This window comes from Panthera onca, chromosome C1, assembly GCF_046562875.1.
Source record: "Panthera onca isolate mPanOnc1 chromosome C1, mPanOnc1 haplotype 2, whole genome shotgun sequence".
Classification (NCBI taxonomy): Eukaryota; Metazoa; Chordata; class Mammalia; order Carnivora; family Felidae; genus Panthera; species Panthera onca.
The window spans coordinates 195,399,651-196,553,083 of record NC_138346.1 but is presented as its reverse complement, the minus strand read 5'-3'; the positions used below and the strand labels follow the sequence as shown (position 1 = coordinate 196,553,083).

The following is a 1,153,433-nucleotide window of genomic DNA, read 5'->3' as shown; positions in this document are numbered from 1 at the left end:
TCATTCCACAATGATGAGGGACCGTGGTTCCTTCTGGTTTGTTCCTTTGACATCTTCAACATAAGGCTTCCGTCTCGTGGTCCAAGAAGCCAGCTCTGGCTCCTACCCTCACTTCTGCATTTCAGCCAGCAGGGAGAAGTAAAAGGGATGGGGGAATATATACTCCTTCCCTTTACAGGCATAAACCAGAACTTGCACATGTCACTTTCATTTATATTACACCCCCCAGAATCCAGTCGTATGGCCACTGCTGGGAGCCAGGGTGCTGGGAAATGTAGTTTCTCTTCTGGGCAGACACGTGCTTAGCTAAAAGGCGGAAGGAAGCTCTATTATTAACGAAGGATGGAGGCTGGGAAACGACGATCCATCTCCAACAGGGAGTGACAATCCTATTTGCCTTTTGGAAAGATCTCTCTTAGAGTGGGTGGAGGAAGGACTGGATGGTAAGAGATCAGAGACAAGGAAATGATCCAAATGAGGGTTACTGAGGCCTGAACCCAGGCAGAGACATCTGGGGTGGAGGAAGTGGACAGAGGCTTAGAGAGAGTTGGAAGTTGAACAGACCAGGACATGGTGACCAACTGACCAGACTTCTTCTTCTTCTTTTTTTTTTTTTTTTTTTTTTTAATGTTTATTCATTTTTGAAAGACAGAGAGAGAGCACAAGCAGGGGCGGGGCGGAGATAGAGGGGGACACAGAATCTGAAGCAGGCTCCAGGCTCTGCACTCCCAGCACAGAGCCCAATGCAGGGCTTGATCTCATGAACCATGAGATTGTGACCTGAGCCAAAACCAAGAGTCAGACACTTAATCAACTGAGCCACACAGGCGCCCCTGTCTTTCTATTTTTGAATGATAATCTTGTATTGGACTCCAAAGCCCAGCAGGCAGGGCGTGTGGTGGGAAAGGAGGTGGACATGGTCTACCCTCTCCTCCCTGCCCTCTGGAGGGAAGGGACAAAAAGGAAAACAGGACCTGCTTCCTTAGGTGTTCCCTACTGGCCCTTGGCTTGTCTCTTCTTCACTGCTTATAAGGTGGCTGAGTTCCAGTCGTCACAGCTGCTCAGCTCATTGTCTATAGTCCCCTAGCATGGAGCTGGGGGCCGCACAGACCATCCTGTAGAAGGACTCCATGCCAAAGAGCTCTCCTCTGCTGGTGGCCTCAGGCTCACCTCTTTGCCTCCAGCAAGACTGCTGCCCCCATCACATCTAGCTTTTGCAGGCCCAACCCCGGGACCTATGGACATGGGCAGAATCTGTCTTTCTTCTTCTCGCCCACTGGCCACTCAGTCACACCCTTGGCCTTCTCTCTCCAGTGCCCTTTCCCCTATTTCAGTTAGCACCAGAGCAGGTCAGAAGTACCATGGCTTGGCTGACATCCATGGGAATGAGAAGTCAGTCCCTTTGGTGGCACCCCAAACCCAACGAATAATTCTCTTGGCTCTGCTCCAATTATCTAGTGCTGTGTAATAGACCACCCCAAACTTCATGGCATAAACAACCATCATTTTATCATCCTCATGGATTCTGTGGGTCAGGAATTTGACAGGGCACAGGGGGGATGGTTGGACTCCAGTTGTGGTAGGCAGCCTCCAAGATGCTTCCCAATGACCCCTGCCTCCCAGTATTTGTGCCCTTGTGTGTCAGTCTACTCCCACTTTGTATCAAGGTGGGTCTGGGGGGGCCAATAGAATATGGCAGAAGTGATAGTATGTCACTTTTGAGTTTAGGTTATTAAAGATATCGTGGTTTCTGCCTCTCTGTCTTTTGGATCACTCTGGAGGAAGCCAGCGGCCATGTTGTTAGGCACTCATACATGGAGAGGCCCATCTGGAGAGGAACTGAGGCCTCCTGCCAACGGCCACGTGAGTGAGCTTGGAAGTGGATCCTCTGGCCCCAGAGAAAGTCTAAGATGAGTGTAACCCTTGGCCGACAGCTAGACGGTGACTTTGTGAGATACTGAGGCAGAGCCACCCAGATATGCTGCTCTCGGATTCCCAACTGTCAGAAACTGTCAGCTGATACCTGTTTGTTGCTTGAAGCTGGGATGACTTGAAGGCTCTGTTGGCCTTGTCACCTGGAAAGCCTTCATGTGGCGTGTCCACGTGGCTTGGCTTCTCACAGCATAGTAGCTGGGCCCTGAGGAGCATCCGTAGAGTAAGCTTTCCAAGAGAACTTTTGGCCTTGCCTCAGAAGTCAAGCAGGGTAATTTCCACCTCATTCTGTTGTTACAAGTGAGTCACCACAGCTAGTCCAGATTCCAGGGGAAGAGATTTGACTGGTTCTCTTGATGGAGGAATGATAAGGTCACATTGCAGAAGAGCAAGTGGGATGGGAGATGGAGTGGCCATCTTTGCAAAATACAGCTGGAGCCCTGCTTCAGGGGGAGAAACCAATCCATTGGTCTGGCCCTCAAGAAGAAAGGGATACATGGCTTTTTACCAGCAACACACCTCCAGCCCTGGGGTTAGTGTTGATTCTGCTGAAATGGCAATTCCTATCAAACCCTGAGAGGAGCCAGCCATCCTCTGAGCTTGGAAGGTAGAGTACTTCCTGTGTTTTCTTCTCAGCTCTGGATCCTGGTGCTCATTTCTGGATAAACAAAGTAGGTCCCCCCTGGCACCTTGTCCCACAGAGGCCCACTTCCTTTTCCCTCCCAGTCACAGTGCTTACGACTTTACCTCAGTCAATCCTGTGCTCACCAACTAGCTAGGAATTATGACCCCATTTTGCAGAGCAGGAAGTAATCTGACCAAGGTCACATAGGCGGAAGCGGTATGTAGGGACTCAGCAACATGACCTCTAAGTCCATGCTCTAGGGCCCTGGGATTCGAGAAAGCCTACTGGGTGTTGGAGCCTTAGCCCTGGTCTCATCAGGGCCCTGCTGTAAGTGAGGCCAGTGTGAGCAGTGTGGGAAGGAGGGGCTCTCTGCCTGATGGTGGGGGCTAATTGTCAGGCATGCTGTTTGGGTGAAAGGGCAGGAGAAACGAGAAAGGAAGAATCCATTTCAACTTTTCTTTTCAGGCCTCTCCCCGGTCAGTGAGTTTTTCAGTGGCCAAAGGGTGACCTCCAGAATGACAGGCCTGGACTCACTGCCCCTCTTCACTTGTTGGACTGAAACCCCCTCTCTGTCCTGGAACCTCTGGTTGGACAGCCCTCTGAGCTCCTGGGACCTGTGGATGCTGGGTCTTGGGGTGATTTCCTGACCAAGCGAACAGGTCTCTGTCCAGTGTCCATCCTGCCCTGCCCTGCCCCTCCTCTCCCTGCAACCCCTACTTCCCATCATGCCACACCCGTAGATCCCAGGAAGGGACAATTCCTAGCAACTATGGCCTGCCAGGCACAGAGCTCATGTTAGGGACCCAGAAATAAGTGAGACACTGGTCACAATCTAGTGGGAGGAGAAACATGAGGCATTATCTGCCCGATGTCAAGTTAAGGGCATGTTGAATAGGGTAAGAATCACACAAAGGAGAGAGTGGCTAACTCAGCACTAAAAAGGAATGAGCCATTGGAATACACGACAACATGGATGAATCTTAGAATCATCATGCAGAACAAGAGTACAGACTGTATGATTCCATTTTTGTGAAGTTCCAGGCCAGGTGAAACTATGGATGATACACAGATAGAAATAAGATCAATAGCTGCCTGGGATGAGGGGGGTTGGCTGGGAAGAGGCAGGAGGTGATGGATGTTCTGCGGAGTGTGCTGAGGAGGAGGAATATTCTAGGCGGTGAAAATGTTCTAAACCTTGATAGGAGTGTGGGTCACATGGAAATAGTTACTTGTTAAAGCTCATCTGTACACATAAACTCTGTGAATTTCATGTAAATTACACGTGTGATGGGCAGTATTCAAAATAGCCCCTGGTGACCCCTCCCCCCGCCTCCTGGTGTGCACGCCCTTGTGCACACCTTGCCCCCTGACTTGTATCAGGTCGGTCTCTGTGGCCCGTAGAATATGGCAGAAGTGATGGTGAGTCAGTGCTGAGACTCGGTTATAAAAGACGCTGCTGTTCATCTTAGTCCTCCCTCTTTCATGGCTTGTTCTGGAAGAGACCATGTGCCGAGCATCCCCATGGAGAAGTGCCTGTGGCCAGGATCTGAAGCCTCCTGCCAACAGCTGGGTGAGTGAGCTTACAGTAAGTGGATTCTTCAGTCCCCGTTAAAGCTTTCAGGTATCGGCCTCCTTGGCTCACTGCTTGACCACAAACTCACAAGAGGCCCTGAACCAGACCACCCAGCTAAGTTGCCTCCTGATTTTTGACTCTCAGAAGTTGTGTGGGTTAATGAATGTTTATTGCTTTAAGCCATTAAGTTTGGGGAGTCACTATAAATGATGAATACAATATTTCAACAAACCAAACGTGTGGGGGAAAAGAGCTTCTAAGTGCTCTCGGCCCAGCTGGCTTTTCCAGGGACTTTCAAGTGCTTTCTGTGACTCAGACTTCTGGGCTCAGTCTCTGGAACCCAGAGGTGAGGGTCCTGGAGCTCTGTCTAGACATTGGGAACTGGTGTCTCCAACGTGGCCACGGCTGCTACCCACGGCACCAGCCCAGAAACAGCTGCACACAGTGGCCAGCCCACACCTGCTGTGGAGAGAGGACTCTAGAAATGCTCCTCCTTCCTCTCTGCCTCATGCCCATGCGAACCTGCAGGAATCCATGCAGGGCTCCGGAGCTAATAACAGCTACTATTTTTGGAACACTTTCTATGTGTCAGGTGATTTGCAAAGTCTTTTAATTTACTCTTCCCAATACTCCTGGACATTACGAACCCTATTTTACAGTGGAGAAAACAGAGACGGCACATTGAAGCCAACTGCCAGGGTCACAGAGCTATTAGGGTGTGGCAGCTTTATTTATGTATTTATTTTTAATGTTTATTTATTTTTGAGAGCGAGAGAGAGAGAGAGAGTGGGGGAGGGGCAGAGAGAGAGGGAGACACAGAATCTGAAGCAGGCTCCAGGTTCCGCACTGTCAGCACAGAGCCTGACGCAGGGCTCGAACCCACGAACCGTGAGATCACGACCTGAGCCAAAGTCGGATGCTTAACCGACTGAGGCACCCAGGCACCCCTGCTTTAGACTTAAATCCAAATTTGTCTAGTTCCCAAACTGAGAGGCAAGGAAGCAGCAACCCCAGACCTGAAAATACTTTTCTTATCTATTTCCTGTGAGAAAAAAACCCATGCATTCTTCCATCAGAGACAAGGCCACACTCTCAACCCAGATTCCACAGAGCGATGGTATAAAGAGACTGGCCAATGGTACCTCAGCACCAAAAGTCTCAGAGACCATGGGAGTCACAGAGTCACAGAGGCAGGAACTGAGATCAGAGAGGGAAGTGACTTTTCCAAGGACTCCTGCCCAGGGATCTTTGAACCATACTGCCCTGTCTCTGTCACATAAGAGGGGAATGATTGCCATGTGGGAGAAGCATAATAGGGTAAAGGATGGCTTTGGGGTAGGGGAATGAGAGAGAGGGAATTCACAGGTAACAATGGTGAAACTGACAATGGCTAGGGGCTATATAAACCAGCATCACAGATGGTCCCATCAAGAGCCTAGGCAGCCCCAGAGGACATCACAGAACAGCTCCAGAAGGGTGCCTGGCTTGCGGCAGGATCTGCTAACAAGCACTGCGTTACTCATTTGCTGTAACCTTGGGTTGCCCTATTCACTCACTCATTCATTCATTCATTCATTCAATAAGTATTTATTGACCATCTGCTATCTGCTAAGTACTGTTTTAGGAGCATGGGATATTTCAGTGAACACAAAATCCTTGCCCTTACAAAGCTTCAAATACGTAGATGTAATATATAAATTCCAAAGTATCCCAGAAAGTGAAAGGAGTAAAAGAAGAAACAGTAGGGGCACCTGGGTGGCTCAGTTGGTTAAGCGTCTGACTCTTGGTTTCAGCTCAGGTCATGATCTCACAGGTTGGTGAGTTCAAGCCCCACCTCAGGCTTTGAGCTAACAGCGCAGAGCCTGCTTGGGATTCTCTCTCTCTCCCTTTCTCTCTGCCCCTCCCCTGCTCGATCTCTGTCTCTTCCTCAAAGTAAATAAATCAACTTAAAAAAAAGGAGAGAAGAAAAAGTAAAGGTGGGGGGGGGGTAAGACCCAAGAGTGACGACAGTGCATACGGAGGGGGTGGATTGACATCTTTACAAGGGTGACTGGGTCAGCCTCCTTGAGAAGATTTCTTTTGATCAAAGACTTGAAGGAGGTAAATAAAGTATGCCATATCCAAGTGAGCCACGTGGACATCCGGAGGAAATACGTACCTGGCAAAATACACACTGATATATTAAGGGTAAAGGGAAATTATGTCTGCCACTTACTCTCAAACAGTTCAGAAAAAAAATTATATGGGCACAGAGATACACATGGACATACAATATGTATGTGTATACACACGTATATAAACATACACGTACACAGAGAAAAAGAATGATACAAATAGTCTTAAAGTGTTAATATTTGGGGAACTTGGGTGAAGGGTATGTACTATTTTTAGAAATTTTCTGTAGGGACCCCTGGGTGGCTCAGTCTGTTAAGAGTCCGACTCTTGGTTTTGGCTCAGGTCATGATCTCACGGTTTCATGGGTTCAAGCCCCGAGTTGGACTCTGCACCAGCAGCATGAAGCCTGCTTGGGATTCTCTCTCTCCCTCTCTCTGCCCCCTCACGTTCACACTGTCTCTCTCTCTCTCAAAATAAATAAACAATAAAAAATGTTAATTATAGAAATTTTCTGTATGAATTTTCAAAATAAAAATATTTAAAAAAGAATTTATATTATTTAAGTTTCTTTATTTTGAGAGAGAGAGAGAGAGAGGGAGAGAGAATGCCCGTGAGTGGAGGATAGGCAGGGAGAGAGGAAAAGAGAATCCCAGGCAGGCTCCACGCTGTCAGCACAGAGCCCGATACAGGGCTTGAACTCATGAACCGTGAGATCATGACCTGAGCTGAAATCAAGAGTTGGACGCTCAACCAACTGAGCCCCCAGGGTGCCCCAAAAGAATTTATGTTATTAAAAATAGAAGAGGAAAAGCACTGTAGCAGAAGGAGCAGCCTGTGCAAACTGTAATTCAAGAGAGTGCCTGAGGGGCACCTGGCTGGTTCAGTCAGTAGAGCGTGCTCTTGATCTCAGGGTTGTAGGTTCTAGTCTCATGTTGGGTATAGAGATTACTTAAAAATAAAATCTTCAAAATAAAGAGAGAGAGTGAGAGAGAGCCAGAGTGTGCGAAGGGAATACTCGGTTCTAGCAAAGAGAGAAAGGGAATATACTGGTGTTTTAGGAAGCAACAGCCTATTTTTCTTTTGGGGAACCACCCCTTCCCCACTCTCCTTCCATATTGATCCCATCTCTCTTCTGGGGGAGCGGGTAGCTCTTGACCCAGCCTTGGCCAATCAAGATGTGCACCTCAAAGAACAGGGCCAACAGGACAGTCCCGGGGTCCAGAGCTTTAGTGGGGTGAGAGCCTGCCTGAGGAGGAAACCGATCCAGAGGAAGGCAGAGCTCAGACCCGAAGCAAAGTCTGTGTCTGAACTTGAACCCTTCAGTGGCTTCGTTACATGTGGCAAAAATAAATTCTCTTTTTGCTTGAGCCAGTGTGAGTGTTGGGAGTTTCTTACTCACAACAAAAAAAAAATGTGTTGACTGATCCAAAATGTCTGGAACAGCATCTCTGAGGAAAGGATGCTCAAGCAGAGACCTGGAAGATGCCCAGTGGGGCAGGTGAGGAGGTGGGGAAAATGCTGCAGGCAAAGGGCTCCAGGGAAGGAAAGGCCGTGGAGGGTTGGAGGAGCTAGAGGATGGGGGCCTGGTAGTGGAAGGGAGGGTGAGGAGCTGGGCAGAGAGGAGGCCGGAGCTGGGTCCCTGATGGAGGGCCTCACAGGCAGGATCTGGGACATTATCCCAAGAGCAAAGGAAAGTCTTGCAGCCTTTGAAAGAGGGATTGACTTAATTTGCATTTTGACATTATTTGCATTCTAATAACACTCTGGGGGCTGTGTGGGGACTAGATTCACTGGAGGTAAGAGTAATGCAAAGGGATTACTTAGAAAATTATTGCAGACCTCCAGGCTAGAGATGACGAGGACGACTCAGACAGAGTTGGGGCCGTGGGAACTACAGAGACTCGATGGCTTTTGTGGCAGCCAGTCTCCCAAGATGGCCCCCAATGAACCAATTGAATCTGGGACAGCTCCATAACCCACTTTAACCAATGGAATGTAGAGGAAATGACACTGTGCCTTTCAAGGGCAGGAGGTCTGGTGTCCATGTTATTGAGGACTCTGCCATGTGGCCTCTGTGAAGGGGCCTTCCCAAAGGACCCAGACTCTCTCCCTGGACGCTAGGTGTGGCCGGAAGCCTCAAAGAAGAAAGCACTCTTTGGCTCCCTCTGGAGTGGGTTCCACTGACCCTGCCTCTGACCTATCACCTGAGCACAGTCTCTGTGTCTCTGATTTGTGCGTTAACTGGAGGCCTAAGGATTCGGGGCTGTTTAGTCAGCAGTGGGGGAGGGGAGCAGAGAGCCCCCGGGGGTACAGACAGGGCTGCCTGGCTCCGCTCTTCCTGGGGGTGAGTGAGCAGTTTTCCAGACGAGAACACGACTACTACAGTGACTTAGAATTTAAGCTTGGGTGAGGCTTGCATGACTCAGTGCTCAGCACTCGGGCCTCAGTCCCAGTTTCTCTGGGAATGGAGTGGAATGGGACAGAATTCTACCACCCACCCCCTTACTCTGGGCTGACTCTCCCTGAGCCCCTGCCCCCCTGCTGGGTGTTCCTCAGCTCGGGTCCCCAAACAAACCACCCTGGGGGGGTGCTGCTTCTCCCACCCTGCCCCAGCAATATCCTTCGGACACATTTTTGGATTTTCTCCTCTGGTCTTCTGCATCCTTAGCTCAGGGTAATCACACTAATGACTACTACTTAGAATGCATTTGTTAATGTATGTGCCGGGCACTTGGCAAAGCTTATATATACTCGTGAATTCCTGACCCCAATTCTAGGAAGTAGGCATTCTCATGCCCATTTGACAGATGAATACAGCGGGGTTCACACAGGATAAGTAAGTTTGCCGAGGTCACACAGCCAGGAGATGGGCTGAGGCTTACGTACCCCTGAAATGTGTTCTCTTGCTACCTGGAGACAGTACAGCCATTCAGCCCAGGTTGGTTTTTGTCCCATCCTGCCTCTTGGGGACTCTCTCAAGAGTATATAGCTTTGACCTCTTGGCCTGCGGGGTTTCAAGTTCATTTAGGCAAGGGTTCTCAAAGTGTGATTCCTGGGCCAGCAGCCTCAGCATCACCCGGGAACTTGTCAGAAAGGCATATTCTGGAGCCCGCCTCAGACTTACGGAATCCCAACCTCTGGGGTGAGGCCTAGAAGGAAGTCAGTGTTAACAAGGCCTCCAGGTGATTTTAATGCATGCCCGTCTGAGAACCACTGGAGAATTCAGGAGAGACGACAGCCTTTTCTGTTCCGCTGCCTGGGGCTGGCAGCTGGAGAAAGGGAGAATTTTCGGCTGCGTATTTTTTATTTGGTTGCCATTGTTTTCTTGTCACATTTTGTCAGAAACAACTCAGGTCTGGCGCGAGAGAGTGTGTGAATTCCTTAATTGTTGCCACTATTACGATTTTTTTCACATTTGTGTTCAGCCTAGAAGAGAGTGAAAATAAAGAGATCCAAACTGCGAAATTCAGCATCTTAACATCTTTGTCTGTCTAGGGAAGGGGTGTGACTATAATCCCATGTGCAGTCAACGCACTTGAATTTTGCCTCCTCAGTGCCTCATCCTGGACCTCTGTCCTGCCTGCCTCTGTGTCAGGGGACACAGACACCACACTAATACCTAGAATTCCGGGTTCCAGGGTTTGGGTCCACGGTCTGCTCCACCATTTCAAGTTCCTGACCATGTACAGCCTTGAGGGTGAGTCCAGGCTCTGCCATGTGCCAGCTGTGTCCTCTTGGGAAAATCACTTGGCCTCTCTGGGCCTCAGGTTCGTCCATCGTGAAATGAGAGTAATAATTCTCACCTCGCAGGCTTGTTGCGAGGACGGAGGAAATGTAGGTAGCATAGTGGTGCCACACATTTGCCGGGTGACCTTGAGCAGGTTAACCTCTTCTGCTTGTTTTCTCCCCTGTAATCCCCACAGCATATACCTCATAGGCCGTGAGGTTAAAGGTTATATCCGGGGTGCCTGGGTGGCACAGTCGGTTAAGCGTCCGACTTCAGCCAGGTCACGATCTCACAGTCCGTGGGTTCGAGCCCCGCGTCAGGCTCTGGGCTGATGGCTCGGAGCCTGGAGCCTGTTTCCGATTCTGTGTCTCCCTCTCTCTCTGCCCCTCCCCCGTTCATGCTCTGTCTCTCTCTGTCCCAAAAATAAATAAAAAACGTTGAAAAAAAAAAATTAAAGGTTATATCCATCTTACAAGGTCGTGTATTCTGCAATGTTAGCCATTATTATTATTAAAACAATTTTTTGATGTTTATTTATTTTTGAGAGAGAAAGAGAGACACAGAACACAAGCAGGGGAGGGGCAGAGAGAGAGGGAGACACAGAATCCGAAGCAGGCTCCAGGCTCTGACTGTCAGCACAGAGCCTGACATGGAGCTCGAACTCGTGAACCGTGAGATCGTGACCTGAGCTGAAGTGGGACGCTCAACCGACTGAGCCACCCAGGCACCCCAGCTATTATTATTATTAAGCACATAATACAGTAACTAGAATCTAGAAGATGCTCAGTAAATGGTGGCTAGTGTTATTGTTAGTTTCCATTTAAAAAATTTTTTTTTTTTTTGTTTTACATTTATTTATTTTTGAGAGACAGTGAGACAGAGCATGAGTGGAGGAGGGGCAGAGAGAGAGGGAGACACAGAATCCAAAGCAAGCTCCAGGCTTTCAGCTGTCAGCGCAGAGCCAGATATGGGGCTCAAACCCACAAACCATGAGATCGTGACCTGAGCCGAAGTTGGACACTCAACATACTGAGCCACCCAGGCGCCCCTAGTTTCCATCCTTAACCTGCAGACAGCGCTGATCTTACGATGCCTGAGGCTGCTTCCCCTTCTGACTTCTGGTGGCTTCGGGGTCTCCATCTCACTGATGACTTCCTGGAGTTTGCAATTTCTGCCAGTTCATCTTGCGTCTGACTCTGAGTTTCAGCCTCTCTCGGGGTCTCCTGTCATTTGTTCTTGGCCTGGTCTTAGAATTCTTCGTTCTGGCTTCACGCCTCATTCCCAGGACCCCAGTCATAGGCCTAAAATTTGCCAGACCAGAGTTAAGTCCCAGCTCTGTTACTCACTAGCCATGTAGCCTCAGACATATGCTTTAGCCTCAATTTTCTCATCTGTAAAATGGGACTATTAATGTGTATCTTGCAGGGCTGTCCAAGGATTAAATGCAATCATTGTAAATACTCAGCATGGTTGGTGCCTGTCACACAACAGGTGCTCCACAATGTTTATTTACTTCTCTGTCTGCTTCTCCCTGTGGTTCAAATCCCGGAACCGCTCTGAACGGGTATACCGGTCTGTAAAAGGGGGAAGTAATGTTTCCAGCCTCCATGTGATATCTAGTTTTTCTTTCTTCTTTTTTTTAAAAAAAATTTAGGGGTGCCTGGCTGGCTCAGTCGGTGAAGCGTCCGACTCTTGGTTTTGGCTCAGGTCACAATCTCACAGTTCATGAGTTTGAGCCCCACACCGGGCTCTGCACTGACAGCACGACATTCTCTCTCTTCTCCCTCTGCCCCTCCTCTGTTCTCTCTGTCTCTCAAAAATAAATAAACTTTAAAAATATTTTTAAAATTTTTGAAAACATTTTTAATGTTTATTTATTTAAAAAAAAATTTTTTTTTTAACGTTTATTTATTTTTGAGAGAGAGAGACAGAGCATGAACAGGGGAGGGGCAGAGAGAGAGGGAGACACAGAAGCTGAAACAGGCTCCAGGCTCTGAGCGGTCAGCACAGAGCCCGACGCGGGGCTCGAACTCACGGACCGCGAGATCGTGACCTGAGCTGAAGTCGGCCGCTCAACCGACTGAGCCACCCAGGCGCCCCAATGTTTATTTATTTTTGAGAGAGAGAGAGAGAGAGAGAGAGTGAGTGGGGGAGGGCAGACACAGGAGGACAGAGGATCTGAAGTGGGCTTTGCGTTGACAGCAGAGAGCCTGATGCAGGACTTGAACTCATGAACTGTGAGATTGTGACCTGAGCTGAAGTTGACCGCTCAACTGACTGAGCCACCCAGGTGCCCCTTTAGTATTTTTTTTAAGTTTATTTATTTATTTTGAGGGGGAGAGAGAGAGAGAGAGAGAGAGAGAGTGAGAGAGAGCGAGCGAATGGAAGGGGCAGAAAGAGAGGGAGAGAGAATCCCAAGCAGACTCCAGGCTGTCAGTGCAGAGCCCAATCTCATGAACTGTGAGACCATGACCTGAGCCAAACTCAAGAGTCAGATGCTTAACCGACTGAGCCACCCAGGTGCCCTCTTCTTTAGTACAGTAAAACCTTGATTTGAGAGCAACATTCGTTCCAGAAACATGCTTGTAATCCAAAGCACTTGTACCTCAAAGTGAATTTCCCCGTAAGAAATAACGGAAACGCAGACAATTCATTCCACAACCCAAAAATATTCATGCAAAAGTGATTACGATACTGTAATATAAATACAAAATAATAAAGAAAATACAAAATATAAAGAAAACTAAATTCACCTGCACTTACCTCTGAAAACCTTTGTGACTGGGATGAGGGAGAAAAGAGAGAGGAGGGTTATGGTGGAGGACGACTTTCACTATCACTGACGGGAATCGCTGCTATCTGTTGGCTCAATGGAATCTTTTTCTTTTCACGCAATGTTAACAAGGAGCCTATCTAGTGACACTTGCTTTTGCCTCCTTTTGAGGATTTCACAGAAATGTGATGTTGCTTTGTTGTTAAACAGATTCCTCCCTCGCGCTGTGACAGCCTTATTTGGGTGGTGTTTTCTACAAACTTTTGCACAGTTTCCCACGTTTCCCACGTTTCCCACGTCTCCCTAATCTCATTTGAAGTGAGGGATTCCTCCACCTTTCCCCCCTCCTCCTCTGCAGAGGAGATGTCCCCCATAACCTCTTGCTGTTGCCGGCGATGCAGATCCATCAGTTCGTGGGTGCTCGTCTCCTGGCCATGTTCCTCCACCAGCGCTTGAATGTCGTCCTCATTCACCTCCAGTCCCATGGTCCTCCCCAAGGACGCAATGTCATCGACAGCTGGCAGCTCCTGTTCGTGAGCAAGCCCCTCCGAGTCAACGAGGCCACAGTTTCCTCCAAGCAGAATTGAGGGTTCTCTTGCTGGCCCCCTCCCAGGCTTTATCGATGATCTTGAGGCAGTTCACAATGTGGAAATGATTTTTCCAAAACTCTCAGAAGGTAAGTTTTGTTCCTTCGGTCACCTCGAAGCATCGCTGAAATAGTGCTTTGGTGTGAGGCTTTCTAAAGTTCGAAACGACCTGCTGATCCAAGGGCTAGAAGATTGGAGTGGCGTTGGGAAGAAGGAATGTGACCTTAATGAACTCGAATTCCTCCAGTAAGTCGTCCTCAAAGCCTGGAGGATGAGCAGGAGCGTTATCCATAACCAGCAAGGCTTTGAGTGGCAGATTCTTTTAGGAAAAAAAATTTTTTTTACAAAAATAAATTTTATTTATTTTTGAGAGACAGAGAGAGAGAGACAGAGCGCAAGCTGGAGAGGGGCAGAGAGAGAGGGAGACACAGAATCCGAAGCAGGCTCCAGGCTCCGAGCTGTCAGCACAGAGCCTGACGCGGGGCTCGAACTCACAAGCCGTGAGATCATGACCTGAGCTGAAGTTGGACGCTTAACCGACTGAGCCACCCAGGTGCCCCCATGGCAGATTCTTTTAGGACCAAAGACCTCGTTGGTCCTCTCAATGAACAAGATATGAGTGGCCCAAGCCTTGCTGTTGGACCTCTACATAACGTTTAACTGGCCCTTCTGCACCTTGCGTTTCTTGAAGGCTCATGGATTCTCAGGATGATACATGAGCAGGGACTTGACTTTGAAATCCCTGCTTGCATTAGCACAAAACAAGAGGGTGAGATGGTCTTTCATGGGCTTGTGGCCAGGCATTGCATTCTCTTCTTCTGTAATGTAGGTCCTCTCTGGCATCTTTTTCCAAAAAAGTCCCGTCTCATTACAGTTAAAGACTTGCTCTGGCAGGTAACACTTGGAAACCGTGAGCTTCTTGAATTCCGTAGCAAGCACCTCAGCTGCCTCAGCGTCAGAACTCGTAGCCTCTCCCTGCCTCACGACACTGTGGATGCCACTTTTCCTCTTAAAGTTATCAGACCACCCCCTGCTTGCCTTGAAGCCTTCTTCCTTTTCTGTTGACGTACGTGGTGGTTTGCTTACAAAGTCGGTGTACAAGGCTTTTGCCTTCTCGCAGATAAAGTTCTTAGTCACACTATCGCCTGCTACTTGCTCCTTGTGTATTCAAACCAGAACACGTGGTCGTTGCTTTGATATTCTCGTGACTTCTTTTGCTGCGTCCAGCCCCCTCATTTCTTCTTTCTTCTTTAATATTGTGCCGATGGCCAACGTAGCCGTCTTATGAAATCTTGCAATTTCGGCCCCTCGCATACCTCACGCCTACTTCTCGGTGATTTCCCTCTTCACTTCCACCGTAATCATCTTCTTCTCACCGCCTTTCTTTTCATTCTTCTTCTGCATGGGGGCCATTGTATACGCTCACACGGATGCTGACTACAGTACAGTATTAATAAACTCTTGTCATCGACTGTATTTAATGTAACTGACAATAAGGCAGCAGAGGAGAGGGTCTATATCGCCAGGCAGCCTGACCTAGAATGAAGCAGAGCATTCCTAAGCTTACTCTTGTATGGAAAAGCAAAGGACTGTCCATCGGTGCTTTGAAGTGACAAAAAATACATTAGTGCCAGTTGTGGGCACCTTCCAATGTTCTGAAAAGTCACTGATTTCTGCCAAACACCATGGCCTGAGACCGAACATCTGAACACAGGAGACAATAACCCACAACCCCTGAGAGAGACAGAGAGAGAGAGAGAAGAATCGTTGGCTCAGTTGTGATCATGGGACGTTTGGCATCACGTACAACTCATATTGCAAGACATCGCTTGTTTATCAAGTTAAAGTTTATTAGAAATGTTTGCTCGTCTTGAGGAACACTTGTAGAACAACTTACTCGCAATCCAAAGTTTTACTGTATTTTGACTTTATTGGGGTGGGAAGAAGCAACAATGTGTCCCAACTAACGACTACGCCTTCCCCATCCCTTCCTTGCAGCTACGTGGCCCTGAGTATCTATGTTTTAGCCAATGATGTGAAAGGAAGTGTTGGGGTGGTGGGATGGGTCAGATTGTGTCTCCACCCTTCCCCCCCCCCCCCAATTGTGTTAAAGTTCTAAGCCCCAGCACCACAGAATGTGATCTTATTTGAAGATAGAGTCTTTACATAGTTCATCAGGTTAAAAGGTCATTTGGGTGGGCCCAATACGACCGGAGTCCTTACTCAAAGGGGAAGTTTGGACACAGAATCAGACACAGACACAGGGGAGATGCTGTGAAGGCACACAGTGAGAAGACAGCCTTTGTGAGCAGGAGAAGACTCTCCCCTAGAGCCATCAGAGGAGCATGGCACAGCTCACACCCTGATGTGGGGCTCGTTACCTCCAGACCTGTGAGACAATAAATATCTGTTGTTTGAAGCCACCTGGGTTTTGGTACTTTGGTACAGGAGCCCTAGGAAATTAACAAGTGTGCGATTTGGTGACGGCTGCCTGAAGTGAGCCTTCCTGATGCCTACGATATACAGTGCTGGTGTTCAACGTAGTTAACAATCAGTATGGAGATGGGCACTAATCAGAGAGGATACCGGGCATGAACAACTTGTCTGGTCATATTGGTTACATGTTAGTCCTGGGAATGCTCCAGCAGCCATTTTGGGCCATGAGGCTAGAAGCCAGGGAGGAGCTGAGGACGGCAGAGTTGAAAGAGGGGAGGAGCCTTGGTTCCTGATGACTTTGTGGGGATGCCACACCAGACTTGGGCTGCCCACCTCCAGTGTTATATTGTGAACATGGTAGAATAAACCTGTGTTTGTTTATGGCTTTGTGGGTTGTGGCTTTTTATTTTCTTCAGCCAAACCTAAATTTACCTGATGTCCAATCCCACGAAGGATTGGGAAGCCAGAATGAAATGATGAACCAGAAAGTGTTTTGTAAACTCTCCAGTTCTATGCACATGTAAGGCATTTTTATTATGGTGGTGTTTGTGACTAGAATTATGATTGGTTTAGGAAGAATGGATTGAAACAGACTGACATGATCCTGGCCAGAGATCAGAGGCTCTTTGTTCTGCTTCAACAACATGTCTTTGAGGGCTGTGCGCAGATAAGAGTGGTAGGTGAGCCTGGCAGGAGAGGAGCCACCAGCCTTTGGGTTGGATGCCAGCAGGATGACTGGGTGACTTTTGTTGAGCTGGGGCCAAAATCCTCAGGCACTGGTTGGCAGGTAAGCATAAAGGTTGAATCAGGATGGATAGGTTTAATACAGGCTCCACCTTCACTTGCTTTGTAACCCTGGGCAGGTTACCGAATTTCTCTGAGTTTCAGATTCCTCATCTGTAAAATGGGAACAATTATAGCCCCTATGATGTAAGGTTGTCAGGGAGATTCAGTGACATCACATATCCAGTAGGGAAAAAGATAAATCCACAGTGTGTCTGTATCCTGTCCAGGTTATAGATTTTTCTGCTGTGACTACTAACCCTTGACAAATTACAAATGAACAGAGTGGATTCTAGCTTGTTTCTTCTTACCTTTATTGATTCATTCAGCAAGAATATTGAATGTGCCCATTATGTGCTTACTATGTACCAGGTGATGAAAAGAGCTAGTGAGGTGGACTTAGACCATAGTATCCAGGTACAGTCAGCTGTTCTCAAAGAACAACTAAAAAAAAAAAAAAAAAAGTACAGCCAAATTTGTCTGAGTGCCCCTCCTCTTCTCTTACTGTCATCTTTTCTTGAGGTCTCCCTTCGAGGTTTCTGCCATGGCTATGCTGGTCTACCCCCTCCCCATCAGTAGATGTTCAATTCAAAATAGATGCCACTAATTCATACTATGGTGCAAATGACTACAAATCTCTCAAAGCATGGACCTGCAAACGACCCATCCTGTAAAGCTGGCTGCCCCTGAAAGACTGTTCCTATGTATAGAAAGCAAGGAGGTTCCAGGCAGAAGGACCTAGAGAATTCATTCAGTCTGAACCCTCTCAGTTCACAGTGGGGTAATCAAAGCAGGCACAAGTAACTTGGTCTAAGCAGGATGACCCAACCAAGGAGTCATGCAGCCAGGCTGAGCAGGGAGCAGAAAATGGCTTTTCCATACTCCGTGGTGTACACCATATGTGCGCTAAGCACTTTCTGATTAGGTTGTGCAGAATGCCCTAGGGAGATACTGAGGCAGGACAAACACATACATTAGACCAAAAGCCCTTTGGCCGCACTGATTTGAAATGCTGCCCTCATTATGTATCAAATTATCCAATACGCAGAAGACTGTTCTACAGCTGTCTCTTTCTGCAGAGCACCATGATGTTTTAAAGTCCACAGCTTTATAACATATTTTGATACCTGGTAGAGGAAGTCCTCTTTTTTTTTTTTTTCCTCCAAGAATGTCTTGGCTGTTCTTATACAATCACTGCTTCAGATAAACTTTTAACTTCTTCTTCTCCTTTTTTTTTTTTTTTTTTAAGTAGGCTCCATGCCCAACATAAGGCTTGAACTCACGGCCCTGAGATTGAGTCACGTACTCTACCGACTGAGTCAGCCAGGTGCTCCTCATATGAACTTTTGAAATCGCTTTTGAGTAACACTGATACTGAATCTTCTTCAGCACTTTTGTTTATACCAGTCACTGGGCACTCTGAGAAGTCAGGCACTCAATTCCTGCCCTTGGGAGCTCACAAAACAGCTGAGAAGTGTAACCAAACAAGAAGTGTAAAACAACGGGAATATCATGCTCTGGGTAACAAGAGCCAAATGAGTGAGGGGGACACACAGATATAACCTTTGTGAGTTCCATTGTCCCTGCAGGCTAGGAAGGTCATGGGAGGCTCAACAGCGAAGGTGACATTATAGTGAGTGTACTTTGATAGGTGAACAGGAGTTTGTCAGGTATAGAAGAGAAGAAATGTTTTGAGTTGAGGAATTCAGAGAATGCTTCCTGGAGGAGACATTTCATTTGAGAGGTGAGTAGGCATTTGCCCCATTCAGAGGGTGGCATGAAGGAAGGGATTGCCCTGAGCTGGGAAGGTCAAAGGAGGCTCTCTGAAGACATGTTAGCTGGGTTTTGAGTTGGAGGAATCAGAGAAGATGCTGGAAGAGGTTAATTAAATAAAAAGGATTTTATTAGAAAAGGAGATGACAAGGAGATGACATTTGACCTGGGCGTTGAGGGTTGAGTGAGCAGATCACCAGGGGAGAGGAGAGTGGAGGTCGTCACAGAAAAGATTTCCCGGAGCAAATAGGAAACCTCCTGGCTTCCTGCCCCTCGCTAACATCCAAGATCCAGGATCTAAGCGTCCCACCGCGTAGGCGCTGGGGATTCTGAGGCGGCGGCCCTGCAGTTGCCATTTCCCAGTGTGGGGAGCCGCGAAGCCAGCTCCGCTGGGAGGGCTGAAGCTTACACAGGTTTGCGAAACAGGGTGGCAGAGCTCAATGCTTTTTGTCGGAATCGACCAATGGGATGGCGGCACCCGGTTGCCAGGGCTACAGAGGGGGCCGAGAGGGGCGGGGCCTGGGCCCAGGGGCGGGGCCCGGGCGGGGCTTATATAAGCGGACGGCAGGCTGAAGGAGGGGCGTGGGGTCGGTGGCTGCTGGGCGGGCGGGGCGCAGGCCGCGCGGCCCGAGCCGGGGGGGAGAGGGCGAGCGGAGGCGCCGAGGAACCGATTCACTTGCTGGGGAGACCTATGGGCCGAAGCCGTGTAAATGCGTTTTAAGGCGAGTGCGGGGAGTGGCTCGGGGAGCCTCCGGGAGCGGGCGCCCTCGGCTCCAGTGCTGACCTGTCCCCGGCCCCCTTGCCTCCTCTCAGCAGGGGCCTCGGCTCCGCAACTGCCACTCCTCCTCGGGGTGTTGCACAAGTTTCGAGGTCACCGGCGACCCCCCCTAGCAGCGCGCCTGGCTCTGGCCCCCGCGAAGGAGGACCGGGCTTGGTAAGGCGGTGTGGGGGGCGGGTCCTCGGCCCTGCACTCGGGAGGGCTCACCAGGACAGAACCTCAGCCTTCGGCTCCCTCCCGGGAGCCTGCGACCCCCACCCACCATGTGGCCCCATGCACCCTTAGAACCCTAGCACGTCAGGACCAGCCTGGCCCTCCATTTCCAAACGGTGAAACTGAGGCTAGGGAGTACCCAATGTCACGCAGCAGAGGGCAGACTCGAACCTAAGCTCTTGCTCTCGGGCTGAGACTCCTTGGTGGGGCCACTCTCTTAGTTGGGCGTGGTCAAGACTGAGGGTCCCCTGAAAACTTCCCCACTGGAGCTTCTTGGCTTTCCTGTACCCTCTCGTTCTTTCCCTTTTTGCTAAAACCCGAGTTTCATAACTGGAAAGGACCTCCAAAATAATACATTCATTTTACAGATTGGGAAACTGAGCCTCGGAGAGGCAGTGAATGACATCTAGGCATGTAATGCCTTGTCGCAGTACAGGGTTCCTGATCGTCCCCACACTTCCCAGTGAACTCAAGCTCCCCAGGCTTGTGCTGGCGGCGGGTGTGACAGGACTGAGAGCCCTGGCTTGCGGGAGGTCAGAGAGGGCAGCGGAGGGCAACCCCCTCCAGCAGCTCCCTCACTCTACACCTCCCCTCCCTGCAGTGTGTTGCATACTTTCTGAGGCGGCGGGGCTGCGGCTCCATCCAGCCCATCGGCTCCTCCTTCTCGGCATGGCTGGCTACTTGAGCGAAACGGACTTTGTGATGGTGGAGGAGGGCTTCAGCACCCGAGACCTGTTGGAGGAGCTCACTCTGGGGGCCTCACAGGCCACCACGGTGAGCCGCTGGGAGCGGGGGTGGGTCCCCTGTTCCCTGTGCAGGCCCAGCTGCTTTCTCCCAAAGGACTTCTTAGGCCTTCATCTTCCCTCACTTATTTGGTGTTCAGTCCTTGCTGTTGGCCGGAGACGGGCTCATTGTATCCCCATTTCCTTGTCCTCGTCCCCAAACTTTGCCCTTCCTGCCTGCCCTGCCCTGATGAACCACCACCACCACCTACCCAGCCTTCTGGGTCAGAAACCTGGGACTCCTGCTTCCCCCACCCACACCCCTCTCATTGGCGCGTCTCCAAGCTCTGACCACCACCTGTGGTCTTCCGAGGCCCTGGCTTTGTAGATCAGGCCTCATCTCTCTAGAGGCCCTCTAACCTCCTCCCTGCCTCATCCTGCCTGCCTCATCCTGCCTGCTCCCACTTTATCACGGCCACGCTCAAACTCAGAACTGTTTGGTGGTTCCCCGCGACCAGCAGGGCCAAGCCAGAACTCTCTGTCTTCACAGTCCCTCTCCCAGCTTTCCCCACCATCTATCATGCTCCATCAGAGCCCAACCACTGCTGGTATTTTCCCCAGCGATGCCATGTGCTCTGTTGTCACCCCATTTTCCTGGGCTCTTCCCTCTGCCTGGAATGCCCTTCTGCTGGCCTCTCTTGCTGTTTCTGTCCTTCCTCATTACTCATCAGTGTTACTTTTTCCTACTCTCCCAGGCGGATTTTTTATGTCCCTTTCTCCGTGGCTTCCACTGCCTTCTGTAGGAACTCCAGCCGAGTTTATTGAACGGGCTTGTAATTTCTTAAAGGGTTTTTTGTTCTCTTCAAGACCCAAGCCCTGTCTGGTCATCTCTGTCCCTTAGCATAATGTCAGACACCAAATGGGCTTCAGTAAAAAAGTCTCCATAAACAGGAAACTGAGTCCCAATGAGGGTTGAAGTGATGCTGTCTCACCCACAGTCTCATTCATGTTCAGCCCTCAGCAGATCTGCTGCCCAGCTCACAGGCATGGGTTGCAGTGCCGTGGAATTAGCTCAAGGCTTCAGCGACCACCTATATGTGGAAGACAGTGGGCTGCAGGCCATAGCTTTGGCCCACAGGGATTTATCAGATGAATGTGTACACGGTTCCGATACTTTGGAAGCGTGTGCAAAATGCAGTGAGAGCATTAAAGGCAGAATTGCTTTATTGGTTTGGGGGAGGTGGCATTTGAGCTGAAACTTGAAGGTGGATTGCCTTTTCGGAGAAAGGGTCTTCTGCGTGAAGGGCACGGTGGGAACCAGAGCTTGGAGTTGGGAAAACACTCCAGCTTGCAGCTGGAGCTTGAGCTGTAGCGAGGGGAGGGGCTGGAGCCAGATCACAGAACCCCTGAACGCAGGCTGAAGAGTCTGCCTTCTGTGCAGAGACTTTTAGAGCAGTGTGGCTGTGGCGGAGCTGGGCTCAGGCTCAGGACAGGTACCTGGGAGGACCATAGATGGCCCACAGCAGGAGGGGGCTGAGCGGGGCCTCACATTTACCCTTCTCGTGCAGGGTGATGTTGCTGCCTTCTTCGTGGCCGACCTGGGTGCCGTCGTGAGGAGGCACTTCTGCTTTCTGAAGTGCCTGCCGCGGGTCCGGCCCTTTTACACTGTCAAGTGCAACAGCAGCCCAGGTGTGCTGAAGGTCCTGGCCGAGCTGGGGCTGGGCTTCAGCTGTGCCAACAAGGTGAGCCCGTGCCCCCCACTGGCGCACTGCCCCTCGCTGCCTACTCAACACACACATGGCTGGGCTGCTGCGGGTGGCCCCCCCCCCCCCCGCCCCGCCCTGGGGAAGCAGGGGTGGCCTGCAGTTGGCCCCTGCCCTCTGGGAAGGGCCACCCACTCGGGAGGCGGTTAAGGGATGAGGGAGGGCAAAACAGGCATGGAAGTTCTAAACTGGAAACTTGTGTGTCTCTGGGTAGGTGGGTCACCTTTTCAATGGAGATTTTCAAGCTTCTTGGCCTAGAGCTATACATGGTATAAAATGTTCGATTAAAGTGAAACAAAACGAAAACACCTTTTATCATTATTTGTTTGTTTGTTTGTTTTATAGTCTTATTAATGTGTGACAGTACATTTTCTCAACTATTCCTTTGAGAATTCTGTTGTGTTGCCCATTTTGCTGCCCTTCTAATTCGATTAATGCTGTTGTCTTAATCGCCTCTTGCTGTCTCTAGATTTATTTTGCTTATTTACTATCATTCTCTAGTCGTTGAACTACGATGTGCTGGTCAGTGTGTAAGTTGGGATGGCAACACAGTGTTGAGCAAGCCAGGCTCCCTTGTCCCAGAGTTGAGAACGCTTAGCTTATCATTTTCATCCTGTTCTTAGTTGATAAAAGCCTTTAAGCTATAAAATTTTCTTCAGAGCATAGCTATGGATATATTTATTCATTCAGCAAACCTTTTTTGAGCAACTATCATGGGGCCAAGTCCTATTTCAGGTGGGGATTTAGAGAGTGAATGAAACAAACAAAACAAAAAGGCCCCTCTTTCATGGAACTTGCTTTCTAAAAAACAAGTTCAACAATGAAAATCTATATTATTTTATAAGATGGTCGATGCTACGGGGAAAATTGAGGTGGGGAAGGGAAGTAGGAAATGTTGGGAGGGAGGATTATACTTTTATATAGTTTGGTCAGGGAAGGCTTCACTGACATTTGAATACAGACCTGAGGGAAGCAAAGGGTCAAGCCAGGTGGAGAACTGGGGGAAGAACATTCCAGGCAGAGGGGACAGCAAGTGCAAAGGCCCTGAGGTGAGAGCAAACCCAGTGCGTTGTTGCTTTGTGATGTTGTCATTACTGTTATTTAAAAAAATTTTTTTAAATGTTCATTTATTTATTTTGAGGGAGGGGGAGAAGGGCAGAAGGGGGGTGGAGAATCCCAAGCAGGCTCTGCATGGAGCCTGAGGCAGGGCTCGAACTCACGAACTGCAGGATCATGACCTGAGCTGAAATCAAGAGTCAGACGCTTAACCAACTGAGCCACCCAGGTGCCCCATTACTGCTATTTTTTTAATGGTTAGTAATGATTATTTTTAGGGGAACTCCTTTTAAACCCTTGTCAGCAATATGGCTGGGAATTCGTGGATCAGTTCTAGCAGTTTTTTGGTGGAATCTTTTGCGTTTTCCATATAGAGTGTTATGTCATCTGAGAAGAGTGAAAGTTTGACCTCCTCCCGGCCGATTTGGATGCCTTTTATTTCTTTGTGTTGTCTGATTGCTGAGGCTAAGACTTCCAATACTATGCTGAATAACAGTGGCAAGAGTGGACATCCCTGTCTTGTTCCTGACCTTAGGGGGAAAGCTCTCAGTTTTTCCCCAGGGAGGATGATATTAGCGATGGGTCTTTCGTTATACGGCTTTTATGATCTCGAGGTATGATCCTTCTTATCCGTACTTTCTTGAGGGTTTTTTATCAAGAAAGGATGCCTTATTTTGTCAAATGCTTTCTCTGCATCTATTGAGAGGATCATTTGGTTCTTAGCCTTTCTTTTATTGATGTGATGTATCACATTGATTGATTTGTGGATATTGAACCAGCCCTGCATCCCAGGTCCAAATCCCACCTGGTCGTGGTGAATAATTTTTTTAATGTATTGTTAGATCCGGTTGGCTAATGTCTTGTTGAGGATTTCTGCATCCATGTTCATCAGGGAAATTGGTCTGTAGTTCTCCTTTTTAGTGGGGTCTCTGTCTGGTTTTGGAATCAAGGTAATGCTGGCTTCATAGAATGAGTTTAGAAGTTTTCCTTCCATTTCTATGAACAGCTTCAAGAGAATAGGTGCTAATGCTTCTTTAAATGTTTGTTAGAATTCCCCTGGAAAGCCATCCAGCTCTGGACTCTTGTTTCTTGGCAGATTTTTTTTTTAATTTATGAAAAAAAAATTTTTTTAACATCTGTTCATTTTTGAGAGACAGAGTGTGAGTGGGGGAGGGGCAGAGAGAGGGGGAGACACAGAATCCGAAGCAGGCTCCAGGCTCCGAGCTGCCAGCACAGAGCCCAACGCAGGGCTTGAACCCATGAACCACGAGATCATGACCTGAGCCGAAGTCGGGTGCTCAACTGACTGAGCCACCCAGGCGCCCCCTGGGAGATTTTTGGTTACTAATTCTATTTCTTTACTGGTTATTGTCTGTTCAAATTTTCTATTTCTTCCTGTTTCAGTTTGGGTAGTTTATATGTTTCTAGAAATTTGTCCATTTCTTCCAGATTGCCCAATATATTGGCATATAATTGCTCATAATATTCTATTATTGTTTGTTATTTCTGCAGTATTGGTTGTGATCTCTCCTCTTTCATTCTTGATTTTATTTATTTGAGTCCTTTCCTTGTTCATTGTGATCAAACTAGCTAGTGGTTTATCAATTTTGTTAATTCTTTCAAAGAACCAGCTCCTGGTTTCATTGATCTGTTCTACAGATCATCAAATCTGTTTTTGATTTCTATAGCATTGATTTCTGCTCTAATCTTCATTAATTCGTGTCTTCTGGTTTGGGGTTTTATTTGCTGTTCTTTTTTCAGCTGTTTAAGGTGTAAGGTTAGGTTGTGTATCTGAGACCTTTCTTCCTTCTTTAGGAAGGCCTGGATTGCTATATACTTCCCTCTTATGACCGCCTTTGCTGCGTCCCAGAGGTTTTGGGCTGTGTTGTTATCATTTTCATTGGCTTCCATGTGCTTTTCATTTTCCTCTTTAACCTCTTGGTTAGTGAGGAGGATTCTAGAAGGGGGCCCTGGAAAAGAAAGAAGGAGAGCTAGCCTGGGCAGGATGACAGGGGTAGGAAGATTCTGGGTGGGAAAGAGGTGTGCACCATGGTGGAACAGTGAGAATGAGAAGGTTAACCTTTATCAAAGACGAACGTTTATGCTCTTAGTGAGTGAAAGCTGAGTCCACCCCTATTGTCACTGCAAAGCCCCTTTGCGTTAGCACTTGCTTTGCACACCTAGTTTCGTGCGTGTGTCACATGAAGGGAGGTGCATGGGGAGAGAGATAGCCATTTTACAGCTGAGGAAACCATCGGCCAGCCACGCACAGCTTGCCGGTAGCAGGACCAGGACCTCCCCCTGCAGCATGCTGGGGGCTCTGCTCCCAGAGAGGAGGAAGGGGATCCTTTTCCAGCCTTCTCAGTCTAGGGTCAAGGACCTCCTGTGCATCTGGAAACCCAGAGGTGGTACACTGTGCTTGGCCCTCTGGCTCAGGGCCGGTCTCCACAAAGAGCAGAGTTGTGGGGTGTTAGGGCTCAGAAGGATCCTGAAGTCCACAGGGACATTAAAAGCATGTACCGTTGCTGAGTGCTTCTGTCGGGCCAGGCACTTTGCTGAGCGTTTTCTGTAGGTGATCTCATTTTATTATCGCAACAACCTGTGAGGTAATTATTATTACCCTGATTCTGACAACAGCCCTGTGAGGAAGCATTTAACATACGGGAAAGGAGGCACAGAGGGTGAGGGACTCACTGGCAAGTGGCCGCTTGAGTAGGGCCAGTGGCAGGGGGGTGGTCTCCGGCTCTCTCACTGCATCTTTCCATTGTCCTTGGGGAGAGGATGGCAGAGCTGGGCCCCAGCTGGTGACCATTGCTTTAGCTAACGAGTGGGCTGGGAGAGGCCAAGGCCCCTCCCCGCAGGCGGGAAGATCACTAGCCTTTGGGTACATTCACTGAGAGGTGGCTCTGGGATGCACAGCTTTTCTTGAAAGGCCAAGGCTGCCCTCTTCTGGTGGGACATCACTAGTGGCTACGCCTGACAGCTCCACGCCTTGGCCAACGTTGAGGGAGGGTTGACGGAGGGCCGGGTGTGAGCGAGGGCCGGGTGTACAGTTATGCCACAGACAGGTCAAGGGCACAGGCCATGCCTCGCGTGGGGCTACGGTCCACCCACCCACCTTCTCAAGGACCTTCTGTCACTTCCCCTGCCCCCATCCTGCCTTCTCTTGCAGTCTCTATCAGCATCCTCCCATCTTAAAAAGCCTTCCCGGGACTCCATACCACCCCCCTGCCCGGTCCCATGCTCCCACTTGACGGCCAAACAGAGTTGTCTACACTCGCCTGTCTGCGTGCACCTGGCTCTTTGCTTCAGCACCTGCATCTGAGCCACTGCTTCCCCACTGCCACTGTCACTACTCTGAGGAATCTCCTCTTACCAACGTCCCCAGAGATCTCCAGGATCCAGTAAGCACTTTATTTTCAACATTCACTTTGAATTATTCAAATCACCCGTTGATTCACTTACACACACACGTAGGCCATTGGCTTTATGTCTCCAGAGATAATCACCATTATGAGTTTGAGTTTGGTGGGTATGTGGTACTTAAAAAATACTTACAAATATGATACATAGAAAATATACAAAATATAAAAGATATTTATGTGGTGGGTACTGTGTCTCAATAGCTTTAAACTCAGCAGGTGTTGGAAATCTGTCCATGTTGATGCATTTAGACCTTGTCGGGGACACAGGTCCTCTTATTAGCCTGATTCTCAACAGCATTCAGCACAGTGACTGTTTGTTTGTTTTTGTGATAATAACACTTAATGTGAGATCTACCCTCTTAGCCAATCTTCAAGGGTACAATATAGTATTCTTAACTATATAGGCAGAGTTCTACAGATCTCTAGGACTTAATTCATCTTGCAGGACTGGAACTTTATGCCCACTAAATAGCAATTCCTCATTTGTGACATTCTTTTTAAAAAAACTCAACAGTCACCTATGCTCCCAGTTGTAAAGCCTTCAGCAGCAAATCAACTGATGGGGGACACAGCTCCGCACCTGCCCCACCTCGCACGGGGCGCCTCTGACACCCGACACCCTTCTCCTGTACAGACATGAATTGCAAGGCAAGGTTTGCTGTGATGGGAGTGATGTTATAATCTGTGTATCGTTCCCCCTCTTCTGGACGCATTCTTTCTCCTTCCCTCTCCATAGGTCCCAGGTGCTGACTTCCTGCTCTCAAAATGGGAGATTCCTCTGGATTCTGTCTCAGGCTCCCTTTCTCTTGTAAACTCTCCTTCCTCTTATGGAATTTCATCTCCTTCCACGGCCCTAAATACCATCAATGTGCCACCACCTCCCGCATTTTGATCTCCAGCCCAGACCTTCTATCCAGCAGCTGACTTGATACCACAGGGTGCCCGGAACCCGGGTGTTCAAATGCGCTCATGATCTCCCCCTTCGAGAAGGGCCCCTCGGCCTGCAGGGCGTGGAGTCAGACATGCCCACATTGCAATCCACCACCACGCTTGCCAGCCCTGCCTCCAGAGCACAACTCCCCCATCTGTTACCTCACCCAGGGCAATGGTGACCGGTCCCTCCAGAATCCTCTCAGCCCTTCCTGAGCCCTGAGTTCACATGGTAGCCAGAGTGATACGCGTTTAAACCTTGCATTTAAAATGCAAATCTGACCTTGTCGTTTCCCCTCGTGAAACCCTTCAAACGGATTCCCGTGACTCGCAGGGTAAAATATAAATCCACATCAGCCCACCCCCCTGCAGCCTTATCTTCCCCCACTGCGCTCCCCCTGCCCAGGCCCCCCCAGCGCTCTCTCTTCCTTGACTAGGCTGAGCACATTCTGCCTCAGGACATCTGCACGGGCTGTCTCCTCTACCAGAAACATTCTTTCCTTCCTTTTCCCCCTGGATATGACCTCCTGTGGAGCTCAGCTTAATTTTCTGACCCTCAGAAAAGCTGTCCTTCACTCCTCACACCTGGGTCTCACCATCCCACTTTCCCCAACCTGAAAGCTTCACAGGGTCAGAGACTTTATTTTACTCACCACTTGTTTTCTTTAGCACCAGTCATAGAGGCTGGCATGTTAATAGATAGTCAGGAAACACTTGTCAACTCAGTATTGAGGTTGAATTTTCCATTACAGTACTGTGGCCAGGAACTGGTGTAGGCTAAAGTCTGGCAGTCCTGTCAGCTTTGCCACTCGAAAGCTGTGAGACTTTGGACAAGTCACTTAACCTCTCTGAGCCTCTGTCCTCTGTTTCCTGTCTCATAAGATTACTATGAGGATTAAATGAAAATGTATATAAAATATATTTTTTAATGTTTTTATTTATTTTTGAGAGAGAGAGAGAGAGAGAGAGAGAGAGAGAGAGAGAGAGACAGGACATGAGGAGGGGAGGGACAGAGAGAGAGGGAGACAATGAATCTGAAAGCAGCCTCCAGGGTCTGAGCTGTCAGCATAGAGCCCAATGCGGGGCTAGAACTCGTGAACCACAAGATCATGACCTGAGCTGAAGTCAGATGCTCAACCGATTGAGCCACCCAGATGCCCCATGTATATAAAATATTTAATGCAATGACTGGCATATGGTAATCCTTCAATGAGTAACAGTAGTTACTGTTTAAGTATAAGTATGTATATCTAAGTATATACTGTTTCAGTATAATCGAAGCTAAATCCCAAGTCCCAAATTGCTACCATTGCTTCTTCTCTTACCTCATGTGGTGAAGCTGGGAGCAAAAACACGTTTTCATGTCCACTCAGACTCAGGGTCTTTGAAAGCAAGCTGTGACGGCTGCAATGCCAGCCCTGTCCCACTTTGCTCCTTACTACCTGTGTTTCTGCGGGCAGGTGGAGTCCTCTGAACTCGATTTTGTCCTCTGTAAAATGTGGCCAATAAATACTTCATAGGACAGTTACTGGCATCACATGGGATAACTCACAGTAGTACCTCGTGCTGAAAAGTTGCTAAATTTACATTAGAGTCTTATTATAAATTTTTTTTTTTAACTTTTATGTTTGAGGGACAGAGAGAGACAGAGAATGAGCAGGGGAGGGGCAGAGAGAGAGAGGGAGACACAGAATCTGTAGCAGCTCCAGGCTCTGAGCTGCCAGCATGGAGCCCAATGCGGGGCTTGAACCCATGAACTGTGAGATCATGACCTGAGCTGAAGTCAGACGCTTAGCCGACTGAGCCACCCAGGCGCCCTTTGAGTCTTATCAAAAACTCAGAGTGGCTAAAAACGGCCCTGTGCCTGCTATAGCATTTCAGAACTGGCTTCCTCTTGACTTCCTTCCCTTAATCATGGAGAGTCAGACTTGAGTTTGAAAGCTGGCCCTGCCTCCTTGTTGCTGCATAGCCTCTCTGAGTACTAGTTTCTTTCTATATAGAGTGGATCCAGTGCCCCTCTGATGATGGGGTTATTCTAAGGGGTAAATAAGACAGTTAATCCAAAGCAAGGGTTGGCAAACCATGGATGGTTACCACATCCAGGCCACCGCCTGATCTTGTGATGCTTGACAGGGTCACATCCACGCTCGTTCACTTATGCACTCTCTCTGGCGGCTTGAGTAGTTGTCACACAACCTACATGGCCCACGCGGCCTAAACCATTTGCTCACTGGCCCTTTACAGAAAAGGTTTACTAACATCGCATTCGGTGCCTGCTTGTGGTGGGCGCTCAGTGACGATGGCTGCTCTCATCATCATCACTGTCTGTACCATGAATGCAGCAATCTCGTGGAACGGTGTTCCGTAAAGGTGAGGAAGACGAGGCCCCTCGGGGACAGGGGCTTGCCAGGGTCCCCCGGCACAGTGGTACGCGCACAGCAGGACTTTGGATGTGGGATGACTTGGTTCGGTGAACTCTCCACCATATCAAGGGATATTCTTTAAACGTTAAATCTGTCAGGAAAATGTGTCACATGCCTACTGTCAGGGCCGTTATGACTCCATGTCATGTCTTTGTGTGAATTAGGAAATATATCCCTTAAGACAGTTGTTGTGATGAATACACTGATTTTGTCAGGATGAGAGGCTTTACTGCCGGGAAGTTGTAACAAATATATAAATCTACCATATGTATCCTCTGCGGATGGGACGTCCCCCCCCCTCAACTGCACAGTGTGCTACCTGCGTGGCTGGCTGTGGCAGCCTTGCCTGTCCGAGAATGGTGAACCAGCGTGAGTCCCGATTTTCATGTCTCTGTTGTGTGAAAATGAGGCCCCCTTCTTATGGATGTCCCCATGCGTAGCTATGACTTTGCCCCTCATTTGTGCTTCTCGGCTTCTGTGGGCCCGGTGGGCCCTGAGCCTCCTCACCTTCACCTTTGGGACCCCACAGGCAGAGATGGAGTTGGTCCAGCGTATTGGCATCCCCGCCGGTAAGATCATCTACGCCAACCCCTGTAAGCAAATTGCACAGATCAAGTATGCTGCCAAGCATGGGGTCCGGCTGCTGAGCTTTGACAACGAGCTGGAGCTGGCAAAGGTGGTAAAGAGCCACCCCAGTGCCAAGTAAGCCGAGGACCGCTCACGTGGGGGGCTGGGCCGAGTGTGAGGACAGCGGGCATGGGCGGGGTAGTGGTGGAGCAGAGGACCCTGCCCTGGACCCGGCCACACTCACGGGAGGCTGGGGCGGGCACTCCTGGACTGGACCCAGCATGCCAGGGCCTGACGAGGACAAAGGCAAGACTAACCATTACAGCCCGAGCAGAGCAAAGCCCACGGTATTATGGAGGTCAAAGTCGCGGGCCGAGAGCAACAGGGGGTGGTCAGGAAAGCTGTGCCAAGGAGGTGGCATTTGAGGTGCGCCTGAGGGGTGAAAAGAACTAGGAGGGCGCACAGACAGTGCATCAGAGTGAACTGCTGAAGCAAGGAACGCATGGAGGTCGGAAACAGCAGGGGGCGTTTGAGACATGAGCAGGAATTTGGTGTGGCTGGAACATACCATGTGTGCGGGGCGAGGGCAACAGTGAATGTTGGTCAACACGGTCACAGGGCAGGGGCCTGGTGCAAATGGGCTCTGGCAGGGGTCAGGGCTGGACATTCTGCTCGGGCTGTGGCTTGCACGTGGTCACTTGAAACCCTGGGGATTCCAGGGAGGGCCTCCTCGGGATGATGGGGAGGCCAGGTGGCTGGACCACTCTGGTTCACCCAAAGCAGCTTTCATTTTGTCTGTTTTAAATGATATTGGGGTTCTCAGTAAGACTGTGTTTAAAAAGTGGTGCCTCTCATGCAAGAAAAGTTGGAAAAGTCCGGCTGGTGTGGAGGCTGGTTGAAGAGGTGGAGCTTCTGGAGAGGACTGAGGAGGTCGGGACCAGGGCAGGGGCCTAGGGATGGGCCCAGGGACGTTCAGAGAATGGACTTGACAGGCCCTGGAGGCTGACCGGCAGTGCAGGGACATGAAGGGGTCAGGGACCTGCGGGGCGGGCAGCTCTGAGTTTACACTCCTTTTCTCGGAGAGGACGTGGCTGGGGTAGGGGGAGGTGGGGTCCACCCGGCAGAGGTACCTGTCTCCTCAGGATGGTTCTACACATCGCTGCCGAGGACTCCCCGAGCCGCCTGAGCTTCAAGTTTGGGGCGTCGCTGAAATCCTGCAGACACCTGCTTGAAAATGCCAAGAGGAGCCACATGGAGGTGGTGGGTGTGAGGTGAGTACCTGGAGGCCCCACCACCCCTGCCAGGCCTGCTGCCCCTTTCCCAGGAATTAATCAACTCTGTACAAGAGCCCCCTCAGGGCCTCCAAAGGAGGCCATCGAGTCCTGCCGTCAGAGGCACAGAGTCCTCAGGCCACAGGCCTAGAGTCCTGCTATCAGAGACTTTCCTCTCTTTGGAAAGAAGGTTTGGAGTGTCCCGCTGACTCAACCCCATGGTCCCCACAAGGTCTTGTCCTTGGAGGTTCCCGGAGAGACCTGTCTTTGCAGGAGTTAGACCAGCCTGTAGGCCAAAGGTTATGCAGCCACATCTTTGCTCTGCCTCTTTTCTTGCAGGGATATGGAAGAAGTCATAATAAAGGCCTAACAGTATAGTTTTCATTGATCCTGTGCTTAGGATATGCCAGGCACTGTGCTAAATGCTTCAGGTACATTATCCCACAGCCCTGTGGGATCTTATCCCCACTTTATAGATGGGGAAACAAAAGCACAGGCAGGCTACACCGCTGACAGGTACATACAGACCTGGCTGACGGTAGGGCCCTGGTCCTCATCCCAGAAGGCTCAGCCCCAGTGGCAGCACAAAGGGATGGGAGGGACACCAAATACCAGCGGACCTTAGATCTGGTCTCTTGTCCACTCCTTACTTCCACAAGACCCTTGGAAATGCATTTAACCTTTGAGACCCTCAGTCCCTACATCTGTAGAATGGGCACAGTGTCCAATGTGCCTGTCCAAGGTTGCTCCTGGCTGGGGCTGAGCTGGTGGCACCTGGGGCCCTGCACGTAAGCCAAGTCTCTTCCTCCCTCCTCAGTTTTCACGTTGGCACTGGCTGTCCTGACCTTCAGGCCTACACTCAGTCCATCGCAGACGCCCGGCTTGTGTTTGAAATGGGCAGTGAGCTGGGCCACAGGATGCACATCCTGGACCTTGGTGGTGGCTTCCCTGGATTGGAGGGGGCCAAAGTGAGATTCGAAGAGGTAATCCTGGGGTCAGAAGTGTGGTACTGGGCTCTGTGGGGGGTGGGGGGTGTGTACTGGGCACTGTGAGTGGGTCCTATGTGCTGCATACTGTGCTTGGTGCTTTACCTGGATTATCTTTTTTTAAATGTTTAGTTATTGAGAGAGAGAAAGAGAAAGAGCAAGCACGTGAGTGGGGAAGGGTCAGAGAGAGAGAGGGAGACAGAGAATCCTAAGCAGGTTCTTCGCTGTCAATGCAAAGTCTGATGCTTAACCTACTGAGCCACCTAGGAGCCCCTGAACTATCTTATTAGCCCTGTGTTACAGCTGAGCAAACTGAGGTTCTTGGAGGTTATGTCACTTTCTGAGTCCCAGCTCTGCCTGTCTCTAGCCCATGCACAAATTTGAAGCTTAACCAGTGTTATTTTCTAAGTCCTAAAACTCTTTGAGGGCCTGGTACGCTCTGTTCTCCCTTGGGTGAGCTGATGAGAAATGAAAGGGGAGGGCGGGAAAAGGAAAAGCCCACCTTCTGTGTACTCCTCTCAAGATGAAATCAAGAAAAAATGTGTCGCCGCAATCCCCACTCTAACCACTAGGGGTCGTTCTCCTTAGTAAGAGCCTGGTCCTGGAATATCCACATCCAGGGACTGACCCTAAGAAAATAACCCCTGATGGACACAAAGAGCTTCAAAGATGAGCATTGTTGCGGTGTTCATAACAAAAGTCCAGTGGACTTTCCTGGTCCATCTAACACTCGGGAATTGGTTAAATTATGAAACGTTTGTATGACTTACCCACTGAGGTCATTCACAGTATATATATATATATATATTTATTTATTTATATATATTTATATAGCCCTATTATGTTTATAATAAAAATGGCATTTGTATCAAAGAGAAAAAAAAGAAAGGGACTACTCCAAAATGTTAACAATGATTAACAATCTGCATGATAGAATTAAGGGTGGTTTTGATCTTTTTTCTTCTCTTTATTTTCTGTGAAAAAAAAAAACATGTCTTTTAACAGATTGGTCATTTATAAATTTTTTTTTCAACGTTTTTTATTTATTTTTGGGACAGAGAGAGACAGAGCATGAACGGGGGAGGGGCAGAGAGAGAGGGAGACACAGAATCCGAAACAGGCTCCAGGCTCCGAGCCATCAGCCCAGAGCCTGACGCGGGGCTCGAACTCACGGACCGCGAGATCGTGACCTGGCTGAAGTCGGACGCTTAACCGACTGCGCCACCCAGGCGCCCCCAGATTGGTCATTTATAAAAGAAAGTTCCATATCAGGGCTTCTGGAATCTGAGACTACCTCCTCCCATAATGTAGGCGTTGAGGAAGTTGACTTACATGAGTATAAGAGTCTTGACCCAGCTCTCTCTGCCTCCTACCTTCTTGGCCAATTGTCTGTAGTCCCCAGCTGGGAACTTAGCAGCTGCCAAGTCCTTCTTTCTGAAATCAAAGAAGCTTTCAAGAAATAGACTTGGAAGGGTGCCTGGATGGTTCAGTCAGTTAAGTGTCTGACTCTTGATTTTGTCTCAGGTCATGATCTTAGGGTTTGTGGGATTGAGCCCTGTGTTGGTCTCTGCACTGACAGCATGGAGCCTGCTTGGGATTTTCACTCTGTCTCTCTCTGCCCCTCCTCTGCTCGTTCTCTATCTCTCAAAATAAATAAACTTAAAAAAAAGAGAAAAAGTTGTTAAAAAAAAAAAAAAAAGAAATACACTTGGAGCTATAGCAAGTCCTTAGTATGTAAACCCCACATTTCAAATATGTAATTGTCTCCCATCCCCCTACCACCAGATTTGTTCTGTGATCAACTCAGCCTTGGACCTGTACTTCCCAGAGGGATGTGGTGTGGACATCCTTGCGGAGCTGGGGCGCTACTACGTGACTTCGGCCTTCACCTTGGCAGTCAGCATCATCGCCAAGAAGGAGGTTCTTTTGGACCAGCCTGGCAGGGAGGGTAGGTGCCAGGTGGGCAGCACAGCCCCATTTTTTCCTCAAGCTAGGGACAGTAGCTGGCCGAGCAAGGTCTGGTTTTAGGGAATGGGGAATTTGAAGGATGGATCCTTGCTTTAGGGAAACTTACAACCAAGTCCTTTCTTACCTCCAAGATACTTATTATTGTTTCTTCCTATGCATGTTTATATCTTGTGAAGATTGAGATCAAAACAACCTCAGGGAGAATAGATACTTTACTAACCCATTGTACAGATGAGAAAATTGAGAGCCAAAGAGAATACAAGTGAATTGCTTAATAGGAAAAAGTAAAGCCTGCATTCGACCTCATGTCTGTCTCCTCTCCAAAGTACAGACTCTTACTCATCCTACTGATTCTCATAACATAATGAAAATAATTAATAACAACTTATATTTGTCTAAGTCTAGTTATAGATGACAGAACATAGGCATAGAGAGGTCGAGTCACTAGCCCAAAGTCACACAGCTGGTAAGGGGCAGTGCCTGGATTCAAGTGCAGGCTGGACTGACTCATGGTTCTCTACCCACACTGCAACATCAGCACTCATCTTTGCCTTTTCAGATAGATCAATTCTCCCATCAGCCTCTTGAGTGAGTGGGGTCAGGGACTCTGATCTTGGGGTTTTGTCTTCTGCTCTAGGACCCCAGGCAAGAGAGCTGAGGTCTGTGTGTCTTCCCCTGAGAATCCATTTGGCAGGGTGGTGGGCTCCAGGTAGAAGGTTTTCTGTGTGTGCGTGTACCTGTGTGTGTATGTGTGTAGAGACGACATTCTTCTGGCTTCCTTTATAAATCTGGGTGATTGCCGTATCTAATCCAGCCAGGAGACCTGGTTTCTCATTTCAGCTCATGCACTTGCCCCATCGTGTGTGGGGCAAGTGGCTTAACATCTTGGGGTATTGAGTTTGGCTGGGCTGCTCTTTTGCCTTTGCTGGGCATCCAGGGGCTCAGATGCAGGCAGGAAGTAAGTCCTGGGCAGGGTTGCTCAGCTGCAAGCGTGAGTGTGCACAACATGAACCTCATGTCATAGGAGGAGGCAGGACCCACCCCATAGTTGAGGAAGGGGCAACCTTTTTGCTTCAGTTACCTATCATCCTTGCTGAGCCTACCATTGTGCCAGTTCCCCAGCCCCAGCCCCCCTCACACTGCTGCTTGTACTTCCCCTGACCCCTCCCCTCCCCACAGAGGAAAGCGGTTCCACCCCCAAGACCATCGTGTACCACCTCGGTGAGGGCGTGTATGGAATCTTCAACTCAGTCTTGTTTGACAACACCTGCCCTACCCCCATCCTACAGAAGGTGAGCCTACCCCACGTGGGCCTGTTTTCAGTTGTGTGTGTGTGTGTGTGTGTGTTTAAATAACATTTTGGGGGTGTTTTTATTTAATTTTCAAAAAGTGAAACATTCATTATAGAAGACAGTGGGATGAAGGAGATTATCATCCATAATCCTACCACGTAGAGATAGACGTTTTGAACATTAGATTTTTCAGTCTTTAAAAACTGTATTATATTTAAAAAAATAAAGTTGGATTGTATTGTTTTGTAACTGCTTTTTTTCCCACTCAATATGGGGTATAGCTTTTTCCATACCATTAGCTAATCATTGACAACATGCTTTTTGAAGACTACGTATTATTTTAATTCATCTAACCCTAGTGGTTTGGTTTCCTGTTTTTGAGCACCGCAAGTATATCTTGACATCCATCTCTGATCAAGCCCTGGAGTGAATTTCTAGAAGTAAAAAGAAACAGTTCGTCTTTAATGGGTTTTTCTAGGTTAACAAGGGAATAGGAATGGACAAAGAGGGGGAAGACAATCAGGCACACCGTTGTATTTTTGTCTATGTAGCCCCTTTTCTGGAAGGGAACTCAAGTGCCTAACCAGCACCTAGACCATCATGAGTGCTCAGTGTGTTTTTGTTTTGCTCTCTCTTTCCATCCTGTCTAGTTTTTCAAGACCCACTCAGGTGTCAGCTCCTCTTTGTAGCTCTTCCTGCCCCTCGTCTATCACAGGCAGAAGGAGCCCTCCTACCTCCAGGTGCCCAGGCCACAACTTGATTGCATCCTCATTCTGTAGCTGGGTTGTTAAATGTGGTTTCCTCCGGCTAGTCTGAGTAAGCCTCCCTGATGTGCTCAGGAATTCACTTTTCCACTGTGATGCACTAGCCCTGCCTGCATTCTTGTGGTTTCCCACATCCTTCTGCACTGAGAAAGAACCAGGCTGGCCTCGGCCAGCCATGCCCCACGTCATACAGGAGGGTGGCAGCTGCTTCTCAGTTCCTGTCTCCCTTAGACCCCCTCCGCCTTCCAGTGCACCTCTTTCTGGTCCATGCAGTCCCTGATCCACTCCCTGTTCCCTTCAGCTCCTCAGATGAACGAGTGGGCCCAGCCCACTACCACACCCCCCATCCAGAGTCTCTTGTTTTGATTAATCTCCAGTTGGTGTTGCCGTCTCAGGCCCCACGATGTTACTGACCCTCTTTGTGGTCTGTCCTGTTTCTCCTCTGGATGATGTTGAAGTTTCTTCCTTTGGGCTGTCAACCACTTACCAGGTCCAGCCATGTGACCAGATGCGGGGTCGGGCCCCAGTCTGGTGGTGGAGACAGATGACAGCACACATAATAAGTTAGCTACAATTGTGTTGGGAGTGTGTCAGAGGGACCCAGGTTGGCTGGGGTTTCTGTACCTTCTTCCCCAAGGAAGATCCCCTTCACTAGTCAGGATGGCAGCTTTGCATCCCTGCTCTTTGTTCCCCAGGACTTTGTGTTTGGACCTCATGTACAGAAAGTTATATTCAACATAAATCTTGGTTCAAAGTATACTTATCATCATTGGAGCCTACTTGGCCCTTTTTTGTTTGCTTGCTTTCTTTCTTTTTAAAAATTAAATAAGGGGCGCCTGGGTGGCTTAGTCTGTTAAGCATCTTACCCTTGATTTCAGCTCAGGTCATGATCATGGTCATGATCAGCATTAGGTCATGGTTCATAGGTTCGAGCCCCACAACAGGTTCTGTGTTGATGGTGTGGAGCCTGCTTGGGATTCTGTCTCCTCCCCACCCCCTCTGCTCCTCCCCAACTTGAAGGTGCGTGCGCACACACACACGCACACAAACACACTTTCTCTTTCTCTCAAAATAAAAGACATGAAAAAAAATTAAGAATTTAATAAATATTTGAGTACTCTCAGTATGCAAAGCACTATGCTGAGGCCTGCACAGAATAGTAGGTGAGAAAAAAAGGTCTATGCTTTGGAAATACAATTCTGCTGGGTAGGGGTGTGTGTGTGTGATTAGTACCTAGGCCACAACAGTGTCATGAGAAAAGTACAGAAAACTACAGAACAAGTATTATTGGACTTTTTAAAAAAATATTTTAGTATATATCTTTAAAAGGAAAAGACTTTTGGGGCACCCTGGGTGGCTCGTCAGTTAAGTGTCCAACTTCGGCTCAGGTCATTATCTCGCGGTTTGTGGGTTCAAGCCCCGTGTCGGGCTCTGTGCTGGAAGCTGGGAGCCTGGAGCCTGCTGCGGATTCTGTGCCTCCCTCTCTCTCTGCCCCTCTCCTGCTTGCACTCTGTCTCTGTCTCTTCCTTTCAAAAATAAATAAACATTAAATTTTTTTTTTATTTTTAAAGGAAAAGACTTTAGAAAAATCATAATATCATTATCAAATTAGAAATGAACAATTCCATAGTATCCCCTATCATCTTGCCTCATAGATGGGTTTTCTAGTTGATGTGCTGAAATCAGCAGCCAAAAAAGGTTCACATACTATATTTGGTTGAATTGTCTCTCTACTACCCTATTAGTCTCACCAACATCTTTTTTTTAATTCTCTATTTGTTGATGAAACTGACTAAAACTTGTCCTAAAATTTCCTGCATTCTGGATTTTCCTGATTGGTGAATTCTCTGGATCCCTTCACTGCTATTGAATACGTTATACTGTGCCTTTTGTTTCTTTGATACTAGGTCGTTAGATTGAATGGTTTCATTAGATTCCCAATCAGTTTTGGGGTAAAAATGTTTCACGGGAGAACGTGTCTCTGTAGTATAATACAAAGTGTATTACTTTCTTTTTAGTGTAATAAGCATTCTTAACATTTTGCCACCTCATTCCTTTGTCTCTTCTCATGCAAAGTACCCATGTGTTGACTCATGTGTTACCATTTTTTCATATAGGTTTTTCTTTTTTTTAATGTAGTTTTTTTTCTATTGTAGTAAGAACACTTAACATAAACATCTTGTAACAGACGTTTAAGTGTATAATACAGTCCTATTATCTATAGGCACAGCAGGTCTCTAGAATTTGTCCATTTTACAGAGCTGAAATTTTATGTCCATTGATTACCAACTTCCCATTTCCCCTCCCATCACCCCTGGCAACCATGTTTCTATTCTTTGTTTCCATGAGTTTGACTATTAGATACCTCGTATAAATGCAGTCGTGCAGTATCTGTCCTTCTGTGACTATTTCAGTTGACATAACATCCTTAACGTTCATTCACGTTGTTGTATATTGCAGGATTTCCTCCTTTTATGAGGCCGATAATATTCCATTGGATATATGTATATACAGCATTTTTTAATTCATTCGTCTGTCAACGGACATTTAGGTCTTGGCAGTTGTTAATAGTGCTGCAGTAAACATGAGAGGTAATACCTCGTAAAGACCCTGATTTAAATTCTTTTGGATAAATACCCAGAAGTAGGATTGCTGGATCTCACCATAGTTCTATTTTTATTTTTTTTTAAGTTTATTTATTTTGAGAGAGGGAGAGAGAGAGAGAGAGAGAGAGAGAGAGAGAGAGAGAGAGAACGGGGTAGGGGTAGAGAGAGAGGGAGAGAGAGAATCCCAGGCAGGCTCCAGCTGTCAGCACAGAGCCCACAGAGCCCAGTTTGGGGCTTGGTCTCACAAACTGTGCAATCATGACCTGAGCCAAAATCAAGGGTCGGACCTTAAATGACTGAGCCACCCAGGTGCCCCAGGTGGACTTTTAATGTATAAACATTTTAAGCATTCATTGAGTGGTCTAAAATGACATATATTTAGGGTTAAAGATACGACTTAATAAATGTGAATTGGCACTTTATAAATGCAAGCTATAGTTGGGTGTGGAGAGGGGCCCAGATGAGGTAAGTACCACAGAAGTTTTATAAGAATCTTGGGAACCAGAATTCAGGGTACAAGCTTCAGTCACTCCACTCTACCTGAAGACCCTCTCTCTGTTGACAAGATTGGGCTTTCTTACTTGCCATTGTATTTTATTCTAGTGTTTTATGGTTAAAAAAGCAGGACTCTGTCTTGAGTGTATTGCAATAGCATTTGTCAAGTGTGGATCTGGTTAGTTTTTATCTTAAAAATCCTTAAGTAATGATTCCTAATGCTTTTTTAAAATTACTCTTTGCCATACTATACACTAGTTTTATTTATTTTTTCAACTATGTCTTGTCTTTATCCTGACCTTTTGATAATTTTTTTCCTTGTTCAGCCTATTCCGTAGTGTTTTGACAATAGCTTTGTACTGTGTTTAGAAAACCAGTAGGGTGCCTTCTATTTCCAGCAACGTGGTAGTCTAGATACTCTCAACAGCCGCCCCACTGACAACAAAGAAAACGGGATCCTGACTTACAAGAAAGCAGGGGATCCTTCAGAGGTCAAAATTAAATCAAAGCAGGCATCTCCACTTAGAGTGAAAGCCAGTCTAGTCTCCACCCAATAACCAGAGAGATCCTTTAAAAACGTAAGTCAAATCATGTCTGGTTTTATTAAAACTGCCTAAAACCCTACTCTGGTTCCCATGCCACTTCAGATTAAAGCCAAAGTCCTCCAGGGGCTTCTAAGGCCCTCTGTGACCTGCCCTGTCTCTTCTCTGATCCCCTCCCTCACCACTCTCTGGTCTTGCTCATCCCATTGCAGTGACCGCAGCCTCCTTGCAGTTCCTCAAACTCCCCCAGGCACATTCCTGCCTTAGCACCTTTGCACCTGCTCTTCTGCCCGGATCACCTTTCTTCTAAGTACCACATGGGCTCACTCTTTTACCTCCTTTCCATCTTTGACCAAAGGTCATCTTCTCAGTGAGACCTTACGCTTTATATAAAACTGCAACCTGCCCCTCCCCCGCTCTGTTCTTTCTTTTATTTCATATCATTTATTATCTCCCAATATACTATATAATTTACCTCTTTATTTTGTTGTTTGCCTCCCTCCTGCTAGACTGTAAACCCCATAGGACAAGGACTTTGTCTATTTTGTTTGCCATTGTGTCCCAAGCACATAAAATAGTGACTATTCAAATATGAGTCAAATGAGTTAATTAACCTAGAGAGAAAACCTAACTCTGAAACTGGTTTCTCTCTGGGAGTGTATGCTGAATCCTTGTAGCATTGATCTTCAGTTTTGATAGCTGCATGGGTTCCTAGGGACTCAGTCAGGATGGGGAATCTGATAGGATCCCTCACATAAAGCTGTGGACCCCCCAAAAGTACATCATCATCAGTGTAAGGGTAAACCAAAAAACACGTGTCCCACAGAGGAGGCCAGCAAAACAACAACAACAACAACAACAACAACAACAACAACAACAACAAAATATGTCTTTTTGACCTTGGTAGTGGTTGGAAGAGGGCACAAAATTAAGAATTTACAGCCATAAGCCAGCCTTTTCCTGGCTTTGTTGCCCAAATTCATATTGTCTGATGTGTTGTCTGATAAACCTCAAGGCTAGAATTTATTTTATCTTGCAGAAGCAAACACAACTTCTCTCTGCAGTAGAAATATTCAGCCTAGGCTTCTAAGAATTCTCACAAGTGCCAAAGTACATGAGCTCACATTAAAAAATCACAAAACACAAAGAAATAGGTCACCCTGAAGGAAAGCCAGCAGAAGTCACAGACAGCAGAATCAGTCCTGCAATTATTTCATGTATTAGAATTATCATATGTTAAAGATAAAACAAAATATTTACAATGTTTAAAGAAATAAGAAACTGAAAATTACACCAAAGAATAAGCAAATATAAAAATATTATCTAACAGATTTTAAAAGGATTAAATAGAACTTCTAAAAATGAAAAGTATGAAAATTGCAATAGTGCACAGAGTAAGCAAAGCTATTAGAGACAGTTGAAGAGAGGATTAGAGAATGGGAAGACAGAGCTAAAGAAATTATGCCAATGTAGCACAAAGACATGGAGATAGAAAATAAGAAAGGCACAGGAAGTGGCAGATAGAGTGAGAAGGCATAATGTCTGAACTATAATCATAGTTTCAGGAAGAGATTGCATGAGGACACAGAAACCACACCAGTAATTTGAACAGGGAAATTTTAATATAAAGAATTGTCAACATTTATATATGGTTAATTACTAAAAGAGTCAAAAGCAGTTACTACCACTGGTAAGAGAGAGTGAAGAAGGAAGCAACTCAAAGGAGGGCTCCCCCTTCCAAGGCTGAGGTTGAAACCTTTGAAGAAAGGCTGTGACTGTCACAGAGACATGCAGCCTGCCAGTGACAAAGAAACTTGTCAGAGGGTGCCCACAACAACTGACTCATAGGGGCAGCCTGCTGCTGAGTGGAGAGGAAACTTGCTGGAGGGTGTGGGCCAAGGTTGAACTGTGAAGGCCACTGAGGTAAGAACTACCAGACCCTCATATGCTGAGCCATAGGGGGCCACAAAGAAAAACAGCATACTAAAAGAGGAAAAGTCTTTTCTTCCCGATCTTGCCAGCAACCTCTGTTGACAAAGCCTAACTTAGAGCTACCTGGCAAATAAGGAAAGTCTATAGCGTTCAGCTCCAGTACCACAAAGCAAGGCAAAGAAGGGTGGATTGGGGGCTGAGAGATAAAAAGTTAATAACTGGCAGAGAGTCAATAGACTGGGAGAGAGTAAGACCTATCTTCAGATTTAGGAAATCCAAACAAATCCCAAACATTAGTGAAACTGAATACTATGGACAAAGAGAAGATCTTAAAACTAGTGAGAGAATTGAGACAGATAGAAGACTACCTGTAGAATAATGACAGACTTACAGCTTATTTTTCTCCCATAACAATGGAAGGAGGAGATCCTGGAGTAGCAGCCTTAATGTATCAACCTAGAATTTTGTATCCAGCAAAATTGCTTTTCAAGAATGAGTATGGAATGTAGGCATTTTCAGACAAAGCAAATACTGAGAGACATACCTTCACAAACAGAAGTTCTAAAGAATATACTTCAGGCATATGGAAAATGATTCCAGATGGATGGTCTGAGTTGCAAGAAGGAATGGTGACCAAAGATAGCTAAATATTTGGGTATATCCAAAGGATCATTGACTGTCACCACCACCCCAACAATAACAGTTAATTTGTGGGGTTAAAAATAGGTTTCAGGTGTGATTAGGTTCAGCTGTGAGTAGATCCCAACTTACATGACTTGAATGAAATACTGAGGCTTATTTTGCTCATGTAGATGTCTAGACACAGGCAATCCTGAACTGGTATAGTGGTTTTAGAGTCATATGGAACCATATTGCTTCTACTTGTACCTATTTCTAGGTGTTGTCCTCATCTTGGTAGATACAAAATGAAGTGCCAGCCCTTACAGGAAAGAAGAAGAAGTAAAGCCGATGTGCCAGTTGTCTTTTAAGGAAACTTCCTAAAAGTAGCCACATAACACTTGTGTTTTACAAGTACATAGCCATGGGGCTAAGATGTTAGTCCCATGGCCCTAACTACCTGCAAGGAAAGTTAGCAAATATGGTCTTTATTCTAGGTGGTCATGTTCCTAGCAAAAACTGAGGGTTGGAATTGCTGGGGTAGGCAATTAGCAGCCTCTGCCACAAATAAGATCAAATAGAACACTGGACAACATGAGAATGTAAGTAGGGAGGTAAAGTGACCAAGTTGGTGTTCTAGGGTTTTTAACTGAGAGGAAGATATTGATTAATTTTAGACTTTAGACTCTAGAAACTTGATTTTTGATAGGGCTTGCAAAGAAGATCACTGGGGATTGTTTAATATATGATGCTGGGACACCTGATTGTCCACATGCAAAAAATGAAATTGAATCCCTATCTCACAGCACATGTGAATATAAATCCCAGATATCAATATAGGAGAATATCTGTCTGACCTTGAAACGAGGAAGAACAGTGAAAAATCTCTTAAAAACCAAAAAGGAAGAAACTGATGTTTGTCTACACTAAAATGAAGAGCTTCTGTTCATCTGTTAGCAAAAGGAAAGAGGGAATCACACACTGTAAGAAAATATGGAAACACACATATAAACTGATAAGGGATTAGTAGACAGAATATATGGAGGATTCTTATGTAAGAATCTTAAGAAAATAAGAAAAGCAATACAAAATAGAAAGCAACAGAAATAAGGCAAAAAGACTTTAACAGGCATTTCCCAGAAGAGGAAATCCAAATAGAAAATGAAAAAGTGCTCTACCTCCTTGGTAATCAAGGAAATACAAATGAGGAGACACCATTTTCTACTGACTAGATTAGAAAAAAACAAAGCATGACAATATCAAAAGTTGGTGAGGGTATAGAGTAGTTGGATCTCTTAGACACTGACAGGAGTTGGTATTTCTACTTTGGGAAACAAGTTGGCATTACTCAGGTAAAGTTAGACGTGTGTATAACATATCTTCCAGCAAGTTCCCATATGTATTTGGGGAAAAATACAAGAATGTTCACAGGAGCAATTTTTATAATATAAAACATTGGAAACAACATTAATGTTTGTTGGCAGGGTAATAGATAAACAAATTACCGTGTATTCCATATAATGAATTCTATGCAGCATATTGTGAATTATGGCTATATATATATATATATATATATATATATATATATACACACCTGTATATACAGTCCCAAGATTCATCCAACTAATATATATATATATATTAGTTGGATGAATCTTGGGACTGTAAGTTTCAACAACAAAAAAAGCAAGTTGCAGAGATTATATACTCTATAATTTCATTTACATAAATTTCAGAAGTGTACAAAACTAAATACTATGCTTGTGGAAAACAAAGCAAGAGAATCATGAAAACAAAATTCAGGATAATGGTTACTTCTGGAGGGGTTAGGGAAGTGGCATGTCACTGGGTGGGCCACGCGGGAGTTTCAAAGATATTAGAAATTTTATATTTCTTTAGCTGGTGGTGGATACACAGATATTCATTTTATCATTTTTCTTTACATCTTACACATGGTATAAATATTCTTTTGTAGGAATTAAATATTTAACAAAATTGAGTCTATCATTATTGCTTATTAGTATTCTTTGATAGGCTCACATTTATTCTTTTATCATGCCATGTCTAACATTCAGAAAAATATCTTGGGGGTTTTAATTAGTAGTAGTCTACTTAATCTATTAAATTGGGAAGAATTCTCTTTTTTGCTTTACTAAGTTTTTCCAGTTAAGAGAGTGTAGAGCTCTTGTATTTTATTTCTCTCATTAAGGTTTTATTATTTTCTTTGAATAAGTTATTGTGGCCCAAGTACATCCAAGAATTTAATAACGTAATGCTTTCATTACTATTGTGAATGGAAACATTTCCCTGTGTTTTTGAGCTGAGATAATGGCTTGCATGCCGAGACTCCTTCATTTCCTCTAATAAATTACCTCCTTCCCTTTGGATCTTCCAGGTAAGCAAACATGTTATGTGCAATGTGATATTTTATTTTTTTTCATTTTCTATATACTATACCTTTCAAAATGTTTTTTTCCTAATGGCTATTAGATGATATATAAGATAGGAATGGTGACAGAAAGCTTCAGACTTGGAGTCAGAAGACATGGGTCCTGACTTTACCATATACTGGCTAAGTAACTGACCTTAATCTCAGCCTGTTTCTCTGGTTTCTTCGTCTGAAAAATGAAGGGCTGAACTTAATTACTCAGGTTGCTTCTGGTTCTGAAATGAGGCCATTCTAATGTATTTCCATTAAGTTAGAGTTGCCTCTTTATTTTAAATAGTTTCTCTGCATTGTGGGGTTTGATTTTGTTTTGTCTGTAGTTTTAATCAAGAATAGACGGTATAGGCTATTGAATGCCATACTGACATGTACTAGGAAAATTAGATTTCAATTGTAGATCTGTATTTTCCATATTATGATGAAGTCAGTGTTCGCCTTGCTCATATTGTCCCTGCCTTTCATACAGAGGCAAATTGTCTATATTGTTCCATATTGAAGGAAATCACTGAAGGTGATTCTTTGACTAGGAGGGCAGATTTGGTTAGTTACGGTTTCATTTCAGATTTTCCTGTATGTTCATAAGTTAAATTGTGACCATATGTTTTTGTTCTGCTTTTTCGCCTTTTTGTGTGCTGCTCTTGTTCATTCCATTTTTTTCCTTTTAAAATATTTTTGTGTACTTTATGTAGAATAGGGATTATTGATTCATTCTTTAAAAGTTGGGGAATTATGTGAGGACTCTATCAGGGCCACTAAACATTTTAAGTGTTTGATCTTATTTCTTCTGTGGATCCACTTACTTATTGGGCCTCTTTGAGGAAGGCAGCCCATTGGTGCAGCTAGGAGGCCCCTTGTCCAGGACCACTCGGAGTTCTGCTACTAACATCCTCCAGAATCTGCAGCAGGTCACTTCCACTCTCTGACTTTCCTATCCGTAAAATGGGAATTGCAGCTGCCTCTCAGATGAGCTGTGAAGTAGTGGTGGGCATGCTCTGCCCTCTCACAGAGGGGGGCCTCGTAGCATATTGGGCAGCTGATATTTTTACAGGTGCTTGTCCATTTCCACTCAGTTTCCAGACTCATAAAAAGAGCGAGGACTTAACAAGTGTGTTGCCACATGCTTTTGGAATATTTATTTTGCACATTTTTTTGTTTTTGTTTTTTTAATGGCTTAAAATTTTTTTTAAGTTATTTTGAGAGCGAGAGAGAGAGAGAGAGAGAGCGCACAAGTCGGGTGGGGTCAGAGAGGGAGAGAGAATTCCAAACAGGCTCTTGGACTACACTGATAGTGCAGAGCCTGACGTGGAGCTTGAACTCACAAACCATGAGATCATGACCTGGGCTGAAGCCAAGAGTTGGACGCTCACCTGACTGAGCCACCCAGGTGCCCCTAAAAAAATGGCTTTAAATGGCAAAAGGATAGCTTTGCATTATTCCCTGCGAAGTTAATTTTTTTTCCTCACTGATTTTTTATTTATGCCACTAATAAGAAGAGAACTCATTATAATGCAAGTGTGTCTTTTCTTTTTACTTTATTGTGAAAGAACCTTTGGAACCTCTTTTCTCAGGATCCTCATAGATCCATATATAGAATTTCCCCTCAAAAGCTTTAGAAATTAGCTTAATGTTTTTTAAGAAGTGGAGCTAAGGGAAATACTTCAGAGCAATTGAGATCAATTTTACTTATTAACAAAAAGCTCATAAACAAGAACATTAAGTTATATGAACAAGGATGTATTTGTCTCCCTTTTTTAGAATATGAACTTCCCAGCCCCTAGATCAGAGCCTGGCACCTAGTAGGTGCTCAATAAGTATTTGTTGAATGAATCAATTAATGAATATAGGATAGTTTGAATTTCTGACTTTTAATATGTGCATGTTTTTCTTTATTAATGAGACTAATGGCTTACTAACTTCTCATATACATGAATATTTTTTCTGCCTATGGAATCTGTGGCTTTTCTTTCTCAATTTTATGCATTCCTGCTGCTGGCTAAGGAATTGAAGCACCTTTTCTTTTTCCTCATTGGTCTTCTCTACTACCTCCTTCTAGACTCTGGATGGCTTCTATTCCTCTCTCCCTTCCTTTCTTTCTCTCCCTTTCTCTCTCCTTCCTTCCTTCCCTTTCTCACCACTCATATTTGCTATTCATTCATTCATTCATTCATTCATTTTATTTATTTTAATTTTTTTCTTTCTTAATGTTTATTTATTTTTGAGACAGAGAGAGACAGAGCATGAATGGGGAGGGTCAGAGAGAGAGACACACAGAATCCAAAACAGGCACCAGGCTCTGAGCTGTCAGCACAGAGCCCAACACGGGGCTCGAACTCATGGACCGCGAGATCATGACCTGAGCCAAAGTCGGACGCCCAACCGACTGAGCCACCCAGGCACCCCTTCATTCATTCATTTAAAAGATATTATTCATAAAAGCACTTACTATATGCCAGATTGCTAGGCATGGAGGAGACGGTGGGGTGAACAAGGAGGTCATTCATGATCTCTGGGGTCATGGAACTTATAGTCTGACAGGGAAGACAGGCCTGAGCAGATACATTTCACAAATACCTAATTATAAATTTTGACAAAGGCCATGAAGGCAAAGTTTGTGGGTGGAGCATGGAGCTTTAGCAAAGACTTTCACGAAGCCATTGTAGCTGAGATCTGAAGGAAAATTAGGAGTTGGTGGTGTTCCTCAGGGAACATCATGGGGTGTGCTGGGGCTGGGGGAAGGGAAACAGGGTTTCCCTGGGAGCCCAGGGCAACTGGAGTGACTGGAACATGGCACAGCAGGGATGGACAAGGGGACTAAAAGGCAGTCAGGGTTTGCTCACGTCCATCTTTTGGTCATGACTTCTCCTCTAGGACCTGCCTGGCAGGATCCCACACTGTGACAAATTGCACTGGTTGTCAGCAAATGGTCTGTGTTACAGAGTTCTTTCCTGGATTTTTCAGTCATTTAAGAAAATACACTTTATGTAATTGGTGGTTGTGTCTTTGGGCAAGCCACTCAATCTCTCAGAGCCTCAGTTTTCCTGAATGGGAGGAATTTCTGTCTACCCCATGGGGTCCTCTGTGACCTCTGCCAGGCCACCCTGTGATTATCTGTTGGAGGCCCATCTTCCTCCCCTGTCTGAGAGCCCAAGGGAGGGTGGGATCTACTCACCTATGTACTTCTGGCTTCTCCGATGGGGCCTGGCATGGCAATGAGAGCAACTGGGAGGCCTTCATAGAAGAGGGAGCCCCAGGGCTGGGCCCAGAGGTCAAGGTGGATTTGAAGAAGGGGGAAGAGCTACAGAGGTTCGGAAAGCGGCAGATATGCCAGTGAAGACTAAAGCGAGGAGGTGGTAACAATAACAATAATGATAGCGCTACCTTACTGGGCCCTTGTCATATGCCAGATACTGTTATGAATGCTCTACATATGCTCACTTATCCTTTCAGTAACCCTAGGAGATAGGTACTACAATTATTCCCATTTTACAAATGAGCAAACTGAGGCACAGAGGGATTAAGTACCTTGCCCAAGGTCACACAGCTAGTAAGTCTTGGAGGCTGGCTTTAAGACCAGGCATTGTGGCTTCAGAATGTATAAGGCAATGAGCGCAGAGAAGCTGGAGGGCCTTACGTGCCCATCCAGTCTTTATTAAACTGGTTATGGGAGCCATGGAAAGCTTTTGAGGGAGGAATGCTAAGGCTGCGCTCAATGTGACTATCCCTGTCTCCTGCAGAAATCATCCATGGAGCAGCCCCTGTACAGCAGCAGCCTGTGGGGCCCTGTGGTCGATGGCTGTGACTGCATAGCTGAGGGCCTGTGGCTGCCGCAACTACACGTAGGGGACTGGCTGGTCTTTGAGAACATGGGCGCCTACACTGTGGGCATGGGTTCCCTCCTTGAGGGGGCCCAGACATGCCGAGTCACGTATGCCATGTCCCGGGTGGCCTGGTAAGGGGGCCCTGAGAAGGGGGTCGGGGAGGAGAAGGGAACAGGTAGGGAAAGGGGGTAAATCTGAGAATTGAGACTGGCTTGCATGTAATCCAGCTTGACAAGTAGCTCTTGGCTGCTGATTCCAAGTGAGGCCTGCACTTGGCACCTTGCCATGACCATGAATGAGATGGAGCCTCCCCTGAGGAGCTCAGCACCCTGTGAGAGACACAGACAGGTAGACAGGCACTCCTCGTAATACCGGGGGGCAAGGCTGGGCTGTGGAACCTGAGAACCCTCCCTGATGCCCAGACCGACTTCCCCAAAGGAAAGAAGGTGGTAGATGAATGGGAGCTAGCCAGCAGGACGCAGTAGGGGGCTCCAGGCAGAAGGAACAGGGAGTGAGCATGCTGCCTTCAAGAAAATGAGGCTGGCTGTGGCTGGAGAGGGAGCAGGGCTGGATCTGGGAAGGGCCTTGAAAGCCGAGTGAAGGGCTTTGAGCAGTGCAAATCATGGACTGATTTGAAGCAGGGGAGTGACGTGGTCAGGTTTGGATTTTAGAAAGACCACAGTGGCTACTCAGGGGGGAATAAGGGAGGACAAGGGCAGATGTGGACTGAGCAGACCAGTTGGGTGGCTGCTCTGTGGCCCGGGAAAGACTTGCCTGCTGGCCGAGCCTCACAGGAAATGCACACAACACTAGCCCTGCTTGCCTCACTGGGCCAGTGCTGGGATTCAGGGTGGCAAGGGGGGCACAAGGCAGACAGAAGTCACGTTTGTTGAGCCTGTCAGGCCTTAGGTCAGGAATCATATGATTATTTCCTCTCACCTGCACACAACTCTGCGGGATCCGTGCTATCACAGAGAGTTTTGGTCAGTGGTGAAGAGCCCCCTTTCGGGGCTGGGAGATGCCTGGGGAGGCAGGAGCAGTTGGGGGGACTTCCATGTTGGGCCTCAGGAGTGAGTGCTGCCTGTGTCCTGGGGGACACACTAGATGCTTGAGGGACCCCCTCCCCCCAACAATGTAGCAACCCCCGCTTGATGGGGCGCAGCATCAAAGTCACATTTCATTCATCCAGTCAACAGTCCTTGGTTGTACCTCCTCCCCGCAAGGGCACAGGATGGACTGATGCAGCCATTGTGACCTCAGGGATATTGTGACAAGGCCTGAAACAAACTTAAAAAATCTACCACACAGGCCTCCTTATCCCATCCCAGCTCCACCTTAAGCAAACAGAGGAGGTTGTGGGGAGTCAGTTTATTCATTACTAGAAACAAAAAATTTTGATGTATTAAAATGACCATGCCAAAAAATTCCCCATATCAAAGAAGTCCCGGCAAAACATCCTGCTTTCAAGCCTGGCTCTGTGCTGGGCCCTGGGGGGAAAAGAGCACCTTAGACAGCACGGTGACCTGCACACGTGGACACTGGCGCAGAGGGCAGAAAGGTACTGGGGAGTGAGAGACGGCAGACTGGGGAGGGGTGGTCAGGGCTGATGGGTACGGAGGAGGCAGCCAGGCGCAGGAAAGCTGAAAGGGAGCAGTCTGGGCCGAGAGATGCGGGGGGCTTGAGTCCAGTCCATTCACAGAGCTGCAAGTAGTTGTGCCTGACTGGAGTGGCCTGTGCGGAAGACTAGATGGAGGAGGGCCTTGCAGGTCCAGGTTGGACTTGATCTTGAAGGCAGTAGAGAGCCACTGATACTTTTTTTTTTTTTTTTTTTTTTTTTAAATTTTTTTTTTTCAACGTTTTTTTATTTATTTTTGGGACAGAGAGAGACAGAGCACGAACGGGGGAGGGGCAGAGAGAGAGGGAGACACAGAATCGGAAACAGGCTCCAGGCTCCGAGCCATCAGCCCAGAGCCTGACGCGGGGCTCGAACTCACGGACCGCGAGATCGTGACCTGGCTGAAGTCGGACGCTTAACCGACTGCGCCACCCAGGCGCCCCACCACTGATACTTTTTAAGAAACGGGACCAATCCGTTTTGAGCGATGAGGAGACAGACAGAGGGTGCTTGGCCTGGGGAGCCTTCCGCCAGAAGGGAACAGCCTGATCACCAACTGCACACATCAGCAAAGAGGGAGGCCCTCCTGCAGGTGGGAGACTGGGCTGAGCAGCGTCTGAGAGCAAACAGAAGCTGATGATGACTCAAGGACAGGAATTTGCCTCCTGGAAAGACGAACCTGGGCCTGAATCGTGTGGTGGCAGGAGCAGAGCAGGGAGGCCGTGTGGCCCCGGCTAGAGATGGTGGCAGCACTGGGAATGGAGAGAGATGGGTGCCTGTGAGGGAATTCTGGAGCTGGGTTTGGCAGGGATGGACTGGGTGTGAGAACAAGATTCCCAACTTGTGTCTGAGCAGCTGGTCAGATGGTACAGCCATTTATCAACCTGGGTAGGTAGGTTCGTAGGGATTTTGAGAGGGGGCAGGAGATGATTTTATTTTTTAAAGTCCTAAGCCTGGGCTATAAAGATTGTGGGATTTAGATGGAAACAGTTGGATTGAATCCTAGTTTTACCACCTTCTAAGGATGTGACCTTGCGCAGGTCACTTCTCTCTGGGTCTCAACTTCCTTACCGGTAAAATGGGGACAATAATGCTGCGCTTATATGATTCGGGGGAGGATACAATTAGACACTGTAAGTAAAGTGCCTGGCACAACGTCTGGCATATAGTGTGAGTGCTCGATAAATGTGGGTTCCTCTCCCCTTACTGTGGAAGTGGACCATAGGGGAGAATAGAGCGGTGCGGGGAGAGTTCAGCAGACCTGCCCCACTCCTGCCCTAGGCTGGGCTCTGGGGCCCATGTGGGAACCCTATACCGAGGGGGCTGGGTCTTCTGGTGCAGGGGCCTTCAGGAGCCTCTGGCCTGTGGGCCCCATGCTGGCTGCCTCCAGTGCCCCTCTCTTGCCTGCAGGGAAGCCCTTCGAGGGCAGCTGCTGCCTGCAGAACAGGACGAGGACACCGAGGGCATGTGCAAGCCTCTGTCCTGTGGCTGGGAGATCACAGACACCTTGTGCGTGGGCCCTGTCTTCACGCCGGCGAGCATCATGTGAGCGGACCCCGTTCCCCCCCACCCCTGGAGAACTCTAGCGGGGCCGCAGAGATGCCTCTGGGAGACTTGGGGAAGGCAGCAAGCAGGGGCACCCTCTGGCCAGGACTCTAGTGCTCACTCTGCTGCCCCCCATGCCCCACCTGTAGTGTTTCTGCCCTGTAAATAGGACCAGTCTTACACTCACTGTAGTTCAAGTATGCAACATAAATCCTGTCCCTTCCAGCTGTGTCTGCCTCCTCTGCAGCGCAAGGGGCCTGGTCAGCCAGGTGTGGGGGTGTTCTTGGGGGTCTCCCTTGGTCTCCTTCCTACTTTGTAAATATGAAGCAAATAAATATTTAGGTTTTTTTTTTTTTTTTTTTTTTTTTTTTTAATACTTCAGTGGAATCTAGCAGTTCAATTCACAAAGCAGCCTGGGCTAGGCCAGGGCCTAGTCCACCCTACACTGGTGACCCCATGCCCTCTGCTTCAGTCCTGACCTGGCTGCAGTCTCTCCCACTGGCACCCAGCTTCTCTGACTCATCTCCTTCCTCTGCATAGGCCGCGATGCCTGGTGTCATGAGGAAGAGTGAGCTGTTAGGGTTGAGGTAGGGGTCAGAGCTGCCTGCCACCCTTCAGCCCTAGAGCTGCATCTCCTGACTGGTGAGGGGCCTCGGTGTGAACCCAATACCCAGCCTAAGGCCTGGCCCAACACAGGGGCAACTGAATATCTGACACGGCTCTGGAAATACATACCAAAGATAAAGAGCAAAGAGATGGGTGTTTGAGAGGTCTTGAGGAGACCTGCACCCTTACTCTCCTTGCAGGTCTGCAAGGCAGTAGGAGTAATACAAATACATGGAGGTTGGTGTCACTTACTCAGGCAGTAACTGCCATAACAGGGTGGCCCCGGGGCACTGCCACATCCAGTGCCAGGGGCCCTGAGAGTGATGTCTTCTCGACTGGAAGTCTATCATCAGGATAAAGCCTCCTTCACACTGCTAGGGTCCCAGGCTATGCACCTGGGGTACGTGAGTTGCTTAGCAAAGGAGTTCAGATTTAGAGTTCCCCTCGCTGCTACAGGGGATTCAAAAGATTTTTCTTCTGCAATTAAAAACCATTAAAATGTAATTCACGTGCCTTAAAATCCACCCTTTCAAAGCACGGAATTCAGTGGTTTTTAGTATAATTCACGGAGTTTGTACAACCATCACTACTGTCCGATCCCAGAACATGTATGTTACCTCAAAAAGGAACCCTGTGCTCATCAGCATTCACTCCTCTTTTTCCCCCTCCCCAGCCCCTGGCAGTCACTCATCTACTTTCCATCCCCATGGATTTGTCTGTTCCAGACATATTAATAATGTTTTTATACCTTCACTTGAGCTTCTCTCTGGGTAAGCCTGGTATGTGGGTTGTTGTTGTTGTTGTTGTTGTTTTCCTCCCCCACACTGCCAAGCAATTCTCTGACACCAGCTGGGTATCCCACAGTTCAATTCAATTCTGACACTATCTGCTTAGAGATCACTTCAGATCCCATAGGTTGAGGGTTCAGTCCTAGAAGACTTCCTCACTGCCCCCCCCCCCCCCCCCCCCCCCCCGCCTTCAGATACCAATCACCAAGTCCAGGCTGTGCCTTGTGTTTGGACCAACAGGCTGTAGATTGGAGGTCCCAATGACTCTCTTCCTTGGGTTCAATTAATTTTCTAGGATGGGTCACAGAACTCAGGGAAACACTTTACTTCCTATATTCCTGGTTTATTGTGAAAGGATGTAACTCAGGAATGGCCAGAGGAAGAGCTGCACAGGGCAAGGTGTGGAGAAAGCGTGCACCTCCCTCCCAGCACCTCCATGTCGCACCAGCCTGGAGGCTCTCCAAACCCTGTCCTTTGGGTTTTTATGGAGGCTTCATTACCTACACGGGACTGATGAAATCATTGGCCACCGGTGATTGAACTCAATCTCCAGCCTCCTCCCCTCCCCAGAGTTTGAGGGTAGGATATAACAAAAGACACCTTTGTCACTCTCATCACTTAGGAAATTCCAAAGATTTTTAAGATCTCTGTGCCAGGAATGGGGGTGAAAACAAAATATACATTTATTATTGTAAGTCATAATATCATATCTCGTCATCCTGTCTCAGCATCTCAGCCAGTCCTGGGTCCTGCGTGTGGCTCTGAGGTCATCTAATGAGGCAGTGTGTTCTGAGTGAACTGGGTGCTTGTCAAAAGCAGAGATATCTTTTCCAGGCTTGGCCTACTTTTTGATACTTTGACACTAAATAGGCTGACAGGACACCAAGAGATTCAGGGACCAATCAGGAAGGGTCACTCTACTGCCCCTTAGTTATTCACCCACAACCAGGTTTTACATATTACCATGCCGGGCTCAGCCCTCGTCTATGAGGCCATTTCTGAGACTTCTGTTTTGATGCCCAAGCAGACCTGGACCCACTCCTGCTTTTTTGGAGGAAAGGGAAGGAGAGGGCAAACATAGGTTCTTCTGCTGGAAGCGGGTGTCTGCTTCCAAAGGCAGCAGATGCCCTGCTAAGACCGCTGGCTGCAGTGAGATCTAGGCCTAACTCATTACCTTGTCTGAGGCAGGTTCACTGGGGAGATGCGTCTGTGGCTTTTAAAGTGACAGCAGCTGGCAGGGAGTTTGAACAGATTTCTCACTGGAGCCTTTCAAAAGGTTTCATGTTCCATTTGCTGCAAGAAATGTGTGAAACTTACTTTTCTGAGAAAGCTATACAGAGAAGTTGATGTGACTTACTTGGTAATAAACAGTCATTTCTTTTCAGTTGTTTTTGTCATTTCCATCTTTTTTTGTGTGTGGAAAGTATTAAACACGTGGAGAATGTTGAGGGCCTTTCAGGCCTGTACAGGGGAATCTGACCGGGGTCTCCTGGAGCCTGGGCTGCACAGGCATTTGCCTCCTTTGAGTGCCTCCCTAAGCAAGCCACTGGCAGTGAAACTGCGTGCCATGCTGGCTGCCCCAGAGGTCACTTTCCTGGTGGCCTCTCCCAACCCCATCCTGCCCTGGGACCTCACCTAAGGGACACCCTCCTCTCAACACCTCCCCATAATCCATCTGTGCCTCCTCCCATGGGCTTACTAGCTCACTTACTTATTCCGGGAGGTTAATAGACCCGCTACTGCCACTCCTGGAACAAGCTGTCACCTCTCACCCAGGGACTGGCCCCCTCCTTCCCCTCCACTGTCCACTCTACTCAGCACTGGATCCAGTCACCCCTGATTCCCATTTCATCAAGAATAACATTTAAAGTCCTTGTCCAACTTCTTCTCTGGCTCCCTTTCCTCCCTTATTCACTACTCCCCAGACATACTGGCCCCTCTATTCCTCAAACACTCCACGCACGGCACCCATGCTGGGCCTGCATTTACTGCCCCCTCTCTCTGAAATGACCTTTCCGGGTTATCTGTGGGGCTCACTCCATTCAGGTTCTACTCCAATGTTTTCCCCAGGCAAGGGCTTCTCTGATGACTCTTTAGAAAAGGCCCTTTCCAGGCTCTCTCTTCTCCCTTAACTGGTTTTATTCTTCACAGTACCTATCAGCACTCGACACACTCCCTTACATGTTGGTCTGTGCATCATCTGTCAGCTCCTCCAGAATGTGAGCTTGGCAAGAACTTTTATTTTTTTCACTGCTAGGTCTTCATTACTTAGAACAAACTAGGTGCTCAAAAAGTATATGTCAAATGGACAAGTGAATAAACATAGCAACTTGACCTGTCTGAATACGTTTCCTCATTTGTCAAATGCGCCTGCCAAATTGCCCTCAAAGGGTTACTGTGAGGATTAAGTAAGAAAATGGTATAAAGCACCCAGCTCAGGGCCTGGCACATCATTAGGTGCTCAGTAAATGATGTTGAAAGGAAATTCCTTGAGTATTTACCGTGGCCATGCCCTGCAGTAGATGCTGGGGATGCAGAGGAGTCCTCAACGGAACTCACAGGGCAGTGTGGTCATAGAGAAGCCTGAATGAGAGTAAGGAGTCTGATCTTAATTCTGTAGGCCGTAGGGAGCCCCACATGATTCTGGAACAGAAGCATGACAGGACCTCGGAAAAGATAATTGAAAGTATATTCAAAAAGATCAGAGGAAAGAGACCTGGTGGGCTGGTGGTAGCACGCACTTCCTTCCCCCGACAGCCTGGTTAAGGGCCCAGCCAGGGAGCCTTACAGAGGTCCAAGGGACACAGTTGTCACCTCTGTCTACCCTTGTCCTAGAGGGAAACTGTGGCTCTCTGGGTGTCATCCCTCCCCTTGGAAACAGACCTGCCCGGGCCAGCTCATTCCAGCTACAAAGGGACCACAGGGAAGGCAACAGGATGGGAGTTCCCACTCAACACTCTGCTCCATTTTAAATTCCCTTCCTGGCACCTCTGGAACGAACAGCTAAACCTGTATAAATTCAACCAGCAAAATGATTCGATGCAGCTTCCTAGCAGTCAGAGGTATCTTTCTGAAATCTGAATCTGATCTTGTCAGTCCTCTGTTGAAATCCCTCAGTCAATCCCCACTGTGATGCCAATAAAAGCAAAATTGGCTGAGATCTCTGCCTACCTCACCAATCTCATCTGCCACTCTGCTTTCACCATGCTCCGGCCTACTGGCCTCTTTTTAGTTCCTCACAATTACAGGGTTCTTCCCTGCCTCCAGGCCTTTGCCCTTGCTGTTCCTTCTGCTTCTCCTGGGCTGACTCATTCTCATTTTAAAGGGTCACCTTAAATGTCACCACCTTGGAAAGGCCTTTTTGAATACCCTCTACAAAATGGCCCCCTGTCCATGTTAGGTGAGGTCACATTTTATAAGAATTAGATCCTAAAGGCATTATTTTAGGTAAACAAACAAAACCAAAACAAAAAACAAAACACCACCACATCAGGATTGTCCCTGAATATCCTTAGGAAGCTATCCTATTGGAGATAATACACCATTTCCTTTATTTCTGTTCCTCTGACATGCCAGGCACCATTTCTTTACAGCCCCTAAGAGCTCCATGATCTCTTTCTCCCCCTCCTTCAGGTCTTCGCTCAAATGTTACCTTCTCAGTGAAGCCTTGCCCACCACCACTCTTTAAAAACTAACATTCCCACCCCAGCATTTTGTTATCTCTTGGTACCCTTCCCCTTCCCCCACCCCGCCCCATAGCTCACCTTCTGACATACTATACTGTCTATTTGGAATTAAGCTCTTAAAGGCACAGATTTATTTTGTTCACTGCCCTGTCCCCAGTGCCTAGAACTGTGCCCTATACATAGCTGTTCCATAAATAACTGAAAGAAGGAATCTTTCAGATCTCAGCGTAGGCACCTCTCCCTTTTCTCCTCCTCTGTGCCTTGGTTAGGTATTGCTTTGTAAGCATTCATAGTATCCTCTATCTAATCATACTAAAGAGCGGTTGATCACAAGGTAATTTTTGTCTACTTTTTCTTCTTGCCAATCTGTTAACCCCACCAAGATATGGAGTATCTCTTAATTGCCAGCGTCACTTGGAGCCTGGATTTGTGCCTGTAGGCTAAGTGTTTAGTGTCTTTTGAATAAACTAGTCATGGAGGGCGGGGCGGGTGGGCATCTGGCCCCTTCGGCTCAGCTCCAAAGCAGCCAGGACCCTGCGGAGGGAGGGTCCTTAGGAAGGAAGGCACACACGGTGCCACAAGAGCTCTTTCTGCTGCTCCACTTAGCTAGGTGGCCTTGGCCTAGGACTGCCAGATAAATCTGAATTCAGACAAACGACGGACGCTTTTTTAGTAAACGATCATCCCGTGCAGTATTTGGGATACTCTTACAGAAAAACGTCACTTGTTTATCTGAAATTCAGCTCTAACTGGGCGTCTTGCATTGTATTTGCTAAAACTGGTAACCTTACCCTCTCTCTGGGTTTCGTTTTCCCCATCTGTGAAAGGGGGTATTTCTGGGAGACCAGCCTCGGGCGGCCCCCCAGGCGGAGGAATGCTCCCATAGGGGCTGTCCCTCCGCTGAGCCGTGTGGGAGCGCGCTGGTCTCAGGGGAGTTTCTCGCTGAGTGAATACGCGCAAGGCCCTGCCTGCAGGAGCCCGGTTTTCTCACTTAGCACCAGTCGAGGGCGGAAACGATTCCGCCAAGGCTTCAAGGAACACCGAACGCACGGCTTCCAACCGCGGCGTCCGCGGATTTCCGGTGGCGTGATGTCACTTCCGTGCCGGACAGCCTCCTAGGCTTCCAGCCCCGTGCTATCGCGCCCTCTGCCGGCCCGGAGGAGAAGCTGACTTCACCAAAGGGAAGAGAGAGCGGAGTCCATTGGTTGAAAGACGGACGTTGCTACCAGCCTCCACCAATGAAAAACCAAACCTTTGCCGCGGGCGGGGCTCCCACAGGAAAGGGGTCAGGCCGGGACGAAAGCGGCGTGGGAAGGCGGCGACCTGGTCTCGGCCGGGCTAGAAAGGCTCAAAGTAACACCGGAAGTGGGCATGTTACCCACCAGCTACTTCCGCCTCGCTTTACAAAGTGGGAGGGTCCTAGAGTAAAAGGACCCGGGATCTGTAGGGTGCGGGGAGGCTTGTCTTCAAATTTCCTCTATGTCTGTTCGTTTCGTACCCGAGAGGGTCACGTGATGAGTTCACGCAGAAAAACAGGGGCTTTGAACGAAATCTTGAGCCGGAGGCCAAGGTGATTTTACATTTTGAAAGAATAGAGTGCTTACTGTGTGCCATGCCCCGCCCTTGCCTCTCGCTCGCTTTATTTCATTTCATCCGCGCAAGCCTGTGAAGTTACTTTGACAGGTTCCTACCCCTCGCTGCCTGTGTTGTAATCCTGGTTCTGTCTGTTATTGCCTGTTTCCTGGGGCAGGTTCACATTTTGTGCCACAGTTTCTGCGTCTGTGAAATGGCATAATTGTCCTTACCTCATACCGTTGTTCTAAGGATTAAATTAATGAGCATTTAAAGCGCTTAGAACTGCACCTGACTTGCTAACCATAGCAACCATTTAAGTTATTTCCATTTACAAGCTAGGAGACCAAGGCTTAGATAGGAAGTAGCTTGGCTAGCACAGATAGTAACTAGTGAAGTCAGGTTGGGGCCTCAGCAGCAGAGGTTCGCAGACGTTATTGTGACTCAACTCTATCTCTGGGTCTTACATTCCACAGTTCAAATTCCTAGGAAGAGAGAATCTGAATAGATAGTTTAAATCAGGTATGTCTATTCCTGGGTCAATCCATTAAGGACTCTTTGTGAGCTGCTTGCTGTACATTTCCTCCCTCTACCCTCCAGCCTTTATATTCCTAAAGGGAAGTCTGAGTTCTGTAACCTCTAGGAGTCAGCAAACTTTTTCTGTTAAGGGCCAGATAGTAAATATCTTATGCGTTACAAGCCATACTATCTCTGTTACAACTGTTCCACTCTGCTGTGTACAGCAAAAGCAGTCAGAGACAATACATAAGTGAACGGATATATGACTATGTTTCAATAAAACTTTATTTGTAAAACCAGGTAGTGGGTCATATTTTGCCAACTCCTACACTGTACTTTCCGTTTTTGCCTCCTATACTATCCTCTTCCACCTTTCTTCCAGCAAGCTGCTAGTCATTCTTCAGTTCTTGGTTCAGATGCCACTTCTTGGAAATTTCCTTAACTCTCCTTCCCTGTCTGGTTAATGGCCTCTTCTCTATGCTTCCACAAACTCCTGTACCCCATCCAAGCCTTCTCATTGTCATTGTTCTGTTCCAAGCACTAGATTACTAGTCTGGATCTCATTTATCCTTAAGAACCCAGCACCCAGCACACCTGGGTATCATTGGATGGGTGGAAGGAGCCGTGAATCTGTGGCTGGCGGACAGTCAGAGCAAATGTTTGAGACCTTAGGGCAGTGGTGAGAATGCTGGGCTTTTGTATTAGGTGTGTGAGACCCACTCCCTCTTTTTGTTGCTCCTCTGAATCCCAGAGCTCAGGCAGTGGGTAAGATAGAGGAGAGGCTCCAGGTTGGACAGGGGTTCGGGGCCCTGGCAATTTCCATGCCATCCAGGCTTTGCCTGTCAGGGGCTTAGGCCATGTTCCCCAGAAGAACCATGTAATAAGCAGAAACTCCATGACCTCAGGAAAGCAAAGATGATGTGGGTGTTTTAAGATATGACAAGTGGAAAATTCCAAGTACACTAAGCCTTGGATAATCTGATAAGCCAGTGCCCAGTTGGGATGAAATCAGGTATGCTCTCATCCAGTCCCTGGAGAAAGACTTCCTGCCCTTGGTGAGGTTCCCTGTGGAGACCCCACCAGGCCAGGGAAGGGGGGTTCCCAGAGAGATAGTGGGCAGCATGTGGCCAAGGGCAGCCTTGGTCTCATAGTCACCCAGAGCCACAGTTACAGGGGCTGCAGAATGGGCTTCCTGACCTGAGGGTTTGTGAGTAATGTCCAACAGAACCTGGACAAGGGCACAGGAGACTATGAGGCCATACAACATGGTTTCTTCTCATGAGAGGATTTCTTCTCTTGACTTAAGGGTCACATATATCACACCTTTGGGCAATGCAGATTTGATAGGGCTTTTCCCGAGTGTTATGCACAAGGAGACTGAGAATAAAACAGAAATGGAAACTCCTCAGTCTTTTGGCCCTTCAGTGGCTTACCTGCGCCCCTGATGGGGACGGTGGGCTGGGGTGGGCGGCCCAAGACCACTGGGAGCATGTCTTCCATAACATGCAGCTGAAGATCAGCAGACTGGATGAGGAGAACAGGGCTGGGACAATGATCACTGCAGGCTGCAAGCCACCCACGTGTGGCCAAAGGGAATGAGAAGTCAGGGCAGGGGTAGCAGACTGCTCCCAGGGGCAGGCAGTGCCCCTGCCCTCGGTAGCTGTGCCCACAGAATATTGGGGTCCCAGGTCTGGAGGAGGCAAGAACAGACTTGGAGGCAAAGATTGAGTGGCCTTGGGCAAGGAGCCAATAGTTCCTTTCCCCCAGTGGTTTACGCTTAGAAGTGTATGGTACTTGGTACACGGTTGTGGACTATTAGGGGAGAGAAGCGATGTTAATAACACCACGTGCTTTATATGCCTTGTCTTATCCAACCTGACAAGCTGCCCGTGATATTCCCCACCCCCCCTACCAGGTGGAGAAGCTGAGATGCAGAGGTTGGCTTGTCTGAGTTAGTAAGGGGCAGAGGCAGGATTTGAACCCAGGTCTGCATGCTGCCAGGTCTTCATGCTGTTGACGTGTTTCCCAAGAAGAATGGGCCAGCCCAGTAAGACAACACCTGGCGCGCAACAGTCCCTCAACAAATTCTAGCTCTCACTATGTATTAATATTAGATTGACCCATTTGGCCCTCAGAGTAAGGATAGATAGTATCATTCCCATTTCTCAGACAGGAAAACTGAGGCTAGGGAGGTGAAATGTCTTGCCTCAGATCACCCAGCTGGAAAGTGGCAAGGCCAGGATTCAAACCCGGGCTGACTCCTCTTTTCTCGTGTCTGCTAAGGTGCTTAGGCAGCAGAGGAATCCAGTACTACTGCCTTAGTTTATTCAGCTGAAGAATGGGAAGGTGTCCTTGGATCTTTAAAAGGCCATCCTATGAAAAGGAGGCCATTCTTGTCTGGGGGACACAGAAGACGGAGCTAGGAACAGTGGGGACACAAGAGGACCCACATAAGGAAAGTCCTCCTGATTATTATTGTCCAGTAGTGGGATGGGCTGTGGCAGAACTAATGAGCTCCCTGCCAACAAACATACCCAGGGATGCCACGGTTTGCGAGACTGCAAGGATCACACTCTGAGGGTCCTGGCACCGGCAGACCCGGAGGCCAGGGTCTCTGGCCCCAGAGCATGGGGGCTCTGGGTCCTGTTCCGTGGAACTGCCAGCTTGCTGTACCTGTCCTCACTGGGGCTCTTGTAGTAAAGGAGTGGGGCTGAGCAATACAGCTCTGAAACAGCCCCCAGTGCTCCGAGGAGAATTCTCACTCCTGTCTTTCTCTCTATCCTGTGCTTCAGCCTTACCAGCCTTTCAGCCTTCTTTTTGGACTCCCTGCCTCCAGCTTTGCCCTACCACATGCAAATATGACCTCACTTCTCCCCTGCTTCAAACCTTGCTGGGGCTCCTGGGTGGCTCAGTCAGTTAAGCGTGACTTCGGCTCAGGTCATGATCTCACGGTTCATGGGTTCGAACCCCAACAGGATCTGTGCTGACAGCTCGAGAGCCTGGATCCTGCTTTGGATTCTGTGTCTCCCCCTCTCTCTGCTCCTCCCCCACTCATGCTTGCGCGCGCGCTCTCTCTCTCTCTCGCTCGCTCTCTCTCTCTCAAAAATAAATAAACATTAAAAAAATAAAGCAAAACCTTGTCCTGGCTCCACAGTGTCCTCAGATGTCTCACAGAGTGGCATGGCCCAGCCCTGCTTTCCTTTCCAGCGGCATCGCTGGCTACCTTGCACATGCTGTTTCCTCTTCCTGGTACACTTTTCCCATCCTGCAGTTCTTCCTCATCCTGCAGACCTCTGCTTCTCCAGCAGCCTCTTCTCTAGCCTTGCCTCTGCCCATGTGCTGTGACTCTTTGATAGAGACCTGGGATGCACCTGTCATTGCTTATCTCAGTGACAGCACCTAGTAGGCACCCTCTAGAGGTTTATTGGGTGAATGACTGAAAGAGAGAGGGAGAGAGTGGAGAGCACAGTGGGGCTGTTTTGGAGGAAAGTAGAGAAGGAGGGGAATCCTCTGGCCGGACCATCCCCACCCCACACGTAATGCCACCTTTTCTTTCTTCAGAACTTGCCCAAAGCAATACTTCTTTGGACTGAACTCAGGGAGGGTGAACCCAGTGTGGGCTGACCAAATATGACCTTCCTCACCTGGCCACTCCACCCCCATTCAGTTCTGGGTGTCTTGACTCCAGCTCAAGGGCTCTTTCTGATTCATCAACTTCCCTCCTTGGAAATTAGCCAGTGCTGGGCAGTAGGTGGGGGTAAGCTGGACTTACCAAGCTCTGCCATGAACTTGCTGTGTCACCTTGAGGAATTCACCTTCCTTCTCTGACCTCAGTTTCCCCAACTGTAGCAAGGAAACAGATCCCCACACATATCGCAGGATGGTATGGGAATGGGAAGCTGACAAGGAGCATGGGTTTGGGAGTCACCCAGCCCTGGGTTCAAATCTGAACTCTACTGCTTAATTGGAAAATCATCTTAACTCTCTGGACTTAGTGTTCTTATCTGTAAAATGGGGATAAAAGTAGTACCTCCTCTCAGGCTTGTCATAAGGATTAACTGAGATGACAGCTAATAATAATTATTATACTAATAATGCTTCAAACAAGGCTTGGTGCACAATTAGATTCAATAAATCATAAGGTATGCAGGGACTTGGAGAGAAAATAGAGCATTTGGAAACATGGCTTCGAATTGGGTTATAGAATTCCAGAGTTGGGAAAATGCCTTAGGAACCACATGGTATGTTGGTGAGGTCACTGAGATCCACCCCCACCCTCACCACCCTCCCCCCGCCTGGAGCAGAGAAGGGTCTTGCCCAAGATCACGCTCAAGTCCACAGTATTTGGCTGGAAAATTCCTGGGGCAGAGGGTGAGCCTGGGCTGGGAAGCTAGGTATTTGCTTTAGGAACCAGAAAATGTTCAAGTGGCTGAGCTCCCTCCCCACCACCCCTAGCATGGGTTTGACCCTGTTCCTTGCCCTGTCCCTTGAGTATGGGGGAAAGCTGGCTAAAGAGCTGGCTGAAGTACAAGGGTAAGTAATATTTTTCTTGAATCCCACATGCCACCACTTGAGTCTAGAGGCCTTCCTCTGCCTCAAAGTCCACCTGAGCCCTCCCCACCCCATGATGGGAGGAGCCCAATGTTCAAGAAAGTGGTAGAGGAAAGGAGCGGGGTTCTACTTACTGCACAGGAGGGTAATCCGTGGAGCAGTTGCAGGGGGGCTCTGTGCCCATCAGTGGGGTGTTGGGGCCTCAGCTCAGGAGGGGTGGAGGTAGGCAGGGGCTCAGGGCATTCCCCTTTCTAAAAAGGAGGGGAAGACCAAGGTTAGATCCTGGAGCAGCTGTGGCAACAGGCTCCCTACTCAGAAAGGAGGGCAGGAAAAGCAGGTCTCCAGGGGCTCTGAGATCAGACATCCCTCTTGGTGTTAAACTGATGCGTAGAAGACTTTTGACAACCTGGAAAAATGAATACGATCTATTATAAAGTGGGGAAAACAGGCTATGGAGCAATAAGAAAGTGTGTTCTGATTCTTGTATATAAACATACTCACATGGGAAAAAAGACTGCAAATGTTATCACCCAAGCACCATCAGTGGTTATCTCTGAACAGTGGCTGATGGATGATTTTTCCTTTTTTGTGTCTTGACTGTATTTTCTAAATTTTCTATAATGATCACGTAATAAGAAAAAGATTTACTCAGGGTGCCTGGGTGGCTCAGTTGGTTGAGCGTCTGACTTTGGTTCAGATCATGATCTCGTGGTTTGTGGGTTTGAGGCCTGCATTGGGCTCTGTGCTGACAGCCCGGAGCCTGGAGCCTGCTTCGAATTCTCTGTCTCCCTCTCATTCTGCCCCTCCCCCCTCAAAAAATAAATAAACATTAAAAAAATAATAATAAAATAAACAATTTACTCAGGAAAGCGACATACTTTAAATGAGCAAGCCTTTGACCAACAATTCCATTTGTAGGAATTTACTCCACAGAACACACAGAAACATGAAGAATGATCATATTTTCGTAAAAGAAAGCTCTAGTTTTGTTTATGCATAAGCAAAAATGCCTGGAAGGACCTGAATCAAACTGTTAACAGCTGTTGATTTCTGGGAGCCAGATGAGGGAGTTTTCTGCTTTATAGTCTTTCATTTATTTGAATTGTTAAACAATGAGGGTAAGTTATTTTGTAATTTTTTAAAAAGGCAAACAATCAAACAACATTCCTGGTCTTTGCTGGCTCTCTCTGGTTCTCCCAGTGTGGAATCTGGCTGGGATGGGGGGCAGGACAGTGGGCTCACCCTGTGGGCTCAGTTTCCATCCAAGCATCTTTAGGGAGGAGATTTCTCTGGTCTCTAAGATTGCCCCCCAACTTGGAGCTGGGGTGGCTTCAAGATCCAGCTTTGGCACTAGCCAGTTCCAGCCAGCAAGCATTTCTTGAGCCTGTCTCTGCACCCAGTGGGCAGAGCTGGGGTATGTGATCCCTGCCTCAATATGTTCGTGATGGTGGGAGATTGAGTTCTTCTAGGTCTGAAAGCCTGGGATAGCTGCACCTTGGGTGGATGAAGGACGAATACGATTTCCACAGGAGGAAAAAAGGAGGGAGAGGGCATTCCAGGCAGAGGAATGAGTATGACAGAAGCAGAGGTGTTAAGGACCAAAGCATGCTTAACATGCTCCATTTGGGATCCTAATGTTCTGAGTGCTCTCCTTCCACCATTATATGCAGTCTTTCTCTCTTCCACAGGCAGCCCCTGGAAATGGAAAAGCCATGTTATGGCCAGCACCCTGTGTAGGGGTGTTGGGGACAGGGAGTGATGCCTGAAGCCTGGGCCAAAAGCAGCGCTTGCGTTGGCCAGGTACACGGGGGCCACTGCCACTGCTAGCCAGCTCTGTGCCCATCCAGTAACAGCTGCTCTCGTGCTGCCCGAATAGAGTCATTTTCAAAAAGCCCCCTCTTTCTTTCTACCGTCCCTATAAACTTTTGCCTACCTGCTTGGTGTGGTCCCTGAAATCCCACCTCTGGCTACTCTTTCAGGAGTGGCTCTATTATGAATGCACAGAGGATGGGAAGGGGGCAGCATCTCGAACCATAAGCCAGTTATCCTGAGAAGCACAGGAGGGTGTGTTTTGATGGAGGAAGGAGTGTGACAGAGGAAGAGGGAGGGTGAAGGGGTGGGCAATGTGGGGCAATTTCCCCGAGACAGCCTCAAGCTAGAACCTTAGAACTCGAGTTTGCCCCATCACCCAGGGCTACCCATCCCTTTTGTGGAACCAATGAAGAATGAACACTCTTAAGGTGGAGATGAAGGGGACTGTCCAGGGTCACTGGAGAGTCAGGGATGGAGCCAGAGTCCACTCCTGGTTTAGCAAGGCTCTCCCAGGTCTCGACCCTGCATTCCACACCTGTGAGATGCACACATGTCCAGCCAGCTCTGCTTTTTCTGGGACCTCCTGGAGCCCTTATCTGCATCTCCCTTCTCCCAGTGGCAAGAACATTGCTGCTGGGCCCCAGGACCTCATTCCTGGTTTGTAGATCTGGCAGTTTGGTGAGGGAGGGGCTTCTGCCTGGGGTTTGTGGTAAACAGAGGAAGCAGGCCCAGCGGCTCAGCCTACAGGGTGTGAGGGGGCAAAAGCCCCTTCCCTAGGAAAAAAAATTCCAAAACCTTTAAATCACCGAAGTCCCAGGGCTAACTCTCGTGCCATGGAATCAGGGGACCCCCTTGGGCTATCGCCCCTGATGTCCTCACTTACTTGGAACTCCCTGTGGGTCCAGCAGCTGCCCAGGTGACTTTGTTCCTACTGTGGCTGATTCTGGCTCCAGACTGTGTTGCCAGCAAAGGAGGTCCCAGGTGTAGGCAGGCACCAACTGGCTTTGCCCTGGAGAAGAGGATTAGGGTCCAGGCTAACTGTCCCTTGTTCTTGGGGTAAAGGACAGAGAAAGGCACTCCGCTCCTGGTGCCCAGGGCTGTGGGGGCCATGGCCACTCCCTTTTTCCTTCTGCTCAGGCTCCAGGTTCCCCAGGGGTGGGAGGAGGCACCAGAATCCACTGAAGGGAGATTGAAGGTTATGTGGAAAGAGCGCATGGCGGGGAGGCAGGAGGCCTGAGCCAGGCCTGGCTATGGCCCACAGGCTGGTGTCTTCTCATTTGGGTCATAGTTTTCTTCTTTGTAAAGTTGATGTCAGTGGTCTCTCAGCAGCCATCCTGTGATGCTTACTGACATGTTCAGTTGGGTTGTCTCCATCGCAGAGAGGACTTCCCAACCCTGTGACCCCTTTGTGTTCTCCTCCTCTCTGAGGGGTGCAGGTGCTGACTGAGGGTACCCCTCCACCCCTGCTGACCTTAGACATGAGATCCTTCTCTGAGCGCCTCCCTCTTCAGCCCTGCTCCAGCCCCCTTCCAGCTGGTCCTCTGTGCTCCTTTTCCTTGCCTAGGCGGGGGCCTTCTCAGCTGGCTGCTCTTCCTCTCCTGTGTACTGATTGGGAACCAGGACATCAGGTCTTGGCTCTGCCATGTGCTATATGCCTTTGAGCTAGGAATCAACCCTCTCTGGGCCTCAGGATCCCCCAGGCCCCACTGGCATTCAGGCTTGATCACACTCAGGACCACAGTTTTGGGGAACTCAACAGGAATTGGGCTTTGTGCCCCTGGATCCAGCCTCTTGAAAGGTCCCCCTTGTCATGACATCAAAGTAGGAAGCCCCTAGGCCTCTGGTCCAAAGTGGCAGTCCTTTCCATACTTCATCTAATTCCCGGGGTGAGTGGGGGGCATTCTGAAATAGTCAGAAATATAATAGAACTGTCAAATTTGTGAAAGAAGATAAAAGACTTTTATTCTGTACCCAGTGTAAAACAAAAACAAACATACTGTCATTTCATCCAGATAAAAGGAAAAACAAAGGAAAATGAACACATTTCAAAATAAAAGTATCCTTTCCTGCTATTTTTTTTTGGAGGCTATGCTTCCTTACTGCATCTCTCTTTCTTTCTTTCTATATCTGTTTCTACTCTGTTTCCCATCACCCTTTCTTCAAGGGTGGGTCAGGATTCCCAGGGAGACAGAGTAGAATCGTGGGTGTCCCAGAGGAAGGAGAAATAACCACTCCCGGGTGGGCAAAAATGATGATTCAGCACCTTGGCCAGCACCCACTACTCCCTTCCCTCCCACCCCCCAACCAACCCCACTCCTCTCCAAGCCCCCTTCATTTAAGCCTGTGACATGGCCCTTTGCAGCTGACCTCCTGGTGAAGTGTTTGGGGATGGTGAACATCCCCAGGACCCAGGCAGGATGAGAGGAAGCCGGGAATGCTGCCCAGGTGTGAGCTGTCAGCCTCCGGGGACAACCTCTCTGGCTGACTCTGTGCTGCCAAGAGACGTCATCTCTGTTGTTTTCTGTTCCTGCTGGCACCCCAGAGAGAAAGACCCAGAGCGAATGGCCTTGTTAGGTTCTGACTAGGACAAACCCTGCATTAGGCTTACAGAACCCTGGCCAATCAGAGCCAGAACCTTGGCAATCAATTAACTAGATTCCTAGTCCCTCCCCAATAGAGATGGGGAAACTGAGGCCCAAGGAGAGAGAGAAGGACCTGCTTAGGGTCACATAGTGCCTTCTTGAGTCTACCCCTGACCCTGAGAGACACATGAGGCTTGGTTTGAAGTTGAGGCTTGACTCACAATTGCACAAATGCACAATGGAATGGAGCCAGGGTTAAAGTCCCGCTTTGAACCCCAAGGGAGATCACAGTTTTGGTGTCCCCTGCCTGTCACTGAAGTGGTCCTCAAAGTTGAGAAGCATTTCCCAGGAGGTCCAGAGAAGAGTTTGGCTTTAGCTTTGGATGGGCCTGGGTCTGTTTCCAGCTCTGTTGACTACTGGCTGTGGATCCCCTGGGAGGTAATGTTTCTCCACCAAACACTCAGATAATGATACCAACCTCATGGGCTTGTCTTGATATTAGATAAGTACCAGCACTTTGCCTGGGATCCAGATAGGGATACTGTCCTCCTATCAGTTCTCTCCTGCTCTGGGTAAGACCTTTGTTGATCCCTCCTCCCTCCCCAATGCTGAGATGCCTTTGCCTCCCCTCTTTGCTTGCCTGTGTTAAATGGGGGATTCCTGGTATCATTCAGCCTGACAACTCCAGATTCCTTCATTCATGAATTCTTTGGACCCTGAGAGACACATGAGCCTTGTCTTGCAGTTGAGGCTTGACTCACAATTGCACAAATGCACAATGGTATGGAGCCAGGGAGATGCACTGATTTCCCAGAGTCCCAAGTTAGTGTGCAAATTAGCTCCCTACAGTTACTCCCAGACACTAGGAAATGGAGAGTAAATACCGGGAAGTGGCCACCACTTCTTGGACCTTGTGCCAAGGCTGAGTAGGGGAAGGGTAATAAGGACTGTGGAGGGGGTACTGCCTCCCCAGAAGACAGATGCACTGAGCAAAGATGGAGGGACATGGCTTTGGGGCAGCCAGTGGGGCAGGCGGGTTGGGGATACTTTAGTCTCAAAATCATCTCCCCCCAAACTGGGTGCTCTCCATCAGCCGATCAGAGACCTTTCCTTCTGCTCCTGCCAATCCCCCCAATCCTTGTTCATGCCCCTTTTTCTAGAACTCCAAGCAATCCAACAACTGGGGTGGTTCCTTCTCCTCTCTCTCCAGCTCCAGGTATAGGCGAAGATCCATCTGGAGCCTCAGGGAACATCCAGTGTAACCCCCTTCATCTGCAGGGGAGGAGACTGAGGATAGGGCCTTCAGGGTACAAAATGAGTCAGCACAGAACTAAGACTAGGCTCAGGACTCCTGTTTCTCAGCTGTGGGGGGCCCAGGGCTTTGCCACTTAGAGTGTACACAGCTCATCTGTCCATATGCAGGGCCCTGCCTGACTCCTGGTCAGACTCCTTCCCCATGAGTCAGAGGTAGGATGGACCTCCCTGTACACAGCAGACCTGGGGACATTTCTGGCTTAGGTAGTCCCACACTCCACACAAGGCATAAGGAGGAAGACAGACTCCTTAAGGTCAGGTGTCTTAGGACACTGACTCCTGGAGACAGGTAGAGTGGGAGGCAGGACCTCCCTAAGTGCACTGCATTTAGCAGCTTACCAATAAATCATATGAGATGGGTGTTATTACCCTCATTTTCTCTGTGGAAAAACTGAGGCCTAGAGAGGCTAAGCCATTTCTCTAAAGTCACACAGCAATGGAGCTCAGATTCAAGGCCAGGCACTCTTATAGAATTCAAGATACCATGGCACTGTCTCATGAGCTCCCCTCTGCTCTCAAGGCTGCCATGACCCCCTCCTCCAGGCAGACTGCCAGTCTTCCCTGACAAGTAAGTTGTGATGTGAGTGCTGGCTTTAGAACTTCGTTTTTTTTTTTTTTTTTTTTTAATTTTTTTAACGTTTTTATTTATTTTTGAGACACAGAGAGACAGAGCATGAATAGGGGAGGGTCAGAGAGAGAGGGAGACACAGACTGTAAAGCAGGCTCCAGGCTCCGAGCTGTCAGCACAGAGCCCGACGCGGGGCTCGAACTCACGGACAGTGAGATGGTGACCTGAGCCGAAGTTGGATGCTTAACCGACTGAGCCACCCAGGCGCCCCTAGAACTCCGTTCTAATCCAAGTTCCACTGCTTCCCAGCATGGACTTGGGACTGTGGGCAAGTCATGTCTTCTCTCTGAACTTCATTTTCCACCTCTGTAAAGTGGGCATAATATTACATACCCAGTAGGTTTGCTTTGTGGATTAGCCATGTTAATACATGAATACCACCTGGGACAGAAAAGGCAGGCCTTTGTCAAAATGAATAGAACTGACCACTGACATTCTGTAACTTTAATTTAATACAAATTCATAACTCACAAAATGGGAAACATTTAAAATAAAAATACTGCTGGGGGGTGGCCCAGCTTCTGGTAGATGAAGGGGTGAGGTGAGAATGAGGATTCCTCCTGCCCACGGGGGACCCCAATGGGCAGCAGTTGTGAGGTGGGAGCCCCCCAAGTTCAGCTAGTCTGGCTCCTTTGGGATGAGGGTGGTCAGGGACCCCACAAGCTCAGAATCTAGGCTCCAGGACTAGAGAGCGAAGTGAAGGCTTGAGACATTCGGCCAGTGCTGCGGATAGATCCACCTCTTGGGCTCTTGCCCTCGGGCAGGGACAGGGCCACGGAGCAGGACACGTGGAGGCTCTGCTGCTTCAAAGCCAAGGCCTGGAGGTGAACTCCAGTGACAAAAACTGTGGATGGGCTTGTTCAACACCTAAACATCCTTCCGGGCCTTTTTGCATGGCTGCAGTGAGAAGAAAGAAAACTACGTTTCCCAGGCACCCTTGCCGCCAAAGTTCTGGATCTGATTTATGTTTCCCCAACAGTATCCCTCACAGAGATTTGGATTTGAGAACTAAACTGAGTGGGACAGAGGCAAGCCTCAGGACACCAATTTGCCGGCCCGGCCAGCGGTGGAGGGAACACAGTTCTGCGGTCAGCAGCTTCCTGATGCAGTGGCTTCCTGCAGGTGGGAGCCGCAAGTTGTTCCTGGAAATTCAGCAAGGAGTCTGCTCCTCCAGCCCTTCCAATGATTTTGCAAATCAGGGATGTGATAATAAATGCTGTCAAATTAAACTAGCTAAAGCAGCTCTTGTTTTCTGCAACAGGATCCTAACTGAGACAGACGCCAAGCCTGATGGGAAGTCCCAGCCAACAGCCTGTCCCAGTGCTCGCCTGAGACAACTGTTCCCCTCAGCCTCCCCGCACCCTAAGCCTGGTCACAGAGGCCGGTTTGGACCCTTATTTAAGCCTCTGGAGACCTCCATCACCCAGTGATGCGTGTCCTGCAGCTGCTTTTAGGCTACCGGGCTCTGCATCAGCCTTGCGTGCCATCATCCTGATTTTAGACCCGCGGCCTGGAAGTTGGTGGCACAGTGACCGTAACACGTGGGTTCAGTGACCGGGTGCCTCCCACAGGCCACAGCATCATCTCTACCTGCAGGTCAGTGGGAGAAACAGGAACCATAAAGCTCTTGGTCCAGAGGTAGAAGGAGAGGTGGTTCTCGGGAACCCTAGGACCAGCTACAGCCTGTGTCCACTGTGGGCTGGGATCAAGGGTCAAATGGCCCACGGTGGGGTGCCGGGCAAGTCTTAGACCTGGAAGCATAAGTGGGTTTCATGTATCTTTCAGGCTGCCAACTGCTGGCAACACTCTTGACACATCCTGAGGTCAGGGCATGTGGGAAGGAGAGAGACAGGGAGAAGCTCCCCCTCCCCGCCGCCCAGAGGATGGGGATGAGGGCTGGGCAGGGGCCGCCCTGAGGAGAAGCCATGTCACATCCTGGGACCAAAGCTGCCTCCCCATCAAGGTCAGAACTACAGGACACCAATGCTGATGGCATTTAAGAATCATGGAGCATGACCACCAATATAGAAGGGAAATGGAGGCTGAAGGGTAAACACCCAGCCCGAGGCCTCACGGGGTGTGGGGGCTACACTGGACCGGAGTCCTGGGCTCTGTCCCCTGGGCAGAGCTCTTGCTGGTGGCCGTGGCCCAGGTGGCCCCTGTGGGCTCCCTGCGCCGTCCTAGATGCGGACCGTGTTGATCCTCAACGGCTGCACGTTCTTGCCGTTGGCGTGGCTCTGCCCCGGGCTGAAGTAGGAGCAGAGCTTGCCCGGGAACTTCTCGCGGAATGTGTAGAGCCAGGACATGTCGTCGGCGTTGTAGAAGATGAGCAGGCCTTGGTCGTAGTCCAGGAACACGCCCACCTTGTCGAGCTTGTCGCGGACGTTAAGCCGCGTCCAGGGCTCGGTGCAGGCGCTGTACTGGTTGCCATCATGCATGACGATGCAGTAGAAGCCGCGGCTGGGCTGGATCTGGATGCTGCCCTTGCGGCTGGCCGCCTCGTGGGCCAGCCCGATCACCCACTGGGTCTTCTCCGCCACCACCACCTCCCAGTAGTGGACGCCGCTGCTGAAGGCCTCGGAGCCCAGCACCGACACCTCCACGTCGAAGCGCTTTGGCGAGTCCTGCAGCGGCTGTGGGTGCAGGTTGCCATAGGCCACGATGGTGCAGTCGTCGGACAGGATCAGGCGCTGGTGGGCAGTGCCCGGGTCCAGGGTCAGGGCGGCGGGCACTGCAGGGGGCGGAGGAGGGAGGAAAGATAAGTGGAGAGAAGGTTGGGGATCCACTCTGTGGTGTCTCCCCGAGGGCCAGGTTCTGGTTGGTGCCCAGGAGGCTGTGTGATGTGAACACATGTGATGCCTGCCCTCTCTGGTCCTCAGCTTCCTCCTCTGTAAAATGGAAGGGCGATAGCTGAAGTCCTTCCAGATTTAAGCCTGGCTGCAGGGGAGCAGAAGCTGTGGCTGCTTGTTCGTTGCCAATGCCTGGGGCAAGGACATAGTGGGCACCCCACAAAAGTTTGCTGAGTAAACCATAATGAAATCCAGAATTAGGGAACTTCAGAACTGAGAGAGCTTAAAGATTATCCCAGGTGCTGGTAATCACCCTGGGACTGGGGGATAAGGAAATCTGTGGGGTGGGGTGTGGGTTTCCTCAGTAGGTGGGATCCATGCATCTAAATGCCCTGAATGAGGGGCGCCTGGGTGACTCAAGTTGGTTAAGCATCCGACTCTGGCTCAGGTCAGGATCTCACAGCTCGTGAGTTTGAGCCCCGGGTCGGGCTCTGTGCTGACAGCTCAGAGCCTGGAGCCTGCTTTGGATTCTGTCTCCCTCTCTCTCTGCCCCTCCCCAGCTTGCATTCTGTCTCTCTCTCAAAAATAAACATTAAAAAAATTAAAATTAAAAATAAAAAAAAACATTAAAAAAATAAACATTAAAAAAATTAAAAAAAATTTGTAAATGCCCTGAATGAAATGCACAGGGAAGTCCCACGACCCCTTTGCCACCCATAAATTTTCAAATGCTCAAGCAGACAATCATGTGGATGAAAAATCACTTTTATAATGACCTAAAATTACAACTTAACTCCCTTTTATGTATAAACAGGAAATCTTTTTTAAAAGTTTTTATGTTTATTTTTGATAGAGAAAGAGAGAGAAAGAGAGAGAGAGAACGTGAGCAGGGGAGGGGCAGAGAGAGACAGAGACCCAGAATCTGAAGCAGGCTACAGGCTCTGAGCTGTCAGCACAGAGCCTTACCGGGGGACTTGAACCCACAAGCCAGGAGATCATGACCCGAACTGAAGTTGGATGCTTAACCGACTGAGCCACCCGAGTGCCCTGGGAAGGAAATCATTTTGTACAGTTTTAACAGACTGAGTACTACTACCATGTAAACTGAGGGGAGACTGAACTTGGTTTGTTTGGAACTTTGCTGAGAATTGTTCACTTTTTGGGAAAGTATATGTCTGAGAAAAATGCCACTGACTCATATAACCTACCTGTTGTGGACCATATGTGAGGCACAGTTGTGTTTCATCTACGGTGTGAGCACCTGACTGCTTCATTATGTTTTCCACTGTGGCTGTGAGTGAGCATGTACAGATTGGCATACACAATATTTTATTATAAATCATTTCCTTCTATTTTTCCTTTACATTGTCATCAGACTATGTATATACATACCTGTATATATACGTTTCTCAAGTTTATATACATAGTGAAGTTGTGGAAAGGTTATTATTACCTTTGAGACATTGCAAACTATTTGTTATGAAATGTAGGTGACAGGTCTGAAAAAGCGGAAAACCATGGATTCTAGGCCGACTCTTCCACTTGACAGATGGGGAAAATGAGACCCAGGGAGGAGAGGTGACTAATCTCAGGTCACCCAGCACTCAAAGGCAGGGCGAGGACTAAGCAAGGTCATGTGCAATCCAGCCCCAGCTCTACCTGTCACACGTCACTTCCACCACACGCAGCCCCAACACCTTCACCCGGACTGCCCCTCCACTGCCTCCTCCCTGCTTGTTGTAATCACCTCTGCATGAGGCTCAACTCCAGGGCCCATCTTGTGAGAAGCCTTCCTGGTTGCCCACAGGAAGGTGGTTGCTCCCTGGTTGCTCTTTCTTCTGAAATTCCTTAATTTTGTGTTCTGGTTGTATAAGGGGTATTGTCTTCTGTGCCCACATCTTTTTGCACCATTTGCACCAGGAGGGTAAGGGCTGTGTACCATGCAGATAGGCTGTCCCTTGTGCGCCCGGTGCCCAGCACAGAGACAGGCATGGTGAGCGTTTCCAGAAAGGCTCACCAAATTAAACTGGCCCTTGCTTGTGTTCTCGTGGACAGGTGGCACAGGCTGGGTCATCCTGTTCCGGGCTGGCCACACTGGCTTAGCAGGTCTGGCTCTCAGAGTCTCATGCACTCTCATGTCAAGGGTTCTATTTACTCTCTCCTCCGTGACGGAGCTGATGCCCAACCAGAAGATGGAGAACCTGGAAGTGGCCTTCCTGAGCCTGGATGACCATTTCCAGGCCAGAGCAAGACAGAGGCGAGGAAGGGTGAGGAAAAGGAATCCTGCTGCCAGTACCCAGGAGCGAACAATTTCTTCATCCTGCTCTCTGGCGGTTTCGTTATCTGGTGAAGCAGAAACATGACTACACTTGGCTGGAGCCTTACCCCCTCCTTCTATCACCTCTGTTGGCTGCACGCATGCACGGAAATAAAACGCCTCAGTGGTGGCAACTGTCACCAACAGGGAGCAACAGCCAGTTTCTGAACTGGTGCTCCCGTTCACAAGGCCACTAACAAAGCTGACCGCTGACTTACATCGAGCTCTTTCCACGAGCTCTGTTAGGAGTAAATTTAGTTTTGCATTTTACATTCTCCTTTCCTGTTCTTTGAACTCAGAGGGATGCATGGAAACAATTAGCCCTGTGAATAGAGGGGTCAGTCAGTGGAATCACAATTCTCTATCCAGGGACATGGAAGAGGGGGAGTCAGGGGAAGGAAGACACTGGATCAGTGGACATATGTTTTACCCTGTGGTCCGAGCGGTCACAGGGCAGCCTGTCAGAACCAGAGGCTCCTGCCACATGGAATGTAGGAATTCCCACAGTGGGGTCAGGAGGTGAGAGGTGGAGGGAGGTGTAGGAAGTTATGTGTGAAGGGAGGTAAGGGAAAGAAAAATCTAATTAGACACAGATGGGCCACTCCTCCCGGCTGTGGAATGCGGGTCACACTCAGGCGTGTACAGAGGAAGGGTTAGAGCACGCACAAAGCCAAGGTGTGGGCAGCGGCAGTTCTGAGTGCCACGCGGGAGCCTGTGGTGCTCAGGATGATCTAGGAGGTCAGCAACAGGCAGGAACTGCAGCTCCGGGCAGAAGGACCGTGAGACGGGGCGGGGGAGGGGCGGAGACACTAGCACACCAGATGGAGGGCTCAGCCCCAGACTCTCAAGCCTAATGTGGGGCAACGTGGGCTACTTCCAGTGCCACCGATGAGTGGGGAGGGCGCTCCAGGAGGCAGCCAAGTGGGCTCTCAGTGGTTCTGAGATTGGGCCCACAAAGATGAGCCTGCAGTGCAGAGGAAATCCTGACTGCGTAGAGTGCCAGCTCCTTGGGCGTGGAGCCTCAGCTTGGAAGCCCAGGGGACTGGGTGAGGGCAGGGCCCGCCACTCATTGGGTGGGCCTAGGGGCGGGGTCTGCTGTTCATTGGGCAGTGCTGGCAGTAGAGGCGGGACTAGGTGGGGGAGGGGCCTGATAACTGGGTGCTGAGTTCCACATCTCAGGGGCAGGGCTAGGGGCGGGGCCTGGTATTCTTATTGGCATAGGGCGTGGCCTGATTCTCAGAAGCTTTTTACACTCCAAAGGACAGGCTGGGGTCCACCTCCAGGGTCTCCCATCTCCTCATAAACAGAGGTTCTGTCTTCCAGGCCTCCTTCCCACCCTCCCTGAGGCGACGGCTGGCAGGAGTAACAGCCTTCAGACCACAGACAGACCTAGAAGGGGGCCTAGCAACACCTTTTCTCCGCTCTGAGACGTCAGTCCGGGGTGGAGACTGGCAATCCCTCCACCCATCCTTTATCCTTGGGAGAAGTGCCAGACCTCAGCAAAACAAACCAGTCCCCTGGGGTTCACTATAGTACAGATCAGAGCTCTTTTCTAGGTCCTGACACACTGTTTTATAAAAACAAAAAGCAGGTATTGAAGCAGCCCATTTAAGCCTGAGACCTCGAGGTCAAAGGCATTTAGGGCGGGCATGGACTGTGGAGGCCCCAGGAAAATGTGTTCTGGCCATCTTCAACCACACATCACAGGCCCAAGCAGCAGAGAAACCCCCTAGTCAAGTACTATCACTTGGCAGCAGATGGCTGGTTCCTCTTTGTTCTCAAGGACAGTGGCTTGACCCTTCAGAAGCCTGATAGGACAGGAGACGCTGCCAGCTCTTTCCTCTGGCCAGGCCCTTACATAATCTGCTGCCCCAGTTCTCCCACCTCTTCGGCCCCCTCTGCGCCATACTGGCATTTGAGAAACACGTTCACACCCACTGGTTCATGGGAATACCACAGCAGCCCTAGGAGTGCAAGTTACCATCCCATTTTCCAGAAGAGGAAACTGAGGCTCCAAGGAGACTTCTCTGAGTTAAGTGGCCTGCTCAGGTTGCCACTTGGGGTGGAAGTAGAGTTGGAACTTGAGTTAAAGCCTTGTCACACCATGTTCTTTCCTCTGTGTGGCTCCAGAAAGCCTGCTCAGCAAGACTGAGGAACCAACTGATTTGTCATTATAATAATGATAAACAAGTATCAAGTTCTTACTAAGTTCCAGGATTATTATCACAAATAGATAATTTTATTTAATTCTTATCCCTAGGCTGGGAGATAAATCACATCTTCTCCATCCCTGTTTTACAGAGGAGAAAACTGGCCCAGAGAGGGCAGTGATTTGCCCTGGGCTACACAGCTAGGTGGTGAGCACGCTGGAACCCACAAATGACTGGATTCAGGTGAGCAGGGGGAGGGGCGAGCCGCCCAGAAGAGGCAGATGGTAAAAGCAAAGGCAGGCAGTGTCTGGTGTCCTGGGAGCAGAGGCCACCTGGTCTGGCTGGGGAGAAAGTTTGTGCTTGGGGGCAGCAACAATCAGGCCAGGCAGTTGGAGGGTTTCCAATGTCGGCTGAAGGGTGGGGACAGGGGGTGGGTGGTGGGTAGAGAGTGGAGGTTCCAAAGCAAGGGGAGTGACAGGTGCTAAACGGAGTTCTCAGATGACCCAATAGGAAGCCCAAACTGGAAGCAGGGCAGGCAGGAAGCTGCTAGAATCCATGGGCTAGTTCCCTGGGGGCGCCTGCCCCTCCCATCTGGACATAAAGGGCCTTGGTGCTGGCAGAGGAGCCATAGTGACTTCACAGGCCCTACAGACAAAGGAAGGGGCCTGGCTAACCAGGTCACTGGTCTCTGAACTCCCCAGGGACCGCTATCCTTGGCAGGATGTTCAGGGCACAGACTACTGCTCCTTCAGCCCCTCTTCCACGCAGTTTTCTCTGGGTCAGTGGTTCTCAACTGGGGCGATTTGCCTCGCAGGGGCCATTGGACAATGTCTGGAGACATTTTTGGTTGTCAAAACTGGGGAGGGGAGCATCTAGTTGGGTAGATACCAGGAATGCTGCTGAACATCCTATCATGCACAGGACAGCCCCCTAAATAAGGAATTATCCAGCTCCAAATGTCAACAGTGCTGATGTTGAGAAACCCTGCTCTGGGGCAACCAGCAAGTTCCCACATCCATTTACTCACTTGTGAGGGAGTTGGGAAGGGGCTAACATCCCTATTTTACAGAGGAGGAAACTGAGGCTCAGAGGAGAAGTGACTTGTTCAGGATGTGTGGCAAGTTCCATTCAAAAATACTTACTGAGTACCTACTTTATTCTAGTAGCAGAACTGAGACTCGGATTCATTCATTTCTTTATTTACTTTTCCACAAACATTTACCGTGCTGGCTGCTCTAGGGATCTACGGTGATGAATTAGACCCAGGCCTGACCCTGAGCTAAAAGTCTAGCGACACAGACAGCTACACACACATTGACAAAAGAATGAGATCAGAAAAGTGCAGGGCTACCTGAAGAAACCCAGGAAGGCTTCCCAGAGGAGGTGTTTATAAACTAAGACATGAAGGGGAGTAGGAGTTAGTCATCAAAGCCTGAGGTTTGTGTAGAGGGCACAAGGGAGCAGCATGTGTGAAAGTGGAGGAGGGAGAATATGGCTCATTTAAGACCAGAAGATGGTTCGGTGTGGCTGAGTATGATGTGGAAGGGAGAGTGAGAGAATGGCAGGGCGCAGGTCTTATAGGGCCTGGATCTTCAGGCCGAGGTGCCTGGATTGCCTCTCTAAGCTGTCACAAGGACGCAGCGGGTGGTAGCCAAGACAGATAGAGCTCCTGAGACCAGCCGCCCGAGGGGCTGCCCTGGGTCAATGGTGGGGGACGCGCTTCTTGCCTCCTTGAGTTATGCAGTTTCACCCATGTGTGGCCCTCATCCTGCTGGGTCTCAGTGTGGAGGTCCCTCCACGTCTAGGAGCACATAGAGGCCAGAAGGACCCCAAGAGGATAACCCAGAGTCCCCCTAGTCTGCTGGAAAATGCGCCCTTCCCCAGACTAGGCACAGATCCAGATTTAAGAGTACCAGGAATGGGGTGCCTGGGTGGCTCAGTTGGTTAAGTGTCTGACTTTGGCTCAGGTCATGATCTCACAGTTTGTGAGTTTGAGCCCCATGTCGGGCTGTGTGCTGACAGCTTGGGGCCTGGAGCCTGCTTCAGATTCTGTGTCTGTCTCTGTCTCTCTCTCTTTGCACCTCCCCTGCTTGCAGTCTGCCCCTCTCTCTCTCAAAAAACAAATAAACATTAAAAAAATTTTTTAAAAATAAATATTTTTTTTAAAAATTAATAAAAAAAAAAGTACCAGGAGCTGTCCCTTCACTCCTGGGAAATCAGTATTGATACATCAAGTGTGGTCCTCAGCCACCTACAGGGAACCAACCGCCCATCCCTGTCCAGCATTCACACGCTCAGTGGTGCCTTCAGCCTCTCTCCATCCCTATCTGGAAGGCCCGATCATGAGCATCCTGGGTTCATTCATGCTCCTCCCCCACTGCCTTTGCCCATGCAGCTCCCCACACTGGGGACAGTCTGGAGGCACCACCAGGCCCCAGCCTTCCCGGAGTGGCAAAGCCATCAGCCTTCAGCGCCCGGTTCAGACATCTGTTCCTAACAGCTCTGTGCCTGCTTTCTAATCTGAAAAAATGAGGATAATAATAGTGCCGACCTCTGAGGGAGGATTCCCCTTTATATCCTTGTCTTACCTCTAAAGGACGTGGTGCCTTTGTAGGTTGTATGATTTCGGGTCCCAGGGTCTACTCACTCTACTAGAAACCTGTTCAGACCTTCTCTCCCAGCAAACCTCCCATTACCTCCTCTTGCCCATCATCATCTCAGCGCATGACCTTGCTTCCTACCTCGCTAGGAAAGGGGAGGCTATGGGCAGAGAGTTCCCTCAAGCTCCCACCGCTGCCCATTTATTCTCTCTCCTCTGGGCTCCTGAAGATGAGCTGTCAGAAGAGGCAGCAGCAGACCCCACTCCTGGCTGTCCCTGCAGCACCTCTCTCTGCCCTGCATCCTCGGTTTTGCCACTGGGTCTTTCTCATCACCCACAGATAGGCTGTTACTTCTCCCACCTTCAACAGCCTCTGCCGCCTTCTCGCTCCTTCCCTTAAATAAAACTCCTTGAAAGCACTGTCTCCGCTCGCTCCCCTCCCATTCTCTCTTTTTTTAATTTTTAGAGAGGAGTGCGTGTGCAAGCAAGCATGAGTGAAGGCGGGGGGCCGGGGGTGAAGAGAGAGAGAGAGAGAGAGGGAGAATTCCAAGCAGGCTCCATGCTCAGCCTGGAGCCCAATGCAGGGCTCGATCCCACGGCCCTGGGATCATGACCTGAGCTGAAACCAAGTTGGATGCTCAGCCAAATCAAATCAACTGACTGAGCCACCCAGATGCCTCATGTCCCTTTCTCTCGGACAGCTTCCTATCCGGCTTAGGCCCCTGTGGCTCCACCAAAGCTCTTGTCACTGAAGACCTCCATGTTGCCAGAGAACAGTCAGTTCCGGGTTCTCTCACTTGGCTTAGCGGCCTTTGTTGCCATTAGCCACTCTCTACTTGGCTTTCAGGACTCACCCAGGTTCCCCTCCCATTTCTCTGGCTGCTCCTTCCTGGTCCTCTTGGCTGGGTCTCCCTCCTGTCCCTAACCTCTAGGAGTGCCCCAGGGCTCCAAAGTTTAGAGTGACTTCATCTCTCTTCCCTCCACTCTCACTTTCTAGGTGATCTCACCTAGGCTCATCAAATACTGTCCACGCGATGCCGACACTGCCCTGACCCTTGTCCTGTACTGCACGTGTCATCCCAACTGCCTTCTCTACACCTGCACTTGGACATCTCATCGGTACTGCAGACCTCACACGCTTACAGCTCTGTCCTTCCAGGCACCTCAGCCCAAATCGCTGTAGTTTCCTTGTCTTCTTTCTCTCCCACCCCAGTTCTCTCCCATTCGTTAGCAAATCCTGTCGGCTCTCCCTTCAGAATATATCTTAAATCTGATCACTCCTTTCTGCCTCCACTGCCATCACCCTGCTCCAAGCCACCATCACCTCGCCTGCAGTATTGTGGTAGCCTCCACCAGTTTCCCAGCCTCCACCCTCCATCCCCTTCAGTCTGGTCCCAACCCAGCAGCAAGAGGGAGCCGCTAGGAAGTTAAGCTTACGTCACTGCCTGTCCCCAAACCCTCCAATGGCTCCCATCTCACTCAGCGTGAAATCTGAAGTTCTCACGCTGGCCTGTAGGCCCTCACGGGCTGGCCACTGCTGCCTCCCTGACCTCCTCACCTCTACTCTCTTCTACTCTAGCCACATGAGTCTCCTCACTGTTCCTTGTACACGTCAGGCTTGCTCTGCCTCAGGGCCTTTGTACTTGCTATCCCCACCGCCAGGAACACTCTTCCCTCAGAAACCTGCATGGATCACTCTCCTTCTTCCTTCAGGCCTTTACTTCTTCTTCTTTTTTTTTTTTTTCAGTATTTATTTATTTTTGAGAGAAAGTCGGGGAAGTGAGAGAGAGAAAGAATGAGCAGAGAGAGAGAGGGAGAGAGAGAGAATCCCAAGCAGGCTCCGCACTGTCAGTGCAGAGCTCAATGTGGGACTCAGCTCCACAAACTGTGAGATCACGACCTGAGCTGAAATCAAGAGTCAGACGCCCAACTGAGTGAGCCTCCCAGCTGCCCCCAGGCCTTTACTTCTATGCTTCCTTCTCGGTGAGGTCTTCTAACTGGGTCCTCCACCTAAAATCTCTATCCTACCTCAACATCCCCTCGCTCCCTTCCTTATCTTTTATCCTTATCTAATGAACTATGGAATTTACTTATTTACTTTTATTTTCTCTCTCCTTATGATGTAAGATCCACAAAGGCAGGGACCTTTTGCCTGTGTTGCTCACGGCTACATCTCCAACACTTAGACTAGCACGTGGTGTGAAGCAGGGGGTTTGATATGTGCTGAATGTATAGGATGGATGAATGAACTGTCCAACGCCTCAGTCTCTTCATCTGGAGAATGGATACACTAATGGAACCGACCTCATGGTTGTATGAGGACTCACTGAGCTGAGTGATTACGCAGGTGCCCAGCACGAGCCCTGGAACACAGTAGGTGCTCAGCAAGAAACTCTTCTCATCCCTCTGCCCTGCCCCCAGGCAGTGATTAGAGCAGGCAGCTGGGCTGGGATGTACCCCCCCACCCCCCCTTAGCTCCTGCCCAGGATAACCCTTGCCTCTTCGTTGGCCCTGTTGGTAACTGGCAGGAAGGGCCTTACCTGGGTGGATGTCCTGGAACAGGGACTTCCAGATGGTGTACTGCAGGGGGCCTGTGTACTTGGAGGTCGGGAAGTCTTCGTAAGTCAGATTGGTCTCATGGATTTTCCCTTTAAGCCTGGAAGGAAAGCAGGAGAGCAGGCTGCATTGGGGGCCGGATTTCTGTCCCAACACACGGGGGGCCCCACAGCCACCTTCAGGGCAGCTGACAGGGAGCAAGGCCGTGTATTTAAAGTCTGCCAGCCCCAGGTTCAAGTGCCTGCTTGTGCCACTTCCTACCTCTCCTAGCCTCAGTTTCCTTATCTTTAAAATGGGTGCTATGATAGCACCTGCCTCCTAGGCTTGTGGTGAGGATTACATGGCGTCATGTATGTACAATGCTTATCACTGTGCTTGGCTCACGGTCAACACCAAATACGTGATGTTAGTTGTCAGTATTGATCATCAACCGACCGATAATTAAGTGTTATTATTTCTAACGGTGGCGATGGGAGAAGAGAGACCTGGAGTTGAATCCTGGCTCTGTCATATACTAGATGAGGGGCCTCGGCCAATTGACGTAGCTTCTCTGTGCCTGTTTCTACACGTGTGAAATGGAGATGACAGCAAGGGAGCTAATAGGATTATAATAATATAAATATTATTTATTATCAATAATATCAATGTTATTATAAAGACTATAATATGTACTTGTACTATAACATAAATAACATTGTACTGTAAGTAATATTCTATGATTCTACTTATTACATATAGAACGATAGAAACACATAAAGCCTTAGACCAGGCTCTGGCACACAGCCAATGCCCCGTAACTGTCTGATGAAGATGTGAGTGAATGAATTCTCTGCTAACCACCCCATCTGCCTCCAGGGCCATCTCCCCACACAGGCTGGGGACGGGATGCCCGTCTGGGGAAGGCAGCCCGTGGCGGGCACGTACCGCTCGGACAGGGAGGCCACCCCAGCCAGGAAGGTGTGTCGGTCGGTTTCGGCCAGCCGCTCCTGCAGGATCTGGGCCCCCTCCTGCACCTTGCGCAGCTGCTGGCTGTAACGCTGGACTTTCTGCTCAATGTCGGTTAGCGTGCGGGCCGTGTCCGCCTCCAGCTCCTCCAGCATGGCCTTCTGCCGCTCGCGCAGTAGCCGGTGCAGCCGCTCGAAGGCCTCACCGATGGTGGTCCGCAAGCTTTTGGTGGAAGACTGTGGGGACAGTCATCAGGGGTTATGCCAGGGGGAGCAGATGGGGTGACCCCTGGGAGAGAAGAGGAAACCGAGAGCCTTGGCACGGCGAGAGGAAAGGGTGGGGAAGGGCACACTCCGTGGTGGGAACGGCAGCTGTTAAAGTGCAATGGCATGTCAGGCTGGCATGGCCGGGGATGGCACACACTTCCACGTGCCCATCAGGACACTCATGAAGTGCTCTGGGTGAGACACTGAGGCTTGCACTAGAGGGGCTGCGGGCTTGAAAGACATTTGGGGGCAGTCTCTTTAGCCCCGGTGACTGACAGGCTGGCTGTAGGGGTACAGGAAAGAAAGGTGTGAGGATGATGCCCAGATTTCTGGCTTGGGGGTGGGAGGGACAGAGAAGCTGGGGGAGAACAGGGGGGCAGGAAAAGACGCTGAGTTCAGTCCAGGATACAGTGAGGTCTTTCTTTAAAAAAAAAAAAAAAAATCACTCAGGGGTGCCTGGTTGGCTTAGTCAGTACAGCATAAGACTCTTGATCTCAGGGTTGTGAGTTCAAGCCCCATGTTGGGCATGGAGTCTTAAAAACAAACAAACAATAAAATTAAAATTTAAAAAATCACACATGGGGTTCAAGCAAAGATGACAAGGAGATCACAGATGGCAGAGAGCTTTATAAACTGCAATGTGCCGGGCAAACCTTGGCGGTCGCTCATCCTTGAGACCCCCTGGCTGAAAAACAAGAGCTGGAGGCAAAAGCCACGATCACAGGAGGCAAGACTGGACTTGCACATTTCTCTGTTCCCGCGGGCATTGGCAGGCTCAGGAGGGGCCTGAGTGGTGCAGGGCGCAGGCTTTGGTACCCACCAGCCTGGGTGAGAATCCCAGCTCTGGGTCTCTAGCTGTGGAAACCTCGGTTGCCTAATGTCTCTGAGCCTGTTTTCTTCCCTGTGAAAGGGGTAATGCAACCACGTCGCAGGGTTCTGGTGAAGACTAAGCGAGGGCATGTTCACAAAATGCACGCCATTGTCTGAAGTGCAGAAAAAGAGCCTGGTTATTAAAGGGGATCCATTCTAACAGGCACACCCTAAAAGTCTTCACTGAGAGATGGCTTCTGAGCTGGGGCCCGAAGGAGGGGCAGGATGTCAACCGGGGGTGTGGGGAGCAGCCGGAGTCAGGACAACACGGGATACAGAAGTGTGGCCAGGCAGCAGCAGCGTGTGGGACCTGCCTCTGCAATTTTACTTTGTGGGATTCTGGCTGGGAGTTCACAGAGTCAGAGACCCCGCTGTGTTCAGTGCCCAGGGCTCTGTGGGAGGTTCAACAAAGGCTCAATTAGGGCCAGTTCCCTCCTGTCGCGGCAGCAGGAAGAAGTGCTGGCAGTGGGCCAGCCTCCCCGCGCATGCCCACCCAGAGCGCCAGGCAGACAAAGGGGGCGGGGGAGAAGCTGGGGATGAACAGCCAGGCTGCTGTGGCCTCCCGGAGCCCCTTCCTGCACCCTGAGGCTTCTGTGCGGGTCACGGCGGGGGTGACGGGGCCTGCCCTTCCTGCATCATCTCCTGCTGCCCTCCAAGGACCCCCAAATCCCACGGCCACCCCTTCCGGCTCCTTCTCAACCCCTCTATGACAGTGTTTGGTGCACTGGCCACCCTCTACCGGCGGCAGGTTCTGGTTTGCCTCCCACCTCTATGGCTGCTCTCTCTGGGCCAGCTCCTTCCATTCTCACCTACATGGCCTCCTTCCTGTTTGACCCCATGGCTTTGAGGATGGCTCCCGTGTCCTTAGCCATGGTCTTGAGTGTCTCCTGAGCACCACATTCATCCTTCCACCTGCCTCAACTACACATACTCCTGGGATCCCACAGCCCATCCAACTCTCTCGGTCCGCAAGTCAACTCTGGGTCTTTGGCAACAAATTCACTGCCAGAGTGATCCTTCTGATGTGCAAAGTGGGTCAAAGCCAATGTTGTGTTTAGGAACATTTCTTGGCTCCTTGATAACCAGTAAAACACTCGATTCCTTAGCCTGGCATTCAGAGTCCTCAATCTGACCCCAGCTCACCTCTCTAGTGCCACTGCATTGTAATTACACCTGCCTAGAATGGGCCCCACCCCCAACAAACTCTTTATTCAACAGGCAAACTCCTACTCATCCTGCAAGACCCAGCTTGAAAGCTACCTCCTCGGTGACATCCTCCCTAACTTTTTCAGGCAGTTAAATAGTTAAATGTCTCCAGAGCATTTTGTAAATATTCCTAATACACAGTCTCACATTTTATGTGGCTCCAGCTAGTGGATGAACCCCCCGGGGGTAGGAATGACGTCTTTTTCAGCCTTGCGCTTCCTGTGCCCATCCCAGGGCCTGGCACAGGCTGGCAGTCAGAACCTGCTTGAGAGGTGAAGGGGGAAAGAGTCTTGCAAAAAGTTGCTCTGCAGAGGTGAGTGCAGACTCTGTCTTCTTTTTAGGGTACGGGCTAGTGTCTCCAGGACGAAAGAAGATGGGTAGGAAAAGGGAGACAGGCAGGGAGAGGTCAGCTCAAAAGAACAACATCGGAGTGACAGCCAGCCACCACACGTGATTCAAGGCTGTCCCTGAAAGGTCCTCCCCCCTCCCAGCCTACCTGTCCTATTGACCACAAAGCCATAGATCTTGCTGAGGACACCCCAGCACATGCCTGGAATATGCCAGAACTAGGTTCTGACAAAACTGGACAGTAAGCTGCCAACTAGCCACTTACTAGCTGTGATGCCTTAGGCTTGTTCCTCAACCTCTCTGTGCCTCAGTTTCCTTGCCAATAAAATGGAGATAACATTCCTCCATCAAAAGTTGCCTCTCCCCCAACCCCCCGCACACACTCACTTGTTCTACAACTACTGATTGTGTGTGGGAGGCACTGTGCTAGGTTCTGGGGAGTCCCGCTGTCATAGAGATGACATTCCGCGGGGTTCAGTGAAACAATGAATGGGAAACACAATTACCCGCACAGAGAAAGGTTCCACTCAACCGGTGTGCCCCGTTTATTCTAGTTTCTTTCTAGGGCAGAGCCACCCCCACCCCACCCCCAGTCCCTCTGGTGCTGTGGCTGGGAAAGTAGCCCGTACCCCAGCCCACCACATCCCTGGGAATACACTGGGGCTTGGAGGAATTGGGGCTGCTTCAGAAAAATACCCTGCCAAGAATGCGTCACTTGGTCAGGACCGACCAAAGAAAACACTGGGCCTGGGGAGGGAGATCAGACAGGCCCTCAGGCTGGGCCACTGGAGGGGCAAGCTCTGCAGGAAAGCCGAGTCAGGCACCAGGTGAAATATGACCTCCAAAGCATCCATAGGCATTTCTTGTATAAACACCCCAGTCCAGACAGGAAGCAGGGCTGGGGGAACTGGAGGGGGAGCTGGCCCCACAGGACCCCCCAGAGGTAGACAGATGGACAGGAAAGCAGGGGAGGAAAAGGTCAGTGGAGAAAAACAATGGGGAGTGGAGAGAAGAGATTGCTGGGGGGAAAACCAGACCATAATATTCCGTTCTCATTCACACAGAGGCTTCCATTAGCTTCTCTTCACCTGAGAGGTGCTGAACCACCGGACAGATGGGGGAACTGAGGCTGTGGGAGGCAAATAGGCTAGAGTCCTCTAACTGTTCTCATCTGTTGCCTGCTGAGGGTCCTGCCTGCAGGCAGTCCAGAATGTTCTCTGAAGAAATGTTTGTCATGACCTTCCCAAGACCCCACACGAGTTGGTGGCCAAGCCGAGGCACAGATCTGGATCTCCAATGGCCTCTCCAGGCCCCAGGCTGACCCCTCAGAGGCCCAGAAAATTCCTAAGGCTCTGCTCCAGCTGCTGCCGGCAGCTGCACCCCTGCTAGTGAGTGGGGCCAGGCTGAAATCACTGTAGAGGTTAGCAGCTGGGCCTGGCCCCCAGTTTTTGGTCCCAGAAAGGGCAGAAATCAAAGCAAGCCTTGTCCCGTTGGTGAGACATCTGTGGGGGGAACTCAGAGGGAGCCCACGGGATCTAGAACTTCAGGGCTGCAAAGACCTTGGCAGAGTCTCCATTACAGATGGGAAGACTGGGGGCCCAGAAGAGTATGCAGTTTAGCCAAAGTCACACAGTGAGTTAGTGGCTGGATCAGAATCCAGGGCCTCCTTCTCAGGTCAAGAAGAAGCCTTTCTTTTCAAACCACCGCAGCCAGAGACTAGAGGGTTTGGCCCACTGTCCGAGTTTAAGAGGGGGGATGATACAAAGGCTGGGTCACAAATCATCAGGAGGGCTTCGAGGGCACATACTCAGGGTTGGCTCCTCTGGCAATGGGCCAGCATGGTTTTGTTTTTTTAATGTTTATTTATTTACTTGAGAGAGAGAGAGACAGAGACTGATCACAAGCGGGGGAGGGGTAGAGAGAGACGGAGACACAGAATCCGAAGCCCCATTTGGGGCTCAAGCCCACTCACCATGAGATCACGACCTCAACCCAAGTGGGAGGCTTAACCAACTGAGCCACCCAGGTGCCCCTGGGTGGGCGTGTTTAATAAGGCGAGAGGAAAAAGAGACCAGGTACATTCTCCCAGCCCTGCAGGACTGGGAGTTTTCCTGAGGGTCCCTGGTCCCACCTCACCTTCCACCCAGGGCAGGAAGGGAGAAAGAGCCCTACCCTTAAAGCCAGGCACCAGCCCAAATCATTGCCCTCAGTCCTGGGAATGGGTCCTGTCCTGTTTACATTCAGGTGACCCCCAGCCTCCGTTCCACACCCCCACCCCAGCCCCTCTCAGAATACGTTTGGCACCTTTACGCCCCGCCCCCTCTTCCTAGACGGCCCCGCCCCCACGCCCCGCCCACCCCGCAGGACCCGCCCCTGCGCCCAGGCCTGGCTCACCTTGGTTTCTGCCAACTGTCGCTTGAGCAGCTGCAGCGCCTCCGTGTGCTCCCTCTCGCTGTCCTGAAGGGCCTGAAGCTGCTCCTTCAGCTCCCTCTGGAACAACACGAGGCGGGGATGGGTGACCAAGAGCCGGGGCAGACCGCCGTCGCGCTCCCCAGACCTGGCCCAACATCCTCCTCCCCGCACAGCTCAGTAACCCCCAAGTCTCCCAATATCCAGGCTGCTTTCATCTTCCCATCTCTCATCTGGAGTTTTGCAACAGCCGCCTCCCTAGCCATCCTAGGAGCTTGTGGTCTTCCTGTCTCCAACCCGCCTCCACATATATTCTGCCCCAGCCTGATTTGCCGGCAGACACTCCCCGCTTAGAATCCTTCCGTGGGTACCAAGGCTGTACCACTGCCCGCTGTTACGGCTAACGCGTCCAGTGTGGGCTAGGCGCTGTCCTCAGTCCTTTGCTTGCATTGGGTCATTTAATCCTCGGAATGACACAGAGGTAGGCACTATTAGCCCCATTTTTTGACGTTAAAATCGGTACAGAGAGGTCAAGAAACTGGCCTGAAAGCATGCAGCTAAGCAGGTAAGGGTAAAGCCATAATTGGAACTCAAGCAGTCTGGTTCTGGAGACCATCATCTCGAGATGAGGTGACACGTCTTCCATAGTAATGACGCCCGTGACAAACAGCGACAAAAAATCCATAAAACACATCTCGAAACTTCAGATAAGGACAGGATCAGCAGTACTGACTTTTCCTTTGCCTCAGGTTCCAGGATAGCTCAGCACAACACTGCTAGTGATCTGGTTTTTTGTTTAAAATGTTGATATTTTGTTCATCATGGGGATTTTGCTTTCATGTTGATTTTTTAAAAAATTGCATTAAGTCTTCTCCATCTTGATCACTGAGTTTGGGGGTGACTGCTTCAATGTCGCGCCTCACGCTAGTCCCACGGCTGTCTCCACCGCCCTTCTCCCCTCACTCCCATCCGGCCAAAGCGGCCTTCTTCCTGCTGCTCCATCGTAGGCTGGTCTCAGCCTCCTGACTTCACCCTTGCTGCCTCCTCTGGCCAGTGCACTCTACTCAGATTTTCTGGTGCCCGTCCCTTTGTGTCATTAACGTAACAGCTCAGAGGCCGCCTCCTCAGAGAGGTCTTGCCTGGCCACCTCACGTACAGCATCATCCCCTACACCCACATCCTGTTATGTGGTCTTCCTAGCACTTTCTGCTGCCCAAGATGCTTTTGCTCACTTATTCGACAGTGTGTTACTGCTCGTCTCCTCCACAGAATGTGACTGTCATGAGGGCAGGAGTCTTGTCCAGCTTGTTGTATCCCCGGTATTTAGAAGAGTTTTCAGCACACAGTAGGGCCTCAATACATATTTGTCAAATGAATGAATGTGGTTTGAGGTGCGCATCCCCAGTACAGGTCCAGCTGTCTGCATTTATTGGGCATTTAGCCCATTGTATCGTAACTAGTCCTCCTGTCTGTCCCTAGTGCATCCATCCCCATATTAGCCCAAGTCCAACGGGGGGGCCCTTACTATTCCCCGCTCTATTACCCCCTGCGTGCATCAACAGCCCGACACTAAGATGGGGCTCAAGGAAGTTTGCTTTGTGGATGAAAGCCTCTGAGCAGGGCCCAGTTTTCCCAGTCACCTTGCACTGCGAGCGATGCCAGGGAGCTGACTTACCTGTTCACCCTCGCCTCCCTCCCACTCACTCAGCTCATTGCCCTCAGAAAACATCTAGTCCGACTAACTTTACAGACTAGGTAGCAACATGGGAAGATGATCATGATGCCTCCCTAAAGGAAGAATGCAGAAAACAAAATTACCTTTGCTTCCTATCCCTTATTCACGTGACAAATATTTGATCAACTACTATATCCAGGCACTGTTGAGGCACGGGGGATACAGCAGAGAACAAGACAGACAGTCCGTGCCCACAGGGCTCCTCCAGTGTAGTGGGGGAGAGAGATAATTAGTAAGGGAAATAACAAAACCACCAGGTAATTAAGGATTATAGTCTGTGCTCTAGAGAAAATAAAGCAGTGTGGGATGGCGGGGCGGTGGGGGGCAGGGGGGAGTTGGGGTAGGGTGGTCAGGGAAGGCTTTTCTCCTCTGAGCTGCCACCTGAGATGACACACAGCCACAGGGTGAGGAAGAGCCAGCCTTGGAAACAGGAGTTGGACAGGAAGCCAGGAGCGGCCTGGGCTGTGATGGCAGAAAGCTCACACAGAACATAATGGCTGTACTCGGGTAAAGACAGAAGTCGCAAGCTGAAACCAGAGGGGTAGGAGGAGGAAGGAGGCTGGGTCCCTGATGACTGTGGGGTGCACTGCTCAGGGATGAGCTAGGAAGCTGCCCGCCCCCCCCAAAAAAAAGCCCTGATTTACAGTGTTGGCCAATTTCTGTGGTGTAAATACTCCCACCAAAGCCGATTTCAAGGGATCAATGTGAGGTCACCAGGCACAGTCAACTCACAGGCACTAGAGCAAGCTGGCTCCAGCACACCGCTGCCCCGGGGGCCTTTCCTCCAGGCACATTTTATGGGAGAGAGAAGCACAAGAGAGAAGCAGCGTACCATCTAATTGCAGCTGCTTAGTCAGGTGTCTGTTACGAATGGCCAAGAGTCATTCCTAACAGGTCCATGCGCATCTGAGTCATTGGAGCAGACAAATCTCATTCACCTAAGTGCGAAGAATGATCACTCCTTGGGCCCTTCCTGACAGCCCCGGGTCTGGCCGGCTTGGGATGTGGCTAACACGCAGACAATTGGAGGGATGAGCCGGGTATGCCGATCCCCTGCCTTAGTGTCCTCATGGGTTCACTTAAGACTCGGGTCCACATGAGACTCAGCTCCCCAAGCGGCTTCTCAGAGTCTCAGAAAACTGCTCTGGAGGCAGAGTTGCTCACATTGCTGAGGGCACCCCAGGAACTTGGACAAATCACTCCCTGCTTCCAGGGCTGAGGAACAAGGGGAACAGGCCTGCCCCTTCCTCCTGGACCCCAGGACAACGGAACGCTCCTTTGCCCATTCCAAACCCGTGCGGAGGCCTCCTTGGGCCCACACGGTGCTGTGTCAGCAACAGGCAGAGGGATGAGGGACAAGTCCCAACCCATGATGCCTCAGGAGGGTGCACATGAGTTGGGGGAAGACAGAGACACACACGTTACCATGGCAGAGAATGCTGGAATAGACCGAACTTGCTGCTCTTCCCATGGGCCCATCTCAGTGAAGGCCACCCCCACCCCCACTGCCATCCAAGCGAGAAATCAAGGAGTCATCCTTGCCACTGTCCACCAACCGATGCGATCAGTCATCAGGTTTGACTTGCAATCTGTTCTCTCCTCTCTACACCCACTGCGTCTGGTTTGGTTTTCACCCCTGCTTTTCTGGACTGTGACCCTAGGCTCTTCTCCGCCCCTGCATTCTCCAAGTGCCCCTGGAGTGACTGCTATACGGGACAGATCTGTCCATGCTTCTCCCTCCTACCCCACTGCAGGATTTCCATGTTGTCTGGGAAGACGGGCACAAAGCCCGAGCATGGCACTCAAGGCCTTCACCACTGGCTCCAACTTCTTCTCCAGCCTTATCTCTCAGTCTTGTCCTGCACTGTCCAATACAGCAGCCACTTGCCACGTGTAGCTATTAAAATGAAAATGATTTGAAATTACATAAACCTGAAACTCAGTTCCTCAGTTGCACGGAGGTATTGGGTTGCCCATTTTCAAGTGCTCAATAGCCACACGTCACCAGTGGCTACTGTCTCAGCACAGATGCGGAGCACCAGGAACCATCTGGCCAAACCCTCCAGATTTCTTTAACAGGAAACTGAGGTCCGAGGAAAAGGACTGACTGACCCACGGCCACACAGCTTGACAGAGGAGAACCAACCAGAAAACTGACTGCCAGCAGAAGTGAGACAGAAAACAGGAAGCTGTTGATAAACTCTTGAGTGGTAGGACTATAGCTCTGGAGAAGGGCAGAGGCGAGGTTTGGGCTCATGGGGCACAGGTCACCTAATTCTCACAACAAACCTCATGAGGTTCGTGCCTTTATCATCTCTGTCTCACGGAGGGGGAAATAGAGGCTCACAGAGGTCAGACAGCCTGCCTAAGGTCACATGGCCCCATTTCCAAATCTGTAAAGTGCAGCTTAATACCAGTGCCGGCTCCGTGGTCGGGAGGATTAGGTCACTTAATTCATAACCTGACAGGACGCACAGGATGTACTCAGTCACTCTTCATTGTTGTCACCCTCATCATAATCATCCCAATTACATGTGAAATAGGGAGTCAGAACTGGCAGAGCGGCCAGGAGAGGGTTTATTTCTGATGGAAAGCCCAGGGAAGATGGACGGATGGGCAGGGTTCCTTCAGATCTCCTGGGTGGGGCCTGAGCATCCCAGGTGGAGAGACTAGTCGGGTAGGGGCACACCTGGTGGTGTGCAGGAAGTCGGGGGGGGGGGCAGTTGGGGATGATGGGAGCTAGGTATGGACAGGTGGGTGGAGTCACGAGCTGGAAAGGCCAGCGGGGCTCGCTGGGGCCCGAGTAGGAGGTGGAGGAGCCCTTGAAGGTCAGCTTGGCGGAGGTGGACTCTGAAGGCCCCATCAGAGCAGGGGGGAGTCAGGAGGGACAAACGTCAGAGGGCAGAGCCACATCTCTGTACCCCTTCCACTGGACAGGGAGCAGAGTCAGGGCTGGTGGACAATTATGCAAATGTCAGCTGAGAGGCTCTGGGCTCCCATAGGTTTGGAGAGGCCAGGACTGGGGCAGCAACTGTGGGGAGGACAGAGAGCCAGGGCTCATATGCTCCCAAGGCCAGATCTCCCCTCCCGTGGGGTCACCCCAGCCTAGAAAACAAAGCTGCTGCCGGAAGCCATCTCCTGTCGGCTTCAAGGACCTTTCTCACCCCTGTCACCCAGCTGAGCTGCCCAGTGGAGACAGCATGAGCTCTGGCATCAGAAAAACCTGAAGTTTGAATCCCGGCTGTGTGACTTTAGGCAGATCACCTCTTCCGCTCTCGGGGCCCACTTCTCAGAGCCTAATATGTAAAATGGGGATCAGAGCCACTGGGCCAGGGTGGTGTCAGCACAAGCAGGTGCCCAGGCCCCTCCCCTCCTCTGAGCTCCGGTATTGCTGCCTCTCCTGCTGTGACCCAAGGACGCCAGAAATCTTAACATGGCAAACTGAACTTGCCTCTCCTTTTTCCTCTCCCCCATCCCTCCCCTATGCCTAGAACCCCTGATGCTCTTGTTCTCCTGACAGCTCTGAACTCTTGTATGTCCTCTCTCTTTGAGCCCCAGTCCTCCCGGTCCAACCAACCAACCCAACCGACCGCAGTCTCTCTCAAGACCTCCTGGCCTGCTCCTCCTGCCCCCAGGCTCTCCTAGTCCTCCAACTGCACACTGCCCATAATGCAGACCTGACCAGGCCCCAGCGGCCAGCTCAAACCTGTTCCTGGCTCCCTAGCATCTCGAGATGAGAAATCCCTAGCATTTGTTCTCGAGAACAAATCCAAGCTCCTTGGAGTGGGGGATGGTGGCCCGCTCCTTTCTGAGCCAGGCAAACCTCACTTTCCCATTCTGGCCTCGCCCCATACACCCTTCCCTCCAACCACAGCTAACCACCTGCTCGCCTCCGTGCCTGTCCCTGGTCTGAGACCCTGAGTCCGAGTTCCAGTTGTAGCCACACTTATTGGTTATGTGGCAGTAGACCCAGTTTCTGAGCCTTGGTTTCCTCACTTGTTAACAGGGCACTAAGACCCACCTCACAGGGTTGCTCTGATTAAGTGACCGTGCCAGCCAAAGCACTGAACCTGCCCCTGGCACTCTGCACCCAGGCGATGGTGGCCGTGGGTGTGTTTATTCCTTCTGTCTGTAATGTCTTCTCTGATCTCAGGACTCCGCTCAACTGTCAGCTTCACAGAGGCCTGGACAACTCTCCGTGACAGCCAGAGGAGCCTGGGACGTGACCTCGAAGCTTACAGGCCTGTCTCCCAGAACCACAGAGGGGACAGCTCTCTCCTGGGCCCGGCATGGGGCCTGGCCCTCAGTTGCCCCCAGCAGGAGGAATGACGGGAGGAATTATTGAATGAATCCCTGAATTCAAGATGGAACCCCTCTTCAAACCCTCCACACCCATCCCAAGTGTCCAAGTGGAGCTCAAAGTCCAGAGGGTAAATGATGCCATGTAAATACTGGACTGAGTCTGGGGAGCAGTCAGTGTCCCCTTCTGTAAGGCAGGGAGGGGATGGAGCTGGGTGGTTTCTGAGGCCCTTCCCCACTCGGGTGCTCCCTGAGGCAGTTAGGATGTTGGTGAGGAGGGTGAGCTCTGAGCCAGACAGACCGGAGCCTGAGTCCCGGCTCGTGGCTCCCACTTACGTCCGTCTCGCGTCCTCCCACACCCACTCCATCTTGGGCAAGTCACTGCCCCTCTCAGCTTCCATGTCTTCATCTGTGAAACGGTGCTTGGCCCCAGTCCCACACAAGGAGTAGGGAAAGGAAAAAGGATTTGCTGTCCATAATAGCACCTAGCACACAACAAGTGTCTGACGAACTTTGGCTAGTGTTTTTTTAGAGTTGTTCTTATTTCTATTGTTGTCACTCCCTACCAGATCCTTTGCTTTCTGTAAAATAAATGTCCTGCCCTTCCCCCTCCCCCCCCCCCCCCCCCCCGCCAATTCAAGTTTCTACACTGTGGCCTGTGCCTAGCCAAGGTGTCCTGGATGAACACGGCATTCCTGGAGGCCCACAGACACCTGTGAGGAGGGAAGCAGAGATGCCAACAGCAAGCCTTGGGTTTGACTCACTGCCAGCCTCGCCCCCGTGGAGGCTGCTGTCTGTACATAAATCCTGTCCTCTCCTGGGAAAAGTAATGGCAGAGGCTGCTTCCCCAGGACACAAACACCCTGTCCGCGGCACAAAATAAAGTGACTTCGCATCTGTTACCTGCTTGGGTAGACAGCAACTCTCTCTCCCTCTTTGCACGTCAAGTGGACGGTCTGGGTCTTACTCTCCCACATTGGGAAAGGATGAGAGAAGGCAGTACCTTCCGTTCAGCTAGAAGAAGCTGGAGTCAGGATTTGAACCCTGTCCCCTGACCCTGCTCTTTGTCCCCCTGTGGCTGCATCTCTGGGTCACCACGCCCAGCTTATCAGGGCTCCCATCCAAGGCTGATCCAGCACCGTCTCCTTTGGCATGACAGAGGCCTTGGGAAAGGCTCCAGTGGTCACATGAGGCCTGGAGGGGGTGGCTGGGACTGAATGCGATCCCTTCTCTGGAGGCATGGGAGGGAGCTGAGGTCTCAGGCCAGAGAGCCGGATGCACGTCTGACCAAGATGACATCCAGCCACCTGCCCTCGGTGCATCAGCTGGCACAGTGTCCTTAGCTTGACCCTGTGTTGACTACTTGAAATACAAAGACAGGCAGTGTCGGGGAGGGGCGGGGGGGACAACTACCTGGCCCTCAGAGGCAGCTTGGAGGCCATGAGTGGCCCAGTCAGACTGGCTTCTAATCTTGCCTCTGCCATTTCCCAGCTGGGTGACTGAATGAGGCCCTGAATTCCTCTGAACCTGTTTCTTTATCTGTAAAAGCAGCAAATTACAGCACCCACTTGACGGGGTGTTTTGAAGATTAAATGAGGTAATATAACAAAAGCGCTTAGCATAGTCCCAGGCAGTGGGCTAGGGCCCAATGAGTATTGGCTGAGAAGCCCCAAACCCTTCTGAGATGGGGATCCCTCCTTCCCTTTTGCTCTGCGGTCCAGTGCTTAGCAGTGAAAAGAAAAAAAGGGGGGAACGCATGTACACATGTATACACACACTCACATGCTATTCACACAATAAAAATTCTGAAGAATTACAAAGCAAACCTAATCATGCTTTTCCATAGGGTGAGACTATGGGGGGACTTTAACTTTTACATTATATAACTCTCTTTATTGTGTTAATTTTACAATCAGATACAATAAAGATATCTAAAAATGGTTGTGTACTACTCTGTGCCAGGCACAGTATCAGGCACTTTTGATCCCTCACCTTTAGAACACCCTTCCCAGGAAGGCCATATTATCCCCATGTTATAGATGAGCAGGTGGAGGCTTAGAGAAGTGAAGTGACCTGACCAAGGACACATAGCTCATCAATGATGATGCCAGGATCTGACCCCATATTGGAATCAAGTTCAAAGCAATTCTGCTTGGCAGGTCAGGGAAAGCTTCACAGAGGACGTGATCTCTGAGCTGAGCCTCGAAAGCCGATTAGGGCTTCTCTAGGTCAGGGTTCTCAACCAGGGATGATTTTGACCCCAGGGGACATTTGATAAAGTCTGGAGACATTTTTGGTTGTCACAGCATGGTAGGGGGTGGGAGGATGGGGGGGGGGGGAGTGCTACTGGCATCCAGTGGTTTAGAGGCCGGGATACTCCTACACATCCTGCAGTGCACAAGATTGCCTTGCACACAAAGACTTACCTGGCCCCAAATGTCAATAGTGCAGAGTATGACCTAACATGCTAGAGCTGTCATTTATTGAGTGCTTACTATGTGCTGAATGCAGTACTAAGTTCTTACAAATGTCATCTTATTTAATCCATCCCCACTGCTGTCAATGAGGGATGGTAAATAACTTTTCTGAGTTTCCACTGCCAGAAAATGGTGGCACCAGGATTGAAGCTGCCCAAGTACAAAGCCAGAATTCTTAACCTTTCTGCTCTGCTACCTCCAGGATTTATAATAAATGTAAAAGCTCCAGGCCAACCGCTAGGTGGGATGTGAGGAGAGTCCAGCTGAGCCCAGGCACAGCCTCCTCTGGCCTCTGGCCTTGGGCAAAGTCCCCTCCCTCCTCCTCGGCCAGCCGTTTCTCCATCTGTCAAGTGAGGGCTGCACCAAAAGATCTCCAAGGCCCTGGCAGCTCTGAGTCAGTTAGTTTCCAGGAGAGGGGCCCAAGCCCTGGTTCTAGGAACCGTGGGACAGAACCACCAGCAGCTGGGAGAGGAGAGGGTGTGCTGGGTAGGCTCAGCTTCATTCCCAGCGCACAAGTAACTAATGAGCCCCACTTCCCCACAAGGAGAGAGAGGCAGGTGGGGTGGGGAGTGGCCCGAACCTCCCCCAGGAGCTTACCTCTCCAGTGGGCAGGGATGTTTCTCTGCCACCTTCTTGCCAAGCCCAAAGGAGGCACCAAAGCAAGGCCTCCTTCTCTCGCAAGGAAGGCAGGTCTGGACATTTGCCCAGCTGGGTACATGAGTTCTCTCAGGTAGAAGGAGAAGGGATGGGAATGCATGCTGACCCAGCCCCTGCCCTGTGCCAAGCATTGCAAACAGCAGGCCCACCTCAGGTCAGCCTCCTAAAATCCTGGTAGGAAAGAATCACTGTGACCCCATTGTACCGGCCAGAGCATCAAGGCTTACATGAAGGGACTTGTCGAGTCACACACTAGCAGTGCTGAAGGAAGGTTTGGAACCCAAGACTATCTGACCGCAGGACAGTACATACTAGAAGGTAGCTGAGTGGCCCTCCTGTTCTTTTCACTCAGGAGTAAAAGTGCTTCACTAACATTTGGAGAAAAGATATATTTAATTTCTCCTGCATTCCCCAGGACATGGAATGGACTGCAAAAAACCAAAACACAATAGTTCTGACTTCTTGGTTTGCAAACAGAGGAACCCAGGCTCAGAAGGCAGAGGGCTCTCCAGCGAGAAAGTCAGACAGAGAGAGGAGAGGCTGAGTGATGGAGGAGGGATCTGGCCTGGGGCAGGCTGAGCTTTCTAGTCTGGTTCTCATTGTCTGATAGTGTGGCTTTGGGGAAGTTACATTAACCTCTCCGGACCTCAGTCTCCATATCTATTATAAGGATGAGGTTGGACAGATAGTTTCAAACAGACTCCCTTCAAACCCCACAACCTGCACCAAGCTATGTCAAAGGTTCTCTCCTCCATTTATGGGACCTCGCAGATGGAGAGGTGGGGCTACAAGGGCCTGGCACAAAAGACTCTGGAGGTGGAGGGCCCATGCCAGCCTGTGCAAGCTCCCAGAGCCCCCAACTCTTGCTCTCCATCCTCACAGAGCCAGACTGGGAGGGAGTCAGTAATGGTTTGGGGATGAAAGGAACAGGGCGGGGAGGGTGGTAAACATGGGACCATTTCTCCTAGGCCAAGGGTCATCCATGGGTATCTACTAAGTGCAGGTTGACTTACAGAGACTTATGTATAAGCATAAGGGGAGGGGGCTTCCTACAACATAGGGGAAAGTAGTTATTTAATTCCTGCTTAAGCATCTCAAGGGTCAGGGAGCTCAGTCTCCGCCAAGTTAGCCCACTGCATATTCAAAAAATGTTTGAGTGAAAAATCTTCTGCTTCTAAAGGCTCCACAGTATGGGCCAGCTCAGGCCAGAATTAGTCATTTATTATTCAAACTTTACTGATATGTACTGATGTGCCAGGCTTTGGGGCCATAGATATGATGAATAAGAGACTTCCCCTGCTCTTTGGGAACTGTGTGCTAGACTGGTCAAGGCCAAAGAAACGGGACTGCAGGATTGAAACAGTTTAGGTTGAGAAGATTCTAGGCTTCCAGGCTGAAATAAGCTTGGGTGCCATTTTATTAAACACAGTAAAATGGGTATGTTTTCTACAAGATTTCTCCAAAACCTTTAATATGCAAAATGTACATGAAGAATCCTCCAAGGGAGGTAGAGATAATATACTATATTTTCCCAATATACCTGATCTTGGAACACTACTTTTTAAAACATCATACTTATTAACAGAAGATATTTACGGAAATGTGGCTCTAATGCAATTTTTTTTCCCCTCTTTTGGCTGGGGGAGCTTGGGAAGGCTTACACAGAAAGGACATTTGAGCAGGCTTTGAGAGTTGAATAGGAGTTGGTCTGTTTCAATGGGAAGGTTTGAGGGAGATCAGTTATAGTCTTAGGCTGACTGAACTCAGGTTACCCCTGCATATACTGTTTCATTTAGTCTTCAAAGGTCTTGATGAGGCCAAGGAGGTCATCAAAAGCTCTTGGAGACTCCTAGAGGTCCATCCCCCTCCCTTTTCTTGAATCACCTCACCTTAGGGTCTTATTCTCCAAATCTTGAGTCTTAAGTCCTGTTCCCACTGTCAACCTGGCCCCTGGTTTAAACCCAAAATAGTTCTTACAGTATCTGGACTTGATCCCATCTTTAACCCCTCAGACACCTTGGCCTAGCCAAACTCATCCTCTTGGTACCCAAACTCATCCTCTCAGAAGTTTGGGGATGACCATAACTTAGGCTCTCTCTCAGATTTAACTCTGACTTGCCCAGCACAATTTAGTCCTGGTACTGTCCCCTAAGGTCTTGGTGCACACCTGATTGAGTCTTGCCCCATTGTGCCCCAAGTCGATCCCTCAGCTACTCCAAATAGTCCTGACCCATTCCCGGATGCAGTCCCGCCCCCTGTCTAGCCCATTCTCGTCTGTTTGTCCCGAAGCATTCATTTGTGGTCCCTGCTTCCAGGTCCAGGCCGCATGGGCCCTGACAGTGGCCCTGCTCTTGCCCAGCTCTGATCCTTCCCCGTCCCCAACCTTGCCCTGAGCCCGTACCTGGGCCAGCTCTGATCTCATTTGTCCCAGCCGTAACACCCTGTGGGTGACCTCTCCCCAACCACGGACCCACCCCCACTTAGAGTCGGTCTCAGACCCCTCCGGGTGCAGAGGGCCCTAGGCCCCGCCTCCAACAGTCCGCCCTCTCGCCGAGGCCCCGCCCCGTTCCCGTCCCGTCCTAATTCTGATAGGGCCCTGACCCTGCCGGCGGCCCCGCCCCGTGACAATTCTGACTTGGCCCAGCCCGCGGCCCAGCCCTAACCCCGCCCCCGGCCCGGCCCTGGCCCCGCCCCCGCCCCGCCCCCGCCTCCGGCCGGCCGGGCTGCTCACCTGCAACTCCTCGAAGGCATCATCGATGCCGGTGACCTGGTGCTGCTCGTGCAGCGCGGGCTCGTCGCAGAAGAAGCAGAGCAGCGCGCGGTCCGTGAGGCAGAAGAGCTTGACCTTGTCGTGCGCCTGGCAGGGTCGCGCGGCGCGGCGCGCGTTGAGGATGGCGTCCAGCGGGAAGGCGCTGTAGCGCTCCACGATGTTGGCCAGCTTGAGGCTGGGCGCGAGCGCGGGCTCGGCGAACGTGCGCCGGCACTCGGGGCAGTCGCGGGCGCCCTGCGCCTCCTGCCTCACCCAGTGCTCGGTGATGCAGCGGCGGCAGAAGTAGTGCTCGCAGCCCAGGCTCACCGGGTCCTGGTAGATGCTCAGACAGATGGAGCAGAGCAGCTCGTCCTTGAGGCTGCACGCCATGGCGCTGGGGGCGGCGGAGAGGGGCCCTGAGATGCAGGGGGGCTGCTGAGAGAGCGCGGCGCTGTCGGGGGCAGCACCGAGAGATGGGTGCGGGGAGCAGGTGGCGAGAGGCAGGAGTAACAGCCACAAGAGAAGGAAGGGGGCCTGTCCGGGAGGGAGGGGGGCACGCGAAGAAGAGGTGCAGGGTAGACACTAGCCGGCATGCGAGTCCAGAAAGGTGGTCTCGAGGTAGTGGGTGACTCGGAGCGATGGGTGCTGGAGGGTGGGGGTCGTAGGTGTATGAGGGAAGGGGCTCTGGCAAGGAGGTTCTAGAGGAAAGGACAGTCTGAAAGGGTGGGCGCTGGGAGAAGAGGATCCAGGAGGGGGCGGAGGCCTTAGGGGGGCTGAAATCCCGGGATGGGTGCAGTGGGGGGAGGGGGAGAAGCTGGGATGGGGAATTCTGGGGAAGGGGGAAGCCAGCTGCGCCGCGGCTGTGCGTGGCAGAGGAGAGGAGGGGTGCGAGCACGCACAGCTGCCCGATCCCGGCCCCAAGACCCTGCCCGGCGTTGCCCCTTACCCTGCCGGCTCAGCGGCCACTGCTCCGGTCCGAGCGCAGCCTCTCAACCCGGAACCAGCCGTGCGCGAGCTGCCGGCGGCAGTGACTCCCTCCCCGCCCCCGCGGGCCGGGCCCGGGCGACTCCGCCCCTGCGGCGGGCGGGGGAGAGGAGAGGCGGGGCCAGGCCTCCAGCCTGCGGACCCCCTCCCCGCCCCCACTGTTCCCCTACTCCCCCGGGGACCGAAACCCAGCTGTTCCTTCAGGATCCGCTCACGGAACAAGAGGCACGTCTCATTAGGGTCCCCGCGGCGGGTAAGGACAGCTAATTTAAGAGGATAACGAGTAAACAAGGAGCATCTTTCTGGATCATCGACTTGAAGATTTGGGAAAAATAATTACGTTTTATTAAAACAAACAAGGATATGTCGTGTAATCTCTATAGAACACAACTTTTGCATAAAACGTAAAGATACACTCGAGAGAAATGCCCTGCTTGCTTAGAGCAAGTTCAACATTTCCTCTTCACTTTCTTAAGGAGTGCTTGGAGGAGCTGGCTACTGTCTGACCCAATGAGTTGCCTCCATTCAGCAAACATTTCCGGAGTGCTATATTTGTGTGTGTGTGTGTGTGTGTGTGTGTGTGTGTGCGCGCGCGCGCCGCGGGAGGGAGAGAGGGTGGAGCTGGAGAGGAGAGAGTAATAGGAGACCTTATCTTGTATGCCAGATGGAGAGGGGATAAGGGATTTCTAGACAGAGGAGACAGCCTATGCAAAAGCAGAGGCGTGAAAAGAGAGGCACTTTGAGGCAAGTCCAAGTAGTTCTGCAGTGTTGGGGTTGGGGAGGGGAAGGCAACGAGTGGAGGGTGTTGAGGGTCACGGTGAAGGGTTTCCTGAGGGCATTGAGCTTTCAAGTAGGGGCATGACTTGGTCTGATGTAGGTGTCAAGGAGTCAAGGAGATGCCCGCAGCAAGGTGAAGAAGGCAGGGACTCTTTCTGATCTGTCTGCACATGCGCAGTGCTTGGTACACGGTAAAGGTGTGTAGCTGAATGACAGCAGCAAGATTGTCGACTGCAGGAAGAGAGACTGGCCCCAGTTAGGTCACTGTTGTCATAGTGCCTGCAGGAGACCTGAACTGGGGCCATGACATTGGGGAAGGAGAGAAGACTATAGGGTATTGAGAGTATAGACACTATGGAATTTAGTAATGGAGCATGGCTCCCCACTTTCTGCCTTCTCCAGAAAAGTCTTCACTGGAGTTAAACTTCGTTGAGGTACAATTTAAGAAACAGTTTGAATTTACTTCTCTGCTGTTTACATTACGTTCCCTCCCTCACACGACCACCTACCCGGTCCGGTGTCTCCATCATTGCCAGAAGCAAGTTGGTACCTTAATGCGAAGACTTTTTCTTGCAGTCGGAGTCTGATTTTGCTTAGGTGGGTCTCTTCCCCAAGTGACCAAGGGAAGGATGACCCCAGCCCAGTCTGGCAGTTAAGTCCCTTTTGGTCCAACTCCATTGTGGTGGTTGCATTCCTCTTGCCAGTGATACTTTGGGCTCGGACATGTAGATCTGGCCTGAAAAACCAGAGGGCAAGCCTATGGTGGGAAGGTGACTTCTGCTGAGGGTCTCTTCCCTTTCAAAAGCACTCTGCCCCCTTTGCTGATTGTGGATGTGTTTGGTGGTGATGCTCAGAGTTGCCACAGTTTACTTGCTCCCACTCTGAGGATGCAGCCAACGCATGACTGAGGTGGGGGGAGTCCAAGGGAAGAAGGGCTGGTGCTCTGAAGTAGAGCCTAGACCTTTGGATATATGAGGTGGCCCACCTTATTGCTTAAGCAAGTTTAATAATTGTGTGCTGTCACTTGGCAAACAAAAGAATCCCAAATAATATACTGATATGCACCCCCAATATTTTTTTGTAAGGAGGGCGAGGTATAGATTATTGAAGCATTTGAAGCGAAATGAAAAAAAGCCTTGATGACAGGTGGATGGGCTTCAGTTATCCCACATGTAATCTATCCCCTTCTTCTATAGCAATATAGTAGCTGGCCACATAGCTGGTCTGCTGGAGACCGCACTTCCTAGTTGCTATGAGCGTGGCTTTGTGACTAAGTCCTTTCTAATAGAACGTAAATAGAAACAGTGCTTAAGGCACTGGGGCTTTTGCTCTGCCATGCTCCATTTCCTCTTCCCTCGAGGTGGAACACAGATGTGCCAGGGACCCAGCTTCCATAATGCTTCAAAGGGGTTGACAAAGCAAAAATAAGGAAGGAGGCTGGGTTCTGAATGACGACACGGAGTGGAACCACTCACCAACGTGGACTAGAGAAAGACAAATAAACGTCCACTTTGGAGAAGCCATTGTATTTCGGGTCTATTTCTTGCAGCAGCTTGGCCTAGCCCATGCTATCCCGTAGCTGTTTTCAGAAGCTCTGATACTATGTTAGCTACTGCCTGAATCTTTTCAAGTAGCTAAGTTCCTCTTGCTCTGTAGCTGCGACCCCTTCCCAAGTGTGGGGAATATGGTCTTCTCTGGCTATAAGTCAGTTTCTTGGCCTTTCCCAGTGCTTTCCTGCTTCGTCTTTTTACCCTTCCAGTGGTTCTTCTGCTGACCTTACACCATCTCCACTAAGATGCAGAACACCACACTCAGACTGCTGGTTATGGTTAAGTTTGGCAAGCCATTGCTCTTTCTGGACAGTTGTTTCCCCAACTTGATGCGGTCGAGGGGTCTGAACTAAGACTAGGAGGTCCTGACTGCAGGGCATATGCCGACTGTTTCCATCCATACTCTGAAAAATAATTTCAGGAAAAAAAGTTGTTTTGAAAACTATCCAAGAGCTCTTGTTGAGTGGAAAACACACACACACACACACACACACACACACACACACACTCAGACACAGACACACAGTCACATGCATGCACACAGGCATTATCTGCCTGGGAGAAATCTGTAAAACTCTGCAGGAGTTCCAGCGGTGTTTATCTATGGGACAGGATAATGGAGGGGACTTGAACTTTTACATAGTATGCGTAGCTGTATTTACTATTTAATTTTGTAATCAGAAAAAATAAGTACACAGTCAGATGTCAATGTCATTATTCATGATTTCCTTATTTGCAAATGTACCTGCTTGTAAACTTATCCGTAACCCCAAATCAATACTTGAGGAACTTCTGCAGTCATTTAAGGATCTACGCACGCGCAGAGTACTGACCCTTGCGAGTTGTCTGACACTCGTGTTCTCAGCTGAGGTCCAACAAGGTGACCAGGGGATATTCTGCCTTCTTGTTTCAGCCCTCCTACCGTAAACAAGTGTCTTTGTCATGGTGTATTCAGTGCCGTGTTTTCATCATTTTTGTGCGCTTTGTTGGTGATGTTACTGTTTAAACTGGCCCCTGAGGGTCGCACTGAAATGCTGGCCAGTTCCTAAACCCAGGAGGGCCGTGTTGAGCCTTAGGGAGAAAACACGTGCATGTGGTAGATGAGCTTCCTTCTGGCCTCAGTTACGGTGCTGTTGGCCATGAGTTCAATATTAATGAATCAACAGTGCATATTAGATATGGTGTCTTTAAACAGAAACATACATAAAACAAGGTTATGCATTGATTGGCTGATGAAAATGTGGCCGGAGGCTCGCAGGAACCTAACACTGTATTTCCTCAAGGGGCAATGATTCAGTCAGTATTCCCTATTTCAATCTTTATGGCAACTTTAGAGAACCCAGCTACCATGAATAACGAGTGGGCTGTATTTAAAATTGTTGTGTTTAGGGGCGCCTGGGTGGCTCAGTCGGTTAAGCGTCTGACTTCCGCTCAGGTCATGATCTTATGGTTCATGAGTTCGAGCCCTGCGTCGGGCTCGGTGCTGACAGCTCAGAACCTGGAGCCTGCTTCAGATTCTATGTCTCCCTCTCTCTCCCTCTGCCCCTCCTCCGCTTGACTCTGTCTCTCTCAAAAATAAATAAACATTAAAAAAACATTTTTTTAATTGTTGTGTTTAACGGCATCCACCAGGACAAGGACCAACAGCCATGTCCCTTTCCATGCAGATACCTACCTCGGGTTCAGGTTTACTCAGAGCAGGAGGGGCAAGATAATCAGCATTAACTGAGCCTCTCCTGTGTGCCAGGCGCTGTGCCTGGTGTTTCATGGCGTGGTTTCATTTAATCCTCACCACTGCCATCCAGACTGGCTGTTTTTCTCCCCCTTTGCAGATAAGGACACTGTGGCTCAGAGGGGTGAGTTACTCGCTCAGAGCCAGGCCAAGTAGGAGGCACAGGCTTCTCCACCCAGAGCCACTGGAGAAGATTTCATGGTGTGCAGCCTGGAACTGGGCCAGATCTGGGCCCTCAGCTCCATCCAGTGGAGCCCCTCCCCATGCCAAACCCTTGCCTGTCTCCTCAAGCCCTGCAGGTTCGCCCCTGCTCCCTTCTCTGTGGGGGACCTTGCCTTCCACTCCAAGAAGAATAAATAGAGCCCCTCTCTGGGGACTTCTCAACTTCCAGTCTCCTTCAGCCTGTCAACTCAGCTATAGAAATACCTCAAGTCCTCTGTGAAATGAGGCAGAGTGTAATATAAACAAATGGATGAAGTCAATGCATTTATAACTTTATTCGTCCTCACTTCCTTCCCCCTCGCCTGAGGGTGAAGTGTGCCTTCTGTTCAAAATGAATTTCTCCACCTGGGTCCAGGTCCAATCCCCTCAGACCTCCTCTGGGACCCAACTCCTTCAATTATCCCCCTCTCCACTGTCTTTGTGTCTCCGCTGTCAGCATTGGCCTCTTTCCCTCAGCCAGTGAGCACACTCAAGTTACTCTTCAAACAGCACTGTCCACGGTCCCCACACCTATATAGCTCCCACCTCATTTCCCAGCCTTAAAAAAATTTTAAAAACATTTTTTAAATGTTTATTTACTTTTGAGAGAGAGAGAGAGAGAGAGAGAGAGCGCGAGCGCAAGTGGGGGAGGGGCAGAGAGAGAGAAGGAGACACAGAATCCGAAGCAGGCTCCAGGCTCCAAGCTGTCAGCACGGAGCCCAACGCAGGGCTCGGACCCAAGAACCTCAAGATCATGACCTGAGCCCAAGTCCGCTTAACCAACTGAGCCACCCAGGTGCCCATCCCCTGCCCCCCCCCACACCCTCCCCTGCCGTTCATCAGCCATGACAGCTTGGCTCTGCTCCCTGCCACTCACTGAGGTCGGTAATAATCTCCTAATTGCCAATTAAAGAGAGCTGCTAATACACAGTTGCTACTGCAGAAGAACAAAACACAGAGAAAAATTAAAAGGAAAGTTGAAATATTCATGATTACACCACCTAGAAAGAGCTATTATCAATACTTGTTTATATCCTTATAGACCTTTTCACCTGTTTTACGTGTGTGTGCGCGCACACACAAGGGAGGAGGAGTTGGCAGGAGAGAGAGAGAGAGAGAGAGAGGGAAAGGGAGAGAGATTTTTTTAAAAAAATTCAAATGAGTTCACTCTCTAACTCATTGCTTTTCAAAGCCTGGTCCTTGAACCAAATGCATCTTAGCATTGGTTATTCCAAGAGCTGACCTTGAGATAAGGAGTGGAGTGAAAATAGTTTATTTGGGAAGCGTAAGCAACACTGAGAAAGTGATCCAGGGAAGGGGAGGGCGCGCTGTAATGCAGCACTGTTAAGTCAGCTAGCACAGCGGGTAACTGCAGATTTTAGTTTTAGAAAAAACATTATTGTATCCTCTGGTAGAAGCATTCTCCCCCTGCCCTTTGAGAACTAAGATCTCTAGGCTTAAGGGTTTGGGGTGGAAAGCATAAATTTATCAAGCAGGACAGTGAGAACAAAGGTGAAAGAGGCCACTTCCTTTGTTTCCAGACCTGTATATTCTACTGATCAGGGAAATAGCAGATATATAATGGCTATTGGCTCAAAGTATAGAAATATGTCTTCAGGCAACACGTCAACCCTGTCTGTAAGTTGATGCCTTGGTTATACCTTCAAGTGATTATTCCAACATCTTCTTAGTATGGTTGGTTCTGGTTGATATGGTGTATAGCAGGACCAGTGGATAATACGGTCATGTGACCACGTCCTCCATGGTCACGGGCGGCGGTGGGGGGGGGGGCGGGAATGTCGTGATGATAAATTAGATACTCTGGGAGCCTCAGAGAGTAATGCTAGCCAAGACGCTGTGGACTGAGAAGACAAACCTGTACACATCTCATGAAGTCATGGAAGAATCATGGCCCCTCCGTGACGGTTGGGCTCATTGTAATTCACCTGACACCACGTGGCTGGGTGCTCTCCTCAAGGGGTGATAGCATATCAAGAGCATGGCGTCAGTCTTTGCTCTAACAGGCTGGACATTTAGTAGCAGTAACACCTAGATCGCTTTTGGTGAGAGGGAGCCCGTGCCGTTGGGCCACGTATGGCTTCCATCAAGTTGAGACGCTCTTTGAAGTTCTGCCTCCTAGGAGAATGTCCCCTTTCCACTCTCCTGCAGGACACCCCTGAGTGGGGCTGCAGATCAGCAAAAGTTGTGTTTTGTTCTGTGTCTTTTACTAGCCTATGGGGCTAACCTGCCCATAAACCGGGCCCAAGCGTTCTCCTCCTCTGTGGCTGGTCATAAGGAATCCCCCATGAGTTATAGCTGTGAGCTGAGGGAGAGGCTTCAGTGAAAATAGGGTCACCACGTGGGGTCTGGCCTGCTTGTGTAATTCCTCTGTGACCTCTGGGCCTGTCAGGCCTGGTCTTGAATGTCTCATTTCCATCCCACGATGCCTTGCTGTTGCAACTGTCTGACTTTATGACTTGGTGAATCTGACAGTACTTAACTTACCCTGGGAAACTCTGGCCACATGGTCAGTTGGTCTCCCATGGTCAATTGCTCAGTCTCTATCAGAATCTCACAGCACACCAGGAGTTGGTTTTCAAATACTGAATGGTTTCCTGCTCCAGAAAGCATATTCTTGCTTCAGATACCTAGGGGTCTGCACTGAAGCCTCCCACTGGGCTGGTCAAAGGCTCCATATGTGTCTTTACCTACTTCTATCACCATGGCATCTGATAAATGGTTCGGAGTAGTATTCCCACATGAGATATAGGTTGTCTCCAAAATCCAGAGGTCCACTGAGTGCCTCTGTCTTGGTGATAAGAGACACAAAGTACAATTACTTGTCTATTACTTTGAAGGGGATGTCTCTGCATGTCCTAGATCACTGAACCCCTAGAACGTTTACTGTTGTTTCAGATCCCTGAATCTTTTTGTCTCCTACCCACTTGCGCATATGTCTTAGAGGGCATCCAAAGGACTTGCTACTTCCTCTTCCCCAAGTCTGATTCATAAGATCTCATCGACATAGTATTTCTCAGAAGCGGTATGAGGTTCTGAGGAACGGGAGGTACTATACTGTGACAGACTGGGAAAGTTAGCATCGCCCTGAGGCACAAGCATGAATGTATATTGCCGTCATCCCAAGTGAGTGCTAATTATTTCTGATCTTCCTTCCTGAAAATGAGCGGGGGAGGAGGGAGGAAAATGCGTTTGCCAGGACAGTTGCTACAAACCAAGGGCCAGAGGTTATCTTGGTCTGTTTTGCTTAAGACAGCACATCTCGCACAAAAATGGCAATTGAGGCTACTGTTCAGTTAAGTCTCTGCAGTGCACCATCACCCACCATAATCTGTTTGTGTGGTTTTCATTTTTATTTTTGCAGTGGCCCATCTGAATTCAACGGGAATGCCATGGGGACTACTGCTTCTACAGTCTTCAAATCTTTGAGGGAAGCGCTAATCTCTGCCATTCACCACAGAGCGCAGAATTATTTCTCATTAACCACTTTGTCTGGGGGTATGGGTGCAATTTCAGATGCTTCCACTCCACCTTCCTACTATTATGGATCTTTCTGTACAGATCAAGAAACCAATGTGAGGTTTCTTTCAGCTAAGTTTATTCATCCCAGTTTTGGGGGACGGGCAAACGATCACAGGAGAGTCTGCAGACCCAACGACCCACTGTGGGATGGGCTTTGGCCAAGACTCCATTTGTCATCTTGCTTCCAAATGTCCCCATTTTAACAGGACAGCCATGTCCTGGATACCCTGGTATTAGTGTCAGCCCAGATCCTGTATTCAAAAACCATAGGCTCTGGGACGCAGCAAAGGCGGTCATAAGAGGAAAGTATATAGCAATCCAGGCCTTCCTAAGAAGGAAGAAAGGTCACAGATACACAACCTAACCTTACACCTTAAAGATCTGGAAAAAGAACAGCAAATAAAACCCCAAACCAGCAGAAGACAGGAAATAATAAAGATTAGAGCAGAAATTAATGCTACCAAAACCCAAAAAACAGTAGAACAGATGAATGAAACCAGAAGCTGGTTCTTTGAAAGAATTAACAAAATTGATAAACCACTAGCCAGTTGGATCAAAAAGAAAAAGGAAAACACCCAAATAAATAAAATCAAGAATAAAAGAGGAGAGATCACAACCAACAGAGCAGAAATAAAAACAATAATAAGAGAATATTACGAGCAATTATACGCCAATAAAATGGGCACTCTGGAAGAAATGGACAAATTCCTAGAAGCATATATACTACCAAAAACCATAGAAACATCTGGGTATTCTTCACTCTCCAGTGTACAGTTAGTGTGGATAAATGGCCATAGGTCCTTTTGGGGAAAGAGTGGAGAAAGCAGTTCTGCATATACTTACTTGGCATTGCATGGTCCTTTCCCAAAGGAACCCAGTCTTTCCTTCAAACAATAGGCTCTTGGTCTAAGGACTAACTGAAGCATGGAAAATGGGTGAGAGAGAGCAATTTTCCACTACGATGGCTCACATCAGCCTTCAAAGCACATGCTCTTAATAGGTTTTAATTATATGGGTCAATAATACCATTGTTGGTTGCCCATTGATCTCACCCTTTGGAACCCTAGGGTCTATTAGCTATCCCTCAGATCCCTGTGGGTAAGGGCCCCTTGGTAGACTTTCCATCCACCTTGCCTCTGATGGTCGAGTGCTGCCACCTGGCCTCTGCTGTTCTGGAATCCCATTGTCACCATGAACACACACTAAGGAGACCAGTCCCATAGCAGCTTCCCCAACTGTTCACTTAGCTTAGAAAGAACAACCACCACTGAGCTGCTCCATGATGCCAACACCCCCTTCACATCCCAGCTCATTTCTTACCACTCCAGTGAAAGGGGCATACTGGGAACATACTCAGCTGGAGGGTCCTCTGGTTTTCAATAATATGTTTCTTCTAGCGGGCCCCACCTCTTGGAAGCTTTCCAAGTTGTAGCAGTTCATGGATTTCTACATCCTGTGTTGTAGCTGTTCTCTCTGTCACTTGTTAAGCTGTAGCCTCTTAGCACCAAACCCACCCTTGTATGATGTGTTGTGTAGGGTTGGAGCAGGCTCCGAAAATTGAAAATCGCATTCAGCATTCACCCGTTGCTCCCCGCTGTGCCCTGTCCCTAGGAGTGCAAGAGGGAGTTGACCAGGCTGAAGCAGGGAGGAGGGATTTGCTCTTCCTATTGGCTTCCTGTTTCTTTTTTCTTTTTAAAAAATTTTTTTAAATGTTTATTTTTGAGAGACAGAGACAGAGTGTGAGCAGGGGAGGGGCAGAGAGAGAGGGAGACACAGAATCTGAGGTGGTCTCCAGGCTCTGAGCTGTCAGCACAGAGCCCAACATGGGGCTTGAACTCATGAGCTGTGAGATCATGACCTGAGCCGAAGTCGAACACTTAACTGACTGAGCCGCCCAGGGGCCCCTGGCTTCCTGTTTCTGTGAGCGTCCCCCTAGCAAAGGTTCTTGCCCTGTATCAGCAGTCCCTTCCCTGAGCAGCAGCTCAATGCAGCCTGCGGGTTCCCACACTTCAGTGCCCCTCCCCAGAAGCCTGAGTTTCAGTTTCTTGGAATCTCTCCTTGAAACTTTTCAATTTTGGTAACTTCACCCTCTTACCTTATTTCACCAGCCTTGGGCAGGGCATCTTCTGCTGTAATTGGTACTTTTGTGATAACTTAGTTCTTGTTCTCTCTTCTTACCTTTTCACTAACCTAGTTAATAGCATCATACCTACTTAACCATACTATACGTTCAATTCGCTCTGTTTAAATTAGTGCTGTGGTTCTGTCTCCTGATTGGACCCTGGATCCTGTGTTGTTTTTTTTTTATCCCCCCTCAAGTTCCAGGGAGCTGTCCCAGAGCTGTCCCAGCGCCAGGTGCCCCTGCCAGGATGATAGACCCAGAAGTCAGGAGAGTGACTTCATGTTTACAAACTCTTCCCCAATCCAGTCCTCTGTTCCCTTTCCCCTCCCAAATTAATACTGTCAATATCCATTCCCAGGCCTGCTCTCCAGATTTCTCTTGGCACCTGTTAGCCAGATCCTGTGGTTCTTTCTGTAAAAATCCCATTTCTCCGGGAAGAGAGAGTACTTCCTCAGTGGTGCCATGCTGAGACCTGGTCCTGGTATTGATTGGCCTAGAAGTCACAAGAGAACATGGGAGTAGGTCTTGAAAAGGGCAAGTATCCTCTCGCAAGGTGTCTGCCTTAGGCGATGTTCTGTCATAGAGGTTTTCTGGCTTTCATGCCATACCCTAGACTGGTAGCTGGCTAGTTAGAGCTCATCATTTTCTTCTTTCCTCCGGTCAATGGGACTTCTCAACCAACAAACTCCACCAGTTCTTCTAATTCCCATTGCCCCACACCTCTCAAATGCTGCAGAGAATGTATAAACCATTATATCTCCTGACATGTGTAGCCTAGCTCAAGTTTACCACAAGTGAGAGTTCTTATTTTATAAGGTTTTTTTTTATTAAAAAAATTTTTTTAGTGTTTATTTTTGAGAGAGGGAGAGACTCAGAGCATGAGTGGAGGAGGGGCAGAGAGAGAGAGAGACGGAGACACAGAATCTGAAGCAGGCTCCAGGCTCCAAGCTGTCGGTGCATAGCCCGATGCGGGGCCCGAACTCACAGACCACAAGATCATGACCTGAGCTGAGTTGGACACCAACTGACTGAGCCACCTGGGCGCCCCTTAAAGGTTTTTTTTTTTTTTTTTTTAATGTTTATTTATTTATTTATTTATTTATTTATTTATTTTGAGAGAGGGACGAAGAGTGTGAGCAGGGGAGAGGCAGAGGGAGAGGGGGAGAGAGAGAATCCCAAGCAGGTTCCTCTCTGTCAGCATAGAACCCATTGTGGGGCTCAGTCCCACAAACTGAGAGATCATGACCTGAGCTGAAATCAAGAGTCAGACACTCGACTGACTGAGCCACCCAGGCACCTTGAGAGTTCTTATAATGGGGCTTCTCTACATGTCAAGGTCTACCAACAATGGGGTGTTGTTCCCACCGACCGGCCAGTGATCCAGTTTTAGAATCCTGTCCTAAAGACCTGCTTCCGAGCACCATTGCTGGCACAAGCTTTCCTAGCTCAGGAGACCTTGTGACAAGGACTCAAGTTGAATTAGCTTATTTGGGGAAGCATCCATCACCCTGGGAGAGAAGTAGGAAGTGGAGAGAGAAAGGAAAGCATCCAAGAAGAACACGCTATTAAGCCAGCTATCACAGCTGGTTCTCAAAGTTTGCTTATGCCAGCAGGGGAATTCTAGGCAGTGGTACAAAACACGGGCCTCCGAAATCACCCATGTGAGGGGTAGGGAGCTGGGGTGCGAGTCACTGCTTAGGGGCAGATGCCAGCAGTTGGCTGTTGGCAGGAGAGGCGTGGGGATAGGGTGGGGAGCCGACAGCACCTGCAACAGCCTGCATCCACTTCTGACTACTTGCTGAAAACACAGGCTCCTGGTTGGGGGAAAGTGGGAAGGGTACGGGCGGCTTCTCTGCAGCTTCCCAAGGACCTATAATTATTTCAAAATAAAAAGTTTAAAAAATAGATAGGATGGGCGCCTCGGTGGCTCAGCCGGTGAAGCGTCTGACTTCGGCTCAGGTCATGATCTCGCGGTCGGGAGTTCGAGCCCTGCGTTGGGCTCTCTGCTGTCAGCAGAGCCTGGAGCCGGATTCGGATTCTGTGTCTCCCTCTCTCTCTGCCCCTCCCCCTCTCATGCTCTGCCTCTCTGTCTGTCTTGTCTTTTTCAAAAATAAACATTAAAATAAATACGTAAAAAATAGGGTGACCAAGGAAACCAATCATATAGAAACGCAGCTAACAGGATATACGTCCTTAGTGTAGATTCTTGGGCCTCTTTCCGTAAGCACAGCCTACTACAGTGAGGACACAGCCCCTTTCACCTCCTACTCTAAATGGAAATGGTGGATAAACTATAACAAGTATACACTTAAATATCTACCTGTGCGCAAGATCTGTGGGTGGCAAGGATCGAGCGGGGGTACCTGCAATCAGCCCGCCCTAGCGTGGGTGTGAGGACGAAGTTTGCATTAACGATACAGTGGTGGTGGCGGTAGCTGGGGGAAACCTTGCCAAGAAATGGAAATAACATTTGTTGTGGAACTCTTTAAACTAAATGGAGCTTCTTGTGAAGCTACCCATGGCACTTCTCTGCAATCTGGGGCACAGGGGACTTCCATAGAAAACACCTCCCACGAGCAAAACGTTACAAAGTATGAGAGGAGAGAGACTTCCGGGAGACAAAGCCAGCAGATGAAACAACTCGGGTAAATTGCATGTAGTGTTAGCGATCCAGGGATGTCCGAGCGGGGATGGAGCTGGGAGTGTTGAGGGATGATGCCTCCCAAGGACAAAGGGGGTGGGCAGAGAGATCCTCAGCTGAGAGGCAGATCTGGCAAAGTCTTGGCTGACCCGAGGGCCAGTTACAGAGCAAAATGTGCCCCTTAGCGGAGTCCCAGGGTGAGTAAAAATGGCATGACTCTAGCATCCTGTTCATCATCCGTCATTGCTTGGGGACTGCCTAAGGAAGAGCGTGGCCTCAGCTCAAAAGCTGAGGCAGACCCTGGAGGCACAAAGCCGGAGGTTGTCAGCTAACTGCACTCCTGGTCGCTGAGGACAAGTCTGTAGTGAAGGGAGACTTGAGTGGTGCACATGCCAAAAATTCTGGCCATAGAACAATTGGGGAGGATGTTTCAAAAAGATACAACGAAGGCTAGAAGGTATAGGGTAAGAAGAGAGCTTGTGACAAAAGAACCAAACAGAAAAGGGTAGAAATGAACTATCAAAAACCCAACGTATGGGGGCTCCTGGGTCGCTCAGTCGGTTGAGTGTCCAACTTCTGCACAGGTCATGATCTCGGGGTCCATGAGTTTAAGCCCCACATTGGTCTCTGTGCTGACAGCTCAGAGCCTGGAGACTGTTTTGTATTCTGTGTCTCCCTTTCTCTCTGCCCTCCCCTGCTCATTCTCTCTCTCTCTCTTTCAAAAATAAATAAACATTAAAAAAACATTTAAAAATGCAACCTATTTTTTTTTTAATGTTTACTTATTCTTGAGAGAGGGGAATAGAGTGTGAGCGGGGGGAGAGACAGAGAGAGACACAGAATCCGAAGCAGTCTCCAGGCTCTGTCTGAGCTATCAACACAGAGCCGGATGTGGGGCTCGAACCCATGAACTCTGAGACCATGACTCTAGCCGAAGTCAGAAGCTCAACTGACTGAGCCACACAGGTGCCCCTCCCAACCTAAGTTTTGAAAAGCAGACGAGACACAGTCTGGAGAGGGAATCAGGAAACTCAAATTGATCTGAAGGAACGGCCCAGAATGCAGCACGGAAGTGACACAAAAGGATGAAATTAAATGATAGATCATAGAGAACATGCGTGGAGAGCACAGGCTCTGAGGTCACCTGCCTGGGATTAAATTTTAGCTCTGCCACTTACTAGTTGTAAGGTCTCAGTCATGTTTTTAAAGCTCTTTGTGTTTCAGTTTTCCCATCTGTAAAATGGAGGCGTTCTAGTCCCTACCTTATGCTGCTCCTATTAGGATTAAATTAGTACAATTCTTATCAATGAGTTATGGTTTTGTTTCGGTTTTGGTTTTCTGGGTTTTTCTTTGTTTTATTTTATTTTTTTTTAATATTTATTTATTTTTGAGAGACAGAGTGAGACAAAGTGAGAGTGGGGGAGGGGCAGAGAGCGAGGGAGACCCAGGATCGGAAGCAGGCTCCAGGCTCTGAGCTGTCAGCACAGAGCTGAACACGGGGCTCGAACCCACAGACTATGAGATCATGACCTGAGCCAAAGTCGGACGCTCAACCAACTGAGCCTCCCAGGCGCCCCTTTCTGGGTTTTTCTTGAGAGAGGAAGTGTGCACATGTGCGGGGCAAAGGCAGAGGGAGAGGATCTTAAGCAGGCTGCACAAGGCTGCACACTCAGTGCAGAGCCCAGTGCAGGGCTTGATCCCACGATCCTGGGGTCATGACCTGAGCTAAAATCAAGAATCCGATGCTGAACTGACTGAGCCACCCAGGCACTCCTCAATGAGTTACAGTACTTGGAGAGCAAAGTAAGTGCTCAGTAAATATCAGCTAATTTTTAAAAAATGTTTAATGTTTATTTTTGAAAGAGAGAGAGAGACAGAGAGACAGAGAGAGCAAGCAGGGGAGGGGCAGAGAGAGAAGGAGACTCAAAAATCCGAAGCAGGCTCCGGGCTCTGAGCTGTCAGCACAGAGAGCCATGCGGGGCTCCCAACTCACAAGCCGTGAGAGCATGACCTGAGCTGAAGACTGACGCTTAACCGAGTGAGCCACCCAGGTGCCCCCAAATCAGCTAATATTATAGGGGAATGAAAAATAGGAGAGATAAATTTAAAGTCATGGTGGAGAAAATGAGAGGCTCCAACATTTATCCACTAGTGGTTCCAGAAGGAGAAAATAGGAAAGAAGCAAACAGCATTTGAAGAAATAATGGCGAAAAATTTTCTATACATGGAGAAAAATTAGCCCCTAAACCGAAAAAGACTGAATTCTGAATAGGATTTAAAATTTTCATTCCTAGACATGTTGCAGAGAAATTAAAACACAATAAAGAAAAAAATCTGAAAAGCTACCAGAGAGGAAACAGATTATCTGCAAATGAATGACATTCTGCCTGAAGCCAATTTCTCATCAGCAGCAATAGATGCCAGTCGAATAATAGCTCCAGAGTGATCGGAAAAACAATTAGAATCCTACATTAGCTAACCCGCATTGAAGGGTGAATGTGAAATAAAGAAAGTTCTCCATACCCACAGAATGAGAGAAAAGGCAATCTGGTCTCAGACTTTTGTTCAAAGAATTTATAAAGGATGAACTTTAGCAGGAAGAAAATCATACTCTGAAGGAGAAAGACTTCTCTCCCAGCCAAGCTGTAATAACAAGAGCCAGATTTACTCTCCTACCTGGAACAATCCAAATGCGGAACAAAATATTTGAAACAGTGGTTCCCCAGGCATCAGACGGTCAGGGACAAAGGGCAGGGATCTCTCCAGATGGGCAACAAACAAGGGGAGCCCTACGGTTTTCCCAGCTCACCACCTAGACGAAGTTTCCAGGCCACAGTGCAAGGAGGCAGGACTGAGGCACACCCTGGGTCCCTAGATGGAGCTGGGAGCTCAAGCTGGCCAAAGAAGCAGAAGTTTGCAGGACAGAATACCAGAGGAGAGAGCCTCATGGTACTGAATACTGATAAAATCTGCACGTGAGGATATGATCCAGGGCTGGGGAAAGAACCTCCCAGAAGGATTAGAGGGAACTATTCTCAGAGTTTGCACGTAGCCCAGGAATAATGCCATTCCCACCAGCCAGCGTGGAAAATATAATTCTTGGGGCACTGAACAGAATATTTCTATATACTGACAACATCTCAGCAGAAACTAAAAACATCATTGACAATAGCATAAAATATGTGAAATACGTAGTGATAAATCAGATGGAAGATGTGCAAGACCTGTGCCCTGAACACTACAAAGCCTTGCTAAGAGGAGTTAAAGAAGGTATACCAAATAAATGGGCAGATATACCATGTTCTTAGATTAGAGGTTCCATATCGTTACAATGTCAATTCTCCCCAAAATTCATCCATAGACGCAACAGAATCCTGATGAAACCCCCAGCAGGCGTGGGTGTGGACGTGTAGAAGCTGACAAGCTAATTCTAAAATGTATATAAAAATACAGAGGCCCTAAAATGGGAAAAACAGCTTTGAGAAAAGAAAAGGACAAAATTTGAAGGACTTCTCCTACTTGGCTTCAAGACTTACGATAAAAGTCCAGGAAGCAGGACAGTATGGCATTGGTTGCAAGAGAGACCGATCAATGGGACAGAATAGAGATTCCAGAAATAGATCCACACTTAGCTGATTGATTTTTGAAAAGATGTGAAGGCAATTCAGTTGAGAAAGGATGATCTGTTCAAGGGATAATACTGCAGCAATTAGATATCCACAGGCAAAACATAAAACCAAAAACAAGACGTGGAATGGATCATAGACTTCATCGTACTACATAAAACTATAAAACGTTTAGCAGAAGGGCGCCTGGGGGGCTCAGTCAGGTAAGCATCTGACTTTGGCTCAGGTCATGATCTCATGGTTCATGAGTTCGAGCCATGCGCCGGGGCTCTGTGCTGACAGCTCAGAGCCTGGAGCCTGTTTCAGATTCTGTGTCTCCCTCGCTTTCTGCCCATCCCCCGCTCGTGCTCCGTCTCTCAAAAATAAAAACATTAAAAACAAAACGTTTAGCAGAAAACAGAGAAGAAATTCTTTGAGGGCTTTGTGCTAGGCAAAGATTTCTTGGATACCACACAGGAAAAAATAAAAATTGGATACAACACACAAGAGAAAAGGGATAAATTGGATTTCATAAAATTTGAGAAAAACCTATTCTTTGAAAGACACGGTTACAAAAATGGAAAGACAAGCCACAGACCGGGAAAAAATATTTGCAAATCACATATATCCAGAATATGAAGAACTCTGAAAGCTCAGCACTAAGAAAACACAGAGCTCCCCACCAAAATGGGCAAAGGCACTTCACCAAAGAATAGATGTGGCTAGCAAATAAGCATATAAAAAGATGTCCGACTGGGGTGCCTGGATGTCTCAGTCAGTTAAGCGACTGATTAAGACTGACTTTGGCTCAGGTCATGATCTTGTGGTCCGTGAGTTCGAGCCCCCATGGGAGCCTGGGGCCTGCTTCGGATTGTGTCTCCCTCTCTCTCTGCCCGTCTCCTGCTTGCACTTTCTCTCTCACTCACTCACTCACTCAATAAATAAATATATACACATTAAAAAAATAAAAAGATGTTCAACATCATTAGTCCTTATTAAAACACAAAGGAAAACCACGAGAAGATACTACTACGCACGTATGGTTATGGCTAAGATCTTGCCAAGTGTTGGTGAAGAACATGAAGCCACCAAAGACCTTTCTTACGTTGCTGGTGCAAATGTCAAGTGCACAACCATTTTGGAAAAACAGTTTAGCAGTTTCTAATAAAGTTAAACCTAAAGTTAAACCCACTCCTTCCACTCCCAGATGCTTAAGAGAAACGAAAGCATTTGTTGTATACAAATTTGCACACAAATGTTCATTCCTGCTTTATTTATAATCGCCCAAGGTGGACATAACTCAAATGTCCCAAATCGACAGGTAAATGGATAAATAAAATGCCCCAAATCAACAGGTAAATGTATCCCTACAACGAAATGGATATATATCCTCAGCAATAAAACGAATAAACTAGATATGCAACCACATGGTTGAATCTCAAAATAATTATGCTGAGTGAAAGAAGACAGACAAAAAATAGTACATACTGTGTGAGTCTATTCATATAAGACTCTAGAAAATGAAACCAATCTAGAGTGACAGAGAGCAGATCAGAGGTTGCTTCGGCACAGGGTGGGGCAGGGAGCCGAGGGAAGGAGAAATTATGAGTCACCAGGAAACTTTTGAGGGTGATGCTCATTATCTTGATAGTGGTGATGATTTCATGGGTGTGTACATAGGCCAAAACTTATCAAAGCTGCTCACGTTAAATGCATGCAGTTTATTTTCTGCCAATTACACCTCAATAGAGACGTTAGGGAAAAAATCCCAGATGGAAAGTGTGGGAAGGAAGAGGTGATAGTGAACAAAGAAATTGGCAAATGTGTGCGTGAGTCTAAATAAGTAGTGATTACTTAATAAACATTAAAAAAGATAAAAATTATAAGATAGGTTGAAAACGTTGGATTTTGTATTGGTTGGAAGAAAGAAGGTGAGGCATTTTTATTCAACTCTTGATTTTAAGTGTGTGCTGTGCAGTTAACTTCCACACTAGCTGAGGGAACAAAGAAAAGGGATTTAAAAAAAATCAACTCAAAGATGTGAAATAAGAAAAGTGAAGCAAAGGGAAAACGTGTGGTAATGAAAGTGATGGGAAAGCAGGCAAGAGTAGCTTAATGCAGCTTCTTAAAAATGCCTGTGGGGGGTGGGTGTTGGCTCAGTCGGTTAAGTGTCAGGCTCTTGATTTCAGCCCAGGTCATGATCTCACAGTTTCCTGGGTTGGAGCCCTGCATCAGGCTCTGCGCTGACAATGCGGGCCCTGCTTGGGATTCTCTCTCTCTCCCTCTCTCTCTGCCCCTCCCCTGCTCACACCGTCTCTGTCTCTCTCGAAAATAAATAAATAAACTTAAAACAATTAAAAACTAAAAATGTTTATGGGAATCAAAGAAGGCTTCCTGGAGGAGGGGACACTTATTTAAGATGGTTTTAGAGAATGAGCAGAAGGTACCCACCCAGAGAAGGCAGGGATATAATAATAAATACAGGGGGTTGTTGGGGTGCCTGGGTGGCTCAGTCAGTTAAGCTTCCGACTTTGGCTTGGGTCATGATCTTGAGGTCTGTGAGTTCAAGCCCCACGTCGGGCTCTGCGCTGACAGCTTGGAGCCTGGAGCCTGCTTCGGATTCTGGGTCTCCTTCTCTCTCTGACCCTCTCCTGTTCATACTCTGTCTCTCTCTCTCTCTCTCTCAAAAATAAACCTTCAAAAAATTTTTTTTAAATAAAGGGGGTTGCATAAACAAATGTACAGGGAGATAAAAAGACATGTTAAGTCAGCACATGGGATGTGACCCTAGTGGAGGGCCGGAGGGGAGGGATGGGAGGCTGCCGATGGAAGTTGGAACCACATCACTGAGGGCCTTGAATGAGAGCAGTGGAGACCCGCAGAAAGCTTTTCCAAGCAGAGGGACGGGGAGTGGTGTTTTGGAAGCATCCCTTGAGGGCTGTGTAGAGAATGGGTCAGTGAATCACTACGGGAGACAGGGAGACCCGTGGGGAGGGTTGAGGGGAGGCCATGGGGCCCCAGAGAAGAGGCCTCTCCCCATTCCCCTGCAACTCAGCTTCCTGGTCAGCATCGGTGAAGGCCCTGTGACAAAGCTGCGACTTCTTGGCTCAGCGATGAGGAAACTGAGTCAGAGAGAACTGTTGTCACAGCAAATCGGTGGCGGCACCGCATCTGTGGAAACATGCTGTTTAAAAGTGACCTCACTTCTGACCTTCAGATCCACCTGATGAAGCGAAAGCAGCAAGGAACAAGCCCTGGCCTCGGGTCTGAAGGCCTGGGTTCTGGTGCCTTATGCGGCATTGGCTTGCTGTGTAACCTTGGCCAAGTCCCTAGCCCTCTCTGAGCCACCATCTACTACTCCCTACCTCCTGCCACAAAGTGAGGGTGTTAGCCGATCAGGTCCTTCCACCTCTGACGGGCCAGGACTAGGTCCAGACAACTGCACGGTGGGTCAGCAGATCCCGCCAAGCTCTTTGTGTCCCCGTCAATGTCCCAGCCCCCTAGCATGCCCTCCTAGTGGTGTCATCCCTGCCTCCCCAGCACTGGGCTCCACCACCTGGGGAAGCAAGACCCTCTGATTGCTTTCTTCCCTCAAAACGAAAACCGCTTTAGGGGCGCCTGGGTGGCTCAGGTCATGATCTCATGGTTCACGTGTTTGAGCCCCGTGTTGGGTTCTGTGCTGACAGTTCAGAGCCTGGGGCCTGCTTCAGATTCTGTGTCTCCCTCCCTCTGCCCCTCCCCTGCTTGTCTCTCTGTCTCTCTGTCTCTCTCTGTCTCTCAAAAATAAATAAACATTAAAAAAAATAAAAACAGGGGCGCCTGCGTGGCTCAGTCGGTTGGGCGTCCGACTTTGGCCCAGGTCATGATCTCACGGTTCCAGCCCCGCGTCGGACTCTGTGCTGACAGCTGAGAACCTGGAGACTGCTTCAGAGTCTGTGTCTCCCTCTCTCTCTGCCCCTCCCCCACTCGCACTCTGTCTCTTTCTCAAAAATAAATAAACATAAATTAAAAAATTTTTTAAAATAAATAAAAACAGCTTTATTGATCTTGTTATAGAAATAACACGGGCTTATTGTTAACATTTAAACTGTAACAGTAAGTTAGGAGAAAGTAAAATTCCAGTTTAATCCTATCATGCAAAAGTAGCTACCATTAAGATTTTAGCAGTAGTCTTCAAGATAAATCCCTATGTTCTCGAGCACATGCACACACACACACACACACACACACACACACACACTTCAGACACCCTCACACTTGGTGTAGGTGGGATCATAGTATTTTAACTGTGCTGCAATCTGTTTTTCACTCAGTGGTATGCCATGAATATCTATGTAAAAAATATTTACTTTGTTATTTAAAAAATCTTGATTTGGGGAGGCACCTGGGTGGCTCAGTCAGTCAAGTGCCCAACTCTTGATTTTGGTTCAGGTCATGATCTCATGGTTCGTGAGTTCCGTCCCCAAGTTGGGCTCTGGGCTGGTAGCCCAGAGCCCACTTGGCATCCTCTCTCTCTTCCTCTCTCTCCCCCTCTCGTTCTCTCTCAAAATAAATAAATAAATAAACCTTTTAAATAAAATCTTGATATTAATTACATACTCACATGCAAATATACCGTTTACACAAGTGTGCGAATGTGGTCAGTATGCACATGACCAAACCTACCTCTTTATTTTTAGTGGCTTCCTGTTTTCCTCTATAAGAGAATGAACCATAAACACTGCTGAAACGAGCATCTTTAAACCTAGATCCTTTTGCATTTTTAGGATAAATTTCCAGATGTGAAATTGTTGGGTCAAAAATGTGAACATGAAAATGTTTTTTTAAATAATTTTTTTAATGTTTATTTATTTTTCAGAGAGAGAAAGAGCATGAGTGGGGGAGGGGCAGAGAGAGAGGGAGACACAGAATCCTAAGGAGCCGACACGGGGCTGGAACTCACGAACTGTGAGATCATGACCTGAGCTGAAGTCGGACACTTAACCGACTGAGCCACCCAGCCGCCCCAAAAATGTTTTTTATACACAGTCCAACTATCCTCCAAAAAGTTTATACCACTTCTCACTTCTACCAAATATGAGTGCCCATGTCTCCAAACTCTTGCTAACAGAGGTCATTCACAATTTCTAACCTAAAAGAGGGACATGTCACCTCATTCGTTCTCATTTCCATTTCTTTGGTTTTTAATGAGGTTAACCATCTGATTATTGGCTATTTGAATGTTTTCTTTTGTGAAATGGCCTGTTTGCATCCTGTGTCTACTTATCTTTTGGGTACGTTTGTTTCTTACTGCATTTATTTATTTATTTATTTAATTGTATTTTATTTTTGAGAAAGAGACAGAGAGAGCAAGCAGGGGAGGGGCAGAGAGAGAGAGAGAGAGAGAGAGAGAGGGAGAGAGAGAGAATCCCAAGCAGGCTCTGCATTGTCAACACGGATCCCAATGGGGGCCTTGAACTCATGAATTGTGAGATCATGACCTGAGCCAAAACCAAGAATTGGATGCTTAACCGATTGAGCCACCCAGGCGCCCCTTCTTATTGGTTTTTAAGAGCTCTTTGTATATTAGGGATTTAACCTCAGACCACCTGGTTTCTCAGGGTCCGGGGTATTGGGCAACGTAGTACCCTGTGAAATCAGATTCCCAAGAGACTGGAGCAGTTCTGCCTCTGGTCAGTGGAGGGCAGCAGTGGGCAAGATTCACTTTATGGCAGGACACAGTCCTGTCAGGAGCCGGACCAACATTCGCACACATCCTGCAAAGACCCTTCAAGACAGCTTCTCGGGAAACTGGTTCACTGACTCTAAGGGCTCCCCAACACAGAATGATTTCCCCCCTGGTCTCTAGAGACAGTTGAACAGTGAAGAAGTCAGAGTGGAGTTTAATATCCAACTCTGTCACCTCCTGGCTGTAGGTTGGGTTCAGCCCTCCTCAGTTTCCTCAGCTTCCTCATCTGTAAAATGGACCCACCAATACCCACCATCACAAGACATGGTGAAGGAAAAGCGAACAGAAGAATTATGTAGCCTGGTATAGGTAGGTGTCCCTAACTCCTACCTCCATTCGCTCATTGGCTGACCAGAGGGAAGCACTGGCTCCCGTTGTCACTTCAAGTTTGCTCCTTCCCAGGCTTGTCCCCATGCTTGACCCCTTCAGTGTCTAAGGAAGATCCCCTTTGGGCTGGCTATGTCGAGGTAGACTGCAGGAGAGGAGATCCATTTTGGGGAGGTTGCTGATGAGGACACACACCAGGGCGTAAGGAAGGACCTGTATGCAGGGGTGACCAACGAGAAACATTCTGAAAGGGCCAGCACCTGGCGAAGGATGAGAAGCATTGGCTGAGTTTTCTACCTGAGAGACTTCGTGGACGGCCAGGGCAGGGACAGGAGGAAAGTTCTGCTAACACTGGGCTCAGTTTGAGGTGCTAGGGGGACTTCCGGGACCCTCCCAGCAGTGGGAAATCACGGCTGTAGGCTGACCTCTCCCCTCCTCCCTGCCCCCCTCACCCCCACTCAGTACAACCTGGGTCCAGAGCTGCTCTAGACCTAAATCAGGCAAAGAAAGGAGATTGTCTCCTTCCTTGTTTCTTCTCTGATCTCCCCTCTTGCCACTCAGTTCCCCCTAGATTCCGGATCTGGAGAGGGGGAAAGGGGAAGATTGATTTTCCACTCAGGGCTCCTACCCCTCCCTTAAGCTAGGAGCAAGGCACCGCCTAAGAGGCCCCTGGCTCAGGAGGGGAAACCAGAAAAATGGGTTTCTGATGGGCATGACTATGGCCTGGAGGCAGGATGAATCATCCAAGTCAGCAGGCAGACTGGGCATTGAGCAGAAGGTGAGGGCTGGGCCCAGGCCCCCAGGTTGTAAGCTTAGTGGGGAGGTGCGGTGGGCAGGTTAAGAGGGAGTGAGGTCCCAGGTCTCCCCTGGGGGAAGCGAGTCAGGGGGAGGAAGGGTGTCTGAATTTCCTTCCGTAACCAACCTGGCCCCACAGCTAAGGCAGGATTACAGACTTTTATTCCTTTGTCTATTACTGACAATGGCAATAACAGCTCCCTTTATAGACTGCTTACTCTACCACCAGCCTCCCGTTAAACTCTTTACAAGCATTACTCTATTTAATCCTCACTTACCTTATTGTCAATCTCCATTTTACAGATGAGGTCATAGAAGCTCAAAGAAGTTAAACCACTTGCCCCAGGTCACACTGAGGAGTCAGGGAGTCAGGGCAGAGCCCCCAGAGGCGAAGAGCCCCCCGCCCTGTTCTCTCTCACCCCCCAGTCGTGGTTGGACCAGGTCCTGCACCCAGCAAGACCCTTGGTTTCCTTCCTGGCATCCCAGACATACCTAGAATCCTCGGAGCCATAATCAAGGTGAAGATGTCCAGTGGGTGACAGGTACATTCATCCACCGATGGGTCACTATAGGCACAGTCTCCCTAACACCAAAGGATTCTGGGCATGTTGAAAAAAAATTTTTTTAAGTTTATTTATTTATTTGGAAAGAGACAGAGACTGTGTGAGTGGGGGAGGGGCAGAGAGAGAGAGAGGAGAGACAGAATCCCAAGCAGGCCCAGGGCTCCCGGAGCCTCACGTGGGTCTCGAACTCACAAAACCATGAGATCACGACCTGAGCCGAAACCAAGAGTCAGACACTTAACCGACTGAGCCACTCAGGCACCCCTGAGCATGTTTGTAAAATCTGTGAGTTTTGTGGGGAGGAAAGGAATGAAGCTACCTGATGATGTTTGGTGGGGATTGTGGTGGGGGCCCCACCAGATTGGCAGAGCCAAAGTCAGCTGAAGGAGGGTGCTGGGGGCTCTTTGGGGTTCCTTAAAGCTGTGTTGTTAGGTGGTTCTGTGCAAAAGGGACAGAGGCGTGCATATTCGGGGGGGATGGGTCTGCTGGCAGTCAGCCCCTACTGTGTGCAGGGCAGGGGGCCTAGTGCTCCCCTCCTATCCAGCCCGAGGTAGGCAGTGGGTGGTGGGCATGGCTTCCAGAATCTTATCAATCCCTCAGGAATGTGTGTGGCTTTGGTAAACCCCAGCCGCAGGCAGAGGAGTGGGGTACAGGCCAGGGCCCGTCCTTCCTGACTGTGGGTGGGGAACCTGGGGACGGTCCTCTCCAGGCAGGCTTGGGCCGAGGCCAGGTTTGGGGTGGGGCTGGCCGAGGAAACCACGCAAGTGTCAGGCATTCCCGCCCCCTGCCCCATGCTGGCTTCCCCCCTGCTGCCAGGCTGCTCTCCAGCTTCACACCTCCCCACCCGTTTCTTCAAGATCTAACCCAGGAAGGTGCAACAACCTTTGTAATATCCTCATTTATGAACATGCAGAGAATCAGAGCTGTACCAGGCATTTCTCTTCAAGATCCTATTTAATCCCCATACGCTACCCGGTTATACATTTCTAATCACTGGTTTATAGATGAGGAAAAGTTAAGTGATTTGTCCAAGGCCACACAACTACTAAATGTCGGAGCCTGGCAGGATGCAGGTGTCTGACTCCAAAGTCAATTCATTTTTCATTTCACTAAGCTAGGGGTTCGGAGGGAAGAAGGTCTGATCCGACCCGTAAGGGGTGTCCAGGCTGTTCCCAGGGGGATAGAAAGATAGGTAGATAACCTCACACAGCATGAGAGACGAAACAGGAGACAGCGGTGACAGGAGCACTGGCTGTAGGATGGCTGTCTTTTCTCCTGCTGTAGACACTTTCTCTGGTGATGCAATCACACCAGGTCAAATCACCCCAGCAAAGGAGGAGGAGAAGAGGCAGGGGAGGAGGGGGCGAGGGGGAGGCAGAAGAGGAGGGAAAGAGAGATCGAAACATGTGTGTGTGTTTTGATGGCAGAGGACCTGGACCCAGCCGTCCATGAGCCTGTATTTCCCCGAAGAGTCCGCCAACAATCTCCCTTTTTAGCTTGAGCCAGTTAGACACTTGCAACCAAAAGACATCGAGTCAATGCCACTTGCATGGCATGTAAAAGGCTTCAAAATGAACTCAACTTTTATCTCCCAAACTTATGCCTTTCCATACTTCTCCATCTTGCTATATGGCCCCACCATCCACCCAATTGTCCAAGCCCTCCTCACCCCATATCTAACCCAGCAAAAGCCCAATCAATCCTACCTCCCAAATATATCTCAAACTATCGATTTCTCTCCCTTTGCACTGCCACCTTAGTCCAGGCCATCATCACCTCTCACCAGGGTTTCTGCATATAGTCTTATCAATGGTCTCTCTGCTTCAATTCTTGCCCCCCCCCCACCTTAAATATTTCTCCACATAGCAGCCAAATAATCTCTCAAAAATGTGAACCAGATCATGTCACTCTTGCATAAAATTCTTCAATAATGTCCTGCTGCACTTGGAATGAAATTTACACTCTTTGCCAGGGCTTCTAATACCTGACCCTTATCTACCTTGTAATGTCATTCTGTCTTCTCTCCATTCCACAAAGCTGCCAAGCTCACTTCCCCTTTAGGGCACTTGTGTTTGCTGCTTACTCTGTCTGGAAGAATCCATATCTTCTCGTGGCTGTCTGCTTCTCGTCATTCACATCAGGCCTCAAGTGTTATCTCTCACAGAGGTCTTCCTTGAACGCTCTAGGCTAACCGCATCCATCTCTCACTCCTAACCCAAATTACTCTCTGTTCTGTCATTCTAGTTACCTCCTTCACAGCACTTTTCCCAGTTTGTAATTTTGAGCCAATCAGAAATAGACCAGCCATCTTAAATACTGGAAACCAGCTCAGTCTCTGATTGCATTAAAGTGATCTGCCTCTACTCCCCATCAAACTAAATGTATAGGGGCACCTGGGTGGCTTAGTTGGTTGAGGGTCCAGCTTTGGCTCAGGTCATGATCTTGAGGTTCATGAGTTCGAGGCCCACATCAGGCTTGCTGCTGTCAGCGAGGAGACTGCTTTGGATCCTCTGTCCCCCCTGCTCTCTCTCCCCTCCCCTGCTTGCTCTCTCTTACACACACACACACACACACACACACACACACACACACAAAAGTAAAGGTATATCCTTTCTTGAAGAAGGGAACCTGAGCCAGAGCCTCGAATTTTCTCTACATTTCTCATCCACAATGTCAAAATTTAATCAAAAATTACCAAATATTCACGGAGACAAGCATTGACCAAAAAAAAAGTCAAGAGAAAACGTATACAGATATATGACAGAAAGAGTTCCACAGTAGACCCTCCTATTGGCATTAGCAGATTTCTCAATAAGTGATTAATACGATCAATAAATTAAACGAAAAGATGCAGCATTTTGGCAGAGAACTGGAAACTATGAAAATTATTTAAAGGAAACTCTATAACTTAAAAATATGAATATTGAAATTAAGAACCCAATAGATAGGTTTAATAGCAGATTGGATGCAACGCAGGAGACAATTGGTGGGTTGGAAATAATCCAAAAGAAAACCATCCATACCAATGTAAGGAGAGATTAAAGGATGAAAAAAATCAGAAAAGAATACAAGAGACAAATGAAACACAGTGAAGACGTTCAAATAATTTGTAATCGGAATCTCAGAGGGAAAGAAAGAGAAAATAGAGCAGACACAGTATTCAAAGAGATGATATTTGAGAATTTCCCAAAGCAAAGAAAGACATCAAGTCACGGGATGTGTGAAGCGCTATGAGCCCTAGGCAGAATTAATACAAAGAACACCAAATTCAGACACATAATAGCAAAACTTCTGAAAACCAAAGACAAAGAGAAAATTTTAAAAGAAGCCAGAGGGAGAAAAAAAAAGATAAATTATCTTCACAGAATATACAATAAGGCTGAGAGCAACTTCTACACAGAAGCGGTGATAGGAGCACCCAAAGAGCCATAGAAATAATAGAAGCTGGCAGACGATGGAATGAATGATAATCTCAAATCCCAGAATTTTGTATTCATCACTATGTCCTTTACTTCATCTTCTCTCTCTTTCACTTCTTTAGTTCCAGCTGTACTGGCTTCTCTGTCATTCCTTGTACATTCCAGACGTAGGCACACCACTGGCTCTTTGCACTGGCTGTTTCCTCTACTTGATTCATTTTTCTCTTAGATATTCATATAGCTATTTCCTTCATCACTTTCAAGTATCTTCTCAAATGTCACCCTTTCACTGAGGTCCTATTTAAAATTGTATCCACGGGGCGCCTGGGTGGCTTGGTCGGTTAAGCGTCCGACTTCGGCTCAGGTCATGATCTCACGGCCCGTGAGTTCAAGCCCTGCGTTGGGCTCTGTGCTGACCGCTCAGAGCCTGCAGCCTGTTTCGGATTCTGTGTCTCCCTCTGTCTCTGCCCCTCCCCTGTTCATGCTCTGTCTCTCTCTGTCTCAAAAATAAATAAACGTAGAAAAAAAAATTTTAAAAAAATTAAAAAAAAACCCAGACAAACCTTTAAAAAAATAATAAAATAAAAAATAAAATTGTATCCACTTCTGATCTCCCTTCCCTGAGTTCTTTTTCACCAGACGTTACTACCTTCTGACATATCATATGCTTTATTTATTTATGATTGGGCTTTACAAAATTTTTGGTCTTCCTTGACTTCAATGAATTTAAGAGACTGATTCAATTAAAAATACATATTTAAAATAACTCTGGCTGTCTTTATCAGGACAGTTATTAAGGGTATTTAATATGCCATGATGTCAGAGATAGCAGTCCCCCTTCGTTCGTCAATTCCCTTGTTTACCCTTATTTTGATTTTTCCCTCCTTTTATTGTAAAATAAGTCTAATCCTCTCTGAAAGTAGATGGGAGATAGATAGATAGAATCTGATATCTGTTTGAGGATGAATATTTTCAGTTGCAAGTTATAGGAAACCCAACCACGAGTGGCCTGAGGAATATTTATTGTCTCACATAAGAAGTCATCCAGAGGGAGGGCATCTCCAGTGATAGCTCAAAGCTGACATCAATTTGCTTTCAATTTTCACATTTTATCACACTCGCAGGCCGATTGCTGTGTGGTTTCATAAGAAGACATGATGATAATATCTTACTAAAGGTGGATAGTTTCTTTTTTGCACCTCTTGTTTAAGGGCTAAGAAACTCACTTTTTACAGTACTCCAAGTAGACCTCTTCTTGTCTCATTCACCAGGACTGCATCACTGGGCCATTCCAAAACCACTTATAGGAGAGGACAATGGATGATTGTGATTGTCTTAGAGTGATCATAATTTGTCTGTGGCAGTGGAAGGGTCCAGATCTAGGAGGCAGATGGCTTCTTAATGCTTGACCAAAATCAAGGTTCTGTTACTAGGAAAATGAGTGTTGTTGAGTGGGCTCTTTTAGGCTCTTTTACACGGCATCTCTTGGGTTATCATTCTGAAAGTCACTTCACACCCTTGAGCTCACTAATCCTTACCCATCCAGGGGCGTTTTATCATCCTACTTTGCAGATGAAACTCAGTGATGTTGGATAACTTGCTGAAGGTCATAGAGCTAAGACATGTTAGATCCTGTTTGGGACCCACCATCCCCGGATGTCCTGCTTATGGATCCGTGGTGGTTTAAAAAAAAAACAAAAACAAAAAACAAAAAACTGGCTGCCGGGGCACCTGGGTGGCTCAGTCAGTTAAGTGTCTGACTCTTGATTTCAGTTCCAGTCATGATCTTGTGGTTCATGAGTTCAACCCCCACGTCAGGCTCTGCGCTGACAGCGTGGAGCCTGCTTGGGATTCTCTCTCTCCCTCTCTCTCTGTCCCTCCCCCCGCCCTGACACGCATGCACTCTCTCTCTCTCAAAATAAATAAATAAACTTGAAAAAAAAAACCCTGGCTGCAAAACTTGTACCTGAATGTTCATAGTAGCAGTATACAAAGAGTCAAAAGGTAGAAACAACCTAAATGTCCACCAACTGGTGAATGAATAAACAAAATGTGGCACATCCATACAATTAAATAGTATTTGGTCTTTACAAGGAGTGAAGTTCTGATACGTGCTTCAACATGGATGAACCTGAAAAACATTATGCTAAATAAAAGAAACTAGTCACAAAAGACTACATACATGATTGCATTTATATGAAGCATGCAGAAAGAGCAAATCTATGGAGACAGAAAGTAGATTAGAGTTTTTCAGACTGGACAGAGGGCTGGGGACAGTGATCACTAAAGGGTTTCTTTTGGAGACAATGAAAATGTTCTAAAATTGATTACGGTGACAGATTGCACAACTTGGTGAAAATACTAAAAACCATTGAATCATATGCTTAAAATGAGTGTTATCATATGCTACGTAAATTATATCTCCATGAAACTTACCAAAAAAATGGCTGCAAATGGCATAAAAAAGTGCTGCTAATGGAAAGCTGGGTCTATGTCCCCTCCCCTTGAATCTGAATGGGCTTGCGGCTGCTTTGACCAATGGAATGTGATGGAAGTGACAATATGTGACTTCTGAGCCTGGGCTTTTTAGCAGCTTCTGCCTGGCTCTCTCTAGACACTGGTTCTTGGGACCTTCTCGCTCAGAGCTCAATGCTGTTAAGAAGCCCAAGTCACACCGAAAGACCACGTCTAAGCACTCTGGGTGGCATTCCCAGGTAAGCCGAGCCTTCAGCCATTCGAGACCAGGAGCCAGACATGTGAGTGAAGGAGCTTCCAGATGATTCCAGTCTCCAGCCATCATAGTCTCCCCGCTTGAGGCCTCAGACATCATAGAGCAGAAACAAACCATTTCCATTGTGCCCTGTCCGAATTCCTGACCCCCGGAATGCATTTGCATAATAAAAAAATGTTTCATACTACCAGTTTGGAGTGACTTGTTATGCAGCAATAGATGATCAGAGCCACCTTCCTACTCCCAGCTGTACAACCCTTATCTCTGTTCCGTCTGTTCCTCCAGGTCTCGTAGGAGTCCTTTATCCAGGTGCCCTGGAGAGACAGATGGTCCTTAGAACCGAGAAGGGCAGAGTCTTTCTTTTCTCCCCTCACCCTTGAGGGTGTTTCCCTCACATTACACAGGGTTGAAGATTTCACCTGCAGGTTCAAATTCCCGTTTTAATCCGTGGAACACCTGCATTGACACCTGTTTGCCCTGACTCTGGGAATTGGGAGAAGGGCTCAGGTGTGTAGAGATTTGCTTTTCATTTACATAAATTTGCTGGGACCTCAGTTACCTCTGTCTCTCCCTTGCCCGCACCTCTCTCTGGGCTCTCAGTCTCTAGACCCGACTGCCTCCCAAGCCACTCCCCGCCACTCTGCGACATCCAACAGCACCTCAAACTCTTGTGTCCACAAGTGAACCCTTTACCTTCCCTTCCAAACCATGTCACCCTCTGTGATACTCACTCCTGGGCCTTTTCATTCAGTTCTTGGGCTTTAAATACCACCTGTCCACTGATGACTCCCGAAGTTTTGTCTTCAGCCCGGACCTCTTCTCTGAACGTCTTTCTGGCACGCCCACCTGTCTACTTGACATCCACATGGGCATCCGAAAGGTATCTCGAACCTAACACAGCCAGCTTGGACTCCTGGTTGCCTTCCACACGTCTGGCTCTCGGGCGGCCTTCCCCTTCTCAGAAAATGTCAACTCTTTTCTCCTACTGGCACAGGCCACAGATTTTGGACCCACTCGCGACCTCTCTTGCTGTTCCCTTGCTGACGCCTCCCTTCAAAGCACATTCGGAACCCAACACTGAATGTGCTCAGTGTGACCCTGCCTCTCCGAAACCACTGTTATCCATCCCCCGGGTTATTACAAAGGCCTCCCAACCGGTACCCTGCTTTCAACTTTGCCCCTGTCTATTTCCCACACAGCAGCCTCCGTGATCCTTTTAAAATGGATGTCAAGCCGGCCACTTGCTTGAAACCTCCACCGGGTTCCTGTCTCACTCAGAGTAACAACAGTCCAAGTCCTGACAATGGCCGACTTCGTTTGGCCTCCCTGCCTCCCTGCCTCCCTGCCTCCCTGATCCCCTCCACTGCTGTTTCCCTCCCTCCCCCTCTCCAGCCGCCATGACACCGAGATGCTCTTGTCACAAAGCCTTTGGGACGGCTATTCTTTGCGCAAGGAATGGTTTTGCTCAAGATACACACAGGGCTTCTTCTCTCATTTCCTTCCAACTTTGCTCCAATGTTTCCAAAGAAGGGGGAGGCTGTCTGTAGTGCCCTCCACACCACTCTGGCACTCGCTACCCCCTCATCTGGCTTTGCTTTTCTCTAGGACGCTTAACGTCTGACTCCTCATGTGCGAACTTGTTTATTATCTGTCTCTTTCCAGTCGAAAGGAAGCTCTATGAGCTTAGGGATTTACTTGCCCTGTGCTATCCTGGTTCCTAGAACAGCTCCGGGGACCCGTCATCTGTGGAATGAAGGAATGGATCCTGCACACGTGTTCAGTTAGTCACAAAGTCATCGCTCCTTTTTTTTTTTTTAAGTTTATTTATTTACTTAGGGAGAGAGAGAGAAAGAGAGAGAGCTGGTGGGGGGAGGGGCGGATAGAGGGAGAGAGAGAATCCCAAGCAGGCTCCACACTGTCAGCGCAGAGACTGACACGGCGTTCGAATTCACGAACTGTGAGATCGTGACCTGAACTGAAATCAAGAGGAGGATGCTTAACCATCTGAGCCACCCAGGCACCCCTCACAAAGTCATTTCTACGCTTGTCTGTACCTCCTGCCTCCTTCACCAACTGCCCCCCCCCCCCCCCCCCGCCAAGTCGATGCCCTGGTTCACACCTCGCCTTCTCGCCCCCCTCTCATACTCCTACCATTTAGAGACAAACACGATTTACGCTTTGAAGTGTTTTCCTGCTGGCCTTTTCTCCTGTGCACAAGCTATTATGTTTTCTTACGCATACCTGTGCTTCTACTGACTCTCCAGATTAGCGCTCTACTTTGAAAAAATCCTACAAGCATAGCAGCTAATGTGCCAATTTACTGTGTAACATACATCAGGCCATTTAACCTTCCTGTGCCTCAGTTTCCTCACCTGTAAAATGGGAATGATATTAATGCCTACCTGCCTCACTGGTAGGTTGTGAGGATTAAATCTGGGAAGTGAACCTGCTAAGTGCTCAGTAAGTGTTAGCTATTCCTCTATCTGGTGCTGAGTGCTCACGCTGTACCGGGCGCCGTTCCGAAGAAGACAAGACGCATTACAGGCTGCGCTAACTCCTGTAGTCCTCACCGCCTCCCCCTGAGGTAGGTGTGGTTATAGTTTACCACCGTAAGCTACAGAAGCTTCAGTGGTCTTACAAAGGGAAGAGAAAGCAGAGCTGGCGAAGGCTCCTTCCAGCTTACAGGAGTCCAAGGCTCCCACCATCTCGGGGATACGTAATATTAGAAACAATAGCTGGTGTTCCCCAAGCACTCACTGTCCACTGGGCCCGGTGCTAAGTGTTTGCACGCGCAGGCATTTCTCCCACAGCGCCCAGTTTTCATAACCAGAACTGCGCAGAGCTTGATGGATCAATTAGGAAACACAATTTGCATCTGGCAGCTCGCGATTGGTTAGACACAAACTGCAAGCTGGAAGCAGTCTGGAAGCCTGCGGCAGCTGGCTGGCTCTTGCTTTGTTTATCCTAACAATGGTTGCTGCTCAAGGTGTGTAGCTGCTAGAAATGGAACGGCCGGTACTCCGGAGGAAAATCTAGATGTAATCAAGCCCAGGGATGCTTAACATTCGTAGCTGTACGGGTCGCGCCGTTATTTACTATTAAAATATCAGCAAGAAAAATGACTTTGCCGTTGCTAGACTGAAGATCGCTAACCCGACCACGTTTTCACATTTGCTTTCGTGATGAAGTTCAAAACAACAAGACAACAATAATAATAGCCCTCGCTTACATTTCTCGAGCTTACCCTACGTCAGGCCTGGGCTGCGAGCTCTTTATATGTCGTCTGTGTAATCTTTACAACACCTCTGTTTGTTGCTGGCTCCATTTTGCAGATGGGGAAACCAAGACACAAAGAGATGATGCGATTGTTCAAGGTCATGCAGCTAGAAGGGGGAAGAACCGGGCTCCCAACACAGGCACTCTGGCTTGAGCCAGAAATTTCGGCCCCTCCGCTGTACTGGATTGTTGACGGCGTAAGGTTTCTTAGTTACTGTATGATGGGTGGTCCGAGAGGCCACGTTGTTTCATTTAGTTATCCTACCAATCCCCGGGGGTGGTTACCATGATTTTTGCTGTTTCCCAATGAGAGTAAGGCACAGAGATGTCAAGCAAACTGCCTTTGAAGAGTCACACAGCCAGTCAGTGGCCCAGCCTGGGTTCAAAACGACACCTACCAGATCCAAAGTCCTCAACCCACTTTGCCTGGGTCAAGTCTCCCTGCTGTTTCCTCTTACAGCATCAGTGACTGTCAGTCCATGACCGATTCTGGCCATCACTTCACACACACCTGTGTGGTTATTTCATGGTCTCCTCAGCTAGGGGACAAGCTCTGTAAGGGACCGTGCCCTCAAAGAGCTTGCCCTCACAGGGTCCCTCAGTGAGTTTTGCTCATTGTTTGTCCCCATTACAAAACAGGTGCTCAATGAATATTTGTGGATTGTTAAGTGCTTCTGCCAGAGGCACTGAGCTGGACCCAAGAGACACAGGGTACATAGCTCAGTTCCCCCAGCCCTACTGAGGCAGTTTCTAAGGCTCAGGGCGTTGGGCTCGGTCTATCCTGATCTCAGGGGTCATAGATTGATCTTGGCACCTGAATCTAAGCAGGTAGGGAAATGGAGTTAATCTTATCATCCAGAGCTTGGACCCAAATAATGCTAATGGTCTGACCAAATCAAGTCCTCCTTCTTCCTTGCTGGAAAGGCTCGTTTTATTTGGGTCCTGCCGCATTGAGGACAAGCACGCAGGGAACAAGCCCCTTCTCAGCCCTGGCTTAGTTAGGCCAATCATGATGATTACATTCCCTTTGGCAGTATTGGCTTAGTGAAAAGTATGCTATCCAATCCTGGCCAATGGGACCTGAGGGGAAGTCTGATAGGGAAGTTTTCAATAAAAGTTTTCTACCTTTAAAGATGATAGGAAGAAATGCCTTCTTCACTAAACATTGTCATGTCTATGTGTGATGGCAGGCACTGCTGCAGCCATCTTGTGATGATGAGGCAAGACATTGCCAACATGCGAAGGAGGCTGACACCTCTTTGAAGACATCATTGAGTCACTGAATTTCCAAACTCTAGAACTTCTCTCCTTTGTTATGTAAGAAAACGAACTTCTTATGGATTAAATTGTATCTAGTTGGAGTTTCTGTTCCTTGCTGCTCAAAGTTTCCTTATTGGCACACAGGGAGCCCCTGGCTCCTGCGGCATTTTACTTGTTCAGCTGTATCTGCACATTTTGTTTCCTAATTTGTGGGGTGGTGGAGCCTGGAAACTAACTTTTGGGAGTTTCCTACTACAAATGCATTGTCTCATCTCTTCCACTCAATGGGCATATAAAGTACAGTCTTTTTACTCCCAATTTATGGATAAGGAAACGGAAGTGCAGTCAGGTAAAATGGACAGTTGTCCATTTTAAAATGGACAAAATTCAGTTGTCCAGGGCCATACAGTTCAGCTCCCCATTGCTTATTGGATAAACCCAAACTTCTTACTATGGCACTCAGTGCCCTTCAGGATCCTTGGTCCCTCCTACCCTTTTCAGCTTCAAACCTCACCATTCCACATTCCCCTCCAGGCTCCAAGCTCTAGTCAGATTGCCCTTCCTTCAATTTTCATGCTGTGCCCTTCGCCATGTTTCTCCCTCTGCCTGGGACCCATTTCCTTTCGGCCTAACTTTTCACTCTTAAAAAAACAAATTGTTTTAATGTTTATTTATTTATTTTGAGAGGGGGAGAGGGAGAGAGAGAACAAGGGAGGGGCAGAGAGAGAGGGAGACAGAGGATCTGAAGCAGGCTCTGTCCTGACAGCAGAGTCTGAAGCGGGGCTCAAACTCACGAACCATGAGATCATGACCTGAGCCAAAATTCAGTTGGATGCTCAACTGACTGAGCCACTCAGGCACCCCTGACTTAGTCTTTTTTCTTTTTTTTAATGTTTATATAATTTTGAGAGAAAGAGAGAGAGAGAGAGCAGGAGTGTGGGAGGGGCAGAGAGAAAGAGGGAGACAGAATCTGAAGCAGGCTTCAGGCTCTGAGCTGTCAGCACAGAGCCTGATGTGGGGCTCAAACCCACAAACTGTGAGATCATGACCTGAGCTGAAGTCAGAGGCTTAACCGACTGAGCCACCCAGGTGCCCCGCCCCTGAGTTACTCTTTAAGCCTTGGGTTCACTGTCACATTCTCTCAGAAGGCTTTCTTGATCACCGAAGCTGGCTTTGGTGTGTGCCCTTCCTCTGCACGCCCTCAATGCCCCGTACTTCCCTCACCCATCCCGTCTCACACTTTATTATAATTGCCTGGAGTCACGTCTGTCTTCCCAGGGGACTGAGTTTCAGGAGGTGCAACACGGCAGTGTGGTGCAATGGTCGGCAGCATGAACTCCGGGGGCTTGACTGCCAGCTCCATGACTTCCTAGCTGTGGGACCACAGTGCACGGTTTCCGGTCTCTGTGTCTCAATGTGTCTCCCCGTAAGATAGGGATATTCGCTAGGCTCTAGTTCGCATGATTGTTGCGAGGATTCGATGAGATCTTTTGTGTAAAATCCGTAGAACGCTGCCTGGTCCACGGCGAGGGTGAAGAGATCCTGTCTCGTTTCATTATCTCTGTACCCAAAGCACTCAGCGCCTACCAGACAGTTAGCCAGTGGTGGTAGAACAAATGGATGGAGCGGTTGTGGTGGTTAATTTTGCATTAATGTGACTGGGCCCCAGGACGCCCAGATACCTAGTTCGACGTTATTCCTGGGCGTCTGTGAGGGTGTTTCTGGAAGAGATTAGCATGTGAATTGGTAGACTGAGGAAAGCGGCTTGCCCTCCCCAGTGTGGGTGGAATCCGTGGAGGATCTGAATAGAACAAGAAGGTGGAAGAAGGGAAAATTAACCGTCTGCCTGAATGCTTGAACTGGAAATTTGGTCTCATGCACTCAGCCTGGGACTGATACCATCAGTCCTCCTGGATCTTGGGCCTTTGGGCTTAGACTTTAACTACACCGTCAGCTTACATCCAGCTAATCATGGGACTTCTCAGTCTCCATAATTTCATAGTGAGCCAATTCCTTATAATAAATTGCCTACCCATTATCTATCTATCTATCTATCTATCTATCTATTTATCTATCTATCCATCTATCATTGCTTCTGTTCTTCTGGAGAACCCTAGTACAGAGGTGGAACTCAGCTTATCCAGAACGCAACCCCTTGGGCACTGATGTGGCCTGAAGTGAAATGCTGTTGAGGCTCCTGAATCAGAGACACCCGGGTTCAAATGCTAGCTGTGTGACCTTGAGCAAGTTACTTCGCCTCACTGTGCTCCATTTCCTCATCTGTAAAATGAGGAAACCGATCTCTACCACGGAGGCTTGTTATGTCTATGAAAGATTCACCTGGCACAGAGCCCAGCATATAGTAGGGGCTCAAATACCTTCAGTTTCCTTGCCGCCACCCCGTGTGATAATTTTTGCCCGGGGCCACATCAGAAGAAAGGATGTTAGGAAATTGGCATCTGTCCACTTAAAATCTCAAAAGATAAAGTAGTCTTTGTGATTTAAAGACCCATTCCCTGCCCTGTGCTGTCCAGGCCCCTCCCCCACCATTCCAGGGGCCTTTGAACTTACTCAGCTCTGACAGGAAATGGACCCCCCACAGCAGAGGGATCGGAAGGAGCAGACCCTCCCTGCCTGCTTCCCGCAGAGCTGGAGGAAGCTGAAGGAACACTGAGGAGTGGAGGCAGCCCTGGGTGAGCACAGTGGCCCCCCACGCAGGTTCCCCAGTCACCCACTGGCTACCTGTGCAACCTTGGTGGGGGCCTGCTCCCCTCAAGGCTCCGTTGGACCCATCTGTCCAATGAGGTTGGGTTCCATGACCTCTGAGGTCCCTTCTGGACCAGGCATTCTGGGATGCAGGAAGTGGGACCCCTCGGCTGCTAGGGAGATCAAAGGGTGACTTCCCAGAGGAGGCCTCACAGCTGCCTGCCCTCTGGAGCAGCTCCTGGCTTCCTGCTCCGCACGGAGCCTGCCGTGCAACCCTGGGAACTGCGGAGGCCTCAGCCAAGGTCGGACATTGGGTTTCCTCAACCCCCTCATGCTCCCAACCCGTCCTGAGTCATAAGTTTGAGATACTTGACTCCATTTTCCTCTGTTGGCCACCTGGGATGGAGGTACCATGCTGTGTATTCTTCAAGTTTAATTGACCGGAAATGCCTGTCTGTGCCTTAGGACCCTGGGGAACTTCCCTCTTCACCCTTCCGGAACCTCCCAGGACTATGCAGGGTTAGTGGATCCTATTCATGCTCCTCACCTGGCCTTTGACACTCATGATGCTTTGCCTGGCCTCCCATCCTCCAGTTGTGGCTGGTTGATCTCTCCTTACTGTGCTCAATGCCACCCCTACATCTTTATAGGTGCTGTCCCTGCCCTGCACACCCGCTTCCTGCGCCCGTATGCCCAGCCTGACAGAGGACAGGTGCTTTTCTAGGTCATCTCGCTTCTTCCTGGCAAAAGCCTCTGAGGGATATATTGTTGCTGTCTGCATTTCCCAGGAGGGGGAAACAGAGACTGGGAAAGGTGAGGTGCCCTGCTGAAGGTCTCTGGGCTGAGCCCAGTCTAGAAGCCGGCCTCCTCTCTCCACCTCCTGGGCCCGTCCCACACCCTCCCCTCCCAGCTTCCATTGGCTAGGACTCTTGGGTTTGCACAGCACAGAAACCCAACTTGAAGAAGCTTAAGCCAAAAGGAAAGGTACTGATTTCTTAGAAAGATACAGAGTATATTTTAGAGTGGGACTCAGGAGCCAAACTGTGGGCAGCAAACACTGATTATGCTATTTTCTATCATGCAGCCTCCGGCAAGTGAGGGCACCTCTTAGTGCTTCAGTCTTCCCATCTACACGACAGACAGAGTTATAATGACACCTCCTTCCCTGCGTTGCTGGGAAGGGTCAGTGAATTAGGGCTGTGACTGTAACCCACAATCAGAAAGCTCTTTTATTTCAGAACCCGGTACACACATAATATAAAACAGAAGTCATAAAACAATATTTACCCTTACTATGTGTGATGTACTCTGATAATTTCTGTTGTAGTTTAGTCTAATCTATTTTGTTTATTAAAAAATACTGGTACCTGGGCGTCTGGGTGGCTCAGTCGGTTAGAGCGTCCGACTTCGGCTCAGGTCATGATCACACGATTTTTGGTTTCGAGCCCCGCGTCGGGCTCTGCGCTGACAGCTCAGAGCCTGGAGCCTGTTTCGGATTCTGTGTCTCCCTCTCTCTCTGCCCCTCCCCCGCTGCATGCGCGCGCGTGCTCTCTCTCTCTCTCTCAAAAATAAAAAAATGTAAAAAATTTTTTAAAATATTGGTATTAATCCCTTCATGGCCCCTCTCCCTACCATGGGTTGTGGCTGATGTTTGAAAATTGTTGGTGTCTAAGAACTTTTCTGGCATATAACATTTGCTACTCTTTTTTTTTTTTTTTAATGTTTTTATTTTTGAAGGAGAGAGAGAGAGAGACAGAGACAGAGACAGAGCATGAATGGGGAAGGAGCAGGGAGAGAGGGAGACACAGAATCAGAAGCAAGCTCCAAGCTCTGAGATGTTAGTACAGAGCCCGATGCGGGGCTCAAACTCATGAACTGTGAGATCATGACCTGAGCCGAAGTCGGATGCCCAACCGACTGAGCCACACAGGCACCCCCGTTTGCTACTCTTAACGTTTTTTTTAAAGTTTATTTCTTTATTTTGAGAGAGAGCAAGAGAGAGCTCTTGCTGAGAGGCAGAGAGAGAGAGAGAGAAAGAGAGAATCCCAAGCAGTCTCCGTACTCTCAGTGCAGAGTCTGACGCAGGGCTTGAACTCAGGAACCATGAGATCATGACCTGAGCCAAAATCAAGAGTTGGACTCTTAATGCACTGAGCCATCCAGGCTCCCCTTATTGTTGTTATTAATTGCAGACCCACCAAGACTAGAGAAGGACAGGTTTGATTACAGCAGGTGCTTTAGTGCAAACAGGAAGGACTCTCACCTTGGCTTCTCCTTCTGTGTCAGCATCTCTTCCTCGTGCTTGGCCTTCCCCACTCATATGAGCCATAACTGCAGGCGGCTCTCAGATGACATTGATATGGCTCTACTACCAAAAAGGGAAAAAGTGCCTTCCTTTTCCCCCATCTAGCTTCAGTGATAATCAAAACTAACCTTTATTGAGTGCTAATGAGGGCCACTGTTCTCTTTACAGAATTCTCTGACTCAATCCTCATGATAACCTGGAGTCCCTGGCGAGATTGGCTGGATGCTCATCGAATTCATTTCCTCTTCCCGGACCCACAGATGAACTGCATTTCCCAGTCCCCATGCACCTGGCTGGGGCCATTGGACTAACTCTTGCCAATGGAATGAGTAGAAATGATCTCTGGTTCAAGGCAGTACAGCCTTCTTTGTGCTCTCTTTCTTTAACCTGCCAGTGGGCTGGGGACAGGGCAACCTTGAAGCCACGTGTTAAGGATGATGGAACCGCACGAGCGTCGGTCTCGGAATGACCTCACAGAGCAGAACTGATAACGCAGCACTAGCCTCTGACCGTCAGCAGTGGAGTATGACAAACAGAAGAATTTTGTTGTACCAAGTCAGTGAGATATTGGGGCTGTTTATTACAGCAGCTAGCATCACCCGGCCTGATTCATACAAAATACTTATTTGTCCATATTTTATAAATAAGGAAGTTGAGGCATCGAGATGTTAAATAATATACATTTTGTTGCAAAATTAGCAGGTGATGAAGCCAGGATTTGAATAGGAAGCTGCATTATGAACACATATTCATTTTTCTATGCTGTAGATCAAGTTCAGCAAACTTCACCTGCCACAGACCAAATGCTACCAGTGCTGTTCATTTATCATCGTTGGCTGCTTTCACCTGCAGGCGCAGAATTTAGCACAGAATTGATCATTGTGAAAGAGACCATAACCCCCTTGCCCACCAAAGCTGAAAATATTTACTATTTAGCTTTTTATATATAAAAAAAAATCTTGTCAGGGGGCACCTGGGTGGCTCAGTCATTTAAGCCGCTGACTCTTGATTGCAGCTCGGGTCACGATCTCAGGGTTGGTGAGTTGGAGCCCCAAGATGGGCTCTGTGCTGACAGTGCAGAGCCTGCTTGGGATTCTCTCACTCTCTCTCTCTCTCTGCCCCTGCCCTGCTCACATGTGCATGCATTCTCTTTCTCCCTCAAAATAAATAAATAACCTTTTTTAAAAAAAGCTTAGAACCTCTGCTCTAAATTGAAAGATAACTTCTCTTCCAAAGTCAGTCTGAGTCATGTGTTTTGGGTGGACTATTCCACATAGGGGAGGAGAGTGAGGTGCTGTGATTGGTCAAGTTTAGGTCAGGTGCTTGCCCCTCGGACAATCAGTGCAGCCAGGAAGGCAGGGTTGTATAAAAGCATAGAGCCAGAACTAAAGGAAAATGTTAGGGACTGAATTGTGTCCCCCTAAAATTCTCATGTTGAAACTCTAACTCCCAATGATTACACTTGGAAATAGGGCTTCTAAGGAGGTTAAATAAGGTTAAATAAGGTCATAGGTTAAATAAGGTCACTGGTGTCCTTATAAGAAGAAGAAGAGGGGCACCTGGGAGGCTCAGTCCGTTGAGCGTCTGACTTTGGCTCAGGTCATGATCTTTTGGTCAGTGAGTTTGAGCCACGTATCAGGCCTTTCTGTCAGCCAGCTCAGAGCCTGGAGCCTGGAGCCTGCTTTGGATTCTGTGTCTCCTTCTCTCTCTCTGCCCCTCCCACATTCATGCTCTGTCTCTCTCTCTCTCTCTCAAAAATGAATAAACGTTGAAAAAATTAAAAAAAAAAAAAGAGGAAGAGACATCAGAATTTGCTCTCTGTTCATGTGTGCACAGAGAAAAAACCACGTGAGAATGAGGAGAAGGTGGCTCCCTGCAAGCTGAGGAGAAAGTCCTCACCAGGAACCAACGCTTCTTGGCACTTTGATTTTGGATATCTAGCCACCAGAACGTGAGAAAATAAATTTCTGCTGTTTAAGCTACCCAGGTTATGGTATTTTTTTTTTTCAACGTTTTTTTTTTTTTTTTTTTTTTTAAATTTATTTTTGGGACAGAGAGAGACAGAGCATGAACGGGGGAGGGGCAGAGAGAGAGGGAGACACAGAATCGGAAACAGGCTCCAGGCTCCGAGCCATCAGCCCAGAGCCTGACGCGGGGCTCGAACTCACGGACCGCGAGATCGTGACCTGGCTGAAGTCAGACGCTCAACTGACTGCGCCACCCAGGCACCCCCAGGTTATGGTATTTTGTCATGGCAGTCCGAGTAGCTGAGTACAGGAGGAGTGGTTTTCCGAATGGCGTTTGTTGGTTGAGGGCATGGGAAACACAGACATGATGAATTAGTACTGGGAGAATCACTGTGAGCCAGGTAACAAACACCCACATCCCCCAATCCGTCCTGCTGCACCATGATCAAGTACTACTAACATAGTATCTGGTGTTGCAGCCCAAATCCAAAGGAGATCTCAGATTTGCTCTCTCCTGCTCCAATATTCTTTAATGTTTATTTATTTTTGAGAGAGAGAGAGAGAGTAAGCAAGGGAGGGGAAGAGAGAGGGGAGGACAGAGGATCTGAAGTGGCCTCTGCACTGAGAGCAGCGAACAGGCTCTGACAGCAGTGAGCCCGATGCAGGGCTCAAACCCGCAAACTGTGAGGTCATGACCTCATCTTCAGGGAGCTGAAGTCGGATGCCCAACTGACCAAGCCACCCAGGCGCCTCAGCCCTGCACCAGTATTCTTGGCAGGACCCTGCACACTGGGCCCCAATGGGGTCCCCAACATTCCATTTGGGGGACCCTGGGTCATTTTCCTGGTACTGACATACATATTGGCACACAGACACATACTGCTATGCGTTATACATATTGGTACACAGCAGAAGGTAAGGAAGTGCTCAAAAGAACGATGGGACATATCAAGAGGATACAGGAGCTAATTTGAAGAGGCTCCCACTGGCCAAATCAGGGACAATCTGAAAGTCAAAATAATAAATGATAATAATGGATTATAACCTGTTGAATGAAATAATTTATGAGTCCATACAGAAGGAAAGGAAGGAAGGAAGGAAGGAATGAAGGAAGGAAAAGAAGGAAGGAGGGAGGGAGAGAGAGAAAGAAGAAAGAAAGAAAGAAAGAAAGAAAGAAAGAGAGAAAACATGTCATCTACTAAATATAGAAGGAATAAGAATTAGAAAATCACCAAAGAATGGTAGAACTAGTGGGTAAACGCTCACAAGCAAGAGGATATTAATGTGGTCTCAGAGTATCTCTCCCATGCTACTTAAAAAGGGAAACATGGAAACTTTACAAAGGTTTCTACTTTCACCAAGAGATCAAAGCTAACATGGCCAGTATCAGGAAGAGTTGACATGTGTGCTTCCTGATATTATGCCCTGGATCAGTGGCATATCAAGGGTGTGGCTGTGGGGCAGGGACTCACTGCCCTGCATGCAGGCAGTAGGAATAAATTGTGTTCTAAAATTTTAAAATAGTGAAACTGGCTAACATTGATTTCTTTTTTATTATCACCATGTGCTAGCAATTTGGTGATGAAGCAGCCCTGTCTGAAGTCATCTAAGCCACTGCTGCTGTTACTTTGAGTTTTAACTATATATTTAAGTATATATTTGGTATATATTTAATTATGTGTATATGTATACATATATACACAAATACCCGGGTACGTATTTCAAATTAGCACATTTTAATCACTTATGTTCTAATAAACGTTGGGATCGACGTGGAGTTTATTTGGCAAATTCCCAGTTACACAGCTGGCCCCGGTGTATGTGGATTCTGCAGAATGTGTTTCTTTTTTCAGAGTAAGTTAATTTCAGTTCTCATCCATTCAAGCTAACTGGTGCAGTTTTTGCCTCCAACCCCCCCACGCCCCGCCCCCGCGCCCCCAGCAACTGCATATCCCGTGTTCAAATAGTGGACTCAAAATAAGCAATGGGAGCAGAGTGATGGCAAAGAAACTAAGCCCCAGTCAGTTTAATTCTGACATCCTGTGTGACTAGCTGGGGTCTTTTTCCCATGCGTGACATTTTTTGGAACTTTAGAAAAAAATGAAGTCGTTCTTTTCAGCCTCGCTTCATTGATGGGAAATGCTGCAGAATGAGGAACAGTGAAAAGGCTTTCCCAGACAAAATGATTGCTCATACGAAGCTGTGCATGTGCTGGAGACGATGTTTGAAAAGTTAACCTCAGCCTTTGAAGAACCGTGTGATCCAAAGAAGGATCCGTTCCGATTGTGCTCTCTGCCGAACATGACTATTTTCTCCTGAGTTTATCAAGTGTGAAGTTTTAGGTGAGGTCAATCAGACACAAAAATATTTGAATCAGCCAGGATCGACCTTGATCACTGGACGGTATAATATCCAGCTTTAACACTGCTTCTTGAAGGCTGGGCGGACAGAAACTGTGGGGAAGTCCATTAACTATGCAGCAACACATGTAGGCAAGTGGACATTTACAGAGAAAAAAAAAAATAATCAGATTTCCAAGAAGGGAGCGGGGAGGAGCAACAGAAGATGCCGGTCTTACTCTGCCAGGAGAAATAAAAGGGAAATGCTTGGATGCTTGCAACCATTTTCAGCAAGAATTGGATACACTTGAAAGACAATGGATCAAACAATGTTAGTTTTCAGCCATTTTGTCTGTTTTTGCAAAAGAAGAAAAACTTTGGAAGTTGTTGTTGTTGTTGTTGTTTTTAACCAAGTATAATAGAAATATTTGACGAATGAATTTTCTGGTGAATGGGTTTTAGTGGAAAATTTTTTGACAGTAGAGATGTTTGAATCAGTATCAATCCCAAAGAAACAAAGCCAGGAGCTGCACTGCAATTTCTTGGATTTATTGTGAAAAGGATTTTTATGAGTCTCTTCCAAACTTGCCCCTGTGTTGAATACTTTTTCTAACTATCGTATATCTGATGATTCATATGAAAGAAACTTTTCTAAATAGTTAACAGTAATAAAAAGTATTCTTTGATCAGTTGTGAATAGACAGATTTACAAACCTGGCTACATTTTCTGTTGAACATGAACGTATGAATAAGGTGGAATCTGATGAAGTCCTGAGAAATTTACATCAGTTAAGGCACAAAAACAGGAACTGTACGGTTGTTATGTGTTTCTGTGACAGATACGTTTTTCTTCCCTATTCTTATGTAATTAAACACTATTAACGATTGTGTTTTCCTTTTGTGTACTATAATTTTAAAAAATATGTTCTCATATTTTTAGTTTAGTGGTATTTCTGTGTTTCTTTTCTAGGCCATTATTATCACTCATATCATTTCATGATTACTTCTGAAAATGATTGTGTCATATAGAAGAGGGGAGTATAGAGGCACCTGGGTGGCTCAGTCGGTTAAGCGTCTGACTTGGGCTCAGGTCATGATCTCACGGTCCGTGAGTTCGAGCCCCGCATCGGGCTCTGTGCTGACAGCTCAGAGCCTGGAGCCTGTTTCAGATTCTGTGTCTCCCTCTCTCTCTGACCCTTCCCCGTTCATGCTCTGTCTCTCCCTGTCTCAAAAAATAAATAAAACGTTAAAAAAAATTAAAAAAAAAAAAAGAAGAGGGGAGTATTAATTTAAAACAGATTTGTTCTGGGGGGTCAAATGCCCTAGGTCAGACACAGACATTCAATGGTATTCCCACCAAAAATGTATCATCTGATTCTGGTCATGAGGAAACATCAGACAGACCAAACCTGGAAGACATTTTACAAAATAACTTGTCCGTGGAATCTTCAAAAATCTCAAGGTCAAAAAAGACAAAGAAAGTCTCAGGAATTATTTCAGATTAAAGGAGACTAAAAAGATACGACAATTAAAATCATTGCGTTGGGGCGCCTGGGTGGCTCACTTGGTTAAGCGTCCGATTTCAGCTCGGGTCTTGGTCTCACAGCTTGTGAGTACAGCCCCATGTCGGGCTCTGTGCTGACAGCTCAGAGCCTCAAGCCTGCTTCGGATTCTGTGTCTCCCTCTTGCTGCCCCTCCCCTGCTCATGCTCTGTCTCTCTCTGTCTCTCAAGAATAAATAATAAAAAAATAAATAAGTAAAATAAAATCGTTGCATCATCTTGGATTGGATCCTGGACTGGGAAAAAATAATTATAAAGAATATTATTTGAACAATTGACAAAATTTGAACATGGACAGTGGATTAGACAAGAAAATCATATTAATGCTAAATTTCCTGTGCTTGATGATTGTATTATTGTTCTTTATTAAAAAAAAATTTTTTTTAATGTTTATTCATTTCTGAGAGAGAGACAGAGCAGAGACAGAGCATGAGGGGGGGAGGGAAGGGCAGAGAGAGAGGGAGACACAGAATGGGAAGCAGGCTCCAGGCTCTGAGCTGTCAGCACAGAGCCTGACGTGGGGCTAGAACTCATGGACCGTGAGATCATGACCTGAGCCGAAGTCAGATGCTTAACCACTGAGCCACCCAGATGCCCTTACTGTTCTTTAAGACACTACTTTTGTTCTTAGGAAATATACCCTGAAATATTTAGTGGAAAGGGTCAGGATGTCTCCATATGGGTGTGTATTGTGTGTATGTGAAAATACATGTTTAGATAGAGATAAAATAACAGTGAACGAGGCAAAATGTGTACAAATGGTGAAGCTGGGTAAAGGATATCTGGGAGTCTCTTGTGCCATTACTGGAACTTTTCTATAAATTTGAAATTATTTCAAAATGGATGTTTACCAATCGACAAACAGACAGGTGAGGCTGGACCCAGCTGCACCCAGCTGGACCCAGTGGTATATGGGGTAAAGGCAAGAAAAGACCTGAGAAGCATACTTAGCTACTGATTGTGGAAGAAATTACACAGAGAAGAGAGAACCAAGGATGAACCCTAGGGAGACTAAGATTTTTTTTTAAATTTCTTTTTAAATGTTTATTTATTTTTGAGAGAGCACGTGTGCGAGCAGGGGAAGGGCAGAGAAGGAGGGAGACACAGAAACCAAAGCAGGCTCCAGGCTCTGAGCTGTCAGCACAAAACCTGACATGGGGCTTGAACCCACGAACCACGAGATCTTGACCTGAGCCGAAGTCTGGTGTTTAACTGACTGAGCTACCCGGGCACCCTGGGGGACCAAGACTTAAGAGCTAGCTGAGACCAAGATTTAAGAGCTCCACTGGCTGGCTCAGTCAGTGGAGCATGTGACTCTTGATCTTGGCGTTGTGAGTTTGAGCCCCATGTTGACTGTAGAGATGACTTAAAAATAAAATCTTAAAAAAAAAAAAAAAAACCTAGCTGAGGAAGAGAAGTCAGCAAAACAAACGGGAGTAATCAGAGAGGCAGAGGGAATGTTAAGTGACAGTGGTGTCACAGAAGTCCTGGGAGGTAAGAATTTCCCCAGGAGGAAGTGGTCAGTGGCAACATATGCTCTGAAAAGTTAAATAGGATAAGGACAAACTTTTAAAATCGGATCCAGCAAGCAGCTAGAGGCACACCCACGATCGTACCTATGAAGACTCAGAAAAAGACAAAAATTCATTAAGACATTGAAAACCAGGGTTGAAAATCAATCCATGGTCAGAATCAAGGCTTCCCACTGATTAGAAGGTGGTGGGGATGGATTGAGAAGTGGAGCTGGTAAACGATCTGCGGTATCTGATTTGCAAAGTGCTTTTACAAACATTATCTCATTTTGCAGACTTTGCCAGCTGGATGGGACCCCGGGGTCATGAACTCCAGCCGGGGTAGCACATGGGAGACCTCTGTGCTCCTGTAAGCTCCCAGCCTCAGGAAGGCTGGCCTCCCAGCACCCCACCCCGCCCTGCCCCAGGTCCCCCGTCGCCTCAGCCTCTCCCAGCCTGCTCCACTCCCTGCCTGGACAAAGCTGCAGGCATTTCCTCCTCGTCTGTGTGTGCAGAGCACCAGGTATATGGGGTGCCCGTGGGCCTCCGTTTCCAGATCCCAAGACCCATCTGGGGCTCCCTTCTCTGGGGCTCTTGAACATTCTAAGCTTTGTTTCTCCCTCCCCTCTGATTCTCCTTCCGCCTTTCCTATCTCCAGGGTAGGAAAGGGTGGGCGGGAAGGGGTGTCTTTTGCCCTCTCAGGGATTATCAAATGTTCTCTTAAGTCATATGTCTAATGTCAGGGCCTAGGGTTTTGTTACCTGTGTTGTCCTGTTATCCCTTCCCTGAGGCACTAACCGCAGGAATGCCCTCTCTACCCACATTATTTTCTTCAACAAATATTTATGGAGTGCCAGCTCTGTGCCAGGCACTATTGTAGCCACTTAGCGTACAACTGTGAATGAGACAAAGTCTGAAGGAGGAGGGACGTTCAGAAGGTCGTCTCGCTGGGCTTCTAAGGGCCTCGATGTTACTGCTCGTGGGGAGGAGACACTCAGGGGGAGAGCTTTGCTGAGGCAACGTGGTGCACACAGGTGCAGCATGTGGGGTCCCACCGGGCCCCACCGTTCACTTGCTCACCTGGGCCTGCCACATCTCCCTGAGCCTCAGCAACTTGGTTTGTAAAATGGGGATCCCGAGAGCTGCCACATAGGTTGTACTGAGGATTGAAGTGAGGTCAAGGGCAACTGAGTGTGGGACCTGGCACTCAGGGTGGAGGAGGACTGGGTGGGGAGCAGCTACCAATATTGTGTTTTCTTGATCTCTGGGATTTTCCTATGTGACTGCGAACCTCATTTTGTCAGCCTTCGGATTCCTGTCCTTCTCTGGGGCCAACAGACTTGGAAGGAGGCACTAGCCCTCAGCTCTGCAGAAGTTTGCTTTTGTCGGGTCTAGGGAACCTGATGAATGAACGAGGCGTCATGTGGTTACTCCTCTGCAAGGACCTGGGTTCTCTGTCTGCCACCAGGGCTCAGGAGACCAGCTGGATGGAGAGTATAAATGGTGAGACTGGGTCTTCTGTGGGCCATTTCATTTAATCCACTCAATAACTCTGTGGATATATTGTATTAGCCCCATGTTTATAGGTAAGAAACAAACCCTGAGGCTCAGAAAAGGATCACATTCCCCTAAAGGAGGTAGAATTAGTTTTTCAAATGTTCTGAGTCCAGAACCGGAAAAACGGGGTGGGGGGAGGAAGGGGCGGGGTATCAATCCATGCCTAATGCCAAGGCACATATGAGTGAGGGTTCTGTGGGTTACAAGGACACAAGGCAGAGCACGCCATAGAGGGTTAAATGGTAACCCCTGTGTCCTAACCCCCAGAACCTATGAATGTGACCTAATTCGGAAAAAGGATCTTTGCAGGTGTAATCAAGTTAAGGATCTTGAGATGAGATCACTGTGGGGTATGGGGGTTGACTCTAAATCCAATGACAGGTGACCCTATAAGCGACAGATGGAGAAGGCCATGTGGAGACAAAGGCAAAGGGGGAATGGATGCAGCCACAAACCTAGGGATTCCTGGAGCCGCCAGAAGCTGGAAGAGGCAAAGAGGGATTTCTCTGTAGAACCTGAGGAGGCAGTGTGGATCTTGATTTGAGACTTCTGGCCTCCAGACCTGTGAAAGAATAAACTCCTGCTGTTCTAAGTTCTTGTGCTGTGTTACCTTGTTAACAGCAGCCCTAGAAAACCAGCACACCTGCCCAAGGGGAATTCGACTGGCTCATCACAGCCAAGCCAAGGTAGGGGGACTTGGAGTTAGGCTGCACTCTGGGGGGTGGGTGGAGGCATGGGGGGCTGGGTGGAGGCATGGGGATGCTGCCTAGGGCCTTCTTCCCTGGACTCTGCCCCTCTCAGCAGGGGATTTCTATTCTCTTGGACGGTCTCTTCTGAGACCATTGCCTTAGGTGCCCAAGGCGGGAAGAAGAATTCTGATTGGCCTGGCTTGGGTCACGTTGACGTCCAGTCCTCACTGGAACCACCTGGTTAGAATAAGAGTTGCAGCATTCCCCCTACGAAGGACGGAGGCACCGAGTGCCACCGACGGGGGGCACTCATGGAGTATTTCCCCCAGGCCATTGAGAAGCCTGGAGACCGCATCTCCCCTCGTTGCTGAAGCATACAGAATGGTGCCCAAATAGGACTGGGTATACAGATCAGCGAGCTCTTGTCTGAAGCCTCTACAGCTTTCCCCTGCCCCCTCCCAGGCAAGCCTCTCAGTATTTCTGTATTCCTGGTGATTTATACCATTGCTCTGGTTTTGTGACACTTCTCTTTCGCTTTTCTACAGGCCCTGGGCAAGAATTTCGCTTTAGTGAATAATTATTATTTCGCCTGCCCAGTGCCCCCTACCTCTTGTGGGCGCCCTTCTCACTCCATCCCTATCAGTCGCCAGAGGTGTTATAGACGCTGCCCTACTAGCTGCAGCTGATTGGCCCCAGGGTGGTCACCTGACTCAAGCAGGGCCAATGAGAGCAGAGTCCATTAGGCGGCTGAAGCTCTAAACCTCGGGTTAGTATAGCTGTTGGTGCGCTCGGCAGAAAAGTGGAGAAAGAATAAAGTTGGTATATGAGGGAGGCAGAGAGGAGGGAGGCCTGAAGTGTCCTTGACCCTGGTTCACTTGTTCCCAAGACCTCTGCTTCTTGCATGCCAGTAACCTTTTTCTGCTTATGTGCTACCCTGAGATGGATTTCTAGCTCTTGCAACCCAGTGGCAAAAGAATTCCTTAGTATTATACATGAATAGAATAAAGCCTAGAACAACAGACTTATTGGTCAAGTGTTGGTTCCATCTCATTTTACATATGGGAAAAACGAAGCCCAGAGAGGGTAAGTGAACCAGTCACAGCCACACAGCTTGTGAGCATTGGAGCCGGGACCCCAAACACAGGCCCCCAGCTGTCTGCCAGTCTGAGTCACTTCTTTAAAGATCTTTTCATGACTCCGACATCCTGATTGGTGTACGGCATAGGATGATGGCTCGCTTTATTTCTTTCTTTGCCTCAATTTCCCCATCCTGTCCCTGTGGGCACACAATTCCTGGCAGAAGAGAAGAGAACCAGATGTTATCCATGTGGGCTGCTTTGAGTTCTCAGGGCCTACAAAAGGCTATTATTATTTAATTACTGCAAATCGTAATTATAAGGGAAGGTAATTGTCTGCCCTTTCATTATGGCACTTTTGCCCTTTTCTTCTGGCAGCCCTCGGGCCAGTCATAAAAGACAACTGGGTCCAGATCTTCTGTGACAGCCCATCACTGGAGGATTGGAGCAGTTGGGGGGAAGGGCTGTAAATAGTTACTGCCATCACCTTCTGAAGGTGATTTGTGGATAATACAGCCCTTCCATACCCACAAACTCCTTAGATCCTATAGGAAATGGGGAATTAACGCTCCCTGAGAACTGGCCAGGTCCTGGGCACTGTGCCTTCCCCAAGTGAGATCATGCCCATAAAAAGCCCAGCAAGATGCCTCACTTATAATAAATGTTTGGTAAATGGTAATGTATACAATTTCTAAGCCTGACACAGTGTCCTGTGAATTAAGGATTCTTACCCTCCTTTTTATAAATGAGAAGACCGAGATGCCTTTAGGTCCTACAGCTAGTGGGAGTATTTGAACCCCGTGTGCCTGATCTGAAAGCAGTCATGACTTTCACCTACAACTTGCCACAAGTTCCACTGACCTACTTTGCAATGGAAGAAATTGAGGCCCAGCATTGCAAGGTGGCTTGTCCCAGTTCATCGAGGGATTTACCAGAGTCATGACCTGGATCCACATGTCTTGCCCTGCCTGGTTGGGGCTCAGACTTGTTTCTGGCTCTGCTGTACCCCTCTCCTCCCCCATCCTCTCCCCCCATCCTACAAGCCCCATTTCACTACTAATGGTAGAGACACAACAGGTAAGACATAGTCTTGGCGCTCTGGCTGAGCAAACACTAAGCTAAATGGTAGACTTGGGGGCCCCAGCATGAGGCTGGTCTATGTACTTAGCTGTCACTGCTCATGATGGACATTGCTAATCAGTCACAACATTTTCTGTGTTTAAAGCCCAGATTTTGAGTCCTTTGAGATTTAAACAAAAATTTGCTAGAATTTCCTCCCTCACATCGTGTGGAATCCCCAAGATTTCTTCAAGTTCCAGTGACTTATGAAGTCCTGATCACTTACAGCTCCTGCTTTCTACTCCCAGTGCCCTTGTGTTCTCTCCTCTGCTTGTTTTTCCTCTCAGCTCGGGGACAATCTGGGCACCCCAGTGCCAACCAAACATCCAGCATGCGGCTCATTTTCCTGAAGGTTGGAGGAAACCGTGGGGGGGGGGGGCGGTGTCATGGCAACGCAAAGGGCAGAAAACTGAGTAATATTTCTGTTTCGACAAGTTCTGCAGTCGACTATTCACTGGCACCCCTCTCCGCTGGCTCACCCATTTCACCAATCATCCCCACATCTCAGGACAATGCTCACCTATTTCAGCTTGTTCATTTTCAGAGCCTCCTCACCTTCAAAAACTCAACCCCCCTCATTTATTTTTTATTGGATGAATGAATCAACAAATATGTATTGAGTACCCAGTTCATCGTGTGATGTCAAATCATGGGATTAGAAATCTGAATGCAGAATCACAGCTGGGGCAAGTGTACAAAAACCGCTGAGTCCGTGGAGCTATGAGGGCATCCTGAAAATAACGGAAGGCTCCCCTCAGCATGTGGCTATGAGCCATGGTGTGTTAGGTGAGTAGGTGTTCACCAGGTGATTGGGGACATGGTGGGTATGGTCAGGCAGGGAGCACATGCCAAGAGGAGGGTACTGCAAAGGCTGTGTGACAATAGGAATCAGCATGCCTTCCATGAGCCCACAGGAGGCCTGCATGGCTGGAGCACAGTGGCCGAGGGGAAAAGTAGTCCTGGTTAAGGATGGAGGCTTTTTGAGGGGCCAGACCATGTGACATTTGGGGGCCATAATCCCTGTCATTTCATCATGTAGAGCAATTTAGGTCTCCATCTCCTGCTCAGCTCCCAGACAGCCTTGGTGTAGCCTAACCTCCATTAATATCTCTGCTAACAGAGGCCAAATACTCAGAGTCTTTCCAGAGGAAGCAGAAGTTTTTCCTCCCCTTCTCCCCCGCCAAAAAAGCAAAAAAACAAAAAAAACAAAAAAACAAAAAAACCCAAAACCCAAAAAGCAAAACAAACAAACAAGCAGAAAACGGAAAGGAGAGGACAGAGAGATGTGGCTTCACCCCAGTATGAGTTGTGCCACCACTTTAAGAAGGCAGAGTGGCCAGTTTGGGATTTAAATGACCCTTCTCCGGGTTATAACTTGGATGGTACAAACTGAAGGGCTTGAGAAGTTCCTGTTGGGGGTGGGGAAGTGTGGGGGAGCGTGGGCTGGTGTTCTCAGGGAAGATTTTTCCCCGCAGAGGGGTGGAGGGGGGTGGGTCCCTGAAGTTCAGGTAGCTGCATTGCCACGGCCTCACCCATGATCTCATGGGTACTTGCCCTGTGAAGTAGGCGTCAGCACTCTCAGTTTGCACAGGACAACACTGAGGCTCAGAGAGAGGAAGAAATTTGCCTGCAATTAACAGCTGATAAGTGACAAGCCAGGGTTCAACCCAGCTCTTACTGGACTCTTAAACCTAATCTATCATCTTAAACTCCACAGCCCCCTTGAAGGGAGCAAAACGAACAAAGGTGAAGAGGGTGAATGGGCAGAGAGCTCGCATGCCTACTCTCAGTCTCTCAGCTAACACCACGTAGCGCCCACTGTGAACCAGGTGCTCTGGACCGGGGGTTGGAGGGCATCAGCTGCAAGCCTGACCCCGAAACTTAGCCGACCATTTTCCTTCTTTGGGCTTCAGTTTCCCCTCCTGTGAAATGGGAGATAACATCCCTGCCAGCCTCCCTCCCAGGGGCTCCTGTGGCGTCCGATTAGTAAGTGCTTGTGTTGACGCTTGAGATTGGTTTAGTTCTTCTCCTTCTTTTTTAATGTTTATTTATTTTTGAGAGCAAGACAGAATGTGAGTGGGCGAGGGCCAGGGAGAGAGGGAGACACAGAATCTGAAGCTGGCTCTGGGCTGTCAGCACAGAGCCTGACGGGGGGCTCAAACTCACAAACCGGGAGATCATGACCTGAGCCCAAGTCAGGCACTTAATCGACTGAGCTGCCGGGTGCCCCAAGATTGGTTTAGTTCTGATGGGAGGTACAGCCCTTTTGAAGGAGGAGGGGGCTGCTGGCCAGCGTGGAGGGTAAGGACAGGAAGATGGAAATCTCATAGTATTGAGGTCTCACTGTGAGCAAGCTGGGGATGTAATGTTGGGAAGCCAGCCTTGTGCTCAGCATGACAGGAGTCGCAGGGTCTGAGGGTTGCCTGGATACCTGCTGCTTTGCAACTCCCCACATCCGTCACCAAGTCCTTAATACGTCCCACATATTGTCCACTTCTTTCCATCTCTGCTAAAGCCACCACCACTGTTCATCTGGGAGACTCTGAAAGTCTCCCTACTGGCCTCCCTGGTTTTCTGCGTTGCCCATTCCAGTCCATTCTTTCCCCAGCAGGCACATGGACCTTTTAAAACGAAATGCGATCACATCACTTCTCTGCCTAACGCCTGCCTCCTCACGATTTCCTATTGTTCTCAAGCTAAATCCCTGCCAGGGAGCCCCAGGGTCATTTTGCAGTCCCCCTCAGTCACTGCTGCTCCGTTGTCCTTTGTGGCCCTTCAGCAGGGCCAGCTCCTCCGGGCCCCAGAACCTCCACACATAGTTCTTCTCTTCACCAGAAACGCTCTTCTCCCATCTCTTCCCTGGTCTCGACTTAAACGTCCCTTCCTCTGAGAAGCTCTTCCTGATCTCTTATCCACTCCCCAGACACCCCAAATCTCTCTTTTGCAGCTCTTATGAGACAAATAATTATCTGCGTAACTACCTGTTACAATCTGTCTCCCTAAATTAAAGTCCGCTCCTCTTCTCCTTCCAGAGGGACGCACTTCCCAGCCTCCCTTGCACTTGGGCTGGACCACGTGATGAGTCTTGGCCAATGGGGCGTGAGGAGAGGTGGTTGGGGTGTGTGTGTGTGTGTGTGTGTGTGTGTGTGTGTGTGTGTGTGTGTCCCTTCCGGGCTGAAGCGGAGGAATATGGCGCACGATTCCCCAGTCTGTAGTCTCCTGCCATGGTAACTAAATCGGTCGTATGTTTCTTTCCATGGGTGCAGCTTCAAGATGGCGGGGACTCGTCCGCCTAGGTCTCCAAAGCGCTAGAGCAGAGGATCCAGGATAGGCATGTGGCACAAGAGAAAAAGAAACCACTCTTATGTCACTAAGGTTCCAGAGGTCTTTGGCAATGCAGTGTAATCTGGTTTATCTTGGCTAATTAATAATCCTAACTGATGCTCTATCAGAGCCGGGCCTGGACCTTATGCACTGCCTCTCCAGTGCCTGGGACCCTAACTGTGACACAGAAGAGGTGCTTTGTAAATACTTGTTGAATGCGTGAATGAGTGAAAAAACAGAACATGGAAGACATGGTTTCCTCCTCAAAGAATTTATTCTCATGCCAGGGACAGCTACTTATGCGCACAGTAGTTAGAATATAATCAGGGGCTAAACTGTAAAAGTTAAAGAAGAGGGCCACGGTGGAGGGCTTCCTGGAAGAGAATGAGGAGGGCTTGAAGAATTGGAGAGGATGAGAGTGGGCTTGCAGTCCACCCCATCATTTGCCCATCCATTCAGCAAACATTTATTCTAACGCATCATGATAAGTGCTTTGCCAGCAGTGTGGCCAGACGACCATGGTGCTCTTGGGAACCAGTGGAAAGTGCCTCTTTCCATGTGCAGACGATCTAGAACAGCTTCACAGAGGGGCGCCCGGTGGCTCAGTGGGTTGAGTGTCTGACTCTTGATTTGGGCTCAGGTCACGAGCTCACCGGTTCATGGGTTCGAGCCCTGCTCAGTGGCAGAGCCTGCTCGGGATTCTCTCTCTGCCCCACTCTCACTCTTGCCTTCTTTCTCTTTCTCAAAATAAATAGAAAACTTCAGAGAGGAAGTGATGTTTGAGCTGAGCTTTGACAAGTGGGTGTTTGCCAGAGACTGAAGACATGGGGAGAAAAGGACCAAAGGTCCCAGGCAGAGGGAACAGCATGTGCAAAGGCCTCGGAAGGGAGATGACCAGGACCAAGATGGCAGCCCACTTTGGCTGGCTGGAGCATAGCTTTCCAGGTAGTTAGACAGGAGGCTGGTGAGGCAGAGATGGACCAGATTATGGTACCCTCTGGACATAAATCCCTTATAAAGACCACAACTCAGCAATCAAAGCCTTCAGGATTCTGTCCCCCATCTCTCTCTTCACCCTAAACTCCAGTGCCTTTGCACGTGCTATTCCAGGTGCCTAGAATGACAATGATGGTGATAATAGCAACATAATAACATTTGTTGGGCCCTTAGAATGTGTTAGGTGCTTCACCAACCATCATTTCATTGAACAACGGCATCAACAACAATGTGGGTTAGTACACTTTTTTAGGAATTTCTTTTTCTTGTTAGCACTATACTTTATTGGAACAGTTTTAGATTTATAGAAAAATTGAGAAAGTACTATAGAGTTCCCATATATCCCCCACCCAGTTTTCCCTATTTTTAACATCTTATGTTACTGTGTTTATCATATCTTGTTACAAATACTGATGAATGCTTTTACTGATACATTATTATTAACTAAAATCCATAGTTTATTAAGATTTCCTCAGTTTTTACCTAATGTCTTTTTTTCTGTTCCAAGACCACAGGGTATTTAACTGTATGTCTCTAGGTTCCTCTGGGCCTAACAGGTTCTCAGTAACAGGTTCTCAGACTCACTTTGTTTTTGATGACCTTGACAGTTTTGAGGAGTATCAGTTAGGCATTTTTTAATTTTATTTTTTAACATTTTTAATTAATCATTTATTTTTTATTTTTTGAATGTTTATTTATTTTCAGGGAGAGAGAGAGACAGAGTATGAGTGGGGGAGGGGCAGAGAGAGAGGGAAACACAGAATCCGAAGCAGGCTCCAGGCTCTGAGCTGTCAGCGCAGAGCCCCATGTGGGGCTCGAACTCACAAACCATGAGATCATGACCTGAGCCGAGGTGGGACGCTTAACCGACTGAGCCACCCAGGCGCCCCTGTCAGGCATTTTTAAGGACGTTCTACTACTTGAGTTGGTCTCATGTTTTTTGTCATGACAAGACTGGCGTTATATAGGTTATTGGAAGACCATAGACATAAAGTGTCACTTTTATCATGCCATATCAAGTGACTTACTGAAAACATGGTTTGTGGCTGTTGGTGTTGGCCTTGATCACCTGGCTATGGTAGTAGCTGTCAGGTTTCCCCAATGTGAAGTTACTCCTTTCACCTCCCTTTCCATACCGTGCACTTTGGAAGGAAGTCACGATTTGCAGCCTACACCTTAGGAGCCTAGGGTTTGCTCCCCCTCCTTGAATATCTCCATAAACTATTTTGAATTCTTCTGCATGAGAGATCCTTTTCCATTTATTAATTATTATCGCACTGAGCTTCTCAGCAATGAGTTGATACTTTTATCGCCCCCATTTTCCTGGACACTGGAAGGTCCTTCCTTCTTCCCCACCTGGTTCACCCTATATCTAATTTCAGAAGACCTCCCCCTTGCTGAGGAAGAGTGGCCTCCTCTGTGTCATCTCCACTCCTCCCCTCCCTGCCCCCTCCTTGGGCTTTATAATTCCAACTAATTCCTGCCACATTGTTCAGTGCCCTCCTCTGTGCGGCACTGTGCTTGGGGCTTGGGGCTTGGAAACAAATGGCCTACATAGGCCCGGTCCTCTAGTTGCTCACAGCCTTGACACCCTGTACAAGACTGAACTCCCCATGGGGACAGGAACTTTGTCCAACTTGTTCATGGCTGTGTTTCCAGCCAACCAGGAAAGCGTGGAATGGTGGATCCTCAGTCACTATTCACCCAACTGGGAATGCTTCCAGGAGGACCAGCAAACAACTAAACAACTGGCATGTGATTGTGTGTGTGTGTGTGTGTGTGTGTGTGTGTGTGTGTGTGTGTCCTTCCCTGGGGACTGGGAGCTCCCTGAGGACAGGGCCAGCCTTGATTCCTCTTGGCCTAGAGGCTGGGTGGCTTTGAGTGTCACAGAAGTCTGAGTCGGTGAAAGGACCCAGGGACTGGCCGCCTCCTCAGGTAGAAGTGAAGTTTGGAAGCTGACACAGCCCGGGAGGCCGAATCCGAAGGACTTGGTGACTGATTGGCTGGGGAGGGTGAGGCGGGAGGAGGAGTCACACACAGATGGCTCGAAGGTCTGGAGCTGGGGGACAGCCGGTGCCACCTCTGACAGACTTTGCGAGAAGAACCGCTGACAGCCTCAGGCGGCCCCACCCCTTGGGGGCTCGGGCCTAGGGCCAGGGAGGGCCGGAACCTAAAGAAGGAGGGGTGGCCCGGCCAGTACAAACTTCTGCCCCCATCCCCATGTCCGCCTCTTAAAAAAAAAAAAAAATCTTAGCCTGGATTTTGAGCACCGTCGTTGGTTACCAGCCGTGGGGACCCATTCCGGGGGTCCCCTCCGGCCTGCCGTCTGCGCAGGAGACCCCCAGGGGCAGCCTGGCCCCGCCGGGCCCGGGTCCCCAGCCCGCCATCACCCGGGAGGGGGCGGCGAGGCGGCGGCCCGGCCTGGGCGGGACAATGGCCGCGGCCGCCGGGGCCCCGGGAGCCCCCGCGCTGGGGAAGGGGCTGGCCTAGGGCCCGGCGCCGGTGCCCTCCCCGCTCGGCTCTGGCGGGCGGAGGGGGGCGAGGAGTTCCTTTGTGGCTCTGCCTCGGGCGCGGCGCGGGCGGGGGGCGCGGCGCAACTTTGCCAGGCGGCGGCGGCGGCGGCAGCGGCGGCGAGCGCGAGACGAGGCCCCGGGGCCCGAGCGGGGCCCCCAGCGTGCGGCCCGCCCCCGCCCCCCGCCCGGCCCCCTCCCCTCGCGCGCCGTCGCCCGCGCCCGGCGCTGCCCACTCGCGGGAGCCCCCGGGGCCGGACGGGCTGCGCAGCCGGAGAGGCGGGGGCCCGACGCGGCCCCCCCGGAGCCGGGCGCCTGGCGCGGGGGCTCGCCGAGCGCACGGGGGGCCGCGCGGCGCTGCAGACCCAGCCTCCCGCCGCCGCCGCCGCCGCCGCCGCCTCGGCGCTTGCAGAACCCAGAAGTGAACAGCAGGCGACCCGGAAGGTTTGCGCGCGGCTCCGCACCGAGCCGGAGCCCGAGCCGGAGCCCGGAGCCGGAGCCCCAGCCCGGCCCTGCGAGGGCCGCCGGGCGCGGGGCTGCGGCCGCGTCCCGGAGCCGCCGCCAGCACAGCCAGGTCCGTGCGGGCCCGGGGCGCGCGGGGAGCGGGCCCGGCGGCGGCGGGCGCCCGCCCGAGCGCCCGCCCGCGGGAAAGTTGCGCCGAGTTGCGGGCTGGGGCGCGGGCCGGGCGCGGGCGCTGTCAGCGCGGGCCGGGGCGCTCCGAGGGCCCGGGGCCGCCTGCGCCTCGGGCCCGGCCCGGAGCGGCGGCGGCGGCGGCGCGCGGGTAGGAAGTGTCTCCGGCGGCGTGTCTGGGTCTGCTCTCCGAGTGTGTGCGTGTGCGTGTGTGTGTGTGTGTGCGTGTGTGTGTGTGTGTGTGTGTGTGTTTTCTTAAGCCGGGCTATTCAAACCTGCTGCAATTCTCCGGTAAACAATGATTCATGGGGCTTAATGCAAATAAACGGATTGCAAACGGCGCGGTTCGCGCACTTTGCAGCCGGCCCGGTGGAGCGGCCAGTGCCGGATTTCTCCCCTTTTTTGCAGATCTGCAGAATATGGCGTCCCTGTCCTGTTTTAAAAATAAGCCAGGCTGCCATTTTTGTTTTTCTTTTGTCTGAAAATTTTAATAAAACTGTCTGAGAATGTGGGAGAGGCGGCTGGAAGCAGAGGGGGCACCCGAAGGGTTGGCTTTTTTTCCTTTTCTTTGGCGAGAGCCGCGAGCCTTTCGGGGAGGTGAGACACAATGCAATTGCACTTTAAAGGAAAAAAAAAAGGAAGCCGCTGGGCGATTTGGGGGGGAGGGCTGGGAATTTAAAGTTAACTCCGAAAGTTTTCTTCTTTTTTTTTTTTTTAGCTTTTTTTTTTTTTTTTTTTTTTTTTTTTCGGAAGGCGGTGAAATGCCGCGAAAGGATCTCGCGGCCCATTTCTCCCCCCCTCCCCCCCCTCCCAGGCAGCCGCCTTTGCAGGATTTTTGGGAAAAAGTTAACTGCCGGTTTCCTCAGAGCTGCGGGGGGCACGTGGAGGGTTGGTGATGGGGACTTGGGGGGACCAGGAAATGTCTTTTTGGAAGAGGCTCTATAAAAATGGCATTGTAAGGAACTATATCCACAGATTTGGCAAATATGGCAGTAGGGGCTCTGAATGGGCCCACGGTTTCCAACTCAGACCCCTGGCATGAGGAAATAATCCTGCTCTCCCCTGTCTTGACTTGGAGCAGTGTGTGTGGGGATGTGGGGGTGTCTCCTTCATGGGTGGCCAGGGGGCCCCCTTGTAGGCAGGAATCATGCCCCAGGCGCTGGGGTGGCTTCTGGAGCCTCCGGCAGTGTGTTTGGTGTTTGGTGGTTGGCAGTTAGAGAGCCCCTTCTTTGATCTGGTGGGCCTCCTGGCCTCTGGAGGTGGCATCTGGTGACACATACCCCCCGGGGTGGTGGGCTTTTGTCAGGGTTCAGGCTAGGGGGGGCCCCAGTGGGTTTTATCTGAAGGGAGGGGCAGGAGAGGGCTGGTCGGTGTGTGGGGGGCACTGGTTTGCTAGTCTGAGCCTCTCCCTGGTGGTCCTCCTACCCTTTATTGCTACTTCTGTCCACACTCTGAAGGCACCTCTCTGGGAGGTAGTTTGGACTTGGGCAAAGTTATTGAAGTATCTTGCTGGACAGGTCAGAGCCTGCTGGCTTTGAAGGCTACAGGAGGGTCTGAAGGCCAGGCCCAGGCGCTGTCCAAGGCTCCAGGGCAGGTTGGGCCTGGTCTTTCCCTCTTTGGGAAAGTTTGTTCAGGAAGGACCTTGAGCCTTTTTCTAGCCCCTGTCCCAGCATCTCCAGGAGGGGAGACCCCTCTAGTTCTCAACTTCTGGTTTGTATCTTGTCTCCACATGACAATGTGAGCTCCCTGAGGGCAGAGTCAGGGATTGAAGGCGGGGTGGGATGGGGGGTGGTGGTTAGGGGTTCAGGGCTGCAGAACTTGGCATGCCTGGGCCAGAGGGTCCCAAGCTAGGTGTTTTTCAGATGAAGAAACTGAGGTTCAGAGTGGGGCAGTGACTTGCCCAAAGTCACACTGCCAGTTAGGAGAGCTGAGATAGGACCCAGATGTCTAGGCTCCCACTTCTGGGCCCTCTCCACTGTTCTCTGTGGAGGCCCTGACTGCTGGAAGAATCATTTTGGACAGTACTGAACTGGAGTAGGACAGCACGTCACCCTTCACTGCCCGCTAACCGACCATGGTAACCCTGGTTTATGAATGGAACTTTACAGTTTGCATAGTGTGGTACATGGTTGTTACCACATCAGGCTCTCCCCGAAACTCACCTGGGTTGAAATTGTCGAGGTGGGGATATTTAACCCCATTTCAAAATTTAGGAAACTGAGGCTTGGAGATGTTAAGCAGTGGCAGATGAGGGCTTAAACAAGCCTCCAGACTCCTTGTCCAGGCCTCTAGGTGGACTTTGGTGCTTGTAGATAAGACTTTCCCCTACCTTCTAGTGTTTGGTCTCTCAAATTCTTCTGCTGACCCAGCGACTGTGTAAAAATCTGGAGGCCCCAACCCTATAGAATGTCAGAGCTGAAAAGGCCCCGAGAGGTCACCTGGTCTCAGAGAGGGGAAGCCAGTGGCTTGAAGTCACCCAGCAGTTTGGGTCCCAGCTAGGACCAGAACCCTGGTCTCCTGTCTCCCTTCCTCTATGAGACACACAGAGGGAGAGTGAACCACTCTACCCTCTGCTAGGCTCCACTGGGCCCTGGGAAGCAGTGATTGCTGCTGGTGGTGATTGCTGATGGGGTAGTGGGTACTGTAATGGCCAACACCTCACCAGAGACGTGGGTTTGTCCAGGGGCTGAGAAATAGGCTATTTTCAGGCTTGGGGAATGGAGGCAAGATGGCCCCAGATGGAAAGGAAGCTGTGTGTGGGTGAGGTGTGGACTGGGTCTGAAGCTAGCCTGGCCTGCCCTTTCCTGGGCAGATACTTCCTTGCCCTGCCTTTCTGTAAAGCAAAGCCAGCCCTCCCTCCCTCCCTCCCTTCTTTCCTTCCTTCCTTCCTTCCTTCCTTCCACTACTCTCAGTGTTTATTTGTTCATTGGCTTTCTAGATCATCCCTTTATTCTTTTCATTATCCATTTGTGAGTTTAGTGGTTGGCCATTTCGGTAGTCCATCCCTCCATCCTTCCATCCATCCAGTCCCCAGCTTACCCAGCACAGGTTGGATGGCCACGTGAGGTACAAGTACAGTCTTCCCGGGCTCTGAAGCCAATGGGGAAGAGGTATGAGACTTCAGGTACGTGGAACATAGGGCAGTATTCGTGGGTGCCTACATGTGTCACAGGGAAGGTCTTTTGGTGAAGAGGAGCCTTAAAAATATCAATGGTTTTAGTTCCACAGACCATCATGATGGTGGATCCAGGTCCTGGGACCAAGTCCCATTTGTGAATCAGACTTTACAGTTTGCACAGGGTGGTACATGGCTTGTGTCACTTTGGACACACTCTTCCCCTTTTTCAATCTCAGTTTCTTCATCCTTAAAATGAGGTACACTGTGAATCTCTTGTGGGGGAGTGATGACAAGAGTGTCTGGGCTGTCTCCAAGCCCTGGCCAGGCTATGTTGTAGGAACTCAGTGTACGCGACCTGGATGGTAAGGATTGCTGATCACCAACCTAAGCCCGCCTTGATTTTGAAACCCATCATGATGTCGTCAAAATGAGCGAAATGAGATGGGGACCCTGAACACCCTGCCCTGGCTTGTCGTGCCCCTGCTGAAATTCTTCCAGTGTTTCCAGGGCATTTCAAAGAACAAAAATCCGAAGTTCTTTGTGAGCCTACAAGGCCCTTCGTGGTCTGGGCCTGCCTGGAGCCCCTCGGCCCCCCTGCACACCCCCTCCCCAGGCCCACCACCTCCGCCACACCAGCTTCTTTCTGCACCTTGAATTTACAGGTTGTTGGCAGGGCCTTTGCCTATCCTCCACCTAGAACCCTCCCAAATGTTTGCATGGCCAGCACCTTCTTGTCTCACAGGTTTCTGCTCAGATGTCACCTCCTCCGAGGGGCTCCCCTGACCACTTGCTCTGGAATAGCTTCCCACTCTGTCACGTCAGCACCTTTCCACTTTCTCTTGTGGCCCTTATCAGTATCTGAAGCTTTCTCATTTATTCTTCATTTGCACTTCTTGCCTGTCTACACTGCTGAACATGCTTCAGCCCCTCTCAGGCGAGTCGGCAGGTGTTTCCAGCACGGTGTGGCTGGGGCTTTAGTGGAGGTGAAGAAATGCCAGGAGCCCAGGTGTGGCAGTGGCCCTGCGTGTAGAGCAGCGCCTGGGAGATGAAGTGACACTGAGCTCTGTCCTCTTCTCCCCCAGGAGGCTCCCGGCTGTTGTTAGGAAATAACGAGGTGATTAAATCATGGGATCTGAGAATCTCCGTCTCTTCCAATCTCAGAACCTTTGACACTTGGAGTCTTCGTGTGCTCTGATCTGGGATTTAGAATCTTAGAAAAAGGACTTTCTCTGCCTTACTTATTTAACCGTGCAGAGTACTTCCTTTGGATCAGGCCACGTTCCCCGAGAGTTTATAAGTGTTAACGTATTAAATTCTCATTGTCGTCACCCCCATTTTACAGATGAGGAAATCGAGGCACAGAGAGACTAGGTAACTTGCCCGAGTCCACAGACCTTGGTGGGGGCATTTCAGGATTTGAACCCAGTACTCTGGGACTCCTTAGAATCCTACAGCTATTGAAGGGAAGTCCAGCCTCACCCGACACTCCCCGCCCCTGCACAGAGCAATAATCCCCCTCCCACATCCTTGACAAAAGGGCCTCTGATCTCAGCTGGAGTGGTGGGGCGCCCCCAGCCTCTTCTTGTCAGACAAATTGTCCTTGCCAGAAAGATTTTCTCTACAAAGTATAAAGTGCTGCGCTTCCCCTGTGAATAACAACTGGGTGGTGATGTTAGCGTTATGGAGTCCCAGTGCTTTTGACCTTGTGATTTCATGACTTTGGCAGCCTTTTTCTCCCCACTGAGTTGTGAGCTCCTTGAAGGGCAGACAGCTTTGGTGCACGGTGCTGAATGTACGGGCGAGTGAAAGAATGAGTGTGTACAAAGCATGGGTCCCGAGTTCCTCCTGTGCCTGGAGCACTGTGCTAGGCACCTGCCCAGGGTATCGGACAGGCCTGGTGTACTCGGGGAAAGAGGACAGTTCTCTCTCCACGTAGCCCCAAGAAAGTCTCCCTCTGATGATGTTTATGTACCCAATTCCTTGAGAATCATTTGAGATCTAAAGTCATGCACTAACTGGAGAGAGGTAGGCCTCACAGATTACCCAGGCAAACCTCACCCTGTCCACTGGGGGAATAAAGCAGGAAGGGAGAGGAGTAGGTAGGGCTTGTCCAAGGCCACACACACCTTACAATGCTTTGCGTGGCACGCTTTCTGCTCCCCAGGTGCCAACAGGCTGCCACAGTATGTGGCTTGGGGTTTAAGGACAGGAACAGTGCTTGTTGGGGAAGCTGCTCCCTCTTTAGTGCCCGTCTCTTTACATCCATAAAGGGGTCACATTCCTGGATGTACAGGCCCCATAAGGGGCCCAGTGCCTCGCCTGGCACTTGGGTGGGATTGAAGAGGTGGGCATGGCTTCCTGGAACCTGCGGCTGGGGCCGGGCTTTGGAGACTGGGTAGGATTTGGGGAGGGGACCAAGTGGTGTCTTCAGTGGATAAGGTGTGTAGGGAACGCCAAGGGATTTGCTTCTGGGGCCCAAAGTGTCCTGGCTTGTCCCTGCTTCATCCATATAGCTATAGGATACAGCTGGGGGAGATGGGCCCCCACCATCTGGGTCCTTCTCTGAGCTTTGGGCAAAGGTTTCATGCTCCTTGAGGGGACAGACTAGCCATTTCAGGTTCTTTGATGAGGGGGAGGGTACCTGGCTGGGGTGGGCACACCCCCAGATACACTTAAACATGCACATTCATACGTAATCACACCATCAACCATTTCACTACCATCCCTTTTTTTTTCCTTAAGTTTATTTATTTATTTTGAGAGAGGGAGAGGGAGGGGCAGAGAGAGGGGGAGAGAGAGAATCCCAACCCAAGCTGGCCCCATGCTTAGTGTGGAGCCCGATGCGGGGTTCGATCTCCCAACCGTGAGGTCACGACCTGAGCCGAAATCAAGAGTCAGACGCTGAACCGACTGAGCCACCCAGGCGCCCCTCGCTACCGTTTTTGACGTGTTCCGCCTGCCCGGTTTTGCCAACTTGGGCTGCTCCCCTGCTATTTCAGAAACACCACCAGACATACCCCGAACCGGGCCTGCAGGAGCCAGCAGTTCAGGAGGCACGTCTGCTGGAGTGCACATCCACACACACGGTACACACACATCACACACACACATGCACTCCCGCCACTCACAGGGTTACCACCCCCGCCTATACCCTCCCAGGAAACGATGCGTAGCTGCATGCTTGTCCCTCATGTGCGTTCCCACACCAGCTTCATCATCTGCACACGGGCATACTTGGGCACGCGTGTGTCTTACATGTAGGTACATCTTGCAGGCACACACTCGTTTCCACCCACGAAGGCGTAGCCTCACATCCTGGGCCTTGCGCACGAGCCCTCAGGTGTACCCTCGCACTGGCGTGTGGACCCATGCCCTGCCTGGATCGGCTTGGGGCGGTGGAGCCGGCAGCTCAGCTTCTCCCCTTGGTTCAGTGGTATTTCTTGAGCATTTACTATATCCCAGGCCGTGTGCTAGATGCTGGTGCAGGTAGAGGTGAGGAGCGTCGATGTGGTCCCTGCCCTCGCGGGGGAGACCCACATTACACCGAAGAGCACACGGATGGTGATTGATTACAGATTTTGGCAAATGCTAGGAAGGAAATACTTCTCTGGGAAGCTATGCTTCCCTGTAACTTCTTGGTTTTAGGTTTACTGTGGTGTATGCAGGGCAGAGGTGCTTCTGGGAGGGAGTGCTGCAGTGTTCCAGGTAAAGGGCATTCTGGCCAGAGAATGGCCTGGGCAAAGACCATGAAGTGGGAAATCAAGGAACATGGAGAAGGTGATGGCCCCAAGACCATCCCTTGGGGGTGATATAAAGGGAGGGTGTAAAGGGCAAGGGCAAGGTGGGCCTGGTGTGGCAGGGCCTGTAGTAGGTCTTCCCCGGCCTGTTTGCCCCTCTCCAGGTGTCTAGCCTGGGCCCTCCCCACCCTTCTCTGACCAGCCAACCCTCTGCTGACTTGCCCTGCTTAGGGCCACTCTCTTTGCAGGCCTGTGCTTTGTCTGACCTGCCCCACAGGCTGCCTGCACCCCCCCCCCCGCCCCCCCCCCCCCCCCCCCCCCCCCGCCGGGGATCCTGAGGCATAGCATGAGAACAGGCTGTGACCACCTGCCAGGGCTTCCCAGCCTGGGACCTCTAGGACCCGTCTAGAAAGCTCCTGGGGACCAGGCCAGAGCCTGGGGGGTTCAGCATTCGGCTCTCCCCGTTTGGAGTTAATCCCAGACTTGGCTCTCCAGCAGTCGGCGGAGCAGCCCCTGGGGGTCCTAAAAGCCTGCCTGAGCTGCTGTACTCCCCCCACCGCAGCCCAGTTCACCTCCTTGGTTGGTCAGATTTCCATGTGGGTCTTTGGAATGTTGGGAAGGGCTCCCTTACGCCTTAGAGAACCTAACAGAACAACAATAGCTAAGGCTTACAGAGCCCTTACTGCACCAGGCACCATTCTCAAGACTGGGTACCTACGAACTCCAAATGACAGCGACAGCCCTGTGGACATACCATTGTCATCCTCAGTTTGGTAACAATCTCAAGGGCCCGAGCTGGGGTTTTGACCCGGGCTGTTTTGTACAGAAACTGCTTTTAGCCCCTGAGTTGCCATTTGTCCCTCAGAGGATCCAGGAACCCAGACTGTGATTTCGTTGAAACTCTGTTTTGTAAAGGTCACACAGCAAGCTGGCGGCAGTGGGTTCAAGCTCCCTCTGCCCTCATCAGCTGTGTGACTGGGCCGGAGCCCCATTCTTGACTCCAAACAAGGAAGAGATTGGGGTAGAAGCCAGGAGGGCGGGGCCCTCAGGGGATGGGAGAAGGGACATGGGGTCGGGGCCTGTTGGGTGCCCGGGGTGTGTGTTTTCTAAGTAGTCATTTAGTTGTTCGTCTATGTTCTTAGCATCTTTCTGAATGTGTGTCGTGTTTCGAAATGCTCACAGCATCTACTTCACAGGGTCGTTCGGAGCCTGAGAGAAATGCTTGTCAACTGTCTGACAGTGCCTGGCATGGAACACAGGCTCAGTTACTTCTTCTTCTTGTCATTTCACGCCGGCAGAAGGAGTTCCGTGTGGGGATGGGAGCTGGGAGTCCCCAGGGGAGATGGAAGCAGAGAAGGGCATGTATTCTAAGCCAGCAGAAGGGTAACTAACCTCAGGAGCTCACAGCTATGCCAGGGACTGGGTGGACAAGGAACCAGGCAATTCTAGCTTAGTGGGATCAGTGCTGTGGTGGAGGAGGCCCAGGAGGCTGTGGGAGCTCAGGGGAGAGGCTGCAAATACAGCCGGGCGGTGAGCAGGAAGGCTTCCCCAGGGCCATGACACTTGAGCTGACTGGTGGTTGATGGGAACCTGGCAGGGCTCCAGCTGGGTGATGGCCCCAGATGGAAGGACACAGGCTGTGCAAAGGCACAGTGGCATGAAAGAGAACCTCAGGTTCTCTTGCCTGAGAAGGGGAACCTGGCCCGTTCTATAAATGAGGGCACCGAGGCTCCCAGACAGTATAACTGCCCTGGGTATCTTTGGGTGGCTGGTACTGGAGAGCGGGTGGGGCAGGGAGTGGGAGGGACTGCGAGGGGAAGGGCAGCGTCCCAGCTACCACTGACCAGGGCACAGATAGCAGCCTCTCTCTCTGCGGATCCGTCCCTCCCTCAGTGAAAACTGCCCTTCCAGCCCTGCGGGGCTGCGGAAACCCAGCCTAATTGGATCCAGGACCCTCGGGAGCCTCGGTCCCCACAGGAAGTTCCCAGGCACGAGCTCCCTAGGCTGGCCTGGCTCTTGGAGGCAGGGTGGGACCCAGCAGCTGGGGCTCAGCACTCTGGGCTGCATGGAGTGGGGGCACATGGAGGGCAGAGGGGTCGTGAGAGGCCAACTTGGAGCGCATGGGGGTCTCAAGCTGGGAAGATGGCAAACTTCAGCTTCTCTCTCCTAGACCATCTCCTGCCTGTCCCTCCCAGACCATCCTTCTGGCCCCATAATAACCTGTCCACTGAAAACCCTGACCGTGGCCTTCCCCTGCTCAGAGACCTTCCATGGCTCCCCATGGCCTTTTATCCAAGCACTTCAGCCTGGAACTGTGGCCCTTTATGAACAGCCCCAGACACCTTTCCCTTCTTCCTCTGCAAATTCCTGCACCATACCCACGCCAGACCAAACGTGATGCTTTGTGCATTCCTGCCTCTGGGCCTTTGCATGTGTACTTCTTACTCCTTGGCCTGCCCTTCCCTGGCTTCTCTTGACCTCTCTGCTTTCCTCCTTTAGTAAGTCCCGCCTTCATGAGATCTTCGTGCATCCCTCAATGGGATGAACGCATCTTCCCAGGAGTGCCCCCACCCCATAGCTCACCTGAGCCCCAGCATCAGCTTGTTGCCACTCTGGGGCAGGGAGCAGGTTTGAGAACGCTTAGCTACCCTGGGAAGCTAGCCAGTTTTCCATGTCTTTGCGCACACCGCCCCTCTGCTTGGAATCCTCTTCCTCTACCCTCTGGCTCTCTTGGCAAAGCCCTCAGTCTTCAGAGCCCACGTGGACAGACCCCTCCTCTCTCAGGCACAGCCCTTCTCTCTTAGTGCACGTTTATTGAGCACCTAGCATGAACTAGGCACCTGAGCACTTACTGTGTGGCCAGCACTTGGCTCTGGGGCTGCATTGGTGGCCCTGTCCTTTCGAGTCACGACTGGAGGGAGTTTCCAGAGGCTTGATAGAGAGATGGCAGAGAATGCAGGGGGCTGTGGGTATGGATAACAGGGTAATCTACTTTCTGCTAGGGAGAGTTTGAAAGTGACCTTTAGCTGAGACCTGAAAGAAGAGCCAGGTGAGCTGTGGGGCCAAGTTGGGGTGTGGGGTTGTAACTAAGAACCAGACCCAAGCTCTGATCTCAGGGAGTTCACAGCTACGCCGGGGACTGGGTGGACAAGGAACCAGGCAATTCTAGCTTAGTGGGATCAGTGCTGTGGTGGAGGAGGCCCAGGAGGCTGTGAGAGCTCAGGGGAGAGGCTGCAAATACAGCTTGGGGGGGGGGGGGGCTGGTGAGCAGGAAGGCTTCCCTAGGGCTGTGACGCCTGAGCTGACTGGTGGTTGATGGGCACCTGGCACAGCTTTCGCTGGATGATGGAAGGACACAGGCTGTGCAAAGGCACGGTGGCATGAAAGAGCAACTTGTTTTGGGGGAACTGCAGGTGGTGTTGTGGGGCTGGAAGGAGGGAGGCCATGGGGATGTACCTGTTGGGATGCATATGGCCTGCAGAGCCTCACTGGCAAAGGCCTCTGTGCTGGGGATTTTGAACCATACCTCAAAAGTGATGGGAACCCGAGAGAGATTTCAAGCAGGAGTGAGTGACCTGGGCAGGCTTTGGCCTGGGCCTCCCCTCCGAAGCCTCCACCCAGGACGGGGAGCCCCTTCCTGACTCTGTGTCCTGACTGGGGTCTGGGGTGTGGCTGGAGGCTCACTGTGGGACCTTGAGCAAGCCCCTGGCCCTCTCCTAGCCCTTCTCTCCTCCTGGGTAAACCCGCAGGGCCTGAGGCCAGAATCCTAGTGGAGCTGTGGGCAGGGTTTGGGCTGTGTTGCTTAGCCTAAGCTTGCTGAACCTATAGTTTTATTAATATTCCTTTTAAAAAGTCACGTAACTACCCTGCAGAAAAGTCAGAATAGGGAAATGAGGTAAGTCCAAACCTGCCATTTCTGCTCTCACCCCAAGCCGGAAGCACCGTCACTGTTAGCATTCTGGCTTTTCCTTCCCTCCTCTCAGTACCTGGTTTTTATATGGATATCATTGCTCCGTCCGTCCGTACAATTTAGAAAATCTGCTCCCCTAATCTCTCAGTGCCTCAGTTCCTTGTAAGGTTGATATGAGAGTTAAATGAGTCATTACAATGCCGGTAAACACTGGCCGTTATTAATGGTTGTAGACTATGTCACTGTGTAACATGATTTACAGAGCCATCCTCCCATTGTTTAAAATTTTGGCTGTTTTCAGTTTTTCAATATGGTAAAAAAAAAACACAGAAACAAACCACTGAAGCAAACAGCTTTGTACATAAACCTTTGTCTATATTTGGGTTATTTTCTAGGGACAGATGACCAAGAATGGGATCACTAGGCCAGGAAGTCTGAACATTTTTTTGAGCTCTTGTCACGTTATTGCCAGACTGTTTTTAGAAATGTTCCAATTTGCACTCCCACCAATAACGCGTAGAAGTGCCAATTTCATCATACCCTCACCAGCATAGCGTATTATCATTTTCTTATTTCTCTTTGCTATTTTAAGAGGTGAACCTCATTTCATTTTCACTGCCAGGGAAGCAGAACTATTCTTTGTTTATTAGCTGTTCACATCCTTTTTGGTCTGCTAGCCTTTACAGAGCACACATAGCCCCTTCTCAGACCAATTAGGAAGATAGGGCTTAGATATAGGAAACAGGGAACAGAGTTTAGTGCCAGGGGAGGGGAGGGGACTTCCCTCTATCTAGGCCATAACACTCAGTTGCCTCCACATTGAGCATCCATTCATTCATTCATTCATTCATTCATTCAAACACTTATCAGGTACTCTTAGGGCCTAAAAGGTAAGTTACCCAGCCATGATTCTGCCCTGACAGAGAGCATGTCCAACAGCAGAGATGGACAAGAACACAGACAGAAAATACAGGGATGTGTGCTCTGATGATAGATGTGTAGGGCACAAAGGGAACAGAGGAGAGGCTCCCAACACAGCCCAGGAGGTGATAGAGGTAGAGCAGTTTTGGAAGGCTTTCAGGAGGAAGTGGTCCATAAGCTGGAGCTTGAGGATAATCTGCAGTTAGCTAGTGAAGTGGGGAGGTCAGACGGTTCCAGGGAGAGGGGGCAGCCTGACTGATGGTGAGGAAGTAAGAAGGGAAGTGGAGCACTAGGGGATCTCTCTCTGGCTGGGCAGAGTATAAGGTGGCCATTGAGGCCACAGAGTCAGCAGGGACCAGACAAACAAGGCCCCAGGAATCCAGACCTTGTCTGGAGGGAAGTAGGGAGCTATGGAAGGTTCTAAGGAGGTGAATATTGTGATTTGCTTTTGTCTTTTAGAAATCTCACAGCGACTGCAGAAGGAGAGTGGAATGGGGGGTGTGGGTAGAGGTGGGGAAACCAGTGAAGGGACTCTTGCAGTAGCCGAAGAGGGCCTGGCCCCGGGCAGAGAAGGTGCTGGAGACCTTCTTTCCCTACGCTGCAGAATCCTAAAAGCAGCCTCACAGTGCACAGCGAATGTTACCTCTGCTGGGTAGCCCTTGCTGACATCCACCGCTGCCAACCAGGTCATGCCTTCCTGGAGGACGGGGCGGTGCAGGGCCTGGCACGCAGTGGTCAGTTGAGTGCCTACCACCAGCTGACCCTGATCCCACCCCTGCCCCTCCGTGCCTCCAGACCCTCTGTCTCTTCCCCCTCTGCCTTGAGCTGCCAACAGTTTTCTGTCTTTTCTTTGAGAATAAATTTATTGTTTTCATTATAAAAGCAACTGAACGGCATTACGGAGACTCTGGAAATCAGAGAAACAAAGACAAAAACCAGATCAGCTCCAGCCACCTCTCCCAGCCCTCCCTCTGGGTGTGGTTCCCTGCAGCTTGCTTTTTCTGACGCAGGTTTTTATTTTTGCCTCCTTGTAATCATAGTGTCCGGACCGTTTTGGGTCCTGCTCTCTCCCATTTGCTTTGTTGGGAGCTCGTTCCTCTGTGGCCATGGGGTCTGGGCAGATCTCAGTTTTTGATGCCTGTGGGATGGTTTGGGGATGGGGGTGGGACAGGGTTGTTTAACCGCACCCTGCTGTCCTGCAGTGGGCAAGGCTAGTCACATGCCACCCTGGGCTGCCTGTCTGCATTGTGTCTGTTTGTCTGTACCTGGACCACCCCAGCCACCTGGTGTACCCCTTCTTCAGTGCCCCTTTGTGGAGCTTACAAGGCTGGCCTCAGGGGCCACCTTCCTGGGAAACGGTCATGGACAGATCTGGTTTTAAATCTAGACTTGGCTCTGTGACCTCAGGCAAGTTACTTAACCTCTCTGGACTTCAGTTTCCTCATCTGTATCATGGGTCTATTGCCCCAGTAAAATAATGGCTGTAAAAATGCCCTGACACAGTTCCTGGCCCACTGTAAGTGCTCAAGAAAAGGTAGTCAATATTATTGTGTTTTTTCATTCTACAAAGAGTTTCTGAGACCACTCTGGGCTAGGTGCTGGAATGGCAAAGATGAATGAGCACTAGTTATACCTGTGAAGAGCTCGTGGTCTGGCAGGGAAGTCACCCAGGGAAACAGAAAAGCATACCAATCTGCACTGGAGTGCTGGACCAGACCTGGGTGGTGTCCTAACTCCATTACTTGCTAGCTGTGTGACTTTGGGGAGGTTGGTCAACCTCTCTGAGCTGCAGTTTCCTCTTCTGTTAAATGCACATCTCACAGGATCATTGGGAAGATTCAGTGCCATGATGCATATGACACACTCAGCACAGTGCCTGGCACATAGTAGGTGTTGAAATCAATAGTAGCTGCCATTTTATTATTATTGTTATTGTTATTGTTATTCCCATATACAAGGTGCTGTTGGGAACACAGAGGAAGTGACTGACTGGGGGTTCAGGGAAAGCTCCGTAGAAGAGGGAACACTTGAGCTGGGTCTTGAAGGATGAGTAGAAGTTCACCAAGTGGGAAAGGACACTCTAGGTAAGGAACCTGTGACTCCAGGTTGAAATCTGTCAATGAGGGGTTTGTTCTTTGCGGGCGGGGATTAAGGAATTGTGTTCATCCCAACTTCAAGTGCCTTCACTGCCTCCCCCTGGATCTCCCCTGGGGGCCGTGTGCACTCCCCTTCCTGTAACAGCACCCACCTGTCTTGGCAGCTGTGGGTTCCTGCTCTGTGTCCCCATCTGTCCGTGTGTGGGACTACAGGTCTGTGTCTGTCATGTGTGTCCGAGTTTGGTGCTGTCTGCATGTTCCTGTGACCATGTTTGTCTGCGTGGGTGTCCGGAGGGCCTCCTGGGCCACGTGGTGGGGGGCGACCTGCATGCTTCCTTGGCCTCCAGCTCCAACCAAATAGCCAGGCCTCCTCGGTCACTCTCCTCCCTGGCCCAGCTCGGCCCATGCCTCTCACTTCCATTCCATTCTCCAGGGGCCTCCTGACGGGTGTCCTCCTGCTGCCCCTCTCCTGGCCTCTCCAGTCCCTTCCGCACGCAGCGGTCAGAGGGGTCTCTCTAGACCACAGATTCTGCCCCGTCACCCACTGCTCCGAGTCCAGACTCCAGGCCTAGGATTCAGGAATCGACCGTCTAGGTCAGGTCCTGACTGCTGCTCCAGCCTCCTCCCCCCTCTCCCAGTCCTCGCTGGAATGCTCAGCTCTCCTCACACAGCGCTCCTGCTTCTCACCTCTGGGGGTGTGCCCAGGCTGCTGCTTCCGCCGGGAATGCTCCCCACTCCTTTGTTGCCTGGCTAACTCCCACTTACCCTTTAAGACCCAAAGCAGGCATCACCTCCACTGGGAAGTCCTCCCTGATCCTTTTTTCCATCCTGGGTCAGGTCCCTGGCTCTGGGCTGCTCATCCCTCACTTGAGGGGCAGGAGCAAGTGCTTTGCCCAAGATCACACAGCCGGTGAGTTGGAGCCGAGATTTGAATCCAGGTACATTGGGCTCTAAACAAAGCAGGCTGTTCCCTGGTCCAGGTGAGGTGATCGTAGCTAGGACTCGGGGAGAGGAGTGGGTGGATTTGAGGGAGAATTTGGAAATGCAGTCCTGTGGATGCGGCTTGTGGTGGATCTGAGCTGGGAGGGGAGGGCAGGGACGTGTTGGGGACCCGTGTGTGTCTGTGGCAGGAGCATCTGGGTGGTCGGGGATGGCTACGGGGGTACACGTCCTAGGGGAAGACCAAGTCTCTCAGCCCACGAGACAGCAAAAGGGAGGTAGTTGGAAGGTGGGCCCGGAGCTCCAGAGGCAGGCTTGGTCTGGGGGTGCAGACTTGGGGCTTGGCTGGGTTTTCAAATCCTAGAGTGGATGGGCCACCCAGGGACGAGGTGGGCGGGAGAGAAAAGCCTGGCCTGCGGGTGGGAGCTGTGAGAGACGCTGAGATGAGGAGCCCAGGGTCACAGCACACAGAGATTCACAGAGGGCTGAGGCAGCGTGAGGCCATGAAAGGTCAGCCTGGACCACGTGAAGGTCCTCGGTGGCATGTAGCCGGTCTCAGGTGAGAGTTCTCTTTGGTAGACGCTTGAGGGGTCACATGTCTGCTTCCTCCACTTAGCTTGGGGCTCCCGGATGGCAGGACTCTCCCGTTTGCCTCAGGATCCCCAGCGCTGGTCCCGGTGTGGCCCAGAGAACGTATCCAGAACAAATGGATGGACAGATGGATGGATAGATGGGCCGGCTGCCATCAGGATGCTGTTGACAGAAGCAGCTCTAGGTGTTTCATTCATCCACCCATCCAACTTTCTTCACCTTTTAGAGCCAGAAAAACGAAGTGACAGTGTGCTTGGCCCGCTGTAAGGGTCAGGGCTCGGTGTTTCACGGCTCACAGCACAGTCTGGGCTTCTCTCTGGGGCTTGAAGCCTGGTGTGCACGTCCTGTCCGACCACCAGCAGTGTCTCTTCTGCCTGTCCCCACGGGAATGCTCAGCCGCAGCCCACCTGGCTCCTCTGCCCCTGCCCCCATCTCCTCTCCCCTGCCCCGGCCCTCAGGCTGCGCCCTCTGACCTCAGGCCCCTTAGCTCTGTTGCTTCCCCAGCCCAGCACACTCCCTTGATGCCTTCTCCCCGCCAGCATCCCAGCCCAGCCCCTCAGTGGGCACTCCGTACCCCCACTACCTCCCCTCTCCAGCTCTCTTTTTGGTGCCTGAAGGTGGCTGCTCATGGACTCGAACCTGCCTTGACCTTTCAGACCTCCATGCCTCTGCTCAAGCTGTGGCCCCTGCTGGGAAGGCCTTTCTGCTGTCCACCTATTGTAAACACACACCTGACCAGTCTTGCTCCTGCTTAAAACCCCTCCCTTAAGACAAGGTCTGAGCGCCTTAGCCCAGCCCTAGCCACCCTCCCCACTCGCCTCTTGCGACGGCCTGCCATGTCATGTAGGTCCCAGGGTTGCAGAGGTGGATACCCACCTCACAGGCTTTCTGGGAGGCTCACACGAGCTACTCCTGAAGTGCTCCTAGCAGTGTTCCTGACACTCAGTAGGAGCTCAGCAAATGCCCCCCCCCCACCCCTGCCTGCCTTCCCTGCATCTGACACACAGTAGGTATACACCAGGGCAAGGGTCACAGACTGAATCACTAAATTACTTAAGACCAGCCAGAGGAGGATGAGGAGAAATTAGGAAGAGACTGCGGGGATCAGATTAAGTGGCCCAGGTCAGACCCGTCCCTTCTGTGGGCCTGTGCCAAGCCAGGGCGAGGGGCCATCCCTGCCTGGCCAGGAGCCAGACAAGTAGCAGAGAGGTTGCTCTATTCCAGCCATGGGACCCTAGGCCAGCCACCTTCTTCCCCATACCTCCCTAGCCAGGGAGGGGCTTTGGGAAACCTGAACTTGGCATTGAGCTGAAGAGAAGGAGGAAATGTCAAGGAACAGCTGATGCGGTAGGCAGAGCCCTGGGCCGGGGTGGGGCAGGGCAGGAATGAGGCAGAGCAGCCTGCTTCACCCCATTTCACAGATGAGGAGAACTGAGGCTCTGAGAGCCAGTGCCCAACCTGGCGGTGCAGTGCTGCCTCCGTCCTTGTGGCCTGGAGCAAAGTGCTTCCCTCTGTGAAATGGGGATGAGACTATTCCCTGCTTCCTTGGGCTCTGAGGAGAAGGCCTGTGGGTACAGAAGAGCTTTGTCAACCGTCGAACTGTATGTGGCTGTCTTGAGTTCTGATTATTATTCCTTCATGTATTCATTCCGTCATACAACTCCTGTTGTTGGTCACCTCTAGGCCTGGCTGCTGGGGATGCTGAGATGAGTGAGACAGGTGTATCCAGTTCTCGGCTCCCCTTCCCCCGCCCCAGCCTGGAGCCTCCTCTCCCAGGCTCTTTAGCTCAGTTCCCTTCACGTTTTCCCTGGTGGACGACAGCTGGAAGGGACAGCTTCTGGATGTGTGGGTGCCTGCCCCCAAGCTGTGCGCATTGTATCCTAAGACAGGGCATATTCACAAGCCTGCAGTCAGGATGCCTTGTCTTTCCCTTGAACAGCTAAGGGACTAATCAGCTGGACTTTGGAGTCAGGCAGATTAGAGGGGGAATCTCAGCTCTACTTACTTGCTGTGTGACCTTGACTAAGTCACTCCACCTCTCTGAAGTTTGTTTCAGTTGTAAGATGGGGATGATGAGAGTACCTGCCTTTCAGTGTCAGTGGGCCTGGCACAGGGTAGACACTTGGTAAATGGCAGCCTCCTCACTGTTCTTGTGTTGAGGTCTTTCTGAGAAAGGGATCTGGAACAGTCAGGGAGAACTCCAGGCAGGAAGTACGTCTTGTTCTGGGCTGGGAGGGAAGGGGCAGCTTGGTGTCTGCGGATAGAGGGAGCAGGAGGGCCCTTAGAGGGCAGGGGCCGACCCAGCCACCCCAGAGGAGGGTACTATGACCTTCCGCCTGGCCAGGCTCAGACCCTACCCAGCCCCCAGGCTGGGAGTGAAAGGGCAAAGGTTGTTCTGTGTAGGCCACTTGCATATGAGATTTGCTCAACCAAGGACTAGGGGGTTGCAAAGCGAACTCCCCAGAGGAAAGGGCTTGAGCAAATCCACTTTCTAGTTTGACTCTGGTACCCTAGCCTGTGGTCTTGGACAGGTCCCTTCCCCTCTCTCCAAGCCTCAGTTTCTTCACCTATAAAATGGGGTAATAATACCTCCCATGCCTATTTCTCAAGTAAAGATTACAAGGATAATTTATGTAAAAGATCTTTCTTAAAGTGTTGAGATTAGATTGTATTGAGAATTTTCTCCTAAACCCCTCTGCCTGCCATTCTGGTAGGGGCTCCTCAGGCTTCTAAGACCAGGAGATGAGGTGGAAGGCATTTCGTTTTGGCCTTGACGGTCAAACAGTCATTTAAACAGCAATACCAGTAGGTATTTAGTTAGTAATTACTGTAGGAGCAAGATAAATAAGAGAATTTTGATAGGGAGTAAGGCCTAATGGAAAACTCCGTTCAGCACGGTCCCTGTAAGTCACTTCTTGACTTACTCTAGGGTTGCAGGAAGACTTGAACCCTCTGGAAGAGTAAGATAGCTCTGAAGGCCCATCCTTCACACTGCTCTGGGTGAAAGGCCTAATTGCACAGCCTGCCAAGGAAATTGCCAGAAGTGAGGGCCACCAGATAGGCTGTCACATACTTCTACTGAAGAGCCCCCAACTGCCCTAGCTGCCAGCCTCCTCAAGCCCCTCCTTAAGCACAGTGTGCGGACACGTCCTTGTAGGTAAAGTGTTGCACGTGCCCGTGCTTGCTTCTTGAAGATAACTTTCCAGAGGTACAATTTCCTGGGTCAAAGGGCAGTAATCCTGTGGGTCTCTGTAAACCATCTTGCCAAATTGCCCTTCAGAAAGGCTGTATCTGATGACCCAGGATGCCCCCCATGTTCCGATGAGGCTGTCTGCACTCAAAGGGGCAGGGGTCAGAAGGGCAGGGATCAGGGTTGGGTGCTTGCCTCCGTTCTGTGGCCATTTACGAAGTTGCCCCAAGACTCCCCAGTGTGTCTCTGTCGGGTGGGGTGGGAATCAATCCATGGGTTCACGGGGGGCTCTGCAGCTTCAGGCCCTTCTGGGGAATGGGGATCGGTTTGCGGGCATTGGGGTGATGGGGGACCTGGGAGCACAGCTGGCCTGTCTCTGACTTTTGCCCTCTGCGGCCCACGGAGGGAGACACTGAATTCCTGACTTCTCAGCCTGGAGACGTGGTTGCCCGGGCCTGGTAAGGGGCCTGCCCTGCTGCAGGGTGAGGGTCCTGCAGAGGTGGGGGTCCCAGACGTGGGGCCAGACTTGAGTGGGTATAGCTGACGGGAGCTCGCCCCAGGCGGCTGGGGAGGGTCCCTGTGACAGTCGCTCTCTCCCCGCAGGATGGCCGAGCCTCGATTTAACAACCCCTACTTCTGGCCCCCTCCTCCCACCATGCCCAGCCAGGTAAGACTGAGCGAGCGTCGCCCTCCGGCCGCCCTCCCCCTCTTGGAGCTGCTCTGCTTTGCCCCGGGCTTCGGCCCGGCCCACGGGGCTCCGGGCTCAGGGCTCGCGGCTCGCGGGGGACCGGCGGCCCGGGGAAGGGGCCCGGCGCGGCCCAACCCCCTCAGTGCCTCTCCTCTCCCGCCCGCAGCTGGACAACCTGGTCCTGATTAACAAGATCAAGGAGCAGCTGATGGCGGAGAAGATCCGGCCGCCTCACCTGCCGCCCACGTCGGCTTCGTCGCAGCAGCCGCTGCTGGTGCCGCCGGCGCCGGCCGAGAGCAGCCAAGCCGTCATGTCGCTGCCCAAGCTGCAGCAGGTGCCGGGGCTGCACCCGCAGGCCGTGCCGCAGCCCGACGTGGCGCTGCACGCGCGGCCGGCCACCAGCACCGTCACAGGTACGGCGGGCCGGGAGTGGGCGGGGCCGGCGAGGACGGGGCGGGGCTGAGGGAGCCCGCCTTTCCCAGGCCCCGGCCAGCCTGGGAGGACAACCCTCCCCTCCCCGCCCCAGCCTTCCCCCACCCCACCCTACGCGTGACATTGACAGGACGGGGGCGGGTCAGTGCCAGGGAACTTAGGGAATCCGGAGAAGAACCTTGACCAGACCCGCTGTGGGTGAGGGGGAAGGGTTTATGTGCCGGGAAAGGTTGGCTGTTGATGAGGGAAGCGAAGCAGGAAGAGGGAAACCACACGTGCTACGCGGGTGTGTGTGTAGAAAGCAAGCGTAGGATGGGTGGAAGGGCCAGATGCTGATGATACATCACAATGACTACACTCACAATATGGCAGCTGACTCCAGTTGAGCACCTGCGTATAGCCAGCAGTGTGCCTTTATTACTCCCAGCAGTCCTGTGAGGTGGGTAGTGCTAGTATTAGGTTGAACAGTCGACCATTTTTGACTTCTAAGACAGCACTTTCGTGTGCACCCTAACCTCTCCATTTAACGGATGAGGAAAGTGAGCCAGAGTTGCACAGTCGGTAGGAGGCAGACACAGGCGGTATGGGTCCTCAGAGCCCATGTGGGTTCTAGAGTCCATTGGCTCTAGCTGGTCCTGCTGACACTAGAGAGGAAGCCGACCAGATGTGAAGGGCCTTGTGGGCCACCCCTGCAGTTGGGACTTTACCCTCCGTCAGTGGGGAGCCGTGAAAGATTTATAAGTAGGGGAGGGAGATGCTCAGAGTTGGGTTGGAAAGCCGAGTCTGGCTGCGAGGTAGGGACTGGCTTGGTGAGAGGGAAGGAGGCAGGGAGATCTATAGGAGAGGGCGGTGGCCTGGACCAGGCAGTGACAGTGGGGATGGAGAGAAGGGGACAGATCTGAGACACGTTGAGGGAAATGGACAGGACTCGATGCTAGACTGGACATAGGGGTGAGGAGCAGGAAGAAGTGAGGGGGCATCCCAGGCACCGCCAGGGAAGTGGGATCACAGGAGGGGGTGGGGGAAAGAGGTGAGCTCAAGTGTTGAGTGGGTTGGGACTGGGGTGCTGGGGGCATCCTGAGGCATTGTCACGGGGCTGGGTCTGCCTGATGCCTACCTCAGAGCCTGGTGGACAGGCTTTCTCTGGAGGCCACAGCAGCCAGGCCTTTGTTCCTCCCCTGGCTCACCCCTACCAACGGTCGGGTACCTCTCTCCTCATTCCCCCCTCCTCTCAGACGCCCAGGAATTATGGGGCCCAGTGAGCCTCCCTGAGGCCCCAGTGACACTCTGCGCATTCCCCCCTTATTATGACTTTATTAAATTTATTTTTCTCATTATAAAAGTAATATTAAAAAAGTAATATAAGCATATTAAAAGAAATTTGGAAAAAAGAAAAACTAAGGGAAAAAAACCACTCATAATCCCAGCTCCTAACCCAGCCGCTTAGAGAGCCCTTTGGTTCATTTCCTTCCTTTTCCATCTTTTTTGTTTATTTTTTAATATGTGTGCGTATTTTGCTGAGCTTGTAGTAGGGCTGTACCCATGACTTTAACTTGCTGTCATAAGCATTCTATCATAAGCATATTTAATGCTTTTTTTTAATTATAAAGGTAACGCATAGTCCTTGCAGAAAATTGAGAACTTGCAGACAACCTGAAAGGAGAAAAAATTAGCCCTAGTCCTACTACTGTTGGCATTTTCATATGTTTTCTCTATAATTTATTTTGTTTTATCCTTTAATCACAGATGTAAAAAATGGATGAATTCACCAGGTAAAAAAATCAAGTAATATAGAAGCAGCTAGATAAAGTATGGAAATGTCCTTTTGCCAGAAAAGTATTCTTCCTCCCTAGAGTGAGCCATCTTTTATACACAAATTGAGTTGGATGCGTCTTCTCAGATCTCTTCCTGTACATTTACACACACATATGTATTGTCTATTACATACATATGAGGTTTAGGCATGTGTGCCTTTAAACAGATGGGTTCATACTGTCTATGATTTGCTTTTTCACCTGACAACGGCACATTCGGGCTTCTCTCTCCGTCACTGCACAGCGTCTTTCTGGTTTTTGTGGCTGCCCAGTCCTTCACAGTGAGGATGGACCACATCTCTTTACACAGCCCCTGCTGAGGACAAACAGGTTGTGTCCAGTTTTGTCTGAGCAGAATTTTATATGGAAGGTCCCTGTACACAGACATTTGTGCTCATGGGCAAATATTTCCTTGCGGGCAATTTCTAGGAGTTGTGCACATTAGGGGCGCCTTGGTGGCTCAGTCAGTTAAGCGTCCGACTTTGGCTCAGGTCATGATCTCACGGTTTGTGAGTTCAAGCCCCGCGTCGGGCTCTGTGCTGACCGCTCAGAGCCTGGAGCCTGCTTCACATTCTGTGTCTCCCTCTCTCTCTGCCCCTCCCCCATGCAAGCTGTGTCTCTCTCTGTCTCTCAAAAAATGAATAAATGTTAAACTTTTTTTTTAAAAAGTTGGGTACATTGACACATCAATGGCTTGTGCCAAACAGCCCTCCACTGAGGGTGATAGATGTATCCTTCCACTGCCAGTGGGTGACACAAACATGTGTCCATCTCTGGAGCTTACCTTTTTCAATGCGTAGATTTTTGGTTTCTTTTTTATTTCTTAAATTTTTTATTTTTTAGAAGTCTTTATTTTTGAGAGAGAGAAAGAGAGCATGCACACAAGCAGGAGAGGGGCAGAAAGAGAGGGAGAGACAGAATCCGAAGCAGGCTCTAGTCTCTGAGCTATCAGCGCAGAGCCTGACTTAGGGCTTGAACTCACAAACCGTGAGATCATAACCTGAGCCAAAGTCAGACACTTAACTGACTGAGCCACCCAGGTGCTCCTGGTTTCTTTTTAAAAGAAGCAATGTTTTAGTCATGCAATAGATAACATTTTCATCTTTTGTCTGTTTAACCTGGTATTGTAATGTTTCTAGTCCCCCTCCCCCTTTTTTTCAGTGTTTATTTATTTTTGAGAGAGAAAGACAGAGTGACAAAGTGCAAGCGGGAGAGGGGCAGAGAGAGAGGGAGACACAACATCCCAAGCAGGCTCCAGGCTCTGAGCAGCCAGCACAGAGCCCGATGCTGGGGCTCGAACTCACAAACCTTGAGATCATGACCTGAGCTGAAGTCAAATGCTCAACCGACTGAGCCACCCAGGCGCCCCTGTAGTCCCCTCCTTTTTAAAAGAATAACTTTTATTAACAAAAGTTTATTTTATTTTTTTTCCTTTTCCCTTTTTTAAAGGTTTTTTTTTTTTTAAGTAATCTCTACACCCAGTGTGGGGCTCAAACCCACGACCCCAAGATCAAGAGTTGCACACTCCTCCAACTAAGCCAGCCAGGCGCTCCTATATATATATCACAGAAGTTTCTTAAAAAGTTCATTGTCAAAGAATCAAAGTATAGCTAAGTAAAAAAAACAAAATAAAACAAAACAAAACACATTTTTAAAAAAATTACTCCTAATTGCATTATCCACATCACTTTTGGTACATCTTCTCCTACTTACTTTTTCTGTGCATACGTAGGCCATTTTGTTGTTTGTTTTGTGTGTATATTTTGTTTTACAAACATAACCTCTTTTTATTTTTACTTATTTATTTTTAATGTTTATTTATTTTTGACAGAGAGACAGAGCTTGAGCGGGGGAGGGGTAGAGAGAGAGGGAGACACAGAATCCGAAGCAGGCTCCAGGCTCCGAGCTGTCAGCACAGAGCCCGACACAGGGCTTGAACTCATAGACCGCGAGATCATGACCTGAGCCAAAGTCGGACGCTCAACCGACTGAGCCACCCAGGCGCCCCATAATAACCTCCTTTTTAATGGACACTTAATGTTCAGTAGAGAAAACTGATCACAATTTATTGACCCCTTCCCTAATGTTACACATTTCAGTTCCTCTAGCTTTTTGCTATTGCACATAACACAGTAGTGAACATCTGTGTGCTTGTTTTTTTTCTGCAGTTTGAAGTATTTCCAAAGTGCCTGTTACCAACCCAGTTTAGTCCTTAGGTATCTAAGGCATCCTACACACACACAGCCTCTCATTTAGTTCCCCCTGGGGTGATTTACGAAGGGAAGTGGGGGTGCTTAGAAAGGCCTCTGCAGCTGCCCCCACCCCATGTCTTCCACAGGTCTGGGGCTCTCCTCCCGGACCCCGGCTGTGAGCACGTCCGAGTCGAGTGCAGGCACGGGGACCAGCACCCCGTCCACGCCCACCACCACCAGCCAGAGCCGCCTCATCGCCTCGTCCCCCACCCTCATCTCAGGGATCACCAGCCCCCCCCTCCTGGACTCCATCAAGACAATCCAGGGCCACGGCCTGCTTGGCCCCCCCAAGTCCGAGCGTGGCCGCAAAAAGATCAAGGCGGAGAACCCAGGGGGGCCGCCCGTCCTCGTAGTCCCCTACCCCATCCTGGCCTCGGGCGAGACTGCCAAGGAGGGCAAGACATACAGGTGGGGGTCTTGGCGGGAGGGGGTCCACGTGGGCGTGGGGTGGAGGCTCACACCAAGGGCTGCCCTAGGAGCCCGGCAGCTGGGGCTGGAAAGAGGGACTGCAGAGGCTGAGGGTAGGGGCCAGGTCCAGAGGAGCGGGGTCTCCTGGTGAGCCCCACCCACAGCCCATTCACAGGCAGGCTGGGGCTATCCCCCCATGCATATGCAGGGTTGCCAGAGGCCAACCTCACCACAACCTGGTGTCGTGGGAGTCCTGTTCTTCCTCCCTTCAAGCTCTTGACCCTCAAGTTGGAATCATCTGGGGAGCACTCAGAAAATGCCAATCCCAGGGCAGCACCTCCAGAAATTTTGATATAATTGGTTGGAGGGCGGGCATGCAGAGGGCCAGTGAGCCCCTCTTGAAAGCTCCCCAGATAATTCTGATGTGCAGCTGGGAGGACTTCTTACTCCCAAAGTTAGGGCATGTGGCCCCGGGCACACCTTCCCAGGATTGCCAGGCCTGTCTTCCCTGGGAAATGGAAACCGTTTCCCCCACTGCTGGGAATGGGCCCCTGGGGGAAGAGCCTTTGCCTCCAGATTGGAGGGTGTCCAGGCTGGGAGCCTGTACCCCTGGGCTCCTCACAAGGAAGCTCTGTGCCCAGGTGCAAGGTCTGGGTGCTGTGGAAGGTGCCCTGAGCTTACTGGTAGGGGGCAGGGGCGGGGCGGGGGTGGTGGCGGCGGCCGTCTTCCCAGGTGTGAATGTGCCTCTTACCCCACAGGTGTAAGGTGTGCCCGCTGACCTTTTTCACCAAGTCTGAGATGCAAATTCACTCCAAGTCACACACCGAGGCCAAGCCCCACAAGTGCCCGCACTGCTCCAAGTCCTTTGCCAACGCCTCCTACCTGGCCCAGCACCTGCGCATCCACCTGGGCGTCAAGCCCTACCACTGCTCCTACTGTGATAAGTCCTTCCGACAGCTCTCCCACCTCCAGCAGCACACCAGGTGAGTGGCCCGCCTGGTGCTGCACCCCCTGCAGCCGATTTCAGCTCAGCACCTGCGCCGGGTGCATGGACCTGGTGCAGGAGGGGCAAGGACCTTCTCTAGGTGCCCACTGCCCCGAGGGTCAAGACCAAACTCCTTTACTTGGCATTTGAAGCCTTTGGTGATATGACCTCTGTGGACCTCACTGGCTTCTGCTGTCACTACTATGCCACCCTTCCCACCGTGTCTCATCTGCTATGTCCTTTGGCTGAAACACCCTCCCCCATCTTTATCCTTTTTCTCTGGCCTCTCCTAGCCATCTCTCAGTCCAGCCTCCCCACGCCCCGACAGGCCCTACGCATCCCCATCACGGTAGCGATAGGCTGTCTCGTCCTTGCCGGCTTCTTTTCCCAACTTCCAAATACATTGATGGCTCTTGAAGGCAAGGTCTTGGTCCCCTCCATCCCCATATCCCCAGTGTGTGGCACGTAATAAGCATCTGGGCATTTGTTTAATATTTGTGGAATAAATAGAACTGTCTTTTATAGGTCATGTGATTCATCCATTTGACAAGTATTTGCAGAGCCTCTACCATAAGACAGACATGATTCTAGGTTCTGGGAGCGCAGCAATGAACAAAACAGACAAAACTCCCTGTCCTTATAGGCGTACAGTCTAGTCGAGCATGTCAGAGAGAGATTCAGAAATACAAATGCTTTCAGGAAAGACCAGTTTTTGCAGGGGAGTACAGACATCAGAAAGACTGACTATCCACCCGCCAAATAAAAACACCATAGGTGTTTAGAGAAACAAACCAAAGGTTACCAAGATTGCAGTTCATCTCTTCAGAGGGGAAGAAACACAGAGGTTTTCTCTCCCCTAGTGATAGCATCTGTGAGCATTGCTATGGGTTGGCCGCTATCTGCTTTGTAAAAGTCAGGGGTAATGTTTTTGTGTGGAGCTTGTAACTTGCAGGAAGTGCTCAAATGTTCTCTCTTTTGAGGACTGATCTGATGCTAGACAGAGAGACCCTAGTTTTTATTTTTAGGTTCTTAAAAATTGTTGTTCTTTTTATGATTTATTCATACACATCCATTGCCTTTGTGTGCTTTATCGCGGGGCACAGAGTGCTTTGTCTGTTCCTTGGACTCGGAGGCATAATGTGTAGGTTTGATGGTAAGAAACAAATGGCAGAGTGCCAGTAGGACAAAGCATCCATGGTTTCTCCCGGTCCTGAGCCTCCTGAGGCATAAGGATCTGACCACAGAACTTTCTCTCCGCAGGTTTCTGATTTTTTGTCATTACTTTGATTATTTTTTAAAGTTTGGCCAGTTTTCTGGACACAGGCACGAGTAACGAGGTATTGATGAAGAAAGAAAGTCCTGCTGGTTAGAGCATATGATACTAAGGTTTGAGAGCTAACTTCCGTCAGATTTCACAAAACCCCTGGGTACTCCTTTTAATCTGTGTGTGTGAAAAAATTCCTCATGATATTATTTAAGATCAGTAACCTAGAAGGATCCAGTTCACCTGTTGGGTTGTGCCTGTACAGCCTGTGATGGAAAGGGTACCTTGTTTTTGGAGACACCCCCCCCCCCCCCCCGCCCCAACCCAGTGCGTTGGTGTTTCGGGCTGGCAGGAGTAACTTCATGTGTAACCTTGAAGGCTGGGGTTCCATAAGCCAGGGAGCAGATCCCAGGTCCAGTTTCCTGGAGCCTTAGGGAGTCCACATTCCCACGTGTGAAGGACAGTCCTTGTGTTTTACTATCAGGCTTATAGTAATCTAATACTATAATTAAATGAAATTTGTCTTCAAATGTGACATTTCTGGCATGGTGGTGGTTACAAATTTGATTTACCCAATTATATCCTGCTGGGAAGGAGGACAGATTCTTACTGGGCCCTATTTACCAAACTAATGGTCACGAAGAGCAAATGGTCTCAAATTGTTGGCAGTTGGTCGGAGCAGGTTTTTTTTTTTTTTTTGATATTTATTTATTTTTGAGAGAGAGAAGGAAACAGAGTGTGAGTGGGGGAAGGGCAGAGAGAGAGGGAGACACAATCCAAAGCAGGCTCCAGGTTCTGAGCTATCTGCACAGAGCCCGACGTGGGGCTTGAACTCAAAAACCGTGAGATCGTGACCCGAGCTGAAGTCGGTCGTTTAACTGACTGAGCCACCCAGACACCCCGGTCTGAGTATTTTATTCCTTGTTCAAAGATAGCTTAAATTGAGGATTAGAGGTAGATCAGAGAAGAAATGGGTTTTGTCATATGCCCTTTAGGAAATAGAAATTAACCCCAACTAAATCACTTTCATTCCGTCCAAAGTCATAATTCCTGTTCTGCTGATCTCGGGTGGTTAGTCTGCTTTGCCAACTTGCCTGCTTCTGGAGTGAAGACTCTGGGACCCTGGCTTGGCCTCACACAGTGTCTGCTCGAGGTGATGGTGTCCGTTTGGAAGCTGTGCCCTTTCATCTGTTCTCTGGAGCATAAAGAACTAAGTGCGTGTGCTGTAGTCCTCTACTGAGCCCATAATCTCTTGATGTCTTCTTCAGAAGACTCAACTTCAGACCTGAAGCAGAGGTCTTTTGGCAGGTGTGAGGGGGACCTCAGATCTGTTGCTGAGACCAAATGACTCTGGTCCATTTATTGTAACAATCAACAATGTCAGAGTGGAGGAGAGTGTAGTCTTTTATTACGATATATTGCATGATCAATATTTAAGATTAAGAACAGATTTTAGGCAACAAGGGCATTGACCCATCTTCAGACTCTTTTAATTTATCTCATAAGACGTGTTATAACTGTCACTAATTGGTAAGTGTAGTTAGTTAAATGTAGAACAAAACCTTTTTTTTTTTTTTAATTCAAGTTGTTAACATACAGTGGAGTATTGTTTTCAGGATTAGAACCTAGTGATTCGTCACTTACATATAACACCTGGTGCTCATAAGGACATGTCTTTTTGATTTTTATTGTACGTGAAAATAAGTTATTGTTTTTTGGTCTCCATTTTAAAAAGTGCCCAAATGTATATATTTATATTATATAGCATATATAATTCTGTATGATATACTGTATAATCGTATAAGTTACATATTATCATACATATAAAATGAATATAAGTGTATAATACATTTTCTGTATGTATATATGCACATAAAATATGAAATTAATGCAGGGAGATTGGCCATCTCTTCTTTTGATTTGCCAGCTGCCTTACAGTAGTATCTTCATAGGACAGCCCTCGCTCTAGTGTTTGGCTAATTAAAAATACAGAAAATACAAAACGCTCAATCATTTGGAGCATCCCCTCTTTTAGTAGAGCAAAGAAGGAAGGAACTCTTTGGTGTTGCCTGGTGGCCATCTGGAAAGTCCAAGAGTGTTTGGGTGTAAAAGATACTTTGATAACATTATTCTGATTGGGGGCCTGGATTCGAGAAGGCTAGGGCACAAGGTGGGCAGCCTAGGTAAGGTATGAGCATTGGTTTGGTAGTAATGGGGCACCTGGGTGGCTCAATCGGTTGAGTGTCTGACTTCAGCTCAGGTCATGATCTCGCGGTCTGTGAGTTCGAGCCCCGGTTCGGGCTCTGTGCTGATACCTCAGAGCCTGGAGCCTGCTTCGGATTCTGTGTCTCCCTCTCTCTCTGCTCCTCCCCTGCTCATGCTCTGTCTCTCCCTCTCAAAAATAAATAAACATTCAAAAAACAATTTTTTTTAAATGGGGCGCCTAAATGGCTCAGTAGGTTGGGCGTCTGACTTCGGCTCAGGTCATGATCTCACGGTTTGTGAGTTGGAGCCCCGCATCAGGCTCTGTGCTGACAGCTCAGAGCCTGGAGCCTGCTTCACATTCTGTGTCTCCCTCTCTCTGCCCCTCCCCCACTCATGCTTTGTCTCTCTCTCTCTCAAAAATAAACTTAAAAAAAAAAAAGAAACAAGTAATCAGCAAGTAGTGATAATTAGGAGGAATCCTAGTTTTTTCAGAAGTAAACCTTTGTTTTAAAATACTCATCAAGACCGTGACCAAAAAAGCAACAAAAATTTCACAGGCCTTCGAAGGAGGGGATTTTGCTGATGTTCCTTATCCAGGGATTGCTCTCCATTCCCAAGGACACACATTTTTTTTTTTTCCTCGAGTGATTTGAGTGCATAATGGTGGGAAACCAAACAAGCAATAGAAGAGGGTCCTATTAACATTAGAGACAAATTGTTAGTCATTAGACAGTGACACATATAATTAAACCGATGTGTCCTCACCCAGTGACAAAGAGGTGGGTGTCCCGAATACAAGTTCCAGAATCCGTTAGACAAACAAACAAACAAAAAGCTAAACACAAAGAAGCAACCAGATTCCAGGTTCCTTGTTTCCTGCCATTCCACAGAGACTCTTTCCTGCTTTTTGCCCCTCCGTAGAAAACCAGACAGTCAAGGCACATAATCAAATCCATCTTCCAAGGGTGATGCCAGTAATGAGGGGAATAAAAGAAGGTCACGTCCAAGGCTGAACCAGCCCTGGTTACGTAATAGAAATAAAGTTAGAAACAGGTTGAGCAAGATGACTCTGGTTATGGAGAAAGATGTGCCTGGAAGCATTCTGGGGGGCAACGTAGTTTCGATGTGCTGAAGCACTTTGGTGGGGCTCTCTTCCATGAAAGGAAGACAAAACAAGTAAGGAAACACAGGTAGCTGGCAGAGTGTTCCAGAAGTCCAGAGTTCAGGGGTGGCCCCATAAATAATAAAAACCACATGTATTTCAAAAGAAAGTCAGCAGAACTTTGCAGAGAGTCTGGTCAGCGTAGAAAAATGGCATCTGTCACACCTGCGACAGCAGTTAGCACGAGTGCAAGGTCATGTACCTGCAGCCTTACAAGGCAAAAGTCGGGGATCGCACCCATTTTGTGAGTGGGTAGGTGAGGTCTAGGAAGAGGCTCGAGTGACCGGATGTGTTTGTCTATTCAGGCTGCAGACCGGTTTGCATTTGTTTTCTCAGCTATGTGACGTTTGTGTGCGTGTGCCGGGGTAGGCATACTGGTGGCAGGGGTAGGCGTCATTCCGTTTTTCTCGAGTCTGATGATCGTAACGGTAGTCAAATTCTACCCACAACTAGTCTGTGTCCAGGACGCCCGTGTGCCTGGCCCTGAGGCGGGTGTTTCCATACGAAGTCCTCCTGTAGTGTGAAGCTGTGTTTCTAAAGAAGAGGTAGCGAATCTGAAAAGTGGCACAGAGAGTGAGTCATCTCAAGGAAGGTTAACTTGTGCTGACCCTACCGTTGTGTTAGTTCCAAAGCATTCACCCGGCTGAAGTCGTTCAGTGTAATTTATTACCTGGGAAATAAAAGAAAAAATGAGAACTGATGAATTGTCCATAATTTTATTTAAACATTGAATAAATTCTCCTTGTTGGTTTGTATAACTTATCTTAAATAGAAAGTATCTCATGAACACCCTTTGAAGAAGTCACTGAATCCTTACGGTCATTACAATCCATATTATTATCGCCATTTTCGGACTGAGGAAACTGGGTTGAGGGAGGCAAAGTCACTTGCCCAAGGTCACTGTGCTACGAGGAGGCAGAAGTGAGATTTGAACCCAGATCCCCCAGGAGCCCGTGCGTCACAGGGAGGAAGGGGCTGCGGAAGAAGCTCCTATGGGTGGAGGTGCCAGCTACCGCAGGGCGAGTCTTCGGGGCCCCAGGGTGGGGGGCTGCGGCGGTCCAGGGGCACTGATTTCAGCTCGGCCCCCCTGCGCTGCCTGTGGTCCTCACATGTGAGCACATGTGGGGAGCGGGCTGGGTGCTCCCCTACAGAGAAGATGCCCTGCGGAGACAGGAGTCTGATGTTGGAACTGAGCAGGGGTGGAGTCGGGGGAGGTGTTCCCGGCAGGGGCGGCAGCATGAGCACAGGCTCAGACGCTTGCTGGGGGGGGTGGGGGGGGGGCGGTGTCTTCATGTGCGTAGCTCATTGGAAAGTCGGAAAGACTCCCTGCCAGGGAGAGCAGTGGTGGAGGGGAGGCTTTGGAAACCAAGGCCTTGAATCCTGGGTCACAGGGTTTGGACTCTGTCCTGGAAAAGGGGGAGACAGTGGAGGTCGCCAGGCAGGGCCATGATGAGGTCAGATCCCTGCGCTGCTGCTGTGGTGGAGGCCAGGAAGGGAGAGGCTGCTGCTGGGAGTCCAGGGAGGAGGCCAGGCAGCTGTGGTACTGGGACTGGGAGGCCACAGGGGGCTTTCCCACTCCAGAGGGCTTGGCTGGGGCCCTGAGGAAGGACCTTTGGAGGGTGCAGTCAGTCAACAAATACTTGCATCCTATATCTGAGGATGGACGTCACTGGCTATGTTGAGCATTTTACTGTTGCCAGTGACCGACATCAGAGAGAAAACCCTCTTTGATTCAGTCCCTGCCTATGTACAGGGTCCTCTTGGCTGGGCCCTGGGGTGATGCTGGTGAACAAGACCAGGGGAGCCCTTGCCCTCAGGAGGCAGCCCAGGAAACAGTGACTAGGCAGTGACAAAATACACATTGCTTGGGGGTGGGCTGCAGGGCCCAGGCCTGGTGTGGGGGCTCAGGGAAGGCCGCCCAATCGGGGGCTTTTACGCTGAGAACAGGAGTGTGGGTTTTCACCGGGTATTAGCTGGGGAAGAGTGTGCCCGGAAGAGGGGGCAGCCTGGATAAAGGGAGGAGCTTGGAGTCTAGTGGAGTCGGGGAGGCTGGTGGGGCCAGAGGCTGGGGGCGGGGGAGAGGAGCGGTGGGAGGCAAGGACTCTGGGGTGAGCCCTGGAGGGGTTAAGACAAAATCAGCACATGCCCTGGGGTCCCTTAGTCCCCTCTGCCACCTGACCCCAACTGAATGAATTCCCCAGCCCTGGAGGGGGTGAGGGGAGGATGGAACGGAGGGGTTGTGTCAGTCCAGATGGCCCTTAAGGTCCTTCCATTGTAGGGACAGGGTGCCATGGTTGGAATGATGTCTCCAGATACATGACACCCAGAAATGTGCAGGTAGAATGGGGTTCTCAAAATCGGGCCAACCAGCTCCACTTGGCAGGTTTCTGTGCAGCCTGTGAACTGGCTCTGGCCTTGGCATCTGCGCCTGGGCCCTGTGCTTGCCCTCCTCCCTGTTGCGTAGAGGAGATGGTGGGCGGGGAGGGGAGGGGGGGGGGAATGGCCCCTGTACTGAGGATGCATCCGGATCACAGGTTTGGTGGGCAGAATCATTAGTCAGACAAGGTTGCCGGGTGAGAAATGGATCTTGGACCAGGATGTAGGGTGCATAGGAGCAGGGAGGTGAGGCCAGAGGACACGATGAAGGGCCTTGAATGACACACTAAGGAATCTGGACTCTTCCCGTGTTCACGGTAGGCAGCCAATGTCTTCCTGATGGCGGGGAATGTTGTTTATTCAAGCCTATCCAGCATGGGGCCTGCTGGGACAGGGACCTTAGTTTGTTTGATGAGTTGATGGGCAGAGCAAGCCGCCTCGGTGAGGTGGCCTGGGGCATTAGGGACACTGTGTGGCCAGGGCTGGGTTCTCCCTTCCCTTGATGCTTGGTGGCAAATTAGGCAAACAGCGTTCAGGACGGCCAGCATTTCACGGCCCACCTACTTGGCGGAGAGGATTTGCCAGAACAGGTGACTGAAGACAAGCTCAGGCTGATGGCGGAGGGCTTGCACGGAAGATGGGGCTCTGGGGCATCTGCGCACCTGTCCGGGCCCACCTCCGTCCTCACCTGGGCCCCCTGGGCTGTCAGGCAGGCACGAGCAGCACCACTGACCTGAACAGAAAATCCAGCCGTCCACCTTTGAGTCATCACTCTGGAGTCACCTGCTCAGTGAGGCCCACCCTGACCTCATGTTTAAAACTGAATCCGCACCCCCCCAGCATCCGTGCTCCCCCCCACCTTATTCTGTCTTCTCACAGCACTTATTACCTTCTATGTGGGATTTACTTACTTATTTCATGTTTGTTGTTTGTTTCCATGAGGCAGTGGTTTTTTTGTCTGTTTTGTTCATTCTAAGTACCAAGCGTGGTCCCTGGCACAGAGCTACCCAGCGTAATGAATGTTGAGTGAATGAATGAATGAATGAATGAATGATGGTAATACTGGCAAGTGTTGACTGAGTGCGGACTTTGTGCCAACACTTGGCCAAACCCCTTAACACCTATTATCTAACGTAATCTTCACAAAGTGAAGTGAGGCCATATTTTTATGCTCATTTTGCAGATGAGGAAACCGAGGCTCAGTGATTTTTCCCAGGGTCGCCCAGCTAGTAGCTGGTGCAGCCAGGATGAGAACCCAGGAGTGGGAGGGGACAGAGGGTTCACAGGAAGGACAGAGAGGGCTGAACTGCCGGGCCTCCCCGTCCTGCATTCTCTCGGTAGCTGGGGGTGACCAGGTAGCCATCCCAGACATGAATCTGATGTGGGGACAGGGCAGGGGACAGAAGTTGGGGGCCAGTCAGAGACATTTCCTTCTGAAGGCAAGAGACAGAGTGGACAGGCACGTTCCTGGCAAAGCTGTGGATCTGTGTTCTTTCAGTGGTGGTCTGTAGGTGGGTTTTTAAGAAGAGAGGGGCAGAAAGCAGTCAACGTGGGCCCCTGAGGCTGGGGGACTGGGCCGGGTCTCTGAGTGGGCGCTGGCGGTGGGCAGGGTTCAGCAGGGAGCTGTGGGGAGCAGGAGGGCTCTGGTTACAGACCGGCAATGGGAGGCCAGAGGAGGAAGGAGAAGGGGGTACCTGTGAAGTCCCCGGCTCTTGCCTGGGGCTCTCTGGGGAGTGTATGGAATGGAGACAGGGCGGCTTGGGAGTCAGATATATGGTGGAGGCCATCCAAGGGCCTGGGGGGCCGGAGCCGGCCCACGGTATCTGTCAGGGACTCCACCTCACTGCCCATTGCAGAATCCACACAGGCGACAGACCCTACAAGTGCCCACATCCTGGCTGCGAAAAGGCTTTCACTCAGCTCTCCAACCTCCAGGTGAGTGCCCGCCTGCCCCTTGCCTGCCTGGCCCCCTGCAAAGGGAGCCCAAGCCGGGGTGGGGCTGGGGGGAGCCCTGGCTGGCCCCTGACCCCTCTGTGCTCCCCACAGTCTCACCAGCGCCAGCACAACAAGGACAAGCCCTACAAGTGTCCCAACTGCTACCGGGCCTACTCGGACTCCGCGTCCCTGCAGATCCACCTCTCCGCCCACGCCATCAAGCACGCCAAGGCCTACTGCTGCAGCATGTGCGGGCGGGCCTACACCTCGGTGAGTGCCTGGGGTCCTCGGGGGACCTCTTCCTCTCCCGTGGCCTCAGCCATCTTGATTCTCCCCACTTTGCAGACAAGGAAACCGAGGCCCAGAGAGGGGAAGCGACTCCCCGAGATCACGATGAGTGGCAGAGCCAGGGTTTCGGCTCCCCAGTTCTGTTTCTGGCTGCCCTGGGCCGAGCCTCCAGCCTCTTGGCGGCCTGTAGCCGCCTGGTTTCCTCCAGGCCCCGGAACACTGAAGGCAGTGGTGGGGGGCCAGGCACCCTGCTCTCCAGAGCCAGAGCCGGGGAAGGGCCTTCCCCGCTGGGCAAGCTACAACCCCCATCGTGGCCACGAGAGGGCGCAGTGGCTCGGCCCAGAGCTTCATCATTTCAGGAAAGGCCTGAGCAGTACCAGAAAGGTCATCTCATCCAACCCTCTGTCCCTGGGTGGGAATTTCCCTAAGCAAGGGCCTTTCAGCAAGAAGAGGGAGGCTGGGCAAATCACCTGAGTGTGTGTGCGTCTCCAGCTAATCAGATATTCTGGTTAATAGACCCCCATGCAAATCCAGACAGAGATCACTGAGCCTCAATTTCCTCATCTGTAAAATGACGAGGTAACAGTTCTCAACTCACAGGGCTGTTGGCTAGCAGAGCCAGTGCCTAATAAACATCCGCTAATACAATGATTTATTCTCTCAGTGTTTACTGAACACTTGTGCCAGGCTATTGGGAGTCAGGATGAATCAAACAGACATATTCTCTGCCCCCAGGGAGATTGGACTCTACTGCTGGAGACAGATATTAAACAAGTAACCAACAAATAAATATGGAATGACAAATTATGGTAATTGCCGTAAGCAGGGTTTCTCATCCTCGGTGCATGTTAACATTTGGGCAGGGTACCTTTGTGCTCGGGGACTGTTTGGTGCATTGTAGGATGTTAGATACATCCTTGGCCTCTGTGCACTAGCTGTCCCTCCCCAGGCTGTGACAACCCAAAATGCCAGACGTTGCCAAGTGTCCCGGGGCAGGCGGTGAAGTCACCTCCGCCTGAGAACCACTGGTCTGAAGGAAACACAGGTTGATAAAGCAGCAGGGAGGCTAGAACAGAATTGGGAAAGGGACGTAGGTCTGGGTAGGTCAGGGGAGGGGGTAATATTTCAATGAAGCCTTGAAGGATAAGGAGGGTGAGAAACTTCGAAGCAGGAGCACACCCTGAGGTGGAACAAGCGTGGCAGGTTCCAGGAACTGAAAGAGGATTAGGTCACACGGGGCTGTGGGGCCTTGTTAGGGAGTTTGGATATTTGCCAGGTAGAATGGGAAGCCACTGGGGGGAGGGGACTGTCCGGGAGGATATTTTTGAGAGGTCACTGACTGGAGGGGGCACACGTCGGGCGGTGAGGAGTATGGCAGGTGCCAGCCAGGCCTGTGGTTGCTGAGCACTGGGTTCATGACACTGCTCCCTCCCTGGAGTTCAAAGGGCAGAGGAGAGTTGAAAGACAGAGGGCAGAACCTGCAGGGAAAGGGCCCCAAGGGGAGAGGCAGGGCACCCCAGAGACCTAGGAGCCCCACTCAGCCGGCTGACCGTCAGCTGGTGTCGGCCTCAAGTTCTGGACACCCACCTCCTCACATCTGCTCCCAGGGGAGGGACCACAGGCGTCCATGACTGAGATTCTAGATGGAGTCTGTCTGAATTCTGGGGGCAGCGGGGGTGTCCCAGTCCACCTGTCTTGCGGTGACTGGACTCTCTAGAACTGGGCCTGACTGGACTCTCTAGAACAAGAATAATTACCTTTATTTTAAATTTATTTTTAAGTAAAGTATAGTTGGCATGATATTTTTTTAAGTAGGCTCCATGCCCAATGTGGGGCTTGAACTCAGGACCCTGAGATCAAGAGTCACATGCTTTACTGACTGGGCTAGTCAGGTACCCTGACATCTTTTTTTTTTTTTTTTTTAATGTTTATTTTATTTTTTTGAGAGCGAGAGAGAGAGTGCGTGAGAATGCACATGCAAGCGAGCAGGGGAGGGGCAGAGACAGAGAGAGAGAGGGAGAGAGAGAGGGAGAGAGAGAGGGAGAGAGAGAGGGAGAGAGAGAGAGAATCCTTAGCAGGCTCCGTGCTGTCAGCACAGAGCCTGACTCGGGGCTCAAATTCATGAAGCGTGAGATCATGACCTGAGCCGAGATCAAGAGTTGGACGCTTAACCGACTGAGCCACCCAGGCGCCCCAGTGACAAACCTTTAAAGGAAAAAAACCCAAAAAACATTTTAATGGATTGAATTTTAAAGTACTTTAATACATAAAAGAAACATTTTAGAAGAGTGAACCCCCACGTTCCCATTAGCCCCCAGAACCATCAACCAATCTTGGCTCATCCATATCCCTGTTTTCTGTCCCTATAATGTCTCTGTAGACATTATGTTGTTTCATCTGAAAGTTTTCACTCTGTCTCTAAACATCAGGACTCCTCTTTTTTAACATGTTCACGGTATCTTTACAATTCCCTTAAGTCCTTGGTACCATCAGCTACCCGGTCAGCGTTCACATTTTCTGTCTCCTGAATTACGCCAGCATTTTGTTTACTTCCAATTTGATTTTGTAATCAAGATCCAAGGAAGATCCCTACATTGTACCCTGTCAATATATCTTTTAGTCTGTTGATCCCCACCCTGTGCCCCTGCCCCCACCCGGGTCGTTTTTTTCTTTGCAGTGTATTCACTGAAGAGTAGTTTCCTAGTTTGCGTGCTGCTGAGGCTTTCCCTCTGGTGGTGTTTGATAGCCTGTTGCCACCGCATTTGAGGGCTTCCTCTACATGACTGATTCTGAGCAAGGTGATGTTTGAGACCGGGGGACTGTCCTGTGGGGCGAGTGGTGGCTCACCAGGTATTCCCACTTCCTTCCACCTGAGTGTGAGGGCCTCCGGGCCTGCAGGTGAGCCCGTGGGTCCCCTCACGCGCCCAGTTGTGGGTGCCTCAGGTCAGACTCGGCAGAGCCATGGGGACAGTCAGGGGACGAGCCGAGCATGCCCAGTTTGTGCTTCCCCAAGTCACCGGTCCTATCAGGTCCGGCTTCTTCCCAAGGGAGGATTGCGTGGGGGGGTGGGGTTGCAGAGGCCGGGGCTCCCACCACCGCCTGGAATCCAGAGTAGAGACTGGGGGAGGAACAGTCCCCTTGACCCTTACCGCGTGCTGGGAGCTCTATCTGCCATAGCGACCCTTTGAGGTGGTTCCTTCAAGAGGAGGCTTGGACATACGAGATGACGTATCTGAGGTTCTACTGCTACGAGGTGGCAGGACCCAGCTCAGACCAAGGCCTCCTGCTTTTCCCTCCCTGGAGCACCGGCCAGATGGGGGCGGCTGTGCTCCATCCCCCAGGCAGGCTGAGGTGCAGCCAGTTGGCCTGGCCCTCAGGAGGTCCAGGTGGGCACTTCTGAGGGACGAGCCTGGTGCGTGCCAGCTCTCCAGCTGGCATGCTGTGGGCTCACAGTCTGGTAAATGGGCCACCACCCACACGTGGCGGCATTGCAGCATCATCGCTAGAACCGATGCTCACTGCCCACCTGATGGCCTAGAGCCGGGCTGCTCGCCACCAGCTGGCCCACCTACCACGGAGCCCTCCCGTGGCCACTTGTGGGAACTGCAGCCTCCCCTGCGTGTCTTGCCAAGGGTTGCATGTTCTGAATCTCACCCCTGCCCACAGGAGACCTACCTGATGAAGCACATGTCCAAACACACGGTGGTGGAGCACCTGGTGAGCCATCACTCGCCCCAGAGGACGGAGTCCCCCGGCATCCCGGTGCGAATTTCCCTCATCTGAGCCGACCCAAGGCGCCGCCCCACCCTGCCCACTGGCAGACACAGACCCAGGCAGCACCAGGCCCCAGCTTCCTCCAGGGGCCCTCCAGGAACAGCCGAGCTCTCTCATGACCTTCCTGACCTTCCAGAAAGCCTGGGCTGCAGAAGCCCTGCCCGGTCCAGCTCCGGGGGCGGCCAGGCCAACTGCAAGATTCTGGACTGTTTTGGTGGCATCCAAAGACGATCTCAGAGCACTTTGAACCTCTCTGTTGGGTTTCTTTTTGTTCCCCACCCTCCACTTGCTTCACTGTTTTTGTTTTTAAGTTTGTTTTGGAAATAACAAAAAAGATATTTATTGGCCAAGAAGTTGGTGCTGCTAAGACCGAGAAATTAAAAGAATCGGACAGATGGACACAGAGAACCAGAGGGCAGCGTGGGACCTTCTCTTGCCACAGCCTCAGGTCTTGAGGGAAGGCTCAGGCCTGGGTTTCTGGACTGCAAAGGGGACCCCCCCCCCCCAGGTGGGAGGGGACAGGAAGCATCTGGAGTGAGCCACTCACCCCTAGGTGCCCAGCTCCAACCTCTCGGGCTACACCCTGGGCATTACTGAGCAGAGGGATGAGGCAGCTCCTGGGGCTGCCCAGGCTTCAGGAGGCAAAACAGGAGAGGGGCTGGGAGATCCACAGGACCAAAGGGTGCAACGTTGGGCTGGGCTGGGCACAGGCCCAGGGAAATGGGGTGAGGGTGGGCTGGGTAAGACCTGGCCCTCCACTGCCCTGAAGACCACCCCAGTCTACCTCGGTGCTGGCCAGGAAACCTATTGGCTACCTCTCCCACCATCCCAGACTGTGGGCAAGGGGGTGGGGAGGGAGTGGGCCTAGGCTTAGGACCCCCCTCTCCAGAATTTCCTCCAGATGGGGCAGTGCCCAGGGAGGGGTTATGTGTCTTCCCTGTCATGAAGGGGGGAATCCCCAGTCCAGGCCCTAGGCCCCTCGGCAGGGAAGGGATCCTCGGGGAGGAGGGTCCCAGGAGCAGACCCTGCCCTCAGCCCCCACAGACACACCCCGATCTGAAAGCCATGCGTGTCCATGTATATAGGAACTATGTACAGAGCCCGGAGAAGCCCCCCTTCATCCCCCGGGGAAAAAAAAAAAAAAAACTAGACAGAAACTCATCTATATATTCTGTATCTGGAGTTCCGTTTTGAATATTAACTGTGTTATTTTTATACACTTTTTAAGCCTTAACTCGCCATTGATTTACCAGTTTAATGTTTCCTGGGGTTTTTTTTCCCATGGGGTTCTCTGCCCCAGCCCCCACCCCTTTGTTTGACTTGCGTCGTCGGATACTCAGTATTGTAGCTTTTTGTCCGCATGTTACTACCCTGTAAATACGCTGTCATACATACTGTTAACACCCCATTTGCTTTTTTCTATGGGACCTCCAGGCCACCATATTTAGAACTAGTTACCTTATTAAAAAAGAGAAAACAGTCTGTCGGCTTCTCAGTCTGCATCTTGGTGGCAGGGAGGTGAGGGCAGGTGCCCCTCGATGCTTCAGGAAACAGGTTTGCATTCTATTTAAGAGAAGGGGTGGGGAGCAAAATAAAAATCCAGTGTGGGGGAAGACACTACATGGGGCGAGAGACAAAGAATTCCACACCCTCTGCTCTTTGTATTTCTCTGTTGTGAAGAATAAACTGTACCTGCACCTGGGTGGCGGTCGTGTCTAGCGTGCTCCGTGCGAGGGCGGGGCTGGGGGGCACTTTTCCATTGCTCCTCTCCCCTCCCCCGCCCCCCAGGCTTGGGGAAGGAGGGAAATGGCCCCTTCCCGTGGGCTGGCCTCACCCCAGCTGCTGAGCCAAGTGCTCGGTGTCTGGCACCCTGTGGCCCCCTATGAAGGAGGCAGAAAACCAAGAGGGGTTTTTTTTTGTTCCTGTTTCACTGTTGTTGTTTTTGCCGAGGATCATGCTGTAATTAAGTGGCAGGAACACACGTCTCACCCAGGTTTGTCTCATTCTGAATGAAGCCTTTTTGGATGTGTGGGGTCCAGTGGGGTTCCCAGCCCCCGCTCCCAAGTGGGGGGGTGGCCACATCCCAGTACCCTGCCTATCTTCGGGGGTCCACCGCAAGTGCCCTGACTGGGACACGATTCCTGTGATTGAAGGAACCAAGAAGTCCCCTTCAATCCACTTTCCCCACGTGGGTCAATGTTTTGATTGTGGAGGAGGGAAATGCAGGAATTAATGACCCCAGAGTGTATCAAGGCTGGTCCTCTGTGGGGCATTCTGAGTGAGACAGAAGTGACTCTACCAAGAGTCACCATGGAGCTCACCTTCAGGAATTCACTCTGAGCCCTCACAGGCCTTGTGAGTCAAGACGTGGCTGCAAGTGTAGAAAGTCCAACCCAAACAAGGATGTTTTGGCTTTCATAACAGGACAGTGCGGGAGTCAGGCCAGCCTCAGGGCTCACTGTTGTGTCTCCAGCTCTCCACTTTGCTTTGTTCTAAGAGCTGGTTTCACCCTCAGGCTCCAGCCTCACAGGCTCCCCGCCGGGTTTCCTGCAGTCAAGCCTCTCTCTCTTCTAGAAGCCCCAGCAAATATCTGGGTCTTGCTGGTTGGGACTGGGGTAGGTCCCATCCCTGAACCAATCACCGTGACCAGAATGTCTATACTTGATTGGCTTAGACCTACAGCCCATGCTCTAGGCCTGGAGCATCAGGTGAAACCCCAATCTGTAGTACATCTCCCCAAAAGGAAACCAGATGTGTTGACATGAGGAGGGGTAAATGGATATGGAGTAGCCGGGAACCTGTCTTCGGTAACCTCACGGGCCTCAAGGCGTTCTCGGAAATTGACCTCCCTGTGCTAAGGGGTGAGCTCTGGCGGCCATGTTTGCATCACTTGACCCGATCCCAGCCACAACCGAGTGGCCAGCAGCGGACATTTGACTCAGCCGTTGAAGTCTTAGACCGATGGTAGCGATGGTGCCAGCGGGATGCGTTGGCTGTCCTGGTTCATGAGTGGGTTGTGCACACCACACACACGTGGCCGACTCCACATTCGGTGAATGTGGTGGTGTTGAATCGGCCATGGTGGGGTTTCTACAACAGAAACTGGCAAAGGCTACAAATCTGGGCTTTCTTTTTCCTGGAGGAGCCAGTTGCTAAACATTTGCCAGCACACCACCGGCTGACTCTCCAGATTTTCCAGTCCGTGAATTAGGAAGAGGTCCAGTTCAGGAGCCTGGAAGAGCCCGTGGCCCAGGGGTAGGGACGTGTGTTGGGCCACACACAAGCAGGACAGAGGCAGACAGAAGCAGAGGCGGACAGAGAAGACCTAGACAGAGCCTGTGTCAGACTCGGTTCCTGACTTTGGATCTCCATCTTCCGGGCAGGTTTGATTTCCTGCTTGTTCTCACATCAGTGAATTTAAGTTGCTGGTGGCACGACATCGGGCAAGTCACTTAACCTCTCTGTGCCTGATTTTCTCATACGTAAAATGAGGGAAATGACAGCAACCAACATATAGGGTGGATGTGGGGATTAAATGAATCAATATATGTCCAATGCTTCAAACTTTGCCCAGTGCATACTAAGTACCAGTGAGTGTAATTGTTACTGTTATTATTTGACATGGCCCCGGTGTATCTAAATCCCTTATGACCAGTGAGCCCTGGCTAGACAGCTGCTGGTGTTTGGGGATTTCTGGGGATGACATCTGAGCTGGCCTGGCAGGGTGGGGCAGCAGGGGCAGGTGAAGATTTTGCATGTAGAAGTGACACTCCGAGGACTGGGAGGACTGGCAGCTTTTCACCTCCTCACTTGGAAGCTCTCAGGAGCTTCCACTGTCTCTGAGGGCCCCGGCCTGGGTGCTGAGGACAGTGCTGACTGACAGTGACACCGATGGAAGTGGCCGCAGAAGAAGCTTATCCGCCCTTGTTATTCCTGCTTCTGCCCCAAGTCCCTCTAATGTCCCCCCATGGGCCTCTGGGTAAGACAAAGGAGGGAGACACTCCCAAGAGGTTGTCTGTTCCACACTGCATCTTCCTTGACTCTTCCCTGTCCTCCGGAAGGTCTCTACCCACAGTGCGAAGCTGTCCCAGTCCAGCACCTGGAAACCCCTGACCCAGCCATCATTTAAAACAGGAAATGGCTGTTCTTTTGGCAAAGCCTTTGACTCCATGAACTTGGTGGAGAAGGGACAGGCAAGGACGGGGAGAAGGCGAGTCACATTTTCTGCAGCATCACAACAACCTCCGCAAGGAGGGTGATGGGCACCCCCGCTTTACAAATCTGAGGAAACCGAGGCTCAGCAAGGTGAGGAACTTGTCCACAGTCACGCGCAGAGTTAGAAGAGAAGCAGATCTTACTGGCTGGTGCTCAGGCCTCTCATGGCCACGGGGTGTGTGTGAAGGTGGGTGTGGGTGGCCCTCGGGGGATGCTGCAGGGTAAGGGAGAGGAAGGAATGTGCCAGCTCAGAGCCATCAAGCAATAACCTGTTCTAAGGTACAGCTGGCCTGTGCTTATCTAAACCAGAGTCCAAAACGCCTTCCGGGTTTTGCTAATCCAGTTTGGGTGGGAGGCAGTGGGGAGCTTTGAACTGCGTTTGAGAGGGGAGAGATCTCTTATTTCACATCATCAATAAGTGGAACCCGCTTGTAAAAATGATCAGATTGTGAAAACCATCAGGACGGATTTACGCTGGAACTGCTGTCCTTCCTGGGAACAGTGGAGGCTCATAACAATGCAAGGTCTGTGAGAACACTGCATACTGGATTCGGGAGACCTGGAGTGAAATCCCACCCTCCCAGGGCCTCAGTTTCCCCAAGTGTCAGACGACAGCGCAGGGGCTTCCAAGCTGCTACCTTCCCTGTCTCCTTGTCCCCGTAACCACCTTTCCTGCAGGGCCTGATGATTTCATCTGCTGTTCAGAGCCTGTGTTTCCCACTCCCCCCCGCAGCCCCCCACCCGGGGATGAAAAGTCTAGATAGCAGCCACGAGTAAGGAAACTTACCAGGCCCAGACTATGGGCCCCGCATCAAGGAAATGTCCTTTTTGTGGACACTGTCCAGGAGAGAGGGCCATAAGGATACCTTTGAAATAATTTTATTATAATATTACTTAAATACGTACAAAGTTGCTTGAGGGGGGGGGGGGAGCAAAGCCAAGGACTCAGATGTTTCTTTCTGTGACAGCAGCTTTCTCCTGTTCACCCAGAAACTACTCTCTTTGGAGTGAGAGCCAGTCCTGGCTCTCCAGCTGCCGCCCAGACAGACTCACAGCTTCTCTGTGCCTTAGGCACTTACGTTCCCTTTTTGTGCTTCAGTCTCCTTATCAAAAAGGGGGTTGGGGGCTGGCTTTGGGGGGTGGGGCGGGAAGGGCTAAAATAGCTCTGCAGGAGGCATCAGCCGAATCCAGTAAGGTCAGAGGTGAAGGGCAGCTTGGAGGCGCGCTACTGTCGCGGTGCTTCGTCGGTGGCTGTTGAAAGTGGAGGAAAGGGACCTTTCCCTCCTGTAGAACAGCTAGCTCCCCAAAGGCCAGGGCCTCCTCCTCCCACCGCTACGATCCCACGGCCAGGCGGGCAGGGCTGTTTCGATCCAAGCTCTCGCTGCCCTCCAGGGCGCCCCGACGGCTTCAGGGGCCCCCCTTCCCGGGCCGGCGGGGGGTCGGGGACTAGTCGCGCAGCAGGGCGTACTCCTTGGGCGCCCAGAGCAGGCGGGGCCGCCGGATCTCGGCCCTTGAGCCGATGTCGGGGCTCCAGCAGAACTCGGGCGACAGCACCTTGGCGGGCTTGTGCAGCCAGAAGAACTTGTTGAGGTGGCTCTCGTCGTGCCAGCGCGCCTCCAGGCCGAGCTCGCGGTCCCGCCGCTGGCCCTGCGCGCAGTGCGCCGTCAGCCCGCGCAGCGCCGCCACGCTGCCCCCGAACACGGCCGCGTGGTAGTAGAAGTCGCCCTCGCCCGGCGCCAGCGCGGCGGCCGAGCGCGCGTCGCGCTCGTAGGGCAGCAGCCACCGCGGCCAGCGGTAGTGCCAGGAGTGCAGCTGCGCCACCGACTCGGACAGCGCCTCGGGCCCGAAGGCGCCGTGGAAGTACTGGTCCACGTCCATGCAGAACACGAAGCGCGCCTCGCGGCCCAGCCGCCCGCCCAGCGCCTCGTGCAGCGTGTGCATGCGCTGCATGGACACGTCCTGCCAGCGCCGCTCGCGGGCCACGCGCTCCACGCGCAGGAGGCGGCCCGGGGCCAGCGCCACGCGGGGCACGGCGTCCGGGCGCTCGGTGAACACGTAGTACACCACGCGCTGGCCCACCATGAAGTGCTGCTCGGCCGTCTCCAGGAAGCGCGCCAGGTACTTCTCCAGGTACCTGCCGGGCGGGGTGGGGCGGGGCGGGTCAGCCCGAGCGCGGCGCCTTCCTCGGCCCCCGGCCGCGCTCGGGCTCGGGCTCCCGGCTCCCTGCAGCCACGGGCTCCGGAGCTCCGCAACCCTCCAGCCGCAGCAGCTTTCAAGGCGGGCGCAGAGGCTTGCAGATCGCTCGCCTTCGCAGCCCTGGGTTCCCTGCCTTGACCGTGGGCTCCCAGTGCCCGCCTGGATCAACAGGGTCCCGCGGCAGAGGGGCCGTGCTGGCCCTGGGACGGCCGGCAGCGTTAGCCTTTGCCTCGTTAGGGCTCTGAGCCTTCGAAGCTTAAAGCTTACGAAGGCCTGGACCCGTGATGCCGCGGCGACGTGAGGAAGCCCAGACAGCCTCACGGACAGCATCGTGAAGACAGGTGCCGCACCCGTGTTCAGCAGTCGGCCATCCCAGAGGAGGCCCAGACATGGGGGAGCAGCGGGGAGCCCTTCGGGAGTTCCTGCCCACAGAATCTTAAGCTGTAATAACAGCCGTTGTTGTCATCACTGAGGTTGTGACAGTTCCTCACGCAGATGGTCAGGACGGTCCCTGGGTAGGGGCTTGTGCTGGGTGGGCTCCATGGTGCCGGTGTCTAGGGAGGAGGGAAAGGGAAAGGGTGGTCCTGCCTGCTCCCCTGGAGGCTGGGACAAGAGGTGCTGTCTTTGCTTCCCTCTTCGCTTTGGGATCCTGCGGCCGGGGAGAACCCTGTGCCCCATCCTGCGGCCCATGCACACCCCTTCCACTCCCTGCCTGGACAGCACCGCTCCCCTCCCCAGGCCTTACCTGCCTACAGCAAAGACAGTCAGACCAATGGTGAGGTTCTGCTGCAGAGCCTCCCGCTGGGCCACAGCTGGGTCGAAGGTGCCATCCCAAATAATGGGGGCCCCCCAGGAGGTACAGGTCAGGACTTCAGGCCGGGCCCTGGCCGGGACAGGGATGGAGAGATAGGTCCATTCATCCACTGGTCTGGTGCATTGTCACCGCCACCTCCCCAGTGCCGTACCCTAGGGCCCCACAAATGGGTCCCACCCAGCCCCCGCCCCTAGAAGTCCCTAGCCTAGATCCAACACAGAGGATTGGGAGATGTGTGACCTGATGGGGCCCCTGGGAGGCGTACCTGGCCCTGCCAGGGTGAGGGATGTGTGGAGGGCAGGGACACGGAAGGCAGAGCTCTCTAGGGCATGTGGGTGTTAGCTCCTTACCAGGGATGCAAGAGACCCGTGAAGTTGTCTCTCAGCAGGGCCATTCTGGCAGAAGGGCAGACACCCATGGGGATGAGGACTTCCAGATGCCTGCGGGGTGGGGGCAGCAGTGAGGGGCCCTCTCTCTTTGCACTTTACAAGGAGGGGGAGCCCACAAGGACAAGTGTGCAGCCAAGATAGCCATCGCCCACCATCCCTCAAGGAGGCACTTAGAAGAGGCCCCGACCCTGCTGGTTCCCACGTTGAGGGCTGGGGGAAGGGAGTTGTACCTGATTACAGGGAGCCCATACAGGTACAGCCCTAAGAGGCCAAGTGCAAATAGGATCAGCAACCAGAAGAGTCTCTTCCAGGTCCTGGGTGGTGGGGAGGGCATTAGCAACTCATTTATACATACACATACACATGAGAAATTGCTTATGTAATTTTAATGTTGCAGGTTATTTATTTTTGGATACAAATATATTCTTTTCACATGGTACAGGTATTCAGAGGTACAAAAGAGTATATATAGTGCAAAGTCTTTCCTGGTCCCATCCAGCCAGTTGCTCTGCATGGAGGGGAGCCAGCACTACTCTTTTCTTGTGCCTCCTTCCAGAGGTGATCTGTGCGTATACAGGCAAATATAAATATGGTGGCAAATCCTCCCTCCTCCCCTCCCCCGATCGGTGGTAGCACAGTAGATATGCCGCTCTGCATCTTGCATTTTCCACTGCCTCCACTGACCATTATCTTTGCGGTTATCCCCTCTGAATACTTGAAGTGCTTGCCCCCCCTTTTCCCCAGCTGCCCAATATACCATTTATTGGATAAAGCATCATTTACCTGACCAGGCCCCTTTTGATGAATATTTGGATACATAATCTTTTGCTTTTCCCAGCAGTGCAACGGGACATGACCTTGGGTAGGTTTGGAGGACGATAATATTAGAGGTTGGGGTGCTTAGCCTGGGTAGGGGACAGGACTGGCCTTGGACAGGAGAAGAGACTGGGAGGGGATGCAAGGAAGTTTGTGGCTTGGTGACTGGGAGTTGAGAACTGCCTGACACTGATGAGTTGAGGGGCTGCGTGGGGGGTGGGCTGTGGTCAGGGGCCACGTGTCTACAGTGGCTCCAGCCACTGGGCTGGGTACGTCCAGCAGAGCTCAGAAGCCCCATTCCTGCTCGGAGGAGGTCGGCTTTGGCGTGTGGCCACGGTTGGGGGTCATCCAGGAAGGGCCCCCAAAGTCGAGATCCTCTGGGGGATCTCATCCAGTATCCCCCACCCCTCCTGTGTGCCCATGTCTCCCGAAAGGCTGGAACTGCCTGGTGAGGAGCACGGACACTGGGGCCAGACCCCCAGGTTCCAATCCCAGTCCACCATTTGTAAGTTGTCTGGCCTTGGGCAAGGTTCTGGACTTCTGCACTACAGTCTCCTCATCTATAAAATGTGGATGATAAGAATACTTCCCTCGGAGGGCTGAGATGGCTAGTGAGTTGATACACACTAAGCAGTTAGGGCAAGGCCTTGCACACAGTTCTAGCTCAGTTGCAATTGTCATTATTCCTGAACAGACCCTCATGATCCCCGGACAACCTCCCAACTCCACTCTCTGCCCTACAAATCCTTCCAAAGTCTGGCTCCCCTGGTCTCTCTCAAGCCTGCCGGATCAGACGCTCCTGCCTCCCTGCCTTCTCAGCGACCCGACTTGGCTGTTCCTCATCAGACGTAGCTAGTAGATAGGAGAGGGGTCTTGTAGTGGTGTCTGTGTGCCTGTGTCCACCTGTGCACCTTCTCAGCACATGGTACCTCCTTCTGTTCAGTTGGCCAAGCCAGAAACCTGACTGCACCCCAACCCCTTCCTCTGTCTCACCCCCGCCCCCGTCATCTGCTGTCAGTCCCCAGGGTGGGTTGACTTCGCCTCCTGGATGTCCTCCCCCACCCCCCGGGCCCCTGTGGTACTCCTGGACCCACAGTGATCCTGCCTGCACATCCCCCACCAGGACCATTGAAGCATCAACTTCCAGCCCCTTCCTACACAACCCCCAAAGTCATCCTATAAAATGTCCCCCTGCTTTCACAGTGTCCACATCACGTGACCAAACATCCAAGAAGAAATACATTTAGAAGGCAAATCTATGGGGAAATGTTCACCCTCACTAGTAACCAAAGACATACAAATTAGAACAGGGTGACATGTTTTACCTATAAAATGAGCTTTAAAAAAAAACAAACAAAACAACAAAAACTAGCCACGCTTCAAGTATACAGTGAGACAGGCACTCTTACAGTTGCTGGTGGGAGTGAAGATTGCTAGATCTTTTTGGAAAGCTACTTAGCTATGGGGATTGAAGCTTTCACTGTTCCTACCCTTTAATCCAATCACCCCAACTTCTGAGAGTCTGCTCAGAGATCATCTTCAGGATGCAAAAAGTTTATCCATCAAGATGTTCACTAGTTTCTGCTTATGCATGCCTCCACCCTATATTTCTTGGGCACAAGCTCAGAATCATGCACTTGCTAGGTCAAGGATTCAGAGGTGAGCGAGGCACAGACCTTATCTTCAGGGAATGGAATCAGGAAGATGTGGATGGCCAGGAAGAGAGGAAATGGGTCAGATGCAGACCTCAAACAGATGAATGGAACACAGCACAGTAAAGGCTGTCATCAGTAGAAATACAAGATGCTATGAGGGCAAACTGGAGGGTGGCAACTGAACCTTGACAGATGGGGAGGAAGTTGGGGAGGCTTCCTGGAGGAGGTGGCTTCTAATGATTAGAAGTTATCCGGGCAAAGAAGGCAGCAGCGGGGAAGGGAGGTCTATGAGAAAAAAACAACAATGTACAGAAGTGAGAGGGGCGAGAAAATGTGGGGTGCGCATGGCACTACGGGTCACTCTGCAGGGTGGAGTGCAGGTGGGGAGCAGGGACAGGTGAGGCCGAAGGTAAGCCAGGGCCAGATCACCCTGCATTCCAGGCTAAGGGGCTGGGCTTCATCTGGAGGACCATAGGGAGCCCTGAAAGATACTTCCTCCAGGGACCGATGCAGATTTTTATTTGAAAAAAAGTACTGCAGCTAAACAGTTGAGCCTGGACCCTGAGGGGTGAGGGAGCGTGGCTGGAGGCAGGAAGGCAGTTCCGGGCTACTGCTAGCCCTCGTGAACCCGGGCGTTGGTGGTGGGGTGGTGGAGGGCTGTCAAGGGGGCAGGCAGGACTTGGTCAAGGTTAAAGGGACCCGGCCAGGGTTGCTGGGAAAGGAGACAGTGCCTGACTGGTGGGGTGGGTGGAGGAGTAAGTGGAGGTGCAGTGGTGGAGGCAGGGGCGTGGGTTGACTCTCCAGAAGTGTGGCTGAAAGGAAGGAGGAGGATGGGGGCGACCGGATGGGGCTGAGAGGCTGGGATTGGTGGAGGAGTGTGTGTTTCCTTTATATGAGGGGCACTTGGGCTTGGTTGGATCCTGACTGGAAGCACCAGGGAGAAGGCATTCATTCCGTGGGCTGCTGAAAAGGCCCTAACAGCCAGCCCACCGACTAAATAACCTTTTTCTGACGACTCCGTGGTCACGTGGAAAAATGCTTATGCAGAAACCGTAAATGAAAAAAGCAGGTTCTAAAATCAATGGGCAGTATGATTATTGTTACTTATTTATTTTTAAATTTTTAAAAATGTTGATTTTTGAGAAAGAGAGACAGAGTGTGAGCAGGGGAGGGGCAGAGAGAGGGAGACATAAAATCCGAAGCAGGCTCCAGGCTCTGAGCTGTCAGCACAGAAGCCGATGAGGGGTTTGAACTCACGGCCCATGAGATCGTGACCTGAGCCAAATTTGGACGCTTAACCGACTGAGCCACCCAGGTGCCCCTGGGCAGTATGATGATAATTTAGCAGGAATTAAAACGTGCACCAGAAAATAAGACTAAAAAGGAAAACTTCAGTATCTATGCAATAAGTTATAGTAGGGCTTTTTTCTCCCTTTATTTTTTCAAGTTTTTAAAATGTGCTTATATTGGCTTTTTAATGCAGGAAAGATACACAGTTAGCAATTTAGAAAAACAAAATCAAACCAAACAAGTTTTAAGGCTTCCTACTGCCTGCAAGATAAAGTCTAAACCTCGCAGCCCTGTCCAAGAAGCCTTCAGAATCTGACTCCTTGGCGGTCACATTCGAAGTGCTCTTGCCTGACCCGGCTTTCCCGCCTCTAGAAATGGAGACTCACGGTGGGTAGACCAAGGATGGTCTCATAGCTTTGTTTGAAAGAGTGAATGGACGTCTCGGAAACCCCAGTGTTGATCAGTGGCAAATTGGATTCGTGAATTATGCACACCTATACCGTGGAAAGCAACAGGACCCGTGAAAAGGATGAGGTGGATTTCTATGTACATTCTGGAAAAGAGGTCCCGATGTGTTAAGTGGAAAAGGAAATAACAGGACTGTGTATAGAGGCTGATCTCACTTCTATGAGGGGAAAGCCCCCATTTACAGACATGCCTACCCATGGTCTTTCATAAACGTGTCGGGAAAGATCTAGAAAAGCATTATCCAATAGAAGTACAATATGAAGGGTGCCTGGGTTCGACTCTTGATTTCGGCTCAGGTCATGATCTCATGGTTGGTGAGTTTGAGCCCCGCATCCGGCTGTGCTAGCATTCACAGAGCCTGCTTGGGATTCTCTCTCTCTTTCCCTGTCTCCCTGCCCCGCCTTTGCTCATACATGCTCTTTCTCTCTCAAAATAAATATAAACATTTAAAAAAGTAAAAAAAAAAAAAAAAAAAAAGAAACCAAAGAAGTACAACATGAGCCAGATATATAAATTTAAATTTTCTAGTAGCCACATAAAAAACTGTGAAAAGGGCTGAAATTAATTTTAATAACATTTTAATTTAACCCACTGTGTCCAAAATATCCTTTTGACATATAATCAATATGAAAATGGTGGAGATACTTTATATTCTTGTCTCATACTAAGTCTAAGTACTAAATCCAGTATATATTTTAGATTTATAGCACATTTCAATTGGAATGAGCCACATTTCAAGTGCTTGGTAGCTACGTAGGGCTGGTGGCTACTAGACGCACGGATTCTGAAGGAGATGCACCAGTTACTGGGGGGCTGAAATTAGAGGGAAGAGGGGATTTCTGCTGGGTATACTTCTCTCATGTTCCGCTGTACAATGAGCAGGTGTTACTTTTGTCTTTGTTAAAGAAACAATAGGCCCCAAATGGAGTCGCTAAATGCAGTTTCACCTTCTCCCAGAAATGTACCTTTAACCAGTCTGGAATTACCCGGTCAGCACTAGTGAGAATACTTGCCTGATGGACCCCCACTTTCCCCTAAAAGAAAGTGACCTTGCTCGAAGCAGTCCACTCTTTGTTAGAAACTGCCTTTCCTCCCACCTCTTCTGCCTAGAAAAGCATTTCTACAGCCCCCTCAGAGCTCCTTTGTATCTGCCGAGATGAGATGCCGCCCGATTCATGAATTGTTACATAAAGCCGATTAAGACCTTCACATTTACTCCACTGAATTTTGTTTAACAGATTTGCTGGCGGTGACGGGAACAAAGGAGACTTCTGGAGGCTCTGGGGACAACGAGGAACACAGGCGTGGTACCTCGAACCCTTTGTATTCTCTTTCTCGCTGTTTCTGAGGGTTATGGTCCCCTTGGTTCTGAGCTCACATACTTTGCATCAGCCTCCTGATCCAATTGGCTTTCCAGTCTGGGGCTGGTCAGCTTGAGCTAACAGACAGTTCCACCCAGAACCCAAGCCCCTAGTCCTTGGTTTAGTGTGAATTACCCCCATTTTCTTGGAAACCCCAGACCTTTCGTTCTGTCCCCAGATTCCACATTGGGAACTGCCGGTGGCAGCTCCAGTCCCCATCTGTTTGGACTCAGTTCTCCGGGGTCTGTGATTCAGCCCTCCCCCCAGGCCCCACTTCCACACTGGGAGTTGCTGGGGGGAGCACACAGGCCCTTTGTTGGCCAGTCCACAGGTTACTGCTGGTGCCCACAGTCCCATTTCTTTGGTCACTGTTGGTCTCTGTTATGTCCATCAGGTAAAGGCTATTGCTAATGGGAATCTCAAAAGCTGCCCAAATTGGTGGGCGTGGGTCAAACATTTAAAAACTGTTAGAACACTTGCCACTTAACCCAAAATTTCCTGTTAGGTTAGGCGAAGATTCGCAGTAGGTCACCTGCCAACCTCAAGAAAACCTCCAGGCAACGAGGTACACCGTAAAGCATCACACAATTCCCAATCCAGCAGCACATCTCTTTTAAGTATTAGTTTGGTTCTGAGACACCCAAAGGCTTGGCTCAAAAAGAATAACTACTACTACTAATGGGATTCTTAAATTACAAGAGTTGAGGGACGCCTGGGTGGCTCAGTCAGTTAAGCGTCCGACTTCAACTCAGGTCCCGATCTCGCGGTTTGTGAGTTCAAGCCCCTCTGTGCCGACAGCGACAGCTCAGAGCCTGGAGCCTGCTTCGGATTCTGTATCTCCCTCTTTCTCTGCCCCTCCCCCACAACGTTCGTGCTCTCTTGCTCTCTCTCTCAAAAATAAATAAATAAATGTTCACGAAAAAATTTTTTTTTTAAATTACAAGAGTTGAGCACACCATCTTCCAGTCTGTTGACTTATTCTGTGTCTAAGAACTGCAGTGCTGAAAGCTACAGATACCTACAAAATGGCAAAAATCTTACTCAAGCAACCTAGAACTACAACTGCCATTATGGAGAACATTCCACTTATTTATTTGTTTATTTTTAAATTTTTCTTTATTTTTAGAAAGGGCACATGTGAGCAAGGGGGAGAGGGGCAGAGGGAGAGAGAGAACCTCAAGCACAGGGCTTGATCCCACGACCCTGGGATGGATCATGACCTGAGCTAAAATCAAAAGTTGGGACACTCAACCGAGCCACCCAGGTGCCCCAGAGAACATTCCATTTAGAGGAGATCACTTATTTAAGACTTCAGCTCAGGTCCTGATCTCCCAGTCCATGGGTTTGAACCCCATGTCGGGCTCTGTGTTGACAGCTCAGAGGCTGGAGCCTGCTTCAGATTCTGTGTTCCTCTTTCTCTGCCCCTTCCCTACTCATGTTCTCTCCCTCACTTTCTCAAAAGCAAACAAACATGAAAAATATTAAAAAATAAAATTAAAACTAATTTTGGTAGATATTGGTAGATATTTTGGTAGATACTGGAGCTACAATCGCTATCTTTTTAAAGTTTATTTCTTTTGAGAGAGAGAGAGAGAGAGAGAGAGAGAGAGAGAGAGAATCCCAAGGAGGCTCCATACTGTCAGCAAGGAGCCTGATGTGGGGCTTGAACTGGGAGATCACGACCTGAGCCAAAGTTGGATGCTTAACCTACTGAGCCACCCGGGTGCCCCTACAATCTCTACTTTAAACCTCGCTCAGGGCTTGCAAGTGGGATCCTGGGAAAGACTGGAAGAAGCCACCTGAAGCTGAGAATATTCTTACCAGAGTCAGCTCTCCTGGATCTCTTTAGTATTTGGTAGAAAGAAAAAAAAAAGTAAGTTTGCACGTTGTCCCTCCCTTTCCAAATCTAGGCCATTGTTCTTGATCTCTGGGAAGGGCTCTAGATCTTGTGAAGATAATATCTTTTGCACCTTCTTTGAGGGTGCCTCTTGGGTTTGCAGCATCGTTTTCTACTGCCAGAAATATTTACTGTTTGTCCCGACTGAAACCTGACAAGATATTTGAAAGGAGGTAATAACACTCTGGTCATAAACTTGGCCAAACTGGGAGCTGATATTTCGAGCCAGATAGGAATTCTTTTAGACCTTCTCCTTTAAGCTGAATGTACTCAGAGGGAAAGAAAAACGTTCCAACGTAGGTGCATGGGTGTGTCAACCCCTGGAAGTCCTTCAGGATGCAACACAATTCTCAGAGGAGTTAGAGGCAACTGTCCTTATCCCACAAATATTTGCAAGACCAGAAGTGCAGCTCTCGAGACCATTCAAAGTCCACTCATTCTTTGTAACAAATAACCTGACCCTTATTCATTGTAAAAGGCATGTAGGTACTGTAAAAATTCTGACCTTGGGGAATAAGCATCCCTGGAGGGTTTCGCATTCTTTCCCTGTGCCTTCGAGGTGTAAATGTTCTACCTGGTCTTCTCTAGGGACTCTCCTCTTCCAGTGTGGGCTATCTCCTTGAAATGTAAACTCCAGCAAAGTACATACAATGGACTCCCGAACAATGTGGGGATTAGGGGTGCTGACCCTCGCTTGCAGTAAAAATCTGGATATAATTGGGTTGCCTGGGTGGCTCAGTGGGTTAAGCCTCCGACTTCCGCTCAGGTCATGATCTCAGTTTGTGAGTTCAAGCCCCAGGTTGGGCTCTGTGCTGACAGCTCAGAGCCTGGAGCCTGCTTCAGATTCTGTGTCTCCCTCTCTGTCCTTCCCCTGCTCACACTGTCTCTCAAAAAAGGAATAAATGTTAAAAAAAAATCTGCATATAATCTTTGACACCCCCTCAAACTTAACTACTAATAGCCTACTGTTGACAGGAAGCCTTACTGAGGTTAACACATATTTTGTAGGTTATATGTATCATATATTGTGTTCTTAAAGGAAGCTAGAGGAAAAAATTGTTATTTCAAAAATCATAAGGATGAGAAAATATTTACAATACTGTACTGTATTGAGAAAAAATCCATTATAAATGGACCCATGTAGTTCAAAGCCATGTTGTTTGAGGGTCAATTGTAATTTTTTTAATGTTTATTTTTGAGAGAGAGAGAGAGACAGAGAGAGAGAGCAAAAGAGTGAGGGAGGGGCAGTGAGAGAGGGAGAGAGAGAATCCTAAGCAGAGTCCACACTATCAGCACAGAGCCCAACGCAGGGCTCGAACTCAAACTGTGAGATCATGACCTGAGCCGAAATCAAGAATCAGAAATTTGGGACTCCAGGGTGGCTCAGTTGGTTAAGCATCTGACTCTTGATTTCAGCTCAGGTGATGATCTCCTGGTTTGTGAGTTTAAAGCCCTGCATTGGGCTCCGTGTAGACAGCTTGAAGTCTGCTTGGGATTCTCTCTGTCCATCCCCTGCTCTCTCGCTCTCTCTCAAAATAAATAAAAAACTTAAAAAAAAATAAGAGTCGGACACTTAACTGACTAGGCCACCCAGGTACCCGTGGTCAACTCTAACTCTTAACAGAAGGAAAATAAAACTACTAGAAATTAATAAAAAAAGTTCTCTGTATGAAAGGAAAGTAGGATGCACATTTTCGGTAAGAGAAGATATGAGGAATGGAACTGCATTTTTGTTGAGGGAAAAGAAAGTTATTTTGTCCTAAAAGTAAGGCTGGTTATTCAGAATGGGAAAGAGGAAAAACAGGACAAAATCTGGTAAAAAAGAAGGTTGCAGATGGTCTGTTGAGAAGGAATCTTGGGAAAAGGATTTTATGTGTGGTCAAGATGGCTAAGATTGGAGTGGACAGAAGTTTAAAAAATCGGGGGCGCCTGGGTGGCTCAGTCGCTTAAGTGTCTGACTCTTGATTTTGGCTTAGGTCACGATCTCTGGGTTCAAGCCCTGCGTTGGGCTCCGTGCTGTCATCACAGAGCCTGCTTGGGATCCTTTCTCTTAGACTGTTGGTCTAAGAAAGATATTTTAAAAAAAAGAAAGATAAGATATTGCTAAGAGATTGCAGAGCTTTCTCTTTACCTTTAAGTAATCTGCCTAGAGAACAAAGATTTTTGTGGCCTGTCAAAATAATTTCTTGTGTTTCCTATCAGATCTTTGATTGCTTAAGAGAACCAAGCCTTCCCTATTAGAAGGGCAAAGAGCTCTTTTTTGTTTTACAACTTAACTCTCTGTATTTGTTTAGAGTCTCTAATTGTCATGGTTAAATAGATAACCAAGTTAATGCTCCCCAATAACCTGTGATCTTATTTGCTCAAGTATTTTTAAGACCTTTTACCAACTTTTTCCTCCTCCCCCTACAATATAATGCTGAAGGAAGTCTTTTTGACCTGGAAGGAACTTTGAGATTTTCCACAGGATCTGTGGAAAACTATAAAAGAATTGTTCTCTCTCCTTATAAAAAGAGAGAGGCCAAACTGATGTAGCTTATTTGACATGTTAAATTACATGGGGAGCATTGTCAAATAAGTAATATGAAGCCTTCCTTATGTTGTATTTGCGCAGGTATGCAAGTGTTCCAGAAATTATGTGAAACTCCTGGAAATCTGGTATGTCCTGGTGTCATGCTATCAGCCACAATCCTGGCTATTATCTTAAAATGTTGTATGTTACAGAAATAATCAAATTCCCTTCTCAATGCTATTTAGCAATGGCCATTTTTGAGCCTTTTGTCATTCCCAGATTATGTTTCACTCTGATGCTTTTGCAAAAGTGCTTCGGCTTTAAGGAGATTCAGTACAGGTTTCTTATAACTTTAAGATCATAAAACTGAAATGGGTAAAAATCTCCAGAACAAATAGGAAAACTGATTCAAGCAGAACAAGTATTGATTACACGGGACAGAACGAGCAGGAAGGATGCTTGTAACTTATTCTGACTTTTTGTCTGAAGTGTTTCTGGTTCCTTAATGTTTTGTTTTTCTGTATTTAAGGAAACCTTTTATCTGACAAGGCTACATGACTTACAGCAATTCAGTAAAGTGTGTACCTTTGTAAACAAAGATGAAACATTTACTTTTTCTCCGACCTGATCCCTCCAGAATTTAGAAACTATTGTTTTTTTTTTTTTTTTTTTTCATGGCAATATAGCTAGTTATTTGCATACGTTCTCTGTGAATCTGGTTCTCCTTGTAATAAGACACCTTGGGAAGCATTGGTTATATTACCGAGGTTTTGATGGATACGAATTCACCCAAACTGTAGGTATTTTAGGTAAAATCTACTGTGGAGCCCTTGGCTTGGCTCCCTATCTCAAAGACTTAAAAGTTCAGTCTGAAATTCCTTATGAAAAGTTCCAACAAAGCAGTCTTAAGGACTTGTACGGTCAATCAGCCACTGTTCTTAACGCACTTATATAATCAAGCCGGTTTAATGCAAACAAATTAGTTTTACTGTGATTATATTTGGTAAGTGGAGGTAACTGTAGAGAGAAAAATTATGTTTGTCCCTTTGTAGATACTAGATTCTAATCCTGTGTATTGTCTTTGAGGTTTTGTTAAGTGCCTGTAAACTGGACTAGACCTGGAATTCTTCTAGTTTCCTGAAATATCTGGCTCTGACTCTCCAAACAGATGCTTCCAAGTTTCTCCCACCCTTCTGACGGGGAGTCACAAGGACAGAGAATGCCCTGAATCTCCTTGGAAGGGACTATACCAGGTCCACCTTGCTACCCAGATGGCAGCCACCTTTAGGGACTTGAACCTTGGGTACACGTTGCACAGCTAAAGAAGGCTCCACCTGACATCTGGTCCTGTGCAGAGGCTGGAGACTTCCAGATCAAATTGACGAGGAAGAGAAGTAGCTGGCTGACAGCCAGATAGACCGCGTCCACCCAAGGTGCCAGATGGAGACCCCCTACTTTAATGTAAAACCCTTTGTTCTTTTCTTTCCTTTATGCTGGCATTGGCCTGGAAAGAGAGCACCAGCATCTGTATCTCCAGGCCATTGCTAAAGGGAGGTAACCTTTCAGACTGCTAGCTTTCAAAAACTCTGCTCTGTCCATGGTGGTGGACTCCATTCACAGAGCCACCCTAGCGGGAGCAGTACTCCTACAGGGTCTATGTCTGGGGCGGTTTTCATCTTCCTTTGGGCCTATGAATGCCTACATGGTTGGTGCATAACCAGGCGATGACTCTTACCTAACGGGTTAGCTGTGCCCCTAACTGTTCACCAACAAACTAAGGCACCCTGTGGGTCAACTCCCCTAAATTTACACCATCAAGTTAGAAAGGACCTACCAGGAGGCTTTTGTGATTCAGGATTTGGTTCCTTAGGTGTCTACCTCCCTGGTTGGGAGTGAATACAAATGAGGCTGTGATCAGCACACTCTTCTTAACTTTCAAAGTATGGCTTTGTGCTAGAGCAATGGCGGCCCAATGAAAGTCCTTAGACTCTCTGGCCAAGGTGGTTTTTGACAATAGGACAGCCCTTGATTAACTTTGGGCTGAGCAAGGAGGTATCTGTGCTGTGGTCACCACCGCCTCCCGCACCTGGATTAACACTTCTGGGAAGTTGAAACAAGGTTACATAAGATTGCTGAGCAGGCCACTTGGCTTAAAAAGAGGACTCCTTCAATGGGGTCTTTGTTTGACTTATTTGATTTTGATTGATTTGGGTCTTGGGGACCGTGGCTCTTTGGTGCACTCTAGATATGGAGAGGTATCCTGCTTATGATAATCATAGGAGTAACCCTGGGGCACTGTACTCTCTCAAAAACTTTAAATGCACGTTCAAAGCCCCTAACCACCAAGCAAATGATCTCCTGGGACTGGAACATCAAACAGGGGAATGAAGAGAATGATCAACTTCAAATGTAATCCTGAGGTCATGACCTGTGACTATCACACAGGATCAGCGAAAACTGGGAGAACTTGGGAGTGATAGCTGGGAGAGAGGCACTTTTTACACTTTGGACATGTCTCTCAACTCAACTGAGAGTCTGATCAAAAGGGGGTGGAAGTGTTAAAAAAGAAACAACAGGGCCCCAAATGGAGGCACTCACACGAAGCCCCCTGTCAGCAAGCCAAGACTTGGCACCAAAGGGGATTGCAGTCTTCACCTTCTCCCAGGAATGTAACTTTTAACCAGTCAGTCTAGAATTACCTGGTAAGCACTAGTGAGACTATCTGCCTGATAGACCCCCCACATTCCCCCAAAGGAAAGTGACCTTACCTGAAACAGCCCGCTTTTTTAAAAATTTATTTTGAGAGACAGAGAGAGAGAGAGAGAGAGAGAGAGAGAGAATGAGTGTGCACAAGCAAGAGAGGGGCAGAGAGTGAATCCCAAGCAGGCTCCCCGCTGTCAGCACAGAGCCCCACGTGGGGCTCAAATTCACACACCATGAGACCACGACCTGAGCCGAAATCAAGAGTTGGATGTTCAACTGACTGAGCCATCCAGGTACCCTGAAACAGTCCACTTTTAGCTAGAAGCTTCCTTTCCTCCATCCCCTTCTGCGTACAAAAGCTTTCCATTTTGTACGGCCCCTCGGAGCTCCTTTCTATCTGCTGAGATGATGCCTGGTTCATGAATCGGTAAATAAACCCAATTAGGTCTTCAGATTTACTCAGATGAATTTTGTTTTTTAATGTTATCTAAGGGAGGAAAATGTCTTTCTTTATACTCCTCTCTTGTCCAGCTTCCCCTTACGTTCTAGTCACCCTCTGGGGTGTTTTCCAACACCAACAACCAAGTCAGTACTCCAGCCTCAAGTGAGGGTCCAACAATTCGATTCATTTCTATACTATTTACCTGGAGTTAGTGCCAGATCCCACAGGTCAAGGGCGCAGTCCTGTGAGACGGCCCCCTCTTCAGAAGCCAGTTGTAAATCCTGGGCCACCCCTACTTCTGGCTGATTGACCATAACTCAGGGGTTCCCACAAGCCCCTCCTCGTGTTCCATAAGTTGCTCACAGAACCGCTCACATAACTCGGGGAGGCACTTTACTTATCTTTACTGGTTTATTTATAAAGGGTACGCATGAACACCCAGAGGAAGTGCTACATAGAGTGAGGTCAGGAGCTCTGGCCCCGTGGAGTTGGAATGGGCCACCCTCCCAGCATATGAATGCATTCACCAACCCGGAAAGTTTCTAAACGTTACTGTTCAGGAGTTTTTATAGCCAGTCTCCAGCTCTGCCTTCCCTCCCTGGAGGTCGGGGGTGGGGCTGAAAGTTCCAAGTGTGTAGTCAACTTGGCCATTCAGGTGGTTAGTCCCATCCTGAGACAATTGAGGGGCCTACCCTAAGTCACCATGTGACTCATTGTGAATAACAACAGATAGTCCTATCACTCAGGAAATTGCAAGGTTTTTAGGAGTTCTATGCCTGGAGCATAGGAAAAAGACCAAAAGTCTTATAATACTGTGTGGTGTAGTTCATCAAGTTCCATCCTGGAACCGGATTCTCTGGTGGGACTGTTCTGGGCATCATAGGTACAGTGACAGAGGACCCCCGGGGGCACTGGTGCCACCTGGGCTCTCTACTTGGATGTCTCCTAAGTGCCTCAAACTTAAGTCAAAAAGGAACTCTGGATTTTCCTCAGAAACCTGCTCCCCACTCAGGTCTCCTCCATCCTGGTAAATGCAATCGTAATGTCCACGTGTTCCCTCTGACGGGTCCCAAGTTACCCAAGTGGGACCACTTCCTCGCTCCTCGGAGCCCTTCGTCACCAAATTCTCTTGCTTCCACCTCCCCACCAGAGCCCCAGGCTCCTTCTTCCCCACCCCTGCTTCTCATCTGGACTCCTGTAACTGTCTACTAACTTGCCCCATCTCTTTCCGTGAAGTTCCTTAAACTTGCCATGACTTAGTGTCTTCCCCAACTCTGTATCTTTGCCCACATTGCTGTTTTGCTATCAACCATCACCAAGCTCCAGAAAATTCTTCTACACCCAGCCTCCTCCTCGTGATGCCTTCCTCGACCTCCCCTTCCAACACCTGCTGCCATATGCTCCTCCGCACCTGTGCAAACCTCTACTCAAGCACTTGCCAAACTCTACTCTGTACTTCTGCCCCGCCAGGCGGCAGGGCCATTCTATTACCTTTTGTTTTCTTGGGGCCAAACTTGAGAGCCTGCCTCATGGTTGGTGGTATTAATATTTGTTCAGTAAACTAAATGAAGCAATGAATAGGTTCCTTGTCTTCATTCTTTCCCAAACTGTGACTCCTTTCTCAAGACTCTGTTTGCTTCAGCGTTAAGTCTGCACTCTACAAATATCTTCAGACATTTACTGAGGCACTCTGCCTGCCGAGTGTTTTATGTCCGTATCGCATTGAGGTCTGACCACGGTCCCTTGAAGGAGATGCCATAATTATCTCCACCTTATAAATGAAGAAACTGAGGCTCAGAAACATTAAATCACTTGCTCAAGGTCACACGGCTGGTTAAGCGGTGGAGCTGAGTTTGAACTTAGGTCTGATTCCCAAGCCAGAACGTGGCATTTGGGGAACCTTTTGACCTGGCCCCAGCTCAACCTTAACGCTCCTCTCCCAACGGTTTCTGGCTGGGTTAATATTCCCCCAAGGCACCTCACATCCCCCCTGCCTCCCCTCCCCCCGGTCAGTGTCTCTCCTGCAGGAAGCTTTCTCTCCCCTTGCACACACCAGCCCCACCAAGCTCCGGGAGGGCGGGCTGCAGCTGGCTCCCGGAAGCAATGCTACCCCAGAGGTACACTCTGGGAAACACCACCTGTCCGCGCTGCAGGGGCGAGAAAAGGCTAGAATGGACCGCTCTCAGCCTTCACCACCTTGACTCATTTAGCCGGCACCCACCCCAACCCCCAACCTCGGTAGGGCAAGCTGATGCATATCTTGGGCACTGGACCTCAGCCAAGGCAGCCAGGCAGAGCGGGCCCCAAGTGGCCCCGGGTGAGGGCCGGGTGGGCACCTGCCAGCTCCTGCCGCCCCCCCCCCCCCATGCCCCAGCTGGGAACCCTAGTCCACAGGGGCCCCTGCCTGACCCATTCTTCCACATGGCTTGCTCAGATATTTTCAAAGGCACCCCCTCCGCCCCCCCTCCACCTGCAGAAAGTGGTCCCTCAAGCCCACTCCAAGCTCTAACCTCTCCGACCTCCTCGCTTTCAAGAAGGGGTTAAAGAACAAGCATTAGTTCTGAAGTGGGAACAAATTTCAACTCCGGATGGTCAGTCCCAGTGGGACTAGAGAGAGGTCTTGGCTATGGCAGGGGACGCAGAACTAGGCCTTTCTCTCGCTCACCAAGGGGGCTCAGAGTTCAGGGAAGCCAGGGGAGTAACCCCACTCTCCCCCAGGAGCCACAAGGTCTCCCAGGACGCAGTCTGCGCCCCCCCAGCTCTGCCCCATGGACCATCTCTACCCCTTGAGTGATGTCCCCTGTCAGAGTCTCCTTTGCCCAGGATCTCCATGGCTCAGCCTTTGTGCCTCCTCCTTGCCTTGTTCTGGCCACCAGGGTGGATTTCTGCCAGTTCAGCTGTCCTGCCCCATCTTCCCCCACATGCTGGCAGTGTCCCCAACTCACCTGAGTCTCTCCTTGAGAGCCATGTCTAGAAGCTGTGGGGACAGCCTGCCAGGAAGAACCCTCTAGCTTGGAGCCAGGGGAGAAATAACCAGTTCCTGGTGACTGGGACAAAGCAGCTGCAGGCCATCTGTCAGAAACCACACCCACAGAAGCCAGCAGGGACGGACTGCCCTGAGGGGGACTCCCTTGGGGGCGGTGCCTGCTGGAGGAAACTGGCCCCAGGATGGGGTGGGGGCTGGGAACCCCCTTGGGGCCAATCACCTGGGAGAAGGTGAATCTGAGGCACGCCGGCTCTGGTTGGCCAGAGGCTCTGAGCTATTTTGTACTGACTTCTCTTACCTGCCTTGGGGGGTCCCTGCGCCTCTCTTCAGCATCTTGGAGCCCTGGGAGAGGACTATGGTCTGTGAGTCCCGCTAAGGTGTTTGCTGCCCAGGGAAAATCCTGTTCTGCCAGATCTCAAGGGCACTGGTCACCTGGTTGTGACCTTGGACAACTCACAATAAAATGGGGTACATACACCGGTCACCCAGCACAGTGTAAGAGCCACACAAGATAGGGATAGGGAAGGGTTTTGGAAAGTTTACACTGGGCAGGGTTTTCTAAAAGTGCAGTTTGCAAGTTCTCAGAAATCAGTTTTGTGGATCAGGGATCAAGACCAAGATTTAAACGTATGAACAGGAAGAGAATTGAAAAGAAAATATTAGAATGTATTGCACATAAAGGTAGGTATTGTTTTATGAAATTTTTGTTTCAGAGATCTATATTTAGGTATGTATATGAGAACGGGAGACCTTTTTTTTTAAACCGTGGCTCATGATCAAGAAAGTCTTCAAAATTCTGAGTAAAGCGTAAACAGGAACGGATACAGGTTTTCCTCCTATCTGAAAGAAGAGAGTTCTTTATGAAAACTGCCCTCAGTAGAAAAGGCATAAAAGTGAAGTTTTAATTGAATCATTACTTCATATGGAAAGTTTTTTTCAGCATTCCTGGATCCAAAGGGTAACCCATGGTGGGCTTTTCTGCTCCCTTAGGACACTGTCGCCTTGCTAACGGATACACAAAATAAATGGAGACAAAGCACAGGTGCTCCCAGAGCTGTGGGGACGGAGATGCCACACGTCCCAGGTCCCCGGAAGGAGCACGGTCTCCGGAAGGAGCTCGGTCCCCGGGTCCCCGGTCCCCGGAAGGGCCTAGCACTGCATGAGCTTCTATGGCAGCTTGCTGCAAAGCAAAGGCTATTTTCACTTTTTGCCTTTTTTCATAAAACAAAAACCCTCTTGGCATTTGTTTTCCTTAGTGGAAACAGGTACTGCTGTAGGGTTTTGGTAAAAGTGGCCTACCGTGAGCTTTCGCAAGCAGGGGCTCTCCCTATGGATTTAAAGAAGCAAGCTTCGGGTTGCCTGGGTGGCTCGGTTAAGCTTCCTACTTCAGCTCAGGTCAGGTCACACTCGCACTGTTTGTGGGTTCGAGCCCCGCGTCAGGCTCTGTGCTGACATGACATCTCGGAGCCTGGAGCCTGCTTCTGATTCTGTGTCTCCCTCTCTCTCACCCTCCCCGGCTCGGGCTCTGTCTCTCTCTGTCTCCCAAAAATGAATACATGTTTAAAAAAAATTTAAAGAAGCACCCTTCCAACTTACAACAGGTGGGGCCTGTCACCTGAACAAAACCAACAGTATTTGCTTGTGTCAGTGCCCTCGAATTCACCATGGCCCCTTTGAGGAGTTTCAGTGTCTTCCTCCTTCACCACACATGAAGAACAAATTCAGGAGAGGCCTGGTTTTCACTTTCCCCAGAAGGGAAAATGGGGGTCTGGGGTGAAGGGGCTTGTCCGGATCCGCACGGGGCCCCAGTGCACCTGCCCGCTGGGCCTGCATTCCTCCACCGGGTGGCTCCCCGCACCTTCCCGCTTTCCCCTGGGTTCCGCCCCGCCTGGCCCTGGCAGAGCCGCCCCTCCAGTCGGGGCTCCGGCCTCTGGGTAATCAAACTCATAAGTCGGCTTCTCCTTCTCCTCCAGGTAGTAGTTACAATTTAACTGGCTTTCCAAAGAGGTGGTATCAAACTCCTATAAGTTATTATGCCATATCTTCCCAGGCTCCACCCTTGGAGACTGATTCAGTGTGCTGGGGCCCAGGCCTCAAACCCACATTTTAAACAAGCAGAAACACTGCCTTAAGGAAAAACCCAGAGGCTGGAAGGAGCAGGAGGTCAGGCGCAGGAGTTTCATAAGGGAGTTTCAGCTCCATTTGGGCAGGGCAGGGGCTGCTTTGCGCTCCATGAGGCCTGGTTCAGGGAGGCACAGGGCCACACGAGCCGCTGTTGGCCGCACACACCGGGGCCTCTCCGGCCAGCTCAGCTCGAGTCCCACCATCCGCACCCCCCCCCCCCCATGCCTTTGCAGAGCCACCTGCGTCGAGAATGCCCTTTCTTCTTCATTCAAGACTTAGGTGTCACTTGCGCGAGGACAAAGCCTCCAATAATTAGCTGTTCCAACATCCCACAACTGCTCAGAGACTGCCGAGTGAACCAAAGCCATCCCAAGGGCTCTCGGACACGGAGCCACTGCGCAGCAACAACCGAGGGTGTGTGCCTGGGGATGGAAGTCTGGGCTCTGCCCCAGGTGTTCCAGATTATTCCTGGCCCAAGAGCACTGCGTCTCCCCTGCGGGAAGCGGGGAGGGGGACTCAGAGCTGAGGGGCTCTGGACCCTCCCACTCCAAGGGACAAGGGTGAAAGAGAGGCCGTGTCAGCTTCCTCCTGTGAAATGGGACGAAGGGCGCCCTCAGACCACGGACCGGGCCCCAGCAAAGCGCGGAGGGCGTGCTGTCCAGTTAAGGCCGTCCCTCCCCCAACCCAGGAAACCACCCCTCTCCTTGTGGACGAAAAGGAGCCAGTGGAGAAAGGCACAGAAGAAACAGATTTTACAGATTTATTTTTAAAAAATGAAAACAAAAGGTTAAAAAAGTCCTTCATTTCCAACCCTGCCTGGGGGTGTGTGTGGGGAATAGAACAAGCTGAGAAAGGTGCTCACCCTGTTCCCAGGGAGAGCCCCGCTCCTCCCCCAGGAGCCTCCGAGGACAGGGCAAGTCAGAGGCAGGCCCTCGCCCTTCCTGCCCTGCCTCCTCCGCAGGTAGCTCAAATTGCTAGCAAGTTCCAGAGGCAAACAAGTGTGGGAACTGGAGGCCCAAGGCTGCCTTCTTCGCGGCAACGCCACCCTGGCTCTTCTCTGCCCTCAGACGTTCTCTGGGCCCCCACTCAGGGGCTCCTGGGGCAGGCGGGCGGGCAGGCCAGGAGGCCCCGCCCGGCCTACAGCAGCTCCCTTAATGCTGTTCGTGGCACAGCAGGGCAGTCGGGGGGACTTCACAGTGTGGGAAGGGCTTCGGAGACAGCGTGCCCACTCTGGAAAGGAAAACCCTCTGCACAGAGGCTGCCCTCCTTTTCTATTCCCCATCCTGAGGCTGAGTGGAGTCCAGGACAAAGCACTAAGTGGCTGTTTGCTACAGAACACCTGGAGGTGCCAGAGGGTGGCTCTGGGCCCATCTGTCAGTCCAGGCTCCTACACAGTCATCCAGTCACACACACAGCGTTAAGGCGTCTGTGCCAGTGGGCGTGGCCGAACCGGGCCCAGCTTCTCTCGCTCCACCTGCAGAGGGTGAAGGGGGAGAGCCCCTGGCTGCTTCAGAAACGGGCTGAAGGGGGAGAAGCTGGCAACGGAAGAGTTAGCCAGGCCTGGAGAAAGAAGCGGGAGGAAGGCAGGCAAGGGCTCGCGAGGCCTCTATCCAGGCCTGACGGCTGCCCTTGGAAGTAACCCAACTCAGGTTGGGGAGCCCTGACCATATGCCCCCTGGAAAATGGGGGACAGAAAGAGAGGAAGAGAGCGGGGCTAGAGTATTGGGACTTTGGAGGAAGCCAGTGCTATCAATATTTACAAGCATAAAGCCCCATCTTCTGCGCCACCTACCTCTCTGCCCCTCCCACAGAAAGAAAGGCCCCTGAGAGCCATTGAGGGGGTGCCAAGCCCTCCTCACCAGCCACGCCCCACAGGGAGAGCCCTTCCCTCCGACTGGCCCCGTTTCTGGGCCCCTCAGGAACGTCCGCCTGGCTCTGCTCAGTCGGGAGGAGGAGCCCGGGCCAGACCCCTGGCTCTCCGGCCGGCCCTACGAGTCCTTGAGCATGCTGATGCGTGCGTAGATCTTCAGGGCCGGCCCCAGCTTGATGTTCATGGCGCTCATCAGATGGTCCTCCTTGAGCAGCAGCAGGGCTTGCCCGTCGATCTCCTGGGCGCGGAACTCCTCTGCTATCTCCTGGCAGCCTGAGGGGACACCACCAAGGACCGCATCACCCTGAGCTCCCGCGTTCGCGCTTGGCGGTCACTGCGCGGGAGACGTGCGATCTCGTCTAACCCTCCCGGCCGCCCCGCACCTCGAGGAAGGCCATCCTGCCGTCAGAGGCCAAGCGACTCCCCCAGTGGTCCCACCTCCTCATTCACCCGTGTGTCCTCACTGGACCCTCCCCTCAATGGACTGGGCGGACCCAGCAGAGCAACACGGTGCTGCAGGAGTGACCGCGTGTGATTTCCAGGCCTAGGTCACCAAGGGGACAGCAGCTGCCACCTTGCTTTATTTTGGAGGAAGCTGGCGACCGTATCGTGAGGACCCTGGAGCAGCACTCCGAAGAGGCCCAGGTGGACAGGAACTGAGGCCGCCTGAGTGGGGCACCTTGGAACCGGTCCTTCGGCTCCAAGCCAGACAACTGCACTCTGGCTGCCATCCTGATGGAGGCCTCATAAGAGCCCAGGCCAGTGCTGTGCAGCTAAGCCGCATCCCCGACCCACAGAACCCGGGGGAGCAGCCACTACGCTCTGGGGTAACGAATGAAGTTCGGTTCCCGGAAGACGGGTGCTTCCATGGCCAGGAGGCGGCAGCTGGAAGGACCGTGAGGAGTCAGTGAGGCGTCTCAGACACTCAGAGAGGCTCGAGGCTCGGCGGGAGTCTGATGGCCTGTGAGGAAACTGGGTGAGGCTTCGAGGAAAGTGAAGAAACTGTTCCTGGAAATCGGAAAAAACGGAGCAAATGTGGCCGCCCTGCCGCCGGGGGTCACGCGGTGAGTTTAACGTGCCTCACGAACTGAGCAATCTGAGGACGCTTCCAGCAGAATGCCAGAGGCTTCGCCTGGTGTCTGATGCTGTGCACAGGAAACTGAGGAGAGGCGAGGAAAAGGCAGAACTATTCCACATCAAGGAGCTAGGACTGGCTGGTTTGAAAATCGCTAGCCTCTGTGACAGCAAATGAGGCTGAAACTACAAGGTAGTCTCTAGGCAGAGGTCAAAGCCAGGACGTGGGACACGGGCTAGAGACGGAACTGAGGGTGTGATCAATCTTTCGCTAAGACCTTGGAAGCATGAAGGTGCTGCCTCAGAGGGCTCTCTAAGGATGTCATGGGCGTGCCTCATGGATCCTCGCCATTCAACAGCGGAACTTCTGAGAGGTTAGGGGCACTGTCCCCCAGCTTCAGAAGAAGCCGACAGAGAGGAAGGCTTACCTTGGAGCATTTTTGGGTATGGGTTTTGTCTAATGGAGTGAACCCCAACAACTCGCATAGGAAGCCCACAAAGATTTTAAGAGAATCGTACTCGCACAGACACTGCTCTAACCGAAGGGGTCAGAAGTCATAGAAAATGAGGAGCAGTACAAACAGGCTGAGAAAACGCCCCCGCTGAAAGCCCAGGCTGCCTTTCATGGGAAAGAAAGGATGACTCAGAGGGTGGAACCAAGAAAGGGAAAGAAAGTCACCCCTAGGCTCTGAGTCCTAATTCGGGAATGCCAACATGTGTCCGTGCTAGGTTTCGGAACTAGTGCCATGGCTCCTGTAACCCCCGTTTTCCCCTTGTTGAACAAGCATGCCCACTGCGGTGACCCTGTGCCTGTCCCGCCAGATCTGGGGTTTGTGCAAGGAGACGGGTCATGTGTCTCTAGCTCTCGGGTGTTCAGATCGAGAGGAACCGGCCGCAGGAGCTCCTCCACGCCTGGACCTGAGTTCGCTGGTTGAGATCCTGGGCTTCGAGCCCCTGCTGTCATGGAATGAGGCCTATGGGGTCAGGGTGGGGGTGGGGGTGGTCTACTTGAGGGAGGGACATGAATCACTGGGGCCAGTGACTGCGGAACTATGGTAATCGGCCCTCAGACAGCTCCAAATCAACCTGGCTTCCCTTTTATGCCCCCGCAGGCACGACCTGTGTGACAGTGTGAAAGTGACACCACGTGGTTTTACGACCGGTGTGACAGTGTGAAAGTGACACCACATGGTTTCGGAATCTAGATCAAAAGGGGCACCAAGGCTTCCACCTGATGTCCCGGACCACCAGCTGTGGGGCAAGTGCTTGCCACATCCTGGGAACACCCAAGCGTGAGTGGCCCATACTGAGAGGAACTGACACCCACTGTGAGCAGCCATACCCTCCTCGAGAATCAGGGCAGTACGGCACCTCAGAACAGGATTCCGCAGCCCCAGGGAAGCCACATCTTCATCGCAACCTTGTGAGAGGCCCTGGGGCAGAACTGCCCAGCCGAGCCACTCCCAGATTCCTTCCCGACAGTGACCGTGTGGGGATATATTCTGGGGGCGCAGCAACGGATGACTAACACACTGAGCTAAGGGGCAGAGCCGGGATGCGAGCCCAGTCCTGACACACAAGGCTGTGCTCTCAACCGCTATCTCCACTCCAGGCTTGGAGTCCCAGGCCTGTGGCAGCCCCTCTGTACCTGGCGTGGCCAGCGGCTGGGTGAGACTGGGCAGAAACAACAGTAGAGAGGTTGTGTGATCCCACGGAGAGCATCTGCGAATAACGTGAGGTTTGCCTTCCAGGGTTTATTTCTAAACTGTAGCCCTCAAAACCACGTGCACTCCCCGCCAGGGTTGTGTGCAGTCCTGGGTACGCGGCAGACTTGCACATCTGTGCGCCTCTGCTCACACGCCCCCCCTGGTGCCATCTCTCTAGCTGGCCGAGGCCTGCGCACCCGCGGTTTCCAGCTCACACAGTCCTCTGCTGGCTTTCTCCTTGACAGGTTGCCTACATTCCACTTGGCTCCTCTCACACTCTGTCCCAGGAGAGACACGGGGTCAACTCACCGTCCCCTCTGCATTTCACACAGCCGGCTCACCATGGCAGCAAATACACCTCATTACAGGCACAGGATTTAACTTACAGTTGTGTTCTGAACTAGAAAGTACACTCTTCCAGGCGGGAACCTCACTGACTCATCTCTGCACTCCCGTCCGTGAGCCTGAGTCATCAAATGAGTCATTTCCTGGTCGGGGGAGGGGAGGTCTCTCCCTCTCTCCCGGCAATGCTATCCCGGGCAGGTGTGGGACTGTCAGGGGTCTTACCTGGCAGGGAGCGGATGAACTCGTAGACATCTTCTACATTCCATTTGGTGGGCTCGCTTGGTAGGAAGTGGTGCCCCATGCCCACCAGGTCCCGCATGTGCATGTCAGGGAGCTCCAGGTCCCGCTGGCCTTGTCGCCGGCGGGAGGTGGACGAACTAGCTGAGATGGGTGACAGGGGCTCCTCATAGCTTGAGTTATCCGAGCAACGGCTGGAGTCTTCCTGGCTGTGTGTCAGCTGCAACGCGGCCGTGACCGAGAGGGGCACGGTGCCTGTTGGCTGGGGGGCAGGGAGAACGGTTGGCTTCCTGATGGGAGAACCACCCACGTCTAGCAGAGTGACGGGCAAAGCAAGTGGTGTCCTCCTTCTACTTGGTCCACGACTATATACCTTTGAATTCCTAGATCAAAGCATCTTCCGGGCTGTCCCCTCTCTGGTCCTCCCAGTACTGGCACGTGCACCGCACTGCACGGCAATGACCTGACTCTATGTCTGTTGTTTCTTCTAGATGTGGGGTTTTAAACCAGGGCTCTATGGGTTTCAGGTGTGGTCTACGAAACAGCATGGAGAATTTCCTGGGCATATGCATGTTGGATGGCAGCTTTCCTCACAGTCTTAAAGAGGTTTATGACAACAAGCAGCAAAAACACATCAGGTTCTGAAATGTCCCACTAGGCTGTGGGCTCCCGCAGGGTGACTTAGAGCCTTAGTGCCTCACAGCGCTACAGCGCCTCTCAGCATACGGCTGGGGCTACAAAATAGTTAACGAATGAATACCCATGGTCCTGGTAGAGGCTTCAAGAACTCAGTGCTCTGTGTTTGAGGAGGCAATGACGGGCGCCTGGGTGGCTCGGTTGGTTAAACGGCCATCTTCGGCTCAGGTCACGGTCTCACAGTTCGTGAGTTCGAGCCCCGTGTCAGGCTCTGTGCTGACAGCTCAGAGCCTGGAGCCTGCTTCGGATTCTGTGTCTCCCTCTCTCTCTGTCCCTCCCCCGCTCATGCTCTTTCTCTCTTACTCAAAAATAAACATTAAGAAAAAAAACAAAAAGAACCAATGAGATGTGGGGGAAAGGGTATAGGCTGCCTCCCCACCCCGCCCTCCATGCGAGACATGAGATAACCGGGACGGTTTGTCTCTTCACAGGGCCAGGCAGAGGAGACCCCACTTCCATGCTCCCAGAAGGATGGAAGCAAACTGGAAGGGGAGAGGTGAGGAAGGGGCAAGGGAAACCACCCCTAAGCATCCATGGGTCCAAATGCAAGGGCCCCTTAAGGGACCTGAGAAGGTTGTGAGAAATGAGGACATAACAGAGTATACTTAGTCAGCAGGGGGAAAGGCATGCGGGTGTCCCGGGCCTGTTAAGAAGGGAAGTTGGCGGGGACTTGTGTCAAGCCGGCATCTCACCTGCTTCTTGGTATCCTTGGTAAGTGGTGGCAGACTGGCTTTGCTGGCCCGGCGGCGGTTGTGGGTCGTGGCTCCTGCCTTCTGAAGCTTGCTCCGGTCCGAGTGGAAAAGCCCCACTCGTTTGGTACACCCCACGTTGTACCTGCCAGAGTCAGGGAAGGACGGAAGTCAGAGCACAGTCATGGGGAGTACGGGCCTCGGGCAGCATGACAGCAGCCGGGCTCTCCAGCAACATCTGAGTCTGTCTATTTGCGCCGATCCTGGGTCTACCACTGACTGCTAGCTGTGTGACTCTGGGTAAGCCACTGGATCTCTGAGCCTCAGTTTCCTCATCTGGAGCTGGGGATGAGACGGCTCACTTCCTGAACTCGGTCCAACAGTGACATGAGCTAACATGTGGCAAGTGCTCAACATGACAACTCAGGTCATGTGAAGAACTCGTGGCCGACATAGTCTACACTGAACGTCACTGGTGCCAGAAGACAGCTGCCTGCAGTCCTGCTGGGAGGTACAGGCGCACCTCACAGACACTGCGGGGTCGGTTCCAGAGAGGACTCGCAATAAAGAGAGTCAGATGACTTCTGTTTGTTCCCTGATGCATATAAAAGTAAGGTTTACGTTACACTGGAGTTTATTAAGCATGCAATAGCATTATGTCTAAAAAAACCAAAGTACGTGCCTTAATTTAAAAACACCTTATTGCTGGGGCGCCTGGGTGGCTCAGTTGGTTAAGCGTCCGACTTCGGTTCAGGTCATGACCTCACAGTTTGTGAGTTCAAGCCCCGCGTCGGGCTCTGTGCTGACAGCTCAGAGCCCGGAGCCTGCTTTAATTCTGTGTCTCCCTCTCTCTCTGCCCCTTCCCTGCTTGTGCTCTGTCTCTCTCTCTCTCTCTCTCTCTCTCAAAAATAAATGTTAAAAAAATTTTATAAAATAAAAAAATACCTTATTGCTAAAAATTGCTAACCATCATCTGAGCTTTCAGTGAGTCATAAATAACCTTTTTGCTGATGGAGGGTTTCGCCTCGATGCCAACAGCTGCTCGCTGATCAGGGTGGTGGGTGCTGAAGGCTGGGGCAAGTTCCTAAAATAAGACAACGATGAAGTCTGCCATGGTGATGGACTCTCCCTTTCATGGACGATTTGTCACGTGCAATGCTGTTTGATAGCATTTTCCCCACAGAACTGCTTTCAAAATTGGGAATCCTCTCAAACCCTGCCACTAATTTATCAACTCAGTTTATGTAATCCTTTTTTTGTCATTTCAACAATCTTCACAAGCATCTTCACCAGGAGATTCCACCCACCACTTTCTTACTTTCTTTGCTCCTCTGTAAGAAGCCACTCCTCATCCATTCAAGTTGCATCGCGAGATGGTAGCAACCCCGCCCCATCTTCAGGCTCCACTCCTCATTCTGGTTCTCTTGCTATTTCCACCACATCTGCAAGGACTTCCTCCACTGAAGTCTTGAACCCCTCATGGTCATCCATGAGGGTGGGAATCAACTTCTTCCAAACTCCATTAATGTTGCTATTTTGAGCACGTCCCATGCATCCTGAATATTCTTAAAGGCATCTAGAATGACAAATCCTTTCCAGAAAGTTTTTAATGGACTCTTCCAAGATCCACCATCCCGATCTATGGCAGCTAGAGTCTTACAAAATGCACTTTTAAAAAAGACCTGAAAGTCAAAATGACCCCTTGATCCATGGGCTACAGAATGGATGATATATTTGTTAGCAGGCATGGAAACAACATGAAATCTCATTGCCATCTCCATCAGAGCTTGTGGGTGACCAGGTGCACTCTCAGTGAGTGGTGACATTCTGTATTTTTTTTTTTAATGTTTACTTTTGAGGGGGGGGAGGGGCGAGAGAGAGGGAGACACAGAACCCAAAGCAGGCTCCAGGCTCTGAGCTGTTAGCACAGAGCCCGACGTGGGGCTTGAACTCACAGACTATGAGATCATGACTTGAGCTGAAGTCAGACACTTAACTGACTGAGCCACCCAGGCTCCTTGAGCAGTGATATTCTGAAAGAAATCTTTTTTCCTGAGCAGTAAGTCTCAACAGTGGACTTAAAATATTTACTAAACCATGCCATAAACAGATGTGCTGTCATCCAGGCTTTGTTGTTCCACTGACAGAGCACAGGCAGAGTAGATGTAGCATAATTCTTAAGGGATGTTCAGAATGGTCCATGGGCATAGACTTCAACTTCCAACAACTCACCAGCTGCATTAGCCCCTAACACGACAGTCAGCCTGTCCTCTGAAGCTATGATGCCAAGCACAGACTTCTCCCTAGCTACGTAAGTCCTAGACGGTGTCTTCTTCCAATAACAGGCTGTTTTGTCTGCATTGAAAATCTGTTGTTTAGCACGGCCACCTTCCTGAATTACTGTAGCCGGATCTTCTGGGTAACTGGCTGCAGCTTCTACATCAGCACCTGCTGCCTCACTATGCATTTTTATGAAACGAGATGGCTTCTTCCCTTAAATCTCATGAACCAACCTCAGCCAGCTTCAGATTTTTCTTCTGCAGCTTCCTCTCCTCTCTCAGCTTCACAGAATTGAAGAGAGTCAGGGCCTTGGCTCTGGATTAGACTGTGGCTTAAGGGAATGTTGGGGCTGGTTTGATCTTCTATGTAGACCACTCAAAGTTTATCCATATCCGCAATAAGGCTGTTTTGCTTTCTTATCATTTGCATGTTCACTGGAGTAGCACTTTTAATTTCCTTCAAGAACTTTTCCTTTGCATTCACAACTTGGCTAACTGTTTGGAACCAGAGGCCTATCTTCTGGCCATCTTGGCTTTCCACATGCCTTCCTCACTAAGCTTAATCATTTCTAGCTTTTGATTTGAAGTGAGAGACCTGTGCCTCTTCCTTTCACTTGATCACTTAGAGGCCACAGTAGGGTTATTAATGGGCCTAATCTCAACATTGTTGTGTCTCAAGGAATAGGGAGGCCTGAGGAGAGGGAGAGACAGGGGAACGGTCGGTTGGTGGAGCACTCAGAACACACATGACGTTTACTAAGTTCACCATCTTATGTGGCAGTAGTTCACAGAACCCAGAACAATCACAGGAACATCAAAGATCACTAATCGCTGCGATGTGATAATAACGAAAAGGGAAATACTGCAAGAATTACCCAAATGTGACACAGAGACAAGAAGTGAGCGAACGCTGTTGGAAAAACGGTGCCGATGGACTCGCCTGACACAGAGTTGCCGCACACCTTCAATGTGTAAAAAGCGCAGTATCTGGGAAGCATGATAAAATGAGATATGCCTGTAGCTTGGCAGAGCTTCACAGAGGTACCCTGATTACCTCCAGCACAGGGCTGAGGACAGCCTTATTCCAGCCGGCATGCGGAGCCCCTCTCTGCCTAGGGATTGAGAGAGTTCTATTCCTTTGAGGGTCCAGGGCTCTGGGATCGGTGCCTCTTCTGCCGTGGTATGGAGACCACATAGGGCTCTGGAGTCAGATGGGTCTAACTCCCCAACTATGCCGCTCGGCACAACTACTTATCCTCTATGCCTCAGTTTCCTAGCGCGTGTGAAGGGCACAGCAGTTATGCCTGCCTCACAGTTATTTTGAAGACCAGATGACCCAGGGCGTATCAACTGCCTAGAGCAGCGCCTAGCACGTGGCAGGCACGCAGTAAACGATGCTGTGTCTGACTAGGATCATCGGTCTACGCTGGGTGAAGCGCACAAAGAGAACATCTACAATGAGCACAGCAGCTTGGCGCGAAGCCTCTGTTGGAGGGCTTGCCTGATGGGGACAGTAGCTGCCAAGGGCAGGGAAAGAGGACGGGTTCAATGGGGCCCAGGAGGGACAGCCAAGCTGAAGCACTGCCTCCTCTCCTCGGACTTGGGGCTGCTCACTCGAGCTCTGGGTTCCAGGACCTGGCGGATTAGCCACACAGTGCCACTTCCAGGCAGGTGGAGGAAGACGGAATGCAGATAAGCTACACCTAGGGTCTCCCAGGATGGACGATCGATCGCTGAAGGGAGGTAGGACACGACACGAGGTGCGATCCTGAGGAGGCGGAAGGGCTGGCACAGCGACAGGGCTGAGGCCACTCACCTCTTTGCACAGGCCATGGAACAGAAGCGCTTGGAACGCTTGAACTTGTAGGCAAAGTCCACCCGGCCACAGAGTTCACACTTGAGTTTGAGGGGAGTACCCTCCTCTTTGGATTCTGGAAAGTATGGAAACTAAAGTAAGTGTAAAGACGAGCAACCCCCACAGGACCCCACGAGGCCTCCCTTCTCTGCTCTGCCTCCTCCTCATGTCCCCACAGCTGTGGCATGCAGTGGTGGTCTGGCTTGGAAAATGCCCATCTGCTTTCGCCGCTGGTTTGGGAAGAGACGTTTCTTCCACCCTGGCCAGTAGCAGTGGTGTTTGGTGACGGACCCCCGGACACCTAACAGGTTTTCTGTCCGAGTGCTATGAGCCTGAGGCAAACACAGGTGGTGAAGAATCAGCACCCCTCTGGAAGAGAGGAGGCTCGTGGGGAATACTCTGGATGCTGTCACAACTGATCTGGAATTATCCTACCCTACCGTGACCTGTCTGGTCGGCTGTTGCCCTGGATCACAGAACCCAGGAGTTCTGTATCCTACGCAGCCCCCACTCAGTCAGTGGCTCCTGCTGCAAGTGCAGTCGTCGCCTGGCCACTGTGGCGCCCGAGGGCCGGCTCCCGAGGCAGCGAGGGAGGGGCACTCCTGCCTGCCCACTCCCACCTCCTGCCAGCGACTCCCACAGGAAAAGCAACTCTTGGAATCCTGTGCATGGCCAGAGCGGGGCTGGGGGAGAGGCGGGGGACAAACAGTTCCCCGAGGGCAGGGACTTTCCCTCTTTCGTTTTCTAGGGGGCAGGGCCCGGGGGAAATGGTTGGTAGATCGATATGTTAACCCACTCTCTGGCCAGGGTTCCTCCACGGATACGGCTAGAGGAAGTGTGCGAGGCCTGCCTTTGTGGCCCTGTCTACTTCCCGGTCAGCTCAGCCAAATCGGAAGGCATTTGGGGTGTGAGAGGCCTACCTTGCAGATAGGGCTCCTCCATCTCAGAGTCAGTGGTGGTGGTGTGATCCTGCTGTGGAAGTTTCTCAGGCAAGAACCCCTGTGCATACTTCTTCTTGAGATTCCCCACCAGCAGGGACGAGCGTCCCACCTAGAGGACAAGGTGACATGGAGGCCATGAGGGTTAGGTGGGAGACACTGCCTTGTTATCCAGCCTCATCAAAATTACAAATATAAAGCATCTAGGTGCAGATGCCAGCCTCCACATCATCATCCAAGTGTGCCTTGCTCAAGGCCCTATTCTGCTGAGCAGCTCAGGAGGCAAGATGCCAACTGTTCCCCAAGTACAGGGATGGCTTCAATCCAGGACCAAAGGACGGCTTAGGAGGTTAGGAAAATACCTACTCTTCCAAGTGAGTGAGGGGCAGAGATGGAGGCAGAAATCACCACCAGCGAAGCTGCCAGGACCCAGGGTTCACATGTCACCGGGCAGGAATACAGCCGAGGCCGTGTGTGTGAGTATATATATGACACTAGAGGGACTTGGCAACCATTTTTTCATTTCCTACTTTTCCCCACCTTACAGCTGCTCTACCCAAGCCAGAGACACAGGCAGCCATGGAGGAGAGCAGGAGGAAATGGACTCTGGGCCACAGAGCAAATGCCCTGTGTGGCTGCCAGGATCTAGACGGGCTTATTCACTCTTGGTCCTTCCTTCGTTGCCTCTGTGCAGGCAACCTGGTGGCTAGATCTCTGGGGCGATGCCGTGGGGGAGCCATTCAATCTGCATCCGCCCTGTCAGATCGGTTGGTTTCTGGTGTTTCTCTAGGAGACCAAGGCCAAGACCTAGTCTAATGAGGGAGGGGACGTGACAGGGCTGGAGCTACTTATAGCTAAGGTACTCCAGGTAGATTTCTTTGCCACAGGCCTTGAACAACCTTCAGAGGGAAAGAGGACAAGAACCTATTTGTCTTCTGGCATTTTAGAAGGGCAGTTCAGCCAGCTCAGTCAATCAAGCTTAGAGTCTTCTGCTGACTGTTCCAACCACTCAGGGACCCGAAGAATGAGCAGAAGGCAGATGGCATCCCATGAAGATGGTATTCTCTAACAGCCAGATAATCTCATCACAGGAGAGGCCGGTGTGCACCTGGCTCTGGGCTCCTCCCACCTGTATAAGAGCATCACCTGTCTTCACCAATTTCACACCGCACAGAATCAGCTGTGGGTGTTTTGTTCTAACAAGCCATTTTCTTGATTCTTTTATATTTCCCTTTGGTCTTATGCTCTCATCGGAGACATCGGATTGTGGCCTTTCTAAAGTACCCCTCACTCTCATTCATTCTCTTTTCAAGGCTCTGTCACCAGAAAAGAAGCTTCAGGCTACAACCCTGTTCTCTTCTCTTCATCTCAGACACATCCTGAAAATTTTGTTCTACGGTTTCCTTTTGTTCTCTAATTAGCTAAAGTTTTGCCATTCAGAGGTTCTGGCATTCAAAACTGAACGAGGTCTCATTTCCCCAAACCCATCATCTTTCCCCCAACACCCCAATGTGAATTCCCTTCTAACTAAGGGGGTCACACATCACCAGGCAGGAACATGGCTGAGTCTGTGTGTGGATAACTTCTAACCAAGGGACCTTGCCAATTATTCCTAATCACGGATCCCTTCTGGACCTTAGGAAGACACTCAATCCTAGAAAGAAAATGGCTCTGACATTCTTTTGCGGGGGGGAAATTAGCAAGGAAAAAGCAAACTGTTTACATTTTTGGACATTTTACACGGAAATGTAAAAATATTCTAATACACATCCAAAATATACTTCAAAAAAAAAAAAACAAAAAAAAAAAAAAAGAGGGGAAAAGAAGTAGTCCGTACCGGGAAAGGCTCCGCCCCCTCCTGGATCACAAACCCTTCGATAACATGCGTCAGGATTTGGGGTTTCACAATGGCCTGTGGTGGTTTATTCTCACCATTCTGGGGGGCAGTGCCGGTGATGCTGGAGGCAGAATTTCCGTTCCCTGAGGTCATGCCGGGGCTGCTGAGGTCGGTCAGTGCATGAACAATGCCCTGCCCTGTCTCTGTACAAGGGGAGAGTAGGAAAACACAAGCAGGGGAGGTCAGAACTGGGTCCAGACCAGCAGAAGGAAGGGGAGGGACTCAGCATGTGCCTGGCTTTTTCCATGGAGCCAAACGACAATGCAAAGCAAGCAGTCCCCTCTGTCAATGACCCACTTAAAACTGGCAGGTTTGATGGACACACCACCAAGTGGGACTATAATCGGTCCTGCAACCAGGCAGCTAATCAGCTAGCAGTATATTTTAATTTCCCAACTGTGCTAAGAATAGTTAACCAAGTCAAACAGATAATAATTCTCTTTTGGGAGTTAAGACCTCAGTCAATATTGATCTGGACAAACAAGGCAATCTTCAGTTCAAGGGAGAGAATGTATTTAAGGTGATAACTACAACCAGGATGAAAAGCTGCACTAGGTACAGGGCTTGGGGTGTGACGGGGTCTGGGGGAGAGAGGTTAAACCTTCTATAAAGTTTTCCAAGGAAAAGGATTAGATTTTAAGCAGCCTGTGAAAGGTCAAAGTACAAACCCCAGAGATGAACACAAAGGGAACACGAGGGTTGAGCCCCAAGTGAACACGGTGCTATCCATAAGAGGCTGGTTATTGGGGGTCACGCATTAAGACACACCTGCATTCAATTTCTCCCCCCAGGTGGGGGGCTCTATGCTGCTTCTGTTGGCCCTGTGCTCTTGATCAAGCCCCTTTCCCTGTTCTCAGCTCCACATCCAGTCCAGTCCTTAGCCAACCAGAGTCCTCCCCTCCTGAGGTCTCTTCCCCTGCGGGCCTGCTGGCCTTCCTCTGAAGGACCTGACAGCGTGCTGTAAAAAGCGTGTCAAGGTGCCTACACAGAACACACCACAGGGGACCCTCCTCTTCTCCACTTTGTCGGCCCCTCTCCTGAGCTGCTCCATGATTTAGAGGTACAGACCCTCATTACCTCACTTTTGCAGCCCCCTCCCCGCCCCCTTCCCAGGCCCATTCCACACCAACTGTGTGAGCTGAATTTGCCTGTAACCTGGAACTTCCTAAAAAAGAAAAAAAGAGAAAGAAAAAGCCATTTCTTTATTACAACAAGCCTATTGATATTAAGCGTAACCCTGCCTGTGTGTGTTACATTCTTGAAAAACGATTTCAGTACATTAGTTTAGTAATTTTTGCATAAAACTTTGTATGTCGATGCTCTTATTTCATGTTAAACACTGAAAATCTCACCATGGAACAGGAATTCAGAGTCTGATATGTAGCATAAGAAATAAAAATAAACACATTTTAGAAAAGGTTTATAGCTGGTTCATTTTATTATTAGCAGTCCTAATGCTCAATAAACCAGGATAAATCTTTTTTGATAGAAAAGAATCGACTATGACACATGCCTTCACTAATCAGACCTCAGTAATTCAACTATAATAAATTTCAGAGCTGAGCACGAGCCATCCAAGAGATATGAATGATGAGATTTTTTAAAATTAATTTTTGTTTGAGACACATTCACACCAGCAAGTTGGAAAAATTCCTTTAAGTGTTTATAGTCGTTTGAAAAAAAAGTTTTTGACAGCTTTGACTTTACTGTAGAGATGAAAATTTTCCCCTTTGGAATTCGCCTCTCTAAACTATGAAGGTGTTTGGGAACTACATCAAAAAATCTTTTCTTAACCGCCCATGGATAACTAGGAGGACCAGGTCAATCAAATCAAATCAAATCAATCAAATTAAATTTCTCTGCTTTTAAATGTTAAATATTTAAGCCTGCGTTTACAGAACTACATTTTCTCTTTTATTTAATATTTTAAATAGGCAAGAAAACATGTATTTTACTTAAACTGATGAATAAATGCTGTTAAAATATAGAGCTGACTATAGAAGTTAACATTTTATTTTTAGATGGTGGCAATTTACATCTAATTAGAGCCTAGTAAAATATTTCCTGACTTCTTTAATGAACTACAGATTACAGAATCACAAGATTAGAAAGTCTGGTTCATTCCCTTACCAATGCTTGAACCTTCTCTGTAATACTCCCACCACCCAGTGGTTTTGGGGCATCTGTCTGAACAGCTCTGGATGGCAAAGGAACGGACTACCTCTGGAGTGGTTTGTTCCCAGTGCGGGCAGTTCGGTTAAAAAATTCTTCCTTCCTGTGAGCCAAAAATCTATCTCCTGTTAATTTCTGCCCACCTTTCTGCTCCTTAAGACCATACAGAAGAAGGCCAATTGCATTTGTATAATGGGCAAAAACACAGGCTTAGACCTGGCTTAGAGACTGGTCTTTATCACTCAAACGAATTAGGGGCAAGTCGTGGTCTCTCTGAGACTAGCTCTCTCACTAGCTGTAAACTAAGGACAGTAACACCACCTACCCTACAGTGTCAGGTGGCTATGAGGACCGCAGGAGATAATCCCCCGACAGAGCAGCACACTAGAAGTGCTCACGAAATGCTCTTGGTGTCAGAAAGCGTATCACTCACGACCACACTCTATCTTCTCTCCTTCAGGCCAAACGCCCTCTGCTTCTTCTATTCCTTCCACGAAAGGCTGCAAGTTCATCATCATCCTAGGTGTTCTCTGTTTACATCCTTTAAAGTCAGGGACCCAGTCAACACCAACAGAAAACTCAAGCGCACTGATCTAGGAGATGGGGTTGGTTAAGATTTTTGTTTTGTTTCTTTGAAACATGGTCACATTCCTGACTGAGAGCACAGGAGGAGGGAGCCACAGGACTCCCTTGTTTTGGTTTATAATTCCTCTGTGGAAGTACTCCTTTCTCCTTGAATTCTGGGGTCACTCCCACCTCTGGCTCTTTAGATATTCATCACCAAACTGCTTCTGATACCTTGTCTCCTTTTATGGGATCTCTCCATCCTTGCCTGATTCTTCTCCCTCCCCCACCACTACTCCCTCCCCTCTTGTGTCTCGGAGCAGTGTCTATTAATGTGCACTGGAGCACTGCAAGACGGGGCGGTGCAGGCAGAACTCCTGAGGTCAGATTCCTCCCTCACGCCAAATACAGTAGTGAACAGATACATTTCAGTAGCTCCGAGTCTACAGAGCCGATGCTTAACTCTGGGAAGCAAAGGCTTCTTGGAATCTCAGTCTTAAAAGAAGGATCTTATTAAGCAGGAGAATAAACAAATAAACCCTTTCACCCTAACGTTAGAAGCTATCACTGCCCATTATAACGGGCAGGTTGCAGAAGAGACAGAAGCCAAGGGACAGAGGGAGGGCGATTTACGAATATACAAAGGTTTGCGACTATTTGCTTGGCAGTCCTCTTGTGGGCCAAGGCCTCCTCATCTGCTTTAGGAACAAAGGAGTCTGGGCTATTTCTGGAATGACCAAACACAATCTCACCCCCTGCCAAGCTCAGCACTCTGAGATTAATTTAATCTGCTTCCCGCTCTCCCAGACTGCTCTGCAGCCTGCTGGAGGGAAAGCAGCTTAATAGTGAAACTTGCAGAAACCTGTCCTGCCGGCCCTGCGGCCAGATAAAAGATAGAGAGAAAGAAAGACTCTATTTCAGGAATTCTTGCTTTCTCAATTCTCTTGACCAGTCCTGAGGCTGGTGGTGCTGCTGAAGATTTCCACAGGTCTCAAAAGCCATTATACACAACTAGGCACCCAAATCTGAAAGGTGGAGGCCAGGATGCCGTGAGCACGACAGGCTGCGGGTGGTGGGGCTGGGGGTGGGGGGTTGGGGGCGGGAGGCAGGCCAGGGAGGGAGAATCTAGTCTTTTAATGAAGCTGCCCACAAAGGGCCAAGTATGCAGATAGGAATGAACAGCACATATGTTCTGGGGCAGTTGTTAACATTATGTAGGTCTCAACCTCTAGGTTGCCTCTCAATTCTGGTCTCATTCATAGGTTCTGGCAGAAATGTGGACCACCCGGCAGCCTGTTTGTGAGATTATCTGCATTGGGGTTCGTCCTTTGTGCTAGGCAGAGCAAGTTTCTTTAGGCAGGGGCTATGTCTTGTTACCTCTGTATCTTCAGGAACTAACCCATGCCCGCTATAGGACAGCTACTTAATGTCTGTTAAACTGGATCATCTGGAACCCATGGTCTCAGTCTTCGCCAGTCTCCTCAGTCTCAGACAGGGAACTTGACACCATCTGAGATTTGTAAATTACTTTCCGAGCCTATAATGATTTGAGAGTAGCTAGGCCAGTGCCTCCTATAGGAGCGGCATTTCTGGGTACCTGGTCACGAAGAACAAGAGTTATTCCTTAGCCCATTTCATCCCGTTAGGGTGGGGATTTCTTCAGCAAGAAGGGGCATTAAGTTGTCCTGAAGGCTGGAGTGCTGGATTCCTTGGCCCCTTCGAAACATGGGTGTGGGCTCTAGGCATCTGGAAAGCATGATGACCTCTAGAGGCAGAGCCTGGGAGGCTCCTATAAAAATGGCCCCAGCCTCAGGGGCAGTCACTAGGTGTCTAGAGAGGCTGAGCTCTCCTGCCCACTGAAGACAGAGGTCTGGATGGCCACAGCTATGCGAAATCTGGGTCATTTTAGAACTAAGTCTGATGTTCTCCACGTGTGCAGATAAAACAAAAATCAGTTATGCTGGAACATGGCTTAGTACTAACAGTTATTATGGGCATATCAGGTGGTCTGGCTATTCATTCTGTGTGCCCCTAAAGCAAGTCCTTGAAGACCTGCTTCAGAGGACATGGAAGGCAAGCGGAGCGTCTCCTGCCCCCTCAGCGTGGTCCGTGGCTTTCATTTCTATCTTCTCCAGACAGGAGGAGTATTTTAATTTACAAGACTTCTAACTACCCTTGCTTGACTGCAGCAGGAGTAAGACAGAGCTAATGAAGTTAATAAAGAATTTAAGGAAGCAAAGTAGGTGATAACATGGGTCATTTGCCTGCAGCAAATTCTGCTCGACAAATGGCAAAACAAGGTTGCTTATACAACAGAGAGCATTCTCTCCATGCCCCTGGCTCTGAAATCATGCTCACTGTGCCTCAGCTTAGCAGGCCTAATCATGTGGCCAGGATGGGGGACAGCAGGATTCCTGAAGAACCGCTTGCTCTAGAGAGAGCCCGAGTGGAGCGCCTGCGAAGTGAACGCCCAGGGAAACCATATCCAGGAGGCAGAGAGCAGCTGATCTGGTGGGTAGTAACAAAGCACAGTAAGCTGAGGGCAGCGGAAAACCCCACCAGCCACTCTTACAGTCTCTTTAGTTATTCAGAAAGAAAGAAGTAAAGAAATTGGTGCCATTCTGAAAGTGAGGAAGGTCAGATATTTCATAAACACGTTTTTTGGCATCCCCACCACCGCCCCACGGTGGGGGGGGGAGGGGGAGTAGGAAACTGAAGTGGCGGGGAGGGGGGTGGTGACGAGGGAGAAAGGGGTGGGCAGACACAGGTAGATGGGGGGACAAAGGGCAAGGGGGCAAGAGAAGGAGGACGATGGCTCCATCCTGGGACCTCACGAGTCCATCAATTAAAGAGAATCATTTGGTTAACAACCTTTAAAATGTAAATAGACACCTGTGGTCATTCACACCTTGCTGTGAGCCACTCAGATAAGCAGACAGCATTCCTCCCAATTTCGGGACAGCAGGCTTGGTGGGAAGGGTGGGAGTGGACAGTGATCCTTCTGGATCATGGGCACTAGATCACACAGGACTGGAGTCTAGCATCTGAATTTTCCAGAAGGGAAAAAGTGTGCATTTCAGAACCAAGGCAAGGGTGGCTGCCTTGTATGTGGAAGACAGTAGCTTCTAAAACATGCACAAAAGGAGCTCTTAGTCACGGGGAAACCGCAGGCCCCTTCCTACCCCGGGGGTCTTCTGAGTATCACAAGGCAGGAGGCACCAATGCCCAATGTTCGTAACTTTTTCAGGGGAAGAGTCACAGGGGGCTCCTTTCACAGGGGGCTCCGGGGCCCCTGGCCGAGCAGTCGCAGGAGGGCGAGGCTCTGGGTCCACGCCTGGACTCCTGCGGGGAAGCCGGCCGGCAGAACGCAAGGGGAGGCTGAGCCGGGTAGCCCCACACCCGCTCTCAGTGACACGGCCGAACGACCTTGCTGAGTCCGGGTTAAGAGGACCGGAGGGCAGACGTGCTCCTCAGACCTGAAGCATCCGGGCTGAGCGGCTCCGGCCCAGGCATCTGCTAGGGAGGGCTCCTCCTCCTCCTCCTCCTCCTCCCTGGCAGCCATTACCATACAGCTGACTTTCACGCTGTCTCTCAGGACACAGGCCGAGAGAGCGGCCCTTTTGACTCACCCACAATCCCCAGCCACAGTGTACATAAGCTGAATTGTAAACAGCTGAATGTTTTCCAAGCTGCCACCCCCGGCGATGAAGGCAGGAATCAATGGAGCGGACAGCCACCCTCCCCCATACAGGTCAGGACAGCGGGAGCAACGGGGGTTTCCGAACAGCTGCAGGGCCGGCTTCCCGGCCCACGGACCCAGCAGACTCGGCAGCAGCACCTGCAGGGCCAAGGGGTGACTTCCCACAGGACAGGTCGGCGCACCTGGGAATCGCAGCTACCTGTCGCGGGATCCAAGGCGGAGGCCGAGGGCTCCCAGATACTCTCCCATCACGGCTCCCTGGCGGATGCTAGGACTTCAAAAGACCAAATGTCTGGAACCAGTGGGAGAGGCTGTGCACGAGAGACCTCAAGATCACAGGAGGTGGACGTCAGCATGGCAGAGGAAGACTCTGGCTCTGGGTTCATCCTCTGGCTCCACCTTTGACTACCTGTGAGCTGCGAGCACTTGGTACCTGCTCTGAGCCTCAGTCTCTCCGTCTATAAAAAAGAGGATCACACTGCCTATCTTACAAGGTTACAGCGAATAGAATTTTTATATGTAAGATATGTGGCGCTGATCACATTTAGAAGCTGTGCTACAAGGCAGCTAAGTCTTTAGGATCAGAAAGCCCTTAGGCTTAAATCCTAGTTTGTAATCCTGGACAAATTACTCTAGGCCTTAGTTTCCTTATCCGTAAAATGGGTACTTAGACCTGTCTCACATGGCTGCAGTAAAGATTCAATAAGATAATGCAGGGACAACACACGGATCAGGCAGGACTTGGCCACAGGAGGGCTAACACCACTGAAACCTGAGAGATTAGGAAACCCGCCTTAATCTCTTAATCTCGCTCTCATAGAGCCTGGCTTCGTGTAGCCTCGGGGCAGAGTTATTCTCCCACTGGCCCAAACTCAGGTACCTTTCATGTTCCTCAGACACCCTGGGCTACTCAGGGTGTCAAGTCCTTGTCCTTTTGAGGTCAGGCTTCAGGGAAAAAAGTTACTTCCACTTTGACAATGACTACAACATAACAGAAATGCACTTGACTTCGGGGCAAACCAAAGGTCTCAATTCACCTTCAACAGTGATTAATCCAAAGGACGAGACAACCACTATGTTCCCTTTGTACACAGTTCTTTCACTACATTCCCTTTGTACACAGTTCTTTCGTAAGGAGTCCCAGGGTATCACAGAGAAGTGCAGAACCCCAGAAACCAGAAAAGATAACTTTGGAGCAACTAAACTACAAAGGCAGTTTAGCCTGTGGAAAGAAGTTAAAGGCTGAAGGTAAAATTATGGAAGATGGATTTCTTGTTAAATCCAGTTGTTAAAAAAAGACACACAAACGACTAGAGATATTTAGTGAATCCTCTAATAATTTTCAGGTTGATAAAAGTAAAGGCCATTATGTTGCCTGATATGCTTATTTATTCACCAAGTGCAGGAGCACTAATATTCTTAGATAAATGGGAGAGGGAAGAGAGGGAAGAGGAGGAAGAGGAGGAGGAGGAGGAAGAAGAGGAGGAGGAGGAAGAAGAGGAGGAGGAGGAAGAAGAGGAGGAGGAGGAAGAGGAGGAGGAGGAAGAGGAGGAGGAGGGAGACAGAGAGAGGGGGAAAAAGCTAAGCCTCAGCTGTCTTATCTATATAATGGGATGGTGATATTAACTTGCAAACCAATCCTCCCGATCATTTCTGCTCTTGGAAAACATCACTCCATTCCTAAAACCACTGTCCAAGTCTGCAATCACCTTCCTATCCTACCAATCAGCTGACAGAACAGATTAATACTGACCACTGGAGGCCTGAAAATATAGACTTAATCGATTTTTTTAAAAAACAGTATTTGACTGGTATTAACTTTGTTTCCATCTGAAGTGTCATTTGCTTTGACTGTTTTAAACATGGTTTAGTACAGACTGGATTAATATAGATTTGGATTGTATGGATTTAGGTCACATACGGATGGTTTCAAATACGCTCAAGATATCAGTAACTAGGGATAATTATATAGTATTTGAGACATAACAGCCATGCAGCTAGGGCCTTAACAATAACCCCCGGTGGTCATGAGCTCTCATTTTCTTGCCAATAGTCTCGATCTTCAGTGTCGAGCCCGGTCCTTCTAATCTACTGGGGAAGAGCTGGTTAGGACACTTCATCTGACAGTCATCTCTTTTTAAGAGAAGCTATAATAAATTTCTCTGCTGAGAAGAAAATCATCCAGAAAACAGGTATTTGCTTTAAAGGCTGTCCTAATAGTAAATGGCAATACTCTTCAACATCTGAACTTATGTCAGAACTGGCAATCCCTGTTTAATAACAATCCTTTCTCTGGCAATGCAGAAAGAATGTGCTCTTCTTCTAGACTTATCTAAACTAAAAAAAAAAAAAAAATTATCTGGAAATTGAAAGAAAAGCATATCCTTTTTCACAAACTATAAATAATTTGGAAGGGGAAGGAAAAAAAAAAACCTGTTAATTACCATGCTGGCTGAGATGATCTTAGGATGAATCACACAACAATGTATTAAATTATGCGTTATGGTTCTTACTACACCTTCTATCTTCAAAAACTAACATTGGTGGGCGCCTGGGTGGTTCAGTTAAGCACCCGACTTTGGCTCAGGTCATGATCTCACAGTCCGTGAGTTCAAGCCTTGCATCGGGCTCTGTGCTGTCCGCACAGAGTCTGCTTCCACCTCAGATCATCCATCTTCCTCTCACTCTCTCTCTCTGCCCCTCTCCTGCTCGCACTCTCTCTCTCTCAAATATGAATAAACATTAAAAAAATTTTTTAAAAACCCCTAACATTCATAACTGTATAACTCTTGCTTAACTATAAAACAGCCCATTGCTTGGCTGTCTATCATTCTCTACTTTTGTTACTGATGGGACAAAATCCAGAATCTTTAAGGTTTTTGTCTTGGATAAACAAATGGTTGATTAGTTTCCTAACCACTCCTCAAGTGTCATGAAGTTGAATTCAAGGTGGTCTGCCTCTGAGTTTCTCAAATCAGTGGTCTGATGTAGCTAGTAATTCCAAGTGAAATTCTGAAAGAAGTTAGTGCTCAAAATGAAACCTGCATCTATTCGAGAGATGAATCAGTAATCTTAAATAGGCACACTTCTTAGTTTTTTAACATAAAACACAGCAGAATCTTTAAACGGTGACTCACATTATAGTCTGAACCATGCCATAGAAGCTCTTAAAACCTAAAGCTACACACGTTCATACATCCACTTTGAGGGGTAGTCCAGCCATGTTTTCCAACAAACAAGGTGCCAAGTCACTGCAGAGAGAGTCATTTCTGTTACTGGCACAAAGGCCTCAGGAGGGCAGATTGCATAAGGCAGCAGTCCCCAGCCTGCTTTTCCACGGGGGTGGAAAACACAATAGCATCCTCTCTCCAGCCACTTTGGTGACATTCCTCTTGACCACAGAAAGTCATCATCTTCATCTTCCAGTTGCCAAATGGCTCAAAACAAAGGGAATAAAAGAGAAAATATCATTCATGGAGACTCCTTATTTTCATTTCCCGACTCTCCTCTCTAGTAGATGTATCTCTTCAGAAGAGAATCTTTTTGAGGGCGGGACCAAGTCTGTCTGGAGATCAAATGACATTGAATAGCTGGGAGAAACTTTAATATGAACTTGGAATGACTCAAAGAAGAGGGGGGAAATAAAACCCTTGGTAAAAAGCCTACTAGCGTGGGGCAGCACTATCAGAACTCGAACCACCATTGCACTCCCTAGTTTTGTAAATTTAAATTTTATTTTGGCTTACTGATCCAGCAAGGGACTCTGATAGGATGTGGGTGAACTTTATTTGGCAAATGGTTACCAAATGGCTAGCCTGAGGCCCACAGCCCAAAGGAGGGCAGAAACTTAGAGGATGAGTCTGAGGATAAGTTCTTGTCTTTCCACATTCACAACAGTAGAAAAAAAAAAAAAAAAAAAGACAAAAAGACATGAACTCACATGTGGGGGTTTTTAATCCTCAGACAGTCATCATTTCTTTTTTTCTTAAACAAGAAAACCTAGGGAGGGGACAGCCTATGTGAGAGTGTGTAAGACCAGAGAAAGAACAGCTCAAGTTTATAAGACCATCTATCCATGTATTCCTCTTCTCTTAGTTTATTCTCTTTCCCTTGGAAAGATCAGAACTAAAGGATCCCAAGTATCTGAGACAGGAAATGAGTAAGGCAGGAAGAAGGATGTGGTCTGAAAAAGAGTGGATTCTGGGGCTGAGCCAGAGTGAGTAACAGGCACAGGGTCATAGATGGGGGAGGGGGTCTTGGTGGCAGGAACAGAAGTCTCAGGTTCAATCAGCTTAGACTAGAAAGTCAGTGACAGAGGACTTATGTCCAGAGAAACAGAACAACAGCTTCCTAAAAGGTTATCCTCTACTGAAAGGCAGAAAAGCAATAGCTGACGAGGCCTACAGCCAGGAGAATCATTACAGGGACAGGAGGAAGAAGAGCTGGAGTTTCCTCCTTTCTTTGAGGGAAGTGGAAATAATAGACGTTGAGTGTGCTTGACAAAGGTAAATTAGAAATTATGTCACGACCTGGAAGAGAACTGGAAAAAGCTGGGCAGTGAGTACATGATGAAATACCAATGTTCCTGAAGCATCTATGTGCCACATCTCAGTAAAACAACAGCTTTAAAAAAGGAAAGAAAAAAAAAAAAGGAGTGACAACAGGAGAGACGGCTCAAGCAAAACACAGTTGGGTAACTGAGAAACCAACTCAAGAACAACAGAAATACAGACCAAGAAACCACCTACTTTCTCAAGATTAAGGTTGGAGGGGAAAAGGGATCTATCCTTCCCAGTGTGTGTAGACAAGCCTAGAAACAGATCTTGGGTGGGCAGGGCTCCCATGATGCAGAGTGCCTGGAAAGGGCAGGTGCCCAAAGAGCACCATTACCCATCTGCTGGACCCTCTGTGAAACAAGCCAGCCCCTGGGAATGAGCCAAACCAGAAACTTTGGTTCCTGCCTTGCAGGGACTGGAATTTAGGGACAGAAACAGTGAGAAACAGTTTATCAGCTGATTCAAAAAGGGTGGATATTTCCCAATACAGATCCAGATGTTGGGGGCTACGTGGGAAAATCACTTTTATATTCTCCACAGTGCCTAGGGCAAGGCTTTACATGAAGCAGGAGCCTAATAAAAGTGTGTTAATCTGGGTGAAACCAAAACTACTTAGCTGTGCAGGCATCTTAAGATTCCCGACAGAACCTTCTGCCCTATAATCAACACACTTAGTTACTTTCTTCCTATTTTACAGTGGAATGATATGAGACCCTACATCCCTGTGACCTAAACCTAAGCCCTAATCCACAGACACTGCCACAGGTCTGCTGCCCTGTACTGGAATAAAAGATGGGGAGGGCAGGGAGGCAGAAATATAGGTGCAACAAGGAATTTCTTTCCTTCATTAGCCTGTCATTTTCAGACTCACCTAGGAATCCTGGCAGTTCCAACATTTGGGTTGACTCAGGAGGAGAAGAAAAATCCCAGGTGAATGATAATTGGATTACCCAGTTATGCCCCAGAGCCAAATGGCTGGAAAAGGCCAGGACAGCAGGGTCTGATACAGTTAAAGTGACATTATTTTCTAAACCAAAAATCAAGACACTTGGGCTGATAGACAATGGAATGGAAGATTCTAAATTGGGGCTGTCCTAGAAAAATCGGGGACATATGGTGGATTTAGGTCGGTTGCTTATTTCACAACAAGGGATCCTCTGGGCCCAATATGCTAATGGAGGGGATTAGAGCCCTAGGATGGGAGACATCTAAGGGGAAAGCTGTCACTGATTTGTAAAGCAGGAAAAAGAATAAAAGAGTGTGTCTGTAGACCGCACTGGAAGAAGGGGAACATTCTGGCTATGGAGTAGGCAGGAAAGGAAAGTTGATCAGAACTGAAAGTATGTCAGTGAAATCTGTTTAGGTATCGAAGGCAGGAGTGGGGAAGGGACGAAGAGGTAGGATCACTGGCACTGACTGGTGGTATCCAACGATATAGAAGTCAGGGGCCAGGAGTTCAGATGGTAGCTTCATCATTAAACTAATGGCAACCTAGCCTTGGGCAAATTATTCCCCTCTCTGCGGACTTCAATTTAAACAGAATCTCGCAAATCCCGATTTTCATGTAAAGAATCCACAATTCAGTATACCTTCATTTGGCACAGAAAGGGAGAAAACGCTCTTCTAAAAATGGAAGACAGGACAGACACAGAACAGCTTGTCCCTTTCCATCCAATTAAAAACCTCGTGAGACTGAACTAGATTAAAAACAAAACTCTCCAGCGAAGCGGCAGGCCCTCCAAGCGAAGCAGTCCCCTACCAACAGAGCGCGGCGGACGGCAGCAGCCTTGGCCCTAAACGGCCGGTCCATCCCCCGGTGGATGGCCGTCCCCGGAGGACGGGGGTGGGGGTGGGGTGCGCGGGGACCGGGGGCAGGGGCGCGGACACACGGAAGCGTTCGGCACGCCCAGGTTGACACAGCGGCTTCCGGGGGAGTGCGGGGCAGGCAGGGTCCCCGGCGACGGGGGAGGCAAAGGGCACCTCCCAGGCGCCGAGAGGGCGAGAGTCGCGGGCTGGCACGGCCTGGCAGCCGAGCAGGCCCGGGCCGGGAGTGGCACCGGAGGGCGGTGCCCGGCTTCCAGTGCGACGAGCGCGGGCCGCGGGCCCCCTCCTGGCGTGAACCCCTCCCCCGCCACGGACACTGACCTGTCCAGGGCCCGGCTGGGCCTGGCCGGGCGGGGCCTACGCAGCCCCTCGGCCGGGCGCCGCCTCGCACGGGGTCCCGGGCCCGGGCGGGCCGCCTCCTCTCCGCCGGGAGCCTCCGAGCCGGGGCCCGGGGCTGCCGCGGCGCATCCGACCGCACCGGCCCGGCCGGCGTCAACAAAGGGCGGCGGGGGCGCGAGGCCGGGGCGGGGGCGCGGGCGGCGGCCGGATTGCGCGCGCGCGCGGCGGGCGCTCGAGGGCTGCAGCCGCCGCGGAGACAATGCGGCGCGTCCCGGCAGGGCTCCCGCGGCCGCCTCCGCCGGGGGCGGGGCGCGGCGCGGGGCGGGGCCTGGGTCATGCGGGGCGGGGCCTCAGGGAGGCGGGGCGCCGGCGCGGAAGCCGGGCCGCGCGTTTCCTTTGTGCAGCCGCGCCGGCCCCGCCCCGCGCCCTCCGGAAGGCGCCTCGAGCCCGGCGGCGGGTTAGGGACTTGGGCTTTCGATTTAGGGAGGCGAGCGCCGCGCGGCCCGTCGGAAGTCCCCAGAGCGGTGGTGGACTGTGGAGTCCCGCCCCGCCAATTCGGAGCAATAATAATAACGACTAGCAGTAGTGTGTCAAGCCCTACGCGCACGCATTCCCACTTAGGGTTCACAATAACCCTACAAGTAGTCATTATTCTCCCCACTGGGAACTGAGGATCACAGATGTTAAGTAATGACCAAAGTGACCCAGTTACACCTCCATAAACGGGGATAATGCTTACTCTTTAGGCTTACTGTGAAGGTTAAGTGAGGACATTTACACAAATTGCCTGCAGTGCTTGGCACACAGTTGGAGCCCAATAAATGTTTCTTCTCTTCCTAAACCACACTGAGTTAAACTGAATTGTCGTGGCAAGCACATTCTTAGTCAGTAGATAACGCTAGGAGCTGCAGGGGATACCAAAGATGTACAACGGTGACTCAACACTTCCCACCACCCCGCCCCCCAGCTTTATCAGGAATAGATGACACGAACTTCTTTCTCCATGCTTGACTTCTTTCTATTCCCAACATTTTCCCATTTTCTTGCCTTTCTTGGCATTCGTATTCTCCCCTCCCACTGCCTTTTTCCTTCAGGCCTCATCCCTTTCTTTGTTCCTGCGTCTTACATTTATTTTATATGCCCTGTTTACTTCACTCCCTCTTTTCCTTATTCCTTTTTTTTTTCTTCGAATTTTCAAACCTCCTTTCTTACACTTATAAACAAAGGTAACATAGGATAGAATACTCGACTTCTACTTTCCTGCCTCCCTGACTTTACTTGCTCTAGTCCCTCCTAGATTGCCCTTTCCCCACCTCTGCACGTCTAGGTCTCACTTATCCTTCAAACTCTGGGCTCAAGAACAAATGGTCAGCAAACTTTTTCCGTAAGGAACCAGATGGCAAATATTTTAGATTTTGCAGGATATACTTTTTCTGTTGCAACTCTTCAGCTCTGCTGTTGTAGCAGGACATAGCCATAGACACATGACACACATGAATAAGTGTGGCTGTGTTCCAAAAAAACTTTATGGACACTGAAATTTAGATTTCATATAATTTTCACATATCATGAAGTATTCTTTTGATTCTTAAAAAAAACTTTTTAAACGTAAAAACCATTGTTCAATGGTTTACAAAAACTTGTGTTGTGATAGATTTGGCCCTTGGGATGTAGTCTGCCAACCCTTGCTCTAGAACAACGCCACTTCCTCCCAGTGATCTGCCCTGATAATCTCTACGTGGTAGTAACTTTTCCCTCTTAACTTTTAAAGCACTTACACATAATCCTTCTATGGCATTTAGCACATTTTGGTTGTTATTGTATGTTTCCTTCCTGTGCATTTCTCATCTTTCCCAGCAGAACTTAAGCTCTTTGAATGTAGGGTACAGACCTTATTTCTCTATATATTACTTCCCATCCCACAGTGCTTTGCATGGAGCAGGCATGCAAACATATACAGAATTGATAAATATTTAAGACTTGGGTGGTTGACAATAGTTTCCACTGTGCAAAGCTTACTTCTCTCAAGAGACAGTACCTCAGGAACAGGATGCTTGTGATATGTATAGATTTCAGAAAGAGATTTTTGAGAGCTTTATAGAGAAGATAGAGAAAGCTAGGCAAATGTCAGTTCATTTAGGAGTTGTGGGATAAGATGTACTTGAACAAAGAATGTAGGTTATCACCAACCTGCAGACAGAGCATGCGTCCTCAGTCGGGTCTTAGTCAATATTTCTATCAGCAAATTGGTTAAAGACAAAGAGAACATGCTATATAATTTACAGGTGGCAAAGTTAAGCAGAAGAGTTAATATAATGAATAACAAAATTCAGATATAAAACATTCCTGCCCCTTCCCTTATCCTCTCTGTGCCTCTGTTTTCTTATCTTTAAAATGGAGATGATAAAAGTTCCTGTCACAGAGGGTTACTGTCAGGATTAAATGAGGAAATACACAAAAAGTCCGGCAGAGAAGGCTCAGTAAATATTAGCTATTAACTATTACTGTGTTCTGGCTAGGCAGGAACTATGGGCTGAGTTCACAAAATAACATTTAACAGATATAATTAACTATATTTTGGCTCAAAATATAAATTGTACAAGTTTGAGAGTGAGGAGACCTGGAATGATAGCAGCCCATGTAAAAAGAAACCTCAAAAACAAACTGAAAAATAAACCCCAAACCCAACCCTCTGGAATTCAGGTGATTCAGTGCTCGGTGAACCAAGGGGATGTCATTCCCCTGCATCCGAGGAGCTAATGTGGGGCTCTGGGTGTATCATGCTAATGAAGGAAGGTGAGGGAGTTATACTTGGAGCCAGAGTCAGGGCACTGCAGTTTAATAGCAGTGGGACCTTGACCCTCTGCAGGTTTTTACTCCCTCCTCTGAATTATGGGAACAATAATATTGACCTCCCAGGGGTATCATGAGTTGAGTTCAGGAAAATCTTGGAACAGTCCTTGGCACACAATAGGTGTTCAAACAAATGTCAGTTCCCTCCTACCATACCATGCAGATATAGGAAACAGTCCTGCCCCTTGAAAGGCTTATAAAGCTAGGCCCAGGTGCCAACTTATGATGGCTGGTGGCTTTTTATGTTTGGAATTACTGTGCTTAATTTTGGGGCTCACACTTTGGGATAATTAATGAAAAGGTAGAATGTGGCTAAACAAGAATGACCAGATGGTGGGAATGGGAGGTCTTGACACCGGATGGGTAACAAAAAAAAAAAAAAAAAAAAAAAAAAAAGCAAAAGATCTCAGCTATGCAAGCCTGGAGATTTTCCTTTTTTCAATGGGAGGGAGGGGAAAGAGACATGGTAACTGTCTCCAGACACTGCCAGAGATGGACTCTGTTACAATTCACGAGACAGTCACAGCCAGTAGTGGAAGTTCCAGGAGAATTGGTTCGGGCTCAATTTGAAGAGCAACTTTTTGATCATTAGAGCGATTCCACAGTGAAATGGGCTGCTTTTCAAATTGGTGAACCCCTTACTCTTGCAAGTGTGCCAAGAGAACGGATAACCTCCTTCCTGTCTTTTAATTTTCCTGATGTTCTTTCTCCACATTCTTTTCGCTTTTCCTTTCCTTGATCCCATCCTCTATTCCTTCTAGGACATTCATAGCCCTTTCCCCTACTCTGTCCCCAAGTGCTTTTCTTCTCATTTCTCCCTCCTGACTTCCCATGTTCTTTGTCTCTTGGCTCTCCCTACCCCGGCTCCCAGGGCACACCTAGTCTGATGACTGGAACTGCCTCCTTGACTTGCTCAGAATGTCACAGATCCGGGCCAAGACTGCTGTGCACACCAGCAGGGAGGGGAAGGAAGGCAAAGGGACCTCTGTGAAGGCAGAGATCATGTTGTGACTTTCCCATCAGGGTAGAGGGATCCTCTGACCGAAACCCAGTCGTGGAGAAGGGCCACTTATCACTGGGCACTCACAGACTCTTGGGGATCCCAGAGCTGGGCAGTTCTTTCAAAGATGCTTTCCACGAGCTGAACTCATTCTGAATCCCCTTCTAGCTCCCCCTAGGCATTTGTCGTATCTTTGATCTACGGCAGCCATTTGTCATATTTCCAATTTCAAGAACTCCCTCTCCTACCAAATGAAGCAGAGAACTGAGACAACTGGAGACCTGCCTGAACCCTCAGCTTGGCATATGGATATGCAAACATATCTGACAGCAGTGACATGTAGGTCTCAGAGTCTGGGTCTAGAACTTTCAAGTTTCCTTTCTCTATCCTTTTATATCTTCTGTGTCCCCTTTCTTTAGCTTTGGTTCATCTTCCCATTTCCCCCTCTCTGTTTCCACCTACCCAGCTCCCTTGTTGCCTCGTGGGCTTGCAGTGGTTTACCCGCCCATGCCAGACGCCCAACTGAAATGTGCCAAGGAGTGGCAAGGAAAGCCAACTCTCTCCCCTCCCTCGAGGGCCCCGCCCCACTTCATACCGTGAGCTGGGGACTGCTGGACACTAGGGCTCTTGGGGGCAGGCAGGCCTGCAGGCATGGCCGTGATGATTGCCTGGGGATGTGGTGATGGGCCAGCGCGAGTCTCAGGCACACTCTTCTCCCCAGGTACCACCTCCTTCCAGTCATCCATGGTGCACTGCTGGGGCTGTTAAGGGACAAGACAGAGATCATCCCATAAATTGCCTCTACATCGTTGGATACGCCCCGTCTTCTGAGGATTTGGGGTAGCAGGTGAGGACTTTAAGATTCAGCCAGCCCCAAATTAGGGAGGGGCCCCTTTACTTTCTTGGAACACCCAGAGAGGACTTTGACAAAAACACATCCAAAAGGGGGCTGTGGGATTGCCCGAGCTGTCCTCCCCGTTTGTTCCTCGGACCCTGGCGTTGGCTTACTCACCACTGGTGAAGCGGGCTGCAGTTGTAAGATGACAGCCGAAGCATGCTGGAGCCTGCGAGGGGTGTGGGCCAGGCCTTCAGGGTATCCATTGTGAGGCCCAGCTTCTGGCGTGGGAGGGTGACACTGCTGAGCGCTGCCAGGCTTGTGCAGATTGGCCGTGGGGCACTGCAGCGGCAGAGCGGGTGTGATTGGGCCTAGTGGCATGGCATGGGCTTCGGGGCTGGACTGCGGGGCCAGGCTTGGGGGGACCGAGGCGAGCTGGGGCTGGGGCTGGGCTTGGAGCCGTGACTGCTGCTGCTGTGGCGCTGGTTGCTGTGGCTGCTGCTGGAGCACAAACTGGGGCTGCAGGTGCTTGGAGGACGGCTGCGAGAGAAGCTGGTGGGGCTGCAGCTGAGCGTAGGCTGAAGGGGGGAAAGAGCAGGTCAGGGGGCACGGCTTGACCTCATCTTCTGCTGTGTCCCCAACTGTGCCCCTCCCACCTCCATATCACAATGGCTTCCCAAACTCAAGGTCTCCTGCTTTGATCTCTTTCAGCTTTCACCTAGAGCCTTGCCTGGCCACTGGCATGGCGCAGCTGTCTCTGTTTCCTCGCCTTCTTCCTGTGCTGCAACATTGTTCCCTCTGGCTGCCCCTCAAAGCCCAAAGCAAAGCTCACCTCCTCTGTGAAGCCTTCTTGGACCATGCCTGCTGGTCAGAGGAACACTGGATTCTACAGGGTGCCGTGTGGTCTCTCTCCTCTGTGCCCTTGGCTCACTTTCCTCCCAGCCTACGGTCTGTGTGGCCCCCCCCATCGCCCAGCCCAGCTCTGTCTGTTCATTCACACCCTCTGGCTCTGCTCAGGCTGGGCCTCCTCCAGGAAGAACCAATTCACATAGATGGGGGCTGGACTTCTGGTTCCTTCTGTTATATACAGAGGGACCTCGGGCTAGCTGCTTAACCTCTCTAGGCCTCGGCTTCCTTCTCTATAAGTCAGAAATAAAAATAGTTCCTGCCCAGAAAGTTGTGGTAAGGATGAAATGAGAAAAAAACTGTGTGAATATAATGAGAAAAACAAGTGACATACTGTTCATAGCACAGTGCCTGGCATACGGTCGTGCTCAATCATTTCTAGCTATAATTAAAATGATGATTTCAATCTTGGTCTCGGTTCTCAAAGCATCCTGGACTTATACATCTATCATAAGAACGTGTATCACAGTGCATTGTAAGTTCTTCTTAGCTCCCTTCCCTTCGAGATCATGAACTCCTTGTGGTCAGAAACTATTCTGTATCTCTTTAGCCAGAGCCTGGAATAATGCCTGACATCAGATGGGTGCTAAGGAAATAAACTTCTTGTCCTGAACTGGAATTCATTTGTTGTCATGTGCTACTAGCCTTTTCTTCTCCCATTTTAACCAGGCCCTCTCTTGGAGGTGAGGATTCTTATACTTTTTTAGTAATCTGTTCAGCGTCTAGCTCATGCCTTGTATACACTAGGGATTCAGAAATTCAGCTCGGAGATTGATTGTCCTTCCTCCTCACTCTGTCTAGCAGCATCCAGGCGAGCCTAGCATGAGGGCAGCTAGCTCAGCTGAATGTGTCTTGCCTCACGGTGGCCCTCCACAAAGGCTCTGCAGCTGGAGGGGAGCCACCAGAGAGGGGCTGTGTCTTACAAATACACAGGGTCACAGCTGGAAGCTCACAAATGGATTTTTACAACCAAAGGTTCCCATCCAACAAGGATAAAGGCAAATTTGTGATCCTAAGCTAACATTTTAAAAGGATCCTATGATCCTTACAGGTGCAAAGCAAACAGATTTCAGAGCATGTGTGTGTGTGTGTGGGGGGGGGGGGTGCTTCTTTCTTAAAGTTTGTTGATTTACACACACTATCTCATCACAGCCCAACACAGAGTTCCAAGAAGAATGCCATTCAGAATGGAAGGAAATGGAACAGAACGGACGGGGAGGGAAGGGAAGGGAGAGAAAGGAAAAGGAAGGGAAGGGAGGGAAACAAGAGGTGTTAAAGGAAAACAAGGCGGCCCATGGTGGCTGACTGCTGTAGGCCGAGAGAGGTAAAAGGGACAGCCCACAGGCTATGGTCTGGATGACAGTGAATACAGAAGAGGGAAACTTTGGAAGGCAATGTGGCTTTTAGAGAAACTTCCTGGGTTTGGGTGGTGGTGGAACATCCAGATGAAAATTGCCAGTAGGCATTTATTTGGTGATTATAAATTGCCCCTGTCTCCAACTTTAGCCTTGTCTCCCAATTCCACATTGAATGGCACAAAACTTAACAATCAGAATTGTTAATCAGGCAAACTAAACAATCAGGACTTTTTAAGATGATGGTCAACAAGGCACCAGAGAGGTACCAAAGAGGCCACGTGGTGCCCTGTTAGGCTCGAGGGGCCAAAAAGACCTGTAGAAGGATGGGCATTATCACTGAAAAAGCAAGCAAACCTCTCTGTCTCTCAGTACAAAGTCACAAATTCCTGCCCTGGGAACAGCCGCTCCACGGGTTGCCCCTGTGAGGTGAGAGCTGGCGCAGGTGCAGGGCAGGGAGCCGAGCATCAGTAGCGTGTCCCGCTACTCCCTGGCTGTGTGGCCCACGGCGCATCCTGCTCCTTCTCAGGGACTCAGAGTTTTATCTGAAACAGGAGGTTTGGGCAAGGTGAGCGCATGAGTCTCTCCCAGCTCTAATCTGATGAGGGTGGCTCTCGTAGGAAAGTAGTTGAAAATTCGGGATTTATAAGGTGGCGAGAAGATTCGAGAGGAAAAGGGTTCTAGATCTCTAGCGCACAGAGTACAGTTAGGGAAAATACGCGTTTGCTTGACAAGACTGGAAAAGAGACCACCGGCCTGCGGCCCTCTATCCCAGGGCCTCCCCGTCCGGCCCACTCTCTCCCCTCTACGCTGCTCCTGGAAAACTGGATGCATTGTTTTAGAACAGATGATGCTAGCGTATGCTAGGGATGGAAACAAGGCTCATGAAGGCGTAGATAAGTTCACAGATCAAAGACCGGAGGTATTTTGGGGGAGTGTACACCCGTAACCTTTTGAGGTTAATAAAAAGCAAAGACCATGATTTAGCTCTGGCATTATCCTGGGTCAAAAGTCCTTTTATGTAAAGTATTGCAATGACTTCCTAATTGGTCTTTCTGATTCCTGTTTCTTCTCTCTATAATCCATCTTATGGATTGCCAGGTAATCTTTCTTTTACAAGTTAATCTTCCTAGTGCACAGATCTGACCCCCGATTAAAAGCCATCGGGGATCCTCCTTTGTCTGTTGTCTAAAGCCCTTGGCATTCAAGATCTCATTACAACCTTTGAATTTTTATTATTTCTTTCATCAGAGCAATCTACTACTCACTGTCCCCTGTACAGAACTTGTGCTTTGTCTCATCCCGCTTCGAGTGTCACACAAATCAAACCCTCGTCATCCTTTCCCTGCCGTTACAGCCAAGGGACTCTTCCCTTTCTCTGAGCTACACCAAGATCTCTCTGCTTTGCACGGCCCTCAGAGATGCAGCATGTCCAGCGGTCAAGGATAAGCTCTAGAGTCAAAGTGCTCGGATTTGAATCTTAGCTCTGCCACTTACCAGCAGTACACTGCTGGGCAAGTTACTTGACCTCTCTGAACCTCTGTGTCATCATCTTTAAAAGGGATAATGATGATACCTATTTCATAGTTATTTCAGTAAATGACTTATCTCCTTTCAGAGGCAGAATTTATGGGATTCATTTGTTTCATCCAAAGAACCTTGGATTTAGTGGATGCTCAATCAGTACTGGGGAATGAATGAATGAATGAATGAATGAATGACAACATGGTGGGACTCTGTTTGTTCCACAGAACTTTTCCTCTTCAGAACCAGAGCATGGATGAGAGGGATACAAACCCACAGATCATTTTAGTTTAAGCAGCACCCTGGTTTATTGAAGACCCTCTTCCTGTCCAACCCCCGCTCACTACCTACCTGCACTGACTCACAACCCACCCCAACTGCTCTACTCGCTGTCCATAAAACGTCATATCCTAACGTGCCTGCTTGGCTTTGATTTCAGTGCTTCCATTTTCTGGAATGCCCTCCTTCTGCTTCAGTGATCCAAGGCTTAAGCTTCTTTGGCTCAGGCTCAGCTCCTGTTGTCTCCCTCTTTGCCTTAACCCTCAATTATGGGTTTTCCCTCAGAATTCCTGAAAGTTTTTATTGTTTGTTTGGATTCGTTTGTGATTTAACATGTAGTATCTTGTATACATATTTCCTTGGTTCTTAAAAATTGATTCTTTTTTTTTTTTTTTTTAATTTTTGGGACAGAGAGAGACAGAGCATGAACGGGGGAGGGGCAGAGAGAGAGGGAGACACAGAATTGGAAACAGGCTCCAGGCTCCGAGCCATCAGCCCAGAGCCTGACGCGGGGCTCGAACTCACAGACCGCGAGATCGTGACCTGGCTGAAGTCGGACGCTTAACCGACTGCGCCACCCAGGCGCCCCTTAAAAATTGATTCTTATTCCCCTTCTCATTTTAACATAACATCCCTTAAATTGGCATGCGTATCGCGGTTGCTGTTGGTTCAATGGCAGTGTTTTTCCTCCTTAGAGTTTAGTAAAATAATGCCACACCTCACAATCAGTGGTGTCCTAGATTAAATGAAACGGCAATACTTTTACTCTTTTGTGTGTGTACTTCCTATCTATCCAACTATCCTTTTCAGTCAAAGGCATGTTCTCTGTTTCTTTTTCTTTTCTTTTTTTTTTTTAATTTAAGAGATGTGCTTTTGGGGCACCTGGGTGGCTCAGTCGGTTAAGCATCTGACTTCAGCTCAGGCCATGATTGCACGGTCCGAGTGTTTGAGCCCCGCGTCGGGCTCTGTGTTGACAGCTCAGAGCCTGGATCCTGCTTCAGATTCTATGTCTCTCTCTCTCTCTGCCCTTTCCCCACTCATGCTCTGTCTCTCAAAAATAGATAAATGTTTTTTTTTTTTTTTTTTTAAAGATATGTGCTTTAATTTAGCTGGATGATTTTTATGTGTCTTTCACCTTCCACATTGTCTGACATGATACTCCAGATGTTTGGAGATGCTTAGCGAACGTCTGCTGGTGATCACGGTAAGATCAATGAATGCTTCTCCCTCTGCCATGCCCTCCCACTCAGTGTGGGGTGGCGAGGGTAATATCTGATTGCAGCCATGATACTGGAGCAGGCCATGCCCCTCTCCCCTACAGCTAGGATGGGGCATATTAGTTTATGAAATGTTAAGGTACAGAAGTCTCTTTTTTCTTTTCTTAATTTTTCCTAATGCCCAGTAGCTTCATTTCTCCCTTGCACCCATTGTGGCTCCCCTATCCCCTCCTGCTGTGAAGTCCACTGCTCCTAAGGAACAACGGGTTGCTTCCAAGGGACCTCAACCACCACTTTGGAAGGCCCCATCAGTTTGGAAGGCCCCATCAGCCCTTTCTGTTATGGAGCATGGGAGAGGCAGGCCCAGGGCCTCCACAAATTAGAGCCCAGAAAGAGAGAGGACTTACAGCCAGGGGGACTCTTCCCTTTCTCTGAGCTACACCAAGGTCTCTCCGCTTTGCGCTGCCGTGTCCTGCGGTCAAATGTAAGCTAGAAGGAGAGACTCTAGGCCATGCTCATCTTCCCGTCTGGTGCTCTAACCTTGAACACTGCTTAGAATCTCAAGAGGCCAATTCACTGCTCCCAAACCAGTTGGTTGTTAGCAACAAGAGGATTAAGGTCCCCCAGGCAGGAGGGATTACGGGCAGGCCCCCTTCATTGCATCCACTGTCAGAATTCATCAATAATTAATCTCTATTGATCTCAAGGCTTCAAGTATGCAAGAAACAGCTCACTGCCCCAGAAATGCTGAGACTCTTGTCCCAAAATATATGGAAGCTTGTCCCAAAATATATTGAACATCTCCTCATGGGTTGCAGGCTTTCTTGTATACTTATTTTTCTAGGACTCTGCTATAATGGACTAGAGTTACTGGAGTTACCTGGTCTCTGGGTGAGGGAGGGATGCCTGTGAGAGAGGATGACATAATTCTTTGCTGCCCACTACTCTTCACGGTTTAGAAAATGAAGAGATGCTTTTAACCATTCATTGACTCGGCAAACATTAGCAAGCACCTTCTACAAAGCAAGTACTATGTTTGGTGCTGGCTGAAACATGGTTCCTAGGATACACTATAGTCTAGTAAAAGAGATGTTTACTCGGCGTATCTTGGTAAATGTGACGATAGGAGAGAAGCACGGGATACCAAGAACACAGAAATGGGGATTCAGCTTGAGGAGAGCAGAGAAGGCTTCCCAGAAGCAACGTTTAAGATGACTCAGAGTTAAGGGCCGCCTGGGTGGCTCAGTCGGTTACGTGTCTGACTCTTGGTTTCGGCTCAGATCGTGATCTCGCGGATCTCGCGGCTCGTGGGTTCGAGCCCCATGTCAGGCTCTGCGCTGACAGTAAGGAGCCTGCCTGGGATTCACTCCCTCTCTCTCCCTGCCCCTAACCCAACTGGCACGCATGCTCTCTCTCAAAATAAATAAATAAATTTCAAAAAAAATTTAAAAACAAAGATGACTCAGAGTTAAGAAGATGACAAAAGGAATAGCATGTGGGGGACCCGGAGCCTTAAGATGCCCTGGTGCATTCAGGCACCTGTAGGGCATCCCGTACAGCTGAACTCAGGGCCTCTATAGAAGAGGGGCCAGAAGAGGAGGCAGTTTTAGGATGCTTCTAGATTATGCTAGCACCCGCCAGAGGCTGCTCCTCTCTGAAGAGATCTCATGGGATCAGGCCTCGAGGGTAACTGAGATTGAGGCTGACGTTAGAGTCAGAGCTCCACGCACACACAGATAGACACGGAGGCTCCTTTTGGAGAAACCTAAAGCTGCAGCCACACGAAGTTTCTCTGATGTGGTTCCTTGGTGCTGAGGACCAGGAGTCTGAGGGGGAAAGTGGAGACTAAGGGAAGTTTCCCTGTAAGAAGAAACTAGGTTATAAAAACAGGACTGCCAACTGCTGGGGCACTCTCTGGTGGCCTGCCTGTGCCTTGATGTCTTTCGGCCCGCTCTGCAGCGTCTGGCAAAACTACCAAATATCCTCTGTGAGCAGAATTCCTTATAAGGCCGCTTGGAACATTAATAAAGAAACTGGTTGCTGCATCTCTGCCCCGACCCGACCCTTGGCAGAGGGATGGCAGTACAGGGTACCTGGCTAACGGTGTGGATTTTAGAGTCAGATCTGGGTTTGCATCTTGGTTCTGCCACCTGGAGACTGTGCAACCTTAGATTGCTTAACCTCCCTGCATCTTGATTTCCTGTTCTGTAAGTGGTAATATATACCACATAGAGTAGATGTTAGCATCACATGGAATCTTAAGTTTCTTTTTAAAGTTTATTTATTTTGAGAGAGTGAGAGGGAGCACAAGCAAGGGAGAGGCAGAGAGAGAGAGGGAGAGAATGAGTGAGCAGGGAAGGGGCAGAGAGAGAGATACAGAGAGAGAATCCCAAGCCGGCTCTGCACGGTCAACGAAGGCACCCAATACAGTGCCCGAACTCACGCACCGTGAAATCATGACCTGAGCCTAAACCAAGAGCCGGACGCTCAACCGACTGAGTCACCCATGTGCCCTGGAATATTATGTTTGAATTACAAAAAGGTCTACTGCTTTTGCTCAGACCTAGTAGATGCTTATCAGATGGAAGCTATTCTTCAAGTACGATCTGCTATTTGCATGTTGCTTTGAACCTCTCCAGGCATTTTTGTAATCTGAATCTCATGTCTTCATAACAATGAGGCTATGAAGCAAACGGGCAGTGTTCCCATTTTACAAGCAAGAACTGAGACTGGTTTCCACTTGGCTTCTGCAATGCAGTGCGTTAAGGGAAAACTGACTTTACTTGACAAATGAGGCACGGCGCCTTACACACAACAAACACTCAAAAATGCTGATGGGCAAGTGAATAATTCAAGTCAGTAGGCACCTAGGAAAATGGCAAGCCTTGGCCTTGGAATAGTGGTTGGAGGCTGCTCAGACCTTTGGAGGTAATCTTGGAGGGAAGGCCAATGACGAGGGAGTGTTATACCAGAAGGCAGGGAGGTAAAAGGCACGTGACAGGTCAAGTGAGTCACAAAAGGGTAGGAGTGGGGGAGAGGAGGCAGGAGATCCGTGTAAGGAAGCCATGAGCGATTAGAGTGGTTCATCAGGCAATGTGGGGAGGGTCTTGCCGGCCCCCATGGAGTCAGAGTCAGTCTTATCAGAAGTCATTAACATGCTATTTATCGTGTCCCTCCTACAGGCTAGGCATTGCAATGGATAAAGTAGGAAACAAAGACACAGTGAAGGTTTCTGAACAAGAAAGAAATAACAGTCTCTGAGGAAGATGATTCTAGCAGCTGTGGGTAGGGATTCCTGACCATCAGTTGAGCCTTTTACAGGCAGCAGGCCTGGAGTGAAGCAGGGAGCCAATACAGAGGAAGGATCATCAACGCCTGGTGATGAGCTGGGTGGTGATGGAAGGTGGGACTGAGGGGGAAAGGGAGCTCCTATCTGTCGTGAGCCTACTCTGTGCTGGTCACCTCTGCAGCCCACTGCACTCATCTTTACAGCCTGTGGGAAGTGCAGTCATCTTTGTTTTATAGGTGAGGAAATTGAGGTTTACAGAGATTAAGTAACTTGATGATGGTCATAAAACTAGTAAGTGGGGAAGCTGGGGTCTGAAACCAGATCTAACTCTGAAGCCCATGCTTTTCCCATTATAACACTCTGCCTCTGCGGCAGAAGAAAATGAAGTCAATATAACCCTGAGACCGTGAGCCTGGGGTATAAGAGTAGCTCACGGCTATGGGTGGGGGCCGGGAAACTGGGAAAGGGGATCCTCCTGAAGAGGAAGACATCCAGGTTTTTGCTTTTGTTTTGTTTACGAATTCTGTCAATTTTAAAGCTGTGTATGCAGGTGGGGTGATATCCAAGGGGGAATATCCTGTAGATAGGAACTCTATAGGGAGGGGGAAGAAAGACAGGGATGGACCGTACTGAGAAGTCACCTGCAGACAGGTGGTAGGTGTCTGAAATGTAAGAACAGACAAGCTCCTTGAGGGGGTAAGTGTTGGAGTAAAACACCAGGAGGACAGGGCTGAGTCTTTTGGGAGTCCCACAGCTAATGGCAGTGGGGCAAGGGAAAAGGAGGGAGGGGCAGGCCCCACCTACACGCACAGATGGTCACAAGCACACGCGGCCATTCTGGGCTTAGGTGCCTGCCAGTGCCAGCTGAGATCATCCTCCTTCTGTTCCCTTCTTGAAACTTACCCATTTTTCAGGCACAGCTCAGATTTCCACAACCCCAATTAGAATTTAAACTCTTGTTCATCTCTGCAACTCCCATATGGTTAGCATTATGTTTGGCACATAATAGGTGCTAAATGAGTATTTATTGAGCTGAACTCAACAATTAAAGAGACAGAGAGAAACTATTTGGGGACGACAGTTAATTAGTCTTTCTGAGCCATATCTTGTTCATCTGGGGAATGGAATAATCACCGTTAGGATTAAATGAGGTATGTAGGTGAGGTATTTCGTACAGTGCCTGGGACACCGTTGTTCATTAGCTGGTAAGTATTACTATTTGCTGGCAACAATCCATGGAAGTAATCAGACGGGAGCCTAGGGGTGAAGGATTTCAGGAAAGAAGGAAGGCTCAACAGTTCCAAGGCCCTTTGTGTATCACAGCTGGTACTCTCTTCCTCTGTCTCTGTCTCTCTGTCTCTGTCTCTTACCACACACACACGTGAGCGTGCACATGTGTGCACACCCACAATGAGGTATGTTAAGCAAACTATAAAACTCCTCCACTGATACCCTCGAGATTTTTTCTCCTGACATAAGAGGAACTTCTTGGTAATCTAAATTTGGTCCTACAGTGGATAGTAGAAATGACCTTCGTGGCTGATTGCACGATATTTAACATCAAATTGTTGCAAATTTTGACTCCAGCTAGATAATGAGCCCACTTGTATATTTTGTTTTTTATTGGATTCTCTAAGTAAAAGTGTCTACCTCACAGTTTGGCAGCTGCTGTGGGAGAGAAATGGGGTCCCCAAGAGTCCTGGAATCAGCAAGCATCACATTGTCAGGCCTATTGCAGACAGAAATCACTATTCCCTGACACAAACCCCTCTCTGTGATGAAACAAAGCCGCTATGTGGCAGGCCTTCCCAGCAGAGAATTTTCTCTCCTCTGATGAGACCTGAGGAGAGATGAGGAGACAGAACAAAGACCTGGCATCTGGAGCACAATTGTGGGAAAAGGGTCTAGAATTTTCCACGATCTGTCAGTTCTCTTTTTTTCACAGCATCTATCTCCTGGTCAGCAACTTTCTCCTCACCTTTGGGCCTGAGTGTGCACCCAAGGTCCTGGGTTTATCCCCTAGAATGAGGACTCCAAGAACCAAGCCTACTGTGAGTTGCTGTGGGCCAGCTCCCTCAGGACTCGGTTTCCCTGGAGGCCAGGCCTACTGGACCTTGCCGCCTGCCCCACTTCTGCCCTCCCTGGTTCCATCCTTGAATTTCCGAGAAAGCCCAACCTCTTAGGCTCTGCTCTCCACCCCTTACTCCCCTCCCCCCACCTACCAACCCACCCCTTTTCAGGGCATAAGGGACCTTTTCTATTTGCAGATCCTAAAGAAGCTGGTTGCCAAGGTGACAGGAGCAGGAACAGCAGGGAGCCATGGGGGAGGGGCTCTGCCCCCAAACAGCTGTCAGTGGGAGCAGTCCCAGCTGGGACTATAGCATTTGCCTGTTCTGGGAGGACACGGCCCCCAGGGGGACACATTCCTCTCCGCTATGATCCCCCACTGCCCCTCACCATAGGTCTCCACTGGTTATTCTCCCTGGGGGCAACCAGCCAGCCAGCTTGAAAATGCTCCAATAACCAACAAAACCTACCACCCCCCTTTTCTCTCTCTCTCTCTCTCTCTCATACACACACACACACACACACACACACACACACACACACGCATGCGCACATGCTCTGATCCCTCCGTTCCTTTGCAGTGGGTTGGCTGGGCAGGAGGCCAGAAGTTACCTCTGCCTGGGGACCCAGGACCCAGGGCAGGTGCTGCTTCAGGCTGCCCCCACCAGGTCATAGGGATTATTTCCATCTTGTTTTTTGTTCCAGAGGCCCTGAGAGGATCCAGGGCATCCTAACCCTCCCCACTGCCTTCCATTTAGGAGGTGGGGGTGGGGCAGTGGAACCAAGGGCTTACAGAGAGGAAGGGGTAGAAGGAGAAAGAAAGAATGGGAGGGGCCGGTAGGAGGCAGGAACCATGCAAAGCCCACCGATTTGTGTGGTCTAGATACGGCTCACAGCTGCTCCATAGGAAAGTTCTGTGGAACCACTGCTCTCTGTATTGCGTATACACACATAACCCTAATCCCAGGCCATGCCTGAGGCCCTGGACCTCAGCCTGTAATTCACTGGTGTTCACCTTTACAAGGTTCAAGAGAAGAAAGCCTCCCACTAGACTCTGTAAATTGCAGAATTTAGAACCATCAGACTGTGAGCTTGGGATCAGGTACAGGAAAGGCCTAGGAAAGGCCCAAATTACTATAAGAAATGAAAGAGGCAAATATGGCTTAATGATTAAGAATACAGAATCTGGGGGTGCCCACGTGGCTCAGTGGTTAGGTGGCCAACTTTGGCTCAGGTCATGATCTCACGGTTTGTGGGGTCGAGCCCCACGTCGGGTTCTGTGCTGACACCTCGGAGCCTGGAGCCTGCTTCGGATTCTGTGTCTCCCTCTCTCTCTGCCCCTCCTTTGCTCATTTTCTGTCTCTCTCAAAGATAAATAAACATTTTTTAAAAAATGCAGAATCTGGCTAAGCCAGCCACGGAATTGGTTCCTGGTTCTGCCACTTACTACTTATGTGACCTTGAGTGGCTTATGTAGTAAGTTCTTGGGCAACTTCTCTGGGTTAGTCTTCTTACCCGAAATGGATAAACATGGCTACCTTACTGGGTTCTTTTGAAGGTTAAAAGGGGTGGTGTGCATAAAAATGCCTAGGGTATGGGGGTGCCTGGATGGCTCAGTTGATTAAGCATCTGACTCTTGGTTTTGGTTCACATCACGATCTCATGGTTCATGAGATCGAACAGCCTGCTTGGGATCCTCTCTCCCACTCTCTGCCCCTCCCCCACTCACGCTGTCTTCCTCTCTCTCAAAATAAATAAATGAACTTAAAAAAATGCTTAGTGTATAATCTAGTATACAGTAGATGTTTTATCAGTGCTGGTCCCGTTTCTTCCCAGTTTTCTTGAGATTCCGGGGTTGCCTAGCACCTTTAGGAAGAACTCAAGAACTGGCCTTGCTTTTGAAGGGTCCTTAGAATCTAGGGGGCTGGCTTAGATCTGGGGAGAGGCTACATTTTGGCTTGGGTGGGAATGGGGTTCTCAGGAAGTAGAGTTTGTAGTTTGAATGGGAAGGGTGAAGTGGTGATTTGGGGTCCTTGCCCTAGTCCAAGCTGCTGTCAACTCATTATAAGATCTCCAGGCTTTACCCTTTGAGCCTAGTTTGTTTCTCTGTAAGAAGAGGCTGGACTAACCTCTGAAGAAAGCAATGCCAGCCAGTGAGAAACATCTGGAATCACAGGGCAGTGAGGCCTTGGTTGGGGGCTGCCTTCCTCAGCTTAGCAGTGACTGTCAGAAGGCAGAGATTAACCAACCATTTGTCCTTGAAACCTCAAAAAGGTAAATAAAGGACTTTAGCTCAGATTCTGCCTTGCTCACTATCATGACATTGGACTTGTGCTTTCCTCTGTCTTAAATACCTCCCCCGACTTTGTCTGTAGGGTGAACTACTCATGCTTCAAGACTCATGTGCCATTTTCTCCGAGGGACAGGATCTCTGGCCCATCCTCCCGGCAGTGAGCTGGCCATGTGTGCCCATACCTACCTTGGACTTACTCTATAATAGAATTTATGAAATTGAACGGATTTGCTTATATATCTGGCTCCCTCCTTTTGACTGCACACTCGCTTAGGTAAGGATGTGTATTTTGACCATCTTGGTTAATCCAGTAACCAGCATACATAGGTTCTCAAGAAAGAAAAAAATGCAGGTGAGATTGGACGGTTAAGTGGTCTGGATGAGGACAAAGGGTCACTGGTTACCTCAGGGGTGTGACCAGGGTGATTCTCTTTTTAATGCAAAGCCATGTGGTCTCTCACCATATGTACTTCCATGGTCTAACAGCTTGGTCTGATTCCCTAGACTGGTAAGTCTAGGCTCTCTGCAGCTTTTCTTTTCTTTTTTTTAAAATTAAAAAAAATTTTTTTCATGTTTATTTATTTATTAAATTTTTTAATAAATCTTTATTTATTTTTGAGAGAGAGAGAGACAGAGTGCAAGCAGGGGAGGGGCAGAGAGAGAGGGAGACACAGAATCCGAAGGAGGCTCCAGGCTCTGAGCCGTCAGCACAGAACCCGACATGGGGCTCGAACCCACAACCACAAGATCATGTTCTGAGCCGAAGTCTAACGCTTAACCGACTGAGCCCCCCAGGTGCCCCTCTCTGCAGCTTTTCTAAAGAAAGACTGCCTACGGTAGGCAAGGCTGGGAGTCTGTTAGCAGGCAGGGAGAGAGGTCTAGCCTCAGGGAATGCTGAGTCATCCCCCAACCCCCCACAGATTCTGCCTCACAAGTAATCTGGTTTTTGTTGTTGTTGTTTTTTAATCTTCTAGATTTTTTTTTTTTTTTTCTCAAGTGTCGCCCTCATTGGCAAGCCTTTTGGGATCCCCTCCCCAGAGCTAGATGGCTCCCCTGTGCTCCCGCGTATCCAGAGCTCACGTATATGACGGCGCTTACCACACTGTACTTCATGGCACTCGTCTACCACCCAGACAGGGCCCTCCCTGGAGGGCAGGGCCTGAGTCTCATTTATCTCTGCACGTCCAGAACTGGCAACGTAACTGGCAGAGATTAGTCAACAAATGTCTGTTGAATGATGAGAAAATCAACTTCCCACACTTCCTCATCTCCCTGAGTGGTTCTTACGTGCATCTGGCTGGCCCCTGTCCTTTTTGCTGACACTTAGAGAATTTCAAAATAGTCTGGCTGCCAACCTCCGCTCTCTCACGGCTGAGAGCTATGATTGTGTGCTCCGAGATTCACCACCTTCAAGCCCATCGCGAAGGACTCATTTATTCCAAATGATGTGGCTTCCTTCTCTCAAGCTAGAAGGAGGCCTGGTACAGAACCAGGAACCGGTGAACTTCTCAAGATTGGAAGAGGCAAGAGAGACATGGGGCTGGTATCTTAGCACGTCCATGGGAAAAAGGAACGTTTGGAAGTTTTCCCCTACCCCATAGTGCTCCTGAGTTTTCAGGGATAGGATCCTTGTTCCTGGAGCCCTTACCTGGTGCGACGAGGGGGTGGGTAGCCACAGCGGGCACCATCCGACTGAGCCCAGCCCGGCCCTCCATGCTCCCTGGCACACCGTTGTTACCATCTCCTTTCTTGAGTGGCTCCATCACACTGTCACTTATGCCAGGCTTGGCACCTGCGGGGGAACCCTGAGCGGTGTTTCTGCCTTGTGACGGGGTAGGCAGAGGCTGGCTACCACCTGGCGTGGGTTTCAGGGCCAAGCTGGGCAGGACAGGCTGAGTGGGGGTAGGGCCCGAGGCTGCTGCAGCTGGTGTCTGCTGTGTTCGGAGGGTCAAGTTCTGTACCTGGAAAAGAGGGGTCTATAGGAGTCCAGAGAAGGTGGGTAGGAGCAACGGCAATACACAGTTAAGATAGGGAAGGAGTTAGGGAGGGACCTAGGAATGGCTATACAGGATAGTGGGTTGCAAAATCGGAGAGAAAGAGAGAAAATGAGTTAGGGGCTGAAAAAGGAACCAGGAGCAGGTAGAGTTTCTAAAGGGGACAAGAAAGAGTGCTAGTGATTGCATCCACCGGCAGAAGAAATGGAATTCTGAGAAGGGATGACTGTCTAGGCTGGGGCGGGCTCTCTCTCCCTTGTTACCTCCTCTCCTCCCCCAAACTATCAGGATGGGATGCATTGCATTTAGAAAGAATTCCCAGCTACAGCGGGGCATGGGGCTTCCCACACTCAAAAAGGCCAGGGCAAAAGTGAAAGTTAATTGACCAGCACAGCCACCAGGCAAAGGATTATCTTGTCCTCAGAATAAATAAGGTTTACGCCAGGATTCGTGCGCTTACTCAACCTGGCCCCTGGTGCCCTCTGCTGGACGCACGGAGGCTGTGCCAGACTTGCTCTGACAAATCTGATGATCTCGGCTACCAAGCGCTCTCCAATTCTGTAGCTGGGGTGGGGGTGGGGGGTTCTGCCCCACTGCCCATAGAATCTTTACAGCCACAGCAGTATCTGTGTGCTCCCAGCAGAAGGTGGGGACCCAGGACTTATCTTTGCTCCCTCTTCCATGCCATCTTCCCCCAAACTAGAGGTGCTAGCGTGTATAACCAGAGTGGGATTTTCCACTTGAAAAGCAACGCAGAAGATATACTGGGGAGGGTGTCAGGTAGAAAGCTAGCAATGACCACCCATTACTGGCAGCCATGTTTGCCTCAGTATGCTGTGCTCTGACTCCTGATCTATGTTTGTGAGGGAATAGAACAGAGCCAAGGGTGGCTGAGGCCTTCTCAACAGGGAATTCATTAAGGAGTAGAGTAAGTCTGGGAGCATCGGGATGTCCTGTCTCCCCCCGGCTTTCCTAGAAGATCCCAACCTTTCCAGAGTCCAAGCTCCTCCAGGCCTTGTGCCCATACCCAGTCTCAGTACCCCTCTACGGAGGTGCCCACCCCCCTGCCCTCCCACCAGCATGGAATCCTCACCTGGGCGGGGGTGGGGGGCCGGGCGGGGGAGCCAGTGCCGAGCTCAGGCTGCACAGTAGCGACGGTGGCCGTGGGCGTGAAGATGAGCTGAGGGGACAAAGGAACAGTGCCGCCTAGGCTCCTAGCTACCTGCACCAGGTTACCTGGCTGGGCCTGGAATCACAGGAAACGAGGCGCCTTTTACCTGCCCAATGTGGGCTCAGCCACAGGACAGGACGGTTCAGCCAGGGAGCAGATATGGGGAAACAGGGAGGCAGGAGAGGGAAAGAGTCCAAAGGGGGCCACCTGAAAGTCTCAAGAGGCTTGTAGAGTCCTGATCCAGGCTGGGCAGTGAAGGGGAGGGTGGAGGAGAGCCAGTCTGGGGATGCAGGTCGGGTTTACTCCAGAAGCCTCTGGAGCGGCTCATGAGGAGCTCATCCTAGAGGGGCCGACATTCCCGGGACACCCTGAAGTCATTCTCTCCACAGCATCCTGGGGAGCAGGGACTTAGGGCGCACACAGATGCCCTAGGACCTCTTTCCAGGTCTAACCCACTCCTGACTCCACGTCTGGGCCAGAACAGGACTCCCCTGCACGAGGGATCAAATTAGATGTGTTCTTTTCTCAGTCTGTAGCCAAATTTAGATTCTGGTAGGGGGTGTGCAGGGACAACAGTGGTAGAGGAACCAGGGCGCCCAGAGCCATACTCATGTCTGCCTCTCCTTCCATGGGGTACAGGCTACCTGGTGCTCTCTGAATGACACTTCCACCCCGCGAGCCTAGCTTGGTGCCCATGTGGACGTGCTGGTGTCCCACAGGCTGCTTTCCCCAGACCTCCGAGAGGCATGTCGATGTCTACTCCTCTGTGCCTGCGTGCCCTGCTTTGGGGAGGGAGGCAGACAGGCTTCAGGACTCCAGCTGGGGCAGGTGAGGAGGACAAGGGAATGAGTAAACTGAAGACAAGGGCAGGTTTGGGCAGTGTCACACTGCGGCCGTCCCGTTCCCTAGGAAGTAGAAGGTTGTTCCGTATACTGTGTGTCTATGAAGCTATTCCCTGGGAATGGAACGTCCACAAACAATGAACTCAGAGTCAAGAAAGGAAGTGCTAGGTCAGGACCAGAAAAGCTCCAAGCGTCAAGTTCTGGTCACAGAAGCAAAGTGGTAGTGGTGGTGGAGGTGGGAGGGGGGGCGCAGGTAGGACTGTATTGTCTTCACGAGGGCATGTCAAGGAGCTGAAGGGAGAAATCTTCAGGATGGGAGACACGAGATCAGAGTCTGTGATCTGAGCCCAACACAGAGCTGGAAGGTATCGCCTCCTGGGGAGCATGCTGCTGTTTTCCCTGGAAATTCTTCTAAATGTGAGGAACCCATAAGGTTCCTAAGGACCTTTGCATCCCTTAGGGACAGGTATAAAGGACAGATTCTAGGTATGCACGTCCAGGGCTGATACCGTCCTGAGCACATTCTACACATTCAAACAAGCTGAATTAATGAGTGATAGAGTGACCTGATGGGCATGGGGTCCCAGGTGGGAGAGCAGTGGAGGCAGCAGCATGTCCTGGAGCTGAATGCCACTTTCATGACTTGGGCTGGAATACACCTTTGGCTCTTGAGCTAGCGGTGGCCAGTCCCTACAAGGATGGCCACAGGGGCCAAGACCCCATTTCTGTACAGTACCTGGATGTCTGTGCGTTTGCTTATCTTAAGTGACCAAGTGTACTGGCCATCTGGGCATGAGCCCCTGCATTTTCTACCCTAATTAATTTGGGGGAGCAGTTTCTGAGAAGAAGAAGACAATTAGGGAAGGAAAGGAGGCATCATGGGCAACCTTCTCTATTTCAGCCGGGAACCCCACCTGTCCTTGGGTCACTGAGCCTGTACCAAAGCTCCCACTCAGCCTTCCAGGCGCCCTCTTATTTATTCCACCCCTTACCTCTTGCTGCCTGTCCCTTGGTGCTCCTTCCCACCCACCTCTCTAGCCTCCTAGTTCCCAACTTGTCTGCCTTTGTCCTTCCAGCCCACCTGAGCCCTGGCCCAGGCTGGGTACTCACCATCTGTGCCCTTAGATACATCTGCGCTTGGCTTGCAGTCAGGGCCGGAGAAGACGTGTTACCCAAGAGCACGGCCTGCTGGGCGATGCCTGAGGCTGTCGCTGAGTTGACACTCTGTGCCCGGTTGATGAGCTGGGCCGCTGCTGGGGAGGCTGCCAGATTGATCTGATGGGAGAGACACACACAGTGGGAAACAGGAAGTTCTGTTGGTAACCTCTGTGCCTCCCTCATCCATTTCTTTCCCCGTCTTCTGTTCCTTGGTGGATTCGGCCTTCTCTAGGACCATCTCTGGTCCCTGGGCCCCTCAGCACTGCCCCATCTCTGGCCTACATGTGGAGCTGCAGGGGGTCCAACGGGGGAGAGACTGAACTGTAAACACAGAGCCTGGACACCGGCATGAAAGAGGACAGAGACTTACCGAAGGGTTAGAAAGAGGCAAATGCTTCTTTTTCTGGCAAGAGTAATAGATTCCAGCCATGACTGCACACGGCTAGGGATTTACCACCTGGGGCTGGGAGCCTTCAAGCATCTGGGGCAAGGAGGAAGGACCTGGTCCCAGAGCTATGGGCTCTACCTGCGGCTCCCCAACCTACTCACCGAGGATGACTGGGCTGGGGCCTGTGCAGACACATTGCTGCCTGAAGTGCTCCCTTGTCTGTTGGCCACCAGGCTTGCCTAGAAAAGAACAGTTTGTATCGCTAGAGTCCCAGATCTCCCCCAATCAGTCCCCGAGCTCTCAAAGGAAGGACTTTAGGAAGTACTATAGGACAGCGGTCAGTTGTCAAACGCCTAGGGTCAAACCCCCATTCTACCTCATCTGTGTGTGACCTTAAGCACGGGCCTCAGTTTCCTCTTTATAAAGTGGGGATAATAACAGAATCTACCTTGTGGCATTGCGGAAAGGATTAAACGAGGCAAAGCATTTAACATAAGCACTCAAATCGTTAGCTATCACTGTTACCCATCTTCCTAGGTCTCTGAAGCCCTCTGCTCCACCCGGCTCTATCAGATCGGGCTCCCGGACTCCGCCAGAGAGTCGTGCACGTGCTGTCTGGCACATCCAACCTTCCCCCCTCCCCGTGGCTGGCTTCTCACTCTTCCAGGGTCAGCTTCCCATCACCCAGCAGACGGGCCTTCCCTGGCCACCCAATCCAGGGCACCTCCTTGTTCTTCAGTCAGAGCGAGCTGCTCCTCTTTCGGAGTGCTTATCACAACTCGGAGACTTAGGTATTCTGTTTCCTGGTCTCTCTGGGGTTCTGTTTACTTGCTGTCACCCCGCTTTAAGCTCTGAGAAGACGGGGTGCACAGTATTCAGTGTCTGACATGGACTGTGGTAGCTGCATAAAACTTTTGTTGAATGAATGAAGGAATGAATGAATGAATGAGTTCCTCTCAGCCACCAAGGACAGACAGGAAGCTGGGTGGGCCACGGCCTTCTCTTGTGAACAACCCCGTGGACCCTCGGCCCCTCCCGGTGGTGTGGTGGTGCGGGGAGGAGGGGTCCCCCCAGCCCTTCTACCTGCGGCCAGAGAGTTCTACCCCTGCACTCACGGGCCTGGGTGAACTTGGGGAAGGTGCCGGACCCTCTCTTGGGCAAAGGAGCATGACCATCCTGTCCACTCGCCAGGGGAAGAGAAGGCCCGGGGAAGCGCGTGCGGCACCTGCTCCCCCTCCCTCTCGCTTCTGCCACCCGCCAGGCCCGCTCTCACCTGCTGCACAGCCGCCAGGCTCTGGAGCTGGGCGCTGCTGAGGTGCTGCTGCTGGAGCGCTGCCGTCTGCAGCATGAGGTGCTGCTGCTGGGCCGCGTACATCTGCTGCAGGTACTGAGCCGCCGTGCTGGGCTGCCTGTGCAGCGCCTGCTGGATCACCTGGGAGGGGAGAGCCGCGGGGACTCGCTGCGGACCCGCCCCTTCCATGACGAGGCCTTGTCAGAGGACAACCCTGGGGCCTAGCCCCTTGCCCTAGGGAGGCGGGAAGGCAACTGCCTTTTGGACTTTACACTCCTCTGCCTCGTCTGTCTGTCCTGCACATCTTGGGCTCCTGTGCTCCTCTCCAATCCACCTGCTCCTGCTTCAGCCCCCTTGGGGAAAGTCAGAGCAGCACAGTGATGCTCTGACCAGCTCTGGGTAGTGGGGCGGGGTGGGGGGGAGTGCGGCACAGGGAGATAGGGGGTCCTGTAAGCCTCCGGTGACACTGTGTCCCGTGCCCGGCTTGTTTGGCATCCCCCCTCCCAGTCATTCCCCACTTTCAGATCTGGGTGACTGGGACACTGGATGGTGACAGCAGGGGAACCGAAGCCCAATAAAGCAGAGAGAAGGGAAGCGGGTAGGGGAGAGAGAGGCAGGTCCGAAGGGGGGCCTATTCCAGCATTAGCAACACGGCTAGCCAAATGAAAACAAGGGCAACAGCCTCCCAGCTGGGGCTGCCTCCCAAGGTCTGCCCCCTAGCTGCCTGTAAAGTCCTATCCGTCCCTCAGAAGGTCCCCTTGGTCTTGGAGAGCAGACCAGAGCCACAGGGATGACGCATTTCTCTTGTATTCTTTCCCTCTCCCCATCGGTCCCTCTTTCTGACCACCATCACCATCACCTGGCTTTACTGCTGCTCCTCTTTCTTGCCACCGTCTCTAGGAAATGACAAAGGCTGCCTTTGATCCCGCTCCCTGCTCTTCACTCCCAGCCCCCCAAAGCCTCCCCTCACCCCCAGGAACAGAGAAAAGGGAATGTCTTTCCTCCAGCCCTGAGATCTTCTGTCTTCTTCTCCTAAGCCCCAGGGACATTTCTCCTCCTTCCTCCTTACCTGGTCACCCTCCTGCCATCTCTTGCTGCCTGATGCTCCACGAGGGTCCTGGCCAGGCTTCGGCCCTCTTGCTACCCTTAACTCTGCTAACTCCCTGGCCATGGGGCTTCCCCCAACCCTGGCTCCTGCCCCCAACTGGCAAGCATCCACTCTGGCTCTCTCTGGCTCAGCGTGGATTTTAGGGTCGGTGGCTCTAGGACAAAACCATTCGTGGGCTCAGATTTGGGGTACTGTAAAACCAGGCTGATAATCGCGGATTCTTCATGGGCTCTGGGGTCTCCTGATTTCCCCCACCCCATCTCAACTCTTCAGGTCCCACTCTCCTTCAGCATTCTCTCCCCTCAGTTCTGTTTATTCCTTGTCCTCTCCCAGAATTCCTTCCTCTTCTCCCTTTCACCTATGCCTCTCTATTTTCCTTGGACTCCTGATCTCCTGGACCCCCCGCAGTCCAGGCAGCAGCAGCAGCGGAGAGATACTGTGGCTCTTCCTCACCAGAGGGTTGGTGTCAGGGAGTGGAAATGGCAGGGACCCTGAACGGTTTGGCTTGGGTACGCAACACGACCGCGGGTGATTCCATCTGCCGGAGCAGAAACCCCATATTCCTTGTACCCGGGGATGGGATGAGGGCTGGGAGGATGGCACGTCCCGACGTGGGATGCTGGGAACTGTTCTCAAACACTCGTGATCGGAGGGGCCAGGAGGAGGCTAGTGTGGGGGGCGGCAAGGATGGGTGTGGGAAATGTGCTTTTATTCCGTGGGAGGCAGGTAACTGGGAGAGGAAAGATTCCAGAGTCTCTGATGGTGTCTTCAGATGCTCTCACAGTCTGCTGCGGCCCCTCCTCCACTCTCTAATCTGTGCCCAGGGCCAAGGCAGGATGAGGTCACTGGTCTGGTACATCCATGCTGGATGAGCAAAGTTACTTGGAGTAAACACTTGTCAGCTGCACACGCTCTTTTCCGTCTGTCTTATCTGGGAACCTCAAACACTGTGCTGTTTTTTGTCTTGACCCGGACGAGTTACTACCTTCTCTGAGCCTCAGTCTTCTCGACCATGGAAGTGTGCTTGATAACCATTTTCAGCTGGAGGAGAAGATAGGCCTGCCGCGATCCTCGCAGCGCGGGTACCAAAGCAGATGGCGATGCGTGGGCACGACTGTGTTTGGAGCCATGTGTCATCACCCGGGAGGCCTTGTGGCACACATCACCCGGGAGACACTTTGCAAACTGCTGCTTTAGGGAGATTTCCTTGGGGTTCCTTTTTGTCCTCGCAGACACTTAAGTTTTGTTACGGGGCGACGGTCCTTCAGATAGTGGGTCGAGGTTGTGGCTGAGCAGCTCCCAATCATTTCTCCTGCTTGTTATTTTTACTTGTCCCCACCCCCACACCCCCTTTACACTTTCACCTGCCTATCATCCCAAATAGCACTCTGGGATCTGAATCACCAGGTGAGACAGGGATTTTCCAGGTCTGAGAAGTTCTCCCACTCTCCCCAAAGCTCCTTGATTGGACCCATCTCACGTCACATCTCCTCTAACTGTGCCTCAACATATATCCCTGAACACACTCCCCGATGCCCACTCTACTTCCCATGCCCATTTATTCTCCAGACCATGTCAACACGTCCTCCCAGCTAACCCCAACATGATCGAGGAATACAATCTCTAGATCAGCCGGAATCTTACCTGCACGGTCTGCCGGTCAGGAATGCCGCTGTACACAGAAATCTGGGGCCCAGCAGGGCGGCCACTCCCACCACTGCTGCCACTGCTGCAGCCGCTGCTGGCACTGCTGGCGACACTGGCACTGCTGGACGTATGGGGGACTGGCAGCTCATTCTCCATGGCCTGCGGGCTGGCACGGTCAGTGAGCTCCGAGGGCAGAAGAGCAGGCGGATGCTGGGAGCAAAGAGGCAGAAGTGAAATGTCAACCAGATGCTTCCTATAGGTCACACACATACTCACCGGCTTTCCATCAGCCCAGGGTGATGAGGCCTGAGACACGCCTGCCCGCGGAAGGACACGGCCAGGTGTGGTTCACCAGGTGAGATTTGAAATTGGATCTGCCTGGTTCTGAAGTGTATGACCTGGCACTCCCTCCTTCTGCTGGAGGGGCTGAAATCTGCACAGAGGTAGATTTCCTACAATGGCCTTCCTGGCGGTCATCTTAGGGGTCATCTCTCACCCCGTCCCCGGCCCCCCTCCCCCCATCTACCTCTTCACCTTTGGGATGGAGAAACTGAGCAGCACAGTGCTTATTATCTGTCTGTATGTGTATAGCCGATCAGTGGAAGAAATGGGATTAAAGGTCTGGAGAGAACAGAGGGAGAAAGAGACGGATCAGGAGGCAATAAAATAAGCTGAAGTGTTTATTTGGTTTTGTCTTTCAAGGCCAGAAGAGCTGCCAGTGTGTTTGGAGTCTCTGTTTTCTTGATGAAGTATTTAGTGAGTGCTCTCTGATCTAACGCTGAGCATGGCACTACATTAGGCAGTGTGGTTAAAACTGCAGGCCTTGGGACCGGAAAGACTTGGGTTTGAGTCCTGGCTCTGCCGCTTACTCGAAGGGAAACGCTGGCAAATCACACTTCTCCAACCTTCTGTCTCAATCTGTCAGATGTAAGAATACACGAATTGGTTAGGAGGACAAAGTAAAATAATGACACAAAGTGCTTAGTAGAGTGTCAGGCAAATACTCCATGCTCCACAACATTGGCTGTTGTTGTGGTTATTAAAACTGTCCCCAGTCCGGTTCCAATAGAGCAGTCCCCTTCCAAGGTGGAACTGGCACAGCCTCCTGGAACCTTCTATTCCAGTCACTAAAGAGTGCCAGAAATTCCCTCAGGGACCACCCTGTGATCTGGATTCAGAACGGGAAATCTACACATCCCCTTGAAGCATGTGTTGGGAGATGGGGGCTCGGAGGGAAGGAGGGGTGGTGGGGAAGGCAGACCCAGATCTGCGGTCGAGTTCCCCTCTTTCTTCTTTCATGCTATTCCTAAAATTCTCATTTCTATATATGAACTTTTCCTTCTGCCTATTCTTTCCTGTATCTAAAAACAACACTCATCATCCCATCACAAACACTGAATTCTCTGCTTGCAGAGTATGCCAGTTTCATAAATGGAAGAAATAATATGATTTTTCACACTAACAAGAGCATTGATTAGTACAAAAAACTAAAATTGTCATTAATGTCCTGTTGTCTTCTTCCCAGGGCCGCTCAGTTTGGAGGCTGTCAACTTCTGACTGGGTGGGTTTCACAGTGAGCTGAACAAAGTGGGGGTGAAGGCTAAAAGGCAGGGATGTGGGGGTAAGGAAATCCAGGCCACTCCCAGTTGGCAGTCAGCAAGTTGAAGTTCGGAGGCCTGTGGCTTCCAAGGCAGGACAGCAACCTGCAAACAGCACTCAGGACCTGGGTCCTTGAGCAGTGATTTTCCCTAATGTTTGTATGTCTTTTCTTTTCTTTTTTTAAGTTTATTTATTTATTAGAGAAACAGAGACAGCGTGAACGGGGTAGGAGCAGAGAGAGAGGGAGAAAGATAATCCCAAGCAGGCTCCACATTGTCAGTACAGAGCCCGACACGGGGCTCAAACTCACAAAACTGTGAGATCATGACCTGAGCCGAAACCGAGAGTTGGATGCTTAACTGACTAAGCCACCCCGGTGCCCCTGCATGTCTGTATTTAGTGCACAGGGCAGGGCCCTTGTCCATGAGTTCCCTTTGTCCAGAGCTACACTCAGTTCTGGGCCTCATTATGGCCATCACTTGTCAAGGATTCTTATAATGAAAACAACAATGAGGGAATCACTGAAACCGCAGAGTCAACAAGTATTTCCAGTGCTCTGCTCAGCTTCCCCCCCCATCTTATGTTCTAAGGAGGGACAGGTAGGCTGCATAGAAAGGAGTAGAAGGGATAATTCTGATCTTGCGGAAACTGACAAACTAGTTGTAGAGATGAGGCTCACTTGAAATTTCAAGGATCACTACCCACAAATCAGAGTTCTGTTCAAACATGGAAGATCCCATAGAATCCCAAAGTCTTCTTTTAGTTAGATGCCTCACCTCCCTTTCCCAAAGCGTTGACCAGAATTGGGTTTCAGTTCCTACTTGCATTCCGCTCTAGGAGGTCTCAGTGGAAGAACTCATAACCATAAAACATAAACTGAGAAGATGGCAGCAGCCACAGCAAATTAAGGATAGGGTAATCTACACATCCCAAATGATCAAGCCTCAGCTCTATTTTGTCTTCCTTTTGCAGCAGCTAGGGCAGATCTCGTGCACAGAGTGTACTCGATCCTTGTTGAGAAATAAAACAGGACAAAATTCTAAAGACACTCCTGTATGGAAACACTGCACAGGGGAGGACAGCAACTGCTCCCCATGCTGGGGAGGGAGACTTAGCAACATGGGGACACAGACACAACGTGCTTCCTGAACTCTCTTGCCTGCCTGTCTCCTTCCTTCTGCTGCTAAACAAGCCTTTCCCTTCTCTCTTCATTCTTGCATTCTTGGCTTCTGCCCCCATCGCCTCCACCTGGCCTTTTCTGTCTCATTAATTTTTGTCCCCAACCCCTGGCTTTTCGGTTTTCCCATTCTTGTTCCTGCCCCCCTGTCCCTATCCTCTGTCATATCTGTGCTTCCTGGTGCTGGCCCCATCCTCCTCCCTGGGGAGGATCACACTCACCCGGATTGTGCTTTGGCTCTTGACTCTTTCTCTCTGACAATGTGGAACGTGTGCATGCGTCTCCCCCTCCCCCTCCTCTCTCACTTACCCAGGTCCCATCGATCCTGAGTGGTTGCTCTGCTTTACTGTAATGAGCTCTCTCTCCCTGTTCCTGACCTCTGCTCTCTCCCAACAGTGTCCTGACCCCACTCACCTGTCCTGCCCATGACTGCCCTCACTCTGCCGCTGCCTGTCTTGCCTCCAGTGCTCTAGTTCTCTCTCTTCTTTCTCATGGTCTTCCTGTCTGAGGATCTACAGCCTCCCCTCCCCCACCCCACCCCGTCCTGATCCAGCAAATTCTCTTGCCTTCATTCAAGGCGTGCTCTAGATAGTGCGTGTACCCGCCCTCTCCCTCCATCTCTCTGGCTGGCACTCCCTGTTCTAGCTCAGGCTTTTGATAGCTACTGCTATCTTTCAAGTGTATGCTCCCTCTTTGGCTCTCTCTCACTCACTCACGCAAAGCAGAGGAGGGAAGGACAGACTGCCTAGGAGATGAGGGAACACTTAAAAGGAGAAGTGACAGTTGAGCTGCCAGAACCCACACTTTCTCGCTTTCACAGCATAAAGCTGCCCTATCCCCCCTTCTACTCAGTCACTTCTAGAACCTTCTGCGATCAACAAATTCCTAATTCCCCCCAAATCTGAACATTTACTGAACATCTACCACATTCAGGGTGCTCTTGCTAAGGACCGGGGATAGAAAAGAGGTAGAAGATGTGGATCCTCACTTTAAGGTTTTCACTTTTGTAGGCATATCAGAAATGGTGAACCCTAAGGCCTTTTGCCCCAGAAACAAAAAAAATGCACAAACACAAAAATGTGCTTACAATTGCAGAGCTTAACGAATCTTTTGAAGCCTGTCCACTAACTCTGGACTAAGCAGCTCTGCTAGGTAGAGATATGGCAGGAGATACATATTCAAAGATAAAAATATTATTAGCTACCGTATGCCGAGTTCCAAATGAGTGATGGGGACAATATTTGCTAGTGTTCAGAAGAGTGAGGCGCAAGGTATGTGTGCAGTGGGATAGATGGACAGCGGAGGAGGGTTTACTTCAGGCTTTATGAAGCCCAGACCTACGCTGCTGCTGGATAAACAGTCATGACTGTGAGATGGACAGTGCCCAGCCCATCCCTCTGGACTTTCTCCAGTGGCTCGGTTCTCCTAGGAGAGGCAATGTACTAAAGGAGACAGAGCATGGAATTAGAAGTTGGTTACTGCCAGCTTTGGGAACCTGCCCACTGTTGCCATTGTATGGTGTTGGGCAAGGCAGTCTTTCTCTCTTAGTTTGCTAACCTGCAAAATTGGGCACCCTGGTGGGGTGGTGGTGGTGTATGTGTGTGAGTTAATCTCTCGGCCCCATTTCACTTTCTAACCTTATACAGGCATGCCTCAGAGACATGGTGGGTTTGGTTCCAGGCTACCACAATGCAAAGAATAGCACAATAAAGGGAGTGGGATGAACTTTTTTGTTTTCCCAGTGCACATAAAAGTTATATTTATGCCCTACAGGTGTCTATTAAGTATGCAATAGCAGTACGTCTAAGAACATAATGTATATACCTTACTTAAAAAATACTTTATTGCTGGGCGCCTGGGTGGCTCAGTCAGTTAAAAGTCTGACTTTCGATTTCGGCTCAGGTCATGATCTCATGGTTTATGTCAGCACGGAGCCTGATTGGGATCTCTCTCTCCCTCTCTCTCTGTCCCTCCCCTGCTCACACTCGCTCATGTGTGCTCTTTCTGTGTCTCAAAATAAATAAATAAACTTAAAAAAAACTGAGGGGTGTCTGGGCGGCTTAGTCAGTGAAGCGTCCAACTTCAGCTCGAGTCATGATCTCAAAGTTTGTGGATTCAGGCCCTGTATCGGGCTCTCTGCTGTCAATGCTGAGCCTGCTTCGGATCCTCTGTCTCCTTCTCCCTCTGCCCCTTCCTGGCTTGCTCTCGCTCTCAAAAATAAACATAAAAAAATTTTTTTTTTTAATGTGGGGCGCCTGGGTGGCTCAGTCGGTTAAGCATCCGACTTTGGCTCAGGTCATGATTTCATGGTTCATGAGTTCGAGCCCTGAGTCAGGCTCTGCGTTGACAGCTCAGAGCCTGGAGCCTGCTTCAGATTCTGTCTCCCTCTCTCTCTGCCCCTCCCTGCTCACACTGTCTCTCTCTCTCTCAAACATAAACATTAAAAAAAATTTTTTTAATAAAAAAATAAAACTTAAAAAAAAACCCTTTTTAGTTTTCAATACTTTATTGCTAAAAAATGCTAATCATCATCTGAGCTTTCAATGAGCTGTAATCTTTTTTGCTGATGGCAGGTCCCGCCTCAATGTCTATGGCTGCTGCCTGGTCAGGATGGTGGTTGCTGAAGGCTGGAGTGGCTGGGGCAATTTCTTAAGATAAGACTACGATGAAATTTGCTGCCATCAATTGGCTCTTCCTTTCACAAACCATTTCTCTGTAGTATGCGATGCTGTTTGATGGCATTTTACCCACAGTAGAACTGCTTTCAAAATTGGAGTTCAGGACTCTTAAACCCTGCTGCTGCTTTATCAACTCCGTTTATGTACTATTCTCAAGTCTTTGCTGTCATTTCAACAATCTTCACGGCATCTTTACCAGGAGGAGATTCCATTTCAAGAAACCGCGTTCTTTGCTCATCCACAAGAATCAATTCTTCATCTGTTAAAGTTTTATCGTGAGGTTGCAGTCGTTCAAATATAATAATGAAAACATTCGGAATACCGCAAGAATTATCGAAATGTGACAGAGAGACACAAGGTGAGCAAATGCTGTTGGAAAAATGGCGCCAATACACCTCCTTGACACAGGGTTTCCACAAACCTTCGATTTGTAAAAAAAAAAAACACGGTGCATGTGAAGAAGAAAAGAGCTATGCCTGTTTTCCATGATGTGAGTCTACTGCTCTTGTCTGGGGGCTCTGCTCTCTTTCACCAAATACAACGTGCTCAGGATTTCTTCTGTTCTTTAATTTTGATGAAGTCCCATTTATTCATTCATTCATTCATTCATTCATTCATTCATTCATTCATTCATTTATTTCTTGGTGGCTGCCATATCTAAGAAACCACGGCCTAATCCAAAGTTATGGAGATTTACGCCTAAATTTTCTTCAAAGGGTTTTATAGTTGTAGTTCTTAATGTAGGCCTTCGATCCATTTTGAGTTAACTTTTGTATATAGCATGAGGTAAGGGCACAACATTATTTCGTTTTCATTTTTTAAGCCGTGGTAAAAAACACATGACATCAAATTTGCCATTCACTATGTTGGGAAGTCATTGGCACCATCTACCGCCAGAACTTCTTACCACCCCAAACAGAAACTCTGTCAGTATTTTAGCAGGAACTCCTCATTCTCCTCTTCCCCCTGCCCAGCTCCTGGTAACCTCTAATCTACTTTCTGTGTCTATGAATTGGTCTAGTCTAGATATCTCATGTAAGTGGAATCATACAACGTTTGTCCTTTTGCGTCTGGCTTATTTCATGTAGCACAACGTTTTCAAGGTTCATCCCTGTTGTAGTGTGTGTCCTTTTCTGGCTGAATTCCGTTATATGTAAACACATTTTCTCCATTCATCTGTTCATGGACACTTGGGTGGTTTCCACATTTTGGCTACTGTGAACAACACTGCTATGAACATTGATGTTTGAATCCCTGTTTCAACGCTTTTGGGAATTATGTAGGAATGGAATTGCTGGACCATATGGCAATTCTATGTGTAGCTTTTTGAGGAACCACCAAACTGGTTTTCCCAACTTCATTCTTTTGCATGTGGACATTCCTGTTGTCCCTGCACCATTTGTTGAGTCACTTCTGTTCTTGGGCCCACACGACTTCCCCAGCAAGCTTCTGAGTATGGCAGATCAACCCTCCACGAATTGACCCTGCCTGCCTCCCTGGCCTCATTTCCCACCCTTTTTCCACACTACACTCTCACCCAGCATATGCCAAACAACTTGAAGGTTTGGATGCCTTGTTCCCTGTTTACTAATGTAGTTTTACTCATGCTATTCCCTTCCCCCGAAATGCCTCTCTTCCATTTTGCAATTAACCAACTTGATCTTCAAAACAACTTGAGTCTCCCCTGTGAAACGCTCACTCAATGCAACCTCAAAGCAACACTTCTCTTGCTTCCTTCGATCTAGGTCCTGACATCTTCCATTAAGCCATCCAGTTGGATGGCTTCCCCACAACACTTTGTGTGCTTACCTCTTTCCTAGCACTCATAATGTAGTATTGCAAGAAAGTGATTTGCTTTTGTGTCTGTCTTCCCCACTGCACTCTGAACTCCTGGAGAACAGGGGTCATATCATATTTTCCCATATAGACCTGATGTTTCATTCAATAAATGTTAAATAGAACTCTTTGAAAGGCACCACACTTGGTCCTACTTCTCATTTGAAAGCTCAGCTTAATTTCTACTGCATTCAAAGAATTCTCCCAAACTAGTTTAAAACATACACCACTGGTGATTTAATTTCTGCACCTGCCACCAAGAGTGTCCATACTACTATGGTTATTTATTGAGCACCTACTACATGTCAGCAATATAAGAAATGCTTTATATCTTTTAAGTTTATTTTTTATTTTCTGAGAGAGAGAGAGAGAGAGAGAGAGAGAACATGGGCATGAGAGGGGGAGGGACAGAGAGAGAGGGAGAGAGAATCCCAAGCAGGCTTTGCACTGACAGCATGGAGCCCGATGTTGGGCTCGATCTCATGAACTGTGACATCATGACCTGAGTCGAGATCAAGAATCGGATGCTTAACTGACTGAGCTACCCAGGCGCCCCAAGCGATGCTTTACATATACTCATGACCTCCCTTATGGTGTAGGTTTTATTCTCCCAATTTTGTCAGTGAGGAACGTATCTAAGTAACTTATCTAAGGTCATCACTGAACTAGGATTCAAAACTGGGCCTGAGCTCTTCCCATTACACCTCTGAGACTCTGCCTATAGTCTCACCTTGGGCCATTATTCAGTGGCATTGGGCAAAGCCCCTCTCAGAGCATACTAGACTTTCAGAAGTAGAAAGGAACTGAGATCACTGAATTTAAACTCTTGATTATTTATGTCTATTACATGTTTTATATTTACAAAATAATCCGTCCCTCTCTAATACATACATAAAAGATAATATGCACATGTACCCACCAACCAGTTTAAGAAATCAGACACGACCATAATCTCCCTTGTTTTTGCTATGTAAAAACTGAAGCCCAGTTTTCAGGGAAGTGGCTCACTCAAGGAGTTATGGCTCCTTTGACTCTCCTCCAGTAGCATGGACAAGGAAGGAACACCCAGAAACCTATTAGACTCGTGGTGGTGGGGATTTACTCAATCAGAGGGTTGGAGTTTGACCCTGAGGAGAAATCAGAAGCTAGGGTCTTGCCATATGTCACTTTCTCAATGGTCTCCTGGTAGAAGGGAACTCGTGTCGGAGAGAAACAGTGGAATTAGAAAGCGTGGACCGATATGTTAGCATTCCCACTTTTTCTAATAGAGTTCCTCTTTTTGAACCCAAGCTTTCAGTGTTTACCCACTCCTGACTTCTCTCTGCCTCAAAGCTCTGGTCTGTGGGATGCAAACGAGGCATCTGGAGTCGCAATAAGGGATCTGTGGACTCTCATTATATGCCCCCAACCCTGAGGCCTCATATTAGAAAATCTGAACCTTTAAACTTTCATAGCATCTAAGCTTTCAGCACCTTCTACACCCCTATTCAATTTCCGTTTAATTCCTACTCTGATTTCCTCCCTTCTCCTCCTTCTAACTAGTTCCTTATTTCTTCCCCAAGGCCACCATCCTTATGGACACCCACTGTGAACCACAGCCAAGTCTGATTGATGACCAATATCCAGAACCGGAAGTCTGTTTTGCTTTGGGTTCCAGCTCACTGTGTGGTTTTAGGTGAGCCCAAGCTCTGAAGGCTGTGATTCCTACTTTAGTCAGTTCTCCTCTCCCGACCGCAAGGGGCCGCTTTGAATGACATGCCAAACGGACTAGGCTTGGATAGTGATCTTATTACAGGTCTCCGCCGCCCACAGGGCCTGAGACCAGCAGCTGGAGAAATACTGATGGTTCTGCCCTGCCAGGAGCCACCAAGTCTAGGGAACACTAGGCCTTTGTCCCCAGGGTCAGGGAAATCCATTTGCTGCGGATTACAGCTGTGGCAGAGTTTCGAGGGAAGTGGAGGAGAAAGATACTAAAAACAGAGCTCTCCAAATCCTGACCCTAAAGCCCTTGGGGTAAAGTGGGGTGGGAGCTTTTCCTAATGGAATCGGAGACTGACAGGAAATGAGAGGTCTAGTCTGCCCCACAAAGGCTGCTGGTATTATTATTCCTATAGTGGCTTGTGTACAGAGTCTGAAAGGCCGGCTGAGGGGGTGATGGTGTTCCTTTGCTCTGGCTCTGCCTCTCTATAGTTGCTTCTCTGACCGAGGTCTAAGTCAATAATAGCAAAGTGTTCAGGCTCTCTAGACTTAGGGGACCTGGGGGAGACCGCCTTATACCTCTGAGCTGCTGCATTAACATAAGTATCCTGATTTACACCAGTCTCATTATGCCTCTGGCAGCTGTCTGAGGCTACTGATACATTGGAAGCAGTCCAAATGGATTCAGCTCAAATCTCAAAAAGTTCCCTCTCTCTCCCCAATCCTCCGCATGTGGCCTCCTTCAGTGTCTCTAGAAACCAAAGTAAATAAATGGCTGCTAACAAAGACAGAAATGAAGGATGAGAAATTAAAATGGATCACATAGCCCAAGCAATCAAAATAGAATGATTTCATTGTGAAACAGAGCCACATAAATTTAAATAGACTTTTTTTGAAACCTCATTGTTTTCTTCATAACTTATAGAAACCAGACTGTATCAGGAGTTTCTGGGGGTGCCTGGGTGGTTTAGTTGGTTAAGCTTCTGACTTCGGCTCGCGTCAGGATCTCGTGGGTCATGAGTTCGAGCCCTCCATCAGGCTCTCTGCTGTCAGCGCAGAGCCTGCTTCAGATCCTCTGTCCCCCACCTCTCTGCCCCTACCCCACACGTGCGCGCGTGCTCTCTCTCTCTCTTGAAATAAATAAACATTAAAAAAAAAAGAGTTTCTGTAACAAGCTGATGCTCCTTGGTTGAAGCATGTGAAGAGGAAAAAGAATGATTTGATTTCTCTTGGAAGGAACGTATGGGTAAGCCATGTTATGCAGGTGCAGATGGGACTGAGGCACAAGCATGAGTGTGTCTAGACCCAGGCAGCTTTAGTCCCATTGTTCTAAGACGGGGCATCTTCATGCCTGCATCTCCTATGGCAGGGATTGGTCCTTTCTGAAAAGGACCAGATAGCAAGTATTTTAGGCTTTGCAGGCATACGGTCTCCGCCACGACTACTCGGTTCTGCTCCCGCAAAAGCAGCCGCAGACAAGTCATAAGTGGTGTGTGGCCGTGTGCCAATAAAACACTAGTTACCAAATACGGTGGTGGGCTGGGTTTAGTCCACAGGCTGTAGTTTACAGGATGCCCGTTCGGTGGCAAGGTCATATTTACACATCAGCCACATGGCTGACAAGGTACCTATAGCATATTGGTTAACAGCATAGGACCTTTTTTTGTTAGGAAGACGTGGGTTCAAGTTCCAACCAGGCCACACACTAGCTGTGTATTCTGGAGCAAATTGTGTCATCTTTTGGGCCTGAATTTCCTTACCAGTAAAATGAGATCATATATCCCTATGGGGCGGTTATATGGATTAAATCGAGTGTCCGTACAGCACTGAGGGCAATATTTAGCAAACAGTAAGCATGTGTCAACCGGCAAGGTTGCGAAGCCAATTTGGGATTTGGAGAACAATTCCTTTTACCTCAAATTGTGAGGATCCCATAAGTTATTTCTCATCATTGGTCACAGATCATAGTTACACTTAAAAATCTCTCTTTAAAAGAACCATGGTCCATTTTACCTGTCTAAATTTTTGTCTCTTTTTAGAAAAAATTGTTTCTAATGTTTATTCATTTTTGAGAGAGACAGAGAGAGAGAGAGAGAGAGCACAAGCATGAGTGGGGCGTGGGGGGACAGAAAGTGAGGGAGACACAGAATCTGAAGCAGGCTCCAGGCTCCAAGCTGTCAGCACAGAGCCCAATGCAGGCTCTTTCCAGCCTGGGCTCGAACTCACGGACAGTGAGATCATGACCTGAGCTGAAGTCGGTCACCTTACCAACCATGAACCAACCATGAGCCACCCAGGCGCCCCATGTCTCTCTTTTTTTTTAAGGGTAGCTTTTCTAGAAGGCTCCTTATGAACATAAGATGGAAAGAAAGTCAGCCTCTATACTGTGATGCCCAAGAACTTCAGCTTCCTAGTTGTGTGATTGAGCAAATTACAGGACCTAAGGCTTCAGGCTCAATTATAAACTGGAACAATAATGCCATCTTGCAGGTTGCTGTATTGGGTGAGTTAATCCATGTAAACAGTTGGAACCATGCCTTGTACTTAACAAACAATAAATGGTAGCTGCCATCATCATCATCACCATCGACATTTTCATTATTATTGACACTGTTAAGGGTTCTTCAGTAAGAACTTTGATTCCAGGGCTTAAATAGAAATGCTATTCTACTGGTTGCTCAAAAGACAAATACATACACAAAGTTGGATCCAATGATTCTGTTCAGGTGGTGCCTAGCCTTAAGGCCTCCATTGCTTTAACTTCCTAGCTAGCCATCACACATGATGTCCACGTCCTTTCCCTCCACCTCAAATGCTGCCTGTTACTGGCTAAACTGTGCCTCCACAGTGTTGTGTGGCATTTGGGGGTAGGGGTTTGCTTACTTCTAGGAACACTAGTTGAGAGTGCCTTGGAAAAGTGGAGACTATACTGGGTGTCCTGGTTTCCTGCTCTCACCTGGGCATGTTCCCCCCAGAATGTATTCCAAGAGTGTAGCCTCCCTCCTTAGAGTTTCTCTTTATAGCCCCTAGAGGGGTTTCCGGAATGGGGCTTTATGGACTTTGATAGATTATGAAGAGATAGACTGCCTGTTAGTCTGTTACGAAGGCTTTTGTTCTGTACGTAAGTGATCTTTTACCCATTAGGAGCCAGTGGTCTTAGGACTGGTCCTGGGAAATGAGAATTCTTGCCATTTATTGCTCAGGGACAGGGCTTTGTCTCATGTATTCCTCACAGCGACCCTATAACACAGGGATTATTTCCTCATTTTTCCCACAAGAAAATCGAGGTTCAGAGAGGTCCAGCAGCTTATCTGAGGCCGCGGCATTGGCAAATGGCAGGTGTAGGATCTGAAGCCAGGGCTGCAAGTCCCCGCCCAAGAGGCAGAATTACTTGTGTTGACTCCAGTCTAGGCCAGTCTGGGCCAGTGGGTTCTTATGAAGTGCCTTGGCTCCTATTTCCTTCTGTCTGACAGACCATCTTGCAAGCACCGTCGCAAGCCGGGAGGTCACTCCATGGCAAACCTGTCAACTCTGACTCTCTGGGAGTCTGCCTTGTAGCCCGGAAATCGCGTGTGGAGTAGTCACTGGGGCGTGTCTAATATTTGTAGGCCTTTCCCATTCAGAAGTATTCTCGGGTTATCCTACCTTCATGTACAGCTGGTCCTGTTAGCAGTGTTTACAAAATCGTCTTTAACTATTTAATTGAAAAGTGAGACCAAACAAAAATAACCGCCACAAGGTCCTTTGGAGAGAAGGGACGAAGGACACCTCCCTTTCCTGATTGCCCACCAGGAGACAGGAGGGGTGCCAGGGAGGCAGCAAGATTCAGAAGAAAGAGGAGGAGCTTTGTATTCAGAGAACACTGTTCTGATTCCTGACTCTGCCCTTGTTGGGAATTCTTAGGTTACTTCGCCTCCCTGGGCCTCCGTTTCCTCATCTGCAAGTAGTGGGGAAAGTAAATAAGAAATTGCAAGCGAAGCAGCCAGCACAGTGTGCAGCATGGAATAGGCATTTAATAATTATCAGCCTGTCTTTGCCTGGTCCTTGCACCTTGTTTTAGAGTGGTGGGTCCCAACGAGGAAGCAGGCTCTGAGCAATAACTCACCTGAGACCATAAAGCTATTAAGTGGGTCCCAGTAAAAGGTGAATGCCGTGAAAAAGTGGAGCAGGAAGACTAAAAATTTGGGGTTTTTAATCCTTTGCAATTACTGCACATACTTTTAGTCCAGGCTTGATCATCAGCTTTTCCCCAGGGTCCGTAAAGCCCTGTTTTCAAATCTTAGGAATTTTCTTCTTAAGAAAAGAAAAACAAGAAAAACAGCCCACCTACAGGGGAAGTAAGTGATAAGCAGGGTAGACTTAAACACAGTGTGTACGTGCATGTGGGAGAGGGGCGTTCATGCACGTGCGCTCATGTACAGATGTGGGCTGGGAAGGGAGGGGGAAGCAAGAGACTGGAAGCTAGTTAGTGACTGTTATCGCCAGATTAATAAATTCCCCACAAGACACCAAGTTCTGTGCAGTAAAAGTGCTTTAGAAATCCAGAAAGTAAGTGATCAATAAACATTCTTCTTAGAGCTATGTTTCATGCAATGATTGATTTATCAGTTCGTAAGGTGTTGGGGTTAATATTGACTACATTATATTGTCCACAGGCATACAATTGGAGATTTAAGCTTCCTTTCTCCGCTCCTCCTCCTGTCCTCGTCCTCCCTGGGACAGTCCCCTCCCTGGGCCCTCACTACTGTGGCCCAGCCCACCATTTAGAAGCCTCAGCCATTCCTAAGAGGCTTTCTCTTGCTCTGCTTCTGCCCTAGCAACTTGTCCTGGCAGCTGTTTCAGAGCTTTGGAATCACAAAGCAATCCCGGAGTCCCCAGGGCCCAGCTCTGGGGCCTTCTTTCCCTCATTTGTCCCAAATAATGGCCTCTAATTGCTATTAACATTCCTCTCCAGCAGAAACATACTGCACGTCTGTGGTCAGACTATGATCTCCTGTGACCACCAGCCTTTTGCTTCCTGTTGTATTTGGAATGTTATGCTCGCTTCCATTTTCTACCTATACATTTGCTTTTCCTCCCTTAGCATACCTGTTGGCTTTCAGCTTCTTCTATTTCCAACCTGTTTTGTCCCTGTTTGTAGGGGAAAATGACCTAAATGTGGTAGATCCCCCTTGATCTTCCACTCTTTCCAGCCAAATATAACTGTACACTACTTCTCTTCGCAGATTTATGAAACGTAGGTAGCTAATTCTGATAGCTAGAACAGACAGGAGTAGGACTACAGAGGGGACGTTGTCAGGAGGGAGATTTCAACTCAACAGAGAAAAGCACGTGCTAACAACCGGAGTTGTGAGAAGGCACCGTGTGGGCGGCTTTGTGAAGCGAGTTTCCAGTGGGTGGAGCCGCGCAGGCAGAGGCGGAGCAAACACACGGCAGGTGTGATGCGCGAAGCCTTGCCTCCCCGATCTCTTTTAACACTGCCGGCACATGATTCCATGAAAATCTTTTACTGGATGCCAGAAATACAACCGCAACTTTAAGCTTTTTACTTATTTTTAAACTCTTCCATTTACGAATGTTATTTATGAATGTTCTAAATGTGAACGTTGTTTGTCAAGCTGCAGGATGGCTTCTAAATGGTTTTCATCATTCTGGTTACTAATGAAAGGAATAAATTCCATTAGTATGAACTTCTGGATTTTCCTCATCTACTCAAGATGGTGGAAACCATTGTTCTTACTTTATGGATGGGGAAGCCACAGAGTGGCTAAGCAGGAAAGTTGATCTCTTTTGGATTTCCAGAGCGCTAATTAACCACCCAAATAGCTCACCCAACCACAGTCCATCTATCCGTTCTTCCCATGTTTTTTGAACAACCATTATGTGCTTGGTACTGAATGGAATACAAAGAGGATTCAGATATTGACTCTTCTTAAAGAGTTAACAGTTTCAGAGGAGAAATAAGAAAATCACATAAATAAATAATATAACTGGAGTAGGCAAACTTTTTCTGTACAAGGCCAGATAGTAAATAGTTCAGGCTTTGCAGATCACATATAGGCTCTGTTGCATATTCTTATTTGATCCTCAACCATCACCCTACCCACCCCCACCCCCCACCATTTAAAAATGTAAAAGCCATTCTTATCTCTGGGACCTTACATAAACAGGTTGTGGGTTGGATTTAGCCTGTGGGCCCTAGTTTGCCAATCCCAAAACATGTAATAAGGTGTAAGGTGATCACCTTTGGTGGAATCAGTTAGAAGTTTCATTTGGGATAAGTTTTAAGGATGGGTTTGATTGAGACTGTGACAATAGGGAGGGGACTAGTGAGGTGGAAGGAAGGACAATTATACATTACCCCGGTTTCTATTTTTATAGCAGAGGTTTTCAAAGAATGGTCAGTATCACCTGGGAACTTATGAAAAGTGCAAGTTTTCAGGTCCATAGTGATTCTCAAACTTTGGCATACGTGAGAATCACCTGGAGGGTTTGGAAAACAGATTGCTGGGCCCCACCCGAGGTTTCGGGGGCTGCTGGTCCAGGGACCACACTCTGAAAACAACCGTCTTGAAGAATATCTGTTATATCTGCATACGGGGCGTGGCTGCTCTGCAGAGCACCGGCCTCATTCCATCTAGTGCATGTACTCAGAGAGGAGCTTCAAGCCGCTGTAAATTGGGTTAAGAGCTTTTTTCTGCCAGAGCAGGAGCCTGGAGTCTCATTAGGCTCACCCACTGGAGGCAGCAAGTCATTGTGGGGCCCGTGAGGTTGGGAGTATATTCCCTTGTGAATCTTAGTTATTGGCATACATTCTGTCTTGCTCCTGATAACTTTGTGTATTTTTACCACTGCTACAAAATGGTCCTGTCTGCATTATTCCAGGGACTACCTCCTTTGATCAGGCCAAAAAAAAAAAAAAAAAAAAAAAAAGACAGTGCTTCTGTTTTAGCATTTAGATTCAATGACTTCTAAAAAGTCAGATGTGGAGCCCAGAGAAGCTGGGCTGAGGAAGGGATAGAAGGGAAAGACAGGTCAGAGAGTACGCAGAGGAATCTCAGAGGAGGCTATGGGCAACCAGACACAGGAGGAGTCATTAATCTGGGAGACAATGAATGGCAAAAGGCAATTAGTTTGCCCGGGTTGTAGCAAGCCAACGAAGTACGCAGTATGGCAACTGGGGGTCTAGTGTAAGGGCAGGGTCATTGCTAGGGAACTCAAAAGGAGGACAAGATAAGGGAGGTTAGGGGTGGGAAAGCCATCTGGGGTTAGCAGGGAGGGAAAGGAAAGCCCTCATGGTCTCCACATATATTTATTACCCAGGGGAAGTGTCCAGGTGTAGCTGTATACTTGTCAGGGGGCCACATGCTGTTATGCTAGGATACAACCTTGAAAATGAACTAGGTGCTTCAGTGCACGTGCACACACACAAATGCACATGCACACACACCTGTGTGTACACACGTGCGCGCACACACACACACACACACACACACACACACACACACACAGATTTGCTCTCTTTATATTACTCTTCATCCACTTGCCAAGTTTAACCAGGCGGAGAGGTAGGCTGAGGACTGCCCGGCTGAATAACAGAAGGACCACATGCGTAAACACTGGTAGAGTTTTAGCAGACACAATTCTGAACTCCAGTTTAGGGGCCTTCCTTCCACATTGTAAAGCATGCTTGTTTTTTCTGTCACACGCCTCATTCACATGCGCATTCTCACGCTCTGTTCCTCGCAGGCACTCTATAGCCATGCTAATGGATTCTTATCTGCCTACACACGTTCTGTAGACACATTCATTTATTCATCCTCACTTGGAGTCCTTCTCATATATTAAGCACTACATCCTGCTTCTAAAAATCACTTCAAATGTCAAAGTTGCTTCCATAGCTTCTGTTCCTGCTGTCTGCAGAACCTGCTACCTTTGTCATTCTTATAAAAAAAGAAAAGGTACCAATATTGGCTTGACTGAGTAAAGAGCCCAACCCAAAGCAGATTGTCCTACCGTGGGATGCAGGTTTGTGGCTGTGGTGTCCCCGCCTTCAAGACCATCCCATTTATCTCTCTTTGTTTCACTCCCTCTCTCTTCCTGCACAACGCTGCAATCACACACATACTCTGGGTTGGGGGAAAAAAAAAGGACAGCCTAATTTCCTGATGATTATGTTGTTACCTAGCAACAGCCAATCAGGGGCTGGGCTTTTTGCCTGCAGTATTTCATGCAAATAGTTTGGAGAAATTGCAGGGTAACCCAGGCTGCTTAGTCTGTCTTCTCAGGGGACGCATTACAGAATAAAACCAACCCAAAAGGGGGCTATTGAAGACAGGCACATGCCTCGGATAGCCGGCCATCTGATCTCTTTCCCTCGTTGCCTCTGCCTTGTACCCCCTAACAAAAGCATGCAGGTTCCACAGATAGACACGTAGGGAGGCCGAAAAGTTGAAAAGAGGCTCATTAGCCACCATCCCTCACCCTGGATTTCTGTACTGATAAGTGCAGCCCAGAGCAACCTCTGCAAACCCTACCTTCCCGGGAAGGCAAGGAACACCGCATTCTTAGTAGTTGTCTGGGGAGGACATGAAGGAGAATCCTCCACAGCCTTCTTGTTCAAAAAGGAGCTAAAATGTGGCACTTCTAGCCTGATTTAAGAGTCTTGTCTATGCCCATGCTGGCCTATCTTATATGAGAAAATCCATTGTTTACCACTGCATTCTTCCTGATGCCAACCAGCAAATCCTCATTCAAATGGTTGAACAATGAGAGAAGCCACACCACTCATAAGACCCCTTAAAGAGATATTTCTGTCGTTCTTGTTTTCCCAGCAAGCACTGAGCATTTGATATAAAACACTGCCTGGAGCCACGCATACCGACTTTCTGTAAGGTCCAGGTGCTAGCTCACTCAGATCTGGATTGGAACAATGAAAAGTGGATTCAGAAGACAGAGTGTCCAGGCCTGTCTCCTCTGAGAGAATGGCCCAGGCTTCAGATGGTAGGAATCAGATTTCAGTAGTTTGTTTTGTTGTTGTTGACTCCAATGCTCAGTAATCCAGCATGAAGGCAAGAAAAGACTGTGACCTCAGCTGCTGGATAGCTCCTCACTGTTCTCTGAATACGAACTCTAGCCAGCAGTCTTGGGAAGGTGTTGTTGGCTACACAGGGACAGTGCATAGAAGGATCAGCCTAAGTTACCATCAGGATAGAAAACCAGTTCAGAACCCCTATTTCATTACTTGTGGCTTTTACATGTTTGTAAGACAGAGATGATTATGTTCTGATCATTACAGGAAAGTAGTGACAGCTCTCCAACGTCTGACATTCACAGCCTTACCATCCAGAGCCATATTTATTATAGAACCAAAAAACAACAACAACAACAAAAAACAAAAAATAAAAACCCAAAAAACCCAAACCAAAACCAAACAAACCCCAAAACGAAACAAAAACAAAACCACAAAATTGTCAAACCTGCCTTTGTTCTGAAAGGCAGAGTTAAGGAATCTTAACTCATCTGGAGGGTTGGAAAACACTCTTCCCACTCTGGTCTATAGTGAATTTCAGAAAATTCTTTGAGTCCGACACCTTTATGATTACCTTGGAATACATACGATAAACCCCATTTTGCAGAAGAGGAAACTGATGACTGACTTGCTCAAGCTCTACAGTTACAAAGTGGCAAAGCTAGGGTTAAAAAGCAGATATTTTTACTCTGAAGTCTGCACTGCAATGTCCAGATCATCCTATATCATGCCCACGTCTTTATAGCAATAAAAATAAAGGGAGGGGTGCCTGGGGGGCTCAGTCAGTTGGGTGTCCGACTTCGGCTCAGGTCATGATCTCATGGTTCATGGTTCGTGGTTTGAGCTCCGTGTCGGGCTCTGTGCTGATGGTTCGGAGCCTGGAGCCTGCTTCCGATTCTGTGTCTCCCTCTCTCTGGCCCTCCCCCGCTCACGCTCTGTCTCACTCTCTGTCAAAAATAAATAAACATTAAAACATTTTTTTTAGGGGTGCCTGGGTGGCTCAGTCGGTTAAGCGGCCGACTCCAGCTCAGGTCATGATCTTGCGGTCTGTGAGTTCGAGCCCTGCGTCGGGCTCTGTGCTGACTGCTCAGAGCCTGGAGCTTGTTTCAGATTCTGTGTCTCCCTCTCTCTCTGACCCTCCACCGTTCATGCTCTGTCTCTCTCTGTCTCAAAAATAAATAAACGTTAAAAAAAAATTAAAAAAAAATTTTTTTAAATAAAGGAAAAAAAAAGAGGTCAGCAACAGGAAGCCACCTTTCAAAATAAAAATAAGAAATTGATTTTTTTTGCATTTATTATAGGTACCCAAAGGTACCTATCATCTGGCATTAACTGCTAAACCTTCAGTGGCTTGTACCTTGTGCTGTACATTTGAACCACCAGAGAAGCATGTCAGAGATACGCATGCCTGCGTCCCACTCCAGACCAATTAATTAATTAAGAATTTCGGGGGGTTAGGGTGGAGGCAGTGTTTTTAAAGAGCTCCCCAGGAATAGCACAGCACTTTGGAAAATGGTCTGGGAGTTTCTTATAACTAAATATACATCTACCTCCATTTGTAGGAATTTGTTCAAGCAAAATAAAAACATATGTACATGGAGCGCCTGGCTGGCTCAGTTGGTTGAGTGTCGGACTCTTGATTACGGCTCATGTCATGACCTCCCAGTTGTGAGACTGAACCCCATATCCAGCTCCAAACTGGGCATGGAGCCTGCTTAAAATTCTCTCTCTCTCTCTCTCTCTCTCTCTCTCTCTCTCTCTCTCTCCCTCTGAAGCTCCCTCACTTGACCATGTGTGTGTACTCTCTCTCTCTCTCTCAAAAAAAAAAAAAAGTCTGAAAAGACTCGCACAAACATGTTGCTAGCAGCTTGATACTAGCTAAAAAATTGTGGTATATCCATACTGTGGAATACTACTCAGCAATAAAATGGAACAAACAATTGATATTGGCAACAAAATGGATGAATCTCAAAAATGCTATGCTAGATGACAAAAAAACCCTTACACAAGAGTATGGTCTGAGTGGTTCCATTTATATGAAGTTCTAGGAACAGGAAAAATTAATCTATTTTTTAATGTTTATTTATTTATTTTGAGAGAGAGAGAGAGAGAGAGAGAGAGAGAGAGCATGCACCTGCACATGTGAAAAGGGCAGAGAGAGAAGGAGAGAGAATCTCAAGCAGGCTCCTCACTGTCAGCGCAGAACCTGACATGGGGTTCGAACCCATGAACCGTGAGGTCATGACCTGAGCCGAAACCAAGAGTTGGATGCTTAACCAACTGAGCCACGCAGGTGCCCTAGGAAAAGTTAATCTATAGTGGAAAAAATCAGAGGGATGTTGCTTCTGTAAGTGGGGGGTGGGAGGAGGGGTAGGGAGCTAGTGCAGAGGCAGCATGAGAGAACACATGGGGTGACAGCAATGTTCTAAATGTTGAGAGGGGGTCGTTTTACATTGGTGTGCTTGTCTGTCAAACCTTATAGAATGTGTACTTGAGCTTTGTGTTTTTCACTGTATGTAGATTTCACCTCGGAAGAAAGAAAGAAACCCATATTGAACTCTAGTTAATGACGTGCCTGCCAGAAGTGTTTAGGGGTGAAGTATACTGATGCTTGCAACTTACTGTGAAATGTGGAACAAAGAAATAAGATGGGCTGATGAATGGATAGATGAATGGATAATTGGGACAGATATGTGATAAAGCAAATCTGGAAAAATGTTAATTGTACAACCTAAATACATGTACTATATTCACTGTATAATTTTTTAACTTTTTGTTATGTGTAAAATTTTTCATAATAAAATTTGGGGGGAAGCTCCCCAGGTGATTCTAATGGGCAGATATTGGGATAAAAGACAAATTTCAATTATCTTGGTTGAAAAGTATGAAATGAGTAATGCTGTGCCTCTCATCTCCAGAGATGATTGTAATCATACCCCCTTCACCCCCAACACAGACACGAAAGAAAAGAAAAACAATCAGAAACCCTGGAATAAATGTCCAGGTTGAGGCAAGACTTCCTAGGGTCAGGCTAAATCTTGTAGATACACCATGGTCCACTTCGCACTGGATCCATCACTAGATATATGGTCTGATGGGACAAAATACTTGAAATCAGGACAGTTCTGGAAAATCTGGGCCATATTAAATATTTATGCTCTAGAACTAAAAAGCTGTAAGCCAACCCCAGCCAGTATGGGAGTAAAGTGCTATTCATGACTCTCTACGTGGCTTAAAAACTCCTATTTAGCATCTGATTTTCCTCCAGGGCTTATACCTCTAGCCTTCTCAGACTGTAATTTCCCCAGCTCCACTTCCCCTGGTGGACCACAAATCCACAGGGATAACGCGGGGTCGGGTATTCAGGGAGGAAGAAGCCGGTGTGTGTAACCCCAGAGGATCTGAGTGGACAGTTGATTCCAGTGGGGTGGGGAAAGAGTGAGGGGAGGGGCGGAAGGGAAATAATGCGGTCAAGTGCAATATGGAGCCCCTATTCCCCGAGCTGCCCCATTTATTCTGCGTAATTGCTTCATTTCCACTGGCAGTGTATCTCAAAATGAATTTCATTACGGGTGCCTTGGATATCATATTGATTACCAGTTTCATCGATTCTTATCTTGCTAATTAGCATATAAATTAGCCATTTGGGGGAGGCATTAGGCAAAATTGAATTTTCTCCTTAATCTTCTTTCTGAAGGTAAATGAAAATGGATGTGGCCTGTTAAGGCCCATGGCCTTCCTATAACACAATCTGAGTGTTTTCCCAGCCAAGGAACTCTCTTGTTGAGGGACAGAGAAGTCTTGTGGAAGAAGCCTTCCTACCCCATGACTGCTGTTACTGCAGTCAGAACCGCTTAAGAGTTATCAAGAAAATCCGATGCTGAGGATAGGTCTGCGAGTGGAGACGTGTTTCCTTGGGGGAGACGCTCTGAGCTGACAGCCAGCAGCGTCTGCCTCCCACAGGCACACAGGAGGAGGCAACACGCCACAGCAATCCTACGGTGTTCTCCTCTAAGGCTGGAACCGAGAGCACCCTTCTGCTCTTTCCTTTCAAGCGGCAAGATGAGGGGGCTGGAGCCAGATGCCCCGGGTCTGGCTTGGAATGCCTGCTCTGCCTCTTACCAGCTGTGTAACCTTGAGCACCTTAACCTAAGGCTTCATGCCGTCATTTGTGAAATGGGGATGATCACAGTGCCGACTTCACTGGGTAGCTGTGAGGAGTGAGACAGAGGCTTAGCCTGGTGCCTGGCACACCATAGAGCTCTCAGGATGTCAGCCTTCTCCAGCAGAGAAGAATCTTAGGAAACTGGATGCCACGGTTCTCCAGGAGCTGCTCGGCTTCAGAGTAATCCTTACTCCAAACATCCAGGTGCTTGGTCCCTAGAACAGTCTCTAGTCCCTCAGTCATAGGCCATTAGGCCAGCTCGGTCCTTGCTATGCAAGTCAAGTCAAAGTCCTCAGGATCGCCCCAGGATCACATCACCTGGGAGCAGGTTGAAAATGAAGAATCCTGGCCCCTACCCCAGACCTGCTGAATCAGAATCTGCACTGTAACAAGATTCCCAGCTGATTCATAGGCATATTAAAACTTGAAAAGCACTGTTTCAAGTTATCCCCATTTATGGGCTGACTGAGGAGGTGGGGCCTGTAGAATGTGATTAGGATTTGATGAGGTCATGAGGGGGCAGACCTCCTAAGGGGGCAGAGTGCCCTTATAAGAGCTGGCAAGCACTTTCTTCCTCTGCTCGGCTCTCTGTCCTGTGAGGAAACAAGAAGCTGGCCTCTGCAACCCAGAGTGGGTTCTCAGCAGAACTTGATGACCTTGGCACCCTGATGTCAGATTTCCAGCCTCTAAAACTGTAAGAAATGAATTTTGGTTCTTTCTGAGCCACCAGTTTATGGTATTATGTTACAGCAATCCAGGCTAAGGCGTCCCCAGGTTCGTGGGTTCGAGCCCTGCATCGGGCTCCATGCTGACGGTGCAGTGCAGAGCCTGCTGGAGATTCTCTTTCCCCCCTCGCTCTCTGCCCCTCCCCCACTCACGCTTTTTTTTCTCTTTCTCTCAAAATAAATAAACTTAAAAAAAAAATCTTACATGGTCAGAGAAGGAAGGGCCTCGGGGATTACCTGGTCAAACACTGCAGCCCAGAAAGCTAAGGTAAAGCTAAGGCCCACGGGAGAGCCCAGATGAGCCTTTTGGTCCCCAGATGCTGAGACTAGTCCAGGTTCGGTTGGGCCTTCCCGAGGCTGTTACTCCAGTGGCAGAAGAGGTTCTGCTCCCTTCCCTTGCAGTGGCTTCCATGGTGGTGGTTTCACCCTGACTTGACATTATCCATAGTGGCCTTTGGAAGGAGGAACTTTGGTTCCATTTGGACTATGCTGGAAGTTTTGAGTCCTGGTTACTCAGATGACCTCAGCGGAGGATATTGATGTGATGAAGGAAAATACTGAAGAGCATTCTTCTCACCCTTGATAACCTCTGTGAACTCCTGTCCTTTGAACTCCGAGTGCTTTAGATAAGGACACACAAGAACTAACAGTGATGCCCCACAGTGGGCCACTAGGTGGTCGAGGGCCTTGGCAGCTGGGAGACAGGGCGGGAGGGGGCTGTTTTTCACTGTATACCCTTTTGTTTCTTTACAGTTTTGTTCCCTATGCATGTAAAACATATTCAGAAGTTAGTTAATAATTTTTGAAAAGAATGCCTCAGATAGAAAAGCAATTAAAAACAATACCCCGTCTGGCCCTGCCATTACATCTTCTAGCTCTACTTATAATTGTCCTGCTTTCTCTCTCTCTCTCCTCCTGAAACCTGAAAGTTTGCAGCATGGTGGACAGCTGGAATACACAGTGGTGGAAAGATTCTGAGGCTGGCGTGCAGACATAGACTCTGATCTCGCCTCGGCGCTATGAGCAAGACTACGTTTTTTTCCTCATTAGGATGTGAAGTGCTTTACAGACTGTTAAATGGTATTAAGTAAGTGTAATTATCCTTTAACCCTACCTCCATCCTGCTAAGTCTTGGCAAGAGGAAGATGAGGACTTTCTTCTTTTTTCTTCAACTTTTTTTTTTTTTTTTTTTTTTAATTTTTGGGACAGAGAGAGACAGAGCATGAACGGGGGAGGGGCAGAGAGAGAGGGAGACACAGAATCGGAAACAGGCTCCAGGCTCCGAGCCATCAGCCCAGAGCCTGACGCGGGGCTCGAACTCACAGACCACGAGATCGTGACCTGGCTGAAGTCGGACGCTTAACCGACTGCGCCACCCAGGCGCCCCAGAGGACTTTCTTCTAACAAAGCTTTCACTAGATTCCTGTTAACCAGTCAAAATGAAGGGGGCTAAGCATGTTACGAATGTAACATGCATGATATAATCCCATTTTTGTGAATTACATGTTACTGGATGGAGAGCTAGATGGGAAGAAACATACCAAAAGTTAATAATGGCTGCCTATGGTGGTATGGTCACAGCTGATTTTTATTTTTTTGTTTCTGCTTTTCTTTATTTTCCAAATTGTCTATATTTTTTTAAAGTATCGGGGCTGAAACATCACAATATTCTTAGCATAAAACAGAGGTGGAAAATGAAAACCTCAGGGAAAGGGTGCTCCTTCTCCATCTGAACAAGTCCTGGTCATTCAGAAGCTGGTGGTGCAGGTTTGTCCACATTGGCCCACAGCATCCAGACACCTGCTGACCCAGGGCTGGAGGCATTCCTTGTTTCCTAAATACCTGTTCCAATGGCTGGGAACTATTTGGTATTTTGCAGAGCTAGAAAGCACATCAAGATGGGAGGCACTGGATGGCTGGGTCAGTTCCTGCAGAGCCCGCGACTCCTGACTCAGATATTGACCACGAAGTGTTCTTGGGGCAAGTTGCCCCGTCTAGTTCACCTCCCCTAGTGCTGCTTGAAGGGAGGCGAGAAAGACCGTTTCTGCCTTCGAAGGCTTTGACGGTATTGTAAGGATGACAAGACATAGATTTAAGGAGCTATAATGCAAAGCCAAATATGAAAAATTCTGCCGGAGATGTACAAAGTGAACAGTGGAGCAAAGCAGTGTGGTGCAGTGGCTTTGGGGCTACCCAGGCCTGGGATGGACCCACCTCAGCCATCCACTTCCAGTGTGACCTAGGACAAGGTGCCATACCTCAGTGAGTCACTGTTTCCACATCTCTAAAATGGAGACAGCAACCCTTGAAGGGATGCTGTGAGGAACAGGCAGGATGCCCAGGAGGTGCACTCACAAAAGGTACTGCAATCATTCCTATTTTGGACCCTGAGCTGACAAGGGCCATGAGGGGCTACACTGTAGTCACATTATCATCATCACTCTCCCCATTTAGAAAAGTTCCACAGAGCCCTACAGGCCAAGTTTTCCTGGCCAATGCCTCACAAACAGGCCAATCTTTCCATTTGCTATAATGGACTTAAACATGGCTGCCTTTGGAGATATGTAGGGAGCCTGCTTAGCCTCTGGATCCCTTTTCTTGTTTTCTAAGGCTTACAAGGCCCAATGGGTGGCTTATGTCTTAGGATTGTGACTCAGTCCACTCTTTTGAAATTTCTATAGCAAGACCCCTCTACCAGTCATTGAGTTTGGCAAAGAAGCAGATGCTGCTGGGGACTAGGGGAGATGAGAGAACACAGGAAGAGAAGTCACAGCACTGACCCCAAGAAATTTTAGGTGGGAATGTTCAGGATATATGTGGGGCAGTGATGTGGAAGAGGAAGCTTTAAAATATTTGTAATAGTAAATGAATGTAACTAACTCAGTAATACCTGATTTTCCACAGTAACTATGTTTCTGAAAATTGATTGCCAACATTTTTATTTATAAAGACTTGGGGGCTCATAGAAATCAGTAAGAAAAACAAAATTAACTTTGTTTATTTTCCTACTAAGGATATGAATAAACAGTTCACCGTCACTTGCAAAAAAATTATGAGAGAAACCTCTAATAGGATGTTTAACCTGACTAATATTTAAAGAGCTGCAAAAAACATTGATTTACAGCTCTTTATTTAACACCTATAAGACTGGCAAACATTCAGAAATTTGATAATACCCAGGCTGACATAACGTGAGTAAATACATTTCTTATACTGCTGGTGGGAATGATATTTGGAATATCCTTTTTGGAGGGCAATCTGGCAAGAGATATCAACATTTTAAAGCACATGCCATTTGAGCCAACAATTCTGCTTATAGGAATTTACCCTTGGATATACATTCCCAAGGTATTTTAAGATATATATGCCACAATGTTCACTACAGCACTGTTGGTCACAGCCAAAACCTGGAAACAAACCAAGTATTCATCAGCAGTGCTGCAGTAGAAATGGTAAAAACACCAGAAATAATAACAGTGAAAATAGTAACCGCTAATATTTATTGAGCACTTACTATGTGGTGGGCAGTTTCTCATGCTTTACACGCACGATCTCATTTAATCTTCGGGACAGCTCTGAGATAGGTATTGCTACTTACCTATTTTATAAATGAGGAAGAGGAGGCTCACAGAGGTTAAGAGGCTTGTCTAAAGTCTCACAGTAGGTGGCAGAGCAGACAGTCTGGTTCCAGAGTTCGTGTGCTCACTCGCGCATGAACACGCAGGCTCTCTCACTAGCATGCTTTCTCTCTCTCTCTCTCTCTCTCTCTCTCTCTCTCTCTCACACACACACACACACACACACACACACACACGCCAGAACACTCTGTACCAGTTAGGAGTTCATCAGAATTGTACGCGTTGATATGGAAAGATCGAGAAGACAAATTACCAACCGAAAAGATCCAGGCTAGAGTAACATCAGATGTTGCCCCTGCTTTGTGTGAATAAAAAAGATTCAGCAGTGGATCATTACATTATTTTTCTTTATATTTTAAAAAATAATGACAGCACTGGGGAAATTGTCTGGAAATGAAAGGCCTCCAGTCCATATATAAATTCTTCCCTAACGTGAAAAAGACCACCCTAGTGTTTGGGAAGAGGGCTGGTCAATGTAAATTAAATGTCAATAGCAGGTGTTCCTACACTAACCCATTTCCTCAGGATAGGAGGGGAAAGAAGGTGGGAAGGGTAGTAAGAGAAACTTGAAGGCCAAACTAACATCTGGCCTTCAAGGGAGGCCCAGAGCCTTTGCAGATTTGTTCATAAAGAGAAGTGATCGCTATGATTCAAGTTTTTTGAGTGAGACTGTTCACACGGCCTTGTGTGGGGTAGAACAAGCTGCAGAAACAGAGGAACAACATGTGCGGGTGTTATAATAGCAACGTGAATGGGAGGCTCGGAAAGCCGGGACCGGCGTGCAGGGTGTGGGTTTCGTTAGGAAATGTGGCACGGCTGGCACGTGTCCCGGTGAAACCTAAGTTACGGCAGGGCGCTCTGTGTCTGGCAGCTACCTGTCGGGTCTCTCCTCTCTCTGTTCATTTGTGTTCTGATTGCTCCCTCATCATAATGTGGCTGAACTGCTGTTCTGTTCTCACAGGTTTTCCCTCTAGAAGCTAATGTCACTTCTCTAATTCACCGTGCCCAGCCCCACTGGTTTAGGATGCTGTTTAAATCTATAACTTCCACTGGCTTTTCCTTCAGTCCCTTAATAATTAAACTTCAGGAAAGAATTCATGCAGTTTAATGTGAGAGTTGCTGTCCTCCAGTGGGCGCTGGCCCCGCCTACCCCAATATCGCCGTTCATTCATTCAACAGAGTACTGAACATCAACCATGCACCCCGGATTATTCTCAGCACTGGGGATACAGCAGTGAACAAAACACAGCCCCTTCCTTGTGGAGTGTATATTCCAGCTGGGGGAGATAGAAAACAAATATCTGGCAGTGTTAAATGCTTTAGAGAAACATGAAGTGGGATCAAGGGGACAGGGGTCCTGGGGTGGGAGGGAATGTTGTTATTACACAGGGTAGTCACAGAAGGACCCTCCTTTTTAGGGACATTTGAGCAGAAACCCGATACAAATGAGGGAGGAAGTGAGCCATGTAGTTATCTGGAGGAAGAGTGTCCCAGGCAAAGAGAAGAATTGCCACAAAGGCCCTAAGGTCAGGTCATGCTTCATGTAGGTTTGAGGAAGAGTCAAGTTAAAAAAAAAAAAAAAAAAGAGGGAAGCCCCAGTGTGGCCAAGGTAGGATCAAAGAAGCTGAGTGGAGTACACTGAACCATGCGGGCCAGTGGTTCTCAACCGAGGGCAATATTACCCCCCAAGGGACATTGGGCAATGTCCGGAGATATCTTGGTTGTCACAACCATGGGCTGGGATACTACTGGTATCCAGTGGATAGAGGCCTGGGATGCCGCTGAACACCTATCATGCACAGGACTGCCCCTACATAAAGAATTATCTGGCCCAAATGGCGGTAGTGTCAAGGTTGAAGAGCACTGATCTAGGGCCCTGTAGGCCATTGCAGGGACTTTGGATTTTACTCCAAAAAAACTGGGAAGCAATTAGCGGCTGGCAGTAAAGGAGTGACATGGTCTAAGCTACATTTTCCAAGTATCGCTCTGGTTGCTGCATGGAGAACAGACGGTAGAGGGGCAAGGGCTGAAGCGGAGAGCTGCCAGGAGGCTTTTGCAGAGATCTGGCAGGAGATAACGGTACTTGGCAATAGGCTGCTTCGATACAAGTAGTAAGAAGGGGTCTGATTCTGAATATATCGTAAAGGGTAAGCCGAGAGGATTTGCTGATTTCATCAAAAGGAACTATAATCACTTAGCCTCCTATTCTGCCACCTGTACTCCCAGCTCATTTCTACCTTTGTTCTTGCTCTTCTCCTCCTCTTGTCCTGGCATGCCTTTCTTATTTGGGCAAAGTCTTTTCAGTCCGGATATCAGGATGTCCATCAAGAACCTTCCTGAAACAACAAAGCCCTTGCTTCTTCAAAGCAGCTATAGCTTTTCTAGTCCACACCTCTCAGTTTAATCCTCAATATGCTTTTAACTGCACAAGTATGCACTGAGATACCATGCTTTATGGTGAAAGCTGACTGGGTGCCTGCTATCACTTTATTAATGTTGTACTGGCTGTCCCAGCCACCCTGTTCTGGCAGAAAAAGAATTCAAATATATGAGTAAAAATACTCATACAAAGAAGAAACAAAACCGCCATCATTTATAGATTGCATGATTGTGTATATGGAAAATCCAACTGAATCTACAGTTAAATAGAATGAATAAGAGTTTGCAAAAATTTTTGGACTGTAAAGTTAATATATAAAAATAAATTACATTTCTATATACTAGCAACAAAGAGTTATAAATGAAATTTGAAAAGATAAACAGTTTATATCAGAACGAAAAAATATAAAGCACTCAGGAATAGACCTAACAAAAGGTATACAAGACACTTATGGGAGAAAATTATAAAAATTCACTGAAAGACACAAAGACCTAAACAAATGGAGACATATACTATGTTCATGACTTGGAAATCTCTGTATTATATGAATTTCATTTATTCCCAGATCAGCCCATAGATTAAGTGTAATTCCAATATAAATCCGAGTAAGTTAAAAAAAAATAAACTTGACAAGCTGGTTTCAAAATTTCCATGAAAAGTGCAAAAGACCAAGAATAGGCACATCACGCTTGAAGGGAAGGACAATCTGGGGAGAACTGCCTCATCAGATATCAAGGTACAGTAATTTAAAAAGTATGAGGGGCGTCTGGTTGGCTCAGTCAGTTAAGCATCCAACTCTTGGTTTTAGCTCAGGTCATGATCTTGCCATTTGTGAGACAAGCCCCACATCGGGCTCTGCGCTCACAGCACAGAGCTTGCTTGGGATTCTCTCTCCCTCTCTCTCTCTCTGCCCCTCCTCTGCTCTCTCTCTCTCTCAAAAATAAACATTTAAAAATTTCTTTAAAAAGTATATTAGCCCTGGGATAAATTGTTCTTGGGAACCAATTGCTAGCATCTCTTCCCAACTTTTGCATTCTGTGACATTATGTTGGTTCTCCCACTATGACCAGCGGGAGGATTTAGACCACAAAAATCAAGAAATGCTGCAAATCAGGGCTTTTTGTAGGTATCAGGGAGGAGAGAGCAGAGCTGGTTGTGAAACATTTACCAGCATACCACTGAATGAAACCAAACAGAGAACCCCCAAACAGATCCATACATTTGTGAACACTTATTATATGACAGATGAGTATATCAAGTCAATACAGAAGGGGTGGACAGGTCATTAAATAGTGCTGGTGTCTATATGAAAAAAAAAAAAAACCACCCCAAACTGATTCCCCACCTCATACCAACCCCCAAGATTAATTTTAGTTAATTAAATATTTAAGTGGAAAAGGCAAAAATATAAGACTTGTAGAAGAAAATGTGGGAGAAAACCATAATGACTTCAGAGTAGGAAAAGATTTTTAAACAAGACTGATAAATTTGACTACGTTGAAATTAAACACTTCTATTAATTAAAGACATCATAAAGAAAGTGAAATTCAAGCCTTCTACTGAAGATAATATTTTCAACAGACATAACCAAAAAAGAATTTGTATCCAAAGTATTAAAAATTATCTATGAATTAATAAGAAAAAGATACAACAGCGAAAAATGGACAACAGTCTTGAACTGGATTTCCTCTTTTGTGAAATAGTTCATGGCCCAGAACCATCCAAATTTTCCCACCTTATTAATGGTCAGGAAAAATGCAGATTAGAACCATCATGAGATAAAGTTTCATACCCATAATACTGAGTGATCTTAGAGTTTGCCAGTATCAAACACTAGGAAGGATCTGGAGCAATGGTAACTCTCCCAAGAGAGGGCAGGAGTGTAACTTCATACAACCACTTCAGAGAACAGTTTGTACTTCACAACAAAGTTGAGCAGACCTATAACCCATGCCCCAGAAATTCTATTCGTATGTATACACCCATCCAAGAAAAGCTCTTACATATAAGTTCATAAGGTGGCATGGATTATGATGTTCATGGCCGTATTTGTTTGGTATTGCAAAAAACTGGAAATTTCCATCAAAAGCAGCATGTAAAAATAAATTGTGGTGTAGTCAATAGAATAGTATACATCTGTAAAAATGAATGATGTACAGTCTCATGCATCACTACAGACAAATCTGTAAAGCATAATGTTGAACAACAGAAGTGAGACCCAGAAGAATGGATACAGTAGGATTCCATTTACACAGAATTCAAAAGCCGTCAAAACTAAAATGACATTGTAAAAATAACAGTATATTGTTTAGGAAATCATTCATCCTTGGTAAAGCCATTAGAGAAAAGCACGGGATACTTATTACAATGGTTGGTCGAATGATACTTCTGGATGGAGGAAGAAGGTAGATGCAACCAGAGAAGGGTCTTCTAAAGCTCTATTTGGACAATCAGTAAATGTTGTTCATGCTATAGTCTTTAAACTCTACACATATATATTATGCATTGTTTTGTACAACTAAACACTTCACACTAAAACAAATTAAAAAATGTATCAAGTGTCTACTGTATGCAAGGGCACTGTAATTGCATAACTAAGACTGATTCAGATTCTACTACCACTCTGCTGACATTACCTTCACTGAGGTCAAAGGTTTTACTGTCACTAATCAAAAAACCAACTTCATTCCTTATTTTCCTTGACACCTCAGCAGCATTCAACACTGTGGACTATCCTCTTTCTTTGATAAGGTGTCCCATGTTGGCTTTCATGAAACTATGGTCTCCTGGCCATTCCTTCTCAATCTCTTTCAATGGTTTGTCTCCCAACACCTGACCATTCAATGTTGGAGCTTCTCAAGGTTCATCCCTAGAACTTCATTTTTTCATACTCTATTCTCTCTCTCTAGACATGCACATCCACGCCCATGGCTTCAATTACCACCTGTACATCAAAGATTTGGACCTCCAGCTCAGACCTCTCCTCTGAGTTCTAGGTTGATGTATCCCATTATCTAGTCAACATTTCTACTTGATGTTTAAAAGCCTCTCACTCTTAACCTGTTAGAAACAAAACTCTAGGGTGCCTGGGTGGCTCAGTTCATTAAAGTGTCTAATTCTTGGTTTCGGCTCAGGTCATGATCTCATAATTCATGAGTTTGAGGCTTGCGTCAGACTCCGTGCTGGCAGTGCAGAGGCCTGCTTGGGAATTCTCTCTCTCTCTCTCTCTCTCTCTCTCTCTCTCTCTCTCTCTTCCTCTTACTCCCCCTCCCTCCCTCTCTGCCCCTCCCTCACTTGCACTGTCTGTCTCTCTCAAAATAAATAAATAAACTTAAAAAAAAACAACCCTGAAACTCATGATTTCCCTCCAGAATGAGTTTTTCTAGTAATCTGTCTCACTGAACAGCAGTACCAGGAGTCCTGGGCAAGTATTATTCCACAAAAACAAAAACTTGCTCCCTTTTCTTCCTAGAAAGTGGTTGAAAAAAAGGAAAATTACTTTGGTTGTAGCTCTAAGTAGGACTGAAACCTTTCAAGAAACATCATCATCTGGAAATTAGGCCTCCTCCAAAGAAGGAGCTCAATAAAGTTAGTTCCTTTCTCCAATTAAGAATTTTTTGAAACACAACAGTACTATATAAGGTATTTTCTTCTCTTTCAATCCATTGTGCACATTTTTGTCTCTTCTTTCTTTTTTTATGCTATATTTTTGCATACAATAGGTTTTTAGTTTGAGTTTTTCTTCATTTTGTTTCTGTTTTTTACCTTATTTCTCCAGTCTACCTTTCCATAACTGAATCAGGAGATGGTATTTCAATCAACAAATATTTACTGAGCACCTACTGTGTGCACTCTGGGACAGAGTGGTGAGCAAGATAAATTCCTACTTTCATGTGTTTTATATTTAGGCAAAAAACAAACAATTAAAAGGTCAGGTAGTGTTATGTGCTGTTTAGGGAATTAAAAGTGGGAAATGTGACAGAGAATGACTGGTGGTTACTTTAGACTGATGATCAGGAAAGGTCTTTCTGAGGATGTTATAATTAAAATTGAGCTCAAATTACAAGAAGACAGTCATTGGATCCTAGAAAAAGTGACTGGTTAAGTCTCTAAGATAGAAACAAACTTGGCCGTGTTTGACAACTGCATAGTAGACAAGAGAGCAATTGGCATAAAATGAGAGGAATGCAGGGATTAGATAACATAGGACTGTACACACACAAAATAAGAAATTGGAGTTCATTCTTTTATAAATGTATTTTTTAAATGCTTATTTCAAGAAAGAGAGGAGAGAGAAAACACATGTGAGCAAGGGAGGAGCAGAGAGGGAGAGAATCCCAAGCAGGCTCCATGCTGTCAGTGCAGAGTCCAATTTGGGGCTCGAACCCATGAACCATGAGGTCATGACCTGAGCCGAAATGAAGAGTCAGATGCTTAAATGACTGAGCTATCCAGGGGCCCCTAAATGTATGCTTTTTAATGTCTGTAGGATCTACAGAAGTGTCTTCTTTTTCATTCTTGGTTTTGGTTATTCATGTATTTTTTTCTTGATCAGTCTTTATAAGGATTTATAATCTTACTAGTCTTCATAAAGAGTCAACTTTGGCTTTGCCAATTCTCTGTGAATATCTTCTATTTCATTCATTTCTATTCTTGTCTTTCTGATTTCCTTCCTTCTATTCAGGTTTAGTTTGTTGTTTTTCCTCTAACCTCTTGAGATGGATGAGTTTAAAGCTATAAAATTCTAATTCAGCTTTAGTTATACCCCAGGAGTTCTTATGCATAATATTTTTCATTATTCAGTTAACATTTTCTGATGTCTACTATGATTTGTTCTTTGACCCATGGTTTATATAGAAGTATACTGCTTGATTTCTAAATGTTTATGGCACAGTGTGTGTTTCCAGTCACTTTTATCTTATTAGTATAATTATACTGTGGTCAGAGAGCATAATTATGTGTGATTTTAATCCTGTAGAATTTGTTGAGACTAGCTCTATGGTCTGGTACAAGGTCAATTTTTATAAATTTTCCATGTGTGTTTGAAAAGATTATGTATTCTGCTGTTGTTAGGTTTAGTGTTCTATATTATGTCCATCAGTGAAATTTGTTGTTATTCAAATCTTATGTATTATTTTCTTCCTGCTTGTATATGCTTGTTATAGCATATACAAGAGAAAGTAAACAAGATATCTTGACTATAAAATTATCTTTGTCCTCAGAGTTCTGCAAATTTTTTGCTTTATGCATTTTGAGACCATTTTATTGGGTGCATATAATTTTAAAATTCTTATATCTTTCTGATAAATGAAAATGTTTATTCTTTTGAAGTAACACCTTTTATCTCTATAAATCCTATCTCAAGATAGGATAAGAGACATGAAGGATAGAATAAGAAGACCTAACACGCTTTTAATGAGAGCCTCAGAAAGTGTGAAGAAGCAATTTAGAACTCAGCAGTTTGGCACTCTCAGCCATTACCTCTTCAAATATCCTATCTTGTATATGTTCTATCATTTTATCTTCTCTGCTGCATTCTGGTTAATTTCCTCAGATCATTCAGTTCTCTCCTCAGCTGTGTATAATCTGCTAATAAATATGTTCACTGAGTTCTTAATTTGGGCTATTGTAGTTTTCAGTTTTAGAAGCTCTATTTAGTTCTTTTTCAAATCTGTTAAAATGCTTTTTATAGATTTCTGTTCCTGCAGATATTTTCAAGCTTATTAAAAAAATCTCTTTAGTGGCGCCTGGGTAGCTCAGTTGGGTAAACATCTGACTCTTGATTCTGGCTCAGGTCATGATCTCATGGTTTGTGGGATCGAGCCCCATGTTGGGCTCTATGCTGACAGCATGGAGCCTGCTTGGGATTCTCTCTCTCCTTCTCTCTGCCCCTCCCCTCCTCACACACAAAATAAATATTAAAAAAATTAACAATGTCTTTAAATATAGTCAGCAAAATTGTTTTATAGTTTGTCTCATAATTGCAATATCTGAAGTTTTGTGGGATCTTGTGTTGTCTGTTATTTCTGTTGGCTATTACTCAGGGTATCTTGTTATTTTTTATTATCTTTGATTGCTGGTTATTATACTTGAAAAAATTATTTTAAAATTAACTTGAGTCCTAGGATAATGGCACCATCCTTTAGAAAGGATTTTCCTTTGTTTCTGTCAGGCTCCCCAAGACACTACTAGTATGGAACCATTCTGGGCTAAGTTAAAAGTTTGCAGTTCCATGGACCACCTAAGTGACACAAATTTGAACTTCTCCAGGGATGGTTTACTTCCAGGTTACTGTCATTCTGAAGGTGTAACTCTTTACATTCCCAGCTTAAAAGAAGGGGAGGGTTTATTAGATTTCTTACCTAGGTTAAATGTTAGGTTTTGATTCCTGCTTCCCTTGCCCTATAAGGCTACCAAAAACTCAGTTTTATTTCACAAGTATTTCTTCCAGGCTAGCAAATGCCTTCAGAGAAAAAGAGGCTTTGAGTGGTGACCTTGCCTTCTAGGTTCTTGCTTTACCTTAGATTACAGTGCAGTACTATCTTACTATTTTGTTAGCTCTTTGATACATTTAAGAAAAAATAACAAGAATATTTCTCTCAACTTTTCTAATTCTCCTCATTGGTCCTAATTATCTAGGCTACCACTACCAGCAATGAAAGTTCCTAGATTAAGCATGATGGGAAGCCAACATATGACTTTTATTTTTATTTATTTATCAATTTTTTTAAATGTTTATTTATTTTTGAGAGAAAAAGAGAGAGAGATGGGAGGGGCAGAGAGAGAAGGAGACACAGAATCCAAAGCAGGCTCCAGGCTCTGAGCTGTCAGCACAGAACCTGAGGTGGAGCTCAAACTCACAAACCTGAGATCATGACCTGAGCTGAAGCTGGATGCTTAACTAACTGTGCCACCCAGGTGCCCCAACAACAGATGACTTTTAAAGAGGGGAGGGAGGGAATCAAGTTGGTCACTTTCTGTCAGATTCTGTTTGTAAGCAAAAGGGATAACATATTTAAAATGTTAACCAAAAAGAAAATAACCATTTGAATTATGTGAATTTGTTATTTGCATGATGTTTGCACATATAGGTCCTCTCTCCTAACAAGATAGTAAGCTCTTGAGATTAGAGATCCTTCTCTCTTTTTTAAGATTTTTATTTTTAAGTAATCTCTACACCCAACATGAGGCTCCAATTTACAACCCCAAGATCAAGAGTCACATGCGCTACCAATTGAGCCAGCAAGGCACCCTTAAGATTAGAGATCCTTCTTGTTTTTAAGGAGTACCCCCTTTTATCGAGGACCTAGGACAAAAAAGATAAAATTCCAGTCTTCTTTATTACCATCCTCGGGCTTGAAGGCACCTGAGAACAACTAGATTTTCAGGAATTCATCTCTTTCCTCGTCTCCCACCTACTGTGGTAGGACATTAGCTGAATACTTAAAGCAATGAAAACTACTTAATTTTTTTTTTAATGAAAACTGTATCAACTTTGATGATTTTGTCAGAGTGCAAGTATATACAAGTAGGTAAATACAAATAGTTTGATACTGTTCAATTATGTGCAACTTAAAGGTCAGACTTTTCTCACACACTCACTGTTGACAGATGCATAAATTGGGGGAAATTTTAAAAATATGCATCAAGAACCATTGTATTTTATACAACTTTTGACCCATTAATTAGATGTTTATGAATTTCTCTTGAAAATATTCATGGATGTTGGGTGAACTTGGGTGGTTCAGTTGGTTAAGCATCTGACTCTTGGGTTTTGGCCCAGGTCATGATCTCACGGTTTGTGGGATCGAGCCCCACATTGGTCTCTGTGCTGACAATACAGAACCTGCTTGGGATTCTCCTTCTCCCTCTCTCTCTGCCCCTCTCTTGCTTGTGCTCTCTCAAAATAAATAAATAAACTTAAAAAACATATTCATGGGTGTTCACAAAGATTTAGCTACCTGGATGATCATCATGAGAGGAAAGATAAAAAACTTAAAATCTCATCAGAAGAGGATTAGTAACTGTACCTTCATATAATAGAATACTCTAATGTAACAAAAATGTTCACAATAAGATGGTAAAAGTAATTTATGAAAGAACATATATGGTAAGATATTTTTTTGGTAAAAAATATATGTGTATTCATAAAAACTAGGAGGATCTAAAACAAAATGTTAACAGCATTACTTTGGGGTGGTAGGATAGCAATGGTTTTTTTCTTGTCTTTGTGCACTTTTTTCCTGCTGAGTATTCTATAATGAAAACATATTACTTTTTTCATATTACTTTTATAGTAAGAAAAACTTTATTATGAAATAAACTAGAGTTCCTTTCCCTATAGATAAATGTAATTGGCCACCTCAGACCAGTCATTTCTAGATCCAACCCATCTATCACTGATTAGCAGAGAAGTCTGTACTCTCCTAATTCTATCCTCTCTCCATGCTTGGTTCATATACAGCTTTTCTCAGCTTTTTGGCCACCCAGAATGGAGTAACATTCATCCATCACCAGTGGGTAGATGACTCATAATATGCATTTCTTGAACAGAACTGATCACTAATAGCCAGAAATTTACCCACATAAATGAGTAACAGAATTCTGTTAACAGAATGTCATATACTTACAATACGATTGGTTTCTACCACATAATCTCCATAGTAAACTATCCTTATGACTTTATATTATCTCTCACATGCAAACTAAATAAAAATATTTTGAGAGAATACCCAAAGGGAAAGTCATTAGTATAACAACCTCATGTATTTCCCCTGGAAGGTCTGTCTGTTGCATATTTAGTAGTTCTGTATGGTGCCGGTCAATAAGGCTCTTAATTGCCTCTGCTGTTTAATTGTTTCTGTGGTTTGGAGAGAATCAAACCTGTCCCAGTCCTTTAAATAGAAAAAAATGAATGCCAGGAATCAACTGGAATTTCCAGGAAAAACATACCAGCTCAAGTCAAGACCCTGTGAGATTACTGCACTGATATAATTCTTAATATGCCTCACTCGTCCCCTCTGGTTGGTGCAACCCGTCATCTCTTTGCTCACTGGCTCACTGCTTCCCCTTAGAGAGCAGACTGGCTCTGTGAATGACTCTCTTAGGGAGCATGTGCAGGACAAGCCCAGAGCCTCACTCCACAGGAACATAAGAGAAGAAGCTAAAGAATGGGCTTGAGAGCAGCTGAATGGAACAGGTCATGCTGCTTCTCGAAGCTGAAGAGGGCCATCCTGTAAAAGAGATGATGAGAGCACCTGATTGGGTTTGACCCCACGCACGGTGTGTGTGCAGAGACGCCTGGGAAATGCAGCTATGCACATGAGAAGGGCAGTGAGATTGCAGGCCCACGTTCCAGACACACCGATTCACTTGTCTGCTTGATTCACTTTTATTTGTATAAAAGGTCTGTTGAGGTAGCGGGCAGACTGAGCCTTTAGCAATTGTGGGCTCTGCAAATAGAACCTCAATGGAAGACTAAATCAGCTGATGTCCCCTTCAGTGCTGTTTCCATTTGTAGAACTGAAGTGGCAGTGGGGGGGGGGGGGGGGATGAATCACTCTTACTATATTTAAATGCCTTCTTTACCAAAATAGCAGTCGCTATAACAAAACAGGCCCAGTAATACCTAGTAACAAACAATAAAAATGCCTTCCTGTAAAGAGAATGAACATTATATTATGGTCATAGTTGAACAGCAAGCATGATAAATCAAGGCACCAAGTCTGGGGGTCTTCCTTTTCTTTACCACTAGATGAACAACCAAGCCTTTCTTCACCTGGAAACTCTGCTTATTACGATTTTCACTCCAAAATAACTTCTAAATATACAGCGAATTAATTCTTAACAATTACATATTACCTGTTAGTTTCATTACCTAGTATATTCATTTATTTAAGAAAGAAGATCTCAAAAGAATCAAGATTATTTTTCTGTGAACTAAGGGAGAAGTAAATGGTCAGAAAGCCAGTGTAAATACTGTATTCTCCTTGCACTAGTTCAGATTTCACTAAAATATATTTAAATCACAAATTGGGAAGACTTCAAATAATCACTGTTCTCCCCAAAAAGGTGTATTATCGTTGATTATTATGTCTTTAACACACAGCTTTGTAATTGAGGGACGACTAGGGAATAAGACCAGAGATTTTAAACTACCTTACAATTTGCCAGAAATCCAACAAATGCACAGAATATGTACTAGACTATCTCTACTTCTTTGTTATATTATGAAAAAATTTAACATTTGAAAATCAGTCAATGCAAAGCACTGTATTAACAGAATAAAGAAATAAAGTCACTTGATCTTCGCTATAGATGAAGTAAAAAACGCTTGACAAAATTCAATACCCAATCTTAGAGGCTCTCAGCAAACTAGGAATAGAAAAACTTCCTCAGTGTGTCAAAGGACATGTAACAAAAACCTATAGCGAACAGCATATGTATTTAGTGAAAGACCAAATGCTTCCTCTCTAAAATTGGGAATGACAATTCAATATTATTCTGGGGGTTCTAGATAAGGCAGGGCAAAACTGGCATAAGGCTTGGAAAGGAAGAAGTAAAACTGTCTTTATTTGCAGATGACATAATTGTGTTTGTAGAAAATCCTAAGGAATATATCAAAAACCTATTAGAACTAACGTGCATTTATTACAGTCAGAAGATACAATACCAGAAAGGGTCCTCCTCATAACTATTACGTATATGGCCACTTAATAGTCAAGGTGTTACTATGTACATACACACAAACACTAACATCATCTCTATTCTATTGAATGACTACTAGCTTCACCCTAAATTTTGGTGAAGAGAAAGAAAAAAACAAGATGTGAATCCTGACTCTTCATTTTGTATATAAAAAGCACGATGGTTGATTGCCTTATAGAGTTATACCTTTAATCTTTTAAGAGGTAAGCACATTTCACACTGGATAAAACCTCACTAACACTACTCAGATATAGATACCCTGCCTAGACCATACCTAGATAAATGGCAAATGCTCTGGTTCAGTACAACTTATCTCTAATAGTAGAAGCCAAAACTTGAGGGACATTTGGGTAGCTTAGTTGGTTAAGCATCCAACTCTTGGTTTTAGCTCAGGTCATGGTCTTGTGGTTTGTGAGTTTGAGCCCTGCATCAGGCTCTATGCTGACAGCGCAGAGCCTGCTTAGGGTAATCTCTCTCTCTCTCTCCCCCCCCCCCTCTGCCCCCACCCCTCTCTCAAAATGAATAAACTAAAAAAAAAAGCAAAAAAAGCAAAAGAGTACTCATGATGCACCAGAACCTTGTATACGAAGGATAGCATGTTCATTGACAAATTCAAAAACAGAATTTTAAAAACTGCTGTAGACTTCAAAAGTAAGGCACTAATATCCAATTAGCCACAAGCCAAAGTATAGGCTTTTATGTCTTTATGGAAGAAACTTGGGGTTATCATCAGGGACTTTACGTATGGATTTTTAAGTAGTTATAATCAAGGTTTTACCAGAAATAGAATGAATAATAGAATAACTAGCATTGCTAAATTAACAAGTATTTATTGAGCCTACTATTGAATAGCAAAGTCTTGAAATATAGCCAGTCTACCAACACTAGACAGGGCATAGGTAGAAAAAACAATTAGAGCAGGAACTTGAGGTAGCTTCATCGTGATGAACTATGTCAAGGAAATTGCTAGCAAAGTAGATAAAATTATGACTTTGATGTAGAATTTTATACAACATGGCACAGCTGGAAAGCAACCACAGAAAAAACATCCCGTGGTAGCAATCTCAAATGTGAAGGTTCTTTATGATGATCATAAGTTTAAAAGACAAAATTGCAAACACTGTTGGGCTTTGCTAATAACAGTAACTACAACCTCAAACTAAAATATTGGTCTTTGAGGTATTGGAGGTATACCGGTCTTTTTCAGTTAAATTGGCCTATATAGATAATAATGTACTGTCCTTGGGGGCGCCTGGGTGGTTCAGTTGCTTTAGTGTCTGGCTCTTGATTTTGGCTCAGGTCATGATCTCATGAGATCAAGCCCTGCTGTTGGATTCGGCTGATAGCGCAGGAGCCTGCTTAGGATTCTTTCTCTCCCTCTCTCTCTGCCCCTCCCCTGCTTTGTGCTCTCTCTCTCTCTCTTTCTCAAAATAAATAAATCTTAAAAAAAAATCATGTACTGCCCTCACTGCCTTATTGTTTTGATCCACTGTGTGTAAATTATGAACTTTGAATTGTTTTTCTAATGAAAGTCACTGTGATTATCTATCCAATTCTGTCTAATAATACCTCTTGTGGCCCAGAGTACAGACTTGCAAGATGAATGGTCCCAGGTTGTGTTTATGGTCTACTGACAACAGAATTATGGTGCCACTGAGGGTAATGCAGTATGGCATCGTGAACTTGCACAAGTCATTTGGTGTCTCTGAATCTCAGCCTTTTCACTGAATACCTAATATGTAATACCTAAAAGCCAAATCCATAGGGTTATTATGAAGATTAAATGAGCTGCCTGGCACAAATCAAATGCTAAATATGTGCACATGCATATTTGTACATATTCTCTCTCTGTCTCTGTCTCTCTCACACAGTTAACAGTTGAGGTTGATTTATTGCCCTTAGCCTAAGGATATACTGTTGTCATTGGCCTCACTTTAATGTGGCCCGCAAGGATGGACAGAAATATCAATTCTGAGGTCAGACAGTCGGTAGTGGGTGGAGATTCCACAGTTCAAACACTTAGCATTTGCTTCAATTGTCTCACTATGGTTTTGATCTCTCTCTCAGTGGTTCTGAGTGTTTCTTTCTTGTTTGAATATTGGGGTGAGGCATAAACTAAACATTAGCAAAGAAAGAATTTAAATAGATAGTAGGGTAGTTAAAACCCTTGTAAGCCAAGACTCAGTAACTGGATACAGCCCTGAACAACCATGGCACCTCAGTAAATCACCATCTGGGTAGAGTTAGCCCTATTTTGAAATCCCTTTTTGATCTCCTGCCATCCTAATAACAATGAATCAGTCTTTAGATTTCCTAAACCCTATTTTTGATTTATCTAGATGTATGACTATTTATTTGTTTGTTTATTTATTTATTTATTTATTTATTTATTTATTTATGTTAGTGTGTTATTATTTTTGAGAGAGAGAGAGACAGAGAGCAAGCAGGGAAAGGGCAGAGAGAGGGAGACACAGAATCGGAAGCAGGCTCCAGGCTCTGAGCTGTCAGCACAGAGCCCGATATGGAGCTCAAACTCACAGACTGCAAGATCATGACCTGAGCTGTAGTTGGCTGCCCAACCGACTGAGCCACCAGGCGCCCTGACTATTACTTTAAATATAGATCTACTTTTCAACTATTCAAAAGCCATGTCTGAAGTGACCCAAGTTTCCTTAAAAAAAAAAAAAAAAAAACAACAACAAAAAAACCTACTATCAACATGTAAGGTCCCTAGAAAAGATGTTAGAAACTTTCGCTAAAAATTGGAAAAAACAGGGATCAGATTTACCTTCCTGCCTTAAACAACTAAACAACTGGGCAAAATACATAAAGCAATGCTTTTCAGACACTGATCGATAAACAATGCAGGCCTATGCTCTCTGAAAAAAGAGAAACAAAGTGAGCCCTTTGATTGTACCAGCTTACTGCCTGAAGGTGGTTTCCAGGAAGTAGTATAAAGATGGGGAGCCCAAACAGAGCTCACTGAGTTGAGGAGACTGAGATCAGAGATCCAGGGGGCCAAGTGGGTAGAACTTGTACCATAGAGCGCCAGGGATAATGGTGCTGTACAGAGAGAGAGAAGAGGAGGGACAGGACATACTCCACAGATCTATCTATAGACAGGCCTCCCTGGAGTCTTTGGCTGAGCAGAGATTTGTACATGTGTGAGAGGAAACTATTCAGGACTACTGTAAAAGAGTAAGCAGAATAATTCCCAGAGTTCACACAGGACTGGAAATAATTTGTGTTCACATCAGTCAGAGTAGAAAGCCATTGTAATACATAAGGAATTAGATCCTCAAAGGGTATTGCCATAGTAGTGGGAGCTAAATTTGTCCTAGAATAAAGGCTGCTCTAGACCCTCATAACAAGGCATAAAAGCAGTCCCTAAGAGGATCAAAATGATTCCAGGTAATTTAAGTACATTTCACAGCAAAATATAGCAGCTAAGAATATAAAATTAACAATGTCCAGTATGCAATAAAAAGAATCTGCAGGCATGTAAAGAAACTTGTTAACCAGGAGAAAACAACTTAAATAAAAACATACCCAGAAATAACAGAGACAAAAGAGCCTGAAGAAAAGGATATTAAAATACCTTTAACAAATACATTCCACATCTTTAAGAAGTAGAGGAAAATGAGGACAAGAGAAAGATTTTTTAAAAAGACCTTAAACATCCAGAGCCTAAAATATAACACCTGAAAGTAAAAATATGCTGAATTAGATTAACAATAGATTGGGAACTTCAGAAGAAAAGATCAGTGAACTTGAAGACACTGCCTTAGAAACTATCCAACATGAAGCACAGAGAGAAAGAAGACAGAATAAAATGAACAGAGCATCAATGAACGGTGGAACAATAGCAAGCAATTTAACATTCATGAATATGGAGTTTTAGAAGGAAAAGAGATCTGGGGAGGAAGGAGATGGGAAAAAATGAAGAAATGAGGGCTAAAAATTTTCCAAATTTGATGAAAACTATAAATCCACAAATCCAAGGAGCACAAATCCACACAGAATTAATAGAAAGAAAATGATTCCAAGAAATATAATCAAGTTGCTGAAGTGACAAAAAGAGAATCTTAACAGTAGCCAGACAGGGGGCGCCTGGGTGGCTCAGTTGGTTAAGCATCCGACTTCAGCTCAGGTCATGATCTAGCGGGTTCATGAGTTCAGGCCCCGCACCAGGCTCTGTGCTGACAGCTCAGAGCCTAGAGCCTGCTTCAGATTCTGTTTCTCCCTTTCTCTCTGCCCTCCCCCTTCTCATGCTTTGTCTCTCTCTCTCTCTCTCAAAATAAACAAACATTAAAATAAATAAATAAAAGTAGCCAGAGGGGAAAAAAAGACACATTACAGAGGACCAAATAATATATATATCAATAACAACAGAATACATGTTCTGGATCATAAAATAAGTCTTAATAAACTTAAAAGAATTAAAATCATACAAACTACATTTTCTGAACATAACAAAATTATACTTGAATCTGTAACAGAAAGCTATTGGGAAAATCCTAAATATGTGGAAACAAAACTGCATACTTCAAAATAGTTCCTGGGTCAAAGAAGAAATCACATGGGAAATTAGAAGATATTCTGAACTAAATGGAAACAAAAATGTTACGTGCCAAAATCTATGGGATATAGCTAAAGCCATACTTAGAGGAAGATTTATAGAATTAAACCACCTATATTAGAAAACAAGAAAGATCTCAAATCATTCATCTTTGCTTCCACTTTAAGAAGCTAGAAACAGAAGAGCAAATGAAATGTAACACAAGGAAGGAAATAATAAAGATGAGAATGGAAATCAATGAAATAGAATGCAGAAAAAGTATAGAGAAAAATCAGTGAAATGAAAAGCTGGTTCTTTGAAAAAATTCAATAACCTTGATAAATATCTAATCCGACTGACTAGGGGAAAAAAGAGATTAAAAACACAAATTGCCATATATAATAAGAATGAAAGATCCCACAGACATTAAAAGGATCCTATAGCCAATATAGTAACCAACTTAGATGAAACAAATTCCTAGAAAGATACAAGCTATTAGAGCTCACTCAAGAAGAAATAACTTGAATAGCTCTTTTTCTATTAACACAGATTCTTGGTTTAAAAGCTTTCCATAGAGAAAATGCCAGGCCCAGATGATTTTACTGGTGAATTCAAATTTCAAAAAAGAAATAAAACCAATGCTATATAAACTCTTCCAGAAAACGGAAAAGGGAAATTCTTATCCATTTTATGAGGCCAGGATTACTCTGATACCAAAACCACACAAGGCTATTATAAAAAGAAAAAAAAAAAAACAGAGACAAGACATTAAAGATAAGGAAGAACAAATGGAGGAAGACAAATGCAGCGAACATGGCAGAAAACGTGGAGAGAGGAAGTGGCCAGAGGACTGACACTGACAGTGTCACAGTGTCCTTTGTTGAACGCCTCCCACGTGCAAACTCCTGTGTGGTGCGGTGATGTTTCACAGCATGAACTTTTGGAGCCAGACTGCCTGGGTTCAGGTCCTAGCCCTACTACTTACTAGTTACCTAAGTTGGCCAAGTTACCCAACTTCTCTGTACTTCAATGTTCCCACTTACAGTGGAGACAGTAATAGAACTCCCCTCAGGGCTGTTATGAAAACTGAATGAGTAGGGGCACCTGGGTGGCTCAGTTGGTTAAGTGTTCGACTTTGGCTCATGTTGTGATCTCACAGTTCATGAGATTGAGTCCTGTCTCGGGCTCTGTCCCGACAGCTTGAAGACTGGAGCCTGCTTCAGATTCTGTGTTTCTCTCCCTCTCTGCCCCTCCCCTGCTTGCACTCCATCTCCATCTCTCTCTCTCTCTCTCTCTCTCTCTCTCTCTCTCTCTCTCTCAAAAATGAATAAACATTAAAGAAAATTTAAAAAAGAAAGAAAATTGAATGAGTAAATACATCCCAAATGTGTATAATAGTACATGGCACATAGTGAGCATTGCACAATTGTCTGCTGAAACGATTGTTATTATTATTCATGTTATAGTAGTTGGTTGTTACCTTTACTAAGACATGGTATATGCCCTCTAAATGAACTAAGCAGTACAAAAAGTGACCATTTTCATTGCACTAGTTCCCTGTGGCTAGCATAACAAATTACCACAAAACCCCTGACTTAAAACAACAGAAGTTTATTCTCTCCCAGTCCTGGCGGCCAGAATTTCAGTATCAGTCTCACTGGGCTGAGACCAAGGGGTTGACAAGGCTGCACTCCCCCTAGAGATTCTCATGGAGAATCCACTCCTGGACTCTTCTGAGTTTGGCAGCTGTCCACATTCCTTGGCTTGTGGCTGCACCCCTGTAATCTCTCCCTCTGTGTTTACACTGCCTCCTCATCTCTGTTGTCAAATCTCCCTCTGCCTCTCCCTTAGGATGACATTTATGGCTGGAGGTAGGATCTGCCCAGATTCCCAGGATAATCTCCCCATATCAAGATTCTTAACATAATCATGTCTGCAAAGACCCCTTTTCCTTATAAGGTAACAGTTATAGGTTCCAGGGGTTAGGACCTAATTATCTTTGGATAGCTATTATTCAGCCTACTATACCCATCCCTGGGGGTAGACTGAGGTTGTGTGGAAACTACAACATATATAACATTGAAAAAAAATGTTTATTTATTTTGAGAGAGAGAGACAGAATGTGAGTGGGGGAGGAGAAGAGGGGGAGAGAGAGAATCCCAAGCAAGCTCCACACTCAGCTCAGAGCCTGACTTGGGGCTCAGTCTCATGACCGTGAGATCATGACCTGAGCCAAAACCAAGAGTCAGATGCTTAACTGACTGAGCCACCCAGGCGCCCCATATATAACATTTTTAAAAGGACATTTAGGTGTCTCTACAACAAACCTGTTAGAATATGCAGCCATATGCCAAGGCACAGTCTGTTCACCTGAAGTAGGTCTCAGAACTATGAGCATAGCATCTGTCATGAACTATAACATCTCTGTAGGACCAACATACAAAGTCAAATCTATAAAATTAGGACAAACATCACAACTTTGGAGGGAGGGGCTGCTACTAGAAAATTACTGTGCCATTATGATCCAAATAAAATAGCTTATTAAAATGATTAGTAAGAACCAAGAGGGGCGCCTGGGGGGCTCAGTCTTCTGTGACCAACTCTTGATTTTTGGCTCAGGTCATGATCCCAGGGTTGTGGGACCGAGCCCCATGTCAGGCTCCATGTTGATTGTGGAGACTGCTTAAGATTCTCTCTCTCTCCCCCCCTTTCTCTCTCTCTCTCCCACCCTCAGCCCCTCTCCTGCTGATTGAGCATGCTCTCTCTCTCCAAAATAAAATAAAATTACAAAAGAAAAAAAGAACCAAGAACTAGATTTGATGATTGCAGTTATGGCTAAACATTGAAGACAACTGGCTCACTCTTGATGGCCAAGGTACCTCCACTCAGACCCTGCACCTTTACTCTGTGCTCCACAGTAGTGAAGAAATGCACTTCTAGAATCAGGCCTAAGTTCGGGATCTGACGCTATTATGTGTTAATGATGTGACCTTGGACAAATCATTGCACCTCTTTGAGCCTGTTTCTTCATCTGTAAAATAGGCGTCATAAGAGTTCTTACCCTGCAGAGTTGCTTTAAGATTTAAATAAGAATTCATGTAAAGTTCTAGCATGGCAATTAGCATATGTAATAAGTGCTCAATAAACCATAATCACAATGTATTATTATGGACTAAATACTACTATTCCTAACAAAATTCTGTTATTCTATTGCAGTGGAAATATCCTCTCATCTTCAATTTCCTGATTTTCAGAGTGGGAGGAGTTTTTCCTTTGGGGACTGTGATCTCATGGGTGAAAGGCATTAACGCCACATAGAAAAAGCACGTGGTAGTGAGGGGTGGGGGGTGGACATCTGGGTGGCTCAGTCAGTTGAGTGTCCAACTCTTGCTTTCGCCCAGGTCATGATCCCAGGGTCATGGGATTGAGCCCCGCGTTGGGCTCTGTGCTCAGTGTGAAGCCTGCTTAAGATTGTTTCAAAGAGGGGGCGCCTGGGTGGCTCAGTCGGTTGGGTGTCCGACCTCAGCTCAAGACATGATCTCATGGTTCGTGAGTTCAGGTCCTACATAGGGCTCTGTGCTGACAGCTCAGAGCCTGGAGCCTGCTTCAGATTCTGTGTCTTCTTCTCTCTCTGCCCCTCCCCTGCTCACACTCTGTCTCTGTCTCAAAAATAAGTAAACGTTGAAAAAAAAATTTAAAAAAAAGATTCTTTCAAAGAGACAGAATCTTTCTCCCTCTGCCCCTTCCCTGGTCACACACACACCCTGCCTCTCAAATAAAATAAGAAGAAAAAGAAAAAAAGAAAAAACATGGAAAGTAACGCAGTCTGCAATTCTGGTATCTGTGTCCTTGGGGTAAGAAAAAAAGAATGAAGAGAGTAAGGACTTTGTAAGCTAGTAAAGGATAGGAAGTAGGGCCTGAAATGTTTAATATGTGACTAAGAGCACTAACGTAGAGTGCCTGACGTTTGGGGAAATGAGAGTAAATTAAGAATTTAAACAGCAGAAGTCTAAAAAGGGGATGTAATCGATTCATTCTCCAAAGGAATTCATTAAGTGATGAGAGCTTTGTGCTTAGGAGAGATGAAGGTTGAGAGGAGTTATAATGGGGACAGGGACATCATGATGAGCATAGACAAGGCCAGCACAATACAGCTCATCTTCATATACAGGACACCAGCCCTGGGACCAAGGTGAGGCATAAGGTAGACAAGGAGGACTAAAAACACAAGCAAGCTTTTGTTTAGGACAAGTAAGACCCTGTAAGTAATTCCAAGGCAGGGTTGTGTGTGGTTTCTTCTAGAATTTCCAGCAGTTAGCCCTGTACCTGGCATGCCATTGATAAATCTGGGCTGAAGGAACAAGTACATATATTCGACAGTAAAAATACTGGCAGGAGATGAGAAGTGGAACTAGAGGCACCCTTCTAACCCTGTGATTCTGTCTCTGGTCTCACTTCAGTCCAAACCACCCTCCACACTGCCGCTCTGATCTTCCCAAAAGGCAGGCCCGACCCCATCACTGCTCCTGTGCTCCAATAGCTCTTCAGGGCCTTGCGCAGTAAGTCCAAATTCCTTAGCTTGGCCAGCCAAGCCTTTGTATTTGCTGCTGACCTACTTTTCAGCCTTGTTTCTGCCACTACCCTACTCATACGCTTTGTTCTGAACATGTCAGAATGTTTGGAACTCTCCAAGTATACTTGCTCTCCCATACACAAACACCCCACCTTGGTACATAGTGTTCCTGTCTGAGCCACACTGTCTACCTGAGGACTCCTTATGCTCCTGTCGTCATTTAAAATGTCACTTTCTCTAGAAGGTGACATTTCTAAGCAGAATTAAGTGATCCCTCCTCTAAGCTCTCAAAACACCTTGCCCATACTCCTATTAATGGCACTAAGTACAATACCATAATCAACATTTCCACATCTGTCTTCCTTTATAAACCTCTGGGGTGCCAGGATTGGGTTCTAGTCATTTTTGCATCCCTAGCTACTAGCATGGGGGTACAGAGTTTTTAAAATGTTGAATAAATGAACAGATTTTAAAGACCCAAAATAGAAATAGAGCTTAAATCCTTGAGTGAACTAGCCTTAGTGTCCTTAGGCAGGACCCTAAGACAGTTAGGGATGGGTGGGTCCATCCCTATAACCAGAAGATCCCATCATGGATGGCAGCTACAGTACCCCCTCCAACTGTCCCTTGTTATCATGATCAGAGACAGAATTTGGGGCTCAACATACGACAGGCCTGCCCCTGTATGACATCCCCTGTCTTATATGGTTCCCAACCATTTCTTACACTCTTTTGCCTTTGAGAAGACAACTTCATTTTCGTATGCTGTAGTGCCAGCATCTTTTGGGAAATAATCCCTATTTCACAATGCTCCCAAAGCCAAGTTCGTCTCTCCTACTCCAATTCTCATTTTCTGTCTCTCTTACTAAGTAGAATGGAAAGCTTCAGGGCTAAATTAAGAATGAAAATAATCTGAGCCCACAGTACACAATGTCAGCATTCTTTCCTTTGTAGACAAGGATCTGCTGGAGCCAGGCTGCTCAGTCCTGCTCAACCACAAGGTGCATGCCATCATAGGCATGCTCATGGATGACACGGATCCCTTGGTCACAGTGATGAAGGTAGAAAAGGACCCCAAGGAAACCTATGCTGACATTGGGGGGCTGGACAACCAAATCCAGGAAATTAAGGAACCTGTGGAGCTTCCTCTTACTCATCCTGAATATTATGAAGAGATGGGTATAAAGCCCCCAAAGGGGGTCATTCTCTATGGTCCACCTGGCACAGGTAAAACCTTATTAGCCAAAGCAGTAGCAAACTAAGCCTCAGACACTTCCTTAAGAGTGGTTGGCTCTGAACTGATTCAGAAGTACCTAGGTGAGAAGCCCAAACTCATTCGGGAATTGTTTCGAGCTGTGGAAGAACATGCACCATCCATCATGTTTACTGATGAAATTGAAGCCACTGGAACAAAAAGATATGCCTCAAATTGTGGCGGTGAGAGAGAAATTCAATGAACAATGTTGGAACTGTTGAACCAGTTGGATGGATTTCACTTGTGAAAGTCATGGCCACAAACTGAATAGAAACTTTGGATCCAGCACTTGTCAGACCAGGCCACATAGACAGGAAAATTGAGTTCCCCCTGCCTGTTGAAAAGACTAAGAAGCACATCTTTCAGATCCACACAAGCAGGATGATGCTGGCCGATGATGCGGCCCTGGATGACTTGATCATGGCTAAAGATGGCCTTTCTGGGACCAACATCAAGGCAATCTGTACAGAAGCTGGTCTGATGGCCTTGAGAGAATATAGAATGAAAACAACAAATGAAGATTTCAAAAAATCTAAAGAAAATGTTCTTTATAAAAAACAAGAATGCACCCCTGAGGGGCTCTATCTGTAATGACTACATTTGCCTTCAAGGAAATGGTCAGGAGTGTCCCAGCTCCTAGGAGGGATGAGTTTGGGGAAGTTACCCAGAGGAACCCATGTTCCAGTTGATCTTTCTTAGCAAAACCTCCTGTGTACCTTTTTGAGTGTGATGTGCAGGATGCCCACTGGGCTGCCTTCATCTGTTGATCATGTACAGTGCTCTCCCCCCAGTAAAGCAAACTCCTTCTCAAAAAAAAAAAAAAAAAAAAAAAAAAGAAAGAAAGAAAGAAAGAGAGAGAATAACTTGAGCCCAAACTTACTGTGCAACTTTAGGGAAATTTTACCTCTATACATCTCAACTGGCTCTTCCTTCAAATGGAATCAACCCTACTCTCTAGGAGGACACAGGAAGTAATAAGAGGTACAACTTACATGGTACTTATTATACACCTCACATGTATTAACCTGTTTAATTCTATACTTCTTCCAGCTAGGTACTATTATTATCCTCTCTGTGCACAAAGAGACTGGAGCAGAGCGGGGAAGGACTTGAAGAAAGCTGTGAAGCTCCAGTGAACGAGTGGTACAGGCAGAGCTGGGACCCAAGCGGTCTGGCTCTCGTGTCCATGCTGTTAACCATTACCCTCTACTTCCCTCTCTGCTGGCCACTGAAAGGCACCATACACAGTACAAAACTCCAGCATATTAAAGTACATGGGGAGACGCTGAAGGGTAGGCCTCAGATATGTGACAGTGTTACACATTTCAACCCAAATGCATTTTACAGCCAAGATTTTAGACCTCAAATCACCCATCATTTGTAGCTAAAATATTAGGGTCTCTTTGGATTGTAGCTCTCTAGGAGATGGATTTGTCCTTAACTGGTACTATACCTACAATTCAGATGACACTGTCACTAGATGAATATCCACCTTGAGGTGTGGCTTTATGGATCAATTTTCACGTTAGGTTTTTCTCAAGAGCAATGACCTGAGAATACAAAAATAGCAGAAAATACACTTGTGCTCATGCTTTTACTACAGATAGAATTTTATTTTTTCTAAGTTTATTTATTTATTTTGAGAGAGACAGAGAGATGGGGGGGCGGACAGAGAGAGGGAGAAAGAGAATCCCAAGCAGGTTCCACACTGTCAGCACAGAACCCTATGAGGAGCTCGATCTCACGAACCATGAGATCATCATCACCTGAGTAGAAATCAAGAGTCGGACACTCAACCGACTAACATGACATAACATAAAAGAATGTTATTTTTGGGGCGCCTGGGTGGCTCAGTAGGTTAAAGCGTCCGACTTCAGCTCAGGTCACGATCTCACAGTTGGTGGGTTCGAGCCCCGTGTCGGGCTCTGGGCTGATGGCTCAGAGCCTGGAGCCTGCTTCCGATTCTGTGTCTCCCTCTCTCTCTGCCCCTGCCCCGTTCATGCTCTGTCTCTCTCTGTCTCAAAAATAAATAAATGTTTAAAAAAAAAAAAAAAAGAATGTTATTTAAAAAAAAAAAAAAAAAAGCATTGGGGCACTTGGGTGGCCCAGTCAGTCAACTGTCTGACTTTGGCTCAGGTCACGATCTCACGTTCATGAGTTCGAGCCCCACGTTGGGCTCTGTGCTGACAGCTCAAAGCCTGGAGCCTGCTTCAGATTCTGTGTCTCCCTCTCTCTCTCCACCTCCTCAACTCACGCTCTGTCTCTCTCTCTCTCAAAAAATGAATAAACATTTAAAAAATTTAAAAAGCATTAAATATTTAGGTCCATATATTACCTTCTATTTCAAAAAATTTATTTAGACAAAAATTTAAGACCATCCACTAGATATGATACAGTACCTTCAAACTATTATCAATCCTTATAACCATATTCCCATCTGGGCAATGGGCCATTTAGAAAGTACTTAATAAACATGTGTTGAATGAATGAATGCTATTTCAGAGATGGATTCAGTGCTCTACATTTCCAGAAGTTTCCTCGGAAGGAATAGGTGCCTTGTAATAGTCATTTTGCTCTGGAAAACTCTACTACTCAGCCCTGTTTCAAGAAGGAGAACTTACTCCTCCAGTCTCTAGAAGAGCCTAAAGCCACCCTTGTCTGTACCCATGGTTTCCACATTGTTTTCTTCCCCCATCAAAAAGAGAACAGAGAAAGATCAGGTTACATTGCTTTCTTGGGCCTGTATACATTCCTGTGAGGTTCTCTCTTCTGTCAGGAAAAGTCTCCCTGGCAACCATATTTACACACTCACTTAATTCCCTCCCCTCCTTGGATTTGCTGGTTGGTATAAAAATTAATTTGCATTGAATTGCTTAAGTTTACAAGTTAATCAGTTTAACAGACTCACAAAATTTTACAATTTGGTTTCTGGCCAAAATTCACTTCTTAAGGGGCCTGTCTCCTCTCTTTTGAAATCTGAATGGAATTCTCTTCAGTTCAATACTTTTCAACACATACAGTTTCTGGTTATAGGTAGAGAAAAGAATAGTCTCCTAAGGGCATCTGGCCAATATTATTAGAAAGATCAAGACAGGAAGAGGAACCTTAATTCAGAATAAGCAAGGGGTCAAATTCACAAAGATCAGCTATGATGAGGAGCTGGAAAAGAAGAGTCAAGGAGCAAGACAAAATGGGCCATATGAAATGAAGAACTCAGGCCTAAGATTCTGGGTGATCAGACTTCGGGACCTGGATAACAGTTATGGAACATGCGACTCAAGAATGGAGTGCCACTAATTCATCACCCATGTATTTATTAAGCATCAAATAGTACTTGGTGCTGGGAATACAGCAGTGAATAAGCCAGACCCAGGTCCTGCCTTCATAAAGTTTATAGTCAAATATTTAAATAGTGAACCAATGCTGGCTTTGTTATTGAGCCAAGTATCTTTGGGCTAGGGGCTTGTTATACAATTTCCTACAAAGGTCAGAACTGGTTTCAGAGTATGGACGGAACAGGGACTTAACCCAGACAAGTTCAACAAGTCCTCCCTGGAATAGGTGAGTTGGTGTGTCAACAAGTCTTTGACATATACAATGGTTTCTTTACATCTTCAACAACGTGACACTTGAGCCTTTAGACAGGGAGATGAAGAAGGGTATATTTATCATAGGGCATAAGGCTAAATACTTGGTAGTATATATAAGTTTTCTAGAGTAGAAAGTATATAAAGGTATAAGCTATTTTTAAGCATATTCAACAACTATTTATTGAGCATCAGCTATGTTCAAGGAATGGTTTGAGGAATTGCAGCTACGGATATGAAAAAGACCTGGTGCCTAGCAATTACAACACTGTGGTAAGTGCTATAAGGACATGTTAAAGTACAAAGGAAGACCAGAGAGTAAGGATACTAATTCGTTAAAAGCAAGTTGGGAAATGCTTCTGAGATACAATGCTTGAACTGACTCTTAAAAGATAGAGATGTTTGTTGCTTTCAGCTGATAAATTTGGTGGTAATTTGTTACACAGCAGCAGATGACTACTACAGGACCTTATGGAGACTATACCACCAGCACAAGTAGGAGACCATGGAGAACACCTGGCCATTGAAACTTTGTTTCGTGACATATGCCATAGGGTTATACTCTAAATCTCTTTAAAACTATAAAGAGTTTTTCTTAGGCTCACCTGGTCCATGTTGGGAGTAGAAAGTGAGAACAGGAGTACAGCCACTCTGGAAAACAGTATGGAGATTCCTCAAAAAATTAAAAATAGAACTATCCTACGACCCAGCAATTGCACTACTAGGCATTTATCTAAGGGATAAAGGTGTGCTGTTTCGAAGGGACATATGCACCCCCATGTTTATAGTAGCACTATCAACAATAGCCAAAGTATGGAAAGAGCCCAAATGTCCCTCGATGGATGAATGGATAAAGAAGATGTGGTGTACATATACAACGGAGTATTACTAGGCAATCAAAAAGAATGAAATGTTGCCATTTTCAACTATGTGCATGGAACTGGAGGGTATTATGCTAAGTGAAATTAGTCAGAGAAAGACAAAAATCATATGACTTCACTCATATGAGGACTTTAAGAGACAAAACAGATGAACATAAGGGAAGGGAAACAAAAATAATCTAAAAACAGGGAGGGGGACCAAACAGAAGAGACTCATAAATATGGAGAACAAACTGAGGGTTACTGGAGGGGTTGTGGGAGGGGGGATGGGCTAAATGAGTAAAGGGAACTAAGGAATCTACTCCTGAAATCATTGTTGCACTATATGCTAACTAATTTGGATGTAAAATTTAAAAATAAAAAATAAAATTAAAAAACAAAAAAGAAAGTGAGAACAGGCACTCTGAACGGGAATGACACAGGTAATGGGAGGAAGCAACACAATCACAGTCTTGTCTGATATCCTCCACAGAAGGATCTAAGCTGGCTGGTGCTGGGACCTGGTCAGGTGGTCAGCTAGCATCAAGTGCTATAAGGACTTGGTCAGTACTGGTCAAATGATTACACAGAGGGACCGGGAGTGGGAGGAGCAAGAGGGTAAGGAAAAGTTGTTTTTTGAGAGAGCAATAATCGTGAGGACCAGAAAAACTTCATTTGGTGTCAGTGCCAAGTAATGACTGTAAAGCCAAAAATAAGAGATAATATCCAAGATTAAGTTTTCCTGGCTTCCATGATTCATACGGGTAGATAAAGGAATAGAGCAGGCGACGAAGATTAGGGTGGAACATGGACATTCAAGACACATGAGGTAAATGGGGCTGCGTGGTTCACAGCTTCTGGGTAGTCCCTGGTATGGGGGTGCAGGGGAGGCATCAGCCTGGCTAAAAAGACATCAGATCAGGGCAGACAAGTTGTATTATACCTGTTCAACCCCAATTTCTGTTTCAGTAGGTTAAAAACGGTCGCCATAGCTTCCTACAAGCAAATGGGACTATTTGACTACAAAAGGAATAGAAATGAACTCATTTCTTATTTAAATTGGGAGTAAAGACAGCAGCAGGACTATAACTCTACCTAATAATACTCTCAAGACTCGATGGATGAGTTTCCAGGAGCCATTCCGGGTAAATAGTTCCTTGCCTCTTTATTCTCTATTTTCCTACTGGCTATCTACTTGAACTTCAAAATATCCCCCCTTTGCCTTTTCCATCAGGAATCTAAAGTGAGAAGCCCACAGGAAAATGTGACCGTGCACCATGACACAACAAGGACTTAGATACACTACACAAGCAAAACAAGGGATTCAGCACAACATGCTTTTCCTGCTTTAGGCAAAGTATCAATACCTGCAGGCAGAACTCGCTGCCTGATTTGTGCGGCCCAGTGCAAAATGAAAAAGCAGGGCTTTCATTAAAAATTATTAAGGGGCACCTGGGTAGCTCAGTTGATTAAGCGTCCAACTCTTGATTTTGGCTCAGGTCATGATCTCATGGTTCACGAGTTTGAGCCCCATATTGAGCTCTGTGCTGACAGGGCAGAGCCTGCTTGGGATCCTCTCTCTTCCTCTCTCTCTGTCCCTCCCTCTTCCTCTCTCTCTCAAATATAAATAAATAAACTTAAAAAAAAATATTAAGAATTTCAAGGTAACAACAACAGAGCATTAAACCAAATGAGGAGATGCAGGGAGGAGAATGCCCTTCTAAATGCAGGGCCCCGAGAGGTTGCATAGGCTGCACACTCATGAAGCTGGCCCTGCCTTCAGGGACTATTACAGCATGGTCCTTTAGAAGAGCTTTAGAGTCCGAGTTGGGTCCAAATCCCAGATCCCCTGTGTGATCTTAGGCAATTTATTTAGCCTCTCCATGTTTCCGAGAGATTGTATGGTTGTAATCCAGTATTGTGAAGATTAAGTGGGATAATGAATAGAACGTATACAAAGTGTTTAGCACATAGTAAGCACTCAATAAGTGGTAGCTGATCTATTATTGTTCAATGAAATATGCAGGTAACTGTCAGAGCAGTAAGTTTAGGAAATGAATTACTGAACTGCTATAAAGGACATGAAAGCATGAGACTGAGGTTTTAAGAAAACTAAAATAATGAAGCAGACAAGGAAGATCAAATCTTTTGCTTGGCTCTTCTGCCTTCTCTAACCGCTTTCCTACTTCTCTTTTCCCATTTTTTACAAAGCATACAAAGGGTAATCTGCGAGCGGTCCCCATTTCCTAACCACATCTCATGGCACATCTTTTTCACTCTGGTGTTTAATATCCCTGTGGCCACGCCCATGGGTGAACACCAGCCATGGGCGAGAACTAAAGCTATTGTTCTCAAAAAGTTACTAATGACCCCCTGTTTACTAAATGAAATGGGCATTTCCCACTTTCTCTGTACAATTTCATACTGGTGACCAATTCCTCCAGCTTGAAACCCTCTCTTCTGACTTTGGTGATATGCGCCCTCATGGCCAACAGAATGTCTACTCAGTCTCGCATCTCTCAGGTACACAAAGGGAACGCATTTGTTGGATGAATAAATAAGATGGTTCCTTGGCTTCTCTGATATTGCTTTTTTTCCTACCATACTGACTACATTTCTTCTTCCTACTTCCCTAAATGTGGGCAATCTTCAAGCTTTAGTCCTTGGTCCTCCATACTTCTGTTTCTATGCTGCTACCACTGGTGGGCCAAGTTAATCACATGGCTTCAGTTATCATCTTCTATACACAATACTCCTTGACTTCTCTGTTTTGAGCATAAGTCTCTCACTTCCAAATACTTATGGGACATGTCCACTTGTAAGTTCCAGTATCACCTCAAGATATTTTGCACCTAGTGGACTCCCTGGGTGGCTTAGTCAGTTAAGCGTCTGACTCTTGATTTGGGCTCAGGTCATGATCTCATGGTTTGTGAGATCAAGCCCCAAGTTGGCTCTGCACTGACAGTGTGGAGGCTGCTTGGGATTCTCTCTCCCTCTCTCTCTCTGCTCCTCCCCACTCTACCCCTCCCTGCTCTCTCTCTCTCTCTCTCTCAAAATAAATAAATAAACATTTTTAAAAAAGGTATCTAGCACCTAGCATTTCCTCTTCTCCCCAAACTGGTTTTCCTTTTTGTCTTATCTCTGTTAATCTTGTCAACCATCTTCAAGGCTAGATCTGATTTTTCCTTGTTTCTTGACCTCTGTATCTAGTCAGTCATAAAGTCCTGTTCATGTTTCCTTTATGATACTTATTGAACCCATCTTTTTATTTTCACTCCACCACCCTAATTCAATTCCTTACCCCCTCACACCTAGACTACTTAAATAATGTACTAGCTGGTTGTGCAGTTCTCTTTCTATCCCTACTAAAGTTAAAAAAAAAACACTTTTTTAGTGTTTATTTATTGAGAGACAGAGCATGAGTGGGAAGGGGCAGAGAGAGAAGAAGACAGAGAATCCAAAGCAGGCTCCAGGCTCTGAGCTGTCAGCATGGAGCCCAACGCGGGGCTTGAACTCACGAACCATGAGATCACCAACTGAGTCGAAGTCGGACGCTTAACCGATTGAGCCATCCAGGCACCCCATCCCTACTAAAGTTTATTCTTCACACTGTTGTTGAGACTCTTCTTAAAAAGACTCTCATGACCCCACATTTCCCTAACCAAACATCTTCAGACTTTCCATCATACAGGATAAAGTTCTAACTCCTTAGTTCAGTATTCAATGCCTGTTAAAATCTGGCTGCAGCCAACACTTCTAGTCTTAGAACTTCTCTACTTAAACCTTTTGATCTTGCCAGATTGGTCCCTGAAAACTTTCTACCATACTCCAGTCCTGTGTTTTATAAACATGATTTCTCCCATCTGGAAATTCCTTCCACCCTCCTTCTCTCTATAGAACAAAATTCACTATGCCTCTGAAAAACGCCTTCCTTGGGAATCATAGTCCATAATGATCTTTCTCTTTCTTCAGCTTCTATAATACCGCATGTTTCATCACTTTGAAAACTTACTGAATGGCTGCTTGACATTAATCCTCACAACTCCATGAGGTGGGTGGCATTAATACAGATGAAGAAACAAAGTCAACTAACTTGTCCAAGTCACATAGCAAGTAACTGGTGGAACTGGGATCCAAAACCTTGTTTAGCAGAGAATAATTCCCAGACTACACCACCTCTCTCATTTTCCTGTGTTTTCCAAACCACAAATACAGCACAGAATTTGCACACAAGCAGGTGCTCAGTAAACATGGTGATCGAGAAAATTACTTAAATAGCACCCGTGACTCTCTAGCACTTACAGAATTGTCCATCTTAGCAGTCCACATTAAGCACATCACCTCTTTACATCGCTTCCTCTGTAATACAGTTCAAGACCGGGGATTTGCCAAAAATTCACCACTATTCATTCTAAAAATAAATGTTGGTTTAAACAAGGCTAAAAGGCCTTTATCTGATTCGAACATTAGGTGAGCTTTGGGGATGCCCACTGTACCACCGCTAGGCCCATCATCGCTATTTCCAAATGATTAGGAAGTAAAAATAGGCTGGCTAGTTGATGGCTTATGAGGTAAAATGGACTATTTATAGTTCTGGAGGTGGATGCTAAGGCAGCAGAACAGGATTTCTCTGCTTTGGTAGCTAAGCCCTCAGTAAAAGAGGCCCAATAAAAGTGCATCATGGATGGAAAATGGGATCAAAAGAGGGTAACAGTAAGGAGGGAGGGAGAACAGAAAGAAGGAAATGCTGGAAATATTCTATTGAGGAGACGGCACTGTCCTTTTCTGAATAGTTGCTTGAAGCTGTCAGATCTAACCCTGTCCTCTGCAGCTGGCACCGTGTAACAGAGGACTCTGTCACTCCTGCATGATTCATGGTCTCAGTCCTGAACTGCCTGTCCTGACCCATATCACAGGCCAGATCCTCTCTTGCTCCAGATCCTCCCAGCTTGTGACCTTATTACTCACTTCCTCAGGTCTCAGAAATCTGACCTCACAGATTTGACATTCAGCATTGCTTCCCTGGTTATGGCCTGTATTTTCCTCTTGCTGTATGGAATGAGGCTCAGAAAAACTGATGAGGGGAAAAAGTGGGGAGGAAGAACAATACGAAGGAAAATAAGAGGAAGAACAATAAGAAGGAAAATTATAGTGGCAATTAGAAATTCTAGATTACTTTTGGGAAGTTACTTCATTGAGAAAGGGAAAAGGCCATGGCCGCAATATAAAGCAATCACCTAGAGATACCACACTCTTCTGTTTCCTCTTTTTTGGCTGCCCTTCCTGTCCTTCTCAATCTTCTCTGCAAGGCAAACTCCTATTCATCCTTCAAGATCTTGCTTAAACATGTTCTTTTCTGGAAAGCCTTCTCTGACCCTCTCAGACAGCTAATTGTTTTCTCCTTTGTGTTTCCACAGCTCTTTATATACACATCTATTATGCGATCACTTTTACTGGCAATTTTGTCTCTCCCACTACTTCTTTGAGGACAAGGACTAATTATCTTATTCATCTCTGCATCCCCAAGACATAGCACAAGGCACAGCAGAGTGCCTGGCATATAGCAAGTGTTTGTTGTTCTGTGATGAAAGACATCAAGAACAATATGAAAGTACAATTTGCACTTGCAAAAATCAAATTGGTTCCTAGTACTTTTCATGTGTAGCCCCGTTTTTTTCCCCGATTTGGAAGAAACGACTTTAGACTCATAAAGGAAATTCTATTGATATATCTGGCACATTAGCCAGTTTTTCATCCCCATTGATGATAGCAACATTCCCCCCCTCCCACCACCACACCACACACACCCACACCCACACACTTCCATGAAGCTCCCAGGGCAAGCTTAACATTAGTGGCACATGGTCCATCCTACCATTTCTGTTGTAGTGCAAGCTAAACGACACCGTGAGCCTAAAGCTGCCACAGATCTTAGCGAACTGGTGGTGGTTGGGGGAGGGGGGGGGTGGATAATTAAAAGAACACACTTCTGTAGCAGACCTAGAAGGGTGAGGAAGAAAGATGAATTTAAACCTTGCCTTATAAGAAATTTGTTAGAAACTCACGCAAAACAGCCGCTTCCTCTGGACATGACAGACCCGATCCAGGTGTCCGGCAGTGACCTTTGCCCATGAGTGTCAGGTCATCACCCAGCACAGAAAACAAGGGGCCAGTGCCTTTCCTGGGCATCCCTCCTTCTCAAACCTGGCAAATCTTGGGGCCTGCTTTTTCTTTAGGGGATTGTCCTCTCCTCCCAGCACCGACAGTCCCCAGTTCCCTCCGCCGGTGCCCCCTAAGCACCAATCTCGCCTTCGTCCCACAAGGGGTCCCAGCGTGACTCAGGGTCAAAAGTGCCGGCGGCTGGGCTGTCAGGCCCGGCTGTGTGGGGGACGCCGAGGTCAGGCCGGACCCCAGGGTCTCCTCACACTCTGTGGGACGAGCTCAGGGGACGCAGGCCGCGCCAGGCCACGGGCTGCCTCTGCGCGGGCCTCTGCGCGGAAGGGGCTCAGCCCCGGAGAAGCCGCGCGCGCGCGCCGGTGCTCCAGCCGGTCCCCCCGCAGCCTGCCGCAAGTGCCGGCCCCGCAGCTGCTCCGCAGCCCTGGTCGCCGCTGGGTCCCCGCACCCCGCGCGCCGCGGCCGGTCGCTCCGCCGGCCGGACTGCTGGGTGCCCACGCGGGCCCCGCGCCGCGGATCCCGGGTCAGGCCGCCCGCCCGCCCGCCGCCTGCCTGCGGTGCCCACGGCAGTGCCCCGCCCCGCGCGGCCCGACCCGGCCGCCGCGCCCCGGCCCGGCCGTGACAGCTGGGTGCCCAAAGGGTTAAGCCGGCAGCGCGGCGGCCCGAGTGCCCCGCGCGCTGCCCGTCCGCCGCGAGCCGGCCCCAGCGCGCACGCGCCCGCCCGTTACCTGCGGTCGCGTTCGCGCTCCTCCTCCACCTGGCCGCTCTCTCCCGGGGGCCGCCCCTCAGCCCGCCCCCTCGGCTCGGCGCCGCGCACCCTGCTGGCTACTCGGACACAGCCCGGGGAGGAGGGGCGTGGGGGGCGATTACCATATATTAGCATACCAGCGCGCGTCACGTGCCCGTTCCAGCCAATGGTCACTCTGGAAGGCGGGGATTGGGGCGAACACGCCTAGGTGCTGCTCCGGGCCTGAACCGGTGGTCATGGCAACGGCTGGGAGGGCGGGGGAGTGGGGAGGCACTGGAGCCCAGTGGCCCCGCGGGAGCATCTCCACTACCTGAATTCTGTGCGGAGACACCGTGCACTTTTCCCACCCTGCGGAGGGAGAGGGGCTGAATTTGGCTCCTCTCAGAAGGATTCAGACTCAGCAAATAGTTACCGAGCGCTTACCACGTGCCTAACACTTTTCTGCTGGACATGATTCTCGGGGTAACCTTGAGATGTCAGTACTGTTAACCCCACTTGATAGAAGGGAAAGTGGAGGCTCAGAGAGGCTAGGTCACTCACCCAAAGTCACACAGCCACACCAAATGTTAAAAGTGGAAGTCTGAGCCCATTTCTGACTTCAGGCCAGGACTCTCTTGAGTTGTTTTCTCCAGCAGGGGTCTCCCAGCACCTCCTCACAATTCCAGGTATACTAAGCGTCTGGCAGATACTCACACAACCCTTGTACAGTGCTTTAGTGTTTCTTTACAAAGACCTTTGAGGTTAGTAGGCAGAGAAGTTATGTCCCTATTGCAGATGAGGAGAAATGAGGCTTAGAAAGGTAACATGACCTGTCTCAGGTCAAATAGCTATTAAGAGCTAGTACTTAATTACTATGATTTATATTCAAACTCACTACTTTATAAACTTTTAAATTCAATCTTCTCAATGCAGTGCTATTGCTATGACCATTTTACAGATTAAGAAACTGAGGCTTTAGGAAGCTAAGCAAATTACCCAAGGCTACACGGCTAGTTAATAGCAGATTTAGGTTCAAATCTAGGTTTATCTGGCTCCAAACTAGTCTCATGAAATCTTGTTGCACCAGGTTCATTTCATTTAGGCTTGGACTTGGACTTGCAGAACAGAACTTTCCCACCTCTCCTCTTAAGATGTGACTACGATGGGGCACCTGGGTGGTGCAGTCGGTTAAGCGTCCGACTTCAGCCAGGTCACGATCTCGCGGTCCGTGAGTTCGAGCCCCGCGTCAGGCTCTGGGCTGATGGCTCGGAGCCTGGAGACTGTTTCCGATTCTGTGTCTCCCTCTCTCTCTGCCCCTCCCCCGTTCATGCTCTGTCTCTCTCTCTCCCAAAAATAAATAAAAAACGTTGAAAAAAAAATTAAAAAAAAAAAAAAAGATGTGACTACGTTCTCTCTTGCGCCAGCAAAATATCAAGTGACAAATGATATGCGTTAAGGTCACAGGCTAAATATTAAAAGAGAACAGAGTCACCCCTGCAAGGTAGGAAGTACACTGTATAATTCCCTGCCTCTTGATTTTTACCCCTAGGGATTTGATAGTTTGCCTAAAGGCAGAGTAGTTTAAAAATATTAGATCTGCATTTGGACTTTCCTTCTGCTCCTCCCTTTAGGTTAGCTCAGTGGCTTTCTGATTACTGGACAAGGCCATTTGCCTCAAATCAAATATGCTAAACTTTATAGGCATTTTAAGGGATTATTAAAAGTAACTTTGAATATATGTACATTTCATCTTATTGGGCTGATTTAAAACCTAATTTCCTCCTAAGCTGTGACTGTTTGGTGTTCAAAAGCACAACCATGGAGGCAGACTTATGTGGAATAAAATCCTGACTTGGCTACTCACTAATGTGTGACCTTGGCTAAGTTACTTAGCCCCTCTGTGCCTCAATTTCCTCATTTGTAAAATAGGACAGGAATGGCGTGAGAATTAAATGGGTTAACATATAAAAAGCATTTAGCACAAGTAAATGGCTCACAGTAAAACTTCCATAATTGTTAGCTGTTGTTGCCCCAGGAGCTTTCATAGGAACTGACAACCCCCATGTACAGAATCTCTCCAGGTTTCCTGGCTAGCTTTGAAATGTTGAAGCTGCGCGCCACCCCCCCCCCCCATCCCTCGTAGCATATTAAACAGTCTGTTGTGCTGGTGAAGGCTTGTTATCTCTCCAATGACATTCCCTCTTCTTAGGATCATAAATAATTCCTGGACTCAAAGGAGCTGGTTTCTCCTGCACATCTCCTAGCACCAAATTACCAGAGTGGCTCCTTGCAGAAGGGGATCTTGACAAACAGCGGAGCCATAAGTCAGGCTCCTTGAAACACTTTTATGAGCACCTTAATGAGGGAGATGAGCTGTCATCAGGCACTCGTCCGTCCTTCCTGGCCACAGGAAATGAGCTCTTTGTGCTCAAAGGATTTCCAAAGCTGAGGAGCAAAGAGTTTTCAGGAAGTGGGGCAGGGATGAAAAGCTGTTGACTCAGAGAATCCCAGGGCTAAACAGCCCCCATCCTGCCATTCACCTTATAGGGTCAAATTACTCATGGTCTTATTGCAGCAATAGCACCAAAGGGTGGCTTGTGTGGGGGGTGTTAATTCTCTCGCCCCTCTTCCCCCGGCATATACACTTGGGCAGCCGACCCACCACCACCCCAAAAGATAATGCTGTATAGAACAATGGTTAAGAGCATAGTCCCTTGGAGCTAAAGAAGCAAGTGTGAGTCCTGCCTCCCCTACCTTGGAAAAGTTGCTTAACCTCTTTGTGTCTCAATTTCCACATCTGTAATATGGGAATAATACAGTACCCACCTTTGAGTCTCCTGTGAGGATAAATAAGTTACTGACATAAAGTGCTTGGAATGCCCTATATTTGCTAATGAAATGTATTGCTAATGTATTTGCTAATGAAACAAAATAAACATGTAAGTCCAGTACAAACAATGTACTTTTGAGGCAACCACAGCCTTAAGCAAAGTGCCCTAGGCCCTCTCTCTGTCCCTCAACTATATGCTGTAGGCTGCCCTCCCCATTCTGACTTGTAAATAAAGATTGCCCAGGAATAAGAATGTGTGCTTAAGAACTCTAGTTTGAGCCTTGACTCTGCCACTTGTCCTTGTTCTGTGAGCTTGGCCAAGTTTTTACATTCCTAAGCCACAGTTGTGTTATTTGTAAACTGAGACTAACTTCCTCTCGGAGTTGCTCTGAGCGTTTGATCAGATAGTGTCTGGCAAGAAGTGATGGGGTCCTGCTTGATCATAATCACCTTGCTCGTTTACTGAGCTGTTTCTGGTGAATATCTTTGCTCTCCTACAATGAAAATAACATTTATTGAGCACTTACTCTGGCCTTGTGTTATATACATCATCTTATTTAATACTTAAAATAAGACGAAGGCCCAGAGGGATGAAGTAACTTGTCCAAGGTCACAGTGGAAGGCGGTGGCGGGACCAGGATTCAAGCTGGACCGATCTTCGAGTCCATGCCAGTCACCCACCATACCGCAAGCCCACCCCTGTTCTAGCATGGCTCATACAATTCACGGCATGTGTGTTCTATTTCTTTAGGATTCCTCCTCCATCCACAGGCACATGCTCTCCCCCAGTGCCCAGCAACACCCAGCACCATAAGTGTTCCACATACTCTTACTGAAGGACTGAAAGTGAATGGCGATGACATTTAATAGGGATGATAGTCCCCTTTTTGGGGCTGTCCCCAGTGGGGAAGAAAAGCAGCTGGGAACCCTCCTCTCCACCCCCAGCATCCTCTTCCTGCTAACTAACAGTATGGAAGGCCTTCTTCCTTCCCCCACGGGGGTGTCAGGCTTCTTGGTTTCAGAGATCCACAATAGGCACAACGATGACTCATCTGCAGTGAACATTTGGAGAGCTGTCAGGGCCGCTGGTGCTTTTTAGGGCTCTGTTAACATGCATCAGTGGCGTGATTTCCAAATAACGGCCTTGGAGACCTATATTAGTTTCCTAGGGCTGCCATAAACCACAAACTAGGTGGCTTAAGACAACACAGATGGATTCTCTCATAATTCAGGAGCCAGAAGTCCAAAATCAAGGTCTCAGCGGGGTCAGTTTCTTTCTGGGGGCTCGAAGGGAGAATCTATTCAATGCCTTTCTCCTGGCTTCTGGTGGCTGCTGGCAATCCTTGGCACGCCTTAGCTTGTAATGCATTACTTCAATCTCTGCCTCCACCCTCACATGACACTCTCCCTATGTGTCTATGTCCCAGTTTCCCTCTTCTTGTAAGGACACCAGTTCTCTTGGAGAAGGGCTCACCCTCATTCAGTATAACCTCATCTTACTTTGATTATATCTACAGACCCCAGTTGCAAATAAGGTCACATTCACCAGTACGAGGGGGTTAGGACTTGAACATATCTTTTCTGAGGGACACAATTCAACCCACAAGAATATGTGCAGAGGAGATGAAAAATGAAGGAAGGGGATGAAGAGAAAGGGGAGTTTGTCCATAAGGGGCAGATCATATTTGAATAATAGAGGGTGACCATGGGTCCCATAGGAATGAGAAAGTTTTTCTTTTTGGCCAATCTCGTTCTTTCCCAAAGATGTCTCCAGCTCATAGACTCACCATACCAGAGCTAGAAGAGACTTTAGAGATTCATTCATTCATTCAACAGACATTTATCAAATACTCTTTGGGCAGCTGGGCATTCAGAGAGGACAGAAATGGTCAGAGGGAACTGAGGTGCAGAGAGGGAAGATGAGTTGTCGAGGATTCCACATCAAACTAGAGGACCGCCAAGAACAGAATGGGGTAGCCCAAGCCCCAATCCTGAGCCTCTCTGATGCCTACCAAGAAGGCTACCCACCCCTTGGGTCTAAACGTCTGGTGCACAGATAGATCTAGGTTTTTAAAAGGTGTTTGTGTCTGAGGCTCATTACTGGCTTCCCCAAACTTCCATAGGCAGATCCCGTCATTGACAAACCTTGGACAAAGCTAGAGCCATCCCTTATCTGAAAGTGCAATCTTGCAGCCTTTTTTTCTTTTGGACCAATTGTTGGTTAATCTCTGACGCATCACCTTCTCTGGATGCCACAGCAGAATCAGGCATACAGAAACTCCATCTTTTTTGTCCCCAGTGCTGACAGGGAAACTGTCATGGAATTGGCTCTCAGTAGCTATTTACTCAATGAGTGAAAGAACATTGTTTCAGTTGGGATGAAGGCCTGTTTATTTCTATTTCAACCTTCCACGTTCAGTGATGGTCACAGAGTTGGTTTGAGATTACCCGAATTCCACCCTGAAGGTCACAGTTCTTTTAACATGAATATTCCATTTGTCATTACATCATTAGAAGAGGTGGCATCCTGCTCCCATTATTGGTGGCCGATGCAAATACTGTCTTGCTTCAGGCTGTCATCCTGTGAGACTTCAGCCTGGAGCAGTGAGACTGAAAACCCAGGCGGGCTGGGGTCAGAGATGGGGTCAACCCAGCAGGAGTTGTCAGATCAGAGCAGGGGTGAGAAGGAGGTCAGATGGGAGATCAAAGTCCAGGAACTAGGCAGGTACACAGAGTTCCAAGGATGGTGGCCAGTGGCTGGAGCCCCTTCAGAAAATGTCTCATGGGCAGGTCTCCTGAGTTGGCCTTCTGCTCACAGGTTCTTTGTGATTGACCTGGGTTTGGGGTCCCCCCTCACAAAGAGGACACAATCCGTCAACATTATTCAGCAGGCCTCATGTTCACATGATCAGACAAACTTGAAAATCCCGGAAGCAGACTTATTTGTTCTAGTCACGCAGCCCCAGGCTTGCTGCTACTTTTTAGATCCGCATTCTGACTCTGGCTGTGCATCAGAACCACCTATTTGAAACTTGTTCAAATGCAGATTCCCATGTCCCTCCCTCAGAGGATCTGATTCTTTAGGTCTGGGGTGGGCTGCTGACATCTTGAGAGGCTGTATGATGCGGGGGTTGCACTCGGAGGCTCCGGAGCCAGGCTGCTTAGATTTGCAATGGTTCTGCCACTAACCGGTGACCCTGTCGGTACTTCATCTTTCTGTGCCTCAGTAGCTTATCTATAAAAGGTAATAATAATATTCAGCTTATTGATTTGATGGCAGATTATTTAGTATATGCCAAATCTCAAAATACTAAGTGCTCAATAAATGTTATTTACTATTGTAATCTTTATTTTTACCCAAGTACAAGTGATTTAGAAACACAGTCCTTCCTCCCTCCCTCCCTCCCTTCCTCTCCCTTCCTTCCTTCCTCACTCCTTTCCTCCCTTCTTTCCTTCCTTTCTTCCTTCCTTCCTTCCTTCCTTCCTTCCTTCCTTCCTTTCTTCCTTCCTTCCTCCCTTCCTTCCTTCATTAATCACTGAGTGCACCTACCTGCCAGGACCCATGCTAGACATCCACAGTCCTCCCCAGTTTACAGTCTAACAGGGAAGCCAGGATTGGGAAACACTGCTCTACTCACTGCCTTCCAAACTCTCATTGGAGTCTGAAGCTCTGGGCTTCCCCTCTGGTGTCCCTCCAGCCTAATTACCTTCATTTGCTCCTTGAAACGGAACATAATGGAAAGAACAAAGGAATCATTTGGATTTCGTTCGCCATTTTCTAGTTAAGTGACATCAGACAAATCACATGTAGAAGGTAACTTTGTCTACTGCTTCCTGTGTATCCATGTTCTAGGAATGGCTCTGCCTCTCCCCTAACCACAGAGCCAGGAAGAGAACAGCTAAACACACCTGTGATTCTGCCCCTCGCTCCAGGCCACAGATTATTGGTCGGGGCAGGCAACTGACCCAAGCTGAGCCAATCACATCCCACCTTCACGACCCTGGAGTGGAGCTAAAGCCTTGCTGCCTGCCTCTGGCTGCTTTCTTGAATGGAGGTGATGTTAGGAGCTGTTGGCAATGGACATCTTCTATCATACGTATTAGGAAAAAGAGCAAATCAGTCTGCAGCAAGAAAGAAAAGCAAAGCTCATGGTTGATTTTTTCAGGATGCTGAGGGTCCTAATTGCCTCCTTATGCTGTCCCTAACCTTAGATTCTGTGACACATCTTCTATCCTGATAATAAATTTCTCTTTGTGTTGAAGTCAGATGTAAGGCATCTCTTGTTTTCCCCGCTGCCTGGAAGACAGGCTGTACCTCCAACAACGTGTCTTCCATGTTCAAGAGATCAGTTTTTCAAGGGCAGCTCAAGGGAGAAGCAAATTCAGGTCTGGAGTCTTGGGGCCAAATTGCTTCTGTTCCTACGTTGAGCTTTTGGGTCAAAGAACTTGAGGAGCACAGAGGTCAGGGTCTTGAACACTAGAGGGGACCTGGCCAGGCCTTTCATGGGAGGGACCCCTATTTCTAACTCTCCTTAATTAAGGAAGAATCTTCCAGTCTCTCCTGCCACCTGGTCCTGCTCTATTCTTTTATATTCACAATTCCTCAGACATGGACACCCCTTTCCAAATTGAGCTGCATTTCTGACACGCACTTGGAGCTGGTTATTAGGATATGTCTCTGTGTCTTGGGGATAGGGGTTGGGATGGGAACAGGAAGGTGGAGTATGTTCTAGTATGTTCTAGTATGTTCTGAACTTCTGGTGTTTTTTGTTTTTTTTTGTTTTTTTTTTTTTTTTACCTCAGGCCTGCCTCTCCTAGCATGTCACAGGGATGATTGATGTTCCTTTCCCCAGCACCCCTTTTGATCAACTAGGTATCAATTCCTCCATTTTATAGACAGGGATGACATTTAGCTGGTTTACACCAGTACAGCCTCAAATGCTTTTTAACTTAGTAAAAAAAAAATTTTTTTTTATTGATTGTCGCTCAGTTCCCCTAAGTGCCACTCCAGCTGCTTTTCACCCTGGTTTCTTCCCTGGGATCCCCTAGACCTCTATACCATCCAGCAACTAAAAGGTTAATACCAAGCACATCAGGAACTTCCAGCATACTCACCACTCTAGAACTTTGGCTTAAACACTTGGGCATGTTTTCTGATGTGTTCCTGCCTCTGCCTCACTAGTTAGACTTTTATTTTGTTTTATTTTATTCTATTTTATTTTATTTTATTTTATTTTATTTTATTTTATTTTATTTTATTTTACTTTGTTTTATTTTATTTTATTTTACTTTGTTTTATTTTGTTTTGTTTTATTTTACTTTGCTTTCTTTTATTTTATTTTACTTTGCTTTATTTTATTTTACTTTGTTTTATTTTATATTATTTTACTTTATTTTATTTTATTTTATTTTATTTTATTTTATTTTATTTTACTAGTTAGATATTTTAAATACCTTCCTGTTTACAGGTGAAGTTTAAAGAAGTTAACTAATTTAATTTGTTTACTCATTCATTCATTCATTACATTTTTAAAGTTTATTTTTGAGAGAGGGCATGAGCCGTCCTGTCTATACCACAAATCACTGACCTTGTGATATAGGGCAACAGCTGTCCCTCAGCCAGAGGCCTCTGCTACCTCAGCAAGTACATCTTTCACCAAACTGGGCCATCTAGTCACAAGAGGTACAAAAAGGAATATCAGAGATACGGAGATGGATGGTGGTAATGCTGCCCAACACTACAAATGTATTTGATGTAACTGCATGGTACAATTAAAAATGCCTAAGATAGTAAATTTTATGTTAAGCGTATTTTACCACAATAAAGAGGAATATTCGACAAACTGGATAAGGATGGTCTCCTACAACCCAAACTCTGTGGTAGGGTCAGAGAAAGAACTTTCGCTCCTCAGCCACGCACAGTGTCTGCCTTTGGGGTCATTTCTACCCACAGCCCCTCTGAAGGCAGCTTTGGGTATGATCCCCACCCAGCCCCTCCACCCATGGACATAGCTGAGGAGCCCAGGCATAGGCATCTGGCCCAGGACAGGCAATCTAGAGCTAGGAAGAGGCAAGAAAGATGAGCTGTACTCCCAAATTTGAACCAAGGAGGACTTCTTGTAGAGCAGAAGGTGAGGAAGCTGCTTGGGAGTGGGAGAAGCCAGCAGAGACACCAAGAAAAAGTGGCCCAGGGGCACCTGGGTGGCTCAGTCGGTTGAGCATCCGACTTGGGCTCAGCTCATGATCTCACAGTTTGTGAGTTTGAGCCCTGCATCAGGTTCTCTGCTGTCAGCACAGAGCCTGCTTCAGATACTCTGTTTCCCTCTCTCTCTCTGCTCCTCCCCTGCTCTATCTCTCTCTCTCTCTCAAAAATAAATAAAACATTAAGAAAGAAAGAAAGAAAGAAAGAAAGAAAGAAAGAAAGAAAGAAAGAAAAAGGGACCCAACTCTAGCAAGAGAGTGTAATTGCCTGCCAGTATCTGTTACCCTCCATGCTGGCAAAATGTCTAATAACAGGTTCTCTGGCCGGTTGGGAGTGGTGGAGGGAAGTCCACATTGGTAGTGTTTGCCAATTTCTTTGGTGTAAATACTCCCGCCAAGGCTGATTTCAAGAAGTCATATCAACGAATAAGGAATTGGAAGGGGGGCAATGCATGTGATTGGCTCTCATGAGCCTACATAAGCCCGCTCCAAACACCACCAAATTGTCCCCTTCTTTCTTCTACTAACAGAAAGTCCCCTTTGTGTTTCATCAGGGCTCATGGTCATTTGGCTGGAAACTGGCTGTGATATACACCCGTGCCCTGTATCACATGTGCCCTATGGCCACATAAAGAAGATCTGGTCAGGGGCCTGTGAACAGAAGTGATGTAGGCAGATTCTCTGTACCTCCTTACGACCAGGAGCACTGGTCATTCCGGCTCTCTCTGTCCTCCTTCCTGCAGGCTGGAATGTGGACATGGTACAGATGAGGAGAACATCTTGGATGGTAGCAGGGGATGCAGGTTGGAGAGAAACTGGATGTTTGGGTGACCTCACCCAGCAGAGCTTCCTAACCCCCCTGGACCAGTCACTTAAGTCTTCTGTTTTAGGAAAGAAGTAAATGTGTACCTTGTTTAAGACTTTTATTTTGAAGCCTCTTACTATGGCAGCTTATCCGACTACTGCCTAATACTTAGCTCTAGGACCCCCAAGGATTTGATGCACTTTTATGGATATCATTGCGGCAAACTCTACCCTCTGTTTTAAGATGTCCCAAACGAGTCTGTCTAGATTATAAGCAAAAGATTACTAGTCAGCATTTGCTAGGCTATGCAGCAGAAACCACCCCACAGTCTCAACAGCTGACGACAACAAGGTTTATTTCTTATTTACGCCACATGACAGCAGGTCATTTGAGGTCCTGTTCTATATGTGTTCACATTCTGGGTCTCAGACTGAAGGAGTGGCCGCTATATCATTCCAGAGACAGAAGCGAAAATGCCGTGGCTGAGTCTTACAATGACTCTTAAAGCGTCTGCTGGGATGTGGCATATGTAGCTTCTATTCATGTTCCATTGGCCAAAGGAAGCGAATGGCCTAGGCAGACACCAAGGGGGCAGTGAGGTATAGCCCTCCCCACAGAGAAGCACTGTGAGTCTCATTGCTATGGTCAGAGATGGATAACCCTTTTACTGAGAGTTCAACAAATAGTTGGGAATAATAATACAACCTATCACAAGAGCCTAAAGTGAAAAACATGCATTATGCTGGGATAGATCCTATTCTTATTCCCATTTTGCAGGCGAGGAAACTGAGGCTCAGAGAAGATAAGGGCCATGTAGTCATATAGTCCTATGCTACTCTTAGAACTGCAAATTCTGAGAAGCTCATCTCAATTTCTCTGCCATGGATCACCTTGTTGGTAATAAAACCCTGTAGATAGTCCAGAAGACCCACTGCTTTCTATTTCTGGAAGCCAAGCTCTGGAGTTCATGAAGAGCTCACTAAAGGTCAGCACGTAGAAAGAGAGGAAGAGGCTGCAGACAGTGGAGACAGGAAGTTTGGGGGCTCATCCGGGGGCTCTGCCACTAAATCACTGTTCACCTTCAGGAAGTTATTTAACCTCTCTGGGTCTCTGTCATCTGAATATGGAAGAGGTCCTAGTACAGCTCAGAGTATGCAATTTTAAGGCTAATCTGGCTGTAGGATGCTGATATCTAATCACACTATTCCCAGGGGAACTTGGGAGTCCCTCCTCAGAAGCCCTGTTCTTTATTTGAAAACTACCTCGAAAGATACCCATCTATGCTCATTATTCAGCCATCCATCCATCTATTTATCCATCCATTCACTCATTCATTCATCAAAGGTTCATGGCAGGTCCTCTGTGCCAGGCTCTACACTAGGCCCTGGGGTGCAGAGATGAATCAAATGTGGTCTCTTGCCTGTAGGACTTTACAGTCTATTGGAGGAGACAGAGATACAGATAATGGCGAAGGCTGCAGTAAGTTGTTCTAATCACAAAATGGTGTGGTCAGAGCTATCAAGGAGTCTGTGCAAAGAAGCTGTACCAGGCCAGGGAGGAAGCGACTTCTTTGGCCCAGGTGTCGGCTTCTGGGGCCGACAGATGAGGGAGGAAGAACCAGCAGAGAGGTGAACACCGTGAGTTCAGATGAGGCCTTTGGTATGTGCAGGAGGAGGCGTCCAGCAGGTCACTGAGACTGGGTCTGAGGCCGGGGTGGGTGTGGGGGAGCTGGAGGTTCAGGATGTGGATTGGGTGTCTTTCACTGAGGATGATCACGGAAGCCATGAAAACATATGAGATTGTGATTTCCCTTCTGTACACCGTCCCTGAACTTCCAGTGGCCCGGCCGCACAGAGTGGCCACACACACCAGCCTTTCCTGGGGAGGGCCCTGCAGGGGACTGACCTAAGCTGGGTGCACCAGTGTACAAGTAGGCCCTGATAGGAACAAATGTGCAACACCAATTCTGTTTTATGGCCTTGTCTGATGCTAGGACACGTAGAGAGGTCACCAGGTCATCCTCGGTGCAGCAGGGACATAAATCAGGCAGTGCCCTGCTTCCTGAGGCCCCAGCCGAGGAGGACAGGGCCTGTCCACCTCTAACTGGGATCAATTACAGGCCATTCCTGCGCGGGCCCAAGCTTCCTTCCACGGAATTGTGCAGGCCTGGCCCCAGGAGGCCTGGCAGAGAAGCAGCTCTTAGGTCGTGTCTGTGACAAGATGCAGGGCTCTAACCTGGACAGGGAGAAGGAGAGAGCTACTCGCCTAAGTGGAGAAGGTAATAACGGTGATAAGGAAACGGTATCTACCAAGTGCACTGGTCTAGGGCATGGCTTAACGTGCATGCTTTCATTTTAACGCCACTGTGACCTTCTCAGGTGGGTTCTCTTGCTGGCCTCATTTGTAAAATGAGGAAACTGAGGCTCAGGGAGATTGGGTAACTTGCTCAAGGCTACCCACTCAGAAAGTGGTAGAGTCCTGAATTCCAACCCAAGCCTGTCCGCCTCTAGCAGCTCAACTCGAAAGAGTGGTAGAGAGATGACAGCTGGCCTAGACAGCCTGTCCTTTGGAGTCAAATAGGCTTGGCTTCAAATGTTGGCTTTGCCACCACTTAAGCGTGTGGTCTGAAGCCGGTTACTGAACTCCCGAAGCCTCAGCTTCCTCGTCTGTGAGATGGGGAACACAGAACCTACCTTGTGACATTGTTATGCAGACTAAGAAGAATACATGCAAAGTACAAGTAAGTGCTCAGGTGGTAGTATCATTGTTATCCTCATCACCATCCTGATCCTTGCCTCGTACCTTTGCTTACCACACTCGAGTAAATGGAAGAGTAAGTACAACAGCTTCAAGCATGAGAGAAGCTTGCACACCGGGGGGCCTGAAAGTGATCTGATCTGGTGTAAGTGGAAAGAGGGGTAAAGTAACAGGATAGATGTTCAAACGACAGACAGAGGCTGTATCACGCAAGGTTGGCTGTAAACCGTAAGGATTTAGGGCTTTGTTCTGAGGTCAACTAGAAGCCATTGAATTCTAAGCAGGTAGAGGAGTGTAGTTGACTTTGCTTCTCAGAGAGATGCTCTAGGTGGCCCATCTGTTCTCCCTAGTACCCCTAGTGAGTATAGCAGTGCCTAGGACGTGGTGGGTGTTCAGAGACCTTTGTTAAATACATTTGCCCAAAGTTACCGCTTTATCCAGGCCTGCTCAGTTATGAGAAACAAGTGGGCACTCTTGTTAGCCCAGGGAAAGATGGTGTATTTTAGGGATCATTTTAGAGGCTGTCTAGGGAAAATCAAGAACAGAGACTAGAATGGGGACATGATCCTGGATCCAGGTGGCTGCAGATCCTCAGCAGACACGATGCACAGGTCATCAAGGGCGCAATCTGCCTGCTTCGTTACTCCCTGCCGCTCCCTCTCATTATTATTTGTTTCTTACTTCAAAATCTCAGAGAGACAATCTGATGGGCTTACTCTCATCTTTTCATGCAGCATGAGTCTGAAGGAGGAAGCCATGAATACCTGAATGACATTGGGATTCCATGAGATAAAAAGGAGGGAGGGGAGATAGCTGTTGGGAAGGCAATCAATAGCAAACACTACATTACCCAAATAATTATTTAATTGCAAGTTGTGATACGTGCTTTGAAGGAGAAGTACAGGGTGCCATAAAGGGGTGTAAGAGGATCTAAATTAGACTGGACGCCTACAGATTGACTGTTCTTGAGTCAGTACTCTATTACTTAGGATACAGGCTAACTTAAATGGGATGCAAGTTTATTTTTCTCACATGAAAAGTCTAGATATGAGTAGTTCACAGCTGGCAGGGCCAGCTCTGTCCCAAAGAGTCATCTGGGACCCAGATTGGTGGCTTGATGCTACTATTCTCAAAATGAGGCTCCCATTTCTGAGTCCACAGCCCCAGGGGTAAGCCAAGGAAGCTGCCACATCGCTTCTGCTCACCTCCTATTGACAACAAACCACAACTACATAGCCATACTTATCTGTGGGAAGTCTGCGGGATGTAGAATCCGGCAGGGCAGCTGTATGTTCTCTGTTACAACTCGGGGTTGGGGGAGAAGAAAGAGGGAAAGGAACCCATGGAGGCAAGAGGTAGTATGCGGGGCACACGCACTGACCAGCAGTCCGACAGACTATTGAGAGACGTTCAGGGGCAAGCCCTGCCACGGGAACATCTGCCCCACTGATGTCCAGGGCAGAGCGGAGGAGGCAGCAAAAGCAACAGATCTGACCGCTGCAGAAGCATGCATGGGGCAATGCTGGGACTCCCCCAGATGCCAAGGGCACAGCGAGCTTGTGACGATTCTGAGCCTTGCAGTTTACCTCGGTTAGGATGACGCAGTATTGAATTAGGAACATATGTGTCCAAATGATATCGTGGTCTCTTTCGTTCCCGCAGGCTGACGAGGTCTGTGAGCATCCAGGTTATCCCTGTCACACAGAGGGAGGCTCCTGGATCAGAGTGCTGCCGGGCCTGGGTGTGGGAGGGGGAGGCATGGAAGGAAGGTCCAGGCACCAGATCAAAATAGGGGAAGACGTTGACAAAGCATGCTTGCGGTGTTCAAGTATTCCCCCAGAAGCGATAGCCTCCTGTGCATGCTGTGGCCTGCAATCAAGCAGGGGCAGTGGCATTGCCCAGGACCCCGGAGGCATGGCTGCAGGTGTGGCCAACAACAGCTGTGCCTGGCAGGAGCGGCGGTGGCAATCAGGCCCTGAAGGACGAGTCAGCTCAGCAGGAGTGTGGAGAGGGTTGAGGGTCAGCAGAACAGCCCGGCTGTGGTGGGAAAGGACTTCTCCTTGAACGGAAGTGAGGTACGTTTGGGAATCAACACAAGTTGGTGCAGACACTTAACAGGGAGCTGGAAACCATCTGATCACTCAAAAATCACTGTCCCAAACCCACACAGATTGTTCCAGCTCCTCCCCTCTCTTCCCTTTCCGTTGGCGGGTGATGGTGGCTCCCTTCCACCTCGCTCCCCCATCCACTGTGACTGTATTGCTGAGAGGCACCGGGTCCTGCATATTTTAGCAAGTGGCCCTCAGATCTCAATAGAGATGTGAGAAGAGGCTCTTTCCCACAGGAAGGTTTTGGGTCCTCCCTTGGATAAGATTGGTGAAGTAAGTCCCTGGAGCCTAAGGAGGAAGATGTTACTTAGTCAGAAGAAAGGTATGAGATGGGGCACCTGGGTGGCTCAGTCAGTTAAGCGTCCAACTCTTGACCTTGCGGTTCATGAGATCGAGCCCCACTTCGGGCTCCGTGCTGACATTGTGGGGCCTGCTTGGGATTCGCTCTCTCTCTCTCTCTCTCTCTCTACACCTTCCCTGCTCCTCTCTCTCTCTCAAAATAAATAAATAAACTTAAAAAAAAGAAGAAAAGAATGAGAAAAAGCATGGAGACATAGCTGGATATAGTGTGTTGAGGGGGTTCTATGGGGGTGGTAGCAAAGGGGGCAGCTGATGTTAGGGGGAACTTGAGAGGAGGCCTGGGGCCAGATTATGGCTGAGATGTCACGTGTAATGCTACCCGCTGCTGGAAGGAATCAGAGCCTGGCCCGAGATGACACCCAGCTCAGAAGGACTTGTAGCTGAGGTCATGAGATGAGGAGCTCAGGATGTCCACTGACTAATGATCCATTTCTGTAGATGGCTTTCTGGTGTACAAAATGCTTTCACAACTCTCACTGGTTTAGCCGTCTATCACTGTGGAACACAGCAACCCAAAACAACCACATTCATTTTGCTCACAGACCCGCAATTTGGGCAGGGCTTGGCAGGAACAACTCTTCTCTGTTCTACTTGGCATCAGCAAGGACAGTTGGAACCATCGGGAAGCCCTGTCACTCACACGTCTGGCACTGGATGCTGGGGCATGAGCTGAAGCTGTGATTTGGAACACCTATGTGGCCTCTACGTGAGGCCTGGGCTTTCTCACAACAGAGTGGCTCGGTTCCAAGGGTGAGTGTCGCCAGACTGAGAGCGAGGTGGAAGCTTTTCTAACTTAGGCTTGGAAGTCACGTTACATCACTTGTGCATTTGGCTTGTTAGCAGTTGGTCACTAAGGTCTTCCCATATGCAAAGGGAGAGGAATTACACTTCGCCTGTGGTTAGGAGTAGTGTCAAAAAATTATAGACATATTTTAAAAACACCACGCCCTGAGAAGTTGGCCTGATGGGGTCTACGTTCCAGAAAATCTGGGTGATTTGCCAAGATCACACAGCCACCAAAAGACAGAACCAGGTCTAAGTATGATATACCTGTGCGTGTGTGTGCACGTGTGCACGTACACACACACACACACACACACACCCCTAACCTAGCTAGTACTTTACATAATTTGCCATCACTACTAAGCTATCTAATAGTCATTTTATTTTTAAAGTGTATTTATTTATTTTGAGAGAGAGAGAGTTTGCAGAGGGAGGGACAGAGAGAGAGAGAGAGAGAGAGAGAGAGAGAGAGAGAATCCCAGGCAGGGCTCAATTCCATGACTCTAGGATCATGACCTGAGCTGAAATCAAGAGTTGGATGCTTAACTGACTGAGCCACCCAGGTGTCCCTAGAATACTCGTTTTATTTATTAAAAAAAATTTTTTTAATGTTTGTTTATTTTTGAGAGAGAGGGCAGAGAGAGAGAGACACACAATCCAAAGCAGGCTCCAGGCTCCGAGCTGTCAGCACAGAGACTGACACGGGCCTGAACCCACAAACTGTGAGATCATGACCTGAGCTGAAGTCGGATGCTTAACCAACGGAGCCACCCAGGAGCCCCAAGAGAATAATCATTTTAAACTCAATGTTTCAAAAGTCGAACTCTTATTTTCCCTAAACCTGTTCTTCCATGGTCTTCGTGCCATCCTTGACTTCTTTTTCTCTCATATCCCCCCTCAAACCCATCAGTCAAGGCTGCAAGTTCTGCCTTCAAAATGCAGCCAAAATCTAACCATGTTTTCCTTCCTCTCTGGTTGGCCATCATGGTACAAGCTGACATCCTCTCATACCTGCATTTTTGCAATAGCTCCTTGCTTGTCCCTATACTTCTGTTCTCACTTTCCCACTGCTTCCCTCACCCATTCTGCTCTCATCATAGCAGCCTGAATGATTCTTTTACAGTAGAAATCAGATTGTGTCACGCCTCTTCTGAAAGCCCTATGATGACCCCCTGTCTCACTCAGAGTTGCCAAAATTCTTTCAATGACCTTCCTGGCCTCGTCTCCTACAACTCTTATAACACCCTGTTATTCGCCTCTTTCCCCAGAACTGTAGCGAAGGCCATTCATCCCCAAGCAGAGCATCCTGGCAAGGTCACACCACAGACAGGGAACCATATGGAAAGGGATTTCTCAGTAGTCCCTGAGGAAAGAAGATGCTGGGTTCTCTTCCCTCAGGGCTCCCACAGTAGATCTTGGATGTGGAGTGGGGTGGGTGAGGTGGGGGGGAAACATGGAGCAGATGTGGTTGGTGGTGGGAATGGATGGGAGGGGGAAATGTGACTAGGGCAAGGAGGGGGTGGGGCTTCTGCACCCTCCAAAATGGACTTTGGTTTAGCTCAGCCTGGTATTCCCATTGGATGGAGTGACCATTGTCAGCCATGAAAACGTGGAAGCAGAGATGGCTGTTCAGGAGAGAACCGAAAGTTGAAGCAGAGGTGACAGAGAAAGAGAAACTACTAGAAGGTCTCTGACTGCCCCACCCCCCAGCTTCAGTCCTCCCCCAGGCCTGGCTGATTCAGGATTCCATGAGATACCCCTGCATCTTCCCAACAAAATATGCCCGGGGTAGTCTGTGTTGATTTCTGTTCCTGAACACAAAAGGACCTCAGCTAAGACAATGGAGTAGCCCAGCTGCCTCGGCTGGGTTCCCATTTGTTCTGTGTATCAGTATCTCCATCCTCATTCTATAGCCCTTGTTTGGACTCCTCTGCCCTTGTGATGTCTGAAATAACAGGAAACAGGGCATCCTTACCCAGGGCTGCTGGGAATTACACCTGAAAACAGCAAAGCCACAAAGGCCATAACAACAAAGGAACTCACAGTCAAACCCCAATGGTCCCTGAAAACCCGAATGGGGAGTGGTAACTAGGACATTCTCACCTTTTACAGAGGAAGAAACTAACTGCCTCTGGGATGCCCTCGCATAGGCCATTTGAAGTTCCTCGGGCCACATTTTTGCATCTGAAGAAAGTGAGGGAAAAGCGTAAAGAAACTGGGTCATGAGGATGGAAAGAGAGCATAGTGTCTGGCACAGTATGTTCTCAACAAATGTTGTTAGTTATTTTTATTATTAAAAAGGATTCTAGGTAGCCCCCAAAAGGGGGATTCTGGGACATAAAACATCTCTGGGCTGATATTGTTTAATGTGCTTCTCAGGATGCCTGGCATATAGGAAGGTATGAGAAATGGTGGTTCCGAGGAAAGTATTTAAAGTTGGGACAAGAACTGAAGCGAACTCAGGCAAGCAAAAGCCATTTGATTTGGTGGTGGTGGAGCTGTCTAGCGAACATCTCTTCATTTTATTTAGAATTCCAGTGACGTTACTTGTTTTTTTTTTTTAATTTTTTTTTAATGTTTATTTTTGAGACAGAGAAAGAGCATGAACGGGGGAGGGTCAGAGAGAGGGAGACACAGAATCTGAAACAGGCTCCAGGCTCTGAGCTGTCAGCACAGCTGTTCTCGGGGCTCGAACTCACGGACCGTGAAATCATGACCTGAGCCGAAGTCGGCCGTTTAACTGACTGAGCCACCAAGGCGCCCCCTGACGTTACTTGTTTATGCAGTGAAATCACTAAGAACTGGTTATGAGTAGAAATTATATTTGCTGACCAGTTAACAACTCATAGAGAAGGTGGTCACTTGGGTTCATCAGAAGTCTGTCCTCCAGGAGGACAGGAGTGCCTAGGCAGTGTTGGGGGGTGGGGGGAGAAAGAGGAAGTGGAGATAGGGGATGGAGAGAAAGTAGGGGAGAAAGGATGTGCAGAACATGGAGGCAAGAAAGATGGGTGAATGGAGAGAGAAAGAAGGCACCCCCAGAAAGTGGCCCCTGACCAAAGCAAAGGCATCTATTTCATTTTATATTATATTTTATTTTATTATTTCACTTCACCCCAACTCACCTTACCTCACTTCACCTCACTTCACTTCACTTCTTTGCAAAGCTGTTTTCTCCATTCTCCTTCTTCCCAGAGCTACCACATGAGAATCAGTCTGACCTCAGCTTCCTTCCATAAACTCCTCACATCACCTCCCAAGGAAGTGATGGTGAGACCCCGGCCTTCTGAATGTGTGTGGGGTGTAGTGGGCCAAGGGGATAGTGGGAGGGGTCTTTTGGGCTCTAAGAGCTTCACTTACTTCCCAATGGTCAGGAGTGGAGGCTGCTTGTTCCCACCAACACTCCATCCATCCCATCACCCTCCCCTGGCCTGCCCACGACTCTGGGTTCTAATCCCAGCTCTGCCACCTGCCCTCTGCTCGGCCCTGGAAAATCCCTTTCCCCACTTTGGGTCTCAGTTTCCCCATCTGAAAAGGAAGGTGTTGGCCTAGATGAACTCAGAGGACCTTTCCAGCTCAGGCAGTCTTAAATCTCAGATTCCTGACCAAATGAGGCAGGAAAGGATCCCAGAGTGTCCCATCAATGTTGGCCTTCTCAACTCCTACGTGAGGAATTGGGGTAAACCAAATCAGACTCCTGGTTACCATAACAAAGGGAAACTGAAGGCAGAATCCCTTTTTGGTAATAGGGTAGAAGGAGCAGCAGCTCCAGCATCTAATTTCTGGGGGATCGGCAGTGCAAGCTAAGGCCAGCAGCAGCAGAACTGGGACCAAGGGCAGTGAAAACCCAGCTTTAAGTCAGAGCACTCTGACAGATCAGACGTACAATGGTGAAGGAGTCAATTTATGAAAATCCCAGTCGCCTGGAATGAAGTGCTCATCGAAAGCAAGGCTCTAGAGGCTGAGTGGCCGTGCGATGGAGCAGCATGAGGGGCACAGAGACTTCAAGCTCATATCCTAACTACTCAGCTTGATTGTCCACCCAAAAGCTAAGGATGTTTTATGACTGTGATTGAAGAATCTCAAATTTCTTGCAGAGGCAGGAACAAGGGGAAGAGGTAGTAATTACTGGAACCAGGGCCCAGAGTCAACCAGAGGAAGCGGGAACTGTGGCAGGCCTGCCTTGCAGGAGTTGGCACCATGGGAGAATTGCAGCTGGTGTTGAAGATGCCACCAACAGAGAAGGAGGGGGAAACATCCCGGCACTCTCTCTTGCCCTCCAACCTCTTCTCACTCACGGGAAAGTCAGAGAATATAACTTGTAGGTATTGGCTTGCCAGTGATGTGGAGCAGAGGTGTGGATTCAAGAAGCAGGCCCAGAACTGGTACAGATGGAAAACCATCCTCTTCACAGTTGAGAGATGTATAACTAGCATCAGATTCCAGTATACCTAGAAGGCAATTACAAAGTAAATCCAAGGGAAGAGGCAAATAAAGATGTTCTGCTCATTTATATTGTCCAAATCTAAAGAATACACGTGGAAGCAGGCCCTGAGGGTGTGGGACCAAGGACGAAGCAACATAATTTTAGATTGTACTGAACGTATCGATATGGATGCAATTGACCAGAGATTTTTATTGCATTAGACTAGTTTGAGTGGCCAGGAATGTTCTAATTTGTTTGCTTTGTTGGTTGATTAGATCTTGGACTAACCAGTGGTCTACTAAACAAAGCTAAGATGCCATAAATTCCTTGGTATAAGACAGAAGGGGGGAGGTTGAGAGTACATTTCCATATGCGCTGTGTTTCTCACTGTATTCCTAGATTGGGCCCAGAAGACAATCTCTTTCTGAAAAGCATTGAGAAATGCATTAGTGAGGGGAACACTGTCATCTTTGGAAAACTCTATTATGACTGCTCTCTGTGAGACTGGGGATAGTCATAGGAAGCTGCAGTTGATATGGGCTCCCTAATTTCAGTAGTGCTCCCAGGACCCTAGAGCAGCAGATCCCAAGCAGTGCACTTAACCACTACAGGCAAGGTGGGCATGGTTACTTATAGGCATAGAAGGGGGGTTCAGATGCTAAATGAATGACAAATGCCTACTACCATCTACTCCTTGGCTTGTCTATTGACATAACCCCTTTTCCCAGTACTTATGCTTCAAAGTAAAGCTTCCATCAAGTATAATACAACCGCTAATATATTCACTCCTCCCCAAAGGAGTCAACCTAAATCTCATGAATAATTATATCCAGCTGCCAATCCATGATCTGTGGGATATGGTGCCTCCTGTGATGACTACTATCTTGTCTCGAAATTCTATAATCTGAGCAATAAATTGTAAAATTAACCACCACCAACACACTATTTAATAATAATGAGGGAAAGGAAAGAAGAGAAAATTGAGTTTAAGATAGTTAAATTGCTGCATTTGATTGAGTCTAAGAATCAGTTGCAAGACAGGGCGCCTGGGTGGCTCAGTTGGTTAAATGTCCAACTTCAGCTCCGGTCACGATCTCGCAGTCCATGAGTTCCAGCTCCGTTGGGCTCTGTGCTGACAGCTCAGAGCCTGGAGCCTGCCTCAGATTCTGTGTCTCCCACTCTCTCTCCCCTCCCCCACTCACACTCTGCCTCCCTCACCCTCAGAAATGAATAAATGCCAAAAAAAATTTAAAAAAAAAAGAACAGTTGCAAGACAAACCATTATTTTATGTAGGAAAATGATCCAGTTGAATGACAACATAATGCTTTCTCACCACTTATAACTTGGAGCGATTTTATACATATTTAGACAGATTTTTATCTTATATAACTTTGTACACACAAAAAAATTAAAATGTAAGAAAAATTGATTGATTGTGGCATTCCTCAAATTCCTTCATATTCATAGTGCTCCTCTGAGCTCTTCCCACGTTATTTCCCCAACACAGAATATGCACCCCCGCTGCTTTCTTTCCATGCTCTTCTTGAACGTACAATAACTTTTTACTCCAATGTGGAATTATAGTGTCATATTTCAGAAGATGTCGTAAAGGACGACCAAACTAAAATAGGTGGGATCAAGAATATCTGTATCTCAGTTGATGTGCTGATAATGTGAACAGCTACGACCCAACTATGCATATGCATGGGCAACAGTCACCGCATCCTGAATGTTGCCTGATTACCAGCAATAGCCAGGTGTTATTAATCGTAGGACACAGCCCTACAATTGTTCGAAGGTGTTAAAAACGTGAAAAAATGAACATCTTCAAACAGTTCCTTATAATTTGAGGAGTGGAGACAGACAGCTGCAGACCCAGTTCCCGCACTACCCCTGGTGGTAGTCTCTTTACCCACAAACCTCTTTGACAACTTGTAATTTGAATGTGCTGTTTCCTGTTGGGGCTCTCAGTAATGCACCGGTGTATTAGCAAGTTTGTTTATCGTTTTTTTTTTTTTTTTTTTTAATATATCTAGAATCCAGCATCCTTGCTCAACATTAGTTTTAATAGTCTGTGTCTAGAAATTCTTGGAATTCCTGTGTGGGCAATCGCAGCATCTTATAAATGGCGACCCTCTTGTTTCTTCAAACACTTACAATTTTATAATTTTAATTTTTGTTCTTTTTCTTGCTTATTCTCCTGGCTAAGGCCTCCATTATAATGTTGGATGTAATTGTAGTTGCCTCATTCCTGGCTTTAAATTGAATGCAACAGGCTGTTTATCATCAAGAATTAAATGCATTGCAGATCCGGGTAAATACTCTTTTATAAGTTCAAGGCATTTTTCTTCTCTCTGAGTTTATTATTATTATTATTTTTTAAATAATGATCAGATTGAATACTATTGAATCGTTTACTGCACTCTTTGAGATAATCATAAAGTTCTATTTCCTCTTTCTGCTCTCCCCTGGAGTCCTGACTCCATCCTGGTGGTGCACAAGGTCAAGGCCCCGAAGACCATTCTTCCTAGCCCCGGCCAGGAAGGACAGGAATGGACCCCTATGGTCTTCTTGGAAAACTCTTGGGCTTTTTGGACTCTTCCACATGGAGCATTACAAGATGTTTAAAAAGGCATCATTTTGATGTATTATTTTGCTTAATAAAACAGCTGCATTTTAAAAAATCCTGATCGACTCAAGATTTCCTTTCTACTAGGGTGAGGAAAGCAAGTAGTATAAGGGGGTGTTGCCATACTGCCACCATATGTCATTTGTAGCAATCTTATCAAGCCAGTATTAGTACACTTGACGCTCAGAGGAGGAAACTGAGGCTCAGAGAGGTGAAACGTACTGCGGTGGAGGACGATGGCCGAGTGGGATCCTGGACCTCTAGGCCCAGATCCTGTGCTCAGAAACACTGCCTGCTTGCTCACTCACAGCAGAAAAGTGAGATGGGTCTCTCCTCCCACTAGTGTATTTCTGCCTTTCTCTGGCTCTTGGACCCTGGGCTCCAAGCATCTTCAGGCTGGTATCACCCTCCAGAAGCTGTGTGGTTTGGAAGCATTGTGGCCTTCTGCCCCTGCTTCCAGAGCCTCCCGGGTACCCTGGGGGCTGTATACCTGTCAGTGCTGTGACTGTGTGTGTGTGTGTGTGTAAGTGGAGGATAGGGTCTGGGCTCCCTCTGGAAAAGGGAAGGGAGGAGAGAGTGGGGTTCTGATTCTGCTTCTCTGCAGACCAGGCTTGGTGCCAAGATGGGCGAGCACTCTTATCCCTTCCTCTGACTGCAGGCTGGACTGCTTCCAGCTGCCCGGTGATGGAAAGCTCCTGGCCACCTCTGAGCTCCCACTTCTTCCTGATTTGCCCCCTGGACTCCAGTCCACCCTTCCTTGCAGCAGTCTTCTCGGTGACCAACCTGACACAGGCCTTGGCAGCTGTGCCATAGAGTGTGGAGGAAGTCTGTTTCACTGGTTCCACTTCTGTCTTGCCCCCGGGTGCCCTCTTCCACTTTCCTGAGCTCAGGTCTTGGGGCTGGTTTACATCTTCCCAGCTCCTGCCAGGAAGTCCTGGGGGCTTGGGGCAGCTATAGCAGCTTTTTCATTGGACCCTGAACTGATTACTTCTTTCTGCCCCTGACATCTCGGGCAACCTGAGCTTCCTCTAGTACCTTGCTTTCTCGGGGCCCTGCCTAGATGGGAACTTGGGTATTCAGTTGCCTTCCGGTCTACACAGCTGGCTGTCAAGTATAGTTGGTATCAGAATGTGAGGGAGCTGGCCGGCATCTTCTCAGACCTGGTGCTTGGCCCCTCCTCTGGTGACGCCTGGACACGTTGGAGCTGCCATTCACCACCTAGCTGAAAATGGCCAGTCTTCGGGCCCTCCAGGGCCTCCGGCTGGAGGCTCTGTGTCTGGGCCACACCAAGATGGAGGCAGCTGCAGTGGTAGGACTGGGGCTGCAGAGACTGGACTTGAGCTGCCTGCCGGGGCAGCTGCCCCTTTTGAGCTGCTCGAGCTGAACTTGGGAACTACTCTAATGGGGCGCGTAGCTCTGGAGGCTCTGGCTTCCTGCCACAGCCTGTAGATCTTGGGTCTTAACAGCAGTTTGACCAGGTTTAACAGGATGTAACCAGGCTTCCTGGCTGCCGTGCCCAGGCTTCAGGGACTGAAGCTGAACAGCAATTGGCTGCGGAGCGCCACACTGTGCACGTATGAAACAGGGGCCCTGGGTCTGTCCAACAATGGGGTGCATACCCTGTCCCTAGCCACTTCCTCCTGGGGAGCTGCCACATCAGGGAAACCACATGGCTCGTCTGGAGGGCCAAGTATTCCAGGGCCTGAGGCTGGAGATGGTGGGCTTGGCAGGAATCCACTGGTAGCCCCTCTGCTCGCACTAGATCAGCCTAAACCTGCTGGATACCCACATGGTGCTGAGCCTGGCCTTGGACTTCCGGGGCCCAGAGAGTCCACACAGCTTGAGCCTGTAGTTCCCCTCTGGCCTTTCTGGGGTAGAGTTGTCCCTGCCCAAGAGGCTGGCCAGCTTAGAGCTTTGTGCAGCCTTAGAGAGGAAGTTTTGGAAGCTGGCTCCGCATGTTTTTCCAGTCTTGCAAACCCTGACTCTGAAAGGCTAGGCACTGCAGCTGGGGACCCGGAATGTCGCCAAGATCTTCCCTGCCTTTTGCCAACTCCTCCTGCTTGGCAATAGTTTGGAGGCCCTGTGCTCCCGGGTGCCTCTAGCTTCTTCTTTTGGCAGCTTGCCACACTCCAGTATCTGCGGGTATGGGTGGATGGGCATAGCCCTGGGCCTGATGCATCATGGGGCTGCCCAGCCTACGGGAGCTAAAGCTGCAAGCACTGTGGTCCCCAGCCTGACCCTGCCCAGGGTGGCTTGAGGAGCTGGCCAAAGCGGGTTTGGAGATACAGTCTGCTGCTGCTTTCTGGAGCCCTGGCAGTCTCTGGGTTGTAGTGCTAGACTGGAAGACAGGCTTTGTTCTGGATGGCAGGCCCCAGAAGCACAGTCCCCAGATACCCCAGTATCTGTATATTCTGGGTGCTTCCTTAGCCTGCCAGTGTGCCAGTGCCTGGGTGGAGCCCTGGCTTGAGTGGTTCCCCCAGTACATACATGAACAAGGTTTCACACTAGCCATGCTGGCCAAAAGCTGGGGGCCACCCCCAAGAATCCCCTTTTCTCTTTTCTCTGGATCCACTGCCTCAAAACTTTGGGAGCCGGAACTCTCTTGGGGCCAGTCTGCCTGCTGCTTCTGCTGATCTCCTAGCTCCTCCTACACGAAGCCAGAAACTCCTGGATCTTCTATCTCTAGCCTTGTTCAGGGCTGGTCTTCAGGATCTCAGGGGTCGGAAGGGGGAGAGTAAGAGGTTCCTCTAGGATGTGTTTGTGTCCCACTGAGGGCAAGACCAGGGTTGGGTGGTGCGGGAGCCGCTGTCTACTCTGGAGAGCAGCCTTTCTACCAGCTAGGAGCTGTGCCTCTGCCTCCCCAAGCGCGATCCCAAGGCAGGCAAGGATGTGGCTGACAATGTGGCAGACGGCACGGCAAGCAGCCGGCTCACACTGTGTGCTGAGTCACCAGGTCCTGCACACCTCACACAGTTGCTTGGAGCGTCACCTGGCCGCTTTCCTGCCGGCTGCTCCCCCATCCTCCGGTGCTGCTGCTGGTTTTCCTGAAGCCTATCTCCCATCACCACCTCCCTTGGCTACCATGGACTGGCTTGGCTGCTCCGCAGAGAGGACTTTCATGTGTGGTTCAAAGAAGACGAAAGAGGACGGCTTCTGGGCATGGCTGGGGAGCAGGCTAGGGCAGCCTGGGTTGGGTTAGAGTGGGTGCGTGCATGTTGGAGGTGGGGATAAGACAAGCAAGCCAGCCTGACAGGGAGAGAGTGGGTATGTGTGGGTGCACGGGACTGAACACAGCTTCTGGTGGGAGGTGGGGGTGCTGCATGTGTAGGGAGGATCAGCTGGTGATTTGGGGAACACAGGCTTTGGGAAGGCTCTGGAAGCTGAATGAGAAAATTTGGGAGAGGGCAGGTGGCCGTGCGGTATGTGATGTGATCTCAAGATCTCCAAATCCTGGGTAAATTTACTAAATCCATGAAATGCTTGGCTTAATTGGACTTTCTGTTTTCGATGGAAACCCACATGAGGCAGAAGGCGAAGGGGCTGGGGTCACGGAAACTGTAGCCCAGAGGAAGTGAAGTTGGAAATTCATGGAGGGTGCCGGAGAGGAGGCAGCGCTGGGAGCAGTCCTCAACTGTGAAATGGGGGTCTGTGCCAAGTTCAATCAGATCTTCAAGGGGCAGAGGGGCCCCTCTTGCCATCTGGGTTATAGAGGAATTGGCAGCTGAGGACCGAAAAGCTGGGATGCTGCCCAGGAGGCAGCAGACTGATCGCCTGTTCCCTCAGTAAAAACACGAAGGCGTGGTCATACCTATGGTTTTATTTGAGCCTCATAACAACACTGGGAGGAAGAACCCACCCCCTTGGCACTCCGTGTCTAGCCATGCCAAACTATTTGGAGCTTTTGCTCCAATTTGGAGCTCCCGGAACACCACGTGCTCTTGCCTCTGGGCCTTTGCATGCACTGCTCCTTCACCCAGAAACACACTTTCCCCCAATTTCTCTCCTCTGGGGAGCTACTACAGATCTTTTAAGATCCAGCTTGGCCACCAACTTTCTCCAGAAGCCTTTCCTGACCTCCCAGCTTAGGTAAGCTGCTGCCTGTGGGTTCCCATCAGCCCCTGCACTTCCCTTTCCGAAAGTACTGGTTACACTGTACTGGCCCACACAGGCCTGGGGGCCCCTCGAGCATTGGTCTCCAAAGAGGGGTGCACGAGATGATTCATGGAGGTTTAGAAGAAAACGTTAAAACTCATACGTATTTCTATTTTTTGATCTCATTTTATTCTGAAGCTCGATTGCCTGCTTTATATGGCTTTATGTTACTTAACCTCTGTACCTCAGTTTCCTCCTTTGTAGTATGGGATAGTATTAGACTCTTGCTCAGAAGATTTTGTGACTGTTAAGTGAATATGTATAAAGCACTGAGAGCAGGACCTAGTAATGCATTATAAACGTTCAATAAAAGTTAGCTTTTTGTGCAATTATATATGTACTACATTCATATCCTTATACATAAATAACACGTTGAGAGTGTGTATTCAAAAATATCTTACTAATAGGAAGCATTACCAATTTACTAATAGGAAATTGGATCTGGAAAGTTTGGAGATCAGGTCCTGGAGACGGACCAGTTTGATTTATCTCTGCATCCTTGGAGCCTAGGGCTGGGCTGGCCCAGAGAGGGTCTTGTAGACAACTGTGGACAGAAAAAAATCTTGGTGGATGGGGAAGCAGAGAACTGGGGTCTGGTTCAGTTTCTGTTGATTATTTCTATATGACACTATGCAGGGCACTTGGCCTCTTAGGGTCTTAGTTTTCCTCTTCTGTAAAATCCCAGGCTTTAATTAAAAAAAAAAAAAAAAAAAAAAAAAAAGCTAAGGGAAACCATCAAAGAATTCCAGGCTGGATTTAGGGTGAGGGGCGCCCTCTTGTGTCCGAACGGTGTTTTTCTCTCTCTCTACATCCTCACCACAGGCTTCTCCCAGACAGATGATCCTGAAGCGGCCATCCTTCACCCCGCAAATCTGACTTTCCCAGTTCAGATCCGGACACTCTCTCAAATGTCTGACACACTGTCTCCCCACTCAACCTCCACCCTACTCCACCTGTGATCTTTTCCCTATGCAGCGTGGGACCCAGAAGAGACCTCTGGGGTCAGCCCAGTGATTCAAATTCTGGCCTGACACTATGTGATCTTGAGCAGGTCACTTCATCTGGGTGAGCCACCGTTTCCTCCTTGTAAATTGAAAGTAATACTACCAGCCTCATGGGGCTGTTGTAAGACTTCAATAGCAAGGAGTGGTGCATGGGTCACTGTTATGTTCACTGAGCACAATCACATGAGTTATTAACTATGAATAAGTTGGAACATGTTTCATGAACGTTAGAAACTACGCCTTTAAAACTAAAATCTAGAGTTCCCCTAATTTTAGCAGAAGCCAGCATGTACTGAGCATGTGCCAAATTCCACGTACTGTCACTTTCCCTAAAGTCTCATACCCATTAGTAAAAAATAAGAATAATGATTATTAAACTCCTCCTGCCAGAAATGTGCCAAGTCCTTTACAAACTTTTCTCCATTTATTCCTCTCACAAACCCTATTAAGTAGATGCCATTATGATAATTCCCACTTTACAGATTAGGAAACGGAGGTACAAAGAGGTTAAGTAATTTGCCCAAGGTTTTACAACTAGTGAGGGGCAAAGCCAACATCCTGCATTTGAAAGAAGTTTCAGACACAAGCAGTGTGATTCCAGAGACCATGCTTTACCTGCGTTATCTTGTTTAATATATACAACACTCTACAATGTAGATTCTGTTATATCACTCACATTTTACAGATGCAAAAACCAAACACAAAAATGATAAAGCGATGCAGTAATTCATTCAAGGCCACACGGCTAGGAAGTAGGGATTTGGATCCATGCCTGACTACAAAACCCTACATGTTCAACCCCCCTATTAGACTGCTCATATCCCGACCTATTCATAATGCTAAAAAGCGACTGCATTTATATTGAAATTATTCTGATTATTATTATTCAAATAATGATTAACATTTTTCCAACACCCAGAAGTGCCAAGATCTGTACTAACTGATTTACATAATAATGGCTAAACATTTCACTGTGTATTATTAGGACCCAGGCCCTGATTTAATTGTCTTAGGTGTATTATCTCATTGAAGCCTCACAAAAACCCAGCCAACGAGTGCTATTATTATCCTCACTTTACAGGAGAAGAACCAGAGGTTCACCATCCATCTCAAGTTATGTAGCTCTTTTTTTTTTTTTAATTTTTTTTTATTTTAAGAGAGAGAGAGAGAGAGAGAGCGCACGAACAGAGGTAGGGGCAGAGAGAGAGGGGGGAGAGAGAATCCCAAGCAGGCTCTGCACTCTCTGCGCAGAGCCCAGATGCTGGCTAGAACTCACCAACCGGTGAGATCATTATCTGAGCTAAAACCAAGAGTGGGTGGCTTAACCTACAGAGTCACCCAGGCGCCCCCCCAATCATCTAACTTTTACTGTGAGCTGGAGATGGAACCTACAGTTGTCCAACTCTCTCCTGTCTACCAGTCTGGTCACCTCCGTTTACCCTCTTTGTCCCTAACTCTGCTCTCACCTCTCCGGTGCCCACAGGCTCTAGCCTCTTTCCGGCAGCAGACCCCCTCGCCTTCAGCTTGAGGGCCCGCCCACTGGGCGGTGCCATGATCTCGGAACCTGCGGAAAGGACCAGGGTTGCGACAGGCTCCGCCCCCACGAATAGACCCTGTTCCGATTTGTTCCGGTGCCCGGGACCGGGAGCAGATGACACATTTATTGGCTGAGGATATCGGGAAGGCAGCCAACGGAGGCTCGCGCTCGCGCGGTGCCTTCTGGGAGTTGCAGTCTTAGACGCTCCCTTCCCGGGTGGCACCGATCGGACTCCGCGTCCCAGCATTCCCTGCGCGAACCCCGGAGCACTTCCGCCCTGTTGTGAAGTGGGTGTCTCGGTGGGTGAGTCCGGGTGGTGGGGCGGGGGCAGCTGAGACTCAGGCTCTGGGCTGGAAACTTAGGAGGTGGTGGTGTCCTAGAGGGCCAGGGAAGGTGAGAGGGGAGAAAGCAGCTTTTCTTGGCGGGCGGGGGGTGAGGGTGAGGGGCGGCCAGAGGATGGAGCGTCCGGAGATGGGAAGGGTCATAGAGGGGTCGGGGATGAGGAGGGAGATAGAAGGCCCTGGGAGCGAAGACGGTTCTAGAAAGGTATGTAGGTGAGAAGACAGAGAGAGGTTCTGGAGGTAGCAGAGTCCTAGAAGGGTCTGGAAACCACAGAGGGAAGCATAGACGGTTCTTGGGCCCTGGCAAGATGAAGAGAAAAAGGCCGGAGCTTGAAGCCCGACCTTAAAAATGGTGTTCCAGCCTCTACTCGCCCGCCTCGACAGACGTAGCAAATCTGATATCCCCTTACACTTCCTCTAATGGTTGTGACCTCTGGAACCCAGTAGGTGGGACTGGCTATCGTGTTCTGCCCCAAATCAGCACCCGCTCCCCTTCTGCCCGATGGAAGTGAATGGCACCTTCGTCCACTTTAGCGCTCTGGTTCCTCTTGCATTCTTCCACAGCCAGGGATCTTCAGACCTTTCAGTTTCTGTTATGTGTCCTGAATCTGCCCCTTTTCTGGTCAGGGTTTTTGCACAAGGCTTTCATCTTTTCACCTCCCCAGCCTGGAAAAACACATTGTAGTCAGCGTCCACTGATTGTGCCTTCTGCTTGAAAACCTTCTTTCTCATCACCTGTAGAATTAAGTCCAAACACCTTAGCCCGATAGTCCAGACTTTTCATAAACTCCCTCTGCAGCCGAATCTTGTGCACCCCATGCTATTTGTTTTTTTCGGTTTCTTGGGGAGGCTGTTTGGTTTTCCACCGTTATGTATGCCCTTCTCTCTGCTTAGAGTACACTTTTTCCCACCGTTCTCTGACAAGAGAACCATTCTTCGGAGAACCAGCTAACCAACTTGAGTGTTACTTTGTTCAGTTTACCTTAAGCTGATTAAGTCACCCCCCCCCCCGCAACCCCAGTTCTCACAGACCTCTTTTACCACTTTTGATCGTAATTATCTGTGACTTTTTTTTTTTTTTTTTTTTTTTTGGTCTCTTCCACTAGACTGTAAGCTTATCTAGGACAGGAACAGTTTCTGAGTCACCGCCATTTCTTCATTGCCCAGCCCAGGATAGTAAATACTTGATGTAAATCATGTAAATTGGTAAATACTTAATGAATGTGTGAAAAGTGACCATCCAGGGTGAGCTTTGCTGTACCAGTTTTTTTTTTAATTTTTTAATGTTTGTTTATTTTGAAAAAAAATTTTTTTTAACGTTTATTTATTTTTGAGACAGAGAGAGACAGAGCATGAACGGGGGGAGGGACAGAGAGAGAGGGAGACACAGAATCGGAAGCAGGCTCCAGGCTCTGAGCCGTCAGCCCAGAGCCCGATGCGGGGCTCGAACTCATGGACCGCGAGATCGTGACCTGAGCTGAAGTCGGACGCTTAACCGACTGAGCCACCCAGGCGCCCCTTATGTTTGTTTATTTTAAGAGAGAGGGAGAGAGCGAGCGAGCCAGAGCGTGAGCAGGGGAGGGGCAGAGAGAGAAGGAGACATAGAATCTGAAGCAGGCTCCAGGCTCTGAGCTGTTGGCACAGAGCCTGATGTGGGGCTCAAACTGACAAGCTGTGAGATCATGACGTGAGCCGAAGTTGGACGCTCAACCGGCTGAGCCACCCAGGCGCCCCTTTTATGCCAGTCTTAAAGACTGCTTCTTCCAGTGGATTTCTAAGGACATGAGGCTTTAGTCTTTTCCTGCCTGTCAGGGCTGTCTTTGCTGGATGCTGATTCAATACCAATGGGAGTTTAAGCCAGGGATGGCAAATACATAGAATGTGTGGTACCACTTTTTCTTCCTGTGTCTGGTGGTCATAGCTAATTAGTGGCAACACATATTGACATGGGATTCAGATATTGACACGGACAATGCTAAGGACTCTGTCCTTAGCACAGTGACTGAAGTTGGTGCTTTACATGAAGCCTATTTGCTCTCCCTGGTTTAAACCCTTAAATGTTTAAGCAGTAGCCTGGACCATCAGCCAAATACACTGGCTAGCCTTTGGGGGCTCCTAGTTTCTTCTTTGGAAGTCACAGACCAGTCTTGGCCTTTCCCATGGGACTGGGGCAGCTCTCTTACCATCCCACTGTTCAGTGGGTGGGCTTTTAAGTCCACATCCATACTCAATACCCCAGGAGCCAGGAGGCCCCTTAGCTTCTTCCCTGTATTTGTAAAGGGATCCTGACCCAGTCAATACCTATCCCTCATTGCTTAGGGGAATCAGTACGCTTTCTAGGTCTTCCTAGATGGTGGAAGAGCTCTTTCAGAGTATTTAGCTTGAAAGGTGGTAAAGTGACAACAGCCCATGATGACAGAAGCCTATCATCATCCTCTATTTAGTCCTGGTATTTGAAACGATTTTTGAGTTGGTTGCCAATATTTAAAAAGCCAGAGTTCTAGCTTCTCTTGGAAAAAAGTAGGCGGCCTGGGAACTTGGCTAGTGTTCTCTCTGGTGCTATGTAGTTCGTCACAGCCCCTGCTCCACTCATTTACCGATTTACATTGCCTGGCCCCTGTAGCCATTTAAATTTGTAGCCACTGACTTGAGTCTTCCTGCCCCTTTGCTCTATTCTCATCATACTAATTGGGGAATCTGGGCCAAATGCTGAGTACGGTCAAGCTGTAAGCTGCAGTCTTATTTATTTATTTTATTAACATTTTTTTTTTTTTAACATTTATTTATTTTTGAGAGACAGAGAGAGCCAGAGCACGAGTGAGGAAGGGCCAGAGAGAGGAGACACAGAATCTAAAGCTCCAGGCTCTGAGCTTGTCAGCACAGAGCCTGAAGTGGGGCTTGAACCCACGAACCGTGGGATCATGACCTGAGCTGAAGTCAGACGCTCAACCAACTGAGCCATCACAGGTGCTCCTATAAGCTTCAGTCTTGATTGGCAGCTGCAGAGTCCACATGACCTGTCCAGGGTCACACAGCTAATAATGGCAGGAGTGGAACTGGAACCCTGATTAGCTTCCTCCTGCCTTAATGTTCTTTCCACTCTCCTCCCGTCTTCACAGGGGTTTGGGTGATTGGCAGACCTAGAGGAATCTATGTGGTGCGGTTAAGAAAAATGACTGGAAAGAACGTATCTTGGCTTAGTCCCAACTCTGCTGCTTCCTAGTTGTGTGACCTTAAGTGAGTCCCTTCACAGAAGCTCAAATCCCTATATGTAAATTGAGGATATAGTGGACTCATACTTTATAGGAGAATTCTATTCTAAAGTTAGCACTCTGACTTTGGGAAATCTCATTTAGCCCAAAATCACATTCAGCTTGAAAATCCTTTGGCAAGGAGCCATTTAGAAACCAACATGCTGTCTTTCAATAAGCTAACCAGCGCAGCTGGGTTTTCTTGTTTGAATGTCAGATGAAAGAGTTGGCTTGTGTTTAGGGACGCTGCTGTATGAAGCACACTCGGTTCATACTCTGGAGAGAGAGGCTTGAGGGAATTCAGACCAACCTGGGGACCAGGAAAATCCTGCTTATTCTGGAATAGACACAGAGCGAACAGAACTGGCTGCACCATTTAAATTATGTGCTTTTTTTTTTTTTTCTCTCTTTCTGGTGTTTGCATGCAGTGTAATACACGTAAGTTAGAGATCAGTGTAGTGCAACTCCACACTAAGGACGCTTGACTTGCTTGCCAGGAGGATTCAGTGAGATTGTGAATGTAGAGCACGTAGCACCAGACCTGGCACCTCATGGGCACTCAGGAGATGGGTACTCTTTGAGATTGTTGATCCTGGTGTGGCCCTGACATTCGTGGTCATCTTAGGACTGAGGGATGCCCTTGTCCTTTCTTTCTCCCAGCTCTGTGTAAAGTCGCCCTGCCATTTGCTGACTGTATTGATCTCCCTCTGGGGATAGGCTGCAATTCCTATCTAAGAGAGTAGCAGGAAAAGCTTTCAGATTTGTATTTGTTTTATATACACACACACACACACACACACACACACACACACACACACACATATGTATGTATGTGCAAGTTAGTTAACATATAGCGTAGTAATGATTTCAGGGATAGAATTCAGTGATTTATTACTTACATATAACACCCAGTGCTCATCTCAATAAGTGCCCACCTTAATGCCCATCACCCATTTAGCCCATACTCCCCATCCAACACCCCACCAGCAACCCTCAGTTTGTTCTCTGTATTTAAGAGTCTCTTATGGTTTGTCTACCTCTCTGTTTTTATCTTATTTTTGCTTCCCTTCCCCTGTGTTCATCTGTTTTGTTTCTTAATTCCACATACGAGTGAAATCATGATATTTGCCTTTCTCTGACTGACTTATTTCACTTAGCATAATCCACTCTAGTTCTATCCATGTTGTTGCAAATGGTAAGATTTCATTCTTTTTGATCATGGAGTAATATTCCTTTGTATATGTATACTACATCTTCTTTATCCATTCATCAGTCGATGGACATTTGGGCACTTTGGCTATTGTTGATAGTCCTGCTATAAACATTGGGGTGCATGTGCCCCTTTGAAAGGATACAAAGGATATTTTGTATCCTTTGGATAAATACCTAGTATTGCAATTGTTGGATCATAGGGTAGTTCTGTGTTTAATTTTTTGAGGAACTTCCATACTGTTTTCTAGAGTGGCTGCACCAGTTTACATTCCCACTGGCAATACAAAAGAGTTCCTCTTTCTCCGCATCCTTGCCAACATCTGTTGTTGCCTGAGTTGTTAATGTTAGCCATTCTGACAGGTGTGAGGTGGTATCTCATTGTGGTTTTGATTTGTATTTCCCTGATGATGATTGATGCTGAACATCTTTTCATGTGTTCTTTAGCCATCTGGATGTCTTCTTTGGAAAAGTGTCTGTTCATGCCTTTTGCCCATTTCTTCACTGGATTATTTGTTTTTTGGGTATTGAGTTTGCTAAGTCCTTAATAGATTTTGGATACTAACCCTTTATCTGATATGTCATTTGCAAATGTCAGATTTGTATTGGAAACTAACCCTTGAACTTTCAAGTCTTCCCAGAAGAAAATACCTATTATCTGTGGCTCTTGGCTTTGGGACTGGTGGGACTACTAATTGCCTATTTTGTTGTAGTGTTAGTCTCTCTGTGCAGGAGCACAAACTTCTTTGCTTGCTCATTGACGGTCTCTCTCATTAGAAAGTAACTTTCATGAAGGTACAAACCGTCTTTCCCAGTTACTGTTGGCTGTGTAGATACCAGTACAGTGCAGGTACATAGTGGGACTCTGTAAATGACTGGTGAATTAGTCCTTGTGTGAGAGAGTGACACAAATGCTTTTGGACTAGTGCGTGATTAAGGCTGTGACTAAAAAAGAAATTTCATGAAAAGTTCATTCTTTAGCTTAATATAAATGATGGACTTTCCATAGCCCAATAGGCTTTCGAGATACTGGATTTACCATTTTAATTAAAGGCAACAACACTTCCAATGGCCCTGCTATTTATCAGGCATTATGGATATAGAAATGAGTAAGATAGAGTCCTGGCCCTAATAATACAATTTAATGGTCAGAGGTAAGAACAGGTAACTACAACAGTGTAGGATACCACTTTATAGTAGAGGCATGTGCCAATTGCTTTGGGAATACAGGACTGGAGAAGTGATTCTGGGAAAGCAGGGAATGGGGCAGGGCATGACAAAGGCATGTTAAGGAATTCTTAACAGATGAGGTGACATTGACCTGGTAGCTGAGGGACAAGCAGGAAGTTGTCAGATGGTCATGAGTTGTGTTCGTAGTTCCTCCCTGAGTATGTAGAGGTCTTTAGGACAAGTCTTTATTTTTCATCACCCTTGCCTTGTTCCTGGAGAGTCCAGTCAGATGGCCTAAAATCTAAATACCAGCCCCTCTCCACTCTTAATTTGGCTGTGTCATTCCCATTTAGAAGGAGCTGATAGTTTCCTTTGAGTGGGTGTTTTTATGTCATCTAGATTTGTTGGGAATGACACAAAGAGCTCATTTTTCCAGATCACCCAGCACAAGTGTTGTCAGAGTCTTCCTTGTGTCAAAGAAGCAATCCCAGTTGTCCACTCAATAAGTGTTTTCGGAGAGCCTCCTGTGTGTAGCATCATGCTTGTTGTGGGGGTGGAGGAGGGAAGGGGTAAACTATGTTCCTCATCCTCAGTGAGGCCATAATCTCTCTGGGGCCACACACATACACTCCCCTCTAATACAACATAGAAAGTGGCAAGTGTGACAGAGATAGAAATAGAAAGGAGGAAAGAATTCCTTCTGACATGAGCTAGAAGGTCATTTAAAAATTTAGTGTGTGCAGAAGGGGATTAGTTATAACCCTTGCTTCATGACACATCACCATCATGAGCTGACTGTTGTCTGACTGAGCTGATTGTTTACCGAGCGCTGCCTCTGTGTGCTGAGCACTGTACTGGTCAGCTTATGATCTAGTGGGTAAGATAATTATAATCGAGCATGATCAGGTTTGTGGTAGAGAAACGTAGGTGGCATGGAAGCTTGTGGCATAGGAAGGATTGAATCTTGTTTCAGGGCACAGGGAGGGCCTCTTGGAAAGAGTACAATTGACGTTGAGACCTAGCTAGGTGAAGAAAGGGAGGACACTTCCTAAAGGAGATGGTCCACAGCATGTAGGAGGGTTCCAAGGGCAGCAAGCTGTGTGGCTGGAGTGCCCTGACCAGTGGAACATGGTAAAGAGATGAGGTATAGACTTGGGCAAGGTTCACACTTGATTGTGAAGGATGTGGGAGGTCACCCAAGGGTGTTCAGCAGGAAGTGACCTGGTCAGATTTTGAGCCAGTCTGGTTGTTGTGCGAAGAACTCTGGGTTGGGGTGAGAGGAGAGAAGGCAGGGACATGAGTTAGGAGGCTGATCCAATGAAAAGCATGGCGACTCTCTGGCCTGAGGTGGCAGCATTGGGGGTCTAGATGCTTAGGAGGCCAGGAGGCACAGCTTGGTGATGAATTGGATATGGGGGATGTTGAAGGAAGGTGATCCCTGGGTTTCTGGCATGGGTGACTTTTTTTTTTTTTTTAATATTTTTAAATGTTTATTTATTTTTGAGACAGACAGAGAGAGAGAGAGAGAGACAGAGACAGAGACAGAGACAGAGACAGAGTATGAGCAGGGGAAGGGCAGAGAGAGAGACACACACACACAGAATCTGAAGCAGGCTCCAGGCTCTGAGCTGTCCGCACAGAGCCCGACATGGGGCTTGAACTCACAGACCATGAAATCATGACCTGAGCCAAAGTCGGATGCTTAACCGACTGAGCCACCCAGGTGCCCCTGGCATGGGTAACTTGATAGAAAGTGGTGCCTTGGCTGGATGGAGAGCTCCAGAAGAGGGACGGGTCTGTAGGAGAAAATGATGAATTCAGTTTGGGGCCCACTGAGTTTGAGGCGCCTAATAGACAGTCAAGTGGGAAATGTCCTGTAGATGATTGGATTTGGGGTCTGGAGGCGGGTCCTGGCTGGAGCTTTGGGAGTCATCAGTTTCAAGATGGTGAAAAATGCCAAATGGATGGGTTGGCCAAGAGGGAATGTAGAGTGAGAGGGGTTTTGCAAGGGGAGCACCCTTAAAGGAAAGCTGAAGGTCCGGAGAGAAAGGCCCTGTGGAGGGGGGTGACATTTGGAACCCAACTTGAGGAAGGGTTAGACTGGGCATGTGTAGAGGAAGGAAGGCATGCTGGGGCCAGATTGTGAAGGCCTCGATGCCAGAACACGGCGTTCAGCACATCATAGAGGATTTCGTGCTGTACTGTCCTCCTCCAGCGTGTGCTGGCTGCCAGCTTGGGGGCCAGGTTGTGGTCTGTCTGCCTGCTTGTCCCTATTCCTGTCTGAGTAGCCCTGCTCCGTGCAAAGGCAGTGGAAGGTTCGGGGTCCTCTTACTCACATTGTCTGTTGTCCCTTGTCCCTCTGCCTTCAGAGCCTTGGGGAGCATCACCTCTCCCAGGAATCCTTGGAAGTACACACCTTGAATGCAGGAAGACATTGAACGAGGACGGCCCAGCTGAAGCAAGGTGTCCGGAACAGGCCATGGCCATGGCCCTGGAAGCCCGGGCCCGGGCCTCTCCCCGACCGGAACCCGAAGAACTCCTTATTGTAAAGCTGGAAGGGGACTCATGGAGACCAGAGAGCAAACCTGGGGAGGAGGGCTTCGACCCTGGCCCTGAGGCTTCCCGCCGGCGCTTCAGGCAGTTCCGGTACAGGGATGCAGCCGGACCCCACGAGGCCTTCAGCCAGCTCTGGGCGCTTTGCTGTCACTGGCTGCGGCCAGAGATCCGCCTCAAAGAGCAGATCCTGGAGCTGCTGGTGCTGGAGCAGTTCCTGACTATCCTACCCAGGGAGGTCCAGGCTTGGGTGCAGGCGCGCCACCCTGAGAGTGGTGAGGAGGCGGTGGCCCTGGTGGAGGATTGGCACCGAGAGGTCCAGGCTGCGGGACAGAGGGTGAGGCGGCGGGGCTATGACTAGATTAATCATTGCCAAAACCATAGTAATAATAATAATTGTTGTTATCATCGACCAACTGACATTTATTGAGCACTGCTGTGTAACAGACACTATCTTCTGTGCTTTCCACCTAATCCTGTCTAATGAGATGGATACCGTTACCCTGATATTACCAATGAGGAAACTGAGACAGAGAAAAGCAGGTAGTTGGCTCAAGGTCACACGGCATTAGACGGTAGAGCCAGGATGTGAATTCAGGCAGGCTGACACTGAAGCCAGCATTCAGAACCACTGCCTAAACTGCCTTTCAGGACCATATTCACGGTGCAGTTGATTTGTATTGTGTTTCACATGTGACAAAGCCTTTTTACATACGTGATCTCTTTGGGTGCTTAAGGCAGTAAGGTAGGTAGGTAGACAGAAGTAGCATTATCCTCCTCATTGTATACACTAAACTAAGGCCCAAAAAGTCAGGTGGCTCACAAAGCGCAGTGAGTCCGAACCAGAGCCTAAATCCAGATCCTGAGGTTCCAAATTCATTGTTCTTTCTGTACACGACAGATGCCTCATGTGTAAGCCATGGGAATTAAAATACCTCTGAGGCATGAGGCTCAAATGAGACAGTAACTGACATTTCTTGAGCACTCACTGTGTGTCAGACACCGTTCTAACCTTTCTGTATGTATTGCTCATCTAATCAGCACAGCTGCCCGATGAGGTAGGTACTGTTATGTCACTGGTTTTCAAGTGGGTAAACAGAGACTCAGAGGTAAGTGACATGTGTAGATTCATATAACTTAAGTGGTAGAGCCAAGATAAGGGAAGTGAAAGCATCGTGGATTTAACACTCATAGTTTCAACAATTTGCAAGAGACTGAAGGCCCATGATATCATTTATAGTTTTTCTAGGGCACGACTTTTGAATCCTGCTTTTGGAGCTGGCATATGTAGAGCAAGTACTTGAACTGGCTGCGGGCTGAGCCAGCCACCCAGAACCTCCATCTCAACATACCCCTGTTCCTTCCCCTTGTTACACGGTCAGTAATTTTTGTGATGTTATATTTAATGATATGTTGTTGGGGGAAATTATAGATTGAGAAGATCCCTTGCAAATGGCAGGGGTTTTCTGTGCATCATAAAAGGTGAAGCTCTGTACAGATGTGAGATTGGGGGAAGAAAGGTTTATCGTCCGTGGGTTTGCTTTTTGGATTCTTTTTAATTTTTTAATGTTTATTTATTTTTGAGAGAGAGAGAGAGAGAGAGAGAGAGAGAGAGAGAATGGATGGGGGAGGGGCAGAAAGAGAGGGAGACCCAGAATCGGAAGCAGGCTCCAGGCTCTAAACTGTCAGCACAGAGCCGGACGTGGGGTTGAACTCACGAACCGTGAGATCATGACCTGATCTAAAGTCGGATGGTTAATCGACTGAGCCACATGCGTGCCTCTGCTTTTTGGATTCTTTTACAAACTGATTGAAGACACAGAAAACATATGATTTAAAGTTATAGAACTAAGTATGAGAGAGTGTACCTTATTTTAATATACCACCCCACCCTCCCGTATTATTTCTTTTAAAGAAACCATCTATTCGTCTTAAGTGGCAGTGAAAAAACAAATGAACTTGAGACCCAGAATTGAGTTAATTGAGAATTGATTTAAATCAAGGTCTTAATGACTCTTTATCTGTAAAATGAGAGGGTTGGACTAGACCAAAAGTTCTCAAACTATACCCTTGTGAGCTGAGCAGAGGTTGAATTGCTTCTAAAATTGAAAAAAAAAACAAAAAACAGGTAATGGAATGTGCTCTATCATGTATTATTTTCCTGTGACTTTTATTTTTATTTTTTAACTTTCTACCTGCTCCTGAGTGCTCACAGATGTCAAAACAAATGGATAAGTAGCAAAGGAGCTCCCCTGCCCCCACATATATGCTTGTGATCTTACATTGCAAGGTACCTGACTCAGTTACATTTTTTGCAAGGAAGACTTTTCCAAGTCTTACTAATGGAATGAAGTATGCTAACTCCGTTCCTCAGAGAGAACCACCTGGAAAAGGCAGCGCTGCTGGGCTAAATGACCTCCAAGATATTTTCCTTAAAGAGACCTCTCAGCTGTGCTCTTGGGTGGGTTTTGGCTTGCTGACTCCGTCGTCACCCTGTTGCAGCAACCCTCTCCCCATTAGGTGCATAGGCATTTTTTTAAAATATATTTTTTAAGTTTATTTGTTTATTTTGAGAGAGAGAGAAAGCATGAGTTGGGGAGGGGCAGAGAGAAAATCTTGAGCAGGCTCCACATTGTCGGTGCAGAACCTGATGCAGGGCTCGAACCTATGAACTGTGAGATCATGACCTGAGCCACAGTTGGATGCTTAACCAGCTGAGCCACCCAGGTGCCCCTGCAGAGGCACTTTTTAAACAAACAGACTTTATTTTTTAGAGCAGTTTTAGGTTAACAGCAAAACTGAGTAGAAAGTGCAGAGGTTGCTCCTGTACCTCCAGTCCCCATGCACGCACATCATTCCCCACCAGAGTGGCACGTTGATCATGATCGATGAACTTACCTTGACACGTCCTTATCACCCAAAGTCCATAGTTTACATTAGGTGTCACTCTTGGTGTTGTACGTGCTGTGGATTTTGACGTATGTATAACAACATGTATTCACCATTATAGTTCATACAAGATAGTTTCACTGCCCTAAAATCCTTTGTGCTCTGCATATTTATCCTTCCCTTCCCCCAACCCCTAGCAACCATTGATTTTTTTGCTGTCTTCATACTTTCACCTTTTCCAAAGTGTCATATAGTTGGAATCATACAGTATGTATGTAGCCTTTTCAGAATGACTTCTTTCACTTAGGAGTATGCATTTAAAGTCCCTCCATATGTCTGCATGGTTTGATAGCACATTTCTTTTCAGTGTTGAGTAACATTCCATTGTCTAGATGTACTGCAGTTTATTACCTACTGAAGGATATCTTGGATGCTTCCAAGTTTTGGCAATTATGGGTAGAACTGCTATAAACATCCATGTGCAGGCTTTGTGTGGTGCACAGGCATTTTTGATGAATTCTTTACTCATCCCTACTCCAACCAATATTCTACCAGTTTTTTCCTTCTCCTTGTCACTTGAATCTCCTTCTTTCTGTCTACAGTTGCCATCTACAGGATCAAAACCTCTGCATAGGCGTGGCAGTAGTTAGAGGAGCTAGAGCTGGGAGTGAGGATTGTTGTGGAGTCTAGTCCTGCAGTTGCTCTGTAGATTGTAAGATTGTAACTATAACAAAGAGATTTATTTGTTTTTTTCCTTAAATAACCACAGTAGAATGCGGATAAGCACATGTTTGCTCCCTATGAGCCATACAAGACATTGGTGGATGGCCTCACTTGGAATGGATTTTTATGCTCTGGGCCCATACCTGTATATCTTAAGGATAAACATCCCTCTCTTTGAGTGAGGATTGGAGTTTTCCCATCAGCCAAAGGTTTTTTGGAGTTCTGGAAGTTTGGCAAACTCATTAAGTTGCTGAAGGTGGATGTTAATATTTTGAGTCAAAAAATAAGACTCAGAGCAATGTATATAATTGCTACCTTTTGTAAAATAGGGAAGAAGTAAGAGTCTATATTCATAGATGCTTGTGTATAAAGAACTGAAAGGATACGGAACAGTAGTCACCTGTGGGGAAGAGTAGGGAGAAGGAAGACACTGGGCAGATGGGACAGGGACAGGGTAGGGATGGGGTATTTTCACCAAATGTACCTTTATATTTTCTATTTTTGAACCAGGTGAGCATTGAAAATTACCTTTTGAAAAAATTAAAACACATTTTTTTAAGTTTCTATAATGCAGTGAGGTTGTTCCATTGTTGGGGTTTTAGGGCCAGGAAATAACATCTCTTCCATCTCTCAGTTTGGAACCAAATGACAGATAAGAAATGAGCTTTATGATTGGTAATGCTGAGTGGGTACTGTCCTCTCTTAATTGGTTATTCCCTTTTATTATATACATGCCCTGTATCTCTGAGTACTCGTTCGCCTGACCTTGAATTTAAGTAGCCACTTCTACTTTCCTTTCGAGTTATAGTGCCTTCTCTTCGCTTCTCCTTGTGTTTGAAGAGTAGATAAGACTTTCTAAAGCAGCACATACTTTTATTACATTTTAAAATTCCATTTGTAGTTGTTTGTCTCTCCTTTTTCTTACATTTACTTTTGAATTTTCCTTGCCTTTCAGCAGGAATATTTAGAGCAATTATATCCAGTTACTGGTGTATCTGTTTTTATGTTTCCTTTTGTCGTTTAATGTATACCTGGCTAACTTTTATCTTTTTTTGATAACTTAAAAATGAATCGACTTTTGATGTTTAGAGATTAGTTTTTAATGTCATGAAAATTTTACATGATTTATCTCTTTATGATTCAAAAATGTTTGGAACAGTAGCAGCCTCATTGAGATGCTTGTATAGCTTCCCTGTGTTGAACAAAACATTAGTCATTTGGTGGTATAAGCGCTGGTCTGTTGACTAATGTCAGTCTCATGGCTTTGCTGTCATACTTTGAGTCATCTTTGGATCTTAAAAAGAGTCTGTTAACCTCTGGACCACAGCTGTACTCCACGGAACGTTCCCTGCCCTACCGTAATTGGTCTTACTGAACTGACCATTGGGAATTTTGACTGTCTGTGTAGGAATTGGCCTTGTGTGCAGAAGAGACTGGGTCCTTAAAGGCAATGCAGGAATCTCAGCACTGTCCACTGCAGCCAGTGAATCACTGGCCTGAGGGACAGTCCCAGAAGCAGTGGGTGAAGAACTCATGCCCTGACCTTCCCGAGCATCTAGACACCAAGATAGTGCCACACCCCTTGAAAGAAAGTGGTGAGTACCAAGAATCAGGGAATGTCTGGGAGGAGAGGTGAGGGGTAGAGGGGGTAAGGAAGGGTGCACAGGGAGTAGGGATGTGCAGAATTCAAGACGGGGGGTGGATTGGTGTCTGATGGACACACTGGGAAGGAAGGCAGGTAAGCGCTGTGCAAGGAGAGGAAGCGCCCAGTGCTGTTGGCGCCCCACAGAGTCATGCAGCCAGTTCAGGCCAGGGCCGGGGTCACGTGGTGATCATAGGAGTGCGAGGTGGCATCTTACACACGGCCCATCTCTCGAGGCAGCTTAGGAGCCAGACGCTCTAGGATGGAAGTAAAAGGGGACATCTGCCCGGGATACCAGGACAGTCCCAGCTTGATGCAAGCATGGCATCTGGAAAGCTGGACCCGGGAGGGGCGGTTTCTTGGGAACCAGAGCTTGGGTTTAGGAGACTTCTTCTTCTCCTCAGCTGTCCTCACTCCCCGAGTCCCTACTCTCCCAAAGACGGGGCGTGTTGGAGATTGGGAGGTGACTGCTGAGTCCCAGGTAAGCTGCTGTTTGTCCCTTCCTTCCTGTCCTTACTCCTCCTGTGCCCTTGTGCCTGTGCCCCTCTCCTCACTCTGTGGCCTGCCCTCAGCAGAAGGACATATGTCCTGGGGTATTAGCCTCTGCCCTTGGCCCCCAGTCTGCTGGCCTCTCCACGGTCATGCTGCTCCTTATGACACTGGCCTCACACATGGTATCCCTGCGTCCGTTATCTTTCCCGGGGCCTGGTCGCGTTGCCAGGCCATTTCCAACTGAGGTCCTTGTCTTGTACATCTCACAGGAAGCCCTGGGCCCCAGCAAACACGCTGAGAAGCAGTTCTGCAAGGACCCCCCAGGAGACAGCTGTGGGAATGGCGTGTCCCTGGGTAAGGAAACCGTGCCCTCTCAGGAGGATGTTGTCGGGTTTCTGGTACACTCAGTTCCCAGAGGCTGTTTCATCACTCCCTTAAGACTTGGGGCTCTGCGAAGTCTGGAGCTTCAGACACAGGAAGAACACATGCGCTCTGTGGCCACAGCACTGGTGGCAGGGGTGGAGCATGGGGCGTGGGGTCTGCCCGGATAGAGGCTGGCGGCTGGCTTCCGAGGGCCTGCCCTCTGGGGGTCGTTTCCTCATTTCCTCGGTACACTCAGCATGCTCCTGGGGCTGTCTCAGAAATCCAGTCTTGGCAGCATCAAACAGGGTCCATCTCCAAGGGGCAGTCCCCAGTGAGCTGAGCCCATGAGACTGATGTACTAAACCACAGTGAGAAGTATACGTCACGGGGCTCAAAAACCCACACGGCCAGCACCAACTCCTGTTTTCGTAAGTGCGTCTCCACGGGAGCTAAACAAACATGAACCATTTCCCTGGGGAGCTTGGGTCAGAATGATGGGTTAGACATGAGAGAGGGATAAAGTGGAAGAGACAGTGATAGGCCCGCCTCCTGTCGGTGAGGGGAGACATGGGAAGCTTGTGGGCGCCTTGCCTGACAGCATAACTCCTTTTTTACATAAACCATGATATCTTGGGAAGATAGTGTTCAGCAGGACAAACTTTGGGAAGTGTTGAACCGGGTAATCCTTAAGTTTCTTTTAGCTCTCAACTCTTTTTCATCTAGTTTTCCTTGAATATTTATTTATTACAAATTTTTTAAATGTTTATTTATTTTTGAAAGAGAGAGAGAGAGAGACAGAGCACAAGCAGGGGAGGGACAGAGAGAGAGGGAGACACAGAATCTGAAGCAGGCTCTGGGCTGTGAGCTGTCAGCATGGAGCCTGATGTGGGGCTCGAACTCACGAACTGTGAGGTCATGACCTGAGCCGAAGTCAGATGCTTAACTGACTGAGCCACCCAGGCACCTGACCTTGAATATTTATTTTAATGAAAGGCTTCCTGTTTTGTTTTTTTTTTTTAATATGAAATTTATTGTCAAATTGGTTTCCATACAACACCCAGTGCCCATCCCAACAGGTGTCCTCCTCAATACCCATCACCCACTTTCTCCTCCCTCCCACCCCCCCATCAACCTTCAGTTTATTTTCAGTTTTTAAAAAAAAATTTTTTTTAATGTTTATTTATTTTTGAGAGAGACAGAGACAGAGCTTGAGCGGGGGAGGGGCAGAGAGAGAGGGAGACACAGAATCTGAAGCAGGCTCCAGGCTCTGAGCTGTCAGCACAGAGCCTGTCATGGGGCTCGAACCCATGGACCGTGAGATCATGACCTGAGCCAAAGTCGGACGCCCAACTGACTGAGCCACCCAGGTGCCCCAGTTTATTTTCAGTTTTTAAGAGTCTCTTATGGTTTGGCTCCCTCCCTCTCTTTTATTTTTTCTTTCCCTTCCCCCATAGTCTTCTGTTAAGTTTCTCAGGATCCACATAAGAGTGAAAACGTATGGTATCTGTCTTCCTCTGTATGCCTTATTTCACTTAGCATAACACCCTCCAGTTCCATCCATGTTGCTACAAATGGCCAAATTTCATTCTTTCTCATTGCCAAGTAGTATTCCATTGTGTATATAAACCACACTTTATCCATTCATCAGTTGATGGACATTTAGGCTCTTTCCATAGTTTAGCCATTGCTGAAAGTGCTGCTGTAAACATTGGGGTATAAGTGCCCCTAAGCATCAGCACTCCTGTATCCCTTGGGTAAATTCCTAGTAGTGCTATTGCTGGGTCATAGGGTAGATCTATTTTTAATTTTTTGAGGAACCTCTACACTGTTTTCCAGAGCAGCTGCATCAGTTTGCATTCCCACCAACAGTGTAAGAGGGTTCCCGTTTCTCCACATCCTCTCCAGCATCTATAGTCTCCTGATTCGTTTATTTTAGCCACTCTGACTGGCGTGAGGTGATATCTCAGTGGGTTTTGATTTTTATTTCCCTGATGAGGAGTGACGTTGAGCATCTTTTCATGTGCCTGTTGGCCATCTGGATGTCTTCTTTAGAGAAGTGTCTATTCATGTTTTCTGCCCATTTCTTCACTGGATTATTTGTTTTTTGGGTGTGGAGTTTGGTGAGTTCTTTATAGATTTTGGATACTAGCCCTTTGTCTGATATGTCATTTGCAAATATCTTTTCCCATTCCGTTGGTTGCCTTTTAGTTTTGTTGGTTGTTTCCTTTGCAGTGCAGAAGCTTTTTATCTTCATGAGGTCCCAATAGTTCATTTTTGCTTTTAATTCCCTTGCCTTTGGAGATGTGTCAAGTAAGAAATTGCTGTGGCTGAGGTCAGAAAGGTTTTTCCCTGCTTTCTCCTCTAGGGTTTTGATGCATTCAGGTCCTTTATTTTTGTGAATGGTGTAAGAAAGTGGTCTAGTTTCATCCTTCTGCATGTTGCTGTCCAGTTCTCCCAACACCATTTGTTAAAGAGACTGTCTTTTTTCCATTGGATAGTCTTTCCTGCTTTGTCAAAGATTAGTTGGCCATACGTTTGTGGGTCTAGTTCTGGGGTTTCTATTCTATTCCATTGGTCTATGTGTCTGTTTTTGTGCCAATACCATGCTGTCTTGATGATTTTAGCTTTGTAGTAGAGGCTAAAGTCTGGGATTGTGATAAGGCTTCCTGTTTTGTTAGGGCTGGGAGCTGTTGGGACAGCAGTCCTTTCTTTAGACATTGCAAAGTGTTTTAAAAAATAAGGAAATATATTTTCTCACGTTTTTGGACGTTGAGAGGAGGACATGCTCCAATCACAGTACAAAGTGGTTCTGCAGTGTCACGGCAGACCCTAGGTTCTTTTTCTCTCCTCTGCCGTCCTCAGTGTCAGCTTTGCACTAAAGTTATCATGTGTCATAATCAAAAGATACATGCCAATGGCAGTTGGGCTCACAAGTTTCCTAGTGAGAGAGACTCTCTCTGTCTCTCTCCCTGTCTCTTACACACACACACACACACACACACACACACACACACACACGCACAGTGAATGAGTGAGAGAGAGGGAAACCTTTCCTTCAGCCATTAAATTCATTCTGCTTGGGCTAGTTTAGGCCACGTGCCCATCTGTGGACCAGTAACACTCACTCTTTGTATGATATGTTTCGTAGCAACAACAAAGAAAGCAAATGAACAGAGCAAACTGGTCAATTAATGTCGGGAATTGGCATGGGAATGTCTGAATAGCTGCGTGCACGGCAGTGCTCCGTTCCAGGGGCAGTTTGGACGAGCACTCTGCTCAGTGTGTCATTTGTACTTAATCTTTTCTTTTCTTTCTTTCTATTAGGGGCTCCAGTTTCCAAACCAGGTATCAACTGCCAGCGAGAGCAAGGACCAGGCTTTTGGCGTCCGAGCTTTATCAATTCTGGAAAGAGGAACACTGCAGATTATACCTTGGATAATGAGCAAACAAAACCAGCCCAGGCATCGGCCTGGAGGGATTCCAGGGCCTGGGAGGAACAACACCAATGGGACACGGAGGACATGAAGGTGTCAGGTGTGCACTGGGGCTATGAGGAGACCAAGACTTTTCTGGCAATTTTGAGTGAGTCTCCTTTCTCTGAAAAGCTCCGGACTTGTCACCAGAACCGCCAAGTTTACCGGGCCATTGCAGAGCGGCTGAGGGCAAGGGGCTTCCTGCGGACACTGGAGCAGTGTCGCTACAGAGTCAAAAACCTCCTGCGGAACTACCGGAAAGCCAAGAGCAGCCACCCACCAGGGACCTGCCCCTTCTATGAGGAGCTGGAGGCCCTGGTGAGGGCGCGGACAGCCATCAGAGCCACCGATGGCCCAGGAGAGGCTGTGGTGCTCCCCAGGCTGGGGGACAGTGATGCAGAGATGGATGAACAGGAGGAAGGGGGCTGGGAGCCTGAAGAGACAGCAGAAGATTGTAATGGTGATGACCTGGCCACTGATGAGTCTGTCCAGGAGCCCAGGATTCCAGGGGGCCCAGCTCTGTTCCAGAGTCGTATTGGTAAGAACAAGGGGGTTTAGTGGATCCTGACTCCAACTCTCCTACCAGCCAAACCTCTGCTCCCTGAGTTCAGGGCACAGACTGGATCGCAAGTCCAGATTGATGCCACTGGTGTTAAGTTCCTTAGATTGTCCTCAAACTCCTACTCTTTCCTTCTATGATCAATTTCCTAGAATGAGTTTTCTTAGTTATAGAAGCAAACTTTTAAAAACTTAAGGGACCTTAAAGAGCTAATTCAGTATTAGTTGACCCTTGAACAATGCAGGGCTGGAGTATTGATCTCTGCTTATTTGATCGATGCACATTCAACTTTTGACTCCCGACAAACTTGACCATTGGTAGCAAACTATGGACCAGAAGCCTTACTGATAATATAAATAACATGTATTTACATGTTATATGTATTGTATATTCTTACAATAAAGCAAGCTAGAGAAAAGGTGTTGTTAATATCATAAGAAAATACATTTACACTACTGTATTATATATATAAAAAAATCTGTTCTATGAAAAGTGAATCTGTGCAGTTCAAACCCATCAACTATATTTGCCAAAGTGTGTCACTAGGAGTATGGATGGTCATAGTGTTACACGAGTGTTCCTTTTTTTTTAAGTTTTTAATGTTTATTTTTTTTGAGAGGGACAGAGACAGTGTGACTGGGGTAGGGGCAGAGAGAGTGAGAGAGATAATCCCAAGCAGGCTCCACGCCACCAGCACAGAGCCTGATGTGGGGCTCAAACCCACGAAACCATGAGATTATGCCCTGAGCCAAAACCAAGTGTTGGACGCCTAACCGACTGAGCCACCCAGGTGCCCCACACGAGTGTACTTTTAAGTTTAATGTGCATGAGAACATCAACTTGTGATTTTACGGTGAATTTAGGTAAGGAAATATACTGAGTGAAGTTTTTAATATATAACAGAAATCATAACAGTATATAGGTGAACAAGTGATGTTTGAGAAACACCCCGTCATTGTAAAAGTGGAAAAACACTGAAGCCCAAGAGATGGAATGTCTTATGTAAAGTTACACAGTGAGGTAGGGGCAGAGTCAGGATCAGAGCCCAGAGTTCCTGCCTCCATCTTTATGTAGTTTTCCTCTCCACGATGCTGCCTCCCCAGGCTGCATCATTTACCTGCTGAGGAACTGAGAACAGAACACTTCCTGTTCATTCCTCCAAAAAGAGGAAAGGGCATCCTTAGTTGGGTGCTCTTGTAACATTATTTGAGTTACATTTCTGTCTAGGGACTCTCAGTTCCCTTGTTTGTTCAGAAGAAAGTTCATAAAATAAAACTAGAGGATATGTATTGAATGGATATAGAGAAAGTCTCTTAGATCCCAATTACAGGCCTTTCCCCACACCAGTCAACTGAAGCCAGAAGTGGGGTCACCTGGTATAATATGGCCACCTATATCTTTTTCAACTAAGACTCAAGAGTTAATGGAAGGTCTTAGAATTGGGTGGGGGTGGGAGGCTCTGGCGCACCCCTGAGAAGCAAGGGAATATTCTTTGCTGGTGCCCCAGGTGCCTGGGAAATTTCTCCGTTGCCTGTGTTCTAGGCATGTATTGGAACGGGGGCCCCTGATCCCTGATGACCTGGGCTAGTCTCATTATGCCTCACAGTTCTGAACTCTTCACTCCCGACAGCAGGTGTGCACTGGGGCTACGAGGAGACCAAGGCCTTCCTGACCATTCTCAGTGAGTCCCCATTCTCTGAAAAGCTTCGCACGTGCCACCAGAACAGCCAGGTTTACCGGGCCATTGCAGAGCGGCTGTGTGCACAGGGCTTCCTGCGGACACTGGAGCAATGTCGGTACAGATTCAAAAACCTCCTTCGAAGCTACCGGAAAGCCAAGAGCAGCCACCCACCAGGGACCTGCCCCTTCTATGAGGAGCTGGACTCACTGATGAGGGCACGGACTGCGGTCAGAGCCATGGGAACCCTCAGGGAGGCAGCGAGTCTCTCTAGGTCTGGGCAGAGCAGTACTGAGGCTGACGACCAGGAGGCCTGGGAGGAGATGGCAGGTGAAGTTGGCCTCAAATCTCCCACCCTGTGTCCAGACACCCCAGACACTGGTAAGCCTGGAGTAATTCAATGTCCACCAAATCCACAGGCATGAGAGATTAAGGGGGCCGGATCATTATCATTTGCCTCTGAACTACAAGAGAGGGTGGAATTGACCAGGAAAAGCATTTGTGATTTGCTTAGTGTAATTGCCCAAATGAGAGAAGTAGTCAGGTCTTGATTTTACTGGGATTTTTTGGTAAATTACAGAGTTTATTCGATTTCTCATGATAAGAGGCTATATGGAATGTACTAGGAGAGGGAGGTGTTCCTTATTGAGTAGAGGGATGGGGAAGTTGGCCGGAGAGACTGACTAGCTGATTGTGTGTGTGGCCTGGGCCTCATGGCTCCCTTGGCAGGGTCACCATGTTCCAGGCTCTGTTCTCTGCTTTGCAGGTCACACATTTATATATGCACCGGAACTTGAGCAGTTTCACGTTAGTCACATCATAAGATGTGAGATAGAAAATATAAGATATATGGGGCGCCTGGGGGCTCCGTCGGTTAAGCGTCCGACTTCAGCTCAGGTCATGATCTCATAGTCTGTGAGTTCGAGCCCCACATCGGGCTCTGTGCTGACAGCTCAGAGCCTGGAGCCTGCTTCAGATTCTGTCTCTCTCTCTCTCTCTCTGCCCCTCTCCCTGCTCACACAGTCTCTCTCTCTCAAAAATAAACATAAAAAAAAAAAGAAAATATAGGATATCATTGTAGCTAAATTTGTAAGACACAAGATAAGATATATAAGTAGATATTAACTAATGAACGAAGAAAACTGCATTTCTGTGTATTTTCAGGTTTTGAGATGAGGCATAAGGACGAAGACCAGATTTCAGAGCAAGATATTTTTGAGGATTTGCCTGGAGCCTTATCAAAATGTACTGGAGAGGATGTTTGCCACCCTCATGACTGGGGGCAAGACAGTGAAAATGAAGGTGGAGGTGAAGGGCAGTGGGGAAATCCCCCCCAGGAGCAGTGGGAAGAATGTTCTTCTGAAGATGACTTAGAAAAACTTATCGACCACCAAGGCCTGTACCTGGAAGAGAAACCCTACAAGTGTGACACATGTGTGAAAAGCTTCAGTCGGAGCTCGCACTTCATTGCCCACCAGCGGATCCACACAGGCGAGAAGCCTTACAAATGCCCTGAATGTGGGAAAGGCTTTAGCGATCGTTCCAACCTCAATACCCATCAGAGAATCCACACAGGAGAGAAGCCCTACAGGTGCCTTGAGTGTGGGAAAAGCTTTAGCGATCACTCCAATCTTGTCACCCACCAGAGAATCCACACAGGGGAAAAGCCCTATAAATGTGGGCAATGTTGGAAAAGCTTCAACCAGAGCTCCAACCTCCTGAAACATCAGAGAATCCACGTGGGAGGCAATGATCATTGCTGCGAGGCAGGGGAAACCTTTGGCCAAAGCCCATCCTTCAGTGCTCCCTGGAGGAACTCTACGGAAGAGACATCTCTTGAACAACCTCAGAGTGCCAGCAAGAACTTGAATTCTGGCCCACACGGCACCAGCTCAGGGGAAAAGCTGTATCCGTGTCCTGAATGTGGAAGAACCTTCTCTAAGAGCTCTGCCCTCATCAGTCACCAAAGGATCCATACGGGAGAGAAGCCGTATGAATGTGCTGAATGTGGGAAGAACTTCAGTAAGAGCTCCACGCTGGCTAACCACCAGCGAACCCACACGGGGGAGAAGCCATACACATGTGTGGACTGTGGGAAGGGCTTCAGTGAGCGCTCCAAGCTCATCACGCACCAGAGAGTGCACACGGGAGAGAAACCCTACAAATGCCTTGAGTGTGGCAAGTTCTTTCGTGACCGTTCCAACCTCATTACTCACCAGCGGATTCACACGGGAGAGAAGCCTTACAAGTGCAGAGAGTGTGGGAAATGTTTTAACCAGAGCTCCAGTCTCATTATTCACCAGAGAATCCACACTGGGGAGAAGCCCTACAAGTGCACAGAGTGTGGCAAAGACTTCAACAATAGCTCCCACTTCAGCGCCCACCGGAGAACCCACGCAGGAGGGAAAGCATCGTAGGAGGCCCCCCGCCCCCCGTCACAGCAAAGAGATACACGCATATTGAAATCTCCCCAGAGCGTAAGATGTGTGCTAGGAGCTTTCCGAATTCTTAAGCTTGGTGTATACCCAGGCAAGTTATCTTGGCCTAATCCAGGTTATTTGGAAGTGAATTACAGATGCTAAGGGTCTGGATTTGAAGGCACTTTTCTTAAGTGTAATTTGTTTTTCTCCTGTAAAAAAACCCTGTGCAATCCTCAGGCCCTCCTTATATTTGCTGTCACGTGAGGACTTGATCAGTGTTTGAGCCAAACTGGTCATGTAGGAGTTTAGAGGTACATCAGGGGTCCTGAGCAGTGAGTCCAAACCTCGCTGTGCCTTCACACTGTCCACAGGTACACGTGTTCTGTTGGCACACATCAGCAAATTCTCACGTGGCGGATTTCGGTTGGGGTGTGTCCGTACAGGAGAGCTTTAAGACTGGCGAGAGAGGGCATAATTGGGAATCAGTGGCTTAAAGCAGACCGCCATGACCTCAGCAAAGAGGAGGAACCTCAGTGATGTCCTTGATAAATTATTAACAATAACAAAAGTAGCTGGTATTTATTGAGCATTTACTCTGGCAGGCTCCGTGCTAAGCACTTTGTGCACATCATCTCATCTCCTCCTCACAGTGGTGCCGGGAGAGAGGTACTAATAGTGTCCCCATTTCCCAGAGGAGAGAGCCGAGGCTTGGGAAAGCCAAGTAACTTGCCTGGTGGCGCATCTGAAAATGGCAGAGGCAGGCTTTAACCAGATCTGTCTCTGGAGCCTAAGGTGTTCCTGACCATTCTCCTGAATCCCCTTCTGCATTAGGGCAGGTAACTCAGGTGTGAGGATCCCAAAGCACTTTGTGGACCACATTTCCTACTAAAATTCCTTTATGAATTCTCCTTTTAGCAAATAGGGAAACTGAGAATCCCTAAAGAGCAGAGGGCCTGGGATGGTCTGAACCGGCAATGCTTTGAGCAAGGCTGAGCTATTATTAAAGCACTTGCTGTGGATTTCTATCTTTGCAACAATATGGGTGAGAGATACAGGGGGTTGAGACAGGGACGACCTGTAACCACAGTGATGTTTCTCCCCATGAGATACTGCTTTGGGGAAGGAAATGGGGTTTAAGAATTTCCCTTTCCTCAGGGAGTCAGTCCTGCTCAGGTTAGACTTGGATGAACTGAACGTTAAGCCTTACAGGAACTTGGGCCTCTAGTTTTGCCTCCCCGGGCCTTTCCCTGTTGGCGGAAGCTGTGTTTCTGATGGCCATGCCATGGCTGATCGCGGGGGAGGTGGGAGGAGTCGGTGTGCTCCCACTGAGAGGGCACTGAATGCTGTCCTGCAGCCCAGCTGCATGGCACAATTTCATCCTGCGAGAAGGAGCGTGAGGCAGTCGGGTCCTCACATGCTGAAGAATGCAGCGGTCAGGACCTATGGGTGCCCTGGGTTCTCCCTGCTTTATCCCATTCCGGCACCCCCGGTCGGGCATAGCTCCCTGCCTCCAGGCTGCAAAAAGGAGTTTGTGTTTAGTCACTTTGTGGAGAAGGTAACCCCCTTTGGGGACGGGGGTGCAGAGCTTTGAAGTACTGAGTGGGTGCGGGTGTGGTGCGAAGCCACAGGCTGCTGTCTGAACTTCCGTCCTGGGGCTGCTGCGGATGGCATTGGCTTCCCAGTGTGTACGTGCCCGGGACTTCCAGATCTGTCTCCTGCCCTGGGCTCTCCTCTTAGGAGCCCGGTCTCCTCCCTGCCAGTTCAACCTGAGTGACTCCGGGGCCTCTCTAGCCACCCGTGCCCCCCCTCCCCCCCACGCACTGTGACCCCTTGCAGCCATCTTCAGCCTGGGCCCATCCATTCGGCATGCACGTTACGTACACACTGGCCCACAAAGCAGCCTCCTTCACACAACGCCGGTGAGGCACACACAGTCAGACTCCTACAGACTCAGGGCCCCAGACACGCTCTCCCTCCTAAGGGCATTTTCCAGTGGGCCGTGGTTCCCCAGCACTGGGCAGTCTTCCAGTGGAGCCTACGGTCAGAATGAATGTGGTGAAGCATCCCCTTCTCTCAGTCTTGATGTCACCTCTCCTTCCGATGCTCCTTAGTGTCCTCTCTGAGCAGCAGACACCAGTGTCGAACCCCTGCCCAGGCTGCGACTGGAGGCTCGTGCTACATGTAGTGCGAGGTCAGGGAAGGCCTGGCAGGAGAGGGGTTCAAGTTGTGCTGGAGTCCAGGGGGGCAGCCGCTGCTTCCCACGGCTCCTGCTGCTGTCTCCCCCGACATCACCACTACCACTACCGTGTGTTTAGCGCCATCTTTTCCGTCACTCTGACTAGAGGCAAATCTGGAACTATCTCCACCTCCCTCTACTTCCCCGCCCCACGCTGGGGACCTCACTGCCCTCTGGTGCACTTCCCACCCGGTCCCTGTCAGAACCCTGGGAGGAGCCTGCGCCCGGTGACCCTGCCCTGTGCTGCCCGGAGGAAGAGGCCACTCTTCTCAGTGTGGCTCAGGCTCCCCGCTTCTCAAGGCTGAGAGCTGCTTTGTTCTAAGAGCCACTTAGCTGAGTCAAGAGTGTCAGAACGGGCAAGGGCAGGATCCAGTTGAACAATTTTACCTACACACAGTGAACAGGTAGAATAAGGGTCCACACAGACATCACGTTTCTAATGAGGGTGCGGTGAGGGATTCCCTTGATATGGGAACCATTCTGATCCTGTCTGCTATTACGTAATACTTTCTGAAGTCACATTTATTTTTCACATTTTCATTGTTGGAAAAGACTCCATAACGGTGGCGCCTAGAGGGTGAGGAAGGGAGTAAAAGGAAACACAATGTGCCTCTAAGGCTGGTTCTGGATCAGCATTACAGATTCATGTGAGCCCAAGCAGGAGAGGAGCCTCGGGCAGCAGTGACTGAGCCACTGGCACTGGAATCTCTTGGGAGTCACCGGGGCTCAGGGAGCCCTACTGTGGTGCCAAGTGACAAATATAACACCCGGGGGAAAGGACTCCCCTTCTTTCTTCAATGTAGAACATGGCTTGGCCTCAGTTCTTTGGGGAATCCACAGACCACAGAGAAGCTTCTGCAAAGTTAGAGGCAATGGAGATGAGCATGAGGGTCAAGGGCATGTCCTGGTGATGGTGAGGAGCTGCTTTGAGACCCTCACTCCAACTTCACCGGGAAGGGGGGTGGGCAGGGCAGGAGAATACCCCTATAGACAGCAGCCGACAAGGAAAAGCTTGTTCACGACCATATATGCAGCCCCTGACCCAACCCCACTCCTGAAGTTTCCCAGAAACAGAGGAGGTGAGGCAAGCCGGGCTGGAGGTCACGCTAAGCCCTTCCAGCACATCCTCGGCATTTTCTCCAGGGACTTTCCTTGAGCAACTAATTTCTTATGAAAACTAGACATTGGTGATTGATCTTAGTGACTGTGAAATGAAAATGGGATAAATTTTGGCCACCAGGAGGCTCAGAGGTTCAAGATCCAGTTCCAAAAACTGAGCAGGCCCTTTTGGTTAGCAATTTGTGCATCGATCCCTGACTTCATTTTGTCTGGCTTTGTTTTCACTTCCTTATCTTTTACTATTTTCTGTTTTTTTTTGGTGGTGTTATGTACATCTCTTAAACCTGGTCAAATCCTATTTTGGGATGCAGTGGCCTGATGAATTAATAAATTATTCTGATTAAACAAAGAAAAAATAAGACTGTTTTGGATTCTTCTGGCATTTTCCTTGTTGAACTCAAAGCATGGAGGAAAGGGGGTATAAATCAGGGGTACACATTGAGGCTGTGGGGGAGGATTGGGGCGCATGATCTCATACCCTTTGTGCTGGACTGGTATCTTCCTTTCACTGTTCTCCGTGGTTCTTCATACATGAGTGGATGTACGAGCTCATGAGGCGTTGCCTTTTGTCCATAACAGGTGGCTCCTCGGTCTGCTGGCCATCTCCACATGTCTGCTTTGATATTTCCCCTGGGGTCTCTGTGCTAGGAAATCTGAGGTATCTGGGACCCAAATGATGCAAAGATTATGGATGAAAAGAAAGGAAGGCTTGCCAAAGGCCTGACTCTTCTGATTTGCCACCCCCCTGCCCCCCAGTTCAGGAACAGAGCTGGCACACTTTGTATTTGAGGAGGGCCCAGGTGGAGGGTCTCTATGGAGGTTCTTTCCCCTCCTTTCTTCACCTACCCCTTCTGGTAATGTCCAGAAGACGTTGTGGCTGAAGACACTTAAGTTTCCTAATCAAATTTCAGTCTGTATTTTTGTGAAGTGGGTTATAGGCAACTCTTTGCCTTTTAAATTCTGCTGTCCTTGAATTCTGGTTGTGAACTGGTAGAGGGTGGGGAGAGAGTGATATTTCAGATTTGGACTTGGCCTTGATCAGAATCCACTGGAAATTGTTTCTTCCTGTAGGAGTCAGAATCTCCAATGTAGATTATAGTAGTGGTTGGGATGGGCTAATGGTCTGCACATCTGGGGACAAAGATGAGATCTGGGAGAAAATTAGTCATTGTCACCCTGGAAGAGAAGTTCCAGCTTGTGTTGACATGTTTTCATGTAACCTCTTTCTAGCAGTTACTCTGAGAGTGACCAGATCCACAGGGTTTGCCTCCCTGGAAGACAGGACAGAGGGCACAGGCAACTCATTGCCATGTTCTTGCCATTAGCAGGGAGGGCCCAGAGGTCAGTTACAAATGTCAGGGGCCATGAAAGTTGACCAGCCAACCCAGGCAGGAACAAGAACTTTTATCTAGATAGCTAGAGCTAGCTATGACTAATACGACCGAGAAAGCAATACTAGGAAAAAACCCAGAGAGATGCTCCTGGGCTGGGGCTGGCTTTCTGTTGGCGCTCGTGTCAATAGGCTGCTGGGTGCCTGTGTTGTCACGAGTTCTGGGCTGCGCCAGGAACCTGACTAGGCACCTAATTCCCAGATTGGCAGTGGGAATCACCAGGTGAGATTGGGGCATCCCTGGGCTTGAGGTCTGAAGAGAAGGTGTGAGGAACTCCATAGTTACAGGGCTCAGGCAGCTTGTAGAAGGAGGTGGGTCAGGGGCAAAGGAAGGATTGAGAGAAGAGGGGGGACAAGTCAGAAAAGGTGGTGTGTGGATGGGGAGAGCAAGAAACAGACAAGGGAAGAGAAGGAACAAAGGGACAGTCAGGGGAGAAGGCAGTCGACATTGGGAGATAGGAAGGGTAACAGGTAGAAAGAGGTGTCAGCTGTCCTGGGTGTCCAGCGAGTGAGGTAGACAGACAGCCAGGAGAGGTGGGGGGGGGGGGCAGGCAGAGCTGAGTCGGGGAGAGCAAGAACTGGAGCACGTGGAGGGGGAAGTGAAGCAGGGAGACGGGAGGCAGCTTCTTCACAGTTCCCGAATTAGAAACAGAGGGCTGGACTGTTTGGGTCACCAGTCTATATCCTTCCCCTGTTCCACTCTCCTGTGACCCAGACTCCTGTCACAAAAAAGATCAAGACTGATGTCCAAGAGCTTACTGCCTGTGTTTTCTTCTAGGAGTTTTATGGCTAAGGAGGATTAAAAGGAAGACCACTGACCACAATTGGGCATCTTTCCCACTCTCCTGGCAAAGGAAAAGCAAGAACGTTAGGTACTTCTGGTCAGGACTTTCCAAGGTTGATTTACTGTTGGTCTCTGTGGGACTCTAGGGCGTTGAAGGTGGATCTCATGGCCTGCCCCGGACACACAGGCAGTAACTTCCGTCTTGTCTGATCTGTATGCCAAGTCAGGGCTAAAGCCCACCGAACACTGCCCATCCCAGAGCGCTGAGTGGCCCGATTCGGTTCTCTCACCCCTTGCACATTGCTGTGTGTGCTTCTGCAGGGGACTACCGCTCTACGCCCTCTCTGGGCCTTCTCTTGCTGTCCAAAAGCAATGCGCTCAGCTGAACTCTCTCTCTGAGGCTGATGTGTCAGCACAACCTCACATGCCGAAGTTACTGACCATCCCTCGGTGCCCTGGGCCGCCGTCTTCTTGAGCCCGCCTCTTCAGACCCTTGCTTTCTCCTCTAGGCCTGTCCATCCCCCTTGAGAAGTCCTACTCCACGCTCATCAGCCCCTAACACCCCCCTCTCTTCACCTAACCTGTGCGGCACCACCGGGTCCTGCCTTACTCTGGATGCCCCCCCACCCCCCCACCCCCCCCACCCCTGCCCCCACCCCTGCCCCCACCCCGGGCAGCCCTCTCAGGCTGCTTCCCTGCTTTCGGCCCGGGCTCCTCCTGGTGGGGAGGCGGGGTTGTGTCTTCCTCGCGCCTCGCTACTGCCTCCAGATCAGTCCTTTTCCTCCCTTATTTATGTGACCGAGAGCTGAGAGCTAATAGCTGTAAAGGCTCACGTGTATTAAGTACCTGAGGGCCAGGCACTCTGCCAAGGGCCAGCGATGACAGCATTTCCGCCTCACCACTACCTCCGTGAAGTGGTGTCATTATTATCCCCGTTTGGGGTCCACAGAGGCTCAGGTTCGTCACTCGCCTCAGGCCACACAGCTAGTTCCGTGGGAAAGCCCTGATTCCAGTCCGGTAGTTTGGCTCCAGGGCCTGCACTCTTGGCCACGTGCCACCATCGGGTCCTTTGAAAGTCTGCTCCTGTGGTGCCCCTGCAGTTCACCTGTATTGTCCCGTAGCCCTCCCTGCCTGTGTCAGCCCCCCACCCCCTGGATGTGCCCCTGCAAGCACCGAAGACCTCCTCCCCTGGCTGGCAGTCTTCCTTGTCATCCCCTTGGGGGGCTCAGACAACCACAGGAGGGCCACGCAGGCTTTGACCACTCCAGCTTAGCAGCTCAGCCACCTTTGTCCTGGAACCCACCATCTGTGATGGCCACTAATCTCTCTCCTGAGCTCAGATTTGCATAACTAGTTCGTGGCATCTCCTCTGCGACTCAGCAGGTCCACACCGATTTCCCCCAAGCTTGCTCCTAGCCCTCCAACCTTTCTTTTTCATCCCAGTAAAGAGTAGCATCATCCATCCAGTTGCTCAAGAGTCACCTCTGACTCTTCTTCCTCCCTTGCCTCTATATCCAATCACCGAATCACGTGGACTAAATCTCCAAAGGACACCTTGACTCTACCCCTTGCTCTCCATTCCCATGGCTACTGCCTTCATCCTGGCTACCATCACCCACCTGGTCAGCTGCAGCCGCCTCCTAACTCGCATTCCTACTTCTGCTTTTTGGTCTTCTTCAACCCACGCTCCAAAAGTTGCATGTTATTTTCTTACAACATAAATCAGGTCAGGTCACTGGGCTTTCCACCCCGGGTGCATGATTTTGCACTTGCTCTCTGTCACACACTGTTCCCCTCCTTTAATACACTTCAGCCACAGTGGCCTCCCTTCTGTTCCTCCAACAGGTGAGCTCTTCCCAATGTTCGCACATGCAGTTCCCACTTCATGGATTCCTCTTCCCTGCATTCATCACCTGGCTAATGCCCACTCATCTTTCAGGTCTCAATTTATTTGAGACTTTTCTTGCTTCTTGAGGTGGCCCTGCATTGCTATAAACCCTAGGACTGCTTTTTTTGTATCCCAAAGATTTTGGACCGTTGTATTTTCATTTTTCTCTATGTATTTTTTTAATTTTTATTTATTTTTGAGAGAGAGAGAGAGAGAGCGAGGGAGAGAGAGAAGGAACAGGGGCAGAGAGAGAGAGAGACAGAGAATCTGAAGCAGGCTCCAGGCTCTGAGCTGTCAGCACAGAGCCCAGTGCAGGGCTCGGACCCATGAACCATGAGATCATGACCTGAGCCGAAGTTGGGTCCTTAACTGACTGAGCCACCCAAGAGCCCCCTCCATGTAATTTTTGATTTCTTCTTTGAGTTCTTGGTTGACCCATTCATTATTTTGTAGCATGTTAGATAGTCTCCATGTTTTTGTGTTCTTTCCAGATGTTTCCTTGTGGTCAATTTCTAGTTTCATAGCATTGTGGTTGGAAACAATGCATGGTATGACTTCAATTACTTTAAATTTGTTGAGACTTGTTTTGTGACCTAATATGTGATCTATTTGCATGTTATTTAACCTCCATGCATTTGTGTTCTTTCCAGATGTTTCCTTGTGGTCGATTTCTAGTTTCATAACATTGTCTTTGGAAAATATGTATGGTATGACTTCAATCTTTTTGAATTTGTTGAGGCTTGTATGTGATCTATTCTGGAGAATGTTCCATGTACACTTGAAAAGAATGTTTATTCTGCTGTTTTAGGATGGAATGTTCTGATTATATCTGTTAGATCCACCTGGCCCAACGTATCATTCAAAGCCACTGTTTCCTTGTTGATTTTCTGTTTGCATGATCTATCCATTGATGTAACTGAGGTACTAACAAGTCCCCTGCTATTATTATATTACTCTTGACTATTGCCTTTATGTTTGTTATTAACTGCTTTATATATGCGGGTGCTTTCATATTGGGTGCATAAATATTTAGAATTGTTATATCTTCTTGTTGGATTGTCTCCTTCGTGATTATATAGTGTCCTTCTTTGTCTCTTGTTGCAGTTTTTGTTTTAAAGTGTATTTTGTCAGATATAAGTATTGCTATCCTGGCTGTCTTTTCACTTCCATTTGTGTGATAAATAGTTTACCATCCCTTCACTTTCCATATGCATGTGTCTTTAGGTCTGTAATGAGTCTCTTGTAGGCAGCCTATCGATGGCTCTTGCTTTTTATCCAATCTGTCACCCTATGTCTTTTAATTGGAGTGTTTAGTTCATTTACATTCCAAGTAATTATTTATGGGTATGTGCTTATCGCCATTTTGTTTCTTGTTTTCTGGTTGTTTTTATAGTTCTTTTCTGTTTCTTCTCTTGCTCTCTTCTCTCACGGTTTGCTGGCTTTCTTTAGTGATATAGTTGGATTTCTTTCTCTTTATTTTTTTGCATATCTATTACTGGTTTTTGATTTGTGGCCACCATTAGGTTTGTATATAACACCTTATGCATACGGTAGTCTACAGTATATTGATGGTCGCTTCAGTTTGAGCCCATTCTTTACTCCTCTCCCCCCTGTTTAGGTATGTGGTGTCATGCTTTACATCCTTTTATTTTGTGCATCCCCCTTGACTGATTTTTATAGACATACTCAATTTTACTGCTTCCTACTTTTCTTACTCCCACTTACGGTCTTTCCTGCAGGAGGGTACCTGCAACCACTTAGACCGAGGCAGGCTGGGTTGTGGGGGGCGAGGGGGATCTGCAGAAACACACTGGGGTGGGACACATGGGGTTAGCAAGGTTTGCACGTGTCTGTTGGGTGAGGGGACCTGGAGCGGAGGCCCGGCTGGAGGGGGCGGGCCTGCAAGGAAATGTGGAGGGCAGGGTGTGCTGTTAGCAAGACAGGCAGGGAGTCTGGTGACCTGCCGGTTCCCACAGGTGGCTGTGGTGTATGTTGAGGTGCCAGATGCCCACCAGCTCCTTTGTTCCTGGAGGAGTCTCCCCGTGATCACTGTCCCTCTGTGACGCGCCCTGAGATGAGTAAACAAATCTCCCTCTTGTAGGTGTCAGGAGTGTTTCCAACTGCTGCTTCTATGCTGTATGTCTGTGGGCTGTTTGTTGTACTATCTCTTTAAGGGAAGGGACTCAGTTTCCCAGAGCCAAGCCCACTCACTGACTTTTAAAGTTCCAGGTGTTGAGTCCCGCTGATGATAAGAACTCGTGAAGTTTGGCCCCCCTGGTTTTCAAAGCCAAATGTTAGGGGGATTCGTCTTCCTTGTGTGGTCTCTCCAGGGTCCTCTCCCCTCCATGCTCACAGGTCCCTCCGTCCCCTGGACAGTCTCCGGGGTCCATTTAGCTCCTGACTGCGTCTCCACCCTTCCTACCCTCTTCGATGAGGCCTCTTCTCTGCCTTGACTTGTGGAGAGTCTGTTCTGCCAGACTCTGGGTCATTTTCTGGGTTACTTACACTGATGTGAGTGTTTTCTAGTTGTATCCATGGGATGAGGTGAGCCCAGGATCCTCCTACTCAGCCACCTTCCCTGGAAGCCCTCTCTCAGGGCTCAATTTGAAAGCCACGGACTCCTACCCGACTCTCTTTGCATTATCCCAGTCTGTTTTTGCATGTTTATTTTTTAGTGTCTGTGGTGGACACTGCTGGGCGCTTCCCCCCTTCTCTTTTTTTTTAATGTTTATTTATTTTTAAGAGATGGAGAGACAGAGTGTGAGTGGGGAAGGGGCAGAGAGAGAGAGGGAGACGTAGAATCCGAAGCAGGCTCCAGGCTCTGAGCTGTCAGCACAGAGCCCGATGTAGGGCTCGAACTCACAGACTACGAGATCATGACCTGAGCTGAAGTCAGATGCTTAACTGACTGAGCCACCCAGGCGCCCCACATCCCCTCTTCTTAAGAGTACTGTAGTTTTTGTTTAGGTAGCTTTTCCTTCCAGGAAGCCCATGTGTCTCAGGGCTTCCCCTCCTTGGGTTCCAGACAGGGCCTGCTTTGGGGATAATCCCATTCTCCTTGGCCTGTTTTCCAACTAGGAACACAAGTAGCTATGCAGTGATGACATTCTCATGATGACAGGGATTGGATGATCAGGAATGGGTGACCCGATTTGCGTCAACGAAATAACTGCTGGGGGGTGGGAATAGAAGATGAGTTTCTGAACATTACTGCCTTGAGAAAGCCTGCCTGGAGCCACGGCCACACAGCCGAGGGAATCCCAGAGAAATGGAGCTGGAGATACTGGCTAAGTCACAGCCCACTCAGTTACTGGACTTTGTCACGTGAGCCAACGCATTTTTTTTTTTTTAACGTTTATTTATTTTTGAGACAGAGAGAGACAGAGCATGAACGGGGGAGGGTCAGAGAGAGAGAGAGAGACAGAATCGGAAGCAGGCTCCAGGCTCTGAGCCATCAGCCCAGAGCCCGACGCAGGGCTCGAACCCACGGACCGTGAGATCGTGACCTGAGCTGAAGTTAGAGGCTTAACCGACTGAGCCACCCAGGCGCCCCGAGCCAACGCATTTTGTTGTGAAGTTAGAGTTGGGTTTCTTCTTTCTGCAGTGGGGAGGAAATACACCTAAGGACCTTCGGTCCCTAACCACTCCCCACCCCTTACCCCGTCTCCTCTATTATCACCTCCTTCCTGTCTTCATATCCCTTCCTGATAGGGAAAAATCTGTTAAAAGATGGCCGACAGGACTGATAGGGAAATTCCAGTCCCCGACCTAAGAACCCCCTCCCGGGTTCTTCTTCCCGCCCCGCTTGCCCAAATACCAAATTACTCCTAACGCGGAATGCGGAAGTAACAGACTGTAAATTGTTCCCTCTGCTTATGCTCAGGGCTCAGACCTCTGGAGAGTGATCTCCCCTGAGCCCGCTGGTGTGAAATCAACCTCCTGCCTTTCAACATCTCTGGGTGCTGCTTGGTTCTTCCACTGGGCCATCAGACCAGGTTCTGTAACATTTGGTTCTCTGACCGGGAAACCCAACCATGGTGGCCCGTTGCCATCAGTTTGGGAAAATGGCGAGGCGGTGATGGAGCGAGGAATTGCAATGCAGAAGGCGCGCCCTGCCTGATTTTCCGCAGTCTCCTGCTCGGTGGCTTCAGGCTGGCCCCGCTCCGCCGTTCCTGCTGGACTGGAGGAGACTTGGCAGGTGACGACCTGGACCTGACGTCAGATACCGGTAAGGCCTGGGACCCAATTCTGTCCTGTCCAGCCCACCCACAGGGGTGGAAGCAGGACCTGATCACTCCCTGGAGACCTCAAGTGGTCTCACCTGTCAGAATTCTGTGGGAGGGAATGTCATAACCTCTGGTGTGTGTGTGAGCGTGAGTGTGCGACTTGGGTCTGGCTTGCCTGCCGAGTTCAGTTCTGTGGCTCCATGCGCGGGCACCCTAACGGTCCCCAAAAGTCCATGGAGTCTGAGTGGGCCCATCTGCGATTCCGTGGTGAATGGCACGCAGCCCATGGTGGCATCGGAATAGTTTCCAGTCGTGTCACAAAGCTGAGACCGCTATGGCTGTCACCTAAGTTCCTTTGGGATATGGCCAGATAGGCATCTGACTGGTCTCCTCATTAAAGGGGGCACCCCTACTCCTCTGTCTTTGCGATTCCTTCTCACGGGAACACTATGGGGTGTGACAGAGCAAAAAAGGGGTTTTCGGGAGACTACGGAATTAAGACGACCCCCAGCAAGTTAAGGACCCCATGTAACTTGGAATGGCCCACTTTTGGTGTAGGATGGCTCTCGAAGGGAACCTTAGATGTCCTAACGGTTCACCGTGTCTGGCGTGTTTTCATCTGGGACCCGGGTCACCCTGATCAGTTCTCGTATATTGACTCCTGGTTAGGGATTGCCCAAACCCTTCCCCCTTGGGTAAGATTTACCTGCAACAAACAGGGACAGGCTAGGGTCTTAGATGCCTCGACAAAGCAGCCCAAGGAAGGTCAACAGAAGTCCCGACCTCCACAAATTCTTGCCAGTGATCTAGAGGAAGAACCAATCTTGCCCCCAAACCCCCCGGTTCCCAATACTCCACCACCTTCAGTCTCCCCACCACCTCTGGACTCAGCAGGTCCTCTCTCCCCCGGACCAGCTGCCAGATTGCGCCCTTGGCCAGGTGCAGGAACTCTCCAGACGCCGGTCCACATCTGCCAGTACCAAGAGGCTCTCCTCTGGGGGATCTGAGCAGGGGCTAAGAAGCCCATGAGTATGCCCAGAAGCTAGGGGAATCCCCTGGGGATTATTATGGGAGGCTCTCAAGGCTTACGACGTTTACACCCATTTGATCCTGAGGCACAAGAGAGCTGCCAAAAGGGGGGAGGCCCAGAACCTCCTTAGCAAGGAATCAGTGCGCCTTACTGCAAGGAGAAAGGATGTTGAAAGAATAAATATCCCAACTGGGGAAAGTCCCAGAAACCCAGCTGATACGCAGAAGAACGCTGCAGGAAAGACCTCATAGGCCTAATAGGAGTAGATTCAGATTGAGGGGGACTGGGCTCACTTCTTGGCCCCCATGGGCCCATGGTCAAAATGAAAGTAGGGGGCCAAACTATGACTTTTATGTGAATTCGGGGGCCACATGGTACAGCATGAATTCCTCTATCTACCTGAGTGCCCTATCCCTCTCCTCGGCTGGGATATATTCTCAAAGCTGGGGGCCCAAATAACCTTTGAGCCAATGGGACGCACCAGCCTCCGACTGGATCCAAATGAAGGCTATTCTGCGCCTAGGCCCAACCAAGTGGCCCGTCCAAATTCAGAACTGCCTTCCCCACTGTATGGGCCGAGGACAGCGCCCCCAGACTTGCCCACAACTGGGCCCTCGTCATTGTAGTTAATCCCAGGGGCTCAACCGCAGAGACAGTGGCAATACCCCTGCCACAAGAGACAAGGGTGGGCATCCAAGAACACCTGACCAGACTCAAAGAAGCAGGCATGCTGGTTGAATGCCAGTCACTCTGGAACACCCCACTCTTGCCAGGCAAGAAGCCGAGAGGAGTGTACTGACCAATCCAAGACCTACGAGTTATCAACAAAGTGACTGTCTGCTTGCACTTGGTGTTCCTGAACCTGTACACCCTCCTCAGCCAGATCCCAGGCTCTATCAGATGATTTACTTGCCTAGACTTAAAGGATGCCTTCTTCTGCCTCCACTTGGCCTCCAGAGCCAACCCTTGTTTGCCTTCGAATGGACCGAACCAGACACAGGGCGTCAGATGCAACTGATTTGGACGCGCCTCCCACAGGGGTTTAAAAACTCGCCTGCCTTCTTTGGGAAGGCACTGACCGGAGACCTCGCCAGCTTTCCAAGGGAGGACACACATTGCACCCTTCTCCAGTATGTGGATGACCTCCTCCTTGCCAGCAATACCCGAGAGATATGTACAGAGGGCATAAGGGCCCTCCTCCAACTCCTGTTGGACTCAGGGTATCGGGTGTCATGAAAAAAGGCACAGATCTGCCAACAGCAAGTCCAATACTTAGGCTTGCTCCTCACCCATGGACAAAGAGCTCTAGGGCCAGACAGAAAAAGATCATTACCTCCCTACCCCAGCCCCAGACTAAGAGGGGGTTACAAGAATTCCTGGGGTCTGCAGCATTCTGCCGGATCTGGATTTTTGGATTCTCGGCAATAACAAGACCCCTCTTATAATCTCTTGGTAGGGCCGGATCGAGAGCCCCTGTCTGGACAGAGGAGGCCTAAGCCGCCTTCCTAGAGACAAAGGCCGCCTTGGGGTAGGTACCAGCCCTTGGCCTGCCAGACATAGAAAAGCCTTCTAATCTCTTTGTGCATGAGGTGGAAAAGGTCTCCCTTGGGGTTCTCACACACACCATTGGCCCTTGGCAACGACCAATAGCATACCTGTTGAAGAGGCTGGACCCAGTGGTGGCAGGATGGCCACCGTGCCTTAAGGCGCTAGCGGCTACAGTTCTGCTCATTAAGGAGGCAGATAAACTCACCCTGGAACAACTAGACGTCAAGGTCCCTCATGCTATTGTGTCTCTCATGAACACTCACAGACACCGCTTCCTTCCCAACTCTTGGCTAACACAATACCAGAGCCTCCTCTGCGAGAAACCACGGGTCACTCTTGAAACAGTGTGGATGCTGAACCCTGAAACTTTCCTACCTTCTGAGGAAGGGACGCCAGATCATGACTGTTCCGAGATGACCGATGAAGTATTCGCAAGCCACCCACATCTGCGTGACCAGGCCCTACAGAACCCAGGCCTCACCTTGTTCAGTGATGGTAGCAGTTTCTTCACAGAGGGCATTTGAAAGGCAGGGTACACAATGACAACCACAGATGAAGTCCTAGAGGCCAATGCCCTACCTGTGGGATGGTCAGCACAGCGGGCTGAATTCTATGCCTTAATCCGAGCCTTCACCATTAGGATATGCCTATTCCTTTGGTTTTAGCTGTTTTGATTTACTTTATTTTAGGTATGCCTCTTATTATAGCACAGAGTTGAGTTTTACTTTGTGAACGCATCTGAAACCTTTTAACAAGTGAAACCTAATTACATGCCGTGATACAATGGCTGTGTTTATTTTCAGATCTGTCATAATATTTTATGTTGTATTTGCTTTGTGTATTTGTCCTGCTTACTGGTTCTTTCAGAATGTGATATTTTGGGTCCTTTTAAAATGTGCATTAATATTTCGTAAAATTTATATTTTTATTCTAATGATTTCCTTTATACTAATACACCTATGTACTGCCCTTCATCCTCCTTTTCATTACTTAGGTTCTTACTATTTTATAAGCTTTATAATAGTGGTTCTCAATGCAGGGGAGGGAAGGTGTGTGTGTGTTTGTGTATCAGTTTTGCTTCCCAGAAGACATCTGGCAATATCCGAAAACATTTTTTGGTTGTCACTGCTGGAGGAGGGTGCTACTGGCATCTAGTGGGCAGAAGCCAGGGATGCTTCTAAACGTTCTATAATTCACAGCACAGCCAAGCACTACAGAGACAAGTATCCACCCCAAACGTCAATGGTGCCAAGTTTGAGAAACCTTTCTTTAGGTGATCTTTTGACTCCAACCTCTTCTCTCTGTGGCCATCAGTGGGTTCATTTTACTCCCCCCCCTTTCCTCTCCCTTCCCTTCCCATTAAAAAACGATTTCCACTTTGACAGACACATGGCATTTACATACTATTCTTCTGTCTCTGTTGCCACCTTCATTTTAGATTTCAATATAATCACTTCTCAATACCAGCCTTTTTGCTGAAGTTCCTAGTTGGCACTTGGTTGGATGAAGCCTGTCCTCTCATTAGGAGACTTTTCAGGAAAGGCTCGTGAGTAAAATATTCCTGAGTTCTGGAATATTTAATACTGTTTCATAGTCTTAACAGTTACTGCCTGGATAATACTTGGCTCACATTTTCCCTTCAGCTGGTTGAAAACACTGCTCCTCTCTTGTTTTGCTTACTGTGTGCTGCTATTAGGAAGTCTGATGACCCGATTTTCTTTTCTTGCCACAGACTTATTTTTTAACCTGGAGGCCCAGAGAATGTTTTTTTTCCCCCCTTTAAAATATGGTCTTACTGTGGTATGTCCCAGATCTGGCCATTCTAGGATAATTTTCCCAGGAGCATGGTGGGCCTTTCAACATATAAGTTAATTATATGTATATGGTAATTTCTTTTAATTCTAGAAAGTTTTCTGAGAGCATAAATTTTTTTTAACGTTTATTTATTTTTTGGGGGGGGGGAGGGGCAGAGAGCGAGGAGACACAGAATCCAAAGAAGGCTTCAGGCTCTGAGCTGTCAGCACAGAGCCTGACTCGGGGCTTGAACTCATGAACCGCGAGATCAGAGCTGAAGCACGTGACCCTGAGAGCATAATTTTAAATATTAATTCTGGTCTATTTATTTATGTTTCCTTCTTCAGGGATTTCTACTGCACGTAAATCAGTTTATCTTTGTCTTCTGTATCTCACTTTCTTACCTTTTACTCCTTTATTTGATTTTTGTTTTCTTACACATTTTAATTTTCTTCCCATATGCCCTTGATTATACTTTTTTTCCTGAATCTGTTGTCCCTTGGATACTTTGCAGTTTGGTCTTAATTTCTAAGATGTGTTTGTCCTTTTTTTTTTTGGTGAAAACTCTAATTTCATATCTTCCTCTTGTATGCCTGTTTGCATTTCCCTGATGTGTGTTGTACTTAACATTTGCAATTGCTTGTTTAATTGTATTCAGCTAGTGTTGGAATGCTTTTTTAAACAAGTTTTTTATTTATGTCGTCTCTACACCGTGGCAGCCACCATTCTACTTTCTGTTTCTATGGCCTCGTGCAGGATTCGTCTTGTTCATTTCACTGCGTCATTTCACTCAGCGCAGCGTTCTCAAGGTTCATCTATGTTGTAGCATGTGTCACCATCTCCTTCCTTTTTCAGGCTACTGCACTGTGTATACACCACATCTTGTGTCTCCGTTCATCTGTCAGCCGACATTTGGGCTGCTACCACCCCTAAGCTGCGGCAGAGAATGCTGTGAGCCTGGGTGTACGTACGTCTCTTTGTGACCCTGCTTTCAGTTCTTTTGGATACATGCTCAGAAGAGGAAGTGCTGGATCATGTAGTGGTCCATTTCTCGAGGAACCTCCATACTGTTTTCCACAGCGGCTGTACTACCTTACGTTCCCCCCAACACTCCACAGTGGCTCCAGTTTCTCCACGTCTTAACCAATGCTTGGTATATTCTGGCTTTTTTTTTTTTTAATGTTTATATATTTTTGAGAGAGAGACAGAGAGGGAGAGAGAGGGAGAGAGGACACCAGTGGGGGAGGGGCAGAGAGAGAGAGAGAGGGAGACACAGAATCCGAAGCAGGCTCCAGGCTCTGAACTGTCAGCACAGAGCCCGATGCGGGGCTCGAACCCACAAACTGTGAGATCATGACCCGAGCTGAAGTCAGATGCTTAACCTATTGAGCTACCAAGGTCCCCTTTTTCTGTGTTTCTCACAGTCCTAATGGATGTGAGGTGGCATCTCACTGTGGTTTTGACTGCATTTCCCTAATGATGAGCGATGTTTTGCAACTTTTCATGCGCTTGTTGGCTATTTGTATATATTCTTTGGAAAAATGTCTGTTCAAGCCCTTTGCCCATTTTAACATCAGGTCTGTTTTTGTTGTTGTTGAATTGTGGGAATTCTTTATTTTTTGGGCGATATCAATCCCTTATCAGATGAGTTGCAAATATTTCTTCTGTAAGTTATCTTTTCACTCTGTTGATTGCGTGCTTTGAAACAGTTTTTAGATTTGATGAAGTCCAATTATCTATTTTTTCTCTTGTTGCCTGTGCTTTTGGTGCCATATCCAAGAAAGCATCGCCAAATTGGATGTCATGAAGCATTCCCCCATGCTTTCTTATAGGGCTTTTATATTTTAGGTCTTATATTTAGGTATGTGATCCATTTTGTGTTAATTTTTGTATAAATATGGTAGGTTTCCACATTTCCACTCTTGGCTTCTGGCCCCAAATGTGTCTTTCCTTCCCTTCCCCAAGAAACGTTTGCCCCCTAGCCATGAAAAAGGCCATTAGAATGTAAGAAACCAATGCAAAAATTTATATTTTATTTGAATTCAAAAAATTTAAAATTGCTTTCAAATTCAGGAAAGTACCATAATGCAGGACCCCAGGGGAAGCCTCATATACAGAGACAGATAAATTAAATGTATATACTGCAGACAAGCCAAGAAGGTGTGTAGATTACATATTTACAGTCCTTGATGTTTTCTGAAAACCATATTTATACATTTTATTACATTTACAAAAAAGGCTTCCACTACCGTTTACCTACAATAATGAAAAAAAAATGTACACCTTTTTTTCTTTTTTTGGCACTGTACAAACTTTGTATAATAAAAATATATCTCTGTACAAAAGATTTTTTTGTTTGTTTTTGTTTTACTTTTTTTTTTTTTTTTTCCTCCTCATGGGATGGTGGTGGGTGTATGGTGTGGATGGTGAGTGAAGGCCTAGACTGCCCCGGTTCCTTCCGACCCTCTGGAGGTGGTGCAGGAATGCCGGAGGTGGGAAACGGTAATGCACAGCAGAGTGCTGGGCGCCCCCCCTGGCATGTGCTCCTTGGGCATCTGCGGGGACACAGGGGAGGGGGCGGAGGCAGGGCTGGTGGAGGAGTCCACTGGTTGGTCTGGGAGGAGTGAAAGAAGGGAGGAAGGGAGCAGCCAAAGAACTTCCTGCATTTGTTTCCGGGAAAGAGAGATATGAATGCGTGAGTGTGTGTGGCTGAGTTGGCCCTCTCCCGCCAAGCCCAGGGATGCTGTGACCCAGAGCGGGTGTGGGTGGCACGGGGCTCCCGCCATTGCCAGCCTCAGTCCCATCTGCTGGGAACTGACGCCTCTCGCTGTACTCGGCCCCTCTTACCGTGAGGCAGATCGTCTCATCTGTTTAAGAACAGGTGTCCCTGCCACTCCGCTCCCTTCCATTTCGATTTATTTCAGTATGTGATATGAACATCTCAGGCCAGCATGTCACACGTGCACAGGTGCTTAAGCCCACAGGGACCTTCCCGAGGACAGAGAAAATGGCTCTAAATGCCACAGTTTGATTCCTAAACTTGCTAGTGTCCCAACAATACTTGTATGGAATTCAGTAAGGACCCAAGCACAGTGGAACTCAGAATTAATCAAATCTTCTCGCAAGGAGCTGGAGAGGTTGTGACTTTCATTCACTCCGTTCTTTCCGTTCAGGAGCTCCCAGGTCTTGTGTCTGCTGTAGCCAGGGGCTGCTGGGGGCCAAGGGAGCAGCACCAGCTCTAGGAGGTCCCTTTCCCTGAGGCTGCCCAGACGGAGGGAGAAGAGCCCAGACAGGACACACAGGTCCTCTGCCTGGCCCACCAGCCCCGGCCACAGTCCTACTATACAGATTCACCTGCTCCTCCCTGTATTTGGTGCCCCTTTAGACCTGGGTTTCTGGCAGCTGGTGTAGTGGGCTTTGGGGTCAGACCCACCTGGGTTAGCATCCTGACTCCACACTTACGGTGTGGCTTACGTCTCTTCAACCTTTCTGGGCTTCTGTTTTCTCATTTATAAAACAGGAATAACGATTCCTACATTTTGGGTTGTTGTAAGGTCTAGAAATGATACACCTAAAGTGTCAGGCACAGAGAAGAAACTCAACACAAGGCAGCCATGAGTTTTTGGACACTGGGATAGGCCTGCTCTGCTGTATCAGCACCTTCCCAATGCTGCCGACTCGGCATCTCCGTCTGGGCTACAGCCTCGCTTCTCTTCTTTGTCAGTTGACAGCCAGACCTGACCTTAGACTCGAGGCCAGATTCCTGCTCTACGTCCCCCGACCCACCCTTCCTTCCCCAGTGCTGCCTAGGACCCAGAATGACTTTTTAACTCACTGGGTTTAGAACTCAATAAAATTCTGTTGGAAAAAATAAACTGATTTCCAAAGTACTTCTTAAGATGTTTTTCTGCCCTTGGGGTAATCCTTGCTGTCACTTTTGCAGGAGAACAGCCAGTTGCAGACGGCTGGTTTCTACACACTGACCACCTAACACACTCGCCGCCTCCTCACACAGGGCCGGCGGGGCATGCAGCCTCCTCTTCACCTCTTCTCTGTGTTTGTGGGGAGCAGGGCGGGGGGGGCATCTTTCACACACATTTCTCTTTTTTAAACTTCGGCGGTCTCTTCGCAGGACTCAAATGAAGGAGAGGCATGTGTGTCTGTGTGTGCTCGGGCCCCCCCCGCCGCCAGCCACAAGATGCTTTGCTGTTTTAAATCCATAAGCTTCCTGTGTCCGTCTGCAGCCCCTCTTCCTGTACTGCCCCGAAGTCGGGGCCCAGCGGGAGTCTTCTCTGGGGTGGCGGGTGCAGGTGGTGGCGGGGTGAGGACCCAAGTCCCAGCAGTAGCAGACACGGGCAGAGAGACAGACGAAGATGGGCACCGGGCACTGTGCTCAGGGGGCTGACGGCCTGTCCCCTGGACAACTGAGGACAAACGGATTGCGCGGGGATTGTAAATGAGAGGGGCAGGCAGGGTGAGGTGGGGAGCGGAAGCAGGCGAGAGAAAAGAGGCAAAGCAAAGAGGAATAAAGGGGAAAGAAGGAAATTAGTTACCTTGACCTTTGATCTTCCCGAACCCGAGGGTGGGTATAGGTGGGGAACACCCTCAGCAGGACATACATTTTCCCAATACTGTCTTCTTCCCCTGGAGGTTCGACTTACCCATTAGGCACAGGAGACCCAATGCCTAGGGGCCACCACAGTGGGCCCACTTAGGGGCCCAGGAAAATGGTTTTCAAGATCCAATTCTTTCAAAATCGGAATAATAATGGACCTGTAATAATCAGTCCGGACTGAGTTCTATTCAGCTTTGTAACAACACCGTTGTAAGGTACCATGCTTAATATACATTTTTTAATGGAAGAAAAGGGTCCATGAAAGCCCATAGCACAGCCCTGCCCCCTGCCCCCTGACTCACTGACCCCACAGGCCTCCAAGAATTGCCTATTTGGGTTCTTATTTTAATTTCAGCTGTTCTTTTAGGCATTATTTGAATTTATCACCTAATTACTCGTTCTAAAGACGGGTGTGTGTGTTCACATGGTTTTTCACACATTGCCTCCATGAACCAAGAGCAGCTTTCTCTGTGTTTTCGCTGTGCTCCTGCTCTGGGCAGGACAAGGTGGGCCCCTCGCCAGAAGAGGCCGCCGTGGAGAGCTGTGGGCTGGGCGGAATATTCAGAGGCCCTGAATGCTCATGATGAGTGTTGCTGAGGGCTGCTGAACTGCACATGACCCAGAGGTGACACACTGTGCACACAGGCACGGGGACCCAGTGGAGCCTGAGGTAGGGAGCAGGCGTTGGGGGGGGGGAAGGTGGGATATGCAGGTCAGAGGGCATTCTGGTTTCTTTCTTATATTGTTCAGTAATTCAGCAACTCGAAATTCAGAGTCATTACTGATCACTGGTGAGGCCTGATTTATGTCATCGGAAGGATTTTACCTTTTCTTTTTTGCTTCTATTTGTAGGAGTTCTGAGTAGGAAAAAGTACACAGGGATCATAGACATGAAACCTCAGAACTAATTCTGGAATTCTGGAATAATTTCTCTTCCTTTAAATGTTTGTTTCAGATGGATGTAAAAGGATGCAGAAAAGCCCAATAATTTAATTATTTGCATTCAATAGTTGCCTTTATGTATTCTGAAAATAATTTTCATCTCATGCATAAATTATCTCAATACCTACAATTTTAAGCTTAGACTTAAGCAAGAGAAATACTCTAGAGGAGAAAGTGGACTCAAAGAAGGAAGGGGAGAATTGGAGGCGGGCAGGGATCGTGTCAGCCCATCTATCATGCTCTAGGTGATGGTTAATTTGATATGTCACCCTGCCAAGGCTCTGGTCAAACACTAGTTGTTTGGTCAAACACCAGTCTAAATGTTGCTGTGAAGGAATTTTTTGGGTGTGTTAACATTTAAATCAGTAGACTGAGTAAAGCAGATTACCCACCCCACGGAGGTGGGCCTCATCCAATCAGTTGAATGCCCGAGAAGAAAAGATTGAAGTCCCTGAAGAGAAAGGAATTCTGTCTCCATATGGCCATTGGATCAAGATTAAATCAACTCCTGATGGAATTTCCAGCCTGCAGGCCTGCCCTGTGGATTTCAGACTTGCCACGCCCACAATCATGTGAACCAGTTCCTTAAACTAAATCTCTCTCTCTCTCTCTCTCTCTCTCTGTATATATACAGTATACATGCGTCTCTACATGGATATCTCTGTATATCTAGATATACGTATACATACATCTTTCTATGTGGATATAGATATTTAGATGTTTATACAGAGATAAGCATATATGTGTATATACATATACACACATAGATAGGTATGTATATCTTAGGTATGTATTATGTGTGTATACGTATCTCTCTCTCGGGAGACCCCTCACTAATACATTCCGCTTAGATATTTTGCCAAGCCCAAAGGGCTAAGAGCACAGTCTCTGGAGTCCGCCTGCCTGGGGTTGGATGGATTGGATTGTGACCCTGCTACTTATTAGGCGTGTGATCTTGGCCAAATGAATTCCTTTTCTACCTCGTTTTCCCATCTAACGGGGGATAATGACAGGGCACAGGGAAGCGCCCCGCTCAGGGTCTGGCGCCCCGCGGCACTCAGGGCATAGGCTCCTCCCACTGGACGTGGCTGTGGGAGCACGTGTCTCGTGTCTCGGCGCAAGCCCGCTACGCGCTTCTGCCTCCCAAGCCCCCTCTCACCGGCTGCCGGAGGCGGGGCTCTCGGTGGCGGCGGCGGTGGCAGCCAGGTCTGGTGGCTATACGGCTGTGCACACTGTACTGACTGTGAACTCCGCCTCGGTGGCCATGATGTCTGTGGGCTGGATGTTGCGGTCGTACATTGGGTTCTCAAATGTGGCCCGAACGTTTGTGTTCTCGTGGCCGGCGTAGCCATTGAACGGAACTTTGGGTCTTCTCCTGGGAATGAGAGAGAGAGTGACCAAAACGTAAAAAGGGGGAGAGGCTCAGGGGTGTGAATGGGGAGAGGGAGGGAATAGGAAGTTCTGTCTTCCTTTCCCAAGATGACAGCTCTCCGGGGCCGGGAAGGCTGGGGGCGGGCTGGGGTGGGTGATGGGCCTGCATGCCCCCCTCTCCCCATGCCGCCTTCTTCCCCTGTACCTGTGCTTGTAGAGATACAGCACGAAGCCTGCAATGATGAGGGCGACGAAAGGCACCAGGATTGCGGCTGCCACCGAGCTGCTGTTGGAAGCAAAGTGGCGGCCGATGGACTCGGGGTCGGACTCCAGCAGCCTGAGGTCTGCAAAGTCCCAGAGCATAAACCTCAGCTCACAGACACACAATCTGAGGGGACGGCCCCAGAGGGAGGTGTGGCCGTGGCTAGGGATGTCACCTTCAGCTGCCTCCCCCCATACTCAGACATTCCCCGGGGAGAAGACTCCCCACACCAGTCTGTCAGGTCATATGCAAAGGACAGCCATCAGTCCTGGGGGAGCCCACCTGCCAGAGAACCTAAAGCCGTGTGGCAGGATAAAATCTTACCAGGGTGTTGCCCTTCAGAAGTTTCGAAACTTCTTTTGTCTACCAGAGCCTTTTATCAGATAGAAGCTTACAAGGAAGCCACAACACAAAACAGCAGCGAGCTGCTCTGGTGGGGGTGGGGGTGGGGGACAGGAGATGCTGAGCAGCCTGGGGACCGTCTCCCCTCCTCTGCTCTGGCCCTCCCAGCACAAGGCTGGGAGGACTCGGGAGACCATGGGGAGGCAACACTGCCTGCTTAGTGGCTCCAAGAGGGCACAGGTCTGCCTCAGGAGACAGGGAGTCAGCGGTGAAGGCCAGCTCTGGTGTGTGGCACTGAGGGGCCAGGGGACCAAGGGACTGCGTGTGTCGGGAGGAGACAGAGGTCTTACTCCACACTGCTCACAAGGGGGAGCTAAGAATACCTCTGGGGCAGGAATAGTGTGGAGTGGGAACCAGGCAAACAGATTTCTGCTTAAGACAAGGAGAAGCTTCCTGAAGGTCAGAGCTGCGAGAAAGGCAGGCAGAGCCCCTGGGAATGGTGGGTGGAGATGTGTGGAGCTGACCCTTGAGCACCCATGACTGCCTCCTGCCTCCCCTTCCACCACTTCTGAGAAGCCAGGTGCCCTCCTCTGACTAGAGTCTGAGGCTCTGACCGGGAGGCTCTGGGTCAAGGCCAGCGAGGAAGTGAGGACACTGGATGCCAATGATGTGTAGCAGTCAGGGTAAAGAAGCTAGGGGAGAACCATCTTCCGGGACTGCTCGGGGTTGGAAAGGGCACTGTGAGTAAAGGCACTCCTGATAACCCCACGTCTGCTTGTTCGGGGGTGTCTGTGTGATGCCCGAGGGCTGGCTGGGCGGTGTTGCTGGCAGCTGTATCTGAGACCCAACGTCCCTTAAGCTGGGGGTCTCAACTTGAGGCTGGGCCTTGACACTGTTTGGCAAAGATTGAGCGTATTATGTCTATGCGCTTGTTTCTGGGGACATATTCCATAGCCTTTATCAGAATCTCAAAGGTGGCCATGGCCCCCAAATGGTTAAGGACCCCTGGATCTGGCTGTTGAACGTCAATCCCTTGCCCCAGCACTCAAGTGTCTCCCCCGCCCCACGAGCACACCCTTCCAGGGGACCAATGCTAGTTACCAAGTCTTTGAAAGCCGAACTGTCCAAAGCCTTGGCCCTTGACAGAGCCTTGGTAGATGAAGGTACCTCCGGGGGACTCTGAGGAGACCTGTGAGGGTGAGGGCAGAGGCAGTGAGATGGGGGCATTGGACGCAAAGCCCGTGTGCTGCTCAGCTGAGGGCATGCTTTGAGGATGTTTGGCTACTGCACGCCTCCCAGCTCCTGCTCCATCCCCAAGGTGGGTCCTCCGTCCACTGTGCTCTAGGCGGACTGCGCCATCTGTGCCCCAAACCACGCACGGGTGGCCACAGAAGTAGGCCTGATGGTTGGCTGTTGTCCTAAGCTGCTCCAGCGGCTTGGCCCTCCAGAGCTCCATTCGCTTCTAGCCCATGGCCTGTACTCCTAGCCCCATCCATTCCCTACCTTTGACCCTTGTTCTCTATGGCGACCCTCCCAGCATGGTAGGGTCTGTTGTTCTTGCACGGCTTTGGGACTACTGCTATTGAAGCATCCGGGTCTTTGCTACCCAATGGGGTATCCAAGGGGGGTCCACAGGATAATCTCAAGAATACCAAGGAACTAACCAGATGTGCCAGCCCTTGGGGGAAGCCACTTGCTTCTCCTTACATGTTTAAGTAAGCTCTATGCCCAGCGTGGGGCTTGAACTCTTGACCCTGAGATCAAGAGTCTCATGCTGTACTGACTGAGCCAGCCAGGTGCCCCTCTCCTTATGTATTTGAAAAGCAAAGTCACGAATCCACAGTCGTCCACCTGCTGTCTTGTCCCTGAGGATGCACCCTGACTCCTCAGCTCTCTGCTACTCTGGCCTCTGTGACCTCTCCCTCCTTCCCGGCCTTTCATTTCTAGCATCAAAGATCCAAGACAGGGAAGCCAAGGGTGTGATATGTGACATGATGCTCAACTCCTCTCCTGTGAAACTGGAAGAGGAGCATCACTGTGGACCTGCCTTCTGCCTTCAGAATGCCCTAGAATGCGTTAAGTCTTCCCCCACAAGAGAAGGCAAGGAAGCCGTGTCTCCTCCCCTATGTCTTGGTCTTCTAGCTGTGCTAAATCATCTGTAATCCGCATCCTCAAATGTGAGTGGATATTTGAGGTAGTCACCCGGGACCCACCACCTTTTCCCATGTCCCGGCACCATGCCATTACCTCCAGCTTGCTTGAATTCACTCTTACACCGCTGACCTCTAGTTCCTTGCTTTCTGCTCTAACATCAGAACCTACTCCCTATCACTCAGATGTGCTGGCCCTCTGGACACTCAGCCTCCTGGTCCCTTTATCTTTTCCTTTACCCACTTCACGAGCAGGCGAGGGCTCCCTTGCTCCCTGTCCTCGTCCCAAAGAACCCCCCCCCCCCCCCCAGGTTTCCATGTTGATCCTATGAGTTTCCACTCTCTTCTCCCCCATTCCCTGCCAGTGATCTGGGAATCAGGGGTGGGGATAGGGCACAGGGAGGTCAAGGGCAGATTTTGTTGAACTTACATGCCCATCTAAAGCCCAGTGGTCATCTTTGAACTTATTCACAAAGATCTCCGCAGGTCCTGTGATCTGGTAAACCTGGAGCAGGAGATGGAAATCTTCTTTCTTGTAAATTCCTGGGAAAAGAAAGTTCAGAGAGTAGACTAAAGATCTGGAAAAATCCCCAAACCCATATTTGTGGGGATGTGGGTGTGGCTGTCCTGGTGAAATTTCACATGTAGATGTTGATATAAACATTCCATGCATAACCATAAGTAGGTAAGTATAGTGTTGCCCATGAGTTTGTGTGGGCTGAATGAGAGGATGTGCAAGAATGTGCAAATGTGTGTTACCACTAAATCACTGGCCTGTGATTGTGACCCTTTTAAAACATGCACATGGCGGAATAAAGTGAACAGGACTTTGGATACGTTAATGTGTCAGTTAACACACGAGTATGTTTTACAATTCGGTGGGTGTGGGAATGCAGGAGGCACGTACACGGGGTTATGTGCACATCTTTATGACTGTGTCTTAAAGCAGATGAGTGAAACTGACTGCTCAGCTGTGCTGGTGTGTGCATGCATGAATGGGCGGATATGAGTGCATGTGGGTTGTGTATTAACATGTGCCTTCATTTGCTCACGCATGCCTTTATCTTTACATTTGTTTTCTGAGAGATTTAGTTTTCTGATTATAGGAAGATTGAAAATTGGGGAAATTTTGGAAAATGCAGAGATGCAGGAAGAAAATCACAATCATTCCTGATATCACTAAGAAATTGCCACTGTTCATGTTTTGGTGTAATTACTTCCAGCTTTCTTTCTTATGAATATAATTTTTCCTTTAAAAACTGGAGTCACATTTAACGTGCACTACGATAGGTCCATTTTCCCCAAAACTGGCAAGCTGTTTTATCTATCAGATCTCTTATAATTAATACATCTATTTCATTAACTTTGGACAATTTTCTCCTTCCAGTTTTGATATGATACAAATGGCCCTGTTATGTGAACATCCTTTATTCATAAATGTTTGACTCCCTCCATAGCTACTTTTTATGAAAAAAATTCCTAGAAATATAATTAATGGGTTCACTAATTTTCAAAGATCTTGACACAAGTTTCCAAACTGTTTTCTAGAATTGCCCTGTTTCATACTTTGGCCCTCACCGCATCAGTGTCTTCACTTGACCTTGACCAGCACTAAAGTTTATCGCTTAAAAAAAAAATCGTAGTGGGATAAGTAGAAAATGGCATTTTGTATTTACTTTCAGTTTTTTGATTACTGCTGAAACGTGTACTTTCTTTTGTTTATTGTCTGTCTGTATTTTGGCTTCTGGGAGTTCTCTGTCCCTATTTTTGGTTCAGTTTTAGAGATATTGGTCTCTTTCCTCTTTAGTTAGGAGTGCTTTTATGTTCAAGTTATTGTTTGTTATCTAACCACTTCATTTTAGTCCCAGTGGTTTTATCATGCAAGCAAAAATGAACAGACACATTATTTGCCCGCTCCCCACCAGATAAGGACAGGAGGACGCAATGAGAGTAGACACATCCTTGCAGAGGGTGTGGGCCCACCCACCCCTGCCACACCCAGGCTTTCAAGGGGGTGGCCTGCTCCTTACCAGCCAAGTGCACTTCTACCCCACTGTGGTCAATCATGGTGGCGTTGACCTTGCTGTTGACAACCTGGAAGCCAGTCACTCTGAGCATGGCTGGCTGCTTCTTCCCCTGGTACTCATAGGCCCCTTTCCAAAGGGAATTCTTGGCAAAAACATCACCAGGAACTAGAGGAATTGGGGAGCAGATATGAGAGGGACTTACATATGTGTTGATAGGATTGCGGCCACCTGATGGCTGATCCCAGTTCACTCACTGAGATTGTTTTCCCCCGACACCTAACACAGGGGAGGACGGTGGAGTGCTCGAGTCCTCTTGTGACCCAGAATGGAATTAGAGCTGAATATGATGCCAAATCTAGTTTCCTTCTTGTATAACACACTAATGTGGTACATAAAAGAATAAAGTTTGAAAAAGGATATGATAGTCTATAATAGTCTTGCACTGGTCGGGCCACACCTGTAGTTATGTGCCCAGTTATGGACATTATACTTTGAAAGATACAATACCTGTATTAAAAATGTAACCATTTCCAGGAAGCTCCCTAGGCAGGACTTGGGTCTTTGTGTCTGTATGACCACATACTGGGTTGGGGGGTGGGGGCTGGGCTTGTGGTAATCAATGGCTCCAGAGCTCGAAGCTCTGGATGTGTTTCTGGAAAGCTTGGGCTCTCTCTTCTGGATGAGGTTTTTGTTTCATTTCCTTCCTTCACTTCCTCCTGAAGTCTGCTTGGGGTGGGGAAACCTGTTTGGCTCTGTAGACAGTTTTCACATCCTTTCACTGAGTACTTAGAAAGTCATGTGTAACTAGGTGAAGGAAGCAACACCAGTTTCTTGAGCCAGAGATCTGAACCATACCTACCGGAGGCCTGGGTGAGTGGTGGTTCCCGGGCAGTGTTGATGGGTCTCCCACTAGGCCGCACCTCTGCTGGGGAAAGAGAAAGGAGGGAAATAGGTTCAGCCTCTGGTCTACACTCTACTGGAGAAATAATGGCCACCTCTCTGACATTAGGTCAATGGTTTCTTTGAGATCTTGTTTTGGACTTGTCCTCTTTAGACTGGGAGTGGATACTTTGATGGTCTGGTGATGCTATGGGCCCCTCTCAGAATAATCAAACGTAAAGAGTTAAAGGAAAATCTATTCCATCGATTATAGTCATTGAAATACTAAATAAAGAACTAGGATGCAGGTAGATATGTGATTCTTTACTACTGCATTAAGTAACAGGATCTGGCAGCAGGTCCAGTCACTACCCTAATGTTTCATTAGGAACATTAGTCAGGAACATACGCAATATTTCACGATATCAGCGAGAATGATAATATAATATGAAAATCTCTGCAATTTTTACTGGTTACAAAGTTATAGGTGTTGTAAACACTGTTTTGGGTTTTTGTCTCCATTCCAAATGAAAGGAAATGCTAAATTTCAGTAAAGGGTAAAGGAAAATAAAGTTATTTTCCCACCCTGGTACAGAAATCTGCCGAATGCCCCTACGGATGACACTAGTTTGAACAGCCCTGTCCTGGACTGTTTCTACTTTCCTCCCAGATGCCTGGCACCAAGGAGGACCTTCCACCAATCAAAAGCGAACTCCTTGAGCATTGGTGGGGGTTTCAGTGGAGTGCTTCCCTCCTTTGGAGTGATGATATGAAGACTAAGAAGCCCCCAACAGCTGCTCCGTCTGGCATTATGAACTGCAATTCCCAGCCCTACTTTCCCAGCATCCACACCACTTCCCCCCCAACCTATGAGATGCTCAAGGAGAAGCACGAGGTGGCTGTACTTGGGGTGACCCAGGGCTTGGATCCCATGGCAACCACCAAGATCGACATTCACAGCAAAACCTCTGTGCATGATCACATCATCTGGTCCCTGTTCAACATAGTCTTTGTGAACTTGTGCTGCCTGGGCTACTCTGTGAAGTCCAGGGACTGGAAGAAGGTAGGTGATGTGACAGAGGCCCAGGCCTATGACTCTGCCACTGAGTGCCTGCACATCCGGCACCTGGTCTTGGGCCTCCTTCTGATTGTTATATTCACCATTATTTTTGTCACTGGCTCACTGATGATTCTCCAAGCAATTTCAGAGATCATAAAAGGTTATGGAGCTTCCTAGTAGCTGCCCATGGCCTGAGGCTGTCAACCCTTTCACAGCAGTTTATATACACATCAGTCTACAACTGAATTCAATGAAGCACTTGTGTGTGTGGGAAATAAAAGACTGAGAAGCCCTCACAGGCAAAAGCATGTGCAAAGGCACAAGTTTTGGGCCTGAGCCATACAGTCTAGGTTCAGGTCCCAGTAGTGCTACTTAATGCTGTGTGACCTTGACTAGTTACTTTACCACTCAGAGTCTCTGTCTCCTCATTGGAAACATGGGCAAATACTGAAACATACCTTATAGGTCTGTGATAAATAAATGAGGTGACAGTCAGCCAATGTTAATGTCTTTCCTTATTTGACACAGAAACAACAGAAATATCTGTCCTGTCACCAAGGAAGGGCTGACTCTCCCTACTGTCTCTTTTAGGAGGCCAGGGTTTTAGCATAATCCTTCCGACTCTGGAGGTTAGCTTATGTTTGTGTTTGCAAAAGGCTGTGGAGAAACTTTCCACAAAGACTCAGTAAAAGCACATTTATGAACAAAATGCCTTTAATTGTCTTAGGTTTTATAAGATGAGGGAGTGAGAGGGAGAAAGCATTTTATGGGCCAGGATCTATGCTAGGCCATGTATTTCATGTTATTTCACTTACCCCTGCTCTCAAAACTGTGAGGTAGAGGGGTACCTACGTGGCTCAGTTGGCTAAGTGTCCAGCTCTTGATTTTGGTTCAGATCATGATCTCACAGTTTGTGAGATCGAGCTCCATGTCAGGCTCTGTGCTGCCAGTGCAGAGCCTGCTTGGGATTCTCTCTCTTCCTCTCTATCTGCCCCTCCCCTGCTCATGGTTTCTCTCAAAATAAGTAAATAACATGAAACATTTTAATGAAAAAAACCTGTGAGGTAGAGATTATTGTCTCCATTTTATAGAAGAGAAACCCACTAAGGGGCAGAGAGGTGAAGAGGCTTGCCCAAGGTCACACAGGAAGGGACAGGTAAAATTCAACTGCATCTAAAGCATTTTGTGTTTTTATATATAAGTACACAGTAACATCAAAAACAATGAAGTACTTAAGAATAAATGTAACCAAGGAAGTGCAAGACTTATATGCTGAAAATGACAAACCATCATTCGAAAGAATTAAAGATTTAAATGAATGGGAAGACATTCCATGTTCATGGACTGGAAGACTTAATATAGCTCAGATGGCAACACTCCCCCAACTGACCTACAGATTTACCACAATCCCTGTCAAAATCCCAGCTGTCTGCTTTGCAGAATTTCAAAATCCAATCCTAAAATTCATCTAGAAATAAAAGGGGCCCAGAAGAGCCAAAACAATCCTGAAAAAGCAGCACAAAAAGGAAGATGTACACTTCCCGACTTCAAAATTTATTACAAAGCTATTGTAATCAGACCTGTGGTGATGTCATAGAGGCAGTTACACGGCTCAATGGATAAAATGGAGGATCCAGATATAAGCTCACATATTTATGGTCAAGTGATCTTTGATAAGGGTACCAAGACAGTTCAATGAAGAATAGTGAAGAATAGTTTTTCCAATAAATGGTGCTGGGATAACTGGATAGCCACATGCAAAAGAATGAATTTGGACCCCAAACAACCACCCGCACCAAAAAACCCCCCACAAAATAAACCTAAATGTAAGAGCTAAACTATAAAGCTCTTAGAAGAAAACACAGGCATAAGTTTTCATGACCTTGGATTTGGCAGTGGTTTCTTAGATATGATATGAAAGCACAAACAAGCAAAGAAAATATAGATAAATTGGAGTTCACTAAAATTAAAAACTTTTGTGTTCAAAAGGACATCAAAAGAAGGTAAAAATAAGGACCTTCTCAAAAGAAGGTCCTTATTTTTACCTTCTTTTGAAGGTCAAAAAAGTCCAAACTAATTGCATTGTATTCATTACATATGTGCAGTTTAATGTACCAATTATATCTCAATAAGGCTGTAAAAAATACCTCCCACATTTGAAAAAAACAATGTAATACAGGACTAAAGTGGAGCTTAAAATTGACAGTCTAATTTCATTTTAGGTGAGGAGTGAAATAAAGGATAGAGTACTATAAACTTAACAAAAAATAAAGAAAGTGAAAGACCACCCGTAAAATGGGAGAAAATATGTGAACATCTTGTATCTGATAAGGGTCTCATATTCTAGATATATAAAGAACTCTTGAAGAGACTCCAGAGCAAGATGGTGACATAGAAGGCTCCTGAATTCCCTCCCCCCACCCCCCACGCCATGGACACACTGAATGTACAGCTACACATTGTTCAACAGTAAGAGTTCAAGTAAAAGAAAAGATCTAAACATAAGAGCATATAAATGTATAAAGCTCACTGATAAAGATAGATGGTTACATTCAGAATACTCTAATACTATAATTGTGGTGGGTAAATCAGTCATAACGCTAGTGTAAAGGTTAAAAGACAAAAGTGTTAAAAGTAACTATAACTATAATAATTTGTTAATGAATACACAATATAAAAAGATGTCAATTGTGATCTCAAAAACATAAAATGTAGGAAGGGAGTGTAAAAACGTAGAGCTTTTGTATGCACTCAAAGTTAAGTTGTTATTTGCTCTAAAAGACTGCCATAATTATGTTTTATGTAAGCCTCACAGTAAACACAAAACAAAAACCTATAGTTGATACATAAAAAGAGGAAGGAATCAAAACGTACCACTACAGAAACTCATCAAATTCCAAAGGAAGAGAGTGAGAAAAGAAGAAAGGAACTACAAAGCAGACAGAAAAAAAATTAAGAAAATGGCAACAGGAAGTTCATACTTATAAAAAATTACTTATCTTTTTATAATTAAAATTTTTTTATTATTTATTTTTGAGAGAGAGAGACAGAGTGTGAGTGGGGGCAGGGGCAGAGAGAGAAGGAGACACAGAATCAGAAGCAGGCTCCAGACTCTGAGCTGTCAGCACAGAGCTGGATGTGGGGCTTGAACTCATGAACTGTGAGATCATGACCTGAGTTGAAGTTGGATGCTTAACCAACTAAGTCACCCAGATGCCCCTGTAATTTTTTTAAATGTTTATTTATTTTTGAGAGAGACAGAGAGTGTGTGAGCAGGGGAGGGGTAAAAAGAAAGGGAGACAGAATCAGAAGCAGGCTCTGAGCTATCAGCACAGAGTCCCATGTGGGGCTCGAACTCATGAACCGTGAGATCGTGACCCGAGCCAAAGTTGAACCCTTAACCGACTGAGACACCCAGGGGTCCCTCAAAAATTACTTTAAATGTAAATGGACTAAATTCTCCAATCCAAACACAGAGAGCGGTTGAGCGGACAAAACAAAACAAAAACCAAACAAAAACTCCAGACCCAACTATATGCTGCCTACAAGAGACTGACTTTTAAGGACATGTAGCTGAAAATGAAGTGAAGGAAAAAGATGTTCCATGCAAATGGAAACCAACAGCGGAGCAAGCTATATTTATATAGACAGAGTAGACTTCAAGCCAAAAACCGTAACAAGAGAGAAAGAAGTTCATTAGATAATGATAAAGGGTCAATTCATCACGAGGATATAACAGTTATAAATATTTATGCACCCAACATCAAGACACCTAAATATATAAAGCAAATATTAACAAATCTGTGGGGAGAAGCAGACAGCAATACAATAACAGTAGAGGAGTTCAATACCTCACTTTCGACAACAGATAGATCTTTCAGACAGTAAATCAGTAAGAAAACACTGGACCTAAACTAAACATGGGATCAGATGGACTTAATGGACATTTACAGAACATTCCATCCAACGGCAGCCGAATATACATTCTCCTCAAGTGCACAGGGAACATTCTCCAGGACAGAACATTCTTAATAAATCTAAGAAGATAGAGATCATATCAAGCATCTCTTCTGGCCACAATGATATAAAACTAGAAATCAATTATAAGAAAAAAAGTGGAAAATTCACAAATATGTGGAGATTATATACCATGTTCCTGAGCAACCAATGGACTGAAGAAGAAATCAAAAGGGAAATCAAAAACTATCTTGAGACAAATGATAACGGGGACAGAATTTCTGTTGGGGAAGATGAAGGTGTCCTGGAGAAGGTGGTGATGGTTGCACACAGTATGGTAAATGCACTTAATGCCACTGAGCTGTGCACTTACAAATGGTTCATTTGGTAAATTTTATATTATGACTATATTATCTCAATGAGAACTTAAATGTACTCTAGAAGAGTTCACTACCACATATGGAAAACAAATACTACTTTTCATAAGTAAAATAAACGTACAACACTTCATGCAGTGAAAATACAAGAATACTATTACATTCTGGCCCTGATAAAGGCTCTGACTCTGACACTTTCTCTCCCTGAGGGGCAGAACTGCAAAGTACTTAGGAACAGGGATTCTGAAGTTCGGTCTTCAGGATCTGAATCTCAGCACTTTTCCTTTACCAGCTGGTGACCCTGGGCATGTTGCTTAACTTCTCTGTGTCTCAGTTTCCTCATATGTTAAATCTGAATAGCCCCTGCCTCTTAGGATGATTGTTAAGGATTAAATGCGTTAGTGCACACAAAGTGCTTAGACTACTTAGCACCTGAAATATGGTGAGATCAGCATCTGTAAGAGAGTTTAATGCCGTTCCAGTACCAAACTGATCCTTTATCCTTGCTTGACCCTTCTTTTAAAAAAAATTTTTTTTTTAACGTTTATTTATTTTTGAGACAGAGAGAGACAGAGCATGAACGGGGGAGGGTCAGAGAGAGGGAGACACAGAATCTGAAACGGGCTCCAGGCTCTGAGCTGTTAGCACAGAGCCCGACGCGGGGCTCGAACTCACGGACCGCGAGATCGTGACCTGAGCCGAAGTCGGCCGCTTAACCGACTGAGCCACCCAGGCGCCCCGCTTGACCCTTCTATTAAGCCTGGACTCAGATCACCTTCTCCAGGAAGCCTTCCCTGGTTTCTCTCCTCCCCTACTTAGGCTGAATTGGTCTTCTTCCTCCTCATCCCCACGGCATTCAGTGCATTGCCATGTTCCTGAAGGTTCGGTTATATTTGATAGTGTGTCTTCTGCAGCTGAACGTGAGCTATTTTAGGGCAGGGTCTGTGTCTTTCACCTTCCAATTCCCTATCCCTAGCACAGGCATGTGTGGTGATAATGCTCAATAAACAGAATGAATGAATGAATGAAGACGAGGGGGAGGGAGGTCTGGGGCATTTTGGTAATGCCGAGGGATCTGTGGGTGGGTGCTGTTTTATCAAGGTTATACTATGTGTAACGAGTTATTCTGGTTTGGTGGAAATGATTACACATAATCCTGGGAGAAGGTAGCAAAATAAAATTTGGGATGGCTTTACCCTGTGCCTCTCTAGACTGACATCTCCTAGAGGCTCAATACCTCAGAAAATCAGAAGCAGGATCCAGCTCCTGGAAATCACATCTCTTCCTTCCTTTTTAAGAAATATTTATTTATTTTGAGAGGCAGAGGGAGAAAAAATGAGAGTGGGAGAGGGGCAGAGAGAGAGAAAGGGAGAGAATCCCAAGCAGGCTCTGCGCTGTCGGCAGAGAGCCTGACGTGGGGCTTGAACCCACAGACCGTGAGATCATGACCTGAGCTGAAACCGAGAGGTGGAGGCTTAACCAACTGAGCCACCCAGGCGCCCCTCTTCCTTCTCTGTTGCCGTCTTCCCCCCAAGCTCAGCTGTCACCTTTGGCCTCCCCTGCTGGAGAAGTTCACCGAGCAGGCACACTCACCCAGGCAGATGGGTGGTTTGCCTGTCCAGCTGCCATCTGCTTTGCAGGTGCGGTGCTCGGAGCCACCCTTGAGGGAGAAGCCCTCCTGGCAGGAATAGATGAGGGTGTAGCCCATGGAGGGCAAGTCCAGGGCCCCAACGTTGGCATGGGTTGGCGTCTCTGGCTGCTTGCAGTGGTGGGCTGGACGAGAGGAAAGATGGTGTTGGGCCTGGGGGATTAGGGTCCTCAGAAGGCCTTCTGCCCATTCTTGTTCCTAGATGGAACATCCCCTTCCTTTGCTTTCTAGGCCCCTTTCATGCCTAGCATGCCCTCCCCAAATCTCCCCTCCACCCCAGCCTTGATGTCTATACAGATGGCTACGATGGAGGTGATGTGGATACTGGCTTAGTCAGTCTGGAGGGACTGCAGCACTCTTCCTGAGGGAAGAGGAATAATTATGGTCAAAAGCCTGCAATCTTTCATCCTGAGGGCTGACCTTGTAGCAGTTTGTTTTTGCTGCCACTGGAAAGTTCTTTCTTTTTTGCTAAGGCATAGGAATTGCCTTCCAGTATCAGAAAGGCTTTTGTGTGGCAGTGTCTTCCGTGAGGCCCCAAGGGATAAGGACTACAAAGAGCGCAGTATTGGTCCCAATGAGAAGTCATGAGCTCCCCGTCATCCAGAACGTCTGAGCACGGCCCGGGTGCCCAGCTGGGGGAGATAACGTGTTGCCAAGAGGCACCGTCGTGGGATGCAGGTGAAGTCTGCACTCACGGACACAGTCGGGCGGGGTTCCGCTCCAGGTCAGGTTGGGAAGGCAGGTCCTGGTGGTGGAGCCCTGAAGCAGGTAACCTTTTTGACAGCGGAAGAGCACTGTGCTTCCGACCTGTGGGGAGGAGGGAAGGTTCCTTGATCACTTTCTACCCAGTGATGCTTCACTCCCTGTCGCTTGACTACTTACTTTCGCGTGACCGAGCTCCTACCCATACCCCTGTCTCCACCTGCAACATCCTACTTCCACTTCTCTGCCCGGTTAAATATTATTTACCCTTTGAGGCAGCTTCCACTCCGCCTTTTCCGCAAGCCCTCACCCAGGCCCCGGAGCCAGATCAATGCTGTTACTGGAAGCATCACTCTCCGCTGTGGCGGACAGAGTGCCTGACTCAGAATCAGAAGATCTTGATCAGAGTTGCGGCTTCCACATCTACTCACTGAGCGACAGGCTGTAGGGGACTCTATGCCTTAGTCTTCTGGTGGACAGCGTGGGGTGACCAGCCCTGCTACGCCTACAGCACAGTGTCGTGACACTCAAATGCAGTGGTGGATTTGAAAGCATTTTATACACTGCACGAAACAGAATCACTGCTTGTGCGTGTCTCTTTCTTTTACGAAATCGATACATTCCGTAAGGAAGGGAGACTTGTCTTCTCTCCAGATAGCTGCATCTGGCACTTGCTTTGTAAGTATCTGTCGGACAGAATTGCCACCTTCCTGCCATCTAAGTCTCTGCTCAGTTGTTTTCCCCATCCTCACCCTCCACCAGCCCTCACTGTCCAACTCTACACCCCTGCAGCCACCGACTCCGTCTCTCCCTCTGCCCTCTGCGTGGCATGGCGGGGTCAGATCAGCTTCCTAAGTTGCAACTCGGATTTCACTATTTCCCAGCTAAGAACACTCACGTGTCCCTATTACGTACAGGAGCAAATTCAATCGCAAAGTGAAACTCTTGACTCGCACTCCCTTCTTCCAGGCCTCACTGCTGTGTCTTGAATTTCATCATCTCATTCGGCAACGGCACCTCTGTCCAACCAGTTGTGCAAATCAAAGCCCTCAAGACAGCCTTGATTCCTCCCTTTGCTTCAGCCTCTCCCTCCAATCCAACAAGTCCTCTGGTTCTGTCTACAAAGCCCACCCCGACCCCTTCACTTCTCCCCGTGTCACTGTCACTACCTCCTTCCTCCTGAGCCACTGCAACAGCATCCTACTTGTCTGGTGCCTCCCTCCTTAACCCCCATCATTCACTCTCTCCACAGCGTGCAAATGCTGGATCAGAATCACCTTCAAATGGTTTCCTGTGACATTTAGAATAAAACCAAAAATGCTCACTGTGGCCTTGAGGGCCCTAGGTGACCTGGCCCATGGCTTTCTCTTCTCAAAAATTATCACGTGAGGGGCTCAGTCGGTTAAGCATCCGATTTCAGCTCAAGTCATGATCTCACAGTTTGTGGGTTTGAGCCCCACGTCAGGCTCTGTGCTGACAGCTCAGAGCCTGGAGCCTGCTTCGGATTGTGTCTCCCTCTCTCTCTCTGCCCCTCCCCTGCTTGCTCTCTGTCTCGCTCTCAAAAATAAATAAACATTAAAAAAATTATCATGTGATATTTGATGCATGCAAAAGTCTATGTGGAACATATACAGACATGATCTGTCACAAGGAACTGTACATCTTAAGTGGAGTGCACCCCTCCACGTAAGGGCTAGAAGGCTAGTGACACAGTTGTCACTATCTGTGTGCTCCTTCCCTGCCCTGTTCCTCCGCTCCCCCTCAGTGGTAACTACTACTTTGAATTTTGTTTTTAATTTCCTTGCTTTGTTAAAAAAGAATTCTATCACACATAGGCACATATCTCTCTCAACGATGTTGTTCCTAGTTTTAATCTTTTTGAAATACCATCATACCACCTTTGTCATTCCATACTATGTTTCTTTTCTTTTTTTTTTAAGGTTTTTTTTAAAAATGTTTTTAATTTATTTTTGAGACAGAGAGAGACAGAGCATGAGCAGGGGAGGGGCAGAGAGAGAGGGAGACACAGAATCCGAAGCAGGCTCCAGGCTCTGAGCTGTCAGCACAGAGCCCGACGCGGGGTTCAAACTCATGAACCGCGAGATCATGACCTGAGCCGAAGTTGGACGCTTAACCGACTGAGCCACCCAGGCACCCCATACTAAGTTTCTTTTTTAAAAAAAGTTTTCTAAATTTATTTTGATACATGGACAGAGAGAGAGAGAGAGAGAGAGAGAGAGGGAGAGTGGGGAGGGGCAGGAAGAGAGGGAGAGAGAATCCTGAGCAGGCTCCACACTGTCGGTGCAGAGCCTGACACAGGGCTTGAACTCATGAACAGTGAGATCGTGACTTGGGCTGATATTATGGGCTGATATTCAGAGTCGGGTGCTTAACCGACTGAGCCACTGGGGCTCCCCCCTGACTGCATTGCGTAGAGCTGTAGTGCATTCATCTGTCCTGCTAATACACCATTGTGTGACTTTACCACAATTTTTCTCATGTTTTGGTAACATGTGCAAGAGTGTCTTTGGGGTTAGTTTCCAGGAATGGAGCTCTTGGGTCACAGCATGTGTGAATATTTAACTTTATAAGACAATGCCCCGTTTCCAAACCTCACCCAGCTCTCTGGTCTCTTCTCCTCTGTTCACAATGCTCTGGACTTGCTGGCTCGCCCACCTACCAGTCCTCCAACCTGCTAAGCACTCCCCTGCCTTGACGCCCCTCTGCACTGGCCGCTCCCTCTGCCAGAAATACCCACCCAGCTCTGCCCAGGGCTGGCCCTTCTTATCACAGAGGCCACAGTTCAAGTTCAGGAGGCCTCTTCCCTCACCCCGCTTCCTAAAATAGCAACCCACCCCATCACACCCCTTTATATTATATGGTACATAGTGCTTATTGTTGTCAGAAATTATCCTGTTTATTGTCACCAAGTGGAGAGCTTCCTAGAGCGGGCACCTGGCCTGTCTTGTTCCCACTGTATTCCTAGCACCTGGAGAGGTTATGCCGCTAAATATTTGTTAAATGAATGCAGATTGAGTGAATGCATCACATTCCTTGGCTGGATCCCAATGTGCCATTTCTTCTGGGCACATCTTGGGCTCCAGTTAATCGTCCCACCTTGAACACAACTGTACTTTCCTGCTTCCTGTTCTCTATTCTGTGCGTCCCATCCACGGCTGTCCAAATCCCTTCCTTCTCCTTGAAGCTCATTCTGAGATGTGTCCATGAAGCCTGTATCCTCCTGGAAGGTGTCCATGGAGCCTGCCTCCCGTGTGGCATCTGCTCGTTCCTGCCACTCTGTCTAAGCCCTGTGTCTGTGAGTAGGGGATATGTGCCGTGAGGACAGAAGGTTATCTGTCTCACTCATTTCTGTCTTTCCATAACCACCCGCCCCAACTACATGGGCCTGCTGGGAAGTGGTGCTGTCAATATGTGAGAATCTGCTCTCCCACATCAGGTTTTCGGATTGGTGTAAGTGCCTTCTGTTTCTGAATGGGCTCCTGTGTGGCACGGTTCAAAGAGGCAGAGCGCTTCCTGTCTCCAGCTTCCAAGGTTTTGTGTCCCACTGGTGCTGCCCCAGGGAAGATCCCTGAGTCTTTCGAGGCTGACAGCGATGTGAAGGGACAGGAGGCAGGAAGGCCCGATCTTGGCTGACCTCATTACCTGGTATCCCTGGGAATTGTTCTGTATCCCAAACTGCGGCACACCGGGGTCTGTGCACATGGTCAGCGTTGGGTCTGGATTGCAAAACAGAGAAACAGACCACATGGGCACTGAAGCTTTCATCGCCTCCGCTCACTCTGAGAAATAGGGGTAGGAGGGGAAAATGGAGCCAGATCCTGCCTCCCCCACCTGTTGGTATCTCCACCCGAGTCATACCCCTGGGCTATGTGATCTCCGGCAGCAAGTTCACTCTGGCTATTTCAATATCACACCCTGCTTTAAGAAGCTCAGAGGAGGACTTGTTCCCTTTTGCAAATGAGAGCACTGAAGACGGGGAAGGAAAGGCATCATCTTGGGCCTGAGCGAAGGATGCCCACCAGCTGGGACACTCTGCCCCAGACCACCTCTTACCTATGCAGCTGGGCTGGGTGCCACTCCACGTCCCGTCTGACTGGCAAAACCTCCGTGGTGAGCCCACCAGCACCAGAGGGGGCTGGCAGGAGAAGGAGACGGACGACCTGTAGGAGAAGCCTCGGTCCTCTCTCCTCCCACGGGCTGGGACGCCAGGATCTCCGCAGAACACGGCTGGAAAGACGAAGGGAGAAAGGCAGGTCTGAGTTGCTTTCTAGAACCCAGTCTGCCACCCCAGGCTGGCTTTCCTCCTGGTTCTACTTGAACTCTGCACACGGGGGCAGCCCCGGGTAAAAGATCACACTTGCCTCTCACACCTGCTGCCATGTGCTTCCTCTCCTTTCCATATTCAAACTGCTTGTTAATAATCCCCCAAGTAGTGAAGTAATGTTCTAGGAAGTATAGAACGTTGAGAAAAAATAAGCTAAAACTCACTACCGAAACTTTTTTTCCACTTTGATGCTCATTCTCTTCTAGCCTACGCTCGGCTGTATGTAACCTTGTGCGTGGCTGTGAACCCAATGTCCAAGTGTTGTAAACCTTGCTTTGTTTGCTTATTAGCCTGTAAACACTCTCCACGTTAATGACACCGTTATCACAACTGGCTACATATGCAATGAAAGGTTGTGCCGTAACTGTAGTTTATCATAGCTAATCATTTGTATTAGGTATTTTCTATTATTATAACCTTAGATGTTATAGGGCTATTCTTGCCCTGGTAGTGTTTTCTTAGGGGGATTCTCTAGGACTTCATATGTTTAAAGGTTTAAACGTGTTTACAGGTCTTGACGTGGACTGGAAATGGCTTTCCAAAGAGTGTGCATTTACGCTGCAGCGAGTAGTGTATGAATGTGCCCATTTCATTGAGGTCATCAGGGAGATTCACTAGAGAATGATTATCAAATTCAAATTGTGTGACAGCAAATAGAATAAAGGCAGGCCCCTCTTCTGTCCCTTCAGTTCACTGTCTTAAGCGTTTGCATACATAGTTTACTAAAAATTCTTATTTTCTTAGGACGTTGCAGAAACAGACCTGTGTTTTAAAGGGGGTTGCCTGCAATAGTGATTTTGATGCCTTTTAAAATAAGCACAGAGGGATTCTACCTGTAGTTTTGTTCTTAGAACCAATATACTTTTATTTATTAAAAAAATTTTTTTTAAATGTTTGTTTTTTTTGAGGGAGAGAGCGCTTGAGCAGGGCAGCGGCAGAGAGAGAGGGAGACACAGAATCCAAAGCAAGCTCCAGGCTCCAAGCTTGTAAACACAGAGCCTGATGCGGGGCTTGAACCCACAAACTGGGAGATTGTGACCTGAGCCGAAGTCGGAGGCTTAGCCAGCGGAGCCACCCAGGCACCCTGAATCAATATACTTTGAAACAGCTATCAAGCCCAAAGATAATAAACAACCAGTGGTGTGTGGTGTGGTATGAGTAGGCCCAGGGGACCGCCAGCACTCTTGTGTCGTGTTGGTCGGAAAGCACGCTCAACTTGCACTTCTTTTCTGTAAACACTTGCTGTGGCAGTTCTACGAATCGCCAAGCCCCGAACAAACCAGCTGCCGTGGGGAGCAGCCGGATGGGTCTTCACACTGTTAATGTGCTCCGCTTAAAAGAAAGGGCCTCATGTCGGTCATATGCGGCTCTGAAGTTCCATTTATTGAAGCAGTCTAAAATGAAAAATTAAATTTATGTCTATTCTTTTCTCCTATCTTCAAAGTTCTAGTGGTGATAGCATGAGCTATAAATTTGAGTGAGAGTTTCAGAGAAAATTGGATCGATGATTGTTTTCAGACTAGACTTTGTCACTCACTCGCTATGTCAGGTCCTTTTTCTGAGCCTCATCTTCCCCACCAGCCACCGGAGAAGGGACTTCTCCTGCCCACCTCCCAGGATATGTCATTGTGAGCATCAGATGTGACCATGTGTGCAATCGTCCCTTGAGGAGGCAACACAAAGCACTGCGAAATGTAAAACGTTGTCTGTATGGATGTACTGATGTGCTGTGACCTCTCAGCGGATGAGTTCACATGTGGGTAATCAGAGCAGAGCTAAAGGCCCAGGGTGACTCTTCTTCCTCATTCCTATTTTGCTTTGAATTAGATTCACTTCCTTCTCTATTAACTTTCAAAGACCATTTATTAAACACCCTTCAGCTTCTGATTTTCTCCTGTTTCTGGAGCCAAATAAGTCTGCAGGCATGAGCCCTGCCTTCTGAGATCTTGGAATCTAAGTCAGATAACACAGGAGGGTGTAAAAGATGAAAGGTACCAATTTTCAGTAACATGGCTTGAACATCAACAAAACTGACTGAAAGTACACAAGTGCATCAGATACTCAGGAGAAGAAGTGGAAGTTGCACATTTGGAAATGGTGCAATCAGGGGTGGCAGGGCGGTGGGGAGAAGTCAAGTTGAGAAACTCTTTCTTAAAAACAGGGGTGCGGCCCAGCCAAATGAGAAGGTAGCATGGAAAGAGCTGAGTGGATCTGGGGAACATGTAGAAAGGGGGTGAGGCTGAAAATGAGTTGATCCTGATCTGCTACAGTATGGGGACAAAATCCTTGACCATGTTTAGGGAGTTCTATGAGGAAGAATGGTGTTACGAGGATACATTTGCAATAATACAGCAAGAGAATGACCAGGTTTGAGAAGCAGGTCTACGGAGGAAAAGACGCAATCTGGAGGAGGGAAGAGGAAGCACCAAGAACTGCGGGAGGCCCAGATGCAAAGTATGAACCAGTGATAAGAATTCCACGGTTTACTGCACACCTCAGTGGTCAGCCACTTGGCCATGGTAAATATGTTGTGGAGCACAGTGGGTGAGAAATAAAGATATCTGACTTCTTACCAGCAATCTACAAGAAAATGGGCTACCAAAGGCAAAGCTCCCAAAGATACCACTTCAAGCATGAAGAACACCCTTGATGCTATGATATGAACGTGTGTATGTGCATGGAGTCAAGAGGTTCATAAACATAACCAAAATAAAATGGAAGCAGGACCAGCAGGCTATGCTGGAAGAATCCTCTATGGAAGCTGGGGAGTCTAGTCTAACCAATCAGAAGTCAGTTACAGGCCGAGTTGACCAGATGTCACCAAATCCAGAAGAGGCAGCTCAATGAGCAAGAAGTACAAATGGATGACAAAGAAAGAACGGCTCCATCTTGCAGATAAGGAATGTGAGGCCAAAGAAAACAATGAGATACCTTTTAAAACTTCTTGTGCTAGTAAATATTAAAAGATATTGGCAAAATCCATTGTCAATGAGGATGTGAGTCACGACATATTCTCATAAACCGCTGGCAGGAGTGTGAGTGTGCTTTCTAGAAGACAGTTTGGCAACAGGTGTCAGGACGTAGAGAGTGCACGCCTGTTGGCTCAGCATTTTCTCTCTCTTAGGGCTTCACCACAAGAGTGAGGAGATGCTATCCTCAAGAACATTTATTGCAGGACTTCTAACAAGATTAAAACTGGAGAAACCTAAATTCATCACCAGTAGGAGAAGATTAAACCAGTTGTGGTATCTACAACAAAGAAATGCTTTATGCTATTACACATGATGATGTGTAGATCCGTATCGAGTGATGGAGAAAGGTGGTGATGGCCCATCAGGGAAGACAAGTCGTGAACTAGTAAGCACAGCATGATTGCAAACCGTTTACAGAAAACTGCACACCTCCTGCTATCTATGTAAGAAAGCGTTGTGGTCGGTGTGGAAGCACAGCCAAGAACTTAACCCTGGTTATCTTTGGGAAGTGAGAGTTCAGAGGACTATTACATTCTTCTTTGTATTTTCAGATATGGTACATTTTTTTTTTTTTATGATGACCGTAATTCATTGTTCAAAAGCAATTTGGCTATTTCTTAGGAAGAAAAGCAAGGTTTCTGAGTCTACATGCAACCCTGAACTTGTTACCTTCCTAATGTTTTTCTGAAGGTGTGCAAAGGCCTGAGGGGTTAACTGTGCATTAAATGCTGCCTTTCTTGCATCCACTTTTTGAGCTGCTGGTTCTAGTTCCTGCTGAAATTTCCCAAATGGAAGCGAATTTTCAGAGGCACCCAAACAATGTCATGGGTATGTTGGTAGTTTTCTACAGAATTAGATAAATGCCAAGTAGAAAGAAAAAAATAGGTCCTAGTGTTTGTCTAAAGCCTGGGCACTGACAAAACCTTCTAGGGCCCAATTATGTGCTATGACAAGAATAAGGGAATAAAAATAAATGGGATAAATATAATGGATATATATTTATTCATTATATATAATGAATACATATAATGGATAAAAATAAAAATAAAATGGGATGGAATTGGGCTCCTGGGGACAAAATTAGGCCAGGTGGATAAGAAATAAACTCTTTCACCAAAAAGTCATGAATGCTCCAGGAATCTTTTCTGCACAGGCTATTTTCCATAAAGACACGTACATTTCCAGCATGGGTCCCTTCCAGATCTTTGGGAACTATCCTATCCAGTGAACAACCTTTCATGTTAAGAAACACTTCCCTTATCTCCAGCTTCATTTCCTTCCAATGTCACTCCACAGTGTCCACAGCCAGAGCTCAGTTAGGATATTCTCCTTATTTTCCTTTAAATCCCCTCTAATAGCATCTCTGACAAAGCTCGCCCCTGATTTTGGGGAGGGCAGTACCTATTCTAGGCCTTCCAGTAGCAAAGCTCTGAGGCGGGAACAGGCAGGAGCCAGCAGATAAGATGCACAAAGGCCCTGGTGAGCAACTTACGGAAACACTGAGGCAACTCTCCAGTCCAGGATCCATTCCCTTCACAGGTGAGCACCGCAGGCAGGGACAGCTGGTACCCCTCCAGGCAGGCATACGTCACGCTTGAGCCCCACATGAAGTCAGACCCCACCACTTTCCCATTGGGGATGAGCTGAGGCGGTTTGCATATGATAGCTGGGGGAGGGGAAGACCAAAGCATGCTGAGTTCTGGTGCCATCCTAGGAAACCAGGCCCCACTCACCCAGCTCCGATGTCACCGGCTACCCTGAACCCTCTGGGACTCTGGGTTAAGCAGGGAGAATCAGGAATGCCCCCTCTTACTTTGGGAGCCAGGATCCTTTTGTATTTTACAATGCCCTCAAGTGTGACAACCCACTCCTCTCTTTCCACCGCCCTCCCTTTGATGTTCAAAGCCCAGGCCTTACCTTGGTACCTCTGACTCTCTCCTTGCAGATGTTCAGGGACCAGTCCTCACCTCACACCCCCCATGATAGGATGTTATTAGGGCTCTGACTTGTCACCTCCCTCCCTTCTACATGTTCAAGGCCCATGTCTCACTTTTGTATCTTCTTTGGCCCTCTGTCCACATGTGCAGCCCTCAGACACACCTTTGCAGACTGGCTTGGTACCATTCCATGTCCGGTCCTTGGTGCAGCTCAGCACAGACACCCTATGTGACTCCATCATGTAGCCAGGGACGCACTGATACGTCACAGTTTTGTTGTACCTGAAGTCATTGCCCAGCCGGAGGCCATTGGCTGGAATCCCAGGGTCACCACAATTTATGACTGGGATAAGGGAAATAAAGCATTGTTCGCTTTCAGTACAGACCCCGTTTCTCCCCAGCATTCCAGTACCATCCCTGGTGTTCCCTGCACATGTCCAGGAGGGAAGAGGGTCAGATCAGGGATGCCCTGTCTTCTCACAGACTCCTGGTTCAGTATTGCCCGTTCTAAAGTCACTTTGATCAAGTCTGCGAAGGCCCTCCTGCGAAGGCATCCCCACTGTCTTCACCCACACCATTCTTATGCATCCCAGCAACCTGGGCTATGAAGACCATCCTTATTTAAAGCCCACCCCTTCTAAGAGGAAGTACCCAGAGGCCTTAGCTCCTAAATGAGGCTGGCACCCAGAGAGGGAAGTTTTCAGGTCGATAAGCCTAACTGTGTTATTGGGCCTCACAGGACAATTTGTCTGCTGAGGGGCGCATGTCATTACTTGTTGTTCTGCTTAGGAGGCCCCTGTAGGGCCAGCGGCTTAGAAGCAGGGCCTTGTGACCTTGCAATGGCTGTATCTTTGTTACAGTATCAAGTGAGGGTGGGGTTTGGTGAGCTCTGGCCTCCCAACAGAAGTGAACTTGACGTGGGGATTTAGTCAGAGCTTGAAGTCATAAGCTAGGGCTTGGAAAGGGGCCGTGTTTTCAGATTCCTTTATCTCATCCCTTCCCTCCATCTGGGTCCCACAGTGACAGTGACATCCTTACCGAGGAGAAAGGTCTGGGCCTGCCCCTGAGGGGAGCAGGAAAGGGGAGCAGTGGAGCTATCCCAGGCTTGGGAGCCAGGCTGGGGGTGGGTGGGGAATGGGTCCAAGGCTGAGAGGAACCCACAAAGATGGCAGACGGTGGCAGCTTTAAAGTGGGAAGAGAATCAGGCTGAGCCTGGGGAGTTTGTTTTAAAAGAGAACAAGAATGGCCAAGGAACAGGCTAGAGCCTGAGAAATAGCAAACGTATATATTCTTAACCTCCCCAAGCCTTGGTCACGTCATATGTAAGTGGGGCTCACAGCAGCTACTGGTCAAATGGCACAATGTATATAAAACAAACCCCTTAGCTCAGTGGTGGTCACACAGTCTGTGCTGAATAATTAGACACCATCATTCAGAGGTGGGTCCCCCAATGTGGCCAGCCTCCCAATCTCCCACACACAGCCTTCTTTGGCATGGAGGAGACCAACTGCCTTGGCTACCACTTGCCATGGAGACCAGAGGGCCTGGGATCTTACCTATGCACTCTGGGTCACTGCCTGTCCAGGTGCCATTGACCGAGCAGTGTCGGCTGAGCAGGCCCGTGGCGTAGTAGCCTTCCCGGCATTCATAGACGATGGAGCTGGAGAAGCCCAGGCCATCACTGAACATGACTCTGGCATTGCTTGGAGTACCAGGGTTCCCACAAGAGATCACTAGGAAGCCAGAGGAGCACATTATTCACCAGAACAAGGACAGGTGTCACCCGGGGGACTGAGAACGGCCCAGAGTGCAAACCACGTGCCCTATAAGGACCCTGTGATTGAAATGTCTCTCATGCTGCTTTCAAGGTGAGATCTGAATGAATTTTTTTTTAATTTCTAAAAAGTAAAGACTATATCTGTTTTATCATCCCACCTAAAATTTTAAATAATTCCTTAATATTACCAAATATCCAATCAGAGCTTAGTTTCCTTAATTTCCTCAATTGTCGCCCCCCCCCCCCTTTTTTTACAGTTGATTTCTTTGAATCATGATTCAAATATGACATCTCATGGGCATGTCTCTAAGACTCTTTGAATTCAGAGACTCCTGTTCCCTCTCCTATAATTTATCTGTACAGAAACCAGGGCATTTCTCCAGTGGAGTTTCCTACTTTCCAGATGTTGCTAACTCCACCAGTGAGGTATCGTTTGACTTATTGCTCTGTCCCCTGCAGTTCCTGTAGTCAAGTTCTGCTTCCTGGCAAGGGTACTTCATAGGTGGTTCTGTCTTTCCTACTGCATTGCACCAGGGGGCACAGCATGTTTGGTTGTTTCCTGGTTCATGATGGCGAGGCTGATCATTGGGTTCAGGCTTGTCCACCCAGTCTGGCATTACAAAGTTGCCATTGGGTTTCACTTACTGACTTAAGCAGCAATTGCTGACTGTTGATTTATTATTTCATTAGGGGACAGAAAATGGTGATACTAGCTCTATCACTCTTTCTGCATTAGCTAGAGTTCTTTAATCAAGAACTTGCCTATCATCAAATATTTGCTTATGTTATATATTCTGCCCTAGTCCTAGAATCAGCCATTTGTCTAGAGAGCTCTGGTTCCTCTTAACAGAGAATGGATTCAAAAACCATAATCTGAAAGTTAAGGGTACTCATTGCTACTGAGATCATTGTGGATACTAGACTTTTAGAATGGGTACAGCTGGGACAATACACTTGTAAATTGAAAATTCATTATGAGTTTACGCTGATATTACTAATCCAAATTTAGGATTAAGAGTTTTTCCCTAACTTCTTTATTTTTATATTATATCTCTTTAATGCTGAAAATCTTGGCAAATTTTAATTTGTTTTCAAGTAGTTTCAGAATATTAATATCAATATTATTACTAACGATCTGATTGCTAGAAACAATTTAAGATTTCATTGCCATTCTCCATCCTTAGGATATATATGCCATAGTCAAATGCCAATTTTTCCAGTCAGTTAAAATGATTCTCTGGGTTATTACATCACCAACTTAATATGTAGTTAGGTTAATTTGTTTTCATCTTGATTTTGATATTTAGAGATTGCTGTTTTCTAGGTTTTGCTTTAATTTTACTTTACTAAGTACATACAACATTCATGTGGTCTGAAAGTCAAATCTACAGATGATTCCTTTTTAATGAGCACAGCAGATAGGCCTTAACACCCATGGGTTCACCAAGTATTTGTGCTTCCAAGGTGCTGGGAACACAGTAGTAGTCATATCCCCTGCCCTTGAGGAGCTCAGTCCATCTTAAGAACCTACCTACAGACAGTTGAATTAAAATATGATGAAATAAGTGTTATATTTGAAGGAAAAAAACACACTAAGAAGGGAGGAGATAATTGGGGCTGGAGATAGGAATCTGAGTAGTACCTTGAAAGGTAAGTGGGAGCTTATTAAGGAAAGTCATGAAGAATCATATACATATCATACACACACACACACTTATTCCAAAGGCATTTACTTCCAGGTCCAGACTCTCAGCCACCCGCTTTCTGTTCCCTGAACACTCCTGACATGGTGCATGAGTCCATACTAGGATCTGAGTGGCATGAAAGGAGACCTGGGTCACAGTGGATATTTAACAATGCACAAATTCTCCCCCTGTTGATACACTTTACAAACCTCTTACTATGCCTGCAAACTCCTATGGAAACTAACTTTGCAAAAGCACCCTCAAAGGCAGGATTTCCAGGGATGCCTGGGTGGCTCAGCTGGTTAAGCGTCTGACTCTTGGTCTTGGCTCAGGTCCTGATCTCATGGTTTGTGAGTTTGAGCCCCACATTGGGCTCTGTGCTGACAGTGTGGAGCCTGCTTGAGATTCTGTCTTTGTCCCTCTTTCTCTTTCTGCCCCTCCTGTGTTCTCTGTCTCTCTCTCTCTCTCTCAAAATAAATAAATAAATTAAAAAAAAATAAAAAAAGGACTTCAGGCAGACAAGTGGGAGAGGGCACTAGCTCTATCTGTATCCTTTGCTGGGAAGGGGTCCCCTGATCAGGGGCCAGAATGTCTTCCCTGGCTCTATAAAACTACTCCACAACCTCAATGTCAAGAGCCATTCTCTGACCAGCTCATGCCTTCTGGGATTCATTCTCTGGAGATATTTTGGTTCTAATGGGACCTATCATCCACTGATCCTACCACTTTTTCACTGCCCCTTCTTCCACTCATAATCCTGCTCCCTTCTTATCCAGCACAGGAGCCAAGATCCATGATAATCCCCACCTTGCATATACCCGCACCTCTCCGTCCACTTGCTGCCAGCATCTTAGCTGCCTGATAAAACCCCGACTGTATACCTAACACTTCACCTACCCTGTGCCTGCACCTATGGAGCAAAATGTGGCTGAACAAAAACACAGGCCAATGCCGACTACTCTCACTTTAAGTCAATGGCCTCTTTCCTTAAGTGAGCCCTTGGTGCTGCCTGGCAATGATCTATGTCCCTATTCTATTCCCTGCCCCCTCCTTGCTAGGTGACTATTTCATATGGTCTCCTTCCTCTTCCAGCACTTTGTCATATACCCTTACACTCAACTTCCCAACTAGGAGAGTGCTATGCAGGCTGTATTTTAAAGAGAGACAGAGAGAGATCCAGGGAGCAGCTACAAAAAGTCAGACTCTGGGGAGAGAGGTTTTAAAATAAAGCTATTTTCAGAAATTTAGGAGTGTGTGGAGAAATATATTTCCCCCACTGGACCCACCCCAGGGAACATCAGGAGGGGCTTCTATTACCTTTAAAGGGTCTTTCAAAAATTAGATTTGTATTTCTTTTGGCACTTTGGGTGCTCATTAAACAATCTCTTCCCTTAAACTAAACTCCAAGAGGGCGAGGTGTGTCTGTCTTGGCACTGTTGTGTCCCAAGCACCTACTACAGTATTTGGCACGTGATTGTTGAAGGTAAATGGGAAATAAATGAATAAACAGGCTAAACTTAGTTCCTTCTGGTTTCTTCCCTCCTTAGGTGAGCTCAGGGAATCTTTTCATCTTTGGATCACTAATGGGCAGGACTGAGAACTACCTATTGATGACCATTATCCTCCAGGCCAAGGGTTCAAATGGGGCCATGTATTTTGTCTGCGAGTGTGAGGGCAGGTGCTTGGGAACAGGAAGATGGGGGAGGAGCAGCCGGGGTTGGGCAAAGGGGAAAAGCAGAATGGTCACATACATTACCTCCACACTCAGGCTGTGTGCCGCTCCATGAGCCGTTGGCTTGACAGGTCCGCTCCGACGACCCCCGGAGGGCATGGCCAGCTTCACAGCTGAAGCGCATCAGACTGCCTGGGGCAAAGCTATCCCCCAAACGGATGCCGTGTGCTGGAATCCCTGGGTCACCACAGATTCCCATGCTGGTTCCTGTGGACCAGAACCAAACAAAGCCCATTGTTTCAGCATTGAAGAGGTGGCAGTGGGGAACTGGGAGAGAAAGATATTGGACCCCAGGAATAAGGAGGGTGAAGATGGACTGTGTGCCTTGCCCCAGTTACTTGGACCTTACTTACTACCTTACTACCTATCTTACTATGCGGAAGTCAGACACTACAAAGGTCTGAGGTCATGGGTGAGTCCCTGGGGACCACGCAGCAAGGGAAGAAAGTAGATGGAAGGCTCTGTGGTGGAGATCAGGTCTTTGACCTCTGGCCCATGCCCGTGTGGAATGTCAGTGGTCCAAGCTGGCCGCATCTCTTTCTTCCATTTACCTCTTTTCTGTAATATCTGCAGATTCTGTGCCCTCTCTGTTTCCAGTTCCAGCATCTTAGCTCAGATGCCCAGTGTCCTTTTGCCCAAACTACTGTGAGAACCACCCAACTAATGTCCTTATCTCCTAAACTCTCCCTGTAACCCATCTTCCACTTTATCCTCAAACCAAGACAATGAACAACCACCAAACACCTGATCTTTTTTTTTTTTTTTTTCCTGCTGAAATATCTCCACTGGCTTCCTGTTGCCCTCAGGTTAAAGTCTAAACTCCTTAGTGTAGGTTTGTCTTCTCAACAGCCTGGCTTGAATCTGGATCCTGGGAGGATTCCCTATTCACAAATTATGCAACACTGGTGAATTCTAGTTGAAATGTTTTAGACCATCTCATTCCATTCCTTCTTTGCTCCTTGCCTCCTGCTACATTTCTGCATTTATCTGGGTCCTGATATTGTACAGATCCACCCGAGAGAGTGCTAAGGATCCAAGAGGTGGAGGATGGTACAGAACAAGAGACAAAGCCACAAGATCTAGGCTTGTGGGAGCCAGGACCCCTCATAATATGAAGATGTATAGGAGACATCATTAGATCAGACTAGGCCATGGTAAGTGTGAGGAAGGAAGAGGAAAATTAAGGAAAAATAAAAAGTTTTATGAGAAGATGATGTGGAATGTATCTCCTCATGAACCCACATGTGTGGGCATCAAATGGTAATGTCTAAATGAGCATTTAGTTTCTTGAAGTAAATAAATATTTAAGTCATGTATACCCCACTATTTACTATTTATGTCTTTTCTCAATCTTGGAATTATTTCCTTTTCTAGTTTAGTTTCAGACTTTGAGAATACTACACAATCCCATGTTGCTCTCTACCAAAAAAGGGAGATTCATTCAACCTTCAACTCAAACATTTGGAAAAAGAAGGCCCACCACATTTGGCTAGATTTTCTTCTCTTTTGAATTTTTCCAGGGTGTAGCTCATGCAACAGGCAGTACTGGGCCCTCTTGAAAGCAGTTCTGATGGTGAGTACACTAATTCTCACACCGGCCAGCTGAACTCAGCTGGAGCTGCACTGCTGAACAATAGGCCTGAGAATGGAACTCTCCAGTCCTAGGAGCTGATTCTTTTTCTTTTCTTTTCTTTTCTTTCTTTCTTTTTTTTTTTTGGAGAGAGAGCACATGCATGTGAATGGGAGAGGGCCAGAGGGAGAGGGAAAGAGAGAATCTATCTTAAGCAGACTCCATGCCCAGCATGGAACCCAATGTGGGGCTTGATCTAATGACCATGAGATCATAACCCGAGGCAAAATCAAGAGTCGGACACTTACCCAAACTGAGGCACCCAGGCATCCCAAAAGCATTCACTCTTTTTTTTTTTTTTTTCTTTAATGTAGGCCCCACACCCAGTTTGGAGCCCAAAATGGATCTTGAACTTACAACTCTGAGATCAAGACCTGATCTGAGATCAAGAATTGGATGCTTAACCAACTGAGCCACCCAGGTGCCCCCCAGGAGCCTATTCTGACAGAATGGTCCTCACTGTGGTGTTTAGGGCTCTGTTTCAGTGATAGAAAGGAATCTAGGATAGACTATTGTACCATGAGGGCAGATGGTAACTGTTGGCCCTCTACGAGGTATATCAGGAAGATGATGACATTGCAGAGGTGGGCAATGGACAACCTGATGTATTTCTCAAATGCTAGAAATCTCTGCATGTCCTGATGGCCCAGGGACTTATAACCTATTATGCATCACCTGGGTGTATGGTCACACAGAATGAGGCCTCAGAAGTTTGACCCTGAACTTCTGAATGCATATTTCTTAGGACTGGCAGGAGATGCTATTGCTAAAGATGATATCTATAAATTTCAGGAAGGGAGGAATTATATTATACTCACCAATGTATATCTAACATTGCTTCCTAATCACTTACTCTTCTCATCTCTCATTTTCTGATCTAAAGCATTTAAGATTTATTCATTCCTCAGCTTTAGCACTACTATAATCTCTTCTAATCCTGTCCTCAGAGATCTCCAGCAAAACTCTGCCCATGATTCTCATCTCCAAAGTGTTTGTCATCCTTGATGGATACACAGGAGAAGTGACTGTGAACTATTCTTCAGAATATTCAGGTCAGGGATCAAACAACTGAATGCAACACATCCCCTAAAGAGGGGGGTGGTCCATGTCCTCTAATGGTTCCTTTCTTGCTTCTTACTTTTTCATGTTCCCAGGGAGTCAGCTTGTTTCTAGTCTCCCTTGACCTTTGATGTGGCCAAGGAAGAGCCCTTTCTTTCATATGTAGGACTAATGCTTAGGAAGTCACAAAATTTTGAAATTGGGGTTGAAATGGTTTGGAGGTTTTCTAGACAAGAACTGTTTCACTACTGTTTCAAGTAGGTCATTTTCCAGAATCTGCTAACACAACTCCAGAGAAGGGAAATTACATTGAGGAGAAAAGATTCTGGATTCCATGCCTTGGGCCAGGAGAATGGTTGTATGTTTGGGTTACCCCTGCTAACAGACAGTAGAGGCTCAAGGCTTTCTTTCTGGCTTCTTTCTCCTGTACTCTGTACTTCCCTTTCCCATGGAGAAACAATATTCCCAAGATAGATAAAATTGGCTTTAAGAACACCATTGGCCCAATATCCTAGAGAAGTGTCTAGAGGGAGGAACTTTATGCAAAGGACGATTCATAGAAGGGACTGGTGCAAATGCATGCTTGGGCAGTCATATGGATGGGAAATGCCTGTCTTTCCTCTTTGGAATTCCTTTTCCTCCTGGAACTTGCTCTATGGATAACTCAGGAGGATTCAATTTACATGACTGTCTTTTCCATGCTATCTTCCCCAAGTCACTTCCACCAGAAGTACAAACAGAATGGGTTAACAGGCTTTCCACTAGTCTGGGCTAAAGGAGTCTCTGTGGCTGATACATAGTCCTGCCCAGTTCATGAAGTGGATGATTAATGAGATTAATAAAAGTGAGGGGCCAAAGTCCTGGGTGGTAATATAAGTGATAGGTCTGAGATTGTCCTGGGCAGCCAGCAGCCCTTTGAAACAGTGGTCAGTATTCAGGAAGTTCTTCTTTCTGGGAAGACCTAACCAATATCTGGTTCAATATTCTGGCAGTGCCCTAAATTTTGGGAGACAGGATCATCTAGGAGCTCAAAATGCAAGAATAGCTACATGTCCTGTGGATGAGGTCCCAAATCAAGGAGAAGGCGTCAACAACAGAAGGTTGGGATTCTTACCACTAGAGGGGGTCTGGCATGGGAAGGGATAGGGGCTTCAAGGGGGGCTTCCTAGGGGAACAAAAATCTATATGAGGAACTACCTTCTTGGGGGTGACATTCTTTATGAGATCCCTTTGAGGGCCAGGAAGGCTCATCTGAAAGAAGACCAAGATCAGGGGTGCTATTTTTTTGCTTGGTAATTTCTGTCATTGGTGAGACAATTCAATTTCAAATATTTTGTTCTGGTAAGACATTACAGATAAACTTCTGGTTTGGATAATATGGACATAAGAGCTATGGCAGTTTCTTACATTTGCTTTTCAGAAAACATGTCAGTGTCCCCATAGAGATTAATAGTAAAACAAATTTATTAATAGAAAAAGTCTGAGATTGGTGTGTGAGGGCAGTAGTGGAGACCTGTACCCCACTAGGCAGCCTTGACATAAGACATGTTGGAGAGGCAGTGGTAAGAAAGTAAGGGAAGCAGGCTGGGGCTTTGGAGTCCCAAACAGGGAAAGAAAGAACACAGGAGTGGGTTTGGACCTGGGCCCAGCAACAGGGAGGCTTGAACTCTTCCCAGAAACCTATGGAAACAAATGTCTGGACAGGACTCTGGAAACAGGGGGACCTCACAAGCTTGCATCCTCCCTAGTTTTGTAATCTCTTGGCTGTATGGGTTTGGCCAGAGTAGACCAAGGGGATGAAGCTGGGCTCAGACCACCAAAGGCTGAAGTCTGGTTGGGACCTCTCATAGCTGTGCTCTCTGCCTATGAAGGTTAAGATGGGGGTCCAAAAGGTTGGCTTCTCTCCTGTCCATCTGTCACACTCACACCTTGGGAACTCATCCATCTCCCACCAGCCAAGTGTTCCATGGGAGCCTCCTCCCTCATGCCAGGCTCCTTACCTGAGCAGTGGGGGAGGGAGCCAGTCCAGTGTCCATCCAGCCCACACATACGGGTGGCATTTCCGAGCAGAGTCCTCTTGCCGGTGCAACTGTAACGCACGACTGCTCCAACAGTATAGCTGTCCCCGGACATCTGGGCATGGGGTGGGGAGCCCGGATGGCCGCAGGACACCACTGTGGGGAAGAGCAAATATGTCAGCAACTCTCCACAGGGATGGATCATCATCATAGGAAACATGTTAGGCTTTCTGTAGTGACAGGCAGAGAAGAAGAGAAACCTTGGGTATCTATTGAAGTTTGCTTCCTGCTGGCACACCTACCTGGCATCAGCAGACAATGCCTACTCAATTTGCCATACATTTTCCATATCTGTGAAATGAAGAGTAATACTGTTTTTTTATGAATTGAATAAGATAATAGGTGGGAGACTGCTCAGCATGTAGCAGGTATGCAATAATATATTTCCTTTCTTCTTTGCCTCTTGTGCTCACCACTCTCTATTTCCTCACTGCCGTAGGACATACCCAAGGTGTCTCTAGCAGCAGGGTGGCACACATAGTAAACATAAGACAGAACAGATGATCTGTCACCTTACGACTGTCTGCATTGGCTATAGTTTCCAGAATAAGGGCCAGTTCTAGTCCTTTTCCAACTGCATCTTACAGATGCCCACATCAATTGTCTCCAATTTGTCCCCTTCGGTCTGCAAGCTCCCTCTCCTGAGACACCAAATTGTAACTGAATTGTAACAATGGTTTCCCATTGTTCTTGCCATAAGTTGATACCAGGTTCTTTCATTTACTCAACACATATTTATTGAGTGCCTATTATGCGTTAGGCTCTATTTTATGTGTTTGGGAGAAGAATTTCTATGCTCTCATGGAAATTATATTCTTGTGGAAAAAAGAGACTAAAAATAATTAAATATGTAATTCTAGGGGTGTTATGAAGAGAAACAAAGCTCCATCAGGAAAAAGATATTCAGGGGTAGACTGAGTGCTATTTTTGAGTAAGGTGATCAAGGAAGATCTCTCTGAGGAAGTGTCATTTGAACAGTGATTTGAATGATCTGAAGAGGTCTGTCATGCAAGATATGTGGGAAGAGTATTCTGAGGGAAGGAACATCAGGGGTAAAGGCCCAGCGGCACAATGAGCTTAGTGTTTTTGAGGAACAGCAAGAAAGCCAGAGATGCAGAATGAACTGAGCAAAGAAAGAATGGAGGACATGTTTGGAGAGGTTGCTAGGAACCAGATCATCGCATAGAATTCAGATTTTATTATAAGCATGATGGGACACCACTGGAGTGATGTGATTTGACTTATACTTTAACAAGATCACTCCAGCTATAATGTAGGAAACATTCCAGTGTGTGGCAAGAAAGAGGGAGCTGCTGCAGTAGTTCAAGAAGAGATGACAATGACTCGGATGGACTAAACTTTTTGGTAGGGTAGGAGATCCTTGTAGTCATTGCTTGTACCCAAAAAGGGCATAGGTCACAGCATATATGATGAACCAGACAGGTGACCAAAGGGATAAAATGTGAGTTGGGCCAGTGACGTCCCTGATGATGGAATTTTGGCCATACACGGGGATGGCATGAATAGGTCATGGGTATCTTTATTTCTCGCTGTGGTCTTGGTGTGTTTCAAGTCCTATTCTAAGTGCCTATGATCTATTTATCTACATATCTATCTATCTATCTATCTATCTATCTAGTGTTTACTTTTGAGAGAGAGAGAGAGAGAGAGAGAGAGAGAGAGAGGAGAGAATGAGCAGGGGATGGGCAAAGAGAGAGGGAGACACAGAATCCAAAGCAGGCTCCAGGCTCTGAGTGATCAGCATAGAGCCCAACATGGGGTTTGAACCCAGAAACTGTGGGATCATGACCTGAGCTGAGGTTGGATGCTTAACCGACTGAGTCACCCAGGTGTCCCAGTCTATAGATTATCTACAGAGACTACTGCTTAAAATTCCTTCCATCAGGCATGGAGTCCATTTCCCCTCCCCTTGAATCTAGGCTGGCCTGTGACTTGCTTTGGCCACTGGAATGTGGTAGAAATGATATTGTGGATTAGGAGGACTGGCAGCTTCTGCCTTCATTTTCTTGGAATACAGCTGCCATGATGTAAGGAAGTCTGGCTTACACTACTGAATGATAAAAAATTACATGGAGACAGGGGCCATGTGGAGAACAACCACAATGCCCCAGGTGACAGCTGGGACCATGTTTCCTGACAAGTTTCCATCTTGGATCTTTAGGTCTAGTTGAGCCTCAGTAGCTAGATGTGCTGTCTCCAGTAAACTCTGCTTGAATTGCCAACCAGAAGTGATACAATGGTTGTTGCATTAAGCTGCTACACTTTGGGGTGATTTGTTACACAATATATAATTGTGGATTATATATTAAATTATAATTAAATGGATATGACTTTGGAAGTCTTGAGGGTAGGGGCTGTATATTGCATGTGGGAAGAATACGAATCGTGGTGGCCAAAGGCTGGCTGTGGCACACTGTCTGCAAAGATGGCCACCAACAATTTTTTTCCTTCCGTGTGCATGCATCCTACTCCTCCCACTTATACCTATTATTTCCTCTGCCCTTGAATCAAAATCTTATAGCTTCCTCTTTTGCTCTAAAAACTCAGCCTCCAAGCAAAGAAGACTAAACCATCCTGCTAGAGAGAGTAGCCACATGGACAGAGGCCACAGGGAGAAGAGTTGGCACAAAGCCCCAAAGATGTAGGTGAGGCCATCTTGGTCTCTCTAGTCCTAATTGAGCCAGTGGGGCACAGATGAGCCAACCCTGCTGTGATGGTTCATTTTATGTCATTGTGTGAAATTGACTGGGCCACATGATGCTCAGATATTTTGCCAAACATTATTCTGAGAGGGGGTTTGAATGAGATTAACATTTGAATAGGCACACTGAGTAAAGTAGACAGCCCTCCCCATTTGTGAGTGGGCCTCATCCAATCTATCTCTTTTTTTATGTTTCAAGTTTTTATTTAAATTCTAGTTAGTTAACATACAGTGTACTATTAGTTTCAGGAGGTAGAATTTAGTGGTTCATCACTTACATATAACACCCAGTGCTTATCACAAGTGCCCTCTTTGATACCAAGCTCTTGAAGGCCTGAATAGAACAAAAAGGCAGAGTAAGAGAGAATTCTCTTTTTCTGTCTGTCTTTGAGCTGGGACATCAGTCTTTGCCTATCTTTGGACTCAGACTTGGATTAAAATTTATACTATTGGCTCTCCTGCTTCTTGGGTTTTCAAACTCTGACTACCGTCTGCTCTCCTGGGTCTCTAGTTTGCCAAATGCAGCTCTTGAGACTTCTCAGCCTCCATAATTGTGTGAAACAATAGATAAAAACATAGATCTATCTACACCCCCTTAAACCTGTATCTGTATCTGTATAATCTCCCATTGCTTACTGGTTCCATTTCTCTGGAGAACTCTGACTAATCCACCTGCTAAGCCTTGAATTCTAGACTTATATCACTGTAAGAAAATATAAACATTTGGTATTTGAAGGCACTAAGTTTTGAGATGTTTGTTACACAGTAATACATAACTGATATATCTATTTATCCTTAAGATAGCCCTATAAGGTAGGCACTATTTTAATCTCAATCTCACTGATGAGGAAAATGAGGCATGGGGAAGAAAAATAACTTACCCAAAGTCACAGACCTATTCAATGGTAGAATTAGTTCTTAAAACCAGGCAAATTGACTCCAGAGGTCACATTCTTAAGTACCATAATTAACTCTCTTCTGCAATACTATATTTTATTTTATTTTATTTTATTTTATTTTATTTTATTTTATTTTATTTTATTTTATTTTATTATTTTTTATCTTTTAAATATGAAATTTATTGTCAAATTGGTTTCCATACAACACCCAGTGCTCATTCCAACAGGTGCCCTCCTCAATACCCATTACCCACCCTCCCCGCCCTCCCACCCCCCATCAACCCTCAGTTTGTTCTCAGTTTTTAAGAGTCTCTTATGTTTTGGCTCCCTCCCTCTCTAACCTTTTTTCTTTTCCTTCCCCTCCCCCATGGTCTTCTGGTAAGTTTCTCAGGATCCACATAAGAGTGAAAACATATGGTATCTGTCTGTCTTTCTTTGCATGGCTTATTTCACTTAGCATAACACTCTGTAGTTCCATCCTTGTTGCTACAAAAGGCCATATTTCTGCAATACTATTTTAATAATATGAATGCATTCTGTCCTTCTGCAAGGAATGGAGTCTCTAGTTATAATTTAAATGATTTTATGACAGTTTATTAGAAATTTCTGGATTTCTAGAAATTGTCCAATTTAAACTCTCTAATGATTTTTCAAATAAACTCATTTTAAATGGAAATAAAACATACATACATAAAAGAAAAACACAGTAAGCATAAGCATATAGGTTAGTGAATTGTCACAAAGCAAATACACCCAGGTAACCACCATTCATATCAGGAAATGGAATATCACCAGCACCTCAGAAGCTCCTTCATGCCTTCTATCTACCTCCTCCTCCCCAAAGTAAGCCACCATCTTGACTTCATACACCATTATTTAGCTTGCCTATTTTTGAATTTATAAGTGGAATTTATAAGTGGAACCATATGGTAAATATTCTTTTGTATTTGGCTTCTTTTACTAAACATTATGTCTATGATATTCATCAATGCTATGTTTAGCAGTACGTCTTTCATTATCACTGCAATATACCAGGAGTTAGCAAACTTTTTCTGTAAGAGGCCAGAGAGTAAATATCTTAGGCTTTGAGGACTATACGTAGTCTCTGTTGCATACTCTTCTTTGTTTCTTGTTTTTTTCCACATTGCTCTAAAAAAAAAAAAAATTCTTATGTCTTAGCCACAGGTTGGATTTGGTCCATGAGCCAAGTTTGCTAATCCCTACTATATACCATTTGTATTATTTGCTGTGTAACAAATTGCTCCAATAAACATTTACTATCGCTCATGGTTTCTGTGGGTCAGGAATTTAGGAGTGGCTTAGCTGGATGGTTCTGGCTCAAGATTCTCCATGAGTTTGTAGATAAGATGTTGGCTGTGGCTGCAGTCATCTGAAGGCTTGACTGGCTTCCCCTGAGAGTGACTGATCCAAGAGAGCAAGTTGGAGATAGAAATGTCTTTTATGATAGAGCTTTGTGAGTCACACACCACCAGTTGACACAGACTAACCCTGGTACAGTGTAGGAGGATATTATGTAAAGGCAAGAACACCAGCAGGTGGGGGTCATTGGGACCATCTTCAAGGTTGACTGCTCTATCACTGCGTGAATATACTGCATTTTTTCATCCATTTCTTGTTGATAGACATTTGGGTTGTTTCCCATTTGAGGCTTTTATGAATAACACTGATAACATTTTTGCTCATGTTTATTGATGAACACATATACGTTGGCTATTCCTAATGATTTCTGTGATTGCAGTTGGCTGGCTGTTTTTCTGATGTTCTTATTTAAAATATTTCTTTGGCTAATTTGAGGACAGTGTTAAATTATGGTAATATCTAATATAATCTCTGAAACAGTATATGCAATGCCTGATATTATTTTTTTTTGTCATTGGCTTGATCTAGGCTACTTGGGTATCTGTAAAATTAGTAACCAGATATACTCTATTGTTTTATTCCTTTCCTGTGGTTTATTCTTTTAAAGGAGGAAAAAGTCAACCATAAAAATGTGACAAAAAATAAAGCACTGTCAATACCATTCAACTGCTGTGGGTAAGGAAAATCAAGAAAGGATGTAAGATAATAAAGAGGAACAACTTATATTCACTGTATATTTGCATTCAAATCGGGGAGGTGAAGAACAAAAGAGAAGGTGAATAACAGCTGTTGTATTTCTCAGTTTATCAAATATAAAAGCATTTAAAAATGTTTTCAATGTTCATGCCCGTGTCCAAATGGGATACACTGCAGTGGCTGTTTAGTTTCTAACTGCAAATAAGTTTATTTTTATTTTTTTCCCTAGCTGCAAGTAAGTTTAAATGTGTACATAAAAATTGGTAAGACAGATATTTAGCACTGCTAATAGTAGAAAATTTTCTTGCATTACACAGAATACATATATAACAGGGGATTGAGAAAAAAGCATAAATTGTAATTCAGCAAAGACAATAATACAAATCAGCAATTAATAGACTACACTAGGTCCTACAGCAGAAGGACACCATGTGGGTTGAAAGTTGTATGAAAGTTGTAGTAATGGCCGGCCAGCCTCTGGCACTTCCACTGTTTTCTAAAGCACTTTATCAGGGAAGTAGCATATGCTATAGACCCGGGTCATGCATTTTCCTTGGTCCCTGCACATCCATACCAATTAAAACAGTTTGCCTTAACCTGGAAGGAACCGTTGATTTTCATTGACTGGGTTGATTAGGGGATATATAAGGTACTCTACAATTTTCCACAAGCCTATTCACAGGTAACTTGGTCTTCCAGAAGTAAAAATTTGGTTAGCCCACTAATATAATGTCATGATAATCATGCAATATCAGTGAAAATGGTTTCACTTAAAGTCACTTGGGATCTTATAGGTAGTGAAGTTTCCTTAAGTTTATAGGTAGACGGGGAAAGCCCACCAAGCCCAGTGATAGTTGATTATCCAGAACAGAATTTTAGCTCAACTTTAAATTAGTTCAACCTAAAAAAACGATAATATTAGTGTAAATTACTAACGTGGAGAGACCTGGGGAAATCTATCAGAGATCAACAATATGAATGAGAATTTCAGACACACAGAGAATCACACAAGAAGGTCTAATTTGGAGACCCAGAAGTAGTGAAAGAAGAGAATGAGGGGTGACAATATAGAACTGATAGCTGAGAATTCCCCAGATGTCAAAAAATATCTAGGAAGCCTAATGAATCCTAGGAAGGATAAATAAAATATCTAAACACAGTGTAAAAAAATTCAGAATGCCAACAAGAAAGAAAGGATCTTAAAGTCAGTTAGGTAAAAAAATAATAAGGCTACCTAAAAAGTACAATGATTAGATTGAAAGCAGACTTCTCATTAATAATAAATGCCAGCAGAGTGCACCAAGGGAAATGTGTCAATGTGGACTTTGATCCAGCTAAATTATCATTTAATAACTAGGGAAAATGCAGGACACCAAAGACAGAGACAGACTTTTCAAAGGAGTGAAAGACTGATAGCTGACTTCTCTGTAGCAATAAAAGAGGTCAGAAGGTATTAGAGAAATTTCTTTAATGGGCTGAAAGAAAATAGCTACAGCTTGGATTTCTAAAACTACCGGAAATATCTTTCAAAAATGAGGGACAAATAAATGTATTATAGACAAACAAAAACTGACAGTGTTTGCCACCAGCATATCTTCATTAAGTAAGATTCTAATGAATGTTCTTCACATAGCAGGAAAATGATCCCATGAGGAAGGACAAGGTATAAGAAGAAATGAAAAGCAAAGAAAGTGGCAAATATGCGGCTAAATCTGAGTAAACAATAATTGCACAGGACAACAACAATAATACATTGTGGGTTTTAAAAAACAAGGCACAAAAAATAAAAAATAAATAAATAAAAAACAAGGCACAATTAAGATATAAGAAAACAATAATGTAAAAGCCAGAAAAACATATGGAGTTAAAGAGTCCTAATGTTCTTGTATGATATAGGAAGAAGAGAAAAATATTAACTTTAGACTTTGGTAAGTGAAGTTGTTCCTGTTATAATTTCTAACATAGCCATTAAAATGTAGAGTGTATAACTTACTTATTAGTAAAGAAGAAAAAATGGAATTATAAAAGTTGTTAATCCGATAAAAAAAAGAGAAAAAAGAAACTGAGTAGGACAAACAAAAAACACAAAATAAGATGGTAGATTTAAGCCTAAATATATCAGTAATATGACATGTTTAAAGTGATAAAAAAAATACTTTCAACCAAGAATTCTATAGCTAGCAAAACTATCCTTCAAACATGAAGTGGAATTAACAAATTTCTGGATGAACAAACACTGAGTATGAGAATGCATCACTAGCAAACCTAGAAAGAAATTCTAAATTATAAAGAAATTCTACAGGAAGACTGAAATGAAAGGACTGAGGTCACATGAAGAACTAAAAAATCCTAAAACAGGTAAAAGTAACTACATAGGTAAATATAAACTGCAGAATAAGTGTTTTTTTGTTTGTCTGTAATCTTTCTTCTTCTGTCTGAGAAATGGCATGAAGCAATAATTGGAAATATGTATTGATAAGCATACAATGTCTAAAGGTGTAATTTGTATAACAATAACAGCACAAAGGAGAGGGAGGTAAGGGAGCTTTGTAGGAGCAAATCTTCTGCATACAACTGAAATTAAGTTAGTGTTATTACAAACTATGTTGTTATAAGTTAAGATGTTAATTGTAATTTCCAGAGTAACCACTAAGAAAATGAGTTAAGAAACACACAGTGAATAACAAAGAAATTAAAATGTTAAATTAGAAAAGATCTATTTAATGCAAAAGAAAACAGCAATAGAACAAAGAACCAAAAAATCTCTCCAAACTCAAAAGCCAAAAAACACAAAACCATAAGATACACAGGAAACAAATAGCAAAATGGGTGATATAAAGCCTACCTTATCAATAATTACACTAAATGTTGATTAAATACATAAAAGGCAGATATTAGCAAATGAATAATAAACATGAACCAACTACATGCTGTCTAAAAGAGACATCCTTTAGACTCAAAGATGCAAATGGACTGAGAGTAAAGATGGGAAAAGATATACTGTACATACAGAGACTAAACAGAGGCTGGTATGGCTATCCAGACCAGCTATCTGATATTATCAGATAGGATAGACTCTGAGGCAAAAATTGTCGTTAAACACAGAAAGAACACAGAAAATTTTATATTGATAAAAGGATCAATCCATCAATAAGATAAAACAATTATAAACATATACGCACCTAACAGAGATCCCAAATACATGAAACAAAAAATAACAGAATTGAAAGGAGAAATAGATAAGTCAACAATAATAGTGTGAGATTTCACCACCCCATAGAACAAGACAAAGATCTACAAGGAAATATGGTGACCAACATTATAAACCAACTAGACCTCACAATCATCTAGGAACATTCCCTGTAGTAACAGCAGAATAAATGCTCTTTTCAAGTGCACATGAAATGTTCTCTAGGTTAGACCATGTGTGAAGCTATAAAATAAGTCTCCATAAATTTAAAAAGATTGAAATCATACGAAGTATGTTCTCCAACCACAATGTGATGAAATTAAAGATCAAGAATGGAAGGAAATTTGAAAAATTTACAAACATATGGAAATTAAAAAACCACTCCTAAATAACCAATAAGTCAAAGAAGAAATCAGAAGAATAATTAGAAAATAGTTTGAGGTGAACAAAAATGAAAACAGAACATACCAAAACTCATGAGATGTAGTGATAGCAGTGTTCAGAGAGAAATTTATAACTGCAAATGCCTACATTAAAAAGAAGAGATCTCAAACCAAAAAACCAACCTTTCCCCTTAATAAATTAGAAAAAGACAAGCAAATTAAACTAAAAGCAAACAGAAGAAAGGAAATAATAAAGATAGTAGCAGAGATAAATGAAATAGAAAATAGAGGAAAAAAACCAAAACTATGAACATGAACAATCATATGCAAACAAATCAGATAATTCAGATGAAATGGACAAATTCTTTTTTTTTTTAAATTTATTTTATTTTTTTGAGAGACAAACAGAGTGTGAGCAGGGTAAGAGCAGAGAGAGAAAGAGGGAGACACAGAATCCGAAGCAGGCTCCAGGCTGTGAGCTGTCAGCACAGAGCCTGACACAGGGCTCGAACCCACAGACCATGAGATCGTGACCCGAGCCAAAGTCAGATGTTTAACTGACTAAGCCACCCAGGCGCTCCAAAAATGGACAAATTCTTAAATGTTCACAAACTACCAAAACTTACTGAAGAAGAAATGGAATATCTGAATAGAGTTATAGCAAATAAATGGAACCAAACAATAATCAAAAAACTTTCAAAGAAAAGCCCAGGACTAGATGATTTCACTGCTGAATTATATCAAATTTTTAAAGAAGAAATAGCACTAATCTTTCTATTTCTGAAAACATAAGGAGAAGGATGTTTCCTGACTCACTTTATGAAGCCAACATCACCCCGATCCAAAGACATCACAAAGAAAGGAAACTATAGACCAATATCCCTTATGAACATAGCTGCAAAAATCCTCAACAAAATACTAGTAAACCAAATCCAGCAGCATATTAAAAGTATTATACTATGGCCAAGTGTGATTTGTTTTTGGAACACAAGAGTAGTTCAACATCTGAAAATCAATCAGTGTCATATACCATATTAATACAATGAAGAGGGGAAATCTCAATAGATGCAGAAAAACCATTTGACAAAATCCAACACTGTTTCACGCTAAAAATTTTCAATAAACTAGGAGTAGAGGGGAAATTCCTCACAAGGAGTAGAAGGGAAATTCCTCACCCCTAAAGGGAATTTACATAAACTTTACAGCTAACATTATACTTAATGGTGAAAAACTGAAAGCTTTTCTCCAAAGACTAGGAACAAGAGAAGGATGCCTGTTTTGCCACTTCTGTTCAACATTGTCTTGGAAATTCTTGCTAGGGCAATTAAGTAAGAAAAAGAAATAAAAGGCATCCAGATTGGAAAGGAAGAAATAAAACTATATCTATTCACAGATGATATGATCTTGGACTATTATATTACACTGGATTAAGCAATGGTTTCTTAAATATACCACCAAAAGCACAAGCAACAAAAGAAAAAAATACATAAGTTGGATTTCATTAAAACTAAAAATTTTCATGCACTGGAGGACATTATCCAGAAGTAAGAAGATAATCCACAGAAAGGGAGAAGTTTGCAAATGATACATCTGATAGGGGTATAGTATTCAGAATATATAAAGAACTGCTAAAACTCAGTAATACAAAGACAAACAATCCGATTTAAAAGTGGGTAAAGAACTTAAATAGAAGTTTCTCTAAAGAAGAGATACAAATGGCCAAGAAGCACATAAAAAGATGCTTCTAATGACATCATTAGTCATTAGGGAGACGCAAATCAAAACCACAATGAGATTCCACTTTAATACCCACTAGCATGGCTATAATGAAAAAGATGGACATAACAAGTGGAGGTGAGGGTGTAGAGAAATTGGAACCTTCCTACCCTGCTGGTGGGGATGTAAGATGGTGCGGTCACTTTGGAAAACAGTTAACCTCAAAAAGTTAAACATGGAGTTACTATATAATTGGCCCAGCAATTCCACTCTTAGGTATATGCCCCAAAGAACTGACAACATATGTTCACACAAAGACCCAGGCATAAATGTGTGCAGCAATATTATTCATAATAGCTCAAAAGTGGAAAGAACTCCAATGTCCATCAACGGATGAATGGATAAATAACTATAGTATACCCATACACTAGAATGGTATTTGGCCATAAAAAAGAATGAAGCACTGATACGTGCTGCAACATGGATGAACTTTACCTTAAGGTTAAGGTAAGCGGAAGGAGCCACACACACAAGGCCACATGTATATTTATATGGAATGCCCGGAATAGGCAAATATTTAGATAGAAGGTAGATTAATGGTTCCCAGGGATATAGGGGTAGTGGAGATTCACCTGCAGGAACAAGAGGAGAGAGCAGGAGGTCAAGGGACAGTTTCCTCATGTGGATGTGTGAGGTTAGTAACTGAGTATCAGGGTTCTGAGCACCTCCCCTCTCTCTCCCACCATTTTTAGCATGTTGTTCCCATATATTTTTTCTAATAATAATTATGCAGTCATTGTTGATGGAGATGTAACAGATACTATACTAGGCACTTTTTATGGCTTTTCTATTTTTTTTTTTTTAGAGAGAATGAAAGCATGAGTGGGGGGAGGGGCAGAGACAGAGAGAGAGAGAGACAGAATCCTAAGCAGGCTCCATGCCCAGTGTGGAGCCTGATGTTGAGCTCAATCCCATAACCATGAGATCATGATCTAGGCTGAAATCAAGAGTCTGATGCTCAACTGACTGGGCCACCCAGATGCCCCCTGCTTTTCTAATTTAACCCTTTAATAACTCTATGGAATAGGTATTAGGGTCATTTTTATAGATGAAGAAATGGAGGCTTGAAAGCTTAATAGACTTTTGTCAAACCAAACAGCTTGTTTAGGGGCAAAGCCAGAATTCACATCTCAGTCAATCTGCCTCCAGAGTCTGTGGCATTTCTGCTTCAGTCCTTCAAAAGAAAGGGGTTCATGTGTTATTTTTATGGAAAAGCAAGGAAGGGGTAAGGTTTGAGACAGTGTCATGCCAGGCAGTCTGTTGTGAAGGAAGAGCGCCCTGAGGGCTAAAGAGGATAGCAGTGCAGCAAAGAGGAAAGAGAAAGAGGAAAGTCCTCTAGCTAGGAAGAGAGAGAGTGCATAAGTTGGTGAGAAACTAACCCAACAGGGCCTAAGATGCAGACAGAGTGACTGTCATTGTGATGTAACACACACACACACACACACACATGCACGAGGAGGACATGTACTTGGACATGGGCCATCCCGTCAGTCTGCATGGGTGATCACTTTGAGTCGATGACATCTACTTACAGAGACACTGGGGGCGGGGACGGTCCCATGTGCCATCTCCCTGGCAGCTGAGCACCGGGGTGCCCAGGAGGTAGAAGCCGTGGTTGCATTGGTAAGACACAGTGGTGCCGTAGCTGAACCTGTGCGGGCCGCTGGCATGGACTTGACGCAGGCTGTTTTCTTGGTGCCCAGGATCGGTGCAGTTGATGACTGTAATGAAAGGGGACAATTAGACACAGAAACCAGGATGCAAAGATTGTCTTATGCTTCTAAACGGGAATTCACATGTCCAAACAGGCATGCATTCCCAGTATGGCAAAATGTCCAGACAAATTGGTAGCACGAAGCCGATCCTGCCTGGGAGGGTGAGCTGGTCCTCAGGCTGCTGTACTTCCTGATCACTGACTTTGATAGCCTGGTTAAGGGATTCATTCTTCCACGTCTTGCTAAACTCAGCTCTCTGGAGAAGCCTTCCCACCTCCTCCCAGACTGGTTAACCTCTGCCCTGGCAGTGTTCCCTTGCACGAACCTCTACTGCTGACCTTATCAGCCTAGATGGTGAGTTGTTTGAATACATGAGTCCCCTGAGGGCATGACTCCCTTGTCTCTGGGTGCCCTATCCCTGGTGCAGCAAGGCTGCTGATCGTTGTAGAACAGATGCAGCTGAGCTGACTCCAACAGGGGTTGGTCTTTTTTGGAAAGTGTTTTAACCACTTTTTAAATTTTTATTTATTTATTTATTTATTTATTTATTTATTTATTTATTTAAAGTTTATTTTGAGAGAGAGAGAGAGACCACGCAGGAGCTGGGGAAGGGCAGGGACAGAATGAGAGAGAGAGAGAGGATCCCAAACAGGCTCCGTGCTGTCAGTGCAGAGCCCTACATGGGGCTTGATCTCAAGAACGGTAAGATCATGACCTGAGCTGAAATCAAGAGTTGGACACTTAACCCACTGAGCCACCCAGGCATCCCAGGATAGGTATTTTTAAAAAATATTTGATAAGTTTTTAAAATGTAAGATATTTCCACCTTTGACGAACTTCTCTGAGGCTCAGAGAGGCTGGCGTCACAAAATAAATACATAACATGCATTGATTCTCACTATTTATTGCCATATATTGAATGCCAAGCAGTGTGCTGGGCAGTAAAGATACCACAGAATTTTCAATTGAGAGTAGAATTTCTCCACCTTGGCACTGTGGACATTTTGGCTGCTAATTCTTTGTTGTGGGGGCAGAACTATGTATTGTAGGATGTTCAATAGCATCCCTGGCCTCTACCCACTAGATGCCAATAGAAACCCTCCAGGTGTGACAATGAAAAATATCTCTAGATATCTGTCCCCTGTTGGGGCAGAGGATGGATAAAATCATCCCCAGTTGGGAACTGTTGGTCTAGAGAGAAAAGGACAAACAAGCAATTATTTTGTTTGATAAGTGCTCTGATAGGGGTAGCAGAGAATGTTCTAGAAGCACAAAGCAGTGCATCTAGCCCAGTGTAGGAGGTGGAGCAGGAAAGGCTTCCAAGAAAAGGTGACATTTAAGCTGGTTCTTTTTTTTTTTTTTAATTTTTAAAAACATTTATTCATTGTTTGATAGAGAGAGAGTGTGAGTGGGGAAGGGGCATAGACAGAGGGAGACACAGAATCTGAAGCAAGCTCCAGGCTCTGAACTGACAGCACAGAGCCCGATGCAGGGCTTGAACTCATGTACCGTGAGATCATGACCTGAGCTGAAGTCAGATGCTTAACCGACTGAGCCACCCAGGCACCCCTAAGCTGGTTCTTGATGGTTGGGTAAAAGTCATCCAGACAAAGTGGGATGGAGAAGAACGCATTTGAGGAGACTGTGTGGGAGTGCCCTGGGGACGAGTGAGCACAGGGCACGTGTAAGGAAGAAGTTCAGTGTGGCCAGGGCCCAGTGCAGAGGTGAGGCTGAGGCAGAGGACAGTGCCATTGTAAGGGCATTGGGAAGTCTGGGAAGGCATTTCAAACAGGGAATGGCTTGATCAGATTTGCATTTTAGACTGGCCACTCTGTCAGGGTAGACAATGGGCTGGTGGGAGCAGGACTGGAGGCCATGACTTCTAAGATTTTACCTTAGCCCTCTGACTCCGAGACCGGTCCTGAGTTTGTTACTCTGGGCAGGGGCCTGTGGGGGCAGGAGCTGCAGTTACAGGAGAATTTGTATCTCATGTTGGGGAGATGGAGCACAGCTCTTGATAGGGGATGTGGGATAACAATACCCCAAAGCAACCAAGTTCTAAACTCTTTCCTGCCTGAACAGATGATCGAAGGAAGGCCCAACACCAGCTTATGGAAGTTTTCCCTGTGTTTTCTGGGACTTTCTCTCACTCAAAATGGCATCTTAAAATGTTATGAGAGGGATGTTATTTTTAGGGGTAGTTGTGATGCATCTTCATTTATTTGAAAATTTTGGTCCTTTAATATCAGTTACAAATGACTTGTGACACACTGCACAGCCAATCACCGTGCACCCCCACATACTGCAATGAGGAGCCATCCTCCTAGAGACTGTGTCCTCATGACTATAGCGATTCGATCAAGCTCCATGTCAGGGCTGGGGTCGTTCACGTTCTGTCTGCTTTGACACTCCACTCAGATGTCACTGAGTCTGCCAGGCTATTCCTGGTATGAGGCAGCTCCATTTGCCCCTACTATTGTGACCAGCCATGAAATGCTTTAGAAACTATTTCTTAAGTAGCCCAGATGAGGCCAGAACATCCTCTGCTCAGTCTCTGCTTCTTGGGTTCTTTTCTTCCTCCCTGCTTCATTCAAACCCCTATGCTCTTTGCTTTTTATTTTTCATTCTAAGTTTTCTGATTTTTTCTTTTGTCAAGAATGGGGCTTTATATGATAAGGATGAGTTATTTGTTCTATGAAATGTAAGCAAGAAGACTGCTTTCCATTTCTGTTTTCAAAGGTGCAACTTGTTTGTTTTGCTTATATAACCAATGATGAAATCTTACATGGCTGTATCTGGGGGATGAGAAAGTCCTCATTTATGAGCCTTCTTTGCCCTCAGTTTTCCCTATCCGAATCAAAATAACACCAGGACTGAATCCACTGGCCTGTGCTGCGGGGTCACCCTCACAGATGGTAGCGGTACGGGGGGTGAGGTGGGAGAAGAATGGTGACTCACTTCTGCAGGTGGGCAGCGTGTCGCTCCACTGCCCGCTGGCCAGGCACTGGGACCTAGCAGCCCCCTCAGCCATATACCCAGGGTTGCAAACAAACTTAACCACATCGTTGAGGTTAAACTGGTTGCCCTGAGTGAGGCCGTTGATTGGGTTGCCTGGGTGTCCACAGGTAATTGCTGCAACCAAAACAGAAAATAGGTAAGCCCTCCTATTATTCCATACCCCTAAAGTGCATCCTTTTTCTCACCTGGTATTTCTCATGCCCATGAGTGAAGTTCAGGCCTAAGTCTAACTATAGTCTCTTAGCTGTAAAACCTTTATTTCCTGAAATCAGCATGGGGACATACCTTCTTCCTTGAAGGCACATCTGTAGCTTGGACAGCTTGAGAGAAATCACTCTGTGACTCCCCATGAGGCATTAGGCCTGGACTGTAGTTCTGTTGTCTGGGTCGTCAGTCCTGCTCATTTTCTCTGCCTCTATCCCTGTCGTACCCCATGCCCACTCTCCATCACTGGATGCGATGACTACCCCTCAGCGGATTCAGGCCCAACCTACTTCCTGGCTGAGCTTGACAGAGCCAGAGTCAATGCTAACTACACCCGAATGGAGGGATTGCTCCCCATGCCAGACCAGTGGCTCAGCCAAAGCTGTTGAGAGCACAGTCCTTCCCCTCTACTCCTTCCAGATGAAGGGAGTTCAATCCGTGTAATTTCTGGCCCTTCTCTGTGCAATTTGGGAAGAATGAGCAGTCATGCTTGGCCCAGTTCTGCCCTCTTCCTCTTGGGACCCGGCGCCTGTGAGTGGCAGTGCTCTCTGCTGCTCCCCTGGAGACAGGCTCTCCCAACAATGGGGCGGGGGAGGTGCTGTCCTTGCAGCCTTGCCTCTGATGGTGTGAATCCACCCCATTCTGGGTTTGCTTTTTTTTTTTTTTTTTTTAGCAGATCCCATATGGCTTTTACTTTAAACTATGGCTTCCAACATAGGCTTTATTAGTAATAAAGGTGATATTCTGGAATCCTTGCAGGCCATTTTATTTTGTGATTTGTTCAATTATAGGCAGGGCAGTGGGGGAGAACCCAGTGCTCTAAGGCCTGGCCCCAGAGTGCGAGGGTCACCACTTTGTCCCAGCTTCATCCTTGCTCCTGGAGCTGGAGTTGATCCCTCCATGCACTGGCACTGGTCTCTCTGAGGTCTCCTGAAAATAAGTGACTGCCTCAGAGCCTTAGCACTTGCTTTCCCTTCTGCCAGAACATCCATTGGCTCCTGCCCTCACATCTTCAGGTCTCCCCTCAAATGTCACCGTTTCAGTGAGGCCATCCCTTATGACCCAATAAACAACCTCCCCAGCACTTCCCTGGGCCCCTTGCCTTCTCCACTTTTCTCCACAGTAACGGACATGCTCTACATGCAGCTCTTTGTTTGTTCATTGTTATCTCCCTCCACCTCAAGGTCAGCTCCATGGGGGCAGGTTCTTTGATTTGTTTCTTGCGACATCCTTGGGGTCGGGACCAGTGCCTGACATACAGGAGGAGTTTGATAAATACTTGCTGACTGGAAGACCGGTGAGCACATGGATGTGTGGGTGCCAGGGCTTCTGCTTTGCTCCTTAGCCCTTAGTTCTCTGTAGCACCTGCCTGGTACCCTACCTAGTCTCTTCAGACTGAAGTCTCAGTTGATGCTTTTGCCAGCTCTTTCTCTTGGTTCTGGATTTTGAGGCTGAGAAACCATGAGGAATGTTTTCTTACCCCAACAACTGGATCCACGAAGAGCCCACCCCAAACCATGATGGTGTGAATGGAGATGGGGGAGCAAGAGCAGGCAGGAGGCGGGGCCCAGTTTTTGCTGTGGCCAACTCTGGCATCATTCTGGGTCAGTTCTCTTATGTAAATCTCAACAGTAGTATCCCTGACTCTAGCAGAGAGGGCCGAGCAGAGCAGGACACATGTGTTAGTGGATTGCAGGGGTTTGAGACTGCCTGGTGTGCTAGGATGAGGGTGGGCTATGGAGGCCAGCAGACCAGGATTTACTACTCAGCTCTGCCCTTTCCTTACTTTGGACAATTCACTCCGAGCTCACTTTCTGTATCTCTAAAGTAAGGATTTTGAATTGCATTAATAGGTTTGCCTTGAAAATAGATTCAGACATTTACTTTTCATTCAACATTACTGAATTCCTTCTATGTGCTAGGTACCTTGCTCTGCTCTGATGATATACAAGGAGGAATATGATATGGTCTCCATCCTCAGGGAGCCACTTCCCAGTCCAGGGAAGCAGACTGTTAGAACACAGTGTGCTGGTGCTGAGATAGAGGCCCACAAAGAAGAGGGGCATCTATCCTCCACAGGGGAGAGAGTGGGTTAAGGAGGGTTCCCAGAGGAAACAGCATGCCATCTACACTGGATCTCATGGATGAACAGGACCCTGCCAGATCAGCAAGGTGGTGGGAGAGGGGAGACAATCTTCACAGGGTCTTTGAACTCATGGAAATGATATGCAAAATATTGGGTGGGTGCAGTGTGCTTGGGAGAGGATTCACCCCTCTTCCAGATTCACAAAAGGTCACGAGGCCCCTTCTCAAAGGCTAAGGACCACTAATAAAAGTGAGAGAAGAGTGTTTTGTAGTATAACCTTTGGGGGTACCACCTCTTGAAGGACAGGTCATGAAAGCACCTGCAAAGGAACCGAGGGGTGGTCAGCAAAGTAGAAAAAAATAAAGCCCAGCAGGGGGTGGGAGTGTCCCAGAAGCCTCAGGGAGAGCCTCAAGAGGTGTCAGATACCCCAGATAGCTCTGTTTCTCTGGGGACCCTGATTGGCACAGGCTGCAAAGAAGAGGTGGAGAACACCCCACTAGGAAGGAAAATAGAGGTCTCTGTGAAGCTTGAACACTTAACGGGGGCTTGAGGGAAAGTAATAGAAAGGAAAGGTAAGCAGTAAAGAGGAGACAGTTAAAAATAGATTAAGTTCGCTGAGGAGGCAGGAGGGAGGGGATCTGAGAATCAGTGGAGGGCACAGCCTTGGGCCTGGAGAGAGAGACTCTTCTACAGAGGTAGGAGGGAAGGGAGAAGAATAGATGTGTGGGTGGGAAGCAGGAAGCAGAAGGAGTTATTGTTTGATGGCTTCTATCATCTCTGCAAAATAGAAAGTGAGGTTATCTAATCAGCTAATAATTATTGGGGTCTCTCTGCATTATTTCATTTAGTCCCCACAACCCTGTGAGGTAGGCACCATTGTCATCCTCAGAGCAGTCGGGAGACTTGTTTGGGGGCACTGTTTCCAGGTGGCTCCTCTGAGCTCTGAAACCAGCTCCTCTGATTTCAGGCCAGGTTCATTATCTGCCTTCGCTATCTGCTGCGAATGTAGGCGGAGGAGGTGGAGGGTGGGTGTTCAGGGAAGAGGTAAATTGTGCAGTAGCTGTTTGGGGATGGATGAGAGAGCTAACCGAGGAGATATGGGATTGCCAGAAGGTTTGGAGAGTAATATGGAAACCTTGGATTTACACATGGTGACAGCTAACACAGTGCCCACCTCAGGGTAATCACTTATAAATGCTTGTTCTTTTTCTCTTTTCTTCCTCCTCCAGGTACTCCCCACATCTCTGCACTCCAGAATAAAATGGGGGTTGGTCCAAGAGGTACTGGATTCTGGGTAGGATCCGGGCAATCTAGGTCCTGGGTCCAAGTGTCTAAATACCTTACTACACTGCTTTTCAGTGCATACCAGCTCTAAAATTAAACATCTTTAGGCAGACATTCTCCATTTATTTTCTGACTCCAGCATTCCCTATTATTTATAACCCACATCTCTGCATGTACATTCTGTGCCAATTCCTTGAAGGCACTGGAATTTGCATCTTCTGGATGAAACCAAATGTTTAGTTTAGACTCCTCTGGAAGAGTGACTGAATAGAGATGGGTCTTGCTTTGTGTAATCCTAATACTTAAGTAGCTATTAAGAATAATTTTTCATGCATTGCTCATTCAATAAGTCTCATTATTGTATTGCTCCATCTCATATAGGAAGAGCCAAATGAAGAAGAATTACAAAATTAAACAACACAACCTGCACTTTACATAAAGGCTCACTTCAGGGAACTTTAAAAAGTGAAGAATTTTCCAAATTACTTCTAGGCAGCTGAGAAGAATGGTGGTCATCTACATCCAAAAAACGAGGAAAATGCAGATTAACAAGAAGAACGAATAAAACTGTAGAAAGCCCAGGCCTGCAGCATAACCAAAAGACAGAGAATGCTATAAACTTTAAAGTATGTGTAAGTGGAAAAACAAACGTGCCACCCAGGCAAAATGTGTCTCATGCTTCTGTTGCAAGCCTTTGTGGAAAGCAAGACTGTTCGGAAAAGAGAAGAGAGGAGCAGGGAATGGCCTGATATTGATCTAGAGAAAGTCTATTGTAAATGTGAACAAACTGAAAAAGGATCCTGGTATGTCAGTGCACTGACTACAGGAAATGGGCATAAAAGCCTACAAACTTCCCTAAATACCAAAAGAAATGGGGGGGGAGGGTGGTGAGTAAGGAAAACATCATATAGAGAAAGAAATTCCTGAGTATATCTTACCCACAATAGTTACATAAAACCCGACAGATATAAGACCAAGCATGTAAGTCACAGCAATATATGTGAATGAGTATAACTAACTTATTAAAGGAAATGGTTTTCAAATGGGCTCACAAGGTAAGGCCCAACTCTCTGCTGTGTACAAGATTCAGAAAGGCTAAAATACAGGGATGGCTCAAAGTGTACCAGGCAAATGGAAAAAGGATGAAAGAAGGACTCGTAAGCCCTATATCAGGCCCACTGCCAGTCGAACTACAAATTACTAAAAGTGACAGAAGACATTTTAAAGGCTAAAATCACAGTTTGCAATAGATATAATAGTTCTGAATGAGCATGTACCAAATAACATAGCAACTACCTTTATGTAGCAGAAACTACAGGAAATGCAAGAAAAGATAGAAGACCACTAAAAATAGAAAACTTTGAGACACACCTCTTGGAACAAAACAGGTCAAGTGGACAAAAGTCAGTAAGGTACAGACAACATAATCAAGGCATACCTTATGACTATATACAGAGCTTTATACCCTAATTCCCTTTCTTCTTAAATGCACATGAAACATTCATAACAGTTGATCAAATATTAGGCCATAAAGAGAGCATCGATAAATTCAATGAAGTAGAAATATTACACACAGTGCAGTAATATTAGAAATGAATAACAAAATAAAAATAAAAAGTCCCTTCTGCCTGGAAATTAAAAGAAAACAACTATTAAAAATTTTTTCAGTGAAAGAAGAAATTAATTTATAACCCAAATTATAGAATTTCTAAACAGCAATCAAACATTAATTATTATAACCTATGGGATCTGATTAGAGCAGTTATTGGAAGAAATTTTATAACCTTAAGCACTTACATCAATAACAGTAAAAAATGGAAAGAATGACAATAAATGAATTGGATTTGCTACTCAAAAGCTAGAAAATGAACAAACAAGTTAACCAAAGGAAACCACAAGGAGGGTAATGGTGAAGACAAAAGCAATAATTAATGATACACAAAACTGAAAACAAGAGATGTAATGATCGGGTCTTTGAAAAAAAGTACCCAAGCGTGCAAAACCTCCAGCTAACCTAATCAAGAGGACAAGGGAGAAAGTCCACGTTGAGTCTGAGCCCGTGACTAGGGAGAGTGGATAACATACTTACGCACACAGAAAGGGGTCTTGCCCGACCAGTGATGATCCTGCTGGCAGATGCGCACAGACATGCCGATCAGGCGGAAGCCGGCATCGCACTGGTACACCACGCTGCCCCGGTAGCTGTAGTTCTCCCCGTTGATATGTCCATTGACGATGGGCTCAGGGGTCCCACAGTGTCCGGCTTTGGTGGGAGATGAGGAAAGAGTGTAAATTGAAGAGGAGCTTATACAAGACGAGTAGGGGTTTGGTCAGGGTTGGGGAGACATGGATGGTGAGGAAGAGGACCAAGGACCCAGCCACCCATTATTTTCTCCACCTCCTTCTGAGAGTAGCTATCCAGGAATGGCTTTAGGAATCCTAGCATGACAGAAATGGCATCCCCAAATCCCAAGGTTGAATCCCAAAAGGCCATCCATCTCTGAACTGTAGTTTCTGTATCTGTCTGTGGGTTAGAAATGATCACTGTTCCCTGCCTCTGGGATCGTCTCCCTCTTTTTTTCATCAGGTAGCATCGACTGAACATCTACTGAATGGAGGGCACCTGGTCTACATTAAGGCAGTCAAAGCCCAGCTGAGTTGAGTTGGAAATGACTATGCACAAACAGGTGATTTGGCTAAACCCACCTTTCCTTCTCCTTGAGTGGCAAGAGACACAGACAACTTAACCTAGGTGGGTTACTTTTATTGAGTGGGGTTTGGGTAGAGTATATTCCTAGAATTTCCACTGGTATTCTTTGAATCTGTATGGAAATAATTCATGACTGTATCCCTAACAAGAAGCCTGAGACAGTGGGAGGGCAGCACTGTTCAGTCTGGAACAGACATTCAAATCTACGCTGTCAGGTCTGTGTGTAGCTGAGACTCTCCTTTGGACTTGAGGTTTCCAAGAAAGAATTGAGAGGAGAGAAAACCTTAGAATCTAAGGTTTGGTAGAGAATGCATTAGCCGTGGGGGAAACCATAACTTTGTCCTTTGTAAGCCAGGTTGTTTTTGTGCTTTTGTCATTTGCTTACTTTATAACTTTGTCTTATCAGACTTGAAATTCTTCCCATTCTTTTGGGTGCCCCAAGAGAAGTAAGTTCAGGGTTTTAGTCATGGTGCATGCCCAATAGCTGGTGTTTGGATTACGCATTTTATTCCATAGGTAGAATGATGCTGTTCAAAGACTACAATCAACTTTAGAAAGCTCTAACCCGCCTTGAGGAGAGAAAAATGAGGAGGATAGACCTGGGGAGGTCACTCACCAAGGCAGCGAACTTCAGAGCCACTCCAGAGCCCATTTGCCATGCACTCCCGCACCCTGGAGCCCACCAGCGTGTATCCAGAATTGCAGGAGAAGATGGCCGTCGCCCCATAGACAGACAGTGTTCCAATGCGGTGCCCACTGGGCGGGATGGGAAGCTCTCCACAGGAGATGACTAAAAAAGAAATCACAAAGTACTCTGAAAAGCCAGCATGAAGGGGAGGGACACGGGCTGCTTCTGAGTAGTAAGAATAATGACAAAGATGAGACCTGTTTAACTTTATTGGGACTCATGAGCCGAATGTGAGACATGGCAGTGACTTGCGTGATGTTACAGTTGGAGCAGTGATTCTCAACTGGAAGTGCGGCCAGAAACACCTGAGGAGATTTTAAAATGCCCAGGCTGTACTCTGGACCTACGTCTCACAATCTATAGAGATAAGGTCCAGGCGTGTGCATTTCTAAGAAAAACTCTTCAGGCAGTTCAGATATGTACCCTGGTTAGGAACCACTACACTAGAGGCAGAGATTCTGTGGTGTCCTTGGTGTCCAGGGCAGACACTACCAATCAATCCCTTGTCCTTTCTGCTGAGTGCAGCAGAAGCCTCCTATTCCTTCTCAATAGGGCACTGGAGATGGCCACTGGCTGGCATGTGAGATGAGGCCCGATGGCCAAGACTACACTGAATGTGAGATCCTTCATGGTGATAAAGCTGTTAAGACCCTTGTGACTTCTGCTCTGCCACACACATGGTTATAGTCCATGGTGGGGTCTAAACTTGGATACATAAAGACAACAGTGACTTGAATCATCAGTGTAGGGAGGATATCACTCCTTCTCCCACCCAATCGCAAACTTTCTACTGCTCAATGACAAGCTATTTCCTTTTACCCTGATACAAACACCTACTTCCTCTATCACATCTGTATTGATTACGTAAATATTATGAGTCTATCCCTATTGTAGTGGGTGCTGTGGTGGGCCACTTAGACCCCCACTTAGGACCAAAGGACTTCTCTCCCCAGCTGCTGGTAAATGACCCTCAGCTACTAGCCCTCTTCAGACAGCCTTGGCTGCAGAGTCCTCCCATCTAGATCATGCCCTCTTCCTGGGGCATCCTGTACCCCAAGTTTGGTCACTGTGTAGGCATAAAGGCCTCTTGCTCCAACTTGTGGCAGTTCTGAAGGACCATCCCAGCTTCAGAGCTCCCTGCAGGGTCAGCTGAGGGCTTCACTGATAGTGCATCAGAGCTCAACTTCACCATCTTCCCAGGGCTTCTTCCTCCCCTTCCCTTACACAAGATGGCAGTAATCCTAACAGTACTCCATAATAAACTTCTGTCTCAGAGTTGCTTCCCCAGGGACCCTGACCTTGGAAACTGTCTTGAAGACACCAACAAACACAACTAACAATGCAGAAGGAAAGGCAGACACACCTAGGTGCCTGCCCCTTGTGCTATACCCATTCCTCCTATACACATTCCTGTTACGGGTCTTTCACACCCCATAAGCATTGCTTCCTTACTTTGTCTGCCACTCCAGCAGACCATAAGCTTCTTTTCGGTAGGTGTCACAACCTTTTATCTTCATACTTCTATAATACCTGGCGTGAATGTTGAATATGTGAATTAGTGGATGCTCTCCTGGACAAAGGCAGCTTTTTAATAAGATGCGGAGAAGTACTTCCTTAAAGGAGTAGGCAGCTCCCCAGCTCCTGACTCTAGATGAGAGTTCAAAAAGAGGTACACTGCAATCCCTTGTGATACCTCCTTTCTCCCCTTCCCCATGTATGGTATAGTTCAAGTAGGAGGCACTGGGCCAACTTGCCCACCATCCCATCCTGGGCTTACTTTGGCAGGTGGGCATAGAGTTCCCAAGGCTCCATTTGCCATTGGCCTGACAGCGGATGACCCTTTGGCCAGTGTAGTAGTAGCCAGGGTCACAGATGAGCATCAGCTGGGCCTGGAACTGGTACTGTGTCTCAAAGATGAGCCTCCATCGGCCATGTTCCACGCTGATGCTGCTGACATCGGGACAGGTCACAGCTGGGGAGACAAGGGGCAGGGAGGAAGATTGATTGATTAATTAATTAATTAAATTAATTATGGACGACACTGGCAAGACTCCAGAGCTGGAGACTGGGAGACTGTAATGCAGTAATGATGAATTCAAGAATTTTCAGCTGCCAGGCAGGTTTGTTAAATGAATGAAATGGGCTGGGTGGGGAATGCAGGAAACTGGGGTGGGCAGATCCAAACCCCCCCCCCCCCACCCAAAACAAAAAAACGGGTGGTGGGTGGAGGTTAGTCAGTACATATTGTTACATGTGAAACTTGTAAGTTCTCTTCGGTCAGGTCTTCATTTTTCACCAGAAGCTAGAATTATGGATTTTTATGTAAACTCTCCCAACTTTAAAATGTTGGGAAGCAATGAAAAATTCCATAAAGCATACCACAGGCCAAAGAAACAAAATCAAACCAAAGTGCAAAAGCTTGTATCTTCAGACTTGTTATGACCTAGTAGGCTGCCAGTTTGTGACTCCAGCCTGAAAGCTGAACTGTACCTCTGACATTTTAGAGTTTTGTGATGAAAGGACACTTGTGCAACTATTCTGCTAGTTTTTCCTTCTAAAAGGAACTGGAGCAAGTTATTCCGAAATTCTGTGATGGTTTATGGAAACATCTCAGCGTGCAATGTTCTATCAATGTTTTGAGAGCAATTTCAAATGGAAGCCCAACTTGGTAGATGACATTATCCACCTGTCTCTGCTCCCTGAATCCCCAGTCTCCAAGTACCTGCTTTTTTTTTTATTATGTTTTTTAAAAATGTTTATTTATTTATTTTGAGAGAGAGAGATGGAGAGTGAGCAAGAGAGGGGAAGAGAGAGACGGAGAAAGAGAATCCCAACCAGGCTCTGCACTGTCAGTGCAGATCCCACAGCAGAGCTCGAACTCACGAACTGTGAGATCATGACCCGAGCCGAAATTGAGAGTTGGATGCTTAACTGACTGAGCCACCCAGGCGCTCCTCTCATTATGGGGTTTTTAGCTCACTCCTTGTAGGAATCTCTTCAGCTGCATACCCAGCCCCTCCTTATGCCCATCTCCACTGCCCAAGGACTCACGGACACACTGTGGGGGGACATTGTGGTTGCTCCAAAGGCCTGTCTCCAGACACTCTGTTGTGGCCTCGGCACCTGCCTGGAGGTGGTAGCCTTCGCTGCAGCTGTACACAGCCTTGGTCCCCACTGTGTACTCTTTGCCAAACACCATTCCGTTCTTAGGGGCCTCAGGAAGCCCGCAGGAAAGAGCTAGCAAAGAGAAAAAAAATAACATGAGCGTGTCTGGTTCAAGATGGTATTCTGAGAACATATTTTAATCTTTCCTCTCCCCCAAGGCCCTAATAAAATTACAGTAAAGACTGGTAAAGCAGAAGAGCCTATAACAAAAAGCAAAATGGGAGGGTCAGCAGCAGAGGAGACTTAAAATAAAACTTCGGAAGATGGATTGTAGATAGAAGTGTGCTGAGAATGAAGTGGAGCTGAGAAGCTGCAGGTGAGACCAGTTCTCCTCCATCCTTTCCCACAAAACCAGTGAAGAGGCATTCAGGCATCTGTTCCCCACATAAAGGAGAGAGGGTTGTCTTTCCTCCTAGAGGAAAAAAATAGGAACTCCCTTGAAAGAATCAGGGCTGCTAAGGTGTGAGTTGGTATCCCAGAGTAAAGTTCTTTTAATTCGAGGATATAAGGGCTCTTAGCCTAAAATCTGCCCCCTGCCTGCTCATCTCTACTACACACTCAATTTAACTTATTATTCATGTGAGAGACCTAGTGGGTAACGATATCTGTATATAATCGCAACACAGGTAGCCCATATCTGCTACCTGGAAAAATTAATCTAGACTTTCCTTTAAAATATGAATGATCAAGGATCACTATATATGTGAAGAAAACCAGTAGTATGAAAGACATAAAGATAAGATTAAAAATAGAAAAAAAGTGGGAATGCAAGCTGGTGCAGCCACTCTGGAAAACAGTATGGAGGTTCCTCAAAAAACTAAAAACAGAACTACCCTACAACCTAGCAGTTGCACTACCAGGCATTTATCCAAAGGATACAGGTGTGCTGTTTTGAAGGGGCACATGCACCCCCATGTTTATAGAAGCCTATCAACAATAGCCAAAGTATGGAAAGAACCCAAATGTCCATCGATGGATGAATGGATAAAGAAGATGTGGTATCTATATAGAATGGAGTATTACTCAGCAATCAAAAAGAATGAAATCTTGCCATTTGCAACTATGTGGACAGAACTGGAGGGTATTATGCTAAGTGAAATTAGTCAGAGAAAGACAAAAATCATATGACTTCACTCATATGAGGACTTTAAGAGACAAAACAGATGAACATAAGGGAAGGGAAACAAAAATAATCTAAAAACAGGGAGGGGGACCAAACAGAAGAGACTCATAAATATGGAGAACAAACTGAGGGTTACTGGAGGGGTTGTGGGAGGGGGGATGGGCTAAATGGGTAAGGGGCACTAAGGAATCTACTCCTGAAATCATTGTTGCACTATATGCTAACTAATTTGGATGTAAATTAAAAAAAAAAAACATAAAACAAGTTAAAAAAATAGAAAAAAAAAAAGGAAATAGACTTCTCCTTTAGGAAACAGACACAGTTCAGGAAATAGACGATACATAATCTTTAAACTTTTGATTAGCAGTGTCTTGAGAAGTCAAAGTGGCTTATTGTATTCATATAATGAGAACAGAGTGCTTCGAAAAAGGAACAACAACAACAACCAAAAAAAAAAAAAAAAACAAAAAACAAGGGAAAGCTCTCTTAAATTAAAAATGTGATTGTTGGGGTGCCTCGGTGGCTCAGATGGTTGAGTGTCTGACTCTTGATTTCAGCTCAAGTCATGATCTCAGAATCATGGGATTGGGCCCCACTTTGGGCTCCATGCTGAGTGGAGCCTGCTTGAGATTCTCTCTCTCTCTCTCTCTCTCTCTCTCTCTCCCTCTGCCCCTCTCCCATTCACTTTCTCTCTCTCTCTCTCTCTCAAATAAAAAAATAAAAAATAATTAAAAAATATGATAAAATAAGTATTAAATAGAAAGGCTGGAGATTAAAAGTAAAGGAAATTTCCCAGAATATAGACCAAACAGAACCTGAAAATGAGAAAAGGGGACTGAAAACACAGGAGGTCAATGTGCAGGAGGCCCAACATCCAACAGGTCAGAGTTCCAGAAAGAGAGATCAGAGAAAGCAGAGGGGTGGAACTGTCACAGATGAAAATTTCCCACAGCTGGAGAGATGCAAGTCTTCAGATTGAAAGGGAGACAAAAGGATGCAAAGAGACCCATCCTTAGATACATCATCATGGAATTTCAGAAGACAAAAGACAAGTTCCTCCAAGTTCCCAGAGAGAGAAAAAAACAGGACATCCCTGAGAAGGAATGAGAATCGGAATCATCATACTTCCTATCAGCAGCAATGGATGTCCAAATGGAATGCTTTTCTGAAGGAAGTGATTTGGAACCGAGAATTTTGCCTGGTCAACCTACCACGCATATGTGAGGGCAAAAATAAAGATATTTTCAGACATTTAAAGACTCAGAGAATTTCCTTCTCAAGAACCCTTTACGAGGAATTTACTTAAGGCTACACTCTATCAGAAAGAGGGTGAAAACCAAGAAGGGGTAAGATATGGGATATAAAAATGACAGTGCTAACACAAGAGGACAAAGAAATGAATTTCAAGGTGATGGCTCAGGAGACAAAGGTGTGCAGCAACATGGCTGTGGTCATTGTTTTATAAGGAGTAGGGTCAACACTACGTTTATTGGAGGAACACACATTACTGAGGTAGGAGTAGCTTGTGTGGTCTTTGAAAGAAATCAATACTTACAAACTATGTTTGCCCTTTGATAGTTCAGGAGTTAGTACAGATGGAGGGGAGTTAATCAGAGTACGCACTGTTGTTCCTCATCCATCCCCACCTCTGTAACTAGTCTAGAGCTCAGACCTCCCTCATTCAGACCCAGAAAAAGTCAAGTAGAGGAAGGTCCCATCCACATTGGCCAACAGTGATACTCGGTGCTACTAGAACCAATAAGAGATACAGGGCCAGAGCTTCATTATGATATGGGGAAGGATGGATTGTCCAGAGACAGGGGGATTGGGATATCAAGATGGAAGGCTTCAAAGACTGGAAAACAGAAGGAATGAGTAAATTAGGAGGAACTGAGGAGAACATGAGGAATGAAGAAATAAGGAGCACTTGAATATGAAGCTCTTTTTTTATTTACTTTGAGAGAGAGAAAGAGAGAGAGACCGTGCGCGTGCGTGCATGCATGGGGGAGGGGCAGAGAGAGCATGCTGAGCAGGCCCCGCACTGTCAACACAGAGCCCAACGTGGGGCTCGAACTCACAAACCATGAAATCATGACCTGAGCCAAAATTAAGAGTCGGACACTTAACCAGCTGAGCCACCCAGGTGCCCCGATGCTCTTTTAATGCCTAAACAGCAAGACTTTAAACTCCTTTGGTGGTACTAGGTTAGTCAAATTGTGATCAACTAACTGCTCTGCTTCCTTGAACTTTTTGTGAAGAAATACTTGGATCCCCACTGATATTTTGCATGAGGAGTCAGGCAGTCTGGAGACAGCAGGTGAAGGAGGTAGATGGCGGCTGCTTCTCACTGCTTGCGGTCCGGCTCTTCCCTTGTGGATAACTAAGATGACAGAGGATAACTTCCTAGTCTGAGACCTGATCTCCATGCCAAAATACGGTCCACAAACTCTGAGGTAGGAGGAACACTTCCTATGGGTAGGAGAGGTGGGGACAGAATTACCAAGTATTGGAAGCTGGTGGTGGAATGCGATCTCTCAGGGAGAGACTACGTAGGGAAAGAATGGCCTGGGGAAGGAGAGAGAAAGCTAATTAGAAGGCATAGGATTTCTTTTTTTTGAATTTTTTTTTAACGTTTATTTTTGAGACAGAGACAGACAAAGCATGAATGGGGGAGGGTCAGAGAGAGGGAGACACAGAATCTGAAACAGGCTGAAACGCGGGGCTCGAACTCACAGACCGCGAGATCATGACCTGAGCCGAAGTTGGCCGCTTAACCGACTGAGCCACCCAGGCGCCCCAGAAGGCATAGGATTTCTAATGAGATATATTTGTTGGTGGAAAGTCATGGTTTGGAAGAATGCCAGGCCTTTCCTGGTCCTGGGTTATGTGGAGAATGGGGGATTAACACCCTGTGCTTAAAAGGGCCCCAGAATCTGTGTTCTCAGAAGAGAGCTAGTCTCTGTGAGGGGAGAGCGAAGACGGCCCTCTGGGTAGTGGCCAAAGGTATATGCTGGTTGGACATGAAACCAGGATTCCAGAGAGCTCAGGGGGAATGGCTGAGTGGAAGGGCATCAGTGGAAAGCCTGGGGATGGGGCCAGGTACAAAGTAGTATGGGGATGAGTACACAGAAGCCTAGAGAGGTTTAGTTTGGGGAAGTGGCAAAAGAAAACAGATATGAGAGGCATGGTAGGTTCCCACCGCAGCTTCAGAAGAAAGGCTGGAGACATGGAGACCAAAGCCAAATGACATTTGCCACTTGTGGACAGTCCATTCTCTGGGAACACACTGTTTGAGAAAGCTCAGGCACAGGCAAGAGGGTCAGAGATGACAGATCCCTAAAAAGTACGCCACCACACTAGGAACCACAGCACGGGAAAATCAAACATCAGTGTGATTTCCTGTTTTTGTCAGTATGATGGGCAAAGTTTTTCTTTTTTTTTTTTTTTTTAAGGCAGTACATAATATTGAGACTATGGCAGAAAAGACAACTTTCCCATGCTGGTGGAAGCGAAGACAAACGTTCTGGAGAGCAGTAAATGTCAAAAGCTGCAGATTCTGCACAGGTTATGGTTCAACAATCTCATTTCTGGGAATTTATTTTAAGAAATAAATATGGATGCTCACAATGATGGGATTCTAAGGATTTTAACAGCAGCACTGTTCACAGTAGCAAACAATACAGGAATTCAAATGACCAACAAGAGGATGATACTTAATAAATGACGGTTTTTCCGTGATGCTACACGACCATGGGAAATAATGATGAGGAAGTGTATTTAATTATGTGACAGATGCTAAGAAAATATCAAGAGCTTTGTGCACTGAGGATGCCATTTTTGTAAACAACATATAAAAGATCAAAGGAAATGTGCTGAAATGTTACACAGTGATCTCAGCTGATGGGATTATAGGTCATTTTTTTTTTTTTTTTTTGCTGCCAAGTTTTTATTTAAATTCCAGTGGGTTCACATATGTAATATAATATTAGTTACAGGTGTAGGATTTAGTAATTCATCGCTTACATGCAACACCCAGTGATCATCACATGTGCCCTCCTTCATCCCCATCACCCATTTAACCCGTCCCCCCACCCACTTCCCCTTCAGCAATGCTTTGCATTATCCATAGTTCCCCCCCCCCCATCTCTAGTCTGAATTATATTGCTTTAAGGGAAAACAAATCCCACCAATTATGAAAGGCAATGCATCCCTTTCATATGTGCCAGACTACCTGATACATATCATGGGCTTGACTGCTGACAATGAACATGGTGATGGTCGCTGTTCCACCCTGGTTCCCTCTGTCCCTCACCTCCTCCAACCTACTGCTTCAGGCAGCCCAAGTTGCTCTGCATATCTTGTGATCGATCTCTCTCCAGGTTCGTGGTTTTGCAAATGCTCTTGCTGTTGCCTAGAATATTTTCCTTGCTAATGCCTGGCCCCAACCCCCACCGGCTCTATGAGCCCAAGCCCAAACATCCTCTCTTCTCGGAGTCCTCCCTAGCTGTCCAGAGGGAGGTAGGTCCCATCGGACCTCTGGGCTCCCACAATGCTGTTTGTACTACTGATACAGCACTTCCTTCCCCTGCCATTTTGCATTTATGTGGCTACGTATCTTCTCCCTTATTGTTCTGAACACCCTGAGACTATTTTATGCATATGTATATCCCCAGGGCTCGAGATATTATGGACCCTCAATATACGTTCGCTGAAAGAATGAATTATCAACGAGGAAACCCATATTTGGAAGTGATGGGTCCTGGGACAAACCCAAGTGATGTGAGAAGGATCAGAGCCACTGGGCACCCCCTTTCCAAGGTACTCCTCACCTTGACAGAGAGGAATGGCTTCACTCCACAGGTAGTAGCCCTGGGGGTGCCGGGTACAAATGGCCATGCTGTGTCCCACCAAGCGGTAGCCGGCGTTGCAGCCAAAGTGGATGGAGCCTCCGGGCTGGGTGCTGGTCTGGCCCAGAAGGAAGCCATGGAGTGGAGCCCTGGGCAGGCTGCAGTAGGGAGCTGAACAACAAGAAGAGGCTCAGGGGACCACGTGCAAGCAGAAGATAGATGAGCTCTTTCCTGCACGTGCCGCCCCTTTTGTTCCCCTTTCCTCTCCCTCACCAATCTCCTTGTCTCTGCCACTGCCAGGCCCACCGCTATTTAGGAAGATCTGAGTGGTTGATACTGAGAAATGGCCAGTGTAGTAAAGCCAAAGAAAAGAAAAGAAGAGAAAAAACCATGAAGCCCTGGGTCCCCTTTGTGGCCCAGAGGCAGTACTGATCTTGCAGCTGAGCTCAGGCTCTCAAATCCTGTCAGCTCCCAAAGAGGCACAGGAGATAGACCCCAGTGGGGTTGGTTCCAGAAGAGTGTGACTGCAGGGGTGTGGACTCTGGAGTCCTGTATCTGACCTTTCTAGCTCTGTGACTTGAGACATCTCACTGAAGCTCTTTGAGTTCCACTTTCCTCACCTATGTTTTGGGATTTGAGACGCCTGCCTCATAGGTTTTTGGGCAATTCAAACGGGTTTGTGTTTGTAAAGTCCCCAGCCCAGTGCAGGGCACTTGGTGCTCAATAAATGGTCCTTCTCCTTCCTGTTGTAGGGAGTTGGGGGAGGGGGAGCCGTGGCAATCCAGGACATGAAATCCACGGTCCTGTTTCCCCTTCAGTGAAGCCCCTTCATGGCTTCAACTGGGATTTCATTCACTTATTTGACAAACAGACGTGGAGCACCTATTATGTGCCAGGTGATGTTCTAAGTACAGGGAAGACCACTGTGAAGAAAACAGTCAAAAATCCTGGCCTCAGGGTGCTGACCATAAAGACTCCTGCCAGCGATCCACAGAGGAAGTTCTGTGAGGCGGGGAATGAGGGTGGCCAGAGGAACACTCGGAACGTGTACCTCTGTTTGCTCTAAGAGTCTCTGGCCAGGTCTCCCAGGCAGGCACGGGACGCAGGAGGATGAAGGTGCCAAGGCCCTTACTACAGCCACCCCATGGCGAGGTCCTCTGGTCTCATATTTGAGGTCCACATCCCTCTGCTGGTGAAAATGGTGTTTTAAATACCGCCCTTCTAGGCCAGACGTGCTTCCTTGCTCCTGCTTTGCCACCTGTGTCCTGCGTATATCGGACCTATGTGTTTACATCAGTCAAGAACAGGAATCTCAGTTATAAAATACACTTGATCATAGTGTCGGATGTGGGTACAAAGTATACAAGCCTACTGTATTTTCATGAAGTACTAATTGTTTCACCATGTACTTAAGTCATTTTCTGTGAGTGAGTATTCCAATTACAACTGACTCAGTTGTGACCAAACCATGTGATTGTTTGGTTTTTGTTTGGTTTGGTCTCTTTTTTGTTTGTTTGTTTTTTTGTTTTTTGCTTTTGTTTTGTTTTTGTGATTGGTCTTTAAGAACATCAAGGAAAGGGCAACTCCTTAATGGCTTTTAGTTCCTAGGTTAGCATCCATCACAGTGCACTGCTAACTACATGCTATATTTTCCTTTGTGTAAGCAGCTGCTGGGAACTGCCAGCCCCTTAAGGGACTTTAAGGTTCCTTTTTCATCATAAGGAAACTGAAGCCTGAAGAGGTTCAATGACTTGTCTAGGAATCATTTGGCTGGTTTGTGACAGAGCTGGTCACTGGCCTTGGGGGTCAGGAAGCGCCCCTTCCTCATGTGTGTGTGACTGGAAAGGAATTTAGGGTTCAGTCTGCAGAGAAAATGGACCCTGAGACAGTAAAGAACCTTTTCCTTCTGGGTTCTCCTCAGCTTCATCTGGTTTGCTTTTTCCTGAAGCCACACCTGTGGAACTCCTCATGGTCTCAAGTAATTCTTTTCTGCCTCCAAGCTTGCAGAGCCCAGCCAGAAGTTCATGGACCCACTCCCCTTCGAAATGGGCGTCAGGCTGCTTATCAAGTTTTCTTTCCAACCAGAGACAGTAATCCCCATGATAAGAGTTTGGATAAATTCCATTTTCTCCATATCATTACATTTCCAGGGATATTTCTGTGCTCCATTGTAGATTGCGGCCCTGGTCAACCAACTGCCTGGCTTGGCCCCTGACCTGCCTCTGCCTATGATTCTGGCTGGCAGAGCAGAACAAAGCCTCCTGGACTTAAAGTATAGGCCATCCTTTGCTGCCTAACATTTCCCACGTGGAGACCCACATCGTAGGGTTTCTCGGTTTTTAGGAACTTTTATTAATGTTTCAACAGTGTTAGGGATGGGATCACCTCATAGGCATTATCAGATGATATATAATAAACTTATCCAAAAGACACAATAGGCTGGAAGTACAAAAAGAAGAGAGGGAAGAGTTTAAAGTGGGGAAAAGGGCAAAAGAGGGGAGGTGGAGACCGCCAGGGACATTTGTGCAGCTGTAGTGAGAGAGGTTCAGAGGAGACAGGCTGCCAGTCCCCGGGTAGGATCTCTGCCATTGACCAGGATGTGGCCCATGGCTTACTTGGCTGTTTTGGGTGAGCAACTTCAAGGGCTCAGGGGTTGTAGCCCTTCTCATGAGTCCTTATATTTTACTCACCTGAATACCGAATCTTAAAGCCCTTCCGGTTGTAGGCGTGGTCAGATGACCAGCGCAGGTACACAGTGTTGCTTGAGCTAGTGACGATCAGGGGAGCCGAGTAATTCCCACTGAGGGCTTTCAGCAGAGGACTTTGTCCTGAGGGACCTGGGTGAGAGTACGGGACACAGAATTACAGACTAGCACGGGTGCTAGAGATTAGGTACCTTGATTCGATACCTGAAACGTAACCAGCTGCCATTTCCCTTCCTCAAGAGAAGACATTAGGCTCAGATGGTCAGGGCCGGTGCAATGGTCTACTTCCGCTCCTCTGTCTGCATCCCCAGCCACTGTGCTGGGTGCTCCTTCCTCCTGAGCCCTAAAGTAGCGCTCCAGGAAGTCAGTGCCAATTTATAGGAGTTGGCAGGAGAGATGAAATCTATCTGCCATCTTGAGACTTGCCAAGGTCAAGCAGCTGGTTAATGCAAAAGCTGGTTTGCAAACTGGGAACCTCCACCTTGCCACCTACTTCTCATGTGCATACTAAAAATAGCTCAGTGCTTGCCATATAGAAAAAGTATGTACTAAATGAATAAACAGCAATAAAGCTACATGCAAACATCATGTTTCAATGTTACACACAACATTGTTCCCCAATAATCCTTTCCAAGGCTCTTCCAGAAAGCCCTCCCTCTTCTTTTTCCCCACCTTTAATGCCTGGGAGTGCATTAAAAGCAGTTGGTTCAAGGGAGGCAGAGTATAAAGCTCAATAATCCATAACAGGATTTATTGCCCTGGAAATAGTCCTGAGTGATGGTTCTGATATGCTGCTGAGATGGCTCTTGGAAGCTTGGCAAAAGCATTAAACAAAATAGAGCCATCAGAACTGCTGTGACAAACCATGAAGGAAGGGGTCAAAAGGCTCAGAGAAATGGCTTGCCAGAATAGGTCTATTGTATCAGACTAGAACACCCACTAGCTGACCATGTCTCTCAGGAGGCCCTGGAATATACTTCAGTTCCTAGAGCAAAGAGGAACACACTGGTGAGGGGGTGAACACCAGCATCATCGACAACCTGAGTAACACCTGTCTACCCTCTGTTGGCGTAAACTGATGGAAGGAGATGCTGCCATAGAATAGGGCTTCCTGGTGTTGATGGAGATGAGAAGATTCTAGAATACAGGGGCCAGGCAGAGGCTTGAATAATTACTAAAATATGCAGCAAGGTTGGAATGGTAGCTGGGAGGGCCTAACCTGCATGATCTATGGTGATGTCTCACAAAACATGATATTCTTTTTTTTTTTTTAATTTTAAGTTTATTTATTTATTTTGAGACAGGAGAGAGCATGAGCAGGGGAGGGGCTGAGAGAGAGAGAAAGATGGAATCCCAAGCAGGCTCCATGCTGTCAGCGCAGAGCACGACATAGGGCTCAAACTCCTGAACTGTGAGATCATGACCTGAGCTGAGATCAAGAGTTGGATGCTTAACCGACTGCACCACTCAGGCGCCTCCCCTTTTTTAAAAAAATTTTTTAATGTTTTATTTTATATTCGAGAGAGAGACAGAGCACGAGCAGGAGAGGGGCAGAGAGACAGATACAGAATCTGAAGCAGGCTCCAGGCTCCAGGCTCCAAGCTGTCAGCACAGAGCCCAATGTGGGGCTCAAACTCATGAGCAGTGAGATCATGACCTGAGCTGAAGTCAGATGTCCAACTGACTGAGCCACCCAGGTGTCCCCAAAACATGATATTCTTAAGGGCAAGGTAGACAGGCAGCCTCCCAATATATGAATAGATGAACAAAACAGATCGTGGACATATAGTCAAAAAGGTGAGAAAAGCTGACCCCAGTGGAAAGTTGCAATGCCTCACCCAGTTTGGAGACTTGAGCTAGGTTCCATTTCTTATTCCAGAACACTTTGCCTGAAGGAGAGATTGGGTCCCCATGAAAAAGGGCCCTACAAAATCTTATCAATTATAGATAGTAGTAATTCTGCCAGTCCTCCCCCCTAAAGACCTACTGCTATTTCCTCAGGCAACTGAATACTGGAAAAAAGGGAATGTGCAGGTATTCCAAAGATTTTGGACACAGAGCGTGAATTAATGCTGATACCAGGGGACCCGAAGCACTATCGCTGGCTCCTCTGTTGGAATAGAGGTGTCTGGGGGTTGGAGTTGGTAATAAGTGAAATCCTGGCCCAGATCCACCTCACAGCACCAACTTAACCAAGTAGTGGCCCTCGTTTGCAGTAGACGTACCAGATGTAGTATCTTCATTAGAGCAGATGATCACGGCCTTGGTTGCATGAAATGAAGTTATTGATCTAGCAATGCATTCTTTCCATAGCCATCAGAAAGGAGGATCATAAGCAATTTGCATTCACATGAGATAGACAACAGTATACATTCATGGCCTTGCCCCAGAGCATTGTTAATTCTACTGATCACTGTCATAATATAGTATGAAGAGGCTTGGACCATCTGGACATTCTGCAGAATATAGCATATTGGTTCTCTATATGATGATGTTGTATTAATTGCCTCTGATGAGCCAGAAGGGACAATTAGTGTAGACGTTTTTGTAAGACACATGGCTCCAGAGGGTAAGAGATAAGTCCTACAAAGAGTTGGGTGAAACTTCCCCAGTGGTTTGAGGACATGCTGAAACTTTTTCTCCAAATTAAAGAGCAAGTTAGTACACCTTTTCCCTTCTACTACCAAGAAAGAAGCACAGTGTTTGGTGGCCCCTCCTTTGGGTTTCAGAGGCAGCGTATTCTTCATGTGGGAATACTGCTATGATCCATTTGTTGAATGACATTCAAGGTACTTGCTTTGAGGAGGTGCTAAAGTAGGAAAGGGTTCTGTAGCAGGACGAGCCTACAATACAAGCAGCTTTGCCCCATGTCCATACAATTCAGCAGCTACCAAAGTATTGGGATTTCTGTGGTAGAGAAAGATGTTGCATGGAGCCTCTGGAAAGCTCTAATATGGAGGTAATGGCACAGATCCCTCAGGTTCTAAAGCAGGTCTGTGTTATCTGCAGCAGGGAACTATTCAACATTTGACTGACTTACCATCAAAGATCTCAAATTCATCATACTGCTTCTCACTGAGAAAGTACTCCACCGTGAGGGAGATGTTGTAGTCAGGTTCCACTCTCACCAGCCAAGAGCAGGTCTGGAACTGGGGATAGCTTCCTGGGTAGCTCTGACTCAGGATCACACCCGTGGAGTCTGTCAGAAGCTCATTCGTTGGGCAGTGCACTTGGAGAAAAAAAGAAAGAGAAATACCAGGTACATGGGATGGAGATGGATCTGGGGCCAACACATTTCTCTGTCACAAAAGACAACCACTGGAACAAGAGTATTTGAGCACATTCAAACAAGATCCCGACACCCATCATTATACTGCACCATGGCATGAGGTGACCTCAGACTCTGTGTCAAGGGTACTATATTCCTGGGATTCAGGCAAGGCCAGTTGTTGGGATCACATCCTAGCTCAGATATGGGCTTTGGAGTAACTGAGGATTATACATACAGAAACAACAGTAAGGCATCCTTAAATCCAAGAGTTAATCTAGTAAATGGGTTTGATTTGTACAAAGAAGAGTATAGGGAAGAGGTAAGTACATAGAATCTTGAGTCAAACACACCTGGATTTATACTGTCACTTACTAGCTATGTGGTCTTGAACAAATTATTTTCTCTCTGTGCGATAGCTTCTCCACCTCCAATGCAGAAAGATAACACCTGCCTTACAGGGTTATTGTATTATACGACATTATATAATTGTACACTAGTTAACGTAATATATGTAATATTATAGAAAATAACATACTTAAAGCATGCAACATAGTTCTTTCATAAATTGTAGAGATGATGATGGTAATTACACCAGGAACAGAAGAAACTAGCAGAGCTTGGCTATGGCTTGATTAGTAGTATTAAGATATCTAAAGACAAATATGTCACCCTAAGGAAGACAGTCAATGTAGAACTTAGAACAGGAGTTGCTGGAGGGGCTAGATTGGGTTTCTTGTGTCTGTCACCAGGGAGGCTAGAGAAGATTCTGGTTTAGAGGAGCCCTGCACATCCTGGAAACCAGGGAGGTGCTCTCTCCTGGGGGTACAGGGAAGTGTCACTAAATCCTATTTGAAATAAATTTGAGGATGATCCACCTCTATTTGCTTGGGCTGAGGACTCCACAGTAAAGTTTTGAGGACTGAATCAACTTCTTCAGTACCTTGAAAGAGACATGCCCTGGGCAGTAGCTTCAAGTATCCCAATCACTATCCCAATCACTGCAAACAGAGAAATTGGTATTTTGCTGTGTATGTGCCTTTAGACAGGCTTCCTGAATGTGCTGGATTCTAGGACACCGACAAAGGAGAGTTTCTGGAACCGCAAGGCCAAGGACTAATTCCTGGATTACATTTTGAGAAGAGGCTGTCTGGGGAGGAGATTTAGCTACTCACTCTCCACCCATTTCCTCTGTTTCCTTCAAACCTTCTGCCTTCACAGAAATGAGGCTTTCTAATCAGCACTGGGTCTGGGCTAACAGACAAAATGCTTTCTATGGCCCAGAATTCACACAGCTCATCTGGGATTCCTTTGAGTAGCGTTGCAACACCCCCCCTTTTTTTTAAGTAATCCCTACAACCAACATGGGGCTCCAACTCATGACCCGCAGATCAAGCGTCACATGCTATACCAACTGAGCCAGCTAGGCTACTGAAAGGGGGAGCCTTGGAAGACACTAACTAGCTTCTCCTGGGAGAACTTCCTTCTTATTTTGTAAATGGGAAAGGAAAGAAAATGGCATCTTGGACTAAAACGGCCTTGCTTTTGAAATGCTTCCAATTTCACTACCCTGATATCTACAGGTCACGGAAGTATGCTGATATTTAATTCCCCCTAGGCTTTGTGGTACAGTCCAGGTGGTACCAGATCTGCTCTTGAAGCTCTCACCTTTCCTTCTTTCTTTCTTTTTTTTAATATGAAATTTATTGTCAAATTGGTTTCAATACAACACCCAGTGCTCATCCCAACAGGTGCCCTCCTCAATACCCATCACCCATCCTCCCCTCCCTCCCACCCCCCATCAACCCTCAGCTTGTTCTCAGTTTTTAAGAGTCTCTTATGTTTTGGCTCTCTCCCTCTCTAACCTTTTTTTTTTTTTTCCTTCCCCTCCCCCATGGTCTTCTGTTAAGTTTCTCAGGATGCATAGGGGCACTTGTACCCCAATGTTTATAGCAGCACTTTCAACAATAGCCAAATTATGGAAAGAGCCTAAATGTCCATCAACTGATGAATGGATAAAGAAATTGTGGTTTATATACACAATGGAAGCTCTCACCTTTCTACTTGAAACTCCTCCATTGAGGGGAAACAGGCACGCCCTCTCAAATGAGATTGGTTCCACAGGTTTGCCTTTTTGTGTGCAATTATCAGATTTGGGCATTAGTGTTTATAAGTTTTTCTTTCTCCTTATGTTCAAGATGTCTGGCCTTTGAAGGTTTAGTAAGTATTCTTCCACGAAACCATCTAGTCTTGATGTCTTTAATGGGGTTTCCTCTGATCTCTATTTCTTTTAAAGAATTAGGAAAGTATAAACTTTATATCTCTACTGGGGTCAATTTTATCAAATTATACCTTCCTAGAAAATCATTCATATCATTAATTTATCGGCACAGATTTGTACAAGATTTGTACAAGATCATAATTAAAAAATTTTCTTTTGCTTCAATGGTTATAGTCCATTTTCCCTTTCTTATTTTTCTATATTCCTCCTTTCTCTCTCTGTTTAATTTACCTAATGGTTTGATTATTTTGTGGCTCTTTGTTCCAGGCACTTCTTTTTATTTATCAGTAAGGCTGTTTTTGTATTTTATAACTCATTCATTTTTTAAAATTCAAAATTTTTGAAATATAATTTATGTACAATGAAATGCACAGATCTTAGGTGCATGGTTTAATGAGCTTTAGCAAATGTATATGCCTGTGTAACCACTACCATAATCAGGATATAGATTTTTTCTGTCACTCAGAAACTTGCTCTCATGCCTCTCTGCAATTAATTAGTATGACCTGCCCCATGCTCCAGGAAATCACTGATATTATTTCTATAACAACAGATTAGTTTTGATTATACTAGAATTTCATGCAATTGGAATCATACATGTTGTTATTTTTGTGCCTGGTTTCTTTTGCTAAACATTATGTTTCTAAGATTCAATCCACGATGTTTTGTGTATTACTACTTCATTTATTTTTATTGCTCTGTAGCAATCACAGAACAATTTTTTTGTTCATTCATTCTGTTTATTATTAATGAACATTTAGGTTGGTTCCAGTTTTGGATTATTATGGAATTCATATACAAGTCTTTTTGTGGATATGGGTTTTCATTTCTCTTAGGTAAATAACTAGGAGCATAATTGCTTGGCAATAGGGCAGGTATATGTTTAACTTTGAAAGAAATTACCCATTTTCCAAAGTGACTGTATAATATTACATCCCAACCAGCAATGTATAAAAGTTCCACTTGCTCCACATTCTTGTCAACACTTGGTATTTTCAGTCTTAAGTTTTAGCTATTCTAGTGGGTGTGCAGTAATATTTCATTAGGGTTTTAATTTGCATTTTCCTGATGACTAAAGATGTTTAGCATCTTTTCATATACTTATTGGCTATCCATACACCTTATTTTGTAAAGTGTCTAGTCAAGTCTCTTGCCCATATGTTTGTTGGATTGTCTTATTATTGAGTTGCTGAAGTTCTTTACATAGTCTAGACAGAAGTCCTTTCAAAAATACATGTATCATTAATATCTTTTTTTATTCTGTACTTTGCCTTTACTTTTCACATTTAGTTCTGTCAGTTTTCCTTCATATTTTTTGAAGCTCTTTTATCATATGCATATAACATATATATCTTTTGTAATGGAATTAACTCTTTTGTCATTATACAATTTCTCTATTTCTGGTAATACTCCTTGCTGGCAGTATTATCTGAAATTATGTTTCTTATGTTTAACATTTGCATGTATATCGTTTCCTCTTCTTCAGTCTATCTGGTATTTATATTTAAACTGCATCTTTTGCAGGAAATAAGTGGTTATTGTTTAAAACCTCTAAATGTTGGCATGGTTTTTATGCAGCAAAACTTACTGATATAACTATATCATTCAAATATTATAAGTACCTACTTATTTTTGGTCTGTCATTCAAAGAGGTGTGTGAAAATCTACAACTGTAATTGTGAATTTGTCCTTTTTTCCCCATAATTCTGTCAATTTTTCCTTGATATATTTCAATATCATGCTGTTAGGTACACAGAAGTTTATGACTGCTATATATGTTTGATAGATTATGTTTATCAGCATGAAATTTCCTCTTTATTTATTTTAAAACTTTTTGCCTTAAATTCTATTTTGTCTAATATTATCTTTACTACACAAGATTTTAGAGGTTAGTACTTGCTATTTTTTCAAAGTTTTGTTTCAAACAGGGATGAGTGAGACCTTTCTAGCTCCTTTAGGGAGGCAGATGAAGATATTCAAGTCTAAGTTTATGGAAAGCCTATAGTTAAACTTGTTTTTTACTTAATCTGGAAGTCTCTCTCTTTGGATTAGCAGTTTTATTCAGTTATATTTACTATAGTTACACATATATTTGCACTTAGTTTTGCTACCTTATTTTGTGTTTTCTGTTTACCATAATTTTTTTCTCCTTTAATGCTTCTATTGGGTTAATGGAGTTATCTTTATTATCTTTATTTTTGATTATGGATTTAGAACTTACAGATACCATGGTTATCCATAATTTTAAAAAAATGACCTATAAATTTAAGCTTTCTTTTTAATACACGTATTTTAACTAATGTAGAGGGTTAAGCAATATCTATGCTTCTCCTCAACAAGCAAGGGTCCTCAACTCACTTTTTCTTTCTTCTAAATAGGTTCTCCAATGTCATTTATCTGTCCAGTTGTGTTTGTATTTTTAAGTTTACTACAGTCAGTATTGTTTAATTATTACCCTATTTTACTGATTTCTTAGCTCATTGTCACTTTTTGCATCTGAATCATTACCTGTATTCACTTTTTTCTTTTTTTTAATATTTATTTATTTTTGAGAGAGAGAGAGAGAGAGAGAGAGAGAGAGAGCAAGCAGGGGAGGGGCAGAAAGAGAGGGAGACATAGAATCTGAAGCAGGCCCCAGGCTCTGAGCTGTCAGCACAGAGCCTGACGCGGGGCTCGAATTCATGAACTGCAAGGTCATGACCTGAGCTGAAGTTGGACATTTAACCGACTGAACCACCCAGGCACCCCTGTATTCATTTTTTTTCTTTTTTTTTTTTTTTTTTTTTTTTTTATTTTTATTTTTTATTTTTTAATATATGAAATTTACTGTCAAATTGGTTTCCATACAACACCCAGTGCTGCATTTTTTTTCTTAATGAATATGGTAGATATTTCCAGTCTTTACAAATATTAGGTTTTATTTTTGTTTCCTGAGCATACAAAAAACTTCACTTTCCATCCATGTGCTTATTTCTGGTCAATGAGATGTGAGTAGAATAATGTGTGCCACTTTGGGCTGAGGACGTGAAAAGCCCTTAAGCAACTCTCATTCTCTCTTACTCTGTTGCACTGTAGGATCCAGGAGCAGGCCTAGTTTTCAGATGGCAGCACAAGATTCAAGAAGCCTGGGTCATTGAGTCACCAGCATTATAGTCACTGCACTATAGCAAATTTTGCCTGAAGGAGAAATAAACTTTTGTTGTGTTAAGCCACTGAGATGTGGGGATTGCTTGTTAATGTAACATATGCCTGACCTATCCTGACTAATGCACTGAAGTATATCTGTTAATTATGCTTTTAGTAAGCCGTAACTTTACATAGTCCTTGTCTGTCTGAAGATTTCATTAATATATTCCCACTCTTAAATGATAACTTGGTTGGGTTTAGAATTTGAGTTTATAATTATTTTTTTTCTGCTGCATTTTATCTTTTGGTGATGCAAATAATGCTGAGTCTGATGTGTCTTTTCTTTGTGATGGCTTTAACTTCCTTGATGTTCTATAATTGCACTGTAATGTTTTAGATTTGAATTTCACCAAATTTTCTGTATTGCCATGGTAAGAGGCATGCTTTTGAAATAATAGAAAAGTGTCTGATTCTTGTCATCAGGGACTAGGATATCATTGGACAGGGCAATGGCTGAGGTATAAAGGAGTAGAACAAGCCACAAGAAAAAAGGAAATTATATATTGAAGGGACTATGAATGGAAATACAACTTATGTGTATGGATTGGAAGATTTAATATTGTTAAGATGGCAATACTACCTAGACTGATGTATGGATTCAATTAAATCTCTACAAAAATCCCAGCTGGTTTCTTTACAGATCTTGATAAGCTGGTCCTAAAATTAATTTAGAAATTCAACAGATCTAGAATATGCAAAAGAAGAACACAGTTGAAGGACTCCCACTTCCTGATTTCAAACAGACTACAAAGCTACAGTAATCAGGATAGTATAGTGCTGGCATAAGATGATCAAGTCAGGAAGATGCCATCTATCTATCTATCTATCTATCTCACACTCATATTCCACATATGAGTGAAATCATACAGTGTTTGTCTTTCTCTGACTGACTTATTTCAGTTAGCATAACACTCTCTGGCTATATATGGTGGAATAATACTCAGCCAGAAAAAAGAATGAAACCTTGCAATTTGCAATGACATAGACGGAGCCAGAGAGTGTTATGCTAAGTGAAATAAGTAAGTTAGAGAAAGACAAACACTATATGATTTCACTCATATGTGGACTTTAAGAAACGAAACAAGTGAGCAAAAGGAAAGAGAGAGAGAGAGAGAGAGAGAGAGAGAGAGAGGGCAAACCGAGAAACAGACTCTTAACTACAGAGAACAAACTGATGGTTGCCAGAGGGGAGGTGAGTGAGGGGATAGGTTATGTAGGTGATGGGGATTAAGTAGTGCACTTGTGATGAGCACCAGGTGATGTATGGAAGTGTTCAATCATTAAATTCTATACTTGAAATTAATATTACACTGTATGTTAACTGGAATTTAAATTAAAAAAAAAAAGAATAGACTTACAGAAAAAAATAATAGAACTGAAGATCAAGAAATAAATCCCCAAATTTATGTAAGTCAACTAATTTTCAACAGGGTTCCAAGACAATTCAATGGGGGAAAGGATAGTCTTCCCAATAAATGGTGTCACAGCAACTGGATATCCATATGCAAAAGAATGAAGTTGGACACCTACCTCATGTTATATATAAAAATTAACTCAAAACATATAAAAAACCTGAATTTAAGAGCTAAAACTATTAACTCTTAGAAGAAAATATAGATGTAAATCTTCCATGGATTAGGCAACAGTTCCTTAGATATGACATGAAAAGCACAAACAGCCAAAGGAAAAAATATATATATTGAACATCATCAAAATTAAAAACTTTTGTACTTGAGGGGCACCTGGGTGGCTCAGTCAGTTAAGTGTCTGACTTAGTTTCAGCTCAAGTCATGATCTCACAGTTCACGAGTTCAAGACTTGCATCCGGCTCCACACTGCGCAGTTTGCTTGGGATTTTCTCTCTCTTTCTCTCTCTCTCTGCCCCTCCACCTCCATGCACTTTCTCTCTCTCTCTGTCTCTCTCAAAATAAATAAAAATTAAAATAAAAAACCCACAAAAATCCTTTTGTACTTGAAAGAACATTATCAAGAAAGTGAAAAAACTGGGGTGCCTGGGCGGCTCAGTCAGTTAAGTGTCTGACTTTGGCTCAGGTTATGATCTCACGTCCTGTGAGTTTGGCCCCACACCAGGCTCAGCTCAGAGCCTGGACTGCTTTGGATTCTGTGTCTCCCTCTCTCTCTGCCCTCCTCTGCTCACACTTTCTCTCTCTCTCTCTCTCTCTCTCTCTCTCTCAAAAAAAATAAGCATTACATTTATTTGAATAAATAAAAAGAAAGTGAAAAAAACACCAACAGAATGGGAAAAAATTTTCAAATCACATATCTGATAAGGCACTTGTATCTAGAATATATAAAGAATTCCTACAACTCAATGATGAAAAGATAAATAACCTAATTAAAATAGGCAAAGGATCTGAATAGGCATTTTTGCAAAGAGAATATAGAAATGGAAAGTAAGCATATGAAAAAATGCTCAACATCATTGGTCATCAGGAAAATACAAATCAAAACCACAATGAGATAGACACCCTTTATACCACAAGGATGGCTGTAATTTAAAAGACAGATAATAATAACAGAGAAGATGTGGAATAGTTGGAAAGCTTATATACTGATGGCAGGAAAAAGATTCAGCCACTGTGGAAAACAGTCTGGTCATTCCTCAAAAGGTTAAACACAGAGTCACCATATGACCCAGCAATTCCACTGGTAGCTATATACCCAAGAGAAATGACAACCCATGTTTACACAAAAACTTGTATATGAATGTTCACAGCAGCATTATTCATAACTGCCAGAAGTGGAAATAACCCAACTGTCCATCAACTGATGAATGGATAAACAAAATGTAGTACCTACACAACGGAACATCATTTGGCAATAAAGAGAAATGATGTACACTGACACATGCTACAACATGAATGAACCCTGAACACATTGTGCTGAATGAAAGAAGTCAGTCACAAAGACTACCTATTGTAGTATTCTATTTGTATGAAAGATCTAAAATAGTCAATTTCATAGAGACATAAACTAGATTGGTGGTTGTCTAGAACTGCAGGAAGGAGGGTCTGGAAAGAAATGGGAGTTGACTGCTGAGGGGTCCAGGGTTAATTTTGAGGTGATGAAAATCTTCTGAAATTGTGTGATGGTTACAAAGCTCTGAATATACTAAAAACCATCAAACTATACACTTTAAATGGATGAATTACATGGTACATGAATTATATCCCAATAAAGCTGCTATTGTTAAAAAAAGAAAAAGCCAGTGAAGGGTCACATCTTGAGAAGCCAAGTACAACATCAAGTCCTAGACGGAAGTATGAGGCTGAGAACAGGAGTAAAGCCAAGAAGGCTGAAGCCATGTAGACACAGAAACAGAGCCAGAGATGAGAAACTAAGTCTGGAGCAAATCAGGGAGGTTCTGGAGCAAGATCAAAGCAACAGCCCACTTTTATTGGGGACTGGTTGTTTGGTGTGTGGGTAGGTCAGCTCAACTCATAGATAATGACTTCTTCTATGTATTGGCAGCTTAGTTCTAGGGCTGTGGCTTCTTTCTTTCTCACTAACAATCTATATTGCAGACTCTCTACTCTTGCCTTATGAGAAATGGGGGAGAAGCCGACCTGTTTCTTCACAGACTACTAAAATATTATTTGGTAGCAATAGTACCAGAAGCAGTAGTAAGAATTTAATAGCCCGCATTGGGCAGTTACTATGTGCCAGACATAGTTCTAAAGTGCTTTACATCATTAACCCATTGAATTCCTCACAATAAGTCCATGGCATAAGTAATATCATTATCCTGATTTTAGAGATGAGAAAATTGAGGCATAGGACAGTTAAGTATCTTGTGCTAGGTCAGATGTCTGGTGAGTGGAGAGTATGGTTTTTGGTCTTAGTTGGGATACCTTGATGAAGCCATTCATCTTCTGTCAAGGCATCACACTAGAATGAAGACAACTCTTGGTTGCCTAGTTCAGCACACAGGACCTTGAGCATATCTGCACTCCAGTAGGGCCAGGTTGGTGTGCAAGCCCACCTCTTCCCAAGGTCCCAGAACCCTTCCTTCCAATGATCAGTATGCCGTTTCCAGAGAATACCAGTTAGAACAAAGGAAAACAGAAATAGAAGTGATCAAGTGGTCACTATGGTAATTTGTAGCCCCAGACCTAAGAGTAGGACAGAGAATCTCTCTAGAGCAATCGTTAATTCAAACAAACAGACATTCACCAAATGACCTCTTACTTTATGGGCAGGGACTGGGAATATAGGGAAGAGTAAGACAAAGGCTATGTTTTGGAGGAACTCCAGATCCATAAAGGCATGGCTCCGTGCAATTACCTTCACATATTGGGGGTGGTCCTTCAAACTGTAGGTAAGTTCCAAGTTTGCAGGTCAGGATTTCATTCCCTACCAAGGTGAAGCCAGGGAGGCACCTGTAGCGTACGATGTCACCTGCCAAAGAGAGACCAATATAGGGGTTCCCTGGAGAAGTCTGGACAGAGCATCCCTTAGTAGTTCAACCCACTTTTAGGCAAGGCAATCAGTGATGGGTTCCATTATGTTCAGATTTAAATAACCACTCAACTCCACTCAAATGACCCAGAAAACTGCTGCCTACTTCTCACAGCTCAGCCTTGCTAAGCCTAAGAATGTTTCCACATTCTAGGAACTTTTTATAGTGTCTTGTGTGGACTTATTTCTCAAAAACATACTGACTTGAATCACAGAAGAAAACTGCCTTCCTGTCTCCTCTGTCTAGCTATGGCTAAAAGGAAGTATTGGTATTTTTGGTGCAGACTCTGTTGACAGAACATTACCCATCTTGCACTGGGCCTACTGTTTCTCGTGGACTGGAGGGAGAGATGAGCCTTGCTGGCCAGCCCCACCCCAACCCAGTCCCTCCTCAACTGCACAGTCCTTGCTGGTTTGGGAGAGGGTACCTATGTTGAATTCTTCATTCTCTGTGACGACTTCAGCGTTGGGGAGGATGGTGGGAGGAGGGCATTTGGTGAGTGGATAAGCTGAAAAGACAGAAGCAGACAAGCCGGTGTAAGAACACCATTCTTGGGGCACGTAGCCATTTACTCGTTCAATCCCTCACCTTCTCCTTCCTCATTCATTCACATAGATCCTAGTGACTATTGATCTGTACACAGGGTAAGTTTAGCCAAGTACTGTTTCGCTTATCTGCTGTCATCTTTTTTTTTTTTTTTTTTTTTTTTTTTTTTTTTCTGATGCGAAACCTAGGAGCCATATGGTAACACCAACAAAAAGGAGAGAGCATCTAAGAAGTCAGTGATGGTCACTAGCACTGAACGAAGGGGAGAGAAGCATTTCCTGAGCACCTATTATAAGTCAGGCACCTTCACACACCTTTAACTCTCATGATGGCTGGTCCCCCTATGAGGTGTTCTTACTCTATTTATGAGGCAGCTGAGATTCAGAAAGGTTCAGTTACTTCTCCATGGTCATACAGGAAGTAAGTGGCACAGGGGGCTTGAATCCAGGTCTGGCTGCTCTCAAATCCCATATTCTTTCCACTGCTCAGCATCTAAGTACTGTGTGTGGCTCATGTGAGTGCCCATTAAAGCCAGCTGGTTTCCCTTCTGACCTTTGGCCAAACATCTCTGGCTTCGGTGGACTTTCCAAATGGAAAACCATCCCTCTGGGCAGAGACTGGATTGTGTGTGCATGGTGTTACTGAGGCAGAGCCCAATATGGGCTCATAACTTGGCTTCCGTTTACTACGTGGCATACAATTTGGTGCTATGTAAGTGTGAGCTGCTGTTGCCAGTGCTGCTGCTGTTAGGATGACTTCCAAAGTCACCCCAAACCCCGCTATGTTTTTTAAAAAAGAACATTCTCTTTAAAAAATTACAAATGTAATACATGATTGCTAGAGAAAATAGGAGATTTTCTATGAAAATAGTAGGAAGAAAATTAAAGTCCTCCACTGGTCATTCAGATAACCACTGTTAACCTTTTACTGTAAGTTCTTATAGTATATACTTTCTGCACATATATTTTTCTCTTACAACATTTGCAGTGTGTTGTGTACTTTGCGTTGATCCTTGTGCACTCACTCTTATATTGCAAGAATTTCCCTATGTAATTAAATTTCTTTAAAAAATTTTTTTCTAGAGAGAGTGCGAACAGGGGAGAGGGGCAGAGGGAGAGAGAGACGGAATCTTTAGCAGGCTCCACATTCAGCAAGGAGCCTGACATGGGGCTTGATCCCATGACCCATGGATCATGACCTGAACTGAAATCAAGAGTTGGATGCTCAACTGACTGAGCTACCCAGGCACCCTTGTAATTAAATTTCTTAAAAAAATGATTGAAATGAGTTCATAGGATTTAGTTGTATGATTGACTAGAATTTATTTAATAGATGCTCTATTATTAACCATTTAGGTTTCCACGGTTTTGCAATTTAAAATAAAACTGTGATAAACATCCTTCTATATATGCATCTTTTATGAGTTTTTTTCTTTTTCTTTTCTTTCTTTTTTTTTTTAACTAGGAATGATTTCTGGATCATAGGGTAGTTCTATTTTTAACTTTCTGAGAAACCGCCATACTGTTTTTCACAGTGGTTGCACCAGTTTGCATTCCCACCAACGGTGTAAGAGGGTTCCCCTTTCTCCACATCCTCGCCAACACTTGTTGAACAACACCTGTGTTGTTAATTTTAGCCATTCTGACTGGCGTGAGGTGATATCTCATTGTAGTTTTGATTTCTGTTTCCCTTATGATAAGTGATGTTGAGGATCTTTTCATGTGTCTCTTGGCCACCTGTATGTCGTCTTTGGAAAGATGTCTGTTCATGTCTTCTGCCCATTTTGAAACTGGATTATTTGTTTTTTAGGCGTTGAGTTTTCCAAGTTGTTTATACGTTTTTGGATCCAACAATTACACTACTAGGTATTTACCCAAAGGATACAAAAATAATAATTCAAAGGGATACATGCACCCTGATGTTTATGGCAGCATTATCAACAACAGCCAAATTATGGAAAGAGCCCCAATGTCCATTGACTGATGAACAGATAAAGAAGATGTGGTGTACATATATGATGGCATATTGCCCAACCATAAAAAGAATGGAACCTTGCCACTTGGAACTATGTGGATGGAGCTAAAGGGTATTATGTTAAGCGAAAGAAGTGAGAGAAAGATAAATACCATATTTCACTCATATGTGGAATTTAAGAAAAAAGACAAACATAGGGAGCAAACTGAGAGGCAAACCAAGAAACAGACTCTTAGCTATAGAGAACCAACCCATGGTTACCAGAGGAGAGGTAGGTGGGGGGTGGGGGACATGGGTTAAATAGGTGATGAGGATTAAGGAAGGCACTTGTCGTGATGAGCACCATGAGATGTAAGGAATTGTTGAATCTCTAAATTCTACACCTTAAACTAATATTATACTGTATATTAACTAATTGGAATTTAAATAAAAATTTGAAAAAAAGGAAAAAAACCAGGAATGATTAAAGCGTATGACCTTTTTAAAGTATGAGCATCTCCTACTGAACATCAATAATCTATTCTTGGAAATCAGACGTTCCATGTAAAGATGCTAAGTAGGTGCCTAACTTCCAGACAAAAATCGGTAACAAGAAATCCTCACTTAAACACAGCCTGAGTGTTTAATATATTGTGGTTACTAGTTTGATTGGGGTAGATTTCCCATTATATTAAAAAGAATTACACATGTCTGCTCAATGCAGAAAGCTGGTGGAATACTGAAAAACAAAAAAATGAAAATTCCCCAAGTCCCACCACCACCAGGCATAACCACCGTTAGCCTTTTGGTGCATGACCTTCGGTCTTTTACAGACAACCCCTCCTCCTCCCAGAGCACACACTACATCTACCATGTTATTGTTAAAGAACTCAAGGGCAGGGAGGACATTTGGACTCCTCTGTTTCACTTTGTCCCTACTTCCCTTGCTCCTTGGGGGTGAAGCCCTGATACAGCTTAATCAGATTCCAGTATAGGTTAACATGTTAACTGGTGGGGAGGGCTCACTGATTTACGACAAGTGGTAGCCAGCTCAGCAACAGCCATTGTGGGTCACTGCATGTTGTACCCTCTTATGGATTCTTTCTGGACATACTCTTTTCCATTCTATTGGATGTGCTGGGCTGGCCTTTCATATGAAGCTTTTAAAACCAAGTTAGTATATGAAGAGACATGTGGGCAGAGAGAGAAAATCCCAAGCAGGTGCCATGCTGTGAGCGCAGAGCCTGATGTGGGGCTCTATCCCATGAACCGTGAGATCATGACCTAAGCTGAAATCAAGAGTCGACGCTCAACCGACTGAGCCACACAGGTGCCCTGGATTGTTTCTAATTTACCAGTTTTAAGTCACAGTTCAAGGAATATCTTTATATACGTATCTTTACAGAATTCCTGGAAATAGGATTGGTGGGTCCTAGATCATTATTAATTAGAAATCTTGGCTGTAAGTAACACAAATCAACTCAGGGTAAGAATACATGAAAAACAAAAAGCCTCTCAGAGAGGAGAGAATGCGAATGTGGATTTGTATACAGGCTTCATAAAGGTGGAGGACAAGGAACTGGGGTCCACCAGGAACCCAGGAAACCTTCCCCACATGTCTTGGTCACTTTCTTTCCACAAGTCAGAACTTTCTATTTCTCAGTCTACAAGGACAGGAGAAGACAGGCAATCCAGGGCACTTGGATTTATATTGTCCCTCTTCTGCAGATGAATCTAGAATCTCTTGGGTTCAACTTCAAGTTCCCGAGAGAGGACACCTGATTCCCTCTGCTGGAGTCAGGTCAGGGCCCACCTATGGTTCAAGCCACTGTGGCTGGGGTTGGCGGTGGACATGGAGTGGGGCAGAATATACAAACATAGTTGACAATTGCCCATGTGAGAGAGGCAGCTAAGGAGATCATTACGAGCTCTGCAGACAACCAAAAATGTTTGACTGTGGCTGATCACATTGTGTATAGCTTTTTTTTTTTTTTTTAAATTTTTTTTTTTCAACGTTTTTTATTTATTTTTGGGACAGAGAGAGACAGAGCATGAACGGGGGAGGGGCAGAGAGAGAGGGAGACACAGAATCGGAAACAGGCTCCAGGCTCCGAGCCATCAGCCCAGAGCCTGACGCGGGGCTCGAGCTCACAGACCGCGAGATCGTGACCTGGCTGAAGTCAGACGCTTAACCGACTGCGCCACCCAGGCGCCCCAGTGTGTATAGCTTTTTGATATGCATTTTCACACTGCCCACCACCAAGGGAGCATCTTCCTGCAATCTTCCCACCAGGATTATCATTTTAAACATTATTACAGGTTATTCTCTAATATTAAGAGCCTACTTTTTCCATTTAATGCTTTTTGCTTTGAAAGCTACTCTTTGATTGCTATTGTTGTTTGTATTTGCCAAATACATCACTACCCATCCTTTTATGTTCAAACTGTCACTGCACCTTAGTAGTGTTCCCGGATGGAAAATACAGCTAAATTTTATTTAACCTAATCTAAGAGTCTTTGCGTTTTTCATAGGGAATTGGGCTTTGATAAATTTGTATTTGCCATAGTAACTGAACGATTTTATTTTATTGTTTTATTCTGCACTGTCTGTATCTTTGTTCCTATAGTTTCCGTTGCTTTCCACCTTTTGTATATGAGCTATGTTTTGCTTACTTTTTTTCTTTCAGTGATTTAAAAGTGCTATAACCTATTTTTAACTTCTTAGTGACTAAAATATATACTCAGAACCCTGATTTTTCTAATTATCAAAGTTAGTAATTGAATAATATCTACTGATTCTACCCCCATGAGAGAAAAGGATATTTCCTTTCTCCTATACCTCTTCTAACTACTTGGGTATTTGTTAATATGAAATGATTTCTTAAAAATATTAAAGAATTATTTGTATTCTGTTTGGAATCTATGTTTTCAATTATTATTGCTTAAATCTGTGGTTAGCTAGTTAGTGCTTCCATTTTAACCTTTCATACAACTTCTCTGAATTGAGTTATTGGTTCATTCCTCAGTGGGTGGCTACATCCTTGAGGAACAATTCAAATTGAGATGTGGGTGACAATGATTTTAAGCTCTTGGATGTCTGCAGATGACTGTCTCTTGCCTTCACATGTGACGTTCCCAAGTGTCTTTTGCCTTAAACATCTATAAAAATGCCTCTTTTATTTTCTGGAATTGAATGCCAAGAATAATTAGGCACAGGATTGTTGATTTTGGCTCCCTGTAGTTAACTTTCTCAGCCTGGATTCTGGTAGATTTCTTCTACCTTTCAGCCTTGAGATTTGAAAAACTTGCCAGGCTGGTTTTGATTTCTCCTGGTATGTAGTGAGCTCTTTTGTTCTATACGCACAGTTTTTCCCTCATCTCAGAAGAGTTTTATTTTATTATTTCTATTCCATCTGGCTCTTTTTGTCATAGATACTTTTTATTTATTTATTTTTTAATTTTTTTTTTCAACGTTTTTTTTTTTTTTTTTTTTTATTTATTTTTGGGACAGAGAGAGACACAGCATGAGCGGGGGAGGGTCAGAGAGAGAGGGAGACACAGAATCGGAAACAGGCTCCAGGCTCCGAGCCATCAGCCCAGAGCCTGACGCGGGGCTCGAACTCACGGACCGCAAGATCGTGACCTGGCTGAAGTCGGACGCTTAACTGACTGCGCCACCCAGGCGCCCCTGTCATAGATACTTTTTAATCAGTATGTTCTTTGTTTACTGGATCTATTTGCCATTCTCTCCTCTATAATTTTCAAATATTTGCTCACTTTCTTCTTTGTGTTGGGCTTTTATTCCACATCTCTGAACTGTTTTTCTGCACTGTTGATCCTGCTCTTTGTTGATTCTTATGCCAATTTAATTGTGCTGCTACATTTGTTTTTTAAACTTTTTTTTTTTAATTATCTAGCTCCCCTTGTAAATAAAAATTTTAATTTGAAACTATCACAAAGGTATAAGAAAAGTTGGCAGCATCGTACAAAAAACATTTTTCATGAACCAGAAGAAAGTAAGTGACCGACATTATGCTCCATAACCACAGAGTATTTTAGTGTGCATTTCCAACAAACAAGCACATTACCCTGAAAAACCACATACAAGCACTAAAAGCAGGAAATTACCTCTGATATGATACTTCCAACTAGTCACCATGTCCACTAGTGTTTTACCACTTGCCCTAGTAAAATCCTTAATAGCAAAATGATCCAGTTCAGAATCATACACTGTATTTCGTTGTCATGTCCTTTTAGTCTGGAAGAGTCCCAAAGTCTTTCCTTGACCTTCATGGCATTTACACTTTTGAAGATTCTATGGCAGTTAATTGCTAGTCTGTAATACTATTTTACATTACCCTCACTTTACGTTTGACACATTCCTCATAGCTGGATTCAAGTTGTGCATCTTTATTGGACTATCACAGAGGGGATGCTGGGTTCTTCTCTTTGTACCCAGTCTGGTGGGGTACGATTTCAGTTTGTCCTGTTATTCATGATGCTCACCTGGATCACTTAAGTAAGGTGCTGTCCTCCAGGCTTCTCCACTCTAAAGCTGTTCTTTTTTCCCTTTGCGATTATCGTGTGAGGAGATAGTTTGAAGGTATGGAAATACTCTGTTCCTCATAATATTTTAATTAATAACTGTTTAACTAACTTATACCTGTTTGGATATACATGGTGTCCTGGTTTATTCAATCAGCTACAGTTTGTTACCAATATTAATTCCTTGGATGCTCAAATTATCCCCATTATGGTCACTGGGAGCCCCTTCAAGCCCGTGTCTATGTCCCTCTGTCACGTCTGCATCATTCCTTGAGTAGTTCCTTGCTTTCTGCCATAAAATGTTCCAGGCTCATCTTGTACTTTCTCTGCCTCAGTCCTGGAGTCAGCATTTCTTTAAGGTGTTTTGGTCCATTCAAGTGAAAATGGTATTGGAAACCAGTAACTGGAGCTAGATGTGTTCATTGCTATTGAGGAGTCATTACTTCAAAGCCCTTTTAGTGGAAAGAGTTAAAGGATGTATGTACGTGTACACACCCACATTTACACCCTTATCTCCTTCTATATCTGTATGTACATATTGAAAACCATAGCTCACATTGATACCTCCAATTCCAACCCAATTCCCTGGGTATATTCTAGTTTTTGTTCTTTCCATATTTCTAACCCTCTTCTCTTTCAGTGAGACACCTGTTGTCCTTGATATAGTCACTTATCTGACCAGTCACCTGTAGGGAACTGAGTTCCCATCTCTCCTGCCACAGCCCCCTTACATGAGTACCCTACACACTGCATCCCCCACCCCAGGCTCTGATGGATCCTCAGTGTGGATACCCTCCTCATTCTGCTGGGGCTCCTACCCCACATGGATGTTCCTTCCATTTGCTCAGAGCCTGGACACCCCATGCCAGCCCTGTCCCTGGGCAGCGTGGACTCCCTCTCCCCTCTGACACCCCAGCCTGGCTCACGCCCTGAAGGCATGGGTGGCACTTTGCTTCGTCCCATTTAACAGCTTTAGGACTCAATTGTTCAGGAAGGGAAGACATTTAGCTCCCCTTTTATTTATCTCTTATTTGGAGATCTCTTATTTGGAGTCCATATTGTCTAGACTTCTATGCTTTCCAAAATTTACTTCTACTTCCTAAACTATATGTTTTCAAGGGCATTTTTCTCTGCAATTCAAATCCTATTTTCTCATTAAAAAATGTTCATAGGTCTCTTTAAGGTGCTTGTCTTTTATACTTATTAGTCCTTATATGGGAAGGAATTTATTTAGAGCTAATATTTGCCTACAGAAAGGCAGACATTCTTTCCCCCACACCAGTCCTGCTCCCCAATCTCCATGTCTACCTCCCTCTTTTTCTTTAGTTCTTGTCTCAGATATCGCCTCGCAACAGGTTTTCCACAATTATTCTACATGAAGCAGAGTTCCCCACCTTTCATTTGCTATCTTATTTGTTTCCTTCATAGCAACTTATTACAAATTGCAAAGATTTTATTTGTCTGCTTATTGGTTTGTTATCTCTCTCTCCTTGGAGGAAGAAAGCTCTATGGGGAGCAGGCATTTCACAGAGCAGGAAGCATGAATAGTCAATGAAGATATGAAAGGATGCTCACCTCATCATTAACATAAGAGTGAAATGCTATTTCATGAATCCACCAGATTGGCAAAAATTTAAAAATCTGATAAAACCCAGTGTTTGCAAGATGGAGCCAGGAATAAAGTCAAGCTTTCCCGATTTCCAGTTCAAATATATGTAATGCTCTGCAAACTGTAATATGGAGGATTATTCTATAGATGGACACAAGCCCACAGAGAACTTTCTATAAGTTTTTCTCTGCTATATCCACTATAACAAAAATGAGGAAGTATCCGGGTCCGCAACTTGGGGCTCTCAGAAGAAAACTGGCTGCCGATAAGGACAAACCTACCCTGAGTTGTTCATGCTCCTCCTGCTTGAATTCTCCATGACTTCACTTGTGCACAGCACTTCCTGTGAGGTCAACAGAAGCCGTGGATTCCAGCGGAGTGGGACAGCCCTCTAGAGGGTGCCAAGGGACATGCTGGGGCACAAGTAAGTGGAAAACCCAGCCAGTGAGTGAATGTGAACCAGCTGGGTGAGAAGCCTCATCCTGCTGCCTCTAAGCTTGGATTTGGCACCAAGGGTCAGCATCATGTGCCTCTCTGCCCTAGAGTGTGTGTGAAGGAGGAAAACTTACAAGTATGGAGCCCCGTGCTGGGAGATTTCACATAGGTGAATACATAGAAGTCTTATAACTCCAAGGACACCGAGGCTGAGAAGCTATGTAACTCATTCAGAATCACACAATTGCGAATAGTGGAGCCAGGGGTCAAGTGCAGCCCTGATTCAAGAGCATAGTGCCCCTCTCTCACACCAGGCTTCCATACTGACCAGAGAAGGCTATGGCGAAGATCCCACCCATAGCCGCATCACGGTGGAACTTGAGCAGGACCTGGTTGGATGAGCTATGCACTGTTTTCTTGGCCAAGCTTCGGCTGAAGACTCCAAGCTGTGGAGCTGTCTGCTGAGGCCCATCCCTGCACATAGGAAAGAAGGTGCTGGCATGTCATGGGTTACCATGGCTGCCTGCTCCACCCGGTTCCATCAGTGGCCCTCAAAGAGACCTGGAGTGGGAGGCTGTGACTCTTCTTGTGCTTGACACTGTCTTTCTCCAATGTCCTGTAGACCTCCCTACTCAGTCTGCTGACAAAGCTGATAGAGCCAGCAAGGCTCACACTGACTCCTCATTCACCTGATTCTTCACCAGCCCAGCCTCCATAATGGGCTTGGGGGCAACAGTCTCACCCAAGAAGCCACTGGAGCCACTGGGCAGGGATGCAGGTCTTATCACAGGTTCTCTGAGACTGAGCAGCAGTAGGATGGGGCTGAGGAAGAGCTGCAGGAAGCTCATGTTACTATCTATGCCAGCCCCACTTCCTTGTCCCCAAGCAGAGATATCCCCAGTTGTCCTTCTAGGCAAAGGATTTCTTCCCTGGAAAGGTATCTAGTCCCTCCTATCTGTTCTTAGCCATAGCCTGGAAAGGAAACTGGAAATTAATCCAGGGCAGTCTGATTATGGTTATCCAGCCCTGGGAATTTGGGCAAGAGAATCCCACGATCCCCTGCTGATTCCCAGAATGGCAGTAACTCCCAAACAAAAAAATTTTTAAATTATATATTTGTCCAAAGATCCGGTGGTTTGGAAAAGATTGTCTAGGAGACTACACTTATTGATTAATAATTCATTTTCCCATTTTAAAATTCATTCAAGATATTCTAACTCTCACTCAGTGTGGAATCGTCAATTTGGTAACCAGTAAGCCACATGTGGCTGTTTACATTTAATTAAAATTAAATAAAGTTTAAAAGTCAGTTCCTCAGTCACTCTAGACACATTCAAGTACTCAATGGCCACCTGTAGCTGGTGGCTATGGTACTGAACAGCACAGATACAGAATGTTTCCATTACTGCTGAATGTTGTGTTGGACAATACTGGCTCAGCAGGAGATGATCAGTGGGACTTCACAGAATTCTACCCCCAAACTGTTGCTAGTCTGGGTAGCTTATGTTAGGTAAATGTAGGATTTTGGTTTGGACTCTGGAAAAACTGAGAAAAGTTTGTGTAGCTATGACCATTCCTATTCACACACCCACCCACTTGTCCTCTGACCCCGAGGTGGGACTCCAGGTTGGAAATCACTGCCCTGCCATTCCTCTCCCTTCCAGGAGTCACAAAAGGTAATTTGAAACTGAGCCCTCATTTACTACGTTTATTTGAAAGCCAGGAGGTGGACGACCACTTAAAACCATGCAGCTCTTGGTTTTCTAAACAAAGAAATGAGTAACCCCAGTTTAGAGCCCAATTAAAACCCCTTTCTAATTGGCTGTCGACATGGCAGCTGGCCCTACCAGACAGTGATGAAGTCTCCGGAGGGTTCTGTCTGCAGCAGGGTGAGGTTGAGGCGGACGCCATGACCAATGGGCACGGTGATCAGCCAGACACAGTCTTGGGAGCTGGAGTATGGACTGGGGAAGCCCGGGGAGTACACAGTGCCATTGGAAGAGGTGATGTTCCCACCACAGGGGACTGCCAGGGAAGGGACACAAACACAGATGAGTGTGGGAGATCACCCCCCACCTGAAAATTCAGATGACTTCCTTACAAAGTGTAGGCACCCAGCACAAATTATCCTGCTCAGGGAGGTCAGGAGGCATGGGGAGAGGTGATGGGGCTGCAGATGACCGTGTGTGGTTTTCCCCATTGGTTCTAGCACACCACTCCCCATCTGGCCCCTGACCTTCAGAGCACATGCCTCTGGGGGCCAGCCTCAGCCCCTGGACTCTCTCTTCTTCTTGTGGATGAGACCAGCCCAGCAGGAAGGACCCACTGGAGCTCTCCCCTCTCCCTTCCTAGGAATGGAGAGGAGGAAAGAATTCAGAGTCAGGGCTGTAGTTCTTTTGCTGGGATGAACTAGGAAATTATGGGAGTATTTCTCTTTCTCTCTTTATTTGCTTCAAGATTCTTAGAGTGGTACATTTGGTCTTGACCTAAGAGATGAGGATTCTTGTAGTGAAGACCAAAGTTGGGTTCAAATCATGGCTAAACCATTTATTGGCTGGATGGCCCTAGACATTAGTTTAGACTCTTTCGTCACCTGTGAAATGGGAATAAGAGTATCCCCATGTAGGACTGTGGTGGTGGTTCCATAAACTGAGGCAAGTAAAATATCCAGCTTGGTACTCAGCTCACAGAGAAGGCATTTGTTGCATAGATATGATCTTCTATCCCTATTTTCCTATCCCTTGAAAGTAACACCCAATTTTAGGTTCACTCCGATGTAGGCTTTGGGTAAGGGGATGAAGAGGCCATGAAGTCTCCATAATGTTCTGATTCAGTCACCAGGGAGGAGAAAAAAGGGCAAACAAACAAACATACATACAAACACCCCCTGGTCCAGACTAATGAGTACATGTGGCTGGCATGAGGCAACAAGCAGACATCTGGATGGGGGCAGACCAAAGCGAAGAGAAAGAATCACAATGCCTCTAGGCAGAAGATACGGTTCCTGTGAATGCACATGCATCCTGAAAGGGGTATGCATGGACACACCCCCTTTCCTACACATACTGGACATCCACTCAGTGTCAGTGTCAGGCGCATCCTGGGGAAATGAAGGGGAGCAAGGATACCGTGGCACATGGTTTTGCTCTGTAGCACTCACAGCCCACTGGGATACAGCTAAGTAGATTGGTGTTTACAGCATAGGGTGGAACACGCTGTCAACACGGAATGCCACGGGAACAACTGGAGGACCCCTCCTCTGGTCTTGTGATGGTGGGCAAGGATTCTTGGTATTATTTCCATTTAGACTCAGACCTGAGGGATGACAAGGCTAAGTAGACAAGGCAAGAGAGGAGAGTGATGTTCTATGAGGGAGGAACAGCATGTACTAAGAACCAGAGGCAAGAGAACAGGGCACACTGGGATGACTGCAAGTATTTCAGCTTCAGACATAAAATCTGCGAGCGTGGAGAATCCTGGGGGGTATGCAGGGGCCAGGCCCTGAGGGACATGGTGCGTTACCTAAAAGAGTTAGGAATTTACCCCAAGAGAGATGAGGATGCCTTGCTGGATTCTGAGCAGGGGAGTGTCTGGAGTATGTTGATGGTTTTGAAGATGCACACTGGCTACACTCGGAAAAATGGATTGAGGAGGGCAAGACTGAAGGCTGGGAGACCAGTGAGGAGCCTCATCAGAGTGGTGGCCTGGATTAAGGCAGAGGCAGTAGATAGAGAGAAGTGGATGCATTTGAAAGGTAATCAGGATGTAGAATTATCAAGACTTGGTGAATAAGTCACAAGGGGGAGAGGGAGGGGCCCAAATAGGGCCAAGTAACCAGGTGACTAAAGGTGCCCTTCACTAGATGGATTTCCATTGAATGACAGAAAAACGATGCCTTTAATTTCTAATATATTAGGATTTAGGTGCCTCTGGATAAGTGAAGCTCTTTAAAAAGTTTTTGGATATACAAGTGTAGCTCTCAGGAAAGAGATAAAGATTACAGAGTCTTCCCTTCTGATGGGTTGGGTTTCCCAAGGGTTGAATAGGTATTCCCTTGGCTGTGGCCCACATTTCCTCCAGGTCCTCCCAAGGTTGGCCCAGAGGTCTGTGCCTAGGACTCTTTGCCCAGACAGGCTGGGTCCTTTCCATATGAAAACAGGATGGACAAGTTTTTCCTGGACTCCCCAGCATGGGTGCTTCCATGGGGCATGGGAGTACTCTGATCAGTCTCCTTAGGAGGAGTCACTAGGGATGAGGAGGGACATACCTTCACACCTGGGTAGGGGGTGGTCCCAATTCCGGTTGGTGCCATGTTGACATGTGAGGACGGGGTGGCCCATCAGTTGATATCCTGGCAGGCACTCGAAGGTCACTGATTGTCCAACATTGTAGCCAGCTCCCCTCACAATGCCATTGGCAAAGGGCTCTGGGTCTGGGCACTCTTGAAGTTCATAGGCTGGAAAAGATCAGGAGAGAAGGTTACTTTATTCTCTTTGGGCATTTTCCCCTCAACCAGAATATAGGAGCAGCAGAAAGTAAGCATAATGGTGAAGCACCAAGACTTGGACTCAGATGGACCTTTGTCATTTACTAGTTGTTGGCTTTGGGTAAGACATTTAATTTTTCTCTGCCTCTGTTTTCCTACTTAGAAAATGGTTATTGTGAGGATTAAGTGGGATATTATATGCATAGCTCTGTGTACAGTATGGCACATAGTAAGAGCTAAATAAATGTTATCTGTTATGACTGTCTCCATGGGAGAAAGAGGTTTAGGGAAGACAATGCTAGGTTGAACCCTTATTCATTGAGTACCTGCTTGGGGCCAGGCATTGACCTTGGTTCTTTCATGTGGATCATCTCATTTAATCCTGACAACCATGTTCTAGATCACAAACAAAGGAAGCAGTCAGGGGAGGACTTGAGTGGGGTCTTTCTGACTCTGAGAAACTAGAACCTTTCAAGATGGAGGGAACTTGGCAGGAGTAAGTCAATCTTGTGACTAGAAGAAAAGCTTTTCAGAGGGAATTGTTAGATAAAAAGGAATATGTGTGACTGTAATACAAAGAGGTCCCTCCAAAGAGCAAAAAAGCGACTTCCTTGAGAATAGGTGAGTCCAACTCAAAAGGAGATACCTTGATGGAAGTACTGGAGGCCTGTCCCAACAGGGAGGGGTTGCAGAGGGGTTTACTGAGCATGTGCACAGAGCATAGACTCTGATTAATTGGATCCACAGGAAAAAGAACAGCTGTTGTGTCCGGAATCAGGCCCACCCTACACAGGAAACTGGCAGTGGGGTAGACAGAGCTTTCCACAGTGGAAATTCTCAGTGGGAGTTGAGATCAAATGAATGCTCCATGGAAGTGGATGAATTCATTACATGTAATAACAACATAAATAACAATGATCACGAAGCTGACATTTTCAGAGCCCTCCTTCTGGGATGGTGACTATGTTGTGTATTTCCAGTCAACATCTTCCTGAGGGAGGCCTCAGTGGGAGGAACCGGGCAGGTTTCACTGGGAAATCATTGAGGTAATTGCCTGTGTCAAAAAATGGAGCGGCTGTGGTGGGAGGGGGTGGCTGGTCAGCCAAAGAAGACACGTGGCCCTGACAGTAGCAAGGGGTACTGGGCAATTTGGCAAATGAAGGTTAGTAGAAGCAGGGAGCCTGTTGCCCAGTGAGGTGACTGAATGAATGGACTGGGTCTCTATAGAAAAGCCTCAGTGGGAACTTGTGGACCCAGCAATGGTGAGGAGCCAGAAGAGAGTGGCTTCACATCAGAAGCTAGGAGCAGCCAGAGGGAGAGTCTCTTATAGGAACTTTCTCATGTGGAAGGAGCTGGGTTTTTCAGAAAGAGAGACACTTAAGTGAGAGTACTTGGACTGCTTTCAAAAATCTCAGAGCCTGTTCTAGCAGAAGAAGCTTCAAAGAGAGAGGTTGGGCCTATAGGCAGAAATGAACCCAAAGAGTGATTAGCTCTCCTAAAGAAGCACTCCTCAGGGAGAGCAGCTGGGTTTGCCCCACAGGGAGACACTATGGTGGGAACAGATACAGTTTTTAAAACAACTTTTTAAAGTTTATTTATTTTGAGAGACAGGGAGGGAGCGCACATGGGAGGGGCAGAGAAAGAGGGAGACACAGAATCTGAAGCAGGCTCCAGGCTCTGAGCTGTCAGCACAGAGCCCGACACGGGCTCCTGAGCCATGAGATCATGACCTGAGCCGAAGTCGGACACTTAGCTGACTGAGCCACCCAGGCGCCCCAAGAAGCTTTAATGAAATAAGCTTAGCTTGTCACACTGAGAGACCCAGTAAGAGTGGCTTATGTTGTTAGTAAAAATTTTATGGGAATATTACCTGAGAGGAGAAAGGAAAACTCTAGCCTAGGAAGTTCAGAGTATCTAACAGAAGGAATTTTGAGAAAGAGTAAGGAGTTGGATTTCTTCAAAGAAAGTCGTGGGACCACAAAGACCGGGGCCTGCTTGACAGAATGCCTCTCGGTGGGGACAGATGGCTCTTTTGGAAACAGGTCTTTTCATAAAGGAAAAACCTGGGGTGAGCGGTCAGAGACTGTGTACAAGGTACAGCTCCATGGGGCTAAGGAGGGCGTAGGTGGAGAATGTGGGCCCTATTTGGGCCTGTCATAAATTAGGAGGCCTTGGTGGGAGGACCTGGGTCTCTGGCACTAGAGACAACCCAGTCTGAGTGGTTGGGGCCATCACAAACGAGAAGCCTAGTGAAAGTCGAGGTCAAATCTGAAGGGAAGCAGCTGCTCTGACACTAACAGTGGGCCTTGTTAAGTCTAGTCATAAGAGGAGGCATCGTTAGGTCTGTGGGGCTTAGGCAGGCACTGAGGGAGTAGCTGGGCCTGTGACCTGAGGGAAGCCTCAAGAGGAACATCCACCAAGTCATGAAGGAAAATGGGAGGAGGTAGGCCCACCATCTTTGGGACTCTCACACAGTTGGAGCCACTCCTGGTGGAGGTGTTGGGCCTCTGAATGCATACTTAGAACCCCCCTGCCTTATGCCTTGCTTCCCCCCAACAAGGGGAAATCCTCAGTGGACTGGGCTTCTGAACACACGAAGCTCCAGTGTGAGTGATGCGTACGCCACAAGAGGGCTGCTGGCCACGTGTTGGCCTGTGTCTCAGAAGCTCAGGTGGGAGTGAGAGGGACTGAGCTTGAGACCAGGGCTCTGTGGAAGTAGTAGGTCTCTTCTACGGGGAGACGTCAATGAAGTCGGAGGGACTCAGGGGCACAACTTTTATAGGGACAAGTGGGCTTATCACATGGGGAACTCAGTGAGTGTCTGGTGCCATCACATGGACCCAGTGGGCAGCGCTATGTCTGTCACAGGGGTGAAGGCACAACGTGTGTGGCAGGCCCCAGGGGAGCCGTCCCTGTCACAATGGTAGTGTCATCAGTACTTGCATTTATCCAACAGGAGAAGCCTCAGGGAGAGCACTTGGGCCTGTCAGAGGTGTTATGGGTTGAATTGTGCCCCCTGCCCAAATTCATATGTTGAAGTCCTAACCTCTAACACCTCAGAACGCGACCTTATTTGGAGAGAGGGTCTTTGCCTATCTTTACCCAAATTAAAATGAGGTCATTAGGGTGGGCTCTAGTCCAATATAACTGGTGTCCTTATACAACAGGGAAATTTGGAGACATATAGGGATGTGAAGCCAGAGATGGGGGTGATATTTTTACAAGCCAAGGAATTCCAGATTGCCAGCAAACCACCAGAGGCAAGGACAGAGGCCTGGAACAGATTCGCCCTCACAGCCCTCAGAAGGAATCAATCCTGCCGACACCTTGATCTCGGGACTTGTCAGTCTCCAGAGCTGTGAGGGAATAAATGTCTGTTGTTGAAGTCCCCCACTCCCACCTCCCAGTCTGTGGTACTTTGTTACGGCAGCCCTGGCAAAGGAAGACACAGGGGAAACCTGAGAGAGGCACGCGTGTGTCCCAGAGGGTAGCGCTGATCATATGACAGAATGTGGCCGTCTGATGTGTCATGACCCATTTGACAGCTCACGCCCCCACTGAAGCCATGTGCCCTTGACAGGTACATGTGCTCTTGGTTAGGGCCAGCCTCTGTGATGAGCTCACACACAGCTTCCTGGGGTGGGGCAGCTTTGCTCCTACCAAGGAGGCCAGCACTCTCTGGGTGAGAAACACAGCATCTCCCTGCCACTTCATGGGTGTGAGAGGCCCAGCTCCTCCTCCCGAGGTGTCCCAGGTGGTGGCAAGCCCAGCCACACTCCCTGGCGTTCCTTCTAAGGAGGCAGTGCCTGTGTAACCGACCCAACTGTGCCCACCTTTGTAGAATACCCCTTTCCCTAAATGACAAGCCTGAATCCATGGTCAGTATTCATCTCTCACAAGGGATGAAAAAGTCTAATATCAGAGTGTTATGTATATAGACCATTCTATATATTTATATAGGAAACACAACCAAAGAACTCACGAAACATTACATATTTTCACAGGTACATATAACATATGTTATATGTTTCCATGTCAACACATGGAAAAAGATCCAGAAAGATCATATTAAAACAACAGTGATTACTTCTGGGGAATGGGCCTGGAGTTGGAGGCTGTAGACAAGGAAGGCTTGGACTTACCCATAAGGCTTTAATTTCCTCCTTCCTTCCTTTCATCCTTCCTCCCTCCCTCTTTCTTTTTAACAAGGTGAGTGTGTTTGTGAACTGCTTATATAATTAAAAATCAACTTTAAAAAAGAAAATTGCAAAACAGTACTTATAGTATGATACAATTTTGGATATAATATAATGATATAGTTACATCAATATATGTACAGAAAAAAATGGGGCTTTCGTTGGTATCTCTGCATGGTGGGGTTGGAGATGCGATTATGGGAGAATTTTGTCCTTCAGTGATGTACTCACAAAAACATCTGTAATGTTTTAATTTTTTTATAAGCATGTATAAGATTGGAACAAAGTCCACAATTATGAAAAAAAAGTCCAAAGAATCTGGAAAAAGAGGTTAGAACAAATGGTTCATCCAGTCACACTAGGGCAGCATCTGAGGGAGAAGTTGGGCCCATTTAAGGCTGCTGTGTATAGCTACACAGATTGAGCGCAGTCCGCACAGCCACAGGTAAGGGCCCCTCACTCAGGAAAGCCTGGGTTGGAGAGGAGGGGGCTTGTTCCAGGAAAAGCATACCAGGACGGGTGGGGCCTATAACAGGATTTCACCTCGGCAAGGTAGAGCCCCAGTGAGCATGGTCAGGAAACCCTCAGTAGGAGTCAACGGGCTTGTCTCATTGTGAAGGCTCAGTGGGTGCTCTAGGGTTGTTACCAGAATCCTCTGTCATGTGATAGGAGCTTTGCTGAGGCAATTGGGCTTGACACACAGGAGAGGACCCAGAGGGACTAAGTAAGCCTACCAAGGCTGAGGGGAGGTGGCTGGCTGGACGCTCAGGGATGCCCGATGGGAAAGCTCAGGGAAAACTGTTGGCCATTGGGCCTGTAGCACTGGAAGAGGCTTGCCAAAGAAGATTAGATATCTTCATGGGGCCACAGAGACATGCCATCAAAAGGAAGCCTTCATAGATAGGCCTGCACCCCCCCCCCCCCCCATCCCTCAGCCCTTCTTGTGTTCTTTTTTTCCCCTACGTGGAAGGCTGGGAAGATGGTGGCTATGGGTAAGAGAAGGGGTTGGACAGGAGCAAACGGGCACTCCCTGTCTTTACCTTGATACTCCAGCTTGAATCCTGGCCGGTTCTGGGAGTGGTCGCTGTGGAAATACACAGTGGTCTCGTGGGACGTGGAGAGCAGGGAGCCTGGAAGCTCGCTTCCACTGAACCTGCCCATCATGCGGCTGGTCTCGTAGGGGCCATTCCGGATTTCTATGAAGTCGTGGTTGGGCTCAGTGGAGAAGTTCAGGAACTGGATGTGAGCTCCTGGGAGCAAGACAGAGGCAGACAGTGTCCAAAGCAATAGAGTCCTGCTTCAAACATGCGGTCTCATGGAAGCTTGTCCTGCCAGACCTCACGCGTCCCTACTACCGGCTTCCCACTCAACCAAGATTCCCAGAACACAACTCTGGGAGTTACTGTCCATTCCAGTCTTTTGTCTTGAGGCAGGATTCAACTTAAAAATATATTATTCACTCAGAATAAAGGGCACTGGTCATTCCAGAGCTCTATCCCTAGTCCATTTTATTGAAAACAAAGCTCAGGGCTAATATTTGACTTGTGGTTCATAAGCCTACTATTAGTATAAAGATAGCTTTGCTAAAATAAACTTTTTACTTAAAAATGCCACCACTTAAAAATAACTATATCCAATCAAAAGACATGAACTCCATCATACTGGTATCTTCTCAAACACTTAGGATAATTCAGAAATTAGAAGAATACATTATCAGTGAAGTTTATACCCAGGGATCTTACTGGATTAATCAAGATCTCCTAACCACCTGACAGGTTAAATGGATCTGATTAAGCGCTTGACTTACATATTAATATACTCTGCAGAATGGAGGTGGGAAGATTGACATTTGTTTACTGGTGAGATTTCTCAAAATTAGATTACCATTAAAAATGATATTGAAGCCATATATTTACTAAGCAAATAGGAAAATGTCCACTATGTTAATTGTGAAAATCGGACTGCAAAGTAGCACGCATTATGTAATTCTAATTGTGGTATTAAAAAACTGGAAGAATGTTCACTGATTCACTAATAATATTTACTGAGCATCTGCCATACATCAGGGCTGCACTAGGCACTGCACAGGGATAAACAAGAACTACCAGGTCCTTGTCTTCGCAGCGGTTACATTCTAATGGCGAGGACTAAGCTGTTAGCGATTATCTCTGCATGGTGGGGTTACAGATGGATTCTAATCTTTAAAATGTTCTTTTCTGTACTTTCTAAGTTTTGTAGAATGGACACACATATGTGATTTTTTTTTTTCTGCATCTAATGATTTAAATAGAATAAAGACTTGACTTATAACATTGAGGACCCTTCATGTCTCCTGCTCTCTCCCATTCTCTTTCTTCCCTTAATAGAAGGTCACTCTCTGGCCAAAATGAAGAAATCAGGAGACTATAGATGCTGGAGAGGATGTGGAGAAACGGGAACCCTCTTGCACTGTTGGTGGGAATGCAAATTGGTGCAGCCGCTCTGGAAAGCAGTGTGGAGGTTCCTCAGAAAATTAAAAATAGACCTACCCTATGACCCAGCAATAGCACTCCTAGGAATTTATCCAAGGGATACAGGAGTACTGATGCATAGGGGCACTTGTACCCCAATGTTTATAGCAGCACTCTCAACAATAGCCAAATTATGGAAAGAGCCTAAATGTCCATCAACTGATGAATGGATAAAGAAATTGTGGTTTATATACACAATGGAATACTACGTGGCAATGAGAAAAAATGAAATATGGCCTTTTGTAGCAACGTGGATGGAACTGGAGAGTGTGATGCTAAGTGAAATAAGCCATACAGAGAAAGACAGATACCATATGGTTTCACTCTTATGTGGATCCTGAGAAACGTAACAGAAACCCATGGGGGAGGGGAAGGAAAAAAAAAAAAAAAGAGGATAGAGTGGGAGAGAGCCAAAGCATAAGAGACTGTTAAAAACTGAGAACGAACTGAGGGTTGATGGGGGGTGGGAGGGAGGGGAGGGTGGGTGATGGGTATTGAGGAGGGCACCTTTTGGGATGAGCACTGGGTGTTGTATGGAAACCAATTTGACAGTAAATTTCATATATTAAATAAATAAATAAATAAATAATAATTAAAAAAATAGAAGGTCACTCTCATGAATTGGAAAGATATCTTTCAGTTCATGTTTTTAGATTCTTAAATATATGTCTGATTTATTTGTCTTGAACATTTACATAAGTGTTGTTATACTGTACGTATAGTTTTGTAAACTTTTTTTGCTTATATTGTGTTTTTCAACGTCTATCCTTGTTGATATATAAAGTTCATTGGTTTTAACTACATATTAATTAATTCCATTTTATGAATTATCCAACTACATTATTCACTGCTCTAATAATGAACATGTAGATTGTTTTCAAAATATGGAGTTTGACAATGATCACTTTTGGACATGTCGTCTGCATCCCATCCATCATCCCAACACTGTGGGCAGCATGTCCATTGAAGGGGCTCTTCAAGGATTCCAGGATTTCTGAATTGAATGGGCTTGGAAAGAACTGGGCATGACCACTGCCATCTAGTGGTAGAAGCTTGTAAATTCAGAGGCTCTTTACACAATGAAACCAGGTGCCATATTAGGGTGGGCGCTGGAGTCCAACCTTCACTTGAAAGCAAGGTCTTCTGTGATTGGACCCCGCAGGGGGCTTATAAGCAGAGGCTGAATAAGCACCCAGGCCTTTGAGATAGAGAGCTCTGGTGGCTGAACATCAGGACTTACAGAGAACAATGACATACCTCTCATTTAAACTTCCATTTTCCTTTGGATGCTGCACTCCCTCCATCCTTCTATCATCTGAGATTCTCGTGGCCCATGTCTGGATGCAGAGCTATAAGGTCTCCTAGCTCCTCTTCCCCCATTGTCTAAAATCTGGAGTTTCCCAAGGCTGCTTAAGTCCTCACCATTTTGTACCCTGATCACCCGTCCCCAGGTTCCTCCAGAAGATGGTTCTAAATACAAGACTCCATCCTCTGAAGGTTCACCAACCCCTTTCCTCCTCTGAGAACAGATTTGAAGTAGGTCAACTGGATCCCTTTCTCCTGAAAGCCCCTTCTCCATCATAAGACCTACTCTAGGCTGAATAGTAAAGGACGCAAAGAGGTGGCCTTGATTCCTGAGGTCACAGAGTGGGAGAGCGCAGGCAGATGCAGGAGCAATCCCCTCAGGACATTTTGTCCCCTAGGAGCAGGGCAGTGACTCAGGCAAGATGATCCATTAGTTCCACGTCAACACAAATCATTTACCTCTCCAACAGAGATGTTGGGGTTAAATTATATTCCCAGTCAGGAATGAATCATCAGGAATTAAATTTTGTACCCAGACCAATGTCCTCCACACCCCGTCAACCCCCGTGCCTGGCATACTCCATCTCCACACACACACAAAATCTCCCAATCTTTAAGACCAGCCAGAATGTGCGTATAAAGAATGCAAACTCTATATCATATTGACCTTGGCTATATAATTTAATTAGGATGAGAAATGGGATATTGAAGTTAAAAGCACAACTTGAGGTCCAGTCTCTGTAAAAGATTTTTTTCTTTTTCAACCATCCCTGAGTAATTTCTCATTCCACAGTCCTGAATTTCAGCTTACTACTCAAATAATAATGATAATGGCCATCCCTAAGATTATTTTCTCTGTTTTATGTGCCCAAAGTATTCATTTCTACCATTCTTAACTGATGTTCACAATCGTACGAGAGGTCAAACAGATGAGGAAATAGAGAGGCAGAGTGCTATACTGTCTTGGCCAAGGTAATGCTGAACGGTTGCAGGGAATGGTTACTTTACGCACTGGGGCCTGGGCATGGAGACTTACCAAAGCCCACAGGCAGCGCTATTTTCCAAGAGCAGTCCATGTTGCTGGGGTAGTTGCCTGGGAAGCCGGGGCTCAGGATCACCCCTTCCATCTCTTCCACTGCCCCCCCACACTGTGCTGTGACAATGAGACCAGATAGAAGGTTAGGACAGCATGGAGGAGAATATGGGGCCATGTCAGTGTTTGGATGTTCCCTTAGAGCAGCAGCTTTTTTAACCATTCCCAAGTCATAAATGCCTTTGAGAATCCAAAGGAATCTACAGGTTATCTCTTTACACAACTGCAGACTTGGGCAAAACTGAGAACATGTGTAAGTGCAGAAAGGGTGGCTCAGCATCCTGGCACCGCCCAATGGTCCACAAACCCAAATTATGACTTTTGACCTTGAGCATGCCCTTCGCAGGTCAGTTCCCTTAGCAAGGTCATGCAGCAAAAGCAGTCTGCTCCAAGAGCAGTGTGACCATTTCTTACACTATGCCTCAAATCTCCCTCTATCATTGTCCAATCAACTCTCCCAAGACTGAAGAGAAAGGAGGAAGGAAGGGGACTAGCATGCACTGAGTCCCCACTCTGTGCCAGGCACCATGCCAAACTCTTTACAAATATACATTCCATGGGGTTGGGTGGCCCTACTAGGTGCCCACCCTCAGACTCTGCCCTCTGCCCTCAACCAAAGTGATTGTGATTAGCATTCCATGGGGAACCAATCATGAGGGGCTGGGGCACCTGACACTCTCAACAAGGCGACTTCACCTGCAGATGCAGGGCTGGAGCATAAATACAGCCTGGTCAGTTGACAACCATTCTCTTCTTTCACATCTTTCAGGAAACAGTCATGCAGCTTCAAGCGACTAGCTTGTTATGGGAGCCAGAGAAAGAGGTGGAGGGGAGGGATCTGCAGTGTCTAAGCAAAGGCATTTTGGGGAGAGGGTGACAAACAGGCCTGAATGCAACAGTGTCCGGGTTCAGAGTTGGGGGGCTCTGGCGCTGACTGCCTGGCTCACAATCCCAATGCTTTCACTTCCTGTGTGACTCTGGGCACATTCTAAACCCTTTCAAACCTCGGTTTCCCTCATCTGTAAAATGGAGCCAGTTACAGCACCTATGTCACAGGATTGTCATTAAGTTACAACAGAAAGGACTTTGTGTCACTTGGAACAGTGGCTGGTGCACACAGTAAACTGGCGACAGCTACTCTATGGCCTGTAGCTGCTGTTACCATGAGTGGTTTCCTTGGCAAGAACTTCGTAATATGTAATGGGCGAAGTGCCTCTCCTGGGCCACATTTCTGACTGCTGAGCAGGTGACCAAACCCTGCACCCTGGTGATATCACAGAAGGGAAATGCCATTATGCCCAAGTGATGCTCTCTCCACTCACTTTGCTTCTTATCCCAAGGTCAGCCTTGATTTGCACTTTACATTGGTTGGGCATCAGAGAAAAGTAGGTTTCCATTCCTAATGGTGCCAATCACTTTTTAATCCTAAAAGCCTTAGTTTTCTTTCTTTTTTTTCTTAGTTTTCTTATTTGCAAAGTGAGGGCAATGATACCTCCTCTGAAGAGCTGCTGTGAGGAAACTCGTAGCACAGTGACGTGCATGTAATAGATACTCAATAAATGTCACGTCTCCCTCACCCTGACTAGAAGCTTCAGGGACCTTGTCTTTTCTTGTATCCATGGATCTCTTCATCATTGCTTAGCACAGGGTAAGAAACCCAACCAAGCTAAGTTCTTGTTTCACATGTAACCCTCCACATTTTTTATTAGTGGATTTTATCTGTCTGTCCCATGAAAAGTCATAGGGGAAGGGCTCAATTGCCCAGGGGTTCCATTCAGGAACAATTATCAGGTCAATTATCTGGGGTTCCATTCAGGAACAATTCAGGTCAATTATCTGGAATCTGAATGGTCATCATCGTGTTTTCAAATGGGCAAGTCTCCTGTGATTTTTCCATTGGGTGGGCGAAGGTTTGCAGAAGTCATGACTCCCTTGAAGAGCTGCCCATCAGCCGAAAACTACTGTCTTTGCACAGACTCAGAATACCAATCTGTCTTTTGATTTGAACTTGATCCCAACGATATGTCACTGAGCTCAAATCCCTGGTAGAAAATGGGTATGAAAGAAAGGAAAAGGTCGGGGCTCTCTTACCAATACAGAGTGGCGGAGGGTAGTTCCAGCGGCGCACGGTTCCAGGCATGCAGGAGATGTGGGCGTGGCCCTGGAGGAATCAGGAACAGGGATGGGCTGATTGCCCCCATGGGCACAATTGTATGTACAACCCAGAAGAGGGGGTTTGTTCAGGGGCCTTGCGTTGAGGAACAAGATACACAAAGATACACAAACCCTCTGTGGGGTGGGATGAGGCAGAGGGTGAGAGACTTTGGGGAAGGATGCTTATTAACAGCCATTACTAAAGAATTCTCATTACTAAAGGTTCCTTGTGAGACTCCTTTAATTACTAGATTCCCTCATGGCCTTCAAAGGAAGATTAAATTTTCCTGAAGTCTAATCAAACCAAAACTTTGCAGGAACACATTCTGAGGCTGGCTTGTGCTAAATCGCCAAAGTCAGCAAAGCTCATCTTTTGCATGAACAGCTCCGGGAAAGGACAATGGTCCCTGGGGACCTCAGGGTCTTTCCCCTGTTCTTTGGTGACTGCAACTAGGCTGGCATGAGGCTGGTCCAACACATCTCAGGGGATACCTGTTTCCTGACCTGGGTGTTGAGGGGAGGTACCTGGAGGGCATATCCCGGCTCACACTGGAAAGAGACCACATCGTTCACCAAGTAGCGCTCGCCGGTCTTCACCCCATTACTGGGCACAGTGGGTTCTGGACAGCTGCTCAGGCCCACAGCTAGACGAGACAGAGGCAAACAGAAAGGAGAATGGACAAGCCCGGCAGGTCAGTGCACTGGTAGGCAGAGGGTGATGCTGGCAGCAGGGAGGAGAAAGGGTTCTAATTTGTGCTTTCTCTGCTCTTAGCCTCTAGGCCAGTGCTAACCCTCAGAGCGCACAGAGAAAGTCAGAATATTTATATGGCTCAGAGGCTGGACAGAGGCTCCTTGGGGCAGGCAGGCATCCCGTGGGCCATGTGGCTGCCCCCTGGGATCAGCAGAAGTACTCTGGAGCAGGAGAGCTCAGGAGATGCCCACCTGGCTCCAAGCCCCCAGACCTCTTCACCAGGCTCCTCCCTCACTTCTCTCAGACCCCCAACTTCCCTCCATTTTCCTTACTCTATGAAGACAATTCCTGTGGGCTATGAAACTGGGAGAGGGGAAAGAAAGGCAAGGAGGGAGGAGGGCAGTTATGAAAGAGAGATCCGTCAGTGTCGCTTCAGGGGCTCAGACAGTCCTGCTCTCTGGGACAGACTTCCTGGAAAAAAGTTTGTCAGCAGATGAAACCCTCGGCTGCCTTGTTTCTGCTGTTGTATTTTTAAGATGAGGCCAGCTCCTTTCTGGGAGGAGTACTGGGGTCTCCTCCTGCTTGGCCCTCACAGTCAGCTCCGGCCCTGTCTCACTGCCAGATCCCTCACAACCTCCCTCTCCTTCCGTGCCCTAGGCCATCCTGCACTCACAGGCAACTGGCGTTTCTTAGGCTCTCTCCCTGAATCATGGACTTCCTTATTCAGCAATTCAAAATGGGTCCCCATTGAGTGTTATATGAAATCTCACCCTCTCATGGGACATTCTAGGACTGTCATGATTTTGGCTCCATCCCTTTCCAAGATCACCTCTAAGGGCTCTCAAACTCTCCTTCACTCTCCTTTCTCGAGTTTTCAACTTCATCTGCACTCATTCGGTCCTGATAATGTACCCAGCACTGTACACAGCGCTTTGCTAGGACACCCATCCTAATCTTCCTCGTTGTGGTCCTCCTCCCCGCTGCCCACCCACCATCGTCACTGGGACAGCACTTGCTGAGACTTCCCACAAGCAGAACTGGGGCCAGTGTGTCACACACATCATCTCATCCCTTGAAGGAGTCTTTACATCCCTTTTCACGGGTGACGATACAGGCCAAGAGGCCCAGAGATGTGCCCTTAGCAAGCCATAGAGCTGGGATTCAAACCAAGCCCAGTGTGACTCCAGGTCTGTGCAAGCGGAGGCCAAACTCACAGGCGACATGAGCTCATGCGAGACCCAACCCTGCTTCCCTCCCGTCCCCTCCTGAAATCATCCTCGTCCTGCTTTGAATTCTCTCTCGGTGGAAACCCACAGCAAATGGGAGTAGAGCATCTCCTGACTGGTGGGCTTCATGCCTCTCCTGTGCCCTGCAGGGGCCCCCCTGCAGGTGCGGGCACTTAAGATGCAATAAATAAATACACAAATAAATAAGAGGTACTACGTAAATCCCCGTGCATTGCTGCATGAGACTTGCAGTGTGGTTTTCCAGGGATGAGGGCTAACAGACTTCACGGTTGGGTCTGATTCCAGGCACTTGCATGGCCCAGAGAGTTTGGGAGGGGGCAGCCTCAGCCCTCCTGTTAGATACCTTCTGATAGATAGCCCTCCTAGTAGATCCCAGATCCCTTGGGAGATACAAGCTCCATGGGGAAGCCATGTGTATGCAGAGCCTGCACGGAGCCATGCACTTGTGGAAAAGGAATGGGAAGGACTGGCCTCCCTAGACCACCAAGCACTAGACTCATCTTCTTGGGTGGCAGCTGATGAATCCTCATCCTCTTTCCACTTTGAGAGCTGAGAGTCGATGTGTGCACGAGATAACTACACATGCTTTTTTCCCTCTGAGGAAAATTTACATATAACAAAATGTACAGATCTTACGTGTACATTTGCTGAGTTTTGACAAATGCATGCACCTGTATAACCCAAACCCCTATCAAAGCCACACAACACTGCTCACTCTTCTAGAGAGTTCCTTTGCGCCTTCCCGAGGCAATTCCTGTCCTATATATGCTTTTAAGAAGTAAATGTGATTCTTGGAAATGAAGGCTATCTGGGCCTATGTCCACAAATCTCAGCAGCTGGGCTAAATACCCCAAAGACAGTATTAAAACAGTCATTGAGCTGAATTTGAAGTACTTCATCTTGTCTCTCTCTCCCCACTCCTCCCTGAACTTCAAGTATGATGCAACTCAGCATTTACTGGGGTGACTACCACTTAGTAACATGAGACTTACTTACCAGTAGAGAAGTAGGGGCAAAGAGAGAGGGGGGGGGGAGGCAAGAGCAAAAGAATATGGTAAGAGAAAAAAGTGAAATCCAAGAGAGAAAGAAAGAGGGAGACAGAGAAAAGTCCATTCTAATTTCTCTTACACTGCACAGCTTGACTTCATTTAAGCCATGCTTACAACAAAGGAAGAATTATTTTATCATATGCAATCTATTGCTTTGGAAAGCATATTGTTCTATTTCCATTTCAACTAAATCAACATTAAGTGAGTCATAGCAGTAGATATGACTTTTCAGTACCCTTCAAAACCATTTGCCTCCACAATAGCAGTTAATTCTTCCCTTCTGCATCCTCTTTGTAGATTATCAAAAATTAACAGAATAGTAGGTTAACAAAACAAAAACGGTTTTGGCTCTTAGGAATTTCAGTCACCAAATACTAATGGGGACCTCAATTTTCCCTCAGCCCTTCCCACCATCAGAGGACAATGCATGATAAACATCAGCTACTAAGAAAACTACCAGTTCCCTTGAACAACAACAACAACAACAACAACCACAAATTGAGAAGAGGTGAATTTTTTTTTCTGGTAATGAGGCAGCAGAATGACAAGAGAAAGTATATCTTTGGAAGAGGAAAGAAAAGAAAAGATTTTAGGGAACATTTAAGGACTCAAATTAAAATACTAAATAAAGAAACAAAATTGGACAGAACAGAGAAAAAAGGATAAAAGAAAAAATGTGAACTATTCAAGAAACTCAGAATACTTTAGTCCACAAGGAGAGTAAGCCTTTGAGGTCTGCAGGGAGGAAGGTCTCAGAGGTCCGTGTCCTATCCTCTGCTCCTTAGGGTCCTTGCTTCAAGCTGCCCGAGGTCTTTCCTATCAGGTGCACATTTCAGTTCTTTCAGACCATGAGCATCCTGGGATCCAACTAATCCTCTCCCAACCATCTGGATAAAGCTCATTCATTCTGGAGATCAGCTGGACATTTGCATAACCTCCAGTGCTGACCCTACCAGGCCTCCGGCACCAACTGAGGCTTCCATCTGCATGGGCCCATGCTGTCAAAGATGGCCAAGCCAACTCTACCTTTCCACATTTCTTACTTTTCATTCCACACCTAACTCATGCATCCCCTTCTGTAAGGTCTCACCTGGCCAGGTTTAGCTCCCCTCTTCTGCACTTTCTTAGCATATTAGGTTGCACTAAAATTATTGCTCCCTTGTCCATCTATCCTCCTAGACTCTGTGTTTGAGGGCAAAAGCCATGTCTTACTCACCTCTTATCTGTGAGCATCTAGCACAGGGCTTGCCACATTGTAGACACTCAATGTTTCTTTATGACATTGACCTCTCCACCTGTCTCAGGTAGAAGTGACTGTTCTCTCCTTCGAACCACTGATCTCCCATTTGGGGACATTTGGGGACATAGAGGAGAGCACCTGTAATACTTTCATGCGCTTCTGTGTCCATACGTCTGCCTCTCTTTAATGGACTCTGAGAGGACTTAACCATCTTGATCTTTCCCAAACCTAGAAAAACCCAGCAGAGCACCTGGCATACTGTAATCACTCCATAACTATTTGCTGGATGAATGTAAAACAGGTACTTTTGTCTATCTATTCTCTCCTATACCCAGTGGGGAAGGGGAACGGCAGGCTGTCCCAGGATGACAACAGTCTCCCAGCAACCTCTGTCTTTGTTGTCCCAAAAGGCGCATCCACAAGCCTTTCTCTTTTACGAGTTTTTCGTTGTGACCACTTCGGGACACTGGAAACCAGGATGTAAGGTTCTGAGCTGAGGGGGAGAAATCTGGTGCAAGAGGAGTGAAGTTTCTAATGAGGACAAGAACTTCAAAGGCAGTTGAATCACAGAACCAGGGGTTGGAGAGGACAGAGTTTAGGATCAGGGGAGAGCACCCGCTATTTTATTACATCCCAAAGTATATGCTGGACCGAGGCCAGTGACTGTGCTCCCTTCCCAGTCCTGGTGTGGACAAAGGGGAAGCCCGTAGGTGTCTGAGTAGCAGACACTGGGGTGAGAATCCTGGCTCCATCACTTACTGGCTGCGCAGTCTTGAGGATTTTCAGACCTTCCCTGAGCTTCAGCACCTTCCTCTAAGTCTGTGGTCAGGCTTACGTGGGGTGGAGAATACACAGCCCCAGTGTGACCCCTGCTCACTGTGGGTCCTTGATACCTGTCAATCCCCACCCTAAGCCCTGTACGCAGCTGAAACTTTGGATCCTCACTTTTGTACTCCAAATGGAAGCCGGCTGCTGACACGCTGATATCTGAGTAGAAATGAAGGTAGAGCTGGTTGGAGGTGCTGTTCAGAAGGGCAGGCACGGTTGTTCCTAGGGCAAGGAAACAGGGACCATTCACCATTAGCCACCCCCGGCCCCCAAGCTCCTTCCCATACCTCTTGCTTTTGCTACCTGCTGACACTCTGCTCCAAGACCCTCACATCTCCCCAACTATCAAACTTGCTACATGACAAATTTGCTACATTAGCACCCTCTGAGAATGCTGGCTCTCCAGTGGCCGAGGGAGAGGAGGCCTCAAACAACTTTCTGCAGAATGAGCAGTGGCAGAGCCATGTGCCAACGGTAGAGGGAGTTGCACAGGCAGCCAAAGAGTTTGGTCCCTTTCCAGCCATCTTCAAATAACTCTGACATGTAGAATTCTCTAGGCAATCCAGGCAATGTAGACAGTGTATACGGTGCACATGACTCCTTTTTCTATCTTGGCAACATGGAATTCTGAAGCCTGAAAGACCCAGATAATTGTCCTGGGCATTGGGCAAAAGCACACACCACACTCAGTGAGAAGTCTGCTGTTGGTAACGGTGTAGCCACTTTGGAAAAACAGTTTGTCAGTCCCCCCCCCCCCAATTTAAATATAGAGTTATCATGACCCAGGAATTCCACTATTAGGTATATATACCCAAGAGAATTGAAATCATGTCCCACAGAAATATCTACATGAATGTTTATAGCAGCATTATTCATAATTAGCCAACAAGTGGAAACAACCAAATGTCCATCAACTGATGGATGCATAAGTGAAATCTGGTCTAGCCACATGGTGAAGTGTTGACGCATGTTACAACATGGGGGGAGCCTTGAAAAATTATGCTGAGTGAAAGAAGCCAGACCCAGAAGGCTACATATTGTAGGATTCCATTTATATGAAATTTCCAGAACAAGCAAATCTACAAAGATGGGAAGTAGGTTGCCAAGTCGTGGTTGCCAAGGGATGGGGGAGGGGGAGCGATGGGGAGTGCATGCAAATGAGTACCTGGTTTCTTTCTGGGGTGATGAAAATGTTCTGGGATTAGATAGCGGTGATAGTTTTAGAATCTTGTGAATATACTAAAAACTACTGAATTGGACACTATCTTTTCACTGTGGCACTTTTATCATTTTATTATTGAGCTATAATTGACACATAACATTATATTAGTTTCAGGGGTGTGACATAATTCAGTATTTGTATATTTTGTAATACAATCACCAAAATGCATCCAGTTACCATCTGCGAATTGTACACTTTGAAATGGTGAATTTTATGGCATGTCAACTAGATCTCAGTGGTGATGATGATGATGATGATGATGATGAAGTCCACCACTGCCCCCTGAGTTGAGGTCCCTGGAAGTCCCACCTCACCTGAGAAACTCCCCAGCATGGTTACAGTGTTGTCTGCACCGTCAAATACCTCCAGGGAGTCCCAGTTCTGCTCTGTGACAAAGCTGATGACTTGAATCTGGGAAGGCAGAGGGATTGAATTGTCGGTTAGGCAGCCTATGTCTGTCTGTCTCTCTCTGCCTCCCTTCTTCTCCATTCATGTAGTTAATTCCATTATTGGAACTGTCAGTCTGCACCTGACATTGTGCTAGGTCTTGCCGCTAAGAGTAAGAAGCAGTCCCTACCCTCGGGAACCTCATTGTCCAGAGGGGGAAAAGAATGTAAAATGAAGGACTGCAAGACAATGGGGGTGCTTTGTCAGGCAGAGAGTAGGGAAAGGAAATTTCAGGAAGTGGGAATACTTGACTTTGAATGGCCTCCTCCCCATCTCTGAAACATTGCTTGGGTTTTCCCACTTTCCTGTCTGGATTGCAGCAGATATCCTGCAGCCATAAGCCAGTAGCCCACTCCTGGCCAGACCTGCCCACCTTGAATCTCTACCTGCTGCCTCTCTGTTGCCCTTGCAGGCTCCAGACCCTCCTCCATGTTGCCATCCCAGTGCCGGGGCCTTCTTCACTTGGCTCTCGCCACTGGGTACCCGTTGTGGCCCCCATTCTGCTCCTACAGTTCAGACTGCGGGTGTGACGCCTAGGTGTGTGTCTGGGGCTCCTCCATGCTTCATCTGTTTGCTCCTTTCTCCTTCCTGCAATGTCCCCTCTTCTCTCCCCCATAATCTTGAGAAAAGAAGACTTCAAGCCATCTGAAAAACATCTATGAATCTTGCCCAATCTCTATATCCCAGTCCAGGCCCGTTTCCTCTTCTGGGCTTCCCTGATGGCATGAGCCTGTGCCACTCCTCTTTCCTGAATTACCCAGCTCTCTCTTCACACCCCCTGAAGCTTCTGGGCCTTGAGCTGTTGCGTTTTTCTGCTTGTGGGCCTCACCTCCGCATCTGGCCTGAGGGGCAGGGATGGGGTTGAAATGTCTCCTCCCAGCCACCCGCCTGACTGAGGCATCTCCTAGCCCCTACCTGGATGCCAGCGCCTTCAGGGACCATGATCTTCCACACACAGTTGAGGCTGTTGAGGTAGGGCTCTGGGAAACCGGGGGACAGGATGGTGCCCCTGCGCTCTGTGAGGTTGCCTCCACATGGCACTGGGAAGGAGGCAGTTCTGGTCAGATGTTTCTCCCGCTTGTCTTTGTGGGTACCCCATGGGAGCCCCCCAAACACTCCTTCAGGGCTTCCCTTGCTGGCTATTGGCTTCTCCCGCAGGCCCCCATCCCTGCTTCTTCTGTGGCTCCTGTCCCTACAACCCTCCTTCACATGCATCCCTCCCCCAGCAACCCCAGCTCCTCCTCCTTGCTGTCTACACACCCAACCCACAGGACTAGTGATTTGGCCTGAATGGGACACCCTATTTAAGTTATTCTGGTGGGCAGGGGCTGCTGTTGGGTGTCACCGGCCACCCCCTCCCAGGAGTCCTGGTTGTCCAGGCACTCACCCACACAGGTAGGCGCTGATACATTCCACTGGGCCAAGGCCCCGGGAACGGGGAGGCACTCGATTTCTGGGGACCCCTGCAGGGCATAGCCGGAGTTGCAATCGAAGCGGACGATGGCCCCCACCGAGAAGTCACTGCCCAGCCTCTTGCCATAGCGGGGTTCCGGCACAGAGCTGCACTGCGTGGCACTTGTTCGGGGTACAGCTGCGGGGGACAAGGGCACTGAGGGGCAGGCCTCACCCCTCTGGAAACTGGCTCAGGGATGGACACACAATGGGACTGGAGCTGAGACAGTCTGGATGGGACCCCGAGAGGCTCTGAGCACTTTCTCTCAGGGCAGGGGTAGGGACTTTCCAGGACAAGGACGATTTTACTAAAACATAGTTGGACACACAAGGTGGCAGCACAGCTTCTGGAAACCATGGATGGCAGAGTTTAGGCCTAGTTGTGTTCTGTGGCTTCCCAATGGTGCCCTCCCATCCCCATGAAGTCCCACATCCCCTTACAGGAAGAATGGTCTTTATTCCTCCATTCACCCTACCTTGGCCTCTGCCCAGGGCTCTACTCTCATGACCTGAATCTGAATCTCCCCTTACCCTGCCCACATGGTGGACAGGACCCTTTAACCCAGGCCCCAGTTATGCCATCCTTCTGTGGCAGGGGAATACAGCTCTTCCTGGGCAGTGGAATGAATGAGCCCTTGAAAAGTGGGCTTCCTTCAGGACAAGGAGAGGTAGGGGCCTAGAGGTGAAAGTCAGGATGCTCCACAACTCTGCCTTTCAAAGCCAGTAAGGAAGGAAGGGGACAGACATCCATCACCTGCTTGGTGTCAACTACTTTGTGAACTCTCTTAACTCCATCAGTGAGGTAATATGCTTACCCTCATTTTAGAGGTGAGCAAACTGGGGCTCTGAGGGGTGGAGTAGCTGGTGCCCAGTTAGAAACTGGCAGAGCTGGGATTCAAAGCCATGTCCATCTTAATCCCAAGTCTGTGTTTTTCCCACATCTTTACTGTGTCTTGTAGAGAAGACCAAACTCCATGGGAGAAAGTCTAGGTACAAGGCCTGGGCTGGTCATCCCAATGCCATTGGGACCTTGCCAGGCAGTGGGGGAGGGGAAGGGCAGGAGTTGGCATCCCATGTCTGATTTTTCCCCTCATTCGACATGGAGTTTTGTCCAAGAATTGTCTATTGGGTAAATGAGTGTCTAAATTCAACTGAATTTCAAGGAACTGCCCTACAAATCAGTAACTGCCTCCACACACCCTAAGACTGAGGCCTAGACTTAGGGGTCAAAAGTCCCAGTTCCTTTGGGCAGGGAGTCACTAGAGAACTGAGATGTCTTCACACCTTTCACATCCATGCCCTGCATACCTTGATAGACAAAGTGGAAGCCTCTGGCTGGTGCTGGGCCTTTGGCACTGAACTTAATGAGAACTTGATTGGAGGTGGCCAAGGGCAGCGATTCTCCTGCCAAGATAAGGGGCGAGGAGGAGAGGGAGACAGTGAGTCCAGCAGGCGGGTCCAGGAGAGAAAATCCTGGCCAGGAAGGAGGGGCTGCCCATACCACCCCTCCCCCCACCCCCCACAGCAATTCCTTCCATATCCCAGCTCTCCCGGAAATAAAACCTCACATTTTTACTACACTTTACACTCTAAAGCTTGCAGAAGGTTTTAGCATCCATGGTTTTACCTTGACCTATGGTCTTTGGAGGCTGACATGACAAGAGTTCGGTTCCCTCATTTAATAGGTCAAGAAAGAGAGGATCAGAAAGATTAAATGACCTTCCTGGAAAGGAGAAAGCTTTCAGACATACATTGGCCCACAAGGATGAGGAGAATGGCCATTACCAAACTGACTGGTGGTTTACTTGGAAAACTGATATTAAAAAGAAAAATGGCATCAGCTTCTGGGAAGGAGGGTGATGTGAGTATCTGAGAGTAACTGGCCATTCCCAGATCCTGTAAAATGACAGATAACCACAGCAATTGTATAATTTATTGCTCACACTAGGACACTTTTGAGAGTCAATGGGCATGTTATTAATAATTATGTCGGGACAACCAAAGCAAGACGAATTGTCACCCAACTGATAACACAGCTTAAGGAAGACCTGCATGGGCACAGGACGCCTTTATATCAGAAGATAAAGTTCTATCTTCTCCTTGACGTGGTATAGATGGACAAGAGTGAAGACAACACCAGCTGGACCTACAGCTGTGAAGTGCAGTCCTGCTTGTGGTCAGTTTCTTGAGGCAGCTGAGGGACTGGACTATGGCTTAGCAGGTAGTGGCATGGCCACTCTGCATCGCTGAGTGTGCCCCTCCACAGCCTTAGGGAACCCTGAGATGCCTGCTGACCCCACCGTCAGAAGGGAAGCTGGGGGTGCAGACAGCCAGGCTAAGTCTCCACTGCAATGAGGGCTGGAGTTGGAACCAGCCATGGAACCACTGGGAGGCACATCTGAGGCCAACCAATGCTTCCAGAAAGCCCATGTGACACTACTGGCCACGGAGAGTGGAGAGTTTTGCACAACATACTATTTACACATGACCCAGATGGCTGATCCTGGCTCAGAGTCATTGACCCAATAATTTCTGGCTGCCAAAGCAAAAAGAAACTCATGAAGAAAAAGCTTGTCTTTATTATCACCACTGTCTGGAGCTCTTTAACAGATGTGAGCAGAACAAAACTCTAGGTTTCCATCCTCCCATTGTCTGGCATGATATGTGGATTAGGACCCCTATAATCTCTCACAAACCCATTTCAACTTCCAAGCCTGGATGAACACAGACCTCCCTCTCCATGGACAAGCACATAGTAAAATCCCTGGACAAAAGACAAGCTCTCAAAGTTTTAAGGGTGAAAACCACTCAGAAATCAAACCAAACATTTTAATGTGAACTATCAGAAAGAGCAGGCAAATATCTTGAGAAGACTTTCAGTTGTGGTTGCCACAAGACTAAATCTAGCATTGCATCTGTGAAGTCAGAGAGGGCAGCCATGCCAAAGGAAAGTTCTGAGATCAATAAAGCCTTCAAAAATGAGAATCACCAGTATGTGGCAGCTGGATTCTGTAGAAATTGAACAGGGAAGTAGAGATTAAGTTGGGGGAAATTCTTCCAGAATCCACAGGAAAAAGACAAAGAGATGAAAATAATGAGAGAAACCACAAGCAACATGGAAGATAGATCAGAGAAACTCCAGTATGCATACATCAAGGATTCAAGACAGAGAGAGAGAGACAGAGAGAGAGAGAGAGAGAGAGAGAGAGAGAGAGAGAAGATAGGAGAAACTGAGGGAGAAGAAATAGTTTAAGAAAGAAGATAACTTTCCTAAGCTTAAGAAAGATCTGAGGTTCAGACTACAATTATTCTCAAAGTGCCAGATGTAATTAATGAAAAGAGATTTCCATTGCAACCTATCCTAGTGGGCTTTCAGATTTTAAAAATAAAATTAAAAAAAAAAATGAATGCCATCCAGAGAGAAAAGAATGGGTTACCTATTGGGGTAAAGAATCAGGTTGGACTCCACTTGTCTGTAATATTAACTGTTGGAATGAAGTGGGACGGTGGCAGGAGTTTTGAAAGAAATTTGTGACCTGTAATTTGACTTACAATCAAGTTGTCATTCACATGATGTGTCAAAGGAAAGACACAGTCATACAGGCAAGGTGGCGGAAAAGTAGTGCAGTGATAAGCCTACTAAAAAAATGAACCGAAGTAGGGAAATCAAAAACTCTCAGGGATAAAGACAACCAGGAAAAGACAGTTAAGCCCAAATAATTATTGTCAATGAGGTAGCAAAATTAAATGTAAAAGTAGACCCTTGGGGGAAGAAGTCCGTAATTTATAAATAATTTACTGATAGCATTCATTAGAAATTCTAAATGTATATATAAAAAAAAGCCTTGGAAATTAGAGAGGGGTCAGACAGGAATGAAAAAGAAAGCAAAATCAAAACAAAAAAGCCCCCCAAACCCACAAAGAACAAAACCAGATGACAGATATCAGAACAAATGTAAAATAAGTAAGTAAACATCCTCTTAAGAAAAAGACTCTCCAAGGAAATGAAGAAAGATATAGCAGGCAAACACAGGTGCTAAAATGGTTGGAAACACAAGAAGATAACAAAATATCACAGTTGCAGCGGGATGTTTAAACGAGCAAAATCCACGACATTTGATATATCAAATAGAGAAACAAAATGAAGACTGCTGAGTAGTGGTCCTCAAGCTTTTTGCTCCTTCAACACGCCTCAGGACAGGGACACATTACTTCCATCAGCGTTAGTGGCTCATCAGTGTTTCTCCAAATGAGGAATAAGATGATCTGAGGATATTGATATTGACACCTATAGGTCTTATATCTGCATCCATCCATCCGTCCATCCTTATTTCTTTCTAGCCATTGGTCCTTTACATCTATATGTGTTCTTGTATCTATATCTACATTTACATATACAGGTCCTAAATGTATACCTCTCTCTCTCTCTCTCTGCCTGTACCAATGCTTCTATATTTATAGCTAAATTTATACCTCTATTTATCTATATTGAAAATCATGAGGTCTTGAAAAAGCATCCTACCCCAAGGAATCCTGACTTACACTCCTGGCTGAGTGGGCATACATGGGGTGCTGATATCAAAACTCATTTCATTGAGAATCACTGATAGAATGGATGTGAATAATAAAATTGAGCAAGATTGACCTAATGGCTATTACTAAACTAATTTCACTCTAACAAATAGCTCTAGGAGGCACAGGTTTTCCTCTCTGCATTTTACAGCCGAGGGAACTGCAGCTCTGAGCAGTCAAGCACCACCGGGCCTACAGGCACCTCGCTGGCAGGGGGCGGGCTGAGATTAGGGGCTGGGCAGTGAGTGTTGGGCCTGAGCTGCCCGTCTCTCTGCAGCCTCTCAACTGTCCAGAGGACACACTCTCTTCTTAGATACTCAAGGAATGAAAAAAAAAAAAAAAACGTCTTTGGCTATGGAAGAGGACCTCATCTAACCCCGAAACGGAAGTGGTTCAGGCTATATTCTCTCTCGGTGTGGTAACAAAATGAGAAATTAACACAAATGTTTAAATGTAACAAGAACAAAATTCAGGTTCCTGGAGGAAAAGAGGAGGCAGCCTTAAAGGACTCTTGGGCAAGAAAGAAGAAAACATGGTGACAGATTATTTAGAAAGTAATGAGGAGGACAATAGGATGTGACAATTCTTACAGCACAGAGCCAAAACTATGCTTAGAAGTGAATGTGCTGCTGTAAACATGCTCTTCATTACACAGGGAAAAGAAGAAAGCTCTCAATTCAAGGGGTTAGCATAAGAAGCTCATTGTAATCTGAAGAAAAACAGGAGGAGAGGCATTATGAAATAAATGCAGAAGTTAATTAATTAAAAAATAACAAAGGCCACAGAAGAACTGATAAGTAAAAGCAAAAACAAAACAAAACAAAACAAAACAAAACCCCCCAAAACAAAAACGAAATGAAACAACACAAAACCTCTCATCCAGGTGGGAAAAAGAGGGGTCACTACTAATACAGTACTCAATCAGTAAAGGCAGGTGATATAACCTCTGACACCCAGGAGATTATATATCATCATAGTATATATATAACCTGTGTTGCTGAATTTAAATAATTATAAAATGGGTTTTTTACTAAAACATAAAATATCAGCATTGATCTTAGGGTCATATACCTGAATAAACCAATAGCCATGGAAAAAAATAAAAGAAAAAAAACACTGATAAGGAAGAAATAAAGTATTGAGGCAAATTTATTTGCAGAAGATATGGCTTCTTGCCTAAAGGGCCCAGGAGAGATCAGTCGGCAGTGTTAGCATTATTACAGAGGGTTCATTGACTTTACAAAATGACTATACCAAAAATACCAGTCATCTAATATACTATCAAAGACCAGTTAGAAAATACAATGGAAGGAGGGGGGACCAGTTCACAGCAGCAACAAAAACAATGACAAAAATTGCCATCCAATATCTAGGAGTAGAGTTAATAAAAAATCAATACTGCCAAAGTGAAAATTAAAGCCCCTTTCCCAAGGTTACAAAAGATACATAAATGGAGAGACATATCATGTTCCTGGATGGGAAGAAGTGTTACTGTTATAAAGATGTGAGTTCTCCCCCAATTAACCAATAACTTAATGGAAGTCCAATGAAAGTTCTGAAGCAAATTTTTTTATCTTGACAAAATATTTCTTGAAGTTATTTGCAAGCAAAAATAAACAAGAACAGGGGCACTTGGGTGGCTCAGTTGGTTACGTGTCTGGGGCGCCTGGGTGGCTCAGGTCATGATCTCATGGTTCATGGGTTTGAGCTCCAAGTTGGGCTCCGCACTGGCAGTGCTTGAGATTCTCTCTCTCTCTCTCTCTCTCTCTCCCCATCTCTCTGCCCCTCCCCAGCTCTTTCTTTCTCTCTTTCTCTCTCTCTCTCTCTCTCAAAGTAAATAAATAAACTTAAAAAAAAATAAAAAAGATAAAGAAGAGCAGTCAATAAAAAATTCAAAAGAAAGGAACAAGTTTGGGGGCTTACACTACCATATGTTTAAAATTATCCTAATATTAAACATTTTTATAACCTTACACTAAGTTTTTTGATTCAGATAGAAAAATACACAGACACTTAAAGACGTGGATATAAAGTCTGGAAACATCCTTAACTTCATAAAAACTTAATAGATGTAAATCTGGCATTTTGAAAATTCTGTTAGGACAACAGATTAACTAAATTTGAAAGAATATGGTTAGATTCCCTATAACAAATAACAAATCAAGATAAATTCCAAAGGTATTAAAGCAAAAGAATCACACTGAAAAGAAGCAAAAGAAAACACAGAAGAATATTTACTTCATCAGCAGAAAAGTAAAGGGGAAATCTATAAAAGAAAGCATTGATAGATTTGACGTCAGGAGAAATTTAAATTTTCTGACATTAAAATATACCCTGAAGAAAATTAAGTGGCAAATGACAAAGTGTAGGGGAAAGCATTTTATAGCATTTAATATAGACAAGAGGTTTTTATGGCATATGATACGTACAGCTTGGAATAATATGGAGGTCTACTAAGTCAATAGAAGATAAATGGTAATAGAAAAATCAACAGCAATTCACAAGTAAGTTCACAAATAAAAAATGCATGGGCCAATAATTACATTATAAAAAGTTTACCCCAACTTGTAATAAAAAAAGGCAAATTAAGAAATGAGATACAATTCTCACTTTTCAAACTGATGATACTTTTGTTTCCTTAATTAGCTAGTTTTTGTGAGAATAAAACATGATCTCTTACTCACTTTTGGTGAACAGAGTGGCAAGGACTTTGTAGAGGGATGTTTGGCATTTTGGCATATTTCAAAATCAGGGATTTTGATAATTCTGTTAAAATAACTGATTAACTAAGTTTGAAAGAATATAGTTAGATTCCCACAAAAAGCCTTAAGTTAAGATCGCACATATCCTTTAACTTGGCAATTCTACTTCTAGATAGTCTAAGGTAATAGAGATGTGTATAGAGACGTATGCATAATACACTGGGTTACTATTCATGAGAGTGAAAAATTAGAAACAATCTCGATGTTCAATAATAGGGAATTCATTGCATAAATTTTTTAACATAAATGTTAAGTAACTATATGATGGACTGTTTTGCAGCATTTAAAAAATCCTATTATAGAAGGAAATAATGACAGAAATGCTCACCATGGACATTTCAATAAAAATATGTACATTGTTTTATTCAATAAAATATACAAAAGATTAAGTCTAAGTAGATACAAAGGCTGGGGGAAAATACACTCCATCTTTCAGTGGTTCTTTCTGGGTGGTTTTTATTTTAATTCTCCATACAGTTATTTTGTCTTGCCTCTAAGATTTCTACATTGAAAAAGCAGTATGTTTATAATCAGAAAAACATGTTGGGTCTAAGAATAAACCAACAAGGGAATACTACACCACTTGGGGCAGCAGTGTAGACACACCTTGGGGTGAGGGTAGTTTCCCAAGCCCCCTTCTACGTTTGGGCTACCAGGAGCTGACTGTCGTGTTGTAGAGAAAGCACCAGTGGACGACAGACACAAAGCTGAGTGGTGCCACCTGTGGCTGGGCTTACAGGGCCTCTTTCCTTTCAGCGGGCCCGAAATGCCCTCAGCCCGCCACCATCCCCGACACCAGCCAAGCCCTGGGTACCTGTGTGGGAGCCCGAGAGGGAGCTGAGGAGCCGGGAGTGCTGGCTGTGGCCATCATGCACCTCCACCACGTCGTTGAGGGCCGTATGGAAGAAGGCGAACTGTCCAAACACCACTGCGAAGGAGACATGGTGTGGAGACCTCAGCATGGAAGACTGGCCGCCATGTTGGGGGCAAGGACTGGAGGTGTGGGGGCTGCAGGCCAGGAGCAGGGAAGCCTCCGCGGAAGTTGTTGGTTCCTGGGGCTGACTGCTTGCTGAGGTTTCTACTGGCTGATCAGCACACTGGCCAGACCCCAGGCACAGGGTTGTGGGGAGGTGGAAAGGGCCAGCTGGCATTCTCCCTCATGGGTCAAGATAACATTGAAGACTGAACATAACAGTCAGGCCTGGTGGAACTGGAGCTGGGCCAACCCCATTCCTTTCCCAGATAGCAGTGGCAGCAGCTACTTAAGGACATGGAAGGGCTTTTGGCAACACCTCCCATTTTCCATGTGCTCTCAGGACCCTGTATTTTCCTTTGTTTTTTCTTCAGAAATCCTGCTGACCAGGACAGCCTTTGATACAAGATGCCCCACGGTTAAGAGGAATAAGGGTGGTGAAAAGCAGCTGCTCCTGGGGAAAGAGTGACTGTCTAAGGAATGGGCAAACATCTTGAGCTCATTTCCCTCTGGCAAAGCCAAGGGAAGAGGCAAAATGGTATTTACAAAGCACCTACTGTGTGCCAGGTACCAAGTTTGCCAGATGTATCATCTTCAACTGTGCCTCTTTTAGATGTTCATATTTTAAAGACAAAGAAACTGAGGCTCAGAAGTTAAGAATGTTCCCCAAAGGGTACTCAGCTCACTCCAGGAAGGGGCTGAAAAGCTGGTGGTCCATGGTCTTGATGAGCCCCTCTGGGATGAGGCCTAAGGGCCCTGCCATTTGATGGCTATTCATGCTACAAATCACAGGGGATTTCTTCAGCTGCCCCTCTCTTCCAGGCACTGCTGGAGGGGCTGGCATCACTGATCCCACAGTGCGAACAGCTCTAACTCAGCTATCTGCCTGAACTTGGTGTGGTCTGCCTGTGCTGGCTTACCAGTTTGCCAGGCATATCTGGGGCAAGAAGCAGGGTAGGAGGGAGAGGAGCAGGGGCCAGAGGGGCTGGAGGGAGAGGCAGGAGGGAGAGCACATTGTGGAACCCTGAAAATGGGTACTGAGGTGGTGGCAGGGGTATCTCCGTCCTCCCTCCTGCAGAGGTGAACACGATGGGCAACATTCCTGCTTTCAGAGTGTGCATTCTAGTGGGAAGAGACAGTCAATAAAGGGGGTAAAAAGCCCACTTAAGCAAAGAGATAGGGAAGATAATTTCAGATAGTTAAAATTAAGTCCTAGAGATAATGGGAAAACATGATAGAGTGAGGCAGGTCACTTTAGGTAGGAGATCAAAGGAAGATTAGAAGAGGAAGTCAGAGCTGAGACCTGAGCTTGGAGCCAGTGTTGCAGAGGCAAAAGTCTGCCCCGAATTCCAGGGCTCAGCATCCCTGGCAAAGACAAGATACTTGGGACAGACCACTGCCCTTCTTCGAACTGGCTCTCTGTGTGCCTGTTTCAGCCCAGTGAAACTGACCAGCCTTGGGGTTGCTTCCTTTAAAGGCCGAGCTCTTTATTATGGGAGGAATCCAGGCACAAACTGCATACCACTAATCAAGGATTCTGTTCTGAGTGGCAGATTGGACTGGACAACGTTTTAGGACTTTTCTAACTGTGAGCCCGCAGGTCCAAAGCTCCTGCCACATAAATATGCTGGGGTGGCTGGCGTCACACACACACACACGTATGTGTGCAGGGGTTGGGGTGGGAGTGCTGCGTGATGGCTGGAGCGGTAGGTTAAGGTGAGATGGGGAGTTCACAGAGGTCAGGGAGCATGTCTCGCTCACGTCTGCAACAGAGTGCGTGGTCCCTGAGAGATGCTTCATAAATGCTTGGTGGCATCAGGCCTTGCCCTATGCTCCCTCCACCCTATCTTGGGCATAAGTAGCCAGCTGCTGCCCCATCCCTCTCCTAGATGGTCAGGATTTATCAGTGCCCTTTACCCCACCCAACACTAATCCTGTTTAGAAATAGTTGTTACTCCTCCTACAAAGAGGAGATCCAGGGAGAAAGTATCCAGGTGGGTCACCTGATTGCTCAGGTACAACCAGTCTGGCTGCCCCTTAGAACTTCCTAAATCCTTCAGGGATGGCAGGACTCTTAAATGTCCCCACTGCCAACCAGGCGACAAGCCTGGCTTCTTTTTGTCTGAGTCTCTTGGAATCTGGAAGTTTTTCTGCTTTCCCAGGACACTGGCCTGTCCCCCCCCTCCCCCCGCTTTTCTCTTGTTTGCCCTACCTATAGCTGCTGGGCTAGGCTCCCAGTCTCGGATGGGATGGTGGAACCCTGGGGTTCCCAGCTCTGTCCCACCCCTTCCTTCTTCCTGCCCTTTGGTCACCCTCCCCTGGGTTCCCAGTCAGCCTGGATCTGCAGCACTTCCAGTCAGACGTGGGCTGTGCTGGCTAGTGTCCGGCATCCCTGCCTTCCCTCCGTCCTGGCTACTTCCTCCCCAGCTGCATCCCCTTGTGCTGCTGGCCTTGCTGGTGCTCCTCCCACACATATGTCAGGAGCGCACCCGACAGTGTATCTTATTTCCACTGCATGGCATCTGCACCCAGGAGTCCTGTACCGGAGATGGTCTACCCGTTCCCACAATGGGAGTGGATACAATTGAGAGTGGAGCCGGGGGCCTGGAAGACGTCGGGAAACATAAATAGACATACCGTAGTCCTTGGGCACGGTGACAAAATAGAGGCAGATCTGTCCACTGGTGTAGTTCTGGGGGTAGTTGGGGGATAAGACCACTCCGTCTGAACCCACATACTGTCCCCCACAGGGGGCTGGAAGAGAAATCAGAGGGAGGGCCAGGTGATCTTGAGGCCTCTCATCAGCTGTCATGCTCACCCCAGCCTGAGCCACTGGCCGCGTGAGGCTGCCCTGAGGTGTGCAGCAGCTAGTGTGGAGGAGGGGAGTTCTGAGCACCTCCCTGGCCTGGCATGTGGCCTGAAACCTTCCTTGATGCTGTCAAGGGCCCTCCTGGGCACATGTCAGACCCTGCTCCCTAACTAGTAACACTAGCACAGGTCCCTGGAGGCACAGGGGCCTAGGACTGACCTTCTGCCCCCCATGGCTGATGTCTGCCCCAGGCATGTCTCCACATGAGTTAGTGCCCCCAGGCTAGCCCCACTGGGAGCAGCTGTCCCATGCGGCCCAGCCACCTTCTGTTCCCATCCAAGGTGCCCAGTTCTATGAGGGGTGGCCCTGAGAGCCAGCCTCTCTCACCTGGGTAAAGGGGCCTCCTTGCTTTCCAACTTGGGGTGGCCACCACGCTCTTGAAGTTCTGACACTCCATCCATGTCTCTTGTCAGGGCCCCAGAGCTAAGCCAGACCCTGCTGGAGTCAGTCCACCCCGCTGGCCTTAGTTTTACACATAAGATCTCTCAGTGACTTTCCCTAAGCCCAGGTTATCTTTAACCTCCAATCTCCCTCATACGACTTGCTGGCATGTCTGGGGGCCACTGATGATGGCCTCTATCTGAGTGGGCACACTAGGTGGTCTGAGAGAGGACATGTCGATAGGGACTGTCTACCAGGTGAATTACCAGCCTCTCTCATTCACAGTGAACTCAAAGAGCCTGCTCTTAGGACCATGTCCCATGCCTCCCTTCCCCCAGCTGACAGCCCCTTCTGCCTCTGGCATGCCCTCACTCCCTCTGACTCCTTCCCGCCCCTGTCCCACCACCTGTGCACACTGGTCGGGGGTTGTTCCACGCCGGCTTCCCATCAGGCCCCAGAATGCAGCTGAGGGTAGAGGCGCCCTCAACCTCGTAGCCCCCGTGGCAGTAATAGGTGATGGAGGAGCCCAGCTTCAGGTCGGACCCCACTCGCGTGCCGTTCTTGATGGAACCAGGGTCAAAACACGACTCCCGTGGGTTTTCTGGAAAAAAGAAACACACACATACACACACACACACACACACACACACACACACACACACAACTCATTAGTGGCCTAATTCCATGGTGCAACAGCCAAGAGGAGACCCGGACTCTAATTAGCCACAGGGCATATGGGGATTTGGGATTTCTGGTTCTTTTCCCTTCAGGTCCGAAAACGTCTCTAAATCTAGGGCTGGAGATCATCTTGGAGAATGAAATTTTCCCTCTCCTCCTCCACATTCTTGCCCTGATCCACAAAGGAGCGAGTTGCAGCTAAACCTTAGGGGCCCTCTGTCACTCCTTGACCCACTCTCTCCAGGGAAGGCTGACTGCTGTCATATCTATACCTTGCAGATACTTCTGATTGCAAGGGCACCAGTCCTTAGATTTAGGAAGGAAGTAGGAAACCCTACTTTATTTTATTTATTTATTTTTTTAAATTCCAAATAAAGAATTTTTATCATAAGGGAAACCCTACTTTAACCTCCGGACTTATCTAGGGTTAAACAGTTTTCCAGGGTTTTGCATCGGGGTATTGGGTGCCTGCTAGTTTATTAAAACAGTAGTATTTTTTTCTACCTGATTTTTGTGGCATATATGTCTCTCCAATTAGGCATCCATGATGCACCTAACAGGCATCTACTCTGTCCCTCTATGAGAGCGAACTTGGTGCTGCCTGAGCGATTGAGAGCACGACTCGGGAACCCCCATCTCTGGAAAAGGGCACTGTGCAGCCTCCCTCACCATCAGCTGGGAATCTTGAGCAGCTCTTGGGAGCCAATTTCTCACTTGCACTGGCACTGCTTTTCCTCATCCTCCTTGGTCAAAGACCGCTGGTGGTCAAGAGGCCCGTCATCATGGCTGGGCAGTGTCAGGGAAATGCCACTGAGTATCAGGATTCCATTAGACTCCTGGAGGCTATGCTACAGGGAGGTCTAGGGATGGGGCTCACAAAAAGGTGCTGACAGCCCTCGCAGGTGGACTCAGAAGTTCAGAAGTTCAAATAACAGATTTAAGGAGGAAAGAACCAGAACAGAAGGGCTCAGAGTTCAGGGATGAATAGCTGAGGAATTTTGCTGAGGCTGTCCTTGTCACCTGGGCATCTTTTAGGCTGCCAATATGAAGCAGCCACTGCTCGAGGGGATGCTCAGCTGCCAGTCAGCCCACTGACTGATGGGATGGGGCTCTGAGCATCCACATCTTGCCAAGTCCAGCCACTCTTGCATTTGAGCCCTATGATGGCCCTGCTCTTTGTCTTTGCCTATGGCTAAGGGGGCAGCAGTCCTGGATATGCTACTACATTTAAACTCAAGTGGGACCCAGAAAATGGTCCCTTATCTAGCAGAGGACACCTCAGTGGTTTCCTCATGGGTCCTATGGCATGTCACCTTCACCCCTCAATCAAACCTGTCCTTTCCCTAAGCTCACTGGCTCTGGTCAGAATAGAACTGGCCATTAGGTAACCTATCTGAGAATCACAGAGTTACAGGGAACTGTCACCATGTCTTATATTTCATCTGTCCTTTTTACAAATTAAAGTCGGTCAAACCTAATTTGAAGCTCAGAGAAATTCATAAGCTCAGAGAAGCTCATAAGGGGCAGAACTAGCTGGGGCCCCCCAGTGTCCACTTCTCCCCTTCATCCTTAAATAATAGAAACCAGATTTTATCCAGACTACCAAGGCACCAGCTAAAATCTACATCTTCTAGCTTTCCAAGCAGCTACATCTGGCCAAAGAGATGTAAACACAGTCAAGTCAGACAGTCTCCTGTCTCACTCAGAGTAAAAGCCCAAATCCTTATGGGTCTAAAAGTCCTGGGTCTTCTGTCCCCAATCCCCACCGCTCTATGATCTCAACTCCTATCATCCCTTTGCTAACTTTGTTCCAACCACATTGGCTGCTGTTCACGGAATGTTTCTTCAACTGCATGGCTCTCTCTCTGCTCCTTCAGGATTTAACAGTGTCACCTTCTTAGAGACACCTCCTTGACTAGCTATTTAAATTTTTGATATTCCTCTCCCCAGCACTCCTGGTCACCTTTCTCTGCTTTGTTTCTCTGCACTGGCACCAATACTATCTCATGCACTAAATATTCATCCATTTTTTCCTATCTCTCTCAACTAGAGTGCAGGTTCATGAGGAAGTTATCCAGTTTTATTTACTGCTCTAGTCCAGTGCCTGGCAAGTGGATAAATGTGGGACTTCTAGAAAGCCTGCCTAAGAGCAAGTGACTCAGCTGAGAGAATGCTCATTAGTCCTTCTTTTTTTTCCTTCTTTCCTCTTCCCCGTAGTCTGAACTTAGAGATGATGACTAGAATTCCAGTCTCCATCTTGGATCCTGAGATAACCATGAGGATGGGAACCATGTCCTAGCATGGTAGAGCGGAAAGGCAAGAGGAGCCAGGGTTGGGGAAGGGGTCACCTCATCATCCCTGGATGACAATCTCTAGATTTCTTTTTTTTTTTTTTAATTTTTTTTTAACGTTTATTTATTTTTGAGACAGAGAGAGACAGAGCATGAACGGGGGAGGGTCACAGAGAGAGGGAGACACAGAATCTGAAACAGGCTCCAGGCTCTGAGCTGTCAGCACAGAGCCCGATGCGGGGGTCGAACCCACGGACTGTGAGATCATGACCTGAGCCGAAGTCGGATGCTTAACCGACCGAGCCACCCAGGCGCCCCTAGATTTCTTTTATAGGAAGGAGAATAAACTTCTACCTCACATAAGAAGCTGTGCTTTTGGGTAATAGCTGGGCATGTCTGTCCCAGAACTTTACACTGTCAGAGAGTCCTTTCTTCTCTTCTCCATATCGCAAAAACTCGTACACTTTTCTTTTTTCTTTTTTTAATGTTTATTTATTTTTGAGAGAGGGAGAGACAGAGTGTAAGTGGGGGAGGGGCAGAGGGCCAGGGAGACAGAATCTGAAGCAGGCTCCAGGCTCTGAGCTGTCAGCATAGAGCCTGATGTGGGGCTCAAACTCACAAATGGTGAGATCAAGATCAGATGCTTGACTGAGCCACCCTGGCACCCCAAACTCCTACACTTTTCAACGCCACCTTCTCTTGAGCAAGTTTCCTGTACTTTGCCTTCTCTCTGGCAGAATTCTGTTTTTATTTCCTGAATGATAGCATGTGTGGCATTATCTTGGTAGGTTGGATAAGTATATTTCTTTCCAGTGGATTCTGAATTCCTAAAGGACAGGAACCTTTACCTATTCTCTTCATAACCCTGGCAATGAGCACAGAACTTGGTATTGGAGCTGGCTCTGTTTGGCACACAATGGACACTTAATAAATGGATGCTGAATTGACTGGCTGAACACCCCAGGGCTTGGAAAATCCACAGTCACATCAATGATCACAACTACAGACTGTATTTTATAGTTACTCACATGTCAGAGCAAGAAGAGCTCATCATTCTGAGCATTATCACATTAATGAAAATGACAAGGGTAATGATAATGATGATAGCCCCTTACAGAGGAATATCACGTTATAATTTTCAACGTACTTTCCAATCTGTTATCTCATTTGTGCCTCACAATAGCCTCTGCAGCAGGCAGGGCCAGGTGTGCTCCTGTTCAGGTTACAGATGAGAAATGTGGTGATCAGAGAGGCTAAATGAGTTTCCCAAGCCATTCAGCTTGTAAGAAGTGGAATTAAGACCAAAATCAGGTCTTTAGTCAGCCAAACCAGAGCTCAGCTGTGAATGATAAAACTGTAATGACTGAGATATCATTGCGATAATAATAAATAAACACCAAGCCCAAAATGGGAATAGCAAAAGGACCAGCTTCTTTTTGTCCTAATAGATAAGGAACATTTCTAAACACTGTAATAGCAAGACACTGAAAATAGCAATATGCACACGCAACCAGTAAGGAACTGGTTAAAAAGACTGGATTACAGCCATCCACTGAAATACAAGCAGGCTTTAAAAAGAATTGCAAAAGTCTTTGAATACTGATATGGAAAAATGATCAGGATCTATCATTGGACAAAAACCAAAAACAAAGTAAAAACAAACCCATATGACAGATTAGTACATATGGTGTGATCTCTATTCATATAGAACAGGGATCAGCAAACTATAGCCCACAGTCTCACTGCTTGTTTTTGTATAAAGTTTTTAATAAAGTTTTACTGGAACACAACCTCCCCTATTTGTTTAAATACTGTCTATGGCTCTTTCGGCATTACAACAGCAGAGTTGAGCCGATGTAACAGAAACTATGTGGTTTGCTCAGCCTAACTATTTACTGTCTGGTCCTTTATAGAAAAAAAGTTTTCTAACCCTTGTTATAGAATTCATATTATTTTATTTTTATAAAAAATATCTGGAATAAGATAACAAACTGTTAACAATGGTGCTTCAGGGGATGGTAGTAACGGTAGGTGTTAAGTGTTTAGAGTACATCTTATGTGCTTCTGTATTGTCTGCATTTTTCCAGCAAACACATTTTACTTTTAAAATAGGCAAAAAGTGAAGGTATTTCCATTTTGAATTTAAAAAGAAAGACCCATTCTGACAGGTGTGATCATTGTAGCTTTGATTTGTATTTCCCTGATAAGTGATGTTGAGCATCTTTTCATGTGTCTGTTAGCCTCTGGATGTCTTCTTTGGAAAAGTGTCTGTTCATGTCTTTGATGAATGGATAAAGAAGATGTGGGTATACAGTTACTTATTTATTTATACAGTGGAATACCACTCGGCAATGAAAAAGAAAGAAATTTTGCCATTTGCAACAACATGGATGGAAACAAGGATGGTATTATGCTAAGCGAAATAAGTCAGTTAGAGAAAGACAGATATCATATTATTTCACTCATGTGGAATTTGAGCAACACAACAGATGAACATAGGGGAAGGGAAGGAAAAATAAGATAAAAACAGAGAGGGAGGAAAACCTTAAGAGACTCTTAAATGCAGAGAACTGACGGAGGGTTGCTAAAGGGGAGATGGGTGAGGGGATGGGTTAAATGGGTGATGGGCATTAAGGCAACCCACTTTTTGGGATGAGCACTGGTGTCATATATAACTGATGAACCACTGAGTTCTATTCCTGAAGCCAAGACTACACTGTATGTTAACTAACTTGAGTTTAAATAAAAAAATAAATAAAATAAATAAAAAGAAAGACCCATGGCAGTGGTGGTTCCTGGTAGTGGTGGTAGTGGGAGCAGTGTGGAAACCTGGTTGCAACTCCTTGGCTCGTAGTGTTCCAGCCAAGGGCTTAAAAGAGAAAACAGGTGCTTTTAGTACCTTTTGGTAGAAGCTGACCTTGGTCTTTCCTGAGTTATTTCAGGTTCTCCAACACAGGCTTCAAACTCTTCTTCTGAACTTCTTCAAACTCCCTCTGTCTGAAACACTCCCCCAACCCTGTTCTTGCACAGTGGGCTTCTTCTCAACCTTGAGGTCTGTTTAAATGATGCCTGCTGGGCAAAGCCTTCACCTTCACCAACTGCCATTCTGAGGCAGACTCCCCATTTCTCTTTCTCAGCAGCTTGCTCTTTCCTAACTTCCGCTTCTTACTCCTCGTTGATCTATGTATTTGTTGTCTGTTTCCCTCACTCACCTTTATGTTACCTTAGGGACCATGACCACTGTGCCCACTGCCATAGCCTCCATATTTAGCACAAGGTGCGGCATGAGGTGAGAGCTCAGTAAGCATTTTTTTGAGTGAGTGAGTGGCCTCCACACTCATGCATGAACATGCTAGCCTGTCCCTGCCCAGAAGGAAGCCACCACACCTGCTGGAAAATGACAGTAAAGCTCCGCCTCCCCTCCCCCTGACCCACCACCACCATTTTCCAATGTTTTTGGCTTAGGGAAAGACAGTAAGTCTCTCTGGGACTCATTTTTAGTAATTGTATCAAAAAAACAAGATCCTACTTATTTTCCCCTGTTTCCTTCTAGCAAAGGGTAAAGCTACCCAGGTAGCTGAATTCAGATGAGAACGCCTCAGAGCAGTCTTATAAAAATCCACAAATGACATGATTGCATTCAGAATCATCTAGAAGACCTGCCTAGAATGACACAGACATCACAACCACCTTCCAGCAGCAACTGAAGAGAGACACCTACAAACTCTCCCATCACTGCCTTATAATTAGGTGAGTCTCCAAGATCTCATTGGTAGCATAAATGTCTACCTGTCTGGTTGTCACTGGCACGTGAAGTCCATGGAGGCAGGAACTTTGTTTTGTTCTCAGCCCCTATAACAGGGTCTGGCATATAGAAGGTACTGAATAAATATCTATTGTGTGAACAGAAGAGTAAAAATGCATGATCTGCCTTTGCCCCTTATGAAGAAGCCTAATTCCATGACATTGGTCAATGGATGCTTGCCTTAAGCCTGGTCAGTCTTCAAGTCCTTTGGGATTTGGAACTGGGACACAAACTGGGAAATAATTCAGAGTCAAGAGTGAGGTGGACATACTTGCCCTAGCGGAGGCAATGACCATTGATCTGCAAAAAGAGGATGAAGCAGGGAGGAGACCAAGTGGTCCTGGAGACAGGAGCCAATCTCAACCTTCGACTCTCCCTTCCCAATCTCAATCCCTTGGAAGTTTATGAAAAATATATTCCCTTTTTGTGTTATGTTAGAGGGGGTTTTTGTGATGTGTACTGTTAAAATACAGAACACTTTTTGGCTTAAATTATATTGGCCATTACTTTTCTTATAATAAAGTTTCCTTTCTGTCTCAAGTTGGTTTTGAATGAGTTTCAGGTCTTTGCATTTTTACCCTCCCCCTTTACCCTTTTTTTGCTGAATTTGGTCTGAGTGGGTTTCTCAATTTGAAACTCAAGGATCCCGGACTCAGATGCGACCACACTATTTCTGCTTCCCACTTGGGAAGTTGGCAGGATGTGGGGCAAGGCCCCTGGTCTGTGTGCCTCTGGTCAGAGGAGGGGTTGACCTCAAAGAGTGGTTGCCACTGGGCTAAGCTCAGCTAAGTCCAGCAACATCTCTCTATGTGGCTCCTCTCATCTTCTAATCCAGGACCCTGAAGCCACAGCCCCCAGGAGGACCCAGATACTCAGTATTAGAGGAGCCCTAAATCATCTCATCATCCTGGGTACAGTGTGGTACTGGGTAGAAATCCCCATACTCATGGCATCCTGGCTGTGGTCACCTTTCCCCCATCTGCTCCACTGAAGCCACAGGCTAGAGCCATACTTCCAGGTCTGGTTTCCCAATGAAGCCCCTTTCACTTCAGCTGGGGAGAGCGGGGAGGCGGTACTCTCTGAAAGACAGCATTCTGCCTCTGGAAACAAGATGGCATATAGATGGATGAGGCCAATTCTTCTCTTCCTAAGGATTCAGACCTGCCTCAGTGTGCAAGTCCTTCGTGGGCTACGTCTCAGTCTATGGTGTTCTATGGACTTGCAGAACACAGCGTCTAAATTCTTTGCCATGGACAGGAGACATATATAGGATACACATACATACACGTCACCAATATTCATGTTATAAATATTTCACGTTCATACGTATATGTATGCAGAACACCATCTCCCACTTTATAGCTTCAGTAAACAGAAAAGGTACTGACTGCATTCTACTGAAAAGAAAATGAAACAGGAAAGAAAATGTACTGACTGCATCATACTGGGCTAGCCCCATGAGGAAGGCTCCAAACCCTTCTCTTTTCCAAACAAGAGCAGAACAAATGAAATACCCATTACACAGAAAAGAAGGCAATCGGATAGAGAAGGTGGATCAAAGTATGTGCCTACTACCTACTGGCATTGGGCCCTGTGCTAGGTGCTGTTCCTGTCCACTACCCTCACACCACCTCTTCCATGTAGTGTGCTGTCCCTCCTTGATGGGTGAGGAAGGGATGCTCAGGGAAGGTAGGCGACTTGCTTAAGGCCATACTGTTAGTAAGTGATGGAGGCCACCCCATAAAGATATTGAACATGGGGGGATATCATCGAGGCCATGGGATCTGGCAGCAGAGTAGATCCATTCCAGGAATCCAGAGATCTTGGGATGTGGAGGAGACCAGGCAGCAAGGCAAGGGTCCCACGAAATGGGATGCCTGACCAGCGGCTGAGGCCATAGTAGAGAAGGGACTAATATTAGGGAGTGTGCCACCCGAGAAGGAGGGAAAGCTGCCTCAGGCCTCACCAGGTACCTCCTGCACCAAACATGCACATTTATCTTGGTGTTTGAACCACAGATGCTAACAAGGCGGCAGAGGGTGCATGGGTGGGCATCACCTCTCCCTTCGTCCCAGTGATTGGCCTCTTAGCTGCTTGGCTGGCTCAGATGGCAGCCTGGAAGGCCTTACTCCTTGGGGCTGTGTTTCAGAGCTGGGGTCCCTGTAGATGTGGTCTTGGGCCAACAGCTGAAAGTGGAAGGGGCTTCATTGGGAAAGAGGCCCTGAAAGCGTGGCTCTAGGCCGTGGCTTCAGTGGAGGGGATGGGGGGAGAGATGCCTGCAGCCAGGAGACCGTGATTTCTACCCAGTAGCTTACTGTTTCCACAGATGATGATCATCTCATCATGGGGTGACATGTGGGGTGACATTTTGGAATCTCCACCAGGGAGAAGACCCCAGGTAGGACAGGTTGGAGGTGGCTCGGGTGGTTGCTAATGCTCGTCTAGGGTTAAAAGACATCATTTGCGGTGGCTCCAAGTGCCACATTTGTGTGACTTTTTCTGGTCATGCTCAGCCACTTGCATGTGGGTGCGATGAAGGATGCCATTTTGCAAGGCTGCAACAGAAGGGCCAGGGGGGCAGGGGACTTGAGGGTACTTCTGTTCTTTCTGTAAGTGTGATGCAAGAGGTGAACAATAAGAAAAGCAAAGATGACAATACAGCAGCGGGGCTGGCAGAGTGACAGGTCCCAGTCTGAGTCTAAGTTGTGCTGCTGTTAGAATTCCACACTATGTGACTGTGTTTGTTCTGATGTAGGAGGATTCCGGAATGGGAGGTTTATTGAATGGCAGGCGTCTTCAGGAAGAGAGGTCAGCAAAATATCCATCATCTCGGCCAGCCCCACGGGAAGGGAAGACCACAGCAACACATTCTCTACTTTGTGCACGAAGTATCTTCTAGAACCGTACCTGACAAATAGCAGACAAGCGATAGTTTTGGGGATTTTGACGTGTTGATGGATGTGAAGTACTTAGGACCACACTGGCGGTTGGTAGTTGCTAAGTTAGCTATTGTTATGATTGGTGTTATTTGTGAGCGCATGTGAGCTATTCCCAGCAGTTGCCAGAAATCTGTAATTAAGGAACACTTTCAAAGGTTGCTGAGGTCCTACACTATGCAAGTGGGGGACATGAGCCAGAAACTTTTTAAATTTTAACTGGTAATATGACCCCATTTGTCCACACAGGCTGATGAGGCCTGGCTGAACTTGGCTGAGAGCAACAATAACAAAATCCATCATCTCTAGAGTATCTGTAGAGTGTTCAGTACCTACTGGGCATTGTACTCATGCATATAATATGGATGTATAAAATATCTTTTAATTTTAACCTTCTGCAATGTAATTATTATTACCACCACTTTATAGATGGAGGAATGGCTTCCAAGAGATAATAGCCTGCCAAGCTCACCAATCAAGCAAGAAGTGGATCTAGGATTTGGATAAAGGCGTCTGGGACGATTAAGGAAGAAAAGGTCATGAAGACAATAACAGGATAGAAGAACTTGGAGTGGCCCAGAGCCTGGAGCCACTCTTACTATGGCTGCTGCTTAGACATTATAGGATGCCTGAGACGTGCCAGGCACCGGGCCAGGGGCTTGGCTGCACAGAATCACTGATCTTCACAGCATTTCTGTGAGGCAGGGATTAGGCCACCCTCGTTTTATGATGAAGGAATGGAGGTTTCAAGAGGTTACATAACTCGCCCAAGGCCACACAACTGCTAACTAGCAAACATGAGCCCAGAACCCAGTTCATCTGACAGTCTAGGCTCTTGACCAGGCAGGGAGCGAGGCCTGCTTTTTTTTTTTTTAATTTTAATTTTTTTTAATGTTTTAATTTTTGAGAGCAAGAGACAGAGTGCGAGTGGGGGAGGGGCAGAGAGAGAGGGAGTCACAGAATTCAAAGCAGGCTCCAGGCTCTGAGCTGTCAGCACAGAGCCCGATGCGGGGCTTGAACCCATGAACTGTGAGATCATGACCTGAGCTGAAGTCTGACACTCAACCGACGAGCCACCCAGGCGCCCCTGCTTTTTTGTTAAATAGATGCTTTTTGGAACACAGCCATGCCCGTTCCTTTATGTTTGGTCTTAGGCTACCCCAGCAGCAGTGCTGAGTAGTTGTGACAGAGACCATATGCCTCACAAGCCTAAAATATTGACTATCTGGTCCTTTAAGAAAACATGTGCTGACCCCTGCTTTGACCTCTATCCTGTTCAGCTTGCCTTAATTCAAAATACAATGGCAGCAAAAGAATGGGACAGCTGGAGGGGTGAGGGTCGGAATCAGGAAGTATCAGAAAGGGCCAGGCTACGACAGGGTGCCAGAGTATAGCCAAGAAGCTGGATGAGCCGTCCACGTGGGCACTGAAGTTCCCGGGATGGTGGGAGACTTTGAGGAAGACAGGAAGACTGAGCCTCACATCAGAGCCTCTGTGAGCTGTTAGGTCTGGACAGAGGTTATAAAAGAAGAGCAAGGAATGACCCTCACAGAAAAAGGACAGAAGAAGAGCAGAGATGTGGAGATAGAAATGAAGTGCGAGAAGAATGCCAGCCCCCCACTTTCTCCAAGGCCTGGGGCACATAGGTGAGAAAGGCTAAACCACCCGCAGGGCCGCAGGGAAGGCAGGGGCTCTCTGCAGGTTCAGTGGTGCCAGGGCCGGCGGAGGCTGCTGGTGACCCAGCCCAGGGCCCTCCTCACTACCCCTCCCCTCTGCCAGGTCTCACTGGCCCTGCCCTCACTACTCTCTGCCACCAGGGCCCTACCTGTGTAGTCGATGACGAAGCCAGCACTGCTCACGGACGCGTCACTGCGGAAGGCGAGGAAGAGGCTGTTGCTGCTGCTCTCAATGCGGGCTGGAAGCTGGGAGCCATAGAAGCTTCCTATGAGAGGGCTGAGGGAGTCCCGTCCATCGTAGATATGGAGGAAGTCATAGCCTGGCTCCAAGTTAAAGCTGGGGAACAAAAACATCCCACCCCCACCCCACTAAGGTCAAAAAAGGCTCATACTGTGCTTTAGGCTCTCAACCAAAGGATGGGGCCTCCCAGACAGTGAGCCCGTCACCCCACCGGCACCCAACTCCTGACACTTCCTGGCTAGGGGGAAAATGGTAAAGCCCCCTGATGGCCTCCCAGTCAGGCGAGGAGATGGAGAAGTCAGGCATGGGGGCAGAGGAGACAGGTCCCAGAGCTGGTGTCTGGAAACCTGGAGCTGAAAATCTAGCAGCCTCTTTCTGCACAAATATTTTTAATTGGAATGCACTTGACATACAATATTGTGTAAATTTAAGGAGGGTAACATGTCCACTGGCTACATTTATATGATGTAATATGATTGCCAAAGTAGTGACAATTAGTCCCTTCATCACGTCACATAGTTATCACTTCTTTCTAGTGGCTGGAATAATTAAGATCTAGTTTCTCAGCAAGTTTGATGATTGTAATACAATATTGTTGTCTGTATTCACTATGCTGTGCGCACAAGGGAAAATGAGTTACCAATTCTACATACCGAGTGGTCAGCTAGAGCAGTCCACTTATTTGCCTCTGATGTTCTCTGTAATGTGCTATCTGCACCTCCTTTTCCAAGAGCAAAGAGTCACCCAGGGAGCCATTCCCAGGCAGGAAGGGGTCCATTCTCATGAAGAGCTCGGCTTCGTCCCCTTATCCCAAGCCAGTTCTCAGCTCTCCTTGGGATTTGCAACCATCCCACTCTGGCACCCACAAGCATGCCTCTTTCTTGGCTATTTTGACTCTCGCATGGGAAAAAATCCATTTAAAAAAACTGTCTTAGTTTGGCAAATTGAATATTAGAGTTCTTCAGTGTCATTGATCCCACCGGATTGGCCAGAGTGAAAATGATGGGAAATACCAAGACTGGAGAGAACGTGGAGCCCCTGGCGCTCTCGGGCCCTGTGGGCAGGAGGTAAATTTGCTCAGCCACTTGGGAAAACTGTTTCACAACACCTACTAGATCTGAACATATGCCTGCCCTGTGATGCAGTGAGTCCAGTCTTAGGTACGTATGCAACAAAGCAATGGACACTAATCAGGTGTGCAAAGATGAAAATGACAGAATGTGAGTTGGGAACAGATTTCTGATGCAAACTTGTTTAGAGCTGAGCCACGGGCTGCGATACTCAGATATTCCTTTTGGCCCAGCTAAGAATGAAATAGCAGTTCTACTCTTTAGCTAAGACATGTGGCAGAGAGAGGGGGACCGTGACATCTCTAGGACAAAGTGGGTTGGGCTGGCAGGGGGATGGGATGGGGATCCGAAAGTTACAGGGGGGTGGAGCCAGATGTGTATCGGCCTCCTTCCTCCATGGCACCTCGCACTGGGGTCAGCGGCAGGGTCACACCACCACTTCTAGGTGGTATGGTCTTCTTGCTCCCATAATTCAGCTTCCAGCCAATGTGCTCTTTCCCAAGTCACAAGGGGAGTGTTTTGGAGAGAGCCAGTGTTGGTTACAGATGATCTCTCTGCCACTTCCTAACTGCCTTCTGTCTGTCCCTGCCTTCCTTCCATCATTGTATTTTAGCTGAGCACTCCCAATGTGCCGGGCACTGCTCAAGGTGCTCGGGACACAGGGATCTGTCAGATGACACCCCTCCTTCAAGATGGCGATAGGGCCAAAGGAAGCGATGGATGGGAAGACAACTAAGCAAAGCATGAGGTCTGTACAGGCACATGGGATCACAACACAAAGTTCCTCGGGGAGGAGGAAGTGAAAGCTTTCATGGAGGCCAAGCTGGAGGAAGTTTTGGGAGATGCAGAGACCCTTAGTAGTTGGACAAGGAGAGAAAAGGAAGTCGCCAAGAAAGGAGAAGCAGGGGTGAAGTCACAAGGGCAAGAAATAGTCTTGAAGCTGTGGGTAGTTCAGTCTGGCTGGAGCTCAGGGGTTAGAATGGGGTTGGGGTTGGGGGGGTTACTGAATGGAGAGGTAGGCAGAGTCCAGATAGATGGGACTGAAAAGTCCAAAGTTTTTTTTTTTTTTTTTTTTTTACAGCTTAATGATTTATTTTGAGATAGAGAGAGAGTGGGACCTGAGGAGGGGCAGAGACAGAGAGAATCTCAAGCAGGCTCCGCACCATCAGCGCAGAGCCCCATGTGGGGCTCGAACTCATGAACCATGAGATCACGACCTGAGCCGAAATCAAGAGTTGGACGCTTAAGAGACTGAGCCACCCAGGTGTCCCTCAACATTCTGATTTTATAGGATGGAGGTATAGCCACTACAGGATTTTAAAATAAAAGACGTATCTGTTTGTGTCTTCGTTTTCAAGTCGAGGTATAACTCACACCCCATGAAATGATCAGCAATTAAGTATACCACCCTATCGGTTTTGACACACGTATGACAAGACCCAGGATGTTTCCAGCGTCCTGGAATGTTCCCCTTCCCAGTCAACCCTCCCTACCCTGAGAAGCCACCACCGAACAGAATTTTATCACCATAGACTTATTTTGCTGATCCTAAAATTTCATGTAAGTGGAATCATACATTATGTCTTTTTTTGTATCTGTTTTCTTTTGCTCAGCATGGTATTTTTGAGATTCAGCCATGTTGCCTGTATCAGTAGTTCATTCCTTTTTACTGCTGAGTAGCACATTATCATATGTTCAAATGGAAAATGAGGTGGCTATTTTAGCATTTTCGCCAGACAAGGTCACTTTGACAGCCGGCTCAAGAAGAGGTTGGCATGGGAGGAAGATGGGGGCAGAGGAACCAGTCAGGAGAGACTACGGTAGTAATTTAGTTGAGAAATAATAAGGGTTTCAAGCAAGGCAGTAGCTGGGAGGCCGGAGAAGAGGGGAAAATGTGAGGAGAATTAAGGCCGCACAGGCTCCAAGCCTTGCTCACTAATGGAAGGAGCAGGGCAGGTGCATGATGGCGGCACTCCCTAGGGGTCAGAAGAGAGCTCTTCTGAGGGGAGAAGTCATATGCTTAGTTCTGTACGCGCTGCTGCGGGTACCAGACCTCCACCAGTTGGAAATGGGAGGCTGCAGCTCAGAAGACAGTCTGGGCAGTGGTTGCGTGGAGTCTCCAGGTTACAAGAGGAGGGTGAAGCCATCGGAGCAGATGGGCTGGTCCAGGAAGGAAGTGTGGATGAGGAGGGGAGAGGCTGGAGATAGAGCCTGGCCAGGGAAGGGGGCCACGAAAAGGAAGCCACAAAGTCACAGAAAGCTGGAGAACCAGAAGGGAGGAACTTCACAGAAACCAAGGAGAAAAAGCAGGGTAAGGATGGAGGGAGCGAGCGAGAAGTGCCATGGGCTAAAACATGGAAAGTTCCATTTTGTGCGGCAACCAGGAGTTCGCTGGTGTCTTTTATCAACGGAGTTGCTAGCGGGACCGTGGAGGCTGAACCCAGATTTCAGTGGTTGGAGAGTGAACAGGAGGTCAGGACGGAGACACAAGCAGAGATGATTCTTTTGAAGAGTTTGCCTCTAGAGGGATGAAGGAGACCGTGCAGGAGCTGGATGGGGGAAAACCTGAGAAAAACTTGAGCCTGTTCCCCTCTAGGGAGCGTGATGGAAGGGGCCAGGTGGCAACAGAAGGGGAAAACACAGGAGAGCAGGGGAAAAAGGATCCAGCGAGGCCCTGCTTTCTTAACCTCAACACCTTTGGAGGTTAAAAAAAAAAAAGATAGAATAATAGCTACTTCATCAATTATCATAAGGATTAAATAAGATAGTATGTGTAAAACCACAGAGCACAGCTCGGGGCACACAGGAGACATCCAATAAATGCTAGTTTCCTTCCTTTGGACTCCTTCACCTTCCACGGAATGGAGAACTCTGCCCCTGGCACGCCTATGTGCACTCACCTGGACACCGGGGTCTAAAACCCCTAGTTGCTCTGAACCCCTCATCTCCCACCCGGGGGAAAGGTACATACATGTTAAATACCAGGGCGATGACGTAGTCCGGAGAGACGGTCACTTTCCAGTCACATTCCTTGCCTGGCGGGTAAGGTTCTGGGTAATTTGGTGACAGAATGACTCCTGATGGACCCGACAGGTCTCCCCCACAGGGAGCTGGGGAGACAGGAAGACAAGGGTCAGACTTTCCCCTCACCGGGTCACGTTTTCTTGGGCACTGGTAAGGCACAGTGCAGGGGGGTTAAAACCTGGCTCGAGGGGCCAAGGGCAGGGCGGGATGGAATGGGTACAAGGTTGTACCCTGAAGTGACAGAAATGTTTTGGAACTAGCAGAGGTGGTGGTTGTACAACATTGTGAATGCACCAGATGGCACTGAAGCATTTATTTTAACATAGCAAATTTTATGTTACATGAATTTCACCTCAGGAAATTATTATTTAGTTTTTAGTGTTTATTTTTGATAGAGAGAGAGACAGAGTGTGAGCGGAGAAGGGGCAGAGAGAGAGGGAGACACAGAATCTGAAGCGGGCTCCAGGCTCTGAGCTGTCAGCACAGAGCCTGACGTGGGGCTTGAACTCATGAACTATGAGATCATGACCTGAGCTGAAGTCGGATGCTTAATCGACTGAGCCACCCAGGTGCCCCTCACCTCAGGAAATTATTAAAAACAAAGACAAAATATCTGGCTCTGCCACTTCCTGGCTATGTGACCTTAGGGAATTTACCTAACCTCTCTGGACCTCAGCATCCTTTCTCTATTGCAGGAAGACATTATATTTCCCTTGGGGATGGTAGTAAAAATTTTGGAGAGGTGGTTAAAGCATTTGGCATACAGTAAGCCGTCAGTATTTGGAGCCCTTATTCATCTCTGAGACATTTGAAACACATGGTCTCCTTCCACCGCCTCACATCCAGTTTTCAGGTGAGCTTTGTGGGTGTTTATCCCGTGTTCCACGTCACTCGCTGCCAGGAGGAGCGAAAAACACAATCACGTTCACCCGCCAAGTGTGGCCGGGCTCCTGGCTGTCAGTGCTTTCGGCATCTGCTTGGGGATGCAGACACCTTCCAATTTTCCGGAAGACCTTGTCTGAGAGAATGTGTGCCCCTCAGTTGTATGGAGATATGACGGAGCTCCATTAGGCCATGGTGGTCCCCACCCCATCTGGCTTGAGATGACAGGCCTTTCAAGCAGGCGGGCAGCAGGAAATTGGCTGGCGATACAAGAAGTTGCTTGCCCAGAGCCCTGTGGGGGCATTTCCCAGATTCTGAATCAGGTTCTTCCCTGAACGGCTGGGTCACTGTGCTGTAGCAGTAGGGTGTGAGAAAGGGGAGGCTGGAAAGTATACGGGGTCACTAACAGGAAATCTGGCCGAGACTCTAAATATGGCCTGGTCTGAGAAAAAAACCACAGGGCACAACTGGAGGTTGAAGTAGAGCAGGCCAGTAGTGAGCCCACCGGAGCCTGGAAAGCCATTCAAGGAGAGGCCAGAAAATCCAAGATGTGACACACAGGCAGGAGCCAAGGGTGTATCCAAGACTGAACTTAAGAGCAGCCAATTGCTTGTCACAGAGCTGAGTTTTATTGCCTCATGCTGTACCTTTCACTCAGGGTAAGGCTTAAAGCACTAGATCAATGCCCACAGGGTTTTTCAAAACAACAACAACAACAACAACAACAACAACAACAACAACAGTAGTCTTCAGGGCCATAAAAGCCCTAACACGGCTGAACATAAAACCTGAGTGGTCAAGAGTAGTGGGTTTTTTTCCCCTCCCATGGAAAGTACATCCCAAGTATCAACTTGAATACCAAGAACACTCAAGTGGGTACCTGTTATATGTCAGACATGACGTATAGCGTATTACATACATCATCTCATTTACATCTCGTAACAGCTCCATGAGCTATGGATTGTTCTTCCTCGTTTAGAAATGAGGAGGCTGGGACTCAGGGGGGTTAAGGACCTTGCCCAGAGTCACTCTGAGACTCGACCTTCATCTGTCTGGCTCCAAAGGATGCCCCTTTCCCATTTTATTCTGCTGGGAATTGCTGGCCGGGGAGCAGAGGAGTGCTCCTCCCTATAGGCTGGCCAGGGAGCAGAGGAGTGCTCCTCTCTATACGCTGGCAGGGGAGCAGAGGAGTGCTCCCCCTCGCAGGCCAGGAGCAGAGGAGTGCTCCTCCCTATAGGCTGGCAGGGGAGCAGCCCCAGCTGCAGGATCGCCTATGAACAAGGTTGGTTCCTCTCATCAGGTCTGCTTTGTGTCTCATTCACTCCTCCCCTGCACTCTCTTAGAGAAGAGGGTTACATGAATGAGACGCACTGGAGGTTACATGAATGAGACTGTGTGATCAGGATAAAATCTTGCACTTAACACAGCAGGACCCACTGCCTGGTCCTGAGAGTGACCCTACCCATGGCCTAGCAACTGATGCAGGTCATGTGGGCAGTCTGAACTCCCAGGGGACCTTTTAAGGGGGCACAGTGATGCCTCCATTAGAGCAAGGGCCACCAGGCATGAGACTCTTGTGGCACAGGGGTTTCCCCCTTAAGTTAGCCACAGGTTGGGGTGAGTCTGGGTGTTTCTGAACCTTCCCGTATTGTTCTTCTGCCAACCTCCAAAGTGCTCACAGTTTGTCTGGGTTCTAGGCCTCTGCTATGGCACAGTCCCCCTCCAGATGGTTCCCTGGCATTGGTTGATCAGGCACCTGCTTCCCACTCAGGACCCCGATGTGGGCTTCACTGCCCTCTGCCATTTGTGTATCAAGGCCTGGCCAGGCTCCTAGCTGCTTCCTGTTTGCAGCTGATTGAGGAGTATGCCGAGGAAGGAAATGCCTTCCCTTTCCAATCCCATTGGCAAGCCAGCAGGACAACTGAGCTGTTGCAGACTAAATGAGGCCTTGGCAACATCCTAGCATCGCCTGGTCCTTTTAGCAGGTGACCCAGAGGGTTGGGAAGGCAGGCTGGAACTAGAAGCTGGGTCTTGCTCCCAATCCAGGGTGCCTGCCCCTCACCCACAGTCATGCCCTGTCCTTTCCCTACTGTGAGTCAGAAGCAGAAGGCAGGTTCTGGCCTGCAGACCCAGGCTCGAGCTTACAAACCATGGAAGCCCAGGAGGGAGTGGAAGCACGTGGTTGATCATCCCAGATGGCCAAGGAGTGGGCAGGCTGTACTGTGGGGCGAGAGTTGAGAAAAAGGCCACCGGACTTGCAGTTACACAGTCCTGGGTTCCAATTCTGATTGTCCCGCTTACTAGCTGTGAATTTGGGCAAGCTATCCCTTCTCTGGGCCTCCATTTCCCCACTTATAAAATTAAAAAAAAAAAAGAAAAGAAAAATGACGAGAATGGCTTCTAACATACACTGTGTTCACCATGAACCAGACGTGGTTCTAAGTGCTTTGTAGTATGACCTTACTTAATCCTCAAAACAATGTGATGAGGTAGGTGCTATCATTGTCCCTATTTTACAGGAGAGGAAAATGAGGCACAGGGAGATTAAATAATTTGTCTAAGGCCACACAGCTTGCTGTGGTGAAGCCACCGGACTCGGTGGTTGGAATTCAGAACCTGAGCTCAAAACTTACCACCTGGTGATTCCATTTGCAAGAATGCAGCTAAAATGTCTAGCCCGGTGCCTATCATGGGGATGACACTCAATAAATACTTGTTTTCCCCCCTTGCTTTTTCCCTATAATGAAGGGATATCAAGGCCAGCCAGACCAGTCATGGCAGACTGCCAAGGGAGCTGGAAATTAGGGGCTTGTCACTGGGATTTCCAGACTGTTTGAGCGAAGAGACAAAGACATTCATTTTGTTGCCTGAGGAACGTTTCCCCAAGCTGAGTACAGAAGAATGGGTAATGAAAGCTAAATTAACCTCTTTGCCCTGCTTGCTGCACATTTATTGCTCTCAACAGCTTAACACAGTGCAGCCCCCCTCCTCCACCTGGGACAGTCTTATCTCAGGACCTGCTTTTCTGTAAGAGAAGCCTAAGGAATCACAGCCCTGTAGAAAGTTAATTTGGAAGGGGCCTCAGAGGTCATCTGATTCCCTTCTGGGCCTCACCAGAATTCCCCTTCCCAGATGGGATTCTGGCTCAGGGGAGGGAGGGGAGTCCTAAAACTGAAAAGAAGAAAACAGAGAAAGGAGGAAAGGAAAGAAGGAAGGAAGTTAGGAAGGAAGGAAGGAAAGAGAAAAGCAAGGAGGGAATTAGCATTTCTTGAGATTTGGGTTAGTTATGTCCTCACCCCACAATGCCAAGAGAAGTATGTCTACTCTCACTTTACAGAATAGGAAACTGAGGCTCAGAGATGGATTGATTCCCCATGGCCACTGAACTAGTCAATGGCACAGCCAGGATCTGAACCCCGATCTGTCTCCTTCAGTACCCCATATTCTTTCCTACATGGCTCCATGTAGCTGAGAATGGAGCTGTTTCTGGAACCCAGGTCTCAACTTCCTGTCTGCTGTATGTTCACCATGCTCCTACCATGTAACCTGGGTCACTCCCAATTACTTGTGAGAGACGGGATTCAGTGTGTCCCCTTCAGTGCCAAGCCTCAGAGCGTGGCCGGCGAAGGCCAGTCCTTGGATGCCTGGACAGAGCCTCCCCTGGAGCCTCTGTGGAAAGAGGTGCCTGCAGGGCATTGGCCAGGTGGAAGCCGCTGGGCTGTGTCTCAGAAAGTCCCTGGGACCTGTCCCCAGCACAGTAGTCAGTGTAGGAGGTAGGAAATTGAAACGCTTTGCATTCAGACTGATGTGGGTGTGAATCTTGGCTCTGCCATACCCTAGCCCTGTGATTTGGGCAAGATATCCAAATTTGTCTAAGTTTCAGTTTCCTGAACTGTAAAATGAGGGAATGGTGCTCATTCTGGAGAGCTGTAGGGAAAGTCAAATGAGGCTGTGTACGAAAACATCCAGTATGGGGCTGGCACACAGCAAGGGGACTCAGGGACTATCGCTTCTCTTCTAACACCTGTCGTTGACACAGGAGATAAATGCATTCAGTACTTTGCCTGAGAAAAAGGGCCATGTGGCAGTAAGCACCTGGATGCTTCTATTTCTCTTTCCAGTCTTCTCCTCCTTTCAAGCTCCCTCCCCATCCCAGTCTCCAGTGGCTAGGGAGCACGATTATTCACACCCCAACTCTTACAAGCTCCCTGACCTTGGCAAGTCTCAGAGTTTCCATTTCTTCATGGGTCAAATGGGGAGATTTTTAAGACTAAGGACAGATCTGGAGATCTGACACCCAGGTAACCAATAATTTCCTTGAGCAGAGAAGGGGCAAACTTCTTTCCTCTATACCTGAGCCTATGGGTGCCCTTCCAGTGCTTTAGGTAACGGAAGGGGCATCTGGGAACCTGCTGACCTTCCTACCCGAGCTCACCCATCACCTTCCTCCCAACCTATATAGCCTGAGCCAGGGGAGAAAGGAGGCAGACATGCCTTAGCAATTTGGGGGCCCGTTTTGGGGAGGGAAGAATTTGTCGTGTATAGAGAGTGTGAGTGTGTGAATGTGAGGGGGTGTGTGTGCGCATATAAGCAGGGTAAACTGTGGGCTTTCTGCAACTTTCAGCTGCTCCAATTCTCCCGGCCAGCCTCTAGAGGCAGCTGCCACTTATGCCACAGGGTCTGGAACACACAACCGGTGGGACCAGAGGGCAGGATTCGCTCTGCGGCTGCTTTGTACCAATGCACGTTGGTGGGCTGGGCTGCCAGAAGAATCTGTTCTCGATCTTCACGCAGCTGATCTCCGCGCTCCCCTGTAGCGCATAGCCAGGGTCACACTGGAACACCGTGGAGTCTCCGGCTTCCCAACTGTCGCCGCTCCGGCTCCCATTCTGCGGGACCCCAGGGTCGTTGCAGGACGTTGCTGTGGACACTGGGATGAGGGAACAGAAGAAGTGGGGTTGCCTAGATGTCTGCCGGACAATGAGGCTCCAGCTCATTACCCTCACTGCCATCACCACGCCCACCGCCAGTGCCACTGCCACAATCTGTCACCTCCCACCGGCATCGCTGGCTGCAGCAACAGTGCCACCGTTTCTGTTCTCACCCCATTTCCTGTCACCGCCTCCACCGCCACTGGGGACCACCAGCTATTTTACCAGTAGTACCTTCACCTGTCACGAGATACCACGACTTAGGTGTGATTACACAGCCACGATTGTAGAACTGAGTTCAATTCGATTTAATGACACAAGCCTTGTTCCATAGATAAGCTTTGAATTTTGTGTACATCATGTTGCCAACAGGAGTGACAAGGCGATTAAGTCTAAACTCCATGTATTCAATCAGAAGGGTCTGCCAACGGGTTGGGAGCAGGTCTGCCTGAGCACTGAGCAGCGGGTGTGAAGGGGCAGAGAGAACTGGAGTCCGGTGAAGGCTGTGTCCTCCCTTGCATGGCAAATGCCCAACCACCCATCAGACTGAAACCAAAGGGAAGTCTGATGTTCGTAGCAAGTGATAAAGTAGAGTTCAAAATAGATATTCGTAGCTGAGAGGTATCAAATATTCAAAAAACTCAGGAATGTGGGAGATGTTCCCAGGCTGGTAATCTAACTTCGCATACAACAGACCACGTATTCTAAAAGCGAATGTCAAATGAATGGCGGAGGGAAGGAATAAATAAATAAAAGGATGAACGAATGAATGAATGAGTGAACAGACTCAGCATGAGAAGACACACCAAAGGACATGATGGAAGAAAAAGTCCAGAGAAAGAATCGGGGACAGCTGCAAGCTCCAGCTGCCTACACAGACCCCACCTGTGTCATTGTTCAGACTGTGGTCAGCCAGACCCAGGGACAGGAGGCTCTGGAGGCCACAGGATGCACAATGGTCATTTGCTTGGAGGGTCAGTTCCCCCACCCCAAAATTTTGGGAAAAATAACATGCACAAAATCAAAGGAATTTATTGTGGAGTAGAACGTAGAATTCACATTAGTTCTTCAGCAAAAACGTGAAGCCTCAAAAAGATTTTAGCCTCTTAACAGCCTCCAGATCTGCAGGTGGATATACACGCACTCTGTTCTGCTCTTTTCAATGGAAAAGCTCGAGAAGCCCGCACCCAGGGCAGCTGTACACACAAATAGCACCCATTATAAGATCTAGGACTGTGTGGACGAGCCTGGAGTTAGAGTATCTGATACCTTATACCCAATAACAATACACAATAAACTAGGGCCCACAGTCAGATCTGGCTCTATGCCTGTTCTTGTAAATAAAGGTTTATTAGAATATGGGCATGCTCGGGCGCCTGGGTGGCGCAGTCGGTTAAGCGTCCGACTTCAGCCAGGTCACGATCTCGCGGTCCGTGAGTTCGAGCCCCGCGTCAGGCTCTGGGCTGATGGCTCGGAGCCTGGAGCCTGTTTCCGATTCTGTGTCTCCCTCTCTCTCTGCCCCTCCCCCGTTCATGCTCTGTCTCTCTCTGTCCCAAAAGTAAATAAAAGACGTTGAAAAAAAAAAAAAAAAGAATATGGGCATGCTCATTTGTTTACATATGCTATACTATCTTCCAGCCACGTCTGTAAAAGTTTCCAATACATCAAACTCAGTCCCCTCCCCACTTCTCCCCAGGACCTTTGCACCTGCTGGCCCTTCTGCCTAGAACGAAGGTGCCACAGAGTTTCCTGGGCCAGCTCCATCTTGTCACTCAGTTTTTAGCTCCCATATCACCTCCTCAGACAGGCCTCTTTGATCGCATTCTTCTGGGCTCAAATCTTGACCCCCTTCCACCAATTTTGTCACATTATCCTGTTTCATTTGTTTCACGGCACAATCTGTAATAATCTTGCTAATTCGTCTGTTTGCTTCTTTATTGTATATCACTTGTGCATCTCTGTGGGAACAGAAACCTCGGCTGGTTTGCTTCCAACTGTCTCCCCAGGGCCTAGAACATTACCCAGCACACAGCCATGCTCGGTAAATATTTGTTGAATGAATAAATAAATGAACAAATCATCACCATCTGACACTTACTGAATTTATTATAAAGTCAAATAAGAATCAATCTTCTTCCTTCCCAATCAAAAACAGACTTAGCTTTCATCTCTAGCTCTACAGTGTGCTGTACACATGGAAATGATACCCTGGAAGAAAAATAGCTCACTGTTCTGACCATATTCAGAAAGATTATTTATATGGGAGGCGACAGAGTGCAATGATTAAGAGCCTAGGTCTGGGAATCAGACACGGGGGTTTTGATCCAGTCTGTGCTGCTTATTAACTAGATGACCTTGTATGAGAAACCTCTCTGGGCCCCAGAGCCCATGTCTGCAACATGGATTAATAATGGCCACCATATTCTAAGGTTTCCGTGAAAATTATTAGCAGAGCGCTTTAGCGTGGAGCCGGCTCAGTGGGTGGCAGTGACTACGCTTCCCTCTCCTTCAGGGTCTCCCTGACCTTCTTTGTTCCCACTTTCTCTCCTGAATGCTCCTGAATTCGAGCTGCTTGGCAAAGCCCCGGGGAAATGCTGGATCCACGTGGTTCCGACAGGATGTTAGATGTTACACAGTCGTGTTTACTTAATAAAGCCAAGCCTGCACTAATCGTCTCTGGCATTTCTGTACAATCCTCCGTCAAACACACACTATAAAGTTAACATGGGGTGAGCCATTCTCCCTTCCCCCGAGTAGTCCTGGTATTTGCTCACTGATGGCAGCAACAGGGAAGGTGACCTTTCCTGAACCTCAGTTACACCCAGACCCTGGGCCAGGTGGTCTCAGCCTTTCTGGAGCCCAGGCTAGATAGCTTTGCCCACTCCCCTCTCTGCAGACCTACGCGAGGCTCCCGACAGCTTGCCTCAAGACACGCTTGCATTAGAGAAAACCAGCCATTCGTGTGTTCAGGTGGTCACGTGGCTGTTAATTCAGGAAGCAGTGTGTGAGCGCCTGTGGCCTACGCTGTGGGGGAGTCTGAAGGCAGGACCTGGCCCTGACTCTCGAAGAGCTGCCTGTGAAATGGCAAGTAGGTGGCCACCTCCAGGCCAAGGCAGAGTGTCTGGAGTTGACAATGTGCTGAAGAAGCAGAAGTAAAGTGCTAGGGGTGCCACAGGCCACAGCAATTTATTCTGAACGGAGAGATTAGGAGGAAGTGGCACCTGACAGGAACCTTGAAGGGTGAATTTTACGTCTACGGGCTGGGAGTGGCATGAGGAAGCAGAATGGGCTGCTGGGCGAAGGCACGGCTCACGAGAGTGCCCAGGGACTCTGTCCCATGTGGCCACACTGCACGTGCAGTGGAAGTCAGATCATGCAAATCTATGGGGGAATTTTCAGTGCAATTAAGAGGAGTTTGTTTTTTTTTTCTTTTTCCCCCAGCCATAACCATTAGCTGGGGCACAGTCAGAGAAAAATACATGTCTGGTTTAATTATTCATGGTCCTCCTTTCCCCGGAGAGTGGACTGAGCTGTCTCTTTAGCGTTCTCTCCTCACTTCTGGGGGATCCTTTATAGCATATCCCAGCAGTCTCCAAAGTCTGTCCCGTAAAATGCTAGTCTCTTGAGATGGTCTAGGAAAAAGTCATCCATGGTGAAATATGTTTGGGAATTGTGACCCACTAGATAGATACCTTCTGAATTTACCTGCCTTAGCATACTAGAAGTTCTCAGGGGTCCCAAATTACAGATCGCCTCTTTAGGTCTGCCTTGACCGAAGCACCTTCTCAACGTTGCTTGATCATGCAAAGTTCTTTTTCTGGCAACATCAATTAACAGTCCATGGAACTCCAGGGAACAGATGTTGGGAAATGCTGACCTAAAATGATTCCCTTGCTGCCCCGTGGTGGGAACCTAATCTTAGATGAGATCCGCGTTACTCCATGGTCCCCAGAGAGTCTCTGTGGTATTGACAAATGGGTGCCAGGATTTCAAGTAAGAAGACTCCCAATGAGCCCTGCAAGGAGCTATTCCTTGCTAGGCTGGACGCTTGCATGAGTGTTGATCGGGCAAGTTAATGAGTATAAAGGAACATAATCCTGGAGACCCTCATCTCCCCTACAGACTGTTGAATGCTCATCTCCATGGAGAAAACAGATGCACACAAGAGCTGGAAGTAGGGTTTGTGACACCATTACAGCCTAACTGGTGCCAGAAATATACCTAACCACCCTTAGTCAGTATACCAACCAGGTGAGACTGTGGAGGCAAAGCCGTGGCAAGGGGTGCCACACAGGCTTGCTCCGGAATCACCATGGAAACCACCCCTCCAACACACACACACAGTGGAGTAAGGAGATGGTAATGAAGACAGCTGCTGTATAATAAACATAAGCATAAACCGAGGCAGAGTCACTCGTGCAGGGAAATGAGTGACGGAAGAGGCACTTCAGAGGAGATGAGACGATGCATCACAGGGGGAGGCAGGACCAATACATGAATTATCTAATACTGGGACTTGGATGTTGAGCATTGCCCATTTTTGGTAGCTCTTTGTTATGCTCCTCCATAATTGGCTACTATAGTACATAATTAATCGAATTTAGATCACTCATGTTTGGCTCCCAGTCCTTATGGAGATTTGCACTAGACTAAGAACCAGCGTGTGAGGCATGTCAGAGTGGCTCTTCCATGATCGAGCCCCACATCGCCATCACCTCGTGCCTGCCTGCCCCCTTCCACGCTCCCTTTGCTTCAGCCTGCACGTCTGGGAGCTGTTATCCTGCCTCTCTACTTGTGCACATGCTCTTGGCACCTAGGATGCCCTTTTCTCTCCTCTTTTACATCTAACAGGGACCCACAGATGCCCCCAGGTCCTACTCCATGGCACCTCCAATTCCACATCATCATCGACTACCCCCTCCTTGAAACACGGCCTTTCCCTCATGCTTCTGGTCTGAGCTTGGACACTGTGTTTCCTGGAACATCTTCCTTGATGTTCCAAGGTGAGCATTATAGTTTATATTTCGCCCTCCAGATACTCAACAATTTGCATGTTAGTGTCTCTTAGGCTGCCTGCCTGTCTTCGCCTGCCGAGTGAGCTCAGCACAGATATCTGAACAAGTGCTAACCGGGTCCCAGGCACATAGCACCTGCTCAATGAATATCTCCACACAGTGGGGGAGGGATGGAGGAAAGGAGGCACTGGAGAGGGTTTGGTGGGGGAGGCTGGAGTCGTGCTGCAGGACAGATGGAGAGGGATGGGCAGAAAGTGAGCACAGACCTGAGAAATGAATGGCAAACCCCTGCTTGCTGGTGAAGAAGTCGGTGCTGAACTGCAGAACGACAGAGTTGAAGGTGCTGTGTAGGTCCTTGGGCAGGGCTGCACCGCTGAGCTCCTTCAGCAGAACCCCACTCTCCACAGGCCCGTCCCAGATGCGTAGCACGTCATGGACCTCCTCCGTGTCAAACACCAGGAAGTGGAGCCTGAACGGAGAGAAGAGGCAGGCAGTCACCCTGGGCCCAGCACCTTCTTCCCAGGGGCTTCCGGTCAGAGAAGGTCGTAAACCTAAGAAAGACTTGCAAGAAGGAAGAGAAAGCAGTGTCCGGCAGCACGGCTTCCATCCAGTCTGCTCCTCCCACTGGGGGGTCCCTAACAGTGGGAGGGGTGGTGGGGTGTGGCTTTTGTGCAGCTTATTATTATGAGCTTCATGTTGCCACTGTCGAACCCCACCCGTCTCTCCACAGCACACAACAGTCCCCAGACATCACTCCTGAGTCCACATCCATTTCCCAGACTGTGAGGGGGATGCCGAGAAGGCCTAGATCCAATCAAAATCCCAAAAAGTCGTTTTGTGGATATTGACAAACTGAGCCTGAAGTTTATATGGAGAGGTGAAAGACCCAGAACAGCTACACAATATCGAAGAAGAATGAAACTGGAGACTGACACTACCTGATGTCAAGACTTCCTACAAAGCTGCAGTAATCAAGGTGGTATGGTGTCGGTGAAGGAGTAGATGAGTGGGTCAATGGAACAGAATAGAGAGCCCAGCAATAGACCCATGTAAATACAGTCAACTGATCTTTGACAGAGGAGCAAAGACAGTCTTTTCAACAAATGGTGTTGGAACAACTGGATATCCACATGCAAAAAATGAATTTAGACTTGAAACCCTTCTAAAAATTAATTCAAAATGGATCACAGACTTAAATGTAAACATAAAACTATAAACTCCTATAAGACAACATAGGAGAAACCCTACATGACCTTGGGTGTGGGGACGACTTTTAAATAACATGCCAAAGGCATGATCCGTGGAAAAAAACCACTGATCAGCTCCACTTCCCTGAAATTAAAAACTTCTCTTCTGCAAAAGACAACGTCAAGAAAATGAAGAAAATGAGCAGACAAGCCACAGACTGGGAGGAAATATTTTCAAAAGACATCATTTGACAAAGGACTGTTATCCAAAATATACAAGGAATTCTTTTTTTTTTTTTTTTTAAGTTTTACTTATTTTGAGAGAGACAGAGACAGTGTGAGCAGGGGAGGGGCAGAGAGAGGTAGGGAGAGAGAATCCCAAGCAGGCTCTGCACTGACAGTGGGGCTCCAACTCATGAATCGTTGAGATCATGACCTGAGCTGAAACCAAGTCAGATGCTCAACTGAGCCACTCAGATGCCCCAACATACAAAGAATTCTTAAAAGTCAACAATAAGAAAACAAATAACTCTGATTTAAAAATGGGCCAAAGACCTTACCAGACACCTCACCAAAGATACACAAAATGGGGAATAAGCATATGAAAAGATGCTCCACATCATGTTACCGGGGAAATGCAAATGAAAAGAGCAAAGGGATGCCACGGCAGACCTCTTAGAATGTCCCAAAGCCGGAACACCCAACAACACCAAGTGTTGAGGAGGAGAGAAACAGGAACCCTTACACATTGCTGGTGGGAATGCAAAACGGTGCGGCCACTTTGGAAGATGGTCTGGACATTTCTGACAAAAGTAAACATACTCTTCCTACCATACCATCCGGCCATCATGTTCCTTGGTGTTTACCCAAAGGAGTTGAAAACTTAGGTCTGTCCAAGGACCCGCACACAGACGTTTAGAGCACTTTTATTCATAACTACCCAAACTTGGAGGCAACCAAGATCTCCTTCAGTAGGTGCACGAATAAACTGTGGCACATCCAGATGATGGAATAGTATTCAGTGCTAAAAACATATGAGCTCAAAAGGCATGAAAAGACATGGAGGCAACTTGAATGCATACTACTGAGTGAAAGAAGCCATTCTGAAAAAGCTTCACATTGTAGGATTCCACCTATATGACATTCTGGAAAAAACAAAACTATGGAAATGGTAAAATAAATAAATAAATAAATAAATAAATAAATAAATAAATAAAGTGCTTGCCAGGGGCCAGATGGCTGGGAGGGATGAATGAGTGGAGCACAAAGGATTTTTAGGGTGGTGGAAACACTCTTAGGGTACTATACTGGTGGATCCATTTCATGGTACATTTGTCCAAACCTATACAATGTACATCAGAGTGAACCCTAATGGAAACTACGGACTTTGAGTGATAATGATGTGCCAGTGTAGGCTCATCATTTGTGACAAACGTACTACTCTGGTGTGGGATGTGGACAGTGGGGGAGGCTGTGCATGTGTGGGGGCAGGAGGCAAATGGGAAATTTCTGCACCTTTGTCTCAATTTTACTGTGAAACTAAATCTGCTCTACAAAACTAAGTCTTAGGAAGAGGTGTATGTGTGTGTGTGTGTGGGCGTGGGTAAAAGTAAGGGGTTGTTGGGGTGACAGAGCTGTGGTGGGGAGAGGGGTGAGCCTACTTCTTGGTCTCTAGGAACAGAACTCAGGATATTGGCTACACATAGGCTTGGTTTAGATAATCCCTAGGGATTCGAGGAGGCCAGGCAGGGGTTTCCATGTGGAGGGTGACTGCAGGCCACAGACAGAGCTCCCAGAGCAGGGTAGCTGAGTAGGAATCCTGAATTCTTCCAGGACAAAATGTTCTGGTTGCCAAAGCTACTTTGACTACTAGTCTGGGTGACTCTCTTCTCTCTCAATCTCTTTTATTATCAAGTTGTTATTTTGGAACAGTTTTAGACTTCTAGAAAAGTTGCAAAGATAATATGGAGAATTCCCATAGACCTCTCACTCTCTCTCCCATTGTTCATGTCTTACATTTCCCGGGTACATTTGTCACAACCAGGGAACCAAATCAGTGCATTATTATGAACTCAGCTCCAGACTTTATTTGGATTTCACCAGTGTTTCCACTGATGTCCTTTTTCTGTTCTAGGATCTAATCCATTTATCACTATCTCCTTTAAAAAATTTCTTTTTAAATTATAAAAATAAGACATGCTCAAGGCAGAAAAAGACAAACAATATATAGATGTACTGAATTTTTAAAAAGTCTCTTTCTTACACAAACCAATCTGTTCTCCAAAGCTTTTTACTTGATATTAGTTTTGGTGTATATCCTTCCAGACTTTCAGTGTTGCACACTTGCCTTTTTCCCCCCAAATGGGACCATATTTTACATAATTTCATGTCACTTTTTTCACTTAAGACTCTTTTATGTACCTAATATGTACAGTTCATTTTTTTTCTCTACAAAAATGGACATGGTTATATTTTGCTATCTCACAAAAGACTGCAAGGAGTGCTCCTCCCATCTTCAGGTAGCTTTGCACATTTCTGTTAATATTTCAGTCGATTGTAGCAAGAATTTTGGGGGGAAGATAGGTCATAGTTAACAATTTTTGATAAATGCTGCTAAATTATTCTCTTAAGTGATCATATTGATTTATATTCCCACTAAACAGCATTCATAAGACTCTTCTCTCTAAACTTTACCTCATCAACATCAGATATTACAATGTTGTAAATATGTTCTATATTAAATACTTGCCCATCTGCTAAGCCAAAATGGAATCTCACTGGTGTTTTAAGTTTACATAATTTAGTTAGGTTGCATATCTTTGCATATATTCATTGGCCATTTGTATGTCTTCACAAACTTTACCCATCTTAATTGAGTTACTTGTCTTTTAAAATTCTATTTACAGTTAACTGTAACTCTAGTATAATTTTTATTTATTATTTTTATACTTTTTGATTTTTTTTCATACATTGCTAATATTTTCTCCTAGCGTCTGGTATCTCTTTGCCCTTTAAATTTTGTCCACAGTGTCTATTTCGGTGTAGGGGTTATTCATTTTATATAATCAAGTGTGGTAATCTTTTTCTTTAAGGATACTGGGGGTCATGTTATGCTTGGGCAAATCCGCTCCTTCCCACAATGATTGGACAGCAAAACTTTAATATTTCCCCAGACTTCGTTAGTTCTATTTTTTGAGGTTTTCAGGTTTATTATGTTTCCAAATGGACACTCAACTGTCCCACTACCTGTCCCACTACCACCCGTGTTTTGACTATCAAAATGCTCTGTTTACTTCCTCCTATTTATTATATAGTCCGTGCTTAGTTTATTCATTTGTTTACTACCTGTCTCCCCAACTAGAAGACCGTTTTCATGAGTGTGAGAGCAGGTATTACTCACGACGGTAGGCCCCAGTGCCTAGGATGTGCCCGACAACTTTGGATGGTGCTCATGAATACCTGGGGAAGGAGGACACTTGTCGCTGAATAATCCAGGCTCCCCCCATGGGTTTGAAATGCTATAGGTTTGGTCATTAGTCCGATTCTAGATGCTCTCCTTAGTTCCAGGGCCTTCCTCCTTTGTCTACATGGATGCTTCTTGTGGTACTATGAACATGCCTCCTCAACTTACTTCTGTTTTCTTATTTCATATTTTGATATTATTTTTTTTAAAGTTATTCTGGTTGTTTTAAATAGTATTTTTAATGTTTATTTATTTTTGAGAGAGACAGAGCACGAGCAGGGGACGGGCACAGAGAGAGGGAGACACAGAATCCGAAGCAGACTCCAGGATCTGAGCTGCCAGCACACAGACCGATGTGGGGCTCAAACTCAAGAACTGTGAGATCATGACCTGGGCCAAAGTCAGATGCTCAACGGACGGAGACACCCAAGTGCCCCATCATATTTTGATATTCTTACAGGGCAAGTTCCTCTTCATATTCCAGTCTCCCTCCCAATTTCTTAGCTATTTTCGCAAACTTATCCTTTGACACGAACTTTACAGTTATCAAGTTCCAAAAAAATCCCACTGATATTTTGATTGGAATTGCACACATGTATTGATTAATTTGGGCAAACTGATATCTTTATGCTATTTTCCCCAGCCAGGAACACTGTAGATAACTTATTTGGTAAAGTTTCATGGTTTTCTTCTTTGTCATGTTTTTCTTTTACATACTTTGTATTAAATTCTTTTTTGAAATATTTATTTTTGAGAGAGAGAGAGCGTGGGGGAGAGGCAGAGAGAGAGAGGGAGAGAGTATCCCAAGCAGGCTCCACGCTGTCAGCATAGAGCCTCACACGGGGCCTGATCTCACAAACTGTGAGATCGTGACTGGAGCTGAAATCAAGAGTTGGACGTTTAACCGATGGAGCCACCCAGGCACCTCTGAATTATTTTTTAAAAACTCCATTCTGAATGAGATTTAATCGTCAGTTACATATTTCTTATTGGATGTGTGTGTTTCTTATTTTCAGCTATCAGTTAGTTCTAACAGGATTCAAATGAATCTCCTGGATTTCCTGAGCAAACCCTTTTACAGATCTAGGTGGAGGTCCTCCACACCAGAAGCTGTGTGGGTTCTAGTTCCTCTGGCAGGCAACCCCTCTGAGGGTTTCTGGCAGAGTAGACAGATGGGCTTCCCTTCAAGGCGTTCAGCAGGAACCAGACTGGAAGCCTGGGGCCCCGCACTTGACTGGAAAGAGGAAGAAGGAGCTCCCCAGGAAGCGGAGCAAACCGGTGTACTCCCTGCTGTGCCAAATGCCCCCTTCCTTGTCTGCTTTCTCCACGTTTGTCGACGCACTGTGAAATTGACCCCAACCACAGGAGCAGACCAGGGGGTAGGCGGTGCGGGCTGCTGTGCATGCTCGCGGGAAAGAGAGGTGCTCTGGGCCGGACTTGTCGGGGAAGGAAGGAGTTGATGAGGCTTGAAGTCTGTACAGCATGAAAGGGAGTGTGTTTTCTTTGGGTTAATAGCATGAGACAAGACCCAGAGGCAGAGGGAGGTCAAGGGGCTGGGAAGAGAGGCAACTCCCACACTGGAGTTTAAGTGGCGTCAGGATGTCCTAGGAAACAGAGCTGGGCTGAGAGAGTAAAGATAATGAGGCTCCGGAATTAGCTAGAGGAACTTGTGCTTTGTCCTCTTTGAGTTAGAGGCCCACTGAGCTCCCTGAGGGCGAATTACTGAATGGCTGAATGAATCCATGAACGAATGAATGAAATCCCAGGGGGAGCCATCTGATAGGAAGCTGAGCAGAGAGAATATGGAGACGAGGTGGAAATGAAAGAAAACGAGGTTGTTCATATAACAACCACCGTTCACAAAGCACTTTTGCATGTGCTTGGCCCACACAACCATCTTTATCTTGTAAAGATGGCTTCATTCCCATCTTTAAAAATGAGAATACAGAGGTTTAGAGAGGTTGAGTAACTTGCCCAAGGTCAAGGGCTGGTTTGAGAGTGAGCCAATATTACATTATATAATTATAGTCCGGGTCCAACTTTGGTGCTCCCACTCTTCTCCCTGGTAATGCTGCCCGCGCCTCTGGAAGGGAAAGGCTGTGGCCCGGAGCCAGGCATGGGCTGCAGAGGCCCTATTAGTAATCAATAGTTTACAGGTGAATCATACACAAGGCTAAAGGGCTGATCTTTGAGACCATGAATTACAAAGGCCAGCTCTCTGCATTCAGCTTAGCCGATCTGATCATCAGATAAAGTCAAGGGCTTGGCATTGAAGAGGTCTGGAGAAGTGGGAGCAGGAGGCAAGAGGAGGGAGCCTGAGGTCCTTTGCCTGCAGAAACAATGCAATTCAGCAGTCAAAAGGATAGAGGCTGAAGGTGCAGACGTCTTACTGCATTCATTTATTTAAACACCTCCCATGCGCTGGGTGCGGGGAGATAATGGTGAAGATGACAGACAGAGTGTCATTTTCCAGTTGTTTCTGGAGATGGGCAATACTCCCACATACACAAACCCATTAAAAGATTATCAGCTGTGGCAAATGCGGTGAAGGAGGCAGCGTGCTGAGACAGAGTACCCGCTTTCAAGAGAGTGGCTGGAGAGGTGATGTGGAATCAAGAGGAGAGGCTCATAGATGCCAGCCCCGGGAAGAGCAGGGCAGAGAAGGAGGTAGGAGGACGGACGCTTCCTATCATAAAGGCAGCATGTGCAAAGGCTCCCGAAGGCAACGAGCCTGGAGTGTTCGAGTAACAGAAAGGTCGCTGAAGCTGTTGCTGGCCCAAGACAAGGCAGGCAGAGGCCAGGTCGGGTGGGGCCCTGAGGGTCTGGGAAAAGTTTGGGTTTCATTGAGAGATTCTTCAGCTGAGGCCTGGCAGGATCCGATTTCCACTTTAAGGTCACTCTTGCTGCCCAGATGAGAATAGTGGCAGGGGCAAGAGCAGGTGCAGGGCAGGTAGCTGGGGGCTGTAGCAGGGGGCCGGGGACCTCTTGTATTAGAAATCCTTGATGAGAGCCAGGTAAGACTCGCTTTGCGAAACTGACCACATTTATTAAGACTCTTACTGAAGACTTTTTCTCATCTTATAGAAATCAAAGTCTATAAAATGCTAATCAGAGGTTGTGATCAATAGGGCTAATTCCAGGCCAAAGCAGACTATAGGCTTGCCTGAGCGGCTCCTGTGCAGGTGAATATCAGTCTTCTTTGGCTTTTGAAATACTGGAAACAATTTGAGGACCCTGTTCCCACGGTGCCCCCAGGTGGGAAGGGAGGGAGAGAGGCGAAAAGTAGTCCTTCATAGAGATACCTTGCTCCTGGGGCACCAGAGATTTCCCTCACCAAGTCTTCCGGGAGCCCCAACTGCCATCCTCCAAGCCTCTCTAGTCTTCACCCATTTCCTTCTTATCTTCTTGCTTCAGAGACTTCTCTCTGCCTGGAATGTTCCTACCCCCATGCACCCTCACACCACCTGCCATGGTTGAGTTGTCTCTGCCAAAAAGATATGCTCAGGTTCTAGCCCCTCTACCTGTCAATGTGACCTTAACTGGAAATAAATGCATTGTTGCAGATATAATCAAATTAAGATGAGGTCATGCTGGATTAGGGTGGGCCCTAAATTCAATGGCTGATGTCTTCATAAGAGAAAGGAGAGGGAGACTATATGCAGAGATACAGAGGGGACATTGGGGAGAAGACCAGGTGAAAACAGAGGTAGAGACTGGAGTGACACATCTGAGAGGCAAGGAATGCTAAGGGTTGCTGGCAACTACCAGAAGCCAGAAGAAGGACAGATTGCTCCCTAGAGTCTTCAGAGGGAGCACAGCTACACTGACACCTTGATTCCGGACTTCTAAGCTTTAGAACTGTGAGCAAGTAAATGTCTGTTCTTGTTTTAAGACATTCTGCTTGTTACAGCAGCCCCAGTAAACGAATACACCACCTTACTGATGTGTACCAGTCGGTGCCCCTCACCCAGTGGGGAGCTTTTCCTGGGCTTCCCCATATCCCCCTCATGGCCCCAGTCTGGAGAGATGCTCCCTCTATGTGCTCCTGCTGTATCAGAGCCATCCATTGACTTACCTATCTTACCGAGCTCCTTGACTGCTATGTTTGTGACTCATTCATCTCTGTATCTCTGGTACCCAGCACAAGGCCTGGCCCAAACTAAGCTCTTGGTCTGGTTGAATTGATGAATGAATGAACCGTTCGCCATGTTTCAGGAACACCCATAGTTCAACCAAACTCACCCAGGTCAAGTGCCTGTCATGTGGCAAGAGGCAATTTAAATCCTATGTGCTAAGGGAGATACCCCTAGATTGCTGGGGGTTCTGACACCTCTCTTTACTGCCCACCTCCAGCTCCTTGGATCTTACAACTGTACAGTTGGTGCTCTATCACCACCAAAGAGATAGGACCTAGCCGCACAGACTCCAGGCCAGAGTTAGCAGCCTGGTCCAAACCGAGGAGATGTGGGGAGGCTGCAACCACGGTCTTCACTCACTAAGTCCAGCCTTGTGGGTTCTCTGAACCCATACAGACACTGAAAGTCACACATTCAATCAAGAGATAGCAAGTATTAGATGCAGCCAGCATACCAGGCACTGGTGACACCGATGGGAATATGGCATAGCCCTACCCCTAAATACGGTGTGATGGGGATTATGGTGAAGGTGCGCACAGAGAAGGCCCTACCTCGTGCAGACGGGGTGAGGTAAGGCCCCCAGGAGAAGGGAACAATGGAGCTGAGTCTCGCCAGATGAACAGGATGCGTCCAGATGAATGGGGTGGACTAGGAGTGTGAGAAGAAAAGGGAATGCCAGGGAGGGAAGAGAGCCTGCATGAGGACACGGATGGCTAGAGAGATGGGCACCCCAGGAAAGAAGTGGTTCTTCAGGAGGACAAAAGCATGGGGTGCAGGTGGGCGGGTCTGGACAAGCACGCCCAACGCCCAGCGTGAGATGTGCACAGAGAAGTGAGTTCTGGAGGACACTGGCTTTAGGGATGAGCAGGGGAAGAGAAGTCCATGGAAACTAAGACTAAGACTTAGAAGGAAAAGCAGAAACAGGTGCAGCCCTAGAAGTCAAGAGAGAAGACAGTCTCAGAGGAATGGCAATGATGGTAATATCATTCAAGCTGTGCAGAACACAAGGCTGGCGTGGCCCCTGTGATTCTAGTGACAGCAGTTTCCATGGTGATGGGGCAGGACTGGGGAGAGGGGCGGGGAGCCCAGTTCCCACCAAAGGAGGGGCCCGAGTTGGTCTCAGGGTCTTAAGTCTGGTATCCGGTTTTCCGGGGGGTACAACCTGGGTGTCTGCTTCTTTCTCCTACTCCCCTGGGGGCTGCCCTGAAACTGCTCTCTCTGGAGCTGGGTCTTCATTGCACAGCTGGCTGCCACCTGCTTCAACTACAGGGCACCCTCAACTGTGGGGTTGTCCCTGTTCCAGGATCTCCATACACCTTTTTGTTGTGGTGTTTCTGCAGAGTCCCACCGCAGTCTCCCTGTAGCGGGTGCCCCGGGGAGGGCCTCTTCCACCCGGTCCTTGCTCCCTGACCTCTTCCCACCAGCCCGCCACTGAGAGCCGGCCAGACTTTGCTGGTGAGGCAGTACGGTTCATTGATACTCGGCCTCAATGACAGGAAGAAGTTTTCTACCAGAGTCTCCATATGAAAAGCTAGGAGAACCTCGATTTTCACTACAGGCGCCTGTACTTCGCAGGCAAATCCTGCTTCTGGGATTTGGTCCCCAGTTCTCTCAGTCCCAAGGAAATGCGGACACATTGGGGTTTTTTTTTTGGATACTGCATGCCCTGCTGCTTACAGGTGGTTCATCTGTATCTGTTGCACATTAGAAAGATACGCAAAAACATCTTGACATGTTGATTTCACCTGCCTTCTGACTGGCTCCCGAATGTGAAAGGGCCTTGGGTACTCCCAAACAACTGTTCACTCCATGAACAAATGGATGCTGCAGATACGAGTCCTAACTGCGGATCTTTTTACAACAAGAGAAAACAGCACACAAACGAACAGCTGCTACGGGGGGGAAGGGGGTCAGAAATCATTCCTGCCCCCAAATGAGAAGGCAACCTAAATTATCCTCAGTGACATTGGAAACGACAATAAGAAAATAATACTTGTTTTATAAAATGCCCCCTTCTGAGCCACGAAGCTGCAAACCAACAATTAAACCATGATCATAATAGCAGACAATAATAATTAAATCATCCCGCCATCCAAAGAGCAAAAGCGGAGAAGACAGACCAAAGCCCAAAGCAAGCATTGGTGTCTAGAGCGAAATGAAAGGCTCTTCTTTCCTGGGGCCAGCTGGTATTCAATAGAAAAGTGATACTTTTGTTACTTCTGCGAGCAAGAGAATAAACCTGAGCTTCTGGTCACTGAAGAAACCACAGTTTCCACCCGGCCACAGTTTCCATTCTGGGGCAAGCATACAGATGCAGGACTTGGGCTATTCCTTGTGTATCACCCTTGGGCTATTCCTTGTGTATCACCCTTACTTGCTGGCTGACCTTGCACTGGTTTCCATCTTATCATCAGCACCTTGTAAATGAAGGCTCTGTGACTGTCATTAGCCAGAACCTGCCCTGGAGGTGTCAGGGGATTCTGTGAGGGGCAGATGTGTCTTTATCCTTCTTAGAAGAAGTGTTTTCCATAACATGAAAGGTTCATACTTCCTGAAGAGGCTGTGTAACACAGTGGAAAAGAAACAGTGGCTAGGGAGCCAAAGACATAGCTTCAAATCTAGTTCTATGACAGCTACTCAGGTGAACTTGCACAGCCTCAGTTTACTTGTCTGTACAATGGCAGTAACTGGGCATCTGTCCAGCAGTGTTGCTAGGAGAATTATTGTAGATGAAATCACATATAAAGGTACCTGGCACTGAGCCTGATACATAGTGTAAAATCAATAAGTGGTAAAATCACCTAAAACAAATTCTGTTTTTGTTCTCTTTATTTTTATTGAAGTGTGACTAATATACAATATTATATTCGTTTCAGGTGTACAACATTTTTTTTTTATAGTTACTTAAGAGATGTGTTAAAGTCCTCTATGATTGTCAATTTCTTGTATTTACGACAGATTTCATTTTATGTTTCCTTGTTAGGTTACATAAAGATCCACGACTGTTAGCCTTATTATGGCATAGACACTATTCCCATGAAATAATTCTCTCTGTCCCTGGTGGCTGTTGGCATTCCTTAGCTTGGGGCTCCATCGTTCCAGTCTCTGTGTCTGTCTTCTCCTCTGTGTGTATAAAATCTCCCCCTGCTTCCCTCTTATAAAGATCCGTGTGATTGCATTTAGGGCCCACCTGGAGAGAATCCAGGCTCACCTCCTCATCTCAAGGGCCCGGATTTAATCACAGCTGCAAAGATCCTTTTTCCAAGTAAGCTAATGTTTACAGGCTCCAGTCATTAAAACCTGATATCTTTGGGGGCCATCATACAGCCTGCTGCAATGTCTTTGCAAGCTTTTCAAGAAGCCTGAGTGTCAATTTTCTGTGTCTTCTGTGCATATTATATCCTGGCTGGATCAATGGTTCTTGGGTCTCACAACACCACTGGCTTCGGCCTTTGATGTTAAGGGGAAGCGATTTTAGGAGGACTGGATTCTCTGTGGTGGTGGCTTTTGGTAAATGACTGTTTATCTGAGGGGGATTGATGATGTGCTTACCTGTGTGGGTGTGTTTTCCCAAAGGCTTTCCGGGATTTCATTATTCTTGGAACTGTTTGATTTGTTCATCAAGTTGTATCTAATTAGTTTTGCCTGGAACTCAGTGAGTCCATTTAATTCACCAGGATGCTTTAGCCCTGGTCCATCGTCTGCCCCTTCTCAGAGGACTTTGTTCACAGCTTGTATTTTATTACCCCTTTCTCCATTTGCTCCTCGTTCTTCTCCACATGTGCCGCCTGGTTGGTAATCTTGTCTTTTGCATTTGGCAACTCCTCTTTCATTTATTTCCACATTCTTGTAGTTTTTCTCTGCAATCTCAGATCCTCCAGCTTGTCTCTTACTTGAATGCTTTTATTTTTTACAAGGCAAATGCTGCTCTTGTGGATTTTGGTTCCTGTGTATTCAGCTTCTTTTTCATTCTTTGCTTGCCTCTATCACTGTCCTTCTATCTCAGGATCTCCCCTCCCCCACTGCATCATCCAATCTTCTGCTACCGATCATCCCTACTTCTCATATGTCAATGAGAATATTATCCATAAATCCATTTACGTTTTCTTTCGTTTACTAGAGTAAAATTTTTTCAGAAAATGTTTCCATTTTTAAAAAAAAATTTTAATGTTTATTTATGTTTGAGACAGAGAGAGAGAGCATGGGAGGGGCAGAGACAGAAGGAGACACAGAATCTGAAACAGGCTCCCGGCTCTGAGTTGTCAGCACAGAGCCCAACATGGGGCTCGAACTCACTAACCGTGAGATCATGACCTGAGCCAAAGTCAGAGGCTTAACCGACTGAACCACCTAGGCACACCTATGTTTCTATTTCTTTAGGGAAATGATTCTTTTTCAAGAATGGTATGTGTTAAGTGGCATCATACAAGTTCATTTTATTTATTTTTTGCTGGTTTCCTTATCTTTTGAGGGGGGGAGATCTATACTGGTCCAACGAAGTCTATGTTTCTTCAGTTGAATGGAATCCCCCCTCTAAGAAATCCTGGAATTCATTTTTTGGGATGGTAAACTGGCAGTCAGTTTGATGTCTACAGGCCAATTCAACCATCCAGTGTAGCCCAGCTGGATTATTATTCTTGGATGATTTGAAGTAATTTGTGTTTCTTTTTTCTAGAGGTGATCCATGAAAACCAAATTGCCAGAGAGCATCGCCACACTTACATCTACATTTACACCTCCCGGGTTATCCATATCCTCTCCTTCAAAAAACTTCTGAGCTCCTTTTGGTGATTTCCCGATTTGTTGAAACCTTAAGCCTGACAAAGGAACACCCCGCCGGGTATGTGCTTATCTGTTCAGCTCCTTCAGGAGGTCAGCTCTTGTAGTGCAAGTACATGGACCTTCTCTGTTGAAGGTTTAACTACTGCCATGGCTCAAAAACAAACCTTCTGGAAGCAGCTAAACCTGCGGCCACGATTCCTGGCAAGAGCTACGAACAGAAGCTTCACTTCTGGTGCCTTCTGCCTCCTCTGGGCCAGCTGCCCACTTGCTGTTGAAGGGGAACAACAGTGACCGCAGTGGGGGATTGCTGCCCCATGATTGATATGCAACAGCAGGCAGGGAGTCCGGATTTCCGGTGCAGCCAGATGTTTTGTCTAGTTCAGGCTCCTCCCAGGAAGACAAGCTCCACTGGGTAGGGGTTCTGGTTCATCAAAACTGTGCCTCCCTCCCACCCCTCGGTAATGCTACTGCTTGGTGACCAACAGCCAAGAATGGAGTTTCCAGGTCACCCTTTGCATTAATCATTAAAAAGCATCCCTACAGTTAAAAATCAACAAACTATCCTCATTAGCCAAATATGAGCATTAAGAGCAGAAATTGAAGCTTCCAGAACAACATTTCCACCCTCCATGGGCCCCAGATCTCTTTAGGGAAAGCACGCCTGGAGAAGACTGTCTCTTTTCCCTTCCCCCTTTTCCCCTCCATGTAGCCCCTCACATATAGCTTGTAAGCCTAGCCAGATTTGTACTCAGAAACAAGGCGCAGTTCTTCTGAATATAGCAAGGGCCTCTCAAACAGTTATCTTAGACTCCTCCCTGGTTTCCCAGCCAATTTCTCCTTGGCATTGCCACCAGTGACCTTCTTTTAGGAATGGAGATACCATCATGTCACATCAGACAATGGGTTCCTCCAGAAGCAGTTCTGTACATTCACCCCTTCCTCCCTTTCATGTTACCTCCACCCTGCATGGCGAACTACTATGCTTTCAAATGCACCTAGAATAGCTCCTCTTCTAACACCCTGCCCCCAACTGCTACCTGGGATTAGGAACTATCCTTGCAAATGCTTTTCAGCTGTGCTTTGTACAAACTTCTACTACAGCACTTATCGCATTATATTAGAATCTGTAGCAGACCCTGTAGGACGGTCTATCTGCACTCCATTTCCAAAAACTCGTCTATCTCTACTAGTGAAACTGTAACAGCGAAACAAAATTGATTTCCTGCTTTCCCAGCCGGGCATCCATGGCGAGTTCTGATGAATAAAGTGTAGGAAGACGTCTGTAAGCATGGTGATTCTTCCTGAAGAAATACACAAACCATCCCAAGGAGAAAGATCTGTGCCCTGTCCTCTCCCCTCTTCTTTTAGACTGCGACACAGACACAAGGTGTGGAGCTGCAGCAGCTAACCAGGCGAGCATGAGGGTACAGCCGAGGGCAGTGCAGCAAGAAGAAAGGCAACAGCATCCTGAGCGGCCGCCCTGGGTCTAGACGGGACCTTCAGATCCTCGTTCCAAGAGAAAAGTGAACCTCCATCTGTTGAAGCCAGCTTTAGTCAGTTTTTCTACTTCCATTCCTAACTGATGAAATTTCTACCCATACGACTGAGACTTTCAAGGGAAAAGACTGTTTCTTATTTATATTTATACCCTCAGTACCTGGCAGAACGCCTGGCACTGAGTAAATGCTCCAAGTATTTTAATTGAACTGAATGTCGTTACTGTCTTCAAAATATTCCAATGGCTTCTCATTATACTGAAAAATCCATTTAGAGTCCTCATCTTAGCCTGCAGGGTCCTGCGGAGAGCCCTCTTTACCCGAGCAACCTCATCTCCCCCATGCGGTCCCCAGCCACGTCAAGGGAGCACTCTTTTGTGGATAGACCCTACATTGTGCCCTGTGTTCGTGCCTTCGCTCTCTTTCCCCTCAGTTGGAATGCTCGCCTCTACACCTCCAGGCAGGCCTTCTCTCTCTCTCTTCTCCATTGCTGAACTTGGCTTGCACCTGCTCACAGTCTCTGCTTTGTCTTGGAGGGACCTGTTCGTTTGACTATTTCCTCCCACAGAATGTGAGCCCCTGGAAGACAAAGACTGGCCTTAGTGTAATTGTTGTGTTTCCCACTGCACAGTGTCTGGCGCAGAGAAAGTGTTCAATGTGTGTTTTTTTGTTTTTTTTGTTTTTTTTGTTTTTTTTTTTTATTTTTGGGACAGAAAGAGACAGAGCATGAACGGGGGAGGGTCAGAGAGAGAGGGAGACACAGAATCGGAAACAGGCTCCAGGCTCCGAGCCATCAGCCCAGAGCCTGACGCGGGGCTCGAACCCACGGACCGCGAGATCGTGACCTGGCTGAAGTCGGACGCTTAACCGACTGCGCCACCCAGGCGCCCCTCAATGTGTGTTTTGTTCAGTGGAACTAAACCAGGGTCAGAACAACAGACTGGCGAGAGAAGAGTTTGGAGCTAGACAGAAAGGGTCTGAAGCCCACATCACTGGGTAATTGTGAGATATTCACCCTTTCTGGGCCTCGATAGTCTCATCTGTAAAATGGGGATAGTAAAAACTGATCAAGAATGTGGTACGAGGTACGTGTTTGATAAATGTTAGGTAGAGGACAGGACCAAGAGCAGATGGCTTTGCTTCCCTCTCTTCAATTTTTCTCTGAGCTGGTCCACTGATTATAACAGGGGAAACTCTAACCCAACACTGGAAACTGAGAAGGCGTCTCATCCATAGGGGATGAAATTCCACGTTCTACATACTGACCACACAAGGAAGAGTGACATGGAGGGTGCAGCACAGTCTGCTCTCCTGCTGTTGGTTGTCAGGCCTGGATGGAGTTCACTGATCAGCCTGTCCGATTCTTGGTACTCAGGGGAAAACACACCTACCAAATGCTGGAGACGCCCCTGGGTTCCAGGACAGAATCTGACTGCCAGCCTATGCTTGTCCTGCACACCCAAGAAGGGCCCATTTTCCTGCCGGGACCCCACCCAGGACTGAGGGCCATCCCTGCAGCTACCCACTGTCCTTCCTTGCCCGGCTTGCTGGGGTGAGGTTGACCACAGATCCCTCTGATCATCTCCAGTGCTCGGCTGGGGCCAAGGGCAGGCTGAGGAGAGGTGTCTGCAGGCCTTCTGCTGTCTGTGCCCCAGGGGATGGTCCCTTGGATTGGCCTGTGGGCTTTCCCACATCGTGTCCCATCTGGGACACCAAGGGGAAGCCCGCCTGACACCTGTTCCCACCAGCAGCATGGCACCCACCACCTGGGACTCTCAGGGGTGAACTACAACCTGCTTTGCCGAGGGGCTCCATCTGAGTAAAATGAACCGCCTTCCCAGTTCCAGGAGGGGTTTCTCGTCACTTGGGAATTACATGCCAGGCACTGTTCCAAGTGCTTAGATATGTTAACTCACTTAACCTCATCATAACCTTAGCTGATGGGTACTGTCTTAAATTACCATTTTACAGCTAAGAGAACAGAGGCCCAGAGTGCCTGCTTAAAGACCTTCGCAAGCTACACGGCTCATCAGAGTGGCGGGCAGTCTGGTGCCAGAGTCCAGCTCTGAGCTGCAACTCGATGTTGAATGAACAACAAAACCCCTGGGGATGTAAAGAGAATTGGCTCCTCAGAGGAATCCAGCTGATTAATCAGATTAAATGGCCCAACTGAAAGATGCAGTTAATGCAGGAAAAAATAGGAGGCATTGTAAAACAGAACATAAACAGTATTTTCAGGGAGGTGCAAGACGGTAATACATAGAAATAACAAAAGTAAGCTGTCAAGGGCAATGTGAAAACAAAAAAGAATAGCTTCCTTAAAATAAAAATGAAAACAACAAGATTCCCAAAATAAAGGAGAGCAAGATGAATACTGTTGAAAACAGAATTAATGAAAACACAAGATCGCTGGCAGAATAAAAAAAAATAGGATACAGAACTTTCAAATCACTAGAGGAAAAACAAAGCCAATTAAATCAAATCAGCTGACAATAGGAAGAGTTAAAAATGAAAGAAAACAATAAGGACGCATCATCTGTTTTGTTTGAAAAAGAGCATAATACGTTTGATGGAAAAGAGATATATATATACGTATATATGTATATATAGGCACCTGGGTGGCTCAGTCGGTTAAGCATACGACTCTTGGTTTCGGCATAGGTCATGATCTCCCAGTTTGTGAGTTTGAGCCCCACAGCCGGCCCTGTGCTGGCAGTGTGGAGCCTGCTTGGGATTCTCTCTCCCTCTCTCTGCCCCTTCCCTGCTCGCACTGTCTCTGTCTCTCTCCAAATAAATTAATTAATTAAAAAAAAAAAGAAATATACAAAAACCCTGTGCTCTTTTCACTTTCTTCGAGTATACATGGAACATAAATAAGACAAAAGTTCAAAAAGTAAAAAGGGTGCAATGCAGTAAAAATAACAAGTAAATCATATGAAATACATAACCACTAAGTTAAAAAAACTTTTTAAATATTTATTTATTTTTGAAGGAAAGAGAGAGCATGAGTGGGGGAGGGGCAGAGAGGGAGAGGGAGACACAGAACTCGAAGCAGGCTCCAGGCTCTGAGCTGTCAGCACAGAGCCTGACATGGGGCTCTAACTAACGGACTCACAGACTGTGAGATCATGACCTGAGCCCAAGTCAGACGCTTAACCGACTGAGCCACCCAGGCACCCCACCACTTAGTAAGTTTTAAGAACATTTTAAATAGGGATTAAAAAGAATTCTACACTGAAATTATACACTATTTAAAAATCAACCCAGTTGAGTCCTCTGTAGGAAAAGAAAAAAACCTCCCCCAAGGAAAAATATACTGAGAACGGGAAGCAGCCAACACAGTTAGATATCATTTTGTCTGTCAAACTGAGAAACACAGACAGGATTGACAGCAGCTAGTGATGCTGTGCAGGGAGGCAGACTTTTGGCGGATGCGTAAATTGCCACAGTGACCAGAGGGAAATGTGAGATCATGTATTAAAATTTGCCTTCTAAGAATATATCCTAGGGAAATAATTGGACAACTGTTCAAAGATTCATGTGTAAGGATATTCACTGGGGTGAAAAACTGAAAATATTTACTTTATTAATAGGGGAGTAGAAAAATAAATTATAGTTGTGCCTCCAACAGAATTCTCTGTAGCCATCAAATGGGATGAGGCTGATCTCTATATATTGACATAATAATATGATGATACAGGATTAAACAGTAAATCAAAAGCGAGTCACTGAGCCATGCATGGAGATTATCTTGTTTTAGAAACCACGTTTGCTGCATTTGCCTTATGCATCTATCGGCATACAAACTAAAAGAATTACCAGAACAAACTGATCTCAATGGTTCTCTTCTGTGGGCCATGTGGAGGAGAACAGAGTCAGATTCAGGGGACTTTTGCTCTCTACAAATTCCTTTATTGTCTGCATTTTGAATTTTTCAAAACAAGTGTCTATTTTTTATATAGAAATGTCCTATACAGATATTCCCACTTTAAAAATAACAACTAGGGGTGCCTGGGTGGCTCAGTTGGTTAAGCATCGGGATCTCACGGTTTGTGGGTTCGAGCCCCGTGTCGGGCTCCATGCTGACAGCTCAGAGCCTGGAGCCTGCTTCGAGTTCTGTGTCTCCCTCGCTCTCTGCCCTTCCCCCACTTGCATGCTGCCTCTCTCTCAAAAATAAATAAACATTAAAAAAATAAAAGTAGTAGCTAGATCTTACTCTGAATAAGGACTCAAACACAAACAGGGCTTTTTGTGTTTGTCTTCATTAGGGTCTAATCATGAATTCCCTTCACTTTGCTGCTGGTTAGTCAGGTGAAGGGCTTGTGTGGGGCACTGAGGGAGAGGAGGTGAGAGGGGGACAAAGAGAAAGAGGGAAGAGGGGGAGGGAGACAGAAGAGAGAGAGAAAACAGGCACGAGCACAGATGTGTGTGTGTGGACGTCACATGCACTGTCAGGAAAAGTCAAGCTGGGTGGGGGACCGAACGAGAAAGGGAAAGGCGTCCTGTCTCTCATCTCCATCTTTTGGCTGCTCTCAGTGCAGCCGGGAGCCCTCCTCTGCTCCTTGGGCATCAGCTCCCTTGAGGCCGTGGGCTGCCCAGAAGCTCTCTAGAGGGTGGACCAAAGCTACCTTCACCTTCTCCCTGCTGTTCCCCATTGCAGGGGCCTCACACACACATTTAGCACACCCCCATGACTTTATAGTCCTTGCTATGTCACCCTGCAGAGGACATTCCGTGTCCTTGTCTTGATCTTCTCTTCCTGAGGGTCAGGAAGGGGTCCTCCTGTCTCCCCTCCAGCCCACCCTGTGCCCACTATTCCTGTAGGTGACAACGGTCCTCACCCTTGCCCAGAATTCCATCATTGATTTCTTGTGCTCGCCTGGTCAGCAGCTCCTAGGGCCCTCTGTTCTCCTCCGGCCCTTGTTCTAAACCTTCCTTCCTGGGGATCACGCTGCCTGTCTTGGGTCTGCTAATGCCACCGCGCCATGGAGACGCACACCCTCCGCTTTAGGAGATGCATGCCCAAGTATTTAGGAATGAAGTACCGTGATGTCCACAATGTACTCTTGAGTGATTCAGCAAAACGGGGATAAAGGCAAAAACAAAGAGAACGCCAATATGGGAGAGTCTCCACAGTGGCTGAGCCTAGGTGGCAGGCATGTGGGTGCTCACGGGCTGGTCTTTCCACTTCTCTGTGTATTTTACGTATTGTATGTTATGCAACAAAACACAGGGGAACAGAAGAAACCACACTTTCCATATTTCCTGACAAGAGTGAGACCAGCTGGTGTGAACACTTCAACGTTTCCTGAATGCGTCCCTTCTTCTCCACCCCCCACTGCCACTGCCAGGGTTCAGGCTTCTCATCCTGACCACGATCTGGGACAGCCTCCTCACTGGGATCCCAGCCCCAGGTCACTCCATTCTCCATAAGGATGCCAGGACAAGTCCAAATACAGCCTCATGGCCTCCAAGGTCCTCCAAGCTTGGGCGGCAGCCTGCTCCACCAGCTTTATTGCCCACCACTGCCTCCTGCCACAAAATCGCAGCTGATGCTCCAGCCCTTGAGCCTGACCACATCATGTCACTTCCTCTGTCTAGAAGGCTTTTCCCCTCCCACCAGCTTTCCTCCCTGGCTACCTGGCAACTTCCTCTCCATCCTTCAGCTTTTTCACCTTTTCCAGGATAGCATCTCTGGTCTGTCCTGTCTTTCACTCCCTATCCCTATCTCTCCGTCTCACTGTGCATACACATGTCTCCTCTTTGCCAACAGTGTCTGGGTCTCATTCACATATGCAATGCCAGCACCCTGCCCAGACAATGCCATGTGATAAACAGACAGACAGCTGTTACATGAATAAATGAATAAATGAATGAATGATGTTCCGGGGTAGGAAAGCCTTCTGATTTGCACACATGTACACTAAAGTAGAAGTCATTACACTCCTCATTCACTCATTGTGCACTTAACATTAACTGAGGGACTCTTGTGGATCTACTAGTCATATAAGTCCCTTTGTACCTGACTCCTGCTTCATTCATTCATTCATTCATTCACTCATTCATCACTTGACACTTATGGATCCAGGTGCTGGGGGCACCGTGCTGAGAACTGGGAGACTTGTAGAAATGGATCAGGCAGAGACCGCAGCTCTGGCTGGGAAGGTAAGGCAGGAGCACAAATATAGCACAAAGTGGTCAGTGTCAAGGAAAACGCGGGCTGCAGGCAATGAGAGTTCAAAAGAGGGAGACATGGCTCCCAGGAGTCCAAGAGAGGGGATCGGGAAGACTTCCTGGGTGAGCAGACACATGTACTTGACTTTGAGGGATGGGGATTTTCAGACATAAGCCTTTGGAGCAAGGGGGGCATTTCAGGGAGGCCAGAGTGGAAACAGAGGCACAGAGCGAGGCCATGAGCAAAGATATGCACAGGAGCCACCAGTTGTTTGGCTTTGCCGGGATGTCACTGAAGGGAAAGGGAGGGAAATAAGGTTGGGGAGGTAGGTTGAGGTCATGAAGACCTTGAAAACCAGGATAAGATGTTTAGCTTCTGTGAACATGGGTGCCATGGAAGGTTTCTGGTTAGCAGGTGAGCTGACCAGGTGTGCTTCCAGAAGCTTCTTCTAGCAGAAATGTGCAAGATGAATTTGTACATTTAACTTGTGCTCCTAATAGTGCAAAACCCCTAAGAGCTCTTCTGACCTTGTTTTGCACAGGGCTTAGCTCAAAAACTTGCACATAGCAAACAGTGCACTTCTTTAATTTTAATTGAATGGAGTCTAAGGACCTATGTACATCAGCAAACACACAAGTATCTGTATGTACCTCTTGCAGCAACATATCCGTTCAGCCAGTTCCCCTTGACTGAAGACTCTCTAAGGCAGGATCGTCTCTAGCTATGCTTCTCCTTGCCTTGATTCCCCACTATTGCACATCTTCAACCCTTCATTCCTGGGTCACTACAATAGACTCCTGACTGTTTTTCTTTCTTCTTCTTTTTTAAAAAAAATTTTAATGTTTATTTATTTTTGAGAGAGAAGAGACAGAACATGAGCAGGGGAGGGGCAGAGAGAGAGAGAGACACACACACACACACACACACACAGAATCCAAAGCAGGCTCCAGGCTCTGAGCTGTCAACACAGAGCCCGACGCCAGGCTTGAACTCACGAACCGTGAGATCATGGCCTGAGCCGAAGTCAGATGCTTAACTGACTGAGCCACCCAGGTGCCCCTCTCCTGACTGGTTTTCTTCCTGTGAGTTCTCTCCACTGGAAAAGGCCCCAATGGGACAAGCCTGCTTAAGAACCTACCATAGCTCCCTCTTGTCTACTGGCATTTAAGATCTTCCATGACCAGGCCATGCTCCAACCCTCTCCACACTCTATTCCTTGTCCACATGCTTCCCCCTCTCCAGCCAGCTGTCTTGTCAGTCCTCCTTCCAGACCTCTGCTCATCCTGCACCCCTAACCGGGTCCTCTCCGCACAGCTCATCTAAACCATAGCTTAAGGCCCAGCTGGGCCAGCAGTGTGAATAGTGTAAAGACTCAGAAAAACCTAGGTTCACATCCCAGCTTTCTGAGTCACTGTGCATTCTCTTGGGATCTCAGTGTTCTTGTTTCTAAAATGTGAATGAGAACTATGTCCATTCATTATTAGGACTTACCATCAGTACTAACAGGGCTATTGTGGAGAATTGATATGACAATATACGTGCCAGGTCCCGTGCTGGGTAAATGGTGACGTTCCTTTCTTCTCTGATTCTTTGGAACTCCCAGGAGTAACTCCTGTTGGTCAGATGCTTGTATGGAAAGGAAGTTCTATTCTGAGGGCGTACATATGAACTACCATACACTGTGCTGGGCTTTTGTAATGACTCCCTCTACAACCCTAAAACACCAGCATTTTTGTCCTCATTTTACAGATGAGGAAACGCAGACCGGGAACAGCAAGCAATCTGGGATCACACAGCTCTGCGCCGACACTACTGTCTGAGAAGTAACCACAGAAGCGTTATTAAATATTTAGTATGTTCCAAGGACTATGCTGGGTGCACTGCATGTGCTGTCTCCTTTAAGTGCCTTATCCTGACGCTCTGCTACTGTAAGCGATACAGCACAGGAGATAGTGGGACCCAGAGGGAATAAAGGCTGTGCCCAAAGTCCTACAAACAGCAAGTGGCAGGGCTGGGATTCACACTGGGGTTTGTATGACCTCCAGCTCTGCCCTCAGCTACTCTGCTGGAACTGTGCCATCGAGGCCAGAGAGTTGTCTGAACTTGAACCGCAGTCCTGGGAGGCTGAGACTGGCCTTTCCAGGTTTTCCATAGGCCTCAGCCTAAGCCTGGGGGCACGGCAACCACCACTGATGGCAAGGGCCTCTGGGGCAGGCCCAGCTACTAGCTGAGTGGCCTGGTGATGATGCTGGTGAGGACCGTCCTGAGCCATAGGGAGGGGTTACTTCACCAGCCTGGACACTTACCCGATGGTGCAACCAGCATCAGCCTCGATGGTCCAGATGCAGTTGAGATTGTGTTCGTAGGGAGCCGGATACCCGGGTGACAGCACCTGGCCCGACACCTCTCCTTTCACTGTCCCTCCACACTCAGCTGAAAGAAATCCCAAAAGAGTGAGCTTTACAGGGTGGCCTGCACTGCCATCAGTGACTCAGTGGCTCCTCTTGTCAGGGTGCCCGAGTCCCTCTTGTGCCCTGCAGGTGACTGAGCACAGCATACAGAAAGGTCCCTGTATGCTATTTATATCCACAATCTACAAAGAACCCTTACAACTTAGCGATGAGAAGAAAAACAGCCCAAACAATGGGCAAAACGTCTGAACAGACATTTCTTTGAAGAAGGTGTGCACACTGCCAGGAAGCCCAGGAAGAGATGGTCAACATCACTAGTCATCAGGGAAATGCAGATGAAAACCACAATGAGCTATAGCACCTCACATCCACAAGGATGGCTGTAATCGAAAGGCCAGACACGAAAAAGTGTCCGTGAGGATGTGGACGAATTGGAACCCTCGCGCATTGCTGGTGCAGCTGCAACATGGTGCAGCTGCTTTGGGAAGCGGTTTCCTAGTTTCTCAAAATGTTGAGCGTAGTCACCATATGACCCTGCAATCCCACTACCAAGCATAGATGCAAGAGAAATGAAAACATACGTTCACACAAAAATGCGCACAGCAGCATTATTCATAATAGCTAAAAGACGGAAACAGCCCAAATGTCCATCAGCTGACGGACGGATACACAAATACGGTGTCATCCATATGGTGGAATATTATTTGATCATAAAAAAAAGAATGAAGGATCGATACCTGCTACAACATGGATGGACTTTGAAAACAGTTTGCTACGTGACAGAAGCCAGGCTCAAAAGGCCACATGTTATGTGATTCTGATTATATAAAATGTCTAGAACAGAAAAATCTATAGAGACAGAAAGTATGCTGGTGGTTGCCTGGGCCTGGGGGGAGTGTGCAGGGGGCAGCGACTGCTGATGGGTACAGGGTTTCTCCCGGGTGGACAAAATGTTCAAAAATCAGATGGTGGTGACGGGTGCAGAACCCTGTGAATAGATAAAAAGCATTGGGCTTCAAGTATATGGTATGTGAATTACATCTCAATAGAGCCATATAAAAAAAGGTCCTTGGGTGGAGGGCTGACAGCTTACTCTGCGGCCAAACTCCTTAAAGCCTCCTCGATGATGCATACACTTGAACCTGTGCCTTGCCAGCAATGGGGCTGCGTGGGGTGCCAGGAGCACAGAGGAAAACAAGCCTCCCAAGGGACAATGGTCTAGAGGAGGAGACAGCCACAGTGTGCCCCAACAGAGGTGTATTTGTGGCAGATGACAGCTCAGAGGAGAGGGGGCTACTTCCCCTAGCTTGGGGCAGGAGGAGTCGTGAGGAGGAGCAGGGATGGAGTGGGTGGGGGGAGGAACATCAGGGAGAGGATGCTGCAGATGGAAAAGAGAAAGGGCAAACGTCATGGAGGTGGGCCATGGTGTGGCAGGCTGAGGGGACAGGGGACGACAGGGGAGATAAGGCCGCAGAGCTCGTCAAGCGTCAGACATCCAAGGACGCTGTGCATGAGGCTGGGGACTCTCCGGGGGAAGAACCAGTCACCTTACACACCAGTGAACTTTACACACTAGGAAGTATACTCTGGTGGCAGTCTTTGGGGCACGAAGAGTGGAGCTGGACTCAGGGGATCAGGTCTAAACTCCCTGTCGGAGCACCTAGTCCCCCGGGTCAGAAGCTGGTGGTCCTCTGGCCTTCTTCCTCCCCACATCTGATCTGCCTCCGAGACCCAGCCCCTGAACCCCTGGGGTGTTCGTCACATGGACCTCCCTCGGCCTTGTTGCTAGAGTCCTGGCCGAGGCTCTGGCCATTTCTGGGTGGCACAGTTGCCCACCCCCAGCAGTGCCACCCGAGGGACCTTTCTAGAATGCAAACTGACTGGGTCACTGCTTGCTTCAAACCTTCCTTCCCAGAATGAAGTCCAAGCCCCAGAGGGGCTCCTTTTGGCTTCTTAGGCCCCTCCCAACACCCCTTGGTCTAGCCAAGCCTCATGAACACTAGGAGCCAGGACAATGAGGCTCCTTCACGCCTTCATGTGGACTGACAATGTGAAAACATCTTTCTCGGGGGACCTTTGTGACCTGTCCCCTCCCAGGTACAGTTGCCACTGTCCTCCTTTGTGTCTCCATTGTAACAGGAGCAGATTTTTTTAAAATCACAACCATGTTACAGTCACATCTGTCTCCTTCACAAGACCAAACGCCTTGGCAGCAGGGACCTTGTCTTACTTGTATTTGTGCATCCAGCGCCGCTATAGTGCCTGGCATGTTACAGATGTTTTAGTAAGTGTTTACTGAATGGAGAGATCCATGGATGATCAAATGAATGAGGACGCTTACTGCTTTCCAGGAAAATTACTACAAGGGTCAGAGTCAAGGGAGCATGAGTGACAATGAAGAGGAGAATTATTGCAAGAGTGTTTTAGGAAAGGGAATGAGTGACTATGCAAAATCCTAGAAGAAACAGGAGAAGATGGAACCCAGGTTGCAGATAGAAGACTGGCCTTCACCTTCATTAAGTATTTCATGGGCCCCTTGGCTTCACTCGGGGCCACTATGGCATGGTCAGGGAGGAGGCGCTCTGCCAGTAAGCCTGCTCATGAGACTGGATCCTTTGCACGCGCCTTGCTGTGAGTCCCCCCCCCCCCCCGCCCCGTGTGCTGTTGGGATGGGAAGTGCTTGAAGGACACAGGGCTGAATGGGCCCCATTGGGGAGTGGGTGTGGGCAAGAGGACAGTGAGCTGTGGGGAGGAAGACTGTCTGGCCCCACAAATGGGGGGCGGGTAGTGGAGAGGTGGCAGGACCTTATCCATGCTCTTGGCTAGAGCTTCCTTCCATATTCTAGATGGAGAAGCCCGTCCTGTGTTTGGAGGCAGCAGCAGTGGGGGCTCTTCCTCACGGACGCAACATCTGGGAGGAGCCAAGAGGCCAGCATGCTGCAGATTCATTGACAAGACCATGAGACTCTACTCTTTCTGGTTGTCACCCTTCTTCCCCTCCTTAGAGCCTTGGCTGCCTCATGTGGGCTGTAGCATCCACTCATCGACAAAGAAAGCCTCTGCGATGTCTTAAACTACAGTGGTCATTTCTGCTAGACCGTGATAAAGTCCACCACAACATGACGTGTGTAAACATATACACCCACAACCCCAAATACATAGCCTCACTCCTCTGTGTGGGGCCTGAGGGAGTCTCCGTGGGGAAAACCTCCGAGATTCAAAGTTTAAGTACTCTTCCCAGCACTGCTTGAGTGGATCCACTAAGTTCAGCCCAACCAGCACATCCGATATTCAAAAGAACCTTACAGTGAATCCTTTCTGCAAAGCAACTGTCTTGTAACGTGAATCATCTCCTTTCGCATTTCACCTGCTCTAGCTTGCCTGTGGCATCATACTGTCATCCATTTATGCATATGTCCCCCCCTCGCTGGCCGGGGATCTGCCCTCCTCAGAGTTCTTAGTGCCCAGCATAGGACCTAGCACATGAAGGAAAGAAGAGGACAAAAACAGGATGCAGGGAGAAAGGGATGGGGCATGACTGCAGACTGGGTCAACCTTAGAGGGCAAAGGGAGAGGCTATTTAGAGGTCGCCATGCTGGTCTGTCCACTGTCAGGCTTAACATCTTCTCTTTTAGACCCTCTGTTGTACAACAGTGCTGAAATCCTGTTAAAATAAAGCTGTCTAGGGGAAAAATATTGGCCATTACCGTTGTCCATCACGCTGGTTCAAACCCTCAGCACTCACACGTGCTAGGCCAGAAGCCCAACCCTCACCCCACCCTCCTCCTGCTGGTGAATTCTTACCCATCCTTTTGAGTCTGTGCAAAACTTCCTTGTATCTCCTCAACACTTTGCCCTAACTCTTTGCACAGTGCTTATCTTGTATTATAATTATCTGTTTATGTGTCTATTTGCCTTGCTAGGCTATGGGCTTCCCAAGGGTAGGGAAAAATACTTTATTCTTTCTTTGTTTACTTCTCTGCCTCTGCACATACCCAAACATATAGGTGCACCAATTCTGGTGTGTGGCTCTTGGTACGTACTTAAGTGTTTTCCCAGTGGATGTCTTGTTCTTATAGGATTGACCAGCACTGCACAGACATGCCGAGGTTGTGGCACAAGGGGAAGGGGATGGGGGAGAGGCCTGGTGTTTGGGGGTGGGGAAGCAGGACAAAGCAGTGGGGTGGGAATCTTGTTCAGCAGGGAGGGGAACAGGTGCAGTGAGGTAGGTGGTGAGAAATGAAAAGGCCAGATGGACCGAACGATAGGTTCTGCCTACTTCATACTTCTGCCCTGGACCAGACTGCTCTCATCCTATGACACATGGAGAAAGCTTAGAGGGAGCCTCTGCTGACATTCTGGAAGCACCAGAGGCTTAAGAAAGTGCTGGTTCATTATTATATTCTTCCTCAAGAATGAGGTAGGTGCTAGCTCATTTTCTTACTCGTTCTTCCAACTTTCTCCAGGAAAGGGAGCATAAGCCCCATTTTGCCTATGGGGAAACTGAGGCCCAGAGTGAGTCAGAGACTCGTTTGAGTCTGAGTGTTGCAAGAACCCTGGGAACCCAGGCAAAAGCTCCACCTCTTCTTAACTGACTCCCCCAACTTTCCTCTGTTGCCAGCATTACAATTCCGAGGGCATGGCTTGGCTGTGATCCCACTTGGCTAAATGTGTGACAATGGTGGCTTGCCACCCGCCTGACTGAGCTGCTGCAACACGGGTGTAATGAGGTGTGAAAGTGAGGGAACAGAGAAGTGGGGGCAGGGTAAGCGAGGACTCCCGTGAACAGGAGGATTCAGTCCAGTTAGGCAGTCCCAAAGTGCTGGAGTGTGGGGTCCGACGGGACAGCTTTCATGAGACCAGAGCTGGGAGCATGGGGCTGGGAGGGGACCCGAGGGGTCACTCAAAGAGCAAGAGGCCTCCTACCGACACAGGTGGGGAGAGGTCGGTCCCAGGTCCTGCGCTCCCCACTCAGACACAGCAGCTCCTCACTGCCCCGCAGGCTGTATCCAGGGTCACAGCCGAAGGACACAGAGCTTCCCGCAAAATGGCCTCCATCATGAACCTTGTAGCCAAATTGCGGGGTTCCTGGATCCTCACACTTGATGAGTTCAAAACCTGCCGACGAGAGGAGAGATGGGGTAAGCAAGACCCGGCGAGGCAGAAACCACATTCCCTTCCTTCCCTCAATTTGAAGCCTGCGTCCTCAAGAAAGCCACCAGGCACATGCCTCTGGCCTCTGGCAGTCTCACTGCTCTGGGGCCACCACACTGCTGTGCTCAGCAGAGGTGATGCTACACCTGCCCCCGCACGTGGATGGTTTCAGTTATTTCTCCCAGGACAGCCTTTAATAGTTTTCAGACATAAGGTCTGGGCTTCCTATTTCCTTTGTTTGACCCCCAGAGCATTTTGTTAGCAAGGCTGCTCTTTCCATTTTGCTCACTGAGCATTCTGATGGGATAGTGTAATATGGAAACGTCCCTTCAAATGCATATTTCAAAGTTCAATTATGTCCTGCTTAAATACGCTTTATTGAGAGAGGCTAGAGAAGGCTTACGCAGAGCGTTTCTACAAAGCGCCTACTATTTGGCAATTTACTTGTGTTAGCTCTCATTTGTTACCCACAGGAGTCTTACAGGGAGGTAGAAGTATCTGCATTTTACAACCGAGAACATGACCTGGTTCAATAAGTGGTGCCAAAGTCACACATTCTCAGATGACAGAGATGGAATTCGCATGTGACTCTATTTAATTCTCTTCCACTGATGTGCCTGCTGTAACAGGCATAGACCCCTATGCCAGATGGCCTAAAGCCCAGGCGAGAGGAATCTTGAGTGGACTCACTGAGTTTTGTTTTTTTTTTCCTAGCAGCTTTATTGAGATATAATTCACATAATGAACATTCGCCCATCTGAAGCGTTCGGTCTTTTAGTATATTCTCAGGGTTGTGTAACTCTCATCACAATCCACTTGCGGATTTTTCATCGCTTCTGGAGGACCCCTGTCCACATTTCTGCCCCCCAACTTTCTTAGTCCTCGGCAACCATCGATTTCCTTTCCATCTCTATGGATTTGCCTGTTCTGGACAGTTCATATAAACAGTCCATATAACATGCAGCCTTCTGTGACTGGCTGCTTTCACTTGGTTTTCAAGGCTCATCCATGGTGTAGCATGGACCAGTGTTTTATTCCTTTGTAACAGTTAAATAACATTCCATTGTATGGACAGATCTATCACATTGTGTTCATCCATTATCAGCTAATGGATAATCATTGGATTTTAAAATAATCCCTAAAAGCACATTTCTTTGTATCTACTGGGAAGGTCCAGGAGCTCAAATAAATTAATACGATGGCTGTGAAGCCAAAGTGTGGGGATGTAATCCCAAGTACTACGGGCCTGCATACAACCTGGGGGCTTTCTGTCTTTGACACTCTGGGAGTAAAAGACAAAGCAAAAATCATGCAAAAGGGAAAGAAGCAAGATTCAACTCTTTAGGGAGTAGTGAAAAATAACATAATTGTACATTAACGTTCACACTTTTTACATCTGGCTGCAGCTGAACCTTATTTTATAAATGCCACGATTAGGAAAGGCTTGTTTGGTTGCTTTAGTTAAAAGCCTTGGCGTTCATATTTTTCAAGTATTAGTCAGTAACAGGTATGCTGTGACCCTCAGTTAACCACAGAGTTAAACCTTAGAGCTGTATGCCAAGGGGCAGCTTACTCAAAGTACAGGCACAATGTCTTAGAGGAAACAGTCCGCTAAGCGTGCGCCGGAGAAAACCAGACCTGCAAAATGATGGTGATGCCCCAGAGACAGACCTCCCCAACTGCGGAACTAGGGAAAGCCTGATTTCATCGTCCACTCTGATGCAACAGAGACTTACTGGAGAATTGCAGCTCAAAGCCCTTGCTGGTGTTCTCGGCATCGGTGATGAAGTCAAGCCACAGACTACTAGACGTGCTGTTCAAAGTCACCCCCATCATCTCAGAACGGCTGAACACCCCCAGCAAACGGGCGGACTTGTTGTTGCCGTCATAGACCTGGATGTAGGAGAGACCCCGACCTGATGTCAGCATGGCCTTATTTTGAAGAACAGTTTCTCATCCCACAGCCTATATTCCCAGAGTTTAGCACCAATGATGTCTGTCAGAGGGGCAGTGAGGCATCAGATGCAAGGTAGACGGCACAGTGAGCCAGTAACAGGGTGAGTGATCAGCCCCTCTTGTCTCTCCTAGGTGCCAGTTCTGTGCCCAGCCCATCTCAGTGCGAATCTGGTCTGTAGGAACCGGTAGCTGTTCTAACCTTTCCAGTGGAGCTCTGCTTTGTCCCTCCAAACCCCATATGGCACCAGCTTACTCTTCAGCAGCCTGGGGAGGCAAGGAGGGGGCTGCCTGAAGGCCCAAGCCATCTGTTTCTGCACACAGGCACACTGGAAGCACCCGACGTCTCTGCATTGCTAAATAATCCTGTCCTTCCAGATGAGATAGCAGTCCTCCCGCCTGACCCCACCCCACCGTGGCAGTGGCCTGTCTTGACTACTCTTCTAGACATGGCCCCTGGGATGCAGCAGCATGGAATTAAAATGACCAGTGTGTCACGGTGCCTTTCCTTTCCCCAAGCTCAGCCTCTGCCCCTTGCCTCCTAAAATGAGGGCTCCAGCGAGGGCCTGCTGGGCTTGCCACGGGTGGAATCGCGCAGGCATCTGGCTTCCCTCACTCCCATCTGTCCCCTGAACTTCTGAGCACCAGCAAAGAAAACAGTCATCAGAATAATGAACTGGCTCCCCAGGTTCTGAGGTTGCTGCTCCTTTCCAGATAATTGTACAAATAACAACAGAAGTTGTGATTGAGTGAAGGACCCCCCTAGTGCTTTGGTAAATATCAAAGATGGGATCTATGGGTGGGTGATGAATATTTGCGCCTGGCACCGGATGTGGTGCCAGCTGCCAGCAAATTGGAACAATATTTCCATTCTACTATTTATGAAGCAAAGCTTTCTAAAAGAAGCCATCCTTTAAGCGAACAGTGCTGTATATTACAGAGATTTGTTTAGGCCCCTGGGAGCCTCAAGTCTGTTTCCAGATTCCTTGTACAGCACCACTGATAGATTGAGAGAATTCTGGAGTTCCAACAGACATAGAGATGACACCAGTTCACCAGTGCTCACTGCAGCACCCAAGTTGTTAAAAATATTTTTACCCACTAAAACATACTGGAATTAATTGATCAAGGCATTGATCGTCAATACTTGCTAACATCACAGTAACAGAAACAAGCAGATATCATGAACACCACTACTTACTTATGGAGTCATTTTGCTAAAAAAAAAAAAAAAAAAAAATCAAACCTGAGTCACATCAAGTCACTGGATCCAATTTCTAACTTATAGGAAGTACAGAGGACGCAGGAATATATGAAATGATACTCTAGGAATATGTTCAGCAAACCTAGAATATGAAAAGTCCCACTGGAAAAATTACCTGACCTCCTCAACAAATAAATTACAAGGGATGGAGGAAAAAAAAAAAGACGGAGGCAGAAACCCATTGATTAAAAACCATATGAGACAACCAATCCAATGTCTGGGCCTTATTTGGATCCTGATTCAAATAAACTGTAAATTAAGAAAAAGTATTAGGACATTTATGAGATAATTGGAAACTTGAATATTCACTGGATATATGATGATATTAAGAAATTGTTGTTAATTAATAAAAGTGTAATGGGAACAGGATTATTTCCTTAATTTCTAAGCATAATTCATTCTAACTCATTAAGGACAAAAATGTTCATAATGTGTCATTAAGATAAAATATTCATTGCAGAAAACTTATAAAACAGAAGAACACACAGAAGATAACTCTCAACGCTCACAACATTTTGGAGATGATCTTTCTATGCTTTGTTCTATGCATGCCTTTCCTTATATATACTTATTTCCTTAATTTTCAATAAAAACAAGATCAAACTATAGATACTATATGGTAACCTACTCTTCCACTTAATATAATGTGCATATCTTTTGAATCATTACATATTTTTCCCCAACAGCATTTAAATAACTGTAGGACTTTCCATCATACAATTAAACCAACCCATTCTATCCTTATTCACACATCATTGTCTGGAATGTGTGGCCTGGCATGGAAGAGACATTCAATAAATGTATGATAAATAAACCAATGTTTTCTTCTAGTACTCTTGTCCTCAAATCCACCTGGAATTTATTTTGGCATAAAATAGGAGATAAGATTCTACTTTTTCTCCTTGGTTGATAAGCCATTTAACCCAACACTATAAATATTACATCCACCACCAATTTTAAATCTACCTTTGTCACATAGACTGTTGTATAAATTTGGCTTTGTCTGTCAACTTTCTATTCTCTTCTATTTCTACTACGCTACCTATTTGTCTTTTCCTGTTCATGACCCATACTGTTTCAGTTACCATAGCTTTATAAAATACTCAAATATTTAGTAGGGCAAGTCCTCTCTTGTCTTTTTTTAACTTAAAAAATTATTCTCCCATGTTTATTCTTCTCGATAAACTCAAGATGAGCTTTCTTAAATTAAAAAAAAAAAAAAGACCTCCGGCTCCATCCTCCAAAACTCCCCAACGTGTGTAATTCTGACTGATTAAAATAAAATTTATGGATTAATAAGAGAAAAAGTCCATCTATATGATATTGAATCTTCCTATCCATATACATGGCATCTGGCTTCATTTAATCAAGTTGTTTTGTATGTCTCTCAGTAAAAATCTGTACTGATTTTTGTGTGTTTTTATACTTTTTATTACAATTGGGATACATCTGGGCCTTTGTATACATTTATTCTCTAACAGAATATTGTTTGTTTATAAGAATGCTTTGATGGTCCAGTTCATCATCATATACAGGTGATGGATTTGTCTCTGAGTAATCAGAGGGAACCCATACACATCCACTATACCTAACCTTTCCCTTTTCTTTCTTGAGTAGATGTTTTTATTTTCTTCACCTTTGTTGTGGTATAATTGACAAATAAAAATTGCAGATAATTAAAATGTACCACTTAATATTTTCAGGTACCCATACCATTACATCTAATACGACAACTCAGCAAGATGGCTGGCTTAAACATAACCACACTACGTGGGCAGCTTTGTACATACAGTTACAAACAATGTGGACACTCCTAGGGACACTACTGTATGTCTGCCTGCACATGTGCTCAAGTTTCTCTAGGGCATACGCCTAGAATGGAGATGCTGGTTGCTGGGAAGGCACATTTTCAGCTTTGTTAGATATTGCCAGATTGCTCTCCAAAGAGTAATACAAATTTAATCCCTCTGACATCGTATGACAGCTTTCATTGCTTTGTATCTTCGCCAACACTTGGTATTTTCAGGCATTCTAATTTTTTCCAATTTGATGGGTGTGAAACGCTATCTTATTTCAATTTGTATGTCTTTGATTATCCCTGAGGGTGAGGATCTTTTCATGTGTTTACCCATAATTCCACTTTCTTCTTATGTGAATTGCTTGTCCATATCCTTTGTTCATCCACGAGTGTGAAACCTCTTTGCATTTATTTCAATCGTATGTCCTTCCAAATAAAGTTTTATAATTTTCTCAGTAAAGATGATGCACATCTTTTAGACTTATTCCTAGGTGTTTTATAGTTTTTGCTTCCATTAGGAATGAGCTCTTTTTTTTTCTGATTATATTTTAGTTTATGTTTAGTTTAGTTTATGTTTTCAGCCACTTTGCTCAATTGTCTTATTGGTTCTGATGTTTTATCCATTGAGTCTTTCATATTTTCTAAATAGAAGAGAGATAATTTTATAAATTCTTTTCTAATTTTGATAGTTTCTTTGTTCTTTCTCTGATCTGATTGTAGTGGTTTCGATCTGCAGCAAAATGTTGAATACTAGTGGTGATAACAGAGCTCATGTCTTGCTCCTGACTTCACTGGAAATCCTTAGGAAGTTTTGTCATTAAGAAAAATGTTTGCCATAGGTGTTGGTAGGAACTTTTTATCAGATTAATAAAGTTTTCTTCATAGTTTTGAGGTATTTTTTAAGAATCATGAATGAATACTGAATTTCATCATGTGATGTTTTGAGGTGACTGGCAGGATCACATACTTTTGCCTTCTAATCTGTTTAGGATATTAGGTTGAATCACATGAAGTTGCCAATATGTGACTGGTTTTGACCTACAAAGACAGCAATTTCATAGGGTTTGTCTAGTACATAATATCATGAGCTTTTCTAATATTGACACATCCTCACATTCCTGGAATCAATCCCACTTGGTCATTTTTGCTTTCAGACACAGCTAGATTCAATATGACATTGTATGTATGTAGGGTGTTTAGATCTATGATAAGTGACTAGTCCAATAGTTTGTTCTTCTATGGCCCTCACTCAGTTTGCTATCAATATTTCTACTTGCCTCATTTAAATAAAATGAATTAGGATATGGATGCTAATTTTTCTCTTTTCTGAGTCAGTCTGATTATTGCAGGATTAGTTATTCCTCGAACTTTTGTCGGTTTACCTGCAAAATAGTCTACACCTGGGGCCTGTAAGACAGGATATGGGCAGGATCCAGTTTTATTCTTTTTAATGTTTTATTTATATTTGAGAGAGAGGGAGAGAGAGAGAGAGAGACAGACAGACAGACAGACAGACAGTGCATGGGGGCAGGGAGGGACAGAGAGAGATGGAGATAGAATCCGAAGCAGGCTCCAGGCTCTGAACTGTCAGCATAGAGCCCAATGCGGGGCTCGAACCCATGAACTGTGAGATCATGACCTTAGCTGAAGTCGGACACTTAACTGATTGAGCCACCCAGGTGCCCGAGGATCCAGTTTTTTAAGTAATTATTGGTTTATTCAGGTTTTTATTTTTTCTTTTTTAATTTTATTTATTTATTTTGAGAGTGTGACAGCAGGGGAGGGGCAGATGGGGAGACGGAGAGAGAGAGAATCCCAAGCAACCTCCACACAAGTGCAGAGGCTGAGGTGGGGCTCGAACTCATGAAGAACTCACAAACCGTGAGATCATAACCTGAGCCGAAATCAAGAGTCAGAGGCTTAACCAGCTGAGACACCCAGGCACCCTTATTTTTTCTTGATATTAGTACTTTTTATCTGTCAATATTTCCCATTTTACCTGAGCTTTCAGATTTCTTAGCTTAGGGTTGTTCCTAAATATTTTCTGATTGTTTCATAATCTCTACCTCATCTGTGACTGTGTTCCTTTTTCTGTTCCTAAAATTCTGTACCTGCGGCTTCTTTATTCTTTGATCAGCCCTGCAAGGTTTGTGTCTTTTATTAGTTATTTTTCAAGGAACCAGTTGGTTTTGCTGACAATTGCTCCTGTATTTTTAGCTGTATTTATTCTGTCATTTTTGACTTTAAGAATCTTAGTCTCTCTCTCCTACTTTCTTTGGACTTATTGTTATATTATCCAAGCTACCTAGATCCTTATTTATTTTTAATCTAGGTGATGTGTCGGAGACTAACAGAGATATATTAAAATCTTCCACCCTGACTTTAACTTTATTTTTGTTTTTTACCTTTCTAGCAGTTTTTATTTAATTTATTGGTGCTATGTTATTTGGCACATAAAGTTTTACTGTGGATTGATTGTACATTTTATTAACATAAAAGAATCCTCTTTTAAATTTCCTTATGAGACTTGAGAGAAATTCTTAAATTTATAACAAACTGATTTCATTTTTCTGTGCTTTACCATTTTTGTTCCTGGCCTCCATTCCATTTTTTAATTGGGTGATCCTGTTTTTCATCTCGATTTAATCTTTCCTCATCTTGGATTGCTCAGTTTTCATTACTGCCTATTTTTGTGTCATAAATATGATATTCTCTCAAATCCTGTTAAGAATACAAATTAGGAGCTTTTAAAGTTTTACTTCTTTGTTGCTTACAGAGGGGCAATTAGCTCACACTCTTCAGACCGGTTCCCTTCTTCTGATCTCTGGAATATTTATACATATCCCGTTAATTTTCTTGTTAGCACACCATCACAGAGGGAGAATAAAATAGGAGAATGGAAATGCCCAGTGGTGTCTAGAGGGGAACAGAGGAATTAGCGAGAAAAGGGCATAGCAGGAGTTCTCCTGCTCCTGGTGCTAAAGTATGCATGTGTGATTGTGGCAGCCTCTTTTCTGAAGAGCCTGACCACTTTTGTTAGGCATTGCCCTACTTTATCTGACTTGCTGACAGAAGCCAAGTCAAGCCCAGCGCGCCCTGCTGAGAGGGAATCGTGGCTCTGTGTGGTCTCTCACACCTAGCACACTTCTGGAAGAGCTAGTGGTATTGAGATCTGGTCCAGGCCAACAGTACATGGCATGTCCTTGGCTCCAGGCTCTGCTGCTCTGACTTAGGTGGCCTTAGATGTGATTTCCTTAAGGGTTTTGGCACTGAGTCCATGGGCAGGATTCACTTCAGGTACATGAATCATACTTTGATTAGGCCCTTTCTCAACGTGGGTTCTTTTTTGGATATTCCATTTGGTGAAAATTCTTTTAAGCTATATGTGAAATGTGCCCTTGCCTAATTTCCATGGGTGAGGGCGCTTTTCCCTGCATTTGTATCCTTTTAGTCATTTCAGTGGGGACCTGTGCAGGATGGTTTCATATATATATATACACATGTGTTTCATTTGCCATCTTCAGCTGGAGGGTATCTTTCCATACCATTGCAATTTAGAGGCCCTTCCTATCTTACTGAGGTCAGATCAAAATTTTGGTGGGGGCCAAAATAAAAGGAATCGGGTAATTAGGGGAGACAAGCTGAAGTATGTATAGGGGCGTGGTTTAAGGGATTTTCGGTAATTAAAGGTAAGACACAGATCAGGGGTCACAAATGCAAGTCAAGAGTCACTCCATGGGTCAGGATTACAAGACCATATGGAAAGATTGGAAGGTTGATCAGATGTATGATATATTATATCTTGGGCAATAAATAAGGAGGTGGAGGAGGTGACAGGTCAGGAGTTCCTTGGTGTGCACCGGGGTTTCTTTGCAGGGAAAGGCAAGGCCTCAGGGTGAGGAATTTGCCAGTGTTCCGGCAGATGGGTGAGTTCCAGCACAGCAAGGACAAGGTGTTCTTGGAGCTGACTGGTGTGCTGGGCTCCTCCTGCACACGTTCCTGTCGAGGACGACCAGAGTCACAGGCTGGCACAGTAGTGCCGCTACGGCTGACACGGGTGCACGGCCATTCTGGAGACTATTTGGGAAACCAAACTGTGGGTTTCTTTTAGTTCTGAAACAGTTTTGTACCTGTTCATGTCCCAGGTTCTCCCTCAGGAGGACCAGGATCTGAGGAAAAGAGTTAGAGCAGGAAGGGATGACATGAAGCCATCCCATCTCCCTTGGTGCCTTGCCCTCCCTTCCCCAGGTTCCATTCTATAGGAGTTATGGGGGGCTCAGGGTCCCATGAGTGGCCTTTCTGCCATGTCAGAGCCATAGCCCAGCCTTCTGAGGGGGACACTCAGAAGGCCTGGGCACAGCAGGAAGAAGGTCATGGGCAAGAAGGCGGAGCCCACTATTAGAAGGCTGGGTGGCAGGACCAGCTGGGCAGATGGCTCTAAGACAAAGTCTGAAGACTGGGAACATCCCCCAATAAAACAGGAATTCATCCTTCTCTCTCCACAGCCCTGCAGGACTACCTGGGGTCCTGCATCCTATACAAGTCCTCCCTGACCTCTGACCTGGGTTTTATGGCCTGTGTCTCTCCCTTCTTACCCTGAGTGCCTCAAAAAGTCTCTCTTCTCTCATTTGAGCTGCTCACCTGATCCTAAGACACCACATGGACAGGGTAGTTGGGTGTGCACACCTGTTGACCATGTCTTAGGTGCTTCTTTGAATTTAGACCACCCTGGTGAAGAGGCTCAGGTAGCTGCCACTCCATGTGACCTCTGGCAGCCAAGGAGTCCTTCTGCTGATCCTATCAGGCCACACGCACAGAACTGCTGCTATATTCCCTTTAAAACCTGAAAATTATGTCTCCAGAATTCTTTTCACTGCAGGGTTGGCAATGACCTTCATGCAAGAAGGGCTCTGCATTTCACCAATTCCATCTGCAGCTCTGAAGAGAAGAAATCACCTTGGCCTTGCTGACCCCGGTTACATCCTCTGAAGATCTGGTGTTGATGATGAACAAATGGATGCAGAGAGGTGAGGTCTGGGGGATGCCTGAGGACATGGCCCTTGGAAATTATAAAGTCTTGTATATTGCTCACTTAAAAGGAGATGCACTGTTTTTCTGTCTGGGGAGCTCAGAGGTTGCAAAGTAGAGCTTAAGAAGCCAGTGACCAGGGTGGAGGCGCCTGGGTGGCTTGGTCAGTTAAGCATCTGACTTCAGCTCAGGTCATGATCTCATAGTTTGTGGGTTCGAGCCCTGCGTTGGGCTCTGTGCTGATAGCTCGGAGCCTGGAGCCTGCTTCGGATTCTGTGTCTCCCTCTCTCTCTGCCCCTCCCTTGCTCGTGCTCTGTCTCTCTCTGTCTCTCAAAAATAAATAAATGTTAAAAAAAATTAAAAAAAAAAAAAAAAAGCCAGTGACTGTGCCCTGATCGCCCTGGGCTGCTTCACATATTCTATTTCAGGCATACCCGGTCCCAACTGGTCACCTCATGGGTTCAAGGATAATCAGTTTAGAGTGAGAAACACCCTCCAAATGCATGTGCACACCCACACCCACACCCACTCACGTACCCCAGCAAACACATGCCTTAGAGAATGAGTCAAGAATATCATCTCTGCTTAAAAAGCACAGTACATTCATCATATCCAGAGAGAATCCTAAGGGATGGGGATCACTTAATGTTTTCTCTTTGGATTTTTCAGAGTAGTGACCTCTGATTGTTTCTCATGTCAAGACTTCTCTGGCTATGGGGAATAAAACTGTATTAGGATAAGTTAAAAAAGTTTCTTCGCATTGGATGAAAATGGACAACTCTGTGTGAGGTTTTCCTTATAATCCATTTTAATAAGGCAGCTCTTTGACAAATTCTCCAGAGTCCATGCTTTGATTACACACATACACACCATACATTACTGGAGATACACATTAATCACATACACACAAAGAAATACAAATTGTATGTGTGCTCAGTGTCATAACAATCCATAATCAAGCACCGTCACTTCTTTAAATCCACTTTCTTTAACCCTGCTGCCACACATGGCCAGCACCATGGCATACTGAGCTGCTGAAACAGCCCTGCTAGTCTACAGAAACATATCCTCAAGACATACCCAGATGCACATGCACAAAATACACTGAGACAAGTCTGCACAAACACTGGTCCCTTGAACCAAGCAAACACATAGACTCAGATTCACACACACGTGGAAATGTATATATGAAGGATCTACATCCACAAACACGTATCTACACAAATGCACATGCACATACACACGCACACATGCACAATCTATGAGCTCTTCACTATCCAGCATGATGGTCAGAGTCACGATGAAAAACCTGACCCAATGGCCACTCCAACTGAATTTATTATTATTATTATTATTTATCATGCAGTCAACCCGTACTCTACCACCTATGTATTTGAGAACAGTCAAGTCCTAAGCAAACTCTAAAGTCACATTCTTAGACCTTCACGGACCGTTCTGTTTTGGGTTCTCACTTTCTCCCAGGCAAGTGAGGACAATATCCTGGAACTCAGGAGGGAAGAAGAAAGCTTGGGTCATTCACACAGAGAGAAACAAGTAGGTGCTGAGCACACTTTTGTATACCGTAACTCACATCCTCTATGAAATCTATCAGTTTTACCTTGAGGACATCTCCTTCAGACAGTTCAAATGTCCTGGCTTTCAGCTGAATGCCCTTCCCCGGCTGGGTCTGGATGGAGTAGATGCATTCATGGTTGTTATTGTAGTTCACAGGAAAGTTGGGGGACAGCAATGTACCCTGAGTGCTCGTGACTGAATTCCCACACTCAGCTGGAAAGAGAATCACAATAATCACAGATTAACCCCCATCAGCCACATGTGGAAAACAACTTACAGCGCTGGAGAACCTCACAAAGATGGCACGTTGTTTGCCTGTCTATCTGCCCGAATGCCTGTTTCTCTGTCCATTTGCCTGCCGGCCTATAGGACTGCATATCAAAGTTTTTTAAAAGTATCTGCCCATCTGTAGGCATTTTAAAGAAATTCTGCCCAATTTCTTTCTCTGTCTTATTCTGTGTGTCTGTTTCTCATTGGCAAGAATAGAGATTACCCCACCAGGCATCCTGTACTTTCTTAGTGGCATGAGGCAGCCCTTCTCCACACCTGTTCATACAGTATCACAGCAGCAGAATGATTGAGGAGGATGGCAGGGAGGATGGGGGTGGTCAAGTGAGGAGAGACGGCAGGATAGAAACTCAGAGGGGTGAAAACTGAGTAAGTATTGCTAGCATCCTCCAAACTTTACAAGGATTATTTCAATCATTAGTCACAACAACCAACCCCATAAGGTGGGCATAATTATCATCCCTGTTTTAAAAATAAAGGATCTGGTACTTAACCATTTAGATCAATTCTCTCCATTCACCGAGAGGAGGGGGCTGAGAGCCCAACCCTCCTGGTCCTGGAATTTTAGGCCGCTGAGGCTTTGGAAAAGGTTTTAGCATAGACCCACTGAAACCCTGTTTCATTTGACAGCTAATGAATTCACACCTTCCTCTTGAAGTCTTTTCCTCCTCCTCCAGAATGAGTCATTCTTTCCCCATTACTCCCATATCTTTATTTATAGCAGTCACCACATTTTACTTCACCTATTTGTTAACATTTCCGTCTCCTCCACTGTCGATCCTCTGGGATGTGGTCACATTTCTCTATGCCCAACACCCACTCAGTGCCAGGGTAGGGCAGGCATGAGCAGATGAAAGGGGAGATAGCTCGGTGGCAGGGCAGGGCTGCAGAAACCTGCAATTATCTCTCTCGGGTGTTTAATAGTTGTAGATCCCCTCCCTGCGCTTCCCTATATCAGAGTGCCTACCATATTGCACCCTGATTGCTTCTTACTTGCCGGCATCTTCCACCTAAACTGTGAGTTACTTGAGGGCTCGGGTCATGCTTAATGAATCTATGAACTTCCAAGGCTCAGCCCAGATTGTCTGTAAAATAAATATTTGCCAAATGAATGAATGAATGAATATGGAGGACACTGACCTCAGAAGATGTACCATCCTAAAAATAATTAGTTTCCAGAAGGATGTAAATACAAGTCCAGATGGCAGGCACATTATTTGTCTGGACATATGGAGAATTTGGAGCATGTCTTGAATCTCTGGGGTTGACGGTAGCAAGTCTGCTTTCTCCAAACTATCCCTCAGTGTCCCTATTCTAGGCACAGTATTTGCTGGAAGGGCTCGGAGGTCAACCAATGGGCCACCGACCAATGCACCACCTAGTTAACCCTAATTGTCCTAAGCCTGAAGTGTACTGGGGCAAGGCAGTGTAGATGGAACTTGTGATACAGAGTTGAGCCTCTTGTGGTCTTGGTTTATATTCTTGTGTCCCTCAGGCTGCTCTTTAGACCTTTGAAGACCATGTCTGTGTTCTACAACAGGCCCTTAGTTTTTCAATGGGCCCTACTCCCTGGGTTCTGTCCAGTTCAGGACAGCTTCAGTTTCCTAGTTTACATAAGCCATTACTATGAATTAAATGTTCACGATCCTGTGCCAAATCCGTATGTTGAAGCCTTAATCTATAATGTGATGGTATTTGGAGGTGCGGCCCTTGGCATGTGATTGGGATTAGTGACCGTATAAGCTGAAGAATTGACCAGAGCCCTGTCTCTGTCTTGTAAGGATACAGCAAAAAGGTTGCCTCCCGCAAGCTAGGAGAGGACCTTCACTAGACATTGAATCTCCTGGCACCTTCCATCTTGGGTGGCTTGGGCTCCAGAACCATGAGAAATAAATATTTAGTGTTTAAGCCACCCATGGCATTTTCCTTATAGCAGCCTGAACTGACCAAGACAGCCACCATTTGTCTTAGAGCCTGTTTGCAAAGTATCCAAATATGCACAATGAATGTGCTGAGCTGGGGCAAAAAACTAAAGCAATAGCAGTGGACAGGCACCCCATGTACATTTTCTGGGTGCCCTGAGATGAGGGCAGGGATTTGGGGAGGGGGTGCTGAAGGCTTTTAGCCATGTTATTATTACTCAGTCATATCACATGGGCAGCACTCTTAAGCAGCTCTCCATTGTTTCTGGGGTGAAGCATTATTCCCCTCCATCTAGGGAGAGGCCTGTGGAGCAGTGAGATGAGCATGAACAGCCAAGTTATATCAACACTCTGAACCTCGGTCTCTTCATCTGCCTTCATCTGGGCAATAATAGCATCTGTATAAGACTATAGAGAATAAATACATGAGATTTTATGATAAAATAAGTGACCATATGAGGATTGGTCAGCATATAGTAGGCCCTCAACAAGTGTTATTCCTCCTCTCTTTCCCCATCTATCCCAGGTGAATCTACGTGGCTTACCTGATTCCATCTGGAGCCTTAACTGCCTGTGCTCTGGGACTGGCAGACAGCCCAAGAAGCTTCTTGGGAAGTGTGCATTAGCTGCCCAGTGTTCACGGCACCCTCGCTATTCCTGATGCCTCTTGCCCTCTGCCTAGTTCCTAAGTTTGGCTTCCCTTAAGCATGGGCTTTGGCATGTTATGGGACACCTTTCCTGGTCTTGGCTTCCAGCACAACTGCTCTGTGCTCATCTCTGCCTCAGCATGCCCCTCTCCTCTTGCCCACCACCCAACACCTTTATGAGGAGGGACACAGAGCTGGTAGCTTCAGATGGGGCCAGTCCTTGGCTGACCACCAGAGCCTGACTCCCTGCCAGGGCTTTTGTCTTGGGCACCGGGGAGGGTACAGGAAGGTAGAGGGACAAGACATTTGCTTCTGGGAGAATTTCCAAAGTAACAGGGGAGGTGAGCAGATGCACTGAAAAGCCAAACACAAGTATAAATGGAAACAAACTGTGCCGGAGAAACAAACAGTCATATGCACAGGAAAGTCCTGCCACTGACTGAGGCATCTGCGACTTCTGTCGTCCCCATCAGGAGAGGTCTCATTAAGGGCAGGGGCTGTGTCTTATCCATCAGTCTGGGGCTCTGGAGGCAGAGGGTTTGCTCTTCTCCATCACACCAGGGCTCCCAAGGACAGAGACATGTCTCCTGCTGCAGATTGGGTCCTCTGGAGTCAGGGCTGTCTCTTCCACATCAAGTTCAAGGGTCCCTGAGGTCAGGGGCTGTGTCACCCTATCACACCATGAATTAGAGCCCAGAGCTGTTCATCTCCTTCACAGCTGGGAATGTTTCCTGGTAACACTGTGTGGGTTAAGTTATCCAATTTACACCCACAGTGCATGTAGCAACTGGGAGCATCCCCAGGGTGGGCTTTCCCATGATACCTCCAGCCTGAGGCTCTGTTGCAGGGCTGGTGGTAATTAGAGGTGATTATAATTGCCGTGCATTATTAATAACACACGAAACAGAAGACAAATGTAATAATGAAAATATTGTGAGGTGTCATGAACAAACAGTAATTGGAATAATAAGTTAAAGAATGAGTTTATGTAATGAGATCAATGAGGCAAGAGCTTAAGGAGTGTGTGCATCTGTGGTCCTGAATAATCCCATTCAAGAAAGATTTCCCCCAGAATTATTTAGCTGAGGATGTTTTCCTGGAGAAGGAATGAGTTTCTGGTAGCTGGAGAAAAATTGAATGTACATGGGGGAATGTGTAGGTCTGAATGTGTGTGCTTCAATGTGTGCCCGGGTCAGGGTGCGTGGATGCTGTTGGTGGGGGCGGGGGGGGGGGGTAGTTACAGGAGAAAGGATAAACTCTGGGATTATTTAATGGATCCAAATCGAATTTTGCATCCATGTGTCTTCAGGTTTGCTCTCTGAGATTGTGAGAGGTTATTGGTTATTGATAGATAACAATAAAAAGGTTATTGGCAGAATGATGGTAATTATACAGCACCCCATTGGGTTTATGTAAATTATGTCATCTAAACTGGAATAAAGCCTGTGAGTTGAACATTGTTATCTCTGTTTTAGAAATGAGGAAGCTGAGGCTGAGGGGGTTTGGTGGCCTGCCTAAGATCTAACAGCTGGGAAGTGGCTGAGCAGAGACCCGACCTTGAACCTGTGTGACCATACAGGCCCAGCCAGGCCCATCTTGCCAGCCTGTTTACAATTGTCCTCTGCAGAGCCCCAGGCTCCACGGGGATGTCTCAGGCAAGGCTGACCTCAGGGCTCCTGTTTCAGTCAGTCACTGCTGCTTCCAGCTACGGGGTATATTGGGGGTTCATGCGAGATTTCACAGGACGCATGGGTTCTATGCTAACAGCTAGCATGGTAAGCACACCACTGTCTAGCCTGTGTTCCATCCAGCCCTGTGTGGCAAGCGCTGAGCAAGCAGAGCCATCAACTTTATAAACGAGGGCCAGCCAGCCATTGTCCCTGCTCCCTGGGCTATCATCCTACTTCTCTCCACCCCTGGAGCCTGGAGCTCTGAAGAGCCTCCAGAGCCTGGCAAGGAGCTCAAGCCTCCCACCCAACGCCCCACTGCAGGCAAGAGTGTGTGCTCAGGCAGTCCTCAAACCCAGGCCTATTGGCCTTTTGGCCCATATGTGTTTCACTACCTCATACCAATCGACTAAAGTTTGGCCCACCCCATTAGTGAAGCAAAATGAAAGCACGTGACCACCTACCAACACACCTTGGCAGAGGCGAACTCCACAGGCGCCGTCTGCCCCCCAGGCACGTGATGCGGGCTGTGCCCTCCAGACGGTACCCGGGGAAGCAGGAGAAGGTCAAGGTGTCGCCTACGCCAAACTGTAAGCCCTTCCGGATGCTGTAGGCTGGGACCTCAGGCTCTTCGCAGGGCTCCAAGTCATATTCTGGAAAAGCAGCAGGAGAGCTGGGGTCAGACACAGAATATGGAAACATATAGACACAAACAGTGGGAGTAAGGAGCCAGAGATAAAGACAGAGATACAGAATATATGCACACTGACCCACAAAAGGTAAAGAGAATAGAAGAGAGACCCCAAGATGAACAGGGGTGAGAGAGACATACAGTGAGGTGAGGAACACAGCGCTTTGGGCTGTGGGGATGCCTCATACTGCAAGCAGAGAGAGGACACAGTGTTTCTGGAAACATGCTTCCTGGGAGTATTTATGAGGTTCCTCATGACTTGACCCTTCCCTCCTCTGTCCCTTCATCTCCATATTAACCCCAGGCCTCAGGGCTTGAAGACTTTCCAGCCTCTCTCTCCCTAGGCACTGACCCAGATAAATTCAATCTGCTTGGTTCTAGAGGGTCAGAATGTATGACCCAGCCGAAGGCAACTTACACCCGGAGAAAGAATCCAAATGCTTCACTCAAAGCTATGTTGGTAACGCTGACACTTGAGGCAGATGGCAAGCATGATGGGGTGGCATTTATCAGCCAGGGATCTGCCCAATACTTCTAGTGGTGGCACAGAAGTGACAATTTCAATTGTTCCCCAAGGGTATCTCCCTCTGGGACACAGTCCCTGGGGCTCTATTTGGTAAAGAGAAGGAGGGTCTCTTAGATGGGAGGAGACACAGTGGCTGGATATGTCCCACTGGCCAGACTGGCCCAGGCACATGGCAGGTGGCTTCTGCTGGAGGGACAGCATGGGATTAAGCTGGCCATGTCCCAGTTCCTAGAGGCCATATATCTCTTTCCTGTCCTGGGGAAATCCATGTGATGAGAAGGGGGTTCTGGGAAGCAATGGCACAAGAGTGGTGGGAGTAATTGGGACAAGAAGAATGAAGGGTCCTCTTTTCTCCCTGAATACTAAATTAAAGAGCTTTCTTTTCAGGGTTCCTAAACACAAAGATAAATATCTATTGCTACTAAATTAGCATTGGTGAAGAAGTCCCCAAACGATACTCAAATACTCCAATATGTTAATTTCAAATCCCCTTCTTACTTTTTTTTTTTTTAATTGCTGGGATTGTGAAACAGTGGAAGTGAAATCAGAAGAATCAGGAGTTACTAGGGTAGGAAGGGACCTCTTAGTCCAACCAGTTGGGTAGGTGATTTTCAGAGTGAATCTTAAACACCTTCAGGGAAGGAGAGTCCCCCAAAAACCCGCTTCCCAGCCCATTACAGGGAGGTCTGTCCTTGTGTCTAACCCAGCTATCTTTTGCTGCAGCAGTGAGGTCATTCTCCCAGAGATCGGAAAGTGGATCGATATCCATGGGCTGGGAAGACCAGAGGCTGGCAGCAGAGGGAGAGGCAGAATGTTCTGCCATCATTTCCCCCAGGGGACCTGACATGCTTTACCTGCAAAGGTGATGTTGAATCCTTCATAGGACATGGAGAAATCGGAGATGAAGCGGACCTGGGCAGTGAAGTTGCCATAGAGTCCAGCGCTGATGGGGGCTGGCAACCTTGAGCCGGTCAGCTGCCTCAGGGGCTGGGAGAAGCTGCCATTCTCAGTGATGAGGAGGTAGTCGTGGCCACTCTCCAGGTGGAAGGTGTGGAATGTGAAGAACACACCTGCCAAGAGACCAGAAGGGTCCAGGTGACAAAGTGAGATGGCTGAAGTAGCCCAGATGCAAGACAGGATCTGCATAAACATTTGTGAATGTGTATCAATGAGTAGGACCGCGAGCATGCACTGATCGATACATACGGGTGAACTGGAATGAATGCACCCAAATGAACCAGAACACGCCGCTGTCCATAAGTCAGGGAGAAGGACAACTGCTTTATGGCCGTCAAATTTGAAAGGGAGACTTATGGCTAGATCCATGAGAATGCCTCATAGCCTTTTTTCATTCACTGATTCACTCACTAATTTTCAACAAGTATTTGTATATTTGATGGGTGCTTCCTATGGGCTGGGATCCAGGGTCAGGTAGGTGCAAGGGGATATGATATACAAGACATTAAACAAGTAGCTAGGGGTTAAGCTACTTGTAGCTACTTCTAAACTACTAAGCTACTAAGTAGCTCGGTTGGTTAAGTGTCTGACTTTGGCTCAGGTCATGATCTCACAGTTCGTGAGCTCGAGCTGTGTGTCAGGATCTGTGCTGACAACTCAGAGCCTGGAGCCTGCTTCGGATTCTGTCTCACTCTCTCTGCCCCTCCCCTTCTTGTTCTCTGTCTCTCTATCAAAAATAAATAAACAAAAAAAATAAGCTACAGTTCAGAGTGACATGCTATATTGAACATAGTTCAGAATGTGCTAGGGGCAGACTGGAAAGCACTAAAGAAAAACAATAATATTCACTAAAGTTTCAGCACTAAGTATCTGTGTGTCACCAAGCCGTGTGTTTTAGTTGCCCTGTAGCTGGTCCCTATCGATTGGAAGAGAAGATATGAAACCCAGTTAATCCCACCAATGACATAAGTATGATTATTTTCATCTCCATTTGACACCCAAGGAAACTGAAGCACAAAGAGATAAAGTCACTTGTCCAGGGTCAGCCAGCTGGCAGGTGGCAGAGCTGGGATCTGAAGTGCAGTTTGGCTGTAGGGGTTGACCGAGAAGGTTTTAGCTTCTCAAGCTATAGAGAGAGAGCAGGCAGTAACAGTGGCCAGGTGGTGAGGCAGGTCAGGTGGTGAGAAAGATGGGGTGGCAGGATCTTAACACCCAAAGCAACTCTTGAACTCATCCAGATGGCAGTTGTGTGTGGGTGGGCGTGTGTGTACATGCATGCCCACCCACACGTCAGCGTGCCTATGGGAATACATGCCTTGGATGTGCTAAGGGCAGGTGCTTGGGTAGACTAGGGGGGCTGGGTCCACCTGCTATTAAAAGTCCATGGACCAGTAGCATGGGCATCGCCCAAAAGCTTGTTAGAAATGCAGAATCTCAGCCTCTACCACAGAGCTTCCGAATGAGAATGTGCATGCTAACAAGATGCCCAAGAGATTTGTAGGCACATAAAAGTTTGAGGAATACTTCTCTAGATAATTACTGACAGGCTTTTGATAAATGATGGTTGGATCCAAGCTCTTCATTCTAAAACAGTTTAGATGTTTTCATATTTTTGCTTCTCTGTTGACAGGAGCTGGTGACCCCAGAGTATTTGGGATTCTATGGGGGTGGGTGGGCAGGGGAAACAGAGCCCCACAGAGGTGGTAGAGCCAGGCATGCAGCTTGTAATGCCCTGTGCCCAGACAAGTGAGATGCATCTATTTATTTCCTCAAAGAAGCAGATCCTAAGCACATACTAAATGCCAGGCCTGAGCTAAGCCCTGAGAAAAATCTCCCAGTTTAGTGGAAGAGACAGACACATCAATAGTGAGAGTCCAGAATGGGGGCATAGAAGAAGAGTGGTAATTACACCTGGAGGGTTGGGAAGACTTCTTTGGCATGAGGGATGTGAGCGTTTTGGAGACACACAGGTATGTGTGCCCACGTGTATCCTATACTCTCAATACATTAACATGTGTGCACATGAGAAACCATTCTCAGTCTACAGAGTTTGGGAAAAGGCTTGGTGGAATATATGTCCTTTCCTTTGGGCTAGAGCATGGGTTGGGCAGAGAGTGGGTCAGACACAGTAGAGGGAGTCAAGAGTTGATTAAGCACTAAGCCCCACGCTCTGTTCTTTAGCGTGCACACACAGCCCCTCCATAGGAATAAACATTTGGCTGGCATTCTAAGGATGAGTAAACAACTGAGATGGAGCCCCTAGGTCTCCCAGCTGTGCTGATTGCTTGGGGCTCTTTTGGCCATTGTGAGGAAATGAAGACATTGTCACAGGGACAGAGAGGCCCCATGTTGGGGCTTGAATCCAGATTTGGTGTGATGGATGCACACACAAACCAATACTTGACCGGAGTCACCATGCAGGAGCCTATGACAGATGTGGATACCATGCCGAAGCACACATTCAGAGCTGTGGAAAAGGAATGGGCTTTGAGGGGGCGGTGGCGACAGACCTAGATCAACAGCCCGTCCACCAGCTAGAGGGTCTGGGCCAGTTGTTCAGCACGTCCTGAGTTCTAGTCTCCTCCACTCTAACATGCGGGTGATAGCATCTCCTCATAGATGACATTTAATTCTTGGAGCGAGGCATGACTGGGCTGGCAGATGCAAAGCCCACAGCATGGTGCCTGGCACATAGTAGGTGCTCTCTTTGCTCAACTCATCTCTCAGGCAGCTTTAATGGTTAAAAAAATGTCAGTTCCAGGGTCTCAGCAAGGGCACGTTCTTTGGACTCCTGAATTGGCCGTTCCCTTTGGCTGGGAAATCGAATAATTCTGAATTTCACACAGGTTAGAGTTTCCCCAGCTGTTCCTCTGTCTGCTGAAGATCAATCAGAGTCAGTGACCTAATGGATCTGTTAACCTGAGACACTCTTACAGGCACTGCCCTCTGGAGAAGGGTCTTGGTTCAGTTTAATTCAATTCATATAAATATTTCTTGAGTTCCTGATGTGCCAGGCATAGAGCCAGAACCTGGGGAAGCTTCAGGAAACAAGGAAGGCAGACATGTCTCTCAAAGATCTGAGAGTCTTCAGGGGGAGACAGAAAATGGAGCTGCAAGTTGTGTACTGTGCGGCAAAGTATGAGAGCTGGGAAGTACAGGATCATGTGGGAGCCCCATGGAGGGGAACCCAACTCACACTCAGGGCTGGAGAAAGGGGGTCAGGAAGGCTCATTAAAGGAAGTGAGTTCAGAAGATGAAGAGCTGGCCACACAAGAGGGTTGGTGGAGACGGTGCAGGGGGAGAAAGTGTTCCAGAGAGAAGAAAATCATTTCAATGCACAAAGCTCTAGAGGACAACGAAAGCCTGGGAAGCTTCAGGAACTGAAAGAGTTTCAGTGTAGCTGGAATGTAGTGTCTACAGGGCTCTGAAGGAGGCTGAGAGAGGTGAGCAAGGGCTATAGGATCATGCCAGCTATTTTACAATTTAGAGCTCCATGCTAAGGGTTTGGTGAAGCCTTTAAATGCTTCTAAGGAAGAAGTGACCTTGCCATACATCAGTGACCCCTTGTTGATTCTCTGCCTGGAACGCCTTTCATCCTGGCTGACTTTTGCTCGTCCTTGAAGACTGGCCTAAGTCTCAACCCCAGGACGCCTACCTAACCAAGCTCTAGGCTGGCCTCTGGATGTTTCCCGCCCCTATCTGCTCTTAGCCGTGGTACATTAGACTGTCTGTCTCTACCACTAGACTATAACCTTCGTGAAGGCAGCAAAGCCAGAGTGGCTTGTTCTTCTGGGTTTTCCTAGCACCCAGTGTAAGTTCAAGTATAAAATAAGCATTTATTAAGTATTTGTTTAATTGCATTGACTTCTAGGCAAAGACACACATAGAAAGCCAAGGGGAAACACACAGCCCTATAAATTACAGGGGGTTGTTCCTCTAGGGATCACGAGGGGCTACCTTTCTTTCCCTCTTGATACCATGGAGGAGCTCCTGGCTCCTGCAGTGGCCAATGCTGGCCCAGACCTGGTGGAAACAGCTCTGCAGGATGAACAAGGACTCTGTTCCTCTCCTCAGGAACAATACTGTGGGGAGAAGGGGACAACGGGCCCTCTGACTGCCCTGACTGCCTGGAGGGTCCAGTCTTCCCAAGAAGCTCCATGTCATCCTAACCCCAGCTAGTCAGGCCTATTAAAGGCAAGAGTGAAAGAAAGCACTTAAGTACACATGGTGGGACTTTACTTTTCTTTCAAATTTTCTTTCTTTATACAAATAGTATAGTTTACATGTAATACATGTTTATTGTTCAAAACTAGAAAAAAATGAGAAGATAAAAATAAGAGAGTAATAGCACTAACATCTTGGGATAGATCTTTTCAGACACTTTTCTATGCATATATCCTTGTTTATTTTTTATAAACTGAATATATTCTTTTGGGAAACATCTCTTTCGACTTAACAACATATTGCAACTACCTCTGTGGGTCTTTAAATATTCTTTCACATTATGCCTTTTAGAGGCTGCACATATAATGCAATAATTATACACAGGTACCCTATGTTTATTTAACATTTCCTTATTGATGGACATTTGAGTAGCTAACTAATCTTCCAACTAACAAAGTGTTTTAGGAGGTGTCCTTGTAGCTGAATCTTGATGTACTGTTGTACTTATTTTTTTTCCATATAAATTCCGAAAGAGGAATTGCTGGGTCCAAAGGCATGTATATTTTGAAGGCTTTCGATTCACATCACGGAACCATTATCCAGAAAGTGTCAACCATTTCACACAATGTCAGCTTTGAAGAAGAGTAGTTGTGTCTCTACAACGTCTCCCACACTGTTATGATTTTCTCTGCTGACTTGAAAAAAGACATGGTGTTTAATTACTGGTTCAGTTTTCCTTTCTTTAATTATGAGTGGGGTCAATGTCCTTTCATTTATCTTTCTTGTATCATGAAGCACTTATTGCTTTGCTTATTTTACAGGTGTAGGGACCAGGTATATTCTCCTTAAAGATTTTTAGGAGCTCTTTGATGCATCAGGTTGGTAATCTTTATTTGATTATACACGTTGAAACTAATTTTGTCCACTTACTATCTGAATTTTTTATGGCTTATTTTTACATAAATCCATTTAAAGTTTTATTTAATCAAATATTAAATAGTTTTTGCATTTATGGATTCTGCTTTCAGTGTTACTCTTTATAGTACGTCTCTACCTGAGGTTAGATTTTCATGTTCTTCTAGTACTGGAATTCATGTGGTTAAATGTATGAGGTCTGTTTGCTTCTTTTCTTTTTTTCCCCAAGTGTTTAAGCCTACTGTTTTAAAACCATTTATTAAATAATCCATCCTCTCTTCAATGGATTGGAAATGACACTTTAATTATATACTACAAACTGTCTCTTTCTCACACACACACAGGACTGTGCGTGTGTATGCGTGCACAAACTCTCTCACACACACACTCACTCACACACATACACAAAGGAATCTACTTCTGGACCTTTATATTCCCCCATTGATATGTGTGTCCACGCCAATACTCATACCACATCATTAAAATTATTTTAGCCGATAACAACACTTTAATATCTGGAAGAGTTTCTCTTCTTTTAAAAAATTTTCTTGGCTTTTCTACATGTTAACTCTTCCGGACAGAGGTTCTTATTCAACAGCATGCATCAGAATTACTAGTGAAGTGTTCTAAAATCAAAGATGCTTATTTTCCACCTCTAATGTAGAGAATCAAAATCTCCAGGGTGCAGTCTAAGCATTAATATATTTGCTGAAGTGCAGAGGGGTTAAGAACCATGACTCTGGATGAACTTCAGAATAAGCTCTGAGGGTAGAAGCCATGTCTGCCTGGTTACTGCTTATTCCCAGCCCCAGTGTCTGCAACATGGGTGGCATTCCATCAATATTTGTTGAATCAAAGACTATATTATTTACTGTTTATTTTTAACCAGAACTCCTAAGTTGAACATGGGTTTCCAAAGATCATTCATGGTAGGAAAGTTGAGGTAACACTCCAGCCTGGTGAGGAATATGAAAACATGGCATCTGAGGAACAGTTGAGCTATGTAAGAAAAGGATCACTGGGTCCAGTTTCTGAAGGGGGGACATGGGGAAAGGGAGTAGATGTATTCTATGTTCCTCTAGGACACAGAACAAGGAAAAATTTTCAGGAATACCTAAAAAGCTATTAGGAGGGGTCAGACCCATCAAAAAATGACAGCAGGTGCCCATCTGCTAAATGGGTTGGCCGCCTTCCCATCACTGGGGGTGTTTAGGCAGATGGTGTGGTGCCATCTTGTAGAAAGCAACTCAAGAAGATTCCTGCATTAGGTAGGGTGATCTCTATGATCTCTTCTGGCATGGGGATTTCAGATTCTTAAAAATATTTATTGAATGAATTCTGTTGATTCAAAGAGATATGAAGCTTCTGGGAGTTTCCTTGCTGATGAGAAAAATTCAGACAAGTCCTGTGGTCACTACATAGGGAGATCCCCATGGAGGTCACGTCGACCTGGGGAACATGGAGCCCTGACCAGGTCACATCCCAATACTTGCTATAGGCCTAACCACTCACCCTTGCCATGTGATGTTTCGATAATCCAGGTGCAGTTCAAGTTGTTGGGGTAGAAGTCGGGAAACCCTGGTGACAAGATGGTCCCACTGGAGCCTTGAATGAAGCCACCACAGAGTGCTACGAGAGTGAAGAACGTGGTCAAAGACTGGAGTGGCTTGGGGAGCACCCCCACCCCAACCAATATTCCTGGGAACTTGGGAGCCATCTCCTCTCCACCCCCAGCCCTCACTGATGGAGTGGGAGAGTCAGTGCCCCTGCCAGCTCCTTTTTTTCATGGCAGGAAAGGAATCCACTACCTAAGCACCCCCATACAGTGTATCTCACCTTCACAGCTGGGCAGGGCCCGGCTCCACTGGAAGTTAGGCTCACATTCCAGGGGCTCCCCATCACTTAATGTGTAGCCTGAGTCACAGCTGAAGGTTACCAGAGCACCCACATAGAAGTCATTTCCATGGCGCTGCCCATTTACAGGGATCCCTGGATCCAGACAATGGTCTGACTGCAGTGTTATAGCTGGAAAAGAGAGCCCACAGCTGGAACAGACAGCTCACCATCACCATAGAGAGACCCCAGCTGGCTCACAAAGGGAAGGAGGAGAGAGCCCTGATTTACAGAAAGTTGAAGCTGCTATTTACCCATGCATCAAACGTGGCTGTCAATATCTGCTGAGAGGGTATTTAAAGACCTGTCTGTCAGAGAAAACAAGTTGGTTCTATTATTTGTTCATTCATTCATTCATTCATTCATTCATTCATTTAATTAACATAAGTTGAGTGTCCACTACAGTTTAGACACCACACTAAGTCTTAGGGATACAAACATGAGTAAGAAAATGAGGCTTTCCTCATGGCGCTCTCAATTGTGACTTTCTATGTTGGTCTACAAAGAATGGAAGGGACAGCCATCTTCTTCAACTGAGGCACCAGAGATGGATGCAGAAGGTGATGAGGGAGGGTGAGGGTGAGCAGGAGATGCCATCACCTTTTAACCTCACGATCCTCAAAGACTCTGTCCCCAGAGAGCCCGGCACAGTGGCACCCAACCACCTGCTCGCAGAGGAAGCCTTGTGGTGTGTAGATCATCAGCTTTCATTGTTTCCAAAGGCTCCCCTCTAAGCTCCCATGGGCTCTGACAGAGGCTGAGAGCAAGGGAGTGCCCCCTCCCCTAGGAGCACAGCCTAACAGAAAGCCACGGGGATGGGGCTAAGCTGGAGGCCCGCTGCTGGAACAGTCCTGGGTCCTTTCACCCACTGGAGAGCACCTTGTCATCTGCTTCCCTGCCAAGACTCACTTTCATAGCGGAGCTGGAAGCCGATGTCTGAGTGACTCTTGTCGGTAGAGAAGAGGAGGTAGAGGTAGTTGCTGGTGCTGATGAGGAACTGGGGAACCTGGGTCCCATGGTAAACCCCGATCAAGGGCGCTGAGTATGTCCGTCCATCTCGAACTTCCAGAGTATCATAGTTGACCTCGGTTTTAAATCTGCCAAAGATGGAAATGTAGACTTCTTGAGAAACTCGAGGTTTATTAATTTGCAAATGACAAAAGGCCCTGCCTGACCCAGGGCTTCAGGACAATCAGATTTTGGCTGGCTGGGACATTTAAATACAATAGTGATACAGAAGGGCCTTCTCTACTGCATTTAGCCCCTCCCCCTCCTCCCACAGCTAGGCAGCTCTCTTAGTCCTCCTTGTGGCCTGGACCAAGACTACTTATCTTAAGACCTAGAGGTGCAATGACTAGACTCATGGGGGTCAGAAGGATCTAGGCCAGAATTCAGTAAACTATAGCCCAGGGCCAAATCTGTTCTCTAGCCTATTTTTGGACGGCCTAAGAGCTAAGAATGGTTTTTAACATTTATATAGAGGTATGTTTTTAAAAAGTAAAAAATATGCAACAGATAACCACAAGTGGCCTACAAAACCTAAAATATTTACTATCGGGCTCTCACGGAAAAGTCTGAGCACTGCCGTTCTAGGCTGGGGATGCTCTGTACAGAAGAAGTTTGTCTTCAAACCTGGGTGACTACTTTCTCTACCCAACGGAAGCACCTGGGGTGGGAGGGGGAAGTGGGGGCATCTGAGCAGGATTTGGGTCAGAGGTCAGGAAGGCTGCCCTCCCATATTGCAAATTTCAGAGTTCTGCTCTTCAGATGCCAATGACTGCTTCAATGACTGGTGGGTCTATCTCCCATTCTCCCTCCTTGGGGGTAAGGGAGCCAGAGAGGCTCTGACATCCCAAGTGATACCCGCACCTTCTGCTCACCCCTCTGGTCATAAACAGCACAAACCCCACTACTGAGGTGGGACCAAGGCCAAGAGCAAAGCCAGTGTGGTCTGTCCCCACTCCCCAGGGCAATTTGCTCCAGTGTTCTCTGGCTTGGCTGACATTTCAGCATCGGTGCTGGTCCTTGTCCCTCAACCCCAGGTGCCCTCCCACACCACTCCTTAGAAAACCCCTTTGCTGCTGCCTCCAAGGTTGTGGGTGCAGGTACCTGTCAAAGGTGATTTTGATGGGGTAGCCTGGCTGGGCTTCGATCACCCAGGCACAGCTCAGAGCATCCTTGTAGAAGCCAGGCCAGCCTGGAGATAGGATGGTGCCACTGGGTGAAGTCAGATGACCACCGCAGGGAGCTGGGGGACAGAAGGGAGAGAAGGAGTTTTCTTGAGGGGACAAGTGAACAAACAGATAAAAACTCTCTCTATAAAACATATCTGCCAACAAGTATTGTTTTTGTTTTTATGGAGACTTACGTAAACTATATAAGCTGTGAGTTCTGTCTATTGGGATCTTTATAGATACGGCCCACTTACATCATTTGGACTTTTATTAAAGGCCGGAGGGGAGAAATAAAAATAATCCTTTAAACAAAGTCCTCTGCCATTCTGGAGGGGCTGAAGTACAGCTGATATTTGGGTCACACTGGTTTTTCACTTTGTTCCTCGCTCAATCAGCAGGCTTGTGGCAAAGGCAGAGACCAGGCAATCTCCTCATGCCTGGCGTGGTCTGGCAGTGGGCAATGGGCAGACCCCGACGCTAGGCTTGGAGCACCAGCACAACCTGTTCTACTATAAGCTCCATGAGGGCACGGACCTTATTAGTGGTCTAATACAAGTTGGGATCCCCAGCATTTAGCCTAGAGCTTGGCACACAGTTATCAGTGATTGCTGCTTGAATGAATAAATGAATGGATGGAAGGTTCATGGCAGGTGGCTCCACAAGACACTGCGTGGTCCAGACACGCCTCTGATCCTGCCACGCCTGTTATCTCAGTCCTTTGGTCTCTCTCTGCCCATCCCTCAGCGTCCCGTCCCCATCCGCCTCACCACTGCCTCTCCTGCCTCCAGACTCTTGGTCCTTGTGGTGCTCCTTAGAGCTACTCCAGTCTTCCTACTTCAGGCACGTGGTCAGCTTTCGTCACCCACCCCTTTTCAAGCTATGCTAGGCCACGCGACTGCTTTGCCCAGTAAAGTGAGGACAGAAGCAGCACGTGTCATGCCCACGGGGAACCTTTAGGAACCGGTGCACGGTTTGCAGTTTCCTGCCTCAGTGACTGTGACAGCGTGTCAAGATCGAAGTCCCTCCAAGCTGGGCCTTTAAGCGACTCTGAGGGGTAGAGCCACTGATGACCAGTGTCAAACATGCAGCTCAGGTAGTCTGTGTGAGATAGAAACTCCTGTTTTCAAGCCACTGAGATTTAGAGGTTGTATGTCAGTGCAGTCTAACCTAGCCCACCCAGACTAATACACATGCCTCCCCAGGACTACAACTAACACCCACGCTGTGGCCACTGTCGCCACCACTGCCACTCACGAGCTCACATGGACAGTCACGTTCATTCCTCATAAAACACAAACCCTGTAAGGGTGGCGCTATTATCCTCTGCATTTTACAGCTAAGAGAGAGTTATGGATGTTAAGCAACCAGCCCTGTGTTAGCAAGAACTAGAGCCTGGATTCAGACCTAGGAAGACAGCATAAATCCAGAGATCCTAAGCTAAGCAGGCTCCCGGTTTTAAAAGAACCTCTGCTTCCTTTGGAATCCCTTGCTATGAAGCTATCAGATGCCAAAAATGCCCTGAACAGGACCAGGAAGGAAATAAAAAGCTATCCACACTTGTATCTCTGCAATATTGTATATGTTTATCTCTAGGTAATCAGTCTCATAAAACATGGTCAAATATACACCTTTCCTTCTCTCAATTCTATAAACTTCTTGGAAACATCTAAAAATAATTGTCAAGAATTCTTCATAGAATGTTACATTAGGAAGTTTAATTAACGTGAGATATAATAACGATAATAATCGCACTAGAAGTAGAAACCCATGCCAATGACTTACGATGCTACTTCATGTGTATTATCTCATTGAAAGCCACACGGCATTTACACAGTTATTATGCCTATTTTACAGAGGAGAAAACTAAGGCTAAGCAGGCTAAAAGATGAGATCAAGAACTAATGGAGTCAGAGCTGGGATTTCACTTCAAGATCTCTGTCTCTAAATCCCCCTGCGGCACATAATGGTAGACAGCTGTAAGTGGCAGGAATGAGCTCACGGGGATTGAGAGTTTATTGTGTGTCAGGGCTTAACGTGGATTATTCTTGTGACAACTGAAACACTAAAAGACAGATACTACTGTTATCCTCATTTTATAGGTGGGGATTATCACCCCATTTTCAGTTAAGTTGAGGCTTGGAGAAACTTAAGTAGGAATATAGCATTTATACCAAATACCAAGAGAGTAAAGTGCAACATGAGGATTGTCACTTCTTGGGGAATCCCAGTTTTCCGGATCCATCCTTGCACCTCCCTGAACCTGCGAATGTGTTCCCCTGTTTCTCTGATGGACACACGAGACCTTGGAGGTGGAGGGGAGTGGGCCTACTGTTCCATCCCTGGGGTCTCCATGCAGGTATTAGCCTCAGCAGAAGCTGGGACTCTCTCTTGGCTTCAATTCAGCAAGGGCCCTGCCTCTTGGGTTGTGGATTGTAATATCCTCACTCTCCAGAAAGCTGTAGCTCACACAGCCACTTCGGGGCACAAATCTCAACAAAACCCTATCTGAAACAGGGAAACCCAAATCCTGCCTTTGCTAGTCACCACTTTGTGTTTTTCCGCTGTGTTGTTTCAATGCTTTGGCTGGTTCACCTCTTCTTCTGCCCATGTGATGCTCAGATGACCTCTCTATGCATTCAGTCCTTCACACCCGCTGGTTCATTTTCACATGCCAGGGTGACAGGTGCCAGGCACAGAGGAGGCGGGGGAGGGCTCCTGAATGCAATGTGTCTTTAACATTTGAAAAGACGCTCAGTCTCACTCTAACAAAATAGATACTAAAACTACAATGAGAAATGACTTCTCATCCATAAGATAGGCAAAACCCAAATTTAATGACATGTGAGGCTAAGGGAAACCTGGTACTCTAGCACCTTGCTGGTGGAAATGCAAAATAGCACAACCCCCGGGAAGTGAAATTTGGGAATGTCTAGCAAAACTCTTATGTGTTCGCTCTCTGACCCAGCAGTTCTCCTAGAACTCTATCCCAAAGATACACTTGCAAAACTATGACGTGTATACATACAAGGGCTATACAAGGCAGCACTATCTGTGATAGCAAAGGAGTGGAAAGGGCCCAAATGTTCAGCAACGGGGAGCAGACTGAATGAACTGGGGTATCAACAAGATGTACGATGCAGCTGTGAGCAAGCATGAGGAATATTCTATATAATGCCAGGGAGTGGTCCCCAGAATATATTAGCAAGTGAATAAAAAGCAAGGTAAAGAGGTTAAAAAGTAATTGTATGATTCCATTTAGCTAAGAGAGGGGAGGGACACACACACACACACACACACTCACTCATGTTAACAATCGATGAAAGAGTAAGCCAAAAACTCATGATTATCTATGGAGAGGAGGAGGAAAGGGGGTAGAGAAGAAAGGGGTAAAAGCTAGATTTTCTCAGAACATACCTTCTTTTAGGGGTTTAACTTTGGAACTGTGTAACTGTTTTTTCACCACTAAAAAGAAAGACTTAAAGTTGATAAGTGGTTTCTCAAAACTCAACAACAGAGTAAACGAAATGAATACGGTACGGGGTCACTTGCTAGCACCATCACATAGGGAGAAACTAGCGAAAGAGATTTTAGAGCGCTGTCCATCCCTAGTAGGATCCCGGAATGAGAGGAATTGCAAGTAAAACAACTTAAACCATCTGCAGTGATCACATTGCTGTTGCCAGTGGTGGTAGTTCAATTCCGAGACTCTTGAGTATGTGTTAGGGAATGAGAAATGACGCTGGTGTTGTAGGGAGCCGGAATTTTCAGCAGGAATGAGAGCAGGTCCTGATATGACATCAAGAAAGTGAAAAAGTAAGTGTTCTTACATCTGAAATGAAATGAGCCCATTATGCATTTTATGTTTAAAAAATGATTCTTTAGCTCTGTTCATTGAAAAGCCTTAGAGACGAGGGCCTACTCAATAGTAATAATTATGCTTGGTGCCCAGACTCTTAAGTATCATTTTCCACTAAAAAAGGGACCAGGGCTCCTTGGAGAAATGGCTGATTCCAGGTCAGGGACAGAAAATGTTCAAGATGAGGTTGGGCCACTTTCAAAAGCCTCCCACTGGCCGATGGGACAATTTGAGCATCGGTTAGAATAATAATTGCAGTGGATTTAAATACATAAAATATGTTCAAATCCACTGGACTGTAATGATATTTTAAAATGTTCAACTTTAGAAGATGTCAGGGAATCAGCTCATTGATATAAAAACTGCTAAAAAAAGGAAAATAATTAAGTTTTTCTCCTGCCTTTCCTTTATGAACTGTACCTCAGGGTAACCAAATAGTTGATGAGGGTGAGTTTTATTTAAGTATTCCAGCTTATAAAAGATGAAATGATAGCATGTAGGCATTCTGCACTCCCCAGACAAGGGCCACTGATGGCTCCTAACATCCTCAAATGAGAGACAACCAGACATTTGCACCTCTGATGGTGGCACAGAGCCCTGCCCGTAAAATATTCCGGTCAAAAAATGGAACCTAAATCTGATTAGGTTTGTAAGTCCTACTGCCAACTAAAGGAAATATAAGAGACACAGGACCATGTTAAAGAACCTCCCAGGGACATAATTGTCAAAATTCAGAGTGCAGGAGACACCTCAGGATAAATGACCTGGCTTCTTCAACAAAAAAAATCGCAAGGGGTGGGGGTAGACATCCACAGATTAAGACAGGTAAAACACACATGCTAACTATAATGTATGAACCTAAGGAGGATTCTGATTTTTTAAAAATATTTTAAAAATAAAGTGTTAGAGGGCCGCCGGGGTGGCTCAGTTCGTTAAGCGTCCAACTTTGGCTCAGGTCACACGATCTCACGATTTGTGGGTTTGAGCCCCGCATCGGGCTCTGTGCTGACAGCTCGGAGCCTGGAGCCTGCTTTGGATTCTGTGTCTCCATCTCTGTCTCTGCTCCTCCTCTGCTCATGCTCTGTCTCTGTCTCTGTCTCTCTCTCTCAAAAATAAATAAACATTAAAAAATTAAAAATAAAGTGTTAAATAATCATGGAAGTTTGATTGCATTAATTGATTAATAGGGGGCCTTAAACAGGTAGTCATTCAGGCTAAATAAAATCGTCAGGGTGGGGCCCTGATCCAAGAGGACTGGTGTCCTTATAAGAGGAGGAAGAGACACCACGGATGTGCACACAGAGAAAAGGCCACATGAGGACACAGTGAGAGGGTGGCCATGTGCAAGCCAAGGAAGAAGAGGCTTCAGGGGGAACTAAACCTGCCAGCGCCTTGATCTTGGGCTTACGGCTTCAGAACGGAGAGACAACAAATTTCTGTTGTTTAAGCTGCCCAGGCTGTGGTGTTTTGTTACAATGACATGAGATGACTAATACACTGGGCTTCTGGTGAGGGGCTGGTGGTCCCCACTGAGGGACGGCCCACCTCTCCTGACCTCTGAGGTTAAAGCTGTGCCAGGCAAGGAGCAATCGGGAACAGTGACAGAGCACAAGAGTATGACGAACTAGTCCTCAGGGAGCCTCACAAGGTGCTGGACACCGATCTACATGTGCTATTTCTTTTCCTGTATGTTTTACCTTCATAGCAACCCATAAGGAGGGTACTGGTATTAGCCTCATTTCAAGGTTGAGGAAATAGTTACAGGGAGGGTAGGTAACTGGTCCAGAAGCACACAGCCAAGAAGTGGCAGAGACAGGATTCAAACCCGGGTGGTCTGGTTCCAGAAATTTTAAGTGGTTGCTAACCACGTGGGAATGCCCACCTTCATACTGCCCTCAGAGGGGTTTTAGGTGACTAGGTGTCGAGCGTGAATGACAAGAAGTAGTGTAAGCCTTGCCCTGTGGTCTGCTAACTCCACCATTTTGTTGCAGAATAAAAGGAGAATGAACTCTGGGGTCAGACAGACCTCATTTGGTGATTAAGAGTGGTGGTTCTGGAATCAAGAGTCCTTGGGTTGGAATCTTGACTCTCCCATTCATTTAGCTGTGTGATCTTGAGCAAGTTACTTAGCTACTCTGTGCTTCAGTTTTTCTCATCTGTGAAATGAGGACACTAACAGGACTTACCTCCTAGGATTGTCACGAGGATTCGATAGGACAATGCATGCAAAGCACTTGGCCTAGTATTTAACACTCAGTAAATGCTCAAATGTTACCGGCCAGGGGGATCTCAGGCAAGTCAATTCACCTCACTGATTTGCAGCTTTCTCGTGCTTACAGCATGATTGCATCTTTCTCACAAGAGTGACCAGAAGATTAAGTGAGATCACATTAGAGACCCAATAACTCCTCTTACTTCTTCTTCGGAGGCCTAAATGAGCTACAGCTACCACTTTGATTCCTCTTGTGGGAATGGGGAGGACTGGCCTTCTGTCTTTTTTACAGGACTTTTTAATTTTCTGATTATAAAAGTAACACATCTGGCAGACATACAGAGAAAAACAATGTGGACGTGTTTACACCGAACTGTCAAACCATTTTCCTCTAGGGAGTGGGACTGGGAAATGAGAATTTTCACTTTGAACTTTATCTCACGTATTGTTTAAGTTTTTTACAACCACCAAGTATTACTGTAAAAATGAGAATCAATTTATCTCCTTTTTCCCCCCAGTGTATTTCTTATAAGTAGCATATTTTTTTAAGCCCAGTTTGAGATTCTTTGTCTTTTAATAAGGAGTTTAATTACCTTTACTGCCATAACTGATATGTTTGTCTTACAGCTGTCATTTTGTTTTATGCTGTCAATTTCTGATGCTTCCATGTGGTGTCCTGCCTTTTGCAACAGGCAATATGTTTCCTTTTGTTTTATTTTTCTACTGGGATAGGAGTAGAAAAGTTGCTTTTCATCCCATTTGTGGCTACTTTGAAGTCTTTCATAAACAGGGTGGAAATTCTATTCTCTGTAGTGAAATAATTCAAGACAAATACAGAAACAGTGGAGCCAAGAGTCTGGGTTTGAACTCTGGCTCCACTACTTACAAGCTGGGAGGACCCCGGGCAAGTGACTTAACCTCTCTGCACCCCAGTGGGGACAACAATTATACCTACTTCCTGCCTGAAGCAAGGCTAAGATGAGGTGACACCTGTAAAATACTTATCCCCATGGGGTATGGTTACTTGGTTCTTCCGGAAAATAGACGAGGAAGAGGTGAATGTGGGGGACAGATAACCGGGCAAGCCTGTGTAGGCGCCTTCACTGCCTGGAAGGCTTTTTTAGTACATTTCTGGCTTTAAACATATGGATCCCCTATGTCCTCAGTTCTCTAGATAAGGGGTCAGCAAACTGCAGCCTGGGGGCCAAATATGGCCCATCCACTTAAGCACTGTCTAAGGCTGTGTCTATGTAATGATGCCAGAGTTGAATAGAGACCATATGGCCCACAAAACCAAAGATACCTCCTCGCTGGCCCTTTAAGAAAGTTTGCCGACTTGCGTTTTAGAGCAACCAGATGATCATCCTTCTTTCTAAATTTAGGAGAAGACGCCATTTTCTCCCTTGTCCCATTATAGCCTCTCAAAAGCTAAGTGGCTCTTAGCATATATTAAAAGATTTTTTAAAAGACCATTAGCTTCTGCATTTAATTGTCCACAAGGTGGGGATACTTAATCAAAAACAAAACTAGAAAAAATGGAAAAGACAAAAGATGCTGATTACAAAGCGGGGTTCTCCTGAGGCTGGGATGTTGAGGGAAAGGAGCCACGGGGAGGCCAGGTCCCAGGGGCTCCTCCACCCCAACTGCTCCACTGGTTTAAGTCTGGGATTGGCCACCTGAGTTGGGGTCCCTCACGTGCCCCTCTGCTTTGTCGCTCCCTAGGTCCCCGAAAACTAGTTTGGCAGCAAATGCCCACCACCCTGAGGAAACTGAGCAGGCTCTCCCCTGGGCCAAGTTCAGAGTCTCTCCAACGGGCTGCCCCCTATTTCTGGCTGCTTGCTGACCACGAACGCCCGGGTCCCCCATCCTCCCAAGGGAATGGATGAGATAGTTTTAATTTCAAAATTAGGACTGTGCCTATGAAACAGTGAGTCCAATTCTCCCATGCATTCATACGTGGTCTCGAGTATTCCACTGCACTGGTGGAGCTAGGGTCTAGAAGCACCCGATTCAGGAGGGTGGGCAAGGAATTGGTTTCTGCCTCTTCAGAGGGGGCCAGCTCCACTGAGACCAAGTTGCCACAGGCTTTTGGGACCCTGGGAGACTGGGCTTCTGCCCAGAAGAGAATCTAGGTGGGGAGACAGAACCAAAGGCCACGGAACTGGTAAAGAAAAATGATATGGTGTTGAGACCAAGTGTCCAATAGAGTGGTCCAGCAGTGGCCCAAGGCAAACAAAAGGAATTAGGAAAAGGGAGGGAGACAGTGGGGAAGAGTGAGAGACAGCGGGGAAGATGCCTCGGATGAGATGGGCCAAGATGAGGACAACCAAAGAAGTCAGAGGACAGAATGAGGGAGAATAAGGGGCAATCTCACGGAGCTTACAAACCAGTGACAGCACAGCTAACAGTTTGGGGTACTTACTTTATGCCAGGAACTACCCTTTATCTATGTATCTTATTATTATCCCCTCCCTTCTGTTTTTGCTGGAAGAAGCAGAGGCTAAGAGGGAAAAGGTGATTTGCCAGGATTCCAGCCTACACCCCAAGGACTCGAAAGCCCACTGTAAACCCAGACCCTCTGCCACAAGCATTGAGCGGTCAGCGGTCTCTCCTGTCCTCTCCCCTCCCCCACCCATCACCTCCGGGGCAGTGCTTTCTCTAAGGCCCCCTTTTGTTCTCCTGTTCTTCCCACCTGCTGGCCAGGGTGCTCAGATTTGGGCCTGGGGACTGGGTACGTAAAGAGGTCAGTTAGGTCTCCAACTCTGTCCACCACGTGAAATGACAGGAAGAAGCTTTCTGCTCCCGAAAGGAGAGGACTACAGCCCCTACCTCCACGGCCCCCATCAAGGGGGGCCTCCAAGGGGCCCATGGATACTCTCCTTTCATCCATCATTATCAGGGGCCTGTTCTGTGCCAGGCACTGTGCTTGGTATGCACATCCGATACGATTCCTGCCCTCGAGAAGCTTAATCTGTGTTTTAAATGCCTGCAGCTTGGTAGAACGGATGGCTGGTCTCTGCAACTAAGTCAAAATCTGTTCTGTGCGGCGAGGCAGGATTGAGGGGATGCCATAGTAACCCCGTGCTTGCTTCCAGCTGTGTTCCTTCTGGCTGGTCTGCCTGTAGCCTTCTGAAGGCTGACCCCAAGGGTACGAAGGCAGCATTTAACAGGAGCACAAAGGCCAGGGCTGAGAGATGTCCCGGGGAACCGGGGAAGATGAGCACGTGGAGGAGAGAGAGGCAAGCAGCCAGAAAGACCCGAAGTTCCATGGCACTGCCAATGCTTTGGGCTCATGGAGCTCCCCTGGGCAGGAGCTGGAAGCAGGGCTCCTAAGAGCTGTGGTACTGAGAGAGCTCCCAGTTGAAAGAAGTGTTTTTGATGTCTGAACATCTGAACCCAGAATTTCTCCAGTTTAATCTCTGGTTACAATTCAAATTTCTACACGAAGTAGTTCTGTAAAGCCCCTGCCATCCCAGTGTGAGGGTGAGAGGGTGGCCTGGGTCCTGAAAGAAGAGGAAGGACCCTCTCTGGCTGACAGCCACAGTCCCCAGCCCTGGCAGGCACATACCTTCACATCGCAGCACGGCGCTGTTCCAGACCACGCTGCCCTCCTTCAGGATGCAGGTGATGGTCTCCGAGCCCTGAGTCCCGAGGAAGCCTTCGTCACAGAGGAAGGAGATGGAGCTTCCCAGCTGGAGGCTGTCACCAAACCGTTTGCCATTTACCGGAACGCCAGGATCTGGGCACTCGTTGTGTCGGAAGGCTGTGGGGACGGGGGTCAAGGACGTGATTTGGTAGAGCTGGTGTGCAGAGGGACCCCCAAAGAAAACAAGCTCCATTATGATAGTCAACCCTAGACCTCCACCACTTCCACGAGAACCTGCCACGCTGGAGAGAGAGCCAGACGCTCTAGAGGCAGGTACCCCAGAACCAATGAGCCACACTGGGCATGAAGTGGGTGGTTGTTAGACTTGATCTCCTGCCTTCCTGAGCACTGAATCCAATTTCGTCCTAAGAAACATATATCGATCAGGCAGTGGATTAAGTATTTCTGATGCAGTTCATTTACATCATATGATTCTGGGAAGTAGACACGATCACCCCAGTTTACAAATGAGGAAACTGAGGTTCAACGTTGCTTAGGAGCAGGGCTGTCTCCTCCTGTCACATCCATTCCATGCGTCCCTAACTTCAGACAGTATGAGATCATTTATGTTGCAGATGAGCTGGACTCCAAGTCCTGTGACACTAAGAGACACTAAGCATTATAAAGTAGGTGCCCTGGACTCAACCCTGTCTGAAGCCATTTCCTTCATTTCCTTGTGTGTTGTCAGGCTGCCTCTCACTCTGTCTGGGTAACTGATACCGCAGCGGGGATGGGGCAGAGGAAAGAGAGCACTTGCCGGTTTGATTGAGCTTTGCTTCTTGTTAGTTACATGGGTCTGGGCAACTTACATAATCTAGCTGAACCTTCATTTCCTGACCTATAAAATGGAGACAGTAATACACTGGCAGGGTCATTCTGGGATAGAAATAATAGGGAAGTTGGTATGAATTTGAAAGTGGAGAATGTTCGGGACTGCACCTGAAAGATGGTAAGTACTCCCTGAGTATGAGTCCCCTTCCTTCTTCCCCACTGGGTCTCCACTGAGCTCGTTCCCAGCCTGCCTTGATTAGGGGTGCCGTGGTTCTCATACTCAGGTCTCTGAGCCACACCCCATCTGCATCCCTGCTGTTGTGAGCGTGGCGCTTTCCAGGCGAGACCAGGCTCCATGGCGGCACAGGCACATGCCCCCTTAAATCAAGAACTCAATCTGCAAGCCTCTGAAATTCCCTAGTGATTGAAACATTTGCACAACCAGAAACAGAAGGGCCCCGGGGGCTGCGGGATCTTGCTGGAGGCAAGAGACCTGAAAAGCTAGGGATCCTTCCTACTGATGGGGAGCTGCGGGAGCAAGCGATGTGGAGACGACTGTGATGATCCCTTGCAGCCTCGCGGATGCCCCAACACTCTTCCCACTGAATTGCTAAGCCCAGCTCAGCCCAGACTTAGTCTCTCCACCTTCCTTCATTAGCAACGGTGACCATGAGGTTGCTTTGACATTTAGAAAGATGGTGTGGGAAGAAGAGTGGTGCTCGGGGCCCAGAAGTCTGGACACACATGTCTCTTCAAAACCCAATCAGTCACACGTGCGCACGCTGACATGTGCACGCACAAAGGGACGCACACGTGCAGGGATATGAAGCTACTTCCAACATCTGGGCCCAAAGGTTCTAAGTCAAGGATTTACATACTGCTCAGTTCTACCTGTGCACTTTTTCAAGCCTCGGTTTCCTGGCATGTAGAAGGGGTAGAAAGAGCTTAGCTACTGAAGTTTCTGCTGAGCAGCTGGTGGTGATGGCCACGGAGGCACTCACACAGCAGGTGCTCAGGAGACAGCAGCTACCGTCTTCATTGTTCAAAATGCCCCACAGAAGGATTAGCTCTGAGGAGCGCTGGGGATGAAAATGGGATCACTGATCCTTGTTACCGGATCAAGCTTCAAGTCAGCACAAGGGGAACCTCCCAGGGTTCTCTTGCTATGGGGAAGCTACCTGGGAGGTGAGCTCCCTGACACTGGGCAGATTAAAGCTCAGCCTAGATGATCATCATCTGCATGTGACCGAGGAGCTTGATGTCCGAGTCCCCAAACACTTGTCCATGGACTATTGTTGCACCAGCTACAGCAGAATCACTTCAGAAGCCTGTAAAAATGTAGATTATGGGGCTTCGTCCCCTTAGGGATTCTGATTCAGCAATGGGGCCTGGATTTAAAACAATTACTTCTATTTATCCATCCAACTATCTGTATAAATGCACAGAAAAATATCTGATGTCTGCAATGATATTTGCTGGCAAGAATCATTTCTGGGTGGGGCGATTTTAGGGTCGTAGTTAGTACTTTCTCTTTGATCTGCCCTATTTGTTGAGTATTTATGTGTTAGATGCATGTCATTTTTCTAGTGGTAGAGAAGCCTTGGAGAGGAATGCTAGGTAATAGCTCGATCCTCACTTAGGTCAGATCTGCTGCCTTTTGCCTCTCCCCCCACCCCTGGGGACTTAGCATGTGCTGCTTTTTGGAAAGAGGGCACTTCCTAGGTTTAGCTAGGAGACTCAGTAGCCAGTTTGTCCCAGGCTCCCCATTGATGTCTGCACCTGCTGAACCTGTGGAGTTTCCAGCCCTCACCATGCTGCAAAGTGGGCTCCCTGGCATACCTCTTACCCTTCTTTCTACTCCTACCAGGGAGAGAAAAAGGGCATTACTCACTCATAGATCTCTCCATTTAGTAAATATTTACTGATTCTTACCTTTCCAGAGCTCACTATCTCATGGTAAAGCAAGGATGAGGGTAGATAAGCTAGAAGCTAGAGTGGCAGTGCTAGACTGGGAAGACTGAGGAAGACAGACTGGGTTCTGCTTCCTCCTGCCTGTGGATGGTGGGAAGATCTCCAGATCCCTGGAGGAGGCATGCCCTGAGAAGACTGATTGTTTCTAGCAAGTTTACTACCCTGAAGAAGGTGCTGAAGGGAACATCAGGAAAGGGCTTTAGCTTGGGTAGTTCCTTAGAATCTGAGGTCCCCAATGGTCCACCATTTGGCACCTGCTGTCTTCAGCTCAACTAGACCCCAGGGACAGGCGGGACAAGGAAGCAAGACCTCTATGCCAAGGAGTGGGGTGGGGGCTAGGAGATCAGTTCTGTCAAAAAGTACCAGACTGGGGCGCCTGGGTGGCTCAGTCAGTTCAGCGTCTGACTCGATTTTGGCTCAGCTCATGATCTCACAGTGATGAGCTCAAGCCCCTTAACGGGTTGTGAGCTGAGCACGGAGCCTGCTTAAGATTCTCTCTCTCTTCCTCTGCCCCTACCCCACTCTCTCTTAAAAAAAAGTACCAGACTATGTGAATGTTTGTGTGCATAGAGTGAAGTGTGAATTGGGGGCTTGCATTTCACAAGAAGCCTCTGGAAGAGATTAATTGCTCAGGCAGACCCAGCTTCAGCCCCACTTGACTGTTTGCCATTAGCTAAGTTCACTGGGTCTACAGTAAACTCATTATGACCTGATAAGCACTTGTTGCTATCACTGGCAGCTTGCTATTTCCATCCCACCCTGACTATCACCCCAGGAGGCAGAGACATGGAAAGAATTACCCCTTAGCTTCAAGCTGCTTCTAGAGAAGGGGCCCAGTATGAAAACTGGAGGTGATAACTTTTGGACTGTGGGCCTGAGAGGGGCAATGAGGAAATGTCCCCAAAACAAGGCTAAGAAAGCTCAGTTCCAAGCAGAAACACTGCTTAGGACCATTGTTTCTGATTTGACTATGGGGGTGGGAACTGGGCAAAGTGTGGTGCAAGAGCCCCACTGGGGCTCCCTGAAGTCAACAGTAAGCAGGTGTTCAAGGACAGGGAGGGGCACAATGGAGTGGGATGGGCAACGATGTACGGCTGACACAGGCTTCATCTCCCTTGGGCTCTTCCTGGTTCTAATTGGGCCTTCTAGGAGGGGGAGGCGAAGAGGGAAAAATGAGGTTCCAGCCTTGTTATACATTACATATGGCGCCTATAGGAAATAGATGCTCAAAAGAGAGCCACGTGGTAGGAAAGAGCACCCTGGCCAGCAGCCTGCACTTTCTGCTTTTCCTGGCCTTGCCGGAGCACCATGCCGGGGCACTGCAGCCCTGCAAAGCCCTTGGAGCTGGCCCACCCATGTCAATGCTCCTCCATGGGGGCACCCTGGACCAGGCCCAGAGGCTGATGTGCAGAAGGACGGAGTGGGGACTCACTGGTGAAAGTGATGTTGAAACCCCTCTTCCCTGTGGAGTGGTCAGTCTGGAACTCGAGACGGGCCACGTGGCCGCTGCTTGTGATGGAAGAGGGGAGCTGGTTTCCTGAGAAGGTGCCCAGGACTGGGGCCTCAGCCGTGGCCCCATCCTTGATGACCAGGAAGTCGAACTGAGGTTCTACATCGATGTCGTTGAAAGCCAGGTGGATGCGGCTCTCAGGCCGGGCCAGGATGAGCCAGACACAGTGGAGGTGGTTGCCGTAGTCCTCTGGGTAGTTGGGCGACAGGACGACCCCAGAGGGGCTGGTGAAGTTGAAGAAGCAAGAAACTGTAAGAGAAGAGCGGTGGAGGTCAGTGAGCATCCCTGCACTCTGCCTGGGCTACTGAGGGTTGGCACAGGGAACATTTCTTTAGCCTAAAGAGCAGCAGAAAGAAATGATGACACAGGGTTGGGCCAGACTGGCTGGGCTCTGAGCTCTAGGAGGGAGACACGTTGGCTCCATCCTTGGTATGGTGCTGGGAAGGGCCCCTCTGGCAAACCACAGACATGGTGGAGTTGGTCTACTCTTGGCCCCTCTCCCCCTTACAGCGTGCTCATCCCAGGAAGTGTCTGTAAACTCCTGGTCCCTTGTATCGGGGAAAAACCATCCTTCAAGCTTAAGTAGGGTCACAGAGCCCAGCTTCTCCTAGCTGGTGGTGATCCGTTGGCTGGTAACCAGGGTCTGGGTATGCCAAGTCCATTTCTCCTCTTTAAACACTTGTGGTGGGAAAATAATAGGTATGCCCTGGGGATTCTGGCAACCTCGAAGTTACATACGTATGCTAAGGAGGTGCTGGGTAAACATTGTCTCTCAGAGACCAGAGCTTTGGAAGAAACCTGGGGCAGGGGTCATGGTGCCTCATCTGGATGCCTTGCCCTCTTCCTGTCCTCTCTACTTTACCCTATGGACACACTCTTCTGAAAATCCTTATTTTCAACCCTTTTCATGCCAGTGACTAACAGACCCTGGAACAAGGCTGAGGCAAGGGAAATGCTATAAATGGAAAAACAAACAAGCGAACATTAAACCAAAATTAAAAAGGAAAATAATACAATGAAAAAAATTGCAACAGATATGCCAAAGGGTAAATATCAATATTAAATTCGAGTCTTCGTAATTGTATAAGAACATCACAAAGATGAGCAAAGAATATGCTCACAGGATTCATAGGAGAAAAAATAGAATTAATATGAAAACACAGTCCATTTCACAAGTAAAAAAATAAAGAAAAAATATACAGCCCAATATTGTTAAGGCTTTGTGGAAACTCATGTGTATTTATTGCCAGTTGCAGAGTAAAGTTGATATAATCCTTTCGGAAGGGAGTATATGAATTCTTATCAACAGCCACAAAACTATTCAAATATTCTGACTCAGTAATCTCTAGGAATTAATTTAAAAGAAAAAGAGCCACATGGACAAAGATGTTTATAGTGACATAATTTTATTACAGAGAAAAAATGTGAGCAACCTATATACGAGCCTAATAATAGGTGGTAAATTATAGCCTTTAATGTGATGCTGTTTGAGCGAAATCATTAAAGTGATAAATATGACCCTGTAGAAAGAAGAACGTTAAGCATCAATTTAAGTAAAACAGTAGATCATAAAATTATATGTATACTTCTGATTATAGCTATTACATATTTATTTACATGTGGATAAAGACTGGACATGAGCCCCCGAATAAAAATTGTTTCCGAGTAATAGGTTTTGGGGTAATACTTTTTCAAAATGAAAACAATATTTAATTTTCCTGACTGCAAAAAATGAGATAGGCTTATACTAAAAATTTTTTAATGTAAAAGTATAAAGAGGGTAGGAAATAATATGGACAAACATCTGAATCTCTTTATAACATTTATGTTGATGTTTGGTGTTCATAATACAGAAACTTCGGTAAGCATAGTATTTGGCTTATTAATTATAATGAAGCTCAGGTGAAAAATAATAATGAAGTCATGCTTGCAAAACAAACACACAAAACAAAGGAACCGGTCACTCTTTATGTTGAGTTTCTCCTTTCTTCCCCTGACTCTATCAGTCTTCCCCTTTTCTATGTTAGGTATTTCTTTTCCAACCTGCTACTCAAAGCCCTTCCATCCAGTTCTGCAGAGTGAACCTGGTCCCTAAGACACATTCAGTCTCACCCTTGTAATCTCTGTGTTTTAGAGGTATAGAAAGAGTCTGAGCCAAGGGGAGAGCTGGACATGAAAATGCTTTTAGGCAACACAATATATAATTAATAGTGATTATTATAATATATTAATGGCGGTTACTAAGTGCAGGCATTGTTCTGAGCACTGTCATCAATTACTCAATTTAGCTGTCACAATAACACTATTTGGTAGGTAGCCCATTTTAAAGATGAAGACACTGAGGCACATAGACGTTAAGTAATTTGCCAGGGTTGCTCGGCCAGTAAGTTGTAACAAACATCAAGTTCAAAGCCATCTGACTCCAGGAGCCAAGCTCATAGCCACCCCTCAACATCTTCTTCCAGTTTGAGAATAGTACTGCCCACTGGGCCTAATGGAGTCCTTGGGAGTGTTCTCAAAATTTGCTGAATATCAGTCTATCAGTCCTAACGACTACATTAGCATTGAAGTGGGGGGCCTCTAGGCTGGCCATGGATGCCCTCCCCCCAAATCCATGCCATCTCCAGCTGCAAGCATAATGCCAATTGTGAGGAATCTTAACCCAACAAGGCCAACGATCTTGAAGACAAGGGGAAAAATCATGAGCCCTGCCTACCAGGAGAACCACACCAGAGTGGACTGGAGGCAAAGAGAAGTGCTATGATTTCAGAGGGAAGACCATCACGGAAGCATGTGCACAAATGGGTTTGTTGCACAGGAGAATTTAATGAACATCATCTGAGTCCCCCACCCCCACTCCATCACTCTGTCACATTATTCTTTTTTCTTTATACCCTTTTTTCTGGGTTGCCATCTTGCAAAGCTCCAGGGGCACCATTTTGGCCAGATATATATGGTAGCTTTACCTATCACTCTCTAAAATTATCTTGTTTACTCGTTTGTTTATGGTCCATCCCTCCCTCTCCCCAACACATGCACATATGCTCCATGACAGTAGAAATCTTGTCTGTTTGACGCCTCTGGGTCCCTAATGTCTCCCACTGTGCATGGTGCACTCATGGTGGGTGCTCAATCAACACTTGCTGAATGAATCAATGAGTATAGTTGACCCCTGAACAGCACAGGTTTGAACTACACACATCCACTTACATGTCAAAAAAGATTTTTTTTGGATAAATACAGCACAGTACTGTAAATGTATTTTCTATTCCTTATGACTTTCTTAATAACATTTGCTTTTCACTAGCTTACTTTATTGTAAGGATACAATATATAATACACATACCATACAAAATATGTGTTAATCAACTGTTTATGTTATTGGTAAGGCTTTTGGTCAGCAGTTGGGTATTAGTAGTTCAGTTTTTAAGGAGTTAAAAGTTATATGTGGATTTTTTTGACTGTACAGGGTTTGGAGGGCAGGTTGGCGCCCCTACCCCCATGTCATTCAAGGGTTAACTGTATTTAACGTTTGATACCATCTGAAAAGATGGGACATGAATACGTGTGCCTCATTTCCTCATTCTATTCCAACCCCAAAGCAACAGAATTGACCAAAGTCTGAAAAACAGGTGGATACCTGAGTCAGCTCTGGAAAAAATACTGTGCCATCACCCTTAATGCATTTCTCATAGACACAGTACAGATTTGTTCCTAAATAACTTAGAGTAGAAAAGAGAGTGACCCAGCCAAGTTGCTAAACAGCAAAGCCAGTAGAAACTGCTCCCAATGTCAAAGGCCATAAAAAATATATTATGCACATAACTTTCATTTAAAAAAAAAACACTCAAAGATGTTTTCTACACAACTGAGAGATGAATCAAAATGAAGAACTCAAATGGGAAGTTATGGTTAATATAAAATGAAAAAGATTAGTAAGTAGCAAATAAAACATATAGTAAAGAATCTAATTTCTATAAACACCGTTCTAAAACAGAATGCAAGTGTAACAAATATTCCTTTGAAGAGAAGATAAAAGATCTCACTCCTGCCTAAACCCCAGGGTAAACACTGCAGATGACACTGATATAAAGCGTAAAGTTGGAGCAAGGAGATATGTTAATTTCCTCATCTTGCAAGAAACTCTGTTATATAGTTTCTGTGGTTAATTAGAGAAATATAGGTTAGAGCATGTTTTTAAAGATGTTAAGAGTAATTAGTAATAGACTATAAAGTAGCTTATCTTCAAAATTACCAAAGGGGAAAAAGGAAAGCAGTCAATTTAGCAAAAAATGGAATTCAAAGGAAAGCAACAAGGAAGCATAAAGAGGGGAAATGTAAAGTAAATGCTAAAAAAAAAAAAAGACAAGAGACAAACATTATTTATGACAGTACATGTATATAGGTTAATCTATCCCAGTAAATTATAATCCTCATTTTGGAATAACATACATAGCTTCCACAAAGGGACTCAGAGGTTAAAAAGAAAGGGGCCAAGACAGCTCAGACTTCACATTAGAAGAATATTAGAATTTACAAATGCCGAGGCTCCAGAAATTCCTATGTATTTGGTGGAGTGGGTCCAGAGCATCACAGGTTTAAAAAGCTCCCCAGGTGACCCTATATGTGCAACCAAATTTTCGGAAGGACTGGTGGAGGCAAACGCAAACCACATGAATAAGGAGTTTCAATATTAAGATCAACCCCTTGGATGTTATAATATCACACCGGACTCGTGGATGATCCTTATTCTGGTCAACAGTCCTATGGCAGCTACCAAGACACATTTCTTCTTGTACCTGGAAGGAGATGAGCTTGTAAACAGACACTAATAGAACAAGGATGTGGTCCTGCAAAGCTCGGTCTTAACACCCCAAGAGACAACTCAGATTTGTTGCCAGGACAGGAAAAGGGAGCATGTATCATTCCAGAAAGGTCTAATCTCTCTCACTCTGGAAAATTATGTTTGCATGTTACATTGAAGTTTTTCCGTTAAGAGAATAGAGTTTGTTTCTCAGTGTCCAAAATGAGGAAAACATGAAATGTTGTCATTGGATCTTATCACCATCAATTGTCCAAGTTAAAAGAGGCAGATAAGGTGCCTACCCAATTCGGATGTAGTTATGTTCATGGATCTTGACCTTGGATAAACCTTTAAGTCAGAGGGCTCTTACCTGGCTCAGACTTTTGAAAAATAATAAAGGTGGCAAACTCATTAACAGGTGCATGCCTAATTACTGTGTGTGATATCAGATTGTTATTTGACAGGATCTTGAGTGAAAAACGCAAGGGGCGTGTTGAAAAACCCCCTCTTGTTATCTTGTCTTTTGGTGTTGTCACTGCTGGCTTCACTGCTTTCAAAACGATAATTCAATTACTGGGGGCCTGACAAAGTAAAACAAAATCCAAAGATGATATTGAAAAGATGGATGGTGCACACATTCCAAAATGAAAATATGATAGTTATGATATGTTATGGCCCAAAGCACTGACGCAGACCAAATCAACTATTTTTAAAAAATACAAGAGTTGGAGAAAAATATACTTGTCTGAAATCAAAAGTAAATAAAGATAAAGAGGACCTGTAAAATACTCTTGAGAGTGTATGTGCTACATGAAACTGTGTAGCAATGAGGAACATAACCCTCTTTATAAGCGCCCATGGAATATTACAGAAACAGACTTTATTTTAGGCTACAAGGAAATCTACACAAACTTCCCCACAAAACAAAAGCTGTGGGGGCCACATTTTCTGTTCACAGCGCAAATGAACTAGGAATCAGTAATAAAAGAACACAGAAAGATCTGTAAATCACTTGAGAATGCATAGAACCCTTTCTTAACTAAGTTTATTTGTTTACTTGTATTTAATTAGTTCATATAAAGTGCAATATTCATTTCAGACGTAGAATTCAGTGATTTGTCACCTACATACATCACCCAGTTCTCATCGCAAGGGCCCTCCTTAATACCTTGAGTTCAAAAAGGAACAGACTCTGTCAACACAGACCAGTTATATTAATGATGATGATGATATTAGGTCAAAGCTGTATTTCACAGAAAATTCATAGCCTTATTCATTATTAAATAATAGACAAATGAGTGAAATGAATGTGTAAGCTTAAAAGCTACAGAGAGAATAACTGAACAAGATCAAAGAAAGGAGAATAAAGTTAAGATAAAAACAGAAAAAAATAACTGGAGGGACCAATAAACAGGAAACTTCTCACTGATCTACTTAAGAAATAAAAATAGAGAGGGTATGTATACATAGAGACAGCATAGTAAAATTAAGGAGCTAAGCCAATTATAAAAGAATAGTATTATAACATACTAATAAATTTGAATTCTTGACTAAACAAAAGGTTCTAGGATTCTGAATTACCAAAATTGTGTGAAGGGAAAAACCTGAGGAAACTGGAACATACTTAAGGAGTAGGTGGTTTCATGGCCAGAACTTTAAAATTTTAAACACACCATCATAGCTATGCTATTTAAATTAATTTTGATACAAATACTCCCACAAAATTGTATGATACACATATTCACACCCACCTACTCAAACACCAACATACACACTGTGTAAAAAGAAATCCTATATGCAAATTGCTAGCAAATTAAATTCAGTCCCAAAACAACGAAAAACACAACCTATGTAATGAGAACAACAAAACTTTACTGATGGGTAGAAAAGAAAATTAAAAAATGGAGGGGAGCCTGGGGGGCTCAGTTGGTTAAATGTCCGACTTCGGCTCAGGTCATGATCTCAAGGTTCATGAGTTCGAGCCCCATGTTGGGCTCTGTACTGACAGCTCAGAGCCTAGAGCCTGCTTCGGATTCTGTGTCTCCCTCGCTCTCTGCCCCTCCTCCGCTTGCTCTCTCTCTCTCTCTCTCTCTCTCTCCCCCCCTCAAAAATAAACATTAAAAAAATTAAAAAACAATGGGAGACAAACTATTGATCTGTTATTTTGGATGAAGAGTTCATATAATTAAAATGACAATTATCCTCAAATCATTGTATAAACTGAACATAATTCCAGGTGTGACTCACACCAATTTTTTTTCCTTCCAGAACTTAAAACAATTGTAATACACAAGTGAAAAGAGCCAACCTCCTCTTAAAGTATGAGGTGTTAGTGGGCATTCCAAAATCGTCATATGTCTTAACTCACTAACCTTTATAACAACCCTCTGAGGTGGACACTACTTTCAAGTTTTACAGATGTAGAAGCTGAGTGCAGGTGTTCCGGTCACACAGCATGTGGGTAATGGGCTGGGATGTGAACCCAGTCAAACCAGTTCCAGAGCCCAAGCTCTCAGCCATGACACCTGCTTTCTCCCAGTGCAAGGAGGCTTTGCCAACTCAGACATAAAGCTTCAATAGTAAAATCTGTATTGTATTAGCTTCAGATGAGAGATCAATGGAGCCGGAAAAGAAAAGTTCAGAAACAGACACAGACACCTAAAAATTTAGTATATGACAAAGGGGGCTTTTCAAACTGGGAGGACAAAGGCAGACTGACCAATTAAGGAGGCTTGGACAAATGGCTAACCAGTTGTGGAAAAATTAGATTCGTGCCTCGCTCTATGTACTACAGAAGTACTAGACAAAAAAAATAAGGAATATTTGTGTCATCTCAGAGGTGGGGAAGGACTTTCTTAGCATTACACCAAAGTTAGAAATCATAAGGGAAATGACATTTTTAATGACAGAAATGAAACACTTTTGGACTTTAAAAATCACCATAAACAAAGCTAAATACTGAGGAGCAAATGGAGAAGAAATAGTTGGAGGTTATTACAGTTAAATATTTACTATGTTTACCATATAAAGTACTACAACTCAATAAAAAGATAAACACTCAAAATAGAAATATGGGCCAAGGAAATTAAGAGGCCACTAACGGAAGAATAAAGCTGGTCAACAGAGATGCTGCAAATGTACAATATGACTAGAAAACAGAAACGTCAAATGACAGAGCTATCAAATTGGCAGAGGAAAGACAGAAGGCATGGGACTTTGCAAGAGAATGGAGAGAAGCTGGCAGGGCAGATGGAGACCAAGCAGCCAAGGTAGGAGGAAAAACAGGAGAGTGGTTTCCAGAAGGAGGGAGGGGCTATCCATTCTGAAATACAGCTGAGCATCTGTGTATGATGAGTGCTGAAAGCGACCCCTGTGTTTTAGCAACACAAGGCTCATCATCGACCTTGGTGAGAGCTGTCCCCAGGTGTGGGGTGCACAGAGGTCAGAATGGGCAGTGACAAGGGAGCAGGAGGTGAGGAATGGACGCAGCAGGGAAGACATGCTGTCAGAGAAGTCTGGGTGTAAAGGACAGCTTAGAGAACCAGCAAGGTGATCTCTACTTTTAAGTTAAGAGAGACACGGGGCAGTTTAACTGGTGATGGGAGGACTTGGCAGACAGGGAGAGCTGGAGAGACAGAACAAGGAGGACAGATTATATATAAGCCAAAGGTTCCCGAGAAGGTGCGAGGTGAAGAAGACTCTATAGCAAGATTTTTGGAACAGTCCATTAAACACTGGTTGTAAAAGTGATGTCGTCGTGAAAGTGATATTGAGTTGGATTCCAAAAAAAAAAAAAAAAAAAAAAGAAAGAAAGAAAGGAAGAGAATGGAAAGTATCTGAGTGCCCTGTAAATGTTAAAAGTAAGAACTGTGGTGAATCGTCTGTTTCAATTATGTGTAAGTGTGTGTGAGTGTGCACCAAATTGCATTTCTTACTGTGAGCTCAAAGGTGTTCAAAGTTCCCCGATTCAAAGCCTAAATGGGATGTATAATCTATAGGGGGTCTGGTTTTGGATGGGAGAGAGGAGCTAACATTTCCGTTATAAAAGGTGGGAGGGTGAGAAGGATGAGAAGGAGTATAACCTACAGGCTCGGTGTCTTTGCTATTTGCAAATTGAGGAACGTTGACTGCCCATGAGGGTGGTGTCAAGGTCATTCTCCAGGGCAAGGTGAGGGCAGGAGCTGCTCAGGGGCTTGAGGGGAGTGGCAAGTGTTTGGGACAGCTTCCACAGAGAAGAGAACCGCAGGCTGACTGGAGAAGCACAAATGGATGTTGGCTGAGCACTGCTGTAGGTCTGAGACTGGCGCCCATGAATCCGCAGCAGCGTCAGTTTGCCTGGTCGGGCGATTTTCTCCATCAGTGCTCGCCCAAGCAGGAGACGCCCAATCAGGTTGCTCTTGTTTCACTGTGTGTCCTTGGACCAGTAAACTGAGGCAGCTCTGCTGATTGATGCCATAGCTGAGCTGGAAGCAGAGGCTTCACAAACCCACCCTTGAATTTCTTGTGCCTCCTGCTCCGAAGCTCAGCATAATGTTAATATTTATCGGAGTTACCCTAACATCATCTCTGGTGCTGGAGCCTGTAGAAAGTTATTTAACTTTGTTGGGCCTGAGGAACTTGTTCTCAAGGTCTTGTGCAGGAGGAGTGAGGCAGGGCTCACCCTTATCATAAACAAGATTAAGTTAAGGTGTGGGTTCTCTGTGCGGACAATACTGAGGATGCCTTATAGAAACTCACACCTTCCAAAAGGAGCAACGGAGATAAGCCGGCAATGTTGGCCACATACTTCCTGAGCACACAGTGTGCCCTCTTAAATTCATACTGGATGTAATCCAATCCACAGGCCATGGATTGTGCTCATGGTTTTGTGTTCCTTTTTTCTTTTTTTTTGGCCCAATCCCCACCTCCCAGGCAGGCAAGATTGGGGCGCTGGTGCCCTGAGTTAGATGAGCAGGGCCTTCCACAGAGCTGATCCCGCCCTAATTCCTGAAGCATGTCCATTCTGTCCTCCATCACACACACTTGGGTTTCCCACCTCTGGCTATGACCACCCCTTTGCCAACACTGGAAAGCTCTCCCGCTCTACTTGACATTCATAATTTGGAACATGAAAGGATGGATTTCAGAGTTGTCTTCTCCTATCTTGCATTCTTTCTAGGGCACCCCAGCCCACACATGACTCTTAGATGTATGCCCCCAGGACAGACCACTCTTCCGATCCCCAGACCTCTACATCCTGTGGTCTTTGCAATGTTTCCACCCAGCCTGAGTATCCACGGAGCACCTGCTGTGTATCAAACATTGCTCTGGGTTTGGATTGGCAACCAACAAGGCAGGTAAGCAAGCCCACAGTGTTCATGAAATCTACATTGTAATGGAACGTAAGCCCGGGAGAAGGGAAAAAAATGAATGCAGTGGGGGGGAGGTCTACTTTCAATGAGGAGGTCTGAGACGGCCTGTCTGAGGAGGCAGTCTTGGAGATGTGGCCTGATGACAAGAAGACAGCCATCCTAGAGGAAGATCACTGCAGATGGAGGGGGTACATATGAGGGGGGGGGGGGAGCACTGTGGCAGAAGCAAAGTGAACCACAGAGCTACTAGGAACGTGAGATGAGATGAAAAGGATGGCCAAGGTCTTTCAGACCACGAGAAGGAGTTTGGCTTTTGCCACAGCAGATTAAACTAAATACGTCTAATACTGAACTCCAAAGCCTTCTTTCCCAAACCTGGTTCCTCTAGATTCTAGGGTCTGGAATGTTCGCTGGTGTCAGCAAATGTTTCAGCCCTGCCAGCACTCAGTTATAGGTTTTCCTCTTCTCATTGCCCAGCCACTCAGCTTTATGCCATTGCCTCCCAAGTAAACTCCAGAAGCCCAGGCCCTCCTGCATGCGGCAGACTGGGTAGGGAACTGTCTGACGAACGTGTCTGCTGGGGATCCCAATGGCATCTCAAATGCATATCCAAAATTGAACTCTTTATCTGTTTTCCTAAGCCTCCCTCATTCCTTATCTCCATGAATGACAACACCCAGTTACCTAAGCAAAATATAGCAACCTCTTCTTCCACACTCCCATATTCCATCAGCCACTAACTTCAGTTGATTCTATCTCTTCAATATCTCTTGTACTTGTCACATCCCCATCATGCCACTATTAAGTCAAGGCGCTCTTCCTGCTGCACTGGTCTACCTGGTTTCCTAGCTTTCAAGCTCACTCCCCTTGAGTCCATCCTCTGTATTGGCTCCTGAGTGAATTTCATAAATCATAAATCCTCATGATGTTACATCCTTTCCTGGACCTCTTTAAATACTCCCTATTACACAGAGGATAAAACCCAAACTCCTCAAAAGGAAACAAAAGACCTCCAAAGACCCAAGGCCCTCCCACTCCCCCACTGCACCCTACATTCCAGCCCTATTAGACTACTCACAGCCCTGCAGTGTGCACGGCTAACTTCATGTCTTTCCCAGCTATTTTCCCTTTCTAAAATGTTCTTTCCTCCTGTCCACTTGGAAGACTCTGCTAAGCATCACTTCTATTGAGTGCTGTGGGTCCCTCCTACCTTTCACCCATCCTTCCTGGCTATAGTCAGAGAGTCCTGTACACCAGGACTGTACATAGAGTTCTGTACATAGAACCTGTACACCAGGTTCATCTCACTCAGTGCCTGCTCTGGCTTCACCCTATCTTCTTGAGCTTCTCCCTTCTGCCATGAGAACAGATGCCCTCTGTACAGACTGGTCCTTCAGCCTGGGTCTCAGAATGAGAGGCTCTGTAGAGCCCAGCCAAGCCCCACAGAGCCATAACTGACCTACAGCCCTCATGGGATGTGAACGAGAAATGAATGTCTGTTGTTTCAGTTCCACTGAGATTTTTGGACTGTTGATACCATAGCAAAAATTGATTAATACACTATGAAAAGGGATATGAAGAACTCAGAAAGTGAAGGGCTGCCTTTTGGATAAGGTGGTTAGAGAAGGCTTCTCTGGGGAGGGGACAGTTAACAGGTGATAAGAAGGACACAGACATCTGAGGAACATTCCAATATGGGAGAGCTGCACTTGAAGCTTACCCTTTCCACTGGGGTAGAAGGAATTTAGAGTACCTGAGGATATGAAAGGGGGGCAGTGAGTCTGGGCAGAGTAAGTGAGGGGGTGAGTGGCATGGGATGAGGGGAGAGGTAAGAAGGGGTCAATCACATCGTGCTTCATAGACCTTTGGCTCAGAGATCACCCTCAGCATCCAAAATGTTCAGCTGAGAACCAGTCCTTTTCTTGGCATAAAGTTTGTTGGGTCGTGGTTAGAGTAGCCACAAATACTTTGCCCAAATTGGACCACTTTTGAGAATGAAAGATGGTACTACTAATAATTACTTTAGGACACAGATATAAACTGGGATTGTCCCAAGCAGATATGAACGTGTGGTCACCCCACTCATGGTACTTTTATTTCCTTCCACGAAAGTACTCTTTATCTTGAGGGGGTAGCTTTTGCCTTAAGCTCCTCATTCACAATCCAATCCCCTCTTGGAGCTGGAGTCTTAAAGTGAAGCTCGCTGGTGAGGTTGTGACCATTGCTAAATTCTTGCCTCCCCTTACTAGACTTGCTCCCCATACCCTGCCTAGAGGTTGGCTAGGTTCTTGTCACAAACTGACAATGCTGCTCCTGGCCGCTCTTGTTCAACTCTTGGAATAACCCATTGCCAGGGTTTTTACCTTGTAGCCATGACTGCTTTTTGCCACACCTCAGGAACAATGCCTACCCAAACCATTCCTGGTGCTAAGCATAGCTTTTAGACCCTATTAAAAGCCAAGCTCTGAACTAGGGTCCTATGTACTCCTTAGCTGCTGGCTGAGGACTCCTGTCACAGGTTCCCAGGATAGGTCTAGAACCTTATGGAACAAAGCATGAAGAAAATCTCTGCTCTGCACTCCTGGGAAGAAGCTGAGTCTATATTCTTGGGGCTCAGCTTTTATCTTGAAAACAGATCATACATTATTTGGAAAATATACATAGCCAAGCTAAGCCACCACCCCCAAATTGGAACAAATGTGAATCCTGAAAAATTTCAGTTTGCCTGTTATTTTTCACTTACTAGTTGTATACCTTTTTTGGGAGGTGGCATTGGGGGACTACTGTACTTCACTGACATTGTTTCCACACGTATAAAAATTGGACTAGTAACTTTTACATCACACCTGTGTTGTGAAGTAGAAGTTACGCTTCTGAAGGCACTGAGTGCGGCACCATGCCTGGGCACGTGGGAGGTATAAAATCAATTTTTGTTGAATTTGAAATATGAGGCACTTCCTACTTCTGCTGCTGATGGGTATGTCTCCACACATGCTCCTGTTCAGCACATCTCCAAGTCTCAACCAGCCTACTGAGGATGCCTCCCCACCCCTCCCCTTGCATAGCCCATTGCTCAACAAAGCAAGACTCCAGACCAAGGTTTGCTCTCTGGTCCTTAGTCTCTCTTCTTCTCAGTGAGGGAGTGAGCTTCAAGCCCTGGCTCTTGAGCCAGCATCTGTGAAAACAGCCCCTCTTCAGGGAAACTCTGTGTTTCCTCCATAGTTCTCTTAGTCAAACATGGGAGAGCACAGTGGAGAAGGCATGGTCTGCAACGAGGCCACAGGAACACACTTAGCATAGACGTAGCTTGGGAAATTTTACAGAGAAAAGAACCTGCTAGCTATGCTCCCACTTCAGGTGAAAGCTGAAGTGAGGGTGGCATATAGACCCCATCCCACTGTTAAGCAGGGGCCACGGTCCAGGATTAGACCCCTAAAGCTTGATCAGTTTTCCCAGCCTCGTTTTACCCAGGTAGCTATAGGTATGGTCCCAAGATACCTTGGAGTAGGACTCTTAGCTGTAGGAATCTACCACTCAGACTGGGCCCTATACTAAACTGTGTTTGCAGTCTGGTTCTGGACAGATTCTTGAGTTGGACTGGGCTGAAATGTCGCCTGTGCTATGATCCTCCAAGGAATCTTCTGAGAATCTTTCAATTGGGATATGTTTTTCTTCCTATACATTCTGGGGGCACTTTGTGGCCATGTCTATTATTGTAATGATTCAAACGCTGCTTTATAATACAAGTATGTACTTATCACATTCGCTAGACTGTGAGCTCTTCGAGAGCAAGAGCCATGCTAGAATCATGCCTGTTACTCTCCCGGCGTGAGCACAATGCCAGTGTGCAGCAGGCACGCCCATTCACGTTTTGCTGCCTTCCAACGAAACGAGAGGCAGGCAGTGGCAGCATCAAGTTGGAATGTCAGAGTACTGGACTCTGCATCCCATTCCTCACTGGGTATCAACATGGAGGCCAACATTTCTTGGATCCCAGGAGGTTACCACCGTCACAATGACCGAGTTATGGCAGACTCGGCCTGGTGAGACTCACAGCAATGACATATGACCACATATATCATAGCTCCAGGCCTTAAGGGGCTGCCATCTAGACAGGGGACCAAACCCCTCAGCAAGAATGCAAAACTCCCTTGTACACAACTGGCACACAGTGCATGTTCCATGTTAGTGGCTCACAAATCTGACCTAGCAGCTGGATCACCTAGTAAGGTTTTAGAACTACAATGCCTGGGCCCCATCCCAGTCCTACTGAATCAGAATTTTTGGGAATGAAGATTCTGTATTTTAAAAAGCCTATGAGTGATTCTAATGATTGGCTACATTTGGGCCCATTTTAGACTGCGCAGGGCCACCAAAGACACCTCCTTCACCCATAAAATATCTGCCTATTTAAAAATAAAGTGATAGTAAGTAATGTTTGTGATCCACACTGGCCTGTTAGGGAGTGTTGACTTTACTTCCTTGAACATGCTGGCGGCTCCTTTGCAAGCCATCCCTTCATCCAGTCTTTGCCTGATCACACCCTGCTCAGTCAGGTCTGCTGATGACCTTCATTCCATGGGCTCAGTTCTTACAGCCAGGTCCTGAGCCCAGGCCCAGACCTGCCTCATGGTCAAGGGAAGTCTTATGCCCTCAAGCCAGTGGGGTGAAGTCTGAGTGGGCCTGTGAGGAATCCAACCCAGCCATATGCCCAGTAGTTTGAGGACCCTCCTCTCTGTCACATCCACTCCATGTGTGCCCCAGCCTCGGGACTGGGATTCTGCTCTGGTTCTTGGTTTCCTCTCCAGGCCTTTTCTAATCCTGCAGCTTCTGGTTTGGGCAGGGATGCCCTGCAGGGGTAGAGCTTCTTCTCCTGGGTGAAGACTTGATTCAACCTAGAAGCTGCCTTCCTCCACTAGTATCTGCCTATTTAGAAGTAAAGGTAAAAAGCAACGTATGACCCACACTGGCCTGTAGGGCAAGTGTTGACTTTACTTCCTAGAACATTCTGATAGGAAACGCTGGCAGCCACTTTTATGAGCCATCCCTTCATCCAGGGTCAGTTTTCCCAGCCCTGGCTTCCCTCCACCCTGGCTTACCCTCCCCATGCTGCCCCTGTGGTGCTGAAATGCTTCACAGCCATGACTGTAGTGTCCCTTCCCCAGTGCAGGAGCAGACAGAGATCCTCCCTGCCTCCCACCCCACCAGGACATTGTCCAAGGAAATGACTCTTCTGGGTTACTGGAGGCCCTCTACAGAGCAGGTTCCCTACCTCCCACCCCAACTCTGCAGAGCACTAACACAGTGAGACCACAAGTCTTCAGTGTCCAGGTTCTTGAGGACTGGGTAACAGAAGAAGGTGGCCCCAGAAGCTTACATGCTGGTTTTGAATTTCTAGGAATTGGCCTGAAATACAAATTTGGACCAAAGCAATCCCCAGGTTCCCTGCTCCTCTCCTGGGGCCACCTGTGGGTTATTGAGGCCTTTAAGGCAGCCTAGAGAACTGAGCAGAACATTACATCAGCAGAGGATGTTCACACAGCTCTTGTTACAGCCCCATGCCCCTGATCACAAGCAGTGCCCAGGAATATTATCCCCCGCATGGAGGCTGATGCTTTCAAACCTCAGCTGATCCCGATTCCGGCTCCAAACATTTGAGAAAGGCAATTTCCGAAGACCCTAGCTACTGCAATCATATTTTCTGGGCCAAAGGAAAGGATATTTGAAATTGTTCTTGTCCTGGAAAAATCTGGGAGTATATATTTACAGGAAAAGCCAGGATTCAGTCACAGAGAGGAGGGGGAAAAGGGACAGGCTTCACCTGTGCATAGGGCATTGAGGTCGGAGTGGGAGGAGAGTGAATAAAGTACCTGCCTATTTGAAAATAAAGGTAGCAAGTGATGTATGTGACCTATATGAAGAAAACCCACAAAGCTGTTATATTTAGAGAAATGTAAGTAGATGAACAAAAAGAGTGACATGCCAGGTTTCCGGATGGGGAGGCTGTGTATTATAAAAATGTCTATTTTCCTCCAGTTAATTTATGGTTTAATAGGAGTGCACATACAAAATCCCAATAGGATTTTTTTTACTCTGACAAAATGATTCTAAAATTAATCTTGAACAACAAACAGATGAGAATAACAATGAATACTTCTGAAAGAAAAAATAATTAACGGAGAAAGGAGGAGTTTTCGGCACTGCCAGATATTAGAACATATTATAAAACAACAATTAAAATTATTCAATGCCGGGGCTGAGATAGAAATAGAGCAGCAGGACAAAGCGTGTCTCAAGAAACAGACTTAACTACATGTGAGGATTCAGTGTGCAATAAAACAATTCATTTCCCTCAAATCAAAAGGGAAACGAATTGCTTAATGCATCGTGTTGGAAAACTGCTTAATAGTTTGGACCATACGTTATACATTCCTCTAAATAAACTCCAGATGGATTAACAAATTATATTTAAAAAAAAATCAAATTACTGACAAATAACCAAAAATAGGACAGACCGCTTCTCAGATCCGTGGCAGAATGATAACTCTGTCAGCTTTGAAAAGAGATCACAAATATTGAGGGTTTGTCTATATAAAACAAATGCACAATGCAAAATAGGAAAAAAAATAAAGAAAATGAAATGAAATAAAATAAAGGAGTGGGGGAAACAAGAGATTGGGAAAACACATGTATCAAATACCGCAGAGTTTCTACCCACAGTATAGGAAGAGTACCTTCAAATTGGAAAGGAAAACACCAACACAACACCATTGTGGCCACATGTCAGTGCAGATAGTTGCTACACAGGGACTACAAACACCAAGTGCTCCTGTCCCTTTGAGACAGGAATGGACCCAGGCTGGCTGGAGGGAAGCCAGGCTGGCATCTCTGTCGAGGTTCCTGTGACAGAAATCCTGATGCCACTTTCATACCCCTTGGCCCAGCAGGGACATGCCTCTGGCCCATGGGTACCCAGCGGTCTCTCTCCAGATGCTACTCCCATGGACCCACACTTCCTTCTTCCACTCACATCCGTTTGGCAGCGGCCAACCCCTTTAGGAAGCACCCAAAGCAAGGACCCAGATGGGGGGTGCATGCATGCAGGCACATGTGTGCATCAATGAATCCATTGAACACCCCCTGCTGCATAGGCCCGACCCCCATGGCTTCTCTCAGAACCCAGTGCTGCCCCCTGGATGTTCCTGTTCCAACAGGAGCACCACTCTGCCCTCCCATCCTTTAGGCCCCACTGTTCTAACAGCGATGACTTCTCTACGCTCCATGAGAAGGCGGTCTGTTGCTCCCCCGTTCAGCACCCGCTACGATATCTGCCGCATCACAGGCACTCAGCCAACAGGTGTTAAATAAAAGAATGAATCTTTGTGGGGCAGATCCTAAATGTGTCTGTATCACCAGTGCTTTCTAAATGAAAAACTAAATTTTGAACCACAAGAGCCCACTTTAATTTACATAATTATGTCTATCTCTACATCAGAGCGAGCTCTGTGATTCATCAGAGCGAGCTGTGTCCGATTCATCTCTGGATTTGTAGCACTTATCATGACATTTGGCACTTTAGAGAAGTCGACCAGGGATATATTCAACTTATACTTATTAAATTAACAATTTTTTAAAAGGTCACGCAAATAACTTGAGGTCTGGTGATGTAGATAAAGGTTGCAAGCAATACGTCATACGACCTACATGAAGAAGACCACTAAGTCGTTGTATCTAGAAAAGTGAAAGCACATGAACATGAAAGACAGAGATGTCATGTTTCTGGGTGGGAAGGCAGCATATTATATGAATCTTATTCTTCATCACATAACTTTTGTTACTGGCATTAGGAACTGGCACAACAATTTGGGGGAGCAATGTAAGAGTGTACGTCAAGAGTCATAAAAGTGTTCATGCTCTGGCCTGATAACCTCACTCCTGGAAATTTAACCTAAGGAAACAGTTCAAGAGAAAAAAGAAGAAAGCCACGTGCATGAAGATGTTCATCACAGCTTTATGTAAAATAAATGAACGTAACTGTTTGACTAAGTCATGGCTCCCTTCACTAAACAGAATATTCCACAGATGCTCTAAGAACGAAAAGTATGAAAGACACGTAGCAACGTGATAAGACCCACAACACGATGTGAACTTTAAAGCACAGAATGTGAGATATGTTCACTTCGACGAAAACCACACAAAATATGTGTGTGCAGCAGCAAGGATAGAACAAAAATGGCCAAGTCTGAAATTAGTTTTGGTTTAAGGAAGTAACATTAAGAGTGTTTTACTTGTTTAAATCTTTAAATTTATTTAAGCTTTTTAAATACTAGAATATACCACGAGCCTGTGCTGAGTATTGATCCTTGAGCTCCAGATACTTCCTGGACGAGTTCCGGCACAGTATACAGGGCACGGCACTAAGAGAGTATCCCTTCAACCCCATCCCCAGATGAGCAAGATCATTCCCAGAGGCCCCCCAGGTTCCAATTTGACCAGGAACAGCCATATCCTCTTATGCAGCTTACTCTGTATACAGTTGGTGCTCAATAAATCAAAGATGGATGGATAAATGGATGGGTAGAAGGAATGAGAAAAAGTGAAGATTAGGGAAAAGCTTGGGCGCCAGTATATTGCATATTGGTATACAACATTCATACAGTTCCAACAAGGGTCGTGGGTCCAGCCTTCACGAATTTTTTTTTTAATGCTTGTCAATCTCTGAAACTGCATGGGAGGAATTCAGCCAACAGTTTGCCTGTGTGCTCTGGGCCTAGTATTTTTGTCCTAAGGCTTCTTTGTCCTTCCTGCTGCAGGTGAGCCCTTGGATTCTGCAAATCCAGAGCAGTGGAGAGAGGATGGGGTTTGGAGTAGGAACCCTGCTCTGTCAATTAACACTTCAAATTCCAGCCCAATGCTCAGTGGTTCTATGACTTCTGAGCTAGTCACCTCATCTCCTTGAACTTTGTTTTCATCAGTAAAATGAGAGAGTAAATATTCCAAAGCTGTAGGGAAGATTTTCTATCTTCCCAATGACATAAAACATTTGATATTGCCATCCTCCTTTACCCCCAGGTTTCTCACCATGATAATCCTATAGACTTTAATCACAGCCTCACTTAAAATGCTAAAACACAGATTTCCTCATATTTAGAATTCAATAAGTCCAGGGTATCTTAGACTTGGGGTTCTCAATCTTGGGTGGTTTTTGCCTCAGGGGATATTTGGCCATGTCCAAGAGGGAGACATTTTGGTTGTCACAACTGGCAGCGGGAGGGCCGTGTGTGCCACTGTCTTCTCGTGGGTACAGGACATGGATGTTGCTAAAACAATGCACAAGACTGCCCCTCCACCGCCAAAAGAATGATCTGGTCCAAAATGTCAATAGTGCTGAGGTTGCGAATTCAGATGACCCTATGACCCCATCCACTCCTTTGTCCAGATGTGTGTGTATGTGTGTGTGTCCAGCGTGGGGGAGGGTGGGGGGCTTAGTGGGACAAACTCAGGGGAATAGGGACAGGAGGGTCGTACTAAGAGACCATTTCCTGAAGCGTACCTGTGTGGAACACCCTCCTTTACCTGTCAACTCTTCAAGGCCCAGCTTAAGCCCTGGTTCCTCTGTGACATTTTCTTTGGGTGCCCAAGGACCCATTTTTCCTCCCCTTGGTCTCTCAGGGTTTGGCTGCTGATTCAAAACTTACACCGTATCCATCCCAGTAGGCCCTGCCTTCCCATTTCACACATACGCCACATACATTAGGAACTGAGCAATTAGGATTCACACCTTCCTTCAGTGGTTTACAAAATGGCGTAAGAAAGCCTTCATTTGTGCAGTCTTGGCATATCTCTGGTGAAGCCTGTTTTGAAACTTCTTCTGCAAGTGGCTGCTAATGGACTGATAATTGGTTTCCTGGCTTCCTTATGAAGTGTGAAGCATTCTGCTAGCCTGTCAACAAAGCATCAAATATCGTGCACCACCATCAGAGTTATTTGTCTCTTCCTTCCCATTGTATCTCTTGTGGTGGAAGAATAACCGGATGCATGTGTGGAGAAGGTTCCCTATTCTTTTGCAAGGAACGGGGTGAGATGGGCAGGGCTCTGGGAGAGTGAAGACACTGTGCAGCCTGGCCAGAGTGTTCTCACCAGGACACCAGCTTGAGCACATTTTCTAGGCAGGGGCCAAACAGCTCCGAATCCACTATGTGGTGCTGAGACAGGATGGGCGCTCAGTAAATATTTTCAGGTGGGTGGAAAGTGGTACTACCTCCAACTGATTCTGAGCGGCAATCCCTGGAGGTGGGAATTAACCAAGGAGGAAGAGAGTAACAGGAGAGAAGCTGGTTTCATCTTTTCTTTCAAAATGCTTTTCATTGTGAGAAACATCATCTTCTTTAAAACCTAGATGAAAAAGACCATCTATTGAGTACCTACTACCGCGAGGGCAGCTCAAACGCCAATGGAATGATTCTGAAGTCTCTGCTTGCTACAGAAAATGTTTCGAAACATGAAGGAAAGAGTGTATATGGTCTCAGCAGGGCAATTCCCTAGTAAAGAGCTGTTTTGAAGAAAATGTTTCAAGAGAAGAACAAGGCACCACTTTGCATTTCTTTGGACAATTGTTCACAGAAAGCTGAACCATCAAACTCTTTCTCCAATCTCCTTCTAAATGCTAAGAAGGAAAGGAGGGTTTGTCTGCTAAATATTGTACTAATATTTATTGTGACAACGCATGGTGAAATTTAGGGTGTTTACGCTGACTTTTGCTAGAGGTGCTTTCGTACGTACATTTCATCACTACATTATACGATTCAGAGACTGTATGATTTGATATTTTTAGAGATGCTTCTAGATCACACACTATGACATGTTTGATCTAAGGTCAGGAGTGGAGCCCCAGTTTAACATGTCCCTCAATCAAAGTACATGACCCGCTCTGTCAGTGACCCACTTTTCGGAAGTGGTTCCCAAGCACTCATTGTGGGCAGTGAGGACTGTTTGTGCCATAGTCATCTTGTTCCAGAGATACGATCAGAGAGAGGTATGGAATTTGGGGAGCCAGAACAGAATGCTACCACACTGGGTGGATTAGTAAACCAAAACCAGAGAGAAGATGCCCTGGCCATAGTCATGATGCTGAGCCAGGACTGAGAAACAAGTCTCCAGAGTTTGAATCCAAAGCCATCTCTGTGCACTGGGGCTTCTTAGTGCCGTCTCTCACTACCAGTTAGACTGTGAGCAACCTGAGGGCAAAGCCCGACACCTGTGGAAGTGTCAGTTTAGGGGCTAGGGACTCAGTGGAGAGCTGACAGACGGCGCTCCTTTGACTTCATGGAATAGGAACGCGACCTTGCTGTGTGGTGCAAAAAGGCATGGGGGCCAGCTGGCTCTCTCCGGCCTCCTTCATGAAGCCAGCATCCCTGAGACTCAAGCTGTGTTCTGTTACACCCATATGACCGGAAAAACCTGAGCAATGGGAGTGCCTTGGGGATGCCAACCCCCTACATCCCAGAACCATCCAGAGGAAGAAATACCGTGCTTGCCCCCCAGAGTGTCTCCTTCACAGTTCTCATCAATAAGTCTCAGGCTCCTCTTCCTTACTTGAAACCACAGAATGTACCGCTCCACATGTGCCAGGTTGGCTCTGCCCTTGTTCCTTCTCAGCTGTTTGTAAGCAATGCCCAGCTCACTGGAGGCTGCCTGCCTCATTCCTGGAAATGAAGGGCCTGCTGACAAGCACTTCATGACCCTTTGCTCTTACTGAAGGTTCTAGAAAGATTTCCTAAAACTCCTCCTAAGGGCCGAAGAGTCCAGTAAATTCTTGGAGGACTTGAGTGACAGCCTTCAGGTAGTGGTCTGCTACCCACATCTCTCAGCTTGCGAGGCAGGAAATTTTATCCTGTCCTAAGACGACAGCTGGCTCTGCTACCCACTTCATTCTACTGGCTCTCTGCTCCAGAGGCCTGACCCTCTTCCACTTGTCCTTGCCTTGTTTCATCTAATGGATTTCAGAGATAAAGCCCCCACAAAGCCTGGGGCTCCCACAGTCTGTACCTTTGCCATCTGAGGCCCTGCCTCCAACCTGCTGGGTAGAGCCCTGCCCCATCCACCCACTCTGGCCTCATTCCCGCTGGTCCTGGGCTGATCTGTCCCAGGCTCCCCTGCCTCTCCTGGCCCCAGTCCCTCTGGCTCCCAGTATGCTATAAGCCAACACCGTTGGGCACTATATTCTAACCACATCCAGCCACAGAGATGGGCAGATTTCATGCAATTTTATTTTTTTGCAACAAGGGTGTATCCAAGGGCGATTTGATGTATATCTAAGAGCAATTTGTTCTTTAAACCTCTTCAAGAATTTCCACACAAACTCACAAGTCATCACAAATGCTCTGTCAAAACAAAGTGATTTTTCTGTTTGAAAAGGTATGACCCAAACTCACCGACTCATATACCAAAGTCTCAGTCCTAACTGACGTTCCCTCATAACCCCCAGGTTATTCTCTCCCCCAGCCCTGGGCGGGGTGGGGAGCGGTGCAGTCTAGAATGTGTAGCACCTGGAGACCCAGAGCAGCCCACTGCAGTGGGAGAAATGATCAGAGGGTCAGGCTTCCGCCCTCCCCTGAAAGAAGCAGATGGAAAGAGACGGAGGAGGTGTGGTGGCGAAGCTTGGGAGAAGAAGACGTGGTAGCCCAGAGGAGAGTGAGCCTTTGATTTCTCAACAGAGACCAAGCGGGCTCTGCTCTTTGCTGTATACATCCCCTCACACTTGCCAATCGTACCAGGCCCAGGACCTAAAGTACAATTTGTGCCAGAAGGTAAGGTCATACCTTCCCAGAGGAAGAAAAAAGGGCCTCCTTGTTATCTCCATTGGATGGGCACTCCAAAGGATCAACAATCCAAAGACAGCTTGATTACCCATCCCTCCCTAAATCCAATCCAAGAGGAAGCAATCTGAGGAAAGCTTCTCATATCCTGGCAAGGCTGTGGTTTCCCACAGTACGCAGAGGCTGGTACAGAGTTGACAGTCTTACAAACTTGCCCGTCCCTTCCACCCTGGTTTGATTGTATGGTGTCACTGGCGGCAACAAGAGCGAGGAGCAAATGTCTGGCTCACAGCCTGGTGGGCCAAGCCCCAGTGGCCTCTACCTTGCTCTCAAGGATCACCACGGAAGGGAAGACGATGTTGAAGAAGGCCCCCAAATGTCAAGATCGATCATTCTCGGTGCCACAGTCTACGTTACTGCCAGAAAGGAGGACCCAACCAGCAACGCTGGGAGGAAAAGAAACCAACGAGAAGCTGTTGTTATGACCCGCAAGGTTCCCAAGGATGGGGCCCTGGAATTAGCTGGGAAACGGGGCCCCCTGCCTCTTGATGAAGACCCCAAAGCGGCCTCCTCCCCGCTCACTTACACACGCAGCCTGGCTTCTTAGCCGACCACTGGTTATTCTTTTGGCACGTGATTGCCTTCTGCCCCACCAGCTCAAAGGCAGGCTGGCACTCAAACTTGAGTGTGTCACCGTGGCGGAACCGGGAGCCTTCCCTTCGGCCATAGGCAGGGATGCCAGGATCGCCACAGCTGCCCTGCTCGATCTCTGAAAGACAGGAAGAAGAGAAAACAGACACGAAAGGTGACTTCCGACCTCTCTTGGAGCCAGAGGCCCACGTTACATGCTCTGCTGTACCTCTGCCAGGAGTCAGTGCTCAGAGTGGCACAGGCAGGACCTTTCAGAGAAATCTTGCCTTGCCCTGTTTAAAACTGCATCCTGGGCCTGTTGGCTATCCGGATGTCTTCTTTAGAGAAGTGTCTATTCATGTTTTCTGCCCATTTCTTCACTGGGTTATTTGTTTTTCGGGTGTGGAGTTTGGTGACCTCTTTCTAGATTTTGGATACTAGCCCTTTGTCCAATATGTCATTTGCAAATATCTTTTCCCATTCCGTTGGTTGCTTTTTAGTTTTGTTGGTTGTTTCCTTTGCTGTGCAGAAGCTTTTTATCTTCATAAGGTCCCAGTAGTTCATTTTTGCTTTTAATTCCCTTGCCTTTGGGGATGTGTCAAGTAAGAAATTGCTACGGCTGAGGTCAGAGAGGTCTTTTCCTGCTTTCCCCTCTAGGGTTTTGATGGTTTCCTGTCTCAACGTCGCTCCTCATCAGGGAAATACAAATCAAAACCACACTCAGATATCACCTCACGCCAGTCAGAGTGGCCAAAATGAACAAATCAGGAGACTATAGATGCTGGAGAGGATGTGGAGAAACGGGAACCCTCTTGCACTGTTGGTGGGAATGCATATTGGTGCAGTCACTCTGGAAAACAGTGTGGAGGTTCCTCAGAAAATTAAAAATAGACCTACCCTATGACCCAGCAATAGCACTGCTAGGAATTTACCCAAGGGATACAGGAGTACTGATGCATAGGGGCATTTGTACCCCAATGTTTATAGCAGCACTCTCAACAATAGCCAAATTATGGAAAGAGCCTAAATGTCCATCAACTGATGAATGGATAAAAAAATTGTGGTTTATATACATAATGGAGTACTACGTGGCAATGAGAAAGAATGAAATATGGCCCTTTGTAGCAACACGGATGGAACTGGAGAGTGTGATGCTAAGTGAAATAAGCCATACAGAGAAAGACAGATACCATATGGTTTCACTCTTATGTGGATCCTGAGAAACTTAACAGAAACCCATGGGGGAGGGGAAGGAAAAAAAAAAGGAGGTTAGAGTGGGAGAGAGCCAAAGCATAAGAGACTCTTAAAAACTGAGAACAAACTGAGGGTTGATGGTGGGGGGGGGGTGGGGGGGGAGGGAGGGGAGGGTGGGTGATGGGTATTGAGGAGGGCACCTTTTGGGATGAGCACTGGGTGTTGTATGGAAACCAATTTCACAATAAATTTCATATATTGAAAAAAAAATAATAAAATGCCAGCAAAATTTTAGAACAAAAAAGAAAAAAACTGCATCCTGGGAGCACCCAGGGGGCTCAGTCAGGTAAGTGTCTGACTCTTGATTTCACAGTTTGTGGGTTCAAGTTCCACATTGGGCTCCATGCTGACACCGTGGAGCCTGCTTAGGATTCCTTCTCTCCCCCTCTCTTCACCCCTCCCCCACTAAAACTCTCACTCTCTGAAAATAAATAAACAAACTTAAAAAAATAAAATAAAATAAAACCGCATCTTGGGATGAATGTGCCTTCCAGCTGACAAATGCCAGAGACTCTGTGTCCACACAGAGAACACTAGGTACTTGGATATTTTCATTCGGTGAAGGTGGGTCTACATTCTTTATGAGATACCTGTCTCAGGAACTAACAGATCTCAGTCTGGAGCTTACTGAACTTGACTCCGTGCTCAGATGACTAGATAGACCTTCAGCTCAGTCCATTTCTGAGCAGCAAAGACAAGCATGAAATGAGAAGGCTTTACTGGCTGCCATTCCCCAAACCAGAGATTAAGTGAGAATCAATATTCGCTGCCTTCTGACATGGAAGCACTTTCCCGAATTTTATTTTTAATTCAATTGGAGATGGTGCAGGTAAAATGGAACAAATGACTAAGAATGCCTTTAAAGTTCATTGGATTCCACGGTGGTGAGTCACACACCAAGTGGGTTCCCTGAGACAGCTTGGGGGGGGGGGCGGGAGGAGGTGCGGGCACGGTGGGGCATGATGGGCTGGCCGCCTTACAGGACAGTTAGACCCTGGAGACTTCAGGAAAGGACTGTGTCCTGGCCAAGTCCCTGGAGCTTCCTCCGGAGCCCTGTGCTTGGTGCTGTGAAAGATGGAGTGGAAAGGAGGGGTGAAGGGGATGGAGGGGAGGAAGGAGAAGAGGAGGAGGAGCTGTTCCCAGGGAGGAAGGCATCTTACAGGAAAGACAGGGAGTTATGGACGAAGGGACAGATAGTGAGGTGAGGGTGGTAGGGGCCTGTGATTTGGAAGAGAGGCCACTGGAGTAACCAGGGAAGTTTGTTGGACACCTTCCTAGGATCGTCAGGCCAAAGGAACCCTGCCTTTGCCGTAGACACCATTATGAGCCATGGAGCCACAGTCCCTGAAGTTGCTGTGCGTGACCCTATCAGGGATGACTCTCCAAAAATTTTCTTAGCACAACTGGTGGGTTTCTGTGGGCTGATCAGGCTAGCCCCATGCACTGCCTTATATGGACAGGCTCTTGACTGTCACATTCATATTACCCCGAAAACTAGGGCTTCCAGATCTCTGCTGAGAGTTGGCAGAACAAAGCATTCTTTGGCTAGAATCGTGTGTGCGTGTGTGTGTGTGTGTGTGTGTGTGTGTGTAGGCATCCGGAAGGAGCACCTAACTCAAATTTAGAGGGTGAGGCTGGAAACGCAGTGTGGGGAGTGAGACACTAAACTTTAGCACAAAATTTTAGGGGGCAACAAAAAAACCCTCAGCAATCAAGATAAATAACATCTTCATGTTATTTTTTAACATTTTTAGAAAATCAAAATTAATGCATATAAATCAAGCCCACAAAGAAAAAAAAATAATCAGAACTTAAAGATCAGATCTGACCCAGCACTTGTGTGACTCACTTCACTGGCCTCCCCCTAGTCCTGGCCATCTGAGTTTCTTATTATTTAAAATGTTGACATTTTTATCATAGATATTTTGCATTAATCTTGGCTTTAAAAAAATACTGCATTAAATTATTTAACTTAATTACTGAGTATTTTGGTGGCTTCTTTTCAATATATGCCCAAGGTGGATGACTGCTTATCTCAGCTCAGTCCCATCAGGGAAGGCTTCTTGGAGAAGGTGATGTCTAAGATGAGGCCTGAAGGCTGTGCAAGAGCCAGCAGGTGAAAGGAATAGGTGGGATTCATTGCAGCATTATTCACACTAGCCAAGACATGGAAACACCTAACTAACTACCCATGAATGAATGGGTAAACAAAATGCAGTAAATGTACACACACACACACACACACACACACACCCCACTGGAATATTATTCAGCCATAAAAAAGAAAAAAGAAGAAAGTCCTGATATTTCCAACAACATGGATGAAACTTGAGGGCATTATGCTAAGTGAAATGAGTCAGAAAAAGACAAATACTGGGTGATCGCACTTATACGTGGAATCTAAAAACCCAAACTCATAAAACCAGAGAGTGGATTGCTGGTTGCCATGAGTGGGATAGGGTATAGTGGAGTAGGGAGGGGAAACTGATGAAGGGGGTCGAAGGGTACAAAGTTCCAGTTAGAAGGTGAAGAGGTTCCGGGATGTAATGTATAGCATAGTGACTACAGTCAACAATATGGTATCAGATATTTGGAAGTTGTTAAGAGAGTAGATCCTAAAAGTTCTCAACACACACACACACACACACACACACACACACACACACACTGTGAGGTGTTGTGATAGATGTGTTAACTAACCTGATTATGGTAATCATTTTGCTATACATACACATATCAAATCATCATGCTCTACACCTTAAACTTACACAATGTTATATGTCAATTATAACTCAATAAAGCTAGAAAAAAAAGAAAGGAATGAGTGGGAGAAAGGGGGAGGAAGGGCCGTTCAGATGGAGAAGAGGCCATGCAAAGTCACAGGGGTGACACTGTTTGTAGGATTGCAATGAAAGCAGAGATAATAACTCACTAATCGTTATTATAACTAAGTTAGTTGTATGACTGATAATTCTAGTGCTGAATATGTGCTGGAAGCCACTCTGATCATTCTAATATTTCATCCTTATAGTAAGCCTATGAACTAGGTACTGTTATTCTCATTTTAAAGGTGAGGAAACTGAGGCCCAGAGAGATCATGTAATTATCCAAGGTCATCTGAGTTATCTCAGATCCAAACATATGGTTCTAGGGTTCTTACTGTTGTACCACATTGCCTTTCTACAAGTACAAGTGTAGATATTTTCTACAAGCTGGTGGGAGATGAGGCTGGAAAAGGTGTGTGGGGCCAACCCATGAAAGACACTGTATAATCTGCTAACAAGACTAGGTTGCAGATAGGAGGCAGTGGGGAGTTAACAAAGGGTTTCATTTTACTTAGCATTTCATACTGTGCATTTTATTTTATTTTTAAAAATGTTTAATGTTTATTTATTTTAAGAGAGAGAGAGAGAGAGTGTGTGTGTGTGTGTGTGAAGGAGGGGCAGAGAAAGAAGGAGACACAGAATCTGAAGCAGGCTACAGGCTCTGAGCTGACAGCACAGAGCCCAATGTGGGGCTTGAACTCATGGACTGCGAGATCATGACCTGAGCCGAAGTCAGACGCTTGGCCAACTGAGCCACCCAGGTGTCCCTCATATCGTGTATTTTAAAAGATCATCCTGACTGTTATCTGCAGAATGGTCTGGGGGCAGCAATTCTGGAGGCAAGGGGATCATTCATTCATTCAGCAAACACACAAATGTCTACTTAGTGTAAGTCACTGTGCTGGGCACTGGGGGTGCAACAGAGAACAAGGCAGACACAAGCCCTGCCTCCATGAAGTTTCCATTCTGGTGGGAGGTTCACAATAATGTGGGGGATGTTTTGGTGACATCCTGGACTGAGCAAAGACAGAGCGGATGGAGAGAGGTAGACAGATTTGGGAGGTGGGACAGCAGGAAGCCACAGGCTATCCTGAGAGTGAGCACACCAGGGATAAAGGAGAGGCCAGGGTCTACAATGCCTGAGGGTTTGGCCTGGGCACCTGGGTGCACACTCACTGAGACAAGAATGCAGGGAGAAGAGCAGGTGTGTATGGTCATCAGTAAGGCATGCGGAGTTTTGGGGATGACTGTGATACCTCCAAGTGGACACATCTAGCAGAAAGTGGCTACATGCGTCTGAAGTTGAGGAGAAAAGTCTAGTGTAGGGGTGCATAATTTGGGATTCAGCTCACATATGGTAAAAGAAGCCATGAGAAGGATGTGACCACCCACAGAGAGTGAGATGTCAGTCCTGGACAGAATAGTTAGGAATACTGGATGGCCCAGTGGAATGCTGGATTGAAATCTGGCAGAGCAGGGTCACAGAGGCTTGGAGAAGCATGGTTTTCGAGGAGCAGATCTCTAGCCTCGAAGGTTCAGGGAAGCTTAGGTGGGGCTGACAAGCAGGTTAGAAGAAGGAGGTCACTGCTGATACTGGCGGGAGTGGTTGCATACAGTGATGGGGCCATATGCAATGGGAGAAGAGAAAGATGATACAGGAGGAACAGATGACTTTTAAAGGAGCCACTTCTTGGAAGTGAAGGAATAGAGAGAGCTTAGGTGGTAACTTGTGAGGAACATGGCCTTGAAGTAGGCAGCTTAAACATATTTTTAAGATCAGAGAAATTTAACCACATTTAAATGCTAGGGAAGGAGACAGACAGGCAAACAGACAGACACACAGAGTAAATGGCTAACTGAAGATTTGGAGGACAGATGGGGATGACAGCCGGAGGCTCTGGGGCAGGTAGGGCAGGGTACCCAGAGCACACTGCAGGATAGCCTGAGCCAGCAGGAAGCTCCTTCCTGCACGACAGGAAGGAGGAGGTGATCACTAAGCTTTCAGGTATGGTGTGGGAGGATGAAGGAGGTCCTGCGATGGCACAGGCTCTACTTCCCAGTGGAGGAAGGGTTCATGATCATTGCTGAAGGACAGGGCCTGCTTGTGGGGAAAGGGAGTTAACATTGACGAGAATGTCTGAGGCACTCACGCTGGATAAGATCATGGCTGGATGGACTGCCACCTAGCGCCTAAGGAGGGTGGAGATGATGCATGTACGGGGCGCCCCCGAGCAGCTCAGTAGCTTGGTGCATGCAGAAGTGGAGAAAGGGGGCTCCAGACTGATGGAGGGGTGGGGTTTGGAGAAAGGGAAGGCCACTGGGGCAAGGAGCTGAGGATCCCATTACAAGAATGGCGGAGGTGTTACCCTCGGGGCTCAGGCTAATGGGGGTGGGGGGGTGGGGGGGGGAGCAGGAGGGGCTGGGGGATCAGGAGGCCAAGGGAGGATGATGATCAGGAGCAGAGTGGGTAGGGAGAGCTGAGGGGACAAGGGGCCTGGCGCAGGCTGGGTGCAGCTCAGATTTCAGAGGTGCTGGAGAGCAAGGTCCAGCTGCAGCCAGAGGGCAGCGCTATGAAGTGAGAAGGTCAAGTGGCTGGAAGGCAAGGTGACGGCAAGACTTGGGGTAGAGAGGAAAAGGCTGGTGGCACTGATGGGAGGGGACAAGAGCCAGATGTGGTGACAGCATGAGATCCAGGGAGATGGGGGACACATGGCCAGAATGGCACTGGAGGATGAACTGTAAACCTGCCTCTCAAATGTGAAGTTCGTGGGGACTGGCACAGGAGAGGGCTACCGGGTAATGGTAGCCTCAAGGGGAAGTCAGATTTAAGAGAGTACTTGGTGAAGAGGTCCAGAATAGGAGAGGGATACGTGTAGGGCCGGGACTGGGTGTAGGGGAGAAGAGGAGAGCAGGGTGGCTGGAGAGTTTGACAGAGGGGCTGGTGGCTGGCTTGTGTTCCTCAGACGCTCCTTGTCTTTGTCTTGGAGGGCCTTCCCTCCAAGCCCAGGGCCAACCTCTGCTGGGGGCACAGGGACCCAGGCCCCTCGCCCTCCCAGAGAAGGCTCCCTGTGCTCCTCTGCCTGCCTGAAAGGCACTTGACCTTGACCCTCCCGGTCTGACCCAGTCTGATGTCAGGGCCCAGAAAAGCAAATTGATAAACCAGATTTTGACTTGGAGAAAATCATGCATGCAATTTCTGTTATCTGGTTAATATAATTCCATTTTATAAGACTTGCTCCCTCTCTCTCTTTCTCTCCCTCCCTCCCTCCCTCCCTCTCTCCTTTTGCCTACAAAAAGCAAGCTGGCAAACATGAGGTGAGTGCTTCAGAATTCCACTGTGATGGGCTCGCCGCTCGAAGTATTTGCTCTCCATTTGCTTGGCGGCTTTATCCCCATCATCTGTGATCAACCTTACAGTCTTCTCCTGGGTTTTTCCATTTCTAATACCAAATTGGAATTCTCTTTCATGACAACGTCTGTCCAGGAGCGATTGCATCATGTCTCTCTAAATCCACCATCTGATTGCTCCGAGAAGGACAACGCCACTCGGAGGAGGAAGGGGGGTCCAAGCTTGGGCTGTGACTTGCTGCCTTTCCAAAGGGGTAGTACTTCATTTGTCCCTTCATCTAGTCACTGTGCCCTCAGCCTGGGCTACCCCCTCCTCGCCTCCCCTTTTTACGTGGCCGACTCGTCACTCTGTGGATTAGCTTAAGAGGCCACCTCAGAGATGCTTTCCCTGACCATGCACCTTATGTGGTTCCCGTTTTCTTGCCTCTCCTGGCTCCCCATCTTTTCCTTCATGGCACTGCCTAGATTCATGTGATTAGCTACTGTTCTAGACACTTGGGGGCATAGCAGTGGGGAAAAAAGGACAAGAATCTCTGCCCCCAAGATGCTTACTGTCTGATGGGTGTGAAGGACAGAATGATTCACCCACTCTGCCCCCCTGCTCCCGCTGGCTGCCAGGTTGGCTCCCCTGTTTCCTGTCCAATGGAATGTCAGTCCTACAGAGGCAGGCATTGGTTATGCGTTATTGACTCAGTTCAGCGCTTGGAACACAGAGAACGCTGTTTAACATTCGAATCCAGCTAACAGGTGCTGTGTGGAAACTGTGCCAAATGCCATGCTCAGCACTACAGACAGACAGTGGCCTGACCCATGGTCCCTGCCCTTAGAGAGTCACAGTCAAATGGCTGCAGAAGTTAAGTACAAGGGAAATGATGAGGGCAAGGGAGGAGGTGTGCACCTGACCACACAACCTTTGGGAGAGCAGAGGAGGAAACTCAGAGGGAGTGGGGGAGGCAAAGAGGCTTCACGGAGGCTGCCAAGCTGGAAACCTGGGAATCAGCCTGGATTCTGCCTTCCCCTCCCCACCTGCAGCCTCACTAACTGCCTCATCCTGGCCCCCCTCCGAAACATCCCAGCACCCTCTGCTCTCCAGCCCCTCTCTCACTGTTCTAGTCTACCCTCTACCTGGATGGTGGCATCAGGCGAGAGTGGGTCCCCTGCCTCTTGCCTCTATTCTGTACTCAGCAAAGCAGGCTGAGATGGCTCCGAAAGAAAAATCCCATCATTACTATGCCCTGTTCATTGATTCTTTCATGGCTGCCTAAAATCCACAGATTAAGCCCCTAACAGCTTGACGTGGCAGGATCTTGCCTACCCCCTCCCACTCCAGACTCATCTTTGCCCATCACTGACCCTGAGATTTATCCATCCCCAAACTGAGCGGTCTGTGGGGAGACAAAACAGTGCAGTGGTGATGAGCAGAGATCTAAATCCCGGCCCTGACATAAGTAGGAGATCTTGCACATTTCCTATTCTCCCCGAGCCCTATTTTTGTCATCTGTAAAATGGAAATGGTAATAACGCCCACCTTTCAGGGTTGTTCTGAGGATTTAATGAACTTATGTGTATAAGACAATTGTCAAAATGCCTGGCACATGGCATGTAACCAGTAACCAGTAGGTGTTTCCCCATAGTCATTATCACCCGGTGCCTGGTGGAGCCCAGCCGGCTCTCACATGGCTCTCACATGGCACTGTGTCCTCTCTTCCTGAATGAACACCCCCTGCTCCTCTGTCAGATGAGGAATCGCCTTTAAGCGTCAGCTCAAGTGCTTCTTAATCTGGGATCTTCCCTCAAATCACCTAGGCAGACTTAGGGGGTCTTTCTCTCTCACTCCCAGCCCTTTGGACCGTTTTCTGCCATGGCTCCATTGCTGTCATTTTTGGCATGCATTTCTCTATGTTAAATGAAAAATTTCTTGAGGACCAAGACTGTTTTTGAAAAGTCTATACTACCAGCTTCTAGCAGAGTGGGAGGCAAGGATGGAGCATTCAGTACATATTTGCAGGATGATGAGTGGCGGAGAGAGAGAAGGATGGAAGGAAAGAAGCAGGAAGGAGGAATGAAGGAAGAGAGTATAGTATCTGGAGGATAGTTAGAAATTCACTGTGGCTGGAGGTGACAGTGAAGAGAGATGAGACCACAGAGAGGGTCTGAGGGGCACCGTGAAGAGCCTGGTTCCATGACTGAGGAGTCATCTACGGGTTGTCTTGGAGGCTATCAGTTCCTCAAAGCCAGGGGTCCCATCCCTTTTGTCCTCTGTATCTCCAGAACCAAGGACAGTGTCTCACACATACTGAGTGGCCCAGACCCATTGTTCAATTAGCACAAACCCCTTTCGAGTGACGGAGACACTGTGGTGCTTAAGACAACCCCTGGGCATGCCTAGATCTCATGGATTTCCTTAGAACCACAGCCCACTCCACTTCTCTGCTTCTGATGGGAAGGGTACAAGGAGGCTTGGGGCATAGTGCATCCGTCTGTATGTGCATCTGGGTTTTCATGCATCTCTTTGCAAAGGCTGTCACAAATTGGGTGGAAGTGTGGGTAGATGAAGTGGGTGACGTTCTTCCTTTTCCATCTCCTTCCTCCACAACACTATCATGGGGATGTCACAGCTGAAGGAGGTTAGGGACAGGGGGTAAATGTGGACATACAGAGCACTGGGGTTGCCTCCAAGCTGTTTGCATCAGCCCCAAGCTAGAGCTTGCTATTTGCAAAAGCCCGTGTATTTAGAGAGCATATCTCATGGACAAATTACTTCCTGCCAATTTTCTCTTCAGTATCATAATGCCAGTTTATTGCAGACCGCTTGCAGCCTGCCAAATTTTAATGGTGCAGCATTCTCTGTTGTTTGCCAACCCCCCGCCCCCAGGGGCCAGGACAGACTTGGGTACAGCATGGATCCCACTGGGCTTTCCTGACAGCGGGCAACTGCTGCCTGCATCTAGCTAAACCCTAGCTCTCTGTGCCTGAGAAAGCTTTAAGGGTCTCATGGAAACCCAGGGAGTGTCTTAGGAACATGCTTAGTGTTATTCCTGGCAAGTTGGGGAGTTTGGGCCTCTCGGCTCATGGGGATAACGTACAAAGCAGAGGTATCCTGAATAGAGCTGACTGGAGGTGAAAAATGGCCTTGTGCTTGAAGCGAGGCAGGGTCCAAAAAGGAGTGGCACCAATGATGCCGGTCTGTTGTCCTTGGCCTTCTTTCCAGACCAGCTCTGAGGCCATCACTTTTAGGAAGTTCACCTATGTCTCCCAGCAGCATTAAGTTCTTGGGAAGGGGATGGAGGTGTGGGAGGCAGAGGGCTAGTCTTGCCCGTGTTCTCCCTACTCGCTCTCAGACTTCATGTTCTCTCTCAGGGACCTCTGACCAACTTGTTCTCATCCTTTACACAACTCTCCATTCCAGACACCTGTTCCTCCACGGAGCCTTCCCTGATGCCCTCAAGCAACGTTATCTGCCCCTCCTTGATATTTCCTCATCTTCTCGGACTTCCTTGACTCTACTGAACATAGGCTATGACTTAGGTGAAGGCAGAGATTTTCTTCTTGTCCTCGGGGCCCCAACGTCCTGAATAGTGTCTGCAACACACAATAGGAGCTTAAATAATATTGAATACACAGCTGACCTCATTTCCAACACGGGTCCCCGCTCTTGGGCATCCTTTCTGTATAATCTCTACCGCCCTGCTCCTTCATTGTCTCCAGGGTCAAGGTCTCAGCTCCTTCTTTGCCTGTGCCAGCCAAATCCCCAGATTTAGCATTAGGCTGCCAGATTCCAGGCTCTGAGTCAGGAAGCAAGGAGACTCCCAGATTGATGCTAAAACTTGTTAGCAAGTTGTATGTAATTTTATAATGTTTCTGGTAAGTGCTAATTGCCTGTTCCTTAAATATTTCTTGTTCTACTGGGAAGCAAAGCAATTGCAACTCTGAATGCATTTCCTACAGCTGGCTGCCCCCATGGAGGGGGACTGAGTTCCAGGCTCCAAGTACTCAGATATTGATGGAGCCTGAGTCCCCTCCCCCACCCTGACCTGTGATTGTGACAAACAGAACTGGAAGAATTTCTAGAAAGTAAATCCCCCAATTTTCCCACCCAGGGCTCACACTTTTAATGAGGGGAGGGAGGTTATACTGCAGTGCCACCTGCCGGCCCCAAGGAAGCTTCTCTTTACCTGAGCTGGGGCAGAGGGCATATTGATGATGATGGGGCCAGGAGTGCCTGGAGGGTGGTCTCTGCCCACGAATGCCTCATGCCACCTGTGGAACATCTACACCCTCCTATCACCGAGCCAAGGGGCCTAACATGTATGGAATTCCCCAGAAGCAGATAAAAGGAGGGCTAGGATAGGGACGGAGGTCATTCTGAAGCTCTGGGCCAAGGGTGCAGGTTGGGAGAGGAGCTGCGGACCTGGGGAAGCAGGCAAGGGGGCTGGCTTTTAACTGTTTACTCTGGCTGGCCCTGAGGGGCAGGCTTTTAACTGTTTACAGGCTGGCCCTGTGTTGGGAGCCTCACTACACTGAGCCCTTGGAAGAACCCCCATTAGATCACTGTTTATCAGTCCACCTTCGCAGGTGAGAAAACTCAGAATCAAAGATATGGAGGGACTGGCTAAGACCACACACAGAACCAATGGCAGAACTCAGTTAAAAACAGAGTTTGTCTGACCCCAAAGCCAGGGGGACAACAGAGAATGCCTGGCTCTTGCATCTGAGCTCTGAGAGGCGATAAAGTGGGCCGTGAGGGGATGGAGAGGGTGTGGAGGAAGGGTGTTTGGTTGTGCTTGTGTAGAAAGTCATTAAACCTTAATCTGAGAGCTTTTCTGAACGCATGCTGTATGCCAGGCACTGGGCACTCTGTGGGTTCACAGGAGCCAGAATGTGGCTTGGAGTTACCGTAAATGGAGAGTCTTGGATACCATGTGAATGATAACCCTAAGAGCGATGAGAAGTCATCATGAGGAATTTTTAAGTAGGAGAGAACTCTGCCAGATGTGGATCCTGGAAAGATCGCTGAGATGTGTGTGGCCGATGGTGGGTGGGGGAGGACTAGAGTCAGGGAGGCCAAGAAGAAGGACTGGGCCATCATTCAAGTGAGAGGTGATCACGGCCTCAGCCATGGGAGTGACAGAGGGGCTGGGACACTGCAGCGGGAGAACTGACAATCTGGGAACTGAGTCAGAGATGAGAGAGGGAGAAGGAGGAGGAGGAGGAGGAGGAGGTGAGGCCCAGTGATGGTATGGATGGTGGCACAATTCATCAACATGGGGACACTGGAGCAGGGGGTGTGGCATGGGGGTGGAGATGGTGAGCTCAGTTTGGATGATGTTAATGGACTGAATGTGTGTGTCTTCCCCACATTCATATGGTGAAGTGTTAACCTCAAATGTGCCTGTATTTGGAGATGGGGCCTCTAAGGAAGTAACAAAGGCTAAATGAGGCCCTAGGGGTGGGGCCCAAAGCCAATAGGATTAGTGTCCTTATAAGAAGAGACACCACAGAGCTTGTGTCCCCCACCCCCCGCCTCCAAGGAAAGACCATGTGAGAGCACAGTCATAGGCTGCAGTCTGAAGACAGCCCAGACCAGAAACTGAATCAGCCAGAACCTTGATCTTGGACTTTTAGCCTTCAGAATTGTGAGAAAATAAATTTCTGTTTCAGCCCCCAGTGTATGGTGTCTTGTTATATCTGCCCGAGAAGCCTAATGTGCGTGCCTTGGGTTTGAGATGTCTGAGGGAGAAGCGTATCAACTGTGTCACAGAGAGACTACAAATGGGGAACAGATTTGGAAGTCACCAGTGTTTAGGTTGAGATGGAAGCCACGGGAATGGATGCAATTAACTGTGGAGGGTTCTAGAAGAAAGAGGACAGAAAGCTGAGGAGAGACCCCAAGAAGGGCCTGCTCTGCAGGGGCAGCGAGGGGCCAGCCAGAGAGATGGTGGACACCCAGGAGGCTGCAGGCGGCAGAAGCTCCCAGGACGGGAAGTCACATCAGGAGGCCAGGGGATGCAATAGACCCAGCTTTAGTCACAGTAGAGGATGACTCCTTCACTGATGGCTCCTACCCTCAAATAAAAGGTCGAAGGTGGAAGGGACAAGAAGGGAAAGGCCGGCCTATCCCTACATTTAAGAATTCATGGGTTCTTCTTCCTTTATGGACAAAGTACAGACTCTTTGTGAGGCCTCCAGGCTCTCAGTGACCTCCCGCCACTTCTGCCTCTGTTTCCTACAACACTGTGGCCACAGGAACCATCTCAATTCTCGGCCAGTGTGGGGAGTGAGGGTCCCAGGTGCGGAGTGCAGGCGGGATGCGGGGACCCGGCGCCAGGCCTAGCAGCACAAGCCCAGACCACCTGCAGGACAGGCAAGGAGCCATGTGCTCCCCGGCAGAAGAGGACACGCCCCGGAGTGGGGAACAGTGGTGATCATGGAAGGCTTGGGTGCAGGGGAAAATTAGCGGCCCAGGGGAAGGTGCCTCTCTGCGCCACTCACTGTGCAAGGAGCTCTCTGTGACCCCATTTCACTCTCATCACAAGGCTCTATGGTTACCATTATCATCTCCATTTCCTGAGTGTGAAACTGAGGCTCAGACAGATCCTATGACTTGGCCAGGCCCACAGCGGAAACCAGCCAGGATTCACCAGGTCTGGCCCACTTCTGAGCCTGTTCCCTCTTCACAGAACCGGATGCCTCTGTGAGCAGAGCCCATGTGGCCCCGGTGGGTTGGCCATGTACATAAATGCCCAGACTATCTTCCTGATTTGCCAGGGGTCAAGGAGAGGTCCTGCTGACCCCTAGTCTGTGACTAGCAGGCAGGACAGTTTTGAGACGGCTTTGGTTTTCTGTTCTGGCCCAGGCGGCTTGCTGCTGCAGTCTCATCACCCAGCTGCATGCTGCTCACGTGACAGGATCATCAGTCTGGGCTGGGCGGGAGGACACATGACCTCACAAACAAAACCCTGACCATCAGTAATGAGGAGCCCAGCTCATGCTCTATGGCCCATTTGACCAGGGCAAAGCTTTGGCTTCCATAAATATTTTATAAGCGATTGAAATTCTGTCCCTTTGGAGACTGCTGGTAGAGGGGGAAATCGTGGCCTTTGAAGCCAGAAACATAGAGTCGAATCTCGGCTCTTCCAGGTCCCAGACTTGGTGTGACCCCGGGCAGGTCACTCCACACTTCTGAGTTTCAGGTTCCTCGTGCACAAAAGAGCAGCCGTCCGCTAGCTGTCACACTGAGTGAGATGAAGCAGAGTTTCTCAAACTGGTGTTTAGCCACAAATCCCCTAGTAAAAGATGGCTTAGAAGGAACAGAAGGATGGAGAAGACATGGAGGCAGTGGCAGAACCCTCCCTGCTAGGCACCCCCTCCCCGACCCTGGTGGTCCCTGAGGGTACCCTAAGTCTTTACACACCACTGCTTGAAAACCTTGAGAAAATTAGCACAAACGTCCTGGCACATAGCAGGGCATTCAATGTTTTGTCCCTTTCTTTTCTAGTGAAACCACACCAAACAAAGCTAATTCCTCTTTCCCACGTGACAACCCTTCAAATATTTAGATGCAGCTCTCAGTTCTCCTGAGTCCACTCTTCCCCCAAATATACTTTCAGGGGGCCATTAACCTTTGTCACTGGGCTTGACTTCAGCCCTCTCCCTACCTGTCCCCACAATTAAGCCTAATTCTCGGTGCCTGGGCAGAACAGAATAAAGCACAACTAACTCCCTGAGGTAAATTCCAGGCACTAAGTTTCTGAACCTTAACAGAGGACATGGTATTTATTCCCACTGCATCTGATCCTGGTAACTTGGGCAACTGCTTCAACCCATCGAGGTCTTCCTGCACCTTGTTTGCTGATTCCTATACTGTCGTCCCTTTCCGGCTCATGCTATTCATGTCTTATCCATGCCATTGATAAAATATGGACAGATTAAGGGCACGTGGGTGGCACAGGATCACTTCTCCCCACTTCTGGAAACATTCAGTGCTGAACATGCACAGAATTTCAGAAATGGGGAAAACTCTGAGTCCAAATCCATTCCCATTTTCCAAGGGGTTGAGTGTCAGAGAGGCCTGAATTAGGGTCTCCTGACTTCCCTCCGCTGCCCCCCAGAGCTGCATGTAACTCTGGTACCCAAAGAGACACTGGTTTAACTACCTGTGTCCTCACTCACTAGTCACTCATAATTGCTGTGCAATTCTTATTTTCACATCCTTTATCAAACTTACTGTTTGCAGAAGCCCTGTGTCCTAGGGCATATTATTACATCCATGTCACAGGTGAAGAAACAGAGTGCCAGAGAGGCTCCCTGACCTGCCATGGAGCTAGAAAGTGAGAGAAACAGGATGTGGACCCACCAGCACCTGTCACCCTGTAGGTGTTCTCTGTCTGCTGTTCTGTGTCACCTCGACACGTGCTTCCCATTCTTACAACAGTACCTTCACTGTCCTGGCCTCCAGAACAGGGAGAGAAAACATTTCTGTTCTTTTAAGCCCCCCAGTTCATGGGCCTTCTCCAGAGTGGTTGTAGGAAACTAACACACCTCCTGTGTACCCAATCTGGAGACAGAGCACAGGTCCTGGTACAGGAAGAAGTCCTGGTCCCTGGTCCCTGGGACACACTGAGCAGAAGAAGAGTCTCTAGGAGTTTCTCCCCCAACTCATCTCATGTAGAATGATCAGGTCTCTGGATGGGGGTGGGTAAATACCTTCTCTCCCTTATCCCCTGCCCTGTCTCTCTGATAGCCACCGAGTCATTTTCAAGACTCAAGGCTCACTTTCTTGATAGAGCCTTTCCTGATGCCACACAAAGGATGAATGCCTCTTTCTCTGTGCTCCCACTGGCTGTTTGCCACAGGTTATCTTGCTTCAGTGATAGCTCGTGTGTTTTTTCCTCTCACTACTAGAGTGTGGACTCCTTGCAGGGGCTCGGATCTGATGCATCAGATCCCCTAGTGCTGGGCTAGGCTCTGCCACCAAAGAAATGTGACCAAATGCCCAGGGGGCTGGCCTCTGCTCCCCTTTCTGTGGGGATCGGCATCGGCAGTCATCATCAATAGGAAGTCTGGAGGCGCACATAAGGCTGATGGTGGTGGTCTCTCCTGGGCCCAGGGTTTGCTGTTCCCTTAATGCTGATTCTCAGTAGATTCAGTTCATCTGCATTTGTACCCTCCTCAGGCCACCAATGGTGTGTGTGTCCCCAGCCCTGTGCGCAGTTACTCATCACTGTGACCCATATATGGGAGCTTGGGAAGCTACTTCTTCCAGTCTAAAGATAAAAAAATAAGCAAGGCTCCAAAAATTTATGGGGTCTTTTAAAGGTCTACACAAGCCAGGTATGAATTGCGGATGAAACTAACGTATGCGTCTGGTGCTGTGTGGTCTGTGCTTCACGTGCTTTATCCCAGATAATCCTCAAAACAGTCCAGGGACCCACTGCATGAAGGAGGTGAGGCTCAGAGAATTCGGATAACATGCCTAAGGAGACAGGAAGCTAGAGCGGGGCAGAACCAGGATGCGAACCCAGGGCTTGCTGATTCCACATCCAGACCCCAAGTCTGATCCTACAGTGAGTGTACTGGCTCCTCAAGAGCAGTTACCTTCGTAAGAAGCCTTGAATCCCAGGGAGCTGCCACTGCCATCAGTCTGGAAGAGGAGCCACATTTGATGGTTGGTGCTGACAATGAGATCTGGGACCGACGTACCTGTCAGGCTGTCAGGAGAGAGAGATTTAGAGGCATGCACCCCACCATGGCACCCCACTGAATGACTAGAAACCCTGGCCACTCAGGCAAATCCCTGGCCCCACACTATTTGACTCTGGAGCCCAGAGCATGTGCTCCAGGGGCGGGAAGACTCACCACCTCTCCCCTTCAGCCACAGGTGGGGCTTGGATTTAGCCCCTGGGCTCAGGAGGGTGATCTGTGTCCTTGCTTTCTCAGGGGACAGAATAGCTGTAGTCAGATCTAATGAAGGGGTGTCTACAATCCTGCCACCTTCGATCTCTCATGTGAACTGTACTGCAGAAAAGACACAGACAGAAACCCATTGCTGCAGTTGGAACCCAGCCATTCCTTTGAATGAGACATCTCTCTCCATTCTATATATGAAGCAAGTCTTAAAGTGCAACTGTCACTCTGGGGCCACATTCTTTCTGAAGAACAGAGTTTAAGCATGGGGAAGATTCTGATTCAACTCACATTTACCAAAACCTATCCAAACAAGACAATTTTCCATCTATTATCTTATTAAATGACCCCAGTAGGCCAGGGAGGGAGGGGTTGCATTATCCCCATTGTACAGATGAGACCAGGGTGTAGAATGGACAGTGGCTTTACCAAGGTCAGCCTGATGGAGAGCAGTAGAGCCAGAGTCCCATGCATAGGCTGGGGTTTCCATAAGGAACCATCCTCTTGCTGCTGAGACCAGACAGATCGCCAGCACAGATTGGGAGTTGGTTGTAGATGGCGTGATTGGATCAACGGGTCTTAATCTCTACTCCATTCTGGGGTCTCAAAGCTTGGAGGGCCATTGAGTTGGCTGCAGGGATGATGATCGCAGCATGAGTGCCATAGGGGTGGAGCTACACCTGGGGTACACCAGCCTGGCCCATGTGACATCACTGGGTTAGGGTGCTGGCGTTCTGTAGCAAGGACTGAGGCTAAGCCAGGGCTGGCTCCTGACTCTAGGGTGGCAGAGTCTGTCTGACCCAACTATGACAACAAAGGAGTCCAACCATTTTGTGTGTTTCCCTGAGGTTTGAGATTGACATTGGCCTAAAGGATAGGAGTGTGAGGGCAGAGCCCCTGGGCTGTTACAGACCTTATTGGGAACTCACCCAAACTACATAGGTCCAGAGACCTGCATGTAAATCCTGGATCTGCCATTCATTTGCTGTGGGGCCCTGGGCAAGTGGTTGAGCCACTCTGGGCTTTTTTATTTCATGTTAAATAAGGGGTTTGGGTTGTATGATCCCTAAGAATCTTTTCAGCTCTGCTGTTTGGAAGGTTCTCTCTATGACAAAGTACACTGGGATTTTGTCTTTGGAGGGGACAGAACTGGGATCCTGGCCTTCTGGGCGCACTGAACTGATGTAACATATAGGGCAGGTGAGTGATGAGGATCCACCAACATAAGGAAGGGGGTATAATGGCTAGTTTTGTGGTTCAATTTTACTGGGCCAAAGAGTACCCAGATAGCTGGCCGAACATTGTTCTGACTGTTTCTGTGAAGGTGCCTTTGGATGACATTAACATTTAAATTGGTAGACTGAATAAAGCAGATTCCCCCTCTCAGTATGCGTGGGTCTCATCCAGTCAGTTGAAGTCCTACATTGAACAAAAAGAACTCTTTTTGCCTGCCAGACTTCCAGCTGGGACAATGCTTGCTTGCTTGCTTATCTGTCTGTCTGTCTATCCATCCATCCATCCATCCATCCATCCATCCATCCTGCCTTGGACCTGAATAAAAACATTAGCTCTTCCTGGGTCTAGAGCCACTGGCCTTTGCACTAAAACTACATCAACAGCTCTCCTGGGTCTCCAGCTTGCCGACTCACCCTGCAGATCTTGGGGCTTGTCAGTCTCCATTATCATGTGAACCGATTCCTTAAAATAAATCCCTTGCTCTCTGTGTACATCCTATTGGTTCTGTTTCTCTGGAGAACCCTGATGAATACAGTGGAGTAGGCAGGGGGGAGGGGATGTCCTTCAGGCTCACATTCCATTTCTTTCTCCTAAGAGATTCCAAGTCCCAGCCACGTCACCTGATTCAGAGGGTAATGTCATGAGTCATTTAACTGTCCTGACAGGATCTTCTCTGGCAGGTGTGGGAAGGGCCCAGAACAGAACAGCTCCTGGACAGGGAAGCTATTACTGAATAGCCATTTCTCCTTCAGCATTAAAAGCAGAGGGTGTTAGCCTGGTCGGGAAGGGGTATGGCATGGGATGCTCTCCTCGACTAAAATCAAAAGGCATGAACTCAATTGCTGGTTCTGCCTCCAACTAGCTTTGTAACCTTTGGGTCTCAGTTTCCCTACCTGTTAAATGGGGATAATAACACAAATTAAATGAGATATCGGATGTGAAGTTTCCCTTCCCAGTACCTGGGCACATGGTGGATGTTTGGTGTACATGAAACCCTCCTCCCTCCTCTCCCTGCCATCTGGGCAGGGGAGAGGAGCAAGATCAGGCTGTCTGTGCTGGGCCACATGCACCAACAGGAGTGTTTTCCTATGTTTATGTCAGGCTAGTCGTGGTGGGCAAAAGAGGAGTTAATGCTCCCCACCAGACGCAAAACCCAACACAATGGAATCCCAGGACAGCTAGATATTACCCTCTCCCTTGACTAGACCACATGACACTAGCCTTTCGTTGCTCAGGAAATGTGGTCATCATGTGTATGTGGTCCCAGATCCCTGAAACCATCCATTTCCCAGATAGTTCTTAGCATGCGGGAGGTTAGCAAAACACTTCCCCTGTCTCTGTCTGAAGTCAGACTGCCACGGATGGACATGGCCTTGAGAAGAAGCTGGAGGATGGCAGAAGCAGGGTCTACACAGAAGCAGACCATCATGTGGAATGCTCCAGGCGTGCACACAAAACCTTGACTCTCCCTGCTCCCTGAGAAATGGTTCATTCTATACTCATTTCCTGCGAGAATTTGGCCAGTGCTCTGGAACAGAGGGGCTGAAACCAGCAGCACAGAAGGACCCCTGTCCTTGACATGGTGTGGCCTGGGGACCAGAAAGGACATGATGCATCATTCCAGCACCCCTGGGCCAGGGGCATGTGCTCCCACCCTCCTGACCACAGCCCCACTTCACTCACACGTAGAGGACAGTTTTCTGATCCCCGTCCTGCCCGCCGTCCCCCACCGTCAGGGTGTCGTAGCCCCTTTCCAAGTCGAAGTCCTCAAAGGCCAGCTTGATCACCTGGGGAGGGAGCATGGGGTTAGGGGGCAGGTAGGGGCTGCCAAGAGACACGCGTACAGCTGTGAGGACAGTGAGAAGTTCCCTCCTTGGGTCCTGATGCCCAGAGTCCCTGCAACACCTCCCCACATAACCCTTGATCCAAACTGAGCATTTCCATGCCACCTCTTGGAGCATGAGCTATTTTTTTTCAGGCCATAGTCTCTAGAGTCCCCTGATGTTTTCCAAAGATGTTCACAGCACATCTGGCCAATTCTGGAGACTGTTATGGGAACATCAGGCACATCTGGCTGCCTGTGAGAAGATTAGATTCTTTCTTCATGCTTTAATGCACAGAAATCCCCTGGACTTGGTGTCAATTTTTCAGGCCACATGTGGCATCTCAGCTCTCTAGCCCCCAGGGATCTGGGGGGCAGAACTTTCTCTTAGCCTCTCTTCTGCCTGCTTTGCTCCACCCTCTTTTATCTGTTGAATAAATGAATGTTCCAGGAAGGAGGTTTCAACAAGGTTCTCTCTTGTTCCAGTCCTGCCTTCGACAATATTTACTAAACACACAGCATATGCCAGGTCTAGGAGGTGGGGTTTCAAGAGTGAGCATGGTCCCTGCATTTGGTGAGCAGGGGAGACAGAAAGTACACTGAGAATTGCCATGCTGGTTGATAGGTGTCCCGTTGAGGGGCCTGTGGCTCACAGAGCCTGCACCGGGGGTAGGAGGAAGATGGTCCGTGGTAGTGCTGAGGGTTTTGAAGCCTACAGAAGACGGTCAGGCTGCAGGAGGATGCTGGGAGAGGGAAGGACCATTCCGAGGAGCCAGAGGCACAGGGCCTGAGCTGTGGCAGAGATGGGACATTCTAGAACAAGTGTTCACTGTCTGTTGACGGAAGGTCCACACACTAAGCACACCTGCTAGCTGTTTCACTATGGGGGACGATGTGGTTGGAGGTTCAGTGCAAGGAGGTGACTCAAGAAGGTCCAGAACTTGAGAATTTTGCCTGGAGCTAAGTCCAAAGGGTCTTATAATCTCCCCTGATCCAAAGAGTTGGAGTTTATCCTGAGGGAGAGGTGGTAGAAAAGTTTTAAACAGTGGGTGGCAGGGGCACATGGGCGTTTGAGAAAAACATCTGTCTGGCTGCTCGTGTGGAAACGGATGTGGTGGGAGTGAGGCCAGAGTGGTGAGGATGGGTCTAGGCATTTGTACTCAACTAGGTGAGCGATGGAGGTGAGGGGGGGGGTGGGGGTGCTGGAAACGAGAGACAGGGCCTGGCAATATTTAGGGCTTTGTGACTGGATGGGTGTGGGGACCAAGGGAGGGGACGGGATTCTGGATGACTTGTGGGTCTCCGAACAGGTGGATGGTGGTGCCATTCATGAAGACAGGACACAGAGAGGCACCACTCCTAATGGCTAATCTGGGCCTCTTTTTATCAGTTTCATTTTTTTAAAGGTTTTATTTAAATTGCAGTTAGTTAGCCTACAGTGTAATATTACTTGCAGGTGTACAATATAGTGATTCAACACTTCGACACAACACCTGGTGCTCATCACGACAAGTGCGCTCCCTAACCTCCATCACCCTCCCCCATCTCCTCCTCCCCTCTGGTAACCATCAGTTTTCTCTCTATACTTGAGTCCGTTTCTTGGTTTGTCTCTCTTTTTTTCCTGCTATGATCATTTGTTTTGTTTCTTAAATCCCACGTATGGGTGAAATCATATGGTATTTGTCTTTCTCTGACAGACTTATTTCGCTTAGTATTATACTCTCTTGCCCCATCCATGTTGTAGAAAATGGTAAGATTTCATTCTTTTTTATGGCTGAGTAATATTCCATTGTGTGTGTGTGTGTGTGTGTGTGTGTGTACACTCCACATCTTCTTTATCCATTCATCTGTGGTTCCAATCTGATGAAGATTTTCCCCTCCCAGTGGGGAGGCTGGAGGTGTTCTTTGTGTTCTATTCTATGACCCAAGGAGTAGAGAATTCTCATGGATGGTTTTTCCTTGTTGTGCAGGTGTCCTCTGTGCAAACCCACAAACTGCTAGGGGACTTGCACAGCCTCACCCCCGGGTGCCTTCAGGGATCTCAGAGGCCAGCTGTTGCCTGGCCACCATTTCTGAGGGCCCCTCTGCACGGGGCATGGTGTTCACAGTGGGGAGCATCTCTGTTATAAGTACACCCTCGAGCACAGAACAAGATGGCAGAGGAGATGAGTGCCACTGGCTGGAAGAAAGGCTTCCCAAAGGAAATGAAGCCCAGGCTGAGTGCAGGAGATGAACCCAAGTTACCTAAATGGATGAGGAAGGGGAAGCCATCCAGGCGGAGGGAGGAGCAGGTGAACGGGCAAAGGTCTAGAGACTCCTGACAGTGGCTTAATGCAGATGGAAGTGGAGGCTGGTGATGGGAGGAAGTGGGAGGACCAGATTAGGAAAGGCTGTCTGTCATGCTAAGGATTTGGGCTTTGTCCTAAAGGCAAGGGGAAATGATGGACGATTTGTGAGGAAAGGTGTGACATGTCATTTTTGTTTTAGCAGCAACAGCACTGAGGGCTGGTGGGAAACCCAGGAGAGTCTGAGCTGTGGCAGCGTGTGTGTGAGGGGGGTACGTGTGCCTGCAGCAGGCAGCGGCTGGGGTGCGTTAGGAAAGAGGGGACAGCAGGTAACTGTCAACAGTGAGTGGGGATGCCTTAGCCCCTCTGGTTTTCCCATTGACAGGCAAGATCGCCCCCCACGCTCCCTGATGGCCAATGGCATCATTGGGGGACCATCCGCTCAGGCTGGAAACTCCTTCCCTTCTCACCCTCCCTGGTCCTGTCCTATAAGAATAATGTCACCATTTCCCAGCCAGACACACATGGAGGAGACCTGGGGATCTGCTGGGATCTGGGCATTGGCGACTCTGGTTTGTACAGACCCCTCCTTCCCCATGGGCTCCGCTAGCAATGTCTCCTCCCTGAGGCCCGTCTTCTCCAAGTGCTCCGATACCCTTCCTCACTCTGTGTCAGCACTTACCTGCCGTACTGGCACTGATCTGTTTACCTGCTCCTCCACTACATGTGCCAGGCACGTGCCAGGGGCTCAGACAGTGCTAAATCAGAGAACATTTTCCAAACCCTTCCCAGTTCTCCAGCATGGACAGATTGCTAGGCTCCCAGTCCCCCATACAAGTTACCATGTGGAATAAAAGCTGGCAAACTGTTTCTGTAAAGGGCCAGAGAGTAAATATTTAAGTATATGATGTCTGTTGCAACTACCCACCTCTGCTGTTGTAGCACGAATGCAGCCACAGATAATATATATGTGAATGGGTATGGCTGTGCTCCAGTAAAACCTGATTTACAAAAAAAAGCAACGCTAGCTTGCTGACCCCTGGTCTAGGAGATTCTCTGAGACACCTAATCACAGTTTTTGATCATCTTTTCGTAACGAGAGTTCTTCACTACAAGCACTGACCCTACAGCATGCTCAACTCTGCTCTGAGCAGTTTAGATGCATCAATTCACATCGACTCACAACAGTAGCTACTATGAATACCTCCAGTTTACAAATGGCACAGAGATGTTAGGCGACTTGCCTAAGATCACACGGCCAAGTGGTAGAACTGGGACTCACCAGGCCACCAGAGGCCAGGCTCTTTGCCGCTCACTGCCTCACAGCAGCCCCAGTGAGGCCTTAGGTCCACTGGGTAGGGACCATGACTTACCCTTTCAAACCCTCCCTAAGCTCTTTTGCCGAATCCCAGCAGCATGGCAAACGCCTGGGCACACAAAATCCTGCAAAGGCTGGCAGTGCCTTCTGCAGGAGGAGGGGCCTGGCCTCTGCAGGGAATAATGGCCCCGGATGCACATTCTTGCCACCATCACCCCCTTGCAGCCAGCCCTGGGGCAGAGGACACTGGCTCACCAAGCCACCTCCAAAAAAGGCAGGGTATGATTATTATGTCTATAATGGGAAAATACTGCTTGGAAGGCCAGAACCCAGAGCCATAAAATGATTCCCATCACTGGTTAGAGCAGCCATGGATGTGAACTGCATTTTAGAGCATCTGACCCTAACGCAGGAGATAATTACACTGAGTAGACCGTACAACAGACATAACATTGCAGTTTTGGGACAGGCCCCCAGTGCACAACGTACTGATGCTTTCATTTTTTTCCCTCCTCTCTTTGGCCTTTGTTTAAAGACGAGATTCTATAATGACTCATTAACTAACATGCACATCAATCACATTCGCCAAGTGTCTTCCCGAGACAGGAGAGTGGCAGCACGTGAAACAGGCGTGATCAAAGAGGCATATTTGTATACAGCTCAGACACCCAATTTGCGCCCATTATGAGTAGATGAACCCATCATCTAGCACAGAGTGACTGAGCACCTGCCATGTGCCAAGCACCGAGCTAGCTGCTTCCCAAGTGTTACCTCGCCTGCCTGGCAGGTTAAAGCAGAACCCCAATGCTGAGAGCACGGTGAGGATGGTGATGGCTGGGGATGGCAGTGAAGGGGAAAATGACAGGGGGCTGCCCGAGGAGGGAGGTGTGCTGGGCCCCACAGGATGGAGAAGGGTGTGCTCTCTGTCCAGTAGATCCTGTGAATAGTGAAGTAGGAAGGAAGAGCAGGGAAGGCAGTCAAGGCAGGGCAGGGGTGAGGGGTGAGAGCTGCCTGGTAGGGTCTGCAGTTGGCTTTTTGCCTGGCAGGCCAGAGCGGGTGGTCTGGACTTGATGGTGAACATGAGGGGAAGCTGTAACTCAGCATGAAGGGAGGGCTGGAGGCAGGGAGACCTGCCAGGAGGCTGATACAGGGCCCTGGAGTGGTGCGAAGGGGGAGGAGTCTGGAGACTATCACCTCAGCACACAGCTGCCTTCCAGGGAACAGTGGGGGATGGGAGTAAGGCCATGTGCAATGCGCACCCTGGGTTCTGGAGGATAGTCCTAGCTTCCCTTTTTTTTAAACATTACTTTTATTTTTTATTTTATTTATTAATTTTTTGAGAGAGAGAGAGAGAGGGAGGGAGAGGGAGAAAGAGATTGGGAATCCCAAGAGAGACAGAAGGAGGGAGAGAGAAGCAGGGCTTACCCGAAGCGGGGCTTACCTGAAGTGGGGCTCAAACTCACCCAGTGCGGGACTCGAACTCACAAACCCTGATCACCTGATGCGGGACTCAAACTCACAAACTCTGAAATCATGACCTGAGCCGAAGTCAGATGCTTAACCTACTGAGCCACCCAGGAGCCCCAGTCTTTGCTTCCTGAACACTGCCCAGGGCCTCCCAAAGGGCAGGGATCCCCAGGCCTGCCAGCTTGTGCCCAGTGCCTCAGTAAGGCTGCAGGGATCTGACAGCTCACAGGCATTTTTTTTTTTTTTTTTTTTTTTTTTTTGAAGCTGGAATCCAAGAGACCCAGCCTGAGACAGTGTTGTCCAAGGAGTGAATTTTTGTAACAGCCTCCCTGCTGGACTCCCTGCCTCTGCTGCCTTCCTTCACTCTGTACCCAAAGCTCTGTGCCCCAGGATCCCTTAGAGTAGGGGCTGGATGACTATGGTCCTTGGGCCAAATCGGCCTGTGGACTGTTTTTGTATGGTCCCTTGAGCTAAGAAGTGCTCTTACATTTTAAAATATTTAACAAACAAATAAACCATTACAAAGAAGAATGTGCAACAGAAACTTCACGTGGTCCTCAAAGCCTAAAATATTTATCATCTGGCTCTTTACAGAAAAGTGTGCCGGGCCTAGAGCAAGGTTTTTCAAGTTGACTTCCCAGGCACCGTAGGGTTCCATGAAGGTACTTCCCTGGCCACCAACACAGGTGGAGAGGGAGCCACAGTGGGCAGAGCCCTCCTCCAACCAAAGCAGTTCCTTATGATCTAGTTCATGTTTGGGGATTCTGTGATAGACATCGACTGTGGCTTACTCAATGTCTCTTCCTCCGTTTACCCGTACCTAACAGAACTCTGACTGTGGAGTGCAGCAATGAACCTAGTTAACCTCAGAGCTAAGGATGGCTAAGCAACAGGATTCTGGGCAATGAGACATGAGCTGAAGAGCCCTCAGGGCATTTCCCCACCTTTCTCCTTGCTTTCCCAGAATACAGATGTGAGGACCCTGGTGGAACAGCCTTCTTGTGATCATGAGGACAAGAGCCCACACACAGAGAACGGCAGAGGGAAAAATAGAAGGTGCTTGAGACCTGAATGAAATACGAAACCAGCCCTGGACTCTTCACTTCTGGGCCTCTGGTCTATGAGGGAATAAACTGTTTTGCTGAAGCTTCTGTGGAGGCATTTTCTCCAGTTCAGAGCCAATCACAACCTACTGGCTACAGGTTCTGAAGAAAGGCTTCATCACCATGGAAAAGTGTGCCAACTCTTGATCCCCAGGATTAAGCTCAGCATCTTGGCAAGGAAATCCGAGGCTTAAATGGCATTGTCTGCCCCTTCCCAGCTCATTAGAGCTCCCTTCCACCATGGTCTGCTCCAGTCCTACTTCCCCTATTCTGCCTCAGAGCACTTCTCTGAGCCCCTGAGGGCTGATCGCGCCCCGCGCCCCCCCCCCCCCCCCCCAGCCTCGGTTTACTAATGCTGCTGTCAGTTTGACCACTAGTTCCATGAAAGGGAGGGAATCCCTTTTCCTGGGCACAGCCTGCATGGTGATTCCTGGCCGGGTCTTGCTGAGGGCCCAGATCAGGGCTGGACAGGTGGCTCTTGGGGTTGGGGAGGAAGGGAGGCCAGTGGGAAGGCTGACCGTAACCCTGGGAGTTGAAGGGGAGTGGCCGCCAGTACCCTTGAGGCTTTGGCGGAGGCTGGGAAAGAAAGCCCAGGGGCAGAAACTAAGAACTTTCAGAGGTTCCGGAACTTTGGTCACTAACTCAGGTTGAATTCTGGAGGCTCTGAGAGTAGCAAAGCCTTTCATCCATTCATGGGCTCATCCACTCACTGACTGATGAATTCATTTATTCACTTATTCATTCAACCGTTAAAATTCATTTGCCAAGTGCTCTGCTTTGGAGAGGCAGCTGCAGGCAAGCGAAACGTGGCCACTGTCCTGAGAGACCTCAGTCTCGAAGAGGAGACACGGGAGCATGTGGAAAACACCACGCGGTGTGACGGGTGCTGGCACTGCAGACGCATGGGGATGGGGCACATATGAGGGCCACAGAAAGTCCTGGACAGTGGAGGAGCAGGGCCTGCCTTGAAGAACAGGGGAGGGGGTGGGTGGACACCAAGGCCACAGCCAGGTCAAGGAAGAAAGGAACACCAAGAGGTGACGTACAGTGAGGACTAGGGTAAGAGGCACGGAATCAGGTTTAGCAGGTTTTGCAGGAAGTCATTAAAGGGTCCCACTCCAGGAATGGGCTTGGGGGACTTGGGGGAGACCCTTCTGGTAGCCAGCCAGCCTCTCATACGGGGCCCAGCACGGTCAGGGCATGAGTACATGTTTGCTGAATGTTCACAAGTGAGTGAACAAATGGGCCAACAAATGTGCTCCTGACATTTGCACCAGCAAGTGATCATTTGCCTGGGGCGTGATTTCTCAGTTCTGCAGGTCTACAAAGGGGGAGTGATACTGGTAATCCCCAAGGAACAATCATCAAAAGGCTGTTATCTTTGGCTCTGAGGTTCATAACAGGAGCTTTCCTTTCCCTCTCCTTTCCTTGGCCCACCGCCCTCCTCCTCCCACCTCTCTCTGTCCCCCCTGCCTTGCTTTTACTTCCTTTCTAGTGAACGTGGCTTGACTCTCGGGCTCACATCCAGCGAGGTTCACGTGCAAATCAGATCATGTCTTGAGTTCACACCGAGGAGCTTCAGAAGAAAGGTAGATGTGTGCAGGTAGAGGGCACCGACGCGGGTCTGGGCTTCAGTTCTGACTGCAAAAATGGCATCGGTATGTCTTCTGGGAGGCCCAACTGAGAGGTCCTGACAGGAGGCCCCCAGCTTCACGTGGCAGGGCTGTACCTGAGAGATACCTGACCCAGAGACAGGTCTTCTCCGTCAGTTCTTTGCGCATTCAAACATCTGCTGAGCTCCTCCTTTCTGCCAAGCACCCACGCTGACTGAAGAAGGACTCAACAAAATGCCATCCCTGCTTTCAGGGCACTTCATGGGCTATGGGAGAAGGAGATTCTAAACATAGCACGACATGATACCCACACAGACGACAGGTGCTGATAAAATGCTTTAGGAACCGAAGTAGAACAAAGACTTGGTTGGAGCTAGGAGGGCTTCTCAGAAGAGGGGGTATTTGGGCTGTGTCTCAAAGGGGGACAGAAATTTGGAGGGGAAAGGAAGGCACACTGAGATAGGATGTGTCCGGACAGAGGTCTTAAAGGGTCAGGTATGTCTACAAACTAGGAGTTCAGTGCGGCTGAAGCCAGGGTTGCCTGAGTGGAGGGGTGGAGGGACGGAGGGACGGGTGGGCCCTGTGCGCTTTGCTGCAAGGCAAGGGGGTTGTTGTTTATTCATAAGCTTGGCTGGTCAGAGCCTCAGGGGCACCCTTTAAAGGTACAGGTTCCAGGCATCCATCCCAGATCCACTGAATCATATCTTCAAAGAGCTCTGGAATTTGTGCCTCAAAATACCTCTCTGGGTATTTTTGATGATTAACCAAAGTTTGGGAATATTATTGTGGGTAGAATGACTCTAAGGACCAAGATAGCCCACGTGGCCAAGGTGGGGCTGACATTTCTCAAGGATATCTCAATCAAAGGGAGAATGTGGAGCCATTTGGAGTAGGCCAGCATCACTTGCTCTGAGCCTTGTCTCTTCTCCTTGAATATGCTAAGCTTCCAGGAAGATGGACTGGGTATTTGTAATTGTTTTATTCTTAGTTTACTGAGTACAGACCTACCATTCACCCACCTCCCCAATAAGACTGTAAGCTCTTGTCCCCACGGTGCAGAGCTCATGCTCTGCCCATAGGTGCTCCATCAATGCTGGTGTCTTGACATAGGTTCTTGGCAATTTCCACACCAGAGCATTTTATTTCTCTTTGGACCTTTTTATGGCTCCTGAGGGCAGCGGGGGGAGGGGAGTCCTAGTTACTGGAACATTCCTCCCACTTAAGCTCAGCCAGCAAAGGTTCTAGAAGGGGAATGGAATTCCAGGAAGAGTCCTCACATCCACAGATACCCAGGTGCCTGGGATGAAAAATCATCTCATGACCATAAGGAGAGGCAGGGACATGTGTCCCGCTCTGCTCACTTGCAGGCAAACCTCAGCCTCTCCTAACACCATCCTTCTTCACCTGCTCCTTGCAAGGGAGACCCTGTCGTCTCAGTCCTATGTGCCTCTCACTTACTTCAGATACTTCTACATCTTCACTCTCTTCCTCTTTGCCTGCTCCGCCCTCAGCCTACAAACATGCTCTAGTTTCTAACGTCCTAAACAAACCAACACTCTGAGCAGCCCCAAACTTTCTGTCCACGCTCCTTCCCTCTCATGCCCTTTCTCCTTCCTTTATGTCACCTTGAAACTTATCAAAAGAGCTATCTAGGCTCCTTGTCCCTAGAGCCTCCCCTCCCACCCATTCACTCCCTGCCCCACGGCTGTTTCTGTCCCCAAAGCTTCACTGAAAGGTCCTCTTCCAAGGCCAAAGGCAACAGTCTCTTTCCAGCACTTTCCCCAACAAGACTTGTTCATCACCACCACTGTCAGACATATTCTGGTTGGAAACCCTTCCTCCCTCTGTGGTGTGATTCTCCTACCTTACACTGCTCTTCCTGTGTCTTGCATTGTATTTCTTTCATCTATAAGGATGGTGTTCCCAGATCCATTCAGAATCTTCCTATTCTCTTCACTCTCTCCAGGAAGTGTTGTCTATTCCTTAGGCTTCTATTCTCACCCATGTGCTGATGAAGTAACACCCAAATCTCTCTCTTGAACCCAGACTGACCCAGTGTCCAACCAGTGTATCCAAATGTCACTGGATGAAACACAGGCACTTCAAATGCACCATGTTTCCATCCTGACCACTGAAAACACTTCTTCCTGTTTCATTTTCTTTTAAAGACTCCCATTGGGCCAAGTCGGAAAGTATCAAGTCATTATTCATCTGTCCATTGAGTCAATGTTTGCTGGGTGATCATTATGTGCCAGGCACTGTGCTGGTCACTTGGGATACATTGTTGAGTAAGACCCTCTTTCTCTCCTGATCCTCACAGCCAGTCAGCCACCAAGTCCCATTCCATTCCCTACATTTCTCTTAAATCTGTCTCCCTCTCCATGTTTCCAAAGCCTTTGGTTGGTGTCCCCATTCCTCTTACTTGGGTAATTGCTTCTGCCTCCTAACTGGTCTCTCTCCCTCCAGTATCCCTCTTGAATCCTCTCCACTGCTGCCAGAGTGATCTTTCAAAAACTCAGACCTTCCTGCTATTGCTTTTGTTCAGAAGAAAGCAGGACTCTCATCCTTACCAAGGCTGATCTCAGGGCTGTCAGTCCTACACCCTCCCATTTACTCTGGGACCTTGTTCCATCCAGCAGCATAGCCCAGCCACTGAAATGTATGGGCAGTGGAGTCACAAAGACCAGGTTTAAATCCTGGTGATGCTACTCCCTGGCTATGCACTATGGCTAAGTTTCCTACCCTTTCAACCTATCCACAATTCACGCTCTTTATCCATCAAGTGGGTCTCTTAAAACCTAATTAATTGTGAAGAGGATGAAATAAAATCATTTATACAGAAGGCTTAGCTCAGTGCTCAGCATATGGTATGCATACAGTAAGATATAACTGTTGCCGTTATTTCCAAGGGTCTAACACCTGTACCCTTAAAAATCTGTTTCAGGACAAAACCCAAGCCTCTCTGCCAAGCATCTAGGCTGACCATAATCTGGATCCTATGACCTTCCCATCCTCATCTTGATCCAGACATGCTGAATTACTTTCAGTTCTGAGAGGTGTTCTACATCTCAGTGCCTTTACACCTGCATCTACTCTCAGATAATGATTTCCAAGCCAACTCATCCTTTAAGATCCTGCTCAAATGTCTCCTCCTCTGTGAAAACTTCCTGACCTTCCAGTTAGTGGCTCCTTCCAACATTTTCCAAGATAGTGAACTGAATACCCCTCCATCTGCACTTACCCAAACTCTAGCTTTTTATTTATAGGCCTTTATTCTCTCCTATGTATTGTTCCTCAAAGGCAGAGATCATATCTATAGTCAATGAATGAAAAAGTGCTCATCTCACGACATATTGTGAACTTGAAGACACTGTGCTTTTTGCTGTAGGAAATGCTCCAAAGGGGATTGGACAGGCAGTCCTTGGACACACCTGTATCTCTCCTGTGGGTCAGTGGACAAAGTTAGAAACACACTGTGCATTTTCCCTGATGTTTGCAGGAAGGCAGTTCTGATTCTTTAGTCTTGGATTTTGAGTTGCCCCACTTATACCCCCGTCTTTCTGCCCTCAATGCTCCCTGACTCTCCTCCAGTGTGGTGTCAGTAAGGGACTTCCTTCAGCCTTTCTGGGATTCTCAGCACTGTCTGAAGTTCATAAAGAACCCATGGAGATGACAGGAACATCCTTTTTTACAGCTTCATTCTGAGGGAATACCCTTTGGAGAGGCTGTTTTCAGGAACCCAGGTTGGTGTGACCTCCTCCTGCAGGACATGTGAGGGAGTGACTCATATGGGGCCACTGACCTTCACACACCAGCCAAGACTAGCTCTTCTGGGCAGGGGAGGGGAGGGTGAATCAAATTGTTTCTCAGAAACTTCTCAGGCCTTACCTACACTTTCTCTTGCACTTCACCTTCAGGTGCAAAAGAAGACTGAGCTAAGTATCTTTAACAATACCCAAGAAAGAGTCTTCTCATCAACAACTTAATAACTTTGTGGTAGTAAGTTCTTCTTCTGGGCCAGCCTCCATCCCCATGTGGCTGAAGCATCCTTCCCCTTGACTAGGTTCATCATCAAACGGTTTGATGAAATAAAATATTTCTTTATAAAATGCCTCATAGAGGAAATCTGTTTCCATTGTCCCCCGCACTGTGGTCCTAAGCACCTTGACCAAACAACTTAAAAACACTGAGTAAAATTTAAAAAGGAAAAAAAAAGCTTTTTATAAATTAGTAAGTGCTATAAACAGAATCATATACCCCTAAAATTCATATGTTGAAACCCTAACCCCCCAATGTGATGGAATCTGGATATGGAGCCTTTATGGGGGTAATTAAGGTTAAATGAGGTCATAAGGGTAGGACTGTAATCCAATGGGATTGGTGTCCTTATAAGAGGAGCAGAAGACACCAGAAAGTCTCTCTCTGGATTCACACAGAAGAAAGGCCATATGAGAAGGAGGTCATCTACAAACGAGGAAGAGGCCTTGCCAGAAACTGAGTTTGCTGGCACCTTGATTGTGAACTTCTAGCATCCAGAACTGTGAGAAAAAAAATGTTCCTTGTTAAGTCTGCTATATTTTGTTATGGCAGCCTGGGCAGACTAATAAAGTAAGAATATTCAGAGTCCAAACCCGGTGATTGTAGGGACTCTAAATGTGATTTAGAGCATGAAGTTGGCATTGGCTTTGAGTGCATTTTTAAAGACTGGTAAAGTAGGGCTCTGGTTTTCAGGGCCTTGTGGAGAAGAGGGAACAGGAGGCAAAGATCAGGACCCACCAAGGTGGGGACTCTAGTGTGACACCCCTGAATAAAGCTGCACCCTTAGTGTGAGGGTGAGTGAGCAACAAGCATGCCTGCCTTCTCATCTGCCACGACTGCCCTCTGGGCTGGTCTGGAGGCTGATTATTTATCTGAGATCTTGACACTGAGTGGACAGCACACAGAAAACTTCCCTTGAGACTCCTTCACAGTAAGTCTGCCTTCACATGGGTGTGGAGATTACTTGGGTGGTTTGAAACCTTCACACTAAGAATTTACTATCAAAAGGTTTCTGGTTTGGTAATGCCACTAGGCACTGGGCAGAAGTGAAAATAAGCTGTCTCCGGAAGAAACCACCTTCTCCCCAGGTCTCAAAGAAGTCTCACAAAGTTTATGACTCTAACCACACAGTCAAGAGTTATAGACAGAAAAAATAAGGAAACGTGGTTCTATGGGCAAGAAGTAAGAAACGACAGATAACGGAACCAAACTTAAAAAGATTTCAGATTTGGGATTAACAGATACAGAATATAAAATAAATATGTGTAACATACTGAAAGAATTAAAGAGGGGTCTAAACATATGAGTAGGGGGCAAAATACTATAAAATATGATCAAAAACATTTAAAAAAAACAAATAGGACCTCATAAAATAAAAATGGTGCTATTTGAAATTAAAGCAAATCTTCAGGGAATGAATTCAACAGAGATTAGATGCAGCATAACAGAGAATTAGTGAAAAGAATGAGAGAAAATGGTAGAAGTTGGGGTGCCTGGGTGGCTCAGTTGATTAGCTATCCGACTTCAGCTCGGGTCATGATCTTGCAGTTTGTGAGTTCAAGCCCTGTGTCGGGCTCTGTGCTGACAGCTCAGAGCCTGGAGCTTGCTTCATATTCTGTGTCTTCCTCTCTCTCTGCCCCTCCCCTGCTTGTACTCTGTCTGTCTACTTCTCTCACTCAAAAATACTAAAAAAAATTAAAAAAAAATTTTTTTTAAATGGTACAAGTTATAAAACATAGAAGATGGGGTGAGAAAGATTAATATGCTTTGCCAGATTTCAGGAGCAGGATAGAGAGAGCATAAAGGAGAGAAAACAGTTGAAAAGACAATGGCTAAAAATTTTCCCAAATCAATGAAAGATAACAATCCATAGATTCAAGAGCTTAATGAAGTCAAGCAGGATAAATACCAAGATATCCACAACTAGACACTTGATTATGAAACTGCAGAACAATAAAGACAAGGAACAGACCATAAAAGCAGTGAGAAGAATATCATACAAAGGGATGACAATAAGCTTACAGCCACAATGGGAGCTAGAAGATATTGGAATACTTCCATGTGCAGAGAGAATATGATTATCAACCAAGAATCAAATACTTAGTGAATACCAATGTTCTTTCAAGAACAAGGGGAGAGCAGACATTTTAAGACAAACAAGAACTATGAAATTTTGTCATCAACAGGAAAATAAATTCTAAAGCATGGACTTTGGACAGAAAGAAATTCCAAAGAGAAGGACTAGATACACAAGAAGGAATAGTGAACAAAGTGGTAAATGTGCAAGTAAATCTAAATGGACATTAGTTTTATTAAACAAGAATAATCATGACTTGTGAGGAAAAGAAAGGCAACATGAAAATACACACCATAGAGTATGAATTGGGAGGGAGTAATTAAAATCCTCTAAGACCTCTCACTTTACAAGAGGAACATAAAATTACTATTTACATTAGCTTTTATTAAGTGTGCAAATTAATATGTCTTGGGTAACTCTAAAAAATAGAAGTGATAGTATAATTTAAATGGTCTAACTTTTCTAGTTGAAAGATGAATTGTTAGAGTGGATTTTTAAAAATCCAGCTATACATAAGACACACATAAAGCATAAGGAAGTAAAAAAGTTGAAAACAAGAGAACAGGAAAGATTTGTTAAACGACCCTCCCCCTGACCAAAAACAACAACAACAACAACAACAACAACAACAACAACAAAAGCTTGATGGATAGCGTGGGGGGAAAGTTTTCAAGTAAAAAACATTACTATAGGTAAAGAGAGTCATTATATAACTATTTTTGAAAAAGTTCAATTCATCAGCAAGATATATAATTCTCAACTTGCATGTCCAATAACACAGTCTCAAAATATATAAAGCAAAAACTGACAGAACTTCAAGGAAAAATAGGTAAACTACTATCATAATGGGAGATTTTAATATGCCTTCTTCTGCAGTTGACTGATCAAGAAGACAAAACCAATGAAGATATAAAAGATATAAGCACAATTAACAGGGTTATGTAACAAAGATATTAGAACACAAAAACTACAAAATACAGTTTATTTTTTAAGCACGCAAAGAATATATGTGAAAAATGACATTTCTGATCCAAAAGCATGTCTCAACAGACTTCAAATGATTCAGTTACAATGTTCTCTGACCATGAGCTTTAGAATCACTAACAAAAGGACAGTTAGAAAAATCCTTTACTTGAAAATTAAGAAATATTTCTAAAAATTTCATGGTTAAAAGATAAAAGAATAATAGAGTTGGAAAATATTCTTAACTAAAGTATAATAGAAATACAACATATAAAACCCTGTGGGAATGTAGCCAAAATAGTTCTCAGGGGGAAATTTATAGTCTTAGGTGCTTAAATAAGTTTGAAAAATAATGAATTAAGCATCAAAATTAACATGCTAAATACAGGAATAACAGAATAAACCCAAATATAACAGGAGGAAAGAAATTGGTGAAGTAAAAAATAAATATATCAAAAGAAATATTAATGGAACCAAAACTGGTTATTTGCAAAGAATAAAAAATGTGAAACCTCTGGCAATATTTATTTAAAAAGATACAAAATTAGAAATAAAAGAGGGAATAAAATATATATAGTAAGAGATAGTATGCACAACTTTATGACCAATAAATTTGAAAACTTACTAAAAGGGACTGAAGAAAAAAATCCTAATAGTCCTTTGGTCATTAAAAGTATTAAATCTATAGCTTGAAATCTTCCAACAAAGGAACACCAAATCCAGATAGTTCTGCTGAAAAGCTCCACAAAACTTCCAGGGCAGAAGTTATTCCAATCTTTGCTAATAACTCCATAGGACAGAAGGAGAGGATACACTTGCCAAATCATTTTATAAGGCTAACAGTATCCTGATGAAAAAATCTGGCAAGGTTAATATGAAAAACAAAGGCCAATCTCACTAACAAAACAGAAGCAAATTACCAAACAAAATATTAGCAAATCAGGCATTTATAACAATAATACTAAAAGACCAACTTGAGTTTATCCCAGGAATGCAAGGTTGGTTTAATATTAGACAAATCAACCAGTGTCATTCACCACCCTAAGAAAATTAAGGAACAAATCATGATTATATCAATAGATATAGAAAGGTGCTTGATAAAACTCTACACTCATTCACAATAAAAGTGCTTAGAAAGCTAGGGTAAGAAAGAAACTAAAAATTAAAAAAAACTTCAGCAAACATCATACTTAATGATAAAATAAAAACATCTATTTAACATCAAACAATGACAAGTGTGCCCATCAATCACAATGACTGATATTATACTGCAGGGTTGATATTATACATTAGGGCAAGAAAAAGAAAAAGAGAAGGTATAAACATCAGAAAGGAAGAAATGAAACCATCATTCTTTGTCTTTTGTAGATATCCCAAATAATTCACAGATAAATTATTATAAAAGTTGCTATGTTAAAAAAAATCAAAGAATAAAAATTAATAGTATTTCTAAACACTGGAAACAACTAGGGATAAAATGAAGTTTTAAAAGATACAATTTACAATAGTAACAATAAAAAAAGCTACCTAGAGGTAAACAGATTAAATAGATTTTTTTGTGTAAAAAAATTACACAAGTTTATTGACAGCCATTAAAGAAGCCCTACGGAAACAGATGTACCATACTCAGGGACTGGAAGACTCAGTATCATAAAGATATCAGTTCTTCTCGAGTTCATCTGTAGTTTTGTCATAATTAAAATAAAGATTCAAACAGGTTATTTTGTGGATTTTGGCCAGATACTTGTAAAATTTATGAGGACAAAGGGCATTGCACAGGAAAAAACTAAATGTGAAATAAACATATGAAGAGACGTATACAGCGGTTCAGAAGTACACACACCAACATAGATAAATCTTAGAGACACAATTTTGAGCAAAGTTGATTAAGAATACATACAACATGATTATGTTTATACAAAGTCCAAATGCTTGCTCACTAAACAATGTTTTTTAAGGATACACACTGACATGCAAACTATAAAGAAAAGCAGAGGAATAACAAGTACACAGTCAAGGTACCTGAGGGATAGGGAATGGAATGAGATTGGTGAGGGACATGAATCACTAAGGTAACTCTGGTTTTTGTTAAGTTGGGAGATGACTATGCAGTTGTTGGTTGTATTGATGCTCTTTATATTTTACTCATATTTTACAATTATGCATTTTACTCCTTGATATTTAATGAAAACAGTTTTTAGGAACTGCCTGCAGAGAATCTACCACAAGCAAGTTCTAGGCTTGAAACCCCTTGTAGACCAACTGTCCCCAGCCCGGCCCTGCCCATGGGACACTTCCCATCCTCCCCCGGCAGCCTTACCTTGGCAGGGTTGAGTGCTGTGATGATCCACACACAGTGTGCATTGTTGTCATACTGAATAGGGAAATTGGGGGAGGTGATGATGCCTGAGGGGCCTCGAAGGTGGGCATCACACATGCGGGCTGCAGAGAGGAGATGAAAGGCAAGCATCTTAGTTTAGACTAGATCTAGTTCCCGTCCCCACCTCCTACTTGGAGCCAGAAGAGCCTGAAGTCTATACAGCCCCTCCCAAATATAACCTGCTTCCTATTTCCTTCCCCAGTTTTCAGCAGGCTCAAAGGAAAGTCACAGTTCCAGGAACATGGGGGTAGGGGCAGGCCCCACGTGTCCTCACCTGCTGCTCTGGAGACAATGATGAGCTTCCATGGTCAGGCTAGGCAAGCCTCCCTAGCCTGACCCTACTGTGATTGCGCAGCTTGTCTCCCCCAAGAGGGTATGGACTAGTACTCCACATGCTGACTTAAAGCCAGGTAGGCCCCAGGCACCTATGGGCCTGCTAAGCGGCTCACCCCTTGCACTGCTGACCTGTCTGTGTGTCCCCATTTGCTCTCAGCCTCTTTGAAGTAGAATCTCAGGATGTCCCTGTCAAGGCCACCCCATGAGGTCTCAGAATGTCTGCACCCAAGGACTCTGCCAAGGCCCCCAGCTCAGCCTGGTGCTGGGCACCCAGAGTGATTTCAGTGCTAATCAAGTACTTCCCAATTCCTTCCCCACGCTCAGCACATGTCTGAAACAGGCTTTTGACTGGAAGCATAAAGATTCAAGGTGAATTAGAAGAAGTGCTCTACTCAAGTAGATATAAAGTGTTATCAATCACAGCTTAATCTAATTAAGCTCTTTAAAATAGCTTCTAAACTAATTAGATTAAGTAGTGATTGATAACAGTTAAGGTACTACATTGTACCTAGGTGTTTGCCTCCTTTAAAAACGTGTTCTTTGGTTCTGGCCACATCATTCTTCAATGTTAGCGCTCAGCTATTTTAATAAAGAGTTCTATGAGTCTGTTCTGTTGCTGCCCACATGGCAATTTATCCTAATTGTAGGCAAAGTGCCTAACAGTAAAGAAATAGTGGGCAAATTCAACAAGCTTAAGTATATAAAATGAAAGTGGTGTCAAACCTGGTTTCCTCTGATGGGGCAAAATATCCTAGGGCTCCTCTCTGCATGTGGATAACGGCCATGATAAACCTTTCCCAGGAAAGCCTTCCTTCCAGGGCCTGGGACGCAGGTTCCACAGCCCCTGGACATATTTAATCTGCTCATTTTATGCACTCATTCCTGCACTCACTCATTCCAACATTTATTGAGTGCCTATTATGGGCCAGGCAGAGTGTGGGGAGAGAAAAATATCTAGGACACAACTCCTCCTCTCGGAAGGGCCACTGGCAAGTGGAGGAAATAGGTATGAAAACAGCTACGATCAAGTGGAGCGAATGCTGCCAGAGGGTGATCTGTAAGTGGCCATGGTTCAGAATTGCTCCTTCTCTATGAGTTCAGTGCCTTCAGCAAGGATGTTCCTTCTGGTGGCTCACCCTGGTCTTGCACCTGAAGCATCTTTTCTCTCATGAGCTCCAATGGCGGTTGAGTCAAGTTTGAACAAAGCCCTAGGGGAACCCTTTACTCCATTCCCTTCATGTACATCTGACTGTGCCTGTAATTCTGTGCTGGGAAACTCTTGGATTCGCAGACTGTACTCGAGACAACTGGGCCTGAAGGCAGCCCACCATGAGGAGGAGAGCACAGGCTGTGGAGTTTACCAGCTTAGCCTTCTGGATTTTAAATCCATTTGCTGGTTGGTTAAGCCTGGTGAGGTTGGAAAGCCTCTCTGATCCTACTTCATCTGTAAAATGGGGCTAGTGATACCACCTCATCAAGGCATGGTGAGGATGAAATTAGATGAGATACTGGATGTGAAGACTCATTCAGATCCTGGGACATCAACAATATTCAACAAAGGGGACTGTCGGACTCCTGATGCCATGTTCATTCCTTTCTCAAGGCCAAAGATCTTTTTCCTACTTTCCTTGGTTTCTTTACATAGGATTCATTACTATCCAAATTAGAAGAAGACCATCAAAACCAAAACCATGATCCCACCCACCCTTGCGAAGAGGACTTGGGGATTTAGAACCCTAGCCCTGCAGGAAATCCCTACAGATCCACTAGCAAGCACCATTTATACCTCTTCTGGAAAGTCAGTTTTTGTTGCCTCAAAAGCCCTCAGCTTCAGACTCAATTTATCCTGTACTTGTTTCTGAAAATTAGATGTGTTTGCATTCTGTTGAAACATGCTGAAGATCATTAGAGAGAACAGGTCAAAAAGGCATTTACCACTTTAAGGGGCTTGAAGGGCTTAAATATTACAATGTGCAGACAGTTAACACGGGGCACCTTAAGACAGGTTCAGAATAGAGCACTTTTCCCCTCTGCTGTCTGGATAGGGTCGGGGGTCTGTGGACAGACAGACATCCCCCTGAGCAGCCAGACCCTGGGATCCCACCGACAAATGGACAGCTCATCGATGCCACCCACACAGGCTGGCAAAATGGTAGGTGTTCGGACAAGGTCTGAATAAATGAATAAACACATGTTTGTGTTTCTCTATCTGCCTTTTCCCATCAAATGCTCTTCTGGATAACTTCTATGAGAGACTTCTCCAGGACGTTTCATGCCTAAGCTATACAGATAGCAACCCAGGGGAGCTTAGGGAGATACCACCGGGACCCAGAGCCAATTCTGGCACTGAAACAACTAGGCACCAGAAAGGGAGCTACTCCAGATGCTAGTGCCTCTGATCTTCGGTCTTCTCCCCAAATCTTATTCCCACCCTATTCCATGCTGCCTTGCCCCACCTCTCCTGCTACTGACCTTCCTTTCTGCCCTTTCCCCAGGCCTCTCAAACCAGGTTTCCAGCACCAATTCCAAGGCAAACAAACCCTGACTGGTAGCTGCAACATCATTCGAAACCTCCCATCTACCTCCTGCCTTGACTGCAGCCTGTCTCCTTCTCTCCAGGCTGGTGTTTCCCCTCCAGCCCTCTGCAGTGGAGAGCTTTCTCCCACCCCCCAGTATTTCCTTTCGCAAATGTTTGCTGGGCCCCCTAAGAAACTCTCCTCTGATCTTCACTGAGATCTCACCCCACAGACACCAACATTTTCTCTTTAGCCATAAGTTCCCCATCCTCTCTTCTGTCCTTATCTAACTTTGATTCCACGGTCCACCATTATGATCATTTTCTTACAGACCCACCAAAGTCTCTTGGCTCCTTTTTCCTTTTATCAGCCTGGATGACAGCAATCATGGATGAACCCCTCAACCTACATTCTCCAGGCCCTGTCCCCATACAACAGATTTTTGCTAAAGGAAAGGCACATGAATAGGAAGATTGATACCACTATTAATTCATGATTACCCACCCCCAAAAATCCTAGATATTGCCCGGTGACTCTGCCATTAACTCTACACTCTTCTCAAAGACTTAAGCCTTCTACATGCCCCCATACCTCTCACCCTTCCCCTAGCCTCCCCACACTATCAGTTGATGACCTTGCTTTAGTCTCTGTGGATGAAACAGAGGACATCTGGTGGGCATAGCCTCTCTCTCAGCCCCCAAATCTGCACTCCTGTCTGCTTTTGTGCTCATCTACTTCTTCCCTTCAGATTTCAACAGAGAGATGGCTCCTTCGCCTTTCAGAGGCCAGCCCCTCCTCATGAGATCTGGTGTCCCTGCCCAAGGTCAACCATGTCCATGAGCGTAGCCAGGGCCTGCTGTTCTGGGACTTAGGAGAGTCCACCTGTGAGATCTTGAACTCCATCATTCCATTCTTTCCCTGTCGCCTCTATATGCAGCAGAGTTACTAGGTTTCAATGCTCCTGTTGTCCTAACATAGGCCCCTCCAGCCCTCTGGCTCCCTCATTTCTCCCTGCCTACTGATCCCTACCTGGCCCTTCCTTCACTACCCAGTCTGGACCTCAATACTCTTACACCCTCAATAGTCTTATATCTGCCATTGATGAATTCTACCATGTAGATTCATGGTTTCCATGGTAATTGAAGCTTCAGTGCAAGTTAGCCCTCTCCCTTATCTGTGTTCTTCTTTGACAATTTCTCACAGAGGCAACTTCAAACATTTGCCACTCAGTTGAGCCACTTAACCCTATGCGTTGGTTTCTGGTCTTTGCTACATTTGACCTCTCTGGAGAATCTGACCCTACAGCTCCTTCTCTCTTTGTGAAACTCACATTTGTTGGCTTCTGTGTTGCCTCTTTGCTCTTCTCTTACCTCTCTGACTGATCTTTCTCAGCCTCCTTCTTGTTCATTAACTCCTCAAAATTAGTTGTCTAAATCTGGGTAAAGAATGTACATTTGCACATTTCCTGAAAATTGTCTGTGAGTTTACAATTAAATAATAATAAAAGTTACTAAAAAGTGGGGGAAGAGGGTGTTCTTCTATGTGGTTCCATCCAGTATACTGACTCCAAAGGATGTACAGGTGCCATTTTCAAGTAGGATAGAGACTTTGGAGTCAGGATTTGAATCACAGCTCAACCCATTAGCTTTATGACCTTGGGCAAGAAGGTTGACCATTCTAAGCTTGAGCTAAACATAATATATGGATATTTCCACTTTCTTCACAAATAAATTATGAAAAATGCATACTGCAATGCTTTATACAAGTATAAATGGTGTAATAAATGGGAGCTTTATCATTAATATATATATATACACACATATGTACGAATATATATAGATATACATATCTATATATATACGTATATATATAGATATACATATCTATATATATACGTATATATATAGATATACATATCTATATATATACGTATATATATAGATATACATATATATATGTATATCTATCTATCTATCTATATATATATATCTATATATGTATATGTATATCTATCTATCTATCTATCTATCTATATATATTCTGGCACAGTCACCTAGGGGTAATAACTACAAAGGAGAGGAGAGGAAGGTAGGGGTAGGAGTGGTAGAGGAGAGAGAGGGGAGGGGACAGGAGAAGAGGGGATAAAAACAGAATTCTGAACAACATTAGTGTTTAAGGAGTGGGCCTGAGAAGCTGGTCCAGTGAAGGCCACCAAGAAGGAAGACAGCCACCTGTTAATTTTCATGGCATTTAATTCCGCTGATTTGTGCCATATTTCCCACGTTTCACTCCCATCTTCCACTCCCATCTTCTGAGAATGAGGGAGATGATTCAGAGCATTTTGGTCATTTTCCCTGTGCCATATGGTATGTTAACAGCAAGGCTGCAACTTGTACTTAGGTCTCTGAGTCTTGAGTCAGGTGTTCTATCCACCAAAAAGGCTTTTTTTCTAAACAGATACACAAGTAAGTGTAAATATATATGTATGTATATACATATATATTTGTACAGCAAATAGTTGATTTTTCCACACAGGAAAAAAAATAATGTATGGTTTTCTGTCAAGTACCTACTCTATGGCTCACTAACTGTATCTCATCTGGGGCTGGTACTCAGTTCCTATTCTCTGTCAACACCAATTTGTGGTCACAAGAAACCAGGCCTCCAGGTCTCCCGGTTGTCAATTTGGTCCTCTTCACTCTATTAGTGGCTTACAAACAGTGTTCCCTAGAGCCTCAGGGTCCCTCTGAGGTAGCCTAGAGGCTGCTCAGAGGGAAGGGGAAGCCCCAAATCCCCTTCCCCTACTTCAATGGAAGAAGCTCCATTTGTATCTGTTTTATTTATTAGGCTTCTGCAAAAGCTTATTTTTAAATATTGGGCTCTGTATGTAAAATAAGTCCCACAGCTCTATATTTTATGACCCCGCCTCTATCTGGGGCTGAAGAGAATGAGTAGGTTTCACGTTGACCTCAGTGTACTTTGGATGATCAAACTTGTCTAGGAGTCAAATTAGAAACTTCTTCTTTTTTTTTTTTTTGGAACTTATTTCTTTGGTGGGACTGAAAGAAAAGAAAAACCTGTGAATACCTAATTTCAAATTTCAAAATGAGGGCACAGTCCTATATTGCTCATTCATTTCAATCACCGGTTCATTCAGGTCATCCTTCAACATTTGTTGAGAACCTATTATTTGCCAGGCCCCATGTTTTAGTAGAATTAATTGTGTGGAAAATGAATATTTAAAATCAAATCATATTTTAAATGCATTAGAGGAAAAATAATACCACTGTTATTAGTGGTGAATCCTCTTTAGAATATGATCTTTTTGATAACCTGCTTATTAGTGGAGCTATCCTGGAATTCAAAGAGTTTTGTCCCTTTTTATTCTTAAAGTGGGGTTCACTTAAACTTCAACAAAATATTACAATTATGATAGTAATTCTAACTAATTAAAAACAAGAAAATTTTTTAAAGGAAAAACTTTCAAAACGGCCAAAATAAGAGGAACCCTTGAATCTGATATCTGTCTCAGCCCTTGACCTTCAGGGAAGCCGGAGGGGAGGCCATCCAAGTCCAAACCCAGGAGGGTTTGCCTATCTCTTCCTGCTTTCCAATGACCCTGGAGAGAGAAAACAGGAGGGGGTAGTGGCATTCTAACCTGGGCTGAGAATCCCCTCTCCACCACAGTGGGTGCTGGTCACCTTCCATAAAATGGCTTGTTTAAATTTCGCCATCACTAGGGAGAGGAGGTTTTGTTTTCTTAATTCACAAGTGAGGGCCCTGTGGCTAAAAATGATGCAGGAACCTGTCCAGGGCCAGCAACCTAATAGGCAGCAGAGTTGTGATCTACATCAAAGTCTGTGTGCCTCCTGAGCTGTGTGATTGCAGGAAGATTGGCCAAGACGGTGAGGGAAGAGACTTCTAAAAATCTGTGAACCGTAGAGGCTGAGGGTGTGCTCCCAGGCTGGGGGAAGCTGTGTGCAGACAGAACTCAGCCGCTGAAACTAAACTGAAACTAAACACTAGTGTGCACAAGCCTCGCAGGCACACCAGGATCATCTCCCAGGGAGTGCTTTCAAAGCCACCACCTCGTCTAGTCCTCACGCTAATGCCATGGAGTCATGGTCTATAATCCTTGCCTTTTAGCAGAGAGAGAGCGGGGCGGGGGGGGGGGGGGGGGGGGGCGTGGGGCGTGGGGGTGGGGGCGGGGTGGCGGGGGATTCAGAGAGGAGAAGAAACTAGTTCAAGGACACCCAGCTAAAAAGTGGTGATGGCTGGATTTGAATGCAGTTCTGACTGGCTTTGTTTTCCATGATTTTCCTCCGTTTCCCAGGGGCAGAGTAGGAAATGAGAACGGATGTGTAAAGCTTAGCCAAAAGCTCAGTTAACAGTGTGGTGGAGAATTTAGAGTCCAGTGTGTCAAAATCACTGGAGATGACCTGAGTGGGCCACACAACATGTCTGGAGAAAAAGATAAGTGGATCACTTGACTGTGAACTTCCTTCTGAAACACCAGCCCTTCCCTACCCCGGGCAAAGTCATGTAAACTACCACTGTTACTAAGAGAATAGTCTTTCACCAATGAAAAAGTCTTGGGAGAGATCAGATTCCACTACTGCCTAAAGGCATTGTTATTCTGGCTCCTCAAAAGGAGTTTTGAAAGAACAGATTGGCCAAGGTTCCCTTGGTCCTCAGACTTGATAACTCTATGCCTCTCTACACAGCTGGTTTCTTGGCTCCCTGGAAATGGAGTGTTTGCTATCTGATTATTCATTAATTCAATCATCCATTCAGCATATGTTATGGAACACCTACTATGTGCCAAGCCCTGTTCAAGGCAAGTGAACAAAACAAAAGTCCTTGCCCTATAGAGCTGGTGTTCCAGAGTGAGGATGTTCATTTTCTTGTCAAGCTCTTCTCGATTCATTCGATGTTTCCATATCCACAACTCCATCTGACCACATTAACACAAGATGGGCAGGGTAGGTACCATCATCTACAGTTACAGGTAAGAAAATAAGCTCAGGGAAAATAGATGATTTGCCAAATTGCCCATGGCTATCTGGTGGCAAAGCTGAGAGTTATACCTAACGATTCTTCTTTGGTTTGCTTTTAAAAATATCTTAGCTAAGTGGAATCTTTGAAATAATATAGCCAAGATCAGTGGGAACAAAAAGTACATTATTAATTGTGGCTCATGGCTGCCTCAAACTTGAGTGAGAATTAATACATTTAAGGCTTATTTCAAAGGGGTTTTCATGACCCTCTTCCAAGATCACTCATCAACACGTGAAAAAAAGGAAGTGGGTCTCAGCTCCAACCCAAGCCCTTTCTCCTGGATCCCTTTCTGTGCATAAATTTCATCCTGGTGTGTAAGCCTGGAGAGAGGCAAAGCATCTCCTTCTCAAACTAGGAAGGATCCAAAATATAATTTTATGGTGGGCGGTGCACCTCCTTTTCCAAAGGGGCACTCAAAAGTGCAACTGTTGGGGCACCTGGGTGGCTCAGTCGGTTAAGCAGATGACTTTGGCTCAGGTCATGATCTCACCGTGTGTGAGTTTGAGCCCCACATCAGGTGAGCATAAGCCTCACTTCGGGTGAGCTCAAGCCCCATTCTTGGCCCTGTGTTCTCTCTCCCTGTCTCCCTCTCTCTCTCTCTCTCTCTCCACCCCTCACTCGTGCTCTCTCTCTCTTAAAACAAATAAATAAATAATAATAAAAAAAGAGCAACTGTTGGCTTTGTTCACAAACTCCAGAGAGGTTGCTTACTCTTGCACCAAGAAGCCATCTCCAGTCATGTGCACAAACAAAAGAGAGATGCACACAGAGAGTAAAAATTAAAAGCCAGCTAATGTTGTCCTGGGGGATGAGGCCAGGGGCTTCTCTACCACACAGGCAGCTGCTGTCCTGTCCCAGTGAAGGAAAACGTTCAGGATACTATTTTAAGATTTGGGGGATGGGGGCTAGGCCAGGCCAGCCTCAGTCCATGTGATAGCTGAGGATGTGGGTGGCAGGGCGTTTGAGAACAAGACGACCATGTGTGGGGTTAGAAGATTCCCACGGAGAAGTGTTCTGATATCATGGTCCACATTGCTCCTGCCTCGCTAAGAGCATTCTTCTAGAGTTGATAGGTCTGTTTGTTGCTGAGTATGTAGAAAGAAACAAAGGCATTGAGAAGGAGGGTTTGGGGTGTATATGTGTTATAATGAAGAGATTCGGGGTGGCATCATACAAGGTGACCTCCCTTCCCATCTGGGTATAGCTGTGATGTCTCTGTGCAACGAGTTAGCAACCTGCTACAATGGGTCTTCCCATTGTAAGGTCCATGCAGGGCAGGGGCCATGTCTCTCATCCCCACCTCTGTATCTCCCGATCCTAGTACAGGCCGTGATATGAGAAGATGCTAACTAAATGCAGTAAGTTAATTAGCCAATGAACCCAGAGCCCAAGGCCTGGGGAGCACTGAGTGTGAGGCGGGCCCGTCTGGGTGAGAGCCTGGACCTCAGGGACCAGGAGCTGGGCTCCATCCTGCACACGCAGCCCAGCTCCTGGCCGGCATCCCTCTCCCAGGGTGCCCTCACCTCGGCAGACTGGCCTGTGGTCGCTCCAGGCCGCAAACATGTCGCTCACTTTCATACAGGTGATCCGCTTGGACCCTTGCAGGTCATAGCCCTCGCTGCAGGTGAACTGGACGCTGGATCCTAACCTGGGAGACAAGGCGTGTCTGTGAGCTCAGCCCTGGGCCTGCCGGGCCCACCCAAGTGCTTCCCGTTTCCACAGAGAAGTACCACACCGAACGTTATTTCTCCTCTGGCCTTTAATCTCTACTCCACTGCTTCATCACTTGAAGTCTCCATTGAAAGGAACATCTGCTCCTTATCGTCTTTTTTTTTTGGACCATTTAATGGTTTTAGGATTGAGTTAAAAGGTGACTTTTGAGCAAAACAGTCATGCTCTAAGATAAGTACCAATTAGGACAGCTAAGAGTGGGCGGATGATACCCATACACTTTAATGAAAATGGAGGATTATGGGAAGATGCCTTGATTATTAGAAATTCTGCAAGATGCACCATCTTGGGCCCCCGGATCTCCAGATTATGGGAGACATAAGCTGCCTGCTGTCACGTCATTACTGATGAGGGCAGTTCTTGTACCCCAGCGATAGGTGTGCTGGCTAACGCTGGCAGGCTGTGGCCCTTCCCTTCTCCTTAAGGCTACAGGCAGTCTTCCCAGGACTGGCCCAGGAAAGAATGCCAGAGGCCATGGTTCTTCCTCAGAAAGTGTCTGTTCCTGAATCCACACTGTCCTCTGCTTTGTATCTCCAAGAAGATCAGCCCCTGTCTCCCCCACCCCCAAACCAGGCCACCCACCCTTCTTGCAGTCAGAAAGTTCCAGAACAGGTCTTACCTGAAGTCCGAGCCTAGTCTTTTGCCCCTTTCAGGTATGCCAGGGTCTGGACACATATTATGCCCTTGGGACACACCAACCTGAGTTACTACAAGGCAAAAAACAGCACAAACAGAGATGGGTAATCACAGGAAGGCACAGCTGGGGCAGTGGCTCAGGGTGGGGGGTGGACACAGAGACAGAATGAGGCCCTGCTCCGTGCGGCTGTGTGGGGCTGTGGGGTCTCCTGGGCTCAGGTTTTACGAGCATGTAAGGTGGGGAGGTGCTTTTGACAAATTCCTTTGCGAGCCAAGTCCAAGTGAAATTCATCAAGAGCATTTGGGATCAGAGGCAGGCACCCCAGACCGGCAACCACCCCATTCCCTCATCCCACCCCAGCGACCAGAGGTGGACGGCCCTCAGCCCCCAGTGACCTCCTCACCCTGTGCTTCGGATCCAGGGGTGGTGACTCTAGATGGGATGATCACCCCCAACCTCAGCCCCCAATGGAGAAATGACTCAAAGAAAGTTAAATAAAAGGTGGATGTGTGATCAGGAACGGTAAAGAATGTACGAGAAAGCTGCAGTCTGAGGTTCAAAGCAGGGACTTTAGCTCAAAAGTGGATATTTCTGCCAAGAAAAGTCTTCCCATCAGACGCCTTCTCAAGCTGAGTAAGCAATAACCAGAGCACCCCCTGTCCAATGCCACCGGCCAAGGGCACCAGCGGAGATGGCCCTGGCGGTGGTTCTGGCAGATGGTGTGATGCTCTCACACTTGCCAGCACCCGAGTTCTGTTTACACAACCATGTGCAAAGTCATCTCTGCCAAAGGAGAAGCCTGGTCAGGGGCGGCGGATACACACAGTTTTCTCCTGTCTCCAGTGGACAGGGTAGAAACCCTCCAGCCCCTGCTGGCTTACTGTTCTCGAGATGCTCATACTTATGAGGCTGGAACTCTCTCACACCCCTGGATTCCTGGCTTTCGGGATGACCAGGAGCTAGGGCCAGGCACACAGCTTGGCCAGAGGACTTCCGTTCAAGGCCTCGCCACTCCCATGATCCCAACAGCACCCTCAAGACAGAGATGACGGGGGGTCTGCAGCGACATTCTCTGAGTTGGCTCGTGTGCCTCCTACCCACTCAATGCCCCACAATATGAGCAACGGCTCCAGTCCTCACCCACTCACCCACTCACTCATTCCCGCACATGAGTGCACAGCAAGCATTAATTGAGCACCTAGTGTGTACAAGACCCTAATTTAGATACCACAGGAGATGCAACGGTCAGATGTCAGAGATGACCACTGTCCTCAAGGAGCTCCCAGCCAAGGGAAGACGTGAAATAGAAACAAACTGCAGAACCACGATGGGGAAGTGATGAAAGTGGCAGCCACAGGGAGATTGAAAGGGAAGACCCATCTTCTGTTGCTGAAAAGAATGGAAGGCTGCCTAGTAGAGGTGCCATTTAACATAGATCCTCTGAGACAGCAGGATTTGAACACATGGTGACAGAGGAATGGCAGTTCAGACAAACAGAGGAGCATGAAGGGTGAAGCGAGGACATGGAAACAAACGTGAGGGTTGCCCAGTGTGGCCAGAATAGGAGAGAGGGCGCTGAGTGACGTGGAAGGGTGGGGGGTGACGCTTCAGAGGTCAGACTTTTCAGGGGTTAGAGTCTGATCCTAAAAGTGATGGGGAGCCACTGAAGAGTCCTGAGGGGGAAGGGCACAGTAGGATGATCAGGGGGATGCTGGTTCCTGTGGGACAAGCGGGGGAGTGTTGTGCCTGGCGGTGGGGACTGATGTGAAGGGATGGGAGTGGACGTGGTGAAGAAAGAATAACCAGGGGTCATGGAAGACTAACTCGTAGGGGGAGGGAGCAAGGGATTTCTTCACGTGGGGACCTGTGAAGCCCCTCTTAGACTCACTGAGTCCGGAGCTCATTTCTACAGTTAGAAGGCTGGTGTAGACCCCGTTCAAACCTCCAGGTACTGCAGGGTGTGGCTGGCCAAGGGGACCTGGGGATCTGGACAGACTGTACACAAGCCAGACTCCCGGTGTCTTCCTGGCCGTGTGGCTTTGAGCTCAAGGCCTCTCGGGCAGCCTCCCCTTCTCCAACATTCCATAGGGCCAGGGTAAAGCCAGCCACTCCCAGCGGGCACTAGCCCTACACCATCCCCTTCCTTGCTAAGCCTCTCCTTCCAAAACTTTCCTGTCCAGGACCCTCCAGGCTGGGATAATAAGATGGAAGTGCGGTCTCCAAACCCAGAGCAAGCTCCTGCTACCCGGAGCCTCAGTGTTCTGCAAACAATGGGAAGGAAGGAGACAACGGGTCCTCTGGGATCCCCAGGGAGGCAGAAAGGCTCTGTTTTAAGAAGATGAGGATGTCAGTCCTGAGCTGCGCGTGTGCTTTATCTAAGCCAGCCTCACCGAGATCCACCCGGTACTGAGGACTTGTCAGCTAAGCATTTGCCTTCCTCAGGCTTGGCCCACTCACCCCTGCCCACGGACCACACCCATCCCAAAGTCCCCGGCGCCCACCACATGGGAACCGTGCCCAGCCGGTAGCACATTAACACGGTACAGCAGTTTCCTGCCCTATCACTAGGTACTCAAACCACCCAGGGAGCAGACAGAGCAAAGGCTTTGGGATGGGGATGCAACTGGACCAGAGAGGAGAGGCCACGGCAGTACCCACGTACCCAACCACAGCCCTGCACATGCGCAGCCAACACTGCCCCCCCACTCCTTAAACCGCCCCCTGGAAGTAAGGCTCAGGCACTATCCTGGAAGGTACCAGCCCAGGGGTAAGTGCTCACACCCCCTGCCCCCGAGGCCCTGTCTTCCTGGGAGGACTGAGAGCAAGGACTTCCAGGCTCCCCAGGAAACAGGCAAAGGTAAGTCTCAATGAACACTTTACTGTCTGAGTTATGGCATCAAGAGGGCTTTCCCCTCTCTTTCCTTAATCCCAGCCTCCCCCGCCTATTCAAAACCAGCTGCTTATTGATTCACTGTTGGCTACAGAGGGATGGAAGAGAAGGGAAAGTGGACCTCACCCCCCAAACCCACAACACACTCAGAAAAGCCATGCCTCCCACCCAAAGGGAAGGAGACATGGACACATGGGCAGTCAGGGCTGTGGCCGGGGGTTGGTGGTGCCCACGGACCGCCTCGTGAAGGCAGCAAGTGGGGTCCAGGATAGGTAAGTGGGGCCCACTCTTTGCCTGAAGTTCAGGACATCTGTCCACAGGGAATGTGGGCAGAACACAAAGGGCGGGACACCTGCAGACATTTGGTGGTGCCTCCTTGGCAGCTGAGCTGTGTGCCCATCCCTCCCCGAGGAAATCTTAGAACGGAGACCAGTGTCTTGTAGTAGAGAGAAGTGTATTTTTTTTTTCCAGAGTCTCTGCATTATTTCGTTAGAATAAGATTTCTTCATCTTTCTGAGAGAGCTTCCGGCACCTCTGAGTAGCTACTGAAAAGCATGCCCCGCCCCCTGCCCCCGCAAATGCATTCACAATATCACATGTAGTTTTTAGCTAGTTCACAGACCTCTTTAAGTCCTAGGTCAAGATGGCCCATGTGAGATCCGACAGCACCCTTGGGAAGAAGGGAGGGTAAGGTTTTGCATCCCATTTCACAGATTTGGAACCTGAGACACCAGTGCCTGGGGTACCACGTCACCTGAAAACACACTGGGATAAAAACTTGCTCTCCAAACTCTGGGCCATTTCCCTGAAGTTTGCTTCTGGCTCCCGGGCAAAGTCTGAAATGAACTCATGCTGACCTCAGTTCGTGTGCTGTCCTGTGGCTACAGAAACAATGAGCCTGTGAGGGCCAGGGCCGTGGCTGGAGCCTACTCTGCAGACTCCTGGCCTAACCCTTGGCTCTCTGCACCCCTTCCCCTGCTCCTCTAGCCCACCACAGAAGCTGGTGGCAGAGGGCTCCTGGCTGCCCTCTGCCATCAAGGCCAGAATGCTTGGAGCTGATGGTCCCCAGAGACAGAGAGTGGAGACTTGAAAGACCAGAGAAAATGCCACAGCCAGGCCCAGTTCGGTCGCGGCTTCTCTCCCCCCCCCCCCCCCCCCCCACCGCCCCTGCTCCCTGCCCACATCTGCACACAGCTCTGGAGCCACCACCGGCTGCTCTCCATCCCTCTCAGGAAGTACTTTCAGCACCTCAAGGCAAGGGAGCATGTAGAGGTGAGGTGAAAGGAGGTTAAGACTAAGGGGAGAAACAGAAGGAGCGGGACAGCAGAGAGGATGCAGAAGAAGGAGGGAGGGGAAGTGGAGGGAGAGAGACGCAGAAAGGCAAAGGAAGGGCAGAGGAGGTAGAGCAGAAGAAGGCCAGTCTTCTGGGGGGTCCCAGACCAGGGAAAACTCTCTACACTCACCTTCGAACAAAACTGGATTCTTTGGAAAATCTCCAGTGCTTTCACGTCCAGCCTTCTGGGGTGGCCCAGAACCTTCCTGAACCCCTTCTTATGCTCTAGTCTAAGAGCCCATTAGCACAGGCTCTAATCCGTTGTTTCCAGGGTGACATTCCAGCCCATTCCCCAGCCACTGGGATTTTATCTTTCAAACACCAATAGCAGAAACATGTTCCCATACACAAAATCTTCCCATGGCCAAGCACAGAGACCCCAGCACTGCCCCACAGGCTTGAGCACAGGAGCCTACCCTCTAGCCGGCTCTTTGCCCTGCCAGATCCAGGGACCCTGGTGCAGGGTCTTGCCCTGGGAGCTGGACTTGGGCCCCTGCAGCCTCCAAGATCCCAGCTGGGGGTGACTGACTCCCAGGCAAGGAACAGAAAGAGGACTGTCTTAGCAGGTGGAAGTGATCAAAAGGAAAAATAAAGAGAGAAATGTAGCAGTAATGACTCCCTGGACTGCAGTTACAATGGGAAGTGAGGGAGAAAGAGGAGGAAGGAGGGAAGTGGGGAGAGGAGGGGGAGGAGAAGGCAAAGGACAGACCCTGGGGCTGCTCACTGGCCCATAGGTCAGCATATCCATGTGCAGAACCCAGGATGGAAGGAGGCAGGATTGAAGGGAAATCATTCCAGCATCATCTGGCTTCCCCGCGGTCACAGCGCCAGCGGGTCTGACCCCAAGTGAGAGGCTCAGCAGGCAGACACTTACACACAGATGTCTTCTGGCTGTTATCTTTGCTGGGCATCAGCTTCACACCTCGAGACTTCAACTCAATTTGCTTCTTGACTAGAGAGGAGGTAAGAGGAAAAACAGTTTAAGTTGTTATCTGTGACTGGGGATGGGGTCCTTCTAGAATGATCCCCTCTCTCTTGGCTTGGGCGGGTCAGAGCCAGAAGTGCCTCTGGGTGAGGATATACCAAATTGTCACCCTCCCTGTATCCACACCCTTTGCAATGTGACTTTATAGTTCTTTCCATTAAAAAGATGGAGTCTATTTCCTCATACGTTGACTTTGGGTTTGGCCATTGGGATTTTGGAGGTCCTGACATGCCTGAAGGCTTGAAAATTGCCTGCCAGATCAGTCTTGCCCTCTCACATCCCTGCCATCACTGGGAGAAGACAGGGCTGGTCCCAGGAGGATGAGGAACATGGGGAGCAGAGCCAATCAGCTTTGCCGAGCCCAGCCTATACTAGCCGACCTACTGTGGCCAGGGGAAGCTGAGTCCTGGAGGTCACTGGGGGACGGTGCCTGGCTCATCCAGGTGGTGGCCCCATGACTGAATTGGATTTTCATCTCATCTCTAAATCCAGTCCACAGCTCATCGGGAGTCTGCTACATAGCACAGAAAAAGCACCAGAGCCCAAAGTGCACAGTTCCCAGGCCATTCCTCTGAACCTATCCACTTCCTTTGTGTCTGACTGCCCCCATTCCCCAAGGCATTCTGCTGGCCTCTAAGGGCTTCATCCTATCTTCAGTTATACTGCTTGGTGCATGTGCCCCAGACCCCCATGCCACCTCCCAGCTGGCCCCTGCCAGGTGACCCAGCCCCTCTCAGATGGGTATCCAGCAATGGTAGTGGCAACTGCGACCAGGCATTTCCTATGTGTTGGACCCTGGGCTAAATGCCTTTCAAGTTCTCTACTTGTATGAGCATCCTTGACTTGTCTATTTCCCCCACACCCACACACGATCTATCAGGATCCTTCAAACCCTTCCAAGTACATCCCAAGTGCAATTTCCACATCGACCACCCTGCTCCAGGTCTCTGGTACATCTCCCCTGGTTGCCGTGACCTCCCATCTTCCCCGCCCCACATAGTCTATTCTCAACACAAGAACCAGAGGGATCCCTTTAATACATAAGTCAGACCATATTACATCTCGCTCAAAACTCTACAGCTGCAACTTGCCTCTCGTATAAAAAAAGCCAGAGTCTTTTGAGTGGCCTTCACAGACCAATCTGCCCTCCCAGCACCTCTCTGACCTTATCTTCAACCTCAATCACTCTTCTCCAGCCACACAGGCCTCCCTGGTGTTCCAAAAATATGTCAGGCATGTTCCTGCTTCAGCCTGCTAGTTCCCTAAAATGCTCTTCTCTGAGGGTATCTTCACGACTCTCTTCCTCTTTTTCCTGGAAGTCTTTGTGCAAACACCAGTTCCTCAGAGACCTTCTCTGACCACTGTTCACAATTACATCGCACCCCAGCTCCCCTGCACCATTCACTACTTTATCTCCCTAACTTTCTAACACACTGGCTCGTTTACTTCATGATTTTTTGTCACCCCGCATTGCTGCGTAAGTTCCATGAAGGCAAGGATTTTTGTCTTTTGTTCACTGGTGTATCCTCAATGCCTGGAATAGAGCCTGGTACATGGTGGGCCCTCGATAATCATTTTGTGTGCTCCTTATATGTTCGACAGCCTTGACCTGTGGTTACTATGCCTACTTGATGGATAATAAAATTGTGACTCAGGGTGGCTCAAGTGATTTGCTATAGGTCACACAGCCAGGAGGCAGCTGTGTTCTTGGCTGAACCTTAGCATCTTCTCTCGTGACCTGGCCCCAGAGCAATCCCCTAAGGGGTCCCGTTAGCCTCCAGAATCTCTCCCCTGCTCCAGCTCAGGCCCAGAAAACTCAGGTACTCACTCTGCATACAAGGTAACATGCCAGTCCTGAAACTAAAGCCCACAATGATCAGACATGCAGGAGCCCATCTCTCCGTCCCCGACAGCCCCCAGCTCTGCCTGCATCACGAAGTTCCCCAAGGGTTTGTCCCCTGGCAAGTTGCTAAGCTGAACGCCTGATCAAATTCAGTTACTACCACAGAGTCACTGCTTCCCAACGTGCATTCAAACCCTTTTTATAAATGTGCATTACTCTCCATGTGTATCCAGCAGGAAAATTTCCAATGAACACTAACGTGGACCCATTATCAAACAGAGGGTATTAGTAGGGAAACATGCATTATTCAAGCCTATCTAATACAGTGCAGCAGGGGGGAAATTCCTCTGATTCAGTCATCCCTAAGAGAACAGGACTGGTCCCAGTACTGTAGGGATAGTTCAAGCTCTTCTCCAGGATGTCCCAGCACTGGGGCTGGGGTGGGGAGTGGGGCCTCCATGACTCAGTGCTTCCTACTCAAGGTGAGGTCTGTGCAGATGGCTCTAGGCACCTGGCCAACAAGGAGGTGAGAGTCTTTCCAATAGCCTCGTTTCACGTCCTAGTGTTCTCTGGAGGAAGGGAGCTGAGGAGGGACCAGTGCACCAGGAATGCCATTCCCAGCACCAAATGCTACTTGAGTTTTCCTTGCAGCTGCTGAAGGGGGAGCATGAGGTGTATGTGGACATGAAGGGGTGGCTAAGAGGGAGCCCTTCTTCCTCTCTTCTCATGGGTGCACTCAGGAAGAGGCTCCAGAAGGAATCCTTCCAATTTCTGTGCCCACCCTTTCTACTTAGTCCTCTCCAAGACGGGCTGGGTAACCAGACTGGTCAGTGCTTTATATGCCTGGAGCAACAGTTAGCAGTGGATAACGTCACCATCCTCCCAAGCAGGAAGGAGCTCCTGCCCTCCCTTGTTTCCTTCCTTCTACCTACCACAGGATGGAACTTATTACAGTGGCAAGAAAAAGTGAACAAAAAGGAAACTGGAAAGCTTCAGGGAGCTTCTTAATTTACACATAAACTTTGTGAGCACTTACTCCTCTGAGCTGGTCTCAAAGCTGTGTCGCCCATGCTGTCTGTGTGCACCACACACAAGCCTGGGGAAGGCAGGGGCCGTTCTCTCTGGACAGGATTCCTCACACCAACAGTGGAGTCTCTAGAAAATGTATGTCCAGGTCCAGCTGGCCCAGGCCCAGGTTCTGGGGAGGGGAGCCCATACAGTGGGCCCACACCATCCTAGGAGCTGACAAATGGGTCAGGAAAGTGTCCTTGGTTGGGGCTCAGCCCTGGGCAAGATCCACATCACTGGAGATGTTAGCATCAAGAAATCACCTCCGTATGTTGGGGTCTCAGTTTTTGAGCAAACCCAAGGAAGTGGCCACACCCTGAATGATACATAGCTAATTTGTCTTTTAAACAGTTTGACCAAGTAGATGGTGAGTGATCAGGGAAAAAGGAACACCATGGGAAGCCGGCCACAAAATGGCTCAACAAAGAACTAGCTGGGTAGACCAGGTACGAAGCATTAGAGAACAAGGGCAGTTCTCCTTCTAGATCTCCACAGTACACTACTGACAGACGTAATAAATGAAGGATAAAGTAGCAAGGACCTACAGAATTTCTGGCATGTATTCATTCACATTGTTCGTTCATTCATTCATTCATTCATTCATGGAGCACCCACTAGTCTAGTGCCAATGATATTACACTGGAGCTCCAGTCTCTAAAATGGATTCTGTAACCATTCTGCATCTGTTGACGCACTGCAGATAAAATGGAACGCCGGGGCTGGCTACACTTGAACGCATACCCCCGATGAACACATGCTTGCACATATATCCGTGCACACGTACACATTCGCGTCTACAAGGGCATGCCCTCAACGACACATTTGTGTACTCATGTACACATGGCTACAAACACATACAAAATAGAATTCACACTTGTACATGCTTTTTCACTGTATGTGAACAAAGTCAGGGCTCCCAAGGAAGAGTGCTGGCTTTAACTGGTTGATGGAAATCTTACTAGGTACATTCATCTCTTCCGAATGATAATGACTACAGGAGACTGCCAGGCTGCTCCATTCATCCTTTATATTCTGGTTAATTACAAGACATTTCCCCGCTGTTGTAAAGGTTAGCGGGACACATGGTACACATTTAGCTAGAAGAATCTGGCAATACAAATGCCTCTCTAGTCTGCAGCATGAGTTATTGGGCTGAGCTAGCAGGAGACAAGGACCTGTTAGTGGAGGAGGGGAGGTGCTCAGCCTGTCTCCAAGGCTCTGGGAATCACGAAGCAAATGGGACCTGCAGCTTCTTCTCGCCCCTGTGAAGCCAGACTTGCCTTCACAAGGGGGGAGCCCCTGCACTAACCCCGATCACTCCCCTTTGCCCACCACTTGGCTGTCCTGATGGCTGGACATCCTTTCATCTTCCCACACCTGTTCCTTCACCACACCCAGTTCAACCAACCTTAGAAAAAATTTCCAATGCATATCTTTCTTTCAGGATTCTAAACTCACTCTTTTTTGCTTGGATTTTATTCACTCTCTGTAAACCATTCCCCAAAATGTTGTAGGGCATGAGCTCCTCAAAACCGGAATCTGATTTTTCCCTTAGAAAACTTGGTGGGTATGCATCTTGCACTCTGCCCCTCCCTCATCATTGAGGGCCTGCCTCCTGCTTGGCCACCAGCCCTGCACAAATGCTTGCATTACTCACAGTTCTCTGCTAGATGAAGTCAGTATCTAGCACACTGGCTCCTCATCTCACTCAGATCTATGCCAAAGATGTAAGATTTGCTGCAGATGCCCAAGATCTAATGCTTCAAGGTACAGACTATGGAAAACAACAGTGGGAAGAGCAGTGATATGGAACAGAGCTGGGGAAGCCTCGATGTCACAAAAGTTGAGGTGTCTGTTGCCAGGTCAGTTGACCTGAAGGATAAATATAAAACCACTGCACCAGCTTTGACCAGGATGTTGCCAACACACAAAGAGTGAGGCTTGGGAGCACCATTGCTGCTACTGTACTGGCACGTTCCATGGTCATGGAAGGCTTCAAGAAGATTAGCAAAGCTGTTAATCCGGTGGAAATCAGAAAAGGTGTGATGTCGCATGTTGATGCTATTGCGGCTGAACTTAGGGAGAGGCGAAAGCTGTGATAATTTCTGAAGATACTGCTCAGTTTGCTACAGTTTCTGCAGATGGAGGCAGACAAATTGGCAGCATCATTTCTAATGTGATCACGAAAGTTCAAAGAGCATTCCCACAATATAGGGCAGGAAAACCCTGAATGATTAATCAGGAATCGGAGGCACAGAATTCTACTAAGATTCCATAATCTCCTTACTTGAATAATACATCCAAAGTTCAGAAGTGGAAATTCCAGGATGCTTAGGATTTCCACCTTCTGGCCCATGGTACCCACTCTTGATACTTCCACTGCCCAGTGGAAGTCTTTGGTTATGACTGCTGACAATGCTCTCAGTACACTCTTTTAGAACAGGATAAAGCTGACTTTCAGGTTAAAGGAGCCCAAGCTCCAAGTTCTAGCGTCACAGAAGGAACCCACAAAGCTGCTGCTATTGATGGTGTGGTGTTTGGAAAAGAGAGCCGGACTCTGAATTTTTAAGCTATTTTGCTTCAATGACTTACGAAAGGTTGGAGAGGTTATTGTAACTGAAGATGATGCCACATTCTTACGAGGGAAAGGTGACAAGATTCAAAATGAGAAATGTTCAAGGAATCACTACTGGTGACCATGGAAAAGAAAAGTTCAAGGGACACCTGGCTTTTGCTTCAGATGGCATAGCTGTGCTGAAGGCTGCTGGGAAAAGGGACGTGGAAGGGAAGGAAGAGAAACAGTCACAGGTGCACTGGATGATACAAGACCTGCTGCTGAAAAAGGCACCGCCTGGGTGCTTTGCTTTGGTGCCTTCTAGGCTTGAATTCACTGCTCCCGCTAATGAAGAGCAAAAAATTGCTACAGGAACAATGAAAGAACACTCAAAATTCCAGCAGTGACCACTGCCAAGAATGCAGGTGTTGAAAGATTATGGATAGTTACGAGAATTATGCACAGTTCCTCAGAAGCTGGTTATGCACTATGCTGGGTGATGTTTTCATCAGTGCAGCCACGGGTTGTAAGATGTACAAAGCAACTAAAGGTTCTAAGAAGTACTTTGTTGGCTGCTGCTGGTGTGGCCTCTTGGTTAATCACAGCAAAACTCATGGCCACTAGATTTCCTGAAGAAGAAAAGGACCCCAGCATGGTAGGTGGCAGGCAGGGGCATGTTCTAATTTCTAGAATAGTGCTTTGCCATTGTTAATGGGCTGCAGGGTGGTCTTCACAAGCAACTTCTGAGAAGCCAGCTGGAGAAAACGACCAGAAGAAAGATGTTTAAAGGAATCCCTATGGCCATCGGTTGTTGGTTTCAGTGGCCTTGGCAATGCCGTTTTCTCTACCTGGCACATCTTTTCCCCTCTTCTCTGTGTGGCTACCTCTCATTGGTAAAGGCCTGAGTCAACAGCCATCTCCTCTCTGTGGTTGTGTCTACACCTTGAGGAGAAGTCACTGCCCTCACAAGACTTGGTTCAGACGTGTGTTGAAACCCGTATCACACTGCAACATCATGTCCTGTTCTCCCAGCTATTTGTCCCCCGAACTCCTATGTCTACGTTCTGTGACTGACAGAGGCCAGCACACAGACAGTTCCCTTGAAGAGTCTGATGACTGAGTGGATGAATGACCAACTGTTAGAAGAATATGTGCTTTGGATTCATTTCCTGGCAAAGGAAGTAGTTACACTTGAAAGCAGGTGAGGTGAGGGGTGCCGTATTTTATGTTCAGGATGTTTTCAGTTCAGGCTCATTGTGACTGAATTTAGAAGCTTGGCTTCATAGACCCCAAGCTCTGGGCTCCTGAGCCTGGTAGCAACAACCCTGTGATTTGTTCAGGGGCCCTGGAGGCACAGAACCTAAAAAATGAGGCTAGCAAGGGTTTAGCAGCTTAGTTGGTGGACAGGAATAGGACGGAAGAGTCTCAGCGTGGACCACAGGCTGCCTGAGGCACTTCTGCTCTGGTCTGAGACTACAACTCAGTCACAAGCAAGAAAAAGACAAGTTCATGTGGAAAACAGAAGCTTTGGTTTGTTACTACAAAAAGCATCTCGATAAATGCAAATTGGTTTCCAATGGACAAGTTTATTCTGCAGACAATTAAGATTTGGAGTTGGACTTCTAGAAAGCAGAAGGGCCGATTCTCTTACTGTGGAATATCTCCCAACTGCTGGTTACCAGAGTTAACTTGACAAGATAGGCAGTGGGAGGGACAGCAGAGTAGGGCTAGGATTTGGCTGAAGGGGGGGGGGGCAGGCAGTCGACAATGACTGTCACCTCAGAGTGGCAGCAAAGATCCCAAGTCTGAGAAGCCAGAGCCGCCAGCTCAATCTCTCACTGCACAAGGGCTTCCCCATATAACAGGGAGACTGGTGACTGGTGGAGTCTGAGGCTTGAGGGTTCCATTTCCTGTGTACCTGCCATGTGCCGGATATTGCGACAGGGTCTCCTTTTAATCGCCAGTAGGCCCGTGGGGTTAATATTATTCCCTCTCTGCAGACCAGCAGGGCAACAGTGCAGTGTGCTGCCCTCTCTGCCAGGGAAGACCCTCACCAGTTGTGATCATTGACCACTGGGGGCATTTAAGAAAGGCTCTTCTCACTGCCGTTCCTTGTAGGCTTAAAGAGAAAGCAGGAAAGCAATTAACGCTCTGAGAAGGACTGAAAATAGCCCTCGCCCGGAGGCAGAAGGATTGATTACATAACCTCAGTGGTCTCCCAGAACTGGAAGCAACTGTGATTTCTGTGGTTGCCAAACACTTCTGGTGCAGGAGCCTATGATTACGCTCTTAGGTAAATGTTTACTACGCAAAACAAATCAAAGAGCAATGGCTCTGGTTAACATTGGTGGTGTGGGGGGTGAACCCGGGGCCCCACCCACACAGTCCCTATCAAAAGAGCTGCTGGGAGAACCCTTCTGGCCTCCAAGGAACTCACTTTGCAAACCACTCTTTTGGGCTTGCCTCTCTCAAGTTACAATCGTTATGAGGAGGTCTCCTGCCCAGAGAGGGGATCGGTGGCCTCTGACTCCATGCTGCCTTGAGTCTTCACATCTCTCTCTCCAGCACAGACCCTTGTCTGAGCTACAGACTGACAGACCAGCCAGCTTCCTACTAGACAGCCCCCCCACCCTGCCCCTGAAATGCCAACAGTCCCAGAATCAACGTGTCCCAAGCAAATCCACTCTCTTCTGCCTCTGCCCTATACCACCTTGGTTAATAGCCTCATTTTTTTACCCACTCACTCAGGCTAGAAACCAAAGGTTCAGGCCTGAGTCCTCTGCCTCCTTCCTCCACCCCTGTCACTCCTGGATCTAACGAGTCCAGGAAAGTGAGCATGGGAAGGCCTCTTTTGGTCTCCCTCTGCCTCTGCCTCTGCCTAAACCCTGGATCCTTGTAGTCTCCAAATTCTCAAAGGCTCTTAATTGTCCTCTCATTTTCATCTGAGAGCAATGAAAGATCTTCCTAAAATAAAATGTGATTACATCTCCCTCTTGCTCAAGACTTCTGATCCCCTGTCTTCAGGGCAGCTTTTCACAGTGTGACCCCTGCCTCCCTCTCTGACCCCAGAACCCCCTGCCCTCACTGCTGACCTGTGTCCTGGACAGCAGGCTTCGTGCTCAGTCGGCACATGTTTTCATTGAAAGGCCTGGGAGCAGGTGTATTAGGCTGTGGGCCATCTGTCTCAGCTGCAGACTGCCCAACTCTGGCCTGCCAGCACTACTGTGTCTACAGACAATTCGTACGTGAATGAGGCTGTGTTCCATAAACCTTTATTTACCGACGCTGAAATGTGCATTTCATACAGTTGTCATGTGTCATGAAATATTCTTCTTCTGATTTTCTGCTTCAATCTTTAAAAACAGATGGCTGCATCTGGCCTGCAGGCTGTACTTGACCAACTCCGCTCTAGACGCACACAGGTGTCTGGGGTTCCTGAGACTCAGCGCTTTCATATTCTCTTGCCTCCGTTCTACCTGGACTGCTCCTCATGGTCTGCGTGGCATCTCTCCAAGGCCCATACTGATGTCACCGCTACATTTTTTTTTTGACTTCTTTAAGTGCTTCCAGCAAAACTAATTGCTCCTTTATGTCTTATCCTAGAACCCTTCACTGGGCCTCAATTATAGCTCTTATCTTGCTGCCCACAACTTCTAGATTTATGCCTGTTCCTCTCTTTAACTTGTCCTGCTTTGTCCTCCTTGAGAGCAGAGCGTGGCCTGGCCATGTCCACCTTTCTCTTCTTCCACATGGTACTGGTGTCACACAAGAGTGCTTGTTAAATTCAACACGCTCACCTGCTTTCTGACAGCCGGCTTGAGGCACAGTCACACTAGAGCCCTGATGCCCTGGTTCCCTGTAGTCGTAGTTAAGATCGTGTGTGTCCAGGAATAGCCCTAAATTCTGACCGGACCGAGACAGGAATGGAATGCACCGTGCTTCAGGTTATTTGTTTATTCGTTCAACTTATGATTTGTTTTCTGAGAAAAGAACTGTCCACCGATACAGTTCGGGGGTTGTAATTATTAGCTCTGAAGTGCCATAAATCACTTGAGACTCTAATGCCATAAAGCTGAGCGCCGTTAAGACTGACCCTCTGCTGCTGTTTCCCCAGGTCCAGTCCTCACACCTCTCTGGCCTGCTCTGTGCCAGAAGCCTGACCTCTGTGGACTGCTATGGCAAGGGGTCCCGCTGGGAAGGCTCATAGTCTCCCAGGGCACACAGCAGGCCCACACAGCAAGGACTCTGCTCCTTATTCCTGGCTCCTTTTGGGTTGGCAGATGGGAGGCACAGCAGACTTGAGGGAGAGGGAGAAGAGAGAGATCAGGTTACTGATTCTGGCCTCCTCTTCCTGCTCTGGTTACTGATTCCAGGTCCTTGCTGCAGTGCTTGTTACTGATTCCCAGGCCTCTCCTCCTGCACTAGTTACTGACTCCTGGCCCCCTCCTCCTGCTCTAGTTACTGATTCTGGCCCCTCTTCCTGCTCTGGTTACTGATTCTGGCTTCCTCATCCTGCACTGGTTACTGACTCCTGGCCCCCTCTTCTTGCTCTGGTTACTGATTCTGGCTTCCTCATTCTGCTCTGGTTACTGATTCTGGCCCTCTCTCCCTGCTCTGGTTACTGACTCCTGCCTCCCTCCTCCAGCTCTGGTTACTGATTCTAGCCCCTCTTCCTGCTCTGGTTACTGACTCCTGGCCCCCTCTTCCTGCAGTGGGTTGGCAGTGGTCAGGCTCCTCCGTTCTGCCAGGTAGTGCCTTTTCTACTTCCTCTGGCCCTTTCCCAGTTGTGGCAAAGCCCTCCCTGCTGCGTGGTGCCCGAGGGCCTCATCATCCCTGCGTGTTCCTTAATTCCATCCTATCCTTTGTAAAGGGTCCCATCACTAAACCCTCTTCGGTGAAAGCCAGGCAGTATGCCTTCTATCTCCTGCTAGTCCCCTGACTAAAAGCTATCTCTGCCATGCTTTTGTGCTATATTTACAAGCTGAAAAACTTTGATTATTGTACTCATTCCAAAGTTTCCTTTCCTTCAGGGCAGTGGTTCTCAATGGGGGTGGTTTTGTATGCAGGGATCATTTGGCAACATGGGGAAACTTTCTGGTTATCATGACTACGTGTGTTGTGGGGAAATGCTATTGGCATCTAGCAGCTCGTGGATGGAGGCCAGGGATGCCGCTAAACATCCCCAAATGGTCTGGATGACCCCCCACAACAGAGAACTACCCACACCACTAAGTCAGTAGTGCTGAGGTCAAGGAACCCTGCTTGAGTCCTCAGTTGAGTTACTAAATGATTACTGTATGCGCTTTGCACTATGTGCCCTCAGTATGGTGAAGACTAGAAAAAGAAGTTCCCAGAGTAAAATCACTTATTAACACAATATCTAAGCCCCCGTATATAAGCACGCCAGCTGCAGACGAATACTGCTGGGGTGCAAGTCTGCCTCCCACACTACGTCGATGAGACCTGGAGCCGGTCAGGAGTCCTCTCTGAAACCCTGGTTCCTCATCTGTAAAATGGGGCCAAGGGTAGTTCCTCCTTCACACACTTGCTGTTAGCGCTAAATAAAGTAATAAACGCCAAGTGCTTGAAACCTAGAAAGCCCTCTGTAAACACTGACACATATGAATGTACAACCTCATTTGGGGCTGTATTAAGGGACACAGAGAGAGGACAGGATAGGGCCTCCTCTTGAGAAGTTCGTAAGTAAAGCAGGTTTTCAGGTTGTGGGTTTTTCCCTGCTATAGCCTTGTGAAATTAATTTACAGGTTGCAGTTAACATTAAAAATTGGAAGTTTTCAGGGTGCATCACGCTTAGTAAGGATAAATACCACTTGGTGACATTTTCCTTTTAGTTCTATAGATAGATGTGAGGACTGGGTTGTGATAGAAAATGTACTTCTTTACAGTGGGATGAGATTAACAAAACATAGTTGAAAAGCCACCAGTTGAATAGGAAAGATAAGGCACTCAAAACACCATTAAGAGATGGCCCTCTGGGTTTGCAGAAAACTCACACGAGCCTGTGAATGAATTCAAGCTTCCCCAATTACAGCCTGTGTGATCTGTGTGTGTTGGGCTTATTACACAACCTCTCTGAGCCTCAGCTGCTTCAGCGGAAACGTGGGAATTAAAATGTATTTTTTTTAATGTTTATTTTGAGAGAGAGAGAGAGAGAGAGAGAGAGAGAGCAGGCACACACACATGCATGTGGGCAGAAAGAGAGAGAGAGAGAGAGACTGAGAGAGAATCCCAAGCAGACTCCAAGTACAGAGCCTGACTTGGGGATTGATCTCACGAACCATGATCTCATGACCTGAGCTGAAAATCAAGAGTCAGGCATTTAACCGACTGAGCCACCCAGGTGTCCCAAAACGTGGGAATCAAAAACACATTTGTCACTGTGCTGTGGGGAGGCCCACATGGGGGCAGTGTGGACAGTGCCCAGTACAGGGCCTGGTGCACAGCAAGCATGCTGATCTAGAGTCTGCCGTGTCTGGGTTCTCTTTGCTCACTGCCTGGCCTTACGCTGTGGCCTATGACCATGGCAAACAGGCCCTCAGGAACCTGAAACAGTAGAAACACTGGCACCTACTTAATCAGACGCACTGATGACACTCATCTCTGCTTTTCTATTTTGGAAAATACAATGAAAAGATCCAGGCAGGGGCTTCACTCACAGAAGCCCAACGTCGGCAGTGGAAAAATGCCTCCAGGAAAGCTCTCAGAGTGAGGCTTTGTGAGGCTCGCCAGATCAGGTTGGTTTTTGATTTCGTTTTTTTTTTTTTTTTTTACTTCATTTTTATTTATTTGTTTGTTTAAGAAAGAGAGAGCATGTGCATGGGGCAGAGGAAGAGAGAGAGAGAGAGAGAGAACGAGAGAGAGAGAGAGAGAGAGAGACTTAGAGGAGATTCTGTGAGAAACTGCACAGCATGGAGTCTGACTCAGGGCTCGATCCCACGACCCCGGGATCATGACCTGAGCTGCAACCAAGAGTCGGATGCTCAACCCACTGAGCCACCCAGCCACTCTGTTTTTATGTTTATTTTGTGAATATTTCAAAGGTGGCTGAGGAAAGGAGGCTGTTTATGAAAGGTTCAGATTCTAAAGGTAATGTTTCTAGTTGCAGTGTTGCTCTTATCCTAGTTTCCCGCTGAAAGCCTGGCCTCATGGCAGGGGCTCCACTCTGCCCCTGCCCCACCCAGGTGAGTGATGGGCTGGTGCTGTCCAGAACCACAGCCTGCGAGGTGGGGTTGCAGGGGGCCAGCCACCCCGCTCCACCCTGAGAATCGGTGCTCCTACCCCAGCACACCCTCGTGGGAAGACACTTCTTGCTTTTTATCAGGCCTACTTTGTCCCATTCTGTGCACACTACCAATATGCCTCACTCCTCACTCACTCACTCACTCACTCAGGACACAAACTCACCCCTCCTTTTATTCCCCAGGGCCTTATGCTTAATAGGTGTGCAATACAAGTTTGCTGTTGAATCAGTCAGAACCAACATCAGCCTATAAATGGTAGTAGTTAAGGGCTTAATGAGCAAGTTATAAAGCCCACCCTTGGTGTTTATAAATTTTGTGTACTTCGAGTAAACTCAAGGTTGAGAGGGATGCCCTCATCCGCTCCCATACATCAAGTGGACTCTGGATCTCCTCCAGTGCCCAAGAGCTCCCTGCCTTGGGTTTGCAAATTCTTCAGGATTGGAGCACAAATCTGCTTGCCTGCGATTTCCACCTGCCATTCCTGGTCTGATCCCTTGCTGCCAGGCAGCTCTTCGCAGATTTGAACCCCTAAGCTCCAGCACTCCTGCGGCCCCTCTGCCCGTGGGTGTGCCAATACAGTCGTGTTCTATGTAACACTAACACAAAACAGAGCTGGAGTATGGCTCCTCTCCCACTTTACACCAGCGTAGGCTAAACTCTCCCGGTTAAGAGCTTGGGCTCTGGAGTCGAAAGGCAGGAGTTCAGATGGCCTTGGGAAACTGGCTTATTTTCTCCAAGCCTCTACTTCCCTGCCCATAAAATGGGGACAGTGATGGCATTTACTCTGGAATGATGGGGGATAAATGAGACGACATTTGTCAAGTGCCCAGCACATAGCCTGGCTCTTCAAAGGCACTCGGTAGTAACTACTATGACGAGTCTGGCTCGAAGAGGAGCCTGGGGAGGGGCAGCCCGGGGCAGCATCACTGTCTCGGGCAGCCGGCCACCATGGCAGGTGCAGAGCTGCTGATGTGGAGGCCCCGGGTTGCAAATTAGAACAGGACAAGAGACGTATGTCCTCCCTGCAGTCAGGCTGGACCCAGTCTGGGGACAGGATGAGCTCCCCGGGACTCATCTCTGCAGCCCACTGAGGAGGCTCGTCAGTCCCCGCCTACCTTGGTATTGGGCGCTGAAGCCACGCTGCCGGTGGTTGCCGTCAGAGGTGAAGTGCAGCCGCAGCCAGTTCTTGCTGCTGATGACGGGGGCCGGGAGGCTGGCTCCGGTGAACCTGGGGGGACACCAAGTGGGCGGGGATAGCGGTGAGGCAGGGGCCAGCATCCATTGTCCCCACTTCCCATGGTGCTAGGGCCTCTGCCCAGGCCTGGGGCAGGAGGGAAGGGCTGGGCCACCCAGGCCGCCCTCCAGAAACCTGGGGCCTGAGTGGCTTCGGCAGGCTCTCCCAGGGGCCTTGAGATGCTGTGCAGACAGTGGATCCTTCAGGCCAGGAGCAGAGGCCCACCCCCTCCTCCCACCAGGGGTGTTGACAAGTGTCACTCCCTTGGGCAACAGACCACAGGCAGAAGAGAGGCCCAGCCTTCCCAGCAGATGTCCACATACCCACCTGTACCCAAGACCCTGATCCCCCAGCAAAAGTCCAGCCTACAACCCCCAGGTACAGGACCAGCTACCCCTAGTAAGCCCCGCAGACCCCCCAAGGGGTCCATAGAAAGGCACTTCAGGCAGTATGGCCCTTCAGTGCTGTGAGAGCCCATTCTAAGGTCACTCCTTGGGCCCCGGGTCTCCTCTGGCTCCTCCCCTATTCCTGTTGCGTCCATAAGACGCCTCCCCATCCGTGCTAGGTCTGTTCCCCCTCCCTTAAATTAGCTTCTTCTGGATTCCAGCCAGTCCAGCCCAGGGGGTGGGGCACCAGGATCTCTCCTGCCATCACTGGTCACTACCCCAGCCTCTTGACCAACTGCCATCTTGAGCCAACTTCCAAGTCCACCAGATCCTTCCTCCTGGAGCACAGGAACCTTCAGCAGCTCCCTAGTGCCTACACAAGAATAGCCTTTCAAGTTTTCCACCTTTTCCCCTGCTAGAATGAGTCTCTGCTCAGTGCTGGCCCTCTCCACCACACTCAGGCTAAGCTGTGAAGCCCCCCTCCTTGTACTTGTTCTCTGCACCCCAGGAATCCCCTCTGTCTTCCCTCCTCTACCCCACAGCCTCTGAGCTGGCCTGTGCACTGGTGTCTTCCCTCTTTTCCTCCCCACATAAGAATCAGGTACAAAGCATAGCTATGCCTGCCCCCTGCCCCCCGGCAGCCTCACACCTCCCTCCTGCCTGCTCCCACCCCTGCGGGGACACCCTATCGAGGACATCTCCTAAGCATGCATGCTTTGTCCTTTACAACATTTTTGCCTTTTCTGCCTGGAATGCACCCACCCAGAGCCCTCTCTCCTGCACCACCCATGTTGCCTGAGAGGACTTCAGGAAGCCCTCAAACATCACATCCTGGGGCAAGCCTTTCCTACTCTCCTTGGCTTGGAAGCCACACAGATTTGGGTTCAGATCTAGGCTCTACCACTTAGTACCAGTGTGACCTAGGACTAGTTACTGAACCTTTCTGAAAATGAGAATACTAAGCCCAGCCTGAAGCGTCTGTGGGAATAAATGTGAGACCTACCTATGGGCAAAGAACCTAGCCCAGTATCTGACACACATTAGCTCAAGAAACGTCATTTTCCTTTTTCTCCTCTGTGATGCCACAGCACCTATGATTCATCATCTAGGTGGGTGTCTCCCTAAGGTAACTCCTCAAGGAGGGCATTGTAGTCTGATGGTGAAGAAGACCGGGCTCTGGAGGGATGAGCTGCGTTATCTTACAAAAATTACTTCAACTCTCTGTGACTTTGTAAAATGGGGACAATAATAACCATTCCCTCAAAGAGTTGCAAAGATTAAATGAGATGATACACACAAAAAAAGGCCTTAGCATGGTCCCTGGGAAATAGAGAGCTTTTGGTAAATGGCAGCTGCTATTTTATTCTTTGTCATTTTTATTCTTCGTCCTTGTACCAAGCATCTAGCACCATGGTTGGTACAAAGCAGGCAAATCAGGATTCCAACAGAAAGCAGATGGCATAGTCATAGGAGAATAATTCCAGGAGTTCAATGAATGGACTCTTTATCAAAAAAGTGGGGAAACCACCAGGGATGGGGCAGTAGGCTGTTGCTTGTTACCACTTAGGAGCCTGGAGAGGAAATGATTATCCCTGAAAAAGAAGGCTGCATGCAGAGGGTCACCACACAGGACCTAGATCTTGGGCATTTAAGTCCCACTAGGAGGGGGCAAAGAAATGCAAACCCAGAACTCACTCTCCTCTTTCCCCTCCTCCAACCTCCTACTGATGCTTCTGTTGATTTATCCCAATCAGAAGCCAGAAGCAAAGGAGCATATTGATACAGCCCTATAGCTAAGTCTTCCTAGATATGGAACAGAGTGGAAAAGGTTGGGGAGAGGATCTGGAGGGGGCAAATGGAAGAGACCCAGCATGGTGGGTGCCCATAAATGTGTATTAAACAAAGGAAATAACCAAGGAGCTTCATACCCTGCAAAACTGAGTTTTTACTGTAATGAAAATGCTGACACACACCAAATTCTAATAATATAACCCATATTACCATTGGTAAGAGCTATTATAGAAACCAATTACTGTATTTCACCAGATCCCATTTAAAATAGTTTATTACAGTCTAAGTCACTGAAGTTTTCTAAGGAGCCACAAACAGTATTGTGGGTTTTTTTCCCCCCCAGGCCAAGTTCAAATCTGTATCAATGACAAAGCTTGGGGACTATTTACATAAGGGAAGTAGAAATAGGGAGAATTTACCTGAATAATTCAGAACCAAAGGATGTTTATTGCAAAATGGGATGTGGGGAGGGTGCTGGGGTCCCAGAGCAGGATGAGAAGTCATGATCACGACTATGGTAAGTGGAAGCCAGTGAGGCTTCTCCAGTCCCAGTATCTGCTTTAGCCCCAAGCGTGCAGCCTGGAGAAGCTCTGAGGGACACCCATTGTCCATCTCTCCCACACCTTTACCCACCCTGAGGACTCCTGGTAACTCTTCACCCCCAAGGCTTAAACTCTTGGGGCCCTGTGTTGCCTACACATCTTTACTCTGTTCTGCTCCTGCCTCCTTGGACGTAAACGCATATGTGAGAGTTTTCCTGGCAACTATCCCATAATTGGGGGCTTACATGTTGGAGTCATCACATCAGACTCTGCCACTGAGATGGTGCCGTGCCCCACTGGAAACTCTCCAACATCACTGACACACACGACAACACAGGGAGCTATCAGAAGCATTATATTGGGTGATTAAAAAGTATATACTGTACGGTTCCATTTATACGAAACCCTGGAAAAGACTCATCGATAGGAAGAGAAAGCAGATTAGTAGATGCCAGAGCTGGGGGTGAGAGGTACAGGTGGGGATCCCTAGGGGAACCTCCTGGGGTCATGGGAATGTTCTGTATTTTGAAGGAGATGGTGGTTATGTGGGAAGTACATGTTGGTCAAAGCTCTGAAAACATTTAAAATGGGTAATTTTAGGGATGCCTGGGTGGCTCAGTCAATTGAGTGTCTGACTTAGGCTCAGGTCATGATCTCGCAGTTCTTGAGTTTGAGCCCCGCATCGGGCTCTGTGCTGCCAGCTCAGAGCCTGGAGCCTGCTTCAGATTCTGTGTCTCCCTCTCTCTCTGCCCCTCCCTAACTCATGCTCTGGCTCTCTCTCTCTCTCTCTCTCTCTCTCTCTCTCTCTCTCTCTCAAAAGTAAATAAACATTGAAAAAAATGGGTAATTTTATTTTGTGTAAATTAGACCTGAACAGAGTTCATTAAAAACAAATCTCCAGTGGCTTCTATCCTTAGAGTAAGACCTTACTGTGGCCTCAGGCTTTAAAAAAGCCAGTGTGTTCCCACCTCTCTTACCTCCCCCTCTCCTCATCTCTATTTTTTCTGCTCCAGTCACACAGGTCTCCTTGCGGTTCAAAGCTGGCCAGACCTCTTTTGGCCTCAGGGCCTTTGCACTTGACATTCTCTCTACCTGCTAGCTGGCTCTTCTCCCAGACGTCCATGTGGCTCACCTCCTCAGTTCCTCTAAGTTCTTGATCAAATGTCACCTTCTTAGTGAAGTCTTCCTGGTCTGACTCCTGCCTGCCTTCCTTCCCTGAGCACACGTGTAAATGTGCAAACACACACACACACACACACACACACACACACACACACATCATCTCCAATCAAACAGAAGACCTTACTTGTAGTGGAACACACATTGCTTTTTTGTGCTTCTCTGTCTTTGTACTTGTTGCTCTGTCTGCCCTTTCCCATTGTACCATCTGACTGCACAGAGAGGTTAAGAAGCTTGTTCAAGGTCACACAGCCATGAAATGGCAGAGGTGGCAGTCAAACTGAAACCACTCCACTCTGAGCCTACGTACTCAGCCACTGTGTTGTATACTGCCACATACATGCAAGCATGAAGGAAGGCGGTGGAACAGTTTAGGCTGAATTCCATTCTGTTTCTTTTCTTCCCCTCCCGCTTCCCCCCAGGATCCTCTTTAATTCTGCTCCCTCTTAGAATCATAATTAAAGGAGAGAAACACAAAGAGAGATTCTCCCCTCCAAACCTTTCTGTCCACATTAACTTCACTCTGGGGGGCCTTGGGAATTCCAAGTTCGCCCAGGAAATTGCTATTGCAGTACAGCATAAAATGTATTTAAGCAATTACACTCAATTTTTTTTTCTTTTTGGTAAATTGACTTCCGTTAAATGGGGCTTCATTAATGGAATCTGGCTTGGGGAGAACAAAAAAACAAACGCTCCCTTTAATGCATGTAGTTGATTATGGGAAAAGTGGCTTTGAATTCCCCTCCAGAAAGCTCTAAGTTCTTCTCTTGGTAATAGGACAGCTCAGAGCAGACTTCATGGAAAGCATTTCTTCTTAAGAAGCTTCTTCTACAGTTAGGATGTTGGGGCGCAGAGATGAAAACAGTGAGTCTGCAAGGAATCACTGCCTACCTGTAATCTGAGGGGGAGTACTAGAAGATTCTGCCTTAGATTTCAGTATTCCTGAAAACTGACATCCTCGGGAGAACATTCACTCATTCATTTACTCACCAAGCACACATTGTATAAAAGGCACTGTGCTTGCCAGTGGGTGCCACTCCCACTTGTTCCCTGGATATGGGAAGTCTTTGCAAAGCCTGAAATCTACCAGATTCCACTGTAATGTCCCCTTCTCTGCCCAGCCACCACTCCTCAGGCAGTGGCATCTGGCTTCTTTCCGTGTTCCAGAGCAGCTCCTATGGGCTTTATCTCTTAGCTAAGCTATGTGCACGGCCTGGATTTGACTCAGGGTTGAAGACTCTTTGCATCCTAGGGTCGAACAAAAACCATCCTTCCAACCACAAAGGTGGCTGGGGAAAATGTGAAATATAGGAGGTGCTGGCCACTTTATCCCCACTCCCAAACTCTCTTCCTTCCCCACCTGCCATCTGCTTTCCTCTTTGGGGGATGGAGAGGGCACCGCGATGCAACCAGGGAAACCCTCTGGATGCCTTGATGGTAGTGAGCAAAGGACACCAAGGCCTTTGCTGGAAACCGATTCCCACTTCCCCCGCCCAAGCCACCTCTCATTTCTGAAGTGAGACTTTATTGACTCAGCCCTGACACACCCATTCTCATCACCAATGATTTCAGTATCAGTTTTCCTTAGCCAAATACCTAGGATTCTTGCTATGTCAAAACAAATGTTTTTCCTTAGACAAACCCAGGATGTTACACACTTTCCTGGAATCGGGCAAATGCCCAGGATGAATGAAGTTCCCTTTTGGATACGGACTGCCAGAGTCCCTGAGTCTTTAGACTTGTCTTTGGAAAGACATCTCAAGGTTCCGGTTCTCAGCAGTGCCTACCCACCTCACTTGTTCAGGCAGCTCTGAGCAGCTGAGCCACTGTATGAAGATTCAAATCCCAGCAACCTACCTGGATGTTTGGGGGCTTGTTTGAACAAACCCAAGCTTCTGCCAATCAGTCTAGCTCCCCAGTGTTCTTTCTCCCCATAATCCACACCATCCTCCTGGTCACCCAACCCAAGCATCATTCTTAACTCCTCCTGTTCCTGCCCTCCATGGCCAAGTCTTCTGGGCCTCACAACCTTGTCATCCTCACCTGGACTACTGAGTCAGCCTTCTGATCTGTCCTCTGCCCCCAGTCCATCTCTGTACTCTGCGGGGAGATCTTCCCAAGTTCCTGCCTTGCTGGAAACCCAGAAGCAGAGGCCCACCAGCTCCAATATCATAAAATCTAGACTTTTTCATGCCTTCCCTCTCCAGTGACACCCACTTCGAGCTCCAGCTTCTTCCATGTCTCCAAGCCTTTGCATATGCTACTCCCTCTATCTACAGTGTCCTTTCCTGTCACCCCACCTGACTACCTGGGGAAATATCACCCATCACATACACCTAACCAAATGTCTCATTCTTTCCACATCTCTCTTTCCCTGCCCCCATGGGAGAAGCATTTGCTTTCACTGTGACCCCTTTGCACCATGCTCAAGCCCTTACCATCATGCCGATACACCAACTCACAACCATCTCTCAACTAGAAGCCAGGCTCTGTAAAAGCTGGGACAGGATTTCCTTTATCTTGATATGTCTAGCAACACAACACAGTGCCTGGCACAAAGAACAAATCAATTCCTTAGAACAGGGGTTGGCAAACTAGAGCTTGCTGTCTGTTTTTGTAGATAAAGTTTTATTGGGTCACAACCATGATCATTCATTTACATTTGTCTGCTTTTATGCTGCAACGGCAGAGTCGAGTAGCTGTGACAGACACTGTAACCCGCAACGCCCAAATTATTTATCTCACCCTTTACAGAAACATTTACTAACACCTTGAAGCCTTGAAGATGACATAGTTGGTTGGTAAAAAGTAATTTGTGAGGAGGGCATAAGAACACACACACAGCTAAAGCATTTCATTATAGTGTGCAAATACCTAAATGCACATTTACTTGTCAATCCACTTAATGTAGGACCAAGGTCTTTCCTTTGACCACGGTTTTGTTCTCCACACTGTCTGCCTTATACAAACTACACCCACAGTTCATTGCTCACCATGTTTAACTCTTCTACAGCACGTTCACTCAACACATATTTATTGAGCACCTACAATGTGCCAGGCTCTGTGTGGGGCACTGGGGAGGCCGCAGTGAGCAAGATGGACTTGGTCCCTGCCCCAATGGAACTGACCCATTGGGGTGCAACTGTCTCAGTCACTCACACCTAATATTGAGGGAGTAATTCTTTTTAGAGAATCTCCTTCATGGAGTCATTCCAAAGCATTCAATTTAGTTTCCATAGATGCAACTCTATTTCCTTTCACACTCATATTTCATCAGCTTATGTGATGTTTAATTTAAATCACATAATTACAATAACAAGTATGACTGGCACCAAGAGAGTTGGCAACAGACCCATCTGATTCTCAGAAGGTGCAAGACTCAGCTGGTGGGAGCATGAGGTGCATGGGCATTGAGGGTGGGGGTGGGAGACGGCCTGCAGGCAGCTGGCACTTCACGTGCCACAAGGCATCGGTCAGGAAGATCTATCAAGGCTGTGGGAGTGCCAGCCACCCCAGGGAGCTGCTCTGGTGGAGAGGGCTAAGTGCTGAGCACGTTTATTATCCGTGCTTTGTGAAGGAAGGAAGGAAGGAAGGAAGGAGGGAAAGAAGGAAGGAAGGAAGGAAGGAAGGAAGGAAGGAAGGAAAGAAGGAAGGAAGGAAGGAAGGAAAGAAGGAAGGAAGGAAAGAAGGAAGGAAGGAAGGAAGGAAGGAAGGAAGGAAAGAAGGAAGGAAGGAAGGAAGAGCGGCCTCTTGCTTTCAATAGTGGGGCATCTGTTCTAATTACATCCCCTTGGCTATCAGGAGAGTGGGAATCAACTAAGCTTAAAATCCTAATTGAGGAGGACTTCAGAGGACTCCTAGGCCTAAAGGTTCACTATGTATGGATCTCATCTACAGCATTCTCGACAGAGGGTCAGCTCCTTGCCAAATTCTCTGTCCCCTTTGATCCACCCCCAATCCTTTTTCTAGCTACTTCCTTACCTTCAGGTGGGATCTTACAGCCACTGGCTCCAGAGAATCTGGTTGGCTGCCCTCGTGTATCTGTGACTCTTTGCACTTCCTCTACCCTGGTACTTGTCTCACCAAGCATCGTCCAGGGGTCTGCCTCACCCCCCAAACTGTGAGCTCTCTGAAGACAAGAGCCATGTCTTACTACTTAAGTTTTTTCCTCAGTACCTTGCATGGAAAACTAATGCATGGAAAGGGCTCGGTCAATACCACTCACTAGAAGAAGGAACGCCTGAATGAACGAACGAATGAATGAGATCCTGCCGGTGAAAGAAGAGGGCATATGTGGGGAGAAAGGCAGGCGAGCAGGTGAGCCTGGAGACAGTAGGGAGAGCCTCTGAGGCCATGCTGGGTTTCATCTCCGTTTCCCACGAAGACGAAGCCAGGCCGCCCCAGCCCCTTGGTCCCTCAGCCCTCATTGTGTTCCCCATTCACTTGGCAGCTGCTGGTACCTTTCTGGGGGACTCTTCCCGTCCTGACATATCCCCAGGGCAAGATCAGCGAAGTCTGGTAATCAATGTGGGCAAATGTTCCTTCTCCCCCCAGAAGCAACTCAATAAACTCCACAAATTATCAGGGCTCTTCCCTGCTCAGCTAATTGTTGGCTCCGGGGAACCCACACAAACTACATCAGGTAAACGCTTTTCCTCCAGAAGCACTGCTCCCTGGAGGGCGTGTATCTGAGGCCGGGAGTGCCAGGGGCAGGGCTCCTGGGATGCGGCTGTCAACACCTGCGGGTGAGCGCCCCTGGGGCTTGCGTGTTGGGGATGGCACCTTGAGAAGGTCTGGGAGTGGCCTGGGGCGTCCGTTCCTTGCGTTCCCGACTCAGCGGCTGACCCAGGAGGGCTGCGGCGTGGGGCGTCTCCTGTCTCTGCGCAGAGGCTGTGCTCAGGATGCTGCCCGGAGCAGATTGGCGCTGGGTCTTGCAGACGGAGGTGCGGCCCGGGGCCAAGCTTTGAGCGAGGGGGCTGGTGGCCGGTCCTCAACTACCTTTCAGGGGACGCCCGCCTCCCTCATTTTCTGTCTCCGCGACTAAATCAGGCAGAGCCACAAGCCTTTAAAGATGAGGCTTCCAGCCGGAACCACGTGACCCCCAGGCCGCAGCTGATTGGATCAGGGTGGCCATGTGACCCAAGCGGGGCCAATCGGCTGATCGGACCGTGCACTGGCTTTGCCGAAGAGGGGCCCTGCAAAGGAGATACGGCAAAGGAGTGGCCCAGCGTCGTTGTCTGCACCTCTGTCGCTGCCACCCCTGCTTCATTGCTCTTACAACACGTGATGTGCCTTGTACATTCGTTGTCCTACTCCCCGTCCTGCTCCGGTCTGATTGGGACAGAATCGAAGAGCAGTCTCTGCCCTGCCTTGCTGCTGAACCCTTAGCTGGCCTTAGCCAGCCATCCCCTGCCCTCAGCCAGTGCCTCTGTTGCTCTAGGTTAGACCTGCGATCCGGCCTGGAGACCTGATGGTCCTATGCCCTAAGATGTTAAAGCCTGCCCCTTCAGGCCTGGCCCAGGAACGGGGTGCAGGCCGTGGGAGCCTGGGGACCAAGGCACACTCACACTCTACCTGGACCCTCTCGCCTTGCTGCCTCAGGTCTCTGCCTGGGTGGAGATGTCACCTGTCTGGGTCATCACCTGTCTTGTTCCCCTACACAGAGGCAATGGGTTTAGGGAGGTCAAAGGTTAAGGGTCGGGCCTCTGGAATCAGCACAGCCCTGTATTTGAGTCTGGATTCCGCTGTTTTCTACTTGTGTAAATGTGGGTATGTGCCAAAACCTCTGGGCCCCAGTTTCCTAATCTGTGCAATGGGGGTCCTGTGAACTTGTGTATATATAAGGTGTCCAGGACTGTGCCTGACACACAGCAAGTGCCTCACAAATGTGAACTATTTTCTTCTCATGCTTTGGTCTGAAGGGAGAAGGGATGGGATCTTATCAGTGCCTTGAACCTTACCTTCCAGAGCACACAGGGATTAAGCAGACCTCAGAGTAGCCTGGCCTAGGTTTCCCTGGAGAAGTAAGGATGCCTGCATCCACTCTGGTGATAGAACAGTGCAGGAGGGTGGGTGGGGGGAGGGGAAAGGGGAAGGACAAGGCACTCTGTGGCACCCAGGGTAGCCATTCCAAGTGGCAGCCACCTTCCCTCCTCCTTGGGCAGCCCCAGCTTGACCTCCACCAGCTCCTGCTCTCTCAGCCTTGTCCATCTTCCACCTGTCACTGGCAGTCATGAGTTAGAGAAGGGACCTGTCCCCCTCCCAGGGAGGGTAGCCATCTATACCTTGCAGAGGCCTCTGGGGATTATATTTGGATAGTACTTCTCATCCAGAGGAAACGTTTGCAGATGGCTTACCAAGGAGCCTCCCACGCCAGCCTCTGCCTGCCACTCGGCTGCCATTCTGAGCCTGAGCATCATCGATGTGCCCCTCCCCCTCCAGGAGGCAGCTAGCCAGCCCTGCTTGAGATCCTGGCAGCTCTGAAGCCCTGGCTGAGGGCATGAGCCTCCAGTTGGCTAGAGGATGTATGGCCTAAAACATTTCAGGGATGTGTAGGCCGGTGAACAAGGGGTCCTAGTCAAGACGCTGCTGGATTTGGATGCTGCCTTCATACCCATTGGCTGTGTGACCCTGGGAGACTGCTTCATCTCTCTGAGCCTCTCTTTCCCAGTGTGTGTCTCACAGTGCATTGTGATGATTCAGGGTGATGTGGTGATGCTGGTAAACTCCTGCTCAGGCTTCAAGACACAACAGCCACATATTCTTGATCATGGCATGTCTCCATGCAGGAAGGGAGACTGATGGGCAAAGGGCCATGAAAGAAAGCAGTCTGGGGTAAGATTAGGCACATGGGCTCTAGGAAGCACCTGTCTGGGTTCAGGGCTCAGATCTAAACTTACCAGCTGTCTAATTGTGGGCAGGTAATTGACCTGCTCTGGGTCTCAGTTTCCCCATCTATTTGCTAAGGATAACAATAGCACCCACCTCATAGAGCTGATAGGAGGTTTAAGAGAGATAACAGGTATAAAAGCTCTCAGTACAGTGCTCAGCACATAGCAAGTGCTCAAAGTGCATTCACTATTATTATTAAGGGCCCACAATGTGCCAGTGTTGTAGGTATACTTTCTGAATAACAAACCAGAGGTCCAACTGTTTGTACGGTGGAGCACAAGCAAGTCGAGGGGAGAGGAAGGAGATAGGAAGCAGAGAATTGACAAACAGGGGAGAGGAGAGTTCCTGTCTTCCCGTATAGCTTATCTCCATCACATCTGGGGTAATACTTTTGGTTTCAAATGGCAGAAATCCAGATCCAATCAGCCTGGAATAGAGAAGAAATTATTGGCTGCTGTAGTCAAGCTGTAGCTGGCCCCAGGGATGACTAGACCCAGGGACCCAGATGCCACAAGGCCCCACTCTTTGTGCCCTATCTCTATTATGCTCTGTCTGCTGGCTTCATTCTCTCTATTGCGAATGGCGGATGCTTAAGTCTGGAACCATGGCCTCCCTTAGCAGCTCCGATTCACCCTCACACCTTCACTTCCAGAAACAATACAGAGATCCCTTCCCTTCCAATTAGAAAAAGCCCACTGGAAGCCTCTGATTAGTCCAGCTGGCCTATGTGCCCACTCCTGGAGCCAAGGGAATGGACCCCTCCTAGACCTGTTTGGGACCGTTCTCCAAAAGAAGGAATGCGCTCAAAGGGAGGGAGGGATTGGTGCTAGGCAAACAAAATGAAAGATGTTCATTGTGATTGAAAGAGGCAGGGGGCTGAACAAAAAGATCAGGGACCAGGGTGCCTGCTGGCTCAGTTGGTTAAGTGTCTGACTCTTGATTTCGGCTCAGGCCATGATCACATGGTTGTGACGTGGAGCCCTGTGTTGGACTCCAGGCTGGGTGTGGAGCCTGTTTAAGATTCTCTCTGTCCCTCTCCCTCTGCTCCTCCCCTGCACACACACATTCTGTAAAAAAAAAAAAAAAAAAAAAGAAAAAAAAAAATCAGTGACCACTCTTCCTACTCTGTGGTATAAGAGAGTGGCTTTGTCAAGGCCTGTGAGAGGTATCCACAGCTCACTGTGGGCATTATCTCCCCAAAGCTGGTCTTGTTCTAGATCTCATCCTCTCCTCCCTTTTTGTATCCTGCCAGAGGTAAGCAGGTATGCCTGACCCCCACCACGCTGATCCCATTCTTGTGCCTGACCATCTGTCCCATTTCCTGTCTACTTGTTCACTAGTCCACTGCTTTGACCAGCCTTTGTCCTCAGTAGTGGACCCACGTTCCATGTGGACCTACCTGCACATGCCGGTGTGGTTCTATGGGCTACCCTGGTCAGTCTACCTGCTCGACTCAGGGCATTCTACGAACTGTGGATAAACTGACCAGATCCATCTGGAATGAGAGATCCACCAACCCAAATGAGAAAAGTCTCCCTTGAATCCCTTAAGTGTTGAGATTTAGATACCTTATGCTCCTTCCACCTGCCCTCCTCCTGCAATACTTGGCCTTGTTCCTTGCTGGCTTCCTCTTCTCCTTGGCCCCAGGCAAGGAGTTCTGGGACTCCCAGTAGAGGCTAAACACATGGACTTAAGAGTCAAACCAACCAGAGTCTGAGGCCTGGCTCTGCCACTCGTTGCTGTGTGGCCTTGGAAAAATTAATCTCTCTCTCTAGGCTTTTCTGGCAATGATATACCTAAAGCATTACCATCATTATTATTAAAATATCATGGTCACATGCGATTGAGCAACAGTTCTTGGCATGAGGTGAATGCCAAAGAGCCTCGGCCTAGCTGCTGACAACCCTGCCTTCCCCACCAGTCTGGCTTCCAGGAAATTTCAGATACCTCTTTCTACCACCATCTCCTTTCCTAAGACAATATCTGTCCTTCAATTACTGCTTATAAGTGGCCATTAGAGAATCAGTCACACTGCTCCAGCAACTCACAGCTATTTATTGAGATGTGTGTGTGCCTATGCGCATGTGTGCACGTACATGAGTGGCGAATGAGTGAGTGAATGAACTGAAAGAATCTAAGAGTGAATTAATTGGTAAGCAAACGAGTGAATTAGTGACTTAATGAGTCAGCAAGTGAGTGAAGAAGAGTGTGTAAAATTGAGTAGATCATGCTCCTTGCTCCCACAACTAATCCAATAAGCGGTGGCATAAATTTTTCATCTTTATTAACACAAACAGAGGTTAAGAATAGCATGGGAAATGTTACAGACCATCAGCTGGATGAGAAAGATACTATATTCCTTTCTTCTCGCTGCTTTAACAAATCACTACAAATTTAGTGGCCTGAAACAACACAGATTGTCTTACAATCCTGGGGGATGGGGGTCCAAAATGGGTATCGATGGGCCAAGATCAAGGTGTCTACAGGGCTGTGCTCTCTGGAGCTCTAGGGGAGGATCTGTTTGCTAGCCTTCCCCAACTTCTCCTGGCCACATCGTTTCCTGGCTTGTGGTCTCTTTCTCCATCTTCAAAGCCAGCAGTGCTGCATCTAATAATCTGCATCTGTCACCACATCTCCATCTCAAACTTTTGACACTCCTGCCTTCCTCTTACAGCGACCCACGTGATTACATAAAGTCCACCCAGGTAGCGCAGGATAATCCACCCATCTCAAATCCTTAACGTAATCACATCTGCAAACTTTCTTTTGCCATGGAAGGTAGATAACACAATCATGGGCTTCCGGGTTTCAGATGTGGACATCTCTGTGGAGCCGTTATCCTACCTATCCTTCCTCAAGAGGATACCTTCCTCACAAATACCTTCCTCAGAGGGCATATGCGGTCACTGATTCCTACCCCACTGGAAGAGGGGCAGGAGGGGGATGAAGGAAGCATCAAAGCATTTACTAGATGCCCAAGCCTGGTACTTTTGCTCTTCTTCTTGTGGCCTGAGCACTGGGATTTTTGAAACCTCCTCAGATGGTTCCAGCATGCCCCCAAATTTGGGGAACACTGTTACAGAAGATATGCCAAGATCATACGCCACTACAATTGAGGGTCAAATCTGCCCTGAGATTTCTGGAAGAGAAGGGTCAAGGTATCTCAACTCTGGGTGCACATTACTGTCAGCTGGGGAGATTTTCGAAAGACTTTTTATTTTGAAGTGAGAAGAGAGTTGCAAAGATAGTACAGAAATTTCCTGTAGACCCATCACCCAGCTTCCTCTAACATTAGCATCTTACATAACCATACTACATGTATCCAGACTAAGCAATCAACATTGGTACAGTACTGTTAGCCCAATGGAAGACTTCATTCGGATTTCTCCAGTCTTTTCACCAATGCCTTTTCTCTTGGTCCAGAATCCTGTCCACATCTTCCATAGCACTGAGACACTGAATCTACTTAGTCTTTAATTTGTGTCAGTTTCCCAGGCTTTCTTTGCTTTCCCAAGACCTTGGCATGTTTGAAGAGTACCGGTCAAGTATTTTGTAGAATATCCCTTAATTTGGGCTTGTCTAACACTTTCTCATGATTAGACCATGGGTTATGGAATGGGGGAAAGATAACCGTTATTGATTAAGGTGGTACCTGTCAGTTTTCTCCACTGAAAAGACACAATTTGAACTTTTCCACACTCTATTCATTAGAAGTGAGTCCCTACGTCCAGCCCACATGGCAGGGGGGAGTATTGGGTACGTTATTCTCATCATTTGTTAATTGCTCCATACTGCTTTGTTACCACCTCATTGCTCTTTATTGATAAGGTTGTAACAAGCTAGACCCAGCTAGTAAGCGGCAAAGCTAACATTTGAACTCATGTCTCCCTGACTCTAGGCCATGTTCTTTCCACTTCCTTATCATTCATTGCTAAGTCAAGAGGATCTCACAGTCCCTAAAGTAGGAGCAACCCCTCAGCTTGCCTATATAGTGTTCTTCAAATCAGTCCAAAGTAGGTCATGAGATCAGTCTGCAGGTTGTACTTTAAATAACAAAAGAGGAACTATAACAGGATAGAAAAGAGTATATCACACACATAGTAAGTATAGTTTCATAAAGCTTTTGTTTCTGTATACTCTGTGTTTAGAGACCCTTATCTTTACAGTGGGGATAAAAATAGCACCTCCTCCAACACACACACACACACACACACACACACACACACGGTTGTTATAGATTAAATCAATTGATGTAGGTAAAGCACTTAGAAAAGAGACTGGCACACATTAAGCAGTATATAAATATTATGAACTATGCATGTGCACAAATGGGTCATGATGTAAAATGTATTTCCTATTGTAAACTGCAATTAACAAGTTAGAAAACACTGAACTCATATCTCTAGACCAGCGTCAGCAGATTTCTGATCTCCAGCCCACTACTTGTTTTTGTAAAGTTTTATCAGGGCCATAACCACACTCATTGGTGTATATATTGTCTATGGCTACTTTTGAGCTACAATGGTAGAGTTGAGTACTTCCAATAGAAGCCATATGGCCCACAAAGTTGAAAATATTTACTATCTGGTTCTCCAGACCCATAACCCTGCCTAGAGGTCATCTCATAATACAAGTGTTGTTAGATGCCTCTATTGAGGCCATCTGGCCCTGTTCTGCTACTGCCCTGGCAGGCATGTTTGCCCCTGCAGACCATTCTGGGCCGTGTGACTGCTGGGTGCTTGGGCCTTGAGAAGCTCACTACCCTCGACACTGAACTGGTGCCCACGCTTGCTTTATTTATCCACCTCCATGGCTGTTCATGGTGGAAAGCCAGAAACATGGTACACCGGTCAGGGTCCCAGTAGGAAACAGATGGCCATTCAAATTAGAAGAATTTGAGGCGTGTTTAATAAAGAAGCTCTTTACAAAGGGAAGGGAAAGGTGTAGGAAAGCCACAGGCATAACAGAGTCCTCAGAGGCTAGTAAAAGCAGAGCTCTTACCACCCTTGGCAGGAGAGGACAAGCAGAGGGAGCAATTCCTGAACCTAGAAGGAGTCAGTCACTTGGAAAAGACCCTTAGTTGGAGCCAAGACCTCAGTCCTGGGTCGGAGAACCTGTGAGGAGGGAGCCAGAATAAATGTCCTGACTTCACCTTCCTCTCTCCCTGATCTACTGTTGGGGTCCCCATTGGCCAAACTGAAATGGAAGCCAGATGGCATGAGACTCATTGATGTGGTCTCGTCTTCCCAGGGCAAAAGGGCAGGGTGGAGAAGGTTGGAAAGTCTCAGTTACCAACACACATAGCATTGATTTAGAAATCCAGGCATGTTGACCGTGCTTAAGGTCCTCCAGACAATGCCCCCATTTCATCTCTTCAAGTTGAGAGTGTGGCCCAGACACCAAAGGGTGGCCACAGCTTTTACCTTTCACCACCTTGTCTTCCTAGATCTGTTAGGCTCCAGATGATTATCATGGGGTTAATCCTTCTGGATCTTTTCATCATGAGAAGGGTAGGAGGTCATGAATGGAGGCACAGATGAGCCGCTGGGGTTTTTGTGAGACTGAGCAGAGTCTGATTAATATTTATAGATGTTAGCCAAGTCCTTCCATCTCGGAGAGGAGCTATGTCCCATTCCCCTTGGTAGCCCAGCTCAAATCCAACAAACAGGTGAGCCAACCTGCGGTGGCCCTTGGGAAAAAGAACTGCAGCACAAAAAGCTAACTAGGCTGAGAAATGTTCTCACTGGCCAGACCCCTCTGCCCCCACCGCTAGCCCAGACTGCCTCAGCTGGCATCTGATATTTTACAGGCCCCTAAATGCAGCCATAAAACTAAAGCATGTCACCCGGAGGGTCTTTCTTGGCCAGTCCAAAGCACCCATTTTACAGATAGGAAATCATAGGCTTACAGGAAAGAAGGGGCTGGTCAGTAGTCCAGTCGCCTTGTCGCAGAGCTGGGGATAAAATTCAGGACTAGGGACGCTCATCAATTTTCATATTTCTTTTACAGAAGATGGATGTTGAAGTCAGTCCTGGAGCCCTGGGAATGACTGTAAGTGCGGTCGGACTAGTCTTAGGCAGCTTTCTCGTCAGGCTCAGTAACCGAAGCCGTACACTGGAACCATCGGCCTCGGAGGCACCAGTTCTGAGGAGGCAGCATGTGAAGCACAAGCTTGAGTCACGCAAATCAGCCCAAATTCAGACTCCCACCTGTTAGTGGCTATTTTACCCTAATTTTTGTGTTAATGAGGCTCCATTTTCCAGCCCTATCGATTCAGCACAGCGAAGAGTTGTATTAACCCCAGTACCTTCCAAGCAAGGACCTTAAAGTGTCCAAAGGTCACTAGATGACACTTCTATTGTCTTTCTTTCTTCCTTCATCCGGAAGAAGGGTAGAATATTTGCAACTGCTTTCACAACAAATCAGAAGCCAGCTAGTTTGAGTGTAGCCATTAGGGCTCTGTTCTCTAACCCTGAGAGACAGGGATCCCTGAGATGAGAGCAAAGAGGCCTCCTGATAAGCCAAGGATTTGACCCCACTTTCATGGACTCAAGTGTAATTAGTAAAACCTCAAGGTTCTCCTCCCTCCACCTACCCCGCCCCCCAGTTCTTCAGAGCGATGAAGAATTTAGATGTATAGCCTAAATGCTTAGGTTTTAAATTAGACAACTTTGTCCTGACAGGAACCGAGTCACGGCTGTCATACCTGATTATTTTTAGAGTCACTACTAAACTCTTTGAATGGTGTGAGCTGCCACCATTCAAGGCAAACAGAAAGACTTCACATTTTATCATGACAGCTCAGAGCCATCCACCTCCTCGTGTTCGTTATTTCCATCCTGACTGTGGAGGGATCATGCGGCATCTTGACAATCTTACGGCAAGGAAGGCAGACCCCATGGCTCTTTACTACATCTGAGGGACTAAAAGCTCCCATTGCTGAGCAAAGCCTGTGGCCTCCAGGAAGCCAAGGAGAAATATTCTAGAGGAAGTGGCTGCTCCCTAGCCTCGTCTGGATGAACCATCATTGCTCATGAGAAGCAGAAATGGACCCTCAAGTAACCAACCAATAAGAGTGGCTGTATGCAAATGCTGCAGGCTGGTGAATGATGTCACAGTCCCCTCCTCTGACTCAATAATGCCACCACCATTGAAAAGGCTGACTCCTGACCGTAGCTCTTCAGAGAGAAAAATTCACCGCAAGCAGAGCACCTTCTAGATTGTTCCTGGAGTGTGGAGACAGAAGTCTCTGCTATCCAAGTTACTGAATCCAGAAAAAAAAAAAATGACCTTATGAACATGGGAAAAGAAATTCAGCTAAGGCCCAAGGCAAATGTCTCTTCTTACATCCACTTTTTGCTGAATTACAGGAACAAGTTCAAGGAGCAGCAGCCAAATACCTACCTCAGCTTTAAAGAGTTCTCTAGAAAGTGTTCGGAAAAATGGAGGTCCATCTCAAAACATGAAAAGGCCAAATATGAAGCCCTGGCCAAGCTCGACAAAGCCCGATACCAGGAAGAGATGATGAATTACGGTGGCAAGAAGAAGAAGAGGAGAAAGAGGGACCCCTACGCACCCAGACGGCCCCCATCATCTTTCTTGCTCTTCTGCCAAGACCACTATGCCCAGCTGAAGAGGGAGAATCCAAACTGGTCTGTAGTGCAGGTGGCAAAGGCCTCAGGGAAGATGTGGTCGGCAACAACAGGTGCTGAAAAGCAGCCATATGAGCAAAGAGCAGCTCTCCTGAGAGCCAAGTACCAAGAGGACCTGGAAATCTACCGTAAACAACGTAAGGCCAACAAGGGCCACCAACGGTCAGCTAAGAACCAGCGAAGAGGGAAAATGGAGTCGGACGAGGCTGATGGATCCAATTAGAAATAAAATGTCATTCAACTGTACTGCCTGTCTCTGGTCTCCTGTGTGGCATTACAGCGGCCGTGGCTGCAGCTGCTTGGAGGAAGTGAGTGGGGTGGTAGTTGAGGTTGGGGTTTGGAAGCTGACCCTGGGGAGGGCTGGCTTTGAGACAGGTAGCAAAGGTGTCCACAGAGCAGCCCGTGAGGTCAGTACCTACAGAGCTTGGCTTGGGCAGGTCGGATGGGAGTCTCCAGGTGCAAAGTGGAAGTCATGGAGGTAAGGGCATCCTGGTTGCAAGTGGTTATCTAGGGCAGAAGACTCTCCTCAGGGTCAGGTGCATGGCACCGGTCCTTCAGTCCTGCCATTCTCTTCAGCAGGAGGGCCAGAAGGCCTGGAGTTCAAGTTGCACTCCCAGTTCAGGCCCAGCAGAGATTGAGAAACTGGAGTTTAGGTGGGCCTTGGGGGGTTTGGTTTCTCCAGTAATTCTAGAACTGCTCCTCCAGCAAGCCTTACGTACCATTAGCCAAGATGAGACTCCAGTGGTGATCCCTACTCTAGTGGGGATGAAGCTCTGGACTGATTTTACAAAAACAGACATTTGACTCTGCCCAAGTCATACAACTTGGAGAAAACCCTGTCATAATTTTGGTGGGCATCCACCCACTCATTTTTCTATGCTTATAAGCATAACACACATGGGCATGGACATTTGTTGCCTTTCTGACTACCTGGCATCCATCCCTTCTCCTCTTGTTCACAGCACCTGCCTCCATCCAAGGCTTGATCAGATGAAGTCCTCCAGTCACACTGATTGGTTCAGTTACAGGCATGTGACCCATGCTGGTCCAATCAGAGTGGACCACAGAACTTTTGCAAGGGATCCCATGGCCCTGTATAGTATATCCCTGAGGCTGTTGTGAGACATTTGCCTCATTCTCGGGCCCCAATGTTAGTCTTTATGGCATCAGGGTATAGTCTTGAGATTTTCATTGAAGATGAACCCACATATTCCATCTTTTTGTCTAAGTTAGTTTGAATTAGGTTTTCTGCCACTTAAAGTCAAAACTGGTAATTTGACACAAATCAGATTGTTTTGTGTCTGTGCTGTAACTATTTTTCAGGCAACAATATACTATGGGCAACGTTTCATATCAATATAGATTGATACAAACTATTTTGAAATGGCTCTTGGCTTCTTGACACCAAAAAGACTGGGCCAAATTGCAAAAATGCTTTTTTGTCACCGGGTTATGCGCGCAAGAGGCTTCCCTAATTCCATCTCCATTCCTATTCCATGATGCATTTACACTTCATACTGTACTGCTATTTGTACTCTCAAAACAAAAGTAAAAAGGCTTACTTTGAAAAGTCTTATAGGACTGGGTGAGCCTTTAGGGAATAGAAGGTAATAGAGTGGAGTGAATTCAAAATTCAATGTCTGGAATCAGGCTATTTGTGGGAGACTCACATGTGGCAGATCCTGTGCTGGGTACCGGGAGGCCCCGCACAGACTACTGTTAGGTTCCTGCCCTGAAAGAACTTTCCTTCTGATGAGAGAGTTGGTTGTGGGCATAAGCGACAGCACTACAAGGCACAGTTAAAGTGAAGACTGTACAAAGTGCCGGGGTGGAAGCAGGTACTCCCTACCAAGGCAACCTTTGAAGTCTTCAGGGAGGAAGCAGCTTTATCCTACTTGGCAACCTTGTACTGGTGTTGGCTGGATTCCTGTTTCCCATTCCCTGTTTCCTACAGTTGTTGTTCCAACTTGGCTCTGCTTCCCCTGCAGCCCAACCTCCACTCTCTCAGGAGACGTCCTCATTTTCTATTTCATTGAGAAAGCAGAGATCATCAAACCTAAGTGCTCTGTTTTCTTCTTTCTCAACATGTAATCCACACCCATCCCTTCCTCCTGGTCTCAAGTCTCATAGGAAGCTGTAATGCACTTGCTACCCTGCTTCCCCTGCCTCCCTCAGGCCCTTGCTCCTCACTGCAAAGATGCAAATCCTTCAGCCTCTAAGCTTGCACAGATTGGCTTGGTGCTGTGGTACAAATGGTTCTGATCTTAATGTCTGCAAGACCCTGGGCAAATTCTCTTTCCTCTGAGTCCTCCCCATGCAATGGGGATGATGCCCACCTTGCAGGTTGCTTTAGTGAATAAATGATGTAATACATATAAGAGCACTTGGCACAGTCATTAACACATAATAGGTACTGTGGTGGGCATCCTCTAGGGTGGCTGTCTCATGATTCTCCCTGCTGGTATCCATACCCATGTATGATCCCTTCTGATTAAATATGGGCAGCACATGTAACTTGCTTTTAATCAATAGAATGAAGGAAAACAGATAAGATGTGACTTCTGTGATTATGTAATGATATATAAAACTCCATCTTACTACTTGATTTGCTCTAGAGATTCTCTGTGCTGGCTTGGTGAAGCAACCAAGCTGAGGAAACCCACATGGCAAAGAATGGTGGTAAGTCTCTAGGAGCTGAGGGTGGCCTCAGACCGATAGCCCAACAAATACTAAAGCTCCCAGTCCTACAACCATGAGGAACTGAATGTTGCAGCAACTACATAAGCAGGGAAGTGGGCCCCTCCCCAGTTGAGCCTCCAGATGAAAACCCAGCCCTCACTGACACCTTGATTGCAGCATTGTGAGGTCTCACAGCCAAGCTGAGCTGTTACTGGATTCCTGACCCACAGAAACCATGAGACAATGTGTATTGTTTTAAGCCAGTAAGCGTGTGGTGATTTGTTACATGACAATAGATAACCAGTACAGTATTTAATAAATGCCTGATTTCTTATAATTCTAGAAGAGGCTGTCTTTAGCCTTATGTCTCTCTCTAGCCTCTACTTTAACTGTTTAATTTCCTTTCCTTTGTAACTTCCTGAAGGTGGAAAAGACCACCTCCATCCCTGCCCTGGGCAGAGTCCATCCTGGCTTGTACTCCTCTGTAGTGGTTTCAGTTAAGTTGTTTCCAGCCTGACCTGTGGGCTCCTGATGGGTAGCAGCTGGGTGTTGTACCACACTCCTTTCTGGGAAGTGGGCTGCCACACAGCCGGGCCCAGCCCTCATACTGCCCCTTTCTGGTTTCCTGTGTGATTAATTACATGAATGTGGGTGGCCAAGTCATAGTTTTGACAACAGTCTGCATCGCCCCTGCTGAAGACAAATTCCATTAACATTCCTTTACGAAAAAGGCGACAGGAGGGTGTGAATCTGTAGGCTTCTAATGACTGTAATATAATGACAGAGGAGGGAGGGAAGGAGGAGGAAGAGGAGGAGAAGGAGGAGGGGGAGGAGGAGGAGAGGTGGGAGCCTGGACTAAGTCAGTGGGCTAGAGGAGAAGCAGGCAGGAGTGTGGTGTGGAGCGTGGAGCCAGCGCTCCAGACCCACTCAGGTGGGCTCTGTGCCCCTGCCCTTGGGAAGAGGAAGGCAGAGTCTTTGGGCCCACTGCTGTCTCAATGGCTGAATCACTGCACTCTGATCCTTCTCTCCTAAAGCTTTTCCTATGTTCATTTATTCATTCATTTATTCATTTATTCAACAAATATTTATGTAAATCTTATGCTTGCAATATACCAGGAACTGTTCTGATGCTTGGAATACAGCAAGGTCTGTGATCTCTTACGTTCCAGGGAGGGGAAGACAGATAATAAGTCAACAAATAAACACACCGGAGCATTTTTTGATAGTGCCAAGTGCTTCAAAGAAAATAAACGAGGGTAATGAGATAAACAGTGACAAGGGAGGTTGAGGGCACGTTAAATCAGTGGTCAAAGATGACATCTGAGTTTGGATTTAAAGGACAAGTAGAAACCAGGCATGCCAAGGTCTGAAGAAAGGGTTCTTCAAGCAGTGGGACAGCTAGTGCAAAGGTCCTGAGACAGAAGTGAGCTTGGCATATTAGAGGGAGGGAAGGGAGGCCAGAATGACAAGGTGTGAGCAAGTGGATGCCATGCAGCTGGAGAGGGGCAGACCTTAGAAAGGAGTTTATTTTAACATCTAAGTACAGTGGGAAGCCACAGAGTTTTCTGCAGGGCGAGCCATGTACATCCACTTTGATTTCTGGTTATTGGGCATTCTAGAGTCTTCAGAGACTACCAAGTGCCAACAGGGAGATGCTAGCCCCTCCAAGGTCTGCAGGAGCTAGAGGCAAGGCTAACAAATATCAAGCCCATGACATGTCTCTTTTTTGGAGGGGAAAAAATCAGGAGCCTCTACTTGGTACTCGTGGGAGCAACTGTAAGCTAAAAATCAAACATGAAAAGTGTGAAACTTCTACTCCTGTGATTCATAAGGGTAGGCATGGGTGGCAGACTGTTCCATAAGGACACTTCTTCCCAGGTCTCATGTTTGCACGTGGAACAGCTTTCACTCGAGTGGTGGTTGTCAACCTTGAGCCTATGTTAGAATCACCTCCGGAGTGCCTGGGTGGCTCAGTCGGTTGAGCATTCAACTTCGGCTCAGGTCGTCTCATGGTTTGTGAGTTTGAGCCCCACGTCAGGCTCTGTGCTGACAGGTCAGAGCATAAACCCTGCTTCAGATTCTGTCTCCTTCTCTCTCTGCCCCTCCCCTGCTTGTTCTCTCAGTCTCTCTCTCTCTCTCTCTCTAAAAAATAAACATTAAAAAAAAAGAATCACCTCTGAGCATGTTGGACACAGAATGCTATGTCCCCAAAAATGCCATTTTTCTGGGAGTTGGACCTAAACTTTGCATTTCCAAAAGTTCCCAGGTGACACTGATGCTGCTAGTCCCGGGCTCACAGACGAATTCTTCTCCCTCTTGCAACCCAGCCATTCACTTAGAAAAGTGAGTGAGACTTATCTGCCTACTGGGTTTGAGAGAAGGAGCTGAGCATCCTTTTCTTTCTTCCCACCCCTCCTTGGCTGCAGAGTGCGCTCAAGTCTGTGTTCCAATTACTTCATTGGTAATAGAGGCGACAGGCTGACCCTCATGTTTTTCTCCTGCACCTGCCAACGGATTTCAAACCTGATGGGAATGAGCATATTTATGTATTGGGTTTACCTCAAATCCCTACAGAGGAGTTGATCCCAGTTGAAAAACAATTGATTAGCATCTGGAACACATAACTGTGTAGGGATCTTATAGCTGATTTTAGATGCCACTAAAGCACCAACTGTCTGAGAATGAAATAATCCAGTTTCTGGGCCTTTAAGTCTGAGGATCAGGTCCATGGACAGAGCATGGTCCTTAGGGTTAAGTCACCAAGGGGATGACACTCTCTTGTCATGTATCTCTAATCACACTCCCCAAAATAATACTTGCCCTTAGGTGTGCTGGAGAGTACATAAAACATCTGGGATATCACAGTAAATGAGGGCTGGTGTGTAAGAAGGACCCTATGAATGAGGGTGCCTGCCCTGGTGTCTAGAGGATGGTTTAAAGAAGAGAAGAACAACACAGAAAAAGGCAGTTGAAGCAGAAGAAAGCTTAGCCAGGGGCCTGAAGGGGGCCATGTGATGTTCCAGGCTGGCCTTGACTTCTGGGTTGGTGGGATGCCATGAATATGCTCATGTGGCCATCCCCTTGTAAGTTTCCACGCAATAGCTCTCACTACCCATTGCTCCCTTTCCAGTCCTTCCTCTGATGCTTGATTGATGTAAGACTCTTCCCCCTCAACAGGAAAGTGTTTCAGTGGTTGCCCATCGCCTATGGCAGTCTGACACAGCATGAGCCCCTGCTGCCTCTGCACTGCCACCCACACTCAGCTTCTGCAGTAGCTCCTAGTGATCCCCACCTCCTGGTATTCACACCCTTGTGTAATACCTCCCTTTAAGTGTGGGCTGGACCTAGCGACTTACTTCTAATGAATAGAATAGGGCAAAAGTGATAAGATGTCACTTCTGTACCAGTGACTAGGGTGTAAAAAATGGTCTCTCTCTGTCTCTGTCTCTTGCTTGCTCAAAGCAAACTGAGATGTTGAAAGCTGCCCTGTGGAGGGGCTCATGTGGAAAGGAACTGAGGGTGGCTTTGGCCAACACCCAGTGAGGAACTGAGGCCCCCTTTCAAACAGCCTACAAGGAATGAATCCTGCCAACAACTATGAATAAGCTTGGAGGTGGATCATTCCTCAGCTCCAGTGGACACCTTTACTGAACAGCCTTGTGACCCAGATAAGCCACTTCTGATTCCTGACTCACAGAGACTAAGCTAATAGATGCTGTTGTTTCATGCAACCACAGTTTGGGGTAATTTGTTACAAACCAATAGGTGATAATCCAGATTGAGTTATCAAGAGAGGCATAGTATCATGGAAAATACCTAAAAATGTGCGATAGCTTTGGAAACAGTGGGCAGTCTAGGGGAATATTCTGTGAAGCTTGTAAGAAAAATCTGGACTTTGAGGATGCTGCCAGTGAAGGCTCAAAAGGAAGCAAGGACATGTTATGGAAACTGGAAGGAGGGGATCCTTGTTTTGTAGTGGCAGAAAGCTTAGCAACACTATTGTCAGCAGTTACGTGAAAGCACAACATGGCCCACTCAACTTAGTAACCTAGCCAAGGAGAGGTCCAAGCAAAGTGCCAAAGGCACTGACCACTTTCTTCTTGACATTTATGTGAGAAGAGATAAACCAAGGGAAAAATTGTTTAAAAAGGAGTCAGGACTTGACAGGTTTTGTTTTGTTTTTTGTTTTGTTTTGTTTTAGAGAGAGAGAGAGAGCAAGAGTGGGGAGCAGAGGGGTGGAAGGAGAGAGAGAATCTTAAGCAAGATGCACACCAAGCCTGATGCAGGATTCAATCTCACAACCCTGAGATCATGACCTGAGCCAAAATCAAGAGTCAGATGCTCAACCGACTGAGCCACACAGGTACCCTGGGACTTGATAGTTTTGAAAACTCTCAATCTCCCAAGACAGCAAAGGACACTAAAATCAAGAAATGGCTTTCCAGTGCTGTCAGGGAAAGGTGGTCTGGAGATAAAGCTGAGAGTAAGGCTGTGCAGCCTTTGGTTGAGACCTCAGGAAGACCAAAAGAGCAGGGAGTCATTCAGTCACACAAGGCCCTTTAGAGAGATGACGGTGGTCTCACAGGTCCTCCAGATCAAACAGCAAGGCCTCTGGGAAGCATCAGAGTATCGCTCCTTGGTCACCTTAGCAGAAACTCAAGGTAGAGAAGGGTTTTGTTCAAAGAAATCTGTGGGCATGGCTTCTGTGTAAAGGGTGAATCTCAGGTTTAGCGAAGACCCGCAAAGGTCTGGAGAAAACTATCATCAGAAGAAGGACTGAGAGGGATGGAGTCAGCACAAAATAAAAAGAGGTCACTGGACTCCCCAGTCTCAATACATGCTTTCTTCCATGGGAAAAAAAAAATGACTCAGAGGGAGAAACCAAGAGTTCAGAAGGTGGAGCGAACACTCATGGAGAATTATTCCCAGATTTTGAAGGTAATCAAGAAAGTTCCAGTATTTTCCTGGGTGGATTTCAGAATTGTTATGGACCAGGGATTGCTTTATGCCTCACATTTCCCCCTGTTTTGAGTAGGAATGTCTGTAACCATTACCTTAGGCCTGTCCCACCATCGTGTGTTGGGTATATGGGGGCCGAGAACTTTTCTCTCTGGTTTTGTTGAACTATAGCACCAGAGTAACCGTCTTCTAGAACCTGCCCTTAAGGAACCACACCCATGAGCCTCATCCATACCTGAACCAGATTTAGATGATGGTATTCTATACTCTGAGCTAATACTATCATGGGATAAGACTTTGGGGACCCGAGGACGGGGTAACTGTTTTTGTGTGTGAAAGAGGAATGAGTCATTGGGGGCCAGAGGGCAGCCTGTGGTAGGTACCTTCAGAAATGACCACATGATCTTCATCTCTTGGCATTTGTGCCCTTGGTCAGTCCTCTCCCCTCTGTGTGGGCTGGACCCAGTGAATTGCTTCTAACAAGTAGAACACAGCAAAAAGAGTAAGCTGCCACTGTTGAGATGAAGTTATAATGGACTGGGACTCCCGTCTTATCCTCTCCCTCTCTGACTCGCTCTGATGGGGTAAGCAGCCATGTTGAAGCCCGACAGAAAGGCACTGAGGTAGTCTCTGATTGACAGCACGGAGACACTCAATCCTTCAATCATGTGAGTAAGCTTGGAGCAAACCCTTCTCCCCAGTTGGGCTTTGAGATGACTTACAGTCTTGGCAGACACCTTGATTGTGGCTTGTGAGAAACCCTGAGCCAGAGGACCTAGCTAAATCACAATCAGATTTCTAACACACAGAACATGTGAGGTAATGTTGTTTCAAGCCGTATGTTCTGGGGAAATCTGTTACACAGCAATAGATGCTTATTATTATCCACCCAAAGGACCTGCTATGCAGTATTTCCCCTAGAAATGTTATACCTTGACACTCTCCTCAGGGGTTTTGCACATGCTACTCCAGGCTGGGACCATCCTCCTTACCTTTTAGGTCTGGTAAACGTCTACCTTCAGATGAGAGTCAGGTCAGGTGGCCCTTCCTCCAGGAAGCCCTCTTTGACTCTCCCACCCTCCTCTGTGCTCCCGTAACATATCATCATCCCACTGCAGATCACATTGTATCAACTGTCTCCCAAACTTGAGGAGAAGGGCAGAGGCTTTGCCTTATTCATCCCGGTACCCTTTAAAATCTTACACGATGCTTGACATGCAGTAAAATAATAATAGTAAACATTTATTGGATGCCTATGCTGTGCCTGGTACTGTTTGGGGTGAACCAGATGTAATTATTTGATTTGCTAATAAACCCAATGAGGCAAGAACTTTAAACACCTCCGTTTTGCAGGCAAGGAACTGAAACTCTAGGCCAGCTTCTCAGTGCCTGCTTGTTGGAATCATGAGAGGCACACTGCTCCTCCTGTCCTGTGGCTGGCAGTAGTCGGTCCCCTCCTCGTGGGAACTCTGCAAACAGCAGAGCTGGCCCAGAAGGCTTCTTGAGTACCAACACACACACTCTGTGCTTGACTGGCTACATAATGTAGTATTTCCAGAGAAATACCTGGATCTATCCCTTGGCACCTCCAAGAAAGGGCTTGGCTGGCATCCAGAGAATTTATTGGGCACCAGAAACCACACCTCCAGCTCTCTGCTCACAGCTGTGCGTCTGGTCTGCAGGCAGAGTGAGCATTTTCCTCCCCTCACACTCTGTCATTATAAACCACGTAAATTCCTCGATACTCATGTTGAAATGAACAGATGTGGCTCTGTATTTTTAATGCATTATCTGCAATTAGCAGCAGTGGGCATGAAGAACTCTGCCATCCCTGGGGCTGCCCCTTGTGGATGCAGCTGTGAGTACATTTGGGTTGAAGAATCTGGCCAGACTCCTCTGGCCTGCACAGCTCTGGCAAGCGGGTGAGGGAACTTCCATTTGTAGAGTGTCTACTCTGCCAGCAAGCAGAAAGGGGACTGCTGAAGCCTGATCATCACTCCACTGCCAGCCTGGCCTCCCTTCTACCCATCTTGCTGTCAAAACACCCTGAGGGGGTGTTCTCTAAGCGGAGCCCCAGTGGGCAGACAGCAGTCCCAAAAGTCATGGGTACTAAAGGTTTTTACGGGCTTGAGGTCTGCAGTGTGGAGGACAGGGTCTGTAAAGTGCAAATGGGGCATGCTCAGTGCCCATGGCAAACCTGAAAGGGTGTCTGCATGGACTTCTGAAAAGAAGGAAGCTGGTTAGAGTTAATGGGTGTGCACCAGCTTTGTCCAAAGAGGGACATTTTTGGAAATAAATACAGTGCTGGTAACTAGGATGTATTGGGCACTTTCCCTGGACCAGGCCCCGTTTCTAAGTGCTCTTCAAGCATCACCATATTTAATTCCAGAAGCAGTGTGGATGCCCATCCCACCCACCAAACCACAGCCAAAGACCACCAGGAATCTACCTGTAGTTGAACAAAGTTGGCATTATTGGCTTGTGGCAATGAGCCAGAGTGCACGCCACTGGGAACTGTGGAGGTCCCAGTAAGAGGGTATTGGAAAGGACCTACTATAGGATTCAAGCCTGTGTTAGGTGATTTGGGGAGGGCTCAAGGAAGTAGAGCTTTGCTGTGGATTAGATGCTGTCACAAAGTAGGCATATGTTTACAACTGGGTAGTTCATAAATTTTATCTAGAAGGCAGGAAGAATGAAGCAGGACTAAAGTTGCAATTGGTAGAGCAGCAGCTGTCACTCATGTCAGCCAAGATGCAGAGGGAGGGGACTGGTCGGTCATCTTTGTGTCTTGGTAATGTTCTTGCTTGTGCTCGAGTTCAGATGTGATTATGAAGCAGTCCTGTTTTTGTCTTAACCCATCATGGTCATAGAACGGCCTGTGTGATGCTGATGTTCATGTTCAACAGGACAACACCAAGGTCTGCTGTGGGTTCCAGGCCAGCTCCCAGCGAAGCAGTGGCCTGATTTTGCCAGGCCGGTTTCCAGCCCTCAGGGGCTGCTGCTCTCTTTCTCAGCAGGCCCTGGGATTGTGCCAATTTACAGAAATAGGGAAACTGAGGCTCAGAGAGTTGTCATGGCCCGAAAGTGGTGCTGTGATTCCAGAGTCACTGGACTTAACTTGGGTGGGTGCAAAGGGAACGGGAGGGGAGGGGGTATGATTATGGGAAGCAAGGCGGTCCATGATGGGGATTGGCCACGGCAGAGAATAGAAAGAACATAGGCCTTGGAGTCAGAGATCTCCACTTTAGAAATCTATCCCTACCATTTACTAGCTAGGTGGTCCTGGGCAATTTATCGAACATCAGAGATTCAATTTCTTCTTTTGCATATAGGAATACAAAACTCTGTTTCCTAAGGTTATGGTGAGAACAAAAGTAAAAGACACAGGGTAGAGTGCCTATGTACCACTTGACAACAAGAGAGACCACTCTGAGCATGTGCTGCATGCCAGACACTGTTTTAAGTACCTCACATGTGTTGACTCATCTAATATAGCAACCCCATGAAGCAGAGTCTATAATAATCTCTGGTTTGCAGGTGAGAAGATGGAATACAGACAGGTTAAGCAACTTATCTGAGGTCACACAGCTATCAAGTATCAGAACTCAGGCATTCTGACTCTAACATCCTTATTCTATTGCCTCTCATGAAAATTGTTGGGTCACTGCTCCTTCCCTTCCATAGCTGCAAGGGTTTCAAGACTATGGTCAAATTTTGATGGCAATTTAATGCCCTGGAACTCCCAGGGTCCCAGACTCTTGCTTGTGGATGGGTCTAAGCTGTTTGCTTGGCTGTGGTTCTGAGAACATTCATTGCCTTTTAGAAGGTCAAAACAATCTTGGCATTACAGACACCATAGATTCAGGCCACCGTGGTCAATAGATCAAATAAAACATAGTATTGCCTTTTGGTATTTCCATGCCTGTTAGTAAGTACTGGAATCAGAGAAAAACACTGGGAAATGAGTAAAAACTAAAGCGTGTTGGGGAACGGCCCAATGAGGCAGCAGAAGCCCTCTTGTGGCAAGACTGATGTGTGGGCAGAAGGCAAATGGCTGCCCTAGAGGAAATGGACCAGCTGCAGCTGGTCTCCCTCAGTCCCAGAACAGCAGAAAACCATTGCCACAGCACCATGGTCCAAGGCTGACGCCACACTGCCTGGTTCTAACCTGTTGAGTGGGTTTACAGGTTCTGTCAACAGTTCTGGGAGACTGGGAGGCAGGAACTCCTGGACTCAGTAATTCTAGTGACCAAGGTCCTTCAGGCCACTCACCTCTCCCCTCCCCCTCCCCCGAGGCAGCGTTCTGCCACCACGTGGGGGAGACAAAGTCCTGGACCTCCCTTCAATATCCTCTCTGCTGTTTCCTACAGCCCCAGATCAGTGTCATCAACCTTTTTGAGGCCCATCTGTTCTTAATTACATCTCTAAATCCCTAAGCATTACAACTCTGAGAACTTGGGAAATTTAGCTTCTTAGAGGATTTGTAATCATCACAGCAATCCCTAGTATTTACAGAGCTTCCTTTTGCAGACTATGAAATCCATACAGACAATACTGTGGTGGTGAGGACACCCTGAAATTTCTCTCAAGTTCTCTTCACGGAGTGCCAGGCCCTTTGTCTTATTTTGTTTAGTTCAAGGAGGTGGATGAAAAGAGTAAGTTTTCTTCACTTTTTTTGAGGGAGACCAAAGAGCAGGTGGAAAGCTTATACCAGTGAGGAAGCTACATCTTGGGTTTTGTGCCCAGCCCATGCCCTCTTCTTTGGGCTACCCTGATCCTCACCTGCCTCCTGTTGCCACCGCTGGAGGGATGGGCTCCTGTGGCTATGCTTGTCCCAGCTGAGGGTGCCCCTACTTAGTATCAGTTGATTGGATGGGAGTTGATACTTGACTAGCCAGCTGAACAAATCAGATTCTCTCTCTTGATAATTTGAATCAAGAGGTATAGAAACTGGAAGTCAGTCTGACCCAGGGTCTGGAGTGACCATTTGAGACCACGTGTACTGATTAACAAGCAAGAGATAGGGGAATAGACTATCCAGTACCCAAGAGAGATGTTCTTCAGCACTTTCTGTCCTCTGTATTTGTTCAATAAACCCTTTGAATTCCTGAGCCAGGAACCAGCACATGAGGCCATTACTGCAGGAAGGTGAGGCATTGGAAATAAACTGAAAACTCCTGTTTTACTTTCTCTGTCACAACATGCCTTACCTTAGCTTTAGTGGAACATGAGTCCAGGCCCCATGAGTGCCATGTACATGAGATGGGAACAACTACACTTCCCATCTAATGGGGAAAAACCAGATGGCACCATGGGTGAATGGAAGACCAGCATGCCATCCATTCTGGACACCCCTGCTGACCTTTATCAGAAGCCAACATGGGCCTCCCCAGAGCTGCTGTGGTGTGGGGCATGGTTGCCCATGGTCTCCCAGCTTAAAGGAGAAGGACTGAGAAAAGTCCCTGTAAAAGGATTAGTTATGACACATCATAGCCATCTGGTCCCTCCATTGATCTGACAGCAGCAGCAGGGGTGGAAGGCAGCAGACACAGAGGCCTTGGGAGCACAATTCGATGAACAGCCCTCGTTGATTGTTTACCTGTCTGATGGCTGATGACTCTCTATGTATAAAAGACACCCATGGAAGGTCAGAGCTGGAAGGGCACCTTAAGAAGGCCCCATGACAGCTCAGGGTTGTCACAAATGGGACAAGCAAGACCCAAAGACACTACTGAGATGTGACCTTTCTGGTTACAATCAAAGGAGCCCAAAGTTCCCATTGTTTATTGAAGAGCTTTGGGGGAGGAGGGAGTATTGTTGGGCTTTGTAGCCCTATACTTCCCACAGGGAGGAAAGCAAAGAGAATATATATTTATGTGGAGTCTATAGGACTGAATCATAAGCTCTTGGACTAAAAGAAAAAGAACATTCTTATCATAGAAATAGCAATGTGTTGTCACTAATTCAGAAGCCCCATCACTCCTGCCCCACAGGGCACAGACCAGAACAATCATAGATTTTGCTCAGCTGGAGGTTCCAAATGGAGTATGTGAGACGGTGGCTTCTGTGATGCCAGCTTTTGCCCAGTCTCTAGAGCTTAGCCGTATATTTGGGTTTAACTTTCCCTGTCTAGGTGCCAGTGAGTCTCCAGCAGGCAATTCATCATGAGCCTCTTCCTCTATTATCAAATGGATTCTGGAAATAGTCTGTTGCCCACCCACCAATCCAAGGTGCCCTGTGCGATTTAGCCCCTGCAGCTTTTGTAGTTAACCACCCTATCTAAGTGTGGCCCATCTGCCTGACTGGTCTGTTCCAGTCTCTGATCCCTATTCTTGCTCCCTTGTGCGCTGGGAGCCTGGTTAAACTCTTTCTGGATGGCTGGAGTTTGGCTCTAGTCTCCTGGAGGTTGGGATTTATCCTCCTCATTTTCATCAACCAGTAAGTATCCCTAACCTAAAATTCACCCAGGCACCTGGGTTGGGTGCCCACCCCATTCTCTGAGAATGTGCCTTTCCAAAAGTGCCAGCCAAGATGAGGGTGGAATTGGCCTTATTTCCTTGGTTTCTGAACAGACAGTTTTCAAGTCCTGCTCTAGCCACCATCACCATAATTATGAGCATTGGCTTTAGAGTAAAAAGTGCTGGCCCTGAATTCTGTCCACATGACTGGCCAACTGTATGAACTTGGGCAAGTAAACAAGCTCCATTCTTTTGAGCCTCACTTTCCTAACCTATGTAAAGGGGATGTTAAAACCTATCCTATGTGACTGGTGTGGAGTAAATGATAGCATAAAAGATAATGGGTATAAAGAACTCAGCACAATGTACCATGCATGATCCTAACATGTAATGTTCACTGAGAGTTTACAACATGTTAAATTCTGTGCAAAGTGCATTGTAAGCATCACCTTAGTTAATTTGCAGAGTAATCTTGTGAGATCCTATTATCCCAAAATTTTAAAGGAGAAATCTGAGATTTGAAAGGTTTAAGTAAACTGCTCAAGGTCAACACCTGGTTAGTAGTTCAGCAAATGCTGATCTTGTGGAGACCAAAGATTATGAGTTAGCTAATTTAATGTCCTGGTATAATGTACAGTACAGTACAGTAGTCACTAAAATAAATTGTGTTGAATTAATGCATGGCTCCCAATTTAGTGCTCCTTTGCATAACTGCATTAAGAGCTCAGTTCTATCAACTTACTGTTCCTTTCTCTCTCTCTCTCTCTCTCCCTCCCTCCCTCCCTCCCTCCTGCTCCCTCTCCCTCGCCCTTGCCCTCTCCTCTCTCTGCTGCAGTGGGAGCACTGCATCCACGTTTCATTTCTGCTGCCATTTGTGTTGTTATCCCTAGTATGGCTATTACTAGATGTTTTAATTCAAACCTTCCATCCGAACGGATAGATCATTTCCATACCACCTACTCTTTAATCAGAGAGTACTCACAGATTCAGCACTTTGGACAGAGCTAGGATTTTTGAGCTAATGTGTAGTCAGTATTGGATTTGCATTTAAAAACTATTTACATTAAATGTGTGACCCACATATGAGAAAATACTGCATTCCCCACTTCTAGCTCAGTGGCTCTGGCTCTCTCTTCCTTCTCATAGTCTGTGAGATGAAAAAAGATTGCCATAAAGATTTTATGAGTCCAAGAGAAACATTACTCAAACAGGATTTATTTCCAAGGCATCATTCTGAAACTGTGGCATGTTGTTTAAAGGGGAAGCAAAGCTCATATTGGTGGAATTTTTATACTCAAATGAAGTCCAAATGTTACAGAAGATCCTCTTAATGGCTGCCAGGTGAGCAACTTCTTCAATTTGGTTCAAATCAACAGATAATTTATAGAGTGTTTTCAGCATCTTTGAGTCTTTCCTTGAAACCAGTGATAAGAGACAGTAAGAATATGATTTTTCCCCATTTGCACTAAGACAAGGAGAAAGGTAATTCCTGGATTGGTACTTTCATGCCTTCATACCCTGGTACAAAAATAGATTTATGATGCCTAGCATGTGTCAGGCACTGTGCTGCACATGGCAAGGAAAGCAAGGTACATTTTCTGGCCTGGAAGACCTATTGTCTGGGAGGGGATAGACAATTCTCCCATGCAGCACACTATGCAGTGAGATAAAGGTGATGACAGGAATAGGTACAAGAACTTGCCAGTTGAAAGCTTGTTCCAAAACTGTGTGGGATGTCTGTTGCTCCTTGGTCTACCTGACAAACTCCTATTCATTCTTTAAGAACCCAGTCAAACGTCCTCTTCACTGTGAATATTTTCCTGACTCTCCAAAACAGAGTTATTAGTCTTTCCTCCTTGGGGTTCCCATAAAATCTTGAAGAAAGGGAAAGTGGGGGGTGACAGGCACTAAATAAGTAACTATTACATATATACAAAAAGTTCTGCAGGAGTAAAAAGCAAGAAATAATTCACTGTCAAGGAAGGGGCGGAGATACTTGAGTTGGTTCTTGAAAGATGTGGAGAAGGTCATTCTGATGGAGAGTGCAGGCAGGATGCAGGCATGGCAGGATGAATGGCTATGATGTATTTATAGAATGGCAAGTAGCTTGGAGTGGCTAAAGCAAGGCACATGGGCATGGTGTGGGGGGCCGATGATGACAGGAAGTGGAGGAAGATGAAACTGCTACATTAGGGTGGGGTCACAATATGAAAATCCTCTGTTAAGAAGTTTGTTCTTCATCTGGTAGGTGGTGGGAGCTAAATGTATTTTAACTTGTGTTGATTTTTCTGCACAAAGAAATACAGGCTTGTATTAAAACTTTTAGAAAATACAAAAGAACATAAAAAATATTAACACCCCATTCACCTCTTTTTTTCTTTTCTTCCTCTTCATGATTATTATATATGTATGCATGTAAAAAATTAGTTCATGTTACATATTCAGTTTTGCATGTTGGTTTGTTTCACTTAATATCAATATATTAAGCATTTTTCAGTTTCTTTGAATATTTTCCAATTTCTTTGAAATTAATTGCTATATGTCCTATCAGCCAAATGGCCACAGTTTATTGAACCATTGATGTTGGAGATACACTGTTTCCTTCCCCCACTCTAATAAATAACACTGCAATGAACATCCTTGTGTATGTCATTTTATCTCCTTGGAATACATTCCTAAAAGTAGTATGCACCTTTTACATTTTAATCACTACTGTCAAACTACCTTCCAAAAAGGCTGTGCCAATTTATAATCCCAGCAAAGAGGTTAGTGACCTGCCTGAGATTAAACATCTTGAAAGTTGGGAGGCTGAGAATTGAATATGGGCACTGGGGTTTACAGGGCGATGGTGGAGCTTTGGTGGGGAGAGGGGAATGGGATGACCAGAGGTGGCTGAGTCTGGAGGACTGAAACACACTCTTGTTAAGATAGATGGTCTAATGAAACAGCTTCAAAGGACAGGCTGTTTGGCAGACAACACATGTAATTTCATACTCTCTCTCTCAAGCTGCCTGGGTCATGACTTCCCACTTGAGAGTGTTCAGACTGTAGAGAAATGAAACATAGCTACTTTTCTCTTGGCTGTTACTGTCTTGTAGATCCAGGCTTTGGGCTGGAATTAGCAGGAAGGGCACATATGAAAAGTTGTCTAGTTATCTGAATTCAAGGAGGATCCCTCATGAATGCCCTGGGTTTACAGAACAAGTCAACATGAGGCACGTCTCCTCAGTTCTCTCCTCATTGAGGTATGACTCCATGAGGGATAAAGGATTCAGAGTCCATAGCTCTGAATACCCATACCTTGAACTATAAGCTAACTTCTTCCCCTCTCCCTCTCTCTCTCCCTTCATGGCTGCAAATGCAATAATATAAGTCTAGAGCAAACATGAGGATCAGACTCAGGGAGTCATCTCGTCAAAACATTGTATTGTAGACATCACAAGCTTGAAAGCGATTCAGTCACATTGCAACCTACTCCACAAATCCAAAACACTGCCAACGAGTGTTTGTCCAGCACCTACTTAACACTCCAGCGGTCTCCCCCCAGAAAGCTCCTCTGTTTAGATCTTGTGCTGAGTCAAGGTTTGACTCCTGCAATTACCCATTGTTTCAGTTTCTGCCAATTACCTAAACTTTCTTTCCTATGTGGACATTTAACTACCTGGAGAAATGTGCCATTTTCCTCTCAGTAGGTGATATGCTGGAGTATAAATGGAGTCAGACAGACCTGGGGTTCCAATTCTGACTCTGCTAGTAACAAGCTGTGTGGCTCCAGGCAAGTTGCTAAGCATGTCTGAGTCTCAAATTATTTCTAGACCACACATAATGATGCATTTATCTCATGGGGGAGTAGTGAGTACCAAATGAAATGCTGGCAGTATGGTAAAATGGGGGGTGGTGATTAGATGTTGGGTCCTTTCGCATTATCTTTTTTCTGAGTCCTGTTTCTCCAAGGTGCCTTCCGACCTGTTGCATCATGATGGCCCAGGGTGAGTATTTGAAATGTAGATTTCTGGGTCATAGCGCTAAATCTACTAAAGCGCAGTCTTGTGAGAGTGAGATCTGGAAACTCTTATATTTGTTTAGTTCAGAGCAGTATCCGTGCTGACAAGAAGTTGGAAGGCATTAACACATATGCGAACATTCCAAAGCTTCTCAGGGGTCCACAATCAAGGGCCCATCTGATCCCCGGGTGAGGCACCCCAGAGGACACATGCCTCTGAACTGGGAACAAGACACCATTTTCAGGATGTCTCACCCTCAGAGAGAGACAGTAGAGATAGGTCCCTCCATATCCTGGGATTTGGAATGTGGAAGGGGGAGGGGGCTGGGAAATGTGCTGCCAGGTAGATCAGGACTTTACCTATTTCTGTAATCTTCATAGAGAGGATCAGCCCTTAGGAGGGGGAGAAGCAGGGCAGGGGAGGGGCTTATTGGCCAGCCAAGCAGGCGGATACTTAGGGCACACTCCAGGCCAGGCAGGGAGCTGGAGGGCCACCATGACCACAGCAGAAACACAGTGGACAGCAGAATGCCCTGATACACCCGATGTCAGTGTGACTAAGCCCAGACCCACCTTCTGGAGGAGCTGGGGTCCTGAGTGAGTGCTCACACCTACCAGTGTATTCACCTCATCCTCTCACCCTCTCTCCTTCATATGCCACTCTCTTTCCCTGCTGTCTCTCAATGTAAGTTCTCTCCTTGCACCCAATTTTCTGCTGATGGATCCCAAATATCTATATACAACACACACCCTGCCCAAACTCCAGATCCGTACATCCATCTACCTTAGATGCCATGGGCATCTGAAACTTAACATGCCATCACTCCCCTGGACACCTCCGGCCATCCACCAGCTACTTAAGCCAAGAGCTGGGAGCCATCTCTCCTCCTCTTCTTCCTCCTTTGTTCCTCAGGATCACTAGATCACTAACCAAATGATTCTGTGTTTCTGTTCTTCCAGTCTCCTAAATCCACCCCTCCACTCAGTCTCCACTGTTACCGTCTGTGTTAATTCAGCCTCATTATTTCTCACCTGGGTTACAGCTACAATAAGCAGTCTGTGTCTGTGCTCGCATCCATTTCCTCCATCCTATTCTCCAGCAGCAGCCAAACTGCTCTTTCAAAAATGCAAAGCTGATCATGTCAGTCCCCTGCTATACACCTTTTGGTGGCTTCCTATTAACCCCAAAATTAAATGCAAATACTCTGGCCTCCATCTACCTCTTTAGGCTCATCCCATCTCCATTTTCCAAATCCTTCAGCTACTTTTCTAGGCAGGAAACCAGAGAACTCCTCCTTCTAGGGCCCCAGGACTGACAAATCTCCCTGAAGACCATGCTTCTGATTACCTCCCTCTACCCTTCCCTTACTGTCACTGCCCCCATTCCATGCAATTCAGCACAGACAGGAGAGACAGGAAGAGAAGAACAATTATTATAATTATTGTCAACATCCGTGAGCTCTTACTATGACTTGTGCATCTTTCTGTGCACATAAAGCTCTATAGTAAGAGCTTTATATTCAATTTTTCATTTTAATCCTTGCAATATCCTCATGGGACAGGGGCAGATGAGGAACCAGAGGCTCTAAGAGGTTAAGTAACTTGCCCAAGGTCATGTCGCAGTACAACTGGTACAGATGATGCTTAAGCCCAGATTGTCCCACTTCCGAGGCATATCAGAGAACTGTATCAAAGAACACACACAACTCAGATATATTTCCAATGGTATATGCAGAAAAAGCCACCCTGTCTGAACAGAAACCCCTTAAGATAAACTATCCTCAAACACCTAAGTGCTTAGCCTGGCTTATGGAGGAAGCAATGTTATCTACAACAAGATGATTAGGACAACAATGAACTTAAATCCTAGCCACTGCTGGGGAATGTCTGCTTCTGGATTCAATTTGGTTCAATTCAATCCAATTTCATTCAGTGTGGTTATCGAATGGCCACTACGCACCCTTCGAGGGCTGGTTATGGAAGGTCCAGAAAGAGAGGCAGAGACACCTCTTGGGAAGTCATAACCCACCTATGCATGGGGCACTAGGAGAAGGCAGTAATTGGAGTGCTGGGAACAGGAATTCAAGGCCAGAATCTCGTGGGCTGCCCTGGAGCACTTAGGCGGTGGAGAACTTGCCAAGTTCTCGTGCTAGCCCCCGGTCAGTGGCAAGTTCTATAATTTTCCTAATTAGGATTGTGAAGTCTCTGCCCATATTTCTTACAAGGTATGTATATACAGAGGATGCCACCAGTTCAGTCTAATGGGAATTCTCAGGTATAATACCTATGAAAGAAACTGGGATGTATGAGTGGCTGAGAGCATGGGCTCCAGCGACAGAGGACTTGGTTCTGCTACTTCCCAGCAGAGACACCTTGGACAGCTTATGTTAACTTTCTGAGCCTCGGTGTCCTCCTCTGTAAAAGGGAAATAAAAATCATACCTGCCTCATAGAGTTCCTGAAAGGGTTAAGAGAGATTACACAAGCACCAAGTGCCTGAAAGGAGCACAGAAAACATTAGCCAATACAGTTCTTATTCTGGACTGGCTGGCTTGAAACAAATCACAGGTATAACTCCAATGCCTAGCTGATCTCTGATACTTATTTTTTTTTAAGTTTATTATTTTGAGAGACAGATAGAGAGAGACAGAGAACACACAAGCATGTGCCTGAGTGGATGAGGGGCAGAGAGAGAGGGAAGAGACCATCTCAAGCAGGTTCCGTGCTGTCAGTGCAGGGCCCAATGTGGGGCTAGATGCCACGAACCATGAGATCATAACCTGAGCCGAGATCAAGAGCTGGACGCTTAACTGACCGAGCCATGCAGGCCCCCTGGTCCCTGATAATTAATGGCTCTGAATAAACAGAGGCATACATGGAATGTGCAACTTGGGAGTGATATCCAACTGGAAGGCCCCAGATGCTAAGCCAAGAGTGTGAACTACACTCTATGGATAACAGCCTTCACTGAAGGTTTTCAGCAGCGAAATGGCAAGGTGGGACATGGGCTTTTAGCAGGATCACCCTGGGCCAGAATAGAGGTTGGACAGGAGACAGGAATACCAGAGGCTGGCAGCAGGTGCTTCAGTGTCCTGGGCGTGAGAGCTGAACGACGTCGGGGGTCCTGAGGTTGCAGGGAAAGAGACAAACTGGAAAGGTATCAAGGAGGTAGAACTGGTGGGAGCCAACAACCCATAAAGGTGAGCAGGTGATAACTGCCCTGCTCTGTGCACTGTCCGAGGAGAGAATCAGTTAGTTGAGTCAGGAGAGAAGCCAGGGCCTCCCTGGAAGCCCCTGGCCGCTGTTTCCACTGGGAAGGCTGCCCTTGCTGCTCTTTCTTGTCCCCATGCTTACGGGGCTTGTGAGTGGCCCAACCACAGAGCGGGACCCCGCAGTCAGCCCACGGGAAATTCTTCCACGGAACGGGTCTTGGAACGCGCAGCCAGGGCCAGTGGACAGCAGCGGGCAAGGGCTTCCCCCAAGGCAGACCGGCCTCAGCTAAGGGACAGACGTCACTCCTAATTGCAGCAAGCATTTTGGGGGAAGTCTCCACAGCTGGTTAGAAAAGAAAAATCTCTGAAAATAGTTCAAATACAAGGAAGATGTTTACGGTTACTTTGCACCAAGCACCATCTTATTTGTCCTCACACAGCCTCAAGTATGACTGCAGAATTAGCCTCACGTTTTACAGGTAGGGAAATGGAGGCTCAACAGCCTTTTTCTTTTTTAAATCTGATCAGTTTGTCAGTGGAGGAATCCAAACCCAACTATCTCCGACTCCAAAGCCCATCCTCTTTCCTCTACAACATAGTTCATAATCTTTAATTTTGAAAGTCCCATTTCTTCAGACATTCGCATACTGCTAGTGGCAGGGTAAAATGATCGAATGCTTTTAGAAAGCAATTTGGCAATAAGAATCAAGAGTCTTAAAAAATATTCATTCTGGGAATCGCTCCTAAAGAAATAATCATAAATTCAGAGAGAGGGAAAAAAAAAACACCGGGCTTTACACACAACAATGTTCTTCACGGCAATATTTATAACATGAAGAACTGGAGATGATCTAACTGCCCACAGAGAAAGGAATGGTTAAGTAGGTTGTGATATATCCAACTAATGGAATATTTTGGGACCAAGAGTTTGTAACAATAGAGGAAATGCCAATGGTATAAGTGCGAAATAATCAGGATGTGAAATTATGCGTCACATCATCTAGTGATGGTGCCACGGAGCTGCTTGGGGTTGCCTTTCTTGGCACTTGTCCCTCCAATATCCATCAGCCCCTTCTAAATCATTCCAGATTTTTTAAAAATAGTAGCATTGTTTAATAGGGACAATACACGATTTCTCAGTCTTATATAAAGTGAGAATTAAAACCTCTTTAGAAAGTGTGCAATTTGTATTGACCTGGGATACAGTATTTAGAAAAATCTGTGTTTGCCTGTAAGCCTCTCCTGTGCAGAACTCATGAGGCTGCCACAACTTTCGTCTCTTTTTTTAAATTTTAATTAATTAATTTAAGTACTAGATAATAATGTTTAAACTTAATGTGGGGTTAGTTGACTTCCAATTCCATGGGCACTGGTCAAAACCAACCAAACAAAAAACAAACAAACAAAAACCCAACCAGTGAACCTATTGGAAAGGAAGAAACAACATTACATAACTTGCAGCGAATATGATTGTCTAACTTACAAAATCTAAAATAATCAACTTTAAAACTACTAGATCTAAATAAAGAGAGGGTTCAAGAAGATGGTCGGTCATGAAAGAAATGTACAAAATCAATGGTTTTCGTATTCACCAGCAATCAACAATTAGAAAATGCAATGGCAACATGACACTATTCACAATAATAAAGACTATAAAATTACCTAGGAATAAAACCTAACAAGAAATTTACTAGGCCTAAATGATGAAAACCATAAAATTTTATTAAAGAACATAAACAAAGATCTGAAAAATGAGAGGCATACCGTGGTCCTGTATAGGAAATACACTATTGTAAAAATGTCAGTTCTCTCCAAATTAATCTACAAGTTCAGTAAGATTCTAAGCAAAATCACAGTGGAATTTCTTGAGGAAGTCCGAAAAACTTATTCTAAAATTTGTCTGGAAAAGTGAACGCGCAAGAATTGCCAATAAAATGTCTTGAAAATAATAATGAGAGAGGGCTTAAAAAAACCGTGGTAATTGAAAATATATGATTCTGGCATAGAAAGAGAATAATGCATAAATGAAATACAAGAAAAAAATCCAGACACAGAACAATGAATACTTGTGAACTCAGTTTATGATAAAAGGGCCATTTCAAATGAGAATGGACAGGTTTGGGGATAATTCGTTATTCATGTGGGACTAAAAGTTAGAGCTATATCCCACACCTGGCACACAACATAATTCAGACAGATTAAAGACCTAACTGTACAGTATGAAATCCTGAGAGTTCTGGAAGAAATAAAAGAGACTATTTTTATAATCTCCATGTGAAGATTCCCAGCCAAGACACAAGCAAGACCCAGGAGTCACAAAGAAAAAGATCAACTGGTCTGGTCACATAAAAATAAAATGTGTGCTGCGAGGAAGAAGAAAACAAGACGAGTTGTTGATTGATAGAAAATATTTACAACATACAGGACAGATGGCTATAGACTGAATGTTTGTGTCCTCCTAACCCAAATTCATATGTTGAAACCTGTCACCCAGTGTGATGGTATTCAGAGGTGGGGTCTTCAGGAGGTAGGCAGGTCATGAGGGTGGAGCCCTTGTGATAGGATTCCTTACAAAAGAGGCCCCAGAGAGCTCCCTTCTGCCACCTGAGAACCCAGCAAGGGGCTGTCCGCTATGAACCAGGGAGCGGGTCCTCACCAGACACCGAGTCTACCGACACCTTGACCTTGGAACCCTCAGCCTCTAGAACTGTGAGGAGTAAATTTCTGTTGTTTATAAGCTACCCAGTCTGTGGTATTTTTATTAGAACAGGCTGAATGGAGTAAGCCACAGATATAGTATTAATATTCAAAATATACAAGAGCTCCCAAAAATCAATAGGAAAAACACAGACAACTCAACAGAAAAACGAGTAAAGCATATAAATAGGTGATTCAAAAAAATAAAACAAAAATGATCATAAACACATGAAGAGATTATCAACTGCTAATAACTGGGGGAATGGCAATCAAAAAAAAAAAGAAGGAGGTGTTATTTTTCACCCATTGAGATGGATAAAAATAGCAAAATTTTAATTTGGGAAGGATGTAGGCCTCATACATGATTGATGAAAAAGTTAAATTAGCACAGCTCTTTTGGAGTGTATTCTGGCAGAATCTGATTTAAAAAAACAAAAAAAAAAAACCCCAAAAACATACACTTTGCCCCAGAAACTGCACTTTAAGGAAGCTGTCCTACAGATGTTGTAATGCATACATGAAGATAGACGCACGAAGGTGTTAACTGTACCATTGTCTGATGGTGAAAAATGCAGTACGAAGGCAATTGTTAAAAAAGTAATGAGGCAGATCTAGGAAGTAACATAGATGAATATCTAACATACACACGTAAGAGAATAAAAACAAGCTGTGACATGTTTACATTTAACCCCTGTGTGTGTGTGTGTGTGTGTGTGTGCACGTGTGTGTAAATGCATAGGGATAGGTCTACATACCAACTCATTATTAATGTTTGTCGGGGGGGGGGATGGAATTAGGGTGGGGGCTCGACAAACAGAAGACTTTCAACATTTTATTCTTTACTCTTGGGTATGTTTTGAATTTTTCACAATGAGCACGAATTGCTTTTGTAAATAATGAAAAGGATATATATACACACACGCGCCGCGAGAACACAGCTCTTTAAATTAAGAACAAGACAAAGCCATGCCTAGAAAAAATGGAAGGCAATACGTCAAATGTTCATGCATAAGAGCTTCTTTATCCAGTTCTTCTCTATTTTCTGAATTTTCTTTAATGACGTGTGTTACAATCTATAATGGAAATAAAAAACAAATACTCTCTATTCTTTTTACATCGTTTCCTTTTTTGCTGGAAACCAATCAGTAAAATGATTATGCTTTCTGTCTTGTCCACTGAAGCTGGTCGGATGATTCGGAAGCAAAAAGGTGGGGGCCCAGGGATGCTGGGACTAGGGGGCTTCTGCAGGAGGTGAGTGACCAAATGGAGATGTGAGCAAGCAGATGGGCCTGGTGAGAGGCTGGTGTTCTCACCTTAAAAATGATTAATGGGAGGTTCGTCATGTAGTAGTAGGTGTGTGATAAGTTGATGATGCTTCATTATGGTTATGAGTGGATCACTACCCTATCCTCCCAGCCACGCCTCACATCAGCAGAAACATCTGGTTCTCTCTTTGCCTCCTGCAATCTGGATGGCGGAGGAAGGGAGAGGAGAACTTAGAGCACACAGAGAAGTAAAGTTATAAGGAAGGTAGAAAAGTACAACTCATTGAGTACCTATTATATCCCACTTGCCTCTGGAGTGCCGCAGCTGGCACTGTTGTGCCCACTTTGCAGAGCAGAACACTGAGATTAGGCACTTGCCCAAGGCTGACCCATGGGACTCAATCTATGTGACTCCAGGCCCTGGGTTCTTCTTCCTGGCCTGCCCGGCGGAGGGTGGGAGAGGAGGAAGGGTGTGGGAGCGAAGCATGGAGGAGCTTTTCACCCACACACTTTACAAGGAGGAGTAAATGGGTCAGGAATCTGTTCCCACTCTGAGCCTTTTCCCTTCTCCCCAGGCTGAGTTCTGAAACTCCTCAAGGTGGTTGCAGAAAGTGATGAAGTGAGTACTGGGGTGTGTCTAAATAAAGCCCCCAAGTGGGCGCTGCTGCTTAACTATGCATGAGCTCTCGATGACTTCACCCTGCAGCCTGCAACTGGTGGAATGAGCCTGACTTCACTTCATGCACAGCCAGAAAAAAGCGAAACTTTCCAAAAATATTTGAATGTTGACAGCAGACTCTTACCTTCCAGTGAATAATTGGTTTTTGTAAGTGTGTGTGTGTGTGTGTGTGTGTGACCTAAATCCACAGAACTTACCATTCTGTGACTACAAAATAGGTTTCATGTCTCCTGATCTTCCAAATCTCAATGGCTAATTGCCAAACTAGCAGACAGCCTAGCCTTTTCCAAGGCCCCTCTGGCGGGGGGGGGGGGGGGGGCAGTTGATGCTGGTCCCTGAAAGGGTCCTTTTGTTTGCTGACTACAACCTGCTGAGAAGGGTAGGAGATCCAGACCTAACCTTGACATTGGGTCTACCCTTCCCCCTGTCCTGAGGGGTTTCCAGGCTGTTGTCAGAGCAGTGGTGGTGTGGGGAGGGGGCTTAGTGTCACATAAATGGGGCTACCTGGAAAGCGGAGTCCTGCTGTCCTCTGCACCTGCTTCCCAGAGCCACCACCCCCTCATCAGGTTTCTGTGGATTTGCCAGTCTCAGTGGCTCCTCAAGGCCTTAGGGAAGATGCTCTTTCCCCAAGATCATGTCTAGTAAGCTGCCTGGGCCCCAAGAGTTATAACTCTTTCAGTTCATCTCCACACCACGTCTTTATATATTTAAATCTGTAGCAGGTTAGTATCCCACCTGTAATCCTGGATCTTTCAGCATGGGACAGCTGACTGTCAGCTGACAGCATTTGTACCCCTGAGGGCATTTTCTCCCCAAGGAAGGCAACTCTGCCTGCAAGCATAGCAGGCTGGAAGAGCCAGGTACTACTAATCCCCCAGGAGCAGCCTCATTTGATGACTTCCAGAAACTGGTATATAAATACCCTAGCTCCCTGTTCCTGGGGTGGGATGACTCTAAGACCCGGCTTCTGCAGATCTGGGCTGCCCAGAGTCTCCCTGTGGGATTATGCCCCAGGCCCCCACTGTGGTGGCTGGTGTGACCATACATAGTCTCCCTTCTCCGTATCACGTCCCCTTTTTCTACTGGTGTTACCTGCGCCTCCCAATAAAATACTTGCCCTAAGAGGTGTCTGGGTGGCCTAGTTGGTTAAGTGTCTGACTCTTGATCCCGGCTCAGGTCATGATCTCACGGTCGTGAGATTGAGCCCAGCATTGGGCTCTGTGCTGGGTGCAGAGCCTGCTTAAGATTCTCTCGTTCCCTCTCCCTTTGTCCCTCCCTTGCTTGTGCATGCTCTCTCTCTCTCTCAAAAACAAACAAACAAACAAATAAATATAACTATTTGCCCTCGAATCCTTGTCTCAGGTCTACTTTTGGAAAAACCTAAACTAGGAAAATACCCTGGTACCAGGGGCAAGAATTCCAGCATCAGACACAGGATGTACTGAGAAGCAGTGCTTCTCTGCTGTGACCACCACTTTGTTGGGGTGTCCAGGCCACTGATGGGGACCCATCTCCGGGGGGGTTCCCATCTTCTGCAGGGTCCCAGATCCTTGTCTCCCAAGAGGCTCCAGGGACGTTTATGGAGAAGAGGTGCTACCTTGCTCCCCTTAATTACATCCCAACCTCAACATCTTTGAGCTTCCTCTTCCATACCAGAGAAACAGGAGCACCTGCTCACCTTAGCCAGTGGCTAGGACAATGAATGACAACAACAGCGACATTACCGAGTGTCACCTACATGCTAGACATGCTCACCTACATGCTAGACATGCTGCTTAGTGCTAGGATGAAATTCACAACAGCCTGATGTAGGATAAATTGTTATTCCTGACGGCCCTATTTTAAAGCTAAAGAAACAGAGGCGCAGAGAGGTGAAATACCTTGCCCAAATCCCAGAGCTGAGGTTTGAACTCATGTCTGACTCTACAGCCCTCTGGCCAGACAGCCACACATGGGGTCTGTGGCCACAGAACCTGGTGGGAGGTCCTGTGGTGTGTGTGGATGTGCATCTGGGTTTGTGGGTCAGGGAAGAAGGGGGCTGAAAGAAGCAGGGGTGGCCCTGCCTGGGGGTATGAGGCAACAGTCTGAATCCAAGGAGGCGTGGGCTAGAACTGGTGCAGCCTGGGCCCCAGCAGAATCTGGGGGGGGGGGGAGGGGTGGGGATGTATGGTGGGCAAGGTGAGGGGATGGCAGGGGCTGGGTCTAACAAGGCAGGTATCTTAGACAGCACAAGAGGTAAGCAGCACCAAGGCCAGCTCCATGGGCTGGTGAAGGTGGGCTCAAGGCTGCTTGCTGAACTGGAGCCTGCCCTCGGAGAGGCATGGGGACACGGTGCAGCGGGATCAGGCTTAGATAGCCTTGGCAGAAAGGTGGCTCCCATACTGGCTGGCCTTCCAGAAGGGCTCGGGGGGGGGGGGGGGGGGGGCTGCTGCATCTCTTCCAGGCGCCCAGCCATGCGGTGTGGACCATGCAGTTGGTGGGGCTGTGAATGTCGAACAACTTTGCATCCAGGGCTTTCTGGATTACAAGACGGTGGGTGTGAAGCTGCACTGCTTGGCCTCTCAGGGCCTGACCCTGTGCAGCCAACGCCCTCTCAGCCGAGGTGCCTGCTGCTGCTTCTAGCATCCCAAACACGGAGCCGGCAGCATCTCCCACCCCGTCCAGAACCCCCAAGGCTGGGAGCCACGCAGGCCCCTGAAACTAAGCTGGGTTTTCTCTTGTGAAGTCACAGGATAAAGCACTTTACATATTAATCAGGTTAGGAATCTGAGAGCACATATCAGGGGATTGAAATATGTAGATTTTGATGATGAATTCACGCTCATCAGAAAACCAATGAATCATCCTAACTTCATTATCAGGAATTATTTGATGGGGGAATTGGCAGGGGGGTGGGGGGTGAGGAGGGGAGTGCCGAGGGGGAGAGGATTTCTTGGTTCTCAGCCCAGACTGTGTTCTCTCCCAGCAACACATTTGAGCAGCAGGGCAATTTGTCTCTATGACGTGGGTGTTGAACACGGCTGCACCCGGGAGGCCTCACCTAGTAAAGTCAGACCCCAAGGCCCGGGGCAAACCATGCAGACAGCAGACAGACTCAAACAACCCGAGCGCACAACGACCTTTACAGATTACCTGGTACAGTCATTCCTATGACACTAACTGCCTGCGTGACCTTGGGGAGGCCACATGCCACCTCCTTGCCTCAGCTGCCTCATCTGGAGAATGAGGATGCTGGGCGTTACGCTCTGCACAGAGCCTCCAGGGATGGAGCCAAGGGGAGGGGTCGGGACCCCCAAATTCTAGGCTCCTTGTGTGCTAGGTACGCTGAGATGCGGGGATCCAGCTGAGAAAAAACAAACAGATATAAATGGACATTCTAAAGGTAGGAAGAAGCATTTGTAAATTTAAATAGGTGGTCAGGGAAATCCTCGCTGAGGCTTTGACCTCAGGGGTGACCCCTGCAAGAGGTGAGGGTATGAGTTACATGGGTGACTGGGAGGAAGAGCATTCCGAGTGGAGGGGACAGCAAGTGCAAAGGCCCTGAGGTGGGGAGAGCATGCCTGGTGTCTGAGGAACAGTAAGGAGGCCAGTGTGGCTACAGAAGTGGATGAGAGAGTAGGGAGGTCAGAGAGGTAACAGGGGAAGCAGGGTTGGAGGCTTTAACAGAGGATGTCGAGGTCAAAACGATACGAAGGAAAGGTGAGAAGATGGCCCAGAAGATAAGGCTCTTCTACTGAGGAAACTGAGGCACAAGCAACAGGGTGTCAGGACAGGCAGACAGAAGAATGTGGTGTGAAGGAGAGTCTGTGTGGATACAGACCTTACACACAGTGACACACAGTGACAAAGCTGTGGCTCTCTCATGAGAAGTCTGGCAAAAGCTGGTGCCGTGGCAGGTAGCTGGATAGCATCAAAGGTGGTGGAAACTGGTCTGGAGCAGACTCAGAAAGCCTGGACTCCCCGGCTGTGCCATGCACTTGCTGAGTGATGCTGGGGCGCATGTCCTTATCTGTGGGGTGAGGCAGCAGAACAACGTACCTTGTACAGAACTTTCTGGAAGCCTCAGATTCTGTTATTCCTCCCATTCTTCTCTTTCCGAAGATAAACTAGCTGTGGCTACTCTTTAACAACGCAAAGAAGACTCTGTGGGGTTACAGCGAGCATGTCCACGTCACACAGCCAGGTGGACTTTGAGCCTTGGGTCCCAGGCTGAGAGCAAAGCAGACAGCCCCTGAGGTCAAGAGGTGACCCCTCCCCGCTCCTGTACTGCCTCCTTTGAGAGCCACGGAGGACACAGTGTGTCGATCAATGGAGCTCGCCTAGATGAAGTGGAGCGGGAGTCACAGCCCCAGCTATGCTTTAGAATCACGCAGGAAGTTAATACCCGGGCCCCGCTGCGGGCAAATGAGTTCCGTTATTTCAGGGTGGGGAGAGGAACAGCTCTCTCCAGGGGTCCTGACTGGGCTCCTCTGAGGGAAAGACAAAATAGGTTGATTCAGGCTTGACATACACGTGTAGAGTGCTCCCCACAGGCGGGGTACTTTCACTTGCTCATTTTTGACCCTTCCAGAGCCTTGGAGGAGGGATTTTCCTCCCATTTTGCAGAGGAGGAAACCAAGGCTTGGTCGGAGAGGTTGACACACATACAGTTGACCCTTGAATGACACAGGTTTTGAATGTGGTTCCATTACATGTGGATATTTTACAGTACAGGGCTGTAAATGAATTTCCTCTTCCTTATGATTGCCCTAATAACATTTTCTTTTTTCTAGCTTACTTTACTATAAGAATACAGCAGCAAAAACATGTAACATGCCAAGTGTGTGTTCACTGACTGTTTATGTTATCCGTAAGACTTCCAGTCAACGGTAGGCTGTTGTACTTAAGTGTTTGGGGAGTCAAAAGTTATATGCAGATTTCTGCACAGGAGGTTGGCACCTCTAACCCCCACATTGTTCAAGGGCCAACTGTATTTTGTATTTATATGTATTACACACTGTGTTCTCAAAATAAAAGAAGCTAGAGAAAAAAAAAGGTTAAGAAAATCATAAGGAAGAGAAACACATTTACAGGACTGCACTGTAGTTATTGAAAACACTCTATGTTAAATGGACACACGGTTCAAACTCATGTTGTTCAAGGGTCAACTGTACTCCTGAGCCCCTGCTGCCCCTGCAGTGGGAGGTAGATTTAGAGAAGAAGAAAGTAAGGCTCAGAGAGGTTAAGTACCTTGCCCAAAGCCACACAGACCGTACATGGCAGAGTCAGCACTTCCTGCCAGCCCAGGTTGCTAAAAAAACAATTTCTCTTGCAGTCGTTCTAGCTAAACGTCCCACTCCCCAAATACCCATCTGGGGCTGTGGTTTTTGCTAAAGGGATATAGTGGAGTCATTACCAGACTCTGAAGAGATAAAGCATTGCAAATTGAATGAGAAAATCTATTTTCACATCCTGATGAAGACATAACTGACACTGAATTGTTTTAGAGGAAAACACAGCCCCTGGTTTTCTCCTTTTTTAAAAAAAAACTTCGAGTTATAGCTTTAGAAAAATAGGAGCAGCTATCATAGATAAAAATGCCCTTTTGCCTAATGGGATCTTTAATAAGGAATCCTAATTAATTCTCTTGAATAGAGAACTTTTACACTGGTGTTATCTCAGCCCGGTGCTGATGGGCCTGGTTATTTCCAGATACAGAATAATGAATCTTTTCCAGCTGGGCTAGGAGTCGCCAGAGACTTGTCAACTTCCCTGGAAGGTAATTACTTGCCAGGGCACCGGGAGCTGGAGGGGAGCTGGGGGAGGGTAATTACCAGCTGGGGGACTGGGGGCGTTTTGAGGGGAGCCGAGGAGGGCATCGATGGGCAAGGGCTGGGAGACACAATTGGGAAGGAAATTGCTAGTGGAAGAATGGAAGCCACGTTAGCATCCAGGATGTCATCCGCAGCTCGGAGCCAGGCCTAAGGGACACTTGCCTTTATGTGAAAAACGCCACTTGACGGAGCTTGACAGATTCTGATAATTGCAAGAGCTGAACGGGCAGCCAACAGAAGTCAGGAAGTGGGCCTGCCTGCGTCTCTTCTTGGCTGGGGCAAAGGCTGGGCTGTCACTGCCCGGGGACCTTCATGGCGTCCTTAAAGACAACACTAAATGAACAGGGTTATCTGGACAACTCAGGCCTCAGACCAGCAATGAGAAGGACGTGGCTGAATGACACGGGCCATTTGTCTGCAGTGACAGGGCTCTCCTACCGGGGAAGGCCGCCGGCAGTCTGTCCTGTGATCGCAGGGCGTCTTCTAGGTAGTGGCAGACGAGGTCTCGATGAGCCTGGCTGCGGGGAAGCCGGCCCCCAGCTCCAACCAAGCCCAGCCCAAAGGACAAAAGCAGCACAAGGGAAAACAGGAGCGAGGCTGGAGCCCGGGGGCGTCCTTCCCCAACACCCAAAGTCTCTTCCCAGCCTGGAATCCCTACCTCAGTCCCGAGGGGCAGAAAGGGTAAGAGGCTGGAACGCAAAGGACCCTGGCATCAACCTGCAAGTTCCCAGCTCTGTGACCTTGGGCATGTGACCTCGTGGAGCCTCAGTTTCTCACAGTTACTTAGAGATGCAAAGGAAAGATTCGATGTAAACGCCTGGCCCGGAGTTGACACTCTGTAAAGAGTACCTGTCTTTTCTTCCTGAAATCCTCCAGGAAACAAATTATTGATTACCAAAGTGGGGGAGAGGGCAGAAAGGGGCGGGGGGGAGATGGGCAAAATCGGTGAAGGGGATTAAGAGGTAAATATTTCCAGTTATAAAAGAAATAAGTCATGGGAATGTAATGTAAAGCCTAGGGAATAAGAGTCTATAATACTGTAATAACTTTGTGCGGTGACAGATGGTAACTAGACTTATCATGGGGATCATTTCATAATGCATAAAAATATCCAATCACTATGATATACACCTGGAACTAAACAGGATATTGTATGTCAATTATACTCCAATAAAAAAGAAACATTAAAAATAAATAAATTAGTAAATAATCAAATACATAAAACAACAACAAAACCCTCCAAGTTCCAGAAAAATCACCTTGGGGGAGGCGGTGGATCCTGTTGGAGGGGAATCTGCGGTGTTGTGTTTGTACATGAGAATTTAGGAAGTCTGTGCGCCAAGATGCATGTTCCCGGCAGGTTGAGCGGGGAGGGGAGCAGTGTGAAGGACCCATCACTTGCCTTATAAAACTGTGGGGTGGGTGATGTTCAGAAACCGAGCACCATGCTCAGGAAAAGCGTCAAAGCCATATTGTCCACCCTGGTCTTTCCCTGTGCCCTCCAGGCTATCACCCAAATGGCCCTGGGATCTCGGAGCTGCCTGGCCCAGAGTGTGATGACCATTTCTTGCCTCCCGTTCGGGTCCAGCCCCCAGATGCCTCCTTGACTGACCAGCTGAGAGGCTGAGACCCACAACACCTGGGAACCTCTGAAGGAAGCAGTGTGTAGCCACCTGTCTGCACAGCACACAGGCTGGGAGGCTGCTGGAGTGGAGTGGGGGTGGGGGGGTGGGGGGCAGGGTGAACAGGGGCAGGTTGGGGCAGCACGTGGAGTAGAGGAGGCCCTTCCAGGTGCTTTAGCCATGCAAGGTCAGAGAAAGGACTCAAGCAGGATTTAAATGCTGGGAAGCTGGGCCTGTTCAAAGTCTTTCACGGCAAATGTTTCTTGTACCTGTATGCAAGGCACCAAGAGAGTAAGTTATCTGTGGTCATGTGATTACTGGCAACAGAGCCAGGATTTGAACCCAACACTGACTCCTAAAGCCATGCTCTCTTCCTTACTCTGCACTGCCTTCCCTGAGGTTCAGAGCTGAGCAGGGAGTCCTGGGGATCTTTCCCAGGGTGTCAGAGGGGAGACCCTGATACTTGATTCCTCTCTGCAGACCTGGGCTCAGGAAGCAGAGCTGGGAGTCCAGCAGGCCAAGCCCTTGCTACTCCCCACTTGGGCCATGGACACCTGGAGTCATGGCAGCATGGAAAAGGACTATGGGCATCTCAGTAGGAGGACCAAGCCTCCTGGAGACCTAGCATGGGGCTGGGAGTGCTCAGCACCCAACTTGGGAGTTAGCCCATGTGTTCCACCGACAAACATCCTCTAGATGGGCCTGTCACAGACATCCTCCACCTTCCTAGAGCTGGCGACACAGAATGTCAGGAAGGACCTGGGAGACGGGAGAAGTGCTGTGCAGAAACCACATTACCCAACCCCCCACACGGGGAGCAGCCCCCAAGGTTCCACGGTTTGCCCTAGGAACACAAAAGACGCTAGTCTACTTCTAGCCAAAACTGAATGCTTGATTCAAGGGCCAGGGACTGGCTGCAGGTTGGACTGTCCTGGGACATGAGGAGAAGATCCCTGGAGGATCAGCAGTGCAGGGTGGGCGGGGCTGTTCTCTGTGGGCTAGGACCCAGCACTGACTCACCAGGGCCCATGCAGGGAGGGCAGAGAGGACAGGGAGACTCGAGAAGAGAAAACCAAAAAGCCATGTCAACGATGGGGTCAGAACAGAAAAGGGATCAGAGCTCAGAGGAACAGAATGGGGGGGTGGGTGTGGACCAGGGTTTAGGGTCCAGAGAGCCAGGGCCCAAATCCCGACTCAGACACTTCCTAGCTGTATGACTTCTGGCAGGTGTCTTAACCTCTTGGAGTCAGCTTTTCTACCCGAAAAACAGGGAGGATGATACATTCTTTCACAAGAGCTTTGTAGGGATTTAAATGGGATAATGCATGTGACACCCTTAGCACAGGGCCTGAAACACAGTGGCTCTTAAAGATTATTCCACTCCTCAAGGCAGGAAGGAAGCAGATAATGAGACTTGGAAGAGGCCAGATGGACTGTACCAGTGCCCGCTCAAAGAGCAAGATGTGACCCCTGGAATGGCTGGCCTAGGACCCACAGAGGGAACGTAATCGGAAGAACCCACCTGGAGAGGGCAGTGCGCAGGGGAAGAGAAAGCTAAGCCTCTGAGACTCAATTTCTTCATCTGCAAAGTGGGTATGAAAATACCTAACCTGCAGATGGTAGTAAAGGTTCAATGAGACAAGATGTGTGATGTCATTCAGTGCAGAAACCAGCTGGCTCATAGAGGCAATCAAGGGACCCTCCTACCTCAGCGTCCCCATCCCCCTGAAGCACCGTCTCACCACCATCAAAAAGAAAGGCATATGGCACTTAGATTCACCCTGCCTGGTCTCAGGGCCTTTTGGTAACAGGATGAATGTCAAGCCAAATAAACAGGCAAATAGTCTCTTGATTATTCAACAGATCGTCAGGGATTGTCAGATTTGGCTAAGCACTGAGGATTCAGAGATGATGGGTAAGTTCCTGGTCTTTAAGAGTTTATGTTGGAAGAAGGATGCCAGAGAAGCTAAGTGGCTTATGCCAGCGCAGCAGGTACCTGGCAGAGGGTGGGGACAGAGACACCACCACGTCTCAAGTTTTCAGAAAGGAGACAGCCTTTGCTTAGGCCCACATCAGGTAGACAAGGAGGTGAGGCTAGACTTCAAAGCCAGAGGGTTGGGACTTTCTAGTTCAACATTATAATTGCAGGGCTTAACACAGAGCTTGACACAGAGTAGGCAGGCAAAAATCATTTCTTTTTTTTTTAATGTTTACTTATCTTTGAGAGAGAGAGAGAGAGAGCGCAAGTGGGAAAGGGACAGAAAGAGGGAGACACAGAATCCAAGCAGGCTTCAGGCTCTGGGCTGTCAGCACAGAGCCCGATGCAGGGCTCGAACTCACGAACCGCGCAATCACAACCTGAGCTGAAGTCAGATGCTCAACCAACTGAGCCACCCAGGCACCCCCCAGGCAAAAATCATTTGTTAAATAAATTAATAAAAATTAATAAAAAACAATATTGAGGAGTCAATGTGCCTCATTTTATGTAAAAGATATGCTTGCCCAAACTGGTAGGTAAACCATAACCAAACATATAAGCCAAATGCAACCCACGAATTTCCACGCTAAGAAATTAAAACATGGAACCGTGCATGAAAAGATGAATCATTTCATAATGGGCAAAAATCCACCCCCTCCATATTATTGCTCTGGAAAGTTCGGTTTAGGTCTAGTATGGCTCTTAAACTTTAATCTGCTTCAGAACACCTGGGAGAACGGTTACGAATACCGAATTTAGGCCCATCCTCAGAAATTTCAGAGGTAGTCGCCTAGGGTAGAACCCAGGATTCTGCATTCTAAACACCATCCAGGCAAGTCCGGGGAAGACAATCAAGTCATGAGAAGCTCATTTCTTATTTCACTCTAGGATGTCCTTCATTATCTCTTTCCTAAAAGCCTAGCATGCTTCACCAGTTCTCCACCTTGGTGCAGAGATCCCATGGGGAGCGTTCAAACTACATCTGCCTGGGTCCCACCCCAGGCCGGCTGGTTCTAACAAGCATCGGGGTTGCACTAACTTCACTGAATCCTATATCCCTGCACCTTTTCTCTCTCTGGCCCAGAGATCAATGTTAACAGACACCTCAGGCTGTCTCTGACTCTCCCCGTCAGCCACATCTCCGATGACCTGAAGTGGAATCTGGAAGAAAGAGGAAATCGCATGCAGAGCCTGCCTTTGAGGACAGAGGCTACAGACTGAGGATGAGAAGGGTCGCCAGCGGTCACCGAGTTCACCTGGCAACGGGGAACGGAACGGGGAACGTGTTCATCACCCTCTGATTGCCTTTTCTCCCGTCTCCCTGGGGTTTGTAGGCAGGAGGCAAAGAGTACTAGAAGGACTCCTAGTGGGACAGGTTGCCAGTAAATTGATTCTGCCCCAACCCCAGGGCAGGCTGTGAGCAGTGCCCATCAAATCCCTCACCTCCTTATTGCCAGGCCCAGCGTGCTGCCGCTCAGAGGAAGTGAAAGGGGTAGCTGAAACTGATGTGGCTGCAGAAACTGACATCAGGTGCCAGACACCCATTTGCTTAACAAACTGGCTAATTTTACCCTCTGTCTCTCAGACCAGAACTCTTTTGAAGGGAAGGAACAAAAAAGAAAGAAAGTGATATTTAACACATTTCTATTTCTGTGCTACACAGTCTCTCTCTGAGGTTGCAAGTTTGAGCCTAATTGATTTCTTCGTCAAAAGGGAAAAAGAAAGACAAAAAGGAAAAACAAACAACTGCGAACCCTTACCTCACTCACACTGCAATCAAACCTCTCCAGTTCTGTCGACTGCTGAGCTTTTTATTTTTTAACACTGGCCAAGTGACTTGCATAATTTAAGATCCTTTCTAGCACTGATCAGCCTGCTCTGGCCAAGCAGTTTGCTGATTAATTATTAATCAGACTGAGTTTAGGATGAATAATCAGCAAGAGTCAGGGCTAATTTGCAAATGTCCCCCAGGAAGGTTATCACTTAAAATATTTGGTGGAGAGGCTCCACGTTAACCTTTGTAATTAGCCACAGGACATTGTTACTGGTGAGACAGAAGCATGTCTCTCCTCCAAACAAGCCAAACTTGTACACCTACTAAGTGCCAAGACCTGCGTTTAGGCTCTTTCAAGGTTCTGCAGGCAGTGGTGGGGAAGGGGAGGGGCACAGAAAAGAAACACACACATAATAGGCAAGCAAGAAAATATCTAGTATTGACAAATGCCTAAAATAAAACAAGATGCTGAGATAGTGAGTGAGGGTTACTTTAGATTTCATGCAAAGGGAAGGCCTTTCTAAGGACAGAAGATTTAAGTTGAATTTTTGCATTTAAAAAAGATGGGTCTTAAAAAATAACCTCACTTTGAAGGAAGAGAATCTTAAGCCCTGGGAGCAGCTAGTGCAGAGGCTCTAGGAGGAAGACTGCTCAGCCCATCAAGGGACAAGAGGAAGGTGAGTGCAGCTGGGGCACAGTGAGGGGGTGGGAGTGATAGAGGGAAGTCAAGAAGTTGGGCAGTGACCCAGTAACGGACAGTCTTGTTGTAGGATGTTACTCTAAGTGCGATGGGAAGTTGTTGGCAAGCCTTAAACAAGGGAGACATGATGTGATGTATATAAACATCAGTCATCCGAGTTGCCGTATGGAGAATGGATTATAGGAGGGACAGAAGCAGGAAGACAAGGCCACTGAGCAGCCAGAGATGCTGGGGCAGAGAATGGGCACAAGCAGTTTCCTCTTTGGAGCAGACAGGTGGAGAAGGCTGGGCAGAGGACAGGTTAGGGGTGAGGAGGGAATGAGAAACCAATGTCTGTGGACAGAAGAATGAATCAACAAAATGTGATATGTATATACCAGAGAGTATTATTCAGCCATAAAAGGGAGTAGAATTCTGGCATGTGCTATAACATGGATGAAATCTGACATCATCATCAGTGAAATAAGCCCACACAAAAGAAGAAATACTGTATAATTCCACTTAAACGAAATACCTAGAGTAGTCCAATTCATAGAGACAGAAAAGTGGTTATCAGGGGATGGGAACAGGTGGGGTGTTATTTAACGGGGACAGAGGTTCAGTCTGAGGTGAGAAAGTTCCAGAGATGGATGGAGGTGTTGGGCGTACAACCATGTGAATGTACTTAATGCCACTCAATTGTAAATCCAGAAATGATTACAATGGTAAATTTTATGTGTATTTTACCACAATAAAAAATCTGCTTGGAAGTGTTCATTTTGAGATTCCTGTTAAGGTTTTCAGATTCCAGTTAAGATATAGGGAGCCCAGGAGGTTCCTCAAGCCTGGACATTTAAATTGAGTGCCAATGGCATATAAAGAAAATGATGCTGAAAGACAAAATGTGATTTGCTGAGGTTACCTGGGAAAGAGGGCAAATGGAGAAGAGGAGGGTTCCTGGACCCCCTGGGCAGTCCACATGTAAGGGCTGGACAGAGGCTGGACAGTGGAAGAGACAGAAAAGGAGGTAGAACAGGAGTGGCCATAGGTAGCTAGCTGTGTCATTCCATGTCAGCCAAGAGAAGAGAATGGTTCAAGAAGGACAGACGACCAATATCGTGTGTTGCCTAGAGGCCAAGTCCAGGGACAATGGAGAAGCAACAATGAATTTGGCAACCTGGAGGTCACTGGCAATCTTATCAAGGTCACTTTTAGTGGCAGGTGGGGCAGACCCTGAGAAAGGGTCCATTTCCAGTAACTGGCAGTAGCTGATTGGGCATGAGTAATGGGCTTTTGGTGTGCACTGGCTTTTTTATTTTAGACAATAGATATTAGAATATGTCTCTGTGCTGTTAGCGGTGCTCAGGAGAAGAAAAACAATAATGAATGTGAGAAGAAGGAGATGAATTTAGTATGGGAAGTCTTTGGGGAATATGAGGTCTGGAACATAAAAGGAGGGGCTGGCTTTTTTACAGGAGCCAGGACATCACGTCTACTGAAATATGAGGCGTGGCAGAGAGATACTGATTCACCAGCCATTTCATCTGTGCATCATGTTTCCAGGCTCCTTTACAGCTAGGCTGGACCACGTGGTTATTTCTGGCCAATGAAATACGAGGTGGGCGATGTGTCTCTCTCTGGGCTGGGGCAGTGAAAAGCCCATGCTAGGTTCTCCACTCTTCTTCCCTGCCATGGCAGCGGGGAAGGCCACATACTCTGGGTGGTACATCTATAAGACGGTGGAACTTTCTTGAGACTGGACACCCACCTGCATTTCCATGTGGATCAGAGCCACTCCCGACTGACCCATGGCAGTCATGTAGCATGAGTGAAAAAGAAACCTTTGTGGTGTTATACCATGTGTTGAATTGCAGGGTTAATGAAGTTCAGAGAAGGAAATGGCAAGAGATGAGGCTGCGGTGATAGGCAGGGTTGGATCAAAAAGGGCCTTATCAATGGCTGGAATTTTATTCCACAGACAATGGAAAATGATTGAAAGTTTCTGCCTGAGGCTTAGCATGTCAGATATGCATTTTAATTAAACCATTCTGGTAACAGTGGGGAGGCTGAATTGAAGAGTGCCAAGAAGCTAGGAGATCAGTAAGGAGGCTATTACAACCCACAAAGAAGAAAAGATGATGGGCTGAACTGGGGGAGTGACAGTAAAGATGGAAAAATATGTTACAGGAGGTACACTGGGAGACCTCAGAGAACAGGGATGGTTCCCAGATTCTTGGATGACTAGGTAGAGTGGAGTACCATAAACTAAGACAGGAAACAGACTCTGACCATTTTAGTAGCCAAGTATGAGTGAAGTTGGGACATGCTGAATTGGAGATATTGGTGGACGTCACGGTGGAGATATTCAACAGGTGGCTGGCTCTACAGTTTGCTGCTCAGGAGGAGGCCAGGCTGGGAAGCCAGATTCGGGAGTTCTAAACAAACAGGTGGTACCTGAAGCCATGAGAGCAGAGAAGAGTACCCAGGGAGAGTGTGGGGGATGAGGACAGCAGTAAGACAAGAGCAGAGTCTTGGGGACATCAAAGGAAACAGAAGAAATGGTCAGAGAGGCCCAAGAAGCATCAGAGAGAGCAGCATAAAGCGAAGAGAGAGTTCTAAAAGGAGAAAATGACCAACAATGTAAGGGAATGCGGAGGTGCCAGTAAGAGGAGACCTAAAACCTATCTTGTGGATTTGGCACTGGAAGTGGTTAGTGTTTGGGGTGAGGGGTGCTTCTCTGACAATAATCTTAATGTGAATGTTTTCAGGGGAAGGCAGGGGATAGAAGCCATGGAGAAGCAGGTGAGGAATTAATGCCGATAGAGGACTCCAAGGAAGACCACTGGTCCAAGACCTCGAAGGAGAAGTTCCTGGAGGTGATGGAGTTCTACTCCTCCAGGAAGCCTCCCACTTTTCAAGCCAACCTGGCCCTCTCACTTCCCAGATGATGAGATCTGCTGACTTCAACAGTGATCATCTGTCATTTCATCAGATTGTCAACTGCTGGTTTTCTGTGGGAATCCTGCTTCCCCGGTGAGTCTGGGAGTGTCACACACTGGCCACCCAGCCACTGAATGAGGAAAAGCTGGAATGAAAGAAGTACAGGCTCAGGGTTCGAACTAAGGGCTTATGTCAGGCTCAGGAAGCCAGAAAAAAATCGTAGGAGCAAGAGACAGGTAAAATCAGGGCGAACCATGGGGTAAGAGAGGCCAAGAGGGAGTCCCACAAAGTTGTATGGCCAAGCATGAAAAGAGAGACCAGGGATGGGGTCTTGAACATTCTAAATGAACTGAGGTCATTCTGGAAGGCAGGTTTTGCCAGAATGAGAGGCCTCTGGAAGGGCCCAGAACAGCTCCTTCCATCTGTCTTAGCGGCACCATCAGGCATCTGGCAGCTCCTTGAGAGAGAGGTCGAAAAGAGCATCTTGTTGTCTGGTGCCCTTCCCAGTCCTGGCACGGGCCCCCGCACAGACGATGTACTTAGTACAAACTTGTTGCATGCAGTCAGTGCAGACGATGTACTTAGTGCAAACCTACTGCATGCAGTCGGCCCCACGGGGGGTGAGACAGCTGCCTGACCTTGGCTTCCCACACACAGGACTTTGCCAAATCACAAGCCCTAGCAGAGCCGCTGTGCCAATGGTGGACAGCCCCGGCTCATTTCTTGCTCCTTCTAGCTGCGGCTTTTGTTCTCTTTCTGAGAACAAATTCTCACCCAGGGGAGCAAGGAAGTCACGCTGATACTCTGTGGAGTGTGCAGGAGCCCTGGCCCTGACTCTCCAGACATGATCTGCCAACAGCATGCTAGGGCACTAATCCTTTCCTACCGTTCGGCTGTGGGGCTTGGAATGCTATTTCCAACTCTGGGAGATATGGGAGATGAGATTTTAAAGGGCTGGTTATTTATGGCCTGGCTCCTGATGGCTACAACAGATGCAATTTCATGGGCTCCATCAGAAGAGAACAGCTTCTTGGGGTGGCTTAAAGAATTGTGATGTGGCAGGGAAGGAGGGGGAAGCAAGGGCCTCAAGAACCCACAGGAAGGCAGGTGCTTGTGTCTCATCCCCCTACTGGTTCCAAGTGCTACTGGGTTCGCAGCCTTGGTCATGCTCCATCTCAGCTGCTTCCTGAGCATCTCTGTTGGCTTGAGACCTTGTCCCTACCTTGTTCTTGACATTAAAACAAGCTGAAACCCCAGAAGACAGGCATTAGGCCCATGACACTCCCATGTATGAAGTTTAAGGATATATAGGACATTGTGATGATGGGCTTTTACAGGTGCAATTCCCTCCACCCTGAAATGCTGGTCCCTAAATTCTTCCCGCCGTGGCTCTTGCTCAATAGTCAGGTCTCTGCTTAAATCTGACCCCCCCCAGAGAGGCCTCCCCAGCTCATTTATCTTAATCAGGCCCCACTGCTACTATTCCCCACCTTGTTCATTTCCTTCACGGCACTCAACACGAGTGAATTTTATATTTGTCTTGTGGCTTTATTAGTATAGGTCTCCCCCAGGTAAACCAGAAGTCCCACAAAGGCAGAGTCTGTATCTGTCTCCTCCACTACTATAATTCCATGCCAAGCCCAATGTCAGGCAATAGAAGGGCCTACGTAATCTGCTTGAACGGATACATTATGAAGGAAAGTTTGGTGATAAAGGCTGACGGCAATGATGGAGACACTGCCGAGAACGATGGTGCCAGGCTGTTCCTGACCATAACTTCTCAAAGCCTTGCCACAGTATTTACCCGAACACCATTTTTTAGGCATAGCTGTTGATTTCCCCTGACCATCTCCACTACAGATCCCCCCAAAACTGTGTATCAATAACCAAGGGCAACTGTGTCCCTGTATCCAGGCTCATCTCCTTCCTTGCTGTGGCCTTAACTTCCTTCTCTGTGCTTATTTTGCCCTGGGGAGGCCAGAGAGCATCACCATCCCCCACTCCACCCAAGCCCTCTGCTGGTGAACAATCCTAACAGTCATTAGGCAGGAACTTGGGGATTACCTCAGACTCTCCCCTGTCTCCATTCCTCCTTTCCAATGAACCTCCCAAAGCAATTGATTCTGCATCTGAGATGTGGCTTGGTGCCACCCCATCCTCTTCATCCCTTCACAGCTGCCATAATTCAAGGTTGGATCATCTCTTGGCTGAGTGGTCACAAAAAAGTTTTATAGCTGGTTTCTTGGACCCAATTAAAACTCAGAGTGACTATGTTACATCTCCGCTTAGAACACTTCCATTGCCTTCTACAGTCTTTGGAATCCCCTCCCAGCTTATGAACATAGGACAAGGTTCTTACTGACCCACACTCTCCCTGTGCCTACCCTGCACCCACTTGCAATGCCCCCAACACACCAGGGTCCTTTCCTGCTCTGTGACAGTGGCAAACTCTAGTTCCTGCGTTGAATTCAAAAGTCACCCCTTCTGGCATTCATTCATCTGAGTCCTTCTAGCAGCTCCTCCCATCATGATAGGAAGACTTTATCTTCTCAGTGACCCAATTTTCCTTTGGTGAACCACGCCTCCCCCACTCCCAGCCAGGGGGTTTGAACAGGACAGATAGTCATGTGACCTGGGCCTGGTCAGTAAGAACACTCTCTGTGGACACTGGTGTTGAGGCCTGAGCACACGGCTCAATCTGGTCCAATTAAGGTTCATCTTAGGGCTTTTGTGGGAACCATCGGGAAAGAGAAGCTTCCTTTTTGCTGGGATTGCTAAACCAGCAGAATGGAGGGAGCTGATGGCGGTTGCCTTTGCTCCCTCATGGGGAAAGCATGCCTGAGAAAGCTGACACATAAGAGAGCAAAGCTGTGGGAGGGAGAGAAATACATTCTGATAATATTATTTGCATACCTTGATCCAGCAGTCCCTGAAGCCAATCCCTCGACTTTTCAGTTACAGAAGCCAACACATTCCCTTTTTAGCTTGAGTCAGCTGGAGGTGGGTATCTATTTCTTGAACCAAAAGAATACTATAACATTTTTCTTTTCAGTCTCTATGGGAGCTTCTTTATACCTTTTAGTAAAGGCATCTAACATATGATATCGTCAAGCATTTAATTATATTCTGCTTCTTCACCCTGACTGTGAGCTCCAGGGTCCAGCATGATACATGGCTATTACATAAACATTTGTGGAGGGAATAAACAACTCCTTGGGGATAGGACTGTGTCTTTGTCTCCCTAGCACCTAGGAGAGCCTAGTTCATAGAAGTCTCTCAATAAATGATTACCGAAAATAAATAGGGGAAAAGTAACAAAGAATGTAAATGATCTAAACCAATGGTTTGATAAAGTACATGTGAATGAATAAATAAGTGAATAGTTATTATTAACAAATCCCCATTGGCATGCTGTTCTCATTCTAATTATATCTGAATCTAATGACTCCTGAATGAAATATCTAGTTAAAAGTCGCTGAGATCAAATGGTTCTAGTTGGCTCAAATTTCATGTGTAAAATGCTTAATAATTAAAACAAAGTCTTTCAAAGAGGAAAAAGAATGTTGCTAGCAAAATTTTCAAACTGAATGTCTGTAAAGTAGACGGGAATTTTTGTATCTCCACCTACAAAAACAAAAGCAAAAAAAAAAAAAAAAAATGAAGGGGAACAAAGCAAAGAAAAACCCTCAGAGCTGGATCCAGAGAGTAGGCTGAACCTGCTTTCCAGGGAACTTCTCTTTCTAGAAACAGCCGGGGTCTATGGGTGGCCCCGGGAGCAGGAAATCCAGACAGTACAGCAGAGTTTCCTCTATGTTCTCTGGGCAGAGGGGCCAGGTAGGCTCAGAGGCAAGGTGGGTGGGTGCACAGTGGAGAGAATCCTGGGACCACTTCCTGGACCTGTATCCCAGGGATCAGGGGAGCTCCTGTTGGGGTGGGATGCCAGGCTACAGCCCGGGGATGATGCTCTCCCTGCCTCCGCCCCTCCCACATCCAGATAGCACCCACGCTGTGAGGTCTGTCTCAAATGCAGCCCCCACATTAGGGCCTTGCTCCTCCCACCCGAGGGCAGCTTCCTGCAGTATGCCTTGTTTCCTTTCCTACTTAAAGGTTTGGTGGAGGCAAATATATCACATAGAGGTCCACGGGGCTTGGCTTGGGGGGTGGGGACACAGAGAATGCACAGGCAGATTGCAAATGACCCGAGTGAAACAAATAAAGAATGGAAGTCCAGGGGCGCCTGGCTGGCTCAATCAGTTGAGCGTCTGACTCTTGATTTCAGCTCAGGTCATGGTCCCAGGGTCATGGGATCAAGCCCCACATTGGGCTCCATGCTGAGCATGGAGTCTGCTTAAGATTCTCTCTCTCTCTGCCCCTCTCCCCAGCTGGCATACTCTTCTCTAAAGTAAAATATTGAAAAATTTAAGAATGGGAATCCAAGTACACTGAAAGGGGCAAGGAAGAGAGGCTTGGAATCACTGGCAGAGACTGACCCACAGCCGGAGAGCCAAGAAGATGGTGGAGAGGCTCTAGGGTCTGCACAGAAACCCCTCATGTGGGAAGGAGCTATGGACTCCTTCTACCAGCCTCCCCACCACAAACACACTTCTGGCAGCCCCCAGGGAAAAGATGGCTTCAATTCTGAGTGCAGGTCGGGCCCTGCCTGCCCTTCCTGCTATAGGAGGAAACTGCCACCTAGCAAAGGAGAGAAGCAGAGAAAGAGAAGGAGCAAAGGAGAGACGAAGGCCCAACTGAATTCTGCAGCAGCGAGATGATGCCGGGCAGAGATGGGCCTCCTCTCTGGGTCCGGTACAGTGGTCCCCTGACTGTCTTCTCCACACTCTCTGCTCCCTCTCCCCTACGTGGCAGGCCCCGGGGAGCAGGTGCTGTGCCTGTACCCCGGTGAAGTGTCCCCTGCTCCTAGCCTGCACCGAGCAGCCACTGTAGCTGCAGCAGTCCACTCTTCTTCCGCTCTTCGGACGAGGCAGCTAACTGGTCAGTCTGGGGCTGGGTCCAGGCGAGAAGGGGTGATGCTGCCTGCAACGTGCCCAAAAATTGCAGCTCTGGGAAGGCAGTTTCAACGAAATCACCACCCTCTCTTCTGACCTTTGCCAGGACATCCTCCGGTCTGACCCAGTCCTCCTTACCTGGGTTTCCAGGCAATTCCCTGGGGAGCTGAATCAGCTGCGGTGACCAGGCTGTGCCTTCCTGCCCGGTGAGAGGCCTCTGAGCTGCCAGGCTGGGAAGAACGGCCTCAGGGGGATCACTAAGAATGGGGCCACCAAGGCTCTGGGCTGCTGGAGACGCCTCACTTATCCTCTTCCCTTCAAAGGGTGAGCCCCTAACTCTGGTCGCCATCCCAGGAGTATCACCTCCATTGTGAGCCAGGCAGCAGTTTACGTGTGCAGCCCTTTCAACATGCTTTGTAGGCTGGTGTGATGAGCCCCATTTTTCAGATGTGGAAACTGAGACTCAGAGGCAAGTAAATAGGCTTTAACAGCCATTAAGAGGTGGATCAGGGTTTTGAGCTCAAGTCTGTCTGGCTCCCAGACCTGCTCTCTCCTCAGTTAGATGCCAAGATACACAGACCCCCTCTCCTATTCTTGGAGGGGACATCTGGCTTTCTCTCCTTCCTGGTAGCCCCAGAAGAAGAGCCTGGAGAGATTCAAATGGACAGTGTCAAGCATGAGGCAGAGGAAGGAGAGCAGAGATTCTAGCTCTTGTGTCTTCTCGGTGGGCTTTAATTCATTGATTTTCTCCACAATGGAGAGGCCAGCTGTATAATGGGCTGGCAATCGCCTGTACTTGTTATAACATGATCCTGCTACCCTCCAGGGACACAGAACCCAGGGCCATAAAAAACTGAGTTTTTAAACCCCAGTTCTGCACCACCACCCACCTCAGTCCCAGCCATCTGAAAAAGTCCAGGGGCCTCATGAGGAACTTTAGCAACGGTGAGAGTTTTTCCTAGCATTTGAGGAGAAGGAATGGGGCTCCATGAAGGACAGAGCCAACTGACTTAGAGCAGAACAAAGCTGCCCACCCCCATCCCCCCGCACCAAGAAGGATCAGTGAGAGAGTACCTGGTCCCTAAACTGAGTTCAGTGAACTAGAGACAGAAGAGCATATGCGTAAGAGCGGTTGACGTGGCGCAATATATGGTGGTGACTTGGAGGGGCATGTATCAAGGGTGATGTGTGTGTGTGTGTGTGTGTGTGTGTGTGTGTGTGCGCGCGCGCGCGCGCGTGCATGCAGTTGGGGAGGAATCCAAATACACTATCTGGATTGTAACTTTCAGTTCAAACCTAGCTTTTGCTCACGGTCAATCACAAAATAAAAGTTAAAACGAAAATTTAAAAAGCAATTAACATCAGAGGGAGTACATCCAAAATACTTGGGGACCTCTCAACATGTCATAGTTACAGGGTTCAGTGCTCACCATCCTAACAGCCTTTTCCTGTCCAAGACGTGTACTGCCGGATTCCCTGTGGCCACTCAGGGACCGGGAAACAGGAAGAAGCAGTGCGCTGGCTGATGTACGCACACCACGTGCTCTGTGGTTCCGGGCACACACCGCTATTTCTGTGCGCTCCGCCCACCTGCCTTCCTCCGCGCCAGCGCATAGCTGCCAACTGATTATATCCTGCTACGTTTTTGGCTTTGAATTGTCCTTTGTTTTATGAAATAACGTTCTGAGGAGTTGGCAGGTTTCTTTCTAATGTCCTCACTTGGCAAAATTAAAAAAAAAAAAAAAAATATATATATATATATATATATATATATATATATATATATATATCTCAACCCTCCATTTCCTCAGTTGTTTGGCAATTTTACTTGCCTGCGAAATCCAAACAACCGGAACCCCCAATTAAAAGTCTCCTGCTCTTAGCCCATTGGGGAGGAGAGTGTGGAAACTGAGTCAGGAACATTCCATGCCCCACCCACAACCCTGAATCAGTGGGAATCTGCTATCTGGTAAAGGAGGTAGTGGATTTTTTTCTCTCGAAGGTATCTCTGTCTTCTCAATAGGTGAAGGGATGCCCAGTTGTTCACATTCATCTTTTCTAACAGGATCTGCAGTCTTTCTATGGCTTGGCACAGAACTCAAGAAAACATCTTAAAATCTTAATGCACGGTGATATAAAGTAGCAACTCATAAACCAGCAGCTTCACAGTTCACAGGGATCCAGGGATCCATAAAGGAGAGGGGCAGGGGAGAAAGTGGGTTCTTTGCACACACGTCCCGAGCCTCCAAGTTTGTTTATCCATAATTGCTATGCAAGTATAAATTAGAACAACAAATGCACCCTGGCTGGAAATGGTGACACCAACCCTATAAATAATTATAACTTAATCTTATAGCGAAGAGTTCTGAATGACTCCCCTAACGATTTCCTCCGCTTAATTCCTTCCCCCACTGAGTGACTTAATAGGAAAAGGAATAGTCTTTAAGATTTGTTTCACTCCAGAAGTTTGGACAATGTGTGGATTCACACCTGGGGGGGGCAGAGGCTGTGGGAGACTGTTTGGCCCACGGGTAAACAAGTGAGTCGAAGAGGCCTTGGGGCTGGAAGAGCCAGACCCGGCAGTGCTATTCATCGTGACATCTGCTCATCCAAGTGAAACCTTGGGAACGACCTACTAAGAGATCTGATGAGTATGCTGTGTCCTTCTTACGAGAGCATGCCACACAGCCCTGGCGACCCTTCACAAAGGGAGCAGGATGTGACATGCTGCCATGGCTACGGAGATGGCCTTTCAAGTCCAACTCTCCTGGGGCTGAAGCCTCGTTCTGCTCCTTATCAGCTGTTTGGCTTCGAGCAAGTGACATAACCTCTCTGGACCTCACTTTTCTCATCTGTAAGAGGAGGAAAATGATGCTACCTACTTCATGAAGTTTCTATGAGGAAAGATGAAATTATTGCTGTAAGAGCTTAGAACCAAACTAGGACATGCTGACAATAAATGCTCAATAAACGATGCTGTTATCACACCTATTATGTTTTGGAAGCATTTGCCATAATACAGGGAAAATTTTCATTACATAATGCTAAGTTAAAAATACATAACTACAGATAGATTTTCAGATCTGAATTTTGTAATATTAAAATATATATAAATAGGCAGCTAGCTTGCTCCAAGCAAAGCAAAAAGGCCAAAGGAGAATATATCAAAATTTTAATATTTCTTATTCATTTCTCCATACCTTTTTATATTTCCTCTGTTTTCTACAAGAAGCATATGCGTTACATTTACAATGATAAGAATAGGTATTTAACAAAGAGGGGTAGGGGGACAGAGGGCCTCCAGGCTGCCAGGTCACTGGGATTCCAGTGCAGAAGAGGGTCACCCGGGCTTTCATCCCCGCTCGTAGCCCCAAATGTCCAGCCGCTGTCCCAGACTAGTTGACAGAATAGCCACCTGCACACAGCGGTCTGTCCTTGGCTCACATGCGCTTCTCTCAACCCCCCATCCAGGGTAGTGAATGATCTGGCCAAGTTCACTGGACAAGCTTACGACACCAAGGTCTTCTGACTCCCAGGTCAGATCGCCTTCCACCATCCCAGGAAATTTGAGTTCTCCGGGCTACACTGGTCCCCAGATCTCTGAGTCCATAGTGGAAGGAATCTGTTCCCATTTTTGCCTCTGAAATAGTCATAACTGGCTCCTGCCATGGGTCTGTCTGATTTTCTCACCCTCAAAGGACCATGTCTTACACAACTGGTGTTTCCATCACAAGGCACGAAACCTGGTCTAAAAGAGGTGTTCAGGAAATGTGCCCCTGCTCCCTCTCCCTCCCCTCCTCCCCATTCACACTGACTGCCACATCTCCTTCCAGGAGCTATCCTACCCCGACTCTTGCAGTTACCCACTTTCTGAGTCCCTCAGAATCCTCAGGGACACCTCGTCTGCCCTCATCCCCAGGCCCTGAGTCCTGCCTTCCCCCGTGCAGCAATGGAAGTCTGCAAGATGCCATATCTTGTCTGAAGCACATCTGGACACATCCTTCTTTGGGCACCTGGTGTGCTGACACAGGTCCCCCTGTGCCCTCCGCCTGATAACACACCCACAAGGAGAATAAGAGAGGATATTCTAAGTGCCACACCACCACTCACAGTTTGTCACCCAGAGTTGAACATTTCCCAAAGCCAGCCCCTGCTTGGGCATGTCCTGTGCATCTAAATCTCGGACAGTACCAGCAACTGGGGCTGATAAGTCTCGTCATCCCTCCGCTCCTGAACCCATCATCATCGAGAGTCTCCATGGTGGGTGGGGCACACCACAGAAAAGCCCGTGCATTTTAGTAAAGCCAGAACGACAGGGAGGTTAGTCCTTCCCATCAGAAACTGTGGCAGAATGCCCTGCCCTTCCTTCACAGGGCCCCGGGAGTGGGAATTTCCACTTAAGATTCTATTCCCTTCATTGGATGCTTTGAATACGCCCTGCAGAGATGGAACAGTACTTCAGATCATTGCATGGAGACCGTGTCCACACCCTCAGACCAGGACAGTTTCAGTCTCAGTGCAAGTTACTCCACCAAGGCCCATCACGAAATTCTTCAGCAAAGATGCACATCACATTGGATATCAAAATCTCTGTAAAAATGGACCCTGGTTCTAAAAATGTCCAGTGAGTTTTCATTATGATGAGAACCAAACTCATCAACTCGTCAGGATGTGGCCAAGGGGCCTCAGACTGCAGGCCCAGATGCCGAGGAGACTGTGGGTGAGCCACAGGAGGGGACGCGACAGTGTGCTTACCAGAGAGAGGAGCCTTCGGTGCCCGTGACTTCCAGAAAGTCGTAACCATCCTCCAGCTGGAAGTCAATAAAGACCAGGGCGATGGTGTCTCCCAGTTCGGCCAGGATGGTCCACGTGCAGTCGGCATTGTTATGGTACTCCGAGGGGAAGTGGGGGCTAGAGATGATGCCGCTCTGGCCGCGCAGGGTCCCGCCACAGGCATCATCCGCTGCGGGTGCAAAGAGAAGAGGTTCAGGTGAGGTGGTCTGGTTCCCAGGCCCTGGCACTCGTGGGCTTCACCCGTGACAGGCATAGAGGGTCCCAGAATGTGATGCACAGGCAGGATGGACCAAGATCCTAGTCTGAATTGGCCTAGTAATAGTGGTACCAAACACTTCCATAGCCCTTACCATGTGCCAGGCCCTGTCCTGAGGATTTCAGATAGTGTTGTTCTCATTGAAAGATGAGCAAACCAAGGCCCAGGGAGGTTAAGTCACCTACCTAAGGTCACACAACCACTGAGCTGGGATTTGAACTCTGACATTCAGAGTACCACATATACTGCCCTGCCATGAGCCAGCTGCCACATTTATTTCCACGGTCACGACTGTGGTGAATAGGACATCTCTTCCCACCAGATCTTAGTAACACTCCGATGTGGTGAAACTCAACCCAGCACCCTGGGGCGAAACTCAAAGGGTTGTCAGGCCCGACCTCCATCATCCTTCCTCTGGCCCTTCCTTGTCTGCAGGCCAGCTCTGCCCTCGCGCCCCGCATGGTCGGGCCTCCTGGTCTTTGATCACCCTGTTCCCTCTGCCAAGGATGCCCTCTGTCCAGAGCAGTTCTCCTCAGGCTTTGAGATCCAACTCTGATGCCACTTCTTGGTAAAGCCTCATTCCCCCAAGTGTTTAGTGACCGCTCTCTCCTCTGGGCTCCCGCAGCAGCGGTCCGACTTCAGACACGGTACTTTGTGCTGAGTGATCTGTTCATACATCTGTCTTCCACTCTGGTTCTGAGCTCCACCAGGAATCCCCAAGGGCAGGGACCATGTTTTACTCATCCTGCCACAGAACCTGGCAGTCTCCCTGCTCCAGCCGAAATCCCAGCTGAGACTTGATATTCAGAAAAAATAATCTGGGAAACATGCTCTGAAATAGAATAGTTAAGAACACTGGCTTTTGAATTGTTGCAGACCTCGGTTTGAATCCTTTCCCTGATGCTCACTAGCTGGGTGACACAATGAGAAGTTATCCAAGCTTTAAGCCTGTTGTCCTGGAGCCTGTATGCAAGTAAGTGATTACACTACACTTAGCATATGCTGTATTAGAGGTGTGGACTAACTGATAAAGAAAGAAAAAAATGCAATACCCGGGTTCAAATGTGTACCAGGAGCAGCAGAATAAGAAGAGTAAAAGCTAATAATTATTGAGCGTCTACACTACACCAGGTACTATTCTAACTACGCTACATATTTCATTGAATCCTTCCTGTGACCCTGTGAAGTACCATTCCCATTTTGCAGGTAAGGAAACCAAGGCACACAGAGATTCAGTTACTTGCCAAAGGTGACACAGCTCATAGCGACTAAAGGAGCTGGGATTCTAAGCCCTGCAGATCGATTCCAGGGCCTGTACTCTTAACCAATACACTATCTCCCAGGAGTACAGTTCATATTTGGAGGACATAGATAAAGCAAGATGTTACTTTGCGTGGGTGAGTCGATTTAGGAAAACTTAACAGAGGAGATGCCAGTAGAGCTGGATTTTGAAGGATAGATAGGAGTTCCCTAGGGAGAGAAGAAAGGGAATGGCATTTAAGAAAACAGGGGAACAGACGTCATAAGCACAGAAGCACAAAATCACAAGACATGTGCAAGATAAGTAGCTCTAGATGGCTTATCAGACAGCGAAGAGAGAGGAAGGATGGGTGATGGTAATGGACATGTAGAAGGAGCCCCTGACAGAGAACATGGCCAAGAAGATTTGGAAGCAGTGGACTCTATTGGAAATAAAATGGATTTGGGGGTCCGGAAGGTCTAGGTTTGAATTCAGGCTCCATGTTCCCCAGCCATGCGACCTTGGGAGATTTATTTCCAGCAGCTTCACGTTGCTTCTCTGAACAATGGTTTGCTGTGATAATTGACGGGGATCATTAATGTGACGGTACCTAACATCAGCCAGGGGCTGGCGCATGGAGATGCCCAGCAAATGCTAAATTCTCCTTTTCCTTCCCCTTTGTCTTGAGAATCAAAGGTAGTGAAGGGATATGATTAAATTTGCATTTTAGAAAGATCCCTGGGGCTGTGGCATGGAGGAGGTCTGAATCACGGGAGTGGGCAGGATGCTTTTGGTAGGACAAAGTCACCGAAGTCTGGAGGAGGCCAGATGAGCTCTGAGCTGAGGCCATGGGGACAGTGGGAAGAGCACTGATTTCAGAGAGATTTAGGAAGCAGAATCTATAGGACTTGGCAGTTGTGAGGGATGAGTTCCAGGTTTGGGGCATGAGAATCTGTAGGCTGAAAAATGTCTCCTGTGGCAGGGGACCCAGGAGGGGGCTGCCTTGTGGTAGGGAAGGCAAGCAGGGGTTCAGTTTCGGATCCCAGGGCTGAGTATGTATGTGAGATGTCCTGGTGTAGACATGGAGTGGACGGCTGGGTATGCAGAAGCAGCGTGGGATGGAGGTCAAGGTGAGTCTATTCAGTGGTCCACAACTAGTCTCGTTAATGTCATTCTACCGGGTCAAGGTCCATTTCAAGAGAATGTGCCTACTTCTATATGCCAACTTGGATAGTGAAGAGGTTGGTCTAATCTTCAAAACCTGAATGAATGGCAACGGCAGTGGGAGGAAGAGAAGGAACAGAAAGGATTCAAGAGCCAGGCTGAGGAGAAGGGAGAGGACGCAGTCTCCACCTGTGAGTGGTCAGCAAAGGAGAGGAGGAGGGAGAGAGGACGTGGAGGTCTCTAACAGGGCAGCAGGGCGGACTATGATGCTATTTGGGTAAACAGGGGCCCCAGAGGAGAAGCAGTTCTGTGGGATGGTGATGGCCCTCCTCCACCGCCCCTCTGCACTCTGTAAACAGGTGATGATGCCCACGGAGAGAGGGCAGGAGAGATGCCCAGGGGGCCTGTGAGGCCGGGAGTCAGCAGGAGGAAGAGCAACTCTGGCTCCAGGGGAGTAAAGAAGACCCAGGAAGAAGTGACATTTAATGATCAGCAGGCAAAAGCAAATGCACCTGAAAGGAAGTTGTGTAAGAGCAGTCAGGGTCAGGGTCAGGAAGCCTGGGGGCGGAGTGGGGGGCGAGGGAGCAGTGTCAGGAGTGCAGGACAGAGCGGCAAGCCCTGGGTCCACACTGTCCCACTTGCTCGGGCCCGCAGGTCCTGGTGGGCCACACAGCAGCAGGCAATGTTGGAGGGGAGCAGGTGGTGGGGGGAGACTCGGCAGCCTCTGTGTAGTTCTTCTTGGAATTCTAAGACATCCTACACTGTTGTCAGCCTCAGCCCAACAAAGACCACCTGGTGCTCTCCTCCCACTGAACCTGACCTTCTGGTGTTTCCTTCCCGGAGACTGTCAGCGCTATCCACCCAATGTCTCACGCCAGAGGTTGGGGCCATGGGCAACCTCTCCCACACGCCACACGTAGCCAGGGACCAAACCCCGTCCCTCCTTGTAAGTGGCTCTTGATGGGCCTCTCATCTGCCTTGCACCTGCTCCACTCAAAGCCATGTCATGATCCAAGTCAACCACAGCCATGAGGCCTCTTTCCTTGTCTCCAAATATCCCTCCTGCTCTAACCTGTCATTCTTCACCAGAAGCCTGAGTGATCCTGGAAACACAGACCTGAGGACGCCACTCCTCTCTGTAAGAACCTTCAATAACTCTTACTGTCACTCAGGATAGAATAGAATATCTGTGGCTTATAAGGACCTTACAGAGCTTTGCCTCCTACCAGTCTCTCCCTGCCTACTTTCCTGCCACCAAACTGGCCTCCTCCCAGTTCTTCTGATGTATCAAGCATCTCCCTGTTCCAGGACCTGGAAAGTGCCATTTTCTCTTTCTGGAATGTTCTTCCCTACCTCCCTTCTTCCCTGGCTGGCCCCTCCTCAGCCTTTAGGTCCCAGTCTAAGTGTCACTTCCTCAAGGATCTTTCCAGATACAGAAACCCCTTCCCCCTATCTTATGTTTTCAAAGCATGACATACTTTCCCATAACGAATTATTTCCGCAAATTAATTGGTCAGTTATGCCATTTATCTAATGTCTAGACTGTAAACTCCACTAGAGCAGGGACCATGTCCGTGGGCAGCAGGCCTGGCACAGGCCTCCTCAGTCACTGAGGTTCCGTGGCATCCGGCCCCTCATCGCCATTTGTAAGTGCCTTCTGCGGTCCAGGAGCCTCCATGGTCAGGGGCTTTTGGAAGTTTGCTCTAGGTGTGAGTTGTAAGTTTCACCTTGAGAAATGTCTTTCAGAACAACACACCTTTGCGTCTAGACCCAGAACTTCAGGAGCAGTACACTCCTGCTGGGAAGTACAAAGGACTGTTGGGATTAAGCAAAGGGTTTAATGGAGCCTTGAGGCCACTCAGCTCTAAAGAAATAAAAATGGCCCCGGCATTCGCCAATCTTCTTCTCAAATGGCAGGCACTTAGTAAACATCTGTTGAACAAAGAAATGAAACAGGACACTGAAGTTCAGAGAGGTTAAGTAATTTCCCTAAGGTCACACAGTGCAGGGTGGGGGGGGGTGGGGGGGGCGGAATCAGGAATCCAGGTGAGTCTCCCAGGTATGAGAACTGTGGCCTCTTTCATGACACCGTATGTTCCTGCTTGAAAGCAGTCTGGTAAAGCCATCCCGAGATCTTCAAAGCTCCTCATGATAGTCAATGATTTCTAGACCATGCTGGAACTGAGGACTCAAGAGCTTGAGGGCCTCTGGGGGGAGCCGCCAGTCCCCTCCTTGGAAGGTGGCACCTTTACATTTTGTCATGCCTGCCTCTCGGGTTTCTCCAACACCCTTGCTCCCGAACCATCCTGTGTTGATTGAAGATGCTCCAAAAGTTGTTTGGAGATTTTCTCATACTTTAAACAAGGCACCATATTTCACGGTTACAACTTCAGAGCCATAAAATATAACCCTCAGCTGATACCACGATCCTAAAATATTAACGTACACTTCCTAAATATTAATGTACACTTCCTCCTTCTCTGGGAACGGGCCTTCTGCACCGCCATTAAGTCGTGTATGTTCGAAGGTGCAGGTGTTATGCTGAGAGTCACCCTTCCAAGTTTATGACGTTATTTATGATCGACTCTAAGTTCCACTGAAATTCCTTCAATTAACTATATAATTTTAGAGAACTACCCCTCGGCCCCCTTGGATGTCTGCTAACTCTCTGGTGACCCACAAATTTCAGTAGGGACGGTGGAACCTCCATCCTGCTCCTCCCCTGCTTGCATTTCAGGCCAGCGCCAGTGCACAAGCTTGGACGCCTGCGAGCTTTGGGGTCCTCCACTCCCGTGTCCTCAGGTCCACCCCCAGGCTACTCCGCCTCTGAGAAAACAAAAATCCCCATAGGCCCTAGGGGAGAAGCTGACATCTGACAACTCAGGTGTGAGGCAAAGGGAGCCAGGGTGTGACTGCCCTAAAGCCTCCATGCTCCCCCTTTTCCTCATGCTTTGTGGCTCAGTGTTGTGGGGGCGGCGGGGTGCGGGGGGGTCGGTCTCATCAGTGCCCTCTTCTGGGGGCTTGGGGTTCTGCCCCTTTCTCCTTGGCTTTATCAAGGACACCCCTTTTTAAAATTAGGAAATCGCAGGGGTGCCTGGGTGGCTCGGTGGTTAAGTGTCCAACTTGGGCTCAGGTCATGATGCTGTGGTCCATGAGTTTGAGCCCTGCGCTGGGCTCTGTGCAAAATAAATAAACGTTAAAAAAGAATGAAAAAGAAAAAAGAATGAAAGTAGCCCCCGGCAGCCCCTGGCTCCCTACCTGCAGCGGCATCTGCCCAGCAGAACAACCTGGGGCCCCTTCCCTGAGAAGGGTCAAGGGGGAACCACGGGAGACCAGGAAGTCCCTGGCCAGGTGGACTCATCAGGGGGTGCACCTATGAGGATCACCTATGAGGATCAAGCTCTCAGGCCCTGGGCCACCAAGCTGGAGCTCTGGAGGTAACGGTGTCATCATGAGTCTCCTGTCAGGGCTCACAGGCCATCGTCCTGGTCTGTCGCAGACAATGATGGCCAAGAACGTGGCTGGTAGACACATGGACTTGGGTAGAATCCTGGCTCCACTACCCTCCAGCTGTGCAACCACAGGCAAAGTACCTCGCCTCTCCAGGCCTCAGCTCCCTCATGTGGAATAGGAAGAACAAAATCTTAACCTCCAGGGGTTTCTGTGAGGATCCTGTGAGGATTAAATTAGAGAGGGCAGGGTCTGGCACATAGTTAGTGCTTGATAAATGCCAGCCGGCAGTGGCCATGGCAGTCAGAATCACAACAGCTAATGCTCCCTGAGTCATTACTACGAGCAAGGCCTTATGCTGCACGCATGACATTTATCAACTCGAACATCACTTCCACCTTATGAGTTGAGTAGTGTATTGTTACTATTTACAGGTGAGAAAAACGGGGCACAGAGAGGTTGAGTAACAAGCCCAAGGTCACTCAGCTAGTGGGCATGAGTGGGAAGGCCAGGATTTGAATCCAGGTAATTGGACTCCAGAGCACATTCTGGATGGTTCTGCTATAGCAACAGTGATGACAAAGGTGATTAGGGGACTGGTGACTCCGGTGGTAGGAGAGGAACCCCATAGTTAGGAACGGTCTCTGGGAGCCATGGTGCATTCCAGAATCACTCAAGGTCCTCACTGCCTGGATGACAAGTGGTGCTTTCTAAATGTTGTGTATATGATCAGTCAAAGGGGCCCAGCGTGCGGCTCCCAGACCCCCTCTGCCATCTGCATCGCCACCTTAGGGTCTCGTATCCCTCTCCTTCCTCTTTTCAGCTCAGAACTCCACCCAGCCACAGAATTAATACCCCCACTTGGATGTCTCATGGGCATCTCAGACTTTACCTGGACAAAATGAGCTCTTGATTCCCCTGAGGGCACATGCCCCCTACGCCCTGTCCCAGTCATCCCCATCTCGGTTATCGACATCCCCACCCTGCCAGCATCTGGAAAGAGCCTAGGAGTCAACCTTGACCCTTTGTTCCATCAGCAAGACTATTGGCCATGCCCCCAAACCACGGTCCCAATCTCCCCTCCATCTCTGCCATGGCCACCCCTGACCGAAAGGCAGAATCTCCAGTCTGCTTGCCTGTGACAGCTGCCTCCTAACTGGCCCTCCTGGTTGCACCTCTTGCCCACTACAATCCCTCTCATCCTAGCATCCAGAAGGATCTTTTTAAAAAAGTAGATTCGACTGCACCATGCCTGAGCTTAAAATTCTTCCCTGACTCCCTCCTGAGCTTAGAACCAAACCTGAACTTCCTGTCCTGCTCCACCATAGCAACCCCTCTCCCCCATTCAACTTCGCCACAGGGGACTGTGTTCTATTTCTCTAACACGTCAAACTCTCTCCTGCCCCAGGACCTTCACACCAGCTGTTCCTCTTGTTGGGGATGCCCTTCCCCTGGTCTTCATATAACAAGCCCCTCTTATCATTCAGGACTCAGTTCAGATGTCCCCTCCTCAGAGAGTCCCCTCCTGACAACTCCATCTAAAGTAGCCTTCCTGTCACTAGCTGCTTCATTTCCCTCATGATCTGAAATTTGTTTATTTGATTTTTATCTGTTTTCTGCCTCCCAGCTGCTCAAATGTAAACCCCACGAGATCATGGATCTGGTCTGACTTTTCGTCACTGCAATTCTCTGTATCTAGAATGGTAAATATCCAACAATCGGCACTTTACAACTAAGGATTGAGTTCATAACTCAGTAGCACACGGCGCTACGGTGGCACACAGTAGGCGTGCAGGAAAAGCTGCTGAATCCTGAGTGAATGAGTAACCTTCAAGGCTGCTGCTCATGTTCCCCACTTGGAAACTCGGGGAGACTTAGCAACACACAGCTTTGAGCTGGCACAGGACGGCCAGAGCTGACTTGGGCCTGTCTGACCCCATGCTCCTTCCGCGCCCAGCACACTGCCTCCATCTCGCATTCTGCAGGTTCCTCCCTCGGGGCTCCAATATCTGGAACGCAGTTTGACACGTGCACTCTGAGCTTCTGCAGACCAGTGCCCCCTTCCCTGTCAGGGGACGGCCCGTTGCGCCTGGCTTGAACCTCTGAGGCCAAGCATTTCTTGCTCAGGCTGCTTTCTCTCCACCTGCCTCTCAGCACCCAGCACATCTGAACCCTGTTCCTTCCCCACGCAGCCTTCTTTGCTCCAGGGCCAATGCACCTCACAAGTCAGGGGCCATTTTGCTGAAACCCACACGGTCTTCCTTCTTGTGATTCAAATTGGCTCCACCAAGCTCGGAGACTCCTAGGGTGGATGTGCCCAGAATGACACAAAGCAAAGGGGGATCACGGGCCCTGCCTCCTTCCCTCTGCCAGCTAGACCAAGCCTCAAAGTGCCAGCAGCCTTGGGATGGGCCTCGATGGAGGTTAGCCTCACACCTGCTCTGCCCCCTGATCCCAGCTACTCCCCCTTAGCCTGGGCCGTGTCCCCAGACTGAGTCTACCTTTCGGGCAGGCGTGTGGCATTTCCTGTTTGACGTAGAGACACAATGCCCTCCAACCTGCTCCGGGAAGCCTTGGACTCAGAGTTTGTGTCACTCAGTGCTGCTGGGCAGGTGGGCTGACCCAGGCCAGGAATTTGCCTTTTGGGCTTGTACGCCTTACATGATCCTGATGGTGGATAGGACCCATCCGGCCGTCCGCTCAATCAGCAAATATTTACGGACCACTGCCCAGTGGATGAGGTTTATCCACGCACAGATGCCAGCCCTTGAGAGTTCTACACAAGAGGAAAAAAGGCCAACAGGCTTTAATCCTTCCAGAGTATGAACCGTTAACTCTGGCATGACCGCGGCTCCTGGCATCGCATGGGCACATGATGAGCACCCTCAGTTCCCATACAACTTGGTCTCCTAAGGAAGCACAGTTTGGAAAATCACTTTCGTGATTTTCACTGGCGTTATTGAGGATGTTTCTCAGACTATGCTTGCGGCTCATGGTGAGTTAGAAACGAGAAATGGACCTGAAGCCCAGAGAACGGGGGAGGCGTGGGGGCTTGGAGAGTGGGAGAGCCACCTGTGCTCCCCCAGTCTTTGAGTAGGAGCCACGTCTCATCTCCTTCAGATGCCAGGGAGCCTCTGGGACCCAAAGCCCTTCTGGAAGCCACACTTGATGTCCTTGGCTGGCTTCCCTAGTGTGTTCCAAAAGAGGGCATTCTCTGGTGTGGCTAAATTGGAAGGTACTTAGAGAGGACTTAGAAAGATCAGCCTGGGAGTCTTTCTGGATGGGCCTTGTCCATGTTCAGGAATCTGAACTTGACCCCATCAGTGATGGAGAGCCACTATTGGCATTCTAAGCAGCAAGTGATCCTGTCAGATCTGTGGCTTAGAAAGTTTGCTCCAGCAATGAAGAATGGACCGGGGTGCGTGTGGCGGGGGACAGGCAAATGGCTCGTCACTGGATGTTACCAGACGGGGCCCAGATCACTGGCAGAAGCATGGAGGGAGGGCTGGTGCAGAGGGAAATGTACCAGGGCACGATGGCTGATGGTGCAGGGGGCATCTGGCTTGGGCACCTTGGATGGTGACACTCTTCACTGAGCGAGGGAAGGCAGAAAAAAGAGCAGGTTTGGGAAGACAAGGTTAGGTTTTCGAGGTGCCCCATTTGAAGCACTCTCCGGGGAATGTTGAGTAGAGTCTGAGACCCATGTGGACCTGAAGCGTAGGACAGAGGGTGGGGCTGGGGACAGAGACTGAAGAGCCACCTCCCTGCAACAATTAGAAGCCATGTAGTGGATGAGAAGTTCCAAGAGATGTAAGATGTTCCCAGAGATGAGGCCATGCTGAGCCCTCCAGCATTTAAGGGAAAGAATGGTCATCACCTAAGAGGCCAAAAGAGGAAGAAGAGAGGCTTGGGAGGCAGTCGTGCCCCACAAAGGCACCCCACACCTGTGAGCCACTGCTGTGACGTGAGTGCTGGGGGGAGGCACCATTACCCCAGTCCACTCTGCCTCCCACACCCTGACACACAGACATTAGACTGGGGACAGTGAGCCGACCCAGCAACGGAAGCCTCCAGGAGGTCGCCCTTATCACTTATCTTTTACTAGTGGATTAATAAAAAAAAGTATTTTCACAGCCAATCAAGTTTCTTCCAGGTGAAAGCTTTCTTTGTTCAGGACAATACCACCTGATGCCTACATAGCTTGGCTGGGAAGGGATGCTTCTATCAGGAGAGGGCAAGTCAAGGGGCAATGGGACTCTTCTGCCTAAGCGGACACAAGTCCCACAGCGAGGCCAAAGTTAAGAGGCACCAAGTGGAGGAGGCTGGAACGAGATGAGAGGGGCAATGTCTGAGCTCAGGGAAGTCTAAGGCTGCTAAGACAGAAGCCAGGGACAAGCTTCCAGGGAGAAGGGGCCAAAAGCTTTGGAGGCTCATGATTGCTCAGACTTTCATTTTAAGCCATTTGCTTTGCTGGGATGCAGACTCCCTGTGTTGCCACAAACCTTCAATAAAGGCCGCGCTGCATGCAAACACCTTTATCAGTGGGTTGCCCTTTTTGTTTTGTTTTGTTTTTCCCCCGGGACAGGAAGAAATGGAAGAAAAATAGGCCAAGTTCCTGACCTAAGTTAGCAGAGCAGAACCCAGGGAGTTGAGGCATGGCGGTCGAGCTCCAGGTTCAGAGAGGGCTGAAGCTGACGAAGATCCCTGAAGACACTGGGCGGGGTTGTGGATTTCCACCTTACTGAGGTAGATATTGACGTGAAGTATATTGCACAGGATGGATGACAGCCCCTCTGCCCCTGATTCTTGGGCTACCTCTGTTTTTCATTTCCATATTAAAAGAGCATGGTATTTATAGTGTTGTGGGAGGAAAGAGATTGTGGGTTTTGTTTCACAACTAGAACACTTGATTCCATTTACTATCAGGTTTCATATTCTATTATCATGTCACGACTCTTGACACCTTGGAAGTCAGTGTCACAAGGAAGTCCTTGGAAGGTCAGAGTGTTCAACGGTGGCACCCTCTGGGCAGGGGGCGGGTAGGGATGCTCTAAGAGGAGTGGAGACAGCAGCTTCTAGCTGTGGTTGGCCACTCAGGGCCACACACCGGTGTGGAGGGGCCAAGGTCTCACCCGATGGGTTTGGTCATTCCTGATACCAATCATGTGATGAGAAGCACATCCTAAGTTAGAAAAGGGGCCTAAGAGAAGACTTAGGAAGGCGAGAAGGGAGATTCTAGTTCCCTTGGGTTCCACCAAGACAGGCCAACATGGCTGAAGAGGAGTAAACAAACATGGAGGCAGATGGCAACTCACACTGACTGGTTGTGGATTGCCTGTTCATAGGAAGGAATTCACTGCCATGTGTGAGCTCAAGAAAGGGTGCTGGGATCAATTAATCATGTCTGCCATTGCAGTGGGAGCAAGGGAAGAGATCTATGTGCCAAGTATTTTCCACCTCTGGTGTAGATAGTAAAAAGGGTATACGCTTATAGCGGGAGTGGGGAGCTTGTCTCCTCAAGCTAGTCTTTGGATAGTAATTACAGAAAACCTGCCTCTAAGAGAAAGGCAAAGCTTGAACCCAAAGGGAGCTACATGTTCCAATCATTTCTCGACTCCTTGAAACGATCCCCCCCAGACCTATATCTGAGTGTTCTGGGATCCATACAATTTAAAGACGAGAGTTTCAAGAAGAAAAGAGTGGTCACTAGTGCAGAAGGCTGTTGAGAGGTCAAGAAATATCAGGGCCAAAGCAATTCCCATCTGATTTGGCAACATGATGCAGAATATTGGGGCCAAAGGCCAGTCTCCAGAGGAGTAAATGGGAAGTTGGGGGAGAGACCAGGCTGGACTGAGCTTTTGAGATGCTAGGTGTTCCTGGTGGCCTGGGGAAATGCTACAGTGCAATGTCACAGCCATTGAAAGGTGGCTTAAAAAATCTACATGCATGATAATCTCAATTATACACATATTCATAATATATGCATACTGCAGTGTGTGTTAGAAGATGAGAAGGAAATACCTGAAAAATCATCATTAAAATGGGTAAGTTTTGTTTCTTCTTTACACTTTTCCGTATTTTATAAGATCATTTAAAAATGATCATATGTTATTTTTATCATCAGATTACAGGAATGGGAATTACTTTAGAAATAAACTCAGTTATGGTGGGGTGGAGGGGCAATAAGAAACAGGCTGGGAAGGGGCACCTGGGTGGCTCAATCAGTTAAGCATCCGACTTTGGCTCAGGTCATGATCTCGAGGTTCGTGTATTGAGTCCCGTATCAGGCTCTGTGCTGACAACTCAGAGCCTGTAGCCTGCTTCAGATTCTGTGTCTCCTTCTGTCTCTGCCCCTCCCCCACTCACACTCTCTCTCTGTCTCTCAAAAATAAATAAATGCTAAAAAAAAAAAAAGAAAGAAATAGGCTCAGAAGAGGGTGACTTACTGTCCCGGTTTGCCTGCGACTTAGGGCATTTCCAGGATGTGGGACTTTCAGAGCTAAAAATGGGAAAAATCCCAGGGAAACCAGGATAAGCTGGGCCATCATAGCTGGGAGGCTAAGGCTGATATAGCACCGAAGGAAGGTAGTGGGTTTTGAGGGGGCTGTTCGGGTAAACAGGTTTTGAGCATATTTGGAGGCTGAGAAGACCCCATTAAACAGGGAGGAGGCTGAATTTATAGGAAAGAGAAAAGACTAACCGCCAGGGTGGGGTCAGTAAGAACAAAAGCATCTGGGGAGATCCATGCACAGGACAGACTCTCTGTAATGGAAAACAAAAGATGTTTCTTCTAGACAGAAGGGCAGACTAGCTAAAAATAAGTTTGTTGATGTAGGGGTAGAGGATTGAGGGAGTGCACACCTGAGGGCTAGAAGGTCAAGTGAGGCTGAGAAGCCTCTAGAATAGCTGGGGACCCTGAGCACCCTTGGTGGCCCCCAGACATGTGCTCCCCATAGCAAGTACCCCAGGCCTTGCTGGAGTGCATGGTGTAGTTTCCCCACTGAAGATCAGGTCCCACTGGAAACTCCCGCCTCCCATCCAGTCACAGCCCACCCTGCCCAGACCCTCCCCGGCCACCTACCTCTGCAGGAGGGCAGGGGGAAGTCCCACGTGGCACTGTTCTCAGAGCCAGCGTGACAGGTAAGCACGGCGTGGCCCTCCAGGAAGAAGCCAGGGTTGCAGCTGTAGCGGACCTTGTCCCCGAGGTTGAAGGTTGAGCCCTGCTGGACGCCGTTGGGCAGCCGCCCGGGGTTCCCACATGTGTGACTGGGGAGAACTGTGAGAGGGAGACACACAGGCTGTGAGTTGGGCTCGAGACCTGACACCTGCTTCTGCACAGCACCCGCCCAGGCGGGTCATCCCCCGGGTCTCGTTTCTCCTGCAGACGAGCTGGCCCTCTCAAGGCTGCCTAGTCCCTCCATACTGTCAGTTGTCAGGCATTAAGGAGGAGCCACACTGGCAGTGTATAGCCAGCCATTCAGGTTTCCTGCCTCTTCTCCTGCTCAGCCATGGCTGTGGATTACGTTTGTCCCATCACTCGAGATGCCTCAGGGAAATCACTTTAATCTCTTGGGTTTGCTTGCCCTGATTTCAGAGTCCACACTCCCTCTCACGACCAGGGAAGGGGCGCAGAGCATGGAATGGAGTAGGTGCTCATTAAACCGAGTGTCCTTTCTTTCATGTGCGTCTGCCCTGGCCGCCGGAGGGGTACTCTGACCCAGCGGGTTTGGGAGAGTCGAAGGGGTCGTTAGCATTGGAACAGGCAGTGGAGTGGGAAGGCGAGAACCCCAGCTCTGATCCGACTGAGCCATTTAAAGGGGGAGCTGGGGAGCTGGAGAATATGATGTTCCGCGTGCGACCAGAGCCGAAGCGGTCACGGCCAGCGGTGCGCGTAGCCTCATTATCCAGAGGCTACCTCGGAGGGTGCAAGAGCGTCACGACCTGCCAGTCTGAGGAGGGAGGCTGGGCGCGGCTCCTCTGCCCAAGTCGCTTATTCAACCTGACCTGGCTCCCCCAGTCCTCTGCCTTTCTCCCCAGAGTTAGAACTGCCTGTGCCCTGAAAGTCATACCTCCTACCAATCCAGGATGTCCCCACAGGTCAGGGACAGCGGCTCACAGCCACACCCAGAGGGCCATCCAAGTACATGTCCATCACCAGGCGATGATTTGCTAAGGTGTCACTGAAAGGCTGTGGAGCAGGGTCGTGGGAAGTACAGACTCGAGAACTTGGGTTCACATCCTGGCCCGATGGCTTGCTACCCGCGGGCTCCCGAGCAAGTCTCTTAACCCCCTGTGCCTCAGTCTTCTCACTCGCAAGACAGGGACCACAATGGCACCTTCATCCCCCACGGGGTACTTGTAAGAATTAAGTGAGCTAAGATTTGGACAGAGCCTGGCACGCAGTGAGAATGATGCATGGGAATGTGAGCTCCCAGTCCACACTTGATGGGAAGTGTGCATAATTAAAGGTATCTTAAATGTTATGATGTGATAGGGACCAGGCAGGAAACCAAACCCAGTCTGGGGCAGTCAGAGATGGCTTCCTGGAAGAGGTGACATCTATGCTGGATCCTGAGAGATCAGTAAGAATTAGCTAGGTCAAAGAGTGTTCCAGGAAGAGGAAACGTGTGCAAATACCCTGAGGCCAGAGATAATCTAGGAGCTCAGGCAGCCTGAAACAAGAGGGCAGGGGTGGCAAGGATGAGAAGTAAAGACAAAGAAGTACAGGTGGCCAGCCTGGATTCTAGAGGGCTTCCCAGGCCCTTGCTGTGCCCTCTTCCTGACCACGTTGCTGTCTTCCAGGACCCTCTCTACCAGCATTGATGTTATAACCCTCCAAAAGAAGCCTGCCCCTCTCTCTTCTTAACCTCCCCTTCCAGGAGGAGAAAGCATAGTGTAGAGAGAAATGGCAGACTTTGGAATCACCATGATCTGGCTCTGCAGCCTGGCCCTGTCTCTGTCTTACTCTGTGGCCTTGTGACCTCTCTAAGCCTTGGTTTCCTCAACTGCGAAAGGAGAACAATAATGTCTAGCGGCTGAGGGCGTTACAAATAATAGCTGATGCACGGCTGACAACAGTGCCCGGCACACAGTAGGTGCTCAGAAAACGGCGGATGCCTTATTCCATCAGGCCATAGGGCCATGAGGGCAGGGTGTACCCTGGGAGCCTAACGCAATACTCTGGCACTTGTAGGGACGTGACTACATTTTCATTAATTGGTTGTGTGGAGGAGTTATTCATGTAATAATTCCTTCATGCAACGAAAACTCATTGCAGGCCTACTGTGCTGGGACTATAGCAGTGAACTAGACAAAGCCGGTCCCTGCCCTCAAGAGGCTTATGTTTTTGTGAAAGACTTATCTCAAGGACTGAAGAGCTCTCCATGTCCATTCTCCACCTCTACCGGGTGAGATGACCCAAATGAAAGGATTACCTCCATCAACCTGTCCACTAGCCCAGCTTGGCATTTCCCATGATCCCATGCTGCTGGCTTCCTCGGGTGTTCCCGTGATCCCGCCTCCTCGGCCTTTCCCATGAGCTCGTGCTACTGGCTTGCGGCGACGGAGGCAGCGACTGTGATATGTGTGTGTTTGTGAGTGTCAGGGGGTTGGAGGGGCGGGTCAGGTAAACATTTGGAGAAGAAAGCAAGCTAAGGTGAGGGGAGGGAGCCAACCAGGGGAAATGGGCTGAGAACTGGTGTAGAACTAACGTTCCATTTTCCGCAACGAGTCGCGAAGACCCAATTTAATTAAATTACTAATGTCAAATTTTTAATGAACCTGCTTCTGCTTTGGGCTTTCTTCCTTCGAAATTAATGACTGGAACGTCACTATAAATAAAAGTCGATTCTTTCTAAAAAGTCACTCTCAAACACTCACTGCTCTTTACTTAATGAGCTGTTCGTAATCAGACCACTCTGACCTGGCACCTCCTCTGGGACTCGGGTGTGATGAATGGGGGCTCGTTCCCAACACCACCTCCTTTTTTATCTTGAGCGCCGCTCCTGAGAGGCCACACGGTGAAGGAGGCGGGAGGGCAGATGTTGGGCTCAGAGAGGTGTGGATTCCACTCTCAACTGAACCACCTCTAGGTGAGTGATCTTGAGCTGTAATTGTCACCTCTGCCCTTCAATTCTTCATCTAAAAATAAGGATACTTTTCCTTCCCATGGGGGGTATTGTGTTAGTTTCCTAGGGCTGTGACAGTGTACCACAAACTGGGTGGCTTAAAAAAAAAAAGACAGATTCTTATTGTCTGACAATATGCAGGTTTAGAAGTCTATGGGAAATGTTTGAGTCTCCCTAGTTTCTGGTGGTTTTCTGGCAATCTCTGGTATCCCTTGGCTTATAGATGCTTCACTCCCATCCTCTATCTTCGCTTGGCATTGTTTCTCTATGTCCAAATTTCACCTCTTTATAAGGACACCAATATACTGGATCGGGATTGAGATACACCCTAAGGAACTCATCTTCACTTCCTCATCTGCAAAGACCCTATTTCCAAATGAGGTCAAATTCACAGCTACTAGGTGTTTTAGGACTTCAATAGATCTTTTGGGGGACACAATTCAACCTAGAGCAGGGCTGTTGTGCATAGTAAGTAAAACCAGATCTATAACACCTGCTATTGAGTTCCTGGTATGTTTCAGGCCCTCGGCTACAAATGTATTTTACTTAGTCCTCAAAACGATTCCGGTGGGATAACTATTATCCTCATTTTATAGATGCAAAAAACTGAGGCACAGAGAGTTTAGGTGACTTCCTCCAGCCCACACAGCTAGAAAATGGCAGAGCTGGGCTGTGAATCTCAGTCTTTTTGGCTCCATTGTTCAGCACTCTTAAATGGACTGTGATACTAAGAGCACCCACCATACAGTGGGTGCTTAATCAACCAGAGTTCCCTTCCTCCCTCCACCATTGTAGGTGCCACGACAAGATGAAGGGTGATTACCTGACTGTCCAGATTTAATAGTCTGGTTTTTTTCTCCAGTCTGATTTACTAACCTGGTATTTTTTAATAATGTCAAGGGCAACATTTAAAGTGTGGGCTTTTGTAATGTATCCGATGTGCAACTTGCTGGACAGACAGAGGAGATCGGAGATAAGCCACAAAGCAACAAGCCTTTCTAGGTGAGGCATTCTTTCATTTTTTTGATTTTGTCCGTGTGTTTTTTGGCACAGATATTATAGCTGTTCATGCTCTCCCATCTATAAAACTTCCCTTTGATTGCTCACAAAATGAAGAGTGGGGTATTTACATCCAACGCAGTCCAGAACAATATTATTAAAGCTGTGCCTGACATTGAACAATTCCATTGTAGATTAGCTGTGGGGAATTCTGTCCCTTCTACAAAGCCTGGCTCTTGCCAATCAATATAATATTCTCAGTGATTGTATGACAATGAATCTCCTCTGTGGTTGGAGTGCAGCAAAAGCTACGCTGTGCCTTCTTTTATTTTTAATTTGAGACTTTAGTTCCCATATTATAATGAAGAGTCATTTATGCTCTCTGGACAAGCACCCTCCATATGTTTTGATTTCTTATCTTCCATCAAGTCACTTGTTTCATCTCCATGGCCATACGGTTGATACTAAGTGGCAGGATGGCTGGGAAAAAAAAGATTCAGAGAGAAGGACTGCATTTCCCACAACGCTCAACATGGAAAAAGGAGATGGCATTTTGTGTGTGTGTGTGTGTGTGTGTGTGTGTGACTGAGGGCTAGTGGGCAGTCAGAGGAGGGAGGAATAAAAACCATTATCTTCTGGGTACCTACTTCTGCATCACACATGATCTTAGTTATTCTTTTTTTTTTTTTTTTTTTTTTTTTTTACATTTTTTTAATGTTTATTTTTGAGAGACAGAGACAGGGCATGAGAGGGGGAGGGGCAGAGAGAGAGGGAGACACAGAATCTGAAGCAGACTCTGGGCTCTGAGCTGTAAGCATAGAGCTGAACGCAGGGCTGAAGATCACGCACCATGAGATCATGATCTGAGCTGAAGTCAGACGCTTAACCAACTCTGCCACCCAGGCACCCTGATCTTAGTTATTCTTTATAACTCTCTTGCTTTTAGCTGTTTGGCCTTGTAAACATAGTTTATTGCACACTTACTATGTGCTATCCTCAGTGCCATGTGCTTTGTGCTCAGAGAAGCGTGTACACTCGCTGTCTCTACCTCCTCTCCTCCCATCTGACACACTACATATTTGATACATTCAATATTCTTTGTCTCACCCTGGTACTATGTAAGCTACACAAAGACAGTTTGTAGTCTCTTTTGTTCACTTCTGTGTTCCAGTTCCTAGAACGCCGCACCTCATGTATACTAATACTTTGATAAAAGCTGATTGAATGACTTCATGACCTTATTTAATCCTTCCAACAACGCATTGAGAGAGATGCTATTGTTATCCCTTGTGGAGATGAGCATGATCGCCAGAGAGGCCGGGCCATTTACTCGAGGCCACATGGCTCGCTGCGGGGGAAGGCTGGGTTTCCACAGCAGTGCCTGGCAGCTGAGCCCTTCGCATCCTCACCAGGCAGTGCTTGCACTGACGACTCCACAGAGTCCAAAGTGGCTAGTGTATCCTGAGACATCCTCGTAGAGGACTTACACTCGTTCTCCTCGGGGAGGTCTTGGGGCGTCAACCAGAGCCTAGTCCTGTCCATTGCCCGCTGCCTGTCAGTCAAACGAAGGCAAGGGCACCAGGGCCTCAGATGGGGTGTGCCGCCCACGAGTTCACAGGGACCTGTCCCGTCAGGCCCCTCCCTGACCGGTGCCGGGTGTAAGCCCCCCACCGTGAGCATGTTCTCTCGGCTTTTGTTTCCAGTGTTTGCAACCTTCAGCATCAGGGTCACGTGGGGAGTTTCATAAAGATACTGATGCCTGTCCCCCAGCCTACTGAATCAGAGGTAGAGCTTGGGTTCATGTGGGTGACTGCAACGTGGAACTGAGATTGACAACCACTCACAGTAACCTATTCATGTTGGTTATTCCATTAACGCCGTTGGGTTTACCTGTCTGAGCTGTGAACTGTTCAATCTCCAGGGCCTTTCTTATGGCTGGACTTTGACTTCTGGGGGCAGCAAGCCTGGCTTCGCTCCTGGACTTTGCTGTGCTCCATAAATCAGACTTGCCCTAGCCTTCCCTCTCCTTTGTCGTTCCTCATCATCCCTGCCCTGGACTTCTGCACCCCACTCTGACCTCCTCGCCGCTGCTGGAGTGAGCATTCCAGAATGGCAAATTCACCACGGTCCTGCCTTGTTCACACCCCATCAGGGACACATGTGTCAAAAAGGCTTCCCTACCACCAAGCAATGGCGAATGCAGGCCCTCTGGTCTTTGCTTGGTTAATACAAGAATAAATAATGATTTGAAAAATTAATAATAAGAAATAAAAGGAAAGAAAAAGAAAACCGTGAGAGCTTTCCCATTGCTGTCAGAATAAATTAAAGCTTGGGCTCATGCAGCCCCATCCTTCTGTGAGGCGGCCCCTGCCAACATCTTCTGCTTTATCTCCTGGTCCCCCCAATCTTATCCCCTCCACTATGGCTATTCTAAACCACAGGCACCCTAAGCACATCTTGCTTTTCTCTCAAATTTCCCATCTGGAAAATTCCTACTCATCCTTCAAAGCCACATTAAATGTCACTTTCTCTGGGAAGCCCTCCTTGATACCCTTTGTGTCTTGTAGAAACTGTAAAATCCCAAGAGAACACATCGTGACAGAATGTAAATCCAAGCATCCAAGCATAATGCCATTGGCATTTGGCTCCCAGAATCCCGGAACTCCCAGCCCATTAACTACAGAGGGTCCCCGCTACCCCCCATCACCGCCCCGGTCATCTCTTCATTTTGCAATCTCATGTCCCACATCTTACATGATTGGGATTTTTGGATCCCACTTACGGAATTATGTTGGAATTTAGTTGCACTTTAATTCCTGCACTTGTCATATGACGTTGCAACTCATTCATCCATTCATTTACAACACCCTGGCTTCCAAGCAGGAGCTGAGCCTGCCTGTAATTGTTTGTTTAGGTGCCTGTTTCATCTCTGGACTCCCCCGAGGGGCAGGAATGACTTCTTCTTTATTTATCTAGTGTTCGACTTAATGCCTGGCAGGAAGAGGGTGTCTTGTTGGAATGTGTTGAATGAATTTTATATGTGTACATATATATAATGAATATAATATAAATATAAGAATATGCATTATATATTAGCATATATATATATATAAAGCAATAAACTAGTGCAGGGTTGGCAAACTATTTTTCTGTAGAGGACCAGATAGAAAATATTTTTGGCCTTGCCTTATGGTCTCTGTCTCAATGATTCAACTCTTTCACTGTCGTGCAAAAGCATCCACAGACAACACATGTGTCAATAAAACTTTACTTAGAAAAACGGGCAGCCATGGGGCACCTGGGTGGCTCAGTTGGTTAAGCGTCCGACTTCGGCTCGGGTCATGATCTCACAGACTGTGAGTTCAAGCCCCGCGTCAGGCTCTGTGCTGACAGCTCGGAGCCTGGAGCCTGCTTTGGATTCTGTGTCTCGCTCTCTCTCTCTGCCCCTCCTCTGCTCAAGTTCTGTCTCTCTCTCTGCCTCAAAAATAAATAAAAACATTAAAAATAAAATTAAAAAAAAAAAACAAAACAGGCAGCCAGCCCATAGTTTGGCAGTCCTGAACTGGTGTGTATTCAGTTACGCCCTTAGCTCAGTTGTACGATTTATTTTATTTTATTTTATTTTATTTTATTTATTTATTTATTTATTTATTTATTTATTTATTTATTTATTTTAACTAGGCATCAAGGATGGGAAGGGGCAGGGAGGAGAGTGAACCAAGCAGGTGAGAGCCCTGGACAGAGGTGACCGGTGGGAAGTGGGCAGGGCAAACACAGGCAGTAAGCACCCGAGGACTGAGACCAAAGTCACATTTCCTTTCCCTTTCAGTTTGGCCCTGGAAACAGGTGGCACTGTGCTGGCTTCAGGGAAGGGCTTGCCTATGTTCAGTCTCCACTCTTTCCCATTAAAATCAGACTTATCTTAGTCTTTTTTTTTAATGTTTATTTTTGAAAGAGAGAGACAATGAGTGGGAGAGGGGCGGGGCAAGGGGGGTGGCCTGGACAGAGGATCCAAAGAGGGCTCTGTGCTGACAGCTGAGAGTTCTTGTGGGGCTCGGACCCATGAACTGGAAGATCATGGCCTGAGCCGAAGTCAGACGCTCAACCGACTGAGCCACCCAGGTGCCCCAGTCTTCATGCTACTCTTTAGGTTGGCATTCATGAACCCCACTGTAGGAAAAAGAGCTAAACTGAGAGAGCCAAAGAGTTGCACGGCTAATTGTAAGGATAGTTACGGTCACCATCTGGATGTTTAATATGAGCCGGGCGCTCTTCCGCTCAGCACTTTATCTGGGCTGTTCTATTCCATCTTCCCCTGACAGAGGAACCATGGCCGTCCCCTTTTGAGAGCTGGGGGATGAGGAACAGCGGGGCTCATTGTGACCCAGTGTCACACTGCTGGTTGGGATCAGGGCGAGGGATGAAACTCGCGCCATTTGGCCACAGTGCTGTGTCCTTCGTCAGGTGGTAACCTTGATCTCCCCAGCTTCAAGCCTGCTTTCCCAGCATGGAGCCAGTGCTCTGGGCCCCTACACAGTTCCTCTTGCTGCCAGACCTACAGCATGCTTGACCCACACCCACTCAAATCCTTGTTGGCCCCCTTTCCCCATCCCGATGAGCTGGGGCTGTCCACGCATCCACTCTCCCACCAGCAGAGGCCACAGAGGGGCTGACAGTGTGGAATTCTCCTTGGCACTTTGTAACCACAGGACCCCATGGCCTCCTCACTTTCACCTGACGTGCTTTAGAAGCACTACTGAAAAGGCCACATCCTATGCCCCAGAATAGAGTTGCAGGTTAGAACAAAGGATGCCCAGTCAAATCTGAATTTCAGAGAAACAAATAGTTTTGTTAGCATAGGTATATCCCACACAGCATTTGGGTTATACTTATACTAACAAGTATTTGTTAGTTGAGATTCGAATTTGATTGGGCACCCTCTATTTTAATTTGCCAGTTTTGGCAACCCTGTCCCAGAGGGGGGATGTTGCCTCCACATCAATGACTTCAGCTTCTTAAGGCACTGGGGATCTCTCTGGAAAAATGGGGAAGACGAAAAGGAGAGAGGTAGCCCTGCCTTTAGAGAACACAACACTAAACAAAAAAAGAGAGGCTGTGGATGGGGAAGTTCAGAGCCTCCCAGGGTGGGGCCTACATAATTTTGAGGTGCAGCAGGATTACAGAGGAACAGTGGACTGTGTTACCCACTTCTTCCCCCAGTCACTCCCCAAGGGACGCTCCAGACTGTGTTACTATGCACCAACATGTCCTTCTGCTTCTAGAGCCGGTGGCAAGCCTCAGCCCCTCTGATGAGCAGCTTTAGGCTGGCACAAGGTCCTCCGTGATCAGCCTCTGTGGATCTCCGCGGCCCCGAGCCACGTCACTCCCCGCCCAGCCCTCCACACCCCGCGACACCCGAGCACAGGGACTCTGAAACTTGTCTGGATATAGCGATGCATGGAGAATCAGTGGTGCCCTGTGTGGGAAATGCTGCAAAATACGGTCAGTGTTACACTTAGAATAGCTAAAGATGCAATTTGGGGCTAAATCTGATTAACTACAGAAAGGAGCTGAGAAATGCTTCCCAAAGTATGTTCCCGACAACACTGGGAAATAAATTCCATGAGAAAAGCCATCCGTGGGTCAAGCAATTTTGCAGAAATACTACAGAAACGTGCTCCTCTAGAAGAAACCAATTGTCATGAATTTATCCAAGAGGTTCTTCAGGAGAGAAACCTGTGTAACCTTAAACAGAATCTCCAAAATTTAACTTCAGAAACTCTCCTCTCCCTTTTTTGTTTTCCCTCAGAAACACTTAACTTCTGAATTGGTCTATGGAACACGTTTTGGGAATTGCTAGAGTCTAAGATAAGATAAACCCGAGTTGTTTTATTTATGTTATTAATCATCACCATCAGAAAATGACTACAGCAATGATAGCTGACATTTACATAGAACTTTCCAGGTTAACATGAATTTTTTTTTTTTTTTTTTTTACAGACATAATCCCCCTTTGGCACAAGGGGGGGGCCAAACCTATGTTCTTCTGGAAGCTGGGATGGCCTGAGGTTTCCTAGGCTCTATTGGTCAGTAATTTTGAGGGGTGGGATCAATTCTTACCAAAGCATTAAACTTATCACTTCCAGTTGAATGCAGCGTATGTTATAAAAGGGCAAAGGTATAGGGTTTTTCTTCCATCTGATGCCTTTTACAGCAGGATATATCTTCTGTTTGGCTGGGGCAGAATGACCCTGGGTCCCGTGGGCTGGGACTTCCAGAAATTTCCGGCTAGGGTTAGCCCTGCTAGGCCCTCAGCCCTGCCCAGCCATAGAGAGGAAGTCATGAATCCTGAACCTATCCTGGCAAAGGAGCTTGAAGACAGGGAGGCCTGAGCTGGCTTGGCAGGGCGACTGGGGCTCATAACCCTGAGGGAGGCTGCCCACAGTGGGGATCATCCCTCCCTGGCTGGGGCTATTCCACCAGGCTGTATCCTTGGCCTAGCTTTCCCTTGAACCTTCCCTAACCTTTGCAACCCCCTCCCCAGGGCTGGGCCTTAGTCCCCTATACCCTGCTGGAAGCCCAGGGCCCCCATTGCCTGCATGTGGCTCCCTGTCCAGGGCCTGGGAATCCCCAGCATTCCTCACAGCCTCTCTTATCTTAAGGCAAGAAATGATTTAGCTTGCATCCCACTGGAAGAAGGCACAATATTCCAAAGACTCTGGACCCCTTGGTTTCCCTCTTTCTAAGAAGAATTCGACTGAGAAGGGAGGTGTCTACCCACTGTCATCACCCTGTCTCATGCCTTCTGCACCCACTGTCATCGCCCTATGTCCCATGCCTTCTGCAGGAGATGGCAGATACAGTGACCCCAGGATGCTGACGAAACACTGCGTCTGAGTCCCCACGCGGGTCTGTGAGCCCTCCTCTCTCCATCAGTGGGCCCAGAGCTTTCTGACCACTTCTGTGGTCTAACTGTACAGTCAATCCCCTCTCGTTTAATCCTCTAACAACGCTGTGAGATGGGTACGATCCCCACGTCACAGGTCAGAAAATTGAGCTCACAGAGGGTAACCTGCTCACATTCACGCAACTAGCAACTGGGACGTCCTTCCAGTCCACCTGACTTCCACACCCCCCTCCTTAGCTGCTGTGTGACAGTGAGGCGGTGGAGAAGGGCAGGGAGGCATGGGGCCATCTTGCCGGCTGAGAAGTCTGCTTCAAAGGCCCCATTGCCCACAGGTGGCCCCCACAGGGCCGAAGATGGTGCCTGGTGGACATTTGGCAGCTTGAGAATCAGGCACAGTAAGAAAGGAAAGGCCTTGCCTCTTGCTTGTCTGTTCAATTTTGCTCATCTCTGGAGCCCTAAGTCCAAAGGCTTCATGGAGCCCCCTGTGCAGGTAGAGACCACCCATCTAGGCCCTACAGGAGTTAGAACTGTCTCTGCCCTGGAGAAGCTCGTTACTTGGACCCCACGATCTCTTACATGTAACTCAGGCATACGGGTGAACTTTCACATCCAATATGCACAAATCCATTCAAGAGCTCTCCTTACACACACACACACACACACACACACACACACACACACATACACACGTCTTCTCTCTCTCTCATATTCAAACATGCATATATAAAAACAGACCAACCCAGAACACATCTGCATGTAGCTCTTGCATTTACATGTATGATAATAGACACAACACACCCTCTCACACATAAACAACCTATGTTTATGTATCAAAATAAAGATCTAGGGCACCTGGGTGGCTCAGTCAGTTAAACGTCCGACTCTTGATTTCGGCTCAGGTCATGATCTCACGGTTCATGAGTTCAAGCCGCGCATCAGGCTCTGTGCTGAGAGTGCGGAACCTGCTCGGGATTCTCGGTCTCCCTCTCTGTCTGCCCCTCCCCGACTCGTGCGCACACGCTCTCTCTCTCTCTCTCTCTCACACACACACAAAAATGAATAAACGTAAAAAAATAACAAATAAAGATCCACTTCTGCAAAGCTTTCGCGGTGACTAACACTTTCTGACAGATGTCTCCTACAAGCAGAGCACCTCTTGGAAGCCAGGGTCACCATCCCCCCACTCACAGGGCCTGCCTGGCTCCTGTGTTGAAGTTGTTGTCATCCAGGCACAGACTGGAAGGCAGGAGTGAGGCGGGGATGCAGACTCAGCTGTGGAGGTGGTTCTAGCGGCCGCTGGTGCAGACCACAAGCCCCGAGGTGGGCAGTGAGGCTGTCGGGGTCAGGCAGGCACAGAGCATCATGGCTTGGAGAATGGTGCTGGCGTCCCACAGACCTGGCTGTGAATTCGCCTGCCCTCCGGCTGCAGGTTGGCAGCTAATTTATAACAGTTAGCGGAGCACATTGGCGAGGAGAGGGGGCCCTGGAGACAGAAGGCTCTGATTCAAATCCCTACCTTGCTATTTACCGAGCAAGTTACTTCACCACCCTGCACCTCAGTTTTCTTGCCAATAAAATGGGGATAATCACTGCGCCCAGCTCAGAGAGCTGCTAAGAGGATTAAGTAAGATAATCCAGACCGAGCACTTATCTCAGTGTCTGGCACATAGTAAATGCTCAATAAATTTGCGATGTGATTACACAGAAGTTCTAGGAGCTCCCTGGGAGAGGTTGCCAGGGTGGTGTGGGCGAGGCCAGAGCTGAAAGAAAGAGAATAAGCTGGAACAGTAGCTGGAGAGAGCAGATGGGCCCCAGGACCCGGAAGAGGAGAAACGTGGCTCTGCCAGGCAGGCGGTATCACTTGGACAGATACCACTTTTACAGAGCCGAGCAGGGGCCTGCTTCGCCTGCTTCTAGTCTGCTGCCAGTCTGATAGGCCTCCCCTAGATCCTAGTAAGAATAGTTTCTGGGGACGCCCAGGAGGCCCAGTGGGTCAAGCGTCTGACTCTTCATCTCAGGTCAGGTCTTGATCTCAGGGTTTGTAAGTTCAAGCCCCGCATTGGGCTCCACACTGAATGTGAAGCCTACTTAAAAAAAGAAACAGAAGAAGAATTTGAGTGGTCCTACCCAGCTCCAAAGTAACTAGGGAAATGCAGACAACACAGGGGCCCAGGAGGTGACAGACACTGGCCCAGGGCCCTGCCCCACCCTGCCCCCTGCCCCCCTTCTCCTTGGCTGCACTCTGCTGCTCCAGCCAGTGGCACACAGCCTCAGGGATGCTGGGAAGGAATAATTCGGAGGAGTTTCCTGGAAGAGGCATTAGGTATGGTCTTGGCAGAGAAGGCAGGATATTCCAGGTAGAGGAGCTGGCACGTGGCCAGCAGCATGCAGCCCCCATAGCGCGTTCCTGTTTTCCAAGCTGTCCCTTGCGTGGCTGACTCCTCATCTGTCTGCAAAGTCCCAGCCCAGATCTTCTCCAGACTCAAGGACCTACGTCTTACCACCTTCAGGCTTCTCCACGTGGAGGTCTTATAGATGCCTCCAGCTGCACCTGGACCAAGTGAACTCCTGTCCTTGCCCCAAACCCACCTGTCCCCCGGATTGGCTGGTCTGTCCAGCCGCCCTCACCAGAACCTCCCACGTCAGTCTCTGGAAGGGGTTTCCTTTCCTCTCTCCCATCCATCCCTCCTCCACACCCCTCTGCTGAGGCCTCAGGGCCACCTCCCCCATACCACCTTCTTCTCAGGGACTTAGAGACAGTCCCCTCCTCCCTGTTCTGTCTTTAGACTTGCCCCAATCCAGCCCATTCTCCAGAGAGCTGATAGGGTCACGTCGCTTCCCTGTGAAAGCCCTTTGGTGGCCCCCATCACTCACATGGGATTCATACTCCCTCAAATGTCACTTGATGTTCTTCAAAAGCTGGCCCCACCCATGCCTCCAACCTTAGCACTCAAGGTCTCTTCTCACACCTAATGTTCTAGCGACACTCACCCCCCTATATTTCCTCCGCCACAGGGTGTGTGTGTGTGTGTGAACAAGAACACCGTGTCTCTACAGTCTATGCGAGTGCACTCGTGTGCTGGTGTTACATATGTGGATACATCCAGAGACTGGAGATATGAAATTTTTGTATGTATGTAACATGTGGGTATGTGCAGGGACAGGTGAATCATACGAAAGCCTGCTGAGGATGGGGGGGCTGGGAGACAGAGCTGAGAACACCATGGTTGGCACAGCAGGACAAGACCCAGTGTTCACAGCAAAGCCAGACTGCTGCCAGCCCCAGGGAACTAGGGCCCAAGGGTCAGAAGTTACCAGCCCTCCCCTCCCCAAGTGAAATGAAGGGAGTCTCAACCATCTCCAGACCTGGCCTGCAGCTGTCCTGTGCCTTGCACACGGAGAAGGAGCTGGGTCCCTTCTCCCAGGAGAGCACTGCTCTCACCCCCACTCAGAGAAGGAGGGGGTGAGAGGCCCCAGAGCACATGGACCCCCACTATGTCTCCAAAGGACTGATGTCCCCGATCACTATCACTGGGATTGTTTCCCAAAGAGAGACAAGCTCTCAATTCTAGCTCCTAACTGCATACAGCCTGGTGTCACAGCTTCACCCAGAACCTCGGGAGTTTTTCTAGACATCCTGGGACTCCAGTCTCTCCTTCCCCTTTGTCCTGCGTCTGAGTGTGACCCACAGTGATTCCTGCCTGCCATGGGTTGGGTCTCTGGCCTCCACACCCTCAAATCCTTAGGCATCTCCAGGGCTGGAGGGGGTCTAGAACAGGCCTCGTTCTCTCTGATCACTCTCAAGCAAAGTGACGAGAATCTGTCATTCCACACTGTCAGCTGCTCAAGAGGCACGCTGGCTTACAGGAGCCGCTCGCATACCCATTCACTCATCCGACCAACGCCTCTGCACCCTTGTGGTGCTGGGGCTCCAACGGTGAGCACCCTTCCTGCCCTGCTAGTGCTTACACTCTGAAGGTCATGCACCTTTCATTCAGAAACTACAGAGCACCCGCCCCAGGCTGTAGCTCCACGAGGAGGTGAGGTGTCGACACCTGCGGGCCCACTCTGTGCCAGGCATTATGCTGGTGCCTTACATTCCTGACTGCTGAGAAAAACGGATCTCCTCCCAGGTCTTCTCCCACCTACCCACCCAGCCCCCTCTGCGGGTTCCCTGCCCCCCTCTCTCCCTTCTCCAATCCTCCACTCTGCTTCTACACCTTCCTGCCTATGAAACAAATCTGGTCACCCTTCTTAAGCTTCCTGTGGCTCCTTGAGAATGGCAGAGCTAATGGTCAGCTTCTTACTTAGCAAGGCATTCAGGGTCCTTTATTATCCGGACTCAGACATCCATCCAGGTGTTCTCTCCCCCACACCAACCATGCACACCCCCATCACCTGTCCTTCCCTGACTCCTCCATTAGGGCCCTTCATGCTCCCAGATCTCTGCATTTGCTGTCCCCTCTGTGAAGTAGTCTTCTGTCCCTCCTCATCTGGCAACAAACATTTTACTCAACCTTTCAAGACTCAGCCTGAGTGTCACTTTCTCTCAAATGTCACTTCTGGGAAGCATTGTCTTTCTCCTCCAGGAAGTCAAATAGTCCCAGGTGCTTTGCAATCACCTCCGTGAAGACCCAGAATGAGGAGCTGGTGGGGAGGCCCCTGCAGCAAAGGCACAGAGAACAAGAGCAGGGACCTGGGAAGATTGTACAAAGAGGGATGGCTGGACCAAGAGGGTTATGGTGCCCCAGAGGACCTTGAGAATGACATCGTCCACAATGTGTTAAGGGCTGCTAAGAGCTTAGTCCAGAAAGAGAAGAAACAGAGCCACTGAATTTGGGGGGTCCTACTAGAGAACCAGCAGAATTAAACAGAGAAAAAGTAACAGAGGAAAGGGTTAAGAGATGTGGATAAGGATGACAGCAGCAGTGGCAGGTGATTCTGAAGTACATCAAGCTCTTTTCTATCTCAGGGCCTTTGCACAACTTTCCCTGGCCCACAAGTTCTCTGGCCTTTGCTTTGCATGGTTCATTCACGCTCATCCACCGTATGTCACCTCAAATGTCACCTCCTCTGGGAGACCTCCTTGACACCTAATCCAACCTCAATTATTCTCTGTCTCACCTTTTATGTTACCCACAGAGTACTAACCACCACATGTAATCATTTTATGTGTTCTTATTGTTTTTGTTGTTGTTTATTCCCCTCTTCCCACGATGAGGTGGGCCACATGGGGAGACTTTGACATTTTCACGTTTGTATCCCAGCACATCACACAGTGGCCAACACACTTAAAAACTATTGGTTTGAGGGGCGCCTGGGTGGCTCAGTCGGTTAAGCGGCCGACTTCGGCTCAGGTCATGATCTCACGGTCTGTGAGTTCGAGCCCTGCATCGGGCTCTGTGCTGACAGCTCAGAGCCCGGAGCCCGTTTCGGATTCTGTGTCTCCCTCTCTCTCTGACCCTCCCCTGTTCATGCTCTGTCTCTCTCTGTCTCAAAAATAAATAAACGTTAAAAAAAAAAAATTTAAAAAACAAAAAACAAAAAAAAAAAAAAACTATTGGTTTGCACAAATGAATGAATAAATGAGTGGATGGATGGCAACCTTCATGTACTACTTAGACTTCTGTGAGATCGGCTGCTGAATACTCATCATAAACCCCTCTTTACTGAACTTACTTCTGTTCCTTAGACATTTCCTAAGACGGTAGGCATCTGAAAGTGTTGAATTGGCTGTATGAGGCAAAAAAAAAAAAAAAAAAAAAAAGCCAGCTGTCCACCAAAATTCATTCTTTCTTTTGGGCACACAGCTAGGTGACATTTTCCAGATTCCCTGCAGTTGGGCTCTCTTCGATGGAATTGGGCGAAGGTGACCTAAGGCCCGTAAAACCCCCCACACAGTTTCCACCCTGGCTGGATAGCCAGACCCCAGGGGATGGTGGGTCTCTGGGATGCAAGGAGGCTTCATCCCTGAATGACCACATGGAAGAGGGCTGCCCCACGAAAGTGAATACCTGCCCAGGACTGACACATGAACAGGAGATAAACTTTTAATTTCTGAGCTGTGGAAAGTTTGGTGTTTTTGACCACCATAGCCCAGCCTGCCATTCTTGGTGGTCTGACCTCATCACCCTTGCTGCTAAGACCAGCTTCTCTCATATGACCCCAGGCCCTGACTGGTTCTGTCTGTCCCACAGCACACGTCTGTGCTGACCGGCCATGTTTCCGTAATGACTACAGCCTCACTGACCCAGGAGCTGACCCCTCTCTGAGCTTTGGCATAACACAATCTCTGCTGCTCACAAGGCTCAGAGCCCGTGGCTCTTTCTGGGATTCATGGGCCTTGGAATCCAAGAAGGTCTTCATTTTGGGATCCTGGGCCTTTTGAGAAATGATAAAACATGTGGACCCTCTTCCCAGGAAGACAGGAACCACAGATCACCGAGGTCAGGCACAAATCCCAAATGCTTTTGCCCGGCACGGCAGATCTGATCTGTCAGCCCAGCTGCAAGATCAGAATGTCCAGGCCAAACAAGGGTCGTGCCTGTTAAAGCCAACTCTGCCTCTGCTTCTGGGGGAGATGGATTGATGTCATCAAGTCAGAAGGCATCTATGGCCGTATCCCAAAGTTTATCAGACTGGTCCTCATTTGCTGGGCACTTCCTATGGACCAGATCCTGTGCCAGGTGCCTGCCATGTACAGGAAGCAGAATAAAGCATTAGGCAAGAGTGCAAGCCCAGTACTCAGAACTCCAGCCTCACCACTTACTGGCGAGGGCCCTCAAGGAAGACCTTCACCTCCCTGAGACTCAGTTTCCTCATCCAGCAAGCAGGCAACTTTACAGATAATGCTATACCAACTAAGGGGATGACTACTCCTTAGGGTAGTTGTGAGGGCCACGTTGAATAATCCATGCCAAGCACCTAGTATGATGCCTGGTGCATATGACTCAGGTTCTACAGGTGAAAAAACTAAAGATCCTAGCCATGAAATAGCTTGCCTGAGGTCACAAACCTGGTAAGCAACACCACCAGGACTCAAACTGCTGCACTCGACTGCCTTTCACAGCTGATTGACATGGGGTTGCCATGGAAACCTGCAGGGCCTGGGATGAGGTCTAGTGAGGCAAGGTGAGGGGTATATGGGGCACTCCAGTCCAGGCGTAGGGGGAAGGGTGGTGGGGGGACACAGACTTAACCCAGCTACCTGAATACCCTGATCATACAGTCATGGTCACGCCTGGGGTAGAGGAGAAGGGGGCAGGTTCACAGCTGGATCATTCAGAATAGCCAAAAGGTGGACACAACCTAAGGGTCTGCCAAGGGACAAATGGATAAACCAAATACCGGCATATCCATACAATAGAATTCTATTCGGCCTTAAAGAGAAAAGAAATTCTGCCACGCTGTACAATGGGTGAACCTTGAGGATATAACACAGAGTGAAATAAGCCAGTCACAAAAAGACAAATACTGTATGATTCCACTTACGGGAGGTACCTAGTGTAGTCAAATCCTTAGGGACAGAAGTACAATGGTGGTTGCCAGGAGCTGGGAGGAGGCAGGGGAGTGGGACTTAATGAGCACAGTCTCTGCTTGGGGACTTGAAAAAGTTCTGGAGATGGATGGCAGGCATGGTTGCACATCAGGAGCACATTCAATGCTAGTGAAATATACACATGCAATTGTTTAAGACGGTAAACTTTGTTATGTCTATTTCACCAGGATTAAAAATAGCAACCAAAAGAGAGAGAGAGAGAGAATGACACAGAAGGAGGCAAAGGTGCCCACTGGCCCGCCATGGCCCTGCCCCACTGGCTGCCCCGAGAAGCAGAGAGGAAGACCCCCCCCAGCGGAAAGGTCTGCTGAGCCGCACTGCCCAAATCTGCATCGGCCTCCCTCCCACCTCATTTCCAATTCCAGAATTATTTATCATCGAGGAGCTGCCGGAGATGGAATGTGAATTAGGAGCTCAGCTGGATTTTGTTTTATCTTGTTCTCCCCCCACCGCCCCCCACCCCGTGAGGTGCCGCCTGAGTGGGGCGGGGCGGGAGCGTGCCGAGCCTTGCTGTGACTTGTCACCAAGCCAAGGCGGTGTCAGCTTCCATGCGGGAGGCTGAGCGTGGAGCATCCTGGGGCCTGTGCAGAAGATGCTCATTCCAGGAAATAATTACTCTGTGTCCCTTCAGGTTGGCCCCCCAAACTTGAACACTGAGAAGCGGCACAGTTATCCCTCTGTAATTAGTCCTCTCGCTTACCCTGGGCCATTACCAGATGTTTCCAGACAGGCAGACCAAGCTTTGAATTTTTACTCCCACTTACTGGCGGATGGCCCCTGGTGAGTCTCCTCATGGCATTCAGCCTCAGTCTCCTCATCTGTAGGACGGGGATTATAAAGCACCTCCACTGTAGGGTTATAGTGAGGACCGCCAAAATATTCCACGCAAAGGGCTTGTCACACCTATGTCCAGGTGTGGGAGCTGACATTTTTGTCATTTTGTTGTTATTGTTGTGGTCATCGGCTCCATCATCACCATCATCATTTCTTTGTATGTATCAATGCTATTATTAAACAAAACGAAGTCCCGAGATTCAGTCGGCTTTCTACTGTCCCTCTCCATTTAAACGTCCCACAGCCAGTTGCCACAGCAGCCACACCTGGGGTGGTGGGTGAGCTCCCATCTGGCCTGGACCCCGTGTTCCTGGGGACAAGTTACACAGCAGTTAAACACACCAGGTCTGGAGTTCACTGGGCACAGTTCAAAACCTGGTTGAATGTCTTAGCCACTATGTGTGATCCTGGGCCTGTTTGGTATTTCTTGTTTTAATTGGGGGAAATGCACCTAACGTGAAAATTACCATCTGAGCCATTTGTCAGTGCACAGGTCAGTGGCATTAAGTACATTCACACTGTCACGATGCCATCACTGCCCTCCATCTCCAGAACTTTTTTTTTTTAAGTTTATTTAGTTTTGAGAAACAGAGAGAGACAAAGCGCAAGCAGGGCAGGAGCAGAGACAGAGGGAGACACAGAATCCAAAGCAGGCTCTGGGCTGTTAGCACAGAGCACGCCGCGGGGTTTGAACCCACAAACCATGAGATCATGACCTGTGCCGAAGTTGGACACTTAACCGACTGAGTCACCCAGGCGCCCCTCCAGAACTCTTTTCATCTTGCAAAACTGAAACTCCACGTCCGTTAAACACGGACTCCTCATCCCTCCTCCTGGCAGCCACTGACAACTGCCTTTCTATTCTCTGTCTCTATGAATGTGACTACTTCTCACACTTAGCATAATGCCCTCAAGGTTCACCCATGTGGCAGCATCCGTCAGGCATTTGCGCATCTGCTTTTTAAGATCTGAAACACAGATCACAAAACACCTTCGAGTTTTTGCGGGGATGGAATCTCTATCTACCTGTTGCTCGAGACCAAGAACGAGAAATAATCCAGAATCCTTTTCTCTGCCCCGACATCCACACCGTGAGCCAGCCCAGGTGACCACACCTGAATCCACCCATGTACATCTCTCCAGCTGCCACGTACCTCTGTGACATGAGCCACCAGCATCCTTCATCTGGTCCCCGAAAAGCCTGCTCACTGGCCTCCCTGATTCCACACTCGTCCCCCACACAGCCGCTCTTCACACAGCAGCCAAAGTGATCTTCTGAAACACAAGTTAGAGCATGTATCTCCCCTGCTCAACAGCCTTCAAAGGCTTCTAATCTCCCTTCATGTAAAATTCACACGTTGCCTGGACCTACCAAGGCTACTTGGCCAACCTCTGCTTGTATCCTCTCTTCCTTACTTGCCATGCTCCAGCCTCAGGGGCTCTTCTTTCTATTCCTGGAACTCACCAAGCCAGTTCCTACCTCAGGGCCTTTGCATCAGCTGTCCCTTCTCCCTGGCACAGCCTTTCATTGATGTCTGCTGAACTAGCTGCTTAACCGTTGCCTCCTGAGAGAGGCCTGCACTCACTACAGAACCCAAGGAAGTCTCCCGGCCCTCTCTGCAACACTGTTCTATTCTAATTCCTTGCACGGCACTTACCACACTCAGATATTTTTTCTGCTTTGTTTATTCCGTCTCCCCGAATTAGAAGGCGAGGTTCCCATAAGCAGGATGCTATCGGACCGTTTCACTAGTGATACCCAGAACCTGGCACAGAGTCACTGCTCAATAAATATTTGTTGACTGAATTGACAGATGAGCAATTAAACACGATATGCACACAAAGCCCTTCGCGGGGGGCCTGGCAAGAAATCACACTAGGTGGCAGTCATTTCGGTCACTGCTGTCATCATAATTACAGCCCTGGACCTCCTGCCTCATTGATCTGAGAGGCTGACCCTCGCTTGAAGATGTGGGACAAGATCATTAAGCGTCCAGGACGTTCTGTGTCGTGGTGGGAGTTGGAACTCATCGAAGGGGCTTAGTGAGCAGGTTTGTGGCCTTCCTCGGTCTGCTGTCCAGGCTTGCCTGCCACGAATGCACACTGTCTGAGCCCTCTCCCCAGTTGGGCCAAGGTACCAAGACTGGGCCACGGTGAGAAGGCCCACCAAGAGCAGGGCAAGGATGGGCCAGGAGTGCAGGTCAGTGGGAGGCAAGGGCCAGTGACAGGCACAGTCCCTCTGAGCCCGTGGTCAGTGAAGACTGGCAGCGCCACGACCCCTGGGACCTGAATGTTCCTCAGATCTGAGTTCCTTGCAGCCGGACTCCAATATTGCCAATGAGTGTGCGCCTGTACCCAGGGACCTTCCGGACCTCCTGCCATGTGCCAGCCCCCCAGACCCATTAACTCAGCCACGGTGTGTGCTTGTGTTGGTGCTGCGATGTGGCTGCAGATGCCACCCTGAAAAAATAATCAAACAGCTCTTTAAGTGATGCTTCCTGCAGGGTTTCCATGGCAACACTTTACGAACCAGTGATGGGAACTTTGGGGGGCTCCCCCCCTCCTCCTTCCCTGGCTGTCACAGAGATCCTTGCTCCAAGAGGCCGTGCTTTACCAAAGCATTGGCTCCTCCTAGCTGTGGGACCTTGGGCTTATCACTTACCCTCTCTCTGCCTCAGTTTGTTCATTTATAAAATGGGGACACTAACAGTATCTACCTCACGGGACTGTCCTGAGAATGAAATGAGTTGGTGTGAGTACGGCACTCCTTACATGGCTAGTATGATAAGCAGAGCTCTAAGATGGCCCCCAGGAGTCCCACCCCCTGGCCCCACCCCCATAATCCCCTCCTCTTGAATGTGGGTGGAACCCATGAATACAACGCGGTGTCACTCCCTTGATTGGATAAAGATACTTGGCCAAGGTGAAGGGAGCTTTTGCAGATGTAATTGAAGCCCAAATCAATTGACTATGAGTTCATCAAAAAGGAAATTACTCTGGGTGGGCCTGACCAAATCAGGTGAGCGCAAGGGTTTGGTGGTCAGAGACTTGAAGCAGCATTCTTCCTTAAAGATCTTAAAGAAGCAAGCTGCCATGGTTCTGCCGCTGCAAGGAAATGAATTCTTCCAACAGTCACATGAGCTGGGGAGTGGACCCCAAGCCTCCGATAAGACCCTTGCCTCAGCTGACACCTTGATGATAGGTTTGTGTGACCCTGAATAGAGAACATAGCTGAGACATGCCCAAAGCTTCTGACCCAAGGAAACCGTGAGATAAATGTGTTTTAGGCTGCTACGTTGGTGGCATTTTGGTACCCAGCACTGAGAAACTGATACGGTTAGCTTTTGGTCGATGTCCCCTGTTGCGGGTGCAACACGGCCCCGCCCATACAGCTACCATGGCGTTCGCTGTGCTACAGTGTAACCGCCTGCTTATCTCTGCCTCCCTGGCTGTCCTGTGACCTTCCCACTCCAGTGCGCAAAGTGAGCCAGTGTTCGATTTTCAGGGTGACCTGGACCGCAACACAGGATCAGATAACACGCACATCCCTCTCCCTCACAATGAGATGACGTCTGCACACGGGGTCCTGTTGCTCTGGAGGGACAAGAAAAGGGCCTGCTATGGATGCTTTTCTTTGTTTGCCCTGAGCCTGGCCAGAAAATGCAAAAGAGAAGGCATGTGGTGACAGTGGGCCACCGCTGGCTTAATTGCCAACGCGAGAGAACACAAAAGCCCGAAACGCCACGAAGGCAGGAGTGTGGACCTCGTCCCTGCTCACTGGCCAGCACAGTCCATGCGCAGAGGAGGCACTCAGAGTTATTTGTTAAATCAAAAACGAGCCATCATTATTCTTCCATTCCCACTGAATGGAGAATAAAAGCCAAGCCCCTTATCACAGCCTCAAAGGTGACCCTGCATGTTCTGGCCCCTGCCCCCCTCTCTGTTCTCATGCCCTGCCTCTAGATGACCCACTTAGTCCCAGTTTGCCTGGGATGTTTCCAGGTTTAATACGTAAAGACCCATGTCCCAGGAGGCCCTTTGGGCTGGCCACAGCAACACAGTGGGACACCTGCCCTTTCTCTCCCCCCGTGTCCCTGACTCTGGCCACACGGGCCCTGGGACAGCTCCTCACTCATGCTGGGCCGCCAGCCACCAAAGCACGACCTCCTCTGCATCACTCAGGTGTCTGCTCAAGAGTCAGCTCCTCAGAGAAGTCCTCCTGGATGTTGCCCTGTCCCAAATGTTGCAGCTCACGGCTCTCCTCCCCTGGCCCTGCTCTTGTCCCTGTGGGCCACTTACCCCAATCTGATATGAGATTATTTACTTGTTGATCGGTCTCCATGCTAGAAGTCACCTCCATAAGGGTAGCGACTGTCTTGATCACTGCTGGATCCCCATGCCAAGGACGCATGTTGACTGAATAAATGAAGTCTTATCTTCTATCTCGACTTTCAGGAACCACATGAGAGCAGCCCTCTGGGTCTCAGAAAGCGGAGCTGCCTGGCCCCCTTCTGTCGTTCCTGGAATGTCCAGTGCTGTGCTGTCCTTCCCACTGTCCTCTATGCCAAGCTGCACCCCTCCCCCACCCCTTCTTCCTTACCGCCCCACCAGGGATCCCCAGAGGATGAACCCCCAGGATGGGTCTCGACCCCACCTCCTCTGCATCGAAACTCTCTTTCGTTTGTCGGGTTCAAGAAATCTTACATCTGCTCTGCCTCTAGCATACCTCACTCAATTATTCAACACCCAGAATCCACACACAGGAGCTGGATTCACTCACACAGACGTTATCAGACCACTGACTCGGAACCTTGGTGCTCTCTGGCAGCCAGCTTTTCCTAATTATTCATTAATTTATTTTATAATTCTATGGAGCAGCCCAGGCCAGGCATCGGCAGCAGGGATATGGATCAGACTCAGACCTGGCCTTCAAGGGGCTCGCAGCCTTGTGGGGAGAAAAATGTGTGAGCACGTAATTCCAGGAACATGAGGGGGTGCTGGAGCTGAAGCCTGTACCAGGTGCCATGGGAGCCCTTGGGGGTGGGGGTGGGGCATGATCATTTCCGGTGGACACAGAAGCCGTCATTTGCAAAACATTTCTGAGCTCATCCACAAAATGGGAGTGATGAGGAATCAGGAGTGTTGAGACAATTAAATGAGCCATCATGCAAACACCTACCACTGATCCTGGCACATAGTAAGTGCTCAGTGAACGGCACAGTAGCTGTTTCAGCTGGCTGCAGTGGAAAGCATTCGAGCAAATTCGTGCGGCTTGGCCTGGAGAGCAAGTGTGCAGGCTCCTTGGCTCTGGAGTTCTGACTGCAGGGCCGTGGCTCACTCCTCCCCCACCTGACATCACCCTCACAAGCTCTTTCTTCTCTCCTCATCCACCTCTAAGAGGGGCACAGCTCAGCCTGGACACATCCCCAGGGAGGAACAGGGAGCCCTGCAGGTGGACAGCGCTGCTATCTGGGGGGCTTGCTCTCTCAGCCAGAAAGGGTGGGGCAAGATTTAATTTAGAGAAAGCATGTGCAATGTTTCCACAAGTGCACCTGCTCCATGGGAATCAGCCACCTCCAAGCAAGAACTGTTAGGTCAGCTGGGTTCTCGTAGGGGATTTTAAGCAGGATTCATTTGACAAACACCTGATTTACAAACAGCCCTGCAGGAATAGATTCATTCCTCTTCTGTGTTCAAATGCTCCAACAGCTTCTGCTCTCAGAGTAAACACTGAAGTCCTTGCAATGGCCCTCAGGGCCCCATACAAATGATACCTTCTTGCCCTTTTCTCTACTGCTCTCCCTCCACTCACCCCTCCTGCCCCAGGGCCTTTGCACTTGCAGCTCCCGCTGCCTGGAACCATCTTCCTCCAGAAGATCAGCAAAGTTCACTCCTTCACCTCCTTCCAGCGTTTCCTCTCATGTCAGCTTCTCAGTGACACTGTTCCTGCCCATTCTGTTTCATATCACAAGCTGTAGCCCCGCCACTCCCAATCTCCATTCCCTGCGTGTGCTTTCTCAACAGCATTTAGAAGCACCTGACATACTTAGCCTAATTATGTTGTTTATGTTCTCTAGAAGGTAAGCTCTGTGGGGAAAGGGGTTTCTTTTTGTTTCATTCCTTCCTATCCCTGGAGCTGAGAGCAGTGCCTGGCCCTCGCTGCCCTCGGTAACTATCTGCCAAATGAATAAGTGAAGTGAGGAACAAAGAGAGGGAGCCACCCACCCAAGAGCGAGGATTCTGTTATCAAGGAGTTGAGAGCCTAGGTCCTGCCCTCTTCTGCCTTCCTCACCCAGCCCCCCAGAGCGGTCTCTTAAGCACACCCCTGACCTTCTCACGCTCCTCCTTCAAGCCCCTAATTGAGCTCCTCCCACAGCCCATGCTGCCCCTAAGCCTTCCCAGCAGGGAGAACTACTTAGGGGGAAGAGTAGTGCCATCACCTGATGACGGGCTTCTCCCTCACGCTCAAGGGGACCTTCAAGGTAAAGGAAGATACGGGGCACCTGGGCAGCTCAGTCGGTCAAGCATCCTACTCTTGATTTCAGCCCAGGTCATGATCTTGCGGTTCATGAGTTTGAGCCTCACGTCGGACTGGTGCTGACAGGGTGGAAACTGCTTGGGATTCTCTCTTTCTCTCTATCCCTTCCCTGCTTACTCTTACGTGCCTATGTACGTGCTCTCTCTCTCTCTCTCTCTCTGTCTCTCAAAATAAATAAATAAACTTAAAAAAAAAAAAAGATAAAGGAAGATAAAGGCCAAACTCCCTGGCCCGGCCTGTGGCCTCTCTCCAGGAGCTCTGTGCCTTACAGGATGTGTAAAGGCAGAATGTGTCTTCCTGTGTGTCTTAAACCTCCGAGCTGCACGCAACGGACTACATGATGCTCCTGCTTGGAGGCTGTCCTCTCCTCCACCCTCTGCATCTTTGACCTTGGCGCTGCCTACTGTGGCTGGACCAAGCTCTCTTGCCTCCTCCACCTTCCCTACCTGGAAAACTCCTGTTCAGCCTTCAAAACACGGTTACTTCATGCATGCCTCAGCTATCACCGGTCTGAGCCGCTTTCCCTGAGCGGTGCCCAGGATGGGTCTGGCAGCCCTGCTCTCTCGGAACACTTACCGTCTCTTTGCGCACCTGTCTCCCTGCCGCATGGGCGCCTCTGCGCCTTGGCAGGCCCCTGGGGAGCTTTAAAAATGTCAGTGTATAGGGGCATCTGGGTGGCTCAGTCGGTTAAGCGCCCGACTTCCGCTCAGGTCATGATCTCATGGCTCGTGAGTTTGAGCCCTGCGTCGGGCTCTGTGCTGACAGCTTGGAGCCTGGATCCTGCTTTGGATTGTGTCTCCTTCTCTCCCTGACCTACCCTACTCATGCTCTCTCTCTCTCTCTCTCTCTCTCTCTCTCAAAAATAAATAAACATTTAAAGATTTTTTTTTTAAATATCAGTGTGTTGGTCTTACTCCCAAAGACTGATTTATTTGATCTGAGACAAGGTCTGAGCATGGGTTTTGCGTGTGTGTTGTCTTTTTTTTTTTTTTTTTTACAGCTTTGTTGAGGTATAATTGACACACAAGCCACACATATTTGAGGCGCACCCTTGGATCAATTTTAGCCTATGCCTGCTCTCCTGAAGTCATGACCACAATCAGGATTACAAAGGTACTGATGACCTTTGAGAGTTTCCCGATGACCTGTGTAGCTGCTCTCTCTCCCCCTCTCTGTCCGTCCCACCCCCTGACAGCCACAGATCTGCCTTCTTTCACTCTTTACATGTTTGCAGCTTCTAGAATTTTATATCATTGGACTCATACGGTATACGGTCTTTTTTGTCTGGCTTCTTTCACCCAGGACAATTCATTTGAGATTCATCCCTGTTGTATATCTCATCGTAGTTCATTGTTTATTGCTGAGTAATAGTCCATGAGATGGATATACCAAAGCTTCTTTATCCATTCACCTGTTGGTGGACAATTTGTATTATTTTCCAGTTTTCGGTGCTAAACATTTGGGCACAGGTCTTTGTGAAGACACATGCTTTTATTTCTCTTGGGGTACCAGCTGGGAGTGGAATGACTGGGGCATGAGACAGGCCTATGTTTAACATTTTAAGAAACCGTCAAACTTTCTTTCCGTGGTGGTTGTACCACTGTGCACTGTGCATGTGCAGTCACCAGGAGCATGAAGATTTGAGAATCTCCCGGGTGGTTCTAATCTGCAGTTTGGGGGTTGGAACAACGGCCCTAAACAGATCAAAAAGATCTTTGAGTTGAAGCTGTGCCATGCAGTGATTGAGAGAAGGCTCTGGAGCAGGACTGCCTGGGTTCAAATCCCAGCTCTGTCACTTACAGATGTGGCACTTACCCTCTCTATGACGCATTTATACAATGGGCATGCTAACAACAGAACTTGCTTCATAGGGTTGTGAGAATGTGCACGTAAATGTGCTTGAGACAGACCTTGGAACGTGGTCAGGACCTTGTAAATATTTGCAATTATATTTTAATCTCTATACTTCTAGTGCCCAGAAAATTTGCCTAGCACATGTTGGGCCCTCTGGAAATGACTGTTGGATGGGCAAATGAGCAACCGGGGCGGGGCAATGACAAAGGTTCTAGAATGCTCGAGGTCCACACATTCCGGGCTCTTGATGCCCATTGAGGTAATTCCAGGACTCGCCCCTCCCCCTCCCATCAAGACTTCTGCTTTTCTGTTTTTATTCCTGAGGATAGGGACCTCAAACCTCCATTTTCCTCTGGCCCTGTCCAGAAGGATGGGTGCATGACCCCCTCCCCTCATCCAAAGCTCCGCCCCTGACCCCAGAGGCCACCTGGGGAGCGCAGGGGTTTCCTGGCCTCAGGTGGGGATAGCGTGAGGTGCGACACTGGGAGACCAGGGAGTAGTGCCAGGTGCCTCTGGGTTTCCACCTTGTTCTGTCCCTAACTAGCTGGGTGGCCATGGACAGGACATGGGACTTCTCTGTGATCAGCTTCCTCAGCTATACAATGGCCGTCACAACGCCTCCCTCACAGGACTGGGGAAGATTGAATGGGAACCGGTGGGTAAAGCGTTCAGCACTGTGACAAGTGGCACGTGGGGAACACTCAGGAAAAGCTCACTCTCATTCTTTACCTCCCAGGGACAGAGGCAGAGGCTGCCTGCCCCCCCCCACCCCCACCTGCCCCACGGCCGGCCCTGCTCAGGTACCTCTATCCAGCATGCTTTCTTTTGGTGTACCTCATGGAGCCTGAATGGAAGCCAACCCATGATGGAGCTGGCCTCTATTAAGGCTCACCCCTCATCCTCGTCCCCTTAACCATGGGGCTAAGGGCCCCCACTCCCCGCCTCCTGCTTCCCACAGAAGTCCTCTTGGGACCAGTCCTGATAGAAAGCTCTGGTTTATGGTGCTGTGTCCTACCTGATTTGTGAGGCCTCATCAGAGCCTGTCATCCCTGGATTTATTGCCGTCTGGCTTTGAAATCATGCCAGAAGACAAACGCCTCCCAAGCTTAGTGCCACAAACACACAGTCTTCAGGTGTAGGTCTAAGGCTCTGGGTGAAGGGTCCTTCCCAGGTGCAGGTAACTGCCTCCTGATTTCCAACTTGCCCCAACCAAGGCCAGGGGGTAAGGGCAATGGTAAAGGATGTGCCTCTGCCCAAGTTCGGGTGCCATCAGAATGTGCTCGAAAACTGCGGTCCGTGCCTTCAGGGAGTCTCATTTAACATCACACCGACATTAAACACGTAGGCACACCAAGCCTCCAAAAATACTTCCTGTTCACCAATTTATTAAACACGGGCAGGAGCAGCTACATAATTTCAGGGCCCGGCACAAACTTAAAATTTATGGTCCCTTGCTCATGATTAATAATTTGAGGGGCGCCTGGGTGGCTCAGGCAGTTAAGCGCCCGACTTCAGCTCAGGTCATGATCTTGTGGTTCATGAGTTTGAGCCCCGCATCAGGCTCTATGCTGACAGCTCAGAGCCTGGAGCCTGCTTCACATTCTGTGTCTCCCATTCTCTCTCTCTGCCCCTCCCCCACGCATGCTCTCTGTCTCTCTCTCTCTCTGTCTCTCTCAAAAATAAACATTAAAAAAAAAAAAACGGTTAACAATTTCAAGATAGCAGCAATGCACGAAGCCACACGCGGGGCCCTCAGCACCTGTGTGACTGCAGAGGCCACAGGTCCGAGAAGCTGGTCCTCAGTGCAAGAAGCTACATAAAGGGCACAAATCGAGGAGCAACAGAATGAAGGCTAGGCCGAGGGGGACAGGGAGGACAGCACTCGCTTTCAATTCACAGTCCAATACTGGATACAGAGGAGGAAAGAAGTCAGCAGGTAAGTACAGTACAGAGCAATAGGGCCAATGGCCAAGGTGTGATGGGAAGGGTATGAACTTCATGGAAGTAGCTATCCTGCTGTGAAGAGGTAAGGGGGCGGTCAGGGGTAGCTTCCAAAAGAAATGATGCAAGATCTGAATTTTATAGGAGAGGAAACCCGTAAGGCTCTTTGAATTTCCAGGGAGTTCCCTGGTCCATGGAGCTTCTGGTCTTTTTATTTTTTAAGCTTATTTATTTTTTTTTTGAGAAGGGGGGTGTGGGAAATAGGTGGAGGAAGGGCAGAGAGACAAGGAGAGAGAATCCCAAGCAGGCTCTGAGACAAAGCACAGAGCCCCATGCGGGGCTCGATCCCACAAACCACGAGATCGTGACCTGAGCCGAAACCAAGAGTTGCATGCTTCACAGACTGAGCCACCTGGGTGCCTCATGGAGTTTCTGGTCTTGACCTCGGGTCTAGCCAGCCTGTCAGCAGGGAATTTCAGCAAAGGACTGTGATTCTAGGTCAACCTTGGTCTCACCTCCACATCCTTGCAGGCCCAGTCCACATAGAGTGAACCTTTGCCCCAGGCCGTAATTCCCAATTAGGCTGAGGCCGAGGTGTGGGCCGCGTATGCTGGGGGCCGGTTTGCCAGGGAGACGGTCAGCTAGTGAGAAACCTCACCGACCAGTCCACGTCTCTGGTTCTGTGGGCTTCTGCACTGACTCCTCTGAAGTGATGAAAATCTCCATTTTATTGTGAAAAATCATCTCCCAAAATAGAGCCAACTGCCCGGGCTGGTAATGGAAGTGCAAAGCAAGCGAGGGAGTCTAAGGAAGTAATGGTTTTGAGCTAGAAAAGAGAAGCCGTGGGTGAATTAAGGAGTGGATGTGGAAGCTGATAGGGGCTCTGATTTGCGAGTGTTTGAAAACAAGAAAAAGATGATTTATGAAATCATTTCAGCAAGTGCTTCAGCCAGGGCAAAAACTGCTGGCTGAGTGGGAACGAATACTTGGGTGACGGCTACAAAGGCAGCTGGGCACGTTGGGAGAATGTGCCCGGGGAACCCACGGCTGTCCCTGGAAATGCGTTTGGAAGGCAGCTGGGAGCCCATAAATGTTTCCATAAAGCGCCAGGTGGTGGAGGCAGTTGTGTGGCTGCTGAACTGACCTTTAAGCACAAAGGAAGGTTTAAACATTTTGCAGAGTGTTTTCCCTGGCTGAGGGAGAAGTTAACAGGGGCGTGGCATTATTATTCATCATGATCCTATCCGGGCTTAGAAGCTTTACTTAAACTCCACATGGATGTTGCTCAAGTAATGATGTGAGCCAAAGCAGAGGGGAGTTATTTTAGTGGAGAATTGATTTTAATATTTTATAAACGGCTTTGGTCTTATATTTATGGAATCATTAAAGGTCTGAGGAGGTCACCAAAATACCTTTTTTTTCAAGCGCACACTTTACTGATATTTTTTAAGAGGAGAAATATTCTGTGAAGATATTTGAGGATTTGAGAATGTCAGGTTCTCAGAATATACCCTCCTTGGATTTCAAGGATCTGCACACCCAGGGACACACACTCACCCCAGTGTGAACACACACAGGCATGCTCTTGCTTAATCACCCAGCACACCTGCACTCACGGGCACACTCAGGCTCCAGGGTGCACCCTTTCCCCTACACCACATGGCTATTTCTACCAACATCTTTCTCTTTCGAAACATGGCAATTGCACCTCCTCCTTTCCTGATTCCCCAGGTCAAATCCTAGCCGAGGTCCATACAAGTCACTCCTGAACAGGGTCTTCTAGAGGTATCCAGAGGAAAATGCATGCACAGTTGCTTGTTTAATGTTTATATATTTTTGAGAGAGAAAGAGAGAGAGAGGGAGAGGACAAGAGGGGGAGGGGCAAAGAGAGAGGGAGACACAGAATCTGAAGCAGGTTCCAGGCTCCGAGCTGTCAGCACAGAGCCCGACGTGGGGCTCAAACCCACAAACCGCAAGATCATGACCTGAGCCGAAGTCAGACGCTTAACCGACTAAGCCACCCAGATGCCCCGCACAATATGTGGTCACTTCCCCACCCGAGGTGCTAAGCAGGAAGTCAAGGCTTCCATGTTGGGGAGAAATGCCCCATCGGGCCAGCCCAATGAGATCAATGCAGAGTGGTTTGGACTAACCCGAGAGAAATGCCTCACTTGGGGCAATGGGCCTCTCCCACTGCACTTTCAGAGTCTGGTCTGTGAGGAAGGGCCTTGGTGGAGCAGGGTAAGCCTTGAGACAGGGGAAGGAGGGCTAGTTTGAAGGGTGCATCCCCTGGGATAACAGAAACTCAGAAGCACATCAAGTCTTCCTTGGACAGTTCCCTGAGCGACGAAGGACCACCCTAGTTGAAGCACTCTTAGATAATAAAACATGGGAACTGCCCACATCGGTTATTGTTTCAGTGCTTGGCCAATCGTCCAAAGCAAGGTAAATTTTAAAAGTTGTTTTTAAACTCCAATAAAGTCAACATGCAGTATTATATTGGTTTCAAGTGTACAATATCGTGATTCAACAATTTCACACATTCCTCAGTGCTCATCATGATAAGTGTACTCTTGATCCCCTTCACCTATTTTACCCATCCCCCCGCCCACCTCCCCTCTGGTAACCAACAGTTTGTTTAGTTTGAGTCTGTTTTTTGTCTGTCTCTTTTTTTCTGTGTTCGTTTGTTTTGTTTCTTAAATTCCACATGTGAGTGGAATCAGATTTGTCTTTCTCCGTATTTGTCCCTCTCTGACTAATTTTGCTCAGCTTAATACTCTCTAGATCCATCCATGTTGCAAATGACAAGATTACATTTTAAGGCTAAATAATGCTCCATTGTATATATACACCACATCTTCTTTATCCATTCATCTATGGATGAACACTTGGGTTCCTTCCATAATTTGGCTATTGTAAATAATGCTGCAATAAACATAGGGGTGCGTATATCTTTTCAAATGAGTGTTTTCATATGCTTTGGGTAAATACCCAGTAGTGGAATTACTGGATCATAATCCAGTAATTATGGGAAGCTCTATTTTGAAATTCTTGAGGATCCTCGATACTGTTTTCCACAGTGGCTGCCCCAGTCTGCATTCCCACCAACACTATACAAGGGCTCCTTTTTCTCCACAACCTCACCAAAGCTTGTTGTTTCTAGTGTTTTTGATTTTAGCCATTATGACAGGTGTGAGGTGACATCTCATTGTAGTTTTGACTTGCATTCTCTGATGATGAGTGATGTTGAGCATCTATTCATGTGTCTCTTGGGCATCTGTTCGTTTTCTTTGGAGAAATGTCTGTTCATGTTTTCTGTCCGTTTCTTAATTGGATTATTTGTTTTGGGGGTAGCGAGTTGAATATGTTATTTATATATTTTGGATACTAATCCTTTATCAGATGTGTCATTTGCAAATATCTTCTCCCATTCAGTAGGTTGTCTTTTAGTTTTGTCCATAGCTTTATTGATTGTTTCCTTTGCTGTGCTTTTTATTTTGATGTAGTCCCAATAGTTTATTTTTGCTTTTGTTTCCCCTGCCTCAGGATGCATATCTAGAAAAATGTTGCTATGGGCAATGTCACAGAAATTACTGCCTGTGCTCTCTTCTAAGGTTTTTACGGTTTTAAGTCTCACATTTAAGTCTTTAACCCATTTTGAGTTTATTTTTGCACACGGTGTAAGATAGGCGTACAGTTTCATTCTTTTGCATATACCTCTCCAGTTTTCCCAACACCATTTGTTGAAGAGACTGTCTTTTTTCCCCTTGAAAATTCTTGCCTCCTTTGTTAAAGATTAATTGACCATATAACTATGGGTTTATTTCTAGGCTCTCTATTCTGTTCCATTGATCTGTAGGTTTATTTTTGTGCCAGTCCCATACTGTTTTGATTTCTACAGCTTTGCAGTGTATTTTGAAATCTCAGATTGCGGTACCTCCAGTGTGGTTCTTCTTTTGCAAGATTGCTTTGGCTATTCCAGGTCTTATGTGGTTCCATATACATTTTAGGATTGTTTGTTCTGGTTCTGTGAAAAATGCTGCTGGTATTCTGATAGGGACTATATTAGATCTGTAGATTGCTTTTGGGTTAGTGTGGACATTGTAACAATATTTATTCTTCCAATCCATGAGCATAGAATATCTTTCCATTTGTTTGTGTCATCGTCAATTTCTTTCATCAGTTTTTTTTAGTTTTTAGAGCACAGGTCTTTCACCTCTTTGGGTTAAATTTATTCTTAGGTGTTTTTTTATTTTTGGTGCAACTGTAAATGGGGTTATTTTCTTAATTTCTTATGGGACATATTCTTGGTGTACTTCTGCAGGTTCAGCACCTAGATAGTCTCTAGCTATTAAGTTAGCAGTTCTTGCTAAACTTTCCCCTAGGTTAATACAGAAAAATCTGAGCAGACATGAGAGAGAGGTTGAGCTGCTCTTCATTCTGTCTTCATTCTGTGGCCAGCCTAACAGAATGGGAGGAGGGCTAGGTGGAGAACTGGAAAACTTAGATTCAAGGTCTAGCTGTGCAACTTGTCAGCAAGGTCACTTTGCCACTCAGAGCTTCAGCTTCCTCATTTCTAAAACAGGCACTATCACGCCTGCTGATTTGTTGTTTTTGAGATGCAGTGGGTCAGTGGACATGAAAGTGTTTGGGAGTCTGTGAATTCCAGTGCACGTGTGAGAAGTTATTAACTAGCAGTGGGCCTGGCATTTCCTCCCGCTTCAACAAAATTGTAAATTCCATTTATGTTTGTTGAAGGCAGGTCTCTATCTCCCTTCTACAGAGGAGAGGACATTCCAGACTTTATCTCCTGCCTTCTTATTTGTTCCTCCTCAAAAAAAGAGGAGAAACACAACCGATTTTTGAGAACCTAAGATCCACCGGGCCATATTTTAAACAGCAAAAGGGCTGACTCTTGCATTTTGCTCCAATTTATTCTGCCTTCTAGAGGGAAGCACGCCATTCTCTCCTTCTGGTCCACCATTTCTATTTGTGGCCAAGTGGGTAAACCATGGCAGCCTTGGTGGCTTCCCTTTGGAAGAAAGATGGCCAGCCCTACCTAATTCTCCAGTCTAGCCTTACCGAAGTCCTACACTTTGCGCAGCCTTTCCAGTTATAAGTAGAGCTAGTTATTTGATTCCTGTTTGGTGAGGTATCTTTGCATCCCCTTTCTTTGACTTAGAACTCAAATAAGAGGAGTATCTTAAGTCCCCTGAACTCTTGTTACTCACCTTTATAGTTTTTCACAAATCCCAGGTGGCAGATGGACCCCAAGATGACCCCCTCACCAAATTCCCTGCCTTCTGATGTTCATACCACTGTGTAATACCATCCCCTTAAGTGTGGGTGGGGCCTGTGACTTGCTTTTACCCAACAGAATATAGCAAAGGTGATGTCACCCTCACAATGATGTCACATCATATAGGACTGTGTCTTAGGCTGGAGAAGACAAACTCTCTCTGCAGACTCCATGAACTCAGTGGCCATGCTGGAGAAGCTCATGTGACAAGGAACTGGAAGTATCCTCTAGGACACAAGAGCTTCCTCTGGAAATTAAGGGAGGCAGCCAGCTGACATCCAGCAGGAATCTGGGGGCCCTCAGTAACAGCTGCAAGGAAACAAAACCTTCCAGCTACCAGAAGAAGCATGGAGGAGGATTCCTCCTCAGCCAAGCCTCCAGATAAGAATGCACCCCAGTCAACACTTGACAGCAACCTGCGAAATCCTGAGCAGAGGATCTAGTTAGATTGTGCCCAGACTCCTGACCCACAGGATAACTGCATTAATGTTATTAATCATGAGATAATAAATGTGTATTGTGTTAGGTTTCTAAATTTGTGATAATTTTATAATCACGATAATCCATAATTGTGATCATGGATCATTGTGATGATAACTACTACACCCAGCTTTTCTGGGACTTTGCCACCCTGAGGCTACTTTCTTAGGCCTCTGCTAACCCCACCCCCACCCAACCCCTGCTTTCTTGGTTGTGTGCCCCTCTTGGCATGTTCTGTGCACATCCTGTCTGTTCCCTAGTTCCCTGGAGAAGGCCCCCTAAGAGACACTCCCATCATCATGCACTTAGAGGTGATAATTGAAACTGTGCGAGCCAGGGAGATCATAGGAGAAAGAATAGGTCGAGAGAAGATCAGAACAAAAACCGAACCGTATGGAATGCTCACATTTAGAGGTTGCTAGTCTGAACGGAGATGTACCATAAGCATAAAAATGTATCCAATCTCAGAGACTTAACATGGAAGGCAGAATGTAAAATATCTCAATATATTTTGCAAGGATCACAAAATTAAAAATAATATTTTGGGGGGCACCTGGGTGGCTCAGTTGGTTAAGCATCTGACTTCAGCTCAGATCATGATCTCGCAGCTCATGAGTTCGAGCTCCGTGTTGGGCTCTGTGCTGACAGCTCAGAGCCTGGAATCTGCTTCAGATTCTGTGTTTCCCTCTCTCTCTCTGCCACTTCCTCCACTCGCACTCTCTCTCTCTCTCAAAAATAAATAAGCATTAAAAATTTTTTAAAAAATAATATTTTGGATGTGTTAGGCTAAAAAAATATATTATCAGATTTAATAACAATATTTCTTTTTACTCTTTTAATGTGGCTACTAGAAATTTAAAATTGCATACATGGCTCATATTTGAGATTTACATTATATTTCTACTAAACAGAGTGATAGATATATAAATAGATAGATAGATAGATATTTTGGAATTACTTAGCAAGCATTTACTGATGCCAGACTCTATGTTGTCTGATCCTTATTGTTACTTTGTCAGTTAGATATTGTTATTTCCATTTTGCAAGCCAGAAAGTGAGGTTCTGAGAGATTAAGCGATTAGGTGATCTTCTTCCCAAGGTCGCGCCAAGAATTCATACAGAGTCAGAAATGCAAAGCCACGGCCGTGGGACTCAACAGCCAGCACCAGTACCCTATGCTCTGCCGGCTCTGCAGATGCATGAACGGGTGAGTAAATGTGTATGTGTCCAATGTGATGGAAGCCCCGCCACCAAGCTCTCTAGCTAGGCAAGGGCAGGCTGGGTTGTGGAGGTGGCACCCTAGAACTCACCCCTGCTTCCCTCCCTCCCACGCACCCCCCCCTCCCCAGTGAAGCTGCCACACACTCTCCCTCTGGAATCTCTTTCTGCAGATACTGATCCCACCACCATTTCAGATCTCCCCCCTGGTCTCTGGTACCTCAAGGGAGGCCAGCCTGGTAGAATCGTAAGGTGACACTGAGTGGCACTAGAGGTGGAGCTCAGGCTTAGCACCTGGGAGCAGGCAGTTCTATAGATCTCCTGGCACCCTCCCACCCCCTGCCCTGCCTGCCAGCCTGAGCCTCCCCAGGAGGGAGGGGGCCTCCCCAGAGGCTGTTCCTTGCCTGCAGGGACTGAGCTGAAATGCACGTGGGGGCAGGGCTGGGCCCCAGAGGAGGCAGACCTGCGTGTGCCCACTCGCCCTCTCCTGCCTCTGAGATGTGGAGCAGGGAAGTGTTTGCAGACCATTGAACTGGTAAGTGGCAAATTCTGGATTCTAATCCAGATCTGCATAACTCCAAAACGGGCATTCTTTTTTCCATAACTACCTCCCTCCTGCACCGGCCGTCTGCTTCCCTGCTTATTTCCGTAAGCCTCAGTTTCCTCGTCAGTAAAATTGGGATGGTAATAATCAGGCTGCTGGGAGGATTAATTGGGAGACTGCGCATGAGGAGCTTAGCACAGTGCCTGGTGTGGCAGAAACACTCTGGAAATGGGAGCGATTACCATTATCAGGATCATTATCATGATCATTCTGGCGGCCCTTGTGGCATCCGCAGGGACTGTTCGAAAGTCGCTGGCAGTTAGGAGGCTTTCCTTCAAGGCTTCTGGCATGGCCAGAGACACCTTCCCAGAGAGAATGACCAAGATTAATAGGTGTTTGAACATCGATATCTGTCCTCCAAGGATGCCCTGCCCAGGCCACAGCAGCCGTGACTTCTGGGGTCCCCAGGGCCCTGGGTGCACAGGTGAGACGGCCAGGCAGCCTCGTAGACATGGGCGTTCGTGACCCATCTTCCGCCAGCTCTGGGAGGGTCCCTGGCAGCAGCACACCCACCTTGGCCCTTTTCCTGATCCTCACTGCTTCAGCTTTTGTGCAATGCCAGGCATGTTCTGATGTCCTCTCTGTGTGTGCACGGGCCGGAGAAGAGCCACCAGCTCTGAGCAGCTCAGGCTGTGGTTTTGCCATGGGGCCCAGTGGTGCGGAGGCTGACTGCTCCTTTGCCTTTTCCAGAAGCTCTGGGAAGGCCAAGTGGGATGTCCTGGTACCTTCAGCAAGGTAGGAGAGGGGTGAGGGACGGTGTTGGCAGGGAGCCCAACCCTGACTATCCTCAATAGCCCGCCCGGGAGCCCTCCAGGTTGGTGGTAAAACCTGTTTCCAGAGGACTTCCAAAGAGGCAGGTGGCCTACTGTTTACAGACATACTAAGGGCTTTTTTTTCTGGAGGACGTGGGTGGGTGAGAGAGAGCCAGCACAACTGACCAAATAAATTACAGCCTGAAACTTCTTTCAGCTCAGGAGACAAATATTTATATTTATGTCACTGATATTTCCTAGGGAAGCTGGTCTATCTAGGACCACATGCTGCCTAGAAACATTTTAAAGTTCTTTCAGCCACTCTTACAGTCTGGTGACCCCCATGGCTGCCTGGGCCAGGGCCAGGGCCGGGGTAGGGGGAATGGGTGGAGGGTGGCTGCAGAAAGGGACTCACTGGGAACTTCTGGATGGCAGACAGGGCTTGCGAAAAGGGAGGGGGGAAATGTGGCCCAGACCTCACTGCCCCCACAGGCTAAGCCAGGATCCCCTTATAACTCACACAGCACAGTGCTCAAAATAATACATTTATTTGATGACTATTTGATGAATGGTTTTATGACTTATCACACTGTGGGAGGCTTAACAATGCCCATCTCCCCACCAAAAGATGTCCATGTCTTAATTTCTGGAACCTGTGGATGTGCTACTTTACATGGTAAAAGGGACTTCGAAGATGTGATTAAGCCTGGGGTCTGGAGACGGGGAGGTTGTCCTGACCATCTGGGTAGGCACAATGAAATCGAAAGGTGCCAGTGTCGGTAGGAGGAGATGTGACCATGGAAGCAAGTGGAAACAGTCTCTCCCTTCCCGCCTCCAGAAGGAGCCAGCCCTTCCAGCAGCCCGACTCCAGCCCAGCGAGACTGACTTTGGACTCCTGGCTTCCAGAGCCATAGGAAGATAAATCTGTGTTGTCTTAAGCCACTGGATTTGTAGTAGTTTGTCACAGTGACAATAAGAAGCCAGTACACATACTATGAACTGCAAGAAGACTGCCGACCATCCACTGACGTCCCTGTAAGGCCCGGCACAACGCTGGAGTGGGCGGGGGGAGCCCCACAGCTAGAAGACTAAAAGGTCTCCATTCAAGGCTTCTCCCTCACGGTCGACAGAAAGCTGAGTTCAGAGAAGGTAAGCCATCCGTCCAAGTCTGCACAGCTGTAGGTTAATCTTGGCCTCTAAACCCCAGGTCCCAGCTCCCAGCCACCCCTGCTGACCCAGGCCCTGCGTGGCTCCGGCTCCTTCCTCAACCAGAGGCCAGGCTCAACCCAGTCAGAGCCCAGCCCTGCAGGGATCCACCCTGGCCACACTGATTACCTAAGGATGCTCCGGGGCTATTTCCTGGCAGCTTGGCACGCCCCCATCTTTACAGCAAGGGCACCGATGTGCCTGTGGAGCAGGAAGAACTCTCAATGCCAGGCAGCAAGAAGACCCAGAGGGGAACAGTACAGCCAGCCGGGAGAGAACATTCCTCCCCACCGGGAGGGCGGCCGAAGGGGCTTCCTGGCAAAGGAGATGGGGTCTGAAATGGCTTGGAGGGCCAGCAAGGAGGCTGAAGATGTGCCTCATTATTCACTCCATGAATTGCCCCAGTTCTACAGGCCCCAAGGGGCGTCCTGGGTTGAATGAGACGAGGTTCAGCTGAGGAGGCAGCCTGTGTGAGAAGGACAGTGAGGAAGTGCCCACACGGCTGCCTGAAGTCTGTTCCACTCTCCTGCTCGGCCACAGCCCTTTCTGGACTGCCTGTCGAATTCAGGGAGGGGGCTGCGTTCAGGCCTCCAGGAGCCGCCAGTATAGGGCACCTGCCCTTTTGGACTCAGGATCCATCTGAGGAGACAGGACTCCCACGGGGGGAGACTCTGAGCCCCCAGGGTGCCAGGGCAGATGACGGATGCTCCCGGCAGGTGTGCCCAGCACAAGGTCCCCTCCAGTCTGGGGAGGGGGGGCGGCGATCAGGCCAGAACTCAAGGAAAAGGCCAAGTCTTTTACAGGAAAAACTTAGACAAGCTGAGAGGAGAAAGGGGAGTCCAGGGATGGCTCAGAACAATGGGCCGCTGTGGTTTCAGCACAGAACTGTCCCCTGTTCACGCATGTGCACGTGGCCACTGGGCTGCCTCCCCTCCCCTCCCCGCCCCCGCGAGAAGCCACAGATCTGACAGCCCTGAGCAATGGTTGGGATGCTGTAAACACACATCATTCATTTGCCTACCTTAAGGGCGGCTTGTAAGTCTTTCTTTGTGTGTGTTTTCATCAAGAAGTAATCTTTACAACCACAAAAAAATGTCCAATAACATTTCTCTCCCTTGGCAAACATCCGCCGTATATCAAAGGCTCAAAAACACAATGCGGAGGCTCACAGGGCCAGGTGCTGGCGATAGCTTTACAGCAGCCTGCGAGAGCTGTCTGAGGGTCACATGGGCCCTCACAAATCTCACGTGGCTCCAGAAACTGATAACCCAGCATGCAGAAGAGATACCGCCTGCCGCTTTGCTCGTTCTGCCTTTCTCCTGGAAATGCTTCTCTGGACCCGGCACTGGGCCAGGCACCAGGCACGCAGGCATGAGTAAGTCAGGCGGCTTGTCCCCAAGGAGTCTTTTACTGTGTGCTGTTCTAAGTGCTCTGTATGTTGTAACTCACTTCGTCCTTGCAGAAGCCCCCCAGACGGTGTTCTGGCTATCCCCATTTTACAGCTGAGGAAACTGAAACCCAGGAAGCGGAAGAAACTTGCTCCAGGTCACAGGGCTGGCCAGTGGCAGAGCCGCTTGGACTGTGCATTTCCTCTACTGGACTGAGCATCCCAAGGTCAGGGCTAAGCATTGCTCATCTCCGCACAGGGCTCAGCACGAAGCAGCCCTCAGGAAAATACTGGCAAGTGTTTGAACATGAACTCAAGAGTGGGAAGGGGACCACAGGCCAATTTCAGAACCCAACACCCCCTCCCTGCCCCCATATTGCACAATGAAGCCACCAAGTCCCAGAGAGGAGAGGGAGCTTCTCAAGGAGTGACCTTCTTAGGACAAGAGTCTCCTGGCCCCTCCCACACTAGCACACTTGGATGTTTAGACACTTTTTATTTGTGAGTGTCCCTAACAAGCCCAAGGAGACGAGTACTCTGTGAAGGGAGCAGCCACCAAGAGCCAGGCACAAAGCCAGGTGCTTGATGTGTTTACTCAGCTCACCTCTCAAGGGACGAGGCAGTTGGACATACCCAGCTCTGGGAACTCAAGCCAGGTGCTTTCCACCGTGCAGAGTTGCACTCTGACTGCCCCTAGCTAGACAAGCTCTACACTTCCCTTCAGAAGCCTGACACTGGGCTGGGTGCAAGGAGGTGGGGGGCGGGGGGAGTAGGGGTCACTGTGTCGCCCCAGGGCCCGTCCCCATCACCTGAGGGCCTGGCTTCCACGGGCATCTGGCTTGTACCCAGACGCGTTGTAGAAGGTGAAATGGATCCAGGCACTGGAATCCACTTATTGTCTATACCGAGGGCTCTTGATGGTTTCAGGGTCATACACCCAACAGCACTACTACCCATCCATCTTTATTCTCTTTATTGAGCTTTACTCTTCATGACACACAAAACCACCAAGGATGGTTCTGATGTGTTGTTCACGTAGTCACTTTCTGCCTCCTGTGTTACAGTATAAACAGATTTTGTTTTTGTTCCCTGCTATGTCCCCAGTGCCTAGAACAGTGCCAGGTATATAGTAATTGCTCAATGAATTAAAAAAAAATTACACCCCTTTGAGAATCTGAAGAAATTCAATAGATCTACGGATCCTTCCAAGTACACACACACACACACACACACACACACACACACACACCCCATGTAACTATCCAAGGTCCTTAAGTTAGGGAATTCTACACAGTGTCTGGTCATCCAGGTTCCTTCCCTGATAAAAATTCCGGGTAGCCAAAATCTGGTTTCCTCCAAGCAGAGACAATACCACATGGTGCTACCTCTAAGGGGGCCACCTGTAGGTCTCCCCTCCCTAGTGGGCCAAGGTCATTTTGGAGCCATTTGGATTTCCTCCTGAGGCTTCACTGTGACCCCTGTGGATGCTTACTCTGTGAGTGTGGCTGTGGCCCTGTCTGGGGGATGCCAAAGTGAATCTGAGCTCTGCTTCCCTCCAGCAGGGAGAAACCCAGCTGGTGGAACCGGTTTTTTTCTCCACTCCCTCTGCCAAAGCCTTTGAGCACAGCTAATGAGCATGCTTGACCTCACACGCTCACCCCAGAAACTCTGCAAATGTCACTCATGATCCCTCCTGACACCCAAAGGCAGAGGGCACAGTATTTTAAATTAAAAGTTATATCCTCGCATGCTTTGTTTCTCTACTCTTTCAAAAGCAACTTGCTGATCATTCCAGGCCCTTTGATGCTGAGCCAAGAGACCAGGGTCGCTTTCTCACCTGAGTAGAATGTACTGATTTAAATTTCGGAGGAAGCTCAGGGTGTGCATGGCTCAGGGCTTCCATCGGCTGTGGTGAGGTCCAGAACAAAAGCTTTCTGTACCAGCCAAGGGCTGTGACAGGGGCAAGGAGACATGCATAGGGGCAGGGGGCAGAGATGACTGAGGGCATGGAGACATGGATCCAAATGGAGGAACTGATGACAAGGGGTCTCAGGCCCCCCAGGGGATCCCAGCATAAGGTGTGGACTTAACCCCACGATACACCTCTGGGGACGTGGCCTCTGGCCTCATTCTTTCCTCGTCCGGCTCCAACACCATCTGTGCAGCCATGCCTGAGCTGTATGCTTATCCCGCCTGCTCAGGGCCCTGTCCAGTGCAGGGGAGTGGAAGGAATCAGACTCAGAGGAGGGCTATCGGGCATCCTTGACTCAAGGCAGAAGGGACAGGACATCATCACTGGGACATGATGTGTGTGGCGTGGGAAGGACTCCTTGCTCCTAAATCCCGCTCCCCCTGCCCTACTGTAAGGCCTGACATCCACCTCTATAGACCTTTATTTTGATGAGGGGACTAGCCCTACCACAATGTGACACTGGGCAGCTTTGAACTGTTCTGACCCTCACTGATAAGATGGGGACACTTATATCTACCTCCTTGGGTTAGTTTCAAAATTAGATGAAATAATTCATGTAAAGTGCCTGGCATAGTTTCTGTCATATAAAAGGGGTTCGATTGACATTGGTTCTTTTAACCCATCCGTTTTAGCTTCTTCAAATGTCGCTGAGTTCAGAGCTTTTCCAGCAAAGAAGTGGCAGATGATGGGATGGGAGTGAGCAGGCAGGGGAAACAGGAGAGAAATCCATTCATGGCCCAGACCATTATTCAGGGAGAGAGAGACAGAGGGAGGAAGATGAGGAAACGAGTTAGGAGTTAGGAGGAGAGGGGTTACGTAAGGAAGGAAGAAGGCACAGTTCTTCTGTTCCCAAGGGAACATGGCTACTCTGGGCCAGGCCCTGTCCAGGGTGCTGGGGGAAGGAGACAGGTGGGAAGGACCCTGCCCAGGGGTGTGGTAGTAGGGGTGGGAGGGGAATGGGCAGATGCATAAATAGGCCCTGTTAGTGTGAGGCAGTGAGAGATGGGGAAGTAGGAGATTCAGCTTAGGAGTGTTCAGACACCCCCCATCCATCACCCCACACACTCTCCTCTATGGATGCCTCCCTCGAGATGTCACCCTGAAGTTTCCCCTACTTAGCCCTCAGTGGCCTGCTGCTGTCTTCAGGCTAGATTCCAAACTCTCACCATGACCCACCATCACCCAAATCAAGCCCTCCCAGCACCTCAGCCTCCTGGACCACTGAGCGGCCGCCAAAACTCCATTTACACTCTTCCCTGTCTCTTGTCCCCCAAACGCCCTTCCCCAATTCAACCCTTCAACACAGCTGAGCTCGGGCAAGAGAACCCCACTGGTCAGTGGGACCGAAGCCTCAACTCAGACACCTTCCTCTCGGACTGGCATTTGGGGCTCCTCCCTCTGCTGTGTTCCCCCAGCAGCTGGATCATCTGCCATTTATGACAAGCAGGTAATTTTCTGGTCCATCTTCCTGGTCGTGTCTCACTCACCACTGTGCCCGCTGCATTTAGCTCGGTGCCTGGGGCAGCGGGGGCTCAAGAGAAGTTTGCTCATAATGAGCACTGGCCAGGGTCCAGCGTGAGTAAAGCAGGCACGGGCCTTCAGATCTGACCTGGGGAGGCATTTACACCAGAGTTCTGGGTGATGTGGGAAAGGGAGGTTGCGAGATGTGAAGCAAGCCCAGCTAGCGGCTAGAGGGATGGACAGCAGACCCAACCCCAAGGGAAGGGGCTGGTGAGAGCCTGCAGGATGTTAGGACTCAGACAAGCAGGCTGAAGTTTGGAGGAGACCATTAGCCCAAGCCAGAAACCAGAAGACAAATCAATTAGTCCAGAAACAGAGACTGAGATCGCATGAAAGGCCATGAGCAGGGACAGGGATGGCCTGACTGCCCACCACACACACACACACACACACACACACACACACACACACTCACAAACATCAGCATTTGTTCTCAGGGCATCTGGCTGAGAACAACCTGGCCAGGCCATGATCCGGTGCCTGTGAGCCTGTGGAGCCAGCCTGGAATGCCCTGGATGGGGCTGTCCTGGGCCCAGATGGGGCTGGGGGCTGGGAGGCATCAGAAGCTGCCAGCCCAGCCACCCAGATCGGGCCTGGCAAGCCTTGCCTCACTGACCAAGGCTCAAATGTGAGACCCCACCCTGCCCTAACCAAAATGGCTTTCATTTCTGTTTTGAACCTTATACTATTTGGTGGGGCTTTTTTGGTGAAGACATAAACGTTGCCAACATTCAATGAGGAAAAGTCACAGCAGCTTCCACAACCCACCAAAACAGCCAAGAGAAGAGAGGAGGGGCCGGTGTGGGCGAGGCAGGCATCAGGCAAACATCAAGTCCAAGATGGCCAAGGCTTACCCAGAGCTCACCCTGGGCCAGCCCTGTGCTAAGTCATTGAAGTATAAGAGCCCGCTTGTCCTCCCAAGGGCCTTGGTGTTGTTACTCCCATTTTGTGGATGAGAAGCTTGAGGAAAAGGAAGGTTAAGTGCCACACAGCTACAAAGGTTAAGGTCACACAGCTACAAAGGAAGGAGATGGGATTAAAAGCCAGGAAGTCCGTGGCACCTGGGCGGCTCAGTTAGTTAAGCATCCAACTTTTGCTCTTGGCTCAGGTCATGATCACACTGTTAGTGAGATTGAGCCCCAAGTCAGGCTCTGGGCTGACAGCTGAGACAGCTTGGGCCTACTTGGGATTCTCTCCCTCCCTCTCTCTCTCTCTCTCTCTCTCTCTCTCTCTGCCCCTCCGCTGCTCATGCTTTTTCTCTCGCTCCCAAAATAAATAAATAAAACTTTTTAAAAAATCCAGGAAGTTTGACTCCAGAACCTGGGCTCCTGACTGCAACCAGCAAGATGCTGAGACAGGTGCCAAGTCTGGTCTTGAAGAAACACCAGGGCTTAACGAGACAGGATTCTAATATCTGACATACGAGCACTTCTTTCATTTATTCCCAAAATATTTACTTAGCACCCACTGCAGGAATTACTCTGGAGGACAACTGGGGAAGAGTGGCTCTAGGTAGAGGGAACAGCCTATGCAAGACCAGGACAGAGCAGCACGTCCAAGGAGCTGAAGAAACTCCAGGTGGCTGGCAAGGACCCTGGCCCCTGGCACAGTCCCTTCTAGCTGTCCCTTCCCCACCGCATCCTCCTCCTCCTCGTTCCAGTGATCAGAGCTGGCAATCACTGTGCTGAGGACACAGAGGCACTGCACCAAGCTCTTTGCGAAGCTATCTCCACTGAATCTTCTCAACGCCCAAGAGGTCAGTACTCTCGCCATCTCTCTTTTACAGAGGACGGAGCCGAAGCACAGAGAGTCAAGTAGCTGGCCCACAGCCACACAGCCTGCAAGTAGTGGAGTCAGGATTAAAAGCAGCCACGGCCCCTCCCATTCTCACTGTTTACACCAGCGCCACAGGTACACATCCTTTTTCTAGAAGCTCCTGGACTTCGTCCCCACATTTGTCTTGCGCCATGCACCCCCTCTATCATGCTCCCATCCCTCTAGCTGATTAGCTCAGTTCTGCTCAGGTTCCCCCTGCCCACTCCATGCCCCATCCTCTGCAGGTGAGATGCCCAGGTTGGCTGTGCCCGGCAGGAGCCCCTCATGGCTGCCTGGGCTCCCTTCCTTGCTGTGTGGAATGAAGGGAGGAGGCAGGGCCGCTGGCGGTGCAGAGTGCAGGCAGGCCTATTTTGCTTTTTTTCTTAACGGGTTTCCTATGGCATCTTTGAGTTAATGGGACAATGACAAAGGAGGCATTTCGGCTACCGTCCAAAGCAGCTGTCAAAGCCAGGCCAGGGGCCCGCGGAGAAACAGCCCCGGCCCTTCCCCCCACCATGGGTACAGTATCCAAGGGAACCACAGGCTCAGGGCGTGCTGAGCCTCGTTTCCAACCTGGATGGCACAGAGACCAGGAACACCTCTGAGAGAGAAAGTTAGTGTTATCGAGAGATCCTCTTCCATCTTTGTGCAGAGCTTTTAGCCGGCAGAGCCTTCACTGTGCTTCAGGAGAGGAGGGGAAGAGAGGCCACACTGTCGGCTTCTCTGAAAAAGCCCATGTGTGTTCCATGTGTGTGTACTTTGGGGAGTCTGTGTGTCTGGTGGGGGGTGTGTCTGAGTGTCTCAGCCCAAAGCCCAGGCCAGTCACCTACTAGCTGTGTGACCTTGGGCAAGTTCCTTAACCTCTCTGAACCTCAGTTGGGAACATCTAGCCAGTGCTTTAAGGGTTGACTATTATTATTATTATTTGGGGTCTCTTTGTAGTTTTCTGTGCCTGTGAGAGTCTGGGTTCTGTGCCTGCTTTATGGATCTGTGAGATTCCTGTAGGCGACTCAGTGGATACAATGCGTGACCCGGAGCAGGGGAGAGCCTTCACTCTGGACCCTCTCCTGGCCAAGGCAGTGGACATTAGTGGCCAGACACTTTGATGCTGGTCTCGGGGCTGACACTCTTGGTTTGTAGGGCCTGGCTAGTTCTGGACGGAAAATATAAGTCCCAGGCTGAGAAATTAGCCACAGACTCAGACAATCACACCTGCCCCAGTCCTCAGGCATCACCTAGGCGTACTCTCTTAAAGATGGGGAAACTGAGGCCTGGAGCTTGCTGGTTTCTTCCTTGCTGTGTCCGAAGCAGGCTGGAGGAGTGGGTGGCTGTCAGTGTGTGCACCGGTAGGCCTGCTTTGTCCTTCCTAACAGACTTTCTCACAGGCCTGCTCCCACAGCAAAGCAGTGGCTGAGCCACAGGGGGATAGAGGCCTTTGGACTCTGGAAAAACATACAGCAGTTCACTCATGTGCATCCTGAGCACCAGCTAGCAGGGGACCACTTAGCCCAGGGCCGGGTATACAGTAGGCACTCAATAAACGATAGTTATTTTCTTCACCCCTGAGTGTGACCTCTGGACCTATGCACCCCTCTCAGCCACTGCTCCAGTTCCTTCATCCATCCTTGCACCGTCTCACATTTACGAGCACCTACTGTGTGCTGCGCTCAGGGCCAGGTGCTCAGGGTCCAGTGCTGAGTGCGGTCATGGCTTCTGCTCTCTAGAAGCTAGAGTCTAGTAGGGATGGTGGGAATTAGTCAGAAAACCCTACAAGTATCTGCAAACAAAGGAAGAGTGACCGGTGTCCTCGCTGAGGAAGAGGAAGGGAAGGAAGATGGAGAAGGAGAATCCCAGCTAGTCTTCCTGATACAGTGATACCGAACCCAGATCTGCAGGATGGGGTGAGGACTTCCAGGAGGAGGGGACTGGCACCTGCGAAAGCCAGGTGGCCAGAGGAAGCACAGCCCGTTTGGGGTATGGAGCAAAGGCGGTGTGGCTGGAGCACAGGAAGAATGGAGAGAAGTCACCTGGGTGATCCGACACAGACGGTGGACCACGAGAGGCACCTCTGGGATGTCCTTGGCACACTTTGTTAGGAGAGAGGGCAACGTGCTGGGGCCAGGGTGCTGCACTGGCAGATGCAGATGAGCAGGCCGTTCCCACACGCATGCATGCCTGCCATGTGCTGCTCCCCAGATGTTTGCAGTCCTTTCTCCTGGCCATTTGCAGCTCAACTCTCCAGCTGTGTGTAGTCACGACCCACTTATTAGCGGGCCTCGTCCTCAGGAGTGTTGGCAGCCAACACCCTCAGCTAGTTGCTGTCACCACGACCCCAGCTGTTCAGTCACCTTCCCAGCTGTTTACAGCTTACCACGCTCAGCTCTGTATAATCCCTCTCCAGCTGTTTGCAGCCGCCATCCCAGTTATTTGCAATTTCCATCCCCTTTGGGCATCAGGTAAGGCTTGCTCAAGACGAGTTCTAACAACAAGAGCAATTACTATTGGCCAATAATCAAGTGCCTGTCTGATGCTAGGGACTGTACCATGGGCTTTTACACACACTCTCTCATGTGATCTTAGAGCCACTCCTTCACCTGTGCATCGGGTATTTCTGGCATACTTACTCTGCATCGGATTTTGCCAGGTGTGGGGTATACAGTGACGACCACAGCACACGTGTCCCTGCTGTGCTGGAGCTCTCAGTCTCATAAAGGGGGCAAGTGATAATAAAGTAATGACACCGATAAGTGTATCATCTCAAGACAGTTCCATGAAGACAGCAAAAGTATGCGAACTGGAGGGGTGATCATCGGGGGTCCCCCGGAGTGATGAATCTTGAGCTGAGAGCTGAAGAATGGGCACAATTCAATCTGGCCGGGTGGGGCTGAGGGTGAAGGTCGGGAAGGGCCCCCAGGCAGATGGGCTGACATGTGCAGTGCTGACAGTGGCCAGGTGACAGTAGCAGCACAGACAGTGAGGGTGGCCCGTGAGGTCAGCAGGAGCCAGGGGACCTGGTCAGACTGGCCACAAACCTGTTGGTTTCTGGGAAGAATGGCTCACAGGAAGGCAAGCGTGAAAGAGGCTGTGGCAATATTAAGAGGCTACTGCAGTCCTCCAGGTGAGAGGCGAGGGGACCTGGGGCCGGGAGGTGGCCGGGGATCGATGTGAGAGACTTTAGGAGGCAGACAGACAGGACTGGCCAATGCAGAGGGCAGAGCCAATATGACCTGCAGCTTTCTGATTGGGGTCCTCGGTGACCAGTAGTTCTGTCCTCTAGGACAGCCCCTACAGGGCCTAGGTCACCAGACCCTGTAAATCCGGCGAGGCATGTGGACCAGATCCTGAGATTGTCAGGAAGCCACAGGACTCAACACAAGGAAAGGCAGGGCCTCGAGGCCCTAAGAAGGGTGAGATAAATGGGGGAGACTGGAGGCAGGGGGCTCATTAGAAGGCTCCTGCAACAACCCAGGTGAGGCATGGTCTTCTATATATATGTAGACATGTATGTGTAAACACATATATACACAACAGGTATCTTTGAGCACTTAGCAGGTGCCAAGAAGATATTCAGGGCCTCATCCTGTGGGATGTGAATAATCCAGCAGGTCTGATCACCTGTCTCCTCTCCCTGTCACCTCCCTTGGGACATCATCTCTCTCCTGGGGGCCTTTTCCCTGTGGGAAAGCCTGGCCAGGGCAGAAAGGAGAACATGAAGTCCTTGGTGAGTGGTCATATGGAAAGTGATCTGGAAGAGCGTGCAGATCTGGTCTGGGACCATGGCTGCCTCCTCTTGGGGACCTCCTCTGGTCCCCAGAGTGTCTGCCGTCTTAGCCCTTCTCTCCTTGCAGCTGAAGGATACGTCCATGGTCAAGGCCAAAGGGAAGACTTGTGGAGCTGTGGTCACGAGTGTGTTTCCCTCCTGGACTGAACATAGAGAGGCCATCACCCATCCCACAGCCCCTGGGGCCAGGGGCCTTAGGGGAGAATGTCTCTGAAAAGGAGACAAAGAGATTGTCCAGGAAAACCTGATTCCACACATCATTCACCAGCCTGCCTCCACGATACTGCCAGCAGAGTGCAGACATTCTCATCGCCGAGAGCAGAAGAAGGGGCCATCGGCATCGCCAGGGGGCTATGAGGCATGGAGATTACCTGGGCCCTCCAGGAGACCTGACTCAGAATCCCACAGAGCAAGGCCAGGGACTCTGCATTTTACGAGTTCCCACTCCCCCCACCCCCGCCAAGATTCTGACTTATACTGAGGCAGTGCTTCTCAAACAGCAGAGGAATCACCTGGGGATCTTATAAAGCACAGGTTCTGATTCACTTGATTTGGGGTGGGGCCCAAGATTGTGCATTTTAACAAGCTCCCAGGTGGTACCCATGCTCCTGGCCCGTGGACCACACTCTGAGCCACCAGACGCTAAAGGCTGAAGCTTCCGGTTTCCAAACGTTTTTTTTCATTAAGGAAACGAACCCATCTCAAAAGAAACCTTGCACGGAACCCCAATGTATGCACAGATAACATTACTATATAAAAGTATCGTATGTGTACAAATGTATAACGCTTGCTTATTGTAAAGCCTGTCAGTGAAAACAAGGCAGCTTTGATGAAGCCTGACTTCAAGATTTCTGTTGCTATCTTACACGGACCTCAGCATCCATCATATTCCAATACGTACAGCAGCCTCAGCACCACAGTGTCGAGGCCGCACCTGCCAGCGATGGAGGGGAGGCTACTCTGACTACCCCCCCCCCCAACTCAGTGTGCAGACTTAAAGCTCCAGACTTAACCTTCCTTCTCTGCATCCACCCCACCCCTCCCCGCCAAGCAGCCACAGCTAAATATAGCCGGCAGCCAGGCTTTGGAGGGGAGGCACGGGTGAGCGGGAAGCTGCGAGGAACAATTGCTCAAGCACGCTGGAGTCCACAACGCCAGGCCCACTAATTAGTGTCTTGGCAGCTGGGGAGGACAGGAGGGACCATGGTGGGCCAGGCCCTGCGGCTGCCTGGGCTCCTCTGGAGGAAGGCAGGATGTAGCTGTGTCTGTGGGGCTTGGCAGAGACATGGGAGTGGCCCATCTGTTGGGAAGCCACAAGGCTGGCAGGAGGGGGCACGTGGGAAAGATAAGACTAGTGGAGCCGGAAGGACCCCAGCGGGAACCTTGGTGGTGCCATTCCCTCACTGGGCAATTCCGGGTAAGTTGTTTGACCTCTCTGGGTTTTAGATAAAAAAAAAGACACTCTGGACATCAGGGGGGATTAAGTGGCATGCCATTTGTGACGGCCATAGCTCTGCAGGGCAGCTCACACCCCTGTGTTGCCCCAGCTGGAGGGCAAGGTTCTCAGGGCACTGCCAGCTCAGTCCTGCTTACACAAAGCTGTGCTCTCTTTCCAGCATGCATCCTGTGCAGCCTCTCTGATTCCCCACCTTCAAGGAACACAGGGGTCTCAGCTCACTTACAGGCTGCCAGGCCACTTCAGTCAATGCAGAAAGAATCACCCTCTGGCCGGAGATCTGTGTCCCGGGGCCAGCTTTGATCATCACCAAATACCCTGGATGGAGATGCCCCATGAGGAGGCTGACTGTCCCCCCACTGGGAGCTCCTTGAGGACAGATGTGGCACAACATCCACCTTAGCCCCATGTGGGACTCATAGAATGACAGTAGCCACTTTCTTCCCTCTTCATATATGTGTGCCCATTAATCTCTCCACCCAGAGCCCTCGGCTCAGCTGATGTCCTGGGCTGCAGGCTTCAGACCCGTGCAGCAATATCCTCTTCCCCCTGCTCTCCCAGTCCAGGGCCTTCATCGTCTCCCAAATGCTGCTTAAGGCTTGCCCTCTGTAGGAGGTTTTCCCTCCCTGGGGAAGCAGGGATGGGGGAAGGCAAGGTAACACGTAACCCCCTTGTGCACCACACCAAGTTCTCACAACCCCGGAAGGGATGTACCAATGTCACACCCATTTTACAGTTAAGGAAATGGAGGCTCAGGGAGGCAGGGCATCTTGTGATTGAGCAACTAAGTAGAGCCAGGCTTCCAGCCCAGGACTACTCGTTCTCAGTGCTCTCCCCAGGGCTGGCTGCCTTCCTGCTTCCCGGCTGCGCTGGGACTCCGCCAGCCCCTCAACCCCAGTTCCTGTCAGAGCTGCTGGCCTCTCTCTGTGCTTTATTTGCTAACATCCTCAAGTCCTTCCAAGTCTGCTCTCCTGGCTTCAACCCCCGGCCACCATGCTCTCTCAGCCAGAGCTCCCGACTAGCCCTCTTCTCCAAACAGGCCACCTGGAGGGTAACCCAGGGCCCCGGGCATAGTAAACAGCTTCTGTCAGCACTGACTCGAAGGCTCCTCTCTCCCTCTGCCCTGCCATAGACACACACAGCACCCGACTCAGACATAGCACAATCGGAACAAGAAGAACATCATGCCACGAGATGACAAAGGTTGTCCGGGGCCGTGTGCGTGTGTGTCCCAAGTAAGTGGGCTGGGCCATCAGAGCTAGGGGTGCCTGGAGGAAGAGGGTTCCAGAAACTGGGGTGGTCAGGGAAGGCTTCCTGGAAGAGGTGCGAAGATCAGATCCTGAAGTATCTGGAGGAGCTAGGAAAAGCGGGGTCCTACTCAAACACGCATAAGGCCCACAGGCAGTCGGCTGGGCCCTCTGGCTCCAGGCTGGGGGTGGGAAGAAGCTGACGCAGGCTGATGGCACAGTGGTGATAAGGGTTCAGCCATGTGTCAGAAATCCTCTGCCTGGAGGGGCTGAGTTAGTCAAGAAGTCAATGAATGCTCAGGAGGCAGTCTTGCAGGGTGGACTCTGGGACACGCACACCTGGGTGGGTTGAAGTCCCGGTTCTTCCCCTGCATGACTCCTGGACCTTGGGCAGGGACCCGTCAGACCCTCAGTTCCCCTTTCTGTTAAATGGGTAATCCTAATCCCTATTTTCTAAGTGTGCTGAGAGAACTAAAGAACATCATAATTAACTAATATTTACCGACCACAAGCATAAACTGTTTTCAGTGCTATGCAGGGTCTAAATAATTTAATCCCCACCAGACTGCCACAAGGCAAACTTATTATTATCAGAAAAAGTATTAGCATCACCGTTTTGTAGACAAAGAAGCAGGGGCCCAGAGAGGTGAAGTGAGTAGCTAGTAAAAAGGAGCACTGAGATTTGAACCCACGGAGCTGAGCATCAGAGCCTAATGTCATAAGTACCATACTATACATTTAGCAAAGTGCCGGGAGCAAAGCATGACACAGGGTAAGTATTTGTTTAGAGACCTCGTGGGAGTATCTCATCCACCTCTGGCATCAACCGTGATCTCTCTGTGGAGGACTCCCGAGGCCTGACCTCCAGCCCAGACCTCTTTCGTGAGCTTCAGACCCTCAAGTGCAGTTGCTTCCTAGACATTTCTACCAGGCAGACCTCACTCCCAGCATGCCCCCAAACCAGATCATCATCACCTCACCCACCCATTCCAAGCCTGCTCTCCCTCCTGTGTCCCCAAAAGCCATCAATGGCACCACCAGCCCCCTTCCTTCAATTCAGAAACCTGGAGTCACCCGAGGGTCCTTCTCCCACTCCCCTCCCCCTTTCAGTCTCCACTGCTTTAAATCACGCCTGTCTGACGATTGCAATGTCTGCTAGGCTCAGCCCTATTTGTCCCCCATTTCCCTCCACTACGTGAAACCCAGGAGCTTAACAACAGCAAGAACAGTCACTGCCTCAGCCACTCCACGGAGCCCCTCTTCCTGCTGAGGACACACCTACTGTACCAAGCGCATTTCAGACTCTTCTCGGACCGCCTCCTGTTGAAGCAGTAACTCAGGCCCATTCCCCACCCCCCCCCCCTTATTTGTTCATCTCTTTCTCCCCAGATTCAAGCACAGTGTCAAACACACTTAGTGGGCTTGACATGTGGCCTTTGAAATGAATGCAGGAGTGAAGTCGACTAAGGTCACTCCCAGGGGACTTGCAGCAAAATCGCTGCTCACAGGACACAGGCCGCTGTAGAGGGACCTGCTACAAGAGTGGGGTTTCTGAGAAGCTGAGAAGGCAATGGGGGGTGTTTGCAATGAGCCTTTTCCAAAATGCCCATCTGCAGACAGCTGAGTCTGCCCCCTGCACCCTTTGGGTCTGCTCAAGCCTGCCTTGTCAGAAGCCCCGCTGTCCCCTGCCCCCCACCCCTGGCTCCAGCATGTCCTGCCGTTCTCCGGCCCCTGACCCCATCCTATTTTCCTTTCTAGTACCTGGTCTGCTGTTAGTGCTTTTGGTTAAGGTGTGGATTGTGTGTCTCCTGCCGCTGGGCTAGGGCCTCCATGAGAGAAGGGACTTGTTCCACCTGCTGGTCCTCAGCACTTGAAACAATGTGTGACACATAGCAGAGACTCAGCAAATATTCCTTAATTGGGAAAAAAGGTGAAGAAGTCAAAGGGCTGATAAGGAATCAATCATGTTCCATCTTAATAGAATCTAATGGCCTTTCAACCAAAGGTACTGGATCAACTGCATATTTATATGGGGAGAAAATGAACCTTGACTCTCTGTATATATAAATATACATGTATTTATTAATGTATAATAATCTGGTAGCTCACTCTAAGACCAAAAAACTCAGTAACTCGATTAAAAATGAGCAGAAGACTTGAGCAACCAAAAGTGGCCAATAAACACATGAAAAGATGTTTATCACCATTGGTCATCAGGGCAATGCAAATTAAAATCACAATGAGATACTACTAAGCACTTATTAGTAACAGTCAAGATTCAAAAGACTGAGGACATTGAGGGGATGCCCATCATACATTGCTGATGGGAATGTGAAATGGTACAACCCCTTCAGAAAACAGTCAAGCAATTTTGTACACAGTTTCCTGCATACGTGGCCTAGCAATTTCATCCCTAGGTGCTTATCAGAGAGAAATGAAAACATATGCCCACACAAAGACTTCTATAGGAACGTTCATTCCGAGCAGCTTTTCGATGGCACAAAACTTGCAATTTCAATGGAAATAAACCAAATTCCCATCAACAGGTGAATGGATAAACTAATTATGGTGTATTAGTACAACTGGGCATCATTCAGGAGTAAACATGAAAGAACTGTTGATACACATAACAACAAGCATGAGTCTCAGAATCACGATAGTGAAAAAAGTCAGGCACAAAAGAATATACATTGTACGATTACACTGTATGACTCTATTATACGAAACTCAAAGAAAGACAAATCTAATCTGAAATGGCAGAGAGCAGATCAGTTACCTGGGGTTGGGGGAGGGAGGAGAATGACCTAGAAGGAACATGAAAGAACTTTCTGGGGTCGTGGACATGTTTATGTTTTGATTGCCATGTTGTTGGGCGGATACGAAAACTGGTCAAAACTCATCCAACTGTACATTTAAGATTGGTGCATTTTGTTGTGTGTGAATTATACCTCAATAAAGGTGATTAAAAAACAACAACAACAACAACAACATTCAAAACAGGTACCAAAAACTGGTAATAGGATGTTTAGTAATGTAAGATCTGTAGCGATCAGAGGCCCCAGGATGCACACATGGGCTGTGAGCCCCTGGAAATGGAGTTCGAGCCAATTAAATAGTTATTTAATTTGAATTAATGTGGATGCACTCCATTTAAGGTGATGAGAGTCTTACAGAAAACACACATTACTCTCTCTCCCTACACTTCCCCTCACCCTATACTTTGTCCACGTGGGAGGCCCTTTACAGGTCTACTTCTTCAGCCCCTTTGCTGCTGCTGCCCAGCCCGGTGAGAGGCATGAAGAGGACAGCTGACCTCCCCCAATTCAGGACACATGGGGAAAATCATGGGCTCATCTCTTGGGAACAGCTGGATCCCAGCTCCACCAAGTCACTCGATCTCTTTGTACCGTAAATTTCTAAATCTCAACATCTAAGACATTTGAAAGTGTCAACTTTTGGTTGACGCTGGGGGCTGGGGAAGGGGACCCAAGCCCACCCAGTTGCTCTGACCTTTCCCACCTCCTCAGGTTAGTGTTGCCAGGTAGAATAATGGTCCCAGTCAAGTCTGATTTCAGATCAACAGCGAATGATTTTTTTAGTATCAGTAAATATTACATAAGGCGTACACTTATACTAAAAATGTATTAGTTGTTTATCTGAAATTCGAAGTTAACTGGGTGTCCTATTAATTTTGTTTGTGAGATCTAGCAACCTTATTCCAGGTGGCCCGGGTACACTACCCTAGAACCTTTAGGGATCCAGAGAACACAGCTTGAAACCCTCTTGTTTATAGCAGCAGCTTGTAAGCCAACACGAGCTGTGGGCTGGTAAACCTTTAACTATTCCATTGGAATACAGAAAGGAGATGGAAGGGGCTGGAGGAGAGCTGAGTCTCCCTTCCTCACCAGGCTCTGCAGCTTGGTAAGACGTTGGCTCACCCCTAGCGGTGATTTCAAGTTTACCAATCCTTCTGACTGGGAACCAGGGGAGGACACAGCCTCGCTGCTCTGCAAAGGAATAGTCAGTCTGGTGGAAAGAGTACTGGGAGCCAGAAGATAGCTCTGGGTAAGTCATCTTAAATCTCTCTCTGACTCAGTTCCTTCATCTGTAAAATGGGCCTCAAGACAAGGTTAAAATTCTAGTTATGGGAAAGTAGGGGACAAAAGTCACAACATGTGTAATGGATAAAACAGTGATGGCCAGAATATATTAAGAGCTCCAAATCAATAAGGGAAAGAAAGTGACCCAACAGGGGAAAAAAATGGGCAGGGGATATGAACACGTCATTCACTGGAGAAAAAAAATACAAATGGAGGATAAGCATATGAAAAGATGTACCTCGTTAAAGATCAGGAAAATGCAAATCAAAACATGAGATAACATTATTTGACAATCCAACTGGCAGAAATATAAAAAAGTGAGAAAATCTAGTGTTGGGAAAGGGGAGGGAACCTAGGCTGTTGGTGGGAATGTAAATTACTATGGCTTTGGGGGAGAACAATTAACAATATAAAAATTATAACCCGCATACTCTCTGGCCCTGCAATCTCCCTTCTAGATCTCCATCCCATAAACATTCTTACGTAGGCACACAGACATGCACGTATACACACAGACGTGCATGAAAAATGATACTCATTCCAACTGTTGCTTTTAACGGAGATCATGGGGAACAGTTTCAACGTCCATCAGTAAAATAGCCAACTCGTGGCACAGAAATCCTTGGAGCCACAAGAAAGAATGAGTACAAATATACAAAGAACTCTTAAGACATATGGCACATTAAAAAAAAAGGAGTTTCAGAATAGTACATTTTGTATTATCACATTTATATAAAGAAGCATAACTATATCGGTGTGTGTGTGTGTGTGTGTGTGCCTGTGTCTATGCATATGTATGTATCTCTATCTTGATATGTGCACAATGGTGCAAATGTACAGAAAAGATCTAAATTACACAGCAAACTGTGAGGCCTGAAAATCTGAGAGGCAAATGAGTGAAGGCGGGCACTGTTTTCACTTCGGAGACTTCTGCATTTTCTCACTTAGAAATTGGGTTACAGGACAAGGATGGGGTCAGATGGCTCCCTCCCTCCCTCTGCTTCGTCCAGATTCTCACAGCGCCTCCCCAAGGGTCCTCCCTCCTCCTGTCCAAGGTGAGGCTCAGCGCTGGGGCCCTGGACCCCTCTGGGCTGCCTCTGCCCATTCTGCTTCCTCGGGGCCCTTCTCTATCAGTAAGCTGCTCTCCTCTCTCTCCTGCCCCTTCCCCACTTCTGCGTCCTGGGGCAGGGGGTGGGGGGGGCTACTTCCTGCCTCTGGCTGACCCAGCCTCTTGAAAGAGGACTTTATTCCATTGCCTGCGGCTCACATGACTCACAATCCTGTGCTATCTAGTTCTCCTGTGCTCCCGCCAAACTAAAGAAACACTGGTCTGGAAGTTCCCCTGGATGGCCTTCTCGGGAGCCTCATGCCCCTGGGCCCCGTGTGTTTCTGTGTTCCTGGATTAACGTCTTCCCTCAGATCCACAAAGAGAAGGAATGCACCTGTTATTGTCTCCCTTTGGTTCTCCAGAGCCCAACCCATACACCACACATGGTAGATATTACATAAATATTCATAAAAAAAGAGCCAGTTGTTAGCTAAAACTTCCTTTCCCCTGGGACTGCTTCCCCAAAGCCACTTCCATTTCTCACACACCTCACCTCACTTCACCTCAAGCCAGCTGGTTTATGCAACGGAGGAATACTTCCATGAACTCCCATCAGTCCCAAACACACGAGGCGCTTGGTAAATGTGTTTCTCGGTGAGGAAGAGAAAGGGAAGAAATGCTGCCGCAGACTGTGAGTTCTCACCACGGATCCAGGGAGACTCCCCATGAGGTCCTACCTGGACTACCTGTTTGTCTTGGCTTCTCACAGAACGACCGCCCCCGACTGGCATTCATGTTGGGGGTGGGGAGGGGTCTTTGGCCTTGCCAACGTTGGAATCATCCATTTGAACTGCTGGACTGTGATGCGGTCACCATCAGAGGCTGCCAGGTGGCTGCCTCAGGTGGAGCCCTGACATCAGCCCCAGTGCCTTTGAACACCACTTCTCACCAGCCTGGCAATCTAGGACCAAAAGCCACGGCTCGGCCTCCTGTGGAGGGATTTTGCGCCTATACTTGGCCTCCTGATCAAGACTTTGGGCCTATGCAGATCCTTCACATCCCCCAGAGCCTTAGGTCAACCTTAGTTCTCAGGAAATAGAAAAACACGGCAGCTGTTTCACTAGCCCCTGCTCCTAGAGTATTGTCCCCCCAATTTCATTCATACTCAGTTCCTGGCTCCAGCAGGACTGTGAGAGCTCGTCATGCCTCTGCTCTCTCTTCACAAGCAACTGCAATTTCTTTGCAAGAAACTGACCTACTGCAAATATGAAACGCAATGCTTCAAAACTCCCCAAGTCCAGTTGTGCTAATATTCAGTAACCTGGAGCAGCGGTCCATCGAGATTTTTCTGTTGATGCGCACTCGACAGTTCTTATTCCCAGGTGTGACTGACCCTAGCCATCTGTAACGGTGCCCATCCTGGCGCTGGTGCAGGCCTCGCTGAGGTCAGCCGGGGTGATGCACAAGGTGAAAAATGCAATCAACAAAGTAAGGATGAGCAGACAACTGGAAGAAAATATGCCCAAAATGCATAACAAAGAATGAATGCCCAGATATTATTGACAGCTCCTGCAAATTACTGAAAAAGGAAAAGAAATTCAAAGGACCCCAGGAAACAGGCAAAGGATATGACCAGAAAATGCACAGGAAATACAAATAGCTAATAGACATGGAAAGATGTTCAAGCTCACTAATAAGCAGAGCAATACGCAATGCCCACGCTCCCTGGCTATATCGCCAGCCACCCTTCCCTCCGGCCCCTACACAGGGCACTCACCGCCTGCCGAAATAAAACTCAGCACAGAGGAATGTGAGAGCATCCAAGGATGATGAGAAACCATGCCCTATTGAGCTTTAAGTTCCTCTCTCCTAGCTCGTGGCTTTGCCACAAAACTCTCTTTGCCCACAGATCACGACAGGTGTGTGAGTTCTGTGCATATCGGCTGTCAGAGCTCAGCATGCGGGGAGCAAACAGAATGTCTTGGCAGCGGTCCTAATTGTCCTGGGGCTCCTGAGACCTGTGCAGACAAGAGGGCTGAGCCAAGGCCCCCAAGAAGGGAGACGGAGGAACAGGAGAGGACGGAAGGTTCGGGGCACCTGCCCACGGGGCTACTCCTGGCGGACAACTGGAATTTTCAAAGGGCGCCCCCTCTGGGTGGGATGGGTTTGTATGGGTTTGAACTCTCCGGGAAGATCAAATTAGAGAGATCACGGAATGAATTTTATGAATCAACTCCAAGAAAACAGGAACTGATTCTATGAATCAGAGAAGAAAAAAGGAGGGAAGGAAATCACAGCTAACATTTATTGTGTGGCATTCCTGTGAGAATATTACCTCATTTAATCCACAGAACAAGCTCTGGCGGGACTTATCAACCCTACAGAGACAGAAGTTCAGAGTGATCGAGGTGTGAACTTTCCCAAGGTCATGCAGTGGGTCAGTGTCATCAGTGCTCTGAACCCTCAGACCATATTGTGTCTCTTTGAGACCCGAGAAATTCAGATTTCCTCCTCGTCGGTGCCTTTGGAAGCTGCCAGGCCCAACAGGAAGGACCTGGATGGCTGGCAAGACAGGGATCATCTGATGGATTTGGACCCGGCTAGATGGCTGGGTGAGAGAAGCCAGGTCATGACCCATCGCCCAAAGATGATTTCCAGTCCAAGTCCAGTTCCTGCGTGTCCCTATGGGTGCCTGTGTGTCCTTAGTAATGGCATTATTATTCTTCTCTTTCTGCGTCTGGTCTGATTAATCTAATTTGCCCATGTGAACGAGAAGCTCCTCTGATCCATTTAATACGTTGGGACCGCATCCCAGCTTATTTGCATGGTGGGTCTGGCCAACAGAGGTATCTCCTGTTCCCTGCCTCCCTCCCTTCCCTCATCCTGCCCTCCCACCAGGCAAATTCTTGCTGAGCAAGCAAATGGTGATCCGTGCTGTTGCTTTTAAGTCTTAAAACCCATTAGGAGTGTATTAGCAGACGTGCTGAGAGCTCATTTGAGTAATAAAAATCTTTTCTTGTGCAGCTAATAAAACAGAAGACAGAAAAGAGACAGAGAGAGACTTGGACAGGGAGAGGGAAGCTGTCTTCCAGCCACAGCTAAGTAGGAGTGCTGAGATCTGTCTGCACAATTCTTGAAACTGGGCTCCTTCTCTTTGCTGATGCTGCTGGTGACGGGACAGAAAGGAAGTCAAAGCCTTTTCTAGAAGCCTCCATCAGCAGACCGCAGTCCAGGAAGGCAAGATGGGCATCTCAGGTACAGCCCTGAGACCCACCCCCCCTCCCCCCCAACCCCATGGCTGGCCTCTGCAGAGTGACCAGCTGTGGGCTCTGAGGGCAGTCACCTTGTCCAGGTGTACTCCCGTCTGCCCGGCTGCTGCTCTCACACCAGGCTGCCTGGACTGCAGCCTACAGGATTTGAAAGACCCTCAGCCTGGGGGCCTCTCAGACCCTCTTCTCTGCTTCTCCCTAAGACAGCCACAGCTAGCCTAGGTAAAAGAGATCGGTACTGCCTCTGGCACACAAAGGATGAGCAACATAATCAGCATCCAGTGCAAAATGTAAATGCAGGGCCCCTGGTTCAAATGTAATGAAGAATTTCGGGAGAGCCACAGCACGGCACGAAGCCAAGCTTGGGCCCGTCCAAGTACAGCACCCTGTGCAATGTCTCTGAAACCAGCCCTGAGTATATGTTAGATACTCAATCTTTTGTCATTTGCATGTGAATGCCCCCAAAGAGTAAATCGTCAATTTTAGAAATCCTAAATATCTGGGTCACATAAGCAGCCCAGACTTCCAGAGTGTGCTGTTCAAGAGGGCATTGAAGAATAGGCTTTGAAAGGACCTCCCCAGGCATGTCCTAGCCTCCTGGATGCCTTCCTCTGGTTGGAGCTGGCCCCAGATGCTCCAGTTCCCCCTAATGGCCCATTAAGGCCCCATAAGCCAAGACTTATCTAAGCCCTTTTGTGCGAATCCAGGAGAAAAGCTGCACAGAAATCCTCCTACAGTTAATCCCTCTGAGAACAGGGGCTAAGTCTACAAGAATGTAGAGCCGGAGGAGGCAGTAAAATTTGAGAGGGTGGGTAGCGGGAAGGGTCTTTGCTAGAATGAACAGAGACAGAGGCCCGTGGAACAGACTACACAGTTTTGGAACACCGCCCCATCCCACACCTACTAGTAACTAGATTCTTGACCTTGGGCAAGTCTCTTACCCTCTCTGAGCCTTTCCCCAGCTCTTTAAAATGTGGGTGAGGGCAACTGGACAGATATCCAAGGATATTCATCACCACATTGTTTATATTCAAAAAGAAGAAAAGGAAACAGAAATGTCCTTAACAGAGAATTTTAGTAAATGAAATGTTGCTAATTGGTACCGTGGAGTTCTACGCAACCATGATGCCACAAAAGACTTCTTTGGTAAAATGTCAAAAAAAATTTTTTAATTAAATAAAAATATCAAGCAAGGGCATTTACACTATTATTTCTCTTAAAATCCACAGACGGCAACAAAAAGAACAAGTAAAACCTGCGTTCTTGGTGAAATAGGAAATGCTCCCAACCAAAAGCCACTAAGCATATTCACCAAATACTGCAGAATTTGGACCTAGACAAGAGGGGATGTTGAGGGCATCCTAAGACCTTCAGCAAAGCACAGGTCTTCCTAAAATAAAGTATCTCAGCACCCGAAAGGTTTCCATGAATCTCTGATGAAACTGACAAGGTGTCGGAATACGGGCCAGCCATGGGAGAACTGGGAGAAATCCAGATGCCCCATCAGCATGAGAAGCAGGAAAGGAGATGAGGGGGCTGAAGGATGGGCCAGGCTGCCGTTCACTTGAATGAGCTATGGCCCCACCTCTGTCCTAGGAGGTTGCAGAGTAAGGCAGCCGACAAGTGAGGCATCCATTCCCAAACCACCCATCAGAGAAGCTTTGACCCCGGGTAAACAGAAATACTGGCTTTACTGGGAGGCTACCTGAGCTACAAAGCCTGACCTGCAATGCAGGATTGCTCAGTTCATAATCCCTCATTTCCCAAGCCCCAGAGTTCTGCACACTATTCTGCAGCAAATATTTGGTGCAATTCAAAATAATAGATAGTGAGTAGGGAACTAGCCAGAGGTACAAGTTGAATTTGAAAAATAAACAAAAGAAGAAAAGAAGAAATTAATAATGTAAAAGGCTATGGAAAACATGTATCTCAGAAAGAACTATCAAAGGAAACAACAGAAGTTCAGAAAAACATAGTTCTCTAGTGTCAAAGAAATTCCAGATTAAAAAAAGAAAGAAGAAAATTGAAAGAAGAGTTTCAAGGATTTAAATGGGAAATTATAAGATAAACAAGGGAAATTATAAGATAAACAGGAAAGGCAGGCCGGCAGAACAGGGGAAAGAAAAAGGCAGAAAGATCACATTAAAGCAACTGAAGAAGAGGGTGGGGGAGGGGTGAGTTAGGCATGTCTGAAAATCCAAATCAGTAATGTGGTGGACACAATTGTGAAAATTAAACAAACAAATGGAAAAGATCAAATATAGAAACATGATTATGGAGAGGATCATAGATATGGAATATTGACAAAAAGATCCAATATATCCATAGAGAAAAATATGCAAAGATATAATCAATGAAAACATCCTGAAATCAACAAAGCTGAACCTGAAGATCAAAAGGCACACGATATCTCCAAAACTTTTACGGACAGTAATCACCTCCAGGACATGCTGGCAAACTCAATAAATTTCAAGCAAGAAGGATGAAGTCATATGGGCATCCAAGCAAAAAAAACAAGCTAAACAACAGAAAAATATGTCTATATAGCCTTAGATCAATCCGATCCAGCTCTGATGAGAATTACAGCTTAAGATTTATATAGCGAGTGAAGCTGTCATTTAACTATTTAGACAACAGGCAGATACTCTTGAGCACATAGGAATTCAGAGAACACGACATCCATGAACCATTCTTACAAAAAGTATTTGAGATTGAACTTCAGCAAACCAAGTGATCAATCAAAATACATGACTCTGGAATATAAAACATGTGGTAAAAAGATTGGTGGTGAGTGTTAAATCCTTTTATAAATATGTGGCCAAGATAACACAGTTGTGAAAATGACAGCACAAAAAGAATATAAATGTTATAGACCTTGCCAGACAAAAAGATGAAAAATTGTTTTAACCAAGAAAAAAGAGGCTGAAGAAATTAAAATAAATATAAATGCACTGATTTCTTCATGTTGTGAAGAGGGAGGTTAATAAATACTGCAAAAATAAGAAGAAGAAAAGAAGAAGGAGGAGGAGGAGGAGAAAAGGAGAAGGAGGAAAAGGAGAAAGAGAAGAAGGAGGAGTGGGAGGAGGAGAAAGGAGGAGGAGGGGGAGGAGGAAGAGAGGGAGGAGGAGGAGAGGGGGAGGAGGAGAGAGAGTAGGAGAAGGAAGAGAAGAGGGAGGAGGAGGAGAGGGAGGAGGAGAGGGAAAAGGAGGAGAGGGAGGAGGAGAGGGAGGAGGAGGAGAGGGAGGAGGAGAGAGGAGGAGGAGAAGGAGGAGGAGAGGGAGGAGGAAGAGAGGGGGGAGGAGGATGAGAAGGAGGAGAGAGGAGGAGGAGGACAAAAAGGAGGAGAGGGAGGAGAGGGAGGAGGAGAGAGGAAGGGGAGAGGGAGGAGGAGAAGGAGGAGGAGAAGGAGGAGGAGAGGGAGGAGGAAGAGAGGAGGAGGAGGACAAAAAGGAGGAGAGGGAGGAGAGGGAGGAGAGAGAGGAGGAGAGAAGAAGAGGAGAGGGAGGAGGAGGAGAGGGAGGAGGAGGAGAAGGAGGAGGAGAGGGAGGAGGAGGAGAAGGAGGAGGAGAGGGAGGAGGAGAAGGAGGAGGAGAGGAAGGAGGAAGAGAGGAGGGAGGAGGATGAGGAGGAGAGGGAGGAGGAGAGAGGAGGAGGAGGGGGAGGAGGAAGAGAGGGAGGAGGAGAGGGAAGAGGAGGAGAGAGGAGGAGGAGGGGGAGGAGGAAGAGAGGGAGGAGGAGAGGGAAGAGGAGGAGAGGGAGGAGGAGAAGGAAGAGGAGAGGGAGGAGGAGGAGAGGGAGGAGGAGAGGGAAGAGGAGGAGAAGGAGGAGGAGAAGGAAGAGGAGAGGGAGGAGGAGGAGAGGGAGGAGTAGGAGAGGGAGGAGGAGAGGGAGGAGGAGGAGGAGAGGGAGGAGGAGAGAGAGGAGGAGGACCAGAAGGAGGAGAGGGAGGAGGAGGAGAGGGAGGAGTAGGAGAGGGAGGAGAAGGAAGAGGAGGAGAAGGAGGAGAAGCAGAAGCAGGAGCAGAAACTTGACTGCAAGTTCTCAATGTGTTCTGTAATCTTTGTCCTTAGCTTTCGAGAGATGTTTTAGGAACTGGTGTCTATTTATCTCAAGCTTCACAATTCCTTCCATTTCTCTTTAATTTTTTTTCCATCTGTTAAATTCAAGTACAATTTTCAAAAAGTAAAAATAAAATGGAGAGCATGCTGCAGCCCCATTTTTGTCTCAAATTCGTTCTGTCCAGCAGCCTCATTAGCTTGCTATCTCCTTAGGTAGCCAGATGTCTAGAATGATGGTCTCATAATGCTACCAACGGTTGACTTTTGTATTGGTGGAATTCTGCGCAATTACAAAACACTTTGTATTTATAATTTTACTGTATCTCTTTAAAACTTATGATGAACATGAATCATTTAAGGAGAATAAAACCATAATCCCTTTTTACATCCTGATGAAGTGGCACCAACCCAGGCACCAGCTCTGAAGTCAGACCATCTGGGTTCAACACTCCCCAGTCTATTGAATTTCTCAGTGCCTCAGTTTCCTCACCTGTAAAATGGGGATGACAGCACTTCTGTCAGAGAATAGTTTGAAGGAGTTTAAATTAAGATAAGGTGCTTAATAAATGTTATATTCAGAGTGGCCACTAAGTCTCTTTGAATGCTAGTAAGAAGTGATCTGTACACTTCCTTCTATTCTCTGCATAAATCTAAAATGTCCCCCTGTTCTTTAAGGAAACATGACTGATTGCTGTCTTTAGTCTTCAACTGTTGTTAGGCAAACCAGTCATTAAACAAATAATTGGCAGAAGACCTAATCTCATGCTTGGGGACTTTGCAGCTGCTCAGAATTGTTACATGAGCACTGCCCCATAAATATATTCTTGCTACCTCTGTTAACTGAAAATATAAAATTAAACAACACTTTTTAATTTAAAAACATTTTTAATGTTTTGTATTTATTTTTGAAAGAGAGGGACTGAGTGTGAGCAGGGGAAGGGCAGAGAGAGAGGGAGACACAGAATCCAAAGCAGGCTCCAGGCTCTGAGCTGTCAGCACAGAGTCCCATGCGGGGCTTGAACCCATGAACCGTGAGATCATAAACTGAACCGCAGTTGGACGTTTAACTGACTGGGCCACCCAGGCGCCCCAAACAACATTTTTTTAAAGTAGTTCTAAAATAGTATATGCTGCTAGATGGTCACAGTTTCATAAAATGGTTCTTGAGTCAGCACTGAGGGAGGAGAGGCAGCTGAAGGCAGGAGTGGCTGGGGAGGAAGAGTGGTCAGAGTGGTCCAGCCTCCCCCAACCAGTAGAAAGGGATTTGCATAAACATCATCTCTGGGTCTCTGCCCTGAACCAGGGAAGGGTAGGGAAGTTGGGGCCAAGTCCTAAGTGAGCTCCAGGGGGACCAATCACCCCACTTTCACCAGCTCCCATTCCCTCCAACCCCCCCCCCCCACACCCCCCCCCCCCACACCAACATGTGCATACCCCTGTCCCAGGTACTTAGGGACTGGAGGACAATTATCCTAAAAGCTTTGCTGAGATCAGTGAGAATTACATCTCCTCCTTCCCCTTTAGGTCTTAAAAGAGGAATTGGATTTAATCTCTGAGAACAAGAGCTCTTGTTTCCTAGTGGAAAAACAGAAGCTTTTGATTTCCGTGAGATAAGATCCCTCTGTGGTAACACAGTTTTGTGCCTTTCTGTCATTGCTTTTTTACAAGGTGACTAATAAATAATCCCCATTACACAAACACAGCCTGCATCCATCATGTCCAGACTGCAGGCGCTGAGGGATGATCCCTAATGGGTAATAATAATAGCTACCATTTATTGATTGGGCACCGGGTGCCAGGCACTGGGCTAAGCATCCCCATGCATTATCTTCACAGAGGATGCAGTCTCTCCTCTGCTTCTTCTTTCCTTGTCGGCACAGCTTAGGCTGCCTTAAGCCTCTCTAGACATTTTGCTCCTTCTCTGTAGACACTCAGGTCCCCTCTGTGGGGAATGAGCCCAGAGGCAGCCCCCGCCTGGGAGGGATGTGCTGCACTGGCCAGGCACTGGAGCACTGCCATATTCTGTCCCTGCCTCTCCTTGTCCTCTGTCAGTCCAGTGGGCTATTCTAGACTAGCCTTTCCTTGAACAGAAGAGGTCAGAGTCAGAGTGGTCAGAGATTAAACTCCGGGAGGAAGAATTCTGGTTCTAGGCCCTTCTGCCTGATCAAAGAGTGGAGAGCGGTAGCTTTTATCTACCCAGCATTTCTTTCTTCCCATTAGAGAAGTGCCCTGCCTACGTCCCATGTGGCCCTGTACCGACTGTCCATCAAACCACAATGCCCTGCCTACCCTCTAGCTCATCAATATGACACCTCATCCGCAGCCCAATATGATTTCTCTTGGGGGTGGTACATGATGCAAGCCTGGTCAATAACAGTTCTTCCATATGGATGTTGGAAGAAATAAGATCCTGTCCCCAGGATCATGGAAGCCCAAAGCTCCCGGAAGCCATTTTGTTGCCACCTAAAAGGGATGAAGCAGAGGTGAAAGATGAAGAGAGTACTGGCAAGACTGGACCAGCTGTTCCTGAAGCCATCCACCCTTTGGACTTCCCTGGAAACCAAGCCAATAAATTTCCTTTGCTGTTCAAGTTTCCTTAGGTTGGCTTTTTCTTGTGAACTGCTAAAAGGATCATGGAAGTATGCTAAACACATTTTCAATGGAATCCAGATAGCTCCCAAGAGCATTTGGGGCCACCATTTTATCTAGTAATCAAGGGTCATTTGCCAGCTTCATTCTTTGTATATATACCATATTTCCTTGATCGAAGCATGACATCAGTAATGACAAGCACCATCAATATGAGATTTTTTTTTTTTTGGAAAAAGAAGAAAGAAAAATACAGCATGATCCATATTTGTTGACTGTTTTGAGATTAGTCTTGATTTCAGAAGGGTTGAACTACAAGGTAGAGTATAGGAGGGCAGGGTGTACATCGTAGAATCAAGGAGATATGGAGCTTCCTACAGGGCCTTTCAAGAAGGGATGGTCTGAGGTAGGGTCATATTCCTGTGGCCTGGGGAAATTCCTCTTAATTCTATTCCATTCTATTATTTCCAGAGGGGAGCTTGACGTCGTTCTGAGAGAGGGTTCCCTGTCTGGCTCTGGACTTCTCCTTTGGCTCTTGTTCCTTTCTCCCTCCCTCTTCTTCAGCAAATACTTCTGCCCAATCCCTGCTGGGCTGGGCCCAGGCCCTGCTGTTAGTGGTCATTCGCCAATTACCACTGAAGACAGTGCACATGCAAAGGTTACAGCAGGGGCCCAATCTCCCACCACTTACCCTCAATGGCTCTCCTACTGACATGGACAACTCATGAGCCGAGTCCCCGTTTTGGGAAAACGACCTCTCAATGGGAAGTTAATCAGATCGGAGATGGAGAAATCTTCCCAGAGAAAGACAATGAGTCCAGACAGAAGCACTTTCAGCTATGGATGCTCTCTTCGCCTTGGCAAAGAGGCAGAGGGAGAGTGAGAGACCTACTTCTCAGACAGTGGTGGGTTGTGGGTTCATTTTTGGCTTGGGCATTTAATGGGGCCACATCTGAGGGTGGAAATCCATGACATGTTTATGATTAGGTATAACCCATCCAGTCCCTGTATGTATGATGTTGCGCAGGTCCTGCTTTGGTCCTAAATAGGGCAGGGAGGCCATTGGAAGGTAGCATCCAAATTAGCTCTGTGGCCCCAGGCTCAACATCGTGAGCCAAGGGGAGCCCACCAAGTGGAGTCTCCCTTGCACCGGCCAGGTTGGCTGGGTGTATACTACCTGGGTTCCTGCCTCGCGTCCCTTCCTGATGCTACAGCTCCCCTAAGACTGGAGCCTTGGCTGAATCCGGTCATCAAGGCTGGGACCCTGATGCTCCGCTGAGTTCAGTTTTTCTTCCACAGATGGCTCCCGCTCCTCTGAAACCACAGATCTGTATTCCAGTGGGACCCACGCTTCCCAGAGACAAGCATACATCATGCACACGATCACGACCCTGACCTCTCTGGCATTCAGCAATATCGTCCATCAAGATCTTTCTGTCATCCCTGATTCCTGGGGATCATGGACAACAAAAATAGCATACGTGCCAACATTTCTCTAATCTACCCCCATACAGACATCACTAGCTGATCTATGCACTCTTCTCAGTGATTCTAGCTGTGGCTTCAACACATGGTCCTTGGCAGCCACAACCAACTCACTGATGCCAGCATTCAAGGTGAGAGCCATTTGGTCTGTCTGCCAGATTCTCCTATTGGTCCACACGTGGCTCCCTGTCCTTAAGGCTCTAATCTATCTTGGTTCATCACAAAGCCCATCCTGAGTCCCAGCCAAAGCAGGCACCTTTGGGGCAGTCCTCCCAGGCTTCCCTTGATTCCTGTGGCCCCTAATTCAGAGGCTAGTATCTTGCCTCCTGGGGTGGGGGTGGGGGAGGACCCTGAATATTGCACCTGGAAAATTCTGTGGACTCTAGACCCTGCTCACCTCTGCTCTTATTATACAGGGTCAACTGCTCATACCCCAGGGAATGTTCTCATTCCCCGACTCCAGTTCACCATCCCACACTGCTTCTGGAGTAGTTTTTTGTTTTTTGTTTTTTTTTTCCAAAGTGCAAATAACAGATGAAGACAAGTAAGCAGCCTGGGCTTCCAGACTGTCTGGAAGAAACTGTTCTGAGGCTTATCCCTCACCCCTGTGTTTGTGATTGCTGGTTTATGAGCTTGTCTGTCTTACTTGGCTGTGAGCTCCTAGAAAGCATCAAAAGACCTGGTCCTGTTCATCTTCATTTTTGTCCTAATATCAGCACGATGCAAGATGGGATGAATAAATGAATGTGCCACACAGTTTGTTCTTGAGTACTGACACAGGAAGTTTCTGCTCTCTGCCTCTTCTTCTCCCACGGGCCTCCAGCTTATCCAGGGTGGAGGCATGACCATTCCTAGGTGGAGCAGGGCACTTCCCTTCTGCCCTACTCTCCCACTCTGGGAGAGTAGAGGCCCCCGAGAGATAGCAAGAAAGGACAGAGGGTGGGGAGGGGAAGCATCCTCTAGAAAGCCAGCTGGGCAGTTGCCTTAGCATGGACACTCTGAAAACTCTGCTAATTCATTGCCCCCAGAAGGTCTCCATCTAGTCCAGAAAGAGGCAGGTCCCATGGACAACAGAGCATTCCAGAGTGTGGATGATGCCCAAAAGAAGGCTCTAGTATCTGAGCCCAGAAGTACATACAAGATGATATGCAGGGGACTGGCCTGCTTCCACCTGAAATGCCCTTTCTCTCTCTCTCTCCCTCCCTCCCTCCCTCCCTCTCTTTTCAGGACTCAGATGCCCCTGAGCATCATTATCCCATTTGGTCTGACCTCAGTCTCCTGGAAGTGCCCCACTCTGGGGCAAACACACAGAGGCACTCACTGGGTCCTCAGTAAGTGAGGGGAAAGCCAGGGCAGTGGCCACGGAACAACAAACTCCTGAAAAACACGGGTTCTGACGTAATTCCTATAGCTGCTGGGAGACAGGCAGCCCCTCAGGACTGGCCTCCTCTGACCGCACCCTGCCCCCCCTTTTAACCTGTCAAATTGGCGAAACATTGTTTAAAAGTATTAATATTCAGTGATGCAGAGGGTGTGAGCAAATGTGTGTACATTGCTGGCAAGAAGATAAATCTTTCTGGAAAGCAATTTGAAACCACCTACCAAAAGTCTTTGAAATAGGCCATGCCCTTATGGATTTATTCTAAGGAAATAATCAGATGCACCCAATGATTTATGTATAGGGATTTTTCATTGCAACATTATCATAGGGGAAAAGTGGAAACAATTCAAATTTTGAACACAGGAGTTTAGTTAAATAATTATAGCAATATAAATATATAAAATTTCAATTTAATGCACACATTTACAAACATATACCCAGAGGGATAAACACCAACCTATTAAAACTGTGGTGATATCTAGAAGGTCGGATCACAGTTCACTGTAATTTTCTTCTTTGTGCTTTTGTGCACCTCCCCCATTTTCTCCCATGAACATGGAATACTCTTAAAATCTATAAAAGCAAGACATGTGGTCTTAAGAAAAAAAAAAAAAAGACGCGCATCTCCAAATCTGGCTGTCAAGCTGCAGTTTGAGTATAAATTGTTTGACTCTTTGAAAAAGCCTAGAGATCTCACTTAAACCAACAAATGATTATGCTTTATAAAGCACGCACAGCCAAATCAGGATTCTGAAATGTGCTGCCAGTTCCCCACACTCATCAGTCAGCGGCTCTGACTCCAAGTGGGCACAGGTGAGAAATAAAAACCACAGCTGTGCTCAGGCTTTCCATTTGACCACCCATCTTCCTCCCCCCACGTCCCCCGGTCCAACCTTCCCAAGCACCGCGTGAAGAAATCATGGCGGGTATCAGCACTGGCCCCATTTTGATAAGGGGGCAAGGGCAGGTCCTGAAAGGTTCAAGGTCCCACTCAAACCTGTCGCTCTAGTGAGGAGCCAGGCTGAGACTTTAATCCAGGTTTCTGACTCCATCTTCCATGGTGTTTCAGCTGCTGCTTGTCCCCTGGAACACTATGTGGATGGGCTGAAGTTCCTGGGAGTCAAGGTGGAGCAGTGCTAGGCCTGGGCACAAGGCAAAAGAGTCGGCGGGCTTCTGTCCATCTGAAGGCAGTCTCTAGTGGTCTGCCACAGGGCTCTATCACTGTCCTGTCCGACAGGGAGAACTATGCGGAACACCAGGTTTGGGTTCTGGAAATCCTTCTCAACCACACAGGACTCTGTCATCCCAAGCTCCTTCTCAGCTTTTAAACCCACCCTGGTCTCTCTTATAGTAAAAACAGAGCCAAACAAACCCAGAAGCTCACTTGGCCCCACATCCCCCCTTATCATTCAAACATCTCTGAAGACGTGTCTGGATGCTCAGCTCTCCTTCCTTGCCTCCCATTCATGCCTCAGCCCCCTGCACGGGGGTGAGGGAGACCTCCATGGCTAACTGCACTCACCCCTGGGGCAGAACCCAGTAGACAGGTGCACAAGCTTGTTCTTCCTGGAGGCTCGGCCCCATTTACCACTGCCGTTCCCCCTTCTTGTGGGGGCCCTGACCCCTTGGCATCTGTGCACTTTACTGCCAGTCTTCCCAAGGCCCCAGCAAGGGCCCCTTTGTGTAAGCCACTTCCTCTGCCTGCCCCGGGTGTCCCCCAGGGTTTTGGCTCTGACCCCCACCTCCCGCACCCATCCTGGTGATGGCCTCTCCCCGGGTGACTCCTGCTCTCTCATGGTGCTGACTGCTACACTGTGATGCTTGATGTCGTGTGTCAGCCTGACAGGCCACAGGGCGCCCGGACTAAACACTGTTCCTGGGTGTGTCTGTGTGGGTGTTTCTGGAAGGGTGCGGCATTTGAATCGGTGGACTCAGTAAGTGGAAAGTGCCTTTCCCACTGCAGGTGGACGCCATCCAAGCTGTTGAGGGCCTGATAGAACAAAAAGACAGAGGATGGAGGAACTGCACCTTTTTTTCCGGCCTCACTGCTTGAGCTGGGCCATCTCCTCTTGTCCTCTCCTGCCCTTGGACTGGGATGTGTACCATCAGGTCCTCCGGTTCTCTGGCCTTCAGACTTACACTGAATCACACCGTTGGCTCTCCTGGGCCTCCAGCCTGCAGGTGGCAGATCGTAGGGCTCCCTGGCCTCCATAATCCCGTGAGCCAATTCCCCACTTTACACACACACACAAACACACACACACACACACACACACACACTATAAACTCGTAAATCCATTGGGAGTGTCTTTTCCTGAAACTGCTTGACCTCCTGAGACACTCTGAATATTCCTTTTCTTTCATTGCCTCCCCCATCCCCCAATTTAATCAAATGTCAAGGCCTGCTGATTTCGTCCCTGTGCGATCCGACCCCAGCCTCCCCTCTCCATCCCCAACCCTGCTGCCATTATCTCAGCTTCAGGCCTCACACCTGGCACCTGTTTTCCCAGGAGGGCCCCCGCCCTCTGGTTTGGACCCTTTCCTCAGCAGCCACAGTGACCTTTCGAAATGTCTGATGATGCCACTGCCTTGCTTCTGAGAGCCCTTCCACAGGTTTCTGCCGACCACAGACAACACTCACATCCTTGACATGCATATAGGCCTCTGGCTCTAGACCCCGTGTGTTTTCACAGTGTCACCTTACCGCCTTCATTACCTTCTAATTGTTATTCATTAATTTGAATACTGACCCACACGGAGCTCTTCATACTTGCCATGCTGGCCTTGGCCTCCAAGTCTTGGCTCAGGCCACCCCTCCTGCCTGGAATGCCTTCCTCTCCACTTCTTCACTCCCTTGGCTCACTGGACCACTTAAGGTTCAGCCATGGTGGCACCACTTCCGGGAAGCAGAGCCCAGACAGGGGGTTATGGTCCCTTATACTCTACGTACTGGAAGGCCATGATGATATAGACCATCGAGCAAGCATGCAGAATGGGCTAGGTGGTATTCCTGCATTCTCCGTTTTCATCCTCAGTATAACTCTGCAAGGTAGTTTCCACCGTTTTCACATGTGTACGTGAGGAAAGTGAGACAGAGAGGTTCAGGGACTTCCCCAAGGTCACACCAACTCTCTCCATGATTTGCTTATGATCTCCCTCCGCCTCAGAAAGGCCTGCTATCCTCTTCTCACCCTTCACCTCTCTGCTTCCTCTAGGAGAACTCATCTAACCCGTCCACCTACCCACCCGCAGCCCCATCAACCCCATCAAAGCCATGGTGCCGACTGCAGGCCTGGCCCCCAGCTGGGCTCAGAGCTCCATGAAGGGCTGGGCAAAGGCTTCTAGATCACCAGTGGGGCCTCACTGCCTTACACTGTGCCAGTAATTCCTGCTCAAATTACTACATGCTTCACTTCTTTTCCCACTGGAGGCCAAGCCCTGGTCTAATAACTCTGTCTAATAACTTCTAGATGGAAAGGTAGCTGGAGGTGGACTGAGGGCAAAACTGTCAAAAGCCCAGAAATCTGCCTGTTAAACTGGGCAACAGAAATCCCAACTTCCACTGGCTCTGGGGTGATGTTTTCTTTCTTTCTTTCTTTTTTTTTTTCTTTTCTTTCTTTCTTTTTCCTTTTTTTTTTTTTTTTTTTTTTTTTTTTTTTTTTTAAGTAGGCCTCACACCCAGTGTGGAGCCCAGTGTGGGGCTTGAACTCACTACTGTGAGATGAAGACCTGAGCTGAGATCAAGAGTCGGACGCTTAACCAACTCAGCCAACAAGGCGCCCCGGGGGTGGTATTTTCAAATGCTCCTTTCCAGATGGAAAGTCAAAACAGAGAGTCTGTGAGCATCTTCTCACGAGAGCCCATCCGTTCTCCACTCTGGTTCTCTGGGCCTCTCCATCAGTTTTGTTTACTTTTCATTTCCAATAGTGAGTGAAATGTCTATAAACATTTTCTGAATGACTAAGTTGAATGAAAAGGAATGATCTGGATGTCAGGGGACCTGAGTGTTAGAACAAGGTCAGCCACTGACAGCAAGACTATGGACAAATCACTGCCTGACTGGGGTCAGTTTCCTCATCTGATGAACTGGCAACGTAGGCAGAATGGCTCAGAGTTTTCTTCTATGTGGGAAAACTCTTTCAGAACGTAGGTCACCTGGTGCTGTGGCCTCTGATTCTGCCTCCTATTCATCCCACCTCCAGGCACCCCTCCAGCCACCCAACTCCTTGTTGCTCCCTGAACATGTCAGGCCCACCTCAGGGCCTTTGCACTTGCTATCCCTGCCGTCTGGAGCACTCTTCCCCCATACATACTCCTGGCTCACCCCTTCACCTCTTTTAAGTCTTCACACAAATAGCACCTCCTCAAGGAGCCTCCCTGACCACCCAATCTAGAATTGTAACCTCCCCACCCTAGACCTGTCCTCTCCCGCTTCTCTGCTTATCAGTTTGCTTTGCACTCATCAACATCTATATACTGTATATTTTACTCATTTATTTTGTCTATTATCTGTTCTATATACTGGAATGCAAACTCCGTGAGGACGTTTGCTTTGTTCACTGCTGCGAGTCCACGATGTCAGCTTGTGCCTGGTGCTCAATAACATTCGTTGAATGAATGAATGATTCTCCGTCAAAAGCACACAGTCCCATGAACGGAGCCGTGAAATTACTGCCAAACCCCAAACAGCTCTTCCCTTATAGCTGTCAGGGCTTGGGGACACAGGTGATAGCCCTGCCTCTCCCTGAGTTTGTCTGCATGTCGTCGTCGTCGCTGGAACCAGGGTCAGCCACCTGGTGGAACCGGGGCCCCACCCAAGGCCTCACTTTTGTGAACCAGTGATTAGCCTTTAGAAAGGAGCCCAACACCAAGCCCAAGCCACAATCTTGCTAATTGCTCTCCGGGTGCTAAAAGCAGCAAGCTGGCTAAGTGCTCCAAGGAACATCTCCAAAGGACAGCTACGGAACAGCACAGCGCTCGGGCCTACATTCCAGAAAGCACTGCTTTGAAGGCAGACGATGCGGATTTCCTTTCAAGTATTATCACTCACTGTCATGCCCATTATGGATTTTTCAATCCATAGCTCCCCGGGCAGTAGGTGCCCGCCAGGCAGAGCCGAGCTTCCACTCCCCACGCTGCAGGCGATTCTCCACCAGGGCTCAGGCCCCCAGCACCCACACGCACACACGACCTGCCTCACTGCTCCGAGCGTTGACTTCTCGGCAACGGGGGCCTCTCTTGTTTCTCTCTGGACCTCAGGGTGGGACACACCCTTTGCCACTCTCCCAACACCCTCCACTCAAGCAGCACTTTGCTAGTTCCACGGATGCTGGGCACCCGCTTCCAGAAGACAGGAAGGGAGCCGGAAGCCCCGGGGCGGGGACAGGCTCTGCTTCGCCAGGGCCAGTACTGCCCTTGCAGGCCAGACCTCTGGAAGCAGTCGATGCTACAGCCGCTGTAAGAACCAGGAAACAGACAGAACTGGCAGAAAGGGGTGACGGGCCCTCTCTCGATACCCCAGGCAAATACAGCTTTGGGGGTAAAGAGAAGCCCTCTTTTCAAAGTCTGCTCCCTCTCAAAGTCATCTCATCTGACCCCACGGCTTCAAATACTGTCTACATCTGAGAGAGAAGGCTCCAATGCATCTGCAGACGGACCATCTGCACCCAGCTGCCTCCCCATCGGGCCCTCCCGATGGCCAGCAGACCCAATGCATCTCCAGTCTTCGCACCCCCGAGCCTGCTCCCCACAGGTTAGAGGCAGCTCTGTGCTGTAGTTGCTCCTGTCAAACCCTTACAGTCATCCGTGACTTTTCTCCAATCTGTCAGCTGCTTCTGTTGGCTCCACCAGAAAAATCCATCAAGAACAGGCCTGCTTCTCGTCCCCTCCACTGCTGCTGCCCTTGTCACAGCCCCCCGGTCTTGCACCCAGGCTCCTGGCTCCCACCCTTGCCCTCCTCGAATATATGCACACACACACAGAGCAGCTGCTAAAAGGTAGGTCGGGTCAGGCCCTCCTCTGACCTGCTGGCGGGTCCCTTCGCACTCAGAGGAAAAGCCAAGTCCTTTCCATAACATAAGACTGTGATGATCTGGTCCCCTCTTCCCTCTCTGACTTTGTCACCTCTTACCACTCTCTACCCCAGCTCAGTCTCCTCTGATCGCACGGGCTCATCTCTGTTCTTCAAATGTACAAGGCAAACTCTTGCCTCAGGGGCTCCTGGATGTTGCTGACTCAGAGCCTGAGGATTCTCCAGGACGTGGTGGTCTGGAACCCCGATGTCCATCCAGGGAGCCCTCCTCCTTGGGCCTGAGTAAGCAGCCACCATGCCCACACTCTCATCTCTCAAGCAGTTTGCATCAGAGCTATTGGGTTTCTTATCCATCTCCCAACTAGCTCATGGTTGTCCAAGGTCAAGGACTGGATCTTACCCATCTGTGTTTTCCCAGGCCCTGTTCAGAGTACGTATTCAAGCCATGTTTATGGATGGATAGATGGATGGATGGATGGTTGGATGAACAAAAAAGCTAGGTTTTCATAACCTTTACACTGTTTGGTACATTTTCTCCTCTTTGTGCTTGACTGAACAGCAAGAAACCAAGGAATCTACTCTGTCTGTGTCCTCAGAAGCCTCACCAGCAGCCAGCCAGCCCATGTGCTGCCTCTGAGTGGGACCCATGCTGTTCTCCAACACAGCTGAGGGTGCAGCACGGGCGAGAGAACATTCTCCCTGCCTTGGGAATGGTGGGGCTGCCAAAAGCTCAGCCTTCCAGACATTATTTCCCAGGAAAGGAAGGAATCTTCCCACACCTCAGCATCCATTCAAGATGGACATGGAAGCTTTACAAGACTCTCACATGGTCCCAGAGCAAGGAACGATCTACGGGAGGAGGCAAACCCAATCCCATTGGGCATGGCTACAGATGAGCCTGGTCTTATTCCAGTGAGCTCAGGCATCGACTCCATTTTACAGCTGACAAAACTGAGGCTCGGAGATATCACGGCCTGTTCTCCAGATAACATGCAGTGAATGGCAGATGAACCCAAGAGCAATTTGGTTCCAAAGTGCAAGCTCATTCTACTGTCCTGGCTGTTTCCTGCTTTACCCTGACCTCTAGAAGGGGGTGGAAGACGAGCTAGGTGGCAGGCATGAGGGGGCAATGTGGGCACTGGCTCCAGGTGTACCTGTGCCTGAGGAAGGATAATGTCCCAGGTGACATGCCTTCTCTGGCCTTCCACAGCTTACTGAGTCACAAAGGGCTGCAGCGGCTCCAGGGGCTGCTGGAACATGGGTCAGGTAGAGGGTTTTTATGGGGATGGCCAGCTGCGTGCCTGTATCCCTGCAGTCTCAATGTTAATGGGGCTTGATTGGCAGGGCCCGGGCCAGTACTAGGGATTAGAAATTGCTTTGGATCAAAGTCAATCGAATTAATGGATGGGGATCACTGATTAAAGTAGTGAGTTCCAGAATCACAGAGTCATTGAATTAGCAACTCGTAGATCTTCCATTCATTACAGAAGGCATCTAGGGAAAGTCCCTATCCAGTTCAGCCCATCTTCTGACACCAAAGAAATCCTCAGCAGGAAAAGAATGCTGCACCTAGGGTCTAGGGAACAAGCTAGTGTGGCTGGCCACCAGCAGGGCGTGTCTGTGAAGTGTCCTGGTCTGTCTTTTAAAAAATGCCTACTTGTATTCGACCTGCCTGTCTCTCCCTCTCTCTCTCTTTCATGTATGCGTGTATGTAGAGATACAGAGATATAAATAGTAATATAAGATACAAGCTTTAATACTGCTACCCCTGATAAGACTGGAAGATATGGCATGTTGAGCCTGTAGATTTGGGCACTCAAAATACACCACTTATGCCCCCTGGGACTATACAGTATTTCACTGATTTTTTTCCCCCACATTTAACATTTAAACAGCTCAGGAATTGAAAGGAGTTTTACAATCAAGAGTGTGTCATAGTTTAATTGGTAGTGTTTTTTCTTTCTTAGTGGTGCATAAAATAATGGCGCATCTTACAATTGATGGAATGTTAAATTGATGCAATTCAGTACACATACCAATTTGAGAAGTATGCTAATGGCATCTCTGGTAGAACTTGATTGGTCAAACCCTTGCTTGAGCACCTCCAGAGATGGGGAGCTCATTACCTCAATAATTAAAACTATGCAGAATTTCTTCTTGTGGCTTGGCTGGAATTCACCTCTCAAACATCTATGCAATGGACATTGCCTGCTCTCTGGAACAATTCAGAATAAACATTTATTTGTCTTGCATGTAACACATCCTCAAGTCACCTCCAAGTCCTCTCTTTAACTATTCTTTAGAGATAATTACTTCTCTCATTCATGTTTCCCAAACACCTACACTGTGCTGGGTCTTAACACTGGAGATACAGTCTGACCCTCAAAAACACCTTGCTACTGATCATTGCTTTATCGTGTGAGTTTCCTTCCTCTGAATGTATCCACCTCCTAAGATCGGTGTCTATACTTCTGTTAATAGAGCCATGTGATGTTTGGCACATGTTCTATTCACAGACAAATGAAAGCTTTGTGTAGTTTTCACATAAGCGAGACGTCATTGCTGTTGATTTTAGTTTACTCTTTGATTTTGGATTTTCTCCTATTTACCCTTTATCACACAATCAACACTAGAGCAGCCATTAAGAGGAAGGTCAAAAACACCCACAATCTCACTGCCCTCCCACAGCAGGTGCTTCCCTTTTTTATTTTCATCCAGTCCCTGTCCATATAAGACCTACTTTACACAGTTGTAATAAATATGGTGAAACAATTTTGCATTCTGCTTTTCCACTGAAAATAATATCGTAAACATCTTTCTATATTACTAAATAATGCTATTATAATTTTAAATGGCTGCATAAATCCATTAGGTAGATAGACCATAATTTTCATAGGCATCCCCCATTGTTGGACATTTTTACAGTTTCCAATTTTTCATCATTATAAATAACGCTGAAATCAACACTTTCACACATATAACTTTCTTCTTCTGTTGAATTACTTCCGTAGGATATATTCCCAGGAGAGGAGTTACTGGGTCAAACGACATGAGCATTTTATGACTCTTGATACATGTTGTCAAATTGGACTCCCAAAGGACTCATTTACATCACCACCAGCAACTGTGAGTGTGCCGTTTCTCTGTATCTGCTCCAGCACCATCTTTCCGCCTAAGGGTCTTCAAGCTAATTGACTAGGGATAAAGTGTCATTCCATTGTTTTAATTGACACTCCGTTGATTACCAGCAAGACTGAACAGCTCTCCTGAATATTTACTTGCTGACTCTATTTCCTCTGGTGTGAACTCCCGATATCTTTCTTACCACCCTGGCTGGGCTCGTTATATAATATAAAGAATCAACCTTTCCTACCCTATCTGGCGTAATATTATTCAACACTCTCCATTGTAGGTGGGTTTTGTTATGTAGAGCTTTCACATTTGAATATAGCCAGATCAGCACATTGTTTCCTTTTGCTAGATCCTTAAAGTACAAAGCTTGGCACTGTGCTCCATTATCGTGAAATATTTATTTTGATCCAACAATCCCGGCTGCATGAAAGTATTTTATTCTTTTTTGCCAGCTGACGTCAAACTGCCTGGGCTCAAACCCACATTCTACCTCTTACTAGCTGTGTGGCCTCAAGCAAGTTACTTAACTTCTCTGTGCTTCCTCAGTAAAATGGGGATAATGGTTGCACTTACTTCATAGGATTGCTGTGAGGCTTAAATGTTGACGCGTAAGGCACTTGGAAGAGTCCCTAGCACCTGGCAGGAGATGAAGCAATGTTATTCAACGTTACAATCATCAGTGTCCAATGTATTTGCTCTTCCTCCCTGCTCGGAATCCTCTGCAAAATTTCCAGCTGTCATCCCTAAGGCTTCATCTCCATCACTTAACACTGGAGATCCCAGTCCCTGGATCATGTGTTCATCAGGACTCTTGAGGTGAGCTTTTTCAATCAGTTACAATCACATCATGAATGTCTGCAGACAGGAATACCATACATATTTTGTTTAAGCCATTGGCAAAGATAAGCTGTTCCACGTGTAGGGCATTTCTTCTATTTCAGCAGCTCAAATACCCATCCATTAGGAACGTGGGCAGTGTGGCATGAGCCCCGGGCTAGGTGTCCCCTTGTCCTGGCACCCTCCACAGTGCTAAAGAAGGTCCAGGCACATTCTGTGCTGGGCAGTGGTCCCCATCTGCCAATGGCTCCCTTGGCTCTAATCTGTCCCCTGTCCTTCTCACTATCCCTGAAGTACAAATCTCACAGTGTCACTTCCCTGCCTAGCACCCCTTGGTGATGGCCCCTCTCTGCAAATAAAGCCCAAACTCCTTCTTGTGGCCTCCCAGGCCCGGCTGGAGCTGGCCTCCAACCCTCGTCCAGCTCAGTTCCTGCTACTCCAGCTTCTCATAGTCTACACTTCTGCCAGGCAAGATTTCTTACAGGTGCTCACTACACTTTCTTTCTTCTGACCTTTGACTTCATTCATTCATTCATTCATTCATTCACCAAATATTTATTGAGTGCCTAACACATCAAGCCCTGTTCTGGGAGCTGAGGACTCTGCAGAGAAGAACAATAACCACGCAAAACAAAGAGGAAGACCCTCCCCCCTCCCCAAACTCGTAATCTAATAGGGGAGATAGACAATAAGCAAACAAATAATCGTTATCATGTGTCAAGGGGTGACAGGGAGAAGGGGTGGTGGGGGTGCTGTGTTACATAGTATGGTCAGGAAAGGCCTCTCTGATGAGGGGACATCTGAGCAGAGGCCTGAAGCAAAGACAAGGCAGAAAGCTACGGGGCCTCCAGGGCACAGCGACAAAGGGAACAGAGTGTATGGAGGCCCTGAGGCTGAAATGCTTGGCTTGCCCATTTCTCTGCCCTCTTCCACTCCACAAAACCACTCCCGGTAATGGAATTCATTACCAAACCCAATCTGCATTATTCCTAAAATATGGCTGGATAAAGGTCTTAAGGAAAGAGCAGGAAATGAAGAACTGGAAAGGGCAGGTTGAAAAGCAGGGAAGCAAAGCCATCACCTATGAGACAGGGTCACTGGCAGCAAGTGTCCTCATCAAGGTCAAGACTAGGAACTGCAGGCTTGGAAACACCCCAGCACCCTGACTCCACAGCGCCTCCTATGTGTGGGTTTGGAGGACCAACTAGGAGTTATTTTGGGAGGCAGCACAGAGTGGAGAGGTGTGCATGCCCCTTAGGTGCTGTATAAACTCAGGCGAGGTAACTAACCTCTCTGGGCCTGAACTTCCTTATCCGTGAAATGCGGATCTTAGCAAGGCCTTGCTCTTGAGGTGGTGATGTCCGGGGTCTGCAAAGCTCCCATTGCATTGCTGGGCCCATCACAGGTGCTCAACACATGCTGGTTCCTTTGTTTTCTTCATCTCAGAGGCCCTGGGTGTGCGCGGATCCTGTGGCTCGTGTGAGGATAGACTGTGAAACAGCTTTCATGCAATGGGACCAGAAGGACAGGGATGCAATCTGTCCACCCCCAAACGGCCAAATCAGCATCTCCCACCTAACCTGCTAGGTGTTTTCCCTCCTGCTGTTAAAATGTAATATCAATGGGTGCAAACCCTCAATTATCCACACTATTAAAGGGAGGAGCTGGAAAGAATAATCCAGAACAGTAGCTTCTCACCTCCAAATTATCAAACAATGGGAAGAGAGGAGATTGGAATATTCAATTCTGTGTGGAGGTGTTATCCTCGAGGTTGGGGGGGAAGGTCCCCCCAAGGAAGAGGAAGTAGGAAGGCATGTGTCCTCTCAAACGCCAGGGCAGGGGCCAGTGGAAGAAGTTCTGATGGGCTCACCTGACCCAGACCCATGGGAGGGAGGCAGATGTGAACATCCAGCTACAGTCTCTGCCAGAACAGTGGTTAAAGGCAGGCCCTCCCACCTCCCATCCAAACAGAGGAAACCACATTCCTGTCCCCACCAGTGCCTCAGGGGCCATTATGGGAGGGGCTGGCAGTGGGCTGGCAATGGCCCCGGGTGAGCCATGTTTGGATTTAATGGGCTCACCCACCTTGGGCACAGATATGGCAGGAAGGGTCAAGGCTGGGGCATCCTGCTGCCTCCCGAGAAAAGGGCGTTTATCAACTGAAGACCTGTGTTAATAGGTGTTAAATAGAGTTCAATGCAGAAAATTGAGAAGTAATGAGACTCGGAGCCAAGAGAATAAATTAAGAGGTGATCACATGGCTGAGGGAGCCACCACCTGAATGTTGAGAAGGAAGAGCTTGGACCATCAGAGAGCCCTGGGTCGGGGAAGAGGTCAAAAGGACGAGCCACTGCACAGGAGGCTGAGGTGTGGTCAAAAGCAATTAAGGAATTACCATATTTCATCGGTTCTAGGGCACGCATTTTTCCATTTTTTAGTATCTTTGAAATTGAGATGTGTTTTGTAATCAATAGCATGTCATACTTCAATTGGCAACATGTTTTTCTTTCTCTGTGGTACATCAAATCGAGCTATATCTTCTAACAGAGGGTATCTCAGATTCAGCGGAATACGGTCCCAGATACCTTGAGCGAATCTCTTTCCTTGTTGGGGTCTTTTACATGGGCGAGATGAGCACCTGTTGTCGACTCCATCTTATTTAATCATTGTTTATTGAGCATCCACCACATGTCGGACCCTGGGCTAGACACAGCTGTCAACGGAGATCACAACAGTCCCCATGTCTGCTTTCTGAGTGCATTAGGAATGCCCAACAGGCGTTGTTTGTTCCCGGTGAGAATCGCGCATGAAGGAGGGATTATCAGTGTCTTCCTATGACAGGGGCGGTCACCACCCCCCCCCCCCACCGGTTACTAGCCGGCTGGGCTAGGAGCCGATTCTCCCTCCCAGACCTGAGCCTGCAGCCTCAGTGCTCCCCATCGCTCCCCTGCGTGTCCCAGCTATCCGGAAGCACACATGGGCGTGGAGAAGGTGAAGGAGGAACAGGAAAGGTATGAGCGATGCGTGGGATGGGGGGAGATGGGCCCAGGGCTGAGAGGCAATGTCTGCACCACCGGCAGCCTGTGGGTTTGGGTGAAGCAGAGACTGGGAGGAGAACAAAAAAAGGAACAAAGTGGTGGTGCAGGGGGGAAGTGGGTGGAGGAGTCTGAGGAATGTAGGGGAGACAGAGACTGGAAAGAGTCCAGTGGGGTCAGAGGAGGAAGGGGATGGAGGTAAGTTTGATGTCCAGGGCTTTCACGACTGGAGGGGGTTTGCTCTTCATCCTGGAAGCAATCGGAAGGTTTAAGTGAGAGCTCCCCTGAGATCCTTGCACCCCAGCATCTAACGATTTTCTGAATCTTTTGTTGGACCAAGAGTGACTACAGACTCTTAAGAGGAAGGCTCTGGGGCAAGGCCCCCTTGTGCAGTCATTCAGGCTGAGTACAAAAAGTGAGTGCAGGGGTTCTTGGGTGGCTCAGTCAGTTAAGCGTCCGACTTCGGCTCAGGTCATGATCTCACAGTTCATGGGTTCAGGCCCCATGTCAGGTTCTGCGCTGACAGCTCAGAGCCTGGAGACTTATTCAGATTCTGTGTCTCCCTCTCTCTCTCTGCCCCCTCTCCCACTTGTGCTCTCTCTCTCTCTCTCTCTTTCGCTCTTTAAAAAAAAAACAGTGAGTGCAAAAGGGTGCCCAGACAGAGGGGTGATGAGAACCAAACTCCAGCCTCTCCTCTATCCACTAAGCCATATGCTCACAGGGCGGTGTGCCCTCAGGGTGGACACTTGTGCTAATTTGCACAGAAGCTCTATATGGACTAGCAGGGATCCAGATTAGCAGAGACAAGCATTAGCTACCAGGGCAATGTCCCTGTCGCATGCCACGCCTGGGACTCAGGTATCATGGTGACAGAAGAAACAAAAAATAGGCGGCCTTCCTTGCTCTTGAAGACCCACAAGGCTTGACCAAAGGCTTTGTTGGGAAATAATTTTTTTCACGCCCACAAAACACACCAGGCCCTATTATAAGAGCTTCCTTTCACTGAGTGCCAACTGTGTGCCAAATGTTATGCTAGGTGCTTTCCAGACCTTTTCACTAATGCTCACGCTCCTCTTGAAAGGAAGAGTGGGTTATCCCATTTTCCATAGGAGGGAGCTGAGAGGTTCGGTGCCTTGCCCGAAGTCACACAGTGGGGACAAGGCAATGATCTCCAGAGACCCTACCAGGCAGGAGAGCAATTTTCTCCATGCAGTAGAGGAGGTGGTATTTATTGAATAGAGACTCTGTGCCAGGCATTTTATATACATTAACTCTTTTAATCCTCATTACAATCCCTTGAGGGGGGCATTACGGATTCTCTTTGGCAAAAAATCAGCTCAGGGAGGTTGGGAGACTTGCCTGAGTTCTCATAGGTAACCAGCATTTGAACCCACCACTTTCTGGCCCCTGTTCCTTTGCCCTTCCCCCTTCCAAGAGTCTTAGGTCCCAGAGCTCTTTAAAGGTGGGGGCTCCTTATGCACGCATATTCCTCGAAGCCTACCTTGAGACCTGGCATAGAGCATCTGTGGCAAATATTTGTTGAATGCATGATGAATGAATGAATGAATGAATGAAGGCAGAGAACTAAAGTGGATGTCCACCTTACCTGCAGGTAGTCTGGCCACCTGAAAAGGCTCCTTCCCCTTCATCACCGTGTCTTCTAACACACTGACGTGAGGAGGGTCAGGGCACTAGAGTTTGGTATGATATCATCGTCAAATTATGTTAATGCTCTTCCCCAAAGGGGGGAAATATCACTGTGCATGATGAACTGTTTGTGGAATTATTGAGGACGTGATATGAAATTCATCCTGATTCCCCACTTATTGAGACGTGCTGCCCAATTTGTCTCAAATGTCACATCTCTATGTATTAATTTGCTACTCCACAGTACTGATTAAAAGGAATGTTCTCCAACTCCCAAGGCAGAGCCATCAGAAATGGAGCAGGTTCACTCAGGAAGCACCATCCCTCCTGGGCAGAGGAAATGGACATTCATTGCCTCCCACCCTAGAGGAGGCCTCACCAGGCCTGCTGTTCTGGCCCAGAGCAGGCTGAATGGTGCAAATTGCATATATATATATATATATATATATATATATATATATATACACACACACACACACACACACATACACACACACACACAGTTGAATAGCTTCCATTAGCCCAATTTTGAAATGTCTGCATAATGTCCCAGAATTGGGAAACCCTTTCAGAATGAGGAAATTGTCCAAGAGGTAGAGACTGGGAGATGGGGAATCAGCAGGCCTAATTATAGGAAGGAATAAAATCAGGAGGGCCCATTTCTGGACCCAAGTTTCCCTGTGTGCACAGTGTCATGTTCACCTTCAACCCTGCTCCACCTCCAAAAGCCACGAAAGCACGCCCTGGCCTGAAGTTTGCTGCAAACCCGCCTCTCCTCGTCTAGCACCCAAGGGACCTCCATCTTTGTTCTTCTGTCCCCTACAGACGTGTCTATCTGACCCCCAGGGGTGACACTGCTGACCTTCCACTGGCAGCAAAAGCACACGAAGGTGTTCTTTCAGAAGTGACACTGTATTGAGTGCGTCCTCCTCCTCCCCTGTTCTGGTGCCCTTTGGGAGTACAGGTGGATGGGGGCAGAGGGGGGAAACCGTGGTTGTGAAGGTGAGGCTCGGTTGAAAAATCAGCAACTGCACACAGTAGGCACTCAGTAAATATTAGCTCAGTGAATGAAAGAATCTCTACCATCAACTTTATGGGTGATGTCAGCCCCTCTGGGATCATTCTTTCAGGTGGACTAGTGGTTCGTGGGTGGGCTTCAGGGCACGTGAATTAGATGAAAGGAAATACAGGGAAGTGGTGTGTGTGTGTGTGTATGGTGTGTGTGTGTGTGTGTGTGTGTGCGCATGTGTGTGTGCACACATGTGCATGTGTGAGCATGCATGTGTACACGTGTGTGCGCACGTGTGTCTGCAAAGACAGTCACAGCTTTCAAGTTCATGAGTCCAATCCCCAATGTATAGAGCCTGCTGGACGTGTTATGAGCATATTTAGTTCTAGAGCCAACCTTCTCTGATGGAAAGAGCAGAGGTCATGAAAAAGCTAAGCTCCCGGCCTTGACCTGGACAGTTCTGGTCCGCCTAGTGGCAGGACCTGAGGCCTCATCCCTGTCCAGTGGATGCCCTCACAGGCAGTCCTGGTGCTCACGGTGATGGACAACTCCGCCCCTTTCCCAGAGAGGCCACGGTCTGTTTGTAGACTAGACACAGCATGAGGGTTTTAGGCAAACTCAGGAGCCAGGGGACTGAGGCAGAGCTGGGGCTGTGACCTCCGGTGATGACATTATCTTTTCCATCTCCTGAAATAGTCCCAGGCAAGTGAGGTTAGCATGAGGGTGACTTTGTTAATCCACTGATATTTATCGAGCAGGGATAATTTGCCAGGCCCTGTCCTGAACACATCGTGGGACTTGTGCCTTCTCTTCCTTAGTCTTCACAGCTCTGTGAAGCATATTCTTATCCTGATTTTACAGATGTGGAGGTCAGAGCTCAGAGAAATGAAATTACTTGGCCAAGGTCTCACAGCAAGTAAATGAGAGAGACGGGATTTGATTCCAGATATGGGTGAATCCAGAATCTGAGGTCTCAATCATTGTACTATGCCACCTTTCCCCTTAATGGTTACCAGGGAATTTGCAAAAATAAGGGTCCTTCATCCTTCTAGAATCTGTGGAGAGGCCTGATTTTTAAGGAAGCCTCCTATGTTTTGATAGTGAAATCCCACGATGACAGATTTAGCTAAGCAGAAATAAATACCAGTTTTCCGATCTCGATGATTAAATAGATCTGATCGACTAAGACTTAGCACTCAGGGATGGGCTTTCCTTTGCCAAAGTGTCAGACGGACTGCTCGAGATTAATGGTCCTAAAACGCAAAGGTGCAACCAAGATCAGGCATTTAAAACCTGCAGAGACTCATCTAATTGACATTTCTGATCAGCTTATAATAACTCCTGTTTACCTGCTGAGGAGTCTGGAATAGACAGAAACATCTCCACACAGTCTTTGAGAGTTGTGTGTGGAGAAGGCGAGAAGTCTGGCAGCTAGGCTGGGAGAAATAATACCTGAAGACAAGGCCGAAATATCAGGGAGAGAATCACCGGGGGCAAACTGAGAAGTGACGGCTTCCACATACTCGAAGAGGGAGAATGAAGGACAGACAGGCAGAGCACCGGTGGGGCAGGGACGGAAACCGTCGCAGAAACTAAGACAAACACAACTGAATTCCAGCGGGATTTGAGAGTGCAATGTAAAAATAAAACTCTAAAAGAATAAGATGAACATTTGTATGAATATTTATCTGATTGTGGCATAGAAGAGGCCTTTCTAAGCATGACACCAAAGGTAGATCATAAAAGTAAAAATTTTTTAATTTAAAACCGGTGGCATAAAAACTAAAGCTCCTGCACATCAAAAGGAAACGCATAACTTTAATATCTTTAATATGCAAAAACCACTTACAAAAAAGATAAGAAAAAATACTAGCGCCTCAACAGAAAAATGGGCAGAGGTGGGACAGGCAATTTACAAAATGCTCTACAAAAGGCCAGTAAGTGATGACAGGTGCTCAACCTTCCCTATCATCAAAGAGATGCAAATTATAACAACAAATGAGATTTCATTTTTCACCCATTTTAACCAATGAAACTGACTTAAAACTCACCAATGTGCAACATAGGGGGCAGAGGGATAGACCTACGTGTGCTGTTGGTGGAGGTGTATATCAGTATAACCTCTCTAAGAACACTGAAATTATGTATTAAAATGTAAAATCTACCCACTCTTTGACCCAGCAATTGCACTTCCAAGAATTTATTCTAAGAAGATAATTAGATGAGGGTTTAAGTTGTATGTACAAGAATGTTCTTCACCTAAGTGTCCACAGAAGGCTACTGGTTAAATAATTGTGATACATGCAAACCACAATGGCTCCCTCGCTGATACTCATTAAGAAGGACAAACAAAGCCAGGCTACTTTTATTAACATAGAAAAACTCTGTCCTCGTTAACCAGATTACAGAACTGAGCACGTAGCATAATTCCCGATATGTATGGATCTGCATTTATGTGCAGGTGCCCATGTGCATGTGCAGAGAGCTGTTTAAATGTACACTCACTGGAATGGCAGAGGTGAGGCTGGACCCTCTGCAGCGGATGGGCAGCCCTAGCTGGGCAGAGCAGGATGGGGTGGGGGCAGATCTGGAGGTCAGGAGGAGGGGGAAGTGAATGGGGTGAGGACTCCTGGGGACTCTGTGCCGAGAAAGGGTTACTAGAGCCAGCAAATGAATATACAGGACACTCTGTTAAATGTGCCTTTCAGATGAACAATGGGTAAGTTTTTAGTATAAGTATATCCCGTGGAATATTTGGGATATACTTACACTTTAAAATATTCAAGTTTTTAAATCTGAATAATTTAAAATTCAAATTAACTGGGCATCCTGTAGTTTATCTGGCAGCCCTAGCTTAGAGGCTCTGGACATATCTCTTGTTGCCTCCCCCGGGAAGACCCTGACACCAGCCTGGAGGCGCACTGGAGCTGAGGCAGGCTTCCCGTGTCCTTCCCTGCCTCTGACTTAGCTCCAGTTTACCTGCCCATGAAATGGAGTCACCAATCTCTGCCCTACTCCAGGAGTTTGGCAGGGAGTGCAGCACAGAAGGGTATAGTCTTTAGTGCCAGAGAAGCCGCGTAAAAACTTCTGGCCATCAGGTAGCCTTAAGCTGAACACAAAACTCTCAAGTCGCGCGCAGCTCATACATCTGTAAGATAGAGATAGCGATGTCGGTCCGCAGGGCCACCATGGGGATTAAGTGAGATAATGTATGTAAAGTGCCTGGCATACAGTCAGCACTCAATACAAGTTGATCCCCTTCCCTCTGGTCCGTGGCCACAGCCCACACTCTCGTCCCCGGGGATTACAAATCAAGCATCTCCTGTCATCCCAGGGGTTAGACGATTGGCCTTTTTGATCTTTCCCTTGAAGCGGCAGCTGCTGTGGGCTGACACCCTTCACCTGACTTCACCTTTCTCCAAAGACCCCCGCAGCGGTTCGATTCCTTATCTGTATGTTTCACTCTCCCGATGCGGTGGAGGAGGCAAACTCGCTTTGATAGCAGACTTTCGGGGACATCAGCCAAAGGGAGCTGCCGAGAGCAGGGTCCCGATGTTTGATGTTTTCTTTTAAACGGATGCAGCACTGTCCTGACTAGAGAATGTAAGGGGGCCGTCCTGGCTGGGGGCAGTCTGGGCTGGTAGGGGGGGCCTCCTCTGCTGGAGCCTGTCTGTCTGTCTGTCTGTCTACGACTGTCTGGCACAAATGACCGAGGCAGACTCCGTGATGGAGGGAGGGGCTGACCTCTCTCCCAGAGAGCCAGATCTTCACAGTCTTTCTGACTACTGGGTCTCCCCAGCCCCCTCTAGTGAGGCCCGGGTAGTTCCAAAAATTCTGCCCAAGGTCAGTGAGTCAGTTATAGGCCTAAGAAGCTAGTGTTTATCAGTCAACCCCCAAATGTGGGATTATCTGGTATCTTGTTGATAAGCCCGGTGACAGACAGGCCCAGGCCACCGTGGTGAATGCATGCAGCACGTGGTTTATTCCCAGCAGAGGCTGCCCCTACTGGCTCCTCCCACCCTCTCCACTTTTTGCCCCCCCACCCCAACTTTAGGTGTTCCACAAGTCGGTGCAGTTCACACTCTTCCAAATGCACCCCCGTGGTCCAGTCCCTGGGCCAGATCAGTGAGGTTTGGTGAGAGCCCCAGCCTTGGCCTCTCTGTGGGTGGCTCCCTTGTTAGCACACGCATCTACGAGCCACTCTGCCAGGCAGCACAAAGACAGCAGCCACACAGACTGGAGTCAGCAGAAACCCTGCATGGGTGACCGCATGGGGGCTCACTCAGCCACAGCCACCTGTTTGCACTGGCTCAGGGTTTGCCTGCCTCGCCTGCAAGGTTTTGTCTTCTTACCACCAATGTCACTGTTATGTGGCTGAGCTAGGGCAGGCCCTTCCTCTGGCCCACTGGTCCTGCAGCATTCTCATGTCTGCACTGCCTCCTCTGTGCCAGGCAGGTAGAAGGAGGGACCCACCAGCCTCTACTCTTTTTCACTATTGTATGGCCTCTTTTGAATCACAGACCCTTGGTGAATCTGATGGAAGCTTTAGTTCAGCTCCTTCTGGTAGAATTTCCGGCAATGACAGAAACGTTCTCTACAGTGTTGTCCACTGTGGTGGCCACCATGTGGCTATTGAACACTTGATATGAAGCTAGTGTGAGTGAGAAAATGAACTGTAAATTTTATTTAAGTTTGACTAATTTAAATGTAAATATTCCCCTGTGGCAAATGGCTACTACGCTGGGTAGTGCAGCCCCAGACAGAGGGTCAACAAACGTTTTCTGTAAAGGGCCAGGGACTAAATATTTTAGATTTTGAGGCCACATGACCTCTGCAGCAGTAGCTTGACTCTTAAGTTGTAGTACCTGCCAGGAGTCATATATAGTACATCAACAAATGGGCTTAGCTGCATTCTAATAAAACTTTATTTACAAAAGCAAGCCATGGGCTGGATTTAGCCAGGGGACCATAGTTTGTTGATCTCTGTTCTAGACCTTTTCTTAAAAAAATACACATATCCATTACATTCAGAATTTTGGCCCTAATTTCAAGGGTAGACCCTCCATGTCCAGGCTACGTACAACTTCTGATTTAAAAGGCCTCAGCGAATATAACCTCAGATCTGCTCTATGTGGTGGAAAAGTGTTTGGCATTGTTCCGCAGAGGGGACAATGTGGTTAGGAATCAATAGGACACTTTTTCCCTAAAGCCTTATGAAAATCCAGGCCTCAGCTAAATATCTACAATGACTGCTGAGTGAGGACATCGTGAGGGCCCAGCCAGGTCCCCCTGGGTCAGTCCTTCCCAGCATCTCTGCAGGCATCAAGTCTGGTGTCACTGACTCATTCCACCACCGTCCCCAAACACAGCCAGTCTCCCCAAGGCTAGTATGTCATAGAAGGAACTCATGACCAGAGATACCGTAAGGAGTTTCTGAAGAGGCCTCTTCTGAAGAGGCTGTAACTCAGACTTTGAGAGAATTCCTTTGGGTTCAGGGACAAAGATTCAGGGCGAAGATGTAGCTAGAATGACCAAGATTACAGGCTTGCTATTGGGAGAAACTGATCGTTGTTTTTTGTTTTTGCTTTTGTTTTTGTTTTGTTTTTCTAAAGAAACTGGATTATCTCAAGAGTCCTTTAGAGATACTTAAGTCTTTTGTCAGGAGCCCTCAGCTAAAGGAGACTGTGGTTATGTCAGGAGCCCTCAGTTAAAGTGATCTGGAATTATGTCAGAAGCCCTCAGTTAAGGAATGCAGAACTTTCTACAGAGCCTCTCAGGAACCTTTGGTTAAGACTAATTGAGACCTTTCTCAGGAGTCCTCAAATGCTGAGGTTGAAGCATCAGACTCTGTCCCTCACACCCCTACTACCAGGGGTGGGCTTTGCCAAGGAGGTAGGACTTGCCCTTTTTCCATGGTGTATTTCTAGCCAGGACAAAGGTGATATCTATTTCCATATTGCTATAGCTTCATTCAAGAAAGCATCACCTATTCTTTAAGTTCTTGGAGGTAAGGGAAAGAAAGTTTTTGAATAACTGGCATGCTTTACTAGGGTGTTATGTCATTACTGCTATTAATTATCATTAGCAGTCTTAAAATATGCCTATTAATGATCTCAACACAAAATAGCAGTGTGGTCTTAGCCAAGAGCAGCATAATTACCTATTAATGAGATGTAAATTTCCTAGGGAAATGACAGAGATCTAGAAGTACCACCTTCTGAACTAATATAATAAAGTTAATAATAATAATAGTGTATAATCTGAAGATATTAGTGTTAATTTGAATGCCAACACCATATTTAAACAAGCCAAGAGAAGTGGAAATTATTTGCATAACTCAAACCAAGAAACCCTAATCTGTGCTATTAAGGAAAAATTGATTGTTCTTTTCTGAATGATATAAAACGGACTCTTTGCAGTCCTTATAAGGAGCAGAATTTTTTTCCTGCTACTTATTTTTTTAATTTCTTTTCCTTAGGTTTTCTCTCTCTCTTACTTCTAAAACCAAGCAGAGGTAACTTGGACAATTAAGTCCAATAGAAAACAGAATTAAAAAAACAAAAACACAACAAAATGCATTTAGGGGACAGAGAAATAGATGCTACCAGGCCCTCAAGATGAATTACCACACCTGAGCTCTGATTTCAATTTTCAGTTTCCTGGGAACATGGCACAGACAATTTAGGTAACCGAGTTACTGGATAGTAGGCAGCCTTGTGGAAGGCGGGAGCTCTGAATCTGAAGCATCCCTTTCCCGCAGCTGAGAGCAGCCTGGCCCCGCCTACGGCTATTCCGACCTGAGGCATCAGGTCCCCATGGTGGGGGCCATGAGGCACCTACCTTCGTAGCTGGCATGGAAGCCCTGAGCGCTGACCGCGTAGTCACTGATGAGGCGCAGAGAGAGGGTGGTGGCCACACTGACGATGGTGGCTGGCAGCTGAAAGCCTGTGAGCCTGGAAGACAAAGAGGTGCGATTTAGGGAGAATGACCCCCTTGGGAAGTGAGCGTCCGTTATGCATTTATTGAGTGCTTGCTGGATGCACAATGCTGATTTAGGCACAGGGAGGGATATGAAAGAAGCCTAACATTGGGCATAAGCGAGGAGTCCAAAGACAAAGAGGTGATGGAGCAGAGGTGACGGCAACCAGCAGTCTCCTGACACAGACACGTGGGAGGCCACTTTCCGGAAGCCACGGGCCATCCTACAACCTGGAGGACCTGTCTCAGTTAGGTCTCTTACTCCTTTCTTCTCTTTGGGTGTCTTCTCCTGTCCCTTCCCTTTCTGGCTCTGGGTAGACTTCACCATAAAGTTACAACTAGTAATTGTCAACAGACAACATTTATTGCATACTGAGGAAAATATACTCAACTATAATTAGCAGAAGGTGGATGCTTCTCATCACAGACTTTATTCTTTAAAAGGAATAAGTCTACCGCTTTTATACAAATAAGTGCTTATTATTTTTAAAGGATGAAAGCAAAAAGTAAAAAACCCAACGCAATCTAGAAATAACCATTCTTGACAGTTGATGTACAAATAGATGGAGGGATCAATAGATGGGGCCATCATCAATGAAATAATTTCATACAAATGGGACCGTACTATACATGCTTTTAAAATTAAAATGCTTAAAAAAATTTTTTTCTATGAGTTCAGTGAAGAAAAAGAAACAGAGGTGAAATGGAAGGAATTGTTGAACCTGAGATAATATGTTTTCAGCACTAAAGAATCATTTGTAAAAGATTCTTCTAATGTTAAAAAAAAAGTAAAATAATGAAGCCTTCAGTGAACGCTTGGGAACATATTTTAGGAGAGAAGGTGTCCACGGCTGGGAACCCACAGGTGACCTGAGTACACACACAGGATGTAGTGAGATGGCCAGTCCCCTGTCTGCCTCTGTCCTTCATCTCCTATCTGAGGCTCACCCTTCCTTCCTGCACCCCTGACAGGGCTCTGGGAAGGAATTCAAGGTTTGCCTTTACCTTGATTTTCAAATAGTTTGGGATACCTGTGGTGCTCCTGGATCCCACTCTATACCTCCCATTGTCATATAATATCTGGATGCCGACATGTCCCTTAGAATCATAAGCACTGAGTTCAGACAAGTTGAATCAGGTATATGTTAATGCCCACCATGAAAAGCCTTTTGCAAGATGAAGCCCTTGCCCTTCCCACCATCCTAATCTTATAGGATTCCTATTAATTCAAAATAAACTCAAGGAACAGAGAAGGAAAGTGATCGAGCTATGATGACCAAATCAGTTTCAAGATCATGTTCTCTTCCAGTATAAGAGCTCCCAGCAAAAGATGCCTACATTACCCCATATTCTCTCCTGTCCCTGTCCCTGACTTTCTGTCTCCATTTCCCTGACTTTCCAACATGGGTCAGAAATTTATATGTAGGGGCACCTAGGTGTCCAGGTCGGTCCAGCATCCAACTTTAGCTCAGGTCATGATCTTGTGGTCCATGAGTTCAAGCCCTGCATTGGGCTCTGTGCTGACAGTTCGGAGCCTGGAGCCTGCTTCGAATTCTGTATCTGCCTCTCTCTCTCTGCCCCTCCCCCACTCACTCTCTGTGTCCCTCTCTCTCTTTCAGAATAATAAACATTAAAAAAAGAAATTTATATGTAAAATAGTGAAACCATACATATTAGAAAAAAACAACCTTTTTTTTAATCATCTTATGCTGAGGAAGGTCTTTCTAAGAGTGACATGTTTAGAGGATTCATTTGGGTCCTACCTTCTACCATCATTCTTCTAGGGAGCTGTCACTACGTGGGGGTACCCTATGCACTCACTAGCCACAGAACCGGGCAAATGACCAATCATGGCATATCCCTCATCTTCACAGACTGGTTCAAGGCATGGAGAAGAAGGAGGAAACAAAACCCAAGCAGGGTCATTCTGAGTCCTTCCGTGGGGTAGGATATACAGATTCCGAGTCTTTGAGTTTTGGATTGTAAACCATTAGAATGTAAGCTTGGGACTGTCAGCCATCTTTTTAACATTACCCAGAGCCTAGCTGCTTTACAAAATGATATCCCACACAGACACAGACAAAGCTGAAAGTGAAAGAAGAGAGACAGAACCCTGATGGTACATTGTTGAGATCCTTGATCTCGCCATGCAGAGACATCTACCTCTGCAGTACCTGGTTACACGAGCCAACATTCATCCTCTATTTGCTTGCTTCCTTCCTTCTATCCATCCATCCATCCTTCCTTTTTTTTTGCTGTTCTCAAGCTAGTTTGATTTGGGTTCTACCTCTTGCAATCTATTGCTGACGGACACAGCATGAAGCCCCAGAAGCATTAAGGAAAAATATCGGTTGATTCAATTATGTGAAAATTAAAAACATGTAGCAAAGCAAAATAAACTGAATAAATAAAATAAAATAAAAAAATAAAGAGAAAAATACAAACTGGAAAGAATTCATAATCTATAAATAACACTTACAAATCAACCTGAAAAAGATGAACAAGTATAAAGGAAAATGACAAAGGAATGAATAAACAAAAACAGAAAAATGATCCACATACTTAATACTAAAAATATGGAAACCAGGGGCACCTGGGTGGCTCAGCTGGTTGGACCTCCGACTCTTGATTTCAGCTCAGGTCATGATCTCGCCATTTTGAGATTGAACCTCTCATAGGGCTCTGTGCTGGGCATGGAGACTGCTTAAAATTCTCTCTCCCTCTCCCTCAGCCCCTGCCCCGCTCAGTGTCTGTCTGTCTCTCTCTCTCTCTCTCTCTCTCTCTTTCTCTCTCTCTCTCTCTCTCACACACACACACACACACACACACACACACACACCAAATGAAAAACAATATGGAAACTAAATCCACAAGACTCATTTTTCACCTTTCAGATTGACGAATATCCAGAATTGGCAAAGGTTACAGAAAACAGATCCTGTGGCTATCAAAAGGATGATAAGGAAATACTGCAAATCATACACACACATTTGACAAATTCGATGAAATGGACCAGTTCCTTGAAAAGCGCCAACGACTGTAAGTTTCCCAGTATGAAATAGATCATTTGAAAAGCCTTATCACTATTAAGGAAATTGAACTAGTAATTTAAAAAATCCCCAAAAAAGATACACACCAGCCCAGATGGTTTCACTAGAGAATTCTACCAAGCATATAAAGAAGAATTAACACCAATTCTACACAATCTCTTCCAAAAAATAGAGAAAAGAAGGAACACTTCCAAACTCATTTTATAAGATCAGTATCACCCTGATACCAAAACCAAGAGAGTACAAATCAAGAAACTAAAGACCAATACCCCACATGAATATAATCACAAAAATCCTTAAAAATTATTAGCAAACAGAATTCAGCAATATATAAAAATAATTATATACCATAACCAAGTGGAGTTTATTCCAAGGATGTAAGGCTAGTTTAATATTTGAAAATCAGGGCCACCTGGCTGGCTTAGTAGGTTAAGCATCCAACCTTGATTTCAGCTCAGGTCATGATCCCAGGGTCATGAGATCAAGCCCCGTGTAGGGCTCTGCACGGACAGAGAGGAAACTGCTTGGGATTCTCTCTCTCTCTCTCTCTCTCTGCCCTTCCCCTGCTCTCTCTCTCTTTCTCTCTCTCTCCCCCTCTCAAAATAAATAAATAAACATTTAAAAATATATTTGTGGGTGCCTGGATGGCTCAGTTGGTTGGGTGTCCGACTTCGGCTCAGGTCATGATCTTGCGGTCCATGAGTTTGAGCCCGGCATCGGGTTCTGTGCTGACAGCTCAGAGCCTGGAGCCTGCTTCAGATTCTGTGCCCCACTTCTCTCTGCCCCTCCCCCACTCATGCTCTGTTTCCCTCTGTCTCTCAAAGACAAATAAATGTTAAAAAAATTTAAAATATATTTGAAAATCAATCATTGTAATTCACCATGTTAACAGGCCAAAAATCGAAAAATCACATGACCATATAAGCTGATGTAGAAAAACCACTTGACAAAATTCAACACTCATTCTTGATGGAAAACACAAACTTTCAGAAAACTAAGGATAGAGGGAAATTTCCTGAACTTGATAAAGAACATCTACAAAAATCCTACAGCTAATCTCACACCTAATGGCCAAAGACTGAATGCTTTTCCCCGAGGACTGACAGTGAGTCAAAGATCTAACAAGCCAGTTGAAAAAGCAGCAAAAGACACAAAGAGACAGCTTACTAAAGCAGATATAAGAATGACAAGCAAGGGGCACGTAGGTGTCTCAGTCAGGTAAGTGTCCCACTCTTAATTTTGGTTCAGGTCATGATCTTATGATCACGTTCGATCCTTGTTCGAAGGATCGATCCATGTTCGATCCAAGGCTCATGTTCAAGCCTTGCTTGGGGCTCTGCACTGACAGTGCAGAGCCTGCTTGGGATTCTCTGTCTCCCTCTCTATCTCTGCCCTTCCCTCGTTCATGTTCTCTCTCTCTCATATAAATAAATAAATGAACAAACAAACAAACGTTTTAAAAATAGTGGCAAACAAGCATATGAGAAATGTTCGACATCGCTGGCCATTCGGGAACTGCAAAGTGAGACCATGGTGAAATGCGACTACCTACCATTAGCACAGATAAAATAAAAATCGCGACAACACCAAATGCTGACAATGATGCAGAGCAACTAGATCTCTCAGACTTTACCGGTAGGATGTAAAATGGCAGACACTCTGGAAACAAGCCATTTCTTAAAAAAAAAAAAAAAAAGTCTACACATACCCTAATCATACAATTTAGCAATCACACGCCTGGGCATTTATCCCAGAGAAGTGAAAACAGGTGTCCTCACCAAAAGCTGTCCACACTTGTTCATAGCATTTCTTTTTTTGTAATAATCAAAAACTGGAAATGACCAAAATGTCCCTCAGTAGGTGAATGACCAACACCAGTCCCTTTACTGCAGGACCTCCACACCATGGAATACTACTCAGCAAGAAAAAGGAATGGACTGTTGATGCATGCAACAACTTGGATGGATCTCAAGGGCATCACGAGAAGTGGAAAAAGAAAAAAAAAAGAAGTGCATCTCAGAAGATGACATACCAGATGATTTCATTTGCATCAGGTTCTTGGAATGACATTAAGGAGATGGCAAACAGATTTGTGGCTGCCAAGGGCAAGGGATGGGGAGAGGAAGGGAGGTGGGGTGACTATAAAGGAGCAGCACGAGGGAGATCTTTGAGGCGATGGAACAGGTCTACACCCTGATTGCAGAGCTGGTGACGTGAATGCATACAGGTGCTAAAATGACACTGTAACATCAGCCTCCTGGCTTTGATGTTTTACCGTAGTTACGTTAGATGTGCCCATTGGGGGAAACTGGGAAGGGTACACGGGACCCCTGTACTATCCTTTCAACTTCCTGTCAATCTATAATGAATTCAAAATTTAAAGTTTTTAAAAATTATATTTATGGCTCACACTACGTTTCTACCGGACAGCACCTGAGACCTCCATGAGTTCTGACCTAAACTCAGTCCCCCTAGACTGAGCCTTGAGCCCCTGCTTGGTCTTTGCCAGACCCCCTCTCTTCCACTGCCTCCTGTGTATTCTTTCTCCTACATTGTACCCCACCCTTCCCCCACTACACACACACACACACTCAGCACTGGCTGGGTCATTGCTGGAAAAGGACTGACCACCAGAACCATACTCCAGCCCCAAAGCCATCACTCACCTCTCCTGGCTTCCTTCCAACATGCCCATGTGGCAGATACCCTTCCCCCACACCCGGATATTCATGTCTGTTGATGACAGATTGCTGCCTTCAGTGGACCCTGGCATTAAAATACCAAACTGTCCCCCAATGAGACCAGACCTCTATATGGGTCTGATCTCCAAGCCCCATCCCAACCAGCCCTGGGTGTCTCCACCTCCAAATGGGCCCAATTCACAGCAGCTGCCTGTCACCCATGTCCTGCACAATTATGCCCTCGGGTGCCCTTCCCAGACAGTCTAGGGACACTCCTCCTTCAACAACAGACAGCTGCATGTAGGACTCTCAACACCTCTCCAAGGCCTCTCCCGTGAAGTGATCTCTGGGAATGGCATTCACCCCACCGGGTGGACCTTGTTGATTTTATTCCCCTAGTTCATTCCATGATATTTCTGAGCTGCCAGTAAAGATTCCTAGACCCTAGTGTCTTAGTACTATATTGACACAAGCTGTGCATAGCTAATATACACTGTCAACAAACAATTACGTTTTTATTGCTTGCAATATATAGAATTGCGGCTTACAAGGCATTTTCTCTAATCAGATATTTACCATTCTGCTATTTCTTTCCCAGCCTTGGTAGATAAATTCTAACATGAAGGATTCCTCAAAAGTGCTAATGCGGGAGGGGGTGTGAAAAAGCCTTCTGGATAGTTGAATCATCGCTCCCTTCCCCCACTGCCCGTTCTTCCCTCATCCACTCTTTATTGTTGAATAAATTTGAGACAAACTGATGACCTCACAGTCACGGAGAGTTACCACGCTGTATGCCGTATGCTGGAATAAGCAGATAAAGATTTCAAACGTTCCCATCTTTTATCTGATGAGTGTAGAGACCATAATGAAAGGCGTGAGGCATCCTTCAAGAGTGGAACCCAGGCGCGCCTGGGTGGCTCCGTTGGTGAAGTGTCTGACTCTTGATTCCGGCTCAGGTCATGATCTCACGGTCTGTGAGTTTGAGCCCCGCATCAGGCTCTGTGCTGATGGTGTGGAAACTGCTAGGGATGGTCTCTCTCCTCTCTGCCCTTTCCCTACTCTCATTCTCTCTCTCTCTCTTAAAATAAATAAACTTAAAAAAAAAAAAAGAGTGGAATATAGACTTATCAGAGAAATGGGGTAAAAAAAATGAAGGCAAAAATTGCAAGTGCCCCGGCTGCTTTGGGCTCTCTCCCCCTGACTCTCAAGTGTGCAGAGAACAGCTTTTGCAAATAGGTGGTGTGGCCACCCATGTAAGCTAACGCTCACCTTCCACTTTATCAACCCTGTCTTCCCCACTTCCTCGAGAGCCTTCTCTTTGCTTCTGCCTCCATGCCCAGAATGACCCAACGTCTTAGAAACTGATGTCCAACACCCCACAGTTTTCACTCTTTCACTCTCCCAGTGCAGAATCCACCAATGGCTTCCCACGGTTCTTAAGATTAGGACCAGGACTTCCACAAAGCCTGTCTAGATGCTCTGCCCTATATCCCACTTGGCTCCGCCCCTCCAGTCTTCTTTGGTCAAGGGCGGGGCCGGTGGTCAGCCCAGAGTGCAGGCAAAAAGGGATACAGTTCCCCTGGAGAATCTGAAGCTGATAATAAAACGGACTTGACACATTATCCCCATGAGTCCACACTCCAAACACTGGCAGTGATGAAATGTTCTTCCTGCCTTTCTCCCGGACGCTCTTCCTGGCTTCAGGTCCTCCGATGAGCAACCCACCCCTCCTCAGGGCCTTTGCACATGCGATTTCCTTTTTAGAGCACTTTCTGACATCTCTTCCACCTACTCATCTAAAATGTCTCCTTGTTCAAATTTCGGCACATGTGTCTCAACATTTAAGTGTTTCTGAGAGACGTGTCCTTGACCTCCAGACCAGTCAATCTATTTGCATTCTCCTGGGTCCCTGTGGAAGGCAGCATATCCCTGGTTTGGTGTCTTCCCAGACACACAGTGGAATGGCATCTCCCCGTCACTGCTGAGGGCAGGCCTGGCTAGGCACTGGCTTTGCCCAGGATATGTGGGTAGCAGCCAAGTGTGCTCTTTCCAGGAGGGAGCTCTGAGGAGCCTGTGCACCTCTTGCCCAATCCCCCTGCCCCACCGGCTGTGGGGATCCTGAGTCCCTGCCGGCCAGGGCCTCTGGGTGATGCCACCCAGGAGAAAGCCCCTGCAAGCTGTTTGTGAATATGTAGTATGAGCAAGAAATAAACTTTGGTGAGATAAATCATTGAGATTTGAGGGTTGTTCGTTGCCACAGTGTTTTAAAATGTAGATTTTACTATAATTTAGATGTGGTGAGGCCAGCAGATCAGGAGACATTTGCGAATAACAAGATAGTTGGTTTACTCTGGGTTCCTCAGAGAAAGGGGGGCACAGGCAGCCTTCTGAGGATAGGGGCAGAACCCTGAATAAACACTGCTATGACTGGTGCTCCAGGCCTCAAGTGAAAGCAGAGATCTGTGGGCTCCCAGGGCATAAACTGGGGATGAGACAGACAGGTTGCCCCCTTGGGTGATGCGGCTCAAGGCTTTGTGTCCTTGTATTATTTGGCCCGCTTTTCTCTCTGCCTCAGCTCACGTCTCTCTCCCCTCCAACCACGCTGGCCTATACGCTTTTCTTGAATGTGCTGTGTTTCTTTCTACCCCAGGGCCTTTGCATCTGCTGCCCCTAGGGCTGCACACACTGATCCCCACCCCTTAGCCACCCAGGTTGCCACCATGTCACCTACCCATCTCCCACTAGCTTCCCAGGTTACTTCCTCAGGGATCCCTGATAAATGTTCTCAGAGGGCATATTACTTTTTCCTTTGCAATATTCACTCCATATGTAATGACTCGATTTTCTTATTGAATTACTTGGGATGTGTCTGTATTTCCTTCTGAATGAGAGGTCTGTTGAAGTCAAGGACGAGGTTTACCTTTTTCTCTGTATCACTAACTAGTACACATACTAGATGCACTAGTGTTGCAAACTGAATGTGTCTCCCACCCCAAATTCATATGCTGAAACTCAACACCCCCCGTATGTGATAATTAGGAGGTGGGGCCTTTGGGAGGCAATTAGGACTAAATGAGGTTGTGAGGGTGGAGCCCTCTGGCATGGGATACTGGGAGAGTTAGAAGTCTATGGCCTGGACTGTGGATATGCTCTGACCACATCCTCACCAGGCTGGCACCCTCATCTTGCACTGTTAGTCTCCAGAACGATGAGAATTAAATCTCTGTCGTTTACAAGACACCCAGTCTACGGAACATTTTTTATAGCAGCCAAGCTGATGAAGGCAAATATAGAATGAATGAATATTCAGCCATCAGAGAGTGGACAGCAAAGGCCTGACTATTGTCATTTGAAGGCCAGCTTACAAGGCTGGCCCTTGATTGGTATTGAATGTGGATTTCAGGAGGGCCCCCACCATTCCCAGAACTAGTAAGAGTGGCCTAAACTGTTTTTTGTATGCACATTCTGGTTCACACTAAACACCTGAGAGTGTGGAACTTTTGTTCACGCCAGGCGGACAATGCCCATGTTATGTGCGCCCAATAAAAAGTCTGGGCACTCAGTCTCCACTAAGCTTCCCCAGTGGCAGCATTTCACACATGTTGTCACAGTCCCTTGTTGGGGTGATTACGCATGTTCTGTGCGACTCCACTGGGAAAGGACTCCTGGAAGCCTGTGCCTGGTTTCCCCCAGACTTCATCCCGTGCACGGTTTTCCGTGGCCATTCTGCTCTGTGTCCTTCACTGTGCCAGATCAAAGCCATGAATGCAGCTATAGGCTGAATCCCGTGAGTCGTCCCAGCAAATCATGGAAGCTGAGGGTGGTCGCAGGGACCCCCAGCACAGAGGGCGACAAATGGACACAACCAGATTCTCCTGGAAAGCACGAATACAAGATTATTCTTCAGAGGATATTCTAGGGTGTTTGTCAGTGAAGCAGAATTGGACATGCTGGGTAAACAGAGTTAAGCGAGGAGTTTTCAGAAAATAAAAAAAAATAAAGTGCTCTTCAGAGAACTGAATAAGTGAACAGCAAACTTCCAAGGCAGGAATAGATGATGCCAACAGTTCCCAACCCATTTGATGAGAGACCTTTTCATTCTCAGAGCAGCACATGGGCTGGGGTTCTGTGGGACACCCTCTGGGAAATTATATGTCAAGAGAAGGCAGGTCATGAAGTTCGTGCTGTTGCTACAATGGCCAGCAGGCTGCTGGTGTTCCTTGTCTCAGAAGCCCTAAAACCCAGGGTGACCAAAAAGGCTGAAGTGATGGCCCTGTGCCGTCCCAAGATCTGGGGATCCTTGCAATAAACCCCTATTTCTGAGGGTGATCCATGCGTGTCTCTTCCCTGAAATCTTAAAGAGCCCAACTAATAGAGAATTATCCAGGAATAAGCAATAATATAGCAAATTGGGCCTTTATTGGATGGCTCTCATTTAAGGCTCTTAGCACATCAAGCAGTGATAAAAAAAAAAAAAGACATGTCAATTGACCTTGGGAATAAAAGAGTAAATGCAAGCAACATTTGTCACACTGACAGGCTTGGCAAATAGTGTTTTGATTTGCCAGCAGCCCTACTCCAGACAGCAGCCACTAGTTAGATACATAAACCATTAAGCTAAAAACAGAACTATCATTACAGGCACTGTCTAGTAATTTGCAGGTAATTGATGGACATTAGTCATAATCACACACAATACACAGACACACACATACACCCCTACAGATACATGTTCTCTTTGGTAAGTCCCATTTGCATTGCATCAAAAGCTTCTAAAACTGGAAAACTTGCAAAAAAATATGTTTTCCATGCTTTTGAGTGTCTATGTCATAAATCCTTCTTTTCCTTGGAGCAACCAATGGGCTGGGGTGCTGTGGAACACTCTCTGGGAAATGAAATGCCCAGAAGAAGGCAGGTCACAGAGCTCATGCTATTGCCACATTGGTCATGAAACCACTCACACTCCTGGTCTCAGAAACCCTAAAACCCACAGTAGCCAAAAATCTGTAGAGATGGTTCTTGTGCTGCCCCAAGACCTGGGAGTCCTTGTCATAAACCCCCATTACTAGGATGACCTGGCATTAGCCAGATATCTGCTGAAAAACCCCAGCTTAAGTCCAAAAGATTTCTCTAAAATATTTCAGTCTAACATCCACTGGCTTTGCAAAGCGCTGCCTTCAGCTGCACATGTACATACATTTTGGGGAGACCAGTAAACCTGTCCGAAGTATGGCTGGGTGGGAGCAATGCTAGGTGTCCAAATCTCCATATACACTGTCTAGGATGCATGCTGGTTTTAGAAGCAAAGTCTGGAGTCATAGCAGGCCCACCTGCTGACAGCTAAAAATAAGGAAGCAGCACTGTATGCTCAGAATGCAAATGCTAAGCACACTCAACTCTGTCAACACCCAGAAGTATTTCCCATAGAACTGCAGCTTCTGATTCTGCAGGAAGGAGTCTTGGATATTTTCTCTTCATGCTGTATCCCAACAGTTCCCAAAACACGTTCCACAGAATACTACCCAGTGTTATGTTAGTAAATTTGCCTGAGAAAACAATAATTTTGGGAAATGCTGCCTACAAAGAAGCACCATGGTTCTCAAACCGTGTGCCACGGTACCCTAGGAGGCTGCAGGGAATTTATAAGAGTAATGTGGAATATTTAAAAATTTTTTTAAGTTTATTCATTTATTTTGTGAGAGAGAGCAGAGGGGGTGGGGAGCACCAGCGGGGGGAGGGGCAGAGAGAAGGAGAGACAGAATCTCAAGCAGGCTCTGCACCATCAGTGCAAAGCCCAAAGTGGGGCTTGAACTCACAAGCCATGAGATCATGACATGAGCCTAGATCAAGAGTCGGACCCTTAACCGACTACACCACCCAGACACTCCTATTTTAAGTTTTCAAAGGAATCTGTGACACTCAATATCTGTTGGACACACAAAGTATTAGCTCGAAGCAGTTCACAGCTTCAACATGAAGCTACATTCCATGAGGTGACATTGTATCTTTGCAAAGCTGGGTGTTTGGTGGCTGGTGTGATATGAAGCAGGCGCTGTGTGATACAAAGCAGGCACTGTGTGAAAATCAGTATGGAACAGGCTATAAGGGTGATGATGTCTAATTCAATTCCAAGATTTGAGAAGCTCTATATAGCCCAACAAGTACACACATTCCATTAGCAAGTAATTGTGGTTATTTAAGGATGAAATAAAAATATGATTTTTTCTTTCAATTTATATATATTTTTTCAAACAGCTATAAAATTGTTAGGATGTACTTATTTAGCCATTTGGACCTAACTACTTACTAAGTAGAGCTGATAGGTATTTCTTTTACCCATGGACAAATAACTGGAGGACTTCATGGCACTTCGAACTATGAAATGCTGGGAATCTGCATGAATGTATTAAATGCTCTGAGAAGTCCTGCAGCAAGAAAAATAGCCAAACACACCTGAGGCCAGCACATCCCACTCTTCTTCATCCAGCCCATCCCTGAGCAGTCTTCTTTAAGACTTCAGCTTGAAAAATCTAGATGGCTATTACCCAGGATTTGCTCTATGATCTGAGAGGTTCCAAAAAGAGACCAGAGACTGACTTATTCCCATTTTTTAAATTTTATTTTGTATTCTTTATTTTTAGAGAGAGAGTGCACAGGGGAGAGGAGCAGAGGGAGACGGAGAAAGAGAATTCTAAGCAGGCTCCATGCTCAACATGGAACTTGACACAGGGCTCGATCCCATGACACTGGAATCATGACCTGAGCTGAAATCAAGAGTTGGACAATCAACTGACTGAGCCACCCACGTGCCCCTGTTCCCATTATTAACATTTAAAAATTATTTCTCATCAACAATTCAGTCAACAAATATTAATTGTGTGCCCTATTAAATGTCATGTACTTTGTTTGGTTTTGAGAATAGAAATGCATAAGACACGGACCTGGCCCTCAAGAAGTTCACCCTCAAAAGTGGAAGTTTCCATTAATTTACCTAGAAATTCAGCCACAGCTCACCACCTTCATTGCTACCATCCTGATTCACCCTCCTCGCTCCATCCCTTGCCTTGGTTATTGCAGTAACCTCCCAACTAGTCTCCCCACTTCCCTCCTGTCCCCTCCAGGCTATTCTCAACACAGCAGCTGACATGATCATTTTAAGTCATATTATGTCACTTCTCTGCCTATGACTCTTCTAAAGGTGTCCCACTTGATTTGGGATAAAGCCCAGGGCTTCAAAGGCCCTGGGGAAACCTTTGCCATCACCACCTACCAACTCGTGTTCCCTACTTTCTCACTCCAGCCCATAATGGCCCCCTTCTGTTCCTTGAACAAAGGTGGCAAGTTTCTGTCTCAGAGTCTTTGCACCTGCTGCTCCCTCAACTTTCCCCAGCTATCCTATTTTGTCCCCCGCATGTGCATGGCTGGTTCCTTCATCTTCTTCAGGACTTTTCTCACATATCACCTTTCCACTAAAGCCTTTGATGACAACCCCCCCCCCCACTTCCTGGCTCCTGATCTCTCACTTCTACATTTCTCATCACCATCTGACATACTATATATTTGATTAATCCCTATTTATTAAGTCTATCTTTCCCCCACTAGCCTGTGAATTCCATGAGGACAGGGATTTTGCTCCATCTGGTTCCCTGGTCTATGCCCAGCATTAGAGATCAGTACCAGGCACACAGTAGGAGTTACTAACTAACTGTACTATTGCTGGAGACACAATGACAATGCAATACAGGAAGTTCAGCGACAGGGATGTGCCCAGGGAATTCGACATCATCAGCCTGAGCTGATCCAAAAGGATAAATTGTTAGCCAATCATCTAAAAGTCATGGAGGGTAGCAGGAGAACAGGGAGGTCATTTCAAGCAAAGGGGAAGGAATGAGCAGAGGAAAGACAAAATCCAACTCCACATGTAATTTATGAAATTGTTCTCCAACCAATGACAGGAAAACAAATGGATACAACCAGCTGTTCATCCTCCATGTGTTTGCCATGACTGCTTAATTACTAGTCTCCCCAAGAGAGGGGATTTTTCTGGAGGCTGCTCAGCCTTCTAGCAGATGCAGACTTTATTTGCTTTCACGGGGATCCTGGAAAACCTTGACCAAGCTTGGCCTTCCATGACAGAGGGAGAACTCTCCAGCCCTGGGAGATGGGATGTGGGCTGAAGATGGGGAAGGGGGCTTTGAGGAAGAGGGGCCATGGTGTTCCAGGAGACTGCCACCTCTGTGTCAACCTCCTGAAAATCAGGCCAGTGACATCTCTCTATGAGAGAATGAGAATTTCTCCCACTCCATCAAGGTTGGCCCTAATGTCTGAACCACCCCAAGGGGCTCCATGGCAGCTGGGGCCTCCCTAGGCCCACAGATGGCACCATACTAGGATTGGCACTGCCTGGGAGAGCTTTGCGTTTTCTGTTTCTCAGGCACCAGGGAGACACAAACAACAACAGTTGTCCAAATATCAGTGAGTAGCCAGTGTGTGATCCCCTGGAGGACTTGTGGCCACCTAGCCTCCGACAGCTGCTGAGGCCACCTGGGAAAGGAGCATGTGGAGCCTCTGAGAGCTCTGGAAGGCTCAAGATGCTAAAAATATCTGCAAGAGGGTAGGGGGGTAGTACTGAGAGGATGGAGGGGCTCACGCCTACCTGCTCCTGCACCATGATGCCCTTCCTGTTGGCCATCAGGGCCTCTTCTGAGCCTGGTCTGAAGCATCTGGGTCTCCATATTAGAGACAGCACTTTACCAGTGTGACACTGTGCCCAGGTGAATGATGGCCATCATCATTATCAGCTCCTGCACCCCCACTTCTGGCAGGTGCTGGACATGAAGTGGAGGAGGTCAGGCTCTATCCTTATAACTGGCCAGAAATGCCCCTTGGACACAGTCAGAGGGCAGGGCCAGACCCAGGACAACAGGGAATCATATCCACTGTTTTCCCATACTCTGGGAACCAAGATGAACAGGAGCCTCCAGAACCAGGGCCTTTGGGGTGGGGGCACTGTAGAGATTCCCTTCTGAGCAGGAAGAGTCCAGGGGCTCTGCTCAGGGTGGGTTTCCAGGGCCAGGCTAGGCTGTGGAAACAGGGCAAGCTGGGCCACAGCTATGCAGCATGAAGCATGTCGTGAAGGCCAGTCACAGGTCACCAGTGATGGTGGTTGCAAACAGAGGAGGGTCCACCCAAATTATCATATCCAAAAAAGACATAGACGTAGTTAATAGTAAAGATACCTCAGCTGGAGACCTGACAGGACAGAACCACAGAGGCCATGAGACAGCCTGGTCACCTGGGACTTTTTGCAGGGGGTCAGGCAATCTCTCAGGCTCTTTTCCCCCGTGTCTGCCTGAAACTCTAACTCCAGTTTGGCTTCTGGGATTTTTCAGGGCCGCCATATTGCACAACTCTGAGGAATGTGATTCATATCACAGTCGACGACCCTGGGTTCAGGACTGTTGCCTTATCCCTGGACTTCATCTCTTTGCCCTGAGCCTCAGAATTAGACAACTGTCATCTTGAATTTGGAAGTGAGTTTTACCCTCCGAATGACATCTTCAATCGTCCCTGGTGCAAAGCAGGGACTGACCCAGGACAATCCCGTGATTCCCAAGGTCCGGGCCACGTCTACAGGGGGGTGAAATGACACAAAGAAAGACACAGAAGCCTGGAGACAGCAGCAAAATGTGAGGAACTGCCATGTGAAAGGATGGAGCATCACATTTACAGAACAGTCCCACCGACCACTCCCCCTGATGCTGTTGGGTCTTCACATTCATTGGTTGCTCAGTTTTATGTTCCTCCTACTCCTAACACCAAATGTCTTATTTATATGTACTTATTTCGTCACTGTCTACCCTCCTCTGCTTGAACATAAGCTCCACTTAGTACAAGCACTTTGTCATCTTGGTTACCTTTACATGTTCAACGTCTAGCATACGGTAGGTGCTCAATAAATCAGTGGGAAATTGAGTGAATGAGTGAATGAGGAGTTGGCGGTGTCAGAGGAGTTAGGAAAAAAAAAAACCGGTTTCAAGAAGGATGAGGTCAATGGTAGCAAATGCTTTCCAGGGGACTAGTAAGGGAGGACCAGAGACCCAATGGATGTGGCAGGTAGAATAGTGGGGATTTTCCAGAGCAGTCTATGTGGAGTGGTAAGGCTGAAACTGGGTTATAGTGGGTTAAGCTATTCACAGGAAGGAAGGATATAGAGACTGAGTCTGGACGGCTCCTCCAAGAAGTGACATTGAAAGGAAAAGGGTCAATAGAAAGCTACTTTTAAACAAAAGCCTTTTTTGACCCCTAGTCAAAAAGGCTCATTTCTACCTTTCTTTCCTGCCCGTGTCTTCCGGTGGCTTCTCTCAGAGCACATACCGTTAATCATCTCTCATTACTTTATTTTTTAATAGAATAAGCAAGTTCATGGGCATTTGTTTCAGTCTGATATGCATTCTCTTGGCAGGATAATAATTGATACCATAAGTGACCTCATTTATCAGCAGGGACAATTAGAACGAGCACAATTTGCCATGTCACTGTCTAAGAAAGACTGAAAGGTTCTCACTATCTCTAGGTGTTCCTATGGTGACTTCCATGGGTGACTGACTCCTCATTAGTCCATTCTTGGTCTCTCCAAGCAAAGTGGGGACAAGAAATCTCCAAAGAAGGTTAAATTTAATAGCACACATAGGGAGTCCAATATGGGTCATTGCTGGGTTCTGTCACCCTTGAAGCCTTCTTCGGGTCTCTCTTCCTTAGGGAAAACAGGTCTGTACTACTCTAGAAACTTCCAAAGAGGCAAGTGAAAGTACAACCTTAGTAGATGAACTTCTTAAAAGGTAGGAAGAAAGCATGCCATTTCAAGGCAATCTCTGATGAGTCTCTTGATCAAGTGAAATGCTCTCTGCAAAGTGTATTACCATCACCTTTACTCCCTTTTGAAAGGAGTTACCAAGTGGGAAAATCAGGAAACTGTGACACGTATGGAATATTTGGGTTTCAACAAGGCATTTAGAAATGCACAAGAAGAGGAAAGGTGGGCTGTACATAATCACAATCATAGATTCTTTCTCAACAACCATGAGCAGATGTCACCTGGGAACAGGGCTTTGTGACAGAGGCCAATTCTCAGTCCTCCTCTGTCCACCATAATTTTTAAATAAATTCCTTATTTTGGAATAATCTGTGATTTATAAAAAGGTAAAAACATGGTACAGAGAATTACCGTACACCTTCCACCCAATTTCTCCTGATCTTCCACAACCATGGTAGTTGGTCAAAATGAAGACATGAACATTGGCATTTTACTATTAACTAAACTACAGCCTTTATTTTGATTTCACTAGTTTTCCCACAAATGTCCTTTTTCAGTTCCAAGACCCAATCCAGGACACCACATTGCATTTAGCGCCATAATTTTTAATGTCTTGTATGGGAACAGAGATGGCACAATGGTCAACTTGTGGCTGGTGTGACCGAGACCTAAATCCAAAAGGTCCCCTCAGACTTAATCCAGAGGACCCGCAGTGAAGAGTAAGTTGTGTCCTTGAGTCCTAGAACCAAACTGTACAAGTAGTTGCCAAACACTCCTAGAGCTTGAGGCTGACTCTGATTGTGCACCTTGGTCCCAAGAAAGCTTACAAGACCTTGGGGTGTCTTCCCAGGACTAGTGTCCACAGGGAGGAGATGATGATTTTTGGTCTATCCGTGTGGATTCGGTTACCCCTAACTGCTTCTACTTTCCTAAATTGTTTTTAAAACAAAGAATCTTTCAGAAACACAAGAAGACCTGGAGAGAAATATAATGAACACCTGTGTATTCAACACCAGCAAGGAAATGAAGCATTGCAAACATGGTCAGGTCCCCTGGGGAGCTCTCCCTTCCCTTGGCGTGGTGACAAGACCCTTCACAATCTGGCCTCTGCCTCTCGGCCCATCAGTCACCGACCCACACCCTACCCCAAACAATAACAATAAACATACAGGCAAAAAGTCCACTTACCCCAACTCTCTAGCCACGGAATGTCAGGCACTTCCCAGAACATCACCACGGTGCACACACTCCACCCCTTCACACCCACTGTTCCTCTGCCCGGACTCTTCCTACCCCATCCATCCTGTCATCTTCCAGTTCATTCCTTCTTTAAGACTTTGTGCAAGTGACACCTCCTCAGTAGTGCCTTCCCTGATTCTTCCAGGTGCTCTGCCTCTAAACTCGCCTTGCTCTGAGCACATCTCTCCAAACCACACTGCCTTGTCTATTTCCTTTATGTTTCTGTCCATCTCCTCAAAGCTGTCCACAGTCAGGACCCACATCTGGTTCATCTCCAGATCCCAAGGTCCAAGCATAAGGCCTGGAATGAAGAGGTACTGGGAGAATATTTGAAAGGTCTGCAGTTTAGTGTGATGATTTTAAAATTAAAAAAAAAAAAAAAATCTCTAAAGCTAGTAGTGCCTGAGTTTGGATCCTGACTCTGCCAGTTCCTAGCTTGTGACCTTGGTCAGGTTCCTTATTATCTCTGTGCCTGCTCTGTCAGATGGAGGATTCATCTCATAAAACATTGGGATGATTCAATGAGTTATTTTAAGTAAAGTGTTTAGAACGGTGCTTGGCACATGGTGAGCGCTCAACTATTAATATAATTAATTCTATCAAAGTGTTTAGCACCTGGTAGCTATAGTCATTTGGGTCCGATTTCCACAAAAGTAGGACCTGTGTGAAGGATTTGGGTACGGATGGGTTTATTTGTGAACTGACCCCTGGAAGCATGGTGAGGGAGAAGCGGAGACAGGAAAGGGAAGGCAATCCACAAAGGGGTCCTAGTCACATGCGGTGCGCATAGGAGAGGACGATGCTGAATCTCACAGGGGATGCTGGGAATGGGTGTAGGACATGCAACTCAGTCGTCCTACTGAAGGGACAGGAGGCCGGGGTGTTTATCCACCAAACCACCTTCCTTTGCTGGCTGTCGGTGCTCCTGGGGCCACTAGCCCCACCCAGTGCCCCACGGTTAGGGCATCTACTTGGTCTACTGAGTGTCTCCTCCACTCCCGTTTGATACTCACACGATCTGGGGGAGGGAGTGGGGGACAGATGCCCAACAGGACTTCTGACTGTGCCCCTGGCAGCCTGGCTTCTGCTCTCAAGTCCCCGGAGTGCCCCTGCCCACACCCCTGCCTGGCCCATCTCTCTTCCTGACTCCATCCTGATCCTAGCTTCCAGGGGCCACCACGGCAGCGATTGTGGAAACCAGCCAGGGGCACACCACCCTCAGCACCAGGCTGATAACTGGCAGAAAGCTCCCCTTCTCCCTCTCCCGGAGACTCGCTAGCCAGTTCCGTCCTGACACCCCTTCTGCCGCCCGGGTAGCCTGAAGTCTCCTGGCAGGACCCAGGGCAGCACGCAAAGCCAGGTTCAGGGACTGCGGCCAGCCCGGCCCCTCCCAGAGGGCGCCTGGAGGCGGGGCCAGAGATAAGGGGGCGGAGAGAGGACCCAGCCGCCCACTCCTGCCCTCCGGCCGCCCCTCCACCCCTCACCCACTCCTCTGGCTGCGTTGCTAAGCCCTGCCTCGAACAACCCCCTCGCTTGTTTGTCCCTGGTGCCTGGTAATTAGGCTGTGTTTATTAAACCTTGGGCTCTGACTCTGCTCACCCGAACTCTGCTTACCGTAGATTTTCCTGCGAGGACTGCAGAGATCGTAAAAACAACAACCCACCTTGTCTCTTTGGCTTATTTACTAACTTGGCCATAAATAATCAGGGAGATTTGCATATTACTATTCGGCTTTTTATAGCACCACACATCTGAGCGCTAGCAGGCAAGCGGGGGGTGGGGCGGCTGGGGCTGGGAGGTGAGCTGTGCGCTAGGCTGGCGGTGACACTGGCCTTAGCAGCTTCCTACCCGCTCCTTTAACTCAAGAAAGGCTGCCAGGCTTGGCTTCGGGGACCTGAAGGCAGAGAGGGAACCAGTGTGGGGGTGGGTGGACAGGGAGGAGCACAGCCACCTGCCAGGGGCAGAGGGGACCCAGGTGTACCGGGGGGGGGGGGGGTGCTGTCCCTTCACCAAGGATTGCCTTTGTGCTGGGAGAGCAGGAAGCCCCCACGCTGGTCCCGTGTCACACAGGAGCTGATCGCACTCAGGACGCCCCCTCCCCCCGCTCTGCCATTTACTCCCTGTGTGACCATAGGCACCCTTCCCCTCTCTGATCCTCATTTCTTCTTGATGCTGGTATAAAGGGTTGATATGATGATGACAACGACGACGACGACGACGACGACGACGACGACGATGATGATATAAAAACAAATTCTCTACATTCCTACAGCTATCAAACAAAATTCATGAAGAAAAAGAAGACCTATAAAGAAAAAGAAGGAATTTGCTGTCAGGCCACAGTCTGCAAGGCTGTGGGATCCGAATGGAAATATGAGAAGGACCCACGGCAGCACAGGGACGCTTATACCTGCCGAGGCCCCGTCTGGAGCCAGAACTGCCGCTGGTGCTGCTGTCTTCAGGTTGGTGGGTGTCAGGGTGGGGGTCAGCCCTGAAGGTCCACACGTGCCTGCAGGATGCCCTGCCCTGGTTCCCAATACACACACCTGGCCTTCAGCCCTGCTCACTCTGCCTTGCTATGCTCTGGCCAGCCCCCTTCCTCAGAAGACAGCACCCTGCTCCCCACACTTCAGCCCCGAATTGCATGGTTACTACACCCCCTGCCAGCGTTTTGCAGCCTGGAAGCTGGATGCTATACTCTTCTCAGATCTCAATTTGCTTTCCACCTTGGGGGAACCCCAGCCTGAACCAGCTTTTAGGACCCTCTGCCTCTTGGGCACTTGTCAGTGACTGTCCCAGGCAATGAAACCCAGCCCAGTCCTCCCCTGCTTCCAACCCCACCCCATATTTGAGGTCCTTGCATGGGACAGAAGCATGGAGGGTCACGCGGGACAAGAAAAAATGAGCAATGACCACAGTAATGTGCCTGGCTGGGCACTGCTTGAGTCATGAAGGCTCATGATATTTTACTACACATCAGTATCACCAGAAGTCAAGGTGTTTCTGGCCGCCAATAAAGGCTATGCCCAGACTGCTGGCACGGGCAAGTGGAGACTACCTTCAGTGCCTGGTAAAGGCCTCCGCTCCCTGGCCCAGGGCCTTTTGCCAAGTGTGTCTCTGCCTGACAGCCCCCTGTCCAGTGCACCCCCCTTACCCTTCAGATCCTGGGGGCCCTTCTGTGAAGACTCACACCAGACTCCCAGTCTCTCTTCTTGCACCCTATTTATTTCCATCAGAAAGCTTATCAAAAGCTGTAACCACTTTCTTTGTTTACTTACTAATTTCTCCTACTAGAGGTTAAATTTGGGAACAATTGGAATTGGTGTCTTTGTCCCCCCACTGCTTTCCCAATGCCTTGCTGACCCCTGCAGGGTGACCACATGGCTGGGTATAATTAACACATTATACACGGTCACCCTCAGTGCCTGGCTCGGATGGGTGCTCAGTGACTGGAGAGAGAATGAATGAATGAATGAATGAATGCAGGCAGTAGAAGCCGCTGTTGTGATTACCGAAGCACATCCAGGTCCTGGGAGGTGTCTCTCACTTTCCTCATCCTCCTGTCCCAGATCCTTGTGGTCTGAGTCCCCATCAGCCACCACCCTTTGGACTGTCACTTGGTTGGTCTCCCATCTCATCTGTGTTAGTCCCAGCGTACATCTCCCCAACCCTCCCTCCCCCTGCCATGCTGAACCATCAGGTCATCGCCACAGGGCCACTTCTATCTGGGCTTCTAGAAGCCACGGGCATAGGTGGAATGGATCCATTCCATTCCTGTACTGGTGAGGACCAGTACAGAACCAGTACAAGAAGGCCCCAGAGAGGTGATGGCTTGGAGGGCAAGGAGGGTGAGCTAAGAAAAGGCCCCTGGGTCCTCCTGGGGATCTGCAGGTAGAAGTGGGGGGTCAGAAGCAAGACCCCGCAGCGATGATGCAGACACCGACAAAGAAGCAGAGATTTCTCAGGGAGCCATTAGGAAGTGAAGGAGAAGAGGGTGGGGCCATTGGGAAGGATGGGCAAGTAGAGGTGCAAGATAGTGATTTTTTTTAATTTCGAAGAAAGGTAATAACCCAGCCAATGTAGGCTGACGCGAAGGAGCAGAAAGAGGCTGAATGCGAGGTGCAGAGGAGGACGATCTGTGAGGAACAGTCCAAGTGGGAATGCACCTGAGAGCCAGGGAGAAGGTGGCCTGGGGGAAAGAGGGACAGACGGAAACCTGGCAGGTCTGTGCGGCAGGAGGGCCTCTATGAAGCCCTTGCTAAAATGAGAGATGAGGCCTTCTACTTCGCGTAGGGCCAGTCACATAATATGTGGGGCCCCATGCGAAATGAAGATGCACACTCCACATTCAAAAGTGATTAGGAATTTCAAGACAATGACAGCAGAGCATTAAACCAACACGGGCCCTTTCCAAGCATAGGACCCTGGGTGACTGCACACAGCTCACCCGCTCATGAAGTTGGGCCTGACTGTGCAGAGAAGTGAAGGGTGGATGATGTCAGGAGGCCAGAGGAGGTTTGGACAGGCCAATGAAGGCATGATCCTGGCTGCAGGAAAGAGGAAATCAGGGTGGTCTAGACCACAGGGGTGACCAAGGTGGCCAGCGCAAGACCCCGAAACGGAGCTGCCCAACTCACAGCTGCAGCCCCAAGGACCTCGGAGGCAGAAGGTGAGCGTTCTCCAGGAACTGCATCAAGCCCTTTCCCCTCCAGCCCACCCTCACCAGCCCAGATCAGCCCACCCTCATTGCCCAGATCAATGCCTCCAGGAAAATCCAATTCCTCTGTAAGCAGCCTCACACCCACCTTTCCAACCACCTGTTCATCCTCAATGTGGTCAGCAGGACTGAGTGCTTGTTTCATGTAAGTCCTGAGCCTCCCTTCCAAGATCCCCCCAAAATGTGCCTGGAACAGTCCCTCCCCCCAGCCACTGCTCCCACTGTACCCCCTCCCAGGAACAGCATCCCTTGTCCCTCCTTCTAGAGAGTCTGATTGATTCTTCCAAAATCCCAGCTTAGGTCCTTCCAGGAAGTCTTTACCGATAAAGACGCTACCCTGTGACAAGCCTCAGGCCATCAGTGGTCCTGTGCCCCTTTCCAGCCTGTGAGCATGAAAGGGGAGTCGGGGCATTCCTGTCCTTCTCTGTCTGCCCCTGCAATACTGGAGGCTCATGCAGGTGTCTAACGGCTGACAGAATGAGGGACAGGGAGACCACAGAAAAGCCGGATTCCTCCCATTGGTCTAGAACAAATTAAGTGGGAAAAAATAAAGTACTTACAAAACAGGATATACAGTATTGGCGGTTTTGATCAACTCACTGTGTAAGTGCGTGGGGCAGGGTGTATCAGTGGTTCTTTGCAGTGGCAACAATACAGCTGATTTTTAAAAATTCTCCTTTATGATAATCCGAATTTTCCAAGTTTTCTATAATAGGAATCTGTTTATATAATGAAAGCAAGCGTCTGTATGGAGAGGAAGGGAAAAAGGACCAGGAGGCAGAGGATGGGGAGGCCGTCAGGGAGGAGAGGCGGGCAGCCGGCCTGGAGTGAGCTCTGAAGGGTGGCCCCTCTCCCCAGCTCCCCAGTGGACCGTGCCCCCGGGCAGCCTGGGATTCCTTCTCATCTGAAGCCAGGCTGCTCAGCTTCCAGGCAACAAATGTAGGATTTGTGCAAGTCATGGGGCTCCCTGTTTCTATTTTTTTCTTCTCTTTTCCACTTTGTATTTTGTAAGAATTTAATTTTAAGCTCTCCAGATGCCATATTTTTTATCTTTTCAATTGATTCTTTGTGGAAGCGTTGTAACAGAAATGCCATGCATCTTGCTAATGGGGCAGGATAAAAAGGCCGTGAAGGCTTGGAAGCTGGTCGCTGTCGGGTCCCCACTGCAGCCAGGCGTCACCTTCGTGCCCCACCTCGCCCCCACCCCTATTTCTGCCATGAAGCTCAGAGGCACAAAGGCCCCACCCACCGGCCTCCCTAAGGGCCAGGAAAGCAAGCTTTTTGCAGCAATTAGAGGCAGCTAATCACAGAAGAGGTGGTAACCTGTAGGTTGGGGGGAGACCTGAGGGCAGATGTAAGCTGGAATCTCCTTACCCCCTACAGCAATGGTTCTCAGCAGGGGCAACTGTGGCCCTTCCAGGGACATTTGGCAATGTCTGAGGCATCTTTTTGATTCTGCAAAGGGATGCTGCTGGCAGACCAGAGATGCTGCTAACTCTTTTACAATATGGAGGAAACCCCAGGCCCAAAGAAAGCAGTGCCACAGGAGAGAAAGCCCCTGGCAGTGTGCCAGGCTCTGTGCTGGGCCCTTCACAGGCATCCATCCTCTCACCCGACAGCAAGGCGGCCTCTGACTCTGACCTGTCTGTCCTCGGGTGACCCAGACACTCATCAAGGCTCTCTTGCAGCAGAGGACAAAGCCATGGCTTCTCCTGGGCACCAAAGGCTACCACTTATGTTTCTGCACATCTGATTATCAAGAGTGGGGCTCAGAGACCCGACTGCCTGAATTCAAATCCCAACACCACAGGTACGCGTCACTTACTCTCCCCGTGCCTCCGCTTTCTCATCTGCAAAATGGGAACACCTACTTTACAGCACTATTGAAAAGAGTTAAGACACGCTTAGTACTTAAGGCAGTGCCTGGCACGTAGTAAGCGCTCAGTACATAGCAGCCATTAATATTACCCAGGTGAGTGGAACAGATCACTGGGCACCATAACTCACCATAACAGCCACCCATCCCCACCACCAGACACTCACACTCTGGTTCTGGCTCCCACAGTCCTGAGTCCTTACAAGCTGTCACTATTATTGCCATTCATGCATACAGTCCAAGAAGTCAAAAGTAACATCCCCGTGGTCCCAGTGAGGGGATGGTTGGCTCAGCTGGGGTAGGCGACTTGCCTGGGCTATGGCTTTATTTCATAGCCAATAAAGGCTATGCCCAGCTGGGGTAGGCCTCTCCAACTCTGGTATGGAATCTGGGTATGGGATCCCCCCAGTGGGGCTCCGGGACGAGACAAGACCCTACTGTGGAGAATTCACTGGCCTCCCCTTCAGTGAGACAGCTGTGGCTCTTGGCACCCTCAGCTCCTGACCCTGGCGAATCCAGAGCCATTCAACCGTGGCCTTGGACCTCACTGGGACCCAGGAGCTGGGGACAAGTCCCAGCAAGCACCCAGGCCCTCTGAGACTCTGCCATGGCATTTTGAGGCAGCAACACTTTTGGGCACCACCTACAAATAAACCCTTAAGCCTTCAGCTATTTTTATTACCAAGTGGCATGTGTCAGTGGCATCATCGATCAAGGGTGCCCATGGCACACACGCCTGGTAACAAGAGAGTGGCCTGTATATTCTGACACTGTCACTTTAATGTGGATGCTTCAAAATGACCAAGCCAGGAAGTCCTACTGGGGCCATGTTTCAGGACATACGTTTGAGCTGGCTGTGCTGACGACAGGGACACAGAAGACAGGGAGGGTGGGCAGGGAAGGGCCATGAGCACGAGGACAGAGCATGAGGGCCCATCCCAGAGGCCAGGGCAGCCAAGGGCAGCCTCTAATCTCTGCAACTGGACCCAGCTCCACAGTAGCCCATCCTGCTTGATGGTCCCCAGCCCCACCCTTGCTTCTGCCCAGTCTTTAAGACCCTGTTCTCTGACGGCACAACCGACAGTCTCTGTAGAAGCAGGGCAACTAAACAGGCTGCAGAAGCCAATGCCCAGACCCGATTCTGCAAGAGGATGCTCCCCGAAACCCTCCCCTTTCCCACGGCCTCCCTCTGCCCTCCTCTCCTCACAATGTGCTTTCCTCTGGGAGCGTATTCTAGATTTCCTGGAACAAACCTTCCTCCTTCTCCCATGCTCAGCTCTGCCCTGAGTGTCCCCAACCCTTCCTTTTCTTCCTCACGCTGTCTTCCTGCTCCCAAAGATGGGGCAACTCCTCTGGTTGTGCCCGGAAGCCGCTATGGCAAAGCAGACTCCACCAGGCCTGCTGCGTTCGGGTCAAAATCTCCGAGAGGCGCCCATTAGAAACCATCCCCCCAAATCTCCGTTTCTCCCCTGCGCATACAAGAGCACCACCCGGCCCTCAGCAGGGCAGCTACAGAGCACACAGAGCCAGCAGACCTAGGCTTAAGTCCATCGGTGGGGCTTGGGAGATGCTTGAGCTCTGGACAGTGACTCGACCTCTCTAAACCTCAGCTTTCTTATCTGCATAATGAGGGTGAGAATTCCTCCCGAGACTGAGGTGAGGAGTGACAAGGCAATGCACAGAAAGCCTTTAGCACTGTGCCCAGAGCACAGTAAATATTCAACGAAGTATACATTTCTGTTGTTATTATTACTGCCGTCCACCACACAGCCTCCAAAGCTCTAGGGCTCAAAGATAGGTCTCATGGGTTTATGCATCCACCGGTCAGAGTTAAACGCACATTGTTAGATGATTGTGTGTGTATTTAGGGGGCAGGGGAGAGTCCATGGCTATGATCAGATGTTCACAGGGGTCCATAACCCCCACTCTGCCCAAGTGGGGAACTCGGGACAATATGACATAGGGATTAAGACTATGGGCTGGATCTCTGAAGTCTGCCAGCCTAGGTCCAAATCCAGGCTCTGCCACTTCCTAGCCAAGTGCTCTCGGCTGGTCCCTTCACTACCCCCTTCAGTTTCCACCCATAATATGGAGATAAGAATAATACCCACCTCACGGGGTTGTTGACAGCATGCAATGGCACGTGTGCGTATCAAACTTAGAAGAATGCCAGGCATACGTGCATAAGTGTGGTGTGTGTGTGTGTGTGTGTGTGTGTGTGTGTGTGTGTTTTATACAAAACCACACATGTATGTAAATAAGACATGAAATAATTACATATATAACTATATATATATATAAATATTTGCATGTGTTCATTTTTATCGTCAGGAACTACTGTCCCAAAGCCAGCTTTTGATTGGTCCCACCCTCCTCCTCCTTGCTCCTTCCCGCTTCCCACTCTCTGCCTTGGAATTGCCTCTCCCTCAGCATTCCCTGCTGGCTCGCTTCATGAAACACCCTCTGCGCTCTGGCAGGGGGAAGGGGCAAAGGATAGAAGGGAGGGGGAAGAATCGAAGTTTGGGGTTCAGCAACCAGCCTGCCTGGTGGATTAGGGCGCACAGGGAAGCAGGAGGCTCACAGCCTGGAGAATGGCAGGTCCCTGGGGACCATGTCTGACTTATAGTCAGGAGTCAGGAACAGAGTCCGGCTGCTGGGAGAAGTGGGCTAAAGACAGTCAGTCAAATGGAGTCCAAACCCTGGCCTAGAGAGCTGGGGCCCAGGGGAGGGACCAGCCAGGGGGACAGCACGCTGCAGGACAGCAGGTGCCTGAGTGTCCAGGGTGCTGAGATCCTCGGGCCCAGGATGCTAAGCCCTGAGCCACCCTCTGGTAAGGATGAAGCCTCTCCACTGTCAGGCTGGAGCAGGATGGCCTTGGGATCTGGGGAGCAATGCTGTCTGCAGCTGAGCAGGAATGGGGACAGTGGAGAGCGATACTGAATAATCAAACTGGAAACATCATAAATTCCTGGAAATGAGAGACTGCTCTGCAGGGGCCAGTGATCAGTGATGTTGGCAGCTCCCTCAAGCCCATGGAGATTCATGCAGAAAGTCTCATGGTCTCCCTCAACCAGCAGCGAAAGGCACATCCAAGGATGAGCAAGCTCACCCCTGCCAGGCCCTTAGCCAGCAGCCAGAGAAGGCAGCCGTTAGGGGATGGGCTCCAGACACCATCCTGCTCCCTCACACACGATTTCTTTCAATGATTCGTAGTCCTGGGTCGTGATCAGAGGGAAATATATTGAGAAGTGTATGTTTACTCAAAATCTCCGCTTGATCGGAATGAAACACACATCATTAGCCATAAAAGTAGGATTAAGACAACAGAGCATTATTTGCAAATGATCAACGGTCATGAGCATGGATATGAACATGTGCAGATGTAAATCTGAGCAATGAATGCCTAGTTCTATTGCTACTAAAACACAGTTCTTAAGTCCTGCCTGGATTCATTCACGCCTAGGTCTTCATTCTTACTTGGTTCCTCTTCGTTTAACAGACTCTATAAAAGATGGCCAAGCGCTGATACATAAGCAACCGATATGCTACCATTCCAGGGGGCCCGGACCCCAGGAACTGCCAGGAAGGCCTTCAGAGATCATGCTGAGTAGGCCATAAGCCAGCATTGGCATCACCTAGAAGCTCACTGGGAACTGTAGGATCTTGGGCTCCACCCCAGACCTTGGGAATCTGAGTCGACACTTCGACAAAAACCCCAGGTTAGTTGCCTGCACGTTAAAGTCTGCAAAGTGCCTATCAAGACCACTGCTTGTCAATCTTTTAAAACCCTGGGGCCCCTTGTGATCCACACGAGAGGATCACTTTCTTCTTTAACGTTTAGAATTTTAAAATAAATTGAACAGAAACAAATCAAAGCATTGGTTATTCTGAAGATGCTTTTCAACTGCATATATACCTTCCCTCTGGCTCCTGACTAGAATATTTAATGTGAGGCCAATCCCCCAACTCCAGGGGTCAGGGTTGAGGGTAAGGCAAGTCCCCAGGTAGAGAATCACTGATCTTAAGAATCCCAAACTCCACTGTTCAAGTGGGGCATCTGTGGCCCAGAATGGGGCAGCCCTAGAAGGCCCAACTTTTGCACTGATTCTTCCAGAAGCAGGAAGCAGGGAGTCCCAGTTCTAGATAGATACAAGTGTTGGAAATGGCTTGAAGTTTGCTGTCCTGACACTTCATTTCATGGCCTGAGTACGGCCATCTGATGTCAGCTCTTGAGTCCTTTCCCAGGGCCTTTGACAACAACCATCATCTCTCCTAAGAGTCTCCTTCCTCCAAGTAAACACCTCAAAGTCCTTCAATTTCCATCTTGCAACATAAACTAAATCTCCCTTCATCCTGGTCGTTCTCCTTTGGAAGAACTGTCTGTCTCTTCTCTGGATATGGGTGAGGAACAACATACTGAAGCTTTTTGCTTTTCTTTTACATCTAACTTTGTGTTTATTGAAAATGCTTTTTTTTTTTTGAGAGAGAGAGAGAAAGAGAGGGGAAGGGGCAGAGAGAGGGAGAGAGAGAATCCCAAGAGGCTCCGTCCTCAGTGCAGAGCCCAACACGGGCTTACCACTGTGACCTCACCACCATGAGATCATGACTTGAGCCAAAATCAAGAGTCAGATGCTTAATTGACTGAGCCACCCAGGTGCCCTGAAAATGCATTCTTATTGTAAAAATAACACAACTATGTGACAGAAACATTTTTAAATAAGGATTTAAAAAATCACTCAAAATCCAGCCATCTTAATACCTGTATTAAGGATTTAATGCTGCTGCATTTTCTTCCAGTGTTTCTTGCCAGAGTATATGTTCTTACCTAGTGATATACAGAATGTACTGGCAATTCCACAGCCTGCTTTTTTTGTTGTTGTTATTCTGCTTTTTAAAGTTTATTTATTTATTCTTAGAGAGAGCAGGGGAGGGACAGAGAGAGAGGAAGAGAGAGAATCCCAAGCAGGCTCCATGCTGTCAGCACAGAGTCCAACATGGGGCTCGAACTCACAAACCGTGAGATCATGACCTGAGCCAAAACCAAGAGTCAGACGCTTCACCGACCGAGCCACCCGGGTGCCCCATCCTGCTTTTTTTTTTTTTTTTAACTCAAACATTTTTCTGTGCTGCCACAGTCTTGACTGTCACCCTTATACCCCCCTCCAGAGCACGACTGAGAAGTAGCCTCAGTCTCCTGGGATTGTCTGACTAATTCAGAAGAAAACAGAACAGTTTCTCCCGCCAAGGCTTTCAAATGGCAGATCCTGCCATGCTGTTGGTGCTGTGTCCAATGGGGTCCAAGACCCCTCAGGCTTTCATGAATGGAGCCACCTCTTCCACCCTATACTGGTGCCACCTACTTTTAGGGGCACTTAATGCACAGGGTACTCATTCATTTACTCACCACTGGACAAGTAGTTGTTGAGAACTGCCATGTACCCAGCCGTGGCTGTCACACCAGGAGTGATTTTGTAATGGTGAGCAAGATGGCTCTGGTTTCAGGAGCTCACCAAGCTTTTGTCATGGTGGGGACCTCAGTGAGGCAGGAAGGGGAAGAGACAGACATCCAGGGAGAGCCCATGGTAGGCCAGACACTAGACATACAAACACGGACTCATTGGATCCTTTCCACAACTCTCTTCTCTGCAGCAGGGAGAAAAGAGAAGGTACCTGTTCAAGGTCACAGAGCTAGGATTCAAACCCAGGGCTACCTGACTTCAAAACTCCTCGAACTCCCCAAATGCAGAGCTTTTGGGAGGCTGTCTTTCTCGCCTGACCCTTCATGGACTCTAGCAATTTAAAAGAGGCATCTATGAGACACTCCCAACAATGTGTTTCAATTATTCCACAAAAGAAAGACAAAAATAACAGAATACCGCCTGGTCTCGGGGGCGTGATTACATTTGGAGAAAGGAGGTAAAAGGGAACTTTTCCACAGAAGCACATCAGCCAGGAGCACGATTTAGACAAAAGTGTAATTTAGACACCTTATTTTTTATTTGGCCACAACTAACAAACATTTGTGCAATTTAAACCTTTTCAGAATCCACCCCGACAGCCAGGCACCCAGGAGCTGACTCAGTCTGCTTCTTTATTGCCACCAGACTTTGAAAACGCCACCTCCCCCCCCCGCTTCGTAATTACTCCAGGCAATCAGCACCAACTGATCAATCAAACAAAGAAAATTGCAGGTTTGAAGCTTTAATTAAATCTATCCGGCACTATCTAATTAAAGAAAATCTTTACTCTTCTACGTACTCCAAAATAGAAGGAACCCACTCCTTCGGGGTTCTACAAAGCCTTTGCCATGTCAAGGTCTTCACCTAGTTCAACGCTGAAGGAAGAGCACAGCAGAGGGAAGGCGATTACTCCATTCTCCTCTCCTTTTGGCCCAAGTCGAGGCAAATTCCAATACGGAGGAAGAGGTCGACTGTGGAAGAGGAATCCTATCTCTGGAAGGTTTCCTTTCATCCCTCCATGTCCTTTAGGATTGATGGCTCTGTGTCCAGGTTGCCCCTCTCCTGTCCCTCATCGGACCCCTCTGTCTACATGGCTGGAAGGCAGTCAGAGCAGGTAGAAAACACTGAGAACTTGGTCACCTCTTATTATCATTCACCACTGATTCAACATTTAGAACTTCAGCTTTCTCCTCCGTGAACCAGGACCAAAGAGGAGGCCAGTACTGGATTACTCGGGAAAGCAAATAACACAATGTGTCTGAGGAGCTTAAGTGATCTCACAGAGTGGGGAGGAGCATCACTGAGGGCTCAGAGGGTGGGGCCTTGCAGCTGGTGGATATTTCCACACCTGCTTTGGTCTGCAGGGACTCTTCTTGTCTTCAACTCCCCCACTTACCAAGGACCCTGACTTTCTAGCTTTCTGAGTTCATCCAGGGACAGTGATGAATTCCTGCTGTGACTGAAATACAGCTGGACTAGCACAGCTGGAAGGTGTCACCTTTTTCCTTTGCTTTGTAGGGTTTATAGGTGTCTAAGACCCACCCTGTCTGGGACAGGTGGCTGTAGGATGCTGGAGAAGACAGAAGTTGGATGTGCCTCTCCTGATTGGCCAGGACATCACAAAGCCACTAGTTGGAAGCTGGAGCCAAATGTGTAGACCTCCTTCCTAATGAGACTTCCAGTGCTTATTGAAAGGGGCAAAGGGGAGGGGGAAGGATGGAACCTGGAAGGTACAGATAAAGACCTTTCCGGGTGCAGAGGAGCTCGCCGATAGAAACCTTGTGGAGACACTTTCTCCTTTGGCTGGGTTGGGAGACACACACTGCCAGCCTCCACGACGCTCAGGGGCATCATGAGGTCAGAAACCACTTCTCTGACTTCACCAGCCAGACCACTTTAGACTGCCTTCAATGCTTTTCTCACTGTGCCCTGGAGACCCTGGTCAGAGGCAGGTTTTGAAGGACAGGTGCCATCCGTGTGCCTGAGTGTCTTTCACATCACCTGAAGTTACTGATAAACATGCTTCCTCTCCTTTGAATTTCCTTAATAAAACCTGCTGGGCCCTGAGGAAGAGGCACACGGAAGACACACAACCCAATGAAACAGGTGGCCCAGAGCCATCTGAATATTGGTGGAGACACCAAACTCACTTTGCTCCAGGTTTCTACACAAGTCACCTTCTTAGTGACACAGGTTCCTTGGCCACTCTATTAAAATCTCACCCCTTACCCTTCACACTATTGCCCTGATGTGTATTTTCTTTAAAATTTTTTTAAATCTTTATTTATTTATTTTGAGAGCGAGAGAGAGAACAAGCAGGGGAAGGACAGAGAGAAAGAGAGAGAGAATCCCAAGCAGGCTCCGCACTGTCAGCACAGAGCCCAAAGCAGGGCCTGAACCCACGAACTGCAAGATCATGACCTGAGCCAAGATCAAGAGTCTGATGATTAACCAACCGAGCCATCCAGGTGCTCCCTGATGTGTATTTTCCTCATGGTGCTCACCTAAGTAACTTTCAAGACAAGTGAAATCTGTGAACCTGAAGGCAAAAAGGAACTGAGTGTAATACTGTGCTCCAGTTTGAAAAAGTCATTTCCCACTGGGGTACAGGTTACTAGTTCTGGTACCACTATCCATGCATCCCACAATTGAACACTTCAATAAATGCATGTCAGGTGGTGGCAGCCAGGTGTCTCACTGTTGGAGTAGGAGGTTCCAGATAAGCAAGGAAAGGTGTCCAGAATGATCCAGGTGGTACTGGATTAGAGTTGGAGATATCAGCATGAACTCATGTTCAGCTTAACAGAGACACAGACGGATACACATAAAAATATTTATAGATAGGTGTATATATGTGGGTTTGTGTATACACAGAGAGTTCCTCGCTCTGTAGGCGAAGAGGGTCTGGAAGCAGTGATGCCCCAAGAGCAATGAACGAACACACGCAGAGCCAGATCTTGGGTTCTAATACCATTTTCCAATCAAAGGGACATGAGCACATTTCTCTGGAGAGTGTTGATGAAACAGCATCACCACCAATATCAGTAACAAAAACTGACAATGATGGGAAATGTCAAAGGAGACAGGAGGAGCCTTTAAACTAGGGGAGCTCCCAATGGCCAAGGCTAAAACAATGTGAGCAACAAAATAAGCCAACATTGGATTATAATCCAAAGTATAAAGTCACTATCTATGGATCCATACGGATATAAACACATTAGTAAATGGAAGAGAACAGACAGATCTTTCATGCCGAAGAATTTCAAACAGTTTATGGAGACAATCTGCCCTCAAGATGAAGTACAACCCTCTACTCCTCAAGTGTGAAATGCACACAGTGACTTCCAAGACAACAGTATGGAGAGGGGAGTAACTTTGTTTTGTTTTGTTTTGAAGTTTACTTATTTATCTTGAGAGGGGGGGAGGGGCAGAGAGAGGATGAGACAGAATCCCAAGCAGGCTCTGCACTCCAACTCACAACTGTGAGATCATGACCTGAGCTGAAATCAAGAGTCGGACACCCAACTGACTGAGCCACCCAGGCACCCCAAGGGAGTAACTTTGGAGTGGAGAAGTTACCATACAGGACCTCAGCCAGGTAATCAAGGTCAACATCAACAGGGGCAAGTCATGTTGACTGTAGGTATACCCCTGATGTGATGTGATGAAAACATTGTCTTCCTTTCAAAGACACATGACCCCAGTCTAATCATGAGAAAAGTATCAGACAAATCCCAAATGAAGGACATTCTACACAAGACCTGACCAGTACTCCCCAAAACTGTCCATCATCAAAAACAAGGAGAGTCAGAAAAACTGTCACAGCCCAAAGGACCCTAAGGAGACCTAAGGACCTAAAGTGCCTTAGGTGAGATCCTGGAACAGAAAAAGGGCATTGGGTAAAAACTAAGGAAACCTGAATAAAATATGGGCTTAGGTTAATAATAACAAATCAGTTTCGGTTCATTCATTGTGACAAATGTACCACACAAATGAGAGATGTTAAAAAAGGAGAATCTGGGTGAGCCATATATAGGAATTCCGTACAATCTTCACAACTATTCTGTAAATCTAAAACTATTCCTTTCTATATATTTTTGTTAAAAGATTATTCCTTAAAAATAAAATAAAATAAATAATAGTAATAAAATAAAAAAATAAAATAAAATAAAATAAAATAAAATAAAATAAAATAAAATAATCCCTCTAGCTCTGGTATTAAGGATAGACTGAAGACACCAAAGGCATTAGCAAGGAGAGCTGGCAGGAGGCTGCTGTGATAACCAAGGCAAGAGGTAATGGGGGTGGGGGTGGACGAGGGTGGTGACACTGGAGGTAGCTGGAAGATGTGAGCTTTGGAAAGGACAATAATGACAACAACCAGCATCTACTGAGAGCTCACCATGTGTCCAGCATCTTCTACGTACTTTATACCTTGTACGGTAGTTGAATATTCACAGCTTCCCTACAAAGTAGGTGCTGCTAGAATCCCAACTTTGTGGGCAGAGACCCTGAGACTCAGAGAGGAGTGACTTCCTCAAAGTCACACAGCCTGTAAGAGGCAGAGCAAGGACATGGGGCCCCAGGAGATGGGACAGGGATGAGGACTATAACCAGAGCCATGCAGTGCCAAGAGGAATCCAGCAAAAGTCAGGAGCACAAAAAACGGCTTTAAAAACTATCTCAACTATGCATCCACGGCCTAATTTTTAGGCACAAAGGCCAGATTGTCCCGGGAGCTTCATCTCCCCAAAAGCAAATAAGACCGAATGTCAATTCTGGACAGCATGCAGATTCTGCTATCTAGAATCCTCACCTACCTCTAGGTTCTAAAGTAAATTCCTTAATGGCTAGGCTCAGAGCTTACAATGGCTAAGAACACACTGGCTACGGTGACAATAAAGCTTGGAATCTCAGAGATCTAAGCGTGTATACGAGTTTATTTCTCAATCGGTAGCTCGTGGTGGGTCCCACTTCATATAGTCATCCGGGCATCTCCTGTCTCCTGAAAAGAAGAGGGAACACAAGATCGCAGGGGAGCTTTCCTGGGCCAAGCGTGGGAGTGATATATGTTACTTCTATCCACTTCCTGTTGACCACTAAGCCACACAGGTGCACCTGGATGCAGAAGAGGCTGAGAAACACTGTCCCTGGCTAGGCAGCTGCTTCCCACAGACAACTCTGTACCGTGGAAAGAGAACAAGAGAGATGGTGGACAATAAGCCTTCTCTGCCATACTGCTTAACAAGCTGTTGGAAAATAAACCCTGAGGCCAAAGACTAATGGTGGAAGTGCTGAGAGATCCCAGAGCAGTACCTGAGTAGGGCAGACATAATCCAAAAAGGTCAGGAGTATTTTATAATCCTTCTCCAGACGTTTCTAGCATCACTCAATCACACAATTTCAGAGCAGGAAGAAGCTTTGGAGTTTTTAGGGACTTACACCCTCAACTGATAAGTCAGGAAGATGCTGCTGAGAAGGGACAGACTTGGTGAAGATCACAAGCAAGCCAGGAACCATGCTGGATGGAACCCGGGTCGCCTTGTCCCACAACTGGCTCTGGACACCACATCCTGCGGCAGCTCAGACCCACACCAGGAAGTAATATCTTGGCTCTTGGTTCACTTAAAAGCTGACAATTTGTTTTCTTTTATATTTATTTTAATTCCAAAGGATCAAGGAACACAGTACTTGGGAGGTGGTTTGTTAGGGTACCATTTCTACTGATGAACAGAGTAAAGACTAGAATTACATGTCCAAACTTGCCTCTACCCTGAGGACAGTATCCTGGGTTATGAGGGTCCTTGCACAGTGATTTCTATCGCCCTAAATGTTCAGGGAATAAGAGTTGAGGATAAACCAGGGGGCACTTTCCTAACTCAGCAACCCCCTGACAGCCACCACCAGCAAGAAAGGGGAAGATGAGGGTCAAGGGGTGGCCCACTCCATTCTGGGGCAATGTCGCATCTTTGCCCAACACCTGGTAACGCTGGGGGCAGAACCAATCTTGAGGAGCGGTGAAGTTGTGTAGCCTTTTGGCACGAGACTCGTGCTCCACGGGGCCTTAAATTTTGGCTGCTATTAAATAGCAGACTTGGCGAACAACCTAGGTGAAGCTTTGCCACAAAAACTGACTTTGACCTTGAACCACAGGGTCCTACTGTGAATGGAAGGATTGCTCAGGACCCCGACACTGCTGCCCACCTGGCTTTCTATATCAGCTGCTGCCAACCCCTCCCCCCACCACGTCTGCCCAAACCCACCCTTTGGCATTAGGTGATGGAGCACATGGCTGCCCCGTGGGTCACTGCAGTTGGCTTCCTGAGCCTCAAGCCAGGCGGACCCTGCTTCTCCACTTCCACCACCCCTTTCAACCCTGGTGTAGTTGTGTGGACCTATGTGAAGCCGGCTGTCAAGCAGATCTAGGAGTTTGAACACAGCCGCCCCAAGGCATGTAGCCTTTTTGAGACTCAGTTTCCTTAGCAATAAAAATGGAGGTAATAATTCTTCCCTCTGGGGAAGTTGCAGATTAAGTGACATAGGGCAAATCAGGCACCCGGCCCAACAGGTAAATATTTATTCCAATACCCCCCCCCTCCAATTCCATCTAATGCGTCACATAGTCCCAAGGGGATAAATGGAATGTCCCCTCCCCCCCTCCCCCACTGACTTCTGCAGTGTTTCTTGGCCTAGTACTGTTCCTCAGGTACCCTGGACCCATAGAAATGTTCGGCGAAGTCATCAAGCACCTCAGTGGACCCCCAAACTTGCCTGGTAAAAGATCATGAACAAAGCTGACTCCCATAACCCAGAAAGAGACTGCCCTGTCCCAGGCAGCCTTCCCCAGCAATACGCAGCTGCCCTTGGCCTCCACACACTTCAGCTGATTCCTTACAAATCACAGATAACTTTCTTGGTTAAATACAAAGATTCTACCAACAGGTTTGCCTCCGGATGGCAAATCTGCCAGCATTTAGGGTGAATCAAACATATTTACTTTTCAGATGTTAGGGGTTTGATAAAATCCATAATGCCTTTGGCCTCAAGCCCTCTTCCTATTAATTATTAAGCCCTTGTGTGTTTCGAGGGTAATTGAATCCATGTTTCTAATTAGTTTACACTTAATTCATCAGAACAATTTTTAAAGGGCTGATGGATGTCCCAATAAGCCTCACGGGCAGTTTAATGAATCTTTATTTAAAAAGAAATTGGACACACACCAAACTGTTAACAGCAGTTACCTCCTGGGAGTAGGGCTGGGACAGGGGCCTGGGGAAGGAGGAACTTACCTTGTTTTACTCTATACACCGCTGGAATGCTCGACTTTTCTAAAGTAGTGAGCGCTTATTACTTTCACTATTTTAAAGAAACTGCTTTAAAAGGAAAACGGAATGAATTTTTAAAAAGGAAATGAAATGAATCCAATGTAGTAAGAAAGCATTTTGGTGTGGGGGAAAACATGCCTCGTTTCTTTCTGGCTCTAGGAGACCCATGGTCCACTCCTCCTTTAACCCCCTGGTAGCTAAGAGACCTCAGATGCTTATCTAACTCTTGCAGTGAAAATTAACACTGCTCATTTCATGGGGGTGCTGTTGAATGATTAGATAATGCATGAAATCCCTGCTTAAATCCTTTTTGGGTGTCCCCACTTCCCTTAGAATACCTGACAAGTTCCCTGGCACGGCACATAGAGCCCCTGATGATCTGGCCCGGCCACACCCGTAGTTCTCCACTACAATCTCCCCCAGGATGAACCCACTTTCAGCCTGCGCCTCGCCTTCTCTTGATTTTACCTGGACCTCTACACACGCTATTCTCTTGGTTCAAAACACTGTCCCCATCCCACCCTCCATGCCCTTCCTCTAGAGAGCATTCATTCATTCATTCCCTGAATATTTGTTGAGCACCTACTAAAAGCCAGGCCCTGGAGGTACAATGGAGAGCAAAATAGAAACAGTGTCTGCAGTCAAGGAGTATGGGCATAAATCAAATAACCACACATATGCACATGTAAAACCATGAAGGAGGGATACACGGTAATCTGAGGAGGGTAATCATAGGAGGATCTGACCAGGTTGAGAAGTACGAGTATCTCCGAGGAGTCCCTGAGTGAGGAATTGACAAGTGAGTTGAGGTTCGAAGAATGCGTAACCAATAACTAAGCAAAGGGGCAGATGGAGGGAGGGCATTCCAGGCCGATAGATCAGCATCTACAGAGAGCTCCCCGGTCATAGCGTGTAGCATCGTGAACTAGCATTGCCTCTGTATTTATGTGTCTCCCTAAAGAGACTGTAGGCTCCTTGGAAGCAGAGGCTGTATTGTGAACCGCTGTATCCCCAACACTTGGTGTTGCTGGTAGGCATCCCATAAAGGTTGAATAAACGGAACGAATGAGTGTCTTGCATGGCGGCTGGCCCATGAGAGGTGTTCAGCGTCACCATCTCTTCTTTCCCCTTTCCAGCATCCTCTCCCTGTTTCAGTCGTGTGCAGAAAGAATGCTCCCTCCTCCCCATGGGCCGTTCCAGCCGCCTCCCACACACAAGAGCACATTCTCAAGGCACTCTGGGGAGAAGATTCTCCAAGGACAGCCCTACTGATGTGCAAGGAACACTTTTTAAGGAATCCAAACAAGACAGGTCCTTCAGGGGCCTCTGCTGTGATACATATTTATAAGAAGACAGTAAATCTGGCAAATTTGTGGATTTTTTACAACTTCCAAACAGGTGTCTAGTGCCAGTTGAGTGAAATCTGCAACCAGCCCCGAATGACTTAAATTGCATTTCCACCTTAGGCAGATGACAGAATGCGTATTGCCAGTAATTGAGGGAACGAGTTGTAGTGTTTCCCATAACTTGAGCCCAAATGTCTAAATTAAGGGATGCTTAGCTGTGCTTAACTGGTGCAGTCATCACCAGCGCTCTATAAACCCTCCAATACGCGGTGATGCTGTTTATTAGCAGTGTCTCCGTAGATTACGTCTGCCTGCATTTCATTAGAAAACTTCATCCCGCATTAAAACTGCAACGCAAAAGGATGTCTGCCAGCATGGAAAGGCCATCTAATTGTGCCAAAGCAGAGATGTGGGGATTGTTGCAATAATTCATCCAGGCAGGGCTGACACTGCATTATCTGGAAGGCTCTTTGTTCTTTTCTTGCTCATTTCCAAACTCCTACAGGCTCCCTGGCTCTCAAGACCAGCTTCTACTCTCGCTTCCCACCCTGATCCATTATGAGAAGAATCTGATCAGCTTCTATTGTAAATTTAATTTCAAGCAGCCAGACGCTGCCTTCTGGCACCCTGGGATGTGGCTGCTTGTGAATAGCTCTAGATGAAATGTGAGATGCTTTCAAGAAGATGGCTCTGAACTCCTGGTAGAGAAAGGGAGTCGCTGGGAGATGAATGGCATCTGCATATAGAACGAGCCATGCGCAGTGTGTCTACTGGCACCTCTTCATTAACGATGCCAGGTGCCGCTGTCGGCACAGAGCACCACTGAGAGCTGCCTGTTTTGCAGTGGAGGAAACTGAGGCTCCGACTCGGATGGGTTGTTTCACTTGTCCAAGGTCCCTGACATTGAAACAGGATTAGAACCTAAGTATGTCTGATGCCAAAGGCCTTAACTCCTCCATCGCCTACATCAGGATTTCTCAACCTCAGCGCTCCTGGCCTTTGTCCTGGCATGGCAGGATATTTAGCAGCATCCCTGGCCTTGACCCACCAGATGCCATAGCCCCCTGTCCAGTTGTGACACCCAAAAATGTTCCCAGACATTGCCAGATGTCCCCTGGGGGTTGAGAACCACTGCTCTACCACATGACTTGTACATTTACTTGGGCGGGGGTGGGGGGGGAAGCTTTGTGAGTCTTTTTGCTTAATGGTGTTTCCTGATTTTCTGCTACAACTATACAAGTATTCCTTTTGTTTATCTCTTATCAAAATTCAAAGTGGTTTACACACATTATCTATTTTAATCCTCACCAACCAACCTACGAAGCAGATATTGATACACCCATTTCTAGACGGGGATGCTGAGGCTAAGAGTCAAAGTGAGTGGCAGATGCCCAGCGGCTAAGGAACAGCTACAACTCAAGCTCATGTCCTCCACCGGCAAGAGGTGCATTTCACTGCATGGTTCTGCCACAGCAAAGCATGATGGAAGCCCTGACTTTCAGCCTCAAGTTGCTTAGAATCTAACCAGGAAGGAAGCTTGTTGCTCATAACACGACCCATGAGCAAGCAGCTGGAGAAAAGGTGAGGTTAAAGGGGGTTGGGGATTGGGGTGGGGAGGTGACTCTTCAGCCTTTTGCTGGAATGCATGCATAGGGTGAAAAAAGATCAGTGTTAGAGTAAGAAAAGAAAAGAGAGATGCGTTCAAAGATGCATAGACAGCAGGACTGCAAAACTTAAGCCCATCAAGTTTTAGACAATGAACGCAGAAAACCATGAACTACGCAGGCAGAGAGAAACCTGCTAGAGGCTTCTTGGTGGTCCTGTCCCACTGCTGGGCTACCACATGCTCAGTGATACCACCCACAGTGAGTGACTGCCCTGAGCCCAACTCCTTTTTCAGTGTCTGTGCTCCACACCTGCAGTCCTGTGATCTAAAAAGTCCAGTTAGTAAGTGGGCCACAGATGAAATGTCAGGACAGTCACCAAAGCCCTCTAGAGCAGTCCAACTTCCTAGGACCCAGGCAGGGAAGGATGCACCTAACACTGATGGAGCACTAAGGGATCTGCAGCAGGTGGCTGACCTATAACCACACTGTAAGATGGGCTGTGTGACTTCCACTTTATAGATGAGGCTCAGAGCCGCCAAACCTTGCACAGATCACAGCATTAATAAATGTAGAACCTACCTGCGTATAAATCGAGGCCTGCCACAGAAAAACAACATGCGAGGAGGTGGCCCTCCTATTCCACAAGCCAAATAAATTAAAACGTCAGTACAGAAAAGACCCGGCTATGCCGTGAGAACACATTTTACTGGAGACTGGAATTTACCGCACACTGATCTCTCTTGTTTTCTGCTTCCAAGCCAGACACTGCAGAGTCATCCTCCACCTCTTTCTTCTTCTTATTTCCACTCCACAAGTCCTTAGAAATCTGCCCTTAGCTTCAGGGACAAGGACAATGCCTTTTCATTAACATCACACAAAGCCACGCCCATCTTCTCTCTTCATTGATCTAGCTCAGGCTACGGCTGTCTCCTGCCTGGCCTGGCAGTCACCAGCCTGGCCCCCAATCCAGTGTATTTTCCCCACTGCAGCCAGACTGTGCCAAAATCCTCCACCTAAAACCTTCATTTGAGAGCAGCTGGGTGGTTCGGTCGGTTAAGCATCTGACTCTTGATTTCGGCTCAGGTCATGATCTCATGGTTCATGGGACCAAGCCCCATACTGGGCTCTGTGCTAACAGCACAGACCCTGCTTGAGATTCTCTCTCTCCCTCCCTCTGCCCCGCCCCCCCCCCCACTCGAGCATACTATCTCTCTCTCTCTCTCTCTCCCAAAATAAATAAATAACCTTTACAAAAACACCTTCCTTGAAGGGCATCTAGCACACACCTATAGCTAACATCATACTTAACAGTGAAATACTGAGTGTTTCAAGGTCAAAAGCAAGGCAAAGATGTCCAGTCTTACCACTTCTAGTCATGATCATACTGTAAGATCCTATCTAGTGCAATTAAGCAAAAAATAAATAAATAAAAGACATCTACATTGCAAAAGAAAAACAAAAATATTTATTCACAGATGTAAAAAAGCATCAGAACTATTAATAAGTTCAGCAAGGTCACAGGACATAAGACCAACAATAAGAAAACCAGTTGTATTTCTATAAATTAGCAGTGAGTAATCCAAAACGGAAATAAAATAGAAAATAATTTGGGGTACCTGGGTAGCTCAGTTGGTTAAACGTGTGACCTCAGCTCAGGTCATGATCTTACAGTTTGTGGGTTCAAGCCCCCTGCCGGGTTATATGCTGACAGCTCAGAGCCTGAAGCCTGCTTCGGATTCTGTATCTCGCTCTCTCTCTGCCCCTCCCCTGCTCACACTTGGTCTCTCTCTCTCTCAAAAACAAATAAACATTAAAAAATATTTTTTAAAAAAACAATAGTATCCAAATGAATACAAATCTAAAAAGAAATTTCCAGTTCAAGAGGGAAATTTCCAGTTCAAGCCAAGCCAATGTGTTAAACTCTCCTTTAATCTGATCCCCTAAATTCTTATGGAAATAATCAAAGGTATATTAAAAAGAGCCAATATAAATGTCCATTCTGGAAAGTATGAAAAAGAGGCAGGTATCTACATGCTACAAACACTAAGGAATTTCTACATGTTGCCGTGCCAGTAAGACCTGATTTTAAAAAAAGCCTACCCAGACAAGATGTTGACAGAGAAATACACCTTAAAATGTGTTCTGAAGAAGTAATTTAACCACTAGTTGAATCAAAATCACAGAAAAGGCAAAGGCAAAGAAAACGGGCACTTGAAACTAGAGAAAAAGATGGGGCACCTGGGTGGCTCAGTCGGTTACATGTCAGACACGGTTTCAGCTCAGGTTATGATTTCATGGTTCATGGGATTGAGCCCCAGGTCTGGCTCCGTGCTGACAGTGCAGGGCCTGCTTAGGATTCTCTTTCTCCCTCTCTCTCTGCCCCTTTCACGCTTCCTCGAGTACTCTTGCTCTCTCTCAAAATAAATAAATAAACTTAAAAAAATGTTTTAAAAAAGAAAGTAGAGGAGAGGAAATAATAGTAAGAAAACTTTAAAACAGAAAGCATGAAATATTAGACTAGAGCAGACATATAGGTTATCACCAAAAAAATGTGAGTAGATTAAGCTTTCCTGGTAAAGAATAAAGACTCTCAGTAAAGGTTGTAAAGTAAGAATCCAATGGTATTTTGTTTTTTTTATTTATTTTTTTTAATTTTTTTTTTAACGTTTTATTTATTTTTGAGACAGAGAGAGACAGAGCATGAACAGGGGAGGGTCAGCGAGAGGGAGACACAGAATCTGAAACAGGCTCCAGGCTCTGAGCTGTCAGCACAGAGCCCGACGGGGGGCTCGAACTCACGGACCGCGAGATCATGACCCGAGGCGAAGTCGGCCGCTTAACCGACTGAGCCACCCAGGCGCCCCCAATGGTATTTTGTATTAAGAAATACACCTAAAATAATGACAGAAATATTCAAAACAGAGGAATTGGGAAAGAGGGGGACCCAATAAATGCAAACCTAAAAAAAACTATGAAGGCGATTGTATTAGCATCAAAGTAGAATTTAAAACAAAAAAGTTGGGGGAATAAAGATAACTTTTAAACTGAAAAAAAATCAAGTTTACTCTTCAGATCTAATGTTTAAACATACATGCTGAAGAGTATAGCACCAAAATATATAAAGTAAAAACTTAGTAATAAAAGGGAAATTGATAAGAAAATGGCAAAAATGTGGGGGGAAAATGTATTGCTTATCCTTGACAAACATCATTCAGAAAATAAGAAATTAGAAAAACTGCATAATGTTAATAACACGAATTTTTCACATATGTTCTTTCAAATACTCATAGAACACTCAGAAAAAAATGATCTTGTGCTGTGGGGAAAAAAGCCAACAAATTCTCCAAAGTAGAAATCATCATCTGATCATAATGCAATACAACTAGATAATAACATTTTAAGTATAAAAAATCTGAGGGAAATCTGAGGGAAAAAAATGCCAGAGTCAAGGAAGGCACAAAACCACAATTAGAGACTCTTCCTAAATTAACGACTATCCATCAAAATTTATGGGATATGGTTAAAGTTATACTTAGGGGAAAATGTCTCTTAATGTTTTTATTATCAAACAGGAAATAATGAAACTAATTCAATTCATGAAATCAGCAAAACAGCAACATTAGCCTAAGGTAAGAAGAAGAAAATGAATGAATAAAGATGAAAGCAGAAATGAATCAGAGAACAGGGAAAGAATAAAATTGATAGCCCTACAGGTGGGATGTTTAAAAGATCAATAAAATAGGCAAACTTCTGACAATACTAATTGAGTAAAAAGAAAGAAAACACAAACACACAGGAGCAGATGCAAGAAAGAAAGTGTGCTCTCAGACCCGTCGAGAAGGGAAACCATATGTTGATTTTAAGCTGAGACCCTTGACAATCTCCATAAATGGATGATTTCTTGGACAAACATACAGATAGAAACTGATTCATGAATAAGAAGAAAACCCAATAACCATGCAAAATCATGAAAACATTGCACAAGAACCCCAGCGAACACACACTTGCTGTCCCCGTCCCCCACCCCTAAAGAAGATCCATTCCAAAACTTTCCAGGAGTTGCATATTCCACTCTTTCCTGCTATTAGGACTGCCCTCTGGGATCACATCCCCTCTTAGTGTCCTCCAAGGAGTGAGCTCCTCTGGCTGTGGGGCCCCAAGAGGCACAGCACTCTTTACAGCCCTTCCCCTCTGCCAAGCCTACATGCCCCTGGCTACGGAAATGAACTAAAATGAGCAGATCAGGAAGGTGACAGGAAGGGAGAACCCAAGCAGGTAGTGGGTAGTGAGGGTGCAAACGTAGTGAGGGTGCAAACCCTGGGAGCCTTGTCCTCAAACATGGCTTGTTGGCCAGAGTGGGCTGTGTGGGGGCCGGAAACACATCCAGGGCCTCCCCTACCAACATCACCCCCCGCCACCCTTCTGGGCCAGAGCAATACCCCCACCTCCAGTGGGTCTTCTGTACTTCACTCTCAGAGTGAGCAAACCCAACATCGGAAAACAGAGGTTTGACCACATCCATGCGGACGTAAGCGTAAGGAAAGCTGGAACAGAAGTGGAGGCTGCCTTCCGCTGTCCACATCCCAACCAAGTACCCCATTCGCCTTCCTATCTTTCAATGTCATTCAACATTCATCAAATGTAGACACAGGTGCCCCCAGATGGTGTCACCTGAGCTCAGCATCTGATGGTCAGGACTCTCTCCCTTGCAACCTCATCCAGTCTCATGGTGTTATACCCCAAGTCTCCCAATTTTTTATCTCTAGCCCCAATGTCCTTGAACTCTAAACTCACATATTCACATCCACACCTGTCTCCCACATTAGCATGTAGCCTCAGTGAAGACAGTGGCTTTGATTTGCTCGCTGCTACATCCCCTGCACCCAGGCCAGTGTCTGGAACATAAGAGGTGCTCTTGAAATATTTGTGTAATGAATAAGTGAAGAGGACTCCAGTCTCTTCCCCAAATTTTCACTGAAGACCTACTGTGTGCGGAAGCTGCTGAATGTCAAGGTAAGATGGATAAGCCCAGGTTTGTTCAGGAGGAACTACTAATCAGAGGGGTCCCAGCTGCCCCCACTCCTGCTGCAGGCTGGGAAGCCTCACCTCCATGCTGCCCTAAGAGTGCAGGGGGTGGGAGAGAAGAGGGCTGGTGCTTCCCTATAAATGTTGTTTGTGACCCTGCTCTGGGAGCTCGCAAGCTGAGGGCACAGAAGCATCTTTAAACAAAACCTTGAGAGTTAAAGCACTTGCCAGGAAACCAATCATTACTGTTCCATTCATTAGCACCCTGAGCTCCCCAGGGCTTGGCTGGTAAACCAATAACCCTTTGGCTCCCTGAGGAGCCCAGAGCCTGACTGGCAGAACCCAGACAAGGCTTGCCACAGAGCACGGCAGGCCACCAGGCCAGCAAAACCTGGAGTGCTAGGACTCTTGGGCCTTGACCTTCATCCCAGACAGGTCTGGACAAGCAGTAGCCTCCCTTCCCGTCTCCCTCCTCGATGTGAACTCTCCCCCTTGGGAGACAGCTTGGGGGATGGGGTGCAGGAAAGCGCTCTCCATAGTTTTCTCTTCCAATAACCAGGATGGGGTTTGAGAGAGTGGGAACTTTGTCCCACGCAAACATAAGGCAAATTCCAACAATCCATCTTGATGGTTTTCCAGTACAGGATGTAAGAGACATACTCACTATTAGCCTATAGCACATATCTGCTGGGCCAAGGGGAGAGAATAGATTTCCATGTGTGCAAAGAATATACACCAATAGATATACACACATACACATCAATCCATGCAAAATCAGTCTCAATAGAAAGACAAAAATTTCTCTGTAACCCCTTGTGTCTTCTATCTTATCTTCCCAAGTACACTACCATCAGTCCTGCCTACTGGGTACTTCCAATCTGGAGAAAGGAATTTGGAAATATAAAGAAAGCCTAAGAGTTGAGGGCAGACCCCATAAGAACAGAGGTCTTTGTTGGCAAGCGAGCTTGGCTCTCAGGGCTCTCTCTGGTGGCTGCGGTAATGAGCTCAGGGGGTACCTGGTTCGCAGGTTCTCTGGCTGGGGCGGGCCATCAAACACCGACAGGACATCAAAGTCCTCCTCCAGGGCGAAGGACTGGAACACAAGCTGGATCCTGTGCTGGTCCTCCGCCGTGATGGTCCACGTGCAGTTGGCGTAATTGGGGTAGCCATACGGGAACCCTGGGCTCTCAACTGTCCCATTGGGACCCTGCAGTTGGAATGTGCAGTTTTGGCCTGGGAAAGAGAAAGAGCACAGATCAGTACGGCCAGAACTCTTAGAAGCTTCCAGAGAAACGGGAGGAATATTAACCCGCTTTTCCAAGTGCTTCCCAGGCCACCCCAGGCGTGGCACAGAGGGAGGGAAGATGGATGACAGATGGAGCATGAGCTTGCACATGTCATGCACTGTGCAGGTGATAAAATGTACATCATTGTACTTGAGCATCAGAATGACTGTGAGGCGAGGAACTGAGGCTCAGAGAGTTGAAACTAAAAGCAACCGGACCGGGCAGAAGGCAGGCTTCTCCTCTGGAACATCAAATGCCAGAAGGATAATTCGCAACCTTCTCCATTTTCCGCTCCCAATTCTCCCAGCCCCTCCTCTGAGCTGCTGTCTCTCCTCCTGCTCTGCACAGAACACAAAGCCACAAGGGGGAATCCCTTGGTCCCCCTGATTCCAAACCCATCCAACCTGCCCCACGCCGTCCTCCTTCTCACTGTGGAGGAGCCACCCCTGCTCCAATCTAAACATGATCATCCCCTGTGCCCTGCAGATCCCATCCCCATTTTACCCTCCAGAACCTGATTCATGTTTCTCTCTTACATATGCTACACAGGCTCCATCATTTCCTCTCTGATGAAGCCTTCCCATCCTAAGTGTGCTCAGGACTCCATCACTAAGAAAACAATTCTCACCGCACACCCTCCAGCCCCGTCTCTCTCTTCCCCTTCCCTGACAGATTTCTAGAAAACACAATATGTCCATACTTTCTGTCTCCATTTTCTTACTTCCCACTCACTCTCCAGCTCTGTCACTTCTGCCTTCAGGTCCTATTGATCCACCCAAACAGGTGTGCGAAGGTCACTGATGGGTCCAGCGGATATTTTCCGGTCTTCACTTTAACAGACCTCTCTCTCTCTGCTGCCTCTAAGGCTGTTGGTCGTGCACACCCTCCTTCTGGAAACAGAACATCTCAGACTTCACCATGCATGCACACTGCCTGGGAGCCTGGCTGAAATGTGAATTCTGACCCTCCCAATGGACAGCATCCTGGTGGGGCCAGAGGCTGTTCCTCTCAGTGGACCCCCGGTGATACAATGACGCTGATGGTTGGGGACCACACCTGGAGCAGCGTGGTCCCAGGCTTCCTCCCATGCCACCACCCACTCCTCCTTTCCTTCCCCTGCTCTTTCTCTGGCTCCTTTCCAGGCTTCGTGTTGGGACCTCTCCTCTGTGTCTAGTCTAGAGGACCTCCCCATTTGCCTGCTAACAACCTACAACATCACAGTGCAGGCCAGACTTCCCTCTGAGCTCCAGCCCCGGCATCTCCTTTGGGATGCTCAGACTAGTGATGTCCCCCTCCCTCCCTCTCCTCTGGCCCCTTCCTCTCCATCACAGCCCCACAGGCATCTACCACCCTGTCCCCTTCACTCCTGCCAACTCATACCAGTCTCTCCCTTGGACTGCATGATAACCTCCTAACTGGCCAACCATGTTTACTCTGGTCCTTGCCAACACCGCAGCCAGGGGCATCTTACTCAAAACAGACATCTGATCTGGTTACTTCCCCTTCCCCCTGACCTACACCAAACCTTCCATGGCTCCTCGTTGCTGTTCAATAAGGAAAAATCACTTGTAGACCTTGGAGGGTCACTGCATGATCTGGCTCTTAGAGACCTCTTAGACCCAGTGTCCACTAGCTGTCCAGTCAAACCCCACTCTCTCAGTCCTTTGTACCAGCCATACTATCTTCCTGCACAGCCACAGGACCTTTGTATATGCTCTTCTCTCTTCCTAGAATACTCTTCCCTACCTTCTGTGCATATTTGTCTTTCAGATTTCAGTCCAGTGTCTCTCCTTGACTAGCTCAATCCCCTTATTACATGTTCTCATGATGCCATAACCTTTCCTTGATAGCACTTATCATAGAAGCAAATTTCCATGCTTCCATGTGATTATTTCATAAGTATCTGTCTTCTTGCCAGGCTGTAAGCTCAATGAGAAGACAGACCATATGTGAGTTTTCCTGTCTCTGAATCCACACCCCAAGCTCAATACCACACACATGGTAAATTCCCAATAATTTAATATATGGCTTCTATTTAGTGAATGTTTGGTTAGACACTCTTCTAAGAACTTTACATATATTGAGTTGTTTAAGCTTCACAACAGCCCTATAAGGTGAATACAATTAATATTACCTCCAGTGAACAAATGAGAAACTAAGGCAAAGACATACTAAGGAATGGAGCCCGAACCACATGATTACTCACAGATGGGATTCACACAGGAGCAGCCACTTGAGACCCACCTCCTTAACTGCGATGCTGATAAATGGACTCAACGCTAATTTTTTTAAAGCCCACTTTAGGGATTAACTGACAAAGGACAGTTAATCTCTGAAATGACTTTAATATTGAGAGAAATCTCTTAACACAAAGTATCCCATTAAAAAAGAGAAAAAAAGCTAAAGTCTTCTGAATAAATGCTAAATGGGCATTTAATAAAATCAGACATGTAACCCTGATTAAAATAAGCACTTGGAACTAGGAAAAAAAAGATTTCCTTATCATGATAAAGCATCCATTTTAGAACAGTAACCTACATTCAAACTTATGGTGAAACACCTGATTAAGATCAGGAATGAGACAGAAATGCTACTCTCACCTGTGAGGTTTCATGGCTTATTGGAAGAGAGCTAACTCATGTGACACACACACACACACACACACACACACACACACACACACACAGAGAGAGAGAAAGGAGCAAGAAAAAAACATGGTTTGCAAATGATATTTTAGTATACTCGAAAACAAAAAAATCAATCATAAAGCTTTTAGAACTAATAAAAAAAACTCAGCAAAGAAGTCAAATGCAAAGTAAGTTTACAAAATCAATACCATTTCCATATGCCAGTGGCAGATAAAAATATAAAGAAAAAAGTTCTTCTTTATGATAACTACAAAATGCATATACTACATAGAAATAAACTTGGTAAGAAATGTGCAGGCAGTGTCTGAAAATAACTTTTAGAAAGGGATTTAAAAAATTGAATAATTGAAGAGACATAACGTCATCTTGAGCGGAAAGACTAACTATTGAAAAGTTAATTTAGAATATTAACCTTTTGAAAAGTTATTGAAAAGTTAATTTACAAGTTTAATGCAATTCTGACCAAAAGCCCAATGACCTGTTTTAAATTTGGTAAAATGATAGCTAAGTTTAACTAGAAAAATAGATGGACACAGACAGTGCATATTTTTTGAAAAGGCAGTGAGTGCACTATTTTCCTTTGGCAAGATCCTAACCAGAATTACCAGATGATGCTTCTGAAAATAGTGGGGCAGTGGTCTAAGAGGGGAGAGGCAAAACAGGAAATAGTATTGCAGAAACAGCAGAAATACACATAAAAACTGAACTACCTATAGGACAACATTAAAAAATCATTGAGAAAAGAAAAACATTTTGCATGGTCACCGACTTAACTGGGAAAAGAACTGCTACCTCCTCAACTCACACCATCTAGTAAAACAAATTTCAGATGGACAAAAGAGAAGCTAAAACAAAATCAAGCCAAAAAATAATTAGAGAAAAAAAAAACATAGGCAAATAACTATCTCACTCATTTTCCGAACAGAAAAGCTGTGGAAAATACTACCAGCTTGATAGTTTTATGCAAAACATATATGTATGTCAAAAATAGAAACAAAAGAGAAAGGGATACAAAAATGTTCGGCACAAAAGTAATAGCCTTAATATACAAAGAACTATTGCAAATCAATAGGAAAACAACAAGCATTATAATTGAAAAATTGGACAAGGTCTTGAACAAATTAGGTTACAAAATAAGACATAAGTGGCCCAGAAACCAGAAAAATATTCAGCCACAATAATAATGAAATAAAGCTTCAAAGGAGCCCCTAATCCACTCCCCTGAACTCCCCCTCACTGGTACAGGCACCAGATCTATTCATGTTTCTAAAATCTGGTGATGTCATTGCACTATGTCATTCACTCATTCATTCATTCGTTTGTTAGTTCCTCTAGATTAGACCCTGTGATGGACCATGGGGCCCAGATCCCAGACCAGACATAAGCAAATACACCCACGTGGGGGCTGCACAGAGTACATCTGGAGTATAGACCCTACAGATACCACACCTTAAAGGCCACTCTCATCCATGTCCTGGACAACCACTGATACCAACATTTACCACCATCCCCAGCATACTGGGCTGCTTCCTGGGCTCAGACCTGCACAGATCTACCATTTCTGATTCAGGATCCGGGTATAAACAATACTCCTGCTATGGAAAAAGAAGTGAAGGGGCTCAGAACAGAGCCCCTTTCCACACACAGGGCCAAGAAAGGTGATACAGTAGGGGGCAGGAAGAATGGCAGGAAGAGAACCAGAGGGCAGTTCCACACAGGAAAAGGTAACTCAGTGTGTTGAGCACCACAGACCAGGCTCAGATGACGGTTTGGGCAAGGTCACTCAGTTTGATATCTGAATGGTCCCTCCGGAAGTAGATCGCAGAGAGTGGGAGCTTTGTCCTAGTTCCTGCCGTATCCCCACTGCTTAGAATTCAGTAAGGATGTGCTGAATAGATACATAAATTTCAGCAAAGGCAGGAGGCAGGAGTCAAGGTGGACCGAGGCCAGAGTGTAGCAAGTAAAGGCAAGATGGACTAGTGAGAAGGTGGAAGCCATTATATTTTAAACAATAATTTATACATTTTGCTCATTGAAGAAAATTTGGGAAATATAGGCAAGGATAAAAAAGGGAAAGCATTATAACCTCACTTTCCTCCCAGAGGCAACCGCTGTTGAATATTTTCATTTTTTTTCTAGATTTTTCCATACATATTTCACATTGTGGAGCTAATACTGTGTATATAATTTTGTATGCTCTTTTTTCAGTAAATTATTCTAATCTCAAATTACAAAAGGCAAGGTGCATTTGTAATATACACAGATACCCATATATGTAGCACAAAGACATATAAAGAAAAATTGATCTCCTATCTCTCTCCCTTCCACCCAATCCAAAGTGACCAGGCAGGTATATGTTCCTCTCCAACCTTCTCCACTCTTGTGCAAACAAATGGATACATTCCGGGAGAATTTTTATTATTTTGTTTAAAAATGAGATCCTGGTTTAGCTCATTTCTCTGCAACGTGCTTTCTCACTTAACAATACGTCAGGGACATCTTCCAGGCCAGTAGATACATATCTAACTTATTTTTTATATAAAGGTGTAATATTCCACAGCATGGATGTACCTCAATTTATTCAACCACTCCCCTCTTGATGGCCATTCAGGTCATTTCTTGGTTTTCTTGTGCAACAATTCAGTAAACATTATAACATGAGCTTTTCCCCCAAGATATTCAATCTGTTCATAAACAGCATTTTAAATGGACGCACAACATTCCGGTCTATGGTTAAACTAGAATTTACTCAACCATTCTCCCAGTGTCAGACATTTAAATTGTTTCTGGATTTTTTTTTTCTGTTATAAATAAGACCTGGACACTTAGTAAGGTCTGATGACATAATGAATGCTGGTCAGTGCAGTGGAAAATGCCTTTCCATGGCCAGAGTCCCAGAACAAATGTTCACTTATGCGGTAACTGCATCCAGCTTTGGTTTTGAGGTTGGGGGTGGTGGTATTGTCCACATTAGGCTGGCTGACCTCTGTGGCAGGCACTGTCGGAGACAGATAGTGCTAGAAGCCTGACTCATTAGGAAGTCTCCCTGAAATCAGATGTTCATTAGTGAATTGAGAAAGCTATAACCCAGAGAGCAGCCACTCCGGATTGAAATGCTGATAGAGTGGGGAGTCCATGCCAAAAGGGTCCAACATCCTTTCAAGCCTACAAAATGCTGAATTTCTGGGGCGCCTGTGTGGCTCAGTTGTTTGGGCGTCCAACTTCAGCTCAGGTCATGATCTCACGGTTTGTGGGTTTGAGCCCTGCGTTGGGCTCTGTGCTGGCAGCTCAGAGCCTGGAACCTGCTTTGGATTCTGTATCTCCCTCTCTCTCTGCCCCTCCCCCACTCATGCTCTCTGTCTCTCTCTCTCTCTCTCTCTCTCTCTCTCTCAAAAATAAAATAAAAACATTTTTAAAAAATTTAAAAAAATAAAATGCTGAATTTTTACCAAGAAAAGGGCTACCTGTTCTTTACCTTTTTTAAAAGAATTATTTTTATTTTTTTATTTTTATATGTAATTTAATTGTCAAATTGGTTTCCATACAACACCCAGTGCTCATCCCAACAGGTGCCCTGCTCAATGCCCATCACCCACTTTCCCCTCTCCCCCACCAAAAACAAATTACTATTTTAATTCCGGTATAGTAAACATACAGTGTTCTATTAGTTTCAGGCATACAATATAGTGATTCGACAATTCTATACATTACTCAGAACTCATCATGATAAGTGCCCTCCTTGATTCCCATCACCTATTTCACCCATCCCCCACCTCCCCTCTGCTAACAGTCAAGTTTGTTCTCTGCATTTAAGAATCTGTTCTTTTTGGGGCACCTGGGTGGCTCAGTCAGTTAAGCGTCTGACTTCACCTCAGGTCATGATCTCACAGGTCATGAGTTTGAGCCCCACGTCAGGCTCTGTGCTCACAGCTCAGAGCCCGGAGCCTGCTTTGGATTCTGTGACTCCCTCTGTCTGACCCTCTGCCTCTTGCACTCTGTCTCTCGCACCGTCTCAAAAATAAATAAACATTAAAAAAAAAAAGAATCTGTACTTTTTGTCTCTTTTTTTTGTTTCTTAAATTCCACATATGTGTGAGATCATATGATATTTGTCTTTCTCTGACTTATTCCACTTAGCATTATAACTTCTAGCTCCACCCATGTGTTGCAAATGTCAAGATGCCATTCTTTCTTGTGGCTGAGTAATATTCCGTGTCTATATGTACCACATCTTCTTTATCCATTCACCTATCCATGGACACTTGGATTGCTTCCATAGCTCGGTTGTTATAAATAATGCTGCAATGAACATAGGGGTACTTGTATCTTTTCAAATGAGTGTTTTTATATTCTTTGTTCTTCACTTCTAGTGACCAGTAGAAGAGAATGCTGCCACGGATTGTAACCTGAGGGCCCTTTGCATCTTTTTCTCTGTAGCCAGGATGGGTTGCCTTCGTTCACCCAGGTCTCTCTCCAGTCAATGTGGCTTCCAGACACAGCTGAGACCCATTTCAGGCCCCAAGGAAATCCTGAGAATTAAACACTTTGGGTTGTTCTTAATGCATTTGTTTTTGGATGATTTCCCTGTGACATACTTCCACGAGTGCAGGTTACTGGGTCAAAGGGTATGACCATTTGTGATGCTCTGGCTCTGGATCGCCCAAGTACTTTTTAGAAAACATACTCCACTTCTGTCCTCAACCGCCATGCCTACGAATGCCTACTTCAAGCCATCTTCACTCACACTATGTATCATCTTATTGAAAAGTTTTTCCCTACTTGATAGTGAAAAAAAAAAAAAAAAAAAACAAACCCAAGAAAACAACTATGTTGCTTTATTTAGCATCTCTTTATAACTCAGATTCAACATTTTTTTCAACTTTCCCTAATAATTCTAAATCCTCCATTTGGGAACTATCTGGAGAAATCGTTGGCTCATCTTCCACTGTGGTGTTTATTTTTTCTTACTGATTTACATATTTGTATCCTCTAGACATCACACATACTACATATACATTTGTGGCCGTTTTGGCCTTTTAATTTGAGGATGTTTGACCTACAGAGCTTTCTAAATTTTATGTACTTAGATCTTCTGTAAGTTCTTACTATTTTCTTATCAATTTGTACTAACTCTTTAGACGATCCAGATTTTACTCTTTTGTTCTATTTGTTGCAAATATTGTTTTCTACCCGGCTGTGTGCTTTGGGTTTTGTTTAGATTTTTCATGTAGATTAAGATGTTAAGTTTGCAAGCAGCAACACTTACCTGTCTTTTTCTTGTTAATGTTTCTCAGGAAGACCTCTCTAGTAAGACTGGTTGGCTTCTCATTTCCCTCAACATAAAAGCTATAGCCCTTGCCATTCAAAGCCCTACCCGAATGGACATCCCACTGCCTCATTCCCATAATCAGCCATGCAGCCTCCAGGCTATCCTTTCCTTAAGCCCATCACACACCCACCTTGGAACCCTTGAGTCCAGAAATGTCTTCCTCCAGTAGCCAGGTGACCCACTCCCTGGCTTCCTTCAGCTGTGGAGTCCAATATCACCTCCTCAGAGACCACCCACCATATAATCCAGGCTTCCCTACTTTCAAAACAGATGCTCTAGGTTCCTGCTTTGTTTTTCTCCATAGCATTTAGCACCCACTGCCATATAGTTTCCTGTTTATTTCCTGCCCTTTCCCATTAGAATGCCATCTCCATGAGAGCAGAGGTGCTATTTTGTTCTCTGCTCTATCTCCAGCTCCCAGACCTAGACCTGGCACATAGCAGATGCTTATAGAAGTGTTGTTGGTTGAATGAATGAATTCATAAATATTAATTGCCCACCCAACTCTCTGTGCTTGGGATGCTCTCTCTCCAGTTCCTTCACCTAGCTGACTACAGGTTCTTTAAGACTCCTTCCCTCCTCCAAAAAGCCATCTTGGAACCCGCAAGACAATGGCATGTATTTTTCCTCTACTTGCCAGTCACTCATTATGAATATCCTTGCCTTCACCAATGGTGACATAATGACATGTAATTATGTGGCTTCTCCATCAGTAGATTCCTTGAGAGTTCATTCATATTTTTGTGTCTACCACTTAGTTCAGTACTTGCCCATTGTAGACACTCAGTACATACTGTGGGAATAAATGGAGGAGTGAAATGAATTAATCTTTGTAAAATACGCAGACAACACCTTCCAACTTCATTTGTCTGTGTATTTATTTATGGCTTATTGGGGAGATGGCTTAGGAAAAGGTCAAGAGTGTGGGTTTGGATGCAAAAACCTTGGGTGCAAATTTCAGTTTTTGCCACATAATACTTGATGGACACTTTATGTAAACCCTTTAAGCTTTAGTTTTGACATCTTTAAAATTAACACTCACTTCCAGGATGGTTTTATAGATTAATGTGATAATACCTGCTAAATTGCTAAATGCTCAGATGGTACCCAACACACTATAAGTGATCAATAAAAACCAGCTAATCTTTCAGTAAAGATTTGTACTTTTCTTTATATAGGTCCCAGTCACATCTTGTTAAGGTTGTTCCCAGACATTTTATGCACTTTTTGTTGCTCTAGTGAATAACATCTTTTCCCATTATTTTATTTTTCTAGCTGGTTATTACTGATATACAGAAAACCTATTGATTTTTATATATTCATCTTGCATCCAACTGGGTTTCTGAACTCTTATTAATTCTAAAGATTTCCCAGTTGGGTCCCTTGGGTGTTTTAGGTACACAATCATGTTGTCCACAAATAATGATAATTTTTAGGAGATAACTCTTTTGAGAAGTTTGGCAGGAAAATTCAATTCAATTCTGCAAATATTTATTGACTGATAAGGTCAATTTTGGACAAATTTAGTTGGAGAAGCCAGTGGGACATCCAGTCAGAGATGGCCAGAAGGCAATTAGGGCTGTAGACTAGAATTTGGGAGTGCACACTGGGCTGAGACATGGATTTGTCGAAGCCATGTAATTAATGAAACCGCCCTAAGAGGAAACTCAGAGGAGAGCTGCAGATGTGGGGCAAATCATTATGTCCACTGAAGTTGTCTCGCCTGCCACACAGAGAGCCAACTGTGCTCCTCAAGTCTCCAGTTGGACTCTGGCCCAGTTGTCTACGTGCCCTCTGGCAGGGGCACCTTGTCTGAACAGATGGCAGGAGCAGGGGTCAAACAGTATCTTTGGCCCTCTGCAATCACCCTTCAGGAGCAGGGTAGAGACCATGGTTGTGGAGATGCTGGCATTGAGCCTCATCTTAGCCCCTCTCCTCTACACACGAGCTTTGGTCACACCAAAGAGTTCATCATCCACGAACACCCCAGGCCCTTTCAGGCCTTCACGATGCTTGGCCTGGAATGCCCTTCCCCTTCCTTGTACACCTAGCAAAACTTACTCACTGTTCCAAATTCAGTTCACATACTACCTCCTCTGAGGAGCCTTTCCTAGTTTCCTGGGAGGTTTCTCCCTCCCTCTCTCCCTCCTTCCATCAGTCTTTTCCCCTCTTCCTTTCTCTTTCCCTTTTTCCCTCCCTCCAACCCTCTCTGCCTCCCTCTCACTCTCCCTCCCTCCCCGCAACAGCCATTGGCCAAATTCCAGGTCTCTTCTCTCCTCTCTCCCAGTTTGTGTCTTTCAACAAAACAAAAATGGTCTGCTACTCTCGCTTAAACTCCTTCAATGGCTCCTCTGGATAAAGCCCTTAACCTTACATATGGTGCACAAGACACCCCTCCCCTGCATGAGCCAGACCCTGCCCCTCTCCCACACTTCACTTTTTGCAACTCTTTCCCTTAAATAGCACTCCAGTCTAAGCCAGCCTCCATTTTGTTCCTTTAGTGCTCCGTGCTCCTTTGCTCACTCTTGAGTCTTCAAACGTGCCATTCCCTTAAAGCATCCTTTCCCCATCTTCTGGTCTGGCCAACTCCTATTGATCTTTTAGGTCACAGGTCAGAATTTACCACCCTACACGAGAGACCCTCATGCACCACTACATTAAGGTGAATTGTCCGCACTCCAACACACATCCAAACACACACCCTGCCATGTGTCCTCACAGTACCCTGCATCTCCACCGTCACACGTGGCATATGTGTCTTCCCTGACAAGTGTGGGTTCCATGGGGTAGAGACCATGTTCTGCCACACTAAAACTGATCCCTGGAACCCAGCACATTGCCTGGACACCAAGTGCCCAGTAGAGATGTTCATAATGGCTAGACCTTGCACACGAGTCTAACAGGTCACACATCCTACTGAAGTGCAGACCCAGAGCCCCCCCAGGGCCCTGCCTCTCTCTGTAATCCTGGTAGACATTGCACCAACACCTGGTAGACATTGCACATGTGCATTAGGGTTGGACGAGGGAATTACCACAGGTGTTTCTGACGAAGTTGTGCATTGATTTTTTTTTCTTCCTAGAGATCTTAATCAGAGAAATGTCCATTTCTCTGTGATATGTGTGATAGTCTAGTCCCGGGTTTCTCAGCCCCAGCATTGCTGGCATTTGGGGCAGAATAATTCTTTGTTGTGGAGGCTGTCCTCTGCATCTAGCATTTTTAGCAGGATCCTTGGCCTTACCCACTTGGCCTTGCCAAGTAGCACCTCCCAGTTGTAACAACCCTAAATATCTCCAGACATTGCCAAATGTCCCATAGGTGGGAAAAATCTCCCCTAGTAGAGAGCCACTGATCACATTCTTTGCCATTTTGGAGTTCCTAATGAAAGCTAGAAATACTCTCTAGAATAATATACACAGGAGGCTAACCCTCCATCTTTTTCATTCATTTCAAAGGATTCACAGACCTACACCAGAGGCTCTTCACCTTTGTTGTGGCATGACCCTCTTTGGCAGCTTGATGAAGTCTTCACAAATGATGTTTTTATTTTTTTTAATTTTTTTAATGTTTATTTATTTTTGAAAGAGAGAGGCAGAGCATGAGCAGGGCAGGGGCAGAGACAGAGAGGGAGACACAGAATCCAAAGCAGGCTCCAGACTCCAAGCTGTCAGCACAGAGCCCAACATGGGGCTCAAACTCACAAACCTCGAGGTCATGACCTGAGTCGAAGTCGGACGCTTAACCTACTAAGCCACCCAGGCACCCCACAAATTATGTTTTTAAATAAAATAAATGTTTTTAATGAAATAGATGTTTAAAATAAACCAAAATATATAGAATTGCAAAGGAAACCGATTATATTGAAATACAGTTTTCAAATTATTTTGAAAATTTGTCATCTGGTCATATAGGTACTCCCCTATTAATGCAATATTAATAAGATCTAGCAGTGGGCCTGATAAATACTGCAGTTCAAACCATAAACGCTATTTCTGGATGGTTGCAACAACTGTATTTTCAGGTAATGAAAATACCTGTGATTTCATCAGTGACAAATTCATAAATACTGCTAACACTGCTCTGCTCTGTTGCTTATATTCATCATTGGTAGAAATGCCAAGGCTCAACAGGAAATTAGTGAAAATAAAGATGCAATTTTCATCATCCCAGTTAGGAAGCCCCTAGATTCTATCAAGAACCCCAGAGATCCAAGCAAATTCAATCTTTCATTCAGCAAATCTGGGGAGGGTTACTTAGTTGCAGGCCACCTGTGTATGGGGGTGAGGAGATGGGAAGGATGGATTTTGTATAAAGTGCTCCATGCCCTCAAGGAGTTCACAGTGGGATACAGAGACAGACACACTTGGCCCATCTTCCTAACTCTCCACTGAACAAGTGGTTCAGGGACACCTCATTATGGGATCCCAGGGGAAGAGCAGAGAACACATACAAACGAACCCAGAGAGACTAGTGCTTTTGTGCAGGTCTGAGAAGGAAACCAATGTTCATTCACAAGCCTCATCAACGTTATTTCCCCAACATTTGCAATGACCCCTTGAAATGACTATTACGTCCCACCCCACCACTCTACACATGAAGAAACTGAAGCTCCTCAAGGTTTCAACACACTCAAGGTCAAACAGGTAGAAGTGGAAGAGCTGGGATTCAAACCCAGGTCTGTGCGAAAGCAAAGCTCAAGCGCCTCTCTCTGCCAGGCTGCGAGGACTCCGCACACCATCTGGGGACACACTTCCAAAGCTATAGTCCTGTTTCCACACTGCACCCAGCACTGGGGCAGAGCCTAGGATTTATTGAAAAGAGCTTAGTGCAGTTGCTGTGCCTCAGGGACATAAAAACAAAACAGGGTCTCCCTCCTCTCAAGCTGGGGATGCATCCAGAAAAGGTATGAAACAATGCACAGCAGATGGGGTGAGGCAGCAAGCTTGTCCCTGTACCACATCCAATTGCTCTGGGGAAGTAATCCCATGCCGCTCAGCTTCTTAATTCTACCTCCAGGCTCTCTGATTCTCCTGGACATGCTTAACACAGAAGCCACCACTGTGTTCCAAATATGATTTTCCCTGCCTGGCGATACACAGGCAGCTCATCTGTCATCATTTTGAGCCAACACCAGCCAGGGGTTGTTTATTATGTTGACAGGGAATCCTGGACCAGCAAAAGGATCTCTGCATTGCTGATGGCAGAGCTTCTCATTCATCAGGTTGTACCACATCCCTGGATTAGCACGGAGACGAGGGACCAGGTATATCTGGGGACAGATGCCTTCTGCCAGGTTGGACCTGCCCCTGGCCAGGTCTTTATAGAAAACACAGGGAGCTAGCATTGAGTTCTCCTCAGCTGAGAAGACACCTGAGCTGTGACTTTGACTCAGGGGATTGAGCACAGGGGCTGACACATAAAAATTCAGGTCTTAGAAAATGCTCAATTCACTCACTGACTCATTTAAAAAAATAGTATTGAGCACCCACTGTGTTCCAGGCACTATCCCTGGCCTCATGGAGTTTAGTCTAATAATAACAGATTATTAAACATTTCTCCTGTATGAAGAGCTTTCTCATGCACTTTACAGCTAACAAGCTCTTTCCATCCTTGCAACTGTATTGGATAGGTACTATTATGATTCCCATTTTACAGGTAAGAAAACTGAGGCCCAGGAAGGTTAAGTAACCTGACCAAGGTCAGACAGCTGATAAATGGTAGACACAGGATTCAACCCCAGGCATTCTGGTACCAAATTCTGTCATCTTAACCACTTCTCCATGGATGGATAGATGGATGGATGGATTGGGGGGTGAGAGGCATGGCTAGATGCTTATGTTGGCCAATGTGATAAGATACATCTCTTTCTACAGCATGCTTATAGGCAAAGAACATTGCCTTGGGAAGGCCTTTACTCAAGTGTCCATCACCTCAGCTGGAACTCCTGGGTTTCTGCCCCATTGCCTGTCTTTTTAAGGCTGATCCCACTACAGTGAAGCATCAGAAGGGAGTCTACATGAGGAATTCTGTACACACTGTACTTCCCAAAAGAAGAAAAAATGTAACCTGGGAAACAAGTAAATTATCAAAAATATGTGAAGCCAAGTTTATGCCTTTGTCTCTCCCACTTGCCTAATCACCTCATGATGGCAAGGACCACATCTGATTCACTATTAAATCCCCAACATGGGGTTTGTCATTTCATAGACATTCAGCTAATATTTATTGAGTAAATAGATTAATATGTCCAGTTGTCATCGGTGCCTTTTTTTTTTTAATTTTTGCTTTTCATTTGTTTCTCTATTCATTAAAAGCACATGGTTACTGTTTTATATAACACACACATCCACAGAGGAACTGGCCTCATCCCTAAGGGAAACAACTTCAAGCCCTTTGCCCTTGTGTGACTCATATTTGAAAATTAATTTTAAAAAATGGGGGGGGGGGAACATAGTGCAGTGGAAAGATTCAGAGCCTAGGCTCTTGACTCTGTTTTGCTATTTACTAGCAAGGTCAAGTCTCTTAGTCACATAGTCCCCTGCCCCTAAACCTTAAAATGGGCCTCCCAAGGCCACTTTCACAGAAATGCCAGAGTAGGCTGACCCAAGTGAATAAACAGCTGGTTGGTGCTGCTGGAGCCACAGAGCCCTATCCATGGTCCTGAACTACCAATGTCCTTGAGGGTGGTTGTTTCTCCTGACCCCAGGCTACTGGAGATACAGGTCCAATTTCTCCCAGGATTTCTAAACCAGATGAGAAGGAAATAAGGAGTTAGTCAGATTAAGAAGCAGGGGAAGAGAAAGAGAAAGAAAAAGAGAAAGAGAACGAGAGAGAGAGAGAGAGAGAGAGAGAGAGAGAAAGGGGTTAATGAGGCAGAGGTGAGGGTAGAGTGCATTGGAGCTCCAGAGTCTTGAGTGCCTGAGACAGTGTCTTCCAGCCCTACACCAGACAGAACCAGAGACCACACTGAGATGGTTTGCCTCAGGAGGCCTGGGGTGAGGGATGGGGGGTGTTTCCTTAGGAGTGAGTCCCTGAGATGATCCTGGCACAGTACTCAACAGCCAAGGAGTCCTCAACAGGACAGGTGGGAGACTAGCTCTCTAGAGATGAGGGGTGGGGAGACCTGAGATACTGAGTAAGACACAAAATCAGACATCCTGAGAGCCAAAAGGATGACAAGACATATGGCAACCAGCAGTTGGGTGCAGCCTCTTCTTCCTCCATAGAGGGCCTGACTCCTCATTGTTCCAGCACCTTCAGACTGGACATCTGCTGGAAATACAAATGGCTCACTCAGTGATTCACAGAAGCTGCAGGGAAGGCTCAATACAGACTTTTCTTTAAATTAGGCATTCAAAGGTCATCTGCAATTTCATTTTGTTTTTCCCACTCTTCAGCAGATGTGCTGCTGCTCTTTTTACATGCTAAGGGAAGAGCTTTGTGTTTTGATGCCCCCAATTGCACATTTGAATTTTATATGAGCTCTGTTGGTGATTTGAAAATTGTTTCTATCAAAAAGGAAAGCTTAAATCAGCCTTCTCTGTTCAAGCAAATTAGCAATGAGGTCAGTCCTGGCCTGGCCCAGCTCAGGTCAGACGTAGATGCCAGCAAGGATCCATTCATTCAACCAACACTCACTGTACTTCTACCACCTGCCAGGCACCAGACAGACATAATCTCTGCTCTCACAGAGCTCAGTCCTTTCCAGCCATTCCTGCCTCCTGCTTATTCCTCCCACAAGGGGCCATGCCCTCACCTCAGAGCCTTTGCACTTGCTTTTCCCTCTTCTCACAAAGTCCTTTCTCCCAAAACAAGGCAAACTCCTTCTCTTCCTTTAAGTCTTTGCTCAATGTTCCCTTCTCAATGAGGCCTACCCTGACAGCCCTTAATAAAATCACTACTCCCCACCTCCATCCCCAACACCTCCAATCTCCCTTACTTATTCAGTTTCCTTTCTCCCATAACATGTATCACTCTATAGCACCCTATGTAGTCTACTTGTGTGTGTTTATTGTTTATTGTCTGTGTCCTCCTGCTAGACCACTCATTTCACAAAAGCAAAGTCTCTGTTCTATTCATTGTTCCATCTTAAGTGCCTAGAAGAGTACCTGGTGCATGGTAGGCACTCAGTAAATATTTGTTCAATGAATGAATAAACTATAATTCAGTGCACTCACAAATACACAGCTCAGGGGGACCCAACTTCCTAAAGGCCCAGAAAGCCAACCCAGTTCATGTGGCTCTGTCTGAAAACAGTTTGGGATGGGAGGGCCCACAGACTCAGCTCACAATAGAATTAGAACCGGGGAGGGGGGTCCTGAGTGCTTCTTCCATGGCCATCTCCCAGACTGGGCTCCTTAGGGCCAAGGACATTGTCTGCCTTTTTCACCAACACATCCTTAAGGGCCCAGAACAGGGCTATCAAAGGAATCAAATGTCAGTAAGCACAAGGATAAAGGAATTCCAGCCATCATTTATCCAGCACTGACTTTGTGCCCCACACAGCACTAAGCATCCTCCTCACATGATTTCTTTCAAACCTCAAAACATCCCAAAGAAGTCGGCATTATTGTTTACCCTGTTAAACAAAGCTTTAGGCTAAATAACTTGCCCAAGTTCACACATATAATAATAGACAGCAAAGATGAGGTTCAACACAGGTTTGTCTGACTCCTGAGACTAAGACCTGAAAGTATATGTTCTATATACTTCTATATATTTTCTATATACTTCTATATGCACTGGGATGAAAGGGAGGGAGGAAGAGAGACACAGAGAGAGGGAGGGACAGAGGAAGGGAGGGAGGGAGGGAGGGAGGGAGGGAGGGAGGGAGGGAGGGATAGAGGCAGGAAAGATAGTGGGTGGGCCACATGCCAGATGTAGCATGGATGTGTAAAATTGCTGACCAGAGCTAAGGAGCTTTTCCTCTTGGCTGGACATGACTCCATTATAGCTCTGTCCCCCCCCCCCCCCACCCTAAAGGAAGCACAAAGATGGCACACCTTGTCCTAGAAGAGACTTTAATTCTTTGAAAACCTTCCTCTCTATTCCTTTCCCCTTCCTCCCTCCGTCTCTCTCTCTCTCTCTCTCTCTCTCTCTCTCTCAACTTGAATGAACTGTGAGAAAAATGTATCTGAGTAGGTGGATAGATAATCTAAAAATTGTGCCAGGAAGTAATGGAGAAATGTACTTCCTCTTAGAATCTCTATAAAAGGAAATCATCACAGATCTTTTCTTGCCCCTCCCTTGTACACATGCAAGCCAACAACATGATGAGGCTGGGCATGTGAAAACATCTAATTCAGAACCTGCCCCAGTGACCTCATACTTCTGCTTAGAAGACATCTCCATGGCCATTTCCCCAGATGCCCAGTGCAGGCCTTAGTGGCCTTTACTCACCCTAGGCATCCTCCAATCTGGTCAGCTACAGCCTCTGCTTAATCACCCACCTGCTGTCCCAGTAGCCTCCTCATTCCAGCTGAGAGTCCCATCCAGAGGCACTTAGGCACTCCAAGTGCTTACCAGAGGGCTGCTCTGCAGAGTTCTATGGATGAGAGTCCCAGAGACCCTTTAAGGCCTCCAGAAATCCTGCAATTCTAGCTTCTTTCTCTTGTGGCCACACCAACATGATGTCATCATGCCAGAGACTGGGGCAGGAATTCCCAGGGCCATCTGTTGGGTGGCTTTAAGACATATCAAAAGCTGGGGTGCCTGCATGGCTCAGTCGGTTGAGCGTCCAACTTCAGCTCAGGTCATGATCTCATATTTGTGAGTTCAAGCCCCATATCAGGCTCTGTGCTGACAGCTCAGAGCCTGGATCCTGCCTCATATTCTGTGTCTTCCTCTCTCTGCCCCTCCACCACTCATGCTCTGTTTCTCAAAAAATAAAATGTGTTAAAAAAAAAAAAAAGAAAAATCAAAAGCAAATGCTGAACAAAGGACTGAATGGGCCTTCTAATGGGAGAATCTGTAAAGAGGCAAAGTCTAACAAGAGGCTCTAGAATCTAGTTGCTGAAGATTTCTGGCAGGAAACACACTTGCTTGAGGAGTAGCACAGGGCTATAGAAAGGACAGAATTCAAGCCAATTCAATGGGTATTCACTAGGGCCTTCTACAAGACATTCAGAGCTTCCCCAACAATGCTCTTAGTTGAATGGCAGCTGGCAAGCAGGTGTATAACAGGAAAGGGCAAGGAATTTATAGAAAGGAGAGAAAGAGGGACATCAAGGAAGAGGTGGGGACCAGTTTCATCCTCATTGCTGCAAGCTAAGCTGTCCCTTGGCTGGGCCACCTTTTAGCTCAGATCTCTTAGCATAAGCTGGGGAACCTGCCCCCCCCCCATTTCCTTGTACCCTCCTGGTGACACTTCCCATATGGATTCTTAGGATCTAGAGGTACACATCTCCTTGTGCCTCCCAAGAGGGAAGTGTGGGTCTGATCATACATGCAAAAGAGAAACCAGAGATGTCACATCTACCAGGGTTGTGAAGCTGGTACCCAGGACCACTGACTCTTGGCAATTCCATGGGTGCAATGTCCTCTCAAAACACATTTGTCCCAGGGCATCTGGGCCACTCAGTTGGGTAAGCATCTGACTCTTGACGTTGGCTCAGATCATGATCTCACGATTCATGAGTCTGAGTCCCAAGTCAGGATTCTCTCTCTCCCTCTCTCTGCCCCTCCCACACTCCCATGCACACACACTCTCTCTCTTGCTCAAAAATAAATAAATAAACTTAAAACACACACACACACACACACACACACACACACACACACACACACATCTGTCCCTGAAATAGGTAAGAGCATGTGTTCACCTGAAGCATGGAGACCATGCTGGCTGCACTTGTCAGACAAAGCATAATGACCTTACACTAAACTCTCACACATCCTGCTGGACAGGATCCAGCAAAGCCTTTACAGGTATAGGGCTCAGGCAACCCTCACAACCCTTACAGTCCAGTGGCCTCTGCTGACAGACAGAGGGGACAGTGCCTGGATGAGGTGCTATTAAAAAGGGGCTTGAGGAGTGACATCAGCAAGATGGCAAAACAAGAAGCCCTAGACTTTGTTCCCCCACAGAATCACCAACTTAACAATGTATGATCCAAAGAGTCTTTATGAGAACTCCAGAAACCAGTTACGAAGTCACAGTATCCCAGGCAAGCTCAAAATCAAGAACAGTCTTCGTAAAACAGGTGAGAAAAGCCATTCCACAGCAACCATGATAGCCTTTCCCCCAAGCCAGCACAGCTCAGCATGATTAAGAAGACTAGACCAACTAGCAGTTTCTCCCTTGGGAAAGAAAGAGAAGAGTAGAACATAAGTCCAACGCTTTTCAGGGAACTGCCCAAGGGACCAGCTTCTAACTCATCTGACTTGGAGTGCAAACAAGGAACCAGCATCCTTTGGATGCCTGGGAGCCAAAGGGAACAAAAGGGAGCCCAGCACTTGCTGTAGCACCAGAGAACCTGCAGTGACACAGACAGACACAAGAGGGAGCAAGAAATTGCAAACTCCTAAGAAAGAAAATGGCAAACCTCTCTAATTGGGAAACTATATGCATAAGCCCAGAGAAGACACATCCCTGGAAAAACTTTTGAGTGACCTCTAAAAGCTCTAGCCAGGCTAACTAGGGAAGTTCTTCCAGTGTATGCGGCCAATACATAAAATAGAGAGAGGTGGTTGCTTTCCCAAATGCATAAGTCAGAGCAAAAAAAATAACCAGGCGCATGAAGAAACAGGGAACCACAGCCCAATCAAAGGAACAAAATAAATCTCCAGAAACCAAAATTAAAGAAATAGAGATCCAGGAATTACTCACAAAAAATCAAAATAATCATCTTAAAGAAGCTCAATGCACTACAAAAGAACACAGACAACTAAATGAAGTCAGAAAAACAATGTATGAATAAAATTAAAATTTCAGCAAAAAGACAGAAATTATAAAAAAAAAAGATCCAAACAGATTTTGTAGTTAAAGAATACAACAACTGAATTGAAAAATTCACGATGATAGCGGACTTGTTCAAGCAAAAGAATGAATCAGTAAACTCAGAGATAGGTCATTTGAAATCACTGAATCAGAGGAGCAAAAAAGGAGCAAAGAATAAAGGAAGTGAAGAAAGCTCAAGGGACTTAGGGGACATCAACAAATGGACCAATAATATACATCATAGCAGTCCAAGAAAGAGAAGGGAGATGGGGGTAGAGAGCTGATCTGAAGAAATAATGGCTAAAACTTCTCAAATCTGAGGAAGGAAATGGACTCCAAATTCAAAAAGCTCAAGAGACTACAACTAGGATGAACCCCAAAAGGCCCAAACTGAGACACATTATAATCAAACTGTCAAAAGTCAAGACAGACAATCTTGAAAGCAACAAGAGAAAAAGCAACTTGCCACATATGATGAAGCTCTCATAAGATTATCAGGTGATTTCTCAGCAGAAACCTTGAAGGCCAGAAGGAAGTAGGAAGATACATTTAAAAGTGCTAAAAGGAAAACACTGCCAACCGAGAATACTATACCCAGCAGAACTGTCCTTCAGAAAGGATAGAGAACTAAGGACTTTCCCAGATCAACAAATGCTGAAGGAGTTCATCACCACTAGACCTGCCTCACAAGAATTGTTAAAGGGAGTCCTTCAGGCTGAAATGAAGGGACACTACACAGCAACACAGAAGCATAGGAAAACATAAAGCTCTCTGGTAAAGGTAAATATAGAGAAAATAAAGACTCTTGTAATACTGTCATTGTATAAAATTACTTTTAATTCTGGTATGGAATTTAAAAGATAAATGCACAAAAATTGCTATAACTCTGTGCTACTGATTCAAAACATAAATAGAAGTCATTCATGACACTGATAACAAAGTTAGGTGGAGAGATGTAAAGAAGTTGAGTTTTTGTGTGTGGTTGACATTATCAGTTTAAAATAGACTTATTAACTATAAGATATTTTATGTAATCCCAATGGTAAGTATCTATAGAAAACTTACAAAAGGAAATGAGAAAGGAAGCAGAGCGAGGGAGGAAATACAAAGGAAGGCAATGAGAGAAGAGGGACAAAATAACTACAAGACATACAGAAAACAGTTAACAAAATGGTAATAGTTAAGTCCTTCTCTATCAGCAACTACTTTAAATGTAAATGGATTAAATGCCCCAGTGAAAAGATATGGAGTGGGTGAACAGAAAAAAAAATAGGATCCAAATGCATGCTGTTGAGGAGATTCACTTCAGCTATAAGGGCATATATACCCTAAAGGTGAAATTACAGAAAAAGATATTCCAGGCAAATGGTAATCAAAAGAAAGCAGGGGTGATCAGACAAAATAAACTCCACAAAAAGGGACACCTGGGTGGTTCAGTTGGTTAAGCATCCAACTTCAGCTTAGGTCATGATCTCACAGTTCGTGAATCTGAGCAGTGTGTCCAGCTCTATGCTAACAGCATGGAGCCTGGGTCCTGCTTCAAGTTCTGTGTCCCCCTCTCTCTCTGCCCCTCCCCTGCTCACACTCTGTCTCTGTCTCTTTCTCAAAAATAAACACTTAAAAAATGTTTTTAATTGTCACAAAAAAGGACATTATAATATTGATAAAAGGGTTGATTCACCAGGAAGATATAACAATTATAAATATATATGCACCTAAGAGCAGAGCACACAAATATATCAAGCAAAAACTGGCAGAATTGATGGGAAATAGACAATTATACAGTAATAGTAAGAGATTTCAATACTTCACTTTGAGAAATGGATAGATCAACCAGACAGACATTCAACAAGGACACAAAGGACTTGAACATCACTATAGATGAACTGGACCTAACAGCCATATACAAGAGAATAAAAGCACATTCTTCTCAAACACAAAGAGAACATTCTTCAGGACAGATCACACGTTAGGTCACAAAACAAGTCTTAACAAACTTAAGAAAACTGAAATCATACCACGTATCTTTTCTGGCCACAATGGAATGAAACCAGAAATCAGTACGAAAGAAAACATGGGAAATTCACAGATATGTGGAAATTAAACCAAATACCACTGATCCACCACTGGGTCAAAGAAGAAATCACAGGGAAGTTAGAAAACATCTTGAAACAAATGAAAAGGAAAAACAACATAGTAAAACTATGGGATGCAGCAAAATCAGTACCAAGAGGAAAGTTTATAGCAACAAATGCCTACACTAAGAAAGAAGATATCAAATCAACAGCCTGACTTTATATCCCAGGAAAATAGAAAAAAAAACAAAACAAAAAACAAAGCCTTCAACCCAAAATTAGCAGAAGGAAAGAAAGAATACAGACTAGAACAGACATAAAACAGAATATAGAAAAATAATACCAAAAAGTCCACAAAACTAAGAGTTGTGGGTTATTTTTTTTTAAAGGTCAATGAAAGTGACAAACCCTTAGCTAGGAAAACAGCATGCAGACTTAAAGAAACAAAAATCAGAAAGTAATGAGGAGACATTTCAGCTGATGCCACAAAAATAAAAAGGATCCTTAAGAGACTACTATTAACAATTATATGCAAGAAAATTGGATAACCTAGAAGAAATTAACAAATTTCTAGAGCCATACAACTACCAACCCTGAATCATGAAGAAATAAAAAATCTAAACAGATCTGTAACTCAAAAGGAGATTGAATCAGTAATCAAAAACCTCCCAAAAAAAGAAAAGCCCAGGATCCAGTGGCTTCCCTGGAGAATTCTACCAAACACTTAAATAAGAAAAACACCAATCCTTTTCAAACTCTTCCAAAAAACTGAAGAAAAGGAACTCTTTCCAAACTCATTTTATGAGGTCAGTGGTATGATTTTGATCTGATGCCAAAATCAGACAAAGATACTGAAGGAAAACTATGGACGCTGCTGAATATTGATGCAAAAAATGCTCAGTAAAATACTAACCAATTGAATTCAATGAACATTAAAAGGATCATACACCATGACCAAATGGGATTTATTTCTAGAATGTAAGGGTTGTTGCTTACATTGGCAGGTTCCCAACTTTGTGGCACATGGATGGCTTTGTAAATGCCCCATGCCCAGGCCCCTCACCCCAGACTGATTATATTAGAACATCTGAGAGTGGGGTTCCAGAACATGGCTGCTAACTCACATGAAGGCCGAGCCACCATTTTGGACCCTGCAGTCCATCCCATTCAGCCACTGTGCCCTTCCTCAATAGTCTCAGGGCCACTGAAACTCCACTACTGCCAAGAGCCCTGTGTTGACCTGCCACCTTGATCTGGGATGTGTGGGAGCGTTAACACTCTTAGGCAGCAGGAAGGAACTGTCCTGGTTTTCCCACCCACTGACTTCTCTCTCCGGAGGGTAGGGAGTTGTCTTCTTCAAGCTAGCAGAACAACGGTTCTCTACCAGGGGTGATTTTCTCCTCTACGGGGAACATTTGACAACATCTAGAGATATATTTGATTGTCTTTGATCCAGAACCCCCGTCTTCTCTTGATCCTCAAGCCGCAGAACCCTGATCACTGACTGATTCATGGTGAATTTTCTCTCTGGTGCCCCTACAGTTTAATTTTAATGGAGCCACCCCCCCCACACCCATTACATGGGTCTACATATATCTAAACCTCCTCTGTGTTCAAAATTCAAGTTCTTCCTCATGAAACTCCTAAACTCCATGGGTGTGGCCAATCACCTAAAACTTCCATGAGAGGTGAGGAGACATCTGACCAGGAAACAGAAGGGCTCCCTAGAGAGAACATAGCCTGACTCCTGAGTCTTCATGTCTGAATCTTAGCTGGGACTCCACCAAGTTGCCCATCCAAGTGCCCAGGTTCTGGGCACTTGCTATATGCCGGGTTCTGCCTTATTTTTAATTTTTATTCTTTGAATTGAAGTATAGTTGACACAGAAGTATTGGTTTCAGGTATACAACACAGTAATTCGACAAGTTTATAGGTTATGCTATTTTCACTACAAGTGTAGCTCCCATCTGCCAGGCCCTACTTTAAATGCTTTGCCTCATGAAATCCTCCTCAAAGCCCTAGGAGATAGGTACCACTATTATCCCCATGTACAGATGAGTACACTAAGGCACAGAGACTAAGTAGGCTGCCCAAGGTCACACAGCTAGGAAGCAGATGAGTGAGGATATGAACCCAGGCAGTTTGAGTCCAGAGCCCATGGGTTTAACCACTACACCCTCTATGGTCCCTCATGCCTTTCACTTCAAGAACAACCCAGGTAGGCTTGGATTCTGTTCTGGATATTATAGATGAAAATCAGCTTCTCAAAGGCAAAATAACTTTGCAAAATTACTCAACTAGTGAGCAGTGGACCTAGGAATGAAATCTAAGACAGACTCAATTCTATGCTCAGGTCAAGGAGGGAAACTACAGGCTATAGAGAACGACTCATTCAATTCCTTCACCTATTCATCCATTCGTTCATTCATCATGCACTCAGTGCACATGTGTTGATGCTTCCTGAGGTTGTGTGTTGTGCCTTAAGGATCCAGAGAGAAATCAGCTGTGACCCCTCTGCTTAAAGAGCTCATGTCAGCTTTTGGAGACATGCTGCAGGCTAGTGGGTGGGTTGGGGAGGAAGGAAAGGGCACAGGAGGGCAGGGAGTCAGTTTAGACTTGCCCCTGGGAGACTAAGCAGCTGTGGGGAACAGGCCTAGGGAACCCCACGTGGGTACTGTTCATGCCCTCAGGTGGTCAGTGGGGTCAGGTGATGCAGATGATGTCCCACTCCCCAGCACATGTGCACCTGCACATACTCACGGCCTTATTATCTCCTCATCTGTCCCTCCCCTGGCTTGTACAGACCCCAAATTCACGAGCACAGAACAGGAAGAAAGCGAAAGGGGCTCTGTGCTCCCCCCAGCGGATCAATGCAATGTTGGCATCCCAACTTATCATCCTGAGGTCCCAGAGAGAAACCAAATTGTAACTGTCAGGAACACGACAGAACTGTCAAAAGCAGACCAAATCAGCCACATAAATTGTGAAGCCGAAGTCACAGTTCTGTTTGTTCTGCGAGAGTGAACATCTCACATTTTTTGTCAAGAAGGAAAATAAAAACAAAGACAGACCAGGGGCCTTGCAAGCACTCCATCTTTGTGAGAGACCCCCCCCCCCCACCACCACCAGTCTCAGCTTCTAGCAATGCCCACCCGCCATCATAAACCTAGATCCACTTCCATTCAGTAAACAGTGGGTCTTCCAACAGCACTAGGTGGGTGCACCATCGTAAGTGGTTATGACCCCGTCTTTGATTTTAAAGAAATTATGGTCTATTGGCCAAACGACAATCCTATACCCAGCTAACAAAATTAGAACCTAGTGCCAGACCAGACAAAATAAAGCAGAACAACTCAGGGCATGACTAATTCCACCATGGCAGAATCAGAGATGGCTTCTTGGAAGAGGCAACATCTGCACTGGGCTTTGAAGGATGAATAAAATTTGGCCTGGTAGAGAAATAAGGGACAGAAACTCCCGAGACAGGCATAAACTCCAGGGAAGGCAGATATAAGTGTACAGAGGCTGGGGCAGGGTCAAGAAAGAGACACAGGGTCAAGGGATCCTTTGGGAGTCAAGTCTCCATTCTAGGTGACAGTCAGGCTGGGATTCTGGGCTATCCCAGTTTGGAGAGTGGGTACTGCCCTGGAATGTGCTCATAGGGAACATGCACGTAGGCTGTGCACGAACAGCACAGGCACACTTTCCGTCAGCCCTGGTCATGCACACACACGTGTCCGTGTGTGCGCGCACACGTGTGTGTGTGCATGTGTGCGTGCGTGTGCGTGTGTGTGTGTGTGCGCGTGTGTGTGTGTGTGCTGGCAGCAATCCGGCAGGCCGTTCTGCAGAAGCCCTGCAGCACCAGGGCCGCTCACCAAAATAGCATCGAGCAATTTAGGTCACGAAGTAAGGACGGTGTTATTATTACTAGTTACTGGTGAAGTTATTTAATAAGAATGTCACATCCAATTGAGACCATGGTGGGAATTGTCAGCAGGAAGAATGTAATTACACTAACTGGAGGCGCTCCAGGCCCCCGTGGTTTGCACACCTCCACGGATCCACACAGAGATGGGCTCTCAGCCCCACTGCTGCCTGGAGGGCATTTCCTTACATGGGGGGCTGCACCAGGCCCCACAACAGCCAGATCCATGCCGCTTTGGCCCAGGCCTCAGGAGAGGCTCTGGAGGGGGCATCTCCAGGACCCACCAGGACCCCCTTCATCACGCCACCCATGGCTGGACACCCCAGTGGAAGGTAGAAAGCTAGAAAGAACAGGACAGAAGAAACCAGGGCTCAGAAAAACGCAGGCAGACGGGAGGCAGACAGATAGAAAAGAGACACAAAAGCAGACATGGCGAGAGAGAAAAGGAAAAGACCAAATCCGGGGCAGACACAGACAACACTAACAAGAGAGATGGAGGGAGTGTGAGAAACAGGAGGAAACACCAGCTCCCCGCAGTTCCCCAACAAAGGCCGTTGGTGGCGCCTAACACACAGGCCCCCACATGAGGCTATGGAGAAGAAAGGGAGACTGAGCACAGGCTACCAGGAGCCGCTTACCTTTCAGCAGAAGAACAGGGCAATGGCCGGAGGAGTTCAGGGCCCAAAGACAGCCCCCTTTTTACTATGAATATATTTTAAATTTAAAGAACAAAACTAGTGGAGGAGAAAAATCAAATGGGAAAGGTGAAAGGGAGAAAAGAGCCAAACCCCAGAGACAAGAGATGGGATCCAGAGGTCTGGGAACTGGGATGGGCAGCAGGGACCCCACCTTGCTGGGAGTTGGGGGAGGGGGAGCAACCACAGGTGCATGTAAGAAAGGGACAGAATATGGGAGAAGTCCACTCTTGATGGTCTGTTTGTTCTCGGTGGGGTACTGGCCAGGTCACCTTAAGATGGACCAGGAATTTGCATCTTGGAATGGCCATTCTCAGGATTTAGGCAGGAAGCTAACCTGGTAATCCAGAGAGAGGCAGTGGGGGAGAGCGAGCTAAGCTGTACTGGGTTCAGAATGCACTGGCAGCAGGATTCACAGCCCAAGGGGCAGGCAGAGAGCTGCTGTGTGCACAGCAGGGGGAGCAGAGGAGTAAAGGTGGAGGGTCCCCATGGGACAGTTGTTCAAGGGTTGGTCCTAAAGGACAGGGGCTGAGGAGAGCTCCTCAGGGGATCTAAAGGCCTCCAGCTTTTAAAGAGGCCTTGCACGGCCGAGTGTCGCCATCACCCTCCCCACCTCTTGTGCCTTCTGGCTCCTGGGCTCTCCTGTGCGGGCCGCGGCCAGCCATGACCTCAATGGGCCCTTGGCTGTAATCCTCAGTTCATCCATCTGGGGAAGCAGCATCAGCCTCCTCCTCCTCAGCTGTCAGCCTCCACTGCCTGGTCCCACTTCGGTCCCACTTCTGCCCCACCCCAGGGCCACGCACATCCTCTCTCTCACATTTTCTTTGGACTCTGAGCTTGGTCTAGACTGGTTTGAGGGCTTCTCTAGACTCACTGTTGGTTGCTCAGAGGCAGTAAACAAAGCCCAGGCAGTGGACCTCAGCCTGACTCACCCACCCTAGATGCTCTAGAAGCTTCTGAGGCTCCTCCTCAGAGCACTCGAAAGACTGAGTATAAAGAGACAGGGGCAAGAAAACCTTTCAGGCTCAAAGAAGCTTTGAGGAATCACATTTCCTCCGAAGACTGTGCCCACGGGTAGGGCTGCTCTGCTTGGGTCTGAGGGTGTGTTTCCTCCCTTCCTCCTCCAACTGGAAGTCACAGACCGCACTGGCTCCAAGAAAGCAGGTTCTCAAAGAGGCAGAGGCTCCCCTGAAAGAGAAGTCTTGGGTGCTTAAGGAGGTCTGAAGGTCAGGCAGAGGCATAAACCCCATCCTGCAGAGCTCAGAGTGCCAGGCCGGCGCCTCCCAAAAGACCCACACAGCCCGCGGTTCTGTGCAGCTGCTGGCCTCACTGGGCCCTGGCTGTTGCCAGGCATGGTTGCCAAGCACAGGCTCACATCCTGGGTCATCGGAAAGCCGCCTGGAGAAGAGAAAAACCAGCCCTCAAGTGTGGTCTGGGAGGGGCCTGGCCGGTAAACTCTGCCAGCCCAGAAGGTCAGCAACTGGGGAAGGGGGATTTGAAGGTCAAGGTCTGACCCCCACCCCCTGGAGCTGCAGCCTGGGAGCTGGGCTCCAGGCTAAGCAAGATCCTCAGGCCACCAAACTCCTGGCACACAGAATTCAGAGGCACATGCACATCGGCATCTCCAGACGCAAACACCCAAGTTCATTATGTGCATGCATACACCCACACAAATGTGCCTCGCACACAGTTGTGCCACATGCACACAGCTCTTCAGTACACGGGTGCACAGGCCGCTCTCCCGTGTCGTCGCTCCACCAGCCCGGATGGAGGACTTGATGGGACCTCCTGCTGCTTGCTCCCTGCCCTCCACCAGGACCCCAGTGGCCTTCTGGAAGGATCTGGGCAAAGCTCTGAGTGTCTCTTCCACCTGGTGCTGTGTCTATGAGTGGTAGGGCAGTGCACGCACCTGGTGAAATTGCCCATATGTGAGTAGAAGGCTGTGCCTGTACGTGTGTGTACACACAGCATTGGAATACATAGCTACAACTGAATCTGCACTGACCCCATTCCTGCAGACACACACACGCCAGGACATCAGCCATTCTGGCCCGCTCGCTGTTCCCAGCACACGTGCAGCAAGCGCCCCACAGCACAGCAGTGAGGACCAAGCTCAGCCTATGGAGTCAGACAGAACTGAATTCACTGCCCGCTCCACCACTTGCTGGCTGTGTGACCTTGGGCATCCTGCTTACCCTCTCTGAGCCTCAGCTCCCTTAGGCATAAGAGAAGTGTAATAACTCCCTCACAGGCACACTGGGAAGATTAAATGAGATTATGGATGTGAAATGCCAGGCACAGGAAACTCAATAAACATTAATTACCACCCATTCCCTCCCTTCCACCCACCCTTGTGTCTCTCATTCACGCAATGGATAAGTTTTTATTGAGTGCTAACTATGGGTCAAGCCTGCTGTAGGCACTGCAAATGCCCTATGCTCATCCTCACACAGCTTGTTTTCTACTGGGGGAGGCGGAGGTAAGCAAGTAAACAATAGGCAGACAATATAATAAGCACGATCAGAGCTACGGACAGAGGGATGTGGTAGAACTCATCTGCAGTCGTCCACCTCTGAGGGTGTGACTCTGGAGCCAAGATCTGAGGGGAAGTAAGAGTGAGCCATGGAAGATCTGGGGGGAGAACATTCCAGGCAGAGAAAAGGGCAGGTGTAAATGAACAAGCTTGGTTTCAAAGTAATAGCAAGAAAGCCAGCACCCCTGGGATGTAGACCATGCAGCAGGAGTGGTGGATGGTGAGACAGCAGATGGGGGGCAAGGGGGAGTCAAGGCCACGACCGATCTGGATGGTGTTACCTGTATGCATGTGGTGGGGAGAGGTGACCTAGTCTGATCCCTGTGTGTTAGGATCTCTCTCATTGCTGTGTGAAGAATGAATGGAGAATAAACCAAATAAACCAAAAAAACAAACAAAAGAAAAAAAAAAAAAAAAAAAGAATGAATGGAGGTGACAACAATGGGAAGCCAGGCAGATCAGCCAGGGAGCTACTGTCCCTGGGGAGAGACACAGAGGGTTTTAAGGACTCACCCTGCATCATTATGACCCCCAACCCTATCCCTGCCTCCCCACCATCTCCCACCCTCCTACCCGTCCTTGGACTCCTCACCCAGGATGCCCTCTCTGACGACTCCAGGCTATACAAGCCACTCCCCAACTCCTTCTGAGCCGGTTTTTCAAAGGCAACCTCCCCAGAAGACCCTCCCTGGTCCCCACCTCTATACATCCACAGCACTTGGCTCTTGGTTTAAAGGACAAATCAATGCTATCTTATCTATGACGTAAGGATAGACATGGCATCTGATTCTCCTTTATGTATCTACCCACCAGATATAGCACATAGTAGGTGCTTAATAAATGTATATCTGTAATATGGCACCTGTGTTTTCCTGGCCAGGGTTTGGCACCCCTCCCCCAATTTCCCCCACCTCTTATCTCACCAACTGATGTTTTGTCTTTGTTAACAAACACTATCAAGCACCTGCAGTGTGCTCAGTGTTTTCAAGTACGTGTTCTCTCCCAACCACCCTGTGAGACAGGGGCTATTATAATCCCACGTTACAGACGAGGAAACTGAGGTGCAGAAAGATTAAATAACTTGCCCCCAGGTGGCACAGATAGCTAGAAGTAGCAGTACCCAATGAGGACCAAGTTATATCTGACCTAGAGTCCAAGTTTTCCTGCCTGTTCCAATGGAGTCGGGGGGTGGAGCAGTGGAGGTTCATGGCCTTGATTTTTTTAAACAAACAAACAGGTGACTATTTCATATAAGCTATTTATGCAGACTGGCCCAGCCCAGGGATTTCTGCACCCGACACTCTTGTAGGCACGTGAGTAGACTAGAGTTGGCCTCAGCATCCTGTACTTCGTCCCTCAGCTCCACCCCCAGCACCCAGCTTGAGAGGGGCTTGCCCACTGCCCGGAATCATGGAAAGGGGGGTGGGGTGCAGGCTGCAGACACAGACTCATGCTGACCCCCATCCGGAGCTGCCAGGCCCAAGCTTCTCTGTGGGCTGGGAGAGGTGGGCACTCTGGGTCTATTCACCAAGCTGCTCATTCCATTCTAGGCATAAAATGTCCTTTTGATTTTCAAAGAGTTTGCATGCGTGACCTGTAAGGAGGAAGAGCCATAGACAAGGTGACCCCCCTCTGAAACACAGACCCAAGCTGAACGTCAGGCATGGCACCATGGTCAACCCAGCACGCCCTTCCACAGAGAAAATGGAGAGTGGCAAACTCATGCTGTGTGTCTTGCTGACCGTGACTTTGTCAATAAAACCTACGCCTTCACCCTTGCCACAGGACACTATAGAATTCATCCTGAGCCCTGGTGAGCAACAGGTGGCTCCCACAGACACTCATCTTGCTTATGACCCACTTCTCTCTGTCGCCCTTCTTCCTATTAAGACTCATAAATGCCCTCCTCTGTTACCTCCCCAGGCAGCCCTCCTTACTCCCTCCCTTCTGCCCCCAAAGCCATTCATTCAATCACCAAACACTGGCTGAGACCCTAAGTGTCAGGTTCTGTGCTAGGTCCTAGGACAGAATGATGGGTAAGACATGATCCCTGCCCTGGTACAGTCTAGCACCTTCTATTTGCCTTTCTCTCTCTTTTTAAAAACATCACTGTTACCATTATCTAATTGTCCACTAGACTGCTAGTTCTTCCAAAGCCAGTACAGTGCCTTGTTAAGGATGTTGTCCCGGCATCTAGGACCTTGTCCCAGGACCCTGAACAGGAAGTTGTGTGAGTAATAGAAAGAAAAAACATGCCTTTCAAAATCATGAGGGTTCCATTTAACCAGTTAGCCCATGTTTATTGATGCATACGTTGTTCTGGGTAGTGCAAAAGGGCACGTTTCACGATTGTCCATTCCTGGCCATTTCTTCTCCAGTGCCCTGCACTGGATCATTGCAGCTCAGTGGAAGGCAGCATGTGCCCAGGGACTAAGATGTGTAAATCAAAGTCTGGGAAGCTTAGGCAGCCAGACTGGCAGAAGGGGGAGTGGGGGGAGCTTTGTTTGCTGTGGTGCCTCATGTTTGCAGCCTCCGTGGTTCTTTCTAGGCCTCCTTCACTTTAGAAATATCTGTTTGCCTGAAAACAGCCTTCACACTTTGCCCTCAAACTTCAAACTCCTTTTTGTTTTCTTTTTTTAGTCTCAACTCATTACAGCAATAGCCTGAAGAGGGTGAAATCATCAAGGGGCGCTTCTTTTCTCTCTTATAGGCCTAAGGGGTGAAGAGGCTGAAAAGATCCCTTCAGGTTAATTCAGAAATATAAAGACTTCACATTTTCATTTTCAATTAAGTAATTATGGCACTGCCATAGTAACATTTGCTGCCCCATTTTATTTTATTTTGTCATTAAGTTTATCTTTTTTAACGTTTATTTATTTTTGAGAGAGAGACAGAGACAGAGACAGAGTGTGAGCAGGGGAGGAGCAGAGAGGGAGACACAGAATCTGAAGCAGGTTCCAGACTCTGAGCTGTCAGCACAGAGCACGACGAGCCAAACCCATGAGCCATGAGATCATGACCTGAGCTAAAGTTAAACACTTAACTGATTGAGCCACCCAGGTGCCCCATTAAGTTTAGATTAGAAGTCAAAAAAACAAACATTAATACACGTTTGTTGTCAACTTTTACACAATCTTAGAGTGAGAAAGACCTTTCTCTAAGTATAAAACAAACAGGAAAGCCGAAACACTGACAAATTTGACTGCATAAAAATGAAGAACCTCTATATGTAAGAAGGAAGGAAGGAACGAAGGAAGGGAAGGAGGGAAGAAGCAAGCAAGGAAGGAAGGAAGGAACCGTAGAATCTAAAGACAAGCTCCAAGCTGGGAAAAAGATTTGCCACACTGCCACAGATAAAGAGCCAATGTCTCTCATATGCAGAAAGTTCTCACAGATCAATAAGAGAAAATATGAACAATGCCATAGAAAATTAATAATTTACATGAACAGTTTGCAAGAAAAGAGATAAAGATGACTAGGAAATACGAAAAGATGTTCAACTGAATTTATAATTAAAGAAATGCAATAATGAGATGCTGGAAACATCATATTGGCAAGTTTCTAAAAAGCTGTTGGAAAGGTGCAGAGCAGTGGTTCCTGTACCAGCACATCAGCATCACCCAGGAACTTGGTGGAAATGCAAATTCTCAATCCTACACCAGACCTATTCCACCCCAGATCTATTGAATCAGAATTTCTTGGACCCAGAAATCTGTACTTTGACAAACCATCTGGGTTGATTTGGATGTGCTCTAAGATGTAGAGAAACCAAGAACCCTCAAATACTATTGGTAATATTTAAATTAATGTCATTTGGCACCTTCTTCAGCATACATGCATATACCTGTTGAGGCAATAAATCCATTCTATAGACTAGTCCATTCAGGTTGCGATCACTCACACACACCCAATTATTTTACTGTAGTATTATCTGGGGCGGCCAGGAACTAGAAAAAAAACCTAAATTATAAAGGACTGATTGAGTCATTTGTGGTAACTTATGAAATACTATGAAATCATTAATAAGAATAAGGTGAAACAATATACAGTAATCCACCTATGTATCTGCAGGGGATATATTTCAAGACCCCCAGTGGATGTCTGAAACCACACATAATACCAAACCCTGCATATATACTATGGTTTCTCCTATACATACATACCTATGATAAAGTTTAATTTATAAATTAGACATAGTAAGAGATGAACAATGACTAATAATAAAATAGATCATAACAATATGCTAAAGTAAAAGTATGTGAAGGTGGTCACTGTCTCTCTCAAAATATCCTATTGAACACCATTCATCCTTCTTTTTGTGATGATGGGAGGTGATAAAAATGCCTATGTGATGAGATCAAGTGAGGAGGGTAGTGAAGTATTTTTCACGTAGCTTTAGGCCACTGTTGACCTCCTGACCATCTGTCAGAAGGCGAATAATCTGCTTCCAGACCCCAGCTGATAGCAGGTAACTGAAACCCTGGAAAACAGAACCATGGGTAGAGGAGGACTAGTGTGTGCCCACCCAGAAAGACATATAAGATATTGGGGCGCCTGGATCACTCAGTGGGTGGAGCGTCCTACTCTTGATTTAGGCTCAGGTCATGATCCCAGGGTCGCGGGATCTAGCCTACACTCAGTTCGGAGGCTGCTTGGTATTCTCTCTCCCTCTCTTTCTCCCCCACTCACACTCTCCCCCTCTCTCTCCCTCTTAAACAAAAAAGAGACGATGCCAAAAAAAATCATGTTACAGACTAGTATATTTGCTGTATCTACAAGGATCCCATTTGTGTGAGATATAAAGAACTTGTGTCATACTTCTGTCCGTGTGTTTTGAAGATTTCCAAGGTAATTCAGAAGAAGTTATTAGTAAGTGGGACTGGGGATCTGCAGTAGGGAGAAGGTTTTATTTTCACCATATGCCCTTCTACATTGTTTGAATTGTTGCACTAAGTATATATTACTACTATAGTAATTGAAAAGTAGTCATAACCAATTAACTTAAAAGAAAAATAAAGAGCAAAACAAGAGAGAGAAGTACAGCTGGGGGAAGAGGGAACTTCGAGCATTTGGGCAACTGCATCTTGGAGACTATTCATGCCCAACTGAGAACCCTGAAGGCCTTTTCTGCGCCCTAGCTTTGGGTTGCTTTGATGAACAAGTAACTAGTTTCATTGAACTGGGGGCTTTCGAAATAAATACTCATTTAACAAAAAATAAAACCCCATACCCATTAAAGAAGGCAAGGGCCCCTGAGCCCCTGGAGGTGTGTGTGACTTTCCTTCCTGCTGGCCCATCCCACCCAGCTGGGGGTGTGTGGGCTGCTGGCCACTGAATGTCATTTGGTTTCCAGGAGAGTACAAACAGGCAGTCTCCATTAAAAATTACATATGAGTGTAAATGCCAGTGTGGGACATACCTCATATTTGCATGTCAGAGTCAATGAAGACTATGTTTGTGCATTAGAAAAGACACAGCCCGGGGCGCCTGGGTGGCGCAGTCGGTTAAGCGTCCGGCTTCAGCCAGGTCACGATCTCGCGGTCCGTGAGTTCGAGCCCCGCGTCAGGCTCTGGGCTGATGGCTCGGAGCCTGGAGCCTGTTTCCGATTCTGTGTCTCCCTCTCTCTCTGCCCCTCCCCCGTTCATGCTCTGTCTCTCTCTGTCCCAAAAATAAATTAAAAAAAAAAAAAAAAGAAAAGACACAGCCCATTTTCACAGAGGTATGTGCATGGTCTATGTTGGTGCTTACATCATGGGAATTGATAAGAGAATGATGAAGAGGAGTTCAGCTTCCTATCCCCAGGAAGTCCCTCTAAGAAGCCGATGTATTTTATTCTCCTATTCAGCTTTTATCCCCACTTTTGACCAGCCAGCCCCCAAATAGGTTTGTTTGAACAATAAATTATGAAAACCCTGATCCATCCATTATCCAATTATCCTTCCATCTATGCATCCTTGGATCCTTGCTTTTATCCATTTGTCTATCTAAACACTCTTAAATCTACCCACTTAATGAACCTACTCATTATCCATTCCCTCAATCCTTTCATTCAGCCATCCCATTTCTTCTACCAAGTCAGTACTTCCATCTATCCATTCATCCCTCCATTCATCTGTCCATTTATGCATCCATTCCATTCATCCATCCTATCTATCCCGTCTATCCTTCTGTTTTACCAGCCTATCAATCAATCCCATCCTTCATCCTAGCCATTCATGCATTCATCCACACCCCCATAACCGTCTCTTCATCCATCCCACAAGGCTAACTATCTCATCCACTCATCCACTCATCCATCATCTACTATGTATCCACCCTATTCATCCATTCATTCAACCATCCACACATCCATTCATCAACTGTGTCTCTTCATCTCACCCCATAGCCTGGACCTGGTCATCCTCTGGAGGTGAAGACACTATGGTAGCCAACATCAAATGACTTCACAAGAAAAACAAACAGTGATTGAAAAACCCTGCTATTTTCCCAAGGCCTACTAAGCTCTTTTCACTCAAGACATATCTGGGCTCTCTCAACAATGAGTCTTTATCTAAATTTTGCATCCCTCCTCTTTCTTTTATGCCCAGGCTCCCCCATTGGTCTCTCATCAGCTGTGGCTTCTAAGTACCAACAAGAGCTTAAAACTTGCCTGTAACTTCTAGCACCATCATGGGTCCAGGTAACCACATGTTCCTCTCCTTCCTACTCCACCTAACACATTGAACCTTGCCCAGGATAAAGCCCCAGCCATGATGCTTATGCCCCTGGCCCCAGTTTACATCCTGGTCTGGCCTGGTCCACCCTGGCCTAAAACCACTTACAATCCAGTGCCAGTCAGCAAGGCTTCAGCTGAAGAATGTGTCTTCTAATTGGGAACATTTAATAAACACCAACTACAAGGCAGGAACTATGTTAGGCACTTTCTATTTGACATCTAATTTCATTTACACTGTAATTCTCAGTTAGGCAGTCTCTGGAGGAGGAGAGTCTGAGGCTCAGTGAAGCAAAGTAATTTGTCTGAAGTCACACAGCTGCTCAGAGGCAGTATCAGAATTCAAACCCAGATCAGACTCCCAAGATTTGGCCCTTTTCATTCCCACAAGCTGCCACCAAGAGAGCAATTTCCAAGCTAACCCAGAGAGAAGAAATCAGAATGATGAGCAAAACAAAAACAAAAAAGACCCATTTTCCTGTTTCTGTAATTAATAGAAAATGATCATGTGAAGTATAAGGTATAGGACACAGGGAGCACCAACTCTGTCAGGGACTGGAGAAAGGCTTCCTATATATTATTTCATAGAAAAGAAAGTGAAGTCACTTTGATGAGTTTTCTGAGGGTCTTTCCACACCCTATGATTGTGCAGGCCCTGCATCAAGGCTTCAAGGGTTGGTAGGATGAGCTGTACCATTTCCTCCAGGAGAACAACCTGAGCCACTGATGTTCACCCTGTTCACAAGCCTATCCATGAGGTAGGGATTCTTCTGTCTTTGCAAATCCATGGGGGTTCAAATCCCACTCACCACTTACTTTCCAGGTGACTAGGGCCAACCTGCTTCACCCCCTTGAGCCTCTGCTCTCCTCCATCTGTAAAATGGAGACCATAAGACAGGTGCCCCTGTCTACAGGACTGTCATAAGACTATAACTACTACAACTTGTTTTTTGATGTAACAGTTTGTTTCACCTCTGGTTGTTGGCTAATTTATTTCCGTTTTCCCTCTGTTATAAATAATGCTATGCTGTCTTGCACACAAATGGTTGACTGCCACTCTGGTTATTTCTTCAGGGTAAGTTCTCCAAAGTGGAATACTGAGGCCAAATACATGAATATGCTCAAGGCTGTTGACAAAGTATTGCCACGTTGCTTTCCAGTAAGTTTGTAACAATTTACACCCCTACAGGCAGTTTGTGAAAGTGCTCATCATGGCGCACCCTTGCCTGCACACATACTTTTTCGATGGAACAACGTTTGCATTTCTTTTCACATACAAATTCATATATAGTCTTGCATGAATACATAAGTATGATCTTATTATGCATATTTTGCTTGTTACTTTTCCTTTTCTCACTTGGCTTTCTCTCCCTCATTCCCCACCCTCACCTACCCACACCACCCACTAGCCAACACACACCGCTACGTAACCCACATCTCATTTGCATCTTTCCATATTTTTATTCTTGCTCGTAAAACCATATACAAACATAAACCTACATACTCCCAAATACGCATTTACATATATAGTAGGGGCTTGACATTGTTTATCTTTTTTAAATTGGATCATATTATACACACTTCTCAGCATCTTGCTTTTCTCACTCAATAATAATGACGTTTCAATTAAATGAAGTAATGTCTACAGAGTACTTAGCAGAGCAACTGCAGCTCTGAGTATGTGTTATTTATTATTGTTTTTGTTGATGTTATAAATTTAAAAAGAACTGGCATCCCTCCTAATGTTGTGAGGTTCACGGGGAAGGGCCTCCCTCAATCTTACCAGCTTCGCTTGTGAAGGGAATGGGGGAAGGCAAGGTCACTCTGGCTGTGCATGTAACTTCCATCTGTCCCGAGTCATTCTTCATATTGACTGAGCACCTACTATCTGCCAGAAACTGTCCATGGTCCAAAGAGAGGACAGGCAAAGACACACACAGTCCCAGCCCTCCTGAGGTTCACCGTCTATGAGGGAGAGCAATAATAACAAATTAATGACTCTGATCTATGGATAATTACCACCTGAGATAAGCTATCCAAGAACAAGGAACACAATTCTATGAGAATGATCTGGACCAGGGGTCCAGGAGAAAGACATGAACCTTGAACCAAGATGTGAGAGATGAGTCTTGGTTAATGAAGTGAAGGGGGGCAGGAACACTCCAGACAGATGAATCAGCACATGCAAAGGCCCAGAGGCGGGGTGGGGGGCGGGGAGCATGGCGCTCTAAGGACCCAAAGGAAGGAGCAGGCTGGACGGCAGAGTCTCTGAGCAAAGACGTGGCCCCTCACAGGTGGGTGCCCAGTAAATGTCTGGAGAATGCCCGTGGCCCCACCAAGAGCTTAAAAACCAAGTTTCTCTCAATGTCCCTGATCCCACAGGATTCAGCCGGCCTTGTTGCCTTGGCAACCATGACGGAGGACCAGGCCAGGCCTAGGTAAGTGTTTCATGCACATCATCTAACCACATCATTACAAAGATTTTGTGAATTAGAGATTTTTGTTCTCGTTGTAGAGATGGGAATGAAGACCAAAAGAGATTATTCAGTCTCTTGAGCAGAGGCTAGCACCCAGCAGGGCCAGGATTTAAGCCTATGTCTCTCTAAAGCCTCATGCTTCTGAGAATGCCCAACACTGTTCTCTGACATCCGAAGGATGAGAAAATAGCCACATCAGATAGTGACTTACGGGTTGTCCCTGCAGGGCAGGACTCTGCTGGCTCCAGAGTCCAGTTCACGATCATGTCTCGGGGAGTGGCCGCACCAGCCCTTGCGCCCCAGCTCATTTCAGGGACCTCGGCCACAACACAAGACACACCCTACTGGGCAGAACTTCTCCTCTGCTCCTGGCAACGCAGGCCCTCTGGGATCTGGGGGCTCTGCCAGGGCTCGCCCCGCTTCTTGCCTTCCCCCGAAAACTGCTCCCTCCACTCCATCCCACCCTCCATGCCACCTCATCTGACAGTGACCCCACCCACCCACACCCACACTGGAGTTGTCTGTGTGTTCCACATCTTCTGGGCTTCCCTGCGTTCCACATCTCCATTCATCCAACACGCAACACGTAGCCCCGGAGCCCCTACGACATCTGAGTCGCCATCCTGGAGTTGGACGAACCGCAGAGGACAAAACAGACAAGCCCCTCCCCTGGACCTCAGGGAACTTCCTTAGGGAGACAGCCAGGAAGCGGGGAAGAAATGCATATGTAATATGTCAGGCAGCTAAAAGGACTATGAAGAAACCTAAGGCAGAGCGAGTGAAGGTGGGTACGACTGTGGATAGGGAGTCAGGGGCCCTCTCTGAGGTGACATCCGAGCTAGTTGATGAAAGCAACAGACTGCGCCCCGTGGGTACCCCGGGGCATGGTGTCCAAGACTAGCTGAGAGCACAGTTGCTAGCGAGTCTGGGGAAGATGAAACCCCTTGAAGGAGGCAACCAGGGGCAAAGACGTGGAGAGGTCTTGACTTCTTTCTTTTTTTTTTTTTTTCAATTTTTTTTTTAATGTTTATTTATTTTTGAGACAGAGAGAGACAGAGCATGAACAGGGGAGGGGCATAGAGAGAGGGAGACACAGAATGTGAAACAGGCTCCAGGCTCTGAGCTATCAGCACAGAGCCCGACTCGGGGCTCGAACTCATGGACCGTGAGATCATGACTTGAGCCGAAGTCGGAGGCTCAACCGACGGAGCCACCCAGGTGCCCCTTGACTTATTTCTGAATGCAGTGGGTGCCGCTGGAGGATTCTGGGCAGGGGAATGAATGATCTGACCAACACTGTTCACAGCTCTCCAGCTGCTGGGCCGGCAAGAGGCAAGAATGAAAGGCAGGAAACCGGGGGGGGGGGGGGGGGGGGGGGGGGAAGAACATCCACAGGAGTCGAGGCCAAGGAGATGCTGGCTCCGACTCCAGGGCTGTGATGAGGGTGGTAGGAGAGGGCAGATCCTGGTTATATTTTGAAGGTGGAGGCAACGGTTTGCTCATGGCTTGATACAGCGGGCGAGGAGAGGAGAAAGGGAGGCGCCGAGGAGGACGGCCAGGTTCCTGGGCACCACGGCCACCGTGTGTGCGTCCCCGTGTGCCGCCCCCACCGGAAAGCGAGCTCTTCCCCTCGGCAACGCTGCACGGAGCCAGGTCCATTAATGTTCGCTGAGTGCGTGAGTCACAGCGTGTCCCTGAGCTGCCGCTCTGTGCCTTCCTCTGGCTTTGCTGTGTGGCCTTTGGGGGAGAGGCAGGGGCTGTCCCGCCCCAGCCGCCCCCTCAGCCTCCAAAGAGGCTCTTACCCTTTCACATCCGATGGTGCACAACCAAGAGACAATGGACCTGAACGACCAGATCAGACAACCGGTCCCTGGCACCGAGCCCCACAGCGGCTCCTCTCTGCCTTTTCGAACAACACCCGGCCCTCGGGAGACAAGAGCCCTGATGCTCAGCAGCCACTGCCTTTGAAACCCAATGAAACGGGCCATTCAAGCCCTGGTGAGTCTGTCCCCGTCTCACACCTGGTCAAGACAGGCAGGAACGACTGTCCCCTCTATACAGACAAGGAAAACTGAGGCCCAGAAAGTGACAGGAACACGTGCGGAGAGTGATGCAAAGTGAGAAGGACCCCTTCTCTAGGTTTTCTTGTGAAATTACAGAGGAGGAAGCAAATAACGTTCCGCTCACCACACCAGCATGAGCTCTGGGGTCATGCAGCCGTGGGTTCTAATTTAGCTCTCACATTTATCAACCGTGTGTGACCTTGAGCCATTAATTAACGCCACTGAGGCTCAGTTTGCCCATCTGCAAAGTGGGGATAAGAATACCATCTATCTGGGACGCCTGAGTGGCTCAGTTGGTGAAGCATCTGACTCTTGATTTTGGCTCACGTCATGATCTCATGGTCATGGGATTAGGCCCTGCATCGGGCTCTGTGCTCACAGCACAGAACCTGCTTGGGATTCTCTCTCCCTCTCTCTCTCTGCCCCTCCCCTACTCACTCTCTCACTCAAAATAAACAGATATTTTTTTTTTAAAAAGTGCCATGTATCTTACAAACCTATTGTAAGACTTAGATTAGATGGTACCTATAAAATGCTTGGCACAGTGGCTCACCACTCCATACATGAAGATAATGGTATTATTGTTATTCTAATGGAATGGCTTGTGATTAGGGTTAGTGCTGGGTTCATCTAGGGATCCTCAGTTTGTGCACTGTGGTGGAAACGGCTGTAGAAACTCCACATGGGCAATGTCCTAGCTCGATTACTTGCTGTGTGAACCCTGGGCAAGTCATTTCATTCCGTCAAACCTCAGTTTCCATTTCTATAAGATGGGAGCAACTATACAACTTATCTCCATGGGGTCTTGTGGCACGGTGCTTGGGTACAGCTCCACGTAGTCAGAAGCAGAATAGGATGGGCACCCCCCCCCCCCCCCCGCCCAGGTAACACATTCACCCCAGGGAAAAAGCCTCCCAGGCCATTACCAACAATAGCTACCAGGTAACAAAGCTGTGGTTTGTTCTTCTCTTTGTCAGACTGACTCCCACTGGACCTGTGGGCTCTACCTTCAGAGTATATCCAGAAGTCCTCCCTGATACTCCCCGGCTGGTTCCTGCCCTCCTTCTCTGTGCCCATAACCTCCACCCCAGTTCTGGGCCAAACTCTATGTTGATACTCCCCACACTGCATTTAAATGATAAATTAGAAAGCATAGAAGTTTGGGGGGTGTAAGTGTGGAGACAGATACCAAGCACGTCATCAGCTCTATGTTTCAGAAGCGCACACAGTGCCCAGCCCACAGTGGGAACTCGGTACAATTGGTTGAATGGGTGCATGGATGGTTGAATGCCTAGAAGGAAGAAAAGAAGGGGGCGAAGGAAGGAGGCAGAGGAAAGAAGGAAAAAGTCTTGGCACCTGCTACTGCTTTCCCCTAACATCCCCCACCTGCTCCACTCAATTCTGAACCTTCATCTGCAAAGCAAATGTGTGGTGCCCGGCCCTAATCTGACATCAGTTTCTATCAAGGAGTTAACCAAGGAGAATCAGGTCTGACTCCGGAGTGGATGCATTTTAAACAGCAGCCCCATTGCCTAACAATTCACCTGCATGAAGCTCATTCTCCATTTACTCTTCCAGGACACAATGAAGGGAAAAGAAAAATGAACAATTTATTTTCTTATTTAAGTATGTCACAGAGATAAGCAGCCCAGATGATCCACGTCTTAGTAACGTCTCTCCGTCTGGATAGGGACTTTGAGAGAGTTACAAGGCTGGCTAGCATCTCCAGCTGCGCTCAAGGCGTGTGGGACAGGTCCTGCCTGCCCCGCCACCCTCAGCCGCAGGCGATGCCGACATGCCTGGGCTCAGGTCCACTAAAGCAGGATCCGTGCAGGACAGCACACGCTCACTCCAGGCCCGTCTTGTGCAAGGGAGAGAGTTCCCACTCCGTGCCCCAGAGGGCAAAGTACTGCAGGCACACGGATTTTTCCAGGGAGCAACTTGTCTAAATAATGAGTCTGGGGGCGGGGAGAACCTGGCCCACTCAGCTCAGCCCCACCTGCTTGGCACCTCCCTAAACTTGCCCAGCAGGCTTGTCCCCTAGTGCCTGCGAAAGATTTGGTAGATCTCTCCCACTCAGGGGTGATGTATCAACAAGCCAATCTGGCCCCATAGCCAAAGCCACATTGTCCAATCAGCTTCATCGTAAGGAAGCTGACATTTTGATCTCTCCGTTTGACTCCTCTCGTTTTTCACTCCGACTGCCCCAAACTCGAGAAGGAAGAAAGGCCTGGTGGGGAGGGCACAGAGCAGGAACTGGACAAGACTGGTGCCCCTGCCTGGGGTTCCCGGATCCCTGTGGGCCTTCAAAGGCAGTAATGAGAGTTTGCGAGCTATTTTCAATATTTCACAGAGCCTCACAGAAACTGCATTTGTCCACGATCAAAACGCACAGGCCAAATAAATGCCGAGTGTCTGCCTTGGGCTGGAACTATGCCCAGCCAGTGAGGTCACACTCACTTTGTCCATTCTGATTGGTGGCACGGAGGTGTGGCCCTCCCAGGGCCCCACAGGCTTGAGAATGAAGGGATGTTGGCTTCCCCAGGACCTCTGCTTACTGCATGAGAAACTGTAGCCACTGGGCAGGGTTGTCTGCTGCATCAAAAGGGGAGACTGCAATGAAGTGCATTTGGGGGGATGAATTGGGGGCAGGCTCAACCTCAGATAGAAGGAATGAGAAGGAGTTCCCAGAAGACACCTTTTCACAGAGCCAAAATCAGCACCACCCATTAGAAAAATGAACGCCTCATGGCCTCAACAACATATGGGATGGGGTCGTGCTCTGGAACAGGAAAGCTAGAAGGTAGAAAGGGGTGCATGTCTGCTTCCAGCGTGGATGTGGCTTTGCCCTCCTCAGTCTGGGGGCAGACCTGAAGGAAGCTGGGGAATCGGACGAACTTTCCAGCCCCCTAGCAGAGTCTCCCTGTAAGCTCTTGGGCATGGTGGGGGGATTTGGGAAAGAGCTGATCAGTGCCAACAGACCAGAAAATAACTGGCAGTTACGTATGTCTTTTAAGAATAAAAGTGGGGAAGGAATCCATCCCCTCTTAATAAATGCTTGTCTGGTGGAAACAGTGCTTTGAAACCCCAGTTTCTTGGGAGGAAGTCAGCATCCCCAGTCATAACAAAGTTGGGATGTGTTGAGGAAAGGAGAGAGATTTAGCAACCTTGCTTCACCCCCATGCCCCACCCCCACACCCCGTGGCAGCCTCAGCACACAGAAGAGGGAGGCCTCCTTTACCCCATGCTAGGGAAGGTTCCGAAGGCAGTTTTGCTGCTTGTCCGCTCCTTCCTCACCCCTTGCTGGGCCATGTTTTACCAATGGGCAGGACCATTGAACTAAAAGGCAAAGTGCTTTCACCAGATGTCCTCTGTCCTACATAAAAGCAGTGGGGAGACCAAGCCCATTATTCTCATGCTTAAGAAAGGGGATGCTGAGTGTGTCCTTAGACCCTGTCCCAGCCCTAACTCTGCACAAGCTCCTGAGCACTTGCTTGGTTGCCAAGATTCACACTCCACTCAGAGTGGGAGGTGGAAATCACCCCTTGGGCTCAGGCCCTGAGCCATATTCTTCAACATGATGTACCCGAAAGCCTGTGCTTTGACAGGTATCAGGCACCTGCCCAGCTATTAATAAATGAATCAGTCCTTTCCCTTCCATCCAACTAGCACTCTCTGTCCTTATATCCCATCAATCTGAACCCCAGAAGGGAGGGGGTGTTAGGGACAGGTGTTACTGACATATCAGCCTGAACTCCTTCCAAGGCTCGCGCTTATCCCAACAGCTTCGGTGTCTGCCACTCCTCACTGATCTCTGCCGGGCCCTCCCCTCTATCCCAGAGGGTAAATCCTCCCCTGCTGCTCTCTGACCAAAATGCACATCACCAATTGGAGGAAGGCGAGAAAGGATGGGGTAGACCACACCGTTGCCACCGCCATTGCCAGAGTGCTGGGTCCCAAGCGTCCAGGAGCAAAGGGTGAGGCCCGGGTCACAGCAGCACTAGAGAAGATGTGGGAAGGCTCGGGAGCTATTGGGGAGGCAGAATCCACAAGATCTGATTAGTGAGAGGCGGTGGGTGAGGGGTAGAATTCAAGAATGATTCCCAGATTTCTAGTTTACAAAGATTCAAGGCTAGTGTGGCAATTCCTGGAGTCGGGACATAAAAGAGCACGGGATGGTGAGATGGCTTGGGGTGGGGTCACACGGGTGACAAAAGAAAGGGAGAATTTGGTTTGTGGCATGCTGGGGGGGGGGGGTGGTGCTGGGCCCATGTGCGTGGTGTTGGATCTGGAGTTCTGGAGACCTAAACGTAGGATGCAGGGATCATCAGTATTTGGACAGCAGTGTTAAGTCCCAGGAAGGAAGGAAATGTGGAATCAACAGAGAAGAGGGCTAAGGGCGAAAACCTAGAGACACTGATATGAACGCAACTTTAGGTGGGGAGGGAGTGATGATCAGTGTCAGATCATGGTAAGGGGAAGGGACAGACAGAAAGTCAAGAGCAGACTGTGCCAGACTGGAGAAAGGTCTAGAGGCCATGAGAGACACTTAGATTTGGGAAGTAGGAAGTCACGTGGTGCCCTGGGCTGCAGCACTTCCCCCTGGAGTGGGAAGGGTGGAAGGCAGATGACGGGCACTGAGAAATGACAGGCACCCTCCTGGGAAGCCTGGCTAGGAACAGAGGAAGAGGGGGTGACAGCCGAAAGGGGTGCAGAGTCAAGGAAGGGGCATTGTTTAGTGTGCTTTTAAGAAGAAAACAGAGTGTGTTTATGGGCTCGTGGGGAGGAGGGATGCCAATTACACCTGTGCCATATTCCTGGGTAGCACTTCCCAGCCCCAATTCAGCGGCAAGGTTCACGCAGTTTCCATTTTTGTGTGATGGAAGAAACAAGGTTGTTCAGGATAGCCAAGGGGCAAGACTGCCCCAGCAGTGAAAATGGTCTCCAGACAGAGCCTGTGGTTCAGAGGAGCACGAGGCCAGGGGCAGATTACCCCAGGGACTGCACTGAGTGGAAGAGGCCAACAAGGGTTGGATCAAGAGGAAGAAGAAGAGTAAGGTTAGGCCAGACTAACTTCTAGGTTCACAGTCTGAGGCCTGAGGATGCTGAGTGGTGTCAGATACACAGTGGGTCCTTTACCACCCTACCTGACCCTAACCTCTCCAGACTGATCAACTCATTTTTTACTAAAGTGTTAATGGCTAACACTCCTCAAAATAATTTAGTTCTAACAACGGACAACAGAATTTTCCTGCAACACAGGCTGACACACACCAGCTATCTCATTACTCCGTATCAAAAATTTCCACCACCCCCTTGCCCCAGCCTCTCAGCAACCTTGGGGAATCTACCATAATCTGGAGCAGCAACAGGAAACAGAAAGGAAAACTTCACTGTGTCTCTTCCAGGTGTTGAGCTTTCCCTGACGACCATTCAATATGCTTCCATTCACTCAACAAACACAGACTGACCGTCTACCATGCTCCAGGCACCGTCTCAGGTGCCAGGGACACTGTTGGCGTGAACAAAAGAACCCAAATCCGTCAGTGGGGCGTGGACTTACGTGGACAAGGGGGCAGGAGAGCTGTGTGCTCAGAGCCAGGCCCATCACAAACACAGACCTGTATAGGCAAAATTGCAAGGTCAGGCTGTTTGCCTCATCCTGCTACTGAAACAACTGAGGCCCAGAATGAACTAGGGCCAGGATCTGTGTTGTGTTGGACTTAACTCCAAAGTTTGTGCTGAGAAAGTGGGTCCCCTAGTGCTTCTTAGACTCGCTGGCACAGGAATCATCTGGGGTCTTGTTAAAGTGCGATTCTGATTCGGCAGGTGGGTGGTGAATTTCTAAGAAGTTTCCTGGCAAGGCTTTGGGCCACACCTTGGACACCAAGGGCCTACTGTTTCCCAAACTCGTCTGAACATGAATATTTTTCTCCCAGGGCACTCATTTAATAGCCCCAACCCCACAAATGAATGCCATCTCTGGGCCTCCCAGGGTCTTTATACTTCCTGCCTTAGCATCCTTATTTGTGCTACTGGCCCTTTGCCTCGATTTCCCTGTGGAGTCCCTGGCTCCACACAGGGAAGACAGACTCTCAGCTAGGTCAGGGCCCCTCCCCTGGGGGCCGGTCCTGCTCCAGCCAGGAAGGTAAGAGGGCTGGAACCTGAATTCCTTGGCCTCACTCTGGGAGCTTCCTCCAGAAGCCTGCCTTGACCAAGCCCCGACCCCAGCCTCACCCCACCCTGACCCCAGCCTCACCCCGCCCTGACCCCGCCTGACTGACCCTGCCTTAGCCTGCCTGCAACGCCTCTGTCTTAAAATGCCAGCTGCCTCTCACCACAAGGCCCGAGGAAAAATGGCATTTCGGTGCTTTGTGTCTGCTCTTCAACGAGTATTAACTCTAGAATAATGGGAATTAGTACACTGAGGAAGTAGAGGATAAGACTCCCCTGAGTGCCCTGATTTCTCACCTAGCAAATCAGGGCCTGGCAGAAGAGCTCTGGGACTCAGGAGCTCCAAGCTGGCGGGCCAGCCCTCACCAACAGGCCCTTTGTTGGGTGGGTCAAGCAGTTTGGGAATGTAAATGCCTGCCCGCAGAGCTTGGGGGTTTCTCCTCAGGAAGCCACCTAATCTGACAGTGCAAATCTGGTCAGCTCTGGGGTCTGCAGCCTCTGGACACAGGTCCTGCCTCGGCCAGGGCGAGGCCGGGGGGAGGGGAGCGGGGCTCGCTTCCACTGCGGGATCCTGGGGTCAAGACCAGGATAGGTGAGCCGGAGTGGGTGGTTGAAGGCCTATGTCCTTTGAGCTCCACCTTGGGACCTGGGGAGCTGTTTGCCTGAGAGGCTCCCAGACAGACCCCGGATGCATAATAGTAATAGTAGGAGGAACTCGTTAGGGATACAGACCGCACACCCCGCTCCTAGATACTCTGATTCAGAAGACCAGGGGGAGGGCCTGGGACTCTACATTTGTCACTGGAAACTGGGCTACAGTGATGGTTGCGCCTGAGGGGCCTGAATCAGACCGGCTTTAAATATGGCCTCTCCCCTGCCCCGCAGTGTGGTCTGGGGCTCGTAACTTCATCTCCTTCGATTCCCATTTCCTCATCCGCAAAATGACTGACTTCTTGGGAGCACCGGGTTTAAGAAGAGGAAAGTGCAGCTCGCAGCCAGGGGCCTGAGTGTTCCCTAACGGACAGCTTCCAGCTTCCAGGACAGAGACAGCGGTGCGGCTGGAGGGGAAGGCAAACCACGCGCCCCAGAAGCTGCCTGCAGTTTGCAGCCTTTGTCCAAGCCACTCCCTGTCCAGCACCTCCTACCCCACATCCTCAGCATCCAAGGGACCAAAGCTCTCCCCTGGGGAGCCTGCTTGCTCTCTGGGGGAGGCCCGGCCTGCCACCTCCTCCCCTCTGTTCTCTTAGACCTCCCTGAGCCTCTGGGAGCTTATAACTGTCCTTAGGGGAAGGTACTGGCTTTGAAATGGTATTTGTAGGCATGACCCCCAGCCCAGGGCCACAGCAAGCAGCCCACTGTCCCTAAGCAGATGGCAGTGGCCAAGGGCCTTAAAAATCCTCCTTGTTGACAGAGCTGCTGGGCCAGAGCCTGGCTAAAAGAAAGGCCATGGACAGGGAGGGTCCCAGGTCAGGTGGGGGTGGGGGTCAGGTGGAGACAACAAGGTCAAAGGTCAGGAAGAGGGCCCAACTGGAGGTGAAGACGGGGTGAGAAGAAGACGACAACAGTGCCAGGGAGGTCACAGGACTGAGGAAAAGGAGGGAGGGAAAAGGAAAGGGGACGGAGACGGGCCGAGGAGGAAGAGAGCGGCAAGCAGGTGGAATGATGGAAATGGGGAGGGGCACGCGTGACTGGATATGGAGGGGCTCTGAGGGTCTCCCCGCCAGACGGTCTGCTGAGTCAAGCCCAAGTAAGGAGATTTCCTGTTTTTATTCCTTCTGGCAGAAAGTGTGGTGATGTTCTCACGGTGGCAGGATTAACAGCCCCGTGATTTATGGTCCACGATTTATGGAGCCGGGTTCCTGGACTCCTGACAGTGCTGTCACATGTTTACTCCCTCTGGGAAGGCAGGCAATGGGGTGGGGGGGACGCAGAAAAAAGAGGATTCCTTTACCCCCTCCCTGCCTTCTCTCCCCAACTCCTCCTTCCTTCAGAGGCCTGTGCCCGCCCACCCAGCCAACCAAAGGGGTCACACCCCGGCTCGAACCCTCCAGACTCCCCACTGCTAGAACGCTGCTTGCTCTAGTAGCCTTCCTCGTCCCCTCAAGTCTGGAAAGTCAGTTATCCCTCCTTTTTTCTAATTGTGGCAAAATATATATAATGTAAAAGTTACCACATTAACCACATTTAGGAATACAGTTCAGCTGGTTAACTACATTCACACTGTCGTGCAACCATCACCACTCCAGAACTCTTCTCATCTTGCAAAACTAAAACTCTGTACCCACTAAACACTAACTCTCCCCTCCCCTCTCCCCTGAGCCAGCAACCCCCATTCCATTTTTCTGTCTCTATGGATTTGACTACTCCAGATAGCTCATCTAAGTGGAATCATATGTTATTGGTCCTTTTGTGACTGGCTTATTTCACTTAGCATAATGTCTTCAAGGGCCATCCACGCTGTAGCATGTGTCAGAATTTCCTCCCTTTTTAAGGTTATGTAATATTCCCCTGTGCCCGTGTATACACCACACTTGGTTTATCCATTCATCCGCTGATGGACACTTGGGTGGCTTCCACCTTTGGGCAATTGTGACTAAAGCAGCTAGGAAACTTGTCTATGTCCCCAGGGCATCTGAGGGTCGGGCACAGCACAGATCCTCAGTAAATGCCTTGCTGAAAGACTAAGTAATCCCTCCCATTCTCTAAGCAGGGCACCCATTAGGTAACTAATTTCTCCTTTAGCTGGCATCTTCAGAAAACACAGGGCCTTGAGCCAGAAGAGAGACCTTTCACAGGAATTGGGAGCCCAGTATGGATAGGAAGGTTCTGGAAATCCTCAAAACCCTCTGAACAGAGAGCCAGTCCTACAAGAGGGTAGACCCAGATGTCCTCACATGTCTCAACTTCTGCCCTTTACAAAACACTGATAGGTCTGGCTACATCAACATGAAGCATCCCTGTCCAAAGAAAAATGCTAAACCAAACAGACAGATGAAAGATTGAGAGAAATGATTTGTAACCTCTGAAACTAACCAAGGATAATATCTGGAATATAGAAAGAACTTCTACAAATCAACCAAAATTTTTTCTAAATTAAGACAGGAAGTCCAATTTAAACGCAGGCAAAGACGATGAATAGACAATTTGCAAAAAGAAACTCAAACCACTAAGCATGTAAGAGATACTCAAACTTACTAACAATGAGAGAAATGCAAATTAAAACGATGAGATGGCACTTTAAACTCATCAGGATGGCACACATTAGAAAGGTGGACAAGAGCAGGTATTGGTGATGACATGGGGGGACAGAAACTGTTGTCAGCTCTGGGTCAAAATGGGTCCTGGCTCAGCCTTTCTGGAAAACATTATGGCACAGCATAGAAAATAAACATATTAACTCAAGGATCCCAGTTGCCCATTTATATAGCCCAGACTTAGTCTCACACAGGGTCCCAAGAGAGCATGAATGAGGATGTTCTTCAGAGTTTCATGTGTGGCCAGGAGTTATAGCCAAGCCAAGGTCTCTCCCGGGGGGATGGATATACAGAATGTGACGGAAACACAGCTCATAATGCAACACGGCAGTTAGAAACCACAAAGCAGACAAACACAGGAGCAGGGCTAGATCTTTTATTTATTCATTTATTTGAGAGAGAGTGCGTGCATCAATCAGGGAGGGGTAGAGGGAGAGAGAGAAAAAATCTTAATCAGGCTTCATGCTTAGTGCAGAGCCCGATGTGGGGCTTGATCCCACAACCCTGGAATCATGATCTGAACCAATATCAAGAGTCAGACACAACTGACTGAGCCAGTCAGGTGCCAAAGGGCTAGATCTTTAAAATACAGTGCTGAGTAAAGTAAGAAACTGCAAGAAATGTATAGTTCAAGATCACCTATGTAAATTAAAAATACCTATAACACACTAAACAACCTTACATACATTATAAGGATCTATGCATATTTCAAGATATCTGTCAAATATGTCAGGGTGGGTACAGATAAAGGAAGGCAGCAATGCCTTGGGATTGAGGATAAAGAAAGGAAAAATTTTAAATAAAACAAGAGAGGAGCCTTGCATAGACAGGTGATCATAAAGTGTCATGGTCTGAAGGTGGGATTAATCCAATGTCAGGTACCTGAGCTCAAAACAAACAAACAAACAAACAAACAGGCACAAAACAAAAAGCACCTGTGTCTTCCATGTGACTCAGGAAAACTACCTCTGTAACATTTTCCTCTTTCCATGTTTCTGGGAGCAAACTGTCAAAGGAGATGTGAGTCCCAGTGGTCTTGGAACATAAGATCTTGGAACTTTCATCTTGCTACAGTTAAAAGGCCTCAATGAAGAGCATGTCCTCTGGATGGATGTGTTAGTGAAGAAGAAGCCTGGGCTATCAACCTCTCCCAGACTGAACGCACAGCAATGCTGCCCCAGGGCTGGTGGGTGGGTAGAGAGAAGGCTGCACCATATGTCTGATGGGATGGGGGTGGTAACTGCTTATCCCCTCCCTTCCAAGTTTTCCTGAGCAGCCACACAGTCCATCGGAGGGTAAGAATGGACCAGGGCCAGGAAGCTCAGCAAGCCCACCCTTCCTCACTCACTACCCCTGTACCCGGAAGGTCTGAATCCCTGGGAAGCCAAGCCAGCCTGGCCACTGGGCAGGACCTCCCACTGGATGGGGCTTAGACTCATGGCCCATTCTAGTATCTCCGGGTCCTATTTGTTTTGTTCATTAAAGAGCTTCCAAGTCTAGCATTACAGAGACACAGTGAGTAATATTATCCCCATTTTATAGGCAAGGAAATAGAGACCCACAAAGATGAAATCATGGTTGCATAAGTTAGAGAGGCACGACCGAGACTGGAATACTAGTTTCCTGACCCTCAAGCCAAATTTCTAGACATATATCAAGCACATGAGACTATCTTCCTCCCAGTGGTGGATCTGCTGTGGGTCAGCCCTTCCAGGGCTACCAGGGACAGAGGGGCAGAAGGGCAGGGCCACACAGGTCCCTCGGAGGAGAGGATGCCATCCCGGAGGTGGCTGTTTTCATGCTAGGAACTTTTTAACGTGGATTGAAAATGAATCATTACACTCTCACCTCCTCTTATTGCCAAGGAACGTGCCAGAAGCCCACACACCCTCACCAAGTCTCACTCAATCTCTCCGCCTCTCTCCATACTCAGCCCCCACTCAGGAAACAGTGAGGGAGGAAGCAGTGAGGGTCAGTAAGTGGTAGGCGAGACCTAGGCTGAGAGTGGACAGTCAGGCAATGAGCAGGCAAACCTCCCAGGGCTGAGTCAACCCGACCACGCCTGCTCATCCTAGAAGAAGCCACACAAACCACCCGTGCATTCTCTAACACGGACTTGTATCTCAAATGATCTACATTTCAAACTCTCTGCTTTCTCCCTTCAAACTTAACACCATCACGCTTGCTCACTTCCATTCAATACACAGATGTAGCTACTTAATAATGGAACTTAGTCTACCTCTGATTTGAAAACCCAGAAGATGGCCACATCATTTTTTTTTTTTTTTTTGAGATTTCTGGATGATAATTGCACTTAATTGAGTATAAATTGGACATTGGCAAAGAGGAAGGCTATTTGTGCCACAACAGGAGCCCTTGTTTTCTGCTCTAGACCACATGGGAGATTTTCAAATAAATTTCTAAGAGTTGTCTTGGTGCTATCAGTAATGTAACCATATATACATTATTTCTAGCATCATAAAGTTCCTTATGATGATGATTTTCAAGGATAAGATGGACATCCTCTGAGAAACCAATTCCATTTAAAATGTTCTGACATTGTACAGAAACAAATAGGTAGAAAGTAAAAGGCAGTTTCCAATGGGGAGACTCTCCAAAAAAGGAGTGCTACTGAGGTGAACCCCTATACCACGGAGGAAATTGCTTTTTGTGGGAAGAGTCACCCCACTCCCTAGCTTTAGGGAGGACACAGTGCCTTCTTTGGTGCTAGGCTGCACGGGGGCTCCTGGCATGTGCCTGGCATATTTCTCTGATAGGGTTCGTGGTCATGGCCACAGAGGACTCCCAATTTCTCCCTGAAGAGTGACCTCTGAGAGCAGGAGATTGGCACCTCCAGCATTTTAGAATCCATGCAAGAGTGGATGCAAGGGCTGATGGGGATTTTCTATCTGCTGGGATTTCACGATTCAGGTAAATAAAAACCTGAGGAGCTCTGGGGAGGAAGAAGGAGATGCTACAATAACGTGAAGCAGGTAGTTTTTGGTGCCCTCGCTCATTTCTGTTTCCTTATAGTGCCCACCCCACATGTCCCACTAGCCCATCCCATTCACCTAACTCAAGCTGTCCCAATACATCCTGATGCACCCCCGTCCCACCCCACCCTACCAGGACACATTCGCCTCCACTCTACCATATCCCAATTGTCCCATTCCACCACACCCAATACCACCCCTCCCATCCTATCCCATTCCACCCCAATTCATTCTAACCCATTCCTACCCCACCCACCCCATCCTACCAGTCAATCCCCTGAACACTCTCTATCTAACCCTCTCAATCCCACCTCAAACCATTGTATTTCACTCAACCCTATTCCCTTCCATTCCACCATCCATCCCAATCCACCCCAATACATCCTACCCATCCCATTCCCAAAACCTCCCCAGCATTCTTGATCCTACCCCAACTCATTCCTTCCTATATGATCTCAGTCTATCTCAAATTATTTTATTCCTCCAATCCCAAAGCATGGTATTCCATTACATTCCCTCCCCTCCCATACACTGCTTTGCCAAGGCTCTTGTTTGTGATTGTATACAGAGGCATGACCATTCTTTGTGTTACATGAAGCTACGTGAGAAAGCCAAAGGGTCTCACCCTCTCCCAAACATCGAACAGTTGAGTGTGTATCCGAGTGGGAGAGGAGAAAAAAAGATACAGAATCTCATCTTTAAAGGAAAGGTATGGAAAGATAGTCCAGGGAACTGAACTCTCAAGAGTCTAGAAAGAAAATAGGGCACCTGGGTGGCTTAGTTGGTTAAGCATCTGACTTCAGCTCAGGTCATGATCTCATGGTTCATGAATTCCAGCCCCACATTGGGTGCAGAGACTGCCTGGGATTCTCTCTCTCTCTCTCTCTCTCTCTCTCTCTGCCCCTCCCCCATAGGCATGTACACACAAGCGCACACACTCTCTCTCTCAAAATAAATAAATAAACTTAAAAAAAAAAAAAGAGTCCAGAAAGAAAATGAATGTGAGTCTCCCTTGTCTCTCTTACCTTACAAGAGCCAGGAAAAAGTTCTAAGAACCACACCATCATTTTCAGGTTGAGAAAACCCCACATTGCATAGGCCACCCTTTGCTTTCTTTCTGTGGGTCCAAGGGAGTGTCAAGTTCTGTTCAAAGCCAGTGAATCCTAAGACAGTGTCTCTGTGAGGCAGAGGACCCTGAAATAATCCTCCATTTTCAGGTTCATCCAGATGGTCCCCTGTTGTGGAAAATCGTGCCCCGGACAGAGAGTAGGGGTTTGGAGGCCATACTGGTCTCAAGGAGCAAGGCCCCAGGACAGTATCAGTGACATCAACCAACCTCTAGGGGGAGATACGGGATCCTCCCTGTTACCCCTCCAGGAAGAGGAGTGATGGTTGGGTGAGTGGGCCACCCCACTGAAAGTGCCGGGTGTACTTTCAGCAGGAGGAACGGGGAGGGAAGACTCTTGCAGATGCACAGAGCAGCACCTCAGAGGGGCGCTGTGTTAGAACCCTTCCCCTCACGATTCTAAGAGGCCGGTGTACAAAGTAGTAGCAGCAGCCCCAGTGGTGGTGGTGGTGGCGGTGGCCGTGGGTGGTGGCGGTGGCGGCAGCATCTAACACATACTGAATACTAACCAAGTCCTGCACGGTGACAATGCTTTCCAGGAATTAGGAGAATGGCCCCTGGAGTCAGGTAGCCCTGAGGGTTGATCCTGCCTCCTTTACCTATCTGCTCTAGAATCTTAGCCAAACTGCTTAATTTGTGAGCCTTTGTCTCTTCAAATCTGATAAAGTGCCTGGATTGTTATGCGAATTGAATAGTAATGTCTAAGACGCATTAGCCGGACTCACTGAAGTGCAGCTGCTATCAGTAAGACCCAGAAGGGCTGGGGCTGCCTCCCACCTAGGGGATGCGTCTTCACCCCTTCCCACTCCCATAAATCCTTCGCCTTGGGAATGTCCAAGAAGGCAGTCTGAGGGTCAGGAAGCCTTGGGTTCCAGGGAACCTGCCTCTGATCTTCTCAACAGGTGCTTATTGAGTATCTGTGGTCTGGTCTACACTGCCCTGCCCGAGTTCACAGACCTTCAGGGGATACAAACAGGTATCACCTCGCTAAACAAGACATCCCAATATGTTCTGATGAGTTTTACAACAGGGGAGCTTGGGGATTGTGATAGTTCATGGCAGAGTTCAATCAAGATGGGTGTTCGGGACTAGCAGACCAAGGTGACATCTTTGCAGTCACAGGAGCTATGGTGGAGATGCATGGACCAGCGCCGCATGAGGTGAGGGGCTGGAAGTCTGGGGTCCAGGCCTTGAGTGCCAACAGCAGCACAGCATAACTCGGGGTGGGGGCAGCCCAGGGGGAAGAGCAGGGCAGAGGCACGCAGCCTGGGCAGAAGGATCCCCGGGGGGCGTAGCGCCAGCTGGGCCCCCTTAGAAGTTGAACAGTGGGGTTGTGAGTAAGATATTCAGAGTTGGACAAACTGGCTTTAAGCCCTGGCTTGGCCATTGACTTGTTATGTGGTTAAGTTACATATCCTCTCTGAACCTATTTCTCCACCTACAAAATGGGGATAATAATATTGCCAGCCTGACCACATTGCTGTGATGGTTGAGTTAATACAAGCAAGTGCTTGAGATGGTACCAGCACATGATGAAGACTCAGTGACCACCAGCTATTAGTGTTACTCCCTTGGATACCTAGGGGGTAGCTGCGGTGGGGGGAGGCGCAGGCCACAGTGAGGGATCACAGGCTTCTCAGCTGAGTCCTTTGTCCTCAGGGTTACCGCTCCAGCCCTGGCTTCCACTAAATGGGCACACTGGACGAGCTAGGTTATGCACTGCGTCTGGTGCATTTCGGATTTCTAGTCCTTTCCACAATGCAGGAATGACTTGCCCCTTTTCCAAGTGGAGAACATGAGCTTGGAGAGGTCTGAAGATCAACCAGTTCTCCCACAAGGAACATCTGGCTCTGCTGGGCAATCAGATTACCTGCTGGCCTGAAAATGATGATGAAGCAGAGGCAGGTCAAGGTGATGCTGCCGAAGCCACCTGCTGAACTCTTCTGGACAAACCCAAACCCTGCAATCTAAGAGCCTGAAAATCTGGTTCTCTAGTCCCCTTGCACATGATTCCAGGCTCACCTTCAACAAAGCAATGTTCTCGCCAGCTGGAGATACGGTCAACATCATCTGCTATGCTCAGCTTCTTTTTTCAAAACCATAAACTTGCTGCTCAATTGCAAATGGAAATTCAAATCCATACTCTGGTGACTGAGCGGTTCAAGTCCTTGGAGACTTGGGGATGTGTGGGGACAGTTTCCTTGGGGGTGTGGGGACAGTTATATCTAAAGGCTTGTTGCATCGATTCTGAAATCTAAGGAACGATCTACCAATCTGTGATATTTTGTTCTAGAGGGAGAGCAACGGGGGACCAGGGCATCTTCGTCACCTCTGGCTGTCTTGCCCTCTAAAACTCTTGATTTAGCCTCCTTATCAGTCCTTAAAAAACTGTCCAAGAAAAAAAAATATTTAAAAACCATCCACTGATTTAACAACCATCTATCAGGCTCCAATTCTATGCTAGGTCCTGAGCTGAGTGCTGGTGATATCAAGAGAAATAAAGTACTGTTCCAGCCTTCAGGAAGCTCATAGTTTAATACAGGAGACAAACAAATAAATACTTTGAATACAATTCAATTCGTACTATAATCAAACATTGGGTATGATCAATGTCCCAGTATGCAAGAAACCTCTGGAAACAAGCACTTAGGGAACAAGCAAAGCAGGGAGAATTTTTTTTTTTTTTAATAATTTGGTATTTGATTTTTTTTTTTTAAGCAATGAAGAGGTCAGCATGGGAAAAATCAGAAGTTTGTAGGAATTCCTTATACTTCCAGTTCAATATGGCTTTTATTTTGAGTTACTTAGTAAGCGTATGGGAGGCACGACAGCCTTGTCAATGCTCAGAGCCTCTGAATCCAGAGAAAAGTAGCTAGGTTAAGAGCAATTGAGGGTCGGCACTAGATGGCCACCTGGTAGGGGAGGCATTGAAAATGACTCTAAGGTTTCTGGGCTGGGTAAGTGGAAGGATGCAGGTGCTACCAGCCTACAAGTGGAATACTGGAGGCTCAGGAAAGGAAGTAATGAGCTTGCTTTGGAAGGGGAACATCTAGGTGAAGTTATCCAAGAGTCAGTCGGATATATGGGCTGTCTAGACCCAGAGTTTCGATGGACTAGGAAGCCAATAGATATATCAGAGGTGTCTTGGCAGGAGGCATGTCTGGAAGCTTCACTGTGGTAGTGGAAGGGATGGGCCCTGGTGAGCTCACCCACAAAGTGGTGAAAGGAAATGAAGAAAGACACAAGGAACGGAACACTGCAGGAAACACTTACAGGAGGGGAAGAAGTGCTTCCACCAGAGACTGGGAAGGAACAACCAAGAGGTAGGAGAGAAATCAGCAAAGCACCGTAGCCCAGAAACCCAAGGAAGAGAAATTTTGAAAGGAGTAACCCAAAGTGTTCAAAGTCACAGAGAGGTAAAGGAAAATAAACAGGGTAAGCAGGATGGATTTGATAATTAGGATAGTCATCGGTGATCTTTCCTAGAGAATTCCTATCCTAGGGACAAAAGGCAGCCTGCAGTGAGTGAGAGGTAGCAAAGAAAGTGAGTTGAAGACCCCTTTGAAGACGCTCATAAAGGCAAAGAGATGGGATGGTAAACAGAAGGTCACTAAGGCTGAGAAATCTGGTTAGCTTGTTTTCTATTAAAGATTAAGCTGTTCACAGGCCAAGGGGAAACAGAAGAAGGGAGACAGACTGACCCACAGTTAAGAGAGGTTGATGAGAGGTTTCTATGGAGGCTGCAGTGGGGGCGGGGGGGGGGGGGGTGCGTAGTGTGAGGCAGGGCCCACATGGAAGGGGTTGAGGTCTCAAGAAAGGTGGGTGAGGAGGCTCCCCCTTTTCAAATCCTTATATTCATTTTATTCAGTCCTCCCTGGTCCAAGGGAGGGAGACAGCTCAGTCCTGAGCATCTTTTAAAGTCACCAGAGTGAAGAGAACACAAAATGAATGTGCTTCCCTCTCTAAAGTGCCAAACTCTGCGATCATCTGTCACCAAGTCCATTTCCAAATCTCTGCTGCTTGCAAGGCCAAAAAGCACATCAAAATGCGGGAAAGGTTTAAAAAAAAAAAAAAATGCACTGGAAGCACCCTAAGTCAGAGTGCCCGCCAGAGAACGAATGCCCCCTCCCCCCAGCAATTCACCACCACCACCACCACTGCTCTACTGACCACAGAGCTGGAATCCAATGGATCTCTACAAGGCAAGATTGCGGCATCCCCCAGCAGTGTGCAAGCTCCTGTGAGTCGGCCCTTTTCTTTCCCCAGGGACATGACATGCCCAAGGGGCAGGGACAAATCTAGCTAGAAAAACAGTTCCATCACATCAGGAGCAGTCTAAGTCTGCTGAGCCAGAGCAAGGGCCCCACCTGGACAAACGTCGGAGAGGCCTGACAGTCCATAGCAGCGGTTCCCCCACCGCCCATGTGGCAAGTCTGGGTGACCAGCAGTGTCGCGGTGAACAGCGCAGCCACCCAGTGGGTGTGGGTGTGCGCGAGGCCTGAGCTCCTAGGCGAGCGCATCGCGGGCGCCCCTCTCTGGGTGTCGGCAGCTATGACTCTTAGGAGAACCCAGAAAGTCCTGTCAAGTCGGGATGGGAAAGCTGAGGCTAGCTTGGGCCGCCTTCCCAGACCAGCAACCGGAACATTCCCGGCTAAGGAGGTGGTGACTGTCTGCAGGTACGGGTTCACTGGATATTGGAACCCAGAGCGGGGCGGAAAGCTCTCTCGTGAAGGGGCGCACTTTCTAAGAAGGGAGCACTTAGGATGCTGGAGTGGCGGAGGCCAAGCCTTCAGAGGTTCAATCGGTGGTTTAAAAGAGAAAAGAAAAAACAAAACAAAACAAAACAAAACACCAAAAAACAAGAAAACAAACAAAAACAAAACCAGCACGGATCCAGGCCGGAGGTGTTCCTAGTCCAGGCCTAGGCAGCAGGTGTTACCGGTTTTCTCCCCCAGTGAGTGTCAGCCTCTGGGCTAAATGAAAATGCGGCCCCAGGCATCGCCCGTTGGACCCGTCCCCACCCGGGCACGCGGAACTTTCTAGGCTGTGGCTAGAGCTGAGCGTCAGAGGGGTGCAGGAGATAAAGTGGAAGGGCACCAGTCGGGGCCAGTGATCCCCACTGGAGACTGGGTTCTCCCGAAGGTCCGCGTGCCTTCCCCAATACGCCAGCTGCAGCCAAACACCCGCGAAGTTCCGGGACTCGCCGCACCCGCCGGGTCTGCCCCCCTCCCTGACTCGGTCGCAGGGAGCAGGTCCCGCCGCCCGCGCCGCCGCAGCCGCAGCCCCAGCGCTCGGCTGCAGCAGGGCGCGGGAAAGGGCACTTTGGCGCGGAGTGGGAACCGAGGGGAATGTGGCGGCGCGGAACCTGACGGCGACACTCCCTCCCCCGCCCCCGGGCACAACCGCCGCCCCCGCCTCCCGGTGGCTCAGCACCCTCCAGCCCCCAACCTGAGCCCTCCCGCAAGGCGTGCGCGGGACCCCGGCCCTGGGCGCGCGCCCACCTGATTCCCCCCTTCTAGCCCCGAGCGCCGGGGGAGGGGGACACTTGGGGAGGAGGTGGTGGCCGCAGTCTCGAGGCGGCTCCGGCTGGGGCGCGGGCTTCATTCACCAGAAAATGGGCGGGGGCAGGAAGGGCAGACCCCGCAAACGCGGAAACGCGGAGGGGGCACGCCATTCGTCTCCAGCCCCCAGGACCAGTGTGCCAACCGGAATCGGGAGGCGGCGGTGGGGGGAGGGCTCCAGGAAAGTTTATCGGGGAAAAGCCTGGCACCTTGGGGGGCTGGGAGGTTGGAGCAACTGAAGCCACGGTCCGGGTGCCCCTCAACCCCTGGCGGGGATGTCGGTCTCCCAGGCCCCCGCGCCGGCCGGATCCGGCCAAGTTGCGGCTGGGGCTGGGGGTAGCAGTGAGGGTGGCGGTGGAGGTGAGGACGCCGCTGAAGGTGGGGGGCGGGGGGAGGATGGGGGGCCGACTGAAGCGAGGCTGAGCAGGAGGGTGGGCGACTGGGAGTGGGGAAGGTTAAGGGGGAGAGCGGGGGAAGGGACAGGGACCGTGTCGGGGAGGGGTAGGCACGGGGCTCGGGTGGGGCGCGCGGCCGCCGCGGCTCCCCGGCGCGGCCGGACTTACCCGCGGCGGCCGAGGCGCTGAGCAGCCCCCAGCCCAGCAGCAGCAGCAGCGGCGGCGGCGTTGGCGGCGGCGGCGGGCGGCCCCAGCGGCTCCCCGCGCCCGGCACGAGCGCCGAAATCCCGGCTCCGCCGCGAGCCCTCCCCGCGGGGCGGCCGCAGCGCCCCTGCTCCCGTCCCAGCGAGCGCGGCATGGCGCGGCCGGCAGCGCCGAGGGAGAGGCTCCGCTCGCCGCCGAGGAGAAAGGAGGTCAGGAGAGCTCTGGAGCTTTTTTCTGCTCGGAAAAAAATCCCGGTACGCGGGAGCCCTGAGCTTCTGCGGCTGGAATGAACCAAGTGTCCGCCCGGCCGGGGAGAGGCGCGCTGCGCTCTCGGAAATGACTCGCTCCAATCCCGCTTCGCGGGGTTCGCGCCGGGGGGCGGGGGGGGGGGGTGAATTATCCCCGGATTAATCACTCCGGAGCCGCTTCTCCATCGCTCCAAATGCTGGGGGTGGAGGCGCAGCAAAGGAAAAAAATACTGGAGGGTGGGGGTTCCTCTTCAGCGCCACCTCCACCTCCAGATAAACCACAAATTACATCTAAAGGGTTGTTTATTCCTGTTTGTTTTACAATTGACCAGTTTCTTTTAAGTTCAGTCCTCTCGTTGCCATTTATAAGATTACCCATTAATACACCACCCCCCCATACACACGCGCGCGCACATACACACAGTGATACACACACACACCAGCCTCTTCCACGTTTGGAAATTGGAATACTGTCTGGGAAAAGGTAACCAAAGAAGGATGCGGTTTCCCAAGTCACGGCTCCTACGAGCTGATCATGGGTGGTGGCTTTGAACTTACAATCTGGGGCCGAGGACTATGTTTAGGAGCCCCATTCGCAATAGCCTCCTACCCCATCCCAGGAGAAGGGTGTGCGTGCGCACATCCAGGGTTAAGAATTGGAGGGGAGGGAGGTGGCGACCCGTCCCTTTGGCTCAGTGCGGTCCTACCCCTGCCCTAAGACAAAATCGGGATGGAGGGAAGAGTGCATGTGTGCGCTGAGGTGGGGGAGGGAGTGGAGGGGGGTGCCTGGGGCAGGTGAGGTTGGTGGAAGGACGGTGCGAGAGTTACTTGTACAATTTATCCTCAAAATTAAATAGCCGGACCCTGCTTCTTCTCCCCCACCCCTCCCAGCCACGGCCCCAAACCCGGCGAGTTTCTCTCAGTGGCGTGAGTTGCTCCCCCACCTCTCCCCTGTCGCCGCTGCCGCCTGCCCCCTAGGGCTCAGCGTCGGTCCCCACCCCATCCCCCACCCCCACTCGGTCGCCCTTTCTGTCTCGCCTTCCCTAGGCTCCTCCGTCAGTCACGATGGCTCCTTCGCTGTCTACGCCAAACTCTGGGCGAGGAGGAAGAGATGCTGCGGGGGGGGGCGGGGGGGGGTGAGGCCGGAGGGGACCCGGAGGGGCAAAGCTGGGGGTGGGGAAAGCCCCCGCTGGCGCGCCCAGCGGAAAGGCACAACAGTCTGTGAGCACCCCACCCCCTTTGCCTAAGGCACCGGGAGAGGCTGCGCTCCGGGCTTAGGGGGTTTGGCCAAGCCGGAGCTCGGGTGTCTGCGAGCCCAGGGGGCAGTGGCCTGCGGTCCGTGGGGCCTGGGAATTTTTGGGAAAGAGCCTGGAAAGGGCTTTCAGGTTGTCGATCTCAGATGGGGAGGGTGATGGGCTGGGCAGGGTCGGAGGAGTGGATGCTTGTCCTTGCTCCCCACGAAAAACTTGCTCCCCAAAGCCACGATCTCCCAGCCTCCTTGATGCCCCTCCTCCCCCACCCCAAGTTGTTCCGGTTTCCCTGCATGAGCTCATCCCACAGCTGGGGAGCCTGCCCGGTGGCCCAGGGCCGGCGAGCTTCCTCCGAATCGCCGGCCCATCCCCACCCCCAACACACTTGCTTTCTCGCCCCTCCTGAAGCTGCCTCGCTGGGTGCCAAGAACCAACCGAAGCAGCCAGAACTCCACAGTGAAAGGCCTGCTTTATGTCCCCGGGGCGGCGGGGAGGGGGCTTTTCGCTTCCCATTGTCCAAGCCCAGCCCCTGAAAGAGAGGGCTCAGCCAGCCACGACTGGCCTCGGCGTTCCCTCCAGTCCTGGGGAGGAGAGAGGGACTGGCTCTGCGGTGAGTGGGTGGCGGCCTTGGGGGGCTATTGGCTGGGGCCTTCCCTGGGGTGGGCTCCTGGCTCCAAAGCTTGGGCCTTCCCCCTCTCCTGCCAGCGAGTTTCGAAGAGCTGGCAGATACCCAGCCCTCCCCAGCAGCCCACAGCTGGGCAGAAGAGTCTGGGCCCCTCTATACTTCTAGGGCTCCAGCCCAGTGGACTCTCCCTCCCCAGAACTTTGCTCTCTGGCTGCAGCCCACAACTGAGGTTTGCCCCCAAACCTTCCTTAGCAAAAGGTGTATTTGTCATCCTTCTCTTTGGGGGCTGTGGAGGGCAGGGGCGCACTTTTCATTCCTGTAAATGGCCCAGTTACTTCATCCAGTATTCGTCCCTCTCTGATCTATTTGGGTCCACGTACATTTTTACTGAGGCCTCCTGGGCTCTGGGCCCTGTGCCAGCCTATGCTGTGGGCAATGCAGATGTGGACAGTGTGTAGTCCAGCTGGGGAGGATGTGGGGCACAGGTGGGAACCCCACACACATGGCAGTGGTGATCACCATGACGCAAGGGACATGTTCCAGAGACATATCAAGACTAAGCTTGTCTTGGGACTTGGAGAATCGAAAGGCTCATGCGAGGAGGGAAGTAGGATTTTGGCTGGACCCTGAGGCCTGGGTAGAGACTTTGGCAAGGTGAAGATTTACTCAACAAATATTTATTGAGCGTGATTACATGATGGACACTGGACACTAGATAATGAACAGACACCCAAGTGAACAGTCCCTGGCTTGATGAAGATAGGTGATAAATAAATATATATAACATCACAAATTAAGGATGCAATGAAGGAAAAGTTCATGATGCCATGAGAAAGAATATGAGGGAACATAACTTAAATAGGAGGTCTGGGAAGACTTCTCCGAGGCGGTGACCTTGAAAGTGGGATCTAAATTAAGCAACACAGCCATGCCAAGAGGTGGGAAAGGGATTTTTGGTACAGGGGTCATGGGCAAGGCCCCCCAAAAGGGATAGGGACACAGGAGATGGGGTGTGGGCCTGCATCAAGGTGAGGAAGAGGGGACACCCAGGAGGTGAGGGAGGAGGTGAGAGCACAGGATCCAGATCATGCAGAATCACAGGGGATGGTGAGAAATTTGGATTTTAGTCTTAGGCAGTGAGAAATAAGAGGTTTGTTAGTTTGCTAGGGTTGCCATAACAAAGTACCACACAGTGTGTGGCTTAAATCACAGAAATTTATTTTCTCACAATTCTGGAGGCTAGAAGTCTGAGTTCAAGGTGTCCACAGGGTTGTCTCCTTCTGAATCCTCCCTCTTTGACTTGTAGATGGCCTTCTCCCTATGTCTTCACATTGTCTCCCCTCTATACGTGTCTGTGTCCAGATTGCCTCTTCTTAAAAGGACACCAGTCATTGGTTTAGGGCCCACTCTAATCTCATTTTAACTTGATTACCTCTTTAAAACCCTGTCTCCAAATATAGCCTCATTCTGAGGTCCTGGGGGTTAGGACTTCAACATATGAATTTAAGGGAGGAGACACAATTCAGCCCATAACAGGAGAGGACTTTTCAGGTGGAGGGAGGAGAGAAAGCAAATGCATGATGGTCAGAATATATATTTAAAGAGAGATTTGTTAAGGCTGTGTGTAGTGTGACTGCTTTAGCAGGAGATACCCTGGAAAGGTAGACAGCTCTGAATACTGGAGAGGTGGACTTTGATTTCTAGGAAGTAGAAGCCAAGGGGCACAGCCTGGCATGTGCCCTGACTTCTCTGTAGGGAAGAGTTGGGAAGGACAGGGCAGAAAAGTGGAGTGCACTGGGGAGGTTACCGCAGTAGTCTTTGCTGGAAGTGATGTGGGCACAGGCAGAGATGGGAGCCTCAGGAACATTTGTAGGGCAAGGGAGAGGCAGGAGTCCAAGAAGTGATAACAACCCTCCACCCTGTAGCCTAGGAGAGTGTGGCTCTTAGCCCAGTTCCTGGGGGCTAGCTTCCTACATGCCCCTTCCGTTCTCCCCAGAGCAATAGGCAGCCACGGGTCAAGATGTCTCCACGATATCATGTTGCAAAAAAAGCCCAATGCAGTATAGTGACTCGCCAAGATAAGCTTAATATCTAGATAAGATCAGAGTTCATTTTAGAAAGAAAACAAGACCTGATGCGCTGGAGAACTCAGCCTGATTCAAACAGGGGCTGTAGACTTGATGCCCTGAAATTTTCATTCTGACCCAAGAAGAAAATGAAGGAGCTTTCTGAAGCCCAGGGGTGGGAGGTGGGGCAAATCCTATGCTGTAAATAGTGAGGGCAGAAATGGATGTTGAGGGGTGAGCAGGACTGCAGAGAAGGGCTACAAAGGCAAGGGCTCAAAGGAAAAGCCTGGGGTCTGAGTGGAGGGTGGGGATTTGAAATCATGAACATGATCAGACAGAAGCTAGTATTTCCCAAGAGCAAGGCTGTCACTGTGGAGATGACAGTGATCTGCTTCCCAGGGAAAGGTGACAGCAAGGGTTGAGAAAGGAAAAGCCCAGAACAAAGCGTGATGAGGCTATGGACCACAGAATCCAGGAGGGGGAAGTGAGAAGGGCCCATAGTCAGCCCTTCCTCCAGGGCCACCAAATGCTGGGGCCACCAAATTTTAACATTTCTTTTTTTTTTTTTTTAACGTTTATTTATTTTTGAGACAGAGAGAGACAGAGCATGAACGGGGGAGGGGCAGAGAGAGAGAGGGAGACACAGAATCGGAAGCAGGCTCCAGGCTCTGAGCCATCAGCCCAGAGCCCGACGCGGGGCTCGAACTCACGGACCGCGAGATCGTGACCTGAGCCGAAGTCAGACACTTAACCGACTGCGCCACCCAGGCGCCCCAAATTTTAACATTTCTTATAGAAAAATGTGTTTGTGATACAAGGCAAGGGACAGCGCTCACATCAGTGGCAAAAGAGGGCAGAATTCTCCTCAGCTTGTCAGAGGCCATAATGCACAGGACAAGGGCTATTCTAGGCTGTCGTCTCTACTTGAAGCTCTAGTCAGCTCTGCTATCACGCCTCTGTGCCTTTACTCATGCTGTTTCTTCCGACTGCACTACCATTCTTTTCTCACTGTGTGGAGTAAATGGTCCTAGCCATCACTCAGCTCAGTGTCGCCTCTCCCAGGTAGCCTTTCCTAACCGCGCCCCACTCCCCCTGCTGGATGCCCCTTGCAGCATGGCCAGCTAGCTGGCTCTCAAAAACGCATGCTTCACCTTCCATGGCACGCAGCACTGCTCTCAATCAGGGGCAATATTGCCCCCCCCACCCAGGGGACACTTGACAATGTCTGCAACCTTCTTTGGCTGTCACAGCTGGAGAGTGCTACTGGCATCTAGGGGGTAGAAGTCAGGGATGCTGCAAAACATCCTACAGTGCCCAGGGAAGATCTCCCCCACCCCCCGAAATTCCTCAGCCCAAAATGTCAATAGTGCTGAAGCGTCACTGAGAAGTGGCTACATTTTCCGGTCAGTCCCCTTTGTAGTTGGGTGAAGTCATGAAACAAGGTGCCGGCCAAAAGAATGTAAGCAGAAGTGGTGTGAGCCACTGCAAGGCTAACCCCATAAAACCCTCTCATCCTTCCTCCTCCATCTGCTGGCTGAGCATGTGGGTCCCTTGGGGACTGCAGAGCCACAAGCTGGAAGAAGCTTGGATCCCAAATCACTGTGTGGAGGAAAATTACCACCCAACAGGGACACCGGAAACACCCTGATCTGAGAAAGGATCTTTTTAAAAAATTCTTTAATGTTTATTTTATTTTTGAGAGACACCGAGTGTGAGTGGGGGAGGGGCAGGGAGAGAGGGAGACACAGAATCGGAAGCAGGCTCCAGGCTCTGAGCCATCAGCACAGAGCCCGACATGGGGCTTGAACTCACACACCGTGAGATCATGACCTGAGCTGAAGTCGGGTGCTCAACCCATCGAGCCACCCCGGTGCCCCTGAGAAATGATCTCTAACAGCATTAAGCCACTGAAATATTGGGAGCGTGTCACAGCAGCTAACAGTACCCTTACCCACCCCTTCGTGTTTTTTTCTGTAGTCATTGGCTTACTCCTCACTCACTCATTCATTTGTTCATGTCTGAAACATTAATCTGCATGCCAGGTTCCATGCTGGGTACTGAGGTAACAAATACGAAGAATAAGGCCTGGCCAGTAGGCCTGCCCTCATGGTGTTGATAGTTTATTGAGGAAGGAGTTCAACAACGAAGCATGACTGGTTACTCTGGGAGAGATACAGCATGGGATGGAAAGGAGGAGGGCTCCGGGCCTAGTTTAGGGAGAAAGGCAGGTGAGAGGTGGCCCTGTCCAGGAGACAGAGTGAGGCTTCTGCAGCACTCCTGAGGCCCAGGATGCTGGCAGAAGGACGGGGGGGGGGGGGGGGGGGGGGGGGGGGGGGGGGGGGGGGGAAGGCAGGGAGAGGGCGGAGAACCTCCCTTGTGCACTCTCTGGGCTCTGTAATTGTCAGATTTCTCCCTGTCCCCGCCTGTACCCTGGTGGACTGGGAGTTGCCTCTGGCAGAAACCTCCTCCTGAAGGTCTGAGTCCCTAGTACCTGCAGAGCGTCCGTCATCCTCTCCTCTTGGATGTCCCGCAGGACACTGTGCCCCAGCCTGCTCACACCTTGACTCCCCCTGCCTCTAACCTGTCACCACACCCCGCCTCTGTGCTCAGTGCCTCCATGTCCACAAGCTCCTGAACTGGAAACCTGGGGCCTCATCCCAGACCCCCTCAGTCCCTACTCCAGGCAGCCCCCAAATCATCTAAATTCTGCCTCCTTAATATCTCCCAGGGCCCAGTGAGGGCCCTCCCGGTCTTTCTTTCCAGTTTCTTTACAACAGCCACATCACAAGTGCCCCAGCTCTGCTCTCACCCCATCCAACGTAGCTTCCTCTTTGCCACCAGTGATTTCAAAAGCACTACCCTGATTTTACAGCTCCCACACCTTCCCAAGACGGTTCCCCATGACCTCCAGAGTGAAGGCCAAGCTCCCTGCTAGATTCTCTGAATAGGGGCTTCCGTTACCTGCCCCTCCCTGTTCTTCTAGCCCCTGTCTCCCTGCTCCCCCAACCCACCCGCTCATGCTCTAGCCATTTGGAGGCCCTGTGCTCCTGAGATGAGCGTGCTTTCTCTCTCCCCATCGCCTTGGACCTTTGTGCCTGCTGCTCCCTCTGCCTGGAATGCTGTCCTCCTCCTGCTGTGGCTGGCGTCCTCCTGTTTGTCCTTCAGAACTCAGTCCAGGTGTCAGCTCTTGCAAGCAATCTTCACCAGTGCCACTTAGAGTGCCTGGTACATGGTGGGCATTCAGTAGAGCTTTGCTGGCTGGCTGGCTGGCCGGAAGGATGGATGGATGCTTGACTAGGTGCTCAGTAATGTTTGTGGAATGGACCCAAAGGTGTCTCCCCTAGTCTTCATTATTGGAGTTCCTTAAAGAAATGCCTTCTCTGAGTTATGATTTAATGTTATGCTCTATGTCTTCAGAGAACCCTGATGTGAGAAACTGACCAACTTAATGGCATTTCTGTCTTTATGAAAACAGAATTGAATATATTGCCCACTATGTCACTCAGTGTCCTTTATACAAGGACTCATGATAAATTCATGCTTGGGGTTATTTCCAGGAAACATTTTGTCTCCACAGATGAAGATGTGTATTTTCTGCTGTCAGAAAATAAAAACTCTGCCTTCCGACGTGTTTCCATTTTTGCTTTAGCTGACAAATAAGGAAACTCAGTTTTATTACCTTATTACCTCCGTGGTTCTGACCAATTCAGGTGCCTGAGAGTAGCAACTCTTTCTGGTTTCTTTAGATGGAGTCAGTTCTTGCTTTATTCTTCAATGCTGTAATTTTTACTTTTTAATCTGAAAGCTTCCTCAAATCATCTCAGCACTCAGCTAGTCCAAATCTTAAACGAATGCATATTGGTGACCAACATCCTGGCCTGGAAGTTATGAAAGGGAGGGCAGAACACCAAGCTTGTAGCTGAGAAGGATCCCACATAAAGCCACCCCAGAAATTCTTGGGGTACCTGTCATGATGAGTCTGGCGGGAAAGCCAGAGCAGGAAGCAAAAGGCCAAATGCATTCTGACTTTTTTGCTACCTTACTTTCCCACCACTACCAAGTCGTATTCTTTTCCTCCATTTCCTCCATTCCTTCCTTGTTCCTAGCTTTAAATGGAGATCCCATAAGCTACCATTTTCACTGTAATAGCTGATAATGATAATCGGTATCTTTTACTGTGCACACACCATAAGCCTGGCACTGTGCTGAGAGACTTTGTGTTTTCCTATTTGAACCTCGCCCCCTCCCAACCTGTCTATTGTTTTAACCACTTTGCAGATGAAAGATAAAATGCCAGAGAAGTTAAGCATGTGTAAAGCCACTCCACAGTAAGTAGCAGAGCAGGAATTCAAATTCAAATATGTTGGCTACCACAGCCTAAGCTCTCAACAATCTCCTCACATGTGGGCAAGGAATGGAGGCAAGAATAAGGGCTGATATTCCCTGGGCAATGGTGAGGATCGCTGATGATGTTGCTGGGAGACAGAAGTCACAGAGTCATAGCATTGCTTCTAGAGCATTCTGGTGTCCTTTTCAAAGTCCTAGAAATGGCTGGCTGCTCTGTGGCCAGGTTCAGTTGCTGGGACAATGTCCAGGGGAGGCTTGTCCCTGTGATACATGGCTCAAGAAATTTACCTGGGAGCTCCCTATGCATGGGCCCCCCTCTGGGCAGCTTGACCCATTCAGGCATCATTGGCCTGGTAAGAAAAGGGGTTTCTCTGTGGTTTTTTAAAAGAGCCTACAAGAAAATTTGAAGCCTAAGAATGTTTTTATTAGCTCCACAATACCAAGTAGAAAACTACAACATTAAAATCAGTAAATATTCAATTAAATGCGAAATGTAACATTATGTCAACTTCATTAACTGTTGAATTTAGTAGTCATAAACATTTCATCTCATTTGATAACAGTTTGCAGGTTGGACTTCTCTCACTGCGCAAGATTTCCCAGGTAGGCACCAAGATGGGTAAGAAATCATAGCCAACCATAAAAGAAATAAATTACTCATGGCCAAAAATTTTCAAAAGCAAAATGGCAAAAAGCCTTTCAAATTGTTTTACAGCCAAAAAGTTATATTTGTGGTGAGAGGTGGGTGTGTTTAAAATGTTAGATGAGGGATAGGGCCTACAGGAGGAAGCCGGTTTTGCGCCTATGAAGGTCTTCACAGAGTGCAGGCCACGCCCAACCTGGATGAGCTCTCCATCCCGTCCATGTTAGTGTCAGTGATGGAAGCCGGATAAGTGGAGGTTTGGGCTGGAGACTAGGGAGGGAGATCGGCTTCTTCCTGAGGATTCCCTGCTTCTAAATAGAAGAGCAAGAATCCCTGAATCCTAAATAACGATAGCTTAATATCCACTGGGTACCTGTTCTAAGCTGTGCACCTGCATTATCTCAGCAGTCACAAAACAACTCTATGAGGTTTATTATCCCTGTTTCCCAGATGGGCAAACTGAGGTATGCAGAGGTTAAACAACCTGCCCAGGGTAATAAGGGCAGTAACAGGTAATTGAAGAATTTGTCCAAACAAATTGAACCTACCGCTCAAGGTGCTGAAGACAGGCCTGGTCCCCTGCCCTTTTCCAGAGCTTGAAGTGAAGTGTTCAGTGGTGATAGACTCCATTTCATGTGCCGGGCACACAGATCTATACGTGCTGGAGGAACACAGCCACCTATACTGAACAAGAATGGAATAAGTTCAGTTTCCTCCACATCTGCTGTGTACCAAGCACCTATGGAATGCTTTGCTCCCTTCGCTTGCCTGTAACAGTCTCTAAGCTAGAGAGAGGTCTTATTTACCTCCTAGCCCTGCGCCTCACACAATCTTGGTCCGTGGCAGATGCTCAAAAATGAACCAAGCCTAGAAAGGCTTAGTTGATGATTGGAGTCTGTCCCTCCATCACAGAGCAATTTCCCCAGTACAGCTAAAGTCCTCCCTCCCTACACGTAGCACAAAAGCTGTTATTTAGAAACTCCAGTAGCACACATTTTAATGTAATCAACTGTAAAGGAATCAGTGTAATATACAGCACTTTTTTTTTTTAATTTTTTTTAACGTTTATTTATTTTTGAGACAGAGAGAGACAGAGCATGAACAGGGGAGGGGCAGAGAGAGAGGGAGACACAGAATCTGAAACAGGCTTCAGGCTCTGAGCGGTCAGCACAGAGCCCGATGCAGGGCTCGAACTCACGGACCGTGAGATCATGACCTGAGCCGAAGTCGGACGCTTAACCGACCGAGCCACCCAGGCGCCCCAATACAGCACTGTTATGTGCCTCTTATGTGCCAGGCATTCTAGGGACTTTCCATGTGTTAAATAGTCATTAGTAATAGTATATCTACAATTCTACCAAGCAGGTGTTCCTTATCATCCCATTTTACAGATGAGACCAGTGTTGTGAGCTACATGGTGTCCCTCCAAATTCATATGTTCAAGTCCTAACCCTCAGTACCTCACATACCTTAGAAGTGGAGATAGAACCTGCAAAGAGTGGTAAAGGTAAAATGAGATCGTTAGTGTGGGTCCTACTCCAATATGACTGGTGTCCTTATGAGAAGGGGACGACACAGACACGCACAGAGGGAAGACCATTCGAAGACGCAGGGAGAAGACAGCCATCCGTGAGCCCATGAGAGAGGCCTCACCAGGAACCAACCTTCCCTACACCTTGATCTTGAACTTCTAGCCTCTAGAACTGTGAAGAGATAAATTTCTATTGTTTCAGCCACCCATTTTGTGGTACTTTGTTCTGGCAGCCCTAGAAAACTAATACACCAAGGCACAGAGTAGCCTGCCTAAATCTACATCGCCAGAACACATGAACTCAGAATTTGAATCCAGGTAGTCTGGTTCTAGAGTCTATGTGTTTTAGGACAACGAAAATGTTCTCTGTGCTGTCCAAAATGGTAGCCACCAGCCTCATATGGCACTTGAAATGTGGCTGATGGAACTAAGCAGCTACCATTTTTAACTTTATTTACATTAAAATAGAATTAAAATAGCCACATGTGGCAAGTGGCTACCATATTGGACATAGTTTTATGCGATTTCTAATTACTTCACTTATGTTTTTTTGCAGAATCTTCTATTTTTTATTAAGTGTATTCATTTATTATTTCTGAGAGAGAGAGAAAGAGCGAGCACAAGCTGGGGAGGGGCAGAAGGAGAGAGGAAGACACAGAATCCGAAGCAGGCTCCAGGCTCTAAGCTGTCAGCACAGAGCCTGATGTGGGGCTCGAACTCATGAACTGTGAGATCATGCCGAGCCAAAGTTGGATGCTTAACTGACTGAGCCACCCAGGTGTTCCCTTGCGGAATCTTCTAGAAACCTCAGCTGTGTGCTCCAAGAAACATGTCCCTATCTTTATTCCCTGTCCCTGCTACATTTTATTATTGTTATTATTTTTGCAATCCTTTCCAATTTAGCCCCTGTTGCCTAGTCTCCTGCTGAAGGGGAGAAAGAGCAGGAGCGAGTGAGCTGGCTAACTTTCCAGAATCCTGTGGCCTGGGCAGTGCTGGGCTGTTGGTGTACTGCTGTAAGCATAGGTGTTAGCCAACCAAATGCCAAGCAGCACAAACACTGAGTGACATTTTCAGAACTATTAATATTTCATCAGAAATGATCACTTTTCCTTTAAATACACTATCTTAAAAGGTTTTCTACATTCTTAACTATAATTTTATTCAGTCTAGATCCTCAGAATTTTCCCCAAAGGAGCACATCTTCAATTTTATAATGAAAATCAAAGGGGAACGAAGCTCGGATTTCAAAATTGAGAGTCAACATCTCCAGGAACACGGGCCTTCTCCAAACAGCAAGGATGTGTGTTGGGCACCTACTGTACCACCAGGTGCTTTACGTATGGTATACCATTAATTCATCCGGCACATATTTATTGAGTGCCTACTATGTGCCAGAAATGTGGTTTTCATAATAATTTATCAACACCATTTTACAGAAGACGGTTCCTTCTCTTCCTTCTGTCTCATCTCCAATGTTACCTTAGTTCCCGAAGAGGCCTACCTGGATATCCATCTAATTCTGCCACATTCCCCCCTCCCTTGCCTCCCTTTGTTGGTTAGTTTCCATCAAGGCCCTTATTTCATCTGCAATTGGTGCTTATTTACTTGCTATGCTAGTTTGTGACCTGTCTCCCTGCTCTGGAATATAGGCTCCATAAGAGCAGGGACCCCAGGACGCTTTGTTCACCTGCCCGGACGCCCAGCAGGAGGTGCTCAGTCACTACTGGGAAATGAAGGAAGGAGGGAGCATGGGAGACGTTAAAAAATTGGCTGGTGTGACACAGTTAGGTGGTGGCAGGGTCCGGGTTCAACCCAGCTCTGGTCTGTTCCCATCCGTTCTTCTTTCCAGTCATCTGGTTCTCCCTTTACTGGGTGAAACCAGGGCGGAACAATGATTCGTGGGGTCAGAGAGCCTGGGGAAGGTGCTGTGTCAGCTCCGAGTTCTGCGAAGCCCATCCAGTGAGAGGGGGGGAGCCCACTGGGGGGCAAACTGCTAACTTAGCCCTTCTTTCCGCACCTGAGCCCCTGACACCACTCCTACCTGCCCACCCTCCACCCCCAGCGTAGGAGGGACTGGTCGATCTCAAAGGCTGAGCGCTCAGCATCAGGCCTGGGGCGGGTGGGGGTCGCGCTGGGTTTGAATCCACTAGAAAGAGGGCCTTGGACACACCCTTTCTGACTCGGAGACTGGGTTTCCGACCCCGCGGCACAGTGGTGCTAACTTCACAAGCTTGTTAGGTTGCATATGACACAGAAAGCCCAGCGCTAGGCACACGGTAAGCTCCCAACACAGTGGCCGTTTGGGGTAAAATGAGGCGACCCAGGGCCAAGGGCCCAGGCAGGCGCGGAGGTTTCATACGGAGCGGCGGGGCCAGGCGGGGGCGCGGCGCCCTCGACTTCCAACAGCAGCAAGGGTCCTCCGGGCCCCCACCCCCACCCCGCCGTGGGGCCTTGGGCACCGAACCCGGGGCGGCCCGCGCACCGAGCCGTTGCGTTTGAAACCCACAGAGGAATTCTGGCGCTGGACTGGGAGGGTGTGGGAGCCACCGACACGCAAATAGGCCCAAGCTGCCACGTCCGGCGCGGCCCGCCGAGACAGCGCCCTGTTGAGGCGTGGGGCCCCTGGCCGGTCGAGGCTGAGCGCAGTCCAGCGCGGGGGGCGCGGCAGGTGTCTGCTGGGGGCGCCGGGGCCGGCTGCGGGCGGCCGCACTCCCGGGGGCCTTCCTGCCCGAGGCGGCGGCGGAGCGGCGCAGGCGACTGGGACGCGGGCGGGCGGAGGGGCGAGCTAGGCGGGGCCGGCGGGCCGTTGGCCCCGGGCGGTGCGCAGGTTTCCCTGGGAAGGCCCCACTGAGGAGCCGATGGCAGGTCCCCGCCCCCACGGCGCCTAGCAAGGTGCCCAGTGCCGGGCTCTCGCCCATCCATCCGCGCGGCTTAGCGGGCGACAATGGGCTGAGCCACAGGCTCCGCAAGGTGTCGGGGGCGCCTCACGACGGGGGTGTGCCAGGGACTGTGGGGAGAGCCCGCCCTCCCCCTCCAGCTGTTCCCAGATGTCATTCTGCCCGCCCAGGCGCCTGGTTCCTGAGCTCAGGGGGATTCCACGGTTACTAAGCTACTGGTTTTTGTTGACTTTCAAATATTTTCTTCTAAGGGAGAGGGGGAGGGGGGCAAAAGTCAGGAGAGAGCAAATAAAAACAAAGCAAACTAAGCTCCCCCTCCCCAGAAGAAACTTGCCCTCCAGCCACCACTCACACACACATCGAAGGCCTCTGAACATAGTCACCTTGCTGGAGGAACAGCCAGACAGAACTGACCTGCTTCTGCCCCTCCTCCTCTCCCCTTCCGGTGAATGAGGGGCCGTGGTGGATGGTCCCCCTGTCTTGGAGCCCTGGGTGGACAAAGGAGCTTCCGGAAAGAGAGGAGGAGGATGGCCAGTGGGAATGGGCTCCCTTCATCCTCGGCCCTGGTGGCCAAGCGCCCCTCCGCCCTGGGCCCATTCCCCAGATACATCTGGATCCACCAGGACACACCCCAAGACAGCCTAGACAAGACTTGCCACGAAATCTGGAAGAGAGTTCAAGGCCTGCCCGAGGCCTTGCAGCCCAGGACCTCAAAGGAACAGCTGTCTGCCCCCATGACTGGGACTCCAAGAGGCAACGGGCTCGGCTTCCAAGAAGAGTGAGTGTCCCCCTATGTAGCTGGCATCAAGGGAGGAGGGAAGAGCAGAAGTGGGACCTTCTGGGGGAATGTTCTGGCCCATTGTTCAGTCTGGTTAAACCGTAAAGGCTGTATACTTTCCCTCCATCTGTTGTGGTCCTTCGTCCAGTCTTTATAAGGGAGGTGACTGGGTCCTGGACTTACTGGGTGCAGGGCCAGACCAGGGCTGGATTTCTGTTGCCCCTTTATCAGTCCACTACGGGGACATTTTTCATTTTGCACAGGCGGAAACCCACACTGGCCAGGGCTGAAGGTTAGATGCCCGTGGCTTTGCCTGGAAGCAACTGGGTGATACTTCCCTTTCTCAACCCCCAAAGGCTACGCATTGGCACGGATGAGTCTGGTGGTTTAAAACCACATCTGGAATTCCCTAATACAGGGAGCAGCTGTCCCATTCAGCCTCCACAGAAGCCGCTGCAAGAGCGCACATCAAAATATTTACTGGGAAGGCATTGACATATTCAGAGGACATAATAGAAAATTAAAGTGCGGGAAGATGGCTGTAAATAGCCCTTTTCCTGGATGGGAAATCCTGTGTCTGGGAAACACAGAGCTAAATGTTTCTCCATCAGGGCAAAGGCGGGCAGATATTGTTGGGGACAGATATCCGCAAGGAGAGGAAGACGGGAGAGCTCATTAGGAAAAGCAAGTAAACCACCATGGTCATTAATGCCAGTGCTGAGCCCTTGTTCAATGTTTGGCGTCTTCCAAGTGGGCTGCAAACATTAATTAATCCTCCCAGAGTCCCTATGAGGCAGGTATTAGTGTCCCCATTTTACAGATGGATTAAGTGTTAATAATTAAGTGCTAATTAAAGACTAAGTGATAATTAAGTGTCGCCTGTTCCAACACATGCTCCTCTTCAGCTCAGAGATGCTAGAGTGGGGGATAATTTAGGCAATTATCAAATGTGTCTGGTTTCAGAGATTTCTATGAAAGAGCTAGGAAGAAAGGTGAAGTATAACCACTACCCAGGTGCGCCCTACCTGCTGCCCCCTTTCAGGCTGCAGGTGAAGGTGGAACGCTCTTTAGCTATTATTGAGTATCCTGCCCTGTGCTCAGCACGACATGGCTGGGATGGGAATGGCCTGTCTATAGCCAAAGTCCTGCTGTCCAGCCCTCCAGTGGCACTGAGCCCCTCTCCCCTGCCTATGGCCATCTGCTCTGGGACAGGGCCTTGGCAGGGGGCCCTTGGGGCTGTGCTTAGCTCTCAGTGGCCAAGAAGCTGATTGTCCACTTTGTGGACCAAGGGTCAGTGGCAATTTCCAGTAGATGGCACCCTCTGTGCCAGGTCACACTGAGTTAATGGAGACAGACTCTACTTCCAGTCTGCTCTTGGCCAAAAAGTGAACTGGTGCACCTTTGGCCAGTTGCTTAACTCCATTTGGCCTTGATTTTTTCATCTGCAAATTAAGGGTGATGTGCCCTGCCTTGTCCACCACGGAGTCGATAATGAGGATCACACGTGATAGAGACAGGAAACCGAAAGCTGCATTATGCAAAGAAGGCTGTCCTTAAATATAATTCTCAGAGTTCAGGGGTTTTGTTGCTGTTGCTGGCTTCAAAATACGGGCTTTTCGCACTATGCTCACAGACCCCAGAGTGCTTCAGGGGCCACCCTCGAATCAAGGGGCCTGGTGGCTGGGCCCCCATCCCCACTTCAGACAGGGCTGTTTGGCTTTTTGGGGTTTTGCTTCCTGGAGTCCTGAGTAAAAGCTGCGTTTGGGGAGAAAAAAAAAAAAAGGTTCTGCTACTGAGAACCGAGCTGGGAAACCACTGCCTTAGATGCATAAGCGATGTCATAACCGCGTAGATCTCTACCAAGTAGAACACGAGGAGCTATTCTTGACATCAAGGCAGCTGTGATGGTGGAGTCAGATACTGGGTTTCAGATCGCGTTGCAGCCCTGTGCCAGCTGCGGGATTTGTTTAACTTCTGTGAGCTTCAGTTTCCTCATCTGCCAAATGGAGATGATTACCGCCATTTCAGAGGGCTGTTGGGATGATTAAATGGGATATTTAAACATTCCCGGTAATAACGGTAATAACTAGGATTTGTAAAAATTCCTTGTAATAATAATGATGATGATGATTTCTTTAAGCCCTGCAATTGCTACATGAGGTTGGTACTATTTCAGACTCCCCCTCTTTTTACTTTTTATTATGCAGCTTCCCATGCATAAAATAGAATAGTGTGGTGAATGTCTGTGTGTCTGTCACAGAGCCCCATTAATTACCACATTTGCGCCATTCTTGTTTGGATTCCTCCCTCTCCGCTTGTTAAATGAAATCCTTTTTGCAGATGAGGTCACGCGTTGGAGGGGTTCGTTTCTCTGCCCAAGGCCCTATACAGTTAGGAAGCGATGGAGTTTCAGAAAGCAAACCCAAGTTCATTCTTAGCTACTGTGCAATAGATATTGTGGTCTATGTTCCCCTGGAAATGGAAGCATCTTTTTGGATCATTACAATATTTGGCAGCCAGGTGTTCTGAATGGTCACACATAGACAACAGATTTCAAATTCAGTGAGCTGTACAGTATGTTTCTGGGATGGCTGCAAGCCCACAAGATACCTCTCAGCTAGTGTTCCCACAGCTTAATTTGTAGACCTGGTTTTGGTGATATTTTTTGCTATCAGGGTGACTAGAGAAGTAAGTTCTAGAACTCTTGTCAGCCAGAATCTTTTTTCTTGACTCAATCCCTACATATCGTAAAACTCCAGACAACTCAAGGTTGAAAGGGATATTGGAGGCCATCTTCTGCTGTTTGAATCTCTTCCTGAAGGTTCTTGCCAAGTGGTTATCCACTTGTACACTTTCTTAGATGGAAAGCTCACCATTTCGTGAGGTAGTCCCTTCCCTTACTATGAATGCTGGCTGTCAAAAGACCGTTTTCTTCCTATGCCGAATCTATCTCTATCAAACTAATACCCATAGATCTGGATTCTGCCTTTAGGGCTGTAAACTAAATCAATCCCCTCTTTCTCTCAATAGCTCTTTAGATATTGAAAGATGGCAACACTGTTCCTCCTAGGATTTCTTATTTCTACAACTGATTATCTCTGGTCTTCTAAGTTTCCCCTCGCGTGCCAACTTGGTCAGTTTCCTGCCTGCACTGCTGGTCCTCGTGGTAGTGCAGTGACCAGAATCAAGTACAGTAATCCAGGTATGATCCAGTTAGTGCGGACTGGATCTTCCCTGTTTCTATTCTGTATTCATGGTAATGGTGATTGATGCCACATTTACTTTTCTCTAAGAGTCAGCTTCATTCTGTGGACACATTTAAAGTTCATTCATTCCTTCATTCTATTACTCATTCAACAAATATTTAATAAGCATCAACTATGTGCCTGGCACTGTGCTGGCAGGATAGAGTCGGGAACTGGATAAGGCTCTCCTTCTCGGAGCTTACATTCAAGAAGGGGACAGAAACAAAACAAGTAAATAAAAGAGTATGATAGTTTCAGTATGTGAAAAGGACTGGTGTTCTAGTGGGAGGAAACCAAACACATAAAAATGAACACATAAAATAATTTCAGATAGCGAAGAGCACTCTGATGGAAATAAAACCAAGTCAAGGGAAAACACCCTGGGATAGATTGCGGTGGGGGAAGGGTCCTCTGAGGAGAGATGGTCATGTGATGTAAAACCTGGATCCAGAGAAGGAGCCAGTCAGGTGAAATCCAGGCAAGGGCCTCCAGGCAGATGGGAGAGCAGCTACGAAGAAGAGCCCGATGTGGGGGTGAACATGGAGAGGGACAGGGGCAGGTGTATGATGGGACATGGGACAAGGCAGGCCGGCAAGGTGTAGGCGGCTTGGGGCATCACTGTAATGAGTTCGGACTTGATTCTCCGTGTGATGGGGCACACTTGGGGGATTTTAAGAAGGGGGTGTAGCATGAGCGGATTCACTTGTTTTTAAAGACCTCTCCAGCTGCTGTGTGGAGAGGGTGTGCGGGCCTGAGAGAGGACGTGGGAAGACCTTGGAAAGATGCCACAGTAGTCCAGGTGAGGTGCCACGGCGGTGGTGGCTGGATCAGAGTGAGTGCAGTGGAGATGGAAAAAGCAGGCGAGTCAGTGTGTCTTCTGAAGAGCCACCAGACCTGCTGGTGGTTTGGGGACACTCAAACGGAGATGACCAGGCTAACCTGAGGTTCTCGGGCCTGAGCCACTGGTTGGACAGTGTGCCATTTACTGAGGTGGGGAAGAAACAGGAGAAATGGGCTTTGGGGCAGAAATCAATAACTCTGTCTAGTGTTCATTAAACTGCAGAATCTTACTCAGTTACCTTTTAATTAGACTTAAACTTGGGCTCAGAGAATCGTGGCAAACCACTACTGACTCATATTCTAGGATTACTTTCTCACTCATTCCCCTCATTACTGAAACTTCACAGCCTCGGAGTGGAGTTTTGGATTTGCTGTTGAGTCCATTGCCCTGACTCAGAAGGAGCATTTGTTCATTCCTTCGTTTACAGGCTCATTCAGCAAACACTCACCGCCGCCTTCTCAGTGCCAGGCCCGGTGCTGGGTCCCACGGGTACAGAGATGTGTAGGACAGGAGCCCTGCTCTCAAACAGCTCCCACTCCGGTGGCTGGGAGGGACCCAGATACATCTGACAGCAAGGACATTCAATAGTGTTTATTGTGCACTTACTGCATGCTGATAAAGTGTGGAAACAAATACAATGGTGGGAAAGATGGGGACTGAACTTCAGGGACCTTTGGTGTCTTGAGGAAGGCAGATCACAATGTATTACGGTTAATGTGCTGGTGAAGTCCCAGTGCTGTGGGAGCACATGGCTGGGGGAAAACTTCCTGGAGGAGGCTGCGGGAGGCGAGCTGGAAGGAAAGTCAAGACCCCTGCACTGTGAGTGTGATGAAGGATGGAGAGACAGCCCCTTGGGGGCAGAGGATGGCAGGATTGTCACTGCAAGGATCTCCATGGTGGTGTCTCCTGAGCTGGGTCTTGAGAAGAGGGAGTAGCCTACAGAAAGCATTCTGCAGGTGCTGGGAAGGATAGGAAGCTCCCTGCTGAGGGCATATCCTGTGTGGGGTTGGAGGAGAGCAGAAAGGTGGCCAGGGGCTTGCTGGATGTGGTTCACTTTTCTGGCTGCTTCCAGGCCCTCAGGCAGCACTCCTGAAACTTCCCATGTCCCCAAGTCAGACAGAACTTGGTCTGTAGAGTCAGGCTTTGGTGGGTGTCACTCTGAACCAGACCCAAGAAGGAAGAAAAGTCTAATAAAAGAAAGGAAATCCATTTAAATATTTAAAAAGCAGAAATACTCCTTCCTCTCTCTCTCTGCACCCCCCCCCCCATATTCTGTCTCTTTCTCTCTCTCAAACATAAATAAACATTAAACAAATTTAAAAAAATTTTTTTTTAACGTTTATTTATGTTTGAGACAGAGAGAGACAGAGCATGAACGGGGGAGGGTCAGAGAGAGGGACACACAGAATCTGAAACAGGCTCCAGGCTCTGAGCTGTCAGCACAGAGCCCGACGCGGGGCTCGAACTCAGGGACCACGAAATCATGACCTGAGCCGAAGTCGGCCGCTTAACAACTGACCCACCCAGGTGCCCCTAAACAAATTTTTTATAAAAGGGGGTGGTGCCTGGGTGGCTCAGTTGGTTAGGTGTCCAACTTCGGCTCAGGTCATGATCTCGTGGTTTGTGAGTCTGAGCCGCATGTCAGGCTCTGTGCTGACAGCTCAGAGCCTGGAGCCTGCTTTGGATTCTGTGTCTCCCTCTCTCTCTGCCCCTCTCCCGATCACACACTGTCTCTCTCTTTCAAAAATAAATAAACATTAAAAATGTTAAAAGAATATATCCTTATATCCTTTCATACTTTGCAAATGTCAAAGATGCCCTGGGCCCCAGGTTAGAATCCTTTTCTCCTGGACACTTAAGAATCTCCCTCCCTTAAGATTCCTGGGGCTGGGTCTCAGCCACTGCTATGACCCCAGTCATGTGGACACCCCCCCCCCCATCTTTGTTGTCAAGTGAATTAGTGCACGAAATGGCAGACCAGAGGTTCAAGGCCCCCTACCCCTTCCCTCTTCCAGTCGTCTTCATGATGGTGTCTGACTCCTTGCCTCTCTGCTGGTCTCTCTTCTGCCGTTTACAGAACATCTTATCTTGCCGTGTCTGGTTTCTTTCCTTCCTGGATGTCCTTCACCCTTCATCTGCTTCATATTCTTGAAGCATGTCAACAGTGTTGCTCAGGAATCTTCCATGGCTCCCCTCATGGTCTTCTGAGCCCCTTGACCTGGTCCTCAAGGATCTTTGTGTTGGCCCTGCCTTCATGTCTAGATGCATGTCCTGCTGTTCTCCAAACTCTCTGTAAACCAAGATGAGCCACACATCTCCTTGCTCTCGCTCAGACCAGTCCACTACCAGGAATGCCTTTCTTCCATATCTCTGTCTGTTGAAATCCTATCCATCCTTAAAAACCTAGAATAAGTATGTCATCTTCTGAATTTTTCACCGCTCACCCATTCAACATTTTGTTTTCTTCCACCCTCTTCCATGTTCTTCCTTTTAATTCAAATAAAGCGTATGCCTTCTCGTTTTCCTCAGAGTTTAACGGTGGCTCAGAAAACAAAATAAGGCAACAGCTGGATTAGAATCCCTGCCTACTTCTTAGCTGTAACCAACTTGCTAACACTTTCTATGCCCCGTTTTCCTCCTCTGAAACATGGAAAATGTCTTAGTGAGGAACCACCTTAAAGGATTCTTTTGGAGGTTGATGAAAGAGTGCATGCAAAACTCACGCAGCACCTGGCATAAGATAAGGGCTCCCAAGTTATTTTCCATCATCATCATCACCATTATTGTTCTGATCAAAGAAAAAATAACAGGCGTTAAGTAATCAAGAACGGTATGGCGAGAGGAGACTTAGACAGAAAACCTCAGCTAATGGAAATTATTCCGCTGAGGCTAGCATTTTGCTTTGGGATTCTTGGCAGCCAGAACAAATAGTGGAAACACAGCAGTTGGTTTCTATAACTTGTATCATCTAATAGGAGAAAGCAGGAGAGACCATCATGAACGACCAGTGCTTCCCTAGCTCTAAGGACCATATGGCTTTTATATGAGGGTGATGGAATGGAAAAGTTGGTTCGGGCTCAGCTCTTGTGTTGACCATCGGCCGAACGGGAGGATACCACAGCATCCCAATGGGATCTGTCAGTGAGGTTCTGGCGTGAGGTTTCTGATCATCGGGCACATATTGCACACTGCCTTGTGGCAACAAGCCCTCCACCCCCACTTGACCATGGCTTCTTAAGGGCAAGGACTGTGTCTTACTCATCTTTGTCTTCCCAGTGCCCAGCTGAGTTCCTGGCACTTGGTGGCTGCTATGCGGTGTGTATGAATGAATGAGGAAGTGAATGATGGATGAACCATAAAAATGCCACTGCAAGGAGAGCGTGAAGCCCAGAGGTGGCCAGGATCCAAGCAATGGGTCACAGTCATCAGAGGAAGCATTGAGTGACCCAAGGACAGAATATCAATAAGGCAAGACATTGCAGGGTTTTTCCCTCCTCTGTCTTAAGCTGCAGAGAGAGGAACTAATGTTTTCTTGAACATCTGATATATGCCAGGCTCTATATTTTAATTTTCTGTGTATCTCGTTGTCTTAGCAGCCCTTCCCAGTAGATGGTCAATATTACTCCCATTTTACAGATGAGGAAGCTGAGGCTCAGAGTCCAGGCAACTTGCCCAGAGTCCTCCTGCTATGCTAGGAGTGGGCGAAGCAGAGCTAGAAACCCCCTGAGGCTTCGAGACCTGAGCTCCTTCCTGGACACCGTGATCCCATCGGGATAGATCTTCCGTGTCTGCTTAGCACCAGGAGCCATGAGCAGCAGAGGGAAGATGAATCACGATTAACGTCCCATGTCCTGTGTCCCCCTTTTTAATTTAATTTTATGGTTTCAGGAGCTGTGTCGCAGGTTGTGGGAGCCTGCAGAGATGGGCCACCGGTGGTTTGTTTTAATCCCCTTTTTAATATCTTTGTTGTAACGTTCTTTCCAATTCAGCTCCCAAGTCACATTAAAAAAATACCTCTTCCTTAGGGTAAGCCTTCTCTTATTAAAACAGATTCAAATGAAAAGTTTTAAAGATAATTTGAACAATACGAATCACTCTGTAGCTCTGCAGCCGTAGCCGAAGCTCCTTTACTGCTGTAGTCACTCCCCAGCATCTCCTGTCTTAATCTCCAGCCCACTGAGTGCCCGCACCCCAAACCCTTCCAGTCCCAGGCCAGCCCCCACCCTTGCCTGCTTCCAGGTGGTTCTGAGCTTCTCCTGTCCCCTCCTGTCCCCTCCAGGGGCAGTGGGGGGGGGGGAGGGAGTGGGGAGGTGTTTTGCTCTGCCTTCTTGGCTTTCTGTCCCACCTGCCCTAAGGGACAGGCAGGGAGGAGCTGGAAGGTATCTGAAGGAAATTCCCACCTCATTTGCATCAAAACCTAGAGGAGCGATGGAAACAGAAGGTAGCTGAGGGATACCTGCTCAGAACGCAGATGCCTAGACCTTCCTCTGGACCAGCTGAACTGCCATCCCCCAACGAGTGCCCAGGGATCTGCATTTGGAACAGTTTCCTTCCTGATTCCTGTGCATATGTATGAAAGTTCTCAGGTACTTTGGGGGTCAAAGATGACAGATCCTCAGATTTAAAAGGGACATAGCTTTGAGAAGGAGGTGTTCCAAAGAAGCGCGTGAAGGAAGGAGACTGAGCTTTATTGAGAGAGCTGTAAGTGTGTGCCAAGGACGTCAGAAAAAATGGGCTCTAGTCTACGTGAAGGCCTTGCGAAGAAACGAGAGGGACGTGAAGTCCAGGCTTGGCATCGGGGCAGCTGAGGGATTTCACAGGGTTGCCTCCTCTAACGCCGGGTAGTATCGCCATCCGCACGGTGCCGATGACAAGGTTTCAGTGACTTCCGCCACTCTCCAGCCCCACCAGCCCGGGCCCTGGGCAGCGCGGGGCCAGCAGGGCTCCCGCCTGTAGCCCGCTGGCTGGCTCTCCCACACCACTGGCTCTCTCTCTCCGTCGGTCTGAGCTGCTAACATTTGCATAGCGCTGGTTACAGTTTACCAAGTGCTTCGCATTCACCTTCTCACTTAATCCTCCCACAGCCCGAGAGCGAAGGACGGGTGGAGGCCAGCTTTCCGAAGGCCCTCACCCCGGCCCCCTGCGCTCCCCAGACAGACAGAGCTCAGCGGCTTTCCAGGGACCTTTGGGACCCAGCTGCACAGGAACTGGGATGGCAGATTTGCAGCCTCCGTCAAGTGACCCTCTGCCCCAAACTGAGACCCTTCAGAGCCCGGGACCCTGGGTTGTGATGGGTGGAATCCACCCTCCTTTTCAAGCCTTTCCTTCCTGCCAGTTTTCCCCAAGGCTGTGGCAGTGTGTGTGTGTGTGTGTGTGTGTGTGTGTGTGTGTGTGTTGGGTGTATATGTGTATGGTGGGTGTGGAAAGTGCACATGGGTGAGGTGTGTTTGCACAAATGTGCATGGATGTGGTACATGTGTTTGCATGTGTGTGTGGGGTTGTTGTGTGTGTGCACATGCCTTGTATGCATGGTCGTTGCATGGCTACGTGTGTGGGTGTGTGCACCTGGGTATGTGTACATGGCTATAGTGTGTTTGTGTACATGACTACTATGTCTGTGTGTACACATGGATTGGTGTGTGTGTGCATGGCTGTGGCGTGTGCATGAGGAGGGAGCCCCAGGGCGGTTCAGTGAATCTTACACCTGGAGAGGGAAGACGGATGAAGACACAGGCAGCTTTGACCGAGGTGGCCGTGTCCCTTCCCTCCATGTGGGGTGGGGCATCCTGGGTGCTGTGATGAATATGCCAAGGCAACAGAAAATGAGTCTCTGCTCCTCACGCAGACAGGAAGACCCAGAAACGTCCACCACCCTCGGTCAAGCAAGGGTGGTGCCCACTAGGGATGGGACCAGGCTGTATGCCAGAGCCCCTGCCTCCACGATGAAGGCCTCTCTTTGCTGGGGACCTTTGGTGTCTCCTCCCCACCCCCACTTGCAACCTCTCACCTGCCCACCAAGTTCTGCCTTCTGCCACCTCCTAGTTCCTGGCTGGCTCCCTGGCCTCTAGCCTCCCGCAGAGAAGGGAAGTGAATTGCTGAAAGGACAGAGCTGGGGTTTGAACTCAAAGGCCCTGTTCTGTGTCCCACTTGTACTATTCTGGGCAATGTGGAGTGGTGACTGTGGGCTGCATAAGTCTTGTCACCATGCGAAGTTATTACAGTACAGTATTATTGACTCCAGTCCCTAAGCTGTATTGTGGGGGGTATTTTATAACTGAAAGTTTGTACCTCTTAATTCAATTCCCTTCACAAATTTGACCCATTCCTTCCTCCCCCAGCCCCTCTGAAAACCACCAGTTTGTTCTCTATTTATGAGTCTGTTTCCATTTTGTTTTGTTTGTTCATTTGTGTTGTTTTTCAGATTTCACATGTAAGTGAAATCCTACGGTATTTGTTGTTCTCTGTCTGCCTTATTTTACTTAGCATAATACCCTTAGGTCCATCCATGTTGTCACAAATGGCAAGATTTCATTCTTTTTTATGGCTGAGTAATCTTTGTGTGTGTATGTGTTGTGTGTGTGTTGTGTGTGTGTGTATACCACATCTTCTTTATCTATCTGTTGGTGGACACTTAAAGTGCTTCTGTAATCTGGCTATTGTAAACAATGCTGCAATGAACATAGAGGGGCATATATCATTCCAAATTAGTGTCTTCATTTTCTTCAGGTAAGTACCCAGAAGTAGAATTGCTGGGCTGGATGGTATTTTTATTTTTATTTCTTGAGGAACCATAGTTGTCCATAGTGGCTGCACCAATTTGCATTCCCAGCAACAGTGCATGAGGGTCCCCTTTCCCCCACATCCTCGCCAAAACTTGGTATTTTTTGTCTGTTCTATACTAACCATTCTGACAACTGTGAGGTGATTTCTCATTGTGGTTTTGCTTTGCATTTGCCTGATGATGAGTGATATTGAATATCTTTTCATGTGTCTGTTGGTCATCTGTATTCTTCTTTGGAAAAATGTCTATTTACATTCTCTGCCCATTTTTACTCAGATTATTTGGTGGTTTTTTTTTTTTTGTTTTTTTGGTGTTGAACTATATGAGTTTTCAGCACATTTTGGATAATAGCCCCTTATCAGGTATATCACTTGCAAATATCTTCTCCTATTCAGTAGGTTGCCTTTTCATTTTGTTAGTTTCCTTCACTGTACAAAAGCTTTTTAGGTTGATGTAATCCCAATTGTTTATTTTTGCTTTTGTTGCTCTTGCCTGAGGAGACAATGAAGAAAATATTGCTAAGACTGTTATCCAAGAGTTTACTGCTGGTTTTCTTTTAGGAGTTTTACAGTTTCAGGTCTTACATGTCAGTTTTTGATTCATCTTGAGTTTATTTTTATAGGTAGTATAAGAATGTGGTCTGGTTTCACTCTTGAGTGTAGCTGTCCAGCCTTCCCAGCACCGTTTATTGAAGAGACTGTCTTTTCTCCACTGTACACTCTTGCCTCTTTTCTATAGATTAATTGACCATATATGCGTGTGTTTATTTCTGGGCTGTCTGTTCTGTTCCACTGCTCTCTGTGTCTATTTTTGTGCCAGTACCATGCATTTTTGATTACTATAGCTTTGTAGTATAGTCTGAAATCTGGGAGCGTGATACCCCCAGCTTTGTTCTTTTTTATCGAGATTGCTCTGGCCATTCAGGTTCTTTTGTGACTTCATATGAATTTTAGGATTATTTGTTCTAGTTATGTGATAGCATTTTGATAGGAATTGCACTGAACCTGTAGATTGCTTTGGGTAGTATGGACATTTTATCAACATTAAACATTAAACACCTGAGCATTGTGTACCTCTCCATTTATTTGTGTCATCTGCTATTTCTTTCATCCGTGTCTTATAGTTTTCAGAGTACAGGTCTTTCACCTTCTTGGTGAAATTTATTCCTAGGTATTTCTGCTTATTACTGAATCCAAATGGGTGGGGTCTACCAAAGGGCCTGGATACAGGAAGGCATGATAAAATGGGGGTATCACTGTAATCAGTCTACCACCCTACCCCACCGGGGCTGTTGTGGGGATTAAAATGAGGCTTTTACGTGGAAAATGCCTAGCACAGTGCCTGGCTGGTTTGCGAGCTCTCCATTAAGTGCTAAGCCTTCTTAGTATTTCTTGAGCCTAGAACCTGAGGCTTAGATGTGTCAGCCAGCTTGCTTAAGGTATGGCCCCCATTAACCAGTGAGGGTTTGAGTCCTGTTTCTGACTCTTTCCAGGGACTGAGCTCTTGGCCACTACGCTCTGCTGCTCCAGCCATGCAGACAGGTAGGGAAGTCAGAACCTCATCCACAGTCAATGAGGTCGGTCTGCAGAGGGACCGTCACTCAGGCTCAGGTCTGCGGCAGACCTGGAGCCCTTCACTTGCTTCAGTCACAGTCAGCCATGTTGCCTGGGCGCTGGGCTTGGGTACTGTGTTTGTCGTCATTCTGAAATGCCACGGTGGGAAGAAAATATTTGTTTTGGTGTCCTCTTGTAGCACTAACAATTTTCCGCTTGCGTTTTTCTGTTGTCTGGCTCAGCTGAATAGCAGTTTTCATCTTTGCTCTGTGTTATCATGTACACAGAACCGCTGTTGGGAGCTAACAGTGTGCTTGCTTAGTCATTATTCTGGGAAGGGGTGCCAACCAGTCAATAGCCTTTATTTTTATATGACTCTGTACCCTGCGAATGCAGACATGATGCACTCACTCAGGCACCTGTCACTTCTGGAGGTAGGCAACGCAAAAGTGGCGGTGGCCCCTGGGGCCACGGCACCAGTCCTGACTTCTTTCTTTGTCAGTGCCCGGGAGCTGAGTTAGCCTCCCTGAGTGATTCACTGTGATACAGTCTGTGGCAGATTTTATGGTTTTTACCAACTCAAAGGAGAAAGCAAATAGCATGGGAGAGGTGCCAGGATCGGCAAAACTTCTTAGGAAGAGAGAAGAAAAGATAGATTCCAGGAAATGCAGGGGAACAGACTTGACAATGAACCCAGCAAAGTTGTGGGGAGAATGAAAAATCTTTCTGGGAGCCCATGGTGGTTGCAAAGATCAGGCGGGCTCTATGTGGGGTCTGTTGTGGGACCACTGTGCAGAGGTGGGGAGTTCTTAGGGTGGGGCTGAGCATGTGGTTAGTATCATCTGACCAGCTTAGAGGGGTACCAGGCTAGTCATGGGGGCTAGAAAATGGAACCAAGGCAAGATAGTTTGCAACCAGTGGAAGGAACTGGGAAGTCTTTGGCAATAGAGCTCTTGATGTCAAGAGCTCCAAGAGATGTCAAGGTAAGTTCATGATCTAGTCCACCCATTGATTCAACAAATTCTCGATGAACTGGAGTCGTATGCCAGGCACTGCTCTAGACCTTGAGGCTCTGTGCTGAGCAAGATACAGTTCCTGCCCTCAGGGAAGTTATGTTGTTGTGGGAAGTAAAGATGTAAAAAAAGATGCTGTGTGGTAGTGGTTAATACCATGAAGAAAATAAACACTTAAGTGGGCACAACCGAACAGGAAGGGATGGATTGAAATTAAGGCTTAAACACGAGGTTAATAAACAGAGAAATGGATTGATCTGAGTTCTGAGAATGTCCCAACTCTGCAGGCGTGCAGTTTTCTAGAACAAACAAGAGCAAATGAATCTTGTTTTCTTGGGAGTGGAGGGGGCAGGTAGGAAGACCCTTGATCAGGGACTTGTAACTGTGCGATGAATCTTGATTGCAGAGAGGTGCTTGATAAAGGCTGTCTTGGAGAAGTCGAGATGGGCCGATAGTGACTGGATTGATTTATTCCCCCAAAGTGTTGAGCCAGGATTACTGTCAGGCTGCGGGGAGGGTCTCCGGCAGTGTCTCCAAGGCTTGGCCCTGGGCTTGTTCCCTCCAACATTTCTATCCATAAATTGGCGAAAGACCCAAAAGACGTGCTCATCAGACATGCAGCTGAAATGGAGCTGTCAGGGACAGCTAATGCCATGGATGACAGACCCAGGATTCACCACAATGATCCTCCACAGGCTGGAGTGATGGAATGAAACTAGCAATGGCCCTGATCGCACTCAGATTGGGGAACGAAGCCCAGCCATGGAGTAGGAGTCCTTGCTGGATAACTGACCCTGGAAAGGAAGCCGGATGCCGTAGGAGGAGGCAGCAAAGGCAGCCAGACCCACTGGCATCCCCACCCTTTCTAGGTGACAAGGTCCTTGGCCTCTTTCAGGCTTAATTTTTCCCATTCATAAAGTGGGGATGATGCTGTTTATTGCCCAGGAATGTGGAGAGGATTAAATTCAAGCATGTACGTGGATGCCTGGCTTCCTGTCTGTTCTGTAGCGGATTTATGACAGACGCAAGGGAAATAGGGGTTTGTGGAGGCCCATGGGAAGCCTCGGTGCCCGGGGGCAGCCTTTCAGGGGTACGTGGAAGGCCCACAGCCAGAGTGGAGCCTTTCAGGGGTACATGGAGGGCCCACAACAGAGTGGGTCCTCCATTCTTGGCACTGTGCCGTCCCTTCTGGGGATGCCAGCTTCCTAAGAGGTCTGTGACTGCTGTGATGTATCCAGAGTAAGGATAGGGGTTCATACTCAGTTTCTGCCTGTATTCTGAGTTGGGGAGAGGTAGGAGGGTCTTATCAGGTGCTGAGAAAGGACCATCTGTGGGTGGGTTTTGATTCAGGGACCCCAAGGTCCTGAGGGTCTTGTAGAATCTGCCTCGACTTCTCCTTAGAGTTGGCCTTAAGTAAGTGGTGAGACTTTTTTCTATGTGTATCTATGTCTAACACTTGTATTAAAAAAAAAAAAACAGCCAAAAGTAGAGCAAATAGCACGTGATGAACCCATGTACCTATCAGTCACCCAGTTTTAGTGATGGCCAATGTGTGGCCATCTTGTTTCATCTATGACCCTGCCATCTTCCCCTCCAACCCTGCTGGATTAAGTTTAAAGCGAATCTTAAACATAATTTTATCTGTAAACACTTTGTATGTATCTCTAAGAGATAAGGACTCAGTTTTTTTTTTTAAGCATAAACCACAATACCATTATCACAATGTTTTAAAATTGATATCATTGTAATAGGTCTTTCTAGAAAATCTATTGGTATATAGCTTGCTTTGTAGAGGGGAGAGTCAAAAAGTGGTCCTTTAAATGTCTGGTGTCTGTGACTCGGGACTCACCTGTTCCCTTTGAGGATGATGATGAAGAAGAAGAAGGGGGTCTAAAACCCAGATTGGTAGCCTCTTTTATTCTGATTGTTCCCAGGGACACAGCAGTGAGAGTGGGGCCTATTTATAGACAAAGTCTAGACATGGGACGGAGGAAAGGAAGAGAATGGGAGAGGGCAGAGAGGAGGGGGGAAGAGAGCATGGAAGGATCAAGAAAGCCTGAATGGAAGATGGCCCAGACTCCCTGCAGCCACACCACCTTCCTGAGCTCCCAGGACCCTCCCACTGCAGCCAGCGCCGGGCACCTCACCACGTTCTCAGACCTATGCCATTACTGCCGGTACAGGTGTCATGCCCATGCTACAGGGGAGGCCTGGAGGTTCTGGGCTCTGGCATGAAATAGACACTAGCACCCTATTGAGACCCAGACCCGTTTGGCCAGAGTCTGCTTTTTCCTGGCACCTCTCTCTGCTTCTAAGTCTGCTGAGGCTGCGTGCACAGCTGGTGACCGGGGGCATGGCTGTCTCGGTTGTTAGAATAGTGAGGCACTCCCATATCTTCAGCTCTTCCCAATGTTTCCCATTTACCCTGGCCACCCAGCAACCTTGCTACACCCCTCTGGGCCTCATCAGGGCCTGGCAACGAAGGGGGTAATACCTGGCACAGAGGAAGCCTCTGGGACTGTAGCCTATGTCCATTCTGATTGGCTGTCAAATGCAGTGACTTTCCCCCTGGTTCTGTGTGTGGGAACATGCGAGACATTTTGTGCCTGCACGTGTGTATGCGTCAAATACACCCACACGTGCGTGCATTTGCTCTTGCACACGGGTGAGCGTGCATGTGCTCATATACAAAGAACATTACCAGGAAGCCACATCCCTGCTGGGAACATTCATAGTCCCTGTTTGTGGGACTCACTGAGCCCCCGGGATGAACTGTGAGAGTAGGGGTGTGCTCCAGATGTCCCCATTGGCAGAGCTCCATTCATGAGGCATTTTCATTCCCACCCCTCCATTGCCCCTTCATTGTCTTCACCACCCTCTCCCAGGAGAGAGCACTGAGAAGTTTTCAGAATGCTCTTTCTAGAGCACCTCATCCACTTCTTATGGGAACCCACCAAATATGGATAGCAGATGGTTTCAAGCTAGGTAGTCATGGTCCTTCTGGGAGTGGCAGGAAGGAAGATGCCCCCTTGCCAAAGATGCTAGTGCGGCAGGCTGGGCCACAAGCCAGGCCAACAGGATTGCCATCCTGTTGTGTGAGGTGCAGGTAGGGGCCAGTGTGTAGGTACAGGGAGACGCATGTGAATCAGTGCACGGACCAAGCAACTGCAGCTGCCCACGGGAAGTTGGGCTCAGCCCAGAGATTGTGATCTGATTGGAGGGCCATGCCAACCGGGGGGGGGGGGGGGGACATGGGTAGCCACGGGGCAGCAGTATGGACTCCAGGATCCAGAGCCCAACCAAGCTGACACAGGTGTAGACACCCTCGTGTCACCCTTACTCTGTGCCAGACGCTGTCCACGGTGCTTTGTACATCTATGATATTTCTGTTAACCAGATGAGGAGACAGGGTGTCAAGATGCTAAGCAACCTACCCAAGGTCCCAGCGAGGAAGTGAGGGAGGCAGGGCGTGAGTCCAGCTGTCCACTCCACAGTCCCTTCCCTCCCCCTGCCACGGGGCAGTGAGTCTTGGGCTTCCTGGCGCTCAGCCCCAGCACTCTGGCCTCTACGCTCAGAGCTGTCGGCTCACTCCTGACCCCTGTGCAGCTGGTCTTTCCTTGTTTCAGGTCCTGGGCACAAGCGAACAGGAAGGGCTGGATTGAAATTAAGGCTCAGCTCACTCAGCAAGACATAGTATCTGGAGAGGACCGAGGTGTCCCGATTCCCAGAACTGTGCTCTCGGTGCTGGCATGTGTAGAAACCTCTTGGGAACCCACTGTTTGTCCATTTTCTGTCTTGAGAAAGCAGTAGGTTTCTTTGGCCTGGAGACGTGTTTTCTTCCTCCCCCCTTTCCTGGGGCCTGGGCCCTGCCACGGAGCCACCCCTAGTGAGCTGGCACTAAAGCTGCCTGTCTTTCTGACCCGTTTGCAGAGCTCTGGAGCTCAGCCGTGATAAAGATGAGATCTCCCTGTTGGTGGAGCAGGAGTTCTTAAGCCTGACCAAAGAGCACCTCATTTTGGTCACAGAGAGCTCGGAGGAGCTGGAGGCCCCCGGCACCTCTCCCGAGGGACCCAGACAGCTGGCTCCCTGCCTTCTCATACCTCCTCCGGTGGCGGACAGCAGTGAGTACCCGGGGACCTCCATCATTGCTGGTGATACGCTTCTTGAGCCGAAGGTGGCCATGTCTGTCATCAGCAGCCGGCCGGACTGTGATTCTGTCATGTCTACTGTCACGGGAATTCTGCGTGCTGCTAAGGTCAAGAGTGTCAAGGGGACAGAAGATGGGGGCCACAGCCTGGGTGCCTCTAACTCAGAGATCGGCAAGCTCCTGGCTCAGTTCCCATTCAAGTCCACAGAAACGTCCAAGGCTCCTGACAACAAGATGGTGTTGGAGGAGACAAGGGTCATCAAGGACTTCTTGCAGAACAGCATGTTCGGTGGCCCAGGACCCAGGGAGCCCATGGGGCTGGGCCCATTCCTACTGCTGCCGCCTCCGCCTCTGTCTGCACCCCCTGAGAAGCTCCCTGAGCTCCCTCCTCAGAAGAGGCAGCTCCCAGTGTTTGCGAAGATCTGCTCCAAGCCCGAGGCTGACTCTGCTATGGAGGGGCACCTCTTGACGGGTGAGTGGGCCTGGGAGCAGGGCCAGTAGATGAGCCTGCAGGGAGGGACTTACCAGCAAGCCAATCAGGGTTGCAGCAGGTGCAGATGGCATCTCTGTGCAGAGTGGGGGGCAGTGGTCTCTCTGGTGGGTGCGGGCCCCAGGTGCAGCCTGCTTTTTGCACCCACAGGTCCCCTCTGCTGGAGGCCCGTGTGTGGGGCACAGCTTGTCTAAGCAAACGTGGCGGCCTTGATCCCAGCGCACTTTGAGGGGAGATAGAGGCACATTTGGTAACGGGCACATTTTTTGAATCCAGGTATTCAAAGTACGTTGAGGGAAGCGTTTACCCCAGCTGTCACTGCAGCATGGGGACCTTAAGCCAGATAGGAGGGAAATTTGATTAGCAGACAGTGTCATCTGGCTTCCGATAAAGGTACCTGTTCTGACCATGAGGACTGGTCCTCGCTCTGGGCCCTGGGAGTGAATGTGCAAACCTTCCACGTTTAGTTCAGACTCTTGGCTCTGGACTTGTTCCCTGGGACTGTTCCCCCCCCATCCCACTCCCAGGTTCTGCATCTTGTGCCCCTTCTGATCCAGCCACTCAGACTGGACGATTCCAAGGCAGACTGATGGCAGTGGCATCTGCCCACAGCCAGCAGTTACTAGGAGAGTTGACCATACCCCTGTCAACCAAAAGAAAAATTACCCCCAGGCTGTGAGCGTGGATGGAGAGCTGAGATCCCTGTGTTGGGAAGGCTCAGATCCCTCTCCTTAAGAAAATAGGTGCGTGTTCTGTGTTCTGGAGCATTATCGGAAGGCTGAGAAATCAGAGCTGGGGACGGCAAGCTGGACTCTGGGTCCTAGGAAGAGTCTCTGGGAGCCAGTGGCCTCTTTGGAGCCATGGGCTGTGCGTGTGAGGGTGGAACCCTGCCCGGAGGGTGGGACTTTCCTGCCATCTCCTTCTCCAGAAAGGATGTATGGATAGCTCCCTGACGGATGGGGCCGCTGGGTTGGAGGTAGTCCTTTCCCACCCACCGTGCCCGCTACCTGTGTGTGTCTGTGTGTATAGATGTGTGGGCACAGGTGTGCCAAAGGGAACTTTACAGATGTGAGTATGCTTGCTAGAAAAAATGCGGGTGTGAGTGCATCTGAATGTGTGTGTCTTGTGTGCGTAGTTGTGTACGTGTGAGTGAGGCGGAGGAATGACAGGCAGGAGTGTGTGTGTATGTGTGTCTGTCTGTCTGTGTACACAGATGTTAGAAGAGGGAGCTTTGGAGCTGAGTGAGTGGCAAGTGTGTTCAAGGCGATGGGAGGTGGGTGAGAGACTGCAGGTGTGTGGGTCTCTGGGGAAAGGGCTATTATTAGTGGGTACCGTTATTTCAGCACACTGGCTGGGGGCTAAACTTGGCAACCAGAGAAACTCTTGGAAGAGACTCTAGGGACATGTTTTGCTAAAAATGTCATTTTCTCCTAAATTGGCTCAGACTATAGCACTCTTTCCTTGGCTGGGATGGCACTAGGAGGGCAGGCCCAGTTCTGTCCACACTCAGCCACAGGCCACTGGACTGTGGTGGGGGCAAGAGCTGGTAGGATCAGATCCACTCTCAACAGGTGACAGGGAGCTCAGGTCCTCCGATCCAGCCACTACGGGAACGATCTGAGGGCACCTGCTGTTTGTCCAGGGCCGTTTCCCAGCCAAGCTCCAGGGAGACCTGCAAAACCTCCAGGTTGGGGTAGGAGTGGGGAACACTACTCCAACCAGACAATGCCTTAAAAACAAACAAACCCCCATGTATATAATTTCAACCATAGCTAATTTTGTTTGAAGAATGAGTTCCTTTTGCTCAAAAGGAAATACAGGTGTGGAGGGTTCCACAATGGTCCAGGCAGCATCCTCACGCTGGCAGTCCACTCAGTCTATTTGGCAGGAGACCTGAGCCTGGCCCCATCCCCATGCAGGGACTCATCGTGTCTCCCTGACGCCCTCTCCCGCAGTGCCGCCTTTCCAGACTCCTGCATGCAAGGCCTCACTGAAGGCCCACTTCCTTCCGGAAACCCTCTGACCGTCTCAGATAGAAGCCGTCTCAGCCACCCTCTTCTCCCACTGTGTCCCTCTGTCACCTCACGGTCCCCATCTGTCTTGTCCTGGAGCTATTTCTGGGTCTGTCTCTCTCTCCCTCCTTGTTGTGAGCTCCTGCAGGGCTGAGTCTAGCTCTGACTCATCACAGTGTCCTCAGGACTCAGGTCAGGGCCCGGCACTGACGGGCGGGCTGCATTGCCCATGTGCGAGCGGCACAGCAGGAGCAGAGTCCATGGTGAGGGGCTGGACCTCGGTGCAGACCATGTGCTCTGCAGGAATGTGTGTCTCCCCCACTAAACCAGGGGCCCCCTGAAGGCAGCTTTGTATCCAGGGTTGGCACTGTGGATGAATAGAGAGAAGAGAGGGAAAAAAAGAGGGAGTGAGGAAAGAAAAAAGATAGGAATGAAAGGAGGGAAAAAGGAAGGAAGGGGAAGGAGGAAAATAAAAGAAGACAAGAAAAGAAAGGTAATTGGGAAGAAGGAAGTTTGGATGGAAGAAAGGGAGAATGGATGGATGGAAGGGAGGAAGGTACAAATGGAGGGTGGATGGATCCATGTATGCATGCATGAGAGGGGAAGATTGGAATGGGCAATGGTCCACAAAGGCTCCAGGGAGCAGAGTAGGACTGGGTTGGGCTGGCAGAGAGGCCCCAGAGTGCTTTGAGTCCCAGGTGTGTGCTAGGGAGGACCTGTCACTTTGTCCACAAGAGGGTTCTCCCAGCATCCAGCACTTGGCCTTTCAGAGCCATTGACCCAGTTTCTCTCCTGCTGTAGAATGGAACCCTAGCACCAAGGATCCAACCAAGGGTCGAGAGAGCCTCTTTCTCAGTCAGTGGCCCCAGAGCCGGAAGGACACCGGTGGTGAGGAGAGTTGCAGTGACCCAATAGGCTCCATGTCCATGGCCCTGCCATCCACGAAGTCTGTATGGCCAGCCGAGAAGAACCTGCTCTATGAGTTTCTTGGGGCCACCAAAAACTCCAGCGGGCAGCTGAAGCTTCGCAGCAAAATGGAGGTGGACGGGCTGGAGCTGAAACGTGAGTTGAGCGTGCCCAGGGGAGCATCTGTAGAGGAAGGGAATCCAGAAACTCTGCCGCCAAATGGCTGCCTTTGAGTCACTGTCTTTCTCTGGGTGTCAGTTTCTAAACTCATAAAATGGGGAAATGACTTTCTCCTACGTCCCTCATCAGGAATACAACTACTAGGGAAATACAGGTGGCTTTCAGGGTCCCATGGGCATCATTAGTGGTCAATTTGAATACAACTCGAAGCCAGGGTGCCTCATATCCCCTCAAGTTGCTCAAGCCCAAGAAAAATCCATGCTTCCTATTATTTCTACATTGAGATTATTCGTGTCCCTGCTTTCTCTCCTTACAACTGTTTCAGTCAGAACTCCTTTCCCAAAAAAGATGCCCATAAGGGGAAACTGAGGTCCCAGCTCTGACTCTGTGATAAGCTCACAGGACGTATTATAGAAGGAGAGAACCTAGGATTTATATCCCAGAACAACTCAACCAAATCTCATTCATTCAGACTAACTTGGGGTCGTACCATATTAGTTAAATAATGTTTGAGATTTTTAAAAAGTGATTCCAATATAGGTACAATAACCTATATAAGGTTCTCGGTGTTGCCAAGTACATGTCCCAGGGGACTGCTTTAATAACTTGGTAAGAATGAATTCCAACGACATAGCAATTGTTGGTATAAAACTGGATTTTTGTAAAGCACTTGAAAGAATTTGGTTTTGTACCTAGGTGAAATATAGCCATAGCAACCTGGGTTATTGTTTTTTCTTGCTAAACCATCTCCTTTACTAGTGAATGATGGAGAAAGAGCTCTAAGCCAGACCATGCTGGGATTCTCACTTCTTCCAAATTGGCCAGGTGTGTGCTAATGATGTTTTTCTGTAGTTGGAAAGTCACCCAAACTTTGAAGAACCCGAGTCTTGGAGCTTAAAAGACCTGACATCTGAGAGTGTTAATCCTGGGGGAGTCACGGTGCTGAGGGTGTCCTGGCCTCTTTCTTCTCCAATCCCTGAAATACTCTACCTCTCCTGTGACTTGCAGTTAACCCACCTGTGACAGTGGCCGACAAGAACAACCTCAAGTACACAGGGAATGTATTCACCCCACGCTTTGCCACAGCCTGGACCTCAGCAACCTTGAACCAGCCACTGTGGCTCAACCTCAACTATCCACCTCCGCCCGTGTTCACAAATCACTCCACCTTCCCACAGTATCAGGTGAGTGAGTGGGTCTGGCTGTCCAGCTTCCAGCCATGGAGAAGCTGTGGCTTATGGGGAGCCTGATTCACAAAGAGGCTTTAGACTTGTTATTCTCTTCATTGCAGCCACATCAGACCAACTGTGTGGTGTATACACACACACACACACACACACACACACACACACTTCTAAATTTTCCATTGTCTGAATTCCAGTTCACTCTATGCTGTCTATGCTGTGTATTCCAGATCTGCTTTGCTAGTTTTGGCCGTTTAAGTGCTTAGCCTCCCAGCATAGGATGATGGTGTGGTCCCAGCTTCCCACCCACCTGCTAGTGCTTCCTTGTTACCTGGATGGTATGTGTCCTATAGAGTACTCAGGACAGTCCGGGTTTAGGACTTTTGTCCCGGCATAATTATTAAAAGCACACCCTTTCACTCTCAAGTGCCCTGGTGTGGACGCCAAATTGTATGGCCACCTTATTTCAACGACATCTGAGTGGTCTTAGCTTGTACCAGTGAAGGTGGCCTGGCATACACATTTTCAGTCTTGGGTTCATAGCCTAATAGCCTAAAGGGAATTAGTGACCAGAAACACATGTAGCAGGATTGGAAATTTTACTCACAGAACATACTTATGCAGGAAAATGTAGTTTCTTTAGTTTGTCTATTTAAGTCAATTTCCCTTAAGAGTTGCTGCCCACTGGGCAGAAGGAAGAAAAAAATCAAATCAATGTCCACTCTGGTTTAAACTTGAGTTCAATTCAGTAGCTTAAATAGTCCCTTTAGGTAGTGCTCAGCTTCTCCAGGAAAGGCGCTCAGTGTCTAGGATTACTTAGTCTTCTGGCCCCTGCCCCAGCACCTCTCCAGAGCGGCACGTGGGTGTACTGGAGGGACATGCCAACTTGTAACAGTCAGGTCCTTGGGGACTTGCTGCCCAGCCTGGCCCAGCAAAGCATGGAGAGAGCAAATAGAGAAGACAAGACACCTGAAAGTCATCTTGTCTTCTCTCTGTGTCCCTTCCCCTTCCACTTCTCCTTGGCTCCCTGTGTCATTCCTTCTTTTATAGCAGAGCAGCAAGCCTTATGGCTTAGATGTCCCCTGAGCAGAAGACAGATCTTCTCTGCCCCATATAAAGCCTCTCTGGGCTGGTGCACCAGCCTTAGCCCCAGAATCTTAAACAGAAGCTAAGCTTTCTTTCCCTTTGATGTTTTGCTTTCAAGCCTTTTTTGTTTGTTTGTTTGCTAAAGAGGACAAGGGCCCGCCCTCTCCTCCTGAATTCCAGTTCACTCACTCACGACATCTGAGTCATCGAAAGCCTCACACTCGGGTCCCATATCTGGATCCTCCTTACATCAGTCTTGAGAGAAGTGCCCGCATGCCCTCCTCCACTCACCGACCCCTTCTCCAGTACTCTTCACCCTTGCATGTTTGTGTTTGCTTGTTTACTCTTCAGGCATTTATTCACCGACTCACCGATGTGTTCATTTTTATTTATGTGTTTACTCATTCATTTAAGTAATTCAAAAACCTTTGCTCGACACTGACTAGAGGCCAAGCATTGGCCAGGCGAGGGCATTCGAAGATGACAGACAAGCTCACAGTCCAGCACACGTCAGGAACAAATCAAAGAACAGCCCTGTGTGCACACCCCACCTCTGAAAGAAGCAGTTGCATACTTTTATGCAGTGTAAACCGATCCACTCTAAGTGCACTCACGGCTCGGCATATAAAGCTGATTCATGATGGCTTGCTTTATAAAGAGGAGATAGCAGCTCCTTGCTACGACACCCGCTTCTGACCTGACTTTTTGGAGGGAGTGAGATTCGAACGTACCTGAGCACAGAGACCCTTTGTTTTCAGAGATGCCAGCGTTTGCAGGGCAGGGCTGCTTCCACGGCTTCCTGGCCTCGGCTGGAGACGCTCACCCTCCCAGGTAGTGATGGGGAACAGTGCAGTTTACCTTCTTCCAGCTCCTCGTGATTTCATAATGCCATCCAGCTTCAAGACAGCTCGTCAAGGGGCCTGATTTGATAGAAAGAAGGCAGGTTTTGGAATCGGCAGACTTGGGTTTAAAGGAATCTACTGCCTTCGAGCTGTGTGGCCTTGGGCAAGTTAAAGTTAGCTAAACGCTCTGAGCCCTGGTTTCCTCACTTGTGAAATGGGCTCATGATAATAAGCAGCAGCCACAGCAGCAGCATACGCTTGACTCGCTTGTAAGGTTAATTGAGTTCATGGGTGAGAAAGAGCTTTGAAAAATCTAAAGTGTGATACAGATGTTGGTTTTTATTATTATTCAGCCCTGGTCTTCCTAGGAAACAGGGTCAGGGAACTCCAAAGACCTGGAGGAGACACAGGGAACGGTCTATCCTAGTCTCTTTTCCTGCTTGGCGTTAGGAATAAAGATGAGGTCCCAAAGCCAATTTGCTCAGAACCCTACTGTGGAGCGATGCGGAGCGATGCAGAGCCATGAAAGACTAAGTCCACAGCACCAAGGAACTCCAGAGTGCCCTGGGCTGCTTGGCCTAAAGGAATGCTGCTCCCAGTTAAGGAGGGAGAGTGGAAAGAGGCCATGACCTCAAGCAAAGAAGAATGAGTGTTTATTTACCTTGCTTTCGATTTTCCAGAATTGCAAGTTGAACAACTAGCAACATCCTTAAAGTCAGATAGTGTGTTGCTCATGCTGATGCATGTGGCCCAGCTTCTTGAAAATCCATCCAGGATGGAGCAGGAAGGTGGCTGTTTGTCTTGCACAGGCCCGAGGGGTAGCCCGGCCCAGGCCGATGTGGAGGGGATGGTGGCCTGGGGGAGTCTGCTGTGTATAACAGAGCCGAGGCTGATGGGGAGGGAGACGGACACACAGAACGTGGCCTCGGAGCTGGCTGCCGGCTGGAACAGCCCCATCAGTCCGACTTCTCTGTCCAGGGTCAGGCCACGGCCGGGGTCACAGAGACTAGGCTGTGGTCATGGTGGTGAAGGGGTTGCCCTGGCCGCAGGGTCTGGGATGCAGGTGAAGGGGCTGGTGGAGGCGGGAGGGGCCTGACCATGGTCTGTGTCAGTTGGTTGGGAGCAGAGACCAAGGAGAGGTTCTTAGAGGATGTGTAAACTTGGGGACCTGGAAGATAAGGCCCCATGTCAGGAATTCTGGAGCCTTTGATGAGGAGCTCATGGGCTCTGAGGAAGTCATCAAGGGTACAGTGTCAGCCACCAACACTTTGATAGTTGCCACAAGCTGAGCCCAGAATGAAGGCAACATCTCAGGGTTTGGAATCTTCAGGAAAGACATACTGGCCTGAGGGGTGCTTTGAGCAGCATCTGAGGAGATGACTCTGAATTGGCAGGTAGAGGCAGTCTGAGATTAGAGGGGCCATGATCTGACGCCACCCACAGAAGCAGGGTGTCTGTGTGTGTGTGTGTGTGTGTGTGTGTGTGTGTGTGTATACATGGATGCCTGAGGCTACCCCAGACAGAGTTTGGAATAAAGATTCCACTTTGCATTTGGCTGAACTGCCAGACACCTTCTCCAAGGGGTGGGGAGCAGTGAGAAATGCTAAAAATTCCTAACATTTGCAGAATCCTCTCTATGTGCTGGGCACTGTTCTAAGCCCTTTCGATGCACTAGCTCATTGATCTTCAGGCCAATCCTCATCATAAGGTACAGACTCAGGTGTACATGTGGCACATAGACACACAGCAGCAGGGACCCAAACTAATGCACCTGAAACATGCAGCTGCAGACACAAATGGAAGCACACGTGTTGATGTGTTTAAATAAACACAGATGCAAACTGACACACACATACACACAGATGTACATCGATACCTCCTGTCTTGGGGCAGAAATGGGGTTTGGGGAAAGGACAAAGGGTGAAATAGCAAAAAGAATAATGTAGCTACTTTCACAGGCTTTCCAGGTTCAAACACATATAATTTTGTAGACAAGGGAAAAGAGGCTCAGAGAAGTGAAGTGATTTTCCCAAAGTCACACAGCCACCAAGGGGCAGATCTGGGATTCAAGAGGCAATCAGGTTCCTCAAGGTCTTACCTTAAATACTCACCCCAAGGGCTATGAATCCTGCCCAAGAAGGGGCTTCCTGTGTGGGGTGAGTCGTGCTTGTTTGGCCTGATGGCTGGACAGGACTAACTGGCGGGTGGGTCTGGCCGGCAGTGTGGTGGGACGGACTTGAGCAGGCTGGCGATCCAGGCATGTGAGCTGGTCTTTGGGCTGAGCAGCTACCGCTCTCTGGCTGGCTGGGAGCCCTTTTCCCCACACTGCTGAGCCTCCCCCTTCTCTCTGCAGGGCCTGTATCCACAGCGTGCAGCCAGGATGCCCTATCAGCAGGCCCTGCACCCCCAGCTGGGCTGTTACTCCCAACAGGTGAGTAGACAACCTGCCCACCTCTGTCCCAGCTCCACAAAGGCCTTCAAGTCAGAAGGACATCTGCTGCCTCGTCTTTATCCAGCTGGGCACTGGCCATATATTTCCTGGCCCGCCCTTAGCCCCAGAGAACAGGCACAGAGGCCAGTGTGCATGTGGAGACAAACCAGTGTCCCTAGGTGATAAGAGCTGGCACCTGCAGAGCCCTCACTATGTGCCAGCCGTTCTCTACAGGCTTAACCTGCATAAACTAAGGGCAGGGCGCCTGGGTGGTTCAGTCGGTTGGGCATCCGACTGCGGCTCAGGTCTTGATCTCACAATTCATGAGTTCTAGCCCCACATCGGGCTCTACTGTCAGCACAGAGCCCGCTTTGGATCCCCTGTGCCCTTCTCTCTCTACCCCCACCCCCAGCGGCTCACGCAAGCATGCTAGCTCTCTCTCAAAAATAAATAAACTTTATTTTTTTTTTAATTTTTTTTAACGTTTATTTATTTTTGAGACAGAGAGAGACAGAGCATGAACGGGGGAGGGTCAGAGAGAGAGAGACATAGAATCTGAAACAGGCTCCAGGCTCTGAGCTGTCAGCACAGGGGCTCGAACTCACAGACCGCGAGATCATGACCTGAGCCGAAGTCGGCCGCTTAACCGACTGAGCCACCCAGGCGCCCCAAAAATAAATAAACTTTAAAAGAGAGAGAGAGAAAAAGATAAGGGCTTTACCTGCATGAACTTCACAACCGCCCTATGAAATAGATTAAAGATGAGGACACTGAGGCACAGAGAGATTAAATAACTTGCACAAGGTCACAAAGTTAACATACTAGTTAGCTTTTCCTGTGGCAACAGATGGCCTCAATACCTCAGAGGTTTTCAACAATAAATACTTATTTTTCACTCATAGGCCTCTGAGTTGGTTGAGCTGGGCTGGGGTTGGGTTCAAGCCTGTTTCATGTGACCTCCTTTTGGGACCAAGACATGGTAGCTTTGGCTCCTGCCACGTGGATGACCGGAGTGCCAGAGGGGTGAGCGGAAACACGTGATGCTTCCGAGCGCCTCGGCGTAGAGCCAGCACGTGGCGATGTGCGCCTACCCGCTTTCCACTGGCCAAGGAAAATCACATGGGTTTGCCCAGCATCAGTGGGGCTGGGGACTCACACCCTTCCATGTCAGTTTGTCAGTTAAAATACGAGACACCCAGTTAAACTTAAATTTCAGATAGACGGTGGGTAGAGTTTTAGTATAAGTTAGCTCCAAATATTGCATGGGCCACACCGATATTAAAAAATTATTTGCTGTTCATCTGCAATTCAGATTTAACTGGATATCTTTTTTTGTTTGCTAAATCTGGCACCCCTGCTTCCGTGGGTAGCGGATATCTGCTTAAAAATCACACGGCGGCAAAATTGGGAGTTTGACCTTGGGCAGCTCAGCTTCAGAGTCCATGCTGCCAATGACCATGGTTTACTGCCTCTTGGACAGAGATACACAAAAACACAGTATCAAAATAAAGCAGCAGAGACAAAGGCAAACACACAGAGTCACACATGAAGATATAGTCATATGCACGCCCCCAGGCTGCACACACAAGTGTGTTCAGAGAGACTGAGAGTCTTGGGGCAGAAACGGGGGTGTGAGGAGAGAAGCTAATACTGCTCTTCATCCCCAGGCTGGTCTTAGCCCCTCACACACAGGTGGACAGACCCCCCACCCCCCGACACACACACACTCAGACTTACACTCCTTGGCTCTCTTTTCTCCCCCCAGGGAGCCCCACCCTTTCTCTGCAAACTGCCCCCCTGACCTGAAGTATGTTGGAATGTTCCAGAGGGTAGAGAAGGGCCCATAGGTAGAGCCTACTTTATTAGCTGGGCCAGAACTGTTTCTCTAGCAGTAGGGAATCTGCATCCTGAAGAAGAACAGAGAGGAGACAGTCCGGCTCACAGAATCTCAGTCAGTCACCCGCACCCCACAAACAGCGATACCAACCACCTAGCTCCTACCTAGCTCCAAAGAGTTCGCACTGAGGCGACCTTCTGGGCGTGTGTGCATCTGAAAAAGTAATATAAGAACATGGTACAAAATTTTTAAAAATGTCAGAGTCACTGTTGCTGGTTCCTCAAGCATCTTTCCAGTGGTATCTATTTATACAAACATTTTGTACAGATGCTGCTTTCTGGGCACGCTGTTCTAACATTAGTCTTGTCAGCAGAGTGTATCCTGGAGATAGTTCCAGGGCAGCATACGTGGCCGTTGTATGGTGTTTAGCTGTTACATGTAGTTAGGGTACCTTTCTAAAGAAAGCTTGTGGGGCGCCTGGGTGGCTCAGTCGGTTAAGCGTCCGACTCCGGCTCAGGTCATGATCTCGCGGTCCGTGAGTTCAAGCCCCGCGTCGGGCTCTGTGCTGACAGCTCAGAGCCTGGAGCCTGCTTCAGATTCTGTGTCTCCCTCTCTCTCTGACCCTCCCCTGTTCATGCTCTGTCTCTCTCTGTCTCAAAAATAAATAAACATTAAAAAAAATTAAAAAAAAAAAAAAAAGCTTGTATCAGCTGTAGGACCCCTGTCTCCTCTCTCACGTCAGTCCCCTCCCAGGTCCGGGACTCCACCCACCACCCCCACCCCCAAGAAAACCAGGGGGATTTTCTGCCATTTTCTTGCAGGTGTCTGTCCTGGGAGGTGTCTTCCTGGGTTCTCTCTTTGAGCCCTCGGCCCTTTCTGACTTTCAGCTTGTCATCTTGGGGTTTTGGTGCCCATGTCCAGCATCACCCAGTCCTATGTATCCTCTGGGGGAGACATGGGGAGGGCCAGGACAGAGGAGCATACCTCCAGCCTCCAGAGGGAGCATGCGTGGAGGTACGGTACAGCGGCGTGCCTTGGGGCTTCCCACTACAACTCTGACACCTTGAAGCACTTTACTACGCAAGGTCTTAACTTCTCTGAACCCCATTTCTTCATTCCTACAGTGGGAATAGTAATGGTCCTGCCTCCCAGGGCTGTTTGGAGTTTGAGTGAGAGAATCTGTATGAAGGGCTGGGCATGCCCTAAGCACTCAATAAACCCTAGCCTTTGTGAGTTTTTTTGTTTTTTTTTAATTAGATAAGGATGTGCAGTGTTGGAGAGAGGGCTGTCTGTGTGCTGAATCCCTGAGCAGCTTGGACCCCAGACTCTTGCTTTCAAAGAGGAAGCCCAGAAGTTTCCCCAATTTTCCCTTCGGCACACAGGAGGATGGCTGTCCAAGAGAGAGTTTTCTGACGTTTGGAGCTGTCAGTAGTAGAACGTAGTACTTAACATGTAATGAGCTCCCCATCACTTTAGGTGTTCAAGCAGACACTTAGTGGCCTCTTTTCTCCTCCCTCCTCTTCCTCTCTCTTTCTCTCTTGCACTCGTTCATTTACTATGTTTATTGAGCAGTTACTGTGTGCCAGGCACTGTCTTAAGGCTGAGAAGATATCAGTAGATAAGACAGATAGGGTCCCTGGCGTGTCCGTTGGTGGGAGTCGGATCCAGGTAGTGTCTGAAACCCCACAGAGTTCCTAATTTTCTCCAGAGTGTGAGCTGAATCCCACTGCCTTTTTGTGCCCTTTCTCCCAGACTCACACTGTGCAGTACTGTAACCGCTAGCCACATGTGGCTATTTAAACTTAAGTCAATTAAAATTAAGTAAAGTTTAAAATTCAGTTCCTCATTCACAGCAGTCACATTTCAAGTAGTCAGTCAATAGCCACATGGGGCCGGCGGCTACCATACTGGGCAGTGCAGACACGGGACATCTCCATCACCTGTCACGGGCATTTCCACGGGGCAGGGCTGTCTTGCATTGGGAATCTGTTGAGATCCTGAGGTAGAGGCCAGGGACATATAAATCTCAACAGCTTTTTTTGACAGTAAAAGTAAGAGACAAGGACTTTGGGGATGGTTATTGACAGAGGAACAGGTAGGGAGGTGGGGCAGAGAATGGGAATAAAATTTATGTACTATTTATTACGTGCCAGTCTCTTTACTTATATCAGCGGACTCAGGGGAGTCCGTTGGGGGAGGGGAGCGTTTGCCCATTCTACAGACGAGGAAACTGAGGCTCAGATAAATTAAGTACCTTGCCAGTCAGACACAGCAGCTGAGCCCTGTGCTTTTGCCGTTTCAACACATTGCCTTCCACAATGAGTGAGGAGCAAGGGGCTGGGGGGAGGGGGGGGTGGCGCCTGGGATTAGGGTTGGGGTTAGAGCTGGGAACCGTGAGGTTTGGAAGCAGTGGGCTCTGCGGGACCCAGCCCCTCTCTCATCTCTGACCTGCAGGTGACACCGTACAATCCACAGCAGATGGGACAGCAGATTTTCCGCTCTTCCTATACCCCCCTGCTGGGCTACATCCCCTTTGTGCAGCCCAGCTATCCGTACCCTCAGAGGACACCTCCAAAGCTCTCCGCCAATCCCCGAGACCCTTCCCCCATGGCAGGAGATGGGCCGCAGTACCTCGTCCCCCAGGCGTACGGGTGAGTCCTCAACTCGCACTGGGAGTCCACCTGGTACCCAGAAAGCTGCCAGGGAGGGGAGGCGAGTGCTCCGGGCCTCGCTGGTGTGTTCTTGGTACCTACGTTCCATGGTTGAGGGGAGGGAGGGGGAGGGAGGGGCCCTGTGCCTGTCAGGAGGCTATGTGGGTCGCGGACCGGTCCGGTGTGGAGGTGAGGCCGGTCTGGGGCCTGCCGGGCCCCTTCTCTAGGCCCGTCGGGGGGCTGGGCCCCACAGTCTGGCTGCAGAAACGTAGCTGCAGAGCTGTAGTGGATGATGATGCACTGTCTATAGCAGGTGGCAGGTTGTGAAGCATAACACGCCCGCCTTTACTGTTTGCTCGGTTTACAACAGGACACGGCCAGGCGATCTTCTTACAGCTTTCTCCCCCCACTTCCTGCACCCTGAGCTCCTTCCCAGGCTAATCTCTCCAACATCCTGTTGACTTTGTAACAGGCCTGCTGAAGGGGCTTCCATTGCTTATCAGGGCTCCTCACGCTTCTCCTCCGAAGTGCCCCAAACGGCAGATGAGAAGGATTTAACCGCAAGCAGCCAACACAAACTCAACATTTTAGCCGAAAATTCCACACACATTTTACCTGCTGGTCAGCCATAAAGTTATGTTTGTTGTTTTAAGATGACAGCACGCGGCCGCTCATTCCCACCCACCAAATCTTCAACTAACATTCATGCTCAGGAAAGGGAGATGGGAAAAGTGAGGCAAGGTGGGGGCAGGCCCCGGTCTCCCGAGAGGGGCGATTTGGTCATTCAAAAGGTGTTTATTGAGGACCTCGTGTGTGCCTGGCACTGTCCTAGGCAGTGATTCCTGGAGGGAACAAGGCAAAGGTTTTCCTTCTCTCATTCCAGTGGAAGAAATAGACAATTCCGAAATAAACAAGCAGCTCACGTGTCAGGGGCCAGAGGTTAGGAGAGAGAGAATGAAGGGATGTCTCCTGAGCAGAGATCTAAATGAAATGAGGGATTATATATAGGTGATGAGCTCTCTGGGCAGAAATACAAAGCGCAGTGGCCCTGAGGTAGGAAGTGTTCCTGGAGCATAGCGCGTAGGAGAGGGAGTGGGTGGGATTGGAATCGGAGAGGATGCAGGGCCAAACTAGATAGGGCCTGGTGGGCATGGTGAGGAGTTTTAAGAGCAGTGGGAGGGGCGCCTGGGTGGCTCAGTCGGTTAAGCGACCGACTTCGGCTCAGGTCATGATCTCATGGTCTGTGAGTTCGAGCCCCACGTCGGGCTCTGTGCTGACGGCTCAGAGCCTGGAGCCTGTTTCGGATTCTGTGTCTCCCTCTCTCTGACCCTCCCCTGTTCATGCTCTGTCTCTCCCTGTCTCAAAAATAAATAAAAATGTTTTAAAAAAATTAAAAAAAAAAAAGAGCAGTGGGAAGCCATTAACGCTTTTAACTTTTGGAGGATGTATTCTAATTCTCCATCTAAAGAAGAGGACGTTGGACAATGTATGAAGCCTGGACCACGGGCCAAGAACTGGTGCAGGGGAGCAGGATAGGAGCCCTGACAGCTGTCAGACTAAGAGGTGCTGGCGGTGTGGACTAGGGCAGAGACCGTGGGAAGGAGATAAGTGAAAAGATCTGGAGTATTTATTTTCTTGGTTGAATTGACAGGATTTGATGATGCAGGATGTGGAAGGAGGGAGAGAGAGAAGCCAAGCATGATTCTTCAGTTTTTGAATTGAACAAGTGGAAATGCCAAAATACTAAGGTCAAAATGACTCTTAAAGACGGGTCTGTCGATGCAGTTTGGTTTTGGATATGCAAAATTTGAGAGGCCCGTTACACATATGAGTGGGGCTGTTGACAGGCAGGTGGATGTGTGAGTCTGGGGCTCAAGGGAGAGGCTGGGGTTGGCAATATAAATTCGGGAGTCATTAGCATATAGATGATATTTAAAGGCACGGGGTGGGATGAGATCGCCCAGGGAGTATGTGTGCATCGAGAGGAGATGAAGCCCAAGGGCTGAGCGCTGGGCCTCCTACAGGTAGGGAGGTTGGGGAGTTGTGGAGGACGCAGCAGAGGCTCTAAGAGGGAGCGTTAGTGAGGTGGGCGAAGGAATAGGTGAGGGTGGAGTATAGGAGGCCAGGGAGGAGGTGTTTCCTGGAGGGGAGAGGGAGGGATCACAGAGCAATGTGAGCACGTGGGCTAGGATGCAGGGAGCGCCAGGCAGGGCCGTGGTGTCTGGGGTTCCCAGTCATCTGGGCGGAACAGGTCTAGGAGAGGCGGCGCTGGGCAGGAAGCATGCAGGGGCCCTGAGGGAGAGTGTAGTCCGGGTAGTCCGGGAGACAAGTAGGGTCAGGAGCAAAGAAGCGAACCAAGAGACTAAACCATATGGAGAGGGAGAGGAAGGAGCAGGTGGCTGTCAGGGAAGGAGGACCTGAGCGGTCCCCTCCCTTTGCCACATCAGTTTGCATGCATTCATCGGGGTAGGATAACCACATGGTTTATCTTCCAAACAACAATAAGTTTGAGAGTTAAAAGGAGCACAAAGAATAATCACACTGGAAATGCCAGTGTAGAGACTGTTGCAGGCAAACCAGGACAACTGGCCATGTGCAAGGCGGTTCAAGCTCCTTCTCTTCCTCCAGGAATCACTCCTGGATCACTCTAGTCCATGGGGATTACCTCTCCTCCTGGCTCTCTAATGAACGTCCTGTCCAAACCATGCCCTTGACAGTTGAACCCACTGAAAGTGCCCAACCTGAATGGCCTAGATTCATGGGGCGTGGCAATCCGATATGAGGTGTGTCCTGAGTAATTTGTTACCAGTAATTATGAAATGCTGAAGTACGGGCTATGTATGGTCTTTTTTGTAAATCAGAGTGGAATCCAGTGTATCCCTATAATATCACTTTCCATCATTTCTTTTCCAATGTGATTTTTGGAAGAGAGAAAAAAGGGTGGGGTGAGGGGGGGTTAGAGCCAGCATAATTGTTTATGAGGCATCTCCCTTGTGCCAGGTCGTGGGCTGGGCCCTGGGCATAAAGTGGCAAATAGTCCAGATAAGGTCCCTGCTCTCCTGGAATTTATTTAACGAAAGGGGAATCTAACTAACCCGAAGCCTTGCTTGCCCATGACACTGTGAGCGAGAGATCTGGATACCAGCTGAGGCATTACAAATTAATGCGGTGGCTTGTTCCCATTCCTTCTTCCCTCCCCCACCCCCTCCCTCTTCTCGTTTCATTAATTCATGGGAGGGTGTGGTGAACGTGAACGTCTTCTGTAATATGCATCTGCCCAGCTGAAAAGGGACCGAGAATCCCTGGATTAGACTAAATCTAGCCATTTGTTCCGCTGCGATTTGTACTGATCTCCGTTCCCATTCATTCCAAGTATCCTAGCAGATGGGTGAAAAAATTGCTATAGGATCCCAGAAGTGTGAGTAAATGATTCCATCTGGAGAGGTCAGGGAAGGGGTCACGGAGGAGATGGCTTCTGAACTCTCTTTTGAAGTATGAACGGGAGTGTGGTGCCGGGGAGAAAAAGCGGAAGTGTGCATATTTCTGCGCTTGGAAGGTGAGGCTCAAATGCTCTCGGCTTTTCCTTCCCTGCTGGTCTAAGCGAAGTCCCAGGCACTCAGTGACGTCTCAGCGCTTATTCCTCGCTCTGGTGTTGAAATGGAAAGCCTGATTTCGTTTGGTGTTGATAAGGGGTCAGGGAGCCCTGGGATGGTCTAGACTCCGTGGTCTCCCACTGGGACGTGGCCCTGAGTTCTGTGGTGTGGTGGCTTTCCTGAAGGACACACCTGGGTCCTCTAAGGCAGGTAGAATGGCTTTAGGCCCACAGGTAGGGTGCTTAGATCCGGAGAGGCTCCCTGCTGTGTGGTCCTAGAGATTGGGGGAGCACTGGCCCCAGAGAGGCAGTCCCTTACAGGCTGCCAGGAGCTCCTTGCCTTAAGGAAGGGGCAGAAGAAGCTCTTTATTGCCCTCCAATTGGATCATTTTAATATTTTATTTTCCCAGAGCCAAAGCTTTTTTTTTTATGCTAACGCGTTTAGCCTTCAAGCCTGTCATGATCTACCCAGTCCTTGACAGCCACAAAATTAATGTATTACTTTTTCTAATATCTCTGCTAACATCAGGAGTTTCATCATGACACTGTATTCTCTCTCTTCCAGGTTTGGCTCGACGGCTGGTGGGCCCCTGATGAATAGCCCCTATTTTTCCTCCAGTGGGAATGGCATAAATTTTTAGATGGTCTTCTCTTCTCCCCCCTCCTACTTTAGCCGTTGGATCAGGGCTAAGGGCTCTGGAATTCTGGATTCTGTAATAGCAGCGTGGCATGAAGTTGGAGAAGCCAAGGCTCCGACCAGGTCATAGAAAACAGCAAGACCAGACTCATTTGTTGACCAGCTCTCTCACACACATAGCCCCCCTCACACACACCACCCGCCACACATGCACCTCCCTCATATTCACACTCACCTGCTCAACCATCTATGCACCTGTATTTAGCTGACATGAGTGATTTTTGTTTTTGTTGTTGTTGGTAAAATAGAAATAAGACACTTAATTTTAGAACGTTTGTATTTTATGATAAAAGTGAGAGCTGCTTGAAATGGAGTGTGCCTATTTATTTTTGTGATGTTCTGTGTCCTCTCCACTGCTCATTTCTCCCACGCACGAGACACAGCATTTACCCAGAACATGACAAGAAACCACAGGCCGGAGTTCTCAAAGGGCTGCTGTCTAAATACAGGAGCCCAGGGATCATAAACTGAAGGGCTTACTCTTCTCTTCGGTGACCCACTCACTTCTCAACATCCCAACTGATGTATCTCAGGAGTGGACATAAAAGAAGGACACCCTGCTCAGGTGGCTGTTTTACAGAAAAAGTCTCTCTTGGACACAAGATGGGGAAATTTGATCTGGAAATCAATTCCAAGAATAATCCTAAATGTGACGGACTATATCCAGAGATTGTCTATCAATGCCAAGCCCCAGGCCAATGACAAAACTGAACCTGATGGCACTGCCCTTTGATCTATCTCGATTAGCTTTTATCAGTGACTTGAATAAGGGTGTTGAGAGCATCCTGACCACACATGTGGAGGACACAGTTCTGGGAAGAGATGATGGTCTCAACTGGCAATAGCACACATACTAAACTCCCCCACACCCATGGCAGGTGGCATCGCTAAGCAGCGGTTCCCCTCAGCCTGACAAAAGCCACACCATCATTTTCCCCATGGTGGTTCAGGGGGCCCTCCCTGATCAGGGATGGTCTGTGAAATGAAACCCCTGGATCATCCTTTAGAAAATTCTAACAAGATGACATTAAAGAGAGTTAATTTAGGGACCTACTCTTGGGTCAAAAAAAAAATGAGCTATGCACGTATGAGACAGGCCAACAGTATCAGTTATAAGTTACTCTATTATCAATCTTATTAGTTACCTGAAAGATCAACCCCACCCTGGCTGAGCCCAATCCTGACAGCGATGACAGGTCAGGGTCTGGAAGTCACCAATGTCTTGGGGCAGCCTTAGCCCTGTGCTTACAAGAGCATGACTCTTGACCTTACAGGGTGACACCATTAGCCTCACTGGCCTTTCCTGTTGGGAACCTGGAAATCAATTTATCTTCTAAGTTCTCTTAGGACTTAGGCCCTCTCCCTTTTCTGTGGCCTGAGTTTAGGATTCCTTCTGAGTTCATTAGCCTCTTTCCCCAAGGCTGGACACTATTTTTAGTATATATATTTTTTCCTTTGGCTAACAGTCTAGATTTGCCATGGACTCTGAAAGACACTAGTTGCCAAGGAGTTCTGACAAACTCAGGACCCCTTTTCTGAAGGGCTTCTTGGCATTGTATCTCCAGGTATTAACCACAAGTTGGACCATCATTTACCACCCTCTCTTGATCTCAGGGTGTTTGGAGATAGAAGACAGTAAGAGAAAAAGCATTGATTTGCCTTTGGCGAGACCTGGGTTCTAAGCCACTTTCCGACATAGACCTTGGGCGGAGAATTTAACTTCTCTAAACCTCAGCTCTATGAATGGCTATGTGAATAGTTGTGGGGATTAAAAGAGAATGTAGACTTAATATAGATTTATGTCTACTTAATGCAGACATGTGATTTTACAATGGTGGAGTGAAGATGTTTCTGTCCGTCTTGAAATTGCCCCCCAAATAGCAAGAACAAGAAAACCCATATGAACTGCATTCTCAGTGAAACTAAGAGAAGCCACCATTCCGTCCACTATATATGGAAGCAGAAATGGGATAGAGGAATAGTAAATACCTCAGTGGAACAGGGGAAGATCATCTTGATATGCCCACTGAAAGACACCGATCAACAAGAAGCAAACGATTTTCTTCTGCAGAGCCCTGAAGGTCTCAGTAGGAGTCCGGTACTGGACACCGTGAAAGGTGGGCTGGGGAGGGTTGAAAGTGAGGATGTGATGCAGAAGGTAGGTTCTATCCTGACCACACAAAGCGAGGGGCCATGGACAGTTGTATAGCAGACAGGAGGCATTTTCTCTGGGGAAACTTGGACGCCATGCATAAGGATTGTGGAATTGAGAGTCCAGATTTAAAATGGGGATTAAGCAAAATACACATACCCACCTAATGCCAGCACCTAGATTTTAACCAAGAGGCAGGGGTTTGGGAGATCCTCTGGAGAAGCTGAACTGACCCAAAAACACTTGAAGGCACCAATAAAAATTATCCTATGATTATGTCCATCACAAAAGCTGCAAATCAACTTTTAACGACCTGAGTGTTTTAATTAATTAATGAGAGAGCATGCACAAGTGGGGGAGGGACAGAGAGAGAGGGGGAGAGAGAGAATCTTAAGCAGGCTCTGTGCCCATCACAGAGCCTGACGCAGGGTTTGATCTCATAACTGTGAGATCATGACCTGAGCCAAAATCAGGAGTCAGACGCTTAACCGACTGAGCCACCTAGGCTTCCAAAAGACCTGAGTCTTAATAGGAATAGGCAATCCCCAACAAGAAAGAAATGGATCAAAACAAAGGTAAAAAGGAACCAAAAAAGAGACAGACCATAATATTCTTGGGGAGATAAGATAGTACATTTAGAAAATAAGACAATATGCTGTATACTTATTTTTAAAAATCAGAACAAGAAAATGCTTTTGAAATTAAAGCAGTGATAGTTGATATTTTTTAGCAAAGAAAGTTGGAAGCTAACATCAGAGAGATCTCATGGAAAAGAGAACTAAAAAAAGGTACAGGGATGGATTATAGGAGATAAAACATGAGAAAATGAGAGGATCAATCCAGGACACCAGATATCTGGCTAACAAGAGTTCTAGGCAGAATAGTGAAGATAAAGGGGAAGGTAGTATTAGCAGAAAAGCACAAGAAAATTTCCCGGATATAATGGCCCAGACCAGTGTTCAGCAAAATGAATTAAAAAGATCTAACCCCCCCCCAGGCATATCACTGTAAAATTTTAGAATATCAGGGATAAAGGTAGGAGTCTCATTTCAGAAAAGCTCGCTCACATACAAATGTGCAAGAATCAGAACGGGATCAGATTTCTCAACAGTAATATAGTGAACTTAGAAGATCCCAGGACAAAGCTGCCATTACTTAGATGAGAAATGATCTTTGACCTAGAATTTTAAAACTCAATTTTTATCTGTAAAGGTAGAATGGAAGTGTTTTCAGACATGCAAATCTCAAAAATGTTACCTCTTTGCCCCTTTGTCAACAAATTAAGGGATGATGTCCTCCACTAAGACAAGTAGATAAGCCGAAAAAGACACAGAATGTGGGAAGCAAGTATCCAATGGAAGGTGAGCAGGAGGGAGGCTAAGGAGGCATCTGTGGTGATAAAAGAGGAAGGTCTCAGCTCAAAACCATGTGGCAGAGCCTGGGAAGCCACTACCACCCGTCCAGCAGGAAGCTGGAGACCCAAGGAGGTATGTCTACAGTGGGCCCGAGGGGCTGGAGAAAAAGAAAATGCCAGATTATCCTGACAGAGTTGACCGTGTAGAAAATTGTGCTGAGAGTTGTTTTATAGCGGTTGGTGGGGGTGGGAAGACATAGCTGTAAATTCAAGTGGAAAATGAAACAATTGTTAACTTGGCAGTGGACAATATTTACGTGGTCATAATAATAAAAAGCTCAAATATAGACTGCATCAAAAATTGTTTATGACTGTAGTGAAAGGGTGGAGGTGAGAAGAGAGGTGTGAATAAAGCGAAAATCCTCACTTACCATAAGAGGAAGTCAGTAGGTAATGTCTAAAATAGATGATTCCAGAGAGTAGAATACACATAATTATCAAGAAATGTGGAGGTAAATCCCAAAATAAAGAGCCAAAAGAGTTGAAGGAGTCGCCTATGAGAAGTAGAATGGGTTTGGGAGGGATGGAGGTACAGGAGTCCTTGCCTCGTTCATGACTTTTTAGCACCAGTTAGCTTTTAAACTATGTGCATAAAAGTAAGCATTTATTAAGAAGAGAAACTGTATATAGAACACCATTTAACAGAGTGCCTGGCACATGCTGGGTGTCAAAAATGCTTGTTGAATTGTATTGAGCTGCATTCTGACACAGACCTGCTGTCCAAGCCTTCATTCCAGGATGTCTGAGAGTCGGATTTCCAGAAGTCCCCAGGAATATTTTTTCCCTAAGAAATTTATCAGGAGGAGACAGTTAAGGGAGGGCTGCAGCCAATGCCCAATGCCTTTCCAGTGCGTTGCACTCCCTGACTCTGCTCACCTCTCAGGGAATTCTAGAAATGGTTGGGAATGGGGGAAAGGGAGACTGAGTGCTTGCCCTGATTTGGACAGTGAGGTCTGAAGAGGGTTGAAAACTCCCAGCTCTTCTCTGTGTCCCTTCCAACCAGCTCTCCATCCCATTCATCTAGCACATACTCACTGAGACTCTTAGGGATGTGCGGTGAGCCGGACAGACACAGTGCCTGCCCCCCTGTGTTATAAGCTTAGACATTGGATCACAGTTACTGCAAAAAGTAATGAAGTTATTATGGGGATATATGAGAGCACATAGCAGGATGCCCACCCCAGTTCAGAGTGTTAGATCACTCTGTTAGTTATCACTCTTTTAGCACTTCTGGTTCGTGCATCTGATTCTCATCTGATATGTTCTCAAGTTCTAACCCCCAATCCCCTATCTCAGAACATTTCTTTGCAAATCTCAAAACTAATGATAGTCCGTGTGGGGTTTAAGCAACAAAGTTGAGGAGTAGCATGTTTTTGTGGGCTTCAGAAATACTTAATAAAATAATAACAGCTATTAATCATAGAGCACTTACAATGGAGCAGGCACATTGTTGTATACATCACCTTTATTATCTGATGTAATGTTCATAATAACTGTAGTATGTGTCTTACATATGCAGAAACTAAGGTTCAGAGTGATTAAGTATCTTATTTAAGGTCACATAGTAAGGGACTCAATGTTCTTACCTACTTTCTTCTCACTTCCCTTTTTATATTAAGACAGCCCAGAGTGAATGACCTTTGTTGGATCTTACATCATACGGTTAATGACTATTAAGTTTTCAGACAACTAAGTCATTTTCCAGTGTGAAGCCATTGTCGTAAGAAGTGGGAGGTGTGAACTGCAGACTTGGGAGAGAAGCAGCCCCAGAAGGGAGGGATTCTCTGAAGCAAGGAGATCAACTCTCAGCCTTGAAACTCATCCTCCAGGACTTCGGGTTCTCCAAGCCTTTCTCCTTTGGGGAGGCATCCTCAGTTGTGTGTTATTTGTTCCTCTGTATGACAAGATTTCCAGTTACCATGCATCTCACCCTTCTTCCTTAGTAATAGAACTTCATTTTTCAGATTGGCACATGGCCATCCAGAATATGTGACTTAGTTCTAACCAAATGAGATGTAGGCAAAGTGTTTTGTGTGATTTCTAGAGGTCAAAGCTACAGGATAAAGTTGTTAGGTAGAGCAAGAAGATGGAAGAAGAGAGCCTGTAATAATAGTGGAGGTCCTGGGCCAGCCCTGGAGTGTCTCTCTCCAAACTTTGCTTCTGTGAGAGGACAGTGAACTATTTTTAAAAGCCATGGTTATATAGGTTTCTTTCCCACATAGCCAAACTTGATCCTAATTCACATACTCAAAAAGGAAGTAACACCATTTCTTCAAAAAGGATTATTTCACCCCACCACTAAATGTTTTTGAGATCAGACTGTCATCTTTTCATCCATCCATCCATCCATCTGCCCACTCATTTATTCATACATACATATATACATACATCCTTCCATCCACTCATCCATCCATCCACTGGTCCATCCATCCATCCATCCATCCAATTATTCATTCGTCACATAGTAGGAGTTTATTGACTACTTGCCTTGTACATTGGGCATTCGGCTAGGTGCTGAGTTACACAGTTGGACAATCCTATTCTCGGCCATCACAGAGTTAGCTGACTCTAAAGAGAGAAAACTTTCCAACAAGGAAGATTTCCTTGTCACAATCATACAACCAAGCAGTTCCCAAAAGGAGGAGAAACTTGACTTAGTGAGGTCAGTCTCATACATGAAATGTATTTACCAGTTGCTTCCCTTTACAAGGAGAGAAGCAGGCCTAGAAAATGCTAGTCTATCTACATTTTAAAGGATTACATGCAAAAAATAAATAAATAAATAATAAAGGAATTGGAAAACTAAAAAAGTAAAAAAAGAAAAAAGAAAAGAAAAAGAATTCAAGGGTAACACAGAAGTAACAACTGCAGGGGGCAGATACCATCCAAAGAGAAGAGGATGGATTTATTAAAACTTAGAAGCCCAAGGTTGCCTGGGTGGCTCAGTAGGTTAAGCGTCTGACTTCAGCTCAGGTCATGATCTCACAGTCAGTGAGTTCAAGTCCCGTGTCGGGCTCTGTGCTGACAGCTCAGAGCCTGGAGCCTGCTTCAGATTCTGTGTCTCGCTCTTTCTCTCCTCCTCCCCCACTCATGCTCCGTCTCTCTCTGCCTCTCAAAAATGAATAAATGTTTTAACAAATTAAAAAAACAAAAAAAAAACACAAAAACTTAGAAGCCCAGAGGAAGAGCACTGAGGATTTGAAACTCAGATATTTGGGCCTGGGAACCAGGGACTGTTTCGTGTTGGAGTCTGGATTCAGAGGAAGGGACCCTTGGGGTAGGAATAAAGACCTCTTAGGAGGAGGTATCAGCCTACTGATGTTGGTGTTCTAAGAAGGCACAGTGAGGCTGATTGGACAAGTGCTGAGAAAATGGCAACCTGGGTACAACTGTTGCTATTGGAAAGTTGCTAAGGTAATGCTGACCAGAATAGGAGCCAAACAAGAACGAACAAGCCCCTTCTATCTCCTCCAGCTTTGGGGCTCCCTTTAGTATCCCTTCTCAACAGAGCCTAACAGAAAGACAGTAGACAAAACAGAAAAGTGCTCTGCAGAGGTTTGGGATCATTGGGAGTTCATTTGAAGCCAAGTAATGAAGACTTAATAACAATATTTAATAACTATTATTAATAACATAGTTAATATTAATATTAATAATTATTAGTAATAATAACTTAATAATAGTCTTTTTATGGACTGAATGGTTGTGCCCATCACAAGTTCATATGTTGAAGGCCCAACTCCCAATGTGATGCTATTTGGAAATGAAGCCTTTGGGAGGCAATTAGGGTTAGATGAGGTCATGTGGGTGAGGCCCTCATGATGGGAATAGTGCCCATATTAGAGGTGGCACCAGAGAGCTTGCTATCTTTCTCCACATGTACACAAAGAGGTCATGTGAGCCCATAGCAAGATAGCAGCTTCCTACCACCCAAAAGAAGAGGCTTCAGAATGAAACCCACCTTGCTGGCACCTTGACCTTAGGCTTCCCAGCTTCCAGAACTGAGACATAATTATCTGTCTTTAAGCCACCCAGTCTGTGGTATTTCGTCATGGGCACCCGAGTACACTCAGACATTCCCCAGTGATCTTGACATGAGTGAAATGCTCTGAAGTTGTTATATATGGAAATAACTACCCTAAACATTACCTTCTGGGACCTACCTCAACCAGCTCCCTAGCACCCCAAGTTCTAAAGAATGGTGTGTGGATGTTCCTGGAGATTTAACTTTCTTGAACAAGACATTTTTGCACAACATTTCTCCAAATCTCCACTCCTTAGAAATCACCCGTTGTCCTTCAGGAATCACCCCAGGAGGCAGGGGGGTTGGGTGGGGGATGATCAGAAACTATTAATCAACAGACAAGTCGTCTTCTTGCTGCATCATAAAGTCTCAAGGCTTAGCTTCAGCAGTTTATTAAATTACCAGAACGCCAAGAAAAATAGCTTTAATAACACATTTCTGCCTATCTATTATTTTTTTATAACCCAGAGTGGAGAATTAAAAGGCTCCCTACCATTTAAAATAGCATTTTTAAAATTAAAATGAACATGTTAGAGGGCTCTTTCTCTTTTATTTTTTTAAGCCCAGAACAGAAGCCATTGATTCAGGATGTGATTACTCTAAGCCGGAATTTTATGGCTAAATCTTTGTTTGGTGTAAAGGAAGGAGGAGAAATGGTTTTTCTTCGGAGGTTTAAAAGTGTATTAATCAGAATAGGTGGATGGGCAGGTCACTTTGTCCTCTCATGTGGTTTAGTGTTCCAAACATCAGCTTTGAGAATTATGATGCTAAAGAAGTTGAGAGAGACACCATCTAGGGGGCCAGCTGACCACATAGGTGGGGCCTCTTGTGGGGGAAGGGGAGACTGGTGAATGCCCACAGTTTAGGCTGATCTTCCGAGCTTTGAAAATTCAAGAGCATTATGTGGGTCCTTAGATCTGACCAACTCATAGGTTGATGTATAAACCCAACTCCAATTTATTTCTAATGAGGGACTTGTCAATAATTGTTGACAATCATTTATTGAGCTCCAAGTATGAAACAGTCAACATGCTATGAAGCACAAATAAAATGATAAACTAGCCCCATTCCATGCACACAAAGAGCTTATAGGATGGGTGATGGGAGGGTGGAAAATATAGATAAGTATCACTTAAAATGTTTCTGCAATCGTAGAACATAGCTGTGGAGATACAGAGGGCTGTAGTAGTAGTTTTCTATTGCTGTGTAACAGATTACTACAAAACATAGTGACTTAAAACAATATTTAATGGCTCACAGCTTCTGTCAGTCAGGAACTTGGGTGTGGCTCAGCTGGTCCTCTGCTTCAGGGTCTCTCACAGGCTGCAGTTCAAACATCTGCTAGGGCTACTGCTGCATCAGAAGGCCCAAGTGGGGAGTATCCACTTCCAAAGTGAATATTTATGCATTTGTTGGCAAGATTGGCTACTGGTTAGAAGCCTTTCTTTGGTTCTTAACCACATGGGGCTTTCTATAGATCATCTGACAACATGGCAGCAAATAAGCAAGAAAAAGTACTAGCAAGATGGAAGTCACAGACTTTTTGCAATGGACCTAGTCATGGAAGTGGTATACCATCACTTTAGCCATATTTTATCCATTAGAAGTGAGTTACAAGGTCCAGCCCACATTCAAGAGTACAGGAGTACATAGAAGCTAAGGTGTTTCCTGGAACAATGGATACAGTAAAACAGAGTGGTTAATAGTAACTCTAGAACCATTTTGCCTGAATTCAAAGCCTGGATACAACACTTAAATCTTTCCTCAGTCTCTTCTTTAAAATGGACATGTTCTGGGGCACCTGGGTGGCTCAGTCAGTTGAGCGTCTGACTTCAGCTCAGATCATGGTGGATTCTAACCTCACATCGGGCTCGCTGCTGTCAGCACAGAGCCTGCTTCAGACTCTCTGCCCCTCCCACTCTCTCTCTCTCTCTCTCTCTCTCTCTCTCTCTCTCTTTCTCTCTCTCAAAAAGAAACAAACATTAAAAACTATTTTAAAATGGAGTGCTCCATTGAACACATATTTATTGAATAACTACTATATGGAAGGCGATGAGGGTCAACCACAAAACAAAGCTCCTGCTCTCATGGGGTTTGTACTCTAGTGAAGGAAGAAATTAACATCGTTGCTGTCACCAGTGACATCTGAATGGAGGCCAGAAAGAGGTGAGGGAGTGACCTGCAGAGACCTGGGGAAGAGGGCATTCCAGGCAGAGGACATTATAAAGACAAAGAATAATAACAGTGCCTACTTCATATGATGTTGTCAAAGTTAGATATAGTACATGCTCTAACCAGGGGTAATAATGGCCATGCAGAAAAGTAAAACAGAGTAAGTTATGAAGAATGGGGCAGTGAGCTATTCTTACTATATTTTCTTTTCTCTTCATAAATTTTATTTAGAAACGATTTCAAATATACAGAAAAGTTACAAGAAGAGTATAGGGAGCACCAATATACCTTTCACTCAGGTCCCCTAGAAGTTAACATTTTACCAACATTTGCTTCATCATTATTTTGTAATTTATTTTCAGAACTATTCAGAACAGTAGGTTGCATATATGATGCTCTTTTACCCCTAAATACTTCAATGTATAGTTTCTAAAAGTAAGGACATTTTTTTTTTTACACAGCCACAGGACAATTATCAAAATCAGGAAATTAACTTAACATGGTTATCTATTCTGTAGACCTTATTAAAGTTTTAACATTTGTACCAGTAATGTACCCTATACAAAACAAAAGAAAACAAAACAAAACAAAACAAAACAACAACCCTTATCTTTTCTGGTCCAGGATCCAATCCAGGATCACATGTCTCCCACTTACTTGTCATGTTTCTTTAATCTTCTTTAATCAGGGATAGTTTCTCGGCTTTCTTTGTCTTGACATGTTTGAAGAATAAAGCCTAGTTATTTTTGCAGTGTGATTCCTCAATTTGGACAGATCTGATAAAATAGGAAAACCACAGAAGTAATGTGTCCTCCTCAGTGCATCATATTAGGAGCCATACAAGGTAACTTTGTGCCATTACTGGTGACATTAACTCTAATCCTTTAGTCAAGGTAGGGTTTGCCAACTTTCTCCATCATAAAGTCACTATCTTTTCCTTTCTAATTAATAAGTATTTTGAGCCTGTGTAATTATCCTGCTCCTCATCAAGCTGTTACTCACTAGTTTTAGCATCCACTGATGATTCCTGCCTGAATCAATTACTAATATGATGGTTGCCAAGTGGTGATTTACTCATCCCACCATCCCTTCTGCATTCATTAATTGGTATTCTACTATGAACTGTTTTTAGATAGGGTCATCAGGGAAGGCTTCTCTGAGGAGGTGACATTTGAATGGAGACCAGAAGGGAGTGAAGGAATAAACATAAAGATTACCTGGAAGATTATTAGATTATTATTCTAAGTGCCAAGAATAAAAATAATACGTATCTCATATGGCTGTTGTGAAAAGCAAATACAATACTGTATGTAAAGTATGGCACACAGATTTTAGAAATAACTCGTTGAAAGGAAACTATTGCCATCAAATAGTGACACCTAAGCTGAGACCTAAAAGGCAAGAGGGCTGGGGTAATGAAGTTGAAGAGGGGTTGAGGAGAGTAGGGGAGCCCATGTGTGGCAGGCAGAAGTCTAAGACAATCCCCAATGACCCCATGCTGTGTAACCCCCTCTATCTCTACCTGTGAATATCATGGGACATTGCTTCCATAATTAGGCTATGTTGTAGACACACATGGCAAAGGAAGGGAGACTATCCTCAGTGAGCCTGACCTACTCACAGGAGCCCTTATGGGATGAGGTCCTTCCTGGAGAAAGAGATCAAAGAGAGATTCGAAGCATGAGGGGGATCTGACATGTGACAAGTTCTCCACTGCTGGCTTTGAAGATGGAGTGGCCCATGTGACAAGGACAGGAGAGTGACCTCTTGGCACTGAGCACACACCCCCATCCTCCCAGTCAGTCAGCAAGGGACTGAATTCTGCTAACATCCTGAATAAGTTTGGAAGAAGAACCCCAAGGCCCCGATGAGAATGCAGTTAGCTGACATCTTGATTTTAGACTCATGAGAGTCTGAGCAGAGAACCTAGGTGCGGTGTGCCTAGATTTCTGACCTGCGGAAATCGTGGGATAATAAACGGGTGTTGTTTTAAGTTGCTATGTTTGTAGTAAGTTTTTACACACCAACAGAAAACTAATATAGCCAGGGGGTCACATTAAGAAAGATCTTTAAGAGAAAGAGGGCATGAGGACACTGGGAAGCTGCAGCAGCTCAGAGCAGCTGGAGCTCAGTGCTGGACCAAGGTGTGGGTTGCAGAGGTAGGCAGTGTGTTCACCCACCCAAGGTATTGGGGTCATTCCAATTCAACAACCTGGGTGCCAGGTTTTGTGCTGAAACAGGCTGAGATCTGGAGAAACAATTTCTGCTCTCAAGGAGCTCACTGCATGATGGAGAAAATCAACTCAGTGGGTCATCAAAGGCTTGTAGACTGGCAGGTTTATAAGAGCATGCCCCTTTGTTGGTTTTGTTCATTTATGTATCTCAATTGCCCAGAACAGTGCCTCACACATAGCAGGTGATAAAAACTGTTTGTTGAGTTGAATGGAATTAAAGTATATTTCATCAAAGCCAGTGATCTTCAACCATGGGTAATTTTACCCCCAGGGCCACGGTCTGCAGACATTTTTGGTTGTCACAACTGGGGAGGTGCTACTGGCATCTAGCAGGTACAGTTGGAGGAGACTGCTAAATATCTTGCAATGCATGGGATAGCCTTTCACAACTAAGAATTATCTGGTCCAAAATGGCACCAAGTTTGAGAAAGCATAGTGTAGACAATGGTGAAATCTGAGGAAGCCTTTGCTTTCCCAGCAGAAAAGATTTCTCTAAAGCTTATTGCTCCCAGTCTCCGCATGTCCTCTCACTTGGACATGAGTGGGTAAAGAGTGAAATTCCCCTTTGTGGATCCTCTTGGGGTTTGTGAAGTTCAGCTTCCTTCCACTGGCATTTCTTTCTGCAATACTATCAATGTCATTGATTAGAACCCAGTGACCTCTTATGCTCATTCCTCTGCTTTGGTTTGGGATGTACCAAGTGATGTGCTGGTCAGTGTTCAATAACCAGCTCTCAAAAAGATATGTACATGGTGTACCTATATACATAAATTTGTTAAAATTCTACTGACCTAAAGGATGTGTAGCATGCAATTTGCAAATAATGTAATTGTAACACTATTTCTTGTAAATTCCATATAGTCAATTGATTCTCATAGAATGCTTTCATTTATTTTTGCTGAATGCTTGTACCCACAGCCAACCTAAGGAATGAACTGGTGAATGGTGACATGGATGTTGGCTGATATTTTCTTTTACGTTAACAAGTAAGATGAAAGTGAAACAAGAAAAGCATACTGGGACTCCATTTGTTTGTCAGTGATATGAGTGACTGCTTTGCTGAACCAGGTAATGGTTTCCAAATACTGGAAGAATATCTCCTCAAGTTTTGTGCCATTCCCAATGTGACATTTGCAGACACAATGGGCTTTCAAGTTTTAATCTGCATTATTAATATTTCCTCCATCACCGTCTTAAGTCTAGACAATCAACCAAACAATAAATCAAGTTGTGATTTTTAACATTTTCTGGTTTCCATGGTAAAAATACTCCCACTTTGGCCAATTTCAAGCCACCAACATGATGTCACTAAATCCTGAGTGGGGAAGAGAAAGTAAGTATACTGTTATGTAGTGTTTCCACTATACAGATATAATAGAAGTAAATAACCCCAAAAGCAGAGATAGTAGTAAAATGTAAAATAATTAGGAAGTATGAGTTCTGAATTGTTATTTTTTGTGCAATAAAATTTATTTAATTGTAGGTTAAGAGAATTTAATTTTTAATAATGTCTGTGTTTAACAATAAGTTCACAAAATTTCAGAAAATGTAACAATTGAAGTTTGAGAGTTGGCTCCAACAGACCTCTAGTTTGGGCCTCATAGTTACGGCCCTGTGTTAATGGTTAAACTCATTGTCATTGACACTTTCAACAGATCCACCCACAAAGAGTGATCTTACTTCTAAGTCCTGGGGATTATACACCGACTACACACACAACTGTGAATATACTGATTGCATCAGAAACCATCCTGTCTATATTTCATGTCTGCTGGAACTATTGGCCTTATCAGCACAATGGGAAGAAGATATTTGACTTTTAAAAGCTGGTGGAGACTATTGACTTTTCCTTGCCCTGCTCCCCATGGGGTTCCCTCCCAAGGAGCAGTAGTGGTGAGAACAGTGGGGGGAAATGTGGTTTCACAAATCCTTAATTTATTAACACTGGCTGTCACATGCTTGCAGGAGAAACATGCAGGAAGGTAACTTTCTCAAGATGTTCCCAAGTACAAAGTCTCTCTCTCTCTCTATATATATATATATATGTGTGTGTGTGTGTGTGTGTGTGTGTGTGTGTGTGTGTGCATTTATTTATTTATTTATTACCCCTCAGTGTCATCCCCATATGATGTCACAGTCTCCCCAAATCTTTTCTATTTCTACCCAATTCCTCTCTGAGATGGAGCTAGCATGACCCCATGTTGTACCCCTCCATTTGTAGGGGGATTTTCCATTTCTGGTGTGATTAGCAGAAGGAACAGGGAAAGTAAACTGGTTTAGTCTTTGTGAGGTCGTTTTTTCTACTAATTTGGAATGCAGTCATGTCTATGGCTCACTTCACGCCTGTGATCTCAAGGAGGTAAACATGTAGCATACTCTGAGTTGTCTTGCCCATTTTGTCCAATGTTTTAATGAACTCTTCATATTTTCTTGAATTCCCCAACTTAACAGGTTTAAAAAATTTTCCATCAGCTAAACATAAAATACAAATAATCTCTAAACATATTTAGCCACATAATTATACCTTATCAACTACCAAATTTCTTACCAAATACATTCAATATACTTAATGCTTAACTTATAAGTTCTCCTTTTCTGATGCAATGCATTTCCCTCTTAGCCAATTTTAGACAGTAAGGACATTATTTACTCTATGGACAGTATTTATTTGTGCTTTTCCACAAACAGATGAGTTCCAGGTTCTGAGCCAATGGTTGGGGATGTAAAAATGAATAAGAAAGACAGATTTCTTCCCTCTTCTTATGGAGCTTTTAGTAAGATGGAAGAGAATGACATTGGATAAACACACACACACACACACACACACACACATGGTTAAAACAGTGAAAAATGCTATAAAGGTAAAGAATGGTGTCCTATGATAAACATATATACTTTGTATTGGGGGCAAGGGAAGGTATTACTGAAGGATGAGAAGGAATGAGGCAGAGGAAGAGCCGGGGCAGAGTGTGGGCTCCAAGGACTGGGAGCCACCTGACCCAGGGTCCTGGGAAGGAGAATGACGAGGCTCCAGTGTGGGATGAAGTGAGGTGTGAGACTGAGGCAGGTCCAGAGGACACAGTCAAGAAGACTTAACTATTGCTTTTATTCTAACCTCAATAAACCATTGAAGTCCTAATAAAAGGCAATGAGTACTCCAAGCCACTTTCTTAAAAGATCACTCTGGATGATAGGTGGAAAGTGGATTGGCGAATGAGGGCAAAGAGGAGGCAGCATGATACTTAGGGAGCACTGGTAGTAGTCCAGAGGTGGTGTGAATACAGTGGTTGCAGTGGAGAGGAACAGAAGTGGACAGATTTTAGAAAATAGACAGTGGAAATGGTTGAAAATGCTGGGGGAAATTGTCGTGGTGAGGGGGGATGAAGGAATAGGGGGTGTCAAGAATGGAGGTCAGTTTTCTGGCTGGGCAGAAGGAAGGGTCATTCATCAGGACGAGTATGCAGCCACCAGTTTGGAATGACTGTGTGTGACTATAGGAGGGGAAGCTGGTGGGAAGCAGGGAGAGAAACAAGAGGACTTAAACTAATTTCTTTCCTATCTTATCAAAAAGATCCAATTAGACAAAGAGTAATTTCCTATTGTCAAAATGTGCTGGCTTTTTTGCTTCCCCACCCTCTCTGATAACCAACTAGTCCTGGGCTCACTGTTTTTGGCCATTCATTCAACAGTTTTGACCAAGTTCAAACACTCTAAGACAGTGTTCCCTAAAGTGTCGAGGAGGTAGCACTGGTGGTATACCAGATGATTGCAAGTGGCATGGAAAATGACTTTTCAATGCTGTATGGATATGGCATCACATCACATTGAATCACATAGTGAGAAAGTAATTTCCTTTTCAATTCTTTCTTAGGCTTTCTGATTACATCAGGGAGAAAGGCTCAGTTTGGTGTTAGTATGTCTTTACGCCTCTCTAACACCTGATAATCTCTCTTTTTAACAAAGAGAGAACAAGGCCACAATCCCAGAGCATTTTTAGCAGGCCACCATCTCTAGCTAGAATTTAATAACATTGTTTTGTTTTCACTGTAAAAAATACATAAGATTATCTCCTATTTATGGCAAGTAATATTTGTTTTTCATGTACAGCACTGATATAAATACATTCATTTTAAAATAAGGCTCTAAGTACAAAAAGGGAGTGGCAGAAAATTAAATAATAGTGTGTGTGATACACGAATAAAGCAAGAATCACAGAGAGAGCACAGTGCTCACAGTCTGTAAAACAGCAAAGTGGACATTTGTTATTCCTACATCTGTTTTCTCTTATTGGGGCAATATTTCCTGATTTGCCTTGGTGAATCGCTCTCCCCGATTTTAAGCCACATCTTCACAGCAAAATTGATTTCACTCTTGGACCCCAGAGGCATCCCTGGGTATTCCATCACCTTGGCCAGTGCTTGGCTTATTGATGAACACTTGATCCAACCAGGCCAGCCAGGCCCAGAGCTGGGATTTGAACCCGGATAACTTGGCTACAAGGGCCATGCCTGAAACCACTGGACCCCCCTTCCTTCCATATATTATGGCTTCTGAGCTGAGATCCAAAGATTAAGTAGCAGAGTTTAGATAGTTGTTGAAGGAGGAGGGGGTGATGCAATGAGGCTACAGATATAGTCAGGGACTAGACCACAGAGAGCCTTTGTAGACCATGGTAAGAACTCCACTTTGAACTTCATCTTAAGAGCAGTGGGAAATCCTTGAATGGTTTTTAGAAGGAAGGTGGTAGGCTTAGATTTGTATTTAAAAAGACCACTGTGATCTTGAGAAACTTAACAGAGGATCATGGGGGAAGAGAAGAGGGAAAAAAATAGTTACAAACAGAGAAGGAGGGAGGCAAACCATAAGAGACTCAAATATAGAGAACAAACTGAGGGTGGATGAGGGGATGGGGGAGAGGGGAAAATGGGTAATGGGCATTGAGGAGGGCACTTGTTGGGCTGAGCACTGGGTGTTGTATGTAAGCGATGAACCACGGGAATCTACCCCAAAAACCAAGAGCGTACTTTGCACACTATAAGTTAGCCAATTTGACAATAAATTATATTAAAAAAAAAAAAAAGACCACTGTGGTTTTTGTAAAGTACTTAGCATGGAGTCTTATAAATGTGAGTACTCAACTAGAGAATGCCTAGTGTTTGCTGGGTACAGTATTGGGGTTCAGTAAATATGTATCCTTACTCCCCTTCCCCTATGCTTGTTCCTGAGGCTGCTTCTATCAGATAGAGCTCCAGGGCAAGTAGAGTCTTAAGTAGGATGTAGCCTTGCCCAAGGGCACTGAAGTTTGGATGGAGCCTGTGAGTTGAGGCCAAAGGCAGGAAGTAAAGGTTAGTGTTCCTGGTACTTTTTAAACTTGGATAGTCACTGAATTTCTACAGTTAAAAAAAAAGTGGGATGTGGCAAATAGAAATTTTGAAAAAGAAAGAAAAAAACAAAACCAGTGACTGATGGTTAAGGGAGAAGGTCTAACTTCACACAGGTTATGAGACACAGGAAAGTGCTCCTTTTCTTGGTCAAGGCCAACAGGCTGACAACATGATTAGCCTCCAGGAAACAAGGTTGTTTGCTTGCAGTCCCTGTTTGCACGTGGGAATGAATGCATGGCTACAGGAGTAGGATGAGAGTATAATTTGGAGATAGAAGTGGTTGAAGGAATTCAACTGAGAAATTACATCCTGGCATAAACTTAAGACATAGAAATAAAATCAATTTCATGAGACCCGGAAAGCCTGATTCTTGTGAAGTGTCCTCATAGAGTCTCAACATACTTCTGCACTCTCAGTTTCCTAACCCCTCCCCCCAACCACACCTTTGCTCCAGCTTGGATGGAAGTAAGCAACCTCTCAATCCTTCACCTGCCATTGTCCAGAGGAGGCTGTGGCCATCGGTCCTGCCGCAGCTGGTCCTCTTGATCCAGAGGCCAACACAGACCCAACTCACCAGGCAAAGATGCCTCCAGATGCTACCCCACTCCTCCAGGCCTCACTGCCCTGAACTTGGACTGGTTTTACTGTCTCCCCTTATACCTGGTGTCCCTCCTGTGTCAGGGCAGTGTGGCTCTGTAGTTAAGCATAGTGTCTCAAACAGTCTCAGAGTTGGACAGACAGTCTCGGGGTATTGAGTAGTGGCTAAGACAGCAAGTTTTGGTTCCAGGTTGCTGGGATCTACTTCCCAGCTTCCCCCACTTGCCACATATGACCTTTTGGATAAGTTATTGAACCTCTGTGGGCCTTAGTTTTCTCATCTGGGAATGAATGAATGAATGAATGAATGAATTAAATTAGAATAATAATATCACCTCCTTCACCTCCTTCAATTCATGCATGTTATGAACTGAGGAGTTTTTGACACTTAGTGAGTGGTCCGTAAGTGTTAGGTGTTATTATTTGAACCTTTCTCTATTTACCAGCTGCGAAACATTATGCACATGATGTAATCTAAGCCCAGCTTCAGCACTACCCTCCTTATCATCCTGAAACAGTGCATTCGTTCCCAGGAGCAACAGGAGCAGTTAATAGACAGGACTGGTCACATCCAGGCTCAGAATGTTTCCTGTTTGTTTGGCCATGACCCAGACAATGGCCACTCACCTGCATTTAGTGAATTGTGTTATTTATTCTCTTCTCCCCTATAAGGACCCATCAGTAGCTACATCTTCTCACTTCGCTTCTTTTGCTTCTTTACATCTGAAACACTTGGTCAAGGTTTCATGCTTTTTTTTTTTTTTTTTTAATTCAGAGTTTAGTGATTTCCAAATGCAAAGCCCAGGACATCTCAGGAATGGGATTAATCATAGGATTACAGGAGATAGTGCAGATAGCCTTGATGAATGGCCTCAGTTACTACTGGAGCTGGAAACCTGGAGACACTCTGGACTCCTTCATCCCCTTCACTTCCGATATCCAGTTGGCCACTATATTCCACCAATTCTGATTTTTTTCTACTTATTATTTTTTAAAGATTTCATTTCTTTTTTTTAATCTTTATTTATTTTTGAGAGAGAGAGAGAGAGAGAGAGAGAGACAGAGCATGATCAGGAAAGGAACAGAGAGACAAGGAGACACAGAATCCAAAGCAGGCTCCAGGCTCCAAGCCGTCAGCACAGAGCCCAACACGGCTCAAACTCATGAACCATGAGATCATGACCTGAGCCAAAGTTGGACGCTCAACTGACTGAGCCACCCAGGCGCCCCAAGATTTAATTTCTTAAAAGCAATTTTAGGTTCACAGCACAACTGAGCGAAAGGTACAAAGGTTTGCCATTTCCCCTCTGTTCCCAACATGTATAGCAAGAGGGAGAGCAAGAGGGAGAGGGAGCCTCCCCATTATCAACAGCCCCTCTCCCTGAGTGGTACATTTGTTTTAATTGATGAACCTGCAATGACACGTAGTAATTATCCAAAGTCTATGGCTTACATTAGGGCTCACTTTTGGTGTTGTACATTCTATGGGTTTGGATCAATGAATAATGACATCCATCCATCATTATAATATCGTACAGAGTATTTTCACTGTCCTAAAAATCCTCTATGCTTTGCCTACTCATCCCTCCCCTACAATTCTGACTCTTTAATGCCTCTTGAAATGCCTCTCTCTTCTGCCTTCACCACTGTCTGGCTCAGGTCACCTGTATCTCTCATTTTATCACTATAAGAATCTCTAAACTGGTGGCTCTGTCTCCAGGGAGGCTTACCTTCTGTAATGCAGCCTGCACCCTGGGGGAGCCTATACAATCTTTCCAAAACAGAAGTATGGTAAGTCCTTCCACTATTTAAAACTGTCTTATTTCTCCTCATTGCCTCAGAGAATGCCTAGACTTCAGTTAGGAGGATCATCACTCCCCACCTTTCACATTAGAAATGCTCCTAGACACCTCCTTGCACCTCAGCCCATTACAACAGTTGAACTTGCCATAATTGTCATTTGAAAAATGCACAATGCCACAAAACACCGAGACTTTCAAATGTACCTGAATTTTTAAAATCATTGTAGAATTTATTTCTATTTAAAAATAGTAGCATATGTATTGACAGTATTTATTCATTGAACAGTCAAAAGTCAGTGCACGTAAGAAGTTGATTTCTTCCACATAACTTCATGACCCCCCTAAAGTCTCAGATGAGCCCTTCAAGGTTGAAGATGATTGGCCTAGAACTTAAATTCCAAACTTCTTCTTTCCTTCAGGTCTCTTAAAGGGCACATCATCTCCCTCTCCCATCTATAGCTCTTCCTTTCCTATCTATAGCTGTCCTAAAGTGCACATTATCTTCCTACATACCGCCAAGCTCCAGCCATGAGGATCTCTTGTTCCTCCAGAGCATGCCAGAACCTCTCATACCTTCTCAGAGGGTCTCTGCACCTCCCCCTTCCTCTGGTGAATTCTTACTCCTTTTTCAAACCCTGTATCAAATGTCACCTCCTCTGACAAGGCCAGTAGTTTCCTACTCTTTCTTCTGTAAAAACTCAATTAGCACCAAATCTAATGCATCGTAATTATAGGTTGATACATTTTCTCTCCTTTTATAAGCTCCTTATGCAAAGATACCTTGTCTGCTTTATCATCTTTGTGCCCCATCCACTAAGACAGCTCTTGCAATTGGTAGGTGCTTAAAAAATGTTAGACTAATGAATGGATGAAGGAGCAGCCTGTAAAGAGATTTGATCCCCTCAGTGTAGATGTGCTAATGGGAGAGGGCCAACAGGTTGCCCTAGGTAAAGAATGTGCATTTTAATATAGTCCTAGGGGAGCAACAAATGAATGGCCCCTCATGCAAACCAGGAGGGTGGGTGGCACATGGACACAATCTTTTCCAGAGAGCCTCATGAGCCCTTCCTTCATATCAGAGGTGGTTTTCCATTCTGCCTGTGGTCAGGGAAGGTAGCCCAGTGGAATGTTCATCTCATGGAGAGCTTGGTCCCGAGATCCCAACTGACTCAGGATACAATAAACATTTGCTGGTAGCCAGCACCTTCATTGTCTATCACTTTTCAGTAGGAAGGAGAAAATCTCCTTTGTGGTGGGGATCTAACCTGTGTAGAATCTAATTTGCTGTCCAATGTCTTAGTACCTAGAGGAGATACCTGATGGAGAGAAGAGGCAGATGATGTCAATCATATCCACAGGTGATGGAGAGAGCAGGGCAAAAGCTGTCTTTCCAGCCAGTTGCTTTACTACCTACCTCCCCCCAAAATGCAAATTCAACCTAGAAGCAGAAAGATAAGATCTGCTTCTCTCCCACTTGCCCAGGGTCCATAGACTCCATGAGATTGGGGGTCAAGAGGCTTGCAGTGAAGTCCCAGTTCTGTCATTGAAACGCTGTGTGAAAAATAGGATAAAAACACAGGGAGGCATACCATAAGAGACTCTTAAATACAGAGAACAAACTGAGGGTTGCTGGAGGGAGGTGGATTGGGAGATGCGTTAAATAGTTGATGGGCATTAAGGAGAGCACTTTTTGGGATAAGCACTGGGTGTCATATGTAAGAGATGAATCACTGGGTTCTACTCCTGAAACCAAAGCTACACTGTATGTTAACTTGAATTTAAATAATAATAAAAATGAAATGCGGTGTGATTTTAAATTTTTCTTTTTTTAATTTATTTTTGAGAGAGAGAGAAAGAGCAAGTGGAGGAGGGGTAGAGAGGGGCTGGTCAGAGGATCCAAAGTGGGCTCTGTGCTGACAGCAGAGACCCCAATGCGGGGCTTGAACTCATGAACCACAAGATCATGACCTGAGCCAAAGTTGGATGCTAAACCAACTGAGCCATCTAGGTGCCCCTTAAAAATTTAAACATAAGTGTTATATTTATACAAAAAGAATAATTATAATGTATGCTTATAAGGAAGAATAAAAATCTGTATTACTATCATTCAGCATAAGAGATAGAACACTGCCAAGACTTTTGACTTTTTCTTCATGCTTCACTGCGAACCCATACTCCTTCCTAACCCTTCCAGGGGTAAACACCATGTTGCATTTTATGTTTATTTTTCCCTGGCTTTTAGAATAATTCTTCTAAAAGAAATGATTTATATGTTTATGCATCTTATATATGGACACCATTCTGTGTATATTCTTCTGTGACTTGGTCTTTTTTCTTAAAAAAAATTTTTTTAAAGTCTATTTATTTTTGAGACAGAGACAAATCGTGATAAGGGGAGGGGCAGAGAGAGAGAGGGAGACACAGAATCCGAAGCAGGCTCCAGGCTCTGAGCTGTCAGCACAGAGCCCGATGTGGGGCTTGAACTCATGAACCATGAGATCATGACCTGAGCCGAAGTTGGATGCTTAACTGACTGACCCACCCAGGAACCCCTGGTCTTTTTTTCAATCAGCATTGTGCTTAATAGTTATTAACTCATTTTCACTGCTGTATTATATCCCATTGTATGAAGACACTATAATTTTCCTGAAGATGGATCTTTGGATTGTTTCTAATTAATGGATGTTTTAAATAAAGCTATGAACATTGAAGTACAAATCTTTGTATGGACATATGTATTCATGTCTCTTAGGTAAATACCTAGAAGTGGAATTGCTGGGTTGTATGTTAAGTGTACATTTAACATAAGAAACCTCCACCTTGGAATCTGAGGATTCTGATTACACCATATTCTTGTCAACACTTAGCATTATCACTCTTACTAGTTTTAGCTTTTCTAATGGATGTCTAGAAGCATCCATCTCACTGTGATTTTCATTTTAATTTTCCTGGATATTAATGATGTCCATCGTCTTCTCATGTACTTATTTTCTATTATATATCTTCTTTGGAGACATGTCTGTTCCAACCTTTGTCCGTGTTTTAAATTGTATTTTTTTGGTCTTTCTGTTGAGTTGTAAGAATTCTTTATATACTCCTTATACAAATTCTTTGTCAGATACACACGTGAATATTTTCTCCTACTCTGAGGCTTCTTTTGACTTTTTAAATATCATCTTTTAAAGATAAAAAATTTTTAACATTGATGCAAAAACAATTGGCTGATTTTCTTTAGCTTGTGTCCTTTGTGTCCTAAGAAATCTTTGCCCTCCTTTAGGTCATAAAGATTTTCTTATGGAAGCTTTATAGTTTTCATTTTGATGTTAGCTGTATGATCTTTTTCAAGGTAATTTTGTGGGTGGGGTAAGGTAATGATCAGATTCATTTTTTTCCACATCAATATCTGGTTGTACCAATGCCAGATGTTGACAAAGTTACTCTTTCCCCATAGAATTACCTTGGCATCTGTATGTGGTAGGCAGAATAATGCCCCCACCACCAAAGATATCCATGTTCTAACCCAACATGTAAATATTAGGTAACATGACAAAGGGTAATTAAGATTATAGGTGGAATTAATTTTGCTAATAGAGTGACCTTAAAATAGGGAGACTATTCCTGATTGTCTGGGTTTTTCAATGTAATCAGAAAGATCCTTAACAATGGAAAAAAAAAAGAAACAGAATAGAAGTTAGAGTGATGTAATATGAAAAGTATTTAACCCAGCACTGCTGAATTTGAAGGTGGGAGAAGGGGCCATAAGCCAAGGATTGAGGGCACCCTCAAGGCAAGGAAACAGATTCTTTCCTAGAACCTCATAGCCCTGCTGACATCTTGACTTCAACTCTATGAGCTCTGTGTTGGATTTCTAATTCACAGATCTATAAAATAAATTTGTGTTGTTTTAAGCCACAAAATTGGTGGTAATTTGTTATAACTTCAATGGAAAACTAATATGGCACCATTAATTCACCATATATGTGTGGATCTATTTCCATACTGTTCTATTGATCTATATGTCTACCTTTATCCCCTTATGAAATGCCATATTTCCTTGCTTACTATATCTTTATATTTAGTTTTATAGTAAATCTAGAAAAATAGATATTAATCCTCTATTGTTCTTCTTTTAAAAAATAGTCTTTGTTATTCTAGTTGTTTCCAAGTCCATATAAATTTTAAGATCATCTTTTCAAAGTTTGTATAAAATCCTCCTAGGATTTTTATTGGGATTGCATTGAATCTATAGATCAGTTTGAGGAAAATCGACAAACATCCTAACAATATTGACTCCTGATCCATCAATATGATATATCTCTCCATTACTTAGTCTTCTTCACTTTCTGTTTTTATTTTGTACTTTTTAGTGTATAGGTCTGAACATATTTCATTACATTTATACTTCAGAATTTCATGTTTTGTGATGTTACTATAAATGGCATTGTTTTTCTATTCCAATTTTCAATTGAATATTGGCAGTTTATATAAGTACAGTCTATTTTGTATCTTGATCTTGCTAGACTCACTTATTAGTATTGGTTGGATTATTTTTATGCATTGCTGAGGATTTTCTACTTAGAACTTTTGTTATCCTTTTTCAGATGTTTTATACTGCTTAGGACCAACAGTACAAAATTGGATAGAAGTAGGGAGAGAAGACATCTTTGTCTTGTTCCCAGTTTAGGAGGTAATGCATTTAGTCTTTTGCTACTTAGCATGATGCTAGCTGGAGAGTTTTTTGTAGATATCGTTTATCAGGTTGAGAAAGTTCCTTTTTATTCCTTGTTTGCTGAGAGATTGTGTCATGATTAGGTCTTGAAGTTTTCAAATGTATTTTTCTCTATCTATTGAGGTGATAATAGGGTTTTTCTCTTTTATTTTGCTAATATGCTGAATTACATTGATTTTTTAATGCTAACCAATATTGCCTTTTGGAATAAATCCAAATTAGTCAAGATGTATTATCTTATTGTATATTGCTGAATTGAATTTGCTAGTATTTTGTAAAGGATTTTGTGTCTATGCCCACAAATGAGATTTGCCTATAGTTTGTTTTTCTTGTAATATCTTTGTTTAGTTTGGTTCATGGTAATTGTGGACTCATAAATTATTTGGGAAGTGTTTCTTCTTATTTCATTTTCTGAAAGATCTTGTATAAAGCTGGTATTATTTTTCCCCTTAAATATTTTATAGAATTCACCAGCAAAACCATCTGAACCGTGTGTTTTCTTTGTAGGAAGGCTTTAAGTTAAGAAATCAATTTCACTAATAGATGTAAGACTATTCAGATTCTTGATTCTTTTTAAGTGAGTTTAATATATTTTGTCTTTCAAGGAATTTGCCTGTTTCATCTCAAGTGTTGACTTTGTTAGCATAAAGTTAATAGTATTTCCTACAGGATACATAGGGAGTCCCTCTTTATTCCTGATAGTGGTAATTTATGTCTTCTCTCTTTATTTATCAACCAAGCTCACTATAGTTTTATCAACAACTGTATTAATTTTCTTCAAAAACCATATTTTGATTCTATTCATTTTTTCAAATTTTAGACTATTTTCTACTTCACTAATTTCTTTTTTTAATTTAAATTTTAGTTAGCTAACATACAGTGTAATATTGGCTTCAGTAGAATTCGGTGGTTGATCACTTACATACAATACCCAGTGCTCATCATAACAAGGGTCCTCCTTAATACCCATCACCCATTTAGCCCAATTCCCACCCATTTCCCCCCATCAACCTTCAGTTTGTTCTTTATCATTAAGAGTCTCTTGTGGTTTGTTTCCTTCTCTTCTCTTCCCATGTGTTCATCTGTTTTGTTTCTTAAATTCCACATATAAATGAAATAATATGGTATTTGTCATTCTCTGATTGACTTATTTTGCTTAACATAGTACATTCTAGCTTCATCCACATCATTGCAATATATATTTGTATTATATTGTGTGTGTGTGTGTGTGTGTGTACACACACACACACACACCACATCTTCTTTATCCATTTATATGTTGATGGACATTTGGGCTATTTCATTAATTTCTGCTCTTTATTATTTCTTTCCTTCTACTTACTTTGGTCTTAATATGTTCTTCCTTTTATATTTTCTTTAACAGAGGCTTAGGAAACTGATTTTAGTCCTTTCTTTTTTCTAATACAAGCATATAAGCTATACATTTTTCTTAAAGTGCTCTTTTGGCTGCATCTCACAAATTTTGATATGTTTTGTTTTGGTTTTTATTCTATTCAAAATATTCTCCAATTTATCTTGCGATTTTCCTCTTTGATATGGATTATTTAGAAAGTTTGCTTCAATTTCCAAATATCCATGGATTTTCTTTTAAAAAATTTTTAAATTTATGTATTTATGTATTTATTTATTTATTTTACATCCAAGTTAGTATATAGTGCAACAGTGATTTCAAGAGTAGATTCCTTAATGCCCCTTACCCATTTAGCCCATCCCCCCCACAACCCCTCTAGTAACCCTCTGTTTGTTCTCCATATTTAAGAGTCTCTTATGTTTTGTCCTCTTCCATTTTTATATTATTTTTGCTTCCCTTCCATTGTGTTCATCTGTTTTGTGTCTTAAAGTCCTCATATGAGTGAAGTCATATGATATTTGTCTTTCTCTGACGGACTAATTTCGCTTAGCATAATACCCTCTAGTTCCATCCACATGGTTGCAAATGGAAGGTTTCATTCTTTTTGATTGCTGAGTAATAGTCCATTGTGTGTGTGTGTGTGTATGTGTGTGTGTATACCACATCTTCTTTATCCATTCATCCATCGATGGACATTTGGGCTCTTTCCATACTTTAGCTATTGTCAATAGTGCTGCTATAAACATTGGGTTGCATGTACCCCTTCAAAACAGCATACCTGTACCTCTTGGATAAATACCTAGTAGTGCAATTGCTGGGTTGTAGGGTAGTTCTATTTTTAATTTTTTGAGGAACCTTCATACTGTTTTCCAGAGTGCCTGCACCAGTTTGCATTCCCACCAGGAGTGCAAAAGAGATCCTCTTTCTCTGCATCCTTGCCATCATCTGTTGTTGCCTGAGTTCCTAATGTTAGCTATTCTGACAGGTGTGAGGTGGTATCTCATTGTGGTTTTGATTTGTATTTCCCTGATGATGAGTGATGTTGAGCATTTTTTCATGTGTCAGTTGGCCATCTGGATGTCTTCTTTGGAGAAGTGTCTATTCATGTCTTTTGCACATTTCTTCACTGGATTATTTGTTTTTTGGGTGTTGAGTTTGATGAGTTCTTTATAGATTTTGGATACCAACCCTTTATCTGATATGCTGTTTGCAAATATCTTCTCCCATTCTGTTGGTTGCCTTTTAGTTTTGGTGATTGTTTCCTTTGCTGTGTAGAAGCTTTTTATTTTGATGAGGTCCCAATAGTTCATTTTTGCTCTTGTTTCCCTTGCCTCTGGAGACGTGTTGAGTAAGAAGTTGCTGTGGCCAAGATCAAAGAGATTTGTGCTTTCTCCTCGAGAATTTTGATGGCTTCCCGTCTTACATTTAGGGCTTTCATCCATTTTGAGTTTATTTTTGTGTATGGTGTAAGAAAGTGGTCCAGGTTCATTTTTCTGCATGTCGCTGTCGAGTTTTCCCAGCACCACTTACTGAAGAGACTGTCTTTATTCCATTGGATATTCTTTCCTGCTTTGTCAAAGATTAGTTGGCCATACGTTTGTGGGTCCATTTCTGGGTTCTCTATTCTGTTCCATTGATCTGAGTGTCTGTTCCTGTGCCAGTACCATACTGTCTTGATGATTACTGCTTTGTAGTATAGCTTGAAGTCTGGGATTGTGATGCCTCCTGCTTTGGTTTTTTTCTTCAAGATTTCTTTGGCTATTCGGGGTCTTTTCTGGTTCCATACAAATTTTAGGATTGTTTCCTCTAGCTCTGTGAAGAATGCTGGTGTTATTTTCATAGGGATTGCATTAAATATGTAGATTGTCTTGGGTAGTATTGATATTTTAACAATATTTGTTCTTCCTATCCAGGAGCATGGAATATTTTTTCCATTTTTTTGTGTCTTCTTCAACTTCTTTCACAATCTTTCTATAGTTTTCAGTGTATAGATTTGCACCTCTTTGGTTAGATTTATTCCTAGGTATTTTATGGGTTTTGGTGCAACTGTAAATGGGATTGATTCCTTGATTTCTCTTTCTGTTGCTTCATTGTTGGTGTATAGGAACGCAACCAATTTCTGTGCATTGATTTTATATCCTGCAACTTTGCTAAATTCATGAATCCATTCTAGTAGTTTTTTGGTGGAATCTTTTGGGTTTTCCATATAGAGTATCATGCCATCTGCGAAGAGTGAAAGTTTGACCTCCTCCTGGCCAATCTGGATGCCTTTTATTTCTTTGTGTTGTCTGATTGCTGAGGCTAAGACTTCCAATGCTATGTTGAATAACAGTGGCAAGAATGGACATCCCTGTCTTGTTCCTGACCTTAGGGGAAAAGCTCTCAGTTTCTCCCCATTGAGGATGATATTAGCGTTGGGTCTTTTGTATATGGCTTTTATGATCTTGAGGTATGCTCCTTCTATCCCTACTTTCTTGGGGGTTTTTATCAAGAAAGGATGCTATATTTTGTCAAATGTTTTCTCTGCATCTATTGAGAGAATCATATGGTTCTTGTCCTTTCTTTTACTGATGTGATGAATCATGTTAATTGTTTTGCGGATTTTGAACCAGTCCTGCACCCCAGGTATAAATCCCGCTTGGTTGTGGTGAATAATTTTTTTAATGTATTGTTGGATCCAGTTGGTTAATATCTTGTTGAGGATTTTTGCATCCATGTTCATCAGGGAAATTGGTCTATAGTTCTCCTTTTTAGTGGGGGTCTTTGTCTGGTTTTGGAATCAAGGTAATGCTGGCTTCATAGAAAGAGTTTGGAAGTTTTCCTTCCGTTTCTATTTTTTGGAACAGCTTCAAGAGAATAGGTGTTAACTCTTCCTTAAATGTTTGGTAGAATTCTCCTGGAAAGCCATCCAAAGGCCTGGACTTTTGTTTGTTGGGGATTTTTGATTACTAATTCGATTTCTTTACGGTTATGAGTCTGTTCAAATTTTCTCTTTCTTCCTGTTTCAGTTTTGGTAGTGTATATGTTTCTAGGAATTTGTCCATTTCTTCCAGATTGCCCATTTTTTTTGCATATAATTGCTCATAATATTCTCTTATTATTGTTTTTATTTCTGCTGTGTTGGTTGTGATCTCTCCTCTTTCATTCTTGGTTTTATTTGGGTCCTTTCCTTTTTCTTTTTGATCAAACTGGCTAGTGGTTTATCAATTTTGTTAATTCTTTCAAAGAACTAACTTCTGGTTTCATTGATCCCTTCTACTGGTTTTTTGTTTTGTTTTGTTTTGATAGCATTAATTTCTGCTCTAATCTTTATTATTTCCTTTCTTCTGCTGGTTTTGGGTTTTATTTGCTGTTCTTTTTCCAGCTCTTTAAGTTATAAGGTTAGGTTGTGTATCTGAGACCTTTCTTCCTTCTTTAGGAAGGCTTGGATTGCTATGCACTTCCCTCTTATGACTGCCTTTGCTGCATCCCAGAGGTTTTGGGCTGTGGTGTTATCATTTTCATTGGCTTCCATATACTTTTTAATTTCCTCTTTAACTTCTGCTTAGCCCATTCATTCTTTAGTAGGATATTCTTCAGTCTCCAAGTATTTGTTACCTTTCCGAATTTTTTCTTGTGGTTGATTTTGAATTTCATAGCATTGTGGTCTGAAAATATGCACAGTATGGTCTCAATCTTTTTGTACTTGTTGAGGGCTGATTTGTGTCCCAGTATGTGGTCTATTCTGGAAAACATTGCATGTGCACTGGAGAAGAATGTATATTCTGTTGCTTTAGGATGAAATGTTCTGAACATATCTGTTAAGTCCATATGGTCCAGTGTGTCATTCAAAGCCATTGTTTCCTTGTTGATTTTCTGATTAGATGATCTGTCCATTGCTTTAAGTGGGGTGTTGAAGACCCCTACTATTGTGGTATTATTATCAATGAGTTTCTTTATGTTTGTGATTAATTGATGTATATATTTGGGTGCTCTCACATTGGAGCATAAATGTTTACAATCGTTAGATCTTCTTAGTGGATAGACCCCTTAATTATGATACAATGCCCTTCTTCATCTCTTGTTTCAGTCTTTATTTTAAAGTCTAGATTGTGTGATATAATATGGCTACTCCAACTTTAGTTTGGTGACCATTAGCATGATAGATGGTTCTCCATCCCCTTACTTTCAATCTGAAAGTGTCTTTAAGTCTAAAGTGGGTTTCTTGTAAATAGCATATTGATGCATCTTGTTTTCTTATCCATTCTGTCACTCTATGTCTTTTGATTGGAGTGTTTAGTCCATTGACATTTAGAGTGAGTACTGAAAGATATGAATTTATTGCCATTGTGTTGCTTGTAGAGTTGAAGTTTCTGGTGGTGTTCTCTGGTCCTTTCTAGTCTTTGTTGCTTTTGATATTTATTTATTTATTTATTTATTTATTTATTTATTTATTTAGTCTTTTCTTCCCTCAGAGAGTCCCCCTTAAAATTTCTTGCAGGACTGGTTTAGTTGTCATGAGCTCCTTTAAGTTTTGTTTGGGAAACTTTTAATCTCTCTCTCTATTTTGAATGACAGACTTGCTGGATAAAGATTTCTTGGCTGCAAATTTTTCTGATTCAGCACATTGAATATATCCTGCCACTCTTTTCTGGCCTGCCAAGTTTCTGTGGATACGTCTGCTGCAAACCTGATCTGTCTTCCCTTGTAGGTTAAGGACTTTTTTCTCCTTGCTGCTTTCATGATTCTTTCCTTGCCTGAGTATTTTGTGAATTTGACTATGATATGCCTTGTTGATGGTTGGTTTTTGTTGAATCTAATGGGAGTCCTCTATGCTTCCTGAATTTTGATGTCTGTGTTTTTCTCCAGGTTAGGAAAGTTTTCAGCTATGATTTGCTCATATAACCCTCTACCCCTTTTTCTCTCTCTTCATCTGTGGGACCCCTATGATTCTGATGTTGCTCCTTTTTAATGAGTCACTGATTTCTCTAATTCTTAAATTTTTCTCTTTTGCCTTAGTCTCCCTCTTTTTTTTCTGCTTCATTTTTCTCCATAAGTTTGTCCTCTATATTACTGATTCTCTGTTCTGCCTCATTCATCCTTGCCACCGTGGCATCTATTTGACACTACAGCTCAGTTACAACATTTTTTATTTCATCATTTATTTCATCATTTTACTTCTTTTATCTCTTCAGAAAGGGATTCTAGTTTATTTTCAACTCCAGCTAGTATTCTTATTATCATTATTCTAAATTCTGGTTCAGACATCTTGCTTGTATCTGTGTTGGCTAAGTCTCTGGCTATCATCTCTTCCTGCTCTTTGTTTTGGGGAGAATTCCTTCTTTTCATCATTTTGAAGGTAAAAAAGGAATTAATGCAGTAAAAATTTTTTCTAAAAATTAAAATTAAAAAATTAAAAACAACACACACACACACAAAATCAAATGAATGATGGTAGATCATAGGTGTGTTTTGGTCCGGGTGTTGATATATTAAAGAAAAAAGGGGAAAGAAAAAAAAGGAAAAATTGTTTGACAATTTGAAAAAATGAATACAATTTAATAGAATAAAATAAAATAATGGAAGTAAAATAGAATTAAAAAAAATTACACAAAAATAAAAAATATAGTAGAAAAAAATTAAAGAAAAATATTTTAAATAAAAATTGAAAATAAAAATAAATTTTTTCTCTTTATGTATTCAAGAAAAAGAAAAGAGAAAGAGAAAAAAAAAAGAAAGGAAATTGAATGGATGGACCAGCAAACACACTGAAATACGATTGAAATTACTTCATTTTCCCCTAGAAGTCAAACTATGAAGCACTTTACAGTCTGTAAACTAAGCAGGCGGAGAGATTTGTGTGTCTGAAGAGTGAGGTTGGCCCAGTTGGGCGGGGCTTAGTGTAATGGCTCCTTTCTCCACTAGATGGCGCTGCTGAGCTTACTGGGGGTGGATTGCTGTGGCGCTTGTAGGTGTTCATGCGCATGCGCGGGAGCGGTGAAAAGGGCGTCACCCAGGTACCCAGTCTCTAGGATCAGAACTCTGTTCTCCAGGATCAGCAATCGCACACCTGTCCTTTGTCTTCGGCTTCTGTATTCTCCCTGCTTTTACACTGTCCGTGACCAAGCCCCAGGCAGCACCTCCCTCCTGAGTTTTTATCTTAGTTTCGGCTGTGTTTCCGGGTCCCTTACATCTGAGGGACTGCAGCTTTGACCCTCTCCACCCCTCTGTAGATGGTCTCACCGAGCACTGCCCAGGTGCCCACCACACCCAGGAACGTTCACAGGATGTGGTGCTGCTGGTGCCCAGAGACTGCGGCTGGGGGCCAGCCTGCCCCAGAGAAAGTTCACGCGATTTTGTAGCAGCAGCGTCTCAGGGATTATGGCAAATCACAACACACATCTGGCACCAGGCTTCACCCCAGCGACCTTGTTCCAGCACCCACGAATGTGGTTGTTCTCCCGGGTCCACTAGGGCCTTGCCTGTTAGGGGGTCAACACCACCTCTACCAGATGTCGTCCCAGCAGGGGAACCGCCACTCCCCATGTGGCCCGAAGACTCCCGGACCCCACTCTGCTTCTGGGAATTTGCCCTTCTCACCAGAGAACTGCCAGGTATGGGGAGCTGCAGAGTTTCAGACTCTGGACTCCCTCTGTTTATAGTCTTAATGGTATTTAAATCCTCTCCTTTCTCCTTTATCCCTTTTTAGTTCAGTCCCTGCGGCTGTTTCCACTTTTCCACTTTCTCTCCAGCTGCTTTTGGCGGGAGGGGCGCTTTGCCTGTATTCTTCCCTGTCTCAGTCCTCTCTCTGCATGCAAAAACAGCTCTTTGCCCTCCACGACTTCTCTCTCCCCATATTCACCTCTCTGTGCCACATACCTACAGAGTTCTGTGGTTCAGGTTATGCAGATTGTTGTGTCAATCATCAAATCAGTTTTCTAGGTGTGCAGGATGGTTTAGTGTTGATCTGACTGTATTTCAGGGATATGAGACACCAAAAAAACTTCCATTCTGTTCTGCCATTTTGGCTCCTCCCCCCCCAATATCCATGGATTTTTCTACATATATTTGTTAGTAGTTTCTCATTTAACTTCCTTCTATTCAGAGAATATACTCTACATGATTTCAATACTCTTAAATTTGTTATTAAATTTGTTTTAAATTTGTTATTTATGGTTTATCTTGGTGAATATTGAATGTAAAAAAAGAATGTGTGGTCTGAGGTATTGCAAAGATTGTTCTATAAATACCACTTATTTTCAGTTTTTTGATAGCATTATTCAAGTATTCTATACTTGTTATTCTGTCCCTTTGTTTTATCCATTACTGAAACAAAACTGTTGAAATATCCAACTATGTGGATTTGTCTATTTCTCCTTTCTGTTCTGTCATTTTTGTTTCATGTATTTTGAAACTCTGTTATTATGTGTTGTTTAATTTCCATGCATTTATGAGTTTTCCCATTTTCATTTTGTTATTCCATAGTGATTGGGAAGGATACTTGAAATTGCTTTCAATCTTCATAAATTTGTCAAGACATTTTTTTTTATTTAGCATGTGATCTATCCTGGAGAATTTTTTGTGAGCACTTGAGAAAAATGTTTATTCTACTGCTGTTGGGTTGAATGTTCTGTTTATGTCTGTTAGGTCCATTTGGTCTATAGTGTTGTTCATATCTGCTCTTATTGATTTTCTGTTTGGGTGATCTATCCTTTATTGAAAGTGGGGTATCAAAGTCTCCTACTACTGTTTTATGTCTGTCTATTTCTCCCTTCAGATCTGTCAATGTTTACTTTATATATTTAGGCCCTCTGCTGTGGGATGCATAAATATTTGTAATCATTTTATTTTCCTGTTCAATTGACTCTTTTATTCAATTGATCTTCTTTGTCTTTTGTGACAGTTTTTGACATAAAGCCTGTTTTGTCTAAGTATATAAGTATACCATATTGTATGCTATTTTATCTGATATAAGTATAGCCACCCCTGCTTTCTTTTGCATATAATATCTTTTCGTTCCTTCACTTTCAGTTATATGTGTCTTTAAATCTAAAATGAGTCTCTTACAGACAGCATATAAGTGGATTTTCTTATCCATTCAGTCACTTTATATCTCTTGATTTGTGAACTTAATTCATTTACATTTAAGTTCATTATCGATAGATACGGACTTATCATTGCCATTTTGTTCATTGCTTTCTGTTTTGTAGTTCTTTTGTTTCTCTTTTGTTGTCTTCTTTGTGATTTGATTTTTTTTGTAGTGATATACTTCGGTTGTCCTTTTTTTTTTGCACCTACTAATTTAATATAGGTTTTCTCTTTGTGGTTACCATGGGCTTGCATAAAACTTATTATAGTTATAAGAATCTATTTTAAGCTGGTAACAATCACACACAAAAACTCTATATTATTTTTACATTGTGTATCCATTAACAAATTTTTGTGGCTATAGTTATTCTTACACTTTTGTCTTTTAACTTTTGTACCTGTGTCTAAAGTGATATGTACACCAACATCATAGTATTATATTATTCTATATTGTCTTTACATTTACCTTTACTAGTGGGATTTATACTTTTGTGTTTTGTTTAGCTTTATTTCATTTCAACTTGAAAAATTCCCTTTAGCACTTGTAAGGCAGGGGTACTGGTGAAAGATTCCCTCAGTTTTTGTTTGTTTGGAAAGTCTTTGTCTTTCCTACATTTTTGAAGGATAGTTTTGCTGGGTGTAAGATTTTTGGTTTGCAGTTTTTTCTTTTAGCACTTTGAATATATTATTCCACTTCTTTCCTTGCTTCAAGATTTCTGCTAAGAAATATTCTAATTGTCTTTTAAGGAGTCTTTGTATGTGATAAGTTGCTTTTGTCTTGCTGTATTCAAAATTCTATCTTTATTGACAATTCAATTATAGTGTATCTTGGTGTAGATTTCTTTATGTTCAATCTATTTAGAGTCTTTTGGGCTTCATGGGTCTGATATCTATGTCCATCCCCAGATTTGGGAAGTTTTCAGCCATTATTTCTTTAAATAAGCTTTCTGCTTCTTTCTCTTTCTCTTCTCCTTCTGGGACTCCCATAATGCACATATTGGGGTTTTTGTTTTTGTATTTTTTTTGATGGTGTACTATAAGTCCCATAGGCTTTCTTCACTCTTTTTTGTTATTTTTTCTTTTTGTTCCTTTGACTGGATGGTTTCAAATCATTTGTCTTTGAATTTTCTGATTCTTTTTTTGGCTTGATGAGTCTGTTGTTGAAGCTGTCTATTACATTTTTAAAAGTTCAGTCACAGTATTCTGCCACTCCAAAGTTTCTTTTTGGCTCTTTTTAATGTTTTCTATATATTTATTGAACTTCTCATTTTGCTCACATATTGTTTTCCTGGTTTCATTTAGTTGTCTGCGTTCTCTTGTAGTTCATGAATATTTTGAATTCCTTGTTAGTCAGTTACTAGATCACCATTTCTTTAGGGTAAGTTATTGAGGCTTTATTTTGACCCTTTGGTGGTGTTATGTTTCTCTAATCTTCATGATTCTTATAGTGTTCTGTTGGTGTCTGAGCATTTGAAGAAGTAGTTGACTTTTCCAGTTTTTACAGAATGGCTTCAGCAGGGAGGGCTTCACTAGTTAGCCTAGCCAGAGACTCTGTAGGCCAGGTGGCAGAACCCATGGTGGTGGAGGGAGTGCAGACCTGGTGTTGAGGTCCACAGGTGGACAGAATTGTGCCAGAGTCCACATGCAGGCTCACTTTCTTTTTCCCCTGTGGAATAACTTGAGACAAGGGATAGATATCTCTTGGTGCTCCTTTATGTTGTTGGGTTATGGGAGGGAGGTTGATGTGGTTGAATAAAAACTATTCTTACACGTATTGATACATCTTTTCTCATTTCTGTGGTCCACTGGCGTGCTTCAATCTCTCAGCTGGATTCTAGAGCTGTCATAAAGGTATTTTTATCCATGGATCGCTATTAAATTGGTGTTTTTGTGGGGAGACAAGAGCTGGAATTTCTTATTCCTTCATCTTTCTGATGTTGCTCCAATCTTTTCTTTTTAAATCCAGTCTGACAATCTCTGTCTTATAACTGGAGTGCATAGACTATTTATACTTAATATAATTATCAATATGGTTGGGTTTAAATTTATCATCTTGTAATTTTTTTTTTCTATTTGTTCCATCTGCTCTTTCTTTTTCTTTTTCTTACTTTCTTTTATACAAAGTTCTCTCTCTTATTTTTTAGTATTCCATTTCATTTCTATTTTGGCTGAGTAACTATACTTTAGTGTTTTAAACTTTTTTTAGTGAATACCCTGGGATTTATAATATGCTTCTTTAACTTCTTATGTCTGATTTAAGAACTTTATAATGTATTATACTTTCAACATTGTTGTGGGTTGAATTAGAGCTTACATTGCCTTGAAGAGACTTTGGTAAAAATACAGATTGTAAAGAAGATTCTGGTTAGAGCTCAGAAAGGAAAGATTCTGTTGTCTTAAGGAATACATATATCATTGTGAATAGAATTTTTCTAAAAATGTGAATGTTAAAGATGCTTTTGGTGAGTTCTCATACAGAAATGAGGGACATGCTATTGGAAACTGAAGGAAAGACAATCTTTGTTATAAGGTGGCAAAGAACTTGGATGAATTATGTTTTTTGGATGGAAAGATGGAGAGAAGAACTTATAAGTGATGAATCTGGATGTTTAGCTGAGGAGATTTCCAAGCAAAGTGTTGAAGTTTCAACATGGTGTCTCCTTGCTGTGAGAAGACAGAAATAAATTGAGGAAGGAACTACTAAGCAAAAAGAATACAGCATTTGATTGGAAGAATCTCAGCTTATCCAGGTAAGCATGCTCTGGAAATGGGGCCAAAGGTGTAGCTGGACAACTATTTTCCAAAGAGACTAGGAATGTGACTGATGGACCCATTCACCCATCTCAGCATAATCCAAGAACAGACATGGTGTTATTTAGGAAAGATATGTTGAGGACTCTCTTGTTTAATAGCTTGCTCTCCCATTTAGTTGCACAGGAGGCCAACCAGAGTCTTGAGAATTTTATATGAACAGAAACACTGCCAACCTGGACTGTTCTTGTTTTATTTATTTTGAAGCAATACCATGTGCATACAAGTTTAGAATTATTTAGTCTTTCTAGTGAATTGAACTTTTATCAATATGAAATGACTCTTATTATCTCTAGTAGTGCTTTTTGCATGAAAATCTATTTAATCAAAGGGACCTGGATGGCTCAGTCGGTTGAGCATCTGACTTCGGTTCAAGTCATGATCTCACAGTTTGTGAGTTTGGGCTTCTCATCAGGCTCTGTGCTGACAACTCAGGCTCAGAGCCTGGAGCCTGCTTCAGATTCTGTGTCTCCCTCTCTCTCTCTGCCCCTCTTCTGCTTGTGCTCTCTCTCTCTCTCTTAAAAATAAATAAACATTTAAAAAATAAAATCTATTTAATCAGATAATACTAATATGGCTGTATCAGCTTTCTTTTGTTTAGTATTTATATGATGTATCTTTTCCCATCTTTATGCTTTAATGTTTCTGTTTACTTCTGTTTGCTTTCTGTCTCGTATACCGTATAGAAGCAAATTGTTTTCATTCTGGTAACCTTTTCATTTAAATTGGAAAATTTAGTCACTTTATATTTTTTGGGATCACTTACAGAGTTGGACTTTATTCTACTACCATTTATTTTGTGCTTCCTATTATTCTTGTCCTTTTCTTTAATTTTGTTCCCACTCTGTTCTACTTTTTAACATTCTTTTATTTAAAATTTTATTCAAATTTTTAAAATTGTATTATTTTTGAGAGAGAGACAGAGACAGAGAGAGTGTGAGAGGGGGAGGGGCAAAGAGAGAGGGAGACCCAGAAACCGAAGCAGGCTCCAGGCTCCAAGCTGTCAGCACAGAGCCTGATATGGGGCTCAAACTCACGAACCGTGAGATTGTGACCTGAGCTAAAGTTGGATGCCTGACTGAGCCACCCAGGCGCCCCATACTTTTTAACCTTCTTTTAGATTGATTCCCTACTAAACTTATCCATTATCCCTCAAGTACTATAGAAGTTACATATCCTATATTTGTTCTTTTAGTGCTACTTTAGACATTTTATTATGCATATTTAACAGATTAGGCAAAATATATGTTTTCCACCCCCCTAAATTCAAGGACTTTAACTAGAATTACTCTCTTTCTGCTCAGGTTTATTGTTGTTCAGTATTTTTAACATCCCAGATTATGCATTATGCTTATAATTATGACTTATACAGTCAATATGTATTTAGATGTACCCACATATTAATATATTCCTTTACCAATTCTGGAAAATTCCAAGTTATTATCACTTTGATTATTTCCTTTACTCCATTATATTATGAAAAATGGCCAGAGGGGAGGAAAAACTCATAGATTTAGGTGTAGTATCCAATGTAGGGTCCTCCACCTGGCATCCTATTTCCAGCAACAAGGCAAGAAACTCAGACTCCAGGACAGAAACTCGACCTTGGGCTATAGTAAGCTGATAAGTTAAAAAGGATAGGGGATAGAGGTAGGCTGCTGGTCATATTGGGCCAATTATAAGCTGAATAATGACAGAAAAAAAAAAAAGAGAGTTGATGTGAAGCACCAAGGAGAAAAATGGCATGGTTCCCTGACTTGCCAGTTTATATCCCTGTGAGTTTCAGCTGTATTCTGGTGTCAATCCTTGCATGTTCATTAGATTACCCAACCAGAGTTAGCCTGAGTAGTTTTGGCTTTTGCACCCAAGAGTCTTGGCCAGAACACCTGAGCCTTACTTTCTCTATCTACAAGATAGGACAATGTCTGCCCAACAAACTTCATAAAGCAGAGTGCAACAGTCAGAAATATAACACAAACAAATGATAAATAAGAAAACACCTTCACAACCTCAAAGGGAACTAGCTCATCCACAGGAGGCCACATCATATGACATGGTGTTTATGGGTAATAGTGCATTCCTTTCCTAAAACAGATGGACCCACCTAGTTTTTCATTATTCCTTTGAGAGAATATTCCCACTCATATCTGTTAGCTAACTTTCTCTCTATATAATTATTACATGTAAAAGGTATTCATATTTTTTAAGACTGTAAGTGTATGGGATTTTTGAAGGGAGCTAACATTTACTGAATATTTTATAATGGAAGATCTGTGTTTTACATACACGATCTTTTATTCCGTCCTCATAGCAACCCACCAAGATTGAATTAATATGCCTATTTTACAAATGAGAAAACTCAGGTTTGGAGAATTGATGTGATTTGGAGTTGGAATTTGAGTTCAGGTCAGTTTGACCAAAAATTTATATTCTTTCAACTACGAGGGCTAACATGGATGAATAATTAGGGAATGTTCCAGAGGAATGGAATCAATGGTCTAAAGAAGACCATTCACTGAACCTTAGGCATATCATTCATCTTGGACCCAAAGTTATTACATGAACCCCTCAGCAAAATATTGAATTTAATCGGAAGTTTGGAAAGGAAGAACAAGTCTTTTCCATTGATCTTGGGGAAGGCCACTGAAAAAGGAGTCTAGGCAGCTTCTAGAACAGTACACAGTAGGCTTTTAATAAATAAGGAGTTAAAAACTACAGGTACCAACAGGGGCCTGACAAGCACTATAAATGATTGAAGCAGGCTAGAATGTGTAGGTAGGTACACATTCAACATTTGTGGGTGGTTATGTCCATCTGGAGACAAGAACTCCTGTCCCAGTTAAAGGGGATAGTCATAGCTCAATGGCACCATTACTCAGCTCTAGCTGGCTATTGCCATAGGAGAAGGAAGACTAACCTTGCTTCATTTTCCAATTTTTCTAGGTTCCAGAAATCTGGATTTTTTAGTAATATCTCCAGATTTTTTTCATGTTTCCTGTCACTAGTTGGGAGTCTTGTTTGCCAATAGGCATTAGTCCTTCTCTGAATTTCTTCTCCTTCCCAGATCCTTGAGGAGTCAAAATGATACCCTGATGTTACATATGCCATAAGATGCAGGGCGTTTAAGGAAAAGGAAAGTCAGGCCCATGTTCTTGAGGATACATGCCATCTCCCATATGGGAGTATTGTGATGTTAACTTGCATTGCAGGTACCAGCTCAGGACAATTCTTTCTTGCATCACCTGTTGTTTTGTAGCTCAGAAATGTAGATAAAGGAAGAGAATTGAGCTTATGTTGTATGTGTTTTATTTCTGTAAGCATTGTAATTTGAGGACATGGCTCTTGGAGGAGAAAGAACATTTATGATTCCTTGAGACATGATATGGTTGCCAAAAATGCATGAAATCGGTTGTGGGAGATGTGCAACTTAAGTCATTGTTCTACTTGTGCATCAATGGTGTGAATATGGCAAATTTTTCATCAAGATGGAAGATAAACACAGCTTTTTCAGAAAGGTGTTCCAGTTACTCTTCACCACCAGCCTCCTTCTCTGCATCTGGATCAAGTCTAGAGAGGGAGCTTCTAACCTAGAAGGTAGGTATAACGGGCCACTTTGCAGTCATACTGTTCTAGTGTGGCAGACTGTTTCATTCTACTTAAATATTCTCCAAAGGAGAAGTATATCTCCCCACCCCATTGACTTTGGGCTTTGCTGTGTTACTTGCTTTGGCTGATATAATGTGAGTGAACTTGACATATACTATGTCTGAGCAAAAGCTTTAAATGTGTGGTTCATGTCAGCTTCTTGATCTTCCCCTCTGCCCTAAGAATAGGTGTATCCCAAACAGGGATACTTCTTCCACTATGGTCCCAAATAAGAAGATGCATAGAGCAAAGCTGAGTAGAACCACAGATGTCTTGCAGCTGCCAACATGCAACATAAGCACAAAGTAAGTGCATGTTGTTTGAAGACTTGAGATTTGGGACTGTGTGTTATACTTCAAAGCTGACTAATATACCAGGCCTTGCTACTTCTGGGCTGTGTGATCTTCAAAAAGTTGCTTCATTTATTCAAACCCAGTGGATTCACTGATGCCAATATGTGATAATTCCTGTTTTACACACTCGTGTTCAAAGAGGAATAAGACAAGCTCTGCCATGGGAGTGCTCTCAGTGTAATGGAGGAGATAGTGAGTTATAGGCTGTGTTAGGAGCCAGCACAAGGATTGGAAGATGCACCCCTGACTCAGTGAGATCATGGAAGACTTCCTGGAAGTAGCTGTGCTAAATCTTGAGGGACAACTAAGTCCCACCCCCCCCCCCAAAAAAGGAGAGGGAGACTCTTTCTTGTGGAAGAAGCATCCCAGGCAGAGGTTCATGACATTTGCAAACTGAGGACTGGTTAGGATGGGGCTGGGATCAGATGACCTCTGGGATCCTCCTCTCTCTCTCCCCAATTTCATCCATGCACTGAACCTTGCTAAGAAAGTTCAGGCTCATGTCCCAAGCTGGTAGTAGTTCCTGATTTTTGCTTTAGGCTATGTCTAGACACCTGAATGTCTACCGTGAATTGCTTCACTTTGGGAACTGACCTGGAAGGAAAGTGGCAGCTCTCAGGACCAAAGGACTTTGGAGACCCCATTACCATCAGCCTCAGGCACCAGAGCAGGAGGTGGGGAGGCTCGAGCCCAGAGTGCTGCTCTCAACATGGTCGACAAAGAGAGACTGATTGTGAGGGAATAATTTACTTGCATTTATACGTGATCAGACCAAATGAAGAGTTCCCTCATCTGAACAGAATGGATTGCCCACGTTAATCCCAGAGTCTGTCTAGGGGAAGTGAAGCATGGTAGAAAAGTAATATGGAAAGCTTGCTGCTGGGAAACATATTGAGTCCAAACAGGAGAGAGATGAGGGAAGGGTGCAGTAATAGTCCAGCAGAACAAGACTGCAGGGTACTAAATCCTATAGTTAACTCCTGAACAAGTTCAAGATATTTCTGAGCCCTGACCATGCTGTTACACTCTTCCTTCCTTCCTTCCTTCCTTCCTTCCTTCCTTCCTTCCTTTTCTCTCTCTTTCTATCCTTTCCTTCCTTCCTTCCTTCCCTTCCCCTTCCCCTTCCCCTTTCCCTTTCCCTTTCCCTTTCCCTTTCCCTTTCCCTTTCCTTTCCCTTTTAATTGAAACTAAGGACAGGGGTACCTGGCTGGCTCAGTCAGCAGAGCATGTGACTCTTGATCCCAGTGTCATGAGTTCAAGCCCCACATTGGGTGTAAAGCTCACAAAACAAAACAAAAAGCTAAGGACAGAGGGTTTGAGCTGTGTTAACCCACACTAATTTTTCTTTCTTTCTTTTTTTATGTTTCTGTATTTATTTTGAGAGACAGAAGGCACAAGTGGAGGAGGGGCAGAGATAGAGGGAGAGAGAGAATTCCAAGCAGGCTCCATGCTGTCAGAGGAGAGCCCAGCTTGGGGCTCAATCCCATGAACTGTGAAATCATGACCTGAGACAAAACCAAGAGTCAAATGCTTAACTGACTGAGCCCCCAGGAGCCCCCAGACTAATTTTTCTGATTCCAGTCTCTCAGTCTTGACTAACAACAAGTAAGAACACTTGGCTTCCACTAATAAATTCATTGAATCTTGAGTGCCTGCTATGTGCCAGGTATTGCTGTAGACACTAGGCAGACAACAACAACAAAACAAAGTTTCTGCTCCATGAAACCTGTATTCCTTTATAGTGTCTTTGAATGTGAAGACTCCTCTGAAGTGACATTGGTCAATATGCCTACCAAGGAAGCATCCTAAAACACTAGCCCTGCCCCAAGCTTCTGGAGTTTCTCTGCACCAAGTTAGCCTCATGTATGTTCTTTCATTTATCCCAATAGTACCCCATGAGGTAGCTATTATAGATCTTAGACAGGGATACTGAAACTCACAGTCAAGGGATTTCCTTGAAGTAAAGGATATAAAAGGCCAATGGGGGACCACTGCTGTTCTGGGATCTTGTGCTTCACACATCCTCACTTGTCTGATTCCTCCTGCTCTTACCAGTGAGCAAAGTCCATGTGGGCCCCCCAGCACACTTCAAAAAGACCCCCTTCTTAAATCCTGCCATATGTGACAGTGTGGATAACCTTGAGAACATTTTGCTAAGTTAAATAAACCAGTTACAGAAGGAAAAATACTGCATCATACCACTTATTTGAAGTATCTAAAATAGTCAAACTCATAGAAGTAGAAAGCTGTCAGGGAGGTGGAAGGGAAGGAGAAATAGGGAGTGCTATTCAGTAGGTATAAAGCCAGTTATGCAAGGTAAGTTCTAGAGATCTTCTGTATAACATTGTGTTTGTAGTTAGCTACTGCACTGTACACTTAAAACTTTGTTAAGAAGGTAGATCTCTTGTGAATTGTTCCTACCCCCCCCCCCCCACACACCCCTTCCTTCCTTCTATAAGCTGGAAATTCGAGCCAAGTAATTAAGACTAAGAATCCTGAATGACTAGGGAGAAGGAAAAGGAGAGGAGGTCCACTGGCTCTCCCCCCAACCCCACTGCATATGTTGTGGGGTGAGGTTAGTCATTCAAGCAACCAAAATTATTCACTGATCATAGAATCTGTGCCAGGTACTCACAGAGGCAACAGCAGAGCAGACCGACAAGATTTTTGTCTTTCTGGAGATTAGAATTTAGCAGAAAAGGCAACAATAAACAAGTAAACAAACATTCAAAATGATCCTTTCAGACTAAGATAAAGGGTATGAAGGAAATGGATGGGGATATGACAGTAACTTAGGGCTGGGTTGTAGATACCGCAGCCTCCATGAGCTGGTTGCATGTGAACTGAGACCTGAGTGGTGACAATAAGCCAATTATGCAAAGAACCAGAGCAAGAGCATTCCAGGCAAGGGGAACAGCAAGTGTGAAGGTCTGGAGACTAAAGAGGGCTTGCTGGATTCAAGGAACAGAAAGGAGAGCAAAGTGGAAGGAGCACCATGAGCAAAGAGAATGTTATCGGATGAGGATTTTCACAGATGGTATTTTCTTCTCTTGAAACAGTCACCATCTTTCCACACCTTAAGAAGTTGTTTTTTTCCCAGAATGCAGAGGAGTTTTGAGGAGAGGCAGGGCCCTCTGTCATCCCTATATCTCCTCATTATCAGGATGTCCCTGCAATCCAGGAACTGCAAAAGACTTATAGGCCACAAAGTGGGAGAAGGTGACATTAGCAGGAGACTAATGTCGTTGCTCCGCTGAACTAATCCCTCCACTACCATTGTCAGCTGCTTGTGTGTAGGAAAGGCATTCATTAGCTTTAGGCACAATATCCTTGAGATGCATGTGTTACTGTCAGGTGGAGGGACATGATGGTCCAACCTAGGGGACAGCAAACCACAATCCACAGGCCAAATCCAGCACTGTCGATTTTTATAAGTGAAGCTTTATGTTTAAGTGAACATTTACAGATTGTCTGTGACTCACTTCAAGCCACAACAGCAGAGTTGAGTCATTGTAACAAAATCTATTTGGCCCCCAAAGTGAAAATATTTACACTATGGCCCTTTCAGGAGTTTGCTGATTCCTAGATCAACAAATTAGATGCATGGAAGTGCACTTGCAGAACTTGGTGGTCACTTCCCTCCATTGTTGCTTTGGCATCCCTGTCCTAGACTAAATCCCTGAGCAAATATTCTTGTCCGTCCAGTAGACCCCAGGTTATAGGGACAACCCTTGGAAACATTCCCAAACAAGGTATCCTAGGGCCAGCTACACAGCCTCACAACTTTGGGAATGGAAGATAGCACAGAACTGGAAGATCCTCCGGGATCCAACACTGATTAATGATAGTGGGTCATTTAGTACTGCTCATCTGCCCCAGAAGCAAGAGTGTGTCCAATGCTCCACCATGATGTTGACTGGAACACAGTCTCATCTCAGCTTCTCCCTTTGTTTTTTTTTTTTTTTTTTTCCACTTCCATTACTGTTATATACTGGGTGTTAATACTCCCCTTGGAGAGAGTTGGTTTGGTCTTGTGAGATGACATTGTTCTTTGAGTAGAGCTTCCTGGCTAGACCAAGTCGAGAGGCCACTGGCAAACCTGCAGCTTGTCTTCCCCTTGGCTTAGGTTCTCTCTTGTAGTAGCACCAGCTGGGGTGTTGGTGAAGGTGGTCACATTGCACCAGATGACAACTTTTATAGAAGCCTCCATTGTAAGGGAATGATGGGCATGACTGTTTGGAGGCTACATCTGCACTGTATTTTGATTAATATTGACCTGGATATCATTTCCTTCAGGTGGGTTGAAACAGTCTTCAGAGCTTCCCATATTCAGAGGTGAGGGTCTGCAGGGCTTGGCTAGACAGCACCCACAACCCAAACACCATCACCAGCTCAATGTTCACTCCCCAGTGACCACGTTTCTCACCAGGACCTGAGGTAGAGGTGACTGAACAGAGAAACATCTTTCATCCAATTTGCTTGGGAGACTTTCTGCTCCCTCCCATACTTTTTTTCAGTGGGGCATTGCTGTCCACAGCATTTCTACCTAAGTCAGTTTCTCCATGAAGCTCACCAGCTATTCAGAGAGATCTGTCCTCCCCACTCCCCAAAATCTTGAGTGAAGCATGCAAAATTCAGTCATTTGGCTCATTCAGACTTTCCAGATGTCTGATGTTGGGCAAGAGATGCATGCTGCTGATGGATGGCACTTTTTACCTTCTACCCATGTGTTTGACATTGTGCAGATGCAAGCATTTGAAAAAGATTGATTTGTTTTGTTAATGAAACAGTGATGAAATAACACTGGAGAAACTTTTGACAAGTCACACATAATCCCATTGTTTGAATACAACAACTATTTCTATTTTTGCATATTTCCTTATTGGTTTAGTTCATATACATACTATATGTGCATATATATCACACAGTGTTTCCACCATTTGGTAATCTGCTTATTTCATTTATTATTTCATCAGACATATTCTTTCTCTGTTTCCACATTATCTTTAAAATTATTTATTTTAATAATTTCAAAATAGTCGTTTGGAGTGGATATACCATTTCCTTAGTGTAGTGATTGAGAACATGGTCTTACTCATGGAGCGTCAGTGTCTATATCTATAAAATGGAATCACTACTAATCACTCAGGGATGTTGTTAAAATTTTATATATATATATATATATATATATATATATATAGAGAGAGAGAGAGAGAGAGAGAGAGAGAGTCAACATAGGTTATGTTGTGTTAACAAGCAACCCCCAAGTCTCAGTTAAACAAGGCAAAGGTTTATTCTTTTGTCACGTTACATATGCATCTTGGATTAATTGGTGGTGGGAAGGCATTGGTAGTACTGTGGTTCTGTTCACTGCAGTTACTTAAGAATTTGGGCTGATGAAAAATTATGTGTCAACTGTTTACAGCTATCTTGACAGAATAACCTGGTCCCACCCACTAACAATGGGGACCAGAAGTACAATCTTACCTGGGCCTTAGGGAGAACTAGAAAATTTTGATAATTTCCATAACATATAATTAAAATAGAGTGACACGTATAAAGTTCTTAACATAGTGTCCCAGAAACATGGGGAACTCTCAGTAAGAATAGAAACTACCAGTACTGTCACTAATTTTTTGTTACTGTGTTTTTTTTTGTTTTTTTGTTTTTTTATTTTTTTCAGTTGTAGGCAGTGTTTCAATGAATACCCTTATCCAGAAGTTTTTTGCCTGTGTGGAATTGTTCCCTAAGGATTCATCCTCCAAAGTAGTATTGAGTGCTGAGCCTTCAGATCAGGTGGAGGAGGATTCAGATTCTGGCTCTGAAACTTACTGGTCGAGGAGCCAAGGCAAGAAGGGGTGGGAAGTCAGCCAGGACTAAACCGCTGTTTCAGTCCTGTTTCCTAATCTGATTTTGATTTCTTGCCTTTAACATCATATCTTCCATTGGTGGTGCTTAAAGATTTCTAATTTATATTCTTAGGTACTAGCCAGAGGTAATGAGTTTCTCATGTTTTGTAGAGTATGCCACACTCTCTACATCTACAGTTCAGTTTCCGTCTTGTGTTGTTAGTGTAGACAAACTACTCTCTGTGCCTGACTGGTGTGTGATCTTGGCTTTGCTGAGTTCTCACTGGTTGCATGTATGTGACGTCTGTCGCTGGTGATTTCTACACAAGAGCTGAGGTAGTTTAAGGAACCGCTGCTGTCGAGACCATAGTGGTGCACACCTCTTACTCAGTATGCGGTGTGGTCTGCCTCAGACCTACAGTCTAGCCAGAGGCTCTGGCTTATGACTTGTATAGTTTGCCTTATGGGGGGTTTGCTTTTAACTTCGGACAAGCTACTAACAAATACATGCCTTCCTTTATGCCTTGGTAAAATAGACACGGTAATGTCTTGAGGTCCAATAGATGCAGCATAAACTCGATTTCCCTGCATGAAGGCAAACTGTCTTTACAGCTTTTACTAAGCACAGTTATATTTTTTAAAAGGTTGTTTGTGGATTTGTCTATTAAATATTTAGATCAGTGGTTCACAGCACTCAACATATATCAGAATCACCTGGAGGAACCTAAAAAACACTGATATCTGAATCCCCTCCTGAGGGGTTCTGATTTAATTGGGCTGGAGTGTGGCCTGGCTGCTGGGAGTTCTAAAAGCTCCCCAGGTGATTCTAATATTCAGCAAAGTTTGAGAACTATTGACTAGACCAGTGGTTCTCAGACTTGAACATGCTTCAAAATTCCCTCGAGGGCTTGTTAAAACCCAGATTGCAGGGATCCACCTCCAGAGTTTCTGATTCAGTGTTTAGCAGATGTGGGGTGGAACCTGGGAATTTGTATTTCTAACAAGGTCCCAGGTGAGGCTGATGCTGCTGGCCCAAGGTTGCACACTGAGAGCCACTAATGGATGCTACCATTTACTCTCTGTGCACTTCTCTGCTTTGAGGAATGTTGAAAAGGGAATCTAGGGGAGGCATTTTGGAGGCAGGAGAATGTACAGAATGTCCGAGACCTGAGCATTGCGGAGTCCTTCCTGAAATGCAGTTGCTATCAGCAGCCTGGTCCATAGCGTTCCTCTTTTAGAAGCTAGCAGCTGGCTGGAGGGTTCAAGCCAGGCTTGCCTCAGCAAGCCTGTGCTATCAGCCCTCCCAGGAGCTGGAGACATCAGTCTCCCTCCTTCCATTACCTCCATTAGCACGGTTATTGGTGACAATCCCTCTTGCTGGCTGCTCAGAATATAAAATGCTGACTATGAAGCCACACTGGATGTCTAAAACTTTCAGGGCAGAAAGGAGGGATGTGATGGTCTGTGACCCATGACACCAAGTGGCATGAGGCAGGCATGGAAGAACATGGCATATTAGCAGCCTGGGCTGGGGGTGGTGGTGCAGGCAGAAGAGGAGTGTGGCCAGAGTCATTCTGGGCAGAAGTATCCCCAGATGAACTGGCCTTGAGATACCTGAGCAATTTGAGGACAAAGCAGAGGATTTATTTCTCTATCATTATCCAGATAAATGTAGTGATGAGGAGGTGGTGTATATGGTGGTGGGTGGGATGAGGTGGGGAGAAATGATAGAAAAGGAGAGGAATAGAAATATAATATTTTTTGCATATTATCTGAGTGGTGTGTATATTCTGTGGCATAGCTGGGGCATAATTTAATCATCCTGAGTTTACGGAGGGAACACGCTCAGTCCCATAGACCTTCTGCTTTGGCAGACAAAAAGCATCTCAGGGTGAAGAGCGATGGCTAACACTTACACAGCACAGACTCCATGCCAGGCATGGTGCTAAGCGCCTCACATTTATTCACACATCTCATCCTCACATCAACCCTAGCCGGCAGGGACTATTATTACTCCTGTTGTATGGCTGAGGAAACTGAGGCATGGCAAAGTCACGTGACGTGCTCAAGGTCAGCCAGCTAATAAGGATTTGAAGTCAGTCACTTTGGCCCCAGAGTCATGTGCTTAGTCCTGGAGGGGCTGCTTGTGTTGGGGGGACAGAGGAGTCCTGGCACCAGCTCAGGATGTGCATTCTGAATTCTCTTGAAGTCTGTGGTCAGGTTCTGTACAAGCAGAGACATGGCTCCCTCCTGGCCCAACCATTATATGGTCACATGTGTTGCCTGCACCTCACTCCCTCCTAGGACTCTCTCTTTTCCTGAAGTTCCTCATGAGAGGTGATGCCTAGTCTGCCTTATCAAGAGAACAGAAGAACTTTGGCAAGAGTAGGTGGAGTTAACTTCATTGTCTTCTGTTTCTGGGTCTGGTGCCTCCACCCACTGGATGCCCATGTTCCTGAAGCCCCCTCTCATCCTGCCTCCCCTGACATGCCCGCCTCGATCCTTCCCAAAGGATCTCCTCTCCTCTCAGTCCCAGACACCCCACAATGCCCTCAAATAAGTCCAATGGACACATCACCAGAGGGAGTAAACAGCACATTCATTTTTTCCCTCAAGCTTCCAATCACCTCAAGCGCAACCCACTCTCCCTTCCACTATCATGTTCATTTTCTTCTTCTTCCAGGAAAAAAATGGACCAGGAGTCAGTCAAGCCAAGAGCTGGTCCAGCTCTGACATTAACCCTGAAACTGTTGACAAGATCACACAGTGTTGTTAGTGTTATGATCAATGACTGTGGCATCAGGCAGATCTGGGTTCAAATCCTGGCTCTGCTGTTTTTGGGCCTGGGGAAAGTGCCTGAATCTCTCCACATCTCTAGTCTTTGTTCTGTACAACGGGGACAATAATTCTGATCCTGTAGTGTTACTAGGAGGACCGAGTAACTACTTGCCTGTGAAGCAGTCAGTACTGCACCTGGCACAGAGAACAAACTTTCAATTATGGTAATTATGATAGCTTTTATTGTAATTGCTCTCCTCCCTGGCCTCAGTTTCCTTGGGGTTAGACTGCTTTATTTCCCAAGGCCCTCCCAGCTCCGACAGCCTCTGACTCATTGGCATCCTTCTTGTTTCAGGTTTTTTATTAGATTTCTACGATTGACTCATCTTTCTCCATCTCTCTCCCTTATCATCACCCTCCAATGAATATGAATCTTCCTTCCCTTTGTACTCAGGCCATTGCCCCATCATCTCTGCCTGGGGTGGGGTGGGGGTCAAATAATCCAAGACAGCCAGCCCCCAAGAGCACCACCACCACTCTGAGTCAAATTCTGTTGGATTTATAAGGCACCGGAGGAGTAGGTAGCCGATATGAATAACCATTACATTGGGGAGGGCTTTTCTTCTCCCTCTGACTGATGACAGCTAAATTACTGCTAAATATAGGCCCTGAATTTGCATGAATCTGCAGCTTGCCACAGCCAGGCTGGGGGTTTTATTGACAGCCAAGGCACTGGAGGCAGGCAGGCACCTGCTCCAATACACCTCTTCCAGAGGAAGCAGAGTCAGGCAGAGCATACCCCTCCCTCACCTCCTCTCTAAGGCATGCACTTTCCTCTCCAAGCCTCCAGACCTACAGGTTCTAAGGGAAAAGTCTGGGCTTTGCTTTAGAATCCCAGATCTGCCATCTAGCTGATCCTGAGCAAACTACTTAACCATTATCCAGCCCTCCCCCAGCCTCAGTTTCCTCAATGGTACAGTAGGATAAGAATAGCACAATTGTGGTGAGCCTAACATAATGTAAACCTGTTGAATCACCATGTTGTTATCTGAAATCAATGTAACATTGTGTGTCAACTGTACTCAAAACATCAAAATGAAAAATTGTGGAACATTTAGGTGGCTTAGTCAGTTAAACGTCCAACTCTTAATTTCGGCTCAGGTCATGATCTCACAGTTAGTGGGTTCAAGTCCAGCATCAGGCTCTGCACTGACAGCATAGAGCCTCCTTGGGATTCTGTCTCTCTTCTTCATTCTTTGCCCCTTCTCTGCTCTCTCCCTGTCTCTCAAAAATAAAAATAAAATAGCATAGTATGGCAAATTATTATCTCAAATAAAGAGAAGTTTAGAAATAGACTGTTCCAAGTTTCTATCTCACCATACCTATGTGTTTGCTTCTTTGGTCTTCAGTTACTGTTTCAATATCCCAAGATGGCAGCTGCAGGCAACAAATCATATCACAATCAAATTCAAGGCAGAAAGAAGGGGGCAGCCTTTCTTGTCATCTCCCTTTCTATCAAGGAGTATAATCTTGCATAAAAGCACCCAGGAGACTTCCCCATTACCAGTCATGGCAACAACAATAATAATGGTGACATTTATGGATTACTTAGTTCATAACAAGCACCTTCTAAATACCTACATGGGCTAACTAAATACTCAAAACAACCCCAATAAGGGCTCCTGCATGGCTCAGTTGGTTAAGCGTCCCACTTGGGCTCAGATCATGATCTCACAGCTCATGAGTTTGAGCCCCATGTCAAGCTCTGTGCCAACAGCTCAGGGCCTGGAGCCTGCTTCAGATTCTGTGAATCCTTGTCTCTCTGCCCCTCCCCCATTTATGCTCTGTCTCTCCTTCAGAAATAAATAAAACATTAAAAAAATTTTTTTTAAATACGTGCTATTTCTAAGGTGCAGGAGAGTTTAAAAAACTGTGCCCAAAGCTACTTAGCAGATAATTGTCAGAGGTAAGATGTGAAGTCAGGGAATTTGTCTATAGAGCCCAAGCTCTATAGGCCATGTTCACTAGTTCAGCTTTAGATTCTGGTGAAATTTGAGAAGCTGAGGATGGAGAAGGGACCTACCTTCCCAAGTGCATTAGACTTGCCTAATACAGAAGGAAAATTGGGGTTCTATAAACTAAGGAAGAAGGCAGACTGGCTTGAGGTAGAAACCTGCCCTAATACCTTATATGGTTGTTAGGTAGAAGATGGAATGCTGCCCCTATCCTAGTTTGGGCTACCATAATAAAATACCACAGACTTGGAGGGTTACACAACAAATATTTATTTCTCACAGTTCTGGAGGCTGGGAAATCCAAGGTCAAAGTGCCAGCAAGGTAGGTTTCATTTTGAGGCCTCTTCTCTCGGATGCTGCACACCTGCCATCTTGCTGTGTGCTCACGTGACCTCTCCTTTGTGTGTGCATGTGAGAGAGACAAAGGGAGAGAGAAAGAGAAGTGGTGAGGTAGGAGAGGGAGAGGGGAGCTCTCTAGTATCTCTTCTGACAAGGGCACTAATCCCATCATCGGAGCCCCACCCTCATGGCCTCATCTAACTCTAATCACCTCCCAAAGGCTTCATTCCAAATACCATCATACAGGGGTTTAAGACTTCAATATTTGACTTTGGACGGGGACACTCTTCAGTCCATAGCAGTCCCTTAGTGCCTTTTTCAAAGTAGGTGTCCAGTAAATGAGAGTTTCCTTCTCTTCCTCATCCAATCCTTGATTCAGTTAGTTGTTTTGAACATGTAGTATGAGACTAACTTTAGGATACTATAATCTAGGTGAGAAGAGAAGAAACAATTAAATCACAATTCACAATGGCCTTTGTTTAGGGTCCAAATGCCTGGGCTTGTTCAGAATGTGCCAGATGGAACAGTAGGTCAATCTTCTCTTATGGATCCCGGTGGCCAATATGCTGAACTTCCAGATCTACCCTGGGCTGAGATGCAATGGAGCAGACCTCAGTTAACTTAGAGACAGATTTTTGGACATCCTGGGCAGACCATTTGAGGATAGAAAATCTCAGCTGGCAGAACCAGTTTTGGAAAAAGATGATCCACTAAATGTGGATGAGGCTCAGGCTTAGAGCCTGTGACATCATCAGAAGATATTTAGGGAGGGATTACTGTGAGGGGGAGACAAAGTGGATGGCATCAGGTCCAGCCGGCCGGCCTCCAGTGTCCCAGCTGGCAGAGCTATGGGTGGGCTGATACTCAAGTGAGGATTAGGCAGAGCAATAGCACTGTTGTGAAGTTTGGAGAAAAATATCACCAAAGAAGGAACCCTGGCATTAAGGACCCATGCATGGAGGTGTCAGTTGCCATGTGGAGGAAGCCAGAGTGGGGGTGGAAATGTAGGTGGGCCAGCCGCCTGGAACTAATGCTGCCATCTGAGCAAGAAAGCCAGAGAGATGACCAACCAGAAGCTGAGTCCAGATCCCTACCAAGAAGAGTGTGGTTGTTGTGGTCATCAAAATGCCAAAGTGTTAAAAGCCATGACGTAAGGTGCCCCTGCAACATCACTGGAGGAGACAGGTCAGGACAAGTGATGAGGGGGCAGGGTTGCCCAGGCAGCTGCCAGACTGACTGGGTCTGAGTCCCAGCTATACTCTTATTAACTTGTGATCATAGACAATTAATGAAGCTCCACATATCAGCCCTTTTCTTCCCCCCCCCCCCCCCCCCGCCTGGCTAATAAAGACAACAATGGTATCTGAGAGTTGTAGGAGATATGTGAGCAAAGTGGCCGGAAGTGTCTGGCATTCAGTAGGAGGGAAATTGTGGGCTGTGTCTTTTTAAAGTTGATGGCGAGGTGGATGGAGACATGCTGCCTCTGTGCTATGGGCTTTCCTGCTGATGAGAGCAGCTACCCCAGGCTTTCATGATGAAAGACCAGTGCTGGGAACCACGTCACCCTGACAGAAGCTCTTTGAATCCCTTCTTGATGGAAGATGAATCAATGGTCAGCTCCGTCTGGGAGGCAGGTCTCTAATCCCAACTTTCATCTAGTTTTCTGCCATCTCTATGGCCTATTCAGGAGAGGTCTCAGGCCCTCTGTTCTCCAGGACTGCCCCCGAGATGGCTGCTTGGAGGCCCCAGCCTGCCCCGCACATGACATGGACTGACCCTGGGCTTGGAGTCTAGTAGTGTTTCTGCAGGTTCTTGGCAGTCTTTGACCATTCAAGTTCTACCCCTCTTGGTATGCCTGGTCTGTGGCCAGACCTATCCTCCCACTGAGCCCAATGGAAAGAGATTTTGTCCTGGAAACAGCAGTGGGATAGAAATAGTTTTGACTTCTCTCTGCAGAGAAAAAGCAGAGAAATCCCTGTGGGAGATTGGGCTACCTGCCTGCTCTTCTCTGACCAGACCTCTCCATCTAATCCTTCAAGGGACTGAAGGAGCCTGGTTTTGTCTGGGATTTCAACTCCCACTGCCCCCAGAATAAGCTTACTTTGGTTTTCCTCCTGAAATTCCTGGTTTTGAGTCTCTCTCCTCTAGTCCCTACCCTATACTTTTGAAACATCTTTCCCTGCTCATCCTGCCAGAAATGTTAATTTCTCTTGGACCCTAAACTAGTGGAATAGGTCTTGTGCCCTCTTAAGCTTGGATTCTGTCACCGTGACTGACATCTACAGTTGTCCTACGTCCCTTCTAGCTCCTTACTCTTGTACCTGGATGTATCCGCCATCTTCCCAGCACCACTGGCCACTAGCCAGTCTCTGCTCAGCTGTGAGAGCATGGGGCTAACAAGTTGGAAGCATGGACTACAGGACACCGTCTCTCATTCCCCTGTGGACTTCAAATTTGGATATAAAATATTGTGAAGGCGTGCATGTCCAAAGCTTTCTTCAAGTGGGTGCATGACTCACCAAAAGGTTATAACTCAGTGATTGAGAGTCCTTTTTAATACCCCTGATACTATGGTACACCTTTGTTATTCATCTTTGTATCAATTGTTCCTAGCCCAGTGCCTGACACATAGTAGATGTTCATTAAATATTCATTGGGTGAGAGAATAAATGATAGTAAATGAACGGGTTAAGAAATGGTGTGTCTAGAATCCATTGAGGAAGGAAAGAACTTCCTCTGCAAGGCCTTTGTAGATGAAAATGAGTCTCTGCATAATTTCAGTGACGGGGAGCTCTCTCGTTCATAGGGATAACTCATTACACTGAATTTCCTGAAAAGAGCTAAGTTCTGTACTATTTCAGCTTCTACATTCTGCCCAAGCCTTGACCTAGGAGCTGCCCAGGATTCATCCCACCTCTTGGGCCCCTTGAAGGACCACTGGCATCAGAGGTACAGGTATTGCTTTCTCAGCATCTGCCAATGCTAATGAGATTTTTCATACCCAGCCAGGCTCCTCTGAAGACAGAGAGGTAATCCCCATTCTCTGGGAAGTGTCAGCTTCAGATGGATCAACCCATGACAAATCTCTGTTCCCAGAATGGACCATAATACTCTTGTCATCATAGAGTGGCAGAACAAAAGAGAACTGGCCATCTTAATTTACAAACAAGAAAACTGATGCTCAGAGAGGGGAAATGATACTCTATAGGTTACACATCTGGAACAAGAACCCAGTTCCTAAGGCCCCAGCCCTCTGCTCTGCAGTCTCCTTGCTGCAGATCTTAGTCCAACACAAAGGGGTGACCAGAGTCCTGCACCTCCTGGCAGGTTCCATATATATGCTCCTGTTGGGATTGTTGGATTTTCCTGGATCACTCAGGCTCCAGTCTTCTGGCTTTGATGAAGTGTAGGAGGTCCTGGTGGGCCAACGCTTAACTCTCTGGGCATGTGCTCTGGGCTGCCAACTTCAGACACAGTTTAGGGTAGTGTTTAAGACACGGCCTCTGGAGTCAGACTCTCTGGGGTTTAGTCCTGGTTCTGTCACTTCCTAGCTGTGTGATCTTGTAGATTACTTAACTTGTCTGTGTCTCAGCTTCATCATCTATAAAATGGGATAAAAATGTATCTAATTCACAGGGCTACTTGAAGTTTGAAGGTTAAATGAGGAGGAAGTGTATAACTCAGTGCTAGGTAAGTACTAGCTGTTATGAGTGCCTACACCTGTCCTGATTTCCTTGCACTTGCTGGAGCCAGCTCACTGACACCAAGAACTACTCTTGTAGTGACCTCAGCCAAGTAACCTTCTGTGTCACAAGGAAGGAATGGCATGCCAGAAGGGGACTTTTGCAGACTGCCTGACTCTGAAGAATCCTGGTGTCCAGTGATGCTTCTAACAAACCCATCTGAGGGGGCTGTTTTGCTGGGCAGCATAGTCCAGTGGTTAGAGTCAAAATGGTCTCTGGGACCAACTTCCTTGGTTCCAATTTCAGCCCCCCTGCTTTCTAGACATGAGGCCTTGGACAAGTTACTTTGCTTTATTGTGACTCAATATTATAATCAAAGGGGGATGATAATACCTGCCTCTGAGCACTGTGAGAATCTAATAAAATGGTGCGTGTGAAGGACTGTGTTTGATACGCAGCATATCATTGTGAATAGCGACATTAGCTAATATTTATTGAGCACACAGTTTGTGACAGCATCGTTTTAAGTGCTTTTCGATATGTGAATTCATTATATCTTCATAACAACCCTGTGAAATAGATCCGAGTTTTATCCCCTTTTGCCAGTGGGGAAAAAAAAAAACTAAGGCATGAAGAAGTTAAGCAATTTTCTGTGACTAAGATTTGCAGCCAGGTGTCCTGGCTTCGGCTCTCTTATGCTTAGTTACGACTGGACACCATGAGAGGTGGCTCACCTGATATTCATGGCTGCAGAACTTTCTGGTTGATATTACAATTTGCAACGTATCTCAAGCAGGTGTGAGACTGCCTGGAGGCATCTTTCTCCAGAAAGCCTGGGTCAGCACAGGGGATATAGATCAGCATGGGGAAGGAGTGGGAGAGAAAGTGACCCCCAGCAGAGACTGACTACTAAATTTACCACGTTAACCATTGACCATGTGCCCAGGTTGGCAGCCCAGAGGCAAGCCAGCTGCTGATGCCACCTACTAGGGAGCACCTGACAAAATCTGCAATCATGACTTGGAGTGGTTTAATTATAACTCTAGCCTGAATTGTTGTTGGGGGAAGGAGTGGGCAATGCAGGGGCCAAGACAGGAGAAAGACAGGGTCTTGGGTACTGTGGCATAGCCTGGATGCCCCTGAACTCCCTAGTCTAGCCTCTGACCCATAGGACACGTATGGATTTCCCTGATCCACATTGAGACTAACTTGGCACATCTTGGGCTCCAATCTATCAACGTTTTTTTTTTTTTTTTTTTTTTTTTTTTTTTATTTATTTTTGGGACAGAGAGAGACAGAGCATGAATGGGGGAGGGGCAGAGAGAGAGGGAGACACAGAATCGGAAACAGGCTCCAGGCTCCGAGCCATCAGCCCAGAGCCCGACGCGGGGCTCGAACTCACGGACCGCGAGATCGTGACCTGGCTGAAGTCGGACGCTTAACCGACTGCGCCACCCAGGCGCCCCACCAATCTATCAACATTCACAACCAATCTGAGATCTTCTGGCCTCTCCTGAAATGAAGTCAATCCATCTTTCTAGTCCTCAGCTTTCTGGGAGCTTAGCCAGCCAAGATCTATATCCTGGCTGCTACACTCACTCTGAGCAACTCAGAAAACCGCCAGACCACCCTGCATGCATCTGAGCAAGACCTGGGTCAAGGAAGCAGGTCCCGTCTTCTGCTATTAGTACCAATCCTACAAGATTTCCATGTGTCATGTGCCCAGCACACAATAGATGTTCAATAAATATGTTACTGTTTTGTAGGCTAGAGCTATCCAGGGAATATGCTGAAGATCAGGTCAGATGGCAGGAAGAAAAAATCTCGTCTGAAACAGTGGTGGTTCATGACGAGGGGGTAGTGCTGGGGGTAGAAATCCTTTCCAGTCTGCCAGACACAATGATCCCATCTCTAAGAGACAGCACTCAAAACCCTCAGCACACTCGACCCCGTGGTCCATGCATGTGGTGCTCAGTACTCAGGGGCCCTGCTCAAGTCCCTGGCAGCAAAGTGCTCAGGACAGAAGTGTTCTGAACTCCAAGCAAGTAGGGCTCTGTGCTCCAGACAGCCAGCCATCAACAGTCAAGGCAGAGCACTCAGGACCCCAGAGAATAGCACTGCATGCAGTGTTTGCTGACCTGATGACTCTAGCAAGTAGTACCTGGTTTTCCCGAGGGCAGAGCTCAGCACTCTAGGAAGTGATGCCTGATACTCCAGGTATCATTGTAAATACTCCAGGAGGCTGCGTTCATGCAGGAGGTTGACTCAGGACTCCAGGAGATGGTGCTGGGTATTCCCTGCAGACTATATTCCACGTGTCGAAGGCAGCTGGTAATGGAGATAAGTACCCCAGAAATGGGTTTCTGCCTCCCGGTTGTAAGTTAGGGGTCTGGCTAGAACAGAGCAGCTCCATTTTATACTTGCTGGGAGCCCAGATGCTGAAGCAGATTTTGGATGATGAACCTTAAACAAAAGCCCAATTTTATGCTCTAGACTGTTGGGTTGAGAGAAGATCCATATCTGAAGATTTTCACTTTTCAGGGAATAGATCTTCTCTCCCTTAGAGTTAGGGTGGGGTTGGCCTGCAGTGAAACGGGATGGGCCTTTTTCTTGTAAATTTTTTGTACTGACAAAGACGTACACGATTCCTTTATGGAAGGAATAGTGGAAATGTTCTCAGAAAACATTGTAGATGTTTTGGTATGGCTTATAGAAGAGTTAAAGGGGACCCAATGATGCATATGCACTGCATAGGGGAGCCACCCCCCATGGCTATAAGGAAGCCAGCCTGGGGCTTAGCTCCCACTGTCACTGTCTTCTGAGAGTGTGCTTGTAAAAAAGATACCTTACCATGAAGGACTCCTAGGCCACCTCTTGTAGAAGTTAGTTCCATGGTGAAGTTGGTTCAATGGTCACTCCGTTCTTTGATAGATCACATCTATTTAGCAGGTGATGGATCTTAGAGAATTCCCAAGGTGGGGATCATTTGGTCAGCAGCCAAGTAGTGCAATATCTGTTAACAACAAATTTACACCCTTGTTAAAGCATAAATGCACATTTTGCGGGATTTGATCTCCCTCCCATTGGCCGTAAGCTTCTTTCTTGGTGCTCTGAAGAAAGTTCAGCCACATTGTAGGCTCTTCAGTCTTTTTGATTTCTCAGCATGTTCCCTCTCTTAATGGGATCTGAGAAGAAAAGATAGGACAGATTTCTCCAAAGCCTTTCCACCCCCATGGGGTGAGGCATGGATAGTACATGCAGGAGGCACAGAATCCCATGATGGTCTGGGGTAGAGGGAGGTCTCCTGTGCTGGTCGTATTTCAAGGGGGATGTGGGTGCTGTTAGTTGGCTGAAGAGAGGTGGCCTTGGGACACCAAGAGTGGCTGTCCAGGGTTCAGCCAAGCACTGCTACAGCAGTGATCTGTATCTGTTGAGCATCTGGCTCACTTTTTTCATTTTGATAGATGATTGCCAAACTCCCCACCAAAGGGCCTGCACCAATTTATATTTCCACCAATAGGCGTTACAGTACCTATTTCCCTACCCCATGCTGCCACTGTGTCGTATTGAATTTCTGGTTTGCTCACCTCATTTTAAGTGTGCATTTCTTTAACTGTAAAAGGTGCTTTAAGTATCTTTACAGCATTAGCTATCTGCAGATCTTTTTCTCTGTGTTGTCTGCGTTTTGTTTTGGTTTGGTTTCTGTCCTTTTTTTCCCTGTCAGGTTATTTGTCATTTTCTTATTGATCTGTAAGAGCTTTTGATATGTTAAGTAAACCAGGCCTTTGTTTGTCACATGAGTTGCAGATACTTTTCATCCCAGTTTGTTGATTGACTTCTAAATTGACTTATGGTACTTTTTGAAGTTCTAAAAGTTTAATTTTTCTACTCAAATGAATCAATTCTTTATTTTTTCAGTTCAGAGGTTGTATCTTGCTTAGAAAGGCTGTCTCCACTCTACAGTCATAAAAAAAAGTTTTCCCTGTTCCTTTCTAGTATTTTTATGGGTTTATTTTTTATGTTGGAATTTTCGCTCCATCTGGAATTTGCTTTGACATGAGAAGTGAAGACGAGATCCAGCTTTACTTTTCTCCAGATGGTAAGTTGGTTGTCTTCACACTCCTAGGTGAAGAATCCTTTTTGCCTGATTTGAAACACCATATTCATTACATACCAAATTCCTGTGTGTTTTTGGATTTCTGTCTGGATTCTATTTTCCTTTACTCAACTGGCTTGTCTTAGTACAAACAGTTTTAAGTATTATAGATTTCTATTACGTCTTAATATCTGGCAATATTTGTCATTTTTGTTTATTCTTTCCTTTAAATTTCAGAATGTTCCTGGCTAGTATTGTGTTTGTTTTTCCCTACAGACTTTAAATTGCTTTGTCTGTTCCTCCTCACCCCCCAAATCCCTTCCTTGCACCTGATCATTGGATTTCATTGCCTCATGAGTGTGTTTCTTTCCCAAGGAGAGAGCAGATTCTCCTTGTGTCAAGAGACCCTTTGGTTGGAGAGCTCTGTACTCAAGCCTCCCGTAGGGGAAAACAGTGTCATCAGACCTACTTGCTGGCAGATACCCCCACTCTTCCCCAAATCTGATATTCTCAGGTGCTACAGTGGGATGGATTTAATGGTTATGTGAGTTTGGAAAACCTTAGAGTAAATAAAGTTAAACAATTTTTTCTTGATCATCCATTTTGCAGATATTAATGGGCACCTGCCCTGTACCAAGTGTTGGGCCCAGAACTAGGAACACCACGGGTAAGAAATTGGACATAGTCCTGCTTCTCACGGAAAATTATGGTCTGGTTCAGGAGGAAGACATTAGTCAAAAACAAATTCCAAATATTCATTTTCTTAGGCTTGCAGTTGTAAGTGCAAAGAAGGGAAGCCCAGCTGAGGAAAGAATGTATAAGCAGGTTTCTGAGAGCTTTTACCATGCACACTTAGCACAGAGAACTTTCAAAACAGAGTGTTTCCCAACTTTTTGACTATGGGGGTGTATTCAGTTGGCCTTTCTGGACCCTTTCTGTAGGTGTTATTTGGAAAATGTAATCTTTTGCTCCACTCACAGGTCTGTAATCCAGAACTGTCTTGCTGGAGCCAGGTGTCCTTAGAGAAGTTGCTCACCCTCTCTGAGTCTCATTTTTCTCATCTATGAAGTATGTAACATGGTTGCTGTATAAATCACCACAAACTTAGGGGCCTAAAACAACAACTACTTATTCTCTTATAGTTTTGGAGGCCAGAAATATGAAATCAAGGTGTGAGCAAAGCTGAAATCCCTCTGAAGTCTCTAGGAGAAGATCCTTCTGTGCCTCTGCCAGCTTCTGGTGGCCCTGGTTTCTTGGCTTACGGCTGCATTGTTCCAACCTCTGCCTTCATCTTCATATGGCCTTCCCCACTGTGTGGGTGTCTTCTGTCCTGCCTCTTATAGGGACACGTGTCATCAGATTTAGGGCCCACTTGCCATCCAGCATGGTCTCATCTCAAGACCCTTAATTCCATCTGCAAAAATCCCTTTTCCAAATAACATCACAATGACCAGTCACAGGACATACCTTTGGGGAGGCGGCCACAATTCAACAAACTACAGATGGGTGTCATTGGACTTGTTTCAGAGAATTGTTGTAAGGATTTGACATGACAAGGTCTGTGAAGCTGCTTGTTGCAGAGCAGCGTGGATGTTAAATGTTGGTTTTCTCCCTACTTTTTCTCCAGGTGTCTCTGTCCTCAAGAGGGGTTAGCACTACCAATTCACAATGAAGTGGGATGGGATGAAGGATTTCTTCTCTTAGCCTACCTCCACTGGAGGGGATTTCCTTTTCAACAAGGAGTCAGGGAAGGGAAATCCTCTTTTTTTCAGGGCTTCCCCTTTCTGAGTTCTGGGGCCCTGCAGGAGTCATTTATTATCTTTCCCCCTGGAAGGTCCTGGCCAGCTGCTCCTCTGCAGTCCTGATCACCTCCAACCTTGATCTATTCTTATCCAGACATCCACACTTACCAAGTCCTCTCTCCTTATGCAGTCATCAATGCTTGAGTTTCTGGGAGCCGGGGGGTGGGGGAGCCGGCAAACCCTGTCTGAGCCATTTTCCGCTCCTCTGACAGCTCCCTGGGGACTCCCATCCATCCTTAGAGTGCCTCGACGCTTTTCCTCATCATCTCCTGGTTTGCGCTGCAAAACAAAGGCGGCTTCTCCGACCTCTTCCCTTTTCTGTCTTGCCTGTTGAAATGTGCTTGTCAAGCAGATGTTGAGGGGCATGAGCTAGATACTGATCAGGGGGAAAGAAACAAGCATGCCAAGAAACAGCTTAAAGGCTCTCATGTCTCTGGGGTGTGTTAATGGCCTTGTCCAGCATTCTGGTACTTCCAGAGGCACTGACTTCTTCAAGCCCCCTGCCTCCACAACTGCAATCCCCATGTTTCTCGGCCACTGGGTCCCTCTGTCCCCTGGCTTTCATCTCCATGCCCTTCTTCCCACTGCTTCCATACCCCCTTCGTGATGACAAATCAATGGTAATTGCTTAAGTGCAGCTGTTCAATCCTTGGACTGCTGAGAGGGAACTTAATGTCCAAGAAGTCCCCAAGGAACCACATGCTGCTTGAATTATGTAAAGGTGAGCAGAGAAGGGTGAATTTCATATGCAGAAATCCTTTTTGGCATTAAAGTTTCATGGGAAAAACTGAACCCTTGGGCTCATATTTCTGGTCAAAGCTTATCTTCTTTCATTCAGCACACACTTATTGGGCTCTTATTATGTATAGGGCCACAGTCTAGGTGCTATAGAATAAAGAGATTAATCAGTCTCAGATCTTACCTGCAGGTTCCCTTACTCCACAGACATACACTTGGAGCCAACAAGCTACTCTGAGATAAAACTATACCCCAGTGGGCATGATATCATCTGTCCATCCATCCATCCATCCATCCATCTACCCATTATTCAGCAAATATTAATTGAGTGCCTGCTATGATCCAGGTTATGTAATAGGCATTGGAAGCACTGATACCAGGTGAGAAATCTGTTGGAAGGCAGGAGTGATGAAGGTTTTTAAGGATGGTCCTTAAAGCTGGATCTTGAAGGACAAGCCCAATTTGGCAGAATGCTTGCGTGCATGCATGCAAATACAAGCAATGTTGTTTCCTGTCCCATTCCTTCTCTTCCCAGAATTTATGTGCATTCCCAAAGCTTATGTTCACTCTCAAGGTCAATTCCAGGTCCCTTAGGAAGGTCAGCCCCACAGGCTTTTCTTTCCCAGGGCTATTCTTTTTCTCTGCCTCACCTTGACCCCAACATGTTATCAACCTCTTATTCTTGATTTCCATAAGAGTCACCAACACAAAGCATTTGTGTGTAGGTAGTAGTGTGTCCCTCAGCCTTTTATGGCTTGTCCCACCTCCAGGCCAATTTGTAAATCTAAAGAAAGGTGGCTCTGTTAAACAGAGTCTCTTTACCTTCATCCTCATATGGATCTCAGCAGGAAGAGAGCAGTATGGACATTCATTTCCCATTGACATAATTTAGGAATCCCACTACTGGATATTTACCCAAAGAAAAAAAAATATGAATTTGAAGAGATAAATGCACTCCTATGTTTATAGCAGTATTATTTATAATAGCCAAGATAGAGAAGCAACCCAAGTGTCTGTCAATAGATGAATGGATAAAGAAGAAGTGGTGTAAATATACAACAGAATATTACACAGCCATAAAATAGAATGAAATCTTGCCATTTCAACAACATGGGTAGACAGAGAAAAATAAGTCAAGTAAGTCAGACAGAGAAAAATAAATACCATATAATTTTACTTATATGCAGAATCTAAAATACAAAACAAATGAACAAACAAAGAAATAAATAAACTAAAAACAGACTCTTAAATACAGAGAACAAACTCATGGTTGCTAGGGAGATATGGGTAAGAGGGTGGGTGAAATCGATAAAGGCGATTAAGAGGTACTAACTTCTGGTTATAAAATAAATAAGTCACATAGATGAAAAGTACAGCATGGGGGATATTACAGCATAGTAATAACATATAGTGACAGATGATGAGTGCATTTATCATGGTGAGCACTGAGTAATGTATAGAGTTGTTGAATCAGTATGTTGTGTACCTGAAATGAATATAAGAAACTAATATAACATCGTATGTTAATTATACTTCAATAAAAAAAAATGTAAGCCCCATCAGGGTGGGGAGTTTGCCTATCTGGCTCACTGCTAATACTCCCAGGACCTAGATTAGGGCCTGGAAAAGTGCTTGACATATGGTTGGGACTCAAGATGCATATGTTGAATTTGTTGAATGAATTATGCCATGTTCCAATCCCCTTAAAACATTTAAACTGGAAACAAAGGGGTGGGGCATAACTGAGCAGCAGCAATGGCTGTGGCATAAAGCTCTTAAATGTTATCCCATCATGTTTAGAAGAAAACCCAAAGTTCTCCACATGACCTAAAGGCTCCCTTTGATGCACAGTTCTCTGGCCACACTAGCTTTCTTGCAGCTCTGTTGGTCACGCCAAGCACACTGCTGCTCTAGGACCTGTTGCAGAGACTGTTCCTCTGCCCAAACCGCACTTCTCACTGCCAGCCCACAAGGCTTATCCATCACCTCCTTCAGGTTTTGTTCAAATGTCACCTCCTGCCTATTTTCCTCATTATGCATATGATTGCCTGCCATTATCTTAAACATTATTTGATTGTCTCTTTCCTTTAGGAATGGCAGCTACAGAAGGGTGGGGGTTTTGTCTGGTTTTGCTCATGACTATATTCTCAGTGCCTAGAGCCATGCCTGGCATACAGAAGACACTGCATAAATACTTGCTGTTGAATGAATGAATGCTAGTGAATGAACATGGCCCCCACCGCAAAGCTACTGATGGGGGTGGGACTTAGCAGAGGCCTGGAAGAGAAGTCACAGAGGTCATTATTGGAATGAGAAGGAGACAGTGTAAACAAGAAGCCTGACAACTAGATCAAACCTTATAAAAGCAGATCAATTATACTATAAGGATGGTATAATTATATGGATCAATTATACCATAAAGATGTCAAGGATTGTGGCAAGGTATAGAAGCCTCCAGTGATTCCCGTAGTACCCTTGTGTAGATGCAGCCTTGTACAGAGGATGCTACATGGTGAGTAGAATGCAGGCTGGATTTCAGCTGATATGCACCCTTCCATGGGTGCAGGGCACGTCTTGCCTGACCCTCCCTGATAGTCTCAGGCCTTTGAGTGCCCACCACGGCACTTCTCTGTTGCTGAGTTTGGGGGAAAAACATAACAACCACCCTGAGTTCTGGTGTGGTGAAGAGACTTGCCTGAAGTCACAGTCAGCTAAAGGACTGGGATTTGAGCTCCTTCCAATAGGATGACTTGTTGTGTGGGCTTGTGTCACCTTCTTGCTACCCAAAGTGTGGCCTGAGGACCAGCTGTGTATTGGCATCACTTGAGAGTTTTAAAGAAGCGTAGAATTACAGGCCCTTCCCAGACGTTTAGAGCCAGAATCTGCATTTTGACAGGATCCCCAGCAAATTTTTGTACACATCAAAGTTTGGGAAATACTATACTCCACTGCTCCCAGATTTCATGCTCTTTTATTATTTTTCATCCAACTTGAGGCTGGGCCACGTCTACTTTGTCTACCTGGCCTGCCACCAAATGTTGTCTACAAGGCCAGGAGTTTGGGGGCTTTAGAAACAGCACTGGACATCTAGTTGTATTTCAGTGGCTGTATGATGTTGGAAAACTCTTTTGTTCCTGAGAGTATAGGCTTACTCATCTGGGGAAAAGAAAAGGAATAATGATCCAGCACTTTTGTGAGGCTCAAATAACATGATGGATATGAAAGTGCCTTGTCAATTGTAAAATTCTGTCCGAATGCAAAAGATTATTGCTCCCACATAGTGTAACATGAAGGCCTCTGACAGAGACCACTTATCTCTAGAATGCTACTTCAACAAATTAGTAGGAGGGAAAAATGAATGATCTGGGGTCAGTAGACTCCAACCAGAAGACTGGAAGAGACACAGGAATCCACAAATCCAAATTCATGTAGCCTACAGGGGTAATTAGCTGACATCCGAAGATTTCAAACAGGACTTCGATCCAGTCTAGGGAAATTTTGAAGGAGAGAGGCAGGTAAAGGTTTGGCAGGGCATCTTCCAGAGAGACCTGTAGGGGTGCAATGTGTGGTACATTAGGGAGGAGAGGAAGGCTCCTGCAGACAAACAGCCTGCTCACCACTGGGGCTGGGAATGCCTTGTTCCTTTCATGCCCAACCACAGCTTGGCTATCAAACTTTTCATGCTGCATCCAGATGTTCTATGCCATGTAGAAGTGGTTAGTAGCACTGAAGCCACTTGGCTGCTCATGAGCTGGGAGAATGCCATTTGTTAGTAAAAATGTGCCTCAGACCATGGTGGTGTTCCTGGGAATTCAACAGAGACCCTTGAGAGAGATGACTGGCTGGGTTCTACTGACATCACTGCCCACCTCTGTCACAAGACTGGACACAAGTAAATGTTCAGTAAATTCTCGAGAATGAAGAAAGAAAGAAAGAAAGAAAGAAAGAAAGAAAGAAAGAAAGAGAAAAACTTCCTTTAGGAAGCTTTCTCTCTCACAATAAGACCTACCCTAACCATCCTGTTTTAAATTTAAGCTTGCCCACCTCTTTTATTCTCAGTCCCCTTTATCCTGCCCCACTTTTTTTGTTTTGACCATAGCACTCAGTCTTTCTTAAAATATTTATAATTTACTTATCTATTGTTTACTCTCAGTTACCCAACACCCAGAATGATTATCCCTTTGAATCCATTGATACATCCCTAAAATAGTGCTTGGCATGTAGTAAATGTTCAACAAATATTTGTTGAATCAGACTGAGTCAAACAAATTAGAGACAGCAACAGTATCAGACTTAAGTTCTTGTCTGTTTCTGCCACCGGATCATTGTGTGACCAAGGTGCATGCCTTTGCCTTTCTGTGCCTCAGTTTCCCCATCTGTATAATGAAGAGGCTGTATCTATCTCTAAGGGCACTTTCAGCTCTAATTCTGTGGCTCTTCCTTTGTGATGGTTGCCTTTCAGGGTGGCTTTGGAAGACTGTTTGCAAGAAGTGGAGAAGAGAGTCCTCCAAAGGAAATGAACAGACCTGGGTAGGCGTTCTCACCCTGACACTTCATAAGTCCTGAGACTTGGGGTGAGACATTTGACTTCTATTCCATATATGACACTCCCAGCACAGTTCCTGGCATGTCTTAGGAACTGACTAAATGTTAGCTTCTTCCTTCTTCTCCCCATCTGGACCTGGATATCTTGCTGCCAAATGAGCCTCAGCCTACACAATCACGTAACGATGGGCTGAAAGAACTTTGCAAACTGTAAAGTGTTCCTCTAATGTAAAGGGTTATTATGGTTATGCACATACCCAATCTCTGGCTTCCCTCCACATAGATCAGATTGAAACCATGGCTGCTATTTATACCAAAACTATCTCATGATTCACTGGCCTCACTGCTTGTCAAAAATGTTGCACTTGACGAGACCAAATTCACATTGGGTTTATCAAAGTCTAATTAAAACTTGATCATCGTGTCTAACATGTTGCCTTATTATTTTGGCTTAATTAGGGTGATGAGAGGAGGCTGAAAGCAGCAATTCCAACAGTGCCGTGATACAACATCTGGAGAGGAATGGGGCTTAGCCAGATGAGCAATTAAGTTGAACTATACACATAGGGAGGATCCTTGCATCTGACAGCTGTCTGGCCAGCCCCTCTTCGATCCAGGGTTTGCGAAAGCCAAACCCATGTGCTCTTCTCCACCTTTCAAAGTATCAGGAACTGGCCACACCCTTCAGAATGCTTGGTGGCAAAGCCACCATTGTGGGGAAAATCCTGCTGTCATGGTTTTTAGTCACTGGGTGTAGGGAAGATGGAGCATCTGGTAGTAAGAAGAAACTAATTCTCCACTTGGTCTTGGATTTGGTCATCTGTGGTCATCATGCTGCTGTTAATCATGCCAGGAAAACTCAGTCCTCTTTAAAATGTCATCACTTATCTCTTCGGTTATGAATAACCTGAAATTGAGTACTTCTGCTTCTGTTCCCAGGAATATGCAGGATGCAAGGGATAAAATGTTCAAACAACCTTCAAAACTCTCACTAATACAAAAGTTGCAAACTGATCTATTAGGCTTCTTGTAACAGTCAGGTTAGGATAGCTGCTATAACAAATAGACCCTGTAGTAGAAAGACTCAGAAATAACATCCAGTGATCCCTGTACCTGGCTTTCATAATCTTGTGTAATTTCCTCCCTTTGAGTGTGGGCTAGACCTAGTGACTTGATTCTAATGAACAAAAAGCAGCAAAAAGATGGGATGTCACTTCTGAGGTTAGGTTATAAAAAATGGTGATATCTGTCTTGCTCACTCTCTCTGACTCTTCTGGCTTACTTGCTGTGATGAAGCAAGCTGCTGTGTTGTGAGCTGCCCCATGGAGAGGTCCATATAGCCAGGAACTGAGAACTGTCTCTGGCCAACAGCCCATGAGGAAATAAATCTTGCCAACACTCACATGAGTGAGCTTAGGAGCCGGTACTTTCTTCCCCAGTTGAGGTTGTGATGATGATAGCCCTGGATGACATCTTAATTTCAGGCTGAAAAGGACTTTGAAGTAGAGGACACGGCTAAGCTGCATCTAGATTTCTGACCCACAGAAACTTTGAGATAATCAATGGTGTTGTTTTGAGCCACTATAAGTTGGGGCAATTTGTTACACAGCAATAAATGATTAATACAGACCCTGATATGTATAGTGGTTCAAATACAATAGAAACTTATCTCTAGTACTTGTAACCATGCTTATAAAGACTGTCATTTTCGATATTTTCACTGGCCTCAAAGATTGTCTTGAGATTGTCTCCATTTCAGCCAGTTGGAAGGGAGTAAAAGCATGATTGGGCATATGCAGGAATTTTTTTTAAACTTATTTAAAATTTTTAAAAATTATTTAAATTTTTAAAAACATACATAACATAAACTTTACCAAGCTAACCATTTTCAGTGTATAGTTCAGTGACATTAAATACATTCACATCATTGTGCAACCATCACTAATCATTCTCCACTTACGTACAACACGTCTACATGTCAAAATAATACCAAACCATTATTACAATGCAAACACCAGTAACTCAAGGACAAACTAACCCAAAGCCCCACATGATTATACTGGCTCCATAGTTCCTTATGGGTATGTGCTTAATTTTAGAATCTAGGACTTTTAAGAGAAAGCTCTAAAAAGGTACATGGTTTAAAAGGTAGCTGCTTCTCTGAGAAACTTTGCAAAATGTATTCTAGACATGTTATATCGCCTTATCAATTTTTGCGCCCTGCATACTTTGAAATGTTTTTTTTAATTGCTTGAGACATTTGCTAGAGCCCAAGATTCTGTTCTCTAAGGCCTCTCCTCTCCTGAAGGCAGCGTTTTTCATCACTGTCTCATCACATCAAAGATGCCTGAAGTGGAATTGATGGCCCTATACTATATGGCATCTTCTCTTTCCAGCTTGATGACAGCAGCTTCTGAGACAGGGGTCTCTGGGGAAGCCCTGGTCACCCTAGAGAGGGTTTTTTATTATTGCCAAAAGCAAAGTGCCCTTTTGGACCCATTTGAATCTTGCATTGCCTGAGATATGGCTAGCGTGATTCATCCATTCCTTAAATCGCTTGTTTCCAGTACCTTCCAGAAGTGTGTTTTCATGGGAAAGTATCTATTGACAAAAGAAAGCAGAAAGAGCAGGAACTCTGTAATCTCTTGCAGTTTCTCTTCAAGCCACATATTAGAGTTTGGGGTGAGTGGCTCGGCAAATTCTCTGTCTGTGAAAAGTTCATTCTAAGGCCCACTGTCTTAGAAATTGCCAAATAGACTGAAATTTCCATTTCTATGTGAATAGCTGGAATTTGGAGCAGTTTTAGGTATTCCAGTTCTACTTATCTGACTTTGGGCTGTGCCAAGGTGATATCTGAGCAACTATTCTTTTGGAATATATTGGATCATGGTGCTTGGCTGGGTGAAGTGAGTCTGGAACCCACTGGACACCTTCCTGGGGCCAGAATCCCTGTCCTCAAGGGGTTCACAATCTAGGGAGAGAGACACAACTTCAATATGACACCATGCAGTGATAGTAGGTAGAAGTATGCAGGGGTTGCTGTGGTGGCAGGGGATGGGAGATCACCTAAGTCGTTCTGAGGGGAAGCCAGAGAAACGGAGTAGGAGTTATCCAGAAAGGGCAGAAAGGTAAACCATCTAAGGAAGAAAAGTCAACATGAGTACATGAGTAAAGTGAGAGATATGAGAATGTGGTATGTCCTTGGAATGCAAGTAGTGGGGTAAGGCAATATAATGGTGGCAATCATCAACTTTGAAGTCCGGAAGACCCATGTGCAAATCCTAGACCTACCAATTTATGCTGTAGGATCATGCACATGTTATTAAATTTCTTTTGCTTCCATTTTTTCACCTGTAAGATGGAGTAATGAACAAAATCCACCACATTAGGGGGGTTGAGAAGTGAAGAGAAATGTGTGTAGCATTGCAAGTGGACCATATAAAAAGCTGCATAAATGCAATTGTCTAGTAGGTAAGTATAAATGTGAATTTGGCCTTAGGAGGTAGATCTATGTTAGAGAGGTAGTCTAGGAAATTATCAACATAAAGATGGCCACTGAGGCATAAAAGGGGGTGAAACTGTCAATTAGCTTTTGCTGCATAGCAAATCACCCCAAAACTTAATAGCTTAAAACAACCATGTGTAACAGTTCCAGAGTTTGTAAGTTCTGTGATCTGGGTCAGGCTCAGCTGATCTCAGATGTGCTTGTTCATATGTCTATGGTCAGCTGGGAAACTGGCCGAGGTTGGCTGGTTTTAGATGGCCTCACCCACCAGTTCTTTGGTTGGCTATTGGCTGAGGCAGCTGGGCCATAGGACTCTCATTGTCCAGGAGGGTAGCCCAGGTCTGCTCACGTGACAGTGAGACCCAGGCTCGGAACTGGCACAATATTGGTTTACCATATTCTTTTGGTCAAAAAATCAAGGCCTGCCTAGGTTCAAGAAGTAGAGAAATCGACTCCATCTCTTCATAGGAAGAATTGCAAAATTATATAAAAAAGAGTACAAATATAAGGAAGGATAGATCATTGGTACCATTTTTTTGCAAATAATCTGTCACAGAATGCATCCAAGATTAAGGTCTAGAAGAAAAGGAAAATAAATCCCAGCACATAACTCTGTCATTCAAGGTCAAGAAGAGGCAGACTGGACGGACAGGACAATAGCCTAAGAGGTCATGGGAAAATGAGGAGAGTGTGGTTCAAGAAGCCAAAGGGGGAGAGAGAGTTGTAGATGTGAGATGTGGTGAACAGCATCAAGGCTTCTGAGAATCTAAGAAACACAGTGACTGAAAGGTGACCATTGGAATTCCATATGGAGGTCATTGGTGACAATGGTGAAGATCAGTTCATGATGAAAGTAAGACTTCCATGGTTTATGAAGAGAGTGGGCATTGAGAATTGGAAACAAAACCAGTGTTGACAACATTTTCAAAAAGTTTTAATGAGAAGGAAGAAGAGAAATCTGGTAATAACTAGTTAAGAATAGAGAGAAGAATAGATTCTCTAAAAAATTTAAGATGGGGAAGCCCTGAGCAAGTTTCAATGCCATTGGGAAGGAGCAGGTAAAGGTTGAACAATATAGAGAAGAATGGGGATAAATAAAGAAGATTCCTGAAAAGTAAAAGGTAAAAAGAGCCAGCTGAATAATTACTTTTAGATTCAGGAAGAAACATGTAACTGGAGAGGGATAAGAAATGATAGTTTTAGACTCAATATAGGTTGATGGGAGAAGGCTGAGGCAGTTCTCCATTCTGATGCCTTGTATATTCTCTGTGAAGAGTAGAAGGGACTTCATCTGCTCAGAGAGATGGGGAAGTAGGGTTTAAGAAATGGTTAAAATCTGAAATAGCCACCATGGAGAATGAGAGAGAGCTGACAAGGGAAATAGAGAAGGATTGCCAGGCAGCACTGAGGGTCCATTTGGAGTTGGGGACCATAAATTCAGAGTGGCACCAGTGATTTACGGTGACACCGATCTGTGTGGATTTCCAGCAGTGCTTAGCAACCAGAGACAGGCAATAACTGGATTCATCCAAGTTGGTGTTTTGCCAGAAGTTGAATTGGGGGAAGAGTGGGGCAAGGGCATTTGGTAAGAGAGAGGCTGAAGTGATGAGAAATGGGATCTAGGCTGGATAGGAAAGGAAGGAAAGACAGGAGGGGGCTGATATACAAATAGAAATGAATGCTGTGTCATGGGCCAGCAAGGTAACATCTCAAGTTCATCTTTAAGGAGTGCCTTTCAGTTTGCTAATCAAGCACTCCACATCCCAATTACCTTAACAACTCACAACCTGAGAAGAGCTGGAAAGGGCAGGTGCTCAGTAGAGGTGGTATAGTGGGCCTCCATATCTGTCCCTTCCACAGGCTCTCAGTAAATGAAACCAGCTCCCATTCAATCACTTAAGACAAAATCTTAGGAGTCATCTTTGAGAAACCCATTTCTCTCACTCTCTGTCACTGAATCCATCTCCAAATCCTATTGGTTCCAGTTCCCAATAAATCCTCAAGTCTGTTTACTTTTCTCCATTTACACTGCCAGCACCTGGGTCCAAGCCACCATGATTTCTCCTCAGAAATAACCTCTCTCTTGGTCTCTCTGCATCATCCTCTGCTCCCTCAAGCTCACTCTTCACACAGTGGCCAGGCTGGTCTTTCAGGAATGTAAGTCATATCATGTATAGCCATTCCTCTGCTTCCAAGACTTCCTATCACTCTTAAAATTAAATAAAATTCCTTACCATTGAGTTGAGACTGAGTTCATGTGAAAAGTTCCTAGGATGGGAGTGAGTGGAGCAAACACAAGAGTACCAGAATGCCAGTGTGGGTTAGGGAGGAAGGAGTGAGGGAATGAGGGATTTTCAGTGAGGCAGGAGGATCAGGCAGAGGCTAGACCACTGGGGCCCTGGAGGCACTGGTGGCAAGAAGTTGGGGAGAGTCACGTTTTGAAAAGACTCCTCTGGCTGCAGAGTAGAGACCAGACAGACAGAAAGCAAGAGCGACTGCAGTTAAACTGGTTACGAGGACATTATAATATCCACGCAAGAGTTGATGGCAGTTTGTGCCAGCTGGTATTGGAAATGGAGAAAAATGACTTTGAGCAGCACTTTAGGAGATAAAGTGAAAGGCTTGGAACACCCATTCTACATCCTGCTCCTCTGCTTGCTGGTTAATCCTTACTCATTATTCTGAGGTCGACTTCCACCTTCTCAGGGAGTCTTTCCATGATATTCCAGATGAGGTCATACACAAGCCCAATAAATGTCTGTGAAACTGACATGACAGAAAATAGTCTTATAAAGATAAAGAGACTTGAGCATGAATATGGATGAGAGCAAAGCTCTTGTAAGGAGAGAGTGAAGATATCAAATTGAAGAAGTAATCAGCAGTGAGATTCCTAAAATGGAGAGGGCCATGGAATCTGGAACCCAGATGGGGGTTCAGCCTTGAATCAGAGGAAACATCTAGCCTTGTACTCCACTGGGCTAAGATTACCCTCAAAACAGAGGTTCCACGCTGGTGACTAGACCCCTGGTTCCTAGTTCTTTCTGATTTGAAGCCCCTCTTTGAACTTCAACATATTTCCTAATCTGCCAGGTGTAGCTATACTTTTAATATCCATTGATTTACCCCCAAACCCAAGAGCACACTGTATGCAATGCATGTTAGCTAATTTAACAATAAATTATATTTTAGAAAAAGAAAAATACATAATGGCAAGAAACTCCATGAGTTCAGAAAAGCTTTTAGATGAATATTCTTTTTATTAACCACAGCTTTATCCACTCTCCTTTAAAGTAGCATATATATGTGTGAAACAATTTTTTTTTCCTAGAAAATGCCTCATGCAGTAAAACTTTGCAAATCAGGATGCTCTCTGCCCCAGGATCCTGTCTACAGGATCCTGTCAGGATCTAGTCTAGACCATTGACAAATGGCAACTCATACCATCTGTAACTGTCTGTCTTCCTCCTAGACTAGGAGATCCTCAGACAGAGAAGTTGTGCCTTTCAATATTCCCAGCACCTAATATAGGACATGAAACAAAATGGTTTTTAAAAATTCTGGTTGAATGAATGAAAATAGAAGTATTTACATGATGATTTAATCATTATTTAAAGAGAGAAGCCCAGATAGTCTCACATTCAATTTCTTGAAAAAAAAAAAAAAACTGATTTTTTTTCCTCCTAGTGATTAAGATAATTCAAATTCAGCCCATTTCCTTTAGGTCCTCATTTTGGATTCCTGTCTATTTAAGCTGAGCCTGCCCTGGCTCAGGTTCATTTTTCTGTTTCTAGACAGTCTTCAGCAATGCATCATCTTAGTAAAGTGCCTGGCTCATTCCACGGAGTAAAATGTACTAAACGTGCAGGCACATCCTGTCCTTCAGATGTTCCGGCTCAAAACTCAAATTTCTGCATTTGCACATGCTTATTTGGCTAAATGTATCTTGTAGGATTAGTTTAAGCCACTGCATGCAGCTGACTTCTTATTTTGAACATTAATGTACAAATCTGAAGGGAGGAATCACCTGGCCTTACATCAACGAAATAAAAAAGCATTTTGTCCCCTGGCAGTTTAATTGGATCCTTTTGATGGGAGAGGCCAGCGGAGACACCAAATCCCAAGATGTGATTCTTTAACTTCAAGCTGTCCTTGGAATAATGGAAAGAAAGCTGACTGTGTGAGCTTTTGGGGGCACTACTCACTAGGAACAAATTGACAAATGGATTTGAAAGTTCAATGGGAGAGTCAGCTGTCATTTCACAGATGGCCCAATGTTACCATTGAGTAAGTGTGGTTCTTTCAGCTACCAATCTGAAGTGGTGAAAATGTCCCACATAGGCTGTAGAAAATGAGAGTTATTGCTTGGAATATGGGAAAGTCTGAATGGTGGTCTGGAAATAGATAGAATGTGCACACACACACACACACACACACACACCGTACACACATGTGTCCACATACACAGACACTATAGGCCATTAATGTTGACCCCTGCTCTGATTGGCTAACTCCCCTGTATCCTTAGCCTCTTTTCCCAACATCCTGTCCAACTTAGGCCTTTGTAAAAATATGACTGATGCCTGAGGATATACCCTGCTCCGCTCAGACACACACATGCCTTGCTGCCACTGCTGGCCTGGCCACTTCTGGCCCCATTCACTGAAGACTTAGCTCCTGACTCTTCATCTTCCTCTGTGTCCTAGTTGCTGAGTACCTTAAGGTCCATTTAAATGACTCATCGGATACCCCGTTGTTAGGGGCTAAATTGTGTTCCTCCTCCAAGTTCCTATGTTGAAGTCCTGAGTGTCAGTAACTCAGAATGTGACTGTATTTGGAGATTTTTGAAGAAAAAATATATTCTTGACACTTGTTGAAGAATGCTAAGGCAGACTGTCTTCAGGGGGACTATTTTGCTAGGTGTAGGGAGTGCCACACTGGGGTTTTGCAGTAAGGGAGAGAGATCAAGCTCAACTCCTAATACAACAAGGAAAAGTGGAGGTCCTATAGCTGAGAAGCAGGGTGGGTGGGGGTAAGTCTGTGGATAGAAAGTCACTAAGGTGGAGCCACAGGGGCAACGGGGGGATTCTGGCTAAATAACCTAAAGGGATTCTCACTGGAGGCAGGGCAGAGTAATCAGACATCACCTGGAGGTGTTAGAGGATGAAAAATTGGATTAGTTAGCGAGGGTGATCAGACATTGAAGGTGGGGCATTATATTAGAGTGACTTAACAGGATTCTTGCTAAAATTGGACAATGTAGAGATGAGCGTGGAAGCCCAAAAGTAAGGACCTTTTTGAGAAGAGAGTTCAGAAGAGTAGAGTTTGGTCAAAGGAGAATCTTTGTCAAGATAGGGCCTTGAACAAGGTGAGTAAGGTAAAATGGGTAAGCCCTGGTTCAATACATCTGGTGTGCTTATGAGAAGAGGAGATTAGGGCACACATAAACCCAAAGATTGGGGGACAATTGTATGAGGGCACAGTGAGGAAGCAGCCATCTTCAAGCTAAGGAGGGAGGCCTTAGAAGAAACCAAATGTGCTGACACCCTGATCTGGGACTTTGAGCCTCCAGAACGCTGACAAAATAAATTCCTGTTAGGAAAATAAATTCCACCTCCCAGTCTGGATGGTGTGTGATGGCTGCCCTAGCAAACTAATACACCCGTCTTTGGGTTTTGTACTTCCTCATCCTCCAATGACACTTGCTTCCATTCCACAACTGATGCCCAAAACGTCCCCCTGGATGCTAAAATATCCACCCCAAATGGTACTGCTACCTCCAAAATGATAATTCCAGCACCCTGCCTTCTGACTGCACGCTATCCCCATATTTACTTTCTCAAGTGCTATTCATTCTAAAACCCAATGATTGATTCTTACCTCCTCCAACACATGTATGCTTTCCCTCCATCCATCAGTTCCCTTTAGTCATCACTTACCTTCTTTTATCACTGAGACTTTGTGGTCTATTGCTACAACCACCCCCTTGTAAAAAGCCTCACTTCCTTTCAATTTTCTTCATTTACCATACTCTTGTGAAAAAATTCCAGCTACAGGTGATCTCGGCCATTTGTATTCTCCATGTCTGCATCCAAGCAGGTTAAATACCTCACACATCTGTGCTGACCATCTTCTCTTTGTTTCATTTTTAAATTTACCCCTTTCTTCACTGAGACTCACAATAAGAAATATCCTAGTGATACCACATGAAAATCACCCTGCCTTAAGGAGGAACTTCACCAGTAGCCAGCAATCCTATGGTTCTCCTGGTACCTCAGTTCCCACTAAGAAACCTAATTCATGCTTTTCTTCTTGCAAACCTCCCATGCCTGTTCTCTCGGCTTCTTCAAAGCAAAGTTTCTAGAAAGAGATGACCACATATACTTTATATTTGCTCAATTCCTAGTTATTCTTTTACTCATTGCGGTCTGGATTCAGCTACCACTGCTCCAAGTGTAATTGATTTTGGCAGGGTTACCAGCAACCTCCTTGTTACTAAATCCTGCACTTTAATGCTTCATTTTACTCTTGACCTCTGGGCTTCATTTAACACAGTTGATTATTCCCTTCTCAACACACTCTCCATGACATCACTTTCTTCCGTTTTCTCCCTTTCTCCTCTGGCTACTTCTAAAGTTTCCCCTTCTCTGATCAATTGCTGTGTGTCAGACTTCTGTATCGTCTTCTCTGTGTTCCCCAGGTCTCACCTTGGGACCTTTGCTCTCTCCTCACGCTCTCATCCATTTCTAGAGCTTTCAGTGGCATCCCAGGCTGCTGACTCTTTAATTCAAACCCCCACCGCAAACCTTCATGCATGCATAGCTGACAACCTTGGATTTAACATGTCCCAATGTCTGCAGGATCCTCCTCCTCTCCACGTCCCAACCTTCCCTAGTTTCGCACACCTTTGCAAATGGTGCCACCTTCTACTCAACCTCCTTGCTTGGAAACCTGGATGCCATCCTTCTTTCTCCCTCTCTTTCCATCCCTCCCCCCATGTCCAATCCTTTATCAAGTCCAATTCTTTCCATCTCCTGAACGTAGCTGGAAACAACAGACTCTCCCTTCTCTGATGTGGCTGACTTTTAGTCCAGTGACTTTCAAATTTCTTATCCAGACAACTGCACAGGACTCTTCTGGCTACTGTGGATTGGCTCTTGGCTTTGATTTATTCCCCACCCAGCAGCAAGGGTAGTCTTTTAAAAAATACAAATTGGACCATGATGTTTCCCTGCTAAAACGTCCAGTAGTTTTCCACTACGCTTTAGAGAAAATGAACACCACTTACCCTGGCTTAACCAGGCATACATGATGTGCACGTGTCTAACTCAGTAATGTTCTCATTCCATTCTTTTCCAAACAGCTCTGTTCCAGTCTCCATGGACCTTTCACCTTCTCAACAGAACAATCATTTTGTTATAGTTAGGCTTTACAGATGCTGTTCTATCTACCTTGGCTATACTTCTGCCCCACCATGCATGACTGACTCCTTCTTACTTCATGTCTTATTTAGTAATTAAAAAAATAGTTCTTATTTTTAAAATAAAATGTGACGTATATTGAAATAAACAAATATAAGCCGTGTAGTTTTGGCAAATGAATACATCTGTGTTACCCACATCCCTATCAAGAGAGTTCCCTCATATCTTCTCCCAGTTGATTCCCACCCTCAACCCAAAGGCAAACACCTGTTCTGATTTTTTGCATCATTGGTTTTGTCTATTTTAAAATTTCATATACATGGGCTAGTATAACATGAAAATTTTTGTGTCTGGCTTCTTTTGCTCACTATAGTATCTATGATCATTATCCATATTGTGTGTATCAGTGGCATACCCTTATATTGCTGATTAATGTTCCATTATACTATACCACAATTTTTAAAGCCCATTCTCATACTGTTGTACATTTGGGTTATTTTTGGAATAACTTTAGGAATAAAGTTGCCAATGACAACTCTTTGATTGGACATTTGTTTTTATTTCTCTTGATAAATATCCAGAACTGGAATTAGTGGCTCACAGAGTAGTTCTAGCTAGTTTTTTTTTTAACTTTATAAGAAATGTTCAGAACTACTTCCAAAGTAGATGTACTATTTTATAACCCCACTAGCAATGTAGGAGAGTATGTGGCTCCACCTGCTTCTTAATATTTTGTTGTCAATCCTTTGAATTTCTGCTCTTCTAATGAGTATGTTGCAGCATGCATCAGATATTAGACATTTGTTTTTGTCCTACAGGTCCCTGAGGCTCTGTTCTTCACTTTTTAAAAACTTTTTTCTTCCTATTTTGGATTAGATCATTTCTATTGATACATTCTCAAATTCCTTCTTTCCATTCTGCTATTAAGCCCAGCCATTGAGTTTTTCATTTCAGTCATTTGTGTTTTCAGGTCAAAATTTCTTTGCTGAAATCTTTAATTTTTCCATTTGTTTCAAGAATGTTTACATTGCTTGTTGGAGAATTTTTGTAAGAGCTACTTTAGTCCATCAGATTATTCCAATATTTGTGCCATCTTGACCGGCATCTGTTGACTGTCTTTTACCACAAGGGTTGAGATTTTCCTGTTTCTTTGTACAGTGAGTAATTTTTGGGTAGTATTCTGGACATTTTGAATATTATACTATGAGAGTTTGAGTCTTGTTTAAATCCAGTGCAGATGCTGATATTATTGTTTTAGCAGACAAATCAACCTGGTTAGCATCAGGCTTCAAGTTCAGGCTTTCTGTGGACTGTGGTTCCAATGTCAGTTCAGCTTTCGAAGGCTTCACAGTGCTGTTTTAGTGTCCCCCCCCCCCCCCCACACCGCCTTGTGCCACCTTGAGGCTAGTCTTGGACCCAGATATTAGTCTGTATGTTAGTTTAATCCTCAAAGTCTTTGATATGCTGGTTTGGGTTGGATTCATACATGTGTAGCTGGAGGGAGAGCCCAAGAGTTCCAAACAACTTTATGGGATTTCTTTCTTGAGTTCCTCCTTCTTTGGGATTTGGAACACTCTTTGGTTCTCTGGGCAGCTAGTTGCAGCTTTAGTTAACTGACTCTGCCACATGCTTCTGTAGCTGTACCAACATCCAAGGCCAAGCTACATGAAAATAGATAGATGATAGATAGATAGATAGATAGATAGATAGATAGATAGCAAGTGAGAAAGTAATGAGATTTTGCCCCCACCATCCCGAGACTAAACCAGAACTTTATGTGCTCACTCATGAGTATTAGAAATTTCTTTTTGTACTCTTTGATTCAGAGCTAGAGTGATTCTCTTGGAGCTCTCTTTTCCTGCAACCCAATGCTCACTTCAGAGTTTTGAGACTGTGTTGAGATTGAGTCAGGGATACTGGAAGAGAAAAAATTCTGGTCAACTCACCTCCAGTTGTGCTTTGCATTCTTGTCTTCTCCAATCTGCTCACTACTGTTTTCTTTCCAGAGTCTTCAAATAGCTGCTCCACATATCCTTTCTGGCTTTATAGACACATTCAGTAGGAGAGGCAGGGTGTAGGTGCTAAGTCCATCTTACCCCAAACTGGCACCTTTTTTAGAGCTTTTTAAGGTGCAACTTTAGATAATTGATTTTTGACCATGTAAATAAATATAAGCACTTAAAGCTATAGATTTCCCTCTAAGCACCTGCTCTTAGGTGCATTCTATAAATTTTGATATGTTGTGTTTTCATTATCATTCATTGTGAACTAGTTCTATCCTTCTCTGTGATTTGAAATGGATTATTTAATTTGGAAATATTTATGGTTTCTAGGTATCTTGTTATTAGTTATCTCTAAGTTACAGAATATTCTTGGTAAGATTTCAATACTTCAAAACTTTAAGATTTGTTTTATGGCCCAACATATTGTCTGTCTTGGTGAACACTGAAATCATATATTTTCTGTCATATTAGGTCAAAGGGTTTGGCTATATCACGTAGTTCCTTTAAAACTTTACAGATACTACATATACATACATATATATACATACGTACATATACATATATATAATATACTTAAATAAAAATTTATATATATTAACCATATACATATGGTTATACTATCAATTCCTAAGAGAGAACTATGATTATGTATTTTCTCATTTCTCCCTTAATTCTATCAGTTTTTGCTTCCTGTATTTTGAAGCCCTATTAATATGTGCATGTATATTTATGCTTCTTATATTTTCCTAAAATAGTGACATTTTAATCCTATGAGGTGTATTTCTGATAATATTCCTTGTGTTAAAGTCTATTTTGTCTGATATTTATAATGTCACTTCACCTTTTATTATTTTTTTAAGGAAACTTATTCACTTTTATTTTATTATTTATTGTTGTAATGTTTATTTATTTTTGAGAGAGAGAAAGAGCAAGCTGGGGAGGGGTAGAGAGAGGCACAGAGGATCTGAAGTAGGTTCTGCCAGATGTGGGGTTCAAACTTACAAACAGCGAGATCATGACCCGAGCTGAGTCAGACACTTAACTTACTGAGACACCCAGGTGACTTTTAAGTATATATTTGTGCTTAGGAAATTGTTTTCCTTTTTATTTCTTTATTTTATTTTACTTTTTAAGATTCTTTTTCTTTAAAAAAAAAAAACTCTTGGAGCTCCTGGGTGGCCAAGTTGGTTAAGATCTGCCTCTTGGTTTTGGCTCAGGTCATGATCTCACGGTTCATGAGTTCAAGCCTCCCATCAGGCTCTGCACTGACATTGCAGAACCTACTTAGGATTCTCTCTTGCTCCCTGTCTCCCTGCCCCTCCCTGCTTGTGCTCTCTTTTCCTCTCAAAATAAATAAATAAACGTTTAAACGATTCATTTCCTTGCATTTGAAGCGTATTTTTTTAAATTTTTTAAAACATTTATTTATTTTTGAGAGAGACACAGACAGAGTGCGAGTGGGGGAAGGGCAGAGAGAGAGGGAGACACAGAATCTGAAGCAGGCTCTGGCTCTGAGCTGTCAGCACAAAGCCTGATGCGGGGCTTGAACTCATGAGCCACGAGATCATGACCTGAGCTGAAGTCAGACACCCAACTGATGGAGCCACCTAGGCGCCCCTTAAAGTGTATATTTTATAGACAGCATATAGGTAGGCCATGATTCTTATAATCGATTTTGAAAATATCTTCCTTCCAACTGAAATGTTTAATCCATGTATATTTAACATAATTATTGATACATTTGAATTTAGGTCTACTGTTTGCTAATTGATTTTCTAATATAAATTTATGTTGAGATCAATGTAGACTCACTTGGAGTTATTATAAATAATAAAGAAAGATCCCTTGTACTTTTTACCAAGTTTTCTCCAATAGTAATATTTTGCAAAACAACAGTATAATATCATAACTAGGATAGGGACATTGACACAATCCATCAATCTTATTCAGATTTCTCTAGTTTTACTTGTTTGTTTGTGTATGCTGTGTGTGTGTGTGTGTGTGTGTGTGTGTGTGTGTGTGTTCATGTAAATTCCTGTATCCAGCACCATGGTCAAGACACTAAACAATTCCTACACCACAAGGTCTCTTATGCTATCTTTTTATAACTACTCCCACTTCCCTCCCATCCTCCTCACCTCCCCTTCCTAACCCCTGGCCACCACAAATTTGTCTTCTCTTTCTAAGCTTTGGTCATTTCAAAAATGTTATATGAATGGATTCATACAGTTTGCAACATTTTGTGATTGGCTTTCTTCCTTCAGCATAATTCCCTGGAGATTCATCTCTGTTGTGTTATGTATTAGTAGTTTTTTCCTTTTTATTGCTGAGTTGTATTGCATGCTATCTATGTAGCACAGTTGTTTCACCATTCACATGTTGAAGAAGTTCTGGGCTGATTCCAGTTTCTGGCTATTACAAAGAAAGGTGCTATGAACATTCATGTGGACATTTTTGTGTGAACATAAAATTTCACTTCTCTGGGATAAATGCCCAAGACTGTGATTGCTAGGTTTTATGGTAATTGCATGTGTATTTTTTAAAGAAACTGCCAGACTGTTTTCCAGAACGGCTGCACCATTTTACATTCCCCGAAAAATGCATGAATGATTGTTTCTCCGCTTCCTTGCCAGCACTTGGTGTTGCTACTACTTTTAATTTTAGCCTTTCTGATCCGTGTAGTTTTAATTTGCATTTGCCTGATGGATGATGATGTTCAACCTCTTTTCACATGATTTTCCATCTGCATTTCTTCTGTGGTAGAATATCTGTTCATGCCTTTTGCTAATTTTCTAATTTTTAAAAAATGTTGAGTTTTGGGAGTTCTTTATAGATTCCAGATACTGGTCCTTTCCTAGATATGTGTTTTGCAAATGTTTTCTCCCAGGTTTATATTTTTGTCTTTTTCACATGGCCTCTCACAGAGCAAAAGTTTTAAATTTTGATGAGATTCAATTCATCAAGTTTTTCATTTTAGGAGTTATGCTGTTGGTGTCAAATTTAAAACTCTTTGCCTAGCCCTAGATCCTGAAAATATCCTCACATTTTTTCCATGTAAGGATGCAATAAACTTTGTTTGGCAACTTACCTACCGTGTATTTAGGTTGCTTTAAAGTGATTTGTTATTATTAATAGCTAAATATGAATGCAAGCATTTTTCTCTATTTCCTTTGAGCAAATTCCTAGATATAAAATTGATAGGTTAAAGATGAAACAAGATTGTTTTCCCAGTTTTACTGAGAAGTAGTTGACATACATCACTGTATAAGTTTAAGGCACAAGGCATGATGGTTTGATTTACATCCTTGTATGTTTTTTTGTTAAGTTTTATAGCTTTACTTACCCCATGTAAGTTATCCATCTTAAGTTAATTTTTGTTTAAAGTATGAGTTTAGGCTGAAGTTCATTTTCTTGCCTAGGCATGTCCAATCATTCCAGCATTACTTATTGAAAAGACTATTTTCCTCCATTCAATTGCTTTTGCACTTTTGTCAAAAACCAGTTAGACATATTTGTGTGGCTTTATTTCTGGATTCTCTATTATTTTCCATTGATTTATCTGTCTATTCATCAATACCACACTGTTTGGGTTACTGTGGCTATATAGTAAGACTTAATATTGGGTAATTTCTTCCACTTTATTCTTTTTTTGGTAAAGATTGGTTAGCTATTCTAAGATTGATATATTTCATATAAATTTTAAATTGTCTTATTTATGTTTATGAAAATATTTGCAGAAATTTTTAGAAAAATTGCATTAAACCTATAGGTCAATTTGGGGACAATTCACATCTTTATTATGTTGAACCCCAATCTATGAACATGGTACAACTCTTCATTTATTTAGGATTTTTATTTCATCAGCATTTTGTAATTTCGAGTATGCAGATTCTGTACATGCCTTATTAATTTTTTAATTTAAATTTTAGTTAACATACAGTGCAATATCGGTTTCAGGAGTAGAATTCAGTGATTCATCACTTACCTACCACACCCAGTGCTCATCACAAGTGCCCCTTTTAATACCTGTCATCCACCTAGCCCATCTCCCACCCACCTCTCTTCATCAACCCTCAGTTTATTCTCTATCATTAAGAGTCTCTTGTGGCTTGCTTTCCTCTCTTCTCTTCCTGCCTCCTTCCTTGGAGTGTCCTCAAAAAACTAAAAATAGAACTACACTACAATGCAGAAATTGCACTATTAGGTGTTTACCCAAAGGATACAAAATACAGATTTGAAGGGGTACATGCACCCAAATGTTTATAGCAACATTATCAACAGTAGTCAAACCACGGAGAGAACTGAAATGTCCATTGACTAATGAATGGGTAAAGAAGATGTGTCAAGTATGTGTATGTATATATATATATATATATATATATATATATATATGTGTGTGTGTGTGTGTACACACACACACACACACACACAATATTATATTAATCAAAGAGAATATTTCATCAAAGAGAATGAAATCTTGCCATTTGCAATGACATGGATGGAGCTAGAATGTATTATGCTAAGTGAAGTAAATCAATCAGAGAAAGACAAATACCATGCCTTATTAATTTTAGTATATGTGCTGCCGAAGTGAGCACGCCTTATTAATTTTATATCTAGTTAATTTATTTTTTTAGAGCAAAACTATTGTTTTTTTTAAAGGTATTGTGTTTTTAGTTTTTGGTGTCTGCGTGTTCATAGGTGTGTATGATAGCATGTAAAAATAAAATTTCTTTTTGAGTCTTGATCTCATATCCTGCAACCTATTGAACTTACTAGTTAACTTTAGGAGGGTTTTTTTTTTTTGTATGAAGATTTTCGGGGGTCTTCCTTGTATTTGATCATCTCATCTGCAAATTATTTTATGTCTGCCTTTTCAAGCCTGTATTCCTTTTATTTCCTTTTTCTTGCCTTTTTGCAGTGGCCAGAACTTCCGGCTCTGTTCAGTAAAAGTATTGAGAGTGGACATCCCAACGTCTTATTCCCAGTCTGAGGGAGAAAAGATTCAAACTTTCACCAATAGTATAATGTTAACTGTAGGTTTTCTGAAGATGCTTTGTATCAAGTCTAAATAATTTCCTTCTATTCCCATTTTGCTGAGAATTTTTGTCATAAATGAGTGTTGAATCTTGTTAAAGCCTTTTTCTGCATCGGTTCATATGATCATATGATTTTTTAGTTTGTATTGTGGGTTACACTGAATTTTGAATATTGAACCAGCCTGGCATACCTGGGATAAGTCTCATTTGGTCATGGCATATATTGGTAATATACAATATATATTGGCATGTAATTATTTTTATACATTGTGGGATTGAATTTACTAATGCTTTCATATTTGAGTGTCTAAATTCATAAGAAATATTGGCCTGCTTTCTTTATTTGTACTGTGTTTGTTTGGTTTTGGTGTCAATACTGACCTCATAAAATGAGCCGAGAAATGTTTCCTTCCTGTGTTAGTTTTCTATTCATATTAGTCTCCTATTGCTGCTGTAACACATTAACACTAGCAATGTAAGAAACTTATTATTTTACAGTTTTGGAGGTCAGAAGTCTGGAGGGAGATTCACTGGGCTAAACTGAAGATGTTGGCTCATGGCCTCTCCCTTCATCTTCAAAGCCAACAGCAGAGCATCCTCAAATCTCTCTCTGAATCTGACCCTACTGCTACCCTCTTTCACTTTGTAAGGTCCCCTGTGGTTACACTGAGCCTACCTGGATAATCCAAGAGAATCTCCCCATCCCAGAATTCTTAATGGAGTCCCTTTTGCCCTGCAAAGTAACAGAAACAGGTTTCAGCATTATTATCCTGCTTACCAACCTCCTCTTCTATTTTCTGAAGAGGCTCTGTAAAATTCGTCCAAATTCTTCTTTAAATATTTGCTAGAATTCTCCAGTGAAATCATTTGGGCCTGGATATTTCCTTTTTAGGAGCTTTGGAATTAGGAATTCAATTTCTTTGTTGGTTTCAGGACTGATTCAGATTGTCTATTCATTTTGGCTGAGTTTTGGTAGTTTGTGGCTTTGGGGGAATTGCTTAATTTCTTCCATGTTGTCTTCCATGTTTCTTCCATGTACAAATTTATGAGTACCAAATTGTAATACTCTTCTATTATCTTTTTAATGTGTCTGCAGGCTCTGCAATGATAGCCTCTATTTTATTTCTACTATTAGTGATTGATGCATCTTTTCTGTTTTTATTTTTCTAAGTCTTGCTAGAAATTTATCAATTTTGTTGATTTTTTTGAAGAATGAGTTTTTGCTTTCTTGATTTTTTTCTATATATATAGAAATATTATGTTACATATATAATATATTAAATATTACATATATTATATATAATGGGATATTATTCAGCTATGAGACAGAAGGTATGTGTCTAGAGTCATTGTTTTTTTTTTTTTTTTTTGCATGTGGATGTCCAGCTGTTCCAGCCCCATTTGTTGAAAAGACTATCCCTTCTCCGTATTACTGCCTTTGCTCCTTTATCAAAGATCAGTTGACTATATTTGTGGGGGTCTATTTCTGGTCTCTATTCTGTTCCATTGATCTATTCGTCTGTTCTTCACTCAACTCTGTCTTGTTTTTCATAGCTTTATAGTAAGTCTTAAAGTCGGGTAGTATCAATTCTTTGACTTTGTTCTTCTCCCTCAATATCGTGTGAGCTATTCTAGGTCATTTGCTTCTCCATATAAACTTTAGAACCAATTTGTCTATAGCACAGAAGAACTTGCTGGGATTTTGATTGGCATTGCACTGAATCTATGTATCAGGGTGTAAGAAATTGACATCTTGACAATATTGTGTCTTCCCACCCATGTGCATGAAATATCTCTCCACTTGTTTAGATCTTCTTTTGTTTCTTTTCCCAGAATTCTTTTTTAGTTTTCTGCATACAAATTTTATATATATCCTGTTAGATTTATATCAAACTATTTAATTTTTATGCTAATGTAAATGATATTGTGTTTTAAATTTCAAATTCCAATTGTTCATTGCTTGTCTATATAAAAGTAATTGACTTTTATATGTTAACCTTGTATCCTGAAACCTTGATGTAATCTCTTATTAGTTCCAGTTTTTTGTTATTAATGATTCTCTGAGATATTCCACAGAATAATGTCATCTATAAACAAAGACAGTTGTATATCTTCCTTCACACTCTGTATACACTTTTTTTTTTGTCTTATTACATTAGATAGGACTTCCAGTATGAAACTGAAAATGAGTGGTGAAAGGGGACATCTTTGCCTTGTTCCTGGTCTTAGCAAAAATCATCTAGTTTCTTACCATTAAGTGTGATATTAGCTGTAGGGCTTTTGTGGGTGTTCTATATCAAGTTGAGGAGGTTCCCCTCTACTCCTATTTTGCTAAGAGTATTTATTATGAATCAGTGTTGGATTTTGTCAAATGTTTTTTCTGCATCTGTCAGTACGATCATACGATTTTTCTTTTTTAGCTAGCTGATGTGATGGATTACATTAATTATTATCCAGGTGGTTTTTAATAGCACTTAACCTAGTTATGCATACACACACACACACACACACTCACACACCCACACACATCGTTACTTTTTCATTCTCTGTCATTCCCACTAAACTGTAAACTCAAGTACCTACTATATTATATACTCAATAAATATTAGTTTAATGAATGAACTATCACCCATTTATATTTATTTGTATCTATTGAGAAGCTATGGGAGGAGGACAGCATTTTACTGGAGTCCAGGTACAGGATAGAGATGGAAGAAACAGAGGGAAGAGATGCCATGATATTTGTTCCTCCCTAGTTTTTCCACATGCTAGGTTTAAGCATTACTGGCTAGAGGACTAAAGCCAACAGCTGATTGAATTGTTTTGTTGAGAGATATTGTGGACTCAGGGGACAATCGGAACTGCTTTGGGTTTAGGTGACAGGGTATGAGGGAGTCGTAGTAAAGACTATGATCCGGTTTTATAAATGTTGTAATCCAGCAGGTGGGAGCTTGGCGCTATGGTAATTTGAGTATTAAATGTGACCTCCTTTGCATCTTCAGGCTGCATTTGGGGTCTACACAATGAACAAAAGAATCAGAGCTCTGTTTTCTATGCCTTAAAATATGTCTAGATTTTTTAAAAAATCAAACCTGTTCCCTTTCGTGGTAGCTAATCTTTACTCTGAGCCCTAGTCCCTAGAAACATCAATTCCATTTAACTGGTTTTACAGTTTCAGATGTATTGCCTAACACTATTCAACCTGGGCTGGGAGATCCCTCTTCTGGATACCACCTCCAGAAGATCTGGACTCTTAGAATCCCAGAGGCCACCAATCCATAAGGAGGTCTCCAGGAAGCCTGTTTCCCTCATTGGTAGCCATGATTTGACTTATTTTACTAATATTCTTCATCTAGACCCTTGCCAATCTGCAATTACCTTTTACTCTTTATTTTCAGAAAATCTTTGACCTTCAGCCTGGAAGGTTTCTGGTTCTATTTCACATTTCTATCCATAGCTTCCTGCAGTGGATGCCTGTGGGCCTGAATTTCCTGTGGGGAGGCACTCTTTCTCCTGTCTAAGTTCCGGTGGCTTGGATGGGGTTGGCCCCTGCCAGGTCTCAGGGTAAGCCCTCATCATCCTAAGGCAATCAGTGTATGCAATATTTAGGCACTGGGATTGGTACAAGTATGATCATGTGACCTAATTGGACCAACAAGGGTCAGACCCAGAACTTGGTGCACTCTGTTGAGAGAGAGAGAGAGAGAGAGAGAGACAGAGAGAACGAGAGTCTCTCCCTTCCTACCCAGTGTATATTGTAGAGGATAAAAGATCTAGTGCAGTTTGTAGCTTCATTGTGCTCATAAAGTAGGATCCTGTCAATTACAACACATGGGGAGAGCAGGGCAGAGAAAACTGGGTCCTGGTAACATTGTTTCAACTCCTGCATGAAGCCATGCCTGAAAACAGTCCTTTTCCTTGACCTTTTCAGTTTTGTGATTCACTAAACTCTTTGAGATTCAGTCATTTGGGGTTGGATTTTCTATGATTTGCAGTCAAAAAAAAAAAAAAAGTGAACAATGCACTATTCATCTTGTCTTCAAACACTGCCTGCACAAGATTCCCTACTTACTTTATCCTCTGTTGTGCGTTCATATTGGTACTGACCATGGGTGTGTAGCGTAGTCCTTGACTGACTGGTGGCTCTCTGCTGGGCTTGATTTTGGTGTTCCCTCAAGGAATGCCTGATCCTGTCCTACAACCCACAGTCCTTCTGAGTCACCAACACTGTCTTGAGCCAGACTCTAGCTTTTGGTGTCTACGGCACTCCCTAAATACCATTTCCGGAACCCATTTCAGTCAAATTGTGAGAGTTCATTTGGAACCGTCCACAGGAATAATTGTACCCCACTCAACATTCATGCTGATCTATGTGTGGTCAGAAGCAAGCAAACAGCTCTAAACGACCTTCCCTTACAATCATGGTGTGATATGTTTTTGCTTGCCCAGGATCTATTTGGGCCTGGGAAACCAATCTCACAAACAAAGTTTTATTAACCTATAGTGGAACCCAAGAGAAAAGAAGGTGGGGGCAGGATGCATCTTTCAATAGGATGCTTGCACATCTTTCAGGAGGTGTGGTGGAGACTGCCTGGGTATCACATTCATCAGTTCCATCTCCGCCTCTAATATTAACTGAAAATCTGTGTGTTCACATATGTTGATAAAACCTAGTGAATTATCACAAAGCCAGCATCTCAGGGTGTCTGTTCCTGCTACATAGACACTCAAATTCTTGAAAGTGTCTGGAAGCAGAGGTGCCACCGAGGAAATAACACTTCATCCTTTTGGATTACCCTGCAAGACAGAAAGAATTGTGAATTATCTTTTTCTTGCTTTACAGATGAAAGTAGCAGAGACTGCGAAGCATGGGACCACAGAATGTGTGTCAGAGCCTGGAGGCCTAAAATAGGCTAAACTTGCTCTTTCAATTTATAAAAGACTCAAGATCCAGAGATGTCAAGTGACTTGCCCAAGGTCACACAGTCAGTTGGTGGCAGAGTTCAGGACACAGATTTAAATCTCCTTGCTTCCTTGTGCTCTTTGACCACATCCTACTGGGGCTTTATAATCAGTAGTAGAATTGCTTCAGGGTCCCATACAGACATCTGACTTGTAAAGACATATTACTTTCAGGAATAGGTCAGATTCCGTCCTTCATGTAAGGAAGTGTATCTGTTAGCTGTTTTCAAGTAACAAGCCACCTCCAACATTGTGACTTTAAACAACAACCGCTTACTATTACTCATACGCCTGCTGATTGACTAGACAACTCTTCTGGCCCAAGCTGGGCCAGGCGACTTGCAGGAGCCTTTACTCATGTGCCTGTTGTCCTGTGGGGACTGACTCGTCCAGAAGGGGCTCAGCTAGGATGGCTCATCTCTGCCCTGTGTGGTTCTTCATCCTCTAGCAGGAATGTCTCAGCTTGTTCACGTGGCAGCTGGGCAAGTTTCCAACAGGGGAAATGGGAGTGTTAAAAGCCTCTTGAGATATAGGCTTGAAACTGGTACAGTCTCACCTCTATCACTTCCTGTTGGCTAAAGCAATTCATAAAATCAGCCCAGACTCAGAGGGTGAGGAAATAGACTGTACTTCTAGATGGGAAAATGTATAAACTCACCTTGCCACCAGCATGGACGGAGGGAAATAACTGTGGAGTTGCAAACAACCTACCTCAGGAAATATGGTGACGCTTTGTTTTTTATAAAGAGACTAAACTACCCTAGTTCTTGGCACGAATACAGCAGAAGCAGAATGCCTACTATCAAATGAGTCTTGCTATCTCACTATTCATGAGAGCGCGTGTGGATGAGTTTATGATGTATTTGTGTCTACAGGGGTGTGTGTGTGTGTGTGTGTGTGTGTGTGTGTGTGTGTGTGTGTATACATGCACATACACACACGCACATGTGGATTTGTGTTCTTCCAGGTATTTTGAGATGCAGGCTTCTGAGAGGACACAGTGTAAAGACAGGACATATCAGAACCAAGGAGAGCAGCCTAACCTGTGTGTACTAGTGATGTCCGTATAAACGAGACTTTGTTCCTGGTGGCAATAGCACATTGGGTAACATGGTTTTCATTTTCTGACATCAGCAAATGCTCTAATTCATCTGCACAGGCAAAGTGTCTTGTGGAAAATCATCTCAAAAGAAACGCACTAGCAGAGGGAGATCGGCTTCATACATGGCCACCTTCAGAAGGTCTTGGCCCTCAGGAACAAACATTACTTCAGCCCTCCAATCCCACAGGTTCTTACGAGAAAGGTCACAGCCTCCACCACTTCCAACATTCTAGTACATTGTAACCTATCCCAGCTTTGGGGCTGCAGAGTGAACCAACTCCATACCCCTTAGCTCAGCCACACTGAGATTACACAATTTCTCACAACTGATAGTTAACTAAATAGCTGCTGAGTACCAGGCTCTTAGCTGGGTGCTAGGGATATAGAGTGAAAGTAAGTCATCGCTCTGCCCTCATATAGCTCACAATCTGGCAGGAAAGGAGGCACTAAACAAGAAAAATAGTTCAGTACATAAATACACAAAATTGTGATACATGATACGAAAAGAAACAATATCATGTTTTAAAAAAGAATAAGAAGGGGGGCACCTGGGTGGCTCAGTTGGTTAAGCGTCCGACTTCAGCTCAGGTCATGATCTTGTGGTTCGTGAGTTTGAGCCCCACATTGAGCTGACAGCTCAGAATCTGGAGTCTGCTTCAGATTCTGTGTCTCCCTCTCTCTCTGTTCCTCCCCTGGTCTTTCTTTCTCTCTCTCTCTCTCTCTCTCTCTCTCTCTCTCTCAAAAATAAATAAATATTTTTTTAAAAATTAAAAGAGAATAAGAAGGAGCAGACAGTTTAGATTGAGTGATTGGGACAGCCCTCACTGAAGAGGTGACATTCCATCTGAGGTCTAGAGGATGAAAAAGGGCCAGCCATGTAAAGGTGAGGAGGAAGGGCCATTCTAAGTAGAGGAAATAACAGGTGCAAAGGTCCTGAGGCAAGAAGAAGTTTAGAGCTGAAGCATCTGAAAGAAGCTCAACGGAACTGAAGTCTAGTAAGTAGAAGAGAAGTGTTCAAGATGAAAGTGCAGAGCTAGCAGAGGCCGAATGATTCTTGTAGGCTATGCTACAGAGTTTGGATTTTATTGTAAAAGCAATAATAAAACAGTGAAGTATTTTCTTGAATCTTGTCAGGAAATTCAGATATGGCCACCTTCACCCTCTGTTGAGAGTTCCTAGGTTAGGAAATGCTTAAGGAAACCAAGAAGCAGATCCTCCTGTCCCCCAAGGTGAACACATTTATAGACCAACTTCCTTGTCATCAGGAGTCAGCCAAGATGCAAGCCCAGTCTCCATGGACTGAGCTGGGCAGCCCCAGACTGAATGTTGCACCCCCAGCCAGACCTGGTCAACTCTTTTTCCCTCCTCGATTTGTCTTCTCTTTTTCTCATGCGCCATGAATCCAGGATGCATTGCTCCCACTCACCTCAGCCTTGGTCAGTCCTGCTCTCATCCTCACTCATCTCTTCCTGCCTGGCTCCCAGATTACACCTCCCCTGACCAAAACTTCAAGCCCTTCAGCCAGCATAAACCTGATACCCACTTCTTTACTCTCCCTTTTCTCTTCCCTTGGGCCATTGATTAGCTAAATGGTCAAGTGACTCTACCTCTAGGAGGAATCTTTCTTTGTCATTGCTTTGAACCAATTTTAGTCTTTCCTCACTCCTTCCATCTCCTGATGTATCGAAAGACATCTCACAAACATGCAACATTTACTAACAATATCTAACCTTTATGAGCACTTTCTATATGCCAAGTGTTGTCTTAGGTACCTTCCATGCAATGTCTTATTTAATCTGTGTATAATTCCATAATGCAAGTTTGGCACATGATTTTTTCCAAAGGTGGCCACAATACCTCCTGTTTTACCTGCTCTTCAAGATCCTTACCCCATTAAGAGGCAGAGTGTAATTCTCTACCCTTAAACCTGGATGCCCCATGATTCACTTGTAATCAACAGAGTGCAGTGGAAATGACTCTGTGATTTCTGAGGCTCCTGGATAAAAAGGGGGTGTGGCTTCCCCTTGTTGGAGGAGACTTCCTTTTGGAGCTTTCAGTTGCCATAAAAAGAGTCCAACCCTGAGACTGCCAAGCTGCAGAGGACATGTGTAAGTGCTCAAGAAGTAGCCCACCTGTGCCTTGAGCCCACAGCCAGTACTAACTGCCAGCCATGTATTCCCAGCCCAGTTGAGTCTTCACATGGCAGCAGCCCCAGATGACCTATGACTGCAGTCATATGGGAATCTCCAAGCAGATCTTCCCATTCTTGTCTTTCTTCAATGCCTGACCCTCAAAGTTATAAGTGCTTGTTCTAAACCAAGAAGTTTAGGGACAGTTTGTTACAAAGCAATAGTAACTAGAACATTGGGTGCTATTATTGGCCTTGTTTTACAGATAAGGAATCTGAGAGTCAAACAAAGTAAATCCCTTGCCCAAGGTCAAAGAGCTAGTAAGTAGTAGGACCAGAATCTTAGGTCTTTCATATCACAGGCCAATGCTGTTAGCCTATAAGCAGTCACTGTCCATCTATTAAGCAAGGGTCTGTGAAGCCCAGTTAGGGATGATACAGGGTTCTTAGCTTGTGGATCCCCATTCAGGGACAAAAAACAAGGTTGAGAACTCTTGTTTTAGGCTCATATCAGAGATTAAGTAACCTCAGGGATTGCCCTCTGGACTCCAATGTGGATCCACATGTCCCAAGCAGGCTATGCACCATGCCTGCCCTCTCCTGTCACTATCAGGGTTATTCTCTTCTTCAGAAGGTATCAGTTAAGAAAATGGACTGAGCTCTGCCATTGAGTGGTGGCTGTATGACTTTGGAGCAAGAGGTTCCTCCACCACTCTGAGCCTCAGGTGTCTCAGCTAAAAAATGGGATGATGATAAAAGAACTTGGTTCATAAGATTGTTAGGGGGTAGTAAATGAAATGATGTATATAAAGCACTTACCACATTCTTGGCAGTTAATATGTTCCAGTTAAATATTCCTTCAAGCTAGAGACGGATACACATTGAGCCTGAGAAAAAACAAACCCCTTTCCCCACTCCCACTACTCCACAAAGCCCCTTTAACAGAACTTAATTTGTTAAAGAGACTGTTTTTTTTCCATTGGATACTCTTTCCTGCTTTGTCAAAGATTAGTTGGCCATACATTTGTGGGTCCAATTCTGGGTTATCTATTCTATTCCACTGGTCTATGTGCCTGTTTTTGTGCCAGTACCATACTGTCTTGATGATTACAGTTTTGTAGTAGAAGCTAAAGTCTGGGATTGTGGTGCCACCCACTTTGGTTTTCTTCTTCAATATTACTTTGGCTATTCGGGGTCTTTTGTGGTTCCATACAAATTTTAGAATTGTTTGTTCTAGCTTTGAGAAGAATGCTGGTGCAATTTTGATTTACAAAAAAAACCCAAAAACCAAAAACCAAAAAAACAAAAAACAGTACTTAATTTACTGGGTTGTCCTCACAAAAGCAGTGATTAGAGGTAGAATACCTTCCAGAGTTGATAAGAAAACATGCCCAGTCTGAGGAGGCTGCCCTAACACAGGGTTTATGTCCTTATTTCTCCATCTGAAGGCAGGATTGTCATAGGAGAATGATTGAGAATTTAGGTACCTTACTTTGCTGGCTCTCAGTCTCCTTGTATGAAAAATGGAAATGATATTGATTATGTCATGGTGGATATGAGCAGTCGATGAGATGATGAATGTCTGGCACCTGGAACACGGGACTCAGAGAAGAATCACAGCTCTTTCTTCTCTCTCTGATCTTCTTTGGGCCAATCTCTAAAGGGTGGCTAAGTGTCACATCTCTCTCTCCTCTTGCTGTTGCTGGTGACATCCAGGCTTGTAGCAAGGGCATTCAAGGGGTTGAATTCCTTCTATGGAAGCTCAAGCAAAGCTGGGGACACCCTCCTACTCCACCCCTTCTTTGGTACTTAGAAGTCCCCCTTCCATCGCTGGAAGACAGGAAGATCACAGTTTGGAGCTTTGGTGGGGCTCTGTGCTGTCACATGGACTTTGGCAAGCAGCTCACAAGGAAGCAAAATGATGGTAGCAACTTGGGGTCATGGGAAGAGTACTGGATTTGGGAGTCAG

The 1,153,433-nt window shown here is 47.2% G+C and overlaps 9 protein-coding genes, 7 long non-coding RNA genes and 1 pseudogene across 42 annotated transcripts; 10 read left to right on the top strand and 7 right to left on the bottom strand.

The window, feature by feature from the left end:
* Positions 1-18,912: 18,912 nt before the first annotated feature.
* AZIN2 (antizyme inhibitor 2) lies at positions 18,913-52,324 on the top strand. Of its 5 annotated transcripts, XM_078452090.2 has the most exons (12): positions 18,913-19,046; positions 19,138-19,258; positions 19,684-19,725; positions 19,917-20,089; positions 21,606-21,779; positions 30,164-30,336; positions 31,344-31,472; positions 32,290-32,455; positions 34,244-34,406; positions 35,606-35,718; positions 48,856-49,070; positions 51,965-52,324. In XM_078452090.2, the coding sequence occupies exons 4-12, from the start codon at positions 19,985-19,987 to the stop codon at positions 52,101-52,103; spliced, it is 1,377 nt and encodes a 458-aa protein (XP_078308216.1). In that variant the 5' UTR covers positions 18,913-19,046; positions 19,138-19,258; positions 19,684-19,725; positions 19,917-19,984; the 3' UTR covers positions 52,104-52,324. The 5 variants fall into 5 exon arrangements, with proteins under 5 accessions (XP_078308216.1, XP_078308215.1, XP_078308217.1 ...); XM_078452089.2 differs by lacking the exon at positions 19,684-19,725; XM_078452091.2 differs by lacking the exons at positions 19,684-19,725; positions 48,856-49,070.
* LOC132672689 (uncharacterized) lies at positions 48,727-50,149 on the bottom strand. Its single transcript, XR_009607644.3, has 2 exons — positions 49,879-50,149; positions 48,727-49,268 (listed from the first exon to the last, which is right to left on the bottom strand). It is a non-coding gene; the product is annotated as an uncharacterized LOC132672689 (long non-coding RNA).
* Positions 52,325-54,555: 2,231 nt separating the features above from the next.
* Positions 54,556-58,257, bottom strand: LOC132672690 (uncharacterized). The gene is made up of 2 exons (XR_009607645.2): positions 57,971-58,257; positions 54,556-54,786 (listed from the first exon to the last, which is right to left on the bottom strand). It is a non-coding gene; the product is annotated as an uncharacterized LOC132672690 (long non-coding RNA).
* Positions 58,258-70,591: 12,334 nt separating this feature from the next.
* On the bottom strand, positions 70,592-101,584 carry TRIM62 (tripartite motif containing 62). 4 transcript variants are annotated; one of them, XM_060625155.3, is made up of 6 exons: positions 101,476-101,584; positions 100,512-100,945; positions 88,598-88,693; positions 83,493-83,749; positions 82,553-82,668; positions 70,592-72,888 (listed from the first exon to the last, which is right to left on the bottom strand). In XM_060625155.3, exons 2-6 carry the CDS (start codon positions 100,917-100,919, stop codon positions 72,338-72,340), a joined length of 1,428 nt encoding a protein of 475 aa, XP_060481138.1. In that variant the 5' UTR covers positions 100,920-100,945; positions 101,476-101,584; the 3' UTR covers positions 70,592-72,337. The 4 variants fall into 4 exon arrangements, with proteins under 4 accessions (XP_060481138.1, XP_060481141.1, XP_060481139.1 ...); XM_060625158.3 differs by having other exon boundaries at positions 100,512-100,923; positions 101,476-101,547; XM_060625156.3 differs by having other exon boundaries at positions 100,512-100,961; positions 101,476-101,543.
* Positions 101,585-148,499: 46,915 nt separating this feature from the next.
* Positions 148,500-150,319, top strand: LOC132671091 (uncharacterized). The gene is made up of 3 exons (XR_009606953.2): positions 148,500-148,692; positions 149,565-149,672; positions 150,108-150,319. It is a non-coding gene; the product is annotated as an uncharacterized LOC132671091 (long non-coding RNA).
* A 9,536-nt stretch (positions 150,320-159,855) lies between these two features.
* Positions 159,856-199,635, top strand: ZNF362 (zinc finger protein 362). Of its 4 annotated transcripts, none has more exons than XM_060624580.3 (9): positions 159,856-160,014; positions 173,715-173,840; positions 179,176-179,239; positions 179,427-179,673; positions 183,845-184,166; positions 184,925-185,149; positions 194,015-194,093; positions 194,205-194,363; positions 198,048-199,635. In XM_060624580.3, the coding sequence occupies exons 2-9, from the start codon at positions 173,803-173,805 to the stop codon at positions 198,162-198,164; spliced, it is 1,251 nt and encodes a 416-aa protein (XP_060480563.1). In that variant the 5' UTR covers positions 159,856-160,014; positions 173,715-173,802; the 3' UTR covers positions 198,165-199,635. The 4 variants fall into 4 exon arrangements, with proteins under 4 accessions (XP_060480563.1, XP_060480565.1, XP_060480566.1 ...); XM_060624583.3 differs by lacking the exon at positions 159,856-160,014 and adding an exon at positions 174,690-174,762 and having other exon boundaries at positions 173,736-173,840; XM_060624582.3 differs by lacking the exon at positions 173,715-173,840 and having other exon boundaries at positions 159,858-160,014.
* Positions 199,636-203,242: 3,607 nt separating this feature from the next.
* A3GALT2 (alpha 1,3-galactosyltransferase 2) lies at positions 203,243-222,418 on the bottom strand. Of its 2 annotated transcripts, XM_060621992.3 has the most exons (5): positions 221,859-222,418; positions 206,000-206,083; positions 205,731-205,820; positions 205,312-205,449; positions 203,243-204,504 (listed from the first exon to the last, which is right to left on the bottom strand). In XM_060621992.3, the coding sequence occupies exons 1-5, from the start codon at positions 221,879-221,881 to the stop codon at positions 203,817-203,819; spliced, it is 1,023 nt and encodes a 340-aa protein (XP_060477975.1). In that variant the 5' UTR covers positions 221,882-222,418; the 3' UTR covers positions 203,243-203,816. The 2 variants fall into 2 exon arrangements, with proteins under 2 accessions (XP_060477975.1, XP_060477974.1); XM_060621991.3 differs by lacking the exons at positions 205,731-205,820; positions 206,000-206,083; positions 221,859-222,418 and having other exon boundaries at positions 203,243-205,120; positions 205,312-205,426.
* Positions 222,419-224,769: 2,351 nt separating this feature from the next.
* PHC2 (polyhomeotic homolog 2) lies at positions 224,770-339,458 on the bottom strand. 5 transcript variants are annotated; one of them, XM_060621985.3, is made up of 15 exons: positions 339,351-339,458; positions 277,979-278,191; positions 275,209-275,367; positions 274,097-274,174; positions 273,500-273,664; positions 271,470-271,622; positions 270,031-270,343; positions 255,630-256,030; positions 255,213-255,378; positions 237,550-237,752; positions 235,695-235,824; positions 234,736-234,850; positions 230,644-230,785; positions 229,241-229,517; positions 224,770-226,166 (listed from the first exon to the last, which is right to left on the bottom strand). In XM_060621985.3, the coding sequence occupies exons 2-15, from the start codon at positions 278,135-278,137 to the stop codon at positions 226,012-226,014; spliced, it is 2,616 nt and encodes an 871-aa protein (XP_060477968.1). In that variant the 5' UTR covers positions 278,138-278,191; positions 339,351-339,458; the 3' UTR covers positions 224,770-226,011. The 5 variants fall into 5 exon arrangements, with proteins under 5 accessions (XP_060477968.1, XP_078308213.1, XP_060477967.1 ...); XM_078452087.2 differs by having other exon boundaries at positions 271,470-271,556; XM_060621984.3 differs by lacking the exon at positions 339,351-339,458 and adding an exon at positions 338,514-339,117.
* LOC132671321 (uncharacterized) lies at positions 267,287-268,605 on the top strand. The gene is made up of 2 exons (XR_009607044.3): positions 267,287-268,363; positions 268,465-268,605. It is a non-coding gene; the product is annotated as an uncharacterized LOC132671321 (long non-coding RNA).
* On the top strand, positions 326,256-328,592 carry LOC132670824 (26S proteasome regulatory subunit 4 pseudogene; annotated as a pseudogene).
* A 4,989-nt stretch (positions 339,459-344,447) lies between the features above and the next one.
* On the bottom strand, positions 344,448-368,965 carry LOC132672451 (uncharacterized). 2 transcript variants are annotated; one of them, XR_009607521.2, is made up of 3 exons: positions 368,869-368,965; positions 359,489-359,641; positions 344,448-345,414 (listed from the first exon to the last, which is right to left on the bottom strand). It is a non-coding gene; the product is annotated as an uncharacterized LOC132672451 (long non-coding RNA). The 2 variants fall into 2 exon arrangements; XR_009607523.3 differs by lacking the exon at positions 344,448-345,414 and adding an exon at positions 348,658-354,338.
* Positions 368,966-369,157: 192 nt separating this feature from the next.
* On the top strand, positions 369,158-397,801 carry ZSCAN20 (zinc finger and SCAN domain containing 20). Of its 7 annotated transcripts, XM_060624539.3 has the most exons (9): positions 369,200-369,242; positions 372,081-372,247; positions 377,280-377,800; positions 382,484-382,670; positions 383,122-383,198; positions 383,479-383,563; positions 386,897-387,583; positions 389,235-389,663; positions 390,447-397,801. In XM_060624539.3, the coding sequence occupies exons 3-9, from the start codon at positions 377,390-377,392 to the stop codon at positions 391,697-391,699; spliced, it is 3,129 nt and encodes a 1,042-aa protein (XP_060480522.2). In that variant the 5' UTR covers positions 369,200-369,242; positions 372,081-372,247; positions 377,280-377,389; the 3' UTR covers positions 391,700-397,801. The 7 variants fall into 7 exon arrangements, with proteins under 7 accessions (XP_060480524.2, XP_060480526.2, XP_060480520.2 ...); XM_060624541.3 differs by lacking the exon at positions 372,081-372,247 and having other exon boundaries at positions 369,158-369,226; XM_060624543.3 differs by lacking the exon at positions 372,081-372,247 and having other exon boundaries at positions 369,158-369,242; positions 389,238-389,663.
* Positions 397,802-409,810: 12,009 nt separating this feature from the next.
* CSMD2 (CUB and Sushi multiple domains 2) lies at positions 409,811-1,009,119 on the bottom strand. 5 transcript variants are annotated; one of them, XM_078452082.2, is made up of 71 exons: positions 1,008,798-1,009,119; positions 948,462-948,678; positions 902,167-902,279; positions 809,291-809,485; positions 796,061-796,268; positions 726,983-727,095; positions 713,030-713,107; positions 707,915-708,002; positions 707,088-707,212; positions 697,595-697,716; positions 680,272-680,375; positions 677,044-677,156; positions 659,976-660,158; positions 636,339-636,665; positions 632,087-632,281; positions 622,386-622,524; positions 621,186-621,373; positions 620,220-620,408; positions 619,896-620,012; positions 613,202-613,417; positions 611,595-611,783; positions 606,650-606,819; positions 596,725-596,881; positions 594,761-594,952; positions 589,730-589,856; positions 566,451-566,653; positions 560,977-561,168; positions 555,304-555,442; positions 551,171-551,358; positions 540,042-540,236; positions 539,023-539,139; positions 536,227-536,340; positions 529,387-529,482; positions 528,014-528,217; positions 527,542-527,666; positions 526,494-526,590; positions 525,075-525,179; positions 520,428-520,546; positions 519,840-519,909; positions 517,692-517,808; positions 513,881-514,090; positions 508,426-508,614; positions 506,006-506,183; positions 504,487-504,632; positions 495,498-495,578; positions 494,896-495,009; positions 484,896-485,084; positions 481,841-481,987; positions 479,133-479,321; positions 473,067-473,252; positions 471,793-471,987; positions 469,944-470,117; positions 468,707-468,880; positions 462,984-463,157; positions 459,843-460,031; positions 447,187-447,360; positions 442,522-442,704; positions 438,860-439,036; positions 437,467-437,646; positions 436,859-437,032; positions 432,124-432,297; positions 431,713-431,786; positions 428,043-428,154; positions 427,293-427,472; positions 420,286-420,351; positions 419,430-419,591; positions 417,830-417,942; positions 416,351-416,438; positions 414,851-414,989; positions 414,434-414,649; positions 409,811-412,141 (listed from the first exon to the last, which is right to left on the bottom strand). In XM_078452082.2, exons 1-70 carry the CDS (start codon positions 1,008,985-1,008,987, stop codon positions 414,490-414,492), a joined length of 10,827 nt encoding a protein of 3,608 aa, XP_078308208.2. In that variant the 5' UTR covers positions 1,008,988-1,009,119; the 3' UTR covers positions 409,811-412,141; positions 414,434-414,489. The 5 variants fall into 5 exon arrangements, with proteins under 5 accessions (XP_078308208.2, XP_078308209.2, XP_078308210.2 ...); XM_078452083.2 differs by having other exon boundaries at positions 420,286-420,348; XM_078452084.2 differs by lacking the exons at positions 659,976-660,158; positions 677,044-677,156; positions 680,272-680,375; ... (1 more) ...; positions 707,088-707,212; positions 707,915-708,002.
* On the top strand, positions 459,847-470,897 carry LOC132671993 (uncharacterized). Its single transcript, XR_013557658.2, has 3 exons — positions 459,847-459,933; positions 469,205-469,369; positions 469,844-470,897. It is a non-coding gene; the product is annotated as an uncharacterized LOC132671993 (long non-coding RNA).
* LOC145715679 (uncharacterized) lies at positions 594,868-598,185 on the top strand. The gene is made up of 2 exons (XR_014138116.1): positions 594,868-594,975; positions 597,077-598,185. It is a non-coding gene; the product is annotated as an uncharacterized LOC145715679 (long non-coding RNA).
* Positions 744,677-745,788, top strand: HMGB4 (high mobility group box 4). The gene has a single exon (XM_060623528.3). The coding sequence runs from the start codon at positions 745,184-745,186 to the stop codon at positions 745,763-745,765; it is 582 nt and encodes a 193-aa protein (XP_060479511.1). The 5' UTR covers positions 744,677-745,183; the 3' UTR covers positions 745,766-745,788.
* A 12,935-nt stretch (positions 1,009,120-1,022,054) lies between the features above and the next one.
* On the top strand, positions 1,022,055-1,059,015 carry CC1H1orf94 (chromosome C1 C1orf94 homolog). The gene is made up of 7 exons (XM_060624346.3): positions 1,022,055-1,023,218; positions 1,040,582-1,041,270; positions 1,044,102-1,044,362; positions 1,045,395-1,045,570; positions 1,049,852-1,049,929; positions 1,054,221-1,054,417; positions 1,058,575-1,059,015. The coding sequence occupies exons 1-7, from the start codon at positions 1,022,890-1,022,892 to the stop codon at positions 1,058,648-1,058,650; spliced, it is 1,806 nt and encodes a 601-aa protein (XP_060480329.3). The 5' UTR covers positions 1,022,055-1,022,889; the 3' UTR covers positions 1,058,651-1,059,015.
* The last annotated feature ends 94,418 nt before the right edge of the window (positions 1,059,016-1,153,433 follow it).

Bases quoted from the DNA above. Each gene is read 5' to 3' on its own strand.
- ZSCAN20 (XM_060624541.3), top strand. From the start codon at position 377,390: ATGGCCATGGCCCTGGAAGCCCGGGCCCGGGCCTCTCCCCGACCGGAA. The intron at 382,671-383,121 runs GTGAGTACCAAG...TCTTCTCCTCAG, and splicing joins ACACCCCTTGAAAGAAAGTG to CTGTCCTCACTCCCCGAGTC. The intron at 383,564-386,896 runs GTAAGGAAACCG...TCTTTCTATTAG, and splicing joins TGGGAATGGCGTGTCCCTGG to GGGCTCCAGTTTCCAAACCA.
- AZIN2 (XM_078452089.2), top strand. From the start codon at position 19,985: ATGGCTGGCTACTTGAGCGAAACGGACTTTGTGATGGTGGAGGAGGGC. The intron at 20,090-21,605 runs GTGAGCCGCTGG...CTTCTCGTGCAG, and splicing joins GGGCCTCACAGGCCACCACG to GGTGATGTTGCTGCCTTCTT. The intron at 30,337-31,343 runs GTAAGCCGAGGA...CTGTCTCCTCAG, and splicing joins AAGAGCCACCCCAGTGCCAA to GATGGTTCTACACATCGCTG.
- PHC2 (XM_060621985.3), bottom strand. From the start codon at position 278,137: ATGGAGAATGAGCTGCCAGTCCCCCATACGTCCAGCAGTGCCAGTGTC. The intron at 256,031-270,030 runs GTAAGGGCTCCA...TCCCCCCTTCAG, and splicing joins CCACCCCCTCGTCGCACCAG to CCTACGCTCAGCTGCAGCCC. The intron at 229,518-230,643 runs GTGAGATGCCGG...CCTGCCCCCCAG, and splicing joins CCAAGGATACCAAGAAGCAG to CCAACAGGCACCGTGCCCCT.
- A3GALT2 (XM_060621991.3), bottom strand. From the start codon at position 204,896: ATGCTGTCCGTGAGGCTGTCTGGGCTTCCTCACGTCGCCGCGGCATCA.
- ZNF362 (XM_060624580.3), top strand. From the start codon at position 173,803: ATGAGTAGAAGTTCACCAAGTGGGAAAGGACACTCTAG. The intron at 173,841-179,175 runs GTAAGGAACCTG...CTCTCCCCGCAG, and splicing joins AGTGGGAAAGGACACTCTAG to GATGGCCGAGCCTCGATTTA. The intron at 185,150-194,014 runs GTGAGTGGCCCG...TGCCCATTGCAG, and splicing joins CACCTCCAGCAGCACACCAG to AATCCACACAGGCGACAGAC.
- CC1H1orf94 (XM_060624346.3), top strand. From the start codon at position 1,022,890: ATGAGGGGCCGTGGTGGATGGTCCCCCTGTCTTGGAGCCCTGGGTGGA. The intron at 1,045,571-1,049,851 runs GTGAGTGAGTGG...TTCTCTCTGCAG, and splicing joins CCACCTTCCCACAGTATCAG to GGCCTGTATCCACAGCGTGC. The intron at 1,049,930-1,054,220 runs GTGAGTAGACAA...TCTGACCTGCAG, and splicing joins TGGGCTGTTACTCCCAACAG to GTGACACCGTACAATCCACA.
- CSMD2 (XM_078452082.2), bottom strand. From the start codon at position 1,008,987: ATGCCGCGCTCGCTGGGACGGGAGCAGGGGCGCTGCGGCCGCCCCGCG. The intron at 697,717-707,087 runs GTGAGGGCACCC...TCCTCTCTGCAG, and splicing joins CCACAGGCCAGTCTGCCGAG to CCCGCATGTGTGATGCCCAC. The intron at 594,953-596,724 runs GTAAGTCTCTGT...TCTCGTCGGCAG, and splicing joins CTTTGAGCTGCAATTCTCCA to GTTTTGAACTCATCAAGTGT.
- TRIM62 (XM_060625155.3), bottom strand. From the start codon at position 100,919: ATGGCGTGCAGCCTCAAGGACGAGCTGCTCTGCTCCATCTGTCTGAGC. The intron at 83,750-88,597 runs GTGAGCCAGGCC...CTGTCCCCACAG, and splicing joins GACAGTTGGCAGAAACCAAG to TCTTCCACCAAAAGCTTGCG. The intron at 82,669-83,492 runs GTACGTGCCCGC...CTTTCCTTCCAG, and splicing joins GTGGCCTCCCTGTCCGAGCG to GCTTAAAGGGAAAATCCATG.
- HMGB4 (XM_060623528.3), top strand. From the start codon at position 745,184: ATGAACATGGGAAAAGAAATTCAGCTAAGGCCCAAGGCAAATGTCTCT.